This window comes from Ahaetulla prasina, chromosome 2, assembly GCF_028640845.1.
Source record: "Ahaetulla prasina isolate Xishuangbanna chromosome 2, ASM2864084v1, whole genome shotgun sequence".
In the NCBI taxonomy this organism is placed as follows: domain Eukaryota; kingdom Metazoa; phylum Chordata; class Lepidosauria; order Squamata; family Colubridae; genus Ahaetulla; species Ahaetulla prasina.
The window spans coordinates 153,971,757-155,090,623 of record NC_080540.1 but is presented as its reverse complement, the minus strand read 5'-3'; the positions used below and the strand labels follow the sequence as shown (position 1 = coordinate 155,090,623).

Here is a 1,118,867-nt window from a genome sequence, read left to right as displayed (position 1 = left end):
GAAGAAGTCATATTTTTATAATTTGCATAGTTGCTAGAACGTTTTTTTTTTAAAGGTTTAAAAAAAACCTTTGTCGTGACTCTGATCTCTATAACAACATAAGTGCATAAATTAAACTATTGAAAGGAAAACTGTACAGGAACATATTTCTGGCACAAGTTTTAAAAGCCACAAGAGAGTTTTACTTTATTAGAATAAATCAAATGGTAATAAATCAGCAAGCAAAGTTTCTAGAGAGTACCACCAGGCTGTGTGATAAATAAAACCTGGTGGACAGAAGAAGAAAAAATTGGCTTCATGTTGAGGTTAGAAAACCAACATCTTTGGTCCGAATATAAGTTTCTGCAATATATGCTGCATTCCCAGTTAGAAGCAGATGATTAGAAGGCTGGAGGCTAAAACATATGATGAACTTTTGCAGGAGCTGTCTATTCTAATGAAAAGGACTAGGGGTGACATGATAGCAGTGTTCCAATATCTAAAGGGCTGCCACAAAGAAGAGGAGGTCAACCTATTCTCCAAAGCACCTGAAGGCAGGACAAGAATCAATGGATGGAAACTAATCAAGGAGAGAACCAAGCTAGAACTAAGGAGAAATTTCCTGACAGTTAGAACAATTAATCTGTGGAATGGCTCGCCTTCAGAAGTTGTGGGTGCATCACTGGAGGTTTTCAAGAAGAGATTGGACAGCCATTTGTCTGAAATGGTATACAGTCTCCTGTTTGAGCAAGGAAGTTGGACGAGAAAATCTCCAAGGTCCCTTCCAACTCTGTTATTCTGAACTTTGGTGTTGAAGAAGACTCCTGAGAATACTGTGGATGGTCAAACAAACTTCTGAAAGTAAGCCATTCCACTGACTGATTGTTCTCACTGTCAGGAAATTTCTCCTTAATTCTAGGTTGTTTCTCTCCTTGATTAGTTTCCATCCATTCTTTCTTGTTTTGCCTTCTGGTACTTTGGAAAATAGGTTCACCCCCTCTTCTTTGTGGTAGCCCCTCAGATATTGGAACACTGCTATCATGACACTCCAGTCCTTTTCACTAGACTAGACAATTCCAGTTCCTGCAACCGGTCTTCATGTTTTAGTCTCCAGTCCCTCAATCATCTTTATTGCTCTTTTCTGCACTCTTTCTAGAGTCTCTACCTCTTTTTTATAATACGGTGACCAACACGTGATGTAGTATTCCAGGTGTGGCCTTACTAAGACTTTATAAAATGGCACTAATGCTTCATGTGATCTTAATTCTATCCATCTGTTAATGCAACCTAGGATTGCATTGGCTTTTTTGCCTGCTGCTGCACGCTGCTGGCTCATATTTAAGTGATTCAAAAACATAAATAGCCTTTCTATTCTGCTGCTTCAAAGTCCAATTTTCACTTCCATGGAGGATCATAGAGAATACCATGACTTGCACAATTCTGATCTTGAAAATTAATAATAATGGAAACAAAAACGTATGACTCAGAAATTTAGACTTAATTTCTTTCCAAGCATCTATCCTGTAAACACCAGTCCTTTTTCTGAAACTTACAAAGAATTCCCAGCTAGATTATTTGCAGCTACTTTGGGGTGTTCTTTCTTGGTTTGGTTATACTTTCTCAAAATTGAAATATATGTTTATAATAGCAATAGCATTTAGACTTATACAACCCTCTCTAAGTGGTTTACAGAGTCAACATATTGCCCCCAATTTATAAGATAAAGTAATTGGGGAAGAATCTCAAGAAGAGTTCTACATCTGATTTTTATTCCTCGTATCTCAAAAAAGTCTGGTAAGTCTAACAGGAGTTTTTGAATCTGGCTATCAGGTTGTTTTTTCTGTCCATCTAGACATGTCAGCTGATTCCCCAACTATCAGTTGCTAGCCTTATAGCCTTATAAAGTTATAGCCTCAGACAATGCTGCTTAGACCTGTGAAAAGTCAAGCACAACAGGAAATAAACTAGTTTCCAAATTAGAAAGCTTCAGGTGTAGAAGATATGCCTCTTTCAAGCTGGAAAGGTGATTATAAAGTGCCGAGCATACTATGTAAAAAAAAAAGTATGGAACATTGTTTGAAAACCTGCCTTTTCATTTGTCATTTCTTTTCATATAGAACTGTTTTATTTTATAATAGCAATAACACTTAGATTTATATATTGTTTTACCGTGCTTTACAGCCCTCTCTAAATGATTTACAGAGTCAGCATATTGCCCCCAGCAATCTGGGTCCTCAGATTTTGTTTTGCTTGCAATGATTTGAACTGGCACATTCTCTTGCATTTTTTTTTCTTTTGGTTTAGGTATATGCACCAATTTTTGCCAATCTCTGGGCTGGAGTCCACAGCCTTGTTCAAATACAAAACCTGACTGCTCATTCGCCTGTTCTCTGACCTTCCCATCTGTGTAGGGAAGTCAATCCAACTTTGAGTCAGTCACTTTCTTTCAGCTACAGACTAGGAAATTGGAAAACATCTGTTTACCAACCTGCTTTGGATGAGCATGGTAGTTTATGGTCCATAGCCTTCAATGAGATCTATAGCTTTTATCCTGCAGTGGGTTGATTCAGGAGGCTCGCGCTCTCTCTCTCTCTCTCTCTCTCTCTCTCTCTCTCTCTCTCTCTCTCTCTCTCTCGCATTTACACAGAGAAATATGTGTCACAGAGAAACAATCAATGTTAAATTAAATTTATATTTACAAGTTTAAAGCACCAAAAATAGAAGATTTTCATGCTCTGCTTTTAAATAGACCAGATAAACTTTAGACTACTTGACAACCTTGTACTTCAGTTGACTGAAAAATTAGTGGAAATAGGAGAAAAATAAAGTAAATGGAAGAGGAAGAAACTAAGATTTTTTTTTAAAACAAAACAATTTCCTACTGGATTTTTAATCAACAATCTTTTATTTATAAGTGTTGGAAGAAAAATCCACCTGGTTCAGTTCCAAGCTGGGAGAAAACACTTGTTTAATATCAATAAACTGGTATACTATTACAAAGACTAATATGTTTTATTTAAAAATGAATGTAGTTTTATTTGTACAGTGTTGGAAGACATGTCCATCTGGGTTCAGTTCCAAGTGGAGAGAAAGATTGGAAACATGGAGGCTGTTTGGAAAGATGGTTTAATGGAACCATCTTGGGTTTGAGGTCCTGGGCAATTGAGCACGTCGTGTTGGGGAGAGGGGAGAGAGAGCCTCTCCTGGCCTTTGAATTTGAACTTCCTGTTCCTGTGGCAAGCTATTAGCTGCTGTAGGGGTCAGAGGTAACCTTGTAGGTTTCTGAGTCAAGCTTGGTTGCTGTGCTGGCTGATGATAGAATAGAATAGAATAGAATAGAATAGAATAGAGTAGAGTAGAGTAGAGTAGAGTAGAGTAGAGTAGAGTAGAGTAGAGTAGAATAGAATAGAGTAGAATTTTTTATTGGCCAAGTGTGATTGGACACACAAGGAATTTGTCTTGGTGCATACGCTCTCAGTGTACATAAAAGAAAAAATACATTCATCAAGAATCATAAGGTACAAATGTAATGATAGGGTACGAATAAGCAATCAGGAAACAATATCATAAATCACAAGAATACAAGCAACAAAGTTACAGTCATAAGTGGAAGGAGATGGGTGATTAGAACGATGAGAAGATTAATAGTAGTGAAGACTTAGTAAATAGTTTGATAGTGTTGAGGGAATTATTTGTTTAGCAGAGTGATGGCGTTCTGGAAAAAAACTGTTCTTGTGTCCAGTTGTTCTGGTGTGCAGTGCTCTACAGTGTCATTTTGAGACTAGGAGTTGAAACAGTTTATGTCCAGGATGGGAGGGGTCTGTAAATATTTTCACAGCCCTCTTTTTGACTCGTGCAGTATACAGGTCCTCAATGGAAGGCAGGTTGGTAGCAATTGTTTTTTCTGCAGTTCTAATTATCCTCTGAAGTCTGTGTCTGTCTTGTTGGGTTGCAGAACCAAACAAATGAAGAGGCATGTATTCTGAAAGGGTGTTGGGCAATTCCTATTATGGCTTAATGGCCTTCTCCTGGTTTGGATCTTGAGTGAGGGCTAATCCTAGCACCCTGGAGCTGAAGTCCTTTTGGTTTGTAGATAAGATGTCCCAGTCTTTCTGGGGCTATTAACAAAGGTGGGGGCTGTTTTCCAAGAGCATTTTCTCCTTTTCTCATCCAGGGAGGTATAATATTCTGCCTTTTTAATATTTCCTAGAATATTTCATTCTTCTAGGAGAGGGGTGGGTGCTAACTTCCTACAACAGTATACTTAATATATGAAATGTATTATTATATGAAGAATTGTATATTTACCAATCATGGAGTGCAGTAAAAAAAGAATTATTACTTGATTTTGGAAAGACAATTTCAACCTCAAGACTACCATTTGTTCACTTTCTGTTTACAATGAGATCCTGAACTGATGTAATGGAAAAATTAGTTAAAATTGTTCCATGTTTTCAAGGCTGAGTAATATTGTTCTGAGTGATTCCCCCCCAACTGTGTTTTTGTGGTCTTTCTTGCTTTCTCTCTGATTTTTGTGTACTTGTGTTATTTTTTCTATTCTTTTTAATTTTCTTTTCTGAGCCCACTTAGAAATAGGTTTTTATTGCTGAATTCATTTGGTTGTTCCTTTCCAAAGTACATTTAAGCCAAAGGAATTATCATAGCTATCTGAAAAAGAAATGTAAGCATTTATAATTGGGTCTAAAACAAACATTAATCAATACTTTTAAAGGATAATTATCTTGTAGTCTTAAATCTTTTTCCTTATGATTGTATCCCATTAACTGTAGGGAAATATATTCTCATGCATTTATACAAAGGCTTGTGCATCATCCAAAGTAGGATAATTCGAATTTGGTCATTTGCGGTCATCTATATAGGAGTCAGCAACAACTTGATGGCCCATAATTAATCACTTTAAATTGTATTTTGCACCATACTTTAAAATTGGCAATTTTCTCGTTCAGCCAGTGTTTCTATCTTTCTAGATACAACTTCATGTAGGCCTTGGTGATTTGGAATTTTTTTAAATAGAGCTGGCTTCTAAGCTTATTCCTTCCAGTCTAGAATGCTTCAGGGTTGCTGAAGTATTGGTTTTAAAGAAGAAAGCAAATTCACCCAGCCCTTTACATTATTATACAGCAATGACCTTCCCATTGACCAAGGTTCTTCTCTAAGGCTCACTCACAAGTAAGTCCCATTCACCAAAGGTCACTTCCAGGGTTAATTAAAATTTCCTACTTGCCAGTTCAACCAGTGATGAACAGCCTTTTAATTGCCCCTTGAATAGACTCTGTTAATTGCTTTATTGTCTGTTCCTGTTCCTTCAGGGAAAGAATGTAATTACTGGTTTCTTCCATTTTTCCCGTTTTTCATATAGGAAGGCGAAGCTATTTCTATATATACAGAAGTTAAGGATAAATATGAAAAGAAACCAATAATTCCTTTGCCCTGTGGGAACAGAAACTGATCTTAAGGAACATGAGAGGACAATAGGAGGAACATAAGAGCGTGAATGAAAGAGAAATAAAGAAGTCTAAATTTAAAGCTCACTTATAAAACTTTTGAAACAGAAGGGCCACAATTGTACTATAAAGCATCGCTGTTGCCAACGATGATTAAAGTTTGTGTTGCTATATCACTATTTTATGTCATTCCACGCACATATCCATGGTAATAAGGAAGCAGGTTCCTTTTCTAGAGGAGAGTATCTCTGACAGCCTATTGCAATTTCCCACGGCTCACAGTAATGAACTAATCATAGTCCCATTTCTCAGATGCTAACATCTGTAAAAATGCCTGCTTTAATTTTACGTTTTGTTCTACCCATCTGTTTTCATTCATTGCTTAGTGCAATGAAATTGCTAAACATTTGAGGTAGTCTTAACTACAATGCATAGCATCTTCTTGCTTTAAAAGTCCCCACCACATGTGCAGTGCAAAATTATCTTGAATTGCACATTTAGAATTCAGACCAAATACAGTCACAGATATAAGGACGACATTATGGTGACAATTGCTGTTTATAAAAGATTGGTGGAAATGAGCTTTTTGTCAATGGTAAAATTTCTCTCTCTCCCTCCCTCCCCCGCCCTCTCTCTCTCTCTCTCTTTTCTCCTTCCCTCCCACCCTCCCTCTTATATTGTGATTATTGCATATTGCATTATGCTATATTATGTTTTTCAGGATGTTTTGATCTGGGCTGTAAAAATCAGAGCAATCACTAGAAGGCAAGAGAGAGAGCTAGATATTTCTATATCCCTCTGTTACTACTTGTCTGGACTTTCATTACCCAGATTTTGTAATGTAATAGTTTATGGATTCTAAATCAAATTTAAAGTTGTGATAGATATGTTAATGAAACCATTAATCAAGGGTGCATCCTTGAGAAAGAGTCAGAAATAAAACTGCCAATACAAAATCATTTTCTATAAATCTACAAGCAGAATGTTATGTATAGTCTGGGGTTACTGCACTTCATAAAAATACTGCAGAATTGGAAAATCAGAAAATGATACAGACCTGGAATAGCTTTTCTGTATGAAAGAGTGCAAGGTATGGAGTTGGCTTTTTTATGTTAGAAGAAAGAAGGCATACATGATATGAAACTAGTTTAAATTATGCATGGTGGATAATTAGTGTGAAACAGCTGTGATTCCTAGAAAGAAAATTGACAACAAAATATATAAAAAAATATAGAAGTTTATTTTCTTAGCTGCCGTGCTGAGAACATAAAATATTAGGCTCAAATACTGTGAGCAAATCTTTTGAGAATGACCGCAGTGCTCTAAAAATATTGTCTTTATTTCCACTTCAGGCTAAACTGAGGAGATAAACTGAAAACTTAGAAGAAGAGAGCTAAATTTTCAGTTTTGTGTTCAAATAATAATGCCAACAACAACATTTATTTAATAATCTTTTTTTGCCAGGGTGCAGTACAAATGAAATCCAAGACTTAGCAAATTCCATCCAATAAAATTAGTTTGCAAGGTCACAACCAATAAATCAGATACCGGTATTTACAAATAAAACTAATCAAACATAACAACCGTGCATATTTAAAAGTCATCTTATGACACTGAAGAGTCCCTATACATCCATAATTTATGTAAAACAAACACTAGCCGGGAAAATGAAAAATTTAATTGGACCACCATGAAAGAATCAGATCACACTAGTCAAAGAAAAATGCATTTAAAGGCCATCAGGCAGTCATAGGCACAAAGGACAAGAGGGAGCAGCAGATTCTTGAGTCACAGAAGCAGAGTTCTGAAAGATCAGATCTTGGAGACTTGAATGCAGAACACGAAGTAGACCCTGTCTTGGAGAAGTTAAGGTGTCCAAAAACTTGGAAGAAGAAATAAGAGCAAGTAGAAACTAGAGGGGTGTGTGTGTCTGACCACAGGGCTCTCAATATAAGCACCAGTACCCAGTAGTTGAAAGTGGTGTGTTACTCAACTAAGTGAAAAACACTGCAATAGAATGAAACATAAGAATAACAGAACAAAACACTGTTCTGGACTTAGATTATGGGATGAAGAAAGAATTGGGAACACTTGCCTGAGACACCTGCAGGAATTGAACCAAGAAGCAATTAAAACATGCACCAATAAAGCCACAATTTCCTCCACTAAAACTCTCCAGAATCTATGATGAGTCATCAAATCAAAAATATGTGACACTTTCTGTTAGATCAGCCAGTGAATGCGAAGCCGGATGATATTCAATAAAGAACATCAAAATATCCACAATAAAGCCACATCTCCTCCATCAAAACTCTCCAGATTTTATGATTAGTCATCCAATCATGTGATACTTTCTGTAAGATCAGTCAATGAGTGCAAAGCCAAATAATATTCGATAAAGACATGGACAGTGCTGTTAAAGGCAACTAGGGTAGTCTTAGTGTTGTGGAAAAACAAACTTTATTGGAACAGCTGGGAATTACTTCATTCCCAGCGTCGTTCAACTCAAAGTAAAACAAATGCCTCCCAACACAAATTCCTCAGTTATCTCACAAACCTTAGTCCAATTAGGCAAACTGCCAAAGGCCCTTCCTGGCAAACGTCCAGAAGCCACAAAAACAAAGACGTACACGAAGCAGAAGACAGAGCAGAAGACGCAGCTACAATGTTGTTTTCCGGCAAAACTCAAATGCCGTTGCTGGTCTGTTTTAAGCCTTATGGGAGGGGCCAATCACATCTTGGCCCTACTCCCGAGTTGTCCTCTCTGCTTGAGCAGCTCTTGCCTTCTGGCAGCTCTTCTCATGCGTGCATTAGGAACAGGTTCTTCTTGTTCCTCTGCCTCACTACTATCAGTCTCTGGAGGCTCTGGAGTCCGCATCTCATTTCCCGATGGCCCTGGCCTCACCTCAGCCTCATAGCTGTCCGACTCCGTTGCCAGCTCTGTAAGGCTGCTGACGGACCACAACACTTAGATCCTTGAAGGGAAAACATTATAGAGAATGGGAAGAACAATCAGACCAAAATACCACAATCTTTGTCTTATCTATATTTAACAGAAGGTGGCTCCCATCCTGATGGTGTCCTGGAGAGCCTGAAAGACCTAGCTATTCTCTCAGGCTCTCATCTAGGGTAGATGGAACTTACTCGATGTTGGTTGTATACATATATGAATCTATCAGCCTGATTCTCTATTTGGGTTTTTTTTTCTTGTCTTGTTCCCATTTATCTTACGTTTTTATTCAGTTCTTTATATTGTGAACTGCCTAGAGTGCCAGAGTCACATGATGCAGGAAGGGAGGGAGGGAGGGAGGGAGGGTCAGTAGTAGACTGTATAGAGGAGGAAGACATGATAGAAAAGTACAAAATTGTCTGCATAAAAAAATTAAGTCTATAAAAGGGCAGCTGAAATTAGGTGAACGAGATGAATCATCAGATCACATTGTATAGAAATAGCATACACTGAAAGGATAGAATAAAAATGCTCCTTAGCTGGTGAAGAATCAATATGAATATTAAAATGCTCACAAAGCCATGAAGGACCCGAATATAAAAGAAATACCCCAAACTCTTCTAGAAACACAGTTGTTGTGAAATTTGCCCAAGAGGACAATAAACAGAGGCCATCATCAATTTGAATAACAATAACCACACTTTATGGCTTTTTTCTTTCTTCAAAAATTTCAAAGACTGAAACCATTATCAGCTTCTGACCAATACATTTCCACAAAGTTAAAAAGAGGAGAATTAAACATATTAACTTGGCATTTGTGCTTGATGTCTATGGAGATTCTCAGTCATCCAGGTCATAGTTATCCCAAAGGTGCTTTTTCAAAAGGCAGCTGGGCTTTCTTTGCTTTTCCTTGCACTAATGTCCAGATGACTGCAAGGAATATAAACTTCTCCATTCTTCGTCATTCAGTGAGAACTGAAGAAACGTCTTGGATGAGAAGTGAAACATCTTCAAGAAAAATAAAAAAAAGTCTAGTTGATTTTTGAAAAACAAAAACAAAACACCTCTGGAACATTTGTGCTTGAGCAAAAGACTTAGATATAACTCCGAAAGAGATCAATAGCTGGAAGCTCAGCAAAGCCTATACATATTTTTTGTGTGTTTGTGGGCCTGATTGTTCAGCTTTATTTCTTTTTGCCCTCCACAGGATTTTTTCCAGAAACCCAAATACTTTTTGTTAAGTTTGGGCAATGAAGAGGCAGGAGACCATACAAGTGACAACAGCTCTTTAGTTTATTGTGACCCAGCAAAAGACCAGCAGGCAAAACCCCTCTTTAAATACTATTTTGGCTGAGGCATCAGCCAATCAGCAACGTGCTTGTTCCCGCCCAAAATTCCCTCCTAAAGTTCAAATACATAACACTTTTCCTAAGAATAATGACTAGAACAGAGAGTTGACATCTACGGCAAAAAAAAGTCAAATGATGCTTGCCCTCCAAAGATAAAAATGTAATGCTAAACTAAATAATGGACAATTTACCATTGTTTGATGTAGGGCTGGGCAAATATGGCCCCTTTATGACCTATGGACTTCAACTCCCAGAATTCCTGAGCCAGCATGCTGGCTCAGGAATTCTGGGAGTTGAAGTCCATAGGTCATAAAGGGGCCATAGTTGCCCAGCCCTGGTTTGATGGCATCTTGGGGGCACTCAGCCCTCTGGAACCCAATAGGAGCAACCAGAAATTGTAAAGCAATTCCTCAGTAAAGTACAAGAATATATCATTCTACTGTCTTTACGTTGTTATTTTTAAAAGGCTTGGGCTTTTTTTTTTTTATGGCCTCTAAAATATCTCCTCACTCCATTGATTTTTAATGGTGAAAAAAATGCGTATACAAAGCTGTTGAAAACTCCACCTCTTAGACAAAGGTCCACAATATATACGTGAACACAAGAATGCCTAATATTCAAATAGGATGGTGTCAACAGCACACGTAACAAGTACTTGAGCAAAATGAGATTAGACTGAGCCGGGCTAGAGCAAATTATACGAGCCCCATATTGCAGATGGGAGGCAGGAAAATGAGACCTATAATACTTCCTGCAATTATCATTCTGTCATTTAGGTTTTAATGTAATGCTCAGGCATCATGGGTAAGGGGGAAATGGACATTTAGAGAGTAGGTGTGGCAAGCTGCATAACCTACCATTAGACAGAGTGGGGCCCTGCCTCATACTGAGTGCTCTAAAAAAGCACAACATGCTAATATACTGTGTATTCCTATTGTTGTTCTTATTATTGTACTGCTGGACATAGGTTTCTGAAAGGTTTTTGTGCCTCAGCTCAGGGGCTGTAGAGGAATGCAGAGCTAATGAAAAAAGGCAGTGGTGGGATTCAAGTAATTTAACAACCGGTTCTTTGCCCTAATGATTTCTTCCAACAACCAGTTTGCCAAACTCTTCAGAAAGTTAACAACCGGTTCTCCCAAAGTGGTGCGAACTGGCTGAATCCCACCACTGAAAAAAGGTAATTAACAGTACTGTTAATAGGTATTCAGGGAAGATGTAAAGTACAAAATGGTCCAGAGAAAAGGAAAAACATGAGAAGACTCAGAATAACCTGCCTTGATTCTGTATGAACTGGGAGGTGGAAGAACAATAAAGGAATATTTCAATAGATCATGAAGTGCCTGTTTACTGAGTTGGCCTACCTTGAAGACCTGCCAAATGCTTAAAGAAACCCCAATGGTAAGAAGAGCAAGTAAAGGAAACAATGATAGTATGGGCTAGAAATTTAAATTGTCACGGGAAATTTTATGAAAACCTACTGAAAATGTTTTTAAATAATGCTATGAAATTTTTTTTTAAAGTCAATTAAATTAAAAAAAAAGGAAAGTGCTTCAGTAGCGGACAAAACCCCTACCGCCCATCATGAAAGCTGGAATGCCCACTAGTGGGCGGTAGGGACCAGGTTGACTACCAATACTCTAGAGTTAGATAAATGGCAGAAATTGTGGGATAGGAATTGTAAATTAACAATGTCAACTGCATACAAAGAAAATTTATATAAAATGTTTTATAGATGGCACTTTTCACCGACAAGATTGGCAAAGATGTTTAAGGACATGTCCACCAAATGTTGGAAATGTACTCATACACCGGATTCGTATTATCCTATGTGGTGGATGTGCCCAAAGGCAAAAAAAATAAAAAAAATAAAAAAAATTGGACAAATATGCATACATGGCTGGAAAAAACAACATATATTTTTAAAACCAGAAACATTCTTGTTGGGCATTTTGCCAGAAAAATACAACAAAGGGAATACATACTTAATTTTACATTTATAAATTTAAATATTTTATTTTATCTTATTTTAACGTTTGTAGAAATGGTTTTAATATGGCTGTAAACCGCCCTGAGTCCTTCGGGAGAAGGGCGGTATAGAAATATGATTAATAAAATAAATAAATAAATAAATAAATAAATAAATAAATAAATAAATAAATAAAATACATGTATTAACAGCAACTAGAATTGTGTTTGCACAATGGAAAATTGAAGAGATCCCCACAGAAGAAAATGTAATTAAAAAAAATATTCGAATGTGCACAAATGGATAGATTAACACTTAAAATTAAGGAGAAAGAAGAAACCGAATATCTTTTAACATGGAACTTATTTTATCAATGGCTAACTAGTAGAAACAGAAGTTAAAAGTTTGGAAGCAGAAGATAATGATTAATTAGACAAGGAAAATTTATTAAAATGGATAAATATTATTATATGATCAATATTAATGCTATGAATATTATTATCATTATGATTGCTATTTCTCAAAATTAATTGTACTCAGACAACACACTGTTTATATAAAAATTGATTTTTTATATTAAATAAAACTTTTAAAACAGAGGAAATGCTTTAAAAAACACAATTGCTTCCTGTAAGAGTCTTTTGGCCCTTGACTGGCAAGACTGAAGCATTTGCTGCAACAAGAAGTTTAGAATAGATATATAAAGGCAGATCCATACATTTCGCTCTTCAAGAGGCTTGCAATTTGATTCTTTCACTGAGGGCAAACAAAATGAAGGTGACATATAGGAAAGCAACAACTGAAACAAAGAAGCACCGAGAGGATTTTTGCTTTTAGAAAGAAAATGAAGGAGAAACACAAGGGATGAACAGTTGAATAATCCAGTATATTATTTTATATCTCTAGACCCTGTCATTTCATCCAACTTCTTACACGTGTGAGCAAGCTCTGTCTTGTTTCACAAGCATCAACAGTTAAGGCAGAAATCATCTTAACAGAATAACAGAATTGGAAGGGACCTTCATGGTCTTCTAGTCCAACCCCATGCTCAAGCAGGAAACCCTATACCAGTTCAGACAAATATTTATCCAATCTCTTCTTAGAAGCCTCTAGTGTTGGAGCAACCCACAACTTCTGGAGGCAAGATGTTCCGTGGATTAACATCCATTGTTTTAACACCCACTCAATAAAAATCTCCGTAAGACCCTGTTGGAAAAAATGTCCATCTGGGTTCAGTTCCAAGTGGGGAAAAAGACACTGGATTCATGGAAGTTGTTTGGAAAGGGGGTTTATTGATGAACAGGATCACATGGCTTGAGATCCTGAGCAGAAAAGGGCAGAGATGCTGAGAGTACCTGGCTTTTATGCCCTCTGTTAGGCTTTGAATTTGAGTTTGTGTTCTGATTGGTTGTCAGACTCCCATGGGACCATGCAGGGGTAAGGGCTCTTGTGGCTCAACAGGCTAATGCAGTCTGTTATTAACACAGCTGCCTGCAATTATAATTACTGAAGGTTCAAGTCCCACCAGGCCCAAGGTTGACTCAGCCTTCCATCCTTTATAAGGTAGGTAAAATGAGGACCCAGATTATTGGGGGGGGGGCAATACAAGTTGACTTTGTATATAATATACAAATGGATGAGACTATTGCCTTACACAATGGAAGCCACCCTGAGTCTTCGGAGAAGGGCGGGATATAAATAAATAAATAAAAAAAGTTGGTAGGTTGTCTTTTGAATCCCAGGCTTGGTTGACTCTTGCTGGGTGATGCAATGAGGGGCAATTAAATGGCTCTGCCTGAAGGAGGTAGATCTTTGTTATGTAGAATAGACTGGCCCAGGCCTTAATGGCCCATTAACAAAGATGTGGGGGCTGAGTTTCTGCCTCCCTTTTAGGGGAAATATTCTGCCCTTTTAATATTTCCTAAAATATCTCATTTTCCTAGGAGAGGGGTGGGTGCTAACTTCCTACAACCCATAGCACACAAATTAAACAAATCTCAATTAAGCAGAATGGTCTCCCATGTTTTCTTTCCTTTTTATTCCCCTTTGAAACCCTTTCGTTGAACATTTTTCCCATCCTGATGTATCATAATCAAGATTTTCAGTTTCACTGTTACGTTGAAGATACCTTGACCTATCACTGGTCCTTGATAACAGTATGATCAATTGAACTAGAATGTTTTATTAGTATTTTGTTCTGGATAGCCAGATGTATGGAGCAGTGGTGGGTTTCAAAAATTTTCGCTACTGGTTTGGTGGGCGTGGCTAAGTGGGGGGCATGTGACTGAGTGGGTGTGGCCAACTTGACATAACTCACACCCATACCCACTCAGTCACAGTAGGAAAAGGTAGGAAAATTTTTGGAATTTCCTCTGTCCTCCCTTTGCCAGTCACCCTCATTTCCCTTCCTTTAGCGGCCCTGGCCCTAGCCCTGCTTCCTCCCCCACCACCGCCTCTTTGTTCGGGCTGCTTACCTTCCGCGGCTGCTGGTCCAGTGTCCAGAAAGCAAGCTGACCAGAGTTTTTGGTGGCCCCCAACCAGCCGCCGTCTCTGGAAAGCGGCTGGCAAAGAAGCCTCCCAGCCACTGCCTCTTTGAGAGCCGCTCTGCAGCTGTGGCAGCTGGCCTTAGGCTGCCGAAAAGTACCAGAGGTAATGGAAAAAGCTGCTGCCGTCGCCACCATGTTCTTTGCGCATGCGCATCCCATTGGACTTGCAAGGCAATGGGATGCACGTGGCAGTAATGAACATGGCGGGAGGGGTGAGAGAGTGGCGACTGGGGGAGGGAGGCCATCACTACTGGTTTGGCGACTTTGGCCAAATTTCCACCAATGGTTCGCATGAACCGGTGCGAACCGGCTGAATACCATCTCTGGTATGGAGATTACAACTCTCAGAATTCCCAGCTAGAATGCTAGCTGAGAATTATGAGGGATGTCTGAGTGATGGAGAGCTGGATTTGCGCTATAGTTAAATACTTATCCTATTGCATTCCACTGTGATATTTCAAACTCGAAGTTTATTCTTCTCTGCCTGGTGCTTCCTAGAAAATGTAACTGGAATCGCAACACTGAAATAAACACAAGCACAGAAAATGCATTCTGTATTTTATTATATCTAGATCAGGGATCCCCAACACATAGGCCACAGCCCACTGCCAGGCCACAGCTTATTAGAAACCAGGCTATGGGGAAAATGGGCAAGTGCGCGCATGAAGCTCCACTCATGCAAGCAGCCTGCTGTAGAGGGAAGCGTGTGACTGGCAGGCACGTGTGCACACAGCTGCATTTGTGCGAGCAGTGCATGCACGCACCCTCCACTCACATGAATGGAGCTTCCCAGGTGAGTAGAGGGCACTTGCTCTCATGTGTGAAGCACCATTGCGCGAGCGCAAGTGCCTGTCTCTCGTGTGAGTGGAGCTTCATGCAGGAGTGCAAGCACCTTCTGTTCATCTGCGAAGCTCCATTTGTGTGAGTGAAGGGCGCATGTGTGCGCCATTTGCACAAATGAAGGTGTGTGCGTCCATGCGCCTGTCACTCACACAGCCACCCCCACCCCCACACACACTGGGCCAGGCTGCCAAGCTGCAAAGATTAGGGACCGCTAATCTAGATTGCATAATATGATACTAGCTATCATACAATGGAACTAATTTCATGAAAAGACTATCAGTATATTCTTCTGTATCTTTCCTTAGAGGTAATTCTCACTGTCATCAATATGAGTCTTTTAACATTGCAGCCGCATACTAAGGATGCATTGATCAAATAGAATTGAGTTGATCTGATTTAGAAAACCAATTCAATTCAGAAAAAAAGACTTTCTCGGTTTCAACAAAAGGTCACTGAACTTTCAGATTGATTTAGAAGCAAACATTCCATTCAATGAATTGATCCAAATTGATAATCTAAATTGGCAAATTGGTTCAGAGATTCAATAGCTTTGAATCAAATCTCTAAACTGAATTTCCACATAGCTCTATTATGTGTACGTAATAGTTCATTGAAATCAATGGGAGTTATTTCTGAGTAACTATACGGGATTTTGCAGTTGGTTGTTTTCCCACATAGTTCCTGTCATTCAGCCCTTCCAAATCTGTTATCTTACAAATATTTTAGATTGTCATCTAGGGAGCATGGCTACTATTTTTTGGCTACTACGTATTTTTTGGAGTATAAGACGCACCTTTTTCCCTCCTAAAAGAGGCTGAAAATTTGAATGTATCTTATATTTTGAATATAGCTTTTTTGAAGCTTTTTTCAGCCCTAACAAGGCGCTAGCGAGTGAAGTGATGTCCGTGCTAAGCTTTTTTTCAGTGAAGTGATCTTCCTGTTTTGCCTGCTCCCTCCGACTCTCAGCTGTGAAGCTTTTTTCAGCCCTAACAAGGCGCTAGCGAGTGAAGAGATCTCCGTGTTTTGCCTGCTTTTCTCCTTGCTTCTCTTTCCAAAGATCAGCTGTGCTTTAGAAGCTGTTTTTTTCTCCCCAAGCAGGGGATAAAAATTAGCAAACTAATGTGCTGAAGCTGACCAGACTAAGGACACTAGCCAGATAAATACCTGATAGGCAGATTTTTCCCACTATTTTCCTCCCCAAAAACTAAGCTTTGTCTTTAACTCCGGTGCATCTTATACTCCGAAAAATATGGTACATAGTGTGGGAATTAGAATTCAAGACATCCAAAGGGCACCAGACTGAGAAACACTGGTTTACCAGCAGCATTGTAACACCATATGGCAATCAATGGGAAACAGTATTAAAATGGAGCTTGTGTATTCTTGTCAGCTCTTTGAGGTAGACTAAACTAGGAAACCAACTCCACACACTTGACTGGAATTCTGATACAGTGTAAAGCAGTGCTTTTCAAAATTGGCCGTTTTAAGCTCTGTAGACTTCAACTCCCAGAATTCCATAGTCAGTGCTTTCCATTCCTTCTATTTTTCCTTCTTATACCTGAGGGATTTAGATTGGAATTCCTTGCTAATATTTAGATTCCTGAGTTGAAAACATGTTTTTTGTAGTTGTCTCTGCATAGTTTCTCCAATCTCCTCTCTGGGCTCTCTACCACATTTAAGGAAATCCTGTAATAATTCACTTAGCTATAGCAGTCTTTTCCAAGCAAGATATTGTCCTCTTACAATGATGGGAGAAACAAACTATTAAGTTTCCCCTTGACATGATGCTAAATGTGAGTTTTCCAGATGCTAACCACTTCCTTGTTTTGGAACAAGGATGCTACATAGAAGTCTCTCCTCACAAACTCAGCTAGATTAGCTTTTCACTACAGATGTGGGTAGGGGTGGCGGGAAAGCCACATACCCACAAGCAGTACACTAAAACTAAAGCCAATATATCTATCAGTGTTTCAATAGCATGTACTGCTACCAATATCCACAAACTTATTCGAATGTTGTATTATAGTTTAAGTGAATACGTTGAGTTTTGAGAACACCATGTAATTATTCCAGCAGAGATCTTAATTTAATCTTTTTTTAAAGATTTCTGCAAAATCTCCTAGTTCTGCAACTAGGGATCTGTTCCACACATAGTACTTTGCATGTAGGTCGTCATGTGACCTGAGGGTTCTTTCCCTAAAGATGTAAAGATTTCATTTATTGACAAAATGGAAATGGATGAAGAAATTTAGCACCCAATTCTCCTAGAAGAATGAAATATTTTGGGAAATATTGAAAATGCAGAATATTCTATTTTCCTGGATGAGAAATGGAAAAACATGTTTTTTGAGGCAGGAAGCAGACTCACTCTTAACAGTCTCCACTCTCCTCAATAGCCCAAGCAGATGTTAGCACTTAAGAGATAAAGAGATGGCTAGGTCTATTCATAAGCAAATACCCTCACCCACGATCCAACAAAGGTAGGATTAGCCCTCAGCCATAATAGGAATCAGCCAAAACCCCTTCATTATATCATCCAGCAAGATTCAACCAAGCCTGGGACACAGACAGCTGACAAAGTTAGCTAAGACCCCTGCCCCTTGGTTGTCTGACAGCCAATAGGATAATTGCCCTTGCTAGAGGAACCGGAAGCTCAAGTTCAAAGCCCAAGAGAGGGTGTAAATAACACTCATTCTCACCTCCAGGTGGTCAGCTACCCAGGACTTCAAACTCATGTGGTCCTATTCACCATTAAACCATCCTTTCAAGCAGTCTCCATGTTTCCAGTGTCTTTCACCCCACTTGGAACTGAACTCAGATGGACGTTTCTTTCAACATGGGGAAGGGACATGTTGTGACCCAGGCCCAAGTAGGTAGTAATAAACTTAGTCCGTGGAAAAACAAACTTTATTGGAACAACTGGGAATTACTTCATTCCCAGCGTCGTTCAACTCAAAGTAAAACAAATGCCTCCCAACACAAATTCCTCAGTTATCTCACAAACCTTAGTCCAATTAGGCAAACTGCCAAAGGCCCTTCCTGGCAAACGTCCAGAAGCCACAAAAACAAAGACATACATTTATTTATTTATTTATTTATTATTCGTATTTGTATACCGCCCTATCTCCCGAAGGACTCAGGGCGGTTCACAGGCAAATAAAAAACATATATATACAAATTAAGAAAACCATTAAGAAACTTATTCAAAAAGCCAAATTATTAAAAATAGTATAAATATTAAAACCAATTAAAACCCCTATAAAATTTAAAAACTAGTCCAGTCCTGCGCAGATAAATAGGTGTGTTTTAAGCTCGCGACGGAAGGTTCGGAGGTCTGGAAGTTGACGGAGTCCTGGGGGGAGTTCGTTCCAGAGGGTGGGAGCCCCCACAGAGAAGGCCCTTCCCCTGGGCGTCGCCAGACGACACTGCCTAGCTGACGGCACCCTGAGGAGTCCCTCTCTGTGAGAGCGCATGGGCCGGTGAGAGGTATTCGGTAGCAGTAGACGGTCCCGTAAGTAACCCGGCCCTATGCCATGGAGCGCTTTAAAGGTGGTTACCAAAACCTTGAAGCGCACCCGGAAGGCCACAGGTAGCCAGTGCAGTCTGCGCAGGATAGGTGTCATACGGGAGCCACGAGGGGCTCCCTCTATAACCCGCGCAGCCGCATTCTGAACTAACTGCAGTCTCCGGATGCCCTTCAAGGGGAGCCCCATGTAGAGAGCATTGCAATAATCCAGGCGAGACGTCACGAGGGCGTGAGTGACCGTGCATAGGGCATCCCGGTCTAGAAAGGGGCGCAACTGGCGCACCAGTCGAACCTGGTAAAAAGCTCTCCTGGAGACGGCCGTCAAATGATCTTCAAAAGACAGCCATTCATCCAGGAGGACGCCCAAGTTGCGCACCCTCTCCATCGGGGCCAGTGACTCGCCCCCGACAGTCAGCCGTGGACTCAGCTGACTGTACCGGGATGCCGGCATCCACAGCCACTCTGTCTTGGAGGGATTGAGCTTGAGCCTGTTTCTCCCCATCCAGACCCGACGGCCTCCAAACACCGGGACAGCACTGATAGCTTCGCTGGGGTGGCCCGTGTGAAAAGTACAGCTGGGTGTCATCAGCGCACAGCTGGTACCTCACACCGAAGCCACTGATGATCTCACCCAGCGGTTTACATAGATGTTGAACAGAAGGCGAGAGGATCGACCCTGTGGCACCCCACAAGTGAGGCGCCCGGAGCCGACCTCTGCCCCCTGTCAACACTGCTCATGCATCGATCGAGAGATAGGAGGAGAACCACCGATAAACGGTGCCTCCCACTCCCAATCCCCCAACCGCGCAGCAGGATACCATGGTCGATGGTATCGAAAGCCGCTGAGAGGTCTAATAGGACCAGGGCAGAGGAACAACCCCTATCCCTGGCCCTCCAGAGATCATCCACCAACGCGACCAAAGCCGTCTCAGTGCTGTAACCGGGCCGGAAACCGGACTGGAACGGGTCTAGATAGACAGTTTCCTCCAGGTGCAAGGGAAACTGATATGCCACCGCGAAGGTTGGAGACCGGACGATAGTTACCTAAAGCAGCCGGGTCCAGGGAAGGCTTCTTGAGGAGGGGTCTCACTACCGCCTCTTTCAAGGCGGCCGGGAAGACTCCCTCCACCAAGGAAGCGCCAGAATTGCCTGGAGCCAGCCTCGTGTCACCTCCTGAGTGGCCAGCACCAACCAGGAGGGGCACGGGTCCAGTAAACCCGTGGTGGCATTCAGCCTACCCAACAACCTGTCCATGTCCTCGGGAGCCACAGGGTCAAACTCATCCCACAAAATGTCACCAAGACCACCCTCAGACGCCTCGCCTGAGTCGCCGCAATTTTGGTCCAGACCGTCCCGAAGCTGAACAATTTTATCGTATAGATAACCGTTAAACTCCTCAGCACGTCCCTGCAACGGGTCATCCCGCTCCCCCTGGTGAAGGAGGGAACGAGTCACCCGAAACAGGGCGGTTGGGCGGTTATCTGCCGATGCAATGAGGGAGGAGGCGTAGCTATGCCTCGCTTCCCTCAATGCCACTAGGTAAGCCCTATTATAGGACTTCACTAGTGTCCTACATGAAGCAGAAGACGAAGCAGAAGACGCAGCTACAACGTTCTTTTCCGGCAAAGCTGAAACACTGGTGCTGGTCTTTTTTAAGCCTTATGGGAGGGGCCAATCACCTCTTGGCCCTACTCCCGAGTTGTCCTCTCTGCTTGAGCTGCTCTTGCCTTCTGGCAGCATTAGGAACAGGCTCCTCCTGTTCCTCTGCCTCACTACTGTCAGTCTCTGAAGGCTCTGGAGTCTGCACCTCACTTCCCGATGGCCCTGGCCTCACCTCAGCCTCATCGCTGTCCGATTCCGTTGCCAGCTCCATAGGCTGCTGGCTGACCACAACAGGACACTATTAAGCTTGTGAAACTAGGAAGAGAGTTATATGGCCTCTCTTCTGGCTTGTGAGATGGGTTAAATAGTAATTATAATGCCCAAATATTGGTTTAATTTAAAGCTAACTACTATTGAGGCCTTAGCTTTATTTGATTGCTTCTATAGTAATCTCCACAGCAGAGAAATTCTAAAAGAGCTTGTACTGGAGAACAACTATTTTTCTTATCTGTAAAGAATGTGAGAAAATCATCAATGTTGCCTTAGTTCTTCATAACTGAATTGGATAGTTAAGAAATGTTCCCCTTGTGTTTTCACCACTTTCTTTGATTATGATAAATACTCGTGACTCATATGTAACTCAGTCAAGTGCCCCAGATTCTCAGTCCCCTTCCCCAAAACAAAGATATTTGAATACATAGATATGTTGTTATTTCTGGCAACCCTTAATAGATTTTTGTGGATATCAGGATTGAAATGACGATGATGATGGATTTATTTAGATATAACAGATGGGACATAGGATGAAGATCTCATTGGTTATAAATTAAGAGGAGTGAAAAGTTACAAACATTGTCTGTACTTATTGTGGTGAAGGTTGACAGTCACTTCTTTATCTTCCTCCCTCCCTCTCTCCCTCCCTCCCTCCCTTCCTTCCTTCCTTCCTTCCTTCCTTCCTTCCTTCCTTCCTTCCCTTCCTTCCTTCTCAGTTCTACTCTCTACTCTTAATTCTACTCTTCTTTCTTTCTTTGGCTTTGTATTAATTTTTACTATTGTAATTATAATCTTTAAAAAATATTTTTTAAAAAGAATTTGAATTACATCATAGCAATAGCACTTAGACTTTTATATCACTTCACAGTACTCTACAACCCTCTCTAAGGGGTTTGCAGAGTCAGCATACTGCCCCCAACACTCTGGGTCCTCATTTTACCGACCTTGGAAGGATGGAAGGCTGAATAAATCTTGAGCTGATCAAGATCGAACTGCTGGCAGTTGACAGAGTTAGCCTGCAATACTGCATTTTAACCACTACGCCACCACAGCTCTACTCTGACTTTTATCAGCACTTCTAACAGATTACAGTTACTACCTTAGACATGTTAGATAAAACTTTTAAAAACATGAAAAAACTGAACGTCACTTACACGCTTCTATAGACATTCCAAATGTTGTTTGCCTGTGAAAGCCTGTTCTAGGTTTGTCCAAGGAAAGAGGGATCCAATTTTATCAGCCTGCACAAACCTGATTAGCTTCAAAATGCTTCTGTAGCCCCAATCTAAGTTGCTCCCAGTCCAACCTGCAGTGAGTTGTTAATCATAGCAACGGTAACCAGTGAGATACGATGTTTAAGATGTTGTACTAGGACTAAGAAAAACTCAGTCATAGAAATTCACTGGGTGACTTTGGCTCCAGCCATCTCTCTCAGACCAGCCCATTTCAGAGAATTGTTGAGATGGGATAAAAAAATGAAGGAAGACTGCTTTATGCTATGGGAGAATAGGCAGAATATCAATTTAAGCAAAAAAAGGAAAACAAGTCCATAGCTTAAGAGCTTTTGAATGGCAGTGTGTGTGTGTGTGTGTGTGTGTGTGTGTGTGTGTGTAAGAGACATGGGTTATCTACTGTGACATAGAAAAAGGATACAGGTAGTCCTTGACTTACAACAGTTTGCTTAGTGACCGTTCGAAGTTACCACAGCACTGAAAAAGCGACATGACCATTTTTCACACTTACGACTGTTACAGCATTCCCATGGTGATTTACATTTGGCTGCCTGACAACTGACTCACATTTATGACGGTTGCAGTGTCCCTGGGTCATGTGATCACCTTTTGCAACCTTCTGACAGGCAAAGTCAATAGGGAAACCAGATTCACTTAACAACTGTCTTACTAAACTAATCAATTGCAGTGAGTCACTTAACAAATATAGCAAGAAAAATCGTAAAATGGAGCAAAACTCACTTTCTCACTTAGCAACATAAATTTTGGGCTCAATTGTGGTCATAAGTTGAGAGTCCTCTCTAGAAGAATAAGAGCAAACAAAATATCTCTAATTCTGAAGTAGATGTAACAATGTTGATTGAATGAATGCAATATAAAAAATGGAGATCTAGTAAAATTCACGAACATTAAAAAATTTAAATAAGTCAAGCTTGAGTCACAGAAGCATATCTTTTATTTATTTATTTATTTATTATTCAAATTTATATACCGCCCTATCTCCCAAAGGACTCAGTCTTCAGTCTTATATCCATGTCTTAACTTTTTTTTTACTGTAGATTTAAATATGGGTCAAAGGACAAACTTAATATTTTTTTCCTGCTATAAAGTATATTGTTAACCATTCTTGCATTCTTCTGAACACTGTATTAACAGTAGAATGGGTCTAGCAATGCTAATATAATACTCTATTCCTTGTATATTTATTTATTTATTTTATTTATTTATTATTTTAATTTCTATACCGCTCTTCTTCCAAAGGATTCAGGGCGGTTTATAGCCAAAATAAAACAATAGATACAAAAATTAAAACAAATTTAAGAGACAAATATTCAAATTTGGCTAGAACTATACAAATCCAATAGAAACCCCAATTAAAAACCATTAGGCCAGTCCTGCGCGATGGAATAGAAACATTTTCAGCTTGAGTCGAAAACTATATATAGTTAATATAGGCAGAATTCTTATTGAGAATAGTGGAATAATCTTTTAAAAATCTCCATCCCGGAGAAAGGGATGCATTGACTTCAAAATTAATAAAAACATGCATAGTAGTTAAATGTTCCAAAAATTATAAGTAATTTCTGAGTGGGAAGAGGGCTGTCTTTATAGAAACAAAGATTTTAAAATATACTGACAAGGAGAGGCATGCTTAGTCTCGTAAATTCAAATTATATATTGTATAATTAAAACATTTTTAAAAGGCTATAAAATTGATGACAGATATAAGAGAAAAGGTTGCAAATGTGTAAATAAATACAGTGGTACCTCAATACTCATCATTAATTAGTTCTGGGAGGCACAATGAGTACCAAAAACAATGAGTGTCAAACAATTTTTTTCTCATAAGGAATAATGTAGTGAGTCACCAGGCAGCCAACACTGAGAAGTTCTAGCTTGTGCATTGAGTATCAAACAAACGATGAGTACCAGGACAAAAATTTTCACATCAAAATGTGTTGAGTACCAAATTGGATGAGTTTCAAAGGTACCACTGTATGAGACACATCACAGACTTTAAAGATTCTTTCTCAACTGAATAACCTCCAACTCCTTCTTTTTTACTTCTTTTTACTATACTCACTTAGGTGGAGCTTAACTGCTAGTACCTACCAGAGTGCATTTGTGCTTGCCATCTTCAGGAATATTTTATTAATTACCAACCCTAGGATTTCCTGGTGGCCCCCTACCGTGCTTAGTTTTCCAAGATCAGCCAAAATCAGCAAGGTACTGGCCCCTGCTGAGGTTATTCTGGCCATATCTTCCATTAACCCTTAATATTGACTGATTGGGCTAGTGAGAAACGAGTTAAAACATTATTTTGGCAAAAGTTGTGCTAATAATTTGATGATAATTGGAATTGATCTCATCCTGGGGAGGCAGTAGCGATTGAACCCCAGCTCTCATCTTCCCTGACAATTGCCTACACAGCTGAGTACAGCTGGAATTATAGTTCAATACATTAATTTGTGACTGACGTGGGCAAAGGTGCAGTTTTTCTATCATACAAATGGTCATTTCCAGAGAAAACGTGCAAAGGACTTGTGCAACAAATGAGGCCACCTCACAGGATATGATTCTCCTGAAAGCTTCACTTTTAAAGGGAATTTGCATTTCACGAATGAATGCCGATCATTGTAGATATTCATTCCATTATTTCTGAAAAGCACTTTAGTTATTATTGTAATGACATTCTGCAAAATTTCAAAGCACTTTGGTAGCTGATAAGCAGTATTTCCACCAGGAAGGTACTGAGAAAAATTAAACTGATTTTGCTGCCATATATAGGTAAGAGAAATGTAAGGTACCTAAGAGATGTGAATAGAGGCAGGCAGGTATATATGGAGAGCCTGAATGATCCAAAATGTAAAGTGATCCCTTTTCATTGCCAGGTGAGCTTTGATGTTATAGTTTAAAAGCATTTTCCAGCCAAACCTGGCTCCAAAACTAAGATGCAAGTTTAAAAACCAATTTATTTATTTTTTATTTATTTATTTAAATTTTTTATACCGCCCTTCTCCCGAAGGACTCAGGGCGGTGTACAGCCAAGATTAAAACAATTAAATATACAAAATTAAAATATCAATTAAAATACATATTCAATAATGGCCAAATTAAAACCGTCAAATTGATCCAGCCTAAAATACCCCATATAAAATTACTAAAAATTAAAAATTTGAAAATTTAAAAATCAAGCCAGTCCCGCTTGGATAAATAAATAAGTTTTTAATTCACGGCGAAAGGTCCGAAGGTCAGATAGTTGGCGCAAACCGGGGGGAAGTTCGTTCCAGAAGGTAGATACTCCAACAGAGAAGGCCCTTCCCCTGGGGGCCGCCAGCCGACATTGCTTGGCGGACGGCACCCTAAGGAGTCCCTCTCTGTGTGAGCGTACGGGTCGGTGGGAGGCATGAGGTAACAGCAGGCGGTCCCGTAAGTACCCAGGCCCTAAGCCATGGAGCGCTTTAAAGGTGGTAACCAGAACCTTGAAGCGCACCCGAAAGGTAGCCAGTGCAGACTGCGCAGGAGCGGTGTTACCCAGGAGCAACGTGGAGCTCCCTCAATCACCCGCGCAGCTGCATTCTGGACTAACTGGAGTCTCCGAGTGCACTTCAGGGGTAGCCCCATGTAGAGAGCATTCCAAATAACATCACTAGCCTTCCAATTTGCTTCTTCTCTAATCATAATTTAACTTGTTCCTTTTATCCTTCTTTGTGTTTTGGTTACAGTTAGCCCTCAATGTATCACCACAATCGAGCCCAAAATTTCTGTTAAATGAGAAACTTGTTAAATGAGTTTTTGCCCCATTTTATGACCTTCCTTGCCACAATTGTTAAGTCAGCCACTACAGTTGCTACAACTGTGTGAAGTGAATCTGACTTCCCCATTGACTTTGCTTGTCAAAAGGTCGCAAAAGGTGATCACGTGATCATGGAACGCTGCAACGATCATAAATATGAACCAGTTGTCAATCATGATTGAGCCGTTGTGGTGCAGTGGTTAGAATGCAATATTGCAGGCTAATTGTGCTGACTGCCAACTGCCAGCAGTTCAATTCTGAACAGCTCAAGGTTGCCTCAGCATTCCATCCTTCCAAGGTCGGTAAAATGAGGACCTAGATTGTCAGGAGCAATATGCTGACTCTATAAACCGCTTAGAGAGGGCTGCAAAGCACTGTGAAGTAGTATATAAGTCTAAGGGCAATTGCTATCCAAACGTTGATCAGATAACCATTGAGATGCTGTGGTGGTATAAGTGTGAAAAATAACCATAAGTGACTTTTTTTTCAATGCCATTGTAACTTTGAACAGTCACTAAACAAATTGTTGTAAGTCAAAGACTACCTGTATGTATAACCTCTAGGCCAGGGATGTCCAAACTTGGCCCCTTGAAGAGTGGTGGACTTCAACTCCCAGAATTCCCCAGCCAGCAACTTGCTCATATTTATGGCTCATGCTGGCTGGGGAATTCTGGGAGTTGAAGTCCACCACTCTTCAAGGGGCCAAGTTTGGACACCCCTGCTCTAGGCCAAGCCTTTTTTTAGGCAAAGAATTGTGTAAAATTGCTTTAGACAAATAATGTTCTGGAATGATAAACAGTGAAGCAGCCAGGTTGGCTAAACACACCAAATTATATAGGTCCTAAGAGAAAAGCAGAACTTACATACTTCAAATAATTTGTCTAAACCAGAGGGCTATAAAAAGTTATGAACTTCAAAAAAATATAACCCGATTCACATTGATTTTTTTAAAACAAAACAAACATCATAGGTTTATTTATATTATTTAAATTGCACAATGGTTAAACAGAAAATTGATTGAGGGCCAGCTACAAAACTTTGCATGATGGAAAAAATTAACAGTTTCTCCCTTTAGAACCATCTATTGTATTGACAGACAGGATTTTTTGCAACCCAGATATCACATATATAATTGCAATGAAACTGCCATTCCAGTGGCCCTGTTTTCACAGTTTGTTTATCTGGATTAGTTCTTTGAACATAGCCCTCTCAGCAGATCAAAAAGGAGTTAAGTGATCCAGTGACTCAGTTGATTAAATGAACCTCAACCTAGACAGTCATCATATACAGGGCAAAAACAATTTCCCCAAATTAATCAACTCCTGAAATTAAAGTAGTCAACTGACCCATTTTCCATATCCAGCCCTCCCTCCTCTTCTAAACAGATTGATTGATTGGTTGATTCTGTATCATCAAGTTGTTTTTGGCTCCTAGTGAGCACATATAACATATAACATAACCCCTACCCTCAAAACGATGCTATAGAGCACTGCACACCAGAACAACTAGACACAAGAACAGTTTTTTCCCGAAGGCCATCACTCTGCTAAACAAATAATTCCCTCAACACTGTCAAACTATTTACTGAATCTGCACTACTATTAATCGTTTCATACTTCCCATCACCAATCTCTTTCCACTTATGACTGTATGACTGTAACTTTGTTGCTGGCAATCCTTATGATTTATATTGATATATTGACCATCAATTGTGTTGTAAATGTCGTACCTTGATGAACGTATCTTTTCTTTTATGTACACTGAGAGCATATGCACCAAGACAAATTCCTTGTGTGTCCAATCACACTTGACCAATAAAAAAAAATTCTATTCTATTCTATTCTATTCTATATGGATTTTCTCCATGATGATTTATTGTATTCCTAACCTGGGCTTTCAAATCTCCCAAATGTGTACTCATTGCCAGTGTAATTGTGTCCACCCCCTTGCTGTTGGCTATCTTCTTTTTCACTTCCATCCTTCCACCTTTCCCAGCATCAGAGCCTGACAAATTAACAGAGGATAATTTGTGCTTCAACTAGCACTCTGGATGTATTTGATGACGAAGGTTCATTTTCTTGGCTGTCCACAATATTCTCAGGAGTCTTCTCCAATATCAGCATTCAATGCTCTTCCAATCCTGCTTCTCCAAAGTTCAACTTTTGCTTCCATAGGCTGTTACAGGGAATGCCATGGCTTGCACGATACTGGTCTTTGACACATCACAGCATTTGAATATCTTTTCCAAGGCCTTTATGGCTGCCCTGCCCAAAGCTAGTCTGCAGGGTGTTTCTTGACTGCTTCTTCCTTCTTCCTAAAAGGCAGACTCTATCTACCACTTCAATATCTAGACTTTCAATTCTAACTTGCTGTTATTAATTTGGGCTTCTTAATATTTAATTTTAGTCCCATGTGCTCTTTGACTTTAAGTACTAAGGCTTGCAGATCCTTTGCATTTTCAGCTATTGGAAATCTCCCCATCTATATGTTAGCAAACAATATACCTCCCAAACCACATCTTCTGCTGCTTGCCTGGTCAATAAGGAATAGTTAAATGATTCATAAACCCTGCTAATTCTCTCCTAAAGCAGGGCTTTGTGGAATACAAGATACTCCCCAGATGAAAAGGATACTCAGTTTATTTTCCCAAAATTATGGTTTTTGATCCAGTTTTCTGCTGCCTAAATCAGCAGGGAGATTTAACTGCTAGCAGACATATATTTTCAATGTATGCATTTGACTTATTATTTGGCAATTTGTTCAGTGCCTCAGTCCAAGTTCACTCTAGGCAGCTTACAAATTGATTGTTTAGGTACCATCAAGTGATTTTTCTATCCCTAGCAACCACATAGATAGATTTTCTCCATGACAACCTATCCCTAACCTGGTCTTTCAGGTTTTCCAACATTGTACCCATTACCATTGTAACTGAGTCCATCCACATTGCTGGTGGTCGTCCTCTTCCTCTCTTTCCTTCCCAGCGTTACAGCTTCTCTAGAGAGCTAGTCCTTCTGAAATAGGATAATTTGAGCTTGGTCATTTGTACCTCAGGTAAGAACTCTGGGTTGATTTATTTGATTATCCATTTGTTTGTTTTCTTGGCTGTCCATAGTATCTTCAGGAGATTTCTCCAACACTAAATTTCAAAAATGTCAATACTTTTTCCTTCCTGCTTCTTCGGAGCCCAACTTTCATTTCCATAGAGTGTCACAGAGAATATGAATGCTGCACGATTCAGATCTTCTGGGTATAGACATATCACATCAGTCGAGTATCTTTTCCAAGGCTTTTGTGGCTATTCTACCAGATGCTATTTTGGGTTTGACAACTGTGTATGTTTTTTCCCCCAACTATTTATTTCTTTATTGTTGATCTTAAAAGCCAGAAGCTATCTACCACTGTCAATCCTAGGATTGGTTGTTATGCCTATTTTCAATAGTTTGCTCATCTTTATATTTAAATGTAGTCCTATTTTTTTTCACTGTGTTCTTGTGTTCTTTTTTCACTGTGTTTTCATTACTATGGTTTGCAGAACCTTTGCATTTTTGGCCATCCGAGTAGCATGGCATGGGTTATTAATGTTTCTTCCTCCAGTTTTAAAACCTTGATCTTCTTCCAATCCCGCTTCCCCTAATACATATTCAGCATATAGGCTGAATAAATTAAGAATGGGATGCACTCCCACATAGCATCTGGACTCTCTGGAAGTCACACAAAGGGACTGTGCTCTTGCATGGACTCTAGAGCCTCCCAAAAAAATTGCATGAGGATGCTTTGGCTCAGGGCAATCATTCCATGGGAGCAGCCATTTTGAATGGCAGCAGGGGCGCTGGGCTGAAGTCAAAGTCCAAGCCTCTATTTCAGGCCCAGCCTCAGCAGTGCTGCCAAGTATCACTCTTCAGAGTAGCCTAGATGTGTGTGTGTGTGTGTGTGTGTGTGTGTGTGTGTGTGTGTGTGTGTGAGGGGGGAGATAGAGAATTGTTTATTTTTTGTTCGGCTGTGTTTGTGCATTGGTACCTACCATTTGAATCGAATTAGGCCAAGGTTCACCATTACTAGTTTAGTTTCAAGAAGAAGGGGTAATTTATACACTGATGTGAACTCCAGGAAATATTGTGATCCTTCGCTAACCGTACAGTAATTTTCATTTTAAAAAGGGATAGAAAAGTGTGCCTTTAAATATATGTAAATCTATGTTAAACCTGAGAATCTATAGCAATCTATAATAATGTTAAGAAAAAGCTCTTGAAGTATATCATTCCAGAAATACTTTCCTTCCTTTTTTGTTTGTTTGTTTGTGATATTGTAGATATGGATCAGGGAACTTTTCTTGCTAGCTACTGTCTCCAGGTAGTTCCCCCCCCCCCTGCCCCCAATAGCCAGACTCAGTTCCAGTAAAGGCTGGCGGCAACACAATTGATTTCATGGGACAAGAACGAGGATCAGAAGGTCGTTGCATGCACAATATGATTTCAAAGAATCGGGAATGAAATGGCAAGTGCAGATCAACTCCTTTTGCCATTCCTTTTATTGTAAAGCAATTATCTTTTCTTTTGTTTGCATTGAGGCGACCAGACTCAGAAGTCTCGTCTGGGAAACTGTTAATAGAATTTATGCTAATTTGATGTTTCCAGCGATTACCCAGAGGGAGTGACTGGCTCCTATTTTGAAAGCAGTAAAACAAAATTAAACCAAAAAGCCTGAATGTTCGTAAGACGAGCGTAAAGGACTAGTTGTCAGCTTCAGTTGATAGCCATGACCGATTTAATATATGCCGTTTGTATCTAATTCTGGATGTATGCCAACAAAAAAGACAAAGCTGATAGAGCACATGTTATCGCCGTATCATCAACTTCAGTTCTCTTCATCTTTCTGCTTCAAACCTGCTCTGTTTCTGCTGAAGCAGAATTAGATGTCTCTTTAGATTCATTCTTCCATACGCTCTACCTGTTCCTACATCATTACGTATTTCCCTGTTATCATCTGCATCAGGTGAAGTGTGAAAAAATGTGCTGTGATTTACTTGCTCCGTGCATGTGTGCATGTGTGTGCTAAGTACCATAAACTCTTGTCAGTTACTAAATTTTACTAGAATCAACAGAGGGAAGATTTACAGCTGCCTAATTGTATCTTCGTCACAAGGAGTGAAACAGCGGTGTTCTTTATTGCTTTGTAGCAAGTGAATATGGGTGTACGTAGGAAAAAGATAAAGTGAAGACTACAGATAAATTAGATTTCTTCTTCAGCAAGGCAGAAGAAAACCCATATTCCCTACTCTGGACTCTCCAGGAGGTTACAAAACCTATAATTAAGAAGCAGCACATATGATATGAATAGAAATTGTGGATTGTGGAAGGTATAGTCCAGCAAATGTAGAAGGAACAAGTTAAAAGAAGATCCTTCTAAACAAATGGTAAATAAATGCATACTGGGAAAAACAGATAGTAGGTATTTGATGGTCAACTGCTGCAGAAGCTATGGAATCTGAAGATGCAGAAAGGATAAAAAGGCTGCTCAAGATTAAGGCAATGAGGGACAGGGAAGTGACAGGCATAGTAGGGGTTGTTTTCTAGCATAGCAATAGTTTCTTTTTTTAAAAAAAATCTTTATTCTTTAGTTTAGATTTCAACAAAAAAAAGTACTAGAATATACAGACACAGTTGTAAGGGACCTTGGAGATCTTCTAATCCAACCCACTGCTCATGCAGGAAACCCTATACAATTTCAGACAAATTCATAAAACAATAAAATTAAAACTAAATAAGACAAGAAAGAAGAAAAGTCCCCTCAATCCCTTAAAGAGACTAAAAATAGCAATAGTCACCATCGCTGGCTGTTGGAGCCGAGTCACTGGCCCCTATGGAGAGGGTTCGCAACCTGGGTGTTCTCCTGGATGCCCGGCTGTCGTTAGAAGATCATATGATGGCCGTCGCTAGGGGAGCCTTTTATCAGGTTTGCCTGATCCGCCAGTTGCGCCCCTTCATAGACCGGGACTCCTTGTGCACGGTCACTCATGCTCTCGTCACTTCCCGCCTGGACTACTGTAACGCTCTCTACATGGGGCTCCCCTTGAAGGGCACCCGGAGCGCCAACTGGTCCAGAATGCGGCTGCGCGGGTAATAGAGGGAGCCACTCGTTGCTCCCATATAACACCTCTCCTGCGCAGGCTGCACTGGTTGCCGGTGGTCTTCCAGGTGCAATTCAAGGTGCTGGTGACCACCTTCAAAGCACTCCATGGCTTAGGACCGGGTTATTTACGGGACTGCCTACTGCCACCGATAGCCTCCCATCGACCTGTGCGCTCCCATAGGGAGGGTCTCCTTAGGGTGCCGTCAGCCAAACAATGTCAGCTGGCGACCCCCAGAGGGAGAACTTTCTCTGTGGGGGCTCCTACCTTCTGGAATGAGCTTCCTCCAGGGTTACGATCACTCCCCGACCTCCGGGCCTTCCGACACGAGCTCAAGACCCTCTTGTTTCATCGCGCAGGGTTGGCCTAATTGCATTAAGGTTTTTAATTGGGATTTTATTATTGTTTTTAATAGTTTTAATGTGAGCCAAAATTTAATTAGATTTTTATAGTGTTTTTAATTTTTATTATGAATATTGTTTTATATTTGGCTGTAAATCGCCCTGAGTCCTTCGGGAGAAGGGCAGTATAGAAATGTAATTAATTAAATAAATAAATAAATAAATAAATAAATAAATAGTAATAGCACTTAGACTTATATAACGCCTCACAGTGCTTTACAGCCCTCTCTAAGCAGTTTACAGAGTCAGCGTATTGCCCCCAACAATCTGGGTCCTCATTTTACCAACCTTGGAAGGATGGAAGGCTGAGTGAGTCAACCTTGAGCCATTCACAATCGAACTCCTGGCAACAAATAGTGAGATAATCTGCAATACTGCATTCTAACCACTGCGCCACCACCAGGGCTCTTACTAATATAACAAATGTTTATATTTATATTTATAAATACAAAAAAATGTAACAAATAGCACAGCAGTAGGTTGCAAATGTCCTTCCTTATTTTGCCACTTGTCCAAGTATTACGTCCAAGCTCTTCACCATCTTAAAAGTATAAATGGGCTATATTGGTAAATTCAAGCTTGCCTTTATTATCAAGCAAGTTTAGCTTCCAAACTAAAATATTTCAGGGGCATTTTAAGTTTAAAAGCCTCAAAGTTAGATGAATATCATTTTTTTAAAAAAGTCAAAGAAAACTGCAAATATGTGTTTATTGATAAAAATCTATGTCCTCGTTTCACAAATCAGGATGCATTTTTAAATAGACCCACAGGGAAAAAAAAGAATTAGAAAAAATGCAAATGTGCCTGCACTACTTTAAAATCAATATGGAAAGCATTGCTAACATGAACTACATCATCCAGTGCACCCAAACCACCACTGCATGTATTGTCCAACTTCTTATTTAAAAAAAGATAAAATAGGATAAGCAGACAATCAGCAAATTGTCTTTGATATCCTATCTACTCATACAGGAAGCTTCTTTTAAATTCTTATTTTTGAGTATGACAATATGCCCCTCCCTCCCAAGTCTGTCCCGGAGAGTTCCTTAGCCCTTTGGAACAAAATAAGGATAATTGGAATTTCTTTCGCACTGAGAAAAAGATATTAATATCTTCAAAGATATTATCATGGTAATAATAATATAGGATAACAGTAGAACTTGACTAGAACTATGAGATCAAAACATCAAAAAAACAAAACAAAACCCTGCTAAGGATCTCTATGAAAATTATGTAAGAAAAACTCCAGCATGTTTTATTCCCTATAGTATCTAATCACATGACTTCGGGAAACTCATGAACGATTTTGTTTGTGCTCATACTCTGCAACAAAGGGTATTCAAAAGCAGGCTGCTTCTGCTTCAGAAACTGAGAAAAATATATAATCAATGAGAATATGAGTAGTGGGTGCTGGTAGCTCCTCCCCCCACTTCTCATCTTTATAGTACTGATTGAAGTGAAAGGAATTTAGGCAGTTTAATTCTGTATAGGATACCAGTTCTTCGTCAGTGAGGCTTAAGGCAAGAGTCACCACAGTGCCATATCTATGTTGTAACATAAATAGATTGTAGCCTCTTTGAACATAAAGTGGAGGATGCATTGAATTAAGATCATTCTTTGTAAGGCCAGCTTTCTAGTCTAAAGCAAAAGAACTACAGCAGAGTTCAATGAGGGAAAGGAACTTGTGACGTTGAGAGGCCTTTTCCATATTTGGGATATGAAAGGTAGTTGCTGGGAGAATAGGGGTTTGTTTTTTTGTTTTTTGTTTTGCTAGTGAAATATGGGTACTGATACGGGACAAATGGTAGCAGTTGGTTAGCACAGTAACTACTGCTTCTTAATCCCCCCCCCCATAAATATCTTGAGTGTTTTTATTAGGTCTTGTAAGCTGTTATTGAAAATTTGAATAGCAAGTTCGCAAATAAGTATTTGAAATATGTTCCATGATTGACGCAATGCAAGACAAGTTATCCTTGAAAAAGTAGTTAGAGCAAAAATATGTTGCTTTATGGAAGTTGGCTAGCTGATTGTCCAACCTTTTATGTCTTGCTGTCATACAGTGCATCCGACCAGCATGGTGCCGATCCCATCTATCACCATTCCTAACATTCAGATACTAGATTGTAGTGTTTCTGCTCCGGTAACTGCTACTCAACAGCTGTAGCTGAGATCCTAGTATTGCTGTTCAATCTACTGAGTGCTTCTTCTGTACAAAGAGCCTTTACTTCATTATACAATTGAAGTATTTTATATTTAAAACACAATGCAAAGAAGTGTGCAAGATATAGTTTCTAAAAAATATAGTGCTGGAGCATGGGATAGCAATGAAAGAATCCCATACCATATTTATTTATTTTATTAATTTATTTATTAATTAGATTTCTAGACCGCCCTTCTCCCGAAGGACTCAGGGCAGTGATATTGAAATCATGTCAGTCTCTTCAAGGAAATGCTGTAACTTTAAGTGGGAGGAAATTGTAATAGTATCATAGCATGTGGGTGAACAAAGACCAGGGAGCTAAAATATATATAGTTTATTCAATATGGATGCCAATTGTCTAAAAGAAATTAAAGTTATCTGAGTAATTATTCATTAGCAACAGGGGTTGGAAACAAAAGGCAGGCCAGGTAAAAAGAGAGCGATTCAAGAACACATTGATTAAAGTTGCCTGCAGTGTGGAAAATGTTCTTCATTCAGTCCATGCCATCTTGTCATTTGCTTGTGTCTTTCTTGCAAGTCTGCTTCCTTTCCATCCAGTTCCATCAGGTGACGCTGTAGCCTTTGGGATAAATCACCGAGCCTTTCCGGGAAGAGATGCTGCCACTCTCTCTCTGCCAGGACTCTACCCTGGAGCATGTTTTGTTAGAGTCTTCACTGCCTTGGCGATAAATGACAGATCCAAGGAGATAATTTTGCAATTTGTTTTTTTCTTTTTTAAGCGCCACGAAGCAGAGTCTAAGCTCAGGATGTAGAACCATCCCTGTGGTGTTAAACTAATATAGGTGCACCGTGAGAGCAATTGGGAGCGGGGAGAGATACGAGAAATTTGTTTTCTGTTTTCAAAAGGATTTATTAACAGTGGAAAGCAGAGCTTCTGAGCCCAAGAGAAGGAAGATAGAAGACAATAGGAGTCTTCTCACTGATCTCAAGACAGGCCTTCTGATAGACAATTCTGTGCAGTTTTCTTTCTGAAGCTCAAGGAAGATGGCAGTTTTTAAAAGTGACACCCCAAAATAAAATCAAGGTATAAATCAGCCATTCCTGCTACATCTGAAACTAAAATATCCCTTTGCAAATAATTTATTTAGGAAGAAGTCTCTCCCCATAACCCAATCTTTGCACCACTTCTTTGGACATTGCTATGATAGTTTCTTTTAGGCACAGTGAGGAAACCCCACAGTTTGAGGGCAAAAAGAGGAATATTGTATTGTCATAAGCCAATCGCATTTTAGCTGAGGCTACTGTGTGAAGCCAGGCTATAGAATTAGTTTATGTTTTGGGATGTACACTCAGAAATTTGGGTGGAGTAAACCATAGTTGAAAGTAACACCTGTTTGTGCGTTCAGTTCATAAGAAAGCAGTCTTCTATTCAAACTGCTAAAATCCTTAAGTCTAGAAAAAGTTGCTAGTGGCTCAGGGAGCATACAGGTACTTATTTCTAATAGATTTCTAATGCAGCAATGGGAGCATTGCTCTTTTTATTCTAGGGAAAACTGAGTGCCAGGGAGAAAGGATTTGAATTCTTTCAATAATATGGAGCCTGAATCAATGATATAGTTTTCTACAGTGGAGCTAACTCAATACATGTAGAAAGGCTTTTGCACAGGACCATCCATTTCAGTGGGTATCAGAGATGGGATTCAGCAGTTTCTGACCAGTTCTGGAGAACTGGAAGTAGAAATTCTGAGTAGTTCGGAGAACCAGACTGGCCCCACTCCCATCTATTCTCTGCCTCCTGAGTCCCAGATGATTGGGAGGAAATGGAGATTTTCCAGTAACTTTTCCCTGGAGTGGGGTGGGAATAGAGATTTTACAGTATCCTTTCCCTGGAGTGGGGTGGGAATGGAGATTTTACAGTATCCTTCCCCTGGAGTGGGGTGGGAATGGAGATTTTACAGTATCCTTTCCCTGCCCTGCCTACCAAGCCATGCCACGCCCACAGAACCGTAGTAAAAAAAATTGAAACCCACCACTGGTGGGTATGCATCATAAATAGTGTGGAATAATGGTTAGAACATCAAATTACGTTCAGGGAGACTTCGGTTCAGATTCCCACTAATCCTATCTTACAAGGAGGAATGTGTTTTTATGATGACCAGTCAGAGAGGCAAAAATAAGCTGGAGCCGGTTGTCAAACCCATTCATTTTAGAAATCAGATTTATTTTTCCCCCTGTTGATTTGAGCCAGGGGTGAAATGCTCCCGGTTCAGACCGGATCATGCAATCTGGTAGCGATGGGGCGGGTAGTTCGGAGAACCAGTAGCAAAAATCCCTGCCCCCACCCATCCATGCCTCGCTGTTCCTCTTCTCTGTCCCTGAAGCTCTCGGTGGTGATATAGCTGCAAACGGCCTTAAATGACTGCCGCAGCACTTCAAAGGGCTGCACTACAGCTGATCAGTGCTGTGGGCAGCTAGTAGACGGGTGCCTCTATTTTTAAAGAAGGTAAACCAGTGCCTCCCCAAAAAAAGGCAATTAGTAGACCGGTGCCTCTATTTTTAAAGAAGGTAGACCGGAGTGCTCCCAAGTTTTGTATACTTTATTATTTTTATTATTTATTATTATTGGCCATGTCCATTCAGTCACCTGACCACCAAGCCACACCCACCAATTAAGTCACACTCACAGAACCGGTAGGGAAAATTTTTAGATTTCACCCCTGATTTGAGCCCATACCCTATAAGGTTCAGCAACTATGTGCCTATTCCACAGCCTTCTCAAACTTCATCTTCTCTTTTTCTTCCCAGTCTGAAACTAAAAAAAAAAAAAATCAGTAGGACTATATACAGCATCTTTAGAGATGGCTACGCAAGCATGTGGCTTAGAAATCTGCCTCAGAGAAAAAGCTCACTTCCAGTTCATTCACCACTGACTAACTCTGACCTAAAGCGGGGCTCAGGGACCACGGTTTCACCAACACCACTGAGAGCTTTCTGTGTCAGTCACCTCACTGTTCCTGACATCCTACGGGGTGGGAGGAATGGGGCAGAGTCACCTCAGTGCCCTGACATCTTTTGCAATGTTTTTCTAACACTGTACCAAATGTAAAACTAGGGCCCTCATTTCACAACCTAGGTCTTATTCCGTTTGCCAGAGAGTCGAGCTGCCACCTGTGCTGTCCTGGCCCCATTCCAAGGTAGGAGTTTTGCTTTCTGTAGACCTTGGAGCCCACTGTTTTATTCTTCATCTAAAGATCAGTTGTGGCATTTCATCCTACAAGGTCTTTAATTTTAGAGTTAGGGAAGTGATTCTTCCCTGTAAGGTACTTTATAAATGGGAGATCATTATCTAGCTGATTAACATAGTTCTTAAGCCACATGCAAACTGTATCCATAATTTACTGAGATGTGGCACGATGAGGACATATTAATTGAATACCACATTCCTTCACAAGCATTTTTTTTTTCATTTAGTCTTTCCAAATATGCCAGTGTTTTAGGTCAGCTGACCTCTCCATGTTTCGGTGCATTCCCCCCCCCCCCTATAAATTAGACTGATAATGCTGGGATGGGATGAGTGTTCCATATTTTTTTTATTTATTTCTATCCTGCCTTTATTATTTTTACAAATTACTCAAGGCAGAGTATATATCCAGCACACCTTACTCCTCCTATTTTCCCCACAACAACAACACTATGAGGTGGCGTGATGTCTCCGTTGGACGACTCCTCTGACTCTTTCTTGGAGGCCAGCTCAAGAGAGGATGAGCTCTTTCCTGGCATGTCAGGAAATGAGCTAATTAATGACTTTGAACTACCAGCGGAAGCAGTTTTCTGGGGGGCTTTGGCTGGGGAGTTTGCAGGTCAGTGAAGAGAAGGCAGAAGAGGCTGCCTTCCGTATTAGATCCAAGAGCGCACAGGGCAGAGAAAAGAAAAGAGCAAAGGAGATCTGCCAGATTACTAGGGAGAAGGCCCCACCAGTGTTGATGGGCTGCACCAGAAAGCTATTTATCACAGCAGATGGAGGCGTTGCGGGAACAATGTGTTTGGTTTCTGGCTATGTGTTTGTTCATGCTTCCTGCTTGACTTGGTGCCTTGGAGACTCTGAATTTCTCTTGCCAAGTGAGCTCTCGTGGATGTACTTTCAGTTTTGCCTGGTGGCTTTAAGTTTGTTTGATGGACTTACTTGTTGGAGCAACTTTCTATTGTTTTATGGACTATTGGCCATTGCCTTGTGGACTAATCTTGCCCTGCTTGTGACTGGATTTATTTCGGACAGTTCTGAGGCTGTATGAAGGGAATTGCTGGGGAACATTAATAAACTCTCTAAAACAGGGGTCTCCAACCTTGGTCCCTTTAAGACTTGTGGACTTCAACTCCCAGAGTCCCTCAGCCAGCAAAGGAGTTGAAGTCCACAAGTCTTAAAGGGACCAAGGTTGGAGACCTGTGCTCTAAATCACATTTACATGCATGTGAGTGAGTGGGGCAGCATCAGAGGTGGGCTTCACATACTGTAGCAAATGGTTCGCCCAGCACTGGAAATGTGAGCGTGCACGCGCACACACTCACTTCGCTCTCGCATGCACCATCCATGCATGTGTGCGGTGCAGGGGTAGGTTCTACTTACCTTTATTACAGGTTCGCATCTGCCATTGCTCCACTCGTGCTTGCGCTCGCGCACTCTTCTGTGCATGCGCAGATCACTTTTGATGATGTTTGGGTCAGCGGATAGAACCTCCCACCAGTTTTACTACCGGTTCTATAGAACCAGTCCAAACCGGGGGCAACCCATCACTGGCGCAGTGTCACAGAACATGGCAATTGGCTTGTGCGCACCATCCACACATGCATGCGACATCAAACAACACAACAATTCACTTGCGTGTGGTGTCCACACGTGCATGTGGCATCAAAAACACAGCAATATAGGACGGGATTGCAAGCCCACCTGCAGGTCGCCACTACCGGTTCGCCTGAACTGGTCTGAACGGCTGAATACCACTTCTGGGCAGCATAGGTGTGTTGGGCTGAGAGAGAGAGAGAGAGAGAGAGAGAGAGAGTGACTGGCCCAAAGTCACCCACTGCTTTTCATGGCTAAAGCAGAACTACTGCTATCTAGTCTTCTGTCTTAACCATTAGACCAAATTGGCTCCACCCTAATCTATATTATGGTTTCTACCCTCTGGAACATTATCCTGTCCCTCTTCTCTCCCTCAGATCACGGTTTCTCCTTCCTTAATATTCAAGAAGGCAGCTGAAACACTCTTCCATAGAAAAGTCAGAGAATAAATGTTACCTATGGAGTTATGGTTGTGCTGTACAGTCTTCTACAGAGGGGTGATGAATGCAATTATGCAGATAGATTGTTTTGCTTTCTATTTATTTGTTATATTGCATTGTTCTGTTTTATGAGCTGTGCAGAATCAAGGACTGAGGTGGCATTCAAGTATCAGCAAACAAACAATTAAACGGTAGACTTCAGGCCAGCAGATTTTCTTCCAATTGGTAGCTGGTGGACAAAACATCTACTTTATAAGAGCCATGGTGGTGCAGTGGTTAGAATGCAGTATTGCAGGCTAAATCCGCTCACTGACAGGAGTTTGATCCTGACCGGCTCAAGCTTGACTCAGCCTTCCATCCTTCCGAGGTCAGTAAAATGAGAACCCAGATTGTTGGGGGCAATATGCTGACTCTGTAAACTGCTTAGAGAGGGCTGTAAAACACTGTGAAGCGGTATATAAGTCTAAGAGCTATTGCTATTAAAACTGCTGTGTGCTGGGATTTGTTCTGAGAAATTAGAACTGAACATAGTCCTTCTATTGATGGTTATCCCAACTTTTCTTCATTTCAGCACTGTAGCTTAGGAAAAAGGATCTATGGTGGGGTTTTTTTGGTTACAAATGAGAAACCTTGATGATCCACTACAAATCACCCAGTGATATTAATAGATAGATCCTATTCTATCCTCAGTCTATTCTTAGCAATAAAGCATCCACATCAAGAAATATCAATTCTCAGTGAATAGTCTTATGCTTTCTATCTGAAGAAAGAAGTAGGACATCAAGAGAAATATCAAGCACACTATCCAGAAACATCCAGAAATTCATCAAGTCTGACCAGAAGTCCTATGGCAATAAAAACAGGTGTGATGACAATATGTACATATTAGTAATTTCCCTTCACTATCCCAAAGTAGGAATAGCCTCCAGCTACCATGCAGATATTTGGGTCTCAACTCCCAGCTATTGCCAGTAGCGAAAGATCTTGAATTGTAGTCCATAACAGATTGTTCTCTATGTCAGATTGTCTACTGCTTGCTCTAGGTTTTTTGAAGGCAGATTCACCTGATGAATATTTTGATTTATCTCAAGATAATGGGCCATAAATCCCCATTGGCTAAGATATGTAGAGCTGATGATCCTGTCATAAGGTTTAAATTGAAATGTTCTGTCTCTGCAGAATGACAGATAGTTGTAATATACCTAAAGCCATTAGATGACACCATCCTGGTTTAATTCAAATTCATTCATTGGAATTCACTCTGTATTATTCTAAGATAACATTATTCATTTGAAACAGCAACAACACATATGTAACTAAAGGTCTATTTGTGTTCCTTTCCAAGGTTTCTAATGAAAAATCCACGGTAGGCCTGCTCCAAAAATTTCATCACCACAGTGTTTATGCATATGTCTACCAAGCTGAAATTTAACAGATGATGCCGTTTCTCAGTTTGGTGATGAAACAACAGGAAATGCATTTTATCTGCTGAATTTTTGCGGTCAGGGAGCAGTTATGGGCGCGGGAGCACTGCCAAAAAAACAATTGGCAAACCCATCCAAGAATGCTTCCACAGGCTTATAGTTGATTAATTAAACTCGGGGTTTTGAAGTCAATGCATCAGCTAAGTGATGCTTTCTGAAAAATGGAAGATATCCCCCATTAGATGAGGAGAGGAAGTCTAAACTGCCAAACTCATAGAAAATAGTGAAGTGTGACAGTTATCACTTTTAATGTATTGATGTTCCAAAGTGCTCCGTTGGACATAGTATTTTGCCTCTCACATGCCCTGTGTCATACTTTCTGATTTGATTTTTTTTTTTTTTTTGTGAGTGTAGCTCCTTGCTGCATTCTCTCACTATCTAACTATTCACCAATTTGTCTTTGGGGAGTTGTTATTTTTTGGGTTTTGACTGGAAATTTCCGATCACTGGAATTTATAGCTCCTATCCCCGTGATGGCGAAGCTATGGCACGCTTGCCTGAGGTAGCACATAGAGCCATCTTTCCAGGCACGCGAGCTGTTGCCCACCTCACCTGCAGCTGCACATGTGTGTGAGCCCCAGCTGGGTGTTTGGGCCTCCGGTGTGCATGCGTGCAATTCAGGGGACCCAACTGGTCTTCAGAGCTCTCCTGCGCGTACCTCACAATTGTGCACGTGTGCGAGAGTACTTGCGCGCACCATGCACAGATGGTGATTGTGTGGGTGCGTTGCATGCATGAAAACCATGCACGTGCACCGATAGTGCGATTGCGTATGCAGCACAGGGGGGAGATGCGCAAAAGTGTCGTGCATGCGCAGATGATGTGGTTGTGCATGCAGTGTGTGTGAAAGCCATGCGCATGTGCAGATGGTGTGTTTGTGAACAGAGCGCACAGGGAGGAGCCACGCATTAGCACGGATGGCGCGCGTGCGAAGCACGTGAAGCGCATACCTGCTCAGCACTTGGTGAGTAAAAGATTCACCATCACTGTCCTATCCCTTTGAGAATAATAGAATAGAATAGAACAGAATAGAATTTTTTATTAGCCAAGTGTGATTGGACACACAAGGAATTTGTCTTGGTGCATACGCTCTCAGTGTACATAAAAGAAAAGATACCTTCATCAAGGTACAACATTTACAACACAATTGATGATCAATATATCAATATAAATCATAAGGATTGCCAGCAACAAGTTATAGTCATACAGTCATAAGTGTAAAGAGATTGGTGATGGGAACTATGAAACGATTAATAGTAGTAGAGTTGAAACAGTTTATGTCCAGGGTGTGAGGGGTCTGTAAATATTTTCACGGCTCTCTTCTTGATTCGTGCAGTATACAGGTCCTCAATGGAAGGCAGTAAAAAAAACAAAACCTCTGCCTGAAGTACCCATCTGTCATGTTTCTGAAATACATCCTTCTCAAATACAAAATAGGTAACACAGAATTTTGTTTGGCAGCACCGGCTGGGAATTATAGGTGTCTAACAAATTTGGAAGGCATTTGGTTGGGCAAGGCAATTTTAGAGAATTTCAGCCTTCCACGTTTAATGGTGTTGCACCAAAAATATACCGATTGGGCTGCAATCTAGACTTATGCTGCAGTAGGCCCATCACCATTTTTACAAATCCAGCCCTGTCGTTAGGCATGGGGTAGAAGCTCCAGGCAGGAGATGCTGGAAGCAGCAGTGAATAACTGAATGACGAAGCTGCGTCTTTCTGCTGCCATCAAATGCATTGGAAGTTACTGTCTCTTTGTTGGTGCTAAAATAATTTTTTCTTTAAAAAAATAATCAGTATAATATATTTATTCAAATAGGTGTTTAATCTTAGAGACCGCAGGTTTGAGTGATCTAGAACTGTGTGGAAATATTCATCAATGAAGCAGTTCAGAAGGAGTCGTACAAGAATTCTACATGATGCTGGAGAAATCTGAATGTGAGGTTTCTGCCTTTAAACTTCAGGAAAATGATACTTCTTAAAACCGGAGCCCCCAGGAACAACTGAATGTGGCTTGCTTGAGAAGCAGGTAAAATGGAAGCAAGCTTGTGGACAAAAGAGCTCAGACTAATACATTCACATTGCTACTTGTGCATTTGTTCCCAGCTAGAATGCTAATATTAACTAATTAAGATTTTCTGCCTACAAACTGCAGCTGTGGTATAGGAATTAAGATGCTTGGGTTCTTGTCCCAGAGGGTCCATAGTCTGCAACTCTTGGCTTTTGAGAAGCGGTGTTTCCTGGCTTTCATCTTTGAATCTGTAGTCTATTCTTTTTCAGCACCTGCATATGATCTAGCTAGAAATGTCAAATTCAGTGAATTGTCAAAGCCAGTGAAAAGAAGGTTGAGTAACAAAACTATGGGACTTGCTGCATTTGCAGATGAAATCCTATTTTCCATATGGAACAGCAATCTCCCCCTTCCCTCTACACATACACACACATAATTGCATTTTACAAGTGGCTATTGCCCCCAAAATGGATCAATCAGAACTTTTTAGTTCACTGTTCCCTTTTCTGATAAATCTGCTGGAGTTCAAAAGCTCTAGATACAGGTAGTCCTCAACTTATAACAGTTCATTTAGTGACCGTTCGAAGTTACAAAGGCACTGAAAAATTGAGTTATGACCATTTTTCACAGTTACAACCTTTGCAGATCTGCATGATCATGAGATGAAAATTCAGATGCTTGGCAGCTGTTTCATACTTACGACCTTTGCAATGTCCTAGGGTCATATGATCACTTTTTGTGACCTTCTGACCAGCAAAGTCAACGGGGAAGCCAGATTCACTTAATAATTTAACAACCGCAGTGATTCTCTTAACAACTGTGGCAAGGAAAGCCATAAAATGGGGCAAAACTCACTTAACAAATTTTTCACTTAGCAACATAAATTTTGGGCTCAATTCTGGTCGTAAGTTGAGGACTACCTGTATTGTTTTCCAACATTTTAAGTATTTATGCATATGAAGGTTATTCTGGAGGGTTCAACCAGGAAAAGGGACTAGAACATGTCCCGAAATGTAGAGATTAGCTCATTCCCAATTCATTCTCAATTCAGTTTTTCCTTGTTTTAAAATGTTTCTTAACAATTTGTAAACATCCAGAATTGATGGGAGTTGGGAAGCTTCATAATAATAACAAATAATAATCTAAAGACCTTTAAATAGAAGTAGAATGACTGTGGCAAAACAAAACAAAGATGTTACCAATAATAATAAGTGAACCACTTGAACACCATAGGCATTGATAAATCACCATCAGTCACTTGCAAAAGGCAGCTTTACTGAGAACAGCTTGCATCCTGCAACAATACTTAACACCATCAAAGAGCAACATCTGCCTAGCCCAGGTCCTTAGGAAGGAAGGACTCAATTGGTAGATGATAATGGCAAATCCAGTCTAAACATCTGGCTGACTGGGCGACCAACCATAATAATTAATAATTCCTTATTCTGCAACAGGGGATCCATATGCAGCATCAATACCCACTGGGTACTAATTAACCTGCTGTGTCCTATCAGTACCCAATAGATACTATCTCCTCTTTTAGCACCTAGGTTGGTTTCCCTGTATGTGTTTCTGCGTATAAAACAAGCACCCACACTTGGGGAAGGAGCTGCTACCAGAGGAAGAGCAAGTGACTGTGATAATTCTGGGTCAAACTTGGATCGACGTCCCACCCTCCCCAGTCCAGTCTTTTCTGGGCCAGAGAAAAATCGTTGTGTGTGCTTGATATAGCTGATTGGCTGCCACATAGCCATTTCTGCATAAAGCCGTTTAAATAAACAGAACATTTAAATCTGCCCCACCGGCTGGCACCGAGGTGAAATGGGAGGCTGGTGGCAGACCTGGAAGCCACTGGATTGGATCGGGTGGTGGGCAGGGGGGGCTGGGTTATAAAGATGATGCTAGAGAGGGAAGAGGCCTGACTCTCATCAGTGTGGAGGCAGCTGTTCCTGGGGCTTCATCTCGAGCCAAGCCCACCGCCTCCGCTTGGCTCAGCCTTCAAAACTTGAAAGGGAAGTCAGATCCTGTAGCAGACAAGCAAAACGGGAAAAGATTAGAGCCATGCATTGGCTGCCATTGGTACTAACGCTGCCTGAGGAATATTAGATTTGCAGCCCCTCTTGGGGGACCCTGCAGGCCTGTTTCGTTCCAGCAAGCTGAACAGCAAGAGACTGAAATGTTAGATGCTCAATCAACACCTCTGTACTCCAAGAAAACCCCTAAAAAAAAAACACCAAAACCCAAAACCATGAAACCGCCTGGGCGAGCAAAGCCGAGGCCAGCTTCTTTATCCCAGAGGGCTGAGAAAACCTACTTCTTCTCACTTCCATTTTCCAAAAATCCACTTCCCTCACTGGGCAGCTAATTCTTCAAGAGCTGCTGAACGAGACCTCTGAATTCTGCTTAAATGGGAAGGTCAGCCTCCTGGGCAGTTCAGACCCAGGAGAGCAATTGCCATGGCAACAGCCCATCTCCAGTAAATACCGTATTAGAAGGGAAGCGCTGGCCTTGTGTTAAAAGTTGCCATTGGGGTAGAAAGTGCTGCGTTTCTCTGGAGGATAATTATCAGCCCAAAGAAGGCTTATTATGTGTGGGGATCTCTCCGTGTTTGGAAATCGAACTGAAGATTTGGCTGTATCCTCCACTCCTCTAGCTCCTGCCCTTTTTGCTTTGCTTTCTAAGACCAGCACCCCAAGGCTGGCATTTTCTAACTTACCAGCATTTGATCAATAAGTATTTAATAACGAGTTAAAAGAGGAGCTGGGAGGGAACAGGTAGTCCCAAAAGTGCTTTTTTTTTTCCCCATCCAAGAGGCAACTGAGCTTTCTGGTTTTTCTTTGAAGACGTTTCGCTTCTCATCCAAGAAGCTTCAGAGGTTGAGAAGCTTCTTGGATGTGAAGCCAAACGTCTTCAAAGAAAAACCAGAAAGTCCAGTTGCCTCTTGAAAAAAAAGGCACCTTTGGGACATCCATGACCTGGATGATTGAGAATCTCTATAGACATCAAGGGAACAGGGAGATAAGTTGCTGAGCTCCATTGGAGAGCAAAAGATTTTTCTACAGGTAATCTCACCTTTTTTTTTTTATTTCATTTTGTCACAACAGTATACACAAACATCGACATAAAACGACAATACATCATAAAAGAAATATATATATATAAGCAAAAGTATGCAACAACTATGTTAATTTGATATAATGAAGGGAACAATAGGACAGGAACGGTAGGAACTTTTGTGCTCTTATGCACGCCCCTTATAGTCCTTTTAGGAATGGGGTGAGGTCAATAGTAGACAGTTTTTGGTTGAAGATTTTGGGATTCTGAGTAGAGACTATAGAGTCAGGTAATGAGTTCCAAGCGCTAACAACTCTGTTACAGAAGTCATATTTTCTGCAATCAAGTTTGAAGCGGTTGACATTAAGATTGAATCTATTGTTTGCTCTTGTATTATTGCGATTGAAGCTGAAGTAGTCTTTTACAGGAAGGATATTGCAATAGATGATTCTGTGTGTTAAACACAGGTCTTGTTGGAGTCGGTAGAGTTCTAAGTTTTCTAATCCCAGGATTTCAAGCCTGGTGGCATAAGGTATTTTGTTGTTTACGGAGGAGCGAAGAACTCTTTTAGTAAAATATTTCTCCTTCTCCGACTTCTCCGACTTGACGCCATCCAGTATCTGGCTCATATTGGATGGGAATTATGTAGGGGTGAAATGCTTCCTGTTCAGACCGAATCGCCCAATCCGGTAGTGATGGCAGCGGGCGGTTCGGAGAACTGGTAGCAAAAATCCCTGCCCACCCCCACATGCCCAGCTGAGCCGCGCGATCATCAGAGGGTTTTTTAAAAAAACTTTTAAAGGCATTTTTTCTTCGGCCGAAAAAATGCTTTCAAAAGTAAAAAAAAAAGCCTCTGATGATCCCGTGGTTCAGTTGGGATCATCAGAACACTTTAAAAGCTGAAGAGGTTGTAGAAAAAATGCTTTTAAAAGTTAAAAAAAAAAGTTGGCCAGTCTCACCCGGTCACATTACTCCCCCCATCAAGCCATGCCCACAGAACCAGTAGTAACAAATTTTACATTTCACCCCTGGAATTATGAGATTTGGTCCAACATATTGGGATGCTACCAAGTTGGAGAATGCTACTATAACTTCCAAGCAAAGTTGTTTTCTCGCTATTTCCTAGAAAGGCAGAGGAACTGTGTTTAAATTGTACCTTTCTTTCAGAAACTCTGCATTGGGTATGTAATGTGGTCCCCTCTCGATTTTATCTTCATCCAAACCCTGCAAAGTTGATTAAGAAGAGAGAAAATAGTATTAATGTACCCGATTAGTTTCATGGCTGAATGTGCATTTGACCTGAATGGGGTTGCTGGAGTGTGATATTCAACCTCATGAGCTCATAAAACCCGTTAAAGCTGAAGATTTGGGGGTTCTGTAAAATATATATAGTGTTATTCTGGCAGTTTTTCTCCATGATATCAAATAAAAGATCCCTTCCCATTGCCTACAACTGAATCTTTTCAACTAGGAAATGAAGCAGAGACTTTGTAAATGCGCATTTTCTTTTCCTCTGAGCCAAGTCTCCTGTCCCCCAAAATTTAATTTTAAAGCATGACTAAATATGAATGAACCGGAGTGCTTTATGCCTAGGTGTCCAGACTGTGTTGTTGTTGTTTTAATTATTATTTTGGCCTTGATCTAGCAAATCGAGCTCAAACCTGAGGGCAATTTAGGTTAATTGACAATAACATTGCTTAGGAAACATCAGTGAAAGCGGAGAGGAAGAATATTAGCCTTAACATTAAATGTCTCTCTGTCAAACTGAACAAGTTGGCAGGCCTGCATCTGATACCCATGAAGAATGCTAAATGAGCCAAATATGGACGAGTGATTACAAGAATATTTGTCATATGCCTTCAGTTGCATGCAAGCCCTTTCAGATGGATGGCTTGCAAATGCCTGGACATGGAGATGCTGCCAGTGTATGTTCAATGGTAGATAAGGAGTAGTGGTGAATTGTATTGCATGCTTGGTCCTTAAGCCCTGGATTTGGGTTACTGTTTTTAATCTGAACGGTTTGCAAGCAAGTTGCCTCTGTGGCTCAAGGGGCCTCTGTGGCTCAGACTGGTAAGACAGTCTGTTATTAACACAGCTGCCTGCAATTACTGCAGGTTCTAGTCCCACCAGGCCCAAGGTTGACTCAGCCTTCCATCCTTTATAAGGTAGGTAAAATGAGGACCCAGATTGTGGGGGGGGGGCAATACAAGTTGACTTTGTATATAAATATACAAATAGGATGAAGACTATTGCTAACATAGTGTAAGCCGCCCTGAGTCTTCGGAGAAGGGCGGGATATAAATACAAATAAAAAATAAAAAAAAAGTTCTGTATGGATCCCCAACCCCAACACAGAGAAAAGCAAACAGCTGTTCCCTATTGGTCATTTCAGATCCTATTGATAAGAATGGAAATGTAAAATATCAGGTACGGATGGAGAGATACTTCTTGTACTAGCTGGCTATCCTGTGACTCTGGTGGTTGGCTGTAGCAGAATATTTTTAAAAAATAAATCACGCCTGCTTCCCTGTCTTTTCCCCTGCTGGATATTTTGAAATAATATTTTTTAAAAATTATAGGTCCTGGCACAATACTAAATTGTGAGCTACTAGGTAGAGATGTAAAAGGCACATATTAATATCCCTTTCCCAATCCCTGGATCCCCACCATTGTTTTTGGAAGGGAGGGGGAGATTTCAAAATAATAACAACTGAATTAATAGAGTTGGAAGGGATCTTGGAGATCTTCTAGTCCAACCCCCTGTCAAACAGAAGACCCTATACCCATGATGGCGAACCTATGGCACGGGTGCCAGAAGTGGCACGCAGAGCCATCTCTCTAGGCCTGTGAGCCATCATGTTGTGCCTTGTCCTCCCTCCTCTCCTCAGCCGGGCCCCTCCCTCCTCCTGCCGGGCCTGCTATCAGATTCAGAGTCTGATAATGAAGAGGAACAGCCTGGCATGCCTCCAGCCCCCAGCCCTGGCACCATGCCCGGACAGAATGTCAGGAATGAACAAACAAACCTCACTCCTACAGCGTGTGAGCACGAAGCCAGCCACGTGTTAGAATTGCCAGCAGCAGATCCGGAGGAAGGGAATTTACAGTGGACAGATCCCCGCTTCCGGAGAATTGAGAGGCGACGTCAGCAGAAGGAAGGGAGGGGCAGGCCTGGATAAGTGCTGAATCATGGAGCCACACCCCATGGCCTATATAAAGGATCTGCTTTTTGGCATTCCTTGAGTCAGGCAAAGTCTCATCTGGTTGCTGAAGTCACACCTTGGATTCCTGCCTGCCTGAGAAATCTGAAAGGAATTTGGCAAAGCTGCAGAGGCTTCATGGCCACGCTTGATACAGACTTCCCAGACCCGGTCGTCAGAGGGGGAGTGGGACACGACACATCACCGTTGATCTTCTAGGTTCCGGCACGCTGGCCAGCTGGTCCTCATATGTGTAGCAGCGCCAGAAACTGGAAGAGCAGCCACCCGGTAGCTGCTCTTCTAGTTTTCAGCGCATGCATGCGCACCAGCCACCTGGTCTTCACGTGCACATGTGTGCCAGAAACCAGTTTCTTCTGATTTCTGGCACACGTGTGCTTGAAGACCAGGTGGCCGGTGAGCATGCATGCGCTGGAAACCGGAAGAGGATCCACCCAGCGTGTGCATGTGCACTGGACGGTTGCTCTTCCAGTTTCCGGCATTCCTGTGCGTGTGAAGACCAGCTGGCTGGCGCGCCAGAACCTGGAAGAGCAACAGGCGATGGCTCATGTACCTGAAGAGATGGCTCTGTGTGCCTCTTCCAGCATACATGCCTAGGTTTGCCATCACGAGTATAGGGTTTTCTGTTTGACAGGGGGTTGGATTAGAAGAACTTCAAGATCCCTTCCAACTCTATTATTCAGTTATTATTATTTTGTAATCTCTCCCTCCCTTTCAGCAACAATGGTAGGGATTGGGAAAGGGATATTGATATGTGCAAGGATATCTATGGGTATACAGGACTGCACAGTCTCACATCAACAGTAGGGCATCTAAGGAATTGCCTTTTCATCCTTTCCACACTCCCCCACAGACTAACAAAATGCTAGCGTGGGTAAGTGATTAGAATTGGTCTAAATATACGATTGCTTAATGCTAAAGAAGGGAGCATTAAATGAGAACTGTAGAGGGATCATGAAACGTGATCGTGTCTGCAGCCTTTTGACACGCTTCTTTTCTAGCAACGGATCCCAAATGGTTTTTTCGTTTATTTGAATCATTTGTATATTACTTAGCCTGAACCTGGTTCTTACCTAGGAGAGTTAAATCAGCGATGTCCCCTGCGCAGCACAGATTGCAGCAGACAGCAACATGATCTGCCGTGCATCACATGCTTTTGCCAACTGGAGAACAGATGCGCTGCTCTTGCGTCCAACTTATTTTTAAATGTTACTCTGTGTATGTGTTTATGAATCACCACCCGGTGGCTGACTTTGTATTTTCCTTGATAGCATTAAATATTATCTGTCAAGTAAAATGTTCTTCCCACCCGTTGCCCCCACTACCTCCACCACATGTGATTGGCTGTCACTGGCCCCAATTTAAACCATCCATGATATTTGCTAATTAGTTATTCCCAGATGCCTTTCTGACACCCTCCCACCTCCAGATACCAAAAGGCGTGGTATGGTAATTTTATTGGGAGCCAGAAATAAATCAGAAGCAAAAACTACTATCATCTTGGGATCCTGGGTTTCTTATACTCACTGGTAGGTTCACAAGGGTGCTGAAGTTCAGTCAGCTAGGTTGTAATAATATAAATAAGGGGCAGATTATCAGTAGTTGTAATAAGCAACAAGCCTCATAGGGCTCAGCTAAATTTTGTCCATGGATAATAAAAGAGCACATGCTGTGTGTGAAGAAACTCCTAGGTTTCCCTAATAGAGAAATAATGGGGAGCCTATAAACCAGTGGTGGGATTCAGCTGGTTTGCATCTATTCGGGAGAACCGGTTGTTAAGCAGTTCGGAGAACCAGTTGTTGGAAGAAATCTCCTTTTGTTTTTTTCCACTTTACAGGGCTAATCCTGTAAGGAAGTCAGGAAGGAAACATTCTGGTGTTGTTTCTAGCCTAATCTTTATTGCCCTGTTTACAGAAACTGCCTCTCTGGTTAACCCTTATTACATTGTAACAGCTAAGGCGAAGCGCCCATCGGCGTGAGTGACGTTGAGTTGGCCATGCCCGCACAACCACATGACCACCGAGCCACGCCTACCCAGTTGGTCATTAGGGCAGAGAACTGGTTGTTAAATTATTTGAATCCCACCACTGCTATAAACCAACAGATAGCAATAAACTACAATTCACAGCACCCTTTAGAGAGGTCAGGGAGCGAAAACAAGAAGCGTCTTGGGGTTGTGTATTATCACTGTCTCCTAGAATAGAGGCAATACTGGGTTAATGTAGATCAAGAATCTGCTTCTGTATAAGGCCGTTTCAAAGGACGGTCACTTATTCCTCTACTTTGCAAGTGACGCCCATTTTTTTCAAAAATCTCTCCTTGGCATGACGATGAAGTTTTATTATAGCTTTAGCTGGACAAAATGGAGGTTAGTTTAAAGCCGGATCGCAATGCAGAGGGGACATTTTCAAGGAGAGGGTATGGTTTTAGAAAAATGAAAGCTTAGACCTTCCATCTCTAAAGTATCCTCCCCATGCTTCCATGCAGCAGTGACACTATAAAACAGGATTAATTTACAACAATGAGGATTAAGCCTTGCCGAGCAGGAATACATTTTAATCTCTGATTAGCTGTTGACGAGAGTGTTTTCTTGGATATGGGCTAAGGGATGGTGATCGGGACCTGAGAAAAAGAGCTGAGGTCGGATACTTAGGACAAGAAATTCTGTCTCTCTAAGAAGCCTCTAGGCTACATCTGAAACCAGTGTGGCGCTGGGTTATGGCTGCAGTCCGGAGCTTTCCACGTGCCTAATTTACCATTTCTAGGTGATAAAAGGAGTGTTTATCTCTTATCTTCACAGCAGCCTTCTGGAGTGGAGAGCTGCAACCAATATACCCACACTGGGGCTCTCAATCATTCCCGAGCTCAAACACAACTCCAATAGCAGCAAATTAGTCAAATGAAAAGGAAGAAAGGAAAGAGATAATTCCATTCTTTTGTCCTGAATTGCCCTGCCAACTATTCCAGATACTAATCATACGCAGCAAAGCTAGACTAAATAGAGAAAAATTCATGATTAATGGAATTGAACATTAGATGAACCAGAGCCCATTTGAAAACCTGATCAAGGGCAGTGGTGGCAGGGCGGATAACTTCCCCCTTTGCACAGTCCTTTTTCTTTATTGAATTTCCCAACTAATGGTAAAAAAAAGAAAAAAGAAAGAAAGAAAAAAGTCTTCTCTCCAATCCCTATCCATTGGAGATTGTTACGACCCTTGGTGGCTTACTGTCAGAGGTGGTTTTCACTTACTTTCCCTACCAGTTGGCAAATGTGAGCACGCGTGGGATCTTTCACGCATGCGCTGTGCTTGCATGCTTCAAAATGTGCCTAAATAGGTGGCATAGTGCCAGGCTGGGTGGGCAGGCCTGCCCACGATTTCCGTTACCAGTACGGGTGAACCGGTCTGAACCACCTCTGCTTACTGTGATAATTTTGCAGAGTATTTTGAGGAATGTGGATAGAATAACTCACAATCTGCCCATGATAAAGATGTCCAGGGACTCCCTTATAAAGCTGTTTTTGTTTTTTTTAGGTTTCAGTTTTGCACAGCTGATGACCTTGAAAGCTATCAAAGAAACATTTCTGTGTTTTTGTTTTAACACCGAAATGATTTATGGCTATCAAGAGTTTTTATAGGCTTGCTTTGAGCTTTTAAATTTCATTCACAATGTTAAATTGGGTTCATTCCACTTGGGAATAAAGATGCGTTTTAATAGTAACAAAAATATTTTGGTTATTATTAGCAGACAGCTATGGCAGAATGGAAAAATGCCCACCTTCCTTTTTCAAAACAAGTGCAAATACGTTGCTAAATATACTCTACCTTCCCATGCGCTTTATTTAGGAGTAGAGGCCAGTTGTAAATGTATATTTTTTGTTTTAGCCAAAGGTGGGTTGAGCAGTTGGTAATACATCAATTCCCTCAGGCACGTCTCTGTGAAATGGATTATCTAGATCCATTTCATTCTGACTTGCAGCCAGAATTCAAGATGATGACTGTTTGATCTTCACCCTGATTAATTGTCTGCACCAAAAGAAAAATAGGAACTCTGTTGATTCTCCAGGACTTCTCTGGATTTTCACTCCATTAATCATGTATTTTTAGATAATCTATATGAGCCTACTCCAATCACACCCCCTCCCATAAATAAGTGTCCACTTAACAATAGAAAGGGAAGAAGTGGCATTTGACTGCATCCAGAACAGAAGCTGATAGGCAAGTGACCATAATTGTGTACTATGAGTTTTCTTTAAAGGACCCTATTCTCCTTAAAAACATTTGCTTATTAATAACTGGGGAATAATTTTTTAAAAATGGCTTTAAAATCACTGAGCATATGCTGAGGCAGGCTGATGATTTTCTTTTTCAGGCCCGTCTTTCTCTGGGAATAGAGGAATGCTCTTAAGTCATCTTCCTCCCAGATACAGTATATTGGTTTGCAAACATCCACATTAATTGGAAACAATGACCCACTGATTCTAATGAAGGGAAAAACTAAATTATGTGCCGCTATGGAATGCAGCTTCCACCGACAGCATTGAAGCATTTCTAATGGAGGAGGAGAGAAAAAATAAAGCAACAAACCCAACCCATGGCTTCCGGTCCCACTGATCTATAAACCTATCAGGTCTACTAGGGGAGCTGATCTGCATATTTAGAGAAAATCCAGTCTTCATCAACAGCTGGATGACCCTGCATATTCAAACGGCAGGCTGCGTATAATCAGATTGTACCTCCTAACTTGGCGTGAGCATGGATAAACCGCAGAGAGTTCCTTATGGCAAACGCAGGCTTGGGAAAGCAACTCAGCCTGCTGCACTGTCGTCTGTTTGCATCCATTTTATTATCTTTTCTTTGCCTCCTGACAAATAGCCTGTGTAAAGGATGAGGTAACTTCAGAGAGATCAAAGGCTCTTTCTGGTCTGTGGGAAGTTTTAGCAATTGGGCTTATCAGAAGTATCCTGCGGCTTGGTTCCTACTGGTCTTGCTGTGCTGATTTATATACCTGTGCAGAGAGGTTGTTTAGATTCAGCTGCTATTATTTAGGCTTGGTGAGTCTGAACTTCCTGGGAGGAGGAGGAGGAGGAGGTGGTGTAAAGTTAAAGCTGAGTAAAACTAAAAATTATATATCGGGGAAAGTTATAGGGATGCAGCAGGGCTCCGCCATGGATTCGTGTACGCAAACACATTCACAGGTACACGCAAAAGATCTTATCCCCAAAGGGCAACTGCTCAGGGCACATTTACACTCAGTGAAATCCTTTATCAAGAAAGTACACTCAACTATGTTTCCCATAAATAATGGTATTAAAAAAGAAATTTATCCCTGTGTGTGTTTGTGTGGGTGTTTTTCAGACATTATGTAATATACTGTTAAAAACGTATTTAAGAAAAAATATAGTTACGAGCGGGGGTGAAATGCTACCGGTTCGCACCGGTTCGGATGAACCGGTAATAATATGCACCAAGACAAATTCCTTGTGTGTCCAATCACACTGGGCCAATAAAAAATTCTATTCTATTTTAAAACTACCAGTTCATCCAAACCAATATTTCTGATGATCAGCTGTGCCATGCAATTTATAAACCAGGAAATCCTGCTTTCTAGTGAATCTACATCGTGCAGCACAGTTGTTTCCTCCCACCTCACTGTTCTACTTACCTTCAAATGGCTCCTTTTTCCATGTGACGCATACGTTTGGTTGCACTTCGCATGTGCACATGCACAGTGTGCATTTGATGTGCACTGTGTATGCACAGGCAGTGAACCTGTGGCAACCTGTGGAGGATTTCACCACTGGTTACGAGCAACATGCTTTTGGACAGCCAAATCATGGCTTCAAAATTCCTTTGTAGTCAAATTATCATTATTTCCATTATTTAGGAAATCACGGGTAAACAAGTTAGAGCGGTAACCAGAAATTTCAGTGACAGCTCTTTGTGATGTTGTATCTTAATCTGTGACCTATCTTAAATATCTGTTGTGTCTTGCCCGCTCTCACCGCAGCCGGGGTCTGCTTATCTGCTTCCTAACGCTGAAGAATGTCCTCCCGGCCCCAGCCCTGGCTCCATGCCCAGACAGGCTGAAGAAGAGCAAGTATCTCCAGCCCCCAGCTCTGGCTCCATGGCCAGGCAAACGGAGCAACTAGACCCCTCCCCCTCCTCCACAGCATGTGAGCCTGAGGAAGGTCAATTACCAACAGCTGCCAATTGGAGTGACCCTCGCGTCAGAAGACTTGATAGGCGGAGGCAACAGAAGGAAGGGAGGGGCAGGCCTGGATAAGTGCTGAGTCATGGAGCCACACCCCATGGCCTATATAAAGGATCTGCTTTCTGGCATTCTCTGAGTCAGGCGAAGTCTATACATATCTTGCTGAAGTCACTTTCTGGTCTCCTGCCTGCCCTGAGGACTTTGCTAGGACTTTGGCAGAGCTGCAGAGGCAAGCCTGATTCGGATTTCCCTGACCCGGCCGTCAGCGGAGGAGTGGGACACGACATCATCTACACAGGTGATGGTTAACCTTTTTGCCATCGCGCGCCAAAAGTGGGGGGAGCGCAGGGGCGTCAGGCACGCATGTGCCCACACCCATAATTTTATATGCCCCACCCACCCCGCTTTTGGCACACAACAGCCCAATGGCCCTGTAGGCCTGTTTTTTGCCCTCCTCAGGCTCCAGAGACTTTCTAGGAGCCTGGGGAGGGCAAAAATGGCCTTCACCACACACACGTCCCGGAAGCCCTTTGGAGGCTGGAAACTGCCTGTTTCCCAATTTCCGGTGGGCCCAGAAGGCCTGAAAATCAGGTGGCTGGTGCACACATGCACGTCAGAGCTGAGCTTTCCTGCCCACTGATATGGCTCGGCGTGCCACCTGTGGCATCACGGATCTACACCATGGAACCCAAGAACACCAATAAGCTTGCAGTGGTTGGCATCTACCAAACAATTGTTGGTTACAGTCATTGGGAATTACATTTGACTTGCAGGAGATTTAATTGTTTATTATAATATGAGCCAAGACTCAGTGTTATGTGTGAATTCTCTCTGTGTGTGTGGTGGAATGAGGAGAAAAGGGAGACAGTCCAAAAAAAAAAAAGCCAGAAAATGAGCTCAGGAAAATAAAAAGTATATGTTGGCAAATCTAGGCTGTTCTTTCAGAAGCTCTAATGTGGGGCATTTGATTCTCCTTTTGAGGAAGGTTCATTATATTATTAGGGAAAAGGGAATACTCAAAGAATAAGCCTTCATTAAACTGAGGCTGAAAAGGAATGAAATGTATGGCAATCCACAGGATTAATACGGGACTAATTATATGTGTGAATATGCAGGAGACAACTGGATATTACACAATGACCATGGATCCACTTAAGAGAAGAAAACTACAGTCCTCTTAGTTACCTTTTATCAGCCATGACCATGTGGGAGGAAAACAATAAATTACAGATGTTGAAAAGCAAGAAGAGGGAGGGGACTAAAAGGGGAAAAGTTCAATCAAAATAAAGTTGAGGCTAGTTGCCTTGATTAATTTGAAAGATTTAAGAGTAATATTGGAAAAACTTCTTTTTTCAATCTTTTATATTTCTCAGCCCCCAAAAATATTCCAGCTCGGCTTTGAGCTAGGTAGGTCTGTCCAGGAGTGTCGCTGTGTGAAAGACTAAAGGTGAAGAGGGGAAAATTGTAAACCTGCCTTTATCTGTAGGTATCCTGAGTCTTTAAAAAAATACGAACAATCTAACACTGGTAGTATAAGATCATCGCTAAGATTCTGCGTATGTGTCTGAGAGATTAAATCATTCAGGTTTGCTTTTATTTATTTGTTGTTGTTGTTGTTGTTGTTAGTTGCGAAGTTGTATCCGACCCATCGCGACCCCATGGACAACGTTCCTCCAGGCCTTCCTGTCCTTTACCAACCTCTGGAGTCCATTTAAGCTCATGCCTACTGCTTCAGTAACTCCATCCAGCCACCTCGTTCTCTGTCGTCCCCTTTTTCTTTTGCCCACAATCTTTCCCAGCATTAGGCTCTTCTCCAGCGAGTCCTTCCTTCTCATTAGGTGGCCAAAGCATTTGTTAATAAATATATTTATTATAACAATATCTTTGTTAATAAACTTAAATATTGCCAACAATGAATTTTTACTGGTCCTTCATCTAAGGTAGACCTAACGCTACTCTGGAAGTCTTGCCATTCAGAGAACTGCAAAACGTGTAATTGTGTGGGAATTCTTTTCTCTCCCTCTCCCATATTGACTTTGGGCCATGATCCTTCTGAACTCCTCTCTGTGCTATCTTCTTTCTGCTTGAAGCTGCTAATTGCCACATAACAGCCATCTCTGTCCTCTCATCTTCTTGTCTTTCCTTGCCACCTGCCATGAGGAACACCAAAGGCCCTCTCCATATTTGTAGCTGACAGCAGTACTATCATATCCCAGCAGCACCAAGCTTCCTCCTCTACATCATATTGATTTCTTCTTGTACCCAGCCCAAGAATTAAGCCACGTTATGCCACCACCATGGGTAATAAAAAACATCTTTCCCCTATCTGGAATCTGAAAATGTCCAACCATCATTCTACCAGTGAGTAAAAATCTGTAATTTTGTTTTCCACTCCACTGCTGTAGAACAAGGGCTGGGTATTTGTTGCATGTTGATCATTTGGCGAAGCGTGTAGAAATCACATGCCCTTTTGTCACTAGCTAGCTCCCCCACAACCATTTTCCTTCCAGTACTTGAACTCTCTATCAGGGTTATGTTTCCTGAACTCCTTTTATACTCATCATCTCTATCGACCCCTCAAAGTACCATAGGGTGAAAATCTGGGTGCGTCTTATACTCCGAATGTAGCCCCGCCCAGCTTCTCAAATGGAGGTTTCAGAGGCTGAAAAAAAGCACCAGAAAAAAAGCTTCAGAATAGAAGCTCCCAAACACAGTTTCCGAGGCTTTTTTTCTGAAGCTGTTTCAGAGGCTTTCAGAGGCATAAAAAAAAACTTTTTCTGAAACAGAGTTTCAGAGGCTGAAAAAAAGAAAAAAAGAAAAAAAAAAAGCAAGGCACAGAGCTCACAACCAAGGAACCTGTTGCTAAAATTCATGTTTAAGAACAGCTGATTTGGGGGTATTCCGGGAGGCTGATCCACCTGCCAATCAGCTTTTTTCTTATTTTCCTCCCCAAAAACTATGCTTATACTTATACTCCCAAAAATACGGTAATTCTTCTTCCAGCTTTGAACTAGATGAAGAAAAGAAAAGAAACCTTCACTGTTTTACATGGGGAAGAAAAGGGGGAGAATTTGCACAATTCTGTATAGAGCAAACTGGTGAGATGCCCAAAAAGGAAATGTGAGGCGACACAGACCATCCAGCCTAGAGAAACCTAGAATCTCAGAGTTGTGGAATGAGGTCAGAGCCACTCCGTGGTGGATATTTTTCTGCTGAATGGTGGAGTGGTAAAGGCAGATAGCAACAAAGCCAGAGGAGGAAGCCAATCAATTTAGATCTAACAACTGGCACATACACCAACCAGATCGCCATTCCAGTAGAGAGAAGTTCCCTGAAGATGGGCTCCAGCATGAGTCCAAAAGCTTGGAAGACTACACCTCTGATCTTGGCGACCGACCCAGATTGGATCCTGCCAAATCACCGTTATTCAACTGGGAATTACAGCAACCACAGGAGAAGTGGGATAAGGATTGGCAGTGTAGGTGGTCAATGTTGTGACAGCACTGTTTTGTCACAGAAACAAGAACTCATACCTGCTGTGTTCTCCAGGAACAAGACTCAGAGTTCAACTTACCTTTGAGTTCAACTGCTGGTGACTTCATAAACATCCTTGAGTAATTTGCTTGGCAGTAATGGAAGCTGCCTTTCTGGGGGATTTTGTTGTTGTTGTCCCTACAGCCTTGGGAATTCCCAGAGGGTTCTTATCCAGCTATTAACCATATCCAATTCTTCTTAGCCAACCTTGGTTTACAATTATGTGCTAGCTGGCCTCCTCTAAAAAGTGAATTTGTGGCCAGCTTACCTATTTTCCTATACCTTTCCTAGCTATGCCTTCCAATCGGCCCTTTGAAGTACTGTAAGTAAGGCCATGAGACACATATGTGCATGCACACACTGCAAAGATGCCAGGAATGCTACTTTGTTGTTATTCATTATTGTGTAGAATTAGAAAAGTGATTTTTAGTTCATGAAGAGCATGTGATGTAAAGTATCTTATCTGGTTTATTGCACAATAGGAGAAATGTGGAGAGAGAACAGATAAGCATGGCATTTTCAGGAGGAAAGTGTCATTGGTATTTTCAGCTTTGGGTACAAAATATCACTTTGGCCAATTCCTGGAAGCAATAACTCCTTTGGACCCGTGTCTACTTTATAATAGCAATAGCACTTAGATTTATGTACTGCCCCATAATACTTTACAGCACTCTCTGGGCAATTTACGGTGTCAGCATATTGCCCCCAACAATCTGGGTTCTCATTTTACTGACCGCAGAAGAATGGAAGGCCGAATCAACCTTGAGCCCCATCAGGATAGAACTCCAGGCTGTGGGCAGAGTTGCCCTGCAATACTGCATTCTGATCACTGTGCCACCGTAATGCGGTCACTTCAGACTTCTCACACTGGGTACCATGGGAAGGCTCCTTTCTATTGAAATCACTGGGGAATGGAATAACCAGTTCACATATATACGTGGGTTTTCCTGATACCTGCTCTCTTCAACTGGCATGTCGTGATTGGAGATTCCCAGCTACATGCCAGTGTGTGTGTGTACGCGCGTGCGTGCGCCAGCCTGCAGTTGGCACATGCTTGACTTTGTTAGTTTTTCCCCAGAAGACCCATGATGCTTGCAGCCACGTAGGCTGTCCTGTCACCAAGGCATGTTTTTTTTTATTCCTGATGAAAAGCCAGCTCAGAAAAAGACTGTTCCTGACACAAAGCCAGAAGGATTAAAAATTCACATTCAACATTGATTAGAAGCTGCATAAATTACTAATTATGACTTAGATCCTTTGATGTTGGGGATGTTGCTGAAACAGATTGGGCTCAGTTGGGAAAGGTACGAGGCTGATACATAGCAAAATCACTGTTAATGAACAAGGATAGACGGTGTGTGTCTATGTACATGGAATACACAAAGAATAAGATGTAGAAAGGAATGTTTATTACGATTGTGGTTAGGAAGAGGATAATGATGTTCTTCCTCCAGTAAGAGAAAGGACCCATCTCAGAAGAACAATAAAGGAATCCTAAATTAAAGACTGAGTATGTTAACTCTGATATTTAAGGGCTGTAGTCCATCTTATCAAAGGATGCCAGGCTGGGAAGGCTGATTTGTTGGCTCAGGGGCTAGGACGTTGAGCTTGTCGATCGAAAGGTTGGCAGCTCAGCGGTTCGAATCCCTAGTGCTGCCGTGTAATGGGGTGAGCTCCCGTTACTTGTCCCAGCTTCTGCAAACCTAGCAGTTTTGAAAGCATGTAAAAATGCAAGTAGAAAAAATAGGGACCACCTTTAGTGGGAAGGTAACAGCGTTCCGTGCGCCTTTGGCATTGAGTCATGCCGGCCACATGACCACGGAGACGTCTTCGGACAGCGCTGGCTCTTCGGCTTTGAAATGGAGATGAGCACCGCCCCCTAGAGTCGGCAACGACTAGCACGTATGTGCGAGGGGAACCTTTACCTTTACCTAAGTTAAAGACTGAGTATGTTAACTCTGATATTTAAGGGCTGTAATTCATCTTATCAAAGGATGCCAGGCTGGGAAGGCTGATTTGTTGGACTGCGGTACTTAACCTAATACACTCAATCTTTTATTAACTCACTAATCTTAGTATAGTTATGGATGAAAAAGTGCAGATTTTTTTTTTTCTAACAGAAGGAAGAAACTCTTACAGTTTACCTTAGGACAGGATTCCTTTAGAAGGCAGGATACCTTCAAACTGGATTAATATAAAAATCAGGGAATGACAATTTGAGCATTTGGTGGTGGAGGAGGAAAGGAAGGCAAAAGGTGGCAAGTGACATGTGCAATTGAAATGAATTGTGTAATTTGTGTTAATGGTTGCAACTACTGGATTCAATCTGAGATAGCATAGCGAGATCCTGCTAATGCCTATAGATATACTGCTGCCAAAGGCACAAGGCCGCTACAGAGTTGACAATACTAACATAAAATTAGCCTCTGTATATAGCAAGCACCTAGTACATATGACTGGCAAAGCACTGGATGAGAGATTAATTAGCAGCATGCAGTTGTAATGGAAAGTGTATCATATATAGGTGTATTGAAAAACACACAGTTTATTTCTGCCAAATGCATTCACTTATTCTCATGCATTAATTCACATACATGGAATGATAGGTACCTCCGAACCATGAAATTGTCTTTGATTTTTCTCATTGACACTGTAGATTTTTTTAAAAATTCTTCCCCAACTCTTTGTAGCTTCCTTCTGTAGATTAAACAGCTGGACGTCTAATGTGAGTGCAGTTCACACATACAATGCACATCTCTTCGTCTTTGCCTTGCAAACCAAGAAAATTAATCTCCCAGCCTTCTCTGATATTTGGGCTGAATTACAAGCTGGGAGTAAAGATAAAATACAAGCGCGAGGAAACTACGGGTAAAGCAGAAAGCCCATCTGGCTGGCTTTGGGCCTTTGTCCACATAGATAAAAGCTTTCTGGTACCATGCATAATTCAGAAGGCATTCCACCTACCCCCCCACCCCCAATTTGGCCCCACTTTGCTTTGCTGCTTTGATTCATATAGGAGCTGACACTGCTTCCCTCTTAGGAAAGAGAGCAAAGCTACAGCTGAGGAGAGGGCAGAGACTGAGTTTGTACAAGTGTGAGTTGTGCGCTTGCTGCAGAATATATTCATGGGTCTGTCTGGCAGCAAGCCTGTACAGTTGTTCCTGGCATCTTCAGCTAATCGTATGGATCAAGGCGTAATATGGGCTTGCCTGGAGTCTCAACAACTAGTGGCAACTGTCCTTCCCTATAGTCACCGTTGCTCTCACTACAGCAATATCTGCAGGGTATGTCTGACGGGGTCCTGTGTGACAGTTGTTTCAGCCACTGAGTTTGATAGATTGTCTCCGGCATTCTGCAGTGATTCAATGTGACACAGTCGAACTCCAGAATGATTCTGTCCATCAGCAAGAGGAAGGCTGCCATTATTCTGCTGTGATGCTCATTATATTCACAAAGTCAAGATCTGATTTTGTTATGGATTCTAGAACTGCGCTTCAGTTCACTGTATCTTCATACATACTGTCTGTAAACATATTCATCTATCAGTAAAGCAGAATATCTGTAGCAGAGGGTAAAAATGAGGGGTCCTTGATTGTTTTCTTGCAGATGTTTCATTACCCGAACTAGGTGATATCATCAGTGCTAGCGATGTTACCTTGTATTCATCTATAGGTAAAGGTAAAGGTTCCCCTCGTACATATGTGCTAGTCGTTCCCGACTCTAGGGGACGGTGCTCATCTCCGTTTCAAAGCCGAAGAGCCAGCGCTGTCCAAAGATGTCTCCATGGTCATGTGGCCGGCATGACTAAATGCCAAAGGCGCACGGAACACTGTTACCTTCCCACCAACGGTGGTCCCTATTTTTTCTACTTGCATTTTTTATGTGCTTCCGATCTGCTAGGTTGGCAGAAGCTGGGACAAGTAACAGGAGCTCACTCTGTTGCGCAGCACTAGGGATTCGAACCACTGAACTGCTGACCTTTCGATTGACAAGTTCAGCATCTTAGCCGCTGAGCCACTACATCTCTTATATTCATCTATATAATACCTATAATATACGTGTGATGTCCCTTAATATACATGTAAATCTTATAACTCCTTGCATTTGGATCAGTTGGGACCACATTCCTAAACAGGACATCCTGGAATTGTTGAAATAGAAGAATTATAGCTCCAGGCACAATTCAAATCTGTAGCAAGGCAAGGATTTCTGATTCAATCCCTGACATTTCCAGGCAGCTTGGGAAAGAGTCCTTTCTCACAAAATTGAGAGCCTCTGTCATTCAAGATAGAAAATTGATGAAATGGATGGACTGATGATAATCTGACTCAACCCAAGGGAGCCATGAACCTTTGTAGCTCAATTATTGTTGGGGAGGGAGTTGGACCAACTTGCACAAAGTTTGTAGCACATACCAAAATTGGGGCTATTCTGTAAATTTGAGAAGAATCCGGCAGGAGGAGGTAGAGCTGGTATCTTTTTTTACCAGCTTGAGTTGGCCTACTTGATCTCTGCTCTGAGGAGGCTATGCAGGCAACAATTAGTGCATAGCTTTTTCCATGAAAACTTGCTTCTATGATTGAATCCATGATTGGTTCCCAATAACCATAGCATTTAACTCTAGGTTCAGGCCAATACATTTAACTGGCTAGTATTATTGCTGCTGGACATTTAAGTGATATTTTGATCTCTGACTTTTATGATGTAATTGATATGATTTTCTTATTTTTCTAAAATGTGTGTGTGTGTGTATATATACATACATACATACATACATACATACATACATACATACATACATATGCATACAAGCCCCTAAAAACAGACCCCACCACCTACCTAGAAAAAACCACTAGATCCAAAATAAAAGCCTCTCCCATCAGCGAAGAAATCCAACAAAGAATCATTCCCAGAGAAAAATCATCCAGATGCCCTAAGCTCTACGGCCTCTCCAAGATACACAAAGAAGGAACCCCACTCAGACCCATAGTCAGCTCCATAGGCTCACCTCTACAAAACCTAGCCAAATTTCTCGCCAAACAACTACAGCCCTATGCAGAATCCATCGCCTCACACATAAAAAACTCATTCCAGTTCATAGATATCATAAAGAAACAAAACTTACAGCCCAGTGACCTACTTGTGAGCTTTGATGTCATATCCCTCTTCACCCAAGTGCCAATCAAAGAAGCCTTGACAGCTATCCAAAACAAATATAACCCCCCCAAGCACATCCTAGATCTGACCAACCACTGCCTATCCAACACATACTTCATCTATAACGGACAAAAATACAAACAAATAGAAGGCGCACCCATGGGATCACCCCTCTCACCTGTCATTGCCAACCTCTACATGGAACACTTTGAAACCCAAGCACTAGAAAAATCTGATCACAAACCCAAACTCTGGCTCAGATACGTAGATGACACCTTCATAATCTGGCCACATGGGAAAGAAAAACTTGACAACTTCCTCACACACCTCAATAGCCTACACCCCAAAATACAGTTCACCATGGAAACAGAAGTTAACAACCAACTTCCCTTCCTAGATGTCTTAATCTACAAGAAACCCATGGCTCCCTAGGACACACCATCTACCAGAAGAAAACACACACTAACCGCTATCTGCACGCACTCTCACACCACCACCCAGCACAGATCAACTCCGTAGCCAAGACACTCATCTCTAGAACAAAACGCTTAGCTGACGAACAACACCTAAAAACTGAACTACACACTCTCACAAACGTACTAACATCCAATGGATTCCAGAGAAATAAGATTACCAAACTAATCCAAAAAGAACCCCCCACTAAAGCCCAAGACAGAGAACAAGAAAACGGGAGGCTCCAGTGACGTCACCCTCCTGCTGGGTGCTCAAACAGAGCACTCCGTGTTAGAAGATTGTAAAAGTCAGTGAAACAGAAAATAAATCACTGTTCACTGAGCTTAGCATAATCTCTGGGTGAAAGAGATTATCAGAATTGTGGAAGAGTGGCAGGTCTGACAGGGGGTTTGCTCTTAAGAGCGAATTTTCCTGGATTTATGACCCCACCGAATTCCACTCCTTCCAACTTCAGCACGCCCCTGTTTTTATCAGGGAAAAGGAGAGGAATGTTGCTTCTGCTCTAGAGAACTTATTAAATTGATTGATATTCCAAGCAGACGGGAATTTCACAAGCGTTCGAACTTTGATGTAGAATCAGCACGGCAAGTACCGACTCCCTTTTTGAAATTTGAAACCTTTCTTTGTCTTTGATTAATTGACTTTTAAAATGGCGTCTAAAAGTGAAAGTAAAATTTTTTAGTACGATGAAGCAGCGTTACTTGTGGATTGTTACAAACGGAGTTTTTTTTATACTGAAAGGAGGGAAGGAGAGTTATTAAGTTTGAATTCCTGATTCTTTTGAAGACAGAATGGCAGCTAAACCTTTAAAGCCTTCTGGAAGAAGGGGATCTGAACCAAGTCTTGAGGAAATATTGAAAGAACAATTAAAACTTTCTGAAGATAGGCAAAAAGAGATGATGGAGAATTTTAATGCAAAAATAAGAGAAGATATTCTTATGGCAGTTCAAGGACTGAGTAAAAATTGAAGGATTGGAAGTGGAAATGCAACAGATCTCTCAGTCAAATAAGTATTTAGAAGATGAAATGAAAGGTGTTCAGAAAAAAGTGGATCAAAATGAAGATCAGGTTGTGATATTACAATATAAACTTATGGAAGGAGCTCTTAGAATTCGTGGTATGCGAGAAGAGCGTGAGAAGACTTAAGAAAAATTATATCAGAAGCATTGGCTGAATTTATTGAAGCGGACCCCAAGAGGTAGCTTACCAAATTGATAAAATATATAGAGTTAATTCTTGGATTGCAAGACAGAGAAAGCTTCCTCGGGACATTGTGGTTTATTTTGTGAAAAGGACTATGAGAAATCAAATTCTGCAAGTTTCATATCAGACAACTTTAAAAATTGGAGAACAGGAGTTGAAGGTGTTGAAAGAGATTCCTTCAAAGATGTTAAGAGACAGGAAGCAATTTGCTTTTTTTACACAAGAACTTAAAAAACATCAGATTCAATTCAGATGGGAGGTGCCAGTTGGACTGACACTATTCTATCAAGGAAGGAGATATAGAATTGACACGGTTTTAAAGGCAAAGGATTTTCTTTCTACAGTTTTGAAAGTCGAAATAGAAGTGATAGAAAACTTCAAGAGACTCAAGAAGGCGTGGTGACCCAAGAGCCTTTATTGCTGCCAGTATTAGAGGAACCACAAGAGCAAAGGGTGACAAGAGGAGCCCTTAAGCGTAAGAAGAGCAACAGTCTCAAAGTAAAAGTCAGGATCCCATTATGGAAGCTGTGGGAGGAGCTAGACGGAAGATACCGGAGGAGGAGCTTCCGTTGTCTGCTTCAAAGCTTCAGGAGGCCAGTAATGGCAAATAGAATCTTGTCATGGAATGTTAATGGCTTGAATTCAGCTCAGAAAAGAAGGAAAATATTTCACTACTTGAAACAATTTAAAAATGATGTGATTTGTTTGCAAGAGACACATATAAAATTATCAGACCAAAAATATTTAGTTAATTCAAAATTGGGTAACCATTTTGTTGCATCAGCTTTGGAAAAGAAGCATGGAATTGTTGTATATATCAGGAAGGATATACCAGCTAAGCTAATTGAGGCAGATATTCAAGGAAGATTTATTGCTATTGAACTGGTGATAGATGCAAAAGACTTTGTTGATAGGTATTTACGCACCTAATCAGCAACAAGAAAAGTTTTACAAAATGTTACATGAGAGGTTGACCCTCTGGGATTATAGTTCGTTTATTTTATTAGGAGACTGGAATGGAGTAATTGATACAAGAAGGATAAGAGAACTTCCTCCAAGAAGATACCTATACATGCAAAATTACCAAAATCTTTTTGAAATGATGGAAGACTTTGAGTTTAGAGATATATGGAGGTTACGGAATCCAGATGAGAGAGATTTTACTTTTTTCTGATAGGCATCAATCTTTTCACGCATTGATTTTATTTTAATTTCTAATGACTTGCTTTCTAGGGTGAAGAAAACGAAGATATTTTCGAGGTGTTTAACTGACCATAGCCCAGTATGGATGGAATTATTACAAGGGAAAAAAGGTGGTAGAACATGGAGGTTGAATGAAAATCTGTTTAGATATGAGGATAATGTAACTTATTGTAAGAAACAGTTAAAAGAATTTTTTGATTTTAATATGTACAAAGGGACACCTATAGGAACTGTGTGGGAAGCGAGCAAAGCGTTTATTAGAGGATATTGATTTATTTGGACAACAGGCAAAGGAATAATAAACAAAAGCAGCGTAGATATTTGGAAGAAGAAATTCAAAGGAAGCAACAGTTATTAATTCAAAACCCACAAGATCATAAACTTAAAGAGGCTATAAAAATATTACAGAGTCAATTTAATATGTTAATGGCAGACCAGGTGGCAACGAATATACAATATACTAAACATAATACTTTTGTAATGCAAATAAACCTGGGAGATGGTTGGCATATAATTTAAGGAAGAAACAGAAAGCACGTGTCATACAAAAATAGAATATAAAGGTAAAGAGACATATCAACAGGATAAAATTAAAAGGCATTCTCAGAATTTTATACTGCACTATATGCAAAAGACAAAATATTGGATAGGGACATTTATGATTATTTGAAAGATTATAAGGTGAATATTCTAACATTAGAACAGAGGAGGAGCTGAACGGCCGATAGCTACTGGAGAAATAGTGGAGCAATTAAACAATTAAAAATGGGAAAACCCTGGTACAGATGGTCTTACAGCAACTTATTATAAAAAACACAGGATGAAATATTAGGCCCACTTAAAGAATTATTTAATCAGATACAATTAGGGTAGAATACCCCGTCATGGAAAACATCTTTTATTTCACTGATACGAAGAGGAGCAAGACTGCTCTAAACCTGGTAACTATAGGCGATTTCACTTTTAAATAATGATTATAAGATTTTGTAAAATAATAGCAAATAGATTAATGTTAGTTTTACAACAAAGAATTCATACTGATCAATCTGGTTTTATAAAAGGGAGGCAGATGAGGAATAATGTTAGACAGATTATTAATATATTGGAATATTTGGAAAAGAAGAATACTTCAATGGCACTTATTTTTTGGATGCAGAGAAAGCCTTTGATCGATTGCATTGGGATTTTTATTTAAATTAATAGAGAAAATGCAATTTGGAGACTGTTTTATTAGAATAATTAAAGCGATTTATGGAGAGCAAACAGCACAGATTATAGTAAATGGTAGTTTGACAGAAGTTATTAAGATTGCGAAGGAACAAGACAGGGATGTCCCTTATCACCATTATTGTTTGTTTTGACTCTGGAACCATTATTAGATAAAATACGAGAATTAATGAAAATAGAGGAATTAAGATTAGACAATATGAGTACAAAGTTAGAGCTTTTGCAGATGATGTAGTGGTTACGTTAATGAATCCTATAAATTCAAGTAGATTTTTGTTGGAAGTAATTGATAAATATGGAAAGGTATCAGGATTTAAAATAAATCAGAAAAAACAAAAGTGATAATTAAAAATATGTCTATACAACAGAAACAAAAACTAGAGGAAATGACAGGATTTGAGGTAGTAAAAAGGTTAAATATTTAGGGTCTATATTAGCTCATCGAACAAGAAACTTTATAAGAATAATTATGACTTGCTATGGCAAAAAGTTCAGAATGATATGAATGGCTGGAAGAAATTGCAGTTATCCCTATTGGGAAGGATTGCGGCTATTAAAATGAATGTGTTACCTAGATTTTTGTTTCTGTTCCAGATGATACCTATAATTAAAAAGGATAAAAATTTGGAAGATTGGCAGAGTGGGATTAATAAATTTATATGGCAGGGTAAAAAGGCGAGGTTAAAATGAAAATAATACAGGATTCACGGAAAGAGGTGGTTTAAGAATGCCTAATTTTAAACTATATTATGAAGCAGTAACCCTTTCAGTAATAAGTGACTGGTTTAACTTAACAGAGGAAAGAATTTTGAATATAGAAGGTTATGACTTGTTATATGGATGGCATGCATTTATTTTATGGAAAAAAGTGGATAGGGCTTTTAAGAATCATGTGTTGAGAAGTGCTCTTTATGGTCTGGAATAAATATTCCTATAAATTAGATTATAAGATTCCTATATGTGAGCCCTAGACATGCAATAGAGAATATAAATATAGAACAGAAACAGGAAATGATTACATATAAAGAACTTTTGTATGCTGAAGGAGGTAGATTGCAATTAAAATCATTACAGGTATTAAATGAAGAAGGAGGAATTATACTTGGTTTCAATATGGGCAAATAAGTGCTAGATGGAAAGAAGATCAAAAATTGGTATAATGCAAAGGGAGGAAAATTTAATAAAGCAAATTAGAAATCAGACCCAGGAGCATATAAAGAGATTGTATAATGTGTTGCTTGAAATAGATTCGGAAAAGGATTTGGTAAAGGATTGTATGATAAAATGGGCACAGAATATTCAGGAACCAATAATGTTGGAAACATGGGAGAAAATTTGGGTTAGAAATGTTAAGTTTACACAGCACAGAATTTAAGGAAAATTTTATAAGATGTTTTATAGATGGCATTTAGATCCCAAAAAATTATCATGTATGTATCCTAATATCCAAGCGAAATGTTGGAGGTGTGATTGTGATGATGCTACATATTTTCATATTTGGTGGACTTGCAAGAAAATTAAGGTCTTTTGGATAAGAATTTGGTGGATTATTCAAAATGTACTGAAGAAGAAGATAAAGTTCCTGCCACAATTTTTCCTTTTGGGAATTATAATGGATTGTACAGGGATTGAGACTAAACTGATTTTGAACTTAATAACAGCAGCAAGACTGTTGATTGGACAATACTGGAAGAAAGAAGAGATACCTACAATAGAAGAATGGATATTGAAAGTTATTAACTTGGCTGAGATGGCTAAAATCTCAGCGTTTTAAAAGACAATACAGGAAAGATATTTAATTGAATGGAAAAATGGATTGATTATCTACAAAACAGATATCAGATTAAGAAATATCAGATTGCCTTTGAATAATTAGAAAGTTATTTTATGTAATGGGGAGGGGGTTGGGAGACGAAAAGCTTTGGATGTGGTTATTTGGATTGGACTTTACCTTGTGATTGACCGGGGAAGCCGGGGGTGGGGAGGAGGGGTGTTTTGTTTTTTTTTTTTGGGAGGAGGGGAAAAAGGGGAAAATGTTTTGTTTTTTAAAACTCTTTCAATAAAAAAGAGAAAGCCTCCTCCCATATATAAAAGGCAAGACAGAATCACAAACATAACATAACATAACATAACATCATTATCCACCATCCTAAGAAACCCCAAAGACAAAATTGAGTTAGAAAATCAAGGAGTATATGAAATCATGCAGCACCACATACATCGGACAAACCAACAGAAGAATAAGTGCACTGAAGAACACAAGAATCAGTCAAAAAGAGGAACCAACTTCTTCCCTGGTCCAACACCTTAAAGCCACAGGACATATTGACTTTAAAAGACCAGAACTATCGCAAAACTGAACACTTTAACAACAGAATAATCAGAGAAGCCATCGAGATAGAAAACGCCCACACAGCATGAACAAAAATAGATGATACCTCCTACCAGCCATTTGAAAAGCCCTTATTGACAAACCAGTCCTAACACGAGGAATGACACCAGACCCACACTCACGAGGTCCACACAGGATGTCACCACACACATCCACCCAGAAAGCAGACCTGACCCAAACCCACATTGATCAGGAAGCACGACCAAGGACCAGAAGCCAGACCGCAGCTGCAACATTAGCCATTTCAAACCCTCCAATCCATACATGCAGCAGACTGACACCCACTATGAAGATGTAGACCACCATGACCATTAAAGCCAAACAGCAGCAGTGCAGCTCACCAGCTCAAATCCCCTGCAACTCAGACTAATCTGAGCACACCAAGCTACCCAAACAGGACACAAGCCAATCAGAGCAAAAACCCCATCCAATCAGAGCACAGCCAAGCTCCCACCCAATCAGTTCAAACCCCCACTAGCAGTTAAAAAGGAAGAAACAGCTGCAATCACACATTGCTCCCAGAAGCACGAAGCTGAAGTCTGAAGATGACGAATGAGACTTCGTCGAAACGTCGCCAAGACACTTCCAATTTTACACGGGAGAAAACCCGAATAACCAAAGACCTACATACAAACACCTGCGAAAACCTCAGAAAACAAATACATACATATATATATATATATATGTACAAATTTAGATTTGCTGCTGTGTTAACAAGAAGCTGAAATGCCTGTTCTAAGACGACCCCCCCTTCTTCATGTAAGGACTTGCATGAAACTTAAATTAACTAATGATTTTCTAAAGTATCTGCTGGCCAAATAACCGATACAATCTATTTAATCAATTGAAAGGTTGTTAATTAAACTAAATGCATGAATCAATGAACTGCACAGTCCTGTGTATTGAAGGAGACCGCATAGCATGGTAGGCTAAAAGGGAGATGACAAGTTGTTATTCAGTATGTTGCACAAAGCAAAGCAAGCCTGCATATTTCATTTAGGGTTCAGTAAAATATATACTTGAACCCAGGGGGCCCCAAGTGTGTGAAGGAACATGTTTCCTAGCTATGTGGATGATGGTTTGTTTCTCTCAGCAATTATGTATTTGTATGTATGTATGTATTAGTGGTGGATTTCAAAATTTTTTACTACCGGTTCTGTGGGCATGGCTTGGTGGGCATGGCAGGGGAAGGATACTGTAAAATCTCCATTCCCTTCCCAATCCAGGGGAAGGTTACTGCAAAATCCCCATTTCCTCCCAATCAGCTGGGACTTAGGTGTCCTCCTGGATGAACGGCTGTCATTTGAAGATCATTTGACGGCCGTCTCCAGGAGGGCCTTCCACCAGGTTCGCCTGGTTCGGCAGTTGCGCCCCTTCCTTGATCGGGATGCCTTGTGCACAGCCTCATGTGCTCCACTCGCTTGGATTATTGTAATGCTCTCTACATGGGCTCCTTGAGGTGCACTCGGAGGCTTCAGTTAGTCCAGAATGTAGCTGCGCGGGTGATAGAGGGAGCTTAGCTCCTCATGCATTACCGCTCCTCAGAACTGCACTGGCTACCTGTGGCCTTCGGGTGCACTAAGGTTTTAATTCTGACCTTTAAAGCGCTCCATGGCTTAGGGCCTGGGTACTTACGGGACCGCCTGCTGTTACGCATGCCTCCCACCGACCCGTGCGCTCTCACAGAGGGACTTCTCAGGGTGCCATCCGCAGAATGTCGGCTGAGCGGCCCCAGGAAGGTCCTTCTGTGGGGACTCTGGAACGACAGCTTCCCGGGTTTACGCCAAATACCTGACCTTCGGACCTTCTGCCGCGAACTGAAATCACATCTTTTCATTCGCGCGGGGCTGGCTTAAATTTTATTGATTTTAAATTTTCTATTACAAATTTTAATGGGGTTTTCAGTTTTATATATTTTAAAGTTTTTTGGCCAATTATAAAATAAGTTTTTTAATTTGTATTTTAAATTGTATATTGTATTGTTTGTTTTTTACTTTTTGGCTGTACACCGCCCTGAGTCCTTCGGGAGAAGGGCGGTATAAAAATCGAATTAAATAAATAAAATAAATAAATAAATACTTGAGAGGCAGAGCATAGATGGGGTGGGACCAGTCAGAATTTTTACTACCGGTTCTCTGAACTACTCAAAATTTCCGTTACTGGTTCTCCAGAACTGGTCAGAACCTGCTGAAACCCATCTCTGGTATGTATGTACATATGTATGAATATGAATATGCATATGCATATATATGTGTGTATGTGCGTGCATGCGCGCAGGGGTACCAAGATGGGTTGCTACATAAATTGATTGATTGACTGACTAAATAAATAAATAAAGTATGCAAACTCAGGCAACTGAGTAAGTCAATAAATATAAGTCAGATGATCATCATTTAGGATGTGGTGTAAATATGGCTACCATCTATGTTATGTATTCATGTTTGTACCTTTAAATATTTGAGCGGGAAATCAGCACGTTGCTGATTGGACGAAGCCTCCAGCAGAACTGTATAAAAGGAGAGGTTTTTCCCCCAGCCCGTTGCTGGGTTCACCCTATATTAAAGAGCTGTTGTCACTACCCTGGTCTCCAGCCTCGTTACTTCCCGAACTTAACATTGGCGACGAAGGTGGGATCTCGAGGCTAAGGAGAACCAGAACCGAACCCAGCAAATCCAGGGCAGAAAAGCGGAGATGGCCAGTTACACTCCGCCCGCACCGTTCGACCCGGCTAAGGAGAAATGGGGAACGTATATGACCCGTTTCGAAAGTTTCCTAGAAGCCAACGAACTGCACGGAGTTCCAGACAACCGAAAAAGGGCTTATTTCTTAAGCCACTGCGGTCCGGAGGTCATCGACATCGCGGAAGCCCTGGCAGAGCCAACGCCGTTGCAGTCGGTGTCGTGGCCAACTTTACAGACATTACTAAAAACCACGCACCAACGCCGTCCAAATACGCGGGCGTTTGAATTGAGAGCGAATGCAGATGGAGGGCGAGTCCATCGGTGACTACATGGCCCTAAGAAGGCGTCAAGGACTGCGGATACCGTGACCTAGACGAGGTGCTCCTCGAGCAACTCATCCGAGGGGTCAAAGACATCCGTTTACGGCGACTGCTAGCCAAAGCAACCTAACGCTGGCCAGCGCTCAGGACGAAGCCAGAGCACATGAAATGTCCTCCCAAGCGGCAGAGACGGTACAGAAGCCGGTCCCACAAAAGGCGAGCGCGAAGGCAACTCCGGTGCACCAGGAGGAGGTTCAGACCGAATCCGGCGGTGAAGACGAGGAAGGGTCTGCCGCGCAGCGACAAAGGGGACCGAGACGAATCGGAAGCTGCGGGGGCCAACACCAGCGCCAACGCTGCAAATTTAAAGACGCGATATGTCGGCGGTGTGGGAAGAAAGGGCACCTAGCTCAAGTTTGCCGAGCGGCCCAACCTTCCCGCCGAAAATTCAAATCGGCCAATCGGAGCGCGGAATCGGCAAGGCGACCGCGATTGGCTCAAACAAAAAGCGCGGATTCCAACCAAACAACTGTGGTCATAGGCGCGCCTCGACAAAGTGGAGAAGAAGATCTTCACCAGGCCAAAAATAGAGGAGTGCGGTGCCGGCTTGAAGTAGACACGGGATCAGCGATCACCATCATGTCCTGGGACACTTTGGCGAAGTCGCTGCCGTCCGTGAGCGCCACCTGCAAGCACAACGACTACGAGTCCACGACTACCAGGGGAATCGCATCCCTGTTCGAGGGACCACCTCCGTCCGAGTCGAGTACGGCCCTCACAAAAAGACCCTGCCCATCACGATCGTCGAAGGAACTCTGCCCAGCCTGTTGGGGCTAGACTGGTTTCGTGCCCTGGGCATGGGAGTGACTGGCATCTACAGAAGTGACTGCAACTTGAAAGACATTCTCTTTAACGAGTTCGAAGATGTTTTCAAGGACTGCCTGGGCAAGTACAAGGGGACCCCTATTTCCTTCAATTTAGACCCCCAGGTAGCTCCCATTAGGCTTAAGGCGAGGAGAGTCCCTTTTGCCCTAAAACCGAAAATCGATAAGGAGCTGGACAAGCTCATAAATCAGGGGATTTTGGTGCCAGTCGATCACGCAAAGTGGGAGACGCCAATCGTCACCCCAATAAAGTCGGACGGGTCCATTAGAATCTGCGCTGACTACAAGGCGGCCAACAAAGCCTTACAGAAAAGCGCTTACCGGTTCCAGTGGTGCAACACTTATTGCACTCTTTGGGGCAAGGGCAAGTCTTTGCAAAGTTAGACTTGGCCCAAGCCTACCAACAACTGCCAGTAGGCGCCGCACTGGCGAAGCCCAAGCGATTGTGACGCACAGGGGGCCTTCAAGTGCACCGATTGCAATTTGGGGTCAGTGTGGCACCAGGGCTGTTCCAAAACCTGATGGAGCGACTGCAGGGGCTCCCAGGGGTAGTTCCCTACTTCGATGATGTCCTAATTTCAGGGGAAAATATGGAGGAATTGGGGGAGCGGTTAAGAAAGGTCTTGAGCATTTTCCGGACAGCCGGACTAAAAGTCAAGACAAGCAAATGCCAGATCGGGGTCGAATCCGTCAATTTCTTGGGCTACCGGATAGACAAGAAAGGAATTCACCCTACTGAAAGCAAGGTTAAGGCAATTAGGAAGGCTCCAGCGCCCAAAAACAAAGCAGAGCTGCAGGCATTCCTGGGATTGGTTAATTTTTACGCGGTCTTTTTAAAGAACAAAGCAACCGTTGCGGAACCGCTGCATAGGCTCTTAGGAAAAAATACTGTTTGGTCTTGGGGAAAGTCAGAAAATAGGGCTTTTGAAGCAGTAAAGAACCTGCTCTCAAGAGATAGCCTGCTCATCCAATATCACGACTCATTACCCCTAGTACTGGTTTGCGATGCCTCCCTTATGGGGTGGGGCTGTGCTCAGCCATAGACTTCCAAACGGCACAGAAGCCCCCATAGCGTTCTACTCTAGAACGATGTCCTCCCCAGAGAGGAACTACAGCCAATTAGACAAAGAAGCACTAGCCATTGTATCAGGGGTCAAGAAATTCCACGAGTATGTCTTTGGGCGGAATTTTGAAATCGTGACTGACCACAGACCGCTACTAGGGATACTGGCTGGCGACCGCCCAACGCCTGTGGCACTTTCGCCACGATTGACCCGTTGGACTATATTCAGCCGGTTAGCTAGAAGCTATGTGTGGTGGCCACTCATGGACGCAGAGATTGCTGAGAGGGTAGGGAAATGCCAAGCTTGCCAAGAGTCCAGACCTCTACCCCCAACGGCCCCAGTCAGAGAATGGGAAAAGCCCCAGGGCCCCTGGTCAAGAATCCACATTGATTTTGCTGGCCCTTTCCACGGCCAAACGTTCCTAGTGGTTGTTGATGCATTTTCCAAATGGTTGGAGGTCATACTCATGAAGTCCACTACGGCCGAAGCAGTAATCGCAACCCTGCGCCACCTATTCGCAACTCACGGGTTGCCGGACACTCTGGTGTCCGACAATGGGCCCCAATTCACGGCAGCCCAGTTTGAAGAATACCTGGCAGAGGAAGGCATCCGACATGCCCTCTCTGCGCCTTTCCACCCTGCGTCGAATGGCCTTGCAGAGCGTTCCGTCCGGAGCGCTAAGGAGGCATTGTCCAGGCTCAAGCCAGGTGACTGGCAAACAAAAATAGACTTTTTCCTAGCCGTCCAGCACAGAACCCCAAGCACGGCCACCGGGAAAAGCCCAGCCGAATTGTTAATGGGACGGAAACTCCGGTGCCCACTTGACCGCTTGAACCCCCATTACACACCCGAGGGTTACAAGGGGGAACTAGAAAAGACAAGGGAAATGAGCATAGGCGACCGGGTGTGGGCCCGAAACTATGGGGACGGCCCTAGTTGGTTCGCAGGACAAATAATTAAGATAACCGGCCCAAAATCGTACGTGGTAGAGCTACCAGACAACCGAGTGTGGCGGCGCCACATAGATCAGTTAAGGAAACGAATAACTGACCAAACCGAATCAAAAGAAACAGATCATGACCAATACCACTTTGAATCCACAGCTGACAATGACCCGGGGGAGGCGCAAGACTTAGCTGAGGTCCCAGAGTTCCAGCGACGCCATCAGGTCCCCGAGGGAAGCAGCAGGGAAAATTCCAAAATTAATCCAAGGCCGGATGGCCAAGAAAAAGAGTCGGCCAATAATCCGGAGCCCGATGGCCCAGAGAAAGAGCTGGGAGGAGAAAACAGCCCCTCCGACCAGCTCAAAACACCACCCAGAACTGAACCGCGCAGGTCAGAAAGAACTAGGAGACGCCCAGGTTATTTGCGTGACTACGTCGAAAAATAACATGTAAATAAATATGTAAATAGAGGCAAAGTGTTTTCTGGGAGGGGAGGAGTGTTATGTATTCATGTTTGTACCTTTAAATATTTGAGCGGGAAATCAGCACATTGCTGATTGGACGAAGCCTCCAGCAGAACTGTATAAAAGGAGAGGTTTTTCCCCCAGCCCGTTGCTGGGTTCACCCTATATTAAAGAGCTGTTGTCACTACCCTGGTCTCCAGCCTCGTTACTTCCCGAACTTAACAATCTACATTGCATTTAACAGAGCTTTCTCCCAGGTAAGCTGCTATTGGTTTGAAGCCTAAAATATAGCTTTGTTCTTTCCATGGTTGAATCGAAATAATACAAAATAATGTTCTGGAGTTGCTCTCTTGACCATCTTTTTGTCTTGTACTACAATGATTTAGATCAATGATGGCTAACCTTTTTGTTGTTGTGTGCCAAAAGCACGGACGCACGCATGTGACAGGGCGTGTGCGTAGCCACACCCATAATACAATAGGCACGCAACCCTCCCGCAAGCCCCACCCCCTGTGCATGCACATGCAACCCCCCCGTGCTTTCCCCACCCCCCGGCACATGCGTACATGACCCCCCCTGCCCCCCCGTGGCCCATTTTGGGCCTAGTAGTCCTCCCTGCAGCCTCTTGGGACCAAAAATGGGCCGCGGGTGGGGCTCCGTGCCCCATTTTGGGCCTAGTAGGCCTCCCTGCACTTATAATCCATAACAGCAGCTGCTTGCAATTACTGCAGGTTCAAGTCCCACCAGGCCCAAGCTTGACTCAGCCTTCCATCCTTTATAAGGTAGGTAAAATGAGGACCCAGATTGTTGGGGGGGCAATACCATTTGACTTTGTATATAATATACAAATAGGATGAAGACTATTGCTTAACACAGTGTAAGCCGCCCTGAGTCTTCGGAGAAGGGTGGGATATAAATGCAAATAAATAAAATAAAATAAATAAATAATGCAATGCAAACACGACCCCCCCTGCACATGCCCCACCCACCCACACATGTATACACGTCTCCCACATGTGTCCTGGCTCCTGTACATGCGTGACAAAGACCCAAAAAATCAGATGGCCTGCGGGAGGCACGTGTGCATGCATGGTGGAGCTGAGCTGGGGCGACTGCTCATGTGCCCTCAGAGAAGACTCTGGGTGCCACCTGTGGCACGCGTGCCGTAGGTTCGCCGTCACGGATTTAGATCAACATTGGGGGTCCTTGGTGCTCCCTGAGCTTGGTGGTTTTCTTGCAGACGTTTTATTACCAAACTAACATCATCAGTGCTAGTCCTGCTTTGGTAATGAAACCTCTGCAAGAAAACCACCAAGCTCTGAGAGCACCAAGGACCCCACAATGAAAACCTGAGCTACAAATATTCTCTTCTATCAAAATCAACATTGGTGCAAGCAGAGCAGGAAAGCAGAGAGATCTGTAGTTGGTCGGACTACAGAGTGATCACCATAATTTATTTTGATCAATGATCAATACAGAAAAAAGAAAAATAGTGTACAGGCATTTAAAACATGTAGAAACCATCAGAAAATAACTACCTACACAAACTAGGAATACATGTTTGTATTTTTGCTGAGACAACGCAATATTTGTGGATTACTAAAATAATCTATAGTTCTCTGCCAATTTATTGCACTTAATTCAATGGCAATTGCTTCTAATTACAACTGCATGAGCTTATACAGAAATTTCTGTAACCTTGTGTACATATTTGCTAAGTAAGTATGGAATTTTTTTTCAGCTTAAGTTACCTTAATATGATGCATGGAACCTAATTTACACGTCTTCTATTTAATCAGGAATAATGCAGTATATTTTTAAGGGAATACACATGGAGCAAGAGGCCCTAATTTCTTTCTCAATTTCAGAGGGTCTGGGCACAGTGCAATCCTTGCCCTTCTCATTCATAGGGACATAAAAACAAGGATTAAACAGTGATTCAGGGATTGCATTGGGATAGGAAGAATCAAGTTCAAATCCCCACTTGGACATGGAATTTATTGGCTGACTTGTTGCTCAATCAATGATTGGGGCTAAAGCAAGGATGAATCTCCCTTCCGCAAGGAAAGGTGGGATCTGTATACAATTAATAAATAATAAGCATAAAATGGTTTATTAATATTGCATTATGGCAAACAGATGAATCATCCTAAGGAAACATTTTTTTCCAAGAACCTACACTACAGGTAAGTCCTCGACGTACAACAGTTCATTTAGTGACCGTTCAAAGTTACAACATCAGAAAAAAAAGGTGACTCATGACCATTTTTCACACTTACAACTGTTGCAACAGCCCCATGGTCACGTGATCAAAATTCAGACTTTTGGCAACTTTCTCACATTTATGACGGTTGCAGTGTCCCAGGGTCATGTGATCCCCTTTTACGACCTTCTGACAAGCAAAGTCAATGGGGAATTCACTTAACAACCGTGTGACTAACTTAACAACTACAATATTTCACTTAACAATTGTGGCAATAAAGGTCATAAAATAGGACAAAACTAATTTAACAAAGAGGGGTCGCGGTGGCTCAGGGGCTAGGATGTTGAGCTTGTCGATCGAAAGGTCGGCAGCTCAGCGGTTCGAATCCCTAGTGCTGCCGTGTAACGGGGTGAGCTCCCGTTACTTGTCCCAGCTTCTGCCAACCTAGCAGTTTTGAAAGCACATAAAAATGCAAGTAGAAAAAATAGGGACCACCTTTGGTGGGAAGGTAACAGCATTCCATGAGCCTTTGGCATTGAGTCATGCCAGCCAGATGACCACGGAGACGTCTTCGGACAGCGCTGGCTCTTCGGCTTTGAAACAGAGATGCGCACCACCCCCTAGAGTTGGCAATGACTAGCACGTATGTGCGAGGGGAACCTTTACCTTTTTAATTTAACAAATGTCTCACTTTGTAGCAGAAATGTTGGGCTCAATTGTAGTCATACGTCAAGGATTATCTGTAGAAAATACATTTTTTTAAAAAGTTATAAATCCTGGCATGTGGTTATCATATACATTCCAGAATTCTGATTAATTTGTTGAGTCCTGGCAAAATAAATTCACAACAGACCAGGAAAAAGGCTAAACTAGCCATGATTACTATATACTATATTGATCTGTAAGACCAATTTGTTTAACAAACATTCATTAAAACAAATCTTGGCATGAAGTGTCCATAACCCAACAAAGTAAGTACATTCATTAATTGATCATTGTTGCTGGGAAAGAAAATAGGAGAGGTTTGTCATCTGGCCAGCGGTTGGTTGGACAGCAGCCAGCAGTAATTTTCTCTACAATAGGCTTGGAGCTGATTCACTCTGGAACGGTGGGAGTATGTTGATGTGAGCAGGGCAAAAAAGCTGGAATTAAAGGGTTTGGGTACGCACTTAAGGCCACCTTGGCAATTGTCCTGAGGTACTATTCCTTATTTATTTTGATCACCCCATTGTGCATACAAACATGTGCTTGCTTTTGAACTGGGAATGCGCACTGTAGGTCAGGTTCGCAGGGAGCCGGTGAAGGCCCGCTCTCATTGTCTTTTCTTCCAGCGCTGCGCCATTAATAGAATGGAAATTATAATCCACTTAATGAGAATAAAATATGTGATGAGAAATACAAAATATCTTCTTAGAATAGAATAGAGCTGGAAGGGACCTTCTAGTTCAGCCTCCTGCTCTCGCAGGAGACCCTATACCAGGGGTCTCCAACTTTGATCCCTTTAAGACTTGTGGACTTCAACTCCCAGAGTCCCTCAGCCAGCAAAGCTGGCTGAGGAACTCTGGGAGTTGAAGTCCACAAGTCTTAAAGGGGCCCAGGTTGGAGACCCCTGCCCTATACCATTTCAGACAAGTGGTTGTCCAGTCTCTTCTTAAAAACCTCCAGTGATGAAGTGCCCACAATTTCGGAAGGCAAGCTGTTCTACTGGTTAATTGTCCTCGCTGTTAGGAAGTTTCTCCTTAATTCCAGGTTGCTTCTCTTTTTGATTAGTTTCCAACCATTGTTTCTTGTCCTGCCCTCTGGTGCTTTGGAGAATAATTTGACCACCTCTTCTTTGTGGCAGCCCCTCAAATACTGGAATACTGCTACCATGTCCCCCTTAGTCCTTCTTTTCTCTAGACTAGCCAAACCCAAATCCTGCAGCCGTTCTTCATATGTTTTAGTCTTCAGGCCTTTGATCATCTTAGTTGTTCTTCTCTGAACTTTTTCCAAAGTCTCAACATCTTTTTTGTAGTTTGGTGACCATTATATTTTTCTTCTCCTCCACCCCACCCTCATCAATTATCATTGATGGCAATAATTATCAACATGGCATCCAAAATGGGAAGGTAATCAAGAGACTACCGTATATACTCGAGTATAAGCCGAGTTTTTCAGCACGTTTTTTGTGCTGAAAAACGTCCCCTCGGCTTATACTCGGATCGGCTTATATTCAGTTTTGTTTTTTAAGCCTCGGCTTATACTCGAGTATATCGGCTTATACTCGAGTTTGTTTTTTCTTTTTCACATTTTACGGACGTGGGAAGCCCTGCCGGTGCAGTGAGAGGCGGGCGGGGAGCCGCCAGCCTTCTCAGCTGAGGGAGGGAGGTTTCCTCAACTTGGGTGCCTCATTTCCCACCCTCGGCTTATACTCGAGTCCCCAGTTTACCCCAGTTTTTGGGGTAAAATTGGGGACCTCGGCTTATACTCGGATCGGCTTATATTCGAGTATATACGGTAGATATTTACATGTAGCCATTCTGGTGCTGAGTTCCCGAGCAGGGGACAGAAGAAGACAAGGCGATTTTAAACACATCCAGGAGGAGGTTGGGAAAACAAAAGTTTCAGATCACAGGAGCTCCTTCTCTCCAGGTGTGACCAAATCCTACCTCAAAGACTTGTAATACCCTATGCAAATTAAAATGTTCCTGTTTACCTTTCTGCTCATGACTCATGATTTAAGTAATCCAGAATTAATCAGAAGACTTTTGCATCTAATTTCTACATTTCTTCGCTTTTACAGCTAAATCTCTGTGGGCTTGCAAAGGAATCAAGCAATCATCACAAGGCTGGCTTTGGCTCACTTCCCCTGAGATATTTTTTTTTGCCCATTTCATATCTGCTAAATTGTTTCTGTAGCTCTTTAAAAAAAAAAAGGATAGGCCTGCCTCCTCTGTTGTGGTTCTTCACAAATGTGTTGGGGCGACAATGCTAAGAATTCCCAATTACCAATATACTCGAATATAAGCCGATCCGAGTATAAGCCGAGGTCCCCAATTTTACCCCAAAAACTGGGGTAAACTGGGGACTCGAGTATAAGCCGAGGGTGGGAAATGAGGCACCTACCGGTTGGGGAAACCCTCCCTCCCTCAGCTGAGAAGGCTGGCTCCCGCCCGCCCTCTCACTGCACCGGCAGGGCTTCCCAGCGCCATCGCAAAATGTGAAAAAGAAAAACAAACTCGAGTATAAGCGTATATACTCGAGTATGTCGAGGGCTTAAAAAAACAAAACAGTATAAGATTAGACCAGTATAAGCCGAGGGGCGTTTCAACACAAAAGCATTGCTCGGCTTATCTCGATATACTCTAAACTTATAAATGGGAGCAATTACACATTGAGGGCATCAGGGTAAGGAAAGCAGAAATAGGCAGCAGGACTGCTTGAGAAATGCCATCACTGCAAATTCTGAGCTAGAATCCGTATAGCATTAATCCAGGGCACATTCTCAGAGTATTTTGCATTACACCACATATAAATAATTAGGCATTGTGAGAGTTGTCACCCAAAACCTCACAAAGGCACCAACGAAACCAACTTTTCTCCTAAGCGAATATGCAGAAAAGCAATGATCTCCCAGCTTTTACCGTTCTCAAATCTCCCAATTTTTGGACTTCTCAGCTCAAGAAATTGCTAAAAACCCAGGGTTGGAAATCTTCTGAAAAGAAGTACCTTTTGAAATATGCATTTAAATATATTCTTCAAATCTAAAATATTTACATTATAGATTTTTAACCAAATTATAAATTAATGTGAAAATATTAATGGCTCGGGATGCGTATGCTTACAAAGATACGGATGGAAATCGCCTGATTTATCAACCCTCAATAACAAGCTGCCATTGTCTCTAAGCCCTTTCTGTTTCTGCTGGAATTTTGGCCTCTATAGACAGTTGCCTGATTTGATAGATGGGCCAGTCTTATCTATAGTTAGGCTACACTTAATGCATTAACAGGGACAAGAAAGAAACTCTTTACAGCATGCACAATTTCCCCCCAAAGTTTAACCTACGGAATCCAAAACTTTGTACAACCTAGGCAAAAAAAAAACATTACGTGCCCAGCTACAGACTGTATATTACACATTAAAATACTTGCAATTATATTTCAAGAAATGTACACAAAGAATCTGATGAAGCTTCTAATGAAGAATTGAAAGACCATGGCAAGGGACTCAACAGTATCATTTCCTAACCGTACCTTCTCCAGATACGTTTATTTATTTATTTATTTTATTAGATTTTTATACCGCCCTTCTCCCGAAGGACTCAGGGCGGTGTACAGCCAGAATAAAATCCACAATATACACAATTAAAACAGAATTTAAAACAAAGCATATTACAAAAGTGGCCGACATTTAAAAAGTTTAAAAGACTAAAATTAATAAATAACCCCACTTAAAATTTAGCAAAACTTTTAAGCCAGTCCCGCTTGAATAAATAGATGCGTTTTCAGCTCACGGCGAAAAGTCCGAAGATCAGGCACTTGGCGTAAGCCAGGGGGAAGTTTGTTCCAAAGCGTAGGAGCTCCAACAGAGAAGGCCCTACCCCTGGGGGCCGCCAGCCGACATGTTGGATTATATTTGTCATGAGCCCCAGGCATTCCAGCTATGAATGATACAGAGTTATGGAAAAGAGAGATGTGGTACAACATCAGTGAAGACAGAATCAGATTGGTCTGGAGCGGTACTTCTCAAACATGGCCACTTTAAGATGAGTGGAGTTCAACTCCCATGCTGGCTGGGGAATTCTGGGAGTTGAAGTCCACAAGTCTTAAAGTTGCCAAGATTGGACAGCGCTGCTCTAGAGCAAGCAGTAGGCTTGAACTGAAGCTAATTCTCTCTGCCAAAGCCTCAGTGATCTATAAATAATTTTCAGATTTCATTTAAACCCACACGCCAATGAATGAAAATGGCTCTGGGGGGACGTAAACCTCTGTCACTCTCACAAAGCGTGAAGTCTTTAGATCAATTGAGGTCAGAGTACTTATTCTGCAGGCAGCCTAGAAGGGCTGGATTCTTTTCCTCATCTTTCTAAACTCAAGGGTGAGGCATCCTTGGAGATGTGCACAAAAAGAAAGGCTGTTTTTTAATCCACCTGCACAATGACAGAGGGGGAACAGGCCCTGTTGTGGACTTGAAAATAGCGCCTAGCTGCTCAGCAAAAAAGCTATGTAAGAGAGACTGTGGAGGTGCATAGAAAATAAGAACACCCAGCAAGGAACAACAAGAGCAGGCCTGTCAAACTCGCGCCCTCGGTGGGCCAGATGCATCAAGCGCTGACCACGCCCATGCCCGTCTTAGCGAAGGGGGGGAGTCCCGATACATCATGTGACGCCGCCTTGACGCCGCGAGTTTGACACCCCTGAACTAGAGGCTCTTCTAGATGAGCAGATTGACATTACAAGTTAGCTTCTGTCACAACAGAGTAAAGCCTTATGTTCTAAACTATGTCCAATAAAATACCACTTTATATAAGAAATGGGAATGATGACATGAAAGGACTGAGGACTGGGGCCTCTGGTAGCTCAACAGACTAGTGCAGTCTGTTATTAACACAGCTGCCTGCAATTACTGCAAGTTCAAGTCCCACCAGGCCCAAGGTTGACTCAGCCTTCCATCCTTTATAAGGTAGGTAAAATGAGGACCCAGATTGTTGGGGGCAATAAGTTGACTTTGTATATAATATACAAATGGATGAAGACTATTGCTTAACACAGTGTAAGCCGCCCTGAGTCTTCGGAGAAGGGCGGGATATAAATTCAAATTAAAAAAAAATATCAGTGTGGATCACTTACATTATATGTGCATAAATTTGTTTAGTTACAACCTTATTTAGTGCCAAGGATTGGGTAGGGCACTATTTTGAATGCTGGTGGTGAGACGCCAGGCCTGGCTGGAAGCAAGTCATTTTAGGGCAGGCATGTCCGACCATGGCAACTTTAAGAGTTGTGGACTTCAACTTGCAGAATTCCACAGCCACCCAATTCTGGCAGTTGAAGTCCACGCATCTTAAAGTCGCCAAGGTTGGACACCTAGGGGATTTGAAAAGTTCATGCAATGTGTACAGCTCTCTGTAATAGAGTATGTCGCCTAGGTCTGGGGAACTAACTCATCTTTGGTGGTCTTACTCTGCCTAAAGGCAAGGCCAGCCCCCCTGAAAAATAGCTCGATTTACACGTTGCACAAAGTTCAACTCATTTGATTTTCAGTTCATATGTGGCATGAACTATTACGATTTGTTTAAAAACTGGTTTGTGGCTTAAAGTAATATATGAACCCAGCTTTCCATGAGGATCTATCACTCAACTTGCAGTAGACCACACTAAAATTAACTGTTCAGTTTGTAAAACATGATGGAATGTAATTTGTAGATTCTTTTTCTTTCAATAAGAAAAGCTTGGGCTGATATTAAAACAAATCACATAAGCCATCAAGTCTTTTGCTTGCATAAATTACTACGCCTTAGCACATTTTACTAAATTGGTCTGTGTATGTATATGCTGATCTCACATGTGCATATATGCTGTCGTTCACAGACTATCATCAAATTGGCTTCCCATGGATCTGAAAATACAAAATCATGTAAATTATAATTCTTTACTCCAAAGAAGACATGTGGCAGCAGTAGCATTTGAACCAGAGGTGAAATACAATCGGTTCATCAGGTTTGGGTGAACCCGTAGTAATAAAAGCTACCGGTTTGGGTGAACCGGTAGTAAAAAAAAGTTACCGGTTCATCCAAACTGGTATTTCCGACGATCAGCTGTGCCATGTGATTTATATTCGCTTTCTAGATTTAAATCCTGCTTTCTAGAGAATCTAAATCTCACGGCACAGCTGTTCCCCTCACCTCGCTTTTCTACTTATCTTCAAATGGCTCCTTTTTCTGTGCAAAGCACATGTTTGGTGTGCACTGTGCATGCCTGCATAATGCGCGTTTGGTGTGCAGCACGCATGTGTGGGCAGTGAGCTGGTGGCGACCCACGGAGGATTTCACCACCGATTTGAACTAGATGTTTTATTAACTCAAATTACTCTCAGTGGATTACATATCATCTAATGCATTAAAATACCCATGATATAATATTAATACAACTGAGATAACCCAATAAAGAAATGAATACATGCTGAGCTGTTTACAAAAGGTTAAGTAAGTGCAGATTAATCTCAGAATATCTCAGGTGGAAAGATATTTCACAAAGTTGGTGCAGCAAAGTGCGCTTCCCCCACCTTTACTTGCAAAAGTGGGGATGTCGACTCTTCAAGTAGTCCAGATGAGAAATACCAACCATGAATACTAATATTATCACTACTGTAAGATTATTGAAAGCACTTCTCTCCCCCCACACACACACCTTTACTTTCTACAGAACTAGGAAGATCCTTTCCAAAACACTTTTTCTTCTGTGGGCTGAGAAACCTTTTACATTATAGTTATCTAGCCTGCGGTCTTCCTCCTGTCTCTCAAGATCATTCTCATAGACCATTACAAGGAACCACCTGTTCCTTCAGGACATCTGTTTCAGGCCAGCTAAGATTATGGGGGTAGTTGGTCCTGAAGGTATCTCAGAGCCAAGTCATGTATGGCTTTAAAGGCCAAAACCAGCACTTTGCATCATATCAGAAACCAATAGGAAGCTAATGCAGAGCCCAGAGCACCAATTTACATGTTCATGTTAATGTGGCCCACATTTGGGTAGTTGCTTTCTGGAATAGTTGAAGCTTCCAGGTAGTTTTCAAAGGGAGACCCTTCTGAAGCGTTAGTCAAAGCAGTTATGAGAGCATGAGTCATTCCATGTTCTAAGTAGGGCTACGCCGGCAAAGTGCCTGAAGCTCAACGGAGGGCTCAGCCTCCTCCCCTCATTAGCCAAGAGTCCTGGAGGAACCAGGTCAGAGTATCAGCTTCTCCAGTGATCATGCCACCCCATGATGTGACCACACTGGTGACATAAGGAACCTATAATCTATTGCACAAACAGTAATTCTGCTTTGCTTGAATTCAGCTTCAGTATTGAAATGGCTATAGAGATGGGGGAGGGCCTACCCAAATTAATAAGCCCAGTCCCTTTTTAAAAAAAATTTTTATCAGAACAATTCAGAGTTGAACTTTCTTAAATATCTCTTTGGAACAGTTTGCTTTGCAGCATCTGAGCAAATTGTTATTGCCTTATTTAGGCTGTTTTCCCTGTTCCAAAGATGAGATTATAGTGGTAAGAAAAGGCAAGACTGGGGAATCAGTGATAAGGAAAAAATAAATCCTGGATCTGCACCTGCAAGAAAGGATTGGTTGTTTCAAGTGGCAGGAAATAGATTGAGTGTAGCCCCATGACCTGACAACTGAAGAATTTAGAGAGACAGTTGAATCTGTCCTGGCCCCAGAGCTCAGATGTGCTGACAAGATTAGCAATGGATGATACATATTACAACTTCTCTCAGTCCCCGAGTTAAAGCAATTTGAACTAGGTCATATATTCTAATATTAGTATTCATTACATACCGACAGGTATACTGAGAGCAATAATGTTAACATAGTTTAAATTGCCATAATCATTGTGTTTTTTTTAAAAAAAAAAAGGCATCACTTTTTAGGGGCCCTGGTATTTTCAGCATTGTGATGACATTTATAATGTTCCTCTTGCCTGTGTTTAATTTAATTTAATTAACTTACTATAATTGCATTATGTTAATTAACTCACAAAATACAGTACTTGAGGTTTTTACCCAATAAATGGCTTCATCTGGAAGCACGACTCTGGCAAAGTATCTTGCTGCTGAAAGCCGGAATTCCTACTGTACTTTTAATTCAGCGATCGTTGCATGGAATGTCAGGGTTCTGAAAGTATGAATTGAAATACCTTGCACTGCTACCTGAATAAGGATGTAAATCGGATGCTAGTGTTACACACATATCCTGCATAAGGATAAGGAGAGCATATCGTTTTCCTTCGGTCCTGGCCGCTCTTTACAGAGGCACAATTGAGAGCGTTTTAACAAACTGCATCACTGTTTCGTTTGGTAGTAGCAGTGTCTCAGATAGAAAGTCCATACAGAGAGTGGTAAGGACAGCCGAGAAGATTATAGGAAGCTCACTTCCCGTTATTCAGGGTGCTGTTTATAAGTGCTATGTGCTTGGCGCTCAAAGTATTGTTAGAGTCCCCACATACCCCACTTTGTAGTCCGTTTCTGTTGCTCCTCTCTGGGAGGAGGTTTCGAAGTATTTCTAGCAGGACTACCAGATTCTGTAACAACTTTGTTCCTTATGCCATCCGTCTTATAAATTCGCAGGATTCTTTTTTTCTTTTCTTTCTTTTTTCTTTTTTTGCCATGTATACATTTGAACTAGACTGTGATGTTTCTCTGCGTCATATATGGGTGTGTATGTGTGTATATGCATCCTTTGAGAGCTGAATGCAAAGAAATTTCATTTTAATGTATCCTGATTTGTGTATATTTAAAGTGACAATAAAGTTGTATTCTATTCTATTATTATTCTCTTCTCTTCTATACCATTTTCTCTTCTTCATCCCCCTTTTCCCTTCTCCTCTCCTCTTTATTATCCTCTCCTATCTTGTCCTGTCCTGTCCTGTCCTGTCCTATCCTATCCTATCCTATCCTATCCTATCCTATCCTATCCTATCCTATCCTATCCTATCCTATCCTATCCTATCCTTCTATTCTATTCTCTATTCAATTATTATTCTATTCTCTTCTATACCATTTTCTCTTCTTCATCCCTCTCTTCCTTTCTCCTCTTCTCATTATTCTATTCTATTCTATTCTATTCTATTCTATTCTATTCTATTCTATTCTATTCTATTCTATTCTATTCTACTCTACCCTACCCCACCCCACCCCACCCTACCCTACCCTACCCTACCCTACCCTACCCTACCCTACCCTACCCTATTCTATTCTATTCTATTCTATTCTATTCTATTCTATTCTATTCTATTCTATTCTATTCTATTCTATTCTATTCTATCCTACCCTAATCTATTCCATCCTATAACCGGAAGTGCAGCCTCCTGTTTTGCTATGGCTCAGTGGTGTCCCTTTGTCATCCCATTAGTGCTGTACTGTGCTGGGAAACCTAAGCACATTTCTACAGGACTGCCTTTCCATCCCTCAACCTCTCTGGCAAATAGTGCTGAAGCATCTTCTTTTACTGCCGATTTCAGAATACAAGTAATTGTCACTTACCAACTGCCTTGTTTAATGACTATTTAAAGTTACAGCAGTGGAAAAAAAATGTAGCCTTGGGACTAATCCTCACATTTACAAACATCATCCCAGCATCCCATGGGATCACCACCTGTGTTACTTCACAGTTGGCTTGAGAAGTGCACAGCTAATAGAGAAAGCGGAAGTAAAATAAGTTGCAGACATGCGACGTTTCATTTAACAACTGACGGGGACATAAGGTTGTAAGCCTGTTGCAGTCACAAGATGTTTCGCTAGGGAGACTGTGGTACATAGCAACAGAGTTGCCAGTCCCAATTGTGGTTGCTAAGCGAGGACTATATTGAAGTAATGGCACCTGCAAAGGACACCTGAATTAATCAGTGCCTTCCAACTGATTAACAAGAGAGTGTAAAAAAGGTAGTTAAATCAGTGTCCCACCCCAAACTACTGCAGAACCTGGAGCAATAACAATCATCTCTGTCTTACCTCTGTACAAAATAAAAAGGTTATTGTCTTTTATTACAGTACACTGGGAGCTGTGAAGATGGCATGATATCACGTCATCAAGAAAACAACCAAGCTCAGAGAGCATCAAGGATCCCACAGTTCAACCCTGAGCTACAAATATTCTCTTCCCTTGGTATCATGCCATCAATTTTGCAACCAGATTGATTTCCCAAAGCTGCTAACCATGGTTGCACTTCTTTTGTGTGCGTGTGGTAGGGAGAGGAAAGTAACACTTACAAGCAACACCTATGTAGAGGTACTGTTGGAAGAAAAATCCAAGTCCAGTTCCAAGCCGGGAATAAAATGGAGGCTGCTTAAGAAAGAAAGGTTCGTTTATTGATGAAGCAGAACCACCAGCAGCATGTGGTTCTGGGAAAGCTGACAAAATGGAGTTGAGAGTGGGTGGGTTTTACACCTTCTTGATTCCTATGGGGTCATGTGGGGGTCATGGCTGGCTCTATAGGCAAAAGAGGAAATGCAAATCCTAGGTGTTTGTCTGAACTAATCTTGTCAACCTTTGGCTTGTTGCTTATCTGAAGTTTCCTTCTGACTCAGTCTTTCTGAATGGATTACCAAATCTGCATTTCTAAAAGCTGGCCTCCTCAGTTTCTGCTTGGGGACAGGGAGATTGGGGCTGGGTTTCTGCCTCCCTTAAGATTATTCCCCATTTCTCCTTTACGGAAATATTCTATCTTGCCTTTCTAATATTCCCCAAAATATTTCATTCTCTAGGAGGGTGGGTGGGTGCTGACTTTCTACAGTACCAGGAATAAAATACTGAAGGATGGGAAAAGGCCTCCCTCTAGCAGTCTCCACACCAAAGGAAAGAAAAATACATTGCTCCTCTCTTCCCCCTTCCATAAGGCTGTCATGTGGGGTTAAAAAACTCAAACAGCCCAAGGCTTCGCACTCTGCTTAGTCCCCGCTGATAAAACTGTGGAAACTGATACAGTTCTTATCAGTTTTACTCCCGCTCCCTTCCTCTAGGTAACGGTACAGGCAGGAACATTTACAAGAATCATAACAGTCCAAACCAAGCTTTGTTGCATTTCAAAGTGGGACCAGCAACGGTGTATGAATGTATTTGTTTGCCTATAAAACTATTAACCTTATAGGCTCAGTTGTGTTCCTGAGGAAACATAGTAAAGACAGATTTCTTGCATTTCGTTTGTAGGTACCAGCCAAGCTATTCCTGGTTGTCTTTATTTCATCACCTAGACCAGTGATGGCGAACCTTTTCAGCACCGAGTGCCCAAACACATTGTGTGCTCATGTGCACACGCGAGCCAGAGCGCCAGAAACCCGAAGACCAGCTGCGCACCAGCTACCTGGTCTTTGGGTTTCCGGCGCATGCATGTGCACCAGCCAGCTGGTCTTTGCATGCGCCGGAGCACCGGAAACCTGAAGACCAGGTGGCCGGCATGCACATGCACATGCCGGAAACCAGAAGAACAGCTGGCAACGGCACGCATGCCCACAGAGATGGCTCTGCATGCCACCTCTGGCACATGGGCCATAGGTTCACCATCACAGACTTAGACTTTCCCCTGATCTCCCAAAATAAAAGCACACGGGTGCTTTGTTGCTATTCTCCATTTCTTTCTAAGGATGGTTTTTTTTTTAATGTTTTGGTACAAGAGCCATTTGGTTTGCTATGATGAGGACCAGAGATGTTTCAAAAAGCAAGAACAGGTTAATTCAAAAGAGAGAGGTGAGGATGTTGGTGAAAATGCTGATGATGGTTTAGAGCAGGTGTGTCCAACCTGCAGCTCACGGGCTGCATGAGGCCTTGGACGGCTAGTATTGCAGCCCCACATTAAATGTAAACTTTTTATGTTATTATGTGACTTATACACATTAATTATATAATTCATTTTATATGCAGCCCAAGACAATTCCTCTTCACTCAGTGAGGCTCAGGCAAGCCAAAAGGTTGGATAACCATGATTTAGAGCACAGGTGTCAAACTCGATCGTGTTATGTGATATCACTTTTTTTTTTTAAATTTACATTTATATCCCGCCCTTCTCCGAAGACTCAGGGCAGCTTACAGTGTGTAAGGCAATAGTCTCATTCTATTTGTATATTTACAAAGTCAACTTATTGCCCCCCCAACAATCTGGGTCCTCATTTTACCCACCTTATAAAGGATGGAAGACTGAGTCAACCTTGGGCCTGGTGGGACTCAAGCCTGCAGTAATTGCAAGCAGCTGTGTTTTAATAACAGGCTATCTTACAGCCTGAGCCACCACGGCCCTGTTATAACATGACATTATTGCAATGTTTTTTTTGCCTTTACGGAGTCGGGGTGGCCGTGGCCTGTGTGTGATGCATCCGGCCTGTGGGCCACCAAGTTTGACACCCTTGGTTAGAGGGTGAAGCTAGGAGGAGCCAGAGACAATGTGCCTAGGAAACCGAATCAAATGCACAGCCATAGAGTGAAGGATATTTCACTAGGCAATACTGGTTGTGAGAAAGATCTTGGAGCAGTAATTGATTATACAAAGAGCATATGAGGTTGCAAGTGCAGTTCTATCAACAGACGTTTAGTTAGTCATAGTTCTATTTTAGTCTGTGTTGATCAGATCCAGCCTCAAATATGATATCCACATCTGGGCACCATTAAGGGGCATGCATAAGAGCACAAACGTGCCTACCGTTCCTGTCCTATTGTTTCTTCCCTATATATATATATATATATATATATATATATATATATATATATATATATATATATATATATATATATATATATATATATATATATATGTGTGTGTAGGTCTTTGGTTATTCGGGTTTTCTCCCGCGTAAAATAATTGGAAGTGTCTTGGCGAGTTGAAACCAGCCTGACCAAAATCAACCCCGATGACGCTAACAAAATCAGACTCGAAATCACCAACATCCTCTGCAGCAGCAAGCCACCCAAAAGCAACTTACCTAAAGAGGAACAGACAGCACTACTTAACCTGAAAAAAGACACCAGCATAATAATCCTACCAGCAGACAAGGGCAACGCCACGGTGGTTATGAACACAGCTGACTACCAAACCAAATTAACCAACCTACTCCAAGACCCTGCATACAAGCCCCTAAAAACAGACCCCACCACCTACCTAGAAAAAACCACTAGAACCAAAATAAAAGCCTCACCCATCAGTGAAGAAATCCAACAAAGAATCATTCCCAGAGAAAAATCATCCAGATGCCCTAAGCTCTACGGCCTCCCCAAGATACACAAAGAAGGAACCCCACTCAGACCCATAGTCAGCTCCATAGGCTCACCTCTACAAAACCTAGCCAAATTTCTCGCCAAACAACTACAGCCCTATGCAGAATCCATCGCCTCACACGTAAAAAACTCATTCCAGTTCATAGATATCATAAAGAAACAAAACTTACAGCCCAGCGACCTACTCGTGAGCTTTGATGTCATATCCCTCTTCACCCAAGTGCCAATCAAAGAAGCCTTGACAGCTATCCAAAACAAATATAACCCCCCCAAGCACATCCTAGATCTGACCAACCACTGCCTATCCAACACATACTTCATCTATAACGGACAAAAATACAAACAAATAGAAGGAGCACCCATGGGATCACCCCTCTCACCTGTCATTGCCAACCTCTACATGGAACACTTTGAAACCCAAGCACTAGAAAAATCTGATCACAAACCCAAACTCTGGCTCAGATACGTAGACGACACCTTCATAATCTGGCCACACAGGAAAGAAAAACTTGACAACTTCCTCACACACCTCAATAGCCTACACCCCAAAATACAGTTCACCATGGAAACAGAAGTTAACAACCAACTTCCCTTCCTAGATGTCTTAGTCTACAAGAAACCCAATGGCTCCCTAGGACACACCATCTACCAGAAGAAAACACACACAAACCGCTATCTGCACGCACTCTCACACCACCACCCAGCACAGATCAACTCCGTAGCCAAGACACTCATCTCTAGAACAAAACGCTTAGCTGACGAACAACACCTAAAAACCGAACTACACATTCTCACAAATGTACTAACATCCAATGGATTCCAGAGAAATAAGATTACCAAACTAATCCAAAAAGAACCCCCCACTAAAATCGAAGACAGAGAACAAGAAAATGGCACAGCCCTCCTCCCATATATAAAAGGCACCACAGACAGAATCAGCAAGATCCTCCACAAACATAACATCAAGACAGCATTCTGCACAAACCAAAAAATATCCACCATCCTAAGAAACCCCAAAGACAAAATTGAGTTAGAAAATCAAGGAGTATATGAAATCCCATGCACCGCCTGCCCCACCACATACATTGGACAAACCAACAGAAGAATAAGTGCACGCATTGAAGAACACAAGAACTCAGTCAAAAAAGAGGAACCAACTTCTTCCCTGGTCCAACACCTTAAAGCCACAGGACACGATATTGATTTTAAAAAGACCAGAACTATCACCAAAACTGAACACTTTAACAACAGAATAATCAGAGAAGCCATTGAGATAGAAAAACGCCCACACAGCATGAACAAACGAGATGATACCTCCCGCCTACCAGCCATTTGGAAACCCGCCCTTATTGACAAACGAGTCCCTAACATGAGGAATGACACCAGACCCACACTCACGAGGTCCACACAGGATGTCACCACCACACATCCACCCAGAAAGCAGACCCAAACCCACACTGATCAGGAGGCATGACCAAGGACCAGAGGCCAGACCGCAGCTGCAACATTAGCCATTTCAAACCCCTCCAATCCATGCATGCAGCAGACAGACACCCACTGTGAAGATGTAGCACGACCACGAACGCGAAGCCAAACAACAGCAATGCAGCTCACCAGCTCAAATCCCCCTGCAACTCACATTAATCTGAGCACAACCAAGCCCCCACCCAAACAGGACACACCCCCATCCAATCAGAGCACAAAAAAACCCCATCCAATCAGAGCACAGCCAAGCTCCCACCCAATCAGTTCAAACCCCCACTAGCAATTAAAAAGGAAGAAACAGCTGCAATCAAACATTGCTCCCAGAAGCACGAAGCTGAAGCCTGAAGATGACGAATGAGACTTCGTCGAAACGTCGCCAAGACACTTCCAATTTTACGCGGGAGAAAACCCGAATAACCAAAGACCTACATACAAACACCCGCGAAAACCTCAGAATATATATATATATATATATATATATATATATATATATATATATATATATATATATATATATATATAATATATATATATATATATATATATATGCTTATACTTCCTTGTTTCTCCTCATATATATGTTTATATATTATATAATCTTTTTGTGTGATGCTTGTGTATATTATTCTGACAAAATTAAATAAATAAATAAAAAATTAAGAAAGATTTGGAAAAATTGGAAGACGTTCCAAGAAGGGCAATAAAAATGATGAGGGGACTAGAAGAGAAAGGAAGTGGGAATGCTTCGTCTTCAAAAGATCGAGGTGGAATATAAAGTACCTAAAGGGGGGATTTATTTAGAAAGTTAAGACTTTTCCTCTCATTCCAGAGAACTGGACACAGAACAATGGACTTATTACAGAAGGCAGATTCTGAGGGTATGAGAGAAAATGTGTCCTATACTTACAGCAAATTAATAGTGGAATCAATTACCCATGGAAAGTGGATTTCCTTTGATTGGGAGTATCCTGGCAGTGGATAGACAGCTGTAACTAGCATTTCTGTATAGAGCAAGAGGCTGGCTTGATGACCCAAATGGTCCCTTCTAAGGCTATAATTCCATTATTTAGATAGACAGACTTTACACACAGTCACCAAGTATATTGGAAGGCCATCTATTCCAATTTCTGCTTAATGCTGAATCTATAAGGAAAATCCAGCAATATCATTCTTGACAGATGGTCATTCAGCTTCTGATTAAATACCTCCGATGATTTCCACTATCAAATCATTGTAACTGTTAGGAAGTTTCTCTTAATGTTTCACTAAAATCTGCTTCCTCGCAATTTCCACTGATTGAAATCTGTTCCATCTTCTGCATGACAGCCTTCAGATATTGGAAGACTGCTATTATGTCTCCCTTAATCTTCTGTCCTCCAAACTAAACACATAAGAAACATTCAAGGAAATAAAAATGAGCTCAAAAGCCAACAAAAACAGCCAAGAAACCATCTGGGAAGAAATATATATCTATATTTCATAAAGAGATGTTGCTTACAGCTCCTGCTACCAATAATGTCAGTAGTTTCCATTGTAGATGAGGTGGGTATCAAACCAGGTCACTCACTCACATGGACCCCCTGAAGGAAAATCTTGTTCGGCTTAGCATGGGGAAAGCGCCACAAAATATTTTTCTACAAAATTCCAGGTCCCTTTAAGTACTGCCTCAGGGCAGATATTATATACACTCATTTGTTGCCTGCCTTAGAAATTTGGAAGCCAAAAGCAGCACACTTAGGTTCGCATTCTTAGTTGGGCTCAGACATTTTGCTGAGCCAAGGTTTGTTTAATGATAGTAGGTTGAGCAAGATACAATTATCTGGTTCACATACTTAGTAGTTAAGCCATAGCTTGTGATTTAAAATTCACATGTCAAATTCATACAATACCTTAAATCAAAGTCAAGTCACATCGTGTTTTATAAAGCTCAACGTAAAACCCATTTTAGGAATTCTAAGCTTTCAAACCAATACAGTCCCCTATAATATTCCTTGAACTGTAAAGGGATAACCCCTGTCTCTCCAACTTTCTGGCTTTTCCGTTGAATTTGCAATGGCTCTGGAAACTAAGAGAGAACAGAGTCACATCATTTGGGCTCTAGGGCAAATTCGTTCTTTAAATAGAGTTCTCAGTCTGCTAAGGATTTAGGGAAGATTTCTAAATAGACACCTAGAGGATAATCCATTATCAACAAAAAGACTTGGTTCCTCACCATTTGACAAAGAAGCCATTCTGGGGGGTTGGGGGAGATGCAAAAAGCTCTGCCCAAAACTCTCAGGTCACAAATTGGTTCTAAAGCTTAGTTGATGAAATTCTTCTAACCCTATTTTAAACCGCCAATATGATAGTGCTGCTAAAAGCAAACTTTGGTGGGATTAGAATGGTATATATGGATCTGGCCATGGCATTTCAAAAAGGGTATTACAGAACTGATAAAGATCTAGGAATCTAGAAAAGGTCCAGCAAGTGACAATCAATATATAATAATAATAATAATAATAATAATAATAATAATAATAATAATAATAATAATAATAATAATAATAATAATAATAATAATAATAATGTTTTAATTTGTATACCGCCCTTCTCCCGAAGGACTCAGGGCAGTGAACAGGCAAGTAAAATACAAAACAGAAATATACACCATAATTAAAACAACCCTTAAAAAACTGATTCAAATATGCCAGAAATTTAAAATAACATTACACCCATACAAATTACAACAATTTAAAACCCACAATTAAAATTTAAAAATTTAAGAATCAGGCCAGTCCAGCCATATGAAATAAATAGGTTTTAAGTTCGCGGCGAAAGGTCCTAAGGTCAGGTAGTTGTCGAAGCCCGAGGGGAAGCTCGTTCCACAGGGTAGGAGCCCCCACAGAGAAGGCCCTCCCCCTGGGGGCCACCAGTCGACATTGTTTGGCTGACGGCACCCTGAGGAGTCCCTCTCTGTGGGAACGCACCGGATGCTGGGAGATAGAGGCCGGCAGTAGGCGGTCCCGTAAGTAGCCCGGTCCTAAGCCATGGAGCGCTTTAAAGGTGGTAACCAATACCTTGAAGCGCACCCGGAAAACAACAGGTAGCCAGTGCAGTCTGCGCAGGATAGGTGTTACGTGGGAGCTCTGAACCGCTCCCTCAATAACCCGCGCAGCCGCGTTCTGGACTAGCTGAAGTCTCCGGGTGCTCTTCAAGGGGAGTCCCACGTAGAGAGCATTGCAGTATATATATATTTAATGGTACGGCTACCAAATCTGGCCTGGAAAAATCCAGATAATCACTAAAAGAACTTGAGAAGACATTAAATGGACATTGCTGAGATGTAGCTATACTTGGAACATGGTGACCATGCAAATATTACTCAGGCTCTTATAATAGCTTTGACTACTGATTCACATAGGGGCTGCCTTTGAAAACTATCCAGAAGCTTCAGCTACTCCAAAATGTAACAGCCCAACTGTTGGCTAGCACACATCAACGTGAATATGTAACACCAATATTCTGGGCCCTGCATTAGCCACTTACAGATAGTTCTCCACTTACAATTGGGACTGCAGTTTTAGTCACTAAAAGAAGTGGTTGCTAAACAAATCATTGCATGACTGGACCTGGTTTTATATTCTATTTTTGCTATGGTCATTAAGTGAATCATGTGGTTGTTCAGCAAATCCAGCTTTCACAATTGTTTATGAGAAACCAGCTGGGAAGATTGAAATTGCAACCATGTAAAACTCAGTACATTGCAATTGGTCATAAGTGTGAGTGAATTATGTTCACTTGATGGTGGACATGGTGCAACAGTCATAACTTTGAGGGCAGGTCATAAATCATTTTTACCAAGGCTATGGTAACTTTAAACCATATCTTTTAAAAAACTGGTCAAGGACTATGTATTAAACAAGGACTATGTATTAAACTAGGTATGTCTAGTTTAATGAAAAGAAGGACTAGGGGAGACATGATAGCAGTATGCCAATATCTCAGGGGTTGCCACAAAGAAGAAAGAGTCAAACTATTCTCCAAAGCACCTGAGGGCAGGACAAGAAGCAATGGGTGGAAACTGATCAAGGAGAGAAGCAACTCCTTAGTTCTAAGGAGAAATTTCCTGACAGTTAGAACAATTAATCAGTGGAACAACTTGCCTGCAGAAGTTGTGAATGCTCCAATACTGGAAGTTTTTAAGAAAATGTTGGATAACCATTTGTCTGAAATGGTGTAGGGTTTCCTGCCTGGGCAGGGGGTTGGACTAGAAGACCTCCAAGGTCTCTTCCAACTCTGTTGTTGTTGTTGTTGTTGTTGTTACTACTACTACTACTACTTGCATTGGCTTCTGAGTCCAATGCAAAGTCCTGGTTTTGGTCTTTAAAGCCATACATGATTTGGTTCTGAGATATCGCCACGCCAATCTGCTCCCACAGTTTCAATTTGCTGATACAATTGTCCTGAAGGAACTTACAGGTGGTCCCCTGTAATGGTCTATATGAGAATGATTTTGAGAGGCAGGAGGAAGTGCCTCAGCCTAGACCAGTGATGGCTAACCTTTTATCTCACCATATGCCAACCTGCATGGTGGAAATGGCACGCAAAACCATCCCGCCTGGACTGTGTGGCCTCACTGGTCTTCGCGTGTGCGGGAGCGCTGAAACCTGGAAGAGCAGTGTTCCGTTGTGCATGCGTGCACCAGCACCTGAACTTCCAGTTTCTGGCGCGGACGCACACCTCACAAACAGCTGGCCATCGCGCATGCACGCAATGTAAACCCAGAAGCTCAGGTGCCGGTTCACACATCATGACGGAACACTGCTCTATCCAGGTTTTGGCGCTCCTGCGCACACGAAGGCCAGCTGACCAGCACGCGTGTGTGCACAGGAATGCAGAAGAGAAGCCAACGAGGCCGCACGTCCCTCACAGGTTGGTTCTGCATGCCGCTTCCAGCATACGTTCCATAGGTTCACCAACACAGGCCTACTAGACCAGGGGTCTGCAAACTCAGCTCTTTTAAGACTTGTGGACTTCAACTCCCAGAGCTTTGCTGGCTGAGGAACTCTGGGAGTTGAAGTCCACAAGTCTTAAAAGAGCCGAGTTTGCAGACCCCTGGGTTAGACCATCATCATGCAAAAGGTATCTCAGTTCACAGAAGGAAAAAGGGATGCGGGAAATGTTTTAGAAAGGACCTTCCCTAGTTCTCTGGAAAAGAAAGGCCAGAGAGGTGTAAAGTACTTTGAGACATGCAAGTTCTGTTACTGTAACCTTACAATAAAGGTTGTTAAGTTTGGGCAATGAAGAGTCAGGAGACAGTCTTTGGTGACAACAGCTCTTTAGTTTATTGTGAGAACCCAGCAAAAACAACAGCAAACAGCCCTCTTTATATAGTCTTTTGGCTGAGGCATCAGCCAATCAGGAACGTGCTTTTTCCTGCCCAAATTTCCCTCCAGAAATTCAAATACATTACAAAGGTAATATAGTCATGGTAATCAACTCATGGCTTTGGTTTTCTCTGTGGACTACCTCAAAGAGCTGACAGTTCAAAGTCCATACATCTTGAAGTTGCCACAGTTGGGAAACAATACTATTGGAGATTCCACACAGGAATAGATAAATGAATTGGAAACAAGACTCTCTTCTCTTCAAATCCTGGACGCGCACCCTTTTTAAAAAAGCATCCTGCACTTGTAAGAAACAACATCCGCAATGTAAATGATAAAAGCCCTGGTTGGAGGTCTATGGACAAAATCCTAAAGCACAAGAAGGCGAGCAGCTGTTATGAAGAAGTATGGGGAGACCTACTTTGCTCTCTTTGGACCATTTCTCCTGCCTTCAAGACAATTTGGTCATTCCCAACTGTGTGAAAGACTATCCTAAGCACCTGTTTAATTATCTGTGCTTTCTGAATGACTGCTGCTTTGAGTTTAATAACCACTGCTCAGAAGTAATTGGGGTGATTATTGTATGGCCTGAAGGATACATATCAGCTCATTATTTCCAGGGAGTAACATCAGAATGCAAAAAAAGAAAAAAGAAAGAAAAGGGAAAAAAACAGGAAAAAAGGGGGGGAAGATAATCAGAGGCTTATTTGTAGTGTTTGGTGTAATAGGTTTAATGAGATTTGGAAAGTTTGAGAGATTAGACCTTATCTGCCCCTCCACCCCCAGCATCCCAGCAGGCCTGATACACAGTGAAGATCAAAAAGTACCTTATGTATCTTGTAATGTACTGAGAGTTAAAATAGAAAACAATATTCCTTTTTCCAGAAGTGCCAAAGAAACAGTGATACTTGTCACTCTAATCTTTTTATAGCTCTATGGAGTTGCTACAGGTATTCCTCCATTTATGACCGCAATTGGGACTCAGACTTTTCATTGCTAAGCAAAGTGGTTGTTAAGTGAGCTGTGTCTGATTTTAAAACCTTTTTGCCATGATTGCTAGGTGATTCATTGCAACTGTTAAGTGAATTGGTGGTTGTTAAACGAATCCAGCTTCCCCAACTCACTTTGCCAGGTGGGAAGAGTGTAAACAGCAATCATGTGACCCCCGGAAAGCTGCAACCATTATAAATTTAATTATTTATTATAATTAATTAATTATAAATCTAAACTAATTTGGTTAAGCACCCAAATGTTCATTACGTGACCATGGGGTATTGCAATGTTCATAAATGCGAGGACTAAGTTGTAAGTTACTTTTGTCACTGCTGTCATAAATTTGAACTGTCACTAAACAAATGTTTATAAGTTGAGGGCTACCTATACCATATTTCTTTTTTAAGCTTTTCTTTCCCACATTCTGAAGAGGCTCAGTTATTATTAATCCCAATACTACAGGTGTAGACAACACTTTTGCTGGATGGATTATGTTCTAAGGAAGGAAGAATGGAAGTAGGCAAACAGGCCGTTTACAGCCTCCAGAGGGCCTCCAGGGGTGGGGAAGGTCGTTTTCACCCTCCCCAAGCTCTTAGAGAGACTCTGGAGCCTGGGGAGAGCGAAACAGCCTTCCCACCCCCAGGAGAGGCAGGAAAACCTGACTTCCAGTGGGCCCAGAAGGCCGGAAAATCAGTTGGCCAGTGCGCGCCTGCGTGTCGGAGCTGAGCTCACGCGCCCACTGATATGGATCTGCATGCCATAGGTTCACCATCACGGGCCTATACTGTAGGGATGTAAATAAGACTAGATCTTCTGGCCAAGCAAATTGTGGTATTGAGAACCACAAGGGGAAAAAAATCATTCAGTACTAGACCATTCACTGGAAGCATTAATAAAAAAAGACCAATGTTTAGATACTTTGGACATCTAGAATAGAATAGAATAGAATAGAATAGAATAGAATAGAATAGAATAGAATAGAATAGAATAGAATAGAATAGAATTTATTGGCCAAGTGTGATTGGACACACAAGGAATTTGTTTTGGTGCATATGCTCTCAGTGTATATAAAAGAAAAGAAAAATAGAATAGAATAGAATAGAATTTTATTGGCCAAGTGTGATTGGACACACAAGGAATTTAATGGTCATAAGTGGAAAGAGATTGGTGATGAAAACGATGAGAAGATTAATAGTAGTGTAGATTTAGTAAATAGTTTGACATTGTTGAGGGAATTATTTGTTTAGCAGAATGATGGCCTTCGGGAAAAAACTGTTCTTGTGTCTAGTTGTTCTGGTGTGCAGTGCTCTATAGCGTCGTTTTGATGGTAGGAGTTGAAACAGTTTATGTCCAGGATGCGAGGGGTCTGTAAATATTTTCACAGCCGTCTTCTTGATTCGTGCAGTATACAGGTCCTCAATGGAAGGCAGGTTGGTAGCAATTATTTTTTCTGCAGTTCTCATTATCCTCTGAAGTCTGTGTCTTTCTTGTTGGGTTGCAGAACCGAACCAGACAGTTATAGAGGTGCAAATGATAGACTCAATAATTCCTCTGTAGATCTGGTTCAGTAGCTCCTTGGGCAGTTTGAGCTTTCTGAGTTGGCGCAGAAAGAACAGTCTTTGTTGTCCTTTTTTGATGATGTTTTTGATGTTAACTGTCCATTTTAGATCTCGTGATATGATAGAATCTAGAAATTTGAAGGTTTCTACTGTTGATACTGTGTTGTCAAGTATTGTGAGAGGTGGAAGTATGGAAGGGTTTCTCCTAAAGTCTACCACCATTTCTACAGTTTTGAGTGTGTTCAGTTCCAGATTGTTATGGTCGCACCACAAGGCTAGTCGTTCGATCTCACGTCTATATGCAGCTTCGTCATTGTCTAGAATGAGACCAATCACTGTTGTGTCATCTGCAAACTTCAGTAGTTTAACAGATGGATCGTTGGAGATGCAGTCATTGGTATACAGAGAGAAGTAGGGAGAGCACACAGCCTTGGGGGGCCCCTGTGCTAATTGTACAGGTATCTGATGTGATCCCGCTTAGCTTTACCTGCTGCTTCCTGTTTGTTAGGAAGCTTGTGATCCACTTACAAGTCTGTTCAGGTACTTGTAGCTGGTTTAGCTTAGTTAGAAGAAAATGTCAGAGCCACTGAAGAAGAGCCTAATGCTTGGAAAAATCAAAGCTACCAGAACATTAGACATGGCCAGATGCTATCACTGGTGATACAAGAATGAATTTACGGGAACTCAACATAGCAGTACCAATTGCCTATCTCTTCTTTAGAACATTGATAAAAAACCTATACTGTAGTGATGTAAATAAGACTAGATCTTCCAGGGTAGTGACAACAGCTCTTTAATATAGGGTGAACCCAGCAGCCTGGCTGGGAAAACCTCCTTTATATACTGTTTAACTGACAGGCTTCAACCAATCAGCAACGTGCTTGTTTCCGCCAAAATATTTAAAGATACATAACACTCCTCCTCCCAGAAAACACTTTACCTCTATTTACATATTATTTACATGTTATTTTCACGTAGTCACGCAAATAACCTGGGCGTCTCCTGATTCTTTCGGACCTCGCGGTTCAGTCCTTGGAGTGGGTTGAGCTGGTCGGAGGGGCTGTTTGCTCCTCCCAGCTCTTTCTCTAGGCCATCCGGCCCTGGATTACTTGCAGACTCTTTTCTAGGCCATCCGCCTTGGATTACTTGCAGAGTTTTCCTGCTGTTTCCATCGGGAACCTGATGGCGTCGCTGGACCTCCGGGACTCAGCTAAGTCTTGCGCCTCCCGGGTTATAGTCAGCTGTGGGTTCAAATAATGATTGGTCATTATCTGTCTCATTTAGCTCGGGTTGTTCAGCTATTCGTTTCTTATCTGATCTATGTGGCGCCTCCATACTCGGTTGTCTTTAACTCAACTAAGTATGATTTTGGACCGGTTGCTTTTATGATTTGCCCTGCTATCCAACTTGGGCCGTCCCCATAGTTGCGGGCCCACTCGGTCGCCTATGCCCATTTCTCTAGTTTTTCCAGTTCCCCTTGTAACCCTCTGGTGTGTAATGGGATTTAAACGTCCAGTGGGCACCGGAGCTTCCGTCCCATCAATAATTCGGCTGGGCTTCTGCCTGTAGCAGTGCTGGGGTTCTGTGCTGAATAGCCAGAAAGAAGTCTATCTTTGTTTGCCAGTCGCCTGGCTTGAGTCTGGACAATGCCTCCTTAGCGCCCGGACGGAACGCCTGCAAGGCCATTCGACGCAGGGTGGAAAGGCGCAGAGAGGGCATGTCGGATGCCCTCCTCTGCCAAGTATTCTCAAACTGGGCTGCCGTGAATTGCGGGCCGCTGTCGGACACCAGAGTGTCAGGCAACCCGTGGGTTGCGAATAGGTGGCGAGGGCTGCGATTACTGCCTCGGCTGTCATGGATCTCATGAGAATGATTTCCAACCATTTAGAGAGCGCCGACAACCACTAGGAAGGTTTGGCCGTGGAAAGGGCCAGCAAAATCAATGTGGATTCTTGACCAGGGCCCTTGGGGTTTTTCCCATTCCTGACTGGGGCCGTTGGGGTAGAGGTCTGACTCTTGGCAAGCCTGGCATTTCCTACCCTCTCAGCAATTTCTGAGTCCATGAGTGGCCACCACACATAGCTTCTAGCCCCTTCATCCTTACGATCCCTGGGTGACCTCGTGGAGGAGGTCCAATACCTTTCCTCAATTTCTCCGGGATCACCACTCGATCACCCCATAGCAGGCACCCCCTTGAGCCGAGAGCTCATCACGCTTTTTACAAATTCCTTAAACTGCTCGCCGCGCAGCGGGCCACCCTCTTGTACCCAACCGAGTACAGTCCTCAAATAATGTCGGTATGATGCCCGAGCCACCTCCTTAGATGTGACTGGGCCAGAGTCCAAAGAGTCAATTAGCAGGATGGGCGTCCCGGGTGGGGTCTTCGATCGCCCCTGGTAGTGGGCATCTGCTTAAGCGTCCGCATGCCCCACTTCTTTTCCTGGTCGATGCTGCAGCTTGTAGGAATAAGCGCCAAGAAAATAGTCCATCGGGTCAATCGTGGCGAAAGTGCCACAGGCGTTGGGCGATCGCCAGCCAGTATCCCTAACAGCGGTCTGTGGTCAGTCACAATTTCAAAGTCTCTACCAAAACATATTCGTGAAACTTTTTACCCTGACACAATGGCTAGTGCTTCTTATCTAACTGGCTGTAGTTCCTCTCTGTGGAGGACATCGTTCTGGAGTAGAAGGCTATAGGGGCTTCTGTGCCGTTTGGAAGTCTGTGGCTGAGCACAGCCCCCACCCCGTAAGGGGAGGCATCGCAAACCAGTACTAATGGCAATGAGCTATGATACTGAATCAGTAGGCTATCGCTGGAGAGTAGGTTTTTTACTGCTTCGAAAGCCCTAGCTTCCGACTTTCCCCAAGACCAAACAGTATTTTTTCCCAGAAGCTTATGCAGCGGCTCAGCAACGGTCGCTTTGTTTTTTAAAAAGACCGCGTAAAAATTCACTAGCCCCAGGAATGCCTGTAGCTCTGTTTTGTTTTTGGGCGCTGGAGCCTTTCTGATTGCCTTGACCTTGCTCTCAGTGGGGTGAATTCCTTTCTTGTCTATTCGTAGCCCAAGAACTCGACGATTCTACCCCTATCTGGCATTTGTTCACTTTAACCTTTAGTCCGCTGACCGAAAATGCCCAGAACCTTTCTTAAACGCCCCCAATTCCTCTAAATTTTCGCTGATATCAATACATCATCGTAGGGACTACCCTGGGAGCCCTTGCAGAAGTCGTTCCATTAAATTTTGGAACAGCCGGTGCCACACTCACCCCAAATTGTAATCGGGTACACTTGAACGCACCTCTGTGAGTTACAATCGTTTGGGCTTCGCTGTGTTGGCGTCTACGGGCAGTTGTTGATAGGCTTGATAAGTCTAACTTTGCAAAGACTTGCCCTTGCCCCAAAGAGTGCAGCAAGTGTTGCACCACGGAACCGGTAAGCGCTTTTCTGTAAGGCTTTGTTTAGCGCCTTGTAGTCAGCGCAGATTCTAATTGACCCATCTGGTTTACTGGGGTGACGATTGGCGTCTCCCACTTTGCGTGATCGACTGGCACCAGAATCCCTGATTTATGAGCTTATCTAGCTCCTTGTCAATTTTGGTTTAGGGCAAAGGACTCTCCTTGCCTTTAACCTAATGGGGCTACCTGGGGTCTAAGTTGAAGGAAATAGGGGTCCCTTGTACTTGCCCAGGCAGTCCTTGAAGACACCTTCGAACTCGTTCATGAGTGTGTCTTTCAGGTTACAGTCACTTCTGTAGATGCCAGTCACTCCCATGCCCAGTGCACGAAACCAGTCTAGTCCCAACAAACTAGGCAGGGTCCTTCGACGATCGTGATGGGCAGGGTCTTCTTGTGTGGTCCGTACTCGACTCGGACAGAGGTGGTCCCTCGAACAGGGATGCGATTCCCTTGGTAGTCGTGGACTCGAGCCGTTGTGTTTGCAGGTGGCGCCGCGACTGACGGCAGTGACTTCGCCAAAGTGTCCCAGGACATGATGGTGATCGCTGACCCGTGTCCACTTCAGTCGGCACGGCACTCCTTCTATTTTGGGCTTGGTGAAGATTTTCTTCTCCACCCTGGTTGAGGCGCGCCTATGATCACCGTCGCTTGATTCGAGTTCGCGCTTTTTGTTTGAGCCAATCACGGTCGCCTTGCCGATCCCGCGCTCTGATTGGCCGATTTGAATTTTCGGCGGGAAGGTTGGGGAGCTCGACAGACTTGAGCTAGGTGCCCCTTCTTCTCACACCACCGACATGTAGCGCCCTTGTACTTGCAGTGTTGGCGCTGGTGTTGACCTCCGAACTTCCGCGTGATTCGCCCCGGTCTTCTTTGTCGATTTCTCGGTTCGACAAACCCTTCCTCATCCTCACCGCCGGATTCGGTTTGGATCTCTTCCTGGTGCACCGGGTTGATTTTGCCGCCGCTTGAGTGGCTTTGCAGGGTCTCCGCCGCTTGGGTGGACATTTCATGCGCTCTGGCTTCGCCCAGAGCGCTTGCCAGCGTTAGATTGCTTTTGATAGCAGCCGCCCGCAAACGCATGTCTTTGACCCCCGGATGAGTTGCTCCAGCAGCCTCGCCCAGGTCTCGTACCCACAGTCTTTGGAGGCTTTCCAGGGCGCCATGTAGTCGCCGATGGATTCGCCTCTAGCTGTCGGCGCCTCCAAATTCAAAACGCCGACGATTTGGACGGCGTTGCCGAAATGGTTTTTAGCAGGGTTTGCAGAGTTTGCCACGATACCGATTGTACCGGCGTTGGCTCTGCCAGGGCTTCCGCGATGTCGATGACCTCGGACCGCAGTGGCTCAAGAAGTATGCCCTTTGTTGTCTGAACTCCTTGCAGTTCGTTGTTTCAGAAGCTTTCAAACGGGTCATGTATGCTCCCCATTTCTCTTAGCTGGGTCAAACGCGGGCGGAGTGTAACTGGCCATCTCCGCGTTTCTGCCCTGTGTTTGCTGGGTTCGGTTCTTCCGTGCTTCAGCTCGGTTCTGGTTCTCCTTAGCCTCGAGATCCCATCCTCGACGCCAGTGTTAAGTTCGGGAAGTAACGAGGCTGGAGACCAGGGTAGTGACAACAGCTCTTTAATATAGGGTGAACCCAGCAACCAGGCTGGGGAAAAACCTCTCCTTATATACTGTTTAACCGGCGGCTTCAACCAATCAGCAACGTGCTTGTTTCCCGCCAAAATATTTAAAGATACATAACAGATTTTGAATTGTGGCATTGAAAACAAGAGCAGCCATCATTCAATTCTACATGAAGTAAGACCAGACTGCTCACTGGAAGCATTAATAAAAATAAATAAATGCTTACATACTTTGGACACTTAAAACGAAAATGTCAGAGTCACTGAGGAAGAACCTAACCCTGTTAGACAACAGGGCTAGATGCTATCACTGGTGATACAAGAATGAACATACAGGAACTCAGTGTAGCAGTTCTGACACACAGTCCTGGAAAAAAGTAGTATTCATCATATGAAGAAATATGTGGATAACCATTTAGATATGAGCCAGCAGTGTGCAGCAGCTGCTAAAAAAGCCAACACAGTTCTGGGCTGCATAAACAGAGGGATAGAATCAAGATCACGTGAAGTGTTAGTGCCACTTTATAATGCCTTGGTAAGGCCACACTTGGAATATTGCATCCAGTTTTGGTCGCCACGATGTAAAAAAGATGTTGAGACTCTAGAAAGAGTGCAGAGAAGAGCAACAAAGATGATTAGGGGACTGGAGGCTAAAACATATGAAGAACGGTTGCAGGAACTGGGTATGTCTAGTTTAATAAAAAGAAGGAATAGGGGAGACATGATAGCTGTGTTCCAATATCTCAGGGGTTGCCACAAAGAAGAGGGAGTCGGGCTGTTCTCCAAAGCACCTGAGGGTAGAACAAGAAGCAATGGGTGGAAACTGATCAAAGAAAGAAGCAACTTAGAACTAAGGAGAAATTTCCTGACAGTTAGAACAATTAATCAGTGGAACAACTTGCCTTCAGAAGTTGTGAATGCTCCAACACTGGAAATTTTTAAGAAAATGTTGGATAACCATCTGACTGAGATGGTGTAGGGTTTCCTGCCTGGGCAGGGGGTTGGACTAGAAGGCCTCCAAGGTCCCTTCCAACTCTGTTGTTATGTTATGTTATGTTAAATAATAATAAATAATAAATGGCAGGAGTGAACAACAAGAGAATGACTACGTTTGAAAATCAAAAGGAAAGAAGCTATGATAAACTATTTCCATGTGGTGCCAAGAAAGCAATATGGGCATATTAAAAAGACCCAAAAAGTTGAATTCAAGTAGAGGTACCAATGGAAGGCCTTCAAGGAAAAGAACTTACAACAATAATAACAATGATGGAGGATTGGAAGAAAAGGGACCCAATCGGTTGATGAAGAATAAATTTTTCCATGGATATTTGAAGTTGCTCAGATAGGCAAAAGGCAAAAGGCAAGGAATTGGTCATCAGCTATTACTAAAAAAATAAAAAAAATAAAGCGCAAATAAATGTAATGGAAATTCTGCCTCAACAGGTTCCTTAAAAGCAAAATTAAAGGACTTATATTCAATAAACACAATTTTCTGGTTGTGTCAGCAAATTGATATAATATAAATTTATGATATCAAAGGATGGAATCTTTAAGTTAAACTTAAGAGAATTTAGAGAATAAGCAGGAATTGACCTTGAAGGTTTGCACTTTAGTTCCATGTTACTGTACTACTTTGGAATTTGTTTTTACCGCAATGCCACAGAGGCTAAAGTTTAAAGTTTAAAATACTTTAGGGAGTACTAACTATCCTGCAAAAGGATTTATTTCCAGGCAGAAGATGGTACTAGGTCTGAGCTGCAAACAAGATCAGCTTTATTGGTCTGAAGCTTAAGCCAAGGGGCCATTAAGAAAGCCTGTGCTTAGGGCGGAACGGAAGAAAATCCTGAGTTAATAAGCCCCAAGGCTGTTTAGCCATCTAGGCCCTGACTATGGCTTCCAGGCAGCATACAAACACACCAGGCTCCCAGACTGAGAGCAACAAAGGCTGAGCAACAAAGATCCAGGAGTTTTAAAAGAACAACTTGCTTTGATTTTGTGCCCATGTTTTCAGTCTCTCAGGCACCCCATGGAAAAAGCCTAATCCTTTTTGCTAGTTTCATGCTTAACCATTTACACAGGCCAGGCTCTCAAAAAGAATTGCCAGATCATGAAAATTGGGGTATGGACAGGGGTTGGATTCAGCCGGTTCTGACTGGTTCGGGCGTACTGGTAGCTCCGATGATCAGCTGAGAGTGAACCGGAGTGCGCAGTCTGCACTGGCTACCTGTGGTCTTTCGGGTGCGCTTCAAGGTTTTGGTTACCACCTTTAAAGCGCTCCGTGGCTTAGGGCCCGGGTACTTACGGGACCGCCTGCTGTTACCTCATGCCTCCCACCGACCCGTGCGCTCTCACAGAGAGGGTTTTCTCAGGGTGCCATCCGCCAAGCAATGTCGGCTGGCGGCCCCCAGGGGAAGGGCCTTCTCTGTGGGAGCACCTACTCTCTGGAACGAACTTCCCCCCGGTTTACGCCAATTACCCGACCTTCGGACCTTTCGCTGGGAATTGAAAACCTGTTCTGTTTCCCTTCCCCCAATACTCCCAGCAAAGAGTCCGTCAGAGGCCTTCCTTTTTTTTCCTTTTATTTACATAGATACATGTCCTGGCCACGTCTACCCACAGGCCTGCCAAGTTTCTGGAGATAACGAGGAAATTATAGATAAGGCCAGAATTACTCACGAATATATTCTTCCCTCCATGAATTAGCTTGCGCCAAATTTCATGCTTTTGTCCGAGACAAAAAACCAGGAAGTCCCGCCTCCTATTTATAGTCTCTGCAGATGTCACTGCATGACAATTATGACTTGGCTTTGTCCCAACTCTTCCGCTGCTGCGCACGCCGATCAAGCCTTCGTAACCTTGCGTCCCTCCAAAACTGTTCTTGGGGCGTTGCCAAATCAGAAGAAGGCCCGGGAGAATCAGGCCTTGCCGACCCCTCCCTTTGAGTGGGTGCCAGGGAGGGAGAGGGCTCAAGAGAAGCAGGGCTTGCCAGGTCTTCTCCCTCATTTTCTGAATCATCCGAGTCCAGGAGTCTGGGTCCAGGAACCTGGGTCACAACACTATCCCTCACCGCAGGGCCCTTCCCCCGGGGCTGACGATCGGGATGCGGTCGGGCTGGGTTCTGCTCATGGAAGGCCTGCACCAGGTCAGGGGCATGAACGTCGGAGGCATCTACCCAGGAGAAATCAGTCCCGTATCCCTTCCACGCGATCAAATATTGAAACGACCCTTTAGCCAGCGAGTCTCAGACGCTGTGGACTTCAGATTCCTCAGATCCGTCCTCGGCGACAGTGACGGCTGCTGTTGGGCACCGAAGGGGACTCGGTGTGGCCTCAGGAACCAGAAGGGCGCGGTGAAAATCGGGGTGGATCCGCATGGATCGTGGCAGGGTCAGTCGGTAGGCTACCGGGTTGATGACTGCCTCGACAGGGAACGGGCCGGCGAATCGGTGGTCCAACTTTACCGGGCGGTCGGACGGGAGGTGTTTGGTGGAGAGCCACACCGGTCTCCAACTGCCAGCGGGCGTTGCCCGTCGGGAGCGGTCGGCGGACCGTTGTAGTCCTCCTTGCCCGATTCAGCTGCTGACGTACCAACTGTTGGACCGCATGCAATTCCGTCAGGAAGGTCTGCGTTGGGAACAGGAGAGTCCGGTGGTGCCAGAGGAAGAGCGCGGATGGTACCCACATTGGCAAAGAACGGGTCATCTGAGTAGAGGTGTGCTGAGAGTTGTTAAAAGCAAACTCCGCCAGGGACAGGTAGTCGGCCCAGTTGTCCTGTTGCTGGTTGATGAAGCAACGGAGATACTGTTCCAGTATACCGATGACCTTCTCTGTACCCCGTCGGTCTCCGGATGGTGCGATGACGACAGACATACCTGCACCTCCAACGCGCCATCAGGCTCTTCCAGAAGCGGGCTGTGAACTGAACTCATGGTCCGAAACCACCCTGTCCGTAGACCATGGAGGCGGAAGATGTGCTGCAGAAAGAGGCGGGCGTTTTGCGGCTGTGGGCAGTCCGCGGCATGGGATGAAGTGTGCCATCTTGGTGAGCATGTCCACCACCACCAGCACCGTGGTGAACCCAGAGGACGGCGGCAGGTCTGTCAGGAAATCCATAGAGATCGCCCCAGGGTCTGTCGGGTGTCGGCAAGGGCTGGAGGAGCCGGGAGGGCCCCGTGGCGGTCTTGGCTTGCCGGCACGGTACGCAGGATGTCACGTAGGCATGTATATCATGCCGCACTGGGCCACCAAAAGGTCCGTGTCACCAGGTGGAGGGTCTTGAAGAACCCAAAATGTCCTGCTGCAGGGTTGTCGTGGCACTGGGTCATGACGAGGGCTCGGAGTGGTCCTGTGGGCACATATAATCGCCCAAACTTGAGTAAGTCCTCCTCCAAGGTCCAAGGAGACGTGGGGCCCACCTCCGCTCTCCTTTGCTGCGACCAGGCGTCCTGGCGCTGCGCCTCGCACCTGGGCCCGCAAGTCCACTGGCTCCGTGCTGCGCCAAGGCTTCTGCCGCAGCACTGTCCGTGGAGGAAGGGGTCCTGGCGCAGAGGTACTCTGGCTTATGGACAGGGCATCCGCCCGGTTGTGACCGCTGGGAATGTAGGTCACGCGGAAGTTGAACCGGCAAAACAACGACCACCGGATCTGCCGCTGGTTCAACTTCCGAGCTGTGGTGAGGTGCTCGAGATTCCGATGGTCCGCTCGACCTCCACCTGATGTCGGGCCCTCCAGATGGTGTCGCCAAGCCTCGAATGCAGCCTTGATAGCCAGCAACTCTTTTCCCAGATAGTGTAGTTGCGCTCGGAAGGATTGAGTTTCCGGGAGTAGTAAGCGCAGGAAAAGTGTGCCGCCATCCGCCGGAGCCTGTAGCAGCACCGCTCCCAGAGCCACATTGGACGCGTCCGTTTCCACCACAAAAGGCCGGAGCGGGTCGGGATGCCTCAGGACGGGTTCCGTGACGAAGGCTTTCTTGAGGGCTGTGAATGCTTCTTGCTGCGGGGGACCCCACCGAATGCAACCTTCTTCCTGAGGAGCTGGGTAAGTGGAGCTGTCAGTGTGGCGAAGCCGGGATGAAGGTCCGGTAGTAGTTGGCGGCCCAGTAGGCGCTGAACATCCTTCACCCGACGAGGGGCTTCCCAGCTACACAAAGCTTCTACTTTACATGGGTCCATGGCTATGCCCTCGGGCGAGATGATATGCCCGAGGAATTCTATGGAAGTCCGGAAGAAGACGCATTTCTCCAGTTTCGCATTGAGTTGTTGCTCCAAGCGTTGCAGAACCAGACTGGCGTGTCGAAGGTGGCTTTCCTGGACCGGGAGTAAATCAGGATGTCGTCGAGGTAGATAACCACGAACCGATCCAACATGTCTCGAACACGCTGCTCATGAAGTGCTGAAAACGGCGGAGCATTGGTCAACCCAAATGGCATGACAGTGTATTCGTAGTGTCCGTATCGGGTGCGAATGCCGTCTTCCATTCGTCTCCTTCGCATCCGCACCAGGTTGTAGGCCCCGGAGATCGAGCTTGGTGAAGATCGTGGCCTCCCGCAACCTTTCCAGTAGCTCCGGGATGGCGGCAGGGGTAGCGATTCCGCACCGTAATGGCGTTGGCGGTAATCACAGCATAGGCGCAAGTCCCTGTCTTCTTCTTCACAAAGAGGACCGGGGCCGAGAGGGACTTTGAAGGCGGATGAACCCTCGGGCCAGGTTTTTGTCCAGGAAGTCCCTGAGGCGGCCAACTCGGCCCGACATGGAATACAGGCGTCCCACAGGCAGTGGTGCGTTGGGCAGAAGGTCCACGGGCAATCGTAGGGCCGATGCGGGGTAGTCGGTCCGCCTCCTTCTCGCTGAACACGCCGGCGAAGTCCGTCAGCTCAGGAGGCAAGGTGATGGCAGCGGTGGGGACGTTCTGGCCGGCACAGGTGTGGCGGATGTGATCGACGCACTGCAGACTCGGGAAAGAGATGGCGCCCGCCACCAGGCCACCTGAGGATCGTGGGTCCGCCAGGCCAACCCAAGGACCAAGGGAAAATGAAGGTCCGCGTGACATAAAACTGGATCGCCTCCTCATGGTCCCCAATAGCCAGGCGCAAAGGCTGGGTGGCGAATTTAATGGGGCCGGACACCAGTTCTCGCCCATCAATTGTCTCTACCGCATCGGAGGGTCCACGGAACCACGGGACCGCAAACTGGGTCACAAAGGCCTGGTCCATAAAGTTTGTTGTGGCCCCTGAGTCCACCAGCGCATGCGCCTGGAGCCCGTCCGACTGGTTCCCCAACCATATCCGTGTGTCCAGAATCAGATGCCGAGGGGCCCAGAGTCTACTTCCGCAACGTCCAGTGGGGCTTAGTACGTGCGACCTAGGGTTTCCCGAGGTCGGGCCTGCTCCGCTTCGATTGGTCACGCTGTGATTCGGGACGGCGTGCGTCACTTCGCTTTCTGGGGCAAGAAGCGGCGGCGGCCGGGCTCCCACAGTACAGGCACAATCCCCTTGGCGCCCGGTTCCGCCTCCTGGGCTGTTAGGCGAGGTCTGGCCGCCAACTCCATGGGCTCTTCCGCAGCGGTTACAAAACGTGGGCGACCCTGGGTGCTGGTGGTGCAGGAAGTGGGGTGCAGATGTCGACGGAGGGTCCCGGGGTGCGACGGACGGTCGCCGCTGCAGACGGGCATCGAGGCGGAGACAAAGGGCACCAAGTTGTCGAGGGTCCGCGGCGCCCACGGGCCAGCCTGCCTTGCAATTCCTCTGAGAGTCCCTCCTGAACGCTCCCACCAGCGCTGCATCATTCCAGTCAGAGTCCTGGCACAAAAGACGAAATTCGATGTACTCCTGCAGGGGCGTTTCCTTGACGGAGTTCCTTAAGGCGCCTGGTTGCCGCCAGCATTCGAACGGGTCCTCATACATGGTGCGAGGTGCTGCCAAAACGCTGTTGGTCCGCCAGCAGGGGCTGTCCTGGAGCAAGAGGGCGTGGCCCATCGAGCAGCCGAGCCGGAAAGAAGGTTAATCACGAAGGCCACCTTAGCCCGGTCGCCTGGGAAATCCTCTGGCCTCATAGCCATGTAGAGCTGGCACTGTCCCAAGAAGGTCGGGAACATCTCAGGCTGCCCAGAAAACTTATCCGCACGGTTATCGGCACGAGGAGGAGGAGTGGGAGGATGGGGGGCTGCAGGCATTCCTGGCAGCAAGTTGGCCTGCCAAGTGAGCCACTTGCTGCTGGAGCTGTTGATTAGCCGTGTAGCTGCTCTAACTGCTGCTGTACCTGCTGCTGATCCATCTTTGGTGGAAGATGTTTTAGTCAGGTCTTGGACAAAATGTTCTGTTTCCTTCCCCAATACTCCCAGCAAAGAGTCCGAGAGGCCTTCCTTTTTTCCTTTTATTTACATAGATACATGTCCTGGCCACGCTCTACCCACGGGCCTGCCAAGTTTCTGGAGATAACGAGGAAATTATAGATAAGGCCAGAATTACTCACGAATATATTCTTCCTCCATGAATTAGCTTGCGCAAATTCATTGCTTTGTCCGAGACAAAACCAGGAAGTCCCGCCTCTATTTATAGTCTCTGCAGATGTCACTGCATGACAATTATGACTTGGCTTTGTCCCAATTCTGCTGCCCTCCAAAACTGTTCTTGCTGCTAAATCAGAAGAAGGCCCGGGAGAATCAGGCCTTGCCGACCCCTCCCTTTGAGTGGGTGCCAGGGAGGGAGAGGGCTCAAGAGAAGCAGGGCTTGCCAGGTCTTCTCCCTCATTTTCTGAATCATCCGAGTCCAGGAGTCTGGGTCCAGGAACCTGGGTCACAACAAAACCTATCTATTTATCCAAGCGGGACTGGCCTGAATTTTAAATTTTTAAATTTTTAAATTTTAACAATTTTAGTGGGTATTTTAATATGGTCAATTTGATGGTTTTAATTACGGCCTTTATTGAATAAGTTTTTTAATTGTGATTTTAAGTTTGTATATTTAATTGTTTTAATGTAGGTTGTACACCGCCCTGAATCCTTCGGGAGAAGGGCGGTATAAAAGTTTAAATAAATAAATAAATAAATAAATAAATAAACAAACCGATTCGCTCCAATGATCAGCTGGCCGCCCACCCATGTGCTATAACCTACCTATATTTCTTTTGTTTTAAGCCCAGCTGACAGGCACAGCAGAGCGGATTGCTGTGCCTCAGCTGTTTTACTCACTCTGGATTCAGTAGCAGGTAATTTTCAATCATAATGTGCGTGCGTGGAAGTGCGAGTTTGGCGCGCATGCGAGCGAAGCGAGCACACAGCGAACCAGTTGTTACAACCGGTGAATCCTACCACCGGGTATGGAGCTGCAAATCTGTCTTCTCCATCCATAATGCTCTTTTTCCTGTTTAAAAAGAAAAATCTTTTCTTAATAGCTACCCTTCTTAAGGGTAGCTATTCTAGGATTAGAATATTCTTGAACTTTACTGTAAATCAACAGATAAGTGGTCTTCCCTCTTTGCCAGCCAACCTGGCAATAAGATTCAGCTCAGTTTCTCAGGGATGGGACTGCTGGTAGCCAAAGAAAAATGAACATAAAAGTGCAATTCCCAAGCATGCCTGCAAGACTTATTTCACAGCAACACAAATCTTGTTTGCTGCTTTCTCTTTTTTTTTTTTTTTTTTGAGGCAGCTTCCTTTGCCCCTCTCCCCTTCCCAAATACACACTGTTTCCCTCTTGAAGACATGCAAGCGATAGACTTGATTCCACGTGTTGGAAGAAATATCCATCTAGTTCAGTTCCAAACGGGGAGAAAGACATTGGAAATATGGATGCTGATGTGAAAGATGGCTTATTGATGAACCACATGGGTCTGAGATCCTGGGCAGCTGACCACATGGAGTTGAGAATGATGGTTATTTATATCTTCTCTTGGGCCTTGCCATTAAGCTTCCTGTTCCTGTGCAAAAGCATGTATTCTATTGGCTCTTGTAGGGGTAACTTTGTAGGTTGTCTGAGTTAAGTTTGGTTGAAGTGTGCTGATGCAATGAAGTTAGGCAATTCCTATCGTGGCTGAGGGCTAATCCTACTTTTGTTCAGAATATCTTCTGCTGAATGGATTACCAAGTCCGCATTTCTAAAAGTTGGCCCCTTAGTTTCTTCTTGGGGCAGAGAGCTGAGGCTCTGAGTTTCTGTCTTTAGAAACATTTCTCCTTTAGGGAAAATATAATATTCTGCCTTTTTAATATTTCCTAAAATATTTCATTCTTCTAAGAGGGGTGGGTGCTAACTTTCCACGCATGCAAATACTGTCCTTTCAAAATGAATGTGTCTGTTGGGGAGGGAATCTTCTTACAGAGAGAGATCAAGGTATATACACGCTTACCAAGATATAACCCTCTTTGAACTCAATGGAATTTACTTCACGAGTATGTTTAGGCATAGCTGAAAGGTTCTAGGACTGTACACATCTGAGTTGGACAAAGTCCTACTGGATTCAGTAGGTGTAGACCTGCACAATATTTTGCTTTTCCCCCCCAAATGAAACAAGCAACATGGGTGTGGGCGTCTTTGTGCATGCACATGCCGTGGATAGGTTCAAAGAGCTAAATAAAGAAAAGAGAAGATGAAAATCGGGAATTGGGGAGGCACAGTGGAAGGATAGGGACAACTACGCTTTGGAAAACTTTCTCCCAGCAAACAATTATACAATAAAATAATGTGTAAATGCTCACAGAATGGTGGACCTTGAGAGGGAAAGTTGCATGGCTCCCCACCTATTCTGTATATGCAGCATTCAAGAGATATTTCTCTCATTGCCCAACCACATTCCCACTTAAATTGCTTTTATGAAAGCTGATAAAAAAATGTATTTGTTTATTTATCAAATTTATATGCTGCTTATCTCACGGTTGAAGGCAGCTCTGAGTGGCTCATTACATCATAAATGTAGGGTGGTAAAACAGTTAGAATAGAATAGAATAGAATAGAATAGAATAGAATAGAATAGAATAGAATAGAATAGAATAGAATAGAATAGAATAGAATAGAATAGAATAGAATTTTTTATTGGCCAAGTGTGATTGGACACACAAGGAATTTGTCTTGGTGCATAAGTATAAAAACAGATTACTTCTTTTAAAAAAATATTAAAACAAACTAAAAACCAAACCAAACCAATTAAGCTAGCCCTCTCTTTGATGGCTTTCAGAAAGTTATTAAAACCTGAACTTTTCTGGTATGCATCCCAATGATTTTCACCCACTGAGCTTTCTTTTGCTTTTAATTTTTTACTGTGACGGCGTAATGTGGTCAGCGATTTATTTCTTAGTTTTAGTTCTTCTCTAAATTGTTTGCATTTTTACCATGGATGGTTTCTAAATTAATTAATTAATTAATTTTCATTATGTTGCGCACCAGCAAGAGCTGTAAGATTGCGATGGGATACACAATAAATAAATGAATGAATGCCTAAATAAATTTCCAGTAGAAAAGCTACTTGGATCCCCTGGAGCAACTGAATAATAACTCTACCCGTTGTGCACAGTAAAATAGTTGTCTGGAAATAGCCTAAACAAAAAAGCCGAGACCTGGCGTACCTGTTAATTGGTCCCAATTAAACCCGGGGCTTAGGGAATGCAACATAATATGATTTACCAACCTTTAATGTAGCAGTTTTCTGTCATTGCATCATAATCTACTCAGGAGCTAATTTCATTGCATGCCAACTATCAAAGACGATTAAATATTATTACATCTCAGTTATTATACTTAATATCATTACACCGGCTTTCAAATTTAGATGAAAAATATTTGATTAACTTTTGCAAACATTCAGAAAATACCTAGTAAGCCTTAAACATCGTACTATTTTTTCCCCCAGAGGCATATTTCAAGGAGTAAATTTACTTTAGCTCTGGTTCAAATCCTTTTCTCAGTTTTAAGTCACTTGGTATTTCTGGATATCGAACACACCTGGGCATTGGTGTCATGCCCAGTTGCCCACATTCATTACAATGTCTAAAGACTGTACCAACTCCAGGTTTTAAGGGGCTGGAACAAAATGCTCCCTTGCTATCTTTGTCAGTGATTGTAGCTGAATTTCTTGCAAGAGACAGTAAGATTGGAGATCACCCTTAGCTCCTCATCAATAAAATAAAAATAGATGTGCTTAATTCTTAAGCAATAACATGCCAGAACATCAAGATCTTATGAGATGTTGGTTTACTCATGTAAATCTCATTAATTTCACATTTCCCAGGATTTTAACTCTTGTGGAGTGGAGTATCCATTGATTAAGGAATATACTATATCTAGCAATGATGGCATTTTTCAAAATTCCTGAAGAAAGATTCAGTTGTGACATTGTGGAAAATTAAAATGGAAAGAAGATCTAGCTGTCAAACTTACAGTATATGGTCAGAAAAAGTTATCCAAAGATAACAGGTACCCCGACTAATTCCACATTCCTTTCTTCAAATCAAAATTATTAATGTATTCATGGTCATCCTAGGATCGTGTGTGGGTGAGTTCCTAAGTTTGTTACTAATGCTGAATGGTAATAGAGATGGGGCTGCATTTAGTCCCAAAATATTTTTAGTCTATTTTGCCCAGATTTCTCTATTATGAAAAGGTAGTTTGCTAACTTAGCTAACTATGTTCAGTACATGACACAAACTAAATGTGATTTCTCCTAAGGGCTCTGCAGATGTTAAATGAAATCCCTCAAGTACAGTTTTTGTTAGAGTTCTTTTTAGAATAAACATTAAAAGAGTGATTAAAACTTTGATTTAAAAAAAAGGACTAAGGGCCCATATAATTTTCAAATAAATTTTTTGGAATTAATTATAAAAAATTCTTCCCATAGGGAAAATGTTTTTGTTTTGAATTATTTTTTAAAAAACATAAAGACATAACACTTTAAAAATGGGATATTAGAGGGAGCTAGTGAGAATTGAAAATTATAATTAAAAAAGAACACTGAAACTTAATTATAGAATGAAGCAAAATATTTTAACATTGGACATATTGAAGGATATTTTTGAACAATAGATCCAGAGGTTAGTTTAAATAGTATATGTTTCTGTAGGCAGATTCTATTTCAAAGATATTATGGAAGAAGAAGAACTTTTATCTGACAAGATGTAGACTGATTTGAAAGTGGATTTAAAAATGACAGGCTACACAAATAACATGGGTGGGGGGGAAATCTTACATTGGACACACAAAAGAAACTGATTAGTGTCTTAATAGTTAAAGGGATATAGAAATAAAAAAAAACCTCAGAGAATGACCTGTATAATTTTCCTAAACTGCATTTAGAAAAGAGGCCATATTAAATTTACAAAAGTTTTCAAGAATTTTGTAAGAAGGGACAAAGAAAAATATGAAAAGAAATCAAGTTCTACATTATTTGATAAAATTAAAGTCTAGATTATTGGAAGTAAAAGGAAGGATTATAAAGTTGGCTTATTTGATCAAAGTTAAAATAAAAATGTTATTTCTGGTAATCCTTAATGGACTTTTGCTGACATCAGGACTAAAATGATGATGCTTTATGGATTGATTTATAAATAATAGAGATATGGGAAGAAGAAATAATTTGTTGTATTTTAAGAGAAAGTGATAAGTTACTAAACTGTTTATATTTGTATGAAGGGAAAGTCCTTGTTAAATATTTTTTCTTTCTTTTTCCCCATTATATTCTTATCTTTTTCTTTCTTTTCTATTTCTTCTATTTTTATTTTTAATTTCTGCAACTTTTATTTTTTCTTTTTATTCTATATTTTTCATTTGCATTAGTTTTCATCATTGTAGGTGTAATTTTTTAAATAATTGCTATTAAAAAGTGTTCCAATTAGATCACATTTTGCAGCTGAAAGTTCTAAAGCATACACAACTTCATCAAAATAAGCAAGAAAGTAGTTTCTTGATGATCCTCAATAAAACCCAAGAAAAATAAAAATTCTGCAGATTCATTTGGGAAACAAAAAGAAGGGGGCAGCTTATGCAGGTCGGTTAAAGACCATACATGCAAACGAAAATGAGAGGAGAAATTAGAGGAAAGTTTTTGTGCAAATATATTCTGTTGTAGGGCATGTCTGCCTTGTTGAGCATTTATCTTGATTTTATGTGAATGTAATCCGCATTTTGCTTGTGGCATCAGCAGAAGGCACAACTAGGAATTAGTATAACCTTTGAGTGATCAATGTTGAAACCATCCCAGACGAGATTATTAACTCTATTTATTATATATAACAAAAAGTCTGTGTTTTAAACCTCACATTTACTTCCATAAAATGTGCTTTAGGCTAGCTGGGTGTCTGCAAGACCTTACCATGTCCTTGTATCTCTTGTTTTCATTCATTGTCAGATGACTATTTTCAAGTGAGCCGATTTTCTGTCTTCAATTTGCCCTTTCTTTATTGCACTGCAATATGTTGGATAAGAGCCCTTATACCTTCTGATATTTTACCACCGAAAACAGTAATGCTTGTATGCTCCACATTTCCTGCTATGGATTGCCGTGGGAGTACCATCCTCTCCAGAGTCTCTAATTGAAAGCCAAGATATTGCACAATATCTAGTTATTATACTCTCGTCTAGACTGTATAATTTTAATTTAGGAGCAAGAAAGTGATGGTTCTTTTAGTTAGGGACATTAAAAAAGATATCATTGCCCTTACATTGCACACAGACACACACACATTATGTGGGTGTGGGTGTATTTAACTATGTGTGTGTTTAACTGCAGGATACAAAATTGTGTACTCTGGGATTGCAAGTGGTATAATGTTATTGTGTTTGCATCTCTAGGGGAAGATAGAGATTCCTGAGTGATGCAAATAGATAATCGTGAGACTGGTGTGACTATGTAGTTGCGTGAATATTGCCACGTTGGCATCACTGCAGCTAACTGCAAGCACATTTCTATATAACTGTGATGCTCAGGGTGCAAATTAGGACTACCAAGAAAGAAATCAAGAACTCCACTCAGGAAGATAAACAGGAGAGTCATGGAGTCTTTTACTATATTTTTGTATATTTGGAGCAGAGAAGACGTTTGCAAAGAGAATACTGTATATTACCTTTGTCCCCTTATTTTGAGGATACGTACATATGTTTGGTTGAAGTAGCAAGCTGTGTTAAGAGAGCAATGTGCATTGCCCACTATATAGAAATTTCCTGGTGGCAGATTGGGAAAGAGTTGGTTCAAACCTATTCTCTAATAAATAAACAATTTGGTTTCAGAAAAAAATTATCATGTAACTTACAACTTCTCCACTGCAAAAACATATGGACTACTAATCTTGATCAAGGCAAAGCAATAGATGCAATCTATATAGACTTCTGCAAAGCTTTTGACTCAGTAGTACATGATAAACTTCTCCTAAAACTAAAATCCTATGGCATTTCAGGACCTCTTCACAATTGGATAACTGTTTTCCTGTCAAACAGACAACAAGTGGTCAAAATTGGCAATGCTCTATCAAATCCTGTTCCTGTCAAGAGTGGTGTTCCTCAAGGCAGCATTCTTGGACCAACGCTCTTCATACTATATATAAATGATCTCTGTGACCATATCTCAAGTTATTGTGTTCTCTTTGCTGATGATGTCAAACTATTTAACACCACCAACAATATTACTACCCTTCAAAAAGACCTTGACTTTGTATCCGATTGGTCTAAAACTTGGCAACTCCAAATCTCAACCAACAAATGCTCAGTCTTACATATTGGAAAAAAGAACCTAAACACTAAGTACAAGCTTGATGGACATTACCTTACAGATGACCCCCACTCTGTTAAAGACCTTGGAGTTTTCATATTCAATGATCTAAGTGCCAAAGCCCACTGCAACTACATCGCAAAAAAGGCTCTAAGAGAGGTAAACCTAATTTTGCGTGGCTTCTTTTCCAAAAACTCTACACTACTAACCAGATCATACAAAACATTTGCTAGACCTATTCTTGAATACAGCTCACCTGTCTGGAACCCATACCACATTTCTGACATCAACACAATTGAACGCGTCCAGAAATATTTTACAAGAAGAGTTCTCCGCTCCTCTGAAAACAACAAAATACCTTATACCACCAGACTTGAAATCCTGGGATTAGAAAATTTAGAACTCCGCCGACTCCGACAAGACCTGTGCTTAACTCATAGAATCATCTATTGTAATGTCCTTCCTGTTGAAGATTACTTCAGCTTCAATCGCAATAATACAAGAGCAAACAATAGATTTAAACTTAATGTTAACTGCTTCAATCTTGATTGCAGAAAATATGACTTCTGCAACAGAGTTATTAACGCTTGGAACACACTCCCTGACTCTGTGGTCTCTTCTCAAAATCCCAAAAGCTTTAACCAAAAACTGTATACTATTGACCTCACCCCATTCCTAAGAGGTCTTCAAGGGGCGTGCATAGAGCACAAAACTGCCTATTGTTCGTGTCCTATTGTTTCCTTTCATTATATCAAATTAATATAGTTATTGCATACTTTTGCTCATATATGTGCTTATATGATATGTAGTTATTTTATGTTGATGCTTGTGTATATTGTTGTGACAAAATAAAAAAAAAATCATCATCCCAATCTAAATCCTTGCCTAATAGTATGGCAGGTCCCATTGGGTTTACAGAACTCTCTGAACAAAAACTAATCAAACTGCAGGATCTTTTGCAACAATATGTGAATCCAGATGCTCTACAAGGCTCCTTTTCAAGCTGGTGTTTTCCAAATGTATTGGATTTCAACTCCCAATATCTTAATTATTCAGGATTGCATCTGTTCTTATAACATTCTGGGAGGCCGATGCTATCATTTACTCTAAGCATAGTGGTAAACGGGAATGACCTTGTCAGGTGGGAGACATGACCAGGCTGAGCTCGAGGGTGGGATCAAACACGTCATCTCCTACAGAGGAGACAGGAGGAAGAGCCACTGCCTAGACAAATCAGCTTAAGCTAATAACATCAAAGTCTGAAGGGTTGGGGTGGCGAAAGCGAGATCCACCCTAGTTTTCAAGAAAGTAAAATTAGAGAAGGGGGAGAGATACTTTCAAACTTGCAAGGTTATCTTACTGTAACTTTACAATTAAGGTAGCGTTAGTACTTACACTTGATGCTTCTTGTCTGGACTACCTCAAAGGGCAGTAATCACATCCAAAGCCATGTAATCTCCTCAGTTCTAATCATGGAATATAGATGTTTTCAGAGGCATCACAGCATCAGAAGAGGGGAAGTCTAATTCTTCTATTATAGATGTTGACCTTCCATGCTATAATTCAGAGGTCTCCAACCTTGGTCCCTTTAAGACTTGTGGACTTCAACTCCCAGAGTTCCTCAGCCAGCTTTGCTGGCTGAGGGACTCTGGGAGTTGAAGTCCACAAGTCTTAAAGGACAAGGTTGAGACCCTGCTATAATTAAAGTCATAAAGAAGCCTCTTGTTGGTACTGTTTTCAAATACCCACAACGGGGTTTGCTATCACATTTTGTAATGGTGGCCACCAAACTGGAAACTCATGAAGGATAAACGCTACTGATTTCTTCTTCTCACCCTAATTATTTAGAGTTGGTCCATTTTTGGCAGCCATAAGTCTTAGCATGAGATAAAATATTGCTTCCTCTAGTAGAGGCAGTTGGTTTAGTATTAGTTGCTAGGGAACTGAGATTCTGCCGTTACCCTTCTATCCTGTTAGCTGATTTCCCACGGGTATCTGGATGGCCTCTGTCAAAACCAAGGCAGGGTGCACTTCTGGCTGTTTCAGCACACGACCCATAAAATAGCCCTTCCAGGTAATGGGGGTAGGGGGAGGCTATGAGACAATGAGAAATATTTTACACTAGAGAATCACATCAATTCTATCACTAAGGAGAATTGTGCTCTGTTTGTGACATGAAACATCTCACCCAGGCAAAGCCATTCCAACTCACACAGACCTATGGGAAACAAGAGTGGTGGACTAGAGCAGGGGTCTCCAACCTTGGTCCCTTTAAGACTTGTGGACTTCAACTCACAGAGTCCCTCAGCCAGGAAAGCTGGCTGAGGAACTCTGGGAGTTGAAGTCCACAAGTCTTAAAGGGACCAAGGTTGGAGACCCCTGCTATAATTAAAGTCATAAAGAAGCCTCTTGTTGGTACTGTTTTCAAATACCCACAACGGGGTTTGCTATCACATTTTGTAATGGTGGCCACCAAACTGGAAACTCATGAAGGATAAACGCTACTGATTTCTTCTTCTCATCCTAATTATTTAGAGTTGGTCCATTTTTGGCAGCCATAAGTCTTAGCATGAGATAAAATATTGCTTCCTCTAGTAGAGGCAGTTGGTTTAGTATTAGTTGCTAGGGAACTGAGATTCTGCCGTTACCCTTCTATCCTGTTAGCTGATTTCCCACGGGTATCTGGATGGCCTCTGTCAAAACCAAGGCAGGGTGCACTTCTGGCTGTTTCAGCACACGACCCATAAAATAGCCCTTCCAGGTAATGGGGGTAGGGGGAGGCTATGAGACAATGAGAAATATTTTACACTAGAGAATCACATCAATTCTATCACTAAGGAGAATTGTGCTCTGTTTGTGACATGAAACATCTCACCCAGGCAAAGCCATTCCAACTCACACAGACCTATGGGAAACAAGAGTGGTGGACTAGAGCAGGGGTCTCCAACCTTGGTCCCTTTAAGACTTGTGGACTTCAACTCACAGAGTCCCTCAGCCAGGAAAGCTGGCTGAGGAACTCTGGGAGTTGAAGTCCACAAGTCTTAAAGGACCAAGGTTGAGACCTGACTAGAGAGCCTTTGGGTCTAATGCAGCACGACTCATGAGATGACCTTTTTAATTAGGAGAGTTTCTCTGATTTGATTCAACAGTTGCATCCATAAACATTTTCTGCAGTGTGTATGAAAAAAGTATCTGCCTATTTGACTAGTTAGGGCATGTAAGTAAGTTTACAAGTTTATGAATCGTAATAGTTAGAAACCTAATTTAATTTGTTTTCATTGCTTTTCATTAAATTTTGCATGTTCCTGTTAATAACCTTGTTTTTAAGAACTGCTCTGATATTCAGAAATTCAGAACCCATGTAGCTCAACTCAACTCAACTGGACTTCTCAGCCAAGCTGCTAAAGCCCATATACTGTATGACAACACTGCTGAACAAGGATTTGTGAAACGGTGACTCCCTAGAGTGATGCCTATAAACCCCCCCCCACCAAATAAAATTAATTTAAAATACATAAAACATCTGAAATCTTACAGAATTATTATCTTCTCATTCAAGTTCTGATGGTATCCTTGGAAGGCACAACTTGTTTGATTAGCTCTCAAGTCCACTGAGTATACAAATAAAAGCAGACTACAGGTCTGGCAATTTGGCTGGTCTGGGAGTGATTTGTGATTTCTGGATATTAAATGGGATTATTGGACCTAGTGGAGACGTGGCAGGGTCTGGGAAGATTTATTTCCCAAGAGCGCAAAAGAAGCTGAAGCCTTTATTCATATGTATCCAAGCCATGTGGCCAAATGGCTGCAATTATCTTTTAAATGCCAGAAAAATTGCAGAAGTCATGACATACTGGGGCAGGGGATGCAGATAGCAGGTGAAGTGCTCCCTTGAAGACAGATGCCAGAATCCTAGTTAGAGGTGGATCAGGGATGTGAAGACATAGAGCAGGGTCTCAACCTTGGTCCCTTTAAGACTTGTGGACTTCAACTCACAGAGTCCCTCAGCCAGGAAAGCTGGCTGAGGAACTCTGGGAGTTGAAGTCCACAAGTCTTAAAGGGACCAAGGTTGGAGACCCCTGGACTAGAGAGCCTTTGGGTCTAATGCAGCACGACTCATGAGATGACCTTTTTAATTAGGAGAGTTTCTCTGATTTGATTCAACAGTTGCATCCATAAACATTTTCTGCAGTGTGTATGAAAAAAGTATCTGCCTATTTGACTAGTTAGGGCATGTAAGTAAGTTTACAAGTTTATGAATCGTAATAGTTAGAAACCTAATTTAATTTGTTTTCATTGCTTTTCATTAAATTTTGCATGTTCCTGTTAATAACCTTGTTTTTAAGAACTGCTCTGATATTCAGAAATTCAGAACCCATGTAGCTCAACTCAACTCAACTGGACTTCTCAGCCAAGCTGCTAAAGCCCATATACTGTATGACAACACTGCTGAACAGGGATTTGTGAAACCGTGACTCCCTAGAGTGATGCCTATAAACCCCCCCCACCAAATAAAATTAATTTAAAATACATAAAACATCTGAAATCTTATAGAATTATTATCTTCTCATTCAAGTTCTGATGGTATCCTTGGAAGGCACAACTTGTTTGATTAGCTCTCAAGTCCACTGAGTATACAAATAAAAGCAGACTACAGGTCTGGCAATTTGGCTGGTCTGGGAGTGATTTGTGATTTCTGGATATTAAATGGGATTATTGGACCTAGCGGAGACGTGGCAGGGTCTGGGAAGATTTATTTCCCAAGAGCGCAAAAGAAGCTGAAGCCTTTATTCATATGTATCCAAGCCATGTGGCCAAACGGCTGCAATTATCTTTTAAATGCCAGAAAAATTGCAGAAGTCATGACATACTGGGGCAGGGGATGCAGATAGCAGGTGAAGTGCTCCCTTGAAGACAGATGCCAGAATCCTAGTTAGAGGTGGATCAGGGATGTGAAGACATAGAGCAGGGGTCCCCAACCCCTGGCCCATTCAGAACTGAGCTGCGCAAGCGGCAGGCGAGTGCATGGACTCAGTTGCATTTGCGCATGCACGTGAAGCTCCATTTGTGCGAGGGGCAGGCCTGCGGCTTGCACAAATGGTGCTTCACGCACACATGTGAATGCCTGCCACTTGCGCAAATGGATCTGCGTGCATGACTGCCGGTCACACGGAACCATTCCCCCGCTCCCCTTGCCAGTCTGCAAAACTGGAAAGGTCGGGGACCACTGACAATGAGGGCTTCTGGGATTTGAGGTTTTGAGACCTCTAGCCTTTCATACCCAGGGTTTAGCCATTGTGCTGCAAGACTGAGGATTGACTGGCTGGCATTCTCTATGTGTCACTACTGGTTAGCCCCAACTGAGCAATAATTAGTTGAAGATGCTCTATGGGAGTTCCTGGCTTGCAAGCAATATAGGCAATGTCACACTAAAAGAACCTGCAGGTCTGTAGAAGGTGAGAGAACTATGTGAAAAAAAATCACAGGTTGGCAATGATCCTTCCCAATAGGAAGGGAGGTGATCTGGTAAACCTCCTTGACATCATTTCTGACTGGGAGGGCTCTAGGCCTTGGGCACAGGTATTTCATGTGCAATGCCCCATTTTCCCAATATAGTTGGGATTTTAAAGTGAGGCAGAGAATCAAAGTATATGTTCTATGATTTGCACATTTTTAAAAAAAATTAAACTGGCTAGGATTAATTTGAAGAAAAAGTATCTTTTTGGAATGGGTATTAGAGTCCTGTAATAGCTGCTGGCTGAAAATTACTACTCCATTTGTCATCCATTAATAGGTGTACTATTTAGACACTTACAAATTAAGGAGAACCAACTCATGGAAAATGGGGACCTTATAGTTTTTATTATAGAAGTCTTGTGCAAATGATCTGTTCAAAGAGATGGCAATTGGACTTTGTTTTGCCTTCACCAATACCCACTGAGACATACACACAGAAAAAATGAATTAATTACCGGGCTGTGACCCAGGGGGTTTGGGACCCCTGCTCTAGGTCTTCATATCCCGATCCACCTCTAACTAGGATTCTGGCATCTATCTTCCAGAGATTAAGTCTAAAGTTGCAGGTTTCTTGTTACAGTATGTATTGAATACATATTTTTATTTATGTATTTATTGTTTCAATTTCTATACCGCCCTTCTCCCAAAGGACTCAGGGTGGTTTACAGCCAAAGTAAAGACAAAGTTAGACAAAGCTACCAGAAATTAACAGGTGGACCTCAACTCACATAATTGTGTTAGGTAAAGGTAAAGGTAAAGGTTCCTTTTGCACATATGTGCTAGTCGTTGCTGACTCTAGGGGGTGGTGCTCATCTCTGGTTCAAAGCCGAAGAGCCAGCGCTGTCCGAAGACGACTCCGTGGTCATGTGGCCAGCATGACTAAACGCCAAAGGCGCACGGAGCACTGTTACCTTCCCACCAAAGGTGGTCCCTATTTTCCTACTTGATTTTTGTATGCTTTCAATCTGCTAGGTTGGCAGAAGCTGGGACAAGTAACAAGAGTTCACCCCATTACACGGCACTAGGGATTCGAACCGCTGAACTGCCGACCTTTCGATTGACAAGCTCAGCATCACAATGTCCCTTTTTTAAAAAATTGTGCTAAGCCCTGCTAAAATAAAACTAACCTTTAGATGACCCTAACTGTTAACTTCAACTGTTTTGGAGGGAAACTTAGAACATTCATATTTGGGCGGGCTTTTTCAAGTATTATGATTGGTTGAGGCCCTGTGGGCCCAGAGTATAAATTACAGGAATTTGCCTGTTGTTCAGTAGTTCCAGTTGAGTCAATTATTGCTGTTGAATCTATGCTGTCTGTTCTTGCCTACTGCGGCCCACCACATAATATTTCTCACACTGATTATATTCCATTCCCTCTCATTTTTGGAATTAAAGCTGAAAATGTGACAGTTAATGGTATCAACACAGCCATGACGTTCTCTTCATTTTTTTATCTGCTGATACATTGAGCCAGTTTCCTATCTACTGTTTTCCAGGATGGGGAAGAAAAGATAGCCAAATGGCTGAGAATTAATACAGATCTCAACCATAAAAGGCATTAGAATTCCTGTCTGTTAGATTTATATCTCATGAAATTCCTATCAATATGTTCTTCCAGAAAGACCATCTGTCCACCTGCGTGCAAACTTCATGTAAACTAATCCCTGACAGCTGCCCTCATTATTACATTAAATTACCACTGCTAATAATGGCTGTCGTGTGTCTATGGAGATTCTCAATCATCCAGGTCATGGTTGTCTAAAAAGTGCTTTTCTAAAAGGCAACTGGACTTTCTTGAGATTTTTTTTTCTTGAAAATGTTTCACTTCTCATCCAAGAAGCTTCTTCAGTTTTGACTGAATGGTAGGGAATGGAAGGATTTACTGTATATTCTTTACAGTCATCTGGTCATTAACATTCTGAAAGTCGTTGAGGCCACTTGGGGTTTATCTGTATCCTCAGAGTCCCCTGAATCAGAGTGCAAGTGGGTGTGGAACCTTCTTGGGACTCCTGAAAGGTCTGTGTTGTTGACAACTTAGTGCAGTGGTTCTCAACCTTTATAGTGCTGCGACCCCTTTAATACAATTACCCACGATGTGGCGACCCCAACCGTAAAATTATTTTCGTTTTGAATTTATCGCGCCTGAAGCCGTATTGCCTAGCGATCTGAACTGCTTGCGATTGCCTTGAGGACAGAGGCATTAAAGCGGAGACTCCTCCCCTATTAAGTTCATCGCGCCTGAAGCCAGATTAGGCTAGCGATTGGGAGTGATTGCAGCTGGCTTGAGAGGGAGACATCAGAGCAAAGATTTCTCTCTTTTTTAATTCATCGCACCTGAAGACGAATTCAGCTAGTGATTTGAAGAGCCTGCAGCTGGCTTGTGGAGTCAACCATTGGAGCGCGATTCTTCGGCTCGCAAGTATACTTCCCATATTTCCGATGGTCTTAGGCAACCCCTGGCAAATCGTCATTCGACCCCCAAAGGGGTCCCGACTGACAGGTTGAGAACCGCTGACTTAGTGTCATAAGTGTGGATGCTTCCAGAAAGCTGGTGAAGTCACAGTTTTGATTTTCTTTCTGCAACTCAGTTCATCAAGTAGGTATAATTATTAAACTGATCTCAGGGGTCCCGATCTCTTGCTAATTGCTACCTATTAATTCATTTTTCAATTATATTTACCCTTGCTGATCATATCTGGAGACAATTCTGTTTTTTTCAAGTGTATCAGTTTATCTCATTGCAGGAGAACATTGGAATGGAATCATCAATCAGCCTGTGCTTCTTCAGTGAAGAATTGCTGCTACATATGAGATCTAGACATCTCTTAGAAAGCTGGGCTCACTGCTGGTTTTTTTTCCCAGCTGATTTTCAAAATTCCCCACTTGCAGCCACATGTGTGCTGCAAAATTTCAGATCAATGTGCTATGTATAAACTTTATTTTATTTATTTATTTATTTGTCACACAGTATATATGAGTGTAAGCATGAAATAACTATACAATATATACGTATGAGTATGTAATAACTAAATTAATTGAATATAAAGAAAGGAAACAATAGGATAGGAACGGTAGGCACTCTTGTGCTCTTATGCATGCCCCTTATAGACCTCTTAGGAATGGGGTGAGGTCAATAGTAGACAGTTTTTGGCTGAAGATTTGGGGATTTGGGGAAGAGACCACAGAGTCAGGTAGTGTATTCCAGGCATTAACAACTCTGTTATGGAAGTCATATTTTCTGCAATCAAGATTGGAGCGGTTAACATTAAGCTTAAATCTATTGTGTGCTCCTATGTTCTGCAGGTTTAGCCTTCTTTCCTTTTACCTTTTTGTTCCTTGGCCTTTTGGCCAAATGACTTTTAATGAACAGTGACTAGATATTGTTTCTTAACACACTGTAGTGTCCCCACTGTAACGTTATATTTGTTCAGAATTCAGATCAGACACTAAGTTGATCCTTGAAGTCATTTAGAGGAGAACTAAAAATATGCAAACTTAGAGTATCCTGAGACTTGGATGACTGCTTAGAACACAAATCAAGTTTAAATACTGATTCATCTTCTACATGCAATTTCAAGAAGGCTTATGAAAGATATAAATCACACTGTAATGTGATATTTAGTTCTGAAATGCTTTGCGTCGTTGAAATCTGATACTATGTAGATTCTTGATATCATTTTTTCTTTGATGTTTGAATAATATTTTGACACCTCTTTTGTATCTATTTTTAAGTGGACAGAGAAGACACAAATTCTATTCTGATTAGGTATCTGAAGCAAGGTTTTGCCTTCCCAAATGTGTATCAGACTTTGATCTTATTTTAAGTAATTAAGTCACACAAGGATTCATCGAGTGGTATGAATGCTAAAGGATGAAAAATAGAGGCATAGAACCAGAGGTGGGTTGCTCCCGGTTCGCTCCGGTTCTGAAGAGCCGGTAGTAAAAATCTGCTGGTGTTCAGAGAACCGGTAGTTATGGTTGGCTGGCCACGCCCCCGAACCGGTTCCCCGATCATCAGAGGTTTGGGTTTTTTTTTTTACTTTTAAAAGCATCTTTTCTTCAGCCAAAAAAAGCTTTTAAAAGTAAAAAAAAAAACTCTCTGATGATCACGTGGCTGAGCAGGGATCATCAGAATCCTTTAAAAGTTTTTTTTAACAACCTCTTCAGCCGAAGAGGTTGTTAAAGCAAAAGGTTTTAAAAGGCTCCTCTGGCGATCCCAGCTGAGTTAAGAGCTTCTGGGCTGCTATTAGGCAACTTCAGCTGGATCGTCAGAGGAGCCTTTTAAAATCTTTTTTTCTCTGGCCCACCCAATCCCCCCTCCTCACTTACCTCATTACAGCTTCTTTCGGGCTGGCAAAGCCATGCTTTACATCAGTTGCATCAGCTAGCAACTGAATCTGCCTGCCTGGAATCCATCTCCTCAGTCAGCAACTGCTTTGCTGGCTGAGGAACTCTGGGAATTGAAGTCCACAAACCTTAAAGTTACTAAGGTTGGAGACTCCTGATCTAAAAAATATAAATAAAATAAAATAATAAAATAAAATATTTGTGCATCTTTCTGAGATTTTGTGTGTTTCTGTAGTGTTTCACTCCAACTACACAAACACACAAAATCTCACAAAGCTGTATGTGGCATTTTGTGTGTGTGTGAGTGAGAGAGTCAGTTGTGCTGTGTTGTGTTGTGTTGTGTGGGTGGGTGTAAAGTGTGAAAGATTGTTTTTGAGATTTTTGTGGCTGTGCGAGGTTCCTGCTTGTTGCAGGGGCCATTTTGGGTGAAGTGCAGCTGCTTTTACATTGTGTTGTGTTGTTTTGTGTTGTGTTGTGTGTGTGTCCCTTTGCAAGGACTTGGAGGCAGCTCCTCTGAGGAAGAGGAGGCTGTCCCCTGGGAAAAATTGCCCTGTCTCTGCAGCATTGGCATGTGACTGAGTGGGCGTGACCAACTTGATGTCACTACAGCAAGGTACTGCCCCACCTTGCCCTGAGTGACTTCAAGTTGGCCACACCCACTCAGTCACATGACCACCAAGCCACACCCACCAAATAAGCCACACCCACAGAGCCAGTAGTAAAAAAAATTGGAACCCACCCCTGCACAGAACAACCAGAATCATCCTGTGTGGCATGCATTCGCAGAGGGATTCTCTCTTAGTATGATTTTTAGACTTGAATCTCACTGAAGATACTTTCAGCTTGGCCAGATTATACAACAGAATTGAAATCTAAAATGGAAGTTTCCTCATGCGCAGGGAGCACCTCCTGCTGCCTAGTTTCACCAACATTTGGCACTAGCCATGCCATACTGTATACCTACCTGTAAAATTTGGAGTTTTTCTGATGATGTACAGGCAATTAATTCATTAATATAACTATTCTCCAAAGCACCCGAGGACAGGACAAAAAGCAATGGGTGGAAAATAATCAAGGAGAGAAGCAACCTAGAACTAAGGAGAAATTTCCTGACAGTTAGAACAATTAATCAGTGGGACAACTTGCCTCCAGAAATTGTGGATGCTCCAACATTGGAAGTTTTTAAGATGTTGGATAACCATTTGTCTGAAGTGGTGTAGGGTTTCCTGCCTATGCAGGGGGTTGGACTAGAAGACCTTCAACTCTGTTATTCTATTTTAACTTTGGAAAAACAGAGAATGGATACAGGAAAAGTTGGCAGTATTCTTACTAAAACTTTGTAAACCACTACAGTTTTATCCGTATCACCTAATTTCCTTCAATTCATAATCTGCCTAGAGAGTGAAAGTGGAGTCACATAGTACCATGTAGCCTACCTTGAGTCTTAGAAGGACTGTATTCAATTATGCACTAACATCAATGTGGGTAAGAATGCTCCATATCATTCAGAAGAAATTTCTGCGCATAAATAAACATGTCCCTGGAGATACTCATTATCGTGTTCTACCAAACAGAAAGATGACTAATTTGTATGCTTGTAACCCCTGCATAACTACACAGACAACCTTAGTGTCAGTATGCTCTCTCTCGCAAAAGAGACTTACATTTCATACGGACTGCTAAGAACTTGTCATTATTCAGGGCATGGAATACAGCAAAAACCATGTTCTAATTAGATGGAATAATATATTTTATTAGATATTTTTAACCAAATGAACTAAGAGGCCAGCAGAAACATGTCAGGCTATTCCAATGTCTTAATGAAAATTTCCCCCAGAAAAATGCTGTTAATTCAGGAGGGGATAGGAATACCTACAATTCACATTTGCTTCCACACATGGAAACTGGTTGTTTGGTTTTAGTTCCCGGGTTGTAAATTTTTAGACTGAACTTGTGTACGTACATGCATGCTTGTAACCATTCTCTATATCAAAGTTTGGTTGTTAGGCCAATAGGTCTCACCATGATGCAGAATCTTAGGCCCACTTGAAAAATCTCACATTCTGAATCAAGACTAATGTACAAGAAGATCCAAATTAGCACTCACATCACTCCAGGAATATGGAAATTCAACTGATTAGATGTTTGATGAATTAATTTTGATGATAGCCTAAGAAATTTTCCTTCCTAGCAATTACAGCATAATTCCTCAGCGATGAAATGCTGCTTCAATTTACCAAGGCAAATCTTAACAAAACATTCAGAACGAGTAAGTCAAAGGAAAACAACAAACTGTGTCTCAAAAGATTGGTTGATTGGTAATGTTAGAAAGGAGGGGATAGCTTTAATTAAAAAAGCAGAAACTTGGACATGATAGACATTATAGATTTTAAATAACTTTTTTAAGATTCCTATCCCAGTCAACACACCAGCACAAAAGACTTTTTCATAATGCAGTCTTTAGTTGCTTGTCTCCTGGAGATGAAGCCCACTTAAGAAATCTTTTTCTTTTAATTTCATCTCCTTCCTTTGACCACTGTGATGGCCAGGTGTTCTGTTTGGACCATAGTTAACATAGTTCTGGTTGCTGGATTCTTTTGCTTCTTTTCCTCTCTCATCCGTGTCAGAGAAGGAAGCATCGGGGAAATGTTTTCTGAGGACTGCTGAACAGCAAAAATAACAATTTTACAGTTCTTCTGGCTGCTTGGGCTAACAGAGTCCTTGTTAACTTCACCCAGTCAAAACCAAAACCAAAAAGGGACAATTTTTCACCATTGCTCAGCTGAACCCCTTAAGACAGGCAACAGAGCAAAACAAACAGCTAGCATTTCACTGTTCCACTGCTAAACCTGAAAAAGTAAACAGGCAAATAAACAAAATCTCCAGCTTTTCGTAGCAGATGGACCTGCATAAAATGGCTCTTGAAGGCAAAGAATGGAGGGGCAGGCCCTCCAGGTCACACACTAGCCACTTGGAATGGAGGCATTTGTGTAAATGGAAGAAATTGTGGCAGGCAGATCAGACAAACTTGCTTGCATTAACAGAGGAAGAAAGGCTCTACTTTTATGCAAAGCAAAAAACAAACAAACTTTGATGGAATTCACACCTTCCCAGCAACTGAAGATGAGCTGAGGATGAGGTTGTCTATTTTTGCCCTCCAGAAACAACAGGTAGCCATCTTTACCTTGGGGCAAGCAGGAAGTGTGAATTACCCATCAAACTAACATGACAATGTGACTGTTGAATATGCCTTCATCCCAATTTGCCCTGCCTTCTTCAGACAATTTTACTCTCAAATATGTTTTTGGTTTATGTATCCAGAATTGCAGAATTTCTATCAAATCTTTCTTGAAGAAATCAGAAACAATCATTTCCCCCCTTTAATACTAGGGAAATAATTAATCAACCATCTGCATTTTACCGTCTGATTTCTCCTTCTGTAGGACGAAGAGTAACAGGACTTGACCCTCTTACCACTGTCCATCCTCAAAGAAGCCTTTCAAGTGAGACAGTTGAAAGGTAGGACCCTACTTTATTTCTTAGGAGTCAGATATTTGGACATCCAAAAAAGCAATTCAATCTCTTGAAGATGGATATACCAGTCTATATTTCTCCTATCATATTTTCCGTATCATTTTCCTCGTCCTCCCAGCAATCCCTGGTTGAAGATCAAGTAAGACCTTTTTCCTGTAAAATGACTTACGTACAAAACAATATATAAGAAGCAAAGCCAGGGAACAAAGTGGATTTTTAAGAAAAGTTAGTACAAACTCCCAGGAAATGATTCTATGATTCTGTCAGGAATGTTTCCTATTTTTTTAAAAAAAAATGTATAAGAAAATTACAAATACAGAAATTTGAAATGCAGAAAATAACTAATAAAAAACTAAAGAGAATGAAAGAAAAAACAGGAATGCTATGCTAGGGATTGAGTTCAATTGGCTTAAATGCTACCTTCCAGTTCTAAGTATCAACACGGTTCCTTATTCAATTATACATTTCTGTGATTGTTCTTCAGTTCTAATTATGGTATGTTGAGATTCATAACTCATTGAGGTTCTCTGATAGGTTTTCACGTAAAGGGAAAACAAAACGAACAGAAATCATTTAGAACCTCAACTGTTTCCAATATATAATCTAATATTTTCATATGACTGCTGAAAAATCTCTCTCAGATCTTGCATATAAACTTTTCTGTTCCTGTGACTCTATATTAGATTTAGATTCTTGAGAGTAACCACTTCTGGATTTTAATTCATTTGTTTTAATGGTGCACATGCTAGTATTATGGTTGCTACATCTTGGTATTTACTGATCCAACTCTATGCTTCTCTCTCTCTCTCTCTCTCTCTCTCTCTCTCTCTCTCTCTCTCTCTCTCTCTCTCTCCTTTTTTCCCTCTGTGCTTTTAAAAGAAATCTCACAAACTCCCAAACTTTCCAAAGTGGAAAGCTAGTGAATCTTTGGATTGAAGATAAGCTATGAGAAAGCTTTGCCTTTAGCTCATTTGAGTCCCAAAATATCCTTTTCATTTGAATTTTTCTCCTGTCCTTTGTGGAAAATATTCCACATGGTTTTGTAATTCAGCAAACATTAAAATCTTGAAGGATTTAAATTTATTAAAATGTATTGTGGCAAAAGCTTTGGTAGCCTACAGTCTATTTCATTAAACAGTAATAGCAACTCAAGCATAGTATTTCTAGCATATGAATGGGAAAATAGTGTTATGAGATCAGAAGCAGTGATGGAATTCACATTTTTTTACTACTGGTTCTGTGGGTGTGGCTTAGTGGGCATGTTGTGGCTTGGTGGGCATGGCTTGGTGGGTGGGGAAGGATACTGCAAAATCTCCATTCCCATCCAACTCCAGGGTAAAGATAACTGCAAAATCTCCATTCCCACCGCACTGCAGGGGAAGGATAACTGCAAAATCTCCATTCCCACCCCATTCCAGGGGAACAATACTGCAAAATCCCCATTCCCTCCCCACTCCTGGGGAAAGGATATTGCAAAATCCCTATTCCCACTACACTGCAGGGGAAGGATACTGCAAAATCCCCATTCCCTCCCCACTCCTGGGGAAAGGATATTGCAAAATCTCCATTCCCACCCCAGTCTGGGGCCAGGCAGAGGTGGTATTTGCCAATTCTCTGAACTACTCAAAATTTCTGCTACTAGTTCTCCAGAACCTGTCAGAACCTGCTGAATTTCATCCCTGATCAAAAGCCTATAAAACACAGAAAACACAGCAAATGTTAGATGCAAATGATCTGGAAAATTATTCCTGATTATTCTATTCTATGTCTAACCACCAAATTCAGATACTTTGTACTTACCTATAATGAGTCTGTTTTTGTGAAAAACATATATCTTCAAAACAATGTCTGTTATTTACTTGACCATAATAAAATTTTCACTGTTGACTGTAAATGTTTTTCCCCCCCCCAACTCCTGTCTTGGGTAATTGCAGACCAAAGAAAAGTTTCCTTGAGGACATGCATAACTGACATATAAAAACAATCTGACATGAACTATTCTGTCCATTAAATTTACTCACATGCTTCTAAGTTCCGCCAAAGACACCATAACCTCCACTCTCTACAGTTAAGCTTCGCTGTTCACAATGTCAGTTCAGATATGAGCAAAGATTTACATGAAAGGATTTAAATCTGAGATTTTTCAGGTTAAATATCCATCTAAACAAGTGGAAAAACTACACTGTAAAATAACATATTACAAGGCAAACCAAAAAGAGGAAAACAATTTACAGTTCAAGTTCTATCTAAAAGCCACTTAGTTTTATTCTGTTATTTGCAACTCCTTCTGACAATGTTCTCTTTCTCCAAGGCTTTATGTACAACTAAAATAGCTATTCAACAGTAATAGAGTACATATCAGAGATGTGACTGCTTTTCTACTAATATGATTCATGCCATCTTTTTTTTAATTTTATTTTATTTTGTCACAACAGTATACACAAGCATCAACACAAAACAAAAACACATCATATAAGCATATATATATGACCAAAAGTATGCAATAATTATATTAATTTGATATAATGAAAGGAAACAATAGGACAGGAACGGTAGGCACTTTTGTGCTCTTATGCACACCCCTTATAGTCCTTTTAGGAATGGGGTGAGGTCAATAGTAGACAGTTTTTGGTTAAAGCTTTTGGGATTTTGAGAAGAGACCACAGAGTCAGGTAGTGTGTTCCAAGCGTTAACAACTCTGTTACAAAAGTCATATTTTCTGCAATCAAGATTGAAGCGGTTAATATTAAGTTTAAATCTATTGTTTGCTCTTGTATTATTGCGATTGAAGCTGAAGTAGTCTTCAACAGGAAGGACATTGCAATAGATGATTCTATGTGTTAAACACAGGTCTTGTCGGAGTCGGCGGAGTTCTAAGTTTTCTAATCCCAGGATTTCAAGTCTGGTGGTATAAAGTATTTTGTTGTTTTCAGAGGAGCGGAGAACTCGTCTTGTAAAATATTTCTGGACGTGTTCAATTGTATTAATGTCAGAGATGTGGTATGGATTCCAGACAGGTGAGCTGTATTCAAGAATAGGTCTAGCAAATGTTTTGTATGCTCTGGTTAGTAGTGTAGAGTTTTTGGAAAAGAAGCTACGCAACGTAGGTTTACCACTCTTAGAGCTTTTTTTGCGATGTAGTTGCAGTGGGCTTTGGCACTTAGATCATTGGATATGAAAACTCCAAGGTCTTTAACAGAGTGGGGGTCATCTGTAAGGTAATGTCCATCAAGCTTGTACTTAGTATTTGGGTTCTTTTTTCCAATATGTAAGACTGAGCATTTGCTGGTTAAGATTTGGAGTTGCCAAGTTTTAGACCATTTGGATACAAAGTCAAGGTCTTTTTGAAGGATAGTAGTATTGTTGGTGGTGTTAAATAGTTTGACATCATCAGCAAAGAGAACACAATAACTTGAGATAATGTTACAGAGATCATTTATGTATAGTATGAAGAGCGTTGGTCCAAGAACGCTGCCTTGAGGAATGCCACTTTCGACAGGAACAGGATTTGATAGAGCATTGCCAATTTTGACCACTTCTTGTCTGTTTGACAGGAAAGCAGTTATCCAATTGTGAAGAGGTCCTGAAATGCCATAGGATTTTAGTTTTAGGAGAAGTTTATCATGTACTACTGAGTCAAAGCTTTGCAGAAGTCTATGTAGATTGCATCTATTGTTTTGCCTTGATCAAGATTAGTAGTCCATATGTTTCTGCAGTGGAGAAGTTGTAAGTTACATGATAATTTTTTTCTGAAACCAAATTGTTTATTAGAGAGTAGGTTGTTCATTTGTAGGTGGAGGGTAATGGATTGGTTGATGATAGATTCCATTACTTTGCAGGTGACGCAGCATAGAGAGATTTGTCTGTAATTTTCAAGTAGGCTGGGATCTCCTTTTTTGAAGATAGGGATGACTGTGGCTAGAGACCAAAGTTTGCGAAGGGAACTAGTCATGAAAGCTTTATCAAAGATTATGCTTAGGGGTTCTGCTATATTAGTGGAAAGTTTTTTAAGAAGTCTGCACATAGTCCATCAGGCCCAATAGATAAAAATGGTTTCAGTTTGCGAAGAGCTTTTTCAACATTGTCTTCTGTGAAGTCTATATGTGTTAAGTCGTTGTACTCATTGTTGGTACGAACGTTGGGGAATGTCAGATATGAGCCATCACTATTAACAAAGACTGAGCCAAAGAATTAAAGAGTTAAAGAGGTTTGCTTTAACTGTTTCATCATTACATTCTTTGCCGTTAGATTCTTTTAGTGATGGGATGGATCTCGATTCTTTAAGTTTATTGTTCACAAAATTATAAAAAGCACGATTGGAATTTGTGCGCAGAAGGTCTTCTTCTTGCTTGGTGTGGTAAATTGTGCATTCAGTTTTTATTTGGTTGCAAACATTTCTGTAGTGGTTTTTGAAGTTTGCTACATATCCCTTTTTGTTTCTTCTCCAGAGGGATTTTTTTTTTTGGATTGAAGCTTTTTTATTGATATGGGTAATTTGCTTTTTTTTATTTTGGTGATGATTTGTGGTACTTATAGTTTGATGATTCTATTGATTTCAAGTAGGAAAACTCTATAGTGGTCTTCGACAGTGATACAGGTTGAGAACAGATTTTGCCAGTCAAGAGATGAGAGGTCATTGTTTATAAGGTCATAGTTGGCTTTTTTGAAATTGTAGTTTGAAATACTATTATTATGACGATTTATGTAAGGGCGTATATTGAGACAAAATCCTATCATGCAGTGGTCACTGTTGGAAAAGGATTCTTTTATTTATAGTCCATAAATTGAGTTTGTGTTATTGCAAAAGATGAGGTCAAGGCAGTTGTTGAGTCTTGTATTGTTAGTTACTAGTTGTTCAAGACCTAGGTTTGTAATGGCATTGTATAGTGTAGTATGGATTGGTTCAGTTGTACATTCGTTTGTTTTTTTTTGTATAAAAAAGTTTTATTTTTACAATCATATCAAATAATTCATCCGATGTACAGTTATATACAATTAGTCGGGCCTGCCCAGTCACCACCCCCCTTTTTAACCTTCTTCCCTCTTCTACCTTCTTTTACTTTCCAAACCTTCCTCTCCTTCTCTTATCTACCTCCTCTCCTCCCTCCACCCTACACTCTTCTCCCTCTTCTACCCCTCTTCCTTCCTCTTCTCCTCTTTCCTACCTCCTACTCTCTCTTTTTTCCCTCCCCACCGTTCTAAAATGGCAACTGGTCAGACCCGACCCTACATTAATTATATTTATACATCTTCAATAATCCCTGTACATTAACCATCACTCCATCACTAACCTCAACTCCCCACATTCCCTCCCTTACCCCCACCCCCACCCCGACTTCCCAGAACAAAATGCAGGGTATCAAAACTAACAATCATAATCTAAAATAATTCCTAAATTATAATCTCTAGTCTCTCCACGCTTATTCACACTCTCAATTCCCTCTCCTTCAAAATATATCTAATACAAATTATTCCTAAATTTACTCATATGCTATTTGATATTTTTTTATCTGATACTTATTTTGAATATAATCAATCCACATTTTCCATTCTAAAATATATTTTTCTTGTGTATAGTCTTTCAAGTAAGCAGAGATTTTTGCCATTTCTGCCAGATTTGATACTTTAAGAGTCCATTCTTCAATTGTAGGTAATTCTTCTTTCTTCCAATATTGAGCAATCAAAAGTCTTGCGGCTGTTATTAAGTTCAGAATCAATTTAGTCTCTAAAGCTGTACAAGCCAAAATTATTACTAGTACAAAGAGCTGCGGGTAAACTTAATCTTCTTTTCAAAATATTCTGCATGATCCACCATACTTTAATCCAAAATGCTTTAACTTTTTTACAAGTCCACCATATATGATAATAAGTAGCATCTTCACAATCACATCTCCAGCATTTAGCCTGTACATTAGGATACATACATGACAATTTTTTGGGGTCTAAATGCCATCTATAAAACATCTTATAAAAATTTTCTCTCATATTTTGCGCTTGTGTAAATTTAACATTCCTCACCCAAATTCTTTCCCAAGTTTCCAACATTATTGGTTGCTGAAAATTTTGTGCCCACTTAATCATACAATCCTTAACCAAATCAGTCTCTGAATCTATTTCTACTAATACATTATACAACCTCTTAATATGCTGTTGACCTTGATCTCTCATTTGTTTTAACAAATTATCCTCAATTTGCTTAACACCTATTTTTTGATCTAATTTCCATCTAGCTTGTAGTTGTCCATATTGGAACCATGTATAATTTTTCCCTTCTTCCCCCATCTTTTCTCTAGATTTTAATTGTAATTCCCCCTTTTCCATACAAAGAAGTTCTTTATAAGTAACTACCTCCATCTTTTGATATATATTTATATTTTCTATCATGTGTCTCGGTTTGCCCATATTGGAATCTTTCCATCTAATTTGTATTGATATTTCCTCCAAACCCTCAATAATGCATTTCTAATTATATTATTTTTAAATATTTTATCAACTTTCTTATCATATAATAAATAGGCATGCCACCCATATAACAAACCATAACCTTCTATATTCAGAACTCTTTCCTCAGTTAAATTAATCCAATCAGTAATTAATGATAAAACAACTGCTTCATAATACAATTTTAAATTAGGCATTTTAAGACCCCCTTTCCTTATATCCTGCATTACTTTTAATTTTATTCTTGGTTTTTGCCCATCCATACAAATTTACTAATCCCTTTTGCCATTCCTGTAATTTAATATCATTCTTAAACACCGGTATCATTTGAAACAAAAACAAAAACCTGGGCAAAACATTCATTTTTATAGCCGCTATTCTTCCCAGCAAAGATAGTTGTAACTTCTTCCAACTCTCCATTTCTTTCCATACCTTCTGCCACAATACCTCATAATTATTTTTGTATAATTTAACATTTGAAGCTGTAATATATATTCCTAAATATTTAACCTTTTTAACGATTTCAAAACCTGAAGTTCTTTCTAACTCTTCTTTTTGTTGTATATTCATATTTTTAGTTATCATCTTTGTCTTTTGCTGATTCACCTTAAATCCAGATACTTTACCATACTGACCAATTATATCTTTTAAACCAGTTACTGAGTATATTGGTTGAGATACAGTAACAACCAGGTCATCTGCAAAAGCTCTTAATCTATAATCTTGATGTTTAACTCTAATTCCCTTTATTCGATCGGAACCACGTATGTTATTCAGAAGAATTTCTAAAGTTAAAATAAAAAGTAATGGGGACAAGGGACATCCCTGTCTCGTTCCTTTCTCAATTTTAAAAGTTTCTGTTAACCCACCATTTACTATTATTTGTGCTGTTTGCTTCTGATATATTGCTTTAATTGCATGAATAAAATAATCCCCAAATTGCATTTTTTCTATTACTTTAAACAAAAACTGCCAATCCAATCTATCAAAAGCTTTTCAGCATCCAAAAAAAGGAATGCCGCTGATACTTGGTTGTTTTGTTCCAAATATTCAAGTAAATTTACGATTTGCCTCACATTATATCTCATTTGCCTACCCTTAATAAATCCTGACTGATCATTATGAATTATTTGATTCATCACTGGCATTAATCTATTAGCCAGTATCTTGGTAAATATCTTGTAATCAGTATTTAAAAGTGATATAGGCCTATAATTCTCTGCTTTAATACCATCTCGATCTTCCTTCGGTATTAACGAAATAAAGGCTGTCCTCCATGAAGGGGGAACATCTCCTCCCATTTGAATTTTATTAAATAACTCTTTAAGTGGTTCAACCATCTCATTTTGTAAATTTTTATAATAAACAGCTGTTAAACCATCTGTTCCTGGTGCTTTACCGATTTTAAGTTGTTTAATTGCTAAGAAAATTTCCTCTGAAGTAATTAATTGATTCAGTTCTTCTCTTTGATTTTCTGTAAGTTCACAAATATTTTGTTGTTGTAAATATCTTTCTATCTCTGTATCATCAACCATATCCCTAGAATATAACTTACTATAATACTCTAAAAATGCTTTTTTAATCAAGTTCTTTTGATAAACTTCCTTACCCCTATATTCAGCAAGAGGGGATGACATGATTACAACGTATGGCCCTTTCCATCTCCCTTCCAACTGTTCCTTTTTCCAATGCTTCACCCACACCCTGTCTCCAGGTTGGAATGAGTGACATTGAGTGATGATCCTGGGTGGGGATTGTTCCAACACATAACTCCTTAGTTTTGTCACCTGTTTATTTAATTCCTGTACCATGTCCATGGTCCAAACACCCCCCTTATGTCCCAAATCTGGCCACCCAGCTAAGTTTCTTCTCAGCAACACCGGCGGCCGACCATACATCAACTCAAAAGGTGACAACTTATGTTGTCTTCTGGGCGCACTCCTGACTGCATACAGTGCTAAGGGCAAGGCGTCTGGCCACTTTAAGTGTGTTTCAGCACATATTTGAAACAGGTCAGCCATTTCCGTCAGCTTACTGGACAATGGCCCATAATGCTGTTTCCAATTCAGGAGGTCAGTTGTCGAAAAAGGAACGTACTGAAAGCACGGTCGGTACTCAACTACTCCCTGGGGATTCACTACTTGCTGATCCATTTGCCTTAACGGTGCCACAAACTCATCCTGGGCTGCAGCGGCTGCCGCCTCTGCCTTGGCGGCTGCTGCCCTGATTGTTACCCCTACTGCTGTAGCCGCGGCTCCTTCTTCCTCATTTTCCACTTCCGGGTCCTCTTCCACCCTCTCTGACTTTGGTGGTCTTCCCCTCTTTGACTGCTTTTTCGCTTTTGGGCGATCCACTGGCTCACCCCCATCGGCTCCCTCGGCCTGGTCATCTCCATCCCCTGCCTGTGGCTGAGGTGGGGGTGGCGCTCCCGGGTGCGGCGGGGGTGCATATGGCGGGGGTCTCAGGATAGTTTCCTCCTCCTGGGCCAATATCTGCTTTTTGGTATCCGATACTTTTGTTTCAGATACTTTCACATCCTTCACTCGCTTAGTGACTACATCCAACCTTTTTCCTTTCCCTTTTCCCCGCGGCTATTCATAACGGACCATCTCAGCCTGGCACTGCAATAGGTCATCGGCCTGTTCATCCACTGCATTAGACCACTGGTCAATGTATGGGAACTGGTTTGGGTATTTTTCCTCATTTGCCGCTATCAGGTTCCATAGGTCACTGATAGTCTGGCACTTAAACGAGCCCTCGGTTGGCCAGCCCGTTCCCAGGTGTGGCCACTGTTTTTGGCACAGGTATTTCAGGCGTTCTCTGGTCACCGGGGGGTAGGGAACCTTGTACTGTGTTTTGTTGTAATATTTCTCAAACCCTTTCAGCATGCAAGCCAAGGGGGTGCTTGGCGTGCTACTACCTCCACCCATCCTAACGACACTGCCAATGACCTGTAGCGCCGGACGTTCCAACGGTCACTAAACGGGAACTGCACTGGCTTAACCTCCCACACAGCCTAACCGGACTTCTTTAGGACAGCCGTCCCGAGTCCAGGGGGGTGATCGGGCCCCCTCTTCTGTCTTCAACTGAGACAGGTACACAAATAGTTTACAGATACTCGCCTGCGGCGTCTTCACACACACGTCCTGGCCAGGATTCGGTTCAGACCACCGTTCCTTCCCGCAAGAGTTCTTGGACTAGCCGTCAGCACCGTCGATCCCGCCGAGGTGTCACTGCCGTCTCCCGGAGGAAGGACCCCCGTGGCGCCTGGAGAATGTTCAGGAGTGACCCCTGGGTGGGCCCGAGGGGTCGGGTTGCCCTCAACGAGATGTCGTCTCGCTTAGTGTCCTGCCGCGGTCGCCATGAAGCTGTTGTAGAAATGGCAAGACACAAGCCAGCTCCTCTGGGAAGGAAGGGTTTATTATATATGCGCAGGTTCAAGTACAGAACAAGGCTGTAAGTCTGAACAAATTAGGGGATTTCCAGCCAGGCTTTATATACCTTATAGCTACGTGCAAGCAGCAAATATGTTATCTCAGCATGTTACATTCCATATATGGGTATAGTTCCAAGAATAACAGAAATGGGGAACTGATATTATATCAGGGGGTCACACAGACAAGTTTACAGTTATGGCAAAGCATAATATCTGCAACGGCAGCAGGATGTGGTTATCTGAGCTCAGCATATTTCTGGGTGGTAGGGGGTATATGGTCCACCGGAGGCAGCTGCTTATCTGTTTCAGCTGACAAGGCTTTTTTTATTTGCTTGACCAAAGATGTCTCTAAGGCCTACTGCTTGATACCTGTCTATTTGGTTCTCATATTCCTTTACCAACCCACCTTAATTTTATTTGTACATTCGTTTGTTATCCAGTTAATAAAAGGTAGATTTAGGTCACCATCACTTGCTTCTCTATATTACATAAACAATCAATCAAATATTCCACAAAACAGGAACAAATCTGAGATCAGAAAAGGCAACTGTGACAAACATGAACATACTTCAGAACAGAATGTGTTTAATTTTACCTTCTTAACAAAAAAAAATTCAAAATCAAAGTGCAATGCAAAAGAACTGAAACTACCCACAGTATTTTGCTGAACTGAACTGGGAGGGGGGTATTTTCACGTCACATTATATGCGCAAATTAGTTTGGCAATGCAAGAAGTTAGCAGCAAGGACTGTTTTTATGAATGACTATTGTTAATAAGATAATTAATATTGTACTTTCTGCAAATCATTCTTCTCTTTTTTGTTTATAATTCTTGTTCCAACTATGTGTGCAATGATGCGTGGGTGTACATGCACATGGATATAAATCTACTAACTCAATTAATATTTCATGCCTCTGATAAAGGGGACTGTAGTTCAATAGTAATTTATGACATAGCACATGTACAGTATTTAATAGTTTTTTTTTAAGGCAGCATAAAATCCTCTGTGATTTTTGTAGCGAAACTAACATTAGAATTTTGTGAAACAGTTGCTTCATTAGAAAAAAGGGGAAGCTATTTTGCTATTGGCAGCGCATTTTTATTCACTGAATCAAGTATTCCCAGGTTAATAGCTATGCACACTGTACCTCTTGAACTAACCATCTATGGCAGAATACTCTTGAGTTAATTCATCACTGTCTACATATGTGGTAGATTCCCATGTTATTCTACTATAAATGGAGGGATTCTCTTTCATGTTTTTCTTTTTAGCAAAATTATCCTCTTTGGTAACTTTGGGGACTGACTTTATTAAAGTTTCTATCCATTTTTAATTACATATCCAAATAGATATTTACTTAAAGAAACATGCAGGCATATACAACTTTAACCTTCAGTGTTACCCAAGGATTTTAATGATGTCTGTTTAAATAAATATAAATAACAATCTTGAAGAATTGATAGTGAAGTAGCATTATATGATGCTGAAATATATTCTGTCATCACAGATAGTTTCCCTAAACTAGGCTATCAGATTTGGATTGTAAAAATGTGGTCAGGCACTAGATGGCAGCAAAGGGTTTATATCTTCTCTGTTGCTATGCTACCATCCAGATTTTTGCAGCCCAGTTCAGGTAGCCCTACTAACTAAAGCATTACCCAGCCAGAGTCCGAACACCTCAGTGATGGAAAATATATGACATGATTGTCAAAGGAGACATGCCATAATATTTTGGATGTCCTGCCAGCATTCACCAATATGTAACAATAATCGTTCTAGAAAGCATACCCTGTTCTCACATAATTTTCATAGGCTATAGAGGCCATGTGAGAATCAGATCTTACATGGCCTTTGGACCCTCCAAAAATCACACAAGAATAGGGCATATTTTTATGCGATTTTTGGAGGCTGCAAAGGAGCATTCTCTGAAACTGCTTCTAGGATGAAGGGCTCATGCAATGTTGTGGTCCGCCAGCAGCCTGGCAGCGGAGTCGGACAGTGAGAAGGCTGGGGAGGAAGATGGGCCAGTCCTGGAGTCAGGGGAAGGCCCAGAGGAGAGCTCTGTGTCGGAGGCAGAGATGGGGCCAGGGGCATCTGGGAGTGGTGCGTAGACTCCGGAGCCTCCAGAGGCAGACAGCAGAGAGACAGAGGAACAGGAGGAGCTTGTTCCTAGTGCACACATAAGAAGAGCTGCCAGAAGGCAAGAGCAGCTGAAACAAAAAGGACGACTCAGGAGTAAGGCCAGAAGGTGATTGGCGCCTCCCTTAAGGCTTAAGAGAGCAGCAACGAGCCATTGGGTTCTTTGTGGAAAAGCAGCATTGAATTCCATTGCTTCTTGTCAGCATCTCTTGAACTTTGTGGGGGTTTTGTTGAGAAAAGCCTTTGGCAGGTTGCAAAAGACAAAAAGGTTGGTGATAAGGCCAAAGGACTGTTAATAAAGAATTTGTTTTGAACTAAATTGAGAATGAATTAATTTTCAGCTGTTTTAATAAAATAAGTTTGTTCAGGACTGAATTGTGTTTGGTAATCACTACTTGGGCCTCAGTCACAACATGCAACCCATGACAGCCTCAGCTATGCTGCATAGGTCTGTGAACAGAAAGAGAACACTGCCTAAAAGTAAGAGGCGCATGGCATATTCTGGGGAGTGCTGAGCCATAGGGGCAAATGCGCCATTCTCCAAGGCTCACACTCCTTGGAAAACAATGCAAGGCGGCCTTTCTGAGTGGCAGCACTGCACTAGGGCTGAAGTCAACACCTGAGCTTCTACTTCAGGCTCAGCAATCGCATTGCAAGCTCTGCTGTTCAGGATGGCTTAGATGTGTGTGTGGGGGGGGAGACAGAAAGAGAATAGTTTCTCTTTTGATCACGCGAGTGGGTGGGTGTAAGAGACTGATGGAGATAGTGTTTTTGCAAAGAAAGCAATTTTTGAGAGACGTGGGTTTAAAAGTTGAGTAGGACATTGGGATATTAAGAGTAAAAAGTTCAAGACTGGAAAACAGGAAGGGTCTGCTATTCTGATAAGCAAGTCAGCTTGGGCAAGCAGATTTTATGCACACTGAGAGCATATGCACCAAGACAAATTCCTTGTGTGTCCAATCACACTTGGCCAATAAAAAATTCTATTCTATTCCATTCCATTCCATTCCATTCCATTCTATTCTATTCTATTCTATTCTATTCGTTAACAGTTTTAGCTCACACAGTCTAGTTACATAGTGGAGAAATTAATTAACCACTTTCCTCAATTTATAATGCTTATGCTGCACAGATTGTAAGGAAACAAGAAATATACGTTAAGAAATACAAAAAGGACAACAGGTAGAGTCTGGAAAAAGGGGCAGATTAAGATGGGGAAACAGATTAAGCATGGGGAAATTCCTGGAGAAACAGGCCTTCCGGGAAGATTGCAACCCTGTGGTCTTTATCAAAGTGGGCTGCAGGGACGGATTTGAGGTTTGGGTGGAGGGAATCAAAAGCTGGAGAAATCTGTGCCTCCCTGCTAGCCACCCGCTCTTGCAAGAATGTACTTTACATGCAATAAACTGCTTGCTGCTTCACTTCATGACTCTGTCAACTTTCTGACTGGTGAGTCTGTTTCTCTCACATGGGGGAGTAGAGCCAAGTCAAGCGTTTTCTGAATTTTTGACACACTGAGCCCAAAATGTTCACCGTCACTAATAAGAGTAGTCCTCGGCTTACGGTAGTTTATTTAGAGACCGTTCAAAGTTACAAAGGCACCAAAAAAATATATAATAACTTATGACATTTTTCACAGTTACGACCTTTGCAGCATCCCCGTGATCATGTGATCAAAATCCGTATGTTTGCCAACTGGTTCATACTTACGACCATTGCTGTGTCCCAAGATCACGTGATCACCTTTTGCAACGTTTTGACCAGCAAAGTCAATGGGGAGATGGCCAGATTCGCTGAACAACCGGATTAATAATTTATCAACTGCAGTGATTCGCTGAACAACTGTAGCAAGACAGGTTGTAAAGCCGGACAAAACTCAGTTGACACATGTCTCACTTAAGAACAGAAATTTTGGGCTCAGTTGCGGTCGTAAGTAGACCACAAGACAGATGTGGTATTACAGACTTCCTCTTTCTAGCTTCCTAGCTGATTCCATTGCCCTGTCTCTTCGCTGAAGCTCCCTTAGTTTGGGGGTCACTGAAACCTTTTGCTTGTTGACCCTGCTGCCGGCTAATTTTGTAATATTTTTTTTATTTGCATTTATATCCCGCCTTTCTCCGAAGACTCAGGGCGGCTTACACTATGTTAGCAATAGTCTTCATCCTATTTGTATATTTATATACAAAGTCAACTTATTGCCCCCAACAATCTGGGTCCTCATTTTACCTACCTTATAAAGGATGGAAGGCTGAGTCAACCTTGGGCCTGGTGGGACTAGAACCTGCAGTAATTGCAGGCAGCTGCTGTTAATAACAGACTGTCTCAGCAGTCTGAGCCACAGAGGCCCTTATCTTTAGGATGAGGCTTCTGGCCATCTTTGCCACAGCTCCAGCAGCATCTCCCCCACCCACCCCCCAAACCTGCATGCATAAGAGCACAAACGTGCCTACCGTTCCTGTCCTATTGTTTCTTCCCCTATGTATATATATGTTTATAGTACCTCGTTTCTCCTCATATATACGTTCATATATTATATAACCCTTTATGCAATGCTTGTATATATTGTTACGACAAACAAATAAAATAAATAAATAAATAAATAAAATAAACCTCCTAGCAGGGTTCTTTGAAGCTAGACTGCTTGCTCTTCTGGCAGCTTCTGGCTATCTGCTCCTTTAGGCCCATGTTAACCCCTCCAATACAATATGACAAAATGATTCATTTACCCAAATGATACTTGAATTGTCTTCTTAACAATCTTCCCCAGAATTCCTGGCCAATCGCATTCCTTATAGGGCATTCAATTACCAATCCGGCTTTACCCTGCGCGCAGCAAATCAGCTCAGTGCCTCTTTCCCATGGCAACTGTAACCAAGGTGTTCATGTCCAATAGATGAAGAAAACTCGGCTTCTCGTCGACTCAGTTAAACTCTAACCTCACTCAGAAGTCATTCTTGCCATTTTTATTCGTTTATTTTAAAGCCGGCTAAAACTCCAAATTCATTTAGTTTCTTCATCAACTATTTTTGGGTCTGGAGCTAGCAGAGAGGGCTAAACTGACTGCTCTGATCAAAGAAAAGAACGTAATTTTGTTTCTACACGGAAACCACTTTTGGACTTTGTGCTTGAGGTGGAAAAAAAATGAAACTTTGATTTTGGGGTTTCTGCTGAGTAGATAGGTTTGTTGTTATAGAAATGGCTAGGATATATTATTATGTAAAAGTAAAAAGTTGAGGTTTTATGCTATTATCTTTTTCTGCTGTACCAAAAGGAGTCAGAAATCTTCTTCCCTTTTGCCCTACAGTTTTTTCTCTTTTTTTCCTCTACATTATTTTCCTTTGTATTTTTTTACATTATACTTCGATAAACTAATAAAAATTTGGAAACTTGAAAAAAGAAATCATTCTTGCTATGTAAATATTGTACTATGTTTCTTCCTAGTCCGTGATGAGGGTTACTTGAAATACCATATATTGCATTGCAGGGCCTTGTTGGAGCAATTCACTCTCTCTTCCTGAAAAAAGGAACTTAACTAAGACGAAGTTTGGGTTTTTCCAGCCCAGGAGTATTGCAAGTGATGCTCCTGGCAGGTGAACTTCAGAGCATCCAACTTGTTTCAATAATGCAAGTGACAAAACCGTGGCCTTTTTGATATAATATTGCCCCTTTGCTACCTTTGAATGCACTATGTACAATGCCTCTCTATTACATCTTTCATAAAATGTCATACTGGGCACCTCCATCTCCTCCGTCTAGGAATCTAATAACTCTCTGAACATCTGAGCCACTCTCTTCTTAACTTGTAGCTGTGAGAGCTACACCAGACCCAGTATTAATTCATTTGCCAAAGATGGATAAGCCATATTTTTAAATTTATTTATTTGTCAAGTACGTATTAGATAATATATATAAGTATAAGCATGAATTGAATAAATAAAATAAATACAATTAAAGGGAACATTAGGACAGGGATGGTAGGTATGCCGGTGCTCTTATACACGCCCCTTACAGACCCCTTAGGAATAGGGTGAGGTCAACAGTAGCCAGTCTAAGGTTAAAATTTTGGGGGTTTGGGGATGAAATCAGAGAGTCAGGTAGTGCATTCCAGGCATTGACCACTCTGTTGCTGAAGTCACATTTTCTTCAATCAAGTTTGGTGCGGTTTACCTTAAGTTTGTATCTATTGTGTGCTCGTGTATTGTTGTGGTTGAAGCTGAAGTAGTCATTGACAGGTAGGACATTGTAGCAGATGATTTTATGAACTATGCATAGGTCATACTGAAGGCAGCATAGTTCTAAATTTTCTAAGCCCAAAATTTCAAGTCTGGTGGCATAAGGTATTTTGCTGTGAGCAGAGGAGTGGAGGATTCTTTTTGTGAAATATTTCTGGACATGTTCAATTGTATTAATGCCCGATATGCAGTGCATGTTCCAGACAGACAAGCTGTATTCGAGAATTGGTCTAGCAAATGTTTTGTATGCTCTGGTTAGTAGTGTAATATTACCGGAGAAGAAGTTACGCAAGATTAAGTTTACAACCCTTAATGCCTTTTTGGCAACGTTGTTAAATGGGCTTTGGCACTTAGATCATTTGATATGAGTACTCCAAGGTCCTTGACAGAGTGAGGGTCATCTACAAGGTCATGTCCATTCAGTTGTGTTCTGATTCCTTTTGCCAATGTGTAAGACAGAGCATTTGTTGGTTGAGATTTGGAGTTGCCAATTTTTTGACCATTCCGACACAAAGTCAAGGTCTTTTTGAATGGTAGCAGCATTGTTGGTTGTGTTAAATAGTTTTACATCATCGGCGAAGAGAACGCAGTTGCTTATAATATGATCACAATTATAGTATAGTATGAAGAGTGTTGGTCCTAGTATGCTGCCTTGGGGGAAACTGCTATTAACAGGTGCAGGATTTGATAGGACGCTCCCTATTTTGACCACATTGTTTGTTTGACAGGAATGTGGTTATCCAATTATGGAGGGGTCCGGAGATGCGGTAGGATTTTAGTTTTAGAAGTAGTTTGTCATGTACCATTGAATCAAAGGCTTTACAGAAGTCTATGTAAATTGCATATATTGTTTTGCCCTGATCAAGATTTGTAGTCCATGTGTTTTTGCAGTGTAGAAGTTGTAGATTACAGGATAATTTTTTTCTGAAACCAAATTGTTTATTAGAGAGTAGGTTGTTTGTTTCTAGGTGGAGGGTAATGGATTGGTTGATATTGATTCCATGACTTTTCAGGTGACACAGCATAAAGAGATTGATCTGTAGTTTTCAACTTGAGGATAGGGATGACCGTGGCTAGTGACCATAGGTTAGGTAGGGAGCTGGTCCTGAAAGATTTTTCAAAGATTATGCTTAGGGGTTCTACTATAGCAGTGGAAAGCTTTTTTAAGAAGTATGCACATAGATAGAGATGATTTCCGTCTACGTAGTGCCTTTCCAACATTATCTTCTGTGAAATCTATTTGTGTTAGATCATTGTCATCATTATTGGTACGACTAGGGAATGTTGGGCATGAGCCATTTCTGTTAACAAAGACTGAGCCAAAGAATGTGTTAAAGAGGTTTCCTTTAACTGCTTCATCATTGCATTTGTTACCATTAGGTCCTTTTTGGGGTGGGATGGATCTCGAGTTTTTAAGTTTATTGTTTACAAAATTATAGAAGGTGCGGTTAGATTTCGTGCGCAGAACATTTTCTTCTTGTTTGATGTGATAATTGGTGCATTCAGTCTTTATTTGGTGGCATATATTTTTGTATCGGCTTTTAAAGTTAGCTACATAGCCAGTTTTGGTTTTTTGCCAGAGGGGTGGTTTTTTTGTTTTTGTTTTTGGATTGGAGCTTTCTTATTATGGGTAATAAGATATGGGTAATTTGTTTTTCTTGGTTTTGGTGGTGATTAGTGGTACATATAGTTTAATAACTCTATTGACTTTGAGCAAGAAAATGTTGTAATGATCTTCGGCAATGTTACAGTCAGAGAATAGAATTTGCCAATCAAGAGATGAGAGGTCAGTGTCTATGAGATCATAGTTGGTTTTTTTGAAGTTGTAGTTGGGTATCCCATTATTATGGTGATTTTTGTAAGGGCGTATATTGAGACAAAAGTCAATCATGCTGTGGTCACTGTTGGAAAAGGGTTCTTTTATTTGTAGTCCATAAATAGAGTTTAAGCTGTTGCAGAAGATGAGGTCAAGGCAGTTGTTGAGTCTAGTGTTGCTAGTTACTAATTGATCTAGACCTGGATATAGGGTTGTATGGATGGGTTCAGTTGTACATTCGTTTATTGTCCAATTAATAAGAGGTAGGTTGAGGTCACCCAGAAAGATGAGAGGGTATGGGCAAGAAGCTACCCATGTTAGTAGTGTGGTTAACTTGTTCACATGTGCGATGTTGTAGTTGGGGGCTCTGTAACATAACATCTGCACCTCTATAACTGTCTGGTTTGGTTCTGCAACCCAATAAGACAGACACAGACTTCAGAGAATAATTAGAACTGCAGAAAAAACAATTGCTACCAACCTGCCTTTCATTGAGTACCTGTATACTGCATGAGTCAAAAAGAGGGCTGTGAAATATTTACAGACCCCTCACATCCTGGACATAAATGGTTTCAACTCCTACCCTCAAAACGACGCTTAAGAACACTGCACGTCAGAACAACTAGACACAAAAACAGTTTTTTCCTGAACTCCATCACTTTGCTAAACAAATAATTCCCTCAACACTGTCAAACTATTTACTAAATCTGCACTACTATTAATCTTCTCATCGTTCCCATCACCAATCTCTTTCCACTTATGACTGCATGACTGTAACTTTGTTGCTTGTATCCTTACGATTTATATTGATATTGTTTCCTGATTGCTTATTAGTACCCTATGACTATCATTAAGTGTTGTACCTTATGGTTCTTTATGAACGCATCTTTTCTTTTATGCACACTGAAAGCATATGCACCAAGACAAATTCCTTATGTGTCCAATCACACTTGGGCAATAAAAAATTCTATTCTATTCTATTCTATTCTATTCTATTCTATTCTATTCTATTCTATTCTATTCTATTCTATTCTATTCAAAAGCGAACCGTGGTGTTTAAGGACAGTTTGCAGATGATAGTTTTCAGAAGAGCGAGTTTATGTGCAACTTGAATATTTTTTACGTTTAGTGACTTTTTTTAGAAGATACTGTAGCTACTCCACCACCTCTGCAGGTTTCACGATCAGTCCGGTAAATGTGATATTCTCTTACTGTGATAATGGAGTCAGGGAGGGATGAGTTTAGCCATGCTTCACAGAAAAATATAATGTCAAATGTAGCAATTTTTAATAAGAAGAGGAGTTCGGGCATTTTGTTTATGATGTTTCTTGCATTTATTAGTTTGCATCCAGGGGGAGGGCCTTCTCTGTGGGAGCTCCGACCCTGTGGAACGAACTTCCCCTCGGACTTCGACAATTACCTGACCTTAGGACCTTTTCATGAACTTAAAACTTATTTATTTCGTATGGCTGGACTAGCCTGATTCTTATTTTTATTGGATGGGTTTTAAAATTCTGTGATTTTATGGGATACGTTTTAATATTTTGGGCATTTAAATTAGTTTTTTAAGGGATGTTTTTAATTATTGTATGTATGTATATTTTATCTGCCTGTTCACCGCCCTGAGTCCTTCGGGAGAAGGGCGGTATACAAATTAAAATATTATTATTATTATTATATTATTATTATTCTTTATGAACGCATCTTTTCTTTTATGTACACTGAAAGCATATGCACCAAGACAAATTCCTTATGTGTCCAATCACACTTGGGCAATAAAAAAATTCTATTCTATTCTATTCTATTCTATTCTATTCTATTCTATTCTATTCTATTCTATTCTATTCTATTCTATTCAAAAGCGAACCGTGGTGTTTAAGGACAGTTCGCAGACGATAGTTTCTGGAAGAGCGAGTTCATGTGCAACTTGAATATTTTTTAGGTTTAGTGACTTTTTGTAGAAGATAGCTACTCCACCACCTATGTGGGTTTCGCGATCAGAACGGTAAACATGATATTCTCTTATTGTGATAATGGAGTCAGGGAGGGATGAGTTTAGCCATGTTTCACAGACAAATATAATGTCAAATGTAGCAGTATTTAATAAGAGGAGGAGTTCGGGCATTTTGTTTATGATGTTTCTTGCATTTATTGGTTTGCATCCAGGGGGAGGGCCTTCTCTGTGGGAGCTCCGACCCTGTGGAACGAACTTCCCCTCGGACTTCGACAATTACCTGACCTTAGGATCTTTCGCCGCGAACTTAAAACTTATTTATTTCGTATGGCTGGACTAGCCTGATTTTTATTTTTATTGGATGGGTTTTAAAACTGTGTTATTTTAAGGGGGAGTACGTTTTTTAACATTTTGGGCATTTAAATTAGTTTTTTAAGGGATGTTTTTAATTATTGTGTGTATTTATATTTTATTTGCCTGTTCACCGCCCTGAGTCCTTCGGGAGAAGGGCGGTATACAAATTAAAATATTATTATTATTATTATTTAATGTCAGTAGTGGTTGGTATTGAGGAAGTAAGGGGCATGCGTACCTGGTTTTGGATGAAGAATGGTTGGATGTTTTGGGTGATGGAGGGTTGAATGTTGGGTGATTGTAGGTTTTACTTTTTATGCAGTCAGTGTGGTAGTTGATATATAGGTTAGATTTGCCTTGGTCTTGGAGTCTTTTGAGTTCTGTGCGGAGTTCACGGGAGCGGATCCGTTGTAGTAAGGTTAGGTCAGGCCGTGATCGAAACTTGCTGTAGTTGGCCACTTTTTCTCTATAAAAAAAGGGGCGTGCATAAGAGCACAAGCGTGCCTACCGTTCCTGTCCTATTGTTTCCTTTTGTTATATCCAATTAGTATAGTTATTACATACTCATACTTATATATATGCTGATATATTGTATAGTTATTACATGCTTATGCTTATATATACTGTGTGACAAAAAATAAATAAAATAAAAAAGCTGGGTTCATTCTCTTCTTGTACTCTCTGCCCCTCTTCAGTGCACGGCAAAACTCCTATTGTTCAGCGATTCTGTTCACTCCTCTGAGATTTAAATAGATTCATAGATATCAAAATAGGGATAATTGTTGGAAAGTGGAAGGAGGTTGTGATGGTTGTTGTGGAACAGGAATCATTAGTGCAAGTCAACTCCTGCCTCATTTTGCCACCCCTGGTGATCAGAGAAAGAGACAAGTACCTTGAACTCTAGCAGATAACAAGCTTTCATTCTGTTACCAGCTCTTTCGACAATCACCTCCTTTAACAAGAGGTTTGTGAAGTTTGTTCATTGTAGATATCCGTATCGGGATTGTTTGGTATTGTCTTAATATGGTATGAAAATTCAGGCGCTGTAATCTGCAAATCATGCTTGGGGTTTAGTTCATGAGCAGGCAATTTTCGGGGGTCAATGTTGCAAGCAAGTCTCACAAAATGGCTGTCATTTTGAGAGTCAAAATCAAAGTAAGATGGCAAGGTTATTCAGTGCAGCTTTTATTCCGTTTATGACTGTCACTAGTGATAAATCTCATGTCCAAAAAGGTTTTACCCAATGGCAGATAAATTTTTACAGGCAGATTCTGCAAATGTTTATTAGTCTAAAACTGAATTACATGAATGTGGCACAGATTTAGTAGAATGCATTCAAAAATGGCTGAAACCTAGTGGCTGGCAAAAAGGGAGGCAGATGAGGCAAAGTCCTTGGTGAATAGCAAGGTGTACACAGGTAGCCCTTGACTTATACCACAACTGAATCCAACATTTCTGTTGTTAAGTCAAGCAATTGATAAGTGAGTTTTGTCCCATTTTACGACCCTTTTTCCCACAGCTGTTAAGCGAATCACTGAAGTTGTTAAGTGAATCATGTGGTCATTAAGTGAATCTGGCTTCCCCCCCATTGACTTTATTTGTTAGAAGCTGATTGGGAATATTACAAATGGTGATCCCATTATCACAGGACAATGCAACTGTTATAAATACCTGCCAATTGCCAAGTGCCCAAATTTTGATCGTGTGACTATGGGGATGCTACGGTAGTTGTTAGTGTGAAAACCAGTCATGTCACCTTTTTCAGTGTCATTGTAACTTTGAACAGTCACTAAACGAATGGTTGTAAGTCAAAGACTACCTGTATTTTATCTGCTGCTGGTGTAGCACTTTGCATGAATCAAATTACCATAGTTTATTAAACAAACTTTTATTAAAACAAACTACTGCTTATTGGCTACAGTACATGCAGACTTAGCCATGGGCATATTCACATTTAACTTTTAAGCTGCTCCTGTGCTGTGTTCATGCTGGCTTGGCTATAAATTGGCTTAAGAAAATCCTTAAGATTGAAAAATTTTGCAACAACTTGCAAGGTATTCAATCTGGTTATCATATCCTTTCTTGGATAATTCCCCTGCTGCGGTTCCTTCCCATCTTTCTTTTCCAAGAAAGCTATGGCCATTGGCCAATCACTTCCTTTCCCATGGGTAGGACTTCCTAGGTAAATCAATTTTATATGTGTGTTATACATATTGTATGTATAAAAAATACACATCCATAAATGTACAGTACTGGTCACTTAGCAACCATTCAAAGCTATGACAACTTCCCTTTCCAAAGCTACTTATAACTCAGTTTCAAAGTTCTGACATCACCCTCCGCCCGCAGTTACATGACCACATTTTGGGCACTCAGCAACTGGCTCGCATTTACAGCTGTCTGCAGGGCCTCACAGTCCATTGATTTACGATGGTTTTGCTGGAAAGTGGCATTTTCTTCTGGTTGCCAGCAAAAAATGGCTCATCATGAAAAATAGATGCATTTCATGACTGCAACATTTGCTTAATGACCACCACGATTGCTAAACTACCACTGTGAATAAAGTTGTAAAATCAGATCCGTTCACATGGAGAATTGCTTTCCCACCATCATGACTTATGGTCATAATTGCCAGCTCAATTACGGTCATAACACAAGGACTACCTGAACATACAGACAAATATAGGTTTGCCAAGTAAATTTAACTACACAAAGTTAAAGTATCCAAATACGCAGGCACAACAAGCAATTTAAAAAAAAAACCACCTCTTTGCAGTTCCTCTATTCTAGGTTCTATAGCTCCTTTCCCAAGAGTTCTAAAATAGCGCTAGGATCTCAATTCAGCGTAAAAAAAGTTGTCAGTTTGAAACACATTATTACTGGGTAATCTACAATTAGATTCACAGTTTGGAAACTTAATAATTCAAGTCCTAACCAAAGACCTAAGAATTATTAAGGTAGCATCTGAGAATATTGCGCTTCCAAACAGGGTGGGGTTTTTTTTTGTTTTTTTTGGTAAAAGTAGGTTGTTCATATCTGATAAATTCAAATTTTCCAAATATCGAGGGAGTCCTTTAGGTATTGCTCCAGGGGTTCCAGTCACAATTGCTATAATAATATATTTCTTTTGCCATAAATGTTTAATGTCAATCTGCACGTCTTGTTATTTTTCCACTTGCTTTTCCTCAATTGCAGCATTACCTGGTATAGCAATATCAAGGAACCAGACTTTCTTCTTATACCAGATTATATCAGGTATGTTATGAACAAGATGTATGTCTGTTTGGATCTTCAAGTCCCACATAAGATCTTACTATGTTCCTGGATTTTTAATTTTTTTTAAAAATGGCCTGAGGAAAACTGGCTACTCAAAAATATATATATATATTTTCTAAAACAAAAAAATAGCCAGTCTTTTTTTTTTAACTGAATAAATATCTTAATTAAAGAGCTATTTAATAAAAAAAGATACATACAAACTGTTAGATTTGGGCAATAACGAGGCAGGAGACCAAGATAGTGACAACAGCTCTTTACTATATGGTGAACCCAGCAACCCAGGCTGGGAAAACCCTCTCTTTATATACAGTTTAGCCAGAGGCTTCATCCAATCAGCAACGTGCTTTTTCCCGCTCAGTTTTCCCTCCACAACTTTTAAAGATACATTACACTCCTTCCCTCCCAGAGAACACTTTACCAATATTTACATAGAATTAACATCTTATTTTTCAACGTAATCACGCAAGTAGACTGGGCGTCTCCTGACTCTTTCGGACCTGCGCAATTCATTTTCTGGGAGTGAGTCGAGCTGACCGGAGGGACTGTTTGTTCCTCTCAGCTCCTCCTCTAGGCCATCCGGCCCTGGATTATTTGCAGAGTCGTCCCTGCTGTTTTCAGGAGGGACCGGTTGGCGGCGCTGGGCCTCCTGGAACTCAGATAAGTCCCGCGTTTGCCCCGGGTTTGAGTCAGCTGTGGATTCAAACATGGGATAGTCAGGGCCTGTTTCGTCTGATTCTGATTTACCGGTTATGCGTTTCCTTATTTGGTCTATGTGGCGCTTCCATACCCAGCCATCCTCTATCTCTACTAGATATGATTTTGGTCCTGTTATCTCTAGGATTTTTCCTGCTAACCAGGTCGGGCCCTCGCTGTAGTTGTGTGCCCACACTAGGTCGCCTACTGCCATCCCCAAAAAAATTTTGCAACAACTTGCAAGGTATTCAATCTGGTTATCATATCCTTTCTTGGATAATTCCCCTGCTGCGGTTCCTTCCCATCTTTCTTTTCCAAGAAAGCTATGGCCATTGGCCAATCACTTCCTTTCCCATGGGTAGGACTTCCTAGGTAAATCAATTTTATATGTGTGTTATACATATTGTAGTCTTGTACCTTTAAGTTCTGTGGTCTCAGCTTGCGCTTTGCGATGGCGGGTAAGGCTTTCACGAGAGTGTCCCAGGACATGATCGTGATCGCTGAGCCGGTGTCCACCTCCAATCGGCACGGCACCCCCTCAATCTTTGTTTTCGTAAAGATTTTTTTCTCCAGGCGAGTTGTTGCGTGACCCACTCTCACGACAGTCTGATTCAACTTCGCGCCTTTTTTGAATCGACCAATCACGGGCTGCTTCGCCGTTCCCGCGCTCTGGTTGGTCAGTTTGAATTTTTGGCGGGAAGGTTGGGGTGCTCGACAGACCTGTGCGATGTGCCCCTTCCTTTCGCACCGCCGACAAGTCGCATCCTTAAATCTGCATTGTTGTCGTTGGTGTTGCCCTCCACAACTCGCGCAGTCACCCCGGTCTTCTTTCTCCGGCCTCCCGATGTGGAAGACTCCTTCCTCCTCCTCACCGTCCGACTCGGCCTGGACCTCTACATTGTGGACCGGGGTTGATTTCGCACCAGCCGTTGGTGCGACCTGCTTTTGTAGGGTTTCCGCCGCTTGGGTAGACATCTCATTAGCCCTGGCTTCATCCAAGGCGTTTGCCAGCGTCAAGTTGCTTTTGGACAGCAGCCGCCGTCGCAAACGGATGTCCCTGACCCCACGAATGAGTTGCTCCAGCAATGCCTCTTCCAAGTCTCGGAACTCGCAATGGTTCGTGGCTTTCCTCAGGGCTGCCATGTATACGCTGATGGACTCGCCCTCTTGCTGCCTACGCTCCCTGAATTCGTACCGTTGCACATACTTGGACGGCGTTGGTGCATAGTGGGCTTTCAATATGGTCTGTAGAGTCTGCCACGGCACCGATTGTACCGGCGTTGGCTCCGCCAGCGATTCTGCGGTGTCGAAAACCTCTGGACCGCAGTGGCTCAGGAAATACGCTCGCTTCCTGTTGTCTGAGACTCCTTGAAGTTCGTTCGCCTCGAGGAAACACTTGAAACGAGCCATGTATGACCCCCATTTTTCCTTAGCTGGGTCGAATGGCGCTGGCGGTGTGTAGCTGGACATCGCTGCTTTCCGCCCCTTGTTTGCTGGGTTCGCGTCTTCCTGGTGACTTCAGCTTTTTTCCTGGCGCTCTTAGCCTCGAGATCCCATCCTCGTCGCCAGTGTTAGATTCGGGCAATAACGAGGCAGGAGACCAGGATAGTGACAACAGCTCTTTACTATATGGTGAACCCAGCAACCCAGGCTGTGAAAACCCTCTCTTTATATACAGTTTAGCCAGAGGCTTCATCCAATCAGCAACGTGCTTTTTCCCGCTCAGTTTTCCCTCCACAACTTTTAAAGATACATTACACAAACTATTAGAGTACATAATAGGCAGTGGCTCGGTTGAAGGAATGGTCTTTTTCCGCAAAATAATCAATTAACTATTGAGATTGTGTAGGTTGGCCTGCAACAAACTGAAGCATTTGATCCAAGGGGACACAAGTGCTCAAGGTGATATAAAAAGTATACCTCAGAAGTAAAACAGAGAAATGTGCTGTAAAGGTCATTTTGAAGGCGAGTGACAGATTACCGGACAGTATGTCATCCATTTCTAACCTACAGAAACAGTTGCCTGTGTGACAAAATTTAAAAGAAGGCTACAAAACAGTTAGAGCTAGCATCAATGAAGGAGAGCTCAGAATGACATTTCGTATCAGACATTTGGCATACCAAACTTCGAAGCTGCAAAACAAACTTCTAGGGTTAGAAAAACAGATCCTGGAAGAGTGAGGACACTAGCTGTAGAAGCAGACATTTAAAGGGGCAGTGTATAAATCTGTGTTGTGGCAAGACCATTAATCCAGCAACTGGCAAGACTACAAAAAACCTGGGGAAAAACATTCCAGTGGAACATTGTTTTCCACATGGGGTGGGGGGCCTTGCTCTTGATCCAGATGTCTGACCAAATTTGGTTGTAAAAGCTGAGTGAATGTTTGCGGAACAAATGCATAAATGGAAGTGAGGACAAAGAAGGTTCTAGCGTTGTATCTATGTTCTATGTTTTGCCCTCTTGCGATGCCTGGAGACTGTAGGGATTTGGATGAAAGACAATGTACTTAGACTGAATCCTGAAAAACTGAGTGACTTTGGGTGCATGGAGTCTCAAGATCTGAAGGTTTGCCAACCTTAGTTCTGGATGGGGCTGCACTATCTTGCTTAGACCCAGTTCGCTTCCTAGGGCTTCCCCTGGACTCATCATGTCTCCTGCCTGAAGAGCAGGTGTCAAGCGTGATCAGGAGAACTTTTGCACAGTTTCTGTTTGTGCACCTGTTGCAACCTTTCCTGGATCATGATACCGTGCGCTTAGTTACTCAAGTCCTGGTCATCTCTTGCCTACGACTACTGCAATGTGTTCTACATCAGGTTACTCTTGAAATCCATTCCGAATCTTCAGCTGGTGTAAAGTGCAGCAGCCAGAACAGTCTTTGGGGCTCCTAGGATGGTCCATATTACATCTCCGCTCTGCAAACTTCAGTGGCTACTGATCTGCAGTTCAAGGTTTAGTTATGACCTTTCAAGCCCTTAATGGCATAGGAACAAGCTACCTGATAAACCGCCTCATCCAGCTAGGACAAGCCCATTCTACTTGTACTTATTTGCACCCTATGACTCATTAAGTGTTGTACCTTAGAATTCTTGATGATCTTTTTCTTTTATGTACACTGAGAGCATTTGCACCAAGACAAATTCCTTGCGTGTCCAATCACACTTGGCCAATAAAAAAATTCTATTCTATTCTATTCTGGTGGAGAAGGCCTTCTTTGGATCCCATCTGTCAAAAAACACCAACTATCAGGATCCAGAAGAAGAGTCTTCTCTGCTGCAGTACCTGCCATTTGCAATATCTTACACTCTAAGTCACGGGTGTCAAACCCAGTGTGTCATGCCATCACGTGACATTTCACGATGTTTTTCCCATTTGTGGAGCTGGGATGGGGTGGCCTGCGCATGATGCATCCGGCCTGTGGGCCAACAGTTTGACACTCCTGCTCTAAGGTAAGATCTGCCTCCCATCCTTCTATCTTTCTGAAAGAGCCAGAAGACCTGGCTCAGCTGGTTGGCCTGGGGATCAAAGGAAGGATTTCCACATTGGAGATGGCTGCTAGATTGATAGCAGACTCCACCTCCCCGCCCCCCTGCTCTCTGCTCTCCATCCATCCATTTTTTGAGTTATCATATTGATATATTCTCCGTGTGTTCCTTTTTCATTGTTTATTTTATGAGTTCTGTTATTTTACTTCTATTTACATTCCTTTCATTTTCTTCCTTTGTATTATTGTAAGCTGCCTAGAGCAGCTTACAATAAATTTAACAAACAAACAAATAAATAATGTTCATTAAACCCATGGAACTTTGGGTGCTCATAACTCACTAAAAAGTTTCTAACTGCTCTTCTAACTACCCTGTTTCCCCCAAAAATAAGACATTCCTGATAATAAGCCCAATCGGGCTTTTGAGTGCATGGCACTTATTTCAGGGTTTAAAAAAAAATATAAGACAGGGTCTTATTTTTAGGAAAACACAGTAGTGCAAAGGGGAAAACAGAGAAAGGGTGCCCACTGACATGTTATCCCTTCAACTGCTGCGCAAAATTAGCTCCTTCAGGATGCACGATCCCTGTCACCAATGGGAGAAGTTTGAAGAAGAGAAAGAAAGGAGAGCTCTTGATTATAAAAAGCTTATAAAACTTTAAGGCTAGTTAGAATTTCAGAGGAAATTCTACAATGGTATAAGACCTGCCTATTTTTGCCATGGGGCAAGTGGACAATGCAGAAAAACCCTATGTCTGGGCATTATGTGCCCTAAAGTGAATGCAGATGAGAGCAGTATGGCTATGCAAAGTTAATTATTCAAAGGAACACTGGAATGGCCCACTTGTCTTCTAGAATGTGGCAACGCAGCTGTTACATGACATAAGGCAGCAGTTTTTTGGAAGTTAATATTCCAGAATGGAAAGTGGTTGGAAATAGAAAGATCAGTATCTTCCAAAATAAAAATAGATGGTTTGCCTAGAACAGGGGTCAGCAAACTGTGGCTCTGGAGCCGCATGTGGCTCTTTTACCCTTCTGTTGCGGCTCCCTGCCACGCATAATATGCGTCAAAATCGCCAATGTGCGATACCCGCCGGCACGCAATTTATTGAGCTTTTCAACCATGGATAAAACCAAGAAAAGAAAAGTTTCAGGAGAAAACAGAGTGTTTAATTCAACTACATATGCTAGTTTTGTGGTCGCTCAAGAAATAGTCAGGCATTGGAAGGGTTTTGTGGCTCCCGGTGTTTTCTTTTCTGTGGGAAACGGGCCCAAATGGCTCTTTGAGTGTTTAAGGTTGCCGACCCCTAGCCTAGAACATTCTTTTGTTCACAGTTACAGAGCAACCTCTGAGTTCAAAAATCATAATTTACAAAAAAAAGCAGTATTTCATTCAGATTGCCACTATGTTATCAACACTGCAATATCAAAGTTGCCTTATGCTTAATACAACCAAGATGTTATTTTTCCCATCTACTACTTTCTATTCTGTTGTGTGACTCTCCAATATTTCAAGTAAAGCAAAAACAAAAACAAAAAAAAACCAACCCTTCTCATTAGTCACTCCTCTCTTTTTTTGAAACTAGAGATGCCATGAATCTTTTGACTGTGAATTATTTGTAACTCTTATCACTAAACTACAATTTTCTCCACTGGACTCTGAAATCTGCAGAACGTGCAGATACAGGCATGAAAGAGGCACCTTATTTGTCCACAGCAAAGGCAAGATGGCATATCAGCCAAGCAGGTAGGGGATAAAAGTATTGAAGAAACTGATTAAAATGTTGGCATTTTTCTCTATGCTGTAATAATAAAGTGGACGCAAAAGGATTTGAAATTTGAGTTACAACAAAAGATCTATTTTTCTTCGGAATCTCTAATAGCAAAAAACAGCCTTTGTGTATATATACTGTATATCTTTCCAGGAACCATTTTCCATTATCTTTTGCTATGGCAAAATGTATTTATATTGTCATTAAGTCAGCCAATTCCCGGCTCCATACATTAATTAACTAATGTCTCAGTTTAATTACTCAATCACTTTCAGTGATGCTAAATTGCGCTTAGGTTTTTTAATTTTAATTTTGTGATTCAAAATAGCTTGCCATTTATTATCCTCCTTCAGGAAAAGAGACCTCCTTAATGGAAGTAGGTATGTACAGATCATGGCTGGATTTACATAGCACATTCTGTCCTAATACAATGTATATGTTTATGACTTTGAGCACAAAGTAATTTTTGGCTTCTAGTATAGTGTAATATTTGAACCCAGACATTGCAGCCTATTCCTCAAATCACAATTGACAGACAAAGCCTATAGTCTGTTTACCTGTATAAACTTTCAATGAGAACGCAGGTTGAAACCAAATTTACATTCAGTTTTGGATGCGTTCACCTAAATAAACTTTGGATGTGTTGGCCCTAGTTTTTCCTCTCCACGCATGCATGTCAAATACCTAATTACTACCGTAGTAAACAGCAGGACTCATTCAAACTAGCAGACAGTCTACAGCAGGTTAATAGAACATTCAAAATCACAAAGATATCCCCAAATCCCAAAGTCTGCACCTCTGACCTTGTTCAGAATTAACACCCTTGCCGAGTGGCTTTTGGCAAGATGGGCAGCAAATAAATGTAATAAATAAATAGCCTGTAGAAATGCAGGTATTTACACGAACTGCAGAATATTCAGTTCTGCAAATGGCAAGACTGTGGCTCAACAGGCTAATGCAGTCTGTTATTAACACAGCTGCCTGCAATTACAATTACTGCAGGCTTGAGTCCCACCAGGCCCAAGGTTGACTCAGCCTTCCATCCTTTATAAGGTAGGTAAAATGAGGACCCAGATTGTTGGGGGGGCAATACAAGTTGACTTTGTATATAATATACAAATAGAATGAGACTATTGCCTTACACAATGTAAGCTGCCCTGAGTCTTCGGCGAAGGGCGGGATATAAATTCAAATAAAAAAAACCCAGCAAATTGTGTGCTTTACAAAGAAGTGAGACACAATAGATAGTAAAATACACCTGTTATCAAAAGACCCCAATAAAAAACCAAAGAGGAAACCACAAGCAAAAAAATCTTACTTTAAGATTCAGAGGTTTATTTCATGAGCAATTTGGAACACGAACAGCTATCATAGCAATGCAATTTCATGACAAAAGCTTACACTATTAAACCCTTGCAATGGGGTCCAATGATACATGGCAAGTCCTACAAGGACTGCTATTGGGCAAAGGACACCATTCTCATCTCAAGCCACATTTCTTGTACCTTCTTTTTTACTGACATACGCATTCCATAGTTTCACTTCAGTGTTCTTTCTTACATTCTTACTGACAGTCACTCTCTGCAAACACCCGTGTACATCTCAAACCTCTCTCCATCAGCTATTTTCAGTTCCCTAATTCTCACAGTTTCAATGTTCTGGTGCCAAATGTATCTCAAAACCACGTACTTTGCGAAATCACATTTCACAGCAACAGCTCAGCAGGATTACAAATAGTTCTGATGCACTTTGAAATCTTTCTGTCTAAAGTTTGGCTCATGTAGCTTTTTTAGGGCCTGCTATCCTTCTGAGACGTTTGGACTCTGGTAGTCCAGTAGGCTATTTGTCCATTTCTCACACACCATTCTGAAATCAAATTTCTTATTTGCAAATAAATAAGGAATATTTATTTAGAAATGCCATTATACTGTTTGTTAAAGTTGGTGGAACTTTTTTTTTTTTTGGCTTCTGGACAAAATTTCCTCCAACAAGTAAAATCAGTACAGCATGTACTAGACTTTAGATAGTGACATTCCAAGTCTTTGCCTTTTAAAGGTCACAGCATAAATCCTTCAGCCGATTCCTAAAATAATGATTTGCAGTCACCAATAATTTGCATAGAGTGATCATAAGCCCCTCCCCCCTTTATATATTCAGGTGCGCAATTCAAAAAAGTTCAGGGGGTGAGATTTATTGATTTTAAATATAGAGCCATTGCCTACTATGCTAAGCGTCCCAGATGGTGTATGAAATTAATAAATACATTTTAAAATCAATTAAAATGCAATTAGATACAAATACAGACAATGCAACAATAAGCAAAACAATGATCAGACCGCCAAAAATAACAGCCAGATCGGGCTGGTTTGTTAAAATAATAGGCACACTGTTATTTATTATGAATAAGCTGAAAAATACTGAACAGTTGCTCTATCTAATAGTCTTGCCATCAGCTTTTTCCTTATGCTTTTCATCTGTCATCACGTGACTCTTTTGACTTTCTTATCTGTCAGAGCACCAGTTTGTTTTTTCACTCGGCTGTTATCTCTTATTCTTCTGCTAACATATCCCTCCCTTCAAAATACTGTCACTTTCCATAGTTCTGAATCTCAAAGCTAAAAGATGCTTGCAGATTCTTGAAGCAAGGCAAGAGACAAACATTAGGATTTATGATCAGAACTAGCTACAGTTATTTCATATTTGGTGCTGATTTTGACTTGTGATAAAAAGTACAGGCTGTGAGATCACATGCTTCAGCTTACCGAGGAGCTTACAGTATCTCACTTGGAATGAACTTCTTACTTCTGTATGAATTCTCATGATGTCATTGAGTGGACTTGCAAGAACCAATTTTCCCTCTAGTTCTTAGTGTTCCTTATTACAAGCCCCAGTGAAGAGTTTATAAGGATATTCCCACTGTCTCTAAGTTGTGGGAAGACAAAGCTCAAGTATATTTTTCCAGCCAAGTTTCCCTTCCTTTTTTAACCCCTTCCATCATAAAGTGTCTCTCGGCCACGGCTGGTTTAGCTAACCTGAACTTTTTCGGTTCCTGACTTTCTTTGCCAAGGCTGCCTGGCTCACTCTTGGCATTCTCATTGGCTCTGAGCACCTTCAGCTTCTCTGTACTTCTTTCTTTTTCTTGTTCTCTATCTTACTTAAAATATATACAGATGTTAACTCACACTCAGGTTATGGTCTTCAAAATCTAGAATCAATATTCATCTGAGTGTACTTGCTGCAGAGACTTCTGGAAGGGCAAACACTCTGCTAATAGTTTGGGTCTTCTCTCTTAGGATATAAAATTTAAATAATCAACCATATGATTGCAGTTGTTATTTGCTGGCATTTTTTAATGTGCTGATAAATAACATTGCAAATGTTAATATAATATAACAACAGAGTTGGAAGGGACCTTGGAGGCCTTCTAGTCCAATCCCCTGCCCAGGCAGGAAACCCTACACCATCTCAGTCAGATGGTTATCCAACATTTTCTTAAAAATTTCCAGTGTTGGAGCATTCACAACTTCTGCAGGCAAATCGTTCCACTTATTAATTGTTCTAACTGTCAGGAAATTTCTCCTCAGTTCTAAGTTGCTTCTTTCTTTGATCAGTTTCCACCCATTGCTTCTTGTTCTACCCTCAGGTGCTTTGGAGAACAGCCCGACTCCCTCTTCTTTGTGGCAACCCCTGAGATATTGGAACACTGCTATCATGTCTCTCCTAGTCCTTCTTTTTATTAAACTAGACATACCCAGTTCCTGCAACCGTTCTTCTTATGTTTTAGTCTTCAGTCCCCTAATCATCTTTGTTGCTCTTCTCTGCACTCTTTCTAGAGTCTCAACATCTTTCTCAGTCTTTAACAAATAAGTGTTCCGTAACATTAGATCCTACTATTGTGCATTAACCTAGGACATTACAGGGGTTGTCTGGAAGATCCTAGATCAGGGGTGTCAAACTCAAGGCCCATGGGCCACATCCAGCCCATGGGGTGCTTAGATCTGCCCTGTGGGGCTGCCCTGGAAACAGTGCAGGACGGCCCGCGGTGCCTCTGGCAGTGAAAATAGAGCTCAGGAGGGTCGCGCTGCGACAGCCTCCTGCAACCCTCTGCCAGCGCTGAGCTCTGTTTTTGCTGGCAGAGCACTCAGGCCACCACAGGTCCGACACAAGTGACGTCGAGATGGCCACACTCACCCTGGCCCCGAAGTCAAACACAACCCTGATGTGGCCTTCAATAAAATGGAGTTTGACACCCCTGTCCTAGATCATTAAATGATCACATTCATTAAGTGAATGTGATTACTTTTTTAATGCTAAAATTAAGTCATAAAGCATGATTTATAAGCCACTTTTTCTAAGCCAAAATAAATCAAACCCTATTATGTTTTAGTGCAATTGTATGAAAGATCATATGCTGAATCCAGATTTCATCTCTAATTTTATTGGTGGTTAGGTGTTTGCTGCTAGGAGTCCAGTTGATATGAGGCTCTGATTGGCAGCTGATATGTTGCTAGGAGGGAAGTTTATTTATTTATTATTTTTATTTATTTATTTTATTTTGTCACAACAATATATGTAGGTATCATACAAAAAGATTATGTAGTAAATAAACACATATATGAGTAAATATAAGAAAGTATAAGCATATATATAGGAAGAAGAAAAGAAAAACAATAGGACAGGAACGGTAGGCACGTTTGTGCTCTTATGCACGCCCCTTATGGTCCTCTTAGGAATGGGGTGAGGTCAATAGTAGAAAGTTTTTGGATAAAACTTTTAGGATTATGGGAAGAGACCACAGAGTCAGGTAAAGTATTCCAAGCACTGATGATTCTGTTACAGAAGTCATATTTTCTGCAATCTAGATTAAAGCGGTTGAATGTTAGTTGAATGGTTAGACCAGGGGTCTGCAAACTTGGCTCTTTTAAGACTTGTGGACTTCAACTCCGCAAACTGGCTTCAAAGCTGGCTGAGGAACTCTGGGAGTTGAAGTCCACAAGTCTTAAAAGAGCCAAGTTTGCAGACCCCTGGGTTAGACCATTTTCAGGGACCAAGGGGAGTGGCTGAATCCTGTGGAACAGCAGCTTCCGAGGCCTCCTCTAAGGTTGATAGTGGCATCTATAATTGGTGAAGATTGTGAAATGAAAAGCTTCCAAGCCTGGAGGTATATGGTCTGAAACTGGAAGTTAAAGCAATGGGGGAGAAAAAGATAGGATCATTTCAGTTCTGATGGACAGGTGGACAGATGGCAGGACATGGAGGCAGGCTCTGCTCGGGGAAGGCTGATTTGACACATTACACTTATTCAGTCTTCTAGCCCCCTGCACTTTTTCCAGGTACAGAGGAAAGAGAGAATGGACTGGAGGGACTGGAGGAAAATCTACTACCAAGGCAATGGCCAGGCAAGAGGGCCCTACACCAGGGCCAAGAAAATAATGAGAGGAAACATTTCAGATAAGCTTTACTATAAAAGTACTACTGACTTTCTATCAGCCCTTCACAATAGCCCAGACAAGGAAATTGACTTTTAAGATTACAATAATAGGACTGGGGTGGGGAGGTGTTCCCATGGGGGTTTCAGCCTTGCATCAGCCAGAACCAGTGGTGGGTTTCAAATTTTTTTACTACCGGTTCTGTGGGTGTGGCTTGGTGGGCGTGGCTTGGTGGACGTGGCAGGGGAAGGATACTATAAAATCTCCATTCCCACCCCACTCCAGGGGAAGGTTACTGCAAAATCCCTATTTCCTCCCGATTAGGTGGGACTTGGGAGATAGAGAATAGATGGGGGTGGGGCGAGTCAGAATTTCCACTACCGGTTCTCCAGAGCTGGTCAGAACTTGCTGAAACCCACCTCTGGGCAGAACCCTAGGGCTGGAGGAGTGGGGTGGTATTGGCATGCAGGAGATTTGAATGACCCTGTTGTTTGCAAGTAACTCAATGTAAAAATTTGTAAAGATAGGCTTTAGGGAAGATGTGGACATTGTTACTGCTCTTGCTATAGTGACCTACCACTATACATTTCTCTCTATCTTTCTTGATCTCTTGGCAACTTTTGATATATATTACATTGGGAAATGAGATTCAAACGGCAAATACAGTCCATAACTATATGCAAAGCGAATAACTTTAAGGTTTAAAAAAAAATCCAGTACACAGCAACAGCTAAGGTAGCAAAAATGATTGGAGAAGAAAATCATATGGTAAGGTGGACATTGAATCAATAGGTCAAATAACTGTGCAGCTGCTGTGGAAAAGGCAAGTTCTGTATTGGGGTTCAATAGAAAAATATTTTTAAATCAAATTGGCAATATCATAACAGCTCGGTGATGTGACCACAGTTGGAATGTTGCATATAATTTTGGTCTGCATCTCAAAAAAGAACATTGCAGATCTTTTAGACAGAAAATCTCTAAGTGGTAACAAATATAACAGAGGGGTGGAGATGGGGATTAATCTAGAAAAAGGAGTGATATAATAGTGATTTATAAAGTTTTATCAAGTGTAGGAAAGAAGAGAAGTTTTATTCCCTAGAACTTGGATTTATCCATTGGAGCTGAACAGATACATAGAAAGAATATTGATGATACATACTTTTAATCTATAGAAGTGTGTGTGTGTGTGTGTGTGTGTGTGTGTGTGTGTGTGTGTGTGTAGGTCTTGGCATTTTTGGGTCTTGAGAGGCATTTTTGAGTCTTGGTTGAGAGTATCTTAGCGACATTTCGAGGAGGTCTCACTCATCATACTTCGTGCTTCTAGGAGCAATGTGTGATCGTAGCTGTTTCTTCCTTTTAACTGCTAGTGGGGGTTTGAACTGATTGGTTGGGAGCTTGGCTGTGTTCTGATAGGGTGGAGGTGTGTTCTGATTGGTTGGGGGTTTGGCTGTGCTCTGATTGGATGGTGGGGTTGGCTGTGCTCTGATTGGCTGGGGGGGTGTTCTGTTTGGGTGGGGGGGCTTGGTTGTGCTCAGGTTAGTCTGAGTTGCAGGGGGATTTGAGTTGGTGAGCTGCATTGCTGTTGTTTGGCTTCGCGTTCGTGGTCGTGCTACATCTTCATGGTGCGTGTCAGTCTGTTGCATGTATGGATTGGAGGGGTTTGAAATGGCTAATGATACAGCTGCAGTCTGGCTTCTGGTCCGTGGTCGTGCTTCATCATCGGTCTGGGTTTGAGTCTGCTTTCCACGTGGATGTGTGGTGGTGACATGCTGTGTGGCACCCATGAGTGTGGGTCTTGCATCATTCTTCGTGTTAGGGACTCGTTTGTCGATGAGGGCGGGTTTCCAAATGGCTGGTAGGCGGGAGGTATCATCTCATTTATTCATGCTGTGTGGGCGTTTTTCTATCTCAGTGGGTTCTCTGATTATTCTGTTGTTAAAGTGTTCAGTTTTGGCGATAGTTCTGGTATTTTTAAAGTCAATTTTATGTCCTGTGGCTTTAAGGTGTTGGACCAGGGAAGAAGTTGATTCTTCTTTTCCGACTGAGTTCTTATGTTCTTCAATGCGTGCACTTATTCTTCTGTTAGTTTGTCCGATGTATGTGGTGCTACAGGCAGTGCATGGGATTTCATATACTCCTTGATTTTCTAACTCAATTTTTTCTTTGGGGTTTCTTAGGATGGTGGATATTTTTCGGTTTGTGCAGAATGCTGTCTTGATGTTTTGTTTGTGGAGGATCTTGCTGATTCTGTCTGTGGTGCCTTTTATATATGGGAGGAGGGCTTTGCCATTTTCTTGTTCTCTGTCTTGGATTTTAGTGGGGGTTTCTTTATGGATTAGTTTGGTAATCTTATTTCTTTGGAATCCATTGGATGTTAGTACGTTAGTAAGAGTGTGTAGTTCAGTTTTTAGGTGTTGTGTTGGCTACGGAGTTGATCTGTGCTGGGTGGTGGTGTGCGAGTGTGTGCAGATAGCGGTTTGTGTGTGTTTTCTTTTTTCTTTTATTTATTTATTTATTTATTTATTTATTTTATTTGCATTTATATCCCGCCTTTCTCCGAAGACTCAGGGCGGCTTACACTATGTCAAGCAATAGTCTTCATCCATTTCTATATTATATTCAAAGTCAACTTATTGCCCCCAACAATCTGGGTCCTCATTTTACCTACCTTATAAAGGATGGAAGGCTGAGTCAACCTTGGGCCTGGTGGGACTTGAACCTGCAGTAATTGCAAGCAGCTGCTGTTAATAATAGACTGTTAATAACTGTTAATAACAGTCTATCTACAGATTGTTAATAACAGACTGTCTTAGCAGTCTGAGCCACTCAAAACCCAGAGTTTTCTTCTGGTAGATGGTGTGTCCTAGGGAGCCACTGGATTTTCTGTAGACTAAGACATCCAGGAATAACCCGAATAACCAAAGACCTACATACAAACACCCGCGAAAACCTCAGAAAACATATATATATATATATATATATATATATATATATATATATATATATATATAGAGAGAGAGAGAGAGAGAGAGAGAGAGAGAGAGAGAGAGAGAGAGAGAGAGAGAGAGAGAGAGAGAGAGAGACTTGGACTTTAACAAAGGGATTAGGCAAATTAATGGAGGATAATGCTTATCATCATCAACTAATCATGATAATTATATACCTCCCTGATACAGTAAGCTTCTCAATTCCACAAGAACACAAGCAGGAGGAAGTTTGTTGCATTCAGGTTGCCCTTGAACTGGCAATTGTAGGAGAAAAATGCTCGTCTATGTAGGCTTTTGATCTGATCCAACTTAGCTCCTCTTATAATCTGGCAATTAACCCTGGGTTTGAGATGTGGAGGTGGAAGAAGAGAAATAAGATAGTATGCCATACAACAAGCAAATATACTTTTATTTATTTGAAGTATTTCTGTATCATTCCTCATAAAGTATTTCTAAGGCAACTTATAATCAAATTGAAAAACAAAACACTAAGTTAAAATGATTAATTAAAAATAACACTTGTCAAAACATGTATCTTAATTTGGGTGAGAGGAAAAGAAACCTTGTTTAAGGTTGCAAAGAGGTACCTTCAAGCGTAATTTAACTATGTCACAGTAGGTGTTCCTTGAATATTAAATGCATATCTTATATAACATATAATGCAACATGTTTTTGAGAGCCTCACTTCCCTGGTGATATTAGCTGCCTGTTTCCCTTTCTATTAGCTCTATTAGAGCTCATAGTTAGTGTCAGTGCAATGGTTGTTTTCAACGTCCATGTTTCTATTTCCATGCTGGCTGATTGACTGATTAGATGCTATCATGTTATTTTTGACTCCTAGCAATCACGCAGATAGATTTTCTCCATGAAAATCTATCCCTCATCTGGTCTTTCAACCCTATTTTCATTGCCATTGTAAACGAGTCTATTCACTTTGCGGCTTGCTGGTCATCCTTCCTTTCACCTTTCCCAGCACTAGATTTCTTTCCAGAAAGGTAGATCCCAACATACCAGTAGCATGTCTGAAGTAGGATTATTTTAGTTGGTCATTTGTATCTTAAATAACAACTCCAGATTGATGAGTCATGGGTTTGTTTTCTTGGCGGTCCACAGTATTCTCTGGAGCAGGGGTCTCCAACCTTGGCAACTTTAAGCCTGGTGGATTTCAACTCCCAGAATTCCCCAGCCAGCTTTGCTGGCTGGGGGATTCTGGGAGTTGAAGTCCACCAGGCTTAAAGTTGCCAAGGCTGGAGACCTCTGCTCTGGAGTCTTCTCCAACATCAGTGTTTCAAAGGCATAATTGGTCTTCTTATCCTGCTTCTTCAATGTCCAATTTTTGCTGCCATTGTGTGTCAAAGGAAATAGAGTGTTTGTAGAATTCTGATCGTTATAGATGTAGACACATCATGGCATTTGAATATCTTTTTCCAAGGCCTTCATAGCTGTTCCAGTAAATTCTACTGGAACTAGAGGCATTAGATGTTGCTAAGAAACAAAAGAAATCAAAGACTACAGAGGCTTCGGATTGCCCCACTGAGGTCACAAGTCTTTTCTCCCCATGGAGCAAAAGGTACTTCCAACTACTCTGCCCCCCAGAAAATCTAACCAGGCTGTTTTTACCATCTATCCCGCCTCCTGCATGCGCTCTGACAGGTTCTTGATCAGTTGGGTGGAAGTTGTTCCATTTTGGATCTGCGAGCCACCTTGGTGAAGCCTTTTATCTCTGTTTTCTTCTCGAGTCAGAATTATAGTAAGCAGCTTTTTAGCTATTTTTTAAAAAATGAAAAACACAAAGTGATGATCATCCTGGCTTCTGAATCTGTACTTCAATACCAATCTGAATTTGTGGTTTCATCTCTGTTGCAATTGATGCTCCCTTCTGCCTACAGTATTTGGTGCTACCTGTTAATCTTTGCATGCCTATTTGCTACTAAAATCAGAAAAGCAAGTGATTTTTTTCTCCCCTTGGTCAACAAACAAATTGTATGTCAGTAAGCAAATTAAAGTCTAGCCTTTTTAGTTTTTTACTAATCTTGCTCATTTGCTAATTTGCCACCCATCCATTTAACTGAAATCCATGCAAATATTGTTTTTGAAAAGTCACTCGTCATCTAACAGTCAGGCAGACACACCACGAAGCAGAACAGTATTATACTGGCCATATTTCAAAAGAAAGTTGGAAGCAATTTAACTCTGGCTAAGTAACAATCATTAACTTCAATAGAAAGAAAAATTGGCAAGGAGGACAGGAAACATTGCAGCCAAACAACTCAACCACTTTTTATTTTGCAAATGCAAAATAAAAATTTGAAATAAAAGAGATATACTTTAGACGCTAAAGAATACAGGAACGCACCAGTACAAAACGCAGTGCAATGAATCTAATATTATGGACAGTTCATACACACCAGGCATGGGTGCAGAATTATAGGTAGCTCTACTTTGATAAGGCCTAGCAAATAAGATAGGCATTAAAATACCAGAAGGAAGGCAGAGTTGTGGGAATTTTTTTTACAAGTGAATGTACCCACAACTAAAAAGAAATTAGAACAGAGAACCAAACCTGTACAGACTCTCCCCACTGCTGTCAGCTTTGGAAGCCATACTAGGCCAGAGGCTTCCCATGTGTGGGAAATTAGGAGAGGTTTTTTGGTAGAAGGGGCCATTAGACATAATAGCATTCTTCCTGCCAGTCAAGGTCAATGACGTGTCCCACTCCTCCTCTGACAGCCGGGTCTGGGAAGTCTGTATCAAGCATGGCCACGAAGCCTCTGCAGCTTTGCCAAATTCCTGTCAGAGTTCTCAGGGCAGGCAGGAATCCAAGGTGTGACTTCAGCAACCAGATGAGACTTTGCCTGACTCAAGGAATGCCAAAAAGCAGATCCTTTATATAGGCCATGGGGTGTGGCTCCATGACTCAGCACTTATCCAGGCCTGCCCCTCCCTTCTTTTTGCTGACGTCGCCTCTCCATTCTCCGGAAGCGGGGATCTGTCCACTGTGTCTTTTCGTCCTCCTGCTCAGCTGCTGGCAATTCTAGCTCGTGGCTGGCTTCGTACTCACACGCTGTAGGGAGGTTTGTTTTCTCAGTCTGTCCGGGCATGGTGCCAGGGCTGGGGGCTGGAGGCATGCCAGGCCATTCTTCTTCACTATCAGTCTCTGGCTCAGATAGCAGGAGATGGGAGGGGCCTGGCTGAGGAGAGGAGGGCGGGCGAGGCACAACAGTCAGGCCGAGCCTACATCTGGAGAAGGAGTGGCCGGAATGATGTCTCGAGATGGGACGGTTGAAGATTGGAGCATGTGATCAGCAGAGGGGTCATGAGGGTGGGGATTTTGGAGTTTGTCTTACTGAGGAAAAACCCAGATCCCCAGATCTGGAGTTTATCCAGTTGTGCCAGTTTACCTATGTTAGTAAAAGAACTTTGAAAGATGTTTGCTTCAGAGTCCTTTCTGCAGGAGGGGATTTTCTGGAACGCTGACACCTGCCCACTTTTGTCCCTCAAAAATAGAGAGTTTGCTTTGTACTCATCCCAGCCCTCATTCTTATTCATGTTGGATATGTGCTTTTATACTGGCAAGTCATGCAGTAAGTACTGTCCTGATAATGAACTTTTCAAATTTATGTGGATAGGTATCAAAAGAAAAGATAACATGGGAAGTTTACCTCACGCTTCAGTTTATTCTACCTCACCTACTAGTTTGTTTCCTGCCACAGTCTCTGCCTTCCCAAGGCTCTCTGTAGGCCAGCCAAAAGAATTCTGCACCTCCATTTACTCTTATTTCTTCCAAGCACCTTCCTCAGGGGTGGTATTCGCTTACTTTCCCTACCGTTTGGCAATTGTGAGAGCACGCCCCGTCCGCACATGCTCCCTGTCCATGCATGTGCCCGGCCTTCTATACATGTGCTTTGCTGGCATGCGTGCCTTCCACACATGTGCCTGGCCTCAAAAATGTGCCTAAATAGGATGGCATAGAGCTGGGGCTGGCGGGGCAGGCCCAGCCGCGATTTCCGCTACCAGTTCTGGTGAACTGATCCAAACCGGTTGAATACCACCTCTCACCACCCCGTATAACTGGAGAAGAATAAGGCTGATTAATCTGGACTGCAAAATGCCCGGTGGAATCAAAGAGATACAGGAAGCGCTATTGCCACCCAATGATTGTCTGAATTTTTGCCACCCAGATGTGTTACTTCTCTGAAACAGAAGCCGTCCAAATGCTAAATCTTTGAGTTGTCTGACACAAGACCAAGTATCTGATCGCCCCGCCTGAAAATGTGCATTATACAGGGGAAATATATCCATTGCTCTGTTTCAGGAGTTGGCAACGTTTCCAGGGCTATCATGAACTCTTGTAAAATGGCCCAGAAATAGGATTTTTAAAAATTTATTTGCACTTATTTGATTTCTATAGCTACCCATCTCAACAAGTGACTCTGGGCAGCATACTTCATAAAATATGAAAACTTTTAAATTAGTACAAAATAAATATATATGGTACCATGAAAAACTGTTATGAATATTAATACCACCAGGAAACTGGGTCCTTAACATATTTGGGACTCAGCCTGGCCATACAAGCCTTCACTGCCTTACAAAAGGCCAACAGAGCTGGGATCGTCCTGATATCTGAAGTGAAAATATTCAAATAAATTTTGGTAATTTATCCAGAGATTCCATGCAATATTTTAGCTAACTCCCAAAGTGTAGGCCATTTTTTAAAAACAAATTAAATTACTTTAAATTTAATTTGAAGACTATAGGGCTGTATGCCGCCATCTGCTGCTTTCATTTGTCCTGCAGAAACCTGCCTCGTCCCCAGTCAGACTACCTGCCCTTCTACACAGCATGGTTTATTGCAACCTTTCTCAGCTTGGTGCCCTCCTATTGTGTTATATTACAAGTCCTATAATTAAGGGCATCCATCACATTTGGAGACACCTGCATGAAATGGCAATGGTTTTCCAGACCTTTGACAAAGGCCTTTTCCTTGTTCTTTAGCCTTTTATGCTACAGATTTATAGAACCCAACTGGCAGTTCTACCTGGACCCTTGTGATCCAGTTCTTTTAAGCTGGGAAAAGCAAAATTATGCCTCCTTTTACCCTTTGGAGGAGATGCAAGATTTACTTTCAGAGTCCTTCTTCCAACAAGCTACATTTTGCCCATTCCCAGTTGGATCTTTGGATCTTGAGCCTTTGGATGTCAACCAGAAGTGAGGCAGAAATCCTGCATTTGTTCTTTATGCTCTGTGCTTTCCTTCTTTCCTCAAAGGATTATTAGTTGATTAATTAATTGCACGCCAGCTGGGTGGATGCTGCAAATTCTCAGCAGAGGAAATGAAACTCCAGCCCTCATTGCTGGGTGCAGTTGTCTGCTAGTGGGTCCTGCCTACTTCGGCCGTTGGGGAAATCAAACAGCCCCTTCTCCCAAGGTGTAATTGCATTTCCTCACCTTGAATGCAGTTGAGGCACTGGCATGCTGTTTAATTGGTATTGCTCCAAATTATCATCAGCTACGCTAATTGATGGTAGCAGTAAAACACTGTGTTGACGGGAAGCAGCATCAGCATCAGCAAACAACTCTAAGAGACACCTCCCCCTTTCAAATGTGCAATTTTCCTTATTTCCAATTTTTTATGGATTCTTTAAGCTAGCCTGACTAGCTTTTCCCAACCATGTGCCATCCAGATGTTTTGCAGAAACAATTCTCTTAATATCCAGGATCTCACCCTATTACTGTTTTATTATTATTTATGTTTGACTATTGTATTTTTAGGAAAAGCAACTTTAAAGGTTGGGTATCAGACCAAAACATGATTTCTCATAGGCCTGAGATTGTAGGATTGTAGGGTATTCACCTCTGGGTGAGTAATTTATCACTTTCCCCACATTCCACATTCCTTTTTATAATTGCTTTTATATTTCTATATTAAGATAATTTTTCAAAACATTCCACTTTTAAAAAAAAAAAATGAGACTCCCATTCAGTATACTATATCCAGACTAATGTTGTATGCAATATTTATAAGCTGACAGAAATGCTAAACCTTGCAAAATTGGGGTGGGGGGTGTTTGCTCTGAGGATTTATTCTTACAGTTCCTACAGGATTCATTTGAATGACCTCTCTTAAATTTTAAAATTAAAATTTTGGAAGTTTAGATATATTGATTTGGTTTTAGTATTAGTTTTACTAATTAATTTCTACTTTCTAATGATTGTGTATTTATTTGATATTCTGGTCTAAGATTATACATCTTTTTATCTGTCCTATACATATTAATTTAGGAATAAGTGCATTGAGAAATCTGACTGTACATTGATAAAATTGTTCAGAACATTATGGTTTTTATCCAGTAAAGATTCTTTTCCCTAAAACACACTCACATCCACACAAATGGTGTACCAAACGTCAGGCCCCATAAACAATGTATTATATAAATTACGTTAAATACAGTTGCCATTTTCCTCTAAATACTTTCTTACCTGATGGATGACCTTTGCACATTCCTAAGTATAGTAACATTTTCACTGAAAAGAAATATTAATTAACAAAATTAATACAGCAAATTTTGATTGGCCTGTGAGGCCTGACTTTTGGTATACCATTTGTGTGTGTCTCTCTCTTCTGCAACTATGAGACCTCATGGTTAAAAAAGAGAACACATCTGCACACTGATTTGCATATTAATTTGTCTAGCATTTGTATTATTTGCATATTAATTTGGCTAACATTTTAGTCACTTGTCCCAACAACCTCAGCCTATACCTTTAGCTAGGTTTTACCATTTGCTGCTTTCAAACATTTGTAATGTTAATTTTTTAAAAATCCTATTTATTCCACTTATGTAACAAGTAATTTATCTCAAGCTAGGTTGGGAGTCTGAAACAAAGGAGGCAAGAAGAGAATTAGACAAAAAGAGAGCATGGAATTAAAAGTGAAAATTTTATTTCTTAGTTAAGACTTTGTCTACATCATCTGTCAGTAGAAATTTGAATAGAACTAGGAAGTGGTGGGTTGCCCCTTTGATACGGTATCATAATTCAGTTTAAAGTGACTCCAAATAACGAGGTAGAAGGCAGATAATAAGGGGGCAGACTTGCATTTTGGGGAGAAGTATAGAAAAGAGCCACTTATAAATTAAAAAAACAATGTAGATCAGGGTTGAGGACAAACCAGCCTCAAGGTTAGGTCTGGCTGACCTCCTTATTGCCAATAAGGGGTTGAGGGTCTTTCCCTGTCCGTGTCATGTAATTCATTATTCATGACTGTTAATGCATCTTTTCTATCTCCTATATAATCTGTTATCAATTTACTGTCAGGGCTTTCAATCAGTTTGGGTGGGAACTCAACTCTCTCTCTTACAAGGCATTTTAATCCTTTTTGTAGACTTTAGTTCAGCATTCAATACCATCATTCCAGACATTCTTCTAACTAAGCTAAACCAGCTACAGGTACCGGAACAGACTTGTAAGTGGATCACAAGCTTCCTAACAAACAGGAAGCAGCAGGTGAAGCTAAGCAAGATCACATCAAATACCTGTACAATTAGCACAGGGGCCCCCCAAGGCTGTGTGCTCTCCCCACTTCTCTTCTCTCTGTATACCAATGACTGCATCTCCAATGATCCATTTGTTAAGCTACTGAAGTTCGCAGATGACACAACAGTGATTGGTCTCATTCGAGACAATGACGAATCCGCATATAGACGAGAGGTCGAACGACTAGCCTTGTGGTGCAACCAAAACAATCTGGAACTGAACACACTCAAAACCGTAGAAATGGTGGTAGACTTTAGGAAAAACCCTTCCATACTTCCACCTCTCACAATACTTGACAACACAGTATCAACAGTAGAAACCTTCAAATTTCTGGGTTCTATCATATCGCAAGATCTCAAATGGACAGCTAACATCAAAAACATCATTAAAAAGGACAACAAAGAATGTTCTTTCTGCGCCAACTCAGTAAGCTCAAACTGCCCAAGGAGCTGCTGATCCAATTCTACAGAGGAATTATTGAGTCTGTCATTTGCACCTCTATAACTGTCTGGTTCGGTTCTGCAACCCAACAAGAAAAACACAGACTTCAGAGCATAATTAGAACTGCAGAAAAAATAATTGCTACCAACTTGCCTTCCATTGAGGACCTGTATACTGCACGAATCAAGAAGAGGGCCGTGAAAATATTTGCAGATCCCTCGCATCCTGGACATAAACTGTTTCAACTCCTACCCTCAAAACGACGCTATAGAGCACTGCACACCAGAACAACTAGACACAAGAACAGTTTTTTCCCCGAAGGCCATCACTCTGCTAAACAAATAATTCCCTCAACACTGTCAGACTATTTACTGAATCTGCACTACTATTAATCGTTTCATAGTTCCCATCACCAATCTCTTTCCACTTATGACTGTATGACTATAACTTGTTGCTGGCAATCCTTATGATTTATATTGATATATTGATCATCAATTGTGTTGTAAATGTACCTTGATGAACGTATCTTTTCTTTTATGTACACTGAGAGCATATGCACCAAGACAAATTCCTTGTGTGTCCAATCACACTTGGCCAATAAAATTCTATTCTATTCTATTCTTATAATAAAGAAATGTGGTTTTAGATCTCTGTTGTTTCAGTTTATATTATAGCAAATCATTACTTTTTCAGACTATCGCAAAGATCAACCTCTATAACCTTTATATAGCTTATGCACTAAAGCGCTGTGTAAATGCCCACAAAGAGTCTATTTAAAAAACCCTCTCTTAGTCTTTTTCTGTTGTGCCCATATTTCTCATTAGCGCGAGCCTTTTTAGTAGAGTTGGATTATTCAGCAAATATATGTGGAAAATCTTTACATAACTGGTAATTTTTTTTTCAGCTTTTCAATTTCCCCCCCTCCCCTAACTCTATCTCCTTCCCAATCATAAATACAAAATTTCACAATGAAATTACTTGAAGATGAGGCTGTTTATTTGGATAAAAAAAAGCCATTTGCTAGCATAGCTGGAAAAAATATAGCAAAAAGGGGAGGGGGAAATTTGGAAAAGAAAACCATCTTCAGCTTTGCATGCCTGGCATCATATTTGAGTTTCCCAGAATGTTACATTATTAATTAGAAGGAAGCTGTGGTAAAATAAGACTAAAATATTTTATATATTCAATTCTTTAGCATCACTACTTGATTTAACCTCTGCATGCCTTGTCAATTCCTTTTAAAAATGGTTGGTTTGTTTTAATGCCACAATCTATGGCTTTGATTTGAGGTTGCTTATATTTGCAAAAAAGTTTTGTATAAATATATATTGATCATTGCCCTATCTTCCATTTTCTTGCTGCCTCTTTGGTTCTTGTTTCCAGTGGCTGGGTTTATACATCACATTAACAGCAAGCTATAATGACAACATTCCATCCTTGACTAAGTTTGTCATTAATTGCATTGAGAACTCGTTATTTTTAGCATGCTATATAAACCAAGTTTATTTGTTTGGGCATATATCAGTGCAGCAATTATGATTGTGAATCACTCTTTCACTAACTCCTCCAATGTAATCTGTTTTGCCTTGGCTTGTTGTGTGAACATAGCCGGTTGTAGATTAAATAAACCATGGATAAACAAGTCATAGCTCATTGCAATGGACAGACCAAGTCAGTGCATTGAATTTTAGATTGTAGGGGTATTGGAGCAGGATTCTCTGCTGTTGCGTTCTGTAAAATATCATGCAGGTAGAAACTTAAATACTTGCAGTGAAAATCACTTTTCCTAAATTGTCCTCTCACAACACAGATCCATGGTTTTGCTATGGAACCTGCCTGTTTTGCTTTGATTCCATCAAATTCTAAAGCTTCTGAGAATTAAGGAAGGAAGCATGAAGCTATCATAATAGCAGCAGTAGGATGGTGACACAGTGTGCACTTGCAGAAGTAGACAAATGCAGCACCATTTTCTGTCTCATTCATTAGAGATGCTGTGAGTGGAAGCAGGAAACAGAGCTGGGGTGCCCACAGTCTGGAAAAGGGAGATGATCTGCTTGATATTGAAGTGCCCCACTCCCCCAGCTTAAAATCTTACAGTAGACCAAACTGGATTTTTCTCAGTGCTTGATAAATTAATCACTCTGCTAAACAAATAATTCTCTCAACATTGTTGAACTATTACTAAATCTGCACTACTATTAATCTTCTCATCGTTCCCATCACCCATCTCCTTCCACTTATGACTGTATAGTATATTAATTTTGTTGCTTGTATCCTTACGATTTATATTGATATTGATTGTTTCCTGATTGCTAATTTGTACCCTCTGACTATCATTGTTGCACCTTAGAACTCGTTATGAACGCATCTTTTCTTTTATGTACACTGAGAGTACATGCACCAAGACAAATTCCTTGTGTGTCCAATCACACTTGGCCAATAAAAAATTCTATTCTATTCTATTCTATTCTATTCTATTCTATTCTATTCTATTCTATTCTATTCTATTCTATTCTATTCTATTCTATTCTAATACATCTAAAGCAGTACCCCTGATAGCATCAACAGATTTGTAGGAAAACAGACAGAAACATTACAAGGCTGATGACAAAATGGTATTTACAGAGCAAAAATCCAGGCTCATCACCCAGATGAGATTCAAGACTTTTGAAACCGAGAGCAGACAGAAATTTGTTGCGTTTTGAAGAAAGTCTGGGGCAATGTGTTGTAGTTTTACATTGCCTCATTATAGGAATTATCAAATGGTGATAATTACATTTTTAAAGAACTGTTGGAAGGAAAAGCCATCTGGTTCCATTCCAAGGTGGGAGAAAGAGACTGGAAACATGGAGGCTGATGGGAAAGAAAGGTTTATTGATGAAGCAGAACCACCAAGCATATGTGATTCTGGGCAGCTGACAAAATGGTTGAATGAGTGGATGGATTTTTATAGGTTTCTGTGACTTTGGAGTTTGGACTGCTCTGGGGGTGGTGCAATGAAGGGGCTTCAGTGGTGGGTTGTCCCCGGTTCGCACTGGTTCTATAAAACTGGTAGTAAAACCGGCGGGAGGCTCTGTCCACTGACCCAAATGTCATCAGAAGTGATCTGCATGCGCGCGGGCACAATACGAACCGATAGTAAAGATAAGTAGAACCCATCCCTGAGGGGCTTGTGTTCTGAAAGGGTGTTGGGAAGTTCCTCTTGTGGCGAATGGCTTTCCTCCTTTGTTGGATCTTGGATGAGGGGCTGCTTTCTAATCCTACCATTCTGCCTTTGTTAGCTGGAGTTTCAAAATATCCTGTCTTGAATGGATTACCAAATCTGCATTTCTAAAAACTGGCTGTCTCAGTTTCTGCTTGGGGGCAAGGAAACTGAGGTTGGTTTCTGTCTCACTTAAGAACATATATCTCCCTTTAGGGAAATATAATATTCTGCCTTTTTTAATATTTCCCAAAATATTTCATTCTTCTGAGAGTGGGTTGGGCCGCTTCCCACAGAAGAAAACAGCAATTGTCAAATGACAAAAATATAAAGAGGTTGTAGCTCAGCAGTTAGTGGTCTGTACCACTGGTGGGATGCTGCCGGTTTAACAACCAATTTGGTGAGCACACACTTTGTGCAAGCACATGCACTTTGCATGCTTAAGGTGCTTATGTGCAGCGCTGAAAATGGAGCATTTAGAAGCTCAGTTGCTTACCTTCCAAGTCAGCAACAGTACGTAGAACAGCAAGGTGGGGAATCAGCTTTGCCACGCAATTGAGATGAGCTACAAAGCAGGAAATAAAGGGCAGGATAGAGAGGGGGTGGGGCCAACTGATTGTCGGCGCTACCGGTTTGCCCGAATCTGTCTGAATGGCTGAATACCACCTCTGGTCTGTACCCAAAAATTTAGAAGCAGAAACAAGACTGGAATTCTGGAGAGCTACTCCCAGTGAAAGGAATGAACATCTGGAGTTTCTCATCTGCTATGTATATAAATAGTCCTCAACCTACAACCACAACGGGGACCAGAATTTCCATTGCTAAGCAAGGCAATTAAGTGAGTCACGCCCAATTTTACAATCTTTCTTGCCATGGTTGTTAAGCTAATCACTGCAGTTAAGCGAATCACACGGTCATTAAGAGAATTTGGCTCCCCCATTGACTTTGCTTGTCAGAAACCAGCTGAGACAGCTGCAGATGGTGATCACATGACCCCACGATACAGTGACTGTTGTAAATGCGTACCAGTTTCCAAGCGCCTGAATTTTAATCATGTGATCATGGGGATACTAATGGGCATGTCACTTTTTTCAGTGCCATTATAATTTCAAACAGTCACTAAAGAAATGGCTATATGTTGAGGATTACCTGTATTTATTTTGGATGTTTTTATTGTTCTTATTGCTTTAAAACAAAGACATTTTAAAACAATAACAATAAAAACATTCAAAATAAATACAGGTAATCCTCAACGTACTTTGATTGTAATTTTTTTTTCAAAAAAAAAATATTTATTGAATTTCCAAAAGTTAAAATACACAATACAAAAAAAAACACAATACACAAAAGCAAAAAATATATAAAGCAAACAAAGACAAACACATCAAAATTACATTACACATAACAGCTTTTCTTATATGGGTATCTCTATCCTATTTAACCTCTATATACAGATTCTACTTCTAAGTATCTTAAACTAACATTCTTATTTAGATTATCTTAACCTCTATTCAGAATTCAGTCTCATGACAAAAATTTTATGCTTACTGTCCAGCCAGGAATACCATCTATTCCATATCTGATAGTACTCAGTATCTTCCCTCTCCTTCATTTCCATTGATAATCTATCCATTTCTGCACATTCATATATACTTTTATTATAATTTGATCTGGTGGGATATCTGGATGTTTCCAATTCTGTGCTATCAAGATTCTACATGCCATCAATATGTGTAATATGATATATTGTATATTTTTTTCCATTTTCCCTTCCAGAATGCCCAATTTTTTGAATTGTAAACCGCCTATTATCATTGACTCAGATGGGCAGCTATAGAAATGGAGTAAATAAATAATAATAGCTAACAGGGCAATTTAGCTTAAAGTTTCCAAAGCTTCAAAACCCTTCCTATGCACCACAAATGCTCATGACACGTCACCTATCAAAAGGAATTGGAAGTTCTTACAGTCTGGGCCAGGAGGAAGCAGGTGGTGAAGTATAACAAGGTGAAGAAAATTATGGCCATCCCAGAATTGAGAACACTGCAGTCATTGTCTGACAGCAATTTCGCCTGAGAGAAACAAGATGGATGGACACCAAAGAGGTAACTAATTGGAGCTGTAACAGACCAGCCTCTGTGCCTCTTTAAGCAAACTTTATTCTTTGGAAAGAAAGTAGAGCACTTGGAATGAAGGAAATGTGATTTAGGAAGGAGGGGAAAGGCAGCAATTAAGTTTTGTGAGCTGTGGTTAAAATCTGACCCTCCAGTGTAAGTTATTTGTTTTACTATTGTATGCTGGAACAAAGCCAATTATAGTTTGTTAAATCAACCACATATTAAATCAACCATGGTTTATTTATTTAACCAATTTATATAGCCACCCATCTCAAATATACTACTCTGGATGGCTGAGGAACAATTTGAAACAGTGCAAAAACTACAGTTTAAAAACAATTATAGTATTTAAAAAAAATCATAAAAATCCATACAACAAAATCAATCACAGAGGTCATCTCACATCCATCAATAATACTCAGTACATCCAACGCACAAGCGTCCCCCCACTCCTGGGTGCTCAGGTGAAAGGCAAAATCGTATTTTCATGGCTTTACAAAAAAAAAAAAAAAAACCAGCAAGGTTGGGACCAATCTGATCTCAGGGGACTGACATAACAAAGGGTGAACTAAGATAGAACTATAACCTATAGTTTATTATAATGCTATAAAAAAAGCTGGCTGAGGAACTCTGGGAGTTGAAGTCCACAAGCCTTAAAGTTACTAAGGTCGAAGACCCCTGCTGTAGAAGGACATGTCCAAATCCCCTAGAAAACCTGTGCCAGCTGGATCAGGCAAAAATGGAGAGATAAAGTCTCTGTTCATTCAGATGTCCTTGCGATTAACAGCATGTTTTTACTGTGTGATACAGGCAGTCCTTGACTTACAATCACAACTGAGCCCATAATTTCCATTACTAACCAAGACAGTTAAATGGGTTTTGTCCCATTTTACGACCTTTCTTGCCACAGTTGTTAAGTGAATCACTGCAGTTGTTAAGTTGGCAATGCAGTTGTTAAGTGAATATAGTTTCCCTGTTCACTTCGCTTGTCAGAGGGCTGCAAAAGGTGATCACATGACCATGGGACACTGCAGCTGTTATAAATACAGACCAGTTGCCAAGCATTTGAGTTTTTGATCACGGGAATGCTGCCATGTTCGTGAGGGAGCAAAATGGTCATAAAGTCACTTTTTTCAGTGTCACTGTAACTTTGAATGGCCGCTAAACGAATGATTGCAAACTGAGGACCCACCTGTATAAGAAAATAAGTGACCGTGCATTGGGGAATGTACCAAATTTATAATTTTTTAACAAAGAGAGCCCAAGCAGCTCAAACGGAAAACAAAATTAGCAGAGACATCCCTCATGCACGTCACCTTGAGCTCTCCCCGAAAAGCCAGAATAGTCGTTCAACCATCCTAACCTACTAGAACATGGGTGTCAAACTCAATTGTGTCATGTGACATATTGTGATGTGTCACAACATTTTTTGCCTTTGTGGAGCTGGGTGGGTGTGGCCTGTGCATGACGCATCCAGCCCGTGGGCCGCCAGTTTAACAAGCCTATATTAGAGGGAAAGTTGAGATGGTAGAGATGATCCTGGTCTGCAGTCCACTGCATTGGGACCTGCAGTATTTATTTTATTTTATTTTATTTTATTTATTTATTTATTTTATTTGTCAAACATGTGCAAGATAGCAGGTATAGGTATAAACATAAACATAAACAAAGGAAGTAAGTACAGATAAATGGGGACAGTTATACAGGGATGGTAGGCACGCTGGTGTGCTTATGCACGCCCCCTTTACGGACCTCTTAGGAATGGGGTGAGGTCCACGGTAGACAGTTTGAGGTTGAAGCTGTGAGGGTTTGAGGCTGTAACAACGGAGTCGGGTAGAGCATTCCAGGCACTGACCACTCTGTTGCTGAAGTCATATTTTCTGCAATCGAGTTTGGAGCAGTTTACCTTGAGTTTGGATTGATTGTTTGCCTGTGTATTATTGTGGTTGAAGCTGAAGAAGTCATTGACAGGTAAGACATTGTAGCAGACAATTTTGTGTACTATGCTTAGATCAGACTGCAGGTAGCGCAGTTCCAGATAGTCCAAGCCCAGAATTTCAAGTCTGGTGGCTTAAGGCATTCTATTGTGAGTAGACGAGTGGAGTATTCCTCTCGTGAAATACCTCTGAACCCACTCAATCGTGTTAATGTCCGATAAACAGTGTGGATTCCAGGCAGATGAGCTGTATTCAAGAATTGGTCTGGCAAAGGTTTTGTATGCCCCAGTTAGCAATACAATGTTAACGGAGAAGAAGCTTTGCAAGATTAGATTAACAATTCTTAATGCTTGTTTGGCAATGCTGTTACAGTGAGCTCTGGGGCTTAGATCATTCGAGATGAGTACTCCTAGGTCCTTGAGAAAATGAGGGTTGTCTACAAGATCATTTCCGCCCAACTTGTATTTGGTCTTCTGATTTATTTATTTTTTGCCAATGTGTAGGGCAGAGCATTTATTAGTTGAGATTTGGAGTTGCCAAATGCCCGACCATTCTGACACATAGTCAGGGTCGCTTTGCAGGGCAGCAGCATTGTCAGTGGTGTTAAATAATTTTACATCATCAGCAAAGAGGCCACAACTGCTTTTAATATGATCGCATAGGTCAGGGGTCTGCAAACTTGGCTCTTCTAAGACTCGTGGACTTCAACTCCCAGAATTCTGTGAGTTGAAGTCCACGAGTCTTAAAAGAGCCAAGTTTGCAGTCCCCTGGCATAGGTCACTGATGTAAAGCAGAAAGAGTGTGGGTCCTAAAACTCTGCCTTGGGGGACACCACTGTTAGCAAGATTGGGCCCTCCCTACTTTAACTATTTGTTGCCTGTTGGACAGGAAAGCGGCTATACGCTCATGCGGGGATCCGGAAATGCCGTTCCAAAGCCCTCTAGCCAAGCTGCTTGTCTCCTCACATTTGTCTCTCATTTTTTTCCTCTTTGAAGAGGCCCAGGTGCCTGTACTAAGAGGCAATTGGTCTGTGCTCTCTATAGCTAATATTCCGACACCTCCAGGCACAGCAGCTATTTAATTACTGACACAATGGCCCCTTCATGAAATCCAATCCTACCGAGAGCAACTTGGTATTTAATGATGACTGCTGGGCTGGGCTGCAACTTGACAAGGAAGTGAGAGCAAAACAAAATGGCTTGCCCTTCCCAGGGGGAAGCAGATGTGGGGGGGGGAGATTTATTCTAATGAATTGCAGTCAGTTGGGACCAGTTCACTACCACTGTGATTACCTCGAGCTCATGGGAGGATGTTGTGTTTGACTAGGCTGGAATGCCTGACTTTTTTTCCACAGATGCCTTAGCTCTTGTGCAGAGTCCATTTGTCACAGCAAGGGCTCCACACTGGCCTGGTTTTTTGCAATACCTTGAATTGAAACTAGACAACCACATTCTAGAGCAGGGATCTCCAACCTTGGCAACTTTAAGACTTGTGGACTTCAACTCCCAAAATTCCTCAGCCAGTTTTGCTGGCTGAGGGATTCTGGGAGTTGAAGTCCACAAGTCTTAAAGTTGACAAGGTTGGAAACCCCTGCTCTAGATTTACGCAGCCAGGTTGCAGCTAGGATTACAACATGCTAAGTCATGTTTTCTTTAACTATGGCAGTTTCAATAAATTACAGTTTGCTGCATTCAGATAACACTGTAAGCTATAAAAATGATTTACGAGGCAAAATGATATTTTGACTTACAATACGGAGTGATGAAAGCCCACAATTTTCAAGTTTCCTTTTCTCCATCCTACAAGGCCTGGTTTGTTTACCTGCTTGTTTCCTGAAATAAAGCTACATTATTGCAAAAAGAGAGAGAGAGAGAGAGAAAGAAAGAAAATCCCAGGGCATCTAAAGAATGAACAAAAAATAAAATACAATATATTCTTTAAAACAGTCCCCTTTATACGTGACAGCCAAGATATAATAAGATAGCAGAATTTAGGGAGGTGGGGAAATGAAGCCAAGGATAGGACCAGCTAGTGAATATTACAAGAAGGCTGGGAAATTAAAAATATTCTGCTTGCCATCAAAAGCATATCAAATTGATTAGCCATAGGCCAGTAAAATTTACTTTTCACCAAGCAGTTCAGGAAATATCTACTTAAGAAGATTGTTGCGTTGGAATCATGTCTTTGTTTGCTCCAACTACACCTTAGTTATGTCGGAATTTAACCTTGCCCTGAACTTTATGAGATGAGTGAGATCTGGAGATAGCCTTTGGAGTAAAACCAAATCTTAGTAAGATTCATGAATAAGTAGAGTGGACGATGTTCTGCTTGCTAAAGAAGCAATGGTGAGATTCAGCCAGTTCACACCTATTTGGGAGAACCGGTTGTTAACTTTCTAAGCAGTTTGGAGAACTGGTTGTTGGAATAAATCTCCCCCACACACACTTTACAGGGCTAATCCTGTAAGGAAGGCAGGAAGGAAACATTCTGCTGTTTCTAGCCTAATCTTTATTGCCCTGCTTACAGAAACTACCTGTCTGGTTAACCTTCATTACAGTATAACAGCTAAGGCGGAGCGCCCATCGACATGAGTGATATTGAGTTGGCTACGCCCACACAGTCATATGACCACCGAGCCATGCCTACCCAGCTGGTCATTAGGGCAGAGAACCGATTGTTAAATTATTTGAATCCCTCCACTGTATAGAAGTGCAGATTCCTGATTGCTTCATGGATACATCCATGTCAGGCACAAAAGACTAGGACCACATGGTTCAATTAAAATGATTTGTTCTTAAACAGCCTATTATGCACAGGAATTTCCTCAACTAATGGTTAGCACCTTCTTGGATTTAGATGATAGTCTGGGGAATTCAAGGGTGTGCTTATGACTACGTAGGAATTCTAGATTGATCCCTCTTTTAACTCTGCCCTCAGGTTTTGCCTTCTCCTACAATATAGGGGTTTTGCCAATAGGACATAGGTAGCCTGCCCTCCTTTAGGCTTCCCAATATAGTCAATGGCACTAGTGTTCCCTTATGGTCTTTTGCCCAAGTGCTAATCAGGTTTATTCCTTCTGAATTAAGATACGTTAGCCAGATGCTGCTGCCATGTACTGAGATTGAATTCAGTGACTGGGGAATTCTTCAGCTCACTTAGAAACAGCCCAGCTTGGAACCAAGATGATTTTCTGCCAGTTGTAATAGAAAATACTGAATTAGATGACCATATGAGGCCGATCTTCCTGTCTTGCTTGCCATGTCACAAAGGTGTTTTACTAGCTAATTTTAAAGGATGTGTCCTAATGACCATCCTTCCTTCTCATGCCCTGCCTGCCATCTTTAGTTATTCCAGGTTGGACGTGACATTTTTCTTCTTTCCCTGACGAAATTCTTCCATGCAGACAGCCTAGGATACCTAGAAATGAGGCAGTCAGGGACAATAAACTGCTTAGGCAGGTCTGTTTGGGAAGTTCCGTCCCCCAACCTCCCCACCCTCACTCTGCTTACTGGTCACTGCATCTTTGTGATGATTTTGGCTTTGACTGCAACAGGGACTCCCCCCCACTTAGTTTATACTGAAATATCAAACTTCCAAGAGAGAGATAGTAGACCAAATAGCTGCTGTGCATATACATTATGCTTGAATGTTTGTTGGGGAATTAGGAGCCAAGAGGACTAATTGAGACACAAATGTGAAATGGGGGTTGGTGGGAGAAAGAAGATCATTTTTACCTGACCAAAAGCAGTTTGCAAGGGAAACTGATGGAGGGAAGGGGGTGAGTGAGGGAGGAAAGACTCCAGAAGCAAAAGAGTTGGTTTGGATTTGTCTGTTTAGTATTTCAGATCAGTTCTTCTCACAACTTAGGAGTGTTGTGACCCAGGCCCAAGTAGGTAGTAGGAAACTCAGACAGTGTAAAAATAAACAAACTTTATTAAAACAGCTGAGAATTACTTCATTCTCAGCGTAGTCCAGCTAAATTAAAGCAAATACCTCCCAACACAATTCCTCAGTCCTATCATCAACCTTGATCCAATTAGGTAAATTGCCAAAGGCCTTTCTTGGCAAAAGTTCAGAAGACACCGTTATGAAACAAATGCAACAAGACAGAGCTATCAACGTTGTTTTCCAGCAAAGAGTCCAAATGCCGTTGCTGGTCTTTTAAGCCTTATGGGAGGGGCCAATCATCTTTTGGCCTTACTTCCGAGTCGTCGTCTTTGCTTTAGCTCCTCTTGCCTTCTGGCAGCTCTTCTCAAGCATGCACTCCTGTTCTTCTGGCTCACTACTGTCAGCCTCTGGAGACTCTGGAGTCTGCACATCACTCCCCGATGGCCCTGGCCCCACCTCTGCCTCCGACACAGAGCCCCATCTGGGCCTTCCCCAGCCCTCCAGGACTGGCCAATGTTCTTCCTCAGCCTCATCGCTATCCGACTCCGCTGCCAGCTCCGCAGGCTGCTGGCGGACCACAACAGGGAGATTCTTCTATCTCTCTAATATGGCTCTTGATCTGACTGATAGTCCTTTGAAAGAAGTTCGTGGACCCTGCCATTTAGAGCAAAAATCACCCCTAGCATCCTTTCTGATGGAAAAAAAAAAATTAGAAGTCATAAGCTTTCATGAGCTGCAAGTCACTTCATCATGAAAACTGATGTCTTTTAATAAAATGTGTTAACTGAAAAACCAGAGATTTTACCAGAGGTCTGATTTTTTTATTATTATTATTTATTTTTGCCACGATAGTGACGCACAGCCCCCTTCCTGCAACGCCATCTAGAGGCTTTCCCCATATGACCTCTAGGTGGCAGCATCTGTGAAATTGTTTCACAGGAAGCTTTCCAGAAGATTAATAGGCCTGTGGGAAGACTCACAGATAAGTAATAAAAATTAAAGCTAAATAAATAATGTAAAATGCTTGAACCCACAACTCTATCTCTGCCACATGTTGAAAAGAATGATTAGTTGGTGGGTTTCCTGCTGATAGGTGATACTAGATGGAGGAAAAAAGAATGGCAGGGAATCCATTAATCACTGCCATAAACTCCCATGAAAATGTGAAGGCAACAGCATCGCCCATTCTTGATGATGAAAGTAGGGTGTGGGAACAGCACATTTTATCTTGATACTCTTTCTTCCCAATTCAAGAATGGGGAGAAAGCACAGTAATACAACTGTGGGGAAGATTCCATTGACAGTTGTAGGAAGTTAGCACCCACCCCTCTCCTAGAAGAATGAAATATTTTAGAAGATATTAAAAAGGGCAGAATGTTATATTTCCCTGGATGAGAAATGGAGAAACATGTTTTAAGGACAAAGCAGCTCCCTGCAGCTCCCTGCCTCCCCCCATCTTTGACAATGGGTCAGAGACAGAAAGTCATTCTCCCCACCTTTGTCAATGGACCATCATCTGCAACACAATAGGACCCATCTAGCAACAGAAACTCACCACATGGCACCTGGGAAGATTATATCAGCCAGCAAGGCTAGCTAAGACCCCCATCCCCTGGGAGTCTGACAACCAGTCAGGATACTTTTCCTGTGCCCCAGGAAGTTCAAAGCTCAGAGAGAGCATAAAACCAAGGCATGCACAGCATCTCACCCTTTTCTGTTCAGAAACTCAAACCATGTGAACCTGTCCACCATTAAACCATCTTTCCAAGCAGTCTCCATGTTTCCAGTGTCTTTTTCCCCACTTGGAACTGAACCCAGATGAACATTTCTTCCAACACAATCCATAAAAGAAGGACTAGGGGTGATATGATAGCAGTGTTCCAATATCCAAGGGGCTGCCACAAAGAAGAGGGAGTCAAGCAAAACAAGAAGCAATGGATGAAAACGAATCAAGGAGAGAACCACCTAGAACAGTGATGGCTAACCTTTTTGCCATCGTGTGCCAAAAGTGGGGGGAGTCGCACAGGTGCATGCCCACACCCATAATTCTATGCGCCTCATCCCCCCCCCCACATTCACCCCGCTTTTGGCACGCAATGGCACGGTGGGTCCAGTAGGCCCGTTTTTTCACTCTCCCCAGGCTCCAGAGCCTTTCTGTCGTGTCCCACTCCTCCGCTGACAGCCGGGTCAGGGAAATCCGAATCAGGCGTGCCTCTGCAGCTCTGCCAAAGTCCTAGCAAAGTCCTCAGGGCAGGCAGGAGACCAGAAAGTGACTTCAGCAAGATATGTTTAGACTTTGCCTGACTCAGAGAATGCCAGAAAGCAGGTCCTTTATATAGGCCATGGGGTGTGGCTCCATGACTCAGCACTTATCCAGGCCTGCCCCTCCCTTCCTTCTGACGCCGCCGCCTATCAATTCTTCTGAAGCGAGGGTCACTCCAGTCAGCAGCTGTTGGTAATTGACCTCCCTCAGGCTCACATGCTGTGGGGGAGGGGGAGGGGTCTAGTTGCGCCGTTTGCCTGGGCATGGAGCCAGGGCTGGGGCCGGGAGGTGCTTCCTCCTGTCTGGGCATGGAGCCAGGGCTGGGGCCGGGAGGCATACTAGGACATTCCTCAGAGTTCGGAAGCAGATAAGAAGGCCCCGGCTGCGGTGAGAGCGGGCAAGACACAAAACTTTCTAAGAGTCTGGGGAGGGTGAAAACAGCCTTTCCCATCCCACTCCGGAAGCCAGAAACTTCCCGTTTACTGACTTCCGGTGGGACTGGAAGGCCTTCTTTTGAGCTTGGGTGCCCACCAATCTGGCTCCGCGTGCCACCTGTGGCACGCATGCCATAGGTTCACCATCACGGACCTAGAACTTAGAACTAAGGAGAAATTTCCTGACAAGAACAATTAATCAGTGGAACAACTTGCCTCCAGAAGTTGTGTGTGCTCCAACATTGGAGATTGTTAAGGAGAGACTGGACAACCATTTGTCCGAAATGGTACAGGGTTTCCTGTTTGAGCAAAGTGTTGGACTAGAAGACCTCCAAGGTCCCATCCAACTCTGTTATTCTGTTAGACTTCCGCTTTCCATAGCCATTCGAAACATATGCTGCTTGGTCTGTGCATGTAATACAGTTTCCATGTTGTGTACTGAATTCTCATAACATAGAAAGTGTTTGGCTGGTTTTTATTTCTATGTTCTATGATTTCAACAAATATGATTAGTTCAGGGGTCTCCAACCTTGGTCCCTTTAAGACTTGTGGACTTCAACTCACAGAGTTCCTCAGCCAGCTTTGCTGGCTGAGGGACTCTGGGAGTTGAAGTCCACAAGTCTTAAAGGGACCAAGGTTGGAGACCCCTGGGTTAGTTCATGATTCAACGTATTCCATAATCTTAGGAAACTGGGTTGAATAAACCATGGCTCAATGTCATGTGAATACAGTCACTGAGAATGTGCGATAGACATCTATGAGCTAAGGCATGCTAAACTTGCTTAATAGGTATCTGTTGGGGAAACTATGGTGTATGGCAATTTGCAAATATAACATTTAAGAGGGAGGGTTAATTAAAAGAAGGTGAAAAAATCCTCCTTTTCCTCTTCTTTTCAGAGGATAATGACACACCAGGACCAAAAGATCCCACTAACTAGAAATCACCAGGCAAGGACTGATAGCAGTGATCCCTAAAATACCTCCCTGCATTTTACAAGACTATCAGCTATGATGGTATCACGGACTTTTAATTGCCTCTAGACTCTAATTGGCATCCGTACTAATCTTCATTCAGTGTCTTAATATGTTTGGCAGCATACCTCTCCTTGCCCTGCCCCCTTACAGAGATCCTGCAGGGTGAAGAGAGTTTAGAAGCTACATATTTTATTTAGAGAAATAAACTCAATTACATAAATGCAGTTTTATGCTGATGGCTATTCAGCAGCATGGTTAGATTTCATAAGCTGAATGAGTGGGGTAAGAAGTCCGTGAAGGCCTACTCTGAATGGCTCTTCTGAATGAAACCACAGTTCAGGCCAAATTGCACAGAATATGAAACAAGAGCGCTTAACCTGGCTGCTTGGAGCTTGGAAGAACGGCCACGGCAAAGCCTGACCCGAAAGGATCTGAGGTTTTTGCTATACAGTAAATTTATTTTATTTATTTATTTATTTTATTTGCATTTATACCCCGCCCTTCTCCGAAGACTCAGGACGGCTTACAATGTATAAGGCAATAGTCTCATTCTATTTGTATATTTTTTTACAAAGTCAACTTATTGCCCCCCCAACAATCTGGGTCCTCATTTTACCTACCTTATAAAGGGTGGAAGGCTGAGTCAACCTTGGGCCGGGCTCAAACCTGCAGTAATTGCAGGCTCTGTGTTCTAATAACAGGCTTCTCTACTGCCTGAGCTATCCCGGCCCCTACCTTATAAAGGATGGAAGGCTGAGTCAACCTTGGGCCTGGTGGGACTAGAACCTGCAGTAATTGCAGGCAGCTGTGTTAATAACAGACTGTCTTACCAGTCTGAGCCATTATTTTTGCCAGAACCACAAATTAGTTTTCTTCATAAGGTGGCCAGCCAGCCAGTTCTGTGAGGGGCTGTACAAGGACTCTCTAGATAAACAAAGATATCAGGTGTACCTCAGGACTGGGTTCTACTTATCTTTACTACCGGTTCGCAATGGGAGCCCGAGCGTGTGCTTGCTTTGCTCGTGCGCGCGCTTCTGCATGTGCATGCGCAGAAGCCCTTGATGATGTCAGAGTGGGTGGGCGGAGCCTCCTACCAGTTTTACTACCGGTTCTATAGAACCAGACAGAACTGGGAGCAACCCACCACCGGTGTACCTCCAGCTTCCATTTGAAGTGTGCCCATTTTTTCCCTAAATCAGAAAAGGTGCTGCGATCACTGCCTGGAGCAGTGTAATATATTTTTTATTTTATTTATTTATTTATCAAATTTTTATACCGCCCTTCTCCCGAAGGACTCAGGGCGGTGTACAGCCTAAATAAAACACAATATATATACAATTAAAATCAAAATTTAAAATAAAACATATTACAAAAAGGCCAATGTTTAAAAATTTAAATTTTAAATTTTAAAAAATTTAAAACCCCACAACAATAAAACCCAATTAAAATATTAAAAAACCATTATGCCATATATAACATATGATATAGTGAGTACGTAATAGAGTACATAATAATAGAGCCTGTAATATAGGGAGTGTATTTATTTATTTAGCGTATAGCATACAACGTCAGGGAAATCTACAAGTGCTAGATACCATGCAGTCCTGACAGCCTAAATTGATACAGGGAGTACAGATGCAGGAGGGGGGGGGGGGAAAGGAGCATGTGGGAATCAAAATAGGACAAGGAGTTATAGAGCAAAATAGAGGTAGAGTAAGAAAAAAAATGTGCATTTCTCAAATTAGCTCACGGTTCTTGTGAAGAGTCACAAAGACTGGATTGAGAGAGGCTATGTGCCAATTTCAAGTGCAATATGAGTGACAAAAAATATACTGGCATCAGCTGTATTACCCTAAGAGCTGACTCTCTTCTTTCTCATGGATAAAGCTGGCTAGTAGGGTTGACTTTACAGTTTTAAGGCTGGACAAGCGAAGGAGAATGATCAATGACTTTCCTGGCTTCATTTTCCTTCCATCAGGCATTACCTGCCTTTGGGCAAAATAACTACACCTCGCTTTCCTTTCCTTAATATGAAATGGGACAAGGCGGGATGAGATGAGTGTAGATGAATGTTTTGCGTGTCAATATTAGCCATCTGTGAGGTTGCTCAACTGTCAGTTCAGAGGTGTAGAGAAGGGGTTGTGAGAGCTTTTGGGGTGCTCCTTTCTCTTTCCTTAGTCAGGAGGATAGCAATGGAGAAAGGGGCTGGGAGGAAATAACATTACAGCCAAGATGACAGTGGAAATAATTCTGCGTGGCCACTCCGAGCTGTCTATCTTCTCTGCTGTGGAAGGAGCTCTTGAAACTACTGTCCAGATTTCAAGCTTTGGCAATGATGTTGATCGTGTGTTCTCTATCCAGAGAGTACATGGCCCCTGATTGGTGGATTCTCCAATTTCTTTATGCCTTCCATCCGTGCCGAGATATCAAACACAGATTGTATTACCTTTTGTGGGTAAAACCTTGGCGTGTGGTTTCCATTTATGTCAACAACAACAACATTCAGCAAGTCATATAATATTATGGTCGGAAGGGGCATTAGGCTAATCCATGGCTCAGTGCAAGAACTGCTTGTCCACAACTGAGCATTTTACCAGTCAGCCCTTGGCTCAGTGGAAAAACAAAACACATCACTGTTGCAAAATTCTTGCTCTCAACTCAGCCAGAAAAGGAAATTGGCAAATACTTGTCTTTGTGACACTTTCTCCCAGCACCTGACTTTCTAAGAGCTTCAATAAACCAAAAATGTCAATGGACTCTAGTTCAGAAGAACTGGGGGAATACACCCTTGCCAGGAGAGAAAGGGAAGATTGTTATTCTTCCTTTTTTTTGTTTGTTTGCAGTATCCTTCCCCTGGAGTGGGGTGGGAATGGGGAGTTTGCAGTATCCTTCCCCTGGAGTGAGGTGGGAATGGGGAGTTTGCAGTATCCTTCCCCTGGACTGGGATAGGAATGGGGAGTTTGCAGTATCCTTCCCCTGGAGTGGGGTGGGAATGGGGAGTTTGCAGTATCCTTCCCCTGGAGTGGGGTGGGAATGGGGAGTTTGCAGTATCCTTCCCCTGGAGTGGAGTGGGAATGGGGATTTTGCACTATCCTTCCCCTGCCATGCCCACCATGCTACACCACGCCCACCAAGCCACGCCCACAGAACCGGTAGTAAACAAATTTGAATTTCACCACTGGCTTGGTTGTTTTCTTACAGACGTTTCATTGCCCAAACTAGGTAACATCATCAGTGCTGGTGGTACAGTGGTACCTTCCCAACCCCACCCTTCCTTCTTCTTGCAGCTTTTCCTTCCCCACTCCCACACAATCTCTGCTTCTTCTCCCTCAATCATTTTCATGCTGTGGGTAATTTTGATGAGGCTGGTTTAAATAGAAAATGAAACCAAGGCTTTCACTGGTCTACCAACCACGACAAGATAGCCATAGAGCAGGGGGCTCCAACCTTGGTAACTTTAAGACCTGTGGACTTCAACTCCTAATTCTGGGACTTGAAGTCCACAAGTCTTAAAGTTGCCAAAGGTTGGAGACTCCTGCCATAGAGAGCAGTGACCCAGTGGTGGGTTTCTACCGGTTCGCCCCAGTTCAGGTGAACTGGTAGTGGCAGCAGCGGGAGGCTTCGCCCATCTGCCCGGATGTCATCACGGACACTCTGCGCATGTGCAGAAGATTCTGTGCATGCGCAGAAGTGCCGCTTGTGAGCAAAGCAAGCACACACACATACACACGGCCACAGTTCTGAACTGTTAGTGAAGGTAAGTGGAACCCACTACTGCAGTGACCAGTCACCAGAGGGGGAAGGCTGTATGGTCACTACAGCACGCAGTTCTTAATAGAGTGCACTGCCTGCAGCGAAATGAAAGACAACAGACAGTCTCTACAAAACCACTTGATCCCAGGAGAGGTTGGAAAACTCTACTTTTGACAAAGAGCAAGGAAAAAAAAAACAATTGTGAAGGTCACCTTGTGGCACATTAAAGATAGACTGAGGATCAGAGGTGGGTTTCAGCAGGTTCTGACCAGTTCTAGAGAACCGGTAGTGGAAATTTTGAGTAGTTCGGAGAACCGGTAATAAAATTTCTGACTGGCCCAACCCTCATCTATTCTCTGCCTCTCAAGTCCCAGCTGATCAGGAGGAAATGGGGATTTTGCAGTCATCTTTCCCTGGAGTGGGGAGGGAATGGAGATTTTACAGTATCCTTCCCCTGCCACGCCCACCAAGCCATGCCCACCAAGCCATGCCACACCCACAGAACCAGTAGTAAAAAAAATTGAAACCCACCACTGCTGAGGATGATATGGTGCATTCTTGTTCATCAGATTCAATAAGGACAAACATGTTGGGTGGCTGAGCCCAGAGAACATTCAGCAGCTAGAAAGAGGGAAAAGTTATATGCCAACAATAGCCTAAACAAGCTGACAGGAGGTGGGCAAATCTCAGCCTCCAACTGCAGCATCAGTCACATTGTTGATGAAGTGTGCTAGAACCAGTGGTGGGATTCAAATAATTTAACAACCGGTTCTCTTCCCTAATGATTTCTTCCAACAACCAGTTCACTAAACTGCTTAGTAAGTTTAACAACCGGTTCTCCCGAAGTGGTGCGAACTGGCTGAATCCCACCACCGGCTAGAACATATTTATGGCAACAATTGTGTCAGGGAAAAGAGGAAATTTTAAAGTTGCCTTTAGTTCTTCTAGGTTTAAAATACGTCAGTTGTGGGAGAAAGAGAGCACACAAGGAAGAGAAAGGTTCATAAAACGATTGCTTGTCCTATCCTTTAAAGTCACATAATATTCTTTAGAGGGATGGCAAAGGAAAAAGGGACATTTTTCTTCTTTTCATTCAGCCCCTAGTAGCAATATTATATGATCAAAAGCACCACTTTTTCAGGAACAAAAAGCTTTTGCTTTCTGAGAATATAAAGAAACTAAATAAATATAGTAGTAAAAAAAAAGGTGGGGGAGTTGGGCTACCTGGTGTAACCATAAATTTACTGAGAATCGCCTCCCCACACAGCTGTAGAGACAGTGCAAGGTGGGCGCGGAAAAGATAAAATATGAATTATAAAAATGTTTTAAACTTATTGGAGTGAAGCCAAGCATATTATATAGTCAAGAATTATTAGGTGCCAAGTTCAACTTACAAAGCAAATAATTCCGGGTTTAGAAGGTGCTACTAATATTCCAGGAATGGCAATTCTTGGAACATGCCATATACAATAGACCGGTTCACATAACACGGTTAACAAGGTCATGTGGAAGGTATCGGAGAGAGTTAAGTATGTCGTGCCAACTGCTTATTGGAGGATGGATTGCTCCTTCTTGTACCATATCTGAATGTTTTAGCTTCTCTTAATATAAGGTCTTAATATTCTAGTTTGGAAGGATCTAATAAATCACAACAGATCTTCAGTAGCTCGGGTAGAATATACTGTAACTTTTAATCTTTTTTGATGATTTATATTGTGCTGACTGCTATGGGTATTTATAGATTTCAACTATGATTTGTAGTCTTTAAAACAATACCATCAGTCACTTGAAACCAATTAATGAAATATTAAAAACTGAGGCTTGTAAATTTCCTATTTATTCGCTTCATCTTTTCTTTAGTGAGCACCTCTTTCCTGTCTACACCATTAGAAGGGTTAAAGTCTTCTTTAAACCTCAACTATGGGCTTGATCTTTTTTTGCAGGATTCCAGCAGCTTCTTCGCAATCCCATGGTTGCACAAATCCCTGCTCTGGTTTACAAGCCATGAAGTGGGGTGTTTAATATGCCAGGGATCCAGGCAGTGAAAAAGTCTCCTCCGCTTTGGAAACACACATTTAATAGGGCCCTGGGGCCTCCTGTTTGGTTGTGTTCTGTGACGAAGTTATCCCTTTTTCTTCACACCCTGAGCTCCCATGCAGACCAAGCAAACTGTTGTGCCTCGCTCACCCCCCCCCCCACCGCAGCCGGGCCCTTCTCATCTCCTGCCAGACACTGATAGTACAGGAGAATGTCCTGGCATGCCTCCAGCCCCCAGTCCTGGCATCATGCCCAGAGAAACTGAGCAAACAAACCTCCCTCCGATAGCATGTGCGCCTGAAGCCAGCCACGAGTTGGGATTACCGGCAGCTGGGGACGAAATGATGCAGTGGACAGATCCTCGCTTCCGGAGAATGGAAAGGCGATGTCAGCAAAAGGAAGGGAGGGGCAGGCCTGGATAAGTGCTGAGTCATGAAGCCACACCCCATGGCCTATATAAAGGATCTGCTTTCTGGCATTCTCTGAGTCAGGCAAAGTCTAATCTGGATTGCTGAAGTCACACCTTGGATTCCTGCCTGCCCTGAGGACTCTGATAGGACTTTGGCAGAGCTGCAGAGGCACGCTTGATACGGACTTCCCCGACTCGGCCATCAGAGGAGGAGTGGGACACGACACAAACCAAGCAAACCAAGCAAACAGCAGCTGCTTAAGTCATTGTCTTATGCACTGGCAAGTCAAATTCAAGTGGAAGCAGGAGGTCTTGCATGGAACAAGAAATGATTAACTGTAGGCTCCTCTTAGTAGCAGGGAAAGGGTTAATTACATTTTCATGTTTTTAAAATCACAATCATTTAAAAAAAAACAACCTGGTTGTCATAAAGTGTCAAATTGTTAATAAAGGAACTGTTAAATTAAACACACAAACAATTATGTAGGAGTATCCCCCCCAACAATCTGTTTGTCTGATAACATTCTTTTTTCATGAGGATTTGTGCTTTCATAGCTATTTTTTGAAAAAAGTTTTGGGGCCTTTTAGGCTTATGGAAGGGAGCAATGCATCAATGCCAGGCTTTCAACGTTCTGTAGGCAGCCACCAGAGACCCAAAGCTGAAAACTGGGACTGCCCTTCACCACATCTCTTCACCACCTGCTTTGCCTAGCATGACAACATTTCATCAAAACTTGTGGCAGGTCTTTACAAAAACTACAGGTGCACACAGCATTGACTTGTATAATCCATGGGTCTATATTTACACAGAGCAGAACTTTCCGGGTTATTTTTGGAGTGCCAATGGATTTGGGACAGTAGAACCTGAAAGGTAGCCCACAGACTGCTACAAAAGGGTAACTTTCTAGTCAAACCAACTGTTTTCCAGGTAGCCTCCAATCCAGTGGTGAAATCCAAATTTTTTTACTACAGGTTCTGTGGGTGTGGCTTGGTGGGGATGGTGTGGCTTGGTGGGCGTGGCTTGGTGGGGATGGCAGGAGAAGGATGCTACAAAATCTCCATTCCCACCCCACTCTGGGGCCAGCCAGAGGTGGTGTTTTCCAGTTTTCTGAACTGCTCAAAATTTCCGCTTCCAGTTGTCCAGAACCTGTCAGAACCTGCTGGACTTCACCCCTGCTCCAATCCAAGTCTCCCCAGGGGCGTGTCAGCTTAATTCTAAGATCAGCAGAGAATGGTTGTAGGCTGTTACCTCTTGAGGCACATCTGAAAAGAAAATGCCTCTTAATTCATAATGATTATCCCCCCCCCCCAAGGAAAGATTATTGTTTGCCATATTCTCAGAGAATTTAAGATAACTCTTCCATTTTATTTTTATCTCAACTATTCGATGGGAGGGAATATTATTTCTTTTTGGTATATGTGTTTCTGTTCTTAAAGGCAGAATTAACTACAGAGGTTGCATTTTTGATCAAGAAAGTCTGCAAAGAAAAATTACCAATGTAAAGTTACAGCGGGGGGGTGGGGAAACGCACAGGATTAAAAACTTCAAACAGTAAAACTGAAACTCATTTAACATATTGTTACCATAAGACAGGGTTCCCTAACCCCCGGGCTGCAGCCCACTACTGGGCCATGCCTTATTCAGAACCAGGCTGCGCGAGAGGTGGATCAGTGTGCATGTGCATGCACAGCTCCACTCGTGCAAGTGGTGGGCCAGCATGCACGTGCAGCTCCACTCTCGCAAGCGGCAGGCTGGCACACATGTGTGCCGGCCCACCCCTCACGCAGCCCGGTTCTCCTCCCTCCCCCACAGCTGGACCACCAGGCCACAAAGGTTGGGGACCATTGCTATAAGATACAGAATGCAAGACAGTGAGCTGAGTCAGGCTAAAATTGTGAAGCTCTGTCACTGCCTCTCCATTCCATTTATCTCTCAAGTGTCTTGTGATGATAAAATGGGTGGAGAACCTTTTAGAATATTTTTAACTTTTTGGAGGAAAAAAGTCATTGTATGTATAATAAACAGATACTTCGGGTACTAGCTTTGCAGACTTATTTGTACTCTGTGGACCAATCTCTATAGGCCAGTGATGGCAAACCTTTTCAGCACTCAGTGCTGCGCGCACATCTGGCACTCAGACCAGGAATAGGAGTTGCCCAGGGGCATGTGCACACCGGAAATATACCTGCGGTTTCTTCAGGTTTCTTCTTCTTTACTGCAGGCAAGTCTTCAGATTACTGCCGCACATGTGCACGAGCCAATCAGCTGGCAAGCGCATGGCAGAAAATACACTTCTGGTTTCCGGCGTGCGCATGCGCCCTGCCGGCAAATCTTCAGGTTACTGCCACACATGTGCAGGTGCCAATCAGCTGACCAGAGCACATGCTCACGCCAGAAAATGGAAGACCAGCCAGCTCTGATGCAAACATAAAGGCCAGTTGATCGTCGCACATGCATGTGCGCCATAAACCCAGAATAGGATTGGCGCCACCACACATGGCAGGAGACCTGGCTCCGTGTGCCACTTTGGGCAGCCGTGCCCTAGGTTCGCCTTCACGGCTATAGGCAATGGAGAAATAGTGAATGCTCTGAAACTTGAGAGTTGGACTTACTGTAAGCTAAGGAGACTTGGGTTCCAATGATTTTTGAGGGGATGCTGGGCCAGTCAGTATTGCTAAGCTGACCTATCCCACAAGATTGACCTGAGGATGAGATTGAAAAGGTATTCAGCCCTAAAATCCCTGCAGGTATGTTGAGATAAAAAGGAGAAAAGCTAATAAAATAAATGTTGCCCATACCTCTCCTCTTTAGCAAATATGAAGATCTCTCTGGCGTGCATTTTCAAAAAAAAATTCAGGACCTGGTAGGATGGATCTCTCAGCATCACCTCCTTTTCCCCTGCCCTGGAAGCCATACGCAATTAAAGATTAGAGTAGACTGATCCGCATTTTGATCCGGTCGTCTTTATGCTAAAATCCCAGAACCTGGCTTCTCATTTTCTCCTCGGTTCCACTTCTGAAGGTACTTCTATTTACAGTAACACGTATAAAATATTTACTCCTGCTATAAAGGGATTTCAAGCCCCTGTTGGAATGTGGATATTAAATAATAGTGGAGTAATAAAGCAGTAGCAGATACATTAACCATATGGATGGGGCCCTTTGCTGGTCCAGTTCGCCTGTGTTGGGATTCAGCACCAAGGAAAGGGAACTGAGGCTGTTGAACATGGAAAGCAGCAGAATGGATTCCTGGCTGCTTCTTGCTTTGAATCTACTTGACTGAAGAAGCCGTTCCAGAATGGGATCTTTTCTGGTAAGGATGCCCTTTGAACCTGCAGGATTAATATGGGGGTTTTGCCTTCGTTCCCAGATCTGCAGATCAGTGTGACAATGAACTCACACAAAGGCATCCAGAAAGCATCTCTTATGCAACCACCTTTCTGAAATCTGCTTAAGGAGCACATGGGCAGGGGTCTGCAAACTTGGCTCTTTTAAGACTTGTGGTTGTGCTGGCTGAGGAACTCTGGGAGTTGAAGTCCACAAGTCTTAAAAGAGTCAAGTTTGCACATGGGAAAGGAGGAAATGCCCAAATTACTCACTCAAATCAGAGCCAGGGGAGGGGAGAATATCACATACATCCTTGTAAACAGCTTGGAGAAAAGTAGATCATATAAAGAAAGATACCATATAAGTCTGTTATTCGTGTATGTTTCGATTTCTAAAGTGAATGGCCCAAGGATTCAAGCAGCCCCAAAAAACTATACTGTATGACCTGGGCTCTTGATTGTAGAAATGCCTTGCTAGCTGGCAATTAATAATTGAAAGAAACAACTTTGCAAATGGTCATTGGCATTTCTTCCCTTGTTTCTTCACATGCTCTACTGTTGAGCTAGGTTCCTTACACTCTGTTGAAATCAGTGGTGGGTTTCAAAAATTTTTATTACCAATTCTGTGGGTGTGGCTTGGTGGGCGTGGCAGGGGAAGGTTACTGCAAAATCTCCATTCCCACCCCACTCCAGGAGAAGGTTACTGTAAAATCCCCATTTCCTCCCGATCAGCTGGGACTCGGGAGGCAGAGAATAGATGGGGACAAGGCCAGTCAGAATTTTTACTACCAGTTCTCCAAACTACTCAAAATTTCCGCTACCGGTTCTCCAGAACTGGTCAGAACCTGCTGAAACCCACCTCTGGTTGAAATTCTCTTCAGATTGAACTCTTTTTTAAAATTGATGTTTCCATCAAATGTTTCCACGTCAGTAAGCCAAGCCAAGATTAATTAAATTATACCAAAATTAGATGCATATTGTTTTTTTTCCTAACAGTGGTAGTATGCACATTTAGATATGATATACTTTAATTAATCCTACATAGCTTTACATAAGCAGCAGCCTAATTTTAAAAAAAGCCCTGTATTTTTAAAGGTCTAGCGATATATGACAGTTTCCCCTTATAACATTACTTAAGTATTAAAGCAGAAAGCCATCTCCCTCCAAATTTAGAATGAGAATTTTTATCTATTTTCCCCAACGCTGTAAAGCAGAACTGCGAATCTTTGGAGGTAAAGACCCTGTGCGTAATCTAGGGATTTTCCTGGACTCACGACTCCAGCTTGAAGAGCAGGCGGCCGTTGTGGCCAGGCAGGCCTTTGCGAAACTGTGGGTTGTGCGCCAGTTACGTCCTTTCCTGGGCCAACAGTTCCTACTCACAGTCATTCATGCCCTAGTCCCGTGATGGTGAACCTATGGCACATGTGCCGGAAGTGGCATGCAGAGTCATCTAGCTGGGCATGTGAGCCGTCGCCTGTTGCTCTTCCAGGTTCCGGTGCGCTGGGCGGCTGCTCTTTCGGATTCCGGTGCACGCATGCACACCGGCCATCTGGTCTTCATGCGTGCATGCGCACCAGAAACTGGAAGACTAGGTGACCAGGTGGCATGCGCACCAGAAACTGGAAGAGCAGCCACCCAGCACGCTGCTCTTCCAATTTCCGGCACACATGCGCACGCTCCCGTTTCGGCACTCAGTGCCAAAAAGGTTCACCATCACTGCCCTAGTCACTTTCCATCTTGACTATTGCAACGTGCTCTTACATGGGGCTGCCTTGAAGAGCATCCGGAAGCTCCAGTTGATGCAAAATGCCGCAGCCCACAAGGTTTTGTGCAGACCCCGGTGTGCACATGTATCACCTCTCCTGTGGGAGCTGCATTGGTTGCCAGTTTGCCCGTGAGTCCAATTCAAGGTGCTGGTTGTCACCTTTAAAGCCCTTCATGGCTTTAAAGACCAAGTTATCTGAGGGAACATTTCTTGCCGGTCACATCTACCCGACCCATCAGAGTGAGAACGCAGGTAATGTTGTGGGTCCCATCTCCAAGAGAGATACTTCTGGTGGGATCTAGAAGAAAGCTCCCTCTCTCTGGAACATCATTCCCCCAGAGCAGTGGTGGGATGCAAGTAATTTAACAACCGGTTCTCTGCCCTAATGGTTTCTTCCAACAATCAGTTTACCAAACTGCTCAGAAAGTTAACAACCGGTTCTCCCAAAGTGGTGCGAACTGGCTGAATCCCACCACTGCCCCAGAGATTAGAATAGCCCCCCACTCTGATACTCTTCCGGAAAGCGCTGAAGAGCTGGTTCTGCCAGTGGGCCTGGGGAACCCAGAGTGGGATGGAGCCCATTAAATGGCTTATGTGATCTGCTGTTGCTGGGGCAGCGGGGTGGAGGTGGGGGATGATTTTGTTATATTGTACTGTATTAATTTATTTGATCCTTTTTGTTAGTTTTTATTGTTTAAAATGTGGTTTTATATTCTGTAAGCCACCTGGAGTTGCCATGGGTGAATAGGCAAGATAAATTAAATAAATAACTGGTTTTCACCCATGGATTTCTGTGCCATTGTTATATTGTCTATCAGCCAGCATTCAATTTAATGTTAACGTTTAAGGGCAATAGCTTGTTAGCAGTGGCAGAATCGAGAGACATGCCTAGCCTGCTTGTATACATCATCTACAAGAAAGGGTTGAAATTGGGTGGGCATTGCCAGCTGCCAGAGCACTTAGTAAATTTTACGAAAGGGAGTGGCTCAGCTTTTGATGCTTTCCATCAATCCCCAATGTAAAATATGCAGACACATTCAATGCATACATTAAACTTTTCGTAATGCAGAATTTGAATTCTCATTTGTGTACATGCATGTACGTATGTATGATCCATGGAAACTTGACCTATTTTACATAAATACTGAATCTGGTTTCATATAATTGAGAAATCCTTCTGGCAAACATGGAACATCAAGAAAGGTTGAAAGGAACCTTACTACGAAAGGAAGGAAGCATCATTTTACATTGCAAGAAAAAGGTGAAAAGACATGTATGGCAAATCTAGGCAGAATTACAGTCCTTTGCAAAAAGATACAACAAGCCAAGAAAGTAAATGATGAAATCAATTTTGGCTGTATGTGGGAGGCCATCGATTATAAACTGACTGTAAAAATTGCAATTGTGAATCCCATTTACTGAAGCAATATAGGCCTTACTGGCTACCATCCTAGAATGACTGCGCCAAGAAAGAATCGGGATTGTAGCTATAAAATTATGATAGTATTGTAACAAGTGGCACAGACCTCTATTGCATTTTTCCATCAAAGCCTTCAGGGGCTGTTTGGACCTTCATGGATTTTCATAATTAATTCTCCTCCAGGGCATTGCTGATCAGAGCGAGCCACCCCCCCCCCCAAAAAAAGCTGCATTGGCTGCAGAAATGATGGGTGAGCAACATGTCTGCAGCCAATGCAGCTATTTTTTTAATATTTTTATTTTTTGCTCACTTGCTCTAAATAGTTAAATAAATAAGCAGGCTGACTCTCTGATCACAGGGAGCGCTTAGCATTTAGATGGCAAGGAAGTATCTGGACACGCAGGGTGACAAACAGCTAGAAACACGAATGAGGTTTCCTATAGTTGCAGGCTCATCCAGCTGGGGCATCAGGCATGCCAGATGGATTTGGAAGACCCTCTGTGGGGAAAAAAAAACAAAGTGGGGAGGTTTACAATATTTTGATACACTTATTATTTATTTATCCTGTTTATAAGGCTGCCTGGTACCAAAAAAGTCTTTGGGCGGTGTATAAGATTAAATAGCAAGGGACAATATAAACAAAGGAAAGTAAAGTGAATGTCCAAAAGAGGAAAACATCCAAATTAACCAGCCAAGAAGTCAAGGCCTGGGAGAACGAGTCAGGTTTTAGGAACGGTAGCCAAATAGCACAAGCAGCTACTAACAATGACAAGGATAAGCAAGACAAACACAATCCAATGCAATGGTGGGGAAACAGAACTGACTTAACAAGCTTATGATTCTTAAAGAAGGTGCCGGTTGCCTTTCCCCCAAGAGGGAATTGCTACAACTGGAAAGGTCTTGCCCAGGGGTGAAATCTAAAAATTTTCCCTACCGGTTCTGTGGGCGTGGCTTAATTGGTGGGTGTGGCTTGGTGGTCAGGTGACTAAATGGGCATGGTCAATAATAATAAATAATAAAAATAATAAAGTATACAAAACTTGGGAGGCACCGGTCTACCTTCTTTAAAAATAGAGGCCCCGGTCTACCAATTGCCTTTTACTGACAGGCCCCGGTCTACCTTCATCAAAAATAGAGGCAGTGGTGCAGCACTGATCAGCTGTAGTGCGGCCCTTTGAAGTGCCGCGGCAGTCATTTAAGGCCATTTGCAGCTATATCACCACCGAGAGCTTCACAGGGACAGAGAAGAGGAATAGCGAGGCATGGGCAGTGGGGGGGGGGCAGGGATTTTTGCTACTGGTTCTCTGAACTACCTGCCCCCATCGCTACCAGATCCCGCGATCCAGTCCAAACCGGGAGCATTTCACCCCTGGTCTTGCCCCATATTGGACTCTGATGACGATGATATCGAATTGAATCTGTCACAACATCTGATAGATGGGAGGTCAGAATCTAACCCAGCAGATACAAGAGTTGTGGCATCACCCTCAAGTGGACAGATGATGCTCAATTCACACTTGCCATTTACAGCAGGAAAATACAACTGGGAGAAGCATTTTTGCCTTTCCAAGACCAGTTAGTTAGCATGAGAATGATAAATAAATTAGGTGACGGAAATAGGGGAAAGGATGTATAAGCAAATGTTTATGAAAAGTATTTGATTTGAGTATTTTCCGGGCTGCCATGTCTTGTTTCTAATGTAAATGATTCATGCAGAGCACAAGCTGCACAGCGGTTGAATTTGCATGTGTTTGGATAATGCATACCTCAGCTTTCCTAAATCTGTTGCCCTCTGGATGTATTGGGACTGCAAATTCCAGTGTTTTTTTAGCCAACATAGTCAAACACATCGTTGGAGTTAAAATGCTAGCGCATTAGACAGAAAGTTCTTAAGAATAAATCAGGATCGTTGTTCACAATTACAGAGGGCTGGTTCTGATGACACATTGTTCTTTGTGGTTACTCACATATGAACAGGTGAAAAAAAATTATTCACTACTGCCAATTAAACTCCACAAGAAAGCACAGCAAAATTTCCCCAGAATTCTTAGCCAATATTTCCTGGCATCCATAGAATCAGACCTTTTGAGTGAACTGCTTCTTCCAGGTCTTTGGATAGGGTGGTGGTTTGGTTTTCTGCTTTTTGGTCTTTTTGGGTCTCTTTTCCAGTCATTTGTCTTCTTTTTCTTAACACATTTTGTTTTCTTTTATCTATTTTTTTATTCATAAGCTGCCCAGAATTATTGTGGAGTTGAATGGCCTCGAAACTGAAATGAAATAATATATTGTTTCTCTTTCTTACTGTGTTTGATGGCTTAGCACTGTTTTTTCTCTTCTATTTTATTTGAAAGTGTGTCACCTATTCCTGATTGAATGGTCCAGAGATATTCCAGAATAAAAAGTTTTGAGCAATACTAATTAAAGAGTATTGTGTTGCTTTGAGTTTTGTTTTCTTTTGAACAGAAATTTATGGTAAGCAGAAAAGATGCTAAAAGGAGAGGAGAGTAAATATTCAGAGAGTAGACATTTCAATCTGCCATGGATGAAGCTAGGAAGCTCTGAAGAGCTACTAAGCTCTCCATCCCATTGCTTTAAAATCTTACAATATCTCTACCAGTGGTGGGATTCAGCCGGTTCGCACCACTTCGGGAGAACCGGTTGTTAACTTTCTGAGCAGTTTGGCAAACTGGTTGTTGGAAGAAATCATTAGGGCAGAGAACCGGTTGTTAAATTATTTGAATCCCACCACTGATCTCTACCCAACTATGGCAGAAACATTTTCCTGGCAACCTCTTTGTCTATGATATTGCCTTCACCTCTTAAGTCATTCTTACCTGGGCATACATATGATGTAAACTATTCAACACCACTGACAATACTGCTACCCTACAAAAAGACCTCGACTATCTGTCAGAATGGTCAAACAATTGGCAACTCCAAATCTCAACCAACAAATGCTCTGTCTTACACATTGGCAAAAAAAATCAAACACAAAATACAAGCTGGGGGGGATACAACCTCATAGATGACCCTCATCCTGCCAAGGACCTTGGAGTACTCATCTGAAACGATCTAAGTGTCAGAGCTCACAGTAATAGAATTGCCAAAAAGGCATTAAAAGTTGTTAACCTAATCTTGCGTAGCTAGAGCATACAACTAGAGCATACAAAACATTTGCTAGACCAATTCTCGAATACAGCTCATCTGTCTGGAACCCACACTGCATATTGGACATTAATACAATTGAGAGAGTCCAGAGATATTTCACAAGAAGAGTCCTCCACTCCTCTACCTGCAATAGAATACCTTATGCCACCAGACTTGAAATTTTGGGCTTTGACAACTTAGAACTACGACGCCTTCAGTGTGACCTAAGCATAGTACATAAAATTATCTACCACAATGTTCTACCTACCAATGACTATTTCAACTTCAACCACAACAATACACAAGCAAATAATAGATACAAGCTCAAGGTAAACTGCTCCAAACTCGATTGCAGAAAATATGACTTCAGTAACAGAGTGGTCAATGCCTGGAATGTACTACCTGACTCTGCAGTTTCATCCCCAAACCCCCAAAACTTTAACCTTATCCAGTCAACTGTCGACCTCACCCCATTCCTAAGAGGACTTTAAGGGGTGTGCATAAGAGCACCAATGTGCCTACCGTCCTTGTCCTAATGTTCCCTTTTATTTGTATCCAGCTCATGTATTCATAATTATAGTATGTCTATACTTATATCTATTATCTAATACATGCTTGATGAAATAAATACATAAATAAATAAATAAATAAAGTCACATCCTAGTGCAGGGTAAGGAAAGTCAGGCTGACACAAGCAGCATCCTAGTGCAAGCTCTGCCCCTTTTCTATATTGAGGATCACAATATCACCTTCGTTTCCCCAAAGCATACAGTGTATTGAGACCGTCCACATTCTGACAAAAGTAGCAAGCGCACTAGGACACCACTATCTGTCCAGATGCTAAAAGTAGTATATTTTCCATCTCTCATTCTGAGGCCATTCAAGGGCAGTGTCAAACTGTGCAAAATTTATTAAACATTGTCACCCACTACTTTGGATTGAAAATAAAACCAACAGTTCAGCATTGGGCACAGCAACGTTTTTGATAAGGGTAGCGCTCTTATACAGAGGAATTATTGAGTCTGTCATTTGCACCTCTATAACTGTCTGGTTCGGTTCTGCAACCCAACAAGAAAAACACAGACTTCAGAGGATAATTAGAACTGCAGAAAAAATAATTGCTACCAACTTGCCTTCCATTGAGGACCTGTATACTGCACGAATCAAGAAGAGGGCTGTGAAAATATTTGCAGATCCCTCGCATCCTGGACATAAACTGTTTCAACTCCTACCCTCAAAACGACGCTATAGAGCACTGCACACCAGAACAACTAGACACAAGAACAGTTTTTTCCCGAAGGCCATCACTCTGCTAAACAAATAATTCCCTCAACACTGTCAGACTATTTACTGAATCTGCACTACTATTAATCGTTTCATAGTTCCCATCACCAATCTCTTTCCACTTATGACTGTATGACTATAACTTGTTGCTGGCAATCCTTATGATTTATATTGATATATTGATCATCAATTGTGTTGTAAATGTTGTACCTTGATGAACGTATCTTTTCTTTTCTGTACACTGAGAGCATATGCACCAAGACAAATTCCTTGTGTGTCCAATCACACTTGGCCAATAAAATTCTATTCTATCTATTCTATTCTATCTATTCTTACTTGGTAATGGGGAAATGCTATTAAGAAGTGGAGAAATGGAGAAAAAGCTGAGGAAGCAGCTTCATACTTCAATATGTAGTAACAGTGATTTATACCAGGATACACAACAGTTGTACATGTACAGGATAAAACAGGTGACTACTTGTGATTTGCTTAAGCATAGAAATTGATGGAGAATCATGCAGTTTTACAGTGCTTTAACAACTCTAATATTGTTATTACCCCCAAATTTTATATATTTGATATTTGCCTTCCTGGAAATCCAGAGAGGTGTGAGCCACTTCCAGATTTTGAGGATCCTATATATAGTACATTCTTTTAAAAGATGTCCATGTTCTTTTTTTAAAAAGGAGGTTATGTATGTCATCCCTACAAGTAGACCAGAGTAAGAAACTAATGCCATAGTATATCAATGCTACTACCTTAATTGTAACAGCATCTTGCAGTGTGCTTCCCCCTTTCTCCCTTTACCTTCGTGTGAATTAGGGAAGGGCTGGTGTGAGATGTTTTCTCAAGTTACGTCTTTTGGCCCAGCCTCCAGCTCCACTTACCTGACTGTTGCCTCAATAGTTGCTCTTCCTTCAGTACTTCAAGGCCATTCCTTCTTTCTTCTACAAATAACATTTGAACAATAATTTTAAGTAAAACAACTATTTTGTAGGTATTTATATTTAAAGCCAACTTTTTGCTGGAAGTTCAGACTTAAAGACTCCCTGATCCTCTGTCTGATTGGCCCTTTTTTAAAATGATTGGATGAAACTAACCCATTAAACCTTTCCCAGTGGAACAAAAACTGACGTGAAGTGCAAGTAAGGGAATTGCAAAGACAATATCGTTAAGAATCCTTTTGCTGGGCTCAGAACTTGTAAGCAAGAACTTTTTGTCAATGTTGAGAAGAAACAACATTTGTGATAGAAAACTTATTAATGTAGAAAATCTTGGTCAATAATAAGTGTACTTCCAGTTCTTCATTATCTGATGGGCCTCACTTTACCAGAATAACTTGTTACTGACTATTTCTTTTGATATATTTTTTTTGTACGCTGATGTCATCAGCATTAATTCACTTTCATTTTCTGTCAGGCTTATTTCTAAATGCTTTCTGTTTTTCCAGGCACTTGGGATTTCACCTATATGACAAAATATGTAAGCTTAGTTTTATTACTAGTAGTTTCAGTAAACGATACGGCTTTACCTCATATAGTATTGAATGGCTTGTTCTTTTTGCAATTCGAGACATTCCCAGCAATTTTCTCCAGCGCCAAAACTCAGTGGGATCCATTTTTCTTTGTTCATCCTCTCAGATGACCCAGTTCTCACAGACATATGTTATAAATGAGAAAATCATGGCCATGACAGTACGTACCTTTGTTGTCAGTATGATGTCTCTGCACTTTAATATTTTGTCTACATCTGTCATGGTCTTTCTACCAAGTAGCTAGCTGACTGATGTCTCTTTATTTAATGGCTAGTCACCATTCTCGTAATTTGTAAGCTAGGAAGATAAAGTTTATTATTACTTCAACTTTTTTTTTGCCGATTTTCATTGAGTTGGCATTGCTTGTTGACATATTCTTAGGGTTTTTAATCTTTCTCTGTATTTATTTGACAGCAGACCAGCTTTTAAATCCTCTTCTTTCACCTTCAGCAGGAAATTCTGTAAATCTTCTCTGGTTCTAGACATCAAAGTGATATTGTCTACATAACTGAGGTTGTTGATGTTTCTCTCAGTAATTTAATTTCTCATTTCTACTTCTAGTCTAGGTTTCTGATGATATATTGTATATATATTAAATAGGGTGACACTGACCATGTAAGGGGAAGGGTATTGCTAGATAAAATAGCATAACCTAACGCAGATTAGTGACCTCCAAATATGTTGGACTACGGTCCCCCAAACACTTTTTTTTAAAATTTGAATTTATATCCTGCCTTTCTCCGAAGACTCAGGGCGGCTTACATTGTGTTAAACAATAGTCTCATCCATTTGTATATTATATATAAACCATGTAAGGGGAAGGGTATTGCTAGATAAAATAGCATAACCTAACGCAGATTAGTGACCTCCAAATATGTTGGACTACGGTCCCCCAAACACTTTTTTTTAAAATTTGAATTTATATCCTGCCTTTCTCCGAAGACTCAGGGCGGCTTACATTGTGTTAAACAATAGTCTCATCCATTTGTATATTATATATAAACCATGTAAGGGGAAGGGTATTGCTAGATAAAATAGCATAACCTAACGCAGATTAGTGACCTCCAAATATGTTGGACTACGGTCCCCCAAACACTTTTTTTTAAAATTTGAATTTATATCCTGCCTTTCTCCGAAGACTCAGGGCGGCTTACATTGTGTTAAACAATAGTCTCATCCATTTGTATATTATATATAAACCATGTAAGGGGAAGGGTATTGCTAGATAAAATAGCATAACCTAACGCAGATTAGTGACCTCCAAATATGTTGGACTACGGTCCCCCAAACACTTTTTTTTAAATTTGCATTTATATCCCGCCCTTCTCCGAAGACTCAGGGCGGCTTACACTATGTTAGCAATAGTCTTCATTCTATTTGTATATTATATACAAAGTCAACTTATTGCCCCCAACAATCTGGGTCCTCATTTTACCTACCTTATAAAGGATGGAAGGCTGAGTCAACCTTGGGCCTGGTGGGACTTGAACTTGCAGTAATTGCAAGCAGCTGTGTTAATAACAGACTGCATTAGTCTGTTGAGCCACCAGAGGCCCTACACACTGGCATTCAGAGGTTTTTTTCCCCCTGGTAACAAAACACAATTTAAAACAAGTTAATAAAGTTATGATGTAACATTCTCAATCTCATTTGCACCTCTATAACTGGTTCGGTTCTGCAACCCAACAAGAAAGACACAGACTTCAGAGGATAATTAGAACTGGAGAAAAAATAATTGCTACCAACCTGCCTTCCATTGAGGACCTGTATACTGCATGAGTGAAAAGGAGGGCTGTGAAAATATCTACAGATCCCTCGCATCCTGGACATAAACTCTTTCAACTCCTACCCTCAAAACGACACTATAGAGCACTGCACACAAGAACAACAAGACACAAGAACAGTTTTTTCCTGAAGGCCATCACTCTGCTAAACAAATAATTCCCTCAACAATGTCAAACTATTTACTAAATCTACACTACTATTAATCTTCTCATCGTTCCCATCACCAATCTCTTTCCACTTATGACTGTATGACTGTAACTTTGTTGCTGGTAATCCTTATGATTTATATTGATATATTGACCATCATTTGTGTTGTAAATGTTGTACCTTGATGAAGGTATCTTTTCTTTTATGCACATTGAGAGCATATGCACCAAGACAAATTCCTTGTGTGTCCAATCACACTTGGCCAATAAAAAATTCTATTCTATTCTATTCTATTCTATTCTATTCTATTCTATTCTATTCTATTCTATTCAGTATGTTTGCATATTTGATGTATTTCATACATACACAAAGGAGAGGGGGGAAAAAACTAAGAAAGGTATTGGCTTCCACTCAGCATGAGGGATTTTATCAGAGCGTTCACTCACTCATATTTTGGCAGAAGGATTTTCAAGTAGAGTTGCCTTGAACCTTGAGATGTGTGGCATATAAATTTAATAAATAAAGTAATCTGCTACAGGAACTTCCCTGTTCTTGTTTCTTCTCCTAGAGGCAGCAGTCATAAAATATTGGGAGATTTGGGAGAGTATAACTATTGTGACCCAGGTCCAAGTAGATAGTAGTCAACTCAGTCAGTTTAAAAACAAACAAACTTTATTAGAACAGCTGAGAATTAACTCATTCTCAGCATAGTCCAAACTTAATCAAAGTAAATTCTTCATAACACAATTCTTCAGTCTTATCACCAACCTTGGTCTTAATTAGGCAAACTGCCAAAGGCTTTTCTTTGCAAAAGTTCAAAAGCAGAAGAAACAAATGCAGCAAGACAAAGCTATCAACGTTGTTTTCCGGCAAAGAGCCCAAACACTGTTGTTGGTCTTTTAAGCCTTATGGGAGGGGCCAATCATCTCTTGGCCTTACTCCCGAGTCGTCCTCTTTGCTTGAGCTGCTCTTGCCTTCTGGCAGCTCTTCTCATGAGTGCATTAGGAACAGCTCCTGCTGTTCCTTTGGCTCACTACTTTCAGCCTCTGGAGGCTCTGGAGTCTGCACCTCAATCCCCGATGGCCCTGGCCCCAGCTCTGCCTCCAACACAGAGCCCCCATCCAGGCCTTCCCCAGCCTTCAGGACTGGCCCATATTCTTCCTCAGCCTCATCGCTGTCCGACTCTGTTGCCAGTTCCACAGGCTGCTGGCAGACCACAGCAATAGCAATGGCAGCTTCCTTGGAAAACACTCAGTGCAGACATTTTCTGCAACTTTTCCTCTCACATCCATTGTCCGAGTCAATTCTCCTGCATTTTCTGGGACTTCTGTGCCAGTTGAGAGTCTTTTTAAAGCTTTAAACTATTTTTGATTCATTATAACTCCCTAGTTGTATTTCTGAAATGTAGCATGTTTTTTGCCTAGAGACAGTTGTAAGGTATATGCTATTTCTGTTTAATTGAAAAAAAAAATCTCCCAAAAAATCTGTTCTCTTTTCCCAAATATACCCTCAGCTATTTTTTCCACAGGTATATAACTGCAGCTTCTTTTAGGCTCTATCGCAATTTGAAAACAGTTGCACATCAAAGTATAATGATAAGCAGGTCCTTTCTTAAATTACATAAAAAAAACATATCCTTAGCTGTTGAATATTGAATAAAAATACTGAACCTGTTAAAAGTGAAAAACAATAGGCTTGATCCTTTCAGAAGTGGAAATATACTGGCAAATGCTATGCAATTCTGCCTGGAATATTTTTTTTTAAAAAGGCTATTTTTTTTAAAAAAAGTCAAGAATTGAAAGATGACAAGCTTCATATTCTCAGAAGGAGAAGCTATGTCTGCAGATGTCAATTATTTCTATCAAAAGCAAAAGGCTATGGCAGTTGTTGTGGGAAAGCACAAAACCTCAGATTCCCCAAAGTGAAACTCTTAATTCAGATCTGAGCCAAATCCAGGGTCCTCCGACATAACCTTCCAAATTGCCAGGGCAAGTTCTGAATTTAGTCAAGATACTTCTCTGCTTATTGCTGGAGAAGTGGACAGTGCAATAATTCAATACGGCTGAAACCCGAAAAGGAGCTTCCTTTTGATTTTCAGCGTGAGCTGATTTTCCATCTTCTACAGAGAAGGATTGCTCAGAATCACTGACTATTACAAACCGTGACAATTTGTACAAATGAGAATTTAAAACCCCATGAAGGGCTGCTTCTTCCGAGGGTCCCCCAGTTAAAAAGTATTTATGATAAGCTCCCAGCGGTTAGGCTGACACACCCTTGTTATCCCGCTGGGGAATTTTTAGCTCTTCTGAAAAATACTTCTCCTTCCCTATCAGAATTTTTAAAGGAAGATTATTTCAATCTTCTTGCACCAAACCCAGAAATATAGAATCTAACAAACTGGTGCCAATCATGAAACTCGAGGACAAGCTCACTAGCCATGTAATTGGATAGCATTTAAAGAAATCCCCATATTAAAAGGGAATTTCCCCTATTAAATCAATGAAGCTAATGCACAACTGTCTGACTGTCGCTTTGCTCAATTAAGGGAAAGGTGTCATCTAAAGCAGGTGTCAGGCCTGGAAGCCATCTTTTCCGTTGGATCTTCAGGCCTGCCACATTTACTACTGCGGGAAACTGGGAGGGGGGAATTGTGTGGATCCAGGGTGATGTATAGTCATAAAAACATTCCTTTCTCAGACGCTCAAGGACATCTTGCCCTGCATGTGGAGGGGTGTGGCTCAGAGGCATCTCTAATTGGGACGGTGCTTTGATTGGACCATGTGATGGACTTGTGGGTGTTGGGCAGGGACTTGAATTTTCCTTTGGGTGGGGAAAACCTAGAAACATTCAGATTCGGGTTTTCCCAGATGTGCCAATATGACAGCTCTAATAAAATGGAACTTCAAGCTTCGGAGTGTTATTTTGTGGGGAGTGTTACTTGGAACCCTGACAGCAGGGGTGTCAAACTCATGTCATCACGTGATGTATTGTGACTTTTCTCCCTTTTGCTAAAATGGGGGTGGGCATGGCCAGTGCAGGACGCATCTGGCCTGTGGGCCATGAGTTTGACAGCCCTGATATAAGGTGTCCCAGCTGAAGTCTTGTCAACAAATCAGAAATTGTTAGTGGCTAAATTCATCTCTATAAGGACTGTTGGTGCAATTAGAAAATGCAATCTGCTTTTCCTCTATAATGTCATTGTGTAAATCCTGTTACAAGAGGAGCTTTAATTTTGCCATTTGGGGGCTTGTCAACATTGGGTCAATTTTTTAGAGAAGACCTGGGCATTTTATGGGCCCCAGGCTACATCCGGCCCTTTGGCTGTCCCTGTCCAGCATGCAAGGCCAATCAGAAATTAGAAATCAGATATAAATAAGCATCTGCGAGAGGCAGGAGGAGGAGCTGAGTTGGGTCCAGCTCTGCACAGTCTTTGTGTGCTCCTTCAGTCAGCTGGTGGACGCAGGAGAGCAAGGAGAGAAAGTGCTTGTGCATCACTTGCCCCTCACAGGGAGCAACGTCAGGAGTTAAGGTGATGGAATTAGAAGACATCAAATCTGGTTACATTGGTTTGGTTATCCCTCCATTTTAATCAATCAATCAGAACAGAGCTAGAAGGAACCTTGGAGCAGTGGTCAGTTGCTACTGGTTTACCCCGGATCAGGCGAACTGGTAGCGGTGGGAGGCTCCACCCACCTGCCTGGATGTCTCTGTGCATGTGCAGAAGCGTCACGTGCGCAAGTGCGCACCCACGAGTGAACCAGTAGCAGCCGAAATTGAAACCCACTACTGCCATGGAAGTCTTCTAGTCCAGCCCACTGCTCAAGCAGGAGACCCTATACTATTTCAGACAAGCCTCTTCTTAAAAACCTCCAGTGATGAAACACCTACAACTTCTGAAGGCAAGCTGGTTAATTGTCCTCACCGTTAGGTAGTTTCTCCTTAGTTTCAAGTTGCTTCTCTCCTTGATTAGTTTCCATCCATTGTTTCTTGTCCAGCCTAGGGGTGCTTTGGAAAATGAGTTGACTCCCTCCTCTTTGTGACAACCTCTCAAATACTGCAAAATCCCCATTCCCTCCCCACTCCTGGGGGAAGGATACTGGAATACCACTATCCTGTCACCCCATTCTTTCTTTAGACTAGCCAAACTGAAATCCTTGCAACCGTTCTTCATAATGTTTTAGTCTCCAGGCCTTTAATCATCATAGGTGCTCTTCTTTGCACTTTTTCAGAGTCTCAACATCTTTTTTGTAATGTGGTGACTGAAACTGGATGCAGTATTCCAGGTGTGGCCCTTGGGAAACTTACCGGTAGTTGCCCACCCCTGATTTAGTGGATACAATCCCACAACTAGAGGTTCGGCACGGTGATTCAAACAAAACCCCAAAAGAAAGGACTTCTCTAAAGATAACTATGTTTTTTTTTACTTGGTGAGGAGATATAGAAGTAAGCTTCCATGTCCTATTTCAAAATAAGTCTCTTGGATTTCAGGAGTTAGGAAGTATTTCTCCAACACACCAAAGAGCTGCTTTTTCCTCCACAGGAGTGGGTACCAACTTTCATGGAGCTACATAGAAGTGCTTCACCCTGCTGGATTTCTTTGGATCCTACTGAGACTGAAATGTACGTGAGAGAGAGAGAGGGGGGAAAAAACTTTTGTTAAACCCAAGCACTTCACTTTGCAGGTGGATGATAGTTGAGAGAAAGACTCTCATGGCAAACTGGGAGAAAGATGCATCCTTTGGAGGTGACGGTGATCCCCCCAGATGTTAGTAGATTTTCCCTTTCAATCTAGGAGAACATTTTCCAGTGGTTTTGAACACGGGGGATTGTGGGGGTGGGGTGGGGTAGAGGGATAAAATTTTCCTCATCACATCCTTTTTTGAGTCCAGTGCACACTTATTTTCTGGCTCAAGTCATACTCCTTTAATACACCTTTAGTACATAACCGACATTCATACAAACACAAATATATACTTTTAGAGCCTTGTACCAGGTTGAACTTCATAAGTAGGTCCTACTGATTATAAGGCGATTACAAGTCCATGTAATTTCCTGGCACTGTTTTGCAAGTGCCATTGCTTTTCTTCAGTGATTTTGCTCGCTTTCCTGCGGTTCTGGGATTTCCAGCAGCCTCCTATACAACCACTAACTAGATCTGATGCTGCTTAACTTTTTGAAATTGTTTTATGTTTTGTTGATTTCCCCCCCCCCCCCCGCTTAGAGTTGATGCAAATTAATTGCCAGACAAAAGCATCCATAAACATAACAGCCTCACCACCCATCATCCTGAGATGCTGCTGCAGCCTGTCCTTCCATTTCAATATTTGGCCACTTCATTCCAATGTAAATGTGCAGCTGGTGACATGTGTTGAGGGCAGTATCCTTCCCCCAGGAGTGGGGAGGGAATGGGGATTTTGCAGTATCCTTCCCCTGGAGTGGGGTGGTAATGGAGATTATCACCAAGCCACATCCACAGAACCAATAATAAAAAAAAAAGGATTTCACCACTGCATTGGATAAAAAAAAGATGATAAGTTATAACGAATTATTAGATAGCCAGGGGAAGCTTAAATCAAATGAAGAATTAAAAGAACAGGGTATAATATAACCTGCCTTCCATTGAGGACCTGTATACTGCACGAATCAAGAAGAGGGCCGTGAAAATATTTGCAGATCCCTCGCATCCTGGACATAAACTCTTTCAACTCCTACCCTCAAAACGACGCTATAGAGCACTGCACACCAGAACAACTAGACACAAGATCAGTTTCTTCCCGAAGGCCATCACTCTGCTAAACAAATAATTCCCTCAACACTGTCAGACTATTTACTGAATCTGCACTACTATTAATCGTTTCATAATTCCCATCACCAATCTCTTTCCACTTATGACTGTGTGACTATAACTTGTTGCTGGCAATCCTTATGATTTATATTGATATATTGACCATCAATTGTGTTGTAAATGTTGTACCTTGATGAACATATCTTTTCTTTTATGTACACTGAGAGCATATGCTCCAAGACAAATTCCTTGTGTGTCCAATCACACTTGGCCAATAAAATTCTATTCTATTCTATTCTATTCTAATTATAGACTGGTGGCCATATCAACAGACGTATCTACAGATGAGATATAAAAAAGATATGGAAGAATATGGAATTCAAGAGGCACCACAACAATTGGATAGAATATTGACAGGCAAAGAAGAAAAAATCATAACAAAAACATATAAATATTTATTAGAGGTAGAAATGGAAGAAGAAATAGTGAAAGGTCCAATGATAGCATGGACACAAAACATAGGCCATAATATAAATTTAGCAGAATGGGGAAAAATATGGAACAAAAACTGTAAATTAACTTCCCCCATGTCTCTCTTCTTCCTCCCTTACTAACCTTCTCCAAATGGAAGGGGGTTTTTTGGGGGGGAAGGGCATGTGTGATTTATGGACAGTGTGAAAGAAAACTCTTCTCCTTTCCAGAGCAAAGAGTGGAGGAGGTATGCTTCTTGGTCACTGAGGGGAAGAGATGCTGCTTAGGTGTGTTGGAATGTAGTCTGGGATCCAAGGAGGGAGGGGCTGCCTGTGCCCTGGGAGCCGGCCTGTGCCCTGGGACCCTCCCTTCTTGGGCCACCAGACTACATTCTAACACACTAGGAACCAATCAGAGGAAAGGCAGGATCCTTAACTTAACAGTCAAAGAAAGACATTTAGGAAGGGCCCGCTGTAATTGATCATGGTTTAAAGTAGCGATGGGAAGCTTGAACCTCCAAATTTGTCACCCTTCCCAGGTAAATCAGACAGAAAAGATGACTTGATGAGCCAATTCTACTTTATTGTAAAGCTACATTAGCAGAATCTTAATTCAGGGCAAACTAGCAAGGTCAAGAGGAAGTTCAAGAGATGTTGAAAAACATTCCAAAGAATCAGGATGTTGTGTGCAGGAAAAGCCTGGAACAGCACCACTCTGTTGGGGCGGGGAGGGGGGTGTTGTTTCTGTCTTATTCTTAGGCGAAAATGGCCCATCATTTATAAAGGATAGTTGATGCCATGTCAAGAGACAAGTTAGCCTATTGTCTTGAACTTGGCATTGTCCGCTCTGAGGACAGTGGACCAAGAGTAAGGAGAGGGAAACGATCTCAGACCGACTTCCAACTGAACCAAAAACTAAAACAAAAACTTGAATTCTTACAAATGCCATTGTTAACCTGTACTGGTGCTGCCGCCTTCTCTAAACAAGACAAACCGAAAGAGTGTTTCCTGGAAAGTCTCAAATATTATCTTTTAGCTTAAGGTCAAATAGTTAGAACAGCGCTTGTGTGGAGTTAATTACTGAGAAAGAAACTCAATTCCTTGGCTCTGGAAACGTTGGTGTCTAACTTGACCTTCCTGGTTTGCCCTGATTTCAGTTACTGGTTTTCTAAACTCTGTTGATGACATTCACTGAGTTTGATCCTGAACCGATTGCCCTGAGCTTGCTCTTTCGTGACTTTGTGCTAATTTGGCCATTGATTTCAAACCCAAGCAAGACAGATGATTGTTTGAAAAATTATTTAGAGGACAGTTGTTGACCTGAAAATGTCTACTGTTTGAAGGGTCTCCAGTTTCGGTTTAAATTAAGGAATCAGAAAATGTCTATGGAGATTCTCAGTCATCCAGGTCACGGTTGTCCCAAAGGTGCTCTTTTTTTTTTTTTTTTCAAGAAGCAATTGGACTTTCTGGTTTTTCTTTGAAGACGTTTCGCTTCACATCCAAGAAGCTTCTTCAACTGTGACTGGATGGTGGGAAATGGAAGGATTTATACTCCTTGCAAACAGCTGGTCATTTGCATTCTTTTAGAGAGTTGTTAAGGTCACCTGGAGGTTTATCTGTGTCATCAGGGTCACCTGAGTGGTGCAAATGGGTGCAGAGCCTTCTTGGAACTGTTAAAAGGAGTGTGTTGTAGATTGGAGATAGATGATGTCCTATCCCTCCCACTCTGTTGAGAGAGGGCTGTTCAGTTTTGACACACATAGCCTCTTTGACCCCTCTTTCAAACCAGTGGTCCTCTCTGTCCAAACTGTGGACTTTGCTGTCTTCAAAAGAGTGGCCTTTGCCCTTCAAATGCAGATGCACTGGTGAATCTTATCCTGATGGGTTAGTTCTCCTATGTTGTGCCATCCATTCCCCACCATCCAGTCAGAGCTGAAGAAGCTTACTGGATGAAAAGTGAAACGTCTTCAAAGAAAAACCAGAAAGTCCAGTTGCCTCTTGAAAGAAAGAAAAAAAGCACCTTAAGGGATCAGTAGTGATGGGCTTTGGTGTTTGCCTATATTTGGTATCTGAATAGAAATTGATCAGGCACTTGGATCAGCTAGTTGTAGACCTTTCTGACTAGGGCAATATACCCTATATTTATTGTTATATTATAAGTACTCTTCATATTGTCTATGTTGTCCTACACAAATCTGTGCTTATCTTATGTTGTTTCTTGATGTTTTATTTTGGTAGTATATACCTGATTGTTCTAGGCAGATTGGACGCAGATATATTTTAATATATCTGCGTCCAATCTGATATATATATATATATATATATATATATATATATATATATATATATATATATAAAGATATACCGTATATACTCGTGTATAAGCCGAGTTTTTCAGCACGTTTTTTGTGCTGAAAAACGTCCCCTCGCCTTATACTCGGGTCTATCTGACTTATACTCGAGGTTTTTTTTTTAAGCCTCGGCTTATACTCGAGTATATACGGCTTATACTCGAGTTTTTTTTCTTTTTCACATTTTACGGACGGAAGCCCTGCGGTGCAGTGAGAGGCGGGCGGGGAGCCGCCAGCCTTCTCAGCTGAGGGAGGGAGGCTTTCCCCAACCGGTAGGTGCCTCATTTCCCACCCTCGGCTTATACTCGAGTCCCCAGTTTACCCCAGTTTTTGGGGTAAAATTGGGGACCTCGGCTTATACTCGGATCGGCTTATATTCGAGTATATACGGTATATTAAGGGGCGTGCATAAGAGCACAAAAGTGCCTATCGTTCCTGTCCTATTGTTCTCTTCATTATATCAAATTAATATAGTTGATGCATATTTTTTTACTTATATATATATATATTTTTTCTTCAAGATACGTTTTATCTATGACAATTGTTTGTGTATACTGTTGTGACAAAGAAATATTAAGTATAACTCATTAAAGAAAATGGGAACAATTAAGTAAAAATTGAAAATAGGAGAGAACCCCTTGCACATACCAAGAATAAACCAGTTGGGCTTATTTTCTCCAGAAATCAAGATGCATATATACTTGGCAAAGACAAAAAGCCAAACGAAAAAATAACAGCAAGGAACTCAATTGAAATTGCCCTTTTAGTTGTCACACATCTTCTCTATAATATTTAAAGAATGAAAATGGGAACAGACTTTGATGTTGTTTGTTTATATGTATTAGATGTTACACCGTAAGATCAATGTGGAACATTATCTCTTTTGTTGACTGTGGTTTTACAGTTCTGATTTGTTTGCTTCGCTTTTTACTTCCTACCTTCCTACTACATTTTGGAGGCTGTTCCCTGCTGCCCCCCCTCCCCAACCCAGGTTGTTATGCCAGTGTTTCTCCTTAGAATATCTCTCCACTCTTGGCAGCACATTTCAACCACTCACCACTGGGCTTATACATATATATATATATATATTTGGAGACAAAATAAGACACGTGCCCAACTAACTTTCTGCCTAGATCCTGAATATGCCTCAGACAAGAAGTGGGTTTCAGCAGGTTCTAACCAGTTCTGGAGAACCAGTAGCGGAAATTTTCAGTAGTTTGGAGAACCGGTAGTAAAAATTCTGACCCCCATCTATTCTCCGCTTCCCAAGTCCCAGATGATCGGGAGAAAATGGGGATTTTGCAGTAACATTCCCCTGGAGTGGGGTGAGAATGGAGATTTTATAGTATCCTTCCCGTGCCACACCCACTAAGCCACACCTACCAAGCCCACCAAGCCACACCCACAGAACCGGTAGTAAAAAAATTTGAAATCCACCATTGCCTCAGACCCTTTTGAGACTGAAGTATTTATTTATTTAATGGATTTCTATTCCACCACAGTCATTCCACCACTATTCCATCACAGATTTTTGGTGGTTCACATACATTGAAAAAAAGCAATAAAACATTCACAATAAACAAATAAAGTAATTAATCAATTCATACCTCTGAGGATTCTGAATTTCTTCCTTTTTTTTTAACAATGTAGAGAAAGTTATTAGAATGGGGGTAGATTGAAATTTTTTGGGTGGGAGGAGGCTGTACCAAAGTATGGTATACCCATAGAGAAAATGCACTTACTACACTCCCTTACCTCATGAAAGCAGAGAATCAGGAGTAAGCAATTATGGTTGGCTAATGCTCTTCAAAGGTGTAAAGAGACACCACAAACAAGAACACCAGCTGGAAGATAGATTTTGGCTAATGCAATCTTCTTGGGGGGGAAAAGGATATTGTGAGATAAACCACGTGTATTCCAGACAATGGTTGTTCGTGATCAAACTGCACAAATAGAAAAGGTTTTGTAATCGACTCAGAAGGATTCCTCAGAATCCTTTTATGCTCATAACTGTGGTGGAGCTGACAGGAACATTAAGACCTACCATCCTCATTTCTTAATCACTTTAGGAAGTAATTAATCTGCAGATAAAGAGACATTCCCTCCGTGGCAAAGGTAAGATTCCTTGTGGCGAGTTAAACCTTCTTTCAAGATAAGAAAAAGAAAAAGAAAGAAAGAAAAGAAAAGAAAAGAAAGGGAGACTTTGATTTAAAGATTCAAGACTCCTTTGCAAAAAGATTAATAAAAAGATCTAAGAAAGTTTTAAAATGGATAAAGGAAACGATTTTCCTAGTTTTTATTTTTATCGTCTTTACTTTTGATAAAAGAGGTTTGGTGTAAATTTGCACTAAACCAGTTAAAGAGACCAGTCCTGCATGGAAATGCTTGCTGTTTATTCTTTAAAGAGTGTATTTAATTGGCAGACTCTACATAATAAAAGATAAGGTAAAGAAACAGACTGTGAGGTTTAGTTGCCATGGAGATGTGCTGTGTGTTGTAGCTAAAGCTACAGAGAGCTATCAAAATGAAAGGGTCAAAACACAAAAAGAGTAAGGGGCAAAAAGGAGAGAGTTGTCTTGTTGGAAACACCTTCATTTCTGGATTATTATCATAAAACGGGCTACTAGAAAAGTGGCAAGAGATGGCAGGAGGGGCTCATTAGAGCAACCTACAGGAAAAAATAATTACCACATGATATGTTTCAGAAATTATTTGAACAGATGGGAAATAAAATAGATGCTTTTGATAAAAAAACAATGGATGAAAGGTTTATAAAGTTGAGAGAAGAGATGAAAGAAGATGTTCAAAAGATGGAAAGTTCTATAAAGCAAATATCTGGAGATTTACAGAGATGGCTAAGTTGACTTCCTCGATTAGAGAAAAGATAATATCTATATTTATGAGTGACTGGAAATCCCTTATAGATTTTTTTTGCATGAAACAGAAAAAATGCTCTTTGATGGTTAGAAAAAAAAGATAATAGAAAAAAAGTTTTTTGCAATACTAGAATCAGAAATAATTTTGCAATCATACTTAAATTCACTGCAAGGAAAATTGTGATCTTCTGTTTCTTTTTTATTTTTCGTTTCTACACTTTTTCCTCTTTTTTCTTTCCTTTCCTTTCTTTATTCTGCATTAGCTTGTGTTAAAACTTTTAAACCCTTTTAAAACCTCTTTATTTATATCAAAAAGAGGTTTGTATCAGGGGACTGACATTGCACTTAGAAAGAAACCCTGTAAGTACTTTGATGTCAAGCCACATAGGATTTTGAGTACACTCAAAGTTAATGGGAAGGCAGGGCATGGGTCAAAGCCAGTGCCGACCTATAGCAGCTGGGCTGCTGCATTCTGGATCAACTGAAACATCTGAGAAGTTTTCAAAAGCAACCCGTCTTAATGTTAGTAATCCCACTGAGAGATGATGGGGCATGAATTATTGTCTCCAGAGACTGTGGCTCCAGATATGGCTGCAGCTGACACAACAGCCGGTCATCTCGCAATAGCTGTAAGTGCCCAGGATTCCCAAGTCATGGACCCTGATCCATCACGGACTGTGCTACTCCATCAAGAGACAAGACTGGATTCAAATTCAATAGCATTTTACAAACCTTAGCAGTAATATAACTGAATGGCAGAGTTGGAAGGGACCTTGTAAGTAATCTAGTCCAACCCTGCACAATTTCTGACAGATGGCAGTCCAGTCTCTTCCTGAAAGCTTCCAGTGATGAAGCTCCCACAAGTTCCAAAGGCAAGGCTGTTCCATTGATTGATTGTTCTCACTGGCAGAAAAGTCCCCCTTATTTCCAGGTTGAATCTTTCCTTGGTCAGTTTCCATCCATTATTCCTTGTCTGGCCTTCAGGTGCCTTGGAAAATAGCTTGATCCCTTCCTCTCTGCGGCAGCCCCTCAAATATTGGAACACTGCTATCGTGTCTCCCCTGGTCCTTCTCTTCCCTAGACTAGTCATGCCCAGTTCCTGTAACTGTTCTTCATACGTTTTAGCTTCCAGTCCCCTAATCATCTTGGTTGCTTTAATATGTTCATCACTACCACACAGTTGGATTTCTAATTCATTTTGAATGAAGTCAAACCCATAACTCTTTTTGTCTAATTTAAATCTTTCTTTCAATTGCAAATACGTAAACCAACATCAGATCTAGTTCTTCCTTAGGCTTCAGGAAAGGATCACCAAGATTAAACGATATTATTTTACCCTTACTGTCTCCATCAAGAGACAAGACTGGAGATATTAAGAAATCCTGACAAGCAAACAGTAGCTGTATCTTACTAGGTTTAGCTTCAGCATGAATGGTGTCTTTCATTCCATTGCTCTGTTTTTCTTTTAATTTAAGCAACTTAAAACTACAGAGCTGGTGCTGAAAATGCTGGTTTGGAGATAAACCAGAGGATAAAAGGCCGTTGGTTGTTCAGCAATTGAAAGACCCTCCAACCTCAGTTCTGGGAGGTTCCTTCAATTTCTGCCTGATGGTTTGGGACATTCTTAGTTTGTTTTCAATATTTCTTTTCTGAAACCAAAGAAGTATGTCTACGAAGATCGGCTTCATCTTTTTCTGTACCTTTTTTTTTTATGAGACAAAGTAATTTATTCGCTACTGTTGCTGCTGTTATGCCTCTGAACAGGGCCAGTCTTCACTAAATCATTTTTGTCCTGTTTGCCGCACTTGATAAGGTTTTCACTTAAAATCCGTGCTTTTGCAAAATTAGTTATTTCCCTTGAGCCTGCAGATGCCAATCCCTTAGGGCAGGGTTTCTCACAACTATAGGTTGCCACGCAGCTGGGGGATTGCGAGCAATAGAAAAGGGGAAGGGGATGGGATTATTATTATTTTTTTAAGCTGAACGGATTTTTGACGGCAAATTAGGAATGCTGTGAAACCTCACTGGAAGCTGGAAAAGCCAAGTGGACAGCAAAGCTCACTCTGAATTTTGAGAGATAGCTAAAGCCATGTACCCATCTGTCCTGCTAGCTGGTGACTTGTGGCATGCTGTGCAGTAGTCTATCCATGGGCATCCACCAAAGCTTCCTGCTTTCATCAAAATGGCTAATGCATGATTGTGCTGACACACCACAAGCTCTGCCCCTGTAAGGCTTGCGTCACGACAGTGTGACCTGCTTTCATTGTTCTGCCCCCCCATTGACCTCCCCTGTGGATGCCACTGATTTATACTCCATCTTTGAAGTAACTGTAGAAGCATATGTATTTATGAAGTTCGGTATTTTTATTCTGTAATTTTTAATTTCTGGCTTCTAAAAGTGGAAGAAAAAAAATTGGATGGTTAAAGAGAACTCATGGGGATACTAGCAGTACTGCTGATAAAAGTCAAGTGAGTGTCATGAATATTTCATTTCCTTTAGAGTAAATGCTATATTTCTTGCCCAACCGTAACCCAAAGAAAGCATTAGCTTTACTCAGAGAGGTGGGGTCAGCCAAACTTGCTAATTATTTTAGGAAGTTGTGGTGTCTAAAAGTTGGAAAACCCTTGACTTCCGGGTAGATGGTGCTTCCTTCCATTTCAGAGGTGAGCAATCCTCTGCAGGGCAAGAACTGCCCTTCATGTTCTCGGAGAGCTGACAGCTATACGGTGTTATTGCACAAATAAAACAGAGCTGAGTTGGGTGTAGCAGGGTCCTTTGACCGGGATATGCTTATTTCTGGGCTTACACGGTTACCGTTCATCTACTTTGCCCCTAGAGATGATAGAAAAGTTGGGTTCCAGTTTTTATCACAAACAGCTAGAAGGAACTGTGAAGTTCCTTAACAACAACAGCAGCAGCAGCAGCAGCAGCAACAACAACAATAAAAGGTGGGGAGGCTTGTTTCAGATATCCTGGATTTCAACACAAATCACTTTCTCCAAGTTCTGTTAATTTTGAACCCTCCAATATAAGCTACTTTCTCCAGCTTGGAGAAACTGGCTTATATTGGAGGATTCATAATTAACGCTCTTCTCTTGGCAGTTGCAGCATTTCACATTAGATTTTTTTTAACATATCCAGATTTAAAAAGTTTTTGAAAATGAGAGGAAGCCTACAGAAAAATGGAAAGTAACTCTCCCTCCCTTTCGATCTCCCTCTCCCACTCCCTCTGCCTCATTCTGTCTAAAATACATATGTATCATCTCTCATCAAAATTTGATACCTGGGTGGTTCACCATAAATATACAGTTAAAAAAGTACTCATAAAGCCATAAAATACAGAAATAAGACCAGCAGGTAAAACACGCACACGTATCTACTTAAAATCCCCAGAAACATATTGTCAAGTGGTTTCCAGTACATTCCTTGCTTAGCCGTGAATACACCTGAGAGAGAAAGCCAACACTGTGTAAAGTCCAGCCTCCCCTCTTGGAAACTCACTGGGGACTCTGAGTCAGTCACCTTCTGTCAGCTCAGGTCTAGGACCTTCAGGCTCCTAGCCTTGGCCACACCTCCTTGGCCTCCAGCCTCCCACCTCAGCCCATTTACAGTCAGCTTTCCTCCTCCACTGGCCCTTCCCCAGCCATTCGCCCAATGGACCTCCACCCCGTGCCCTTCGGCCTGGTCCATTCACCAAGATACTTTTTGTTCCGGGCCTTTGGCTCATGGGACAGTTAGCCACCAGTCACTTGGGTGGCAGTGTTCTGGCCTAGGCTTCCTGAGTCAGTAAAACACACGAGTAGTCCCAAAAACCTCTTTTATTGCAACAGCTTTGAATTCTGTTCATTCACAGACGAGTCCCAAATAGTTGTAAAGAGTCCTACGGGATAAGACTAATAATCACCCATCTTTATCTCCCTTGTCACGCTGCCAAAGACCCAGTTGGCAAAGCCACACGGAGTCCAGAATCAAACAGAGCTTCAGACTTTAAACTGAACAGAATTAACAATGTTGCTTCCTGCAAAGGCCCATGTGCCTTTGCACCTCTTTTAAGTCTTATGGGAGGGGCCAATCATCTCCAAGCCCTACACCCAAGTCATCCCTTTTGTTTTAACTGTTCTTGCCTTCTGGCAGCTCTGCGCATGTGCGCACTGGGAACAGTGACTCTGGAGGCTCCAGAGGCAGCACTTAACTCCCAGATGGCCCTTTCTCTGCCTCAAATGCAGAGCCCTCGTCCGAGCCTTCCCCAGACTCCAGGACTGGCCATGTTCCTCCCCAGCCTCCAACTCTGCTTCCATCTCTGCAGGCTGCCAGTGGACCACAACAGGCAGGGAGAAGTCATGGTGCTTCTGCCTGCCAGCCGATCACAGGGGCTGTGGGTCTATGGGGGAAATGTGGCAGTGAAACGGCAAGTGGGCCAGGCCAAAGAGCTGTAAATGGGCTGTGGTGGGAGGCAGGAGTGGAAGGAGGTGCAGGCAAGGGGAGGAGCCTGAAGGTCCCATTCCACTCAGCTCAATCTATCCACAGAACTATTGTGAGTAAAGTTAGAGGAGGAAATGCTACACATGCTTCCTCTGAAAGAAAGAAGGCGGTAAATTTAATAAATGCTCTAGGGGTACAGTATATGTTGAAGAGAAGGGGGAGGAGAGAAGCAACAGAGAAAGTTAAGGTGAATATGGACACATTAATGGATTTTGCTTAGTTTCGTGTACTTATGGCAAAATCCATCAAAATGGACAACTGTAGAAGCACTAGAACTTTTGAGCAAGTCATCATCAAGGGCTGCATTCTAAATACTGAGACAGTCTCTGAGATACACACAAGCCAAGACCATATTTAACAAAGGATACATGGGCATGAAAGAGGAAACAAACACTGATCCTGATAGTGTTGCTTCTGTACAACATCCATTTCTTATAAAACAATGGAAATATCTAAGAGACTATCATATCTTCTCCTTGCTAGGCTGCAAGAAAACTGAGATCTTATTCTTAATCCCGTGGGATGTATTGGTACAATGTGAATTTTACTGCTTTGAAATACCGGTAAGAGATCACGTAGATTAAGTTATTCTGAATAACTTGACCATCTGACCCCATATTTATAGCCTGAAGAGATGTAGTCCAGGACCTGATGTAGATGTGCATTGCCTCATGTACTGTGCATAAGGAGCCTTCATAACATTTTCTTCATTGTTTTGCCACATTCAAATTGCAACCTATTTTCTCCAGCCCCAAATAGAGTAGGGCACATCAATAGCTACTAGCCTCCAGCCATCAGAGTCCATTAAACAAGCAATTTCAGCTACCAACATATTTGAGATAATTAAGAAAAGGTTCTTCTATATATCCAATCAGGATGCATGCGATATTTTGTAACGCAAAGCAGAGAAAGCAGCAGCTGTAGCAACAGCTGTAGTAGCTTGTATTTCTGCTGCAGTGTGATGGGTAGTCAGCTCTGGTAGATTGAAAGGTCAAAGAGTTGCTTCTGGCCAGCCTCTCTTTGCACTGAGTACCCTTAGCGTAAGGACTGAAATTGGCAAGATAGTAATCAGTAATTCTCAGCCAAGCAGACCTTTTATGTCAGCAGGGAGTTGATCTCTCCAAATTTCAAGCCCAGGAAATGAATGACAAAAAGCCCGTTGGTCCAAACAGTTGGGAAGAACAGACCTAGGAATTGCTGGAAATGAACACATGCATACTTGGATGTAGCTGTAGGCATAGACGTGTATTATAGATAAGTAAAAGGTAAAGGTTCCCCTCGCACATACGTGCTAGTCATTCCCGACTCTAGGGGGCGGTGCTCATCTCCGTTTCAAAGCCAAAGAGCCAGTGCTGTCCGAAGACGTCTCCGTGGTCATGTGGCCGGCATGACTCAATGCCAAAGGCGCAAGGAACCCTGTTACCTTCCCACCAAAGGTGGTCCCTGTTTTTTCTACTTGCATTTTTTACGTGCTTTCAAACTGCTAGGTTGGCAGAAGCTGGGACAAGTAACGGGAGCTCAACCCGTTACACGGCAGCACTAGGGATTTGAACCGCTGAACTGCCAACCTTTCAATCGACAAGCTCAGCATCCTAGCACCTGAGCCACCCTATATATTTCCCTATATATATATATGCATTATAGATATAGGTCTGTAATTCCCATAATTCTTCAGTAAACAGATATTATAGATATATATGGCATGCAAAAATCAAATTAACTCGCCTTGGTGAGTCTGTAAAGCTTCTGATGATGTTGAATATGAAGTTGAGTTATTGGAGAGCTGATAATCTGTTCCTGTGCTTGGTGAATCTGATAGCAATATTGGTATATTATTCCTACTATATAGAACATCTCCTATAGAAAAGACCACACCCCAGTGTCAGAATCAAATACTGGCTGGAAATCCTCTTGCAACCCCACTGCTGATGTTGAACTGGTCCAGAAGACCTGAAAGGAGGGGATTTCTCTATGTGATCTCTGAAGAACACATAGAAATTCCCCTTGTCTTGGCAGGAAGGAGGATAAGGGAGATTTGAAGAGGATTGACTTCAGGTGACTTCTGGAGACAGCATGGCAAATTGAAGGTGACTCCTTGAAGGCAAAGCTGATGACCACGGCAAAGTTCAAGTAGACCGGTTCCTTAGAACCTCTCTGGATGATGGGATGACTAAATTAGCTCCTTATAGAAAAAGCAATATCTACATTTATGGTTGACTGAAAACCCATTATAGACTTTTTGCATAAAATGGAAAAAATGCACATGATTTGTGGTTTCAATTATTAGGGGAAAAACCTGGATAATAGAAAAGAGCAAGCTTTCTTTTGTAATCGATGAGACAAATTTGTAACTGTAGTTATATTTGTTGCAAAAGTAATCGGAAGCTTCATCTTTCTCTTTTTATTGTTTCTTTCTGCGCTTTTTCTCTTTCTTTTTTGCTCTTCTTTTTTGTTAGTTTGTGTTAGTTTTCATGCTCTTCATAACACTTTCAATAAAATTTCATTTAAAAAAAATTAAGGACAGGGGATCACCCTTATGTGCTTTGACTGGCTGCTCCTCATGAGGTGACCACAGGGCAGTGGTTTTCTGCAGGTATGAGTGCCAGAAAATGACAGGATTCAGCAGGTACCTTGCTCACAAAGGATTGCTTTCTAATCACTTTCAGAATTGCTCACTAGCTAATTTTGAGCTAGTGGAGACCTTTGGAACAACACTTTGGAAAAAGCTGGATGAGTCTGCCTTCAATCCTGTATGGAATAAAATTTTAATCATAAACTTAAAAAAATCAAAAAATCTGAAATAAAGAGCAAAAAGCTAAATAAGGTTTTGATCTTAGAAAATTACAAAAGGGTCCAAATAAAATTGGAATACTGAAACTTAACACTAAGATGTTGGAATTAACTATAAAAAAAACCAAAAGGCTTCCCAATAAAAATAGATTCTGTTTTGGTTTTTACAAGAACTAACAAAGAGAAGCAAATTCATGATTTCAAAAACTGGACACTAGAAGGGATTAAGGTTTTTAAGTAGAAGAATGATTTACAAGCCTGTGGCAAAAAAAGTTGTAACAATGGGAATACTGAAGGAGACATTTTGAAGAATGGAATAAAAAAAAATAGTAGCCACAGTATCAACAAAGTCAATAAATATGCCTGTTTCTATGGATAGACTATGTCCAAAAGATGTTATTGAAGAAATGACAGATTAGAATTTATCAGACAAGATACAGATTGGGAGCTTGGAGACTGATAGGCTGTACCAGAGCGGGGAAGAGAACCAACCTTGTCCTGCTCACTCCATAAAATCTCCTTGGGATGCATCTAGATTTTGTTTTGCTTAGAGCAGGGGAGTCAAATTTGATTTCATTGAGGGCCACATCAGGGTTGTGTTTAACCTCGGGTGGGGGGGTTGGGGGGCGTGGCCAGGGGGGGCATGGCCAACTCAATGTCACTCGTGTCGGGGGCGCCTTTGGTGGCCCGAGTGCTCCGCCAGTGAAAACGGGTTTCCAAACTCTGATTTCGCCTGTGACGGCCTCCTGCAATCCTCTGCCAGTGAAAATGGAGCTCAAGAGGGCTGCATGTGGTCCTCCCGAGCTCCACTTTCACTGGCAGAGGCACCACAGCTGACCTGGGTTTCAGCAGGTTCTGACCAGTTCTGGAGAACCGGTAGCAGAAATTTTGAGTAGTTTGGAGAATCAGTAGTAAAAATTCTGACTAGCCTCACCCCCATCTATTCTCTGCCTCCCAAGTCCCAGCTGATCGGGAGGAAATGGGGATTTTGCAGTAACCTTTCCCTGGAGTGGGGCGGGAATGGAGATTTTACAGTATCCTTCCCCTGGCACACCTACCAAGCCACACCCACAGAACCAGTAGTAAAAAAATTTGAAACCCACCACTGCACCACAGGCCAGTCCTTCACTGTTTCCAAGGCGGCCCCGCGGGCCAGATCTAAGCACCCCGTGTGCTGGATCCAGCCCCTGGGCCTTGACTTTGACATCCCTGGCTTAGAGCAACTACTGCTAAGTCACAGGTTTTAGTAATTTAGTTCTTCCAAACTGCAGCTGATTCTAACTGGTTTGGTAGAACTTCCAGAAGGCACTGTTTTATTCCAGATTTGAAACAAGACACGCTTTTTATTTGCTGTACACCCTCGGCTCTGAGCTTCTCCTCATAAATTCTTCCAGCTCATCCCTTGGCTTCCAGAATGAAATACGTCTAACAAAGCGGAAGGAACGTGGCCAGGATTCTGCTGACTGGAATTGGGAGTGGTGGGTGATGGGGGGGGGAAGACCTTCTGGCTCTTTTATCTTTTCTTCCTTTTGTGATCTAGCTTGACTCTCTCTCGGATAACCACAGGAAAAATCTGGCCTCGGTTGCCACATAGGCTCCTAATCAACAACAAGCCTTGTCAAATAAGATTAATTAAGGTGTACTATTTGTCGGAAATGTTTACACATTTATTCTTTAGAAAAAGAAGTGTCAGCATTTAAGTGAAGGGAGGAAGGATTGGAGACAAGAAATAGGAGTGTGAGTTTGAGCTGCATGTAAGGAACAGACTCCATAACCCACAACAAGAAAGGGGAGGGGGGAATGTCAATTGTTGGATTTTCATCAACAATCTAAGTGCCAATTCCTATTTCATTGAATTACCCTTAAATGGCTTTGCAGAAATGGCTGTCGTTTATGGAAAAGCAACATAGGGAAAACTATGTTTACTATTTGTTAAGGTGACCAATTGTCCTCCTTTAGGGAGGACAATCCTTCTTGTGTAAGTTCTGTCCTCTCTTGAAAAGTGTCCTCCTACACGTCCTCCTTTTCGATAGTTGAAGACCAATCTGTAAATCTCCGTATTCGATCAATATCGATCTGTTCCATTGCGTGTGATGTGTTGTAATTCTATTCTATTCTATTTGTATTTGACATGACGATTCATCAAGGCTCGGTACAGTGCTGTGAGACGCGATTATGAGATGCACGCGCTCCGCAGAGGAGAATTGTTTTAAGAGAGTGTGCCACACACAAGAGTGTGCCATGAGCAAGAGTGCACCGCATGCAAGAGTGTGTTGTGCGTAAAAGTGCGCCACGTGCAAGAGTGTGCCACGCGCAAGTGGCTTTGTTTACTTCTTACCAAAACACGACATGGCACACACGCACATATTAGACTCACTTCTTTCTCAGAGAATATTCAATCATACACACGTGAGCACAGTAATTCACATTTTATGAATTCATTATCTATTCAATAATTTCCAAATATGTATAATTTTATTTGCAAGTTTATTCGCTGATGTTATTGTTTCAGTTTTAATAATTAATTTTATTTATTCATAATGAACCTGCTTGCATCGTTCGTGTAGCTCTATATTGCAATGAATAAAATGTTTCTTTTATTTACGATATTTTTTTTCTTCAATTTATTTGTGTCCTCTTTCTCATTGTAAAAAAGTTGGTCACCTTACTGTTTGTTATGCATGATGAAATTCTTTTGTCAGTTCCAGGCAAGGTCAAGAAAAATTCCTATCTATAGTATATTAATTAATAATAACTTACTATTTATTAATTTATTCCATATTGGTTAACCTTCCAGCTGTGGTTGAAAGGTATGGAGAAAAAAACAGTTTAAATGGGAAATACTGTATGTCTGATAGCTGTAATAAAAACATCAACTCTTGTAACAGAATCTTAAAGTCGAGAAAGGATGCTTCCACAATGCCACTGTTTGACTCACCAGTATCTCAAATGTAATTTGAAGACAATCTCCTATCATCTTTATTTTTTATGATCTTGACACCCTGAGTAGAAGAAGCAAGGAACACCATTCAATCATTGTCCTGCCCAAGTTGCCTCAAGCTTTGGAGTAATGAAATTCCCTCCACACACCCATTCCACACTTGCACATACTCCAGGCAATGTCATGCTCTGCATCATTTGTCTGATTGTTTATTTTAAAAATCCAAGGATGTCCTGTGAATGGGAGCTGAAAAGCCATCAGGCTACCTTTCCCCTTGGGAAACTTGCTAGGACAGTTGAGCCCAGGAGTTTGGGTAAAGTAAAACTTGGTGCAGATGGGGAAATGAACTGTTCACCGGCTCCACAGAGCTACGGTGTTTCACAGCAAGGACTAGTGTAACTGTGACTTCAGTTCACTTGCAGGCATGTCAGAACTAAATCAGTCTAGGTGCCAAACACAGTTGATGAGGTAAGATCACATAGTTTTGAAGCTGATTCCAGAATGGTGCAAATTCTGTGTGAACGTGCTGACAGTTTAGGGCAATGATGGCTAACCTTTTTGCCATCACGTGCCAGGAGGCAGGGGGGCAGGCGGGGGTCACACATGCATGTGCCCACACTCATAATTCTATGCGCCCCGCCCCTGCACATGTGCGTGTGACCCCCCCTCCCCCTGCTCCTGGCAGGTGTTGACCCTGTTTTTCTCTCTCACCTGGCTCCAGAGCCTCTCTATGAGCCTGGGGAGGGTGAAAATGGCCTTGCCCACACACTCCCAGAGGCCCACCGGAGGCCAGAAACTGCCCGTTTGCCAACTTCCAGTTGGACAGGAAGTGACTTTTTTGCTGTTCCCAGACTCCAGAGATTCCTAGAGAGGCTCTGGAGCCAGGTGAGAGAGAAAAACAGGCCTTCCCCAACGCCCCCAGGCCCTCTGGTGGCAGGAAACAGCCTGTTTGCCAACTTCCGGTTGGACAGGAAGTGACTTTTTGTTGTCCCCAGCCTTCAGAGACTCCTAGAGAGGCTCTAGAGGCTGGGGACAGCAAAAGAAGGTCACTTGCTGTCCAACTGGAAGTTGGCAAACAGGCAGTTTCTGGCCTCCGGAGAACCTGCGGGGTGGGAAAGGCCGTTTTCACGCTCCCCAGGCTCATAGAGAGGCTCTGGAGCCAGGTAAGAGAGAAAAATGGGCCTCCCCCCCCCCAGGCCCTTCGGAGGCAGGAAACAGCCTGTTTCCCTACTTCTAGTGGGCCCAGAAGGCCTGAAAATCAACTGGCCGGCACACACATGTGTGCCAGAGCTGAGCTCACGTGCCCACTGATATAGCTCCGGGTGCCACCTGTGGCACACATGCCATAGGTTCGCCATTACGGATTTAGGGAATATAGTACCAGACTGTGGCCTTCACAATAGAGTTGTGTGTGATTTGTGGAGGATGCTGATTTTTCCCCACATCTACTTAGAATTCTTGTGCCCTTCTTCTTTATAAAACATGCTCAATTAGCTCTTAAAATTTTCCTAATCCTTTTCTTACATGCAGCCAAGGCTGTTTTGCTGGCCATTTGCTGGCCAAGTCCCTTGGCAAGTTGTGTTTGAGAGAAATAGTGTAAACTGGAGCCATTAAGTCATGAGGAGATTTGAGATGCCACAGCCCAAAACTTTGTCTCCCAACATCATCAGAAAAGCAAGGGAGTCATGGGTTTGGGCATGTTTCTGGAGGGATGAAAACAAAAAACTCTGGCAGACAAATCACTTTCATTATTAGCTCTATCTCCCTCCCCCACTCCAAACACGCAAAAAGTAGCCCTACATTGTGCCCCTCATCTTGGTTACTATAATATGGTTTTATAATGTGGGCCACTTTTCCAGAGTTTGTGGGGGATTATAAGGGTGGGAATGGGATCAGATTTCCTCCCATAAGTTTTCTGCTGCTGGGTGCACCTTGATTTTGGAAGAGGGAATAAAGGACAAAATTAGCTCCACCCCACATCAGCCATTTTGATACTGGGTTGCAGCAGCATAATCTCAGTGTGCTGGGGAACAGGAGCTAGGTGTTAGGCTAGACCGCAAATTTCCTCCATCTGCCTTAAGTGATGGAGAAAGGGCTGTATGGGCATAGCAGATTATGGTAGGAAATATCAGTTACCTCACTGTAAGCAATTGAGAAAAAGAGTCTGGGAGACCACAAACTAATGAGAATCAGGGACAGATTATTCCAACTTCTTGCAAAGAGAACCCCAGGACTCTTTCATTCTCAAGTAATGGAAATAGGTCCTGACTCGCATGCCACTGAATTCATTTACAAGAATCCTGTAATACTTTTGGTGTACTGCACATAAAGAGCCACAACAGTGAGATTTTAAATTTGTGTAGTAATTGGGGCGGTATCCTTCCCCATTAAACCCAAATTTAGTGATTCAGATGTCAGTGTCAGGAGCCAATCGAAAAGCAACTGGCAGGTGATGTTAACTTAATCCGGTATCACCTCCATGCAAAGTAGAGAACGAAATATACCCAACAATAATATATCAAGTGATAAGATGATGGTGTTGCCTCAAGACAGCAAGCAAAAGAGAATATTTAGAGGGGACCAACAACATGCGGTCCTCCAGGTGTTGAATCCCAATCTAGTAGTCCTAACCAAAATCAACACTGCTGAGGAATGATTGAAGTTCTCAGTGTCATTTTTGACACAGCGTGATCCAAGTGTACCCCAGTATACTGTATATCTTCTCTATATATCTAGGGAATTGTAAGGAATTGCCTTGAAGGACAGAAAGGACCTCTAAAACAGAGGTCTCCAACGTTAGCAACTTTAAGACTTGTGGACTTCAACTCCCAGAGTTCCTCAGCCAGCAAAGCTGGGAGTTGAAGTCCACAAGTCTTAAAGTTGCCAAGGTTGGAGACCCCTGCTCTAGAAAACAATAGTCAGATAAGTGGGGCTACAGCCAAGAAAACTACTTGAGAAAATATCTCAGAATAGCTCATACTAAGATAAAGTGAAGGATGAGGAGGCACATTCAGACTTACAAAATGTTGTTACAGTAAAAATAGTCCTGATCTACAGAGGATTAGTTCCTTAACTTGATCTACCTTGTAAGTCTGACAGTATCAGAGTGGAGAAAAACTGGCTGCAGGGAAGAGGCACGGAAGTTGTCATTTCTGAAGAATAGAGACCCTTCAACAATTTATTTCAGAAATAAAGGTCAGCAGTGGCTCCCCTCCGCTTTGTCTTTGTTAGAATTACTATGTACGTATCCCGGATTGCTCATCTGTACATGACAATGTGAAAATGTGTGTCAAGGACAGGGAAGAATGTCAAAACAATATCAGAGAAGGCAAATACTATGTACAGATACTGGGAGGAGCGGCCAAAAGGATATATTACGTGGTACCAGTTGAAGGGGGGGAAAAGAGACATATACTACGGTATAAGCTCTAAACTTGAATGGAGAGAAAGAATATTGTAAAGTTGAATACATTAGAAAAAAGGACAGCCAAGAAGGCTGACATGCTTTCCCTGTGAGAATAGGTTATATTGCTTGGAACTGAGAAAAGAAACAAAAACAAGGAGGATATAATAAAGATGATTATATATGGCCAGGATAGGGTGGATAAAAACTTCTCTCTCTTTCTACCTTTCAGAAACACTGGGCCGGAGATTATCTCCCACAAAGGATACCATGGAGCTAAGAGTTCACTACCATCAGCTGTGATGAAGCTCATTTAAAGAGCTTTAAATGAGAGGTAGGTTCCTTTTTAGCAGTTGTAGGTTGTACTTGCATTGTTTTTCACTGCTATGGCCACAGTAAGCAGAATGATAGTACATTTATGTAACACAGAGGCAGAAATTCCCCTAGGATCAGGTAGGCATTTCCAATATGCCTATCCTACAATTTACTTTTGTCTTGTTTTGTCTTCCAAGATAAAGAGAATGGGAAATGACAATTTTGCCTATGACTTACTACAGTGTCCAATTTCAGTGACACAATCTCAGGTGGCTTGGGAGGTTGGGATCAGGTTCTTCATGTGTCCCGTGGGGCTGCAGGTTGGAAGCAACAAATGGGAGGGGGAAAAAACACTTTGGGAGGATAATTCATCTGCCCCGTTACTGTCTCCAGCATACCTGATGCACACCGTTAGAGGTTAGGCATAGCTTTGCCTAGTGTGCAGAAGCTTCAGGACAGTGGCGAAATCCAATTTTTTTTACTACCGGTTCTGTGGGTGTGGCTTGGTGGACATGGCAGGGGAAGGATACTGCAAAAACTCCATTTCCACCCAACTCCTGGGGGAAGGATATTGCAAAATCACTATTCCCACCTCACTCTGGGGCCAGCCAGAGGTGGTATTAACCGGTTCTCTGAACTACTCAAAATTTCCGCTACCAGTTCTCCAAACTACTCAAAAATTCCGCCACCAGTTCTCCAGAACCTGTCAGAACCTGCTGGATTTCACCCCTGCTTCAGGGGCTAATTAAATCCTGTTGCACAAGCAGTAGCCCATGTGGGTTAATGTCCCCTATAGCATGAATTTAAGGGCAATATGTTTTTTCCAGAATCAAAGATACCATACCTCTATATACCAATTGCTGAGATGTAAGGGTACTACTGTACTGAAGGACTACCTGTGGTCTTCATCATTTCAATAGCCATTGGGAGAACCAAAATGGGACTAAATGGGCCTTTGGTTTGCCCAGTCTTTAAACTGTGATTTTTTTCTGGCTCCTTTTCAATTAATCAGCAATGCTTCAGTCAATCAAATGGTTTAGGGTGTGTGAAAATATGGCAGTTTATCAGACTTCTGACTTAGTCACAAAGGAGAACATTCTTCCAATCCAGTGATCAATTACAGTCTGTCACTCTTTTTTAAAAAAAAAAAAAAAACACCACCAAATGCTTTGATTTCACTCTGATACTTCTGATCTGTCACTTAGGGTTGACAATTTCATTATGCTGTTCAGCACTGAACAGCTCCTAAGCCACTCTTTTAAATATGCATAGCAATTGCTGATCTACCAGAAGCATTCTGTCCTCCACCTAAACTCATGCAATATTTCTATTGAGCTAGCATCCTCAGTTTCCCTTAAATCTATTGAGGAAGCCACCAAACTTCTATATGGAATTTTGTGTACAGACATTTACGATTATTCAGGCTTTTTATGTCTGGTTTTTGTCTGCCAGACTTTCTTGTTTTAGTCAAGTTCACAGTGCTGCAGGAAGACCCAATGGTTGGGGTTTCCTAAATCCTGAATTTTTCCCATAGTTTCTGCATTATGCTAAATCTCCAGAGTACTCAATCTGGGAAAAGCCTCTTTCAGAAAAACTAAAATTAATTACAATAAAATGAGCATTTACCTAAAAACGATGGAATCGTCCTTACATGCTGCGGTTATTCACAAAGTATCAGAGACTAATTTTTGTTGATATTGTAAGAGGAAAGTTATTTCAGCAAACACTTTCTCTGCATATGTATATATTTCTTGCACATATTATGTTGAGGGTATCTATTCTATATAGAATAACTACTCTTTCCCCTCTTGTCTTTCTCCACTCTTCATTTTAATGGCAGAATGTTTTTCTCCTCCACTTTGTATTGATAAATAAACTCAAGGCCTCGAAGTCAATGTATTTGACACAGTGTCATATCCAAGAGACAGGAAACTATCAGGGCCCACAATTTACTTCTCCAAGATATGAAGAAGGCTTTCACTTTATCCAAGGTCATTTTAACCAAAGATGTCTGGAATTGAACTTGGCAACTTTGCTATGCCAAACAGATGCTCTGTCACTAGTTCCTGTCTGACAGGTGGAAGACTTGGAATTTAAACTTTGTATGATGGCCAGGAAAGAGAGTAAAGGGACATGTATGCTGATGATGGCATCAGTATTCACCTCACCTTTGGTTACTCCTTCCAAGGTTTCACACTCTTATTGTTCTGGCAAACACAAATTTATTCAGAAAAAAAAGAAGACAGTTTAATAATAGAAGTATTTTGTTTCCACCAATTAATTTATACACAAACAAGGTTATTAATTAATACTGAGAAGCTGACTTGTCTAAATAGGGCTTTGATTTCTTTTCCACACTTCATTCCACATTGATTATATGTGCCTGGGCACTTTTTACTGCCACACACGAAAAATGGTCTTTGCGTTTAAAATGAATTTGCACAGCTGACTTTTCCATAAAAGAACGAAAAGGCCATTTTATTACCCAGCTATCTTTTTTCACCATGAAAAAAAAATGCACAGGATAGGAATTTTAATCCCATTCCAAGTCTGGCAATGTCTTCTAAACTGAATCAACTTCACTAAATGCATGGCACAAGATAGAAAAATAGAAAAGAATGAGGCTCTGTTATTATCTAGTGAGATATCATGGCTTGCTGTATGAATCTCACTAATTTGACAACAAAGGGGACTTTACCGCCTCATTGATTCCCATCAATTATGAATACAGCTCCTTAAACATCTGTAGCTTATTTAAAGAAGAGCAGGAAATATTGAAACTAGAAACCTTGTTTGTCTACAAATTTCTCTAATATACATTTTAAATCCAGAGCCTTTTGATAACCTCAGAATGTGCAAACTTGTTCTAGAGCAGGGGTATCAAACCTGTGGTATCACATTGTCGTCTCATGATGTATCATGACTTTTTCCCCCTTCGCTAAACCAGGGGTGGGCGTGGCCAGTGTGTGACGCATCTGGCTCACAGGCCATGAGTTTGACACCCCTATTCTGGAGGAATCAAGTTGGGGAAGAAGAATTAAACTGGAAAAGTTCTGGATCTCTGGAGACTGAGGATTACATGTAGGTGGTGAAGTTTGCCCTAGATCTGTGGATGCTAATTCCAAAGCCAAATGGGGCTTCCATACATGTTGTCTATACGGGAGCAGGAATCCAGCACCTACAGATATGAAAATCTGAGGAATGCCTTAAAGTTGTTAAGCATATAGGAAGTGCTTTATGGGGTGACTTCCAAACTAGCTTATGAGGAGAGTAATTAAGATTTAGAATTAAATCTCTCTTCTAACTTGCGAGGGAGATGGCAAGAGAGAAGCTATTATGCATTATTAAATATAATTTAACTCTTTTTTGTCCCTCCCCCTTTTATATTTTTCTTTACTGGCAAGGTTCACACATCATACATCATGATCAGCCTTAAAAAAAAAACACCTTTGCCTTAAGTATTATATGTGAATCTAGGCTCTGTGGATTGTAATTTATATTCTGTAGTTTAGCCTTAGGCTACTGTGGCACATTCAATAAACCATGTTTGAAACAAACAATAACTTAGCATGTGTGGATCCAGACGTACAGAAGGGGAGGGATGGAGAAGGGCTTGGCAGCACCTGTTCACATGACTAATACTGTAGCACAAATTTCCTGAAGGTTAAACCTCACCATTGGCCTCCTCAGTTCTGGTTAAAAAAAACTGTAGGAAACTTAACCAATCCTCTAAATTTGAGCACCCACAGATTCAAAAACAGAATATGGGGGAATATATAAATGTTGCAATTCAGAGCTATGAGGCTAGATGTTTCTGGGGGAATCTGGACTTTTCCATAGAGTAACTTCGCCTTCCACCCAATCTACTCTCAAAGTGGACCATCATGTGCTTCTCTGCTGTGTTCACAATGGAGCCCTTAGCAACCATTCTCCCCAGTTCCCAATTCATTTTCTTGGCTCCATTGATTATCTGCGAAGAACAGAATGAAATTCATAAAACAAAAGAATGGAATATTGCTTTCCCAAATAAATTCTATCCTCTGAGATATGCAGCAGCTACTTCTCTCCATGAATGACTATCAGTCCTGGGGTTATCTGAATATATCGAGGGATAATCAAAAGAACCTTTGACCAGTGCAGAAAACAAGCTAGTGATTAGGAGGGTTGGAGAGCTGGGCACTGGGAAGTTTGCTTTCTTTGGCCAAAAAGCTCAATTCAATCTCAAATTTCTTGGTTCAGCTCTGCATTTAATTTTCAAATGGAAGTAGGCTTAAATGGTTAGAGAAAGAGAGAGGGACAGCCAAAAACTGAAGCAGGCCCAAATTGCAAAATCCCATCTCTTTATCTGGGTACCAAAAAGCCATAATCAAATGAGAGACTTGATTACCTAAACACGGGGTTGCAGGCTGGCTTGTGCGTATTATTGAAAGATAAAGGCCCATTTGAGGCAAACGTGATTTGGATGACAGCACCCATGTAGTTTCCTTCATAGTGTTACAGAAATAAAGACCATTACCTTCTTCTGGAACTATGCTTGGTTTCCCAGTCCTGCCAACGATCCTGGAATTCTACGTCAGGGGTACCGAACCCCCGGTCCATGGATGGCCCCTGGCCGCAGCATGCCAGCAATAAACAAGCCACATAAACAAGTGAAGCCCCATCCACAAAATGCAGGCAGCACTCAAAACCACACCCTGTGGTCTGTGGAAAAACAGTTTCTCCAAGGAACCAGTCACCGGTGCCCAAAAGTTTGGGGGCTGTTCTAAGTGATTCACGAACAGATCAAGGCCAATCTTGCTTTCCAGAAGTGCCCAGCTTGGCTTGGTGCTGACACCTGCAGAGATAGGAACCTGGCTCCTACTAAGACCTGGATCTTAAGACAAGAGACTTAAGGTTCTCTAAATCAGGGATCTTCAACCTTGTCAACTTTAAGACTGGTGGACTTCAACTCCCAGAATTCCTCAGCCAGCTTTGTCAAGATTGGAGACCCCTGCTCTAAATGATGCTTAAATACAACTTCTAGGATCCCTATTGGTCCTGCCGACTGTGTTGTTCAAAATTTTGGTTCAGCAATATCCCATGGGGCGGACATTCTTTATGAAAAGGCTTTTTTGAAGGAGGCATTCTGCACATGAACACTTTTTTAGGGTACATGCTTTTCAGGGTGAGAAAAAATTTATTCGATCAGGTCTTTCCAACTTTTTATTTGAAATCCAAACCTATGACTCATCTCTTAGAACAGCTCAAGTGGTGTGTTTTTTTTTCCACTAGTTGACTATTTCTGCACATTTTACAACCCATTATAATCTTTCGTGTTAATGGTTGCATTTTATCCTTTGGCTGTTATTGCAAGCTGTCCAGAGTACTGTTTGTTATTGGAAGGCATATAAATATTAATAGATAATAAATAAATAGATAATGAATACTAAATAAATAAATCATGGCATTTATTTGATTCTTAAATTGCACATCAGGCTCCAACAGCAACAGCTGTGACAGGTCATAAGCTAACCTTCTATATTTGGTTAATTCTGCCAAAGCACCAGGAAGATGGGGTGAGAGTTCGATAGCCTCTCCAGGCTCACAAGGAAGGCGGGGGGGTGGGGGGGAAGGCAGCCAAAATTGGTGCGCAGCTTTGTAACTTACAGCACAAAGGCTGCCCAGCACAGCAGGCCCAGATGTTCTCCTCCCCATCTAGTCTGAACATATTTGTTGTCTACTTAATGGAGACAGCTGTTTTTACCAAACAAAAGAAGGAAATGCAGAATTGTGGTCCGGGTTTTTCAGTGCAAGCGCAAAAAACCTGGTGCTGTTGACATTCTTTGTGCCATGCATGCCTTAAGCTCTGCAGCAAGAAGAAACCAAGGCCACGGCCATCTGTTCCCACATGCATTTGTGCCTTTTTCAGATGCTGCTGTGCAACGAGGCAACGAGATTCTTCTCCCCACCTACTCAAATGCTTAACTGGGACTTATCCGTGTATTTCTTCCACAGGCTCTGGTGCTCTTGATCCCAGTTCTGTCTCCAGCACCCTTGCTTATTTAAAGCTATTGATTTCACTGGACCAAGACCAAGCCTATTGGTGTGTTCACATTAATGACAGCTCTGGCTGAGTAGCAGGGAAGAAGGCGCAGTTAATCAAGTGCTCTCAAGGCTCTTGAGCAGTGTTTTCCTTCCACTAAATTGCTGACTCTTGCTGCATACATCTTCTATAGCAAAGGACACAGTCACCTCCTGTGGGGGAGCTCTCCTTCCCCGGCAGTAAAACTGTCTTAGCCAGCTACCTGAAGCGACAAAACAGCATTTTTCACTACTAGACAGAGAATTCAACAGGGACTAGCTGCTCCGTTTTTAGAAGTCTGTTGGCACGTCAGGGGAGAGGAATCCTTTACAAGTGCTAGTAACACACAGTGTATCAAGAAATGGGTTGCTGATCAAGGGCTGACTTTCATGTCTGAATGAAAAGATATTGGCATTGCTAGCACCAAAGAGAGAGAGAGAGAAAGAGAGAGAGAGAGAGAGAGAGAGAGAGAATGCAGTCATAGAATGAAATCCCCTCATTGGCTCAATAAATATTTCTTCTTTGCTGGTTGCAAGCTGAATTTCTTCTTAGGGAAAGGTATTTTTGTGTCTGCCTATTTTTGTTTTTCTGGGAAGATCTGCTGTTAAGACGGATCGAGATCTGAGAGGCACTTTTCTGGATTTTATTCGCAACTGACCTTATGACCAAACCTCACTTAAAAGATGTTACTAGTGCTAGAGCAAACAATATTTTTTCCACCCGACTGAGCCAGGACAAACACACAGAGAGTGTCTGGTGAACCAAATCCTGAGTGGAAACTTGAGAGCACCTTCTCACATCATGGACTTACCTGATGTACACTTTCAAATGTAAAGCAGCTGCTGTAGGTGTAATGTGACGAGACAATTTGCGCCTGGTACATTAAATCTAGAATAAGTCCCGATCAGGAAAACCAGAATTGGCCCCAGTTCCCCACAGCAAACCCTTGGAGGAAACCCTGCCCTTAAAACGACTACGGACAGACCTTTAAAACACGATCCTAGCATCCTCGGTTATTTCTTCGTCCTGCACCTCGCCACTTGCAAATACCACTTCGCGATACCTGCTGGACATGTTAAGTGCGGACTGGGCTTAGTTTAGCTCGCATCCCGAAGGTGCGGATTTGGCTTTTGATTTTATTTTGATTTTTTTGTTGGCGAAGTGTGGGGGGGGAGGGGGGGAGGCGAAAAGGAACTTTGGCTTTAATTCAGAGAAAAAAGAAAGGTTGATTGACGTGAAAGAGCGAGAGGAGCACACTCACGCAGCACCGCTGTCGCCGCCGACGCTCACACAGCCACCCTGCAATCTCAGCCCGGCACCTCTACGGCTCCGAGCCGCTCTCCTCCTCCTCGTCGTCTTCTTCCTCCTCCTCCTCCTCCCGCACAGGCGTGCGCGTACACACAGGGACACACATACACACACATGCGCCGCCGCCGCCACCGCCACCCGGCGCTCTCTCGCAAGACTCCGGGGTAGCGCAGCCGGGCCCTGCCGCCCTCGTCTCGGACGCAGTGACTCCCCGCAGATCCTGCTGCCTCGCCGCCAAGGCGCGATCGTTCTCCCGCCGCCCGCTCACCACCCCCCGCCCCTCCCCGCCCCACAGCAACGGCCTCTCTCGCCCCGCCCCCCGGGGGCCTCCATGTGTTTGGGGGAGAGCCCGCCCCCGCCGCCGCCGCCCCAGCAGCAGCAGCCGCCGCTGGTCGCTGAGCCTCTCCGCCGGCTGCTTTCCGGCGACCGCCGCTCGTTTTGGATTCCCGAGCGCGAAGGCGAGGCCAGAAGCAGCAACAGCAACAGCAGCAACAGCAGCGGCGGCGGCGGGGGGGGCCAAGGGATTCCCGCCGCCATCCCCCGCCCTCCAGCCGGCCAGCCTTCGTGCTCGCTTCTCCAGCCGCGTCTTCGCGCCTGCCCGCCGCCTTGCCTTCCCCGGCAACCCCGAAGCGCTGAGCCGGCGAACCGCTGCCGCCGCCGTCGCCGCCGCCGCCGCTGAGCACTGACGGACGGCCGCCGCCGGCCTTGCTTTCAGGTTTGGCTTGCTGGGTACGGTGGGGGGTGGGGGAGAAGAAGAAGAAGGGGGAGGATCCCTCCGGCCCGGGTTAAAAGTGCAGCGGAGGATGGAGGCTGGCTGGAAGAGGACAGGGAGGAGAGCAGGACGCCTGGGAGCGAAGCTCCTCCAGGCAAAAGCCGGAGAAGGGAAGGGGGCGCTGGGTTGAGAGCTTTCCCAATTGGGGATATAATGGCCCGGCTGGCCAGAGACGCATCCTGAGCGCCTGTCTCCCTTTCCATCTAGTGCGGCTTCCTCTCCCCCCCGTTCCCCCCTCCCACCCGTCGCCCTGCTCCGGCTCTGACCATGATGGACCTGAAGGTGGACGAGGAGGAGGTGGAAAACGGGCAGCCGGTCAGCATCGAGGCGTTTGCCAGCAGTTCCACGCTGCACGGCCTGTCCCACATCTTCTCCTACGAGCGCCTGTCAGTCAAGCGCATCTTCTGGACCTTGTGTTTCTTGGGCTCCTTGGCCGTGCTGGTCTTCGTCTGCAATGAGAGGATCCAGTACTACTTTCGCTACCCTCACGTCACCAAGCTGGACGAGGTGGCTGCCACCCACATGACCTTCCCAGCCGTCACCTTCTGCAACCTCAACGAGTTTCGCTTCAGCCGGGTGACCAAGAATGATCTGTACCACGCTGGGGAGCTCCTCGCCCTGCTTAATAGCAGGTGGGTCAAAGGATGGGGAGGGGGAAACACTACACAACCCCCCATGCCCTGCGAATGTGCAAAGCCAAAGGTCCCCAACCATCTCTGGTCTGGCGTGCAACAGTTGGCGCACTTGTGGCCACCACAGGAGGTGGTGTGCGTGTGTATGTGTGTGTTGGGACGTATTTGAACTGGGCACTGAAGTGTGCAACGTGTATATTTTCATACTGTGATCTGACACACATTTGAGAGCGTTCCTGCCTGACAAGCTATTTAGCCCTGGCAGAATGGCAAACTGTTTCCGTTTTGTTGTCAAGAAAACTCCATGGCTTGTGTCTATAAAGTCAGCAGGAGTAGAGTCCAACTTGAGGGAGACTTTATACGCTTGGTCACCGACCTGGGTCTCGCATGGCTTTGGAGATGGTTTGTGTCTGTGTTATACAGACAGCTGACCTTTTTCCAGGCGATCTGCCCCTTTGATTCCCACAGCAACAATCCTGTGAGGTAGGAAGGACTGAAATCGTGACTGCTTCAAGTCACCCAGTGAGTTTCTAGGGCTGAATATGCCCGGCTCTTTTGCAAGCCGGACTTGTGGCTCTGTGGGCTTGATTCCTTTCAGATGCCATACATTTCACTGCTACCTGCTTGTGGCAAAGAGTCCCATATGGCCCCCATGGAGCCTGCCTTGATCCTATTCCCTATTTTACTCTGTTCATGCCCTTTAAAAGTGAGGTGCTCCCATGCTGTGGATTGAACCGCAAGTATTTCTTGTACAACTGATTGTATTTTTGACACAAGGCAGCCAGCTAATGTAGTCTGCTGCTTGAATTCCCCTGTTTTCAGATTCTTGGAGACGAGATCTGTAGCCAGTCACGAATCAGCCTGAGAGTTTGGGCGTCCTGGATATCAGCTGCAGAGGAGCAACAGGGGGAGCCCCTTCTGAGAGGAAACTGAGCCCTTGGAAGCTGAGGCTGCCCACTGCTGTGTTTTCTAGGGGCTGCAAAAAACAGCTCCCGAGTCAGGATTCCAAGAGGCCCCCTTAAAAAAAAACCCAGTTTCATCTTTCTCATCTCAGCATTTTACTGCCCTCTACTGGAGAGAATTGCAACTCCCCAGCATATAAAAGTAACATCTCCTTTGAACTGAGCTTGACTCCTATGAATTAACATATCCGTTTTGTTTTTTTCTTGGCAACCGCGCAAAAGTGGTTGGCTAGTGTTTTCATCCAGGATTTGTTTTGACTTCCCAGTCTAATCCCAAGTCTATAGACCCACCCCAGTCTATAGTTTTGGGATTACCGGGCAGTCTCCCATCTAGAACTAACCAGGTTCTTAAGTAATACCTGAAATTGGTCAATTTGATTAGGCCAGCTCAGCCAGGTGCTTCCATGTAACTTGGTTCAGTTGTGTTCCTAAAGGCAGAAGGAGAGGATGAGATTTTCTGTCAATTAATTTTTATAGATTTTAACTCAGGATGGTATGACATTTAAATGGAGGGAATAGAAGAGCTAGTGCTTTGAACCTCATGTTGCCAAGCTTGCTACTGGGATGTGATCTGTTTTAAGTGGTACATGCAAGACTTTTCACAATTAAGAGGCTGGAGCAGAATTTTGTTTTCTCACTTGATATCAGAATGATTTTTCTCCATTCGTTCTTCTGTTGAAGTCCATGGTTTAATCAGTTCTTGGAATTATATTTTCTCTGAGTAATTTTTATTTGCTCGAATGACAAATATTTTGCTACAGGACCAGACTTGCCTAGAGCAACTGATCCCCACTGCCTATCTTGCTACCTGCTCTCTACCCAAGTGAAGTAGACAAATATGACTATAGTATTGAATCATGGAAAAAAAGCTAATTTTACAAAATGTCCCTTTTTTCCCCTTTTATTTAAGAGCTGTTCTTTGGCCAAAATGCCACTATTTCATAGAGCATAACAAATCGTCCTTTATTTCAGAACATAAAAAAACCCAAAAAAGAACTAGTTGGAATGGACAAAAAATTCCAACCCTATTTCTAGGAGCTGCCAGCCAGATGGTAGTGGAAAATTTAAAAATCTAAAAACAGACATTAAAAACAATCAACCTCTCTTCCAGCCCTGTCTTTCCTAATGAAGTGTGGTGGTATATTGCCACTGACCAAGGAGGCTTTGTTTAGCTGTCAGGGCTCAGAGCTCAGGGTAGACAGCTCCTCCATACCTTCGCCTCTACCTCTTTTTAAAGCTGCCCAATTTAACGGTCATCAATTTTGTCAGGATTGGTTTCATAAGTTAAAATGCTGCCCTGAGTTAAGCCAATGGTCCATCTAATCAATTGGGTTTCATACAAATGAAGAGAGACAGCTTGGTGTAATTTTTAAAGCTCCACCCTAGAAACCAGGAGACTCTACGTTCCAGTACCACCTTAAGCATGAAAGCCAGCTGGGTTATTTGGGGCCAGTCATACTCTGGCAGCTCAGCTCTCCTTACAGGGTTGTTGTGGTGGAGGAAACAGGAGGAGGAAGGAAGGAGTATTAGGTATGTTCACTGCCTTGAGTTACTTATAAAGTAATAAAGGTGGATAAGAAAAATATAAATAAGTAAATAAAAATGAAACTGACCAAATTGGGGAACCATCAGCTAAGCATATTCCTGGCACTTTATTCTGAATCTCTCTTGTGGGGGTGGAATCCAAAATTTAGGGCAGGCTTGGCAGCTTGTCTTTGCTCCTTGTAGGCAGTTTGGCTTGGATTTCTTGCTATCTGGTTTCCTAAAATTTTGTGTGTGTGTGTGTGTGTGTGTGTGTACACACACACACACATATGCACATTTCCACAACTGTAATTTGGGAAAAAGAGAAGAAAAAGGGGTGGCATAGGCAGCTTGCATGTAAGTATTTGCAGCACTCCAACCCATGGCACTGATCTAATGTGGTTCTCTCTGTGCAAAATATGCCATCTGCTAATACATCGAGGTTTTTGAAACTCTCATAGATAATAACTGTATTATGTGTTGGCTGTGGGTGGTGGCATGGAAGTCTTACAGTTTCCTATTCTTGGTTCTCATGACAGAAGGAGCCTTGCACAAAGCCAAGAATGGGACGCTTGAGGGGCTTCAAAATTGATACTCCTGCACTTCCGCCCCACAAGATTAGCGATAAACTGTTCTCCTTTTCCTATTGTTCCATTACGGGTAGAGGGGTGGGTGGTGGGAGATCTGGATTGTTGCATACAGTTTTCTTTATATTTATGGAAAATAAGCAATCCTGGTAGATTTACTTAGCCCAAGAATCAAATTTACTGATTTCTTGATGGAGAATATGTTTTTGATTTATTCTTTAATCTTGCCAGCCGAGCAATGTTTAGGGTTGGCCATAGGTTTCTCTAAAAGTTCTGGAAAATGTGCCAGCCAGATACTAATTCCTTTAAATGCCAAGAAGCTAATTGGCTACTAGTTGACATTAGTCCCACAGCACCGGCCAGGTTTTCTCCGTTTGGGGCCATCCAAATAGACCGGGATGACGTCTTCCAGACTTCATCAGTCAGAGTTTAAATGCATCTTGAAATCATTACATAGAAATGTCAATCAAGTAATACCAGTGATTCCATCCTATATAATTGACAGTTACAGAGCTCCATGGAATGGTGGCATTGTGCCCATCTCTGGACTGCCAGGGAAAACCTCCAGTCTGCTCCCTATGCCCAGCAACCTGTTTATTTCCTTCAGAAATCTGCTTAAATGCCTGATACTTTATTTATAATCCTTATTTATTCCTTTTGCAAATAGAAAGCAGTTTAGACATGCAGAAATCAACATATCAAAGCGTTCCAGGGATCATGCTAGCCTAAGTCATCCAAAAGCAAAAAAAATATTGTACTTGCAAATGTTAGTAGCCAGCATTTCTGGCCACTAAATAGCTATAGCATCCCAATCTGCCCCCTTCATATAAACATGATCTGCATGGGAGTCATTGAAAATGTCCTACCAATTCTGTGTTATCAAAAGGAGCCAGTAAAAGAGAATATATGTAGCTCAGGCTTGAACTATGGAGTCCTTGGTATACTCTTGAGTTTGTTTATTTGTTTACTTACAGACTTTTCATTACCTGACTAGCTAACATTATCAGTGTTAGTAAGTTTCGGGTTGCACCCTGTTTATATGCAGTAGCTTGCCCTACCAGTGAGGTACGGTTTTCTCAAGAAGGACTTTAAGCTGCAGGCCATACTAGAAGCACTGATAACCAGAAAATCACCATTACATATTTGTGTATGGTGGAGATTTAGGGACTGACATTGTTTCAGGTTTCACCAGCGTACTTTGCAATTCTAATTGATTCTAATAGCCTGTTTTGCTGAACAGGTGCAGACAAATTTGGGCAACGTCCAAATTTTGCATTTGCAACCTGCACTGATTTGGCATATGCATATATTACGGTATTGGGTGGCCCTGAACTGTCTTCTCGACAGTTAGAAAGCTTCTCCAGGACTTTGGTTGAACCTCTGCAATTTTTCCAAGCATTTCCACCATTCTGTTCTAGTCCTTATAGACAAGAAACTAGCTTGAAATCAAAATGAGATTCAGGGAATTAAAGGTGTTCTCATGAAACACTATTCGAGTGCCAGGTGTTTAGCATTTAGATGGCTGGCCTAGTAGGAGAACAGAGAGCATTCCTGTAAGTTAGGAAAACAACCAGTGCAGCCTGAGGTCTCCCACAGCCCTTTTGGCCTTCTGTAAGGGCATTAACCCCGGGCTCTGCTGGCTTACTTGGGGTCCTGATGGAAGCGCTTTGTGCTGGAGGTGGCTGGTGGACTCATAGGGAAGAGACCACCATCACTATATCATTCTTGTTTGTGGTCTTTCTGGTTTTGGACCTACGTAATCTTGTTAAGTATAACATATATTATTTTAATTGTAAGCTTCCCAGAGTCCCATTGTAGAGTGAGTTGGGCAGCATATAAGTTCAATAAATAAACCGCAAAGTCCAAACTGTCATGGCTGGGAATTTTTTTTTATTATTTGAATTTATATCCTGCCCTTCTCCGAAGACTCAGGGCGGCTTACAATGTGTTAAGCAATAGTCTTCATCCATTTGTATACTATATACAAAGTCAACTTAATTGCCCCCCAACAATCTGGGTCCTCATTTTATCTACCTTATAAAGGATGGAAGGCTGAGTCAACCTTGGGCCTGGTGGGACTTGAACCTGCAGTAATTGCAAGCAGCAGACTTAGTCTGCTGAGCCACCAGAGGCCCAGAGTTGAGTTTGGAGAGCTTAAAAGAAGAAATTAGGTCCCTTGAGCCTTGCAAAAAACACCCATTAACATCCCCTCCCCCCCCAATGCTTCGCTGTCTGCCTTCCCACCACCACCACATCTCTTGACTTCGGCCACGTTTGGAACGTGGCTTTTGACACTATTTAGTGCAGGCTAGAGCTCATGCTATCGTTGCAAAGGATGATCCTCATCCACCAAGCAGGCTAATGAAGAAGCAGGCTGGGTTGAAACATTAAAGCTGGCACCTCCTGTGCCCCGGGGAGACAGGGAGTCTTGAAACCACTTCTTCGATTCCTGAAAGAGACATGACTTGACTGCTGTTAATGAAGCGGACACGATGTGTATTGGTATTAAACATCCACAGGCTGTGAAGGGGTAAATGCATAACACAAGCGCGTGCAAGGCTATGCCTAAACGTTTTGACCGTCTCTTTCCAGAATATAAACTCCGTACACTGACACCCTCACTATTTCACATGCACTCCCTTCTTTATGACAAGAGTTGTCATAAAACCAAGGGAACAGCCAATATCGCCCCTTTTTTTCTTTTTTCCTTTTTTTTGGTAGTGTGTAGCTGTCACGCAGGAGAACAACATCTTGGTTGCTAATGTAAAATGTGTTGTGCCGTTGGAGAGAGGAAAAGCTGCCTCGGTGGCAAGTGGCTGTTTCTTTTCCTTTTTTTAGGACTAATTATATAATCTGAAAATGCCTGGTTAGTCTTGCAAGGAGGGAAGAACAGTTGCTTATCTTCAGAGAAGAGTCTCAATGTTAGGTTTTAATTACACTGCGTGCTTTCACTGCTGGAACTGAGAAGTCCCAGGTGTATCTCCAGCATCCATTTGACCATCCCACAAAGCGTCTTACAGATGCTTTGCCCAGGAGCATCTGAGGTTTCAGGCACTTTCTTTGTGAATTGAACCCAACCCAACCAATAAGATAAAGGTAAAGGTTCCCCTCGCACATACGTGCTAGTTGTTCCTGACTCTAGGGGGCAGTGCTCATCTCTGTTTCAAAGCCGAAGAGCCAGCGTTGTCCGAAGACGTCTCCATGGTCATGTGGCCGGCATGACTCAATGCCAAAGGTGCACGGAACACTGTTGTCTTTCCACCAAAGGTGGACCCTATTTTTCTACTTGCATTTTTTACGTGCTTTCGAACTGCTAGGTTGGCAGAAGCTGGGACAAATAACGGGAGCTCACCCTGTTACGCAGCACTAGGGATTCAAACCGCTGAACTGCCGACCTTTCAATCGACAAGCTCAGCGTCTTACTCACTAAGCCACCGTGTCCCTTAACCCAATCAATAGAGAGACCCAAACACAATCCCTGTGACTATGCTCTGGATTTTTTCCCCTCAGGTACGAGATTCCGGACACCCAAATGGCTGATGAGAAACAGCTGGAGATCTTGCAGGAGAAGGCAAATTTCCGCAACTTCAAGCCCAAACCTTTTAACATGCGGGAGTTCTCGGACCGAGCTGGCCATGATATCCAGGAAATGCTGCTCTCCTGCTTGTTCCGTGGGGAGCCATGTGGCCCCGCTGACTTTAAAGTGGTGAGTGTCTGGCTTCTCGTCTCTCTGAAGATTGTGAGGTAGGGAGTTAATGTTACATTTTGGTCATGTTGGGTATCCATAGAGAGAAGAACCTATGTTGTGCACGGCGTTGGCATCATTGTGGAGAAAAGAGGAGGCAGTATGCTGTATTGACTTGTTGTGACAATGCAGATAGGCTTATTTCTTTATTATTGCTTACATAAATTTATAGACTGCTACAGCACACTGACTGGAAGGGTTTTACAAGAACAGGCAGAATTTAAAAAATCATAACGATTAAAAAAAAAAGCAAACCAACCAACCTCAGCCCACATTATATAAAAGCTGTGATCATATTTGTTCCGAATAAAATGGAACAAAAAAACAAACAAACAGAAAATAATAGAAAATCAACTTAAATCAACCCAACCCTAGTGCCCAAATTCCTCTTGAAAAAAAGGCTAATAGTTTACTGAAAACCCCAGCAATTGGGGTATGAAGTGGACTTCAAAGGGATAAGCACAATTTGGGGCTGTTCCCAAAAAAGAGGCCTGTTGCTCGCTTTTGGGATGGAGATCCTATGCATCCTCTTTTGAGAAGACCTGACAAGATGGGCATTTTACAGAGGAGATGGACTTCAAGGTAAGCAGGAGCTGTGCCTTTTAAAAGAGCTTTATAGATTTATACTAGCTATTTGAATTTTGACCCAGAAACCTACTGGCAACCAGTGCAGTGACAATTGCACAGGTGTTATGCTGTAGAAATAACACCTCTCCAGCCACAGCAGGACTGTCACAATCTGAATCGTGTTCAAAAGCAACCTCGTGTAGTGTGCATTACAGCAGTCTGATTGCAAGGCAACAAGAGCATGAGTCACTGTCATAAGGACTTCCTGGTTGAAAAAGGACTTCAACTGTTGAAGTTGTGCAAAAGTTCCCATAGTCATGGTCTCCCTCTACTGTTTATTTATTTTTTATTTATTTATTTTGTCACAACATTATATACAGGAACATATATTGAAAGGAAACAATAGGACAGGAACGGTAGGCACTTTTGTGCACTTATGCACGCCCCTTATGGTCCTCTTAGGAATGGGGTGAGGTCAATGGTAGACAGTTTTTGGTTAAAGCATTTAGGAGTTGGAGAGGAGACCACAGAGTCAGGCAGTGTATTCCAGGCATTAACAACTCTGTTACTTAAGTCATATTTTCTGCAATCAAGATTGAAGCGGTTGACATTAAGTTTGAATCTATTGTCGTGAGCACCTCGACTTGTAAATCTGGTTTCTTAAGGAGAACGTGGTCCTTTTAGACCTGATCTAAGAACTGGGGGAAAGATTGTTTATCTAGAAACAGCACTTCCATCTTATTCTGATTCAGAATTATTTTTGTTGTTGTTGCTATTGTTCCATCTAGTTCCTCACAACTTTTAAAGGAACTTTTAAATGAGGACCCAGATTGTTGGGGGGGCAATAAGTTGACTTTGTAAAAAAATATACAAATAGAATGAGACTATTGCCCTATACACTGTAAGCCGCCCTGAGTCTTCGGAGAAGGGCGGGATATAAATGTAAACCAAAAAAAACCCCAAGAACTTCCACTCTATCTTGAGCCTTGCCTGGGATAGCGATATATAATTGAATATAATCAGCACATAAAGAATAGCTCACTCCAATTTATGGATTTATGTAGACATTAAATAACTTGAGAGAGAGAACTGAACTCTGGTAGCCATACATCATAATAAGTACAAAGGGATCATAGAATCATAGGCCTGGAAGGGACCTTGGAGGTCTTCTAGTTCAACTCCCTTCTCAAGGCAGGAGTTTTATTCCATCCCAGCCAAATGGTTCTCTGGTCTATTTTTGAAAGCCTCCCCTGATGGAGACCCAGGAGACAAGCCATTCTATTTATTAATTGTTCCCATTGTTGGAATTTTTTTCCTTAATTCTAGGTTGTATCTCTCTTTGACAAGCTTCCATCCATTCTTCTCCTGCCCTCTGTTGTTGTAGAGAATAAGGCAACCCCTTCTTCTTTGCGTTAGCCCCTGAACTATTAGAAGACAGTTATCATGTCCCCACAGGCCTTCTCTTTGATAGGCTAGACCAGTGATGGCGAACCGAGTGCTGAAAAGGTTGTGTGGAACTGTCCCACGCGCACACACACTCATCAGGGCCGCGCTCCAGAAAAGTCAAATTTCTGAGTTCTAGCGCGCATGTGTGCCTGACGATCAGCTGACCAACGCACATGCGCATGCCAGTTTTTGGCATCGCTGCACACGCAAAGGGATCGCGCTCTGGAAAAGCTGAACCTCCGGGTACTGGTGTGCATGCGCATCTGACAATGAGCTGGCCAGCGCGCATGTGCACACCGGTTTTTGGCACTGCTGCACGTGCGAAGGATAGCTGATCGTCATGCGTGCCTGCATGCCAGAAACCCGGAAGACAAACAGGCAAGACCGAGTGTGCCAGGCGACATCTGCCACTTTGGGCACGCGTGCCATAAGTTCGCCATCACGGGGCTAGACAGGTTCCTCAATTGTTCATCATGCGAGATAGCCTCCAGACCCTTCATCATCTTTGTTGCTTTTCTCTGCACACTTTCTAGGATCTCAACATCTTTTTTTGCATCATGGTGACCAGACCTGGATACAGACCATTCCAAGTATGGTCTCACTAGTGCAGTGTAAAATGGTACTATTGCTTCTCATTGTCTTGACGCTATCCCTCTGTTGATGCAGCTTAAGATTGCATTGATTTTTTGGGGGGCAGTTGCAATGATCCACTAGGACACCTAAATCCCTCTCATACTTACGATTATTGAGCCAAGCACCACCTGTTCTGCACCTGTGCATTTGATTTTTCCTGCCTAAGTGCAGGACCTTACTTTTCTCACCACTGAACTGCATCTTGTTGGATGGGGCCCACTGCTCAAGTCTGTCAAGATCATTCTGGATCTTGAGACTATCTTCAAAAAGTATTAGCTACGTCTCCCCCCCACCCCCCAGCTTGGTGTTGTCTGCCAATTTAAAGAGTTCAACTATAAGTTCAACAAGCTCAACTATTCCTCCCTTCCAGCTACCAATTGGAACGGCCCTCTTAGGGAGAATCAGGATCACCATATAATGATGCCCTCAGCCTCACAAAGGGTGCAAAATACCACAGTCAGTATTATTCAATGTCACCAAAATGCCCCATTGGACCAGATATGAACTCCCTTCTTGTGGATCCTGATGACAGTCATTCACTGGAATGACCCATGTTGAAATCTGTGAGGGATCAAGATAATTCATTTTATCTAGGATATGTGACGACTGAAGCCACACTATCTTCTTCAAAAATCTCCCCTCTAATGAGAAGATAAGAAAAGGGACAAAAGTTGTCAACAACTGCTGTTGGAGAGATCCTCTGCTAGGAGGGGTGCATCACTGCCTCCATCAAGTCAAATAGTTGCACCCCTTCCAGTAAAGAGGGATTTTTTTTTTCCTTTTCAAAATGAAGTTTCTGGGTTCAATGCACAATGATGGGTCTTAAGCTACCCTATCCACTTCCTTAGACTATGAGTTCAAAAGAATCCAGGATGATTTCTCAAGATGTAACCTCACTAATCTTGCTGTACTGGCTTCCAATATAAAGTGAATATGAGCGATGGTGTCAACAAGGACTTCAAAGTGTATCACAGCAGCCTGCAAGAAAAACTTCCCACCTGCTCCTCAGCAGAAGGCTGCGGATAAGCTTGTATAAGGCACTGCGCAAGAATCTGTTCTTAACACCTCCATGTTCAGTTGTATTCACTCTTCGTTTCCATAATATTGGTCTAGGCATCTCTTCTGACCCTTCAGCTTCTGGAGAAGAAGCAGGATCAGTGACTACAGAGAGGCCACATGGGAGCAGTCTTGTCCAACACCTTTCCTGTCTCTGAGTTCCAGAATTCAGAAAAGCACGTGACAGGACTTTCTGCCTGGTCCCTGAGAAAAATCTCCCAAGCATCATTAGAAAACCCATAGGGTCCATCAAGCCACCCTAATTGGTTCCACAAGAGCATAATCCATCTATCGGCCATATAATAACCTGACCTTGATTATCTTGTCTTCCAACGTCCAAACACATCTCACCTGGTCTAAGGCCAACACCAGAACTAACATGCGACTGCCTGTATATATGCTAGCTTAGAAATCACCTGGGACAAAGGCATAGTTACCACGGAGGACGTGCCATGCTAGTCCTATCTAAATCCCACACTCAGGGCATAATGAAACACCCCCACCCCATTTCTAATAGCTTTGGGACTCCAACACCAACCTGGCAATGAGATCTAATTTTTCAGGTAGGGTTGCTGCTGAGTAGCAGGATGGTCAGTACACACCAGCAGCCATAGTTTGACTCTGTGGCCCAATTTCAACGTTCAGGCCTTCATACCTGGTTATTTATGAAGCGGCATATCTAATCACAATTAAGGTGTCACAAAACATCACAACCCCCCTCCCCCTTCCCAACCTCTGCTGAACAGAGAAGGATAAATCTTGCCATGGTGATATCCATGTCTGTGTCCAACTGGGCTTCGTTGCAATGATGCCTGGCAGGTCTACACACTCATCTACCGACAGGGTTTGGATGAATGTGGCCTTACCACCCAGAGATGTGACCTTCAACGGCAACAGCCTGAGACCACCTTCCAGACCTAGAAAGGAGGCAGATAGTTTAGAAGGAAGGCACTTTCAACAAAATGAGCCTCCTTTCTCCTGGAAGGGCCAGACTCCTGCATCCAGCCGTACTCCCTCCATTGCTTCATCACTGTAGCTATTCATTGCTCAACATCAGCATCTTCTGAGATTTCACCGATCCCTCCCAAACTGTCCCAAACCGTTTTCATATCCTACGCTCCCATACCACATAACTCAGTGGGGCAACACTTATGTCCAAGCTGATGACACCTAGTCTAGGTTTAGTTAATATCATTTGACATATATCATTAAATGATGAAATAATTGCCCACCTATTTAATCAATGTAAACGATTGGTTAAAAAAACAAACAAACCGTTGTGGAAAATATATACAGGAATCAAAGAGAACTATTTTGAATAACTAATATACTTTGAGTATCAAAGTTAACATGTCCAAAATACGAGTTCCTATGAAGCAACAGTTGGAAACATTTTATACCCTGGAGATGAGTTTCCCAAAGACCTTTGAGTTCTATGTGATGAAGAATGTTGAGAGAGATAAAGCTTTAGACTGATGATCCAGTAGGACTCATCTTAGAGCAACAACTGGGAACTTGGGCAACAGGTACCTTAAGATTTTGAGTGTTTTTGCATCCAGTATACAGTGTGCCTATGGTATATCCTAATGCCTTTATGTCTCTATTAAATGGAATTAATTCAAGGTCCAAACTTATTGATTAGAAGAATATGTAAATCCAACATGTCATTATCTCTGATGGGTGGAGATTGCAATTCCATGTTGTTGTTGCCCTTCCCCTTCTTCTTCTCTTCTCCTCTCCTCATCCTTCTCCTTCTCGTTCCCATATGTTTGCAATGTGTGCTTTGTTTTGCACTGTGCTCAGCTAGTCCTTCCAGCAAAGCTATCAGTGCATGTCGCAACAAGAGGCTTTGTTTATCAGTTGGTTTGTTGTAAAGCCGGAGATGGAATTGAGATTGAGATGGAGTCACTGGCCTAAGATTGCCCAGCTGGCTTCCATGCTTAAGGGAGGACCAGACCCGAAATCTCCCTGCTCTTAGGCGAGCATCTTAACCACTATACCGTGATGTCTCCATTGTAGAAAGAATCGTAAAAATGCGTGGATGATTCACAGCAGAGTTAACAAAATAGCTGCTAAGGAAATAATTTACCATTCTGTATCCTCAAAGGCAAATTTTTTTAAAACTGTTGGAAACCTGAATTTGCCTAGGTGTATGGCAATGAATGCTATGGCAACTGTGTGGACGCAGTAAGGCATTGTGGCCCAAGTTGAACCCTGCATGTCTGTGGCTTTGGAAAGATGCTTTGTTGGGGGCGGGAGAATGTGCAGCATTAAATAAACAACAGGCAGGAAAACTGTTACGGGGAAAAGTGGCTGTTTTCCAGCTTCTACAATTTGTTGTCTCTTTGGAAAGAAATCTCTGGTAGTAGTAGCTCGATACAGGTATTGATGTGGAGTAGAAGATATGAAATATGTTTATTAGCACCACTGAATTGTTTTGATGCCTACTGCTCTTGGCTGAAGTTAGAGCTTCAAGGCTGCTGCAGAACAGAAGGTTCCACCTTGCTAAGATTGGCTGTGGATATCATGGGGAAAAATAACCCAGCTTGATATGTGTTTGCTTTTGCATTGGGATACTATTGCTGGTTTGTCTCATCCAAAGAGAAACTACATTTCTTTTACCATTGCTGAAGTGGTCTAGCTGTTTAAGCCTCTCATTTCTAAAGGGCAAATCACAGCCAAACAAATAAAATAAAAGCGAGGATCTCCAATAATGGCTCAAGGTCCATGGTGAAGGAGCAGGGTGGGGGAGGGGAAATGAAGTGAAGAATGCCAGGTTAGGAAGCAGATCTGCGGAGAGTCACAAAGGTTTTGCCCCCGCACAGATTGCGTGCAAATGAGAAACGCAATTCCCCGGTGTGATCCGTCAGCTCACAAAGGAGCAAATGATCCATACAAGTTCATGTATTTGATCCAGACAAATTGGTGGAAAAGGAAGGCTTCCATGAGGGATATGGAGATGTGACATTTAATGGAACAACAGTGTATTCTCAGTACTGCATTAATTACACAGACTGAATAGATTTATCCATTTTTGTTTGATTTACCAGAATATTCGGTATTACTGGATTGCCTACGGGCTAGCCTGCCTCGGCCATGTTTTGCTCCCCCCTCAAGTGGAAACCCTAAATAGCCAATATTGGTATGCACTATCCCACACATGTTACATGGGATATAGCACGGGAGAGTTGAGTCCTAAAGGCCCTTGCCCCTAAGAAGCGATTTTACAGAGCCAAACTAACCTTGGGAAGACAAAAGAGCGAAAAAGGAGAGACAAGGCTGTCATGCAAAGAACGTCGCCAGACATTACTGCATACAAGTAAAGCTTGATTATACGATTGGGAATAAGGACAAAGGACCAAACACTTGTCAACAAATTTTCCAGTGTGTAATTGATTTTCATTTCATGGATTGTTGGTTGCAGGTGCGTTATGGCTCAGGAGCATGGCATATAGGGAGGAGTATGGCAGGTGGGGAGGCAGGCATTAATCCACAACATTAGCCTCCTTCAGCCGTTCTATGTTTCATATTTGCAATACTGCAAGGAGAAAGGTTTCCTAATGTTGTAAGCAACCCATATAAAGCTTGTATGAGGGTATCCTTTCAGGAGGTAACTGGACTTTCCTGTTTTTTCTTTGAAGATGATTCACTTCTTATCCAAGAAGCTTCTTCAGCTCTGATAGAATAGTGGGGAATGGAAGGATTTATATTTCTTGCAGACAACGGGTCATTTGCATCCTTTTAGGGGGTGGTTGAAACTCAGAGGTTTATCTGTGTCCTCAAGGTCACCTGAGTAGCGCTCCTGGTTCCTGTAATCTGCAATTTTTTCCCCCTCTGGAAATCCATTCCTACTCCCACACCATTCAGAGAGTGTTCATCCCAAATTGTATAGCTAAAAGTCTGTAGAGATTCTCAGTCATCCAGGTCATGGTTGTCCCAAAGGTGCTTTTTCCAGTTGCCTCCTGAAATAGCACTTTTGGGACAAACATGACCTGGATGACTGAGAATCTCTACAGACTTTCAGGACTACCAGAATTTTCCACTCCACACATCATGACCTCCTTGTATGGTTCAAGTCTATTTTGCCCTCAGGTACAGACCCACACATGTAACCTACTCTAGGTTTGGTCAACATCATTCGACATACCTAGTTAAATGATGAATTAATTCCCAATTCCAATTCCTTAGCCAATTCCAATGATTTGTTATGTAAAAAGATCCCTCTAGTCAGGAGCAAACAATGCGAAAACAAAGTCAATGTGAAACAAAATGGGCGGCAAATAAATTTAATAAATAAAAATGCTTACATTGGCTGTAAGACGGTGATGGCAAGCCTGTGCTGCATAGGTCACAGTTGACATGCCTTGCCATTCTTGGTGACACGCCAAGCCCCCGGACACTCTGGAAGTCACGTGAGAGTGCGCTGCTCTCTCACATGGCCTCTTGAGGCCTCCAAAAACTGCGCAAGCATTCTCACACAATTTCCAGAGACTTCAGAGGCCCCATGAGAGCAGGGCCCTCTCACAAGGCCTTTGGAGCTTCTGAACTGCGCATGAGAACAGGGAGACCTTTCCAGTTCTTTTCGGTAATTGCAAGAGCATTCTCTGAAGTTTCCAGGCCTTGTGCGACCTGGAGTTGGCTCAGCTAGGCATTTTGAAAAATATTTACAATTATGTATTTATCAATGAAGTAATAAATTTAAATAATTTAATTTATTACTCTTTGTTATGGATTGTTTCTCTTTCATCTGAGCATTCTTAGTGATGGCTAACCTTTTGGGCTGGGCATGTGAAAAATTCAGAAAATGCCTCCCTTGACTGTTGGAATCTCTCTCTCTCTCTCTCTCTCTCTCTCTCTGAGGGGGAGAGAGAGAGAAAGAGAGAGAGGGAGGAGAGAGAGGAAGGGAGGGAGGGAGGGAGAGAGAGAGAGAGATGCCAGCGGAGCCAAGGGAGGCATTTTCTGAACTTTTCACACGCCCAACCCAAAAGGTTAGCCAACCTTGCTCTAAGTGTACAACCAAAGCCCTTAAGGAAATTGTGGTATTTGTGGAGGAAAGGCACAGTGTGTATTAAGGAGCAAAACCAACATAGAGTGGAGCATATAAAAGAGCACTAGAACTTCATTCAGTTGAGGTTGGTGCAATTGGAGGCCTCAAACTGGACAGTGGCCTAAGTGAAATAAGTAATAAACAATTTTGATAGGAGAGGTTTAAAGAGAGCTGAGAGGACAGAAGGGTGACTGAAAAAGGCCAGAGGGGAAAGGTTACAATAATGAAAGTGAGAGATAATCAAACATATAAGTTTTAGGGCAAGGGGTTAGCAGAAAGATGTCTGATAGTATTTTACCTTATGACTGGTGGGCCTCTTGCTCTGCCTGCTTTATAGCTTCTGAGATTTTGATCAGGAGTTGCACAAAGAGCAGCTACCTTATCTTCGGTTGCTTAAAAACTACAAACTTGTTCCTTTAAAAAAAAACAAAAAAAAGAAGGCCTGTCATCATCCAGATGCTTAATGCGCCCAATGCTAATTTTTGTAACAGTGTGGTGCCACTGAAGAACTGTCTATAGCTCTATGAACCACTTCAGAGGTAATTTATGGTCATTCTCTGAGTCCTTGTGATATGTTCTGCCACATAGAAAGGTAGGATTTTTGTGAATTTGAATCAAGAGCACCCCGATTGTAGAAATCCCTTTTGAGGGAGGTGAGACTGGCTCCTTTGTTATGTACGGCTTGGGTAAAGAATGGTTTAATCTGCTGTGTTTTTACACTTGCGCACTATATCATTATTTCATTGTAATAGCAGAGATATTTTCACATTTTATTGTGTGATATGATTTTTGCTCCGATATTACAGGTTTTTATTATGTTGTTTATGTTGTTTATATTGTGCATCGCTCTGAGAATTTGGTTGGAGAAGAGTACAGTTTATCAATTTAAGAGATATATAAAAGAATAAATAAAATTATAGAAATATGGGAACACAAAAAATCTTGTCATATGTTTCCCTAGATACTACCGTCCTTGAAAATTTAGAAGCCAGGATTTAGAGAGAATAATCTAAATGATATAAAGATTTTCAGCACTGGGGAAATACACAGAACTTCTCAAGAAGCTCCCAAGTAAAGGCTAATGAGACCCCCATACTTCCAAGATCTTATTCTTTAGATCACTCCTGCAGTAGAGCGGCTGACACCTCCTTCTCTAGTTAGGTCTGTAATTCAAAATTCTCATGTAGAAAGCAGAGAGGAACTGCGATCTCCCAATTTCATTCAAATATTCTGATGCTTGTCAGGGCTGGCCACGGCTGATGGAAACTAGACCCTTGTAACAATTGGATGGGCACAGGTTACCTAGCATAGTCTGACTATAAACTAGCCGTCTTTTGAAACCTCTGAAACATAGCCCATGTCTAATTCAGAGCCCATGATTCAAAGCTGAATGAAAAGACTGGTAATTGGATGTATGGATACACGCTGTTCACATATGATCCTCTACCCATTGTGCATTCAGCATTGAAGAGTCTTTTTATTATCTTGGTTGGGAAGCAATCCCACGTTTGTTCTGTAGGGGCACCAGAGTTGTAGGTTCCCACCCTAGGGAAGTTTGAGTGAGTGCTCCCTGTTTATGGTAAATGGTTCACTTAAAAAAAGAAAAAGCTAAGTGTATTAATTAGAGTATTTTATTTTAGTTTCAATCAGTTATACCAGCAGTCCCCAATCTTTCTGGCTCTGTGGATCAGCAGTGGAGGTGGTGGCAAGGGGGAGAGGGGATGGTTGTGTGCACACGCCCGCTGTTTGCACAAATGGAACTTTGCACACTCACACGCTCACCTTCACTTGGCAAAAGTCTTACCAGGTTTGTTTCTAAGCCGGGAATAAAGAAGGCAGTTGCTTGAATCAGAGGTGAAGTTTATTCCAAGAATGCAATATACAAACATCAGCAGTTGGAGGTGGCAGCAGTTTGAGTCTCTCTCAACAGCCCCTTATATAGGAAAGTCTTGCCTTTTTTTGTTCTTCAAAAGCATGCAAAAACATGTCCTCCAGGAATTCTAAGAAAATGCACTTAGCCGGCATTCCAAGAAGTGGCGCCTTTGCATTTAGGTATTCTAGTGAGCCGTGGTTTCTGCTTGATTTACATTTGTTGATTGGAAACAGTAAATCTCTTTGGGAAAAAGGCTTTCTTCCCCCCACCCCCAGCTTATACAATCAAAGAGATCACAAGTTAAGTTTTACAGAGGAAAGAATGTTCATCCGAATACAGTTTCAGACGAAGAAGAACGTTACTCAATTACATTGGTGTCCTCCCTTGCATTTTGATCTTGATTCTGGAGCCTAGTCTAATTTGTGATTTCGAATCTTTTGTCTTGATTTTAGCAGGAAGAATGTGCGGCTGGAGGACTTTGATTTCTTTTCCACAGAGGAGGTTGCAGATCAGACGAATAGGAGTGTCTAAAACATCTTGCTTTATATGTATTTCAAATCTTTCGAGGGAGTGCTAATCCTGCCTGTGAATCGGTGCGAGTATTTCAGAGCAGGGACAGCCCACAGAATAGATTCTCAAAATTCTTGCTGTTTCTCCAAATTAAGGGACTAAGTGATATGCCTGCGGGGTAGGTAGTATTATAGCAGGATGGATTTGGAGTCATTCATTCGTTCTTAGTACAGTTCACACCTACACCAACCAAGTATGGCTCCAGCATTGCTTATTAATGAGACAACTCATGAGAAATCGAAGTTTTTAGGCTGTAGTGTCAAATGTCTGCTTTCGTATGGGTAAATTCCATTGAATGTAACAGCGTTTATAACTGAGTAGACATGTCCAAAGCTGCATTGTTAGAAAAGCAACAATTACTTTGTTTAGTGAGGAACACATCCAGCTTCCTTCCAGCCCTCTTCCCAAAGTAGAGTAAAAGGGATATTATGAGAACACAGCCTTGGGATATTTTTTTCAAGATCTGGAATAATGAAGTCATTTGATGCCGTGAAATAATTGATCCGTCCTAATTATGGCAAGTAAAGGAAGTGATAATGAGGCTTTCAAATGTTGTTTGTAAAAGATGCACTTGTAACAAGAATTTGATATGAAGAGTGAGAGCCAGTTTGGTCTAGTGATTAAGGCACCAGGCTATAAACCAGGAAACTGTGAATTTTAATCCTGCCTCAAGCATGAAAACCATCTGGATGACTTTGAGCCAATCATTCTCTCTCGGCCTACAATGTCAGGCTTGGGTGACAAGGTTGTCAGTCAATTCCTAATACAAGTAATGGACCGACACTTGGTTGATTAAAAAAACACACAAAAAACCACAGACTCTATACTTGTGGGGGAAATGCTAAGAGAGAGAAAAATGATAGAAAGAGAATAATCAGGCAGGTCTGAGTATTTCCTTCCTTCTGATGGGTTTCTGGCTTCATGCTAGCAATGTAAAACACTTCCCTGCGTGATTGTTTGCATTATTAATTAAAAGGGTACAGTAGCCTTCCAACTGGGTGAAGATCTTCCATTAAACCTTAATGGATTTTTACAAGTTGAACCTCAGTCTGCAGCCATGAATAAGCATATCAAACTTCAGTGGAGCTGACTCCCAGGGATCAGGCATTGGATTGCAGATGTACTCCATTAATATAATAATAATAATAATAATAATAATAATAATAATAATAATAATAATAATAATAATAATAATAATAATAATAATAATAATAATAATATTTTAATTTGCTTAGCTTTCCTATGAAACTTCACTACTGATTTCTGTGTTTGTGTCTAAGATGGAATTTTTAAGCCGAGGGTTAGAACTTTCTCATTTCTTGCTATATAACCATTAGCTGTAAGCAGCTGGACTAAGGGGAGAATCTGGATGTAGTGCATGCTTTTTATTTTTTTTTACATAAATAGCTCTTCATTTAGTGTTGGTACAGTCCAGTCAACCTGGTCCCTACTGCCCACTAGTGGGCGTTCCAGCTTTCATGGTGGGCGGTAGGGGTTTTGTCCGATACTGAAACACTTTTCTTTTTTTTAATTTAATTGACTTTTTAAAAAAAAAATCATAGCATTTAAAAACATTTTCATTAGGATTCATAAAATTCCCCATGACAATTTAAAGTTCTGAAAATATATTATTTGTATCGGCTGTGCATAAGTTTAGTTTATGTTACCTAAGTGAAACTAAATGGCACTATAGTGTGACCGCAAACAAGAGTCTTGTCCCAGAATAGCTCGCACATTTACCCGCACACCACCCAGCTGTAATAGACAAGCAGAGCTGGTAGCTGGCGCCCCCTCCAACCCAATCCACGATGCGTGAGAGGCATGTGCAGACGATGATACATGGCGCATTACTGTGGAACCGGTGGGCGGTTAGAAAATTTTACTACTAACAGAGATACAGAAGTGGGCGGTAGGTATAAAAAGGTTGACTACCCCGGTATAGTCTATCCATATCCCTCCTTTGCTTAGTTATTACTCTGTTGTTATCCAGATTCATTCATTGTGGGAAACTTAGAAGAAAATGCCAGACAAAAAAAAAACTAAACAAAACCTGCATTGTTTCTCTTTAAAAAAGAATGGCTAAAAGAAAGATCCTCCTCTATTCAGATATAACCACATCCAGAGCCATCATGTGAGCCAAGTAGACCACAGCATTATCCTCCTTGTAAATGGATGAAGAATCCCCATTACGTACCTTAAAGCTTGAATATCATACTTTAGATCTTGTTCTAAGGTCTTATTGAGAGCTGAGTAAAAACAGGCAGTTTAGCATAATGTCTGTTCAAGGCTGCACATATGTAGCAGGCTCAGTATCATCTTTGGAGAATAGCAGGAATTCTGACAAAAAGGAAAGGCTGGACAGCTGAGCAGAAAAATCTAACTGTGAGCTTTCCAGAGTGAAACAGATTGTGTGCTGGCAAAAAATACCAAGACTGGAGATGCTGGGTGAAATTTCCAGTGAAGGGTGGTTTTTTTAAAGAATATTTTAGCAAAGCACACATATCCTAAAAATGTAGAAAAGCAAATTATTGCCTTAAAGATCATTTGGAAAGTGGGGGGAAAAAAGAAATGGAACTGAGATTTTTAAAGCCAGTTTTCTCCCATGCATACTTATAAAATGAATGATTGTAGGGGAGTCATTGGTAGGTTTCAGGACTAACAACAGATCATAAGGGTATCTTTTTCAAGTTATCTGTTAGAAGATATTATGACGATTCTCAGATGCCCCTGACTTAAGCTTCTGGGTCTCTGTATTTAGGCTTTCAAAAGTAATTTTAGAAAAAGAGATTATCTCCAGAAATTAAGCAGCAATACTGCCAAGCTTGGCACCATATCTAGCAACACCTACTCTCCCTACATCTAGCAACCATCCAGAGTTGGGAGTTGGGTGGCATAAAAAATTAATATATTATTAAATTATTGTTTCTCACATCCTAACTGAACGTCCAGTGTCAAATGCTGTCACCAGGCCATTGTGCCAGAGAGATGAGAAAAGGCTGCTCTTTTACACTTCCCTACAGCACTCCAGAAGACTGATTGGCTTGAATTCTTCAGGGAAAGCGTTTTAGCTAATGGTTGATTTAACAAAGCAATAAATAAACAAACATGCTAAATAGCAGTTTCACAGTCATCCTGCAGCTACTAGCCAGATCGAGCACTGGAAGAGAATGAAAGAGAAATCCCAGGCATTTTCCTGAGGACATCCTTGATCTTGAATCCAAGTCTCACGGTTGCTAAACATTTCAGCATCTCCCAAGCTAAGGGAGGAGCTTGGCAGCAGAAACAGTCAGGAGGATAATTCCATAGTGGAGCAGAATGCAAACGTACCTGGGCACCAGGCTCAGAGCTTTATCTGTGACTGCAGAAGCTGAGTGCTAAGGCCCACTCGATTGCTTGGCTGGTTTTGGCACAGAGGGGAATAAAATTTGCCAGCAAATCCTGCTTCTTGCTTGAGCAATCTAATCTACTTCCATCTCTCTTTTCTCTCTATCTACTCTGCCCAGCATTCCGTTCTCTCTGTTTTCAGTGGGTCCAGTTCATCTTTCCTCATCTTGCTGTCCTTAAACTCTAGCCTTATGTCTGCTTGCATATACATCTTCCTGCTTGTATTTCTTTACCTCGCTCCTTCCCCAGAAACATGTTTTGCTGATAACCAAAGCTCATTCCAGAAGGGAGACAGTTGTGTGTGGGGGGGGGGGCTTTTTTCTCCTCTGCTGTCTTTTTCTCCTGGAGCAGAGCTGTAATGAGATGTCAGGCACAGAAAACCCAGCCGGAGTGAGAAAAATAAACAGTAGAAAAACATACACCGACATCAAAATGCTTGGTGTATCAGTGGAATATAATTTCCAGTCACTCATTTTAGCTTTGCAGTCTTTCTTCCTCCTCATCACCTCACCCTGCTCTGTATGGTACAGTGTTTGTTTCATGCTGTGGCAGCTTGCAAGATCTGTTGCACAATAGAGTAGACGGTGCTTTCTCTCTTGCTAAGTTCAGCAGGAAATTACATGGTAAGTGTGCTGCTTTGCAAGAAACATTGGCTGATCAGTGCCACCAAGAGAAAAGGTTCCGCGTACAAGAATTCAGTCTCTGCCATGCCTTGAGTTAGGAACAGAGGTGGGTTTCAGCAGGTTCTCACCAGTTCTGGAGAACCGGTAGCGGAAATTTTGAGTAGTTCGGAGAACCGGTAGTCAAAATTCTGACTATTCTCTGCCTCCCAGGTCCCGGCTGATCGAGAGGAAATGGGGATTTTGCAGTAACCTTCCCCTGGATTGGGGAGGAATGGAGATTTTACAGTATCTTTCCCCTGCCACGCCCACCAAGCCACACTCACAGAACCAGTAGTAAAAAAATTTGAATCCCACCACTGGTTAGGAAGCAGAGCATCTCCTCCTCTCTTCAGTTCTAGGAGGATCCTGATGGAGATACAACCTCAATCTCATAGGCAAGAGAATGCTGTTCCAACTCCATCTATGATCAGTTCGTGGGGACCAATATGCCAATAACCAAGCAACAGGGAAAAGTCAGCATTGGAGCATTTATAATTTGTGTCAGTGCCGCAAGATTTTCATCGCCTCTGTTTGTTCATTGGATGTTGGGTGCTCGGTGAATCAGAGAAAGATCCAGATCTTTGGTTAGGTGAGTTTTACTGATCTCTCAGTTAAGGCTATCAATCAATAAATCCTACTTGATTACTCATATGAGTTTGCATCCGTCAATTAACAAAATCCCTTAATGGCAGAATTCGTAAGCATGTTTACTTAGAACTAAATTCCACTGAATCTAATGGACTGAGGAGGCTTCCCAATGGAGATATTTCTGAACAACTTTCATTGCTGATTCATTTTTCCCCTTCCTTAATGGATTTTTTACTGTGTACGTGTCAAGTGCATGAAAAGGAAAATATAGCAAAAATGATGGGAAATGTGGAGGATTATCTGTGGAAGATGTCATCTATTTGGGATTTACTAAGAATTCCATCCTGTCTAGATTTCACAAAAATTTGTTCTCCTATATTCATTCCTCCACAAGTTGGAGGCACACTGAGGTTTTTGAGCTTGCAGGCACGGAGTAATAGAGATGGGTTTCATAAACTTCCTAATGGCAACGAGCTTGTTTAGCCCATTCAGTATCCTTCACAAAAGCTTCATAAGGTAAAGGTAAAGGTTCCCCTCGCACATACATGCTAGTCGTTGCCGACTCTATGGGCGGTGCTCATCTCCGTTTCAAAGCCAAAGAGCCAGCGTTGTCCGAAGACATCTCCGTGGTCATGTGGCCAGCATGACTCAATGCCAAAGGTGCACGGAACGCTGTTGTTGTGACCCAGGTTCCTGGACCCGGACTCCTGGACTCGGATGATTCAGAAAGTGAGGGAGAAGACCTGGCCAGCCCTGCTTCTCTTGAGCCCTTTCCCTCCCTGGCACCCACTCAAAGGGATGGGGAGGGGCCGGCACAGCCTGATTCCATGGAGCCTCCTTCTGATTTGGCAACGCCCCAAGAACAGTTTTGGAGCGATGCAAGGTCACGTAGACGTAATCGCCGTGCGCAGCAGCGGAAGAGTTGGGACAAAGCCAAGTCATAATTGTCATGCAGTGACATCTGCAGAGACTATAAATAGGAGGCGGGACTTCCTGGTTTTTTGTCTTGGACAAAGTAATGAGTTGGCGCGAGCTAATGAATTCAATGGAGGAAAGAATATATTCGTGAGTAATTCTGGCCTTATCTATAATTTCCTCGTTATCTCCAGAAACTTGGCAGGCCCGTGGGTAGACGTGGCCAGGACATGTATCTATGTAAATAAAAGGGAAAAAAAAAAGGAAGGCCTCTGACGGACTCTTTGCTGGGAGTATTGGGGGAAGGGAAACAGAACATTTTGTCCAAGACCTGACTAAAACATCTTCTACCAAAGATGGATCAGCAGCAGGTACAGCAGCAGTTAGAGCAGCTACAAGCAGCTAATCGACAGCTCCACTTACCCAGCTCCTCAGGAAGAAGGTTGCATTCCGGTGGGGTCCCCCGCAGCAAGAAGCATTCACAGCCCTCAAGAAAGCCTTCGTCACGGAACCCGTCCTGAGGCATCCCGACCCGCTCCGGCCTTTTGTGGTGGAAACGGACGCGTCCAATGTGGCTCTGGGAGCGGTGCTGCTACAGGCTCCGACGAATGGTGGCACACTTTTTCCCTGCGCTTACTACTCCCGGAAACTCAACCCTTCCGAGCGCAACTACACTATCTGGGAAAAAGAGTTGCTGGCTATCAAGGCTGCATTCGAGGCTTGGCGACACCATCTGGAGGGGGCCCGACATCAGGTGAACGGACCATCGGAATCTCGAGCACCTCACCACAGCTCGGAAGTTAAACCAGCGGCAGATCCGGTGGTCGTTGTTTTGCCGGTTCAACTTCCGCGTGACCTACATTCCCAGCGGTCACAACCGGAGGGCGGATGCCCTGTCCCGCAAGCCAGAGTACCTCTGCGCCAAGGACCCCCTTCCTCCACGGACAGTGCTGCCGGCAGAAGCCTTGGCCGCAGCACGGGAGCCAGTGGACTTGCGGGCCCAGGTGCGAGGCGCAGCGCCAGGACGCCTGGTCGCAGCAAAGGAGAGCGGAGGTGGGCCCCACGTCTCCTTGGACCTTGGAGGAGGACTTACTCAAGTTTGGCGATTATATGTGCCCACAGGACCACTCCGAGCCCTCGCCATGACCCAGTGCCACGACAACCCTGCAGCAGGACATTTTGGGTTCTTCAAGACCTCCACCTGGTGACACGGACCTTTGGTGGCCCGAGTGCGGCATGATATACATGCCTACGTGACATCCTGCGTGCCGTGCCGGCAAGCCAAGACCGCCACGGGGCCCCTCCCGGCTCCTCCAGCCCTTGCCGACACCCGACAGACCCTGGGGGCGATCTCTATGGATTTCCTGACAGACCTGCCGCCGTCCTCTGGGTTCACCACGGTGCTGGTGGTGGTGGACATGCTCACCAAGATGGCACACTTCATCCCATGCCGCTGACTGCCCACAGCCGCAAAACGCCCGCCTCTTTCTGCAGCACATCTTCCGCCTCCATGGTCTACCGGACAGGGTGGTTTCGGACCGGAGTTCAGTTCACAGCCCGCTTCTGGAAGAGCCTGATGGCGCGTTGGAGGTGCAGGTATGTCTGTCGTCATCGCACCATCCGGAGACCGACGGGGTACAGAGAAGGTCATCGGTATACTGGAACAGTATCTCCGTTGCTTCATCAACCAGCAACAGGACAACTGGGCCGACTACCTGTCCCTGGCGGAGTTTGCTTTTAACAACTCTCAGCACACCTCTACTCAGATGACCCGTTCTTTGCCAATGTGGGTACCATCCGCGCTCTTCCTCTGGCACCACCGGACTCTCCTGTTCCCGAACGCAGACCTTCCTGACGGAATTGCATGCGGTCCAACAGTTGGTACGCCAGCAGCTGAATCGGGCAAAGGAGGACTACAAGCGGTCCGCCGACCGCTCCCGACGGGCAACGCCCCGCTGGCAGTTGGAGACCGGTGTGGCTCTCCACCAAACACCTCCCGTCCGACCGCCCGGTAAAGAAGTTGGACCACCGATTCATCGGCCCGTTCCTGTCGAGGCAGTCATCAACCCGGTAGCCTACCGACTGACCCTGCCACGATCCATGCGGATCCACCCGTTTTCACCGGTCCCTTCTGGTTCCTGAGGCCACACCGAGTCCCCTTCGGTGCCCAACAGCACCGTCACTGTCGCCGAGGACGGATCGGAGGAATACGAAGTCCACAGCGCACGAGACTCCGCTGGCTGAAGGGTCGCTTCCAATATTTGATCGCGTGGAAGGGATACGGGACTGATTTCTCCTGGGTAGATGCCTCCGACGCTCATGCCCCTGACCTGGTGCAGGCCTTCCATGAGCAGAACCCAGCCCGACCGCATCCCGATCGTCAGCCCGGGGAAGGGCCCTGCGGTGAGGATAGTGTTGTGACCCAGGTTCCTGGACCCAGACTCCTGGACTCGGATGATTCAGAAAGTGAGGAGAAGACCTGGCCAGCCCTGCTTCTCTTGAGCCCTTCCTCCCTGGCACCCACTCAAAGGGAGGGGCCGGCACAGCCTGATTCTCCGGGCCTTCTTCTGATTTGGCAACGCCCCAAGAACAGTTTTGGAGGGCAAGATTACGGAAGGCTTGATCGGCGTGCGCAGCAGCGGAAGAGTTGGGACAAAGCCAAGTCATAATTGTCATGCAGTGACATCTGCAGAGACTATAAATAGGAGGCGGACTTCCTGGTTTTTGTCTTGGACAAAGTAATGAGTTGGCGAGCGCGAACTATTCATGGAGGAAGAATATATTCGTGAGTAATTCTGGCCTTATCTATAATTTCCTCGTTATCTCCAGAAACTTGGCAGGCCCGTGGGTAGACGTGGCCAGGACATGTATCTATGTAAATAAAAGGGAAAAAAAAAAGGAAGGCCTCTGACGGACTCTTTGCTGGGAGTATTGGGGGAAGGGAAACAGAACAGCTGTTACCTTCCCACCAAAGGTGGTCCCTATTTTTTCTACTTGCATTTTTATGTGCTTTCGAAACTGCTAGGTTGGCAGAAGCTGGGACAAGTAACGGGAGCTCACCCCGTTACACAGCAGCACTACGGAATTGAACCGCGAGCTGCCGACCTTTCGATCGACGAGCTCAACATCCTAGCCCCTGAGCCACCACGTCCCTTTTAGCTTCATATAGATGCTAAATATAGGAGATCCTTGTAGAACTTCCAAGAACAAATGTATTAGCTAAAATCCCCAAAATATCAAGTAGAATTCTCCTAATGCCACCTTGTAATAGGTAACAGAAAAGTACAGCAAAGTGGCCAACCCAAACCCAAGTTGCTTGAGGCTTCAAAAGGATACCCTGGTCAGCAGTAACAAAAGCTAAGGAGAGAGATGGGTCATCTAGACCAGGGGTCCCTAACCTTTTGGACCTCAGGGACCACTAAATTCGTAATTTTAAATCCCACGGATCTGGCTAATGACTGGCTGAGTAGACATGGCTAAGTGGTTATGTGATTGGGTGGGCATAGTCAACTCAATGTCACTCAACGTCAAGGGGCACCTCTCCGGCCTGTACTTACCCACTCCCCTCCCAGCCACTCCTTGCCTGCCCACCCTTAGGCTCCTTAGGGCCCCAATAGGAAGCAGTTGTTGGAGCTAAGCAGCCACCACGAGAAAGAGTTGGCAAAACAGCTCAGTTCAAATTAGATCTGACCAAGAAGGAGGCTCAGCAGAAGCACCTCACTGAGGACTACGAGCATAGGCTTGTACCTGTACAGGCGCTGGTACCTGCAAGGCCAGGTACCAGCGCCTGGAGGCTCAGGAGGCTGAAATGGTCAGCCAGTTCCAGGCCATGATGCAGTCCCACTGGAACAAGGCCCTCCGGCTCCTAGCCACCAGTGGCGCTTCCCTCCAGCCTTTGCCCAAAACCCCGCACCAGGAGGATGAAGCGGACCCCAAGTCAGAATTTTTGTCCCCCTCTGAACCGCACAAAAAGACCCCGAAGTGGGAGACTTTCTGCAGCAACACAAGTGTTCATTCATTGCACGTATCCAGCCCAGGGGCTGTTGTTTGAGGACCCCTAATTTAGTTCAATATAAAAAATGCAAATAATTTTTCTATGGACCACCAAAATTTTCTCATGGACCACCAGTTGGTGACCTCTGATCTAGACCAGGGGTCTCCAACCTTGGCAACTTTAAGACTTGTGGACTTCAACTCCCAGAATTCCTCAGCCAGCAAAGCTGGAGACCTCTGGTTTAGATTCTTTCTGGAGCTCCTGAATTTCCCCCCCACTCATCCCAAGCTTCATTGCCAAGTAAAATGCACCCAAAAAAATTGATGTGTTTTGGGACCTTTTTTAAACCTTAAGACACGATTGATAAATGTTATGCTTGAAACTGCTAGGTTGGCAGAAGCTGGGACAAGTAACGGGAGCTCACCCCGTTACACAGCAGCACTACGGAATTGAACCGCGAGCTGCCGACCTTTCGATCGACGAGCTCAACATCCTAGCCCCTGAGCCACCACGTCCCTTTTAGCTTCATATAGATGCTAAATATAGGAGATCCTTGTAGAACTTCCAAGAACAAATGTATTAGCTAAAATCCCCAAAATATCAAGTAGAATTCTCCTAATGCCACCTTGTGATAGGTAACAGAAAAGTACAACAAAGTGGCCAACCCAAACCCAAGTTGCTTGAGGCTTCAAAAGGATACCCTGGTCAGCAGTAACAAAAGCTAAGGAGAGAGATGGGTCATCTAGACCAGGGGTCCCTAACCTTTTGGACCTCAGGGACCACTAAATTCGTAATTTTAAATCCCACGGATCTGGCTAATGACTGGCTGAGTAGACATGGCTAGGTGGTTATGTGATTGGGTGGGCATAGTCAACTCGATGTCACTTAACGTCAAGGGGCACCTCTCCGGCCTGTACTTACCCACTCCCCTCCCAGCCACTCCTTGCCTGCCCACCCTTAGGCTCCTTAGGGCCCCAATAGGAAGCAGTTGTTGGAGCTAAGCAGCCACCACGAGAAAGAGTTGGCAAAACAGCTCAGTTCAAATTAGATCTGACCAAGAAGGAGGCTCAGCAGAAGCACCTCACTGAGGACTACGAGCATAGGCTTGTACCTGTACAGGCGCTGGTACCTGCAAGGCCAGGTACCAGCGCCTGGAGGCTCAGGAGGCTGAAATGGTCAGCCAGTTCCAGGCCATGATGCAGTCCCACTGGAACAAGGCCCTCCGGCTCCTGGCCACCAGTGGTACTTCCCTCCAGCCTTTGCCCAAAACCCCGCACCAGGAGGATGAAGCGGACCCCAAGTCAGAATTTCTGTCCCCCTCTGAACCGCACAAAAAGACCCCGAAGTGGGAGACTTTCTGCAGCAACACAAGTGTTCATTCATTGCACATATCCAGCCCAGGGGCTGTTGTTTGAGGACCCCTAATTTAGTTCAATATAAAAAATGCAAATAATTTTTCTATGGACCACCAAAATTTTCTCATGGACCACCAGTTGGTGACCTCTGATCTAGACCAGGGGTCTCCAACCTTGGCAACTTTAAGACTTGTGGACTTCAACTCCCAGAATTCCTCAGCCAGCAAAGCTGGAGACCTCTGGTCTAGATTCTTTCTGGAGCTCCTGAATTTACCCCCCACTCATCCCAAGCTTCATTGCCAAGTAAAATGCACCCAAAAAAATTGATGTGTTTTGGGACCTTTTTTAAACCTTAAGACACGATTGATAAATGTTATGCTTCGCTTGAATTTAACATGATTATTTCCCTTCCAACAACCCCAAGAGGGAGGGGAAAAAGATCAGAACTTCAGCTTTGTATACTCTAGTGATGTCATTACATTACCATCCTCCCCCTGTGGCCCTAAAGGGGGGTTGATTGTTTGATCAAAGTGCAGCCCCTGGCAAAAAAAAAAAAAAAGTATCAGTCCCAGCCACTGAGAAAACTCAATCATTCTAAAGGAAAAACAAAACATTTCCCAAATCAAGGTGAGGAACCTCTGACTTGTGGTCAAGATGCAGTCTGAGACATCCTGTCCTGTCCAGGGCCAAAAATCCAGATACAGACAGAGAGATATTTTACTAAATGAGGCTTGCAAACACACACACTTGTACAAGCAAGTTTGCCCCCAAAGTTCAACAGGTTTGACTTAACAGGAGTTCCTATTCAAAACAGCACGTTGTCAGGTAGTGTCCGATGGTCCCAGATGTACCAGATTTCTGAACCGGTCCAGATTCAAAATCAAGGTTGTAAGATTCTCAAGTCACATGGAGTGGGAGTTAATGGGCAATTGTTGTCAATGGAGAGCTTGTGCTTGCTGCTCCATTTTACAATGCAATGGAATGGAATGGAATGGAATGGAATGGAATGGAATGGAATAGAATAGAATAGAATAGAATAGAATAGAATAGAATAGAATAGAATAGAATAGAATAGAATAGAATAGCAGAGTTGGAAGGCACCTTGAAGGTCTTTTAGTCCAGAGGTCTCCAACCTTGGCAACTTTAAGACTTGTGGACTTCAACTCCCAGAATTCCTCAGCCAGCAAAGCTGGCTGAGGAACTCTGGGAGTTGAAGTCCACAAGTCTTAAAGTTGTCAAGGTTGGAGATCCCTGTTTTATTCCAACCCCCTGCTCAGGCAGGAAGCCCTGTACCATTTCAGACAAACGGTTGTCCAATCTCTTCTTAAGAACCTCCACTGTTGTAGAATTCACAACGTCAGGAGGCAAGTTGTTCCACTGGTAAATTGTTCTAACTGTCAGGAAATTTCTTTTTAGTTCTAGGTTGCTTCTCTCCTTGATTAGTTTCCACCCATTGCTTGTCCTTCCCTCAGGGGCTTAATATTCTATTTGATTTTAATAGAAGCAGCCACAGTTTAGCTCGTTTAACGGGGCGAGACTCCTGCGCAGTCTTACAGACCAACTTTGCTCTACTCACTTTGCAGCAACGGAGTGGTAACATTGGGAGAGACAGTTATTCCTGTGTCTGCCGTTGGCTTTTTCCCCCCCACCTCCTCTGCCTACTCAGATGGTAGTCCACCTGGTAGTGCTGGAGCTGGCTGCTTGTAGTCAGTCAGTACTTCTGAAGCTGGCTCTGGCACTGGATTATCATCATCGGTCCCGTCCTCGGACTCCATATCCGAGCCCACCACAGCCATATCCCTCTCCAAAAAGTTTGACAAGTCAGAGGATTCACAAACCTCAACTGTTCCCCGGTTCATGTAGGAACTAGTTTCTTTAGCACTGGAGATAACAGCGTGATATCTTTTCTCTCTGACCAATGGAGAAAGTCTTTTCCGGAATGGCACTTCTTAGCTCTTTAAAAAAAAAATCAATATAATAGTGACTTGCATTAAAAAATCATTTTAACAATTACATCCTCTGCCTTTAATTGATCAGAGGTACTTTATTCTTAATGGGTGGGTGTGTTATGGCCCAGGCTCTGGACTCAGATTCTAAATCCGAAGCTGAATAAGCTGTTCCAACTGAGCCTCTGGGATGTCAGCTTCCGGAAGGACAAAGCCAGACATCACCTGAGGCTCATCAATCACAGGCACCACCTGAGCATCTGGATCTGTTAGGTGAAGATGACCTAAAGCCTCCCAGTCCCAACACTAGATGAGTAGAAAGGAGAACAAAACAACAGAAGTCTAGTAAGGCTACTCACCAAGCAAAAGAGCACGCAGTCTGATTTGTGGCAACTGACTGCAGCCTATATAAGAATCTGCTCTGACTCCGTTCTTTTTGCTGGAAATGTCTGATATTTGAGACATTCATCTGTAGATCCAGGTTCTTGGACTTCTGACCTTTGGATTGGCTGCCAGTGCCAGTCTTGAACCTTCTCTGAAATCTTGGATTGACGATGTATACTCCCATTGTCGAGACCAGTGGTTCTCAACCTTTATAGTGCTGCGACCCCTTTAATACAATTTCCCACGATGTGGCGACCCCAACCGTAAAATTATTTTCGTTTTGAATTTATCGCGCCTGAAGCCGTATTGGCTAGCGATCTGAACTGCTTGCGATTGCCTTGAGGACGGAGGCATTAAAGCGGAGACTCCTCCCCTATTAAGTTTATCGCGCCTGAAGCCAGATTAGGCTAGCAATTGGGAGTGATTGTAGCTGGCTTGAGAGGGAGACATCAGAGCAAAGATTTCTCTCTTTTTTAATTCATCGCGCCTGAAGCCGAATTCGGCTAGCGATTTGAAGAGCCTGCAGCTGGCTTGTGGAGTCAACCATTGGAGCGCGATTCTTCGACTCGCAAGTATACTTCCCATATTTCCGATGGTCTTAGGCGACCCCTGGCAAATCGTCATTCGACCCCCAACAGGGTCCCGATCCACAGGTTGAGAACCGCTAGTCTAGACAAACTTCACCAGCAAGCCTTGGCTTCATTTATTCCTGCACTTCATATACATTCTTCAGCCTAGTACAGATGGTCCTTGACTTACAATCATTCATTTAACAACAGTTCAGAAAAAAAGTAACTTATGATCCATCCTCAAAATTATGACTATTGTATCACCTCTGGGTTAAATTATGATTACAATTTGAGCAAATGGCAAAAAGCTCACATTTACAGTGGTGGCAGGTCCTCTGGTCACATGATTGTGATTTGCAATCTTCCAGGCAGTTTTTGACAAAGTCATTTGGAAGGTGCATTTGCTTAATGACCATGTAATCCACTTAATGATGAATTCATTTAATGGCTGTAATAAAAATGTCCTAAAATCAGGTCTGGCCATGTAATGACTTACTTAACTGCCTTACCTAGTAACTGAAATTCCAAATGTAGTCATAAGTTGAGGACTTTCAGTAGTAAACTGATAATCACCTAAGAAACTATGTGCATATATATGTCTGAAGCCTGTAACAGAACAGGATATTTCATTAACCAGTTAAACATTGCAACATCAGACCCTTGGCTCTATCATACAGTAGTCTAACTTGTTACCCATTCCCCATAACTACATTTTAGTCTAGAAACAATTTCTTTATTATAGTCTAGACTCTAACCGTGCGAGGTTTTGGTATTATAAACATTTAAAGTTGGAGCTTGTCAATCGAAAGGTCGGCAGTTAAGCGGTTCAAATCCCTAGTGCCTCGTAACAGAGCTCCCGTTACTTGTCCCAGCTTCTGCCAACCTAGCAGTTCGAAAGCACGTAAAAAATGCAAGTAGAAAAAATGGGGACCACCTTTGGTGGGAAGGTAACAGCGTTCCGTGAGCCTTCAGCGTTTAGTCATGCTGGTCACATGACCATGGAGACGTCTTCGGACAGCGCTGTCTCTTCGGCTTTGAAATGGAGATGAGCACTGCCCTCTAGAGTCGGGAATGATTAGCACATATGTGCGAGGGGAACCTTTACCTTTTTATTATATAAAATGTAGGTTGAAGGGATTATTCATATTACTAAAACTTGAACAATTGTGTTCTATTGAGTTTTTATTTTTAAGAAAACTGTAGCATTCTATTTAGTTTCGGTGGCCAGTCCAAAGTTTGTGAGATACCTATAAGCAAGGGCATCAAGATCTCAGCTTGCCTATTTTTTCTGGTTTTTTGTTTTTTTTTTGCATTTATATCCCGCCCTTCTCCGAAGACTCAGGGCGGCTTACACTATGTTAGCAATAGTCTTCATCCTATTTGTATATTTATATACAAAGTCAACTTACTGCCCCCAACAATCTGGGTCCTCATTTTACCCACCTTATAAAGGATGGAAGGCTGAGTCAACCTTGGGCCTGGTGGGACTAGAACCTGCAGTAATTGCAAGCAGCTGCTGTTAATAACAGACTGCATTAGCAGTCTGAGCCACAGAGGCCCCTGTGGCTTGTGCTTGATGTGACATTCAAAGATATACAGTATTGCTTTTGATCATAGAATTGCTATTTCCTAATCACCTTTCCGGTAAGACAGTTTATCATAGCAGAAAGTTAAAAAAAAGGAGGGGCTATGTGTGAAAAGATTTGAAGATTTGAATGTTTGAAGGGACAAATTAACCACAAAGATGATGTGTTTAGTACTTGATACAGTGTCTCATACATGAGCATGTGTCAACTATTTCTGGGGATGTTCTGGGTTGTGGTGTCCTAATCTCTACCTGCTTGTCCCACTCTAATGTTCCACTGAGGAAAGCTTTCCCTTCCTCTCAGAATGCAAACAATTGGACTGATCCTAATCAACATGAACCTCCAAATTTTCACTGATCCAGCAGGTAAGGGAATTTTGCTATGGAAAGAAGTTAAGAGAGGCATCTCTGACTAAACATATTTATCAGTGATATCATCAAAGCTCTGGATCAATGTGGAGTCTTAGTTTCTTACTGGGTAGCTGAAACACAACCAAAATATTATGTACTGAGCAATGTGCAAAGCCATGAATATTCTAGTTCTTTAACAGAAACCTGCGTGCTCTCTTCCTTTATGGCAGGGGTGTCAAACTCAAGGCCCATGGGTCAGATCCAGCCCTCAGGCCCAGGGTGCTTAGATCTGGCCCGCCGGGCTGCCCTGGAAACAGCGAAGGACTGGCCCGCAGTGCCCCTGCCAGTGAAAACGGGCTCCCAATCTCCGTTTTCGGCTGGGATGGCATCCTGCAATCAATCCTTTGTCAGTGAAAACAGCTCGGAAGGACTGTGTACGATCCTCCTGAGCTCCATTTTCACTGACAGAGGATTACAGGAGGCCATCCGAGCCGAAAATGGAGATCGGGAGCCCATTTTCGCTGGCAGAGGCACTGGGACCATCACAGGCGTCCCTGACACAAGTGATGTCAAGCTGGCCATGCCTACCCTGGCCATGTCCCCCTCCACCCCCCCGAGGCCAAACACAACCCTGATGAAACTCAATGAAATCGAGTTTGACACCTCTGCTTTATGGAGTTTATCAGAAGCAATGTACTAGGGTGGATGCAGGGAAGAGGGGAACCAGGTTTATTTTTATTTATTAGAAATCAAATTTGCACACTCTCCATCTCACCCAAAGTGACTCTGGGCAGCACACAGCAATAAGAAAAAGCAACACATGTACAACGGTAGATATATAAAAATCCGTATTATTAAATATATTAAAAACCAAAAATACAAACCATAGGCGAAGGAGGATAAGAAAGGCACCTCAACAATCTAAGTAAGTCTCTGGTTCCCTTGGAACCTTAGACCTGATTACAAAACCAGGTCTTGGGGCCTTTCAGAATATCAAATGGGATGCAGCTAATCTAATTTCAGGGGGAAGGGTATTCCATAAAATGGCTGCCACAGCAGAGTGTGTGCATCTCCTGGCACCCACCAAGTGTAGGCCCCAGGCTGACAGTACCCACTCTGTGAGATCTAATGGGTCAGGATGAAGTAAGGCGGCCTGATGTAAGGTTGGCTAACAAGCCGCTGTAGATTTCGAAGATGCACTAAAGCAAGAGATGAAGCAGATGCTTAACCTGTGGCCCCTCTTACTGAGTCATAATAGGCAGCAAGAGTTTGCAGGGGGATAGAAATAGCAGTGTCTAAGTCTTAAAGTCAACCTGTGCAAATAGTGAAGTAAAAACACAGTAAAAATTAAAGATACCCTCAGTTCAAGCTTTGACTCCTGATGACCGTGTTCACTAAATTCTCTTAGCAGCAGCATTATGCTATTGCCTCCTTCTAGAGTAGTCTTTGATTTCCCAAACAAGCTAATATACCTCCATTCCCAAGCAGTCTCCCATCTCAATGCTAGCCAACACTGACTCTGCTTCATTTCTGAGATCAGCCAAGGTCAGCTTCTGCTCGTTGGTAAAGCAAACTTAGGGCAGAGAAGGGCATTTAAAAATAGGGGAACACTTTTCTCCTATTTGAAGGATAGATAATATCTTCTCAGTCCCATCCAAAGATCAATTTCTTTGTCTAGGGGAAAAAAATAACATTGCTAGGAATGCAATGTGGAGAATGTCATGGGCGCTATTGAGGTATATACAGGTAAATGCCCAAAGGAGTCTTGTGCAAGCCATATAAAATAATTAAGATTATAGTGCTAGCAGTTTGCAAAAGTAACTTGCAATTAACTTGCAAGTCCTAAACAATATTTAAAACAGAGAGCTCCACCTACCCTTTTGCAAAGGAAATTGAGGCATACATGAGAGATTTGCATTGTTCCTAAATTTTGGCACAGGGATTGATTATAGGTTGTATTATGCAATCATATTTGCAGAACAAATCTCATGCCCCAGAAAACGGATGTTTTTGTCAGCCTGCAGTATTAAGCACAACTTACTTAGGAGTAAATCCACCAAAAATAACATTACTTGCTCCCTAATAAGCATAAATAGGATTGTTCTACAAGAGTGCCGTTTCTTCTTGCCTCCACCAGTTTGGATTCCAAAACATAGACTTGAAGCTAGGTAGGGATAAGAATTAAATTTCTGGCACTAGAAAACTGTGATAATTTATTTCCATGCAGATTAGTCCCAGGAATGGTTAGGTAGAACTTCCTCCGAGTTCTTCAAGTGGAATATATTTCTTAGTAAATATGCTCAGGATTATAGTTCTTCAGTCCCAGCATCAGGCATGTTTACTCAAAAGTCAATCCTGCTGAGTTCAAGAGCGCTTACTCCCAAAAAGGCTGGCATAGGGATTGTAACTTCCATATGAATAATTCATTCTGATTGCAGTATTTAAGATTTTAACAGAATCTGAAATATTGGCTGAAGGGTAGAAATATGCAAAACCAGAGACTGCTTGTTTGGTCCTTTGGCTCATTCTCCTTTTAAAATTCTTTTAAGGCATGGTTGGAGAACAGTTTTCAGTCCAGGGTTAATATTCTATGCTGGTATACAGTTTCCTGCCTGAGCAGAGAGTTGGACTAGAAGACCTCCAAGGTCCCTTCCAATTCTGTTATTCTAGTGGGAGGAATGCAAAAAAAAAAAAGGGGGGGCAGTGATGTGGGAGGACTTCTTTCTACTCTTTTCTTTCCTATTTTCTGATGTACACATCCATCATTTTCCCACTGCATAGGAGAAATTGGCAATTCTCCTCTATGGTTTAGCATCTCTTGACATTCTGAACTTTGGCTAGAAATTCTGAATACATACATACATACATAATCAGTTCTGAATACATACACACACACACACACATATGTATGCATATATCAATCAATCATCTATCTCCCTGGGCTGAGAATCATGTACTCATTTGGTATCATTTCTCAAAATAAAGTTGAGATTCCTGTTTTGATTCTCTTAGTGAAATGTAATAATTTTCGCAATGGCTAGGTTGGCTTATTCTAATTGCAACTTAAGCTAAAATCATGTTTTACTGGAGCAACGCAGAGAGAGAAGAAAATACGTGCCTGCTTATTCATTAAACAAGCAGCGGCCCTTTGAAAGCCCCAGTAACATCTAAAATACGTTTGATTAGACTGCCTAAGCTTTGATGCTCTTTTCTGAGAGAAGCTGCCTCTCCTTTTCTCTGTTCACATTTCACCACATGGAAAAAAAGCATTCCTTGTTTAAAATATTGAGCTTGCACTTTTTTTAATAGATTACATTTGTTCTGGCTGCTCTTGTTTTAATTGAGATTGCTTTTCCATTGATTTTATATTCTATTCTGCAAGACATTTTTATTATATTTTTTTATATGGGTGTTGCTGTTTTTTATGAATGAACTTTATTAAACTCTAGTGAAATGGAAAGGAAAAGAGGGAAAACCTTTTTAATCAATCAAAGGAAAACCTTTGATTTGGTTTATATCCAAATCAAATTCTAAATGCTTCTATTAGGGCTAGCAAACCTTAAATGTCTTGCCCAGCTACCCCTACAATTAGAATAGTTACCAAACCTGGGCTGAAAAAAATAGGGACCATATTTAATGGCAGCAAATAGACAGATAATCTCTTAATCCAGTTCAAATATCTAATGAACTGTTCAAAGTCAACTGAGTACTAGTAGCCCTATTCCTATATTGGTGGGGAGAGCCAAACAGATAGACTCAAATGCAATTCCCCAAATTTTGAAGTAGCAGAAAAGCCTGCTTTCCAATGGCTGAGTCATATTCTGCCTCAGGAATAAAGCAATTTTAATGTGGGACATTAAGGAAAGTAAGTGATGGATTCCACTGGCTTTGTCTCCCCACCCACCACATGTCATCTGCTATGGGAAAAACAGTCATAAATCACTCTCCTTAAAGTGTTGTGGGGCTTAGCTGAGTAAATGCAGACAGGTGCATTCAGTTTTAGCCGCCTATCCAATTGTCCAATTAAGAGGTGGCAGGAAGTATTTTTATGTATTAGCCCTTTTTTGAAAGGGCATAAACCCCTTACCCAAAATAGCCTGGCTAACAGACCCCAGGCAGAAGTAAAGGGTACAAGGCAGAGTAAGAGGGAGATCACTTTGTGCTACCACAATGGAAATAACTCAAGCCACTGTCAAGTCACTTAGGCAGAAGGAGTTGCAAACAGGATCAGGGACAGTCTCCATCATATTCCTCCTTTATGCCTGTGTCCTGTGCGAAGCTAAGTGGCACAGAGAAGGGGCACAGGGTGAAGCTAGAGGGAGGGATTGATAGTGGACAAGCTCTGTCTTCGGAAGAGCTGCAGAAATTAGACAAAATTTTGGATTAGACAAAATAGCCCCATCATCACCCACAAATAAAAACAGTAAGAAGCACAGCCACACGCAATCCCTGGTCAGCAAAAGCATCAAAAATCCTGCAGAGCACTCACTAATGACAGAATCAGTGACACATCACTGGCAAAACCCAGCTTTATTTTCTCGTTTAAACTAATCTTTTGGGCAGCCCAGGATTAACTGAACAGCACTTTATGTTTTAAACAGAGGGGCGTGGGGGGGGGGGAGTGCACTTTTTTCAAAAGAGTGTTACACCTGTTTATATAAGGAGCTTGTATGAAAGTTAACATATATATTGGAAAGCGACTGGGAGGCATTATAAAGTTGTTGCATCTCTGAAAACCAGGGGTTTTCTGGTCCAGTGGTGGGTTTCAAATTTTTTTACTACCAGTTCTGTGGGTGTGGCTTGGTGGGTGTGGCTTGGTGGGCTTGGCATGGGAAGGATACTGTAAAATCTCCATTCCCTCCCCATTCCAGGGGGAGGTTACTGCAAAATCCCCATTTCCTCCAGATCAGCAAGGACTTGGAAGGCAGAGAATAGAGGGGGGCGGGGCCAGTCAGAATTTTTACTACCGGTTCTCCGAACTACTCAAAATTTCCATTACCGGTTCTCCAGAACTGGTCAGAACCTGCTGAAACCCACCTCTGGTCTGGTCCCTCTTGTTGGCCAAACCAAAATGGCCGTGGAAGGCAATGGCCACTAATCTCTTCAGTAGGAACTGGGCAGAGTCCAGCTCTATTCAATCAGTGTCATTAATCAATGTCAATAAAGCCTTCTAGATTGGGTCTCAAGCAAAAAATTGCATTAAAATAAAATTTGGTATAGAGGAAGTCCTCAATTTACAAACATTTATTTAGCAACTGTTCAAAATTACAGCGGCGCTGAAAAAATAACTTATGACTAATCCTCTTACTTATAACTGGCATGTATTTACAATGGTTCAGCATCCCAGGGACACAGGATAGCCATCTGCGACCTTCCCAGCCAGTTTTCAACAAGCAAAATCAATCAGGAAAGCTGGATTTGCTTAACGGCCGTGTGATTCACTTACCTGCAGTAATTTACTTAGCAACTGTGGCGGGAAAAGGTGGTAAGATAGGCATTACTCACTTAAAATCACCCTGCTTAGCGATGGAAATTCTTCTCCCGGTTATGATTGTATTTGATGACTACAGTATAGCTTGCTTCTGTTGCTTTTGTTGGAAATGAGACAAACGAAGGCATGCCACGTGATCACTGGGCTATCTTCAAACTGTTGTTCAAGGGATGTGAAAATGAGCCTGCAGTTAGGTAAGGCTAAAATTAGAAATCATCCATTCAAAATGGTACAGTACTGAAGTATATCAAAGTAGGAATAAAAATGCATTTTACAGTCACACTCACCCAATACAAGACTGAGGGACTGTCATCAATAAATGGAAACACGCATCTTGAGAAGAACACGTGGAAAACTGTGCTTCTGTCTTTCAAACAAGCCCCCTAACAACAGGAGACAAACTCCAGCATGTGAAGGGCCTTGGGTATGGATATGCCCCAAATATTAGTGCCTGGAAGTTGCTTTGCAGAAACAATTTTTGAAAGTTCTATGCCGGATTTGTTAAAATCGGTCGTGCAGTGCCAGGGGTGGTTAGCAGGAATGGACATTTTTTGTATTTTTGTTGCTCTTTTATGTATCACAAGCAGTTTGGGGTGATTTAACAGACCTGCTTAGACAAAGTTGGCATTTTGTATGTTGTATTTATGCATGCTTCTCTTTGGATCATGATTTTGTATGCTCACAATGCGCTACAGAAAAATCCCCGTCCCTTTCATGTGGGATTCAGCTGGTTCGCACCACTTCGGGCAAACCAGCTGTTAACTTTTTGCCCAGTTTGGAGAACTGGCTAATCCCACATCTGACTGGCCTCACCCACCCCGCCCCTCCCAGAAGTCCCCCCATGAACCCCATTTTGGCTTCCAGGGTGGCACATGAGGCATTCCAGGTCTAAAATGGGACAAGGAGGGGCATCGTGCGGGGGGCCCTGCTCTGTTTTGCCTTCCAGGGTGGTGCAGGAGGCCATCCAGGCCCAAAACCCCTGTTCTAGGGTGAGTTGGGAATGGGGATTTTGCATCATCATTACTGTGGTGTGAGTTGGGAATCCGGATTTTGCATTATGATTGCTCATAAGTAAGTAGGAATCAGTAAAAGAGGAATGGAAAAATCCCGATCTGTAGATCAGCGTTTTTCGGTCTTGGCAAGTTTAAGAAGGGCAAACTTCATGCTGCCTGGGGAATTCTGGGAATTGAAGTCCATGCACCTTAAAGTTGCCAAAGTTGAGAAGCATAGGTCTACACTATAGTTTAGGATTTTTCCATTCCTATTTTACTTAGAATTTGGTGCAGTTAAATAAATCAGTTGTGGTTTCATTAACAAATAGTGATTAAAACGATATGAATCATTACTGGACTTTTTGTGAGAAACTGAAATTGAAAGTTGATCTGGGCTTTGATGATTAAATAAGGAATTATGGAAATAATGTAGACAAATGTTAATCTTAGAGTAAGAGTTTGATATATATTTTTACTTATATCTGTACCAAACAAAGGTGGAAGTCATTCTTTTTCAATTTTCCTTCTTTTCCTCTTTCTTTCTTACACTTTCACTTTTTCTTTCCTGAGCCTTTTCTTTTTCCAAATCTGTCTTTTATTTGTTTATCCCTGAGGTTTGTATTTTTTTGATGTATGAAGGATCAAAGACTCAGCCATTATAATTCTACATTCCTTATTTACAGAAGTCGTATCAAAATTTAGAATGAAATCCACTGGGAGCCATCTAATATAAGGCAGACTCTGAGTCCCTCTAACCAAAAAGTGTTTATCAATAGAAGAGAATATTTGTAGCTTAGGGTTGAACTGTGGGTTCCTTGGTGCTCTCTGAGCTTGATGGTTTCCTTGCAGATGTTTCATTACCAAACTAGGTAACATCATCAGTATTAGAAGGGAGTGGAGTTTGCTCTTATTTTCATATACTAGTGGCTTACCCTGTCAGTGTTTATTAGTTGCTTCACAAAAAGTGTTTTGATTGGTGCCAGGTCTCTACAGCCTCAGGCAGAGAAGGGCTATTCTGGACCCCTCCCTCCAATGTTTTTTAAAATACAGAGCTTCTCAGCATTCCTTTAGGAACCTCCAACATGCAAACTGTGGTTACTCATCCTAAAATGAATCCTCATTACCTGGAGCTTCAAAATTTGCTGTTTGTTGTTTGGGGAGGTGTGTAGCTAAAAGTCAGTCTACATTTAGTGTACATCTGAATATTGGGACTATTTCTTCATAACCAAACAAAAGTGTATTTTCTGTGCAGTTCACACCCCTTGCTCACTAGGTCTGGAGGTCACAGTGCAAAGCCCACATTTTGTAATTAACCCCCACACCCCATTTTGACTGGCAGAGCGCTGCAGGAGGCTGAGTGCTATCAGGCCCCCTGGCCACACCCACCTGGCTACGCCCAACCAGCTGATCATTAGGGCACAGAACTGGTTATTAAATTATTTGAATCCCACCACTGCTATAAATATGTCTCCTTCCCTGGATTTTATGACAGGTTCCCCATGGAAATATTTGCCTCTGGTGCTTTGCCCATATGTTTGTGAGAGAATGGGAAAAGACTCCACAAACCAGGGGTGGGCTATTGGGGGTTCGCAGGAGTTCAGGAGAACCTCTAGCTAAGATTCTGTACAGTTTGGAGAACCCACAAATCCCACTTCTGGCTGGCCCTGCCCACCGCACCCTTCCCAGGGGTCCCCACGCGGCCCGTTTTGGATGCAGGTAAGTGCAGGGCACGTGCGGAGGCTCAGGGAGGGCAAAAACCGGGCCTACCAGACATTTGGGAAGGCCAGAAACAGGTCTGTTTCCAGCCTCCAGGAGGCTTCCGGAGCCTGGGGAGGTCATTTTCACCCTACCGGAGGCTCGAGGAAACATTCCAGAGCCTGGGGAGGGCAAAAATGCCCCCCCACCATGGCCACACCCACCCAGCAAACGGGCAGAGAACCCCTTGCTAGAAGCCCACCCCGCCTCAAACGTGTCTCCTTATGGAAGAACCTCTCCTTTGGTGCCTCCAGGCCTCCAAGGATCTTCTCCAGCCTCCTTGTTGCCTGAGCCAATTCTTGGCCTTGGGGAGAACTCACTCACAATGCTACTAGGGGAGGGGTTCCCAACCTTTTCTATACCCCCGCCCCCCTAGAACGCTTCTGGTATATTCTCGCACCCATTACAAAAATCAATAATCATACGATTTGCATAGAATTATGCATATACACTATAATTTTGAAACTTCCAAACCCAAGTTTTTGCACCCCCAAAAGAAGAGCCATCCCACTATCTTCTGTCTTAGGGCAATTGCTCCACTGTCACTAAGAGCAGGGATCTCCAACCTTGGCAACTTTAAGCCTGGAGGACTTCAACTCCCAGAATTCCTCAGCCAGCTTTGGGGAGCTGGGAGTTGAAGTCCTCCAGGCTTAAAGTTGTCAAGGTTGGAGACTCCTAACTCATAACGTTTATTTATTTATTTATTTATTTTAAGAAGGAGCCCTGGAACCAGCGTTTCTGGGAGCAAGAGATCCACTTTGCCTTAATTAAGAAACAGTGCCGGGTGGTGGGGGGATCCAGCCTCCTGTGTATGTTTAACTGATTCTCCTCTACAACCTAAAATGCAAAAACAAAGAAAGAAACAAACCTGGTGTTACTGGATGGTGATTTATTTATTTTTAAATGAAAGATGGCAAAAGCAGTGAAAGGCTTTTTAGATGGTTGAAAGTGGATTTTTTTAAAAAAAAAAATTAAAGTTAATTTCTCTGGATTCTGCCTCATTTGGATACCTTTCACCTGTGCTGGGCCAAGCCACGTCCAACGTTATTGTGCCTCATCTGGGAAGGTGCTGTGCCTGGCCCTTCCCCTCCCCCCCACCCACGCACCTAGACTTTTGAAGGGAAGTAGAGTTGGGGAAGAGGGCTCCTGTCTTACATGAGGGACATTTGAGGGAAGCATTCTGCTACCCCAGTGACTTACCGCAGCTATATATCTCCCTTGAAATTGAAGCTGAAATATGTGGCCCCTGTCAAACTCAGAGGTGAAATAGCGCGCTTCTTCCCTCAGACATGCCACAAGCCACAGATATATCTCCACAAATGCCATTTTACACCTAGCAGTTCTCCTGTCCCTTCACTTCACAGAAAAATTGGTTATGGACATTTTCATGTCATTTACCTCTCTCCACCAGGTGCCACCTAGATTTGTGTCCATCCAGCTACTGTAAAAAAAAGACACCAGAGTGGGGGGAAAAATGATCTTTGCCATATTCTTTAACATTTCCTCCCACCCCCACCCCCACTACCTAGCATAGCGTTTGGGCTTCTGCCATAGAATAGATCTCTAACTTTAGGCATTTTAGACAAGATTTCCATCATAATAGTTCCCAATGGCCATTTGAATGTAAAATAGGTATTTCGGTCTTGCACTTCAGAGTGTTAAAGCTGGCAATTATTACAAAGGATAGAGGCTCTATACAGCCAATTGTCCTTTCTGGCATGAAAAAGTTGCTACTTTTTTTTTTAAAAGTAATCCTGCTCTTATCCACTGCTGTCAGCAGTGAAGGAGAAGGGTGGTTTCAAAATTTAATAAATAAATAATTCTTCCACAAGTTTAGAAGACAAAGGAAAAAAAAAAAGTAGCTGCACGGAAGGAACATCACCTGCTGCATTTTTCACTGGTTGCTAAATTTTACAGGCATGAGAACACAGGCTAACAAGTTAGCTGGCAACCTTGCTCTTTCCCCAGGGATAAAAAGCATTAGGCCTGCTGTCTGGGAAAGAGAAGCTGTCATGATCTGCTAGAATAAAGAGAATATTTAAAAGAATGCTTATATTAACAGTCTATCTGTTTACTGGGACCTAATGCAACCATTCTTCTTTCTTGATCCTGTTCAAGACCGAACACATTTAATTGACTGAATCAGAAGGCAGTGAGCCAAGCAAATACTGTAGAGCAAAGGACTCAGCCAGTAATAAGGTAGAGAGATGGATACAGGGTAAGAGCTTTTTCTCAAAGCATTTCTGCGTTTGGCTCTTCAAAAGAGAACACCTTAAAAAGGGATGATAAAAGAGTGCTATTTAAAAAATAAAATTGGATAACCAAAGTGTTATTAATGGTAATAAACTGCATACACTGGAAACAATAATATACAAAGCATGGATAGAATTCAATACATCAGTCTCCACAGCCATGATAATAGCTTAGAATGCTAAGCAAAGAGCTGAAACGACCTCATTTTTTAAAACTTCCAGTGTGGTTCTGTAAAGGTCTATGGAAAGAATGCAATCCTGTATATCTGCTCCAACAGAAGCTTAATTTTGTTCAATAGAGCTTACATCCAGGTAAGCAAGTATTTCACTGGAGTCCAAAATGTAATCTTTCCGCTCTTTATGAGTAAAAACCTGTTTTTTGTTTCCTTATGCTGCTTCACAAAGCACTATTTGTTATGACATGTAAATAATGATAAAATCTTCCTATTTATTTAACTTAGCAACTTATTTTTTTTGTTTTTTTTGTTTACATTTATACCCCGCCCTTCTCCGAAGACTCAGGGCGGCTTACAGTGTATAAGGCAATAGTCTCATTCTATTTGTATATTTTTACAAAGTCAACTTATTGCCCCCCCAACAATCTGGGTCCTCATTTTACCTACCTTATAAAGGATGGAAGGCTGAGTCAACCTTGGGCCGGGCTTGAACCTGCAGTAATTGCAGGCTTTGTGTTCTTAATAACAGGCTTTACCAGCCTGAGCTATCCGGCCCCTAACTCTATCTGACAAATAAAATAATTGTTGTCAATATACCTAACAATCGTAACAACTGTAGACAAAACATTTAACCAAATATACTTCTATGAATGTGTATATACTGTCGTCCTGTTATTTATTTATTTATTTATTTTATTTATTTTTCAAATTTTTATACCGCCCTTCTCCAAGGACTCAGGGCAGTGTATAGCATAAACAAAATACAAATACCCAAAAGATTTTAAAATACAATATCCAGTTAAAAATCTAATTCAATAGCTGTATATTTAAAATTTCTAAGTAAAAAATTACAAAATAAATTAAAATCCCTTAAAAACCCACTAAAAACCCTCAGTATTTAAATTTGTCATTTAAGCCAGCCCCGCTTGGTGGAAAAAGAAAGTTTTGAGCTCATGCTTAAAGGTCCGAAGATCAGGGAGAAGACGTAGTCCCACAGGTAACTCGTTCCACAGGGCTGAGGAGCCCCCATAGAGAACGCTCTTCCCCTGGGGGCCGCCAGCCGACATTGGTTGGCCGATGGCACCCTAAGGAGGCCCTCCCTGTGAGAGCGCACTGGTCGGTGGGAGGTAACTGGCGGCAGCAGGCGGTCCCGTAAGTATCCCGGTCCCATGTCATGGAGCGCTTTAAAGGTGATGTCCAACACCTTGAATCGCACCCGGAAGACCACCGGCAACCAATGCAGCCTGCGCAGGAGAGGTGTTATGTGGGAGCTCCGAGACGCTCCCTCAATCCCTCGCGCGGCCGCATTCTGTACCAGCTGGAGCCTCCTGGTGCTCTTCAAGGGGAGCCCCATGTAGAGAGCATTGCAGTAATCCAGACAGGAAGTAACGAGGGCGTGAGTGACCGTGCATAACGAGTCCCGATCCAGGAAAGGGACTTCTCTGAAACATTCCCCTTATTCTAATCCATTGACCCCTTGCTCTTGTTTGAATCCTAGACAATTGCAGTGCATACATTGGAGACACAGCTTTGCCTTAAGGCCTGCGTTTGGTTCTTGTCCACTGAAGCAAAACAGTGCATGCTGGGTCTGACCAAAAGCTCTTTATTCCAACAGTGGTTACGCTCACAAAATACATCCTAAAATGGATGCAGCTGTTGTTGGCACTAGCACCGTCCATTACTTGGCCAAAACCAACAAGCTTGGTCAAAACCAACCAACATGTTCTTCTGCCTCACTATTCTCAAGAGACAGTAGTCCAGAAGATTTTTTTTTAAATGTTCCATTATATGCCTTAACTCCTTGTGTACAAATTGGATACTGTATTGATCTTTTCTTTTGAATTTAGTCTTCTAGAATCCTATAGCATTTGGTTAAAGTGCAACAATATCTAATAGCTGTCCTATTATTTTTATTTTTATTTATTTTATTTTTATTTATTAAATTTTTATACCGCCCTTCTCCCGAAGGACTCAGGGCGGTGTACAGCCAAAATAAAAACAAAATATATACAGTTAAAACAACATTTAAAAAAAGCAAATTATAAAGGCTGATAATTAAAAATTTAGATTTAAAATTTTAAAATATTAAGAAAACCCAATTAAAATTCATCGCTAATTATGCCAGTCCCGCTTTAATGAATAAATATGTTTTGAGCTCACGACGGAAGGTCCGAAGATCAGGCACTTGACGCAGGCCAGGGGGAAGTTCATTCCAGAGCATCACTGCCCCCACAGAGAAGGCCCTACTCCTGGGGGCCGCCAGCCGACACTGTTTGGTGGACGGCACCCTGAGGAGACCCTCTCTGTGAGAGCATACGGGTCGGTGGGAGGCAAAAGGTAACAGCAGGCGGTCTCGTAAGTACCCAGGTCCTAAGCCATGGAGCGCTTTAAAGATGGTAACCAAAATCTTGAAGCGCACCCGAAAGACCACAGGAAGCCAGTGCAGGCTACGGAGCAGCGATGTCACATGGGAGCCACGAGCGGCTCCCGTTACTACTCGCGCAGCCGCATTCTGGACTAACTGCAGCCTCCGGGTGCACCTCAAGGGCAGCCCCATGTAGAGAGCATTGCAATAATCCAGCCTAGACGTAACCAGAGCGTGAGTGACCGTGCATAAGGCATCCCGGTCAAGGAAGGGACGCAACTGGCGAACCAAGCGAACTTGGTAAAAGGCCCTCCTGGAGACGGCCGCCAGGTGTTCATCAAAAGACAGCCGTCCATCCAGGAGGACGCCCAAGTTGCGAACCACCTCCTTTGGGGCCACTAACTCGCCCCCAACAGTCAGCTGCGGATGCAGCTGACTGTACCGGGATGCCGGCATCCACAGCCACTCCGTCTTGGAGGGATTGAGCTTGAGTCTGTTTCTCCCTATCCAGACCCGTACAGCTTCCAGGCACCGGGACAGCACTTCGACCGCTTCGTTGGGGTGGTCCGGGGTGGAAAAGTACAGCTGAGTATCATCAGCGTACAGATGATAACTCACCCCGAACCCACTGATGACCTCACCCAGCGGTTTCATATAGATGTTGAACAGGGTAGGCGAGAGAATCGACCCCTGAGGCACCCCACAAGTGAGGCGCCTCGAGGACGACCTCTGCCCCCCTGTCAACACCGTCTGCGACCGGTCAGAGAGATAGGAGGAGAACCACCGATAAACGGTGCCCCCCACTCCCAATCCCTCCAACCGGCGCAGCAGGATACCATGGTCGATGGTATCGAAAGCCGCTGAGAGATCTAATAGGACCAAGGCAGAGGAACAACCCCTGTCCCTGGCCCTCCAGAGGTCATCCACCAACGCGACCAAAGCCGTCTCCGTGCTATAACCGGGTCGGAAGCCGGACTGGAACGGGTCTAGATAGACAGCTTCCTCCAGGTGCCGGGGAAGCTGCCATGCAACCACACTCTCTACAACCTTCGCCACAAAGCGAAGGTTGGAGACTGGACGATAATTTCCCAAAATAGCTGGGTCCAGGGAAGGCTTCTTGAGGAGAGGTCTCACCACCGCCTCCTTCAAGGCGGCGGGGAAAACCCCTTCCATCAAAGAAGCATTTATAATCCCCTGGAGCCAGCCTCGTGTCACTTCCTGAGCAGCCAGCACTAACCAGGAAGGACACGGGTCCAGTAAACATGTAGTTGCATGTAACCTCCCCAGCAACCTGTCCACGTCCTCGAGAGCCACAGAATCAAACTCATCCCAAATAACCTCAACAAGACGTGTCTCTGTCATCTCGGCTGGATCATCGCAATCTTGGTCCAAACTATCCCGAAGCTGAACGATTTTATCGTATAGATAACCGTTAAACTCCTCAGCTCGTCCCTGTAAGGGGTCATCCCGTCCCTCTTGATGAAGGAGGGAACGGGTCACCCGAAACAAGGCGGCCGGGCGGTTATCTGCCGATGCAATGAGGGTGGAAACGTAGGAACGCTTCGCCTCCCTCATTGCCACTAGGTAGGTCCTAGTAAAAGACCTCACTAGTGTCCGATCAGCCTCGGAACGGCTAGACCTCCAAGTACTCTCTAGGCGTCTTCTCCGGCGTTTCATCTCTCTCAGCTCCTCGGAAAACCAGGGAGCCAATTGAGATCTACGCCGGGTCAGAGGCCGCAAAGGCACGACACGGTCCAAAGCCCCAGCCGCGGCCCGTTCCCAGGCCGCAACCAGTTCTTCAGTCGTGCCGTGGGTAAGATCCTCAGGAAACGGCCCAAGCTCCGTCAGGAACCTCTCCGGGTCCATCAGGCGCCTGGGACGGAACCAACGCATTGGCTCCGTCTCCCTGCGGTGGTGAGCGGCGGTCCGAAAGTCTAGGCGAAGAAGAAAATGATCTGACCATGACACTGGTTCTTTCACTATATCTCCTAAATCCAGATCATTTACCCACTGACCAGAGATAAAAATCAGGTCTAGCGCGCCTCCCCCGATGTGTGTAGGGCCATCAGTTACTTGAATCAGGTCCAAGGCCGTCATGGAGGCCTGGAACTCCTGAACCACCGTTGACGACAAGCTGGCCGATGGCAAGTTGAAATCCCCCAACACCAAAAGTCTGGGGATCTCAACCGCCACGCCAGCAAGCACCTCTAGTAGTTCAGGTAGGGCTGTAGTCACGCAGCAAGGAGCCAGGTACGTGATCAACAGCCCCATCTGATTCCGGTGGCCCCACTTCACAAGGAGGGATTCACAGCCAGCTATCTGAGGAACAGTGGACTCCCTCGGCTCCAGACTTTCTTTAATCACAACCGCCACCCCCCCACCCCTACCTTGGGCCCTCAGCTGATGAAATGCACGGAAACCCGGAGGGCACAGTTCAACCAGGGGTACACCCCCTTCTGTGCCCAACCAGGTCTCCGTAATGCCCATAAGGTCCGCGGACTCCCTCTGAATAAGGTCACAAATCAGGGGAGCCTTATTAGCCACGGACCGGGCATTGCAAAGCATCAGCTGAAGACCCAAGCTCTGAGGGTCTTGACCATCCAGGGAACGAGTGAGGACTGAGGGGCCGGAGCACATGATCACTTTTAAACATCGAACACGTGCTCCCGAAGAACGATACGGCCCCCTGCCTCCGCCATATTTGCCCCTCCCACTTACCGTACAGATGGGATAGTATTCTCTGCTCTGCACAATCCCCTCCCCCCCTGTCTTCGGACCAACTAAATTAGTGTCGTGAGCCCGTGCTGGGACTGGACATACCCTCCCTGACGGGTTACTCTCCCTACCCGTCAATCCCCTCCCCCCCCTTAAAAACCCCTTATTAAAAAACCTATTAAAAAAACCCCAAAGATTCTTCTTCGATGCATGCCATCTCTCTGGGTCCCAAGACCCTTCATTAAGGTAGGCCCTCGATAAAACAGAGGGCCACTCCTGCGAGGCGGGGGAACCTCGCAGCCGTAAGAGCTCATTAGAATATAACAAGGTGGTTGGTCTTGGATATACAGGAAAGTCAGGAAGCAGTTAGCTGTTTCATTTATTATTACTTATTTTGTTTTTCAGGGAGAGCTGTTTGTGGGATTTTCTGCTCAAGTGCCAGCATAATTTGGCCACCCTAGATGTAATGCACTTCAATTTGAGGAAGCATCATTTGCAGTTCTGTTTCAGGCAACAAAAAGCCTTTGATTGGGCTTACAAGATGGGCAGTGCTAGAACATGGATATTTCTAGAACCATTGGAGAAAAAAAATATACATGGGAAAACTAGGCTCTTCTATCACCCATCCTACACTTCTAATTCTTTTCTGAATGCCTGGAAAAAATTCAGGAGTGCAGAGCCCTAATTCTTGCAAATGTGTTCTCTTGTCACTGTGCCACCACTTGCGCTCCCTTTTTAAAAACATGCACGCACGCACGCACACTTACTTCATTTAGTTTTTCTCTTTTTCTTCCGTCCAGATACTTTGATGAGTTTTTCCCCTGAGCTCCTTTTCTGCTGACTCAGGCCTTCAGAATGATCAGGCTAGCAATCTCAGCCTCTGCAGTGGCCCTGGGATGGGGGTGGGGTGGGGGTTGAGGAAGGATGTAAGTAAAAACCGGAGGAGAATGTTCCTGAATTGGATACTTTGCACAGAATAGGGGAGTGGGGAGCTTATGCATTATAAATTCAGTTATTTCAAAGATGACGTGGGCTGCAAAACAAAAGCAACGAAGGGAACTCTCACCATCCCCGAGTAACGGCGTGCCATCAATTCAGGTTCAGTTAACCCACCTACTCAGGATGCCATCAGGGTGCGAAGATGGGGAGTGAGTTGAGACAAATCCCAAATGAGCTTTCCAAGGTCAGGAAATGACTTTCTTTTGATGACATTAGCTAGTGTGGATGTAGGGAAGGACTTTGTCTTATCCATTTAGCTCAGACATTTGAAATGGGAAATGAATATCGGGGTGCAGCTGCTGTGCAACATTCCCACCCTTGCTCATTGGTGCAGTAGCACAAGGCAGAGTGTTCTTCTTGCCCTGCTCGGCATTCAACCACATTTGCATACAATCTCCATCAACTGGGTTTGTGTATGTGTATGCATGTGGGGGAGAGTTGATGTATAAAAATAGCACTGGAAGCCAGAAAAGAATAGTACTAGGAGGCAGAAGCTGAGATTTCAAAAGATGCTACAGCACTAATAATAGTATTAGGGTTCACATCACAACGCACGAAAAGTCTTCTGGAAGCTTAAAATGCAACATATTCCTGATTACAGTATATCAGTTTTCATAGTTATGCCATGGATCTTCCACATCTAAATATATGCGTTCCATATCCAAGTACTGTACGTGCATCCATTATATTCATGGATTATGCATTCATGGATTGTGCTAGTTTGGGATTTGCTTTAACTGCTTCAGTCAGCCATAATTTGCTGGGTTCTGCTAACTTGCTAAGGCATAAATAACTGCTGTTTAGTTTAGCACAATGTGTGAACTCATTCAGTGCATTATATTTTCCCCACTAGTGTTTTGTAGTCCTATTTTTGGCTTGACGCCTTGTTCATGCAAGATGCTAAACTATAATGTGTTTCATTTAGTCTTAGCATAATAGTCTGGACTGCAAAACTCCAGACATTGATTAGATGGCAACAGAAATACAGATGTTAACAACTAGCGGTCATCCCGATTGTTGCTCAAATTTAGAACCACTGTTTTAACACTTTTTGAGAATTTAGCCATTTCTGTTATTTCTGTTATGGTTTATGAGATATCACGTTGTGCAAATTCAGCAAACTGAAATTTATTCAACACAATATATCAAGGAAGCAAGAAGCTGCACCTGGCCCAAAATAAATAAAAAAAAGAAGAATAAATGTTCTCAGAGAGAAGGTCCAAACAGATCTGAGGAAGCAAGTCATATGTTCTGATCAAAAGAAGGCAATTCAAAGGAAGAATTTTTTTAAAAGAGTCAATATAGCACTATTGACCAGAAAATCAAAATACAACTCTTTTGTATGTGCATATAAATGTGTAAGTAGGAGTGAAATGCTACCTGTTTGCACTGATTCGGGCGAACCGGTAGTGATAAAAGCTACCGGTTCAGGCAAAAAAATAAGCTACTGGTTCATCTGAACCGGTATTTCTGACAATCAGCTGTGCCACATGATTTATATTCACTAGAAAACAGGAAATCCTGCTTTCTAGCGAATCTAAATTGTGCGGCACAGCTGTTGCGCCCCCCTCACTGTTCTACTTACCTTGTTAAGCCTCCTTTTTGGGCTCGAAGCTTGCGTTTGGCGCGCACTGCACATGCACATGCATGCAGTGTGTGTTTGGCAGGCACTGCACATGCGTGCTTGTGCAGTATGCGTTTGGAGCGCATGCGTGCGCAGCATCTTTTGGTGTGCACTGCGCATCCATGCATGCAGCGTGCTTTTGGCACGCACTGTGCACGCGCATGCACAGTGCACATTTGGCGCATGCCACTCATGCGAACCGGTGGCAATCCAGGGAAGATTTCACCATTGCGTGTAGGGCTTCGATCTCATGATCAAGCCTTCGTTCTTGACCTTTTCGACCTCCCCAAAAGATATCACTGACCTCCCCTGGATTCCAATATCACTGAGTCCTTATATAAACCATGGACCCAACCATCTTTTTTTTTTTTTGTCTTAAAAAGTTTTATTTTAACATTCTTATCCAATAACATATCCAATAACATATTTAATGTACCCTCATATACAATTAATCGGGTTTGCCCGGTCACCACCCCCTTCCTTTTCCTTTTACTCTCCTTCTTTACCTTCTTCTACTTTCCATAACCATCCTCCCCTTCTCTTATCTACATCCTCTCCTCTTTCCTCCCTACTCCTTTCTTCTCCCTCTTCCCCTCTTCCTTCCTTCCTTTCCTCCTCCTCCTCTTCTCTTTCCTCCTTCTCTCTTCTACTCCTTCTTTCCCTTCATTCTAAAGTAGTAACCAGGCATGATTGATTGATGAAGGTTGGATATTAAAAACTACGTACTTTATTCAAGAATAAACACTAACTCAATCGGAAACTTTTGAGAATTCTAGGAGTGGAATGGTCTGATATATAATGGAGTGGAAGAAAAGTATCTTCTTTGTCTTTGGAAGGGGAGTGGAGGTTTTAAGGAACGACTATGGATTATGATTTGTGCTAGATTTTAATTTTTGTTGTTAGTTTTATACCCTGTACTCGGTTCTCGGAAGTCCTGGGGGGTGGGGGGAGGAAGGGGAAGGGAGGGGGAGGGGGTAGAAAATGGATTGATAGTTAATGTACAAAGATGAATGAAAATGTATAATTAATGTAAGATCGGACCCAACCATCTTAACTGCGACGGTTCCAAGTTCTATTGCTCACTTTCTGCTTTAGGGTCAGGGCCCTGAGCGTTCACAACCTGCACCAACTGGTTTCCTACCATGACACCAGCAATGCCACTTATCTGGTTGGCCATTTTTAATCTCAGTCAGTTCCAGATTTCTGCTTTGTTTTTGGAGCCGTGACTTTGACAGGCTATGAGCAATAAACACCACATTGGCATTACTGGGATTTTTTATTTTGCTCCTCATTAAGGAAATAATAAAGCATCTTGTTACCATTTTATTTTGAGAGGTTTGTAGTCCACGTTCTATCCTCTCGGCACTCACGGCAGCCAGCAGGCTAAATCATTTAATTTAAAGGATTAAAAATGAGTAAAAACATCTAAAATCATTAGTTTATGATCCCAGCTGGAGAAGAAGGCCCTCCTGCAGAGGTGCACTCCATAGTTTGGGAGCTAGGCAAAGCAAGGCCCTGTGGTATATATTACTCTATATTTTGATTTTAGAGGCTTGCTCACTTGATTCTGATTAGTGGACTCCCTGGCCTGCTCTTGTGGTGGCAAAGCCTTTCTAGATCTCGCCAGGAATTCCAAACATGGTTGCTGTGGTAACAAGCTTCTGGCTTCAATAACAGCATCAGCTCCAAATGGTATCCTCTTGGCAATCATTTTACGCTGTACCAAAGATGGGCCCAAGCAGTTGCAGAAAGGGGCTCAGCTGGAAAATATTATTATTATTATCATCATCATCATCATCATCATTATTATTATTATTATTATTATTATTATTATTATTATTATTATTTAGATTTTTATACCGCCCTTCTCCCGAAGGACTCAGGGCGGTGTACAGCCAGATTTAAAACAATACAATATACAAATTAAAACAACAGTTAAAATAACATATTCTATAAGTGGCCGAAAGTTTAAAACCGTCAAATTTGACCCATAAATAAAATACCCCAATTAAAATTATTAAAATTCAGAAAATTTATAGAAAATAGAGCAGGCTGCCTCTTTCTAACTCCCCATCGCAAGAAGGGGAACTGAGCTCACAGTAGCACTTCTGTTCTGGCCTTCGTACAAGCGCCTCACAGGTACCACTGTCATCTGCCATTTCAGAAGAAAGAAAAACAAGACAAAAGAAGGGCTGACAAAGAAGGGGAGAGATAGCACTAGCAATAGCACTTAGACTTATATATCGCTTCACAGTGCTTTTACAGCCCTCTCTAAGCGGTTTACAGAGTCAGCTTATTGCCCCCAACAATTTGGATCCTCATTTTACCCACCTCGGAAAGATGGAAGGCTGAGTCAACCTTGAGCCTGGTAAAATTTGATCTGCCAAATTGCAGGCAGCCGGCAGTCAGCAGAAGTAGCCTGCAGTACTGCACTTTAACCACTGTGCTACCATGGCTCATCTCAGCTTTATATTGGACCAGTGATTTTGAACCTATGACACGCATATCAAAGGTGATGTGGCACAATGTTTGGGTGACCCAGCAGCATTCGCCAACTCCTGACAACTATTCTCAAAAGTATGCCTCGTTCTCACACAATTTTCAGAGGCTGTGGAGACTATGTGAGACTCTTGCTCAGCCTCCAGAACATCTGAAAATCATGCAGGAACAGGACATGCTTTCACATATTTTTCATAGGCTGCAGAAGAGCATTCTCCAAACCCACTTCAAGAACAAGAGTCTTGTGTGACCCACAGCAGCCTCAGGGGCCCGTTGACACAAAGAACACCAGCTAAGGAGAAGCGGTGCGTGACAGATCCTGGAGAATACTAGGAAGACTCTGGCAATTGCACCATTCCCCAAGTTTGCACGCCATGGAGAATGGCACATGGTGACCTTTTTTGAGTGGTAGTGATGGTGCTAGGGCTGGAGTCAATTACCAGGCCTCTATTTCAGGGCTAGGCTTGCCACTGTCGCCAAGTGCCATTGTTCAGGATCTCCTGGAAGGGCAGAAGAGATAGAGAATTTTTTCTTTTTTATTTGAGGTGATGCGTGACATACCAGCAAAGTAAAGTTAAGCATCTTCTGACTTTTTTACATGCCTAGCTCAAAAGGTTTGCCACCGTTGGACTAGGCCAACAAAAGTTACCCCCCAAAAAATGGGTGAAACGTTCAGGTTTCCTAGAATTCAGCCTTGATTCCCATGCATGGGTAAGACCAGAAGAAAGTTGGCTTTTTCTTAAAACCATAAAACCTGCCTTCAGTACCACCTTACGATGAATATGAAAGAGATGGCATAGTCGGATTAGGCTTTTTCAAGTCTTAGGCAGCTATCAAGTTGCACCAACAGGTTTGACTGCTAGGATAAAGAAAGACTGTGGCTCAAAGAGTTCTGAGTGGTTTAAAGATCTGAAAAATTTATACAAAACTGATCTGTCTGCAGCTGTGTTAACCATGATAGCCAAAGGAATTTCTCTGTAAATAAACCATCAGGTGCAGAGGGGAAAGCTGTTAATTCCATTCCCTGGCCAGGTGCCTCTGAACTGCCCATTAAAAATGAACAGCTTATTAAGTCTTAGGAGAGCCGCTCAAACCTAGCAGATCTCTCTTATTTTCAGTGTACGGTTTGCAAGCCCTGAGATCAGCATCGTGCCTTGATTTGGCAGTCTGTGAGCCACTTAGGGTCCCCCAACCCATTTTCGTAGTCTCCACAAAAGCTTTCTTTTAATGCTAACACACAACATCCTCCCCCTCCAAATTCTCTCCATTTAGCGGTGACCACCCCTCTGACATCATTGCACCACTGTCCTGTTCACTGCAGATTTTAAGCTGCTGCCTGTTTTAAATCAGAGAGCTTCCCCAGGCTCTGAAACCTCGCCGGTGTATCCCTGCCTTACCTGAAACGTAAAACCTGTCAAGAGAGGGGGAAGCAGATCACGTGGGATTTGATTAATGCTCTTCGTGCTGCAGCCAGTACTCTGTGCCAGTCAGGCAGATATAGGACCATCTGTACTGTAACCATGAGCCTTGATACAGCAGCATTCACTCTACAGCCTCACCATTGCAACGGTCTGTACCAAAGTACCAGTAGCCAGACAGCTGCATCTGTATGGGGTATTCACAGAATATAGCCGCAGCAGTATAATCACTGGCATGAATACTGCAGTGTCTCTGCTGAGTATCCCAATCATTATTTTACAGCAGTGTTTCTCGGCCTTAGCCACTTTAAGATATGTGGACTTCAACTCCCAGAATTCCCTAGCCAGCTTGTTGGGAATTCTGGGAGTTGAAGTTCACATATCTTAAATTGGCCAGAGTTGAGAACCATTATTCTAAAGCAGGGATGTCAGACTTGCGGCGTCACAGTGGCGTTGCATGACATATCACAACTTTTTCCCCCTTCGCTAAACCGGGCATAGGCGTGACCAGCACCTGGCGCATCCAGCCCATGGGCCGCAAGTTTGACAGCCCTGTTCTAAAGGCTTCATATTTCAGAGTTTCCTTCAAATCAAACACATAGGCCTGCAATTCACATGTATCTAGCCCAGTCTTTCTTCCTGCAGGAAAAAAAAATGATTGCAAACTCTTGCTTTGCTGTTGTTAAGAAACACTGGTGGTTAGTGCATCACATTTAGAGGTTACTCTCATCATGATCATTTTCTAAGCATGAAGATACATCATTTCTATAACCTGTGTAAAATCGAAGGGTTTTAAGATGCCTTGTGAAGAACAACTTTTATTTTGTATCTAATTCGTTGTAGTCTATAACCCAAATCCAAAGCACTTATCTATGCTACAGATTCATAGTAATTAAACTGTAACTTTAGGAGATATATCTTCCCTTCCAAGGAATCTTGTTAATTGTAGATTGGAAAGATGTTAAACATGCATGTTGGCCATTCCCCAGGTAGTTTTATGGAACTGTAGTTCCTAGAACTCCATGGGCAAATGTCTGAAAACTAAGATGCTTTAGCAGTGCAGTCCTGGGTATGTCTGCTCAGAGACTGGTTTCCTTGCTCTGTGTACAATTTCCTCTTCAGGCTATGTTTCAGGACTGTGGCCTAGGACCGTTCTATTACACTCACATAACTGGGTATAAGTAGCATTGAAATCAGTGAGACTTTATTCCAAGTAAACAGTACAGGTATGCTGCAGCTAAATAGTGTGAATACGATTGAATTTTAAAATACATTATTTATCATTTCATCATTATCATCAGTGGTGGGTTCCTCCCGGTTCGCACCGGTTCGGGAGAACCAGTAGTAAAAATCGGTGGTAATTCGGAGAACCAGTAACAATCGATGGCTGGCGACGCCCCCGAAACGGTTCCCGGCCCGGTTGCCACTTGGTTACCCCACCCGCCAAATTGCCGCTTGCTTGCCCCGCCCACCCGACACTCGCTGTTCACTTGCCCATTCAAACCTCGCCCCACCCATCCAAGTAGTATATAAACGCCTGTTCACCACGCAGCCCACTACTCGCCTCGTGACTTCTCCTGCCTGCGACCTAACAGAGCTGCCTTATCCCGCTTACAGGTAAACTACCCCCGCGCTGCCTGCCACGACTATCTGGGCCGGTTTCCCCTCCTCCCGTGCTGGCTGGGGGTGGCTTGGGGCCTTTGAGGCCTCCTGCACCCCAGCTTCCCGAAGTTACCTGGACCCAGCTGGTGCCTTTCCCACCAGCTGGTTTCCCTGCCACTTTCTGGTGGCCTAATATTTCCACCATCCCTCCAGCCTCCAGCCACTCTTACCTGCTCGTCTTGTGAAGCCTCAATCCTCCAGCCAGACTTGAGTAGCTGAATACAGAGCAGCTTGCAGACCTTTCTGGCTGGAAGTGGAAGGCATCCATCTGCTTCATCCATCTCATCAGTGAGCAACTGATCCTGTCTGATTCAGCTTTAGTTTGGAAGTGGTAAGGTGTCATTTTTTTTAGGAAATGGATTTTGGGGGGAAAGTGTTATTCTTTTTACTAAATGGATTTTGGGAGGAAGTGTTATTCTTTTTACTAAATGGATTTTGGAGGAAAGTGTTATTCTTTTTACTAAATGGATTTTGGGGGAAAGTGTTATTCTTTTTACTAAATGGATTTTTGTGGAAAATAGTCACATAAAATTTTATAAATTTTAACTGATTTCATATGTTCAGCTTGTGAACTCCTGCAACTTGATGGGTTTTGATGTGTTTCTGATTGCCCCAGGTCTTTTGTCTTTCATATCCTGGGCGTTAATTCTGCCATGAAAGACAGTCGTAAGTGCGAGGACCGGTCAAAAATAACTTTTTCAGCCCTCTGAGTAGTCCCTATGCACATAGGGACTACCCAGAGGGCAGAAAAAAGTGATTTCTGACAGGTTCTTGCACTTTTGACCGGTCCTCACACTTGTGGCCGATCATCATTTATGCCTGTTGCAGCATTCTTAACCATGTCACTCAATTCACATGACCAGGAAGCCATGCCCACAGAACTAGTAGTAAAAAAATTTGGAACCCACCCCTGATTATCATCCATCATTTATTCCTCAATATATTCCAGAGCAGACCTTTGAAACTAGATGGAATCTCATTCCCTCCCACTGAAATATTTTTATGATAGACTGAAACATGGGGGGAAAAAGGCCACCTGTGTGAAGATGGTGAAGATAAATCTTCCCTTTCAACTAATTTCTCATTCCTGGAGATGAGGCTAGATAACTTAGAACCTTAAGTCTCAAAAGCTGACTGAGGCCACAAGTAACTCCTTAGAACTGCAGAACACCTGTCAAATTCAACTTTTGGGAGATACCTAATTTGCTTTGGTGAATAATGTTCATAAACATCTCTGGATTGTTTATTCTATCATTTTTCCTTCTGCATCCTAGGCCTTTTCTCCTCCTTTCTGTTTAACTTCACAACTACTCCTGGGAAGGAAGGTGTCGCTCTCTCATTCAGTTTCACCTCCTTGACTAGCCCTGAGGCTCAATAAGTATTAAGTAATAGTGCTTATAATGGGACCATGAAACAAAAGGCTGAATGAGCTCTTCAATAGGTACCAGGCTTTTTCTCCTCTGCTGAGATCATTGTTATCATTAGGCACTTTTTCTCCTTCTCCAAAGGCTGAGGCTTCTTTCCAAACTTTGAAGCTGCTTAAAAGGAGCTGTTGGCCTATATTTAGAAGAACCTGAAGTAACCCAGTGGAAGGCTCTCAGACTCTCTTTCTGACCTAGTCAGCTTTGGGGAAATCTGTCAGGAAATCTTAGCAAGGGGCAAGGTATACCTCAGCTTAGCATGTACATTGTTTCAGATGATCGCTCAGGGAATAGAAGTTTTTTTTCTTCTAGAGTAGGAGACTCCATTCTACATGATAATCCACATATATCTCCAATGAGTGTGGCACCATTAGCAATTTAATTGCTCAAGAAACAATTCTTGAGCAATTATTAATTCCTGTTGCCCCAGAAACTCAAGGAAAGCTAACTGTGCAATGCCAAGCCCACCTGAGGGCTTGGACACTGTTATATGCCCCCTGGACTGGAGCACTATGGGGAAAGATTCCTGACTCCCTCTTTCTGAATTGCATAAGCTCACTAAATATATTTCTCTTGAGACACTTTTACCATTTTGGGCCATGCAGTTTCCTAGCGTTACAGACTTCATTATGCCATTTTTCCATGTTGTAAGGAACTGCTGCTGTCTTTTCTAGAACTCAAAGAATCTTGGCAAAGCTTGGTTTATCTTCGCTCGGGCTACATTTCACCTTAGATTTTGGACTGCTATTCTGCAGCTTCCTCCTTCTTGTTAGATTTTTTTTCTCCAAAGTACCCCCAAATAGTGTTGATGACATCTGGCAGCAAATAGCAGCAATCCAGTGACATACATTTGCAATCCAGATTTTGAACAAATAGCCATTACTCTCAAGTTGTCTTGCCCCCCCCACCCCCATACAAAGATTTTTTTAAAAAAAAATCAGTTCTGGCCTTATATCAGCATCAGTGCCATGACCTCTGTGGTCTTTGAAGACTGAAAAAAAAAAAGAACATGTATACCACTCTTCTTACCAGAAAACCCCACAGCTAACTCACTGCTACAAACTTGCTACAGTCAACTCGCTGCAGCCAATTTACCCTGGGACAACTTGCCATGGCCAGCTCACCACAGGACAAAAATTACACTGATATAGAAGAAATGATGGAGTAGAATCATTAAAGAAAGAATGCAAAAGGAGGGGAAAAATTAATTGTGAATGACAAAAATTAAAATATTTTTTAAAATTTATTTTAAATACTTAAAAATTGTTGAATTGTCCCACAGTGAGTTATCCTGAGGTTTGTTGGGTATGGCGAGTTGACCATGATGAGTTGACCACATCAAGTTGTTCTTTTCCGCCCCTCTGTGCCTTGATTCATCTGTTCCGGGGGCCATTAGTCAGGTTGTCTCAATTAGTTTGTTATCACAGAACACAAACTTTGAAGGAATATAAACAAGGGATGCATACTGGTCAAAATATCCTAAGCTCCCAGAAATGCTTGTGTCTTAGGTAGCATGGAGGAAGAAAGCAAAGGATTGACGAGGGAAAGGGACAGAGCTCAGGGGAAAAGTTGTTTCAATATGTGGTTGCAGCAAAGAAAGTAGGTTTTATTCTGGAGATCATGAGGGACAGAACTAAAAGAAAAACTGCCAATATTACACTTAGAATAATAAGCAGTGCTCCCAAACAGTATAATAGAAATGTATATGGCATGGAAAAAGTGGATGAGAATATACCTCTTCCTTTCCCATTACAGAGAAGTGGGGACCCAGTGAAACTGAAAGGAAATAAATTCAGCAAAATCAAAAAGAAACACTTCTTCACCCTCATTTAGTATCTATATTGCTGCTGGAAGAGGCAATAATAGCCACAACCTTGGATAAATTTAAGATTCAATTACACAAATTTATGGAGATTAAAGCTGCCAATGACAAAGTCATAATAGCTATATATTATCTCCAGCCTCAAGATCAATGTTTTTCTAAATAAATGCAGGCAGACAAGAACAATTGAACTTGTGTCTTACTTACTGTTTGTGGGATTTCCAGAAGTATTGTTTTTCCTCTGTGGGGACAGAATGCTAAACCATGTGTGTTTGTCTGATCTTCCATTCTTAAACATTCTTGTATTATGTCTATGGAGATTCTCAGTCATCCAGGTCATGGTTGTCCCAAAAATACTTTTTTCAAAAGGCAACTGGACTTTCTGGTTTTTGTTTAAAGATGTTTTGCTTCTTATCCAAGAATACCTTATAGAATAGAATAGAATAGAATAGAATAGAATAGAATAGAATAGAATAGAATAGAATAGAATAGAATAGAATAGAATAGAATTTATTAGCCAAGTGTGATTGGACACACAAGGAATTTGTTTTGGTGCATATGCTCTCAGTGTACATAAAAGAAAAAGAAAAAAAAATGCCTTCATCAAAGGTACAACTTTTACAACATAAATGATGGTCATAGGTTGCAATTTAACCCTTAATGATAGCAATAAAAAGTTACAGTCATATAGTCATAAGTGGAAAGAGATTGGTGATGAAAATGATGAGAAGATTAATAGTAGTGTAGATTTAGTAAATAGTTTGATAGTGTTGAGGGAATTATTTGTTTAGCAGAGTGATGGCCTTCGGGAAAAAACTGTTCTTGTGTCTAGTTGTTCTGGTGTACAATGCTCTATAGCGTCATTTTGATGGTAGGAGTTGAAACAGTTTATGTCCAGGATGTGAGGGATCTGTAAATATTTTCACGGCCCTCTTCTTGAATCGTGCAGTATACAGGTCCTCAATGGAAGGCAGGTTGGTAGCAATTATTTTTTCTGCAGTTCTAATTATCCTCTGAAGTCTGTGTCTTTCTTGTTGAGTTGCAGAACCAAACCAGAAGGTATAGAGGTGCAAATGACAGACTCAATAATTGCTCCTTGGGCAGTTTGAGCTTTCTGAGTTGACGCAGAAAGAACAGTCTTTTTTGATGATGTTTTTGATGTTAGCTGTCCATTTTAGATCTTGTGATATGATAGAACCTAGAAATTTGAAGGTTTCTACTGTTGATACTGTGTTGTCAAGTATTGTGAGAGATGGAAGTATGGAAGGGTTTCTCCTAAAGTCTAAAGTCTACCTCCATTTCTACAGTTTTGAGTGTGTTCAGTTCCAGATTGTTACATACATACATACATACATACATACATACATACATATATATATACATATATACATATACATATACATATACATATATATATATATATATATATATATATATATATATATATATATATATATATATATATATATATATATATATATATATATATATATATATATATATTTTCACCTGTGACTTTAAAGTGTTGGACCAGGAAGAAGTTGGTTCCTCTTTTTGAATGAATTCTTGTGTTCTTCAATGCGCACTTATTCTTCTGTTGGTTTGTCCAATGTATGTGGTGGTGACATCCTGTGTGGACCTCGTGAGTGTGGGTCTGGTGTCATTCCTCGTGTTAGGGACACGCTTGTCAATAAGGGCAGGTTTCAAATGGCTGGTAGGCGGAGGTATCATCTCGTTTGTTCATGCTGTGTGGGCGTTTTCTATCTCGATGGCTTCTCTGATTATTCTGTTGTTAAAGTGTTCAGTTTTGGCGATAGTTCTGGTCTTTTAAAGTCAATATCGTGTCCTGTGACTTTAAAGTGTTGGACCAGGAAGAAGTTGGTTCCTCTTTTTGAATGAATTCTTGTGTTCTTCAATGCGCACTTATTCTTCTGTTGGTTTGTCCAATGTATGTGGTGGGGCAGGCGGTGCATGGATTTCATATACTCCTTGATTTTCTAACTCAATTTTGTCTTTGGGGTTTCTTAGGATGGTGGATACTTTTCTGTTTGTGCAGAATGCTGTCTTGATGTTGTGTTTGTGGAGGATCTTGCTGATTCTGTCTGTGGTGCCTTTTATATATGGGAGGAGGGCTGTGCCATTTTCTTGCTCTCTGTCTTGGGTTTTAGTGGGGGTTCTTTTGGATTAGTTTGGTAATCTTATTTCTCTGGAATCCATTGGATGTTAGTACGTTTGTGAGAGTGTCCTGTGACTTTAAAGTGTTGGACCAGGAAGAAGTTGGTTCCTCTTTTTGAATGAATTCTTGTGTTCTTCAATCGTGCACTTATTCTTCTGTTGGTTTGTCCAATGTATGTGGTGGGGCAGGCGGTGCATGGATTTCATATACTCCTTGATTTTCTAACTCAATTTTGTCTTTGGGGTTTCTTAGGATGGTGGATATTTTTGGTTTGTGCAGAATGCTGTCTTGATGTTATGTTTGTGGAGGATCTTGCTGATTCTGTCTGTGGTGCCTTTTATATATGGGAGGAGGGCTGTGCCATTTTCTTGCTCTCTGTCTTGGGTTTTAGTGGGGGGTTCTTTTTGGATTAGTTTGGTAATCTTATTTCTCTGGAATCCATTGGATGTTAGTACGTTTGTGAGAGTGTGTAGTTCGGTTTTTAGGTGTTGTTCGTCAGCTAAGCATTTTGTTCTAGAGATGAGTGTCTTGGCTACGGAGTTGATCTGTGCTGGGTGGTGGTGTGAGAGTGCATGCAGATGCACTCTCACACCACCTGTGAGTGTGAGAGTGTCCTGTGACTTTAAAGTGTTGGACCAGGGAAGAAGTTGGTTCCTCTTTTTTGAATGAATTCTTGTGTTCTTCAATGCGTGCACTTATTCTTCTGTTGGTTTGTCCAATGTATGTGGTGGGGCAGGCGGTGCATGGGATTTCATATACTCCTTGATTTTCTAACTCAATTTTGTCTTTGGGGTTTCTTAGGATGGTGGATACTTTTCTGTTTGTGCAGAATGCTGTCTTGATGTTGTGTTTGTGGAGGATCTTGCTGATGGATTCCAGAGAAATAAGATTACCAAACTAATCCAAAAAGAACCCCCCACTAAAATCCAAGACAGAGAACAAGAAAACGGCACAGCCCTCCTCCCATATATAAAAGGCACCACAGACAGAATCAGCAAGATCCTCCACAAACACAACATCAAGACAGCATTCTGCACAAACAGAAAAGTATCCACCATCCTAAGAAACCCCAAAGACAAAATTGAAAATGACACCCACTACTGACACCCACTATGAAGATGTAGCACGACCACAAAGCCAAACAACAGCTATGCAGCTCACCAGCTCAAATCCCCCTGCAGCACAGACTAGATTGAGCACGACCAAGCCCCCACCAACACAGGACACACCCCCAGCCAATCAGAGCACAGAAAAAACCCCATCCAATCAGAGCACAGCCAAGCTCCCACCCAATCAGTTCAAACCCCCACTAGCAGTTAAAAGGAAGAAACAGCTGCGATCACACATTGCTCCCAGAAGCACGAAGCTGAAGCCTGAAGATGACGAATGAGACTTCGTCGAAACGTCGCCAAGACACTTCCAATTTTACATGGGAGAAAACCCGAACAACCAAAGACCTATATACAAACACCCGTGAAAACCTCAGAAAATATATATATATATATATATATATATATATACACACACACACACACATACATATGTATATATACGTCTATATGCGGATTTGTCATTGATTCGAATGAGACCAATCACTGTTGTGTCATCTGCAAACTTCAGTAGTTTAACAGATGGATCGTTGGAGATGCAGTCATTGGTATACAGAGAGAAGAGTAGTGGGGAGAGGACACAGCCTTGGGGGGGCCCTGTGCTAATTGTACAGGTATTTGAAATGATCCCGCTTAGCTTTACCTGCTGCTTCCTGTTTGTTAGGAAGCTTATGATCCACTTACAAGTCTGTTCAGGTACTTATAGCTGGTTTAGCTTAGTTAGAAGAGTGTCTGGAATGATGGTATTGAATGCTGAACTAAAGTCTATAAAGAGGACCCTTACACAGGTCTTTGGAGATTCAAGATGTTGTAAGATGTAGTGCAGAGCCATATTAACAGCATCATCTATTGATCTATTTGCACGGTATGCAAATTGCAAGGGGTCTAACAGTGGATCCGTGATGGTTTTCAAGTAGGAAAGCACTAGCCTTTCAAAGGCTTTCATGGCTACAGATGTTAAAGCAACTGGTCTGTAGTCATTCAGTTCCTTGATAGTGGGCTTCTTCGGCACTGGGATGATGGTAGAGTGTTTGAAGCAAGAAGAAACATAGCACATCTCTAGTGATTTATTGAAAATATGGGTGAAGATGGGGGCCAATTGGTCAGCACAGACTTTTAAGCAAGAAGGAGTTATTTTGTCTGGGCCTGGAGCTTTTCCTGGCTTTTGTCTGTGAAATAGGTTCTGCACTTCCTTTTCTGTGATCACTAGGGGTTGTGAACCCAATGGGATGGGGTCAGTTGTAGGAGGCTTGGCTGTTGTTGTTGTGTCTGAGATGGGGGTTGTGGAGATAGGTGGCTGTAGTTTCCTTTCAAACCTGCAGTAAAACTCATTCAGGTCATCTGCCAGTTGTAGATTTCCTTTAGCCTGGGAGGGAGGTTTGTGCCACCAGACTCAAAATTTTAGGCTTAGACAACTTAGAACTTCGCCATTTTCGGTCTGACCTAAGCATAGTACATAAAATCATCTGCTACAATGTCCTACCAGCCAATGAATACTTCAGCTTCAATCAAAACAATACAAGAGCACACAATAGATACAAACTGATGGTAAACCGATCCAAACTAGACTGCAGAAAATACGACTTCAGTAATAGAGTTGTCAGCGCCTGGAATGGACTACCTGACTCTTCCCCAAATCCCCAAAACTTTTACCTTAGACTGTCTACTGTAGACTTCACCCCATTCCTAAGAGGTCTGTAAGGAGCGTGCATAAGCGCACCAGCGTGCCTACCGGCCCTGTCTTAATGTTTTCTTTTATTCATACCCTTTACATGTGTTTATAATTCTGTTTACACTTGTATCTGTCATAAAATACGTGATGAAAATAAATAAATAAATAAATTCCCCACCAACCAGTCAGAGAAGAAGAAGCTTCTTGGATGGGAAGCGAAATGTCTTCAAAGAAAAACAGGGAAGTCCAGTTGCCTCTTGAAAAAAAGCACCTTTGGGATTTTTGTATTATGTAGCTTGTTGACTGTGCAGGTCACTGATGGTGAGTAAATCAAGGAGTTTTCTTAGCATTACCATCATAGAATAGGTTCTAAGGCCCAGATACAGAATATGGAACCCTCCACAAATTGCTGTCTTTGTCTTCCAACATCCTTCAGATTTTGTGCATTAAGCTGAGTCGGCTGGGAGTTTGACAGAGACATGGTGCTATAGCTGACTCTTGGTAAATTTATACTAAGCTGTTCTTCAGTTTCTCTCAGCCATTGTCTCTCAGCCTTTTAATTGACATTAGATACTTAGTAAGCCATGGATCTAATCAGGCTCCAGCTAGTAAGAAAAAAAACAAAAAGGAAAGATCATCTCAATACTCCTTCTGGAGTCAGCCAAGGTTTTGATGAAAGTGCTGACCAGGAGAGAAGGAGAGAAGTGGGGGGGGGGATTCTCAGAGCCATCAGGAATGTGTCTGAGTCCATAAGCCTTAAGACTGGGCTAACGTAATTGTCCTGCCACATTAAGTAACCATGACAAAAAAATCATTACCAGTTCCACCTCAGGCCACACCAAAGTCTATCCATAAGTAACTAAATACAAGCTTGAGAGAATTGGGGGGAGGGAGAGGCTTATAAAGCTGATGAAATAAAGAGAAAAAGGGAAATGAAATTGAAGCAGCTTGATAACGATTGTGAGTCATTCCAGGATATATAGAATGAGAGTCCATTCTGTTTTGCTTCCTCCGATAAGAGGCAAGAGCTACCCCTAAAATGCCTTGGCAAGACAGGTTGGATGAAGGAAAATTGATATCAGAGCACCTGCATAATGATACATTTACATTTACCATTTATATTGATATTGATCATTTCCTGATTGTTTATTTGCACCCTATGATTATTATTAAGTGTTGTACCTTAAGAATTCTTGATGAAGGTATCTTTTATGTACACTGAGAGCATATGCACCAAGACAAATTCCTTGTGTGTCCAACCACTCTTGGCCAATAAAAAAAATCTATTCTATTCTATTCTATTCTGTTCTATTCTATTCTATTCTATATAAGGAGCATCACTTTGTTCTGAATAATAGTGAGCCAATATCTGGCCTGGCCTGTCTGATAAAATTGACCAAGAAGATCTGGGATCTAATTCTCCCCACTGCCATACTGTTCCAGTCCAATTAGAGATTGGGTAGGTATCAAGACAGCTGAAGGGGGCTTCTAATGACCAGGAAAAAATTGTGGGGGGGGGGGTAAGTGTCATGTGCTGCTACTCCTGGAGGTGAGTAAAACTGGCTGTCCAGTTTGGCTCAAGGGACTGATGGGCAGAGGTTCTGTTGTTCCCCTCCCTCTCCCTTGCTGGGTAGCTGTTCCTCTACATAGATCTTTGAGACTGGGTGCAAAAGATGAAGCTTTTTGCTGATGGTATCTGACATTTCAGTGGCTTGCACTTGGAGATTAATGGCTCTCCAAATCCAAGGAGAGAGGCAAAGATCCTCTTGAGAGAAGAAAGGGAGTGAACGTCAACCTCCGGCTCGCTCAGGATGCCAATTCCAACTTTCCCTATTTAGGACCAGCTATTGGTCAAAGAAGTACAAAGCGTCCGGCATGGCTAAGGAAACTAGGAAAACATGGCAGGACTGGAGAGAAAGGAAACTGCGATGGCATTAAAAAGACTGTTTCTTTAGGAGAACCTTAAGATGGAGCGGCAAAACTAATGTGCACTTATTAACTTCTTTTAAAAAAAAGAATCATTGGCTTTTAGGGCTTTGATATTAAAGATATAATAGTTTTGCCAATAAGTGAGGAATGATATTATACAGTGACGGTAACGGCATAAATTATTTTTAACAGGATTAAGCCTAGAGCAAGAATTTGCTGAAATGTAATTCCCCGTGCCCTAGGCAGCATGGCCAATCATGCATGGTCTTGGAAGCTGTAGTTCAGGACACAGGGAGGGGTATTCGCATGATTTTGCTGCTTTCATTATTTGTGGCATGATGTTGTTGCCCATTTGGGGGTCTATGTGTAATGTTGGGATGTATGTACGAAAGGTTTGCATTGCAACATCACAACATGGATTTTCTTGCGGGGGGGGGGAGTAGACTTCCCTTGTCTCATTGCAATGCCAGTAACTGCAGTTCTTTACTTTGGAACAGTGCGTTCTTGCTCAAAATTTCAGCTTGGTACGGGAAGGTACCGGCTCTACTCCTAAAACTTCACATGTCAGCTATCATAGGCTGTGTTTCTGTGCAGTGTTAAGCCATAAAATTGCCAACTGCTTTTTATAGCTTAATGAATTGTGCAAACTGGAGCTTTTATTTATTTACCGGTATTTATTAAATTTATATGCTACCCATCTCGCTATCCAAAGGCAATTGGGGGTGGCTTAAAATGCAATGAAGAATATAAATATCAGAACAATTATAAATGCCAAAATAATTTTAAAATTTTAAAAAGAATTAAATATAGACTAAAAACCTGAGGCCCAAGGAGAGCAGAAGCCGTGTCACTGCACCTTCAACCTAGAGCACCTCCATCATGTCCCCAAGCCAACCAGCAGAGCCAGGTTTTAAAGCCCTTCCAGAAGGCCAGAAGGTTGGGAGCAGATCTGGTCTCCAGTGGCAAGATGTTCCAAAGAGCAGTGTCCACAGCAGAAAAGGATCTTCTCCTAGACCTCTATGGAATGAGTTGCCGGTGGGACTCCGTCTCCTCCCTGATCTCTGGACCTTTAAACGCGAGCTCAAGACTTTCTTTTTTCACCAAGCGGGGCTGGCCTGATTGATTTTAATATGGGGGGTTTTAAGTGGGTTTTTAATAGGGTTTTAGTTTTTGAAAAATTTTAGCTAATATTTTAAGTATACAGCGGTTGAATCAGATTTTTAAACTTGTTATAGTATTTTAATTTGTTTAGGATTTCTGTTGTTTTATTGGCTGTACACCGCCCTGAGTCTTCGGAGAAGGGCGGTATAAAAATATGAATAAATAAATAAATAAATAAATGGCGAACCTATGGCACGTGTTCCACAGGTGGCATACGGAGCCATATTTGTGGGCATGTGAGTGTTGCCCTAGCTTAGCCCCAGCTCACATGCACGCGCTGTCCAGCTGATTTTCAGGCTTTTTGGTCCCACCAGAATTTGGAAAACAGGCCATTTCTGGCCTCTGGACGGCTGGGGGAGGCCGTTTTTGCCCTCCCCAGGCTCCTAGAAAGGCTCTGGAGCCTGGGGAGGGTGAAAAACAGGTCTACTGGGCCCACTGATAACCTTTTTGCCATCGCATGCCAAAAGTGGGGGGAGTGCGGGGGGTCCACGCACACATGCATGGGGGGGGCACAGGGGCATTGAATTATGGGTGTGGGCACATGCACACGTGACCCCCCTGCGCTCTCCCCACTTTTGGCACATGATGGCAAAAAGGTTAGTCATCACTCTCCTAGATCCTGCCAGCCAATATTTCTTGGTTGATGGGTTTTGCAGCAGTCTCCTTTTCCTACTACAAGTGATACAGTTCCTCAGATATTCCGGACCCATGCCATAAAGGACTTTAAAAGTTATAATCAACATCTAGAATTGGACCCAGAAGCAGATTAGATTAATCAGTGCAGCTCATGTAACAGTGGTGTTACATGCGCCACCTCAAAAACCTTGAGAACTCTCCATGCCGCCGCATTCTGAATCAGGTGCAGCCTTCAAATACTCTTTGTGGTTTGTGGTTATTTTACGATTCATTATGTGGGATGGACTTAGAAAGTTGGGTTAATTGGGTCAATCTCACAAGTTATAGATTGATAACTCTGTCCTTTTAATACAACCCTAATTACCCTAATATATTACCTGAAGTACAGTATATCACCCGTTTAATTTCTACATGTTTGTATAGTCAAAGGCAGAGAGGCAGAAGCATAAAAACAACAACTTGATAATGTTAATGGTCACTAACCCCAGTCAGAGCTAAGTTTAATGTTTACCCTTTCCATGTTCAGACCCACGGTAGATAAATTTCAAGATCCACCCTGAAATTTCTATTGTAGAGTCAGTTTGATGTAGTGGCTAAGGTGGTGGCCTAGAAACCAGGAAATTGAGATTTCTAGTCCCACTTTTGCCATGAAAACTGGTTGAGTGACTTGGCCCATTCTCTCTCTCTCTCTCTCTCTCTCTCTTCCTCCCCTCCCTCCCCTCAGCTACCCTCATAAGGTGGTTGTTGTGGAGAAAACAGGAGGAGGAAGAAGTATTAGGTAGGTTCACTGCCTTGAATTTCTTATAAAGTTATAAAGGCAAGATAAAAACTTAATAAATAAATAAATAAACAAATCTCCCCCTCTTAATCTTAACTTTTACCTTATATTTAGCTAGTGTTGTGTCATTGTATCCTATCTCTTCTATTTCATGCTTATGGCTTCGTTCAGATATGAAGAGTGTTCTTAGCCAATCAGGGATCAAATAACAAATGTAATGACATCATAGCATAACACAGTGTAGTAAGAATGGCAAACACAACTGTTTTTCTGCCATTATTGCTTCTATTGATTCCCATATTTCCCCAAAAATAAGACCGAGTCTCATATTAATTTTTGCTCCAAAAGACGCATTAGGGCTTATTTTCTTTTCTTTTTTTTTTTTTAATTCAAAAAGTTTTACAAATTTTTTTCCCCCTTTCCCCCCCTCCTCTCCCCTCCCTTCACAACCCCCCTCCCCCCCGACTGGCTTATTTTCCAGTTAGGTCTTATTTTGGAGGAAATACCACACTAAATGCATCCGTCTGTCTGACAATCTGAACTGGGGCTTATTTTTGGGGTAGGGCTTATTTTCAGGGAAACACGGTAATCACCCAGCAGCCCTGTTTCAGGTGACTCCATTGCTCCTTTGAGGGAAGAACACCAAAGTTCAGCTAAAGGCTTGCAATGAGGAAAATGCAGTGCATCTGGCAGATAAAATTTCTCATTAGATTACAGCCTTATAACAGTCAATACATGTGTAGGTTAGGTGGGGGCTATGTCTTGCAAGGTGATCGGAGAAGAGTTTAAGCTATCATCATCTACATTCTTCTGATTTTAGAACAAAAATGACTCCACAATTTTGAGATATTAAAATGGCCAAAAAGAGAAATAATCCAGATGACTTCCACCCATCTCCCCCCCTGACACAGTTAGCTAAACAGTGAACATTTCTGAACAGGCCAGTGGGAGGGATGAGCCCTTAAAAGTGTCAAGAAATTCACCTCATTCCAATTACAAGTAAAGATTTATCGAAATAAAGTTAAAATTGGATTTAGGAGAATGGTGGAGGTGCACAGATTAAAAAAGAAAATAGATTCCTCTGCAGGAAGTTAGCCTTACTAGATTTATATACTGAGATAAGATACTTTGGTCCTGTGAACTTACTCAGAATTTCTGATTCAACAGCATCTAGTAGACTTACTTGAATCTTTGCTCCAAGAACAAGGAGATGCCATGCAAATATCATGGACAAGGGGAAATTTCTAAGAATAAGAACAAAGAACATTGTTCTTTCTCATAAGAACATTGGCAAGATTTTAGAGTGTTCAAATGGAAAAACTTTGATTGATGGCTGTTTCTCCTGGCCAATGAACAACAAGGCACAATGAAGAAAAGAAAACAACCAAGTGTTGTGCCTCGCTCGCCCCCCCGCCCCCGCCGCAGCCGGGCCCCTCTTATCTCCTGCCGGACGCTGATAGTACAGAAGAATGTCCTGGCATGCCTCCAGCCCCCAGCCCTGGCACCATGCCTGGACAAACCGAACAAACAAACCTCCCTCCGATAGCATGTGCGCCTGAAGCCAGACACGAGCTGGGATTACCAACAGCTGGAGACAAAACGATGCAATGGATAGATCCACGCTTCCGGAGAATGGAGAGGCGACGTCAGCAAAAGGAAGGGAGGGGCAGGCCTGGATAAGTGCTGAGTCATGGAGCCACACCCCATGGCCTATATAAAGGATCTGCTTTCTGGCATTCTCTGAGTCAGGCAAAGAAAGTCAAATCTGGATTGCTGAAGTCACACCTTGGATTCCTGCCTGCCCTGAGGACTCTGATAGGACTTTGGCAGAGCTGTAGAGGCACGCTTGATACGGACTTCCCCGACCCGGCCGTCAGAGGAGGAGTGGGACACGACACCAAGCTGCTCGGATCCTTGAAAACCTAAGTACAGTCAGATACAGTTAACATGTCAGTGATAGACTATCAGAATATTCTAGGTCTATAAACTTGTCATATTGTCAAATATTGTCAAGTTTAAAAAAATCTGGGAAAAGGGAATGGTGAATCTTTTCCATATTGTTGCCAATCCACTCACACATAACACCTGCTCCCACTGTGAACATGTCCACGAAATCTCCAGGTGTTGACCTTAACCAAAGAGGAGGAGAAATGATGACCAGGATATGAATAGAAGTAAACAGAATATAAAACAGCAAACTGGGGGAAATGTATATATTTATAATTCACAAGTAGTGGGTTGACATAGAGACAATTTTGACTTACATTTCTTGTGAATCCAGATCCTGTCACTCAGGGCAAATACATATCCCAGTTCAAATGAGGATATTTCTTATGGTGATTACCTATTGTCCTCAGCCGACACTGGTGAATTCCTTTGTTCTCTTTTAATGTCATTCCCGAAGAAGCAAAGCAAACAAAAAAAGAAGAATTATTAAATTCTTTGTGAAAAGTGCTTGACTCCCAACCCCAGAAAGGCAATTTGAGATTACAACTGAGCACCAAAAAATGGAGATAAGTAAAAAATGGATGGCTCTTGCTTGTCACTCTGTTTATGAACCTTTCCAAGGTTAATCTTGGTTGTTGAACTGGAGGTTCACAGGATTGATCATCTCCCTGTGACTGTAGACAAGATCATGAGCGTTTGACTGGCACCTAATATTGACTTTTGTGTATGCACAAGGATGAAGTATCAACACAGAGGTTTGTGATTCACTCAGGGAACGTGAATTGAGTAAAAGGAAAATGTACACTGCAAGATCAAGGCAGTGTTTCATATCTATACGTCTGCCACAGCCTTCTTTTGGTAAACGTGTTCTCAAAGATATGAAGGAGACACAATCCAAACCTTTGACAGGAGAAACACCTTCTCTTAATAGTAGTTCCTGAAGTGGCAGTCTAAAAGTAAGAGAAGAATAAAGGCAATAACATTCTTTTCTACACCTGTCTCTTGGTTTTAAAAAGCCTAATAGAATTCAGAGATCATTTTCTTTCCTAGCATGAAGATAACAGGGTAGGGAAAAAAAAATACTTTTTTGTGTACCAGACTAATGAGTGAAATACAGATGGAAAAATGAGCACATGTATCCCTAGGCATCCATATGAGGCACAGTGTTCCAGGTCACAGTAAGGGTCAGCCTCGCGGTTGAATTCTCAAAGGCAGCCTTTCCGAATTGGGATTCTGCACAACTCTAAGGTTCCTTGAACATAAAATAAACCTCGTCTTTTGAACTTCATGCACCATACAATGCTGGCACTCGCAGCAGTGGGAATTCTTACATGCTGTGACTTGACGGCCGGCCTGCCACTGTGCTGTCATTGTAAATATAGTAAAATGTGGACGGTGTAGGTTAAAAATGAATTACATTGTGAAATCCTCATATTTTCTGCCATTTGTATGTAGGGCTTCCCTAAGTCCTGAACATTGTTTCAGGGGTTCCTCCGGGGCACAAAGGCTGAACTAAGGTGGCAACTACAGCTTGTCTTTAGGCAGCTCAGATCTTAAAACTGAGCCTTGCTCTCAGGAAGGATAGAAGGAGCCTTTCATGGCTGTGCCAGGAAAGGTAGGGAATTTGCAGCCTTTATTGTGGTCTGCCCTGCAGAGTTTGCCTAAGACTTCCTGCTGTCCTGCTTCTTTCCTTTCCCTTTCCCTTTCCCTTTCTCTCACCCCCATTCGCCCTTGGTTGGTATTGCTCTTCCTTTCATTAACTGGGCTGATCAATGCTTCTCTTTTTCAAGCTCCTTTATTATTCATGAGGTGGATTGCTGATCATTTGTCTGAAGTAATCTAAGACATAACTCTGAGATGCTGTAGCCCACTCCAGGGACAGGAGAAAGGAAAAGAGAGAGAGTGGGGGGGGGAGAGGGAGGAAGGAAGGAAGGGAGGAAGGAAGGGAGGAAGGAAGGAAGGAAGGAAGGAAGGAAGGAAGGAAGGAAGGAAGGAAGGAAGGAAGGAAGATAGATTTAGATTTAGATTTAGATTTAATTTAGATTTAGATTTAGATTTAGATTTAGACAGACTTAGACTTAGACTTAGACTTAGACTTAGATTTAGATTGTAGAGGGGGTGGATTCTCCCTAGTTGTTCACCAGGATCGTGAAGAATCCAGATGTCTAACGTCTGAAAAAAATGAACACACACACACACACACACACACACACTACAAACATACAATATATGTGTGTATGTGTGGTGTGTGTGTATAAGAAACTAATAGACACTAATACAGAGTTAGAAAAAGAAACAAAAGAAAAAGCTAAAAGTGCAAAAACAAAGGGAAAAAAAGTATTTTCCATTCTTCTTTCCAGCAGTTATAAAATACAATTATAAATGTATCTCTTGCTGTATGGTTACAACATAATTCTAGCTTTTCTATGTTCTTTCTAATGATCAAAAATCATAAATCATAAGTTCAGTTTTTAATGTCTATAAGGGATTTCAAGTCAGCAATAAACATAGATATTGTCTTTTCTCTGATCAAAGAAATCAATTTGGCAATTTCAGCAAATTCCATTATCTTCAGCCTCTAAAAAGAATTGATGGCCTAGAAATAGATGAGCCGCCTGCCCATTCCGAACCTGTTGTGATTCCTATCAACCCTCTTGTGATTAAGACTCATGGGAATTGCAAAAGGAAGCAACACGTAGGAGGATCCCTCAACTTATGGCTGTAACTGAACCCGCAGTTTTAGTTGTAAGCTGTGTTGGTTATTAAACGGGTCACACAACCACACCATTGGTGGGTTGCCCCCCGGTTCAGTCTGGTTCTTGCAAACCGGTAGTAAAACCAGGGGGAGGCTCCGCCTACCCACCCATCCGGATGTCATCATAGACAATCTGCGCATGTGCAGAATCTTGGCACGCGCGCGATCCTGTTGCGATCCGGTAGTAAAGGTAAGTAGTACCCACCCCTGAACCACACCTACCTGTTTTGCAGCAGTGGTCAAGTGAAAACTGAAGTCATTGAGCTAATGTTGTGGTCATTAAGCAAACCCATTATTCGCTATGGGTTTTTGCTGGGGGTTTTTGGCTTTCTTTTGGTTTCTGGAGGTTTTTATCAGAAGTAAATTCCTGTTTCCAGAAAAACTTTGTAAATTGCGGTTGCATGACTGCAGGAAACTGCACATGGTCATAAATGTGGACTGATGTTGAGTGCCCAAAATTGTGGTCATGGAAACTGGGCAGGGAGGGGCAGACATCAGAACTTCAAATTCAGGCTATAAGCAATTTTTTTCTGGGTCTGTCATAATTTCAAACCATCACTTAGCAACCAGTTGTAAGTCGATGACTACCTGTACTTGCCTACTCCTACTATTTCTAGCTTGCTTCTCACCAAACGAAAGAATATTGGATGTGCTTTTTATTATTTCCAACCTGATAGAAAGTCGGAATAGATTTAAGTACAGTGGTTGCATTTGTTTTCAGCAGAATAATTCTCTAAAAATTTGAATAGAACAGGATCAAATTAGGTACGATTTAATTTTTAGGCAGCCAAAAACACACACCACACATTGTATTTAAAAATGAGCCAGATTTGACTTGGGGCTGTAGAGAAATATACTTTCAGAAAAAAGAAATCCCTCCACCCCAATATATCCTGTGGGAGAGGCAGCTGGGCAGCAGCTTATCAATTTATTTTATTTTTATTTTATTTATTTGTCATAACAGCAGACATAAGCATAAGCATGAAGCAACTATATAACATATAAGCATATATATGAGTATAAGCATGTAATAACTATATAAATCGGATATAATGAAAGGAAATAGTAGGACAGGAACGGTAGGCACGTTTGTGCTCTTATGCACGCCCCTTATAGACCTCTTAGGAATGGGGTGAGGTCAATAGTAGACAAGTTTTGGTTAAAGATTTGGGGATTTTGAGTAGAGACCACAGAGTCAGGTAGTTTGTTCCAAGTATTAATAACTCTGTTACTGAAGTCATATTTTCTGCAATCAAGATTGAAGCGGTTAACACTAAGTTTAAATCTATTGTTTGCTCTTGTATTGTTGTGACTGAAGCTGAAGTAATCTTCAACAGGAAGGATATTGCAATAGATGATTCTATGAGTTAAACATAGGTCCTGTCGAAGGCAGCGGAGTTCTAAGCTTTCTAAACCCAAGATTTCAAATCTGGTGGCATAAGGTATTTTGTTGTATTCAGAGGAGTGGAGAACTCTTCTTGTAAAATATTTCTGGACACGTTCAATTGTATTGATGTCTGAAATGTGGTATGGGTTCCAGACAGGCGAGCTGTATTCAAGAATTGGTCTAGCAAATGTTTTGTAAGCTCTGGTTAGCAGTGTAGTGTTTCTGGAGAAGAAGCTACGTAAGATTAGGTTTACAACTCTTAATGCCTTTTTTGTGATGTAATTGCAGTGGGCTTTGGCACTTAGGTCATTGGATATGAAGACTCCAAGGTCTTTGACAGAGTGGGGGTCATCTGTAAGATAATGTCCGTCGAGTTTGTATTTAGTGTTTGGATTCTTTTTTCCAATGTGTAAGACAGAGCATTTGCTGGTTGAGATTTGGAGTTGCCAGGTTTTAGACCATTCTGACACAAAGTCAAGGTCTTTTTGAAGGGTAGCTGTATTGTTGGTAGTGTTAAATAGTTTGACATTGTCAGCGAAGAGAACACAATTACTTTAAAATGGTCGCAGAGATCATTAATGTATAATATGAAGAGCGTTGGTCCAAGAACGCTGCCTTGGGGAACGCCGCTATTGACAGGAACAGGATTTGATAGGGCACTGCCTATTTTGACCACTTGTTGTCTGTTTGACAAGAACGCTGTTATCCAATTGTGGAGGGGTCCGGAGATGCCGTAGGATTTTAGTTTTAGGAGAAGTTTGTCGTGTACCACTGAGTCAAAAGTTTTACAGAAGTCTATGTAGATTGCATCTATTGCTTTGCCTTGATCAAGATTAGTAGTCCATATGTTTTTGCAGTGAAGAAGTTGTAAGTTACATGATAATTGCTCCATATTAAGCCCCTCTCATTTCTCTCTCTCAACAGCAAAATATACCGTAGGTTACCTGCACTAAGTTTCATAGTGGACACAGAGACACAGGTTAACACAAGAGAAAGATTAAATCTATGCACATATATAGAACACATCAGTGGTGAAATCCAATTTTTTTTTACTACCAGTTCTGTGGGCATGGCTTGGTGGGCGTGGCAGGGGAAGGATACTGCAAAATCTCCATTCCCACCCCACTCCAGGTGAAGGATACTGCAAAATCTCCATTCCCACCCCACTCCAGGGGGAAGGATATTGCAAAATCTCCATTCCCACCCCACTCTGGTGCCAGCCAGAGGTGGCATTTGCTAGTTCTCCAAACTGCTCAAAATTTCTGCTACCGGTTCTCCAGAACCTGCTGGATTTCACCCCTGGAACACATTATTGTATTACTCAATAGAAAATAAAGATGGGTCCTAAGGGCAATGCTGTTAAAGGAGTTGGAAAGAATTCAAGACACCATTTTCTGCATACTTTAACTTGTTTACTCCTGATTCCAAGGAAGCCAGTTCCCGCTGGTTGACTGTTCACACATTTAACCAATTTTACTGGGTTTGCCCAATGCACGATAGCATAAATTACCATAAATTAATACCATAAATTAACAAAACTGGATGAATTCACACAACAAAGTAAGCCACAAAAGCCTAACCACGTTTTACGCTAAGCTTTGCACACAATACAAATATAGCCATTCGATCTTTAACTGAGCCTATGAAGCAGGTTGAAGGAACACGGTTTTTGTGTGTGAGGCTTTGGTTGTTGTTTCTTTATTTTGAATGTGCCTTTTCAGTTATAAAACTTACAAATTAGATCACAAGAACAATAAAATAATGCTGCTATCTAATTATGGACCCTGAGGTGGGGTCAATCTTTTTTCTGTCAATATGACTTGGGCAGGCCATGTTCAGCTCTGATTAGAATGGAGAAATACTCAAACTCAAGAGTTCTGACAAAAAGATCTCAACATATATCTATGGGCATATATATATATATATATATATATATATATGTATATATATATATATATATATATATATATATATATATATATATATATATATATATATATATATATATTTGTTTTCTGAGGTTTTCACGGGTGTTTGTATATAGGTCTTTGGTTGTTCGGGTTTTCTCCCGTAAAATTGAAGTGTCTTGGCGACGTTTCGACGAAGTCTCATTCGCCATCTTCAGGCTTCAGCTTCGTGCTTCTGGGAGCAATGTGTGATCGCAGCTGTTTCTTCCTTTTAACTGCTAGTGGGGGTTTGAACTGATTGGGTGGGAGCTTGGCTGTGCTCTGATTGGATGGGGTTTTCTGTGCTCTGATTGGCTGGGGGTGTGTCCTGTGTTGGTGGGGGCTTGGTTGTGCTCAGTCTAATCTGTGCTGCAGGGGGATTTGAGCTGGTGAGCTGCACTGCTGCTGTTTGGCTTCGTGTTCGTGGTCGTGCTACATCTTCGTAGTGGGTGTCAGTCTGCTGCATGTATGGATTGGAGGGGTTTGAAGTGGCTAATGTTGCAGCTGCGGTCTGGCTTCTGGTCCTTGGTCGTGCTTCCTGATCAGTGTGGGTTTGGGTGTGCTTTCTGGGTGGATGTGTGGTGGTGACATCCTGTGTGGACCTCGTGAGTGTGGGTCTGGTGTCATTCCTCGTGTTAGGGACACGTTTGTCAATAAGGGCAGGTTTCCAAATGGCTGGTAGGCGGGAGGTATATATATATGCAGTATATATTTATCATTAATTCATATAACCTTCTTGCCCTGATATAATTCATATAACCTTCTTGCCCCGGCATAAGCGCACAAACGTGCCTACCGTTCCTGTCCTATTGTTTTTCTTTTCTTCTTCCTATATATATATATATGCTTATACCTCCTAACATTTACTCATATATATGTTTATATACTATATAATCTTTTTGTATGATGTTGTGACAAAATAAATAAATAAATAAATAAATATAAGGACAGCCTACTAACTCTTTCCTAAACATGTGTCCACTTCCCTCCACCTGTGACTTAATAGCCTCCAACAGCTAAGATAACCTGTGGATAGCTTAATGTTCTATACTCTGGAAATGGCAAGGTGGAACATGTTGACATGCATCTGGAAAGTGGCATCAAATGACATGTCCCATCTTGTGGCTCCTATTGTTTCTGCTGATTGCCTAGAGGCTACCCTTTCAGTCTGGTCTTTGATTTCTTTACTTACCCATCAATCTTATGTTGGATGCAAGGAAGACTGCAGCTGTGGCTTCTACAATCACTTTTCAATGGGTTGGTTGACTAGATGACCAAGAGAATGCAAAACGTTGGTAGCCCAAGCTTTGCTTAACCCACGTAACTGAAAGTGGACATGAAAGGACTGAACTCTTTATATTATATTACTGTGACCTGCCTGGCAGGGTGTCTCTTCCCAGTGGCCACTGTGCCTATAGCTATGGCTCCTCACTTCTGTTCCTCATATAGGTTCTTACAATACTTTACATCTCCTGGCTAGTACTCTTAAGATAGCTTACACTCCCTGTGGCTACTATTATGAGCCACTGTTCAGAATCTGACTCTGACCATGAATCTAACAGCGTTGCTTCAGCTGAGTCTGTGCTTCAGGATTGTCAGACTCAGAAACCAGTAAGCCAGGGTTCAGCCTGGAAATCCAACAGGATTCTCCCATTCACTGATTAATATATGGACCAATCCAGAGGATTTGATTGAGACAGTCATCTCCAGCCTAATGCCCTGCAACTATTTTAGAACTAAAGCATCACGAAATTATAGTCTGAACACATATGGTGGACACCAAGCTAAGGAAAGCTGGTATATGAGTTTGGCCTGTTACCTACTACATTGATAGAGATTTGTGCTATTCAAAAACTAACCTAGGTATTACGGTATAAATTTAGTAAGCTTGGGAGATATGGTTATATCAAGTTACTCTACAGTGAACATCTTTGAAGTGCCACAAAAGCTTTGTGTTGTTTTTGATATGCAGCTACTCTCTGGAAAGCACTCACTAAAAGTATTAATGAGCCTGACCCTATTGAGCTAATTGGGCTGCTTTGACAGAGATTGCTGAGGTTAGTGATTCATAAAATCTATGATGAAAGGTTGGGTTAACAAACACTTTCCTTGATGGTTGATCATTAGTAACTCATTTCTGCCTAGTGCCTTATCTCCAGTGTGCTCCTGAGTCCTGTCTGAACCAACAGTTTGATGTGCATCTACCAAATTGAGGGGGCGAGGCTGAAATTAAAAATAAATCCCAGCCAAAGACTTAAACTGTATTAGTAGCAAGATGATAATCTTACAAGAGAACTAAGGGGCTTATCATATGAACTTTGAATAGTGGAGAGATCTCCATTCAGAAAGAATATTACTTTATTCTGTTTTCATAACCACCCCTAAATAGAGCAGTTTCCTACAAGTGTTTTCTCAATAGAATACTCTAATAGAAGGACTCAGAGACTAAGAAGAATTGGCTAAGACTTGGATGAGAGCTAACCAAGGAATATAGGACCATAGACAAAATTAGAAAGTTGTGGAAAGTATTCTGGAAAATGGCAGTCCATTTCCATATCACTGTCAAGAAATGACATGGTTGTGTCTGTATTTCAAGGTTTCACCCTCAACTCAAAGGCTTCTTTACCTTTTCCTTAGAACAGAAATAGGTTCATGCAAACTAAAACACAAAAGAACTACTATTGTATTATGGTGCCCCTTTATATGTCAACAAGTCGTTGTGAAGAAGTTAAAAGAATTTTAGCCTTCCCAAGATAAGGACTGTATCTTCTTTTGCAATCTGACCAGACTGATCCCTAAATTTTACTTCTTTGGGGGGAGGGGAATCTTTCCCCAAAATGTTGAGTACCTTGCATTTCCACTGTCATCTAGCATTGCCCTTTTCCATCTAGATATGCAACTTTTTTTTTTTTTGCTATTGAAAAAGGTTCTTGCATCTTTAAACAGTACCACCTTAGAATTCTTGATGAACATATCTTTTCTTTTATGTACACTGAGAGCTTATGCACCAAGACAAATTCCTTGTGTGTTCAATCACTTGGCCAATTAAAAAAAATTCTATTCTATTCTATTCTATTCTATTCTATTCTATTCTATTCTATTCCTAGATAGTATTCAAATGGGGAAATATGTGGCACCTGTGCTAGTCTGGGGCTTCAATTATCATCACTAATTCCATCATTGTCATTAAAGATAATAGAGCAGTGGTATCAAGCTCTCAGGCTGCATGCGTCACATGCTGGCCATGCCCATCCCCAGTTTAGCGAATGGGAAAAAAGCACGATACGTCACATGATGACAACGTGATGTCGCAAGTTTGACACCCCTGCAACAGAGTATAGGAGATTGAGAATGGACTTCATGCATTTTTCTTGTTTGATTTCTCAGTAGAAAACCCAAAAAACTTACTGCCACGTATTAGTAGGGTGTTTCTTCTCAAGGGGCTCTGTAAGACACAAAATAGAAGCTTGGATGGAAGCTGGAGGTTGTTTGCCATTTCCCCAAAATGATGGTATAATTGCACTTGAGAGAAGTCATTCTCAAATAAGGCCATTTTTTAAAAATCAGTCTAATGCAGAAACTGCTTTTTAGTCGCTACTGGGTGGATATTTGAAGATCATCAGGTGATACATGTGTCTTTTTCAATATGAAGAAAATCTTCCTTGACTATAACTGTGGGTCAAGGTTGCTCAGCTTTTAATATTTATTGCAAACAAGGATGTGGGGGATTTTCAGTTTCCCTGGACATACCATTCTCGTTGATTTAGTAAGGCCTCATAGTTTCCCCCCCCTCAGAGATTTCATATCCAGGTTTTGTGCAATATATATGATAGTCCTTCAGGTTTGAAAAAGACATTATGTTGTAGTTCATCTGTGGACATAAAGAAGGCTCCGCATCCCAGTTTAGAAGCATAGAGTGTAGCACTGTGGGACACTGAAAGTGCATTGTTGCAGGAACTGTGAACGCTATTCTGTTACACCGCTTAGTTCTTTATCAGTTTTTGGCAGTGCCTATCTTCAAAGCCAATGAAAGCTTCATAGCACCGGGCTCACTAGTCGGTTCTTTCAGCAGTGGCAGCTTCTAGTTCCTTTGGCTGGATGTCATGGTGGTGTACAGTTTCTATCATAGTGCCTTTGCAGAGCTTATGCAGTTAAGAGCCGTGGTAGTGCAATGGTTAGTTAGAATGCAGTATTGCAGGCTAATTCTGCTAATTGCCAGCAGTTCGGCAGTTCAAGTCTTGCCAGCTCAAGGTTGACTCATCTTTCCATCCTTCCGAGGATGGTAAAATGAGGACTCAGATTATTGAGAGCAATATGCTGACTCTGTAAACTGCTTAGAGAGGGCTGTAAAGCACTGTGAAGCACTGTATAAGTCTAAGTGCTATTGCTATATGTGGCACAGGCTGATAAAATACTTCAGTTTTGTCCAGGCTGATAATCAGGCCAAAGAGTATAGTGGCTTCTGAGAATTTGTTCAACGTCAACTGTAGATCACTATCTTTGTGCACCAGGAGCATGCAGTCATTGGCAAAGAAGGTTTCATGAGCGAATGACTGTCTGGAGGCACTTCATCTCCATCCAAGTGGCAAAGTTCAAAGAGAGCCACCCAATCAGTTCCTGGTGTATATTCCCTCCTTCAGACCCTGGACAGCACATGGCAACATACAAGCAAAGAACAGATTGCATAGAACTGGGGCTAGGAGACAATCCTGTTTTACCCCTTTGGAAATGGCAAAGGCAGCTGATATATTACCATTGTAAAGAACCTGCCCTGTCATTCTGTCTTGGAGTACCCGAATCAGCTTCACAAATTACCTCAGGCATCCATAACGTCTCAGGGTGATCCAGAGAGCCTTCTTGTTCACAGTGTCAAATGCCTTTGTCAGATCAATGAAGACAGAGTAAGGAGTCTTGTTCTGCTCGATGCACTTCTCCTGATCTTGCCTCATGGCAAATATCATGTCCACTGTATTCTGTCCTGGCTGAAAGCCACGCTGAGCCTCTGGGAGATTCCTTTCCTAGAAAGTGACAGATCTGTTCAGGAGGAAGCGGGCAAAGATCTTGCCTGCAATGGACAGCAGTGAGATTCCTCTGTAGTTTCCGCAGTCTGATTTCTTTCCCTTCTTTTTATAGAGGGCTACAGTGAAGGCATCAAGGAAATCATCAGACATCTCCTCTGTGGAGCAAATGCCTTCCAAGATGTCTTGAGTGCATGCAAGGCATTTGGATCTAGTGTTTTGTAGATCTCAGCTGGAATGCCATCCTGCCCTGTTCCTTTATTTGAGCTCATCTGCGAGATCGTTTTCTTGATCTCATCAGTAGATGGGAGGAAGCGGATCTAGGTCATTCAAGACTGGTAGCTGAGGAATCTGCTGTAAGGTATCATGATCAACTGTGGATGGCCTATCGAGTAATTTGGAAAAGTATCCAGCCCAGCAATTTTTCAATCCTTCCTGGTCTTTGTTCAGGCTTGACCCATCAGATGACAGCAAGGGGAAACATCTTGCTGATTTAAAAGGATCATAAACTGACTTTATGGAGCATGCATGTCTGCTTAGCGTTCCACCTGCTCAGCCTTCTCCTGCCATCATTCATCTTGATTTCTCGCAGTTCCTTCTGTACTTTGGATTGCAAGTGCTTAAACTGGTCTTTCTTTAAGACAGATGATAGATTAGTCTGCCAGTCTGCATAGGCCTTGTTCTTTGCCTGGAGGGTGGTTGAAGTGGTTTTGTGGTTTTCGTCAAACTAGGCTTGATGCATCCATGTTTTCAGTCTAAGTACAGTTGTTGCGGTTAAACCATGTCCACTTTTCAGAACAGGTTCCTACCTTCCTACAACTTGGGTGTTCTCCTGGATGGACGGCTGTCGTTTGAAGATCAGTTGGCGGCCGTCTCCAGGAGAGCCTTTTACCAGGTTCACCTGGTTTGCCAGTTGCGCCCCTTTCTTGACTGGGATGCCTTATGCACAGTCACTCATGCTCTTGTCACTTCTCGTCTGGATTATTGCAATGCTCTCTACATGGGGCTACCCCTGAAGTGCACTCGGAGGCTTCAGTTAGTCCAGAATGCAGCTTCGCGGGTGATTGAGGGAGCCACACGTTGCTCCTGGGTAACACTGCTCCTGCGCAGTCTGCACTGGTGGTCTTTCGGGTGCGCTTCAAGGTATTGGTTACCACCTTTAAAGCGCTCCATGGCTTAGGGCCCGGGTACTTACGGGACCGCCTGCTGTTACCTTATGCCTCCCACCGACCCATACACTCACACAGAGAGGGTCTTCTCAGGGTGCCGTCCGCCAAACAATGTCGGCTGGCGGCCCCCAGGGGAAGGGCCTTCTCTGTTGGAGCACCTACCCTCTGGAACGAACTTCCCCCTGGTTTGCGTCAACTACCTGACCTTCGGACCTTTCGCCGTGAATTGAAAACGTATTTGTTCATCCAAGCGGGACTGGCTTAACTTTTTAAATTTTTAAATTTTTTGAATTTTAATAATTTTAACTGGGGTATTTTATTTTTGGGTCAAATTTGACGGTTTTAATTTTCGGCCAATTATATAATATGTTATTTTTTTTTTTTTTTTATTCAAAAAGTTTTTATTAGTCAAAAAAGGTTTATACAAATACATATCAGGTATGGTAAATTTTCATTTTTCTTATCTAAAATAAGAATTTTACTCAAATTTTTTAACACATACAACAGCCATAAGGCAAGCAGGTGACACGAAGTAGCTAAGTTTGCAAATTTTAAATACGTAATAAAGAAGAGTCAAGAATAAACAGAATATCGTACAAAAGAGAATAAGGAAAACCAACACAAATATCTTTATCACTTCCTAGTTTTGGATCTCAGAACTCTGGGTTCAGCCTGACCCAACTCCAGGGCCGCAACAGCGCCACCCGCTTCAGCCCCATGATCTATAACCTCCCCTTCTTCAATTCCTGGGTCATCTGATTCCAGGAAGGCTTTGTGTTCCTCCACATAGGCCGTAGCCTCCATAATTGTACTGATTTTTTCGTAATGCCCTCCCGAAAATCATCAATCCTCTGGCATCAGCCATCTGAAGCCCACTCCTTCTGGTACAATTTGCTTGACAAAAATAATATTTCTTTCTTTTTCACGTACCTGTCTGGGAATCTGCCTCAGAATGGCTATCTCCTGCCCTGTAAATCAGTGCCCCACTCCTATGTTTTCTAAGAATTTCATCTCTCGCCTCTTCTCACAAATTTGACATGAACCTCTCTGGGAACTGCATGCTATGCGTGTATATTGAATTAACTCTATAAACTCGATCCACATCCCAATTCATGAAATCAACACCTCTCCCAAGAAATTCTCCCAACAATTTAGTCACAACATCTCTCAAGTCTTCTTGGTCCACTTCTTCCAAATTTTTGAAACCTAAGGAAATAAGACATTTTATCCATCTGTAGTCCAAGCACAGCATTGCCTGTCGCCTCCTCTCTTTCTGCACTGCCCATCTCACCCTCCAAACCTTCCACTTTCTGCTTGTTTTCTGCTGAAACTTGTTGAGTATCCTTTAAATCCTTTTGGATAGTCACAATTTCTGCTCTTATTTCATCCAATTTCTTGTCCATATTAGATAACTTTTCCAAAATTCTCTCCATCTCTCCCGCAGTTGGTCTCTGACCTTTGCCATTAAGGAAAAAAAATACAAAATCCTCAGGCAGGCACAGTATCCTTGTAATTTCCTCCGGATCCACCAGGGGCACTCACAGGAGCAACGAGTCCAGAGTACAGTTAGTCAACCAGGAAGTCAAGGGAAGTGATGTCATCAAAATTCTCATAGTGAAGGCGGAAGCTGGACGCCACCACTGTTCCCCAGAAGGAGGGGCCTCAAACCTTCCCTCCTAAATTTCTCCATCACCTCTTCTCTCCAGAGCTCCACAAAACCGTAATCTTCTTATTTTAAGTTCTCCTCTCTCCAGAATAACTCGTGCTCCTTCCAACCGCAGGGGAGAAAACCCCCGCACCGGAGCACTCCACTCACGCCACCGATATTCCCTTCCTTCTCCTCCTCAATTCTTCTCCGTGCCCTGTTCACCACCAGGCTGCTGCAGTTATAGATCCAATGCCCCGGTGTCACTGGGCACAGCGGCCCAGGCGACGACCAAAATAATGGCCGCGGCCTGTGGCCTCCGAACCCCGCCGAGCCTAGGACGCGCCAGCATCGGTCCCCACAGTCCTGTATGTCGGCTGGGAGACCCCTGGCGAGCCGTCCGTGCGGCAGGTGTCCTTTTCGGAACACCTGGCCCCTGAGGGCCTCGGCGGCGGCCGGATTCGGGCGCTGGAGGCAGGAGAAGCCTTCCAGACGTCCGTTGCCGCTGGATACCGGAAGTCGTCTCATAATATGTTATTTTAACTGTTGTTTTAATTTGTTTATTGCACTGTTTTAATCTGGCTGTACACCGCCCTGAGTCCTTCGGGAGAAGGGCGGTATAAAAATCTAAATAATAAATAAATAAAAATAAAAGCAGTAAATTGCCAGAGAGTTTTTCATCAAGTACATCTTGGAAGCATTGGACTTGGTCTGGGTCTTGTAGTCTGCCAATGTTGAATGACTTGCTGATGATCTTTGGTGGCTTTCAATGTGATGAGGCCATGTGTAGGTTGAGGACCAACTGGTTGTGATTTGTACAGCATTCAGCACCTCATATGGCACAAATGGTAGTGACATCTTTAAGATCATGGTGTAACATAGTCAAGTAGGTACCAGGATTGGACCTGGGATGCATTCAGGTAGCTTTGTACTTGTTTGCAAGCCTGAACATAGTGTTAAATGATGCACAGGTTGTGCTCAGCACATTTGCTTAGAAGGCCCTTGCTACTTTGTTTTCCCACTCCATATCTTCCATCTCAGTTGTCGCTGTCTGTCCCCATCCTAGCATTGATGTTGCCCCGAATGACAAGTTTATCACTGATGGGGGTTCAAAAAATCTGGTCCGGCTCCTCCTAGAACATTTTCTTGTCTTCACCTGGACTCACGAGAGTTGTTGTGTAGGCATCGTCCTGGGTGCTATCCCAGGGCTTGCTGAGTGGAAAGTGGAACTTCATGGCGCGTTCATTTATTCCAATGGGTAGAGTAGGGTTGACTGCTATGAGGGTTGTTTGTCTTTCAGGCCTTCACACCTTGTCTCTATTCAGCAAAGTATGAACATTCCAGGCTCCAAAAATGTTCTTTTTCTTAATTCTTGGCCTCTAAGGAGATGATCTGCTAGCCAAAGTTAACTAGCCAGATGTTGTTGTGCAGCAGGCAATTTTTATGCTACCTTTTCTAGTCTTCTCCCTCATACACTGGTGGGCAATGCTATCCTAGAAGGGGTGGCCAGTAGTTACCCTGGCTGCTGCTGGACTTCTCTGTTACCCAAGGCATAGAGACCAACAACCACTGGTTCAAGGGTCATACATGTTTAGGTTTCAGACTACAACTGCTAGTCGTCATCTCTACTTTTAACTTCACCACTCCCCATCACTGCAAATTGAGACTTAATAAATTAGGTTTAGATTGAGAGGATTTGTGGATGAATTATAGATGAGAATGAATTGCACCATAAAAACCTGTGCATTTTTAAGTGGAGCTCACTCTCTCAGCAGAGGAGGCCTTAATCCAGTGGCATGGAGCACTGTTATGGCTAGAGATCTCGCCTTCTGCAGTGGATGGCGAAGATGTCTAGGTGTCTTGTTGTGCTCTTAGTGCTCCACAACGCCTGCTGGGCCTGCACTTTTGACTGTTGAACTGTTGATCAGTCTCCTCTACTCAGTCTCCCAGGGCTAGTCTTTACCTGCTGGGATAGATAAACTTCCTATCTCTCACTGAGGTTGAAGACTCATTGGCTGCTCTCACCTGGTATGGCCCATCTGCTGAGATGGTTTACCAGGGTGTGGCCACTGCAGTGTTGGACCCACAGGTGAGAGCTGAGTGCCAGGTGGGAACCAAAGCTGAATAAGGGGACCTACAAAGGGCCTGGCAGGCCACTTCACCAGAGACCTTGCCCAGTCACGAACACCCAGTACACCTCTTTTGTACAATCCAGAATGATTTAAGGGTACACTTGTCTTTCAAATATGCCATGAAAAAGTATGCTCTCTTAAACAAAGAAGGTTTATTCAGGAAAATAACTGTATCTTCTCACTTTTTTTTTTCAAAGAAAACCCCCGAAATAGCACGTTATCTTAACTAGAGATGGTAATTACTTTTGTCAGGGCAAGATGCTCCAGACAGAGCATTTTTAAGTGTCAGAACACAACTCCTACGTTGCTGAATTTTTATGGCAGGGTTATTATGCTTTAATAGCTGGCTGAGGATGGGAAATGCAGCAAATACAGTTATACCTGGCAGGCGGTGACATGATGGGAAACATTTTACCTCCAATCGTGCAACTGTTAAAAGAAGAGTAGCCTTGCCACAAAAAATTATTAGTCACCCTCTGATGAATCAGTTTACCTGACACCCCACGATACACGGAGATGTAGCCAAAACCTCACAGGGCTGCTAATGCAAGACCCTTTGCAGGACATATATTTTCAGAGATGTTATATCGCACTGTTGCTTGTTCCTTGCAGCATGCTCATTTTCACATGATGAGACCTGGCTCTTTCCCCCAAATTGGTAGGAGGGTCAGGAGAGGATGAGAGAGACAGAGGAAAACGAAGTTTTCAAGCGAGAGCACCGAGGCAAAGGAAATGAACGCCTCAACAGAGCATGAGGCCTGTGCAAGGTTTTGGCTTAGGAACCAATGATATAAATAGCTATCATTATTTGGGGTTTTGGTTAGGGGAGAAACGTTCCCTGTTTGGGGCATTTGGTGCTTTCTAATGTTCACCAGTTTAAAATTTCAGTAATACTTTTTTACAAAATGATAGAAATAACATGAAATAAAATGATGTAAGCACATCATGCAGTATATATATCCTTCTCAGGAAAACAGGGCTATTTGCTTCTATCTCGGTAACATCCCGATTATTAAAGAGATACCGTAATGGGACTTAAGATGTGAAAGCTCGGGAATCACTGGGTTCGATTGTATCGAACATTAGGCTGTGGAGGATGAGAGTTGGAATCCTCATAGTCTGGGCCATGCTAAGCTGAGGAAGGCTCCCCTCAGAGGGACAACATGGTAAAATGAGCCTAAAAATAAATTGCCACAAATCTGGCCTTTCGCTTGGAAATCAGTGGTTAGGTGCATCTGTAGCTGTGTAAAATGCTTATGTCCAGAGATTCTTTTAGTTCCTCATCCATTTAATTACTGCCCTTCTCATCCGAAGCCAGCAGATTCATTACAGTTTATGCCCACAGAGGGACCTGCATTTTTGCAGCAATCAAATGATTGCAATTAACAGTATAGAATTAAGGAGAAGGGGAAAAGAGGGATCATCGTCCTGTTGTCATTATCCCTGCGCTTTCTTTGCACTCACACACACACACACACACACACGCACACACACACACACACACAGAGTATATTCTCCGTCTACTGGAATGCTCAGCCTGAAATCCCTTTGAGTCAACAAACCGGCAGTCTGGCTTGAAGATACGGAGTTCCCCCTACCAGTTGAACTTCACTTAGCAAATTACAGCTCAATTCCCATCTGAGCTTTTTTTGCTGGGCCTTCTATCCCAGGGGCTATCTCAATGTCACCTCTTCCAATTGAGATGCGTGCTGGCAAGATGCTGTTGGCAGGACTGCCATCCCTTTTGGTCATGCACGTGTGTTTTTCACAGTAGCTTTCTTTTGAAACATTTAGGAGATGAGCTTTTCCCTGGCATGGAGGATAAGCGTTGGAAGAAGCGTTCTTTGCAAAATGTCCACATGTCAGGTTGCTTTAAGACACTGTTTCAGAGCTTTACGACGAAAAAAATTAAACTGGATGGCAGAGCAAGCCTAGAGCTTCTATGTTGGAATAGCAAACTGTCATTTTGATGACAATGTGTGTACAGTTATGCTACAAGTTAGGTAAGCTATTTTTTTTTAAAGGCTTTAGATGTCATGATCTAATGATGTTGTGATGGGGGTTCCCTAAAACGAAAAATAAGAACATAAAATGGAGAACAAAACAGCTCCCTTCTTCAAAGTAGAATTTGTCAGACATTAAGCAAATGTAGCTGCATAATCTTGATTAGAGCATGCCATGGTTGAAGTTGAAAGCAAAAGCAAAGATGGCTTCAGATAAAAGAAGTTGAGGCAGTTCAAAAAAAAAAAATTAGCTCTCCTCATATCAAACACACACATACACCCATAGATGCACACTCACAGCTCATAATCCTCAAAAGATCACTTGCAAATATGCTCAGAGGGGAATTATTTCTCAAGCATCAGTAGTAAAGCAGTAACTGTGAATTTTGCCATTTGAGGGTGTCGAGCCAATGATGCAAGATGAAGCTTACTTGATAACAGAACAAAGACAGATACATTTCAACTTAATATTTAATTGACATCAGCACTGTTGTAACTGTAGTCCAAAATCAGGGTCAGCTTTAAAGATTTTTGAAATCAATATGAAATGGTTCCCCTCTCTTATTGGCATTTCTAACTACAAATAGAAAACAGTGAAAGTGGGAGTCAAATAACGCCTCTTTTTTTTAGCCCAAGCTTAATTTATCATTTCTTCCTAACTTTGCTCATATTAGATTATAGTATCTGCCTTAGTTATGTTTGTAAATGATATGCTGTCAGAGAGCAGAGGGATCTTCCAGATATGGAGATACGTTTCTACAGATATGGGAAGGATGTTTATTTGGAGCAGGCATTCAGGCCTAACTATTGCTTACTCTAGATCTAAGTTTTTTTTTAAAGATCTTTTTTCTTCCTATGTTTTAGTCCTGTGATGGCGAAGCTATGGCACGCGTGCCACAGGTGACACACAGAGCCATATCGGTGGGCATAAGCGTTGCCCTATTTCAGCTCCAGCATGCATGTGTGTGCCGGCCAGCTGATTTTCGGGCCTTCTGGGCCCATGAGAAGTCGGGAAATAGGCTGTTTCTGGCCTCCGGGCTGGAGGGGGAAGGCTGTTTTCGGCCTCCCCAGACTCCAAGAAAGCTTCTAGAGCCTGGGGAGGGTGAAAAACAGGCTTAACGGGCCACTGTGCCATCGCATGTCAAAAATGGGGGGAGCGCGGAGGGGTCACGTGTGCATGCATGGTGGGTGGGGCCTATTGAATTATAGGTGTGGGCACGCACACGCGCAACCACCCCCCACACTCTCCCCGCTTTTGGCACATGACTGCAAAAAGGCTAGCCATCACTCTTGTAGTCCATTCCCTAAAATAAGAGATTTTTATTTACAAGGCAGAGACTGATTTGCAGAAAAGGATTATTTCTGCAGTGACAGGATATTCCTCAGTACCTCCAGTTATTGCTTTGCAACCCAAGACAGTTGAATCTATTAATGCTTCAGTCCTACTTCAGTTCACCCATTGCCCTCTCATATCCTATTGGAGAGGCAATAATAATCATATTTCATATAAGTAATTACACTTTCCAACTCTCCAAAATCCAATGCTTGTTATATCACGGATGGGATGTAGGGCCTGCCACTGATTTTAAAGCTCTCAGACTTTATTCTAATTGAATTCTAATAATATCATATCCTATTTCATTTCCAAACAATCTGTGTTCATCTTCTTAAGTATGAAGTCAAAGCTGCTATAAGTCTGTTTCTCTTTGTTTAAAATAAACCATGATTGGAGTTCAGTTTTAAGCATAGTGGTTATGGCATGTTGCTGCAATGGAGACAATAGACCTTGGATGACAGTTGAATAAATTCACACCAGGTAACTATGCATGCAATGGATAACCTGTAATATGTCACTCTCTCTCAACCAAACCCACCTCACAGGGCTGTTGTTGTGGAGAAAATAAAAGGAGGAAGATGTCTTGGATATATGTGTTATATATGTTTGCTGTCTTGATAGGTGTTATATATGCTTGCTTATTTATAAAAATATTTATAAAAATAATAAAAGCAGAATTCAGATAGATGTTAGATGATTATGTATGTATGGATAGATGAGAGAGAGATTAGATAGATAGATAGATAGATAGATAGATAGATAGATAGATAGATAGATAGATAGATAGATAGATAGATAGATGAGAGAGAGAGAAACATGACAGACAGACAGACAGACAGACAGACAGATAGATAGATAGATAGATGGATGGATGGATGGATGGATGGATGGATGGATGGATGGATGGATACTAAGCAATATGTGTTGTTGATGTTCATCACATACTATATGTTTACACCTTAGTAGGTAAAAGAGGTATCAGAAATCTCTTCGTATATGGTGGAAGATGAATGAATCTGAAAGTAATATTGTATACAGAAAGTTTTCTTGGATATGACATTCCAGTCTGAATACTCTGGTCTGATGTCAAAGGTATTCCAGATCACTTTGAAATGTGATTATATTTCCACATCTTCAATCAATCTTTAAAAACCTGTTGTCCCTCCCACCTCACCTTGGGTTAGGCCCAAGGGCAGCTCCTTTATGTTGAAGGCAACCAGGTTGGATGTTACGCTGTCCCTTCGATGATGGTTGTCTTTATATAATATTGGTGATTTTTTTTAAATCACCAATATTATATTATAATCATATATATAATCATTTTAAATTAAAATATGAAGCATTCCAAAGTCATTTTGGAGTTGAGTGGCCTAGAAATTTTAATTAAGATCATCATAATCATTTTAGCCATTGTCTATCCACTGCAGGATGAAGGCTTCTTCCACATATCTCCAACCTGTATGGTCCTGAACTTTCTTTCGCCAATTGGGCCCTCAATGCTTGCTGATGTCATCAATCCATCTTGTTTTAGGTCTCTTTCGTGGATGCTTTTTATCAAGTGGGATCCATTCTATGACTGCCTTGGTCCACCAGTTGCCATCAGTTCTTCTTGCTATGTGACCAGCCCATTTCCATTTCAACCCTTTCACTCTTGTGATGATATTGTTTTGTAATCCATGCGCTGGTCTTTCTATTTTGTAATTCACACCCACCCACCCAACCATACACACACACACATACACACACACACCAAAATAGAAAGACCTGCACACGGATTACAGAACAATATAATATATATCAAGAAATTAAGAAAGGCTGGAAAGAGCTATATTGTTTTGATGACAATTCTAGACTCAGGAGCTGCTTTCAAAACTTTTCACCCCAGGGGATGTTATTGTACATTTGAAGTATTATCTCCTTTTGAAATTGCTTGGTTGTTTGTCCTGTTTATCCATTTTTCACTTCAGGACAATTACCAGAGCTAATTCAGCAGTCATTTTTAAAGGTGTGAATTCCTCTGATGGTAGCTGTACTAACTTAGTTTCAGCTAAGGAATCATTTGTCTCCCATCACCTCCAGGTTAAGTTTTTTGAAGTGATTATATCAGGGAGGGCAAAAAACTGAAGCAATTCTTGAGGGTTTCACCGTCTTACAAACCACAGGCTATAAATCAGCAAGACTCCACCAGACATTCAGCAAGACTGTATTACATTTGCCACAACAATGAGGTGAAAGGAGCTGGCCCAGTGGATTCTCTATTAGTCTGATGGCTCCAAAGAGTTTCAAGCAGCTCTCTTGTTGATTTTGTGACATGTTTGTGCCATTGCAAACATAATCCCAGAGTGAAGGAAGTAATGTGCCGAGTGACAAAAAAAAAAAAACCTGAAGAAACAATCACAAAACTTTTATTTATTATAGCAGACCAAGGAATATCCTAACATCTGGGGTATTTAGAAAGATCTAACTCTCCACTGACATCAAATGGTCATCTGGAATTTTGCAGATTTCCTGTTGGTGAGAGTACTGAAAAATCAAGAAGCCAAAGTACAATGATACAGCGGAGCCAGTTTCTGTCCCCCATTTCTCCAATAGGACTAGGTAAAATGTGACAGTCATTATTAGTCAATGTAATTAATTCAAAAGTACAAGGACTGGTCATCTTACTTCATCTATGTTGGGTCCCATTGCTTATTGTGGCCCCCATTGTGGCAAGATAAGGAACTTGTGCAAAAATCCTCCTGCCCACAGCTGCCACGTGCTCAAATTCTGGAGGCCCCCAAAGTTTATGCATTAACCTTGAATGGAGAGGTGTAATCCCACTCAAGATTGCCAACCCCACTTAGATAGAGCAGACCACAAAATCATTTCCACAAGAAGGCTAAGACTACTTTGATTGAAATTGGCTATAATAGAAGAATCTTATAAGTTTGATTATGTTGTGCCTCTTACTTCTTCTTAATGATTAAGGGACATACCTGCCTGAGCCACCTTTGAATGGTATCTCCTTTTTCTGGATTTAAAAATGCTTCAAGTTCAACCCTTTGTGCCTGGGTAATGGTTCTTTCATATCCTCATCAAGTTCATCTTTTTTATTCTATGCTATATCCTCCAAAGCCAGATCATGTTGCAGCAGCCCCAAAACAACAAACAGATCTAATGTGCAATTCCTCGGCACTCTATTACTTTGGGCAGGTCCAAGGTTGCCACAAAGGGCACAAAGTCCTGAGTTGCCCAGATCTCAACGTGCCCAGGAGGCAGGTTTATTTTATTTATTTATTATTTTATTTATTTTATTAGAGTTCTAGACCGCCCTTCTCCCGAAGGACTCAGGGCGGTGTACAGCCAAGATAAAAATAAACAATGTACAATTAAAAATTAAATTAAAAGACTTATTATACAAAAAATTAAAATATTTAAAATCTAAAAACCCCAATTTAAAACTTAAATAAAATTTAAATTCAAAATCTAAACAGTCTAAGAAAGCCCCGCGCGAACAAACAAGTATGTTTTCAATTCGCGGCAAAAGGTCCGAAGGTCAGCTATTTGGCGTAAACCAGGGGGAAGTTCATTCCAAAGAGTAGGAGCCCCCACAGAGAAGGATCTTCCCCTGGGGGCCGCCAGCCGACATTGTTTGGCGGACGGCACCCTGAGAAGTTCCTCTCTGTGTGAGTGTACGGGTCGGTGGGAGGCATGAGGTAACAGCAGGCGGTCCCGTAAGTACCCAGGCCCCAAGCCAAGGTTAAAATCACCACCAGACTTCTGGGCTTCACTACCAACCCAACAACAGAATCCAGCAGCTCAAGCAGAGAGGCTGCTGGGCAGTAGGGTGTGCTACACAACACTTGAATCCCAACTGTTCCCAAAGGCCCAGCTTCAACCAGAAAGTCTCATATCCAATTATCAGAAGAGCAGAGCCCTGACTACCTTCAACAAGTCATAGATTAAAAATAATCATCTCACCCTTTCCCGTCGTAGAGTCACTGCTGACACAAAACCTGATGGGCATATTTCTGAGAGTACATCCACCTGTGGGCTCACCCAGGTCATACACATCAGGTACCCGATATTTAAAAGTAACAGCTGGACTCAGCGTGTTGGCCAGGGGTGGGATTTGTCATGTCCCACTCCTCCGCTGACGGCCGGGTTAGGGAAATCCGAATCAGGCATGCCTCTGCAGCTCTGCCAAAGTCCTAGCAAAGTTCTCAAGGCAGGCAGGAGACCAGAAAGTGACTTCAGCAAGATATGTTAGACTTTGCCTGACTCAGAGAATGCCAGAAAGCAAACCCTTTATATAGGCCATGGGGTGTGGCTCCATGACTCAGCACTTATCCAGGCCTGCCCCTCCCTTCCTTCTGTCACCGCCGCCTATCAATTCTTCTGAAGCGAGGGTCACTCCAGTCTGCAGCTGTTGGTAATTGACCTCCCTCAGGCTCACGTGCTGTGGGGGAGGGGGAGGGGTCTAGTTGCTCCGTTTGCCTGGGCATGGAGCCAGAGCTGGGGGCTGGAGGTACTTCTTCCTCCTCAGCCTGTCTGGGCATGGAGCCAGGGCTGGGGCCGGGAGGCATACTAGGACATTCCTCAACGTTCGGAAGCAGATAAGAAGGCCCTGGCTGCGGTGAAAGCGGATGAGACACAACAGGATTCAGCCGGTTCAGACCGTTTCAGGTGAACCGGTAGCTCTGACGATCAGCTGAGAGCAAACTGGTTCGCTCCAATGATCAGCTGGGCCCGACCGCCCCTGCGCTATACTGACCTGTATTTCCTTTGTTTGAAGCCCAGCTGATAAGCGCAGCAGAGCGAATTGCCGTGCCTCAGCTGTTTTACTCACCGAGGCTGCAGTAGAAGGCAAGTTTTAGAGCTGTTTTCAAACGCACTGCACGCACGCAGTGAACCGGTTTTTACACTGGTTGAATCCCACTACTGGTGTTATCATCTTTATTTATTGTGATTTCTAGGGTATGCCTAAGCTTTTTTAAAAGTAGGGTTAATTGATTCATTATAGAATTACAGAATGGCAATACACTGGTTAGAACCAGGCTGAGGGCTAAATCTACTCTTAGAAATGGGAGAGAAGAGTCTGTTAACAGAAACTGACTCTGTAAGTACCAGCATCACAGCCTCAAAAGTTCCCCCTGTCAAGGACAGCATTTTAGACAGTGCAAAACCTGAAGCTTCTTTATGAATGAAGTGCCCGCTAAGATAAGGAAGGAAGGTGCCAAAGAAGATAGATCTTTCCAATTACATTCAGCATGTACTTGAGGATCAGGTGATAGAGGACAGTCATTTGCTTATCTCCTTCCATCTTTCTGAAGTCTTTGAGAAGCATTTGGAGAAGTCTGCTCCACAGGCATCTGTTTCCCTCTACCCAGATCCAATAGACCACTGTTCTTGTTTGTGACTGAATACGTGAAATCCTAAATTGCATTAACAGAGGGATACAGTCAAGATCAAGTGAGGTGCTACTACCACTCTATAACGCCTTAGTAAGACAACACCTAGAATACCGCATCCAATTTTGGTCACCACATTATAAAAATGATGTTGAAACTCTAGAAAAAGTGCAGAGGAGAGCAACCAGGATGATTAGGGGACTGGAGACTAAAATGTATGAAGAACGGTTACAGGAACTGGGCATGGCTAGTCTAGTGAAGAGAAGGACCAGGGGAGACATCATAGCAGTGTTCCAATATTTGAGGGGCTGCTACAGAGGGGAAAGGGGTCAAGCTATTTTCCAAAGCACCTGAAGGCCAGACAAGGAATAACAGACGAAAACTGTCCAAGGAGAGATTCAACCTAGAAATGGGGAGGAACTTTCTGACAGTGAGAACAATCAAGCCAATGGAACAGAAGTTGCCTTCGGAAGTTGTGGGAGCTTCATCACTTGAGACTTTCAAGAAAAGATTGGACTGCCATTTGTCAGAAATGGTGTAGGGTCTCCTGCTTGAGCAGGGGGTTGGACTAGATGACCTATGAGGTCCCTTCCAACTCTGTTACTCTATTAAACTCTATTAAACTGCATGTGTCATATAGCTAAACCCTGTACTGCCTCTTGCCATTAAGCCTGCACTGGTGAGTTAGAAGCAAGTGCGAAGCAGAGGTCCTGCAATAGAAAGCAGAGCATTTCAAGCCTCATCCTTCTGTTTATTTGCATCTTTCTAAACCATCTTCCACCATTGGACCTGAGAGCAGTTGAGTCCCTGTTGTGCAGCGCAGGTTAAATCCTTAACCTCCCTTGTGAAGCACACGTTGCACCACAGCTGCTGCAACTTGAGTCCTAATATCTAATCTGGCCTCAAAGTCACGTTGGGACAGAAGGGACTCTCCTGCATTTTGGCTTTTCATCAAGAAGCCTATAAGAGAAGGGCTCATAGATCAGGTACTCAATGAAGCTGTCTTGGGGAAAGACGAAATTGCAGGAGGGCCAGTTCTCTCCTAGGCATTTTGCGAAATCACGACTATTTCTCCCCACCAAATTAAGCTTCTACTTAATTTGTTTATTTCTGTAGTGACTGTGTAGGGAGGCATTAATACATTCTAGTTGCCTGTTGTCTGAACACCCAATCACCATTTCCCTCTCATAATGGAAAGAAGGTAATTAGAAGCAGAGCCTGCTGAATGGTTTTGTTCTCTTGTTGTAGAAAAATCAAAGGCTCACCTGTAAATACCGTGTTTCCCCGAAAATAAGACCCTGCCTTATATATTTTTTTGAACCCTGAAATAAGCGCTTAGCCTTATTGCCATGCACTCAAAAGTCCGATGGGGCTTATTTTATTATCAGGGGATATCTTATTTTGGGGGAAACAGGGTAGTTATTTAGGACCATTCCAGGTTAAGGAAGATGGGTCTTGGTGTTCTTTGCAGTGGGCTTCTTCAATTGTTTTTGGCAGCTGTGGGATAAGACTCTGAGGTTAGAAACATAGTAAACTGATAGGAGAAAAAGACCTTGTAGTCTGTCGAGTCTGCCCTTTGAGGGTTTTTTTTAAAAAAATTGTTGTTTTGTTTTCAATTTAGGTATTTATTATTTTTTTAACCATTTTTATTTTTTATTCTTATTTTATTGAATGATGGATGTGTGTTTATCCCAAACATGTTTAAATTCAGTACCTTTAAATCAGGGGTGAAATCCAGGAGTTCTGACAGGTTCTGGAGAACTGGTAACAGAAATTTTGAATAGTTCGGAGAACCAGCAAATGCCACCTCTGGCTGGCCCCAGAGTGGGGAGGGAATGGAGATTTTGCAATATCCTTCCCTCAGGAGTGGGGTGTAAATGGAGATTTTGCAGTATCCTTCCCCTGCCATACCCACCAAGTCATGCCCGCAGAACCGGTAGTAAAAAAAATTGAATTTCACCACTGCTTTAAATCTACTATGGTACCTCCATCAGAAGTTGGTTCCAGGCTTCCATTCTTCTTTCTGTGAAGTTATACTTTCCAACTTCCATTCTGTTGATCTGAGGTTATGCCCCCCCTGTGTTCTTGATTTTTGTTTAATATTGAAAATATTGCCTTTTAGAACCTTATTCACACCCTTAATATATTGAAAGGTTTCAATCACATCACCCCTTTCCTTTCTGTCCCCCAAGATGAACATATTCGGTTCCTCTAATCCCTCCTGATACGTTTTATCCTTCAGGCCTTGCACAATGGTGGGATTCAATTTTTTTTACTACTGGTTCTGTGGGCGTGGCTTGGTGGGCGTGGCAGGAGAAGGATACTGTAAAGTCTCCATTCCCTCCCCGCTCCAGGGGAAGGTTACTGCAAAATCCCCATTTCCTCCCAATCAGCTGGGACTCGGGAGGCAGGGGGCGGGGCCAGTCAGAGGTGATATTTACCGGTTGTTTGAATTACTCAAAATTTCCGCAACCGGTTCTCCAGATCTGGTCAGAACCTGCTGAAACAGAACCATCTCTGACCTTGCACCGTTTTTGTTTATTATTTATTTATTATTTTAACTTCTATACCACCCTTCTTCCGAAGGACTCACTGTTGCCAGTCTTCAGACTCACTCAATCTTATCAATGTCTTTTTTTTAAATGAGATCTCCAGAACTGGACACAATATTCCAAACGGGGTCCGACTAAAGCCCTATATAGTGGGAATTAGGATTAGGTTGTTTTTAAGGAGTGGTGTCATTGTAGTACAGGTAGTCCTCAACTTACAACAATCTATTTAGTGACCGTTCAAAGTTACAACAGCACTGAAAAAAGTGACCTATGACTGTTTTCCACACATCATTGCAGCATCCCCATAGCCACAAGAACAAATTTCAGATGCTCAGCAACTGATTCATATTTATGACGGGTCATTTGATCACCTTTTGTGATTTTCTGACAAGCAAAGTCAATGGGGAAGCCAGATTCATTTAACAACCATGTTACTAAGTTAACAACTGTGCCAAGAAAGGTCGCAAAAAGGAGCAAAACTCACTTAACAAATGTTTCACTTAGCAACATAAATTTTGGGCTCAATTATGATCATAAGTCAAGGACTACCTGTATTTGAGAAGAAGTTGGTTTTCTTCTAAGGAGGCATATCAGCTGTACATTTAGTGACATTCAAGCGAAGGCACAGATCTGGCATATTATTTCTAGTTTTCATACATGTAAATACTTTACATTAATGTAGCCCATTTCACAGCTTTTAAAGTTTATGGTCAGTTTGCATTCTCCTCAGTCATATAAAATAATACATGAGATGCTTATACACAAAACATTTGTTGAATGAACACTAATGGGAATTTAAATAAAAGAGATGAGGGACATGGGAGAGGGTGGGAATTGCTGCTGAAGACTTATCTGTTTATTCGCGCAGGACTGGCATAGGAATTTTAAATAGCTTTTAATATTTGATATAAATTTGATAGGGTTTTTATGGTTTTAAATGTTTTAATCTGGCCTTATATCTAATAAGTTTTTTAACTATTGTTTTATTTGTATATTATTGAATAGAATAGAATTATTGATATATTGATCATCAATTGTGTTGTAAATGTTGTACCTTGATGAACGTATCTTTCTTTTATGTACACTGAGAGCATATGCACCAAGACAAATTCCTTGTGTGTCCAATCACACTTGGCCAATAAAATTCTATTCTATTCTATTCTATTCTATTGCTGTTTTATCTTGGCTGTGCACCGCCCTGAGTCCTTCGGGAGAAGGGCGGTATAAAAATCCAATAAATAAATAAATAAATAAATAAAACTGGCTACAACAATGTTGGGCAACCTAGAACAAAGTAGATGATGCAATTTGCATTTGTGGGCTGCTGTGCATAGGCTGTAGTGCTAGACAAATTCAGTGAGACTTATGTCTATGCAAAGGTCTTTAGAATTAAGCTGATATTATTTGCAATGAATATGTGAGCTGCCACCATGAAAAAAGATTATGAGTTAAGTGAGGTGACATGAAAACTCTTATTTGCAATGCTTAAATTTAGGATGGCTATTTCACACCAACTAGTCACTGAGTAATAATGAGTGTGAATAAGCCTCATTGTGTTCATCAAAAAATACGTTTCGTGTGAAGGTATCTGACTTATTGCAGACAAAATAAAAGAAATATAAGAATTTACTAATCTCTTCTCATTCTATAATGCTACAAAAGTGGAATAGATCTTCATGGCACTGCCCAATCCATCACATTATCTATCTGCTACACTCATGATGATGTTCAGTATTTACTATACACAGTTCTATACAAATCTTTTATGCCTACAGATTGTATTACTTCCCTGCTTTTCTAAAAATAAAACCAGATACACTACATAACATACTAACAGTAGGATCCCTCTAAGGCTAAGCTGCTCCTAACAAATAAGTTCATTCTATTCAGCTTCTTTCTTGTCTTTTTGCCTCGTATCTTCTGAGGCTTGGCTTCGATGTGAATCTCTTTTAGCTTTGTGCTCTTTCCTCATGAGGTCCACTCCACACCCTCTGGAAAGTTGAACCCGCATCCAGTGAAAGGTTAAGTGGCTATTTCCAGTTTATGGCCAGCTCCCATAGATCCTGAGGGAGCTAGGTTCCTGTGAAGATAGCTTCAGGAACAGGGAAATAGTACTCCATGGTGAAGAGCAAGTAGGCAAAGAATCTCTTGAGCTTTAAAGAGTTAGAAGGAGCATACATGTATGAACACACGTGTATGCATAGTAGGACTACAATAGCAACAATTCTGGAATGTTGTGCTAGTACTTGTGAACTAAACTCCTGAGTTGATGGTTTCACGGGTCTATTTGCTAAAAATAAATATAGAATTATAACAAACTTCGCCAGAATTTAATTTCAAAATATGTGATCATCAAATAAGAACAGGACAGTCTAGCTGATCATTGCCAATGACACAATCTTTGCTTTTCCCTAATAGAACTTGGGAGAATTCCAGATCAAGCTGATACTTCAACAGGGGCCTCAACTCAGCTGAGTGCTTTAGTAGCAGAATAGGCTTGCTGAATGCCTAGTTTAAGCACCGATTCTGAACAACAAGAATCAGGAACCTAAGCCTGTAGCCTTATATTCTGCTTTGCCTTATTGCAAATATATATGCTCTCTATGTATGTTCTCAATCACTTCTATTGAGATGATTGGTATAGTTGCGCTAATGTGAGGCCTGAATCCATAACCATAAGAATAGATTTGGATTCAAGGTATTTTTCCTTTATACAGATTACAATTGGCCCAAATATTGGGATGTGGTTCTCTAGAGGGGATTTCTGCTCATTTCTATAACCCATTTTTCTGGATTTATTTATTATTATTTTTATTTATATCCCTCCTTCATTATTTTTACAAACAACTCAGGGCAGCGAATATCTTCCTTCTCCTATTTTCCCCATAACAACCCTTTTTTATATATATATATATTTATACCCCGCCCTTCTCCGAAGACTCAGGGCGGCTTACAATGTATAAGGCAATAGTCTCATTCTATTTGTATATTTTTTTACAAACAACTCAGGCCAGCGAATATCTTCCTTCTCCTATTTTCCCCATAACAACCCTTTTTTATATATATATATATTTATACCCCGCCCTTCTCCGAAGACTCAGGGCGGCTTACAATGTATAAGGCAATAGTCTCATTCTATTTGTATATTTTTTTACAAAGTCAATTTATTGCCCCCCCAACAATCTGGGTCCTCATTTTACCTACCTTATAAAGGGTGGAAGGCTGAGTCAACCTTGGGCCGGGCTCGAACCTGCAGTAATTGCAGGCTCTGTGTTCTAATAACAGGCTTCTCTATTGCCTGAGCTATCCCGGCCCCTGAGATAGGTTGAGCAAAAAGAAACTAACTGGCCCAAAGTCATTCAACTGGCTTTCATGGCTAATGTGAGATGTGAACTCACAGTCTCCAGCTTGTAAATGGATTAACAACATCCTGATTAAAATTAATAAAATTCAGTTACTATGCTCATACAGCATACTGTGTTCAAACAAATAAACCATAATACAGCTTGGAGTGGTGATCTGGTCCATACAATATAATAAATAAATAAATAAATAAATAAATAAATAAATAAATAAATAAATAAATAAATAAATAAATAAATAAATAAATAAATAAATAAATAAATAAATAAATAAATAAATAATAAATAAATAAATAAATAAATAAATAAATAAATAAATAAATAAATAATTGCAGGCTCTGTGTTCTAATAACAGGCTTCTTTATTGCCTGAGCTATCCCGGCCCCTGAGATAGGTTGAGCAAAAAGAAACTAACTGGCCCAAAGTCATTCAACTGGCTTTCATGGCTAATGTGAGATGTGAACTCACAGTCTCCAGCTTGTAAATGGATTAACAACATCCTGATTAAAATTAATAAAATTCAGTTACTATGCTCATACAGCATACTGTGTTCAAACAAATACCGTATATACTCGAATATAAGCCGATCCGAGTATAAGCCGAGGTCCCCAATTTTACCCCAAAAACTGGGGTAAACTGGGGACTCGAGTATAAGCCGAGGGTGGGAAATGAGGCACCTACCGGTTGAAACCTCCTCCCTCAGCTGAGAAGGCTGGCGGCTCCCCGCCCGCCCTCTCACTGCACCGCAGGGCTTCCGTCGGTAAAATGTGAAAAAGAAATAAATAAATAAATAATTGCAGGCTCTGTGTTCTAATAACAGGCTTCTTTATTGCCTGAGCTATCCCGGCCCCTGAGATAGGTTGAGCAAAAAGAAACTAACTGGCCCAAAGTCATTCAACTGGCTTTCATGGCTAATGTGAGATGTGAACTCACAGTCTCCAGCTTGTAAATGGATTAACAACATCCTGATTAAAATTAATAAAATTCAGTTACTATGCTCATACAGCATACTGTGTTCAAACAAATAAACCATAATACAGCTTGGAGTGATGATCTGGTCCATACAATATAATAAAATAACGACTATGTTTCCCACAATATACAGCACTATGAACAACCCCACAATCTACACTTATATGTTCTATGAATCTAGTAGTCAATGTGGCAGAATACAACTTCTGGGTTGTCTTGGTTCAAAAGATCCAACTTCATTCTTTCACAGGCAACTTATTTTTTTTAATCATCAGGCCTTGATTGAGACCAGTTAGGCAAAGAATCCAGAATTATGTTTTTGCTACCAATAAAATCATCCAGTTCCTTAGAAATCCCAATCTTGGGCAACCTAAGGCATTCCTTGAAGTGGTTTAGAGCAGCCCTATTCCTATAACAGAATAACAGAGTTGGAAGGGATTTTGGACGTTTTCTAGTCCAACCCCCTGCTCAAGCAGGATATTCTATACTATTTCAGACAAATGGCTGTCCAATCTCTTCTTAAAAAAACTCGAGTATAAGCCGTATAGACCCGAGTATAAGCCGAGGGGACGTTTTTCAGCACAAAAAACGTGCTGAAAAACTCGGCTTATACTCGAGTATATACGGTAAATCATAATACAGCTTGGAGTGGTGATCTGGTCCATACAATATAATAAAATAACGACTATGTTTCCCACAATATACAGCACGATGAACAACCCCACAATCTACACTTATACGTTCTATGAATCTAGTAGTCAATGTGGCAGAATACAACTTCTGGGTTGTCTTGGTTCAAAAGATCCAACTTCATTCTTTCACAGGCAACTTATTTTTTTTAATCATCAGGCCTTGATTGAGACCAGTTAGGCAAAGAATCCAGAATTATGTTTTTGCTACCAATGAAATCATCCAGTTCCTTAGAAATCCCAATCTTGGGCAACCTAAGGTATTCCTTGAAGTGGTTTAGAGCAGCCCTATTCCTATAACAGAATAACAGAGTTGGAAGGGATTTTGGACGTTTTCTAGTCCAACCCCCTGCTCAAGCAGGATATTCTATACTATTTCAGACAAATGGCTGTCCAATCTCTTCTTAAAAACTTCCCACAACTTCTGAAGGGAAGCAGTTCCATTGATTAATTGTTCTAATTGTCAGGAAGTTTCTCCTTATTTCTAGGTTGGTCCTCTCCTTGATCAATTTCCATCCATTGATTCTTGTCCTGACTTTGGATACTTTGGATGCTTTGGAGAATAGGTTGACTCCCCTCTTCTTTTTGACAGCCCCTCAAATATTGGAACACTGCTATCATGTCACCTCAGTCCTTCTTTTCATTAGATTAGAGGTACCCAGTTCCTGAAACCGTTCATCATATGTTTTAGCCTCCAGTCCCCTAATTATTATTATTTTATTATTATTATTTATTTGATTTTTATACCGCCCTTCTCCCGAAGGACTCAGGACGGTGTACAGGCAAAGTAAAAACAAACAATACAATATACAGTTTAAAATGCAAATTTAAAAAACTTATTATAATTGGCCTGAAACTTTAAAATATATAAAAACTAAAACCCCATTTAAAAATTAGTGGTAGAAAATTTAAAATCAATAAAATTTAAGCCAGCCCCGCGCGAATGAAAAGATATGTCTTCAGTTCGCGGCGAAAGGTCCGAAGGTCAGGTATTTGGCGTAAGCCCGGGGGAAGCTCGTTCCAGAGTGTGGGAGCCCCCACAAAGAAGGACCTTCCCCTGGGGGCCGCCAGCCGACATTGCTTGGCGGACGGCACCCTGAGAAGTCCCTCTCTGTGAGAGCGTACGGTGGGAGGCATGTGGTAACAGCAGGTCTTCCTTGCCCTTCTCTGCACTTTTTCCTAGAGCCTCAATATCTTTTTTATATCGTGGTGACCAAAATTGGATGCAGTATTCTAAGAGTGGTCTTACTAAAGCAGTATGTGCTAATACTTCATGTGATCTTGATACTATTCCTCTGTTGAGGCAGCCTAGGCGTTTTTGACAGCTGCATCACACTGCTGGCTCCTATTTAAGTGGTTGTCCATTAGGACTCTTAGATCCCTCTCACAGTTACTGCTGTCGAGCTACCTTTTATGTACCTGTGCATTCAGGTTTTCTTGCTTGTGTGTAAAACCTTACTTTTCTTGCCATTGAATTGCATTTTGTTACATAGGGCTCAGTGTTCTAGTCTGTCAAGATCCTTCTGGATCTTGAGCCTATCTTCTGGGGTGTTGGCTATTCCGACCAAAATTGGTGTCGCCTACAAATTTGATGAGCTCCTTTATCCCCTTATCTAAATTGTTTATGAAGACATTGAAAATACTGGGCCTAAGGCAGAATCTTGAGGTACCCCACTGCACACTTTCCTCCATATGTAAGGACTACATGTTGAGTGTGGTTTGTCAGGAAGTTTCTCCTTATTTCTAGGTTGGTCCTCTCCTTGATCAATTTCCATCCATTGATTCTTGTCCTGACTTTGGATACTTTGGATGCTTTGGAGAATAGGTTGACTCCCCTCTTCTTTTTGACAGCCCCTCAAATATTGGAACACTGCTATCATGTCACCTCAGTCCTTCTTTTCATTAGATTAGAGGTACCCAGTTCCTGAAACCGTTCATCATATGTTTTAGCCTCCAGTCCCCTAATTATTATAATTGGCCTGAAACTTTAAAATATATAAAACTAAAACCCCATTTAAAATTAGTGGTAGAAAATTTAAAATCAATAAAATTTAGCCAGCGAATGAAAAGATATGTCTTCAGTTCATGCGAAAGGTCCAAGGTCAGGTATTTGGCGTAAGCCCGGGGAAGCTCGTTCCAGAGTGTGGAGCCCCCACAAAGAAGGACCTTCCTGGGGCCGCCAGCCGACATTGCTTGCGGACGGCACCCTGAGAAGTCCCTCTCTGTGAGGAGGCATGTGGTAACAGCAGGTCTTCCTTGCCCTTCTCTGCACTTTTTCCTAGAGCCTCAATATCTTTTTTATATCGTGGTGACCAAAATTGGATGCAGTATTCTAAGAGTGGTCTTACTAAAGCAGTATGTGCTAATACTTCATGTGATCTTGATACTATTCCTCTGTTGAGGCAGCCTAGGCGTTTTTGACAGCTGCATCACACTGCTGGCTCCTATTTAAGTGGTTGTCCATTAGGACTCTTAGATCCCTCTCACAGTTACTGCTGTCGAGCTACCTTTTATGTACCTGTGCATTCAGGTTTTCTTGCTTGTGTGTAAAACCTTACTTTTCTTGCCATTGAATTGCATTTTGTTACATAGGGCTCAGTGTTCTAGTCTGTCAAGATCCTTCTGGATCTTGAGCCTATCTTCTGGGGTGTTGGCTATTCCAACCAAATTGGTGTCGCCTACAAATTTGATGAGCTCCCCTTTTATCCCCTTATCTAAATTGTTTATGAAGACATTGAAAATACTGGGCCTAAGGCAGAATCTTGAGGTACCCCACTGCACACTTTCCTCCATATGTAAGGACTACATGTTGAGTGTGGTTTGTCAGCTAGTTACAAATCCATCTTGTAGTGATGTTGTCTCATCTGCCTTTTTCTATCCTATCAAATAGTAGGTTGTGTCTACTTTATCAGATCCCTTACTGAAGTCCAAATAAGCTCTGTCCACAGCATTTCGCTGATTCAATAATTTATTTATCAAAGAATGCAATCATATTTGTCTGGCAAATTTGTCATTTTTAAGAACCTTCCTGATCAGAATGGAAATGTATAGCATAAAACAATATAGCAAACTTTGGCTGATCTTGAAAAGGCTAAGCAGTATTTGATTTAACTAGTACTTCCATGGAAGGCCACCAGGAAACCCCGTTCCTGCATTAAAAAAAAAGAGTAAAAGTGCTTTAGGTTAAAAAAAAAAGTCTTAGAAGACAATAATAGCAATCCATTTCTATAACTTATCAAAAAATTACCAGGAACTGAGCTTGAAACAGACAACTGTTTCAAACATCAGATTCATTTCAATACTTAAGGTTCCACTCTTTTCTCCTATGACACTGATTGTGCTTCCTCTGAAATCTCCAAAGGTATAAATATCTACCTAGGATTAGTTTATTTCTGGCATTGAGTATATCTTATTTAGCTAAACTTCCTTCCTCCAGGTTCTATCTACTACCAGAATTTTCTCTAGAGCAACATAACGTTGGATTAAAGTGGTATTGCAGATACTGAAATAATGTTCATAAAAATAGTTCAGCCATTTATATATGTTATCATCATCCCCGGCAGAGTACTGAAAGTTTTCAAACTAAAACCCCCAGTTCAGATTATAATACAGAACTCGGTTACAGATTCTTCAGCAAAATAGTTCCTTCTATTTGGTAATATACTTTTATCATAGTGTTGCTTTGCTGTGACTTTAAGCAGTGTTTCACGGTAGAAGACCTGCTGGCCTATTATAGGAAAAATTAACAATCTTATTGTCGCTCAAAATATTTATTTTTAGAATCCATTACATCAAATGCTTAAAACATTGTCTTTAGTTGGCAAATGTTTGTGTGTGCACCAGTATGTGTGGCTTAAATAAGTCACTAAAAGTAGTATCAAGAGTCCCACTGATTTAGATGGGCAGAATACATGCCAGGGGAATTCTGGCAAAATTTAGAAAGAACAGTGCCAAAATCAAATGTGGAAATGAATTCATTGCACATGCCCAATATTACACGTGTTCAGAGAGAGATAAAGAAAGAGATTCAACCTGGAAATAAGGAGAAATTTTCTGACAGTGAGAACAATCAATCAATGGAACAGAAGTTGCCTTCAGAAGTTGTGGGAGCTTCATCACTGGAAGCTTTCAAGAGATTGGACTGCCATCTGTCAGAAACGGTGCAGGGTCTCCTGCTTGGATGGGGGGGTTGGACTAGATGACCTACAAGGTCCCTTTCAACTCTGTTAATCTGTATGATGTATGATATACCGAAACACAAATTACAATCACATTTTAGCTTAGCATGACATACTTAGACAGCTGGTTGGTTTATTAACTGTGTTGAGTTCCATAAATTCTAGTTACGTTAACCCAATGAAATATGTTATACTGTATAAACCTTTGACATAAAAACTTTAAGGCTATCCCACCATTTCTTTTGTAGTGGTTGGGATTGCTAAGGGAGGCAAGCTGAAGTGTCATCCTACCGTTAGTCTTGCCAGCCTCATGATCATTAATATCTGAAGTTGAGCTGTTTCTTCCCCTAGCCATCCTATCCTACTCAAGCCACAGAGCTCAGACGTAAATTTGATAAATAAAACATATTCCCAAGCCTTCTCTGGCTGGTGGGCCATGCATTCTCCAGCAGGACTGTAACAGTGGGGACAAATGGTATTAAAATGGTCCAAATACAACCAGTGTCTTTAAAGCACAAATGTACAAAAATAAGCAGAGCGACCATTCGTAACAGCATGAATTTGTATAGGAATGAAAACAGACTAAGTGCTTATTGATATAGCCAAACTCAGTATGTTATGACCGATTCATGCTGTTGTGAATGGTAATGTGCTGAGCTTTGCTCTATCAATAAAACACTTGTAACGGGATGGGAGACCTTAGTCTCTTTTCATTCCTATATTTTCAGTTCCGCTGTCTCGGCATTCAAAACAACCAAGAGCCAAAGGGTCACTAATATAACGACACTTAGGAAAGATGATGTGGTTCCTTCCTGAATCACTCATCCTCTGTTTTTCCTTTTCCTTAATGGGTAAAAACAATTTCCGCATATCCTAAAAAGCTTCAGCAGCAACATACTTTTCTCAGTTATTACCTGTAGCAAGCAGACTGCTTTTATATTCTACTCTTTTCTTCAAGGATCTTGAGATAAAATTTGCTATTGTCTTCTGCTGCACATTTAGAAATAGATTGACGGGATAGAGAGAGAACTGAACCAATTCACCCATCAAGTGTTGGTTTATTTATTTATTTATTTGGGCCGTGGTAGCTCAGGCTGTAAGAAGCCTGTTATTAAAACACAGCAGCCTGCAATTACAATTACTGCAGGCTCGAGTCCCATCAGGCCCAAGGTTGACTCATCCTTCCATCCTTTATAAGGTAGGTAAAATGAGGACCCAGATTGTTGAGGGGGCAATAAGTTGACTTTGTAAATATACAAATAGAATGAGACTATTGCCTTATACACTGTAAGCCGCCCTGAGTCTTCGGAGAAGGGCGGGATATAAATGTAAATAAATAAATAAATAAAATTATTTATTTATTTATTTATTTATTTATTTATTTATTTATTATTTTGATTTATATACCGCCCTTCTCCCAAAGGACTCAGGGCAGTTTACAGCTGAGTAAAAACAAAAATACAAAAAATTAAAACATTAATTTAAAAAACTGATTCAATTTGGCTAAAAATGATTAAAACTCTAATAAAACTCTAATAAAAGCCCCCATTAAAACTATTAGGCCAGCCCTGCGCGATGAAACAGAAATGTCTTGAGCTCGTGTCGAAAGGTCCGGAGGTCAGGGAGTCGACATATCCCTGGAGGTAGCTCGTTCCAGAGGGCAGGACCCCCCATGGAGAAGGCCCTCCCCCTGGGGGTCGCCAGTCAACATTGTCTGACTGACAGCACCCTGAGGAGACCCTCCCTATGGGAGCACACTGGTCAGTGGGAGGCAATCAGTGGCAGCAGGCGGTCCCGTAAATAACCCAGTCCTATGCCATGGAGCACTTTAAAGGTAGTAACCAGCACCTTGAATTGCACCCGGAAGACCACTGGCAACCAGTGCAGCTTGCACAGGAGAGGTGGTTGTTTTTTTTTTGTTTTTTTTTTTGTTTGTTTGTTTGTTTTTTAATTTGAATTTATATCCCGCCCTTCTCCGAAGACTCAGGGTGGCTTACATTATGTTAAGCAATAGTCTCATCCATTTGTATATTATATGCAAAGTCAACTTAATTGCCCCCCCAACAATCTGGGTCCTCATTTTACCTACCTTATAAAGGATGGAAGGCTGAGTCAACCTTGGGCCTGGTGGGATTTGAACTTGCAGTAATTGCAAGCAGCTGTGTTAATAACAGACTGCATTACTCTGTTGAGCCACCAGAGGCGTTACATGGGAGCCTCGCGTTGCTCCCTCTACTACCCGCGCAGCCGCATTCTGGACCAGTTGGAGCCTCCGGGTGCTCTTCAAGGGGAGCCCCATGTAGAGAGCATTGCAGTAGTCCAGGCGGGAAGTGACGAGGGCATGAGTGACCGTGCATATGGAATGAAGTCGGAGAAGGAAACTGAATTTGAGTGACCTGGATCCTTTTGAAACACTGCCCCTCTTATACAAAGTGGACAGGGTGGGAAACATATTAGAAGATAGGAGAGCTCATCGTGGGCTGCCATCAAGCTCTTATCTATTCATTTCTGCCTAGGGAGTGCTGCTTTCTGCATATTGTCTCTTTCCCCTAATAAAATGCCTCAAGAAAAAGAGTTACCCTGCTGCATTTGAGGGAATTGAACAAACACAGGAACATTAGCCCTCAAGGGCAGCTATCATGAGAGTAAATGAAATGGTGGATTACCTTGTTTGTATCTTACGGTTCCTTCCAAGTGAGCAGAGTAGCTACTGCCAAATTACAGAGCATGCTGTACTTTTAGGGGGTGGGGGGGAAGGAAAGGGAACCTGTCTGGAACCAAGGGCACTTTTGGTCTGAAGAGCCTATGTAATACTCTAACCCAGCGTTCCCCAACCTTTCTGGGTTGGCAGCCCAGCATGGGGGGGGGCAGGGGAGAGGGGAGCTTTGTTTGGGGGCCCACACGTACACACACACACACACACACAATTTTATTTATGTGAGTGGCAGGCAAGCACAAGTGGGGTTGTGTATGAGTGCACACCGTCCAGCCACTCACGTGGCCCGGTTGCGATCCCTGCTCTAACCGTTGGAACATTTCAAATCTACCTATGAAAAGAACCAGGTTTTTTTTTCTTTAATGAAGAGAAGGGTGGATTAAATTGGTGGATTTTATAATAGATCCATTCTCAGATTCCGTCTGTAGAAATGTTTACATACTTTCCAAGCAATGTAGAAAGCCCTGTTGATACAAATAACTTACCTGGAGATTGCTCCCCGGGGGATTCTTCTGCATTTAGGGGAGTTGTTAATTCTGTACCTGTAATCTTGACAAGCCACAGGACATCCATATTTGTTTCCCAAATCCCCATCACACATTGCACCTGTTTTCTCCTGCATTGCTGGTTTTGTACTAATGGGAGTATAGCAAGTTCCTGTGCCGATACAGTCTCTCAGCATGTTGTTTCTGTACCATTGGGCCAATCAGAAGAATTTGGGGGAAGAACCAGCCTGGAGGGTTGAGCAAGAGTCAAGCCAACTGCTTTCCGGTCCTTGCCGCTCTCCTCCAGGGCGTGTTTGTCAGCAAGGGAGGAGTAACAATGTAGAAAAAAGAAGACACCTTAAAGCTGATGTACTAATTAATGACACACTTGCTCCCAGGTTTTTTATTAATCAGGTTTATTTCCCAGGATGCATCAGTTGTTACTGGAACAGTCACCTCTCCTTGTCCTTATACAATCATGCTAATCGGTAAAGTGTCTGCACTCCTGTCTTGTCACTGTCTGGCAAGTCCTAAACAACAGACATAGTGTGCCCACAAACAGAGAGAGAGAGGAGAGGGGGGAGAGAGGGAGGAGAGCAAGAGAGAGGAGAGAGGGAGGAGAGAGAGTGAGAGGGAGGAGAGAGGGAGGAGAGAGAGAGAGGAGAGGGGAGAGAGGGAAGAGAGAGAGAGGAGAGGTGGGAGAGAGAGGAGAGAGAGGGAGAAAGAGGGAGGGAGGAGAGAGAGAGGAGAGGGGGAGAGAGGAGAGAGAGACGAGAGGGAGGGAGAGAGAGAGGGAAGAGAGAGAGAGGAGAGTGGGAGAGAGGAGAGAGAGACGAAAGGGAGGGGGAGAGAGAGGGAAGAGAGAGAAAGGAGAGGGGGAGAGAGAGGAGAGAGGGAGGAGAGAGAGAGAGGAGAGGGGAGAGAGAGAGAGGAGAGGTGGGAAAGAGAGAGGAGAGAGGGAGAAAGGGAGGGAGGAGAAAGAGAGAGGAGAGGGGGAGAGAGGAGAGAGACGAGAGGGAGGGAGAGAGGGAAGAGAGAGAGAGGAGAGGGGGAGAGAGGAGAGAGAGACGAAAGGGAGGGAGAGAGAGGGGGGAGAGGGAGAAAGAGAGATTATCTTTTTCTCTCATGGAGATGAGCCTTTCCTTTGCGTTCTGTGGGCTACTTTATTATGTGGTTTTCCATTTTCCCAGCACAAAATCATTTTTATGCAGTGCCCTTCTTAGATTCACCAAGTGGATACCAGTGCAACTGAAGGTATTTCCCTTGCTGCCTGTTAGGCTAACTTTTCCAGATCACTGAAAAGAAAAATCTTTTAAAAATGTAATGAGGAACGGGCATGCTGCAAAACCAGTTGCTAGCTTCTGACTTTATGTTCCCCACTGACACTCTTAGAAAATAAACGTGGAAAGTAACTGTGTCCTGGCTTTGTTTGAAAGGATATTCAATAAAGAAAAAAACAGGAAAGTTAAAGTTTAGAGTAGCGAGAAGCATTTGCACCAGGTTCCTTTCTGTTCCATCAGTGTTTTATGGCAGGCTGCACCTTCTAGGGCAGCCCTTTGGTGAATGGATATGCCTCATCTCAGCATCCTTTCTGCAAAAATGTTCATGACATATTCTCCTAATTCTGAATATTCCAACTAGTTTCAAGATACTGAAGATCCATACTGGGTTGGGTTTTTTTTTACAAGTAATGGAAAAATAGAATAGAATAGAATAGAATAGAATAGAATAGAGTTGGAAGGGACCTTGGAGATCTTCTAGTCCAACTCGCTGCTCAAGCAGGAGAAGCTATCCTATACCATTCCAGATAAGTGACTGTCTAAACGTCTTTCCCAAAACGTTTAATTTAAATCCAGTGAGACAAAGAGCCATTAATCCCCTGATTTCCCAGTTCCCTTAATTTTCTACTTCGCTGTGCAGGTACTTAGCCACAGTTTTTGCCTGCTGGCCACTTCATCAATGAATTACTTGGACGTTTGTGTTTTTAGGGGGATCATATCACGGTACCACACTGGGAGCCATCTTCAGCCAGGCCAATGTATCCAGCCAGATTAATATTATTAATATTTCAAGGCAGCGCCTTCAGTGCATATTAGGCAAATAAAATATTGCTCACTCGATACGTCCTGATGTTTTTGTCTGGACTTTCCAGGGAGCTGCTTGCAAATTTTGTTACTGAGCAGCAGACCACCCATCAGTCTTCCCTTCTTTCCTTTGCTTCAGTCTTAATGCAAAACAGCTGGCTATTCCGTAGTATTTTGCATGGAGCAAAATAAGCCCTTTGAAAGGGCCCTTTGCCTCCCGTAGGTCTGCTGTTAGCTTCACAAGCATCTTGATGGCTTTTTTTTATCATGCCTTGTTTGACTAATGAACAGGCTAACAATGAGAAGAGAACATTCAAAATGGTTTCAGTGGGGAACAGCAAATGTAAATTCACCTACACTGACACACCTACCGATCCATCCCTGCATAGTTACTATAGCAACAGACAGACCTCCCCAGCAGGCTGAGAATCTCACAGCAAGCATCCCATCTGGACTACAACAATCACAGGACATTAAATGGCTTGCCACACCCAAAAGTCATTTTGTCCCAGACCTTGAATGCCTAAAAGTCCATCTTTTTCTGTGTAGTCAAATTTGCAACTCTTTGGATAAGAGATTAGGGTTTCTTTCTTGATGGGGACCCTGCGATGAATGTCCTGCTGCTTAAAAGTGAACTGTATTGATTCTCCTTTCTTTTGAACATGCTGATATTACTCCGGTAATGCTTCTAGGTGGGAAAGAAAACTGTCCAGTAAGTAAGAGAATAAATGAGCCAATATTTTCTCACTAACTCCTAGGAAGATGCAAAGATAAGCATGCTATTATAATATTATAAGCAAGGCATGGTACACTTATGCAGTTGCTTCCAGGTAGACAAATTTATTCTGCCATTATGTAATTGCACATGAGATTTTTATTTTCAAAAGAACGGTAAGATGGAAAATAAGTGATATTTTGGAACTGAGTGGGGATCTAAAGTCCTATAGGTAAAGGTAAAAGTTCCCCTCGCACATATGTGCTAGTTCCTGACATATGTGAAACTACATTTGTGCTTGTTCCTGACTCTAGGGGGCTCTAGTGCTCATCTCCGTTTCAAAGGGAAAGAGCCAGTGCTCTCGAAGACGTCTCTATGGTCATGTGGTGGGCATGACTAAACTCCAAAGGCGCACGGAACGCTGTTACCTTCCCACCAAAGGTGTTCCCTATTTTTCTACTTGCATTTTTACGTGCGTTTGAACTGCTAGGTTGGCAGAAGCTGGGACAAGTAACGGGAGCTCACACCGTTAGGAGCTCACACCGTTAGGAGCTCACACCGTTAGGAGCTCACACCATTAGGCGGCACTAGGGATTCGAAATGGTGAACTGCCAATCTTTCAATCAACAAGCTCAGCGTCTTAGCCACTGAACTTCTGTGTGTGATCTTTTACATCAGCAGTCCCCAACCCTTTCAGGTCTTCAGACTGGTGACGGTGGTGACAGGAGAGGAGAGAGGGGATGGTTTTACGGGCATGCACACGTGCATCGCTTGAACAAATGTAGTTTCACATGCTCACATGCTTGTCCGCCACTTCTGTGGCCCAGTTCCCCACAGGCCATGCCTGGCACTGGGCCACAGACAGAGGGTTGGGGAGCTCTATTTGAATGGAAAGTATATTAGTGCTGTCAATTTATTTCCCACAAACTCTGTTAGTTTGGACTCTCTTTTGCACATAGAAAGTCCAATGATCAATTTCTGGACACATCAGCTAGGCTCCGTGATGTCTTCTGGATAAAGCTTTGGAGAGCTGAACCAGTAGTAGTGCAGTTCCCTATGCTCTACTTCATGGGTGTCAAACTCGCGGTGTCACTTTTTTTTTTATTATTTGAATTTATATCCCGCCCTTCTCCGAAGACTCAGGGCGGCTTACACTGTGTTAAGCAATAGTCTTCATCCTATTTGTATATTTATATACAAAGTCAATTTATTGCCCCCAACAATCTGGGTCCTCATTTTACCTACCTTATAAAGGACGGAAGGCTGAGTCAACCTTGGGCCTGGTGGGATTTGAACTTGCAGTAATTGCAAGCAGCTGTGTTAATAACAGACAGACTTAGTCTGCTGAGCCACCAGAGGCCCGTCACGTGACATTTTGCCATGTTTTTCCCATTCGCAGAGCTGTGGTGGGTGTGGCCTGTGCATGACACATCTGGCCCGTGGGCCAGCAGTTTGTCACCCCTGCTCTACTTGTTCACATTATGTACCATCACCTCAGATGCATGCTTTAGTAATAACTATGTTACTAAATTAGCAACTGCAATGATTTACTTTTTGTTAACATAACTAGAGTTTATGGAGCAATAAGCTATTGAGGTAACTCAACACAGTTAATAAGCCAACCAGCTGTCTAAGTATGTCATACTGAGCTAAAATGTGATTGTAATTTGTGTTTTGGTATATCATATATCATACAGATACAGATTAACAGAGTTGGAAGGGACCTTGTAGGTCATCTAGTCCATTGGTGGTCCGCGAAAAAAATTTTAGTGGTCCTCAGGAAAATTATTTGCATTTTTTATATTGCACTAAATACTATTTATCTTTTTTTTTAAATTATATTAGTGGTCCTCGGGATTTAAAATTATGAATTTAGTGGTCCCTGAGATCCGAAAGGTTGGTGATCCCTGATCTAGTCCAACTCTCTGCCCAAGTAGACCCTACATCATTTCTGACCGGTGGCAGTCCAATCTCTTCTTGAAAGCTTCCAGTGATGAAGCTCCCACAACTTCTGAAGGCAGAAGTGTTCCATGGGTTGATTGTTCTCACTGTCAGAAAATTCCCCCTTATTTCCAGGTTGAATCTCTCCTTGTTCAGTTTCCATCCATCATGATCTCTTTCTTTATCTCTCTCTGAACATGTGTAATATTGGGCATGTGCAATGAATTCATTTCTCGCATTTGATTTTGGCACTGTTCCCTCCAGGTTTTGCCAGACTTCCCCTGGCATGTATGAATTTACTTTTGGCAAGGTCGTAAAATGAGGCAAAACTCACTTAACAACTGTCTCTCTTAACAACAGAAATCTTGGGCTCAGTTGTGGTCGTACGTCAACTGCCTGTTAGTACGTGGTTAGTTCAAATGAAAGCGTTTGAATTCGGCCTCATCATAAAAGTATGAACAGCATCACATCTTGTTCGACTCAGAGAGAAGAAACATGGAGTTGCTGAACTGGCCATTCTGCAGTATTCTGAGATTTAAGATTGAGTGATTTTCTTCCTAAAATTAGCAAAGCAGCAGTATCCCACACGATCACCCCACTCAACAGCATTGGAAAAAGACTGTAGAGAATTGCCAGGCAAGCTGGGCATTCCGGGGCCCCGATTGATTGAACTTTGTCGCCTGAAATGAGCTGTCAATTACAAAAGATTCAATAGCAATTCTTGACTCATCCGTTGGATCTTCCACCCGATAGTTTTTTCCGTTCCCAGCTGGAGACTAGCTTTGCCTCCAAAACATTGAGTGGTTCTCGCAAAGGCAGGGTCAGGAAAACAGCCATGATTCCAAGCCCTGAAGCTCTACCAACAGCTTATTTTGTTTCCTTGAATTAAAACTTCCAAATGGCACTTTGACCAGGCAGCCACACTGTGCCACCCAAAAAAAAGACATTGGGAACCTGAGAGGAAGCTGCTCATTTTGTTTCTGTATGAAACACCAGACTGAATTTACTTTTTCTTAATCAGTTTCTTCTTCAGGGGAGAACCAGTTAATTCTGCTACTTCTTTGTATTGATTGGATTATTCAGTCATTCCTAAGATATTAATGCACCCAGAAGACCTGGGCTTAGAAGAAGCCGGTGCTGTTATTGTAATTTATACAGAGAAAGAGAAGGCAGGTAACTCAATTCTTTTGGGGTATATGAATGAAGTGTGCTTTGGATTTAATCCAGAGAATAAAGCCCTCCAGTCATCAGCAGGGGATAGCATCTTTGGGCTGAACCTCAGAATTCTCTATGTCCACAACTTGGTATCAGAAATAGTTCAGATCTTTTGAGCCAGAATTTTGAAATGCTATTAAATTTCTCACCTAAATATTTCATCACTCAGTGTACAAACGTGTGTCCTTATTTTCCCTTCCCTTCAACCTTCTCTACATAATACATAATCATGCAAACTTACAACCACACACAAAGCTCTTCCATAATAATGTAAAGTGGTCGGTGCAGATAGGTGAGGTGGACGAATAGCACTTTGTTCACAGAATATGTTGTTGTTGTTCTTTTAACTCTGCGAAGCCTCCCAAAGTCATTTGGAGTTGGGCAGCCTAGACATTTAATAAATTAAGTCGTTTTAGATTTCTGGGTCAGACCATAGGACAACGAAGTCACAGCCATGAGTCAGGCCCCCAAATCCTCTGAGCAGGTCAATCCTGCTAAGTGGATCCTCTCAGAACAAAACCTGAAGTATTTTTGGTTCTTTGTGTAACCGTTTGTTGCCACCACCATAAATAGTGATTGGGACTTCTCTCTGCAGCCAATTTCCCCAATAACGTTGGAATGATGTCCTTGAAATACTCCACGAAGATCTGCCCTTTTCAGCACAGTATGCACCAGCATCGAACTACGTCTCCCATCATCCCCAGCCATCATGTGATTGGGTATATAACCTCAGTCCCTCCTAAAGTTCCTCCTGTACCAAACTGTAATCCCTGTGGAATCCTTGGTGCTCTCTGAGTTTGATTGTTTGCTTGCAAACATTTCATTACCTAACTAGGTAACATCATCAGTGCTACTGAGTGCGGTGTTTGTTCCCTGTTTATATGCAGTTGCTTGCCCTGCCCATGCTGGTGGAGGTATGGTTTTCTCCATGGTAGCTCCTTGATTAGGGTGTTGTTTGTTCGCTTATCCTGGTGTCAATCCCTGCCTATCTGGGTGTTGGCTGCTGAAGAGGATCCGTGTTCCAATCTTTTTTCTTCCTTGTTATTGTTGGGGGTTTTTTTTTGTCTTGTCTCTTGAATGCTCTGAAAACGTGATTTACCTATAGGTATATTGTAATCTTTAATATGATTGAGCAGGAGAATTGGAAGTTATTATATAAACTGTACCTAATGAAATGTAAGTTTTCTCCTGGCTTCACTGGACTAGAGCCTTCAGAGGAGCTGAACTCAAGGTTCGTGGGCTGGATGGGCCCACCTGGCTTCCCGGATCAGGCCCATCAGTCAGCATTTTTCCTACTTGTTCTTATGAGACTCACATCCTGATGAAAGCTCAGAAATCAGTCTCTCTTTTATTGTCAACAGTTCCATACACAGAACTCCCCCCCGCCTCCTCTGAGAAAAGGCAGGACACAGATTTATCTTGCAGTAGAAAAATTAACTTCACCTCTCTTCTTCTCCTTCCCCTTCTTCCCCCTCCTCTTTTTCTTCTCTGCCTCTCCACCTCCCGGCGATGGGGAGCTCCATCCTGCGTGCTGATAAGGGTCCAAATAAAATGACTCAATTGGTTTCCTCTTAATCTTCTTGCATATGTGTTATCTCCCCTCCAAGCTGTAGCTGTGGACCAAGCCAGAATACATAGAAGAGGTGTTTTAGGTTGTGTTTTTTCCTCCCTCCTCCAAGAATCCATCCACGAAATAGATTTTGTTATTCCACCCCCACCCACTGTCTGTTATTCCACCCTCACCCACTGTCATTCTCTCCTGAGATCACATTGGGAACCAACAGCTAGAGGAGGGTTGTGGGTTGGGAGGAGTTTGTTCGGATGAGAAGCAGGGAAATTAATAGTTGGGGGCCTTTTGCTTCAAGTTTAATCTGCCCAGCTTTTAATAGACTCACGTCTCTGCTTTATTGCTCTTAGAGTAAGCAGCCAGCAAGAAAGCCTTTGAAATGCCAATGTCATCACAATTTCTGGAACAATCACATATCCAGATGCTGCTTTGGGGCACTGCTGAGCAATGGGGGAGAGGATCTTTGTTTACATTTAGCCCCTCCACTCAGCAATTCCAGCTATATTTTCTTCAAAGCTGACGCTTTGCTTGGCCTGGCCTTTGCTCTGTGTTTGGTTTCTCAGCTAATGGGAAATGATTGGTTCTAGCCTCTCTCTACTCCCTGAACAAAGACAACATCATTCATTCAAAAAGCAGAATACTTTAAGTAAAATCAAAGGAAACTTGCTGTTTGGGCATCTGCAACCTCCTGTCATATGAATTCGTTCAAACTGAGAATGTTGAAAAGACCCAAGACGCATGATGGAGTTTGTTTGAGCCTTTGAAGAAGGAAAGAGAAGATTCTCAAGAAAGCTCTCCAAAGCCATAACAGTCCTTCTCAACATTACTTGCAATTGTCCTCAGTGGCCTTATCCCAGTGGTGAAATCCATTTTTTTTACTACCGGTTCTGTGGGTGTGGCTTGGTGGGTGTGGTGTAGCTTGATAGGTGTGGCAGGGGAAGGATACTGCAAAATCCCCATTCCCACCCCACTCTGGGGCCAGCCAGAGGTGGTATTTGCCAGTTCTCCGAACTACTCAAAATTCCCGCTACCGGTTCACCAGAACCTGTCAGGACCTGCTGGATTTCGCTCCTTCCTTATCCTGGAAACGCTAAAAACTTTGGATGAGCCAACCAGCACCCAGTCCGCCCAATCAGTAGGGCAATACAAAAATGAGCAGGAAGTTGAGCTCCCACTCAGTCTTTGCCCTCCCTTCGTGCTGCATTTTTTTGTCCCGCTGCAATTTCAAAACAATCCAAGATGGGGGAAGGGTTGTTGCTCTGGCACTGCCTAATTTTAAAAGGCTGGTTGGGAGAAGAGCATGGTGCTGCAGTGGCTTAGCAGCTGCAGAAGGAAACCTAAGAGGCAATGGGAATTCTCATTAGCGGTAAACTGCCTACCCCAAACTCCGGCTTCAGACCTGCTTTCACAGCTGTTCCTTTTGTGCAAAAGCAGGAAAGTATCTCTGCAGCCCCACAGAGACAATATTGGATAACTGATCAGGGATGCCATGTGTGCCCAAGCGCTCCGAAAACGATGAGAAGCCTAACAGGCAATTGAAAAGACCTATGTGTTCTTTTACACAAGAGAAAGGAGAGGGGGGGAGGGGGAAAGGGAGAACCAGATGACAAACTTTGGATGCTTAAAGCGTGTCAGACAGACTGGGAACAGTTTCACTGTTTCCAGTAAGAAGAAGAAAAAGGGAGGGTACTTTGCACGGGGTCTTTGCGTGGTTTCAGAAGTAGCCTCACATCTGCAGGATCTCACACCACTACTTGGCTGCTTACCAGATTCATTTATAGGCCAGCTGTGGAGTGCCCAAAATCACTCCGTTGAAATTCTATCTGAAGAACTAAGGTTCTGAAGGGCCTTAGAACCGGCCATTCTCCCACTGATTGCTTGCTTCATATTTCTCAGCTCTGAACTTGAAGAATGACGACAAACTGTGGTATCTTTTCCTCACTTCATTTTCACTGGGGTGAGGGTTATTTGGTTTTTCCATGGAAGAATGGAATGGAATGGAATGGAATGGAATAGAATAGAATAGAATAGAATAGAATAGAATAGAATAGAATAGAATAGAATAGAATAAACTAGAATAGAATAGAATAGAATAGAATAGAATAGAATAGAATAGAATTTTATTGGCCAAGTGTGATTGGACACACAAGGAATTTGTCTTGGTGCATATGCTCTCAGTGTACATAAAAGAAAAGATACGTTCATCAAGGTACAACATTTACAACACAATTGATGATCAATATATCAATATAAATCATAAGGATTGCCAGCAACAAGTTATAGTCATACAGTCATAAGTGGAAAGAGATTGGCGATGGGAACTATGAAACGATTAATAGTAGTGCAGATTCAGTAAATAGTCTGACAGTGTTGAGGGAATTATTTGTTTAGCAGAGTGATGGCCTTCGGGAAAAAACTGTTCTTGTGTCTAGTTGTTCTGGTGTGCAGTGCTCTATAGCGTCGTTTTGAGGGTAGGAGTTGAAACAGTTTATGTCCAGGATGCGAGGGATCTGCAAATATTTTCACGGCCCTCTTCTTGATTCGTGCAGTATACAGGTCCTCGATGGAAGGCAGGTTGGTAGCAATTATTTTTTCTGCAGTCCTAATTATCCTCTGAAGTCTGTGTTTTTCTTGTTGGGTTGCAGAACCGAACCAGACAGTTATAGAGGTGCAAATGACAGACTCAATAATTCCTCTGTATAGAATAGAATAGAATAGAATTTCAGCTTACGACCATAACTGAGGCCAAAATTCCTGTTGTTAAATGAGACATTTGTTAAGTGGGTTTTGCCCCATTTTACCACCTTTCTTGCCACAGTTGTTAAGTGAATCACTGCAGTTGTTAGTATCACAGCTGTTAAGTGAATTTGGTTTCCCCATTGCCTTTCCTTGTCAGAAGGTTGCAAAAGATGATCACATGACCCTGGGATACGGCAACCGTCATAAATATGAGTCAGTTGCCGAGCGTCTGAATTTCGATCACCTGATCAAGGGGATGCTGCGATGATTGTAAGTGTGCAAAATGGTTGTAAATCACTTTTTTTTCAGTCCCGTTGCAACTTTGAATGGTCACTAAGTCAACGGTTGTACGTCGAGGACTACCTGTAGAATAGAATACTTTATTGGCTAAGTGTGTTTGGACACACAAGGAATTTGTCTCTGGTGCATAAACTGTTAGTATACATACAAACAACAACGTAATATAATCATAAGATACCAATAGGGGAAGGTAATAGAAAAGATCAGAAGGATACTAGTAATACATACAATATAATACAATACAATAATAATATGCATGGCTTGAACAAAACAACGTTCAACAACGGAAGTGTTCAATAGTCCTCCTTCGTATGTAGCTGATCAGATATTATCTCCTGGACTGGCTATAATTCAGAATGAGGAGGACCCTGATTTGAGTGGGGGATTTTTGTGTGTGTGCTGTAGTTCAGTTGGAAAGGACATTGGTCTTCTTAGTATTTGGAGGACACCAAAAATAAAGATGATACTGTAATGGGTCAGCTTTTAAATGGTATAGAGAGACAAATGGGGCGACAAATTCTGATGGTTTGAAATTGCCCTGCAAGAGTCTGTATAAAAATTTCATTGCCCACTGAGCATAAATTTCCCTAATTTTTTTGTTTGTTTGTTTGTTTGTTTGTTTGTTTGTTTTGTTTACATTTATACCCCGCCCTTCTCCGAAGACTCAGGGCGGCTTACAGTGTATAGGGCAATAGTCTCATTCTATTTGTATATACTTTTACAAAGTCAACTTATTGCCCCCCCAACAATCTGGGTCCTCATTTTACCTACCTTATAAAGGATGGAAGGCTGAGTCAACCTTGGGCCGGGCTTGAACCTGCAGTAATTGCAGGCTTTGTGTTCTTAATAACAGGTCTTAATAACAGGCCTTACCAGCCTGAGCTATCCGGCCCTTGTTTAAGAAGTTATTGGGGGTGGTCTCATTCCCTTACATATACATACATTGTTGGGTCTGCCCTTCCATTAAGAACAGTAAAGTAGCTTATCTCAAGTAACAGATTGTCTTTATGATTACATTTGATAATATGTTCATCACCATGGAGACATCTGCTGAGGTTTCCATTTTAGGAACTAAAGTGTTTTGCGCCCTCCTGGAGAAGATACTGTAGATGTGTTAGGAAAGTAATACACAAGAAAATCTGACATATAGTATTGTAAATGGGTTCTTTACTAGAACTCTCATTTCCCAGTGAGAAAGAAAGTTCTAATTCCTGATGTAGGATGGACTTCCATACCAGTTGACATAGTTGGTCAAACAGTTTCCCCTTTTTCCTCTTTTCTCTGTTTGCTGGCTAATTTCAAATGTCATGCTGAGCAATAATGTGGTTGCTGTGGTTGTTGTTTTATTTCAGTTTAGCATGAAGTGTAATCCCAACCTTTATAGTTTGTAGCTACGTTTCTTGACATGGCATTATTCATTCATTCATTCATTCATTCAATTTATATAGCTGCCCTTCTTAACAAATGACTCTAGCAGTGATTTTTTTTTGTGTAGTAGGTCACTTTGGTTTGTTCAATAAGCCACATCTTACTCCATTTGGGCTATTGGGTTTTCTTCCCTATTGCATTTGGATATTACAAACTTTTTTTTAATTTGCACCCGTTGTGATGCCTTTTTCTTCAGTCATGTCATATTCTTCATCTTCAATTAAGTCATGTCCAGTAGAGCCATTTCAACCCAACAACACAAGTTCTATCTTTGTTTTTCACAATTTTTCTGACATTGGTGGAGGAAACATGTTCAGACTACATTCCACTCTGACTCCAGTCATTAGAGTAATATACAGGTCAGCATATTAAAAGGCTTGAAAAGGGTCAAAGCAGAGAAGCCATTATTAAAGGCCAGTCCTTTCCCCCATCGTGGTGAGTTGGGGAAAAAGAAAGTAGAGATGGAAAAGGCAATTTGCAGTAAATTCTCAACCAAAGTAGGACTGAAATACTGTATGTGAGATTAAAAAATCTAACCTCATAGAAAGTAGTGCGGAGACCATGAACAATTAAAAAGCAGATTTATTACAGAGATATATATCATAAGCTTTTGCAAAGGGGTTCTCCCAAGAAAGAGACAGAACATCTTACAGGTCCAAATACATGGTTTAAATAAATTTTAGAAGAATCAGCAAAACAATTAAAACACCCCAAACGCCCTCTCTTATCACTGTTTATCAGACGTTACATAAAGTTTTTGGCTTATTCAGCAACATATTCCCCAATTCGATATCCCCAATTCGATATCCCCTTTCCACTTTCTTAAAACAATTAATTGGAACCTGTCAGCATTTTTCCTACTATTAAATGAACTTTGGTCAGCCTGACCTAACTCAGAATGAACTAACCAAGTTTATGGCGTTGTTTTCTCAGAAAAGGCATCATACATACTTCCTTATCTTAATGCCTTACACAGCTAATGAGCTTAGGTTTAGCTTAGGTCATGAGAGGCATCGATATGGAGTCATCAAGGCTCTTATTCTTTACAGGAATAATTATATTTCTCTCACTGTACAATGTTGATAGTCACCAGTTGTTGGTTTATATGTATGTCTGATCCACTCCACATTCAATCAAGAGATCAGCTATCTGGGGCTGTTACCATGTGAACACAACCTGTTTTGTTTGCACAATTTTTGGACTGACAAAGCCGTTGCTTTTGTCAGTCTGTTAACAGCCAGCTAGAAGCCATGTCAATCACAAGTAGCATTTTAAGGTTAAATGCTGCAGGTTACGGCTGAAAACTGCAGCTAAGGGTTAAAAACCTTAGAGTTACAGAATCGCTCAGATGAAATAATAGATCATATTGAATTTAGTAAGAAACAGGCAGAGAATTTGCCATACAAAAGAAAACAAAATAACAACAAAAATCACCAGTGCATGTTAACTGAATGCTAAAAGTTGACCTATGCATCATGGGTGGGGTGGGGTGAGATGAACTAAGGCATAACATTTAGCTGGCATTTAGAAGGATTATATCCCAGTCAGAAAGAAAGACTCAGGTAAGAGAGGAGAAATGTATTAGTAGCTCTGACTTAGGGCGTGTAAGGAGAACAGGGGTGGGGAGTTGTCTCTGGTACTACATGAGCAGACTTCTGTTCACACCATTCCCTTATTTCCTAGGCAGCCCTCTCGCTTTCCCAGGTCCGCTGTGAAGTAGATTTGAGGTGGCCATCAGTAGAACTGAAAGAAATGGGAAATGTTGGCAGGAGGAAGAATATTCCTAAGTACATTGCACAGCCACACCGGAAGCTTAACAGGAAGCAAGGGAGGTCTTGGAGGAGCAGATATGTTTCTGATGGGGTGATACTGAGAAGGAACAATAGATGAGGCTGAGATGACAATTAAGAAGAGGAAGATACCTAACTCTGTGGTCTCTTCCCAAAATCCCCAAAGCTTCAACCAAAAACTCTCTACTATTGACTTCACCCCATTCCTAAGAGGTCTGTAAGGGGCGTGCATAAGAGCACAAGTGTGCCTACCATTCTTGTCCTATTGTTTCCCTCCATTATATTCAATTAATATAGTTATTACATACTCATACTCATACATATGCTTATATATTGTATAATCGAATAGAATAGAATTTTATTGGCCAAGTGTGATTGGACACACAAGGAATTTGTCTTGGTGCATATGCTCTCAGTGTACATAAAAGAAAAGATACGTTCATCAAGGTACAACATTTACAACACAATTGATGATCAATATATCAATATAAATCATAAGGATTGCCAGCAAAAATTTATAGTCATACAGTCATAAGTGGAAAGAGATTGGTGATGGGAACTATGAAACGATTAATAGTAGTGCAGATTCAGTAAATAGTCTGACAGTGTTGAGGGAATTATTTGTTTAGCAGAGTGATGGCCTTCGGGGAAAAACTGTTCTTGTGTCTAGTTTTTCTGGTGTGCAGTGCTCTATAGCGTCGTTTTGAGGGTAGGAGTTGAAACAGTTTATGTCCAGGATGCGAGGGATCTGCAAATATTTTCACGGCCCTCTTCTTGATTCGTGCAGTATACAGGTCCTCAATGGAAGGCAGGTTGGTAGCAATTATTTTTTCTGCAATTCTAATTATCCTCTGAAGTCTGTGTTTTTCTTGTTGGGTTGCAGAACCGAACCAGACAGTTATAGAGGTGCAAATGACAGACTCAATAATATTTCATGCTTATGCTTATATATACACTGTGTGACAAATAAATAAATAAATAAATAAATAAATAAATAAATAAATAAATAAATAAATAAATAAATAAATAAATAAATAAAATGAAGTAAATGGCTCAGATTCACTGCCAGTTCCGGGGGGAGGGTGGGGGACTGTAAGACATGGCTTCCTCAGAGCTCCTGGTTTTTGACAATGCTCACATCGTCAAATGCCAGGGTAGTTTTGATTTTGGATCGATGTAGGTGGCAGGGATAAGCCAGGCTCTGTTGGCTCAGAGCTTCTTTTCAGTTTAAAAAACAAAACAAAACACCTTGTAAACAAAGAGCTGCAGCTGAGCCATTTTAGCATTGCCAATGCCATCATGGTGATGGATGGCTTTTAATCACGAGAAGCCTCAGCTTCTGCTGCTGCTCAGATAGCAAATGTTGGCTCCTAATTTGGAGCTGGAAACAAGACCTATCAAAAATCTGGGCAACCCCTAGTTCAGTTGTTCAGTCACTATTGCTTCTCCATGACCTGAGGTTTGTCATTTTTTTCCATCCATCTGAGAGGTAACCGCTTCTTTGAAGTCTTGCAAGAAAATGCTTGTGTCGTTGCTAACAGTACCTACTCACCTTGTCTTCTGTCAGCCTTTTTTTCTGATTGCCTGTGATTTTTCCAAGCATCAGGGTCTTCTCTGGTAGCTCTTGCTATCTCGTTATGTCTCCAACTGATCTTTATAAACTCTAGCTACATTATTAGGTCTTCTATTATGCAGTCTGTATTTTTTTTTTCCATCTAGTAAACGTAAGAGTTTTACTTGCGCTGTGTTCTGTGACAGATGGGGTAGGGTTTGATGCATGTAGTCAGAAGTGAGAATGTCCAGTTTGGTGCTAATTCACACTGAGGAAAGGGCGTGTAGCCATCCTCCGTATAACCTAAGCAGTGGTGGAATTCAAAATTTTTTACTACTGGTTCTGTGAGCGCGGCTTGGTGGGCATGGCTTGGTGGGTGTGGCAGGGGAAGGATATTGTAAAATCTCCATTCCCACCCCACTCCAGGGGAAGGATATTGTAAAATCTCCATTCCCACCTCACTCCAGGAGAAAGTTATTGCAGAATCCCCATTTCCTCCCGATCAGCTGGGACTTGGGAGGCAGAGAATAGATGAGGGTGGGGCCAGTCAGAGGTGGTATTTACCGGTTCTCCGAACTACTCAAAATTTCCGTTACTGGTTCTCCGGAACTGGTCAGAACCTGCTGAATACCACCTCTGAACCTAAGACAATTTTTCTCAACCTTGGCCATTTTAAGATGAATGGACCTCAGCTCCCAGAATTCTGAGTGTTGACATCCACACATCTCAAAATGGCACAGTGGAAAAGCTCCGTCCTAGAGGATCCCAGGAATAAAAGCGCCTACAATCTTGGCAGTAAAAATTATGTTGTGCATGGCAAGTGTAACACGGTTTTGCTATTTAAGGAAGTAAAAGCAAAACCCAGACAATGGAAGTGGAGGAATAGGAAGAGGCAAGAAGGTTCTGGAAGATTTCCCGGGTATTCCAAGTCCTCTTCCATTTCCCCAAATCAGCCTTTAACCAACAGCTATGCTGAAGTATGGTGCCTTGTTTTACAAGATTGAGACAGGGAATGGTAACAGGGCAGAGGTAAAATGCTACCAGATCGGACCGGATCAGGCAAGTTTGCAGAGTTTGGTTCTGGTTCGCCGATCAGGTAGCAATCGCTGGCTGGCCACGCCCCCGAACCACTCCACGGCCCGCAGTGTTCCGACACCGGAACACCGGGAAGGCAGCTTGCCACCTGCTTGCCCTTAGGTCAGGGGCCGGGGCCCATTCCCCGAGGCCCCGGAGCCGCCATCTGCCCCAACCGGATCAGGGAATGCACCATTCCCCAACTCCGGCCTTTCCCCAGAGCCGCCGCCCGCTCTTCCTTCGCCCACTTGCTGCCCGCTCGCCGCCTGTTCGCCCTTCGCCTTTGGTCAGGGCCCAGAGATACCTCATTCTCCTGAGACCCCAGAGCCACCCCCTGCTCGCTGCCTGCCTCAACGGGGATGGGGAATGTACCATGCCCCGACACGAGCCTTGTCCCGGAGCCGCCGCCCGCTTTTTCTTCACCACGCAGCGTATACTTACTTTCTTCCAGCGGCTGGCCGACATGAAAGGCAAGCATCCAAAAGTTACTGGAGTCCCTCTCCTTGAATATGCCGCCACCATTGCTGCTTGTTCTATGCACCGGCTGCGCAAGCACACACCGTTTATTTCATTTATTTATCAGCGGCAGGTTGGGTGTGCACTTGCGCAGCCGGCGCATAGAACAAGGCGGCATATTCAAGGAGAGCAACTCTGGTAATTTTTGGACGCTTGCCTTTCCTGGCAGCCAGCCTCTGGAGGAAAGTAAGTATATGCCGCGTGATGAAGGAAGAGCGGGCAGCGGCTCTGGGACAAGGCCGGTTGAGGAAGTGGTGAGTAGGGGGTGACGCTGGGGCCTCAGGGAATGGGGTATCTCTGGGCCCCGGCCCCTGACCAAAGGCGAAGGGCAAGCAGGCAGCGAGCGGGTGGTGAGTGGGCGGCAGCTCTGGAGAAAGGCCGGAGTTGGGGAATGGTGCATTCCCCGACCCCGTTGAGGCAGGTGGCGGCTCCGGGGCCTAGGTGAAGGGAGAACAGGTGGCGAGGGAAAGGGAAAAGGCAGAATAGAAATTTTTTTTTCCCTACTGAGTTCTGTGGGCGTGGCTTGGTAGGGGGGGGTTTTGACTGAGTGGGCATGGCTCTGAGTGACATTGGGTTGGCCACGCCCACTCAGTCACAGGACACACCCATCCACCAAGCCTCACCCACAGAACAGGTAGCAAAAATTTTTAGATTTCACCCCTGTAACAGGGGCTGTTTTTCACTAGAATGCAGGCAAGACATGTGCAGCCTTTGCTCTCCAGGTTGTGCATTTGTTTCCCTCTTTTCTTCCATCTCTCTGTTTCACAGTGAAGCAAGGCAAAATGGGAAAGTGATGCCGGCAGGCATCGTTTAGCAGTTCCCATCTCTAAAAACTATCTGATAAAGTGCAAAGGTGCCAGGCAATGCATTTGGAAGAATGGTATGCAAGAATGCATTCAAATGCACGGTTCTGTTGCTTGGGACCAAGTACAGTAGTGGCCAAAATTGTGGAAACCTTTTGGGAAAAGGGTATTTTCAAAAACTAGCTAATAATACCACTTTTTTTGCAGTAGTAAAATCAATTGTGTTGTAAATGTTGTACCTTGATGAAGGTATCTTTTCTTTTATGTACACTGAGAGCATATGCACCAAGACAAATTCCTTGTGTGTCCAATCACACTTGGCCAATAAAATTCTATTCTATTCATTCTATTCTAGTACCGTAAAATTATGTATCAATGGAAAGATAATTTAATCAAGAATGTATTACAATAACTTTTATGAAGGATTTGCTTTTAGAATAGTAGTTACAGTATAAAGAAGAAAAGTGAAACATGTAGAAAAAATGAGCTATACAAAAAATATCACCATAGAAAAAATGAGCTATATAAAAATTATCATGTCAGTTAATAGTTGGGTAACCTTTAGCATGAATTACAGCCTTACAACGTCTTTCCATGGAGTAAACCAAGTTTTTTAGTTCTGCCGCTGTTATAATATGAACCCAAGACTGAATGATTGCTTCTGTTAACTGGGTTTTATTGCTGGGTCGCTTCTGACTAACAGGTTTCTTTAGTTGGCTCTATAGAGTTTCAATTGGGTTAAGGTCTGGGCTATTCCCAGGCCATTCCAGCAGTGGAATATGATTATCTTGAAACTCCCTTCCCCCACAAAAAAGTGGTGTTATTAGCCATCAAGGGGACACGGTGGCTCAGGGGCTAGGACGTTGAGCTTGTCGATCGAAAGGTCGGCAGTTCAGCGGTTCGAATCCCTAGTGCTGCTGTTTAACAGAGTGAGCTCCTGTTACTTGTCCCAGCTTCTGCCAACCTAGCAGTTTCGAAAGCACCTAAAAATGCAAGTAGAAAAAATCGGGACCACCTTTGGTGGGAAGGTAACAGCGTTCCGTGCGCCTTTGACGCTGAGTCATGCCGGCCACATGACTATGGAGACGTCTTTGGACAGCGCTGGCTCTTCGGCTTTGAAACGGAGATGAGCACCGTCCCCTAGAGTCGGCAACGACTAGCACGTATGTGCGAGGGGAACCTTTACCTTTATTAGCCATCAAATCTCAAAAATATACTTTTCCCGAAAGGTTTCCACAATTTTGGCCACACCGTAGTAAAGGCCAAGTAGGAGAGATACAAGAAGGCAAGAGGGTGCCCAGGAAATAAGCAAAGGCCACCCTGGTACAGAAGAAGTTTGATGGGAAATAGGCATTAAATGAGTATAACTAGGAAAGAAGGCAGTGACTGTCCAGCACAGCTGTTCTGGTGGGAGGAAGGAGTCAACCCAATAGCTAAAAATATCACTGTGGTTGTAGTTCTGGCTGTGACTATTTTCCCAGAGTTCAGAATCTTGCTATACAGTGAGTAAGTCATTCAGTTTAGAGATGCAGGGGAGGGACTGCTGTAAGGAAGCTGTTTATAGTATAGTGCTGCTGTACTTAAATGGTCACTTACAACCGTTTTTGCTTTGCGTAAAAACTCACGCAAGCGTTTGCGGGGCACCGCTCCAAACCTTCTGAGGTGGCTGCTGTAATGGATTTAGCATTAGTCTGAAAATTGCCCTCCCTCCCCATCCTGTTCTATTTTATTAATAATCGCTTCCTGGGTCTGACATCCAAATATTGTCTCTCAAACCTTTGAGAAGGTTGCAAACCTTGGGGGGTGGGGAGTGGGGAGGATTCAAGCGGTTGATTTCGGAAAGACTGGCTGCAGAGAATAACAATAAGTGAAGCAAGTGAGTAAATGCTTGCAGATGCTTCCCGAAACACTAAATCTATATGCCTTCAGAACCAGAATAACCACATCGTGCCATTAATATTTGGAAATGCAATCAAATCCATTGGTCCGGTGAGAAAATGTAGGTGGCTCAGCAAATCCTTCTCATAAAATAGCACGTAGCTGGGCTCACACAGCATATACCAAACAAATACATCACATTAGGGCTCCAGGTAACTGCCAAGTTTATGCAACATGCTGTGGCAATGGCTGGGTTTCTGCAACCCAGTGGACCGCAAGCTATCTAAATCTTTTTTTTTTTGTGCCTGAGATAGCGTGTTGTGCGAATGCAGCCCATTGTTCTTCGCCGGCTGATGAAATGAAAAAAAAAAGGCCAGGCTGCCTCTAAAGTCGCCTTCTAATGAAGAGTGGTTAATGTAGCCTCACTTTCCCCCACTTATAAGGAAAGGGGCCATTTCTTTGAGAGATCATTTCAGTGTGAATTCTTGAGGATGTTTAGCAAGTTGTCATCTTTCATAGCCTTGGACTGGGAGGGAAAAAAGAGGGGGTGGGAGCAAGTTTTTTACTGGTTTATCCTCTGCTCCATTGTGCATTAGCTATGATCATTTGACATGCGTTACCATTACGATTGCTAGTGGAGCTAAGGTCCTTTCATTCTTCCATGAAGGGATTCAAGGTGTTTAAGGAGATCTCAGCCCCAAAATTTGCTTTCCGCTCCCATCTATGCAGGGACCAGAACTACATTTGCTTAGCTTTTAAACATGACTCTGTCGTCATCAGTGGTGGGCTGCTGCCAGTTCGGACTGGTTCGGACGAACTGGTAGTTGCAACCTGTGGGTGGGCCACGCCCCCACCCTTCCCCCCACCCATGCCCCCTCCCCTCCCCCGCCCCTCCGTCCTGGAGCTATGCCGTCCTATTTAGCCGCATTTTTTAAGCCACGTGCAGAGGTGCAAGCCGCGCGCGCTCACATTTTCAGTGCTAGGCGAACCGGTTGTTAATTCATGTGCCGCCCACCTCTGGTCATCATTGTCCCTTTGTTTATTTTCATCTTCTCGCAGGAATACAAGCACTTTGGAAAGAGGGCCATATGGCTGCTTCATACATTACACAGAGGAAAACCTAACTTTGCACATTTAATGAGGCGCCACACTCAGTGTTGTCTCCCTAATGAGTAGATCACTTTGCCAGAAAAGCCGGCTTACATATGTGCTTCATTCATACCTTCATCATAGTTATAGGGTTGCAAAAAAAAATTATAGTTAAATACTCAGTCAAGAGGGGGAAGCATCTAACAATGTGCTGCAGATTACACAGAGTACTGCAAGCTCATATCAAGTCATTAGTTGAATCCCTGGCTTGTGCTGCAAAATATCACACCCTTAGACAGTGTTCCCTGTTAAAAAGCAGCTGCTGATCCCAAACTTGGTCCTAGTATTGTGCCTCACAGATCAACATGTTGTGAGCTAGAGTCTGTATCCTGCTAGAGACTACAGGGGGGAGGGGGGAAAGCCCCCCGAATTCAGGTATATTTTAAATGCTTAGATGAGATGAAATAGAAAAGGCAGGAGGTACACTGAGCTTAGCAAAATAAAAAATAAAAACAAACCCAAGCTGTGAATGTTTCTGCCAATCAAACCACTGACTTGAATCTTGTTTGCAGACAAACCGTCAGAGCAATTGCAAAGAGCAGTGGTGAACAGCTATCATAGCCCTTCTGAGGGTCATTCGCAGGAAAACATTTATTTAAAAAAAAAGAGAGAGAGGAATATTTGGAAGATAAATGTAACCAGGTGGAATAATCCCACCAGCTCCATCATAATCAGTTCTAAACTTGCTGGAGCTCCCATTCCCAGCCCTGACTCCTCTATGGAAATGATTCTGCCTTCTGACACAGCCTGCCTGCCTCTCCACCACACGCACCATCAACAACAAACTTCCCATCTGCCTTGTGCATGAATCCCTCTCTGTCTTCTGAAAGCTCTCTGCATTACAAACGGTTTCAATTACAGCCGCGTAAATAGGTTCATGGCAAGAAGGATAATGTGGTTATTGAAACTGTCACATTGAACACACATCGTGCAAGAACAGAATTAGGCAGCAGCCTCCCAAGACTATCGAAACCTGTGCCTCGTTGCGGTGAGTTGTTCTATCTAGACAAAAGTCCATCAGCAAAAGTGATATTAAAGGAGGGCGTAGATGAGAGAAAAAGTTAAAACCGAGGGAAAGGCTAATGCAGTGGTAGTCAACCAGGTCCCTACTGCCCACTAGTGAGTGTTCCAGTTTTCATGGTGGGCGGTAGGGGTTTTGTCCGATACTGAAGCACTTTCCTTTTTTTAAAATTTACTTTTTTAAAAAAATCATAGCGTTATTTAAAAACATTTTCATTAGGTTTTCATGAAATTCCCCCTGACAATTTACATTTCTGCAAATATACTATTTGTATCGCCCGCGCATAAGTTTAGTTCACATTACGTACGTGAAACTAAATGGCGCTATACTGCGACTGCAAACAAAAGAGCCTCATCCCAGAATAGCTCGCGCATCTCCCCCCACACCACCCAGCTGTAACAGACAAGCAGAGCTGGTAGCCGGCATCCCCCCCCCAACCCAATCCACAATGCGCGAGAGGCATGCGCAGATGACGATACACGGCGCATTACTGTGGAACCGGTAGACGGTTAGAAAATTTTACTACTAACAGAGATACAAAAGTGACCGATAGGTTGACTACCCCTGGGCTAATGCAAAGAATTCCTAGGATACTATAGTACAGCGGTTCTCAACCTGTGGGTCGGGACCCCGTTGGGGGTCGAATGACGATTTGCCAGGGGTCGCCTAAGACCATCAGAAATATGGGAAGTATACTTGTCAGTTGAAGAATGGCGCTCCAATGGTTGACTCCACAAGCCAGCTGCAGGCTCTTCAAATCGCTAGCCGAATTCGGCTTCAGGCGCGATGAATTAAAAAAAGAGAGAAATCTTTGCTCTGCTGTCTCCCTCTCAAGCCAGCTGCAATCACTCCCAATCGCTAGCTTAATCTGGCTTTAGGCGCGATAAACTTAATAGGGGAGGAGTCTCCGCTTTAATGCCTCCGTCCTCAAGGCAATTGCAAGCAGTTCAGATCGCTATGTCTGACTTCAGGCGCGATAAATTCAAAACGAAAATAATTTTATGGTTGGGGTCGCCACATCGTGGGGAATTGTATTAAAGGGGTCGCCACATCGTGGGGAATTGTATTAAAGGGGTCGCAGCACTATAAAAGTTGAGAACCACTGCTATAGTAGTTGCTGGTTGAACAAAGGCTACTCACACATATATGCTACAGTACACGAAATATCACATTGTGTTGTAATTTTGCTTCACAGATTGCAACCAGTTGCTGTGCCCAGTCTACCCTCCCCTTAAGAAATATATTCCTGATTCTGATCAAATTTGCTTTGACACACAACCATTTGCATGTATTTGACTTAGGTGAGAAGAATACTTAATAAATAGACTTCTTTCTGATTTTTTTTTTAAAAAGCACTGTTCTATGCTAGACTTTGCATACAAAAGATGTCTGATTCAAACCACAAGTTGGTTTGGGGTTTTGGTTTGGATTTTTTTTTTAAGTGACCTCAACCACAGGTGATTAATCTCTTTATCTTGGCCAGTTCTTTTCACGAATCTTCTTTCTGTCCCTGAATTATTTTCCATTTGCTTTTTCCTATGGTCCAAATAGTGTTGAATTTTCCTAGGGCACCCAGTGAATAAGCAAACATGTACAAACTTAACTTTACAAAAGCCTGTTTCCAGTCCTTTGTCTGCAGATCCTCTCTGCTGTCAGAGATCAGTCTCTCTCTCTTTCTCCTCTTTCTCCTCCCTCTCTCTCTATCCTTTCTCTTCTCTTTCTCTCCCTCCCTCCTTCCCCCTCTCTCCCTCCCTCCCTCCTTCTCTCCCTATCTCAACTCTCTCTTTCTCCCTTCTTCCCCTTCTCTCTCCCACCCTCCCTCCCTCCCTCTTCCTCTCTCTCTCCTCTCTCTCTTCTGTCTATTCTCCCTCCTTCCCTCCCTCTCTCTTTCTCTTCTTTCTCTCCCTCCCTTCTTCTCTCTCTTTCTCCCTCCCCCCCTCTCTCCCCTCTTTCTCTTCCTCCCTCCCTCCTTCCTTCCCTCTCTCCTCTCTCTCTCTCCTCCCTCTCTCCCTCCATCCCTCCTTCCCTCCCTCTCTCTCTTCTCTCTCTCCCTCCCTTCTTCCCCCACTCTCCCTCCCTCCATCTTTCTCTCTTTCTCATTTCTCTCTTCTCTGTCTCCTCTCCCCTCTTCCCTAATTCCCTCCCCCTCTCTCTCTGTCCTCTCTTTTCTCTTTCTCTCTTCTCTCTCCTCTCTCTCTCCCTCCCTCCTTCCCTCCTTCTCCTTCCCCCCTCTCTCCCCTCTTCCCCCTTTCCTGATTGGATTGAGGTTCTGCCTTGCTTAGCTGCAATAGCTGCCTCAGCCTTCCTGAAGATCCTTCCATCACTGTCCCTCCTTTGCTGCACCAATTATTGTGGCCGGTCCTCTCACAGCATCTCTCATCTGTATCTAGTGCCCCTTAAAGGACAGATCCTATACTTGTTTACATAGCGGTAGTCTTTCTTAAAGAGATCTGAATCTGTGCTTCCCCAGAGAAGTAGGAAAAGCAGATCCCAGGGCATAGAAACTCAGAATGGAAGAACTTTCGTCCTTACAAGAGTTATCTAGTATGCGTTCTTTTCCAGTCTCAAGTCCAGATTTACAATGTTCAAAGTACTTATAGCAATAGCGCTTAGACTTATAGACTTCACAGTGCTTTACAGCCCTCTCTAAGCGGTTTACAGAGTCAGTATATTGCCCCCAGCAATCTGGGTCCTCATTCTACCCACCACGGAAGGACGGAAGGCTGAGTCAACCTTGAGCCTGGTGAGATGTGAACTGCCAAATTGCAGGCAGCCAGCAGTCAGCAGAAGTAGCCTGCAGTACTACACTCTAACCACTGCGCCACTGCCATTCACAAAGCACTTACGCTTTGTTTAAGCTGGTTTCTGGCCCAAAGCCCTCCCTAGCTTTGTTTTCTGTAGTAATCCTTGCCTATAAAAGATGAGACTGCCCAGACAGCAATAATAGACTGGTGACATTCAGCATATATGACAAGGCTATTGGAGAAGGCATAATGTCTTCTTCTCCTTCCCTGCCATGACTGGAGGTACAGCCTTTTTATGTAATCCATCAATAATAAGGAATCTTTTTCTTTGAAGACTCTCAACAGTTTTGGGCCACTTCATGCTGGCACCGAAATTCTGCCATATGCAATCAGGGGAAAGAGAGTTTAATTACATCTTCATTCAAATAATTTACATTCATTCTGTGATATATTGTATCAGCATTCCACCTGTCACCTTTAGGATACTATAAAGATTCTTCCATACTACCCTGTTTCTCCGAAAATAAGACCCAACCAGAAAATTAAATCCTAGCATAATTTTTCAGGATGCTCATAATATAAGCCCTATCCCCAAAATAAGCCCCAGTTAAGATTGTCAGCCAGATTGGTGCATTTAGTATTGTATTTCCCCCAAAATAAGACCTAACCAGAAAATAAGCCCTAATGCGTCTTTTGGAGCAAAAATTAATATAAGCCCCGGGCTTATTTTTGGGGAAACATGTAATTCTGTGAGTGAATTTTGCAGATCAACATAATATAGGAGGACTCATCATATCTCTTAGCCACAGGACATGTGGGGTTCACTCAACATTGCCATTGGAGTATAGGCTACATCCCCACAATATTCCAGATGGACAGGAGTTTTTAAACGGAGGTACACTTTCATTGTCTTGGTAATTAAATGTCGCCTTCCTGAAAATGCTCTCAAACGACAGGAGGAAGTTTCTTAATAACCTCACTAGGCACTAGCCAATCACTGTTTCCCCCCAAAAAATAGTGCTAGAGAATATTAAGTTCCAAACAGGATGGATAAGAGTAAGCTAAGATAAGAGGTAAGTCATCTTGCCCTAAGAACATCCATATTCTCATCTTATATTCTAGATGTTGTCCAGAAGAGCAGGCTGAGCAACCTAAGGCTCCAGACCCTGGTATTTCAAATTCTGCAAAACTGAAAAGATGTTAAAGACATGTCAAAAGTGATTATTGACGGGAGTGCTAACAACATTCAACCACACAAGAAGGTCCTAAGCAGTTTGGGTTAATTCCTAGTAAAAATAACAATTTAGTTTTATGACCAAAATCTGATTTTCATTTTATCAGTTTTGAAGTCTTACCTTTCTTTCAGTGTTCTCATTTGTTTTTTATTTGTTTTTACCTAAGACTGATATGCACAAAGCGCTAAGCTAAGAATTTAGTTGACTAATTCAGAGCCAAGAATATTGTGCCAACCTGACCATATCCATTTATTATGAAAATGCACTAAATCATTGTTCTGGTAGCCCTGAAATAGTGTATCTCTATCACTGGATCTCCCCACCCAACCAAGACTGCCACGAGTTATAGCCTTCAGCTGTTTGCTGCCCACGCACACTCCCAAGCAAACCGAAGCACACACCAACATACCTTGTTCTCCCCACAATAGGATCAGAACCAAAAGGGGAAAAAAACGAAAACCGGCCCACTAACTGCCAGTCAATCTGGAGAGGCCAAAGTCTTTTGGGATACCAGCTGGCACCAAACATCTCTGTTTAAAACATTTACAGTGCTTTAGGAACACACAACGACCAAAAAAAAAAATAAAGGAAGAAAAATGGCTGCTAGGCTTTTCTTCCTCACAGCCAGCTCATGCTCCTAGAAAAAAATTCAGAAGAAAAGCCTCCAGCAAAATTCCTCTTTCATTATTTAATCTCTGTCATGCTCAGGGATTTAGTCCACTGGTCCTCACACAGATATACTTTACCAGAAGTATCAGTTGCATATGCATCTAATTGCACCTCACAGACATTGTGCTAATATTCTTTAAGAAATGTCCTCATCAGTGATGGGTTTCAAATTTTTTTACTACCAGTTCTGTGGGTGTGGCTTGGTGGGCATGGCATGGCTTGGTGGGCGTGGCAGGGGAAGGATACTGTAAAATCTCCATTCCCACCCGACTCCAAGGGAAGGATACTGCAAAATCCCTATTTCTTCCCGATCAGCTGGGACTCGGGAGGCAGAGAATAGATGGGGGCGGGGTCAGTCAGAGGTGGTATTTACCAGTTCTCCGAACTACTCAAAATTTCCGCTACCGGTTCTCCAGAATTGGTCAGAACCTGCTGAAACCCACCACTGGTCCTCATGACACAACCTTTATCTCATCCTTAGCCCAACGTAACTCTTGCTGGGTTGATGCTTTAGCAGCATGCACTGCAATGGTTTAGCAAGGGCTGTTATTTATCTGGTTTTTATTCTCCTTAATTTGTGGTAGCTTGGCCATTTTCCCTTGGGCAACAGGGGAGGGGAGGCACTGGGCATCTAATATGACATGCCAGTCAGGCATTATGTGGGTTCCTTATCTCCATGGTGAGATAAATGCCCCAACTGAGAGGTGGCAGAGCAACGCTGGCTGAAGTGGGAAAATCCATTTCTCATCAACAGCCACTCCCTGTAGCTTTTTAAAAAAAATTTGACTCAGCAAGGGAGATCAAGCAAAGGAAAGATGAGTGAGCACATGAGTGACAGGTGGGAGGAAGTAGGTGGAAGAACCAGTTGGTGGTGGAGCGAGATAGAGAGAAAGCAGGCACAGGACAAGGGAGAGAGCGAGAGGCAGATAAGCCTGCAGACAACAATGCACTGGAGAGAATGCAAGAAAGAATGAAGAGGGTGAGTGGAGAATAAATGAGAGAACACAAAAGTAAGAGGAGTGAGCAAAACGACTAAGCAAAAGGTAAAGAATAAGAGAGCATGGAGGGAGGGATCTGCTGTACTTGATCAACAGAGTGAATGGGAGCTGCCTAGCGAACCAGGAGAGGCAAAAAGGCCCTGCCGGTCCCAGAGATCAGGTTTTGACAGTACAAATCTCATCAAAACTCCCCGCTTCCTCTAACTCCCATCCCTAGTCCTGCAATTGGCAATTTTTTTTCCCCAACTGCAGGAAACCCACCAAATCCTGACTTTCACTTGACTGGCATTAAAACTGGCAGGACAGTACCTATCGCCCATCTCGATATTGAGGCAAAATAGCTGTCAGGATGCTGCAAATGATGCAGGTATATTGTTGGGCTTTTTTCCCAGACTGGAACAAAACTTGTTAAATCAGCTGCCTAGGATGTCTCTGAAAGGGAATGATCTACAAGTCATCCCAAAGGTGGTTTTTTGTTTGTTTTTTTCAAAAGGCAATTGGATGTTCGTCAAAAGAAAGTCCAATTGCCTTTTGAAAAAGCACCTTTGGAGAACCATGATCTGGATGACTGAGAATCTCCATAGGTCTGCAAGCCAGTTGGTGCATTTTGACCTTCCTTGTGAGGGTCTCTAGGAATTTGGGTAGCTTGATCATTACACCAAGTCTGATATACTGACCACTGTATCACATTAACTCTCTCTTCAGATCTGGTCTATTATGAGTTCATAGCAATAGCTCTTAGACTTATATACCGCTTCACAATGCTTTACAGCTCTCTATAAGCGGTTTACAGAGTCAGCCTATTTCCCTACAACAATTTGGGTCCTCATTTTACCCATCTCAGAAGGATGGAAGACTGAGTCAACCTTCAGCCTGGTGAGATTTGAACTGCCAAATTGCAGGCAGCCGGCAGGCAGCAGAAGTAGCCTGCAGTATTGCACTCTTAACCACTGTGGCTCATAATGCACATATTCATAGTCATGTTAATACTCATAATCTGGTCTATTATGAGTTCCAGGGAGAAAACATAGCTAGGCAGAACTCTATGTACAATTTTCAAGTATATCTAATACTAGGTTTCACAAATGCCTTCGGTCGAGATCATTTGCTAGATCCAGGACTGAGATGTCCCGAGGCTACTTAGCAGAACCTTCACTGCCTCTAGTTTCCTTGCCTATCTGTTTGTTATTTTCTGCCACTAGCAGGATTCTCACTGAACTTTGCAGGGAATTTGCTCCTGGGGAGTTTAACAAAAGCCTGGAGCAGCAAGCAATTTTTAGCCTGGGAAGCTGCAGAAGACAGATAACATGCTGTATTGTATGGCAATGCCAGTTTGCCTTCGGTTGGCTCTCATCTTCATTAAGATCCTCCGCTTTGGCTCTGGCTGTCTCCTACCACATATGGGACTCTCATGACTTACAGTCCTCAGTATATTTGTGGGGGAAATCATAGAGTAACAGTCCCTGCGGCTGAGAATGTGCAGTGTAGATTTCCCATTCTGGGCATGGAAACTTGTGTTTCTCTGTTAGAGGCTTGAATTTCATCTTTGGCTTGGAAGAAAAAATAGCCATCTTAGTTTTGGAACAAAATTGTAAGAGTGCTAAAGATCACATAGGTAAACTTTATTCTGGCCAGAACCAGAATTTTGTATCAACAATTTCCAGAGGTGTTGGGCTGTGATTCCAGACATCTTCGGCCAAAGCTGAGGAGGATGAGAATTGCAGTCTAGTCCAACTGCAGGGCATCAGAACGGAGAAGGCTCCTGTATGTGCCGTGTGCTTTTTTCCCCAGGCTGGGATCCGCTTGCTTTTTGCTTTACGTTGCAATTGCTTCCAGACGGGTACGTGCATATTCTTCTTTTCCTTTCAGCAGGCACCCATTTTGGCACAGAAGAAGTCCAGTTTCTGATAAATGCAGACAGAAGGCGTTAGACAAATTTGTTTGTTTCACTTGTGCGTTCTCCTTCAGATTGCCAGATTGAGATCATGTTGGTCAGCGAACAGGAGAGGTTGAATGTTATTTATATTCCATTTTATGTAACAAGATTTTGACAGTGCTTGTTTCCTCCCCCTTCCCTCCTCAACCCCACCACCACCACCACCCAGTTTCACAGATGAGCATCTGCAACTGAGACATGGAGACGGTGCCTGTGACTGAGCTGATTGGTAGCTTGAACCCAGGCTTAAAATAGCATAGAAATAGTATCGAGTAATATAGAAAACTTGGGCACTTGGCCATGGCAGAAGTATGACATTTCAGGCTTTCTGGCACAGTGGGCTGCAGCTGCTTACGGTGCGGTCTGGATCTGGCAAGCCTCACTTGGTTCAAATGGATCCTTTTCTGGCCACCTGAATTCATTCTCTTGCCTATCTTCGCTTGCAGCTTCCCTGAGCCCACCAGCAGTAGGTGATAATCCTGGCACCCCACGTTACCTGCATCACCCATCTAAAGAGAAATTTCTCCTCTACTAGAGGTACAGCTGGGCAGCTCTTGATTATTATTATTCTTTTTACCATTTTGTACAATGTAGCACTAGAAAGGATTTCTCTTTTTTTTTTTTAATTCAAAAAGTTTTACAGAAAATTTTTCCCCCTTTCCCCCCCTCCCCTCCCCCTCCCTTCACAACCCCCCTCCCCCCCCCCCGACTTCCCGGAACGAGCACAAGGTATAGTTAAAAATAAAACAAACATATGCTAAAAAAAATTTTGTCCCAACTTAATTATACCCCTACAGTTCTCATCAGTTCCTAACTTCCCCCGAAAACAATCAAAAATAATACATCATAATCATTCAAAAGCAGTCTAATAACTCTGAGTCTGATATCTACTTTGAATATAGTCAATCCATTTTTTCCATTCCTTTAAGTATCTTTCTTGCATATTACTAGAAAGGATTTCTCGCCTGGCACTGACCTGACACCCAGCATGTGTGTTTGAAGTAGTGCAGTAGGTCTTCCAACTTCTAAACGTTTTCCTATGGGGAGTCCTTGACTTACAACTATCTGTTTAGTGAACTGAAAAAAAAAAAAAGACTTGCAACTGTTCCTGACACTTAACAATTGCTACGGCATCCCCATGATTCTGTAATCATACGATCAAAATTCGGGCGCTTGGCAATTGGCATATATTTATGACAGTTGCAACATTTTGGTCATGTGGTCACCATTTTTGACCTTCCCAGCCGGCTTCCAGTAAGCAAAGTCAATGGAGGAAGCTGGGTTCACTTAATGACCACATGAGTCCCTTAACAACTATAGTGATTTGCTTAACAACCATTTCAAAAAAGGTTGTAAAACTCGGGCACAACTCACTTAATAACCATCTCTGTTGCTGAGCGACAGAGAAATTGTGGTCCCAATTATGGCTATAAGTTGAGGGCTACCTGTTCTTTTACTTTTTTTAGTAAGGAGTGAGGTTTGCTCTCAGTTTATATTCTAGTGCAGTGATGGCGAACCTTTTAGGCACTGAGTGTCCAAACTGAAAGGTGCATGCGCATGGGTGGACATGCGCATGCACAGACATGCATGAACGTGTGCATGCACGGACATGCACACATGCGCAGCAGAGACCTGAAGACCAGCTGGCTGGCGGGAGGTGAGGCATCCCAACACCAGCAACGCGGCAAGAGGTAAGATCTTTTCCTTTCATGAGCTTCTGTTTCATCGTTTGCAGGAAAACAGAAGCTCATGAAAAAAACGCCAAGTGATCTGCGCCGTCTCCCCAAGTGACTTGGTGAGACGGCGCACATGCCAGCGGAGAGGGCTCTGCGTGCCATCTCTGGCACGTGTGCCATAGGTTTGCCTTTGCGGTTCTAGTGGCTTGCCCTGTCCGTGTTGGTGGAGGCAGCCTTAGAGGTTCTTTGGTACGGCTGTTTACTGCTGGCTTGTTTGGCAGTTCCTTGATTGGGGATATTGTTTACTTCTTGACTGTTGGTCTGATGTTAATCTTGGTCTTAATCTATGCACATCTGGGTGCTGATTACTAGCGGAGAGGTGTTTTGGTTTGCAAGAAAACAAGCAAGCTCAGAGAGCACCAAGGATCCCCTCATTTCACAAATCTTGAGCCACAAATATTCTCCTTTATTGAAGACACCTTTGCTAAGCAAAGCAGAAATTGATTGCTGAGAGTCCTCTGTCAAAACAGAATCATAGAATAGAATAGAATAGAATAGAATAGAATAGAATAGAATAGAATAGAATAGAATAGAATAGAATAGAATAGAATAGAATTTTTTATTGGCCAAGTGTGATTGGACACACAAGGAATTTGTCTTGGTGCATATGCTCTCAGTGTACATAAAAGAAAAGATACGTTCATCAAGGTACAACATTTACAACACAAATGATGGTCAGTATATCAATATAAATCATAAGGATTACCAGCAACAAAGTTACAGTCATACAGTCATAAGTGGAAAGAGATTGGTGATGGGAACGATGAGAAGATCATCCAGGAGGAGAAGTATAACTCAGTGGAGGACACATGCAACAGGCTCCCCCCTCCTCTGGAAATATTTTTGTCTAGAAAACCACTGTGGAAAAAAATATTGAACTAGATCAAGTGCAATCAGTGGTAGTTGACAAGGGTCACTTTTTGGGAGTATCTAAGGGCCAGAGTGGGTCTGTATGGAAAAGAGGTACAATCATGCCATACACTTCAAAGCATGTGAAGGGATCTTTTTGTTTTTGTATTTTTCACCTGCCTCTGTTGTGATCAAAGTGGGTTCCAGGGAAAGCAGGAAAGGACATTGTAGGCCCGCAGACTGTGCACCCAAATAGATGGGCAACTGGAAGAGTCCTTGAAGGAGAAGCTGGATATAGACTGCAGGGGTGTCAAACTGGTGGCCCGCAGGCTGGATGCGTCACGCGCAGGCCATGCCCGCCCTGGCTCCGCAAAGGCAAAAAAGTCACAATACATCACGAGACACGATCGAGTTTGACACCTGTGATCTAGACCAGAATTGGGGAACTATGGTCCTTTTATGACTTGTGGACTTCAACTCCCAGAATTCCTAAGCCAGCCATTCCAGCTGGCTCAGGAATTCTGGGAGCTGAAGTCCACAACCATAGTTCCCCAACTCTGGTCTAGAGCAGGGGTCTCCAACCTTGGCAACTTTAAGACTTGTGGACTTCAACTCCCAGAATTCCTCAGCCAGCAAAGCTTTGCTGATATGAAAGCTTTGCTGGCTGGGGAATTCTGGGGGTTGAAGTCCACAAGTCTTAAAGTTGCCAAGGTTGGAGACCCCTGGTCTAGAGGATATCAGCAGTCTGAATGGAAAGTTCCATTTCCTTATAGAAGTCCTAGAGCAAGCCTAATATTCTTGGGGGGAGGGGTGTATGACTATTCTTTTCACTTCCTTTCTCTCCAGACTTTTTTTTTTGTTTTTGTTCTCATTCAGGCCCAGAGTTTAACGTTTAACTTATGCATCTCACCTCCCTTGAAGTGGGTGGCCTGATCAGACAGCCCAGAACTTCCAAAACTGCCCCTGGAGACATTGGGATGAAAGGAAGGCTCCAGGGATGCTTCTGAAGGTTTCACCTGAGTGCCAAATGCCTACAGCTGGCATTTTGAATGATTTGGGGAACTCAGTGGAGCATCCATATTTTTTTTTCCACTTGCAAGAAAGATAGTGATTCTTTGCTGAGAGTCAGGGAGGGGGGGGAGCAGCAATCCTTGAAGGCCACCCTATCGCGCCCACATTCCTTGCCCCCCATTGTGTTGCTGTGATGAGGAATCACAGGATTTTTCTTTTGTGTGTACTGCAGCACCAAAAAAAAAACCCCACCAAAAAAACAACAACCATAAACGTGAAAGAAAGCAGGGTGGAAGAGGGCAATGAGTCTTGGAGAGACAAGGGAGCAGGGAAGGATTTGAAAGATGAATGGGGCTTAAATGGAAGCATTTTGTGGGAAGATAAGGCTGCTCTGATATGAAATAATCGAGAACAATAGGCAAGCAGGCGTCTCATAATGAAGTCCACTTAGTGCATTATTCACTTTAATGGGCATTTCATTGACGTGAAGAAGGATGGATAGAAGACACTGGGCTGATAAAACAGAGGGAGCCAAGCCGTAGCGTGCAGAGATGGCTTATCGTTCAAGCATGGGGTGAGTTTGTGTCCCACCCAAGAGTCATTCTTTTGTATCTCCCTGGTCCTTGAAATGAGATCTCAAACTGAGCAGAAAGCCACTTGCTCTTGCTGTACATTTAGAAGAGTTGTTATGCTAAGACAACTTTCCTCGCCTTTATACCCTTCAACTCCCCCTAAACTCACAGTACACAGTACCATACTGATTTGATATTGTGCAGTTGTAGTCCAAATAAAGGGTACCAGGTTGGGAATAGCTATGCCAGGTGCAAAAAAATAACAACAACAACCTCGTGTGTGCGCTGTGCTCTTTTTAAAAAAAAATTGAAAAAAATGCAATTTGTTCAAATTGTAGGTATTTTGTATTGCTCTTTTTTTAAAAAAAAGACATATTTAATTTAATTTTGCTAGACATAAAGATGGACATGTTTCCACCAGTTGGGGAATTTGATTTAGCCTTTTTTGGCTTCTGAACTTTTATCTGTATCCTAATAGCTAAGGACCAGGTTATCTACAGTGGCTCCTTCTACATGTAGCTTAAGAGCTGGACCTTAAGAGCTTCTAATAAGGCCCTTTTCCAGGTATTTCCACCATAGGAGAACAAACCCATTCAGCAGTCCATCCGCATTTAAAAGACAAAGGCCACTCTTTTGAAGACAGCAAAGTCCACATTTTGGACAGAGAGGACCACTGGTTTGAAAGAGGGGCAAAGAGGCCATCTATGTCAACACTGAACAGCCCTCTCTCAACAGAGTGGGAAGGATACAACATCATTTATCTCTAGTCTACAACACAATCCTTTCAGCAGTTCCAAGAAGGCTCCACATCCATTTGCACTACTCAGGTGATCCTGAGGACACAGATAAATCTCCAAGTGGCCTCAAGGACTCTCTAAAAGAATGCAAATGACCAGCTGACTGCAAGGAATATAAATCCTTCCATTCCCACCATCCAGTCAGAATTGAAAAAGAAAAGAATAGAATAGAATAGAATAGAATAGAATAGAATAGAATAGAATAGAATAGAATAGAATAGAATAGAATAGAATGTTTTTATTGGCCAAGTGTGATTGGACACACAAGGAATTTGTCTTGGTGCATATGCTCTCAGTGTATGTAAAAGAAAAGATACCTTCATCAAGGTACAACACTTACAACACTTAATGACAGTCATAGGGAAACAGTCAATATAAATCGTAAGGATACCAGCAACAAGGTTACGGTCATACAGTCATAAGTGGGAGGAGATGGGTGATAGGAATGATGAGAAGATTAATAGTAATGCAGACTTAGTAGCTATTTTGACAGTGTTGAGGGATGAGTGTTCTTGGATGAGAAGCAAAACATCTTCAAAGAACAACAAGAAACTCCAGCTGCCTCTTGAGAAAAGCACCTTTGGGACTATCTTGTGCAGGGGTATCAAACTCGTGGACCGCAGGCTGGATCCATCACGTTCTGGCCCCGCCCCCGCCCGGTTTAACGAAGGGGGGGGAAGTCCCTATACGTCACGTAATGCCGCCGTGACGACGCGAGTTTGACACCCCTGATCCTGTGCATGGATTTGTACAACATGCTTACCTATATTAACATAAGGAATTCATCCCAGTTTTATGGGTTCCTTTGACACATGAAACGGCAAACTAACCTATATCAGTTAAGTTTGGACAGCACATAATTCCAAAATATTGTTAACTGTTCTGTGACATTGGGCGTCATATGGGAACACAACCTTTCTTTGCAGGGAGAGAGAGAGAGGGAAAAAAATGTCATTTAAATCTTTGAAGAGGGATTCCACTCATACAGGCCACAAGAGAGGCTGAACATAAGCCTTTAAGGGAGAAGACTTTTGAAGAGCTACAAGTACAAAGAGTAGCAGTGGTATCAGGAAATAAAGGGATAAGACAGCTATGGAGAGCTTTAAAAGTAAGAACTGTGTACAGTAAAATTTCCCCAAATATTCGTCTTCCTCTTCTTTCTTTCTTTCCTTCCTTCCTGCCTGCTTGCCTGCAATTTATAAGGCCACTTATACTACTACTATGACTTTGGACAGCTAAGAAGAAATTAGAACAAAAAAACAGAAAAAAACAACTCGATTAAATTAAATTTAAACTAAATTAAAGACCAAGGCAACCCGCAAACTGCAACACCAGTCTTGGGAGTGCAATTCAACTCCAAGTTTAGAAAGGAAATCTCCCAACCAGGCAGTGGCCTCAAAACCTACAGCCGCTCAGTCTTGAATAGAATAGAATAGAATAGAATAGAATAGAATAGAATAGAATAGAATAGAATAGAATGGGAATGGGAATGGGAATGGGAATGGGAATGGGAATAGGAATATGAATAACAGAGTTGGAAGGAACCTTGGAGGTCTTCTAGTTCAACCCCCTGCCTAGGCAGGAAACCCTACACTGCTTCAGACAAATGGATATCCAACATCTTCTTAAAAACTTCCAGTGTTGGAGCATTCACAACTTCTGGAGGCAAGTTTTTCCACTGATTAATTGTTCTAACCGTCAGGAAATTTCTCCTTAGTTCTAAGTTGCTTCTCTCCTTTCCATCCATTGCTTCTTGTCAGGTGCTTTGGAGAATAGCTTGACTCCCTCTTCTTTGTGGCAGCCCCTGAGATATTGGAACACTGCTATCATGTCTCTCCTAGTCCTTCTTTTCATTAAGCTAGACATACCCAGTTCCTGCAACCGTTCTTCATATGTTTTGGCCTCCAGTCCCCTAATCATTTTTGTTGCTCTTCTCTGCACTTTTTCTAGAGTCTCAGCATCTTTTTTACATCGTGGCGACCAAAACTGAATGCAGTATTCCACTTGTGGCCTTACCAAGGCATTATAAAGTGGTATTAACCCTTCACGTGATCTTGCGAGGGTTGAGCTGAAATCTCTTCTTCCAGACCCCCCCACCTCAGTCTCCAGACACTGGGGGAGGGGCAGGAAATGACAGTACCTCTTAGTTGTCCTGGCCAAAAATAGTTAGTTATCACTGGAGTACTGACGATACCTCACCCCATGTGGGTGGTTTATCTTATCCAACAACTTCTTGTAGATGAGTGAGGAGAGGGTAGAGCCCTGAGGCATTCTGCAAATCAGGGTTCACAAGCTTAATATCTCCCTGAAACCAGCCCTTAAAAAAGGAGAACCATCATACAATCATACCTCCTAATTCTGTGAGACAATCCAGAAGGATAATGTGATCAGTAATATCAGAATATGCTGAGATCAAGGAGGGCCAAGATAGAAGCACTACATCTATCCCAGTTCCACCCTAAGTTGTCAATAAAGTGCCTCAGCTATAACCATGCCTGAAACCCAACTAAAAAAAGTCCAGATAATTTTCTTTCCTCATACCTCTGTGGAGCTGCAAGCCAACTACAGTACATCTCCTACAAAAGGGAAGGTTGGAGGCAGAAATACCCTATCCCACAAAAAAGAATTAATCACCACTTGGATCAAATCAATGTCACCTCTCAGGAGGCCATGACCAACCAGAAGGAATTGGATCTAAAACACAGGTGACTGAACTCAAAGATCCAACAACCCTATTTACTTTATCAAGGCTAACTAGTTCAAACTCCTACCAAGCAAGAGAATAAACTCTGTTAAACCTGTACAGGTGGAATCAGGCATTGCCTAGATGGATGGATGGATGGATGGATGGATGGATGGATGGATGGATGGATGGATGGATGGATGGACAGATGCCAACTCCAGTGAATCCAAGCCACTTTAATCAATCAGACACATAGAACACAGTAGCCCTGCAAATGTTTTCTTAGGCCCTCCTTTCCTAGGAGAAATCAAGTAATCTTAAACAAGACTGTCTACCAGCTCTCTGCAGACACAAAGTTTGCTACCTTTATCATCACAAAATAGTCCTTAAGAAAAGATCTTATCCATGTTTGGTCTTCACAATAGTTCTGTGAAGTAGGTTGACAATGCTGCTTGGCCCACAGGTCAGCCACTAGGCATTATGTTTGAGAAAGAACTTGAAATTAAATCTCCTACATCTTCCTAAATTTCCTCAACTGACCCAAAATGAGCCATATGAGTTGCCATAATGTCTTATCTCCTGCCCCACCCCCAGTTTAAGTTAAGAGCTACATAATTTGTGGAAAGTAGACTTAAGACTAGCTTTAAGACTATCAAATGAGAAACTATTTGTAAACCTAAAGAGAGTTTCTTCTCTTTCTTTCTTAATTTGCTAGATGATATATATTCTACCGTGTTTTCCCGAAAATAAGACCCTGTCTTATATTTTTTTGAACCCTGAAATAAGCAGTTGGCCTTATTGCCATGTGCTCAAAAGCCCGATTGGGTTTATTATCAGGGGATGTCTTATTTTGGGGGAAACAGCGTATATATTACAGTCACTGGTAGGGCAGATGGGTGGCATAAAAAAAATTAATCAAATTCAGGAACCAGAAATCCTTGGATCATTGTCCCACATCAGCTCTTTCCCCCATCCAATACTGTCAGATACGTTAGATTACAACTCCAACCATCCCTGCCAGCTGAATATAACGAGGTAATCAGATCAAATGATGAAAGCCAGGATCTCCTAAAGCAGAGTAAGAAGCTTAATCAGGATGCAAAAGAGCACTGGTGCCTTTAAAAAATATTCACAGTGATTCTCATATAGAGAGTACATCATCTCCAGCCATTACGAAAGATTACAAGCTGGTCTGAAAATTCCCAAGCCCCATTTCCCTTTTTCCATGCAGTGATTTCCTGAACACACCTTCTTATTAGATTTTATACTTTTATTAGATGATACACTTGCTCTGTCTCTGAAAATAGGGGCAATATATAAATAAAATGGTAATAATATAGTATATACTATGGTGGAGAATGTTAAGGCAAGACTTGGAGACAGAAATTTAAAATCCTATTCATTAAAGTGAGCAGAAGACCCCCTGATTCCAGCTTGGCAAGCTGGCCCCATTTGAAGTCTGTCTGTCTACTTCTTGTAAGATGACTGACTGAACGATTCAATCTTCTTTCCCAACCTGGTGTAGAAGAGTGGGATAGCTAAAGTCCAACACATCAGGAGAGTGGCCAATTGGGCGAAGATCGATTCACAATATTACTGCAGATATTTGTATGAAGAACCTTGTTGGGTCTGACCAAGCTGCCTTTGAATTCCAGATCTTGTGTTTTTGTCTTTCCCGCTTTTAAAGCGATTTTAAACTCAGGATGACTGCTGCTTCCTTATGAAAGTGGTTCCCACAAAAGAATTACTAACGGTTTGAAGTAATTTTTACATCTTTGTCAACTGATTTGGTCAGCTTCCCTGGAACACATAACAGTTAATAAGTGCTCTGACAGGGAGAAAAAAACCCTGCTCTGATGTTTGGGATCCAAAGAGGTTGTTCAGTTTCTGGCTAGTTTCAATGTAGTATAAAACCAATGCAATTATACACCTAAGCCAACAGTCCCCATCAGGTGGCCACTAGAGATATGGAGCTACCATGTCAATCATCTGGGGAGGCTGGATGTTGTAGATCAGGGGTGTCGATCTCAAGGATTCGGCCCATGGGGTGCTTAGATCTGGCCCACTGGGCTGCCCTGGAAATAGCAAAGGACTGGCCCGCGGTGCCTCTGCCAGCGAAAACAGAGCTTGGGAGGGCCGTGCAGGGCCCCCTCAAGCTCTATTTTCACTGGCAGAGAGTTGAAGGAGGCTGTCCCAGCTGAAAATGGAGCTCGGGAGTCCATTTTTGCTGGCAGAGCGCTCAGGCCACAGGCGCCCTCAACACAAGTGACATCAAGCTGGGCACGCCCCCCCTGGCCACGCCCCCCCTGCCCCCCCCCAGGTCAAACACAACCCTAATGCAGCCCTCAATGAAATCGAGTTTGACACTCCTGTTGTAGATCAGCACACATGGAGGATCTGAGAGGCGTGGAATTGACAGCACATAGGAACAGGAGTTTGACTTCACGGCTTAGCACACCAAGCATTAAATATTTCTGCTGCAATGTCTAGTCAGATCTCTGTGTACTTTTAGTCCCAGCCCTGCGTTCTCTTCATTCAGAATACAAAAGCATGGAATTTATGATGATGCTGGCTGTCAAAATGATTTTTTTCTTCCATATTTTCATTTAGAAAATGTGCTGTATCCTACCTTCCAGATCCCTCTCTTTATTACTAAGATCCCTTGTCTTTTTTCTCAACCAATACCTCTTATTTGCCACCCAATTTTTCAATCTTAATTCCATTCCCTAGAGGCCTCCCCTCCCCCTCCCCCCCACCAAAAGGATCCCTCTTTGGCCAGGCTAGAAAGAAGACAACAAATAGAGTAGATTCACCCTTTTTAAAAAATCATCTGTCGGTTTGCATTAGAATGAAAAAGAGCTAATCCTACAGCGAGCAGCTAATCTAGGGGATAAAAGGCTGGTTTACATTAGACAGAGGCTACAGTAGGAACTGCTCAAGAAGAAGCCACCATATGACAGCATCTGATAAAGGGGTGCCGGAGGATTAGTGCTTAAGCTGTGGGAAGAGACAGGAGCTACGGGGTCAGCATTTGCTCCTGGAAGAGAAAAGGCAAGGAAGAGGAGGAGGAGGAGGAGGAGGAGGAGGGTGATAATAAAATTTGACTGTTCAGGTAACCTTGCGGTCTCAAAGCTTTGTGCTCTTGCTGTCTGTCACCCACTTGATCAGATGGACTGGAACTGGTGTCAAACTGGATTTCTTCAAGGGCCGGATCAGCATTGTAGTTCTCCGCAGGCCGGCCTGGTAAGGGGCCCGGGATGGATGCCTCCTACAGCACCCTGACAAAATGGGACACAGGAACATGTGTGCAGCCCCCCAGCACCTCATTTTGGCTGCCAGAGGCACTGCAGGCCGCTCCTTTGCTATTTCCAGGCTGGCTCCATGGGCCACATTTAAGCACCCTGCAGACCAGATCCAACCTGTAGGCCTTGAGTTTGACACCCCTGTTATACAGCATAGCCAGCACAGAAAAGGATTTGGGAGTTGGTCGAACACACATGCAAAACAGTATTTGGGAATGATGGTTCTGACCAATGCATGTTTAACCAGTTTTGGTTTTTATCTCCTAATGGGTTATTTTACAGAACATCTGAGCATAAACCATGGTTTACAAATAAAAGTGGATGTCCCAAGGGTGCTTTTTGCAAGGGGCAACTGAACTTTCTGGTTTTTCTTTGAAGATGTTTCGCTTCTCATCCATTTTGAGGGAGGCCTTTTGACAAGATGTTTGCAAATATCTCCATCTATAGTTTCCCCTCTGCATAGAGTGGTTTAGGGAACAGCCCTCTTTGGGGATAAATTGAGTAAGCCACCTCAGGTATCTTTTCCCATGGCAGGGGCTAGGTTTATACCCTTTCTAAGCCATGTTTAACCAGTTTTGGTTTTTATCTCCTAATGGGTTATTTTACAGAACATCTGAGCATAAACCATGGTTTACAAATAAGAATGGATGTCCCAAAGGTGCTTTTTTCAAGGGGCAAATGGATTTTCTGGTTTTTCTTTGAAGACGTTTCTCTTCTCATCCATTTAGCTGAAGAAGCTTCTAGGATGAGAAGCGAAACGTCTTCAAAGAAAAACCAAGAAAGTCCAATTGCCTCTTGAAAAAAAGCACCTTTGGGACAACCATGACCTAGATGACTGAGAATCTCCATAGATATTTAGAGTGGATGTGTTCACACAATCTGAGAGGCTAAAAGCAAACTTCATCACAGCTTAATGCAGATATGTAAACTAGCTACAGAAACCTTCGAGAAAGAGAGACAGCTTAAAATGAATGGGAAGAATATAAAACACAGGAGCAGCTCCTGCAGTATATCTTTTTGTGATATTTTTGGCTGTACAGACCCCTCGCATCCAGGACATAAACTGTTTCAACTCCTACCCTCAAAATGACGCTATAGAGCACTGCACACCAGAACAACTAGACACAAGAACAGTTTCTTCCCAAACGCCATCACTCTGCTAATCAAATAATTCCCTCAATGCTGTCAAACTAGTTACTAAGTCTGCACTACTATTAATCTTCTCATTGTTCCTATCACCCATCTCCTCCCACTTATGACTATAGGTGTTCTGTTTCCCTCCCCCAATACCCCCAGCAAAGAGTCAGTCAAAGGCCTCCTCTTCTACTTTATTTATATAGATAAATGTCCTGGCCACGTCTACCCACGGGCCTGCCAAGTTTCTGGAGATAACGAGGAAATTATAGATAAGGCCAGAATTACTCATGAATATATTCGTCCCTCCATTGATACAGTTTGCCCGCGCAAATTCATTGCTTTGTCCAAGACAAAAAACCAGGAAGTCCCGCCTCCTATTTATAGTCTCTGCAGATGTCACTGCATGACCATCATTCCTTGGCTTTATCCCAACACTGCTTCTGCTGCGCGCGCCGGTCACGTCTGCACAGTCTTGCATCACTCCAAAACTGTTCTTGGGGCATTGCCAAATCAGAAGAAGGCTCGAGAGAATCAGGCCTTGCCGGCCCCTCCTCTTCCCTTTGAGTGGGTGCCAGGGAGGGAGAGGGCCCAAGAGAAGCAGGGCTTGCCAGGTCTTCTCCCTCACTTTCTGAATCATCCGGGTCCAGGAGTCCGGGTCCAGGAACCTGGGTCACAACAGTAGGACTGTAAACTTGTTGCTGGTATCCTTAACATTTATACTGACTATTTCCCTATGAGTATCATTAAGTGTTGTACCTTATGATTCTTGACGAATGTATCTTTTCCTTTATGTACACCGTGAGTGTATGCACCAAGACAAATTCCTTGTGTGTTCAATTATACTTGACCAATAAAGAATTCTATTCTATTCTATTCTATTCTATTCTATTCTATTCTATTCTATTCTATTCTATTCTATTCTATTCTATTCTATTTGAGTTGTAATGCGTTCATTTATTTAGAACACTTATATAGCCACCACCAACACACACACACACATATACCTTAAGTTGCAAACTCTGGATGGGTATCAAATCCCATAATCCATCGAAAAAAATAACACCCTCCCAAAGGTGAGTGTGCTTCCTTTAAGTCAGTTAGTAGGAACGTGAAAGCTCCATTTGATTTTTCCAGTAATATTTATTAAAGCAGTAGCCTTCTTTATAAATTCTCGCCTACCCTCCCTGTGCCAAATTCCAGTTTCTTCTTGCCTTTAGTCAAACCATCTGCTAAAGATTACCAGTCAAATTAAATGGTGGGGTTATGTGGATTGCTCTTTATGTTAATTGGAAATGGACCTGCATGTTAAAAATGCTTCTTGGTGGCTGGAGGAAATAACTTTCTTCATGCTTGTTGCTTCTCACAGCAATTAGAAAGAGGGAACGAGTGCTACCAAAGAGCCTTCTGAAAAACGGAGGATTAAGGAAGGTCAAGAGAGGCGAGGCCAGGCAAAAATCCCAGACTGCCTTGGTTTGTGACTTCCTTTACTTTTGGATTTATTAGTATTGAGAGAAAAGGTTGCTTTTATCTTAGTATTTTTTTCTGGAATATGTATATACAGGTAGTCCTCGACTTACGATCACGGTTAAGCCCAACATTTCTCTTACTAAGTGAAATATTTGTTAAGTGAGTTTTGACCCCCTTTACGACCTTTCTTGCCAAAGTTGTTAAGTGAATCACTTCAGTGAGTAAGTTAGTAAATGGTTGTTGAGTGAATCTGGCTTCCCCATTGACTTTGCTTGTCAGAAGGTGGCAAAAGGGGGCCACGTGACCCTGGGTTAAACCCTAATCATGTTGGCCTCCAAAATAGAGGTAGTCCTCGACTTATGACCACAATGGAGCCCAACATTTCTGTTGCTAAGTGAAACATTTGTTAAGTGAGTTTGCCCCATTTTACAACTTTTCCTGAATAAGTGACTCATTGCATTTGTTAAGTAACTAACATGGTTGTTAAGTCTGGCTTCCCCATTGATTTTTGCTTATCAGAAGGTCGCCAAAGGAGATCATATGACCCCAGGACTCTGCAACCGTCATAAATATGAGTCAGTTGCCAAGCATCCAAATTTTGATCATGTGATCATGGGGATATTGCATCAGTTGTAAGTATGGAAACTGGTCATAAGTCCCTTTTTTCAATGCCGGTATAGCTTTGAATGGTCACTAAACGAACTGTTGCAATTCGAGGACTGCGTGTATTCACTCACTTTTTGCAGACAGTCCAGAGATGGGATCTCCGACCTTGGCAACTTTAAGCCTGGTGGACTTCAACTCCCAGAATTCCCCAGCCAGCTGAGTTGAAGTCCACCAGGCTTAAAGTTGCCAAGGTTGGAGACCCCTGATCCAGAGGATTCTATTTTATGTTATTGCTTTCTGTGTTTGCCTTTTATATTCTCTCAAATTCAATGTACGGGTTTTTAAATAATGATGGTGATGCAGTAGAATATTGCGAGTTATACCGGCAATGTTCTATTGATTTTGTAAAAAAAATACTCTGCTTTTAATTAAAAGCTTCCTGGTCCAGATTCTATTCTTTGCATTGTTTCCTGTTAAGGCAGAAGGATGAAACCCAAGCTTTTTTTCCCCTACCTTTTTCCTTTTTAGTAATGAAGAATTACTATATTATAAATTTTAAATCTAGTTATTTAAAGCCAAGCGTCTCTACTCCTCAGGAAGCAGATACTGACACATCTTACTTTAGCATTCATCCATTAAAGAACAGTGAATTACAGGCAATAAAAGAAGAGAACCTTTAAGGAGAAAGCTATCAATTCACATTGTAGATGACCTTTATTAAATAAGATAACTTTGTGATAAGTCTAGTTACCTCAGGCATGGGATAGAATACACAAAATGTTGTTCGTTCAAATTATTTAAATTCTGCTTCCAGCAATGAATTACAGGTAGTCCTCAAGTTATGACCACTGGTTCAGCAATTATTCGAAGTTACAATGGCACTGAGTGAAGGGACTTATGACGGATCCTCAAAGTTCTGGTTGTTGCAGCCGCCTGTAATTTGGGCTCTTAGCAATCAGCTGGCACTTAATGAGTGATTGCAACATGCCACAGTCACGATTGGCATTGACAAGCAATGTCAATGGGAAAACTATTGGGAAGGTGAATAGTTGCTTGGATAACTCTCCACTGCTCCAGCCTTTCTTCAGGCACATGCGCTACACTGTGCTTTCTCCTTTTGGTGACTCGCAACCACAAATGCCCATCTTCCCTATACTCTCTGAACTCACACACAAATATGCGCCCACCATTGCCCTCCTTCCCTGGCCGATCTGGATTTATTTATTTTTATTTATTTAATCGCATTTTTATACCGCCCTATCTCCCAAGGGACTCAGGGCGGTTTACAGCCTAATAAAAACATACATATAAATACAAAATAAAACACCAATTAAAAAACTTATTAAATAAGGCCGAATATTAAAAATTACAATAAGATAATAAAACCCCGTTAAAACCAAATTTAAAATTTGAAATTCTAGTCCAGTCCTGCGCAAATAAATAGATGTGTCTTAAGCTCGCGGCGAAAGGTTCGAAGGTCAGGAAGTTGGCGAAGTCCTGGGGGAAGTTCGTTCCAGAGGGTGGGAGCCCCCACAGAAAAGGCCCTTCCCCTGGGTGTCGCCAGCCGGCACTGCCTGGCTGACGGCACCCTGAGGAGTCCCTCCCTGTGAGAGCGCACGGGTCGGTGGGAGGCAATCGGTGGCAGCAGACGGTCCCGTAAGTAACCCGGCCCTATGCCATGGAGCGCTTTGAAGATAGTTACCAAAACCTTGAAGCGCACCCGAAAGGCCACCAGGTAGCCAGTGCAGTCTGCGCAGGAGAGGTGTCACATGGGAACCACGACGGGCTCCCTCTATCACCCGCGCAGCCGGTGCTCACACCGGCCCGCATCCACTATCTGCCTCCTTCTCCAACCTCCCTGCACTCACACACACAAACACACACACACCCTCTTTCCCTCGCCCTTGTTGTGTTTGCACACATCCTGCCTTCTTTTTCCCAGATCTCCCTGTGATCTGGGATACACACAAACACATTCGTCCATCCCATGTCCCCTTTTCTTGCATGTGGCCTGTGCCAGTGGCCTCGGCCAGGAAGAGCCGTGGTGGCATAATGGTTGGAATGCTGTATTGCAAGTTAATTCTGCCGACTGCCAGAAGTTCGATCCTGACCGGCTCATTGTTGATTCAGCCTTCCACCTTTCTGAGGTCGGTAAAATGAGGACCCAGATTATTGAGGGCAATATGCTGACTCTGTAAACCGCTTCGAGAGGGCTGTAATGAATGCACTGCAAAGTGGTATACAAGTCCAAATGCTGGTGCCAGTGCTATTAAGCCAGACTTCCCAAGTCCATCTCTATCCTCTTGTGGCACCCCGCACTCCTTACCTGGAACACCTTCTGTTTCCCACTTAATGAACAACCTGTGTTTCTTGGGGTTACAGCAACAACCGGGACTGCCTGGATTGTTATTGCTAAGAGATGGAAGTCATGTGCTGTTTCACTTTACAATTGCAGCGCTTAGAAATGGGAGTCCGGGTCTCAACTGCAATTGTAACTTAAGGACTACCTGAACCGTACATACAGGGTTATATACTGGAAATAAACATTGATTATGTTGCAATTAAGTAGACATTCAGCACCATATTAACCCTGCAGAAATCTAGATAACAACCGGATTGGCTATAAGGAGGGAGAATTTTCCGTAAACTGTTTTATTGTGTGGATTGTGTAGCCCTAATTTGGTACATGTGCTGTTAGCAAATATAGTCAATAAAATTATATCTTTTACCTGAACAGAAAAGAAATAAGGCTTCCCATGGCTCAAAGAAAATGTTCTTGAGATTACATGTGAATGTTCTGTATTGTCACATTTAAAAAAAAAGATAAAAAGAGGAAGTATTTGTAAATGTGATGCATAATCTCCTGGGACTTTTACCTGCACAAACCACAGAGAAATAAACTGAAAGTCTGGAGGAAAATAAAAGAATTATTTTATACCGCTGAGCAGGAAAGTTTATTCAACTGAGTCAGTTTATTTGTCTTTTAACCCATGTTAACATGGGATAAGACTAGATGATAGTACCTTAGCACTGATTGGCACCAGGGTTTTTGTTGTTTTTAATATTTTATGTTTTAAGTGGTTGAGTTTATAGTTTTAAAATGATTTTATATGTCTTTTATTTTTTTATTGGAAGATGGCCAGAATTGTTTGAGAGCTGAGCAGCTATATAAATGTGTAAATTAAATAAATAAAAACATTTCCTGTTTGGAGATTCTGGAAGCTGCCGTGTGGACAGGTTCTGTATGGTTTTGCTATCAAGAGTCACATTGGGATTAGGAAGAGTAGAATTTAGAATAGAATTCTTTATTGTCCAAGTGCGATCAGACACACAAATTAGTCTCCAGTGCATAAGCTCTCAGAGTATATACAAACAGCAAGTGATGTCATAGATCAGGAATCATAGTTACAATCATTAATCATATAAGATACAAACAAGTGATAAATCGTAAACTACTAATAGGAGAAGATAATAGGAAAAATGAGAAGATGAGAAAAGATGGGAAATGAGAAGATGAGAGGCTGGGAAGGAGAAATAGAATAGAATAGAATAGAATAGAATAGAATAGAATAGAATAGAATAGAATAGAATAGAATAGAATAGAATTTGGACACACAAGGAATTTGTCTTGGTGCATATGCTCTCAGTGTACATAAAAGAAAAGATACCTTCATCAAAAATCATAAGGTACAACACTTAATGATAGTCATAGGGTACAAATAAGCAATCAGAAACCAATCAATATCAATATAAATCGTAAGGATACAAGCAACAAAGTTACAGTCATAGAGTCATAAGTGGGAGGAGATGGGTGATGGAAATGATGAGAAAATTAATAGTAGTGCAGATTTAGTAAATAATTTGACAGTGTTGAGGGATAGCAATACAGCCTATTACAGGTAGTCCTCCACTTACAACAGTTCATTTAGCGGCCATTCAAAGTTACAATGGCATTGAAAAATGTGACTTATGACCGTTTTTCACAGTTACAACCTTTGCAGCATCCGTATGCTCACGTGATCAAAATTCAGATGCTTGGAACTGACTCATATTTATGACAGTTGCAGTGCTCACCTTTTGTGACCTTCTGACCGGCAAAGTGAGTGGGGAAGCCAGATTCACTTAATAACCAGGTTACTAACTTATCAGATGCACCGATTCACTTAACAACTGTGGCAAGGAAGGTCGTAAAATGGTGCAAAACTCACTTAACAAATGTCTTGCTTAACAATATCATTTTGGGGCTCAATTGTGGTGGTAAGTCAAGCACTACCTGTACATAGGTAAATATCTTTAGACCTAAGACAGTGCTGCAGGAATTAGGTGTTCAGCAGGAAAAAAACCTACCTTGGTGTCTAGTGGTTCTGACACACAATGCTCTATAGCGGTGTCCTGAGGGGAAAAGTTGAAATAGATTATGTCCTGGATGTGAAGGGTCCATAGATATTTTCTCAGCTCTCTTTCTGATTCGGGCAGCATACAGATCTTCAACGGAAGGCAGATTGGTTGCGATTGTTTTTCCTAACTATCCGCTGAAGTCGTTGACACAGAAATGTAGTTCAAACAGTTTTTATGGATTCATTCTGCAGCGTTAGATCACATTTTCTTTCTATGTTTCACCGTCTCACTGATGATGTAGGAACAATGATTAAGATTAATTTGCTGGGAAACACAGCAAGCCTTTTAGATTCCCATACACGGATATCAAATACAAAGGCATTAAAAAATAATTGGCAGTAGTCGGCTGTTTCGCAACTACAGCAAAAGATCTCAGACTAGGTCCTTGTCCTTGAAGATTAATTTCACCAGGATTCCCCATCAGTCACAATCCGAACCATTTACAAAAGATCCTATATGATCGTAAAAGTATAAGAGGCCACAAAGATCATCCAGACCAGCCTCATCGTCTCTCCAGAATGTTTGAGGCAGGTTACAGCTACAGTATCTCTGACAGATGGTTCTGTAGTCTTTGTTTATAAATACCTAAACTAAAAGAGAGCCTGCCTCCCACTGAGGCAGCCTGTTCCACGTTTGAACAGCTCTCGTCATTAGGAAGTTTGAACAGGTTGTGAATTCCCACCCAGCTGGTTATGAATCAAATGGGCCTTACCAGCACCGCAAAGGAAATGTTTGGGTTAAATACACCACTTTTGTTTGTTCAACCGTGGTTTTCTGAATAAGCCACTGTTAACTAGATTCACACGGTATAAATCATGGTTTCATGGAGGCTAAGTTTATGTACCCACCTAGGTAATAATATACCTAGTTGACCTTGGCTGATCTGAAAGCAGTGATCCTAATCTGTTCTTGGAAAGCAGGCCACCAGGAGATCCCAGGACAAGGAAAGGGAAAAACAAAACCATTTTAGACATAGAAACTACTTGGGCATATCCATGAAGTGAACTTGCCTCAGGCAAAAATTTTGCAAAGTGGTATCAGTACATAGACAAGCAGTCCTCAAATTATAGCCATTCATTTAGTGACCGTTCTAAGGTACAACGGCACTGAAAAAATGTGATTTATGACCATTTTTCACACTTACGAGCATTGCAGCCTCCCTGTGGTCACGTGATCAAAATTTAGACGCTTGGCAACTGACCCGGTTGCAGAGTCCCAGAGTCATGTGCTTTACCTTTGGCGACCTTCTGGCAAGCAAAGTCCATAGGGAAGCCAGATTCATATAACAAACATGTTATTGACAAGTGAAATGATTTCGCTTAACAACTGTGACAAAAAAGGTCTTAAAACGGCGCAAAATTCACTTAGCTGTCCCGCTTAGCAATACAAATTTAACAACTCAATTGTAGTCGTAAGTTGAAGACTACACCCGCATATACCCAGGGAAAAAGAGAGATGCAAATTGACATATTTGCATATGCCTAAGTCATAACCAATCAGATCCCTTTATGGTGTAACACGGTATGTGAACCAGGTTTTACCTCTGGACATTTCCTAGGAACATTTACCTTAGCAAAAAGAGCAGTAGTCTTTGCTGTTGATCTTGTCCCTTTTTTCATCCATGTTTCATTAGTATTCAAAGCCAAATACAACCCTAGCTTGTTTACTTTAAAACATTTACTATGTACAAAGGAGCCACATGCATGTCTGTGGACAGAATATTTGCGTGCATGTGTGCCTAGATTTAATTTAATTTAAATTATTTAAGGATGTGGAGGAAGAAACCGGGATAGAAGTAGAAGGGTCTTTGTATGTAAGATATATGCATATTAATTTGCCTTTGGTCATGTATTTGTGCAAGCACCTGGATGCTTGACCTACCGAAGCCTAGGCTTTGATTGCAAAAGTGGGGAAATTTGATAAGAATACTTGAGCCAGGTACCTTGTCTGGGGACAGGGAGACAATGCCACCTAGTGGATGCTCCAGGAAAGAAATTCAAAGCAGGATGTTTGTAAAACTGAAAATTATCCTTAAGGTTATTTTGTGGCCTTTTGGGCTGGGTTTTAATATCCAGGGAATGAGAGAGATGATTGGTGAATGCTTCTGCCCTTCTGCTCCTTCCTGATTTAATAACAATTTCCGGCATCATCACAGATGCAGGCTTTTTTCTTCTTCTTCTTCCCCCATCAGGGCTGTCAGTCAGAGCTGGCAGAGGATGCCTTGATTTATTATTCTTCTGGGGCTTTTCCATTTGTTTGATTCCTCTGTTTTGTCATTCCTGCTCCTCTTTTGAAATTCGTCATGCAGGATTTTGTAGTTTAGTGTTTAGACCCCCGAAATGCCTTTGATATTTGTCACTTGGGTTTCACGCGCGATGCTAAGGCAGGATAAAGGATGTACATGTATAAAAGATAAAAATCCTTCAGGGTAGACCTCCGCATTCCAGCGCCTTCCAGGTGGGTGGGGATTACTGTAACCCTTCTAGCTGTAATCCCCACACATCTTGAAATCATTAGATTGGAGAAGACCTGAGTTGAGGTCTCTTGTTTTAATTGAAGAGATATTGGCCGTTGGAACTGCACTTATCCAGACTTACACTCGGGTCTTCATTTTTATTCTTGGCTCATGTGAAGCTCTAAACAGAAGAAGGTAACTCCTCGGGTTCACAATGCTCTCTTGTCAAAATGCTAGCACAAATGTGAGGGACACAAGGATTTTCAATCGACTGACGACAACTCCTAGCATTCTTTTTTTTTGTTGTTGTTGTTTACATTTATACCCCGCCCTTCTCCGAAGACTCAGGGCGGCTTACAGTGTATAAGGCTTCATGGTTGGCCGTGCTGGCTGAAGCTATTGGGAACTGCATTTTGGCAGCACTTTGAGAACAGACATTTCTGGCTCAGAACTTAAACCAAAGACTTCTAACAAAGTCTAAATCCCATCAGTAACTGCTTAAAATATTATCCCCACATACCTGTCCGTTTGCCAGTTCTGAAGCCACCTGGGTGGTTGTGGACTTTTCCAGGTCTAGGAGGATCCAAGCTGTAGGCATCACAGCTGACTCATAACTTTGCCTTGCTGGAAATGCCTCATAGGATCCGGCTTCTAATGTTTCCAGCTAGCTGATTGCTCACATCCAAATTAATAGAGGCTCCTGAGAAGAGGCATGAGGAAAACCAGCTGCCCTTATTAATAGTGCCAAGCTTGTAGTAAGGCAAAAATGCATCCTTTCTCTGGCTTCAGCTTTCCCAGGAAAACGGCTTGCGTTGGTTTATCCTCCACCCTGAGCAGTTGAGGATGGAGGGGAGGCAGGGGAACAACTTATCTTTAGAAAGAAGGTGAGAAGACAAATATAATCAAATGCCATCTAATGGAATCTAGGAGATCCAAGCTTTGGAATAGGATCCCCCTAGAGCCGTAATGGCAAACCTATGGCACGCGTGGCACGCATAAGCATATCAGTGTGTACGTGAGCTCAGCTGATTTTCGGGCCTTCTGGGCCCACTAGAAGTAGTCAAACCGGCTGTTTCCTGTCTCCAGAGGGCTTGGGGGGTGGTGGGAAAGGCCCGTTTTTCGCTCTCACCTGGCTCCAGAGCCTCTCTCTGAGTCTGGGGAGGATGAAAACAGAATTCCCCACCCACCCCCAGAGGCCCTCCGGAGGCCAGAAACTGCCTATTTGCCAACTTCCGGTTGGACAGGAAGTGATGTTTTTTGCTGTCCCCAGCCTCCAGAGCCTCTGTGGACAGCAAAAAATGTCACTTCCTGTTCAACCGGAAGTTGGCAAATGGGCAGTTTCTGGCCTCCGGAGGGTCTCCGGGGGGGGAAGAACGCCATTTTCACCCTCCCCAGATTCATAGAGAGGCTCTGGTGCCAGGTGAGAGAGAAAAACGGCCCTCCCGGGCCATCGCGTGCCAGGAGTGGGGGTGGAGGGGGGTCACGCACACATGCATGGGGGCAGGGTGCATAGAATTATGGGTGTGGGTATGCGCATGCACGACACCCCACTCCCACCCCCGCCTCCTGGCACATGATGGCAAAAAAGTTAGCCATCATCACTGCAGTAGAGAATCAAGTAAAATTAGGTAGTGCAAGATTGGAAAATGTGGAGAGACCCAGCCCATAGAATTGCCAAGAGTCAGACACATGGATGGATACATCATCATCATCGAATCAAATTGCTTGAAATATAATGTGCTTTCAGTGGCCTTGAAGACCTGAGCCTCTTTTCCTAGGCAGAAAATTAGGAAGTGTGTGCCTCTGCAGGGATGTTACTCATGCATCTAGTACATCAATCTACATGATGCTTCTTTCACTGGATTGGATTGGATTGGATTGGATTGGATTGGATTGGATTGGATTGGATTGGATTGGATTGGATTGGATTGGATTGGATTGGATTGGACTGGACTGTCTACCGGTACCAACTTGTCTGTCAAAGTTTGTTCAAGTTGGATAGTTTACTTTATAAATTTGATACATACATGTATACATACATAGAACCCAACCAATTTTCCATCTCTGCCTCTCCCAAGCCATGGCAAATGTGCCTCTTGAATTCCTTTCTTTTTCATTTGTTAATGAAATCAGAGCCAGAGTAGAAGAAAATAGAACAGAACAGAACAGAACAGAATGACAAGAGTTGGAAGGGCCCTTCTTCCCACTTTTAGGCTCTTGACTGGCATGTGGGCCATCTGCATGCCTGCAGAGTTGCTTCAATCAGCCATTCCGTTGCCTATTTTGGCTCCTTCTGCAGCTGACCTCAAAAAGTTGGCTCCTTCCTCTGCGTTTATTTTTAACTTTACTCTCTTTTCCCCCCAAAATAATGGCCTTGCTTTACCTGAATGAGGATAAAAATAACCAACTGCAAGGAAACGTTGATGGAAGGGCACTCTACAACCAGCAGAACTTTGTGTAGCAAATGGCATTCTTAATGTCTTCCATTAAAACTGAACGAACATGAAATCTGAGGTTTTATGCAAGAACCCAGACCTCTATTATTTTTTTTTACTTCTACCCTGTGTACTGAAGTACATCGGAATTATGATTGTCTAACACAGACCTGGGCATTTTGCAGACCCCGGACCACATTCAGCCCTTTGGCTGTCCCTGTCCAACCCATCCGAGGGCAATTGGAAATTACAAATCAAATGTAAATAAGCATGCTGCTGAAGGCAGAAAAACAAGCCGAGTTGGGAACGGTTCTGTGCAGTGGTGCCTTCCTTCAGTCGGCTGGTGGCCCCAGGAGGCCGAGGAGAGAAAGCGCTTTTTTTGCACCCACCCGTAATGCTCTTCCCTGCCTGGAGCATCTTGAGGAGGTAGTTTCTTAAGGGGTCTCCTTGGGAAAATTAATTGTCAGCCCTGGTCTAGCAGAAGATGGATGAGAAAAAAATTGAGAATGGAAGTCATGAGTGGGAGTTCTTGGTCCCTTCCTCACATTGACGATCCCAGCCCCCTGTATATTGAAGAGTTGTGTAGAAATAGACCAATGTTCTTATAAGGGGGAGAAGGGATGGGGAAGAGAAGATTATAGATATAAATGTACAACCATGAAATGATGGATTGGGTAAAATAGAAAAGAAATCAAAAAGAAAGTATATATTATCAGAAGATTGGAGTTGCTCGGGTACCAAACAAGGGAAATAATATACAACAAGGAAGAAAGAAAGAAGAGAGGAATAGAAGGTAAGAGAGAGAAGGTGAAGGAGAGAGAGGGATGGAAGGAAGGAGAAGGAGAGGAAGATAAGTTAGGGGATAAGAGTAGGAGAGAAGGTGAGAAAGGAGGGAAAGAGAAGAGGAGTGGGGGAGAGGAAAGGGAAGTAGGTATGAGGAAGGAGAGGAGGAGGAAGAAGGTAGGAAAGGAGAAGGAGGGAGGGAAAAGAGAAGAAGAAGGTTTGTTGTAAAACGAAGGGAAAGAAAGGGTAGAAGAGCAACTCCAAAGGTAATTAAAAAGTTTTATTTTTGTGCTTTCTTTAGAGAGAATATGTATGATTATCTATGAATAAGAAAATGTATATTTATAATAAGTGTATAAGAAAAATAAAAAATAAAAAACTTTTTAAAAAAACCTTGATGAACCCAACCCCCTGTATATTGAAGAATTGTGTAGAAATAGACCAATGTTCTTATATTCTCCCACTGTTGACTTTGAATTAACACCATAACTCTAAGCCAGGCTAAGCTATGCCTAAACTCTTAACCCGTAAGCTAGGCACCATCCTAGGGTGGTGGTTGCTTTTTGTCTTCATCCACAGAAGAAGAGGAGAGAAGCCCAGCTATTCTATGAAAGAGATATTTTACTATGCAACGGCAACACATTTCAGACAACATTCTTCTTTTGGGTGGGTGGGTGTTCTTATTTTTTAAAAATTGCTCCACTAGGGGGGGAAATCCTATCTGAACAAATTTAACCCCCTAAAGAACAACGAATCACGCTGGGCCTCCAAAATACATAGTTTTCATGGAATGTTCCTTTCACTTTGGTTCTTGCTAGGATTCTATCCTCCCCAACCACCTTTGTTTCATAGTTATACGAAACTTACCAGGTTTTTTGTGTGATCTGGGATGCTAGATCACATTTCATTCTTGACGTTCTGGGCTGGATAACTTTGAGTTTTTTACATTGCATTGAATGCCTTGTAGGCTGAATTTAAACCCAGTGGGCATTAGATGCTAGGTTCAGAGGTGGGTTTCAGCAGGTTCTCACCAGTTCTGGAGAACTGGTAGCAGAAATTTTGGGTAGTTCGGAGAACCGGCAGTAAAAATTCTGACTAGCCCTGCCCCCATCTGTTCTCTGCCTCCCAAGTCCCAGCTGATCGGGAGGAAATGGGGATTTTTGCAGTAACCTTCCCCTGGATTGGGGAGGGAATGGAGATTTTGCAGTAACCTTCCTCTGCCACGCCCACCAAGCCACACCCACAGAACCAATAGTAAAAAGTTTTGAAACCCACCACTGGCTAGGTTGTATTTACAAGTTCACCGCTGATACACTGTTAACACTGTAGTGTTCAATATTTGACTTAAGGAATAGTGGTTAAAGCTTAAATTATTGTGCTCAGTTTTCTCTATCTTCTTTCCCAATATAAGTGAGATATTTTTCCTGAGATAAGTCTTTCACTTAGTGCCAAACATCTCAATGCAGTGGTAAAATAAAGAGGAACAGAACTTGCTTTATAAGTCGTATCTTTAATACTCGTGCAAACAAAATTGAAGCAAATTTACTGCTTAAACTAACACCTGAGTCAACTACTATTCTTTTGAAAAGGTCACTGCAAATGCATCCAATACGCAGGAAAGAAATAGTGTTCCAAGCTGTTGATCACAGCCCTGTCTGCTCCTTACTTAAAATGGCTCTCTTGAAACAGGTGATTCCCTAATACCGTATGTACAGTGCATAAAGAATAATTTCCTAATCAAAACTACCATCTTGTGCTGGCCCAGAAATTAAAAGAAAGCAGTGCAGGTTGCAAAAGCCTAGATAAGGTATCTCCCTGCCTCACACAACCAAAATAATATATTAACTGGTATTTTTAGTACTTCTTTCATTTTCAAGGGCAGTGTCTTAAATAGATAAGTATGCCGACAGAACATGCTTGTGTGATGTTTGGATAAAAGCAAGAGGTGAATATCGGGAATCCCCAAAGCAGCTTCAGCTCACATTAGAATCCGAGTCCAAGAAGAGTTCTTGTCTTTCTCCACTGTGTCCACTCAATCTTCTGCTCTCTTTTCCCTTCCCTTTAAATCCCATTTCCTGAGCCACTGCAACAAAAGCAATTCTGTAGCCACAGAGATGTTGCTACTGTGCTTCCCAAAGGCCACTCGGATCTTTTAAGTCAGCGGTTCTCAACCTGTGGGTCACGACTCCATTAGGGGTCGAATGACGATTTGCCAGGGGTCGCCTAAGACCATCGGAAATATGGGAAGTATACTTGCGAGTCGAAGACTCGCGCTCCAATGGTTGACTCCACAAGTCATCCGCAGGCTCTTCAAATCGCTAGCCGAATTCGGCTTCAGGCACGATGAATTAAAAAAGAGAGAAATCTTTGCTCTGATGTCTCCCTCTCAAGCCAGCTGCAATCACTCCCAATCGCTAGCCTAATCTGGCTTCAGGCGCCATAAACTTAATAGGGGAGGAGTCTCCGCTTTAATGCCTCCGTCCTCAAGGCAATCGCAAGCAGTTCAGATCGCTAGCCAATATGGCTTCAGGCACGATAAATTAAAAAAAACAGTTTGCCGCTTTTCCCCCTTTCTGCGGCTGCTAAGGCGCGCTGAGATCAGTTAGGGTCGCCACATCGTGGGGAATTGTATTAAAGGGGTCGCAGCACTATAAAGGTTGAGAACCACTGTTTTAAGTGGAGATGCTGGCAGGATGCCTGATATCAAACATCAAAGATGGGAAGGAGAGACTTCCCTGCTCCTTTGTCCATATGGCCGAAGCACCACCTCCGCTGGAGTGCTTGCTGCTGAAGCCGGCAACCTGAGTGAGTGTCTATGGAGATTCTCAGTCATCCAGGTCATGGTTGTCCCAAAGGTGGGGGTTTTTTTCAAGAGGCAACTGGACTTTCTTGTTTTTCTTTGAAGATGTTTCACTTCTCATCCAAGAAGCTTCTTCAGCGGTGACTGGATGTTGGGGAATGGAAGGATTTATATTCCTTGCAGACAGATGGTCCTTTGCATTCTTTTTAGAGAATCCTTGAGGCCACTTGGAAGTTCATCTGTGTCCTCAGGATCACTTGAGTAGTGTACATGGATGTGGAGCTTTCTTAGAACTGCTGAAAGGACTGTTGTAGACTAGAGATAGATGATGTTGTATCCCTCCCCCTCTGTTGAGAGAGGGCTGTTCAACTTTGACGCACATAGCCTCTTTGACCCCTCCTTCAAACCAGCGGTCCTCTCTGTCCAAAATGTGGACTTTACTGCTTTCAAAAGAGTGGCCTTTGTCTTTTAAATGCAAATGGACTGCTGAATCTTGTCCTGATGGGTTTGTTCTTCTATGTTGTGCCACGCATTTGTGAATTGGTTGTTTTGTTTCCCCAATGTACAGATCTGCATGTGTCTCACTGCATTGTATTGCATATATCCATATATGCACTCTATATATAGAGTGACATACAAGATTTTTTAAAAAGGGAAAGAGTAGGGAGAGTTCAGCTGAATAGGTTGTTAAAAAAATGCTTTTAAAAGTAAAAAAAAGGCTCTGACGATCACGCAGCTCAGCTATGATTATCAGAGCCTTTATTTTTACCTTTTAAATGCATTTTTAAAAGAAGCGGCAAGCGGGGAAGCAGGCAACTGGGCATTGGGTGGGTATGGACAGGGGGCCCAGGGATTTTTGCTACCGGTTCTCCAAACTACCCGCCGCCATCACTACCGGATCAACTGATCCGGTTCAAACCGGGAACATTTTACCCCTGAATCAACTCCTCCCAACACACATACACACAATCCAACATACCACACACTATTCACACAACACACATACCACACACTATTTAAATTATAAGAGAAAACCTCAACTCTTTTCTATAACAGTCCGATATCAATTGAGGTGAGTGGAGAAGGAGCTTGCCTATCACTGCTTGAGGAGCATATGGGATTCGCTGATGTTTTCAGGTGTACTCCCCAGTTGACTCCTAATCAACCAAGTCCCTCTACTGTGCCTACGTGTGCGCTCACCTGCTACTTATCAAAATATTTATCAGTATAAAGATTGTATAGATAGTACTCAATGTCATCTCTGAGCGTGAACTTCTAATCTAAACAAGAGAATGAGTTCTGTCTCACGGGGACTTAGCAATCTCATTTAGAAGTGGGGTTAGAACTGCAAAGAAGTTTGGTTTGCTTATGGGGGAGGTGGCTTGGTCTGCTGAGAGCAACACCAGTTATTGCAAGAGGTGCCTGAAAGAAAATTGACAGCCTCCCTGGCCCCGCCTTTGCTCATTAAAACAAGCAGATGCTCCTAGCTAAATACATCTGGCCTCTAGGCCAAGCTCTGCAGTGTCCCCTAAGCCTAGCTCTTGTAGAAGGACAGTTGCAATGTCAGGCTTCCTCTGAACAGAGAGCTACAGTCTCAACAAGAAAGACAATGAAGACGCCGCTAGAGGTGAAATTCTTGGACCGGCGCAAGACGACCCAGAGCGAAAGCATTTGCCAAGAATGTTTTCATTAATCAAGAACGAAAGTCGGAGGTTCGAAGACGATCAGATACCGTCGTAGTTCCGACCATAAACGATGCCGACTAGCGATCCGGCGGCATTATTCCCATAAATGTTGGAGATGCGATTGTGAAGATGCCACTTATTACCATATATGGTGGACTTGTAAAAAAGTTAAAGCATTTTGGATTAAAGTATGGTGGATCATGCAGAATATTTTGAAAAAGAAGATTAAGTTTACTCCGCAGTTCTTTCTACTAGGAATTATTATGGACTGTACAGCTATAGAGACTAAATTGATTTTGAACTTAATAACAGCCGCAAGACTTTTGATTGCTCAGTATTGGAAGAAAGAAGAATTACCTACAATTGAAGAATGGACACTCAAAGTATCAAATTTGGCAGAGATGGCAAAAATCTCCGCTTACTTGAAAGAAAAATATATTTTAGAATGGAAAATGTGGATTGATTATATTCAAAATAAGTATCAGATAAAAAAATATCGAATAGCATATGAGTAAATTTAGGAAATATTTTGTATTAGATATATTTTTGAAGGAGAGGGGAATTGAGAGTGTGACTAAGTGTGGTGTGACTAGAGATTATAATTTAGGAATTATTTTAGATTATGATTGTTAGTTTTGATACCCTGCATTTTGTTCTGGGAAGTCGGAGTGGGGGTGGGGGTAAGGGGAGGGAATTGGGGGTTTGGTAGAGATGGAGTGATGGTTAATGTACAGGGTTTATTGAAGATGTATAAATATAATTAATGCAGGGTCGGGTCTGCCCAGTTACCATTTTAGAACGGTGGGGAGGGAGAAAAGAGAGAGTAGGAGGTAGGAAAGAGGAGAAGAGGAAGAATGAGGGGTAGAAGAGGGAGAAGGAAGGTGTAGGGTGGAGGGAGGAGAGGATGTAGATAAGAGAAGGAGAGGAAGGTCTGGAAAGTAGAAGAAGGTAGAAGAGGGAAGAGTGTTAAAAAGGGGGGTGGTGACTGGGCAAGCCCGACTAATTGTATATAACTGTACATTGGATGAACTATTTGATATGATTGTAAGAATAAAACTTTAAAAAAAAAAAAAAAGACAATGAAGACCAGGAGTGGGAAGAACCAAGAAATAGAAACCCAGGCAATGAAGGTATACAGAGGGGTTTTGGATCAGCTATTTACACCAAGAGAACATCATAAAGATTTTAGGATAGAGTGATCCTACCAAAGATTCTGATAGGTGGAACTAGAAGTATCAAGAAAGGATCCTTGTTGTTGTGACCGAGGCCCAAGTAGTGATTACCAAACACAATTCAATCCTGAACAAACTTATTTTATTAAAACAGCTGATAATTAATTCATTCTCAGCTTAGTCCAAAACAAATTTTTCGGCCTTATCACCTTTGTTGCCTTTGGCAACCTGCACAAAGTTGTGCAAAAACCCCACAAGTTCAAGAGACACTGACAAGAAGCACTGGAATCAATGTTGCTTTTTCACAAAGAACCCAACAGCTCACCGCTGCTCTTTTAAGCCTTATGGGAGGGGCCAATCATCTTCTGGCCGTACTCCTGAGTCATCCTTTTTTCTTCAGCTGCTCTTGCCTTCTGGCAGCTCTTCGCATGCATGCACTAGGAACAGACTTCTCCTGTTCCTCTGCCTCTCTGCTGTCCACTTCTAGAGGCTCCTTAGTCCGTGCATCGCTCCCAGATGGCCCTGGCCCCATCTCTGCCTCCGACGCAGACCCATCACCTGGGCCTTCCCCTGACTCCAGGACTGGCCCATTGTCCTCTCCAGCCTCCTCATTGTCTGACTCCACTGCTAGGTCTGCAGGCTGTTGGCGGACCACAACACTTGTTCTGTATAGGTTAGAACTAGATACGAGAATGGTTCAGGGCAGAGTATAGGGCACATCATGGGTGATGGGTTGATTTGATGTTGAGAGACCTGCAGGGAAATGAAGTTGGTGCATAGCAAAGCTAAAACCCAAGTGTTTTATTTCCAGATTCAGGGTTCACTCTCCAGCCACTAAATCCTAGCAGGCTGCAGCCCACAGTCCCACGGAGCTCTGTATCAAAATGCAGCCTTCCGGAATTTCATTGAATTTCATTTCAACTGTTTCTTTTTGAATAGTTCTTCTTAAGCCCCGAAAAGGATGAGCTAAGGATTGACAGGCTCAATAACGCTCAATAACAGGCTTAACTTGAATCCTCAAGAGGGTGCGCACACGGACATACACACAGATATTAACTGGAAGAGTAATCTCGGAGCAGTGGTTAGGCAGGGGAGAAGGGTGCTGAATCTCTCTCAGTGCGGTATTCCTCAGCTTCTCTCCTAAGCCTGCCTCCTCACCCAGCTGCTGGAAACAAGCAGAAGCAGTAATTCTCTCTGGCAGCCAGGAGACGAACTCTGTGTCAGGCTGCTGGCCTGCCTATGATGGAGTGTTCTCATTATAGCGGTGCCCTCCCTAGCCTCTGAAGTCTTTCCCCAACTTCAATTACTTAAAGGTTCCAGACAGTGCTTCCTCCGCCTCCTGAAGCGCATTTGTCTTGCTACGAGAAGCACCATTAAGGTACCCTGGAGGTGTTCCCCTTAACGCTTCAGCAGGGCCCAAGGGCTGCTGCAGGTAGTGGCAATGGAGATCAGAACAAAGGCAAAGGAGGAAGAAGGCGAGCTGCAGGCAGGCTGCTTCATGCTTCTAAGGCTAGCAGGGTCCCTAGGAGAGCCAAAAAGGGGGTGGAGTCTTTTCTCCTGGAGAAGAAGATAGGGAGCTTACCCATTAGCACTTACTCACCATCGGAGGGGGGTAGGAAGAAGAGAGGAAGCAGATGGTACAAGCACACCTGATGCTACATGGTGCATATAATGACAGATACTCCGATATTAAGGTCAGAAGGAGGATTCCCAAGAAATGGGAAACCTGTGGCCCTCTACATGTTGCTAGACTATATTCTCAAGTGCCGGAAATCAGGAATCCAGGCCGTTCAATTGAATATACAGATTTATGGCAAGCTTAAGCAGTCTACAATAATCTGACAGTCAAAGCAAATTGGCAGGAGATAAGAATCAACAGAATTCAAGGTGGGCTACACCTAGCTCTATTGTGGGCACGAAGCAGGGGTGAAATCCAGCAGGTTTTGACAGGTTCTGAGAACCCGTAGCAGAAATTTTGAGCATTTTGGAGAACCAGTAGCGGAAATTTTGAGTAGTTTGGAGAACTGGCAAATACCACTTCTGGCTGGCCCCAGAGTGGGGTGGGAATGGAGATTTTGCAGTATACTTCCCCTGCCACGCCCACCAAGCCACACCCACAGAACCAGTAGTAAAAAAAAATTGGATTTCACCACTGGCACAAAGGGATTCAAGGCTAATGACACATTTGACCCCTCCCTCTGTTTCAGCCTCGTCATCTCCTATATATATTCCCAGATGTCCTGGAGCTGTGGTTCAGTAACATTTGGAGAATCAGATTCCACTTCTCTGCCTTTCATTTTGGCACTTCTAGAAAACTGCTTTAAGATGGTTGGGCATTGCAAGAATGGTAGATTGAAAAAGACAGTTCTGTATCTTCTAGCCCATGAATAAAATTCATTTGAATTGATTTGAATAGAATACCAATAGAAGAGACTGTTGTGATTTTCTCCTTGGTAATTCCTTGATTAGGATATTGTTTTCTGCTTGATTGTTTGTTTGGTGTTAATCCCTGCTTATCTGGGTGTTGACTGATGAAAAGAATATGTTCTGTCTTTTTGTTTCTTTCTTAGCTTTGTTATTGTCTCTTTAGAATGGTGCATAAATGTAATTTATCTCTATGTGTCTATTGGTGGCTGATTTGCCTGAGTGCCAAGCTTCCAGGAATTCTCTAATGTTTTTGGATTTAGTGTGGTCTAGAATGGTCCCAGTTTCCCAGTTGAAACTATGGTTGAGTCTGCCTGTGCACTGCAAAATTAAGAAACTTTCATCACATCTTCTGAATGTTAGTTCATATTTATAGATGCTTTCTGCTGGACTTCTGCCTGTCTGCCCTACATAGTGGTTGTTACATTCTTTATACTATATATTGTAAATGAGGCCTCTTTTTTTTCTTCTTGGGCCACTGGGTCCTTTCGTTTACTTAAGATGTTTTGGAGGGCTTTAATTGGTTTGTGTGCTACGATGATGCCACGTGGTTGTTCCAGAGGTGGGTTTCAGCAGGTTCTGACCAGTTCTGGAGAACCAGTAGCGGAAATTTTGAGTAGTTCAGAGAACTGGTAGTAAAAATTCTGACTGGCCCCACCCCCATCTATTCTCTGCCTCCCAAGTCCCAGCTGATCGGGAGGAAATGGGGATTTTGCAGTATCCTTCCCCTGGAGTGGGGTTGGAATGGAGATTTTACAGTATCCTTCCCCTGCCATGCCCACCAAGCCACGCCCACCAAGCCATGCCATGCCCACCAAGCCACACCCACAGAACCAGTAGTAAAAAAAATTGAAGCCCACCACTGGGTCGTTCATAGTCTGTTTGTTGTTTCTGAGATGTTGTTCTGAGGTGTTTTTGATGTATAGCAGTGCTATCCTTTCCATAGCTTGTATTGGCTGCGCTGTAGTGAGTTGAGCGTTAGGTACTTTTTGATAAATTTGCATGGGTATCCATTTTGTTACGTATAGGCAGTCTGATTCCCTTTTCTAGGGTTCTAAGTCGTGCATTTGTGCTCATCTGAATAATGTTTTTACACAGCTTCTCTTGTGGGAGGTTGAGTTGTTATTTTGGTAATAGAGCACTTGATTAGTGTGGGTTGTTTTTTTTCCGATAGACTCGTGTTTCTAATTTGCTGTCATTTCCTCTGCTTATGAGGCTATCCAGGAAGGGTAATTTGTTGTTTTCTTTTTCCCTTATGAATGTTATACCTTTGAAAAATGTTGTTGGTTGTTTCATATGTCTCTTTTAGTTGTTCCTTTTTTTATTATGAGAAAAGTGCCATCTACATACCAGATCCATTCTTTTGGTTATATGCACAGGATACCCGTATGGTTCTTAGATGCTGCATTGCGATCTCTGCTATGCATCCTGAGAATAGTGATCTCCTTGGTGTTCCTGTGATTTGTTGGTCCATCAAACTAAAAAGAAGGTAGTGAAGCAGGGATTGATGAGATCTATGATTCTGGGGATTTCAATCTTAGTGCATTTGCTTAGATGGTGTATAGTACTGTTGCAGTGGTGAGTTTCAAAAAATTTTACTATCGGTCCTGTGGGCATAGCTTGATGGGCGTGACATGGCTTGGTGGGTGTGGCTTGGTGGGCATGGCAGGGGAAGGATACTGTAAAAACTCCATTCCCTCCCCACTCCAGAGGAAGGTTACTGTAAAATCCCCATTTCCTCCCGATCAGCTGGGACTTGGGAGGCAGAGAATAGATGGGGGTGGGACCAGTCAGAGATGGTATTTACTGGTTCTCCAAACCACTCAAAATTTCCGCTACCGGTTCTCCAGAACTGGTCAGAACCTGCTGAATACCACCTCTGTTATTGTTGCCATAATTTCTTTCCCTTGTTCTAGGTCTATGGCTATAAAGAGTGCTGTGACATTGAATGAAACAATAATTTTATCTTCTTCAATTTTTAGGTCTTTGATTTTATGGAGGCCCAGTAGTGGGGAGTTGATAAAACATTTGCTCCCTCTGTAAGATGTCCAAGATTTTTGTAGGTTCTTTGGCTATGAAGTTATAAAAGAGCACCAAGGACTTTATCTGAATTCAAAGAATCAATAAATTCAGGACAAAATGTCATCCTGTACAGCTCTTTCAGGAAAAACAATGGAGATAATGAAGTATAGAGGGCAAAATGTGGTCTAATATAAAATCAGAAGTTGGAGAGTATACACCCTGAAATGTATATATATGTTGCCTGTTAGCATATGGGACTGAAGATTCATCCACGCAGTTGCACTGTTATGTTCCCATCCTGGAGCCAACAGGAAATCATGCTGCCCTAAATCTTTTTGCTCCGGTAGCAAACACGCATACAGCTAATCCTCAACTTAGAACTATAACTGAGCCTGGCAATTATGACTGTAAGTCATGACAATTGTAAAGTGGGTCATCACATGACTGGGCCCAATTTTATGACTTTTTATTTTTTTGCAATGGCTGTTAAGCAAATGCAGCAGTTGTTAAGGGAACCCATTGTTCACTCTGTGTGTTTTTTCTGGAAACCAGAAATAAACGGCAGTTTCAAAGGGAAAAAAAAAACCCACCTCTGTAAATTGGATAAAATGACAAGTGGGATTCTGCAAATGGCTATAAATGTGGGCCAGTGGTTGAGATCTCAAAATGGGGCCGTGGTAGCTCAGGCTGTAGAAGCCTGTTATTAAAACACAGCAGCCTGCAATTACTGCAGGTTCAAGCCCGGCCCGAGGTTGACTCAGCCTTCCATCCTTTATAAGGTAGGTAAAATGAGGACCCAGATTGTTGGGGGGGCAATAAGTTGACTTTGTAAAAATATACAAATAGAATGAGACTATTGCCTTATACACTGTAAGCCGCCCTGAGTCTTCGGAGAAGGGCGGGATATAAATGTAAATTTAAAAAAAAAAATGCGGTCATGTGACTGTGATGGTAGCGGCTGTCAGAACTTCAGAACTGGGTCATAACTTAAATACCTTTTGTGGGGGAGGGGATCTATCCTAACTTCAACCAATTGTTAAGCAACCAGTTGTAAATCAAGGACTATCTGTACTGTCATGGTGATTGTGCTGCCCTGCACTCCAGACAGCCTTAACTTACATTCCCTTGGCTAGAATTCCAGCCCCACTCAACATCATCCACCATGTGAAAAACCTCTTCCAAATAGCAGGCACAAGAACTGAATGACCTGCATTTTTTTTCTGACCCCTTTCCTAAAACTGTTTTTGCTCCTCTAAACCAGCGATCATCAACTGGTGATCCATGGACCACTGGTGGTCTGTGAGAAAATTGTGGTGGTCCATAGAAAAATTATTTGCATTTTTTATATTGCACTAAATCAGGGGTCCTCAAACAACGGCCCCTGGGACAGATACATACAGGGCCTCTGTGGCTCAGACTGGTAAGACAGTCTGTTATTAACAGCAGCTGCTTGCAATTACTGCAGGTTCAAATCCCACCAGGCCCAAGGTTGACTCAGCCTTCTCTCCTTTATAAGGTAGGTAAAATGAGGACCCAGATTGTTGGGGGCAATAAGTTGACTTTGTATATAATATACAAATGGATGAAGACTATTGCTTGACATAGTGTAAGCCGCCCTGAGGCGGGATATAAATGCAAATTAAAAAAAAATACATACAATGAATGTTTGTGCTGCTGCAGAGAGTCTCCCCCTTCGGGGTCTTTTTGTGTGGGTCAGAGGGGGGCAGAAATTCTGACTTGGGGTCTGCTTCAGCCTCCTGGTGTGGGGCTTTAGGCAAAGGCTGGAGGGAAGTGGCGCTGGTGGCGAAGAGCCAGAGGGCCTTGTTCCAGTGGGACAGCATCATGGCCTGGAACTGGCTGACCAACTCAGCCTGCTGAGCCTCCAGGTGCCAGCACCTGGCCTTGCACTCCTGCAGGTCTTCCCTCTGCTTGGAAAGCCTATGCTCCTAGTTCTCAGTGAGGTGCTTCTGCTGAGCCGCCTCCTCGGTCAGATCCAATTTGAACTGAGCCAGCTGTTTTGCCAACTCTTTCTCGTGGTGGCTGCATAGTTCCAACAACTACTTTCTGTTGGGGTCCTAAGGATTCCGGGCAGGGAGGCGAGGAGTGGCTGGGAGGGGAGGTTTCAGTAGAGGCCAGTGAGGCACCCCTCGATGTGAGTGACATCAAGTTGGCCACACCCACCCAGTCACATGACCATCTAGCCACATCCACCCAGCCGGTCATTAGGCAGATCCTATTAGTGGTCTGCGGGATTTAAAATTATGAATTTAATGGTCCCTGAGATCCGAAACGCTGGTGACCCCTGCTCTAAACTATGAATCAAGTAATTGACTGTTTGACCACTAGATGGCAGCAAAGAATTAAAGATGTTTCCACCTGTTGGCTGCCATCTCTTGATCTGGGTCCTCATTTTCCACCTTCCACCTCAGAAGGATGGAAGACTGAGTCAACCTTCAGCCGGTGAGAGTCGAACTGCTGGCAGTCGACAGAGTTAGCCTGCAATACTGCATTCTAACCACTGTGCTACCCAGGCTCACTGTGAAAGCACGATTGACTGATTTGTGCACAGCTAGATCTGCAGTTAAAGATGGGAGAACAGGCCGGGTTCTTCATTTCTCTGCTCAACTGGCCCCTCTGATTAGTGCTGACCACCAGCAGACATCCTTCTGCTTATTCTTCAGCTCCTCCTCTCCTCTATTCCCAGAGCTTTCATGACCTTCCAGAGCCATACCAACAAATCCGTAGGTACCTTCCTTCATCCAACATACAAGAGCTCCGTATCTCTAACATGGAGATATAGAAAAAAACATTGAAGTTTCCTTTGAATGCATTTCAGATCGCTAGGGAACCAGTAAGGCCTTTTTAAAAAGGAAAAAAAAAAAGGTGTATTTAAAATCACATACATCAGGGAAAAAATGCACCGCGAAGTTTAAATTACATTAAATCATAAATAAGCCCAGGAGCTATAAATACATGTAGCGGTTCTGGATCATCAAGAAATATCAAATACCGAGTTCAATAAAAATGTTTTCAGCCCACCTCTTCAATGAGAGTCTCCCCCCAGCCCCCAACTGCATCGCTAACTCTATCCAGCTATGAATCTTTCACTGGCGTTCCTGAAGATGTGAGCAGTGCTGTGTTTGCAGAGCCTAAGCTCACCCCATTAAGCCATCCTCCTTAATCTCTGCTCTGCTGAGCCAAGCACTTTGTGGGAAATATTTGTAGCTGCTTTATTCCTGGGTCAGAGACCACTGGTCCAACCGAGCCCCAAGTCTTTTCTGCTGTGACCAGCTGTCAACTTCTCAGGGCATTTGTTTTTTTATTTTTATTTATTAAATTTATTTGCCACCCGACTCGTTTCAAAGAGCATCTGGGCAGCTTACAGCATCATAAACGTTAAACTCATAAAAAGATAAATATTTCTAAAACAATAAAAATGGAAGCTGCAATGAAAAACAGAATTATAGTGAGTTAAAAGATGAGGAGGGAGGGAGGGAGGGAGCAGGATGCATTGTGTGGGGGAGGGAGGTGAGGTTGGCTCTTAATTCATCAGCCACCTCCAAGGTGATGCTCCTCCATTGGGGAACCAAGCCATCTGGATGAGCCAGGTCTTCAGGCCTTTATGGAAGGTCAGAAGCAGGGATGGCATTCACTTATCTTCGCTATCGGTTCACAAATGCCATCTCCGCACATACGCAGGACAGTGGTGGGTTTCAAAAATTTTTACTACCGGTTCTGTGTGTGGTTTGGTGGGCATGGCATGGCTTGGTGGACGTGGCTTGGGCGTGGCAGGGAAGGATACTGCAAAATCCCCATTTCCTCCCGATCAGCTGGGACTTGGGAAGCAGAGAATAGATGGGGTCAAGGCCAGTCAGAATTTTTACTACCAGTTCTCTGAACTACTCAAAATTTCCACTACCGGTTCTCCAGAACTAGTCAGAACCTGCTGAAACCCACCTCTGGCCGATATGCCCTAGTTGAACCATATGTGAAAAGAATAGTCATGTGTTTGCAAAGGTCGGGTACCAGAGCATTTTTGCATATCCGAAGCTCTAGTATAATCCTTAACATCTCTAAGTAAAGAGAAGCATCTTGGTCAAAACTCTCCACTGACCAGCTGCACGAGGAAGCATCATTTGTAGAAGCCCAATTCCTTTTTTCCTGTGCCTACTAATTTAGCCGATTAGGGAAGCTACAAAGGATCAGTTTGTGTTAGTACTTGGATTGAGGGTGGGGGAGGAGAGGAAACCACTTAGGAATTTCAGAGTTGTTAATTGGACTGGAAAGTAAAAAAATAAAATAAAATGTAACTCAAGGAGAAGCCCATAAGTAAATTGCCTTTATAACTGCCACCAAAACGGCAGAAATGTAATCACCAAGCGTAAAGCTTGACTCAAGCGTGTCTTGATTTTATACCTTATAACCAGCAGGTGGCACCCAAGAGTCTCCAGTCAAAAGGGCCAAGGAGGCAGTTCACCAAGAGTTAAGTCACCAAGACACTTCAGGAGTTCAGATTATGCTGATCTAGCACTAGCCGGAAAAGAAAGTCCGTTTCCCCACTATTCCCTCTCCGGGGCCCCAAAGAGCTGCCCATCTTGCATGTTCTCATCTCCCCTTTTAGGTGGATCAGCAGTGATCAAGCGGCATGAAATTACTCTGCGGCTGCTGCTTAATGGTCTCCCGAGCGCAGGGCAAAGAAACCACAAGGTAAAAGAGGAAGAGAAAATTGCGAGCGCAGGAGAGGAACGCCTTCATTAGCCAAGGCCGTCTGCTACCTATATAGTTTTGTTCTGCCTGATTGCCCCAAATCCCAAATCTGCAGCGGCAGTTCTCTGTGTGAGAATCCTCACCCCAGATACTCTTTCTTTAAAGGGAGGTCCTATATTTTCAAATATTCCTCCTTATTCTACACTGGCTCCATTGCATCTGGCCAATGGTCCACATTTTTCAGTCCGAAAGATCCACTGAACATTAAACACTTAAAAAAAAAGAAAGAAAGAAACCAGCAATGTTTGGCATAGAATAGAATAGAATAGAATAGAATAGAATAGAATAGAATAGAATAGAATAGAATAGAATAGAACAGAACAGAACAGAACAGAACAGAACAGAACAACAGAACAGAACAGAATAGAATAGAATTTGTATTGGCCAAGTGTGATTGGACACGCAAGGAATTTGTCTTGGTGCATGTGCTCTCAGTGTACATAAAAGAAAAGATACCTTCGTCAAGGTAGAACACTTACAACACTTAATGATAGTCATAGGGTACAAATAAGCAATAAGGAACCAATCAATATTGTAGTGTTACTGAGCATTGCCCTAGTAATTTAGCTCGTCCAAATATGCCCTTTTGATTCTAGGGACAGCTCCCTCAAACTCTGGCCGGGAAAGTTTGCCGCCTTTTTCTCAAGTCCCTGTTGCTGCACCTTGAACAGCAGGCATTAATCCACTTTCATGCTTATCGCTCTGTCATGAAAAGCTTCTCTTGCTGATTTCCACAGATCAAATTATTACTACAAAACCCAGAGCAGGGCGAGTCATCTGGGTTTTTAGCCTCTTTGATTAGCTGAACTCAAGTTTTTGATATGGCATTGAACCATTTCTTCTTGTTACTAAGCCAATGCAGCGGAGGGTTTCATATTTTGTTACCACCGGTTCGCCCCCCGCATGCACGCTTCCTTCGCGAGCGCACCTCCCGCACATGCACCCGGCCTCAAAAACGTGCCTAAATAGGACAGCATAGAGCAGGGGTAGTCAACCTTTTTATACCTACTGCCCACTTTTGTATCTCTATTAGTAGTAAAATTTTCTAAGCACCCACCGGATCCACAGTAATGCGCCATGTATCGTCATCTTCGCATTCCTCTCGCGCATCATGGATTGGGTTTGGGGGGGCACCGGCTACCAGCTCTGCTTGTCTGTTACAGCTGGGTGGTTTGGGAGGAGATGCACGAACTATTCTGGGACGAGGCTCTTTTGTTTGCGGTCGCACTATAGCGCCATTTAGTTTCAGTTACGTAATGTGAACTAAACTTACGTGCGGGCGATACAAATAGTATATTTTCAGAAATTTGAATTGTCACGGGGAATTTTATGAAAACCTAATGAAAATGTTTTTAAATAATGCTATGAAAATTTAAAAAAAAGTCAATTAAATTTAAAAAAAGAAAAGTGCTTCAGTATCGGACAAAACCCCTACTGCCCACCATGAAAGCTGGAATGTCCACTAGTGGGTGGTAGGGACCAGATTGACTACCACTGGCATAGAGCCTGGGCAGCTGGGCGGGCCAACCCGTGATTTCTGCTACCGGTTCGCTCAAACCTGTCCAAACCGGCTGAATTCCACCTCTGAGCCAATGAGTGATGCCAGCAACTTTTTTGGCCCTCCTTGAAAGCAGCTCCTTTGTCCTTAGCAGCTGAAGTCCTGTTTTCTTATCATTGTTAAGTCCTTAACTAGCCTTAACCGGCTCCTGAAGTTCAAAGCACAGAGTCTCAGCTAGGGAAAGGGGAAGAAAAAAAAACTGGTGATCTTGCAAGAGAGACCCATTAGTAACAGAAGCTACTAATCCATCTGAAATTCAGAGAATTCATTCTGTTTGTTAGCAAAGGGCAGAGCACCCATCAGGTCAGCCAGAGGACATTGGGGAGGTCCTGGCAGAATGTATCAGAAATGGTCACCATTTACTCGCATTGAACAAGGAAAAAAGATGGCAGCTCCAAACTTCCCCTCAGCCATGCCCGGCAAAGACGTTTTGTTGACCTTTCCTATCTGCGGCTTTTTCTCTTAGAAGTCAAAAGTATCCAGGTGGTCCTCGACTTACGACCACAATTGAGCCCAAAATTCATGTTGTTAAGTGAGATTATTCATTAAGTGAGTAGTCCTACCCCGTTTTATGACTTTTTTTCTTCCCGCATTTGTGAGGTGAATTTGCTGCGGTTGTTAAATGAGTAACGTGGTTGTTAAGTGAATCTGGCTTCCCCGTTGACTTTGCTTGTCAGAAGGCCACCGAAGGGGATCACGTGACTCTGGGACACTGCGACCGTTGTAAATGTGAATCAGTTGTCAAGCATCCGAATGTAAATCCTACGACCATGGGGATGCTGCAATGGCCATAAGTGTGAAAAATGGTCACAAGTCACTTTTTCCAATGCCATTGTAACTTCAAGCGGTCACTAAGTGAACTGTTGCAAGTCGAGGACTACCGGTACATTTGTCTCCAGGTTGTTAGTGGGGTTTCAGTTCTCATGAAGTATCTTTCTATGGGCATCTATTATCTGTTTAAAGGCTCTTTCAAGCTTAAGGTACTGGAAGAGGCAGCCGGTCAACCTAGTCCCGTTCCCTGCTCTCCTATTCAATAAATGGATACCGAAAGCCGTCGAATCTCCCTTTATGTCCCAGACTCGTGGGGTGCTCACGTCTAGCTCTGGAGCGGAAAAGATTGTCACACAAAGCAAAAAGGAAAGTCGGTCTCACTCTAAAAACCTTTTGTTTATTTATTTATTTATTTTATTTTATTAGATTTTTATACCGCCCTTCTCCCGAAGGACTCAGGGCGGTGTACAGCCAGAATCAAATACAGAATATATACAATTAAAAGAATTTAAAATAAACTATTACTAAACGGCCGATAATTTAAAAGATTTAAAAATTTAAAATATTACTAAAACCCCAATTTAAAATCAACTATTTATGCCAGTCCTGCTTGAATAAATAAATACGTTTTTAGCTCACGACGAAAGGTCCGAAGATCAGGCACTTGATTGTTGCCCTGCTCTCAATGCAGTGCCTGGGGCATAATGGGATTAGTTGATTTTAAGGTGTTACTTTAGTATGGTATGTGAAATAAACTCAGTGATGTCCTTGTTTGTTTCAGAGTTAGCAAACCACATTCAAAAAGAAGGCTTGTTGCTGACATAGTAGAACTTTCCTTGATATGTCAATACAGGTGGTCCTCAACCTAGGAACAGGTCACTTAGCAACCATTCAAATTTACATCCTGGGGGTACTTATGAGCCAGTTCTGAAGTTCCACCGGCCATCCCCGTATGTCAGGCGCTTAGCAAGTGGCTCACATTTACGGCCATTTGCAGCATCCTGAAATCAAATGTTATGATGTTTTTGCTAAAAACCAGCATTTACTTCTGGTTTTTGGAAAAAACAGCCCATAGCAAACAATTGGTTCATTTAATATCCTATTTCCCCCAAAATAAGACTCAACCGGAAAACAAGCCCTAAGCATGATTTTTTCAGGATGCTAGTAATATAAGCCCTACCCCAAAAACAAGCCCCACTTAAGATTGTCAGCCAGACTGAAGCATTTAGTACCATATTTCCCCAAAAACAAACCCCAACCAGAAAATAAGCCCTAATTCATCTTTTGGAGCAAAAATTAATATAAGACCTGGTCTTATTTTCAAGGGAACACGGTAACCACAGTGGTCACTTTATGACTGTGGCATTCACTTAATGAATGCTATGAAACAGTCATAAAAATGGGTCCCTCAGAGCTGACCCATTTTACAATCATTACAACTATAACTGTTATGGGCAGGCTCCTTTATGGTTGTAAATCAGGGATTACCCTATAGGATATATTTCTGCTTGGTTTGTGGTTTTCTGGTTTATTCTAGTTTTGTTTCCTTTTCCATGTATATACTACCCTTTTCCCCCGAAAATAAGACCCTGTCTTATATTTTTTTGATCCCTGAAATAAGCGCTTGGCCTTATTGCCATGCATTCAAAAGCCAGATTGGGTTTATTATCAGGGGTTGTCTTATTTTGGGGGAAACAGGATCCTGAAACTCCCATAAACTTTAACTGGGCAAAATGCCGCATCCTAGGCCAGCAATTTTTGAGCCAAGATACTTCAAATGAGCTAACTTACAGAGCGTGTACAAAATTTGAGACTCGTGACTTCCAAGGGAATTTTTATTTATTTATTTATTTGATTTTTATACCGCCCTTCTCCCGAAGGACTCAGGGCGCTGTACAGGCAGAAGTAAAACAGGTAATACAATGTACAATTTAAAATGCAAATTAAAAAACTTATTTTAAAATTAGCCTGAGAAGTTAAAATATAACATAAACTAAAAACCCCATTTAAAATTAATTAATAGAGAAATTTAAAATTGATAAAATTCAATTCAAGCCAGCCCCGCGCGAATGAAAAGATGTGTCTTCAGTTCACAACGGAATGTCCGAAGGTCAGGTATTTGGCGTAAACCCGGGGGAAGCTCATTCCAGAGTGTGGGAGCCCCCACAGAGAAGGCCCTTCCCCTGGGGGCCGCCAGCCGACATTGTTTGGCGGACGGCACCCTGAGAAGTCCCTCTCTATGAGAGCGTACAGGTCGGTGGGAGGCATGTGGTAACAGCAGGCGGTCCCGTAAGTACCCAGGCCCTAAGCCATGGAGCGCTTTAAAGGTCGTAACCAAAACCTTAAAGTGCACTCGAAAGGCCACAGGTAGCCAGTGCAGTCTGCGCAGGAGCGGTGTTACATGGGAGCTACGAGTAGCTCCCTCTATCACCCGCGCAGCTGCATTCTGGACTAACTGAAGCCTCCGAGTGCACTTCAAGGGGAGCCCCATGTAGAGAGCATTACAATAATCCAAGCGAGAGGTAACGAGCGCATGAGTGACTGTGCACAAGGCATCCTGATCAAGGAAGGGGCGCAACTGCCGGACCAGGCGAACCTGGTGGAAGGCCCTCCTGGAGACGGCCGTCAAATGATCTTCAAACGACAGCCGTTCATCCAGGAGGACACCTAAGTTGTGCACCCTATCCTTTGGGGCCAGTAACTCGCCTCCAACAGTCAGCTGCGGCTGCAGCTGACTGAATCGGGATGCCAGCATCCACAGCCACTCCGTCTTGGAGGGATTAAGCTTGAGCCTTTTTCTCCCCATCCAGACCCGTACGGCTTCCAAATACCAGGCCAGCACTTCAACAACTTCATTGGGATGGCCCGGGGTGGAAAAGTACAGCTGGGTGTCATTCGCATACTGCTGGTATCTCACCCCGAAGCCACTGATGATCTCACCCAACGGCTTCATGTAGATGTTGAACAGAAGGGGTGAGAGAATCGACCCCTGCGGCACCCCACAAGTGAGGCACCTCGCGGTCGACCTCTGCCCCCCTGTCAACACATGACATGTAGGAAAGTTGTGGCTGCTTCAATACTGCCAGGCTGTTGCTGCAGTCATGGCATCTTCATCTTTAGCATTCCGTGACAGTTTCCCAGCCACTCTTGCAATCCCTCCCTCCCTCACGCAGCTGCAGCCCCTTATCTGCCTGCTGGAAATGAAAGGGGAAAGAAGGGAGTTGGGGAGGGACAGAGGGAGGGAGGGAGGGAAGAATAGGAAAAGAGGAGCCCCTGCTCACCCTTCCCAGCCCATGCCATACCTCCATGCCCTGTGCAAACTGTGCTGCCCACCACACACACCTTCCTAAATGCACTCTTCTTGATCCATGCCACCTCTCTCCACACATCATCCCTTACCTGCACAACACCTCTTCCCCATTCCCAAGCACCCACAGACATCCTTCCCAACCCTCACACTACCTCTTGCATACTCCTGCAAACCCCCAATACCATTCCCTATCTGCACCATCCCCTTCATGACCCTGAAAAATAGATGCAGCACCTGTGATGCACCCCAGTGCACCCTTCTCAAACCATGCTGCCCAGCCAAATGCCCTCCCCAACCCATGTGGCATCTTTTGCGCACACCTGTACACTCCATGCCACCTTTTGCATACTGCCCTATACCCTCTCTTCTTCTTCTTTTCCATGACAGCAGCCACTTAGTTGCCTCTGGCCTTGGAAGGGAGGGAAGGAAGGAAGGAAGGAAGGAAGGAAGGAAGGAAGGAAGGAAGGAAGGAAGGAAGGAAGGAAGGAAGGAAGGAAGGAAAGATTTCCCTGCCAGATTCCCACAAGGAAATTCAGTGGGGAATCTGGCAGGAAGCCAGAAGTCATTACTACTCCACTGCTTTTTGTCCACCCTTGGTCATTCTGTTTCTCTATGTAGTGATGACCCAACAGGGCGCAGGTTGGTCTATTATACTGCATGGGGTCTCCATGGGTGAGTCAAAAATTGCAAACTGATGGGTGCAGCACAAAATGTACAAAAGGATCAGAGCTTTATTCAAGAGGCTGTGCCTGCCACCTTGCAGATTTTGGCATGCATCTCTGAAGATTGCACTGAGTGAGAATAAACTTGAATTCAGTCCGCATGATAGGATAAATGTTTGTACTTTCTTCACAAAGTGACAGCAGTGAACATTAGTGTCTCCATAATTATAGTCTTTGGATATTCCTGTGATGGCGAACCTATGGCATGCATGCCACAGGTGGCACACATAGCCATATCAGTGGGCACACGAGCTCAGCTCCGGCGCGCATGCACTACACAGGACAGCTGATTTTTGGACCTTCTGGGCCCACCAGAAGTAGGGAAACAGGCTGTTTCCTGTCTCCGAAAGGCCTGGGAGGTGGTGGGGAAGGTCCATTTTTCTCTCTCACCTGGCTCCAGAGTGCCTCTATGAGTCTGAGGAGAGCCAAAATGGCCTGCCCCACCCACCCCAGGCCCTCCGGAGGCCAGAAATAGCCCATTTCCCAACTTCCAGTTGGACAGGAAGTGATATTTTTTGCTGTCCCCAGCCTCCAGAGCCTCTCTAGGAGCGGGGGGGATCACACACGCATCCATGGGGGGTCACGCACGCATCTGCGGGGGCGGGACGCATAAAATTATGGGTGTTGGTGCACACGCATGCGATCCCCCCACCCACCCACCCTTCCTGGCACGCAATGGCAAAAAGGTTAGCCATCACTGGGGTATTTCATCACGGAACAACATGTAAATGACCACATAATGCAGGTTTCTCAAGTATGAAGCTTTCCAAAGCTAAGGAGATTGCAATTCCCAGAATACCCAGTTAGCAAGGCCAGTTATGAGGGTTGCAAGAATGGTAGTTCTGGAAAGGGTTTTGCTGGGGAATTCTGGTATCACAACTTTTGGTCTGAATTTTCAGTGTAATAAAATTCCTAAGATCGCCGTTCAAGGCAACTTTATTTCTGTGAATTGCAGTCTGAAGAGGTTCAACTGGTCCTGAGTTTCACGGCCTCTCTGTCCAGAAAACAGCCATGTAGAACTTCAAGGATGAAACACAGACTCAGACCACCTTGGGGATAACCTGATTTAAATCAGAAGGGCGGTTTTATTTAGAGATTCCTGGATCCTTTCAGTCTAGCTATACACAAAAGCTGCAAGAGGTTGGAACTTTGCAGCAACATGCTGGGTGCAGGAAACAGTTCAGCGGGGGCCTGGCTTCAGTAGGCACTGAGTTGTGAGGGGGGAAGGGAAGAGGAGGAGGTGGTGAGAAGGAGAGATGCTTGTCCTTCCCTCAGCATCTCCCCTCCCAGCCCAACACAGAAACCAAGGAAGCCGATGAATTATTAAACAGGCCCTGTCCAAGGCGCCTGGGTCAGACTTCTGTGCTGCTGTAGGCTGTATGCTAATACCCAGGCTGGTCTTCTAGAATTGACTGGGGACGGCTACTCAGTCCAGCACAGCCACGAATGTCCAACTTTGGAGCAGAAGATCAGAGAACTGAAGCTCTTCAAGATTTTTGCTTCCATCTGGAGGGTTTTGGGAAGAGTTTGAGACTCCGCAAAGCTGCTTTGGAGTAGATGGTCATCAGCTCCTCCAGCCACTCCTTGCAGCAGGCCATCTTCCGAATTCTCTGTTTTGGATCTGTCTTATTTTCTTGGTTGGCATCGTAATTCCAGCCTCGTTTCTTCTTTTTATTCCTTTCTCCTGTTCCTTCTCCCTGTTTCTTTCGGCCCAATCCCAGCCCTTTTCTCACCTCCTTCTGGCATCTCCCAAACTTACTTCAGCTACTTTCTGTTCCTTCCCTTTCCCTAATGATTCACCTCTGACCTCCAGCACTAAGAAATCCTAGGGGACTCCTGTTAATAGCCAGCCAGGGAGGGGTCTACTGGAAGAAACCTGGCAAGAAACGAGAGAATGCCGATCCAGATATTCTGCACCATCTCCTTCTCCTCAAGCAAAGAGAAACCCATCGACAAGAGTCCTGCTGAAAGTAATCACCACAAATCTCTTTATGACCAGCACGATCCAGAAGAGTCAGAGAAGGACTCCAAAGGGGAAGAAGAACTAGGGGAGAAAGATGAAGGAACAACCCCAAACCTGGCAGCCTTTGCCAACAGCTGCACCTTGCATGGTGCCAACCATATCTTCATAGGGAATGGATTTGGAATCCGCCAGGTCCTCTGGGCAGGTGCGTTCCTGATCTCTCTGTCCATTTTCTTATCCCAGGTAGCTGGGCGAATTTTTTACTATCTGGAATATCATCATATCACACAGCTGGATGAGCAGGAGAGCCCACAGCTGACTTTCCCAGCTGTCACTTTCTGCAATATCAATCGCATCCGAGTGTCTCAGCTCACCTATGATTACTTGTCTTATATTTCACCGCTTTTGGGCTATGATGTGGGTACCTACCTGGAAGCAGGCTTCCCACTGGCTACACCTAGCTTTGAAGAGCCAGAGGAGCCCCTCAATCTGCTGAACTTTTATGACCGCAGCAGCCATCAGCTGGAGGACATGATGTTGACTTGTAGATATCGTGGGGAAATTTGCAGGCCTGAAGATTTTACTGTGGTGAGTGATGATTACCTAGTTTATGTAGTTATCAGCAATGGGAAGAAACCTTAGTTTTGCTGAGAGCTTAGCTGCTGGCTAGTTGGTAGAATACTTCCTTTCTGAAGATTAACTGAAAAAGTTACGAAACATAATCAAGTTTTTGACCTTTTCAGAACTTTTCTACAAGATGGGTGTGAAGTAAAAATATATGGGAAGGGCAGGACAGAAAATTGGTCATTATGAAAAAGAACAGACTGTACCAATATTAAGATTTGTTTTGCCATATTAATTGACAGAAATAGGGTTGGAAAAGACGCTACAGCCAAAACACCTCCCTCAGGGACAGAAATACCTTGCATCAAATGTCTAGATACCATCTTGCTTTATTTCTGCTCAAGTCTAAGATGCGCTAGGTTAAATTAAACAATACACGAGTTTTGAACGGCAACACAGTTTCTGTTTAGCAATAGGCGTTAGGGAATTAATTGAGTAGGCAACATAGATGTTTCCACATCAATAATAGGGAGTTGTGGGAGTTATACTCCAAAATATTTAGAGTACAGCAAGATTAGGACATACATCTACAATGTTTTGCATCTAGATCTAATCTCAGTTCTGTGTTGGAAGGTGGGATAAATAACAAGTTAGGGTTAATTGATCTTCAGTTGCATTTGGGTGCCTCAGTTCACCTAGGGTATCTTATTACATAATATTTATGATATTTTGGCTATAATTAGTATTACAATAATGGATAAACAATTATGGAGGATGAGAGTTGCCTTTACATGATATCTACACAATCTGCTGAGTGACTTTTTTTTTCCATGCTTAAAATTAAAGCATTACTTGGTAGAGACGTTAGCCTCAGATATCAGCACTAAAAACCTTTCTTTCATGATTTTTTATTTTTTCTCTTTACTTCTATGCAGGAAATGTCCATTTCTTAACTATTTAATATCTCAATATTTCTAAGGGTAATTTTAAAGATCCACCTCTGGCTTGGCAAACTAGTTCTTCACAGACTGATGCGATCTGATCCTGAAAATATCAGCCAGCACATTGACCTGCATATTCTATCGTTGCATTTGTTGTCCATAATTGTTTTGTTGTTTTTTTTTAAAAAGCACATTTCCTGGTTCTGTCCGCTTATCAAACATGACTCAGCCCTCCACTTATGTTTGTGTGAAAGACTCGTGTACCTCTCCAGATTCCAATTTAAGCAATGTGTGGGAGAGGATTTCCCCAGCAATAAATTATTTGTGTGGAATTGTTCAGAGAAGCAACTGTCTTGATGGAAAAGCACCGCACCATCATCGGTGCTGGAGAAAAATGTAATATGTATGATAATCAGTTAAATGGAAAAGAGTTAATAGCCTAAAAAAATAAATACTGTAAATTGGCTGACAGGTCAAGTTATTTCTCTTGAGGTTTGCAAAGGATTGCTTAGCGTTAAAAGAAGAAGAAGAAGGAGAGGGGGGAGGTGGCAGCTTCATTTATGTATTTCAAAGCATTTCTGCATTTTAATGCAGAAGAGCCCTGCTCAAAGGAATAGCTGGAAACCCTACTTCTAGGCCACACAAGGCACGTGTGAAGAGCCCTAATCCCAATCCTGGAGGGACAGCTCATTTTTCCTACCATGTCATGCCAGGTCCTGCTCTATAGTAGATTTTGTGTGAGTTTTACCTCTCTCTCTGGTGTTCGTTAAAGCAGGGGCCTCCAACCTTGGTGACTTGACGACTTGCGGACTTCAACTCCCAGAATTGCTGGCGGAGGAATTCTGGGAGTTGAAGTCCACAAGTCATAAAGTCACCAAGGCTGGCAATCCCTGCATTAAGTAGGGATGTGATGTGCCCTTGTGCAAGGGGAAAAAACGGTTCCTCTGAATCACTTTGGAAGCAAGCGCAGGGCTCTCTTAAATGGGTACAATTCATGGATGTGTGTTTTACAATCGCAGATCAGATCAGGCAAATCTGAACCGCACTGAGATTATGGGCCGTAAATGTGGGAGGTTAACTTCTCTTTCTGATGTCAATTGCTTTCTTTGGCTTCACCTCAGTGAATACCAATGGCATCCCACTTGAAATGCACTTAGCCACTTGTCAATACTAAAACTCATGCGCACACCCTGTCCCCAGCAGCTGCTGTTTATATCACAAGTGTAGAGTTGCAATTAAGTTCCCTTCTTTCTTTGACTCTGAGCCATTGGCTCTGAGAAATTGATCAAGCTTAATCTCTGATCTCACCGGCAGAAATCCTTATCCGCTCAGCTAAACACTTGGAATTTTAATACAGTATCTTCCATCACAAGGAATGGCAAACCATTTCAGTCATTATAATTTTTATTCTTTTTTTTTCCCCTCAAACTACCGAGGAATCCAGCATCTTTCTCGTCTCAGGTTTGAGTTCTAAATGCTTGAACGCACAGATACTGGTGAGAACTATTCAGTAGCACAGAAGCATCTTCTCTTCTCTCTTCATACACAAAAATATTCTCATTTATGGTGGCTCTTGAACACTTTTCCGGGGGGGCGGGGGGCGGTGTTTGAAAATAAATCCTTTGGCAAAGCAAAGGGGGAAATATTCCAGAGGTGCAAGTCTGTCATCCAGCAGATGAAGATCCTAGCAGCTCCAGCCAACATGGCTCTCCATCCGAGATGTGTCCAAAGCATCTGAAAAAGATTTTCTATCCTCCCATATCATTCCATGGTATTTCTTGGCATTTCCTTGCTCCTGGCACCCTCTAACAAATATTCGATTCATAGACATCCGAAAGCAGCAAAGCACAGGGACGAGAAAAGAATAAAGACAGTAAAATGCTATTTGTTAAGATAGAAATAGAATGGGGAGGGGAAGAGAATTCCTGTTAGGAAGTCCTAACAGGCTTTTTAAAAAAAGGCTTTGAATGGGAGAGGCGATTAGGGCTCCTTTGTGAATCGCTGCCTTTGCCCTTGTAAAGGTAGATATTTGAGCTTCTTGATCAGTATCACAAAAGTCCTCTTTTCCTGAGCAAGGACATCAAAGTTGACTTCTCTTATTCACCCATTAGGAAACTAGAGAAGCACCAATAAAGGAGAATATTTGTAGCTCAGGGCTGAAATGAGGGGCTCTCTGAGCTTGCTTGTTTTCTTGCAGATGTTTCATTGCCCAAACTAGGATACATCATCAGTGCTAGCAAGGAGTGCGGTTTGCTGTCAGTTTATAATCGGGTGTCTTGCCTGTCTGTATGGGAGGCGTTGGTCTTAGAGATTCTTTGGTTGGGCTGTTTACTGATGGCTTTTTTGGCAGTTCCTTGGTTTGGAGTATCATGAGCTGTGGTGGCAAAGTGGTTAGAATGCAGTACTGCAGGCTACTTCTGCTGACTGCCGATTGCCAGCAGTTTGGCAGTTGAAATCTCACCAGGCTCGAGGTTGACTCAGCCTTCCATCCTTCCGAGGTCGGTAAAATGAGGACCCAGAGAGTTGGGGGCAATATCAGTAGTGGGTTCCACTTCACTACCTGTTTGGGAGCGCGCGTGTGCACATGCTTGCTTCACTCGCATGCAGCGCTTCTGCGCATGTGCAGAGCATCCGTGATGACATCCAGGCAGGTGGGCAGAGTCTCCTGCCACTGCCACTACCGGTTTGTCCGAACCGGTGTGAACCAGTAGAAACCCACCACTGGGCAATATGCTGACTCTGTAAACCACTTAGAGAGGACTGTTGAGCACTGTGAAGCAGTATATAAGTCTAAATGCTATTGTTATTGCTATTGTTTACTTGATTATTGGTCTAAAGTTAACCTTGGAAGTTCCCAAGCCTCTGCCCTGCTCCTTATCACCTCTGATGTATTACGTTTCAGTGCGATGGGCCTTCATCAGCCCAGTGACTTGTAAGGAGGTGAGCCAGATTCCCATTCTCCCACCAGCTGTGTGATTACAAAAGGGATTAATTTTTTTGGGACAAGTTATTATGATTTCCAGTCAAGGGTAGTAAGAGTCTAATAGAGCAGGTCTGAGCAATCTGTGGCTAAATAGAGGTGATCTTTGACATATGACTGTTTGCTTAGCGACTATTCAAAATTATGACAAACCCTAAAAAAGCTTCTTACGACCCAGATTCCGATATCCACCGTCCTGTTATGTCCACATGCATCTAGCAGCCACTTGACCACAAATGCCATGTTTTTGCCAGAAACCAGGGTTTACTTCTGGTTTCTGACAAAACCTCCCCATAGTGAACTATGGCTTCACATAACAACCATGGTGTTCACTTAATGACTGCTGCATTCATTTTACAACTGTGTTTGCTTTATGAGTGCGCTGTTCATTTAACGACTGCTGCAAAAAAGACCATAAAACTGAGTCTGATCATGTGATGACTCCCTTTGCAACGAACACACACACACACACACCGCCTCCCGTTGTGGGCTCAATTTTGGTCACAGGATGAGGACGATCTGGACATCTCCCAAATTTAAGAATTTAAGAAATTTAAATTTCTGTGCCATCCATTGGAGTTTTTAAAATAGCTGTATTTTTCTTCCATAGGCTCAATCAGATTCAGTTGTGCTGACATGCAGTGCTTTGTATCGCTCTGAATTGCAGAAACATTAAAAAAACTTTAGACGGTCTCAAAGATGCTTTTTCAAGAGGCAACTGGACTTTTTGGTTTTATCTTTAAAGACTTTTTGCTTCTCATCCAAGAAGGAATTCAAAGAAAACCCAGAAAGTCCAGTTGCCTCTTGAAAAACTTTGGGACAACCATGACCTGGGTGACTGAGAATCTTCATAAAAAATTAGGCAGGTTCAGATTCAGGGCACTTGGGGGAAACCTATCTACATTCTTTCAGATCTGCTTTGGCTTGGGATATATCCAAATGCAGGAATACAGCCCAGGAATTACAATGAGCAAAGAAGACTATGCAGCGTGCAAAGACACAGATCTATACAATCGCTTAATAGTGATGATATGCATATCTAACAAAGATCATTCTCTCTGTGTGTAACCCAGTGGTGAAAGTTAAATTTTTTTACTACTGGTTCCTTGGGCATGGCTTGGTGGGCGTGGCAGGGGAAGGATATTGCAAAATCTCCATTCCCTCCCCACTCCTGGGGAAAGGATATTGCAAAATCCCCATTCCCTCCCCACTCTGGGGCCAGCCAGAGGTGATATTTGCCGGTTCTCCAAATAATTACTCAAAATTTCCGCTACCGGTTCTCCAGAACCTGTCAGAACCTGCTGGATTTCACCCCTGGTGTAACCAATCTCATAGAATGGGCTCCTATCCCCACAGAATATCCTCACCGTTTGAGGATAAAAGGGAAGGGAAATGAAAACCAGGACTGCCCACCCATTTTGATTCAGCAAGGTTGAACTTGCATGCGTGCGTAACTTGCCAATTCATGGAGGAACAGTTCATCCCTCTCCCTCCCTCCCAGCTCCCCTACTCCAAAGAGTTGCGGCTTTATTGCCATCTGTTTCCCAGAGCTCAAGTGCAGGCTCATCAACTGCAGTGGTAGGGATTGCGAGTGGGCCTCGCAGAGATTCGGAGAACAACAGGCGAGGGCCAATTAGGGCTCTCAGGCTTCAAGCTGTCCAGCTGTGAGGTCCTTAGAGAAAAGAGAAAGTATGATATAATAACATAAAAAGCATGCGAAACATGATTCTCTACAGAAGATTGAGCAGTAGCTTGCTCTGTAGGGAAGGCTACCTTTAAATCATACGTTATAAAAAAAAACACAGTGCTTCGTTGTTGAACAGAGATGCCCATAGTCCAGTTTTTTATGAAGCTCTTAAGATCCATAAAGAGTTTTTGTCTCCCCCAGCAGTAATTCCCCATCACAACGATTGTTCAAGTAGGTTGCAGGGAAAGAAGTATCCGAAGTCATTCATTCCTGCGGTTATTCCCTTTGAGGGACCCCACAGATTTCTCATGCACATCGCACTGAAGAAGAATGAATTGTTGTTATACCAACAATTTCTTTATTGTCATCAGCCCTGTATTAGATACCTTCAGAAACACTTCAAAGGCACTGGGAGAATTCCAGTTCTTTCATTTACTGTAGCTCTGTCAAAAATCACTCAACTTAAGAACTGTTTGGAGGTGCTTGAATATCTTTGTTGTTCCATGAGCCTTCAAAAGATGCCTTGCTGACCTATACTTGGGTGTGGTGGTCCCCCTCTATAAAGTCCAAGCGTGTCTTCTGAGAAGTATCTTAATTTTTTTCATGGGCAAAATGAACTCAGTTTCCTAAAAGTTTGATCACAAATCCGATGGCAGATAGGCCATTAACGGATATCCTACGCTCTTTCCTGATTTGGGTTTCATAGAATTATTGTGCTGGAACTATCCAGAGAGGTCACAGAGTCTAACCCCCTGCACAATGCAGGATTCACTACACCAGGGGTGTCAAACTCAAGGCCCACCGGGCCACGTCCGGCCCACAGTGTGCTTAGATCTGGCCCATGGATCTACCCTGGAAGGAACGGCCCACAGTGCCTCTGTCAGCGAAAACGGAGCTCAGCAGAGCCACGCGTAGCCTTCTCTGAGCTCCATTTTTACTGGCAAAAGGTTGCAAGAGGCCGTCACAGCCGAAAACAATGCTTGGAAGCCCATTTTCACTGACAGAGCACTCGGGCTACCACAGGCGCCTCAGATACCTCAAGCTGGCCACACCCACCCTGGCCATACCCCCACCCCACCCCTCAAGGTCAAACACAACCCTGATGCGGCCTTCAATGAAATCAAGTTTGACACCCCTGCACTACACTATTCTCAATAGATGGTTATCCAGGGTCTGTTTGAAAAATGCCTGTGAAGGGGAAGAAACTGCTCCATGCAGTAACCCGCTCCACTGATTGACAGCTTTTACTATCAAGACGTTCTTCTTAATATCTACATCCTTGAAGTTCCATCCCATTAATTCCAATTTTACTGGAGCGAATGAGAATAAGTCCAAACTTCCTACAATGTGACAGCCCTTCAAGTATTTGAAGACAGCTATCGTATCCTTCTCTTCCACAAGGTCTGCCTAGGGTCTTTTAACTGTTCCTCCTAGGTTTTGATTTCCAGTCATCTCATCATCTTGATAGCCTTTCTCTGAACGTGCTTCTGTTTATCAATGTCTTTGGCCAGGGATCAATCTTGACGGGACAACGTTTCTTGTCTTTAAATTCAGGCTAAACATTAAAAAAGACACAAAACGGTGGTGGATCCAATAGCGCAAATGGATCCTGCAAATGTCCCAAAGTTGCTTTTTTTTTTTTTTCCCCAAGAGGCAACTGGACTTTCTGGTTTTTCTTTGAAGATGTTTCACTTCTCATCCAAGAAGCTTCTTCAGTTCTAACTGGATAGTGGGGAATGGAAGGATTTATAAATGAGAAGCGAAACATCTTCAAAGAAAAAACAGGAAGTCCAGTTGCACCTTTGAGACCACCATGACCTGGATGACTGAGAATCTCCCTAGACATTCCCACATTTGGTACCATAGGGTTCTTTATTAGCACCAGCATCCAAAAACTCCCCCGGTAGATCCTGTCCTATTTCCTTTCTTTCCTGCTTCTGTTCCCTCCCTAGAAACAGCTCAGGAGAAGCAAAGCTGCTACTAGCCACAGGTTTATTTACTCATGATGCTCTCTGAGAAGCCTAAGAGAAAGAGAGAGATGGAGATGTCACTGCTGTGGTTTGGGAGGTGTTATTAACACAGCTGCTTGCAATTACTGCAGGTTCTAGTCCCACCAGGCCCAAGGTTGACTCAGCCTTCCATCCTTTATAAGGTAGGTAAAATGAGGACCCAGATTGTTGGGGGCAATAAAAGTTGACTTTGTATATAATATACAAATTGATGAAGACTATTGCTTGACATAGTGTAAGCCGCCCTGAGTCTTCAGAGAAGGGCGGGATATAAACTCAAATTAAAAAAAAAAAGAGAGTGCAAAAGGGGAAACAGTTGGCAGGAACACGAAGGGCTTTTTCTCTACTTTAGCCTTGATTTCCTTGGGAAACTAGCTGGAAGTGAAACCAGCTTGAGAAACCCCCTTCTGGAGTTCAGCCTCTTCCTCTGCTTTTGTTGTGTCTCGCCCGCTTTCACCGCAGCCGGGGCCTTCTTATCTGCTTCCGAACGCTGAGGAATGTTGTAGCATGCCTCCCGGCCCCAGCCCTGGCTCCATGCCCAGACAGGCTGAGGAGGAAGAAGTACCTCCAGCCCCCAGTTCTGGCTCCATGCCCAGGCAAACGGAGCAACTAGACCCCTCCCCCTCCCCCACAGCATGTGAGCCTGAGGAAGGTCAATTACCAACAGCTGCAGACTGGAGTGACCCTCGCTTCAGGAGAATTGATAGGCGGCGGCGACAGAAGGAAGGGAGGGGCAGGCCTGGATAAGTGCTGAGTCATGGAGCCACACCCCATGTCCTATATAAAGGATCTGCTTTCTGGCATTCTCTGAGTCAGGCAAAGTCGAACTTATCTTGCTGAAGTCATTTCTGGTTTCCTGCCTGCCTTGAGAACTTTGCTAGGACTTTGGCAGAGCTGCAGAGGCACGCCTGATTCGGATTTCCCTGACCCGGTCGTCAGCGGAGGAGTGGGACACGACAGCTTTGGTCACAGTGACAAATTGGTATTCCTGACCATTGTTTACTGTAGCCCCCAATTGGTGAATTCCTCTGTTTCTTTACCCCTCCCACCTGTGCTGGAAAAGCATCAGTTGCTTTCTTTCCCGTCGATGAACGCTTGAGAAACAGCTAGTCCTTGACTCACGACCAAAATTGAGCCCAAGACTTCTGTTGTGAAGTGAGACATTTGTTAAGTGAGGGGGTTTTTTATTTATGAGCTTTCTTGCCTCCGTTGTTAAGTGAATCACTGCGGTGGATAAGTTAGTAACCTGGTTGTTAAGCGAATCTGGCTTCCCCATTGACTTTGCTTGTGGGAAGGTGGCAAAAGAGGATCGCATGACCTTGGGACACAGCAGCGGTCATCAACGTCAACCAGTTGCCAAGCACCTAAATTTTGATCACATAATCGTGGGAATGCCGCAAAGGTCGTGAAAAACAGCTCTAAGTCACATTTTTCGGTGCTGTTGTAACTTTGAACGGTCATTAAACGAACTGTTGTAAGTCAGAGACTACCTGTATGTGGTTTCTGTTAATACTCTATATCAGGGGTGTCAAACTCAAGGCCCGTGGGCCGGATCCAGCCCACAGGGTGCTTAGATCTGGCCCGGGGACCCGCCCTGGTAACAGCGAAGGACCGGCTTGCAGTGCCTCTGCCAGCAAAAACGGAGCTCCCTGAGCTCCATTTTTGCTGGCAGAGGGCTGCAGGAGGCCATCGCGGCCGAAAACAGAGCCTCGATGAGTGACGTCGAGTTGGCCATGCCCCCTCCCAGCCGCCACCCACCCACAACCCCAGGTCAAACACAACCCTGATGCAGCCCTCGATGAAATCGAGTTTGACACCCCTGTTTTATATCTTCTATGTGCGTTCTAGCTCTTTTCCCCCATCCCACCCCAATTTCACACTCTCGCATCTGATCCATCCATCAGAGGTGGAGGAGGAGGAGGAGGAAGAAGAAGACGACAAACAGTTTTACTATTTTTCCTATCACCTTAGGCTATAAAGAAAAAATTGACAGAACTCGGTATCCATTTCATCTACCGGTAGTACAAAAAAAAAAAAAAGGACCATTGATCCAGTTTAAAAAAAGAGATGCAGCATTTCATTGTCGCAGCCATCCAGGATAAGACAATTATAGAGGACAAGTACCAGTACAAGTGCCAGTAACCAGGCACTGAAAAAAAATGGTAACTCATGATCATTCTTCACACTTACGACCATTGCAGCATCCCCATGGTCACGTGATCACAATTTGATTGCTTGGCAACTGGTTCATAATTTATGACGGTTGTCACCTTCTGACAAGCAAAGCCGATGGGGAAGCCAGATTGACTTAACAGTTGTGTTACTACTAACTCAACAATTGGAGACGACTTCCGGTGTCCAGGGGCAACGGTCGTCTGGAGGCTTCTCCTGCCCCCAGTGACCGAATCCGGCCGCCGCAGAGGCCCCCAGGGGCCAGGTGTTCCGAAAAGGACACCTGCCGCACGGACGGCTCGCCAGGGGTCTCCCAGCCGACATACAGGACTGGGGGACCGATGCTGGCGCCCCTAGGCTCGGCGGGTTTGGAGGCCACAGGCCACGGCCATTACTTTGGTCGTCGCCTGGGCCGCTGTGCCCGTGACACCGGGCTTTGGATTTATAACTGCAGCAGCCTGGTGGTGAACAGGAACGGAGAAGAATTGAGGAATGGAGAAGGGAAGGGATATCGGTAACGCGAGTGGAGTGCCCGGAGTGCGGGGGTTTTCTCCCGCGGCTGGAAGGAGCACGAGTCATTCTGGAGAGAGGAGAACTTAAAATAAGAAGATTACCGGTTTTGTGGAGCTCTGGAGAGAAGAGGTGATGGAGAAATTTAGGAGGGAGGGTTTGAGGCCCCCCCTCCCTCTGGGGAACAGTGGTGGCGTCCAGCTTCCGCCTTCACTATGAGAATCTTGATGACATCACTTCCCTTCGGCTTCCTGGTTGACTAACTGTACTCTGGACTCGTTGCTCCTGTGAGTGCCCCCTGGTGGATCCGGAGGAAATTACAAGGATACTGTGCTTGCCTGAGGATTTTGAATTTTTTTTTTAAATGGCAAAAGGTCAGAGACCAACTGCTGGAGAGATGGAGAGAATTCTGGAAAAGTTATCCAATATGGACAAGAAACTGGATGATTTGCAAAGAGGCCAAACGGAAATAAGAGCAGAAATTGTGACTATCCAAAAGGATTTAAAGGATACTCAACAAGTCTCAGCAGAAAACAAGCAGAAAGTGGAAGGTCTGAGGGGTGAGATGCGGGCAGTGCAGAAAAGAGAGGAGACGACAGGCAATGCTGTGCTTGGACTACAGATGGATAAAATGTCTTATTTCCTTAGGTTTCAAAATTTGGAAGAAGTGGACCAAGAAGATTTGAGAGATGTTGTGACTAAATTGTTGGGAGAATTTCTTGGGAGAGGTGTTGATTTCATGAATTGGGATGTGGATCGAGTTTATAGAGTTAATTCACAATATGCACGCACGCATGCAGTTCCCAGAGAGGTTCATGTCAAATTTGTGAGAAGAGAGACGAGAGATGAAATTCTTAGAAAACATAGGAGTGGGGCACTGACTTATAGGGGCAGGGAGATAGCCATTCTGAGGCAGATTCCCAGACAGGTACGTGAAATGAGAAAGAAATATTACTTTTTGTCAAGCAAATTGTACCAGAAGGGAGTAGGCTTCAGATGGCTGATGCCAGAGGGATTGATGATTTTCCGGGAGGGCATTACGAAAAAAATTAGTACAATTGCGGAGGCTACGGCCTACGTGGAGGAACACAAAGCCCTCCTGGAATTAGATGACCCAGGAATTGAAGAAGGGGAGGTTATAGACCATGGGGCGGAGGCGGCTGCCGCTGTTGCGGCCCTGGAGTTGGGTCAGGCTGAACCCAGAGTTCTGAGATCCAAAACTAGGAAGTGATAAAGATATTTGGTATTGTGTTGGTTTTCCTTATTCTCTTTTGTATGATATTCTGTTTATTCTTGACCCTTCTTTATTGCGTATGTAAGATTTGTAAACTTAGCTACTTCGTGTCACCTGCTTGCCATATGGCTGTTGTATGTGTTAAAAATTTGAGTAAAATTCTTATTTTGTATAAGAAAAATGAAAATTTACCATACCTGATATGTATTTGTATAAACCTTTTTTGACCAATAAAAACTTTTTGAACAAAAAAAAAAACAACTGCAGGGTTTCACTTAAGAACTGTGGCAACACCCACCTAACAAATTTCTCACTTCGCAACAGAAATTTGGGGCTCAATTGTGGTCATAAATCGAGGAGTATCTGTGGTAAGAGAACGCAGGGCTTTCGGAAAACGGTCAGGGGCAACCTGGTTTAGCAGATCTGTCTTGTGGGGGAGAGAAAGTGGAGGAGAGATCACCAGGAATATGTGTGAGAGCTCTCAAGAGAACTTCCTGCTGTGGATCCCTCAGATTTAGCAACATCGTTAGATGAGAAATGATTTAACGATGAAAGGATACACAATTCAGATGGGTTGGACTAGAAGATCTCCACGGTCCCTTTCATCTCTGTAATTCTTCATTCTGAATCATTCCCCGGGCTTTTGCTTCATTATAGATTTTTCCCTATTTTTTTCCCCCCTACAGGACAAACATATTTTCAGCACTAGAGCTTGTCTGAGAAGAAAAGTACCTATAGAACAACCAAGGGGAAGGGAAAGGATTTTGCTCTACTTACCTAAAATCTCTTCTTTTGTGAATTTATAAAAGAATCCGTCTTCCTGTCTTCCTATTAGCCTTGCATTGTAAATCAGGATTGACGGTACAAACCTCAGACAGGTGTGCTATTTCCAGGGATCACTTGCAGATCCAAAAGGAATTTTTAGTTAAGTAAAAATATAAAATGTCCAACTCTGCTGAGATTTTTGTGTTCCCTTGAGCAGTTTCATTCATTTACTTATTTATTTGAATTTGTTATAGTTACCCAACTCTAATGAACTCTGAGTGGCATACCAAACCAAATAATCCATAAAACAAAGCTACAAAGGCACCCTGGAATAAAACAATCTTAAAAGTAATACAAGTCAAACAAACAGGGCCTCCCAAAATAAAGTAATACATTAACCCCGGGTCTGAGACCAATTACATAATGTTGTAAAAAGCCACAATGCTAAGATTGCATTAAAAAATATGTAGGATCAGGAATGTAACACGGACAAAAGTTTGCAAGATTTGGCTGTCTTTCTAGATGTTAGGATTTTCTTTCTAAACATTCAGGCTGCACAAGCATGTCATAATGGTGATCCCCACAAAGCCTTTGAATACCTGCTGTTTATTGTAACTGGGGGAGGGGGTGTTTCAGATTTTGTATTTACAGTACATAACAGGGGTCAGCAACCCGAGGCTCTGGAGCCACATGTGGCCCTTTCATCCCTTTGCTGCGGCTCCCTATTGTTGGTCGGCTCAACAAGTGATAGGGCTTTTGGTTAGGACAGGTAGAGGAAGAAGGATGCCATGCTAGGAGAAAACTCTGTGGTAGGGGAACCAGACTTCTGGTCAGCAGAGGAAAAACGACAACGCGCTAGGAGGAGACTATGATGGGGGAACTGGACTTCTGGTTGGTTCCAGAATTGAACAGGGGCTTCAAGTTAGGACCTTTGTGGCTCTTTGAGTGTTTAAGGTTGCCAACCCATGGTATATAATATATAGTAATGGTGGATGCCTACCATTCCTGTCCTATTGTTTTTCTTTTTCTTCTTATATATATATGCTTATACTTCCTTATATCTCCTCATATATATGTTTATATACTGTATAATCTTTTTGTGTGATACCTATGTATATTTATTTTATTTTTTATTTATTTTATTTATTTTATTTTGTCACAACAATATATGTAGGTATCATACAAAAAGATTATATAGCATATAAACACATATTGTTGTGACAAATAAAAATAAATAAATAAATAAAAATTAACCATAGTGTGCTTACCTTAGTAAACTTTCAGAATCCCCAGCCTTACAGGAAAAGGGAATTTTGCACACCCAGACCTGTAGGTGTGCAAAATATGTTCACCCACATCCCACTTTTAATAATTCTTATTTGTTTTTGTTAATTGAGTGTCATTTTCTGAGGAACAAATGCAGCAGCATTCTTACATCCCTCGGGATTCTCAATGAGAAACCAAGGCAATTAAAAGTACTTTAAAATAGGAACCGATTAGGTATGTCCATAAGCTCACAAATTTACTTTGCACTTCACATTATCACAAAGACCGTCTATCCCACACTGAGGGTAGAGTTTGCATCAAAATCGTCCTTCCATTTTTTGCATTTATTCGCTTGATTTACAATCGGGGCTCCCCATAGACCTAGGAGATTGATGTCCTGGGCTTCACCAACTGTTCTATGCAACTCGTATATCTTTGTATTGTAGCAGATGGTAGATGACCTCAAATGGTCCTCAGCCCAGCTACATCTGCTACCTTTTTTCCCCTGTGCAAGTCCTCTGCTTCAGCATTTGCCTTTACAGCATTTGCCTTTACAGAGCAACTCCTCAGTTGGTAGTGGGAAGGGGTTCCAGAATGCAGTAAATGTCAGTTTATTAATTAATTGTGTAAACAGTACACAACAGCTCCATATTCCTCAGTTAACAGAATAATAGAGTTGGAAGGGACCTTGGAGGTCTTCTAATCCAACCCCTGCTGAAGCAGGAAACCCTCTACCAGGAATGTCAAACTCACATCGTCACGGCAGCATCACATGATGTATTGGAACTTTTTTCCCATTCACTAAACCAGGCGTGGGCATAGCCAGTGCGTGATGCATCCAGCCCACAGGCCAGGAGTTTGACAGCCCTGCCGTTTACCATTTCAGACAAATGGCTGCTCAGTCTCTTCTTAAAACTTCCAGTGATGGAGCATCCACAACTTCTGGAGTCAAACTGTTCTACTGGTTAATTTTTCTCATTGTCAGGAAATTTCTCATTAGTTCTAGATTGGTTCTCTCCTTGATTAATTGCCATCCATTGCTTCTTGTTCTGCCTTTAGATCAGTGGTTGGTTTCAAATTTTTTGACTACTGGTTCTGTGGGTGTGGCTTGGTCAGTGTGGCAGGGGAAGGTTACTGCAAAATCCCCATTCCCTCCCCAATCTAGGGGAAGATTACTGCAAAATCCCCATTTCCTCCCGATCAGCTGGGACTCGGGAGGCAGAGAATAGATGGGGGTGGTCAGTCAGTCAGAATTTTTACTACCGGTTCTCCAGAACTGGTCAGAACCTGCTAAAACCCAGCTCTGCTTTAGATGGATTGGCGAAGAAGCTGAACCCCCTCTTTCTTGTGGCAGGCCCTCAAATATTGGAATACTGCTATCATATAACCCTAATCCTTCTTTTCATTATACTGGATGTACTAGAATGTTTCGCTTCCAGCCCCCTAATCATCTTCTCTACACTCTTTCTAGAGTCTTGACATCTATTTATATCATGGTGACCAAAACTGGAGGCAATATTCCAAGTATGGTCTTACCAAGGCATTAAAAGGCACTTCACGTGATCCTGATTCTATCTCTCTGTTAATGCAGCCTAGGATTGCATTGGCTTTTTTTGACAGCTACAGCATACTATTGGCTCATATTTAAGTGGTTGTCCACTAGGACTCTCCGATCCTTCTCAATCGCAAGCAGTTCAGATCGCTAGCCAATACGGCCTCAGGCGCAATAAATTCAAAACGAAAATAATTTTATGGTTGGGGTCGCCACATCGTGGGGAATTGTATTAAAGGGGTCGCAGCACTATAAAGGTTGAGAACCACTGATGTAGATGAAGTTCCATTGAGGACTACACGTTGAGTGTGGTTTGTCAGCCAGTTACGAATCCATCTGGTGGTGATGCTGTCTGACCCACATTTTTCTATCTTTCCAAGAAGTAAATTGTGACATAGTTTGTTAAATGCCTTTGTACTTTGTATACAAGCTTTGTACTTTAGGTACAAGCAGAAATGGCCTCCAAAGCACCTGAAGGCAGGACAAGAAGCAATGAATGGAAATTAATCAAGGAGAGAACCAATCAAGAACTAATGAGAGATTTCCTGACAATTAGAAAAATTAACCAGTGGAACAACTTGACTCCAGAAGTTGTGGGTGTTCCATTATTGAAGGTTTTTAAGAAGAGATTGGGCAACCATTTGTCTGAAATGGTATAGGGTTTCCTGCCTGAGCAGGGGGTTGGATTAGAAGACCTCCAAGCCCCCTTGCAACTCTGTTACTCTGTTATTACACATGTATCCTGTCAAAAAATCAAAATTAACCTGCACCCATCCAGTAACAATGGCATGTTCATCTGATCCGTCCTTAAAATTGCTGCCTTAAAGTCAGTTTGGCTACTGGTTAAGGTGTTGTAGTAGCTAAACTGTTGGCCCAGGAACCAAAAGATTGTAAATCCTATTCTCCACCTTAGATGTGAAAAACCGGCTGGGTGACTTTGAGCCAGTCACTTTCTCCCAGCCCAACCCACCTCACAAGATTGTGGTTGTGGGAAAAATAAAGGGAGGAGTATTGGTATGTACACCACCTTGAGTTATTTTTTTAAAATAAAGCAAGATAAAAATCTAAAAATAAGAGGTCACAGTACTTATAACCAACCACCCCTCTACATTTGTCAGTTAAAGTGTTCAATTACAATTCTGCTGGCTATATGCAAAAAAAAATTATTATTTTTTGCTTGCAAGGCAGTAAAACCATCAATGTCATTATTGTAATGCATTTGTTTTGGGAACTTGTTCAGTGAGAGGAGGATCAAAGAATTCTCCTCAGACGCTGACCACAAGCAGTTCCTCATAAGCTTAAACTGACTAAATTTGTGTTCCTCAGGTGAAATTCTAATTGGCCAACAATCAGGATTCTTGTGCAACTCTATACAGGAGGGAATACAGTGTTTGAGTCTCTTGGCATTCTTGGGATTAAGAAGCTAAAATGCACTGCCAGTGGCTTCCAGAGAGGTGCACAAATTTTAGTCATTCCTAGTTCTATGAAACAAACCAGGTCCTTGCGAGTCCACCTTGTTTGGATGTGGATGACAGAAACTTTGCTGGTGGATCAAGACTGAGAGTTTCTCTATGGTTCAAAAGGATTTCACAGACCCAAGAGAAGCACGTTTATGGTTATGATGAGAATTTTGCTTTGAACTTGCCTTCAAAGAAATAGTGGCTTTCCTCTTTGGAGTCTTCTGCACATTTTCTTGAATTCAGTGATCTTGCCAGAACTTCAACAATAGCCTTAGCTTCCCTGAGAAGATTTTGTCCAGTAAGGATTCAGCTGTTGGTTTCTTCTAAGAAGTTCATCATCATTTGTGTCAATTTCAATTCTTCCTCAATTTTCTTAGCTTCTCTGAGAAGATTTTGTCCAGTAATGATTCATCTGTTGGTTTCTTCTAAGAAGTTCATCATCATTTGTGCCCATTTCAATTCTTCCTCAATTTTTAAAGGAAAATTTAGCACCCTTCTGTAATTATTCACAAGAGAACTAGCAGTGTCATTTCTCGAGCTTGTGCCAAATTGTTGAAGACAGAGAGGAAAGAGATCTGCAGTTTCTTGAAGAATTCCCCCTCTTGTAGGGCTACTTGAAAACACTTCTGTTTCTGTCCTTTTCCAGAATTCATCTTGATTTTAGGACTCTTTCTCATGGCATGGATATAACATAGATTCAGAGGCTGTAGTCTCTAAAGATGCCTACAGACTTTCAGCTCACTCCTTCTATGCCAAAATAGGTGGTGTGTTTGTACCCAGCCATTTGACGCTCCAGGACAGATTTAAGGTGACACACACGAATGTAGTTGTAGTCGTTGCACACCTTTAAAGTAAAAAGGGAAGAGCCCCCAATTAAAAGGCTAAATTTTGCTCTGCAAAAAGCAGGGTACTGTCAGTCAAACCACACTACACTGCACTACACTGCCTTTGCCTCTCTTAATTGTACACACTTTTCAAAGGTGTCATCAGAGGCGTCTTTTCCAGAAGGAGCGCTTGCGAGAACTTTCCATTTTAAGCAGTGTTGAAAGGGAGTAGAATTACCCTTATAAGACTTCTTTTACCTTTTTCATAGGGTTTTTCTGGTTACTATTCTGCCATGAATCTGGCAGTATTCAGAATTATACAGGAATTGATTTTTATTTTTTGGGGGGGTTACACCTTGAAAAAGACAAAGCTGACAGCGGAACAGGCCTAATGCCCTGTCGCTACAAGTGAGACTTACTGTTTTCACACACTCATCATTTTGCAGCAAAGAAACACGTGGAATCAGCCTTTGAAAGAATCATGAGGATATTTGCAGATGCTGGCTGGAGATTCTCCAGAAACAATTACCTCCCTTTTTGCAATATTGCTACCTCTATCCCTAACCCTAGTTTTGTATCTATAGACATCCCAATCTAACAGTGTCATCACTGACCATTATCTGTTTATAGAGGACAGGGGTCTGCAACCTTAAACACTCAAAGAGCCATTTGGGCCCGTTTCCCACAGAAAAGAAAACACCGGGAGCCACAAAACCCTTCCCGTGCCTGACTATTTCTTGAGTGGCCACAAAACTAGCCTATGTAGTTGAATTAAAAGTTCTGTTTTCTTCTGAAACTTTTCTTTTCTTGGATTTATCCGTGGTTGGCCTATTGGGGGTTCAAAAGCTCAATAAATCACATGCCGGTGGGTTTTTAACAGTAACAGAGTTGGAAGGGACCTTAGAGGTCATCTAGTCTAACCCCCGGCTCACGCAGGAGACCTGTACTAGGGATTCGACCCAGAGAACTGCTGACTTTTCTGATTGACAAGCTCAGTGTCTTAGCCACTGAACCACCTAGTCAAGGTGTCACACATTGGTGGTTGTGACGCCCATTTTGAGTGACAGGGAGCCGCAGCAGAGGGGTGAAAGAGCCACATGCGGCTCCAGAGCTGCAGGTTGCTGACCCCTGATATAGGAGAAGCAGACTGACAAATTCCAAACTCTTCTTTATGTTCTTCTTCTTTTTTGTTTGTATCACCAAACCTGACTTACGTTCACAATTTTCTGTGGATGGTGACTGCAGGCTTCCTCTGTGATAATGCCACAAAACATTTTTTTTCATTTTCTTTCTGGACCTACATCAGCTGCTGCACTCGGTCCAGCTTTACTTTCTACTCTGTCGCTCAGTTGCACTGCCCCAGAGTCTTTGTCCCTTTTTCCCTTACTTATTTCCTTCCTTTCTTTTTTTCCTTGCCCCAGAATGATATGCCTGTCTGGCTTTTCTTTTCCACTACATAAACAAGAACCACACCGTTTTCACTTTAAGTCTTTTGAAATAGCTGGGCTGGTGTCACAAACACCATTAAGAGACAGAAACCTACATCTTGATCTGATGTCTTCCTTTGGAGAGTGACTGGAAAATACAGGCATCAGTATGCGCCAGATCAGTCTATGGAGGCTCAGTGGCTCAGTGGCTAAGACTCTGAACTTGTCGATCGAAAGGTCGGCAGTTCAGTGGTTTGAATCCCTAGTGCCACATAACGGGGTGAGCTCCCGTTATTTGTCCCAGCTTCTGCCAACCTAGCAGTTTGAAAGCACGTAAAAAAATGCAAGTAGAAAAATAGGGACCACCTTTGGTGGGAAGGTAACAGCGTTCCATGCACCTTCAGCATTTAGTCATGCTGGCCACATGACCACAGAAACGTCTTCGGACAGCGGTTTTGAAACGGAGATGAGCACCACCCCCTAGAGTCGGCAACGACTAGCACATATGTGCGAGGGGAACCTTTACCTTTACCTTTATATGCCAAATCTGTTTCACTTTTAGGTGTATTTAGCCATAAATCTGTTCCATCCAGACTTAATAGTAATACATTTTCCACAATAATTGTCCTTTTTCTAAGTTTTTCCTGAATTTTTATCTCATACTTCTTGAATTTTTGTCTAGTGCTTCTTAGGTATTATCTTAATGCCCTCTGGTGGCCAAAATAGGCCATTTTGTGTTTATTGCTCTCCTAAACACTAGTTATTTTATTGCATTTGCTCCAGAGATTAGATGGTGAACTTAGAACATTGTTCAAATATTCAAGAGCTGCTATCATCAACAAGGCAACCTAGTTAAATAATGTGTTGGTAGGAAGCCCATAATTGCTGTTCTCCTGATAGGGAGTGTTGTTAATATTGCAGCAGGTAAAGGCTGTAAAGTATGACCTACAAATGCAGCAACTACCAATGGTATGGAAGGGCAAAGAGAGGGCTGAACCTACTGCAGGTAAACGGCAAATAATAGTTTTGCAGGCACATATTTACATACACACACACATTACACTATATGCTCGATTGGTCAAATTTGCCTTTGTCTTCTCCATTAACGCTCTTTCATACATAAAGGTAAAGGTTTCCCTCGCATATATGTGTTAGTCGTTCCTGACTCTAGGGGGCAGTGCTCATCTCCGTTTCAAAGCCGAAGAGCCAGCGCTGTCCAAAGACGTCTCCGTGGTTATGTGGCCGACATGACTCAACGCCAAAGGCGCACGGAACGCTATTACCTTCCCACCAAAGGTGGTCCCTATTTTTTTTACTTGCATTTTTACGTGCTTTCGGAACTGCTAGGTTGGCAGAAGCTGGAACAAGTAACGGGAGCTCACCCCGGTACGCGGCAGCACTAAGGATTCGAACCGCTGAGCTGCCGACCTTTCGATCAACAAACTCAACGTCCTAGCCCCTGAGCCACCATATCCCTCTTTCATACATGCAGGTATACAAATAAAAGGACTGAGCCACTAAGAGAGAAACCCAATCTTACCCTATCAGAACACGAGGAAAACCCTTCCCAACTGACCATATTTTCCACTTCTCTATTCATCTCTTTACCTCTCCCTGTTCTAGAACATTGTGTGATGGTGTGAAAAATAAGCCAGGGTTGGCAGGCGGCCAAAATCACAGCTGTCAACAATCACTTCTCTGGAAGGTGGAAATTAACTGAACATGCTCCATGCTAAATCAGTCCACCTAAGTCAGGAAAAAAGAAAGTTAATGCACTGTACGTGGAATCAATTTCTATTATCACTCTGTTTCTGCAGGGATAAAGTTCCTTGCCCCAGCTTGAATTTTTCATCTGCGCCCTTGGTCCTTGAGATTCAGCCCTTGCCATCATCAGACCCTCTAATCTAGTGGAATATGGAAAAGTATACTGTACTTGTATGCTGAGAACATTTGGGTGTATGTGCGTGTGTTTTATAGCATACATCTTCTGAGTATGATAATCTATAGCAAAGCTGCAGGTGGCTTTCATGTCCAAATAAAGCCAGTGGTGGGATTCAGCCAATTCGCACCACTTCGGGAGAACCGGTTGTTAACTTTCTGAGCAGTTTGGCAAACTGGTTGTTGGAAGAAATCATTAGAGCAGAGAACCGGTTGTTAAATTACTTGAATCCCACCACTGAATAAAGCCTACCCTTGAACAGTTCTAGGGAGCTAGGAAATGAGATGAGCTGGCTTCAAGCCTTAGGAGGTTTCCAGATGCTACAATGGTCTCTTCATTCCTTATGTCACTACAGATTTTTTTTTTTTTAATGTTTGTGAGACAGTTTTGAATTCTTGAATCCTGCCTGGACAAGTCTTGACAGTTTTTGGCAGTGCTCTTTCTAAATTTTTTATAAGCAGATGTGATAGATAATACATGATACAATACCGTGAGTGCATTGCACTCCCAATAAGCCTTACAGTTTAAGATGAATGTTTGAAAATTGAGTATAGGTGATATTTGCTAATCCCAATGGTTCCCACTCTTTCCAGAAATAACAAAAGGGCAACCTTCCTCCATTTCCCCAGCCATACCCTAATGAGATCTTCTGGGATCTAATCTGATAGCAGGATCCGTCTAATGCGGAGAGCCCGTGGTTGAATTTTCCTACATCGAGCGAGATAAGGCATTCAGTGGCTCGAGCAGGGGCAAATTTCCAACCATGCTTGAGCAATATTGTACTGGTACTGCCCATGTCTGTTCTTTTAAATATATTTATGTAGGAAGTCCTCAATTTACAACCATTTGTTTAACAACCCCATTCAAAGTTACAACAGCGCTGAAAAATGTTACTTGCAACTGGTTCTCACGCCTACAAGCTTCGCCGCATTCCCACAACTACATGACCCAAATGTGGGCATTTGGCAACTGGCACATATTTATGATGGTTGCAGCAGGATTGCCATTTGCAACCGTTCCAGCTGGCTTCCAACAAGGAAAGTCAAATTGGGGGAGGGGGGTTGTTTAACGATCGTATGAATAGCTTAATAATTGCAGTGATTTGCTTCACAACTGTGGCAATAAGATCTAAAATCAGGCATAACTCACTTAACAACAGCCTTGCATAGCAAACATAAATCCTGGTCCCAATTGTGGTCATAAGTCAAATTAGGTCTTCATTCACTAAACGAAGCAAAACCAAAAATGGACTTCACTAAATTGGTTTTCCGTAGTGAGCATTAAAACAATTCCTTAAGTTGTTGCCTATTAGCTTACAATTCCGGTTGGAATGCAGCATAAGGCCTCAGCTTCTTACTCTGGCTGTACAATGCTTCTAGATAAACACACATGACACCATTTTTTGGCTTCTATAGGGGCTTGTTGCCCCTAGCATCTCCGTTCTATTTTTTTTTTCAATCGGATTTTCCATCCTCCTGCAAAATTACTTTACCAAAAATTCCACAGAAATCTCTCAGCTCCACAGGGCCTAGGTGTGGGGTGAGTTAGCTTCTTGCAGGGTACAATAGTTCTTGAGTGCCTACACTGATTTGATGTATATCAAACCACACAACTATATATCTATTTTCCAGCCCAAACATAGTTATATGCTGAATAAAATAGATTTTGGTATTTGTGTATATACATATCCTCCCCAATCCTGCTGCATTGTGTTATTGTGTGTAGGGGGAAACTGTTTCTTGGACGGAGGGGTAAAGATTGCCAGGAATGTATGACAAGAGGAAAGGGGGTGAGGGAGAGAGATAGAAAGCAAGATGAGAAAGAGAGAGAGAGATAATGGATGATTGATAGATAGATAGATAGATAGATAGATAGATAGATAGATAGATAGATAGATAGATAGATGAGAGAGAGAGAGATAAATATGAGAGAGAGAGAGAGAGAGAGATGATAGATAGATAGATAGATAGATAGATAGATAGATAGATAGATAGATAGATAGATAGATAGATGAGAGATAGATATAGATGATTGATTGATTGATAGATAGATGAGAGAGAGAGAGAGATGATATATAGATATAGATGATAGATAGATAGATAGATAGATAGATAGATAGATAGATAGATAGATAGATAGATAGATAGATAGATAGAATAGATAAGGGGGAAACCCCAGTGACACAGTGATTAGAATGCAGTATGGCAGACAAATTCTGCCCACAGTCTGGAGTTTGATCTCGACTCGGCTCAAGGTTGACTCAGCCTTCCACCTTTAAAATGAGGACTCAGATTGTTGGGGCAATATACTGACATTGTAAATTGCCAAGAGAGCGCTGCAGAGCACTTTGGAGTATAAGTGCTGTTGCTATTGCCATCAGTGTGACCCATCTGAGTGACCCAAGGCATGAAGTCATCCTGCCCAGCTAAAGCAAACAGGCCCCTATACTGGATAGCAGCTATATAAGAAGATCCTAGAGGCAGATGATACCTTTAGTGACCACGCAAGCACATCAATTCATACTGCACAGGAGAAGGCCTTGGTAAACCATTCCTACATTTTTATCAAGGAAACCAAATGGCTAGGAAATATAACATGATTGATGATACAATGCTGGATAACGGCCCCTCCGGTCAGCTGTTTTTCAACACGTTACTGAGGAAGAGCTGAGATTCTTTTAGAGTACTAATGGCATTTATGACGTGGCTAGATTAAAGCCTTCAAAACGTCTAGTTGCTAATGGTGCTATACAAGAAAAGAAAATCCAAAGCTACGAAAATGAAATTATAGTAGGAACGTGGACATAAGACGCAGGAACACAGGGAAGTTCAGCATGGTGAAAGATGAAAGGAAACAGCTACAAATGCACATCTTAGGCATGAGTGAATTGAGATGGACCAGGATTAGACACTTTCAGTCAGAAGGTCACCCTGTTCATTATTCAGGACATTAGAAGGGGAAAAAACAAGAAAACCACATTACCTCTATAGTTTGAAAGGGTGTAGCGAGAAGAGTACTTGGCTACTGTGCAATCAGTGATCAAGTAGATTTTATAAATAACCCTTTAATATGATGATCATCCAAATTTATGCTGCAACCACTGGTACAGAGCAAGAGGAGTTTGATAACTTTTATGATTGTGTTCAATTTGAAATAGAACACACAAACAAAGTGTGCTGCTTTTGACTGGAGACTGGAACGCCAAAAGTGGAAATATTAGGAAGGAAAATATACTTAGATTGTATGGTTTAGGAAGCCAAAATGAAGCAGGAGAGGAAGTTACAAATTTCTGCCTATCCAGGGTTTTGTTTTTAATAACTAACTCTGCCTTCATACAACCAAAACGATGCCTGTATTCCTGAATATCACTAAACAGTATGTGTAGAAATCAAACTGATTGCATACATAGCTAAAGGAAGGTGGAGGAGCTCGGTTAACGCATAAAGGACCTGGCTGGGTGCCATGTGTGGAACAGATCTTGAGCTATTCATGTGCAAGTTCCAAATTAAGCTAAAGAAGAAGAAGAAAGCCAACCAGTTTTCACAATATGAAAACTTGCGCATTTATCTACTTTCTTCAAGAAGAACTTCAAAAATCACTTTGAAGTCCGGAATCTCATTGATAGATCTCATTGATAGAGAAGCAGAGGTGTTGTGAGATAACTAAAAGTAGTCATTTAGGTTGTCAAAGATGAAGAAACTGGACGTCAGAACAAAACAGGAAAATTGCCAAAAGGTAAATCCGATAAAGATAAACGTTTCACAAAGGAACTTAACAAATAGTGTCAGAGAAAAAACAATTAGGAGTATTAGAGCAGTTTCTATCAAGCATGGAGATTGAAACAGTTATGAAATAACAATGAAAGTCTCCCTAAAGGTATTTGAACTCAGAAGGAGGTTCTCACATTGAATTGACATGCTAAAGGAGACCAAGGAATAAATACTAGCATGTTCAAAGAAAGATGGAAGGGGTATAGTCTACTGAAATACAGTACAGTAGACATGTCAACATCCGAAAAAATATTAGAAGACATTCCCTACTTACAAGAATTCTAGCGTTAAAACATGAATTTAGGTCAACATTTTGGTTCCTACCAAGGCTACCAGAAATGATAGAATATCTACATGAGTATGGCAAGCAATAGAAGCATTAGTAAAGATTCTAACTGAGGTATGCCAGTAAATAGATCAATCTATATTCCAATAAAGAAATGCGACTTAAGAAAGTATTCAAGCTATTGTACAACATCCTTTGCTAGGAAAATAATGCTTAGGATAATCCCACATTAGAGCATATATGGTAAAAAAGATGCTAGGTTCAAGCTGGCTTTAGAGAACACCAAGGACAGGACTGCTCTTTAGAAGGCCAGATCCTGAAGATGAAACTCAAATACTTTGGCTACTTAATGAGAAGGAAGGGCTCACTGGAGAAGAGCCTAATGGTGGGAAAGATTGAGGGCAAAAGAAGAATGGGATGACAGAGAATGAGGTGGCTGGATGGAGTCACTGAAGTAGTAGGCATGAGTTTAAATGGACTCCAGAGGATGGTAGAAGACAGGAAGGCCTGGAGGAACATTGTCCATGGGGTTGCAATGAGTCAGACACGACTTCGCAACTAACAACAACAAAGGACAGGATGTTGATGTACCCTGGCTAATTGAGAAACCAAAGAATACCGAAAAGGCCTTTTATTATATGGATTATGTTAACTTGTGGAAGGTGCTTAGCAAAATGGGAGCCCATATATACTGAATATATATTAAGGGAAGCTGGGTTGGAAGATGACTGTGGTTTTAAGACTGGCAGAAGATGTATGACTAACCGGTGCCAAAACTGCAAAGGAACTGCAAAGCTTCAGTAATAAAAAGTCAAGGAATACAGTGAAAAAATGGAACTAAAAGTAAAATCTGAAGAAGACCAAATCAGTGGCAACAGGAACAACAGAAGGGTTCAAGATTCAGATTCTGATCTGAATAATCTGTTTAATTCATATAATTGATAACTGATAACTGAAAGTCAGAATATGCCTTGGCCACATCCTAATGAAAATAATTGTAAGACCCCTCCTGACCCTCCCTATATTTGCCAAGGGAGTTCGAAACCTGGAGTCAGCGCTAGAGAAATGAACAATGGATTTAAGGTAATAAGATACCATGAAGGATGAACTGTCAGCCGCTAAGCATTTATTAAAACATGATCAAAGATGACATTAGAAAACAGCTCCAAACAAACAAAAGGCTTGTTCAGTCATATTATTTAATCTAGCATCCCGACACCTAGAGTAGCGCACAAAAAGTTCCTGATGTTTTAACTCAGGAACTTTTGGTTAATCGCTATAGAAGTCAGGTTGTTAAGTTCACTGAGCAAGAATTTTGTTGTTTGCTTACTGCCGCAGGTGGCTACTATCCACATATTTACACGAGTGTCTGCACAAGCACAGGCCAATTTTCTTCCACCTGGTATTCTTATGATTTACTGAGGCTGTAATTCTCAGGAATGCCAGGCTGAACAAGTTTTGTAAGTATTGTTAGCATAGTTTCAGTCTAAAATGAAAAACGTCATCTCGCCAAATTAGGTACTTTTAATTTAAGTACATCTTGTTGTTGTTTTTTAAGGCAGCATCCAGAATGGGAAACATCAAATTAAATTCTTTAGAGCCGTGGTTCTCAACCTGGGGTCACTGGATCCTTGGGAGGGAGGGACGCAATATTGCAACAAAGGCAGTGGTGGGATTCAACCGGTTCGCACCAATTCGCTAGAATCAGTTGTTAACTTTCTAAGCAGTTCGGAGAACCGATTGTTGGAAGAAATCTCCTTTTGTTTTTTTCCACTTTACAGGGCTAATCCTGTGAGGAAGGTAGGAAGGAAATATTCTGGTGTTGTTTCTAGCCTAATCTTTATTGCCCTGCTTACAGAAACTGCCTCTTGGTTAACCCTTATTACATTGTAACACTTAAAACAGAAGTGAAATGCTCCCAGTTTAGACCGATTCAGCCGAACCTGTAGCAATGGCGGCTGGTGGTTCGAAGAACCAGTAGCAGTGGCGGCAGGAGGGTCCGCCCACCCACCCACCTGGTCATCATTACTTCTTGGTTTTAACCAAGTTTTGACCAGGAAGTAACCTGTTTTTTACCCTCTGTGCTTGCGCAGAAGGGTTTGCGCATGCGCAGAGGGTCCAAGTGCTTATGTGACATGCACTTCCGAACCAGTTGGGAAGGTAAGTAGATTTCACCCCTGACCTAAAGGTTCTTGGCAGTATGCCCAGACTTACTGTCACCTGAGCTTTTCCTGAGGTTTTTTTTGGGGTTTTTTTTGCTGGTACTTTGCTGGGGCTTGACTTTCTTAAAGGGGAAGGGTTGTTTTAAGTTTTTTACACTGCTGTTGGGAGGAAATACTCCCCTGTTGGAGTTCTTCCAGCCAGAATGCAACGTTCAGCACTTTGAAGAAATAATTGAATAACGAAGCAGAGCTGCCAGAAAGAAGCTTTTAATGACAAGGAACCAAGATGAGTGAGACTTCTTGGCTAGCTAGAAAGACTGATATTTAAACGTGAGTTTACATATCCTGACTTTTGGTCTAAAAGTGATTTTTGGTGAAGTTTAATTCTGTGCTTATTGATGGGATAATTTTCCCTATTCAGGTTTGTTTGGAAGGGAAAAGGTTAATCTCTGTTCTTGAAAAGAAGCAGGGTTCAGAAATCTGGCTACTGCCTGTTTCTATTTGTTCTGGTAATTGGTTTAACTAGCAACAGCTACTGTGTTTGCTCTTTTGTTAGATTTTAGTGCTAACTGCATTCTTTGTAGTTAGGCTTATCTCAAGTGTTTACACTTGAGCTTGCCTGGGGTGTGAGCTCTGGCAATGAGCCAGACAAGGCTTGTGTTTTAGTTTTAAGAGGATTTAAATTGTTGTGATTTAATTATTTGTATTGTGTTTGGTTTCTTTTTCTATCTGGGGAGGGGGGGGCTCTTCCTTCACTGCTTTAGTGGTTCCTGGCACTGTCCTTTTGGGGTGTACTTCTAGGCAGTGGTGGGATTCAACCGGTTCGCACCAATTCGCTAGAATCAGTTGTTAACTTTCTAAGCAGTTCGGAGAACCGATTGTTGGAAGAAATCTCCTTTTGTTTTTTTCCACTTTACAGGGCTAATCCTGTGAGGAAGGTAGGAAGGAAATATTCTGGTGTTGTTTCTAGCCTAATCTTTATTGCCCTGCTTACAGAAACTGCCTCTTGGTTAACCCTTATTACATTGTAACACTTAAAACAGAAGTGAAATGCTCCCAGTTTAGACCGATTCAGCCGAACCTGTAGCAATGGCGGCTGGTGGTTCGAAGAACCAGTAGCAGTGGCGGCAGGAGGGTCCGCCCACCCACCCACCTGGTCATCATTACTTCTTGGTTTTAACCAAGTTTTGACCAGGAAGTAACCTGTTTTTTACCCTCTGTGCTTGCGCAGAAGGGTTTGCGCATGCGCAGAGGGTCCAAGTGCTTATGTGACATGCACTTCCGAACCAGTTGGGAAGGTAAGTAGATTTCACCCCTGACCTAAAGGTTCTTGGCAGTATGCCCAGACTTACTGTCACCTGAGCTTTTCCTGAGGTTTTTTTTGGGGTTTTTTTTGCTGGTACTTTGCTGGGGCTTGACTTTCTTAAAGGGGAAGGGTTGTTTTAAGTTTTTTACACTGCTGTTGGGAGGAAATACTCCCCTGTTGGAGTTCTTCCAGCCAGAATGCAACGTTCAGCACTTTGAAGAAATAATTGAATAACGAAGCAGAGCTGCCAGAAAGAAGCTTTTAATGACAAGGAACCAAGATGAGTGAGACTTCTTGGCTAGCTAGAAAGACTGATATTTAAACGTGAGTTTACATATCCTGACTTTTGGTCTAAAAGTGATTTTTGGTGAAGTTTAATTCTGTGCTTATTGATGGGATAATTTTCCCTATTCAGGTTTGTTTGGAAGGGAAAAGGTTAATCTCTGTTCTTGAAAAGAAGCAGGGTTCAGAAATCTGGCTACTGCCTGTTTCTATTTGTTCTGGTAATTGGTTTAACTAGCAACAGCTACTGTGTTTGCTCTTTTGTTAGATTTTAGTGCTAACTGCATTCTTTGTAGTTAGGCTTATCTCAAGTGTTTACACTTGAGCTTGCCTGGGGTGTGAGCTCTGGCAATGAGCCAGACAAGGCTTGTGTTTTAGTTTTAAGAGGATTTAAATTGTTGTGATTTAATTATTTGTATTGTGTTTGGTTTCTTTTTCTATCTGGGGAGGGGGGGGCTCTTCCTTCACTGCTTTAGTGGTTCCTGGCACTGTCCTTTTGGGGTGTACTTCTAGGCAGTGGTGGGATTCAAGTAATTTAACAACCAGTTCTCTGCCCTAATGATTTCTTCCAACAACCAGTTTGCCAAACTGTTCAGACAGTTAACAACCGGTTCTCCCGAAGTGGTGTGAACTGGCTAAATCCCACCACTGCTTCCAGGGAGGCAGGATGCAAGCTTGGCATTGATTTTTTTACTGCCTTTCTGGGAGCACGTGATCTTTCTTTAAATCTGGATGATTTCCTTAGGACAGGGTTCTCCAACCTTGGCAACTTTAAGACTTATGGACTTCAACTCCCAGAATTCCTCAGCCAGCTTTGCTGGCTAAGGAATTCTGCGAGTTGAAGTCCACAAGTCTTAAAGTTGCCAAGGTTGGAGACCTCTGCCTTAGGATATCTTGTGAGGTGAGACCAGCCATGCTTGACGAGCTTGGGAGGGCAGAGACTTGAACCTAGGTTCCCAGTATAATTCGTTAATTTATCTCTTTAACTCGGCATTTTGTAGCCTAAATATGCCCACCCACTTTCTGGAGAGCTTAAATGACCTCTCAGCTAAAGGGTTTCACTTTATGAGCAAGAGTTGGCTGCTGATAGTTATCATTGCATTTTAACTATTTTAATTCCCCAAGATGCTCTGGCTCCCTGCCTGATTTGTAACTCTGGCTTGCAGGTATTTCTAATCTAATGATTGGTATTTAGGACAGCTTTTTGCAAGCAAAGAAGCTTTTTGTAATTTTTGTACTGGCAATCCTTGACTTACAACACTTCATTTAGTGAAGTTACAATGGCACTGAAAAAAGGGACTTGTGATCATTTTTCACACTTACGACCGTTGCAGCATCCCCACAGTCACGAGAGGCCAGGCGAGGAGAAGCGTCCCTCAACATGATTGATGTCGAGTTGGCCACGCCCACACAGTCACACAACCGCCCAGCCATGCCAGCTGGTCATTAGGGGAGAGAACCAGTTGTTAAATTATTTGGATCCCACCACTGCACAGAGGGTCCGGGAAGGCTTGAAGAAATGTTATAATTTAAATCTTGAGTTAAGTCTTGGAGGGTCCTTGACCGTGGTCCATGGCCACAAAGGCTATTTAAAGGAGGTCCACGGTGAAGAAAAAGTTGAGAACCCCTGCTTTAGAAGACTAACCAGTTAGTTACCTTCATTTGCTTGTTTCATTTCCCCAATTCATTTTAATTCTTGTTATATAGAAATAATAAGAATAAACATCTTCATTCAGTTTTTCGTACATTGATCCTGCCACCTGAATTAAGTCTTGTGTGTGAAAAGGTTTTCCCAAGTAAAGATAAAACTTTATGTAAAAAAAAATCAATTACTGACCCAACTACATTCTTGTACCCTGCAGTTTTCTTTACTGCATCCAGAAATGGCAAAATAAATAATATAAACTCTCTGATCAGTAGGTGGCAGCAACACCTAACAAACTCAGCACAAGTTTTTTTTCTTTTTTCTTTTTTTTAAGCTAAGAAAAAGTCCATGTTTACCAGCAAACAGTAAGTAGAAATGTTGATTGAGCAGTGCTCTCGTCCTTTGACCTGTTCTAAACGGAATAATGTTCTACATCGTCAACTCAAGGAGTGTTTGCAGATTTGTACAAGCACTCCTGTCTGTTTATTACAGCATCTTTTGGTTCCAGGCTTCCGCATGAATCTGAACAAAGGTATTGATCAGCTCATGAAAGCAGCCTGTTGTTAATGTGCCTTTTAAATCACCCCACCCCTTCCCTACCCCTCAGGCTCATGCAGATGCCTGTAAACATAAGGCAGGAGCATGCTCCAAAGCACATTTTTCCTAATCACCCTGTAAGATTACAGAGCCATAATGCTGCACAATAACCTCTCTGCAGAGCTCTCACCGGATAGTGTTCTGTTTGTTGGTGCTCTTTAAAGCAGAGGGAAAGAGTTACAAGAAGAGAGCGCAGGGACGATACTTGAAGATATTGATCAGCAGAAAGCACTTGGACCAGAGGTGCCATTCAGCTGGTTCAGACCAGTTCGCCCGAACCGGTAGCTGAAATCGTAGGTGGACCTGTCCCCCGCCTCCACACACACCCCGCCCCAACTCTATGCCATCCTATTTAGGCATGTTTTTTAGGCCAGGCACATGCACAGAAGGTGGTGAGACAGCAAAGCACATACAAGGAAGGCCAGGCACATGCGCAGAAAGCAGGTGCGTACATGAACTGGGCGCGAACACACACTAAGTGAGTTGGCTGAGGAACTCTGGGAGTTGAAGTCCACGAGTCTTAAAGGGACCAAGGTTCGAGACCCCTGCTTTACACTGATATGCTCCATGGTGCTGTCTGTATTGTTTCTAATGGAGAAGCAGCTTTTATACAAAAGAATTACTTAATTTAAACATACCATAAACATGTAAGAAAAATATTCCAACATTTCCCCTTTTGAGCCTGACAGAGACAGAGTATCTAAGGGCTCATTAGTTCCTGGTGGAGTTATTCCCCTTCGTACCTGCGGTCCCTGATGGCTAGTAGTTCTGCAGTAGTGAGTAATGACATTGTACCTCAATAGGAGAACAACATTTTATGGGCAGGAGGGCACACAGAAAATAAGCAGTTCAAACAATAAAAACGATTATGAAATGTTAACATAAAACAGGTAATAAAAATGACAGGCACAAAGAGATTTCAAACACCCGAAATTAGGTAGCCAAGAAGTGAGAGAGATTAGAAAAGGAAGATAAGGAAGCATTGGTCTATATGATGGCATGAAAGTTGACAGATTGTTGTATAAATAACTTGAACATGAAAGAAGACTTTGCTTTATTAGTCCATATCAGTACAATGTCTGGAATTAATAAGAGCACAAATACCTCCTTGACTAGTGAATAAAAAATCCAGGTAATGCAATTTGGGAAATTGAGATAACTTCTGCTTGTAGCTTACCAATTGTATCGCATTGGCATAACTCTCAAAAGATGCCAAAATATTAAGGAGAGTAAATTCCAAAACAGCAGTCCCTAATGAGGGTATAAACCATCAAAGAAGAGAGTGTAAAGGAGATTTCCATTCCACTAAAAGATTAAGGATGATATGGGAATGGTAGAGAGGGCAGTTATGGTGCCAACCTGAAAGATGAGAAGAGGCCAAATACTGACAGCCGAAACCCTAGAGTGCAAATTCCATACCACATAGACGGTAAAATATTATATATGCTGTATGTCCACATATCCAAAACCACTCAGATTGTGGGATGGTTCTGGATTTTGGGTCAGCAGGGACCAAATAAATCAATGTGTAATCAGTTGCATTCTAGAAATAGAGTGTGTATTTCCTTTGGTCAAGGAATTCAGTAAAGGTCCATATATTTATTAGCTTCTCCTTTATAGTTGTAGCAGATGAAGTATACAAGTGAAAAAAGATAGTGCTATTAAACCCCAAAGGAGTGCCAAACAGAGAAACGCCCTCCTTCAGGTGGAAAGGGAAACATGGGTTTAGAGGCACAGAGTGTAAAACAAAAGTCAAAAATAGAAAGCAGAAAGGTAGGAGGGATTGCATAAATTAATCATAATGACAGACAAAAAATTTAAAAAGTACAAAATGAGATTTCAGAGAATAACTATGTCCAGTGCAAGTAAGTGAATTGGTTAAACCCAAGCAAGCAGATGACTTGGGTTGTCTGCAAGTAGGTTGCAGTCAATTACTGTAGGCATGTGGCATGTGGTAAGTCCAGGTGGTTCTACTATCTTGATAGTTGTATGGATAGTTAGATAAACCAGGAACGGGCCCTTCCATCTAGGTTGGAAAGAAGCGCTCTTAAATTTCTGGATCCCAGTCAATAATTCTCTTCAGAAAGGATGGACTGCAACAGGGAGCTATTCCTCCAAAACTGTCTGATGATGATCCTGTGAAGAAAGCAGAAGACAGACAAGTCCTGCCCCTCCCCTACGGAGAGTTAGGGTACCCAGATCAAGACCCTGAATGATAGTTGGTAGTCTTTCAAACAGTTCAAATGGGGATAACCCTCACAGAGTTCAAATCTCACCAGGCTCAAGGTTGACTCAACCTTCCATCCTTCCATGGTCGGTAAACTGAGGACCCAGATTGTTGGGACCAATAAGCTGACTCTGTAAACTGCTTAGTCTTAGACAGTGCTATTTATAACTTCCTGAGATTTGCTCATCAAATTTAATTCTTTGAGTTTTGAGTTAATTCTTTGAGGACTAAGATTTCCTTGAATGTCTACATATAAAGAGTACAAACCATACGAGACTTGAGTTGGACTTATCCTTACTTTTTGGAGACTGAAAAATTGATTTCTGTTGAATTACCGTCATTTAGAAACTATGACTTTGTTTCCGGTGCCTTGTTTAAACTGAGGAGCATTATTGTTGAAAAACTTAGTTTGATCAAATTGAACTTTGCTACCCTAGAGAGGGGCAAGACGTTACAGAGAGGAATGCCAGAGAAGGATTGCTCGTAAAGGCCTGGGCATATTCACTACAATGGGCCCTTTGTAAGAGATGTGAAGAGTGGCTAGTAGGGAGCCAGCCCTGGAGGAAACCGGAAGGAGGGTGGCCTTGGCAGCATTTATCACTCTCTTCTCTCATAACAAACTTGATTCCAGTCACACCACAGAAAATACATACTTCTTTCCTGGTTTTGGGACTACCTAGTAAAGGATTGTCATGCCTTCCTTCACCTCCATCTGTGCTTAAAAAGCCCATTGTTATTCATTTGAGAACATGCCCTTGATGCCAGCAGAAGAAGAAAAAAAGACCCATTGACCAAAGTATGACTGTACAGGTAGTCTTTGACTTAGAACAGTTCATTTAGTGACTGTTCAAAGCTACAACAGACTGAAAAAAAAATGCCTTAGGACCATTTTTCACCCTTACAGCCATTGCAGCATCCCTGTGATCACATGATCAAAATTTGCCCGCTTGGCAACTGGTTCATATTTATGACGGTTGCATTATCCCAGGCTCAAGTGATCACCTTCTCACAAGCAAAGCCAATGGGGAAGCTAGATTCACTTAACAGCCGTGTAACTAACTTAACAACTGCAGTGATTCAGTTAACAAGAAAGGTCGTAAAATGGGGCAAAAGTCACTTAAGAACCATCTCACTTAACATAAATTTTGGGCTCAATTGTGGTCGTAAGTCAAGGACTACCAGTACTGTATCAAAAGCTCTTGAATCTTGAGCCTGTGGACGTCGTCATCTGTCCTTGCAGTTTTGCCATCCTGATTGGCAGTAGCGTCCCAGATACTCAGGCAGAGAAGCGTCTCTTCCATGCTCCATTCCCTTCCATTTCTAAGCGAACATGCCAAGATCTGGGCTCTGGGCCTTCTTCATCCAAAACATGAAGTCTGCTGGTGCTTGATTTACTCTGGATGAGAGTACAGTTGTTGTTTTTGTTAGTTGCGAAGTCGTGTCTGACCCCATGGACAACGTTCCTCCAGGCCTTCCTATCCTCTACCATCCTCTGGAATCCATTTAAACTCATGCCTACCGCTTCAGTGACTCCATCCAGCCACCTCATTCTCTGACATCCCGTTCTTCTTTTTCCCTCAATCGTTCCCAGCATTAGGCTCTTCTCCAGTGAGAGTACAGTAGAGGGAACCAAAGGCACCTATTCCTAACAATGCCAAAATGATGAAAAATTCACTATACCATTACAAGGCAAACTTCGTATTTTTGGACTTACGTTATTTATTTGAAAAAAAATTTATTGCTTTTTAAATAATAACATAAAAAGATAGAAGGAACAAAATATAAAAATTATCAAAATTAGCATTATCAAAAAAAGATAAATGCTTAAAAACAATGAAAAATGAAGCAGAAAAAGATAGAGTATTATAGAATAGAATAGAATAGAATAGAATAGAATTTTATTGGCCAAGTGTGATTGGACACACAAGGAATTTGTCTTGGTGCATATGCTCTCAGTGTACATAAAAGAAAAGATACGTTCATCAAGGTACAACATTTACAACACAATTGATGGTCAATATATCAATATAAATCATAAGGATTGCCAGCAACAAGTTATAGTCATACAGTCATAAGTGGAAAGAGATTGGTGATGGGAACTATGAAACGATTAATAGTAGTGCAGATTCGGTAAATAGTCTGACAGTGTTGAGGGAATTATTTGTTTAGCAGAGTGATGGCCTTCGGGGAAAAACTGCTCTTGTGTCTAGTTGTTCTGGTGTGCAGTGCTCTATAGCGTCGTTTTGAGGGTAGGAGTTGAAACAGTTTATGTCCAGGATGCGAGGGATCTGCAAATATTTTCACAGCCCTCTTCTTGATTCGTGCAGTATACAGGTCCTCAATGGAAGGCAGGTTGGTAGCAATTATTTTTTCTGCATTTATTTTTATTAGAACAATAGTTACAGTTCTATATGCAATCTAATGCAAATATTGCCTGCGTGTGTGTATGTATAAAACAAACATGATCTGATTTAATTTATCCCTAGATAATCAGAGGACAGAGCTCATACATTTCATTAAAGTCCTACCTTCCTCTCTCCCCATAATTTTGGCACTCTTCCCAAATATTCCACTATTATTCCATTAATATTCCAAATATTACTATTTAACATTAATATATTCCACCATATATTAATGCATCCAGACTACACTGGGAAGTTGGGGAAAAAATGCAGTGCTAAACTATAACGTGACCAAGAAATTGCCTATATGCCTTCATCAGAAGCCAAGTCTGACTCAAGGTTATGTTGACCTTTAAGGTTTCATTTTATTGAGCTCAGCACCGTTACGCTGTGTCCTTGACAAATTGCTATCCATTATCAGAGGATAAACGACTGTGATCAGACTCAGCAAATGGAAGTTTGCTTCGCTGTCTCTCTAATCGCATAGGATCTGCCAATGGAACGGGCTGGAAGACTCCCTGAGGATCTTAACAGCAGTCTCCTTTGCAAAATCAGCAGACAAGGCTTGTTGTGGCAGGAAGTAAGCGATCATCATGTGCTCCTGGCTGCAGATCAAACTAATATTGTGGACCTGCCAACCTGAAATATTAGAATTTAGGAAGCTTGGGGCAGATCAGACCTATTTTTCTGCATAGCCTCTGGTTTGAGTCGTTGCTAGAATCCTTTTTACTTGTACTCTATCAAGAACCCTGGATTGGATTCAGCTGGTGCTTACTGTAGTGTTGTATAAAGGCTCAGTCAGGGCTGCCACAACCGGTTAAACAAACTGCGTCGCATGAGGGAGGGAGCACCAATTACAAGTAAAAAGAGAGGTAGAAGAAATACGGTACATACCAGAGGTTGGGTTTGCAGCAGGTTCTGACCAGTTCTGGAGAACCGGTAGCAGAAATTTTGAGTAGTTTGGAGAACCGGTAGCAAAAATTCTGACTGGCCCCGACCCCATCTATTCTCTGCCTCCCGAATCCCAGCTGATTGGGAGGAAATGGGGATTTTAGAGTATCCTTCCCCTGGAGTGGGGAGGGAATGGAGATTTTACAGTATCCTTCCCCTGCCATGCCTACCACGCCACGCCCACCAAGCCATGCCACGCCCACCAAGCCACACCCACAGAACCGGTAGTAAAAAAAATTGAAACCCACCACTGGTACATACTATACAGGAATGTTGAATTTGCACATGCACTCTTGGGCTCCCTGTGCCTGTGATACATCGGGACCCTGTGTAACTTTTGTTATGTAATTCTATTTAATAAATTGTGAGTCTTAAAACAAAGGTTTTAAGGTAGGATACTAAGTGGGATCCTGCACAAAGGGTACTTTGTATGCCTGCAGTGGTCCTGGCTCAATCAAGAATAGTTCAGGAAAGAAGAAAGAAAAAAAAATTAGATTGCTCCTGCCACTAGGATAGCTCAATTGTTGCCAATCAAGAAAAAAATTGCCTGCTTGTAGAATGTTGCCGTTAGGATTTTGCGGCCTTAAATAATGAGGTGGGGGGAGTTATTCTGTGAGCATTTAAGTAGGTAATCTGGTGTCTTCCAGATACTTTCTGTAATAACTTTAAGGCTCTGACATTTTAGATCAGGGGTCTCCAACCTTGGCAACTTTAAGCCTGGTGGACTTCAACTCCCAGAATCCCCCAGCCAGCTTTGCTGGCTGGGGAATTCTGGGAGTTGAAGTCCACCAGGCTTAAAGTTGCCAAGGTTGGAGACCCCTGTTTTCGGTCATATTTTGTATCGCACTGTTGTTAAACAGGTAATATCTGTAATGATTAATAGTACATTTTACATATGTTTACTCAGAAAATCTCGAGTACAGTAGGATTGAAATACATAGAAAGACATGTATTAGAGCCCAAGAAATAATAGTGTGTAAGAAGAGTAATGTGAAAATTCACTGCTCCTGCAGATAAAAGCATTACTTTCAGGAAAAAAACAAATGATTGCTTTTATAATATTTTTTTTAAAGTATTGGCTGCATCTTTTTCCATTCACAGTCCCCATCTTGGGCTCAGACTGCCTGCCCCTCATCCCCAGGCGTCCCCTAGATTTATGGTAGCAATTCTCAAAGTGAAGGCTAAATGGTATTACTCTGTGACAAAAACAGTAATAGAGTCCTGAGGTGTCTTAAAAGTCTTTAATTGATTTATTATACTATAAGCTTTTGTAAATGCCTCGGTTTCCTCAAAGACCTTAAGCGTTATTTTCTTTCGGAGTCCCACATGCTTAATTATTGAACTGATTCATTTTCTGGGTTTACACAATATACCGAGCTATAAAGTAATCGAACTGACTGGATTCTTTATAAAATATTAAGCCATAGAAGAACTAACCAAGTTAAACCTAGCTAGGCTTAATATGATGTGTGAATGCTCCTCCTGGGACTTAACTAATGTGTTTGAGCGTATGCAGAAATTCGTACATTTGTGTATATTTGATGCACGTAGAAAAAGAGAATTGGTGGTAAGACTGTAAAACAGGAAAATCAACGTATTGTAATGCAAAAAGTGCAAAAATAAAGCTTGGGCTCCAAATTTAAAAATAGTTCTCTTCTTTTTACCTGGAAGTAAATGCCACAATGTTTAATAGGAACTTATTCCTAAAAATTTGACATGCATAGAATTGTACTGCAAATACAGTACAATTCTATGCATGGAAGGAAAGACACAAACTACACAAGCTTCAGGGCTGTGTCCTTTCTCTTTCTCTTTCTCTTCCTCCACACTCCATGGGAAGCCGGAGAAACTTGGATTCTGTGTTCTTGCTCAGTCTGCTGCCCACATAAAAGCTATCAATAAAGCATCTTCCAAGGGCTCTTCCTGCTTTGTATGTTTCTCTCTGGGTGTTCTTTTTGTCAAAGCAGACCCTTCCAGGCACAACGCTTCAAATAGGGGATTGTCCTCTAAAAATGGCATATGGCCACTGTGAACCGGGCCTGTGATTCATTCAGCATCACGTAGCCTTCTGTGAACGCAGCCTCCATTTCTCCTCCCCAGGGTCCAGATTGTCTTGCTTCCATCTGGCACATCACAAGGTGTCCCTGACATCAGCATCTCCTGCCAAGGTTAACAATAGCTGATGCAGGCCTGTAAAACATGCACATTCACCACTCTGGGCCTGGTTTGCCACCATAAATGCTATAGATGCATCTCGACACACCTAGTTTTATTATTCATGCAAAGTAAATTATTCTGTAGAAGATATATAAGTTATACAAAGCATAGGGAACTCTCCAATACATTGCCTCTGGAAAACAAGATATGTAAAACCAGTGCCAGCCAGCCAACACTCATTCGTCATCAGTGCTTGAATTTACTGTAAGGATCATCTGCCTGTTACCCGCTATCACAAAACAAGTTAGCTGAGGGGGGCTATCAACGTTCCACTTAGATCATGGGTGTCAAACCCGATCGCGTCACATGTTGTATCGTGACATTTTTTTTTGCCTTTGCGGAGCCAGGGTGGGTGTAGCCTGCACATGATGCCTTTGGCCTGCGGGCCACCAGTTTGACACCCTGACTTATACGATATCTTTTGAAATATTTCTGGATAATAATAATAATAATAATAATAATAATAATAATAATAATAATAATATTTAAATTTTATACCGCCCTTCTCCCGAAGGACTCAGGGCGGTGAACAGCCAGATAAAAAACAGTACAATACACTACAATAAAATCACTATTTAAAAAACTTATTCAATATGGCCTATAATTTAAAATATAAAGTACATAATATAATATAAAACCCCATTTAAAATCCAATTAAAAAACCCATTTTAAGCCAGTCCTGCTCGGAAGAATAAATACGTCTTCAGCTCGCGGCCAAAGGTCCGGAGGTCAGGAAGTTGTCGAAGTCCTGGGGGAAGCTCATTCCAGAGGGTAGGTGCCCCCACTGAGAAGGCTCTCCCCCTGGGGGTCGCCAGCTGACACTGTTTGGCTGACGGCACCCTGAGGAGACCCTCTCTATGGGAGCGTACCGGTCGGTGGGAGGCATGTGGTAACAGAAGGCGGTCCCGAAGATATCCCGGTCCTAAGCCATGGAGCGCTTTAAAGGTGGTAACCAGCACCTTGAAGTGCACCCGGAAGACCACAGGCAGCCAGTGCAGCCTGCGCAGGATAAGTGTTATATGAGAGCCACGAGTGGCTCCCTCTATCACCCATGCAGCTGCATTCTGGACCAACTGGAGTCTCCGGGTGCACCTCAAGGGGAGCCCCATGTAGAGAGCATTGCAGTAGTCCAGGCGAGAAGTGACGAGGGCATGAGTGACCGTGCATAAGGCATCCCGGTCTAGAAAGGAGCGCAACTGGCGGACCAGGCGGACCTGGTAAAAAGCTCTCCTGGAGACGGTCGCCAAATGATCTTCAAAGGACAACCGTTCATCCAGGAGGACGCCCAGATTGCGCGCCCTCTCCATTGGGGCCAATGATTCGCCCCCAACAGTCAGCAGCGGTTGCAGCTGACTGTACCGGGATGCCGGCATCCACAGCCACTCCGTCTTGGAGGGGTTGAGCTTGAGCCTGTTTCTCCCCATCCAGACCCGCACGGCCTCCAAACACCGAGACAACACTTCGACAGACAGCGTCTATTCCCCCTGCAAGAAACACTGGCAGCTTAACCAGTCCATTATTGTGTTCAGAGACCCCTTTTACATAATCTGCCAGAATGTCCTGCCCCCCTTCATCAGGCATTCTGCCTCTTTCTGGAGTTCCTCCTTGATTTTGTCTGACATTATGCGCTGACCTAAGCTTTTATTGTGATGTTGGCCATTCTTATCAGAACATCTGTCCCCTTCACCAGATGTTTCAGGTCCATTAACATCAAGTACACCACTTGCAGTTCCTGGCAGCTGATTGGCACAAGGACTTGAATTGGGACCACTCTTCTTGGGCTGAGCAGGACTGAAGATGACTTCCCCAGCCTCTCAGCTGGAGTCTGTGGTTAACTGCCCTGCTCAGGTTGATGAAGGGCATTCTTCATGTAAGGACTGGCTGGCTTCAGCCACTTCTTAACAATCTGGCCAGCCTGCATGATAGGCACAGCTAGGAATCTATAGGCTGTTTGGCCCTGGAATGGGAGCAGGAATCAATTGGTCTGGAATGAAAATTTATCCAAGGCCACTACCATTCTTCCCCTACAGCAGAGGTGTCCAAGTTTGGCCCCTTGAAGAGCGATGGACTTCAACTCCCAGAATTCCCCAACCAGCAACTTGCTCATTTTTATAACTCATGCCGGCTGGGGAATTCTGGGAGTTGAAGTCCACCACTCTTCAAAGGGCCAAGTTTGGACATCCCTGCCCTACAGTCTCACTATTATCACATGAGTCTGCCTCCTGGAGACTAAAACCTCTCTTATTTTGCTCTGCAACTTAAGCGGCTGTTCTAGGGATAGGAACAGCTTGTCTCTTCTCTGTAGCTAAAGATGCAGCATTTGCCTGGAGGGAGGAAGATTGTGTTCCTTCCGAGTTCATTTTAACCTGTGATTTCTTAGGATTGGAACATCCCAGCTTATGCTGCCCATTGTCCTTCCCTTTAAAAACACTTGATGAGCAGATCATCCGGATAAGCAGGAATACAGACACACTTTAAGTGGTCAGGTGGACTATCAGACTAGCAGTCTTTTTTTTTTTTTTTTTTTATATATAAAGTTTTTATTGGTCAAAAAAGATTTATGCAAATACATATCAGGTATGGTAAATTTTCATTTTTCTTATACATGATAAGAATTTTACTCAAAATTTTAAACACATACAACAGCCATATGGCAAGCAGGTGATACGAAGTAGCTAAGTTTCAATCTTACATACACAATAAGGAAGGGTCAAGAATAATCAGAATATCATACGAAAGAGAATAAGGAAAACCAACACAATACCAAATATCTTTGTCACTTCCTAGTTTTGGATCTCAGAACTCTGGGTTCAGCCTGACCCAACTCCAGGGCCGCAACAGCGGCAGCCGCCTCCGCCCATGGTCTATAACCTCCCTTCTTCAATTCCTGGGTCATCTAAATCCAGGAGGGCTTTGTGTTCCTCCACGTAGGCCGCAGCCTCCGCAATTGTACTAATTTTTTCGTAATGCCCTCCCGGAAAATCATCAATCCCTCTGGCATCAGCCATCTGAAGCCCACTCCTTCTGGTACAATTTGCTTGATAAAAGTAATATTTCTTTCTCATTTCACGTACCTGTCTGGGAATCTGCCTCAGAATGGCTATCTCCCTGCCCCTATAAGTCAGTGCCCCACTCCTATGTTTTCTAAGAATTTCATCTCGTCTCTCTTTTCACAAATTTGACATGAACCTCTCTAGGAACTGCATGCGTGCATATTGTGAATTAACTCTATAAACTCGATCCACATCCCAATTCATAAAATCAACACCTCTCCCAAGAAATTCTCCCAACAGTTTAGTCACAACATCTCTCAAGTCTTCTTGGTCCACTTCTTCCAAATTTTGAAACCTAAGGAAATAAGACATTTTATCCATCTGTAGTCCAAGCACAGCATTGCTTGTCGTCTCCCCTCTTTTCTGCACTGCCCGCATCTCACCCTCAGACCTTCCACTTTCTGCTTATTTTCTGCTGAGACTTGTTGAGTATCCTTTAAATCCTTTTGGATAGTCACAATTTCTGCTCTTATTTCATCCAGTTTCTTGTCCATATTAGATAACTTTTCCAGAATTCTCTCCATTTCTCCAGCAGTTGGTCTCTGACCTTTTGCCATTTAAAAAAATTTTCAAAATCCTCAGGCAAGCACAGTATCCTTATAATTTCCTCCGGATCCACCAGGGGCACTCACAGGAGCAACGAGTCCAGAGTACAGTTAATCAACCAGGAAGTCAAGGGAAGTGATGTCATCAAGATTCTCATAGTGAAGGCGGAAGCTGGACGCCACCATTGTTCCTCAGAGGAGGGGCCTCAAACCCTCCCTCCTAAATTTCTCCATCACCTCTTCTCTCCAGAGCTCCACAAAACCGTAATCTTGTTATTTTAAGTTCTCCTCTCTCCAAAGTGATTCGTACTCCTTCCAGTCGCAGGGGAGAAAACCCCCGCACTCCGGAGTACTCCACTCACATTGCCGATATTCCTTCCTTCTTCATTCCTCAATTCTTCTCCGCTCCTGTTCACCACCAGGCTGCTGCAATTATAAATCCAAAGCCCCGGTGTCACCGGGCACAGCGGCCCAGGCGACGACCAAAGTAATGGCCGCGGCCTGTAGCCTCCTAACCCCGCCGAGCCTAGGACGCGCCAGCATCGGTCCCCCCAGTCCTGTATATCGGCTGGGAGACCCCTGGCGAGCCGTCCGTGCGGCAGGTGTCCTTTTCGGAACACCTGGCCCCTAAGGGCCTCGGCGGCGGCCGGATTCGGACACTGGAGGCAGGAGAAGCCTTCCAGACGTCCGTTGCCACCGGACACCGGAAGTCGTCCTCCAGACTAGCAGTCTTTTGAGTAACACACAGAGTGCTGAAGTTACCCCAAAGGGAAGAGTTTCCAACCTGCTGTTGCTCCTGTCTAACCTTGAATCGGAGGAGTCTGCGGTGTGCTCATCGGATAGAGATATGCCAATAAGCATCCATCAGATCAATGGAGGTTTTCTGGATGCCTGGTATGATGAGCCTCGTGGTCACCATCCTGAACACCCAGTGTCTGGTGAACTTGTTTAGAAGCTTGAAGACTCTGCAAAGAGCCATTCTTCTTCAGCGCTATATGCAAAGAATAAAACACAGGCTAGATTTTGTTCCCTGAGTTGGTGCCTTTCGGTCATTACTAATTTTCTGTACACAGTCCTTTCGTTTCCTTCATGTTTTGTTATTTCTCTCTTTTCTTTAAGGTGGGAGACTTGGTAAGAATTTGTCCCCCGGTCTTGCTTTTTGATTTCAGTGAATAGCTTATTCGGACTGTTGCAGGATCTTGGGACATGTGTATTTGCCCTTATTCAGACTGTTTCCAACCCCCTGCTGGTATCTTTGGTATATGTCCTAAGGAGCCCAAGTATCTCCTTACTGGCATCATACTCGAAACGTATTACAAATTTTAATTCCAGGAGATAAAGATGCCTAGCTCCATTTGTCCAAGTGCCAGGGATTACTTCTCTAAAATCCAATCTTACATTGTGCAATTTTACGTTATTCATTATTCCCATGCTAGAGACTGTAAACAGCCACTCTCCTCCTCCTCCTCCTCTCTCATCTACACATTTTAAGACAAAAGAAGCAGAGGGCATTTTCTGTGCTTGCACAGAAAAAAAGCAAATCCCAAAAAATATATATTTGCACCCCTTTTCAGGAAATCTCATCCAAAGAGCCCCTATTGAGAGGGTGGCTAGTGCAAAGCAACTGCAAGAGGGACACTATATAGCTCATAGACGCTGGATAATGGATAATTGTTGGTGGTTTAACATATGCTTTCAACCAACCAGACTGACTGCATAGGAGCTGAACTTCACTTGAGTTTGCTTTGCTGCCTGTCAGGCACCGTTTCTTTCTAAATAACTACATGCCATTTGTCTCCGTGTGCTATTTTTCTGCCTTTCTCCCTCCTCTTTCTTTCAGCCAACACCACTTTCATTTCTGTGCTTTCCTTCATTATTCAGCTAAGTCTTCCTTCTCTTAACCAAGCTGATGCCTCTGAATCATCTCCGTACACCCCCATTTCTCCTCTTTCGCTTTCTTCTACTCCCCTTTACTCCCTCCCCCCCGCCACACTCCTCCACCGCCTCCTTCTATCGCCTGCTTTCCTCATGCCTGTCTTGGCTCTGGCATGCTCTAGGTGGCGCTTTGGGTGCGTGAGCTAGACGGTCTCCTTGACACACAGTCTCTTTGTAACTAGGAGAAGCTACTGATCCTTCAGCCAGCTCTCACAGCATTCCCCACCTCTTTGCAGTACCAGCCAAAGCCACTGAGATAGAGAGATAAGAAAGCAGCAGACTCTGAGCTCAGATGATGAGGAGAACACAGCTTGTTAAAGAGACACATCCTTCAACCCAGGCTGGCTTTTCCATCTCTCCGATTGCTAATATGGAAAGCAGCAGGAGTGGCTGTGTTGTAGACCCACCTCGCTTTTCCCTGAAGCAAATCAAGTTCCACGGACTTCACCAGGTCTTCTCAGTGCACCTGTCCTGCCCACACCGTGCCTTTTGGCTGATGGCTATCCTGGCTTCCATGGCCTTGCTGTTGACTTGGTCATCCAACCGCGTCCATTATCTGCTTTCTTGGCCTGTTCACACCAAGCTGCATATCCTCTACTCCCCCAACCTGACCTTCCCCGCTGTCACCCTCTGCAACAACAACCTGGTGCTGCTACGTCGTATGAGTCGAGCGGATCTCCACCTCAGTGGCTACTGGCTTGGTCTCCTCAACAAAAACTTGCAGCCAGCACCTGCTGTGCAGACCCTCCTGTGGGACCCCCAGTGGCTCTGGTTGGGGAACCTGCTGGACTTCTCCCATTATCTGCCCCCTTTGCCACCACAGGAGCAATCCACACAGCGTTTGCTGGACCGGCTGGGCCACCAGCTCGAGGAAATGCTGCTCTCCTGCCACTTTCAGGGTGAGCGCTGTGGCCCCCACAACTTCACCACTGTAAGTCAGGATGGGGAAAGGGGACTCTTGGTGAGGACAGCGGACAGCTGTTGGGTCCTGCAGTTGCAAAGTTACTATTTCAGCAGACTGTTGAAGTATTGGCATAAGGCAATCAATCGGGGGCCATTTTATTTAATTTTGGGGGAGGAGGCAAGGGCTGCAGTGGTCTGGCACAATGCAAGGTTGTGGGGTCATGCATGTAATGGATAGGGACAGCTAGTTAACTTTTTCACTGGTTTTAGAGAAAGTCTGGGCAGATGACAGCCTCACATTGACCTTATGAGCCGAGGTGGCGCAGTGGTTAGAGTGCAGTATTGCAGGCTACTTCTGCTGACTGCCAGCTGCCTGCAGTTTGGCAGTTCAAATTTCACCAGGCTCAAGGTTGACTCAGCCTTCCATCCTTCTGAGGTGGGTAAAATGAGGACCCAGATTGTTGGAGCCAATAGGCTGACTCTGTAAACTGCTTAGAGAGGGCTGTAAAGCACTGTGAAGCAGTATATAAATGCTATTGCTATTGCTTATCTAAACTAATAAATTAAGCAGGTTTGGCCAATAGTTTAGAATGCAAGCTCTCAGTGAATAACAAGGCTGGGAAATCACAACCAGATCCTTTAAAAAGGCAAATGGCCAACCACTTCCATACTGTACTATTGTCAAAACAAAACGCTTAGTTGTATTCACGTAGACACTAGGAACCAGGCTCATCTCAAAGGCAAAAAGTTTGGGAATTTTATTTTTTTAAAACTACGTTCAGTTGATTTCCAGTTGTGTGGTTTCTATTTCAGAATGACAGAAAATAAGCCTTTTATTCTCAGGATGGTGTTCTGAGTGGGACTTAAAAAAGAAGAGGGTTGCACTTGTATTGCAGATGGCTAACAATTGGGTTAACTTAAATGAAAAAGGAAAAGAATTTAGCCTGCTCCCTTGACGATAGAGCAAGAAAGAGAAGTGGTATCTGAAACTTAAAGGAGTACATAAAATAATAACTTTGCTTCTTCTTTGAGCGATGTTGTTTCTCTCATTTTGATAGATCCAGTGGAAAGGGTCAGAGGCGTATGTGTTTTAGTCCTTTTTGTGTCTGCTGTTTCATTCTGCTCTCAGTGAAATTGGAATATGTATAAAAATGTGTACCTTGGAATTTCAACGTGTATTTCTTTGAGATGTGAACAAAAGTCATGAAAACATGCAGCCAGTGGCTGGTCAATTGTGGGTCATCATGTCTTTTAAGTACCAGGCATTTGGAACTTATATATTAATATTTAGGACAGCATTTTATATTTTATATAGCTATATACTGGCTACCTGGCTTGGCTATCCTTCTATACAATTTCAGTGTTGTTACTTTCTCTAGTTCTAACCAGGAATTCCAATTCCCTTCTAATTCTGAAATTTAGAAGCAGAATGCAATGGGCAAAATTCATAGAGTTGAACAGTGAACCTTCAGCTGAGGAAGTGGATGGCAATTTAATGGAGCAACAAAGAGAAAGGGATTGTAGCATAGAGATAAGATTGACCGGTAAATTTATAGTAGGCTTCATGATGTAGACTTCATACACATTGTAAAACCAGGAATGTTATTGTTCAAATATGGCAGTTTCCTGCTGCAGATGTTCACTCTTCAATCTCTGGAGTTTTGTGGGGGAGATTGATTGACAGTGAAGAGAAAGATTATAATTATACAGTAGATTCGAAAGCCTGAACGTAGCTATGACTAAAACAAACCATAGCTCCCCAAGCACGAGGATCATAGACAGTTGTGGCTTGTTCTAAAGCAAAACCAGACGACCACAAGGGAAGGAGAACCTGATGAGACTTGTCACCGATTCACACACCCAAGTAATTTTAGCAGGCTTGAATCTTGTGATTGCGGTACAGTCTGTGGTACACAGATTAAAGAAATGCATATCATTCCCCATCGATAATTTGCCAATCGAAAACATGAGTCATTTGAACTATTAAATATTGTATCTGAGTATGTTTGCTGTCTGGTTTTCAAATGCCTTTCAGTGTATTTATGTAGATTGTGTTTTTGAAGTTGAACTGTGGTCTAAATATATTCTACTCTATTCTTTTCTTTCAGTCTAGAAAATGACATTAGCTTTGATGTTCTTCTGTTCTGCCTGTCATCTAAAAAACCTTTCATCCTCTTTATCATCTATATAGGCTGCCCTGAATCTTCTTGTCTGTTCTTTTCAACAGAGTTATTTTAACTTGTCCTAGTTGTAGCTAGGCGAATGTCAGGCAGGCAAACAAATATGCTATGCCCTTCAGTTTCCTAGAACATTTTCATACTGTTCGTCTTCAAGCTTAGTCTCCAGATGCCACTGCCATGTTTCTTAATTCCTTTCTCGAGCTTCCTCTTCTACGCCATCTTGTTTCTTCTCCCCTGGAAACAGATAATGATTTTCTGTGGAGTTCGCCTCCTCTGGTCACTCCAAGCTTCTGGCCCTACTCTTAACCCTTTATAGCAAGAGGCCGTTGGCTCTCCCAGAGAGAAAAACTGAAAAAGACTCCCCTCAAATGAATAAAACAAATCTTGGACTCCCATCAAGGGACTAAATTGGGTGAATCAACAGCTTCGGATGAATAAAGAGAATGAAAACAAAGCCTTAAATAAAGAGAAAGGAAAGCATAATGCTAACCACAGGAGTGATCTGAGCAGGTGACTCAGCAAATTAAGCAAACAAAATGACAGAAACTCGAACAAAAGAAGGATGATGGAACAAAAGCTTTCCCCAAACCACAGCTTGGCTCAGACCTCATCGCTCAGGGATGTCAAACTTGATTTCATTGAGGGCTGCATCAGGGTCGTTTTTGACCTCGGGGGGACGGGGATCAGGGGGACATGACATCACTCATCGAGGCTTCGTTTTCGGCCACGACGGCCTCCTGCAGCTCTCTGCCAGTGAAAACGGAGCACAGAAGGGCCGTGTGTGGCCCTTCTGAGCTCCATTTTCACTGGCAGAGGCACCGTGGGTCAGTCCTTTGCGGGCCTACGGGTTAGATCTAAGCACCCTGCGGGCCGGATTCAGCCCGCCGGCCTTGAGTTTGACACCCCTGTCATAGCAGATGGGCCTAACAGTCACCCACCCACCTCAACATTTCTCAGTTTGCTCTTTTCTATGATATACAGATCCTTCCTGCCCAAGAAGCTTCTGAGATCATAATATCTACCTACTCCCAGGTTACAATCTTTTATAGCAGTAGGCTAAGGACAAGGCAAAGCTATTCCTCGACTTAAAATTATGACCTGCTCCCCAAAAGGTACACAGAACTGTAACACCGCTTTCCATTTTTCAGCAAATATAATAGCTAAAGTAAAAGCAACTAATCCTTTTGAAATACTGTAGGCTACTTTTTCATTGATGCCGCAATCCTAAGTATATAACATGACATATTCAAGAGTCAAGGCAAACTTCTCCTTAAGATGCTGTCTGGCTGGGATATCTTCTTTTTCATTGCATTCACCTTTACAGAAATTTTAATTGAGCCTTCTTAAGAAGGAAAATCTTTTTTTTCCCCCCATACTGGTTATCCTAAAAGCATAACAAACAAAAAGCAGAATGCTTTCCAAAGCAGCAGTCACTAGCTAGCAATTAATTCAATAATTATTAATAATTAAATGATTCATTTAAATATTTGCTATAATTCATGCATCAGTCATAACTATGCCATAATTTAGACTTCCAATGTACAAGTACACGTTTTCCTAAATAACTGAAAGTACAGCATGGTCTTTTATTAATTACTGCTTTGCATGACACGTGCCAATTTGGGATTAACAAATCAAGAAGCACCAATGCATACTGGGTGACCTGTGCAGGGAATGGGGTCTTTGAGGGGATCATGGGAGGATATTAGATTTTGTTTGCCTGAAACCAGAGATTAGCATTTGTGTAGAGAAAGATCCTACTACCAAAATTGCAGCTATCTAAATGTTCATTAATAAAAATGAATATAAATTGTGGGGGTCCTTGGTGCTTCCTATGTTTTGCTTGTTCTCTTGCAGATGTTTCATTGCCAAAGTAGTACTGATGTTGTTACTTAGTTTGGTAGTGAAACGTCCTCAAGAAAACAACCAAGCTTAGAGAGGAGCAAGGACCCCACAGTTCAACCCTGAGCTACAAATATTCTCTTCTATAAATTACCTGAAACCTTTTGTCTTTGCAGGAATCTTAGTAACTCTCAATCCTTGCTTTCTATCCTTGACTCAAGAACGTGAACGTTAATAGTTAATACCAGAGACAAGGAAATTGTGGGATTCTAAAATCAAGTGCAATTGCATACACAGCACAGCTCACTATTTCCTAAAACTTCAGTAGATTTAAAGTACTGGCTAATTCTGCAGAGCAAAAACCTGGGGGGTGGGTGGAAAGAGGACTGAGTTAGTTGCAGTGGTAGGATTCAGCCGGTTCGCACCACTTCGGGAGAACCGGTTGTTAACTTTCTGAGCAGTTTGGTGAACTGGTTGTTGGAAGAAATCATTAGGGCAGAGAACCGGTTGTTAAATTATTTGAATCCCACCACTGGTTAGTTGAATTATTTATCTATCACATGTAGTTACCAAGAACTTACCGATTTGAAGACAAGGACTGCACATACCAAATGTGAGAACAAAGTCCCCACATTGGAAGGACACTTAGACGCATTCCCTTTTCCTTTATTTTTTCAATCAGACTATTTTTGACCTCGGGGGGACGGGGATCAGGGGGACATGACATCACTCATCGAGGCTTCGTTTTCGGCCACGACGGCCTCCTGCAGCTCTCTGCCAGTGAAAACGGAGCACAGAAGGGCCGTGTGTGGCCCTTCCAAGCTCCATTTTCACTGGCAGAGGCACCATGGGTCAGTCCTTTGCGGGCCTACTGGTTAGATCTAAGCACCCTGTGGGCCGGATTCAGCCCGCCGGCCTTGAGTTTGACACCGCTGTCATAGCAGATAGGCCTAACAGTCACCCACCCACCTCAACATTTCTCAGTTTGCTCTTTTCTGTGACATACAGATCCTTCTTGCCCAAGAAGCTTCTGAGATCATAATATCTACCTTCTCCCAGGTCACAATCTTTTATAGCAGTAGGCCCAAAGCTATTCCTCAACTTAAAATTATGACCTGCTCCCCAAAAGGTACACAGAACTGTAACACCGCTTTCCATTTTTCAGCAAATATAATAGCTAAAGTAAAAGCAACTAATCTTTTTGAAATACTGTAGGCTACTTTTTCATTGATGCTGCAATCTTAAGCACATAATATGACATATTCAAGAGTCAAGGCAAACTTCTCCTTGAGATGCTGTCTGGCTGGGATATCTTCTTTTTCATTGCATTCACCTTTACAGAAATTTTAATTGAGCCTTCTTAAGAAGGAAAATCTTTTTTTTCCCCCATACTGGTTAAGCAGAATGCTTTCCAAAAACGCAGCAGTCACTAGCTAGCAGTTAATTCAATAATTATTAATAATTAAATGATTCATTTAAATATTTGCTATAATTCATGCATCAGTCATAATTATGCCATAATTTAGACTTCCAATGTACAAGTACACGTTTTCCTAAATAACTGAAAGTACAGCATGGTCTTTTATTAATTACTGCTTTGCATGACACGTGCCAATTTGGGATTAACAAATCAAGACGTACCAATGCATACTGGGTGACCTGTGCAGAGAATGGGGTCTTTGAGGGGATCATGGGAGGATATTAGATTTTGTTTGCCTGAAACCAGAGATTAGCATTTGTGTAGAGAAAGATCCTACTACCAAAATTGCAGCTATCTAAATGTTCATTAATAAAAATGAATATAAATTGTGGGGGTCCTTGGTGCTTCCTATGTTTTGCTTGTTCTCTTGCAGATGTTTCATTGCCAAAGTAGCACTGATGTTGTTACTTAGTTTGGTAAGAAAACAACCTCAAGAAAACAACCAAGCTCAGAGAGGAGCAAGGACCCCACAGTTCAACCCTGGGCTACAAATATTCTCTTCTATAAATTACCTGAAACCTTTTGTCTTTGCAGGAATCTTAGTAACTCTCAATCCTTGCTTTCTATCCTTGACTCAAGAACGTGAACGTTAATAGTTAATACCAGAGACAAGGAAATTGTGGGATTCTAAAATCAAGTGCAATTGCATACATAGCACAGCTCACTATTTCCTAAAACTTCAGTAGATTTAAAGTTAATTCTGCAGAGCAGAAACCTGGGGGGTGGGTGGAAAGAGGACTGAGTTAGTTGCAGTGGTGGGATTCAGCCGGTTCGCACCACTTCGGGAGAACCGGTTGTTAACTTTCTAAGCAGTTTGGTGAATTGGTTGTTGGAAGAAATCATTAGGGCAGAGAACCGGTTGTTAAATTATTTGAATCCCACCACTGGTTAGTTGAATTATTTATCTATCACATGTAGTTACTAAGAACTTACCGATTTGAAGACAAGGACTGCACATACCAAATGTGAGAACAAAGTCCCCAAATTGGAAGGACACTTAGACGCATTCCCTTTTCCTTTATTTTTTCAATCAGACTATTTTTTTACATCTGCTCAATCGTGTCTGATTGTTAGAGTCTCCTTGACAAGTCCCTGAAGTTTTCTTGGCAAAGATTTCAGAGTGGTTTGCTATTGCCTCCTTCCAAGGGCTGAGAAAAAGTGATGGGCCCAAGGTCACCCAGCTGGCTTTGTGCCTAAGGCAGAACTAGAACTCCCCATCCCCTGGCTTCCAGCCTTAAGCATTACACCAAGTAAGCTTTCTATGGAGACATACTTAATGTAAACACTCTATAGAACTCAGCAGAAGGATAAGGCAAATTATGACACACATATACAGATAAATAGATGGACTGCATGTATGGCGGCATGGGAGGAGGTCAGAAAAGAAACCTTGCATATTTCCTTCGTGGCTTTATGCAGAATGGTCTGTCCCAGTCTGTCTCTGAATTTTATTCTTTCAAGAATTCGGCTCAAACATCCCAACAAGGCAGAAACAAGCATACCCGGACGTGTCTACAAATATTTTAAGCTTTCCTCGAGTAGCAGTTGCCAAATGTTATTCCTTAGGCTATTGGTTATATGAATTGCTTGGCAGGGACTTTTATTTGGCCACCTGTAAAAGATGAATTACCCAGCGGCAGATGAGTGTAAATGCCAGCAGGGCAGAGTCTGTCCTTTAAGGGAAGATGCAACCAGTGAATACACTCAGCAGAGCCTGTATTTCTTCACTTCCACTGTGATTTGTTGTTTTTATTGTTATTGTTCATGCTGAAGGATGTAAGACCACCACTGGTCTTAAGAGAATTCATCAGAGACACTTAGCTTCCTGAGTCATAAGGCAAATGAATCCTGCCTGCTCCTTCTATGCATGGCACTTTTTAACATCCAATCCAGCACATTCCTTATGCCTAACAAGCAAATGGATATAATTTTTCACTAACCTGTGTCTTTGGTTCTCACTTGTTTCCCACTGGTCATTATTCATAGTAGAACTCACTGGCTCCAAAGTAGCAGGAACTGGGAAAGGGAGGAAGGTGAATCCCTAAGACGGTAGCCAGATTGCCAGTGTGCCCTCAGACATCTCTTCCTTTGCTCCTTGCTCCAGCTGAATTGGCATTTTAAAAAGAATAATATTTTTAAAAGGGAGCTGGCAACAAGATACTTCAGAGGAAAGAGTTGGGCCCCACCCCCAACATTATTTTTATTTCCAGTTATGCCTACAGAGACCATATTTTCTTGTGGGGGGGAGAATAAAGGCAACTTTGAAAAGGAGACAAATCTGAAAGAGGTTCGTCAGGATAAAAAAAATATTAAATTGATCATGTTTCTAACTTTGCCTTACAAAGGAAAATTCAAGTGTAAAACCAAGAAATGCATAATAATAAAAACATCTAAAACCAAACAGAATATATCAATTTGTTTTAAAAAGACAATTCAATTTTCATATTATTATTTTTTAACCTGAATGTGAAAGACTGTGCATTAAGTGATACCATTTGTGTGGGAAAAGTTAAATAGCCAAATTAAAAGGACAAAAATGAGTTTTTGAAAAAAATAAATAAATCTAACGCACAGCTTTCAGGAAAGCAAAGACTGCCCTTTATAGTAAAGAACATATGGTCACTGCAAGCATGGCTGGCTCAGGAATTCTGGGAGTTAAAGTCCACAAGTCATACAAGGTCCATGGTTCCCTACCCGTTCTAGCAAATCAACGCTTGTGGTTAACCATTTTGGAACTGGCCAAGCCTCTCTCCCCAGCAGCCATTTTGCAAGAGTGCCATAACATGTTCCCAAGTTTCACCAGGCCCAAAGAGTACACTTATTATACTTGTTGAAAGACACAATGTGACAATGCTGTGTAGTTTATGCTCTTCTCTTCTGACTTGCTCTTGCTTATCAAGGCTAGGAGAGCCCCCTGGCCTCCAGAGGAAGTGTCAGGCTCCTATCCTAACCCTACTTTTTCTCCTCCACAGGTTTTCACCCGCTACGGAAAATGCTACACCTTCAATTCTGGCCAGTCTGACAAGCCACCCCTCATCACCATGAAAGGGGGCACCGGCAATGGCTTGGAGATCATGCTGGACATTCAACAGGATGAATACCTTCCGGTCTGGGGAGAGACAGGTACAAGTGCTTTCTCCTTTCCCATCCCTGCATCAGTTCCCCATTTCTCCTCGTGGCAGAATCCCTCAAGGCGCTGCCCATCCTTAGGCAGCCTCAATTTGCCAAAAAAAACCAAACCCTCCCCTCCTCCAAGTCTCCCTCCAGTCAATCATTTCCTAGACTTGCACAACCTCCTGAGACCCTCATCTTGCCTTTCCACATCAGCTTCCTTACTCGGCCTCCCCCTCTTCACTCCTGTCCTACTCACCATAGCAACCAGCTTAGCAATGCCAACCAGGTAGCTGCCTCTTATCCAGAAATAGCATTTTGTTCTGTTAAGGGAGAAATGTGTTCTTCAAACTGCAGGAGGGGGGGGTGAAGCCAGAGTCCCTAATCAAAGGTCATCAGGAGGCTACGTGGAAAGCATGTTTGCATTCCTAGCTGACTTTCCATTTCTAGGGAGAAGGGGAGAGAAAGAGAGCCAGATGGGCTCTGCCTGGTTTTAACAAAAATGCTATTAGCATCCCTGGATGTGTCCCTGGATTGAAATCTCAACCTTTGCGTTAATGGGGAGGAAGACTGTGAGTCTTTGGGCATTTTGATTCTGGTCAGTCAATCAGAGTCCTAAAACTGCCGCATAATAGATCAAGGAATGGGAGGGGGAGCAACATCTCTTTTGGCATTTACCAGCCTCCCCTTTCTGCTTGACTTTAATATTTTAACACATCCTTTAGTTTAAAGAAATTGATGGAAAGCTGGCATGCTTGCAAAGGAAAACCTCAGTTTCTAAATCATCGTTATTTATTAGAAGGCCTCTGGGCTGCCTTAGACAATGAAAACAGGAGGGGGGGGTTGTAGCCTAATGTTTTACTTGAAAGCATGCCCAGCTGCTCAGAAAAAAACAACAACAACAATGGGTTAAGTCTAGAGTAAAATTCAGGTTGCAAGTTCCTCCATTTGCTGATAAATAAATGTCTGTAACTGATTTCACCTATCCTGGCACTCATTTTGTGACAACACCCAAAAGAGGCTCCCAAAAGGCCTCTCACTGGCCCAGAAAAGCTGTTAGTCCCTAACACAGGGGAAACTATGGCAGGTGTGTATTGAGAAGATCGGGAGAACCTGCTCTCCACGCCCCTGTAGCTTCAACATCATGTTTCTCCTTGATGCATGGATGTCCCTGGGATGTCCCTGGGGATTGGAGGGCCACCTCACTTGCTCTCGCCATGCTTTCTATCTCTCTGTGCCATAGATGAGACATCCTTTGAAGCTGGGATTAAAGTGCAGATCCACAGCCAGGATGAGCCACCCTTCATTGACCAGCTGGGATTTGGAGTAGCACCTGGCTTCCAAACCTTTGTGTCCTGCCAAGAGCAGCGGGTAAGTTGAAGACACATTTGCTTTATGTAAAAGATCTTCTTGTATTCGTTCTAAAGTGCAGGAATGGTTTTGTGATTAAAGCACTAGGCTAGGACCAGGAGCACCCAGGTTCAGATCCTGTTGTGTCTCGCCCAATCTCACCACAGCCAGGGCCTGCTTATCTGCTTCCGAACGCTGAAGAATGTCCTAGCATGCCTCCCGGCCCCAGCCCTGGCTCCATGCCCAGACAGGCTGAGGAGGGGGCATCTCCCGGCCCCAGCCCTGGCTCCATGCCCAGACAGGCTGAGGAGGGGGCATCTCCCGGCCCCAGCCCTGGCTCCATGCCCAGACAGGCTGAAGAAGAGCAAGTATCTCCAGCCCCCAGCCCTGGCTCCATGCCCAGACAGGCTGAAGAAGAGCAAGTATCTCCAGCCCCCAGCTCTGGCTCCATGCCCAGGCAAACGGAGCAACTAGACCCCTCCCCCTCCTCCACAGCATGTGAGCCTGAGGAAGGTCAATTACCAACAGCTGCCGATTGGAGTGACCCTCGCGTCAGAAGACTTGATAGGCGGAGGCAACAGAAGGAAGGGAGGGGCAGGCCTGGATAAGTGCTGAGTCATGGAGCCACACCCCATGGCCTATATAAAGGATCTGCTTTCTGGCATTCTCTGAGTCAGGCAAAGTCTAAACATATCTTGCTGAAGTCACTTTCTGGTCTCCTGCCTGCCTTGAGGACTTTGCTAGGACTTTGGCAGAGCTGCAGAAGCACACCTGATTTGGATTTCCCTGACCCGGCCGTCAGCGGAGGAGTGGGACACGACAGATCCATCCTCAGCCATGGAAGCTCACTGAATTATTTTCAGCCACTCAGTGTTTCTCGGCAAAACCTACCTCACAAGTTACGTTTATTGAATAAAACATGTTTTATTCCTATTTTATCACGACTAAAAATTGAAAATGGTATTATGTATGCTGCCTTGGATTTCCGAAAGAAAAGCAGGATAATGAGTGAATGTAAATTGTTGCAAGGAGAAAGAAAAAAAAACTGAAGTGCCCCGCAATGCTTTTTCTTCCATTCTCCTTTGAAAAGAACGGCTTAGATTGAAACATCCCTGGAATCTGAACCAGGAATCCAGGCTGAGGTCAAATGGCTCGTGCTGCTGAGTAGCAGGCTTTGACTTCAGAGTTGTATTCATATCTACGCAGGGATATGCTATTGGTAGTATTATTTTATGCGTTTATTGCTGCCTTGTTTCATTTGTAAACTCTACTGAGTCCGTATATATGACGTCCTCATTACAGGCCAAATGGAGCTCTTCTTTTTGTCTTAGGAAAGATTTAGGAGATATTGACCTTCTCATTCTATCCTCTGTTGCTCAGCTTATCTACCTTCCTCCACCTTGGGGTGACTGCAAGTCGGTGACAGTAGAGTCTGAATTCTATGACACCTACAGCATCACTGCTTGCCGCATAGATTGTGAAACCCGCTACTTGGTGGAGAACTGCAACTGTCGTATGGTGCATATGCCTGGTAAGAAGGAAGGACAGATCTGAAGGGAAGCTAAGGACCGGAATCCATAATCGTTGCAATGTTGGTTTTTTTTTAATCATCTTCTTATTGAGTCCTTTGCAAGACGAAGGGCTGATTTATGGGAATACAGTCCGGAATGTGCTCTCTATTTTGATATTTAAAGGGTGGGCTAGCATGCCACATTTACTTGTGTCACAACAGGTTGCCTATGTTAATGCCTGCAGAACCCAAAGCTGAAACTGGATTAGGTATCTCCTCTAGGGCAGGGGTCTTTGCTGGCTGAGGGACTCTGGGACTCTGGGAGTTGAAGTCCACAAGTCTTAAAGGGACAAAGGTCCCTCTAGGGTGGTCTCCAGAATGAATCAGGAATACAGAGGACAACCGCATGGCTGTAACAAATGCAAAGGATCTGCAGAATCAAAAGTCTAATGTTCCTCACTTGGATTTCTCCCCCAGTTTTGCATTCTCCAGAATCACTGCTCTGTACTCAAAATAGTAATGAAATAAGGTTCAGGCCCTTGAAGTTAAGATTCGGTTTGAAGCATGAGGTGGGGATGGGGGATGGGAAATGGATATTGACAGTTAAGTGTAGTCGCATTAGGAGATACCAGTACATCTCAACCAGATGCTGTGCTGAAACTCTGCATAGGCTAATAATCGTCTGCCCAACTTTAGTCCAATTCTTCACCAAGTCAGCTGACTGCTGATAGTGCTGGACAGCTCCTCTTGCAGACTGAAGTGGCCAGAGCTATTGCTAACTCTCAAACACCCAGCAAACACCACATTCCTGAATTCCAACCATGTCAACTGTTTCAGTTTAATAAGCAAGCAGGAAATGAGAATCAGATGGAGTCATAAAACCATCAGTTTTATAGTGTAGAAGATCCCTGTTCCTCACAAAAAAGAAGTCCCTGCAGATTTTACTCTGCTAGCTGTTGCTGACTATAGGGGGTGGTGCTCATCTCCATTTCAAGGCCACTGACAGTCCAAAAATGTTTCTGTATTTCGTGGCCAGCATGATATCACCGAGCAGTGGTTCCTCCCCATCGAAGTAGTACCTATTTATCTACTCACATTTGTATGCTTTCAAACTACTAGGTGGGCAGGAGCTAGGCGAAGACAGGTGCTCATCCCGTTGCATGATGCTCGGGTCTCAAACCTTAGCTGTCGGCTTTCCAACTGATAAGCCCAGCATCTTAACTTCTAGCCATAGCACTGCCCAATCATCAACTGGGACTCCAGTTTAAAAAAGTTTCAGGTAGCACCAGTAGGATTACTATTGCAATCGAAAACAATATTCCACTAGATGAACCAATATAAGAATGTGCTGTATAGCAATAGCACTCAGACTTATATACCACTTCAAAGTGTTTTTACAGCCCTCTCTAAGCAATTTACAGAATCAGCATATTGCCCCCAACAATCTAGGTCCTCACTTTACTGACCTCGGAAGGATGGAAGGCTGAGTCAGCCTTGAGCTGGTCAGAATCAGTAGTCAGCAGAAGTATGTTAATCTGCATAATATATTCAGTTGTGGAATTAACTGTTGTAGGTTTTCAACTCTTTAGATGATTATGATGGTGACGATGATATATATATATATACCACCTTTCCTCTTACAGGAACCAAGGGCAATATACAAAAAAAAATGAAACAATCTTCTGCGGCTGGTTCTAAGCCATTTTACTGCATTGCCTTCTTCATATGAGAAAAGCTGGCAAATCAGTATCATATACCTGATTTCACATCTCATAAACAGTCCAATTTGGTGCATGATGACATAATGAAGCTGAAATTAAACCACCTGTAAGTGGGGGAAAATGCCAAAGTCATGTGAACATTCCTAAAAAAAAGCTGAAATAAATCATATCATTACACGGGTTAGCTTTTTTTCATATGGTTGATTTCCAGGTAATTCACCACAATTCCCACCAAGCTGTCCCAGAAGAATATGCTAATTTATATGATAATATCTAGTCAATGTGGTCTGTGCTATATACCTAAATAGCTCTAGCTCCTTAGAAGTATCAGGGTGGTGCAATAAACTGTCCTCAGAATGTGGGTGTCAATACATGCATATTTTCATTTATTTTCAAAGTAATTACCAAAATTGCCCCAAAGCAGTGGAAGTAAGGTGTTTTACAGTTGCTGAAAATATTCTTTTTAAAAGTGCTTCTATTATGGTTCATCTCTAATTATGACTTCCCCTAATTGAGCCACTCCCGTTTTCTAATTCTAAGGCACGCTGTAACAGATGCCAGGGCTCTTTCAACCACCTCACCTTGGTCTTTCTTTTTTTTAATCAGAATACCTCTTCCAGATATGTAATTAGCATAATCCTAACAAGGAAGTGAGTTAATTATCTTAGTCAGCTTCATCTCCTAGGGAAGAGTAGGCAGAATAGCACAGACAAATGATGAGAAAATGGGGGGGGAGGGAGTTGATCTGTAATTTTTCAGGTTACAGATCAAACCTGATTAGAAATTGGTATGGTATCATTATTTAGGAGAGATGATAGACAAGTAAAGACATGGATTAATGCAGGGGTTTGAATTCAGTTATGCTTGCATAATGCCACTCAGATTCAGTGTGGGTTATGACTAATAAGGTTGCCTTAAGATGCAAAGAAATTAGAGCCAATGGTAGTATCTTCATGAAGTGTACCGTTTTTAATTGGATACTTTGTTTGGACAATGTATTAACACAACATTTGCTCTCTATGGAACAATTGAGGACCAGTTTCTATAACCAGAGCAATTAAGCTCTAAAGCAGGGGTATCAAACTCTATTTCATTGAGGGCCGCATCAGGGTTATGTTTGACTTCAGGGGGCTGGAGTGGGCATGGCCAGCTCGACATCGCTCATGTCAGGGGCACCTATGGTGGCCCGAGGGCTCTGCGGGCAAAAATGGGCTCCCAAGCTCCATTTTCAGCAGCAACAGCCTCCTGCAACTCTCTGCCAGCAAAAACAGAGCTTAGTTTTCACTGGCAGAGGTACCACAGGTGGTCCTTTGCTTTTTCCAGGCCGGCCCCACGGGCCAGATCTAAGCACCCTGTGGGCCAGATCTGGGCCCTGGGCCTTGAGTTTGATACCCCTGCTCTAAAGCTTTCCCTGGATTATTTTAGGTGGGGCATCTAGTATTAAAATACAATCCCTAAGAAGGAAACTGTTTTCCCTTTCAAAGCATGAGGATGGAAAGCACTAAGATTAGATTTTCTTCTGCTTGGTTTCTCCCCGCCCCCCGCTATATCTAGAATATATGAAACGGGAATAATATCGCTACAGGTAGACCTCGCTTAATAATTGCACTGTTTGGTGATGGTTGAAAGTTACGATGGTGCTGAAAAAGTGACTTTATGACCAGCCCTTGTACTTAGGACTGTCACAATTCCTTTGGCAGTCATGTGATCGAGATTTCTGCACTTTGCAACTAGTAGGTATTTACAACTGTTGCAGAGTCCTGGGGTCACGCGGTCACCATCTGCATGCTTAATGGTCAGCTTCCAACAAGGAAAGTTGATTGATAAGTCAGCAGTAAAAACCTAAAATGTGGTCATGTGATGCGACTGAACAGCTGCATCACTTAGCAATAGAATTACTGGTCCCAGTTGTGGTTGTTAATCAAGGATTACCAGTATAGGGTTTTTTTTTCTTATTTCTAGCTATAACACAGAATCTGGTACATAGAAGGCTCATAGAGAAGGGAAATAAATACCTTCTGGATACTCCAGATATAAAAGCAATAGAAAACAGCGTAAGGCTCACTGTCCATATTAAAGGAGGGTTCATAGCAGGGGTGAAATGCTCCCAGTTCGGACCGGATCACCTGATCCGGTAGCAATGGCGGCGGATGGTTCGGAGAACTGGTAGCAAAAATCCCTGCCCCACCTCACCTCAGCTGAGCCGCACAATCATCAGAGGTTTGTTGTTGTTTTTTTACTTTTAAAAGCATTTTTTCTTCCACTGAAAAAATGCTTTTAAAAGTTAAAAAAAAAGCCTCTGGTGATCGTGCGGCTCAGCTGGGATCATCAGAACTCTTTAAAAGCTTTTTTTCCTCTGGCAATCCCAGCTGAGTTGTCTGATCATCACAGGCTTTTAAAAGCATTTTTTTACAACCTCTTTGGCCAGGGCGGTTGTAGAAGAAATGCTTTTAAAAGTAAAAAAAAAAAAGTTGGCCATGCCCACCTAGTCACATTACGCCCCCCACCAAGCCACACCCACAGAACCGGTAGTAACAAATTTTACATTTCACCACTGGTTTATAGCCCAGTAATAATAGAGGACCTGCTTTGCACACAGAACAGTCCAGGTTTAATTGCTGGGGCTGGGGAAAAAATTGTACGTGGAAAAAATGGCGAAAAGCACTGGCAATAAGTGGCAGTTCTCTCATTTCCTATTGTGAATTCCTAGGGCAGGGTTAATTTCAGCTAAATATATTTAAGCTTTAAATATGTTTCACAAAGAAAGATGGAACGGCAGCAGTTCTGGAAATAAATATATTAACGGTGTCCATTTTTAACAACTTTTTTTAAATCACAATGGCCCCAAATAGAAGTTCTCCTCCTTTTCATTCAAATGTTTATGTATTATATGTGTTAGACTTCTCATAAAATCGATTTCCATAAGTGTTCCTCTGACTTAATAAAAATACAGCTATACAACATCAACAATCATTCCAGACTTACCAAATCATACACTGAAAAACTCCAACAACATAATACAATACAAAGACAATCATTAAAATCTAAATATTACCTTATTATCCCAAAATGAAAAAAAAAATGACTTAATTTGGATTCCTCACCAAAAAGAGGATTGAAATATACTGTTTATATTTATAAACCCATACATTTTTCCCTCACCCAATCAATCTGCCGGTATCACAACCTTGTATGTAGATGTGCATATATTTACTTGCCCTATACCACACTCCAAAAATAGAATGCCAAGATAAAACAATAACCATCAACACCTTGAGCTCCTTAACAAAAGACAAGATATAAAACAAGTAAAGATTTAAACCGAGTCACTTAAATCATTTGATTCTAAAGTAAGGCACCCTGTTTGTAAAATTAACTGATCCTTCAATCATTTGCACCTTTCAGAAATGCTTGTAAGAACTTTCCTCCCTCCTTCCAACAGAAGGAAAGCAGGATGGAGAAGGGTGAGGGGAGGGGTTTGTTCCACGGGTTTAGTTCGCCGTGAACTAAAAACATATTTATTTATTCAAGCGGGACTGGCATAATAGTTTTTACTATTTTAAATTGGGTTTTATTGTCTTAAGGTTTTAAATTTTTAAATTTTAAATGTCGGCCTTTTTTGCAATTTGCTTCGTTTTAAATTCTGGTTTTAATTGTATATATATTGAGTTTTATCCTGGCTGTACACCGCCCTGAGTCCTTCGGGAGAAGGGCGGTATAAAAATTTAATAAAATAAATAAATAAATAAAATAAAAAAGGAACAAGAAATCGGAGAACAATACTGGAGAAATGGAGAGAGGGAGGGAGAGGGGAAGAGAGAGGGAGGGAGGGAGGGAGGGAGGGAGGGAGGGAGAGAGAGAGAGGGTTTTTTTAGGGTTTTAATTAGGGTTTTAAACGGGGTTTTAAATTGTATTTAAATTTTTAGGCCGTTATTAGTTTTTTATATAGTTTTTTAAATTTGTATTGTATGTACTGTGTTTTTATTGGCTGTGAACCGCCCTGAGTCCTTCGGGAGAAGGGCGGTATACAAATATAATAAATAATAATAATAATAATAATAATAATAATAATAATAATAATAATAATAATAATAATAATAATAATAATAATAATAGAGAGAGAAAAGCCCTATTTAGATACTAAGGGTAGAAATCCAGCAGGAATGAACTTTGCCATAATAGCTGCTCGCATTAAAGCATAACACCATTTTATGTTCTTTTGCAGGTGATGCTCCCTACTGCACACCTGAACAGTACAAAGAATGTGCAGACCCAGCCCTTGGTAAGGACCAATAGACATCACCTTTCAGGTCTCTTAAAATGAGATGTTACGAACGGTATTCAGTACTTTGTTATTTGAAATCATTGTGACTTCTCCCTTCCTTTGGGGTCTCCAGACTTCTTGGTGGAGCGAGACAATGATTATTGCGTATGCGAGATGCCTTGCAATGTCACACGCTACGGTAAAGAGCTGTCCATGGTGAAGATCCCCAGCAAGGCCTCAGCCAAGTACTTGGCCAAGAAATACAACAAGAGTGAACAGTACATTGGGTGAGTTTCTTTTCCTGGCCGAGTTTCACCCTTGCATCCAACCCATCTAATATTACCTTTTTTCTGTATTTCCTCTTCCTGTCCCTCACTAACTGGCCAAAACAGAAACTAATAAGACAGCAGCATCCACCATCAGGGCAAAGCTGTAAGCATTGTCAAAGATAACCAAGAGATTTAGAACCGAGACAGCTTTGGAAAGAGGCAGATGAGGAAAGAACCGAAGCACAGCCATGCAATGAAGAAGGCACCATTTGGCTCTTCCTTCCTATTAAAAACAATTCTCTCAGCAAGTGGAAGCACTCCAGGAGAACATTTCTTCCTTTCCCAGTTGGTGAACCCAGGCATTTGAATACTCAGTATTGTCTCCAGTTGTACCCCTTCCTGGATCAGGAGTCCCTGCGCTCAATCATTCAAACTCACATTTGGACTACTCCTGCAATGCACTCTACATGGGGCTACCCTTGAAGAGCATTCAGAAGCTACAACTAGTGTAAAGAGTGGTGGTATGGGTGATCTCCAAAGCTCTTAAGAGTGAGCCGTATTATGCCACTATTCTGTGAGCTGCACTGATGCCCTGTCTGCTTCCAGGTGCAATTCAAGGTGTCGGTGATCACCTTTGAAGCCTGCATGGCATGGGTTCAGGTTATTTGAGGAACTGTCTCATCCCAATAGGATTAGATTCGACTCACCCATGCTGGCAGAGGGGGCATGCTGCAAACCCCATTGGTTAAGGAATTCTGGCTGGAAGGGTCCAGAAGAGCCTGCTCTGCTGTGGCTCCTGCCCTTTGGAACATCTTCTCCCCCAAGATTAGATATGCTCTCACCCTCCCAGCCTTCCACAAGAGACTGAAAATCCGGTTCTGCCAAATGGCTTGGGGGCCCAGAGGGGAAGCATCACACTGGAGGTGGTTGATGGACCAATATAAGATTCCCCCTCTTGCACACCTTGCCCCCTCCCTCCCCACCTTTAATTAGTAATTGCATTTCTATTGTTATTAATATTTATTTCTCATGGTTTTATTGTTTTAATGTTGTAGGCTGCCCAGAATCACCATCTTTACTTATAATTGCATTTTATTGTTATTAGTAATATTTCTCATGGTTTTATTGTTTTTAATGTTGTAATCTGCCTACGGTGAGACGTGCGGCAAATAAATTTAATAGATAAAAGATTAGATAGACAGACAGATGATAGATAGCTGAGAGAGAGAGAGAGAGATGATGGATGGATGGATGGATGGATGGATGGATGGATGGATGGATGGATGGATGGATGGACAAACTGACAGAAACACAGAAAGACAGATAGGTCTCCCATCTCTTCTGGAGCCAATCCTGTTCTTCTGAGGAAATGTTCTACACATCCGATGATGATTCCACAAACAGCTACAACCATCATTTGTCTCTTTTGGTGTAGACATGCAGGTGTATGTATGTTTTCACTTCTACAGCTATGAGTGCTTGTTTTGCTGAGTTGGTCATTAGCCAAAACTCCAAATATCAGCATAGGGTCTACTTACAGGATTCTTTGGTGGGCAGATTTTAAAGTTTGAATCCCTTTTACTTCCCTTCATCTTATGCAGGGAGAACATCCTCGTTCTGGACATTTTCTTTGAGGCTTTGAACTATGAAACTATTGAGCAGAAGAAAGCATATGAAGTAGCTGGACTGCTGGGTGAGATCACTTTTTTTCTGACCGCCAGTTGGAGCAGATCCTATAAATGCCAGACTTCCAGGGCATCTAATGCAAAATCTCCATGTTCCCCCTTTCCCTTCAATGTGGGTTGGCATAACTGGGGATTACCCAGAGATGGAAGTTATTCCACTTAAGAAACATGCCAAGACTGGGATTGGGATGCATCTAAAGACCTGACATGCGTCTTCCTGTCTCTCCCATGCAGGTGACATTGGGGGACAGATGGGACTGTTTATTGGGGCCAGTTTACTGACTGTGCTTGAGCTTTTTGACTATGCCTATGAGGTGAGTTTTGGTCACTGTTAACATGAGGGAAAGGAACACAACTTATAGCTTATAAGGAGGTATCCAGTAAATATAGGCTGTAATTCAGTTCTGAAGCAAACTTCTAGTTCTCTTCAGTTAAGAAAAAAGTTTTAAGTTTTAGCAATAAACTGAGCCAATAAGAAAGTAATTCTTCATCACACTTCACTGAAATACACCATTTTCAGAATTTGACTTCTATGTGGGGGGGGGGTCACCTAAAGCTCATTTCAATACGGTAATTAGTGTTACAGCTCAATCATATGGAATTTGATTCACTGGCATACTGTGTGTACATAAGAATTCTAAAGAATCCCAATTAATAGCTCCCAATGATGAACATTTCCTCTTGTTCAATCTCTAGGTTATTAAGTTCCACCTGTGTCGCCGGGACAAGTGTGAGAAGAAACACAAAGGGAACAACAGTGACAAGGGTGTTGCCCTGAGCCTGGATGATGTGAAGCGCCATGTAAGTGTCTACACCTCATAATGTAGCACATTCCCATGTCATCTGCAAGTGGATGGCCTGGCTACATTCTCGAGGATCACTGAGTTTAATCGTACCAAATTCTCTCAACCAATAAAGAATCTACAGTTTAGTGACGGAGTTGAGATTTCTGTATTAGGAATCCTGACCCTCTGGTATTTCTTTTAGGAAATTATTCTGTATTAGGAATCCTGACCCTCTGGTATTTCTGTATTAGGAATCTTGCCCTCTGGTAGAATTACACTTCTCATAATACCATACAATAAGGAATCCAATTCTATTTATTTATATCTACAATATTAATTAAATATTAGGTTAACTTTGCTAGGTCCCTAAATTTCAGGGTAAATAATCTTACAAATATATTCAATAAATGACCAGAAGCCATTTAAAAGCTCAATTATCAATTCAGCTACTCGACACCTGTCCATGCTGCTTTGTGGTGGCTTACCATGGCTAAGGATTTCTCCCCATCATTATCTACTCTCAGCCCCTTAACTTTTTACTCAATCACTTTGAAACCTAGCAACAACCATTTTCTTTACTTCATTTAGCACATATTTATTTTTGGCAGGACAAATCTGTCTTTAGGAGCTAGCGTAACATGCCAAAAATACAACAGTTTAGGTGGTTGCATTCTAGCGGTGTTGCTATCCCAGGGCATGACAGAAGAGCCAGATTGTTACAGCTTTACAGTCTGAAGAGAGTTTGAGCCATGTGGACCTCAGGAGGAATGCAGCTACCAGGAAGGCAAATTTCCTGGGTCCTAGCAATAGCAGACTTATATACCGCTTCACAGTGCTTTACAGCCCTCTCTAAGTGGTTTACAGAGTCAGCCTATTGTGCCCAACAGCCTGATTTTACTGACCTCAGAAGGAGGGAAGGCCGAGTCAACCTTGAGCCAGTCAGAATCGAACTCCTGACAGTGGGCAGAGTTGACCTGCAATACTGCATTCTAACCACTGCACCACCACAGCTCTTGGTGACACTGCTATACGAGTATCCAAAGCCTTTATTACCTTTATCTATAAAATTTGAGGCAGGCTAGTCATACGGGTCATGGAATTTTACCTCAGCCTCCTCTAAGAATGGACTACCACAACCTCTCCTATAATGTGCACTGCAAGAGTCGAAATCTTCTCGCAATATCAGATTTCTAACTACAATGTAAAAACTCTTTCATCCTGCCATCTTGTCATGACAGCACCAGTATCCAACGAATTGGGCCAAGTGGTGCAAAAAAGTTTCAATTAGGGGGCAGTGACATGATTCCTAGTTCATGTAGGAGCACTGGCAGAGACAGGAAGCCATCTGCAGCAAAGTATCTTATCTTCTTGGGCTTCTTTAATGAAACAAGACCAGTCTCTCGAAGTCTTCTATGATAGATGATAAGGAATACCTTGGGAGATGCCCTTTATTCCGAGTCTGATTATGTTCCAGAAGTTTAGCTGTTTTTTTCCAATTCCTAAACCATCTCCCCCTCCAGGGCACTGAGTCTCTCGAACCCACAAATCCTGGGCCTAGGGCAGGGGTGAAATGCTCCCAGTTCGGACCGGATCACCTGATCCGGTAGCGATGGTGACGGGTGGTTTGGAGAACTGGTAGCAAAAATCCCTGCCCCCCCCCCCGCCCCAGCTGAGCCGTGCAATCATCAGAGGTTTTTTGTTTGTTTGTTTTTTATTTTTAAAAGCATTTTTTCTTTGGCCGAAAAAATGCTTTTAAAAGTAAAAAAAAAAGCCTCTGATGATCGCACGGGTCAGCTGGGATCGTCAGAACTCTTTAAAAGCATTTTTTTACAACCTCTTTGGCTGAAGAGGTTGTAGAAAAAATGCTTTTAAAAGGTTCTGGCGATCAGGCAACTCAGCTGGGATCGTCAGAACCCTTTCAAAGCTTTTTTCCCCCTCTGGTGATCCTAGCTGAGTTGCCTGATCATCACAGGCTTTTAAAAGCATTTTTAAACAACCTCTTCGGCCGAAAAAGTTGTAGAAAAAATGCTTTTAAAAGTTTTTAAAAATTGGCCACCCCCATCCAGCCACATTACCCCCACCCCCATCAAGCCACGCCCACAGAACCGGTAGTAACAAATTTTACATCTCACCCCTGGCCTATTCTCAATGTTTCTTGTTTACCATGCTACTTTCATGTCCTTCCTGCTTATGTTCCTTTTTTGCTTTCCCTCTCCACTTTTCCAGAATCCATGTGAGAATATCCGAGGCCATCCAGCAGGCATGACATACGCAGCCAACATCCTACCTCACCACCCAGCCCGAGGAACTTTTGAGGATTTTACCTGTTAACTGACAACTGGATGTACAACTAACACTACCAAAGGGAAGGGCCCATGCTGAGCAGCTTTGGCCCGGCCCAGCCCGTGGACCTGCCAACCTTTTGCAGGGCCTCTTATCTCAGACTACTGGGGAGGCAGCAGAATCCAGCCTCTCCTCATCCATCCGCCCCAGGCCAATGCAGCGATACGCACATGGAGCCAGCTGGACAGAGGTGAGGCTCAGCTGCCAGATCCACTCCAGTTTCTGCTCGTTCCAATGACGCCCTTGGACTTTAAACGTAACAGAAGTGCTGCTGGAAGAAACCCCCCCCCCCGCAGTATCCAGTGGAGGTGAGGGCACAGCCTTCTCCGGTCCACAAACACTGAAGTCTTAACTGTGTGTATCTCCTTCTGTATCTGTCATGCTCCCTAACCACAGCAAGCCTTGTGTGGCAGTGGTCATTGTGTGCAAAGCCCTCTCTCTCTCTCTCTCTTTTAACCCGAATGCCAAGAAGAACCTACAGGAACAGACAGAGCCAGCCTGTTTCTGTGGCATTCTGTTTGTAGAGGCTACTTATCTATCAAAAGGAAGTGCTGCTTCAGTTCTCTTCCCCTCTCCCTTCTGACTGTGCACTGTGGGGAAGCCGACAGTCATAGCCTTCCCCGGAGCAAGACTGCAACTGAACTGAGAGAGCCACTTCCATAGGATGTGCCATCATCTGCTCATCTCATCCAACTGGCAGCTTCTCATTTGACCTGGCCTGGACTCTGCTCTTCCTTGAGCCCTTACCTATTCCATCCATCATCCCAGTCCTCCCGTGAGAAAGGCAGGTAGCGACGCTGTTCCAAAGGTTACAACATTCGCATGATGAGCTGCCTGGGCCCCGCCTGTGCATGTTATTAGGAAAGATGTGACAATTCTTAAGTGGTGAGGTTCAGAGACGAGTCTGCCATCTCACAGGAATTCTCCATAATGTACAAAAGAGATTGTTTCCAAAGAAGTCATGGTTCAGGGTCTGTAGCTGCTAATGGGAGAAGAAAGCAATGCACCTGTCTCTTGATTTGAGCTTCCCTCTTGATTTCCCACGGTAACAGGGCAACATCTAGGGTACTCCTTGCAGGCAGAAATAACGTGCCAACGTTACTTTGGCTGGCAGAAGCTTAGCACTCACTTTACCAAGAAAGAATAGAAGGGACTTTTAAGGCAATGATAGGGGTAGCTTGCTTTAGTACGGTGTGGAAACGACATTGCCCCTTCGTTTTTAAAGGCAGAAATAGTCCCTTATCACCGTCAGGCAAGATTTCATAGGTAAGGATTAAGACGCCACTCTGAGACATGCACAGAGGGTTTCCAGGCAAAATGCATACAAATGATGCAAGGCATTTCTTTATGATGCATCATCAGCATACCGGCAAAATAAAAGAACAGTTATGGGAAGATGTTTCTCTGGAATATATTGTCAAGTCAGACTCCCTGTTTTCTCCTAAAGAAACTTCCAAGTCCTATTTTATAACAGTCACTATTACAACCCAGCCACAGTCAACTAGTTAGTGTTTCAGCCATTTGGCCCCGATACCGTCAAGCCAAGATAAATGGTTTGCATTGGGAAGGAGCATTTGGGAATCTGGGAATGATGGTGGGCATTCTGGTAAAGCCATGGGTCGGGGGGGGGTGGCACGAGTTTCCTTTTTTGTAGCCATTGCTTTTGTCTTAAGTCTCCTATCCAACCTGTCCATAGTGCCTGATACTTCACCTGAGAAAGGCAGAGCAGAATGGAGGTTTGATATCCCTCCCTGCCCCACCCCCACCCACCCCCAATTCCCGAATAGGCACCATTTCAATCCATATTTAGAAGAGCCTGGTTGTGTGGTCCTGTGATGGTAGGCCGCACAGCCTACTCAAGAGACTGACATCACCATCAGTGAACGGTTGTCTAACATCTGCTTCTCCAAAAACGAACTGACATGACCTTGTCTTGTAAGTGTTCCACTTACTGTGTTCCAAGCCATCCTGGTGAAAAGCCTTTCGGAATTTTATAATAGGCTATAAGTTTGATAAGAATGAGAATCAGAAACAGCAGTGTCTTCCTCACCATAACCTTTAAAATTCGCTTCTGGTAGCGATGTGGTTAATATACTTTTTTCTCCACTGTTAATTCAGCCACTCTCCAAGGAGCCCAAATCAACAGAGCTGTCCAAACTGTGATAAACACCCACTGGAATCCGGACAGGCTAAGTTTGGGGAGAAATCTTTTTTTAAAAAAAAAATCAGAAAAGTAAGCCTGGATTATCTGGGATCATCTGTACTGATGTACTGATGCATGTTTAGCCTTAGCGGGGAGATAAGGTCTACACTTTCTCTGTGCTTCATGAGCTTACAAATATAAAGAGAAGTGGGAAACAAATGACCTTTTGATTACATTAAGGGAATAAAATTCCAAGAACCAAGGAAGAAATAAGCTTCTGTGTATCTCCAGGTGTCCATTCACAACACCAAAGGATCTTGATGGCACTTGGACTTCCCACCCTCTCTGCCATATAAACAAACTGTATTTAAACTGCCTCTAAGACTCAAAGCTGCCAGAAGGGGAGACGCCCATGGACACTGGGTGTCCCACCCCCCACTTTTAGAGGAACTCATCCCCCTTTCAGCCTGGGTCACACACATGGCATCTAGTGTCTGTCCTAGTCTTGGCACATCCAGCCTCCTTTTCTTAATATTATTAACTTAGACCTGCTTCATGTGCAGCACCCAGGGCCAAAGTTCTCCTTATCTTTAAGAGCTTTTGCAATACAATTGCTCTTTTTTTAAGCTTTATTTTACTTGGATCCTGATCATTCCAGAATTGAATGTATTTGTTCATTGGGTAGGCTGTTGTGTAACAGATTTCCCAAAGATATTATAATCTGCCACGGCCAATTTTTTCCCCACAAAATCTTCTAAAGTGTTCTTTGCCCAAAAGCATTTTGTTTATTCTGCGGTTTTTATTGACATCATTGTATTTTACTGCTTGAAAACTTTTGAAGATAGGGCTTACATTTTGACCTTCTGTCTACATTTGTCTATCCATTTTTACTATTTCATGCTCATGTTATATTTCTTATATATAAAATATGATTATATACAGTATATACATATATATATATACACACAGACACGTGTGTATATGTATATATACATACATATACACACTCAAACACATACCCGCACATATATGTCATGTCTATGTATATATCCATTCAGTAGCATCAAAAGCCTTGATATTGTGCCATTATAACTTTTTTCCAAACTACCAATCTCTGAATGCCTTCAAATGTATAAAATGTTGAATTCTCTCTGGTATATGTACTATGTACACATTTTCATAGGAAGCACAAGAAGAAGAAAAACGCATTGTATATCAAAACTTGCTCCTCTAACAATGATATAAAGGACAAAACCAACCCCTGGAGACTCAGCCTTTTCCTCTTTCACTTTTCTGCAATCTTTCTTTCTTTTTCTTTCTTTCTCTCTCTCTTTCTTTCTTTCTTTCTCTCTCTCTCTCTCTCTCTCTCTTCATGTTTTGATATCTTCCAACATAGGAACATCTAAAAGAGAGATGAAAAAGTCAAGATGGCCCCAGCAACTGTGCAGTCAAATCCCTATCCCATTTTTGTGTACCACATACAACGTAACTAAAAGAGGCAGGGCTCTCTCTGATGGTACACAGTTGTGGCTGATATTGTGGCTTCTCCATCCCAGCAGATAACTCTGCTGTGACAACACCATACTAATTTAGGTGGTAAGATCAACAAGCATCAACAAGCAAAACCAAAATAATAGCAGTTTTTTAAAGGCAACAATTTCGGTCAAAATATGTAATGCTGAAACTCTCCAGCAACAAAGCAGAATAGCCTTCATTCAAATGGTACTAGGTAAGTTTTTCCAAAAAAAAGCCTTTTATTAGTTTATGTACCATGTTTAAACTTAGTTTACCATGCTTAAACCATGTTTACTAAATACATCAGAATTAATGCAACACAGACATTAATCATATTTTATAAAGCAGAAACCAGAATGGCTGCTCTCACAAAATGTAAAGCACAATATTGCTTAGTGTAATGTAGGAACATTGTCTCTCACTATGTGTACTTGTATGTGTATGGATGCGTGAATAGATTTCAGCGTATAATATGTGGAATTACTTGAGATACATCTGAACAATGCCACCTCCATCTATATATGTTGTCGGTCAGAACAAAAGAGTTATTTGGAATGGCTTGGTCACCCATTACTATTTTAACTTTGGAGTCCTTGCTCACAGAATTACAAACACATAAACTGCAAAGCTGCACTATAGATGCATTCAGCTGGTTACCCTTTTGTAAGTATCATCATCTTAGAGAAGATGGCAGAATATTTAAAAAAGAAAAAAGAACCACAGATATATTTAGGAAAAATCTGTCATTTTTTTAAAGAACAGTTGTACAAGTCATCAGCAAAACCTTTGAAACACAAACTTAACCATCACATTTTAAGCTTAAATGTGTTGGGCAAATCCAACCCAAGTCATTAATTTATCATTCAGGAGATCATGTTATTCAGAAAACCACTTTCAGTTAATTATGATAACTTTATGTATGTCCTGTGCATACAACCATAGGGCTACATATTAGTAATACCAATATCAATTAATAACAATATATGGGAACATGAATGGAAGGAGATCATTTCACCCGCATCTTGGAACACTTCATGGTGTCATCTGGTCATTGTGGAAAACAAAATGCTGTCCTGAATAAATCTGATTCAACATAGTTTTTGTTATGTAACCTGTCGTTTTGGAAGTTGATGCTAATGTCATCCTTTTAGGAGACAGCTGTATTTTTTTATGACTAAATGTCACTACAGTACTGTAAGTGGAATATTTGTATGTTGCTGGCATAGCACACATCTGCATAAAAATCACATTTAGACTGCCCAGTAGTGGCAATCACCATTTATATATCAACTGCTGTCATTAATGACTTTACTTTGTCCTCTGAATCTTCATTGCAATTTGCCACTCAGAATTAATTGTCCCGCTTGTGTTAATAGCATGGAAATAAGATGGTTGATTACAGCTATGGAACACACATAAGATAATGTAAGCAGGATCAGAACAGTGGGGAACCTTCCTTAACCTAATGCCAGCTATGCAGGCTGAGAATCTTAGGATTTGTTTTTCTCAACACCTATGACTGGAATAGTGGAATGGATATAATAAATAGCACCTCATAAGGTTCTTGAAATTCCTCCAATTTTAATAGCTGGCCTACAACAGCTAAAACCAGATAATCTTGAGCCTGCTGCCAATTTGAACTATTTGATGATGAGCTACATTTGGCTGGTGTTCCTTGGGCTCTTCTTCACAAACAGGTTTCAGAACCATGACTCAGATTTGGTCTGATGCCCCAAACAAACCAACTGTTCTTACCATTCCTGGAGGCTGATTATGTAAACTGTTAGGCTCTAGACTAGAGTTACAAATGGGCAATGAAGTGGTCACATGTGCTAACACTAAAATTTTGATAGAGCATGTCCTCAATACCTAGTGATTCTAAGCCAACGTTTTGCCCTTTTCATTCATAAGCTGTTAATTCAAGTTGCACCTTTTTCTCTTTGTCAGTTATTAAGCGGCTTCCTCATTTGCTTAAAAACTTTGCTTTTTCTGATCCTCCACTAAGAAAATGCAGGTCTGGGATTCTTCCTTTTTCATATTCCCAAAGCTATTCAGTTACAGATTTGCTAGGGGGTGGTTTTCTGTCCTGCTTATGACTTTTATATTATATGTTTATGCTGTTACACTTCAGGCCATCATTTTCAAAGCACTGATTTCTACTTCTCACTTGCTGCATGTTTGAGCAAAATAAAATAACCTAGCAGTGCTGTCCTATGGTACACAGTTGAATGGAGAAAATATTTTGCTAATAAAACAGTCTTGAGGACAGTGAAAATATTTGATCTCTAGATGTTGTAGTTTGCCTACATTTACAACTTACCCCTAGCATTGGCCACACTAGCTGAGGTTGATGGAAACTAAACTCCAATAACATCTGGAATGCCATATATGTTCTACTTCTTCTGCAGATAAAGATTATGGAAATCACAATCAAATGTGATATTAAGAGAAGCTATTGCTCTAGTTAAGAAATAATAGGCATTAAGAGAAGCCACCGTTCCTTCCATTCTATGAGACTGAAAGGTATTTTCAACATTTTTTTACAAGTCTGCACTATATAGTGCTGTAATTACTTTTGCAACATAAATATGGAATGAGATAAAAAAAGAAAACAAAATCTGCAATCCTATGAACTCTTGTTTGGCTTAAACCCTAACCCCTCAAATGAACAGTGGAACCTTCATCTGAATAGATATGCGTAAACTCATATTTCACATGTTCTAAAAATGGTAATTTCCAGGCAAAATTATGCTATCCAGAGTTTAAATCAATACCGGACCTTCTAAGAAGTAAGTAAACATTGGCTTACTAAAAAAAAAAAACCAACCCCAGAGCAAAATATGATAATCCCATATGCTCCTACTCTGCATTCAAACCTTCTCTAATCCTGGATCAGCTTTAGGGTGTGCTAAAGCAAAGTGAATTAAAAGGCATTTTTGCATGACCAGGATATTTCTTATCTTTTTCAGATTTGGGAAAATATATTAGTTGTGTTTCAACCAAAGCTTTTAGAAAAAAAGAGACACAAATAATTTGCGGTACTTTGACATGATAGTGGTCCACATGACCACTACTATACTACTCAAGAAACTGACAGGATAGAAAGCACAAGGCAAATGGTTAATATCAGTGCATTTTTTTTAACATGTTTAGCCAGTCGGTCATGGTAATCGTTATTTCAGGGGCACTTACGTTAAGGCATAATATACACAATCATAAAATAACAATTCCTACATTATGCCATTACAAATTAGCATATGTTTTCCATATAGCATCCGAAGCAGCATCACTATAAAACGTTTGGGGGAAAGTAACATGAAATAGTGGTCTTTAAAGCCTATGAAAGTTTTAAATTGATGGGTTCACACCTACGCATTCCAGAGGAAGTTGTCCTGTAGGACAGATACATAATGACCCTATTTCTCATGTTGCAACCTGATTTCACCCCACCAGCAGCAGCACACCTGCCATCAGGTCCTCAAAATTTCTTCTAAAAGCAATGGCAAATTCATACAGCGAAGATGTATGCATATACAATGTCCCTCTCAAAGAGCCAAATGCCTTCCTAGATGTGGGCTGGAAAACAAATGCTGCAGGGAACGTCAAAGTTGCGTATTTACCTTTCATTTTGTTTTGAAAAACTGACAAAAAGCCATTTCAAGGGTTTCCTTACTGGCTTCAACAGCTAGGAAAGAGAGAAGAGGAAGCAGCTAATTGTAGAAAAATGAGCATTTTTATCTATAGCTTCTACCTGCCCAGAGAGGACCTGAAAACAAAGATGGCTTTTCAAATATATTAGGTATGTGCATTGTTTTAATCTTGGCTTCTCCATGGTCATCCTTGATTATCTGCTGGAAGGCAACTTGTGAAAGAGTTCTAGTTCCCCTTTCAATTCCAATCATAAATGGTTAAACTAAACGTTCCTGATGCATGTGGGGCATCTTTATAAAAAGGCACTGAAGATAAGAAAATTGCCAAGCACAAATACTGCAGTCAACTGTGCTATGAAGATGATAAGTGCAAGTGCTTATGCAGACTACAGAAACTGTGACAAATATGCTAATTCGATTCATACTTATATGCACAGAGAAATGTGCCAGAAAATTCGCATCTTTAGCCGCACACTATGTTGACCTTGATTTACATGCATTTCCAACCTGACAGGGGAGCCGGCTGCCTACATTTATCCCATTATTATCCCATTCACGTTTTACGAAATATGAGAAAAGAGAGGAAGGAAAGGGAAACAGAAGCAGGAATAATCAGGAGAAAAATCTATCAGTTTATCATTGATGCATACGTGACTTAGTTGCAGCAACAGAGTAGAAGCAAAGGTGACTGGCAAAAAACTCCTCAAAGGAAATGGTTAAATCATTACATAAACAAGAATAATAACAACAAAACTTTTTTGACTTAACCTCAAATTATGCTGCTCCAGAACGCAACAATCTTTTGTACAGTTCAACGTTCCCCAATCATGTGCCTTCCAAATACGTTAGGAGTACCATTCCCATCAACCTCAATCAAGAAGGCACTAAGTGTTTAGATAAAATCGCTGCAACTCATTTGGATGGGAAAGATGCAAGTATATGCATCTAAATCAGCGGTTCTCAACCTGTGGGTCGGGACCCCGTTGGGGGTCGAATTATGATTTGCCAGGGGTCTCCTAAGACCATCGGAAATATGGGAAGTATACTTGTGAGTCGAAGAATCGTGCCCCAATGGTTGACTCCACAAGCCAGCTGTAGGCTCTTCAAATCGCTAGCCGAATTCGGCTTCAGGCGTGATGAATTAAAAAAGAGAGAAATCTTTGCTCTGATGTCTCCCTCTCAAGCCAGCTGCAATCACTCCCAATCGCTAGCCTAATCTGGCTTCAGGCTCGATAAACTTAATAGGGGAGGAGTCTCCGCTTTAATGCCTCTGTCCTCAAGGCAATCGCAAGCAGATCGCTAGCCAATAAGGCTTCAGGCGCGATAAATTCAAAACAAAAATAATTTTACGGTTGGGGTCGCCGCATCATGGGGAATTGTATTAAAGGGGTCGCAGCACTATAAAGGTTGAGAACCACTGATCTAAATAATGTTGGTCTCCCTAAACTGCCTTTGGCAGATGACAAGAAAAAGCAGGTATTTAACAAAAGAAATGTTCAAAGCTAGAATGTGGCAGGCATATTGGTGGAAATAAAGTTGAAGAGTCACAAAAGGATTATGTTACAGCAAGACCTGATCACATGTAATTTTTGTGAACAGGACAGGGAACAGGCATAGGATGCAAGGATCCTGAGTTTGTTACCTATGTATATTATCTGTTCATGCACTTTAGATTCACTGAAGGTAAATCACAAAGCAAAGTGCCATTTGTGCACACTTCAGTAAAAATATAGATGCAGCCAGTGTCTGCCTTGTGCATGTGACCTGTCACTAAAGATAGTATCTTAATGTTTGAGAGTATTGTGGCAGAACAGACTACAACGAGAGAGAGGATGACAGTCTTCTGGTATGTGTGTGTGAATGCATCATGTCATGTCAAATATGAAAACGAATACCCATAGTATTTTTTATTGAGAACTGTCCCTCAAAGCACACAAGCTTTCAAGTTTTCCAAAGCTCTTCAACAGGCAAAGAACCAAAAAAGTTGGAGATTATAGAGATGTATTAAATTTAGGCCAGTTTGTGGCCACGAAGCCTGTATGTTAGAATTCAGATTAAAAGAATCTGGCAGCTGTGCAGACATCTTGAAGCAAAAAGGTAAATTTCATGAATCATGTTATATAGGTAGTCCTCGACTTACTTCATTTAATGACCAGTCAGAGTTACAACGGCACTAAAAGAAGTGCTTTATGACCATTTTTCATACTTATGACCCTTGCAGCATCCCCATAATCATGGGATTAAAATTCAGATGATTGCCAACTGACTCACATTTATGACCATTGCAGTGTCCTGGGGTCATGCGATCACCTTTTATGACTTTCTGGCAAGCAAAGTCAATGGGAAAGCCAGACCTACTTAACAACTGTGTTACTAATTTAACAACTGCAGTGATTCATTTAACAACTGCAGCAAGAAAGGTCATAAAATGGGGCAAAATTCACTTAACAAATGTCTCCCTTAGCAACAAAAATGTCCGCCTCAATTGTGATCATAAATCAAGGACTACCGTTTTTTAGTGAAGTGTTTACAACTGTCCCGACAAGCTTACTTTTTAAAAGAAAAGGAACCCTACTGAAATATGAGGACATACATTAGTTTCAAAACACCTTTTGCTTCCACAATCCCCAAAATATAGTTTCGATTTTTAACGTTACTAAATCCCTGTTGCAATACATGACGTAATTATTATTATTTTGTTACTTTTGGTGCTGCAGTATTTAGCCTTTCCAAAAACCGATTCCTATTAATAGCATAAGATTACTGGGACGTGGCTCACCAGGCTAATGCAGTCTGTTATTAACACACAGCTGCCTGCAATTACAATTACTGCAGGCTCGAGTCCCACCAGGCCCAAGGTTGACTCAGCCTTCCATCCTTTATAAGGTAGGTAAAATGAGGACCCAAATTGTTGGGGGGGCAATAAGTTGACTTTGTATATAAATATATAAATAGGATGAGACTATTGCCTTACACAATGTAAGCCGCCCTGAGTCTTTGGAGAAGGGCGGGATATAAATTCAAATTTAAAAAAAAATTACTTAAGTGTTTTAGCACAAAGTGAGAAAAATCCCTGTACAGGACTTTGGGCATTCATGGATCCATCCCACGGAGACTGGCTTATTCACCTGTCTCAATGGCAGGACGTTTCTCCTCTGAATTTAATTTAACCGAGTTAAACCAGCTCCAAAAAGCCTGTCGTTTTACCTATGCACTTCAAGCGGCGGAACTGAGATCCTCCAAACCAGGGGTCCCCAACCTTGGCAACTTTAAGCCTGGCGGACTTCAACTCCCAGAATTCCCCAGCCAGCTTTGCTGGCTGGGGGATTCTGGGAGTTGAAGTCCGCCAGGCTTAAAGTTGCCAAGGTTGGAGACCCCTGCTCCAAACGGAGCGCGATCACCTTCCTTTGGAAAAAAAGGCAGTAGCTCTTTAAGAGAGAGATTTACCTCTCCGGCTTTTCCAAGACCAGAGAGGCACGAAACCCAGCGCGCCTCTCCTTGCCATTCCCTCCTCCCCCCTCCCCCGCGGAGCCGAATCCGGCGACGCTCTATCTCCCGCGGACCGCGTGTCTATGATAAAGCCTTACTAAATCATCCAAACCCCACATCCGCCCTCCGCCCTGCTTTTGTACGGCCGAGGGAGGGAAGATGGCGGCGCGGGCGGGTTTCCAGGCTGTAGCTCCGAGCGGTGGCGGCAGTGGAGCCGGCCCTGGGGCGGGACCGCTAGGACCAGGGACGCCGGGGCCTCCCGTGCGGATGGGCCCGGCTCCCGGACAAGGAATGTACCGCTCCCCTCTGCCCGGCGCTGCATACCCGGTACCGGTCCGGCCCGGCTGGGAAAAAAAAAGGGGGCGGTCCTTGGTGTGGGGCGGAGCTCTAAGGCCAGGCGTGAGCGCGAGATGCTGCTCTGCCACTGAGGGGGCTGGTGGTGGTCGAGGGGGGGGAGGGGGGAGGCGGCTCAGCTGCAGTGGGCGGGGCTCGGAGGGGAAGAGGAGGATGAGAGCCATTCCTGAAAGATGGAGGACGAGGGGCCGCTGCTGAAAGGGGGATCCGCGGCATAAATATAGATATATATAGATATATTGACAAATAGAGGGACTATGGGGGTGAGGCTGCAAGGGCAGAGTGCGAGGAGAGAGCTCAGGGGGCTGCGGGCGTCGGGAGGGACCGCCTGGCTTTGCGGTTGGGCGGGAGAAAAGAAAGGAATGTGAGAATGGACCTTAGAGGGGTGGGGGCGGGGAAGACATTGTGTGGCTCTGGGGTTGGTGGGGGATGAACATCTAGGAAGCGAAAAATTCCTGAGTACAAGAAATGCTCCTTGGTTTTGTTCTTGCATAGCTTCCCATTCAAACATCAGAAATATAATATATTGAGAAAGGGGAGTAAAACTGCCTATCTCATCCAAGATCCAAATTCTAGGCTGTGGGGGGGGAATCAGAAGGTGATGGCAAATTGAATAATAACACTTTTTTTAAATATGAATTATATACTCATGCAGGCAGGAGTTGCATGGCTATGTGCTTCCCAAATCAGAAAGGTTTTTTTAAAAAAAAAATAGATATTTTTCCATCAAACATTATTTATTGGGGAGTGGGAGTACTGAATCTTCTATGATAACGTTTTTAAAAAAGAAAAAATATTTGAGGATTCTTTTCAAAGATGTAGACAATTTCGGTTGCTGAACTGGTACACTGAAAGCAGGGATGCTGCTTGATTTTCTGTTGCAGCTGAGAACAAGAAGCAGCATGGCAACAGTCAATTTGTTTCTTTTCTTAGCGCCCTGGAATGTTGCCTGGTAGCCGCATGACTCCTCAAGGACCTGCAATGGGACCTCCGGGCTATGGTGGGAGCCCTTCTGTCCGACCGGGGATGGCTCAGTCAGGAATGGACCAGTCTCGCAAAAGGCCAGCTCCTCAGCAGATTCAGCAGGTTCAGCAACAGTCAGTGCAAAACCGAAATCACAAGTAAGAGATTCCTCTTTTTCTTTTATAGGCATCCTAGCATTCAGGATTGTAAGTGTTCTGTTTTAAGCCAGTTTTAAATAGTACCTTGGTTCTCAACTGTTTTAAAACTCATATAATTTGTTACTCAATGCATTTTGGTGCAAACATTTTGTCCTGGTACTCATTTTTTGTTTGGTACTCAATTCACAAGCTAGAAATTGTTGATGTCAGCTATTTTATGACTCAATACATTAGTCCTTATGGAAATAATTTGTTTGATACTTGTTGTTTTTGATACTCATCGCACGTCCCAGAACCAATTATCAATAAGTACCAAAGTACCACTGTATCGCCTTTGAAATACCCTTAACCAATGGTGGGATTCAAATAATTTAACAACCGGTTCTCTGCCCTAATTATTTCTTCCAACAAACAGTTCACCAAATTGCTCAGAAAGTTAACAACCGGTTCTCCCGAAGTGGTGCGAACTGGATGAATCCCACCACTGCCCTTAACTGTATTGAAGTCTGCAAATAAAATTAGAGAGTTCTCATTAAAGACAACTTAAATGAGAAATGCAGTGTATAAAAAGAGGTTTCAACTGCATCCATACTGACAGGCATTTTTAAGCAATCTTCCAGCAACGCTGGTTCATATTCCTTTCATCAAGCGGAAGAAACTGGAAACAAAGTTTAATGCAATCTAAATATCAATATAGTGATATAATTCCTTCCCCTATTCATCCTGAACAACCTACTCATAGTATAATTCTTCAGAGCTAGCATTTGGTTAGGTATTTTCACAGAGCCCTCTCTGTGTTTCATGTGGTTTGTACAGATGGACTGCATTGTGTTACTTAATTTGAGATCCAAAATAACACAGAGTCATCTGTTAGTGTTTTCTGTCACTCGCAGATCTTGGTATGTTGAAGACGTGTTAAGCCTCTGTACCATACAGATGTAGAACGATTTCCTCTATAAACATACTAACCAAATTCTGTAGTTCTACACACATTTCTTAAAGTGTACGTCCCATTGAAATCAGTGGAGCCATCTGTGTTGGTATGCTTAAGGTTCCTAATACTGACTTCTTCAAGAAAGCTTTTCCCAGTATGGCAAAAAAAAAACCAATACAATCCTAAATACATCTTGTTTTCCTATGTGCCTAAAACAATCTTAGTTTCAGCAGAATTTTTCTTTGATACAAAATCAACAAGGATGTTCTTAAACATGTATCAAGAATTGATATTTATCATCCAATCTTTCTGTCTTTGTGCAGTGCCAAGAAAAAAAAGATGGCTGACAAAATTCTACCTCAGCGGGTGAGTGAAATTTTGGATATCTGGTCTGGCAGTTACTGGTAGTATAATGGCTGTGCTGATTGACTGTGGCTTCATTGAATTCTAGATCCGGGAATTAGTACCCGAGTCTCAGGCATACATGGATTTGTTGGCATTTGAGAGGAAGCTGGACCAGACTATTATGCGGAAACGTTTGGATATTCAGGAGGCTTTGAAAAGGCCAATTAAAGTAAGGAGGATGGGTGCATACATTTGAAACTCACTTATCTGTAGCTTTCCTTAATAACTAAATAAATCTACTGGCTACATTCACACGTCATCCTAGCATCATTGGTTAAGTTTTAACTTATTGATTCAATGAACCACAATACTTGGTTCATTATGAAATGCTCTGAATCTAAAAATGATTCTAAACGTGCAACATACTTTTAGAACCATCCCATTTTAATAGTCCAGTTGGGGATTGGAATGTTGCATGACAGAATGTTTTGCATATCCCTAATTTAAACAATGCACTAAGATGCAATCTTACAGATCATAAATGTGGGTTCACCATACCAAGACCAACAAATTACATGATTTGTGTGGTGTGTGAACTAGGGGCATATGAATAGTGAAGGCAGAGTGGTGGCAGCGATGGGGCCCTGCACTTCATTTATCTCAGGTCTTCAGTCTTTTTTTAAAAAATGTATATAATCGCATGAAACCAATAGTCATAGTGAGTGTTGCAGGAGGAAAGTGGGAGTGAGAAGCTATTGTAACTACTATCTCATCACCTGAGGCAGCCGTGGCCTCAGCACCACTGCCACCTCCACTATCGTTGGGGAAGGGATATTTCATGTTGACAGTGCTGAGAGGGAAGCCATGCATCACAGGCTCTGGGCTGTAATAGCAGAGAGAAACATCTGAAAGAGACTTCCTTCTTTTCTCCCATCCATCCTCCATAGCTGCAGCCTGGAGGAGGGGCATCAGCTTCTACGGTGCCTCACTGAAGGAGTTTGTCTTATGGCCCAGAGAACTTTATTATTCTGCCAGTATGCAACCTGCTGCTACAGAGGCCCAACAATAGGCATGTCAAGATTCTTCATTATTCTCCAGCATAATCTATAGCCGCAAAAATAGCAAGTTTTTTGCTTCATACTTTTGCAGATAGCAGTAAGCAGTTAGATTTCACAAAACAGGCAGAAAAATGTGTAGCGATTTTTAGGCTTCCTCTGACTCAGCTGCTTCTACTGAATAAGTTGTGGCTGCTACAAACACAAGGTCCATAGATCTCTGATACTTTAATTTTACTAAACTGCTAGTTTCTGATGCATTCATAGCTTCTTTTCTATATGTTTTTTGAATTACTTCCTCTCTTAGCCTTTTATTATCTAATATCTTTTTCCCTTAACCCCAGTACAACTTCTCTCTTATATCTGGGCAATTAGCAGATGATCTTGCAGGCCCTAGTTTTACCTGAAAAGACCTTTGGAAGCAGTTACTTCAGACTTTTGATGAGAGTGAACTGTCCTTCAATCTGTCTTGTAGGCAGTTAGGAAGCAAAGAAAGCAAAAAAAAAAAAGGAATCACACACACACACACACACACATCCCTCTGTGGTTACCATCTGTTATTATCATGCAGTCCCCGACAGATGGCCTTTAAAAGCCTTTTTTTTAAATCTGCAGTGTAGTGTCTTTAACTTCTTGACCCAAGCTTAGTGATTTCTGTTATGTCCTAGACATTGTTTCTCTGTTGCTTCTTCCTGGACATCTTCATGTAGTAGAAATGTTTTAGAGAGATATGTATCTTGCTCAGATGCAGAGATCTGTGAGGATACAAATACTGCTGTTTGGGAGGGTGAGGGAATGATACTAGCAATCTCAAATGTTGATTCTCATTTTCACATCTTTGGGATTCTGTTCCTTTTTAGCAAAAAAGAAAACTACGCATTTTTATCTCCAACACCTTTAATCCAGCCAAGTCAGATGCAGAAGATGGAGAAGGCACCGTAGCCTCATGGGAACTCCGAGTGGAAGGACGACTATTGGAAGATGTGAGTGAGGAATGGAATTAACATCACCACGTGTTCCTGTAGAGAGTTTAGAAATGTGGCAGAGCTGAATTATTCATTCCTGATGGACTTGGAACTAGATAAGATGGAGAGAGAACAGTACAGGCTTTAGTTAGGCAAGTTTAGTTAAGCAAGTGTAGGCCAAAGAAAGATTTTTGTACAAATTGTCATAAAATTTTCTAAAATGAGCAATTCCACAAATTAGACCTCTCTGCAGTAAAGGTGCTCTTTGCTTTGCACACTTAAATATTGCATTCTTCTACTGATTGGAGTTTCATTGTGGTAGAGAGATTAGATGTAAGAGCTTTCCCAGGCACTACTCTTAAACACTATTGGTGCTTAAGCTTTGGATGGCCTGATCCTTCTTCACTTCAGAAAACTCCCACATTATTCTGAAGTTTGCAGGTAGTTGGAGTGCAGTTGATAAAATGAAGGACGTCTAATTTTTTGAAATAAGGAAAGATGTAAGAAATCTTATTTGGCTCTTCATTATTGTAGAAAGGGTCTATGGCAGGGGAAATTGGGCATATAAGATGTTAGAAATATATGCAAAATGATGATCAGTATTAGGTATAATGTTATATATTCCCCTGGAGAGAAATCACTGTGATAATTCACAGTTTTACTTTCTGAGATTTCAATACTGTTGGTAACTATGGCTGTTGGATATTGGTATTGTTATCTATAAAAGAATTTTTCTTCCCATTTTTTCGTCCTGCAGTCTGCTCTCTCCAAGTATGATGCTACCAAGCAGAAGAGAAAGTTCTCATCCTTTTTTAAATCTCTGGTGATTGAGCTGGACAAAGACCTCTATGGCCCAGATAATCACTTGGTGGAGGTGAGAGGTTTCATACCTTATAGCAGAGTTGTGCAGCGTTTCTTGCCCCCAGATATTCTGACAAGAAAAATGTGGGGGAGAGGGGACAAAGAATATTTTTTAATATTTATGTTTAAAATTAAATTGTGAATAAGATGGTTTTCCCGTTATATATTTAATACTTTTCTAGCAACATTTAAATTTATAGTTTGGTAGCATCTTGGGGGGGGGGGGTTTCCTAGGGAGAGACAAAATTTAGGGACCTGCATGCTGGATTTGGCCTCAAGTTGCGCATTTCTCATCCTGAGCAAAGAAGATCACATATTTTTAAAAAGCCATTTATGTTTATGCAGATCTTCCAATTTTCCTCTTTATCTTGTTCTCCCTTTGGAAGAGACTCAAGGCAATATATTGGGATGTCAGCTTTCCCCTTTCTTGAGTGCTTTTCATCATAGGGTTCCGTGTTTACCTGTTCCAAAGTTTTATTTCATGGATCGGAACCCATCCCCTATATGCAGTCTTGGTTCTCACACGGTTTTGTTTCCTCTTGGAATGCCTTTTCCTTTTTCCGACTTCCCCTTGTTTTTGTACTCTTTCCCTCCTAGTGGCATAGGACTGCTACAACCCAAGAGACCGATGGGTTCCAGGTGAAAAGGCCTGGCGATGTGAATGTGCGCTGCACTGTCCTCCTGATGCTGGATTACCAGGTAGGGGGCCTTCTTCCCGAGAGCCAGAGGGGAGGAATTTTTCTCCATGGCACTGGATTCAGATTGAACCTCAAATCAAAATCTTTATTAAAGGCATAGATCAGCGTTAGAAAGGTGGGATTATAAACAATATTTGTTTTTAAAAAACCCACTAAAATTAGTTTTTACCATCTCTTTGCAGCCTCCACAGTTCAAACTAGACCCACGTTTGGCTCGTCTCTTGGGAATTCACACCCAGACGCGCCCAGTGATCATCCAAGCTCTGTGGCAATACATCAAGACTCACAAGCTGCAGGACCCCCATGAGCGGGAGTATGTCATCTGTGATAAGTACCTCCAGCAGGTAAAAGGAAGGGTACGGACCCCAGTCCTTGCTGTGATGCTGAAGCTTGGCTCTTTCTCAGTGAATTCCTCTTTGAACATATAGATATTCGAGTCTCAGCGTATGAAGTTCTCAGAGATCCCACAGCGGCTTCACGCATTGCTTATGCCTCCAGAGCCAATTATCATTAACCATGTCATCAGGTAAGATGGGAGGTGGGGGGAGGCCCTTGACGTGATGACTTAAGGCTGAGCCACAAACTCATGAAATATCCTTTCAGCTCTGCTGACTCTTGCAATGTACAAACAACTGTTCCAATGCATGCTTCCTATTTTCAGTATTACTTCCTGCTGTGAGTTATATCATAGGCTAGAATTTTAAAGTGTGATTCACTTTTAACTATTTTAGTGTTCCCAAAATAGTTACGTAACAAACTTATTCAAATGTTGCCAGAAATGGAAACATTCTGGATCACTTTTAAGAAAGGGAAGGGGCGAAAGTAATTATCTGGCAAAGACATTTGGCCATGGATAGAGAGAGATTTTGAAAGCAGCGAAGGGCTATCAAAAGTTGAAACCCCTACATTAAAAACAATTGCACCATTGTTCCACACGCTCTGTGTTGGAGATGGGGGGGCGGGGGGAATGCTTTATTGAACCAAGCTCTAAATCTAGCATTTTCTCTCTCGTCTTGCTTCCCAGTGTTGATCCAAACGATCAGAAGAAAACTGCTTGCTATGACATTGATGTAGAAGTAGATGATACTTTGAAAACCCAAATGAATTCTTTCCTGCTATCTACAGCCAGCCAGCAGGAGATAGCTGCACTGGATAACAAGGTGCGACTTCCTGGAAATGATTTTTTGCTAATCTTTCTCTGTGAGGGACATCTGAGAATTAACACTTCCTCTCCCCTACCCAGTCTTCACTGTGTGGTTAGATGTTACTTCAGTTCCTTAAATCATTGCAATCCAGTAAAGTAGCAAGTAGTACCAAGCTTTGGTTAAAATGTTCAGTAATTTATTTTGGTTTGGAATTTTGGTTTGGTTGTAGTTTATCTTTCCCTTCCTATAATATGAAGTTTGGCCCTATATAGGTCTCTTCAGTGGACTTTGCCTCCAAGGGAAGTATACAGCAGAGATTGGCATCTTTCTTTCAGACAGCAGTAGGAACATAGAATTTTTTTGTTATGTTCTCAGTGTAACCTGTGGAAGTTAGGTCATTAACTTTTAGGTGTTTATATTGTAAATGTTAATATTAAAAGCTGTTGGATGCATGGCTGTTAGAATATTCAAATGCTACCAGGCAGATGTCTTGCTTTTTTCACAGTTTTGTAGCGGACCTACAGATTAACCTGGCTTTCTCTGGTTCCCGGCTGGCAGTGAACTTTTTGTTGCCTCTGGGAAGATTGCCCAGTGACAGGCATTGAAAGATGAAATGAAGCAGATTCCTAGCTGTAGGATTCTGACTCCAGGCAACAGTTGGAACATCCACTCCTTTATCCAGAACAGAAAGAGCTTATAAGGAAGGGAGAATGTGACCTATTTGGGTTGGCCCTGTAGTACTCTAGTCATAAAGCCCTTTTTTCTTAACCTGAACATCCCCTGGGTTTGAAATTCTGTTGCATAAACTGTGAACAAGCCTCACTGTTAATATAGGACCGTGATGGCAAGCCTATGGCACGTGTGCCACAGGTGGCACGCATAGCCATATCAATGGGCACATGAGTTCAGCTCCGCCAGCTGATTTTCGGGCCTTCTGGGCCCACCAGAAGTAGAGAAACAGGCTGTTTCCTGCCTCCGGAGGGTCTCAGGGGCTGGTGGGGAAGGCCCATTTTTCGCTCTCACCTGACTCCAGGGCCTCTCTAGGAGTCTGGGGGAGGGGGAGAAACGGCCTTCCCCACTCCCACCCCCAGAGATCCTCCGGAGGCCAAAAACAGCCCGTTTGCCAACTTCCCGTCCCACCTGATTGCGGGGCGCATAGAATTATGAGTCTGCACGCGCGTGTGCAACACCCCTGCCCCCCTCCTGGAATGCAATGGAAAAGGCGTCACTTTTTAGCCATCACTGATACAGGAAAATTGCCTTGTATAGATGCATAAAATCATAGCTCTCATGTCATTCCACTTCTGGGTAATATTTTTAAAATATTCAGAGTTCTTCGGTTATGAAACTGAAACCATACGTTTTTGATAATGGGTATTCTTTTACTGATCAAGAAAAAATTTCCACGAGATAGTATTAAAAGTTATTTCGCTCTTGAAGATATAAAACTAAAGAACAGTATGGTCTAGTGGTTGCATTAATACAAGGAAGGAAAGAAGGTTGGGACTAAAGAGACTGATTGACTCTGAGTCAGGAGTTACAATCTAACCATAGAAGTTTGTATCTCTGAAGTAGCAATAGCAATAGCATTTAGACTTATATACCGCTTCCCAGTGCTTGACAGCCCTCTAAGTGGTTTACAGCCTGTTGCCCCCAACAATCTGGGTCCTCATTTTACCAACCTCAGAAGGATGGAAGGCTGAGTCAACCTTGAGCCGGTGAGATTCCAATTCCTGGTAGCGAGCAGTGAATTAGCCTGTAATACTGCATTCTAACCACTGCGCCACCACGGCTCATGAGTAGATGTAGATGTACTTTGATTTGTAAAAAGTACAAGAGACTAAATAAATGAAGGGGAAGGGCCTGGGATGTATTGTAGTCTTCCTCCACGTGCATTTTCCAGAACTAACTACTTAAACCAGTCCCTGTGCCTGCACCCGGTTACCCACTTCAATAGAGTATAACCCTATTCTTTTTCAAATGTATTTGTGCGGTATTTTTTCATCTCAGATCCATGAGACCATAGAAACCATTAACCAGTTAAAGACCCAGCGTGAATTTATGCTGAGCTTTGCCAGAGATCCCCAGGGTTTCATCAATGACTGGCTGCAGTCCCAATGTCGAGACTTGAAGGTGAGACGCCTTTGAGGAGAAAACAGACCTGGGGTGTGCGTGTGTGTGAGGGAGAGAGAGAGAGAGAGAGAGAGAGAGAGAAAACCCTTGCTGTGTCTCCAGTTTTTTTTTTTAAAAAGAACAACCGCACACCATCTGCCAGAGGGATAGAACGGAGAGCCAAGACAGGTATTTCAGGGAGAGCAAGAGGAGTAATTGGAGACTTTACTCACCTCCAGGCTATGACGGATGTCGTTGGAAACCCAGAAGAAGAGCGCCGAGCTGAATTTTACTTCCAGCCCTGGGCCCAAGAGGCTGTATGCAGATATTTCTACTCTAAGGTAAAATGGATCCATCCAATGGGATCTCTTGTAAATGGGATCTCTGGAATGTGACCCAGCAGCTCGGTCGAGATCCTTCAGTCCTGCTGACCAATGCTCTGTTTCGGCAAACTGAATATCCAGTGGAGTCAAGGAGTCGAAAAGCACCTCAGAGGGCTGTGAACAGCGAGGGTGGTTGTCATAAATTCGGAAAGTGCTGGGTTGCAAGTTGGGGAAGGCTTGTCTTGAGCTTCTGGCTCGCAGCCTAATGCTTGTTCCCGATGCTTAAAAATACCAGAGGCAGTTCTGTTGTTCTCTGTTTTTTTTAACCTGTGCATAAAGATACGTCTGTCTTGCTTCTTTCACAGGTTCAGCAGAGAAGGCAAGAACTTGAACAAGCTCTGGGAATCCGCAATACCTAAACAGGCAGGCCTCCCAACAGGCAGCATCTCTAATGGCTAGAAACACTGCAGGGATTCACTGCTCAGGCCTATACAATTCCTATTCCAGCACAGAACCTTCCACTAATTTCCAGCCAACATCTTTTCTTTCCACTGATCCAATGGACTCATCATTGGGGATGATGATGTTGGTACCCAGGCCAAGATCTTGCATTTCAGCCTGGCTCTCCTTTCTTTTTTGAGCCCCACACTCCCCAGGTCCGGCTCTGCCTGAAGTTCTTCCAGACTTCCATTCAGCTTCCATTCAGAGCCTAGCGTGGCAGCCCAGGAAGTCTTCCTCTCTCTCTCCCAGAACAGTCGGCTGGGCAGTTTCTGTGCACGGCAGGGCCCAAATTCAAGGCAGGTTTCTTTACACTTTCTGGCTTCTCCTGGAGACGGGCGGGTGGGAAGTCCAATACAGGTCCATCTGTTGGGAAGGAATGGACTCTCCCTACACGTGGCCTTCAGGGAGCTACAATCCAGGGTCATGTGGGTGTCTGATTCTGGGTTTTTGGTTTTGGTTTTGGGGTTGTTGTTTTTTTGGTTTCGTTTTTTTAAGGGGAGGAAATTACTGGCAGAGGTGCCAAGTAGTCATAGGCCACCTTCTTGGTCACAGTGAATATCCCAAGTCACTGCCTTCTGGGGAAGAAAGCCTTTCTAATCTAACTCCTTATCTCGTCTTCTATCCTCCCCCACTCCCCAGCACTAATTCTTCGTATCTACAGTGCTTGGTAGGAAACTAGTTTCCTTCAGACTAGAGTTATTCTCCTTTTGACTTCCTCGCCTGACTGCACAGAGCAGGTTTCTGGGGCAAATTAAAAGGTGGGGAGCGGAGTTATGCAAGCAGGTGTAACCAAGGCACAGCGGAGCAGATGTCGGTGTGCAAAAAGGACATTTCCCCTCTAGTCTATGTTTTCATAGTCTTGGGCACCTATTGGTAGGACTGAGTAGGGATGCTGTCGCATCTTTCTGCTGGCTGGTTTTGGAAACTAATGCAGCTGGACAGGTCCCAGCGGCTTCTATTCTGACACTATCTGCAAGAATCAAGTTACTGACAAGCCCCCATCCTCTTCCATGTTGAAAATGAGGCTAGGGACTGCTCTGAATTCAGGAACCCTAATCCGTGTGTGTGCGTTCATATGTCCACCTTCGGAGTGAGAGATTCTGATACTTCAATCTTGTATTTGCCCTACAAAAGGCACTCTGCCCTTCTGCCCCTCCTTGCTTTGTGATCCTGGAGAATAAGAACCCTGGTTCCTTAGGTGGCTCTCAGGGCAAGTATACGTGAACTAAACTCTGAGATCAGCTGTCTTTGCAGACTTCTTAAATTGCTCCTTATGCTTTGCATTCTGTGGTTTTCTCTTCTTCCTCCTTTTTACCCTTGGACCAATTTTTTTTGTACTGTATCCTTTTAGATGTCACCCCATTTTAATAAAAGCTGCCTCTGAATGAAAGTATTTGCTCTCTCCGTCCTTTTGTAATACAGCACTGTCTTTTTTTTTTAATACTTTCAGGAGGAAACAATATATCATAGGAAAATAACCTCTCAATCCTTCAAATTTTATACTGATGGCTAAAAAAGGCTAGATAGAGGAAAGCTCTTTCATTGGCCTGAAGGGAAAAAACTTTGGACAGTGTAAGAAAACTTTGCCTCTGTGTGCCTGCTTAAGCATCAAAATATTTAGAGAGTGTGCGCAATAGTGAGAGATAACCAGTATAATGATGAGCAACCTTTTGATATCCTGGATCACAGTTAATATTGAGGAGAGAGTAAAGCAGCCAGTTACTTGACATGCAGTAGGGTTGCAATTTTTTTTTTCCTGGGATTTGGAAGAGTGGGGTCTTTTATTTTGAAAATAGTTTGTGCTATATTAGGACTTATATAATGCTTACTTTACTGCAAGAAATTTATTTTTTTATATAACAGTGCCATTAAAATTTGGTAACAGTGAAAAGGGGTTCCTCAGTTTTTCAAGGAAGGGGATTGAAGAGCAAAACTGAAAAGCTTTTCCTTACAACAGTCAAAAATTGCTTTAATCATAACATACTGTACCAATCTTTTCACAAGAGTAAAAAGAAAACAGATCCTTATTTAGGGAGCTTAGAGCTAAATTTCAGGAGTGGCAGATAAGGTGCAAAGGAAAAAGTGTGTTCATTCTTTTTATAGTCCTTCAGAATGAATTACAATAAACCCAGCAATATAGAACTTGCCTTTAGGAGCTAAAACTGAAGACCACTGAAAATTGAGACAGGATCACAAAGAAACTGAGCAGGAAGAATAAAATAAAAATAAAAAAAAACTATTGGCAACTTTTGAGCTTTAAGAGAATCTGGGTTGGAGCCAGGAGCAGATAAGTGAGTTAAATACAGCCGTCACCTATTTCTGTCAGTCATTTTTATAGTAAAAACAGGTAGCCTGTTTAGATACAGGTAGCCCTCGACTTAACAACAGTTCATTTAGTGACCGTTCAAAGTTAGCAGTGGCACTGAAAAAAGTTACATGACCATTTTTCACTCTTAACAACTGTTGTAGCATTCCCCATGGTCACATGATCAAAATCCAGACGCTTGGCAACTCATGACGGTTGCAGCATCCCTGGGTCATGTGATCATCTTTTGCGATCTTCTTACAAGCAAAGTCAATGGGGAAACCAGTTTCACTTAACCATGTTGCCAATTTACCAAGTGTAGTGATTCACTTAACTGAGGCAAGAAAATGGGGCAAAACTCACTTAAATGTTTCACTTAGCAATAGAAATTCTGGGCTCAATTGTCATACATTGAAGATTACCTGTACTCAAAATGTTGATCTGTATGTGCATCAGAACCAGGGAAGAGAGGCGATAGAATGGCATGGAATTTCCCATTTCACACAACTAGGAAAGTTACATTTTTAAACAATCTCTGTTTAAAATGCCCATCAAATAAACAGTTACTATCACAAGTCATATTTATCTCAAGGTGCGTGTTCTATGATTCCAGGGCTTTGCAGTAATCTAATTTCCCTGTATATAGTTAGGCCTGGGTGTGCGACACAAACAAGGAATGGGAAAGAAGAAGGAATAAGCCAATTGCATCATGAAATAGCCTTGGAGCAACAAAAACAGAAGTTAATATGTTAATTTTGTAAATAAAAATTCCAATGTGTTGCATGATATACAACAAGTCAGTGGATGACAATGGATGGTTTTAAGACTGAACACAGTTTGAAATCATGCAGCAATCAGGAATGCATGGTTTGTAATGCTTTGTAATTTCCCCTCTCATTTGGGTTTTTGTGCTAGTCAAACCAGAGAGATGCACAACAAGAGTAGTGAAAACCAGGAACCAGCCAAACAACTCTGAGCACTTGTGAGACTGATCAACAAACCATGGCTTAGTGTGATGTTTGAACACAGTTGTTGACACCTAGACTAACCTGCACAAACCTAGAAAGCACTAAAGAATTCGAGTTTCCCCTTTCTCAAAGTTACCATTTAGTTGTAGCCTCGATTTTTGTAACTTGAATCTAATAGCTGTAACCGATCTATTGCATTCACTCACTTTATTTTCTCCTGGTCATTTTAACATGCCTGGTTTACACCACTTTGATTAGTGGTTAAAATTAACCACTAATTAAAATTATTAAATTAAATTAATTAATTAAATTTAAGTGGTTAAATTAGTGGCTGGAAAGCAGGATACAGTGAGTTCTAATCCTCCTTAGGCCCAAGGTCTGCTGAGTAATCTTGGGCAATCCCTCTTTCTTAGCTCTGGGAAAGAGGCAAGGGAGCAACACTTCCAAACTAATCAAGAAAATTGCAGGAATGTTTCCAGGTAGGTACCAGGAATTAAAACTGATTCAAAGGCACATTTTATTAAGATTAGGTTGTATCTAAGGGAGGTTGCGCAGATGAGAGAGCATGACACTCCCTAGTAGTGGTAGTGCTGCTTCCCACTGACCTGCCAGGAGAACAATTAACTTGCAGCTCTATAAACATCACCCAGAAGGTGGGCTCAGAATGATGACCCTAGAAGGTGACCCTGGAAACTACCTGGGCAGCCAAGGCACTGTGGCCATGTCAGCAGACCATTGGTGGATACTTCAGAATGTTATCGTCTCCTGAGGGGCACATCTTCAGTGAAGCAACTGTAGAGCCAGTTTGGCTCCTTCCTGTTAATAGTGTGGGCCAATCACATCCTCATATTAGTATTTGCTAATTTTGGTCCCAAATCTTGTGTGTTTTATTTGCAACTACTGCTTTTTTTTTTATCTCAAAGGAATGTTTATGTGTTTTTCCCCTCTGAGGCACTGCATCTCAAACCTGGGCGAATTGTTTTCTTCTCTGGATAATGACACACAAACCCATTATCCAATCACAACAGGGACATTTAAACTGCTTTAAAGGGTTTTTTAGTTACACTGAGTAAAAAGGACTTTCTGATAAGCGATTGGGTAATGTAAGGGAAAAGTTTAGGAAACACCGCCCTGTGGAGTCTTTCCGTAATATTTCCAACTTTATATTATTAACTGAGTAGGATCATCTCTCCTGTCTCTCTTAAAGATGGTTTCTAGGCACCAGTTCATCCGTGTGGCCACCTCTTCCTCTTCCGAACTCTGGCTGGTGCTTCTTTTAATTTTGCAAAGCTGATGTCCAACTGGCAATGCTGTCCTTTGTTGGCTTATTTAGGAGTATGCTCCACTGAGTCCTTAGTAGGTGAACATAAGATTGCAGCTTGATGGACTTTTGTGCCCTGCATAGAGCAGATTTCCTGGCTGCACAGCATGTGAACTATTTTTTTTTTTGTTTAATCCATTAAACTAGCATGGCCAGAAAGGCAGAGTCCAGAGTGCAATTTTGTAGCTAGCAAGCTGCCAAACCCATGGGTCTCTATGCTATTTTCAAATGTCATTTCAGACAGAAATTTATGGTTATGGCCCTGGTAAGGAGTTATCTTCTTCATGTGGAAAATAATCTTGATCTGTGCCACTGAACCGAATTGTTTCAGTATCCTTTTTTTTTTCTTCCCAACATGGTTATCCAGAGTAGAGCCTTTCTCTCTTTAAATACGAAACTAAGATATAGTATTTCAACAACATGCAAGTGAAGAATGAAAGAGGGTTCACTACTGAACCTGTTGCCGGGTGGTATTCTGAACCTTGCCCTCAGTACCCTGGAGTTTGATGAAATATGAACACAATGTTAGAAGGGCTCTCTTTGGCTTCGATTGTCCCATAGCCCCTAGTACTTAATTGAAGGATGACAGAATTGGCAGTTCTGAAAAGCAATTAGTGAAGCCTCTTGCAATGGAATACTGTAGGCCCCTTTGAAAGAGAAATAAGGCACAAATATAAACATTTGCTTAAAAACAAGTCAGAGATACCGATATCCCATCCTGTTAACATGATTCAACAAGAGTGACGATGAAATGTGACCATGCTCAAAAATGTCAGTCAGTCCTAAATCTTGTCATTGGATTTGAAACAGCAGGGTTTTTTTGTTTTGTTTTTTTTGGGGGGGGGCGGGGGGGGCAGCATTTAATACGCAAGATCCTTTTTCTCCACATTTCTCCTTCCTTGTACTGGCAATGGGTGGTTGGTTTGTTTTTGGGGGCAGATGTTATACAGCAGCCCCGGAGTGGCACCCCATCCTGCCCCCAGCAAGGAGCGCCCCGAAAAGTTATTTTCACGGGGAGGAACTAGGGTTGGCGATGTACAGCCGCAGGACCGTTTCATTAGCCGGGAGGGCGGGACATTACAAAAACCTGTCGGGACTGGACACATACACACACAAAGCCAGGAGGAACAAATTTTAATTCTACAGTAATGAGCATTTACTAATAAAGTAGCCAAATACGACGAAGTCCCTTTCCCTCTTAAATACGTTCACGTCGCAGGAATGCAGTCTCGTCCCTCGCTCTTTAGAGCAGCTTTAATTTTTTTTTTCCTTCCCCGAAACTCTTAACTAAATGTTTCCCTTCTTGCCCCAAACCTCCTTGAGAAGAGCGCTGGGCGGAGGAGCCGGGCGTGAGGGGAGCACACAGACGCGGAATGCACCTGAAAAAAATGAGGGGCTCCCCGTTGCGAAGCCCCCGGATGGCTCCGCTGTGGGGTCCCACCTGTGAGCCTGGCTTGAAAGGTGCGGGAAAAACTCCTTGGCCGATGTGTTGACCTGCCTGCCTCCCGCCCGTTTTGCCTAAACTTGGGTATGTGTGTGTGTGTGTGTGTGTGTGAGGAAAAATAAGGAAGGGAGGTTAACGGCGGTGCTTGGCGAGAGCGGTCGGCCTCCAGCAGAGGCTCAGCGCGCACCTCTCGGCAGCCCTGAGCGCCGTTTGTGGGGGGAAGAGCTGGTGGGCGGAGGGCGGGGCCGGCCAGCCGAGGGGTTATAATGCCTGCCGGGGCAGGAGCGCGGCTGCCGCGGCTCGGGATTCGGCGCTCACGGCCATGGGCGGAAAGAAAGTTTGCATCGTGGGCTCCGGCAACTGGTGCGTTGGGGCGGCCGGGCCTGGCGGAGAAACTGAGGAAGGGGCGGGGAGAAGAGAGCGAGAGCAGCGGCTTCAGAAAAGGGAGGCGGGGGAAGGGCTGGTGGGATTGTGGCCGGGGGTCGTCGTAAACTTCGGTCGCGGGAGGGACGAAGAGTTCTGTGGCGCCTTGAAGGTGGCCACGTTTCTTCTGGGCGTAATGGGCTTTCGCGGATTTGCGTGGCACTTCGTGCAAGGTGGCGAAACGGGCGCTGGTGACGTTTGCCTTGAGTGTGCCACGAAAGGAGCGCAGAAAGGATCTCGCCTGCGTGAAGGGGAGCTGGTAGACCCCCCCAATAACCGTCTGGAGCAGAGAATTTTCTGGGAGTTGAAGTCCACAAGTCTTAAAAGCTGCCAAGTTTGAAGACCTCTGGTCTTGAGAGAGGCAGGCTGCAGGTGTCTTAAGGAGTTCGAACTACGGGGCGCACCTCCGGTTATGTGCTTATGTTTCCGTGCCTGCAGAAACATAAGCACATAACCAGAGGTGGGGTGGGGTTTTTTTTCTGCTAAGGCGTATGCCTTGGCTTTTATGCATTTTGCTGCGAGATGCTTATGGGTTGAATATCGGGGAACAACGTTCCTTTTTCATTTCTCTGGAAAAGTTTTTCTAGGCCAGGGGTCAGCAGCAACCTGCGACTCTGGAGCCACATGGGGGTCTCTCACCCCTCTGCTGCGGCTCCCTGTCACTCAAAATATATGTCACAACCGTCAATGTGTGACACCTACCGGCATGCGATTTATTGAGCTTTACAACCCCGGTAGGCCAACCATGGATAAACCCAAGAACAGAAAAGTTTCAGAACGCAACTACATATGCTAATTTTATGGCACTCGAGAAATAGTCATGCACGGGAAGGGTTTTGTGGCTCCCGGTGTTTTCTTTTCTGTGGGAAACTGGTCCAAATGGCTCTTTGAGTGTTTAAGGTTGCAGATCCCCTGTTCTAGGTACAGCTTCGAGGCAGCGCAGCAGCTCCCGTTTGCACTTTTAATGCATTCAAGTTCTAGACTTGTAGTTCTATCCAGCAGAATTGGTTTCCCTCAACCCTTCCGGTGCCTTTTCCAGATACATAAGGGTCTCCTGGGTTGCGATGGCCCTCATCCTGGGTTTAGCAGAGCCATTGGCTTCACTAGCGTTGTTCATTATAAGACCGTGTATTATGGAACAGGTAGTGTTGCCACCAATAAATCTTTCCATACAGTTGTATAACAGAAAATTCTAGAGAATCCTTCAGTGTCATAGGATATCTAGCTACCGGTATATCTGGGTGAACTAAGGGTCCCATCTGAGTGGCTTTGATTTTGCTCTCAAGCTGTGCCCTCTTTGCCAGTTGTTCAGTCGTGGCAGTCCAGCTGGATCAGCCTCTTCCCTGAATGGTCTTTCTTTGGTTGCCCTTCAGTTCTGCCAAATTTCAGGTCCTGCGCTCTTTAGTAAGCAGAGACAGAGGAAAGTGAGCATTTAAACCCAACCTGTGTCTCCAGCACCAAACAATCAGCAGCTCTCTTCTTATTCTTCTTTCCCATTGACACAAAGATACCGTATGTATGTGGAGACAGCTGCTCTTTGGGTGTAGATAAAAAAAATGTGTGCCTTCTCCTGCTTGAAAACTCTTTCTCTCAGTGGTAGTAAAAGTATATGTTTCCAGAGTCCTCTCTATTCTTCCTTGATATGGATCAGGGGTCTCCAACCTTGGCAACTTTAAGTCTGGCTGGGGAATTCTGGGGAATTCTGGGAGTTGAAGTCCGCCAAGCTTAAAGTTGCCAAGGTTGGAGACCCCTGATATGGATGATCCGATGGGATTGGTGCATCTGTTTTTAATTTAGTTTTAAGCCCTTGGAGTTTTCTCCCTGTGTAAGGGCTCTGCAAAAAAACAAAAAACAAAAAAACCGGAGACTTTTATGGCATCTGAAAAGTAAATACACATAATTTATAACATTAAAATCCACCCTTTCGGATATCTGGACCTATTGACTAAGGGTCATCGTTCATGGCCAAAGCAAATTGTCACCAATTCGTGAAATATTTGCTTTTTCTTAGTCATGTTATTTCAATCTGGATCTGACTTTCCATGCAAGAACCACTCAAGCTGGCCACCGCATGATTTCCCAGCTGGTTTTGTGCCATATTATGGCACTAGGGCCTCCCAGGCTCTGCAGAACTTGCAACTCCCAGAAGCCCCAACCAAAATGGATAGCTGGAAGGGCTGCTAAATGGAACAGGACCTCCAGTTGCAAAAAAAAAGTTGAACTTTGAAAATAATCTCAGGGGGTTTGGTCTTTATGTTATGGTCCTTTCCAAGCTGAGACCCTTGCTAGAATTCTGGTCTTCCGGTGGAAGAATGTGGAAATACGTAGCCCAGGGAAGGAGGAGGGTTGCATCTCTGTCTCTCTTCCTGCTGCAGGGGTTCAGCAATTGCCAAGATTGTGGGCAGCAATGCAGCCAGACTGGATATGTTTGACACCACCGTGAAGATGTGGGTGTTTGAAGAAGAGATTGCTGGCCAGAAGCTCACAGAGATCATCAACACACAGCATGAGAACGTCAAGTATTTGCCCGGCCATAAACTTCCGTCCAATGTGGTGGGTTTGGCAAGTTGGAGGGGCAGCAGGAGCTTTTGGGGAACTATATCCTAAGTTAGAGCAAAACATAGATTTTTTTTTCTTGAGGCCTGCTTTTCAAATTAGATCATCACTGGGAAGTTTTATTTATATTTACTTTTATCTCACAGAAGGCATGACAGTAGTTTTATGATGCTACCAAGGAGAGCAGGATGGAATTGGAGGGGGGGGAGCATATTTTTCTGCTTTGAACAACTGCATGCACTCTATTTCCCCATATTACCTGGCTTCTCTATGTGTATTAACAATATCTGAAAATTCAGTACAAAGTTTTTCTTTAGTGTCCGTTCTAAAAATTGGTGGGAAATTGTGTTTCTGTTGCTTGGGAGATGCTGTATTCAATCCCTGAGGGCTAGGGTTATCACAAAACAAAACATATCCTGGGGCTTGGGTGCTCAAGGCCAGTAATATAAAACTTCTTTTAGAAAAATTAAAGTAAAATTTTAAATTAAATTAAAATTTAAAAAAAATGTATAGCCCCCAACACTGGTCAGAATGGCTTAGAACAATGAAAAATGAAGCATATAAAACATAAAAATAAAAAACAAGTTTTTAATAATTAAATCACAATTCATTAATGAAGCTGAATGTCATGTATGTACATGCAGACATTAAATAATGAACTTCCTGTCATGCATAATTGACACCGGTTGGGGCATCTCATCTTCAGAACAGGGAAGTCTGGTCCCACATATGATCCAAAAGCTTGGAGGTGAAATGTTGTTGAATTGTGCACTGGATCCATCCTTAAAAACTTGGAGTTTACAAAAAGATATTTCACTCTTACTGTGTTTATATTATTGCATTGTCCAGAACCTTAGGAAATGGCCTTTTACTGCAGCCCACTGAAAATGAGTCTCAGCCAGCCGATGGGGGTCACTCAAACCATCAAGCAGTACCTCCAGGATTTCAGCTGGAGAGAGTAAAATCTTCAACCAACCCTCTGAGGAGATGCTGGGACTGAATATAGAGCTCTGAGATTTAAAAGACATGCTCTATTAATTAGCCATGGCTTCACTCTACATAGTAGACTTCAGATTATCAGATGGACATCTATGAGTGCACAACTTCCTCCTTCCCTCTCAGTGATTCAACCATGTCTCAAATTACTACTAACTCTTGTTTAATTACCTGTCATTAATTACAGTCATTTTCGTAATGGCAAAACATGCCTCATAGCTATTGCTGAGAAGTACAATCATCAGCTCGAGTCCTAATCAGGAGTTGCACAGTACATAGCAAATCTCTCTTCTTTAATGTCATCTATCCTATAATGGCTAAAGGAAGAATTTGAGATATTCCCATCTTTAAAATGGACAAAATCCTGCTTAAAGCTTTAAAACTTCACATTTTAAGATAAGAACCAAAGAAGATGCTTCACTCTCTCTTAGTTAATTGAAATCTGAGGAGATCTTAAAGTTCTTGGATTTGGCTGGAGTTTAGCCAGGGTCATGGATTTATTCTCCAACTTAAAGATGAATAAGGGAATTTTTGCCAAAGTATTTCAGCTCCTAGTGACTTTTTGAAATCTTTAGTCATTATTATGCAAAATATATAATGATAAATACAAAAGGAAGGGTAAAAGAGAGAGATTTGATTGCAATAAATTTCAGATGACTCAATATTTGTGAGGATTTGAGTTTTTATTTCTAGTTTATTTTAAATTCCTTTAAAATCAAGCTTTTGCATCCACAAGGCAAAGTTTTATGTTGTTGCTGATCCTTGTTTTAAACAGCTGGGTTTTTTAAAAAAAATTTATCTGAATTTTACTTTGTTATTTTATTGGTTGTGCATGCTTTAATATTGGAACCTGCCACAGCCTTTAAGCTTTAGGAAGCTTCCACTAACCAATAATAGAAAATTGCTTAAGAAGGGGAAAATGAAGTTCAGCTATTTAGGAATGTCCAAGTGTTTATTCTATCTACTTATCTTCTTCAGTCTTCTGTGCCTTTTTAGAGTGTTGGATTATAGTTTCCATTAGTATACTAACTGAAACTTTGGGGTAGTTTTTGTTTTTTATTTTGTTTTCGGGGTGTGATAGTCTTTGAGTCAGTCTTAACTGCTGGCAACTGCCGGGAATTGTCCCTGCAGTTTTCTTGGCAAGGTTTTTCAGGAGTGTGTTTCTTGGCTTCCCTCCTAGGAGAGAAAGTGACTGGCCCAAGGTTACGCAGCTTGCTTTGTGACACCGCAGGACTAGAACTCACAGCCCCCCTCCCTCTCCCCAGGTGTCTTGTCCGGTATCTTAACCACTGGCCAGTTTGGTGCACTGGTTAAGACATCAGTCTAAAAACTGGAAGAGCTTGAGTTCTAGTTCAACCTTAGGCACAAAGGCAGCTGGGTGACTTTGAATCACTCACTTTTTCTCAGCCCTAGGAAAGTTTGCCAAAAATTAGACACGTTCTGTCTCAGGACACCCTTCTTCATTTTTTCTCTGCCATTAAAAGGCTTCTGGTGAATTCCTACCCAAGGCTCACCTCCTGCAGTGGGGCCTTGGCTTTGCCAGGAGCACAGCCTTAGATGGTTTGTTTTTTTTTAATTTGAATTTATATCCCGCCCTTCTCCGAAGACTCAGGGCGGCTTACATTGTGTAAGGCAATAGTCTCATCCTATTTGTATATTTATATACAAAGCCACCATGGTTGTAACTTTCTCTAAAAGCAACGCATGTGGGGTCCCCACTTTTGTTTTTTGCAAGAGTCTGCAGAAAAAAAGGATCTCTCACATTGGCTTTCGTGCTGTTGCTTTCATTCACTTCCTTTAAACTTACAGCGATCCTGCTTGATTTTTTTAAATACGAGCTGTTTTTTGCCGTTTTAGTATTTTGCTTTATTGAGGCGAGCTGCAATTTTGTTAAAAAAATAATAACGAACAGAAATTTACAAATAACATGAAAATAAAAAGGTGGATGCTATTGGTTACTAGTAAGGCTAGTTAGCTTGTAGGGATCACCCGCCCTGTCCCCATCCTGAAATCCTTTTAACACGCCCTGGCAATAGCAAAGCACACTCCTGCCTCTTCCAGCAGAAGGAAGATCCGGGAAGATGTTGCCTTGGTAACAAAAGTAATAAATAAACCTGTCACTGCTTAGCAATTAATTTGGTTTCCTGGAGCTTAGCAGAATGTCAAGGAAGCCCACTTGCTAGAGGAAGGCATTACAGCCATCTAAACTTTTGCAACAAAAGGCCATTGTGTACCTGCTTTTTTGAGTGTTTCAGTCCTGTGTTCTTTGGTATTGATGAATTGGGGCAGAACATAAATATTGCATTCAGTCCTCAGCATCTCCAAGGAAGACTAAAAACATTCCTGCCAAAAACAATGGAGAGTCAACATAGCCAATTCTAAGCTAATTGGTTGGATCTGTTGATGGTAATAAATGTTACCAGTGACATGAAGGACATCAAATTAGGAAGGGCAAAGGAAAGGCTCTTCCACTCTTCCTACTTCTTAAGTTGGATTTGCACCCTAGGACTCCTTTCAGCATCCCAGTAACGTGCCTCTGAAAGCTCTCCAGCCTATCAGTATCCTTTCCTAGCTTGGGGGAATAGAACTGGCTGGAATGGACGTCATGTCAGATTTGTTCTAGAATTCCAGCATGCCATTCATTCCTAGCAATCTGAATAAAATGGTCTGGCCACTAAGCTGCTGAAAGCAGTTGCACATGTTGCCAGTGCCTCCAACACTGCCTGTGTTCTTCTATGGGCCCAATTCCTTTTGGGACTCAAGCAGGGGTGAAATCCAGCAGGTTCTGACAGGTTCTGGGGAAGCGGTAGCGGAAATTTTGAGTAGTTCGGAGAACCGGCAAATACCATCCCGGCTGGTCCCAGAGTGGGGTGGGAATGGAGATTTTGCAGTATCCTTCCCCCTGGAGTGGGGTGGGAATGAAGATTTAGCAATATCCTCCCCCTAGAGTGGGGTGGGAATGGAGATTTTGCAGTATCCTTCCCCTGTCACACCCACCAAGCCATATCACGCTCACCAAGCCACGTCCACAGAACATGGTAGTAAAAAAAAATTGAATTTCACCACTGGACTCAAGTCTTTGGGATGACCTGACCAGAATGCTGTGACTTGCAAGGAGGATCAGGCTAAGAAACAAGTGTCTAGCATTTATGGTCTTCCAACGTGTGAGCAACAGCCGGTGAAATATTCAAGCATAATCCAGTGGAGCTGCTTCCTGGCTTGAGGCTTTCAATTTTGTTGAGTTCCCTGCTATTCATTACTATGACAAGTAGACACATAATAACTGCAGGCAAGCTGTGTAAATATATGGTTTGTATTATTTCCACAGGCCAGCATTCAAAAGCAATAGAGGGTTTCATGAATATATTGAGTGTATGCAAGTGTCCACCAGATGAGCCCATTTTTAGTTCCCTCTCTGTACATCTGCATGAAAGCAGAGTTCCCTCCTGGGCCAACAAGCTGACTTCTTTTTCCTGGCTCCTGGCTTGCTGCAGGTGGCTGTGCCTGATGTATTAAAAGCTTCCGCTGATGCAGACATCCTCATTTTTGTGGTGCCCCACCAATTCATCGGGAAGCTCTGCGAACAGATGAAGGGACATATCAAGAAAGAAGCAATAGGCGTCTCGCTCATCAAGGTGTGAGTGTGGCTGGGGTCAGGGTTGTGGGGATTAGCTGGTATGACCTTTGAAAGGAGTAATTGGAAGATTTGGCCAGGCTTTGCTGGGAGGGCATTTCACTATCATGCAAACGGATAGAATGAGGGAGATATCTGCAGTTACATATAACAGGGGTCTCCAACCTTGGTCCCTTTAAGACTTGTGGACTTCAGCTCCCAGAGTTCCTCAGCCAGCTTTGCTCTGGGAGTTGAAATCCACAAGCCTTAAAGGGACCAAGGTTGGAGACCCCTGACATATAGTTTAGTAAGGGTGCTCTTTTATTAGAGAGCTTCACTTGACTTAGCCACATGGCTCTGCCCTGAGTTCTGATCTCCAGTTCATGAAGGAAACATGAAGTTCCATCACCTCTCTGAGCATCCGGCAAAGACACAGTCTTCTCAGTAAAATGTCTGTTATTTTAATTCCTTCACATGGAAAGGAAGAATGGCTAGATTCAGAACCATTTCTGCAGTCTGTTTCCCACAATTACATTGCTAACAACCGCATGGTTAAACAGGGGAGGGGCTAATTGGTTTTAATGATTTTATTTTATTGATTTAAAATATTTCTATTCTGTTATGCCGGTGTGTGTCTCCTGCCAGCTAGATTAATTAGACTGTATTTATATGCAGTAATATAAATTGTGGCGCTATTCCAGAAACTATTCAGCTAGACTACCATGAGCTCCGAAATGCCAAGGTAGATGAAAATATTTTCAGCATACCAAGTTGGTGCAATGTTTAATTTATTTTGGAAACGAATAAAGGTAACTTAAACATTGCAAATTAGAAGGACCCATCCCTTTACAATTAAATCAGAAAACTCATTTTTGGTTCTCAGCAGTCACCTACCCACATCAGTTAATGGATGGCTCAAATCTGACTCCTCTACTCTTTTCCAATGGGTTTATTATAGTGTATGCTGCTACAAACCATTTAATCAGTAAATAGAGTGCTATTCTTGATAGGCAGTCACATCAACATAGTCAAAGAATGTGAAAGTTGTGAACAGTGAACTCAAGTGGCCACAAAACGTGAAAAGGGTAATCAGTTTCAAGCAGAGCAAGGATCTACTCTACTTGTGATATTTAGTGGCATCCTTATAATTTTAGCGAACGATATGATGATAAGAAATGAACTGCCTTTACAATCCTACATTAACCTAGGAATGCCTAGGAATGCACTTAAGTCCTGAATCTTACTGCTGGAGTGGCACTGAGCTCAGTCAAGCAGGACTATTGCGGAGTCTTTAGTCGAGTTAATTGATTCGACATGACTGGTATGTTTGGCTTGCAGGGTGTGGACGAAGGTCCTGATGGGCTGAAGCTGATCTCAGACATCATCCGCGAGCAGCTAAGCATTGAAATGAGTGTGCTGATGGGCGCCAACATAGCCAATGAGGTGGCAGCGGAGAAGTTCTGTGAAACTACCATTGGTAATGGACTTGAGTTTATGATTCATATGGAAACTGGAGACAAGTTGAAGATCAGTTCTCCAGATATGTGCTTTAAATGTTACGCTACACTCATAGGATGTTCCTCCACCCTTCATTGTGGATTTTAGTATTGGGACACTGTTGTAACGAAGAGCAGTTCCACCCAGACATATTACTAGCTGCTTCTGGGAAAGGAAGTTGGCCACATACCATCCCATACATTTAAGATGTACTTTTAACTCTTCCCATTGTGATGACACTAGTTCCACCACTCCTCCTGTGAGTAGCAATAGCAATAGCACTTAGACTTATGTACCACTTCACAGTGCTTTACAGCCCTCTCTAAGCAGTTTACAGAGTCTGCATATTGCCCCCAACAATCTGGGTCCTCATTTTACTGACCTCGGATGGAGGGAAGGCCGAGTCAACCTTGAGCCCGTGACAATTGAACTGCTGGAGTGAGCAGTAAGTGGCAGGACAGGGGAAGCCACCTTGCAGTTTCATAAAGTGCTTGTCTTCTCCTAGTAGAGAAGATTTGCACTAGCTGAGCCAACAGATTGGAAATCAAGGAACACACAGAATGTTCTCCCATGGTCTAGTGCTCTGCTTTGCTTTCTTAAAGGGAAAGGAACCAGGCTTGGTTCAAATAAAGAGAGACATTCTCAGACTAGTTAATAGGTAGGGAAAAAAATCTTCTCTCAAGATCTGTTACAGGCTCAGTCTATGTTGGATCAGGCCTGCAGTCTAGAGAGATTCCCCCATTTCTGCTAAGGCATAGTCGGGAGCTGTGCAGAGATGCACTTCCACTCTTCCGTCACTCATGTTCCTCCTCATTTTCTCTGGCATGCAGGCCTAAAGATACGTCGCATAGCAGCTAGAAAGCAAATGACAGCAACAGGTTGCGAGCCGGACAGTCCTGGCCACCTTCTCTCTTACTACATATCTGATATCAGGGGAAGGCAGTAGTAATATTAGACCCAGCCATGAGACCTTACACTGCTGCATACACATTTTCCAAAACCAGTTTGATCACACTGCGAGATCCTGTTGCATGATTGCCACAGGAGCTCCCGAGGCACCACAGTGCAATGCAATGCAATACAACTTTCAGAGTCATATTTAGGCTGGTTACAGCTCCCCTTCCCGCAATGAAGACTTGTAGCGCCTTCAGGATTAATAAAGATTCTTTCTTGACCCAAATGCCCTTCTGTTCCCCATTATAAAGCAAATGTTGATATTTGTTTGGATTTTCTCCTATTCCTCTTCTTGATAAATTATTGTCCAATAGTACCTTTTAGTTTGAGAGATCAGTTTGTTTGGAGTAAGGGAGGAAACCAATGCAGAAATCAGTTGTTAACAATCATCTTGACTGCATGTTTGTTAGCTAATCAGCTGGCTTTGAATGGTGCGGAGAATTCATTGCTTCATTTAGAATAAGAATGAATGAGCTGGAAGGGATCGCAGAGGTCTTCTAGTCCAGCCTACTGCTCAAGCAGGAAAACCTATACTATTTCAGATAAGTGACTATCTAGACCAGCGGTTCTCAACCTGTGGGTCGGGCCCCCGTTGGGGGTCGAATGACGATTTGCCAGGGGTCGCCTAAGACCATCGGAAATATGGGAAGTATACTTGCGAGTCGAAGAATCGCGCTCCAATGGTTGACTCCACAAGCCAGCTGCAGGCTCTTCAAATCGCTAGCCGAATTCGTCTTCAGGCGTGATGAATTAAAAAAGAGAGAAATCTTTGTTCTGATGTCTCCCTCTCAAGCCAGCTGCAATCACTCCCAATCGCTAGCCTAATCTGGCTTCAGGTGCGATAAACTTAATAGGGGAGGAGTCTCTGCTTTAATGCCTCCGTCCTCAAGGCAATCACAAGCAGTTCAGATCGCTAGCCAATACGGCTTCAGGCGTGATAAATTCAAAACGAAAATAATTTTACGGTTGGGGTCGCCACATCGTGGGGAATTGTATTAAAGGGGTCGCAGCACTATAAAGGTTGAGAACCACTGATCTAGACTCTTCTTAAAGATATCCAGTGATGGAGCGCCCACGATTTCTGGAGGCAAGCTGTTCCACTGGTTAATTGTTCTCACTGTGAGGAAGTTTTTCCTTAATTTCAGGTCACTTCTCTCTTTGATTAGTTTCCAATCATTGTTTCTTGTCCTGCCCTCTGGTGCTTTGTAGAATAATTTGATCCCCTCTTCTTTGTGGCAGCCCCTCAAATACTGGAATACTGCTATCATGTCACCCCTAATTCTTCTTTTCTTTAGACTAGCCAAGCCCAAATCCTGCAGACTTTCTTCATATGTTTTAGTCTCCAGGCCTTTGATCATCTTAGTTGCTCATCTCTTAACTTTTTTCAAAGTCTCAACACCTTTTTTGTAATATGGTGACCAAAATTGGTTGCAGTATTCCAGGTGTGTCATACTAGGGTTTTATAAAGCGGTACAAATACTTCAAGTGATTTCAAATTCTGTTACTGGTAAAGGACAGTATTTCATCTCTGGAAAAAAGCAGTCCTAACCACCCAAGATGTCTTTAGCTGTGTATGCATCTATTCTGCCCTGACTTTTCCTTGGCTCTCAAGGACCCAACATCACTTCTCTCTGCCTTTTTGACTGCTGACAGTTTCTAAGGGACAAGCCATGGCCTAATGATAGAGCAAAGCTCCAGATTTAACATATCACTATATCACTGTGCTTTCCTGCTTGTTTGGGGGAACTTTGTACATTTGATCAGCCCAGCTTTGACTGTCATTGGTAAAATCCCATCACATTTTTTTCTAGTATTGTCTTTTTTTCCAGGGCTGCTGGGTCTTTTGGTTTACTTAGGATGTTCTGGAGGGCTTTAGTTGGTTTGTGTGCTATGGTGATGCCATGGTTTTTGTTGTCTGTTGGTGGTTTCTGAGATTTTTTTTTTTTAATGTATGGCAGTTAAATGTCTATGGAGATTCTCAGTTATCCAGGTCAGGGGCGGATTACAAATCCCGTTGCTACCCGTTTGCTTGTGTGTGCACGTGGCACTTCTGTGCATGCGCAGAAGCATCGAGGCGGGTGGGCAGAGCCTCCTCCGCTACCGGTTTGCCCGATCTGGTGAGAACCGGTAGCAACCCACCACAGATCCAGGTCATGGTTGTCCCAAAGGTGCTTTTTCAAGAGGCAACTGGACTTTCTGATTTTTCTTTGAAGATGTTTTGCTTCTCATCCAAGAAGCTTCTTCAGCTCTGAAGAACCTAAAGAAGCTTCAGTTCAGTTCCCTCTTGAAAAAGCACCTTTGGGATATGTATGGCAGTGTTAACCTTTTTACCACTCGTGTTGGTTGGGCTATATTGGGTTGATAAAGTTGCACGGGTCTCCATCCGTTTTATTGGAAGATGTTGTATAGCTTATCTATTTCCTTACATCACAACCAACACAAGGATGGTGTGAAAAGGAAAAAGCCCTCCAAAACATCCTAAGTAAACCAAAAGATCAGCAGCCCCAAAAGAAAAGACAGGAGTCATCTACAACATACAGTTAAGAACTATAAGAGCCACTATGTAGGACAAACAGGCAGAAGACCAGCAGAGTACATCCGTGAACACCAACTAGCAGTTAGAACACATGATGAAAACTCCTTAATTTCATAACACATGGATAGACTTAACCATAGTTTCAACTGGGAAACAATAAGCATCCTAGATCAAGCCAAATCCAAAAATGCTAGAGTTTTCCTGGCACTCAAGCAAGTCAGCCATCAACAGGCACATAGAGATAAAGAACATCTATGTTATCAGCTGGCTTGGGGCTTCGATGGGAGAGTATCAGGGTGGAGGTGGTTGATACATTAACAATAGATCCCACCTCCCCTCATCCTACTCCTACCCTCCCCATCTTTTAAATGGGGTGCAGTATTTGGATCCTCACAGTATTATATCTTTATTTTTTAGCTTTTGTATATATAGATTTTATCTTTCTAAGATTGTAAGCCACCAAGGGTAACCCTATGGTAAGAGATATTTCACAAATAAATAAATAAATAAATAAACCTCCTGATTCTTTTAGGCTGCAAGAACCTACAGCATGGACAGATTCTGAAGGAACTGATGCAGACACCCAACTTCCGAATCACAGTGGTGCAGGAAGCGGACACAGTAGAGATCTGTGGTGCTCTCAAGGTATAGGAATTAACTTCCCCCTTCTGAGGACAGAGGAATGAAGCAAATCTCAAGCTATCATTCAGGAGGAGTTTGGTTAAGGCCACTATTTTCTCTACCAGGCCTGGAGATGGTAGGGAGCAGAGGAAAGCTGGTGCAGATACAAGATTAACTAGAATGTGAGGCTTTCAAATACAATGTCATCTCAGTGGGCTCATTTGTAACCGCTGTGTTGAATTGATCTGCAAAGCTAGCTAAGTACCAAACCTTTCCTGGTTATTAACCCTTTACGTCCCTTCTCTCTCCCAGAATGTGGTGGCTGTTGGAGCTGGGTTCTGTGATGGGTTGGGTTTTGGAGACAACACCAAGGCAGCTGTCATCCGTCTGGGCCTGATGGAGATGATTGCCTTTGCCAAGCTCTTCTGCAAGGGACCCGTCACTTCTTCCACCTTCCTAGAGAGTTGTGGGGTTGCTGATCTCATTACCACCTGTTATGGAGGCCGTAACCGTAAAGTAGCCGAGGCATTTGCCAAGACTGGCAAGGTAAGCAAGCCAAGCCATCAAGTTCGTTTTAGGATTTAGTAGTAAGATATGACTATATAAATCATAGTTTCTGGAATAAATCACTGTTGGTTGAGTCCACCCCAAAATGTCTGAGGCAGCAATTGTATCAGGGAGGGAGTGCTGGGAAATGCGCCAAGATTTATTTGGACATTTGACACAATTCCATCGCACACCTCATTATGTTCACTGCCACCTTTCCAGGTGTCCTCAACATTCTAATTTCTGCTAGTATGTGAGGGGGCAAATCGATTCCTTCTACAACCTTTTCTCTTCTCTTTGGAATGACTGTACCACCAGTGTGGCATGGCTTGTGGGGCAGTGGTGGATTCTAACCAGTTTTACCAGCGGTTCGCATCATGCACGCACTTTGTGCACGATCACCATATGCATGCTAGCTTTACTCACACATGCACCAAAGTCGTGTTTTGCACAAGCACATTGAGTAAAAAAACAGCTGAGGGATGGCAATCCACTCTGCCGCACCTTACAGCTGAACGAAAAACAAAGGAGTGAAGGTAGGTATAGAACGGGGGCGGGCGGGAGGGCCCAGCTGACGTTAGGAGCGAACCAGTTTGCTCTCATATCAAGATTTCCACTACCGACTCTCCCGAACCGGGGAGAACCGGTAGCAGCCCATCACTGTTGTGGGGACAGATGCATTAACCTAGTTCAGGGGTCTGCAAACTTGGCTCTTTTAAGACTTGTGGACTTCAACTCCCAGAGTTCCTCTGGTTGAGGAACTGGGAGTTGAAATTCACAAGTCTTAAAAGAGCCAAGTTTGCAGACCCCTGAACTAGTTGAATCATTTCACCAAGTGCAGCAACTTCTCAGAGCACTGGCCCATGACTAGGAACAGGCCTATTTTTAAATGGGGTCTTTGAAGGATGAACTTATATAGTAGTCTAGAACCAGAATGTGATACCTTGATCAAACAGCAACGTTTGAAAAATAGTTGAGACTCTTGAGGGCTTTGCCTAACTATAGGGAAAGGCATGGTGAGATCATGACATAATAGTTCAGCTCGCTTAAAAATGAAATACTACATGAGAGGAACAACTGGAAATATTAGGAGGTGGAAACGCACAATGGGAAACAAAAGGAACTTGAAAAAGGCATCTAGATTTGAAGGGCTTTGGATTTAAGGGCAGAAAGGACAGGAAAGATGTACTATAGCAACTGAGAACAGATTCCAGTTAGGTAGGTAGCTAGGTAGCTAGGTAGGTATCTGTATGAAACTCAGTGGCTGCCAAAGATTAATGGCTGAAGTGGAGATTTTTCCCCCTTGCAGTTTGCAAGTATTTCCTGAGCGTAATTCAGAGAGAGATTCATAGCTGCAATACTTGCTCTGCAAAGATATTGATACATTTTGCCAAGGGCCTGGGGAATATATAATTGTTGCAGTGTTCTGATTGCAACACTGAGGATTTCACAAAAACTAGTATTTATGTCAAATTTGAATTGCAGAGGTCAAGGCCTGGAGCCGGATTGCAAGGTCAGTAAAATTTGGCTGAAAGAAGCCTGACATCAGAAGTGGCTGAAAAGCATAGAAAGAGTAAATACCTTGGTTTCAGGCAGCAAGGCTGTTAGTGAACCAATATGTGGTGGCATAACGTAAGCTTCTTCGCAGTGATGCAGAAGTTGAAAAGCATCTTTTAGGTGGCATAGAGCAAGGGTCTCCAACCTTGGTCCCTTTAAGACTTGTGGACTTCAACTCCCAGAGTACCTCAGCCAGCAAAGCTGGCTGAGGTACTCTGGGAGTTGAAGTCCACAAGTCTTAAAGGGACCAAGGTTGGAGACCCCTGGCATAGAGGATCTTCTGCAATAAGTGAGAAAGGAATCCTGTATCATGTCTCCTGAAACTACAGGGGGTACAACTTGAGTTCATCCTCTTTGATCTGGTCCTAAATGAGAAGTAATTCTAAACTCCGGCCTTGGAGAGGACTGGCTAATTTCATGAACATTATTTTTTAAACTCCAAAATAGAAACATTGATCTGCTATAAAGCAACAACATGCAATCTCTGGGTGGCTGGAGACCATGTGTATTAATTTTTGAGGAGAAGGAAGCCTGCACTGAGGAGATGATGATGAGGTCACTGGGGCTAGATTATGCATCTAGGTGGGAAGAGGATTTCTTTTTTTATCATGCCTGAATATTTAAATTATATTAAGACTATTTTAGGATGATGCAATTTTCATGAATTTCCTGGTTACTGTACAGGGACTGGGGCAGTGGTACACATGCACTAAATTATACTTACAGTTCTGTGCAACTAGGTTGACCACTGTTGTGGCTCCACCATCCCCCCCCCGGCCTGGCCCCCTGCCAGAGAGTGGCTCAGAGAGTGAGGGGGAAGGGCCGTCAGGGCTCCCTTCTGCAGAGCCAGCTTCCCTAGCTCAGCTCCAGGAGCCAGAGGCAGGCCAGGTGGAAGAGGTGATGAGGCCTCTGTCTCCTGTATCTCCCCCCACCCAGGAAACGCTTCCAGACCCAGCTGAGGACAATCAGTCCTGGTTAGATCCCAGGTTTCGTAGACAAGAGAGGCGGGAACAACAGAAGCAGGGGTGGGGCAGGCCTAGAAAGTGCTGAGTCACGGAGCCACACCCCACAGGGTATAAAAGCAGGAGGGGCTGCTATACTGCTTTGTGACGAACAAATCAAACTGCCTGGGGAGAACTTGAGCTGAAGTGCTGTTTATTCCTGACTTCCTGGTTGACACGCCAGCATCAAGAAAAATAACAGAAAAACCTTGGCAGATGCTCGCTGGGTTGCTGCCAGAGCTGATAGGTGCCGTTGACTGAATTGCCGGCTAATTGAGTCATTTCTTGTGCCTCCCAGACTGAGGTGGGGGGATAGAACAACCACTCTAAGAAGAGTTATCCATTAATGTTTGTCTTATGTTTTACTACTGCTACGACTTTTCACAAACAATCCTGGAAATCATGGTCATTAAGGATGCCAAAACCTGTACTTTAGTGTTCTCTAGATCAGGGGTCTTCAAATTTATATAGTATATACAAATATAGAAAGAATATAGAAGGAATTCTGGGTATTGAAGTCCACAAGTCTTAAAGTGGCCAAATTTGGAAACCCCTGATCCAGATCATATATGCAAGCATAGTTTTTTATTACTAAACCATAGGCTGCAGGAGAAGCAAAGACATGTGGAGTTTAGGTTTGTCCAAAGCAAAGTAAGCCACTGTAAATTTTTCCCTTAGGGAGTCACCAAGAATAGAATAGAATAGAATAGAATAGAATAGAATAGAATAGAATAGAATAGAATAGAATAGAATAGAATAGAATAGAATAGAATAGAATAGATTTTTTTATTGGCCAAGTGTGACTGGACACACAAGGAATTTGTCTTGGTGCATATGCTCTCAATGTACATAAAAGAAAAGATACCTTCATCAAGAATCATAAGGTTCACTTAAGGATAGTCATAGGGTAAAAATAAGCAATCAGGAAACAATATCAATATAAATCATAAGGATACAAGCAACAAAGTTACAGTCAAACAGTCATAAGTGGGAGGAGATGGGTGATGGGAACGATGAGAAGATTAATAGTAGTGCAGATTTAGTAATAGTTTGACAGTGCTGAGGGAATTATTTGTTTAGCAGAGTGATGGTGTTCGGGAAAAAACTGCTCTTGTGTCTAGTTGTTCTGTTGTGCAGTGCTCTATAGCGTCGTTTTGAGGGTAGGAGTTGAAACAGTTTATGTCCCGGATGTGAGGGATCTGTAAATATTTTCACAGCCCTCTTTTTGACTCGTGCAGTATACAGGTCCTCAATGGAAGGCAGGTTGGTAGTCATTGATTTTTTCTGCAGTTCTAATTATCCTCTGAAGTCTGTGTCCGTCTTGTTGGGTTGCAGAATCAAACCAGACAGTTATAGAGGTGCAGATGACAGACTCAATAATTCCTCTGTAGAATGGCTCAATAAAAGCTACTTGGAAAATCCAGACCATCACTCACAAGTAGGGCTTTATCTTGTATTTCACAGTCTATCGAGCAACTGGAAAATGAGATGCTCCATGGACAGAAACTGCAGGGTCCTCAGACATCAGCAGAGCTGCATCACATTCTGAAACACAGGAATCTGACAGACAAGTGAGTTCAGGAGCCTTCCTTCCCATTTCGCTTGGCATCAGTAACTGGGCTATGCTGACACCCTGCAAATTTGTGTGATGAGTAGTTGGCCAGTTTGTAGAATGGTTAGCCAGTTAAACAATATGTGACTAGCAACTACCAGCTCTTTAGTCAATTAGTCAATCATTCAGGACATTAGCATTAGATTATAGATACCCAGGCTATCTTGATTAATAAACAAAAGTTGTCATTTCTATATAGGAGGAAATGTCATCCTGGTTTATTTACTATAACTGTATCTACCTGAAAGAAAGTCTAGTCCCCCCCCCAAAAAAAACAACAACTCTGTAATGAAAAATAATTTTGTTCTTTCTGTCTAGCCTTTCTTGTGGGATGGAACATTTAAGAAAGGTTCTCTTTTGGTCTCTTTTTAATCATTTTTCTTCAGTTTGTTACCTGTATCTTTTCCCTTGCAGATTCCCACTCTTCACTGCTGTCTATGAGATCTGCTACAAAAACAAACCCGTTTCTGAGTTCATTACATGTCTTCAGGACCACCCTGAACACTTATGACTGCCTTTAATGTCTCTCCAGCAAGAAGTAGAAAGATCTCTCTCCCCACCAACTTCACAACTGCCACCCTAACAAGGGAAAGGAACCAACAACAACCATGGCAGTCTAAAGCAAAGCATGCTTGCGAGGCGTCCAATGCTCACCAGCCATAGAACTCTGGATCAAAGGAGGAGATTCCTATCCTTTTCCAGGCCTGACTTCGGTATCTGCTGAATTGCCTAGTCTGACAATCCTGCTTGTCTCATTAGCTCTCAGTTCTTGTTGGAGTAAACCCCCTCCTTCCTCTCGTAATATCCACAGCCGTTTTGGCCCTTACCTTCTCTCTTAAAGAAACATTTCCTTGCCCTGCCTCATCTCTGCTCCATTTCTGTGATCTGAGTTTAACTGGGTTCAAACTGGATTCTTGATAGTTTTACTTGGCTAAAAAGCCTCTTAAAACCATGGAGTAAATTCTTATTTTGCACCTCAGATCAGAAGTACTGTACCAGCCATATTTAATACTAAAAGCTAATTCCAGGGTCCTTTTTTCAAGACAAGGCACAAAATCTCAGCCGCCTTGATATCTATCAGTATGGGAAAGCTCATCATGAATGTGAATGTTGTTATTTTGAAGAATAAATCTTGAAATGAGAAATGTTTGATTCCTGACCTCTGGACTATACACAGGCCAAGACTGAGGGGATGATACTAAACTCTCAACAGCATGGATTTTGAAAGGGAAAGCGGAAGAATCAACATAGAAGGAATATTTCAACACGAGAAATGTAGTTCATCTTTATACAGGAGCTTAAACTGTCTTTTAGATGAGAAGTTAAGAAAGTGAAGGAGAGGCATTTGTAATACAAATACAAAATTCTGGCAAGTAAATGGATGCCCTCTTCAGTCATGGGAAAATACCCTTAATATGTATTCTTGGAGGCTGAGGTCACATTTGAGAATGTCCTATTAAATACAGTTAAGTCTTAAGAATTTACTGTACTTGCTATACTTGCTGCATCGGGGATCTTCTGAATTACTGTAATGAATTAAAACGGTAATGCTGTCCCTTCAGAGATTTCCTTCATTCTGCACTTGCTATAAAATGGAGATTCTCATGATTGCAAGATCAGAACAAAAGAGAACACAAAGTCCCTGGATACCTCCTGTTCCGTTAGCTTTGTGCCAGAAAAGTTCTCAGGGCAGAAGCTTTTAGGCTCCAGACTTGGCATTGGAGAATAGAAGGGCTGGGAAGTGGCTCACCAGGCTAATGCAGCCTGTTATTAACACACAGCTGCCTGCAGTTACAATTACTGCAGGCTCGAGTCCCACCAGGCCCAAGGTTGACTCAACCTTCCATCCTTTATAAGGTAGGTAAAATGAGGACCCAGATTGTTGGGGGGGAGGGGCAATAAGTTGACTTTGTATATAAATATACAAATAGGATGAGACTATTGCCTTACACAATGTAAGCCGCCCTGAGTCTTCGGAGAAGGGCGGGATATAAATTCAAATTTAAAAAAAGGTGGATTTCCTAATGGCAAAAGGCTTTCCCACCATTTTTGCTAGATGTCTTTCCCCTTTCTGAAGTGAACTTCTCAGTCCTGCCTGTCTCCCAATAGCAATTTAATCTGCTGATGGGGCAGAAGTCATGCCTTTTATTAGACACTCAAGACACTCTTTGACCTTTTTATTCAGTCAGTTAAAAGAATGAAATTAAAGGGGAGGGAGGAGAATATTTGTGGCCTTACAATGTCTGTCAGAGTGAATTCATACGATTCATACAATTCTAGAAACGTCTCTAGAATGTATGTAATTGAAAGCACAATTATTATATATCTTGTAAAAATAAATTCCACACACACCCCAGAGAAAATCAGGGAAAACTCTTTATGTGAGGGTATGAAATAATATAACATCATGCTATGAAAATTTAAGGGAATTTGGATTATCAAATGAAACAAACAAAATGTTAAAAATTTAGGATATTTATGTAGTTACTTACCAAGCACATCTAAATTATATTAAAATAACCAAAATATCTCCCCAAGGCATGTCACAACTTTTGAGCACCCCTCATGGTTTGAAATCGAAAGTTGAAAAATTTGACAGGCCCTAAAGTCTTATAACACTTCCAAAGAGCCATAACCATGCTAGAGGGACTTCTTCCAAGTTATCCTCAGTGTTATCTCAAAAATTATTCCTCCCCTCCCCCCCCCAAGAAAAAGACAACAGATAGTTACAGTCAAGTAATTAGTTTGAGGAGGACCTCCTGCCAAATGAAGAATGATTTCAGCCATGCTTTTTCAGCAAGATGGTCTACAGAGGACTATCTTAGGGCATTCTTAATTTCAGCCTGTGTTCTCTCTTTCTTTTGGTTTAGCAAAAGGACAAGGCACACTTCTACATAGCAAATTTTTGTAGGGAACCACTAAGTGACCCTCTACATCAAGAACAGACACACATCCCTGGTGAATCATTTTTCCAAATGGCATTTAAAAGCAGGTCTTGGCAACGTATTCATTACGCAGGTCAGAAAACATACATGGGATTTTCACAGAACCATAAAATCAGTCTTTGCCCCAAGAGGATTTTTATCAAAATTTCAAAAACTGGAAAACATGTACTTCTATTGCCACATTTAACAAAAATAGACTTTTTTAAAAAAAAATACCAAATTTCTCTCTGCATGCCAACTGCTCTTGGGTCTTCGGGTATGTACTGAAGAATATTGCAGCCAATTAGCTTATGAAATGTGATTAACCAAATGCCCTTTTTATATGAAACTTGAACAACTTGAGCCATGCTCACAAATGACTTATCTGATTGATGTTTGTTATTATAATTGTCTTGAACAAGGCACCACGGATATCATCCAAGTATTTAGGGCTATCAATTGGATAGGGATCTTTCTACTAAAATTATCCATATGGAGCAGGGATTTAAGATATAAGTAAATGTTTCTGAACCACTCAATGATAAATTCCCAAATTCTTTTGGTACTTACTGCTTATGAAAGCTATAGATTTGCTTTTTAATCTGACAATTCTAACTGGCTTTCAATTGTACCAGTAGTTGGGGGGGAAATTATCTTAATGCTGACCACAGCTGAGAAATAACATTTACTTAAGAGAAATGATGAAGTGCCCAAACAGAGAAAGCTGTGCTCTGAAATACTCCTACATCTAGATGGCAATTCTCCTGCCCTTTGCTGTTGCTATAAAAAGTTCCCTTTGCCATTTGGAGTTATGTTCTGCCAGCACAGCAGTCTGTTAAGGGCTGTTTTCAGTCTTGGGTTAAAAAAAAAACCGGACAGTGTACGCTAGACAATCCAGTATTTGTTGAACTTGGGAGAATAAAGGCACCAGAGTTAGACCCCTTCTTCCTCAGAGAAGCAGACAGTTCTCAGAATCTGCAAATGATCATTTAATCAAGCAAAAAACTGCATCACAAGGCTGCATATTTTTAGAAGGTGTAGATCTGTTTAATGAAAGACAGGGTTGAGAAGACAAAATTACCCTCTTTCACTGTTTCCAAGGTGAAGAATATGTAAAACTGTCTTTTTTTAAAAAAAAAAAGCAAGCATCATGCTAGAACAGATCTAGAGAAGCGTGCATAAACAAGCCTAAACAGATCTTGTTCTCTGTGAACACATAATTAAATATATCCTTACACTTCCATGACAGTTCCTTGGAGACAGAAGGGAGATAATTAATACAAGGCACATGAGCAAAACTACGTGCTCCGAATTATGAATGTAGGCCTCAAGTTTTTGAGATGTAGTAAGTATCTCTCAGTATGCATGTAATTTCAAGACTTCTTCCAAGTAGACATCCATGGTATCTAGAAAGAGATGGGGTGGGGGGTCCAGAGACAGACTCTTGTTGCAGCAAAATAATGTTACCAATTTTCCTTCCAAATCACCATATCCATTTCATATATTTCACTGAGCTGAGAGGCATAACTAGAGAAGTATTGAATGGCTCTGGAATGGCAAAAAAAAAAAAAGCTTTTAGGGTAGCTATAGGTAGTCCTTGCATAACAATGATAACTGGGACCAGAAATTGCATCGCTAAGCAATATGGTTGTAAAGTGTGAGGTCACATGATGACGTTGCTTAGCAACAGCAGTCCTGGCACTCCCCTTTGTGGTGCTTGAGCAAGCCCATCCTCACAACTTCCACAAACAAAATCAATGGGGAAGCCGGTGGGAAACTGCAAGTCCCAGGTAGCTTGCAGGCAAGCCAGAGGGCAGATAGGTGGCTGCTGCTAGGTGAGGGAGCATGCAGAAAGGAAAGATTCAAAGATTCAATAAAGAAAAAGAGTGCCAGGAATAGGATATCATAAAAGAAAAATTAAAAGTGAATTATCACAAATGATGATCATGTGACTGTGGGACACTGTGGATATCATAGATGCACACCAGTTGCCAAATATCCGTATCCTGTGACAACAGTGACACTTGGACAACTGCAACTTCAAGGACTGGTCATCAATCTCCTTTTTCAGAGCTGTCATTACTTCGAATAATCACTGAACAAGTGGCTGGCAAGCAAGGACTATCTGTATTGACTTGGCAAATAAAATGGGTTTGACTAATGCATTTTTGGAACAGGAAACAGCACTAAGTACATTTTTATTAAACTATTTCAACTCTTCCTTTTTAGTGAATGCAAAAGCACAAGCAAGCCCTTGTAGATACAATGAGGCTGGCTACTACATAATGGGAAACGAGGTGCTAGATGCAATGTACTCTATTACTGTTAATTGCTGTCAAAACATGGTAGTCCTATGGTAGGGCTGTCAAATTTCCGGCTCATGGGCCAGATGCATCACATGCTGGCCACGCACATGCCCGGTTTAGCGAAGGGGGAAAATATATATCATGTGATGCTGCCGTGATGATGTGAGTTTGACACCCCTGCCCTATGGATAATTATTTCTAGAATGACATCTATCACCTTGCTGATCTTTCCTTTTTGCATTTTCTAAGCAAAATATCTTTCTCTAATCTTTCTTTTTGCATCATGTGTCCAAAACAGGAAAATTATAGTAGTTGTATGTTTAAGCCTGATTTCCTCCAATAATGATTGATTTGTTCACCAGTATACAATGGTACCCATTGTACCCTTCACCAGCAAATAATTCTGAAGAATTGATTTTATTCCCAACTTATTTCTTCATTGTCCAATTTAAGACAGTGGCATGTTATCATGTCTAATTTTGCCCTTATCAAGACTTCCTCAGTATATTATTAATTTCTAGAGATGTGACAATATTAGACTGTTGTAACAAAAAACATGTTCTTGGAATATTTAGCTTTTACTTTAAAAGTTCTTGTAACTTTTTTACTTTTATATTATTCCTAGCGCTTTGTCACAGTGAGGATTGTACTGATGTAAGTAGCATCAAATTTTTCCCAATCACATTAAAGATACGTTACAATATTAATAATATTTGACACATTTTAAGGCAGTGCATTTTCCATGTATGTTAACCATATCCCATCATAAACAAAAGGACTAAGGCATGGCTTAAAGGATGTCGTTTTGCTCATTGGAGGATAGCAGCCGGACCATGTTTATGCTAGTTTCAAGTAAATGTTAAAGAAATATGAAATATCTGAGTATTAAAATTCAGTCTCAGTCAAAAGAGGCTTGGATGAAATAGAGCCGCCGAAAAATTCACCTCCACCACATGGTGGGAACAAAGAGAGTCTCTTGCGTCCTTGCAGCATCCGGATTTTTGCAGCTCTAACATGGACAGTAGCCGTAATACTATTCCGGACCGATGCTAGGAAAATCTACAAGTAATCGTAAAAATATCGTGGCAATAGCATCCGTTTTGTTATAATGTAAACGTGGGCCAACTCTTCACACCTCAGTCATAGTGGTGATGAATGCACCGTCAGAGAGACCTGGAAGACCAGTTTAGGGATAAAGCATCACGGACAAAATCTACCTATGGTATACGGTTGCTAGAAGTCGTAAATGACTTGAGGGTACCTCAGCATAATCTAAGAGTCCTCACTCACTAGGATAAAACAGCCTATGCAATACCTTTCTGTTACATATTGAAATAAATAGCTTAACTCAGGGGTCTCCAGCTTTGGCATCTTTAAGCCTGGTGGACTTCAACTCCCAGAATTCCCAAGCTGGCTGGGGAATTCTGGGAGTTGAAGTCCTCCAGGCTTGAAGTTGCCAAAGTTGGAGACCCCTGGCTTAACTAGTTGCTGAACAGTGGGGACAGAGAATTAACTGATATAGAAAATTTCTGTCCCCAGCAATCGAAAACTAAAAGGGTTATCAGTGCATGTAACATAGATGTCTGTATGGGTAAGACTATCAACCATGCTATCAAGCAAAACCAAGCATTTAACAGTGAGTGCCGTACCATGTGCACTAAACCAACAGGTGGCAAGAAAGTAGGGGCAGTCAACACAGGTTATGTAGACAGTAAACACAAGATCAATCCAAATGGACTCAAATGTCTATACACCAATGCACAGAGTATGAGGAATAAACAGGGTGAATTAGAAATCCAAGTAAATGAGGGTAGATATATTGTTGCCATTACGGAAACTTGGTGGGATGAAACTGACAAATGGAACATACAACTAGAGGGATATAAATTATTTAAAAGAAATAGACCAAATAAAAGAGGAGGTGGAGTTGCACTATATATAAGAAATAACTACATCTCTACAGAAATAGAGCACAACAATGATGAAAATCATCTTGAATGTATTTGGGTCAATATAAAAGGGTGAAAACGATATTGCCATAGGTCTATACTATAGGCCACCCAACCAAACAGAGGAAGTAGATGAACTTTTGCTAGTCAGCTAACTAAGGTATGTAGGAAGCACATCACAGTAGTAATGGGGATTTTAACTACCCTGACATCAACTGGGAAACAAACTCTGCACCAAGTGGAAGATCCAACAGGTTCCTAACAAACCTAGCAGACAACTTTGTTTCCCAAAAATAGAGAAGGCGACAAGGGATCAGCCATATTGGACTTAATTCTCACTAACAGAGATGAAATGATAGAAGGTGTTGAAGCTACAGGAACCTTGGGGCAAGTGACCACGCAATATTGGAATTCGACATTACAAATACAAGTAGTAGAACAAAGTCAAACTAGAGTCTTGGACTTTAAGAGAGCTAATTTCAATAAACTTAGAGAGAGCTTGAGAAGGATTCAATGGATGAGAATCCTCAGGGGGAAAACAACCCAAGAAGCTTGGGAAATTTTGAAAAGTGAGATTATAAAAGCACAGTCTAACACAATACCAACGAAGAAGAAAATAGTAGATCACAAAAGAAACCAGCATGGATGCATAAAGAACTATCTGACAAATTGAAAGACAAAAGGACAAATATAAAAAGTGGAAAGAGGGGCAAATAACTAAGGCAGAATATCAGCAACAGCCCGAGCCTGTAAAGATGAAGTGAGGAAAGCTAAGGCTCACAATGAACAAAGGCTAGCGACAAAAGTAAAAATAACAAAAAGCTTCTTCCAACATGTTAAAAACAAGAAAAAAGTCAAGGAAACAATTGGCCCATTGCTGGGAGAAAGTGGCAAGAAGATGACAAGCAACAGGGAGAAAGCAGATCTACTTAACTCATATTTTGCATCTGTCTTTACACAAAAGGAAAAACAATCCAACCTATCAAAACAGCACTACAAAAAACAGATTAGAAACACAAGTTAAAATAGGGAAGAAAATGGTAAGTGAACACCTGTCTACCCTAGACGAGTTCAAATCACCAGGACCGGATGGATTACACCCCAAGGTTCTGAAGGAACTGGCAGACGTGATCTCAGAACCACTGAACTATATCTTTCAAAGATCCTGGAGCACAGGGAGCTGCCAGAGGACTGGAAAAGAGCTGATGTAGTTCCCATCTTCAAAAAGGAAAAAACAGATCCAGGAAACTACAGACCTATCAGTCTGACCTCAATACCGGGGAAGATTCTGGAAAAGATAATCAAGCAACGAATCACCGAACACCTAGAAGCAAACAAAGTAATAACCAAAAGCCAACATGGGTTTGTCAAAAACAGATCATGCCAGACTAATCTTATCGCATTCTTTGACAAAATGACAAAATTAGTAGACCAGAGGAATGCTGTTGATATAATTTACTTGGACTTCAGTAAAGCATTTGATAAAGTAGACCATAACCTACTACTAGATAAAGTAGAAAAATGTGGGTTAGACAGCACCACCAGATGGATTCGTAACTGGCTGACCAACCGCACTCAACGTGTAGTCCTCAACGGAACTACATCCACATGGAGGGAAGTATGCAGTGGAGTACCCCAAGGCTCTGTTTTAGGCCCAGTACTCTTCAACATCTTCATCAATGACTTGGACGAGGGGATAGATGGGGAACTCATCAAATTTGCAGATGACACCAAGCTGGCAGGAATAGCCAACACTCCAGAAGATAGGCTCAAGTTACAGAAAGATCTTGACAGACTTGAACATTGGGCGCTATCTAACAAAATGAAATTCAACAGTGAAAAAAGTAAGGTTCTACATTTAGGCCAAAAAAACAAAATGCACCAGTACCGTATATGTGGTACCTTGCTCAATAGTAGTACCTGTGAGAGGGATCTTGGAGTCCTAGTGGATAACCATCTAGATATGAGCCAGCAGCTGTTAGCAGCTGTTAAGCATAAACAGAGGGATAGAATCAAGATCACGTGAAGTGCTAGTACCACTTTATAATGCCTTGGTAAGGCCACACTTGGAATATTGCATCCAGTTTTGGTCGCCACGATGTAAAAAGATGTTGAGACTCTAGAAAGAGTGCAGAGAAGAGCAACAAAGATGATTAGGGGACTGGAGGATAAAACATATGAAGAACGGTTGCAGGAACTGGGCATGTCTAGTTTAACAAAAAGAAGGACTAGGGGAGACATGATAGCTGTGTTCCAATATCTCAGGGGCTGCCACAAAGAAGAGGGAGTCGGGCTGTTCTCCAAAGCACCTGAGGGTAGAACAAGAAGCAATGGGTGGAAACTGATCAAAGAAAGAAGCAACTTAGAACTAAGGAGAAATTTCCTGACAGTTAGAACAATTAATAAGTGGAACGACTTGCCTTCAGAAGTTGTGAATGCTCCAACACTGGAAATTTTTAAGAAAATGTTGGATAACCATCTGACTGAGATGGTGTAGGGTTTCCTGCCTGGGCAGGGGGTTGGACTAGAAGGCCTCCAAGGTCCCTTCCAACTCTGACGTTATGTTATATGTTAAGTTCTCACTCAGGTCTCTATTGAAGGCGGGGTGGGGGGGAATACTTTGTTCTAATTGGTTGACCGGCTGACAGCCTCTTATATAAAAGGAGTGTCGCCAGCCAGGCTGTTTGCTGTTGTTTGGATGAGCTAATCAAAAGAGCTTTGCTGAGATTACTCTGGCTTCCCGTGCATAAGAGCACAAACGTTCCTGTCCTATTGTTTTTCTTTTTCTTCTTATATATATATGCTTATACTTTCTTATATCTCCTCATATATATGTTTAGATACTGTATTTTGTTTTCATGTGATACCTATATATATTGTTGTGACACATAAATAAATAAATAAATAAATAAATAAATAAATAAATAAATAAATAAATAAATAAATAAATAAATAAATAAATAAATAAATAAAACTTTCAGTACGCCTTCCTTTTTCACTTTGGACTTCCTAACTTGTGGTCCTAAAAGGGTAACTTCCCTGTGTTCCCTCCGTTTCTAATCGGGTGTAAAACTCTAGCTCAGTACTCAGTACTCAGCACTATGGAAAGAACAAAAGAGAGGGGAGGCAAAAGTAGATGATTGCTATTCCTTATTTCAGAGGTCTTCAAACTTGGCAGCTTTAAGACTTATGGACTTCAACTCCCAGAATTCTCTAGCCAGCTGTGGGAGTTGAAGTCCACCAGTCTTAAAGTTGCCAAGGTTGGAGACCCCTGCTCTAGCTCACTCCAGCGGTATTGGGGGGGAAAAGCAGACCGCGAGATACCAATACGGGACAAATATTGGTTATAGGAACAAATTATTACCAACTCGTGGATCGGCCTGCATTTTACGCCTCAGGCACAGTATCCCTACTTTAACACATTTTTTCCCCCACGTGGAATCGGGAGATCCTGAGGACTGGGAAAGTCATTTAAAAACTACAAGCCCCAGTATGCACCGCAGCATCGGCACCCCTCTAATGACAAGCCTCGTGAAAAGATACCGGCACACGTAGAGTTATAGCACTCCGACTCAACCATGGAATGCAGTATATGATCGCCTTTAGATGCCGTGGATTACGGATCTGGATCCCAGAGAAAGTGGACTAGAAAAACGCTTTTAAGGCTGCTAGCCGTCCAGAGTGGCTTCGAAACGAGACGGGAGGCAAATGAATCTAATAAATAAAAAAAGTATAAATAATGCATGGAGTAGCATCGTTATCTTGCCTCCGGACTAAAAATTATTCATCTGGGTTTAAATCAGGGGTCTCCAACTTTGGTCCCTTTAAGACTTGTGGACTTCAACTCCCAGAGTCCTTCTGGGATTCTGGGAGTTGAAGTCCACAAGTCTTCAAGTTGCCAAGGTTGGAAACCCCTGGCATAGTAGGCTGTTTTTTGTTGTTGTTTTTTAAAAAAAGCATCTTAAAGCATTTCCTCCTCAAGCAAAACCTAAGCCGACCACCTCAGTAATCCCCTCTTGGTTGTTAGCTTTGAGTTTGGCAAGACAGTATGAAACCCAACCCGGGTCCGTTTAAACCAGGGGTCTCCAACCTTGGCAACTTTAAGACTGGCGGACTTCAACTCCCAGAATTCCTCAGCCAGCTTTGCTAGCTGAGAAATTCTGGGAGTTGAAGTCCGCCAGTCTTAAAGTTGCCAAGGTTGGAGACCCCTGGTTTAGACTCTAAATTGTAGAGGAATCGTTCCTGTTCCTGTTCCGGAGGGAAGGCTGGAGGAAAAGGAGAGCCAGCGAAGGGAGTTTCTCGGGCGTGTGTTCCGTTGCCGGACAAAGGTAGATCGGAGATCTCCCTTTTTTTCCTACGTCTATGCAAACGCGGCGGTCCTTCCGATGGGGAAAAAAAAAAGGCCCTTTAGCCGAGTTAACCGAGCGAAAGTCACTCCGCAGCCGCGTTGAACTCGGAAGTGCAAAGACGTCTGTGTTGCTCGCAAGCCAAGCCAAAGGCAGCGGGAGGAAAGATTTGGCGGGTACGTTTCTGACTGGCGGGGTCTTTATAACGAAGGCTGAAGGGAAAGCCGCCGACAAATATCGCTCAGAGGCCCCGGCGAGGAGGTGGCAGGTGCTCGCGATCGCAGCCCTGAGCCTCACGAGACGTGGGGAGACCCCTCCCCCCCTGCCCGGGATCGTCCTCGTGACTGTGTGGGAGCTGGGGGGAGGGGGGGAGGCAAGAGGCGCTTCTGATCTGTTTGTGTAACGGTCAGAAAGCTCCGTTAGGCTTTTTTGCGTGTGAGGGGGGGAGGTGCGCCTTTGAGTCAGTCTTGGTGGCCATACAGAAAAGTCCCTCAAGATCAGTAGTGAAATCCATTATTTTTTATTACCGGTTCTGTGGGCGGGGCGTGTCTTGGTGGGCGTGGCAGGGGAAGGATACTGCAAAATCCCCATTCCCTCCCCATTCCTGAGGGAAGGATATTACAAAATCTCCATTCCCACCCCACTCGGGGGCCAGCCAGAGGTGGTATTTGCCGGTTCTCTGAACTACTCAAAATTTCTGCTACCGGTTCTCCAGAACCTGCTGGATTTCACCCCTGCTCAAGATTATTATTATTATTATTTTGGTGGGGAGGGGCGGGTGTCAAGATTTTGGAAGCGATTTGCTCAGGTCTCCTTTCTAGGGGTCCTAAAGGTGGTTTTTTTTTTTTTTTAATTTTCCAAGAGGCAAGTGGACTTTCTGTTTTTTCTTGGAAGACTTTCCCAAGTTTGGTTTTTCTTGGACTTTCTTCCCATCCGAGAAGCTTCTCCTGTTCTGACTGGATGGTGGTGGGGAATGGAAAGATTTATATTCCTCGCAGACAGCTGATCATTTGCATTCCCCCCCCACCACTTTTCAATCACGGAAGGGGCGTCTGTGCTGCAATCCCAAAGAAAGAACGGGGTGTGTGTGTGTGTGTGTGAGAGAGAGAGAGGTTCGATCCAACCTTGGAGAGTTATCCAGAGCTGGCAGCAATATTACAAGTAATCCTTGACTTAATGACCGTAATTGAGCCCAGAATTTATGTTGTTAACTGATAAATTTCTTAAGTGAGTTTTGTCCCATTTTTACGAGCTTTCTTGCCACATTTGTTAAGTGAATCACTCAGTGGTGAAATCTGAACTGGTTTACTACCGGTTTGGTGGCTGTGCATGCGTGCTGTTTGCACCATGCACCAAATGTGAGGTGTGTGTGTGTGCGCTCGTGCAAGTGCATGCCAAAAGGAGGTATGGGGTAAGTAGAACATCGCGCGGGGGGGGGGGAGTGATCAGCTGTGGCGCGTGATCCTTTTTTTTTTAACCTTTAAAAATTTTTATTTTACAACCTATTTGGGCGAATAGGTTGTAAAAAATGCTTCTAAAAGTAAAAAAAAAAAAAAGGCTCTGATGATCATGCGGCTCAGCCGTGATTATCAGAGCCTTTTTTTTAACCTTTTAAAAGTATTTTTTAAAAGAAGCAGCTAGTGGGCAACCGGGTGATTGGATGGGCATGGGTTTTTTGCTACCGGTTCTCTGAGCCATCCGCTATCATCGCTACCGGATCCAAACCGGGAGCATTTCACCCCTGGAACCACAGCAGTTGTTAAATTAGTAACATGGTTGTTCAGTCAGTCTGGCTTCCCCATTGAGTTTGCTTGTCAGGTCGCAAAAGATGGTCACATGACCCTGGGGCACTGTAATTCTCATAAATGGGAGCCAGTTGTTAAGCATCCAAATTTTAATCTCATGACCATGGGGATGCTGCAATGGTCATAAGTGTGAAAAATGGTTATAAATTGCTTTTTCAGTGCTGTTGTAATTTTTAACAGTCACTAAATGAACTGTTGTATGTCGGGGAGTACCTGTACTTCACAGAAAGAATAGTGGAAACTTGGAACCAACTTTTGGCAGAGGTAATGGGTCAATCATCAGTTACTGAGTTTATGCTTGAGATAAACATGTCTACTATCCCTCAAAAATTAAAAACAAAAAAATAAATAAATTAAAAAGAAAACAAAAAACTCAAATGGGTTTTTAATGGACCACTAGGTCTTTTTTGTCACGTTTTCTGTGTTTCTAATTTCTGTGGTAAGCATGGGGACACCTAGACTGAAATTTCCTTCCCCCTTTTTGCAAAATTCAGAGGGGTTTTGAGCAAATTAAGTGCAGATTTGAACATAATGTAGATATATTGAAGTTGGATGAGATCATATCCCATTTGTATTAATGTTATTGGGGATAATTTAAATATTATTGCTCAACAGAAATTGCTGCTTTTGCTTATTCAAATTTACAGCTTTCGTGGCCAAGTTAATTCCTAAGAAATGGCCATACCAGTACTATTCCTGTTCTCCGCCTTTACACTGATCTATTATCAACTGTGGTGGAAAAATCTGGGTCAAGCTATATTGTACTGTTCCACTTTTGAATGGTAATGGAAATAGCATTTACTTTTCTGGATAAGGGTTTCCTGCACATGGAAAAGTTTAAATGTTAAAAAAAGAGCACATTCTTTGTTCACTTAGTCCCTCTGTCTGTAGATTGAAAAACAGTAATATAGTCTTGTCCATCAAATCAGGAGCGAAATCTAAAAATTTTCCCTACCGGTTCTGTGGGCATGGCTTAATTGGTGGGCAGGTGACTGAATGGGCATGGCCAATAATAATAAATAATAAAAATAATAAAGTATACAAAACTTGAGAGTGCACTGGTCTACCTTCTTTAAAAATAGAGGCATCAGTCTACTAGCCGCCTACAGTGCTGATCAGCTGTAGTGCAGCCCTTTGAAACGCCGCAGCAGTCATTTAAGGCTGTTTGTAGCTATATCACCACCAAGAGCTTTAGGGACAGAGAAGAGGAACAACGAGGCGTAGGCGGTGGGGGGAGGCAGGGATTTTTGCTACCGGTTCTCCGAACTACCCGCCCCGATCGCTACCCGCCCTGATCACGTGATCCGGTGTGAACCGGGAGCATTTCACCCCTGCATCAAATGTATTTTCTCCAATGAAATTGGAATTGACTTTGGTAATGGAAGCCTAAGGATACCATTTGAGCATTCTGTATTTGGGAATACTGTGAAAGCGTGCATTTACCCATGGCTCCCTGTTGGATGGTTATGTATTGATGGAGTCATTCATATAAATACTTTGTGCTATCTAGTAAGAGAAGCTTTGATTAGAAAGTAGAAATAGAACAAAGGACTATTGAGCTGGCACCAGAAATGAATTTGTAAGAAACAGTGGTGGTGGGGGACTCTGGGAAGAGAACTTGGAGGGGTCCTAACTAGAAAATTAAATGTCACACTGAAGATGTACTGCTGGCATTAGTAAAGAGCAATAGTGGCTGGTATACAGTATCTAAAAGGGATTGGGCAAGGCTACATAGCTGAAATTTTGTTTCTGGGATAGTAGAAAATAAGCATAGTGGAAAAGGGCAAAATTCAGAGAAGCGTACCAAAAACAGAGTGCTATATGGCACTTTTTTCAATGTAGACCTTGGAGTTTGAAGATGATAGAAAATAGAAAGATCAAAGGAAGAGGAGGAATTTTATATCTGTCTACCAAAAAGTGGCTTTTTAGAATTTTGCTTGTCTACGAAGTAGGATGTGAATAGAATAATCAGAAAAAGCCATGTGTAAATATATATTAGTTTATTATACCTTGGAAAACCAAAGGCAGTTAAAGCAATTTTAGGTTACAATCTGTGTGTGTGTGTGTGTGTGTGTGTGTGTGTGTGTGTGTAATGTTTGCAATGTTTTTCTATTTTCTGATTATGTGTACAGAAAAAGGAGTGTATATGATCTTGCATTGGCTAGCAGTAAATAGTTCTATGTTGGTTTTTGCAGTATCTTTCATCAAATCCCAGTCAAACCCTGAAAAGATTCTCTAAAGTCATGTTGTGTACAATAGAGCAGTGAGATAGTTGAAGGATACTCACAGGCAAGATCATATTGCAACCGTACTATTAAATTGCTAGTAACCAGTTTGTGTTTTTGGGCAAAATTCTAAGTGGTATTGATAAGCTTTAAAGCTATAAAGCACTTAAGTCAAGAATACTTTATGCCTCCTCTAACTGCTCCTCCTTTAAGCTGCTATCACAATTTAAACTTATATGAAATATATTGAACTGAAATATTTTCCAAAACAACATCAGAACATTTTTTATTATTGCCATCATTTATTGCAGGCTTGGGCATTAAGTGGGCTGACTGCAGTGCAAAATTCTACAGGCAGCCATTGCCAATTTACTATCAAAAATTTGGAGAGTATTTTTTAAAGGTCCAGCAAGTGGAACTATAAAGGAGAGAAATCTGTATCTGGCTTATATATTAATCGGCTCCTGGATTTAGTCATAAGAAATCATCATCTTACTGCAAAACCCAAGAACCATAGCATCCTATCAAAATAAAAGAAATCTGAGCTTCTGGCTTCTATCTTGAGAGGACTCTGGTTGGTTGCTGGACCTTCCAGAAAATCAAGTTGTTTCAACACTGTTAAATCATAGAGGGATGGCTTTAACTTTTTCTCCCTACCTACCAACCTGCTGAGAGGGATCTTTAAGTACTATGTGTGCATCTATTAGGCCTCTTGATCCACCAGCCAATATAGCATGTGGCCTTAAAGGCAAAAATGTTAGCTATCTTTTCTTAACTGTCTTTGCTTGGAGTCTTTTGTCCTAGCATCACTATAATCCAGTGGGAGGCTTGTCTATGGAGATTCTCAATCATCCAGGTCACATGGTTGTCTTAGTTCAAGAACTGAAGATATTTCATATATAAATAGGAATTACCAATACAGACCTATCAGTCTATTATTTAAACAGCAAAATGTCTCTTAAAGGGAGTTCATTCACACACAAAAAACAACCCCTGGAATTTCTTTAGACAAGCCTACAGGCTCCAACTGCTGTTTTACCATTGTACAGCCCATCTCTTTTCAGTGTATTCATGCACAAAATTTAAATTGCTGCAAGTTCATATTTCTTGCTTTTTGCACAAGTTGTATGACTTGTCTACAAAAGCTGTCCTGAACCAGTCATGTTCTGAATGAGATGCTGCAGTTGATCTAAGAAAGGAGAGATTTTAAATGTTTTTTTCAGAATTTAGAAACATAGAAAACTGATGGCCAAAAGACTGAGTGTTCCATTGAGTGCCCTTTGAATTATTATTATTTTTTTTTGTCAGATAATGGGCATGTATTTAAAGCAAGCATGTTTAAACTCAATTACCACCTCTGCCGGAAGTTGGTTTCAAACTTCTTCTGTGAAGCAGTTTTGTGAACTTTTATGTACCTATGCAGCTATGAGAAGAGATAAAATTTTAAGTATCATTTTTTATCAACTAGCATGGAGTAGGTTCACTTATTAAAGATCATGACAGTAAGAGAACTGCCTTTTCTGATCAAGGTGATTCAATTTTTTTAGCCACATTAACTTGCTTTGCTCTATTCAGCTAAACTCCAAAACATCCATGTACCACTAGTCTTTTAACAAGTTCTATACAAGGTATATATTTGAAAGACTTGTGTTTGTCCCCCGAAGATGTCCTAATAATGATTTAAGCTCTTCACTTTTTTTACAGCAAAAATGATTTCTGCAAAGCAGCTGGCTGACCTTGGCTACAAGACATTTTCAAGCTCCATGTTTCTTCTTACTCTATATGGTGGCTTCCTCTTGACTAATGGTGTATATCAGACATATCGAAGAAATAAGCGACTGAAGGAGCAAGGGATAAGTGCTGATGATGCAAAGCAATGAATACTCAATACCTCATAGTATATGAGTAATAAATGGAAGACTACTGTGCTTTATCAGAAACTTGTGGGATTTTCTGCCTTGAAGAATGGGAATTTCAAATTGTGCTGAAAAAGTGGAAATATCTGTATGATTCTACAGTCATTCGATTCTTCGCTCAGTTTCTCTCAATCCTACAATAGAGGATGTGAAGCAACTATTAAAAGATTTATTTACAGATAATTTACAATGTTATTTCTTTCTGGCCTTAAAAAAACACTCTCAAATAGAATTAACTCATTAGACCCGAGTAAGATTTTCATTCTGACCAACTTCCTGTCCCAATTTTAAAACAATGTGTGTATCCCATATCTCAAACAAGTTGTTTCTTCTGGCATAGGAAATAGTTTAAGCAGCTCTTGAAAGATGTGAATTTCTTGGATGATTTATTCCTTGACCATTCTTCAGTTGATTATAGCTAGATCCTTCTATTCCATCAGTCCTTTAAATCTGTGTGCTACCTAGCACACAGATGGTTTTGCTATCCATTTCCATTGCACCAAAATGATAATAAAAAGTAATGAAGACTATTATAACAGCCTGAGAGCCAATATAGGATCATCCACAGCAGCAAACGACCATGCTTAGGGTTAGATCAGCAATCATAACTTACCGAGATACAAACATGAGCTATTTGTTTTGCAGTGTCAAAATGATAGTTCTTTTTCGTCACTGAATTTTAACAGCAAACAGCGTTATGTCAAGATCACAGTGAAAATTACCTTTCTCAATAAAACAAAATCTATAGATCCTATTCATGAAGGATTTTTTAATCACAGAGTAAACAATAATATAAAATGATAATTCAGGGGATTTCCAAAGCCCAAGTCCTATCAACACTTCCCCATCTTCCATCTCCTTTGAAGTACCATTGAATAAAAGGCAAATGAGGGCAGGAAACCCATCCAGTCCCTGTGAGACAGCCACTGCATCCCAGGTGTATCACACAAGATTGAGGTTCGTCCAGGATATCACTTTTCTTCTGAAAACATGGGTACGTTCATAACTTCTCTTTATGGGACAATCAGCAGCAAACACTGGTCATCCCTATCTATAATCCTATCACTGAAAACTACTCATCTTGTTTTGTAATTTTTAAATGAACTCAAATCCAGAATTGGTATGAAAAGCAGGATTGTGTAGGAAATCGCAATGAAGACTTTGGAGATGCTGCACCACTCAAGAAAAATAATAAATGCCAGCTTCATCTTTCTTATCACTCAGTAAGATGACATGAGGAAAAAAAAAGTATTTGCCATTGATATGCCATGCACTAATAAGCAAACCCTTCACTCTGTACCACAACCCCTAGGTTGTTTAGGTGTAGCCCAGTAGGTCCTAAAAGAAATATGGACTGATAGATCGTTGTCCAAAAATCCTGGAATGCCATAAAGCAGTCAGAACCTGTTGGTGAACAAGCTTAACCAAAAAAAAATAACAAATTCTGAAGCCTACTTTCTCTCTTCTCTTACATATTTCAAAAAACATTAAATACAAAATGGCTTATTTTCTTTAAATGTTAAAGTCGAAAAAGGTTTTGTACTAGTAAACAGCTTCTTCATCCTGTGCAAAACTGCCTGGGCTGTCCTGTTTCAGATTCGCTGGAGGATTTGGGAGTGGTTAGGCAGTTGATTAAAAATTTCTTGTAACTGGGCATTTCTAGATATTTGAATCAAATCTTTGGATTGTGGGGCAGCTGTCCCTGTTTTTACTCTTCTGCCCACTGGTCACTAGTTACATGGCCATTGATCCGATTGCGATCATTGCTTGAAGTGTTAATTCCTTTTTTGTTGTTTGAAGTCGCATCATCATCATCAGAGCTGCTCTCCACATCACTGCGCTCATCTTTTGATACCTGATAAAAAGAAGCAGAAGTATACCACTAATAAGGACTTTTAAAATAGTTAAAACAAGCTCATATACAGTAGATGCTTGTTCCTTAAATGGTATGGTTTAGACATTTAATTATGAAACTGAAGAACTTAAAAAAAAACCAACAGCACCAGGAAATGGGACAGCCTCAGAAAAAAGCTTTCTTTGAGAGCAAGGCTTGCTCAAAAAATGATTTTTTTTTGAGGGAAACAGAATCAGATGTATATGCTAGTTTTAGATCATTCTATTATAGTGAACAGAGCAGATAGCATTAATTATATATTAAATTTTCTACAGGAATACATTTTAATAACATTTTTTTGCCTTTTCTCTTTTGAGGACAAAATAGCTAACAATCAAAATCTTAATATACTACTAATAAATGTACTACTAATAAAAAATAACCTTAAAAATCTGAATAGATTTAATGTTCTTAAGAATATTTAAAGTATCTTTAAAATGGCTGATAATAGTAAGATTAAAGAAGTCAGACTGATCTGCCTAAAATATGGTTCCATATAACCTGCCAGACAAAACATTTCAATAAAAGAGAGGATCCTCCATAATTTATCTTGAAAAAAAGCAGTATCATAAGAGAAGATAGGTAATTCCCAACCATTATTCTGAATTGAACTCCTCTCTTTCACCGTAAGGTATTCAAGCAAAGTAATGGAAAAAATAGCCCATCTCCTTACACTTATCTTTTCCCATTTTTATATTAAACGAGTCAATGAAATAATTATGGGGACTGCAGACAATGTTGCTACAAAATAACCAGATACAAAGCAAATGAGAAAAGAATGGCCTGAAACAGAACACACCTAAGCTTGCAATACAAAAGCAAGTAGCTGTAGAATAATAAATAACAGCTGAAGGATTTGTTAAAGACAGCCTAGAACTACAGAAAAATATCTGATAGTATTTCTATACTTATCATGTTTGTATTATCAGAATACAATTCTGGAGTATAATTTTTTATTAGGTATACATGATCAGTTCAGAATCAACATGCATTAAATTGGGAAAGGAAAAAGAACTGAATATACCCACCAAATTTAATTTAAAGCTGAACAGAAATATTCTGCAATAAATTCACAGCTGTCAAATTCACAAATCTGAAAATAATTTACATGATAGGATATACTTAGCATGATCAGCTCCTGGCTGACCTTGGTGATGAAGAAGTTGTCTCTTCTTCTAATTCTCACTATAATATCACTTTGATAATTACTTTATCTCAAAGAAATTGCAAAAATGTGAATAACTGAGACAGGTAAGATAAACTATAACACAACAATATTTTGACATAATAAAGACAATCACAATAAAGAGATCAAGGGAGACATCTAAATTGAAATGGAAACATCCTGAATAGAATACATACATGGAACATTATGCATGCCATTTATTTTCCTGAATATCATCTTCTATAAATGGATTTTGATAGTCCTTATTGAGAATCGTACCATATGATGTAAGAAAATATAACCTGATAACAAAATTATGTCAGTTGTATCAAACATTGGAGGAAACAGGCTTTACATTTCAAATCACTCAAACTGATCCAAATATAACAATGTTTCCCAGTATAATAATTCAAAAGTGATTCTATTGCACTGTTACAGTTACATCACTTTAGTAAACAAGAAGTTGACTGAAAATTTTTTATCGGAAACTAAAGTAACAGCAAAAGTAATTATTGCCATAACTTTGAAGTTTGTAATTACTAGTGCATGAATGGATGAGGAAGGTTTTGACATTAGCAGAAATGGACCGGTTGACTGATTGATACCGGAATGCCTATCAACATCTTATTTTGACTGAAAGAGGGAAAGAATCAGAATTTCACAAACCTCAAAGGTTTAGCAGTTTGGCTTGCCACAAGGTGGCAATATATTACTGCTGAAAGAAAAGGAAAAGCATTAATTGAGATTAATAAGCAAGGCTGAACTGCTAAGATCCTAAAGAGCCAACAATGATTTTATATTATCATTTGAACACTTGCCAAGGGCAGGTATATCTCTGATTTAGCAAGGCTAAGAAGGGTAGGATGTGTTCAGACTAGCCTCACCCCTGATTACTCTCAGTCAGGTGTATGCACTTTGAACAGCTTAAGGCACATAAAAATCAGAATAAGGCCATACCAGTGGCAAGTTAATGATTGCTAACGCCAATTGGAGAGACCTACTTTTTAGACCTGTAAATATCCTGCTCTTGCCTGGCATTTCTTGCACAAGAGAAAACAGAAAAAGATTGTGATCTATTCTTAATTTATGAGTACTGTTTTCCTGAAGCAACTGTAAGAAAGCTATTGGGAAATGCTTTAAAAAGCACTTATATTCTGGATTTCTGTGCCAATTCCAGTTATAAGTTGTCCCAATTTTAACTTTTAAATACCATGTTCCCTTGGTCCTATGTACTTAGGGCATTATGACATGTTCCCTCACCTTCTTATATCATCAGGAGGAAAACTGGAATTGTGCATGCTATACAACACCTGTTTGGTAAAATCTCAACTTTGCCAAGATGGACAAAAATATTATTTGAGAAGCAATGAGATGACCAGGATTTTATAGTTTTCATATTGTAATTTTTCATCATAAAGCTTATGTGATCTAAGATAAAATATTTTAACATTTTATTGTGTCTGGCCTTCCTAATTAGTTTTTTTTACTTTAAAAAGAGAAGATTAAATAAAAATAACTTTAAAATGAATACAAGCGGTTACAGAGATGAATAATACTGAAGATTATAACTTCCTAGTCTAAGCTTTGATTTTCCTGCAAGCGTCTTTCAGAATAATAACAATTTAAAAGAGATGTGTGAAGCAGTTTCCACTTGACATTAGGCAGCTCTGAGATTTAATTTGGGATGATAGCATTTAAAGCCCAGGAAGGGGAGGAAAGGCAGCCCTCCCCCTTTCCCTTACAACTGTAGCAGAGATGGCACTTACATAAAAAAGAAGAGATACTGCTTCAGTCTGGTACAGAGAAAAGGAATGAGAGAGGATGGAGATTACAGGGAAGAGTCCACTCCTGACTAGGTACCTGATCAGGAGAGAAAACCAAAGAGAAGAGACCCCCCCGCCCCAACTTGGAAATTATTTGTAGCCATTCAGCAGAAATGCACACATACACTTTTAAATTAGTAACTATGAAATAAAATTAGAGAAAGCAAAATAGTAAGATACAAACAGAAAATAAGGATAATTTGAATACACAGTATAGGAAAAATCATCCAAACATTAAAAAAATGTTGTTTTGAAAAATAAATGCATAATACTGGAATAGAATTATATGTATTTGTAAAAATATTGGTTTCTGAAACTCTAGTTCAATACTCTAATCATAAATCATTTTGATTCCTGTATTTAATGATGAATTCAATGACTGTAAATTGTACAATCCCTTTCCTACATTACAAAAAAGCCCTCGCCTACATTATATCAGATGCTTAAAGCTTTTTTTTACGACATGTATAGCTAAACCACCTCTCAGGAGACTTGATGTACAAAACCCATTGTCTCTGCTCTCACTTATTGATCTCAGGAGAAAAGAAGTAAAACTGCATTGTCTCAAGGAGCTATCTCCAAAGCAAGCAATTTTACAGGTTACAGATTTCAAGAATCTCATTTTTAACAGCAACACTGCAGACACAGACCTGAAATAGTCACTATACAAAGGGAAGAAGGGCTCAGTAGCAAGATGTTTTGGTTTGTTTATAAGAAACTTTATTTCCCTCTTGTATTCAGACGTAAACAGTTTGATTTAGATATTCTCATGGCACAAATTCCTGAGAGATTATCTTGAAATGTGAAATGTAGTTTTTGCATAGGTGGTTCTTACATAATGCTTCAATAAACTGCACAGTGATTATTACTGAGATAATATTTCTCTCTTCTCGTGAAAGCTTTTGAAAAATATTTTCTTTTCCCTGTACACTAGCAGTTATGATCCTAACCCTGTCTCATCAGCAAGTAGATGACATTTTCAGACTAACTCTAAATCTCTTCATTTTTTAACAATTAGAAGCATGAAAGAGAATAATTAATATGGAAGAATTATTTTTATATAAGAGCAAAAACTTCACAAAAGATAAACATGCCGTGTGACTTTTCAGTGAGAGCCTCTTCCCCTGATAGTATAAAATCTGAATTTAGGACAGTTTTGCCATGTAATCTCCATTTTTTAAAAATTAGATCATGGCAGCCATTTGGCATGATAGCAATAGCACTTAGACTTATATACCGCTTCAAAATGCTTTACAGCCCTCTCTATGCTGAGTCAGCATATTGCCTCCAACAATCTGGGTCCTCATTTTACCGACCTTGGAAGGATAGAAGTTTGAGTCAACCTTGAGCTGGTCAGGATCAAACTCCTGGAGTGAGCAGTGAGTTAGCCTGCAGTACTGCATTCTAACCATTTCGCCACCACGGCTCTACATGATGTCCCATGTATGATTTGTGATTTCACAATATTTGACACCTTGGGAGCTTATTCTTCATAATTATTATTTTAAAAGCTTGGTTTGAAAATATGTAAGAATCCAAAAGGGAAGGGGAAATTGATAAACATTGTTTCCAAGCAAAAGACATTAGCTTCAGTTACTCGCATAACCTAGCATGGGTTTGTAACTCTCTTCCTATCAGTGCAACTTGTTCTATCTAGATAATTGATGCCCACAGATGATGTCAGGTACTCCAATTATATAAGCTTGCCTTACATTAACTTAACTTTACACAGACCTCTAAGCACACAAGCAGAAGTGGCATCTTTCCCTGTCCAAGGAGTGGCCACTAGGATTGCATTTCCAAAAATGAAAGAGAATGAAGAAAATGAAAGAAGTTCAGGGATAGCTGATGGAGTCTCATCCCCCTTCACATGAAGATAGCCATAGCCCGTATCTGGTGCGCTTGGCCCAGAATAGGAAAAAAAATATCACCAGTTATTCTTTTACACAATGTTTGGAGGGTAGCTGATTCAATTCCAGATTATTTAAAAAAATGAATTACTCAATATTTCCAAAGTGAAATGGTTTAATAAGCAAGTGTCTATAGTTTGTTTATGTTATTTATATTTCATAATACATTACTCCATGAGGAATCCTTCCCCACTGTCAAACCCTTGACAACCACTTATTTCTACCTTTCCTGCCCCCATTTCCTTTCCCAGTACAATAAAGAACTGTGAAAAACCAGGTATTTTTAATAAACTCAACTTCAGTCCTACATACATGACTGAATGGCATGAAAAACTGATCTGATTTGGAAACTAGTCTAGATGACAAAATCTAGCTGACCTTGATGATCTCAAAAAACAAACATACAAGCCCTAAGCAGGGTTGAACCTTGTTTACACTTGGATGAAAGACTATTAGGAAATCTCAATGCTAAAGGCTAATATGGAAAGTTGAAAAAAAAATATGGAGGAAAGCTGTGGCAGACCATTTCCATTGTGTTGTCAAGAAAACAATATTAGTGAGCCTAAGTATTTACTAGAGTCAAGTTTGTCTGAAATCATCTTTGCTGAGTATTACAGTACAGTACGTAACTAATGTATGCATTACAATATAATTTAGGATGGAAACCTTCAGTGAAGTGGCAACCCTCTTTCTTCAGAGTGATCAATTCAAAAGACATTGTGAAGAAAATGAAAGCCATACTCATTTTTCTGGTAATGAAATTAGTCATGCATACCTTTCCTCGTGCCATAGCTTTGTAGGCAATGCGAATGATGTAGTAGGACCAGATAATATGTAATACTTGTATTATTAAGAGAAGGCTATTGAAAAACCACCAGGATGGGTAGGGGCCAATTATTTCCCAGCTTTCAAACATAGTAGTATTCAGTATCCTAGAAATCAAGGAAGAAGAGGTTTGCATTCATTGTCTTATTCTGAACTTTAAAAAGACCCAAATTTTAGACCGAAAACCAGTTATCTAAATCAGTGGAAACTTCTCTCCCATTACATTTTTTTCCCCACAAAGAGTGAAAATGCCTCAAATCTCTTGAGTGCTGATATAACAGCAGGTACCTGTGAAGAGATACAAGTTTTCTCTCCACTTTGTTTTTCTCCACATATTTGCTTACCAATTCCTTAGATGAGAACAGTGAAAATGGTCTGTTTTATTTCATTAAATGATTTCACAGAATTAGAAAAGTTGTTTAAGATAGGTGACTATACAAATCTTTTAAATAAATAAATAAATAAAAATGCGGGATCAACCTATAGTAGGCTTTCTGCTGCCTAGATAGTTTCAAAAAGAGTCACATAGAAAATTGAAAAGAAAGCTAATGAAAAGCTTACTTTTGTAGAGGGAGCTCATGAGATTTGGCAGCTCCTCTCCTACCAATCTTCATTAGTTACATTGTTGTTTTTTTTGAGGAGAGACTTCTTTGCCAGGAGAGGGAAACATTAACCCATTCTTTACAATCTAAGAAGTACCATATGGTATTTCAAAACACATAGCAAAGGAACAGCAGAGCTACTTCCCAATGTAATCTAAGAGAAAGGGACTCCATCAGGAAACCAGGGAATTAAAATAAGGGTAGTGAAAATGTTAAAAATTCACTGCTTTCCTACCATCTGCGAATGGTTTGCTAAGTGATATAGCAAATAATACAGCCTAATCATTAAGACTGGCACACATAATAATAATAAAAAAATCCTTATTTGCAAATACCAGAGTTCCAAGAAAATTAACAAGGCAACAGAAACTCAGTGCACTCCTTTCTAAACTCAGGGAGAAGCTTATCATCAGAACTGAATATTGAAGAAATATTTCTCTTCAAACTAAAATGTAACTATCTTGGGCAGGAAGCAGCTTTTTAAGGATTCAGTGCAACTTTCTTGCCTGAGGAGTTCTCATCTATCCTGATCTAAATAGGAGGCAGGAATGTTAGGTATGTTCACCACCTTGAGGATCAAAACTAAAAAACAACATCAACAATAACTGAATCAATTTGGATCCATCCACATGAAAACTTAATTACTGCTCAGATGAGCATTATTCTTGAGCAGCAAATATTACTCATTGGAGCATGGGGTGCCTTGGGAGAGTTCCTGTGTGCAGGCCTAGGCCCAGAGTTCAGCACTGCCCCAGTTCATACATTGCTGTTCTTATATAATATGGAGGGCATGTAGCGCCATCCCAGAGTGGGCACCATTTCAGTGTGGTCACAATTCATTCGCTAAATGGTGCCTGTTTCTAAAACAGTGCCATGTGGCCTCTGTACTGTATCCAGAGGCAGATCAACTGTTTCCCAAAGATCTACGGAAAAAGTAAGTGGACTGAGCCATGAAGGGGGTGGATGCGGAGAGGAACATGGGACCCAGCAGGGTAGAAAACAAGCCCAAGGCCTCTGGCCACCCAGTGGTGCAGGATTTGCGGGATGTGTGTCTGTGTGTGTTATAGATGGGGAGTTGCTAGATCATTCCTGTAGTCAGTTGTAAAAGTGGGCAGATTGCCAGGGGCCAGAATTTTCTTCATATGATCTTCGGGCAGATGTTATAGGTCCTTTCATTTAGCGCCTTCATAATTTTGAATGGTCGCTGAATGAATGGTCCTAAGTTGATAATTACTTGTAAAACTATTACTAAGAACAAGAGCAAAAGTACACATTCATCTGGTAACTGGCTAAGATTCTAGCTATAATCAGCAATAGAAAATCCATCGGATCAGCAACTGAAACATCTGTTTCATGGGGTCATCTAAGGGCCCGTGGATTCTATATCTATTAACAGCTCATAATCATTAAACATTTGATTATTTGTTAAATTCACAGAGGGCACTAATTCTCTTTTTACCAGAAAATGTATTGGAGCTACTACCAAGTTCCAAAACTTACTGGCCCATTTTCCTGACTCTTTTTACTCAGAATGGTATCCCAGCAATATAAGCATCACTGAACTTTAGGATAACCATGAAAGTACAAAATCAATGAGACTGGACAAGTGATAAAAGAGGAAAAGTCTCATCAGGCCTTCTGGAGTGACTCTGCAGCCTGAGATGTTTCATAGCAAACCTCGTAAGGAAAAATGTGTCTTTTTTACCTTTGGCTCACAAATTATAGGGATTCCTGTAAGAATTAATCAAGGCCAAGTGGAATTCTTGAAACAATACAGTAAAAAATCAGGAAGAAATCAACAAACCATATTCAATTCAGGAATTAGTAACCTTCAGAGATCCTACCTCCCCCTGGGTAATAGTATAAAGCTATTATAATTTTCTGTAAATGATGAAAAGATAACATTAGTAATGTTTATGATATGTGGAATAAGGAATTGGAATATTCAGTTCCAAAATCAATGTGTGTCAGTTTTAAAAAATGTAAAATAGGACTTCTTGTGACTAAGACTTGAAATCAATTTCTGAAAAAATGTTGAGTCTATTAGACTCCTCAAATATTTTTTTTCAAGCGAGTTTCTGTTTTGGCACTGTAAGATATTTGACCCACATGATTTGGCCATGTCCTTCCATGACTCTCTTCTGGTCCTAAATTAATGTACGTTCGCCTGTATGTATGTACAATAAATCCGGGGGGGAGGAGATATAGTAGTTATATGTGTGATGCTGAATTATAATCCAAAATTATGGAATTCAACATTTGGATTTATCAAGCCTAAGGTTCAATAAAGAGAATTATCCTATGCAGATGGAAAGAATTTTACACTGATGTTAAGACTGAAGTGAAGAGATGTATTCTTGATTAATGTTTGAAATGCTTTTATATGTTAAAACTGAGGAGATAACTTTCTGTACAGTTTTGATTTAGTATTATTGGACTAATTTTTATGAATATTTTATGGATTTTTATATATTTTCCCTTAAAATTTAGTTTATTTTCAGGATCATTAAGTATAATTTTAATTGAACCATTATTGACATATTTTTCTGTTTGTTATATTTCCCAAATAAAAATTATACAATTAAATTACCTGTATACTATTGCTACCTCTGAGAACACTACACTATTAAGTCTCCATCAAACCACTTCCTTGATCTTTCCAATGTATATAGCTGGGTGTCCCTCATCATACTTACCAAATAGGAAAAATCCCCAAGCGGGTAATAAGAAACACCACACCAAATAATATAAAGGTGGCATCACAGAGTCGCTGATACTTCGCATAGTTGAACAATTTTGCAAGCTTGGAAAAACAGAAAACATTAAAACAACTCTAGCTGCCCATCTAACAAAATTATCATTTAGAAACCAGATTCTACTGACTGGGTATCTTTTTTTAAAAAAGAGAAAAAGTAACTGTGAATCTGATTTTCTTCAGAAAAAAATACAAAATAACCCAATATTCTTTATTTTCAAAATACAAGTTCAGAATAGAAAACAACTATGGCAAAGATCAAGAACTCTCAAATAACAGCTTCTCAAATTGAGAAGTTTCAGGCCTGGTGTTATCCAGCAATACCAGTCAGCATCAGTTACTAGTATAGGCAAGCCTTGTTTAGCAACCATAATTGGGACTGGCAACTTGGTCATTAAGTGAAAGCATGACTGTGCTTATCATTTTAACTCAGCTTTCTTTTGCTTTACAGACCTGTAAAGGCCATAAATGCGAGGACTGGTTGCCAAATTGCCTTTTCATCACTGCAAACAGCTGTTAAATGAAGCAGTGGCTAAATCAGGACTACTTGTATTGACAGTATATATTCCAAACAGATGCTCCTTACGTATCAAAGTGTTTGCTGTTAATAGTGATTGACATGAAGGGTCATCCAAGCATGTTTAGATGATTATTTGTATCCCACCTTTACTATTTTTACAAACAACCCAAAGTGATTAACATATCCAACACATCTTCCTCCTATTTTCTCCATAACAACCACCCTGTGAGATGGGTTGGACTGAGAGAGAGCGACTGGCCCAAGGCCACCCAGCTGGCCTTCATGGCTAAAGTAGCATTTGAACTCATGATCTCCAGTTTTCTAGCCTGGTGCCTTATTTATTTATTTATTTATTTATTTATTTATTATATTTGTATAATATAATTAACCACTTAACCACTAGGCCATTCACAAATGATTTCTAAAGGCCACTGGTTTTAAGAAACAGCTGTTGCCTTAAATGGACTACTTACAAATCACCATGCTATGTATACATAGTATAATACATTATTTTAATCTCTCTTTTTTTGAGGGGAAAACAATGCCACAAAAATTAATGATAAGGAAATCAATACTGTAGACTGAATTATAGTATTAAATAATAAAACCTGGAGTACTCACTTCTAAAAATATATCTGTTGAATCATGGAGACATATGACCAAAGTACCTATTCGTACCATGTGGTTCACGTAGGAGCAGGTAATGAGACCAACAGTAGCCACATGATGAACAAACATCATGAAGAAATCCTGAATTTAGAGGAAACAGGATAGAAATAGCTAAAATGATCAAGGAATTAATGTACTCTGACAAAAAGAAGCATTCAGAATAACACCCAAAAAAAAAAAACCCCACCAAAAAACCCACACAAGGGCCTTTGGTGGCTCAGAAGACTAAGTCTGTCTGTTATTAACACAGCTGCTTGCAATTACTGCAAGTTCAAGTCCCACCAGGCCCAAGGTTGACTCAGCCTTCCATCCTTTATAACGTAGGTAAAATGAGGACCCAGATTGTTGGGGGCAATAAGTTGACTTTGTATATAATATACAAATGGATGAAGACTATTGCTTAACACAGTGTAAGCTGCCCTGAGTCTTTGGAGAAGGGCGGGATATAAATTCAAATTAAAAAAAAAAAGTTTTATGGTGTGCTAACTGCTGGATGGCACAAAAATATACTTTCAAGTTAAGACTTATTACTGAGAGCTGGTTTTCAAATCTTCATCCATTATGTTCTTAAGAAACTATACTGTTTCCTTCTCAGTTAGGTCTCGATCCTTCAAAGGTATGACAGAAACCCTGACTAGTTTCCAAAGTCTGATTAAGTTTCAAAGCTCATTAGTATTTTGTGGAGAAAATAATGACTTTTAGGTAGCACAGGATTATGTAGTTTATTTATGGCCCTAACAATAATTTTTCTCCTATAGTAATCCTACCTATTTATATCCCTTTCTTCCCTCCTCTTACAATTGTATTACAATTATTTAGTCATTTATTTGCTAAATTTATATGCTGCCTCTCTCGCTGATAAGGCAACCACCGGTGACTTATAAACCATAAAAAGATAAAATGTAGACGCAATTAAAATTACAATGAATATAATTGTTTAATTTTAATTATAAAATCGACCTCATAGGATTTTGCTCCATCCACAAGGTGACTCTGAACAGCTATCAAGAGTTCCACCTCACATAGGAGACATCATACTTATAGTTCTCTCTGTGTAAAAGGTTTCCCCACTGGGAATAGTCATAATGGCACATCATCACAGAAGCTAGGAGTTGCTTTTCCATGCTTAAGTAGTGCTTACAAATATATCACTTGAATGGAATTTCTGTATGAGTTGTAGAGCAGAGGGGCTCTACATATGTTCTTTAAGGTGCCTGAAGCAGGTTCTACAAAAAAGATAAGTGACTGATCTGGGGGGGGAGGGGAGGAAGGTATGGGACCTCATAGAGTAGGAAGCAGGCCCAAGGCCTGCAGAGACCCACTGGGATGGATGGCTTCTTATTGCTTATCATATTGTGATCATTGCAGATTGAGAAATGCAGTTAAGATAACTTCATCACTAATCAACTGATGTATATGCTCACACAAAAACGTATACACTGCACAAAATCTAAATGAAACTTAAGATTCAAGACTATCAATACTACCCAAATTATCTATGCATCTCAATGAAAACAAAAATAGTTTCTCTGCTGCAAGGAATCAGAAAACAATCCTAATCCCAGAATGTAATTATTTTCTCTTTATCAAGGCAGTTAGTTTGAAGAGGGTAGCATTTCATTCCACCTCCACTGAAAGAGCAGGACTATTGTTCTTCCTTTAAGAGCCCACCAATCTTGCTTGTGGAGTTTGTATGAATGTTGGATAGCCTTCCATAAGTTTGTCCTGAAATAAGCGTCCAACATTAGAAATTCTTCTTCAGAAGGCTGCTCACAAACCTAATTTTAGTAATGCTAAAGAATGAGAAACACCGATCCTACAACACTCATCTTAAATCAGCCTCACTGATTTAAACATTGATTTTTTTAAAAAATTAAAACTTCTATGGTAGCAGACATTTTTCTGAAAAACAATTAAGCAATTTATTTAGTGCTACAGCCAAATACTCGATATAACTTTTAGAATTCTTGCTTTAGCCAAATTGAGATATTTTAACCTTCTGAATTGTAGTGTCATCTGCTATAGCATTTAATCAAGAACAAACAGTTGTATTTCTATTATTATAGTCAGATTTTTTCAACCCAACTAACTAAAAAGGATTCCTATAGACGCTTAGACAAAAAATTGTTTCTTACCTTTCGCTTAATATCAGTAAACTGTGAATACAGAAGAGACGAGTAATAGGCCAGTTCAATGACATAATAGTAATAAATGTCTGATGTTATGGGCTGAAAAACAGAAAAGTAATCTTGTTTACATGGCTCATCCAACATAGATTAGTCCAGTAGTTAAGGCATCAAGCCAGAAACCAGGAAACTGAGTTCTAATCCCACTTTAGGCATGAAAAACCAGCAGGGTGACTTTGGGGTCAGTTACTGTCTCAGGATTGTTGCAGAAAAAACATGCAGTTACCCTTGGCTTCCTCTTGTCCCTCACACCCATGGGGTGACCAAGCTGGCATACTCCTGGTGGTGGTGGGGCATTTCCGTACTGAAAGCCTCTCTGGGGAAGATGTGGGCATTGTGCGGCTCAGCTTGTTTTTTTTTTTACTCAGATATGGGGTGTAGCTGTCCTTCTCAACAGATGATTAATGCAACAGTGCTGCCAAGTATACATATGCAGTACATCATAAACTAACCCTTTTCCACCTGATTTCTGGGAGTTTCTAAGTTAGAGTTGACACGTTTGTTCATATCAGCAAAAGTTCACAACTCGAAAGTTCATAAGTGGAGTAATATCTGTAGAGAGCATTTACCCTTTTCAGAACTGACTGAAATAAAGCGGAGGGAGGCACTTATTTATCCTCATCCCTGAAATATGTGTTTCAATGTTGAATAGGAAGCAAAAAGATGTCCAGAAAAATGAACTCAACCATCTCTAAGGCAACAAAGGAGGTGAGAATAGGAGATGGAAGAATAACAGGAAAATGGTTGGAAGGAAGAATGCATTTGCATATCTTCCTTAGCTTGTTAAACACAACATGCCTGGCTAGTAATTAACAATGCTTGTTTCATTTAACTGAGGACCATGAAAAGAGGCATATTAATGTCCTGTTATTCAACCTTTAGAAGGTTGAATATTCCCTTTCAAAACATATTTTAAAAAGAAAATATCAAAGAAGCATTCAACATCAATATTTATTTTCTTGAAATTCTTCTGCACAAACAATTTTTAAGTGAGTTGATTGAGTGTGAACTGAAAACGGTCTTCTATCCATTCTTATTCTAATAAGCATGCCTACACTACATTAGGGAAAAAGATATTCTAGAGTTTTTCCCACTGAATTATCTCTGCTACTTAAAATAATATAATACCAAACCCATTGATCTGGAAGTGGACATTTATGCCATCATATTCAGTTCTGTAAAAGAATCCAGATGGCTGTCTGCTCCTATTCAGACACATCCAGTGGAGGGGAACTCCACATTTTCCTGAACAATTGTTTCTATAGATATTCTTCACTTAACAATGGTAATTGAGATTAGAATTTCCCCTGCTAAGCAACTGTCACATGACTGCACCACTTAGAAAAGGCAGCTCCAGTTGCCATTAAGCCAATCATGCAACATCACATGGTCTCCATTTGTAACCTCCTGCCGGCTTTTCCTTGACTTGGTTTGTTATAAGATGGCAGTAAATGGCAACTGCGTGACTGTGGGATGCCGTGATGGCTGCAACTATAAGGACGTTTAGCACCATCATAAAATCTGAACAGCTGAACAGGTCCTCTGAGTCTACTTTTCTCAAAGCTAAACCTTATAGTCCTGATCATCTTAGTGGCCTTCTTTAAACCTGTTCATATTTGTCCAAATCCTTCTTAAAATAAACCTTTAAATTTGAACGCATTAGTTAAATGCATAACCCAAAGAAAATCTCTATTTCAGGAGTGAAATCCAGCAGGTTCTGACAGGTTCTGAAGAACCGGTAGTGGAAATTTTGAGTAGTTCGGAAAACCAGCAAATACCACCTCTGGCTGGCCCCAGAGTGGGGTGGGAATGGGGATTTTGTAGTTTGCCATGCCCACCAAACCACGCCCACAGAACTGGTAGTAAAAAAAATTGTATTTCACCACTGCTCCATTTGTTTGTGTGTCGGCTTTATTATTCTCATCTTTCATTCACAGGCTCAAGCCAGTACACAGCCCTATTTCCTCTAATTTAATGAACCATTCAGGGAGAGGAGGCAGTTCCACTAAATCCAAACTTACATCATTTGTGTTAATTTGCATTATTTGCATAATGATCAAATTGATAGAACTATTTGCAGCAAAACTTCAATTTAATGGACCCTTAGCTCAATGGAAAGCCCTTCAATTTGATGAGTGAGTTATTAAATGGATAAGGAGCCTGCATGAAAAATGTGTGCCTGATATTAGAAGTCCCCTAAATCAAGATGTATTAAACCAGATATTCAATCCTTACATAGAACTATACTCTTTGCTGAGTTCCAGGCTCAATGAAGTCAAAACTCTTCATAAAATGTCAAACTCCATATTTTAGGGGTATACTGTACTTTTCGGAATGTAAGACACACTTTTTCTCTCCTAAAAGAGGGTGGAAATGTTGGTGCATCTTATACACCGAATAGCCATTTTTGGCCTCCCGAAACACTGCCCTGCGCATCCCGTTTTCACCAAAAACAGGCCTGTTTTTCACAAAAACAGGGCTTGCAGAGGGTTTGGGTGGCCTGCAGAGTGCTCCTGGGGAGGGCAAAAACGTGTGTGGTTTTGGGAGGCCAAAAACAGGGTCATTTTTCGCAAAAAATGGGCCCGTTTTTGGCCTTCCAAACCTCCCATGCATTATGTTTTTGCCCTCCTCAGCCCCCAGGAGTACTCTGCAGGTCTCCCAAACCCTCTGCAGGCCCTGTTTTTGCAAAAAATGGGATGCACAGAGGGTTTGGGAGGCCTGCAGAGTACTCCTGGGGGCTGAGGAGGGCAAAAACTTTTTTTCTTGTTTCCCTCTTTGAAATCTTGGTGTGTCTTATACTCCGGTTTATCTTACAGACTGAAAAATACGGTAATTCAGTATCACATTTATATTTTTAACTACTGCATTTTTATAGCAGCATATTAACACATACTATGTGCACAATTATTAGGCAAGCTGTATTTTGGAGGATTACCATAATTTTATTATTGAACAACTACAGTGCTCAGTCAATCCAAAATGTTAATAAACCTCAAACCTAAATATTTAAGAAAGTAAAAGTGATGTTATGGCTTTCTTAGGAGAATATCTATGTGTGCACAATTATTGGCCAAATATTAGTGTGCAGAATTATTATGCAACTAAATGAAAAATGAAAATTTTTCCATATCACTCATTTATTTTAATCTTTAAGTGAGAATAAACAAACAACTCAAAATTTACAAATAAACATTTCTGACAGTTCAAAAAAAATATCAGTGACCAATATAGCCACCCTTCTTTTCAATAACAGTCATAAGCCTTCCATCCGTGGAGTCGGTCAGTTTCTTGATCTGCTGATGATCAACTTTTTGTGCAGCAGCAACCACAGCCTCCCAGAAGCTGTTCAGAGAGGTGAACTTTTTCCTTCACCATAAATCTCCCATTTAAGAAGGGCTTACAAGTTCTCAATAGGGTTTAGGTCAGGTGAGGAATAGAGCCATGTCATCATTCTTTCATCTTTAAGGCCTTTACTGGCTAGCCACGCAGTGGAGTACTTTGATGCATACAATGGAGCATTGTGCTGCATAAAAATCATGGTCTTCTTGAAAGATGCAGACTTTTTCCTGTACCACTGCTTGAAGAATGTGTCTTCTAAAAACTGGCAGTAGGTTTGGGAGTTGATTTTGAGCCCATCTTCCAGCCAGAAAAGGTCCAACTAGCTCATCTTTCATAATACCGTGGTAGCTCAGGCTGTTAAGAAGCCTGTTATTAGAACACAGTAGCCTGCAATTACTGCAGGTTCAAGCCCGGCCCAAGGTTGACTCAGCCTTCCATCCTTTATAAGGTAGGTAAAATGAGGACCCAGATTGTTGGGGGGGCAATAAGTTTACTTTGTAAATATACAAATAGAATGAGACTATTGCCTTATACACTGTAAGCCACCCTGAGTCTTCGGAGAAGGGCGGGATATAAATGTAAATAAAAAATAATAATAAAAAAAAATACCCGCCCATACCAGTACCTCACTTCTACCTTGCTGGCATCTGAGTCAAAGTGGAGCTTTGTGCCTGTTACTGATCCATTTGGTCCGTCAAGAGTCATTCTCATCTCATCAGTCCATAAAACCTTTGAAAAATGTGCCTTCAGATATTTCTTGGCCCAGTCTTGCCGTTTCAACTATGTGTCTTGATCAGTGGTGGTCGGATTTCAGCCTTCCTTACCTTGACTATATCTCTGAGCACTGAACACCTTGTACTTCTGGGCACTTCAGGTAGGCTGCAGTTCTGAAATATGACAGCACTGGAGGATAATGGGTTCCTGGTAGCTTCATGTTTGATTCTTCTCAAATCTTTGGCAATTAAGGTGCGTCTTTTTTTCTCAACACGTTTCTTGTGACCCTGTTGACTATTTGCAACAAAACATTTGATGATTCTGTGATCACGCCCAAAAGGTTTAGCAATTTCAAAAGTGCTGCATCCCTCTGAAACAATTTTTACAATTTTTGACTTTTCAGAATCAGTTAAATCTCTTCTTTAGCCCATTTCACCTGAGGAAAAAAGGCTGTCTAATAAATATGCATACCTTGATATAGGGTGTTGATCTCCTTAGGCCACCCACTCCCTCATTACACAAATATCACCTGATCTGCTTATATTCATCTGATCTGCTTATATTCACTAAGCATTTAAGTTTATACAGCTTGGAAGTGGAAAATATGCATACAAAGGATGATATGGTCAAAATACTTGACCATATACTTGATATATGCCAAATATTTGACCTTGCCAAATAATTGTGCAAATAGTATATAACATAAAACCAAAAAAAGCTGTGGCTGGACAATTCATTGTTGTTAAGTTAAAGACATCTCAAATTTCTTACAATGACAATATGCACACACACACCACAAAATAATAATAGTCTGCATTTGTTGCCACTTTTTAATTTATTTTTTTTTACATTCTAAAATTAGGAAACGGAGCAATCAATTTCAACATGGTCTAGATTTAAAGATATATTTCAGGGTTGAATTAATATTCTGTTGAGACGACATGGATCTCCTTCCCCTCCTTTCATTACAGATGGTCCTTGGCAACTCCATTACAAAGAAATGCGGTCATAAAGTGCCAACTAACAGCAGTAGTTGCAGCAGTTGCAGTTATTAAGCAAATCGCAAAAAGCTATTAAACTTTGCAAAGTTAATTTCCGATTATTTGCAATTTCCTGCCAGCTTTCTCTTGACTTTGCTTGTCAAAAATCAGCATTGAAGATTGCAAGTGGCATACATGTGTCCATCAGACACAGCCACCCCTCACAATTGCCACCCTGTTGCCAAGCTCCCAAATTGTGATCACATCATCGTGGAGATGCAGCAATGGCCGTTAGTCTCCTTGTTCAGCAGGATCATATTGTCAGTCACTGAACAAATGGTTGTTAGCTGAGGACTACCATACATGGAGTTACTTTTTCTTCATTTATGCTCAGTTTAATCACTGTAATGTATGTTATTTTTTCACTATAGAATCACTGATGTACCTTTATTTTTGGTGTTGTTACAGTTCATTAACAAAAAAAATGAAGTAATTAAAAAGATATATTGAGCCAAGGATTTACTGTAATGATTAATAAGCCACGTGTATTTTAAAATCAATTGATTAGAATTATGATTATAATAGGTAGAATTATAATAGCTAGATATTGGAAACTAGATGTGATTTTTAGAATAGAAGTGTGGAATTCTGAAATGTGGAAATTAGCTTTAAATGATAAAATGACATGTGATATTAAAATTAGAAGTGGTGTGTATAAAGAAGATATTTTCTGGAAGATTTGGAAACCATTCGTGGACTATGCGCTTGGAAAATTGGACGCCTCGGTACCTGTACCTCGAGAACGTGGATTTTGGCAATCATGAGGACATATCCGAAGACCCAAATCTTCCTTTTTTATGAATAGCACAAGGGTGGAATAATGTATTTTTTTTTCTTCTTTGTTTGTAATGTTAGAAAAAAGTAATAAAAAAAAATATCAAATATCTCCAAATTAATGTGCCCAAGCATCATGGTATATTGTAACTACTTCATAACATCCTACTTAATGGAGTAGCAGCAACCACAGGTCTTACAAAGGAATATAGGTGGTTTGTTAAACCTTTCCAATCATGAAGCTCAGTATCTCTATCAATACTGCAGTGACACAGTGGTGGTTCAGAATTTTATTAGGAAAACGAAATGTTGGATATGACATATTTATAGTCAGCACAAACTCCACAGCACCTAAACTAAATTATCCTATAAAAGCATTAATGTATTAATTTAATTTATACGCCACCCATCTCACGATCGAGTAAGCAGTTTACAACATCATAAAAACAATATAAAAACATTAAATTTGCATTGCTACAAGTATTATTAAAGAAAATGGATACCTGATAAGGATAGTTATACCAGCATTGTCGTGTATCCCAAAACCAGGGTGACTACAATAAAAAGAAAAATAGAGTAATACAGAGAGTACTTATCAGCAGGATTTTAACATCTAAAAGGTTACTTCAGAAAGATATTTTGATTTCTTAGTTTAACTCAGATTAGAAGTGTTTTCTTATACTTAAATATCAAGTTACTTACTGTGTTTCCCCGAAAATAAGACCCTGCCTTATATTTTTTGGAACCTTGAAATAAGCACTTGGCCTTATTGCCATGCACTCAAAAGCCCAATTGGGCTTATTATCAGGGGATGTCTTATTTTGGGAGAAATGGTATTTCCTTTAAATTATCCATACAGCAAACATTATATTTTAAAGGTATGACATCTCCCATAATCGGATAGCAATGACAGTTTCACCGAATTTTTATACGATTTGTTGTCAGTTGCGAAGTCATGTCTGATCCATTGCAACCCCATGGACCACATTCCTCCAGGCTTTCCTGTCCTCTACCATCCTGTGGAGTCCATTTAAGCTCACGCCTACTGCTTCAGTGACTCCATCCAACCACCTCATTCTCTGCCGTCCCTTTCTTCTTTTGCCCTCAACCTTTCCCAGCATTCGGCTCTTCTCCAGTGAGTCCTTCCTTCCCATTAGGTGGCCAAAGTATTTGAGTTTCATCTTCAGGATCTGGCCTTCTAAAGAGCAGTCAGGGTTGATCTCCTCTAGGATTGACCGGTTTGATTGCCTTGCAGTCCAAGGGATATGATAAATTATGATAAATTATATCTAATCTTAGCATTTTCTTTAAGCCACCAAAAAGCAATATATAAGTATAATACTTTAATAACTGAATTACATGTAGATACATTCATACGACACATTGGGAAATCTATATGCTTGAATGTTATAGATATGTAAGGAATAATGTACTGCAAATCTCAAACAAGTTCTTCTGGTTCTATAATAAAAAATATAAATGCATTTCTATGACAAAGCATAACTGAAAGCTACTTTTCCAGTTCTATTAAGACAATTAAATAAAAACTGAACATCCAAATAAAAACACTAGGGAAAAGCACCAAGCATCAACTCCTGCAACTAAATTATTATCATTTCATTTAGCATAATTTAAAGATGTCCAATATACTCACCGTCCAAAGAAATCTGAGTCCATATATAAAAATACATAAATAAAATGTAAGCCGCCACCTAGAATTAAAAAACAAGAATATATGGCATACAAATATTGATCTAATAAGAGCCAAAAACATGTTATAAGAAAGTAAATCTATCTTCATGCTAAGAGAAAATGTTTGCCCAATCAAAATTTCAGATTCAGTGCTCGCTTCGGCAGCACATATACAAAATTTCAGATTCAAAATGTCTTCAATTTTTGAAAACTCTTATTATTTATCAAACAGATTTGGAGGTCAAATAAGAGTCCCACTCACCTATGGTATATATCTTGGGGAAGTAGTCATTGAGGAAGAGAGGCAGAAGCCATAGAGGTAGCAGGCAGGAAGGCAAAATGCTCAGATACTATAGTGATAGAAGCCATGCATTAAAAAAGTGAGAAAATAAATTTAAGTAGGACAGAAAAGAGCAGAGACAAGAGTCTATAAAAAAGTCAAGTGAATGCTTAGGAAAATAACCCCAGACAGTAAAAGGAAACTTGATAAAAGACACAAATCCTGCAAAGAAATAGATAGATGCTTTTATAGCTGTAAATGCTACTGAATAACTCAGAAGAGATAGCATTAACTAAGATATACAGAGTTTGGCTAATGTGAAAGAGATCCAGATATAGGATTGTGTCTTCAACAGTTCTTTCTGTTGAGCGGGTCTTTACCCCTCTAGGTACCCCTACTGGTATAAAAGTTATAAAGATACTATTTTTATATTATGCATTACTAATTCTAAAGTCTGAAATTCTATTCGATATTTACTTTTAAAATAAAGAATTGAAATTCTAAGATTTGAATTCTACACAAACCTACATGCTCTCACAGAACTTTGTAAGGGTGCTTGGTTTATCCTGGTTCCTTCGGTGACGAAACCAGCGCTGGATTTTTCGGACATCCCAATCTAGTTGTTTTGACAAACCTTCTAATCGGCTTGCATCTGGACACTAGGAGATGATCAGACAGATATAAAAAGAGCTTTTTTTTTTTGCTTCTTATCAAATTACTAAAATAGGTTCTTCCCATTTCTGCCCAATTGTCCTTCAGTCTACAACCTGCTGGATATTATCTAGAACTGTATGTTTTGCTAGGAAAGGCAAACAGAGGAAATACTCAGTCTGAGAAACAAAGTCCTTGCACAATTGTACCAGAAAAAGTTCCAACTCTGTTCAAGTACAGGCGGTCCTCAACTTATGACAATTGAGCCCAAAATTTCTATTGCTAAGTGAGACAGTTGTTAAGTGAATTTTGCTCCATTTAATAACCTTCCTTGCCACAATAAGTGAATCACTGCAATAGTTAAGTTAGTAACACAATTGTAAAGTGAATATATGGCTTTCCCATTGACTTTGTGTGTCAGAAAGTCACAAAAGGTGATTACATGACCCAGAACATGGCAACCTTCATAAATATGAGCCAGCTGCCAAGCACCCAAATTTTGATCACATGATCATGGGAATTCTGCAATGGTTGTAAGTATGAAAAATGGTCATAAGTCACTTTTTTCAGTGCTGTTGTAACTTTGAACCATTAGCACCAAGCTAATGGTTGTTAAGTTGAGGGCTACATATATATTCAGTACTGCTGAAGTCTTTTCTCCACAATTACAGACACTTCTCCAAGGAAATCATTCTGATTACTCTACCTGCAATTTTCTCAGCAAAATCTGGATGTAAAGTTCAGGCAGAGGTATGGGGTTTTTGTTTTTTGGGGGTCTGTGGAGGTGGGTTTCAAGTCTCTCATTGCACTAGGTAAGAATCTTATTTTTCTACTAAGCAAAAGCGATACAGGGCAGCACTAGCTATGATATATAGCATAAACAGTATAGACTATAGATGTGCAAAAGAAGCACTGACTGTATTTGCAGGTTCCACATAAGCAGAAAGAAGCCTACACAAAAAACTTCCTGTCTTTTCCCCTCAATCTAATGCAGCTAGAAATCCTTGGTTTAAGAATAATTAGTTATTAAATATTTATTGGTCTCTTACAACATACAGATACAATATGAGTCTGAGGTTCAGAAAGGGCAGGGAATAGGCAGTAACAAAAACAAAAGAATGAATTAAAGTAGTGAATTAAAAGATAAAAGTATTATTTAGACCAACTTAAATTAATTTTAAATAATTAAATCTTACATACTTCTTCCATATTACAACAATTCAACAACAAGAAAAGAATACCGAACCATTTTATGCCATAGCATTGCCACAAGGAACTAAAGTAGTATGCAAAATAATAATGCAGAACAATTTGACTTCTCACTTACTTTAGTGATGGATGTAAACACTTTTTCTAAAATTGCATTGGGTTGAGCTCTGTGAGGTCCACTGTCTTGAATGTCAACATGCACAGCACAGCGTTTGGCAAGAAACCTGGGGACCCAATTCCAGAGAAATAATCATACACAAAATACTACCAATATTGTGAAAAGATAACATGAACATTTAAACATTCTCATTTACATGCTGGACATCACAACAATAGCTATATGGTTAAGAGCTCACCCATATGAAATTTAAAATGTTAAAATTTCAGAATGTTTTATTTCTAAAGATGTTAAAACATGAAACCCAACTTTTCTAAAGCCTAAATTATTTGGTTGAAATGTTATGAACCACCACTTTACACCTAATGATTAATAATCCTTCAATTCATCACACTTTATACTTGACAACTATAATGATATACAGTGTAACAACCATTTTAAAATTCCTGTCTAAAACTAGAGTTTTAAAGACAATTTACTTCACCTTCATGGGCAAGAGGGGAGAAAACCCATAAACAGCCTTTCCAAGTAATGTGCTCTATAACAATGCCATTGGTAGCGGGAAGATCCAAGTGAACTAGTTCTATCCAAAACTATGTAGGGCATTTAAACTATAAAATTGTGTCTGGAATATAAAGGAGACCCTATAATAGTCTGCAGAGGGCCCAAGTCTAGCTGTAATATTTAGCTCCTGCAGTTTCCAAATACATTCCAGAGAGCCTTTCCCTAAGATATACCCAATGTCATCTTGCTTTCTGCTTTCAGTTTCTGCTGTTTTAAGGTGGGAACTGGTGTAATTCTTACTGCTGCCCTTATTATGTTTTGGATTGGCTTTAACCTAATTGTGGATGTTTTAGTTTTTGAACATAGAGATTTCAAGCTAGTGAGAGTTGTTTTGATTGCAGTTAACAGATGCACAGTTCCTTCATATATACCTATTCCTCTCTTTTGTCCTATCTATTCTTCTTCAATATAATATATTCTAAATTCTAGTAGTCCACTCATGAAATTCATCCCACCTGCTTTCAATAATACCTGCTAAAATATGTTTGTCTCTTTGCACTAAGACATATAGAACTTGTTTGTTTTCCATGCCCTGTGAATCTGTATAAGAACAAGGGAATCATTAGATCAATGGATCAATTGCCCATATGAAGAAATATGTTGATTAAATGGAGACAATGGATTGAATTCCAAACAAATATATGCGGGAAAAGAGAAGGGAGGAAGGGAAGGCCAAGAAAATTGTGGCTGGATAAGACTGAAAATCCTCAAAAAAAGAGCAGTGAAAAGCTTAAAGAATAAAAGCCAATGTATGAAGCGGTACATCTTTTTTATAGCAATATTCCTAAAATTGCAGTTACAAAGATAAAATTACAAAATAGAAACTAAAAAATAGAAAGAAAAATAATGAAACGTCTATTTTTAACTTTGATCAAATAAGCCAATTTTATATTCCTTTTTACTTTTTAAATTTTTGATCCTTAAGGCTTTCAAATAGTGTTCTAGAACTTGGGTTTTTTCATGTTTTGTTCCTTCTCATAAAATTCTTCAAACCTTTAATAAGTTTCTTTTGTAATCCCAATACAGAAAAGTTATCCAAGTCATTCTTTTGGTTTGTTATTTTAATTATTAAGACATGAACTGGTTTCATTTGTCTATCCAATGTAGCATCCTTTTCCATATCATTCTTGTTACCTGTCATTTTTAAATCCACTTTCAGATTAGTCTGTCTTGACAACTATAATGATATACAGTGTAACAACCATTTTAAAATTCCTGTCTAAAACTAGAGTTTTAAAGACAATTTACTTCACCTTCATGGGCAAGAGGGGAGAAAACCCATAAACAGCCTTTCCAAGTAATGTGCTCTATAACAATGCCATTGGTAGCGGGAAGATCCAAGTGAACTAGTTCTATCCAAAACTATGTAGGGCATTTAAACTATAAAATTGTGTCTGGAATATAAAGGAGACCCTATAATAGTCTGCAGAGGGCCCAAGTCTAGCTGTAATATTTAGCTCCTGCAGTTTCCAAATACATTCCAGAGAGCCTTTCCCTAAGATATACCCAATGTCATCTTGCTTTCTGCTTTCAGTTTCTGCTGTTTTAAGGTGGGAACTGGTGTAATTCTTACTGCTGCCCTTATTATGTTTTGGATTGGCTTTAACCTAATTGTGGATGTTTTAGTTTTTGAACATAGAGATTTCAAGCTAGTGAGAGTTGTTTTGATTGCAGTTAACAGATGCACAGTTCCTTCATATATACCTATTCCTCTCTTTTGTCCTATCTATTCTTCTTCAATATAATATATTCTAAATTCTAGTAGTCCACTCATGAAATTCATCCCACCTGCTTTCAATAATACCTGCTAAAATATGTTTGTCTCTTTGCACTAAGACATATAGAACTTGTTTGTTTTCCATGCCCTGTGAATCTGTATAAGAACAAGGGAATCATTAGATCAATGGATCAATTGCCCATATGAAGAAATATGTTGATTAAATGGAGACAATGGATTGAATTCCAAACAAATATATGCGGGAAAAGAGAAGGGAGGAAGGGAAGGCCAAGAAAATTGTGGCTGGATAAGACTGACGAAATCCTCAAAAAAAGAGCAGTGAAAAGCTTAAAGAATAAAAGCCAATGTATGAAGCGGTACATCTTTTTTATAGCAATATTCCTAAAATTGCAGTTACAAAGATAAAATTACAAAATAGAAACTAAAAAATAGAAAGAAAAATAATGAAACGTCTATTTTTAACTTTGATCAAATAAGCCAATTTTATATTCCTTTTTACTTTTTAAATTTTTGATCCTTAAGGCTTTCAAATAGTGTTCTAGAACTTGGGTTTTTTCATGTTTTGTTCCTTCTCATAAAATTCTTCAAACCTTTAATAAGTTTCTTTTGTAATCCCAATACAGAAAAGTTATCCAAGTCATTCTTTTGGTTTGTTATTTTAATTATTAAGACATGAACTGGTTTCATTTGTCTATCCAATGTAGCATCCTTTTCCATATCATTCTTGTTACCTGTCATTTTTAAATCCACTTTCAGATTAGTCTGTCTTGCCCAGTAAAAGTTGTTCCTCTTCTATAACAACTTTTAAACATAGTCTGTCTATAGAGGCAGTCACTATTAAGTTTAACCTCTGGGTTCATTGCCCCAAAATATAATTAAGTTCAAGGTTATGATATTTTGCTCCATTCTGTATTTGTAAATCATATTCAAGTGTTATTCTCCTTCAGTTCTAACCTTAGTTCCTTCTGGTTCCCTCTCCTGTCCAACCTTCAAAAGCTCATCCTACCACGGTTTTAAAAAAAGAATTCAAAGGAGAATTCTTTGACATGAAATCTTATTTCAAATCTGACTCATCTTGTAGCCTACTTGTAACATTCCAAAATCAAACTTCTAATTACACTTTTGCTGTTTATTCCAAAAGAATTTTCCTTAAATATGCATTCAGAACTTGGTGATTCAAATTTGTCAATAAACAGATTTCTAATACCTGAAAAGAAGTTAACCAGTAATTTCCAAAAGTGATTAGAAAACCCATTGACCTTCTGAAAGGTGCCAACTGCAATTTGAATGAAATATGATTTCCCCCATCTCGCAGTATTCTAAATCCATCAGAGACTGTTGCCTTGCAGTTTCCTCATGAGGAACAGCTATATGGAGTACTTGTGGGTGACTTCAAGTAGTCTCCTTGTCCAGAAAGGAATTACAAAAAGGTGAGCTATTTGCCAGTTCTTCATTCTGCTGTCTTCATGGGTTCTGTCTTCACTGGCTCTGTCTTCATTCTTCATTCTTTCATTCTTCATTCTTCATTGGTTCTCTCTTCATTGGTTCTGTCTTCAGTTTATCATTTCTTCCTTGGAATGAAGCAGTGTATCAGTGTAATGAGAGCAAAAATTGTTTGCAAGGATAAAAAGGAATGGAGAGATATAGCAAAGTTTGTTCCTATTATTTCTATTTAGTTCATTTTCTTTTGTTATGCCTTAATTTTTTGGTATACTATTTATTACTACAATGTTATGATTTATATAATATTTCTTAACTGAAAAGGGAATAGCATGATGGAAGGGACATATTTGAGATTATATCTGTAATCCCTTGGTGAGAATTTCGGTTAAAACAAATTTCAATAACCTCAGATATGTTAATGATACCACAGAGATGGCTGGAGGCAAGAAAGACTTAAGGAAGAAGGAAGTGTAAAACCTGGTCTATTACTCAATATTAAAAAAAATAAGACTATGTTGACAGGCAGGCCAATCCAACACATATAAGTAGTAATAATGGATTGTGTTCATAAGTTCAAAAATTTACAGGAATGGTGACTCTAGCCATGGAATACAGAGAAGTTTGTTTCTTGGGAGAAAGACAGACTTTAGTGAAAGACAGAGTTAGCGAAAACATTAAAGTGCAAATCATTACATGGTCAACACAGCTATACATCATCAAGGCCAAGGTTATTTCCAGTTGGAATATTTGAAAAAAAATGGGCACTACCACAAAAGTTAAATTAAAAAAAAAGTATTCCTTTCTATTGTGGTGAAAGAGAAATACAACAGCAAAGCGTATATATTTGGGATATATAATGTGAAAGCAAAAGTCATAATAGTCTTAAGCATGGTTGGAAAAAAAAAGTATCCAGGAAAAAGGCTGACAGGAAATACGATGGTTTGATATTATCATTCACAACACAATCAGTCCTTCGGGAGATAGGGCGGTATATAAATATGATTAATAAATAAATAAATAAATAAATAAATAAAATAAATCATAACTTTACAAGAACTCAAAGAAATAGTTACTGAAACAATCTTCATGCAATACAGACCACCATAGTTGTACAGGTATCTGGTTTAGTAATCTTTTTTAATCAGAGTGAAAAAATATATATATAAAATACTCATTTTTAGTATCACAATTGAGCTTGTTGTCCTGCAAATACACTCCTTAGTTTTCATCCTATCTGTAAAGCCACTTTGTGTTGTTGTTGTTGTGTAACACAGGGAATCAGAAATCTTCACCCATTGACCACTAATCATACAAAGTTCTATCAGCAGGTCTAGACTTGTCTTTTGATTTTCTCTGTATTGATCTGTAAAAGAATGGACTGCAGCATGTTTTATAAGGCTCCCATGGCCACTACAAAAGCTGTTTCAAACTGTCACTGCTGACGAAGTATCTGTATGTATGTTAATGAAGTTTCTCAGTCATCCAGGTAGAGTTGTCTGGAAGCTGAGTCATGGCAACTGCACTTCTTTTCTTGGTGTTAAAAGTTTTGCTGCTTATCTAAAACTGAAGAAGCTATTTAAATAAGCAGCTAAACTTTTTGAACCAACCAGAAAAGAAGTCCAGTTGCCATGGCTCATCTGTACATGTGTGTATTTATTTTCTACAACCAAATGTAGCCAATGTATGTACTGCTAATAAGTGGAATCTCCTACTAGGATCTCTTATTAAAAGTACATATGCTTAATGTAACAATATATTGTCAACGAGAGAAATGCTTTATCATAAATCTGTAATTTCAGCTATTACTTATATTCACTTCAGTATGGAGACAAACTGTATTTAGTGATATAACCACACATTATTTTTAAGGTTAAGCAAATTTCTTCAGCAAAGTTACATGTGTTTTAAATATTTTTTTAAATACAAAATAGTGCATATTTCTTTCAAACCAAAAAAAGAGAAATATTCATAGAAGTATCTGGGAAATAAAATAGATACGTATTTTGTATTAAGGTAAAGGTAAAAGTTCCCCTCGCACATATGTGCTAGTTGTTCCCGACTCGAGGGTGCGGTGCGCATCTCTATTTTAAAGCCGAAGAGCCAGCGTTGTCCAAAGATGTCTCTGTGGTCATGTGGCTGGCATGACTAAACGCCAAAGGCGCACGGAACACTGTTACCTTCCCATCAAAGGTGGTCCCTATTTTTCTACTTGCATTTTTGACGTGCTTTCGATCTGCTAGGTTGGCAGAAGCTGGGACATTATTTTGTATTACAGCAGTATAACTATTGACCACTGGGAGAGACTAGATGGGCATTTTCATTCATGTTGGATCTTGTGAAGAGGCCTAAGCAGCCCTGATTAGGTGTTATATGCACCGTATGTACAACCCGGTTTTTTTTTCTTCTTTTTAAATGAGGGCTTCTTATGCCTCACAAGTTACAAAAAGAACAAAACCTGTTGTCTAATGCCTCCTAGTGGTCAGGAGTGATAATCACTGTATAGTATTAAAAATTATACAACCTTACATCTGAAGCTTCTAGTAAGAAGTGCAGACAAATTACCACTTTTAGCTCTCCTTTGAGAATAGAAACAAATAAATTATATCACTCACTGCCTATAAATTAACATTTATACGCAGTGTGTGTATAGTACCTAGCCTCATAAAGCCTTCTGCAATCAGTCAAGAGAAAATAGTAACTGTTCTTTTTCAGAATCCTTAGCGAGAGAGAAACTTTCACAAGCGGAGTTTAACAACATCAGTTATTGCTAACTACAATAACACATATAGCAGAAATATGTCACAAAGACCACTGCAGCAGGTTTGTTCATAAGGTTCTCTGTCTTTGACAATTATCTGGTAACTGGGAATTGCACTGAATATGTCATGACGTTTAAAACAGCTATTATCATGGGGTTCCAAACAGTTTGCAGTTTGTTTCGGAGGTTTATTCATTTATTCTATGTATATACACCTACAAATCACTAGCGTTTAAAATGCTGGTTCAGATATATAAAGAGATTCCACTCAAATGAGATTCCACTCTGAGGAACTGCTTCACATGGATCTTATTCTGAGACTGTATGTTATCAAAAAGACTAAATGAATATTCAGTGTAATTTCCAAGGCAAAGATTCTCTGTCAAGGGGATCTTTCCCTTTGTGTGAACGTGTGGGAAGAGAGGATAAAAGAGAGAAAAACAGAGACCAATCAGAGAGAGGAATCAGGGCCTTTTTGATAATGTTCTGTCTTCAGAATTTTTTTCCTTGAAGAGGTTTTCATGGCATTTGCTTTTTTTTTTCTTTTAGGCACCCAGTATAAATCTTGGCATGCCTTGCAGTTTGGGACTTTTAAAAATCTATTTCAGGTAATCCTCGATTTACAACCATAGTCAAGCCCCAAATTTCTGTTGCTAAGTGTTTGTAAGTGAGACATTTGCTAAGTGTCTGTTTATTTACGGGACCGCCTGCTGCCACCGATAGCCTCCCACCGACCTGTGCGCTCCCACAGAGAGGGTCTCCTCAGGGTGCTGTCAGCCAAACAATGCTGGCTGGCGACCCCCAGGGGGAGAGCCTTCTCTGTGGGGGCACCCGCCCTCTGGAATGAGCTTCCTCCGGGGTTACGATTACTCCCCGACCTCCGGACCTTTCGTTGCGAGCTCAAGACTTTTTTATTTCACCGTGCAGGGTTGGCCTAAGATACTATTGTTTTACATGGGGTTTTATTATTGTTTTTTAGCATAATTTTTAATTGGTATTAGCCAAATTGAAGTAGATTTTTATACTGTCTTTTAAGTTTGTTTATAAATATTGTTTTATGTTGGCTGTAAACTGCCCTGAGTCCTTCGGGAGAAGGGCGGTATAGAAATTTAATAAATGAAATGAAATGAAATGAAGTGAGTTTTCCCCATTTTAGAACCCTTCTTGCCACAGTTATTAAATGAATCATTGCAGCTGTTAAGTTAGTAACAAAGTTGTTAAATGAATCTAGCTTCCCCAAATATTGACTTTGCTTGTCCAAAGGTTGCAAAAGGTGATCACATGACCCTGGGACACTGCAACTGTCAAGCATCTGAATTTTGATCACGTGACCAAGGGATGCCACAATAGTCATAAGTGTAAAAAACAGTTATAAGTCACTTTTTCAATGCTGTTGTAACTTTGAATGGTCATTAAACAAACCACTGCAAGTCAAGGACTACCTGTAATGTGTGCATTAAGTTAGTGTGTGTGCTTGTGTGTGTTGTTTTGATCTTTACTATTCGTCAACAAAAATTACAAATTCAAATGAGCAAAATGGAAAAAAAATACAATGTTACAGGGACGATAGGCACTTTAGTGCACTTACACACATTCTCTTAGGAATCTCTTTAAATTTTTAAATTAAATGAGAGGTCCACACAAGTTAAGAGAATTAAAATTGTGAAAGGCAGTAGCTGAGACAATTGACTCAGGTAAGATATTCCAGATTTTTGACAACTCTGTTACAAAAATTGATTTTTTTACAATCAAAATTAAACTTTTAACATTATAGGCTGAACTGAAGGCTGATCAGTAATTGAATATACTAACTGAAGTTTTTTTTTTAAAAAAACCATACTATAATAGCATGAATACAATTCATGGCACCAATAATTAATCATGATCAGCACAGCTGCTTATGAAAATACCCATCTGTATTAATCCGGCAGAAATGGAGGTGTCCTAATTTCCTAAGGAAGTTAAGGTCAACATGCAGATGTAGTGTTTTGTTCCCAGTTGGGCAACGCATTACCTCCCTGTTTTCCATAATAAGTTAAGAACAATTAACATTTTGTATTCTTCCTTAGTGGACAAGATCTAATTTAATGAGGAATATGATAGTATGTAAAATATTTGCTATTTTTTCTTCTGTTTAAACAAAATGGAAATAGAAATTTTAACACTTTCCACCAAACAGATTTTAATAAAGACATAATATTCTACATTAATAGAGAACTTCTAATTAGCTCTAAATAAAAACAAGCAGTTTGATGCACTCTCTCTCTCTCTTTTCTCTCCCTCTAGCTTTCTCTCCCCCCCCCCCCCCCGCACGCCCCAATCCATCTCCCAGAGTTGTTGTCAGGAAAATAGGAAGCAAGAGGTCATGAGACATGAAGAATAAAAAAATTGCAACTTTTATAGCATTCCCCTACATTTATAATTATGTTTGTGCATTAAAGGATCTTCCTGAAGCTTTAGAAAATATTGTGAAGTTTTTTTCTTAAATCAAAAATACTGAGTACGTATCATAATAAAATAACAAATCTCCATTGTCCTAAGAGGGGGGGAAATATATTTTGTCACTCTGAGTTAACTTACCAGCAGATTGGTAAAACCACAAAAAATGAAGTTTCATAACAACACAGAAAATGTAACTGCTTTTCTAAAAACTGAAACAAATTACCAGTGCCACTACCTACATGCATTACCTATCATATTATTATTCCCTTTCAATATAAGCAACACTACGTAAATGCAAAAAAGGTAGGTAAATAAGAATTAAGTAAAATAAGAAATAGTGAGAAAAAATTCAAATCATAAGCTAAAAACAATGAAAGAAAATACTAAATCTACTGTACACCAATACTATTCACTACAAGTTTCCACACTCTTCTATTCCAACCTGAAGTTGCTTTCCCAAAATTTCAGTTTGATGACTGGAAATAATGGAAGGAAACAATACAGCTCAGCAAAGTTGTTAGATATTAGTTGATTTAAGTATAGTATCTCCGTTTTATGTTGTTACCTGATAAAAGCCTTTCCTAAAACATATTGAAACGTATATTCAGGATAAATATACCGTAAGTTCATATTTGAAAAATTCAGCTGGATACAAATAACTATAAAATTTTGGTAATAAATGTACTTTTCAAAAGAAAACTGGCTTCAAAATTTTCAATATTCCACACAGTGTGTGCATCAGAGAGGAATCTCTATAGCCCTTTGGATATTGGATAGCCCTTTGGATATAACTACGACTTCCAGGAGTCATTAGTTGCCAGTATGTGGCTAGGATTGCTGGGAGTTGCCATTCATGCCATAGATCTTTCTTATGAGTGGGAAAAAATCATTGGAAACAGAAAACTACAAAATAGAATTCTAAGCTTTCTCTTGGCATGCCAATTTTCTGTATATATATATTAAATGTTTGATATGAATAAAAAGTAAGACATAAAAATGTCTACCTATAATTTGCTGTAAAAGCTGAAACAGCTGAATTATGAAAGTGTTATTACAATACAGGTAGTCCTTGATTTATGACCACAATTGAGCCCAACATTTCTGTTGCTAAGTGAAACATTTGTAAAATGAGTTTTGCCCCATTTTATGACCTTTCTTGCTGCAGTTGTTAAATGAATTACTGTAGTAGTTAAGTTAGTAACATGGTTGTTAAGTGAATCTGGCTTCCCCATTGATTTTCCTTGTCAGAAGGTCGTAAAAGGTGATCACATGGGATACTGCAACTGTCATAAATACAAGTCAGTTGCCAACTGTCTGAATTTTGATCACATGACCATGGGAATGCTGCAACAGTAGGGTGAAAAACAGTCATGTTATTTTTTCAGGGCCATTGTGACTTCGAAGGGTCATTAAACAAATTGTAAGTCGAGGACTGCCCGTATATTTATTACTCTATTTCTAAAAGTACAGCTTGATTTACTAATAAAAATAACATAAAATACAAATACTTTTTACATGGGAAAAACGCATGTTCAGTCCCAGACTAGAAGATGAAGAGATTGCCAGTCCAGTTTAAACTACAATTAATAGTTCATTTATAGCTGTTGTTTATGAATCAATATACCAGATCACTGTTTGAACAATAAATGCTGTCATGTAAATCACTATTTCAAATAGTTATGAACACATTTTATTCCAGGCATATTTTGGGAACAGAGCATTTTCAACAAAAATTAATTCCTAAAATTAATTAATTCCTACATCAGAAAATGTAACACAGGAAAGAGCATAAAGGTACGGCAGTGTCTCAGATCTCATAAACCAAACATTCAGACTTAGAAGAAGAAAAGAGAATCAGTCCAATTGTGAGCTCTGCATTGCTTCCTAGCAGCCACAAAGTGGGTCATGAAAGCCCATGACTGTCTCGGCCCAGAACAGCATGTACCTTATCTTGAGACCAACATGCACTTGCCTTCCCTTGAGGAATTAATTACAAGAACACTTAACCAAAAACAGCGCATATACATATACTCATATACCCTCACAAATATACTCTCACAAAAGTATATCTATGGCCTTCACAGTTTTAATTAAACCGTGGAGTTTAACAAATCATTTCATAAATTAGAGGGCTCTGGCTCTCTCTCCTCCCCACCAATTGGTGTTTTCTGTATCTATCCTGTTTAATCACTTCCTTTCCACCCTGATTTTTCAGCACATATCTAATCTTAATACATTAGATAAACTCAATGAAGAAAGGGGGGAAGGGAAGCACATCTCCTGGTCTACAAAGTATCTAAAACTATTCTTTTAAAAAAACTGACTTCACCTTCATCAATAATGAATGTTGAGACAAACAGCAAGAAGTCTACAGACAGATTCAGTTGCAAAGTTCACCTGGGGGCCCACTCGAGTTCAAATTCCCCCTCTCCGCCCCATGAAGGTCTAAGGTCATCTCCAAGCCCTCTTTCTCTCAGCCCACCTTCACCCTCCAGGCCTGGTGCAGTGTAAGATAAAATACGCCAGCTAGATACGAACCACCCCCGGCCTTGCCTTCCTTTGGAGTATCGAAACTAAACAAACGAAGCCAGAGGTTCGTCTTTGCAGAGCGGGCTGAGCAACTCGACCGATACCCTCCCTCAGAAGGGAATCCGGCAGCACGTTTTCCGACGACGATCGCGGTTTACGACCCCTCATGATGAAATCATGAAGGGAAGCTTGCTTGTCATTCGGAAGACTCGCCCGGATGCTTTGCCACACGCAGACCCAGCCACCTTGAGCCGCGCAGGCTGCAACCGTGGCCGACTCGAGCGAATCCACTGACAGGCCAGGAGGAGCCCCGGGAAGGAAGGAAGGAAGGGAAGAGAGGGGGGAAAAAAACCCAGCCTCGCCTAGAGCCTCTGACAAGTCAAGAGGAGGAAGTCAAGAGTCAGTCACCGCCACCGCCGCCGCCGCCGCCGCCGCTTAACCGGAACCGTGAGGGGCGGTCTGTCGGGGCGGAAGCGTGGCCCCCGAACCAAACCATCAGCCCCGCGTGGGGCGGGGTGCTCGGCCACGGCCGCCCCAGCTCTCCTCATCCCACAGCCAGCCTTGCATCCTCTGAGGAGCCGCCGGCCACCTCCCCTGCTTATGGTTACCTCTCGAAGAAGTGCCTCAAGACCAAAAGGCCGGCGGCTAGCGGGAGCGCCGCCAGAAGGTGACCGGCGCGGTATCCCTCGGTGCTCTCTCGCTCCAAATCGGCCCAAGTCACGTTGACCGGAAGCCAGAAGCGCTCGTTCCACAGCCAGGCTGCCACGACCGCCATTTTCCCACCCACCCACCCCACACTCGGCGCCCGCCCGGGCTCCTGCTCTTCCCAGCAGCAGCGGCGGCCACCACCAGAATGTCTCCACTGCCGCCGCCGGCGCGAGGGAAAAAGGCGGTCGCGAGCGAGGGGGTGGGGCCTGGCCAGTCCCCGCCCATCTAAGCTTCCCCGAGAGAAGAGGTCAAAGCCGACGCCCCTTTCCTCACCCCTTCGGTACCGTTAGGAACAGCAGAGCGCATGCGCCCCGTTGACGCTAAGTCGGCGGGCGGGAGGTGAGGAAGTTTGAGGCTGAGGGGGCGGCGGGAAGAAAGCCGGGCTGAGTAGCGAAGGGATGGGGATCCGCTGACCAACTGAGGCGGCAGGGCAGGGGGAGGTGTTGGCGCGTAGCCGGCGGTGGGGTTGGCTGACCTCGTCTGAATTCCGAAGTTGCAACGCGAGGGCGGGAGGGGGGGAACATCTCGCCGGCAGACAGCGGGGAAACTGTCCGTGGGAGTTGGATGACTTCGTTTCTGCCTTTTACCGCTTTAGCTGTTCCGCCCAATTTGATAAGCGGTTCCCTTATTTATTTGTTCACACTTTTATTTATTTATTTGTTCACACTCTTATTTATTTATTTGTTCACACTTTTATACCGCCCTATCTCCCTAGGGACTCAGGGCGGTATAAACACTGAGAGCATATGCACCAAGAAAAAAATTTCTTGTGTGTCCAATCACTCCTGGCCAATAAAATTCTACTCTAAATTCTATTCTAAGTTCTTCATTAACGAAACCCTTGGAAAGGAGAAAGACCGCGACTGAATTTATTTATTTATTTTGTCACACAGTATATATAAGCATAAGCATGAAATAATTATACAATATATAAGCATATATATATAAGTATGAGTATGTAATAACTATATTAATTGGATATAACGAAAGGAAACAATAGGACAGGAACGGTAGGCACGTTTGTGCTCTTATGCACGCCACACCGTTTTATCCTCTCTGATGTGACGAAACCAGTGGTGGGATTCAGCCACTTCGCACCACTTCGGGAGAACCGGTTGTTAACTTTCTGAGCAGTTTGGCAAACTGGTTGTTGGGAGAAATCATGAGGGCAGAGAACCGGTTGTTAAATTAGTTGAATCCCACCATTGCACGAAACGTCTATGGGCGCGACTTGAGGCTGCTTCAGTGTGTCACCCAGTCCACGCTGCAGTCCTTAGGACCAACATCCAAGAGATGAAGGATCCCACAGTTCAATTCTCGGCTACAAATAGAATATGTACACTGAGAGCATATGCACCAAGACAAATTCCTTGTGTGTCCAATCACACTTGGCCAATAAAAAAATTCTGTTCTATTCTATTCTACAAATATTCTCTTCTGTCGGAATCCACACTGCCCATAGATTGTAGAGCAAAAGCCTGATGAGTTAGTTCACTATGAATATGCACACACCGTTTTAAAATATTTAGTTTGTCCTTCCCTATCGAACAGAAATGTGCAGGTGGGATACTCACATCTGCTTTTATTGAAAGTTCTGCACTACTCAGCTCACTTTATTAAGAGTTGTGTGTCGTCGTCTCATTTTTCTTTTTCTTACAATGTGTTGTTTAATTCAAATTTTAGAACAAATATTTGTAAATTGAAGTAAGTTTCTTCTGTCTTTTGTTTATAACGCCTGTCTTTTAAGCCAGAAATGTTTCAGAAGTTTTGCAGATATCTTTGGTATATCCAATTGAATAGTTTGTCTTTTTGTTTGCCACTAATACTTGAAATCCTTCAAAACCTTACCCAAATTCCTTTGTGTAGTTATTTCCTGTTATAAGAGTTTTATAATTCCTTTAGGGAATAAGATACCCATCAGTGCCATTTGTAATGCCCCTATCCTTCTCATTACGTTTAATATTCAAAATAATTTAAAAAATATTCATTACAATTTGGTGTTCTATAACTTCATTACATGTGCTGTCCATCTTATCAAGAAATGTATCTAGTTAACGTTGGCAGTCCAATGTTCAAAAACCTTATTACAGATTTCCATTTCAATCTTCTTTATCTTCTAGCTCCCTCTGGTGTCAATCTCCCACTGGTGTCAATCTTCCTTGTTATAAAAACATTGCAATCACCATTTTCCGGTGGAAAAAAATTCTAATTAATTCAAAGCTATAATTTCAAATCCACTTGGACTCTTCCAGATTCTGCTGTTAACTTTCCAAAATCCACATTCTAAGCATCCTTATGCTGCATATCCAAAAATATATTTCCAAAACTTAAATTCAAAGTTGCACCATCTTCCTCTAAGACTCACCTGATGAATTCAGCAAAACCTTGCCAGCCTGAAGGGTCTTAATTTCTCCAGTACAATAAAAAATAATCCAAAAATTGATCAAGAAATGAAGAGTCAGTCAAGCTTAAATGTCAATAAAAGGTTGTTTTATCAGTATGAACAATAGAATTCCAACGTCTAGCTTCTCAATTCATAAGACAACTGAAAAACAGGCATATGCTGTGGTCTTGCCCACAAGGAGCAGCTGTCCAGATTGTCACAATCATACGTAATCTCAGTGATCTCCTACCTCTGGAGAAATTATGCAGGCCTGGATTCAGCATCCAACTACAATTCTTGCAAATGCAGTCTCAAACCAACATGATGCCAGGTGTGCACAACAAACTCCAAATTTGTTTTTGTCTTTCAGTAGCATGACCCCGTCTTCATTTACAGTTCATATCAATGCTAGGAAAAAAGACTGGCAATTTCAAGATTTCCCCCTTGAACACAGTACAGACCAGATCTCATTCCCAGTCCTTGATTTAAACAAATATATGCTTTACATACTTAACTGCTGTAATTTTTTTTCTTTAAGTCGACACAAAGCAATGGTGAATAAACTTCCTTGCATCCACCCTTCTTTTGGGAAATTCTGCTCATGTGGCCAGACAAACCTTATTCAGTCCTTGAGGGATTCCTGGGGGAGACCTTATAACTTAGGTTGTTCACAATCATCTCTCAAAAACATTCCATGTTATCAGTTAAGTCAATATATTTTGTTATCCAGGATAACAAGGAATTTGGTAATCATCGGACAAGATGTTGGTATCAGTACAGCAAAGAATGAAATATGTAAGCTCACTAGTGAGGAAATGCTAAGCAGAAAAATATGGTTTTCATCTTAGACCTCATCTTACTCAAGCTGCATTAAGGTTCATTAGGTTTCAATTTGTGGTCTGCTGACTTTGCAGTCATCCATTTTTTAAATGCCTTTATAAGGTTTTGCAAGATTTTGTTTGAGACTAGTAAATTTAAAGAACTTCTCAGTGTACTGGTAACAGAAAAACAAAGATGTGGTGTTCCAGCTATCCTTACCAAGTTGAAATGAAATTGTGCGTATGCAGAATCACGAGATTTGATTTGACATCTAAAAATAAACATCACTGTAAATGTTAAAAGCTAATATAATTAAAGTCATACTCCAATCTTTTAGTTTCTTCGGCCATCTTTAGCTGCTTTGTCTTGGCCAGACTGCTGTACATTTATTATATCCATTATTTTACCACTTAGTACATAAGCAATGTATAAGTACTGAAATTATTAAGAATGAAATCATAGAAAACCATGTAAGAAATGTGAAGAGAGCAAAGAGGGGAAAAGCAGAAGTTGAGAAAGTGAAATATAATTTAATACATCAGTTACAGGAAGTTGAATAATTTAGAAACAAAATACAAAGTCAGCCAAATCTCCTAACATAGATCTGCATTTCTCAGGGATGAGTTGATGACTTATAGAAAGTCAAACACTGCACCCTAGAGGTGTTACAGAAAATTGGAGGTGTCAACTTTAAAGTCAACATGGGGGGAAAAAGTGGTTCATCAATGCAAACAATTAAATATTCAGAAAAAAAAGGCAGAATGTAAATACTGCACAAAGAAAATACTGTCTGAGATTATGCCCAATTCTAGAGGACAATTAATTTCAATAGTCACAACATCTTATGTTTTGTCACACTACCTTAACCCCCGAGAATGTGGGGAAGGGGAGAATAGGAATGGAATACAAAGCTATTTTGATCTGGGGGAATAAAGTTTCCCTCTGAGCACCAATCTTATTCTACTAAACTATTTTGCATTCAAAAGGTTACAAGGACTGTGGGTATTTCTGCAATTTTGCTACAGAATAAATCCTAAAGGCAAGATATCCTTGTAGTTCATAATTCTATCTAGAGTATTGCAGAAACAAAAGAAAAAGTAGTTTTAGAGCTTTATGCTTTCATAATGTATATAGGAGATGCCCCAATAATTTTAGACACTTCACATATACCATTAATGTATTTTATTGGGAACAAAAATGATGTCAACAAAATTAGATGAATATAGCTGCCATTTGCTCAGAATTGTTGCCAGATCCAGAGTTATTATCTCCAGCTCTGGCGGAACAAGAGAACAATTATTGCAATTTATTTGCCATGAGCAAAGAGACTTCATGGAAGAAACAATAAAAGAAGAGATTCCAGAGCAGATCAAACAAAGCGAGAACATTTATTTCATGGATAGAAAGGTCAAAAGATCACAGAAGGGTTATCTTTAAAACCAGACAGGAGGAACCAAAGGATTTGGCAACAGAATCAGGACAGAATGCTTATGATTGCTTAGTAGAGAAGGAAAATGTGATATAAATCTGGTTTGGGCTATGTAATTTCTGGTTCTGTATGAAGAAATAAGATGGCGCATACTTAATTCAACCAAGGATGGGTAGACTACAGCAGGTGGGAAATTCTTGAAATGTAAGGTGAAATTAAAAGTTCAGGTAATGAATTTCTTTCCTAGGTTAAAGTCCTCCCCCCCCCCCATGGAGGCTTCCTTGCTAAGACTGCTTAGATTGCTAAAGTTTTGACACCACCTGTTTAAGTCAACAGAAGTAATGATACAAATGTATTAACGGGCACATTAATACAAAAGTATGAAGGTCTACATAGACAAACTTTCTCCAGGATGATCTCCACTTCTAAAATTCTCTAACAGTATTAAATGAAGAAAAAAAAAGATATTTTATTGGTGAATAACAAAGTGCTAGATGTGTTTTGGTGAAAACTGTAATACTTCATATAAATCTGCCTTGGTTAAAATTTATTCTTTATGTACCATGGATGGATGGGTAATAACTGAGATATTAAGGAATGTAAAAATAAATGATAAGTATTTGTTTAGAAGAAAATCTGTTTCAAATAGATTTATACTTAATACATGCAACAAGGCAAAAAATTTTGAACCAAAAAACACAACTCATTTTATCATAAAAAGAATAGCGAAGGATACATGGCTAATGAGAGCTGCAGAAATAGCACTGGCCATTTATAGTACTGTAAATAGTTGCCCCTAGGAAATAGATCTAAAAGATAGATGCAAAAACAGAACTGAAGGAAGAGAAAATATAAATACTGCATGAAAAGTACTAAAAGATAAAACTGGTAACAGAATAAATGAAAAGTTGACAAGGTAAGAAGAACAGGATAAAAAGAATTATATAATGAAATGTCAGGATGTGTAAAGCCGTGTTTCTCAACCTTAGCAAGTTTTAAGATGTGTGGACTTCAACAGCTGTGCTGGCTGGGGAGTTCTGGGAAGGCCACACATTTTAAACTTGCCAAGATTGAAAAACACTGGTGTAAGGAATTATACCAACAGAAAAGATAAAGAGAATAGGGAAAGCACACTGAGCAGCTTCTAGATTTCTTTCCAACCTACTGGTATAACATAGGAGGAACGTTTTTTTCTGTACACCAAAGTAACTGTTCCAACCCAGCCTTAGCAAACCAAGAAACAGACTCCTTGTCACGAAAAATCCCTCTTTATTTACCTCTTGTGAATTAATTGCATTCATCCACCGAAAAGTCCAGGCAATAGTCCTTCAAAGAGTTAACTGCAGTAACAAACCTTATGAGTTCCTTGTTATAATTGCAAGGCTGTAAGCTCCCAGCCAAAAGGCTGCAAATTAAGTTCTGGCGAGCAGTCTCTGTGGCACGAAACACAATGAGCAAAATCTTCAGAAATATGAACTGTTGTTTCCTACCACAATCACTCCCCTTTTCCTTCTGTTTATTCCCCAGCAAGGGAGGAGCCATTCAGCGTCCACTTGTGCTTTGCTTCCCAAGTCGACTCCTTGTCCTCCATTGTTCTCCTCTCCTAACAGCTCTGCACATATGTGCATCTGGAACAGGCCCCAGCTGTTCTTCCTCCTCACTCTTCAAAGGCAACTGCCTCTCCTGGGGCTGGGAAATGTCGGACAGCCCTTCTCTGGTCCGACACAGAGCATCCATCAGAGCCTTCTCCAGACTCCAGAACTGGCCCAAGTTCCTCCCCAACTGAGTCTGTTGCCAGCTGGCGGGCCACAACAGTAACATGTTACATCTGTGCTTATGAGCTTCTGCTGTATTTTATTAATTTATTTTATTTATTTATTTATTTTTGTCACAACAATATATGTAGGTATCATACAAAAAGATTATATAGCATATAAACATATATATGAGTAAATGTTAGGAGGTATGAGCATATATATATATAGGAAGAAGAAAAACAATAGGACAGGAACAGTAGGCACGTTTGTGCGCTTATGCACGCCCCTTATGGTCCTCTTAGGAATGGGGTGAGGTCAATAGTAGAAAGTTTTTGGTTAAAGCTTTTAGGATTATGGGAAGAGACCACAGAGTCAGGTAAAGTATTCCAAGCATTGATGATTCTGTTACAGAAGTCATATTTTCTGCAATCTAGATTAAAGCGGTTGACATTAAGTTTAAATCTATTAGTTGCTCTAGTATTATTGCAATTAAAGCTGAAGTAGTCTTTGACAGGAAGGACATTACAATAGATGATTCTGTGAGTTAAACTTAGGTCTTGTCGAAGGCGACGGAGTTCCAAGTTTTCTAAGCCTAGGATTTCAAGTCTGGTGGGATAAGGTATTTTGTTGTTTTCAGAGGAATGGAGAACTCTTCTTGTAAAATATTTCATGTGGCATTTGTGTGTGTGCTCCAGAAAGTACGGGATAGACTATATAAGGGTCACTCTGGGCCATTTGGCTTGGATGGGGGAAGGAGAGAGCTTAGAATGGAGGTATTGACAATATTCTCCCATAGGAATGTTTTGGGGAAATATTTTTCTCCACTGAGTCCAGTTTCATCAAGCTTTATTTGAAAATTCATCTTTCTTTTGCTAGCTTCTCTCCCACATAAAACTTAATACCATTCTGTTCAATTTTCTGATTATTATTATTATATTGATAAACATCATCTTAGCTCCCCTTACAAAAATTATTTTCAACACTCTGTTGAAAGAGGTGCAGACCCTGAACTGCTTTCAACAAACCACATATTTCCTCAGGGGTGCCAGCTGCTTCTGCTGCTGGGTATCTACACGTCTAAGGTGATCAAGGAGCCTAAAGGGAGCAGAATAGCAAAATGGATAGCAGATTCAAGGGGCTGATGGGAGGCTGAAATTATCTGGGCCTCCAGCAGTGGAGGGCAAATATTAAGTCAGGGGACGAAGGGAACATAATGAGGAGATAAACACCCACTTCCTAATTTTGACAAATATCTGACATTAATAAACAACACTTAGAACCATGGGAAGAACTATAACCCAGGGGAAAGGAATGAATAAGAAGATACCAGATATACAACTTTACCTTCTTAAAATGGCTACTCTGGGCCTGGTAAAATCTTTTTCCCTCCCATAATCCCAGCCTCTAGTGCAGGGGTGTCAAATTCAGGGCATCACACGACGTATCGGGACTTTCCCCTCCTTTGCTAAACCGGGCGGGGGCAGGGCCAGCACATGACGCATCCTGCCTGTGGGCCGCAAGTTTGACACCCCTGCTCTAGCAGATACCATAGCTTGTTTTTTAAAAAGCTTTCGACCTATGTTTTTTCCCCATACAAGGGACAATCCTTTCTCATATTGTCTCCTGCAACTACCTCCAGGGTCTCTTCTCAGTACTGACACTTGGAAACATCAACTGTTAAAAATTGGGAATCACTACTATTGCATGGTAGCTGTTTTTTTTTTTAAAGATACCTTGGATTATTGAAGAAAAGCACCTTTAGGGAAAATACAAGAATGTTGACTTGAAACCAGCATTACTTTAAACTGTAATGCGGTTAGTTCTCGACTTATGGTCAAATTGAGCCCAAAATTTTTGTTACTAAGCAAGACCGTTGGTGAGTTTTGCCCCATTTTATAATCTTTCTAGCCACAGTTGTTAAGTAAATCTCTGTGAATAACATGGTTATTAAGTGAACCAGGCTTCCCCATTGACTTTGCTTCTCAGATCACAAAAGGTGATCACATGAAGCAACCGTCAAATACATGCCAGTTGCCAAGCAACTGAATTCTGATCATGTGACCATAGGAATGCTGCAAAGGTAATATGAAAAACAGTCATAAGTCACTTTTTTCAGTACCATTGTATCTTGAGTCATTAAATTTAACATAACATAACATCAGAGTTGGAAGGGACCTTGGAGGCCTTCTAGTCCAACCCCCTGCCCAGGCAGGAAACCCTACACCATCTCAGTCAGATGGTTATCCAACATTTTCTTAAAAATTTCCAGTGTTGGAGCATTCACAACTTCTGAAGGCAAGTTGTTCCACTTATTAATTGTTCTAACTGTCAGGAAATTTCTCCTTAGTTCTAAGTTGCTTCTTTCCTTGATCAGTTTCCACCCATTCCACCCAAATAAATGGTTGTAAGTTGAGGACTACCAGTGGTCCTTGGAAAAGCTTAATTACTTCATGAGTTAGGTGCATATAATGCTCAAGACTGAATTGTTCATGAAAGGTCTAACTGAAATCTCTACTCAGACCATGAATTCTACAAGTGGTTTTAGGTGAGGTGCTTTGTGAGTACTTTGACATTATTACCATCTTCATTCCCAACTGCCTTGCAAAACTGGAAGAAGCCCAATTGCAATCATTCTCATTTTTATCTATTTTGCTAGCATACCCGTAGCAGTTTTAGTTCTGTCTCTGAGCAACATCCATGACAGGTTTCTTAACTGCAAAGTTGTTGTCCTCTATTTACTCATTGGCAGATTCCCCAGTTGTTCTGATTATGGCTGTGTGTTGTTACGACAGGAAAGCTGAAGTTACTGACCATGCTCCAACTTCTACAAATAAAATAATGGCTCGAGCTCAGAATTTGGGACTCCATTAGCACTCTTGTCAATTTGAAAAATGGACCAGCGCTAAGCCTCTGCCATGTTAGAAAATGAAAACCAGATTTTACTCTGGTTTCAAGTGAACTGTTCAGAGCCAGAAGCCGTGTACCTTCAGAAAACTGTAGAGGTTTACAACCAATCTTTGCCTGGTGCAAAACTCTTATGCAGAGATGCCGAAAGTCTTGTGTCGAGATGGTGCCCTCCATTATGCTAATAAATGCATTACTGCCTGCCTGAAGGATTCTGGAGGTCAAATATCTGAAGCATTCTGAAAGAGACTTACAAATGCTAAATAGCTTTATCAGGGTATTTTTAGAGTGGTGTGACAAAGGCTTAAGAATTTATGTTGCATTCCCAAAGTAATTTGGCAGGACTAGGAAGAAATCCTCTATAAGAGCTTAGAATCTGACTTCTGACTCAGTAAGATCTCTGTATCTACTGTACTGTACACAGTTGGAATGATAAAAAAAGGAAGCCAAATCACAGCTTGTTAGCTTAAGCCAAGGACTAGATAAGGGTAAGCATGTGTGTCTATGATGGTTAATGGCATATTAAATGTCAGAGCTGAGTTATTACAGGTATTATAGTTCCCAAACCTCTATTTACATTTATCTTCTAGTTATATGTATCATAAAAAACCGTCAAGGAGTTTATGAAATGCACTGTAATTGGCTAAACTTGCATGCTTATAACCAAGTGTATTCTGGGCTTTCAAGTATGCTTAAACTGATGTTTCATTGTTTTCTATTTGTCATGCATGATGGAAGCTAAACTCTTTACACTATTAAAAAAAAAAGAATTCGATTACTAGGTATCTACTAATATTCCCATAGGGGCTAGTTTAAGACCTAGGTATTTAGAACAAACGTTTAAGAAAATAGTTACCATACAACAAGCCAAATAGTGCCACCTCCTGGTGAAAAATAGGATTCTATAAAAAAGAGTCTGGATTAAAAGCTTTCCACAAAAAAAAATGACAGAGCATTTATTTAAGTAAAAATGTTTCAAACTATATAATAATGGTAAGAAAAGCAAGATATTTCACAATTGTAAAATTATAGCTAGAATTTAAGTAAACAAATAATACAAATTAAAAATAAGGGTTTATACAATGCATCAGAGCCACTTCCCAAAAGGTGCTTCAGAACACGTAAATGTGTAAACTAAGCATTGGTCTGCAACTTTTTAAAGTAGCCACATCTTTTCCCAGGATTGCTCATAAGCCCTCTGCAGTTGCCATCTGATCTGGAAAAAGACAAGGATGCTTTAAAAAGCTGCCTGAAGGTACTAGGTTTTATGCTCCACAGACTTTCAAGTTCCATTTTGGAATTGAATCCAAAGCGCTGCATAACCCTATTAAAATTATTGCAACAAAGCATTTAACCAATTCAAAACACCATGTTTTATATAACACATGCAGCTTAGCTGAAAAGCTCTAATCGCATAAGGCTATCAGTTTCAAAAAAAAAAATATAGCTTCTTTTTCTTGCAACTTTTTTCACACCAAGTCAAATCTGGCAGTTTGGTTCATAGAGAACTCTGATTGCTTGCCAAAAGAGAGAATCAAGTTTTCAAGAGGAAAATGTTATTCGGGACAGGAAGTATAGAAGGTAAATATAATATCTGAAAGACAGAAACTTTGCCATCCTTTAGCTGATTCTTGGGAACAAAGATGCTCCTAAGCCCAGCTTGAAGAAAGCCAATTGATTCATAGGCATCTGGGTGCCAATTTACAACTAGAGTTGTATGGACAAAATAAAATAAAATAAAATAAAAGGCAAAGTGGACAGATTCTCTCCTAATCCTGATCAAGCAATCAGTCTTCCTCTTCTATCAAATTTCAGACTGCATACCATACTGTAGGTACTGAACAATACCTCTCTTGAAAACAGTGTTACCACCATTTTAAAAAAGTATTACTCTGTTTTTATATATACATTAAAGTGCAGTCTCTTTTAAAGTAGTCCCCATCCCTTGGAAACTGATCTGGAAGCTCTGCAGTAGTATTGTTAATAGTGATAATGTCATAATGAAGTATATCAAAGCCCTCTCTCTTTCACTCAACTGTGAAATGGCTGAAACTGTGGTAAGCAGAAGGGAATACAATGCCTTTTAAGTGACTTAAGTTACAGAATGGAATGTGAAATACATTTTTGCTCAACTGAGGCAGCAGCTATCTCCACAATTTTAAGTGTTTAAACTTTATCACAAAATTGGTAACATTCTTGCATGTTCCAAAATATATTCCTATAAAACAAATCTGAAGAGTTATGTGATTTTCACTCTAATTTGCAACACAAGTGTCACTTTTGTAAAGACGCCTGCTTTAGGAAATAACAAAACATTAAACTCCAACTTAAGGCTCTGCACTTTTCAGTAAGTCTTCTATTTAAAGAAAAAAAAGAGAACAAAATCTATTCTTCATTATTATCTTCATCATAGTATCTGTTCCTCTTGATCTGTTCTTCCACACTTAAATCATCTTGGTCTTCTCCTTCAAAAAGCCTTGCATCTTTGGAGCTATAATTTGGACTAGTGGAGAATTCTTTTTCACTTGAGAGAATCAAGGATGAATATTCTGGAGAGATACAAATCATTGGTTCTTTCTCAAGAAATGCTGGCTGTCCTGCACCTTCTTCTTCATCCTCCTCTTCTTCTTCAGGCTCAGCATTATTCTGCCCATTCTTAAACAGGAACGCTTCATTTTGTGCTTCTTCCTTTTCCTGATCTAGTTCTCTATCCTTCTCGGCAGTGTTTGGGGTACCGACATACTCAATTGTACTGCTTTCTTCCTTCGGTTTGTTATTGACTGCCGTTTCCTTCACAAGCTCGTCACATTGCCGTGCTGTACTTGTTTCGTGCTTGGGAGGAGATGAGTTTTCCATTCGATAGTTCCTCACAGATACTGTTCTAAATGAGGCAGCTACCGTAAATGGTCGACATCTTTCTTTTAATGATGATGTTCTGCGTAGCTTCTTAAGATCTTGGTCTACTTCTTCCTGGGGATCTGGTTTCTGAACCTCATCCTCTGGGGGCCACTTTGGTTTGAATACTTTAATGCCTTCTTCCAAGACACTCCCTTGACTGCCTTGTTCAGGAGGAGGTGGCCAGGAAATCTTCAACTTTTTTGTCTCTGTAGTTTTTTCCTCCTTCTCAGGCATTCCAGCAGCTTTTGCTTCCATGCTGGCAGCTAAAACCCCAACTTTTGCAATTGGGGCATCTTCTACTCCTGGACTATGAGGGGCTTCCATGGCATTTCCAATACAGTCATCAGTCTCAGTTTTGCTTGCCCATAGTTCTTTGTGAGGCTTATGTCCAAAACCTTCATCATAATTACCTCTGGATTTAAAGAGCTGGTTAAAGTGAGGCTTGCAGTAAACATGTCCTTGAAGAGAGGCATATGTTCCAAGTCTGAATAAGGAAGACACAATAAAAATGCCCATTAGTAACACAATTAAAGAAGCTTACCATGCCTCCCAAAAAAAAAGCTGTTTTATCACTGACTCCATAAGATAACCGAAGCTAACATATGAAATTGGGCAGTTGCATGCATCTACTGTTAAATATTATACCAATCTAACTACACTAGTTGTTCTGTTTAGAATCACTTTCCTTATACAGCAATTTTCTCAGATATAAAAAACAGTCATAGTTTAAAAGAAATCACAGTTATTCGAAGCAACACCTGCTGTTGTCTTACAAAGGGCCAGATAGAAAGAGAAAACTGTTGTACCCAATCTGCAGATGGAAACTATCATAATGAACACCGTACAACAATTCATTTCAGGGCAAACCACTTTTTATTATTTTTAAAGCTTAACAGGACAGGTGGATTTTGACTAGAAAATTGTCAGGGAATTGCGCAGCCAGTGTCCAAATGGAGTCAGAGACACTGACATGAACCATTTTTATATAAATTTTATTTATTTATTTATTTTATTTATTTATTAAATTTTTATACCGCCCTTCTCCCGAAGGACTCAGGGCGGTGTACAGCCAAAAATAAAACAAGATAAATACAATATTAAAACGGCATTTAAAAAGAACAAATTTTAGAAGGCTGAATTAAAATTTAGATTTAAAAAATTTAAAATATTAAAAATACCCAATTAAAATTCATCCCAAAATTATGCCAGTCCCGCTTTGATGAATAAATATGTTTTGAGCTCACGACGGAAGGTCCGAAGATCAGGCACTTGACGCAGGCCAGGGGGAAGTTCGTTCCAGAGCGTCACTGCCCCCACAGAGAAGGCCCTACTCCTGGGGGCCGCCAGCCGACACTGTTTGGCGGACGGCACCCTGAGGAGACCCTCTCTGTGAGAGCGTACGGGTCGGTGGGAGGCAAAGTGTAACAGCAGGCGGTCTCGTAAGTTTATTTATTTATTTACAATAAATAAGATTGGAAAACGGGAGCATCATTTGGTAAATCAACACAGCAGGAACATCATGAGATAAACACATCATATAGAGCAGGGGTGTCAAATTCAAGGCCCAAGGGCCAGATCCGGCCCAGGGGGTACTTAGATCTGGCCCACAGGGCTGCCCTGGAAACAGCAAAGGACTGGCCTGTGGTGCCCAGCAAAAATGGAGCTGTGTGCAACCCTCCTGAGCTCCGCTTTTGCTGGCGGAGGGTTGCAGGAGGCCATTGCAGCCGAAAACGGAGTTCAGGAGCCCGTTTTTGCTGGCCGAGCACTCTGGCCACCATAGGCACTCCCGACACAAGTGACGTCAAGCTGACCATGCCCACCGTGGCAACGTCCACCACGGCTCCCCCCAAGGTCAAGCACAACTCTGATGTGGCCTTCAATGAAATAGAATTTGATACCCCTGATATAGAGAAAAAAGCAGGAAATAAGGAATCTCCCCCTTTACTCTCACAGCAACCAATTACAACTCAGATTCCCTCATGCAGTGGTCAACTCTCTTTAACCAATTAGCTATAACTGTGTGTTCTTACTCATTGTCCAATCCTTCACTGCTCCAGCTACTACATTTTAAATATCTTAACAAATGGATCTGAAGTATAGGTAGTCCTTGCTTAATGGTGGTAATTGAGACCTGAATTTCCATTGTTAAGGAATACGGTCGCAATGTCATGAGACTATGTTGCTTAGCAATGGTAATCCCAGCAGTCCCCACTAGCCATGATAGTTAACTGATCTTATTTTTTTGGGGAAAAAACTCTAGATTAATAGCCTTCTCTATCTCTAACTTTGTTAATTTTTTTAAGCTTAGATCATATGGATTTTAATTTTCTTTTTGCTACCTGAGTTAGAAACCCCACAGTAAGCTTTATTATCTATGACATTGTGAGCATGTACAACTGCCCCCAAATTATTATAGTTCTTGAACTTCTTGTGACTATCCAAAGATTATACTCAGTTCACATTTTGGTGTAGCTCTACTCTACTAAAATCATTTCTCTACCTTAAAGCACATTAGAACATTAAATGTATATAGTAAACGACATTCATTTTGTTTGAGGCTTACGTGAGTTTGCTATTGCAGTAAGAACAGCGGAAACAGCTAATGTGATAGACTTGCTGGTTGGCAAAGAGACGCTCCATTGGATATACAGTCTTCTTGCAAGCAATACATATTTCCTTTGCTGGCACCTGAAATTTCTGTTGAAAGACAAGGGGATAAATGGTGTAAATATGAACAATCTTTTGATATTTTTCATTCAAGAGTCCTGAAGTTAGCCTCTACAGAACCTTCCTCTAAAGTTAATACAGATTAAATTATGTAATTTAAAAAGAACACTCTCTCCTATGTGTACCTAGTCCTAGATCTCATCACATTAGAAGGGTTAGCATTCTTGAAAACGTTTGCAAAATCACAAAATAATTTAGCAGACTATCTTTTGTTGCTATTTATAATGGGCTCCAGAATTTATCAAACAACCAGATGAAATGGACAAAATTCTAGATCTCTGTCAATTTAATGTTACAATTGTATCATCTTCTTCAGCATCTCTAGAGGGACAAGAATTTCAAAAAAGAGGTCATTGAAGAGGGAGACCAAGAGCAAAAGCAGCAAAGGCACTCAAGAGTCTAAAACACGGGTGTCAAACTCGCGGCGTCACATTGCCGTCACGTAACGTTTCAGGTTTTTTCCCTTCGCGGAGCTGGGGTGGGCGTGGCCTGCATGTGACGCATCTGACCCGCAGACTGCCAGTTTGACACCCCTGGTTTAAAACCATGAAGACAGATTTAAAGGCTCTAACCAAAAAGTTAAAATGTTAGCACCGATTAGTTTCACTACGAAAAACACTTTCATTCTGAGCATTATCAAAGTTACTCTCGGTTTAAAATGCCACTCACGTTTCTTGTTTTTTTTAAAGGTGGCAAATTAATGTCCAGAACAGCACCGCTAAAGCATGCTAGAACTAGTCAGTCAGCACCACCCAAAGCTGGTTTATGGCTGATGCATGTAGGATTGTTCCTCTTCTCTCTTTTCCAGTGCCTTCACCCAAGCAGAAAATGTATGAGAAAGCATACACAAAGTTGAAGAAGCGCAAGGAGTTAGGGAAGCTCAAGGGTATCTACAGGCTACGGTCAAAAAGTCACAATGGCAGCCGTAACACAGGTAGTCTCCGACTTACAACCACAATTGGGATCAAAACTTCCATTACTAAGCAAGGCAGTTGTTAAGTAAGCCATGCAATTTTATGGCATTTTTTTGGTCACGATTGTTAAGTAAATCACTGTGATTGTTACATGAATCATGCAATTGTTAAGCAAACCAGCTTCTCCCATTTACTCTGTTTGTCAGAAAGCTGGCTAGGAAGCTTGCAAATGATGACCACATGACCCCAGGATAAAGCAATAAATGTTGGTTGCCAAGTGCTAGAATTTTGATTGGGACCACCAAGGCAAAAGTCGTAAGTGCAAGAATGGGTTGTAAGTGATTTTTTTCAGTAACTTCGAACTGTCGTTCAATGAATAGTTGTAAGTTGATGGCTACCTGTAGTGCGATCAAAGCTCTGCTTCCTTTTTACGACGGATTGTTAATTTACCTGAGCAATCAGGTGAATTTTTTATCATATGCTCTGCCTTCAAAATCAATTGTCAAACAATTGATTCTTATAGTAAACTATCTAACTGAAATAATTTCATACTTCTGGAATTAGTGCTTCAGCAGGCAGAAACGATGAATGTATTCTAATGTATGAAAACTCTTCCTGTACTTTATAATTGCTAAAAGAATGTGCCATCTAAATAAAAGTGAAAACAGACTGGGTGGCACAAATTAAACAAAAAAATAGGACGCAGCTGGGCGGAAAGAGATGCGCTGCTAGATAGACCATTCAAGCAACGTTGATAATTAATAATACTGAACCTAAAGCATGTTAAAATTTCAGTTGGTTTAAATGCCTGAGGTTTATACATGGATTAGCTACCCACAGCTTTTGGAAATGGGTGGCAAAAAAAGCACAAGGCTGGTTTTATGTTCTATAGAAAGACTTTTCTGAAAAGAAAGAAATGTTGCACACAATGAAACATTTTTATTAGAATGATCAGGGAAGCTATAGTGTCATGGAATTCCCCTAATAGCGCAGACTACAGATCCTTCTAAAGAATCCAGGAAATAAATTTGAATATGAAAACTCCGCCTTTTCCAGCTTGCTCTGGGAACAGGCTCTTTGCAATAAATGGCATCAGTTGCAGCAATGTGTAATTCCCCTTTCCAACTTACATGGGAGAAACTTTTGGGGCGTGCAGAAGTATATTCCTTTTCAAGCATGTTATGAAGAGCAACTACAGTAGAACCATGAAGTCCAGTTAATAAAAAGAGGAGAGGACGTAGGAAAGCTGAGAGATGAGCTCACGTTAAAAAGGAAGCAGAAGACAGGAATAGAGATTAGAAACCAGGAGCAGGAAACAGAAGCTGAAAAAGACAAATGACTATTTATAAACGCATATGGACTTGTTGGAAAGTATACTAAGTAGTCCCCCCCCCCCGTGAAAAATATTTTATTATAAAGCTATTAAAGTAGGCTCAGGTGCTAAGAAATTCCTTTATGAACAGGCAACAAATTTCAAAACAAAGAGTAACAGCGTATATACTACAGTATAACATATTTCACACAAAACTGTTCAGGAAAAACTACATGGACATATTAATGAAATCATCAGCAATACTGCACAGTTTCCTATTTCAGTCAAAAAGCTGACGTCCCCCCCCCCATTTCCCCAAATTAGTGGTAAACAGAAATCAAATGTCAAATGTTCTGGTTTCCATAAGCATTTCTATGACTCAAAAACCATACCATGTACAGTAACCTTCTTTCTATCCCGTTAACAGACCCAGCTGAAAATAGAATTTAGTTTATTGTAATTAAAAGGTAGAGGGAAATATAGATTGACATTGTCTTCATTATTTCACAAATGTCACCAATAGTCACAGAAGACCTTATGATATGTCAGCACCTGGACTTTCTCGGGGCTAAAGAAGATTTGAGGCACTTTGTATTTTTAGAAAACATATTCATGCAGGTATGTTAAATACAGAAACATAACAAGCTTAGGGACTTCAAAGGAGAATTCTACCGATAAGCCAGTCTTGAAATGAGTTTCTAAATAACTAGACCTTTTTAGGCCTGTATATGTTTTCTTTTTTTCATTTGTGTGTACATGCATGTACATGTAGCCATGTCATTGTTCATTTGTATATCAATGTATTTATGTTGCTTATTTTTGAATGCATTCTGTATGTTGAATAAAAAATTAAATCATGTTATACATAAACCATTGTACCACAGATAAAATTTTTCAAAATAGCTTTTGTTGAGATGTCCTGAGAGTCAATGTAAAATCACAGTTAAAGTGCTGGAGTAGTGTTACAGACACCCACTTGGTCACTTTTTCTCAACTCTGTCTCCCAGAATTGTTAAGAGGAAAAACTGAGTTAATGGAAAAAGGCAAGGCATAAATCTAACAAAGGAATAAATAAATATATTTTACAAATTCACAGAACTATAATGTAATATACTTTCATGACCTAAAATGTGGAAAAAGATAGCTTAATAAAATTTGGAAGTGAAAAAGCAGCATGATGTACAATTCTCACCGACTAATTTACAATTTTGATTTTTTTTCCTACATTGTCCATTAATGAAAAAAATATCAGTTGTACCTTCACTGCTTTGGGAGGAGAGCTGTCAGACTGAGAAGACGCTCTAGAATTAGGACTTTGCTGTTTGGCATAGACAGGTCTTGCAATTTCAAGCTCTTTCTGGAAGTTACACCCAGCTAAAACAAAAGGAGTCATATTAGATTCTTTTCCTCAAAACTCATGAATACAAGGCTCTGCCCCCCCAGTCTCATTTCCACTCCCCAGGTCCACCAAATCCACCAAGCAATCAACACAGCTGCAGTTGAAGAGCGATGAGCACCTGTCTGATCATATGGCCCCCATCCCGAATGAAAAAAAGAAAACCCCGAATGCTTGCTGTGAAAGGACCGGTTTAGCTCTGCCTGGTAAGGCCTGTTATTAAGAACACAAAGCCTGCAATTACTGCAGGTTCGAGCCCGGCCCAAGGTTGACTCAGCCTTCCATCCTTTATAAGGTAGGTAAAATGAGGACCCAGATTGTTGGGGGGGCAATAAGTTGACTTTGTAAATATATACAAATAGAATGAGACTATTGCCCTATACATTGTAAGCCGCCCTGAGTCTTCGGAGAAGGGCGGGGTATAAATGTAAACAAAAAAAAAAAAAAAGGAGACTTTTGAAGCCGTTAGGCCACATTCCATTTCAAGGACTTATGAACAGAATGTTATATGACACCTAGGATCCAGTGAGGCAAGAATTTCTGGCAAGAGGAAAAATGACTACCCATAACTTTTGCAAAGCAAAAATAAATAATATTTCTATGTGATACTGGATATACTGCAGCTGAGTTAGAAATTAGTCAATGTGACAGCTGAACCTAGATGATGGTCTGGTTTTGCAGTGGTGCTAAGAGCCTCCTATGTTGAAATGTCCACAGACAAATCCTAGTATTAAAAAGTTAACTTATTAAATGCAGTGTACAAAAACATTGTGTCTCACAAGCTGCAAGGTGCTTAAATGTTTTGTCCATAAATGAAGCTAATTAAATAATTTAGAGCATAGGTTTTTAAATGACTGGCGAATTATCGGTTTGACCCAGCAATATTTTCCTACCACATACAATAAACTGCTAAGTATTTTTCTGAGGAGAGGAAATTGAAAAGCAATAAAACAAAAACAAAACACATAGAAGTATGGTTCAAACTTAAAAAAATCAACAAAAGATATTATCCAGATAGAGAAGAGGTATTTAATAAAGGACTCTAGATCCATTAGCAACATTGCAGAATGGTTGTCTTTCAAGGATTATTGGCTAGAAACAATATATTGGAAATAATTAAGAGATTCTTTTATGCTTTGCAGTCTACATATCATCTGTCTGAACTCTTTAAAGCTGCCACACCCTTTCCTAAGATTAAGCAAAATTCCATAAAAGATTATATACTCTAAATTGAACTAAGTTAAAACGTATTTACTTTTTAGCCTCTGGGATCAATTATTTATACTGAAACTGTTAACATATTCTATTATTTTGTAGTTCAATGTTTCAATAGGAAGTAATACCTAGAAGCATTTCTGCACTTCGTTTGATCAGATTCAGTCACATAAACTCTAACAGCTAAAGCCATTGACTAGCCAAGATTTCCTTCATTAATTGTATACATTTTAGTCAATAAAATAATAAGCTCAAACTGCCCAAGGAGCTGCTGATCCAATTCTACAGAGGAATTATTGAGTCTGTCATTTGCACCTCTATAACTGTCTGGTTCGGTTCTGCAACCCAACAAGAAAAACACAGACTTCAGAGGATAATTAGAACTGCAGAAAAAATAATTGCTACCAACCTGCCTTCCATTGAGGACCTGTATACTGCACGAATCAAGAAGAGGGCCATGAAAATATTTGCAGATCCCTCGCATCCTGGACATAAACTGTTTCAACTCCTACCCTCAAAACGACGCTATAGAGCACTGCACACCAGAACAACTAGACACAAGAACAGTTTTTTCCCGAAGGCCATCACTCTGCTAAACAAATAATTCCCTCAACACTGTCAGACTATTTACTGAATCTGCACTACTATTAATCGTTTCATAGTTCCCATCACCAATCTCTTTCCACTTATGACTGTATGACTATAACTTGTTGCTGGCAATCCTTATGATTTATATTGATATATTGACCATCAATTGTGTTGTAAATGTTGTACCTTGATGAAGGTATCTTTTCTTTTATGTACACTGAGAGCATATGCACCAAGACAAATTCCTTGTGTGTCCAATCACACTTGGCCAATAAAATTCTATTTTATTCTATTCTATTCTAAAAGCATGGCACTGGTACATATATAGTCCTCAGCTTACGACCACAATTTATGTTGCTAAGTGAGACGTTTGTTTGCCTCATTTTATGACCTTTCTTAGTGAATCATTGCAGTTGATGAATTAGTAACGTGGTTGTTAAGTGAACCTGGCTTCCCCATTGACTTTGCTTGTCAGAAAGTGGCAAAAGGTGATTAAATGACCTCGGGACACTGCAACCGTCATAAATATGAGTCAGTTGCCAAGCATACAAATTTTGATCACATGACCTTGGGGATGTTGCAACCGTCCTAAGTGTGAAAAACAGTCATAAACCACTTTTTTCAGTGACACTGTAACTTCAAAAGGTTACTAAGTGAACTGGTGTAAATCGAGGACTACCCGTAATGCTAAAAAGTGTTGTGTATAATTTTAGATGAAGGGTTTTGAGGGAGGGGCATTTTTAAAAGTTAAATAATAATTGACAGGGCAGATCTGTTTTAAATACTAGGCTTTAGTCCTTGGCTTTCCACTCTGATTAAGACAGAAAGAATGGGAGCTTATTTTCCGCTAACTGAAGCATAAGGGAATAAAATAAAAAATAAAAAGAACTAAGCCTTCTCTCACCCTATTCTACAGTCCTAAAATAGCTCCCTTCTCTTACTCTTAGTATAAAAAAGTTTCAGCTGCATACAACTGATGTAAAACTATAATTAATCTATAGTTGGCCATAAAACAGCATATGTGCATATATTTTAACTCATTTAATTTTGGTTTCATCTGCTTGCCAAACTATTTGTACGAACCGGTAGTGGCAGCAACAGGAGGCTCCACCCACCCACCTGGACGTCATCACGGATGCTCTGCCAAACCACTAGTGAAGCTAAGTGGAACCAACTACTGAGTGAGACCAAGGAAAGTTAGCCCAGGGTCTCTTATGATAAGCCTTGATTTTTGCCTTGATAATTCCACCAAACAAACTATTTCTAACTTTTTATCTGCACGTCCATTCACATTCTCTTCAGGAGACAACACAAAAAGTAAACTATTTCTAATACACACTAACTTGAAGGAATAGCTTGGCACCTACTTGAGATCACACTATCTGATAAACAATGGTGCCAAGCAGATTTATATTCCAAATCTATTATTCTGCAATAATTCAGAGATTTCATTAGCATAGAGTTGTACCAATATTTTTGTGGGTTTGTTTTGCACTTATAGTAGTAGTCTCTTATCCCTGTTTTTATAGGCAAATCCTCAAATTACAATCACAATTGGGATTGGAACATCCATTGCTAAATAATGCAGGCATTAAGTGCGTTATGCCCAATTTCAAGATTTTTTGGCCACAAGTTGTTAAACAAATCTGACTTCCCCCGTTGGCTTTACTTGTCAGAAGCCCCCCCCCCCCCCCGGAAGGTTAAAAAAAATGATCATGTGACCCTGAGATGCTGCAACTTTCATAAATAAGTACTGGTTGCCAATTTTGATCATGTTTGAGTTATTATGTGTGAAGACCGGTCATAAGTTACTTTTTTCAGCACCACTATAACTTTGAACAAATATTAAATGAAAGTTAATGGCAAAATCCATTTAGTTCTATTTTTTTAAGTCAGAAATGACCAACCATTATGCAAGCAAGGAGAACACAGTCTAATCTGTTTTAAGCGCATGCAAAATTCTTAAAGGGTTCAGACTACAGAACAATCAGTTGTGGGGTGATTTAGGAAGTTTTACTTCTGATTATACAGAAGACTGTCAATGTTTCCAGAATTAGGTTTCAGAAGGCAAAATGTATTTTTCTGAACTAAATAATTGGGTAAAAGCTAACATACAGGAGGACCTTCCGGGTAGCATTGCAAAATGACCATTGGTGCTTTTTGTGGAACTTATGAATATGGTCAAAATAGAAGCTGATTAAATAGGAGCTCATCAAAATTCTTGGGACTAAGAAGAAAATAAAGATAACCCGTCTGGATCTATTTAAAAATGCCAGAGATAAGAGTGATGTGCAAAAAGATGTCAAGATGAATTTACCAATGAAACCAATTGATGTTCTGATTGTTAAAGAGACACACAGGTATAATCAGAAGAGTGTCTTCAAAAGCCATCTTACTTCGGATTTACAAAAGCAACATATGTGGAACCAGGAAAATTTTCTCAAAGAAGAGACAAAAAGGAACTGCTTAAGGTGTTCCTGGAAGAACACAAAGAGATATTGATAAGAAATCAATCTGTGGGACACTATGTGATGGGACTAAATATCAAGCTTTTTAAAAGCGAAAATAAGATATATAAAGTGTATCTGTTTGATAATGGCTAAAAAAATTTGTTATGGTTTTCTGGTAGCTGTTAATGGGATTTCTAGGTTGCTATTAATGGGATTGTATGATGGAGCTTTAAAGATCTATTTCTAAATGGGAAGGAATTTCTTCTGCTTTATCCTTTAGAGAAAATGATAAAGTTTGGATTGCAAAATTAATTTTTTATTAAGATTAGGAATATATATGTTAATATTTCTAGTGATTGTTAACAGGCTTTTACTGATCAGGATGTGTAATTTATGTAATGTGATTATTGATAAGGGAAGAGATATGGGAAGAAGAATTTTTATTTATTTAAGTACTAGAGAAGGCATCAATTTAGCCAAATTGCTTATATTTGCCTAGAGGGAGGGGAAGTCTTCTTTTATACATCTTTTCTTGTTTCTGTTTTCCTTTCCTTTTTTCTATTTCATCTTTTTCTATTTTTCTTAGTTTGCATTTGTCTTTGTATCTTTGTACTTGTAAACTTTAATAAAGCTATTTTAAAAAGCCTAACAGACAGGAGACATCTGTTAATTGTTTTGTAGGTTTGGGGATAAAAGAGAGATTAAGAACTCACCAGTGCCATCTTCACAGAGACTGGAATTCAAACCATCTCTTACTGGAACCTGTAGGAGAGATATATACATGAACCGTCTTTTCTTATGGAGTTACCCAGAGAAGTAGAATTTACCTCATGTGATAAGCATAAAAGCAGCGAAGCAGGCAAAATTGTTGGGAAAAGCACAAAGCAGACTGTGATTAAATGCAAAAACACAGCATTACTGCCACATCAAATCCTAAATTGCCACAAACCAGCAGTCCTTACTATTGTGGATTACATAAACCATTATACCATGCCTGGAGGTTTCCAAGGACTACAAGCTAGCAATTGGCAATGTGAAAAACAGAACACTCCCAGATAGTGTCCTCAGAATCCAAACTTTAAGTAATGTTTTAATTTGTATTTTAAGGTAACATTTAATTTTTTCTGCATAAAATCACCAAATCACAACCTGAAATCGTGTAAGACTTGGATGACAAAGCCAACAATTGGTAAGCCTCAAAATTTTCACTATTTCCCCCCCAGATTTTGGCACTAGTATTAGAGAAAAATAATATCCTAAAGGCCTTGGATCACACTGGGAACAAATGCTTCATAGTTTTAAATTCTATTTGTAATTATTTGCATTTGACTTACAAGTACAATCCTCCAGCTCCAAGATCTGTCTGTCTATCAAATTTATATGCTTAAGTGTATAGCTTCCACTATCATGATTTTGCAGCTCCAGTGCTTGCAAATTGATTAAATCAGATTCTATGTAACTAATGAACACTTCAAAATGAAATAGATTCAACACAGATACTATAAGACTATTTTCTTTGAGTAAAATTCAACTTCATTTTTACAGATGCATCCATGTTTAGTTATTTTAGTATGAAAATGATTTGCCAGGGGAACCTTCTGAAAAAAAATTTCAACCTTAATATTAATAGATCATCTCCTTTTTCAAGCACCAGCCAGGCTCAACTCTGTTTAACTTCAAAGGCCAGACAAAAGAGATTACTCCCAAACCTTTTGGTCTTGGGAGGCCCAGCAGGGGAGAGGGGATGGTCATGTGTGAGAGGCAGGTGTGCGCAGCTCCATTTGCTCGCACAAGTAGAACTCCATGTGCATTTGCCTGCCACTCATGTGGCCGGGTTCTGAACATGCTATGGCCTAGTTTTTTATAGCACTCTCTAAGTGGTTTACAGAGTCAGCCTATTGCCCCCAACAATCTGGGCCATCATTTTACTGAACTCGGAAGGAGGGAAGGCTGAGTCAGCCTTGAGCCAGTCAGGATTGTACTACTGGCAATGAGCTGAATTAGCCTGCAATACTGTGTTTTAACCACTGCACAATTTAGCCTTTGAACATGCAGTCTTCAGAAATTGAGAGAAGCATCTGGGGTGATCCTAACTTTCTAGTCAACTTTGTTTCTCCACATAAGTAGTATATACAGATAGTCTTCGACTTACAACTGGTCGCTTAGCAACTGTTTGAATTTACAATAGACACCCCTCTCTCCAAAGGTACATAAAGACTTTGTTCCAAAGTTCCAAACCCTGCCCCCCGCAATCACATGACTTATTTTGGGTGCCCATCAACTAGCCTGCATTTACGACTGTCTGCAATGTCCCGTGGTCATGTGACTGTGATATTTTGTTGAAACACTTCTGGGTTTTGGCAAAAATGCCTCATAATGCATAATGATGGCCACAAGAAAAGGTTGTATAATTGGGTTGGTCGTGTGAGTGACCTGCTTTACAACCATCATGACTTACGACAGCAATGGACAGGCTCCATTAGAATACTAAGTCCAGGATTACCTGCAATCTCCCACATTTTTTTCCTCAACCCTGACTGACTACCTTTTAACATCTTGCTAGTTGCATTACAGTTTTTAATTTGCATGTCAATGCTTATTCTTTCCACATTTGAGAACACTGTACCGTATCAGGAAGAAACGCCAGCTTATCTTCGCTTAAAAAAAGGAGAATTTTATCTACAGGAGAGTTCTATCTGGAATTTCAGAGGACCGACCAATATGTACACACATGCACAGAGTATATGTTTGTATGCATGTATACACATGTACACATGTATGCTTGAGTACAGGGCAATCATAAATCAAGTTCTGCCACATTTCGAGTAACAGGGTGTCTCCGCGCCCCCAATATTCACTCTGTTAAATCAAATCCACCTTAAGACTACTCAATTAAGGAATTAATACACCATAATAAGCTTAACTGCAGCTTCCTTCTAATTTACAGTGAAAGCCCCACTGTGAGCAATTAAACTGTGCAAATTAACAAGAAGCCAAGTAAGCTGGGCTAACATTCTGCGCTTGTGGGGCTGATTTGAAGAAACAGATGATCCCAGGCATTTCACAGCACATTCAACAGCATTCTCAGTGAAAGACACTCGTGTTTTAAGCCCTCACGTGATATGAAGCAGTGCTTTTGGCATGCAATTAACATGCTGGTAGGCTTATTAAATATTCTTTGCGCACGTTCTTCCTATACCTAGGAAAGCTTTTAAAAACTTCCACATTTCCTGCATGAAATTTTCATGCGTATCAAGCAAAGTGCTTAACCCGGGCAGAAGGGAAAGCCACAAAAAAGCCTATAAAATGGTAAGTTATTCACTCTTTCAAATCAGCAAGAAGAGGCCTTTTACTGAAAGCATCCATTCAGCTGTAGGAAAAGAACAAATAAGGGAAATTACTTCTTTAATCCATGGTGCTTGCTTTAAAATGAGCTGACCTTCTGTTGGGGAAGCAACTCCCAACAAACCAAGAGGTTACTAGGATAGGATTAAGATCAGTTTGCCTGAGAATGTAGAGGAAAAAGCGCCATCTAAGGAATAAAAATGTTTTCAGGAAATAAGGGTATGGGTTCTGCACAGGAATTTTTTTAATGGGCATTTCATGCTACTCTAAACATTACTTCATGTTCACTGACTCTATTAAAATCTATGCTTGGAAGCAAAAAGCTACTAAGATGTATCCTGGATACTATAATACATATTAAAGGCCCACTCTATTCAGTCTACGACAGTTTTTCTCAACCTCAGCGATTTTAAGATGGACTTCCAATCCCAGAATACCTTAGCCAGCATGTTGGCTGGGAAATTCTGGGGATTGAAGTCCACACATTGTAAAGATTTCTGAGATTGAGAAACACTGGTTTATGCCAATAAGGCAAAATAAAATATATACATTTTGATAATCATACACAATATAAATTTTAGACTGAAATGTTTCCACAATCTTACAGCCAGAACATTTATTCACCAATTTTCATCAGTATATACAATCCCATTTTAAACATTTACAGGAATTCTATATCTGGGTTGTTTTAATTTTTAGCACCATGGCAGTCCTCTTACCTTTTCTTCAAGGTGCTGGGGAAACAAATTGTCAGAACATGGTGGCAAATTCTCCTTCTGCTCATAATTAGAGTCTTTGTCTTCATTTTCATTAGTTTGAATCTCATTCTAAAAAAACCAAAACACTTGAGTTTGAATAAACATTAGTCTTTAGATTAATTGAATATGGGTTGAGTATATTTTTAATATGTCTATAACTAGATTTCTATGTAGAAGAATATGGCAAAAAAGATGAAAGAAATCTAATATTAAAATAACAGACCCATTATCTATACCATACAGTACGTTGTTGTTTTAACCATTCAGTCTCTTGGTGATTTTATAGCATCAGACATGACTAAATGGTTAAAACAACACAGTATATAGGTCCTATATTTAATTTCCATATTATTATGTTACCATTCAATTATATTCCTAAAGTCATTCTTAAGGCTAGAACTGAAATTATACATTCGTTTTATAGTGAACTAAAACCTGCAAAATCAATCAATCAATCAATAATAAACCAAAGGCGTACCACCTCCCTTAAAATCATATAGTAGGACCTGGTCCACATATATAATGCTAAAGAAACTTGTCTGAAAGCCAAAGAAACCTGTTTCTAGAAAAATCAGTAAATATTTCCCAGTGAATCTCTTGAGAGAAGCATTGATATGTGGTCCTCACAACCATCTGTTTAGTGAATGTTGAACAGCACTTAAAGTGACAATCATGATTGTTCTTCTCATTTATGATGGTTGCAACATCCCCATGTCAATGGGGGAAACTGGATTCGATTAATAACTGCATTATTCATTTAATAACTGTGGTGATTTGCTTAACAAGATCATAAATTATTATTATAATTTAAATAAATTAAATTATTCCACCAGACTTGATATCCTGGGTCTAGAAAACTTGGAACTTCATCGCCTTTGACAGGACCTGGGTTTAGCTCATAAAATCATCCGTTGTAATGTCCTTCCTGTCAATGACTTCTTTAGTTTCAATAACAATATCACAAGAGCTACCAACAGATTTAAACTCAATGTCAACCGCTCCAGTTTAGATTGCAGAAAACACGATTTCTGTAACAGAATTGTATATGCTTGGAATGCATTACCTGACTCTGTGGTTTCTTCTCATAACCCCAAAAGCTTTACTCAAAATCTATCCACGGTTGACCTCACCACTTTCCTAAGAGGACTCTAAGGGGCGTGCATAAGAGCACAAACGTGCCTACCGTTCCTGTCCTATTGTTTCTTCCCCTATGTATATATATGTCTATAGTACCTCGTTTCTCCTCATATATATGTTTATATAATATATAATCCTTTATGCAATGCTTGTATATATTGTTATGACAAATAAAATAAATAAATAAATAAATAAAATCAGGCATAGCTCACTTAACCACCTTGCTTGGCAACAGAAATTTTGGTCCCAATTGTAGTCTTAAGTCAAGGAATACAGAACATTTCTTGTACAGAATATTTCACCAATAAGGCACAACCCTGGAAAAAGCCCTTTTGGCAGTTACTAGTCTTAACTCAGTGGCAACAGACCTTCTCCTACAAATTTGGTTTTTGTCTAGTTTAAATAATTCCAATACAGCCCTGATGGATTTTTTTGCCCAGCAAAATGGGCATAACATTCATTTCAATCTCACACTGGTGCTAACTTAATTTCCATATTATTATGTTACCATTCAATTATATTCCTAAAGTCATTCTTAAGGCTAGAACTGAAATTATACATTCGTTTTATAGTGAACTAAAACCTGCAAAATCAATCAATCAATCAATAATAAACCAAAGGCGTACCACCTCCCTTAAAATCATACAGTAGGACCTGGTCCACATATATAATGCTAAAGAAACTTGTCTGAAAGCTAAAGAAACCTGTTTCTAGAAAAATCAATAAGTATTTCCCAGTGAATCTCTCGACAGAAGCATTGATATGTGGTCCTCACTTACAACCATCTGTTTAGTGAATGTTGAACAGCACTTAAAGTGACAATCATGATTGTTCTTCTCACTTACGATGGTTGCAACATCCCCATGTCAATGGGGGAAACTGGATTCGATTAATAACTGCATTATTCATTTAATAACTGTGGTGATTTGCTTAACAAGATCATAAATTATTATTATAATTTAAATAAATTAAATTATTCCACCAGACTTGATATCCTGGGTCTAGAAAACTTGGAACTTCGTCGCCTTCGACAGGACCTGGGTTTAGCTCATAAAATCATCTGTTGTAATGTCCTTCCTGTCAATGACTTCTTTAGTTTCAATAACAATATCACAAGAGCTACCAACAGATTTAAACTCAATGTCAACCGCTCCAGTTTAGATTGCAGAAAACACGATTTCTGTAACAGAATTGTATATGCTTGGAATGCATTACCTGACTCTGTGGTTTCTTCTCATAACCCCAAAAGCTTTACTCAAAATCTATCCACGGTTGACCTCACCACTTTCCTAAGAGGACTCTAAGGGGCGTGCATAAGAGCACAAACGTGCCTACCGTTCCTGTCCTATTGTTTCTTCCCCTATGTATATATATGTCTATAGTACCTCGTTTCTCCTCATATATATGTTTATATATTATATAATCCTTTATGCAATGCTTGTATATATTGTTATGACAAATAAAATAAATAAATAAATAAATAAAATCAGGCATAGCTCACTTAACCACCTTGTTTGGCAACAGAAATTTTGGTCCCAATTGTAGTCTTAAGTCAAGGAATACAGAACATTTCTTGTACAGAATATTTCACCAATAAGGCACAACCCTGGAAAAAGTCCTTTTGGCAGTTACTAGTCTTAACTCAGTGGCAACAGACCTTCTCCTACAAATTTGGTTTTTGTCTAGTTTAAATAATTCCATTACAGCCCTGATGGATTTTTTTGCCCAGCAAAATGGGCATAACATTCATTTCAATCTCACACTGGTGCTAACTTAATTTACATTATATAATCAGTACCGTTAATTGTACAAGTAAGACAGAAATCATGCTGTTGGATAAAGATGCCCATTTGCTCCTGCTAAAAGGAAGATGAGCGAGGAGAATTGCAGCTGTGAGAACAATTGGAAAAATTATTACTGGGAGAATCATAATTCACTAAAATGAAATTCTTTCCTAAATGCCAAAGCATCGCTACAGGGAAAGTACTAGTGCCAAGCTGTTACTGTGGGAAATACTTCACTGTATGGGATTTTAAAAGTTCAAAAATGTCAAACGTCATTATAAAAACTTCACAGGGATGAGAGAAAATGTTTTTTTTTCCTTATGTTAACAAGAACAAGGGATATCAAACTGGTACCCATCCCAATACTTTTTTTCCCCTTTTGTTAGAAAGCTAGCTGTATTTTGGTGGGAAAAATTGCAATGAGTATGGTTTATGATTTTCCCTGTGGAGTAGGCATGAGTGATGACTTTTGTACTGAAAAAAGAAAAGCTATCTTTTTTTAAAAAAAACAACAACAAAGCTTTATTTGCAGGCAGATACTTCTACTTCTCCCTCCGCAATGCATGCATACACACAACTATTAAATATGCAAAATAGCAGGAGGAAAGAGATCTTCCATGCTATTTCCTGCTTGCCTTGTCAACTGCAAAGCATATGGGGAAGAGAAACATTTTCCTTTAAAAATCATTTTAGGCTTTTGCAAAGGCTTAGGGAGAAAATGCACTTTGTTCATCCCCAAATTCTCTGTTTGCTAAGCTGAACAACATAAAGATAAACTCTAATAATATATGATAGGGTTGTTCGGGCTGATGGCCTCTGCTCTACTCTCTTATTTATGGAACTCTGAAATTTATACTGCCTTCTATATTGAGATATTTTAGACCACAATTCCCAGTGGCCAAGCCTGCTGTCTTGGGAGCTGTAGTCTAACATGCCTTGAGAAGATCACACTTGGATAAATTAATGTAGATCTTTGTAAACAGAAGAAAATCCCACCCCCACCCCCCACCAAAATGTATTTGCAGTTAGAGTATTCCTATGCAGATACAGAAAATATCTTGGTTTTGCACAGTGAAATTGTTTCTCTTTATTAAATTTCCAAGTAAAATGCCATTCCTTATTATCTTAAGCTTTAAGGAGCTATCAGCTCTCTAAAATAATATGTAACAACTGTTATTATTGGGTTTCATAGAATAGACAATTGAAGTCTAACCTCAATCAGCTGTTCAAGCTTTATCACAAATTAGCCTTGCATTCCCATTCCTTTCCTTCCTTTTTATAAGAACCGCTGACAAATGAGTTAGCAGACTCATCCTTGGGGAACTACTACTTTTTCCTATAACTTCAAAGAACATGAACTAGAACTGGGTATAAAACAATACTGCAATCAGGGAGGAAGGCATCTAAACACTTACAGCCAGTTTTTAAGACCAAAAATGTTTTCAATTTCAGAACTGCATTTGTATATATGAATCCAGTTTTCTTCAAGCTTTTTTAATTTCAGTGGCCAAATTTGAGAAGGAATTTTCTTTGGCAAACCAGGTGGCCAAAGGTGGGTTAGGGTTGGCCTAAATACTTGCTAATTTATTGCACAAACTCCAGAAACTATCCAAGTAGATATTGATCTACCCTAGGTTCACATTAATTCGTTAACCTCTTCCAAATATACAGAACACAGTAAAATGTTCAGTAAGCAGGATAGGATACAGTATATTTGATTACTTTAAATGTTATGGTCTCCTTAAAATATAACAAACTCGTTTTAACTTAATTGATGCTTGCAATTCCTTATTTCAAGTATGCAGTGGCCCAGTTGCCTTTTGAAAAAACACCTTTCAGACATAAATCAGATCTCTCATTCTCAAAGTTCTTTTTGCTTAGACGAGGCTACTGGGCATTGCTATGTACATTTTAATGAAAAAGTAGCCGTTCTAAGCAGAGGTGGGTTTCAGCAGGTTCTGACCAGTTCTAGAGAACCGGTAGCGGAAATTTTGAGTAGTTCGGAGAACTGGTAGTAAAAATTCTGACTGGCCCCACCCTCATCTATTCTCTGCCTCCCAAGTCCCAGCTGATCAGGAAGAAATGGGGATTTTACAGTATCCTTCCCCTGGATTGGGGACGGAATAGAGATTTTACAGTAACCTTCCCCTGCCACGGCCACCAAGCCACGGCCACAGAACCAGTAGTAAAAAAATTTGAAACCCACCCCTGGTTCTAAGAGACCTGGTTGTAATACTTGACTTTCTTGAAATTGTTCATTTTATAAAATTGCTGTCCACTCATCAATTATTCCCCTAAGACAGCCTTTCCCCCACGTGATGCAAGAAACAAGACAAAAATAATATCTCCTTCAAGTTGCATCTCCTTTAATGCAACATCTGTCAGCATTTTGGTATGATCTGGACTCTGGAGTTATTGTTTGTTTCATTGGTTCTTGAAGTTATTGATGGTCTGCTAGTGTCTAGTCTTAGATGAGCATCCATGTTCAAACTGATAATACCTAGTCAGGTAATGAAATGTCCTCAAACAACTAATTCAGAGAGCATCAAGGACTCCACAGCAGAATTCCTCTGATCCTGCAAGAGGATATTACCTACTAGACCTCAACCTACATCACAATTTGACATCAAGAAATACACAAAGCACAGGGGATGGGCTCCTACATCTAAATTTTATTTTATTGACAAGCAAAGAATTCCAAGCCAGGCATTAGAAACTCAATTCTTTCCATGCTGAACAAAATAGCACAAAATTTCCATTTCTTCCTGTATGGAAATATGGATCTCTGATAGTTCTTTCATTACAAAACTAAGTGCTATGGTGTAAATGTAGATAATGGCAATTTTTTAAACAAAACTTTCCGATTCTCACAGGTAAACAAAGCTTATCCCCTGTGCTGTTACAGAAGCAAAAAAGTCAAGAGAAAATTCCACACACATAAAAAGAACCTGAAAGAGGTTCCACCAGCTTTAATTAGAAATGAGACTTTAAAAGGGGAAAAAAACCCAAGAATTTTGAGTAAAGTCTTCAGTAACATTTTAGACGGAATCCTCTACTGCAGAGCAGTGACAGCCACCCATCTCTAAAAAGTAAAACTTACCACATTACTGTGAGAGCCACTCTGCTTGGACACAGCCGCTTGGTACTTAGCAAGTCTATCCTTGATGGATGTTTCTGAAAAGCGAGGTATTTCTAGGTTTCTCCTGTTCTCTGTTTTCTCCGGGCTTGAAACTGCAGAGGAATAAAGCAAATTTATCTAGAACCATGTTTGTCAAACTTGGCAGGTTTAAGATGTGTGGACTTCAAATCCCAGCATTCCCCAGACAGCATGCTTGAAAGTTTGATCTTCTAGAATAAACACAGCTGCTGATACCAAGACCCACTGTAAGAGATGAAAACTTCAATTTGCTTAACACCACCACCACCACTTAATAACCCAGGTGGCCAAAGAGCATGAATTAATTCCAACTCCATAACCAAAGCAAAAAAAAAAGTTTACCTTAAAGAATGAACTTTGCTTTAAAGATTCCCTTCGTTTCTTTGCTAATTTAAAGCTAAATTATAGGCAATAGCATTAGACCTGGATGTGAGTAGTTCAAGAGCTACCCTTGTGAAAACAAGAAGATGACCAAAAAAATAATAATAACAAAAGTACAGGTTGGGGAAACCCTTTGATTTAGATGCTTATGCTTTTGGCTCCCCCCCCCAAAAAAAGCACTTCCCCATTCCCATTGAGAAATGTATGAGGTTATTTCTGAACTTACGTAACATCCAGAAATGGAGTTGAAGTGGCTGCTTGGGGGCACAAGATTGAGGTTCATCCAAGCACAAATTGTACTTTATGTCACCCAATTTCAAATAATACAAATCACACTCAACTTACAAACTGTCCCAGTTGTCCAGTTTGCTAAGAAAATCAGGGAAGGGCTGCTGCTGCAGGGCCAAAATTTATGTAATTACTATGTCATCATAGTTGATATGGGTGTAACTTATATCTACCAACAATTATACTGCCATATCTGTGGAGATCAGTCTCTACACCAAAGAAAAACATATGATCATGTTATCTCGTTTGCACACAAGGATATAGCAGTTGGTAGTGACTGCAATCCCCAAAGACATTTCCATTTTATTAAAGGGATGCATTCATTTAGTATCTCCCCTTCAAGTAAACACAGGTCATCACCAGAAATCTGGTCCAATAGTAGAGTAGCTATGAATCTGAGAAGTATCAATACCAAAGTTTACATATTTTTTTAAGAAATCCAATCAAAAAGGACAAAACAATTATCAGCACTAGAATGTTTTTTTTCCCCCTTGGTTCTATGTATCAAATTGAAAAAGAAATCTTTGATCCACCACTATTACGAGTTCCATCTCAAATCAAATTGTATCAAAACACGGCTGAGCTCACCTTGGACTACACCATCATTTCAAACTCTTTAACAGTTCACACAAATTTTCTGTAATAATTTTTTCCCCATCTCTTTTGCTATGGCAATTTCAAGTTAAAAACAGTGATCAGAAGAAAACAAGTATTACTTAAATTTCAAGTTAGATATCAGTTAAATCGCCAGTCATAAATCTAATACACTTTCTCCTTCTTTTTAAGAATTCTATTTGGGTAACAACATTTGGATGTCTCTGGAAGCCATATCAAAATTTTCTTCTCCTCTATAATTAGATGACTTGGGGATGTTTCCATTCACTCTCGGCTTCAATTCCCTATTATGGTGGATTAATTTCTATGATAAAGGACAATGTTCCCCAAATTTATGTACGGACTTCAATTCCCAAAATTCCTTAGACAGCAAGTTGACTGGGTAATTCTGGGCACTGAAGTCTACACATGCTGTCTCGGAAATTCTGGGAGTTGAAGCCCAAATATTTTAAAATTGCTGAGGTTGAGAAACACCGGTCTTCCACAACCTTTTGTCTGAAATGGCATAGTGTTTCCTGTTTGGGCAGGGGTTTCAATCAGAATAGAGCTGGAAGGGACCTTGGAGGTCTTCTAGTCCAATCCCCTGCTCAAGAAGGAGACCATGTACCATTTCACACAGGTGACTATCCAGTTTTTTCTTAAAAACTCCAGTGATGGAGTTTTCTGAATGCAAGCTGTTCCACTGGTTAATTGTCCTCGCAGTGAGGAAGTTTCTCCTTAATTCCAGATTGCGGAAGCACTTCATACTTATTTTGCATATTCAATACTTTGATCTCTTTGTCTCATATATAATCCCTAATTGATCAATTGCAACTTTCTTCAGTACATACAATATGTGGCCATTTTAAAAAATATCTACAGAGATAGTCCTTGACTTATAATACTTGGGCCCTGAATTTCAGTCATTAAGCAAGTCATTTCAGAACAGACCCGATTTTATGACCATTTCTACTGGGCTCATTAAGCAAATCACATAGTTAAACTAAACACTAAACTAAACACACGGTTGTTAAACCAATCACACAGGTCATGCCTTATACACTGTAAGCCGCCCTGAGTCTTCGGAGAAGGGCGGGGTATAAATGTAAACAAACAAACAACAAACAAACAGCTGTTAAGCAAATCCAGCTTTCCCCATTGACTTTGTATGTCGGAAACTGTCTGGGAAGGTCACAAAAACGTGATCAGGTGACCCAGAGGTGGGTTTCAGCAGGTTCTGACCAGTTCTGAAGAACCGGTAGTGGAAATTGTGACTGGCCCCGCCCCCATCTATTCTCTACCTCCCAAGTCCCAGCTGATTGGGAGAAAATGGGGATTTTGCAGTAACCTTCCCCTGGAGTGAGGAGGGAATGGAGATTTTTTTTTTTTTTTTGTATAAGGCAATAGTCTCATTCTATTTGTATATTTACAAAGTCAACTTACAGTCAATTTTACAGTATCCTTCCCCTGCAACGCCCACCAAGTCATGCCACGCTCACCAAACCACATCCACAGAACCGGTAGTAAAAAAAAATTGAAACCCACCACTGATGTGACCACAACATGCTGATACCTTCATAAATTTGAGCCAAATTGTGATTACGTGACCATGAGGGCGGAGCAAAAGACATAATTTTGAGAATGGGCCATAAGTCACTTTTTTCAGTGCCACTGTAACTTCAAACCATTGTCAAACAAGTGATCGTAAGTCAAGGACTACCAAACATAACTCTTGCACATTATAAGGATCAGGCACACAGTTTCAATATATTAGCAAAATATAAGCATTTATCCTATATATATATATATTTTAACCACTCCATATAAATTAGGTATTTTTTCATTTTAAGTTGTTTAATATTTTGTGTTCTGAAGTGCCCTTCTTCGTTATTAAAGAATAAATACTGTGCATGCCATTGTACATATAGGAGTCATCCCAACTATACGTATTGAACATTGCTCACGTGAAGAATTGTGGCTCCTTTCTCCATGAGGTAAGTCGAGGTCCTCTGAAAAGAAGTGGCTCTCTGAGATCATCCTCCCCTCAGCAGCTCTGCCATGGTCGTGAACAACCTGCTTTAAAAAACAGAAAGATTTTCTGTTTATTATTTGATTAGTGGTCAAACGAAGAGAAATAAATAGGTAAGCAGCAGCAAGGAAGATCAGTCCAACAACATTCACACAGCAAGCCCTGATGTTCTTTCTCTCTCAGTGAACTCTAGATGTATGGTGGATGCTAAGAATTTATTCAAGCTGGTAAACATTAATTTAGTTACGTTGACTGTACAGGTAGCCCTCGACTTATGACCACAATTGAGCCCAAAATTTATGTTGTTAAGTGAGACAGTTAAGTGAGTTTTGCCCTATTTTATGACCTTTCTTGCCACAGTTGTTAAGTGAATCACTGCAGCTGATAAGTTAGTAACCTGATTGTTAAGTGAATCTTGCTCTACCTCCCACCCCATTGACTTTGCTTGTGAGAAGGTGGCAAAATGTGATCACATGACCTTGGGACATGGCAACAGTCATAAGTATGAACCAGTTGCCCAAGCATCTGAATTTTGATCACACGATCATGGGGTTGCTGCAAAGGTCATAACTATGAAAAATGGGCATGTCACTTTTTTCAGTGCCATTGTGACTTTGAATGGTCACTAAATGAACTGTTGTAAATCGAGGACTACCTGTATTAATTTTATGTGAAATTCCAGGTGCCTGAACAAAGTATGATGTGTCAAGAGATCTGGCCTGAGGATGGCACTCTGTCAAAATGGGCTTTTACAGGGGAACCCTTAGAAGAAATAGTCTATAAATCAGGTTTTAATTTTCATGGTTTATTAAAGGAGGCAATTACATTTTAGGCATTTTTGTGTCCAATGGCAGGAACACATTTGCTGTGTGAAATTTCTATTTTACGAATTAGAATTGAATATATCCTGGTTCAAAATTCTTTACTTATACGTAATGTTGGTTGTTAAGAAACAAACAGTCCCACAAATCCATCTATCCAAATTCAAAGCTTCTGGAGATAAGCTGCCAATGGAACCCCAGATTAGCATACACAGTATATTTTTAAATTCCTATTTTGCTCCGTTAGCAGAAAATACAGCAATTTCATCTGGCATTCGATGTTACTAAAAATGACATATAATTTAGATATAGTAAAAAAAGGAAGCTCAAATACACACAGACATACACACACACACACATACTTCTCAACATCACCTCCTTTACACACAGTACCCAATGATCTTAGCGAAGATAACCACATGATAATAAACAGCAACGGAATCACCTCAAATCTAACCAAAAAACTGAATGAATCCATGGGCCAAAAACGATCAACAGACTAATCAACAAAGCCCTTGAGCTTTGTGTCATCAGTGAAAGGTGTTTTATTTCAGAAGCAGTTTTGGTTTTCAAATAATCTTTTACAGTAATAGGAAACATGGGGAGGGGAGGGGGAATAGAAATAATTTCTTTCCAAATTGAGAGAGATGGTTCTCGTTAAACTTCATACTGCTACACTTAACCAACACCCAAATTTTAGCGATAAAGTCCATTTTTTTAAAAGTCCACACAGACGTTAAATAGATTCGGTTTAATTAAAAAGGAAAGCTCAGGGGTTGCTCTAATTTCTCAGGAGCCATTTCTCTTCTCCTTATTAAGATGCTGTCAGCAGACAGGAATTCATCTGGGCCTGCATTTTTCTATACTCAAGAAGGGAAGGATTAGGCAATAGAATTGTAAGCCAGTGCACAAGTTCCAGAAATCACAGCACTGCAGAGAACTAGAAAGTATATGTAAGAAAGCAAGTGACACACCCTACATACGGTTACCACACACAACTACTTCCTAGGTAGTGAACAGCCTTTGCAGAAAGTTTAGGACCAACGAGGAAAAAGCATTTCATCAGAGGAAAAAATGAATGTGTGCATGTTGACATTTGGGGGCATGTGCATGCATGAAAGCCGACAGCAGAAAAAAAATCATAATGTCCTGACCCCATTATTGTCATAAATAGCAGAAAGGACACAGGAGACAGATGTGCTGACTTCAAACTAACTTGACTCAAAGAATTGCTTGTGGATTAAAGTGAAGATGTTTATGGATTTTGTTTTTCTTGCCATCCATAGCTTAAGAAAAAGGAAGTCTAGAAATTTGCAACAGGAAAAAAGAAAAAAAATATTGAATGGGCAGTTTATTTCTATAAATGTATTGAAGAAATATTAAAATGGACATCAACTTTCCATGGCTCTTCCACTTTCACCTCAGCTTTTCTAAAGCTGCTACTTACCATCCAATAATTTTTTTCTTCAATACTGTACTCACAGCAAAGTCCTGTCACATCTAGAATTCTAAAATAGAGGCCCAATTTTCGCTCACAACTGAAAGACACTGGCATCGTATTTTTAAAGTAAAGCAGTTTTCTGCTTGATTATGCTTAGGTAGGAGTCAGCCTAGATGTTTAAAGCAGCTAAAGGAAAGAGTGCCTATGGGTACAATAAATAAGGGTTCCGATTACCTGGAACAATTCAACTAAGTCTACACAGAACCCACTTCTGTTCCCTTAATTAAAAGCCCTTAATTAAATTCTGTGGAAAGGAGAAACAAAGTACAGTTTTAAGAACTGCCCGTCCTTAGCAAAGTTATATGGGAAGTTGTGGCAAAATGTATGCCTTGGTTGTAAAAGCTGTCAAAGAATAGCCGTACTACTAAACCTGCACATCCTCTGTTTTGTGTAATCACTAAACTATCATAATTGTCCTCCCCACTAGAAAAGACCTCCCAGGTTGCATGATCCAATTTAATTCACAAGTTTAAAAACAAAAAAGATTACCAATGCAGTCATCTTTAGAATGATTACATACATAAGCCAATGCCAATTGACTATGAGATACAAACTGTTTAAACTTTCAAAAAGCACTTTAACGATCAATTCTCAGCTCAAGTATCAAGCCAGAATTTTTTAAAAGAACTTCACAAGATTTTATGTCTTTCTTTCAATCGCATTCTTTCATTGGTACTTCAGTGCCCCTATTTTGCAAATACAGTTTTGATTAAAAAGGTCACAGGGTATCAGATAGGACTAGAGGTAGATATGCTCATTTTTATTATTAGACATTTTAGAACTTAATATTTTTTAAAGGAGGATTTGACAGATGGACAAAGCAGGGGTCTCCAACCCTGGCAATTTTAAGTCTTGTGGACTTCAATTCCCAGAATTGAACTCTGGGAGTTGAAGTCCACAAGTATTAAAGTTGCCAAAGTTGGAGACCCCTGGACTAAAGTATAAAGAGGTAGCTAAGCAACCAAACAACTTCCTAAACTATCTTTGCATTAAACGTGCTGGTCTATTTTGCAGAAAACACACAATGAGGCATGGGATTGAACTTGCATTGTCTTCAAAATATTTTTCTAATACTATCATAATATTTTGATTTAAAAACCCCACTTTAGACATATGTTATTTACACATGCTCAGACGGACCAGCATGCTGCAGATCTGCTAAACGGGACTGGAAGCTGAATCAATAGCTATTTGCATTCCACTCTTCAGTATGCTAAAACCAGTTTGCATACTCTACAAGCAGAGTGACATTGCCAATATATCTGGGGGGCATCTAGCGGAAGAAGGCCGTTTAAGTATGTAATTATTCTAAATCTGATTTTTTTGTAAAAAAAAAATCCCAATGTCTAACTTTGAATTAGTTCCAGTTTATGAAACCTTTGTAAAGCCTTCCTCTTTAGAGATCATTGCTCAAAAGTCTTCACCAACTTATTCTACACTCCAGATGATTATCTGATTAATGGCCAAAGTCCTCAAAAAGTCAGTGCCTGGAAAGAAATACTGAAGCCGGAAGCTTTGTCAGCATCTCTTCTGGCATCATTCTCAAAAACCAGGCCGTTGAAACGAATTAAAATGGGATTTTGACAATTTTCAAAGCAATGAGGCGTCCCAATCTCAAGAATCCATTATGTGCCATATTGTTATTAAAAGGGACCACATATATTCTTTATTTTAGGCACTTTTCAGCACAGCCTTTGCCAACTTAATATCCTTCCAATTTGTTGGCTTTCTAATCTGATTATTGCTGCTGCATTGTGCTTAGCACAGGACATGATCACTAATCTCATAATACGTCTCACTTGGAGTTCCTGAATTGAGCATAATGTTGATAATACATTCTAAAGTGAACACCCTCTGGATGCTTTTAAGCCCTTAGGCGTATTTACTAATTGTCTCAGATTCTATGATTTAAGAACAATCCTTAAGTATAAAGGCATATAAACATTTTATTACTGCAAAGTTGGTACTAATATGGCAAAGTGTAGTTTAAAAGTAGGAATATAGTAATTGGTTGAGTGAACCAGAAAGGAAAACTTTATCCAGATCTTTGAGCTTGAACTAGAATCAGGGTATATTAGGATTACCAAAATGCATAAGAAGCAAAGAGGGGTGGGGAATCAATGGGTAAGACATGTGAATATACAAAGACTCAAAAGACATTCTCTAAATACCAGGGTCAGGAGCTTGGGTCCTGCAAAGACTTAAGTCCATCAAGGTCAACGTTCCACAAGACTTTTTAAAGTTTTTTTTTAATGAAAGAAAGCTAGCATTCTCTAACAGATTTCAACACAACATTTATAGGAATGCCTTTGGTCTGCACAAAGGTCTAAATGGGTGTACAGAAAGCATCCTGCAAAGCACATTTGCCTTCTGAGGTACTGTATTTTAATAGCAGTAGTGGTGCAGTGATTAGAATGCAGTATTGCAGGCTAATTCTGCTCACTGCCAGGTGTTTGATCCTCATCAGACTCAAGATTGACTCAGCCTTCCATCCTTCTGAGGTCGGTAAAATGAGGACTCAGACTGTTACGAGCAATAGGATGACTCTGTAAATTGCTTAGAAAGGACTGTAAAGCACTGAGAAGTGGTGTATAAGTCTAAGTGGTATTGCTATTTTGCTACTGGCTATTTTTATAGTCATTTTGCAAATTAGCAGGCTTTTCATGGAGGTCATTTTTTTTAACAAGAGTACAATTTGATCTCAAAATTCTCACATACATTCAACCACAAAGAACGCCCATCCCTATAGTAAGTAGTGTTGATGACATAAAAAATGTCCTTGCATAAAAATCTTCCTAATGATCATCAATCTATGGCACAGGAGAATGTAGAATGTAGAACAGAGTTGGAAGGGACCTTGGAGGTCTTCGAGCCCAAACCCCTGTTTAGGCAGGAAACCCTACACCACTTCAGACAAATGGTTATCTAATCTCTTCTTTAAAACTTACAATGTTGGAGCATTTACAACTTCTGCAGGCAAGTCGTTCCACTGATTAATTGTTCTGTCAGAAAATTTCTTCTTAGTTCTAAGTTGCTTCTCTCCTTGATTAGTTTCCACCCATTGCTTGTTCTACCCTCAGGTGCTTTGGAGAATAGTTTGACTCCTTCTTCTTTGTGGCAACCCCTGAGATATCGGAATACTTCTATCATGTCTCCCCTAGTCCTTCTTTTCATAAGACTAGACATACCCAGTTCCAGCAACCGTTCTTTATATATTTTATCCTCGAGACCCCTATTCACCTTTGTTGCTCTTCTCTTTCTAGAGTCTCAACATAATTTTTACATCATGACGAACAAAATTGGATGCAATATTCCAAGTCTGGTTTTACCAAGGCATTATAAAGTGATATTAACACTTCACGTGATCTTGATTCTATCCCTCGGTTTATGTAGCCTAGAACTGTGTTGGCTTTTTTGGCAGCTGCAGCACATTGCTGGCTTATATGATTATCCACTAGGACTCCAAGATCCCTCTCACTCCTATTGAGCAAGGTACCACATATCCAGTACCTGTGCATTTTGTTTTTCTTGCCTAAATGTAGAACCTTACTTTTTTCACCATTGAATTTCATTTTGTTAGATAGTGCCCAATGTTCAAGTCTGTCAAGGTCCTTCTGTATCTTAAGCCTATCTTCTGGAGTGTTGGCTATTCCTGCTAGCTTGGTGTTGTCTGCAAATTTGATGAGTTCCCCATCTATCCCCTCGTCCAAATCATTGATGAATATGTTGAAGAGTACTGAGCCTAAAACAGAGCCCTGGGGTACCCCACTGCATACCTCCCTCCATGTAGATGCAGTTCCATTGAGGACTACACGTTGGGTGCGGTTGGTCAGCCAGTTATGAATCTATTTGGTGGTGATGCTGTCTAACCCGCATTTTTCCATTTTATCAGGTAGTAGATTATGGTCTATTTTGTCAAATGAATACTATATTTATACAGAATGATTCATACTGTAATGAACACAGTATGATATAAAGAAAGGTGTAATCTTCACCCATCAGAATTTTCTTTATTCTATAACAGTCCTTGCAAAAGGCAAGTAACTAGATTCAGCTTGAAACATGATTGGCCCAACATTATCTAGTGCATTTTCCACATGTAGGGCTGGATCTCTTCAGATGATATTAACCATTGATTGCAATTCACTGGCTCTCACTGCAATGCCTTTCCAATGACAAACTTTTGAAGAAAGACCACATTGTTTATTAGGGCTGTGTGCAATGCATGCTTCAAAAATTACTTGAAAGCATTGCACAAAGACCACCACATAACTTGTACAAGACCAAAAGAGAGAGAAATGCCACTGCTTTAAGGAATATACTCATTAAAATTAATGCAACCAGAAGCCTGCTTTAAGAAATAGTACAAAGGGGCTTGGCCTTGGGCAAGATCCCAAGCACTTCTTTTGAATCATTTTCAAAAGCTGCATGCACAGCCATATTGTATGTGTCTTCAAATAAGTCTTAGGCAAAGGAAATGACGTTATCATAAAGCACATAGAACAAAATTCTACTAGTCTTTCCTTCACTACTGTATTTAATAGTCAATCAATGTAACACAAATCACCTGAATCCAGAGATATCTAGTGTGAGCACAAAGGCATTTCAGTAAGTTTGCACAAGGCAGCGAATCAAGTTCTTTCCATTCTTACTATTGTCTGCCATTCTCTATTATGCAATTTGAGAGGAACAGGGACATACGGGAGAGAAAGCCCTCATTTTGTATCAAATCTCTCTTCACCTTTACATCCAAACTATTCTGTTTTGACATTTTATATACCCCTCCTGCATTTATGAACAAAATGGTTTTAAAAATTCCTTAAATAGAAGAATGGGGGGGGGGATTCCTATTCTTGTCTGCAAAACATTTAAACTAGATTTTGTTTGCAGTTTTCAACAAGACAAAAATGTTTACTTCTTACCACTGTGCATTAATGTTATAGTTTTTAAGCAATCCAATCAACACATTATGCTTATCTTTCTTTTGAACAATCAATTGTCTACTGACTTCTCCTTCCTTGGCCCCAATTTTTCCCTAGTGACTTCTGCTAAGATGCCCAACCAATTCTTGCTCCTGGAAGTTCATTGTAAATCTATCGTTTCACCTTATTTTAAAGAGAATAATTATAATTCAATAGCAAGCATTTCCTAGAGGTAAAATCAGGTAAAGATTATCACAGTCTAAACTATCTGCAATTCTTATTCTGTATTAATCCTGGACTAAGCAAATATATACGAGGTGTTTCCTATCCTTTTCTTACTGCTACGGTATTGAATTTCTTCCCACTTATTACTATAACCATGTTGCTTGTATCTTTCAATTTATATTATATTTGTTTCCTAGTACGATTTGATAGCTTATTAGTAACCTTGACTATCACTAAGTGTTGTATCTTTTTATTCTCGATGAATGTATTTTATTCTCTTTATATACACTGACAGCATATACACCGAAGACAAATTCCTTGTGTGTCCAATCACACTTGGCCAATAAAGAATTCTATTCTATTCTATTCTATTCTATTCTATTCTATTCTATTCTACTCTATTCTATTCTATTCAGAGGCTTAAGTCCATTGACAGAGACGGAGAGATCAGTATTTCTGTAATACTGTCATCTGCTCCAGATGACCCAATATAAAAGAGGAAGGGAAAAAGACCCAAAGCATCTAGTTTACCATCACAACTTTTGTGCATCAGTGAAATCCAAAATATGCTGCTGTAACGTATTTTCTGTACTACTAATTTGTCAGTGATGCAAAACTACATAACTATCATTTCTATTAGGATATAACTTTTACAATGCACAATTTTTATGACTTCTTTTTAAAATGTAAACAATGATAAATATGCATCTAAAGATCATGTCTTCAGGCTGAAATATCCTTTCTGTAAGATCATTTCTCCATAGCTAAGAATAGCTTTCTAATTAGAAAGAGTATGAAATGGGACAGTTTTCTTTTATAACTGAAAGATTTTGTAAAACTGGAAAAGTTGCCTATTCCTAGCATGTTTAACTGACTTTAAATTTGGCCTAGAACCAATACATCTATATTAAGTTTTGAAACATGTTTAAGATGAGTAATCTATGTCTACAGATCAGGTGTCCACATGTCTTGGGATAGCTGTACACACCCAGCTATTTCATCCATGTTATGTTCAGGTCTAATTGGATCACTCAATCAGCATAGCAGACTGTATCTAGTTAAGGTAACATAAACTGCTCCTGTGGCAACCTAGATTTGGAGAACTAATTTACAAAATTTAGCTTGACTCCAAAGTAATTCACCTTTTCAAAGCCCGGAGGAATTCTAAATCACAACTATATCTTGTTTATATTCTAGCATAAACTTGGAACAAATACAAGGGACTAAACTGACGGGAAACTACGAAGAAACTGGGAAAAGTCAACCAAAGAGTGCTTCAAGCCACTACCATATGCAACTCATTTTCTTGTTACTCAATTTGCAATTTTCCCCAGGGATACAGTCTGTAGTCCACATGCTGGATCAGATTTCATGAGTACTTGTAGGAAAATGCAAGGCCCATGAATTTGCAAGTCAAAACTGGCGAAGACAGGCATTCTCAGACTATCATCACACACTTTTCTTCCTGTGAGAAGATTTAGCAGCAGACAGAAACATTTGCTAGGGTTCAGACAGTGCAAAAATTGTAGCTGCAAACGTTAAGTTTCCACAACTCAAAAAATACATAAATTAAGGAACGGTTGTACTGCAATCACAACATGCGCGCGCACACATTCCCCAGGTTCTTTTCACAATTGTGTGCATGCATGCATCTCAATTTATTTGGAGGCTTCAAGAGGGCCAACACCCCAATTAGGCTAACCTCAGTTAAGTAGGTTTCTTTTTGCAACAGCTATTGGCATTCTAAAAACCCGCATTCTGCCACACAAACTCTTCTCCTTTGAGCAAGAATTATTGTGAGCGAGAATTGCTCTGCTATTCACAAGGGGGGGGGGGTTGACAACTGGACAAATAAAAGATACCCACTTGCACAGCAGGCCAATTTTAGTTACCCTTTTGCTATTTTTCTTTTCTTTTCAAGAGCCAGGGAGAATTGAAGCAAATTGTTCCTTACCTTGGTTTGAACTGCATCCCCCCTCTCAAACATCATCTTTAGTTTGCTTAGAGGAACATTAAACTTCTCTATTTTCCCTGACGGTTCTGGGATTTCACAGGTCTCCAGCTTTCCTATGTCTCGCGTGGACTCTCTAAGACAATTTTCCATCTCCCCGCTCTGAGATGACTGTGCTTTATCGTCTTCGCTGCCAACACTGGGATATCTGAACCGGCCAAAAAATCTGGAAGAGGACTGAAGTCTCAATCTTGGGCTAATCCCTGAGGTTTTGTTAATTTCTGCTAGGGAAGCAGAGTCGCTTTCAGTTCCACCACCAGGGCTGTCAGCCTTCTGCCTAACCTCAGCACGGCAGCTTTCCGCGGCTTCCTTCCGGACTTGCGTCCCCAAGCTTGGATTTTCCCACTTCTTCTTCAAGATGCTGAGGTTCCCCCTTTTAAAATGAGGGGGAAGTGGGTCAATGCTCTAAAAAAAAAAAGAATAATAATAATAATGAACAAGAAAGTGAGACCGGTTATAAAAGCTGTCCCGAAGTTCTTTCTCTGGGAAAGAAAGGAAGTTAAAACGCTGAGCAGACGGCCCTTTCAGACAGCTGTGAATCGTTAGAACTGTGCCACATGGAGCAAGGCTGGATCCAGGGCAAGGAAAGGGAGAAGGGAGGGGAGAAGAAAAAGGAGCTGAAGCAGGAAGTGAGAAAGCAGGATGGCCTTATATGGAAGCAAGGGACTCCTCTGAATGAGCGAGCTAGAACCAAGCCTATTTGCCTCAACATTCGGCACAAAGGAAGGAGGGGGGGGGAAAGCCCACCTTCTCCCAAGCTGCTTCCAGAATAGGTGGGAAGCCATATGAGATGGCTACAGTCAAAAGAACCCCTTGCCTCCCATCTGCTCCACAGGATGACAAAGAGGACTCAACAGCAAGCTGTTTTGTTTTGTTTTTTAAATAATAATAATAATAATAATTGAGGCTTACCTTTCAAGGAACCTGCCCCTCACTCTCTGTTCTTTATAAGCATTCACTGATCGTATTTCGGTAATTTTCTTCCTAACCGTGCCCGCCACTGATTTTATTTCTCTTTACCTATTTATTAAAGGTGGATCACACCCTCACAAGGATTGTGATTTGGACCACCGATTAAATGATTTTTTTAAAAATCAGAGGGTTCTAAAAAACTTAAGGTAGACCTGGAAAACATTGGGCCATTCCTGTTTTAACACAAGCATTTTATTTATTGAACGGGCAAGTCCTGTGCCCAACTTTTTCTAAGTGAGCCATTCGCAGTAGTTGGCAACCTGTATCTTCCTGGTTTGCTGTACTGGTGTTCTGCCAGGTATAAGATCCAACTAAAAAATGGAAAGGGGCGACAAACCTTTAGATTATTAAACAGGATAAGCGGCTATAATGGGATTTGTTATTTCTTGTGGCTACACTGTGAGTTCCACCTTGCGAATCAGTGAGAAGGAAACATAACTTTCAGAAATAATCAGTTTTCTGCTCCATTTCAAGCAAGTTTAAATTTACAGAGAGAAGTAATAGTGCAAGATCAGGGAGTCAGAAATAAAAAAAATGAGTGGGGGGGGGGAAGAGGTACAGAAGAACCACATAAAGCAGTGTAAATGTTAGTGCTTTTATTAAAAAATCAGGTCCCAAAAAAGTATTCGGTTGCATCTGGAAATCTGAAATAAACAGTACAGCACACCGTGACTCATCTTGGACCCTCTTTGAATTCATCTTTGTTTTAATGCCCCTATGCAAAGCTCATTTTTGTGGCCTCTGCTGACCTGACTCAGAGTTTACTATTCAATCCTGTACGTCAAAAGACTCATCAGCCAGACAGAATTGCTATCTGACAGACCCAGGTCCAAGAGTCAGCCCTTCAATACAGTGAGTCACACATTAGACAAGGAATGCTAAAAGAGACAGAGAGAGAGAGAGAGAGAGAGAAAGAGGGAGAGAGAGAGGGAGGAAAAAAGCCAAGTTTGATAACAATCAAAAGCAGGACAGAGAGTTCTCAAGCTCACCGGAACAAAACTCCATCTAACACAGAGGATAATCAGTTCCAGGCAGCACACAAATACTCCTAGTAAGGTTGGAAGGTTATGCTGAGCAGACAGAACAGAATGAGAAGCAGGGATAGGTCAAATATTAGCAAAAGCTGTATCCACATTCAGTACCTTAGATTAGATAACAGAGGCCAAAATCAGCAATCTGTTAAAATTCAGAGCTATTTAAATGAAATCACTTCAGTCAACACGGGATGTAGGGATGTTACAGAGGCAATTCTAACTTCACTGGTTAGTTCACTAACTTCACTGGTACAATACAGAGAAACTCCAAGGTCTGAAGTTAATAACCAAAGGATCTGTTATTGGCTAATGTCCCTTTTTTATTTATATAATTTTTACCAGTGTTGCAAACGTTGTCAACTTCCATTTGTCGCCTTATCAGGTTTTCCATTGTGCTTCACTCTTTTTTTTTTTACCTCCACAAAGATGGAATATCTCTATCTCTATCTATCTATCTATCTATCTATCTATCTATCTATCTATCTATCTATCTATCTATCTATCTATCATGATATAATGGTAGCTTTCTATATGTTTCATCCCTTATACATGTAGTCCTTGACTTACAACAGTTCATTTAGTGACCGTCTGAAGTTACAATGGCATTGAAAAAAACGTATGACTGTGTTTCCCACTGACGACCGTTGCAGCATCCCCTTAGCCATGTGATCAAAATGCAGACGCTCGGCAACTGACTCATATTAATGACGGTTGCAGTGTCCTGAGGTCATGTGATCACCTTTTGTGGCCTTCTGACGAACAGTGGGGGAGTGGGGAAGCCAGATTCACTGCAGTGATTCATTTAACGACGGTGGCAAGAAAGGTCATAAAATGGGACAACATTCACTTTAACAGGCTTGCCTAGCAATAGAAATTTTGGGCTCAATTGTGGTTGTACATCGAGGATTACCTGTAGCCAACTCTGTCTTATTTTATTATTTTCCCCAGCGGCTTTCACCAGAAACAGCTTCTTCTTCTTCTACCTTTTCCAGGTGTCTCTCAAACCGAGAGAACTGACTGAGGGACAGAACTCATTGCTTGCACACAGCAGTGTTGTTCTTTGCCCTGCTCTTGTCCTCCCTCTCCTTTCCCTTCCACCATTAATTCAAAATTCTGCATCTGAAGACTCTGATGAGATGATCAGCCCAGAAATGTGATTGCTTCTTCCCGTTTCTAAAATGTTGAGTCCAGCTAAGATGCCTTCCCTGTGAAGATGCAGTCCTAGTTCTCAAAGATGATCAGCCCACACTAATTGCCTGATTTCATAATCAGGGATTTCGGGTGCAAGCTGTTTTGATGTATGCCTATGTGCTCGTATCTGTGGACAGGGAAATATAATTTGAAGGCAGTGAATCCTGGTCCAAAAATGGCAATATATTCTGTCTTGTGCTTGAAAGGGTGATCTAAGCTCTCACTGCACAAAATTCTTGACTCATCCTGATTCCCAGCTCCTGGCAATATACTCTGCAGCAGCAGAAATTTGGATGGCCAAATATTTATTTTTTTTGTTTACATTTATATCCCGCCCTTCTCCGAAGACTCAGGGCGGCTTACAATGTATAAGGCAATAGTCTCATTCTATTTGTATATTTTTTACAAAGTCAACTTATTGCCCCCCCAACAATCTGGGTCCTCATTTTACCTACCTTATAAAGGGTGGAAGGCTGAGTCAACCTTGGGCCGGGCTCAAACCTGCAGTAATTGCAGGCTCTGTGTTCTAATAACAGGCTTCTCTATTGCCTGAGCTATCCCTGCCCCTGTATTTGCTACAGGGAACACAGGGAAATGCTAATGATTTACTTATATTTGTGAAAAATATATTTGTAGTGGACCCCAAAACAGGACAAGATGGTTAATAGTAAGTGAATACTAATTGGCTGACAATTCCTTACGTTAAACCAGAGGTCCTAACCCCCGGTTCGTGGACCAGCACCGGTCCACTGATGCGCAAACAAGCAAAGACCCATCTGCAGGATGCAGGCAGCACGCAAAACCACACCTCCTCTGGTCCACGGAAAAACCTCTCTCCATGGAACTGGTCCCTGGTGCCCAAAAGGTTGGGGGCGCTGTGTTAAAACTAGTCAGAATGATATTCTGAGTATAACTGGCAGTGAAATTTCTGCTCACAGAAAACAAACTTTGGAACCAAAATATAATATAAATTAGAAAATGAAGCTAAAATCCTCCTGGCATGTTTTATTCCCAGAAACAGAACCAGGCATGCATCTGTACTAGGAAGATTATTTGTTACCAAGGCCATTTTTCCAATGGCTGGTTAAAGTATTATCCATAAGTTCTTAACTTGGTTGAATATTTGCTATACCTAGTGCTGTTCTTGTAAGTGGAGATGAGGATGTAGAGAAAGCAGGAACAGGCTTCTCTGCCTTCCCCTATACTGCACAGACCTTTTGGTGCCAGTTGGGTGTTAGCTGTGCCGATCCTTCTTTTAAATCACCTTTACAAGCAGACAACCTGGCTTTGGGAAGAGCCATGGCTGCAGCAGCCTAAAGTGGCCAATAGGTGCCAGGCTAATTCCACCCTCTAAGAAGTCATCACTAGAATGGTTAGGGAACAGCATTAGAGCAAACCTATGGTAAAGCTGCCATGGGTTATTGACAACTTAAGAGGAAAAACACAAGTTAAATACAAGAATCACTAAGGATAACTTTAATTATGTTGCTTCCAGGAATGTGTTGGGACATTGTAATGACATGGCAAAACAACAACAACCACCCGTATCTACTTAATTATATTGTCATAGGAAAATTAGGAAAATTTCTAAGCAGAATGACTTCACACCTACATGTGAAGTAACCATCTTTAAAGCGTTACCATCTTTTGGTAACCATCTTTAAAGCGCTCCATGGCATAGGGCCGGGTTACTTACGGGATCGCCTGCTGCTACCGAATACCTCTCACCGACCCGTGCGCTCTCACAGAGAGGGACTCCTCAGGGTGCCGTCAGCTAGGCAGTGTCGTCTGGCGACACCCAGGGGAAGGGCCTTCTCTGTGGGGGCTCCCACCCTCTGGAACGAACTCCCCCCAGGACTTCGTCAACTTCCGGACCTCCGAACCTTCCGCCGCGAGCTTAAAACATATTTATTCATTTGCGCAGGACTGGACTAGGTTTTAAATTTATATTGATTTTAATTGGTTTTAGTATTTATATCATTTTTAATTAATTTGGCTTTAGAATAAGTTTTTTAATTGTGATCTTAATTTGTATTTATATGTTTTTATTGGCCTGTGAACCGCCCTGAGTCCCTCGGGAGATAGGGCGGTATACAAATTTGATTAAATAAATAAATAAATAAATAAATGTAGATGAAAAATACAAACTTGACATCTCAGAATAAAACTTGGGCTATCTTCAGCCACTGGAAGGCTGTTTAAAAGCTTTCTTTTTTGCAAAGGCTTTTGCTGTGTCAAATGTCCAATTCCAAAACTTTTGAGTTAACGATTAGAGAAGTGAATAGCCTGTACAACAAGACAATTCAGAAGCAGCTTCCAATATTCTTAAGACCAGATCATTCTTTCAACTTTCTTCCTGTTGGAGCAGGAGGCAAAGGAAGGTGCTATTGTTCTCATTCTCCAACACCACATGCATTTCTGAATGTCTTTCCTTTCTGACATGCAGTGCAATGTCTACAAAGGGATGTGGTATGCAGCAGCATGAGCCTGGGCTCAGCACATTGGACAAACCCAGTCAATTGTGGCTTATTCGGTTAAAAATGTGTAAATGATCCATGACTTGGTACAATGTGTGAATTTCAGCTACTGTGCCTTTATATTATTCTTGTGGGCTTCACTAGAAGGATATGTGTATAAAAGGCTTAAAATTATGGTTTGCTTTGTATCGAACAAAAATATAGAGAGATTGTAGTCAATTATTAGACAGGTAATTCTTGACTTACGACCACAATTGGGACCAAAATCTTAGTTACTGAGATTAATCAAGTTGCTGTCATTAATCAAGATGTCCAGGAGGTGGTTTCTCTTAATGATGCAATCCTGGCCTTCTCGGTTGTGGTTGTTAAGCAATCTCGGGCATTGTTAAGTAAAGTTCCAGGTAAGGTGTGCAGAGTGGCTCAAGAAAGTAGGAGAGATCCTAGGAGGTTCTGTTCAGGACCTGAAAATCCTGCCTGCCAAAATCCAAGTAGGATTTTTTTCAGCCAATGAGCAAAAAGACATTTGTGTGTGGCTTGTGCTTGGCTTCCCAGGGCCTTCTCTACCTGACTGGGACACTCCGCACGCCTTACTTTACCAGGCTGTCACTTAGCTCTCTGTTTGGATTTTAATTCCCTCTTGTCACTGGAGATGGTTGAAAGTTGTCTGCCAAAGGATTTCACCTCCTCTCTGTGCACAGAAGGAATCTGACTTCAGCTCTGTTTCTGCACCCCGCCAAACAAAGTCAGCTCCCCTTAGCAGGAAGTTCTTTCAGCTAACCCCCAGAGACAACGAGGAGTCTTCTTGGTAAAGTAGAAGATGTTTGCGCTCTTCCTGGGTAGCTTTCCCCACTGACTTTCTCGAGAAGGTTGCATATGACAATCGCATAATTGTGGAGTGCTTGGCAGCCAATCATAAATTCAGACAGATTGCCAAGAACCCAGATTACGATCATTTAGCTGTTCAAAGTTTTAGGATGTCAGGAAATGACAAAGCACCCTTTCTGTGGCCATCGTAATTCTGGACTGTTGATAAACAAACGGTTATAATTCAAGGACTACCCATAGTAATGAAGGATTACAATATTCTGATCATATTAATTTGTAATTCTAGGCCTGGAGTTTTCCAAGATGTGAGGCAGGGTGGAAGCTTAGGTGGGATTATGATTTTTCCATTTCAGACCTGAAGCTTTGAGTCGGAAACAGTATCTGATAACAAAAAAAAACCCTCTGAACAGCTGGAAAGTATTACTTGGAATAGTAAAGATGTTATTTTGGAAAGCAATGGCATGTTAGCTTTATTTTTTTTTCCTTCAACTGCTACTTTGCTGAATAAAATATAATCAAGAATCAAGATCAACCTTATTTACATAAATATAAGGAATCAGCTAAAAAATTAACACAAGCAGAGAGGCAGAATTATGCAGACAGCCTGGATCTAAATTTGAAAGTTAGCATTACAATTGCATAAAAGTTGAATACAGCAACCTAGCATGGTTTGAATTTAGGACACATAAATTAGCGTCTCAGGCATTTTGAGTGTCAGGAAACTTACTTGACTTTTTCATTAGTCAACCCTCCTGTGAAAAGAAGAAACTGCGTCATAGCAGAGTCTAAACTGGGGTGGGGAACCACGGCCCTTTTATGACCTGTGGACTTCAACTCCCAGAATTCCTAAGCCAGCATGTCTGACTCAGGAATTCTTGGGAGTTGAAGTCCACAAGTCTAAACTAAGGCCTAAGGCTAAGAACATTTCTCAAAGTCAGCATTGGAAGAGGAGACAGAGAAAATCTTTTAAGGAAATTCAAGAGCAAGTGCTAGAGGGGATCAAAAAACAGAGATGTCATTAAGTTGTCATGCTACTACTGAGTTCATAACAATTTAAAAATACTTACACTTTTTTTTTTCTCCGCAGCCGCTTCTTCAGCTGCCTTCTGGTACCTTTACAGCAAAGGATGGCAAAAGGCAGAAAAAAACATTTTTATTCCAACCTCTAAACTTTTCAATGATATGTATGCAAAATTTCAAGAAACAACTAATTATTATTTTTTTAATAATAAGGTATAAGTAATTAATATCACAGTTTAGTAGAAAAGTAAATGTAAACTTATATTTAAAAAAACCAGGAAAATCCCACGCAAAACTAAACAAAATAAATATTTTAAAAGGCCACACGTGACAGATGTATCATAATATGCACTTTTTATCAGCTACAGATCATTTTGCAAAAGTGCTAATTTCATGCCGCCAAATCGGCCCATATGCAAAAATACCCACAGAAAGAAAAGAATTGTAATCCAGCTGCCCTAACACTTCATGGCTCACTCTGATAAAATAGGACAAAATCCAACAAGTTAATCCCACCATAAAAGTTTATCCTTTAAAGTTAAATAAAAAATTGCATAACATGTTGTGGTAAAAAATTAACAAGGATATCCATTGTGCAATTGATTTACACCGTAGCATTAGCTATCTATAATTATTTAAAGCTATTTAATTTCTGAAGCCTCTGATGAGGAACTATTAAAAGGCTTCAAGACGGAAGATTATTTCAAGATTACTTTTTTCCACGTTTACACACCAAGTAGCAATTGCAGAACAAGTTAAAACCAGCAGGTAAGAGAATAGTAAACCTGAGGCGAGTCACTGCTCTTGAAAAGGCTGATCACCACACCCATGACTAAGGCTGATCTGATAGCCTTTGTCCTACCCTTCGCAATTATGTCACCTCTTTAGCAGCCTCCAGATACAGATTCTATTACTAATTATACATTTTTCTGCTTCCGCACATTGTCTCAATCTTATACTTGACCTAATGTAAGGAAAATGCTTGAATTGCCTCAGGGTGCTACCCACCCACCCCCGAACAATTTTACCATACACCTCTTCATTAAGATGGGATAATGGCAACTGGCTCAGATTAATTTAAGGCAGTGGTTCTCAACCTTTATAGTGCTGCGACCCCTTTAATACAATTCCCCATGATGTGGCGACCCCTTTAATACAATTCCCCACGATGTGGCGACCCCAACCGTAAAATTATTTTCGTTTTGAATTTATCGCGCCTGAAGCCATATTGGCTAGCGATCTGAACTGCTTGCGATTGCCTTGAGGACGGAGGCATTAAAGCGGAGACTCCTCCCCTATTAAGTTTATCGTGCCTGAAGCCAGATTAGGCTAGCGATTGGGAGTGATTGCAGCTGGCTTGAGAGGGAGACATCAGAGCAAAGATTTCTCTCTTTTTTAATTCATTGCGCCTGAAGCCGAATTCGGCTAGCGATTTGAAGAGCCTGCAGCTGGCTTGTGGAGTCAACCATTGGAGTGCGATTCTTCGACTCGCAAGTATACTTCCCATATTTCCGATGGTCTTAGGCGACCCCTGGCAAATCGTCATTCGACCCCCAACGGGGTCCCGACCCACAGGTTGAGAACCGCTGATTTAAGGGATCTTCTACAATTGTAACTGATCATGAATTTTCTCAATAGCTATGACCCAACATGCCTCCACGATCAGAGGGAATTTGCTTCCCAGAAATGTATTCAGTACTTACAAACACTCCATTTCAAGAGTCCAGCAGTGAAATATTTAACACATAAACACATGCATCAGTTTTCACCACCTAGTGCTCTTCAAATGTCTGCAACATGCTCTTCAAGTACTGCAGAACTTTGGAAATTGCAGGCCCTGTAGACCCGAGGCAGCTAGAGCAGTGCTTCTCAAGCTTGGCAACTTTTAAGATGTGTGGAATTCAATTCCCAGAATTCCCTAGCCAACCTGATGTCCACACATCTTAAAGCCTGAGAAACACCGCTCAAGAGAAAACTAAGAGAAACTCAAAACCGCTTAGAGAGGGCTCTAAAGCACTGTGAAGCGGTATATAAGTCTAAGTGCTATCGCTATCAGTTCAAACTAGTACTCCAAGAACAAGCACAAAACTGAAGTATGTGGTCATTGTGAGAAACAAAACTTTGAGCTATATAGCCTTCAGTCTGCTTCAGTTGAACTATTATTCAATTTCAGTTGTCCCCCCCCACTTTTTTTTTTTTTTAATTTACATTTATATCCCGCCCTTCTCCGAAAACTCAGGGCGGCTTACAGTGTATAAGGCAATAGTCTCATTCTATTTGTATATTTACAAAGTCAACTTATTGCCCCCCCAACAATCTGGGTCCTCATTTTACCTACCTTATAAAGGATGGAAGGCTGAGTCAACCTTGGGCCGGGCTTGAACCTGCAGTAATTGCAGGCTATTGTGTTCTAATAACAGGCTCCTTACAGCCTGAGCTATTCCGGCTATTCCTCCAAGGAACACAAAATTGCATAAATAGACCCTATTTCCAGGATTCTATAATCGAAACATCCCTGAGAGAATTAGTTGGAGAAATATTCCATGGTGCCTTACTGATGACACTAGCTATGACCTGTCTTTGCATGCTTTTGGGCTATAGCAGGGTTGTCAAACTCCCGGCCCATGGGCCGGATGTGTCACCTGCTGGCCACGCCCATGCCTCATTTAGCGAAGGGGGGGGAGTCCAGATACGTCATGTGATGCTGCCATGATGACACGAGTTTGACACCCCTGGTCTATAGACAGGCCTCTCTATTACAGTTGCTGAGCAATGCTTCCTATGACCTATTCGTCAGTTTTACATACTGTTTCAATCACGAGCATTATTTTTGTCTTGGGCCATTCAAATCCAGGTACAAACCTGGATTGTCCTGATGAATAAACAGCAACACTTGCTTCATTGGTTTCCTGGCTGATATTTGGTTTGTTCTCATATATTGCTGAAATTTCTACCAAATGAATTGATGCAACAAACAAGCTGCTTTTATTTTTATTTTTAAATGAATATTTGGATCTAGGATAGTAGCTATACACGCCTGGCCTCTCTGCTTTATAAACCATAGTTTATGCCTTAACGTGTTGTATAAACCCACTTGTGGTTGCTAAGATTCAAATCAGAATCTTAGCAATGTCTCTGTCAGCTGATGCAATCTTTGGCTGTAGAATCTGGATTTAAAACGTTTTTAGTGAGAAGAACTCCCAGATCAACCTACTGTATTATCACAACAACCACCCCACCCCCAATCTCTCTTCAAGTTTATTGTTAAAAAGAATTTAAATCCTACATCAGTCCAGCCACTTTTTGCATCTGATGAACCAAGCTGCAATTCACAAAAGCTTATGCCTTTTGCTACAGCAGACAACACGGCTCTCCTCCTACATAATTAAAAAGTAAACTCTCCTTCAGATTATATTTAATTCCTGATGACTTCACAGACACACTCATGTGTGTAAAGAATGAAGTATTCTGCTGCTCCTTCTTATGGGATTTTTGGTTTTACTTCCTAGTTTAGCTTACAATGCTGGGATCGAAGGATTAACTGACACTGACTAGGTTTTAAAGGTCAGTCCGGGTGATGGTAACAGTACTTACAGTGGGAAGGGAAGGGTAGGAAAATGGGAAAAAGCAATACAAGTATAATCGCTTCTCTCTCTGACCTGACTGCTCTTAAGAGTGATCAGATGAGGATCAGATGATCCCTCCCTGCCCTGGAAGCTCTCACACTCTCTCACAGGGTGCAGATAGCACCCATTTAGCAACTGGTTTGTTTACTGATCATGTGCAGTTACAATAATGATGGGAAAAAAATAACTTAATAATAATAATAACAACAACAACAACAACAACAGAGTTGGAAGGGATCTTGGAGGCCTTCTAGTCCAACCCCCTGCCCAGGCAGGAAACCCTACACCATTTCAGACAAATGGTTATCCAACCATTTAAAGTGTTGGAGCATTCACAACTTCTGCAGGCAAGTTGCTCCACTTATTGATTGTTCTAACTGTCAGGAAATTTCTCCCTAGTTCTAAGTTGCTTCTCTCCTTGATTAGTTTCCACCCATTGTTTCTTGTTCTACCTTCAGGTGCTTTGGAGAATAGTTTGACTCCCTCTTCTTTGTGGCAACCCCTGAGATACTGGAACACAGCTATCATGTCTGCCCTAGTCCTTCTTTTCATAAGACTAGACATACCCAGTTCCTGCAATCGTTCTTCATATGTTTAGCCTCCAGTCCCCTAATCATCTTTGTTGCTCTTCTCTGCACTCTTTCTAGAGTCTCCACATCTTTTTTACATTGTGGCGATCAAAACTGAATGCAACATTCCAAGTGTGGCCTTACCAAGGCTTATAAAGTGGTATTAAAACTTCATGTGATCTTGATTCTATCCCCCTGTTTATGCAGCCCAACTTTACAACTAAAATTTGCGTTTATGACCTTGGCCAGTCTGTAATGCAAAAGAACCTGAACTTTGATCATTAAGTACTTTCATGGTTTCACTCAGTGATCACTTTGCTTAGCAACCAAGTCCCTAGTCCTAATTCCGGTGGATCTATACAGAGTTTAGAGCCCTCATAGAGAGCCTCCACAGCCAACAATTGAAACAGCCAGGAGAAAAAGCAGCTCCTCATTGTTTCCCTCTTTAGGAATAAATAAAGGCAAGGCTATCTCCCTTACTGAAAACTACATTTATTATTTATCCCAGAGAAAGAGGCTTGTAGGATTTTCTGCCTACAATGCCAGAATAAGTTAGCCAGTTCTGGCACTATAGTCCTCAAATTTACATTTTTAAAAAGTAGTTCTAACTTCAGACAACATATCACCTTGGACTGGGTTAGTCTGTAGCTTAACCGAAGCAAATGCAGAAATTATTTAAGGATTTATATTGCCACCCCTGTGGGCGCACTTTTGAAAGTAGTTTTTAATAATTAAAACCAATTAGAAAAATGCAGTAACATTCTGCTAAAGTAACAATACACTGAACAGGAAAACATTTAGCAGGAAAGTAAAGTTATCAGATATGTTTAACTGATTCAGTAGTTTCCTGGTGGAATGACAATTTTATAATATTGTAGAACAGAGCAAAATGTGGGTTTGGGCAGCAAGTGAACCATGGGAAGCAAATGGTGAAACGAATGCCAGTATGACCTGTTCCCATCCTCAAAACATTACAACCTGAACAAAATATGTTTCAGCTAGTTCTCACTGTATTACATCTTCTTAAAGAACAATTAATAAGTGGAACGACTTGCCTGCAGAAGTTGTGAATGCTCTGATGCTGGAAAAATTTAAGAAAATGTTGGATAACCATTTGTCTGAAATGGTGTAGGGTTTCCTGCCCGGGCAGGGGGTTGGACTAGAAGGCCTCCAAGGTCCCTTCCAACTCTGTTGTTATTATAATAAAGTTTCTTTCCAATACTCTGAAAATATCTGTGATTAACCTTCTCTCAGCCCTTGTACTAATCTGCAGTCAACTCTTTCAATAAGGAAATTCAAAACTAAAAAGTTTATGTTCAGAAGTGACTTATTACACTAGCATTCTGGGTTTGTCATTAACATGGCTTAATGGGGGTTAATTTGGCCAAACCGTGGCTTAATGGTATGCCATCCTCTTGTCAAATTACACATTTCTAAGAATCCAAAATTATTTGCGATTCCACTGTATGGCCTAAAAGAAGTCAAATTAAATACTAATTGGAGGTATTGCAATACCATTAGCAAAGATCAGCATACAATCATTGAAAAATGCAAGTGTAACTACAACAGGGAATAAGGCTCTCCTTGCTTTTTAGCCTGTTTAGTCTATTTGGAATTTTTAACATAGTTCTGTGTGCCCTTCTGAAATAGTGGTTGCCAAACTACACACACCACAAAGCATCCGAGTTTGGATGCTTTCTCTACTTTTGTCCATTTCATAGAATCATACTATAGAATCATAGGGCTGGAAGAGACGTTGGAGATCATCTAATCCAACCCCTCTGCTCAAGGCTGGACACCTTACCATCCTGGTCAAATGCTTGTCCAGCCTATTCTGGAAAATCTCCAGCGTGGGGGAATTTTTTGTTTTAATTTAAGGAAGAAGCGCATAATTTTTAAATAAGGCACTCTCTTGCAGCCATCCATCAATCTGATGGGGCCTAGGAGTATCCTTGAAAATAAAACTGATGCTGGAAGCTGTCAGTTCAGATACTAATTTTCATTTTAAAAAAAATAAGCTAAATTCATTTTAAAAAATCTATTGGGGGAAAAAGCTTGGGATTCCCTGAAGAGGTATCTGGATGGACACTGGTACTTCTGGAACTATCTTTCTTTTCATCAAGAATTAAGAAATCAGTCCATCAATTTATATGTTGGGTGAAAATATTCAGAGTGTGAGCCTTTGCTGGTCCATCTTGAACAAGTCCACAGATAATCAGTTCTAATTTTAGCCTGTGGAGAAGATGCTGCCATGCTGATGGCAGGTAAAATTGCTGAAAGATTGGATTACAACAGCCAGGCCTTTTCAATTCTGTCCTGTCTCCTTTGGAAATTTTAAACTGAACTATGCTCATTTGTGCTCTTTTTCTTTCTCTCAGGAATTCAGGGAAGGCATTTCCTGAAAACACTTAAGGCGGAATATGCTGCCAATTGTGGCTCTTTCTTTCCTTGGTTACAATGACGTTTACTTTCCTAAGAACAAAAATACTGTTTTCTCAACTCCCTGCCTTTTTCTTTCTGCAAAGGAACGTAATTGCCTTCTAATACATAGAAATGTGGTTCAAAAACCTTATATTAACTCAAGTTTAGTGTCATGTGTAAACCAACAATCCTAAATTACAGATACTGTGCCAGCACGGAAATTGGAGCACAAACCAGCCAGAAAGCAACAAAATACATCTGGCTAAACTATAGTTACATACTGTGATCAAACATATATAAAGTGCAGCAAAGTATAGTTTGACGTGACATGTTTATTGAGCAGTCAAAATCTCCAAAGTACATACTAGTCGCCGCCACCATATTCGACTCCCTCAGGCCTTCAAAAATAGAGGCTAGCAGCGCAGAGAATCTGCGTAATTCCAAGAAAAGATCCTTAAGTGTAGGCCCATTATTCCCATTTGTTCCTTATCAGCTCAAGCTTGCTCTATTTTCTTGAACCCTAGTATCTACCCGTCACTTTTAACTGCATATCTAATAATAAAATTTTAAAAGGAAGAAAGCAAATTCCTGAAAATTACATAGCAAAATACTTTCCATTTTAAATATTCATCCCTGAATCAAGCTAATGATGATTCCATTAGCTAAGCCAGGGAGTATATGCAATGCAGCGCCAGTAGACCCAAGAAGTCAGACATTTCCCTTGTGATGTGGCCACCAGACATTAGGGGAATTTACACAAAGAATAACAACAGAAACAATAAATGCTACAAAGTAAAGCGCCAGATTATAGCATTATCCTTATAGAAAACGTCTTGGAGGGGATATCCATGTTCACTTTCTAAGCATTCTTAGGAAATAAAAAGTATGGGTAACTCCAATTAAGTATTTTGTTTAAAAATGCGCCACTTGGCCAAAACAAAAAAGAAAAGAAAAAATTGTTATCAGTTGAAGAGTATTCAGGGAAGGAGTAATTGCTTATTGTGAGCTGATGTGGAAAGGATTTTGTTCTTCTGTTCAAACAGAGGCACACATATTACACTTTCTCAATCCCCTTCCGCACCTCCACTGAAAATTCTCATAAGGAAGCTCTGATATTTATCAATTTGCATCTCACATGGACATGCCTAATTACAGCACAGTTTTGGAGTATTAACTGTAAAAATTGTCTAAAATTCTGTGCATGAATGTATGCCTTCTCTATGTTTACTAAATACCTTTAGGAAAACTGATATTAGGCACAAAGTTTTATTGCGCTTCAGCTCCCACTAATTGCTTCGAGTTGGGGGGAAAAAAACTTGATACATCAAGTCTTAAAACATGGTATTCTATAGTAAGGAATATAGCAATATGAATCTTAAAAAAATAACCTTTTATTTGATAAGTCACAACCTGAAAATCCCAATAGAACTTACTTGGAGAACCTCTGTAGGAGAGCTGATGATGTGTTCACATTGACAAGAGACAATTCTTTGGCAGTTATCCTCAGTGAATGTGACGCCCATTGCCTTCGGTTAAATGGAGATGGCTCCATTGTGAAATGCAGTAATACCTATCGGAGAATGAAAATGACAGATTGATTTTTATATAGAAATAGCCTCCATCCCATTGTCTTTGAGTGACAGTAACTCCCCACACTTCTCCACTTCTTGAACTTCATGCTAGACCCCAAGAAGATTAGAATACTTAACTTTCAGTTTAACTTTTAAGAAAACATTATCTCAGAAATATTTGTTTCTGATCCTCTAGTCCAGGGGTCAGCAATCTGCGGCTCTGGAGCCACATGTGGCTCTTTCACCTCTCTGCTGTGGCTGGCTCCCTGTCACTCAAAATATGCATCACAACCGCCAATGTATGACACCCGCCGGCACACCATTTATTGAGCTTTTCAACCCCAGGTAGGCCAACCATGGATAAATCCAAGAAAAGTTTCAAAAGAAAACAGAACATTTAATTCAACTACATATGCCATTTTTGTGGCCACTCAAGAAATAGTCATGCACAGGAAGGGTTTTGTGGCTCCTGGTGTTTTCTTTTCTGTGGGAAATGGATCCAAATGGCTCTTTGAGTGTTTAAGGTTGTAGACCCCTGCTCTAGTCTATATAAAATAGATTGCAACATCCATAATTTCCAAATACTATTGCCATGGAAGTTATCAATTTGGGAGAAGTTAATCTAGCTCATTCAAGCTGCTCCATGCATCCAATGAAATAAGCTGCATCTCATGAAAACATCTGCTGTAAATAAAATTGTTAGTCTCAAATATGCTACTAGACTTTCTGAATCCTAGATGAGTCTGTAAATGTTTTCATAGTAAAATATGCTAATTCATTAGGTATATTTTAACCACCCACATATCAGTATGTTAATAGTATATTGTCACTAATATATAATGCCAACAACACTATAATGGCATGGTAGAGTGATGATGTGTGGCTTTATGCCATTATTTGGATGACTGGAGTATGTGAAGCCAACTCAAAGCAATAGAGGCAGAAAGATTTGTTCAGGAAATTGTTAGCTTACACATCATATAGACAATGCCAGTTGTAAAGAAAACACAGTGAGGTACAGAATATACCAGTCCCACAACAAAAGATGGCTTTCAAAACAACAGATAGTTTCCATATAAAGGCAACGGCATTCCACTGGAAAATACTAGGAGGCATGAGAAGGCATAAGATGAGAAGGCATAAGATGAGATTTGTCAAACCTTAGGCGACTTTAAAATGTAGGCGTACTTTGGAGCTGTCTCAGACTACCACAGTTGGCATCTTGCCTTTGTTCTTCTGGAACACAAGATTAGCCTATCTATCCAGATATAGTTGTGCAGTTATGCATAGATGAGAAAATTCATAGGTGAAGAACTTGTATAGCCGGTCACTGTCTGCATCAGACCTGGGGTTTTTTTAAGGAACAAACAGCAGGTTTGAAGGTACTTTCCATCTTCAGAAGGTCTCAACAAACACAATGAGTTTTTTTATTAAGTGATAATCTATGTCACATACATCCTGCATCTACATAGCCTGTCTTTCACCCCCGTTCTCCTCACTCCTTTCCAGTTAAAATTCTACTTCAATCTAGTTCCTCTATGTATCTCAAAGAATGAACTGCAGCTTACAAAACTTTTTAATGATGTTGGTTAGTTGGAAAAAGTATCCTGATAGTAGTATCTAGTATCCTGATTTTTTTACAGCATAACATTCTTGGGTATAATTTTGCAATAAAACCTCTTTTCTAGTATTGGACTGTCTTCCATATAGGTAAGCAAATGCATTAAAATACACTTTTCTTCATACCTTTAAAAACCAGCCTAAATGCACAAAAAAGACTAGAGTTAAGAAACTTAAGAAAACCCACTGCTAAATCTTCTTTGTAAGATTTACATAGAAAGTTCATTATAGCTAGCATTTTAGTTTTCAAAGAAAAAGGTTCAAGGAAAAAAATATAATGCAACACTTAAAACCAGAGCAACAGAATGAATTCAGTTCAGCCGTTCTACACTGCCAACAGATGCTTTTCTGGAGTAATCTGTTATTAGCAAATTATTATAACTGCATGAAATTGTTATGGAAATTTGAAAAATCAGTTCTAAAGAGGCAGATTTTAATAGGGAAGATATCGTTGACTGCTCCCATTCTTTGTTTTGTCTTTCTTTCTACATCTCCTATCATCTCAAGCTGAAAAATAGGATATGCTAACTTCACAACAACCTTATAAGATAGTGTCAATGCAAACAACAACAACAACCTGGCAACAACTTATACACTTCCTCAAGTCCATGTCATAATTAAGCAGATACTATATTTGAGCAGCAGTCATCCCTTGTCCAAAGCACTCATTATACCACATTGGCTAAATGTTATGTGATGACACTAAATCCTGGAATTTAGGTGAAAAATGAAAAGTCCAAGCAGATAGCGTGACCAATTTCTCCCATGTGCAATGAATACATTGTCACATAGCATTATCCATGTTAGCAAGCTAGAAAGCATGACACACACTGCAGGAAGTAATACTTTACTTTCAGAGAATTTTGTTTCCCATGAATGGTAATTTATCACTTTATCAGCATATGGAGAAAAGATGTAGGGCTTAACCTCCAAGTGATGCTAAAAGTATTCCAAACCATCACAACCTAAATGTATAATGAATTAAACAGGAACAAATGGTTTTTTTAAAAGCCATTAAGGATTTGATATGATCGAAGGGCAACCACTAGTTGGGTTGACAGGTGAGGTTCAGAGCCCCAGTTTCAAAGTCTTTCTTCATTGTGGAACTTATTGGGAACTCTGAGCCATTACTATCCACCAAACAAACTTAAAAATGCTTATCCAAGGCTCAATGCTTTATTAAGCCATAAAATATGTACATATATGATGAAAACCAAGCTAAATGCAAATTATTGAATAATACATTGAATACACCATGATTTGTTGGACTGTATTTATACATGGCACCAAATTGTATATACTTTTTTATGGCTTAACTTGTTTCCTGAAACCAGCTCTTGTGGTCATTAAACAATGTGTCACCTAAATGTGTGGCATGAAGCCAGTCAACTATATTTATCCTTGGTTAGGCAAACCATAGTTTAATAGGTTATCATCACCCTTAACCCACAATTGACCCAAAATGAAGGTTTTGCTCAATAAACAAACTAAGCACAAGCAAACCACAATGTGACTTAGTGTGATGGCTTGATTCACACAAGAAAGATATAACATGGATTTAATTTAGTCTTGTAGTTTTTCAACCATAGTTATGCTTTAAAATGTTCTGCTAAGGTAGCTATAAAGCTGCCACAAGGGTTAAAAGAAGGTTGAGAAAACTATAAATCCGCTTGAAGGAATAAAAATGTGATGTAATAAAATAAATAATGCAGGCCTCGTCTTCAGGCAATTGATGACAAGGCTGTTTTTTCCTGTCCTTACCTTCCTCAGGGATTCCAAGAAAAAAAAATTATAGGGAGGGACTTCTTGCTTTAAGCATTCCTGTGTAGGAACTTGTAATCAACCAGCATTGCAGTAGCAAATGAGTCCCAGAAAGTAGCTCCAGTTTCAGACATAGGTGCTGAAGTCCAACAAGAACAAGACACAGCACACAGGAAGTTCAGAAACTGGTTCTTCGACTCTGCTTATTACGGGAAATGACCCCAGTGTAGAAACCCTGGAAGAAGTCCTATCCCCGGGTGGAGACTGGCAGAAGGAATAGACAGTCTGTTCTCCAACGTAACAGGAACAGAAAAACGTGCCAATTATAGAGAATGTGCATTTGCAAATATAGGAGACCCAGTGAAGCATACTGAAAACAAAATGAGCTATTCAAACGCTCTTCAAGAAACTGAAGCTGTGGCTTCTACCGAGAGTCCACTGAGTGGAGATAAGCCAAAAACTAGGCTGCAGAATGTAAGAACTTTCACCCCTTCAAGTGGCTAACATGAAAAGAGTCAACTATTCACATAAGAAGTCTGAAATGTGCAACATGCAGATTGATTTTCTATACAAAATTTAGAACAGGAAGTTTTTGTTTGTAATTTAAACCCTTTGTGCTGCATTACGTAACAGTTCTTAGCATCCGCACTCCTCTAAACAAAATTATGTTTTTTGAAGTGCAAAGCGTGCTTTAGTTTTGTTGATCCTTTAAATTTTGGTGAGGTTACTTCCTTCTCTGTCTCTTAATCGACTGAATTATATTCTTGCACCATTATTAGTTAGTTCCATTTGTACACTACCCTTAATAATAATATAGTAAAATTGTTCGGCACTGTCATTTGATTGAGGGCAGGCATAAAGAGTGCAAAGGAAATGCTATCCTCCGAACTGGGGCAATAGCTGCAACTGTGTATATACATCTAACTGTGTAAGGTGATCTCTGACGCTGGAAGATTCAAATTCTATTTCAAAGTAAGTTGTGTCACAACATAACCCATTCAATTTGCAAGCCATTCCTGATGTACTGGAAACTTAATCCACTTTTCCTTTATTTTGTCTTCCCGAATGGCAGATTGCAGATTGCTTTCAGGAGCTCACTGCAAGCAAGCATGAAATGCGAGCTGCAAGGCAGGATGCACGGCAGACACTTAGAGTCTCTCCAATGAAACAGAAAAGCAGAAGAAAAGCGGAAGAAAAGAACACTGGAGGGCAGGTCCAGACTCTGTAAGGGGTCACAAGAGAAGAAATAAAGTTGGCATCCTAAAGTTGCAGAGAAGATGGAATTTTGGAAGATTTGTCGTTTAATGGCATGTAACTGAGGGAGGGCATTTGCAAAATACATCAGGTAAAATCTCTATTGGTGGGATTACTATTTCTTCTCAAGGTCTAAAATATCTCTCATCTTTGAAGTGAGACAGGAAAAGGTATGAGACACAGTAATTCAAATCCGAGGCAGGAAAAGACTTTCAGAGAGGGTGTAGGTGCACTCTGAATTCTTCCATAAGAACATATTTTTCTTACGTTTGGGTGGTAGCTCTGCATTCCCACAGCAATATGGTTTTGAGTTAAGGATGCCCAGACAGCATGCAACAAATTGTCACATACTCTGGCCTCAATTCAGATACACATTCTCCAGGAACCCTGAGGCTACCAGGTAGTAAGCATGCCCACAACCTTTCCAAAGCAATTTTTGCTTTAGATCCGAACAGCTGCACATATTGTTTTCAAAGGAAAGGATAAGAGCCTGCAATGATTAAATCATGAATTTTCTAAAAGGAAGCTGAGCAGATCCCAGGAAGTGTTTGTTCACCAGCACTCCCTTGGTCCCTCTTGCCTTACCTGCTATTAAGAGTGCTATTTAATATACACTTTATAAAGGTGAAGTGCCACGGTCACACATTAACTCAAGATTAAAAGTAGAAATGTCTTCCTTGCAATGCTAATTTATAGGGCTGAGCGTGCTTCAGAATGATTCACAAAAATACTTCAGTCCTTATGTAAGCATAGCTATTAATTAAGCCAGCCTGCCTTTTTTTGGGGCTTCCATAGGAATCAGAAAGAAAGCTACCCTTGCTTTAGGGAATTAGTTCGGTCAATTGTATGGGTTAATGATGCAGTACTTTTCTGCAAGGTCACAAGAAAGCCTGGGGAAAAAAAATCCGGGTTGCTTTACAACTTAAAGACAAGTATTATCATTCACACAATGGCTGGAGCATTTCTTCCATATAATTTTTGAATCTTGCACAGCCCTACTGATTTATGCATCCTTCTGATTGTAAGCATCTTTTGCTACAGAGTAGCTGTTAAAGTTTTGCTTTGCAAAAACTAAGACCAATGTAGATACCAAGATGAGAACTGATCATTTTTAAATATGAATTTGTGTGGGACATATTTCAATTATTGTCTTTCAGCTTTAGGTTATTATTTTTTTACACCACATTCTGCACATACCACCCAGGGTTTCATATCAAATTCTATGGTGGCCAGTAAAGTCAAAAACTACTAGTACCTACTGAGATATTACCCAGGAAAATCACTCTCCTTCCTTAGCTAGTATAAATCTGCACCAAAATAATTCTCATGTGGATTATAAGGGAAAAAAATGTACAAAGGCAACACTTTTAGTACAGGTATACAAATTTTGTAACATTTCAATGGTGCCAAAGTTCTTGTACCTTTTCATCAAACAAGTTACTGAAAGGCAAGAATGAAGGAGAGTACAGTAGTGACTAATTTTTGACAAAAATGTGCATTTTCATAGATGTTGTTGAAAGGCTGTTCCCCAGAGCCATTTCCATTCCGCTAAGCTTAAAAATAATTTTTTTTAGCACCATGGGACTGTCTTCACTACCAAATGATGGCATACTCCCTTCAACTGACTGATACAAATCAGATCAGAAAAAACTCGGGAGCTGATGAGAGCCCTCTTCAACTCATTCCATCTTTCTCTGATTTTTTTACAATGTGGTCTGAAAGGTAGAACCCTGGTAATTGTCAGGGACAGTGGCAAGCTGTTCCTCTCTTCAATTTTAGAAGACTAGTGGGTGGAAATGTAACATTAAAAAGAGTTTATCAGGTAGAGAGAGGGTAGAAAGTCAAAGAGGCCAATGAGAAACTGCTCGCCCCAAAGATCTAGTGCTGATGCTCCAAACTGGGTTCACACCAATTTCATTTGAACCACAGCAGCAGCTAATTTATAGATGTAGGCTTTCTTGGCCAACATCAAACTGATATTCCAATGTTTTGCCAGCAGCTGTGGCTGGCTTCTTCAGAGCTGAAATTGATCTGTTCTCTAGCACGCTTCTTGGCAGCTCACTTTCACCTCTGAAGATGCCAACCACAGCTGTTGGCATAACATCAAGCTACCAGATAATTAAGCCACAGACTATTAGTTTGGAAACTCATCAACATCGGAAGAATCTTGAGCTGTACTGCTGTTACCGAAAATGAAGTTGTAATGTCTTAAGGGCCATCACAGTCAATCAAAGAGCACATGATCATTACAGGTGGAGCAGCCATAAGGGTAATATGTATACTCTCCTGTGCAGGAGCAGACCTTCCTACCCTTTTCATAAAGATAGGGCTGATGAGGCTTCAAAGTCACAATTGTTCCTACAGAATAGTATTTGCAAAGGCCAATTAAATGAGTGGCTCTCCATCTCAAACTCTTTATCGAGGCACTCCCAGGATTGGCTCAGGACATTAAGTGTTTTGTATAGTTAATGTTTACATGGGAACATTCATCCGTAAAGCAAACATTACTTAACTAGGTTGGTTGTGCCTTTCCCCACTGAAACTGAAACTTCAGAATGGGTAGGTTTCATGATCCCGATGTAATTTTGATAAATCCTGATGCAAGGCAGCGTCAAAATTTGCTTTTCTTTCTTGAAACCAAGCACAGAAAGGTTTAAGAAATGGATTGCCAGTGTCCTCAGAACTAAATACAAAATGAGTAGCACGTTTTACTGAAATGCTGTTAGAATAGTCACCAAATTTTGCCGCTTCACTGAATCTAGGCTATTTTAACCAGCTTCTATGGCAAAATTCACTCTTAAGAAAACAAGATAATAAAGCAGCTCTGCAGGAAATTTGGCAAGTTAACCTAACCAATCCTCCCTCCCTCCGAGCCAACTCCAGTTTTCTCTGTAAAATCATGTGCCCTGGCAAAAGCTCTTTGCTATTTATTTTAACAAGGTTTCCTCTTCAACATCTAAGCCTAAAGAACCAAGTACAATGTGTCTGTCCGGCCCCAATAGTGCACTGTACAAACACCCTTTTCATGCATGCTTGTACTTTTGTCTAAAGAACAAAGATTTTAATCTACATGACAAGAATCATTAGTTATTCCACCATTAGTTATTTTTAATGTGTTAATAGATAGTAGATCAGATCTGTCGTATTATAGACTGGCAAGAATCCAACCAACAATTTATATGAAATTTAGTAATTTTTATACCTATAATTCCAAAATAGCTATGAAAGCATGAGGCCAGAGATACCAAGAGTACACAGATATAACAACAGGCACATCAATTGCAGAGCATATCGTTAAACATAAGACAGCTATGCTGGATCAGATCACAGGATCAAGTTCAGCAATCACTTTCTATAAAATTCAATCCAGCCAGGGGTTAACCTATTGCTAAGCCCTCCGTATAGTAAGAGGATAAAAGTTCCACATCCAGGTAATAAATACATTTAATGGTTTTAAATGCATAAATTTCATTAATGTATTCATCAAATTTGTATGGCAGCCCACTTTACTAAAAGTGGCACTGGGGAGTATACAATTATCAGATAAAAGTTGAAGTGTACCATGGCCAAAATGCAGCCAGTCTATAGGAAAGCTATGATACAAGGAGTACATCAAAAGATTTCTCTCAGATTCTGCTAACTGTTGTTTCAAAGATTAAAAAAAGATTTATTGATTGACCTTTCTCTTTAAATGCAAAACTACAACTTTTGTAGGATTTGCTAAGCAAATGTGCAGACAGAAAATTCTAAAGTGCAATTATTCTTCCTTAGAAACCTTCAGATCAATCAAATCAAACTTTTATTATGGTGAAACATTAGAATAAGGTGGGCAAGATGCAAAGAATTAAAAACCATATAAGATAATTAGGAAAAAATCATATGTTAAAAGCCAAAAATATAGAAACAAAAGTCTTTTTAAAATCTAATAAGAAGGACTAAAAACAGGGATGGGGGTAAAAGAGCATGACAAACTAAATCTATCACAATACAAATCATTTTAAAATAAACCAGATGCTTATTAAAACTGGCTTATCTTCTGACATATTTTAAGTACAGCTGGAAGAACCTGGCAATATTGTATGTTGTAGCAGGATTGGTATCTGAAAGCAAAGAGTGGTGTAAAAGCCTTAGAAACCCTGTTATGGTTATGAAGAACTCTGTTAGCTCCTGAAAGAGATAAAGAAACTGTTAGGATATGGATAAAAAAATGTTACTCTTCTTCAAAGCTATTCATTCCTGGATAAGGGAGGAACTTGTACAGAATATTCCAAGGTTACTCCAAAATGAGTGGAGGTGGAAGGTTGTATTAATCGATTGTAAGATACAAAAGGAATAAGATTAAGACAATGTTAATAATTAAAATATATGAGGGGAAGTTTGAGAAATATACTCAATAAATGAGAAAATCGGGGTTGCCTGGACACCAGAAATATTGAAATGAAAATAAATACAGCAATGGAGAGAAGAAGAAGGAGAGAAATGGAAAGGGAGGAGGAGGGAGGGAGAAAGAAGAAAGGGAAGAGGAGAGGAGGAAAGGTAGGGGAAATAAGAGTAAGAGAGAAGGTTGGACAGTGAGGAAAAGGGGAGGAGGGGGAGAAAGGAAGGGGAAGTAGAGAAGGAGTAGGAGAGGAGAGAAGAAAGTAGGTAGAATAAAAGAAGGGAGGAAGAGGAGTGAGAAGGAGAAGAAAGGATTGCTGTAAAAAGGAAAAGATGAAATGGAAGAAAGGCAACCTCGAATATATTAGGATAAAAAGTGAAACAGTTAAAAAAAGAATGAAAGAGAATGAATATTAATAAAAATGGAGAAATCAGAACTTGAGGGTGAAAGAAGATGTGACTTAGAGAAATGAGCAAGGAAATATTAGGAAATGGATACAAATTATGAAAAAAGAATATTCTGGCAAAAATTGTAATTAAATAAAATATATTTGAATATGTTAAATTGTATAACATATGATATGGCCAATACTCTGTTCATAAACTATGTATGTGTGTAGGGGGGGAATTAAAAAATCAATAAAAACTAGTTCAAAATGAGTGGAGAAGATAATCCAGGACAGAGGTGCCATTCGCACACAAATCTATAGAATCCTGTCAACCTACCTTATCAATCACAATCTGCTTAGCCAGAATATGCATCAACTCCTTCCTAGCTAGTACAAGTAGTCCTTGACTTAGGAACATTAGTTAAGCAATCATTCAAAGCTACAATGGCAGTGGAAAAAGTGACTTACAACTGGTCCTCATCTTATGACTGTCACAGCATCCCCATGGCCATGTGATCAAAATTTGGGCAACTGGTATTTACGATGCTTGTAACAGCCCAGTATCATGCGATTGCCATTTGCAATCTTCCCAGTCACTTCCAGATTGGCTGAAAAACTGCAGTAATTAATTAACCAGGGAGGAAAAGATCATAAAATTGAGCAAACTCACTTAACCACCTTGCTTAGCAACAAAAATTCTGGTCCCAATTGTGGTTGTAAGTCAAGGACTACCTGCATTTAGCCAAATCCTAATGGAACTTTTTAAATGTTCCATATATACCACTATGAATCATATTCCATTGCTTTTGCTATACCACTTTTAGCTTTGTCAAAGTTACATCTGACTGTAATCAGCTTCAGAATTCTCTTTATTTTCCTAGTAATTGGGTACAATTGCAAATCTGCAAATTCAGTAATAGTTTAGAAGAATAGCTTTAAAAATCATTTTGGCACTATAATAAAGTAGACGCATGGATATTAATATGAAATTATAGTAGTGCGTTTACAGAATACTAAATCTGTACAATCAGAATGAAAACCAAAAAAATCCCATATTTTTTTTGTTTGTTTTCATTGTACAAATTTCATCTTGTGCTCTAGAATGAAGACAAATTAAGGGAGACTGAAACAAGAAAGAATATGAGCAATGAACTGTTATCCGGCAATTAAATAAAACAACTTTGAAGTGAAGAGTCACAATGATAAAATGTAGCAGACAAGAATTCAATAGCTTTAGGTTCTATTCTTTATCAAGACCACATAAATAAAAACAAAACTTTTTAACAAGAGATAGTTAAAAGTTACATTGCTCATCTTGTAATTAATCATTACTCATCATTCAATGAACTATTACCTACTGTAATTGGCATGTTAATAAAATATTGACCCTGGATATGCCAATTAGAATAGAATAGAACAGAATAGAACAGAATAGAATTTTTTTTTATTGGCCGAGTGTGATTGGACACACAAGGAATTTGTTTTGGTGCATATGCTCTCAGTGTACCTAAAAGAAAAGATATGTTCATCAAGGTACAACAGTAGATCATAGTTCATTTAATCATTAAATACTGAATAAATCATGGATGATTTCAATCTATGCTTTATGAACCACAACCATAATAGTATGGTTGACATAAAACATTAAGCTAAAATCAATAAGTTTGGAAATAAAACAGAACATGCATATTACTATAATAATGGCTTCAGAATCATTTTTGATTGCTATTTCTTTCTGAGCCACTTTTTTCTCAACATCCACTTTTCTTATCTCTTAAGGAACTATTTTCAGGAATGTTTTATTGAAATACAAATAAATGACAGAAAATACTGTACAAAGCTCACAATAAGAAATTAACTGGTAGTTTACAAACCTATACTCCCATAATATATGTATTTCCCTCAGAAAATCATTCCTGCCTAGTAAAAGTCTTTTCCTGAATGCTTTCTTTTTCTTACCATGAAAAGACTTCCTTAGAAAATCTCTATACAAGTCCAGGCTTTTGTGAATTAGTTAAACTGAAAATGTCTTCCAATAATTTTAAAGGCCATGCATTCACTAGGATATCCAACTCAAACATAAAATTATGGAATGATGACCACAAATCTCTATCAAAAATCACTTGTTAAAGAGAGTAAAATGTCTTTTTTTAGTAAAAAGAGTAAAAGTATGACAGCTTAAAGATCAGTTCAATAGCTATGAAAAATATATCTTTAAGTATTTTTAATACTTAAAGAAAAGAAAAAGAAGATTCACCCAAAAATATCTACCTGGTATATAGTAATGATCAATTAAGAGTGACACAGCAAATGGCCTAATACTATAACTATGGCTTACTAACTGTCTGCTTTAATTCATCTATGATTACTCCAGGGCAATCATTCCAGAAGGAAAAACAAGGTGGTGAAAACCAGCATCAGACCTGCCCTTACACAAAAACAAATTTCAACTAGTAGATACTTGGTATGTTTTTTTTTAAACCTAGACTTTTAAAAACTGTACCACCAGAGCACTCCAGTGATACACCTAATAAAGTGAGGGTGCTGCATAAATTTAAACCTGTGTTTTTTAATCTAATGCCCTATAGATTTATTAGGGTTCTTTTTCCCAGCATTCCACATGTGCCTTGGAAATGCTGGTTATATATTCCCAACTCTCCCAGAAAGTCCAAGATTTAGGAAACTGAGATAGAAGTGATACAGCACTCTTTGTGCCTCCCTCCTTCCAGAGACTGCTTTTAATGGCTGTGCAGTACACAATAATACACGAATTTCTCCAAAATATCCTATTCCAGATACTAGAACATTTAACTGAACTAAATCAAAAGAAAGTAAAAAGACATTTACTATTAAAATTTGGCAAAATAGCTGATAACAAATCACTAGTGAATCTGCAGATTCATGTTTGGATACAAGGAGGTCATTAACACCCTTAATAAAAGGGTTTCCTGTTTTCAGCAGCAATATTTATGGCATAAATTAGAGACATCTGCAATAGTACAATTACCTGCTTCTGCCACTAATAGGCTTAAATCCTTTCCTAACTAGAGATAATTTTGGTGCTTGGTCCATAAACTTATTTTCTGGCAGACTGTTTTCACAACAATTTTAAAATGATTATGATATGGAGCTTAAGTTGACATATTTTGTTAAACAATGATAGTTTGTGTGTAGCTCACCATTTTGAATTCAGGTACCATGGCTTATAAAACCAGTCATGGTTTAGAGCTTAGGATATGTTCTGGTAAATTTATAGTTATTTAAAAGCATGTTAACCAACTATGGTTTAAGATAATATATGAAGAAAGTAACGTACATGCCAAACTTAGCCACAAACATACTACAGTAGTTTGGGTCACATATTGTGCTAGTTACAAAGCATAGTCTATAAAGTACAAAAGGTAGCTTTGTACTATATACTAAGCAAGATCCAAAGTGTTTTCTTTGGATCTTGCTTAGTATTATAGTACAAAGCTACCTTTTGTATTTTACAGATTATGCTTTGTAACTAGCACAATATGTGACTCACACTACTGTAGTATGTTTACAAACAATGGTTAATGTAAACCATAAATTAGCATTGTGCTATCCAGATATAGTGAAGGAAACATCAGTTTCTAACTAACAAAGAAAACAGCTCATGTAATAGACAATTTGAAAATTTGGAATAAGAAGTCTCAGATTTGGAACATAAAACTCATACAATTGACCAAAGGGTGGGTGGAGAGGGATTACCCAGAGTTTTTTGAAAAACGCATAGTAGCTGGATTCAAACATAATTCTTAATTGTTGGGTTTACCCATCATGTAATCAGAGCAAAACATATTATGGCTTAATGTGATGTGTGAATGCAAACTAGAACACTCTTACTGAAGTATACTGTAACTTTTCCCAGCCAATAGTTATATTATGTTAAAGTGTATGTGTTTGTAATAAGTGTGTATTATTATAAATATTAATTATGATTGAATAATTAATTATTCAATTGAATAATTCAATTGAATTGATTGAAGATTTCAAGGTCAGAGGTAGCCTTCTGAATTTTGAGTCACTATCAATTAACAATTATTCTGCAGATTTTTCTTTTATGAACAACAACAAAAAATCCATTGCAAGTATTAGCAACCATTCCTTCATTTGCACTATGTAGCCTTCCAGTGCTCAGGGAGAAAGGTAAATCAAGGACATACTCGGTCAGAAGAAAGTTTTTAATTTTAAAGGTACACCTTGAGCTTTAACAGGCCATAGACTAGCCTCCACACAGTTCTTTTTATATACCCTTTTCTCAGCTCCTTTTGGTTAAAAATTAGTCAACCTTGCAATAAGCAGGATTTACACCGTCAACCAATTCTACCATTTTTCAAACATCGTGGCAATTTTCATTAGATTGCATTTTACAGTTTTAATGTAGTTGGGCTGCCTTAACACATCCAATAAATAAAAACAAAGAATACTGGCCTGAAGAAAGATTTTTGCTAACTCGTTTCCCTTGCCAGTATTATGAAGTATTATATTGATGAAATATATAAAGTAGAACTCTTGATTACTATCAGCTAAAGGGAGAAACAATCATCACTTCACTAAGAGCAGCTCTCGAAGCTATAGGCCAACAACCTTGCACCCTATTAAGCCTACATAATAGATACTACAGAAATTTCTATGGCAATCTTTCTCAGTAGAATATCCTTGTACGATATCCTTGCAATTGTGTTGGGGCAACTCCTCCCATGGATCACAGCCAGCATGCTTGGTAATATAGACTGACAATGCCAACACACCTGGAAAGCAGTAAGTTGGGGAAAGTTGACCTAATATCAGGATTACTTGAGATTCTAGTAAGTACTGGGAAAAAATGCTGAAAGACATCTAGATAGGTTATCTTTCATAAAATTAAGTAACTGCTTCTCCAAACAGATTCAAGATCTTGGACCCCAAAACACTATAAACATTTGCAGCATATTGAGTACCAAATACATTGTACATTGAGTACAAAGAGAAAATTGAGAAAATGAACTACATCTAGTATTCTCAAACTGCTAAGCAAAAGGCAAGATCAAGGTGTACACGATGAATATGGAAGATTGGCAAACCCATTATTACTGCCTCTATCTAAAGTTTTTCAGTATAAAAATGCCTAGGAAATTATAGAGTTAACCGAAAAAAATATCTAATTCCTTCTAACATAAAAACCAGAAAAGTAGTGTTGTAGGCCAGAAATACAACACACGCACAAAGTAAGATATATCTGTCTACAAACTGAGCTTCCTGGCCCCTTGCTGTTTAATCAGCTGAACTCCTATTACGTACCTATTTGTTTATTCAAAGCATTTGAGCACCAATAACCAGTTCACTGCAGACAACTCGGTCCGTTCAACAAACTACATTCTTTAAATAGTCTCCTACAAAGCTCCCTCCCCGCCCGCCCCCGAATTAAAACACTCAAGGCTTTCTTTAATAGTTGCTCAGCTCTTCCTTCTCCCATCCAAAGGACGGGAGAGATAAAAGGAAGGAGAGTGGTTGGCATTTCACTATTAATTAATATAACTATTTCAGAGACGGGAAGCAACTACGGGAGAACAGCTACCCCGGTATTCCTTAAAGCGGATATACTGCATTACACACATTATACTATATAGGCACCTTGATCCCAGAGTGATACCAATTACATTTTTGCAAAAGTTGCAAGTTTACAGCATCTCAGCGAAATAAAATGTGCGTCACAAACGCCAGCAAGATAAGCCAAACGTAATGTCTTTCCATCTACCTCGGCTTCTCAACGGCGGCGGCCGCTCCCCAAACCTCTTAGCTGCGCGCACCTGTTGCTTCTGCTGCGGCAATAGGTACCTCCGGCGCCAAGTAAAGAAGCCAGATGACCACGCCCCCTCCGAAATCTGAGCCGCCTATGCCCGCCTTTTGGCCCCGCCCCGTCATTTTCTAAGCCACAACGCTTCTAGCTCTTTAGCGCATGCTCGACCTGTAGCTCGCTCTCTCTCTCTCTACGCGCGCGTGTCATTACATAAGAGAAAGCAACTAAAAGATACAGGAGCAGCATAATTTAGATAAACACTAATTTATCCTGAGAAATAAATGGTGGGAGAGGTTCTTGCTCAAATGAGCGGTGGCTTTTCCAATATGGGCTACAATTAATTTCTTTTTCCCTCTTGCGATGCCACAGCACACGGAATTAAACTTGCCAACCACACCTTAGTCTACCGAACCCAGCCAATGTAGTTAGTTTATGGCTCAGTAGATGAGTGGTTGAGTAAACCGCGGACAAGCGAACCATAAACGAGCATGTGATAACAAGCACAGCTGGTAGATATTCTTCGAGATGATCTCAAATCTGCACTAAAAAATGCAAACGATTCGACCTTTACATTTTCATAAGCACAGTTGTCCATGTAACCTATTGTCCATAAATTGCGAACAAATATATTTTTCACAGGACAATAAAAAAGAATGCATGTTAAAAGGGAGGCTCTGAATACTGAATTTTGTTATATGTGACGGTTGCTTTTCAATATTGGAAAGTCTAAAAACGAATTTGCCTTTTAGAATTCACCAGAGCACAGTGTAAAGGATTACTTTTTGCCCATAAACAATTAAAGTAGTGCAATATTTATTGGACAAGCATTTGTCTGAAATGGGAGATGTTTTACTGCTTGAGCAGTGGGTTGGACTAGAAGACCTCCAAGGTCCCTTCCAACTCTCCTTATTCTGTATTCCCATTACTGCTATAATCAAGTCCTTCCACTTTGCTGGTCTTCCTCACACCTTTCCTGGCAATATAGATATTTTAAGAAAGGTCTTCACATCATGTTTCCAAAATATTATACTGCAGTCTGAGCTTGGTTATTTGTGCCTTGAGTGAGGATTGGTTTGTTCTGATCCATTTTTTAATTTTAATCAGCTATCCAGGGTTTTTCAGAAATCTTCCCCAAGAGCAAAAATTTTTAAAATTCTACAGTGTTTCTGTTCTGCTTCTTCAACGTTCAATTTTTGTTTTGATGGAGTGTTATAGGAAAGCTATTGCCTATATAATTCTGATTTTTGTATAGACAACTGTGGAAACTGAATACTGTATTTTTTCCAAGGCTTTCACTGCCATTATTCCAGATGTTAATCTGTGGTCTATTCTTGACTGCTAGTTTTTTTTTCTTTTACTGTTGATAGTGAATCCTAAAGGCAAAAAACTACCCACCAATATTTTCACTGTCAGCTCTAAAGCTGGCTTCTGTGCCTGGTGTTATTATCAGAGTAGTGTCATCACATAGCACAGGTTATTGATGTTTGTTCCTTCAGTTTTAAAATCACACTCATTTTCTTCGCATCCAACTCCTTGTTTTGTTGTTTATATATATATATATAATGCTTTGTTTATATATAATAAGGGAGACTAGAAAGCCTTGTCTCATTCCTTTGCCAATTCCGAGCCAGTCTGTTTTGCTGTTTTGTCTGCAATATAATTTCCTGACCTGTGTACAGGTTTTGCTTGAGGCCAATGAAATGTTCTAGGATTCTTATTTTTCCAATTGTTATTTTTCTAAGTACAGTTTTGAATATGATTGATTCAATCAAAGGTCCTCTTATAATCAGTGAAGCACATGCTGACTTCTTTTTGACATTTTTTGGCTTTCTCAATTATCCAGTATGCATCAGCAGTAATATATATTAATATAATATAACAATAATAGAGTTGGAAGGGACCTTGGAGGTCATCTAGTATTGTTCCCCAACTCTTTCTAAGCCATCTTGAACATGTGGCATCTCTCTTTCTATGTAGGGTTTTGATCTTCCTGGGATAATGTAAAATTAAGAGTATTGTATGACAATTTATATAGTCTGCCAAATGTCCTTTCTTTGATATTTGAATGTAAGCAAACATCTTTCATTGTTTTGGCCACTATGATTTTTTCCAGATTTGCTGGTATAGCTTGGCCAGAACATTTATTGATTTTTCTTTCATTGTTTCTATTTTTCTGTAAATATTCCATCAGTTCCTCTAATCTTCTAACTTATTAATAACCAGAGTACTGATCTAACTTCATATTCTAATACTTGAGGTTCTTCTAAGTTTCGTACATTTTCTAAGGGATTTCTGAAGGTTCTTATGAACATAGAATATTTTCTATTGTTGGAAGAAATATCCATCTGGGTTCAGTTCCAAGTGGGGACAAAGACACTGGAAACATGGAGGCTGCTTGGAAAGATGGTTTAATGGTGGTCAGGATCACATGGCTTGAGATCCTGAACAGAAAAGGGCTGAGATCCTGTGTGCTCCCTGGTTTTATGCTTTTTCTGAGCTTTAAACTTTCTGGGGCACAGGAAGAGTATCCTGATTGGTTGTCAGACTCCCAGGGGGTGGGGGTCTTAGCTAACATTGTAGGTTGTCTCTCAAGCTTGCCTGAGCCTTGCCATGTGGTGAGTTTCTGTTCTATTGTGTTGCAAAAGATGGTCCATTAACAAAGGTGGGGGGATTGAGTTTCTACCTCTGACCCATTGACAAAGGTGGGGAGAATGAGTGAGGTTAGCTGAGGCTTTTAATGGCCCATTGACAAAGGTGGGGGAGGAGTCAGGAAGCTGCAGGGAGCTCCTTTGTCTTTAAAACATGTTTCTCCATTTCTCATCCAGGGAAATATATTTTGCCTTTTTAAATATTTTCTAAAATATTTCATTCTTCTAGGAGGGGGGTGGGTGCTAACTTCCTACACTATTTTGGAATTTGACATTCCTTCTGCAAAGAATTTCAGGATACTACTTCCATTTTGTTTTTATCTTTTTTGAATCAGTTATTATCTTATATCAGGTATACCAATGCAAGATTTCATTGGACTTCAGTAATCTTTTGGAAGAACATTTCCTGTTTCAATCTTTCGTACCTTTAGCAATATCATTGCAATGTGGTTTCTTGTCTCTTCTGATAGCTCTTTAAAATTGTTTAATTCTTGAGATGTTTGTCTTTTTTTTTTTTGCTTTGGTCTCTCTTTTCTTTGCAATTTTCACAATTTATTTTGACCTCTAGTTTGCTTTCTTCTGATTCTTGGTCACTGGTAATCTCTTTTCACACTCAACCTTAGCAACTGCTTTCATTTTATTCCATACTTTATCTCAGGGGTCTCCAACCTTGGTCCCTTTAAGACTTATGGATTTCAACTCCCAGAGTTCCTCAGCCAGCTTTGCTGCCTGAGGGACTCTGGGAGTTGAAGTCCACAAGTCTTAAAGGGACCAAGGTTGGAGACCCCTGCATTATCTTGTTCCCTAAGTTTTAGGACTTCAGAGTGATCTCTGTTGTTATCCTTGAAAAAAGGTCGTTGAGGTGCATGGATATAAATTCTTATGGGTTTTAATGATATATATGTTAAAAAGCAATGGTGCTAGAATACAGTTTTATTTCACCCCCTTGATAGTCTGAATATAGTGGGAAAGATCCCCTTCTGATTACATCTTATTCCTGTTTTATCATATTGTTTATGAATCAGGAATAAGGATGGAGAGATGGTTAGCAGATGTAGTTGTCAATTTGCTGGTTCTTTTGGGGTGCTGTCTCTGGATAATTGTTTAGAAGGGGCAACAATTGGGTTGGACAAATTGGTGATTGAGGGAGAAGACAGAGAATAGATCTCCTGCTGCCAGTTAGGGTGGCTAATCCTGAGTCTAGGGTAATTCCATAGAAGACATTTCACAGGCAGATCAAATAAAGCCAGATTGGTGATCAGAATCAGAGAGCTGGCCACTCCTATGGAAAGAATTCAGTTGCAAGGTGGAATAACAAGTCATAGATGAAGCAGCATTGGATTAATAGAATCAGGATCCATACAGGAGGAAGCCAGTGGGAGTGGAGCTGTAGTTTGACTAGTCTGATCATTAGAGTTCAATTGTCTGCGTTTATCATCTATGGAATGAACATCTGGAAGATTATAAAGGGATTGTGTTACATTGATATTCTGTACTGTACTTGCATGTCCCTCATTTCATTGAGCCATGATGGCGCAGGCTAATTCTGCTGACTGCCAACTGCCAGCAGTTCGGCAGTTTGAATCTCACCAGCTCAAGGTTGAGTCAACCTTCCATGCATCCAAGGTCGGTAAAATGAGGACCCAGATTGTTGGGAGCAATATGCTGACTCTCTAAACCACTTAGAGAAGGTTGTAAAAGCGCTATGAAGTGGTATATAAGTCTAAGTGCTATTGCTATTTCTCTAAATGAGTTTTAGGCTGGAACCCTGGCATCCTATAATGATTAATAATTAATTAATTCACAATTAATCAATTATGATCAATCTAAATTTTTAGTTTTTTCTAACAAAAGACAAAAGCCCAAGTGGACAATTGATTCCCATGAATTACAGAAAACTGAATGTTTTAAATATTTGGGCATAGTATTTCAAGCATCTAGGAAATTAATAACGTGGATAATTTTTTTTTTTAAATTTGAATTTATATCCATCCTTTCTCCGAAGACTCAGGGCGGCTTACATTGTGTAAGGCAATAAATTGTGCCACATCTGCCAAAAAGAACACACAAGCAATAACTAAACTGCATGGGCAGCAGAACGCAAATTACATTCCAGCAGCAATCACACTGTTTATGGCTAAAACAGTTGCCCAACTATTACAGTATATGGCCTATATACAAACCTAAGGGTTTATGAAGCCATTCAATCAAATTTCCTTAGAGCTTTGTTTGGTACCTCAAAATGCATACATTCCCCTCAATGCAGTCTTGAGGCTTAAGCTAAGGTGTGAAGCAGTAAGGCTCAGGCATGGACTAGGAATCTTATCTCAGGATTTAGGATTATGCTTTCACCAATTGCCTCCACCGTTATTAGACAGCAACCAATCTCAATGATACCATATCTATATGGATGAACTTTGTGTCTTGGCCTCTCTCCTGAATACAGGTAGTCCTCAAATTACAACAGTTTGTTTACTGACTGTTCAAAGTTACAACAGCACTGAAGAAGGTGACAACCATTTTTCACACAACCATTGCAACATCCCCATGATCACATGATCAAAATTCAGACACTTGGCAATTGGTTCTTATTTATATTACGATGATTGCAGTGTCCTGGGGTCATGGGATCACCTTTTACAACCTTCTAACAGGCAAAATCAATGGGGAAGCCAGATTCACTTAACAACTGTATGACTAATGTAGCAGCTGCAGTGATTCACTTAACAACTATGGCAAGAAAGGTCATAGAATGGGGCAAAACTCACCTAACAAATGCCTCACTTAACAACAGAAAGTTTGGGCTCAATTGTGGTCATAATTGGACTACCTGTATTTAGCCTAATTAACCTGGGAGAGAGTCAAATCAATAGTAAAAGAGAGAATCGGGAACATTGATCATCAATAGAGGAGAGGAGAGGAGAGGAGAGGAGAGGAGAGGAGAGGAGAGGAGAAGAGAAGAGAAGAGGAGAAGAGAAGAGAAGAGAAGAGAAGAGAAGAGAAGAGAAGAGAAGAGAAGAGAAGAGAAGAGAGAATTCTTTATTGGCCAAGTGTGATTGAACAAACAAGGAATTTGTCTTTGGTGCAATGTGGTATCTTCAGTGTCATGACTGAATTCTGAAGTGCCTGAATTCTATTGCCAAATGTTGGATAGCCTTAAGCCGATATCATACAATTTAGCCTTAAGCAAATGTAGATGGGCCTTTTCCAGAACCCGATTTGATGCCCCCCCATTTAGCTTTACTGGCAAGAAGATTTCATGGAACTGCTTCTTTGCAGAGACTTTGCCCTTCTGGATCCAGAGAGGTAGAAACTCTTAGTCATGTCCTCAGTTGGTATTCTTTTTATGATGTCCCAAGACATGCTCTGACCTCCCCAATCATTTCCAAATATGAGGGTCACACTGATAAATGTTATGTTTATTATTCTTTAAGGGATGCCCATACTATATACCAGGTGGTTAAGTATCTTTGTCAAGTCATACAATTGTGCCAACTTTTAATTAGATATATCATTTTATTGTCCTATTGTTCTGTCCCAATTGTTGTATTATTGTTTTTCTTTTTGCTGTAAAAGATAATCAAAGATTGTAATAAAGATATTTGATTTCATACATCAAAGACGTTACAGTAATCACTCTGGGTCATAAACACCATTAGTTCTCCAAAATATTCTGGGCCTTCCTCAGTAGTATGTTGATTGGCATCTGACTTAAGGGGACATCTTCCGACACTATAACTTGAAATGCTTTATATTGTTTATTTAGGGTGTTTTCTTGGTGAAATATAGGAGTGACTTATCATTGTCTTCTCTCACGCAGTATAAAATGATACCTTTGCCATTTTCACTAAAATGAACACCTGCCTCCAGCATTTTTCCATGTCCCTGCTGCCTTATATAGATGCCAGCTTGCTTTAACTGGGTTGATTGTCACATCCAATAACCCTATTGGGAATATATACTCTTGACGTACATTTTTTTTATTGCATTTTATCTCACCTTTATTACTTTATAAGTAACTCAAGGCGGCAAACCTATCTTGTATTCCTTCCTTCTCCTATCTTCCCCACAACAACAATCCTGTGAGGTGAGTTGGGCTGAGAGAGAGTGACTGGCCCAAAATCACCCAGCCGGCTTTCATGCAAACTCACAGTCTTCTGGTTTCTAGGCCAGCACCTTAACCATTAGAATAAACTGACTCCATAAGCCAATCCCAGCATTTTTCAAACCCCTACTAGGAACATCTGGCCACAATGAGTCAGCACGGCAGCGGGGTGTGTGTGTGTGTGTTAATGTGATCTAGAACAATAAAAGCACTAATGTAAAAGACAACTTGTGACATTATTTTGAATAGTTACAGGCTACTGACAACTATATCATTGGCTGGTAGAACTGTCAAACAAAGCATACCCATGCAGGACACTTCCTCCCATTTTACATTCCTGTCAGCCTTCCCATATATACCAGACAAGAAATACAACCAGATGAGTTAATTGTAGTTTATTGTAAAGCTACATTAACGGATTTTTTCCCAAGTCTGAAAATATAAATTTCCCAATGTCTCTTTTAAACCTTGAGAATTTGGGGGGGAGGGGGAGGGTGTCCCTTCTGAGCAGGGGTGGGTTCTAAATATTTTTGCTACCGGTTCTGTGGGCTTGGCTTATTTTGTGGGTGTGGCTTGATGGTCATATGACTGGATAGGCATGGCCAACTCAATGTCTCTCATGTCAAGGGGTACCTCGCCTGGCACCTCCCCTCCCAGCCATTCCTTGTCACACCCAGCCTTAACGTATCTATAGTTCTGCAAAAATGTTGTTCACCTTTTTGCAACTTTATTATCTACATACTATAGATCAGGGGTCTCCAAACTTGGCCACTTCAACTCCCAGAATTCCTCAGCCAGCTTTGCTGTCTTAAAGTCTTAAAGTGGCCAAGGTTAGAGACCTCTGCTATAGATGCAATTTCATGGACCACTGAAAGGAGGAAATGGCTCACATGCTTTGCCCAAGAGTGTGATAGGCAACAGGCTTTTAAGGGGCTGCTAGAAAGAAGGGGGGGAAAGTATTTTCCAAAGCACCAGAAGGCAAAACAAGAAGCAATGGATGGAAACTCAACAAAGGGAGAAGCAACCTAAAACTAAGGACAAACTTCCTGACAGTGTGAACCTATTATAGGTTTCAGTCATAATTTCACATATAAAATAGCCATTCATGTAATACAACCTGCATATTGTTCAAAACAATCATTAGTATTATGGCTGATGTTTGACAGCAAGCCTAAAATCCCCATTCCCTCCCCACTCCAGGGGAAGGTTACTTCAAAATCCCATTTTCTCCCCACCCCACTAATCTCTTCTGGGAAAGAATCAGACTCCCCCATCTTCATTTCCCAAATAAAATATCTCAGATATTTAAGGAATAATCAAGCTGCTAGCAAGGAACCTGCCTGGAATTCCACATTCCTGCCAGCTGCATAAAGGAAACTTTGTAAGCAGAAAACAGCTACTGGAAGTTCGGCTCCATTTACAAGCAGGCAGAAAACTCATTCAAGACAGGATACTTCACAATGGAAATCGCCCAAACCTTTTTAGAAACACAAAGCCCATGTTGCACAAATCCCAAAACTTCAAAAACATTGAACCATATAAGAATTCCTTATCCAATTTGTTGTTCAGCTGACTCAGAACGGTGCTTCTAGCCGCTCTGTCAATTTAAAACGACAGTGTCCCCCCCTCTTCTTCTTTACCAAGCGATCTCCTGGCTGAGAAGCAGCCGATCAATTTAAAGGGACGGTGTCTTTTTTTTTTCCTCTTCTTCTACAAGCGAGTCTTGATTTTTTCCTTCTAGCCGATCAGCTGGGAGTCGGGAGGCAGCAATAGATTGGGGGCGGGCCAGGCAGAATTTTTACTACTGGTTTTCCGAACTACTCAAAATGTTTACTACCGGTTCTTGCGAACTGGAGAGAACCGGTAGCAACCCACTACTGCTTCCGAGTCTTTTTCTCTGCCTGTTACACAACTGCAGTCTGTGCCATCCATTATCTGACTATTCCCAAGGCAGCATTTCTTTTTTTATGTCTCTCAAGGTCTTTCTCAGATACCATTACAATTCCAGAAGGAGTGATTATTGCCATACCGTAGAATCAAGTGGCCCTCGTTATAGACAGTTAAAAATGTTATCCAATAATATTGTTTAAATGTTAATTAAGTGACAGTGGTGACAATATTATTGCCCTTGTTCCACCTAAATTATATTGCCTCCAAAACAATCATCTTAATAAAATAAAGGAGAAGAAAGAATTTCACAATCAAGAAGAATGGTGGTAGCAAGATAAATCCGGTAGAAATTTCCCATTGTTAATAAGATTTCCAAAAAACCCCAATTTTAAAGAAAAAATGAAAAGAAAAGTATATCCACTACTGGGAAAGTTCCCCCATAAAGTGCTGGGATTTAATGTTGGTCATCAGGAAGGATAGTTCAGCAGAGAAACAAAATAATAAGAATTTGTGAGGTAAAATTTAATAGTAAGTGCATAAGGGGGAACATCTAGTTTTTTAAAAAGGACACTGAAGAGGTTTCAAACATAAAGCTAACAAATGGCTATCATAATCGGCCAATAAACACAATGACTATCATAAAAAAGTGTGAGGAAGGTTTCCCTCAGGAAGGAAGTAATAGAGAAATCAAAGAAATAAATAAGAAAGGAAATTAAAAAGAGAGAGCATTCCCTCACGAAGGCATGTTTGTAGAAGAGATTCAGCTTCTTCTCCAAAACAAACTATACAGGTAGTCCTCAATTTACAACCACAGTTGAGCCCAACATTTCTGCTGCTAAGAGAGACATTTTGTTGTGATTCGTCCTCCCTCCTCTCCTCAGCCGGGCCCCTCCCGTCTCCAACCGGGCCTGTTATCAGACTCCGAGTCTGATAATGAAGATGAACGGCCTGTCATGTCTCCAGCCCCCAGCCCTGGCCCTATGCCCGGAGAGGATGCCAAGAGTGAACGAACAAGCCCAATAAACCTCACTCCTACGGCGTGTATTCCTTTGGCTCAGCCATCAGAGCAGGACGTCAGCCAAGTGCTGGAATTACTGACAGCAGATCCAGCTGAAGACAATTCAGAGTAGGAGGACCCTCGCTTCCGGAGATCTGAGAGGCGACACCAGCAGAAGGAGGGGTGGGGCAGGCCTGGATAAATGCTGAGTCATGGAGCCACACCCCACAGCTATATAAAGGACCTGCTTTTGACATTCCAACCTTGAGTCAAGCAAAGTCTTAGCTAGTTTGCTGATATCGGACTCTATCGCTGAAGTCACAACTTGGACTCCTGCCTGCCCTGATAAACCTCGAAGGAGCTTGGCAAGCTGCAAAGGCTTTGTTGCCAAGTCTGTTACGGACTTCCTTGACTCGTGCGTCGGAGTGAGAGTGGGACACGACACATTTGTTAAGTATGTTTTACCCCATTTTACAACTTTTCTTGCCACAGTTGTTAAGTGAATCACTGCAGTCATTAAGTTAGGGACACGGTTGTTAAGTGAATCTTATCCCATTTTATCTTGTCCCATTTTATGACTTTTCTCACCACAGTCATTAAATGAATCACTGCAGTGAATCTGGCTTCCCCATTGACTTTGTTTGTCAGAAGGTCGCAAAAGATGATCATATGACCCCAGGACAATGCAACCATCATAAATATGAGTTAGTTATAAAGCATCTCAATTTTGATTGTGTGACCATGGGGATGCTGCAACAGTCATAAGTGTGTAAAATGGTCAGACTAATAGGTTACTTTTTTCAGTGCCTTTGTAATTTTGAATGCTCACTAAATGAACTGTTGTAAATTGAGGATTATTTGTATTGCAAGAACATTTTAGAGAGAGAGCTGAGAAAATAGATGTACCCAAACAGAATACAGAAGCGTTCTCTGGTCAAGAACGCTTCTGACCACAACCAAATCGGGTTCTGACCAAAAAATTCACAATTTTTTTTTTGCAGCTTATTTCCCCTTCCGGGCCATTTTTTTTGTATATAAATAATTTTTATTTCCATTTTCCAACATCATATTTATGTGCAAACTATTATCTATCATTAATCATTAATCATACTGATTCAGGCCTGCCCGATTGCCACTTCCTTTCTTCACACCTCCCTCTCTACCCTCTACTACTTTCACATCCTTCATCTCTTTCACTTTACTACTTCCTCTCCTCCTTCTCCACTCCTCCCTTCTTACCCTATCTAACCTTCTTATTCCCCTCCTCCTTCTCTACTCTTTCCTACCTACTTTCTTCCCTCCTTCTACTTCTCTCTCCTTTTCTTTCTGAAATGGCAATCGAACATCCCCAATATCATTTTAAATTTTATTTTCATATCTTCAAAAATTACTATGCATTAATAATCAATCCATGTATCATTTTCCCCCCCTTTCCCCGCCTCCTCCCCCTTCCCCCCCCCCAGACTTCCCAGAGCAAATACCGGGTATTATAACCAACAATCACAAGCTAAAGTATACAAAATAAACATAACCTCCCACCTTTAAAAATTTTAAACTTTAGATCCCCTCACAATAAAAATAAAGAGATAGGAAAGAATAATAAAAAGAAAAAAAGAAAAGAAGCAATACCAACTTCACATATTACATCTTTTTACAATCCATTTTTAAAATTAATCCGTCTTCTCAAATTCATTTTTTTTCCCCACTTGTATATTCCTTCAAATTTCGTAAGTCCATTTCTCAAATTACAGTCCATCTTCTCGAACTCAAATTTTCATCACTTATATATTTCTTCAATTGTCATAACATTTAATGTCCGTTCTTCTTACAGTCCATTTTAAAAATTAGTCCATCTTCTAAGATTCAATTTTTTTTTCACCCACTTGTATATTCCTTCAAATTTCATAAGTCCATTTCTTAAATTACAATCCAGCTTCTCAAATTCAATTTTTTATCACTTATATATTTCTTCAATTATCATAACATTTAATATCCAATCTTCCAATACTACTCCCAATCAAATATCATTTCGAATAAAATCTCTCAAATATAATATTTCCAACTTAACTTCATAATTTTTACTATCTATAAACATGTCAATTAAAACAAATAATCATTTAAACTACATCCACAATATAACAGTAAACAATTAAAATCATTACATCCACATTATCTAAATTCATAAATTTCACTTTCCATCCTTCACAATTAAATAATATCATCCCATAGATACCATACAAATAGCAAATAACAAAAATCCTATAATTTATATCCTAAACAAATCAATTCCAAAAATTAACCATAATCATCATATTCACATCTTAAACATTCCTCCCCTCTCCCATTCTATTTTCCATCATTTCCAAACCAATTAACTTAGCATCTAACAACAAAGGATTCCCACTCTTTAAAATATTAATATAAAAATGTCTCGCTTTCATAACTGAATTAAGAAAATACTTTCTGCCTCTAAAATTCACTGACAAACCCATTGGGACTTCCCATCTAAAATATATCTGATGTTTCTTAAACTCATCCACTAAAAAAGCAAATTCTCTTCTCTTTCTTAACATCTTAGGAGGAATTTCCTTCATCATTTTTATATCTTGTCCCAATATTTGAAATTTATTTTTATAAAAGGCTTGCAAAATTTCATACCTAACCTTTTTAGATGTAAAATAAATAACCACATCCCTCGGTACTCTATTTTGTCTTGCCCACCAAGAATTAACACGATAAATTCTTTCAATATTAATCTCAAAATCTTCCGGCTCACACCGTTTATCTGAGCAAAGGCTTGCGTAAAAATCTCTTTTAAATTTTCCTTCCTATTTTGCTTCAAATCTCTCACCCTTATAGCATATTCCATTAATCTATATTGTAATATTACTCTTTCTTCATCTGCCCTATCTACCTTTGCCTGTATATCTTCCATCTTATTATCTAAATTCCAATTGTTTTGATTTTTTTGAATTTCCTCTATTTTCCTTTGCAATTCTAAATTAGCTTTATTAATTTCTGCAAGATCATCCTCCATCTGAATACAAGAGCTTAATATTTGTGCAATTGCATCCTTTTACCATTTTCATTTCCCTCTTCTGCTCTTCCACCACTTCCTTAAAATCCAACATCTCTTTCTCTATTTCATCAAATTTTTGATCTATTTCTAGAAAATGACTCTCCAAAAACTCCTGTAAAGAATTTCTTAGTTCCTTTTTGATTTCTTCTTTTAATTTTTGAATCTGAACTGAAGAAATTTCAAAGTTTTTAATAACTTTTGGCACTATTTGCTTAAAAGCCATTTTTAAAAAAAATATAACTTAATAACAAACCAAGAGGGGAAAAAAATATTTAGAAAAAAAAAATTAAAAAAACTTTTCTTCTAAGTCACTATAATCCCAAAGAAAAAGAAAAAATATAAATCATAAAATTCTCGTTTCTTCCATTTAGTCAGTATCTTCCTATATATCTTCTATCTTCTATTTCAACACTAGCCGTTAGTAAGCATTTCTACTTTCGTTTTCAGTACACACATTCCACAAAACCGCCATTTGCTTTCTTCTCTCCTATCTTCGCAGCAAATATATCCTCAGGGGCTTACAGTCTTCTTACAAACAAGTGCTTAGAACTCCAGTTTCTGCTCCGTCCACGTTACAATCCATCATAAATCAATTCCTGCCATGGAATTTGGACGCTTCGTTTGTTTGCCATAAAGGCAAATGCCTCCCCCAGCCAGGAGCTTATCAGGCTATGGAAGGAGAACTCCCCGCAAGCCTTAGAAGCTTATTAGGGTGTCTCAACTTCAGCCTGAATGCTCATCTTTCCCTCTTTGCCCGAGGGAAAGAATTCCAAGCTGTCAGACCAAGATTTACAATGTCCTGACAGCTCTACAGACTAGGGAGTTAGCAGCTAAATCATAGCTGCTTCTGCACGAAGCGGAGCCAAACCGGAAGTCCGGGCCATTTTTTTTGTAAGCGCCAAATTTCCAAAATTAGATTTAGGCCACGACTAAATTGGTTTGCGACCAAACTTAGGGAACAAATCATGGTTGTGGCCAGAGATTCTACTGCTTGGAATATCTGAAAGGGAAACTATTATAGTGAAGAGAGCTAGAAATGGAAAAACTGAGAGAAAAGAAAAACAAATGACATATGGTAGAGATATATTTCAGCAAAATATACAACAACCTACTAAATGCCACCATCATATTGCCCTTTACTTAGATTTTTTTAAACCAACTATGTTTAATATTTTAATATTTATGATTTTATTACAAGCCATCTAGAATTGCTTTTTACAATTTTTCATTGTAAGATGCCCAGTCACACTTGGCTAATAAAAATTCTATTCTATTCTATTTGCTTTTTACAATTTTTATTGTAAACCACCCAGAGTGAGATAGATGGCATATATAAATAAATAAATAACTCCCAAAGATTTTACCATATATATGCCTATATTGTTCCCAACAATATTGAAAGAGATGCCAAGAGATGGGAAGTCTAAGAAAAAAATTTATCCCTTAACCTTAAAGAATACAAGAAAGAACCAGCAGAAATATGTGATGGTATTTTATAGACTCTTATGAACTATTCAAACAAGCTGTTTAAAAGAAATTTTAAATTTGTCCTGCTTTGTTTAGAAAATATAACACCTTAAATATGAAAATATGTCAATCTTTTATTGAATTTGCCTCACAATAAATCAATCCTTGAAATGGAGAGAAGTTTAGGGATATTTGCTGGAGAAGATAATAATAAAAATAGTAGGGCTATACTAATTTTATTTACAGTGACCTCATTAGCTAGAAGTGAAAGTTAAGGAACTGGCAATGACATACTTTAAAAGTGTAAGTGATAGTAGCTCAATTAGTTCTGAATGAAGAAAAATCCCTGTATCAAGTTAATTAATTAGAAATGAGAAAAAGATTGAATTATATAGAATGAAGAAAACGGTAAGACTTAACAAAGCGTCTTTCCAAAACCAGGGAAGACTTAAAAGTAGTGATGAGGTTTGCATAGCAAAATCTAACCAGATCACACAAGACCTAGATCATTGATACAATAAGAAAGCTAGGCTTATAAAGTTCTAAACAGGGAATAATGATCATCTTTCCCCTTAAAACCAATAATATAAAGGTTGGATGGGAAAATTCTTCTTTCATGCAAGAAAGGCTGGAAGGACTTTTCTATATGGTCCACTGAAAAACTCAAAACTAAAATAATTCATCTTGAAATGCGCAAACTGTAATGCCAGAACTGCATTTGTGGCAGTTGTATTCAAAAATTCTATAAACCTGATTTCAACAGTCATTTCAAATTTACTGGATGCAACGATAGAGGAGGATGGTGTAGACCAGATCGAATGAAACAAATAATTTGCAGAGGAGGGCCAAAAGCAACTGTAAGTAATGGTGCAAAGTTTTAAAGAAATCTTCAGCAGTCAGCTTGTCTTAAAACATTGGATCCATACATAATAATATATTATTAAATATTATATTATATTTTCCTAGAAGTGGAGTCTTCATTATTTTTACTTATTGAAGTTAAAGTTCTCTTTTTATGTAGCATATACAGTATAAACCATCCAGATTCAGTTTACAATAAGAAAATGAAAGAAAATTCTTGCAAAACAATTTCTGAAATTGTAGAGAGACAGAGCCTGGTATGCAGGCAATTGTTAATGAGAGTAAACTGCAGGGGTGAAATCCAACAGGTTCTGACAGGTTCTGGAGAACTGGTAATGGAAATTTTGAGCAGTTCGGAGAACCGGTAGTGGAAATTTTGAGTAGTTCAGCGAACCGGCAAATACCACTTCTGGCTGGCCCCAGAGTGTGGCGGGAATAGAGATTTTGCAGTATCCTTCCCCTGCCACGCCTACAAGCCACACCCACCAAGCCACGCCACACCCACCAAGCCATGCCCACAGAACCGGTAGTAACAAAAATTGGATTTCACCACTGGTAAAATGAGATCAGTTCCTAGGCACTGCCAACAGGGGTGAAAAAACCTGTATCCTTCCAGAGGATACTGAATATTTCTCTCAGCAGCCTCATTAAGCATACAGGGAGTTGTAATTCATCAGTATTTGGACATTGGAAAGCAACAAGTCCTCACATTTGTGTCCAGCTAGGATACTATATTCCAAAGTATTTAATATATTTAGATTCACAATTGCTTTACAATGCCTCATTCCCATTCAATAGTAATTTATTTGATTCCCATTTGGATATTCTAGAGCAGTGATAGCGAACCTATGGCAAGCATATTTATTGCAGAGTCCCAGGGTCATGTGATCACTTTGTGTGACCTTCTGGCAAGCAAAGTCAATGGGAAAGCCAGATTCATTTAACAACCGTGTTACTAACTTAACAACTGTAGTAATTCACTTAACAGTGGCAAGAAAGGTCATAAAATGGGGCAACATTCATTTAATAATTGTCTCGCTGAGCAACAAAAATTTTGAGCTCAGTTGTTGTTAAGTTTGGGCAATGAAGAGGCAGGAGACGATGCAAGTGACAACAGCTCTTTGGTTTATTGTGAAACCCAGCAAAAGCCAACAGGCAAACACCTCTCTTTATATAGTATTTGGCTGAGGCGCCAGCCAATCAGCAACGTGTATTTTCCCGCCCAAATTTCCCTCCAAAATTTCAAATACATTACACTCCTCCCCTCCCAGAATGCATTTAGCCCATTATTTGCATAAAATTTGCATGTTATTTCTCCACGTAGTCACGCAGGTAGACAGGGCGTCTCCTAACTCTTTCTGACCTGCGCAAATCATTCCCTGGGAGGGAGTCGAGCTGGTCGGAGGGACTGTTTGTTCCTCCCAGCTCCTCCTCTGGGCCCTCCGGCCCTGGATTACTGGCAGAGTCGTCCCTGCTGTCCTCTGGAGGAACCGGTTGGCGTCGCTGGACTTCCTCCGATTCAGCTAAGTCCTCCGATCGCCTCGGGATTGAGCTAGCTGTTGGTTCAAATATTTGGTAGTCAGGGTCTGGCTGTTTGGTCTCTGGATTGTTTTGTATTCTTTTTCGTAATTGATCTATGTGGCGTTTCCACACTTGGCCATCCCCCATGTCCACTAAATATGATTTTGGGCCTGTCATTCCCACAATGGTTCCCTTCAACCAAGCTGGACTCTCACTGTAGTTGTGTGCCCATACCAGGTCGCCCATGGTCATTGTTCTAGTTTTGTCCCCCATATTCTGGTACCCATCAGGGGAGTATGTTTGTCGTGTCCCACTCCTCCGCTGACGGCTGGGTCAGGGAAATCCGAATCAGGCTTGCCTCTGCAGCTCTGCCCAAAGTCCTAGCAAAGTCCTCAGAGCAGGCAGGAGACCAGTAAGTGACTTCAGCAAGATAAGTTCGACTTTTGCCTGACTCAGAGACTGCCAGAAAGTAGATCCTTTATATAGGCCATGGGGTGTGGCTCCATGACTCAGCACTCATTAAGGCCTGCCCCTCCCTTCCTTCTGTTGCCTCCGCCTCTCCAATCTTCTGATGCGAGGATTACTCCAATCAGCTGTTGTTGGGAGTAAACCCTCCTCAGGCTCACCTACTGTGGAGGAGGGGGAGGGGTCTAGCTGCTCCGTTTGCCTGGGCATGGAGTCAGGGCTGGGGCAGGGAGATGCTCCTTCTTCTGCAGTTTGTGTGGGCATGGAGCCAGGACTTGGGCCGGGAGGCATACATTCCTCAGTGTTCGGGAGCAGGTAAGAAGGCCCCGGCTGCTCTGAGGGCGGGCAAGACACAACAATGTTGGGTTTAACTGATCTAAGGGGCACCGGAGTCTTCTCCCCATTAATAACTCCGATGGGCTGCGGCCAGTGGCCACACAGGGTGTTCTATGTTGGACTGCCAGGAAGGTGTCGATTTTGGCTTGCCAATCCCCTGGGCTAATTCTGGATAATGCTTCCTTGGCACTGCGCATGAAGCGTTCTGCAAGTCCATTCTTCGCCGGGTGGAAAGGTGCCGAGAGGGCATGTCGGATGCCCTCTCTGGCCAAGTACCCCTCAAACTGGGTGGCCATGAATTGTGGGCCGTTATCAGACACTATGGTGTCGGGTAGCCCGTGTGTCATAAATAGTCGCCGCAATACTGTTATTACGGCCTCAGCTGTTGTGGTTTTCTTGAGTATAATTTCCAACCACTTCGAGTAGGCATCTACCACAATCAAAAAGGTTTGCCCATGAAAAGGCCCGGCAAAGTCTATGTGGATCCTAGACCAAGGACCTTGGGGTTTTTCCCATTCCCTTATGGGGGCTGTTGGGGGTAGTGGTCTAGATTCCTGGCAAGCTTGGCATTTCCCCACCCGGTCGCTAATATCTTTGTCCATTTGTGGCCACCACATGTAACTTCTTGCTAGGCTTTTCATCCTCACAATCCCTGGGTGACCCACATGCAATAGTTCCAAGACATGCCCTCGTAATTTCTCTGGAATAACCACTCTATCCCCCCATAACAGACACCCCCCTTGTACCGACAGTTCTGAACGCTTTTTGGTAAACTCTTTAAATCGTTCTCCTGGTGAAGTTGGCCATCCCCTCTGCACCCAGTCGATTACAGTCCGGATAATAATATCTTTGTAGGATGCCCTAGTCACTTCTGTGGACGTGACCGGGCCAGAGTCCAGAGAGTCAATTAACAAGACAGGTGTTCCTGGGGTTGGGTCTTCAAGAGTCTCTGGCAATGGGCATCTACTTAAAGCGTCCGCATGTCCCAAATCCTTGCCCGGTCGGTGAGACAGTTGGTATGAGTACGCTGCCAGGAAAATAGTCCAACGGGTCAGCCTGGGCAATAATGCAACCGGAGTTGGACGGTCCCCCGCCAAGAGTCCCAATAAAGGTCTGTGGTCTGTGACTATTTCAAATCGCCACCCAAACAGATACTCGTGGAATTTCTTTACCCCAGAGACTATGGCAAGCGCTTCCCAGTCTAGTTGGCTATAGTTCCTTTCTGTTGCCGACATCGTGCGGGAAAAATATGCGATAGGGGCCTCCGACTCGTTCGGTAACTTGTGGCTGAGGACAGCTCCTACCCCGCAGAGTGATGCATCACAAACCAATACTAATGGCAATGTCCCATTATACTGAATTAAAAGGCTATCGCTGGACAAAAGTCTTTTAACGCCTTCAAATGCCTTAGCCTCAACCCTGCCCCAAGTCTACACAGAGTTTTTTGCTAGCAGCTTATGTAGTGGTTCTGCTACCGTTGCCTTATTTTTTAAAAATACAGCATAGAAGTTAACAAGCCCCAAAAATGCTTGTAATTCTGTTTTGTTTTTTGGGGGTGGAGCCTTCCTAATGGCTCGCACCTTGCTCTCCGTGGGATGGATGCCTTCCTTATCTATCCGATAACCCAAAAATTCTACTGATTCAACTCCAATATGACATTTGTTAAGTTTAACCTTAAGTCCCGCAGTCCTGAAAATTTCCAAAACTTTCCGCAATTTGACCCTTAACTCTCCCAAATCTGCGGCTGATATTAACACATCGTCAAAATAGGGAACTACTCCTGGTAGACCCTGTAGGAGCCATTCCATGAGTTTTTTGAATAATCCAGGGGCTACACTAACTCCGAACTGAAGTCGAGTGCATTTAAAAGCGCCCCTGTGTGTGACAATTGTCTGTGCTTCAGCCGTTTCGTTGTCAACTGGTAATTGTTGGTAGGCCTGTGCCAGGTTGAGTTTGGCAAAAATCTGTCCCTGCCCTAACGAGTGCAACAAATGTTGTACGATGGGGACAGGGTAAGCACTCTTTTGCAATGTTTTGTTCAGCGTTGCCTTATAGTCAGCACAAATATGGACAGATCCATCCGGTTTAACTGGGGTCACTATTGGCGTTTCCCATTTTGCATGGTCGACTGGGACTAGGATTCCCTGGTTTACTAGTTTGTCTAATTCCCTATCTATTTTGGGTTTGAGCGCGAACGGAACCCTTCTTGCTTTTAGCCTAATCGGAGCTATCTGGGGGTCTAAATTGAATGAAATGGGGGTCCCCACGTAATTGCCCAGGCTGTCTTGGAAAACGTCCTCGAATTCCCGCAACAGTTCCTCCTTCAGGTTTCCGCCGATGCTGTGAACCCCGGTAATGCCCATTCCCAAGGCTCAGAACCAATTGAGACTCAGCAAGCTGGGCAGGTTTCCATCGACGATGGTGATCAGCAGGGTTTTATTGAATTGTCCATATCTCACTCTGACCGACGTGACTCCTCGAACAGGGATTCGGTTTCCCTGGTAGTCTTGCATTCTCAGCTTTTGGGGTTGCAGCTGGCGTTTCGCGACTTCTGGCAGGTCCCTTGCGATTGTGTCCCAGGACATAATCGTGATTGATGAGCCAGTATCCACCTCCATCTTACACTGCACTCCTTCGATGTAGGTCTTGATGAATATTTTCTTTTCCAGTCGTGTCGATGCGTGACCCACTCACACAGTGGTGTGATTTGACTTCGCACCTTTTTTGAATTGGCCAATCCCTGGCCGCCTTGCGGAACCGGCACCCTGCTGATTGGCCGGTTTGAATTTTTGGCGGCAAGGTTGGGAGGCTCGGCACGCCTGAGCTATGTGTCCTTTCTTTTCACACTGCCGACAAATTGCGTCTTTGAACCTGCAATTCTGTCGTTGGTATTGGCCTCCGCAACGGTCGCTTCTTTCCGGCCTCCCGGTGTGGAAAACCTCTTCCTCTTCTTCATCTCCCCACTCTTCCTGGATTTCCTCGCTGTGAATCGGCGTCGCTTTCGCTGAGGAATTAGGCATGTTCGGCTTCTGTAAGGTTTCCACCGCTTTGGTGGACATCTTGTGCACCCTGGCCTCATCTAGGGCTATCGCTAGGGTTAGGTTGCTTTTCGAAAGCAGCCGCCTCTGTAGTCAGATGTCCCTGACCCCCACAAATGAGTTGTTCTAATAGAGTGTCCTCCAAGTCCCTGTACTCACAGTGGGTTGCAGCTTTTCTTAATGCGGCCATGTACACGTTGATCATCTCGCCCTCTCGCTGAACTCTTTGCCTTAGTTCGAAACGTTGCACGAACTTCGATGGCACCGGCGCGTAGTGTGCTCGTAGCGTTGTCTGGAGCACTGGCCACGGTACCGACTGAACCGGCGTTGGTTCCGACAGCGATTCGGCGGTATCGAAGACTTCTGGTCTGCAGTGGCTCAGGAAGTAAGCATGCTTTCGATTATCCGACACTCCTTGCAGTTCGTTGGCTTCGAGGAAACACTCGAAGCGAGCCATGTATGACTCCCATTTTTCTTTGGCTGGGTCAAATGGCGCTGGCGGCGTATAGCTAGACATTGCTATGTATCCGTCCTTGATAACTGGCTGGGTTTGAAACTAAGTTGCTCCTTCAGTTCTTTCCTTAGTCTCACTGCCTTCAAAATCCCATCCTCGTCGCCAATGTTAAGTTTGGGCAATGAAGAGGCAGGAGACAATGCAAGTGACAACAGCTCTTTAGTTTATTGTGAAACCCAGCAAAAGCCAACAGGCAAACACCTCTCTTTATATAGTATTTGGCTGAGGCACCAGCCAATCAGCAACGTGTATTTTCCCGCCCAAATTTCCCTCCAAAATTTCAAATACATTACAGTTGTGGTCGTAATTAGAGGGCTACCTGTACTGTTTTTATAAATAACTCAAGGCAACAAACTTAGTCTTCCTTTCTCCTGTTTTCTTCACAACACCCCAGTGAAGTGAGAGGCTGAGAGAGAGTGATTGGCCAAAGTCATCCAGCCAGCTTTCATTCCTAAGGCATGACTAGAACTCAGTCTCCAATTTTCTAGCCCTGGTGGCTTAACCATTAGACCAAACTGGCTCTCTTGAAATATAGAGATACCATTATATTAGCAAAAAGTAAGGAGGAGCTCATTATGGAAACAAAAATGGAAACTGGAAAAATCAGTTTTAATTAGATAAGCTACTTACATACTTAGTAAACTTAGAGTTGATAATAAGAAAGTGAAAATAGTAGAGTTTTGTATTCTGGACTCAAAACAGATTTCTAGGGAAGTAAATAAAAGGTAAATTCTAAGAGGGAAGGTAATGGCAAATAAAACAAAAAGAACATTACATCCTGACAAGATCAGAAGAGTTAAAAGCATTGATTTATTTATTTAATAAATTTATATAGCTGCCCAACTCACACACAGTGATTCTAGACAGCATAGATTAAAGAGATTTCATGAGTGCCCTGGAAGAACTACAAATGATTAATAAAGACTGCAAGATGAAAAGGGTTTGTCCATTCAGTCTTCATGAGCAGCTGAGACTGAGTTAAAAAAGGTGTCTAATTTTCTGAGGAATCTGATTTTATAGGACGTTTGAATTTATGTCTTTACTTTTGTTTCTACAGTAGTGATATAAAGAGCCGAACGTTGCCTGGCAGGACACAATCTAAGATTGATTGACTGATTTGATTTGATTTATGTGCTGCCCATCTCACTTAGAAACTTCCTACAATTACCCGTTTCGTTCCTATTCCTTTTCAACCTTTATTCTTTTTCTTTTTAAAGTCTAACTCGAACAATTGGATATGCACAACACTCACTATCAAAATGTGATTGATCATTTTATATTGTGTTATGAAACACAAGGAATACGGGTAAGTTATAAAGTCTGGTGATTTGCACAAATTCAGGCAACTGAGTTAATTTAATAAACCACAGCTTAAGTACTTGTGGGTTAGTATGTTATGTGAACATGAACTATATTATTATTGGGCTGGAAATGTATTTGAACTGTATAGCAGATCCTCAACTTATGACCATAATGGAGCCTGCTCATCTCGATCGTAAGTTGTGAGGGTCATAAAGTGGATCACCCACATGACCACCCAGATTTAATGACCTTTTTGGCAATGGTCATGCAGCCATAAAGTTGGGCCATTTTGCAGAAAACCAGAAATAAATGCTGGTTTGCAGCAAATCCTTCATAAAATCCAGTCATGTGAATGTGAGACATTGCAAATGGCCGCAAATATGGGCACGTTGCTGAGTGCCCAGAGTGTGGTCATGTGATCACAGGTAGGAGGAAATAGCCCTTTGAATTTTGAATCCAGATTGTAAGTATCTTTAGAGAAGTCTGTTATAGCTTTGAATGGTCACTATGTGACTGGTCTTAAGCATGCACTGAATTTTCATAGGTTTGGATTGTAGGCAGTTATGACTGCAGTCATAACTATGTTTTTTTTAGATGAGCCTAATTGAGCTATTAACATTAACATTACTAAATGACCATGGTTTGAAAGGGACCTTAACTTTTGGTATCTTCATATTGTACATTTTTTCTCCAATCCTTAGGAAGCAAATATTCAGGGAAAGAAAAAACAACTGTTTCCTTGGGGAAAAAGGGTTTAGCAATTGGGATAGCAGGAAAAGATTATCTGTTTGGGAGAATTTCTTCGCTTGCCCCTTCCAGATGTGTTCTGGTTCTGAGAGAGGGAAAGAAATGGCAAAGGGTCAAGTAGAGTCACAAAACAGAAAGATTACCACGTAGGCAATATGCAATTAGTTTCCATTATTGGTTCAGGCTGAAGCAAGTGAGATATTCATTCCTGAAACATGCTCTTGATTAAACTCTTCTTTACTTGAGATATTAATAATTTGAGATATGCCTTCTACAAAGAATCCTTCTAAGTGAGAAGGAAAAAAAATCAGGAAATGGATGAAAATTAATAAATAGGGATTCCCTTTGGCTTAGAGCTAAAGTGATAAAATAAGTGAGTACAACTCCTTTCATTTTGAATTAGGCATAAGGGAATTGAAACTAGTCTTGCCCATTTTCTGACATCTTGTAAACAAATCTTGAGGGATGTTATTTGTGCTACTTGCTCGGTTTAGTCGTAAATAGCACTTCAAAGTTGCAATTCAGAATTTCCTTCCATTATCTTTGTATTTAGCATAGAACCTGGAGACAAAATATCCATATCTTCACTTGGTTTTCCCACCTCTATCCTTTCCCCCCCATTTTCATCCGGTCCCTGAATTCAGTCAGCTTGCAATGCAAAAGATACATAAAATGACTGAACTTATTACACCATAATGCAAGAAAATACATCTGAAAAAAGTATGGAAAGCTTGGCTGCATTTTTTACTTATAACGGGTTGTTTCCTAAAATACAGAAGTATTGGGCATGGATTTGGTTACTTACACACAAACACACAATATTCTTCTTTTGGACCCTATGAATACCTAGCTAATGGAATTCTTTTCAATAGGAAGGAAGTCAATTTTTTTCCCCTTTCAGTTACTAAACGCTAGACCAGGGATGTCAAACTTGAGGCCTGTGGGCCGGATGCGTCATGTGCTGGTCCCGCCCCCACCTGGTTTAGCGAAGGGGGGAAAAGTCCCAATATGTCATGTGATGCCACATGTTTGACACCCCTGCTCTAGACAAAATGTATTCAAAGTGTAAGCTAAAATATGAGAAATCTTAATGGTAAAGATAAAGTAGTCCTGATTCAAAGCTTCCTTCATTTACTTGTTCTGTATATGTTTATAGCTGATGTTTTCACTAGATGCTTTCTAGTGAATCTAAATTGCGCAGCACAGCTGTTCCCCTGCTCAGTGTTCTACTTACCTTCTTAAGCCTCCTTTTTCCATGCTGCGTGGTAGCGCCTGCGGTGCGCCTGCGTGCAAAGCGTGTGTTTGGTGTGAACCATACATGTGTGCGCAGCATGCATTTGGTGTGCACTGTGCATGTGCGCACATCATCATCATCATCATCATCATCATCATCATCATCATCATAATAATAATAATAATAATATTTTAATTTGTATACCGCCCTTCTCCCGAAGGACTCAGGGCGGTGAACAACCAAATAAAATACAAACACAGACAGATACAATATTAAAAACAGCCCTTAAAAAACTTATTCAATTTGTCAAAAAAATTTAAAATACAAATTACACACATAAAATTACAGAAATTTAAAACCTAATTAGATTAAAGTTTTAAAATCAAGCCAGTCCAGCCATACGAAATAAATAAGTTTTAAGTTCGCGGCGAAAGGTCCTAAGGTCAGGCAATTGTCGGAGTACAGGTGGAAGCTCGTTCCACAGGGTAGGAGCCCCCACAGAGAAGGCCCTCCCCCTGGGGGCCGCCAGTCGACATTGTTTGGCTGACGGCACCCTAAGGAGTGCCTCTGTATGGGAACGCACTGGTCGCTGGGAGATAGAAGACGGCAGTAGACGGTCCCGTAAGTAACCCGGTCCTAAGCCATGGAGCGCTTTGAAGGTGATAACCAATACCTTGAAGCGCACCCGGAAGACAACAGGTAGCCAGTGCAGTCTGCGCAGGATCGGTGTTACATGGGAGCTCCGACCCGCTCCCTCAATAACCCGCGCAGCCGCATTCTGGACTAGCTGGAGTCTCCGAGTGCTCTTCAAGGGGAGCCCCATGTAGAGAGCATTGCAATAGTCCAAGCGAGAAGTAATGAGAGCATGAGTGACTGTGCATAAGGCATCCCGGTCCAGGAAGGGGCGCAACTGGCGAATCAGGCGAACCTGATAAAAAGCTCTCCTGGAGACAGTTGTCAAGTGTTCTTCAAAAGACAACCGCCCATCCAGGAGCACGCCCAAGTTGCGCACCTTCTCCATTGGGGCCAACGACTCGCCCCCAACAGACAGCCGCACCTGCAGCTGACTGTACCAGGGAGCCGGCATCCACAGCCACTCCGTCTTGGAGGGATTAAGTTTGAGCCTGTTCCTTCCCATCCAGACCCGTACAGCTTCCAAACACCGGGGCAGCACTTCAACAGCTTCGCTGGGGTGGCCTGGGTTGGAAAAGTACAGCTGAGTGTCATCAGCGTACAGTTGGTATCTCACCCCAAAACCACTGATGATCTCGCCCAGTGGCTTCATATAGATGTTGAACAAGAGGGGTGAGAGAATCGACCCCTGCAGCACCCCACACATGAGGCACCTCGGAGTCGATCTCTGCCCTCCTGTCAACACCGTCTGCATCCGATCAGAGAGGTAGGAGGAGAACCACCGATAAACAGTGCCTCCCACTCCCAACCCCTCCAGCCGGCGCAGCAGGATACCATGGTCGATGGTATCAAAAGCCGCTGAGAGGTCTAATAGGACCAGGGCAGAGGAATAACCCTTGTCCCTGGCCCTCCAGAGATCATCCACCAATGCAACCAAAGCCGTCTCTGTACTGTAACCGGGCCGAAAGCCGGACTGGAACGGGTCTAGATAGACAGTTTCATCCAGGTACTGGGGTAGCTGACATGCCACCGCACTCTCTACAACCTTCGCCGTGAAGCGAAGATTGGAGACTGGACGGTAATTCCCTAAAACAGCTGGGTCCAGGGAAGGCTTCTTGAGGCGAGGTCTCACCACCGCCTCTTTCAAGGCAGCGGGAAAGACCCCCTCCCGCAAAGAAGCATTTGTAATCCCCCGGAGCCAGCCTCGTGTCACCTCCTGCATGGCCAGCACCAACCAGGAGGGGCACGGATCCAGTAAACATGTGGTGGCATTCAACCTACCCAGCAACCTGTCCATGTCCTCGGGAGTCACAGGGTCAAAATTATCCCAAACCACCTCAACTAGAAGGGTCTCGGAACTATCGCCTGGATCCACCCAATTTTGATCCAATCCGTCCCGAAGCTGAACGATTTTATCGTATAGATAACCGTTAAACTCCTCGGCACGCCCTTGTAAGGGGTCCTCCCGCCCCTCCCATGCACCACACATTTGGTGCACACTGCATATGTGTGCACAGTGAACCAGTGGCAAACTTCGGAGGATTTCACCACTGGGTTGAAGCCAATTTGATATGTAATTTGTCCCTATCAGCTATGGGAAATCAGTATGCATATAATACTGAATATTATAATTTATATTTTTTTTCTAGAATACTGTAAAGACTTAGGTGCCTCATAAATACTATAAATAGGTATTTAATTGTATAATAATGTCTAAATCATTATACATTGGTTATTTTCCACACCAGGGGTGAAATGCTACCGGTTCGCTCCGGTTTGGGCGAATCGGTAGTGATAAAAGCTTTTTAAACTACCGGTTCAACCGAATTGGTAGCTAACTACCAATTTGCCCAAACCAGTAGCCTTTTAAATGTGCAGCGCACATTTGGTATTCATGTGCATGTGCAGCATGCTCTTGATGCGCAGCGCATGCACAGCCAGCAAACCAGTAGCAAACCGGTTCAGATTTCACCACTGTTCCACATCATACATTAACCAAAAATATACTTTATAATCTATGCTGTGATCATACCTTGGTGTCAGAAAAAATGTCCATCTGGGTTCAGTTCCAAGTGGGAAGAAAGACACTAGAAACATGGAGACTGCTTGGAAAAATGGTTTAATGGTGGACATGGTTTGAGGTCCTGGGCAAAAAGAGCACATGGATGAAAGAAGGAGAAAGATTTTTACCCTCTGTTAGGCTTTGAATTTGCTTCCTGTTTCTGTGGCAAGAAATTTATCCTGATTGGTTGTCAGACTCCCATGCTTGGTTGAATCTTGCTGGGTGATGTAATCTTCCCAGGTGCCATGTGGTGAGATGGGTAGAGGGCTAATCAAGTATTATATGGGAACTTAAGGAAGAAACAAAAACAAACAAGAAAAAAATGGAAGAGCAAGCTCTGGAAATATATGCTTTTGATTCAATACCCCAGACATTACATTTTTGGAGGAAATGAAATATACTTTCCTCCCAAAAGCCAATATTCATCACAGTTATAGTATATGCTGCTTAATATTTATGCTGACCTAGAAGATAACTAAATTAGCTAAAAGGTGGCATTATCCCCAATGCTTTAATTCTATTAACATGTGCCTAAGGAACACCGTGAAATCAAAAAACTACATAAATAATAGGGCTGATAATACAAGGGTCAAGCTAGCATTACTGTATGTTCTATCATGTTTCTTCATGATCAACTTTTTTCTATTTAAAAAGTACTGTAGTGAGAAAAAGATTCTAGTTCAATGTAATTACAAGCATTCCATACTACTGCCAAAGGCAATGTTGTAATTAAGCATAAACTGTGATGTTCCGGTATAAACATTTAACATTGTCAGGTGTTTCCTCTGTTCTTAATCATCAATCATGCTGTATTGATGGGAATTTATTCATTTTGCTCATTTCAATATTGATCTCTTCCCATTAAACATGCTTATTAAAAAATTTTAACGTAAGTTTTATTCTATTGCTGTTAGCTACCTGCATCTGCAAACTACAATAATTTCATCAATGACTTCAGGATTAAAATAAATTAGGTATAGATCAGGTTTACACAAAATAGAATATGCTGCCATTCAGATTTGTTGAGTCATAATTCATAGGAACAGGTGCTGAACATATTGTCTTGGAATATGCAAGTTTGGTTTAGTTTAGTTTATTGTCATTGCACATGGTACAACGAAATTAAATGCCATCTTCAGCGTACATTATAACTATAAAAATAAAAACACAAACATACATCCTTCACATTCTATATAATTGAAATTGAAAACCCGATATTGCACTATACCGTAGAATTCAATATGGTTATTGCCCTGGGATAGAAGCTGTTTTTCAGCCTATTTGTCCTTTTTTTGATTATTTATTGTTGTATGTCTGCCAGATTGTAATAGTTCAAAAAAATGGTGCCCAGGATGAGATGGACCTTTAAGAATGTTTTGAACTTTCTTAAGGCAGCGGTAGCTGTAAAGCTCTTCCAAAGAGGGGAGAGGGCAACCAATGATCCTCTGGGCAATGACGTTGACCCTCTGGAACGCTGTCCTATCTGCCACTGTGCAATTTGCAAACAATACACAGATGCAGTAAGTTAAAATACTCTCTATAGTGCAGCGGTTGAAGGCCACCAGCAGTTTTTCATTCAGTTGGTGTTTCCTGAGAAGTCTCAGGTAGTATAATCTCTGCTGGGCCCTTTTGACCAGTGCTGCAATATGAGTGCCCCAGGTCAGGTCCTCTTTTATGATAACACCCAGAAACTTAAAACTGGCCACTTGCTCCACTCAGTCTCCATTGATAAAGAAGGGCTGGATGTCTGATCTATTCCTTTTATAGTCCACTATACGTTCCTTGGTCTTATTTGTGTTAAGGACCAAGTTATTGTCTCCACACCACGAAAGTAACCATTCCATCTCATCTCGATAGGCAGACTCACCCACCTTCCCCGAGAGGAGTCCCACCACTGCTGTATCATCTGCAAATTTAGTAATATATTACTAGCATGTAGTCCTAATCCAACATGCATTCGGAGCCCTATTATTGTACAGCCAGAGCATCACATACACTCCGGCCATTGTAATGAAGTTTCTGGACTCCTGGACTGGATGAGACTAAATTACTTTAAAACGATAGTACGATACCCAACTATTGCCTATGTTTGATCATTATGAATGTTTTTATTCTAGTAGAATTTGGTCACTTCTGATATTTACTTACGCAGAATCCTTCTGTTCCAATAATATAAATCCTGATTTATTTTATTCCTGTTGGAAAATCATTCTGTACAGCATGTTCCTAGAGGCACAATCTTCTGAGGAGAAAAATCTCAGAGGAGGAGATGGGTACAGCTAAGCCAGCTACAAATGGCCTCAGGCATGGCGCTTCTGTTTTTCTCTACATGATTGCATAAAGGCCATTGTTTCCATTTATGTGGGCGAAAGTATATGACAGTGTCTTAGAACACATTTGTGGGTGAAGTTATTCCTGTTTGTTTTTTAATTTTTTACTGGAGAAAGATTGCAGTGTTTATTTTCTGATAATGTCACCTTCTAAAAATTGTTTATAAAATGCTTGATGTTGTGAAAAACCTATTTTCCCAGCAGAGAGGAAAACATGATTAAAATGCCCAGAGACATTCTACACACATTCCCTTTAATTATATACTGAATTATATACTGCCTCCAGCAGCATGAAAGACATGCTGAATTGTGCCTCGACTGGGTCACAATTCCTATAGAATAGAGTAGGAACTACTGACAAATAAGCCACCGTTCAGTTGGATAGTCCCATCTCTGCAATAGATTTTGTTTCTTGGTATCATGCTAGTACTGTAATTCAGCATGGCTTGATAACATAAACTGAGTATTTAAGAGCACCCAGTTATTTCCAAAAACAATTCTTTTAATTGAAATTCAGTATTATATCTATGTAGGAAGTTAGCACCCACCCTTCTCCTAGAAAAATGAAATATTCTAGGAAAGATTAAAAAGGCAGAATATTATATTTTCCCTAAAGGTAAAACATGTTTCTAAAGACATAAACTCAAGAGTCCCAGTTCCCTGCCCCCCACCCAGCAGACTGGTGCCAACCTATCTACAAGACAAAAGGCCTTCAGCTCCAGGGTGCTAGGATTAGCCCTCACTCAAGATCCAAACCAGGACAAAGCCATTAAGCCATAATAGGAATTGCCCAACACCTTTTCAGAACACACGCCTCTTCAATACATCATCACCCAGCAAGATTCAACCAAGCCCAGGACACAGACAGCCTACAAAGTTAGCTAAGATCCCCACCCCCTGGGAGTCTGAAAACCAATAGGATACATTTCTTTCACCATGTAGGTGAGATCTTTTATTTTAAAACTGATTCTGTTTCTTAATTATTATTTTTTGCCATCAACTGTAGCCACTCTTTTCTTCTAGCTGGCAAAAATAGTGGGTTCAACGGAGCTTGAGTCTCAGTTGCTCAAGGATCACAGCCCAAGCGTGTGACCATGATTCACTATTTGGCTGGAGCTTAAATTTGCCAGATGTGAATTTTTGAGGAGGCTTGTCCTGGTTATTTTCCTATCAGGAAATTCTAAATGCTCAGGTCTAGAGCTCCAATACAGTCTTTCTACCAATATCCATGCTTTTGTTCATACTGATGCTTTCCCCAACCAAAAATGAAATGTGTGTGGCTCCGACTAATACCTGTTAGCTCCTGATGCGATTTCATCTCTAAGTCTATGCTGGCAAACAATGCACAGGATACAAACACAGTTGCATTGTTGTGCTCTTGCAACTGGTCATGACAAACTGCATTTCATTGTCAAGCTATTTCTATTTCCACGAATACATAACTATAGTTTACACTTTTCCTGTGAGTAAGGATAAAATAGAAAAACTTCAACTGAAAATGGCTTTGTGTGCAATTCTTTTGAATATTATGCTAGAACAGGGGTGTCAATTTCATTGAGGGCCACATTAAGGCTTTGGTTGATCTCTGCGGGATGGGGAGATGGGCATGGCCAACTGGGTGGGCATGGCCAGCTTGACACCCCTCCCCAAATTGCTGGCATGTTTCCACTTTGTATTGGGTAAACCAGGGCAAAGCGATACGGGTAGACTGAGCCAAAGTGATGCAGGTAGACTGGGCCAAAGTGATGCAGGTAGACTGGGCCAAAGTGATCTGGGCCGGCCCCTTACATTTTCCAGGCTGGCCCCACAGGCCAGTTCCAACCACATGGTTGGCCTGATCCAGCCTGCAGGACTTGAGTTTGACACCACTGTGCTAGAAGATGAACACTTTTGCAATCTGTGTATTGTAGAGGAAAATCTCTGTGAATAAACTGGTCATGAAGTCAATAAAAGTGTTCACAGCCAGCATGATAGGATAACTACAAGACAGAGATTGGTTATGGCATTAAGACACTCAACAATGGTTGAATTTGCACAACACTGCTATTCATAGTTAACTGAATTCAACCCAGTTTTAATGGTTTTGCACAACATCTTACAAATTTGTTCTCACATTATTATCCAGGAAAACATACGCTTGCCTTCATTTGTGAGATCACAAATCGTTCATCTGCACATTCCAAGTCAAGACAAAGCCAAAGGTGTCTCTGTATTATGATCATGAGTATATATCCATCACATTCAAGGAGAACATCAGGAATCATTGGGGAGTCTGGCATCTCATTTACTGGGAGCCAAAATGGAGTAAAATCTAAGAAGTTGTTAAGGATGAAGGTGAAAAAAGATCATGAAAGAGAAGAAACCAAATTGGATGTCAGTAAATAATGGAAGCTGACAAGAACAGAAGAGAAAACAAGACAAAGAAAGACAAAGATCTCAGAAATTCCTTAACAAGGGATTTCATAGAGCTATTATGAGAGACAAAAAGTACACAACAACATCTGTAAAGACACTGAAATTAGAAACAGACGTGAAAAAACAAGGAAGATTTTTAAAAGATCTCAGAAGGAGCTTCCAGCCTTAAACCGATATTCAGATGCTATACATAGCCCTACCAAGATCACTGTTATTCCGGCAATAGTTTTCCTTGTGATGCTTGTAGAAGCGAAAGTTAGACTCTGAAGAAACGGTAGTATTGAAAGACTGTGATGGTTTTGAACTTAGGTGTTAGAGAAGACTCTTAAGAATCATAATGGCAGAAAATATAGATTGTCCATAGAACAAATCAGTTCAAGAGTTCTGATTTGAAGCACAGATATCCAGATCCAAATTATCATATTTTGGACATGTAATATGAAAACCAGGTCTCTTGACAAGTTTATAATGCTTGGAAAGATGGAAGGGAGGAGAAAAAGAGAAGAAGCGGTCAATTCAATTATAAGAAGTGATGAATAGATTGGAAAATCTGAAAGGTGAGAAGACCTACTATGTGGGTGCTAAGAATTGATACAACTTGATAGCACATAATCGATTAGAAAAAAATTACATCAGGTTAGGACTGCATGAGGCATAACAATTTCTCAGATCTGAAGCACAATCCTATCTCAGTATATTCTAAGTCAGGGGTCTCCAACCTTGGCAACTTTAAGCCTGGAGGACTTCAACTCCCAGCATTCCCCAGCCAGCTCTGCAATCTCTGCAATTCCCCAGGGGCAATTCTGCTGAGAGTTGAAGTCCTCCAGGCTTAAAGTTGCCAAGGTTGGAGACCCCTGCTTTAAGTTATCCCATATTATAGATAAGAATGCTCTGGTTACTTTTGCACAGTTGGCTAAATGGGGGATGAGGTAGGGTGGAGGGTAAGCTAAACTCTAACATTTAATTTAGCCCTAAACAAACTGCAATTTATTTCCTGGTCAACTAAATCTCCACCTAAGTCCCCAGCACTGTATCATGCAAACTCATACCTGTAGGTTAACTGTCACGCCCGATGCTCATGATTGACATGAAATGCTAGAATAGGGTTATCATATCTAGAATGCAAAAATCTGAATAAAATATGCTAACTACTAATGATTATTTAGATTTTTGCAGTCCAGAGAGGTACCACAAAAAAGGGCCGCAAAAGTATATTTCTATGGCCATTTGGAAGGGTTAAAACTAGGTATGAATGCACACATCCTCCCAAGCCTATCTATGTAGCACCAGCTCTGATTGTGTTACTACCAGTTTTCTTTTCACTTCTGTAGGAAAAACGAAACCAGAAATAGGAAGGAAAGTGACAGCCTCATCCACATAAAATATGTGTAGATATATATAAAAAATATGGTTGTCTTGACCACTGCCAGTGATATAACCTTTCATGCAGGGGTGGGTTCTAAAATTTTTACTACCAGTTCTGTGGGTGTGGCTTATTTTGTGGGTGTGATTTGATGGTGATGTGACAGGGTGGGCGTAGCTGGGTAATCCTGTGACTGGGTGGGTGTGGCCAACTTGTTGTCACTCACGTCATAGGTTAGTGTGTCTGGCCTCTCCTCGCCTCAAAGGTCTCAACGAGATACAATTTCCCTGTCTATTTATTTACTACTACTGAACATCCAAAATATACTATTAAATCCTATGTATATATGCCTTATGTGTACATACATATTGCATAGTATAGCGTGTATAAGCACACAAAAAGATACATTATCTACTATATATATATACTGTATGTATACACACACACACACACACACACACACACACACACCTCTTCTAAAACTATACACATTCAACCTCATTTACTACATTTGGAAAAACACACCTAGAGTGCACTTTCTGGACATTTAACTATAACTTCTGTACATTTAGAACATTACACACACCTTCAGATGTTCTTCCCTAACTTGCACATGACTGTTAGAGCCAGGAGAGATCATGGATTGAGTAAAATGTGGTGAAACTCACTTAGCAACCAAAATTTTGGGCTCAATTCTGGTCATAAATCAAGGACTATCTCTGGCTTCCTCTGCAAGGCAGCCTTGTCCTAGTAAACTTCTTCTCCTTTCTGGTAATTTTCCTCTCTGTTAGAGGCACCAAAATAATCCAGAGATTTAAGGTTTCATGCTGGAGTAGAGGGTTGGATTAGATGCCCTCTAAGGTCCCTTCCAGCCCTAGATTGCTGTCTTGTTTCAAAGTGTCTTCTGAAGCCATGTCTAGTGCCAGGGTTTGTGGTCCTTCCTTCCTCTTCTTTCTCTCTCTCTCTCTCCCTTCCTTTCTCTTTCCTCCTTCTTTATCTCTTTCTTGTCTCTCCCTTCCTATTCCTCTTTTTCTTTGTCACTTTTTCTTTCATTCTTTCTTTTCTCTCTCTCTCCCTTTCTTTCTTTGTCTTTCTTTCTTTCTTTTTTCTTGCTTTTTCTCTTTCTTTTTTCTTTGTCTCTCCCTTCCTCTTTCTTTCTTTTTTCCTTTTCACTCATTTTCTTTTTCTCTTTTTCTTTATTTCTTTCCTTCTCTCTTCCTCTCTTTCTTTCTCTCTTTCTGTCTCTCTCCTTCTCCCTCCCTTCCTCCTTCAAAGTCTAGGCGTGTGAGACCAGGAGGCCCAAGAGAAAATGCCTAGCAGTTGTGGTGGTGGCACCCAGAATGGGAACTTCAGGCAGGGGCCAAACTGGGAGCTTCAGGCAGCCAAAATGGCAGCAGCAACCGAAACTTCAGGCTGCGCAGCTTTCGCCATGGCAAGAAGCAGCGGTGGCAGCAGGATGTCCCGGCTTCCGGGGACTTTTTCTGCATGGCAGCGGCAGTAGAGGCGGTAGCAGTGGGGGGGGGTGTCCCAGAACTCCCAGGGAGTTTTCCTAGACAGCTTTTGCTGCGGAAAGCAGCGGCGGCAGTGGCGGCAGCATGGCGTCCTGGCTCCCGGGGACTTTTCCTGCCCAGTGCAGCAGTAGAGGTGGCGGCAGCAGTGGTGGTGGCAGGCAAGCAGGGAGTTTTCCTGGGCGGCTTTTGCCGCGGTAGGCATCGGTGGCAGGCAAGCATGGCAGGGCCGCAGGGAAGGGGATAGGCTGCTAGCTCCAATGGCCGGGGCCCCCCGACATGCTTGCCTGCCTTCCACGCGCCCTTCCCAGCGGTTCTGTGGCAGGCCTGCTTGCCTGCCTTCCTCCCCCACCACCGCCTCTTTGTTCGGCTGCTTACCTTCCTCGGCTGCTGGTCCAGAGTCGGGAAGGCAAGCTGACCGAAGTTTTCGACCGCTGCTGGAAAGCCGCTTTCTCCGCCATGTTCTTTGCGCATGTGCATCCCATTGGACTTGCAAGGCAATGGGATGTGCATGCATGAAGAACCTGGTGGCAATGAACATGGCGGCCGAGCCAAGCAACCGGCAACCGGTTCGGGGGGGGGGGCAGCCAGCTATTACTACCGGTTCTGTGGGTGACTAAATTTTTTTTACTATCGGTTCTCCCAAACTGGTGCGAACCGGTAGCAACCCACCACTGTTTTCATGTGCTAGCAGTGCATTGTAGCGAGTAAGTAACCAAAGGAGGAGATGACATGGGTAGGCATGTATGTTGTATATGTCCAACTTTATTACTTTGGCTTATGGGCATGTGTTTAGCTTGCCCTCCTTTAAAAAGTAGTAACAACATTTCTTTCTCCAAGTATTTTGCTAGCATCTAAAACAAATAAAAATATAAAACCCCATCCCTAATGCTGACATTCCTACTATTCTTTGGCATTAAAAAGTATACAGTAATGGATTTATGAAGTGTTTTTATTTAGTAGCTATGGTGACACATTACACAACATAAAAAGTATGATCATTTTTCTGCAACATCAGTGCTTTTCAAACATCTGACTGCTTACTGATTTAATTACCGGGGAATAAAAAAAAAGTATAGAAAATTAACCACTGCAAGAAATTGGTAGACTTTGGTTCTGAATAGTGCTTGCCAAACAATACACTGGTTGCCAATTCTGCAAACAGGCCTTCTTCTTCCACTCAGAATTGGCATCAGCACCTGGCAGCTGTGGGGTCATAACTATAGTAGAATTCAGTACCGAAACTTACCCCGAGCTAGCCTTTTGTTAAACCTAGGGCTGTGAGCAATGTGAAATGCTGATTTATTGTTGTGTAATGGATATTTTGTTGAGAAGTGTAGAAAAAAAACTATGTGATTTGGCATTTGTATCCCTAATCCCATCTTTGCCTTTCATTCAGTTGCTTGATCAAGTTATTTGACACCGAGCCCCGTTTATTTCTCTTCTTTAAAATGAGCATTGCAGCAGAAAACTGTGGGTTCAAAGAAAAACGTAGCTGTTTAAAACTCAGACTTTAGACTTCGGTTGTGATGGAATGTTTGGTATGACTCAGAAAAGGGAGACGAAAGTGCTAAACGGTTACACATATTCTGAGTCCTGGAAAGTAGAAAGTGTGAAAAAAGAACTCAAAACAACTCCATCTGGTTTTGATAGAAATGGAGATGGGTAGGTTGACCTGAAGACATGTTACAGACTTTCAAGATTCTGTTGCAAAACACTTACTACATGTAAGTGTAGTTCAAAATTCCTGGTTTCCACACTGTGCCAGCCTTGACTGGCTAGCAATTATCTTCCTTTTGGCCTCAAACTTATGTTCCGGGAAATGAGTATTATTTATGATTAACTAAGCTTATTACTTTATGTATATGGATATTTTTTTTTCATCTGCAACACACATTCCATTTCAAATGTGCTTGCTCACCCCAAATGATAGGGAAATGCAAACGGTGGTTGAATCTAGCATGTTTAATTCTCTACAGTCTTATTAACCGAAGCTGTATTAACTTACCTAAGGAGTGGGGAAGCATTCTTTTGAAATAGCAGGGTTAAATTAAAATAGTAGGATTGGTACCAACCAGGTAAACAAAGCTGATAGATATGAAAATAACTATGAGAAAGAGTAGAATAAAAATAATAATAGGCTGATAGGCTGCTCATCATTTGACATAGAAAGCTGTCAGTACAGCAACTTTTGATTTGCCCATAGCAGCAGAAAATAAAAGCCACGAACAAGCCTTGACTCAAGGCCAGCAAATACTGGGGTGGGGGTGGGGGGGCATATTATTGAAATATGAACTATTGCCCTGTGTCAGCTGGGCATTTCCGTTTTGTACTGAAAGCAGCTGAGGCCCGCGTGTGCCTTGGGCCTGGGATTTCTCCTCCCCACCAGACTCTGCTGAAGGCTTCCAGCACAATAGGGCTTAGTCATACTATTTGTCAGCCCGACTTGGCAGACAGGATCTTTAACTTTTGGCCTCTTTAGGAAGCAAATTCCTGATATGCTGCCTCTGAGGTGGAGTTTCCTGTAGGTGGGGAAACAAGGCTCTTGCGAAATGAGGAGAGCTGAAGTATGACTTGCTGGAGGCAACGAGCTCTAACACGTAGATGAAATCATACTGATAGTAGACGCTGGGGAAACCAGATAAGAGTGGTTTTGATCAGCTAGTTGTAGTCACTGTACGATTCAACCCTATGCTGTTTTTATTGCAAAATTAGCTTATTAAGGTTTAAGTCCCACTGATTCAATAAGACTTATTTCCAGGCGGTTGTGCGTAGGATTGCCATTAATTGATTTTTCAGAAGGATTTCACCATCAGTGAGAAAAATGCTTCTTTTATCAGTGCCTGTAGCCAGATATAAGAAACAGTAATCAATAATCCTGGGAAGACTTCGATACAAAGGTGACTACCTCATTTGTCCTTCCTTGAGTTCTTTATCTGGAGGCAAAAGAAACTGATTAAAAGAAGTCTGATAATAAGACATCAGTTGCAGCTTCAGCAAACTGAACGTACGAACGTTACTATGTCATGACTTTTATCCTCAGATGTTTGATTACAATCTTTAATTATTCACCCTACTGGATGAGATTTATGTGGTTATAATCCTAAACTATCAGGAAGCTGACTATTCCTGCTAAAGGGGGTGGGGGGGGCGGTTGGGGGCAGGGGGCAGAAAGACACATTCCTTAGCTCAGCAAAAATCCAGTACCTTTTCTTGTAAAACCAGTTGCCAAGAGCTGTGTGTGGCAAACTTTCCATCTGGGCTTCCGGACCCTTAACATTCACAGATTACGGCGAAACATATGTTTTATAATGGTTTTTATTTATTGGTTGTTTTATAATACGAAGCTGATTTATATAAACTATTTTTAAAGTATCTTGGGCTCTTTGTTGAAGAGTAAAATATCAGCTAAATACACTAACAAAAATATCAGTTAAATAAATTAATAAAAAATATCAGAAAAATATAAATGGATCAGGTCTACAATGAATACTGTATATTGTTATTCAACCCCTTATATAACATATTGTTTTAACATATTGAAACAAATGGTGATTATTGTCTAATTTACAAATGCTTAAAATTATATCCAGATATTTTCCATCTGGGAATATTCTGAATCCTGCAAAAGAAGAGAGAACATGAGTTTATATATAACACAAAATAATTTCATAAATATATGTTGCGTATTTTTAAAGTAGTAATTATATGATTTTGCTTTCAGAATTTTGTCATTTTGAAGCTATTTACTATCCACAAGTATAAATATATAAAATAGATTATAGTTGAAAAAACTTTTAACCATTTTTAAATTTAATTTTAGAACAGAACTATATTTTTCAAAGTTTTAAAATAGCAATTTAAATCTGCGACTGCATGCTGTGAGTTAATACTTTTTCTGCTTTCTTCTTGTCCCATTGCAACCTGTCCATATATATATGTTTCAATTATATAATGTGATACAAATATATAATGTGTTAAAAAGAAATGCATTGCAAAGTGTGAGCAACACATCCCTGCTCAAAGCATTAAGAGAGTTATGTTCTTTGGAAGACTCACAAAATTGTTCTAAGGGCTGTCCCCAGCTGTTTGTGTGCATGTGTACAAACATAGTACTTTGCTTCACTAAGAATCCCAGCAGAAATTATGTGCATGGATTAACTTTCAGATATGATAGTCTAGGAAGCAAAGGTACCTGCAGGATCTGATGCTTCTGCCAAGAAATGAAAACAGTGTTGCACCATCGTGATACTATTTCTGCCCTCCATTATATTGTATGTCTGATGCCACAATACAGATACAAGCTTGCATTATGATGGCACCGCATTGCTTTCATCATCGCACCTTTCATGTACACTCCAGATGCTTCTATTTATTTATTTATTTATTTATTTATTTTGTCACAACAATATATGTAACTATCATACAGAAAGGTTATATAGTATATAAAGGTATAAGCATATATATATATATATATATATATTTGTTTTCTGAGGTTTTCACGGGTGTTTGTATATAGGTCTTTGGTTGTTCGGGTTTTCTCCCGTGTAAGATTGGAAGTGTCTTGGCGACGTTTCGACGAAGTCTCATTCGTCATCTTCAGGCTTCAGCTTCGTGCTTCTGGGAGCAATGTGTGATCGCAGCTGTTTCTTTATATATATATATATATATATATATGAAGAAGAAAAGAAAAACAATAGGACAGGAACGGTAGGCATGTTTGTGCGCTTATGCACGCCCCTTATGGTCCTCTTAGGAATGGGGTGAGGTCAATAGTAGAAAGTTTTTGGTTAAAGCTTTTAGGATTATGAGAAGAGACCACAGAGTCAGGTAAAGTATTCCAAGCACTGATGATTCTGTTACAGAAGTCATATTTTCTGCAATCTAGATTAAAGCAGTTGACATTAAGTTTAAATCTATTGGTTGCTCTTGTATTATTGCAATTAAAGCTGAAGTCCTATATAATTCTATATAGTGATATATAGAATTATATAGAATTCATTCTATATAATGAAACTAAATGGTGCTCCATCACTGAAGGCTTTTAAAAAGAGATTGGACGGCCATTTGTCTGCAATGGTATAGGGTCTCCAGCATGAGCAGGGAATTGGATTAGAAGACCTGGTAGGTCCTTTCCAGCTCTGTTGTTCTGTTATTCAGCTGAAATAAGAAAACTATGATGAACTGTTCAAAAACTGATGTAAGTTTCTCCTATTCAATAGTGACATCTACAGGCTACTATGCACAGAACTGCAGCTAATTTCATATTGTTCCGTATTAGGGTCATGCCTATCCAGTATCCCCAACTACTAACAGATACTGCCTATGCCTCATGTATTTACACATATGAGCTGTTTTGACAGCCTGGGCAAATTGCAAGAAGTAGATGAGGAGCTGGCATGCTGATCAATAGTTCCCTTGTGCTTCATCCTATTCTCCTCCTATGCCCCATCAACCAATCAACCAGATTTTTTGGGGAGGGGGGGTTACCATAGAATTACAGGATTAATATTCTCCTGGAAGACAGATATGTTCTATGGCAAGAGAGAGAGAAAGAGAGAGAGAGAGAGAGAGGGAGGGAAGGAGGGAGGGAGGGAGGGAGAGAGAGAGCGCTCAGTCAAGGATGAAGCTCACATGGAGACAGAATTATCAATCAGGATGAAACTCCCTTAATACTATGATAAACTAGCAAACAAAAAAGTTGCTGACAGATCTATTCTGTATAATCTAAATATCTAATCTTTCTTGAAGTTCAATCCAAGAAGATAGGGTCTGGGAAGAGGACAGGAGATCAATCTTTCCATAAATAATAAGAGTAAAAAAGATTAATTTCAATCTTCAGTTGATTGATAATAGGACAGTTAGTCAATTCACAACTCTCAGAGGTGGGCCCAACAGCAGAAATCTGGGGGAAGGTTCAGGGCTATTTGAGGCTTCTCTAGCTCTTGTTTGCAACTGGTTTATCTCCAGCTACTGTAAAAGTAAACTTGAGAAACAGGAAGAAGAGACACAGCGAAGACAACAGTGAGATTTTAAAAAAAATTGAGTCCAAAAATGAAATGTACGGTAATTTGAAAAAAAATCTTAGATTTGACTTTCCCTAGTTCTCACAAAGAAAAAGAGAGATTGGGGACATATATTCAGACTGGAAACATTCTTTTATTGTAACCATATAATAAAAGTAATATTAGTATTCATAACCTTGTTTTCTAGTGTGGTCTAAAGCTAACAGTACATTCCTACCCTCCATCAACCTGTCAGCAAGGATTCTATTTGTTTTTGGCTCAAGTATGCCAATCTCTTAGAAATCTAATGTTTGTTTGGAAAGCACCAATCTTTCAGAAGATCAATATTCAGATATCAATATAGTACAGAAAAGGCTATGCAAACTAATTGCCCTGTCTAGATCATAGCTCCGGCCAAAATGGCCATCGATGGCAGCCCTCAACGACTTAAGGAGGCAGTATGTGTCTGTAACAAACTTAAATGGCCAGTTAGAGTAGGACATAGCCACGATCTGACAGTGTCATTAGCCTCATCATTGAGGCACTGTAGATTGTATGATAAGTTTTGCATTAGAAGACATGAAACATTACATTAACATCAGCTCTCTCTGTAAGGCGAAATGTATGCATTTATTCATCTTAGATATAAATCTGATCTTTTGTTTGAGAACTCAAAGCAGCATTCAGAATATCCCTCCTGTTTATTTCCACAGAAGCAGCCTTGTGAGGTAACAGAGAGAGATGGAAGTCGTGTCATAAGACGGTGTGCTTTAAGAATGGTTGAAAGCTGCCTCATGCAATGCCAGGTAGGAAGCGAGGATGAGCAAGTGACATGCAGACTCCATAAAATTCCATGAATGGAGCAGGAAGAGCTGCTCCATTTCTTTATGTCAAAGCAACTGGGATCCTTGACGGAAAGGAAGCAGCATTTGACTAAAGTGAGAACATGGGGAGAGTGGCAAGCAGTCAGAATGATCTTGCTTTGGGGCCTTAGATCTGGATAAAGACCCAACAGAACAACTAAGGGCTAGGTTGCCCTTCTCAGCCAGGGTCATAATCATTGACAGAGGTAAGCCATTTTTGGATGGCCAGGGGCCAATATTTGAGAGATTGCAATGGGCATGGCAGTGGGACAAATTTCCATAATACATATGAAAATGCTATCTTCCTCCCCCTCCCTCCCGATTTTATGGTATACTTGTTTGCTGTCATTCATTTGTATGTGCTGGCTGTTTCAGAATGGAGGGAAACTATTTCACTCATTTTGTTGCTGGTGGTGGGCACGCACAAAACATGTGTAGGTCAATGGTTGCTACCCACATGCCATAGAGATACCCTGGATATATCCATGAAGAGAGTTAGGTAAGGAGAGGGGTCATCTTCCCATCTTTAAAACCACTATCTAAAATAGCTGTTACAAAATCGAGACAGGAGGGGAAAGCCTCATTATTCAAGAACTGGCCGCTAGAAAAGGTGACAGCCTGAGGCAGCTATGGAGGCAAAAAAAAGTTCTGAGAATGATAATGGCAGAAGCATCACATCAGATAAATTGCTGAGGCTGCTCTCGATTGATGTTCTTTAATCAGTGTGAGAAAAATCACAAAACAATGCATTAACATCTTTATCACTTATACCAGCTGTCATCACAGACAGTCCTTAATGCAAGGTCACTTACCGAGTCTCCATATATCGGAGGGGCTTCCCCCTCACAGAGGAAATGTCTAATTCCAAAAATCTAGGAATATCTGGAAAGCCAGAGGTCTCAGACCACAGAAAAGACACAGGTGCTTTGGGTCCAAGGGGAAAACTCAGTTCTGTGATATCAGTCTTCCACAGTGATTCTATTTGCTCGCTACTTGGCTTTCTTCTGTAGAGAAAATACAATTATAATGCAAATGGAAAAATATTAAAATAATCTACTATTTAATACAGTTTAATAAAACAATGTGCAAATTCTTATATATTTAACATGAGGTAATAGCTCTGCAGAGTAGAAAAAACAATTAACAGGGAAATTGGCTTGGTTTGTTTAGATATGGTGTGTTGATTAAGATAAAATTAAATGGATGTACACAATATAGTAAACCATGAGCCATGAAATATGTTTCTCAAAACGCAATGGCTGGATTCACACAACACTATTAGCCAAAATCAAACCAACCAGATTATGTCTTAACATAATAAGCGATGCTTCATTGGCTCTCAACTGTCCACACCCAGTAATTGGACTATTAATACTATACTATAGGCATTTCTCTATAAGATGTATTTCAGGCATTAATTATTTCAAACAATACAGTGACTTAAAAAAGGTACATGATATTCTTAAAAGTTCTGGGAATAATTTTGGAGTACCCTCTTCAACATAGTCTCATCAGAAAAACCTCAAAGACTATGAAAAAGTTAACGCTTCCCTTTTATAAAGAGATTCAGAAAATAATACAGCTGTGCTGTATTATTCAGATGCAAAGATATTTTAGAGCGTGCAAGAGCACAAATGTAGCATCCTTCTACATCACAGCAAGTTTGATTTTCCAGATTTGCCGGCAATCCTCAGAAAAGACACAGAAACTTTAAAGTGTTGCAAGCAGGTGGTACATCCATGCTTCAAAGCATGTTTGGGACATCAAATCATAGTTTTGTTACTGCTTCAACCATCTTTTACATATTTTAATGATTTATGAGGTTTGATGAAAATGTCAGTGATGTTATTGCCATGAGCAATCTTGATGGTTGCATTTGATATTTTGCTTGGATATAACTTTAAAAATAATTTCCGACAGGAATTTAGGTTATCTAATATGAGGAACATAACTTAACGATTTGCCCCATTGTAGCCTTCCCACCCTGTGGTTTTTTTTCCAGCCATACCTGACCATAGCTGTTACTGTGAAATCTTGGGATTTCTTCACCCTAATCAGGGGGCTTTTGTAAACCTTAGACTTCAAGAAGTCAGGTCTAATGTGAGGCATGCGGAAGGTCTCCTTCTTTGTGCTATCTTCTGCTTTAACTATCAACGGGCATGGATTGCTGAGGTGGAGTTGGGCACTCGAATGGAGCTATAACGACAGAAAGAAAGAATAATTTATTGCACCTCATTATGGATTATTAATTGTCTATTATTTCGATTCATCCATACTATCATTTTGAAAAGTTGGATTCTGAATCAGATTGTTGGTTTGGACTCCTAACAAATCAAGAATGTATACTTTTCTCTGTAAAAATACTTAGCTACAAATTAATTCTAGCATGGGGATTAACATTCCCATCATGAACATCTGATTCCTATCTTCCTATTTATATTGCAAAATAGAACTTACTGACCGGATTCATACATCATGCTAAACCATTATCTATTCTTTAACCATCATTTTAATCAGCAAAAATTTAAAAAAAAAATTAAAACATTAAAACATTTTTAAAAAAGGATGAAATTGGCCGGTTCTATGAAGCCCTTACAGCACCTGATAAAATTAACACCAAAAAATGATGTCCTTATCATCATGGGGAATTGGAACGCTAAAGTAGGAAGCCAAAAGATAACCAGAATAACAGGCAAGTTTGGCCTTGGAGTACAAAATGAAGCAGGGCACAGGCTGATAGAATTTTGTCAAGAGAATACGATGGCCATAGCAAACACTCTTTTCCAACAACCTAAGAGACAACTCTACACATGGATGTCACCAGACAGTTAACACAAAAATCAGATTGACTGTGCTCTGCCGCCAAAGATCGAGAAGTTCTATACAGTCAGTAAAAACAAGACCAGGAGCTGACTGTGGCTCAGATCATGAGCTTCTCGTTGCAAAATTTAGGCTTAAATTGAAGAAAGTAGGGAAAAGCACTAGGCCACTCATGTATGAACTAAATCATATCCCTGATGAATATAAGTAGAGGTGACAAATAGATTTAAGGAATTAGATCTGATAGACAGAGTGCCTGAAGAACTATGGACGGAGGTTCGCAACATTGTACAAGAGGTAGCAACTAAAACCATCCCAAAGAAAAAGAAAGGCAAGAAAGCAAAATGGCTGTCTGAGGAAGCTTTGCAAATAGCTGAGGAAAGATGGGAAGCGAAAGGCAAGGGAGAAAGAGAAGGATACACCCAATTGAATGCAGAATTCCAGAGAATAGCTAGAAGAGATAAGAATGCCTTCATAAATGAATAGTGCAAAGAAATAGAAGAAAACAATAGAATAGAGAGGACCAGAGATCTCTTCAAGAAAATTGGAGATATGAAGGGAACGTTTCATGCAAGGATGGGCATGATAAAGGACCAAAATGACAGGGACCTAACAGAGGCAGAAGAGATTAAGAAGAGGTGGCAAAATTACACAGAAGAACTACAGAAGGACAAACTTAAAGTCCCTGATAACCAAGATGGGGTGGTCACTGACCTTGAGCCAGACATCCGAGAATGTGAAGTCAAATTGGCCTTAGGAAATCTGAGCAACAACAAAGCTAGTGGAGGTGACAGCATTCTAGTTGAGCTATTCATAATTTTAAAAGACAATGCAGTAAAAGTGCAACACTCAATTTGCCAGCAAATTTGGAAAACTCAACAATGGCCACAGGATTGGAAAAGGTCAGTTTACATTCCAATTCCAAAGAAAGGCAATGCCAAAGAATGTTCAAACTATTGCACCGTTGCACTCATTTCACATACTAGTAATATTACGCTTAAAATCCTATAAGCTAGGCTCCAGCAATATGTGGATCGAGAATGACCAGAAGTACAGGCAGGATTTTGAAGAGGCAGAGGAACTAGAGATCAAATTGCCAATATACACTGGATCATGGAGAAAGCTAGGGAGTTCCAGAAAAACATCTACTTCCACTTCATTGACTATGCTAAAGCCTTTGATGGTGTGGATCACAACAAATTGTGGCAAGTTCTTCAAGAGATGGGCATACCAGACCATCTTATTTGTGTCTTGAGAAGCCTATATGCAGGTCAAGAAGCAACACTGAGAACTGGACACAGAACCATTGATTGGTTCAAAATTGGGAAAGGAGTCCGGCAAGGCTGTATACTTTTGCCTTGCCTATTTAACTTATATGCTGAGCACATCATAAGAAAGGCGGGGCTGGATGAATCAAAAATTGGAATTAGGATTGCCAGGAGAAATATCAACAACCTCAGATATGCAGATGATACCACTCTAATGGCAGAAAGCGAAGAGGAACTAAAAAGCCTCTTGATGCAGGTGAAGGAGAAGAGTGCAAAAGTTGGCTTTAAACTCAACATTAAGAAAACTGAGATCATGGCATCCAGCCCTCTCAATTCCTGGCAGATAGATAGGGAAGAAATGGAGGTAGTGACAGATTTTATTTTCCTGGGCTCCAAGATCATCACAGATGGGGACTGCAGCCAAGAAATTAAGATGCTTGCTCCTGGGGAGGAAAGCTATGGCAAATCTAGACAGCATACTAAAAAGCAGAAACCTGAAAACGAAAGTGTGTATAGTCAAGGCTATGGTTTTCCCAGTTGCAATGTATGGCTGTGAAAGTTGGACCATAAGAAAGGCTGAGTGCCAAAGAATTGTGAACTTTAGTACTGGAGAAGACTCCTGCGAGTCCCTTGGACTGCAAGGCGATCAAACCGATCAGTCCTAGCGGAGATCAACCCTAACTGTTCTTTAAAAGGCCAGATCCTGAAGATGAAACTGAAATATTTTGGCCAGCTAATGAGAAAGAAGGAGAAGAGCGAATGCTGGGAAAGACTGAGGGCCAAAGAAGAAAGGGACAACAGAGAACAAGGTGGCTGGATGGAGTCACTGAAGCAGTAGGTGTGAGCTTAAATGGACTCCAGATGATGGTAGAGGACAGGAAGGCCTGGAGGAATGTTGTCCATGGGGTCACGACACGACTTCGCAACTAACAACAACAACAACACATGCAATACACAATACCACATTGGGGCTTAATAAGTTATGAACATCAGGTAGATTCAGGCAATCCTTATGATTTATATTGATATATTGATCATCAATTGTGTTGTAAATGTTGTACCTTGATGAACGTATCTTTTCTTTTATGTACACTGAGAGCATATGCACCAAGACAAATTCCTTGTGTGTCCAATCACACTTGGCCAATAAAAATTCTATTCTATTCTATTTAAATTACTATAGCAAGTTTCTTTATTCTCTAAACTTTCCCCAGTGTAGAAAGATTCTACATTCTTCTAAATGCATGACATCAAAGTTCTCCAACTTGGCAATCTCCAAACGAACCGGCAACCTCCCAACATATTATTTTCACTCATAATAATAGTAAGTCTAAAAGATATTAGAAAGAAATAGACAGCAGTAAAGGATTTTTAGAAGCCATCGCTTGTATCTGCACTTTGTATACATTTGTGTGCATAAAATGTGTCTGTTTTCTGCATACACATAGGCAATTATAAAAATATAGATATGATAGAGGAACCATGAATAGGAAGGAAAATGGTTGGCCATGACTTTCCCGGAAGAGAAAGGTGGAAGGGCACAGCTGCAGGGGAATTGCCCAATGGAAGGATGTGGCAATCTGCAGTCCAGACTGACCTTGGAAGCTGCTGCCAAAGTATCTCAGTCCTGAGAGGATTTTCATAAACTCCTTTGAGCCAAGCCAGGATGAACACAGGGCAGGTACAGTGTAAGCACTAAGTGCAGATATGACAAGTGTCTCAAAATCTCAGAGGACGGGGAATTTGATGAGTGCTTATGAGCTCTCCAGAGCCATGGAAAAGCAGTGGATTATTAGCCTAGGTAATACTTCTGAGGTTTTATGCTGTCAGTTCATCCTTGTAGACTTACCTGGGCAAACAAATCAATCATTTTTGTAAGGCAGTGTTGGCGCTGCTTCTCTACAGCATTCTGCTTAACTTTCCAGTTGTCCAGAAGCTTTTTCTGATAAGCATCCACCTTGTCCACCATCTTGTACAAATTCTGCATTTTGGCACCATCATTTGCTTCTCTGGCAGTGTCTAACTGAAGAATTAAGCTATGTCTGTGGATTAGGAGTAGTGAGAATAAAGAAGGTACATATTTTTTCATTGCAAGTAGTTTAGACCTAATGCTTTAATAACTTGAACCAAAGTTAATACAATAAATAATTCTTCTTTCTCAGAATGTCAGTTATATGTATTTCAGCTGCTCAATATTGCTGTTTAATATTTCAATGTTAGAACAGTAACAATAATGTTTCCTCCAAGTATCAATATCTCACTTTTATAATTGTTCACAGTTTAGGAAAGTGAAGCCCTACCCAGTGGTAGTGGGGTCCCTCTGTGTGTAGGGACCATGGGTGTGTCACGCTGATCAAAGCAGTGCTCTCTTGTCACCAGTCCTGCCCTTTTCCTACATGTATTGAAGCAGGATCCTACAGATGCCACTGGCCTAGTCTGCTAAAATAATATATATAATCTCTAACAGATAGCTTTATAACAACTGCTGCGAGTTTTTCTTTCTCTTTTATTCTTTTCTGGAAATAGGAAGAAAAAATGGGTAGCCCATTTATATTATATTTATATTATAGTACTATATTATAGTCAGGGGTGAAATCTAAAAATTTTCCCTACCGGTTCTGTGGGTGTGGCTTAATTGGTGGGTGTGGCTTGGTGGTCAGGTGACTGAATGGGCATGGTCAATAATAATAAATAATAAAAATAATAAAGTATACAAAATTTGGGAGGCACCGGTCTACCTTCTTTAAAAATAGAGGCCCCGGTCTACCATGTGCTTTTTACTGAGAGGCCCTGGTCTACCAAGTGCCCTTTTTTGCAGGCCTCGGTCTACCTTCTTTAAAAATAGAGGTACTGGTCTACTAGCTGCCTACATCGCTGATCAACTGTAGTGCAGCCCTTTGAAGTGCCGCGGCAGTCATTTAAGGCCGTTTGCAGCTATATCACCACTGAGAGCTTCAGGGACAGAGAAGAAGAACAGCGAGGCGTGGGCATTGGGGGAGGGGGCAGGGATTTTTGCTACCGGTTCTCCAAACTACCTGCCCCAATCACTACTGGATCGCGCGATCCGGTCCGAACCAGAATCATTTCACCCCTGATTATAGTACTTAAATAGAAAAAGAAACTTTAGACCTTTACAAATTCCAGCAATAGAATGGGAGGAGGTTAACATACAAAGTAAAACTCCACTGCGATAAATGGGGCAAATTTCTGAATAAGTAAGCTTAGGGTCAGAGTATGGTTCTTTTCCCCATTGAGAAATAGTTTGTTGTTCTTAAAAATTTCAAACACTGTAATTTAAAAATTAAGTATCACACATGTAGTAAAAAAAAGTTTTTAAAAAGAAAAACAAAAATTAATATAAGAGTCTATGGATGTCTCTCTTTGAAGATATTTTGTTTCCCATCCAAGAAGCTTCAGAAAGTTCAGTCTTGAAAAAGCACTTTTGGGACAATTAATCAAAGAGTAAGCAATGCCTAATTCTACTTTTTCATTAACATATTTGCATTTGAAAACAAATGGTAGAGGAAAGTATTTATTGTGGTGGTTGGAAAGGAAGGCTTAAAAATTAGTCATGAAAATCATGGAAAAACTAATTTTCAGCAAAAAAAAAAAAAGTACAGGAAGAATAGCTTTCTCTAAGAAAAAAATGGTGTTAGTTTATGCATAGTCATATGTAAATTTAAAACTATCCCGAAGTTTTTGCCTCCTGTAGAATTTTGCTAACTACTCTATTCTAAATGAAAACTCTATTGTTAGAAATATCTGTAGCTTTTCAGATGTTTAGCTGCTAATGTAGGAGCAATTAACTGAGAAAAGCAAGAATAACTAGGAATTTTTATCTGGAGTTGCCTGAAATTAAAATGCAGTTACTGCTTTTGTGAAATTTTGTATTAACACTTATATTACCTGCTTTAGATGTCTTCCTGCTTTCAATATTTTAAATATATATATATATATGTAGGTCTTTGGTTATTCGGGTTTTCTTCCGTGTAAAATTGGAAGTGTCTTGGTGATGTTTCGACGAAGTCTCATACGTCATCTTCAGGCTTCAGCTTTGTGCTTCTGGGAGCAAGCTGACAGCTATCCAAAACAAATATAACCCTCCCAAGCACATATATATATATTTGTTTTCTGAGATTTTCACGGGTGTTTGTATGTAGGTCTTTGGTTTTTCGGGTTTTCTCCCGTGTAAAATTAGAAGTGTCTTGGCGACGTTTCGACGAAGTCTCATTCGTCATCTTCAGGCTTCAGCTTCGTGCTTCTGGGAGCAATTTTACCAATTTTACACGGGAGAAAACCCGAACAACCAAAGACCTACATATATATATATATATATATATATATATATATATATATATATATATATATATATATATATATATATATATATGTCTTGACATATTTGAAATATACGAAAATATATATATTCGTAGGTTTTCACGGTATAGGTATGTAGGTCTTGGCATTTTGGTCTTTCCCGTGTAAGGTTGAGAGTATCTTGGTGACGTTTGACGAGGTCTCACTCATCATCTTCAGACTGGTGTCTTCGGCTTTGTGCTTCTCGAGCTCTAAGCCGAAGACACCAATCTGAAGATGATGAGTGAGACCTCGTTGAAACATTACCAAGATACTCTCAACCTTACATGGGAAAAGACCCGAAAATGCCAAGACCTACACACACACACACACACGTGTGTGTGTGTGTGTACCAAACAAAATTCAGAAATGCCAACAATTTAGGATACTACAAGGAAAGAAAGAGTTTTCAGACTAATATATATACATGGGCAGGCAGAATGAAACTGGCCGATATTTACTTAACAACCAGCAATGCATCATTCATAACTTAGTTACCAAACCAATCATATGAACGAGGTGGCGCAGTGGTTAGAGTGCAGTACTACAGGCTACTTCTGCTGCCTGCTGGCTGCCTGCAATTTGGCAGTTCGAATCTCACCAGGCTCAAGGTTGACTCAGCCTTCCATCCTTCCAAGGTGGGTAAAATGAGGACCCAGATCGTTGGGGGCAATACACTGACTCTGCAGACCGCTTAGAGAGGGCTGTAAAACACTGTGAAGCGGTGTATGTCTAAGTGTTGTTGTTGTTATTATTATTATTATTATTAATTATTCAGTAGATAGCTTCTTTTTGATTAATAGAATGTATTCTCTGCATTGCAATCTCAAAAGAATTAAAGTATTGCAGAACTATTTGATAACAGAAGTGGTGAGGAGTAAAGCATTGAATAATCTCCATGACTTTCAGAGTCTCCCTTTCTCCAAAGTAAAAAAAGGTATAGCTTTTCAAACTGTAGATATTTTTTTGTTCCCTCATTTAAAGTAATTAGGAGGCACAATAACAAATCCAGCTGATGTAACTGAGGTGCTTGATGCCAGGATAGAAAGTATCTGGTCCTAATTTGTCCCGTTACCAGAACACTTGCTTTTAGTGTCTAATGCTAGGGGAACATAACATAACTGAAAACAGTTGAGGCCTATCAACAAGTGAAGCCTATCAAGGTTTTTGCAAATTATGAATAGGGCCTTCCACTATATAAATACAAATTATAAATACATGCAGTACTTCACAGAAAGAGAAAACTGCAAATAGTTACACCCTACATTATTTCAACATTTAGACTTTGCTCTCTGATGAATAGTAAACAAAAAGTTGAAACTAGAAACCACACCGCTTTAAAAAAAGACCCAGCAATACCTTCATATGGTTACAACTGGGATTTAGTAAATGCAATGCATGTTTATAGTATAAACAGGAAACATTGTTCTCCACTATTTATGGCATACATAAAAACCTCTTCCATTGCAAATGCATTGATATTTAATGAGTAATATTTTCTCTAAAAATGGTGTTCACAGAACTTCTTATTGGTGTTCTTTTTTCTATGTTTTCTTCAAGAATAATATTAATTAAGAAATAATATTAAGAAATAATATTTTATTCTAGAATAATATTAAAACCAAAAACTTGTAATATTTTCCTAAAGTCTGGCAGATTTATAAAATGGACCTTTCTATTCTTCATAGTTTGAACCACGCTTTCCGCTTGCCTAACAATTTGTAAAAATTATACACTGCTTGTAATATGAGTAGTTTTCCATTGTGTTTATAAATTGCTCAGGATATCTCCCTCTTGTTATTATTCTTTAAAGTAATTAATGGCAGTGTATAAAACTGAGGCCTATAGACACCAAATATTTGGGAAATAACTGCTAATAACTGGTCTTTTATCACCTTCAAGTTTGCAAATATCAGGTCTTCTAGAGTTTCTCTGGCATTGATGTGACTCTTAACATTTCTTTTCATTGAGAATATTTATTCTAGCAAAACGCCTCCTAGCCTATTTGCAAATGCTAGGAAATCATTACCATCAAATAGCCTTGCATAACCTCCACATTTTATGAGGTCTAAATGGCTGTAGGTGAAACAAGGATTAATTAATTCCTATAATATTATACAGCTTCCTTTTTTAAAAACAAACAAACAAAGAATGGGGTACATGTAATAGCCAACTATTTAGTGTTCATGTTTTGAGACATGCAATACTGCTTCATTAATTTCAATGGCATCTAAATCAACTTTTAAGTGTTTTACCTGAACAACATTTTGTATATATAGCTTTTAACTCATCATCTGGAGAATTATTCTGGCAACTCATAGGTACCCAGTCCAAATATTTGCGATTTATCTGGAAATGAATAATTTATGACTTATATTTAGGTTGGAAGGATTCCTGTTTAAAAATATCTTTTCAAAATATATGCATGCCTACACTATTGTAAAACACACCATCTAAATTTGGACAAATTATTTGGGCGTATGAGGATCTATGAGTGTACTGGAACAATAAGCCATTGGCTTCAATAATCTACCATGATCTTGAAACAATGTTCCACCTGTTGCATGGCAGCATCAGTATTCACATCAGTATGTCACTATGTCTTCAGCTATAGCCTACAGGGAGATTTAGTCCTAAAATAATTTCCATCTTCTGTGGATCTGGTTTACTCCATGTTTAATCAGGTAATGTTCCATATAGGTGTCATATTTGTTCAGTTTTAGAACTGCAGCTTTACTAGCTTTTTAGTTAGTTTCTGCTCATAGTCATCCGTGAGTAAGCTATCCAGGGGGATTGTCCACAGACACCAGAATGCTTTCCAGGTATGAGATAAACGAAGACATTTCCCTTTTGAATGATTTGGAAATAGCAGAATTCACACAAAATAAGTGATTATATATTAAATGCCATTAAGAGCTAACCTTCTGTATATTTTCCCTATGTCATGGATGAGATTAAAAAAAGTAAAGGAGTTCCTGTGAGTTTTACTCCGCCAGTTGTAGTCAGCTTTAGGGGACGGTGCTCATCTCTGTTTCAAGGCCATTGAGCCTGAAGACATTTCCACAGTCATGTGACCAGCAGGATGTCACAGAGCGCTATTACCCTCCCACCAAAGGGATAACCATTTATCAAATGGTTTATTAAGGCAAAGACTTAAAACCACAAAATCAACAATTAAATCAATGAAGACCTGGACTGAGGAGGCAAAATTAAAGCTACAGGCCTGCTTTGACTGCACTGATTAGAATATTTTTGAAGATATCTCTGCAAACCTGGATGAACTCATATATACTGTAACATCGTATGTCAGCTTCTGTGAAGACCCATGTGTACCAACAAGGAACTTGCGAATATACAGTAACAACAAACTTTGGTTCACACCTAAACCTAAGCAGCTACGTCATTCCAAAGAGGACGCCTACAGAAAAGATGATAAAATGCTGTACAATCAGGCCAGAAATGTACTAACAAGGGAGATCAGAACAGCAAAAGGAGCTACTCTGAAAAGCTAAAGAATCAGTTCTCAACAAATGAACCAGCAAACATGTGGAAAATTCTTAAAAATATGACCGGCTACGGCAAACCTCCTTCCCAGGCTGAAGGATATCAACAACTGGCAGATGACCTGAATGAGTTTTACTGCAGGTTTGAAAGGAAACTACAGCCACCTATCTCCCCAACCCCCATCTCAGCACACCAACAACAGCCAAGCTTCCTACAACTGACCCCATCCCATTGGGTTCACAACCCTTAGTGATCACAGAAAAGGAAGTGCAAGACCTATTTCACAGACAAAAGCCAGGAAAAGCTTCAGGCCAAGACAAGATAACTCCTTGCTTAAAAGTCTGTCCTGACCAATTGGCCCGCATCTTCATCTGTATCTTCAATAAATCACTAAAGATGTGCTATGTTCCTTCTTGCTTCAAACGCTCTACCATCATCCCAGTGCCGAAGAAGCCCACCATCAAGGAACTGAATGACTATAGACCAGTTGCTTTAACATCTGTAGTCATTAAAACCTTTGAAAGGCTAGTGCTGTCCCACTTGAAAACCATCATGGATCCACTGTTAGACCGCTTGCAATTTGCATACTGAGCAAATAGATCAACAGATGATGCTGTTAATATGGCTCTGCACTACATCCTACAACATCTTGAATCTCCAAAGACCTATGCAAGGGTCCTCTTTGTAGACTTTATTTCAGCATTCAATACCATCGTTCCAGACACTCTTCTAACTAAGCTAAACCAGCTACAGGTACCTGGACAGACTTGTAAGTGGATCACAAGCTTCCTAACAAACAGAAAGCAGCAGGTGAAGCTAAACAGGATCACATCAGATACCTGTATAATTAGCACAGGGGGCCCCCAAGGCTGTGTGCTCTCCCCACTTCTCTTCTCCCTGTATACCAATGACTACAGCTCCAATGATCCATCTGTTAAACTACTGAAGTTCACAGATGACACAACAGTGATCGGTCTCATTCAAGACAATGATGAATCTACATACAGATGGGAGGTCGAACAACTAGCCTCGTGGTGCGACCAAAACAATCTGGAACTGAACACACTCAAAACCATAGAAATAATGGTAGATTTTAGGAGAAATCCTTCCATACTTCCACCTCTCACAATACTAGACAACACAGTATCAACAGTAGAAACCTTCAAATTTCTAGGTTCTACTATATCACAAGATCTAAAATGGATAACTAACATCAAAATTGTCATCAAAAAAGGACAACAAAGAATGTTCTTTCTGTGCCAACTCAGAACGCTCAAACTGCCCAAGGAGCTGCTGATCCAGTTCTACAGAGGAATTATTGAGTCTGTCATTTACACCTCTATAACTGTCTGTTTGGTTCTGCAACCCAACAAGACAGACACAAACTTCAGAGGATAATTAGAACTGCAGAAAAAAACAATTGCTACCAACCTGCCTTCCATTGAGGACCTGTATACTGCACGAATCAAGAAGAGAGCTGTGAAAATATTTACAGATCCCTCACATCCTGGACATAAACTGTTTCAACTCCTACCCTCAAAACAACACTATAGTGCACTGCACACCAGAACAATTAGACACAAGAACAGTTTTTTCCCGAAGGCCATCACTCTGCTAAACAAATAATTCCCTCAACACTGTCAAACTATTTACTAAATCTGCACTATTAATCTTCTCATCAGTCCCATCACCCATCTCCTTCCACTTATGACTGTATGACTGTAACTTTGTTGCTTGTATCCTTACGATTTATATTGATATTGATTGTTTCCTGATTGCTTATTTGTACCCTATGACTATCATTAAGTGTTGTAAGTGCTGTACCTTGATGAAGGTATCTTTTCTTTTATGTACACTGAGAGCGTATGCACCAAGACAAATTTCTTGTGTGTCCAATCACATATGGCCAATAAAATTCTATTCTATTCTATTCTGTTCTGTTCTGTTCTGTTCTGTTCTATTCTATTCTTTACTTATTTGCATGCTTTTGAATTGCTAGTTTGGCAGGAGCTGGGGCAAAGTGGGGGCTCACCTTGTTACATAGTGCTTGGATCTCGAACCTGGGATGTCAGCTTTCCAGCCAACAAGCCCAGTGTCTTAACTGCTGAGCCATCCACTGCCCTGGATAGGATTAACCAACTAAAAAATTAACTATATCACTATACAATCTATGTATGTGTTTTTACATTTAATTATTAAAGTATTTTATTTTTTTATTTTTATATCTTACCTTATTCTTCTTACCCTTTGATTCTTTTATTTTATTTTGTTCTGTCTTATTTGGGAATGTGATTTAGTCCCTGTCTACTATATAAATAAAATTATATTGTATTTCACTACTGTACAGAGTCAGTTTTGCTTTTCTGTGTATACGCCATTACGCAAGGCTACAAGATTTTCATGTGCTCTCCTAGGAATAGGAGCAGGTGGGCAGTGTCCTTCTCTCTTTGATTAGAACTTGAGATTGAAGCAGTTTCATATATGGCTGCGCAGATATTAGTATTTTCTCAAAAACCTAAGTACCTGAGTCTTTTATCTGCTTAATCTAGAGAAGAAGATAGAAATGGATTGCAGACTAAACCATCCTGTAGTTAAAACAAAAGTTGGTTGTTATTTGATTGACTAAGCAATTGACTGACATAACCTCCAGAATGGCACTAAGAGCAATTAGCAATTTACCTTCGGATTCAGCAGGATATCTCTTTCTGGCTTAAGCATCAATTTGTAATTTTTTATGCTTGTCATGATCCATACTGAGAGTGTCAGGCCTGGAAGCCATCTTTTGCATTGGATCTTCAGGCCTGCCACATTTAGTGCTGTGGGAAACTGGGAGGGGGGATTGTATGGAGCAGAGGAGATATACTATATGGTCATAATAACATTCCTTTCTCTGAGAGTCAAGGACACCTTGCCCTGCACCTGGAGTGGTATGACTGGGAGACATCTCCAGTTGGGACAGTGCATTGATTGGACCATGTGATGAACCTGTGGGTGCAGGGGAAGGGACTTGAACTTTCTTTTGGGTGGGGAAAACCTGGAAACTGTCAGATTCGGGTTTTCCCAGATGTGTCAATATGACATCTCTAATAAAATGGAACTTTGAGGAACTTCTAGCCTCGGAGTCTTCTTTCATTGGGGGTGTTACTTGGAACCCTGACACAGAGTTCATTTTCAGAAGCTAAATACAGCCTTAGACGTAGAGAGACTGATGGGGACCAGGAGTTGGGGCCTAAGAGGGCAAATTGAGAGACTCAGACTCTCCTACTGAAGAATTTGTGGCAAAGAAAATCTCCTTGCAGAATATTGGGAAATTACTGTTATTCCTGAGGAATCTGGCATTTTCTGGTGAACAAATTCAGTTTATTTGGTTTCAGGAAAATTCTGTATTTGGAGCTGACCAATACAGTACTAGAAGCAATTCTTGTGTGAACCGCTTGCTGAAAGCCATGCCCCTTTTTTTGTAATTAACTAGATCTTACTCTTTTCAGACTTCTCTTGTAGTAACCCAGACTGTAAACAGTTAATCCGAAGAGCAAAGTCTCAAAACTCAGATTAGCAATACTTATTTTAGTAGCTAAGAAGATTAAGGCTGCAATACCAGCGAGTACTCTACTTTCAAATCAGAAATCTATAAACAGGCAATTTAAGGTGGCAAGATTCTGGTTCCTTTTCTTATGCTTTTTCAATATAAAGAGCAGGAAACTTGTTGCTTTTATGAAGACAAAACAAAAGTACTTGATGATTGTTTTCGAAAAGGTCTAAGAATTGGTTTTACACTGATAAAGGTTCAAATGACTAAGCACCGAGTTGCAGACTTCCCTAAAACTGTAAGACTTCACCCTAATGTACCCTGAGATCAGGGGTGAAATCTAAAAATTTTCCCTACCGGCTTTGTGGGCGTGGCTTAATTGATGGGTGTGGCTTGGTGGTCAGGTGACGGAATGGGCATAGTCAATAATAATAAATAATAAAAATAATAAAGTATACAAAATTTGGGAGGCACTGGTCTACCTTCTTTAAAAATAGAGGTCTACCAATTGCTTTTTACTGAGAGGCCCCAGTCTACCAAGTGCCTTTTTTTGGCAAGACACCGATCTACCTTCTTTAAAAATAGAGGCACTGGTCTACTAGCTGCCTACAGCGCTGATCAGCTGTAGTGCGGCCCTTTGAAGTGCCGCAGCAGTCATTTAAGGCCGTTTGCAGCTATATCACCACCAAGAGCTTCAGGGACAGAGAAGAAGAACAGTGAGGCATGGGCATTGGGGGAGGGGGCAAGAATTTTTTGCTACCGGTTCTCTGAACTACCTGCCCCAATCGCTACTGGATCACATGATCCGGTCCGAACCAGGAGCATTTCACCCCTGCCTGAGAAAGATTGGTTCTAAATTGAGAGTTTCTTTAGTAGCTGGAATTCTTATACCCCCATCCCACTCATCTCAATAAACCCTGCTAAAGTGAACTCTATGGAAATCACGCTTGAAAAGGATAATTTTGGTTCAGATAGTACCAAAGGCTCTCCTAGAATTATTATCAATGTGACAACTGAATGTCACACTATTCACTTATACCTTCTGGTGTTTGGAACTTTTCCTAAAGTATCTTAGTTAGCTTCTGAATTATTGATAAATCTTTCTTCTATTTCATTCCTTGACAGTTTTTGTTTTTCTCTGCAGTAAAGGCACTTGTTTAGCTCAGTTGCTTCTTTGAGCTTATTGTAATACTGTTTTTATCAATCAAGGATTACCAAGGTATGAAAAATAAATAAAAAGAATTACATCTTTGACTGGTATTCTTTGAAAAAACTGAGTTCCAGTCAAGATCCTAGGAACTAACCAAGTAATATTGTACTGTGAAATTATAATATGTGCCCAGCAATATGGCTTCTATCAATCCACAGTTGATATAGCCAAACTTTTTAGTTCTTGTAAACATTTATTTAAGCCATTTGTTATTTCACTGAATAACACGATAATCATTGTAGGGATGGTTTTGTGAGATCTTTTCCATCAGCTACTCATTTCAGTCTTTACATCCCTATATTTTATATTTTTTTCCTTAGTTCCTTAGGTATTGGTACATGTACAAAAAATATTCTTTTCATTGTTATTTTAACTGTTGCATTTATGTTCCAGATATTCCAGAGCCACAGTGTTGCAGTGGTTAGAGTGCAGTATTGCAGGCTACTTCTATTGCCTGCCGGCTGCCTGCACTTTGACAGTTCAAATCTCACCAGGCTGAAGGTTGACTCAGCCTTCCATCCTTCTGAGGTGGGTAAAATGAGGACCCAGATTGTTGTGGGCAATATGCTGATTCTGTAAACCACTTAGAGAGGGCTGGAAAAGCACTGTAAAGTGGTATATAAGTCTAAGTACTATTGCTATTGCTATTATTATCTGTATGTGAAAAATCTTTACATTAAAATTTTAACATAATTTTCAACAATTTTTTTTTCAAATTTGTTATACCCACATCTGGGAAACTCAAAATCCATAATTTTTGCAACAGATGTCAACAGATATTTTGTTGTGATGTTGTTTATATATGAAAACTGAGCAATTTTTTTGTACCTACTAAATACGTGATCCATTGTTCTATCTTTTTTTTACAAAGTTTGCTTGATTTCATAACATTTGTTTGTAATGTTTGTTTTTTAATGATAAAATTAATCCTTCTGATGATGTCAGCTTATAACTATTGCCAATTCTTTGTCTTGTCCACTTTATTTGTCGTTTTTAATGTATTGGTAATGATTTATTTTCCTAATGTTCTAAATGATTTATTAAACAATTCACGTTTATAGTCCTTTTTGCTTCTGCTACTTTCTGGATGTTTTCTTTGCAAACTACAACAATAATTATCTCTTTGCTTGCCTTAGTATAATCATGTGATCCTGGTTATCTTTGTTTTTCCACTCATACCAGCAGTAAATCACAACCTCCGATTTTTAATGCTAATGTTGTCAATCAACATCTATTTGTGGATTTAATGCATTAAGCATTGTCATCAGCTTTCAGGTTTTCTGATCTAAACCTGTGATATTCCACTTGTTTCAAATATTCTAAACTGGATTTCTTTTTAACTTCACCATGCAAGCTGATATTTGATCCAGGTTATCTGATCTAGATATTTGTAGTTTTCCTCCATAGGCAAAGATAAGAGTCACATTTTAATAGTATATCGTCATTTTAATCAGTTCTTCCTTTTTTTATACTGATCATTGTACAAATGTCAATTCCAAATTTAATTTTGTTATTATCATTATATATCCTTACAATGCTAAAGATTCAATTTCAGGTTTGGTTTTTTTCCCCAGGTAGTTTTAAATTATCCATATATAACGGATGGAATATTTTCTACCTTTTTTTTTACAGTTCATATCCAAGTTTTGTTTTATTCAGAATATGTAAAGGGTATCACTGAAAAACAATGGAACAACTGAATTCCCTTAAAAACTCCTTTTCCTCTCCTTTAATTTCACAATTTACCATCAAAGTAGTAGACTACTTTTTATTAACTTTATTTTTTTATTTAAAAAAGTTTGTGTATCCAGCTATGTGGAAGAAACTCAGATGCCTTTATATATTTAAGCCAAGCCTTCTACTTTGATTTTTGTTCACTTTTTTTGCATCATTTTATCAAACATCAATTGATCTTTCATTCCTTATACCTTTTGGCATTTACCCTTTTATGAGTGTTTGGATATGTAATTCAAAATCATGATTTTGTAAGTCTCATTATTCATTCAAATCTCAATGAGATATCTAGCACCCTTAAAGAGGTAGTGCCTAAGGTGAAAACATTCTTGATAACTTAAAGCTATTTCTTAAACTTCTAAAAAATATCATTTTTGGGTGGCAAGAGTTATCAGCAGAGTGCACAGCGAGAAGAAAGTTAATAAACTTGTGGCAACACTACTCCCAAAGTAAAGTCAGAGGCAACAGTTTGAATGACTAGCAGTGACAGATAGATCTGACTGAAGGTTATGAAATGAATACTTGTTTGTGTTGAAGGAAGGCTTATTTAGCTGCAGAACCAACTTAGAAGGATTTCTCCTTCTTTGATAAGGGAAATCAACTGTTTGATTAATGCAAAAAAGGAAAAGTAAGAAAAATATTCATAATTTTAAAAAAATTACAGAGACTCAGAACCCCTTTATATTCCTGATAGTATATGTTGGGCTTTCATGATAGAATGGACGTTGCCTTAAATTGAGCCATCTTAATTCTGTTTGAGAAAACAGAATAGCTCTGATTCTGTAAAAATACATTTTTCTAATTTAGTACAGAAGCGGTAGAAATAAAGATACTGAAGATTTTTTTTGTAAAAAAAAAATTATGATCCTGAAGGACAGGAGCATATAAATACTCTATGAACTTATACAGAGAATGTGAAAAATAATATTCATAACTCTGAAAAAAACAAGGGTATGCCTGCAAATTTGACTAGCATTACCCAAACTTCCCATAGCACTGATTGAAGGCAGTTGAATATTCATACCCTTCTTTCATGTGAATGTGATTCTAAACCCCTCTGAGGTCAAATTTGACAAAACACTTGTGTCTTTGGCAACTATTCTAAAGAGTTCACAAATCAATGGAAGAAAATAGTAATCAACTTTGATTATGGAATTAAAGTGTCAATAATCATGGATTACACACTATTCTAAAGAGTTCACAAATCAATGGAAGAAAATAGTAATCAACTTTGATTATGGAATTAAAGTGTCAGTAATCATGGATTACACATAGGGACCTATGTTATAATAATAATAACAGAGTTGGAAGGGACCTTGGAGGTCTTCTAGTCCAACCCCCTGCCCAGGGAGGAAACCCTACACCATTTCAGACAAATGGTTATCCAACATTTTCTTAAAAATTTCCAGTGTTGGAGCATTCACAACTTCTGCAGGCAAATTGTTTGACTGATTAATTGTTCTAACTGTCAGGAAATTTCTCCTTAGTTCTAAGTTGCTTCTCTCCTTGATTAGTTTCCACCCATTGCTTCTTGTTCTACCCTCAGGGGCTTTGGAGAATAGTTTGACTCCCTCTTCTTTATGGCAACCCCTGAGATATTGAAACACTGCTATCATGTCTCCCCTAGTCCTTCTTTTCATTAAACTGTTACTTCTTTTCACTGGTGGAGGAGGAAGAGAAAAGCCAGATAAAGCCTACATGCTTGTGGATAAATTACTTTAAGCAGCCTGACTTTATATTTGGAATTGGATAGCAGAACTATGTGACTATGATTGATTGTACAGTTACAGAGTGCCATTTCCAAACACATCCAATTGTTTTCATATTTGACAGGCAAAGTAAGGAAGTATACTTAGTTAAAAGAAAGTATGGAAAAGCACCAGGCCACTCAGGTATGAACTAAATCATATCCCTGATGAATATACAGTAGAGGTGACAAATAGATTTAAAGAATTAGATCTGATAGACAGAGTGCCTGATGAACTATGGACGGAGGTTCGCAACATTGTACAAGAGGTAGCAACTAAAACCATCCCAAAGAAAAAGAAAGGCAAGAAAGCAAAATGGCTGTCTGAGGAAGCTCTGCAAATAGCTGAGGAAAGAAGGGAAGCGAAAGGCAAGGGAGAAAGAGAAAGATACACCCAGTTGAATGCAGAATTCCAGAGAATAGCTAGAAAAGATGCATTCTTAAATAACAGTGCAAAGAAATAGAAGAAAACAATAGAATAGGGAGGACCAGAGATCTATTCAAGAAAATTGGAGATATGAAGGGAACATTTCATGCAAAGGTGGGCATGATAAAGGACCAAAATGGCAGGGACCGAACAGAGGCAGGAGAGATTAAGAAGAGGTGGCAAAATTACACAGAAGAACTATACAAGAATGAGCTTAACATTCCTGATAACCATGATGGGGTGGTCACTAACCTTGAGCCAGACATCCTAGAATGTGAAATCAAATGGGCCTTAGGAAATCTGAGCAACAACAAAGCTAGTGGAGGAGACAGTATTCCAGCTGAGCTATTCAAAATCTTAAAAGACGATGCAGTAAAAGTGCTACACCCAATTTGCCAGCAAATTTGGAAAACTCAACAATGGCCACGGGATTGGAAAAGGTCAGTTTAAATTCCAATTCCAAAGAAAGGCAATGCCAAAGAATGTTCAAACTATCGCACCGTTGCACTCATTTCACATGCTAGTAAGGTTATGCTTAAAATCCTACAAGCTAGGCTCCAGCAATATGTGGATCGAGAACTATCAGAAGTACAGGCAGGATTTCATAGAGGCAGAGGAACTAGAGATCAAATTGCCAACATACGCTGGATCATGGAGAAAGCTAGGGAGTTCCAGAAAAACATCTACTTCTGCTTCATTGACTATGCTAAAGCCTTTGATTGTGTGGATCACAACAAATTGTGGCAAGTTCTTAAAGAGATGGGAGTACCAGACCATCTTATTTGTCTCTTGAGAAACCTGTATGCGGGTCAAGAAGCCACAGTGAGAACTGGACACGGAACCACTGATTGGTTCAAAATTGGGAAAGGAGTCCGGCAAGGCTGTATACTATAACCCTGCCTATTTAACTTATATGCAGAACACATGAGAAAGGCGGAGCTAGATGGATCAAAAATTGGAATTAAGATTGCCAGAAGAAATATCAACAGTCTCAGATATGCAGATGATACCACTCTAATGGCAGAAAGCGAAGAGGAACTAAAGAGTCTCTTGATGCGGGTGAAGGAGGAGAGTGCAAAAGTTGGCTTGAAACTCAACATTAAGAAAACTAAAATCATGGCATCCGTCCTTTCAATTCCTGGCAGATAGATGGTGAAGAAATGGAGGTAGTGACAGATTTTATTTTCCTGGGCTCCAAGATTACCGCAGATGGGGACTGCAGCCAAGAAATTAAAAGACGCTTGCTCCTGGGGAGGAAAGCTATGGCAAATCTAGACAGCGTACTAAAAAGCAGAGACATCACCCTGCCAACCAAAGTGCGTATAGTCAAAGCTATGGTTTTCCCAGTTGCAATGTATGGCTGTGAAGGTTGGACCATAAGAAAGGCTGAGCGCCAAAGAATTGAGGCCTTTGAACTCTGGTGCTGGAGAAGACTCCTGCGAGTCCCTTGGACTGCAAGGCAAACAAACAAGTCAGTTCTAGAGGAGATCAATCCTGACTGCTCTTTAGAAGGTCAGATCCTGAAGATGAAACTGAAATACTTTGGCCATTTAATGAGAAGGAAGGACTCACTGGAGAAGAGTCTAATGCTGGGAAAGATTGAGGGCAAAAGAAGAAGGGGACGACAGAGAACGAAGTGGCTGGATGGAGTCACTGAAACAGTAGGCATGAGTTTAAATGGACTCCAGAGGATGGTAGAGGACAGGAAGGCCTGGAGGAATGTTGTCCATGGAGTCGCGATGGGTCGGACACGACTTCGCAACTAACAACAACACAACAACAAATACTTAGTTAAGGGTGGTAAATGCTGGGAGTTTGAGACCCTTTAAGATATGAATCTAGTTTTTCAAGGAGTCAAAAGTGATAGGATCCTGGTTCAAATGAATATATAAATTATGAGTTTATAGCAGTTCATTCCCAGCAAATGAGGAAATAAAGTTGCAAGAACAACTGATGTTTCCTTTAGGGTCAATCTAGTCCCCATAGAAAGGGGCCTGCTTATGGTAGTTGATTTTGTTCTACCTACCTGGCAAATTGATTCACAATCTGGTATAACTGGTTTATTTGACTTAGTTCTGATACTAGAGTCAGACACTAATAACTAGACTGATGGTCAGTGGGGTTTATAGAGGGACAGCATTCAAAAGTAATGATTTTCTGACAGTTCACACATTAGCTTGGTTCTTTGGTTTGACTTTGCAGAAGTTACTTGATAAAATAAGAATCTTTATGGTAGATTAGATTGCTCATTACCACTGAGTTATTTGCATGAACTCATTTGGAGTATTACACTTCTGATCAGTGGTGGGATTCAAAAGTTTTTACTACCAGTTGGGCACTATGGGCATGGCTTGGTGGGTGTGGCAGGGGAAGGGTACTGTAAAATCCCCATTTCCTCCCGATCAGCTGGGACTGGGGAGGCAGAGAATAAATGGGGGCGGGGCCAGTCAGAGGTGGTATTTACCAGGTCTCCGAACTACTCAAAATTTCCGCTACCGGTTCTCCAGAACTGGTCAGAACCTGCTGAATACCACCTCTGCTTCTGAAACTGTGATATTTCTTCTTATATTCCAGAAATCAATTGGACAATGCTTGGAGATCTTTAACCTGAGCAGTACCATATGTTGCATATGTGCCATCTCTGGCCATAGATTACAGGAGAGCTGCCAGAACCTGCTCAGTCTTCTCAAACCCAATTGCAAAGGATAGTCCATACAATTGGAACTGTATATAGAATGTTTGCCATAATTCTAAGTTTAGAAAGCTTAGAGCTTCATCCTACATCCAGAAGGTCTTACTGTAGTTTTAATCTCTGGTGTTTACAGTAAAACCAGGAAAAATTCCAGCTTGACATTTTGGAAAACAGTGTAGACCATATTAAACTAGGTAGATTAATAAAATGATTTGATATAAGGGACCTTCCTTTGTTCATATTCTAAAGCATGGGATCCTTTTTTTGACAAATCAAGTTGCCAAATTTATGGATATGGATCTATTATTTCTTAAGACTGCTGTACTGTGTTTCTACCATGGAATATGACTCTTAAGGTACAACACAATTATAATACAAAATTGACAAATAAGTTGCAGCAGTGCATGTTATGCATGGAGTAATAATCATTCCTACACTGCAACTTTGCTTCTCTTGGAAAATACTTTATCGATCTTTTATACCTACGGTGATTAAAAATACAGGTTTGCTTTTAACTCTTCATTTATAAACTGGTGGGTTTAAAAACTATCTATCATGCTTTAATCTAATAACATGTGTCTCTTAGTCGCAAATACCAGTATTTAGCCTCATATTTGATGTTTGATCTTACCTGACTTCGTGGAGATTGTACAAAGACTTGTATTTGCGAAAGAGCAAAGCCAGCCTCTCCACGTTGCTGTGTAATGCTTGCTTGATAGTTTCTTTAGTATCATTGTATAGATCTGGTGAAATATCAGCCCTCTGAGAAGCTTCCCGCAACAGCTTCAGGTTTTTCCTCTGTGCTTCCACATTTATCCAGTAGCGCTTCTCTGGGATGCCATATGGAGGAAGCTCTTCTATTTTGGTGAACATTTTAGGGAACCATGTAGTTTCTAATTCAGAGGAATCTTCCTTTAATGCAATAATAGAAGAGGGAGTGGTCCGAGGAGTGGTAGAAATTATTTTCTCCTTAGGAACAGGTGGCATTTTACATGGCTTAACAAATATATCCAAAAAAGAGCTTTCCACTACTTTCAGTTTGGGACTCAAGGGCTTACGTTCCTTCGGTATCGGTCTCTGCTTCTCCAGCACCTTGCTCTTCTGCTCCTGATCTCTGCTCTCTTGATCTTGCTGTTTTTGCATCTCCTGCTGCCAGCTTTGCAGTTGCTGCTGCCAGCGCTTCTCCCAAGCGTGTTCGAGCTCTTGTTGCTTCTTCTGCTGCTCTTTTTGCCACTGTTTATACTGCTCTTCTTGCTGCAGGTGGGCTTGCCTCAGGCTCTCCATCTGTCCCTCATGCTTTGCCTGTTGTTGCTGCCACTGCCGTCTCCTAATCTCATACTCCTTATCCTCCTCTTGCCAGGTCTCCTGCTGCTTTCTGTGCTCCTCCTTCAACTGGTTCCAGCACCACTGTTCCTTGGCCTGCTCCCCTTGGAATATCACATGCTGTTTGTACTGCTGTTGCAGCTGCCTGATCTCCTCCTGCAACCTGCATTGTTGCTCCTTCTGCTTCTCTCGTTGCTCAGCCCAGTACTGCTGATAATGATCGTTCTGCTGCTGCAGGCGCCGCCACTGCTCAAGCTGCAGCTGCCAGAGATGCTCCTGCTCCTTGTGTTGCTTCTCCTTCTGCTTCCACTCCTCCTGCTGCTTCTGAAACAACCCCTGCCATTGTACCAGATTCTCTTTGGCCTTTTCTATTTGCTGACATTCCCCCCGTATCCGTAACTGCTCTTCTTGCATTCGTTCCTTCTCTGTCAGTAGCTCCTTTTGAAGTTGCTGGTACCAAAGCTCCCTCTTCATATCTGACTCCTGTAAGCTCTTCAGTTTCAAATGGCTCACTTTTGGGGATGGCTCTTTTCCTTTGTCGACAGCCTTTGGTTGCTCCTCAGAAATCGGTATAATTATTTTGTCCTTGTCTTCATCTTCCCGCTTCAGTTCCTTGACCTGCTCATCACCTACATCAGGCTCATGTTCCAGAGATTGCTCCTCTTTTGTGAGAGGTAAAGCCTTGGCCAAGTCTTCTTTCTTTTCTTGCCATTTAGGTAGGGGTACATCCTGTGGAAAGAACAATTCTTTGTCCTGGGGAGGTGGGACCAGAACGGGTATCTTCTGGGGAGGCAGGACCAAGATAGGTATGTCCTCAGGAGGCGGGACCAGGCTGGGTATATCTGGGGGAGGCTGGATTAGGGTGGGTATGACCTGGGGAGATGGGATCAGGTATGGCCTGGGGAGACGGGATTCTGTGGGTATCTCCTGTGGAGGTGGAGGCAGCGCTAGGGTAGATCTCTCCAGAGGAGGTGGGACCAGGCTGGGCATCTCCTGGGGAGGTGGGACCAGGGTGGGTATTTCCTGCAGAGGTGGAGACAAGACCATGGGGGGTATGATCTGGGGAGGTGGGACCAGGCTGGGTGTCTCCTCGGGAGGTGGGACCAGGATGGGTATCTTCTGCAGAGGTAGAGGCAAGACTATGGGGGGTATGAGCTGGGGAGATGGGACCAGGGTGGGTATCTCCTGGGGAGTTGGGACCAGGGTGGATATGTCATGGGGGGGCGAGACCAGGGTGGGTATCTCCTGCAGAGGTAGAGGTGGGACCAGGGGGGATATCTCCTGTGGAGGTGGAGGTAGGACCAGGGGGGATATCTCCTGCGGAGGTGGAGGTAGAACCAAGGGGGATATCTCCTGCAGAGGTGGGACCAGAGGGAGTATGTCTTTGGGAGGTGGAGGTAGGACCAGGATGGGTATCTCCTGGGGAGGTGGGACCAGGGGGAGTATGTCCTGAGGAGGTGGAGGTGGGACCAGGCTGGGTATGTCCTGGGGAGGCAGAACCAGAGGGGGTATCTCCAGAGGATGTGGGACCAGGGGTGGTATGTCCTGGGGAGGCAGGGCCAGGATAGATCTCTCCAGGGGAGGTGGGACCGGGCTGGGTATTTTCAGGGGAGGCGGGACCAGGCTGGGTATTTCCAGGGGAGGTGGGACCACGGTGGGTATCACCAGGGGAGGTGGGACTACGGTGGGTATCTCCAGGGGAGGCAGGACCAGTGGGGGTATCCTCAGGGGAGGCAAGATCAGGGGGTAACTCCAGAGGAGGCAGGACCAGGGGCTATCTCCAGGGAGGCAGGGCCAGGAGGTATCTCCAGGGAGGCGGGAACAGGGGGGGTATCTCCTGAGGTGGTGGGAATAGGGTGGGAGGTGGGACCAGGGGGGGTATGTCCTGTGGAGGTGGAGGTGGAACCAGAGTGAGTATCTCCTGGGGAGGGGGGAACAATGTGGGCATCTCCTGGGGAGGTGGGACCAGGAGGGGTATGTCCTGGGGAAGTGGGGATGGAACCAGTGGAGGTATGTCCTGGAGAGGTGTGACCAGGGGGGTTATATCCTGGGGAGATGGTGTTGAGACCAGAGTTGATATGTCCTTGGGAGGTATGGCCAGGGTGGGTATTTCCTGGGGAAATGGGACCAAGGGGGGTATGTCATGTTGAGGTGGAGATGGAACCAGAGTGGGTATGTCCTGAGGAGGTGGAGGCGGGACCCGAGAGGGTATGTCCTGAGGAGGTGGAGGCGGGACCCGAGTGGGTATGTCCTGAGGAGGTGGAGGCGGGATGCGAGTGGGTATGTCCTGAGGAGGTGGAGGCGGGACCCGAGTGGGTATGTCCTGAGGAGGTGGAGGCGAGACCCGAGTGGGTATGTCCTGAGGAGGTGGAGGCGGGATCCGAGTGGGTATGTCCTGAGGAGGTGGAGGCGGGACTCTAGAGGGTATGTCCTGAGGAGGTGGAGGCGGGACTCTAGAGGGTATGTCCTGAGGAGGTGGAGGCGGGACTCTAGAGGGTATGTCCTGAGGAGGTGGAGGCGGGACGCGAGTGGGTATGTCCTGATGAGGTGGAGGCGGGACGCGAGTGGGTATGTCCTGAGGAGGTGGAGGCGGGACGCGAGTGGGTATGTCCTGAGGAGGTGGAGGCAGGACGCGAATGGGTATGTCCTGAGGAGGTGGAGGCGGGACCCGAGTGGGTATGTCCTGAGGAGGTGGAGGCGGGACTCTAGAGGGTATGTCCTGAGGAGGTGGAGGCGGGACCCGAGAGGGTATGTCCTGAGGAGGTGGAGGCGGGACTCTAGAGGGTATGTCCTGAGGAGGTGGAGGCGGGACCCGAGAGGGTATGTCCTGAGGAGGTGGAGGCGGGACCCGAGTGGGTATGTCCTGATGAGGTGGAGGCGGGACGCGAGTGGGTATGTCCTGAGGAGGTGGAGGCGGGACCCAAGTGGGTATGTCCTGAGGAGGTGGAGGCGGGACCTGAGTGGGTATGTCCTGAGGAGGTGGAGGCGGGACCTGAGTGGGTATGTCCTGAGGAGGTGGAGGCGGGACCTGAGTGGGTATGTCCTGAGGAGGTGGAAGCGGGACCTGAGTGGGTATGTCTTGAGGAGGTGGAGGTGGGACCTGAGTGGGTATGTCCTGTGGAGATGTGTCTTGGGTAGGTATGTCCTGAGTAGGGGTGACATGAGTAGATGAAGGAATTTTGGTTATTTCTTCTCCACTTTTATCTTCCAACTTTTCCATGCTTTGCGAAATCTGTTTATCTTCCTCCAGATTAGTAAAAGACTTCTGCTTTATCAAGAAGCATTCTTCCACTTTCTCCTGTATTGCCTTAAAGAGTTGTTGCGCTTGTGCATCTGTGGGTTGAAATGGAACTGGTACTTTCCCACTACCAGGTGGGCCTTTCTTTAACTTTCCTAGCTTGTCCTCTAAACAAGCAAGAGTGGCTTCCTGAAATTCACGGAGAGCAGTTTCTTCAACTCTTGAGGTTCTCCTTTTTTCTTTTGTAGTAGTTGCTTGCTCAGCTGTATCAGAAGGCAATGTGGACTTTTTTACACTGGATATTTTGGCAGGCTTGTCTGCATGTCGGCCTCCAGTCACTGGTCCTCCTGCAGTGTCTTTATATGATGGCTCCAATTCTTCAAAAATATGTTTGATAGTCTCTATATCTATCATACCATCCTTCTCCCTGGCAATCTCTTGTAACTTTATATTTAAACTATGAATCACTCCTTCAGCTTTCTCTGCCTGCTTTGGGAGTTGTAATGCTTTACTCCATCGCTTCGTTTCTTTCTTTTCTCGGATATCTTTTGATTTCTCTACTAATTGTTTCGGGGCTTCCTCAATTTGTTCTGCTATAGCTGTTTGTATCAGATCTTTATCTTGGGATTCTGGCTCCTCCTTGGTCTCTGAAGTTATTGTTGGCTTTTGAGTCAGTTCACCTCCAGGAATGTCCTGGGTAGGGATATCCGGGGTAAGAATACTTGCGGTAGGGGTGTCCCTGGCAGTCTCTTGCAACTTTGAATCTACACCATGTCTCACTCCTTCAGACTTTTCTGCCTTTTTGGGGAGTTGTAATGCTTTACTCCATCGCCTCGTTTCTTTCTTTTCTCGGATATCTTTTGATTTCTCTACTAATTGTTTCGGGGCTTCCTCAATTTGTTCTGCTATAGCTGTTTGTATCAGGTCTTTATCTTGGGATTCTGGCTCCTCCTTGGTCTCTGAAGTTGGCTTTTGAGTTGGTTCATCTCCAGGAATGTCCTGGCTAGGGGTGTCCGGGGTAGGAATACTTGGGGTAGGGGTGTCCCTGGCAGTCTCTTGCAACTTCGCATCTACACCATGTCTCACTCCTTCAGACTTCTCTGCCTGCTTTGGGAGTTGTAATGCTTTACTCCATCGCCTCGTTTCTTTCTTTTCTCGGATATCTTTTGATTTCTCTACTAATTGTTTCGGGGCTTCCTCAGCTTGTTCTATTATAGCTGTTTGTGTCAGGTTTTTGTCTTGGGACTCTGGTTCTTCCTTGGTTTCTGAAGATGTCATTTGTCTTTCAGTCAGTTCACCTCCAGGAATGTCCTGGCTAGGGGTGTCCGGGGTAGGCATACTTGGGGTAGGTGTGTCCTTGGCAGTCTCTTGCAACTTTGCATCTAAACTATGTCTCACTCCTTCAGACTTCTCTGCCTGCTTTGGGAGTTGTAATAATTTACTCCACCGCTTTGTTTCTTTCTTTTCTCGGATATCTTTTGATTTGTCTGCTAATTGTTTTGGGGCTTCCTCAGTTTGTTTTGCTACAGCTGTTTGTGTCAGATCTTTATCTTGAGACACTGACTCCTCCCTGGTTTCTGAAGTCATTGTTGGCCTTTGAGTCAATTCACCTGTAGTTATCTCCTGTGTAGGGGTGTCCTGTGTAGGGGTGTCCAGGGTTAGTATAACCTGGGTAGGAGTGTCCAGGGTAGGGATATCCTGGATAGGGGTATCCAGGGTAGGGAGGTCCAGGTTAGGTGTATCCTGGGTAGGGGTGTCCTGGGTAGGTATTTCCTGGATAGGGCTGGCCAAGGTAGGTATGTCCTTGGCAGTCTCTTGCAACTTTGCATCTAAACTATGTCTCACTCCTTCAGACTTCTCTGCCTGCTTTGGGAGTTGTAATAATTTACTCCACCGCTTTGTTTCTTTCTTTTCTCGGATATCTTTTGATTTGTCTGCTAGCTGTTTCGGAGCTTCCTCGGTCTGCTCTGCTGCACCTGTTGGTGGCAGGGTTTTATCTACGGTCTCTGGTTCCTTCTTGGTTTCTGAAGTCATCGTTGGTCTTTGAGTTAATTCACCTTCAGGTATTTCCTGGACACTTGTGTATAGTTGTGGAGTTACGTCCTGGGTAGGCATGTCCTGGGTAGGTGTATCCTTGGCAGATGGGAATTTGACCATCTTTTTTGTTTTCATGGTCACTACAACTTTATCTGCAGTACCTTTCATTGATAACCTACGCTTAGCTCCTTTTTTATCTTTTTGGAGGCTTTGACCTGAAATGTCTTCTGCAGTCGGTTCAGTTAATGATGAAGGTTCCATTGTAGATGGACTTCTATCAATAGGTTTTTCATCACTGGATTTAGGAGGCACTCTATCAGATTCTGTGTCCAATGTTTTGTGACTAGTGAGCATTTGGTCAAGTAGCTGCGGTGATCTTTCAGTGACTGTTCCATCCATCGGTGGACCTTTTTCATCTGTAGCCCTTGGTGGTTGCTTTGTCTTCCCCTTGTCAGAAACCATTTTCTTCTGTTTAATTTTTATATCCTGGATGCTTCCAGTTGGGGTTGGTTCTCTCCCATAAATAGTTAGTAGAGATGCTTGCGAACTCTCTCCTTGAGATTCCCATTTTTCATCCAAGGTTTCTCCTTCAACTTTTCTAATTGGCTTCTTTTTAGGTTCTGCCGGAAGTTTTGCTTTCTCAGCTTGTTTGCTCTTTACATCTTTTTCAACAACAGGTGTTTTACTCTGAGGTTTACCTGGAGTAGCCATGGAAAGGGTGATGTTATCTGCTAATGATGCTTTCTCATTTGCATCTTGCAATTCTTTTTGAATCATTTCATTTGTGACCAGGAGTGCCATACACCTTTCTTCAGCACTTTGGACTTGTTTCTCCAATGCCGTCTTTCTCTCCAGGGCCATTCTCAATTCTCTCTGTAGGACTAGAACCTGAGGATCTTGCTTCCTGCCTTCCATAATAGTTAGACTGTCACACTTGAGTTTTAGGTTGCGGCATTGTTTAACTAGAAGGCTGAAAGCCTTTATAAGGTTTCCTACCATGTTTGCAGTATACTTGAGGGCAACTATTTCTGCTCTGTTGAAAATTGAAGATTCCCCTAGTTCGTGTATCATGTTGTTAACATCATGACAACGAGTAAAAGCAAGAGATTCATCATCCAACATCTGTTCAGGTGTCAAAGGCTCACCTTCCTGAGGTGTATCTGCTACTTTATCTCGCCATGCTTTAAACAGAAGGGTATATTTTTGACCTGAGGTAGAAAGGTAATAATAGAATAGAATTATTTTATTGGCCAAGTGTGATTGGACACACAAGGAATAAGAGTAATAACAATAGCAATAAGAGGAATAGCAGTAGCGTTGGTAATAATGTAAAACTGAATTGAGAGATAAAAGATCATTGGACCAGAAATTCTTAAATGTTATTACTATAATATTATATTAATAAACCATCTCATATGTCAGGAAGAATATTACAACTAATTGTACTTATGTCTGTAACATAAATTGTACAAGAACATGGTCAGGGAATTTCTATTAGATATATTTAGAAAACAAAAGCAGCTCAGAGTCATCTCAAACTGTGAAATGGGTGGCAAAGAAATTTGATAATAATAATGAAGGGGAAAAAAGCTCTTCAGAATCAGCTTACAAACACTGCTAAACAATAGACTTGGGACACAGCTGGCAAAACTGCACAAACGATAAAAACTGGAACCAGGTGACTGGGATTTGTATAGTGATTAAAAAGAAATCAGTCACACAAAGCTGAATGAAATGTACATCTTCCCTAGCAATACGCAAATACTGACAGTGGCTTAGAGATTGATTCTGCTTCTGACATTGGGCCTTTTGTGGCTGAACTTTGCCAGGTGATTGTTGTCAGATGCATTTTGCAATTAAGCCAAAAGTATGGCTTCTAGTGAACCCACTAATTTTTTAGGTACCTGATTTCCTTCGTGCCTTCATTTTCTCCGCAAAGAGTGGCTGGAATAGCTTGATCAAACGTTGAACATTTCTTTCAATTTTTTCAATAAATTTCAAGAGATCTATCTCCATTTTCTCAACCATTTCTTCACTGGGAATTAGTTCTTCTTGTAATTCAACTTTTTTCAGCATTCCACCTAGAGAGAAATTTTAAGTTCAAACGGGATGGAAGAAAGATCCTTCTTAAATAATACTGAAATTATTCCTTTGGAAAATATTCTATAGAGAAATCCAATAATGCGAAAATTATATGGACTATTGCTTTTCCCAAAGCCTCAATTCTGTGATATATTTGAGGGACTTCATGCTGCCAGATTCATAGTTCTGATATATAGCTTTCCCACATAGAAAGCCTTTTCATTTTTTCCTCACAATAAAAACCATATGAGGTAACTCTCTCTAAGATTCTGTAACTCTCTCTCTAAGAGAGAGTTACAGAATCACCCAGAAAGTTTCCATAAGTGAAAATACCAAATTCTCACCCGTGGGAGTGGGGGAGGATGAAAAATTATCCTGAAGTTTAAATCAGTAAGCTTGCAGTTACTTGCTAGTAAGCATTCCCACTGATAAGAGCCTATATTCTGGAATACTTTTCCTGGGAAAATTAACAGAGATTACATCAATTATATCCGATTGAAACCCTCTCTCTAAAACCAAACCTCTTCTGTACGAAAGTTAGATGGATTTTTCAATTACATGTTTGTTTTTCAATATCTTTTTACATTAAAGAAAAAAAATATTTTTTAAAATTATTTTTCACATTTCTGTACCACCCATCACCCTCAAAGAGGGGCTCTTAATGTATTATTTTATTATTATATTTTAATTGTTCTATTTTGTGGTGCAATTGTATGGCAGATGGTATATAAACTAAAATGAACAAATGAACATTAAGTGAGGACTACCTATACAATGATGGGCTTAGATTAGACATTATCTCATGGAAAAAGCATCACATGGTAGGTAGGGAAATATTAACTTATGAATGTTAAATTAACCAATACAGCAGTTTACTGTTTTTAATGCATATCAGATTATTTTATATGAAACCAAGATTTTTTTAAATCTAGGTTACAAATAAAGCAGAAAAATGGTTCACAAGATAGTTTTGCATGCTGTAATATTGGTTGGATGCCCCAAGTCTTATTATAATTGACCTTGTTCTATTTGAGGGTTAGTGTTAGTGTTGTGACTGTGACACAAAATAATTGCTGAAGGCTATGCACTGCCCACCTCTATCCCTTCCTTTGTCAAGGAAATACCAACAGGAAAATGTTCTTGATTTAAAATTTAAGCAGATCCCAGAATCTTGCCAAATAATAAGCAGCTATAGCGTTCCAAGTCCAAGAGATAGCAATTGAAAATTTATTGCATTGAGCTTATTATATGAAAGTAGTTTTTTAAAAAAGTTTATCTTAATTATAGACACTTCTTGGGTTACAATACACATTCAGCAATTGTTTAAAGGTCCAACAGTGCTGAACAAGGAGGCTTAGGATCAGTCCTTCAAGTTGCAGCCACTGCAGCATCCCTGTGGCCATAGGATTGCAATTTGGTCACTTGGCAACCAACGCACATGGTGCTCTGGAGTCATGTGATCACCATTTATCATCTTCCCTGCTGGCTTCCCACAAGCAAAGTAAGCAGGGAAGCTGGCAGGAGGTCACAAGTCTTTTTCACACAATGGGGATACAGAGGTAAATAGATGCAATGCACCTAGCTGATAAACTAGAAATAAGCCACTGAAAGTTTAATGAAATAACTAAAACATGGTATAAATGATAAATTAATAGCAGAATGTGTGTAAATGCATGCATATCCTTCCAAGAAAAAAGACTTTTTCTTTCAATTGCTTTTTCTATCAATTATTTTGATAGAGCAATTGGTGGGATATAAGGTATAGAAAATTAAGACCATTGTGTTAGAATTTATTAAATGTTAGCTAAACCTAGGCTTCACATGCATTATATAAGTCTACCTAATTAAACAGTGGTAGATTCTCATCTTCTACAGTATATTGGATCAGATTCTCAAAACTCTTTTTCCTCTTTTGAAAAAAACTTTTCTATGAGAGAGAATTTTGTCAGAGTATCCCTTCCCAATGTTGGTGTTACAGAACTTAATAATAATAATAACAGAGTTGGAAGGGACCTTGGAGGTCTTCTAGTCCAACCCCCTGCCCAGGCAGGAAACCCTACACCATTTCAGACAAATGGTTATCCAACATTTTCTTAAAAATTTCCAGTGTTGGAGCATTCACAACTTCTGAAGGCAAGCTGTCCCACTGATTAAGCATTCTAACTGTCAGGAAATTTCTCCTTAGTTCTAAGTTGCTTCTCTCCTTGATTAGTTACTTACTGCATTCTTTTAATGAGTCCAGTACTAGGCGTAATTCCAGTAATTTGCCCATGTTTACATTTAGCACATCATCAATGTCATCTAGGAAATGAGATCGACGGCTTTTCTCCTCCCATGTTAATATCGTGTTATATTCCTTTTCTAATTTTGGATCGATGCCATCATCTTTTTTATAGCGCTCATAAGCTCGATTCACATTTTCCAGAATGCGAAAGAGTTTTTTAGAAATTTCCTGTAAGGACAGAACATATTTGCAGAGAAAAGTACTGTACTGAATTGTTACAGGAATTCCCAACTCAGCTGTCTAAACCACTTATTAGTTTTAGAGCTCTTTCAATCTCCTCTTTAAATTCTGAGAAATTTCTAGATGTATGAATGTGATCTTACTGTAATACTTTAGTTGGTATGCTACCTGCTTTGTGTCCTATGAAGAAAGGGGATAGAAATGTATGTGAATTTTAATTTTTTTAAAAAAATAATAGTGAAAGTCTCTTAGATTTTGAAATGAGCAAATTCATAAAAGATAGGCCTATCCATTTCTGCAGGTATTAATCAAACAACGTAAAACCTCCAGATTCAGAAATGATTACCTTGGAAAAAAGAACATAACTACTCTGCTTCTAGATTTCCTTGAAGCATCTCTCCTCCCCCCAGCTCCTTGCATTGCAAAAAAACAAACAAACATCCCAAAACATGACATATACTCTGCTTACTAGCAAGAGGAAGGCATTGTGCTTTCTTTTTTCATTCAGGAAGGGCTTCAATAATATATTATTTTTCATAATGAAAGAGCTTAATGTGGGTGTTTTAGCATTTATTTGTGGAATAAATTAATATTTTCCTTCTTCATACCTTTCAGAGGTGGTTGGAGATGCTCAACAAAGCTGAACTAAAACACTAAGATATTTGAGGGGGAACAACAAATGCTACTCTCCTCAAACTGCATTTCCTAGTATTAAAAACAAATCAGATGTTCCCCCAAGATAGTAAATTCCATAAGATGTTGTCTCTGTATCTGGGAGATGTAGATGTAGATACATTTGCGACTTCTCTTCCCAAAAGTATAAAGGTGACGATAGTGGTTTAAAAGCAGATTATAGTACTGTAACAATAAAGTTTAAGAGCTTACCATTTCTTCCCCTTCATTAATGACCAGAATCAGATTATATTTTGCCTAATGGTAAAACTGTTACTCATTTGTGGTCCGAGAATATTTGTGCTTCATATGCAATTGATAGTCATGAATCTATGAGGCAAACCTAGATGCTATTGTGAAGAGTTATGCAAACTTAATTGTCCTTTTCCAGGGCAAGGTGTTAAATTTTTGGTGCCTACCTTTTTGGCTCGTTCTAGTTGTTCCACCTCAATTTTATCCAAAACACGCCTTACAGAAATAGGAACTTCAACTGGCATGGTTTCTTTTTTGGTGGTTGTAATTTTGGGTACAGCAAGACCTTCTGATGCATATTCAGTCACACTTCCTGATTTCGATGACGATGAAGATTCAAAGCCATCAGATTTTGAGGTCAAGGATGGTAGATTTTCCCATGCAACAAATCTTTGGAAATGCATGATTACTGCACAGAATGAGCCAAATAAGCCTCCTGTACTCTTTATCACATAATTTGTGTTGATAGATGAGTGGATGGATCAAAACAAAGAGATTTACATTTCAAAAAAAAATGTTTTTTTTTACAGTTAAATGGAAAATCACCCAGAGAGGAGCAGATTCTGTTTATAGAATTAATGTCTCCGTTGCCATTCCATGGCTTCTAATCCATGATGTCACTAAGCAAGCAACAAACATTTGCATATAAAGAAGCTTCAGGGAAAAGAAACTCATAATTCTACATATTGAATAGGAAGTTTCATTGCTAACATGTTCTACCATATATCAGACCTTTGGAAGGAAAGCAGCATTGCAGTGCTTCATTAATATATAGTAGTACTTGAGCATTTTAAGTTTATCCTCAGTTTAGCTAAAGACGTTTTGAAAATATTGAATATACTAGCTGAATACCCGTGCTCCACTACGAAACTATGTGATCGGGCTTGATAAATTAACACTTATGAGTTTGAAAATTAATGAGTAGTTACAATCAGCCTCTCCTCTCCCCTTCTCTCCTCAGGCTAGACGCACAGAATCCTCTCCTCTCTATCCCCTTCTCTCCCTCAAGCTTGCCCCATAGATTCTCTCCCCTTCTCTCCCTCAGGCCGGCCCCACAAAAGCCTCTCCTCTCCCTCAGGCTGGCCCCATAGATCCTCTCCTCTCCCCCAGGCTGGTCCCACAGAAGCCTCTCCTCTCTATCCCCTCCTCTCCCTCAGGCTGGCCCCATAGATCCTCTCCTCTCCCCAGGCTGGCCCCACAAAAGCCTCTCCTCTCCTCTCCCTCAGGCTGGCTCCACAAAAGCCTCCCTTATCCTACCCCTTTCTCTCTCTCAGTCTGGCTCCACAGAAGCCTCTGTTATCCTACCCTCTTCTCTCCCACAGGCTGGCCCCATAGACCCTCTCCTCTCCTCTTCTCTCCCTCAGCCTTGCCCCATAGAAATGTCTCCTATCCTATCCCCTTCTCTCCCTCAGGCTTTCTAGCCCCTTCTCTCCATGAGGCTTGCCCCACAGAAGCCTGTCCTATGCTATCCCATTCTCTCCAGAGTTATTTTCAAGTTGGGGGGGGGAACGTCTAACTAATTGGCATCAGAGAATGTTATAATAATATAGGAAATGCTAATGCTCCGAGGGTCATTTCGAAAAATCCTTTCTTAGTGAGCGCCTAGAAGCCAAGAGGAACATACGTGGTAAATTTCAAGTTTGTAGGCTTTACGGTTCTGGAGATTTCATGATTAATGCGTGAGTGGGTTTCACTTTTATATATATAGATTTGTATATTGGCACTGAACAGTCCCTTTTCAATCCTGGCATTATTTCTCCAAACTTGAATTGACAGTGTAAGCCATCATCAAATGTTACAAAATATTTAATGTTATAAGTCTGCATAGCAGGCAGCTGATTTGAAGCATTTGTCATAGATAGAATGGCAATGTTGATAATTAATTTGTTGTTGCATGTTTACTACAAGAGACAGAGAATCAAAGAATGGCAACTACTTGGAGGATTTTTTTTAACTTACAACTTGGACAATTTAGGACATTTTATTCCATGACTTGGAAAAATAGTTTATATGTATGGGTGTAAGTATATATACGTGTATATATATAGTATGTGTATATGTGTGCCTTTTGAAAGCAAGTAACAGAATTTCATTTTTAAGCGTATCAGTATGCTAGCAGTAAAAAATTACAATAAAGGTTATTTTATCTTCCTTATCAACTCTCATGAGCCAGACATGTTATTGTCTACATTAATCTCCTCCCCCAAATAACAGAAATTAACAAAATTGTCCGATTTTCTCTTATTTAATCTATTATAATTGAATCAAACCCTGGTGCTGCACAGCTGAGAGATAAAATAGCATTTATTGTTCAAAATGATTTATTTATACAAATTTGAATAAGTGGGAAAGCTTACAAACCACCTGCAGCACAGAATTTCAGCTTCACAAAAAATAGAATCAACATCTGTCTGTCCTGTCTGTTCAACCACTGTTGAACTTCTTGCTGGAAGCTGAAGGAAATTAAATTTTAATTTGGGGTTTTCACAATTATGATTATAGAAATATTGTTTATTGTTGATTTTAGAATAAGAGGTTAATGTATTTTATGTCTGAATCTGTACCAAAGAAAATTGGAAGCTATTGGGTTTTTTTTCTTTTTTTCCTGATTTTGCCTTTTTTAACCTCCTCTTTTCCCAGCCCCTTTTTTTGTATTTTATCTTTTGCCGATTTTATTTTTTAAAATATTGCACATACCAGAACACCGTGCTCAGAATATCTCTATTGTACCAAATCCAAAAATTACTTGTGCAGAAAATACAATGCAGGAAAGTTGTTTACAACATTTTCTGCCAGTAAACATACAGGTGAATAATAAAAAGGGAGATAATAATATATATAATATAATAAATCTCAGATAATATTGGGGAAATCCCAAGTTCCTTGTTCATTAGCCTGGCTCTTGTATAGTTTGTCATATCAAAACAAAGCATAGTGGTCGCAAAAAGTACTATGAAAAGATCATGGAGATGTTGGGTGACAAAGATTAATCAGAAGTTTGATACTTGCTTGTATCAAAAAAAAAATTCTACTTATGTCCCCCTGCCTCGCTATACCTACTATGTAATAGACTACTAGTAATATGGAATAGATTTCAGTTTTGTCTTCTTTAATTCAGGAGACTAAGTTCTGTAACTTCAGTGCAATGAAGTTTGCGAAAAAGGGCGCCTTCATCAAATAATTACGTGATCAAGATAAACAGCACTCCCAGAAAATAAGTTACACATAGCAGTTAAAATAATAGCTTTCTTAGTCTTCAAGATGCTACAAAACTTTGATTCTAGCATACTGGAGTGACCGGAGGAAGGTTACCGTAAAAAGAAGCATTTTGCGAAGTCGTCCTACAAACTCTGAGCAAAAAAACAAAACAAAACCCTACGCTTGCGAAAATTTAGCTGGATTTCTCAGGCGTGAGCTTAGTTTAGCCAAAATAAAATAACGCGGAGACAATACAAGATAAGATTTTCAGGATTGGCTGGGTACAATAAAGCGGTTCGCGGATCTTGGCGGGTGTTTTTCACATTCCTGCAATACGACGCTCCCTACGGTCAAAAAGAATGGCTCCTGCGAAGAACAGGTGGAGGAATGGCACCTCCTCCCCCCTTTCAGTTAATGGTACATTCTGCCGCTTGCCACGCTCGCGCGGCCGCTAACGCGATCGCTTGTCACCAGAGGGTCATTTCTCTAAGGCTTGTCAGTGAGCCGCTCGTAGTCCGGAAGCATTTGTGGAAATTGACCCGGAAGGGGAGGGGGGGGAAAAGGGTTGCGTGTGGCGGCGGCGGCGGCGGCTGCTGGGGCTCGGCCCTGGTGGTGAATGGAGTGATAGCGGCGGCAGGAAGGAGAAGGAGGCCGGAGGAGGCGGAGCTCGCGTCTTTTTGCGCGGAGTCAGGCTTTCGTTGCCGGCAGTGGTGGAGGAAGACGTCCTCAGCGACTCGCCTCGGGGGCTTCGGTCGGGGTCGGGAGGGTCAAAGACTAGCCGGGGGGGAGGCTGGAGGAAAAAGATGCTGCTCTTCATGGAGGTGAGTAGGGGTTGAGCCACGTGATTCGCCAGGCGGCGCGCGCTCGCTCGCTCGCCTGCCGCCCGGCTGGGGGGGGTGGGGGGGGTGGGGGGGTGGGGGCTGACACAGCAAATAGACCCCTCGAGCGCTTGGCCGCCGGTGGGGAGAGGATTTTTTTGGAGGGGTATCTGCGGGCGGGAAAGGAGGGAGGTTGGAAGGGACGGCGTGCCCGCCATGGTGCGCCATGGGAGCAGGAGGAGGAGGAGGAAGATCACGCGGCCGGCGGCGGGTAATGGGGCGAAGCGTGTTTCGGGACCCAAGCGCCAATCGGACACGCTGGGCCAGTGGGTGGGCCTCCCAAGGTCAAGCTTCGTGATCGGCCCAGGAAGGCCTGTGAACTGGGGCCGGGACCTGCTCTCGTGTGGGCGAAAGGGACAGGATGTGGAAGCGTGGCTTGCCGCGTAAAGGTGAAGTAGGCCTAAGGGGAGCGCAGTTCAGGGGACTGTGCCGAGGGGTCTTTGTGCGTCCGTGGACGGCTTCTGTTAGCGGCTTCTGTCTATTCCTTCTGGTGGGGGGTGGAAAACAGCCTGGGCGAGAGGAGAAGGCCATGAAAGACGTCGCAATGACCTTTCGTAAAAGTTCTCCCTGATGGCTGCTGCTTGGAACATGGCCGGGCACGTGTGAAGGTTACACGCAGATCTGAGGCCCGCGTCGAGGAAGAAGAAACGTTTTGGAAGCAGTTTTCTGCCTCCCTATTTGCCATCTTGCCTCTTGTTAAAATTAATTTTAAAAAATAATACGTGGGAGGTCATCCACTTCCAACTCTCTCTTAAAAAACTGCAGGCACATGGCAGGAGTACAATATATAGTCAGCTGACTACTGGCTTTCTTTTTCCCTTGCCTGGCTAATGCTTTGAGTAGATTCCAGATTGTATTGTTCTTATTGTAGAAATGTCAGACTAGTAAAGCTGTAACTTAGCAACGTGGCACTGGTTTAACTGTGCCCATATAAACAGAGTTTTTAAGAGGAAAGTGGTGTAGGTTTTTGGTGCTAACCTGGCTTTTAAGGCTGGATGGTTAAACTTTCTATCAGAAATTGTTGAAGGAGGCGCTTCATAATGTTCGTTTTAACTGAGCACAGTTTCACCTTTTTAATTCCATATATATTGCAACATATGGAAAAGTTTTTATACTACAGTGAAGTTCCAATGGAGACAGCAGTTTAAAATAATTACTTAGTTAAATATCATTTTTTTAAAATAAAATACTTGTTTAGAATTGTCTAACAGGCTTAAAGGTACGAAGTTTTATTCATAAATGTGCATAAGACTGATTCTGGGAAATAACACAGGAAAAGACTTAAGCTTTGATAGCTGCTTCTGCAAACTAGTTATAGTTATATAGTTATATAGATAGATAGATAGATAGATAGATAGATAGATAGATAGATAGATAGATAGATAGATAGATAGATGTTTTCTGAGGTTTTCACGGGTGTTTGTATATAGGTCTTTGGTTGTTCGGGTTTGCTCCCAGAAGCACGAAGCTGAAGCCTGAAGATGACGAATGAGACTTCGTCGAAACGTCGCCAAGACACTTCCAATTTTACACGGGAGAAAACCCGAACAACCAAAGACCTATAAGTCAACTTATTGCCCCCCCAACAATCTGGGTCCTAGTTTTATATATAGTTACATATATATAGTTATATATATACTTAGATTGCAATTTCCCCCCCCCCCAACATCAAACCTTTAACTGAAATTTATTTTCGATGGGTAGACTATCTTGGCTGTGAGAAATAGATGCATGCAGACTGGGTAGATTATCTTGGCTGTGAGAAATAGATGCATGCAGACTTAACATGAAATGACATTACGTTTGCCACTTTATTATACTCAAGGTATGCAAAATGTCAACTGCACCTAAATATGCTTGCTCTAAAGTAAGGCCCACAATTCATTTGGGCAATAGTCTAGGTAAGTGAATATAGGATTCCATCTTAAGTTAATGAATACTCCAAGAAATAGGACTGTTATGTATAAAAAAATTATAAAGTGAGAGTCTAATTTATAAACGTATCTACAATAAATCAGATTTAGCAATAAAATACTTTCATGTTATTGTAGTGAAATATATGCAATCATTTTATATGGGGATAACTGGAGGAATAACTGATCCTGCTGTTACAGTTCTTATAGAGAAATAATATCCTGATGTGCCATGACTCATCATTTATTACTATTAAGATGATTTTCAAAGTTTACAACTTAATCCTTTTTTTAAAGAAGGTGAAGATAAATATTCCCAAGGCAGGAAAAGGCATACAAACTTAGGCAGACACTTATCCTGATCTTTTGACTACAGCTGGGGTGCAGTAGCGTTTTGTAATATGTAGAATATTTTTTTTAATGTTTAAAGATCTGTAACAATTCTGAGAAACTTAACTACAATTATAAATATGCTTTTTTTACAAGTAAGGCTTTTTTCCAGAGAGCTTTTAAGAGTGCAAGCTTAGACTTGAGAGTATTGGAATCTACTAAATTTGTGAGTTGTAATTATTCAGTTCTGTTTGACAAAGTTGAATAAAATTATGTTGGCTCTTTCACATAACATTTTGCTATAGTACAGATTGAATTAGAACATTGGCCACAGCAGTATGCCAGAATTGTTGAGAATTCTGGTTTATATGTTATAGATAATGGATCTGTGCCATAGGAATATTAAACTGTGGGTTATAGAGGAGATAAATACTTCCCGTTAGATTGAACCTGTGCTTTGGATTGTTAATGAAGAAACAAAATTATAAATCCTGAGCAAAAAAAAAAAAGGCATTATTTTCTGGCTGATTTAGTGGCTTTTGCTATTGGAGGAGTAATGCAGAGATAATTCATAGCAATTATGGATTAGTTTTACTTTGAATGTGGCCACCTTAGCGTTGAATCCTGAATTCCATGGTTTTCTTTTCTCTGCTGTGACTAGCAGCTCTGTAGTTGAAGGAAGAAAGAAGATACAGTTTGTGGCCTTTTGTGAACTATACAGGTATTTTATAGCTTCATCTTAAAGCGTCAGTCAATACATAAATAGTTGCCTAGTAACTATATGAGCATTTTCTCCTGTTTTCTTTCTATCACAATATTTACTAGCTCATCTAATTTAAAACGGGTGAGAAAATAGCCATCTCTTCTTGATTTAAAATATTGAAGACTATAAAAATATAATCCTTGGCATCTCCACTGACATAAAGTTGGGTTATTAAGAAAAATATGCCTGATAGAAAAGATAGCCCCAGAAAAAAATACTGTATATGTTCAAGAAGTGTTATAGAGATTGTGATAGGGTAATGGTACCCTGTTAATGTTTCTTTTAACTCAAACTTGAGAGAGTTTTATGATCCCCCCCCTCCCCGCCAAAGTAGATTTTGGTACGGTACAAGAAATGTGCTTATAATGTTCAATGAAAACTAAAGATTTTTTAAAAAAAATTATGCTGCATTAGTATTAATGTAGATGGTTTTAGCTGATCTTGAATTTCAATACTGAAGAACAACAATAGAAAATGCTGTTTCTCATGTTATTTTTGTGGCTGTCTCATCAATGTTATGCTAGACATTTTAAAGAACAAGGATGCTGGATCGTAAAAGATTCAAAACAGGTCTTTTGCTGTTTATAGAAAAATAATCTGGAAAGAAAATGTAAAACAGTTTACTAGAACTGTTAAGTCAAGAACATTTCTTGTTGCTGAGTGATTGAATTCTTTATGCAAATTGATTAAAATACACTGATAGATTTGGACTTCCGGTGGCGATGTCGGGCAGTGCAGAGGGAAAAGGATGATCTCCACCCTTTGACTCTGATTTTTTCATGCCCGGGGACCCTTCAAAGGCATGTTGAGTTTGGAGAGCCCTGCAAAACAGAGGGGAAGCCCAGGGGACAGCGAGGTGGAAAGCAACCACCTGCTGGAACAAGGGGAATTCTCTTTAACCCAGCGCGAATTTGTACTGTCATGTCATTTTGACATGGCGGACCCAAGGCCATGACAAGCCACAACAGACTTGGAAGAAAAAGCGCTATTAGCAGACTGTGCCTATTCTCGTTTGTGAGGAACTCCCATATGTGCAGTGGCTTGAACTGTCAAGGTGAGTAATTTTAAAATATTTGGAAAAGAGGAAGGACGCTTCGGCAGAAAAATAGCGGCAATTTAAAGAGAGGAGCCGTGTTTCATTAAAAAAAACAATTGTCAAGAGAGAGGAGCCAAAAGAAAGGAAAGACCGGAAAAAGACTAAAAGCAAAAGCTGGAGAGTGTAAGATGACGGAGGAAGGAAAAGAGAAGGAGAAAGGCGGAACCCATGTTTCGGTAGCCGATAAGAGAACCAGGGGCTTGGAAAAGACGATCCAAGACAGAAGAAGAACGACCAGGGACAGCATGACAGTGAAAAGAGAAAAGCTTGGAGAGGATTGGAGGAGCAGACAAAGCAGGGAATAAGCTGGTGAGGATGGCGTCCAGTGAAGGAGAACTGCGATATACGATGAAGAAGTGAAAAGCGAGTGTTTTGGGTAATCCGGAGCCTAATAGTGAAAGTAAAGATGCTAGAAACAAACAGTGAGAGGGCAGTTAGGAGAAGAGAGAGGAACTGTACGGACTGAGAGATCCGGACATAACACTGAGTGACTAAGTAGAGAAACTGACAGAGGTGGAGTAGACAATGAGGACGACACTATTAAGAACATTGAGTAACCCGGAGAATTAAAATATTTAAACAGTGGAATCACCCTATTCTGAGTATCAAACTGATTGTTACATTGTAGATTGTGATTAACACCCTCATTAATACGATTTCCTTGAACATAGCTTTCATAGTATTGCTCCCATAGTAATATTGTATTTTCAGTTATACATACTTATATCAATATTAACTTATAGCTATTTAGATTGTATTAAAGGTATTTTATCTAACAGTATTATTTATAATTAATATCTATTGAAAATTATATCTATTATAGTTAATTAAATCAACTTAATTGGTTGAATATAGAGGAAATCTACTTAGTGACTTCTAGTCATATTGTATTGTACACTTTTATGTTGATTTATAGCTATAGAGTATTGGGAAGATAATTTATGAAAATAGAAATAGAATTTAAAACAAATAAAAATTGATAGAAGAAAATACTGTAATATTGCAAGAGGAAAAGAAAGACATTTAATAAATATTAACAACTTATTGGTGGTTTAATTTAATTTATTTAAAAGGAAGAAATATAGATATAAAAGACGTAATCTTGAATGATAAAAAGAAACTATTAATATTTATAAAAGTGGTGGATGGTAATTTGGGAAAGGATTTATAAAATGTTGGAAGAACAAAATAGAATTTTAAAGAAAATTGACAAGCATTACCACTACAACACTGAGAGCAGGGGAACAGACTGCATCCAGCCCGATGGTGGCAATAGAAGGGATGCTATCCACAGAAAAATCAAGTTCTAGCCTGACTTCCCAAGCGATGCAGTCTACCCTCTTAACAGTACAGGAAACCATGGTGAAACTCCAGGAGATAGTGGTTAAAAATCATAGAGAGCTAAAAACTGATATACAGAATTTGGACAATAAAGTTGGTTCAATCCAAGAGGAGATACAAAGGAATGAACAAAAAATTAAGTCGGAAATGAAAACTGAACAAACGGAAAAAAAACTAGAACAGATGGACCAAAAAAATGATGGTGGTAAATAAAGATCTAGAGAGTTAGTTGATATACCTTGAAATGGATCGATCCTCCTTTTATTTGAGATTTCAAAATATGGAAATGAAAGAAGACCTGGGAGGGGTAGTGGTGGGATTGATTGCAGAAGCCCTCCAGAGGGAAAAATGGGAGATTACAAATGAGTTGGACAAAGTTTACAGAGTCCAAACAAACTATGCAAAACACCATCACCTGCCCAGAAAAGTATACACATCAGGTTTGCACGAAAGAAAGTTTGAGATATTATTTATAAAATTACAAGGGACAAACCTATGATTTATGATGGAAAATAAATTGTAACGTTGAAACAGGTCCCCAGACGGATTCGGAAACAAAGGAAAGACTACCGGTTCCTAGCATCTCAGCTGAATAGAAAGAACATATTATTCCGATGGATCTCCGAGAAGGAATGCTGATATCCTGGCAGGGCAAAAGAATTAAAGTTGATGATTTAGATAAAGCCCAAGAATTATATGATCAACTGATGGGGATGGAGGAGGACTCAAGCAGGAGAGAGAAATTGGAGACAGCTAGTCTAGAAGAACAGAGACAAGAATTTGGAGGTGAAGAATTGGAAGAAAGGAGCAAAGTGATAAAAGAGAACCAAGAAGAAGAAAGAGATACTAGGACCAGGGCACAAACAGCTACCAGAACAAATAGAAACCAGAGATCGGCAGACAACTAGGAAAATGGAGAAAGAAACCCAACTATTGTCAATAAATGTGAATGGATTGAACAACCTTGTGAAAAGGAAAAAATACTCATGAAATTGGTGAAACAGAATGTAGATATTATATGTCTCCAGGAGGTGCACATCAAAAAACAAGACCAGAAATATTTGGAATATAATAAATGGGGAAAATTGTTCTCAGCACTGGCAGAGGAAAAAAAGAGAGGGGTGGTAGTATATGTCAGAAAAGAAATAAAAGCTAATCTAGTTTATGCTGACCCTAAGGGAAGGGTAATATTTGCTTGAATTAACAATAGGGGAAATTAAAATGTTGCTAGCTAATATCTACGCCCCTAATAAAAATCAGAGGGAGTTTTATAAGAAAACCCATGAAAGATTTATTGAGACAGGTTGTATAGTGGGGGACTACAATAGAGTAGTAAACATCAAAAATATTATGTTAGTGATGAGAAAAAGAAAAAAAAAGAGGAATGTACTACCGAAAACCTTTTTTGACATGGTTGAGGAGTTAAATTTGATTGATGTGTGGAGAACATTATACCCCAAAAGGAAAAAAAAATGTTTTTATTCTAATCCTCATAAATCCTTCTCAAGAATTGATATGGTATGGGCAAACAGAGAATTAAACAAAGAGATAGAAAGTGTAGAGATTTCCCTGAACATCTGGGTGGACCACAACCCTCTGATCATAACATGGCAAGGCCAGAAAAGGAAAAATAAAAGATGGACTTTGAATCTGCAGATATTACAAGAGAATGAATATCTCCAGAAGATTAAAAAAGAATTGACTATTCTTCAACATAAACAAAAAACAACACATCTCCCTGCAGAATTTATGGGATACAATAAAAGGGTACGCAAGAGGAATAACAGTAGCTTTTATGTCAAAGAGGAATACGGAAAATCGGAAACAACAGGACACATTACTGAAAGAAATAGGCCAAACACAAATTAAATTTAATAGAACAAGCGGAGTACGCAAAAAACATTAAATATACGAAACACTATCTCTTGAAAATGAAAAAAACCAGGGAGGTGGTTGGCATACAAATTAAAAAAAGAAAGTAGGATAATACATCAGTTGCAGAATGAGGTAGGAAACTTGCCAAACAAGGAAGAAGAAATAAAAAAGATTGCATTAAAATATTTTGAGAATTTATATAGACAAGAAGAAATTGAGATAGATAAAATAAATGACTATTTAAAAGAGGAAAGAAAGTATGCCTATACTGGAGGAAGAAAAGAGAACGTTGTTAAATAGGGATATAACATTTACAGAACTAAAAAAAAGTGATTCAAAGGCAAAAGAACAATAAGACTCCGGGACCAGATGGTCTGCCAGGGGAATTTTATAAAAGTATGGGGGAAGTAATAGAACCAATACTTTTAGAATTGTATAATGAGGTTTTGTTGGAAGCAAAAATGCCTGTTTCGTGGAAGGAAGCATACATCATGGTGATTATGAAAGAAGGTACTGATGCAAATTGAATCCAAAATTACAAGCCAATTTCACTTTTGAATGCTGATTATAAAATTCTCATGACTATTATAGCAGGAAGAATAAAAAAAATGAGATTATTCACCCCGCCCAAAATGGTTTTCTCCCATTGAGACAAATCAGAAATAATACAAGAACAGTAATGAACATATTAGAATATTATGAAGTTGATCCAGAGAAAAAAGTAGCGCTTGTTTTTCTGGATGCTCAAAAAGCATTTGATAATTTAAATTGGCAATACATGATTCGACAAATTAGAGAAATGAAATTTGGAGATAAATTTGAACAAATGATTAAGCAGTATGTTCTTCCCCAAAAACAAGTATTATAATAAATGGAGAGATTACAAGACCATTTGAAATAATGAAAGGAATCTGCCAGGGATGCCCACTGTCACCTCTGCTCTTCATCCTGACATTAGAGTCGTTATTAACCAAAGTTAGAGCAAACCCAGAAATTAAAGGAACCAAAATAAAAAGGAGTATAAAATACAGGCAGACAACCTGGTATTTTTTAATGAGGACCCAAGGGAGACAGGACCTATCTTGTTACGGGAAATAAAGAAATATGGAGAAATATCGGGCCTTAACATTAATAAAGTAAAAACAAATATGATAGTTAAAAATGTAGCATTAAAACAGAAAAGAGAATTAGAGGAAGAATTGGGACTACATAGTACGAAAAAAATTAAATACTTAGGAATTTGGCTGACAGCAAGGTGTTCCTCGATTAAAGATAATTATGTGAAATTAATACAACAAATAAAATTGGATTTCGAAAGATGGAGGGCATTACAACTATCTATACTAGGTTGAATTGCAACCATCAATATGAATGTTTTGCTGAAATTGCTCTACCTTTTTCAAACTATGCCTATAAAATTGGATAAGAAATTCTTTACGGATTTGAATAGAATGATGGATTTTCTGGTCAAAATTAAATTTTGGTGCACCGATATTAAACAACTTGAATTTCTTGATTATTTGGGCTGATAATGATCGCCTAAATGATGTGTCAATTCTCATATGGGATGTGGATGTCAGATAAAGCATTACTTAAATCTGCTTAGAACTAAAGCAAAAATATGTGTGTGTGATCATCATGCTTCATTTGTTTAAAAGTATGATTGGATGATTGATTTTGGTATAAAGTACCAAACTGACCGTTTTAATTTATGTAAGATATGGAAAATATGTTAAGGTATTTAAACTTGAGTTTAATTTACCAAACTCGTACCTTACAGTAAAGAAGCACTAATTACAGTGCATTCTGTTATTATTCTTTTGTGGGCCTCGGGAACACACACAGGATGAGTTCATTCTAGTTCTAAAACTTTACCTATACAGATAGTTCTTGACTTACAGCCTTTCATTTAGTGTCTGTACAAAGTTACAATGGCACAGAAAAAAATGACTTATGACAATTTTTCACACTATCATTGCAGCATCCCTATGGTCACATGATCAAAAATTCAGACACTTGGCAACTGGTATATTTTTGACAGTTGCAGTGTCCCAGGATCATGTGATCACCTTTTGTAACCCTCTGACGAGCAAAGTCAGTGGGGAAGTCAGATTCACTTGACAGCTGTGTTATTAACTTAATAACTTCAGTGATTCACTTAACAACTATGACAAGAAAGGTTGTAAAATGGGGCAAAACTTGCTTTGCACCTGTCTTGTTTTGCAAACAGAAATTTTGGGCTCAATTGTGGCTGTAAATCTAATCTCCACAGCAACTTAGGCAATTTTTAATAAGAATACTGATTGTTCCATTTCCAAACCTTTGTGACTTAAGTAACAACAGTGTGAACAAGCCATTGACCTGATTCACACATGGTTGTCTAATAATTTATCAATCAATAGTGTTTTTGTTGAAAAGATAGTTGTGCTTTTAAAATGCTATTTATAGCAACAGCAAAAGAATTATAATAGATAGAAAAGTATTGCTGTTTTTTTTTCTTTGTCAAGAGATCATCTGGAGGGTGTGATGAATTTCAGTATATTAAAAATTAATTTTTCAGTCCCAATTGTGAACACAATTCGAGGACTATCTGTATTTATTCAGAATCAGTTATGTGCAAAGGGGTTATTTGTCTAATAAGAATTTCTAGAGCTGAATTGGATGTACATTTTAAAAAACATGCAGTACTTATTGGTGACATAGGTGACTCAAGGATGGTATTTTAGGATTATTATGACAGATCATTCTGTTGTGTATTGCTTTTGAGCGAGTTTGTAGCTTTGGTAGTCTTCTTGATAGACATGGTCTCCACATCTGCTCGATTTGTTAAGTGGGGATACATTACTGTACAAGCTGTATGAATTCTGCATTCATTTTTAAAAATTTTTGCAATAATTTAAATATTTAAAAAGGGGAAAGTATTATAGGCTGATATAGGCCGCATAAAAATAGAAGCTATATTATGAAATATTTTCCCTGAAAGATAGCCTTGTGTAACAGGTTCTTAATCCAAACTATTGAATACTTAGACCAGGGGTGTCCAAACTTGGTCCCTTTAAGACTTTTGGACTTCAACTCCCAGAGTCCCTCAGCCAGCAAAGCTGGCTGAGGAACTCTGGGAGTTGAAGTCCAAAAGTCTTAAAGGGACCAAGTTTGGACACCCCTGACTTAGACATACGACACTATTTTTTGTTTTCAAGGTTGCTCAGTCATGAGTTGTCAGCACATTGTAAAAGTAAGCTATAATGTTGGCTTTAGATTTCTGCTGAATCTTATATGTGAAAATTTGGGATTGTTAAAAGAAGCAGGAAATTGGTACAAAGAAAGCACGATTTTAATTATGGTTTGAGTTTATTCATTAAAGATTATTGTTAGCAAACATCAGTTTAATTTACAGTTAAACAAATGTTTATTCTTATAAATTATTTCAAGCCCTCAAAAAGTAGTATTGTAAGAAAGTCCTGCCAACTATAAAAAAAACTACTAGTCATTTCAAAATATGTAGTCACCTTTATAGCATTATTATTTACCCACTTGTAAGATTGTGGATTAGGATTGCTCTTTTAAAAATGAAAGTATTTCAGAATGATAATTAGCGATGCCGTTGATAGGGATTCACTGAATTGTTCAAAATCATGGCATTTTTGCTAGAAGAGGAAGATAAGTGTGAGCACATGCTGTTTATTGTCTTTTCTTGGACATGTTGGGTCAGTTCTAAATAAAGCATTGGGCATTATTAAATGTCCATACATTAAAATTGTATTTTATTTTTAAGAATGCCCATTGGCCTGTATATAGCCAAAATATTAATATACTTGAGGCTGGTGTTTTTATTATATGTGCATCCAATTTCTATAATTACATTAAAATGTACTTTTTCTAATACTGAATGATACATGGGTAATGTCAGTCATGTTGCAGAATCCAGAACTAAATGAATCCTGCGAAAAAAAAAGCTATCCTTAGTTCTGTGCCTGAGGATTACTCAGCAAACATTTATTTTACTCCTACTCTTTTTAGGGGTATTGGAATTCTTATGTTGAGCACTTGTTATACTTTGTACTTAAAATATAATGACTAAATAGTATTGTTTTCCATGCCAGTCATTTTTATGTGAATTTCTGCCTTTGGAATGCACTTCTTTGTACATTAGCCAATTAAATCGGGTTTTATAATAGTCACACAGTATGTAGAAACTTCTGTTTGATCAGAAACACAGGTGCTTCTGGAAACTAATGTTATGAAACAAGAATGCACTAATTAAGTTCTGGTTTGTTTATTTTTTGCTGTCCTAGGTTAATTAATTAGTTGATTCTTGTGGAATTAATGTGGAGAGCAGTCTTGTTTTAAAGTTTTACACATTAATTTCATTTTTTAAGAATGCTTTTGGGGCAAATGTTAAGGGAAAATATAGATGAAACTCAATTTTAAATACAGTCTAAGCATCAATTACTTTTTCAAAATAACTCCTTCAAATGTCATAATGGAGAGGTTTTAGGACAAATTGTGTAGGTAGTTTATTAGTTGCAAAACTATACAGCTGTTAGAATTTTTGAACTTGTATAGGAGCAAAAGTATATTAATGGCCATCCAAACTGTTTCCTTATGTCCTATTTTTTTCTGTTCTATGGACAGGGGATGGTACTAAAACTACTCCTTGATGCTAGAGAGACTCCAGAAGGCTAGACTCTGGAAATTCAACTTCCTTATTCTCTGGCTTGTGCTTCTCTGTGGCAAGATGGTCAGTGCTTGTTTAGTATCGTTATGCTGCCTTAATAAAGAGGCTTTTCTTGTCTTGTATTTTGAGATGTGATTTTGTTCAGGAAAGTATTATTTCAGTGTATGAGGTTTGGGCTTTCACAAAAGAGAGTGAAAAAGCAAGATTGCGGGGGAGCAGGAACAACACCCTAAAATCTTTGAAGAACTGAGCTTTACTGCATGCCAACAGTAAAACCTGAGATGTGCGGATGGTTGAATGACCAGAAGAACTTTACAGTATTTTTATACTCTAAACTGAGTGCTTTGAGATTGAGGAATAACATGGAACCTAAATTTACTCAATTGCATGCAAAAGATAAATCACAAGTATATTTATTAAACAATGTAGATTGCCTAAGTAGAATGATTGAACAGCAAAGAGCAATAAAAACAAAGTTATTTTATGAAATTTTTATTATTTTCTAATGCATATCTTCTGTTTTCTCAGCAGGTAACCTCGAAAGGTGCCAGCTTAAATCCTAATGCAAAGGTATGGCAAGAAAGCATGCAGGGAAACCCAGAAGCTGCAGCAGTAACTAATGGCACTGAGCAATCATGGCAAGAGGCAGCAGCTGTCCAGGGTAATTGTACAGAAGGTAAGATATCAGGTTGATATATCTAAATGCTACTTAATTCCTTTCTTAGTTTTGAATTCTAGATGTAACACTAATACCAAAATTTAGTAGCAAGAAGCAGATCTTGTTCTTGAACAGCCTGTGATAGATACTGAATGCCAATGGCATCTAACATGAGGCATTAACTTCGGAAAAGTTAGTTAAGATATTTGAATAGTAAGGGTAATTTTTTTAGGGCTGTAAGTATAGTGGCCCAGTGATGACCAAGTATCGCGCTAAGAGGGGATCATGTTGCTAAGAGTACAGAAATGATCTTTTGACTTATTCTTTCTCTTTCTCCCATTTCTTTTCTTGTCTCACTTTTGTCTTGATCTTTTTCTCATTTCTGCACTTTAGTGAACACTTGACCCTATGAACAAAAAGATTATGAGATCTGAGGGCCATGTACAATCCTTCCTACTTCCTTAGAATAATGAACAACTTAGTAAATAATTTATTATGGAATCAGGCCATTGATTTCATCATCAGTTATTTGCACTATGAATAAACTTTGTTTTGTTATTTGACATATAGTAGCTGCTAAGTAAGAGATTACTGACTCTTAAGTATCTTGTAGCATTTATGTGAATTAGTTTGGCTAATTGTTGCTGGGCGATGAGAGGCTAAAGAGAAATACTTACTAATCAAATTTATATGGCCACCCATCTCATTGAAAGTGATTCTGGGCAGCGTACAACAATCCAATAAAGCAATAAATATAAAACAAATATAAAATAATTACCTAAAATCATTATAAATTATTAAAAACATAAAAAACTATAAAATAATAACTTATGTATATAAAATATATATAATTGTACTTTATATTTCCTGAACAATGGTAGGATTCCATGTACATTTTCGCTCTTTTATTTATTTATTTATTTATAAATGCTGCCTATTTTCTAAAAGGTGACTGGGTGGTTATTTGTATAATTTAGCCATGCATCTCTTTGTTCCATTATATTTTAAATTACTTCTTTAAAAAGAGCCAGTGTTGCAGTGAGCAGACTCGGAGAAAGTTAACCTAATTAAATTTAAAATTAATTAATTAGTTTTAATTTTATTATTAATTAATAGCAATACTAATTTTTTTGGATCTCTGCAACAAACTTTATATGTAGCTGATAAAATTTAAATGTATATAGTGGCTTATGAGAGAGAGTTGCATAATGACACCATCATAATGATGTAAATTGATAGATGTGACCATTTGTCCAGTGCCATCACTCAAATGATGTAAATCACCACTATAATGTTCTTCCTTATTTAGCAGACATTCATGAATAGGACATATTTCTTCCCTTAAATTGGTCCATTAAACTAAGTAGTATGGTTACTTCCTTTGTGTTTAATATTTTTTGTCACAGTATAGTAAAAAATTTAATATAGTAGCTCATATTTGCCGTACAGCCAACTTTGCTATAGTAGTTAAGGTGCTGGACTAGGAAACAGGAGAATGAATTTTCGTCCTGTCTTATGCATGAAAAGCCAAGTGGATGTGACTTTGGGCCAGTCATTCTCTCTAGCCAACCCACTTCACAGGGTTGTTGTGGTTAAAACAGGAGAAAGGAACGAGTATTAGGTATGTTTGCTGCCTTAATTACTGATAAAGTAATAAAGGTGAGATACAATCTATGTTCAAGGGGTTACAGAGCTTCACTTAAAATTTTGGTGTTTTTACTGATGCCTTGGGGACTTTGGTTTACGTGTTTTGTCTTGGTGGTTTCCAAATATCTGTAGAAAGATCTAAATATAAATAACTGAATCACAAGCCTTTTTTGTCTTTTGAAACAAGCTTCTGGAGTTGTTTCACAGCTGTAATCTGAAGAATGAAAGACATGTAGAAAGGATTACACGGTTGTAAAAAGGAGAAGAGAGAGAATGTGGTGTAGTTCTTATTGTCTAGTATCCTTGACAGTCCTTTAAGCTGTCATTTATATAAACTATTGGGGGGGAAAGCCAAAATTGGTGGATGCATTCAAGTTAAGTTAACCTATATATGTGAGCACTTCGATAATTATGTTTTTTTTTAAAAAAAAACTTGTACTTAGAGGTCTCACAGGTTCTTTTAATTATACCCCATTTACAACTATTCCTACTACTCCTACTCCAACTACTTGTAAGTCCTACTCCTCCCACTCCTTGAGACAATTATCTCTTATCTAATGGCTTTGCTCCCACATAACACCACCAGCTGCCTCTCAGCACAGCTTTTATATCCAAGGTTGCAGTGCTGACTACCAAGAGCACTTAAAGAGACAGGATTACAGCAGCACAGCCATTTTCTGGGAAACCTGCTATCTCACAAAAGGTTCTCAAACATCAGTTTTTTATATAAGGATGGGATGCTACTAGACTTTATTTCCCATTGATTGCTCTTGTACTCTTTCAGGCAATACTGAGGCTGCAGAGGATTGTACTAAACAATATGAAGCAATGTATTCATCTTGTGAATTGTCAAGAAACAGTTCATGTGCTGAAGAATCAGCAGCTAATGGTCTGGTCTTAGCACATGAGGAACTTGGATATCCACTCTATGATGTTTCGGGTAAATAGTCTACATTGTGAAAACCTACGTTGATTAAAATTAGAAATAGCAATGAAATGTTATTCTGAATGCATTAGCAAATTATGCAGTATATTACATAGGTTCTGAAAGTAGATACACGCTGTGTATACCCTCAGTACCAGTTATGTATAGTGCATGAGATTATTGATATCTCAGAACTTGGATAGTGGCAGTAGTGTTTTTGTTTCCCCCAAAATAAGACCTATCCCAAAAATAAGACCTAGCATGGTTTTTACGTGTGCCTAATTAAAACCATATCCCCAAAATAAGCTCTATTTAAGAGCCTGTGCAGCTGGACGGCCATTCTGTTTGGTGCTCGCAGTGCTGTAGCCACGTGTGTGTGTGGAGTAGCTACACGTGCCCTGCACCAGTTTACCTTAGGACCCTCACAGCAAGTTCATCCACGCCTGACACCTGCCTTGCCTTGCCTCGCCTCGCAGCGGCAGCACCTGCAGCCATGTGCAGCAGGAGCCCACGTGCCTACCGGCCCATTTCTGCTTGCTCACTGCCACAATGGAGCAGGAAGCCGAGCAGTATGCTGGTGCCATGGCTGCGAGCCAAGCCAGGTGTCAGGGCATGGCTGACTGGTTTTGGGGCCCTGAGATAAGCCAGTGTGGAGCAACTCGCCTCGTGGCTGTGGTTGGCCTGCTTCATTGTGGCCGTAATGAAGCAGAAGTGGCCCAGCGGCTACGCAGGGTCCTATTGGACAGGACTGCTGGAGCCACCATCATGAGGCAGGTGTCAGTGGGAAAAATATAGTTTCCAAATAATTAATACATTTAATTTTGTGTTTTGTTGTTTTTATTATTTTGTTATTTTTATTATATCCCAAAATAGGCAGCAGTTGGCTAGTTCTGTACTTTAAAGGAGTTCTGGAGAAACTAGATCACTTAGGAAAGGAGGAGCAACAGGGATGACTAGGGAACTAGATTCTAATTGATTCTAATTGCTATGAGGAGAGAGGAAAGGATGCGAGTTAGTTAAGCTTTGAGAAGCAAAAACTAGACATATAGCACTGCCCAGATTCCTGGAAGTATGTTATACAGATTTGTGATTGTGATCCTCTTGTTATTATTCCAGAATGTGACGATTTGTTACAAGAAGGTAGATTTCAATTCAATGTTAAAAGTGTATTAATAGTGAAAACAATTGATAAATGGAATTAAATACCCAAGGAAGTGGTGTGATCCTCTTCAGGGGCTGTATTGTAGTTGAGGCTTGATAGGCAGGCTTTAATTTGGATTCCTTCACTGAACAAGGACACAGTGACCTAAATGGCCGCCTCCAAGCTCGCAAGTCTAGTGAAGGTATTCTGTGTATATTCTGAGGTACAGTTCTTTCAGTTGTTTGCTTTGGAAGAGACATACGAAGGAAGAATATTGCAGCTTTGAAACCACACCAAAATGTTTTTAAGTGTTAGAATTCCAGTCCCTACACCCCACGCATCATGTTTAAGGGGTTTAATGAAAAGTTGAAAATTATAATTTAGTTTCCCAGGCAAGACAAGGTCCTGTTTTATTTCTCTTCTTTTAAATATTTTTAAAGGACACTAGACTCAAAAAAAATTCAGGACAAATGGCTTGTTCTTTTTTCATGCTTTCTGTTTACTATTAACCCAATGTATATATTTTTATCTCTTCTTTGATATATTGGTATCCCTGTTCAGTTTTGTGCCATAGTCTTATTTTGCGTTATTTGTGCTTATGCAACAACAAAATGGGAAAGCTGTTTAATTTTGTTGTTTATGTGTAAATTGCATGTGAGATTTTCTTCCAGGTGATTGTTTTTTTCTTCTTCAAAACATTTGAATTAGTATCTAAAGGCAAATAGACTATTGCAAGTATTTGTGGGTTATAGATTTCTGGTAAAAAGCCCTGTATATTTTTGAATTGTGTTTATCACTATCACATTAGCTCTAATTTGATTGCTTTATAGACCCTAAGTGACAACAGCAATCCTATAAAGAATGTTTCAATGCAATTGATATTAATAGAACAATTCTTTGTTCAAAATATACCTAGAATACCATAAACACTACAAACCAAAGTTGTATAATTAATAAAGTTAAAATAGAAGGAACAGTAATTACTAGATGCAGTTACAAATAACTGATTGCAGCCCAGGTATTGGGGATTTGGTATCATTTGTTAAGTTTGGTGTTCTTAATAAATCTGCCCTACTGCAATTCCACCAGTTCTCCATGAAGAAAAAAACTTTTTTGGCTACTGATATCCTTTGATCCAACACTGCTGAAAGGAGAAAGGAAGTAAGATATGTGTTTTCAAAGCCTCTGCTTTCTAAGAATTCCCTAATCTTCAACACAATATTCTGAGAAGAGTGTTAGGAGCTAGGGGGAAGTACGTTACAACTGCTTTCTGTCAGTAGGGATAAAAACTGAATATAAATTCCTGATTTTAGACAATATATTCTTGGAATTTTTTTCTCAGGTGAAGGCAACCCTGTCATTTCTACAGAGGATTTAAAAGAATGCTTGAAGAAACAATTAGAGTTCTGTTTTTCACGGTATTGTGCCTTTTGATTATTTTAGTGTATTCATGAAGTTAGTTTCAGCTAAATAGAGCTACTTGGCATGCTTTGTGGATATTTTATAAGAAATTAATTAGAAAATCTAATGACATATCTCTAGAGGCTCCCAGTAGATCTAGATATAGTTGCAAAGTCAGATTGAGCTAAATACACCTCAATTAAAATACTCTGAAATAAAATAGAGAAATAGTTTATTTTTCTAATAACTGTCCCTGCTTTCTTGGGGATAAATAAGTTGAATACTTTAATTTTGAATACAGTTGCCAAATATGTTGAAAGTAAAACCTCAGTTTGCTGGACTATGATGCAGTGGGGTTCATATGGAACAGACCATTGCAGTTTACATAATTGGTGTAATTATATCATTACACAAATGATCCAAATGATTTGCATAATTTCACACCATTAATGACCTAAAATGTATAATTTGCATTGCTATGATAATGTACTCTTTGATATAGCTGATTTAGAGAAATAATGGACTCCCTTTCCATCCAGTTTTTTTTTATTTTGCTAAAACAAGGTTTGCTGCAAGCTAGTCAGGAATGATATTCATAATTTAGTGTAATGCATTAATAAATGCTTGTGAAAACCAGCTTGGAACAATCTAGATGATGTGAATACTTTTTAAATACTTAAAATGTTTACAACCATCTACTTTTTCACCCTAAATCTGAAACTATTTTTCAGTAATAATATCAGATTATATTGCTATGGTAATTCTTTAATTTGGGAATATGATCAAGATTTTGTTTAAAAATAATAGATCCTTTAAAAGTAGCTGGATTGTATTATTAACTGCTTAAACTGTTTCTGGGGTTAGTAGCTTAATTTCTTTTGAAAAGAAAATAATACCAGTATTTGTTTTTTTAAAGGTTCTGTAAAATGTTTATTAATTTATTTCTAGTGAGAATCTATCCAAGGATCTTTACTTGATGTCTCAGATGGACAGTGATCAATTTATTCCAATATGGACTATTGCCAATATGGAAGGAATTAAGAAACTGACAACCAATATGGATCTTATTGTGGAAGTACTAAGAGGTATATAAAAATCTCATTTTTGTGTGAATTCTATAGAATTGTTATTCTATATGAATCTCTTGTCCTGACCTTGTTATTACATAGAAATGGATATAGAGGTATTCCTTCTTTAGCAATTACAGATGGGAACAATAGTTCTATCTTTAATTGATGATGTTGGTAAGTGGGAAATCATGGGCCTGTGACTGTTTTCCTTTTCTTCTCTCACCCATCCTTTGAAATGATCACTCTGGCACTTGGATAATCGGCAAGAAGGGAATTGATGTTTTTAGTTACTTTCTTTGACAAAAAGGGATGACTAAAAAAGGTCAGGTACGAGAGAGGCTAACTAGATATTGCTTACCCTCCCTATTTAAGTAATCTGCCCGAGTTTAGAAAAAGAAAAAAGAAAAAGCAATCTCTTTGGTACCTGACCCATTTGTTCTCTCCATTCCCCTTGCAGAATAAAGAGATTGGAGAGAAAGGGATTACAAGAGAGTTAGCAGACACATTGGACTGTTTGTGTATGTATTCAGAATTGGCACCAGTGCATTCCTTTCAAAATGTGTTCCCCATTGTGTGTCTGCTAACCCTCCTGTAACCCTTTTTTCTCCTATCTCTCTGGAGGTTAAAAAAAGAAAAGGAATACTTGTGGATTTTACTCTGCTAATTGTTGCCAACTATAAGAGGCGGTGCTCATTTCTGTTTCAAGGTGCTTGAACCAGCACTGTCTGAAGACATTTCTGTGGTCATGTGGCATGATGACATCACGTAACACCATTAAGTCACTGGAAGGGACAGAATATGAAACCAACAGTTCAGACACAGGATCACATACTACAATGGCAATCATGTGACTAAGGCATACTCTGAAGGCAAATGCAGGCATTGGTTGTAAAGCTACTTGTTCAGCACTATCCCAACTTTGAATGGTTGCTGAATGAGACGAGATAAGCAAGGATTCCCTGGATTTACAACCAGTCATTTAAAACTTCCAGTTGTCATAAAACATCCCTCCCACCACCATTTATAGTGGTTGCATCTGAGTAATTGGAACTTGTTTGTACTTATAACAAAAGCACTTAGACTTATATACCACTTCACAGTGCTTTACAGCCCTTTCTAAGTGATTTACAGAGTCAGCATATTGGCCCCAACAATCTGGGTCCTCATTTTACTGACCTTGGCTGAGTCAACCTTGAGCTTGGTGAGATTTGAACTGCCAAGTTGCAAGCAGCCAGCGGTCAGCAGAAGTAATCTGCTGTACTACATTCTAACCACTGTGCCACCACGGCTCTTATGACTGTTTGCCATGTGCCCCATGATCATGTGATAGCAATTTGCATTTTTTTCTGCCAGCTTCTCTAGAAAGTCAATGGGGAAGCCAGCAGAGAAGGTTGTAAGCTGTTGCTGCCTGCCAAGAGGATTCCCTTTCACCTCTGGGAACTGGCTGAAGGAGAAGCATGTCAAGAGAAACAGAACTCCTTCAGCAGGGTGGAGAAATGAAGCTCAGATCCCAAAGGCCCATGTTCCATTCCCACAGTCCACCAGAGAAGTTCCCTTCCCCACACAGAGAAGAGCTGAATTTCATGCAAATGTGGAGCTTAGATCCTGAAGGTCCATACTGTGTTTTGTAACCCACCAGAGAAGTTTTCTTCCATGCGCAGAGGGGAGCTAATCCCAGCAAGCAGTTCTTTTGCTGTATCTGCTTAATGACCCAGAAGATTGCTTAATGACTGCAACTGGAAATGCTGGGGTTGCAGCTATTGAGTAAAGCAGTCACATGGGCTTCTTGCTTAACTGCTTTGATGAGTGACTGAGATTCTGGTCTCTATCCTGGTAATAAATTGAGGACTATCTGTAGTTGATCAAAGATGTATTTTCTAAAATATACCTGAAACTTGCCCCAGTCCTATTATACCCATAAATACAGAATAGTATTTTAGTGGGATACTAAAATCTGTTGTGCCAGATGATGACACTCTAACAGAAGAATGAGCAGAGTTACATACACTGAGTACTAAACTGACCGTATTGTTTAAGACTAAGTTGAAATTTAAAATTTGCTTTCTCAGTGTATTTTCAATAAACAGAGTTCTGTTCTGTTTAATTTAGCTTCTCCTATAGTCCAAGTGGATGAGCAAGGAGAGAAAGTTAGACCAAATCATAAGCGTTGCATTATTATCCTTCGTGAGATCCCTGAAACCACACCAGTAGAGGTAAGTGTCCTTTAAAATGTATTACAGTTATGACAACGTGAAGTTCATTTGCAAGACAATAACCAGTAGGTTAAATTAGTGTTTATATTTGATACAAGTTTGCAACTGAGAGGTGGTAATGTATTTGAGCTACATCTTGGTTTTGAGCTAGATTTGAGAGAATAGAAATATTTGGCAACAATTGTACTTTTAAAATACCTGTATTGTTTACCACATTCTTTATAGCAAGTATCTTCATGTAATTTGCCTTTTAAAAAAGGTATCATGTCAGCATTGCTAGTTGTAAAGAATAATGACTTTTTCTTAGCGGTGAATGAGTATTTTTTTTAAATTGTTAATTTTCTAGGCACCTTGATTTGGAAAATCACACAATGATTTTATATACTTAATATTAACCATTGTTTGGAAACAAAAATGAAAACAGTAATTTTCAAACTATTGCAGAAATTACAATCTTCCAGCATAGATATGGTTTTTAAAAATAGAATTGTTAACATAACATAATTCACTGAAATACTCTTCATATATTTCATCCAGGAGGTAAAAGCACTGTTTAAGAATGAAAGCTGTCCCAAAGTTATAAGTTGTGAATTCGCTCACAATAACAATTGGTATGTTACATTCCAGTCAGATACTGACGCGCAGCAGGTAAGAATATCATGCTTTCTGAATTTCATTGCCCTAATGAATTCTATCTTTTTCTGGTGTCTCAGATAAGTCAAAGCAGTTTGGAATTCTTGCTTTTAAATATATCAATTTAATAAAAATGGATTGTATTTATAAATTCAGATACATGTGCAGAGCAAATGCATCGGGATCTTAATAAAGCTTATAGGAAAATTACTTTATTAAGACTATGAATAAACGACCTACTCTTAACCAGTAGCACATATGCAAACATGTTGTTGCTATCTTCCCCTTCAAGCATGTTCTCATTCAGTTAATCTGAAAGTGATTGGAAATATTTTCGTGTTCTGTCTCCTCAGTGTGGCAAGGAATCCTTTTGTTCTGCTTTTGTTAAACAGGCACATTGAATTTTAGACTCTTTCAGCATTTCTATAGACTGCTGCTCTTCAAATGAGGTTCATAAGATTTCTGCAGCTCTACTGGTATGCTGGTATTTGCAGCTTTGAAAATGAAATTATTTAGAACATGGTCAAATCAAGACTTTTGTTAAACCAAACCAAACAAGACTCCCATTTCTAGGAAATTTCTTTGCTATATTAGAATCCTGTTGGATGTGACCTGATATATTTTGTGCTTTCTTTGAACCTCACTAATGGCTTTAAGTCTGTATGTAATTTCATTCTGGAATTTTCTCTAGTTTAGTTGAAAAGTAGTAGCCCCTTTCCCCTAAACTATACATCTAAAACCAAGTTCACCAAAATTCTGTTTTTTGTTATTCTGATGACGTTGTGGAGGATCATTCGTTTTACATTTTGGTCTGAGATTTTTCTTCCGTTCTCTAAAAGCAAACAAAATAATCTGTGTTAGGATCTGTAGTTTTAAACTGATTCTTGGTTATCTTTCCCAACCCCCAGATATTTAGTTTTGCTTCGCAGAAATCGTGCTCCTTGTCAGAATTGCTTACTACAGACGTACAGGTCAATTACTTTGACCCTATCCCTAGTTTACAGGGTTCCAACCTCCACTCATTCAGAACTTCCAATTTCACCAAAATCATGTAAAATGACAAAGCATTTGAAATCTTAAGTTGTTTGCCCTCCATTTGGGTCCTATTATCCAAGCTTAGCAAACAGTACCTACTCTGACTGCAACCCATTATTTGCTGCTTAATCCTACCTAAAACTCCCTGATACCATCTATCCCAGCAAAAAATCTCTTTCCTCCACTTTCAGTATTCCAAAAGGTAAGGACATTAATGATTGTAAGCAGCTAGGTGACTGTAAAGAGTCAGTAAATGGCAGAAGATGTGCCACTGCACACATTGCTCTTTTCCAAAAGTCCAAATGAAATTCTTCCTGTCCCAGGATCACAGCTATGGTTTCTTCAGTTTCACTGATCCATTTGGTACCTCTTTCACTTTCTTTAGCCCTCATTTTGCAGCAAGAACAACTTGTGTTCATCTGAAATGTGAAATCAGGAGGACTTCCCAGCTGGTTGGTGTTGAGAGAGACCTCACTCAGAATGTCACTGTGCCTGAATGTCAGACCGTATATATTCAACTTATATAAAATGTAATATGGTAGCTTCCGTTCAGGTTGCTGAGACATTGTGTACTCAATCTCAGACAGTGCTGGTTCTTCTTTTGGTAGAATTGTGCTTTCCTTTGCCCTCCCCTCTGCCATCACGTAAGCTCTCTAATCTCTCATTGCTCAGCTAGAGAAAATTCCAGAACTTTCAGATGCATTAGTTTTGAATACGCTGATGACATTGAATTTTAGTTAAAGGTGAGCTAGCTGATATTTTATCATTTATCTTAGGTATATTGTTTTGCACAGGTCTTTATTTCTGGGATGTGATTCATAACTTTAAATAGAGAAAATAACTTTGTTTTAAAGAAAAATCTACACACGATTTTTGAGAAAAGATTTGGTGTAATTTTCATAATTCTTTAATAAATACAACAAAGTTGAAATGTTGCAGAAGTAATGCAAGAGTGCTGTAGAGTATCTTATTTTTCAGCTTGAAATTGATCCTGGAAGTTCTTTAATGTTTTTGAAAATGTTGTTATACTGATCTGTCATTGGATATTTTTATATCTGTACAGGCTTTTAAATATTTACGGGAAGAAGTTAAAACCTTTCAGGGCAAGCCAATAATGGTAAGCTTTATTATCCCTGTATACCTCAAGTTGTAGTTTAATACTTAAACAGTAAGTTATACTTATAACTTCTTAATCATTATTAGATTTTCATTAGTATGATTATCGCAACCTTTATGATTTTTTTTCTACAGAGTGTCATAGATTTATATAATATTTTGAAGCACCAACTGTACTTCTGGTTTAATTCAAAGTTAACTATGTTATGGTTAACTATGAATAAGACTACAAAGGATTATTTCTCATATAATTTTATGGCAGTTTTAATTGCAAGAGTAACCTTGTCATGGTAAAATCTTGATAAAAATTGAACACGAGAGACTAAAAAAAAAAGAAATATTTGTTTCAGACAATGATTGAAAAATGTATCAAACTGAACTGCAGTTGCTCCCAAGACATTCTGCAAAGTGGCTCAGCAAAGAATCTAAGTTGGTTGTAGAAATAGTCAAGAACTAATTTGAATTGCCATTTTTAATTGCAGATCACAAAATTTTAACAAAAGGTTAAAACAGGGCTAGTTAACCTTTTTATACCTACTGCCCACTTTTGTATCTCTGTTAATAGTAAAATTTTCTAACCGCCCACTGGTTCCACAGTAATGCGCCGTGTATCGTTGTCTGCACATACCTCTCACGCATCGTGGATTGGGGTTGGGGGGGGCGCCGACTACCAGCTCCGCTTGTCTGTTACAGCTGGGTGGTGTGGGGGAGTTGCGCGAGCTATTCTGGGACGAGGCTCTTATGTTTGAGGTCGCACTATAGCGCCATTTAGTTTCACTTACGTAACGTGCACGGGTGATACAAATAGTATATTTTCAGAAATTTAAATTGTCACAGGGAATTTTATGAAAACCTAATGAAAATGTTTTTAAACAATGCTATTAATTTTTTTTAAAAAGTCAATTAAATTAAAAAAAGAAAGTGCTTCTGTATCGGACAAAACCCCTACCGCCCACCATGAAAGCTGGAACACTCACTAGTGGGCAGTAGGGACCAGGTTGACTACCACTGGGTTAAAAGGTAAAGCAAGAGACAGCCTGTTAGGAAACAGATGAAATACAAATAGTAACATTTGTGTCCTGTAACTGTCTTTATATTTGGTATGATAAATACAGCCCAGTTTAAACTTTCTTATACAGGCCAGGATAAAAGCCATCAACACATTTTTTGCAAAGAATGGTTACCGGGTAGTGGATTCCAATGTTTATGTTCAACCGGTTCAAACACAAGCACAGTTCGCCTCACCACTGTTCATGCAGCCTATATACAGTCCTCAGCAGTACTCCATCTATAGTATTGTGCCTCAGACATGGTCTCCAAACCCTGCACCTTATTTTGAAACACCCCTGGTAAGTACTTAACGTTTGTGCTTTGCAGTATTTGCTTTACTTCAAAATATATATCTGTGTCTTAAATAACACCAAGTTAAGTCTCCTGTCCTGTAATGAATGTCATTTGACCCTTATACAGCATTTAATTGATGTTGGAATTGCATATTCCACTTTTTGTTGCTTGGGAAGTGGAACACTGATAACTCCAGGGAATTATACAGTCATTTAAATTCCAAATAGAAGATATTTATGCTTATAGCTAAGTGGGGTTTCCAGAACCATATAGATTGGCAGTGCAATTATTTGGCAGACAGAAGTGTTCTTCACAAATTCAGGATGCTACTCTGGAACTAAAATACAGTGGCACAAATTAATCATTATCAAATATATAAACAACTATTTTCATTACAGGTAGTCCTTGACTTACAACAGTTCCTTTAGTGACTGTTCAAAGTTACAACAGCACTGACAAATGTGACTTATGACCAAGTTACGACCTTTGCAGCATCCCCATGATCATGTGATCAAAATTCAGATGCTTGGCAAGTGGTTCATATTTATGATCACAAGGTGTTGTGATCACTTCTGACAAGCAAAATCAATGGGAAGCCCGATTCACTTAACAACCAGGTTACTAACTTATCAACAGCAGTGATTCACTTAACAACTGTGGCAAGAAAGGTTATAAAATGGAGCAAAATTCACTTAACAAAGTCTCACTTAACAACAGAAATTTTGGGGTTAATTGTGGTTGTAAGTCGAGGACTACCTGTATTGATACAACTGTAATAGAAAATAAAGTCAGATCTGTTTTAATAGTGAATATAATGAAATGCAGTTTGCATTTCCTAATTTTATAGTTTTGAGCTGTTTAAATATTTGAATTCCACAGGGTTGTTGATTCAAAAACAAAAGCTTGTGTTTCATGAGCAGGTGTATATTTTAAATGATAATCTGGTTTGCATTAATCTTTTCTGCATTGCTATATCAATATTATTTTAGAAATTATTTTCCAAAAGTAATAAATTGGAGAACGCCTTCAACCAATGCCTAGGCATCCAAGTTTATATTATAACAACAATTATTGTGGAAATTATATAGGTGTAATACATACAGGTAGTCCTTGATTTTAACTGTAATGGAGCCTGGAATTTATGTTGTAAGTCATGACAGTTATAAGTCAAGGCCTTCATGTGACCAGCTCAATTGTATGGTTGTTTTTGCAGCAGTCTTTATGCTAATGCTGTAGTCATAAAATGAATCCATTCATTCCTATGGGCAGTTTTTGTTAGAAACCAGCAGAAGCATTGCAGGCACGTGACTGTGGAATGCTGTAATTGGCTATAAAGGTATGCCGGTTCCCAAGTGCCTGAAATATGGATCATGTGACCATGGTGGAAAAACGCCAGGGGTGTCTAACTGAAGTCGTGTGGCCCGGATGCGGCCCATGGGGTGCTTAGATCTGGCCCACGGGGCCAGCCTGGAAACACCAAAGGACTGGCCCGCAGTGCCTCTGCAAGTGAAAATGGAGTTTGGGGCACTCTGCCCACCCCCGGCCACCCCCAGCCCTCTGAGATCAAACACAACCATGATGCAGCCCTCAATGAAATCGAGTTTGACACCCCTGGAATACGCTATCAGAACTCCAGAACAGGATCGTAAGTAGACTTTGGAGGATTCTATCATAACCGTGACCATTCATTAAGAAAGAAGGATTACCTGTACTTCCTTGGTTTTAGCTGTGCAGCTGTTAAAATTGCAGTTCTGAGAATTTGTATTCAGCTATTTGTTTGCAGTGAACCTCATGATATATGTCATACTTACTTCAGGCTCCGTTTCCGAATGGTGGATTTCTGAACGGCTTCAGTTCACCAGGTTCATACAAGACAAATACTGCAGCATTGAGTATAGGTCGCCCATTCCATAGAAATCGGTAAGAAAGTTGGCACCAACATTTTTGGAAAGTAAAACTACTTCTGTGTTTATATTGGACAATCACCAAACTGGTTCAATAAAAGAGTGGTTATTTTATCTGTGCTCATAAGTGAATTCCTGTCAACTCCTGCTTCAGTTTCATATCTATTATATTTTCTTCAGTTTTATACCGTATTTTTCAGCGTATAAGATGCTCTGGAGTATAAAACACACCTTAGTTTTTGGGGAGGAAAATAAGAAAAAAAAATCTGCCTCTGCCTACCAGCATCCATTGGTATTCATCTGGCTAGTGTCCTGTCAGTGTGTGAGACAGTTGAGGGCTGTTTGGAAATTGAAACAGTATTTTCTGTGTGAGCAACAAGGAAGTAGACAGCAAGGAGCCTGGGCGTGGCTTAGCGCAATGTTCTGAAGCTGCATGCTGTGCTGATCTCTGAAACTAAAACTGAAACTCCTCTCCTCTGCTTGTGTTTTGCTTGTATTTACTACCATGTTGGAAAACCTGCTTTTGGTATTGTATATTTACTTCATGTGTTATATATTTAAAGAGAAGTTATTGAATCCTGCTGAATAAGTTAATTGTGTGTGCTTTCTGGATGTGATTGCTGCTGCAAACTCTTGACAGTCCTTGCAGCAAATAGCGAGCAGCCAGGTCAGCTTTAGCATATTATTGCAGCCCGATTCAGCACGAGCAGCTGATTGGTGGGTGGATCAGCCTCCTGGAATACCCCCAATCAGCGGTTCTAGGCTGCAGGGCTTGCCAAAGACCATCACCTCCTCTGTGCCTCGTGTTTTTGGCTACATTCGGTGTATAAGATGCACACAAATTTTCACCTTCTTTTAGTGGTGGTGGTGGGGGCAATGCGTTTTATACTCCGAAAAAATATGGTATTTTATTTTCTTCATATCTAAAAGAAGTAATTTTGCTAAAATCTACAGGAAATTTAGCTGGGTTTTGAGATTGACAGCTGCAAACAAAGGCCCTTTGTTTTTGGCTTTTTTAGTCTACATATTATGTTTGATGAGAAAAAACATCTTTAACTTACCACAATTTTTTGATCTACATTTGTTTTAATCTAAAACTAACTTCATTTCTTTTTAGTTAAGTTCATTGTGGTGTTCTTATGCCATATCTGTCATTGGATATTGGTGATCATGTTGGCGATCCATTGAGTTAATTATGATACTCAAATTATTCTTTTATTTTTAAGAATTTGATGGATTGGGGCGGTGGGGGGGAATCCCAGAATGCCAGATAGGTATGTTAAACTTTCAGGAGACAAATATTCCTGTAGTGTTGTAAGGTCAAAGCCTTTTTAAAAAAGTCTGCCCGTGACAACTTGGCAGAGGGCTTTTTTTAGTGCAATGATGTGCTGTTCAAATCTACTTAAGAATCCTTGATAAAGGATTGGAACTCTGCATTGGAACTTCTTAAGGAGGAAGAAATATATTTGTTTTGTTTTATCATGTGTACAGAGAGTCCTTGACTTACGACCACATTTGAGCCCAAAATTTTTGTTGCTAAATGAGATATTTGTTAAGTAAGTTTTGCCTCACTGTATGAACTTTCTTGCCATAGTTGTTAAGTGAATCACTGTGGTTGTTAAGTTAGTAACATGATTGTTAAATGAATCTAGTTTTCCCATTGACTTTCCTTGTGAGAAGTTTGCAAAAGGTGATCACATGATTCTGGGACATTGCAAATGTCGTAAGTATGAACCAGTTGCCAAGCGTTCCAAATTTTTATCATGTGACCATGGGAATATTACAATGGTCGTAAGTGTGAAAAATTTACAAATATTTTGTCAGTGCTATAGTAACTTCAAACAGTTACTAAACAAATGGTTGTAAGTCAAGGACTACCTGTATTTATCTATCAACTAAGTTTCATTCACTATGCCACTGAATAGGCATAGTGAGAAAGGAAGATAGAGAGATCCTTGGTTGTCTAAAATTTAGGTGGCTATCCAACCCCCAAATGAAAAAAGGAAGTATTTGATTATTATTCCTTAAATTCAGCTCTAACTAGAAGAGAAAAAGAAAATGAAAATGAATATACATGTGAGAATATTTATTTGAATTTAAGAAAGAAATGGACAAATTGTAAGTCGAAATGGGGAGTGTTTATGTAATTGGAAAATGCGATATTATATACTTGTATAGTTATGTCTTTCTGCTCCTAAGTATATGCTAAATGTAATCTCTTTAACATCCATAGCAATACACTTGCCATCCATATACAGTCTTCTTTTACATGATTGAATAGTTGTAACTTAAAGTGCATTACCACCTGAGATGCAAGAAATAGGGTTTTTTTTTTGATGGAAAGCATTTTTGGAAATTATTAGATTTACTAAATGTTCTATTATTCATTCCTATTATATGATACTGGTCTGCCTTCCTTCCTTCCTTCCTTCCTTCCTTCCTTCCTTCCTTCCTTCCTTCCTTCCTTCCTTCCTTCCTTCCTTCCTTTCTTCCCACTAAGTTAGTAATACATTTATAAATTACCTAGGAAAGAGTTGTGGTTGGAGAGTACTGTTTAGGAATTGATTTGAAGAAATGTGCTTGCCAGTTCTTGACAAACAGATCTATGTAGTTTCAATAAGAAAAAATACTGGCGTATTTTCTTGTATCTTAAGACATCAACTTCCTCTGAGCTCTTTCAGGAAATTTATTTGTGTTGTGGGAGGAATTTATTCACTTGTTTTTATATGTCAATCCAGCGTGAAGTCTCATTTCCGGTTGGCAAATAGCTCAGAACACTCAACAGAAGGACCCTCCACACTCAGTGCTGTCTCAGTAGGTGATGGACACTTGCATAGAACCACTTTACGGAATTTTCAGCCAGAGCGGCAAACAAGTACACTATCAGGACATCAAGAGCCAAGCTATACACAGAAGGAGTCTCAAATTACTCATGTAGAACAAAATGGTGATTACGGCATGGGAAGAGGCAGGTAAGGTCTTTGTATGTCATTATTCATATCACGCATGAATAAACATAAAACATTCACAGAAACTTTTCTTTACTAATTTGCAGAAGAAACATTTTCAGAGGTCGGAGGAGACGGGAAGATGACAGGCTATCAGTAAGTATTTACTTCTACTGCAGTCACATCAGTCACCAGCTGTTGAGAACGATGCTAACATCATGAGAATTGTATGTGAATTTTAAAAAATGCTTTACAATGTAAAAGATTCTGCACTATAAATTCGACTACAATAAGAATTCAGGCAATCAAACTAACTTTCAGAAGTATCATATATCTTACTTTTTCTGTTTGTTAAATATTCGTTTATATGGCTGCAAAAACATTATCACATAAGCAAAGAAATCCATCTTATATGTGCTTGAAGTTATTATGAATCCCCCCTCCCCTCCAGGTTTCTTATGACCAGATTTTGAAGTTCCCATGACTCCGCGTGCGCACATACACACATCCTCCTGTGGTCACATGATTGTATTTTGACCACTTGGCAACCATCTTACCTTTACCATTATTTGCACCATCTCATGGTCATGTGACCATGGTATTCGATACTTTTTGCAGCTTCCAATGTTTGTCATTTCCAGCAAAAAAACAAAACAAAACTTCATTGGGTAAAACAGATTAGCTTACTGACCATGTTTGCTTAAAAGCAGCTTCAAAAGTTGTAAAAAATCAATTATGGTCATATGGTGACTACAACGACTTATGACTAATTGTGGGCTCAATTAAGGTCATAAGTCAAGAATTACCTATATTCTGCAATACAGATTTAAACATAATATCAATCACACAGAGTCTCTTGATGGATGGCATATAAATTTAATAAATATATAATAAATAAACCAGTGATAGTCTAGAATCAGATTCTAAGCAGCAGCAATTTCTACCTAAGCTGTCAACAAAAGAACTGAGCCTTTATGAAATTGTAAGAATTATAGCCAGGCAAAATAAGTTACTTTGGGATGTCAGAAAACCCCGGAGTTTGAATTTGCTGCCAGAATATATGTTTTAGGATTCATGAGCTAGATGTTTGTGATTGTTCCTGTTCTACCAAAGCTTTTCCAGGATATGTTTCAAACAGAGGTTAATATGTCTTGAGAAAATTTTTAGGCAAAGATAAGCAGTAGTATTTCAGGTTGAGTTCCACAGAATTGTCCATTGTGAATCAGAAAGTGTAACGGTGAGGTCTGTTTTTTATTTGAGGTATTCAGACTCCTGGGTTTAGAGACTGAATGTTTTACTGACTCAAAAACGTTTGGGTTTTTCCCTGAATGCAGCAATTCTGGGGATGATACAATAGTTTCCTAGAAAGAAATATTCTGGAATAGGAAATGGTTGGCAGGACTCAGAACAGGTTTTCAGATCAGAACATCTGAATTGACACATTCTAGGAGAATAAAAGAAAAAAGAATTTGCAGGGAACATATTACCACATGTGGTAGACGTGCCCAAAAGTAAAACAATATTGGAATAGAATAAGATAATAACCAAACAACAAATAGATATGAAACCAGAATTATTTTTATTAGGAATATTTATAGGGAATTGCAACAAAAAATAGAATATTTAATTTTACATATCACAATAGCAGCGAGAATAATGTACGCACAAAATTGCAAGAATCACAATGTACCATTAGAGGAAAATATAATAAGGAAAATCTTAAGAGTGTGCAGAGATGGATAGACTCACAAATAAATAAATAAATAAATAAATAAAGAAGAAACAATACTACATGGTATGGAATAAATGGTTAGAGGATAGATGTAAAGGTTAAGGAAAGACTAAATGAGGAAGATATAGGAGTTAGAAATTAGTAACAAACTTGTATATATGACACAAAATGTATGATTGTAATTTAATATATCCATATATCAATATGTATAAAAATAATGAAACCATATGTACATAAAAAGTAAATTGAAGGGGGGAAATGAATATGCAATAGAAGTATACCAATGTGGAAATGTTGTAAAGAAGAAAACTCATTTAAAAAAAAAACCTTTTAATAAAAATTATTTTAAAAAAGAAGAAAAAAGAATTTGCCAAGAAACAAGAGAATATTTGTCATTGGAATGGTGAGATAACAATAGTAATAGAATTTAGACTTATATATTGCTTCATAGTGCTTTACAACACAATGGAGTATAACCTATTATATTGATGATAAACTAGAGAAGATGTAAAATGGGAAGACACGGGGAAAGTTTTATTGGAACTCCATTTGCTATAATTCAGTTCAGGTAATATACAAGAGGATCCTTAGAATTGTAATCTTGAAGTAACAATCAGGTATACATGTAGTGAATTGAAACCAGAACTTCCACCACTAATGATGCAGTCATTAAGTGAGTTGCACTCGATTTAATCACCTTTTTTCCAATCTAGTTTCCCCATTGATTTTGCTTGTCAGAGCCCTCTGGGTAGGTCACAAATGGTGATCATGTGACCACAGGGACGCTGTATCTGTCATAACACCCCTTCAGTCTAGCTAGAGATGCCATCACAAAGCGGCCTCAAAGGAAGCCAGGTCTCCAGCTATGTAGGACTTCAGAAGTGATCATAGACATCTTGAATTATACTCTGGTGGAAACAAACTGGCAAATGGTGCAGTTGGAATATTAGTATTATATATCAATATTGGGTTGTCCTGGTTAATATGAGAGCGGTTTCATTGTTTACTAATTGTAATTCTAGGTGGTCTTTAAAAACAGCCCCAAGTAGAGTGCATTAAGTAATCTACTCTTAAGGACCAAATCCATGAGTGACTAGTCAGCGTTGGCTATTCTAAAATTGACATCGGTCCATCACCAAAACTGGGCAGAGGCCCTCCTAACTATAGCTTTGACTTGCTCCATTAAGAGCAGTGCATAGCCTGTTGGCATAACAGCTGCTTCTGGGAAACACAAGCTCATCTAGAGCTATAGCAAATAATGTCCTAGAGTCAGTCAGCTTTTGAATCTTCAGCCATTCCAGAATTGCCAATGCTAAATTGCTCCCTAATAATTGGGATTGGATACAAACATCTGATGGCATTCTCTGGTTTTTGCAAATAAGATTCATGAGAATAATTCATATTAACATGCTACTTCTCTTTTTTAGCGACCTCAGACTTCAGTTGAAACCAAGACTTTGACACCAAAGTTTGACTTGCTAGCCTCAAATTTCCCTCCATTGCCAGGTAGCATGATAAAAACACAAGGAGATCCTGTTCTGGAGAATAGGATGTCAGATATAGTTAAAGGAATAAGCAAAGAAAAGGTACGTAATTATATTTTTTCACATTCTCTCTCTCTTTCTCAATTTTAATCTTGCATGACAGTTTTTTAATCGTTATATTATTTGACAATGTTAAACATGCTTAATTCATCCCTACTACATTTGCTTGAACCCAAACAATAAATATTGTTTATATTACCTTATAAGAACAAAAGCAAAACTGATAGGTTTTGCAAAAGTTGCTTTTTGCTAAATTTATATATTGTAAAATTCAAGAAATTAAAACTTTAGTACATTCTGGGCTTACACCAGTACAGTGTAGGAAAATGAAATTTTATTCTAAGGTGTTTCTTTTCACATCCAGCAATAAGCAAAAATTGTTGAAAAACGTGGCTTACAGTTCTTCGGCCACACACTACTGCTCAATAACAAATGAACAAATCTCAATTGGGACCTGCAACTTTGTTGCTAAGTGACATGGTTGTAATTGAAACATCTCATAACTGCATAACTTGTCTGTTCTGCTGCATTTGTTAAGTAAATTACCTGCAGTTGTTGAACGCAACAAGACATGAGTGTGACTTTCCAGCTGCAGGCTTTCTCAGTGACTTGGTTTGTGAGAAGCTAGCTGTAAAACATCAACCACCTCTTTTGCACTGATCCTCCACTGGAGCACCAAGCCAAATGGCACAGCCATTTCTTTAGGCCCTTGGGAAAAGATAGGCTGGTTGAGGCCAACCTCACATTGGGAGTCAAGATATTCCAAAGGGCAGGAGCAACAACAGAGAAGGCCCTCCTCATTCCCTCAATCCCATTGCTTTCTGTCTTCAGTCTTAGATAAAGCTGCACTAGGCCTTAAGATAGGGTTGATGGAGCCCCTTGTTCTTTTTTTAAATGTTTTCGGATTGAGCCTTGCTCATATTTGTGATTTATTTCCTCTTTTTTGTTATTGCACTACCCACTTCGATCCTTGCAACTCTGGCCATAAGTTGTCTATCCTTGATCTCAACACCGTGAGGTGGTGTTGTGGCTCCAGCCCCTCCCCCCCCGGGCCTGGCCCCCTGCCAGAGAGTGACTCAGAGAGAGAGAACAGGTGGCTTGTGGCCTATATGATATCTAATTTTTCTTTTCTGTAATAACACGTTTAGTTTTTAACCTGTACTTTTGCAAACATTCTTTCTTCCCTTTTGCTCTATGTAGGAAAACAAAGATTTGACAGTTAGTTGTCTAACATCCACTCAGGAAGAGCAGGGCCAAAGTGTTGTTCAGCCTGTCACGAATGCCAGTTCTCCCTATGGGATTGACCTTCCTGGATTAAGGTATGGAGATCGGTCTTCCAATTACAAGTATTACCAATAATTATTTTGTATGGCAAGAGAAGCACAAATACATTTTTGTATGTTTTAGTTCTAACACCAGTAAAATTAGTAACAGTTTTCTCCTAACATAAACCTAGACAGAAAATACTGTGTAAGTTTGATTCCTTTTGAATATTTTAATTCAGTAGCTGTCTTAATCAACCAACATTGAAAGCATGAAGCAAAAGTCATAGTTGCCTTTATTTACAAAGCAGAAAATTAATCTGTTTGAAAATGTCTTGTGCTTCAAAGCAATTCATTTTGTTATTTTGTTTTTTTAAAAAGTCTTTGAATCTGCAAGATGTCACACAATTCTGAATGCTTTTTCTAGTGCCACTCAGCAAGAGAAAAAACTAGAAGAGGTTCATGTGCACAAGGAGGCTGCAAGTCAGACTTCCCCATCTTCATCTGTATGCCCCCCCAGTACTGTAAAATCACCCAGGACAAATACCATTTCATCCACAACCAATGCAAACCCAATGCCTGCTGTAGTGATACAGGTAAGTACTGCTTTCAATCATTTTGGATAGTTTTAATAAACCACCTTCCAGATATAATAGAGTGCAGAATGTAACCTTTAAAAATAGCCTGAAATAAAAATTTCAGACTCACTTGGATGAAAATGGTAGAAGAACAAATATAGGTAGTCCTTGACTTATGACCGTAATGGAGTCTGTCCATTATAGTAGCAAGTCCTGATGGTTGTTAAGCAAGGTGCCCAGATGATTGCCTTGCTTAACGATCACTATCCCTCCCTGCTCTCCTGAACACAATCATTAAGTAGAGAACCGGGGGTGGGTGGGTTCCTGAGGGTTGGGCTAAGCCCATGAAAGCACATCCTAGGACCGCCTGCCCTAAGCTTTTCAAGGTCCCACTCCACCCCAAGGCACCCTGTGCTACTCTATCCATCCCTTGAGGTGCTGTCAGACCCTGGGCCTACTTTCCTACTCCACTGGGTCTCCACAGGGTTTGGGACTGCTTCCCACCTCACTGGGTCTCACACACCCTCTGCCCCAACCCCCATCACCCATCACCAATTGTTTATTTGCCATCTAAAGAGCTCCCAAGCTCACATTGGAAAAGGAGAGTAAGCTACTCCACCCCCTCAACATCCCTAGGCTGCATGGCTTCATCCTGGAAGCTAGTACCATTTTTAGAATAGCTGTAACATGGCTACACTGAAAATGATAGCCACTTCCTGGATAGTGCCATCAAGCCCTGCAGGTATGCTGATGGGCAGAGCAGCCTACTCCCCTTTCCCAGAATGATCACTCTGCTACCCAGTGTGAGTGATCTCTGGCTAGCAAGGCTCCGTGGTGCAGCAGCTTCTTCCAGAAGATCTACACTGAAAGGTAAATGACCGGGTGATGGGGCTAGGAAGGAAGGTATGGAGACGGGGTGAGAGAACAGGCAGGGAAGGAGGAGGAGGGATATAGGCTACAGTCCCTATGGTTGGTCAGAATCTGCTTGAATGTTGTTCATATGACCGCAGGGTGGCTGCTGGAATTATAACTTTGAAACTAGGTTGTAAGTAGCTTTTCCAGGATCCGCCATAACTTAAAACAGTTGCTAAGCAACTAGTTGTAAATTAAGGACTAGCTGTATGTACAATTGCTAAACATAGCTTTAATTTTTAACTGTCACTAGCATATTTTGTTATATTAGAGGCATATTAAAATGCTTTTCTTTTGGTAAGGAACCTCGGAAGCTCAGTTATGCTGAGGTCTGTCAAAAACCTCCAAAAGAAGTACCTTCTGTTCCTGCTCAGCCACTTAGGGAGCTGCGTTCTAATGTAACCTCCCCTGCCAAAACAGAAGAAAATGGCACCCATGATAAGGCTGGAGAGAAGGCACATGAAAAGTCTGAAGGACGGATGAATGACTTGGCTGTTTTCAGAGGCAATGGGCCTCCCAAAGGAGCTGCAGGAAAAATCAGGGAACAGAGGCGCCAATGTGGACGTAGGTCTTCTCCTCAGGGAGCGCCTCGGCGAGTTGGCAAGGAACAGTATATGCCGCCGCGATCACCAAAGGAAAATTGATCAAACTTTTTATTTAATCAGAACTGTGAACTAAAGAGCAGTAGAGGAGAAACTGGCCAGCTCAGAGAAATAAATATAGGAAAAGTGGACAGTAAATTGAAGAGCACAGGGTTTGCAATGTGAGAGAGCTTAAAGGGATCCCAATATTCATCTCGAAATGATACAAAATGCTGGAGAAATAGAATCAATATAAATATGATAAAGATTATAATTTTTGTAACTTTCTGTTTTTAATTTCCTGTTTGAATTAGATTTTTGCATTAAGAACTAGCTTATTAAAGATGAGGAACAAATACACATATTAGCATGTTTCTTACTTGAAGAGGGGGCAAATATTTTTTTTTGGAAAAAAACTGTAAAAGTTATAAATTACTTTTAAAAATCTATTTAAGGTATGGCTTGTAAGATGACATGTATGCCATTAATGGCCTTGCATTACAATTCAGCCCCAAAACTGACATGCTTGGTCAGTATGAATGAGTGTAGCCATATTACCTGTTATGTCATGATTTAGTCACTGATGATAATTGATTGTACTACTGTAGGATTTTGTGTTTTGGAAATATAGTCTTTGACTTTACTAATTTTGGTCAGCTTTTAAAACTATAATTTTACTTTGGAGTATGCAAACAGCAAGATTAGTAAACAAGAAATAGTGGGTAAGGTTTTAATTTGTTCCAGCATTTTCTCTAATTAGGAATAGCATTGTTTTATTTTTCCATTGCTTTAATATTTTCTCTGATCCTTTATTACAGAATTAAGCACATCTAGCTGGAATGTAGTTATTCTGATACTAATGCAGAACTAAAAATAGGGAATGGGAACCTTCATAGTAAACATTACCTTGGTGCATTGAATTGAGATTTTCAACTCTTTAATATTCTCAATTCTCTAGAAGGAGGTAAGATAATTTGGGGGGGGGTCTGACTTCAGTTTAACAAATAGAATGGCCATCCTAGGGCCATACTTTGATATACTGAAAACACCTTTTCTACTTGAAGGAGTTTCAAACTATATCAGAAATCAGGTTTTATTTAATGGGGAGACAAAACAAAGATTCTTAAGTTTCCCTGTTTGATAGAGCTGATAACTGAAAATTAACTTACTTTGGAGAATATTGGCAAGAATATTAGGATAGATTTATATTAATTAGAATAACAATGTGCAACAAGCAGTGTGGTTTACAAGCTGATGATTATAGAATTTAAGAAAAGAACTAGGAGAATTACATAACGTTAATCTTGCAAAATCAGCATGCTAGACTTCAAAGTTCTGTAATTAAAGTGTTAGGGGACAGTATATTGGATTTAGTTGGTAGCAGATATACAAATTTAAAGACATTAGTTGTAAACACTGGAAAACTCAGTTATGAGATACCACCATGCATTTTTAGTTTGTGTGTTAGTGATAACTTTAAAATGTCAGTGGCAGATAAATAATTAACTGTGAAAATGGTAATCTTCTGATTTTTCTTAGCCAGAAAACTTTTGGCAGTTTCTTATTCTGTAGGCATTCTCTATCAATGGCTTTGAGAACACTCATATCTATTTTTATAAATATATATATATATACATATATATATATATATATATACACACACACACACATATACATACATATACATATATATACAAATATATATGTGTGTGTATATATGTAGTCAGATTTGTCATTTCTCTAACTTATTCAGCTTGGCAATCACTTTTTTTATTTCATTGAGAAGTGTAAATGTACTTAAGGTAGTTGATATTCTTTTTCTATGCATGTTATTAATCATTTCTCATTTTGAAGTAACTGCTGGCCTTGGCAGACTTTACATTAGAACAAATAATTGATCACGTCTTTTAAGTACAAACCCACTTTGGTTTACTCATAATGCTATTTTTGCTGAATATGACACAAAAGGTGAAGTACTTAAAATGTTAGGAATTCTGAAAAATGTATAAATACTTCATTTTAAAAGTCCCATAATTCTGATTATTGCACTTGGAATGGAAAAAAGGTTAAACTGCTATACTGTACCATAGTTGTTTTTAGGGTAGATAAAAGCACTGTGTCATTGCAAACTAAAGACGGATTTGAATTAACAGTTGCTGGGAGTTGTTTAAAAATGCTTCCTCTTCAAGAAGAATGCAATTCTGTGGGAAGATGCTACTTTAAAAGTTACTTGGCAATGCAAGGATGTGAAATCTAACTCTGTTTATATCTCCATGCTTGAATGGATTCTAGTATTCAAAGACAGATCAACTAAATGTAACTCTTTTCTTTACTGGATATTGAAGCAAACATAGCTCACAGATTTTTATTTTTTTTTGTGAGGGAAAAAATGGATTGTGGGAAAGGATGTGTTGTACATCCTGAAGCTTATGTCTGCGCATGTGTGCTTTCCCCACACAAGTGGCTCTTGTGCAATGTATGTGTAAAGTGTGTAAAAGCAGCTTTTCCAATGTCAGATTAATACCTTGGAGAGATTTACTAAAACTGAAGTGTTTGATAAGCATTTCCTCAGTTAACATTTTCTTCACTCTCCTCCAATATCCCTATTTTGTTATCATAAATACCTAAATCTGTAAATTTAGATAGAAGGAATGATGAAGTAAAAAAACAACAACCATATGCTATTAATTGCATTTACTTTTGAGTAACAGGTATTTGGGCTAATCATTATTCTCAGAGAGTGAATTGGATTTTCATCAGTCTTCCCATATTACTTTAGAAATGAGACACAATAAGTTTTTAGATTCAATGTCTGGGCAATTTTACTATCTTGCTGTAAGGATGTGCAATATTGATAGTATTTGTTTTCTGCATAGCTGTGCATTAAATGTAAATGAGCAAATCGACATTGTTAAAACTGAAAGTTGATATATTGACCAACTTGTAAATCATTATTCTCTGTCTCGGCAATGGTTGAATGTAAATGACATTGCCAGTATGGTTTATACTGGTAAATGTAATAAAAAGAGCATTTTCATTGTAAATATTGGAACAGCAGAGATGAAGCTGATGTTTGCATTTCATAAGAACATCAGTGCCAAAACTATCAACTAAGAGAACAATTGTATTTCCCTTTTAATAGGTTATCATTGGACGTACATGCCTTTTAACCTTAAACTTTTGATGAAATATAATAATATGCAAGATGATAAAGATCACAATTACCTTTGTTTCCTGAACTTGTGAAAGGAGATCTTCATTAGCAGGAAATTTTGGGTTTTTTACACATTCTGTATCTTTAATTTTATTCAATAATTCTGAGCCATGGTATTGTACTTCTCTAAAAGGGAAAAGGAGAAGATTCTCTGTGGGTGAAATTTGTATTTCTCTTCCCCCCCCCCCAAAGTAGCTTGGAAAGTTGTGATGCTGTTTTAACAGATTAAAATCAAACTCTTCTTATTGACCTGAAGATATGGGCAGATCAGTAGCAATTAAGTGACTTAAGCAATGCTTTACTATAATTTAAATAGCTATGGCCTTATTACTTCGTCAGTATCAGCTAAATGTCTGAATATATCCACTATTTTTATTGTCATCAAGTGAACATTCACTTGGGTAAAAATTCCTGCTACATGTGTACAGATTATTTTAAATTTATAAAATGCTACATTGTATACTGATAAAATTGCAACAGAAATGCACTTCGGGGTGGGGATTGCTTAAACTTTTGTAAACTGTTGATTACAAGAAATATGCAATAGGTTTTTCTTTTAACTTTTGATATTTTCTTCTGAAACGTAAGATCACCATCAGTCTGTAATGGTCTATCATGCTCTTGTGTGTATGTAAGAGAGAGAATCTATTATATAGCATTGGCTTCCTTTATCTCTGATTTCCCTTCTCCCACTCCCCCTTTTTTTGTTTTTTGGATGAAGGTTATTTGCATCTGCAGCCCTCCACTCTTGAAGAGATGGGAATGAGTGTATTAATGTAGATTTAAAATTTAGCATAGAAACTAATCAGCCGCTGAACTAACCCGTTAACAACTTCAACACTTTTATTTAATGACTCTTTTTTAAAAATCAGTTATGGATAAAATTTCCCTCAAATTTCAAATATAAGTGTTGGTGTGCAAAATGGCTTCTGTTTTAACAAACCAAACTACTCAGCTATATCTCCCCCCCCCCAAGTTTGAGTTCTGTGACACATCTAGTCTGACTTAGCAGAGTGATGGCTTCATATATATCTCAATTATTTGGCTTATCTATTTCTTATCAGTTTGGTTTATTCCTGTTGTCAAAGCTGTCTAACCAAGAAATTGTGTAAAGTAGGTTCATGCTTAATTGTTAAGATTATACATGTATTTGTATTTGTTTTTGACATTGCCAAGGTGCTATGGGAAATTGAAATAACAGTTAGAAGGAAATAATAAAAGCCACCTTAAAAAAACAACTTTGCCTGAATATTATTTGATGTAATAAAGAAATAGTAAGAGGAAATTTGTTCAAATCTAACAGGATCAAAACAGAGATATCAGGAAACACATTGATTAGTGAAAGAAATCCATGAAATTTATCAATGAAAATGAGATAGATCATTTCTTTTATTTCTATATGTAAATTAAATAAGAGAAAGCAGGTTAATCTTTTGAAAAGTCAGTCTGTAGATTTAAGTCATATTCCATTCTGTGGTCTCTCCAGGAATTGTTATGGAACCCATTAAATTTTTTTTTCTATAAAAATGTGTGAGTTTTAAATGCCTTTAGTTTTGTTTGTATTAACCTGCCATCCTAAGTGGTAATAAAAATCCATTTTTTCTATTTTTTTCTCCAATACATTTGTTCCTAGATTCCACTTGGGGCCAGAAGTAGAAATTGGATCCTACCTTCTCTGGAAAGAAATAATTTAAAAAATGCCAGTCACACATAGATCAGTGTATTAATGGAAATGGATCATTATCATCTGAATGGAACTTAAGATTTTCTCTTTGCAACAGAGTAATAGAATGGGGCATTTTTGAGCCCATCATCTACCTCTGGGGTCAGCATCACAAAGGAATAAATGTGCCCTGGGCCATCTCTTGCCAAAACCCTTCCCTTTCTTTTTTTTCCTTTTTCCTTTTTCTTCAGAAGAAATACAATTCCCATAACTCTTACTTTCAGATTTACTACTTAAAACAAAATCAAGGGTGATTGACCAAGAGCAGAAAAAAGTAAAAATAAAAAGTAGATCACTACAATTTCTTTGCAACAATTCAGTTTGCTATTACCTTTTTCCAGGTTGTCTTTTTTTCAGTTCGGGCCTGGAATTCCCAGGTGCTTTCTTATCCAAAGACTAATGAGGCCTGACCTTCAGCTTCTAAATTCAAATAAAATTGGATGGGTGTTGCTGAGAGTAAGGCCGAGAACCTGGTTTAGGAGTTAAGAATGCATTTAGATAGAATCCTTAACTTCTTTAATCTTTCCTAGAACAGTAGTCATATGGGCAAACAAGCTGAGACATTGCATGTATCTGACAGTAAAGGGGAGAGTTGTTTGTGAGAAATACTCCAGTTTATAGATAAATTGGGACAAAGCACAATAAAGGACTAAAGACAGATTTTCTTCAAATTCTTCCTTTCCAACCGCTATAGTCTTAATACGCTTTATTGTCCTTGGTAATGAATAAGCTATTCAGCAGAGAACAAACATACTTTGGTTTGGATATTGTAAAGCTGAGGCTTGTTGAACAAAACAGCCTGATTTGCATAATGGCTGAGCTTGCATAATCTAGAATAAAGTTAGCTGGTTTGTAGCTATGCGTTGTATGAAATCAGGAAATTGCATTAATTCAATAAATAGTTTCAATTAGCCACAAATTAGTGCTTTGCAAATTCAGTCGCTCTGGCCCTGAATATTTTACAAAAGGCATAGGACTGTTTTATTACCTATAGCTTATTGATTGTTTTAGTAACATTTGCATATGGAAGGCAGCTGCTCAGAGTTGATGACTAAGCCAGTAATTAAATAATAAGCAGCGGCTGAGAATCTGACTCTCTTAGTAGTGACTAAAAAACTATGCAGATCTGCTCTATTTTACATTTATTTCCCTTAGATAAATTTAGATTCTGCTATTATATTTTTGAAAGCTGAACTGTGATGATGCTTAAAGAAATACATTAAAGAATCCTTCGGAAGTGCTTTAGTGATGTGTTAATCAGGCCCAGAGCTTTCTTTGACTTATGCCCTTATATTTTTTGTCATGATGCTTGCTTTCTTAACGTTTTTATTTTGGACTGGTCAGTGACCATAATAAAGATGCTGATGAAGATGATCACGATTAAGACAACAAACTCTTCAATTAGCTCTGTTGATGTATTCCTCTGATCCATCACCAAAGGGAAAAGAGTAAGGACTTGCCTGAATTAATTGGAAGCAGCCATATTGGATTATATCCCAGCGATTTTTACTCATATTCTTTTTTAAAAACAATGTATAGTTCTTTAAAACGTAGTGGCCCTACTGTATGAGGAGCCCCTAGGGACAGTTTGAGAGGAAGCTCTTGACTCCTTTTACAACTTTTTCTATTTCACATAAAAATACTGTATTACTTTGGATGAAGCTGCCCTTTTTCTTGGACATCTTTCGCCCCATATCTCTGTTTTATGTTTATGAACCATAGGGGCAAAGTGGTTAGAATGCCCTATTGCAGGTTAATTCTGTTCATAGTCTGGAGTTCAATCCTGACTGGTTCAAGGTTGCCTCAGCCTCATCCTTCCGAGGTCAGTAAAATGAGCACCCAGATTGTTGGGGGCAATAAGCTGACATTTGTAAACTCTTCAGAGTGCTGTAAAGCTCTATAAAGCTTAGACTTACCTAAGTCTTAAGTGCTATGGCCATTAAGAGATACTCCTACTTTTTTCAGTTTTCTCCTGCCAAAGAGTCCTTGGATAAGAATACTATCATTTTAAGCAGAGTGATTGATAGATAAAAGGACCGACAACTCATTTTAAGTAAAGGGACTATTAAGGTGTTCCTAGTTATCACGTTTGCAGGACCAGACAAAAAAACAAAGGCATGAATATAAAATTGAGTAGTAGGACTAATCCTATTAGGAAGCAAGGCTTGTGAAAAGGATCTGCGTGTCTTTAACCAACACACTTCAAAATATGATGCAGCCAAACCCCTCAAATGTATCAACCAAAATGTAGTATCACAATTAAGAAAAGTAATTGTTCCACTATTCATTTGTCAGACTAATACTAAGTTGCCTTAACAGAGGGATACAAGCAAGATCAAATGAGGTACTAATGCCACTCTATAAAGCCTTAGTAAGACCACACCTAGAATACAACATGCAGTTTTGGTCACCACACTATTAAAAAACGATGGTGAGATTCTAGAAAAAGTGCAGAGAAGAGCAACTAGGATGATTAGGGGACTGGAGACTAAAACATATGAAGAACGGTTACAGGAACTGGGCATGGCTAGTCTAGTGAAGAGAAAGACCAGGAGAAACATGATAACAGTATTCCAATATTTGAGGGGCTGCCACAGAGAGGAAAGGGGTCAAGCTATTTTCCAAAGCACCTAAAAGCCAGACAAGGAATAATGGATGGAAACTGATCATGGAAGGATTCAACCTAGAAATAAAGAGAATTTTTCTGAGAGTGAGAGCAATCAACCAGCTTATTTTCAGAAGTTGTGGGAGCTTCATCAATGGAGGTTTTCAAGAATAGATTGGACTGCCATTTATCAGAACTGATGTAGGCCAGTGGTAGGGTAATGTCATCCTGCTTGGGGGGGGGGAGGTTGGACTAGATGACCTACAAGGTCCTTTCCAACTCTGTTAAATCTGTTCCAAAATATTTCATGCATTATTGAGCACCATATTTTAGGATAGACATTGGCAAATTGGTACCTTCCAGAAGAAAGCAACCAAAATGAATAAGGTCTGGGGGGAAAAAGAAAGTTTGGTGGTATTGGGAATACAATATAAAATAGAATGAAATCTTCACTGCCTTCATTGATCAGTCTGGAAGAATTGGGTATTTTTAGCTTGAAAAAAGAATGATGGGAAATCCCATCGTTCTAGCTCAGGGGTGTCAAACTCATCATTATGAGACATTTTTCTCCTTTGCTAGACGGGGGTAGGCGTGGCCACCGCGTGATGCATCTGGCCGCGGGCCACAAGTTTGATACCCCTGTTCTAGATGAAGGGATGTTATGTAGACGGGACAAAACACAGTTGCATATCTAGACAACGTCCTCATGTTGCGAGCCATTTAGCAATGCAAGAGACAACTTCTGGAGGGGTGGACTCTCCTTTGTTAAAGGAGTTTAAACTGAAACCAGGTGGGAAATAGCATTTATTGGGGATGCCATATTTGTGGTTCCTTATACTGTGCAAGTGGGTTGATGGCCGAGTTTAAAGAAGTTATTGGGAACTGAGAGCACATTAAAGTGCTAAACCTATTTCTCAGTGTGCGCTTAAGTATGCATAGATTAATAATAACCACAAAACAAACATGGTCATCCCTAAATGGCAAAAGCAGTACTAAATAATCCTTCTGAACTTTTGGAGGCAAACACCTGCCATTTGTTCACAAATTCACACAAACTCCTAAAAAGGTTTCCACAATTTTGACTTAGCCACTATACCTAGAAAGGTTGTCTTCAACTTACAACAGTTCATTCAATGACCAAAGATACAATGGCACTATAAAAAGTGACTTATATCCATTTTTCACAGTTACGCCCTTTGCAGCATCCCCATGGATCAGGTGATCGAAATTCAGATGCTTGGCCACCAGTTCATCTTTATGACCGTTGCTGCGTCCCAAGGTCATTTAATCACCTTCTGATAAGCAAAGTCAATGAGGGGAAGCCAGTGTCATTTAACAACCAGGCTACTAATTTATCAAGTGCAGTGATTCGCTTAACAACCGTGGCAAGAAAGATCATAAAAAGGGGTAAAACAAGGGTCCCACTTAACAACACAAATTTTGGGCTTAGTTGTGGTCGTAAATTGAGGACTACCACACTAAAGGTAACTGTTCAAATAAACCATCGCTTGCTGCAGTTTTATACATTCCGCCTTTGTCTTTGGCTGCGTTTGCATGAAGCACTGCGGCCCTCAGCCTAAGTAAGCCGATCATTTTTCCAATCGACAGTGTTCCGCTAATTCAGAAATTGGGGGTAAAAGGCGACATCCATCGGGGAGAAGCGTGGCGGGGGTCCTCGAAGGCCTTTGCGCGGAGTTTGGAAGGCTCGCGTGAAGCGCAATTTGTGCCTGGAGGGAACCGGGAACCGCTCCACACGCAGCCGCCTCGCCTGGCCTCCTACGGCCGGCGGCGGTCCGAAAAGGTAGGCAGTTTTGTGGGAGGAGGCCGGTAGAGGACGCCCGCGGTACAGGCCCGGCTTTTCCCAGCTTCTGGGCCTGCCCTGCCCGGGGCGGCGCTTCCCCAGTCTTCTGGTAAGGCGGGGGAGGAAGGCTGGCGCTTGGGCTGGGCCTGGCCGCCTCTCTCATGTGACTTAGCCGGGCTCCTTCAACGCGGCTGAGAGAAGGAGGAGGAGGAGGAGGAGGAGAAGGGTGGCGGCGAGGCTGAAGGAGAGGCTCGGATTATGGCCACGGCGGCGGGTCTGCTCGCCGCCTCTGTTGGGCACGGCAAGACCCGGACCTGCCGGCGCTGAGAAAGGAAAGGAGGAGAAGTCGCCGAAGTCGGGCACTTTTCGTTTCCCATCATGGCTGAGCCGCCGGGCGGTAACGGCGCCGTTTCTCCTCCGGTCGGTTTGCCCCGAGAGGTCCGTGAGCAGCTTGCGGAGCTGGAGTTGGAGCTTTCGGAAGGTGAGCCCCCCCCCGCCCCACTCCTCCTCTTCTCCCTTTTCTCTCTTCTCTAGGGCGGAAACCAGATTATTGGCAGCTTTCCATTTCTCCGACGGTGGAGAAGAGGGAACGTATTTCTCCCCAGGGCTTCCCGGTTGAATTGATTGATTTTCTTTTGCTGGGGGTGGAGGGGGGGGGGAGACGGATCAATGGGGGAAATAAGAAGAAAAGGCCCCTGCCTCTTTTGTGTGTGTATGTGTGTGTGTGTCTGTCCCCCTTCCCCAACGTGCATTCTCTAGTCTGTTCCCTGGTGGTGGCGTTTACATTTTCCTTGAGGGTTAAAGCATGGATCTTCCTATTGAGTGTCTGCCTGAAAGCTGGATAAAACAGATTAGGTCATTTTGGGTTTGTTTTTTTTGGTTAATTTTATTTTAAGGTTGACTAAAATAAATACAGCCGCCTGTGCATACGCACACTTCTGCACACACCCACACAAATGTTTCAGTTTATTTTTTCCTTCTCTTCCATAAAGACGCAATTTCCTCTCTCTTTTTTTTCTTTCTGTGGCTGCATAGATGAGATTTCCTTTCTTTCCTTTCTTTTCTTTTTTTTTCATTTCCCTCAGCCTGTGACTTAATTGTGACTTTCGACCTGCATTGTAACGTAACTCACAGAATCTACAGTCATGGGTAGGATGTTACTAAACAAATACTTTGGCTCTGGCTGGAAGTGGGTTTTTGGGGAGCAGTTTGGTGATATTTAGATTCACACACATCCTTATGAATTTTTATGTAGGATGCATTGGAGGCCATGGTTAAATCACAGTTTACTTCTGTCTCCACTGACTGTCATGGATCTGATGTTTTCTGATGCTACTGTGGCACAATAAGGTGGATTCAGGGTGCATATGCTCCTGATTTTTGCTTGAAAACTTCTGTTAAAATAGAGGTCATAGTTATCTGTTCAGTATAATGTTCACTACAATAACATTGCTGGTATGTATAAAAAGGCCAAAAAACATAGATCTGAATCAGAGATCCCTGTGAATCCCCCAGGTTTTGCTTTGAATCCTTCTGAAACAATTATCAGAACACTAGTCTCATTCTGTGCAGACAAACGTGCCATTGCAATCATGTATCTGTCCATTTTTGTCACTGCGTGTTGTAAAAATAGATCAATGCAGTGATCGTCATAGAGCATCACCATTTTATATGGAACACACCTGAAATCACCAACAAATCATAATTATTTTTTTTCTTCATAGATAGAATCATTATAATCATCAGTCTTCTAATTGTGGGTACTTAAGTATCTCTGTAAAGAAATAGCTTCAGTCCAGTTTTGAGGTTTAGTTTTAGAAGTACAGTAACAATAAAATGTGTTTTTTTCCCATCATTTGGCCAGATGTCTCTCAAGATTTAGGGTTTTTTTCTCTTTCTATTTATTAATTGCCAGGCAAAGTCTTCTTGGAAGTACTACTTGACTAATTAAGCTTTTTTCTAAATCCATCCTTTAAAAAAGACTATTGACCCATCACTTCTACATCATAATTTAAAGAAATGCTTAGGCGGAATATGATGGTTGAGGATGTAACAGTCACTGAGAGAACCTGGTCACATTCTTTCCATTCCTCCCATTCATTCCACTTGTATACATCCGAACACACCAGTGATGGATATAATCTGCAGGTTCACATGGATTCAACATAAAAACCATAAGAACCTACCTTCTTGCATAATAGATGCAAATATCATTTTGTGCAGAAGTATGGAATCTGTGATTTGTAAGTGGTACTCAGTAGGTTCCATGTAAAAAATATGAGGATCCATTTTAACCCTGCCTGGATCCAGGTTTATATTCTTTCATTTGGGTTGTCAGATGGATCTTTAAATTTTTTTCTTGGTTTGTGAGAAGCTTTGCTGTCGAATGAGAATTACAAATATGCTTTATGCAGTTAAGAGCTTCTAGCATTAGGCCTTTTGTCTGCCTGGATAATTGCTGCAGTTTCTGTTTTATTCCCCCTGCATATATTAATTCAGAAAACGTTATATGTATCTTACCACTTGGTGCAGTGATATCACAACTTGTGTTAGAATATATAGGGAATTCCCTTACTACATCAGCAATATTGCCTGTCAGTGAACATCATAGTGGGTGGACTTGATAATCAGAATTTGGTAGATAAGAGAAAAATGAATAGTGTAACCAGTTTTACCATTTTAAAGATAGTCCAAAAACTGTTTTTGAGATGATTAATTGTATTGTTCAAATATACAAAGTTTAAAGATAAACCAGAAAGATTTTCATACATATTCTGAAGTATGAGAATGACGTGATGCACCATTTGTTCTTGATATGATATCCCAGACCTGGGCATTTTACGGAATGTGGGTCACATTTACACCTTTGACTGTCCTTGTCCCGCCCGCAGTGTTGGTATGCCAGCAGGGGGTAGGGCATCAGCATCAGGGGCAATGGTGTTGGAGGGAGTGGCATGGTGCAGGGGACAGAACAGCAGTGGCTCTCCCCAGCAGTCCCAATTTTTTATATGGCTCTTTGGAAAAATTAATTGCCCACTCCTGCCATATAATGGTTCAAATGTATGCATGCTTAAATGCACATACAAGCAAGTGACTCCCAAACTACAGTCTGAAGTTAGGAAAGTTGGTGAGACTAAACAGGAGTTTAGTTTTGTGAGAAATGACTAGGAATTCTATTTTCTTCTGGGATTGTAAAGCATTAAAATTTTGAACCAAGCATTCTTTAATTTTATGTTAGTTGCATCCACGTCAAGGGTCTCAGAATAGAACTCACTTGATTAAAGCTTATCCACAACTACTAGAAATGATTTATCTTCCATGTACTGCTGATTGGCAGGGCAGCATCTCTTTGAAAGGAAAATGAGTTTTAAAAGGGGTCTATATGGTTGAAGAGTTTAGAAAACAATGAAGACTTTTTTGAGCTTTCTATGTGGTCTGCAGCCTGTTTCAATGCATATGTAAGTATTTTACGAAGTTCCTGTTTATGCTAAAAACAAAACCTGAAATTGTATTTGAGACATAAATGGCACATTTCCTCTTTTTCTTTCCCCCCCCCCTTTTAGTTGTTTTCTTAACTCTCCAGGTTGTTTTCTGCTCACTAGCTGTTGAACTATTGTCTTCTGTCCTCATAAAAAGACAGTCATAAGTGAATTTTGTGAAACAAAAGAAGCTGTTGAAGTTAAACAAGAATAAACAAAACATACAAAACTCATTGTTACTGTGCCTGAATTTCCTTTTGGGACACATGTATGAATCATTTTTCAAAACTCAAATAGTAGTCTCATTTCTGCAGAGCTTTAATTTTCTGAGAATACAAAGTTAATTATTTCAGAAGGGGACATTTTGTGAATTATTTTACCCTGATAATATATTTGTCATGACAGGCTGAATTCTAAGCAGTTACTTAATTAGTTCAAGGGATTGAACTAATGGGCTTTTATTTTTTGTTTGGTGGAGAGGATACCTCCTCCCATATCTATCATAATTCTTTTATAATAGCTCTTTTTGTTCTTTTTTGTCATCTAGTTTGTGTTAACATTAGATCTGCCGTTCATTTTTTTCTTCTTCTGTTCAATCATGTCTGATTCTCAGAGACTGCCTGGACAAGTCCCTGCAGTTTTCTTGGAAAGGTTTTTCAAAAATGGTTTGTCATTGCCTCCTTGCTAGGTCTGAGAGAAAGGGACTAGCCCAAAGTCATCCAGCTGGCTTTGTATGTAAGGCAGGACTAGAACTCACGGTCTCCCAGTTTCTAGCTTGATGCCTTAACCACTATTCCAAACTGACTCTCATTCAAATACCAGAAATCAAACGTATAGTTGGCCAAGTGGAATTAATTTTTGGATCTTGAATGAAGAAACTTAAAGTGATGACTGTTTTAAGTGTCCTATATTATATGATTTTACACTATAAAATGTGTACTGTACAAGATTAATAATTGAGCAAAGACCACATGTCTTGCTTGTATAATGCATTACATTTTAATAATACTGGGTTATAGAGAAATCATTAAAACTAAAGGCCTGTTGATACTCAAATAATATAATATGCAAGTAAAGATACAAAGAAATAGCAATTTATACATTATTATTGCTGCTGCTGCTGAAAAAACTGTTCAAGTCTGGTCCATGGTTTCTTCTGTACAATATTTGGGGAGGAAGCAATAATGTTATATTGTTATATAGGAACATTATCTTCATGAAAATCTTTATGTACAACTTTAGAGAAGGAATGTTGCTTATTTAATAGCAAATTTATACAATTTTCTTGAGTAAGCTATCTATGTAGTAAGATTGTTCTTGCCCTTCATATTTTTGCTCATCCTATTGTTTTTTTAAAATTTATTTTACCATTTTTATGTGTTTTCCCAATCATCAGCTTTCAGGGCTTTTGTTATGATGTTGGTCTTGTTGATGTTTTCTTGTTATAGTCATCTTGTTTTGATATGTAGCTGTGCAATATATAAATACAAATTTCCAGTGTCAGATTTGATTGACCCAGTTTCATTTATGGAAATCTCACACAAACAATTAATTGAAATCATATTACATTTGGAGAATCATGAAAAATATTATTTTTTTATATCGTTTTCAATGAATCCTACATTGTTAATATACCGGCACATCTGGCTGATTTAAAAAAACCAGTTTTTATAATGTTATAACTTACCTTACACAATTTAATCTTTTAAAGTATGCTGTGATATGCTTATTCTGCATTGTTTGCATAGCATCTGATCTTGATACGGTATCCCTGAAGCTGCAATTCAAAGCACTGCAGTGGTTTTTTTCAGCATAGCCCAGTAAGGATGCTAATTCAATATGGAAGCATGTTTACATAGGGAGGTCTCTCTGTATCGATAGCATGCTACTTGCCCTGCATATAGGTGGCACTTAGTTGCATTCCGATTATTGTTGAGTGAAAATTATATATACTGAGAATGGAAACTCATGTAAACCAATAATGTTTCTTCCCTGGGGAGTTCTGATTCTTAAAGAGAGTAAAGATTTTTTACAGAATAATTTCACCACCTTTGAGCCAACTAAATTTTCCAGAAAGCTAAAAACATCAGATTTTCTATTAAGAGGGACCTTTGTCTACATTGATTAGTTGTTTACTGTTATTACTGATGCCTTTTGGGGATGGTTTTATGCCAAGGATAAGGTACTTTTCACTGGAATCAGTATAAGCATAACCTCTATAAAACTATATAGGCTGGAAGGGGAATAACATCCACCACTTCTGCATCATGCTACAAAAAAGGGTGCTAATCAAAAGCCTTGAATGTGATACAGTTTTCATTTGGCATCCTGGTCAGCTATATTTGTGTGTGGTGGTAGATTGTTTATTACATCTTAATTTGGTAAACCAATGCACAAATTCTAAGCTACCCACCCATCTTTGCTTCTTCTTAATCTACTGCTGTAAATTAAAGCAGTTCAGAAATTTGAAAGTGCTGGTAGTGATTTCCAGCTACCAATAGCTACATGGAGTTTTGTTTCCTCTAATCATACTGGCATGCATTTTGTGTTATACAAGATATAAATATAGGATTGTATTCTGATTTCTGTTTTAGATCTGTATTTTTTTTTAATCATCTTGCTTTAAGAATTTGCTAATTTTCACTAGGTATTGTTTACTATGCATGTTGTCAGTAAGACCTTGTAATAGCAACCATGTTATTTCCATTTTGTTTCTGTTGGTGGATAAATCAGTATAGGTGTCTACAAAAGAATAGTATATGGGCACCATGTGAAGGTAATATATATGTGATATTGGTGTCCAAGTCAAATGTTATGGGTCTCTCAGGAAGTCATCATATGGTACAATGATTTGTCAAAATCCCCAGTTTCTGTTTCTGACAATTGAACAATATGTCTAAGTTGTCCATCCGTAACTAAAGTTTGACCATGTGCCAGACTCTACATGTTAACCAAGGAGCCAAAGCTATTTGGTAAACCAATGCACAAATTCTAAGCTACCTACCCATCCTTGTTTCTTCCTAATCTACTGCTGTAAATTAAAGCAGTTCACTAATTTGGAAGTGCTGGTAGTGATTTCCAGCTACCAATAGCATCTTTCCCCCCCAAAAAAAGAGGGTGAAAATCTAGGTGCGTCTTATATTCTGAATGTAGCCCTGCCCAGCTTCTCAAACAGAAGTTTCAGAGGCTGAAAAAAGCATCAGAAATGAAGCCCCCAAATAGAGCTTCAGAGGCTTTTTTTTCTGAAGTTCTGTTTTGGAGGCTTTTAGAGGCATATTTTTTTCCCCCTGAAACAGAGTTTCAGAAGTTTCAGAGGCAGAAAAAAAACAAAAAACAAGGCACAGAGCTCACAACCCAGGAACCTGTTGCTAAAATTCACCTCTGGAAACAGCTGATTGGGGGTATTCCCAGTGGCCAATCCACCTGCCAATCAGCTTTTTTCTTATTTTCCTCCCCAAAAACTGAGGTGCGTCTTATACTCCAAACAAATACGGTGTCTTTAATAATTTGTGGCTATATCCTTGACAATTTTTATGTTATCAGAAGCACACTGCAGGACCCGGTGCTTTTGTCAAAATAAAGTAGTTTTGTGATGCTATCTAAACCCTCTTTGAATATGGGTGCAACAGAACAAAATATGTACAAAGGGGGCAGGGCTTAGGGCTTAACACTGCTTCCCATGGATGCCTCTGTATCCCACTGTTTCCTTGACTTGAGAACTTCATTCTTTCTGTGCTTCTTCTCTTTTAAGCTTTGCAAAATCTTTCAGGAGCTTCCTATAATAATTTATTCCCATCATTTGCTTATATTATTCATGCATAATTTGCTTTCGCTAATTACAGAGGTGATTTTTTTTTCTTTTAACAACATTATGTGTGTTTTTATAGTGCGATAAGTATGTGTATTTTTAAATCATCAAAAACATTAATGGGCAATTAGCCAATTTAATACCTCATGTGCAGAGGGCGTTTATTATTCTTTGGCATCTTATTAAAGCTATTGATTTTGTAGAGGTTTGGACCATAAAAAATTGCTGCCTTTAATTTCTATTTTGCCTTTTGCTTGTAAATAATGTGCTGCTGGTCTTGATTGAAGTTCCTTAGCATTAGTCCACCATTACTTCTTATTGAGAGTGGCTGAGGGGAAACTCCCTCTAATCTAATTAGCCAATGAGAAGCAGTGAGAAATAATCCATGCCATAGAGATGCTGCATCATCCTGAGTGGTTGCAGAAATAAACAGATGTTTAATAATTATTATTTTAGGTATTGTAAATAATAATTATTTTAGGTATTGTGTCTGTTTTTGAAAATTTGAGAAACTAAAACTGCAGTATGAAGTGTGTTGTTAGGTACAATTTTACAAATGCTGTAGTGCAAAATGAAACTGACAAAAGTCTTGCCTGGAATATTCCTTAGAGAAAGAAGATTCTACTAATCTGTTTTCTAACAGCTACATTCATTGTGACAGTTAGGGTGTGTTGTATCTAAAAATAAAGATTCCTTACTAGAATTCACCTTTCCCAAATGAACTGTTTTATGTCTATTACAGGAAGCTGTTCTGCTTATCTCTCTGGTAAAGGAATACCATACTAGTTGTAAATGTCCTGATTTTGTGTCATACTGTACACATTTTCCAGACATAAGTAGGACTGAGCCTAACATTGGGAAAAAACTGAGCTTGTTTGGTATGTAGATAAGGTACTGTTTATATCTGGGGAAGATGAATGATCCCTTATAGACTCAGCGTGGCTGGATGTGAAAATGAGAAAAGAGGAGTTCCAAATGTTATAATTTCTTTAAGAAAATTTTTGCTATAACCCAGCCTTCAAATATTGTTTAGTTATGGACCCACCCTAAAGATGCACAGAATAGCAACCAAAGTGATCAAGGGGCTGTAGTGACTCACTTATGAGTTAGAACGGTAGATAACTGGATGGTGAGAAATTCAAGACAGAAAGGGCAATACTTAGTGCACGGTTACATTCTGGTTCTTGATTTCTAAAGATACAATTACAGCAGCTTACTTGGCCATTTTAATGAAAACGTGGACAAATCTAGGGGATGTAATTTTGTTAGTAGCTGTTCTTCATAAGAGCTACTTCATAAACATGTTTAACATAAAATGTAATATGGGTCTGAAATTAACTTATTTTATAATAATCTGTTGTGTACTTTCCACGTGTTTCAACTTTGGGAATGAATGAAATGCTGGATTAGGCCTTTCATTGGATCCAGTGTACTACTTCTAATCAGTATAGATTAAGATATTTCTCCCCAGCATTCTTTATCTTGATGAGACTTTGTAATTTGAATGAATGCTTCTTGTGAGATAATTCACTATATGAGGAAAGAGTTGTGAAAGAATAGTATCTAAAGATAAAAGAATTGGCAAAGGGTAAAAATTCTTGTTCTTATACTTGGGTTCATCCCCTCACCTCTGTCAACTTCTTTAGGACAGAGCTTGCTTGAACTCAAATGCTATTGAATTTAGTTGTGACAATGAGGAGTAATAGAGTATATGTTGTAAACTCCAGAGATCACTTCTGTCAACTGTATAAATAATAATAGTCTTTGTCTGGATAATGAAGAATTTAAAAATTATGTGGATACCAATGGAATAGGCGTCCTTAATCTCTGTGAAATTATGCAATCTAAAGTAGCGTGTTGGCTAGTACATTCAACCTTGATTCACAGCACTGAGCTTATAAGTAACAATAGATTAAAAAATAGGTTTACCAGAAAAAAGGTTAAATAATTTTATGGTGTATTTAAAATAAACCATACTATAGATTGATTGATGCCTTTGAGTTAATTTTGACTCCTGGCAATTGCCTCAACAAGTTCCTGAAGTTTTCTTGGTAAAGTTTTATACAGGTGGTTTGTCTTGCCTCCTTCTTAGGGCTGAAAAAGGAGTGATTGGGCCAAGGTCACCCAGATGGTTTCATGCTTAAAGTGGTACTAGAACTCACAACTTCCTGGTATCTAGCTTGACGCCTTTAGCAATAACATAGACTGCTTATACTTAACAGTTAAGGATAATTAAATAGCTTGCAGAGGGAGAGCATTTAGGACTCAACAGCATGACCAGATCTTAGGCCTTCATTGTTTACCAGCTGTTCATGGTCCTAAGAAAATTTCAGACACAATGAATGCATTTCTATTAAGGCTAGAGTATAACTGTTTGATAGGCAAATTCAATTGACCAATGAATAGTTGGAGTAACATAATTACATTTTCCTCCAGTGGATTTCTGTTCCTATCAGTTTAACTAAAGGTGAGTCAAAGGCGGAATCAACTTTTTGAATGTGTCTGGGCATGTTATTTGGTAAGATATGTTCTGACTGAAGAGAGGAATGACTGCATTACAGGACAGCTATTTTCCAAAACACAGATACGCACATTAGCATTAAGAGGGTGTTTTTTTGTTATCTTTAATGAATATGTAAGAAAAATCAGAATATTCAATAAGGATGTTTATTTATTTAAAGAATTGTGTGGCCATGGATCCTAGAATGCAACTCAGTGCAGCTATTCATATTTACAAGAATGTTTAAAAGTTTTTGAACCCTTTGGATGTTCAATATTTCTGCATAAAAATGACCTAAAGCTTGATCTGTTTTTCACAGAAGTCCTAAAACTGGATAAATAGAACCCAATTAAATAAATGAGTGAAAAATATTATGCTTGTTCATTGGTTTTTAGAGGAAAATAATTCAAAACTACATATTTGTGTGTTACAAAAGTTTTGTGAGCTTTTGTTTTCAGTATGATGATGATCAGATGATCGATTTCCATTATGTGAGATATCTTTCTATCCAAATGGACAATTCTTATTTTAAAATCTAGTGATCTTTGGATTTACCCTGTTTTCCCCAAAATAAGAGATCCCCGATGATAAACCCAATTGGGCTTTTGAGCGCATGGCAATAAGGCCAAGCACTTATTTCAGGGTTCAAAAAAATATAAGACAGGGTCATATTTTCATGGAAACACAGTAGTTAAATCAAATACAGAACAATTCTATGTGTATTAAAACTGCACTTATTATATATTCTGTACTGTAATCTGAGTTTATTCTTGATTTCAGTTATTAGAAATGTATGTTTTTGCAAAATTTTCTTTTTAAATTATCAAGGATTTATTTATTCATCTATCTATATACTACTAACACTCTCAAGTCTGTTTGATACTTTGTAACCCTCAGTTGGCTAAAACACTGCATCACAGGACAAAAATACCTAAAATGAGTTAACCTGCAGAATGCTGGCACCCAGTAGTTTTATTTATTAGTTTACTTTATTTATTTAGCTATATCCCACCTTTACTATTTTCAAAAATAACTCAAGGCGACAAATATATCCTACACATCTTCCTGCTGTTTTCCCCACAACAGCCACTCTGTGAAGTGAGTTGGGCTGAGAGAGAGAGAGAGAGAGTGATGGGCTCAAGGTCACCCAGCTGCTTTTTGTGGTTAAGGTGGGACCTCTGCTTTTTAACCTAATCCCAAGGGAATGAATCTTTTTGATGCTTCAGTGTTGCTGCGCTGCTGCTGTTCAGACTTTGCTAGCGGGAAGGTGGCAAGGAACATCAGCAATCATTTCAGTTGCTTCTGTTCCCCATCATCTTGTGGGAAGCTGTCAGGAAACATTGGAAATGAGAATCACATGGCCACGGCTGAGTGCAGCCGCATGGAGGTAAGCATGCTTGTGAAAAGCATGCAGGGAAAAAATTAATGGAGAAATGGTGCACTCTCCACCAGTTCCTCTGTGTTCTGGTCACTAACATATCCCCTTGCTCCCTTCCCTACCTGGCAGCAGCCATTTACCTACCTACTGGATGGGAAATGAAGCAAGAAAGGAGAGGAGGGAGAGAAGAAGAGAGAGAAAAGGAAGGGAAGGGAAGGGAAGGGAAGGGAAGGGAAGGGAAGGGAAGGGAAGGAAGGAAGGAAGGAAGGAAGGAAGGAAGGAAGGAAGGAAGGAAGGAAGGAAGGAAGGTAGGTTTCTGATGCTCACTGCTATCTTCAGACAAGGAAATGGCAAACTTCCAGAAATTTGGAAGTTATTCCTGCTCCCATTATTTTTTATCTACCTGTGATTATTCTGTTTGCATGTATCTGAAATGATGACCCCACAGGTCATGAGTTTTCTAGTACATTCTATTTCTAGCCTATGTTTAATTTAGGAAATCAGGAGGGCATATATAATTTTCTCTCTTTATATTTTTCCCTCACAACAACTCTGAAAAACAGGTTGGGCAAAGAGAACGTAACTGTCACAATGTCACCCAGTGAGCTTTGGTGACTGAAGATGAGAACCTCAGTCTCCTCACTCTTACTTCAACATAGCTGCTGGGAAATTTTACAGGGTATTTTAGTCAGCATTAATTTGAAGGAAGTCTTGATGGGACTCAGTAGTATTTCCTCTTATTTATCTAGGTTGGCTACATGAGTTAGATACTTTTTGACTTCTGTTATATTAGCACACATAAATATGCTTTCAAATATATAAATATAAGTAAAGTTACAAGGGTTGAGATTCTCGGGAACGTTCAAGTAGGACGTCAGAAAATATATAATCTTTGGTGGATGTTTTTTGATCTTTGGTGGAAAGAATTTGATGCAAGTCCAAACGCAACCCAGTTTTTCTCCAATCGTGTAATGACAGATTGGGTCATCAGTAGTGTTCAAACAGTTCTGCCAAGATCCTCACAACTGCATTTACACAGCTGGTAGAGATACCTTGTGGAGAAAATAGAAATTATTAGTATACCATGACATGTGTGCCCTAGAAACAGTGTTTTAACCAGTAGCCTAAATCTTAAATGATTTCAAAATTAAGGTATTTTTGTAATGCCTGCATGTCTATGTTAGGAGGAAAGGGAGAAACTGTTGTTAAACCCTCATTTAAGAGGTTTGGGAAGCTGAAGTGGGAAGGGGCGTTTTTCTGTAGGACAGCCTTCTAGTAGAGAACAGGCTAGCTCCCATCCTGTTTATATGTCAAAAGCCACAACATTTGCTGTCGTTTTGGAGCTCCTTCCTCTGATTTTATCACACCAACTTTAACTTCTATTTTTAGTGCTTTTATTCCAATATTTGGTCGGTGTTATTTATTTTTATTACTTTTATTCTGAAGATGGCACCAAGGAAACTTTTATTAGTTTTTTATATTTTATGTAAGCTTCTGAGAGCTTTCTTTTCTTTTCTTTCTTTTTTTGCTGCAGTGGGATAGAAATGTGATAAATAAAATCAGGAGGAATGTCTCCTTCCTGCTAAGGAATTGGCTTAGTCCCTTGGTTGTGTTCTGTGGAGCAGTTTGCTTTATATCATAATATTTAGAAAATTCGGTTCCCTGGTGTGGCAATTTTGATGAGTAAGATGGAGAGAAGTACAAGCCTCATCCCCTGTGCAGATCTCTGCTGGCACTCACCAAGATCAGCTCCATGGTGATCGTATCTCTGTAATTGTAATGCAGTTACATAGCATCCAGAGTATAATGTAGTTTTCCCTGTCATAGATGAGGCCAGTTTATGACAAGTAGTGAGACATGATCTAGCAAGTTCCTTTCCCAGATATTTTTTTAAAAATTTGCAGGCCTGGAATTCTGAAATAGCGATGGATAAGAATGACTGCTTCTGCAGGCCTTCTATACTTTTAGGCCTTTTAAACACCTAGTGTTGTCTCGATCATTATTTTTTCCCATTTGGTTTGCATATGGGTCGTCAGCTTGGCTGTGCAATTATAACAGTAAGCACTGTGCGTCTGCTGTTGCGTCTGAGTTCTGTGCCCAGAGTAAATTATGCAGATTTCATAAACACTCCAATATTCAAAGAAATTATATTAAAAAAAAGATTGCCACAACAACAACAAAAGTAAATGGTAAAATGAATGCAAATAGAAGTAAGCAAGAAGTAATTGATGGGGCCATTTCATAGCAGATTGAAGGCAAAAGAAAACAATTGTATAGCTAGTTATGGTAAATGCTTTGGGAACTGCTACTTGCAGTTATTGGTAAGACTTTAAATAAAAGTTCTCTATATATCAGGGCTTGGCAATTAATTTTCCCAAGGGGCCACTTAAGAAACTGGGAGTATTTTGGACAGCCAAACCAGTAGGCTGTGTAAGTGTGTAGGCATGCATGCATACACATACATAAATTGGGGAAAAAAAGCCTTCAAAATAAAACCAATCCATGCGGTCCATACAGGGACAGCTAAAGACTAGATGGTCTACTCTATTCATTGGACTACTGTAATGTGATATATGTGGGCCTGCCTTTGGAGATGTCCCAAAAGCTACAGCTAATATAAAATACAGCAGCTAGGTTACTGATTACCTAGTAGGAGTGTCTGTGAACATAGAACAATGCCAATCCTAAAGTAAATAAATTCATTGGTTTGGTTGGTTTATGATACAACCTTTTAATTCCCATTTGTTGCAGTATTGGGATATATCAGCCAATGCTTTATCAGAACAGAATCTGGTGTGGACATGAAAAAAGCCTCTCCTTCCAAGGTTCATGCCCAAGTGATAGGCCTTCTTGGTGATAGTTCTTACAATTTAGAATGCTACTTCCCTCAAGATATAATCTTGTTCATCTTTTACAAACAAGTTAGCTATTTCTCTGATTTTACTTTTGACTATAGTTGTCCTTAGGCTTCATGTTTATGCATCTTTTCTTATTTATTGAGCCTTTTATTTTATGCTTCCTAGGCAAAGTTTGTCTGATAAAACAGGAAGAGATCCATAACTATTTTTCATTGGTTTTTTTCATTGATAGAGAATTGGGTTTACCTGAGATGAAATTATATTTTGCAGCTTGTTTAGTTTGGATGAATTATTGTATGCTGCTGAGAAACAGAAGGAGCTAGAAGACAAGATCTGAGACATGGGTCGCATAGAAATTTATGGTATGACAAAATGAAGGTTAATGTAGATTTTAAAAACTGTTTTGTTAGATGTGCCATACTGAGATTATGAAACAGATATAAAAACAGGTAATGCCTGAAAATATCTTTGTGACTCAAGAAGTATTTTATAAAAAAATGTAAAGTTTTATTGAAATATGAAACAGAAGAACAAGTGAATGTTCTTATATTCTTTTAAAAATCCTTATCCATCCATCCATCCATCCATCCATCCATCCATCCATCCATCCATCCAAACTATTTAATCAATCTAGTGCAGACTACGTAGAGAGGTCTGAGAGTACAAAACATAATGGTAGGTTATAAGATGGAAGTAAAACAGTATACAGTGAAAGGCACAACCAAGTAGCTACTATTGTGTACAGAAATATCTGCACAAAATATGGGCTAGACCCACCCAGTTCCAGGTGGGAGATTCCACAGCAGGTCATAGAAAGCAAAGATCCTGTGGGATTTCCAGATCCAGACAGACAGGTGGTCATCAGGGCTGGAATGCTACCAGTTCCCTCCGGTTTGGACCAATCAGTAGTGATAAAAACTACTGGTTCAGATGAACCAGTAGTAAAAAAAAAGTTACTGGTTCAGACAAACTGGTAGTTAGCTACCAGTTTGGTTGAACTGGCAGTTTAAAAAGCTACTGGTTCGGGCGAACTGGTAGTTAAAAAAAGCTGCTGGTTCCTCTGAATGGGTATTTCCAACGATCAGCTGTTCAGCAGGGTTAAGCTTTGCTAGAAAGCAAGAAATCCTGCTTTCTAGCAAATCTAAATCGCGCGCCACATTTATCCCCCTCCTCGCTGTTCTACTTACCTTCCCAAGCCTCCTTTTGATGCGTACTGCGCATGCACGCTCGTGCGCAGAGCATGAGTTTGGTGTGTACTGTGCATGCGCACGCAGTGTGTGTTTGGTGCACAACGTGCATGAGCAACCAGCGAATCGGTAGTAAACTGGTTCAGATTTCACCACTGGTGGTGATAGATGTAGCAGTGTTAAGTGACAGCAACATCAGGAAGAAAGAATATATGAAACTGGAGAAATAGTAGGGTCTAAAGGAAGAACTGGAGAGGCTGTGGAAAGTAAAGGCCAAGGTGGTCCCTGTGGTGGTAGGAGCTCTTGAGACTGTGACTCCTAAGCTGAGAGAGTGGCTCCAACAGATCCCAGAAACAACATCACAGCTCTTTCATCACAGGATAGGGCAGGACTAGGAATATCTAAGATACTGCTCAGAATCCTCACACCATCTAATTTGTCCATACTTTCGTTTTGATATATTGTATGTCCAAATTTGTTCATATTAATATAATATGCTTAGTTTGTATTGGAAACTTACATAATACAGAATAACAAGAATCAGAAGGGACCTTGGACATCTAGTCCAATCCCTTACTCTGAAGCAGAAGATACTAAACCATTCTGGACAAATAGTTATCCAATCTTTTCTTAAAAACCTCCAGTGTTGAAGCCTCCACAATTTCTGAAGGCAAGTCATCCCACTAATTAATTTTTCTCAGTGTTAGGCTAGTTCTCTCTTTGATAAGTTTCCATTCATTACTTGTCTTGCCCTCAGGTATTTTGGAAAATAGCCTCTTCTTTGTGACAGCCACTCAAATATTGGAAGACTGCTATTATGTCACCTCTAGTTCTTCTCTTAGTTGGACTACATATGCCTGGTTGTTGCAACAGTTCATCCTATGTTTTAATCTCCAGACCCTTAACTCTCTTCATTCTTTCTAGAATCTCAACATCTTATTTTTGTACAGATAGTCCTCTACTTAAAACCACAATTGATCCCCAATTTTCTTTATTAAGTGAATTTTTTCCCATTTCACAACCTTTCTTACCACAGTTGTTAAGTGAATCACTGCAGTTGATAAGTTGATAACGTGGTTGTTAAATGACTCTGGCTTCCCTATTGACTTTGCTTGACAAAAGATTGCAAAAGGTGATCACATGACCTTGGAAACAGCAATAGTCATATTATCATAGGGATGCTACAAAGATTTTAAGTGTCAAAAATTGTAAGATTGTAAGGATCATAAATCACTTTTTTCAGTGCTGTTGTAACTTCAGATGGTCACTAAATGAACTGTTGTAAGTCAAGGACTATCCGTATCATGGTGACCAGAACTGGACACAATATTCCAAGTGTGGTGTTATCAAGGCAGTATGTAGTCGTACTAATACTTCACATGATCTTGGTACTATTCCTCTGTTGAGGCAGCCTAAGACTGCATTGGCTTATGTGGCAGCTGCAACATACTGCTGGCTCATACTTACATGGTTGTCCACTAGAAGTCCTAGATCTCTCTCACAGTTACTGTAATTGAGCCAGGTTCTTCGTATTTTATACTCGTACTTTTGTTTTTTCTTGCTTATGTGTAAAAACTTACACGTAAGAAACCTTACATAAGAAAGGCTGAGTGCCAAAGAATTGAGGCCTTTGAACTCTGGTGCTGGAGAAGACACCTGCGAGTCCCTTGGACTGCAAGGCGAACAAACAAGTCAGTCCTAGAGGAGATCAACCCTGGCTGCTCTTTAGAAGGCCAGATCCTGAAGATGAAACTGAAATACTTTGGCCACCTAATGAGAAGGAAGGACTCACTGGAGAAGAGCCTAATGCTGGGAAAGATTGAGGGCAAAAGAAGAAGGGGACGACAGAGAATGAGGTGGCTGGATGGAGTTACTGAAGCAGTAGGCATGAGTTTAAATGGACTCCAGAGGATGGTAGAGAACAGGAAGGCCTGGAGGAACGTTGTCCATGGGGTCGCGATGGGTCGGACACAACTTCGCAACTAACAACAACAAATTCTATTGAATTGCATTTTGTTGCATAAGGGCCAGTGTTCAACTCTCTTTCTGGATCTTGAGCCTATCTTCTAAGATAGGGGTGTCAAACTCGCGGCCCATGGGCTGGATGCATCGCACACTGGCCATGCCCACGCCCAGTTTAGCAAAGGGGAAAAAGTCATGATACATCACATGACGCCGTGACAATGCAAATATGACACCCCTATTCTAAGATGTTGGCTATTGCTCCTAGCAGTGTTGTTCCTTCTGACAGGTGAGATTATAAATTCATGTGGTTAGTATCTGTGAGGGGAGAATTTATAGAAGGCAAACAAAATAAGGAACTTAAGAAAAATGCATATTGTGGTAGAATGTTCTCATTCACAATATTGCCTTTTAAAAATCGAATTATCATGGCTCTTCTGGAAGAACCTAGAGATGCGAACCTAGAGATACAAACTTCTAGAATGATTTTTAGGCAATAGTTTCTTCTTTCATTTCTGGCCTGTCAATGAAAGCCCTGGAACATTGAATGTACAATATATGTAATTTTATGTTTATATATTTTTATTTATATTTATAGTTTTATACGTAATTTTAATGAAACTGTTGCAGGAAAAAAGGGGTAAACTGCAGTCCCATTAAAATAAGACATCCTTATGCCTGATTAATAGTGCTTGAATTGACCATTTCTAGATAAAGTCTTTTAGAACGGACAGAATCTCCTGCAGGTACTGATATTTGGAGCAAAAAGTAAGATAATGAAGTCCAATTTGGGAATGGGTTATTTGATTTGGTGAATTTTTCTGAAAAAAATTTTTTTGTTAGTAGAATTAAAAATATGATTGGTCCTTGCCAAGGAAAAAATACAATTTTTGGAATATTGCTTTTAAATGCATGCAGAAATACTTTGAGTGGCATGGCATGGCATGAGATTAGAGGAGGTATTCAGCCAGTTCTCACCGGTTTGGACGAATTGGTAAGGGAAATTTGGCCTGGGTTGACGAACTGGTAGCAACTTCTGGATGGCCCCACCCGCTCGATATTTGCTCGACGTTTGCCTGCCCTGCCATCCTTGTCCTATATATATTGCCTGCGCCACAGGGCCAAGCTAATTGCCTTGCCAGTCACCTCCATGCCTTGACCACTCTGTTCAGCTCACCAAAGGTAAGCTTGCCGCCCGCTCGCCCTTCACTTTGGGTCAGGGCCCAGGGATGCGCCATTCACTGAGGCCCCAGAGCATCCTCCCGCTTGTTGCCTGCCTCGGCTGGGTCAGGGAATGCGCTATTCCCCAGCTCGGGCCTTGCCCCAGAGCTGCTGCCCACTTGCTGCCCACCTTGGCCGGGTCGGGGAATGCGCCATTCCCCAACTTCAGCCTTGCCCCAGAACTCCAGCTGCAACGAAAAAAAGTCACAGCGGCTGCAGGCATCTCATGACAAGGGGGGCGAGATGCAGACTGGCGGGGAGCCCAGCGGCGATGGCTCAGCCGTGGCTTGCCTTCTCCTCTGCCACCAGTTGCTGCAGGAGGAAGGTAAGCCCAAAGAAAGAGGTGGTCTGGGAGAGGAAGCAGAGTTAGGGCCGGGGCCTCTGAAGGAGGGGAAATGGGGCGATGCATGTGACTGGCGAAGGGAGTGTGGGTGGCATGCAGGAGGAGGCCTTTGACAGATTAGGCCAGGCCTGGGAAGAAAATAGGTAGAAAGAATAGCTGTAAGTTCAATTTTTTTTCCTACCGGGTTCTGTGGGTGTGGCTTGGTAGGGGGCAATGTGACTGAGTAGGTATGTCCGTGAGTGTTGTCAAGTTGGACGCGCCTACTCAGTCACATGACACACGCCCCAAGCCATGCCCTGAGAACCGCTAGGAAAAAAATTGAATTCCACCACTGGATGGGATGGGATAGATGGCAGACTCTTAAGTGCAATGAGATTTATTTTTGCTTGGTAATTAATTTCCAGTTATGCTTTCTGAGCTTCCCTGTTACTTAGAGAAACTGTAATTGTCAAGTGACAGTAAATGTTGTACTAAAATCGCTTTTGGACTTTTTCTAGCCTCTCAGTAATAGCTTTGTTCTAAGTCACATGACTGGAAAGATCACATAGATTGGACATTGGTCCTACCTGAATGTCCTTTCTCTGTTGGCGGGACCAGCAGCCAGGCATGGGAGTGACTCGGTCTGTATCCAATGGGATCGAGTCTGCTAGTTGAAAAGCACCTCCTCCTCCTGGTGCCTTCCAGCTTTCGGACGAGGATGATGCGGCAGACCGACGCACTGAGCTGTAAAACAGGAACTGCAAGAATATGCTATTATGCCCTCCCCCCCCCCCGGCATATGACCATGAGAGCCCGAATGACCTCTATAGAAGACAGGAACCGGGCGTTCAGGGAGGGGCTGGCTGCTGGTCCCGCCAACAGAGAAAGGACATTCAGGTAGGACCAATGTCCATTCTCCAGCAGGGCGGGACCAGCAGCCAGGCATGGGACATACCAAAGCAAGTCCTATCGGGAGGGATCCGCCCGGTCCGGGTTAGAACCCCTTCTAGGACCCTTTGAGAACCCTGCGACGACGCCGCATCAGCAGATGCATAGGAATCGATCTTGTAATGGCGTATGAATGGATTCGGAGAAGACCATGTGGCTGCTTTGCAGATTTCCTCTAACGGAGCCTGAGTGGCCCACGCAGCTGAAGTAGCCGCTTCTAGTAGAATGCGCAGTGATGCGACTTGGAACAGGAATTCCCTGAATCTGATATGCTCTGGCAATGCATGCCTTAAGCCATCTACCGATGGTAGAGGAAGATACCTTAAGGCCGATGGTGGTTGGTTGAAAGGACACAAAGAGAGCCTCCGTCCTCCTGAGAGAGGCGGCACGCTTGATATAAATACGGAGGGCTCTCCGGACATCTAGGGTATGCCAGGACCTTTCCAGCCGTGTACCGGATCTGGAGAAAGGTCGGGAAGAATGAGCTCTTGTGATCTATGGAACAGTGAGTTAACTTTAGGCAGGAAGGTAGGATCTAGCCGGAGGACCACCCTATCTGAGTGAAAAACGCAGAGATCCGCCCTGGTGGAAAGGGCAGCAAGTTCAGAAATTCTGCGAGCTGAAGTAATGGCTACTAGAAAGGCCACCTTATATGTCAAATATTGCAGGCCACACTCCGCAAAGGTTCAAGGGGCCCTTGGTGAGGATGTTAGAACCTTCGTGAGGTCCCAAGATGGATACCTGTGGACTACCGGAGGACAAAGGTTGGTTGCTCCCCTCAGAAATTGACGGATGAGGGGCCGGTGGGCTAGGGAGCGTTTAGCACCGCAAGTTAAAATAGAAGATAGAGCAGCTACCTGTCGTCGAAGCGTGTTCGCTGCCAAACCTTGTTCCAATCCGTGTTGAAGGAAGATCAGGATAGTGATCGTAGAAGCGTTGGTAGGGTCTATGTTCTTGCTTGAACACCAGGTGTAGAAGGTGCGCTACGCCGAGCCGTAGATGCGAATGGTGGAACTACGACGAGACGCCTGGATGGTGTTGGCGACGTTGGCAGGTACATGTCTCTTCCTCAGGAGGCTCCGCTCAAGCGCCAGGCGGTCAGCTTGAACCACTGAGGGTCCTGATGAGTCAGCTGCCCTTGGCTGAGCGAGATCTTGGTCTGAGGAGGTTTCCGGGGGGGAGCCACTGAGAGACCCACCAGGTCCGCAAACCACGGGCGCCGAGGCCAGTGTGGAGCCAGCAAGATGAGTTCCGCCTGTTCCCTCAGCATCTTCCTGATAACCTTGGGTATTGTCGGAATGGGAGGGAAGGCATAAAGGAGGCCGGGGCCAAGGGCTGCGAGGCGTCTATGCCCTCCGCCCCTGGACTGGGTACCTTGAGAAGAACCGATCCAGTTGACGATTGTCTCGAGTGGCAAAGAGGTCTACCAGCGGGTTCCCGGCGGAGTGTGATCTCGAGGAACATATCCGATTCAGTCGCCACTCCCCTGGTCGACTGAGACTCGGCTGAGCCAGTCGGCCTGTGTGTTTGCCACCCTGATATATGAGAGGCCCGTATGGACCTCAGGTGAGCCTCCGCCCAGAGACCCAGTTGCACTGCCTCTTGCAAGAGAGGCTGAGAATGGGTTCCCCAGGCGGTTCACATGAGCCTTTGCGCCACATTGTCCGTTAATACTAGAATGTCTTGATTGAGAACAATGTCCTGGAGCGATAGTAAGGCCAGATGAATGGCCCTGAGTTCTAACCAGTTTATGTTGTGGGTCAGGTCCCTTGGGGACCACTGACCCTGAGCCATGTTTGATCCCAGATGGGCGCCCAGCCATGAAGACTGGCATCTGTTGTCAAGATTAGGCGTTGGGGTTCCTGAACTCTCTGCCCTTTGACAGGGCTGGGAGATCCACCATAAAAGAGAGTGTCTGACTTGTTGTGGAAGTTGGACAAGTATTGGTGACGTAGCTGTGTGTGCCTTTTGATAGGGAGTAGAAACCACTGCAGTGTCCTGCAGTGAGACGAGCCCAAGGTACAATGCCGATGCAGGAGACCAGTTTCCCAAGAGTTGGGAAAGGGTCTTTAAAGGAATAAGGCGCCTCTTGGTTACCCCTGACTAGATTCTGTAAATTGGTGAGACGCCCTGTGACAGATAGACCCGCCCTCATCGTGTCTATGATGGCCCCTAAGTGTTGGATTCGATTCGTAGGATGTAAGTGACTTTTGGCCTTGTTGATCGAGAAGCCGTGGGCTTCTAGAACCTGAATGGTTGTGGACAAATCCGCTGCCGCCAGGGTCTCTGATCGAGATTGAATAAGGAGATCGTCCAGATAAGCCTGGATTCTGATTGGAATAGCCGGAGATGCGCTGTGAGGCGGCCATTAGCTTTGAGAAGACCCTGGGGCCGAGGAGAGCCCGAATGGAAGGGCACAATATTGGTAATGGAGACGCCCGTGGCAGAAGGGGAGGAATCGCCTGTGAGCCGGAAGGATAGGGACGTGTAAGTATGCCTCCGTCAGGTCTACTGACGTGAGGAAGTCCCCCTCCCTGATGCTCTCCAAGATGGACTGGAGTGACTGCATCTTGAACCGCCTGTAGACTATGTGGCGGTTCAGAGCCTTCAGGTCGAGGATTGCTCTCCATCCCCCCGAGGGCTTTGGAACTATGAACAGTCGGGAGTAAAACCCCCGACCGTGCTGATCTCGTGGCACCGTTTGGATGGCCTGAATTGAGAGAAGATGTTTTATGGCCGATGCCACGAGCAGCCGTTCGTCGGGTTGCAAGATAACGGGCACCTGACGAAATGGCCGGGGTGGAGGAATTCCAGGATAGACCGAACCTGATTGTCCCCCTGACCCAGGAGTCCGAGGTGGACTCCTCCCATTGGCTGGCGAAGAGCGCCAGTCTGCCCCCAATGGGAGGGACGGGCAAGCAGTCAACGTGAGCGCCTGAAGGGGCGACCTCTCCCCGAAGGGCCGCTTGAAGGAACCCCTCTGACCTTGACCTGCCTGTCTATCCTGCCTATCCTGTCTACCCTGTCTGGGGAGAAGGGTCTTTGGGTTCTGGAGTTTCCAAAGTTAGAATCAGCCGCTCTGAAGGGACGAAAATATGGGGTTGGTCTGGAGTCTGAACGGGACATGCTTGGAAGGATTTTGCGCTTGTCCTTGGTCTCTATAAGTAAAGGATCCAAGGCTGCTCCAAAGAGTGAGGTCCCGAATAAGGGGCTGAGGCCAACCTCCATTTGTTTTGGCGTCGGCTTGCCAACGCCTAAGCCAGAGAAGGCGGCGTGAGGATACTGTGGAACCAATCGATTTGGCAGCAAATCGAGAAGCATTCAGGTGGCATCGGCTGAGTATTCGATGGCAGCTATAATCTTGTTTAAGTCCTGATGTGACCGGAGTCAGTGACTGGTAAACGGTCCCGCAACTGTTTTAACCATAAAGGGCCGCTCTATTAAAGAAAGAGGCCGAGGAAGAGGCCCTAACGGCCCAGGCAGCCGCCTGATGACTCTTAATCAGGGTTTGTTCGGCCCGTTTGTCTTCCGGGCGAAGGGTTTCCTCTGGGGGACCTGTGACCACAGATGGCCCTGCTAATGCAACTACTGGGGCATCAACTGTGGGGATTTGCAGTAATTTAAGGAAGTTAGGTTCCAAATTATACAAGCGACGGTCCAAGGCATTAGGATTAGGACCAGTTATAGGAGTGTTCCATTGCCTATCGACTACTTCCACAAAGAGCTTGGGGCAGGCACCTCTTCTGACTCGACCACGGAACTGAAAACAAGTCCATGGGTGGATCAGTGGTCTCTGAGGTGGGAATTGGGGCGGTCGGGCCACTCCCAGCCGGTAGTGACCTTGGCCTTGTGTAGCAAAGATCAAATAATTGTGGGTTGAAGAGACCCACAAAGGAGGTTGGTCTGGAACCAAATCCTCATCCTCAGAGAGGTTCTCATCCCTAAGGTCCCCTTCATCCCCCAGTGAGGCCCGAGATGGAGAATGAGCCTGGAAATCTTCAGCTTGAGGTGTGGAGTAGTCCTGCACCAAATCGTGACTAGTTTGGGATGCTACATATTCTGAAACCCATGAATGGGTTCTTGTCTGCCTGGAAGCAGTAATACCCCTCTGAACAGCAGCTGCAATCATTTCTGCCATAACTGCAGGGTCATTAGCCACTGGGGCAACTGCCTGGTGACTCACAGGCCCCATTGGAATAGTGGCACTAGAAGGAACCTCTGCTGACTCAAGTACTGGCCGGGCGGCAGGTAAAACCTCCATTTCAGATACAGAAATAGGACAGAATAAATCAGAATTGGGCAGAGGTTGGGATGAGTCTACAGATATATCAGGAGATAAAGTTAATGGAGCCCCAGGAGACTGCACAGGAGGCTGAACTGGTAAGGAGGTGGATTGCTGTTCCTGTATAGTATCAGCAGATTCCCTCACTGCCCTAGCAATGGCCCTATCCATAGCCTTCTGGCGTTGTAGGGCCTTCTTTTCAGAAGTCTTAGAAATAGCCTTTTGGGGCTTAGAAATGGAGGATTGAAGTGTCTCTGACCTTGTGGGTGCATGAGAGCTCGAAGCACTAGGCCCTGGGCTTGGACTGGTCTGATGTTGCTTCCTTTTACTAGGCCGGACTGGAGGAACGGCGGCCATCTTGAAAGGCCTAACCGATAGTTAGGCCTCAACCCCACGTGGACAAGGCCTGGATGCGAGGCCTATGAGCCTTTAGAGGCCCAAGCCAAGGCCTATTACAGAAATGACCTAGGACAAATTATAATTAAATTACCATTTAAATAAAAATTCAGTGGGAAATTTTTCCATTCTCTAGGGCCTACTAGGTATTTTGCCACGTGGCTAGTAAAACCGGAGGTGGCTAAAGGGTAATCATACTCACAGACTGAAGGCCTCAGTGAGTGGCCGGAGAGCCAGTCGAAGATCGATGCAGAGGCCGTGCTGAGTCACCAAGCGATCGGGAATGAAGCCCGGGAGCGCCCACGAAGATCCGGTGACTGGAAAATAGGCCCATCAATGGCCTGATTAAAGACGCCCAGAGCTCAGGTGGCAGGCTGGCCGGCCTAGACCCTTTATGGGTAGGCCGAGGCGATCGGGAAGCACCCGGGGCGCCCAAACTTAATATTAATTAAAGCCGCCACGCGGCTGTGTTTTAAATTCGGCAGCCGAATTTGCCAGCCACGGGAGGCGAATTGAGGCCTAACAGCCTCCCGTTCTTCCAGCAGCTTCTTATGCTGTCCCCAGCGGTATCGGGCTGAATCGCCCTTTCTCGCTGGGGAGGGGGAGAGCTCACCTACAATGGGAGCCTCAACCCCTATACCAGCAGCTGGGAAGGAATAAATAGGGCTGATTCGCCCTCCTAATTACTTAAGAAAAGCTTACTTTGGGAAGAATTCAAAGGGAAGCAGCTCCGAAGTGCGTCTGTTCCCAATCAGATCGAGTCTGAAAGCTGGAAGGCACCAGGAGGAGGAGGTGCTTTTCAACTAGCAGACTCGATCCCATTGGATACAGACCGAGTCACTCCCATGCCTGGCTGCTGGTCCCGCCCTGCTGGAGAATGGAGGAATCACCAAGATTCTGAGATACTCTGTGCTGTATTTTGAGAATATATTTAGGGAATTTGGGTTTTCCTCCACAGTGTCTAATAATAATAATATCAGAGTTGGGAGGGACCTTGGAGGTCTTCTAGTCCAACCCCCTGCCCAGGCAGGAAACCCTACACCATTTCAGACAAATGGCTATCTAACATTTTCTTAAAAATTTCCAGTGTTGGAGCATTCACAACTTCTGCAGGCAAGTTGTTCCACTGATTAATTGTTCTAACTGTCAGGAAATTTCTCCTTAGTTCTAGGTTGCTTCTCTCCTTGATTAGTTTCCACCCATTGCTTCTTGTTCTACCCTCAGGTGCTTTGGAGAATAATTTAACTCCCTCTTTCTTGTGGCAGCCCCTGAGATATTGGAACACTGCTATCATGTCTCCCGTAGTCCTTCTTTTCATTAAACTAGGCATACCGAGTTCCTGCAACCGTTTTTCATATGTTTGAGCCTCCAGTCCCCTAATCATCTTTGTTGCTCTTCTCTGCACTCTTTCTAGAGTCTCAACATCTTTTTTACATCGTGGCGACCAAAACTGAATGCAATATTTCAAGTGTGGCCTTACCAAGGCATTATAAAGTGGTATTAACACTTCACGTGATCTTGATTCTATCCCTGGCCAGATTCAGTTCAATTTTCAATCTTTTTGTTTCTCCCACTTCTTCCCTCACATCAATTTTGATTCTGATCAGTTTTCAGAGACCAACTATATTGATTAACAGGGTGCTGAACTCTTATATCACCTTTCCCTTCCCATTGGTTAGAAAGGAGAAAATGACTTCTTTCTTGAGATACAATTTGTAGAGCGTAGACCACAGTAATGTGTTTCTCCATATGTCTCGACCTTACTTTTTCTTCATTTCACAACCATGTGATGCACTCTGGCTTATGTTATGTATTTATTTAGATAGCTAGGAAAGAGGTTGGGCATCATAAACCCCAAGAAAAGGAGCTATGGTATTATGCATATAATAAATTTATGGAATATGCTAAAATAGTATAAATGCAGTATTATCTATATTGTCTAGTGTTTGAGGCTGTGGTCAAATCTAATTTTTTTTACTACCAGTTCTGTGGGTGTGGCTTGGTGGGTATGGCAGGGGAAGGATACTGCAAATCCCCATTCCCTCCCCACTCCTGGGGGAAGGATATTGCAAAATCTCCATTCCCATCCCACTCTAGGGCTAGCCAGAGGTGCTGGTTCTCTGAACTACTCAAAATTTCCACTTGCGGTTCTCCGAACTACTCAAAATTTCCGCTTCTGGTTCTCCAGAACCTGTTGGATTTCACCCCTAGTTTGAGGTAAGGAGAATAATCAATATGATCTTGAGCCCTCCTGTCAAAAATAAGCAAAACAATGTGATCTGGAGGCAGAAAAATGATTGTTTCTGGATTTAAGTTACAAACTCCCTTCATACTCCACCTTTCAATGTAAGTTACTCACTGCAACAAGCTCTTACTAATGTTGGGAGTGGCTATCTTTGAAGAGCAGCTGGATTATGAGCAGCATTTACTTATTCTCTCACCGCCACTCTGATTGGTAGTTGAAACACAACTTCTCCTTTTAAAGGTTTGTAGTGAAGTTTTGCTCATACAGAGTTGAGAATTCTAAATGTTTCAAGGTAAGACACTTTTCTTCATACAGTTCTGACTTCTGATGCCTTGAAATTTCACCTGTTTTCACAAGTTTGTTTATGGAATCATGTAGTGATTTGGTCTTATAAAGATGAAATTAAAAAACACTGTGGATAAAGACAATCCTTGACGGATGTGAGAAAGTGGTGAATCCATAGCCTTGTTTATCTTGTTCGAATGCTGACTGAAGAAACATGTGAAGGTGTTGATTTTTGCTTGCCTGGTAGCAAATAGGGATCTTTACTCACAGTTTTCATGATTCCATTGACCATTTTTACTTACTCTGGAGTATGTTAGATTGAAAGACAGTGAGTGATTTGCTCAGGATTATCTAGTGAGCTTCATAGCTCTCTAGATCCTGGAACCTGATCTTCAGATGGTCAGACCCACTCATTGCTACTCTCATCTGTGCTCTTACTAGCTGGCAGTCCCTTTCTAACCTTAATGCTCCAGGTCATGATTTCTTCATACTTGCTTCATCATGCAGTTGTAGGAATGAAGGTTCCTGTTTATTTTTCAACTAAACATGAATTCGCCTGTCTAAGTGCTAGTGCTGAATGTCATTCAATGAATGACTTAATGCATCCTTCCATATGTCTGAAAAATCTGGACCTTTTGCTTCCCTATTAATTTCTTGTCTTGGGAGTCTCTGGGGAAATAAGGAATAATGATAGAATTTATGTGTTGGCAGATTATTTATCGGAAGGATAAATTACCAGTCTTTTTTAAAACATGTAGACAATAAGTACTAGAGATTCAGAGACTTATCTTTTGCCAGAATTGTATAGTAGTTCTATCTGGCAATACTAGTCATTTTGCTAAATATGGAGAGATACTCTTTATTATGCCAGAATAGTAAAAATACATAGAAAATGTTTTCGATGGAATGATTGTCGCAGTTGAATGTGGAATTTGGTTCCACATCACTATTCTTTAGAAGTGGCATGAAAGAAGTGTTACAATTAAAAGTGAACTGTGACACAAGAACTTCCAGTTGAAATTTCACTTCAAATGCCTCAGAGTGCAGAAGGCTAATTGATACTTTATGAACTGGAATAAACATTCTTCACGTCTTTAATCCTTGTAACATGTTCTTTAACTGATGGATTTAAAGCTACAACTGGGTCCTAGTGAGCTGAATCAGAGTAACAGGAACATGAGTATTTGTTGTGGGAGGGGAGCCCACAACAGTTGGATCACAGATCTGAAAAAAAAATATACTTTTGATGTAACAAATTGGTGTGGAATCAACATGTATACTATTTCTTAAGGAAATTACCATTAGTAATTCCTTTCTTATAGAAAAAGCAAGTAGTAATGGAAGAAGAGCAAGACAGAGAATCATGGAGAAGATTTGCAGATATCTTCTGTTCTTGCCATTTAAATATTTCCTCTTTTGCTTTCTCCTAAAAGTTTTCTGCTAAAGGAAACGCCTCTTGAAATAATTGTAGAATCTCCTACTGCGCTATTTACCTTCTGCTGTTGAAGGGAGAGCACTAGGGTATGTAAGAGCCCGAGGACGTGAAAGCCCCTCCTGTTTTCTGTTTGAGATGAAAATGTGTTATGAGCAAACTTTCTGAACAGTGTTGCCCTGGTTGACAATGGGACTGGCTTTTTTCACTAGCGAGAGAAGACTTCCTGCCCTCTCACCCTGCTACTTATCACACTGGGAAATATGGAGGTGGAAAATGTTATCTAGGGACATGTAATATCCTATGACTGATTGAGTTTCCATAGAGAATGTTCACTCATGATTCCTTTAGGTAATGTTTAGTAATTGTTGAAACATATTTTGGAAGGCATGATTTCTCATCTGCAAAAAACTAATAAGTCTACCCCTCTGAAAACTGAGTCAACGTCTATATGACTTTTTGAAGGTCATTCTGAGTCAGTGGCGAGTCCTAACTTCTTGTGAGTCGGTTGCTTAATAATGATTTAAAAAAGCAATACAACTGAGTCACATAGACTTATCTGCCCTTTCTTTGGGTTCTGTTTCTCTTGACTGCCAGCATAAACTACACAGTACCTTGCACTAAAAGTGAATGACAAATACTAACAAGACACCCCAAAGGCTTGAAACTACCTTGTCCTAATATGCAATCTAATGGGAGGAGCTTTCTCCATTTTCTAGTGTAACTTTACAAGTCAGTGTTTTCCCACCATCTGCTTCTCAATCTGCCTAGTTATATTGCTGTTTTGTTCTCAGTATCAAGACATAACTACTGTACGCTGAAGCAAGTAGGTATCATAGTAGCAATCAAATTAAATCGGAATCTGGTGTAACCCTAACTTTTGGAATTGAATTGAAAGTTTTTATTTGTCCTAACTTTCTCTAGATACTCTATAATGACAGCATATAAATCATAAAAGTAATAAATGGAGACACAACCGTCTCTTGCTCTGTGTGTGGATAGCTAATTTTGGATTAATAAACGAACAGCAACTTGTTCAGTTTATACCAAAGTATCAATGGTGTCTATAATGGGATCACATTCTCTATCAAACGCCTCTTGGAAGGTCACAATTTTGTTATTTGGTTATTTCATTACAAAATAACTTCCAGCATTTTAAGTATTTCTCAAGCCGGAACATTTGTTTTCATGATCCATGCCTTTTTACTATCTCTTCAGTTTTTCCCCTCTCCTTTTTTTAATGTTTTATTCTCTTGGTATGCTGTTCAGAAGTGATTATTCAAGTTGAAAATGTTTCTGCAATAATGAATTTGAATTGTGTTTGCAAAAGGAAAATGTAAGAGATTGAAAGTAGGATATTTATTTCTAGTTTGCATACTTCTTGTTCCTATGCTTGAATATTGATCTTGGGGTCTCAAATTGTTATGCCTGAATATGTGGGGCTAGCAAGATGGCAGACTTTTGAATTACTTCTGCAACTGAACTCTTTTGCACTATTTCCTCTTTTGTAACTGTCTGGTTCGGTTCTGCAACCCAACAAGAAAGACACAGACTTCAGAGGATAATTAGAACTGCAGAAAAAATAATTGCTACCAACCTGCCTTCCATTGAGGACCTGTATACTGCACGAATCAAGAAGAGGGCCGTGAAAATATTTACAGATTCCTCACATCCTGGACATAAACTGTTTCAACTCCTACCCTCAAAACGACACTATAGAGCACTGCACAACAGAACAACTAGACACAAGAACAGTTTTTCCCCGAAGGCCATCACTCTGCTAAACAAATAATTTCCTCAACACTGTCAAACTATTTACTAAATCTGCACTACTATTAATCTTCTCATAGTTCCCATCACCAATCTCTTTCCACTTATGACTGTATGACTGTAACTTTGTTGCTGGCAATCCTTATGATTTATATTGATATATTGACCATCAATTGTGTTGTAAATGTACCTTGATGAACGTATCTTTTCTTTTATGTACACTGAGAGCATATGCACCAAGACAAATTCCTTGTGTGTCCAATCACACTTGGCCAATAAAAATTCTATTCTATTCTATTCTTCTATTTCCTCTTTTGTGTTGACCTATATAAATCTAAGCCTGAGTAGTGATAAAACCTGGCCTACAGAAACTTGACAATTTGAGAGTGATGCTACTGTGACTCATTATATCTTGTCCTCTTCATTCATTTACATCTTTATTGAAGTCTTGTATGATTGCCTCCTGGACATAACCTTGCATTTCCATCCCTGGTATTGTTACGCTTGTTTTTAAAGCAGACACACAAAACTTTTAGAAACTAAACCTTTGAATGAAGCCATTATAAAAAACGTTGCCAAGCGATAATGGGGCTATAGTTTGGAACTCAGTAGACTTATTTCTAAGTAAATGTGTATAGGATCTCACGGTAAATAACTTTGGGCAGTGCAGTCTTTTGTATGAATAAAAATGGAAAATGATTTAGGTTTTCCAGTACTCTTAACCTTTGGCTGTAAATCACTTTATTTTCTGAAAGCAAAGAATGCCTGGCTTTGAATCTGCATATTTTATGTAAATCATGGATCCCTCTCCATGGCACCAAAGTACCTACTGAAACTTTCTTGACACCTTCCAGGCTTCATGCCTCATCCGGTTTTTTAATTTTAAAAAATGGGAAGCCCTTGCCTCAGGCACAACCTGAGGCATTTTGGCAATGCCTTTGGGCTTCACATAAAACAGAGACAAGATAATAAATTGGTGAGTGGGAAACCTAGTACTTTGTTTGAGGAATATGCACACCTTGTGGGTAAACAGGAAGGGAAGGGGATGGGACAGGACAGAGGGAGGAAGGAGGGAGAGAGAGAGAGAGAGAGAGAGAGAGAGAGAGAGAGAGAGAGAGAAGTGATAGAGATTATTTTGCTGAGCTAGGGAAGTGAAAAAATTACACTTAATGGATAAATACTTGCATCTAAAGAGATATAATTAATATTCAAACATACCAATTTTATTTTTACTGAGGGAAAATGCAAATTCTTTGCTTGTAGCACTGAAATAAAGTTGATCCTGCTCCAAGGCTGTTTTTGTTTTCTAGGAAGGGATAGTTATGGCTGTAGAAGAGGTTCGTACTCTCACTTCTTCTTGCTACATCTGTGGGTTTTAAACGCACGGTGGCTTCTTTGTTCACTGCTCAGAACTGTTTGCTTTGGAAAGAGTATGCCTTGTTTACGAATCCTTGCCCTTATCTACTTTCAAACCATAGAACTCTCTGTATGGGGTCAGTGCCTGTCCTTTTATTGTGAGTCATCTGTTAATATAGCAGTTACCTTTTCACGATCGTGCACCCATCATCAGACTGACCTTGGATGACTGTGCGGGCTAGCATATTTTGTTTCATTTCTTTTTTTTAAAAACAGCTTCAACACTTAAAAAAAAAAATAGATTGCAGAACCATAGCCAGAATTTTTATGCTTGGGACTTTCAAAAGTCCCGTGGAAGGAAGGAATTCTCTTCCTATTGAAGATGATTTCTTTAAACAAAGTGCTTGTCAACCTTTCCGTAGCTTTGCTGAGAACAGGTGTAAGTCTTAAGGAGCATCTGGGTAAATGTATTTATAGCCCTTTTTAAAAAAGCTGCAGTATTTTTTAAAAACTGCAGTACATTTTCCAAACATTCGATATTCAGAGCAGTCTCCTTGGCCAAAATTGGAGGTGAATTTCAGCTTCATGCTTAAAAAGATATATTACTTGTTTAATTCCTTTAATCGGTAAGCGGGATATTTCCTCATTACAAGAATCCAGTTATTTTTGTCTTTTGGAATCCTGGCTTCCCTTTGTTCACAGTCAAGCAGAGTCCGGGATTGAAGCTGTAAAGCTGTAGGATTTTCCTGCCTTGGCCTATCAGAGAGTTCGAGTCTTTTCATTAATTGGTGAACATTTTTCATTCGTTGGTATATTGATGTATAATGGGGCTGTCTAGGGAGATTCTCAGTCATCCAGATCATGTTTTGACCCAAAGATACTTTTTCAAGAGGCAACTGGATATTCTTTGTCTTTCCTTGAAGACGTTTTACTTCTCATCCAAGAAGCTTCCTCAGTTCTGAAGAAGCTGCTTGGATGAGAAGCGAAACATATTCAAGGAAAAACAAAGAAACCCAGTTGCCTTTTGAAAAAGCACCTTTGGTATAATGGGGCTTTTTTAAAACTGGAGGACATGGTAGGGGAAGCAACTTCCTCTTTTATCCCTCCCTCCAATGATATACACAAGCTATTGCTCCCAAAGTGACTTTTATGCAGATGTTTTTGGCTTATAGTTCTTGTCACTTCCAGCCAATATAGCCAATGGTCAGGAATAATTGTGTTTGTAGGCCATATAATATAAAAGCTGTGAAGATGAATATTATTCACAGCAGGGGTGAAATGCTCCTGGTTCAGACCAGATCAGCCGATCTGGTAGCGATGGCGGCGGGTGGTTCGGAGAACCGGTAGCAAAAATTTCTGGTCCCCCCATCCATGCTCACCCAATGCCCAGTTGCCCGCTTCCCCACTTGCCACTTGTTTTAAAAAATGCTTTTAAAAGGTTAAAAAAAAAGAGGCTCTGACAATCACAGTTGAGCCGCGCAATCATCAGAGCCTTTTTTTTACTTTTAAAAGCATTTTTTACAACCTATTTGGCCGAATAGGTTGTAAAAATGCTTTTAAAGGGTTAAAAAAAAGGCTCTGATGATCCCAGCTGAGTTGCCTGATTATCAGAGGTTTTTTTTTTACTTTTAAAAGCATTTTTTCTACAACCTATTCAGCCGAAGAGGTTGTAAAACAATTCTTTTAAAATTAAAAAAAAAGATTGTGTGCCACAGATGATCACCCCCCCACCCCCCCATGTGCTGTTCTTCTTACCCCATGCCTCCTTTTGACGTGCACTGCGCGCGCGCACGGACCTTGCATTTGGTGCACAGTGCGCACTGTGCATGAGAGTACATTGCGCTCATGCACAGCCAGAGAACCAGTAGTAAACCGGTTCGTATTTCACCACTGATTCACAGTATTGAATATGTATCACAAACATATCGTGTGCTTATTTGCTCCAACAATTGATCTAAAGAAATTAATTTAGGCTATTGAATTTTTAATGAGAATAGGATGCCAAGTTTCAAGAAGAGTATTTGGAGTAACCCATTCAGATCCCCACATACTTTACAAAAGGCTTTTTGACAGCTTTTTGTTTACATCAAAGCTTTGGTTGGTGAAATATTAACATGTAAGGCGGAAACAAACATTTAAAAAACGTTTCTGTGATAGATCATTTATTTTTATTTGAGGCCACAGAGATATCAGGTTATGAACTTTTAAAAGGGACTCGTGAAAGAAACCTGACATAATGGAAACATATGGGAATTTCCTGCCTCATTGACTACAATGATTTTTTTGATTTATTTATTTTTTGCCTGTAAACTTCCACTGCATTCAGGCAACCTGCTTTCTCCAGCTTGTATCCTCAGGGGATAGAAACAACACAAGAAGCTGTATATTGCATCTTGTAGGCATTCTATAGTTTTAATGTTGAAACAGCTGGATGATTCGCTACCTTGAAAAAATATGTATTTTAATGCAGGAATAATGTCTGCTGCTTTCAACAGCTGGAGCTGTGGGAATTGGATGATTCTATGAATAAAAGCTCTTCTTTACTATCTCTTGGAGGGTCAGATGTTAAGTGCTAAGATAGATGGAGGGGACAAAAGGTATTTTCTATTTGCTAGTTTAAAGCTTTCTGTGAGTGGTCTGTTGCTTTATCACAATTGAACCAGTTTGCTGTAGGCTTTCTAGGGAAGGTTTATCAGGATTTTATAGAATTAGGGGCTCAGCCCTACCTTGGAAACCGCCATCTCATTATGAATCTGCTTAGATATCAAGAGCTACAAAGGAATCCCTAAGTCTAAAGACTGTAGATAGCAGCTTATCAAGCACAGGAAAAGGGCATTTGTGTGGCTCTCAGGCTGGTGTATCGGATTTCTTTACATTCAGGTTTTGTTTTTAACTTTTTCCAATTAAGTTCATCTATATTTTATTATTTATAAATAATAATGTTAAATTAAACACACTTTCTCTTTTATGGAAGGAGAAAATATAAACTGAAAACACCAGTAAATAAATATAGTTACTTGCCTCTTTTTGTTATTCTGAATATATTTTCCAGCCTTCTGATCTCTCTGTATGAAGATACTTGATGACTTGGGGGAGAAAAACAACAAGGGCAACACTTTTTGTGTGTGTGCTATTTTCATGTGTCATTCATCTGTTTTCTCAATCCAATATTATCAAAATGGTTATGAAAATTATGAGCGTTTCAGTTCAGAATATTGGGAGAAGAGAGGGTTTTTTAAAAAAGGAATTATTATGCAAATATCATTGTTTGGCTCAAAGATCTAGTAAGCATACTAGTCCAAGCCTTGGGAAAGTATGGGAAGTTTCTATATGTTACTATTCTCTCTGTCGGGGAAAACGGCCGTCAGGAATGGGTTAATCTCCTCGTTTGCTGATTGGACCGAGTCTTGAAAGTTGTTGCTTATGGTCCCCGCCCTCTCTTTCCTTCCAGCTTTTTCGACTCGGTTTTGCTTCGGACCAGTCGTGTGTTTATAAACCTCGGGTGTTTAATTGGCTAGAGGTTTAGTTGTTGCTTCAAGTTTATTTTATTTTATTTTATTTTATTTCTTCTAATGTATGCAATTTAACTGGCAAGTGAGAGAAGCGGTCTGACTTCCTAGCCGCCGCAAAAGCCGCGGCGGCTTCGCGGCCCGCCGGTCAGCTGTGAGGCGCTCAGGGGCAGGTTCCCGAAGCGCTGAGACCGCAGTCTCGGAAAGGCAAGGCAGATACCGGGGAGGCTCACGGGCAGATCCCTGACGCTCTCTACCGACAAGAGGCTCGCTGCCTTTGGTTTTCAACGGAACAGGTTACCGCTGAGAGTCTTGCGGTGCCGCGCCAGAACAGCGGCGAGAGCGGCGCTTTCGATCTTCGCTCCCGATCTCCCTATCAACCGCCGCTGGGAGCCATTACTGTGCAGCAGCCACGAGGTGAGCAATCCGCCCGGCCTACAGACGGAACGTTGGGGTTCGGATAGCGCGGCCAGAGATAAGGAGTCAGCGGGGCCTCATTGGCTACCTCCCTAAGAGCCGGTGACTCGGCATCCTAATTGGGAGTAGGCCTGAACAGCCATAGTTTGGCGGGAGTTTTTTTTTTCAAGATGGCGGACGCCACTATCACCCAACTGGATTTGGTAGATACATCCCCTGAACTCCGGGCCCAGGTGGATCCAGGGGAGGGCCCCTCATCTATCCCCCAAAATTCCCCACCCAAGGGGCGGAAAACAACCAAATCCAGGGCAAAAAAGGGGGAGAGGGCTGAAGAAAGGCGGCACAAGGCTCTAGAAAAGGTTTTTTCTAGAGCTTCTAAGAGGGCCCTCAGATCACCTTCCCCTAGAGGCCGAGGGAAGCAAGGAAGGGGAGAAACCCCTCCTCCTTCAGACCCAGAACGCATTATCCAGACCATGCAGGATTCAGGGGCCTGGTCCCCAGACAGATCATTCCCCCCGCATAAGGCTCAGACGGGAACTACCACGTTATTCCGTACTCTATCGGAGATGGATCTTCAAGAGATTCCAGGGGGTACAACAGAACAAACAGTGACTGTATCACAGGATACTGAAACATCTAGGCCGCAGCCACAGACTGGCGTACCCACATTCCCAGTATTTCAACTTCCTGAGGCCTTTGGGTTGATGATTCAACAAGCCGTACGCCAAGAGTTAGCAAAATCCCTGCATCGGGAGCCCCAGAGGGCATCTTCTTCCAAATCCCAGCATAGAGAAGGGCAGAGGGAACCTGCAAGTTCTACGTCAGCAATGTTCAGGCCTCATAGGGAGGAATCCTCGGAGGAAGAGGGCCAAGTCCCTTCATCAGGAGAGGAGGAGGCTGGAGAAGCTTGGTCGGAAGACGAAGGCCTTGGTCCTGATCAACCATCATTTGTGGGACTTTTTAAACCCCACATGTTCCGTTCTCTCTTATTCAAAGCATTGGCAACTACGGGGCTGGGGGCTTCACAGGCTCATTCTGCTGATCCACAGACCTTACCCAACACTTCATCTAATCTCTTTGTGGAGCCCACTGTGGTGGCAGAAGCCATTCCGGCACCTAAGATGTTTGTGGACGTGGTACAACGTCAGTGGTCTCATCCTAGTTCGGGCTCTCTTCCCAGTGCCACAGACAAGAAGTTCTATAACTGTGCTCCCGATCTAGAGAACATTCTTCAAGTACCTTCAGTGGATGCGCCAGTTGTTGCTCTAACAACGGTCTCACATGTGACGGGTCCAGAGAATGAGGCTCTTCGTCCCGAAGATAAAAGGGCTGACCAATCCCTGGTCAGGTCCCATCAAGCATCGGCCTGGGCCATCAGATCTTCAATAGCGTCTTCATTTTTCAATAGAGCATCTTTAATGTGGCTCAAACAACTTCAGGGCCGGTTACCAACGTCGGACGTGAGAGCTCACCAGGACCTTAACAAGGTCATTGCAGCCTTGGAGTTTTCAGCTGACTCGACGCTTAATGCAGCCAGGTTCTCAGCTAAGTCAATTGGGTCGACGGTTACATCCCGACGGCTTTTATGGTTGCGCCATTGGAAGGCAGATACTAGGAACAAGTGGCGACTGGCATCTTCAGCTTACGCAGGTTCAAAGTTGTTTGGAGCTCCTCTCGACCCTATCCTAGTGGAAACTAAGGACAAGAAAAAGGTACTACCGTCCTTGACTCGCAGGGGTGAACTGAGACAACAACCTTATTTTCGTCCCTCGGCGGCAACTTCTTCTTCCTCCTTTCGAGGCCAAGAATTCGGAGGATCTGGGTCGCGTCGACAAAGAATTTCACCGTACAGAGGGAGCTCCCAACGGACCGACCAGGTCAGAACAGGATACAAATTCTCCTCCCGTAAACCTTTCCGGGGGGGACGGGGTAAACCGTTTAACCGCTTCAAATAATCTCTTAGCGGATATACCCATTGGAGGCAGGTTGGCTAATTTTTATTCCCAATGGGAGGCTTCTACTTCAGATAGGTGGGTCTTACAAACCATCAGAGAGGGCCTAGCCTTAGAGTTCTTCTCCACTCCCCCGACGGTTTTCTTACCTTGCCCTGTTTCTAACCGCTCTTCCAGCTCTTCCATTGTGGAGTCGGCGATTAGTCACCTTCTTTCTATCCGGGCCATTCAAAGGGTCCCCATTAATCAACAGAAACAGGGGTTCTATTCCAGACTCTTCGTAGTAGGCAAACCGTCGGGGGGATGGAGGGCTATCCTTGACCTGAAAGCCCTAAACAAATTCATTGTTTACCACCGCTTCAAGATGCACTCCTTACGTTCCATCTTAGAGTGCATCCGACAGGGAGATTACATGGCTTCCATAGATTTGACGGAGGCCTACCTGCACATTCCTATCAGGAAAGATCACCGTAAATTTCTTAGGTTTTGTTTTAAGGGTTTTCATTTTCAGTATAGGGCTCTACCCTTTGGGTTATCTTCGGCCCCCAGAGTTTTTACTAAGGTCATGGCGGTCCTGTTGGCCCATATTCGGGGGTTTCCAGTTAGGCTTCAGGCTTACCTAGATGATATTCTCATTTTGTCAACCTCAAGGGAAAGAGCAAATAGGGATATAGCCTTGACCATAGAGATATTACAGTCACACGGGTTCTTGATAAACTGGGATAAGAGTCACTTAGTTCCTTCTACCATCATCACACACTTAGGGGCGCAAATAGATTCACGTAAATCGATGGTCTATTTGTCGACAGAACGTCAAGCTGATTTGGCTGAATTGGCCTGTATATCTAGGTTGTCACATTCAGTTCCATTAGATCAACTTTCTAAGCTTCTTGGGAAAATGGTTTCGTCGTACGATGTTGTTCCTTGGTCTCGCCTTCATAGTCGGCCTCTTCAGTGGTTCCTCTTGCCACATCAAAGAGAGCACCGCAGCTCATCAAGACGCCGGGTGTCTCTTCCACGGGAAGTGGCCGACTCTTTGGCCTGGTGGAATCCGGAGATGTTAGCCAGAGGTTCAGTCTTCAGAGAGCCAGCGAGACTGGTCATCTCCACCGACGCCAGTCTTTCGGGATGGGGAGCGCATCTCGATCAACACCTAGCCCAGGGCAAGTGGTCTCCCTCGGAATGCCACCATGGCATCAACTTTCTGGAATTACGTGCCATACGTCTGGCTCTTCTGGCATTCAAGGACCTTATCCAGGACAGGGATGTCCTGGTCCTCACGGACAACGTGACGGCAAAGGCGCATATAAACAGGTGGGGTGGCACTCATTCTCGCTCGCTTATGACGGAAGCGCTCTCCCTCGGGCATTGGACCGAATCCCACTTGCGCTCTTTGAAAGCGGAACACATTGCGGGAACAGACAACTGCACGGCGGACTCCCTCAGTCGTCGGACCATCGATCATTCGGAATGGTCATTGTCCCCAGCGAACTTCCAGGAGTTAGCAAACCGCTTCGGCCTTCCACTGGTGGATTTGTTCGCCTCCCACTCCAACAATCAAGTTCCTCGGTTCTTTTCGAGGTTCCGCTCTCGGGGGGCGGAGTCAGTGGATGCCCTCCGCAGCAAGTGGCCGCCGGGTCTCCTGTATGCCTTTCCACCAATTCCACTGATCCCTCGGGTGATAAGAAAACTACTCACAGAAAAGGCGGAGTTGATATTGGTCGCCCCATTCTGGCCCAGGAGACCCTGGTTTGCAGATCTGATGTCTCTCTCAATCCGAGAACCTTGGAGGATACCGGACGACCAGGTTTCTCTCCACCAGGGACCTGTCTCACATCCCGATCCGCAATGGTTACGTCTAGCCGTGTGGAGATTGAGCGGGGCATCTTAACTAGGGCAAAGGTTCCATGCCAAGCCATTCCAACTATGCTGGCCTCACGCCGGGATTCTACCAAAAGGATTTATGAGGCCACTTGGCGCGCCTTCGTGGACTGGTGCACGTCACAGGGGATAGTAGCATCTGAGGCTTCAGTGCTAGACATCCTGGCTTTTCTGCAGCGAGGTCTCGATGCCGGGCTGGCGACCAATACACTCAAAAGACAAGTGGCGGCGATTTCTTCAGTATTGAGATGTGGGTCACTCATTCCTCTTTCAAAGGAACCTCACATTCAACAGTTTCTCCGGGGAGCTTCTAATATCAACCCTCCGGTAGTCCATCGTTTTCCAACCTGGCGATTGAACGCAGTGCTCACCGCTCTGACCAGGACACCCTTTGAACCATTGAGGGGATCATCTCTTCGGTTTCTGTCGCTCAAAGTCGCCTTTCTAATTGCCATTACCTCGGCTCGCAGGATATCGGAACTGTCGGCCCTGTCTGTGCGACATGATCTCTGTAAGTTCTTCAACGATAGAGTGGTGTTACGACTGGACTCTACCTTTCTCCCTAAAGTTAACAGTCAGTTCCATAGAGCTCAAGAAATAGTTTTACCTGACTTCTGTCCAAATCCCAGGCATCACTTAGAGAAAGTGTGGCACACTCTGGACGTAAGGAGAGCATTGAAGATCTACATTGATCGTACGGCGTCGTTCCGTAGAACGGAGGCTCTCTTTGTGTCGTTCCAACCACTTTCTATGGGCCTAAAAGTGACCAAATCGGTTCTCGCTAGGTGGATCAGAGCTACGATAGCCACGGCGTATGAGAATCTGTCTCTACCGGTGCCTCGCAATATTACGGCACACTCAACCAGGAGTGCAGCTTCATCGGCAGCCTGGGGCGCCCAGGCATCAATCGATGAGATCTGCAGAGCGGCAACTTGGTCTACTCCCTCTTCGTTTATTCGACACTACCGGGTGGATTCCTATGCATCGGCCGACGCTGCGTTTGGCAGACGCGTCCTACAGACGGTCCTCTCTCAACAATGACAGGCCGCCATCATCCCTCCCGGTAGGACATTAAGCTTGGGTATGTCCCATTCCTGACGGCCGTTTTCCCCGACAGAGAGAAGGGAGCGTTGTCTTACCTGAACGTCCCTTCTTGGAGAGGGGAAAACGGCCGTCAGCCCCACCCATGGCGTCTGTCCAGGAAGAGGTTGGGGCGGGAGGGCACTAATTCCTTTTCATTTCAGTACTACACGAGGGCCTACGCCTGGATCCTCGCCGAAAAAGCTGGAAGGAAAGAGAGGGCGGGGACCATAAGCAACAACTTTCAAGACTCGGTCCAATCAGCAAACGAGGAGATTAACCCATTCCTGACGGCCGTTTTCCCCTCTCCAAGAAGGGACGTTCAGGTAAGACAACGCTCCCATTTCTTCTACGAAAATAATACAAGACAAGCATCGTCTACTCTACCGTATCAAAATATCTCCTCATCAAGCCAGCATTGTCTGTCTGGTATCTACTCTTCAGTATCGTGTGTTTCTTCATTGATTGTACTGGGAGTGCCAGGGACTAGATAAGAACCTTGTGTATTCAATCCTTGTACTTTAAAAAGAAAAACAGCTTGAATTGTTAGAGATTTACCAATCTTGAATATTTCTAATTATTCCAGAAGGTTTGAATGTTCCTTTTTCTCTCTGATTTTCGCTGTAAATTCTTGCATATAGCCCATACTGCTACTATGATGTCTGCGGTGGGGGAGAAGATATCACGGATTTGCTATGAGAGAAGACAATATAGCATTTCAGAAGGAGGGGGGAATCAAATAATATTGCTTGGTTTAATATTCGTATTAAAAATAACTAGCAAGTTCTCATGTCTCAGTGTAGTATTAAATTGGATTAAAAGTTCTGTGAGAATGGAAGCTATTTTGTTCAGGCAAATTTAATGATTAGATCTTTATTCCATTTTTATTACTTTATTAATAACTCAAAGCCGTGAATATATATATTATTTCTTCCTCCTCCTATTTTTCCCCACAACAGTCCAGTGATAATGACTGGCCTAAAGTCACCCAGTCAGCTTTCATGCCTAAGGCGGGGACTAGAATTCACAGTCTCCTGGTTTTAGGCAGCACCTTAACTACTGTACTAAACTAGCTCTTAGTAGGGAGACTGCTTGATTCTAATTTTGAAGTCCTCAAGAATCCTTGGTGAGCTGAGGAAAAGTAGACACCTCTATGAGAGGCTTTGACCTATAAAAATTCATGGTGTTTTACTTTGTAACCTGATGCCTTAACCAGTAGATTAAACTAGTTATAATAGTGGGATCTATTTACCAGTGTTATCTTTTACCAATGGGACTTCCTGTGGTCAGGAGACTTCCCACCCCAAATACATTACATCTGTCATCATGTTACTCTGCCTTAAATTTATTTTGTTCCCTTATTTAGATGATTGCTTTGTAGTTGCATGTAGACTTGGCTGTTTATCCAGGCCTTGGGGTAACCTGGCTTGGACTCTCCTGTTTGTGTCCTTTTGTTGGTTTTCTTGTTGGATTGCCATTTTAGGATCATTTTCTAGGGGCTTTTTTTAATGCCTTTTGGTTAATTTTCTATATTTTACTATATTTTAATGTTACAATATTGTCTTAAGCAGCCCAGAGTTGATTGGAGTTGGATGGCATTCAAATTAAATAAACAACCTGCTACATGAAGCATTTTATGGAAAGACTAGCATATCTCTGCCCTTTGGTATCTTTGTTATTACCAGCAGGAACCTCTCTGTTCTCTGAATAATAAGCATCGAAACTCTTTGAACCATTGTTCTACTGTGATTCACCTCCTCTCATGGATAGTAGGATCTCTGGTAGCTGCAGTGTCTTGTTGAAGTGAAGGGTTTTTTAAAAATAAAGGAGCAAAGCAATCTACTTGGTATTCCCTTTCTTCCAAAGTCAATTTTGATCTTCCAGTTGCATCAAGGCTGCCTATCTTTTTTCTCTACTCTTCATCATCATTGGGGAAAAAATACTCATTTTGGGGGGCATTTGTCATGCTCTTTATTTGGGTATTTGTCTTGTCCCAGACTATATGATAACATTTCACAAGAATGGAGATTTTACAGTATCCTTCCCCTGCCATGCCCACCAAGCCACACCCAAAAAACCGGTAGTAAAAAAATTAGAAACTCACCACTGGACTACCTGTAGTTTCTCTGGTCATAGTCTATAAATTCGTACAACTTGCCTTCATAATGAGTTTGGGGTCAGACAACTTAAATGTTCCTTCACTTTTTAATTTTTTTGGAAGACAATATTTTTATCCGAATGCTTAAACAATACAGTTAATTACTCAAGTGTCACACAGTTAGAAAACTAATAATTATTAAGTCCTTAAAAGACTTAATAAGTCTCCTTATTAATACCCCCTCATCATAAAAGTAACCCAGTACTTTTCTATAATATCAAGTAATAGCAATTTACAAGTTTAATTACTTTAAATATTAACTGCAAACAGATTGCAAGTCAAGTTTTAAATAATTAGTTAAACTTGGACCACACAGAATCACATTATGCAGTTTTTGCCTCTTCATTGGCATAAATCCAGTTCAAAGACTGAGAACTGACAGATTTTGTTGAGTCAGCATTTAGAATCTGATATACAGAATTATTTGCGATCATCCAGGGTTGATGTACCTGACTTTAAATAAATAGACAAGTTCCAAACTTTCATCACATGAATAGTATCTCACCAGTAAGAAACAAATGCATCCAAAACACATGTATAATGTTCCTTCTATGTTTTTGTATCTCCAGCTTAATGTTCCTTCAGGTTTTGTGTGTCAGTCAGAGGAACTGAAGGGGCTTCACAGGAAATGTGTTTAGCAGCAAGGTATGTGTGGAGGTGGAGCTCCTGCATACATTTCTATAAGCGAAGTTACCAAACCTATGCATTACATATGTCCACTTACAGCTACACATAAGTAACCATCTCATTTTGTTCTCAGTTGGTAATTTGGAGTTACAAAAATAAGTGTGAAAAATCCCTAAGTTTATGAAAATAAGTTTGCTTTGAAATTCTATACTAATTTTTCTAAGAGCAACTTGCTTCTCATTAGGCAGTCTTTTACTAAGTTCTTTTGCTGTTAACTATGTGATAATTTCTGCTTTGTATTAGGCTTTCTAAATGTGTTGCATTTAATATAGGGTATTAACATATCTGTGTTAATGTAGCTGATCTTTTTCAGCCAAAGAAAAAACAGCATTAGTGGACAAATAATTTTTTTTCTGCCTTGGTGTTCTTTTGAGTATAAGATGTTCTTTTTAAAGTGCAATTTTCAGCTCAAGGGGCAAGACCAGATAGCTTTATCTTTATTAGATCAAATACCTTGACTACTTTATTTTGTATAGTAATTATGCACTCTCCTTTTCATCCCCTATTTTAAAAATAGCTGGAGGTCATGGAACTCCACAGAAGTGTTATGAGGCTTCCATTCTTTATTTGCACGAACCATTACAATATCAAATGAAAAGTGAAAGTTCCTGCCAACTTTCTTGACATTTTTGTACATAATATGCTTATGTCAGCACTGTAAATTGGTCATGCTGGGTGTAATATAGAAATCTAATTCCTCACTCTAGATTTTTCTACAGCATGCATGGCTACTGGAGCTGCAAAGAATTAAAAAGAAGCAAATATATGGATGATGGTAGAGAAGATAATAGAAAAGTAAACTTAAAAGTCCCACGTAAGTAAATATGCAGTCAGGCTGAATTGCATAACACAATAGAGTTATGTTGGATTAAAATTAGAGGTGCTCTATGAGACAACAGTAACACTACTTCCTGATTGTACAAATGTGGAAGGTTAACCTTAAACTGGTAGGATAAACTAAAAATTCACAACAAAGGTCTCTTTAACTACTACAGGGGTGTCAAACTGGATTTCTTCAAGGGCCACATCAGCACTGTAGTTTTCTGTGGGCCGGCTGGGGGGGGGGGTAAACAGAAGGGATGGACACCTCCCGCAGCACCCTGCCTGTCAAAATGCCCGCAGTCCCCCTGTGTCCCATTTTGGCTGGCAGAGTGATGCAGGAAGCTGCCCAGGCCAAAACAGGGCGTGGGGAGGGGCATACGCGCCCACCCATGCTCCATTTTGGCTGCCAGAGGCACTGCGGGCCAGTCCTTTGCTATTTCCAGGCTGGCCCCATGGGCCAATTTAAGCACCCCGCAGGCCACATCTGGGGCGCGGTCCTTGAGTTTGACACCCCTGCACTACTCTTTGTAGAATGATCAACCACAAAATCCTGGGAATAAAAAAGACATAATATGATGTTCTTGTTGTTTGTTTCAGTAGCTAATAATGAAAATATATGCAGTCATAGAGCTGACTTTTACTTTAGCTTATTTTCTCTGGAAATAACCTTGTCTATTTAACTGTTATTATTTGATTATGATCTTGAAATCTTATAAGAATATAGTGTGCTTTTTAAGTGGCCCAAGTTGCCAGTGATCATTGGTGTTTTTATTGTCATAAGTTTCTGAAACTGCCCTCTCAATTTTTGCTTCCATCTTAACAGTACAGGTAATCCTCAACGTAGGACCACAGTTGAGCCCGAAATTTACGTTGTTAAATGAGAAATTTGTTAAGTTTCCCTTTTTACAACTTTTCTTGCCACATTTGTTAAGTAACTCACTGCAGTTGTTCAGTTAGTAACACGGTTGTTAAGTGAACCTGGCTTCCCCATTGACTTTGCTTGTCAGAAGGTCGCAAAAGGGGACCACGTGATCCTGGGACACTGCAACCGTCATAAATATGAACCAGTTGTCAAGCGTCCATATGTAAATCACATGACCATGGGGATGCTGCAACGATCCTAAGTGTGAAAAATGGTCATAAGTCACTTGTTTCAGTGGTGTTCTAACTTTGAACAGTCACTAGACAAACTGCTATAAGTCGACTATCTATAACAGTGGTAGTCAACCTGGTCCCTACCGCCCACTAGTAGGCATTCCTGCTTTCATGGTGGGCGGTAGGGGTTTTGTCCGATACTGAAGCACTTTCCTTTTTTTTTTAATTTAATTGACTTTTTTAAAAAAATTCATAGCATTATTTAAAAACATTTTCATTAGGTTTTCATAAAATTCTCCGTGACAATTTAAATTTCTGAAAATATACTATTTGTATCGCCCGTGCATAAGTTTAGTTCATGTTACGTAAGTGAAACTAAATAGCACTATAGTGCGACCGCAAACAAAAGAGCCTCGTCCCAGAGTAGCTCTCGCATCTCCCCCCACACCACCCAGCTGTAACAGACAAGCAGAGCTGGTAGCCGGAGCCCCCCTCCCAAATGCAATCCACGATGCGCGAGAAGCATGCGCAGACGATACACAGCACATTACTGTGGAACCGGTGGGCGGTTAGAAAAGTTTACTACTAATAGAGATACAAAAGTGGGCGGTAGGTATAAAAAGGTTGACTACCCCTGATCTATAATCTGATATCTTCTGTTGTGACCTGTAGGTCTTTCTTGGGGACTTACTAGTTAATTTAGACTGTGTCACAAGATATGTGAACTGAATGGATTTTGTTGCCGGAATGTAATTGTTTGAATTCATTAGTCACCGTACAGGTAGTCCTTCACTTATGAATTGATCACTTAATGACCAAGTTACAATGGACACCCCTCCCCCTCCAAAAAAGATATAATTCAAATTTGAAGTTCCAGTGGCTGCTCCCTCCCAGAAGTCACGTGATCGTATCAGGCTGCTCTTTGAAATTAACTTGACAGTTTGTCCATTCTGGTATTGGGACTGCAGCTCAGATAACCTTTCCCTGAGCCACTAGTTCCAAGTATTAAGAGTTCAGTTCACCTACTGCCCAACTGCTTGTTCCTGTCCATTTAGTTCAGTGGTTCTCAACCTTTATAGTGCTGCGACTCCTTTAATACAATTCCCCACGATGTGGCGACCCCTTTAATACAATTCCCCATGATGTGGCGACCCCAACCGTAAAATTATTTTCGTTTTGAATTTATCGCGCCTGAAGCCGTATTGGCTAGCGATCTGAACTGCTTGCGATTACCTTGAGGACGGAGGCATTAAAGCGGAGACTCCTCCCCATTAAGTTTATCGCGCCTGAAGCCAGATTAGGCTAGCGATTAGGAGTGATTGCAGCTGGCTTGAGAGGGAGACATCAGAGCAAAGATTTCACTCTTTTTTAATTCATCGCGCCTGAAGCCAAATTCGGCTAGCGATTTGAATAGCCTGCAGCTGGCTTGTGGAGTCAACCATTGGAGCGCGATTCTTCGACTCGCAAGTATACTTCCCATATTTCCGATGGTCTTAGGCGACCCCTGGCAAATCGTCATTCGACCCCCAACGGGGTCCTGACCCACAGGTTGAGAACCGCTGATTTAGTGCCTTTCTTAGTAGGAACACTTCCTTGCTGGATTGCTCTTATTGCCCTCTCCATTCAGTGCCCATTTGCATTGACTCCCTTCTGATTGCCCAACTCTACTCTTTCTTGTGGAGGTGCGCTTCACAGGCAGTCAGCCACCAGTCTTCTGATTCTGCTGCCAATCTTGGCCACATCACCACATGCAGCCAGCTTTTTTTTTTTTTAATTTACATTTATATCCCGCCCTTCTCCGAAGACTCAGGGCGGCTTACAGTGTATAAGGCAATAGTCTCATTCTATTTGTATATTTACAAAGTCAACTTATTGCCCCCCCAACAATCTGGGTCCTCATTTTACCTACCTTATAAAGGATGGAAGGCTGAGTCAACCTTGGGCCGGGCTTGAACCTGCGGTAATTGCAGGCTGCTGTGTTCTAATAACAGGCTTCTTACCAGCCTGAGCTATCACGGCCCACAGCTTCATTTGGTTGCCGCTCTACTACATCGTCAGGGTAGTCTTGCTCAATTGTCATAATTGTGAGCCGTCCAGAGTCATTTGCTGAGATAGGTAGTGATAGAAATTGAATCAATCAACCAACCAACCAGTAAAAATGGAGATCCTCTACCACCTCCTGTTTACCAGTGCCTGGATTGTAGCTTTACTTAGCATAGAGGACCAGATAGATGACCTTGAAGAAATTATATGGCGACCATTACTGGAACTTGGCCTGGAAGTAAGAAAAAAGACATGAGGAAAAAACAACAACCCAAGTTTCTGATGTTCTTTGATATAGGGCAGTAACGGTTAACCTTTTCGGCACCAAGTGCTGAAACTGGAAGCGCATGTGTGTGCACCGGAGCACTGGAACCCAGAAGAGAGCTGCTGGCCAGTGCACATGTGTGCAGCAGCCAGCTGCTCTTCGTGCGAAGACCAGCTGGCCGAAGCGCATGCGTGAGATGGAAACCGGAAGAGAGCAGCTGGTAGGCACGCATGCGTGTGACGGAACCTGGAGTGCAGCTGGCGATGGTGCGCGTGCCAACAGAGACGGCTCTACCTGCCACATTTGGCACGCATGCCACAGGTTCGCCATCACGGATATATGGGAAAGAAAATGTAGTCCAGGTGAGAGGAAAAGTAGAGGGACTTTCACTGTGTGGTTTATCTTCTTTCGCATGCTTCTGGGGCCCTTCCTTTGTTTTTCTGCACCAATTCTTTTCTCTCTTATTTTTTTAAAGGTATAGGTAGTCCTTGACTTACAACAGTTCATTTAGTGACTGTTCAAAGTTACAACGGCACCGAAAAAATGGACTTATGACCATTTTTCACACTTTTGACCATTGCAGCATCCCCACGATTTAGATGATTTACATTTTGGATGCTTGACAACTGACTCACATTTATGACAGTTGCAGTGTCCCGGAGTCACGGGATCCTCTTTGTTGACCTTGTGACAAGCAAAGTCAATGGGGAAACCAGATTCACTTAACAACCGGGTTCCTAATTTAAGAACTGCAGTGATTCATTTAACTGTGGGGAGAAAAGTCATACAATGGAGCAAACTCACTTAACAAATTTTGCACTTAATGACAAATTTTGGGCTCAATTGTGGTTGTAAGTTGAGGACTACCTGTATTATTTTTTAGCTCTTTTAAGATGTAATTGCCTTGCTTTGAAAATCAATCTAAGTTGTGCAACTTTGCCTTATTTACAGTTGTTGATATTCTTACAAATAACTGAAAAACATTCTTGAGTCAGGGCTTGTTAAAACTATATTATTTCTTGGAAATTCCTTCTCCAGATAATGAGAAGTATTGCTAATTTTCTTATCTATATCCAGTTACAATTCTATGGGGAACTATGGAAATGGGAGTTTTTAAATATTCTATGAATTTAGAAAGTTTCATTTACCTCCAAAAATTCCCCAGATAGCTAGGCCAGAGAGCTTTCTTTTGTGTGACTTTTTCACTTCAAGACCGATAGATAAAAGCTATTAAAATGGATATTGATATTTTAATTTCATAATTGTAATTCCACCCATTAAACAGTTATTGAGTGTCATTTCTGGACTTGTGTCTTTCTTTGGTATAATTCTTCAATTTCTCAGAGAGCAGTGATCTAAGTCTGTATTTTTTCTCGTACAATCTACGTAACTATGGGTTCTTATATTTAGATGAACTTTTAAAAATGCACATAGCCACAATTGTGGTGACAATGTAAATATAGATGTAAATTTTATGGCTCCTTTTTTTGGTCCCTCCCTGTTTTTTCTGTTGTTTTGTTTTTTAAATTTCGGGATTCCACCAAGAGGTTGCCTTCATGTTTTTAATATTATTTGGATTTAGGGGAGGCTTTCTATTTTTACTAAAGCAAATAGTTGCCATTTTAAAGATGTAACCTGTATAGAAAGGTGCATTCTGTTCAAACATTTGAAGCAATGGATATTAATTGAGGAAGAATATGCTGTTTGCTTTCCCAAATTGTATTTTGTTTTATTTATGTAGAAGTCAATGTAATATATTTTTATGAAGGGAGTAGGACAGCCACCTGGTTCACCTGCTGATTTCTAGGGTCATCTTCCCTATTCATGGTATGACTACATAATAGGTGATTCGATCTCTTATTTTATTACAACATTTTTTTTCTGGCTGTCCATCTAACTTGTAGAGATCTTGTTCATGAACAGAAGTAGGAATTTATTCCAGCTGAAACAAGCTTAAGAGAGAAGCTTTGGTTTGTTTTGTATTTTCTTCTCCAAATCCAAGTCACAAATCTATGTGGTTTTATGATTGGGTGCAGGAGTAAGCCATGTTATCCAAATACATGGATTATTCAACCATGTAATATGAGCTGCACAAATCATATTTATATGTGTAGGTCCCCATTATTAATGGTCTCAAGTGTTTTTATAATTAAATGTTTTATGGAAAGGTGAGTTGTTTAATTCCTGAAAGATATTGTTTGTTTAGGTGAGATTTAATTTAATTAGGAACAAATTGGCGTGTGTGTGTGTGTGTGTGTGTGTGTGTGTGTGTGTGTGTGTATAAAAAACTAAATATTTGACATAGTACAGAGAATATGTAGCTGTATGTTTTTCATTGGCACTGTATATTTGAAAAATTATACTTTGAAAAGCAACAGGTGAACTTTCTTGAGATAAAGACTGGACTGCTATGAATGTTAATGAAAATGATGCATTATAAAAAAGGAAACTGAACTGTAATCCACTGTCTGATCCAATTTGGGATAGCGGATAGATATATTTCAGTTTCTCAGTCTAGGGCTGAGAGAAGCTGGGGCAAAACTATCTGCCTGATTTACACACGAGAAAGAAGACTAGAACCTATGCCTAGTCTAGCACCTACAATGCTACGTTGGCTTTTTTTAAACTTACATTAATTAATCATTAATACTGGGTTCGTAGAATAGGATATATACATCATAGATCCAAGACAATTGTTTAGCAGATTTGCTGATAGTTAAGGGAGCTGTAAACTTTCAAAATAGGATTGAGATTCAGTTGAATTCTAAAGCATCAATGGATAAAATACATTTTATGCATTTTCATAATTTTATTAATGTATTCATGTTTGAAAATCCCTGCATATATTAATTTAAAATACCATTGTCCTTGAAATTGTGTACGTTGTGCATAGTGTCTTTTCAGGCAAAACCTCGCTAAAGGAGTTTTTTGCAATTAATTGCATATGTTCTAATTAAATGTTGTATGAAACAGATTATTGCTTCTATTTTTATCAGGTAATAGAACATAATGCAAAATGACCCTGACTTTCTTAATAATAGTTTATTATTATAGTTAAATAGAATATTTTGAGGAGTTGTATCCAGAGCTATTGTAAAAGCTTTAACAGGGCCTGTGAACCACTCCAGTCCAGCAGGGGCCTGGTTTATATATCTTAATGAGCTGAGAGAATAAACTTGAGGACGAAGAGGAAGAGATACAGCCAAGACAACAATCGGATAAATCTCAGTCCAAAGCAGGAACGAAGTTGGAAAAAAATCTCTCAGATTGGATTCCCTCTGGTTCTCTTTAGGATAAAGGCAGGGGGGGCGGTCCATTCAGTTTGCAAAGTTCTGTTACCCTGTAATAAAAATAGTTCATTATTCATGGTGTTCAAGTTTAATCCACCTGAGAAGTGGTAATATCCCTTATGGTAAGAAGATTAGAAACAACAACCCTCCAAATTAAATTATAATTAATGATCCCAGCTGAGAAGGAATAACCAAACCGTGATACTAAATCATCCATCCATCCTTACCAAATCATAGAGCACAGCTCATAATTAGTGACAGTGTTGCATAGAAAGTTATTCTGTATGAAACATGGAAAAGCAAAGCTCCTTATCTCTTCTTAAATATCTGTGTTCACTTTATTTGATAAGACTTCATTGGATACACATGGGAGAAACAAATTCATGCTGTATAAAGAAGTTTAAACTATAATAGAGATTTGGTTCCCTGGGATGGAATTAAGTCTTGCCCATTAAGAGGGCTACCTTTACAATACAATTTAGTATTTTCTCCTCTTTTCTGGGCTCCAATGGGTAAAAATGATAATGGCTGATGCTAGATGATGTGCACTCTTGTTCACACATGTGGCAGCTACACATTGGAAAAGATTGGTCCGAGACCCAACCTATGGCTGCAGTGGTATTCATGGAACTCACAAGCATTATCCTTAATGTAATTTAACTGATTGAAATCAGCTACACCTAAAAATTATGTGTAGATAGTTTTTGATTTATGACTGTTTTATTGGCTGTTTGAAGTTACAATTGTGCTGAACAAAGTTGCACTTGCAACCGTCAAAGTGTTTTGGGGTTGTGCGACCACCTTTTACAATTTTTGACAAGCAAAGGCAATGGGGAAGCCACGATCATATCAAAATTCAGTCATTTGGGGACTGGCATGTACTTATAATGATTGCAGCATTCTGGAGTCACACGATCACAATTTGTGACCTTCTCAGGCTCCCGACAAGCATATAACTGGGGAAAGCTAGATTTGCTTAACAACTGCATGATTCACTTAACAGCTATAGTAATTCACTTAACAACTGTGACAAAAAAAACACAAAATCAAGGGTGATTCACTCATTGCTTAGCAATAGAAGCTCAGCCCAATTGTAGTCATAAGTCAAAAACTACCCCTGTACACCCATTGATTCACTTATTAAATACAAATAGTTCTGTTGAAGCTCAGTTCTCTGCCACATTTATCTAATTAGAGAGATTCATTTAATATAATGCTCATCAGTGGAATCATAAATACAGGTAGTCCTCGACTTACGACCAAAATTAAGTCCAAAATTTCTGTTGCTAAGCAAGACAGTTTTACCTCATTTTATGAACTTTCTTGCAACAGTTGTTAAGTGAATCACTGCAATTGTTAAATTAGTAACATGGTTGTTAGGTAAATCTGACTTCCCCATTAACTTTGCTCGTTAAAAGTTGCAAAAGCTGATCACATGACCATAGGACGCTGCATCAGTCATAAATATGTGCCAATTGTCAAGCATCCAAATTTTAATCACGTGACCACGGGGATGCCACAACGGTTGTAGGTATGAAAAACAGTCACTTTTTTCAGTGCCGTTGTAACTGAATGGTCACTAAACGAATGGCGTTGTAAGCCAATGATTATTTAGTACATATTTGAAACTTCATTCAGCAAATAGCTAAATTGAGTCCTTTTAACTTCTTGCATGATTTGTTGATCAATATTTCAACAAAATTAAATTCTAGGTGAGATAAAAAGTGCCTGTGATTCTTACTCAGAACATATTATTATGTGAGTATTTGGGTAGCAAATATTTAAAAAGAAAAGTTGAAGGTGATTGCAATTTATAACTTTAAGCAAGCTATTGTTTCCTTTAGTTACAGAGAATTTGCAAGGTGATATTTGGATATTTATAAAAACTGGTTTTTGATGGATCAGCTAGGACTTGTCAGGAAATTTTTATAGAATTACGATGCAGAATTATTAATAGGGATAATGATTTAGAAAAATGTGTTATATTTGTAGAAAACACTGTTCTTATAATTTGAGGAAGTAGTCTATTTTGGATTATGGCTTTGATTTGTTTTTTTGGCATGCTTTCAAAAATGTATATGCCCAGACCTCTTGATATGTTATCTTGCACACATTGAAATATAGGAAGATATTTGCCAAGTTGGAAATTACGTGTCTGTGCTTGTGTGCACTAATTTGTGATTACCAGTAGAACTGGCTGGCATTTGATTTTGAAAGAATTGTGATGTTGGAACAAGTTTAAAAGAGGCTCTGAGACTACTCTGAGATACCATGTTTCATTATGGAATCTAGAGTACATATAAGATGCTTAATTTAAAAGTTTTATGTATAAACCTAGCTCCTTGCTGAAAGACAGTTCTAGAAGTTGGGAAGAACACAAATGATCAGCAAAGGTCAGAGAAAAGGTGGAATCATGAAACAAATTGAAAGACAGAACCTCACCCCCCAAAAGAGTAATAAACATGGAAGAAGGAGAGAAGATGAACACATTTAAAAAGTTGCATAATTAATATGTTATTAAAAGCAACACCTAAGTATGAAAAGTTGGATAGTCATTGTATAGCTGTTGGCTAAAGATATGTGGAGCAGCTCCCTCAGTCTGATATATGAAGGAAGTATTGCTTACAATTCTAGTAATTCCTAGCTGCTATACCAAATGTGGAAAATTGTGGCAATTCCTGTTTAAAAGCATTTGGAGGTCAGAAGGTTGAGGAAGGCTATAATGAACTTATATAGATGCAGACCTGAATTAATCTCATGGCATTTATTTATATATAATGCTACTTCAGTCATTCAAGTTTTAAGCAGCTGACAACATAAACTCAACATCCTAAGCAGCATATAATCAAAACAATAAGCATATAAACTTCTCTTAATAATATAAAACCAAATTACTGCTCTCTGGCGTGTTCTCTAGTTAGAATTAACTTTTCTTTACTTCTTCAAAGGACTGCATGATTTGTCTCTGACCTAGATTTAATGTAAGTTGGATGCCAGTAAAATTGAATAAATGTAATGGCGTTGTGCCAAACCTAACCCCAGTCATTAGGGGTTTTTTCCCAGAATTTCAGCTAAATTACAGGCTTTCCAGGTTTGATTCTTTCTTGGCAGGATGTTTTCTTTTTAAATACTGGTGTCAACTCCATATTTGAAAGAACTCCTTAAAGTTCCTATATTTTTCACCAGTATTTCAAACTGCCATAAAAAAACAGTCATCAGTGAAAAATGTATAGATGAAAGCAATGTTTATAGCGATAGTTTTCTTATAAGTCTATATAAATCTCTAGCAGAATAGTCTGGTATTAAGCTTGGGAGACAGATCATTGCTTAGACAGGAGAAAGAAAGAGAAGCTGGATGAAGAGCCTGAGAAATGCTGTTAGGCTCCTAGAAAAAGCAGACCCAGGGCCCAACATGGAAGTAAAGTCAGGGCTGAGTTCCACCGTTGTGAAATGTATGGCCTCAGTAGATGATGATACATCAGCACAGTCACCCAGCCTTCAGGGACAGTACTAATTTAAGGTGGAATCAGCCCGAGGGTATTCAAACTAGAGGATGGAAAGGCAAGAAGTGGTATGTTTCAAGGGAAAATGCCTTGAGATAATGTTTAGAATTGACAGCATATCTGATTAGGACATCCAGAAGATTGGATCTTCAAATAGAAAACCTTGTTTCAGAACAGTCAGGGGACAACAACATTGTTGGTTGAAGCTAACCTGTGTAACCATGGATATTGAATTAGAAGTAATTGCTTACTTTCTAGACACTCTTCCCTTGTCTTTGAGCACTATATTCTTGACTTTCCTTGTCCTGTTGTTTGGTTCCTGTATCTTTTATGGGTGAGACAGAGTCAGTAGATGCATATCAGAGACTGTCTGAGAGCATGTCTGAGAAAAAGAATTCATCATTTTGTGAAAGTGATCTTGTAAATGAAAAGTTGTGAATTTGTATTATTTATGTGAGTCTCCTGACAAAAAGATAATCTAATGCAGCTTTTATTTTACATATATCCCATATCCTTGGGGTCTGGATTATTTATGTGTTAAAGTCAGAAGTTGGTATATACAGGTAGTCCTCAATTTACGATCACAATTGATCCCAAAATTTCTGTTGCTTAATGAGGCAGCTGTTAAGTGAATTTTGTCCCATTTTATGACCTTTCTCGCCACAATTGTTAGGTGAATCACTGCAGTTGTTAAGTTAGTAACACGGTTGTTAAGTGACTCTGGCTTCCCCATTGATTTTGCTTGTCAGAAGGTCACAAAAAAGGATCATGTGACCCTGGGACACTGCAACCATCATAAATATGAATCAGTTGCCAAGAGTCTGAATTTTGATCACAGGACCATAGGGATGTTGCAACAGTCTTAAGTGTGAAAAACAGTCATAAGTTACTTTTTTCAGTGCTGTTGTCACTAAATGAACTGTTGCAAATCTAAGGCTACATGTACTTGCCTAAATGTTGAAATGGTTTAGATTAGATCAACAGAGTTGGAAGGGGCCTTGTAGGTCATCTAGTCCAAACCCCCACCCAAGCAGGAGACCCTACACCCATGATAGCGAACCTATGGCACGTGTGCCACAGCTGGCATGCAGAGCCCTTTTTGCGGGCATGTGAGCCGTCGCCCTCTATGTATATGCGTGCACTTCCCGTCAGCCAGCTGATTTTCAGGATGCATGGGGAGGCGCATGTGGGAGATGCGCACACATGCGAGGAAGGAGCACGGGGGGTGCAGTGCACCTCCCCATGGCCCATTTTTGGACCCAGGAGGGTGCAGGGAGGCCTACTAGCCCCAAAACGGGAGTGGGGGATTGCACACATGCATGGTGAGCATGAGGAGAATGGGGGGGGGGTCACGTGCGCATGCTCAGGGAGCATAGGGGGGTCATGCACAGGGGGGCGCATTGCATTATTGGTGCCAGCATGCACGCGCACTCTGCACAGGACGAGAAAAAGGTTTGCCACCACTGCCCTACACCATTTCTGACAGATGGCAGTCCAATCTCTTCCTGAAAGCCTCCAGTGATGAAGCTCCCACAACTTCCGAAGGAAGCTTTTCCATTGTTAATTGTTCTCACTTTCAGAAAATTTCCTCTTATTTCTAGGTCAGTTGGAAACTCCTTGGTCAGTTTCCATCCATTGGTATTAGAGTTAAAAATAGCTTTTGGAGATTCAAAAGTGTTCCTTGTTGTAGGAAGCAAAAATGTTTTCCAGATAAGTTGAAAAGAGTCAAGATAATACACATGTTAGATATTTACTGTTAAAGAATGATAAGATAGTTCTCTTTAAGTTGCATCGCTTTTTCATCTTGATCAACTGAAACCTTTCTGGCTCCATTTACAGGAAATGGCTTTCGGTGAAATTCTTAGATTCTAACAATGACCGTGGACAGTTGTCCGAATTTACAATGTCCTTTCTACCATGTGGGAGATTATATTTTTTTTATTCCTGCCAAATCCTATATTTGCTGCAAAGTTTTCCTTTTGCTTAATATTCAGTATGTCTATCATCACAGATATTTCACCAATGGCAAGGAAGTTTATAACTACTTTCATAATTGTATCAAGAGCAAGATAAATGTCCATAATATTACATATCCAGTGGATTAATTTGCCAGAACAACTTGATGAGAATAAAATATTACTTTCTTAATAATTTATTACTGCTGTTTCTTTTATGGATAGAGATGAAGAAGGCAAAAGCTTAGGTTTTCATCTGATCTCCTGAACATTTCTGTAATGTTTGAAAGAACTGTAGTATCTTCTTCAAATTCCTTAATTGCTTCTGAAATTGGTAGTAACAAACATAGTGCTCTTTGAAATTGAACCTAAAGCTTTTTACTCTCAAGCTGTTTCTGGGTATTTAAAAAAAATGATATGGGAAACGGTACCATCTACATATAAGCAATTTTTTGTACATAGCAAAATCTCAAACGTTTTAGTAGACCTCCATTTAGTTTCAGATGGCAATAGAAGTTAATTTATCTTTTATGTTTTTGAATAATTTTACAATTGCTTTACAATCTTCAAATAGAGATTTCATTGTATTTTGTCTTTTCCCAAGAGATTCAGTTCCTGAACAAAACAACCATATACTATTAAATTTATTTATTTATTTATTTATTTATTATTCACATTTGTATACCGCCCTATCTCCCGAAGGACTCAGGGCGGTTCACAGGCAAATAAAACATTTATATACACATTAAAATAATCATTAAAAAACTTATTCTAATGCCAAATTTTAAAATATAAATATAAATATTAAAACCAATTTAAAACCCCTATAAATTTAAAATCTAGGCCAGTCCTGCACAGATGAATAAATGTGTCTTGAGCTCGCGACGGAAGGTTAAATGAGACTACGTTGCCTTTAATACTTGTAATTCAGTTTTCATGTTATTTTCACATTGTCATTCACAAGGGCCTATACTCTTTTTTTTTTAATCTGCACCTTCAGTTGCCTCACTCAAGTTGGCTACATATTTACCTGAGTGTTGAGATAATTCAGGAGTAATTTGTCCTGAGGAATGCTGGCTTAGATGTTGCTAACATAATGCTCAGTAATAGTGCTTAATTGATCTTTGCACCAATAACTTGTTGAAATTCTGTATTTAAAGGAGAATATAATCAGTGATTACATTACATCAGGGACAAATTCTTTTGAAATGCTCCTTCTAGTATTTATTGTTGGCTATGAAAAGAAGATGCCTACCTGCAAATACAACTTGATGAGAAAATTTCATCTGCACTTTCTTGAACATTTGATATTTCGTTTAGGAAAATCCTTGACTGGTTGAAGAGGTTGTGGCACTAATCTAGAAAAACATGGCGCTGCTTCTCCTTAGCCCAGGGGTGTCCAAACTTGGTCCCTTTAAGACTTTTGGACTTCAACTCCCAGAGTCCCTCAGCCAGCAAAGCTGGCTGAGGAACTCTGGGAGTTGAAGTCCAAAAGTCTTAAAGGGACCAAGTTTGGACACCCCTGCCTTAGCCCTTCCTCATAGCTTGCAGCTCACCACTTTAACTTTGCATGCTTGGCAGCTTTGCTGCTTCACCTGGGTTACCAAATTCCTGCAACAGGAAAGGAAGGGAAAGGATTTTTACCTAATCTATCCTGGAGTTCAGTTATCAGCTGAACTCCAGTATGGAGATTTTTGTAACTGGAAACTGTTATTGGTAAAGTTTTGAGGCATTGAGTTATTAATAAGCATGTTAGCTGGTTTACTAATGATTACCGGTAATTCTTGAGATAGACTTTCTGCAGATGTTATTCCAGCTTTTTGTTGCAGTAACTTCTTGTATGAAGACTTATTCTTTCTGGACAATTTTCGTATCTTGTCCAGTGGCTTTTCATTCTTGCTGCATCATTTACATTGGTTTCTCCTTAGTATTTACGTTATCTTTTTTCCTTCTGTAGTTTCAGTAAAGATTCCAAACACCAGGTGTTTTGATAGGGATAATGATACTTTCAAAATAAACCAGAGTATTATCTCAGATTTTAAGCAGATTTTGATACAGAGTCTTCCAGCCTTCATAGTTCGCAAAAGAAATGAGATGGTGTCATGTATGTATAGCATTGATATAAAATAGAACGTATTTCTACTATTATTTTTTTCCCCATAGAAGGTTTTCCATTCCTAGACCTTGGTGGAAATAAACTGGAGTAAATCAGTGGATTACATTGTCAAGACATCCAGGACTTCACTTCTATTAATATATGCCCTATTTTTTAAAATGCAGGTAGACCTCTAAATTTACCTCTACAACTGAGCCCAAAATTTATGTTGTTAAGAGAGACATTTGTGAAGTGAGTTTTGCCCCATTTTATGACCTTATTCTTGCCACAATTGTTAAGTGAATCATTGCAGTTGTTAAATTAGTAACATGGTTAAGTGAATCTGGCTTCCCCATTGACTTTGCTTGTCAGATGGTCACAAATGGTGATCACATGACCCCGGGACATTGCAATTGTCATAAACGTGAATTGGTTGTCAAGCATTTGAATTTTGATCAGGTGCTGCAACGGTTGTAAGTGTGAAAAACGGTCATAGGTCACTTTTTTCAATGCTGTTGTGACTTTGGTCACTAAACAAACTGTTGTAAGTTGAGGACTATCTCAATTATGAAATAATTATGAAATAAATTATTACTTTGTGAAATAAAATTATGAAATAAAATCATGTTCGTTACTGATTAGTCCTATCTATAAACATTTACGGATTTTCTGATAAAAATAATTTTCAAGTAGAAGTTTAGATTTTAAAAAACATTTTAATAATACTAAGAATTACTTCTTCCACCAGAAAAAAGTTTCCAAAAGGCAGAATATAAAGCAAGAAAATAAAGTATGGATTGTTGGAAAAATAATTCTTTACTTGTTTGTTTAATGCATCACATTTACATGGCTGCCGATACATTTGTATGTATAGTATTTAATTTTAATAAGATGAAGAAGTTATACTGTGTTTAAAACAATGAAAACCTTGTTTCTAGAAAATCCTTGTGATTACTGAGTGTGTTTGTTCCAATTTTTGGTTAAATTTTGGTGCATTGTCAGAGGCTAATTGAACTTCTTGAACATCTATTTTACTGTCTTAAATTCCCAGTTTTAACAAAGGGTTGCTTCGACTCTATATCCTGTTTATGCAGCTGTCATTCTAATTGGGAACTATTTTAGATTATATGGGTTCCATAGATTCGCTGGCTAGCTGGATGGCTCCCTCTCTTTTTGTTCTAGCCATATTAGCCATAGACTCCAAAAGCTCGTGATGGAACCTGTTATATTTAAAAATGAGGAGTCAATTTGGATGTTGTAGATTCCATTGGTCCTTTTAATTAAACACAATTAACTATTGCAATTAAACTGAGGTTACTTTAATGAGTGGTTGAGCCTAATCTCTTATCAGTCAGACTCGTTTTGATCTTTGGTAGATACGTTTCAAAGTACTGCAATGATTTATTCAAGACAAGGAAAACGTTTAATTAAATATTTGGTGGAATTTTAAAATGCATACTTGCTTCTCTAATCACAGAGAAAGTTAGTTCTGCAATAAAAATTAAAGATAGAACCCCACTGCAATTTGCCTCAAAACTGTAGATTTCAACATTTGAGTACTGTTGATCATAGAGCCAGTGTGGTGTAGAGATCAAGGTGCTGAACCGTAAACTGGGATACTGAGTTCTGATCCTCCCCTAGTTATGGAAGCTGATTGGGTGACTTTGTGCCAATCACCTTTCTCAGCTTAACCCTCCTTGCAGAGTTGATGCTGTAGGGAAAATAGGTGTATATAAATATAAATATAAAATCGGGTACTGCCTTGCTGTCTTTTGTGGAGAAATCAATTAATTGTGTGTGTGTATCTCCACAAAAGACAGCAAGGCAGTACCCAATTGTATAATAATAACTGAAAATGGACATCACATTTGAACATAATGCAGTGTATTTTTGACCATAGAAATAAAAATAATTGTTGACTTTGTATTTGAGTTTCAAACGTGCATATTAATTCTATATGGATATCTCAGTGGAGATAAATATCAAGTAGGTGACTTAATTCAGAGGTGTTTACCGAAACACTTTTATTACTTTATACACTATAGGAAGCCATTATACCTAATTTTCTATTTTGGAAGGAGACTTATCCATTTGCTGCTCCCCCATCTACCCCCGGGGGGAAAAAAAAAGTACTGAATGTCCTCCTTGCCTAGGCATCTAGTTGGTTACACAGAGAGTATAATTGATCTTCCTTGGATTAGTGCTCAGAACTTCAGCCTTATCTTTTGACCTTTTCATCTAGGGGTTCTATCTCTAGTTTACTTCAAGGAAATAGTGAAGATACTATGGAGATTAAATGGTTCAGAGATAATGGAACATACATTTCTTTTTTATCTATCCTTCTAAGAGATCAACATTGTATAACTGACTCATGTATTCTCAGAGCAGTTCTCCAAGAAAGGTTATGATGAAACATTATGGTTTTTGACAATGAATCTCACTACTGTCGTAAACTTTCTAGACTTTTTAGAAGTTTTTTTAAAAATCTGTTTTTTCTCAAGATAAATAGGAAATTTTTGGAAAATCTCTTAATCTATTTTCATTATTTGTTAAACTTAACTTGCTGCCTGTCTCACTGTGGGGTTACTTTAGGCAGCTTACAATAATAAAAGGGAAGAAATGAAAAGAATGTAAACAAAACAGAAGTAAAATAATAGAACAATCAAATCAACAATGAAAAAGAACACAGTGAAAATCATCAATATGAATACATCTGTAAAATAAATCTGTAGATAAATACATGGGTGCTTCTACCAATGTCTGTCCTATTTACAATTCTTTCAGATATTTACAGTTCCTATAATGGACAATAGGAGGACAGGAGGAGAAAAGGAGAAACTTTTTCTGATCAGAGAAGAATTAAGCCCTTATTTTGGTTGTGAAAATAAATGTCAGTCTCTCCTGGTGAAAAAGAAGCATTTGGCATCTACACTTTATATGTTAACTTCTGAGTAATCCTGAAAGTAGTTTTGGAATAAAAGTATTCCTACAGATTTTTTGGGGGAAATAATATTGAAAATACAGCTTAAAAACCATTTTATGTCATTTAAAAAGAAAACTTTCTCATGAGTGGAAGAAATAAGAGGGGCCTCGGGAACAACAAACCCCCCCCCCCAGAAATATTTTTTCATTCTCTTTCGTAGTTATCACTCGGATTTGATATTCCCTAAAGTTGGCAATACAATTATTTATTGTTAATTTGCTAGGAATTTAATTTGCTGTTGCTTTCGAATAGGCCTCTGTGAAATGGTGGCTTCTCATCGTTCAGAATACCATCTGTTCCGTAAAAAAAAAAAATCTGGAAAAAAATAATTTTGCCTAGGAGCCGCTTGTACTTCAAACTTATGCATAGTTCAGCTGAAATAAGGTTCCATTGTTCATTTAGAGTTGGTATGCTATAATAGGCATACTGTTGTTCGAGGCCCTTTAACTCATTGGATGGCAACCGAGTAGTCCCTATCTTTCAGCATGATTGCCTAAATAAAATGCATAATTCGTATGAATGTTGTCTTGAGTACTTTCGGTGACAATGGAGATGAAAGGATGTATTGGTACCCAGAAAAACCCATTTATTTACACTAAGGGGTGTGAGTGTCAGTTCTTTCTGCCTCCACTGATGCAACTCTTTGAACAGTAGGGAGGCTCAGGAAAAAGGAAGTCTTGCATTTGTATTTGGAAGAAGATTTCAGTGAAGCTTTAGAGCCTAGCTATAATGCTTGTTATCACCTTTTCTTTTCTGAACAGAAGTACCCATCTGATTTAACTAGTTTATTTTTTCCTTCCTGCATTAGGATAAGTCATTTGTTAGTTTTATAAATTGTCCTCTGTACTTGGATTCCAGGATCGTCAGTCTGTTTTCACTGATGAGTGGCTAACCACTTTCTTTGAAATGTGGGTATTAAACTGAATATGTGCAAAACTGAGTAAATGAATATGTGCAAGAAGTGCTGCCTTTTTTTGTTTAGTCAATTGATCCAATGAGCCTGTGATCTTGACTCAAATCCCAAGAAGCACCCACTACTCAGCAATAGGCAGCTATTTTGCACATATTCAGAAACCCTCGTTCTGCCTTTCACATATTTTTCTACCTAAAATATGAGAAGTGGATGCGGAGTCACTACATGATCAGAAAATTATTGTTTTAAACAATTTAGTTGAAAATAAACACCTTTTAGGGCATCTGTGGGTCAGATCAAGTCCGTATTTGATGAGACATTATATTGTAATGAAAATATATCAATTACAGTACAGAAAAATGTATAATTAAAAGGCAGAACTGGGTCTAATGCAGGAATGGGCACTGTGACATTAGAGTCAACCAGTGATCTCTGTCTAGTTTCAAAAGCTTTGATGAACAGATACGGCAGAAGGAGAAAAAAATGGGCATAGAAATAGCAGCAAGGGAGATAGAAGTTAGTGGCCCAAGGTAATATGAAAATTGCATATAATTTGATTCATATAACAAAGCAGACAGAACTGGAATACATGTTCGGATGTGTGTCAAATTTCTAGCTACGTTTTCAGTTCTTTTTTAATCTTAGAAAAAGGCTCCATTAAAGGTTTGATTTCAATATATAAATGTTTAGAGTATAAATATACATGACATTATTGTGAGACAAAAGTATGCTCATTTATCTTTGTTAGTGCACGTTTCATTAACTTGCCAAAGCAATAATACAAGTTTGTCAGGCTTACGTAATTGAGTACTCCAATTGAGTGAGACTACTGAAATTATCCCAGAACTATTTGAGTTTATTAAGTTAGGTTTGAGGGAGAGAAAAGGAACATTTTTTCAATAATACATTCATTTGATTAAATCCAGTAAATCAGTTGGAAATACTTTTGCATGTAACAGATCTAGATCCAATTCTGCATACAATATTTGCATACCCTATATAAAAAGTGTTTGTGGATAAGACACTTCTGCATTATTATGTATCACGTTATGATGGAATAGTTGGATATTAACTGCTTGCCACCGTTAATAAAGGAATCAAAGAAGAAATAAATAATTATTAATAAGAATGTATGTTATTACATGTACTTCAGAGCTAGTAACAGGATTGCTTGTTGAAGGAAAGGGGGAGAAAAGGCATCAAACATTGTCTTGAAATTCTGCAGTAATTTTAAGTCACTTCATAGATATTTGCTTATTGCATCTGTTAAAGTAGTTTCACACCGAACACTTCTTCAGAAATTTAAGAATTGGAAGCAAAAGCTTCTACAGGTAGTCTTCGGCTTATGTCCATTTGGTCAGTGACTGTTCAGAGTCAAATGAGCTTACAACTGTCCTTGAAGCTCTGGCTATTGCAGCATCCCTGCAGTCACACGATCACAATCTGGGTGCAAGGGTGCCTGGCTTGTGATTGTGATGTCACAGTAAGCCATATCACATGATCACCATTTGCAAATTCTCTGCTGGTAAAATCAGGGCAATGGGGAAGACAGCAGGTGGGTTGCAAGTTGCTTTGTAAGTCACTCCTGCCGCTTTTTCTCCCAAGGATCTTGTAGCACCCGCTGCCCACTTGTACTCCGTAGAGCAGTGGTCACCAACCAGTGGTCTGTGGACCGCTGCTGGTCCGTGAGAAAATTTTGGTGGTCCGCAGAAAAATTATTTGCATTTTTATATTGCACTAAATACTTTTTATTTTTTTAAACCAGTGGTCCGTGGGATTTAAAATTATGAATTTAGTGGTCCCTGAGGTCCAAAAGGTTGGTGACCCCTGCCATAGAGCATGCTTCGAGTTCAAACTTAGTTACACATCCTTGGGATGAACATGCTCATCATCCGACGAAAATTTAAAAATAAACATTAATGAAATATAAAAGTCATAATTAAAAAATAATAAAAACAAAACAAAAAACAAACTTAAAGGGCAGACTGAGGCCACTGTGCCCTGTAGTCAGTTTTCTATTTTTCTATTTATTTATTTATTTATTTTATTAAATTTATTAAATTTTTATACCGCCCTTCTCCCGAAGGACTCAGGGCGGTGTACAGCCAGAATAAAACCAAAATATATACAATTTAAAACAACATTTAAAAGAGCAAATTTTAAAGGCTGATTATTAAAATTTAGATTTAAAAATTTAAAAATATTAAGAATACCCAATTTAAAATTCAACACAAATTATGCCAGTCCCGCTTTAATAAATAAATATGTTTTGAGCTCACGACGGAAGGTCCGAAGATCAGGCACTTGACGCAGGCCAGGGGGAAGTTCGTTCCAGAGCGTCACTGCCCCCACAGAGAAGGCCCTACTCCTGGGGGCCGCCAGCCGACACTGTTATTGCAGTCTGCAGACTCCACCGTCCTGCCCATGGCTTCCGCTAACTCACCTGAGGTCTCTGCTGGCCCTCCCACAGCATTTGCATATACCTCCCTTCACTCCTTAGCTCAGTTGTCTGCCCCTTCCTGTTAAATGACTTGTGTGTCCTAGGTTTTTGAGGGCAACTGAGATAGTTGTGATTGCCACTGTTAAGCAATGTGATCTTATGATATCATGCTTTATGACTGCATTGCCTACCGAGGGCAATTCTAGTTTCAAATGCTGTTGTAACCTAAGGACTACCTCAATTGCTACCATATAATGGAGTACATGCATGATATGTAAAGGCATATTCTAGGGTTTGTTTTTTTAAAAAATTGAGATGATCTTGTAAATACTTTTTTTGCAAAAACAGTATATTTATGACTTTTTTCATTAAATCTGAAATTTCTGTTGATATCTCTTCCTTCTAAATCACTTATTGTATAGAATTTACAAGTGAGGAAAATTCTATTATTAAATAAAAGCAAAATTTTGGTTGCTTTTGTCAGCTTCTTTGTTAATGGCGATTTATCATCAAAGCAGGACATGATGCGCCTTAACCAACGGTTGTATAAATCAGGGAGACTAACTATGATTGTGCAAAGAATATGCCTTCTGTTGCTGTTTACAGCTTTTTGACAGCATAGATATGTTAATGAACTTGAATGAAAATACATTCCCAAATGCACTTTTTCGGAGATGTAATGGGGCAGAGGACAGCTGTTGTGATGAAGAATACTGCCATGTTCAGCCTACAGTTTGTGGTGAATCCAGATGGCCCTATCTTTAGCATATTAAAAGGGCATGTTGATTCTGTTTGTGAGGCAGCATTATATTTAGAACAATCTATTAAAGCCTGTTTCAGGCAGCAGTTAAACATGATCATTGCAGCAGATAAAGGATTACTCTGTTTTTTTTTATTTCCTGTATATCTTGCTTTATCAAAGCTCTGGGTAATACTCGTTCTGTAAGCAGACGTAACAGATTGGTTACAAAAAGTATGGGAAGAAACGATTGAATGCTTGTTTCCAAATGGCATAATTTTGCACATTGTTCCAGTGAATTGGTACACGCTACAATTATAGTTGATGGCTATTCGTGTTGATTATTAATTATATTGATTGCTACAGATAGGCCTCGAGTTACAGCTGCAATTGGGATTGACATTTCTGTCATGCATTGTGGCAGTCATAAACCAAGATGTCAACTGACCGCACTGATTTACAATGGCAATCCCAGTCCATCCTTCTGCGGAGAGAAGATACCTGGGCAAGTGAATGCTTCCTGATGCATGGCAAGCAGCCACAGAGCTGGGTGGTTTTGGGGCTGCTTGCTGTTCTGCAAAAGGAGAAAAGTAGGGGGAGAGATAGCCAGGGGTGTGTGTGTGTGTGTGTGTGTGTGTGTGTGTGTGTGTGTGTGTGTGTTAAGCATCTCTGTAGTTGTAAACCAAGGTGGGCTGCTAAGTGCCATAATTTTGATTATATGTACTGCAAAAGTTTGAGCATGAGTTGTAAATCAATCCATTTTTTCAGCACAATCATAAGTCACAATTGTACTACCTGTATTCTTCATCTAAAGATACAAGAGCTTCCTAGGCAGTTTACAGGTGATTTCAAAATGTTTTAAGGCTACAGTAAAATAATTATTGTGACCTAGGACTAAGTAGCTATTACCAGACACAATCAGCCCTAAACAAATGTAGTTTATTAGAACTGCTGAGAATTACTTCATTCTCAGTTTAGTCCAAATTAATTCCAAAACAAATCCTTCAGAAAAAGTCCTTCGGCCTTATCACAAACCTTTGTCTTCTTTGGCACCCTGCCAAAGGCTTTTCTTGGCAAAGCCCCAATGAAGTTCAGAAGCAATAGACGCTCAGTGGAAACCAATGTAGCAATGTTGCTTTCCTACAAAGAGTCCAAGAGCCGTTGTTGCTGTTTTAAGCCTTATGGGAGGGGCCAATCATTTCCTGGCCTTACTCCTGAGTCGTCCTTTTTGCTTCAGCTGCTCTTGCCTTTTGGCAGCTCTTCGCATGCGTGCACTAGGAACAGGCTCCTCCTGTTCCTCTGCCTCTCTGCTGTCCACCTCTGGAGGTTCCAGAGTCCGCGCATCGCTACCAGATGGCCCTGGCCCCATCTCTGCCTCCGACGCAGAACCCTCGTCCGGGCCTTTCCCAGAGTCCAGGACTGGCCCATTGACCTCCCCAGTCTCCTCACTGTCTGACTTTGCTACTAGCTCCACAGGCTGCTGGCGGACCACAACAATAATACTGATAACAGAAAATTTCATCAGGTTTCTTTGCATAAGGTAAATAATATTACTGGGCTAGTTTGGGGCGTGAACTCTGATATTGTCTTTCCCTGTTTCCCTGTTAATTCTGTGACACGATAGCATGAGTGAATAATATTGTTAGGGCCATATCCTTAGAAGAGAAAAGAATGAGTTACTTTATTAAAGTAACTTTAAAATTCTAGTTATGACAATGAAGAGTCAATCAATATAATTCAGAAATGTGTTTTTCCACACATTTAGCTGATTGCTGTTGCAATAGTGCAAATTCACAACAGAGCTTGTATCCATGAGCAGAATTCCCTTGCAGTTGGCCTATACACAAAGGAATAATTCATTTTGATTTCATATAACTCCCAAGGAAAAATGTTCTAGGTCAACTCTTAGTCTTTTTAAGTGGAAGTATTGGTCACACACAAAAAAGGGGAAAAAGTAGCCGAAAGGACTAAGAACTGGAGGATAATGGACTAGTGAAAATAAGCCCATAATGTCATTTCTTGCCTCTGCACAGAGGGAGATAGAACAAAGAAGGGTTCTTGTTTATAAGACTGAAGCAAATACCTGGAGTGAATTTCATGCCTTTATATTTCTTTCTGGCTGCAGTACATTCTGGCAGAGGGTTGTCAGCCTGGTATTTTGGCAGAAGGTAGTCAGCCTGGCATTTACTTACAGCAATAAAGTTACTACACAAATCTTTTCAAAATTAATTTCCTCAGCATGGGTCCTTCTTGTCACTAGAGATCACTGGATTTCACATTAAATTGAGACAGCGTTTGTAGCTTTTTTCATATTCAGAGTATTTTGAAATCATAACGTTTGCATGATCTCGATCTAAGATGTTATTTTAAACATTTTTTTCAAGAAATGCAGTGCTTGCCACATCCTGAACTATTCCATGTAAATAGAACATTTTTGAAACTTTTGAAAAGCTGATGTAGAAAAAGTTTTGGGGTAGGTTAAAAGAAAAGGAAAAGCTTTTTCTGCCTTGATCCTTTTGAAAATGAACATTATAGTGGAAAGAATAATGGATTTGGCATTTTAGCCATGTTGGTTATGTGCCAGTATGGTTTCCTTAGCAATGGAATTCCTCAAGCAATGGTTGCTGATGTAAACATAATTGAATGCTAGTTGTGTGTCTTGCATACAGGCTGTGAATCTGTGCTTTTTAAAATGTGTGTGTTTGTAGTTTTAATTTCAAGTCAGGTTAGAACAGGTTGTTGCTTTTCTCTCTTGTCAAGCAAGAGGACAAACCAGAGCCATTTACACTATTGAGATGTTTGCATTTAATTTCACTATGATATTTATTCCATCCCACATTTAGTCTTTCAATCTGCAGTTTAAAATAAGTAGAAATCTTAGTTCTAGAAAAACTAGGAGTACTGGATAGGTATTATTCTTTGCAGATTAGATCATGAGCCTGACTACAACAAAACAAGCAACCATGAGGGCTGAAGCTAATGAGGCAGAAATCAGCAGGGCTTTTGCCAGATGGCATGGATATGTAAACATGGAGCTTTCACTGTTGAGGCTGCAAAGAGAAGAACCACCCAATGTCTGTTGACTCAGAAGGGTTGGAGAAAAGGCCTAGGATTGAAATCTTGGGGTTATGTATAAACTGAATTCTTGAGTTTTTGCCTTAGACTTATTTTTTTGCAGTTCTATATTTTCCCCCTGGATAATAAAATACTTAATTTGCCCTTGTTGCGTCTGTGAAGCTTCTGCTATTAGCTAATTGCTGAAAGCAGGTTCCAGTAGCTTCTGGAATAGAATTCTTTGTTGGCCAAGTGTGATTGGACACACAAGGAATTTGTCTCTGGTGCATAAACTCTCAGTGTACATACAAGCAATAAATGATAAACTATGATCATACTTATCGTAAAAATACATTCATCATAAATCATAAAATACAACACTTAGTGATAATCATAGGATATTAAATAAAATAATATAAATTGTAAGATACAAGCAACAATATTATAGTCATAAGAAGATAAGGAGATAGGAAAGATGAGAAGAAGAATAGTAATACTAGATAAAGGGCAAAGTCTTCGACTTACAACCACAAGTGAGCCAAAATTTCTGTTAAGCAAACCATTTAAGTTAAATTTGCCCCATTTTACGACCTTTCTGCCACAGTTGTTAAGTGAAACACAACAGTTGTTAAGTGAAACGGCTTTTCTATTGACTTTGCTTGTCAGAAGGTCACAAAAGGAGACCACATGACTCTGGGACACTTTAATCATCATAAATATGAGTCAGTTGCCAAGCTGATCATGTGAACACAGGGCTGTTGCAATGGTCGTAAGTCTGAAAAATGGTCATAAGTCACTTTTTCAGTGCCATTGTAATGTTGAACAATTGCTAAATGAACTATTGTAAATTGAGGACTACCTGTATTGCTATTGTTAATATAAAACTTGCAATCACCCAGAACTGGAAGGGAAAGGCTTTTAGCAGGGCTTAAAAGGCCTAGTTTATTTGGTCCACAAATAAGCACTTGGGCCCATTGGGATTAGGTGGTGGTGGGAAAATTGAAATTATGGGGAGAGGGATCTATGATAGATGGCAGTAGGCAGGCCATTACTGGAAAGGGGTTGGAAATATGGTGGAAAGCCTCTCTTCACAATTGTAGCTATTGTTACTTAGCACCTGGCCTGTTTTGTAATGAGACTTTGTTTCTCCACAAGGTAATTGTGGTTGGGTGAGGAAGGAGGGGATTTCTCTGTTCCCAGCCAGTTTTCAGATTCAGAATAAGCCTCAACTTGAAGAGTAGAGAGGAATCTATTCATTTGTGTAGATAACCTGTGGAGGGACCTAGATGGGAGTATGTGTCCCTCTATAGTGAATCTCTTAGATCTTGGACTCATGCATGGTGGTTTGCAAACTACTACAGGACCAGAGCATCTGGAACCTTCTTCCCATATCAGAAAAGAAAGTAGCAAAATAAATTTGTAACAATTCAAATTAATTTGAAGCCCTTTTTAAAGCATAATTCCATTTATGCTTTTGAATCACAACTGAAATTTAGGCTTCTCTTGGCATAAAGGTTTAATATTCTAACTTTCAAGTATCCTTAAATAAGGATAAATCTTTCACCATTTGGTCAGAAATTAGTATTTTTTTTAATAATTTATACTGTGTTGATTACTGCTAATCTTACATAATTGCATTTCAGCAATGACTTTCAGTTTTTGAAATGATATCGGATATTCAGTATGTAAACCCAATTAGTTATGTATCGCAAATTTAGTTATGCTTATGATATGTAAATTATGTAAATATGTAAATATGTGACTTTGGGTTTTCTTTGCCTATTTTGCCTCTTCCCTCCCCCTTTTCTTGTCTTTTGTTTTCTTTGTTTTCCTTTCTTACAAATATGTAATAAAAATATATTTTAACAAACAGACAGTCAAGTAAAGAAGAGCTAAAAGTTCCAACCCCAACAAGCTTATTGGTAAATGGAGTATATCAAGTTTCCAAGATTTTGTAATCTAATCTTTTTTCTCCTTTCAATAAATCTGATTAATAAGCTTTGTGAGAATCTAGAGCAGCTGTTAGGGGCTTAATCTCGGAAACTGTATATGTGTAATTAGTATAAGAGTATATTATGGAATATTCATACAAAACAATTAGATAGGATTCCCATTTTCTCATCAACTACAAAGTTAATATGTTCCAATAAAATATAGCTTTATTTGCATTTGTTAGTGTATATTTATCTACAATTTAACCATAATGTCTTTTTTGTGTATTCAGAAAATTAAAGATTTAATTTTTTTGAAGATATGAGAAATGTTAACATGATGTGTTAAAATTTAATATTTTAGCAGAGTTAATGCAGAGGAAACTGTAATGAAACAATTGTAGTGAAATTGTGTGACAGGATGTATTTGTAATATTTTTTGTGGGATTTATTAGAAACATCATCTATCTAGAGGAAGGAGCTGGTGAGAAAAATTGTGTTGACCAATTCTCCTTCTACCTAGGTAAATTTTCTTGGTATCTCTAACATAAGGCCAGAATGAAGTCTTGGACCTGGGAATTTTCATAATCTTAGCTTCCAAGAATATTTATATTGTATGCAATGTATAATCATCATTATACACTGCGTACAATACAAATAGTAAGATTATGGGTGTTTCTTTTCTTAATTTCGAGATTTCTGACATTCAGGGAGAACATAAAAAGTTCTCATAAGTTGTGTATCCACAGATACTCCAGCCCTGTTGCATATCATTCAGAAATATTCCCTGGTCCTTTGCTCTAGGAAGAAAATTAGAGCACAGGTAGCCTAGCAGTTAAGACGCTGGGTTTGTTGACCAGAAGGTTGGCAGTTCAAGACCCAAGCACCATATGATGTCATGAAGGGGTGAGTTCCCGTTCCTGTGCTGTAGACTGAAGATAGATGATGTCATATATCTCTCCCTCTGTTGAGAGAGGGCTGTTCAAAACAGTCCTTTCAGCAATTCCAAGAAGACTCCACACCTGTTCGCAATACTCAGGTGATCCTGAGGACACAGATAAACCTCCAAGTATCCTCAATGACTCTCTAAAAAGAATGCAAATGACCATTTGTCTGCAAGGAACATAAATCCTTCCATTCCCCACCATCCAGTAAGAGCTGAAGAAGCTTCTTCGATGAGAAGCGAAATGTCTTCAGAGAAGAACAAGAAAGCCCAGTTGTCTCTTGAAAAAAAAAAAAGCTCCTTTAGTTCAGTTATATACTTTATTTATTCATCCCTACGCATAGAAGAGGAACCAATTAAAATGCATTATTTTATGTGATATGAGGAAAGAATGAGAGAATTAGTGATGTATCACCATGGTGTAATCGTGGATAGATGATTCAGAAAAAGTTTGGCAGCATCTTTTGAAAGTAATCATTTTTAAGGCATCAGCTGTCAAAACCCATTTCATCTATTTCATCTATTAAGGATGCATGGCGTTACTTAACTGATGTAGGACTTAAATATATTAAGATGAGGAAGGAGTGAAGATAGGCAAGTTACGCAGATAGAGTTCTTTGAGAGGCAGATTACAGGTAATCAATTAATAAAACTGTTTGGTAAGAACCTTTTGTGTTTGTTTAGTCCTTCTGAGATAGCCAGAAATCTTTTGATATAAACTAGTAGTCTCTCATTTAACTGTGCTGCCTAAGTTTCTTTGTTCTAAAATCACTACTTCGAAATCTGTGATAGAGAGTCTTGGGTAGCTAAAATACAGTTTTGTCTCTGTTTTGAGCCCTGATGTCAAATTTGTGTCTATTAATTCTTTTGCATGAAGTCTTGACCTCTTTGTTTTACGTAGAGTCCACTCTGGCATTGCTGGCAAATGATGGTATCTATCACATTTCATGATATATATCATCACGAAGAGTATATGAAGATGCCATTAATGTTCTGTGTGAAGCTTTTGGGGCACATAATGGTTTGGTTGGTATATTTGTGGAAGCATTCTGCAGATAGCCCTCAACTTATGACCACAATTGTAATAACTCAGAATACTGGTTGTAAATTGTTGTGGTTGGAAGTTGTGGTAACCGAACGTAATTTTATGACCATTTTTATGATGGTGGTGAAGCAGATCACAAGGTCTTTAAGCAAATCGCTTGGCCTTAAGTCTGAATCCAGCTTATCCAGTGAGTGTTGTTGCCGGGAAATGTCAATGGGTTGTAAGTACATATAATTCTTGACTTATGACCACAGTTGGGCCCAACATTTCTGTTGCTAAGTGAAACAGTTGTTAAGTGAATTTTGACCCATTTTATGACTTTTCTTGCCACAATTGTTAAGTGAATCAGTGCAGCTGTTAAGTTAGTAACATGGTTGTTAAACGAATCTGGCTTCCCCATTGATTTTGCTTGTCAGACGGTCACAAAAGGGGATGACATGATCCTGGGACTTTGAAACAGTCATATTTATTTATTTTATTTATTTATTTTATTAAATTTTTATACCGCCCTTCTCCCGAAGGACTCAGGGCGGTGTATAGCCAAAGATAAAACACGAAATATATACAATTAAAACATTTAAAACATAGCAAATTACAAAAAGGCTGATAATTAAAAATTTAGTTTTAAAATTTTAGAAATATTAATAAAACCCCGAATTAAAATTTAACACTATTATGCCAGTCCCGCTTGAATAAATAGATGTGTTTTTAGCTCACGACGGGAGGTCCGAAGATCAGGCACTTGACGTAAGCCAGGGGGAAGTTCGTTCCAGAGCGTCGATGCTCCCACAGAGAAGGCCCTACTCCTGCGGGCCACCAGCCGACACTGTTTGGCGGACGGCACCCTGAGGAGACCCTCTCTGTGAGAGCGTACGGGTCGGTGGGAGGCATAGGGTAACAGCAGGCGGTCTCGTAAGTACTCGGGTCCTAAGCCATGGAGCGCTTTGAAGGTGGTAACCAAAATCTTGAAGCGCACCCGAAAAGCCACAGGAAGCCAGTGCAGGCTACGGAGTAGTGGTGCTACGTGGGAGCCACAAGCGGCTCCCGTTACCACTCGCGCAGCCGCATTCTGGACTAACTGTAGCCTCCGGGTGCACCTCAAGGGCAGCCCCATGTAGAGAGCATTGCAGTAATCCAACCTAGATGTAACCAGAGCGTGAGTGACCGTGCATAAGGCATCCCGGTCAAGGAAGGGACGCAACTGGCGGACCAAGCGAACTTGGTAAAAGGCCCTCCTGGAGACGGCCGCCAGATGTTCATCAAAGGACAACCGTCCATCCAGGAGGACGCCCAAGTTGCGAACCACCTCCTTTGGGGCCACTAACTCGCCCCCAACAGTCAGCCGCAGATGCAGCTGCGAATGCAGCTGACTGTATATAAATGTCAATCAGTTGCCAAGCATCTAAATTTTGATCACATGACCATGAGGATGCTGCAATGGCTGTAAGTGTGAAAAACAATGATAACTACACTTTTTAGGGCAATTGTAATTTCAAACGGTCACTAAATGAACTGTTGTAACTCAAGGACTACCTATAACTTTATTTGAATCTGCCATAACTTTGAAAGGTTGTTAAGTGATCAGTTGTAGGTCAAGGGCAACCTATGGATATCTGAGTTTGTTGCAGGCCCTGCTCCCATCTTATATCGTTGTACTGTTTTTGCTTGTAAGAATTTACTTCTAGTTGGTGGTTATCTCTTATCCAAGTACGGCCTACCCTGAGGTTCTTGTAAAATGTGGAATCATTGCCTAATAGGATTGCAGCCTATTAATAATGCATTTATATGGCTTGAGCTGTGAGCTGTAGGTGACAACTTGTGTTGCTCTGTTGTTTTCTTGTTTGTGGTCTGTGTTTTAATAGATCCTCCCTGTTGATTTGTGTATTGATCTTGCTGGGGAGATAGAATTAAACTAAACATTAGGAGGCTGCACTATCAACTAAGCGTTATAATTGTTGGCAGTCCAGAGTCACTTGCTTGAGATGGGCAGGTACAGAAATTGAATAAATAAATTTATCTCTTATCTAGCGGGTCAAAACAAAATAAATCTGTAATATAGACAATTATTGTTAGTTGCGAAGTTGTGTCTGACCCATTGCGACCCCATGGACAACATTCTCCAGGTTTTCCCTCTACCGTCTTCTGGAGTCCATTTCAGTTCAATATAGACAATAGATTTGGTAATATGTTCTAGAAGCATTAGGTATGCTTGGTGATGTGTAGTTTTATGAAGAGTGTGGTATTTATGTATGCATTGTGCCATTTTACCATGACATTGAACAAATAGACATGTTCTCGCAGTCAGTGGGAACAGCAGTCAGGTATGGGTTAACTCCCATGTCTGACTGTCAGGACCGAGTCTGCTGATTTGTTTTGGCCCCGCCTCTTCCTAACTCTCCAGCTTTTCAACTCAGTCTACTAAGATCGGACATGTCTATCCTTAGCTCTGCCCGAGTTCTCCTAGCAGCTGTTCTATTTTTCAGCATTTCTCTGGTTCCAGGCAGAGGATTTCCATTCTGGTGAGAAGGGCATTTGCCTGATACCGCTGAAGGCTCTGCGGAGCGGCTCAGGGCTGCCAGCTGGTAGTTCCTGCGGGGGAGCGGAGCTCGCCTCCCTGCCTCCCCCCCACCCCCGTTGTTCCCTATTTAGGGAGGGCGAGAATTGCTGCATTAGGAGCAATTGCTCTGCAGCTTCTGGCGCGAAGCCTTTCCCACGCTGATTGGATCGTGTTTGCATCCGGAGGACGAGTGATCAGTGGGTGGAGCAGCCCAACAGCTCCCCGCCACAGCCATGGTTGTGGATTTCAGCAGACCAGGTGGATCAGCGGATCGTGAGTAGCGGACCCCCTTCTCTTTCGTTTTTGGCGCACAAGGCGGCCATTTGCAATTCCTTCAACCAAAATGGCAGATGCAAATGTGGACCACGAGGCTCCATCTAGGGATCGCCATAGGCATCATTCAGAACTCAGGGAGGGTTCTTCAGGATCTCAGAGGAGGGAGACCAGGGACAAAGCTTCCAGGGACAAATCTGCGAAGCCATCAAAAGCTGAGGAGCGCAGACACAAGGCGCTAGAAAAGGTTATAAACTGAGTGCAAGCTCAAGCAGCCAACAAGGCTTCTACTCCTGCCCAGACGGCCTCTTCGGGTTCTCCCATCAGGGATCTCAGTCCAGTAAGGGCTTCCTCTTCTTTGGCTCTGGCAGATCCCGCAGCCTGGTCCCCAGACCGTTTGGCCACTTCAGTTCAACACTCCCCAGCCAGCTTGGGCTCTTTATTTCAGCCCCTTCCGGAGCTTCCCATTTAACTGGCTTTGGTCCAACAGGTTCATCCTCAGGCAGCACAAGCCTCGTCCTTGGTCCCTTCCCTTTCTGGCCCAGGGTCTGCTCCTGCACCAAGGTTCCAAATTCCTGACACCTTTGGAGGCCGTTAAGCAGGGCTTGGCCCAGTGCCTCCTACAGGGCAATTCTCCAGCCAGAGGCGAGTCTTCTCTCAGAGCAGATCAATACCACCATTCTTGCGTATGGAAGAAGGCAGAGATTATTATGACCCTGCCCTGGGCCAAGGTTCCGTGTCAGATGAGGAGATCAACAGAGAGCTCTCCTTATCGGATGATGAGGGCCTGGAACCTGATCAGCCCTCATTCATTGGCCTTTTTAAACCTCAGATGTTGTGCTCTCTGTTGTTCAAGGCCCAAAACACCAGCAGGTTGGGGGTCAACTGTCTTCCTCCAACCTCACAACCTGAGACAGATCCAATCCTTTATTTATGGAACCGGCCATCGAAGCTGAAACAGTCCCACCTCTTAAACTCTTTGAGGATGTTGCTCAGCGCCAATGGGCTGTTCCCGGCTTGGGCCTCAGCCCCAGTGGATTGGACAAACGTTTATATAACGTAGCCCAAAATCTAGACACCATCCTACAGGTTCCTTCTGTTAACGCCCCCATAGTGGCGTTAGCTTCGGCCTCTCCCCTTACGGGCCCATCTGATGAATCACTTCATCCTGAAGATAAAAGAGCTGAGAGGATTCTGATCAAAGCCCACCAGGCGGCTGCCTGGGTGGTCAAAGCATCCACATCTTCTTTCTTTGATTGCGCCTCCTTAATTTGGCTTAATCAACTCCAGGACAGGATTCCTCCCTCTGATATTAGGTCACACCAGGACCTTAATAAGATCAGAGCCTCTCTCGCATATTCGGCCGATGCCACGCTTAACGCCGCTAGATTCGCTGCCAAGGCCATAGGCACTTCAGTCACCTCCAGGCGTCTTTTATGTCTTCACCAATGGCAAGTGGACACTCGTAACAAGTGGCGCCTAGCAGCAGCTCCTTTCTCTAACAACAAGTTATTCAGAGCCCCATTGGAACCCATCTTGGTGGAAACTCGTGACAAACGCAAAATTCTTCCATCAGCCTCCAGACAAAGTGAATCCACACCCCAACCGTACAACCGGTCTTAATTCTTTCGAGCCTCTGGCTCGTTCTACAACAACCAACGATCTCAAAGATTCTTCTCGGCCAGTGCTTCCCACTCCAATCAAGTCAGGCAGGGATCTAGGTTCACGGGCCACAGGCCCATCAGGGGAGGGAAAGGGTATCCCTTCTGGCGCATCAAGTAGGCTTCTCTCGCTCCCGGTTGGCGCTCGCTTGTCCCACTTTGCGGCCCACTTTGCGGCCAACCATGTTTTTTAATTTTATTTTAACTGTACATTGTTTCTTTTTATTTTGGCTGTACACCGCCCTGAGTCCTTCGGGAGAAGGGCGGTTTATAAATCTAATAAAATAAATAAATAAATAAATAAATAAATAAACTGGGACCTAATCATGTCGGATGAGTGGGTTAAGACCACAATCTGTGAGGGTTTTTCGTAAGATGCCCCGTTTCTAAGAATCACTCCAGAGACTTCTTATACAATCGGCTATAGATCACCTCCTTTCTATCACCGCTATTGAACCAGTCCTCACTGAACAGAGGGGTCTTGGATTCTATTCCCGGTTATTCGTTGTGTGGAAGTCCTTGGGGGCTGGTGGGCAATTCTAGATTTAAAGTCCTTGAGCTGATACATAATCTACCGCCAGTTCAAAATGCACTCTCTTTCCACCATCCGACCAGGGGATTTCCTTTCATCGATAGATTTAATAGAGGCTTACCTCCATATCCCCATCCACCCTTTTTATCACCAGTACCTAAGATTTTCATACTCTGGACGCCATTTTCAATACCGAGCGTTGCCATGGATTATCCTCATCCAATCCCGATCATTACAATCAGCTAAACAGGATCTTGATACTACCGTCAGGATCTTCCAAGCCCATGGTTTCTCTATAAATTGGGATAAAAGCCACCTTTCCCCAACCACCCGCATTCTCCACTTGGGCATGGAGATAGATACCACTCTCTCCATGGTTTTTCTCTTGAGGGACTGTAGGGATAGTTTCTCATCATTAGCCAATCGCTGTCATCTGCATTCCTCCATATTCCAATTATCACAACTTCTAGGTAAAATGGTCTCTACATTTGGAATCATACCATGGTCTCACCTCCACAGCAGACCCCTGCAGTGGTTCCTCTTGCCTCATCAACGGCGGCACTGTAGTTCCTCCCACTCAAGAGTTGCATTTCCACCCGATGTGCGGGAATCCCTGACCTGGTGGTCATGCACCGCTATCTCCAATGGCAGCTACTTCTGAGAACCACACAAAGTGACATTGACCACAGATGCCAGCCTGTCCAGGTGGGGGGCACATTTGGGACCCCACATGGCCCAAGGTCAATGGTCTTCTCTTGAGACCTTCCTCAATATCAACATACTCAAACTCAGAGCCATTTACCTAGCTCTTCGCAGTTTCGCCAATCTGATCTCGGGTCAGGACGTTCTAGTCCTGATCGACAACACCACAGCAAAGGTGCACATCAACAGGATGGGAGGCACACACTCCAAAGCCCTCATGACAGAATCGCTGCGACTTGGCCTTTAGGCAGAATCACACCTGAAATCTATTGCGGCGGCCCACATATCAGGCTCCGTGAATCGCCAGGCGGACTCCTTCAGCCGCAACCCCGTCGATCCAACAGAGTGGTCCCTTCATCTCTCCCTGTTTCAAGCCTTGGCTGTCAGGTCCGGTATGCCAGCAGTAAACCTGTTCGCCTCCTGAAACAACCACCAGGTCCCGAGGTACTTTTCCCATTATCTGACACCGGGGATGGAAGCAGTGGATGCACTTCACTGTCCCTGACCTCAAGGCCCCTTCTATGCCTTCTCACCTCTCCCCCTGATCCCCAAGGTAATACAAAGGCTTCTCTTCCACAAGGTGGAACTGATTCTAGTAACTCCTCACTGGCCCAGGAGGCCGTGGTACACAGACCAACTGTCTCTCTCCATTGGAGAGCCAGACTATCCTCCATTGGAGGATTCCAGACTATGCAGTACTCCTGACACAGGGCCCCCTCAACCATCCCAACCCGCAATGGTTCCAACTAACTGTCTGGAGGTTGAGCGGGACTTCCTAAAGAATTCCAATTTTCCAGATAACGTAATTGTCACCCTTCAGGCCTCGCATCGTGAGTCAGCAACTTGAATCTATGATTGCCACCTGGCAATCCTTTTGCACATAGTACCAGCCCCACTCTATCAACCCAATGGAGGCTTCAGTCTTCCATATTCTTCAATTTCTCCAAGCTGGGTTCGAGAGAGGTCTATCTCCCAACACATTGAAGAGACAAATAGCTGCTCTCTCTTCTGTTTTAGCCACCAGAGCTCTCACCTCGGCGACTTAGGATCCCTTGATCCGCCATTTCCTTCGAGGCGCCTCCAACTTGTATCGTCCCACCATCCACCGGTTTCCAACGTGGTGCCTGAATGTTGTTCTCACAGCTCTGACAAAATTACCCTTTGAACCTCTCAGAGAGATCTCTTTGTGATTCCTATCTCTCAAACTCTCTTTTCTCATCACAATTATGTTGGCCCGCTGTGTTTCAGAGCTGGCGGCTCTCTCCATACGGCTCTCTCCAGACCTCCAAAGGTCTCCATAAGACCTTTGCATTTTTCACAACAATCGAGTAGTCCTCAGATTAGACCCCACCTTCCTGCCTAAAGTCAATTCAGTTTTTCACTGTACACAAGAAATTGTCCTTCCGGACTTCTGCCCATCTCCTTGACATAGCCTGGAACACCTTTGGCACACGTTGGACATGCGCAGGGCTCCAAAAAGTTACATTTCCAGTACTACCTCAATCAAAAAATCTGAGGTCTTGTTTATATCCTTTCAGCCACCTCCATGGGAACTAGAATCATGTCACGGACTTTGGGTCGTTGGATCAGAGTGACAATCGCCACAGCCAGTCCCAAAGCACATTTCAGCTCATTCGACTAGGAGCGCTGCAACTTCTGCAGCCTGGAGGATTCAGGCATCACTCCGAGAAATTTGCAATGTGGCCATGTGGTCCACCCCGACACCTTTTATATAGCATTACCAACTGGATTTGTATGTGTTGGCTGATGCTTCCTTTGGCAGACGAGTTCTGCAACAAGTCATCACTATGACTTCTGGAAGCCGGGTCATCCCTCCCTTGGAGGACATCAGCTTTGGTATGTCCCATACCTGACTGCCGTTCCCACTGATTGAGAGAATGGGCGTTAGCTTACCAGATACACCCCTTCTTGGAGAGGTGGGAACGGCAGTCAGCCTCACCCTATGTTCCTTCCCGGCTCAGGGGTGTCAGGGTGGGCGGCTACTAATTGTTTCTCATTTTAGATAGACACGTCAGTCTGCTATGCCATCCTCGCTGAAAAGCTGGAGAGCTAGGAAGAGGTGGGGCCAAAACAAATCAGCAGACTCGGTCCTGACAGACAGACATGGGAGTTAACCCATACCCGACTGCCATTCCCACCTCTCCAAGAAGGGGCGTATCAGGTAAGACAACGCCCATTTTGTACAGAACTCCAAGCTTAAGTTGATTGTTGGATGGAAATTTTTATAGTCTCGATGGAATCTGATGTGGAATTATTTCCATGAATCCAGATGAAGGAAATATCATCAATAAATCTCAAGTTTAAAAAAAAATTGGGAGGGGAAATAAGTGTTAAAGAAAATCTTATTTGAGGTTAGCCATGAGGATGTTGCTATATTGCAAAGCCCTATGTGTATCTATAGATGTGCCATTAATTTCCAGGTATATTGTTACCAAAGATTAAGTAGTTCTGGTAAGTACAAAGTAATAAAAGTCTGGTGGCAAGATATAAATGGAATTGAGATCTGAATATAGGTTAGATCATTTATTTATTTATTTTGCTAGCATAAAGTCTGGATCTTGGAAGAAGCAAAGAAACAAGAGGGAATGAGTACAAAAAGAAGAATCAGAGGCCCTGTTTTGATTAGTAGGTAATTAACTCTCCTAAAAGTGAATGCAAAGAGGTTCCACAATATGAAAATAATTACATTATGGAGTATTAAAAAGAAGTACGCTGGGATATTTGGCCAGGTAAAAAGAATGAATTGCAAAGCACGGCATTTAAGAGAGTTAGTGGGGAGTTTGGAGGTCACTTGACTCCATATTCAATGTAAGATCTTGGAAAAAAAGAGAAACTGAATAGGTTGAGAAAAAGAGAGGCCAAGAATGTTGGATTTGAGTAAAGTTGATGAGAGATAGGTATAATTTTTTAAAAACAACAACATATGAATCAGTCATGAATGTGGTTAAATCAGGTATATAAAAATATAGTGAATGGTATCAATATAAATGGAATTTTAAAAATTGAGGTTCTGACTTCAAGTTTTAATTTCTTTAATTTTATTATTTCTTATTTGTTTTCTGCACATAATATTGCTTACCCAAACAGAAATAATGTAATGGGTATGCTTTCAGCAGTATTTAGAATATATGAGTTTAGTGTATTGTCCTTCAAGCTGCTGTCTGCCAGATAGATTGAACAAAACACCCTATAAAATGTGAATGAAATGTTTTTAAAGGAATGGCTGTTTTGCTCACTTTTTGAGGCAAGATATACATAGTAATGTAGTGTATGGATGCCAGTCAAGCTCCACAGTTCTGTAAGTGGCAAAAATAATGGCTTTCCCTACTTGCCTATTGGAGCTCTATAGCTCTATAGAGCTAGGACTTGCTTTCAGGTTAGGTGTAGCTAATGGCTATTGTTTTATTGGCGTTGTAATACTGGGAAAGATGCCCTCAGTGCTAAAGGAGTCCTCCTTCTGAGAACTTCAGTTCTGAGGTAAGCTGTGCCTGAGAATGAACAATGACTGGAGAATTGGTTTCCTTTGCTGCCACCACCCATTAACTGTAAATTTATTTCACCTTTCTCCTCCAGCCTTTGGGGAATCGAGAGGATTGAAGGAGAAATCCTCACCCCAAAATCTTTGGGAGTCTGTAGCTCAGCCAACCTGGGGTGAGGAGCTAAAAGGCAACTAACTTGTCAACTCCAGGATTTAAACAAAAATCAATTTTATCATTGGTGCTGAAAGAACATATTTCTTCTAGCTTCTAGACACAACATAGCTAAAGAGCAAAAATAGAAAAATCACTTTATACATTTCTAACTTTACCTAAACAAATCAATTTTCAACCTTGTTGTCCAGGACTCCAACCAACTGTCTCACAAAAGACATCCAACCTGTTCCTACCCAAAAACTGACAGAACCTCTTTTTTTTTTTTATTAACTGTCAGTGGTCAGGTGACTAACTCTGGCCATAGAAATGTGGCTTGTGACTTAGAAGCCCAATTGATCCCCACTATGGAGAACTAATCAGTTTGAGAAAGTGGATATTGTATATGCAGATAAGTTTGCATTTGATGAGTATTAGATATGTGGTTAACTTTATCTAGATTTGAAACCCTTTTTCCCCAGCAGTTGCTTATATAATATTGCTTTTATATTCATCCAAATGATGAAGCAAACTTGTTTCACTGTCAGCGAGGCAGTGTCGTCTGGCGACACCCAGGGGAAGGGCCTTCTCTGTGGGGGCTCCCACCCTCTGGAACGAACTCCCCCCAGGACTCCGTCAACTTCCTGACCTTCGAACCTTCCGTCGCGAGCTCAAGACACATTTATTCATCTGTGCAGGACTGGCTTAGATTTTAAATTTAGAGGGGTTTTAAATTGATTTTAATATTTATATTTTATATTTATATTTATATTTTTTAATAATTTGGGCGTTAGAATAAGTTTTTTAAGGATTATTTTAATTTATACATTGATGTTTTATATGCCTGTGAACCGCCCTGAGTCCTTTGGGAGATAGGGCGGTATATAAATTTGAATAATAAATAAATAAATAAATAAATAAATAAAAATCACAACTAATTTATGATAAGTTGTAAGTGTATCTGTATATATTTCTTTGGAAAGTTTGGAAACCGGTACATATAATACTGACTCATCTTGTGGCTGTATTTTGGGGAAATCTATGATATACAATATACAATTAAACACTCTGAATGTTATAATGTGATCCTTTTTATTGGTTGCATTATTGTTTTTGCCTAAGGTCTGTTTTTAAATAAAACTATTTTTATAGACAACACTCCCCTACCCCAGCTTTTGCTGTCCTGCTTCATCATGGCAGGAGAATGAGTGAAGAAAGTAAAGTATCCCAATATTTATATATTCCCAGTAGGGAAATCCAAGTCAAGGAGGTCATCCCAGCTACTCAGCTAAAGCAAGAAGTCACCTTTGTTGGGCCACAGAGATAGAGGAAGATGCTGGAGATGAACTATCACTTTAGTAACATGATAAAGACATAAATTCATACTCTCTGGGAGAAAGCAATTGTAAATCACTTCTGTATTCTTAGCAAGAAAACCACATAGGTAGAAAATATAAAATGATTGGTGATATAGTGCGGGACGAGAGCTCCTCAGATCAGATGGCACACAGTATGCTACTGATAGGAGCTGAGAATTTTTCAGTGTACTCATGGTGTTTATGACGTGGCTAGATTAATGACTGTCAGACAGATACTTGCTGATGTTGCCATGCAGGGGGAAAAAAGCTGCAAAGACTGAATTACAATGGGAACATGGAATGTAACAAGCATGAATACTAGGAAGCTCAGAACAATGAATACAATGAAAGATGAAATAAGTACAAATGGACTTCTTAGGAATTAGCAAATTGAGATAGGCCAGGATTGGATACTTTCAGCTAGAATATCACACTGTTTATTATTCAGGGCATGAAAAACAAAGGATTCGGTCGTTCATGCAAGCAAAATCTGCTACTTCTGATTGGAGACCAGAATTCCAAAGTTGGAAAATGTAGTTGCATTGTTTGGCTTAGGAAACCAAAATGAAGCAGGAACATTTCCACTATTCCAGTTTCTTCATAGCTAACATTAATTCCAAACAATCAAAATGATACCCATATACATTGATGTCACCAGATAGAATACATAGAAATCAAATTGACTATTATTGCTAAAAGGAAGGAGAGGAGCGAAGTTCTGGCATGAAAGACATGACTAGGTGCTGACATGGAGCAGATCACAAAGTGAGCATGTGCAATTTCTATGTCAAGCTAAAGAAGGAGAAAAAAGCCAAACAGTTTCCACAAGATGACCTTGCGCGTATACCCACTATTTTCAAGGAGAATATCATAAATCATTTTGACATCCTGAACATCAGTTATGGGGAACTAAGGAACGAACTTAAAAAAAATTGTTAAGGATGAATTGGAAAAGAGACTGCCAAGGATGAAGAAACGGAAGAAAGGAAACAGTGGGAATTGCCAAGAAGAGAAGAGAAGCCAAAGTCAAGGAAGACTATCCCCCATTTCTCACCCCCCACCCCACCCCAAACAATCAAATGCTCCTTTGCCAACCTGGAGCCAGTCTTCTTTGCCGTGTAGTGTCCTACTTCAGGCACATTACACAAAGACTTAACTCTCTGAGAAGGCTCTATTGATTGGAAAGATAGAAGGGAAGAGAAAAAGAGGATGTTCAACGGCAAGATAAGTGGACTCTGTTATGGTGTTGATGGATGCATCATTGGAAAATTTAAAGAACAACTTTAGGGGCAGATTGTTATGGCGAAAAATTATCTACATTATAACTAAGGGTTTGATACTGACTTGATGGCACATAATTATGAATAATAATTTGTAAATATCAAATTAGATAAATAAGCTGTGGAAATAAGAAGTATTTTCATGGCATTTCCTCATTTTTTTCCTTAAGTATATTTCCTAGTGGCTTGCCTGAAACCAAAAACGCGGTGGCTCAGGGGCTAGGACGTTGAGCTTGTCAATCGAAAGGTCGGCAGCTCAGCGGTTCGAATCCCTAGTGCTGCCGTGTAATGGGGTAAGCTCCCATTACTTGTCCCAGCTTCTGCCAACCTAGCAGTTTCGAAAGCATGTAAAAATGCAAGTAGAAAAAATAGGGACCACCTTTGGTGGGAAGGTAACAGCGTTCCAGGCGCCTTTGGCGTTGAGTCATGACCACGGAGACGTCTTTGGACAGCACTGGCTCTTTGGCTTTGAAACTGAGATGAGCACCGCCCCCTAGAGTCCGCAACGACTAGCACGTATGTGCGAGGGGAACCTTTACCTTTTACCTTATACCTAGATGAAATTGGAACATTGTCTTTAATATCAATCATTTAACTGATGCAGCTATCAATAATCTTTGAGATTACTATTACATAATGCCAGTGCACTATGAGGTGAACAAAGGACAGATAGCTGGCTGAAATGTTTTGGCCAGATTAAGATGTTATGACTAACTGTCATAGTTTTAATTGAAACTTGTATAGCTTACTAACAATAAATTTGCTTAAACTGTGCTCCATTACATAATTTATATTACATACATTAATTTTTTCCTAACCTGATTTTGCTGTCTTTAATTAACATTTTTAATTCTGTGATTTCAGGTGTTTAGACTTGTTTGTATTAAAATGTATTTATTTATCTTTTACCCTATCATTAACAGGGTTCTCTTATTATATAGGTACTTAATAAATGCTTTCATAAGGTGAGCCTAAGGGCACATAGCAGTGGCTTTGATTTAAAAAAAATATACTTGTTTAATAACATTTTAAATGCAATACTCAGTGCAGAGAAACCTGGGAAAAACTTTCCTGCTCTCACTGTAGATTAGATAAAGATGAAATTCTTGTCATTTCTGCAACACATAAAATAAAATTTGAAAATCAATGTCTTTTTCCATGGGCATCTCTATGTTAACCAGCCGTTCCTACGTTTATTTAGAAATGTGATTTGGTAAGTGGATGTTAGCACTAATAAAATGGTGAACTGAGTTATTGAAGTTACTCCACTTTATATCTAGCCTTGTGTTCTTTTTACAGATTGAAGTGTCCCAATATATGTACTTTGATTTTACACTTACTTTTATTTGTGTGTCAGAGCACTTAATAATATATACCTGACCTTACCTGATATCAAAAAATCTAAGTAGGTTTGAATCTATTTAGTGCTCGGGTGAGAAACATGTAGGAAATACTAATGGTGTACATTAGATGATAAAGTAAAATAAAAAGCAAAGCAATTTTCATGCTACTGCCAAGAAAACTACATGGGTATATCCGTACAGCTCAGGTTGAATAAGTCATGATAATTTTCTTTTATTTCCTTAGTTACTCTAGCCACCTTAGTATCTTACATTTTTTTGTCCTTCATGCAAATAACCACTACTGAGTTAACACTTAAGTATGCTTAGGAGTGGTATACTAAACTTAATTCAGGTGTTTCCGATGGTACTGATTGGACACCTTCATAGTAAATGGGGTTATTCTGCTCATTTTGCTGGTGTTTTCAATAATTCTCAGCGTAAGTTATTTTATTTATTAGACTTATTTGCTATCATCTCGCATCAAGGTGACTTTAAATTATTATCAATGCTCCTTGCTTTGTAGAATTATGAGCGCTTACAGGGTGAACAATCTTAGTTTTCAGAAAAAGTCCTAAGAAATAATCAATCCAAAGCGCTCAAAAATTAAAGGATTTATAAATTCTGCTCTGACGAAAAAAAGAGGTTTTTAAAGAGAGGTATAACTTCCCCCTCTCCCCAAGCTTAGGCTGTTGCAATAATATTTGGTTACAACCAGAAAAGCTACATACCCATTGCATAATGTTCTTGTAAAGTGAACAAGAACCTTCTAAACTAATCTTTTTCATATTCCTTATGTGATCATATTAACACTTCTGTTGCTCTACATAATATTCTGGCTCAGAATATTGAAAAAAACTTCAACTTCTACCTGGGAAAAAAAATCATTATCACCCCAAGAAAACAAAATGCCATGTTGGATTTAATTGTGTAAACTTGCTTTTATTGCATAAATGGAAAATGTATTTGGAACCTGCTCTTCGAGTTTATAATTGTACATATTGTATAACTTTGTGTAGTTGCCAATCTGTTTTACCTTTCTTGTGCATTTTTTTTCAAAAGAAGCCCTAACAATTAGCAAACAATGGCTTTAAAACAGCTTTAGATCTGCTCTAGATCCTTTGTTTTCTGAGATTGTGCTTTCCTGGAAGTTTATTAGCTTTGCTTACTTTAGTCTGGCTATACCGCAAAAGAGACCTAAAACAAGATGGATTGACTACATCAGCAAGTATTGTGGTCCCAATTGGCAAAAGAAAGCTCAGGACCGTATTGCTTGGAAAGATGCAGAATGCAATACTGTAGGCTATTTATGCTGCCTGCCGGCTGCCTGCAATTCAGCAGTTGGAATCTCACCAGGCTCAAGGTTGACTCAGCCTTCCATCCTTCCGAGGTGGGTAAAATGAGGACCCAGATTGTTGGGGACAATATGCTGACTCTGTAAATCGCTTAGAGAAGGCTGGAAAGCACTGTGAAGTGGTATATAAGTCTAATTGCTATTGCTATCTTGTCCAGCACACAGTATAATTTGGAACCTTCTGTTCTGGAAACTGCTTTATGCGATCCTTGGGAAAGAGAGGGGTGATTTGTTTATTGTTGCAGCTATTCATTTGTTACATTGTAAATGATTCCTTGTTCTGATTCCATAAGGATAAGGGAGAGGAGAGAGTTGAAAAGCTCTCATTGTGAAAGTGCAGCATGATTAATTGTGGTTACCACCTTAAAAGGATTGAACAGCACTGTTTAAAAGGGATTTTTGGCTCCAGTTGTGGAAAAGCAACTCTTTTAAGTTGCAGAGAATTTGGTGTTCACCTATAGGCACATGTTGGGCCTGGACATGTAAGTTCCTTCGACTGCAGGGGTTTGGCTCTAATATAACGTTTAATAACTTGTAGTTCATTGGTTGCTAGGCAGCAATTACCCTGAGGAAAAAATAAAAGGTGTAGGTATTTAAGAGGTGTCCATTGTAGGATAATGTGCTCCCCCCTCCCCCCAGTTAACACCGCACTGACTTGCTGGCTGGTGACTATCCAGTTTTATCACTTTTAAACGAACAAAAAGCTTGCCAATATCTTGTCATTCACACAGTCTCTTCTCTGTTTGGTGTTCCTGTTTTACAAATGAGAAACTGAGTCTGTGAGATGATGAATTGTTTAAAGTCACATGAGGCCAAGACATATAGAGATCCCAAATCCAGGACTAATGTGCCGTGCACTGGACTATATTGACTATATTGAAGCCTGTATTTCAGAAATAATGGTGGTTTGACTATCAGAATTTTCTTTGAAATTTTCACAGGAATCTTAAACTTCACATTTTTAATTCTTTAGAGCGAGGTAAAATGGCCTTTCCTCATACATTTTAGTAGTTGACCTGGCAAATTTATTTGCTACTTTTAGCTTCTCTGACAGTAATCAACAATAGTTCTGAGCTCTTTAAATGTCTGTACCTAAACACTTTTATTCTGAGCAACAAAAGTAAATAATTTACTTTATATCAGAGCTTTGAATTTGGAAAGTGCAAGGATAATTTCCTGAATACAAGTGAGAAATAAACTTAGACCAATCCTACTAAACAAATTTGCTGTGGAACTAAAGAAACAGGTGTGAGTTGCTTTTTTTCAGGAGATCCAGTTGGATATACTGGTTAAAGGTGCTGGATTAGAAACCAGGAGGCTGAATTCTAGTCCTGCTTTTAGGCATGAAAGTCAACTGGATGACCTTTGGCCAGTCCTTCCTTCTCAGCCCTAGAAAGAAGGCAAGGGAAAACTGCATCTAAAAATGTTGCCAAGAAAAGTACAGAGACTTGTCCTGTAATTACCAGGAATCAGTCTTGGCTTGGTAGACCACAACACATTCAACCAATAGAGGTTTATAAAAAAAAAGAGGTTCCAGATTGAGAGATTACAATATGAACTATTTTGGGTGCCTGGTAGATGATGATTAACTGACACTGCCTTGCAGTGAAATCTGCTCAACCCACTGTACCTGTATTTTTCATAGCAAGATGTTATTTATTTATTTATTTATTTATTTATTTATTTATTTATTTATTTATTTATTTATTTTGTCAAATACATATTAAATAATATATATGTATAAGCATGAATTGAATACATAAAATGAATATAATTAAAGGTAACACTAGGACAGGGACAGTAGGCACGCTGGTGCTCTTATGCACGCCCCTTACAGACCTCTTAGGAATGGGGTGAAGTCAACAGTAGACAGTCTTAGGTTAAAGTTTTGGGGATTTTGGGATGAGACCAATTATGTTTGAGAAGAAAAAAATATTTAGAGAAAACCTTTTTATTTTTACTTACTGAGTAAGTTTGCTCTGAAAGAATAGAAAGTGGAGGAAATTGATAGTGAAACATCCACTCTACTTTAAGAATTACATACATACATACATACATACATACTAGTGGTGAATTCTAAACCGGTTTACTACCGGTTCGCTGGCTGCACATATGCGCTGTGCGTGCACAGTGCACACCACACACTAAATGCAACATGAGCGTGAATGTACGTACAGTGCACACCAAAAGGAGGCATGGGTTAAGTAGAACAGCGCACGGGGGGGGGGGGGTGTTCAGCTGTGGCATGCAATCTTTTTTTAACTTTTAAAAGCATTTTTTTACAACCTATTCGGCCAAATAGGTTGTTAAAAAATTATTTTAAAAGTAAAAAAAAAAAGGCTCTGACAATTGTGCGACTCAGCTGTGATTGTCAGAGCCCTTTTTTAAACTTTTAAAAGCATTTTTTACAACCTATTCCTACCATTCGGGCGGGAAAAGCAAGTGAGCCAGAAAGAAGCGGCAAGCGGGCGACCGGGGGATTGGGAGGGCGTGGGTGGGTGGGGGCAGGGATTTTTGCTACTGGTTCTCTGAACCACCAGCCGCCATCTCTGCCAGATCGACCAATCGAACCAGGTGTCAGCTTTGAAACCGGGTGTCATCTTTGGAAGCCATACTAGGCCGAAGGCTTCCATACACTGCCACTCTCTCCTGTGTGGGAAAGTAGGAGAAGGGATGGTGATACAAGGGGCTATTAGACATAATAACATTCTTCCTGCCAGTCAAGGTCAGGCTGAGCTCACATCTGGAGAAGGAGTGGCTGGAATGATGTCTCGAGATGGGACGGTTGAAGATTGGAGCATGTGATCGGCAGACGGTTCATGAGGGTGGGGATTTTGGAGTTTGTATTACTGAGGGAGAAACCCAGATCCCCAGATTCGGATTTCATCCAACTGTGCCAGTTTACCTATGCTAGTAAAAGAACTTTGAAAGATGTTTGCTTTGGGAGTCTTTTCTGCAGGAGGGGTTTTCTGGAACGCTGACACCAGGAGCATTTCACCCCACAAACATACATACATACATGGGATATGCAGAAAAGGTGCTTCCCAGTAAGGGCACTTCTCCTCTACTTGTCAACACCTTTTTAAAGAAGATACATAATTTCCTCTGCTCACATAGTAGGTGCACAAATCCAAAAAATAGGTGTTTGAGGTAAGAAAGTGTTGACAGGGTGCAAAAAGGTACTTTGTGGGTGCAGGCAGTGTTTTTAATGCTTCTTGATCTCAAACATGAATTTATTTTGAATTCTGTAACAATTATGTAAACCCAGGAAAAGACTCGGCTTCTTTAAGGAGCATACCAGCAAAGTATGCATGCCCACACTGGCTTTGAAAAACTGCCTGTCCCTAATGCAATACATAGATACCAATTGCCCTATTTCCTGGCAGAATATACAACATAATGTAGGGTAGAGAAAAGGACTAAAATTCTAGGATATATAAATTAAAAGCATGAGATAGGAGGAAAAAAATAAACATAATCAAATCTGGTTTATAAAAATACCATTTATATTATTTCTTCATTTCCTTCTAACCTGGCAAATCACGTCTACACAGTGATTCATACATTTTGTTGTTTAAACCTCTCGCCTCCTTATCTCAACCCAGACATGTATTTCTTGATCTTTTATTCTTGAACCCATTCAATCGTCCCTTATTTACTTATAAATCAAATGCCATATGTTTGCAAACTTACCACCCTCTCTGCTTTTTTTACTAGAGGTGTCTTGTTCTCAATCCCAGGGGCTCTTTTATCCAACTCTTCTTTTCTGCCGGAGGGGGAAAATGGCATTTGATAACTGGAAAGAGAAAGAGAAGATACTTTGTCCCCCTATCAGTTGTTCCCTACTTACTTGTTCTGGGTTCCCATTATAGTGAAAAGTAATCACAGTCAACAAGATCACCATGAAGAGAGGGGTGAGATTTCCCTCTTCTCGTGCAGCAGTCTTTTAATAGAGAGGGGAGATGTTTCACAGCAGCTCACCAGAAGTTGGTTTGGTGAATTGCTCTGGAATATTATCTTTTAATTCTTTGACATTTGTGGACCTCTTGGCAATCCAATGAATGGATTGTTAAGGAGTGCTCGTGAACTATTTCGCAGGAAAAGAGAACAACCCTGCTACCCTCTTTTGGGCTTACCAGAAGTACATCAACCAGCTGACTAGGAGACTGGTGGAGACAACAGGAAGATACATGGAAGCCATTGCCTGACTGTGGCTGTCAGGAGCTGTAGGAAGATTATGATCTGCGGCTTGCCAAGCCCCACTCTCAAAAACTGAAAACAAAAGACTCACTAATTTACACTAGTAATGAGCAAGTTTCCTATTCCCTTATGTCACTCTCCAGCTATGCTTCAAGCCCCAACAATACAGTATGATAATATTTGCAATATCAACTTCAATATTCTTGTTGTTGTTCTTTTTTTTTTTTTATCTTAAAAGTGTGAAGGAGGTTAACAATGCAAGGCAAAATGTTTTACAAACTCAGCAGAATTAGTATCATTACACTGAATTCCATCTCCATGAGCAAACAGCCAGACAAAAACCCAGATAAAGAATTGCCTCCTGCTGCTTTCACTTACATCTTCCTTGAAGAAAATAAACTTACCAGCCGGGGCCCAACTAATGCCAAAGTGTTTCACAGCAGCTGTTATTTTCAGAGTTGCTTCTGGTCTCTCTGAAATTGCTTTGAGTGCACAATAAGATTCAAATAGATGAACACACATATCCCTCTCTCCCAATGGGCTCTTCTCTAACTGGATTTCAAAATTTAACATGATTAAGAAAAACAAGCTCGTATTTCTTCTGGCTGCTTTGACAATTCTTAGTGATATATGTAATTCATTTTATATAGCCTTAAATAAAAATTAAATGCCTGTTAGGACTAAAGTTAAAAACAGAAATTCAAGTAGAATGAAAATCCATAGAGGGTTGGGAAATGAAAACTAGCATAGTATAATGGTAAAGTGTTGAATTAATGCCATACAGGCCTAAGTTTGAATTTTTCATTAGCCATCAAGGATCACTAGAATATCAGTTAAGCTAGATTTTAAATTTCTGGGTTTTAATTGGGTTTTATTTGTATATTTTAATTAACGGGCTTTAAAATAAGTTTTTTAATTGTTTTTATTCTGTATTTATATGTTTTTAAGCGCCTGTGAACCGCCCTGAGTCCTTCGGGAGATAGGGCGGTATATAAATATGATTAAATAAATAAATAAATTAATTAATTAATCCAATTTACATTACAGGAATGCTATTGAACAGAAAAATTGCAGGAGAGAATGTCACCATTGTATGCTCCTGGATGGAATATAAATGCCATGAAGAATAAATGAGGGAATAAATCCTTATTGATATTGAAAAAAGCCTCTGTACAAAGCATAACCTATTAAAATCTGAATTAGAGAACAAACAGACATTTTAAATTAAGAGTCTTTGTTGCCATTACATTAAAGCTAGAAATATACAGGCCTGCCAGCAAAAATAAATAAATAAAAATCATTGGCCTGTTATTCATCGTGTTGTTAACATTCTGTTCACATCTTCAAACTTTCAGACACTTAAGAAGAATTAGAAAATTCATTTATATCTTACAGTGGGAAGTCAAGCCATGAAAAAATCTGCAGTGCAACTTGAAAATTATAAATAGCATCAAAAGAAGAAAATTGCATCAAGAGAAGGAAACACAATTAAGAGATTGTTTTAAACAATAGCCAAACAGGAGGAAAAAAAGAAATATAGAGGATTTATTGTAAAGTTTCAACCTTAGTAAAAAAAAATATTGGTTGAATGTATCCATATTGATTTATCATCACCTAGAATGAACATTTATTTATATGTACGTAAAATTCTATCCAGCATAACTGTTGAAAAGAATTCCAAAGAGGCAGGTGACTCTTGAAATAAAAATTACGTACCCCTAGATAAAAAGAAATAATTAAAGAGAACAGCTGTATTAAGTTTATACATTGATGACTCCCCCGGATGCTTCCTTGATACCTGTTCAGATGGCAGCTTGGAAGTAGATGAACCAGTTGCAGGAACATCTGGAGGGAAGTTGATCATTGGCTCCAAGCCATTGAACTATACACTGAAAACCTAAAATTTATCAGTATATGAAGAACTTCGGATATATTGGGTAGGGGGTGCAACAGGCTTATTTTATTTATTATTTGTTTCTTATTTTAAAGGCAGTGTCATTATGGATTGATTATATGCTTTTGCTAATCTCCTGATGAATTGCCTTATTGGAGAAATAACAGAACTGGCCAACTTTACTTCATGAGGTCAAGAGATAATGTTTAAAAACCAAGCTGCTTTATGAGTTTCATAATACTTTTTTCTGGTTTCTGTTTTTATTGATTTGCACTTTTATTTCTTACGTTAAAGTGAATAAGAGATATAGAAATGCAGATCAGCTGCATATGCATGTTGATTTGAAGTATAATAATAATAATATTGTATATTTTTGATAAAATTGAGAAAAGTTGTATACCAGCTGATAGTTTCTGATGCAGCTGTTTTAAAATGGTCTTGATTCTACATCTTCTGTCATTACCTAGGAAAATTTGGGTCAGATTCTGAAAAATCCTTGGAGAAATAATAATAGGAAAAAAATCTGGATTTAGGTATTCATAGCTCTTTCCAAAGCAGCAAAAGGTTTCAGTTATGGCATCTTCAGTTTATCTCTGACCTAAATGACAATTACACATGTGTTGAAAGATGAGATCTCAGATTCTAAACCAGTTGATTTCTGTTGCACATACCCTTTCTAAAATACTCTGGAAAAAAATCCTTTCTGTTAAAGACATTAGGAATGAAGAGGGCTATTCTTGAGGATTTTTTAAAAAATAAATTTTATTTTGTAAATACATTTGTATGATTGATGATGACTTCATAACAGAAGTGGTATTTTAATGCAGTTCGAATATTACTTTTTTTTTTTTTTTTGCAAATTCAGCAACAAAACTCAGTTGACATTTCCAAACAGAATTAAACCAATAGGCTGGCTTTAAATGGCTAGAGCAATCTATTGTCTTCCAGTTGGTGTATGCATCATTTTTCCCCAGAGATACATTTAGTGTTTTATACGTGATCTTGCATACTCAAATTTGACTATGATTTTTAAAAGGGACAAAAGGCATCTATCTAACTGTGTTTATCCTTTCCTTTACTAAATCCTTCCCATGTACTGCTAGGACTTCACAGCCTTTTATTCTTTGTGGGTTAGTGATTGTCTTGTAAATGAAGAAACATAATGCATATTATACAAAACAATGTATAATAGTGTCTGTAGAAATACTGGTGACAAATAGTTCATGTGAGTACTTACATATTTTGTGAGGATTGATGAGTCGCTTTTATGTGAAATGAAATTATCGTACTGATATTCCCATTTGGATTTGAGAGCTGATTGACAAAGTACTGTGGGATGTTGTAGACTCTTTGGGCTGTGTGTGTGTGTGTTTGTGTAAAGGAGTCCCTGCAAATTCCTTTTCTGCTAGTCGTTGCTGACTATAGGGAATGGTGCTCATCTCCATTTCAAGGCCATTGAGCCATTTCTGCAGTTATGTGGCCAGCATGACATCACGGAGCACTGTTAGGCTCCCACCAAAGTGATATCTATTTATCTACTTGCATTTGCATGATTTTGAACTACTAGGTTGGCAGGAGCTGAGGCGAGGATGGGAGCTCACCCTGTTATGTGGCGCTCAGATCTCAAACCTGGGCTGGCAGCATAAATAAAGAAATGGAAGCTGAAACACCATAGAAACTGATGTTGATTATGGAAAATATTTTGTTGGTAACTGCTTCGAGCTAAACAGTATGGAAATTACCCAAAGCACTTATAAAAAATATTATTCTGAAATTCATCTGGAAAGAGTTAAAGAATTATACCTTGATAGGGTGATGGTATAGCTCATAAGCTTCCCTAGCTCTGTTCCTTCTAGTGGAGGCATTTTACCAACTACACAGTGGAGTACAGTTATTCTTTTCATAATTAAAAAAAAAATAAAGTTATGAAGATGAACATATGGATGACCAAACAGATGAAACAACATAGCAATGTTTTGTAGTTATTTAAATTCTAGAGGAGAAAGTAAATTTTAAAATAGAAATTAACAAAAGCAATACAATTAGCCATGGTTCACTTGCTTTTTTTTTTTTTTGGACACACCTTCAACATCATAACACAGCCTTCAACATACTATATACTATAATGGCTTGACCTCAAAGTGTAAAATCATAATAACCAGACTGTGTATGCTGAACATTGTTGTTCAATAGATCTGGAGGAAGATTAAAGATAACTTTTCTGAGTCCTGCTTCCTTGATTTACGTTATGCTTGTTAGCCTCCCCAAGGATACTGATGTGGCCTCTAAGCCCCGTCCTTGAAGATGACTTCAAAGCAGTACTAAATGCTGCCTTGAGGTTGCTATCTAGAATGTGTAACACTAAGGCTAGAGGAATTGCAGTGACTGCATCTACCAAGGAAATTAAGTTTTAAGAATTACAGGAGATAATGATTAGAAGGGTCTTTAGAAGATAATTCCTGTGCTGGAGTTCACTAGTTTTGCCATTTAAGGCCTTAAACTGGTTAAGCCTCCAATACAACAACATTTCTATCAGTAATGTATTCGCCTCTAAGCTTGAAAGTGTATTATATGGTTACATAGGAACAAGGCCCTCCCGATGGAGGTGTTTAACATCAGAATGCCATCCTGGAGACCAGGGTGTGTTTACTGTTCAGTTCCAAGTGAAGTCCTCTTTTTACAATTTCATGTGTCAAAAACTATATTTTGTTTTTTTCTCTATTGTCCCTTGAGAAAATTAGCGCTTCACTACTTATTATGGAAATTGTTTTAATCTTTTAATCGTCTGTCATTATTTACTTCTGTGTTATGGATTGTAATGTTTCCAAAGATCTGAGTATATAGATTTTAAAAACTTCAATAAATAAAAAAGTACCTGTGAAATGTTCTATAAAATCAGGAAATAAGATTTATGTAGGTTTACATAACAGCAGGAAGAATTGCTGTGGTGGTGCTTCAGCATAGTATGAGGCAGACCCATCCCAAAGTTTATTTTTATTTTTTGCAACAAACCACAAGTCAAAGACAAAGTTCATTCATTTTTATGAATTTTGCTCCGTTATGTCTTAGACTAAAATACTAATTTATTACTGATTTGTGCTCTACTTCTTTTTGGAACTTGGGTTTTTATTCAGCAGTATCAATATATTGCCACACCAAAAAGGCTACAGAAGCAAAATCATTACCATCAATTTAGGTATTTAGATTCAGTTTCCATTAGACTGATGGCCTCTCTCTTCTATAGTGGATGGTTCACAAATAATCTTTTGGCGGTACAGTTACAAAGTGGTGATGACAAATCTACAAAGGCACTTCAGTTGTGTCTGAATTTAATGTTTTTTGTGTTCTATCGTAATCGTTTCATTATTTCAACATTTTTTTCCTGCCATTCTGTAAAGGAGTGCAAAGATGACCTTGAAGAAAGTATCCAACCGCCATTAAGTAAATATCAGCTTGATTCTGAAGGGGAGGAGGGAGTCGAGGAAGAAGCTCAAAATTTCTCTCTCTCTCGATTCTTTTGGTATAAGAGGGGGTGAGGGAGATAAGAGAATCTCTGTCACGCTGTTTGCACAGCCTGAAGTAATAATGTAGCCTTGTGAAGGATTTGGCCTTTCTTAAAGAACTGACACATTCAGATAAAATATAAATTTAGAATGAAAAAAGAACAGCCATATGGTTCTTTCTGCATATCAAACAGATCCGTGTCATAGAGCTTTATTTAATAAATTAATCATCGTGTAACCTATTTTCTATATTTCTTTGTCTTTAGTGTATATTATATAATGACTTCCAATGCTTGTTAATGCCATCCAGCTTGCTTTGAATAAATTAATAGTCATGAGTGTTGTTAAAAATAGATCACGTCAAAACATGAAAAACATGTAAAGTTTATGATAGTTTAAGTGGTGTGGAATACCAGTAATGGTTTTTAGAAGGGTTTGTAATCATTCCATCTTTATCTAATGGCTCTTGGTGGTAGATCATAAAGCTGGCTCAGTTGACCATAGCTGCATATGTACATATAGTAACTTTAAATATCCTATCCTGCATTTATGATACCTTACATCTGACACTTTTCTACCATATTTTTTAGGAGATATTACCCAGAAGGGCTATGAGAAGAAAAGGGCGAAATTATTGGCTCCATATTTCCCACAGACTCAAGGTAGGCTGTTTGTGATGTTTGAGATGCTCTTAAGAACATTATTAGTTGGGCCATTATAAGACATAACGATGTCAAAAGGTAGTGTGTTATGATATCATTGCATACTTGATTATTTAAATGTTTATTTTATTAAATAAACCAACCACTCAGTCCTGTCAAATTTGAGCTTGAATCTGTTTTCCCCCATTTAGGGCCTCATAGCCTCCAAACAAAAACAAAAAAAGACTTTGAGAGCATTTTCTGGGTAGTCTGGAGGTCAGATCTGCAGCTGGGTATTATCTGCATATTGATAATGACTGATCCCAAACTGGCCACAAATAGTATTAAACAGAAGAGCATGAGGTAAATCCTTGAGGTACCCTATTCTTTAGGGGCTTCAGACTTTATCTGTCTCCTTCTGTCAACAGTAACTGACTCAACCACAGAAAAAGGAGAACTGCCCATTCATAATCTCCAGTGGTGGGACAGAAAAAAACCACTGTACCATGTTGTGGTTCCTCCAAAGATCATCAACAAATGCAGTTATTGCTGACTCAGTGCTATGTCTAGGCCTGAAACCTGACTGAAAGGGCTCCGGATAATCAGTTTCCTCCAGGGCCCTCTGTACTCACAGCCTAACCATCTCATTGGTCACCTTTCCTAAAAAGGAAAGGCTGGAGACAGGACAAAAATTGTCCAGCATATTGGGTCCAACAAAGGCCTCTTGAGGAGGGGATGCATCACTGCGTCCTTCAAGACTGCAGGGACCATTCCCTTCCACAACAAAACAAATACAATAGTATGGACCTAATCACATCAGATCCTGTGGTATGGGTGGATAGATAGCAGGGCGGATAGAGACAGATAGCTCTTCTCATTGCCTTTCAGCCTAATCTAGTAATGTGGGCTAAGATGGTAAAATAATGAATGCAATGTATGCTAAAATGCCCTCTTAGAGTAACTTGTATAGAAATGTATGCATGATGTAGTTTTAAAAACAACCATATTCATTAAAATATGAAAGAAGTAGAGCCAGTGGGAAATAAAGTATTATTCTATTCACAGTATTCTCGATGTAATAAAAGATTATTGGTTCATTAGTCATAACAATAACTGTTATGGCTATCAAAAACCAGAAAAAATTAGCAGAAGACAACTTAATAAAAATAATTGCAGCATTGATACTTTTTTTTTTAAAGTCACAAGAATGTACTGAGGCCATTTGATGTGGGAGGGAATTGGATATACTAGTGTCATACTGCAATTAGTTGTTGGGGAGATTTAAATGAAGGAGAGGAAGAGTTGAAGGGACTGAGTGTCAATACCTTAGAAGAATTAATTTTGCTTTTTTGGCATATATTTGAGCTGGCAAGTATCATCATTACTTTCATCAACAGAATAAAGAGCTTTGCAGTTTTCATGTTATTTTATGACACAGGGATATATTTTCAAAATATCTTAGCATATATATTTCAGGTTTTAACAAGTTTAAAAAACCAAACAAAAATCCAATTTCTTAAGCTGCTGTCTTGTATGATATTAACAATCTAGGAAATAGCATTATATTGGACTTTAGCTTGAAAGTAGTCCTTCTCACTGACTCTAAATAACAACAAAGCTCCTTAAAAAGGAAACTTAAGATTTATGCTTCTTGATGCTGAGTCAGTTTGCTTCTGAAACTTGTAAAAGAAAAAAAATATCTAAGGTTATATTGAAGCTTGTTCATTAAAATAACTGGGGCAGATGCAATGAAACCAGAAATTTTAGGGATGTGCGCATAGAGATAAGCATTGCATGTTGCTTTCCATGGGAATTGGGTGTGTCTGACCTACTCCGAAGGTACTGAGAATAAATTTACTTTGATGCAGCCAGGCTTAAAAAAAAACACATGGGGAAAACGAACATATTCATACAGGAATATTTTAGTATTTTAATTCACATACGTAAAATTATTTTCTTGTGAAATAAGTAACATCTTTGCTACAAGATCCATACTTGATACCTTAGGACCTCCAAAGAGGGGGATTGTTCATTTTTCTAAGCTGTACTGTACCTTTCTAGCTCAGCTGGGCCTTTTGCAGGAATACCTGATGGTAAATTTGTTTATTTCTGTTGAAACAGATTGTAGATGAAGAATGACATTCTTAGTTTAACTTTCAGATCTGTGGTGTTGCTCCTGACATCCATAGCTTAAAATAACAAAACATCGGGTGTGTTTTTTAAAAAAAAAATATGGATAATGCTTGTGTTCACTTTATTAGAAAGGAGGGCTTTACAGTTTTCAGATAATGCCCAGAAAATGTGTGATGATGGTAATTCTTGATTATTTCTGCCTTCTGTCTTCAAAAGTAGGCCAGTAAAAAAATAATACCCAATCCTTTAAGTCATAAATTTTGGGGGCTGGAGCCCTCAGACAAATTGGCTTTCTTGAGAGTTAAATTAATATAACATGTTCTGTAAATAATAGTTTTTTATTAATCTGTATGTTAAAAATACAGAATTTTCTGTATTTAACCTATATAAAAGCTATACAAAAATGTATCTAATGTGATATATGTTTTTGATTTGAAAATTTTAGCAACATGGATTTGATTTACAACTGATCAATTTAAATTATAATATACTCACTAGACAGGTAGATTGTATAACCATTTCTAATAAAAACATGTTTATTATTGAAATGGTATGAGGTATATAAAGCAATAAGTGGCACCTTTTTCAGATCTTAATAAAACAATAGATTAACTGAACTGTAGTAGACTTGCATACAAATAAATGGATGGATGGTCGGACTTCCCATTCCAGGTCAGTTAGTTGTTTATGTTTGGAAAATATTTCTACTATAAAAATGTGAATTTTTTAGATTATATTAAAGCTATTTAATCAGCTTTCTTCAACAAATAATAATTTTAAAAGTTAAAATCAAGTGTATGCGTTTTAAAATTATTATATATATATAAAAATAGGCAATTCAAAAATCAGCAGAATAAATTTAAATTGATCTAATAACCAAACCTTTTTCTAAAATTGCAAAGGAGGCAAATGAATAGAAAAATTAAAGTGATGGAGCAAGAAGGAAGAGTTTCAGAACTGAAAAGACAAATCTTGTCTTTGTTTTCCAGATTCTGAATAAAAAGAAAAACACAGATGAACTAAAATTCAGTACCCAACAATATTTTAAATTTATTTTGCCTTTTCCATTTCTTCTAAATTTCTTCATATCTTGGGTGTCTGTAGCATAATCTATGATAAATCCGTATATTAACTTTTAATTTGACAGTTCGTTATAACTTTTACTGCTGTACTGTAATATATTCAGTATACTGTTGTATCCTAAAAATAGCAGCAAATGTACTTCTCATTGTATCAGTCCATATGGAATGCACTTCTTCCTTCTGCAGATGTACAGGCATATATGAATATTTGTTCATGTTGTTTTGCCCATCAAAACTCAAGGTAACTATTTTCCTCATATAAACTATTTGTACATCCAACAATTTCCTTGCAGTATAAACTCTGATGTATTTGCTGAGTGATGTATTTGCTGAGTGGACAGTATGTTGGTTAAAACGACTGAACCATATCAGAGAAATTTATTTTCTTAACTTTATGCCAAGATATTTTTTCCATTAAAAAATCTGAGTATGTTTTTCGTAAGTTGCTTCTTGCCCTAGTTTAGTAGTTTTATTTTACAATTCTCTAAATCTATTCTGCAGTTTTAGAGTTTTCTTTATCATCTTGCCAGCTATGGATAATATACAAAGGGCTCGAAGACTAATGTCCAATAAATCTGAAATGGTACATATTGGGAAATGATGACCCTGAAGGTGGAGCGGATGAATCCACTTAAAGAAAAGCATCAGTGGAATTTAGGTGTCTGCCTTATTTAAAAAAACAGGGACAGCCCATGAAATATCAGCCTATTTTATATAACTGTGTTCAGCTTGTAATGTAATCATAATTATATTTGCTTAAAATGTGACCTTCAATTAGAGTAGGAAAAACCTAGCCAAAACCTAGGATTATAGCAAACTGACTATCCGGAAGAAGAATGTATGACACCAATACATGTAGTGAGACAGCTGTTAGTGAATTTTGCCCCATTTTATGATCTTTCTTGCCACGGTTATTAAGCGAATCACTGCAGTTGTTAAGTTAGTACCCTGTTTTCCCCAAAATAAGACATCCCCTGATAATAAGCCCAATGGGACTTTTGAGCGCATGGCAATAAGGCCAAGCGCTTATTTCAGGGTTCAAAAAAAAATATAAGACAGGGTCTTATTTTCGGGGAAACACGGTAACATGGTGGTTAAGTGAATTTAGCTTCCTCATTGACTTTGTCAGAAGGTTGCAAAAGGTAGTCACATGATCCTGAGACACTGCAACCTTCATAAATACAAATCAGTTGCAATCAATCAATTTTTTTGCAGTCACAGATCAGCAGAAATCAATTGCCAAACATCTAAATTTTGATCGCATGACTATGGGGATGCTGCAGTGATCATAAGTGCATTGCTGATAAGTCACTTTTTTCAGTGTCATAGTAACTTCAAATTGTCACTGAATGAACTATTGTAAGTCGAGAACTACCTGTATTTACTATAATGGAGATCCTGTATGTTAAGTTATGCTTCCTTCAGCATTTTCAAAATAGTCATAGTAAAGTTTCCTTCTGGCCATCCAAACTTGAACTTCTATGTACTCAGAGGTGGGTTTCAGCAGGTTCTGACCAGTTCTGGAGAACCGATAGTGGAAATTTTGAGTAGTTCGGAGAACCGGTAGTAAAAATTCTGACTGGTTCCGCCCCATCTATTCTCTGCCTCCCAGGTCCCAGCTGATCAGGAGAAAATGGGGGGTTTACAGTATCCTTCCCCTGGAGTGGGGTGGGAATGGAAATTTTACAGTATCTTCCCATGCCATGCTCACCAAGCCATGCCACGCCCACCAAGCGCCCCCACAGAACCGGTAGTAAAATTTTTTGAAATCCACCACTGTATGTACTGTGTATTTACTTGTTTTACCCATAAGCATAAGAATTATATTACCAGTGTCATAAATTATGCTGCATAATTAGCTTTTGTGAAGAAATGATACATTTCTTGTAAATAATCCAGAAACATTATTGTTCTGCTCGTTTTCTGTTCTTTAATTTTTCTTCTGTTTTGATTTTCTATTCTGATTGTTTTCCTCTCTCTGTTACGTTTATTTCCAAACTCTTCCTTCTTGTGCAGATTTATTCTATCACTTTAGATTTTCCATTCAATTGCTCATTTGCAATTTTAGAAAAAAAGTTCAGTTATAAGGTCAATTCCATCTCTATTACTAGTAGAATATCCTTAGAAATTCTCAATGACTATATTGTCGCATGTTTATTTTTAACATGCAAATATGTTTCTTTTATTTTTAACATTGTAAGGAAAATCTTAAAAGTTAAAAGAAATATTGATGAGATTCTTCATATGTACAGCTTCTTTTCAAACCTTTCTTTGCAGTTTGCAAGATGATTTGTTTTCTTTTAATCTCATAAAAACAACCAACTTCCTTTGATTGTTACATAGGTCTCTGCTCCCATCTCTGTGGTAAATAATAATCTGAGTATCCCTTTTCACTGAAATCAGTGCAGGTTAAGCATGCACAAGTACATTGCCATTGTATTATTTTCTCCAATTCTTAGCATCAATTTTAATTTCTACTTTCACTTGCTTTCATTTTAATACATATACTACAGGCAGTCCTTGACTTATGACGACATTTGGGGCCAGAATTTCCATTGTAAAATGAAACAGTCATAAACGGTTTGGGAGGCCTGCAGAGTGCTCCTGGGGGCCCGGGGAAGGGCAAATACGCTCCTGTTTTTGCGAAAAACAGGCCAGTTTTTTGCAAAAACGGGGGCATTTTTGCTCTCCTCAGCCCCCAGGAGCATTCTGCAGGCCTCCCAAACCCGCTGTGCACCCTGTTTTTGCGAAAAATGGGCCCATTTTTCACAAAAATGGGACGAGCGGGGTGAGGCTTCGGGAGGCCAAAAATGGCTGTATTCGGTGTTTAAGACGCACCAACATTTTCACCCTCTTTTAGGAGGGAAAAAAGTGTGTCTTATAGTCTGAGAAATACAATTTAAAAAATCTGATTTAAATAAAAAAATCATCTATTTTTATCCCCCATTATAACTTTGAACCATCATTCAATGAATGGATGTAAGCTGAAGACTAACTGTAGTTTCAGATGTTTTTCTTTTTCCTTCTTTGCTTGTAATAACCCTCCTTATTTCATGTGCGAGAATGTAGTTTATACTGTAAACTACTTTCCCTTTTATATTCCACTTCCTTTCTTTAAAATATTTTTTCAAAACCCAATACTTTTGGGGAAGTGTTTCCAGTTTCCTTATAATATTTCCTTTCCTCTGCTGTTAATTAATGCCACTGATGTTTACCATTTACTTGGTTAATAGCAGATGTCCTAGATTCAGATTTATGCTCACCACAGCTTTTTTGCCTTCTTTCTTATTTGTGAAAATGAGATTATTAATAGTTTCATTAATGTTTTATTGATATAAAAAAATCTTAATGTTCTATGCCAGAAATCAAATTTCTTTTTAAAATAATGGTTAGCAACCAACACAGATAAAAAAAAACAACACCATCAGAAGCAATGAACAAAAACAACAAAATAAAAGTCACTTGAAGGCTAAAAAAAATTAAAATACAAAAAATGGAGAACATTCAGTGAAATGTAGTAAAACAGCACAAAACATATGAAACAGAAATGCAGTAAGATGAAAGGGAAAGCCACTGCTGTGACATCTTAGGGAAATTGCGACAGAGAGAAATGGAGGAGCAAATAGGAAACGAACTTATTCAAGATTGGAGATTTTTTAGGAGGGGCCTAAAGGAAAGGCTGCCGTGAAATTAGTGTAGAAAAGGCAGTGGAAAAAAGCACACAATAAAGTCTCTGGTTCTTTCTGACCAGTGGGATGATCTCTCGCTCCGAATAGGATCCTGCTGTATCTCCCATCTGGTGCTGCTGAGGGCAAGGCATTCAGACAAGCCCAAGAAATGGCTCCACAGCATGCTGGGCAAACAAGGTTGGATAATGTAGCTTGTGGCTATTAAAAAGTTTCCAGTTCAGAACACCACCCACTCCTCTCAAAAAGTTGGCTTTAGCATTCAAACCTGTCTGGGGTGTGATGTCAAAGACACTTTGAAGGGTTTCAGCTGCAGCTTTCTCTAGGCTTAGGAGCAGCAGAAAGTAGGTAAAAAGGCCACAATAACACAAGTCAGTGAAGATTCCCCCCCCCCCATAATGAGGAGAAGTTACCAAGGAGAATTAATGGGGCAAATGAATGTTCGGAAAACAGGAGTTTAAGCTGGAGAGTTGGCAGTTACAGACATTTTGATTCAAAACATAGTATGGGAAGCAGAAAAATACTATGTAGACTGAAAAACATCTAAGGCAGGGGTGAAATCCAGCAGGTTCTGACAGGTTCTGGAGAACCGGTAGTGGAAATTTTGAGTAATTCGGAGAACTGGCAAATACCACCTCTGGCTGGCCCCAGAGTGGGATGGGAATGGAGATTTTGCATTTTCCTTCCCCTGGAGTGGGATGGGAATGGAGATTTTGGAGTATCCTTCTCCTGCCATGCCCACCAAGCCACACCAACAGAACCAGTAGTAAAAAAATTTGAATTTCACCACTGATCTAAGGGTTTTGAACCATAGTAGGCATACACTATGCACCGTATAGTATTTGGGAAGTAGTGTTACCTTTGAAAAACATGATAGTGGTAGGAATGTATCTGCCTTTTTTGAAATGAAAAAAGTCCAAATTGCCTTAGCACTGTTGTTGGCTTTGGCAAGCTTTGTAATTTGAAAAATTATGCTGTTTTTTAAAAAACAATAATTTTATTATTGTCAATTTGCTACTGATGTTTGCGGTGACTAGATTTTCCTCAGAAAAGCATAAGTTTGGTCTTGGAGTAATTAATTGTAAGCCATTTTTTCTTAGAGCATTTTTCTAAGGCCTGCAGACAACTCTTGAAAGTGCACCTGTGTGAGCAAAAGAATTGCTCCATCGTTGACATACAACAAAACTGTCAAATACTTGTCAATGAGTTTAGAAGGGTGGAATCCCTTTCTGGATAAGGTAGTTACTATGAATTCACATAGATATTAAACAATAAGGAAGCTAAAATACAACCCTTTTTCAGGGTTAAATAGGTAGATTGGAATATCTCGAATAGAATAGAATAGAATAGAATAGAATAGAATAGAATAGAATAGAATAGAATTTTTTTTATTGGTCAAGTATGATTGGACACACAAGGAATTTGTCTTGCTGCATATGCTCTCAGTGTACATAAAAGAAAAGATATGTTCATCAAGAATCATAAGGTACAACAGTTAATGATAGTCATAGGGTACAAATAAGCAATCAGGAAACAATATCAATATAAATCATAAGGATACAAGCAACAAAGTTACAGTCATACAGTTATAAGTGGAAGGAGTTGGGTGATGGAAACGATGAGAAGATTAATAGTGCAGATTTACTAAATAGTTTGACAGTGCTGAGGGAATTATTTGTTTAGCGGAGTGATGGCGTTGGGGAAAAACTGTTCTTGTGTCTAGTTGTTCTGGTGTGCAGTGTACTATAGCATCGTTTTGAGGGTAGGAGTTGGAACAATTTATGTCCAGGATGTGAGGGGTCTGTAAATATTTTCACTGCCCTCTTTTTGATTCGTGCAGTATACAGGTCCTCAATGGAAGGCAGGTTGGTAGCAGTTGTTTAGGATGGACAGTTCTATAGCATTACATTTGTGTGACTTTATCTTGATTTTCTTATAATTTATTGATTATGTGCCATCAAGTCAGTGTTGACTCTCAGAAATTACAACTATAGATTTTCTTCAGGGTAGTCTGGCCTTAACCTGGCTGTCCAGATCTTTCAAAGGTATAGCAGCCCAATTAGAAAGAGTAACCCCTGGTCAATAAAAATGAGGGACAGTTTCTACTGGATTCAGTCCCTTAGAACAGAATTGATGGCTTAATTCATTGAAGATAATCTATATAATCTAAAACAGGCAATATTGCACGTATTTCTCTCTTAGGAATTGTAAAATGGCACATTGATCCATTTTAGATCCGCCCTCCCTAGTTTTTGCTTATTTATCAGCTAAATATTATTTGCTTTTTAAATATTATTAGCCAGCTTGCTAATAAATAAGCAAATTATTATTTGCTTATTTATTAGCAAGCTGGCTAAGGAATTCTGGGAGTTGAAGTCCACAAGTCTTAAAGTTGCCAAGGTTGGAGACCTCTGAGCTAGACCATTCTGCTGATCTACCAGTCTAATAACTTAGTGTACCAAAAACAAAAGTATTTTTTAAATTATTGTTAGCTGCCCAGATTCATGAATTTCAGTATGCTATTTATTATATATTGAAATAGTGAAAAGCTTAAACTAAATCATTGAAAACCAGGAAAAAGGGTTAAATGCAAAGGGAGTAAAAAAAACAAAAACCCACATGGTTAGGCAGACTTGCAGCAAACAAAACAAACAAGGGGCATTTATTAAGCTTTATGGCTGTTTGAGAGATATTTGTTCTACACAAAGGACATTGTCATCCTTCAAATGCTGCATTTAAAAGCATGCAAATTTCTTTACTAGCACTGTTGCTAGTGGATGTGTTGGTGATTGAGAACAATCAATATAGCAAATACATATGAACTCTTTGAATTTTGGGGTATTCCTTTCAAGATTTCATTTTTTTAGTATAATTCCTGTAATTATCACGCTGGCAAATCAAGTGTTTCAGTGCCTTGGCTTTAATAAAACAGCGGCAGCAGCAGCGCTAAGGTTCAGTACAACTAGCATCAGATTGATAGCTTGTCTGATTTTTTTGCAGAATGTTCCCTTTGTGTATGGTAGGCATTAGTCACAAGATGGTGAGGCAACACTAGTACAATTATATAATTAATAAAATATATTAAAGGGGAAAATATAATACAATTAAAGTATTAGCCACTAAACTACTCATAGTTCTGCTTAATTCCTGCCTTCTCGTACGGTGCCCTAATATATTTTTTTTAAAAAAATAGCACAACTTTATTAATGATAACCCTAATCCTGATAAACCTGTGTTAAACAGCCTTTTGTCGAAGATAATGATGTCTTCAAGTGTGAGCAGGAACTGTGGCTATTGTGGTTGCTTCTAGGAAGCTACTTTTTGGTTGCAACTTGGCAAGATGCTGTTCAGAATCTTTTTAATTGGATTTGCTGGTGCAAGTTTCTATGTTGGTTTGCAACTCTGCCCCCTAGTGTAAAAAAAACAAAAAATACTATTCTGACAATAGCGTCTTATTCTGTTTAAAATTATTTTACTGGTGGAAGTAGTTTTGATATTTGCTTCTGGGATAACTGGGCTTTTAAACAAATATAATTTAGAAAGTTGGCTTTGATATAATGAAACCTTTCATTTGTCTTTTTTTTTCCCTGCTTGCTACTTCCACACTTTGGGAGTCCAAATTAAGACTTATTTATTCTTCTCCTTTTACAACAGTGGGTGAATCAACCTGCAAGTTAATGTCACTGAATTTTGTGTGCATGTTTTATTTTCTGAAATTACAGCAAACTCAAAGGAATCCAGTGTGGATGACTCAGCAATAATTCCAAAATAAAATGATCCCACGCACAAGAAGACAAGAAAAATTTGCTTTTGATGATCCTAAATATCAAACGAATGCCTTTTAAATATATACTTCATGCATCTTAGTAGATTCATTCCTCTTATGTATATAATACATGCTTGTGTAAGTTTTGGACCCCAAGCATCATACCTAGTGAAAACAAAGGGTTCTGTTTACACAGCCCACATTTTTATCAGTGGTGAAATCCAATTTTTTTACTACTGGTTCTGTGGGTGTGGCATGGTGTGGCATGGTGGGCGTGGCAGGGGAAGGATACTGCAAAATCCCCATTTCCTTTCCACTACTGGGGGAAGGATATTGCAAAATCACCACTGTGAGGTGAGTCAGTAATTAGAACCCTCCAAAAAGAAGGCCTCGCCGTTTTTTTTGGGGGGGGGGTTGTCAAAAGAAAATAAGACCCAGCCTTCTTTTGGGAGAAACAACAGTAGCTTCTTGCACTCCAGATGTTCTTAAACTACATCTCCCAGCTGTTCTAGTTTGCTTAGCTAATGATAAGAGTTGCTAAGAGCTGCGGTTCAGCAATGTGCACATGGCACAGGTTGTCTATCTCTGTTATAAAGGAACCTTGCTTTGCTATTGAACAAGTAGTAATTATGGAACAGTCTTATGCATACTTAGACATGTCTTTCTGAATGTGTTTTTGTGAACACACTTTGTTTGTTTTGTGTCTGCCTTTACTTCATCAGCCATTTTATTCAGAGTTCTTCGAAGTCTATCCCAAATGTGATTTTTCAGGAGGCAACTGGACCTTTTTTTTCCTTTGACGATGTTTCGCTTCTCATCCAAGATACTTCTTCAGCTCTGACTGGATGGTGGGGAGAAAGTCCAGTTGCCTCCTGAAAAAGCAACCATGATCTCGATGACTGAGAATCTTTACAGACCTCTTCAAAGTCTAGTGACCTTTAAACTTCTAGTAGACCAATGAATTCTTTGCTAAAAAAAATCTTCGCACTATCTTGACCAAGCATATTTAAAGTTTCCTGCTGTTAGAAACTGCAGATCAAGCCAGATTGTTTTAAAGAGAATAATAAATGTAGTCACCTAATATCTGCTAGGTTTAATTGACTCCCATTTGCTTTATCAAAGAACAGTGGAGTGGAGTTCATGTATTTTACTGTAAATACAAGGCCATCTCACACTCTACCTTAAATCTCAAAACCTTGCTTAGCCCTTTTATGTTGTTAAAGGTGCAAACAGTATTTGAACAAAGAGACAGTTTATGAGTCACTATCCTGTTCAGGTGTATTGGTTGCCAGGAAAAATGCCCTTGCTTTATAGTGCAGAGAAAAGGGAAGCTGCGTTCAGTTGTTTTTAGAACTTTGAATAAACTGTTGGAAAAAAACAAGTGAATACATTGCTTACTGTCAGTATAGTAAGGAAAATACCTGGCACCTTTTGGAGATTGAAGCTCCAATTAGCTCTATATATGGTAGTAATGCAAGTCAAATTAGGCTAGATCTGAACATGAGTGAATTTCATAATTATCACTCCGTATTTTGTAATTAGTAGCAGTTTCAAAGCTTCCTAATGTGATTGGCCTGGTGGACTCATAAAATGGCTACCATATGAGGAAGGGAGGACTAATTATAAAATGGTTGCTGTGATGTTTATGTGACATTGAAGTTTAAAAAAAAACAAAACCTTTCATATGTTTAAGTACAAGACTGTGATATAATTTCCATTCTAAAATTAAAAATTATTTCAAACCTGAGGCTCACATATGGAAAAGATGTTTTAGGCAAAACGTGCACCAGTGATTCAGAAACCAACTAGCCATGATAAAATAATACCACATAAAACATACAACATTCTCCTTGCAAAAAAGATTTATTTTTTTCCTTATTACTCCTTTGAGTGTTCCTTGTAACTATATCTAATCTCCCGGGATATTCTCTATCATTGCTAATTTACCTTTTTCTTGAGTGGATTGACTCAAAAGTAATATAACTTTAATTGATAGTTATTTTTATTATTTCCATCCCAAAGAATGTAAAGAAAACATGTAAAGGAACTCAAGACCCTACCTAACCACAGAAACTATCTATATACTACTAAAAGTCCCACGTCTGTTTGAGTGTTTGTAACCTTCAGTTGGATAAAACGGGTAACAGTTTTTGAATCAATGTACTTCAAATGGACTGACTTACAGAATGAGTCCAAAACCCAGGACCAGTGGTGAAATTCAATTTTTTTTACTACTGGTTCTGTGGGCGTGGCAGGGGAAGGATACTGCAAAATCTCTATTCCCTCCCCATTCCAGGGGAAGGATACTGCAAAATCCCCATTCCCTCCCTAATCCTGGGGGAAGGATATTGCAAAATCCACACTTCTGGGGGAAGAATACTGCAAAATCTCCATTCCCACCCCACTCTGGGGCCAGCCAAAGGTAGTATTTGCTGGTTCTTCGAACTACTCAAAATTTCTGCTACCGGTTCTCTATAACCTGTCAGAACCTGCTGGATTTCACCCCTGCCCAGGACCCATGCCTCCTATGGAATTGAAATTTGGTAAAGTTGTGGCTGCTTCAGTGCGGGTATACTGTCATGGTCAGACATGGTCATGTGATAGTCTTTTCCAATGCTCCCTGCCAGCTTTCTACAAGGATAGTCGATGGGAGAGCCAGCTGGAAGTCAGAAGTCAGTCCTGCTCCTATTGCTTTTTTGCCTATGGTCATTCTGTTTCTCTGTTTAAGTAAGGAAATATCTCTGAAACAATTACCAATAGGTTGTCTAGTAATTGTTTAAGGCCAAAATAGAATGGGCCTTAATTTGGTATTGTAGAACCAGCAAAAGATAAGTCTAAAAATGGGCTAGAATTAGAATTATGGAGGGAAAAAAATTCTCAAAAAAACTATCTGGTGCATTCCCATGGGAGGAGCAGATGGGTAATAGTTTGGAATTTTGTCTGGGTCCTCTTCCTTCTGTTTGGCAGTCTAGATTGAAGGGTATGTCCTTTTTTTTCCAGGGACTACAAAAGCACAAGTACAGAAACAACATGAGGGGGGAGATAACTACAATATATAGGCACCTGCTCTAATTAGGACATCATTGATACATATTTGCATACACAGAGGCAACATATGACTTCACCCTGATTAGACCCTGGGGAGAAAGTAAAAACACAGATACAGAGATGTTACGTTATTTAATTATGCAAAAGAAATTACCAACGCCCTTTTTGGGGTACTACTGGTAGAAGGATTGGAAATCATTCCAAAAACCATGCTCTGCGTGCTTTCCTTGCTTTGTTTATTTTGTGCCCTTTTAAGGATGGTACTGAGGGCTACAATGTTATGCCATCCCTGAATTTAAACAAAATTAAATTTGTAAGAAATAATATGTGTGAGAATCATAACAATCTCGGCTATGGCCAGATTATTGGTGCTCCTAGCCTTAAAAGTGTTGCTGATAGATATGTTTACATGATGTTGTGATGGATCTGGCGTTTGTTAACAAAACCTGTGGTTTCATCTCTTACATCAATCTCAAGGCCAGGACTAGAGTTTATGTCTGTGTGCTGAACTATATGGACATCTTATCTCTGGTCATCATTGTTCCTGCAGTGGCTTAGTGTGGGTGTTTATGTGTTTAACTGACTATAGACACAACCTAGGGATGCTGTTGATGCACTAAGTGTCTAATGCCCATCAGGATAGTGATGTGGGTTTCTATCTGGAGACCTGTCTGTTGGTATTGGGGACCTCCATGTGACAGGTCCTGTTTCCAGTTGGGCCCAGGCAATCAGGTGTTAACCCTGGGGGCCTTAGCCTCAGCATACACAGACTCGCATATTAGAATTTTGCTTCAGAATGTCAGATCTAAACGTGAAGAGAATTACCATCACACTTCTGTCATGACTCAATCATTTCTCGGTCCAGATTCGATTGATAGTTATCTGTAACCTCAGATAGTTATCTGAGCTGGACCCATTTTAATGATCCACTCTAGGTACCACATGGATCTGGATGGTTTCTGGAATATGCTGATGATCTGGTGGGTGAATCTGGTGAGGGTCTGATTCACTGTTGCCAGCGTGAAGTGACTTGGGTTCTTGATGAAGTCATCCCAAATCAACCTCTCTCCCTGTTGATCAATCCTGGGTGGATCCTTATTTACTGAAAGCTTCTGGGAGATGAAGCAACAGAAATTTTGCATAGAATGTGCCAGTGGAGAAAAACTGAATCTGATCAACCTAAGGTATATGTCCGCATTTTGGTCTTTTCTGTGTTAATAAGAGACATAAACTGACTTTATTTATTCTTCCTTATTTTTTATTAGGAAGTTGTTGTCCCATAGCCATATTTGGATGGCTAATTCCCTTTTTTAAAAATTTGAATTTATATCCCGCCCTTCTCCAAAAACTCAGGGTGGCTTACACTGTGTTAAGCAATAGTCTTCATCCATTTGTATATTATATACAAAGTGAACTTTATTGCCCCCAACAATCTGGGTCCTCATTTTACCTACCTTATAAAGGATGGAAGGCTGAGTCAACCTTGGGCCTGGTGGGACTTGAACTTGCAGTAATTGCAAGCAGCTGTGTTAATAACAGACAGACTTAGTCTGCTGAGCCACCAGGCCTTTTAGAGAAGAATCAGTATAAAGAGTTCCCACCTGGTTGTGTGACCAATTATTGCATATTTTTTTTTGTAGAAAGAGTTTGCTCAAGTCTGGGGACTTGGATAATGGCTGTATCATCTTTTTACCCAAGGGATTACCAGTACTTTTTACCTCTGACCTCTGAAGAGATATCCTAGATACCTAGATATCTCTAGGATACCTAGAATGTTCTCTGCTTCTTATGAGCTGGATCCTTGCTCCTCTTGGCTTCTTGGTGCAGTTGGTGGGGAAATAGTGTCAAGGCTATTAATTGACAGAAAGTTTTGGTGCACCCCTTGCCTTAGGAATCTATCATGGAAGGGAAGGGAATTGTGGATGAGAGAGAGGATGAGATGCTGTCTATGGAACAAAGAGAGGGAAGAGCCTGCAGTCAGTCAATGGTCAGAGAAAAAAACTTTGAAAGGACATCCCCCCTCAATTGATCAGACAGTTAAAAATGATGACAGGATGTTTGTATCTTCAGATTGCAAGGTTGATGTCAGCCCTCACAGATAAACCAGACAAGAAGCACAACTAGATGACAAATCTATTTTATTACATTAAAACAAAAATTCTAGTCTGTTCTCTAGCCCCAGAAAAGGGAGAGTTGGCATTGGTTACATTAGTAATAGACCAATGATGACCAGTTGCCTTTTTTGGGATCCTGATAGGGGGATGTGATTCCACCTTGGTCCCTTAAGAACTCTCTTTTCAGTAACATTAACTGTAGTATCCTTCCAGAATGCTGCTGGGGGTTGGGGATACAATGCCTCTGATCCTTCCTCATTGGTTGGTTCCAGGCATAGGGGAGAAGGAGGAGAAAGTTGATTCAGGTGTCTCATAGACCAGGGGTCCCCAACTCCCAGGCCTCAGCCCATACAGAACTGGGCATTGGAAATTGATGAGCATGCAAATTTGCACAACTCAACTTGCGTGTGCAGCGGGTGGATGAGCATGCGCACACAGCTCCATTTATGTGAGCAGCAGAGGCGCGTGCCCACTGCTTGTGCAAATGGAGCTATGGGCACGCTCATCCATCACTCATGCAGAACCATCTCTTTCCCTCTCCCCGGCAGTCAACAAAGCCAGAAAGGTTGGAGTCTGCTGTCGTAGACCACTTTCCTTAACTCTATGTGAAACCACTGGCAGAAGTCATCTGGCAGTTTGGGGTCTGGCATTATCAATATGCTGATGATACCTAGCTTGGTATCATTACTCCAGGGAAGGCTGATGATGATATTGAAGTTTTGTCACAATGGCTAGAAACTGTGAGGATCTGGATAGAAGACAACAGGCTTCAATTGAATCTTAACAAGGCAGAGTTACTATTTGTTCATTGTATTTTTCTGTTTGTCTCCAATAATGTCTCCAGATCACGTGCAAGTCCTGATAAAAAAGTCCTCCTGGGCTTATGGTTCATGCTAGTAGAGTAGATAGGAGACACAGCCAGGGGCTTATAGCAGCAGACATTCTTCCAGTTTCTCATTTTAAATGGAATTTTAATTCTTTGCTGTTTGATAATTGATATACTAATGTTTGGAGGTTATTTGCTTGCTATTTAGTTTACTGGATAGTCAAATAAGCCTGCCATGTGCCAATCAGGTGTATAGAAATAAAATGTCTATAAAAATAGAGTTTTGCATGCTGCCTAGCTCTTTGTGAAAATAGTTCTTCTATTATGGTGTGTGCCCTCACTGTAATTGACAGATATCTGTGTAGAGAGAAATTGTGGTGTGCATGGGTTTATTATCCTACAAGTTTTTAAATAGAACAGTCAGTGTGCTGGCTATTGACTGCGCTAGGGGCAAGATACCCACATGCCTTGCTCTAGATTGGGTGTGATAAATCTCATGGAAAATTTATTTTAAAAGTGTATTGACTCATCTATGGCAAGCCCAGACAAAATTATCATCCTAGGGTTCAGGGTGGAGAGAGATGGTGGCAAACAAATCGCCAACCTGTTAACCCAGCCAAACTTTAAATTAGGTGTTGACTGCTTTTATTTCAGTCAGCATAAAAATCATACAGACTTTCAACTCTCTGAATTATCTAATTCATTACTGGCTACCCTAATAGAGATTGACACTTGCCTTAGTTGTTTTAATCATCAACAGACATGTATGTTAATACTCAATAATCACATAGCAGTCTGCTTAATCCAAGGACTAATTTAATTTAACCTGTTTCTTACCCAGGTATATTCGTTTATGTTTTCTCCAAGAGACTTTTATTGGGTATTGCCAATAGAGTCTGGCTGCTTGTTTCCCTAACTCATTTTTATCATTTCCCTGTTTTTGCAGGTTGATTTGTTCCTCCATAAATGCAATTTTTGCTGTTGTGGAGCTTAAATGTCTCTTCTAGAGATTATTTTTCCAATAAAAATCTGCATTGTTTTAATACTGGAATAATAAATATTTCCCAGCTTCATTAATTTATTAAACTTAGGAAATACACATTCCATTTGTCATCATTAAACGTCAAAGAAAGGGCACAATGCAAGATAAAAAGATATACTCCAATATACAAACAAAGAAACAGAAAAGCACATTAGAGCAGCAGAAATACAGTCTGTGGCTTGGGTATTCAACTGAGTATTCAGCTGGTAGAAGAAGGCAATAATCAAAGCCACCTGTGATCCATGCCTATAACTTGGGACATTAAGGCAGTCTACCAAGCTATTTTAATTTACGGATTGACTAATATTGGATGTTAGGGCAACCAACATTTTGAAACGATCTTGAGAGTTCATGGGCAACCAGAAAGCTACTTTGTAGTATGTTATCCTATTTAGAGTTCTTCTTCACGTTCCCCTAACTGTGGTACAAAGATAGCATAGTAGTTGTTCTTAGAGACCATGTCCTTAAGACAAGGTCTAGTTCAGGGGTCCCCAGCTCCTGGTCCATGGACTGGCACCAGACCATGCAAAACAGTGAAGCCCCATCCGCGGGATGCAGGCAGCATGAGAAACCATGCCCCTCCAGTCCGCGGAAAAAACTCTCTCCATGGAACTGGTCCCTGGTGCCTAAAAGGTTGGGGGCCCGCTAGTCTAATTGACTCATCACTATCACTGCTCACTATGCATGTAATCTGTAATTTTTTCTTTAGCTGTTTCAGTTTGAAACTTGTTTCTTAGCTGTTTTGTCTTGGGTGTGTGAACAATCTATGAAGTACCATTCATGTTCTTATTGATGATTAAGCCAGGGTTTATATCTTCTGAGCACCTTTTGGCCAGTTAAAGCTGCTCAAACCTTCCCTTAGATCCCTGGGCATTTCCTTCCATGACCAATTTGGACTGGGCTTTAGGGGGGAAAATCAGAAATTTGATTTTTAAGGATGTTTCTACTCACATAATGCTGTCCAGACGTTACCTGGGCTCATTATGTAAGAGTATTCTGGTAGATCATTACACTTGTTATTAAACACATATTCAGTGATCTTAAAAAAAAAAAAAAGTAATTCTACATGTTAGTTTAAAAAAAGGAAGGGAAAGGGGCTATTCATTGACTTATATTAGAAATGATTATATCGCTAGTTCTGCGCCAAATGAGTACGTTATAGGTTTTCTGCTGCTTCAGCTATTTCTTATGGGTGTCTCTTAGGAGGGCAGCAGTGCCATTTTCTTTATTCCCTATATAATTTGGAGTGCTGCCAATTATGGGCATTTGCTGTATTAAGCCAGATTAGAGACTTGGTCATCAGGGCAGCAAAAATTATACTAGCATATAGTTGGAGGAGGAGTGCAAGTTAACAGAGTCATGATAAAGACCACCTATTTGCCTTATGTAATAATCAGGTAGCTGCATTCTGTAGGAGCTGCTGCTTTTGAAACATCTTCCAATGTTTTGCGGTATTTTGCCTTTACCTCCTAGCCCAGGACTGTGTTTTTAATGGTGCTAAAGTTGTTTTGAGATCCATGTGGACTGTAAGGGCTGTCCTAAGATAGCTGAGACTATTTGGTGCTGATGTAAAGCCAAACTAAAATATGATTTCTCACTTTTCCACTTCTGACTGATTACCGCCCTGTTATTTTGGCCAGGAAAGGAATATTTGTACCTAAAATCTCAGGGTTCAGAGATAATTTTTCAAGAATGCATTAATGAGCTATATAACATCACACATACAACCAGTGGTGGGATTCAAATAATTTAACAACTGGTTCTCTGCCCTAATGACGTCTGGGTGGTCATGGCCATGGTGGGGGTGGCCAGGGGCTGTGACAGGCAGCACTCAGCCTCCTGCACCTCCATGGGAGAAAAAATGAGCTGCGGGGGGCGACGACGTGCCACTCCCCTGGGCCCCGTTTTGGGCCTACTAGGCAGTGGTGGGATTCAAGTAATTTAACAACCGGTTCTCTGCCCTAATGATTTCTTCCAACAACCAGTTTGCCAAACTGCTCAGAAAGTTAACAACCGGTTCTCCCGAAGTGGTGCGAACTGGCTGAATCCCACCACTGCTACTAGGCCTCTCTGCACTTACCTGGGAGCCAAAATGGGGCGCATGGGGACTCCTAGAAGGGGAGGGGAGGGCCCAGCCAGCAATTAACTACGGGTTCGCCCGAACTGGCTGAATCCCACCACTGCACATAACATAAGACTCAGGAATGCGAATACCAAATGATTACTGCCTGTGAGGTAATTCATGGCAGCAGTAGTCGTCCTATTCGCTACACCTATACATTTATTTATCTACTTTAATGAAAAGCCCTTGGTGCCCATTCCTTCAAAAAAACAAAAGAGCTCATCTTTTTCTTTATGAAATAATAATGTACAATATGGTTACTCCTCTCTCAGAGTGGACCACCCCTGAAAAAACTAACATTTTCCATTCGCCATTAGCTCTCTCTAAAACTACAGTTCAAATCTCTATAACTTTAAAAGCAGCCCGACATGTGGTTATTAATGTTGCCAGCTAGATCAGGGCCAGTGCTTTCAAAGTAATCTTTTTAAAAGTTTTGTTTTCCTAGAAATCCTGTTAGTCTCTCTGATTCTAGGTATTTTGATTGTAGCAGGCTAAGAAGGGAGCCATCAGTCTTGAGTCTAGAAAACATTTAAGAAGTACCTGGATCCTAGATTCAGTCTTGTCCAAGTTGATGCTTTTCAGAAGAGTTGAGGCTGAGATAACTCCCAGCATCTCTAGCCATCACATCAATAGGTTAGCTGATTCGGAAATGGTTGCTGTTCTGATTCCAGTATATCTGTAAAGCAAATAGGCTTAGGGCCAGTTATAAAATCCCAATGGATTTAATTGTCTTCATTTTTCTAAATAAAAACTTGTAGCTATTAAAATGCTCAAGAGTATTGTTAAATCTATGGATAATTAATAATAGTCAAAATGTTTTAGTTGTTGCTTAATGCTTAGGAAGATGAATATGTTGGCATTCTTACAACATATAAAGCATTTAGAGGGAAGACAATGCCAATGGATGATATGAAATGGGTCTTAAATGTGTTTGGAAATTAGTTTCATTTAGAGGGAAGAGTCTCTGTTGTATTTATTAATGTGAGCTTCAAGTGGATGCTTAATGTTGTTTCAGACATGAAAATAAAGAAACCGAGTTTCTTTCTTGCTGGTTTTCCATTTAGTTATATTGCTTCTGAATTGTAGATTAGACAAAGACTAGGCCTTCTGGATGATTAAAGAGATCCAAGTTCTGTTGATTTTGTTGATTTTTTTAAACAAATTATGTTTAAAATTAAGGTACAACAGTGATGTGCATGCAATCTTTTGACTAGGCAATGAAAGCGAAGTGAGACAACCGTTTACGGATACTTTTTAAAAGACTGGGAGTTTGATTATTGCATTTTAACTAGTTTTTAATGATACAAAACATGGGGTTCTTTCAGTTTGTATGTTAATATCTATAGATAGATTGGCTAATATCTTTTTAATGTTCATTTAGAAAAAGAAAATCTGGTAATCTCTTTCCTTGCTATTAATTTAAAGAAGGGACATATTTGTTGATACTCCACCATTCCTTGGCTATAACCATGCATATTTCTAAATAGTTTTTACTTGATAACAGAAGCTGCTACTACTGATTTAGTTTGACATTGTTGATGGCAGTCAAGACATACCTGCAATTTCTCAGAGAATATGTGTACAAGATGCCTTTGAGGTGACCATACTTAATTTCTGAACAGTTTTAGTATTGTATTTCTGCAATGATATTGACCTCACTTTTACAAAAGTAAGGTACAGAAATATTACTGGCATGTTAGTTGTTGTTTCTGTTTAATACAGCACATGATTTGTTTCTTTCTTAACTTTTAATTCTTAATGTGGTGGTTGTTTGAAGGCTGTTGTGGAATCACAGTCCAGATTTGGAAAATCAAAAGCATGGGAGGATGGTTTTCCCAAGTATCTCAGACAGGGGTCAGCAACCTGCGGCTCTGGAGCTGCATGTGGCTCTTTCACCCCTCTGCTGGTGCTCCCTGTCACTCAAAATATGCATCATAACCGCCAATGTGCGGCACCCACCGGTATGCAATTTATTGAGCTTTTCAACCCCCAGTAGGCCAGCATGGATAAATCCAAGAAAAGAAAAGTTTCAGAAGACAACATAACGTTTAATTCAAGTACATATGCTAATTTTGTGGCCACTCAAGAAATAGTCAGGCACGGGAAGGGTTTTGTGGCTCCCGGTATTCTCTTTCCTGTGGGAAAAGAGCCCAAAAATCCTAACCCAAACCCTGATCTCAGAGGTAAATGCTCTCTCATAGACCAGATTTCCAAGTTATTTCCACCTCTTCTGAAGAAAACTCATCCATGTTTGTCATGTTAAGGTGATTCTGGAATATTGCTGCTCTGTTACTTGCAGTAAGAAGTCACCGTTTTCTGTCATACATGTTTTTTAATATCTACCTGAAAGTATGAAATAGCTTATATTGATCTGGGATATATTCATGATGCTGATTCTTTCACTGTTTTCCTTTTCCAGTGGAAGCAGATTTCTGATTTTCTAAGAGTTTGGATGATGCAACATTCTGAAGCTAGGAGCTATTTTGTAACTTGAGGCAGGATAAATATACATTGATGATAAAATTCTAATGTGTTCTCACATATTATGCATAACAATAGTAATAATAACAACAATAATAAATAATAATATATATTGCAACAAACCATAATAATATAATGATCCCTCAGTAAGGCACTAACCTCATGAGATTGTATGGCATGTGCGCTTTGAGGAAAATGAAAGCTATGACATTCAACCATATTGGACAGAGCTAATCAGAGGAGGCAGTAATAATGATAATGTAATAAAAGCAAGAACAGAATGTTTTTCCTGGCAAGGAAAAGCATTACGTGGTCAATTTCTACAAAATATTGGGAAAGTGAATAAAGTCGAAACCTGGCATGGTTTACAATTGGAAGGCTAGAAAAAGACATTGAAGGCTTGATTTTGGCTGACCATGAACAAGCTATTGAAGCTAAATCTATGAAGGCCAGAATTGAAAAATCATCAAATGATTCAAAATGCAGATGGTGCAAAGAGGCAGAAAAAAACAGTAGATCAGACAGCCTGTGCAAGAAGGTTGCACAGATTGATTATAAACAACAACATAAGATAATCACCAAAATGATTCACTGAAATATCTGTAAAAAATATCCTGTGTCATTAATGAAAAAATGGTGGGAACATGGATTTAAAAAAATAGTTGAAACTGAGCAATTTAAAATATTGTGGAATTTCTGAATATAAATTAATAAAGTTTTAGCTCATAACCCAACAGATTTAACGGTGGTTGAAAAGAAAAAGTGTGGCAATACCAGGAGATAGTAAAATAGAAGACCAGCTAAAGAACTGGCAACTATGATTTCATATTGTTGTGTAAATGATGATGATAATGATGATGATGATGATGATGTCTGGATAGTGGACATTGCAATACCTGGAGACAGAGAGTGGAGTAGAAGAGAAGAGAAGAGAAAGAACTGGAGAAAAATCACAAAATACAAAGACTTATAGACAAATAGAAGTAAATATGGCAAAAGAAAGCAAAGATAATATCAGTAGTCATAGGTGTCTTGGGTGGCATCTGGATCACCACTTGAACAACATCAGCACTGGCACATCAGTCAATTGCAAAGTACAGCTTACATCCTGTGATGATGCCTTTTTAAAAAAAAAAAAACCACAAGTTTTTATTTTTTAATCCCCCCCCCCACACACACATACATGGTTTATGAACAGAGTATTGGCCATATCATATCTTATACAATTCAATATATTCAAATATATTTTACTTAGTTACAATTTTTGTCAGAATATTCTTTTTCATAATTTTTATTCATATCATAATAGTTCCTTGCTCATTTCACTAAGTCACATCTTCATTCGCCCTCAAGTTTTAATTTCTCCATTTTTATTAGTATTCATTCTCTTTCATTCTTTTTTTTTAACTGTTTCAATTTTTATCCTAATATATTCAAATATATTCGGAGTTGCCTTTCTTCCATTTCATCTTTTCCTTTTCACAGCAATCCTTTCTTCTCCTTCTCACTCCTCTTCCTCCCTTCTTTCATCCTACCTACTTTCTTCTCTCCTCTCCTACTCCTTCTCTACTTCCCCTTCCTTTCTCCCCCTCCTCCCTACTTCCTCCCTATCTAACCTTCTCTCCTACTCTTATTTCCCCTACTTTTCCTCCTCTCCTCTTCCATTTCTTCTTTCTTTCTCTCTCCCTCCTTCTCCTTTTCCATCTCTTCTCCTTCTTCTTATCTCTCTCCATTGGTGTATTTATTTTCATTTCAATATTTCTGGTGTCCAGAAAGAAAATGATTTTCTCATTTATTGAGTATATTTCTCAAATCTCCCCTCATATATTTTAATTATTAACATTGTCTTCATCTTATTCCATTTGTATCTTACAATCAATTAATACAACCTTCCACCTCTTATTTTCTTAGAGTTATTATTCATAGTTCAATAATAATTATTCTCTTCCAATAGTGTACATCATTTACTAACATTTCAATTTTATTTCCTTTTACATCTTAATTTCAATCATTTTCACTTATAAACCATACTATCTTTCACATTTCATCTGCTGGACTATTTTTTTAAAAAAAACCCGATGTACTTCTTTTTTACCTTCTTTCCAATTTTATATCTTAAGTTTAATTAATTTTTCCATTCTTTTATATATTTAAAATTTATTTCCTTACCATCAACTATAATTCTCTCTCATTCCATGCATTCTCAAACACAAAAAGAAAAAGAAAAAAGACATTCAAGAGTCAGGTACAAGTGGTGGGATAAGGCTATGTAATCAAGTCAGAATCCCAATGAAAATCTGGAATTGGACAGTTTTGTATAGTATTGTTAGCACTATAGAAGGGACACGGTGGCTCAGGGACTAAGACAGCTGATCTTGTCGATCTAAAGGTCGGCAGTTCAGTGGTTCGAATCCCTAGTGCTGCCATGTAACAGGGTGAGCTCCTGTTACTAGTCCCAGCTTCTGCCAACCTAGCAGTTTTGAAAGCATGTAAAAATGCAAGTAGAAAAAATAGGGACCACCTTTGGTGGAAAGGTAACAGCGTTCCAGGCGCCTTTGGCGTTGAGTCATGCCGGCTACATGACCACGGAGACGTCTTTGGACAGCGCTGGCTCTTCGGCTTTGAAACAGAGATGAGCACTGCCCCCTAGAGTCGGCAACGACTAGCACGTATGTGCGAGGGGAACCTTTACCTTTACCTAATTATGGTTGTATTAAAAGGTTTAAATTAAAAAGATCAAAATTTCATTCCACGTGGTGGTGGGGGGAGATCATTGGGTTTTGCTGTAGGCATACCTTTGTGGGTCCCATTTTGCTGACTCCCAACTTTTATGGGTCGTGGTAATTATTGTGAAAACGTGTCTATGTGTGGTTTAATTTTTTTGCCTGCCATATCTGTGATTCTTTTTTGTTGTTGTTGTTGTTGTTTTCAAGCAAATCTTGAAAATGCAATTTGGCCTGTCAGCAAAGATTTAATATCTTTTAAATATTTTGTATTTAAAAATGTACTCCTTTTGGAATGAATGTAAAACTAAGCAGTATAAAAATGAGCAATTCAAGCTGAAATGAACACGTCTGCTCTCCTAGGCTTTGGTCCCCCTATAATTTCCTCATTCTAGCTTCCCATCGCAAGCAATATAATTGGTATGCTACAAATAAAATGTTTTATTCTTTGGGGATTTCCAGCCAATTTTAGAACCATATTATTTACCTACATAAAGCAGTTTGATCCCTCTTTAAAATTTCTTTTCTTTTCAAGCAATGTTTAACTGTTAGCAATATAACTGCTAATTAGCAACTGTAATGACAGTGGGGAAAAAACTATAATTAACAGTGTTAAGTTCATTGACTGATTGGCCTTAGGTAATTATATGGGGATATAGACAAAGATGTAATTCCTTGACTTACAACTTGCCCTCATACTTAGGACCATTGCAGCATTCCTGCAGTCATGTGATCAAAATTTGGGCACTTGGCAACCAGCATGTATTTAAAATGGTTGTAGTATCTCAGAGTCACCATTTGTGGCCTTTCCAGTCAGCTTCCAACAGGCAAAGTCAATGGGGAAAGCTGGATTCCTTTAATGTCTGTGTGATTCATTTAACAGTGACAGCAATTCACTTAAGCAAAAAGGTTGTGTAATTTTGGGTGTAACTCCCTTAATGACCACCTCGCTTAGCAGTGGAAATTCCGGTTTGAATTGTGGTTGTAAGTTAAGGGCCACCTATATCGGCAAAACCTGAATACAGTGTAGTCACCACATGTAGTAGAGTTACATGTCGTTTGTCCATCATTGATGAAAATGTCTATGGAGATTCTCAGTCACACAGGTCATGATTGTCCAGAAGGTGCTTTTTCAAGAGGCAACTGGACTTTCTGGTTTTTCTTCTAAGACATTCTTATCCAAGAAGCTTCTTCAGCGCTGATTCCCCATTGTCTATCCTGACAGTTAGAACAATTAATAAGTGGAACGACTTGCCTTCAGAAGTTGTGAATGCTCCAACACTGGAAATTTTTAAGAAAATGTTGGATAACCATCTGACTGAGATGGTATAGGGTTTCCTGCCTGGGCAGGGGGTTGGACTAGAAGGCCTCCAAGGTCCCTTCCAACTCTGATGTTATGTTATATGTTATGTTAGTCAGAGCTGAAGAAGCTTCTTGGATGAGAAGCGAAACATTTTCAGAGAAAAACCAGAAAGTCCAGTTGTATCTTGAAAAAAAGCACGTTTGAGACATTGATGAAAACCTTGACACCATTAGTCACGTTAAAACTAAACATTGTATGTTCTAAGATGACTGCTCAGCCAATTTAGGCACAGTATGGTGCCTATTACTATTGGAACTAACTTCGCTTGCATTGCCACGTTCTACTTCTAGTTACAGTTTTATGTATTTGATGGAAGGGGGGGGGGGTTCTCTCTAATTCTTTCTCTTCTATTCCTCTGTCTCCAGGTAGTGCTATGTCCGCTATCCAGACTTTTTTGTCTTTCTTATTGACAGATGTTAAGTCTGGGAAGTTAGGCAACGGGGTGCTGGTCTGTTTGAATTCTAAAGTTCCCAGCGCGATTTAGCTTCTTCATTTTCTACAACTTTGCCGATGTTTTGGTCCTACCTGATCTTGTTTGCAGGTGAATCGTATTTCTTGCAGCTATTCCAATGCACCATTGCTGCTACTTTGTCATGTTGTTGTTTGTGATCAGTATGGAGACCGAGGAATTACTGAGGCGACAACGAGGTAACGATAAACAACTGCTTTTATTCAGCAACAGGCAACTTCCAAGAACCGGCAAAATGCCCGCATCTGATAGCTCTTATATAGGGCTTCAACTGAATAGGGGCTACCTGAGGATCTAAATTCAACGAAATTGGAGTGTACTAGTATACCTCCCCAAAGAGCCACAAAAAACTGAGCCAAATTCAGCAAAAAGGAAGTCATAACTATCCCCAGACACGGAATGGATGCCAGAGATGCCCAGGCCCAGGCCCAGACAGCCAAACCAGTCCAACCCCAATAAGGTCGGAAGGGAGCCTTTTACCACAATCAAGGGAAGAAATCCTGTAAAGTTATCGGACCCTACATGAAAATGGCTCTGCCCAATAACAGGAATGGCCTTGCCCTAATAGTCCTGGAGGTGGACAGGGCAAGGGCACAGCTGACTGGATAGGAGGGAGGGAATTATGCATTTTACAGTGGCCATGAGATAATTGACTTAGAAGACCCCGTGTTGATTTCCATGGGACATGCCACCCCCTCCAGTTTGACAGTTAAAGTCAGCTTCTTTGAGTCAGCCGAGCTTCACTGATGAAAAATGACCTCGGCGACCTTGTGGCCAGAGGAAACGGCAAAATGGTTCTCACCCAGATGTGGCTTGCTGGAAACACCCTACTTCAATTCTTCAGGAGACTGGCCAGTAGAGTGGCAAACTCTGGCAATATGGCCAGACTTGCCACAGTGACGGCAAACAGCAGAGTGGAATCGACAGGATGAGCGAGGGTGAAGCTCCCTGCAGCTGAGGCAAGAAGCAGGTCTTACTCTTGTCAGCCGTTTCCTCCCGGGCGGCAAGGTTTTCAAACGGTCCACCTCAGCTTCCTCATCTGAGGTGTCCTCAAAAGCGACCTCTTCACGGTGCACCCCCGCGGTCTGACTAGCAGGGGTGTGAAATCTTCGGATGTCGGCAGTAGACTTGTCCGACATCTCAACGGCTCGCGCCTCATCTATGGCACTTTGAAGGGTCAAGTCCTTCCTGGCCAGCAATCGCTGCTGCAGCTAAAAATCCTTCACTCCGCTGACCAACTGCTCCAAGAGAGCGTCATCCAGGTCTCTGAAATCGCAGTCCAGGGCAGCGGTCCTGAGGGAAGCAACATTTCAGCGATTCCTCCTCCTCCTGCAAGCGCTGTTGGAATTTAAAATGGCGAGCAATTCAGGACGGGGTTGGAGTGTAATGTGCCTTCAGCTTTTCCTTCAGGACATCCCAGGCCACTGTATGTACCAGCTGAGAGGCGACCAGGGCGCGGGCAGTGGCAAAGACTTCGGGGCCGCATGCGTTTAAGAAGTGCGCCTGCTTACGGCTGCTTGACAGCTCAGTGTAATCATGGGCTTCCAGGAAGCATTCAAAACACTCCTCGTACGCTTCCCAAGTTTCTGCATTGGCAAGGAATGGGGCAAACTCGGGAGGAGCCACCCCCGAGCCGGTTTGATGGTGTGCGTGGGAGAATTGCCAACTGCGATGTCTCATTGCTTCGTGACTAATGCGATGCTATCTCAGTGCCTGCAGCTCTTGTTGACTTAGCTCTAATCGCCTCAGTATCCCACCTTCATCGCCAGTGATCAGTATGGAGACCGAGGAATTACTGTGGCGACAACGAAGTAACGATAAACAACTGCTTTTATTTAGCAAAAGGCAACTTCCAAGAACCAGCAAAATGCCCGCGTCTGACAGCTTTTATATAGCGAGTTGTCAGACAGATCAACCAATCAATACAACAGAAACTCCCGCGTCATTCGTTGCTATGCACCGCAGCCAATGGGATGCAGCCTCTTATTCATCCCTTTGGCTTGCCCGACACAACAGTTTGTAAGTCAGTTTGTCTGATGTTGTTGTAGCAGGTAACTAAGTGGTCCACTTATTTCTTCAGCTTCTTTGCCGGGATGGCATTTGCTGTCTATTGCTGTCTTTCCAATTTTGGCTTTGTATGCATTTGTTCTTAAGGCTTGGCCTTCTGTGACTAGGATTAGCTCCTCCTCTAAAATGATTGAGTTTATGAGGCATGCCAAGCCTGGCCCTCTGCAAAGAAAAAGAAAGGGAAAAAAATGCCAGTGGCAGCCAAAACATTTGCTTTTGGATTAGAGCAGACATGGGCAGCTATGGCCCCTTAAGAACCTGTGGACTTCAACTCCCAGAATTCCTGAGCCAGTATGACTGAATGGCTGGCTGAGGAATTCTGGGAGTTGAAGTCCACAGCCCGTAAAGGGGCCACTGTTGCCCACCCCTGGATTAGAGGGTGCTCTGCGCAGCCTTGGAAGAGCTGCACTCTCTTTGCAGAGCCTTGGGAACACAAGGGCAGGTCTTTAGAAAAAAAAAAATCTCCATGAAGCCACCTTTAGTGTTCCAGCCCTGCCCCAGGAGCATAGGAAAGGAGGTATTTTAAGACACTACATCACAATATTTTAAAAAAATTCTTTGCTGATAAAGAGCCAAGCCAGATGGCCTCATGGGAGGAAGAAAACAGTAAAGATCAGTTAGCATGATGATAGGCAGGGCAGTGAGGGCGGCTAGGCTAGTGCCTCCCAGGCTTCGTTTGGGGGGTGGGTGGGTTACTTCATTCTCTTGGAATCTCCTGAGCATTTGGAGCTTCCTGTGGGGCAGCTCCTTCGTGCTCCAGTGTGGAAGCTAACCAGTGTTTGGCCCTTGGGGAGCTTGGCTGCTTTGTGCTGCACTGTTGAAACTTTCCCGGTGTTTAAGGGCATAGATGGGAGGGGAAGATAGGTAGGTAAGAGGAGTTACAGCCAGAGGTGGGTTTCAGCAGGTTCTGACCAATTCTGGAGAACCGGTAGTGGAAAATTTGAGTAGTTCGGAGAACTGGTAAATACCACCTCTGACTGGCCCCACCCCCATCTATTCTCGCGAGTTCCAGCTGATCGGGAGGAAATGGGGATTTTGCAATAACCTCCCCCTGGAGTGGGGTGGGAATGGAGATTTTGTAGTATCCTTCCCCTGCCACGCCCACCAATCCATGCCATGCCCACCAAGCCATACCCACAGAACTGGTAATAAAAAATGTTGAAACCCACCACTGGTTACAGCCCCACCTCCTGGGCAGTTGTAAGTGTGGACAGGTTGGCAAGAGCCAAAACTGTGATCATGTGACTGCAGGGAGAAAGCTGCAATGGCTGTAACTTAGAACACAGGTCGTAAATCGCTTCACTCAGCACTGTCATAATTTTGAACGATCACTGAATGAACCATCGTAAGAGTGAAGCGGTGGCCTACAGGGGGAGCTGTTGCTTCACAATCAGGAGGCTGTGAGTTCAATCCTAGGTAAGAGGCAGAGATATATCTCTCTCTGGGCACACTGAGACTATATCTGCTGAACAAAACTCCGCATTGGCGACAGGGAGGGCATCTGGCCATTAAAACACTCTGCTAGCTCCATTCAGTTGCCCAGACTCCACCCCGCCAAGGATTATGGAGTCGTTAAATGAAGATGATGATGACTGAATGAACCATCATAACTAGAGGATTACTTGTATTAAGATTATGAAAGTGGGAGCAGAAAAATAAGAAGTACCCTTCTGTAATTTAGAATTACAACAGAAGGGCAGTAGAATTACCCTTCTGTAATTTATGATAAATTAGCAAGATTTCTTATTCCATTAATTAACAACAGTAGCAGTTATTCCCCCAATACTGTATAGCTAAATTAAGCTTCCAAAATGCAGGAAACTTGAGTTTATCAAATACAGTAAACCTAGTTCACTTCTAATATTAAGAACCAATTCCGAAGCTTGGTATTTGTTCAAAGAGTCCGGATCATTAACTCCATCTATGACTTTTTGCAAATTGCTGTGGCGCTTTGATCCTGGGGTTCTAATAAAAAAATAAGATTTGAAAGATCACCCCAGTCCTTGGAAAAGATTTAGGTTTTTTTTTTAACCACCTTGTCAGCCTTCATAATGGTAGTGCAGCAAATTTCCAAGGTATATGGTCTTATGTGAAATAATATATCCCCCCCCCCCTGCTCCTCCTCCAGCGTCTTCAATATGTAGCCTGCTTTGCAAATAAAATAAAATAAAATACAATAAAAAATAGCAGGTTGCAATTGTTTACTCAAAAAGGTCTCCAGTTATGAATGACCTTGTTTCTCTTCCTGCACTGAAACAAAGCCATTGTACTGCGTTTAAAAACATTATGTCATGTGCCTTTTGGTGCTAGTATGCTATTATTCCTGTGAAGCTTGCTGGGCTTAGCTTAAAGAATATTAGGAATTACATTTTAAGGTATTCTGATCAAATTTATATTTGGCTCAAATTGGTTATTTTCCTCTGATGAAAGAATATATCATTAAATGTACTACAAACAGCAAAAGAGCAAAGGTCCACATACTGAGAAGTGTAAAAATTCTCATTGTATATATCCATGATGGCGAACCTATGGCACATGTGCCACAGGTGGCATGCAGCACCCTCTCTGTGGGCATGCAAGCCATCACTCCAGTTCAGCTCCGCCGCGCCTGCATGCGTGCCTTCCTCCGGCCAGCTGGTTGTTGGGTCTCTGCCGCGCATATGTAGGGTGCATGCAAGGGTGTATGCGTGGGGGGGTGGGGCACATGCGCGGGGGCCGCAAGCGCATTGCATTGTGGGGGTTAAGGCGCACACGTGCTTTGGGTACTCAGTCCAGAAAAGGTTAGCCATCACTGATATATATCCATACGTGGAATATATATCTGTGATTATACATAGAACCATCAGTATTGTGAAAATATTCTCAGACTGCTGCCTCATGAAGTTTTTTGAAGTGTCTTGTCTTAATCACCTTTTCAAATTTCTTTACTGAGTATTTACTTTCTGTCTACTGAGAACTGTGGTTATATATACCGGGGGTGTCAAACTCGATTTCATTGAGGGCCACATCAGGGTTGTGTTTGACCTCGGGGGCCAGGGTGGGTGTAGCCAGGGTGGCCATGGCCAGCTCAATGTCACTCGTGTCGGGGGCGCCTGTGGTGGCCCGAGTGCTCTGCCAGCAAAAACAGGCTCCCGGGCTCCAGTTTTTGCCTGTGATGGCCTCCTTCAACCCTCTGCCAGCAAAAACAGAGCTTGAGAGGCCCTCCCGAGCTCCATTTTCTCTGGCAGAGGCATCGAGGGTTGTTGTTTTGCTGTTTCCAGGGCAGCCCCACAGGCCAGATCTAATCACCCTGCTGGCCGAATCCGGCCCCCGGGCCTTGAGTTTGACACCCCTGATATATACACTCAAAGGGAGATCTCTCAAAGCATTGTTTCAGAGACCTTAACTATTTCAATAAAAGAATGTCATACATTGGTATATATCAATTTTTAAGTTTAATAAGACTCCAAACAGTTACAGAGTGAAACCAGTAAAGTTTATTAATAATGTCCCAAATATGTCTGCCTCAGTCAAAATGGTTTTATTTTTAAATATTCCCACAGGGATTGAAACAGGTTTACAAAAAGAAGCCCGCAATCAGACACCAACTCCATCTGCGGTTCCTGCACCATCTTCATCTAAATATCACCGAGGACGCTCTGGGGGAGCCAGAGACGAACGCTACCGGTCTGGTAAGGAAGCTGCAAAATCACCTGATGAATTTTGAACCAAATGAACCTTCGTAGCTTTGACTAAATAATAAACAGAAAAATTAGTTATGACATGCTGAGGGTGCTACAGGAGGGGGGAAAAAAGAAAAGGCCAGCTGGGATCATTAGATGTTGGCAAATTATGATGTAGACTATGGTTACAAAATATTGAAAGCCTGAGTTTTCCCCTCTCCTGCTTATACCCCAATTAATTAGGGTGAAAGTAATCTCCGTTTATTTCTAACACTTTCTCTGTTTCCTGGGCTTAAAGCATGTTTTCATTTTTTAACAGTTTCTCCAAGGTCACCTTTGCTTTTTTAATTATGTTTTTATATATCTACCTTTGTTTCATTTGAACAAGAGACCATATTCTGATTACACAAGGTAAATATCCTCTTTTCACAGTAGTTAGTTAGCTAGCAAGCAAGCATTTGGCTTCTCACAGTAAAGATTAACGTCCACTTCACATGAGAAGAATTAGCACGGTGGAATTCAGCTCACACTGTTGAGACATTTCTTTTCACTGGCTATGAATATTATGTTTGGAGATTACATAAGATTCTCACGTAAGAGTGTGACGCTGACATCTTCCATATACTGTTTCCAGCTGCTGTGAAGTAGTAAGGGAATTGGAGTACAGCTACCTGCTGTGGAAAGGTTTGCTTTGTACAGACAGAACTTGCATCTTGACATGGGAGGAGATCTCTCCTCCCCCTTCATGTCCACAGACTTATTTTGAAGAAAATACATGAATAAAAGAAACAGTTTCCTTCTATCCTGAGTTTTTGTAGTCGTTACATGTTACTGAGGAGTTCTGATCTTCTTGAAATTAGCTTCTTGCTTTACCTATATTTGAACTTTGGTAAGAATTGAAGGAGTCTCAAAAAGAGACCTATTTTCTGCAAGATGGAGGGCTGGTGGCAGTATTGCAGGCTAACTCACTGCTCGCTGCCAGGAGTTTGATTCTGAACAGCTCAAGGTTGACTTAGCCTTCCATCCTTCTGAGGTCGGTAAAAGGAACTAATTGTTGGGGTCAATATGCAAATATTGCTTCTTCATTGTAAACTGCCCAGAGAGTACTCTAGTCTAAAGCAATATGGGGCAATATATAAGCCTAAGCGTTATTGCTATTGCTAAGATGGTGCTCACTTATATTTTAAAAAACTATTCATAGTCTGCAGTGCTTTTACACTGATAGTCAGTGCAGAAGAACCTCAGTATTTTCTGCATCAGCTCTGTCCCAAAGGTGTTTTTTTTTCCTTTTGGAAAATCACTTTTGAAACAACCATGACCTGGATCATTGAGAATCTCCACAGACATCTATGTTCTGTTCTTGCTGCAGATATACGATTTCCAGATTGGGAATCTGTATGTGGCACATTCAATAAGAGTAGTTCTTATACAAAACAGTTGAAAACCAAATGTTTAAATTCAGGCCAATCTAAGTATTTCAGCAGAATACAAAATGTTTGATATTGTTGAGCAATATCCAGATTTTGCCATAGTAGATTCAAATAAGTTCTGTCTATGTTTAGGACCTGAAATTTCCTAAAATTGAGGGAATTTCTTAGCGTTATTGACATATAAGTAATCTATAATTATTATCAAAGGTCTTACTTTACAAATGATATTCTTACTTTAGGTCAGTGGTTCTCAACCTTTATAGTGCTGAGACCCCTTTAATACAATTCCCCATGATGTGGCGACCCCAACTGATCTCAGTGCACTTCAGCAGCTGCAGAAGGGGGGAAAAAGCGGCAAACTGTTTTTTTGAATTTATTGCTCCTGAAGCCGTATTGGCTAGCGATCTGAACTGCTTGCGATTGCCTTGAGGATGGAGGCATTAAAGCGGAGACTCCTCCCCTATTAAGTTTATGGCACCTGAAGCCAGATTAGGCTAGCGATTGGGAGTGATTGCAGCTGGCTTCAGAGGGAGACATCAGAGCAAAGATTTCTCTCTTTTTTAATTCATCATGCCTGAAGCTGAATTCGGCTAGCGATTTGAAGAGCCTGCAGCTGGCTTGTGGAGTCAACCATTGGAGTGCGATTCTTCGACTCGCAAGTATACCTCCCATATTTCCGATGGTCTTAGGCGACCCCTGGTAAATCGTCATTCGACCCCTAATGGGGTCGCGACCCACAGGTTGAGAACTGCTGCTTTAGGTGCTTCGCATAATCTATTCCAATAGCCAATCTATTACTGAAATGTTTATCTGTAGCTATGAATTTGAAACTGTTTCACAGTTGCCAGTTGATATGAATTATATGAAAAGTCACTTTTAGCTATAAATGTATTCAGACCTTGAACGCACAAGTATTTTTTTTTTAATCCATCTGGATAAGGTGAACTTTTGCGTCCATATGTTCCTTCTTATTGTGCTCCAGAATGAATGAATGAATCATGTTGTGTTCGTTTCATCTTAGCTCTGTGTTATTGTGCTTGTCCAAATGAGTCATATTGTGTAAATGGCATATTCAGCATGAACTCTGTTATTTTTGCATAACCTCCTGCAGACTTTATGACCTTGGTCCCTGTCATCTTGATGAAGTCGTTCTTCTGGACCATATTGTTCAACAGATTACCGTTGAATTTAAAAACTGTACTAGCCCTTTGAAACCAGGCAGTCAGTTGTGTTAAAATAGTTGTAGATTTATCCAACTAAAAAGCTGTACTTTATCTAACTTTAAGAGATGTGAAGGGCTATTAACATTCATGTATTCTTCAACTATTGTGTTTTCAGCTTCTATTGATGTTTTGCGTATCTAGACATTTGCCTTTCTGCAAATTCAAACATCTCAGTATGATTCCTTTTGTAAAATGGAAATCTTCTAAATATGAACATTAGTGGAGAATATGTCAAATTTGTGTGAAATGGAATTAGAAATCAGATCGTGTATGTTTAGCTTTAATTTACATACAATATACCACATCAGAAATTCCTGCTTCAAGAATGAGAAAGGAAATTATATTCACCACTGAACCAGCATAGTATCAGCCTGTGTTATTCAAAAAGATTTCCAATTCTCTGGATCAGTTTGTTAGAGACATAAGAGCTGTAGAAATAGCTCTTTCTAAAGAGGAAAAAAATCTCTGTACTCTTTCTGTAACCACAATCTTACCCATTAAATATGTTTAATAATTCATTTTAGTCATATGAAATTTTCTTCAGAAAAGCATGCAAGTATAAATGTTTCTTGTTTTAAAATATTCTATCCCATTGATCAGCAGAAGTTCACATTCTGTGAAATCAGCGAAGCTTTCAGAGACACTATGTCAATTTGTGTAGGCTGTGCCTAAAAAAATTAAATGATACAACTTGGTTCAGCTTCTGTTGTTAGCAATTATACGATTAACCTTGCTATATGGCTTCATGATCAGTTTGCTAAACGGCTATAAAAGGATACTTCTGTTTTAGACGTATGATTAAAGGCTCTGCTCTTACCATGCAATGTTCTTCTTATTTTCTTACGGATTTGCTTCTATTTTTCAGACATCCATACAGAGGCAGTGCAAGCTGCATTGGCAAAACATAAGGAACAGAAGATGGCCCTGCCTATGCCCACAAAAAGGCGCTCTACGTTTGTACAGTCTCCAGCTGATGCCTGCACGCCTCCAGGTTAGAAATCAACTGGGAACCAATTGATTTCCTTTCTGAGAACTTGAATTTGTACTGACTTTTTGTTTGATGAATGAGTCATATTTAGAAAAATATTTTTTTTACATATGAAATATGTACCTTCTTTCCCTTTAAAGGAAACTTTATGAACTCCAAACTTATTTTTTGCTTTTAAAATATTTTTCACTTTTTGAAGATTGTTGTCTCCCCAGATATACTTCGTTTGCTTTAACAAGTCTCTCAAGTGAAATGGAATGTATATTTGTCGTTTATTTTATTGATTCAGAATGTTCCCAACAATGTGCACGGAAGATGTATCTACTGTTACTCTCATCAGAATAGATTTCATTAATGTGAAGGGATTCTGTGTTGCAGAATTGAGATTCCATATACACCTCTCCAGATAATATACCTGATACTATCTTTTTTAAAACAGTCGTTGCTAGTGATTGAGTGGTTGATATGTGAAATAGATGAAGGGAAATTATTGTTCATAGAGAATGTGGCATTCCCTATTTGTCGAGATTTCCAATCAACACAGCCAATGAAATAGCTTCAAATCCCGTTGCTGTAGGACTGCCAGCACCTTCCTCTTGTCAGTTGGACACATGAATGAAGAGAGGAACTGTGTTAAATGTGTTTCTACTTTGTGTTTTTTCTCATTCAAATAAAAGCAAAGGCCAAGTGGGCTTGATTTCCATATCAAATTGATTTCTCATATTACCGGAGAGTGCTGTAGAAATTTAATGAATAAATAACATACAGGGAGAAAATGTCCTGTCTTTTTAGTTTACCATACAGTTAGGCAGGATAAAAGTATCTGCTTTCTCAAATGGCAATGGATTGGAAAGGGGCCTTGTCCCCTTCACATCTGCCCCACCCCCCATCATGTCTATTACCAGTCTTTAGAAGGATGGGAGGAATACTACCATACTATCTTCTTCCTTTGGGGGTGAGACCATCATTACTTACTATTTTCCAAATACTAGTCCCTAAACAAGTTTTCAGTTAGGTTAATCACCTTTTAGCATGCCATTATCCTATGTGTATGCCTTTTTTTTCCCCCAGTGGAAATCACTATAGATTACTGTTGGTATATTTGAGAACATATCAACTGCACCATTAACCGAGATTTTTTTGTAGTCGCAATTAGCATTCCCCTTCACTCTTTTTATCGTGTCCCACTCCTCCGCTGACGGCCGGGTCAGGGAAATCCGAATCAGGCTTGCCTCTGCAGCTCTGCCCAAAGTCCTAGCAAAGTCCTCAGAGCAGGCAGGAGACCAGTAAGTGACTTCAGCAAGATAAGTTCGACTTTGCCTGACTCAGAGACTGCCAGAAAGCAGATCCTTTATATAGGCCATGGGGTGTGGCTCCATGACTCAGCACTCATTAAGGCCTGCCCCTCCCTTCCTTCTGTTGCCTCCGCCTATCCAATCTTCTGATGCGAGGGTCACTCCAATCAGCTGTTGTTGGAAGTAAACTTTCCTCAGGCTCACATGCTGTGGAGGAGGGGGAGGGGTCTAGCTGCTCCGTTTGCCTGGGCATGGAGCCAGGGCTGGGGCCGGGGGATGCTCCCTCCTCTGCAGCCTGCTTGGGCATGGAGCCAGGGCTGGGACCGGGAGGTGCCCCCTCCTCTGCAGCTTGTCTGGGCATGGAGCCAGAACTGGGGCCGGGAGGCATACATTCCTCCGTATTCGGGAGCAGATAAGCAGACCCCGGCTGCGGTGAGAGCGGACAAGACACAACACTTTTCAAGGAAGGCTGTAGAAAGGGTGGTGTTTAGATGGACTTTTTCAGGTTGGGTTCGGGCTGAACTGTATTATTGTTAGGACATTGGTTGCACTCATTGATCACCTTTGGAGAGGTCAGGATGGAGATGATACATCCACCCTGGATTTCTCTGTTGCTTTAGATACCATAAACCATGATATCTTTTTGGACCGGCTCTGGGGTTAGGATCAGGGTCACTGTTTTACAGTAGTTCTTTTCAGTGGTGAAATCTGAACCGGTTTGCCACCGGTTCGCTGACTGCACATGTGCAGTGCACGCCAAACATGCTGCATGCGCATGCGCAGTATGCACCAAATGCATGCTTTGCACAGAAAAAGGAAGCTTGGGAAGGTAAGTAGAACAACGGGGGGGGGGGGGACAGCTGTGCTGAGTGATTTAGATTCACTAGAAAGCAGGATTTCCTGCTTTTAAATCGTGCAGCATAGCTGATTGTAAGAAATACCGGTTCAGAGGAACTGGTAGCTTTTTTTTTCTACCAGTTTGCCCAATAAAAACCAGTAGTTTTTATCACTACTGGTTCGTCCGAACCGGTGCAAACTGGTATCATTTCACCACTGGTTCTTTTTCTTCCTCTGAGGCCAGTTCCAGTTAGTGTCAGTGAGGAGGGAGATCTCATAAGAACTCTTGCCTCTATTACTTTGGCCTGAAAGACCTATTACGTTTTTAGATACATATACACTGAGGTTGAAAAATGGTGTTGATTTTCCTGCAGAAGATGGATGGTCAACAAACTGCAATGCTGCAGGTATTCTCCAGAGGTGTTAGTGGCCTTGCGTTGAGAACCGAAATGTGAATCAGGTCTTTTCTGCAGGTTTTGGCGACAGATAAGGACAATAGAAGAGAAAAGAGGTCATGTACAAAGCAAGACTGCAGCATTATGAGAGTTCCCTTAGGTTGAGAAGAAAGTATAGCTTCAGACCAGGGTGGGAATTGACTGTATTTCTAGCCCTGCTTTGGAGTACCATTATATCTCCAGACTGGGGCCTATCAGTTTACTTCTGGTCACAAGGAAATATGCTACAATAGAGATGGTAGGCAGGCAAGTTATATGGTTATCAAAACTGAATATATTTTAAAATGCAAAACCTCTGAAGAGACAAAGGAGTGGTGTATCATCTGTGGAATTTCTGGTTTTCTTATTACCGTAACCGCTCTGACAACTGTATTTGAACATTGTCAAAAAAAAACAAAAAACAAACAAACCCAGGACTTTTTCTATTTGGAAAGTGCAGATCTGTTGCAAGCTAGGACTTGCAGAGTAGGCACTGTAATACTCCCTAGCTCAATGGCCTACTTACTACCAGAACTCATGATTCTTGGCTTCTTAGAAAGCATGTTTCTCAGTCACAGCTGATTGTAAAAATCACTGAACAGTGATTCATGTTCGAAAAGACACTTTATAAATGTATTTGGGGACTAAGTCTTGCTAGGGGAGTTTCCATGGATTATCTTGGGTGTATCCATCTGAGTGTGCAAGGGTGCTTAGTGCACAGTTCAAACAGAACCACGTTTAAAAGCAAAAGCTGAATTCATTACTTCTTATTTACTTATTTAAAACATTTATATAGCCACCCAATCTATTTCAAACTTTGGGGGGCTTCCAATCAAGAATTAAAACGATAGCAACAATAAAACAGCATAAAAACAGTACCAAAACTATTAGAACCATAGATGTTAAAATAGGAATAGCAATAGCACTTAGACTTATATACCGCTTCATAGTGCTTTTACAGCCCTCTCTAAGCGGTTTACAGAGTCAGCCTATTGCCCCCAACAATCTGGGTCCTCATTTAACTCACCTCGGAAGGATGGAAGGCTGAGTCAACCTTGAGCCGGTGAGATTTGAACTGCCAAATTACAGTCAGCCAGCAGTCAGCAGAAGTAGCCTGCAGTACTGCACTCTAACCACTGCACCACCTCGGTTCTAAAAACAAAAACCTGATTGCCATGACAAGCTTCCGTCATGAAGTCACCTTATCCTATCCCAGCACTTGGGGAGGAAAAGCCAGGTCTTCATTGCTTTTCAAAAGGCCAGGAAAGGAGAGGCCTGACAAACCTCAGGTTATAGAAATAGGGAGGAATTCAAAGTCCTTTCCAAAGTTGGTTTGGTTTCCTACTCCATGGAGACTTAACAGGTGTTGTAGCTCAACACAGGAAAAGCCGAAGTACCTCATACAGGCTTAAAGACGCTTTACTTAAGTCATATTCTCCAGATGCTTTAGACTTCAGTTTCCAGGCTTCCTAGCTAGCATTATTTTTGGAGTTAAGAATTTTATAAGCTGAAGCATCCGAAAGACAGGAAATTGAGGGAAATAATTCAAGATGAAATTTTGGTTTATAGTCCATTTAGTGGGAGAATAGGATTAGGGGGTGTCAAAGACAAACTGTCATCCTATGAATGTTGACTTAGAAGGAAACCCATTAAGCTCAATAGTGTTTGCTCCCAAGGAATTAGCCATAGTTGTCTGTTTTGGGATTACCATATTTTTCGGGGTATAAGACGCACCTTTCTCCGCCAAAAAAGAGAGTGAAAATCTGGGTGCATCTTATACTCCGAATGTAGCCCCGCCCAGCTTCTCAAATGGAGGTTTCAGAGGCTGAAAAAAGCATCAGAAACGGAGCTTTAGAAAAAAAGCCCCAAACGGACCGTCACGGAATTTAGGAAAAAAGCCCCAAACAGAGCTTCACAGAGCTTAGAAAAAAAGCCCCAAAGAGAGCTTCAGAAAAGAAGTTCCCAAAGAAAGCTTCAGAGGCTTTTTTTCTAAAGCTCTGTTTCAGAGGCTTTCAGAGGCAGAAAAAAGTTTTTTCTGAAACAAGAGTTTCAGAGACAGAAAAAAAAAGCCAAAAAAAAGCAAGGCACAAAGAGCTCACAACCAAGGAACCTGTTGCTAAAATTCATCTGTGGGAACAGCTGATTGGGGGTATTCTGGGAGGCCGATCCACCTGCTAATCAGCTTTTTTCTTATCTTCCTCCCCAAAAACTAAGGTGCGTCTTATACTCCAAAAATATGGTAAATAATATTGACACACTCAAAGGCAATGCTGGTATCTACATCAAACTGCAAATAAGTGTCATTGACTATGTAGTTTCCTTTTTAATTCAAATGTAATACTATCACTATTTACTGTGAAGTGACTGTTACAGAGGAGCTTCATTCAGATTTTAAAGCAGAAGTATAATAACGTTGGAATTTTAGTTGTCTTCTTTTTTTTTCTTCCCAAAAATGATTTCTCAAAATATTGCTTCCACAAGCATACTAGCAACGTTTAGATGTACATGCTTATGTGAACAGTTTTTCTCATCTATGAAAGTCAACAAATCTATATTGAAATGAAGACTAACTAACAAATATGTATAAGAAATAGTCAGGCTGGCTTCATTTCAGGATATAAAACCAAATATTGGTGTCATGTTAATAGAAAAACAAAATCTTCCAGTTTAGTGGCCAGAGTGAAACATAAGCTCTGTTTCGCAGTGAATTTGTTTGTTTGTTTGTTTGTTTATATGCCATGATGCTCAAAATAAATAAAAGTTTGAAACCCTGTTTTACAGTGTTCTTATAGCAATGCAGATGCATTTGAGAACTGCCCTAGCTGTATACAGACTTGCTTTGTTTATTGCTCCTCACTACTCTTGATTTTGACCAAGGGTATACAAATTCAAGATGCCCTGTTTCAAAGCAAAGGAACTGTTTGCATTTGATGGAGGCTGCCTCTCATTTCGAAAGCACAGTACTTTGAACTTAATACAAGTGTTTCAGATTGGAAATGATACATATTTCCGATTTTTGTATGCCATTATTATTATTTTTTAATTAGGTTGTTATGCTTCTCTTCCTTATGAATGCAGATTGTGTCAATTTTCTTGTATGATTTTGAAGAAATAATCTTCTTCATTAAACACCTTAGTAATTTTTCTGATATATAAACCTGTATGTATTTTTTATTATGTACAAGTCACCCTGAAACCATAACCAATCTTAACAATTTCTCTTGTTTGGCTCAAGTGTAGACTATTGCATTTGTTGTATGTGGGGGGCAGGGGGGGCGGGCAGATTTGCAGCATGTAGATCAGTTTTGAGGTTCCCAAATTATTCATGTGTGATCTAATTGTACAAATATTCAGATTATTTCAGAAGGCTTGAATTACAGCTTTCTTATTTCTCTTTGTAAGTTTGAATTCATTCCCTAATGTCATGAGGTTATATTACTTCATCCTCTCCATTTGTAGGAGTCCATTGTGTGCCTTACATATTACTAAGACATGTCAAGGAACACATGAACAAACAACTATATATATAACAAAGATTCAAGGTCAAAGTACATTTCATTCTCTCCCTCCCATGTATCTATCCATCCAGCCCATCTTGCATTGTGCTTTATATTAAAGTAGAATGCTGTATATGTACTAAATAAATAGAACGTTAGATATTTCCATAAGCCAGACTGGTATTTAGCAGTGGATTCGGGATTTCATATCTTGTACTAGTGGAGTGAAAAAATGTATTGTAGCCTGTACCAGGAGTAACCACAATAATTGACTGTAGGTCAATTCACATATAACAAAAACTTTGATTCCCCAATCAAGAAATACCAGTAAACTTCAGGCTTTCTTCCATATCTCACCTCCTTCACATTCACGGGGAAGAGAACTTATGAATTTTAAAGAAATGATGTACATTTTTTGGAGATTCAAAACTAAGGCTTCATGTGGTTTCACAGAGACCATGATCTAAAAGTCCACCCCAAAGTTATCTGAATAGTTAATATGACTAAAAGGGAAATAATTAAATATTGCTTATATATAATTAATCTTCTTATTATCATTTTGGGGATGAGTTGCATTGTGCTTTAACTCTTTTATTTATTTTGGTACAGGGTAAAAATTCTCAGATATCTTTCTCAACTGAACTTCTTGATTATATGCCATCAAATCGGTGTTGGCTCTTTTTTTCAGGAGTATTTGTTCTTCAGGTTTTCCAACTGTGTACCTTCAGGTTTTCCTGACCCAGCCGGTCTTCCAGTGGTGTCTGTATATCACCACAGTGATTCAGTCCCTCCACCTTGCTGTTGGTTTTTCTTCCACCTTTCCAATATTCTAGACTTCTCAAGAGAACTAGAATTCATATGAGTCCAGACTATCTTAACTCGAGCTTGGTCATTTGTGTGAGTGACAACTATGTACTGTGATCCATTTGTTTCTTGGCTATTCATGGCATTCACAGAAGTCTTTTCTACCACTGAGTTCAAAAAGGGTAAATTACCTATTATGCAATTTTGCACTTTGTTGGAATAGATACATTATGCCGCCTGAATATCTTTTTTCTAAGGTGTTCACTGCTATTCTTACCATGTGGTAGTCTGTGACATGTTTCTTAACTGCTAGTTTCTTTACTGCTGATAGTCCTAAAAGACAGAAGCTATCTACCACTTCAGTTTATTCATTGTCAATTCGAAGGCTGGTTGTCATTAGTTGCTCTTTATATTTAATCTTAGTCTTATTTGTTCACTGTGTCCCTAGATTTCCCTTACTAGAGCTTGCAGATCATTTGCATCTTCAGCAGTGGTGGGATTCAGCCAGTTCGCACCACTTCAGGAGAACCGGTTGTTAGCTTTCTGAGCAGTTTTGCAAACTGGTTGTTGGAAGAAATCATTAGGGCAGAGAACCGGTTGTTAAATGACTTGAATCCCACCACTGATCTTCAGCCATCAATAGTGTCATAGGCATAATGCAGCTTCTTTATGTTTCTTCCTCCAATTTTAAAATCATTTTAATCTCTTAGAATCCAGCTTCCCTCAATATGTTTTCACCAGATGAAATCTGAGCTTATTTCCTGTCCTGATGCAAATAAAAACAAATGGCAGGAGGCAGAGCTACAATTCAATTTCAAGTATTTGGAGAAAGGTAAATGTGATAAAGATGAATTAAACTGCAAGGTTGATTCACATTTTGTGAGGCCTTCTTAGGTTTATTCCATCATGCTATTTTTAGTACCTTTACAGGCAACAGCATTCTGTGAGATTTTCATGCCACAAATTAGATGTACTTGTTGGAACAGGTAGTTTTTGATTTCTCTACTTTCAGGATTATCATTGGGCACTTGGTCATCTGCTGAAATGAAGAATTTAAGAATTCAGCTCCTATTGAAAATTATTGTTTGACCCTATTAAAATCATGGCAAATATCAGGATTTCTGCCTATGAAATGATCAGCTGCAAATACATATGGAAAATATTAGATCACAAATATAAATTTTCATTCTTATATAGTGGGAAAATATATTTTTGCATAACAATAGTACATAATTTTTTCCCTCTGAAATAGTTTTGAATGTCCTGTCCAGATAAACCACTGCAGGGTGGCTTTAAATAATATGAAATTAACTTTTAGTGTAGTTTATTCAAAAAGAATTTTTTTCTGTATATGTTGTACACCACAGAGAATATTTAATAAAGGTTGGTTCCAATTTTTGTTCTACTGAATATGAAACTCTATGTATTAAAGATTAATATGTTCTTCTTTGCTATAGGCCTTGTATTTGAAATCTATCAATAATATGGAGATCAATAATATGGATTTTTTTCAAGTAGTAGGGTGAATTATAATACAACACTGGACAGAGATGAACACAATAATACAATGGATTGTTGAAGTATTGTCTATCGGGCTTTTGATAAAGGGACAAATAATTTCAAGCAATATGATCACAATTAAGGTGTTAGAGGATATCTGTTTATATCATAATTTTACAGGATTTCTTTTTCCTCCATTTCCTTTTCATTACTATTGTGATTATTAAATTTGAAGTTGGTGAGAGAAACTATTAATTGACTTAAAATCAAAAACTTTCTTATTGAGGGACACCAAGGAGGAAGAAAGCAGCTTTAACTTTAAAGTTGGCTGCTGGTCTTTTTAACTTTTAAAATGAGGTTTTTATTAGATTTAACAAAATTAAATTTACTAATTTAGTCTTGCCTAATGTAGCAAAAAAAAAAAAAATGAGGAGGAGAGGATAATTGTATTTTTATATTCAGCTATACATTGTCTTTGCCAGCTCTAATTTTATTCCACAGCATTGATTGTTTTAATGTTTAATTATTTATGTGGCCTCTTTTTTTAGTAGCTCAGTTATATAATCCTGCAAAATATGCATATGCAATTAACTTTGCAAAAGTTTTTGCTAGTCTTGACATTTAAAATGTAGTATTTTGTTTTGCTCTGCAACAATAACTATCATTTTCTTTAATGACTAAATTCAAAATGTGTGGAACCTGCCATTCTGGGAAAAGAACGTTCCAGAGAACTCTAGAGTCTTCTGTTGCTTATCCAGACCACGCTAATGTAGCTGTTCTTCAAGTGAACTCAATCCTGCAAATGGACATGGGCTTCCATGTTGTACATGTGCCAGCCCCATTTCTATACCATACTCTGAAAATAAGAATCCACTTCTGGTTGAGAGGTGAGGTTCTTTAAAATCTCAGGCCATCTCCAGAATGGGATTGGCATGGGCTGGAAGAGGAATGGAATGTTCTGAACGTATTTGGTACTTGGGCCTGTATTAATTTTAGATCCCACTACTTATCAAATGTAGGCAGCAGCCTGGTGCTCATTTTCCTATCCAGAGGATAGTTTTGAATGTACTAGGAAAAACAATGTATTCCTCAGGATCAGATTAAATCATTTTTCTTTCTAGCATGATATTTTAAATTCTATTGATGGAAAGAAGAAATTCACTATTCTTCTTGCACTAATTAATCAGTTTCCGTGCAATGTTGGCTTGGAATCCTGTTGCCACCCAGGAGAACCTTATATTGTTTGTTGATCAGATGTAGCTACTTGCTATAATTGGAGCTCATTTTTGCTTCTGGCCATAGTACAGGCCTCAAATTAGATTTTGCTTAGATCCATTCCCACTCAATCAGGTTTGAATGTATGTTTTTAATAGAAACCAGGATGATTTTTTTAAAGTTATTTGATGATTTGTCCCTAAGGCTTCATTGACATTCTTTGTCTTGGTTCTTCAGTGTTTAAGAGAGAGTATATGAAAAGCTATAAGCTTTGCTATTTGAACACTCCTAGAAGGAGCAATAAAGTTTTTTTTATTTTGTCTCTCAATCTCATTAATGAAAGAGAAAAATCAAGTGATGGGTAATGATCCCTATTGTTTTGAGAGGAAATCCAATAAGGATCTGGAATTGGGGGAGTTCTCTATACCTCCTTTGTCAAGGTCAGATTATGCTCTGGTAGTCATGAGAGTCTCTGGTGCCATCCCTCACTGAGAGAAGAATGATCTTCCAGTGGTCAGAGGTCATTGAAGGATGAACTCAACTGAACATAGGTGAAAGCTGCTATTAAGTCCTATCTTATGGTGGTAAAGGTGATGAAGTGACAGTATTTATCTGGCCTTATTGTGTTCACAGATTGCCTCCCAATATCCTTGTTCTGGGTGACCCAAGCCCTTCTAGTGCAGACCAGGCAATTCACTTATAAAATTGTGCCGGAGAATTTTCAGAGCAAGTGTCAGACAAAAATCACTTGAACTTTTCCCAGTTAGGTACAGGTCCCATGGAGGGAGTGACATGTACAGTAAGGTGGGTTCTAACTGTGGTGAATTCATCCTTGAGAGATGGAGTTGTTCCTTTACTTTGTAAGGAGGTTTTGATTTGTCCCCTCATCAAGGAGCTATACTGGACATTTGTCCAGTGTCCAACCTACCTTTTTTAAAGGAAAGGTTGCGGAGAAGGTGATTGTACAGCAGGTTCAGCAGGCCCTGAATGAAGCAGATTATCTGGGCCCCTTTCAGCCCAGATTCAGGTTTGAACATGGGACAGAAACAACATTGGTCATGCTTTTGGTTGATCTGCATCAGGAACGAGTTTGGGGTAATGCATCCATCCTGGCTTTTCTTGACTTCTTGGTGGCTTTTGACCATGGTATCCTTTTGGATTGGTGCCATGGATTGGGAGTGGGTGGCACAGTATTGGGCTGGTTCTCTTTCTTCCTACAGGACTGATATTGGTTGATGTTGATTGGGAATGAAAGATCATGCAAACAGTATGTGGGGTCCCTCAGAGTTTGGTACTCTCTCCACTCCTATTTAACATTTACATGAAGCCCCTGAGTAAGATTGTTCTCCATTAAGGATGAGTGAGCATACTGATAATACCTAATTATTTCATATCTGACCCTGGTGAACTGAGTGATGCGGTGGATGTCTTGTGCCAGTGCCTGAAGGCTGTAGGGGTCTGAAGGGGAACAACAGGCTCCAACTGATTGTTAGCAAGATTGAGGTTGGGTCTTAAGGCCTTCCAAATCTGATATTTTGCTATCTTTAGTGCTGGATAGGTCTCACTGTCCCAAACATACCCAGTGCACAATCTTGCAAATATGAAAGTCCAATTCTCCTTGCCCTTGCCTTGGTAGGTCATAACTTGGGTAGAATTCCTCCTGAGCCTCTTGCTCCACTCACTGTGCAGCTGTGGATTATGCTTCTCTGACTATTCCCTAGGCAGCACCTGTTCGCCTGGTCTCCCAAGGTCATTCCCTCATACCGTTACATTAACTGAAAAATTAGTCTTATTTCTGATGCCGGTGCGTGTGCCCAATGTCTTGGCTTCCTGAAACCTTTATTATCTTAGTAGTATTTATATCTTAATAGTGGCATCCTCTTTCTGGCTTTTTTTTTTTTTTTTTTTTTTTTGGTCAAATGAGATTTGCTCAGGTTGTTGGGCAAGAGGCGTGGTGGCAAAATAGTTAGAAGGCAGTACTGCAGGCTACTTTTGCTGGCTGCTGGCTGCCAGCAGTTCAGCCGTTCGATTCCCACTGGCTCAAGGTTAACTCAGCCTTCCATCTTTCTGAGATCGGTAAAATGAGGACCCAGATCGTTGGGGGCAAAATGCTGACTCTGTAAACTGCTTAGTGAGGGCTGTAAAGCACTGTGAAGCAGTATATCAGTCTACGTGCTATTGCTGGCAATATTAAAAGACATCAGATTCCTCTTAAGGGAGACTTTTTACTAACAGATGGATTTTGTTGTTGAGTTTTCTTTCTTTCTTTTTCTTTCTTTTCTTTTTCTTTTTTCTTTTTTGCAAAGACTTGTTTCAGTTGCCACATGACACTGATAATATGTTGCTTGCTTTAATACTTTTCACATATGATTTGATAGATTCTTGGTTTGAGATTCAACAGTAACTTTATGTGGGTCCTTTCTGGATTATCTTATCAAAGCAATTTGCTTGTGAGAAATTACTGCATGAATTTAGCTGAATATGAAAATCCCAACAATTTCATACTGACAACTTTCCTCAATTTTTTCTGAGTGTGTTAGTATTTATTCATAGGTTTATATTTTAAGAAAAGCTGCCCATTTCCATTCATTTTTTTTCCAGTGGAAAGAGCTGTAGTTAAAGTAGCAGAACACTTGGTTTTTCATGTGCAAAATTTGCTCTTTAGTCCCTGATATTTAGATTCAAGTACCTGAAAAACCTGAGTTTGTGCCATTCGGAAGAGACGTGTGGATGGATCAGTGAGGTGTCTTATAAGGCAATAGTCATGCATTCCAGCTCTTTCCACTTATGACTGTATGACTATAACTTGTTGCTGGCAATCCTTATGATTTATATTGATATATTGATCATCAATTGTGTTGTAAATGTTGTACCTTGATGAACGTATCTTTTCTTTTATGTACACTGAGAGCATATGCACCAAGACAAATTCCTTGTGTGTCCAATCACACTTGGCCAATAAAATTCTATTCTATTCTATTCTATTCTATTGAGCAAACAAGATAGTCACCATTACCTCATCTCTGTTCTAGGTGAAGGTGATAGGAAGATTGTTTTAAATTTAGCTGTGCACAGATAATTACCTTCCTCTTTAGGCTCCTGATTACATTACTCTTGCTTCTCTAGTTTTTAAATGTTTATAATGATTGACGGAGAAAAAAGGGAAAAAAAATAGAGCTGGAATAGGGGAAAGTAGCAAGTAAACAGATGAGAAAAATCATAAATGTTTTTAGCAATTGCTTTCAATATCATGGTGAGAGGGCTGAGATGAAAATAGCTGTGGCTCCTTGTCTTTGTCAAGAATGCATCAGGATCAAAATAGTAATATCCATTAGGGGAAAAAATGCTTTTTTTATTCAGCAGGGGACAGCAAAAAGATGTCTGGCTTTCTTTTCTCTGGCTCAAATGACTTTAAAGTTCTGAGTTTGTATGAAACAATGAGATTATTGATGTATTGAAGGGCCAACTGTGACACTTTTACATGCAGAAATACATGCATACATGTGTGAAAGATTACTACACAGGTACATAGGTTAACAGATTGAATATTCCTAAATAGTAATCATACTGCATAGATAGTTGATAGTTGCACTTCTTTGTTACAATATAACCAGCATTTTATAGTACAGTACTGATGTTGTTTGTTTTGTATTAAAAAAAATGGGATGGATGGGAGGAATTCTTCAATGTATATCTTCAGTATGTAAAAGACGTTTTACGTCCTCTGTGTTCATCTGCAAATCAATAATTATAGACCATATGAAATTTCCCAGAATGTCTATTCCCAAACAAATGTTCAGATATGGGTTGACTCCCAAACAAATGTTCAGATATGGATTGACTCCAATGTTTTCCATTTCAGAATTGTTAATGGTTGGGGAAAACTGCAGCCAGGTTCCATAGCATGCAATTTGCAGGGTGATGACTGCAGGGCTATTTTACCTTTGAGAGTTGGGTGTATGGATATTTTTCTGGTGGGTTTTCAACAATTTTACTTGCTTTTCCTTTGCGGTAAGGAACAAGCTGGCCCAAGTTGGTGGGCTTGCTAACAGCTTCCTTCCATCTTGACCCATGCTTAGTGCACTCTGCGTTGGGTGGTACGGAGCCTTTGCCAGTGTTTCCTCGGTTGCAAAAAGAGCATGTTAAGTGCAGTGTGCTTCCCTTTTCTGATCCCACACAGACACGTCTTCTGCCTCCGAAGATGAAGGTTCGCTCAGGCGCCAGGCTGCCCTATCTGCTGCATTGCATCAGAGCTTACAGAATGCTGAGTCATGGATCAACCGATCTATTCAGGGGTCATCCACATCTTCATCAGCATCTTCTACACTATCCCATGGAGAAGGCAAAGGGACCAGTGGGTCACTAGCTGATGTATTTGCCAATACTCGAATAGGTAGGAGCTGGTGGGGTGGGAGATGGACAGTATAATTTAAACATTTTGAATATTTATTTTTCTGTAAAGCTTTAGAAATCTCCCCAATGTCAAAGCTCAAGTTATTTCCAAACTTTTTCTAGAAGTCTGGCAATGTTAAACATGATTTTGGAGAAAGGACTCCATTGGAAGAAAGGGAAAGAGAAAGGAAAGAAGCCTTTTGTCGTAATCTCCATGAAACATTTGCACAGCCGCCTGGCTAATTATTATTTTTTTAATGCCACTGGTGTTTCTGATGCTTGGAGCTGCTCTTTATAGTCAGTCATTTCACTTCCAAGCCAGCAGAAGAGAGTAATAATAATCCACATGTCCTGTGTTATTGTAAATGTCCGCCCCTTAATCAGTCAGAGGCACTGCCCTTTTTAAAAAATCTATCGGACAAATGCTACAATCAGTGACATTGTGAGATCACAATAGTAAGATCTTGGGGAGAAAAAAAAGTCAACTTTATCATCCTTACCACCAGGAAGAAATTTTATACCTCTCCAGTGACTGAGTCCTAGTATAAAAAAACATGTTGTTGTTTTTGGTTGTTATTGATCTCAGCTGTTTCCAAGAAGGAAAGTAGGAAATGGCCCACCTGTCTTGAGTAAAAAAAATTATATATTGCTTTTGGGGACCCTGAACCATAGGCCCTGAGCTGCCGAGAGTAGCCCCACAGTGAGATAGGCAGCAAATAAATTTAACAAACAAATAAATTTTCCCCAGCTCAGTAGTACATATTTGTTGGGGCATGTATAGATTTGGATACCCCAGGCTCAGTTTTTTGATGCTCTGAGGTGCTCCCTGCCGCTGGTGCTGCTGTGTGAAATTTTGTAGGGTTTGTTTGGCTCCATCATACATGTTTCTGTATTAACGTGTCCCAAACAATATTGTTGCATCTCGGGGTGCCTGTTTCTTTGTGTGCTGTCTGCTTTGGCTTAATTGATTTCAGACAAGCATCGTGTAAAATACTTGGTGTCTCTTAATTGCTGCTTTTTATTTCTTTCAACCTATGTGCTGCTGCTGTCTTTCTTTCTTACTTACTTACTTACTGGGATGTGACTCATTTTCTAAAATAGAAAACTTTTTTGGGGGTGTGGGGGATTACCTATTTAAAAGCCCATCACCATAGACCATGCTTTCTTCAAATAAAGAGACTCTCATTAAAATGTTCCTTCAAATTGGAAGTCATGGCTATTCAGTTGTTGAATAACTGATGTCTCAAATTGATGTTACAAAATGCACCTTTTTCTTTTGTAAGAAACATGTTAGGAATATTAAGAACAGCTAATGAAAAGCGAGGTTTCCTGTAATAACATTGCATTTCAATATTTTTAAAAATACCAATATTTGTAGCTCAAGAGTTACACTGCCAAGTTCTTGGTATTCTTTGAGCTTAGTTGTTTTCTTGCAATCATTTCATTGCCCAACTAGGTAGTGTAACATTATATATGCTGCATATAAATGACAGAAAACCGCACACTCACTCGCACTAATGATGTTATTTAGTTGAGTAATGAAATGCAAACAAACAAGCTCAGAGAGAACTAAGAACTGCACAATACAGAGAAAGATGCTCATCATCAGCTATAAATATAAGAACATTCTAAAATGTTAGGGCATTTTCACATTTATAAAAGACAGTCACGGTTAGCCTCAAAACAACAGAACCTGATTTGATTGATAAACGCAACTCACAGAGACCAATGGTTAGAAGAACAGAAACCGATTGATCATGCACTTGCTCACTATTTTGGGAAAAAAATTATTCAAGCAGTAAAAATCCCATATTTGGTTTGACATGTTTCTAGGTCTAAAGTATAATGTAATATTTATATATGTATTAATACTTGTTCTTGGAAGTATCAAGTTTCTATTTCTGAACTTCTGAAGCCTTTCTGAAAGCTTGTTTTCATACTGTTTTGGTGGCTGTGTGCCAAATTCAGCATGGATTGACCAAAACTGAATTCAGTGGGTGTTAGTAACAGCAGCAGCAAATATGAAGCTATTTCCCCACAGACTGACATTATCTGATTAAACACTGAGTTTCTTTCTTCTAACCATTGCACACAAGTGAGAACTGACTCTTGGACAAAACTGAAGTAGTGGCTATTAGTGATCCGAACACTTTTGAAAGGTGGGCTGAAAAGACTGGCATTAGTTAAATGAATGCAACAGTGAAAATCTGACGCTGTTTGAAAGCAAGATAATATTTCTATTTTATATTTATATCTCAGTCTATATATTGGAGAGGAACTCTTTGCTGTCCTTCAGTTCCTTATCCAAGTGAAAATATGCATCTACATTTAGAAGTCCAAAACAATTCAACATTAAAATGCAGAAAGCAACTCAGCAAGGTACATATAATACACGTTCTGTCCATCTCACTAGTTGTATGCTTTGTGACTAATAACATTGGTGAGCATAACATTCATTAACAAAGTGAATTGTGTAGGAGCTTTTAATTTGTGTGGCTTATGATACATGTGTGGATATAAATGAACTTGTATTCTTTGCATATACCAGGGCTGTAATCAGAATATGCTTCCTACAGAAATTGAATATTTGGCTTCTAATGCTTATATAATCTATTGTAATACTATATAGAGAAATGTAATCTGTATAATTACCAATTATTAGTAGTGTATTTTTTTTCCCTGTGTTCGATCATGTCCAGTTCTTAATGATTGCCTGGAAAAGTCCCTGCAGTTTTCTTGTCAAGGTTTTTCAGAAGTCTTTTGCCATTGGCTTCTTCCAAGGGCTGAGAGAAAGCTCAAGGTCACCCAACTGGCTCTCAGCAGTGTATTAGAAACAATTATGTTGCAATTCAGTAAAAGGAAAGAGAATGATATAAAAGTGTAGAGAGGCTTTGCAGTAATCCAGTCTACAATTATTTTAGTCAGTAGTGTCAATATCATTGTTTTTGTTGCAATTTAGAAACTTAGTGAAAATCTGTATGTTTGTAAAATGATTCCGTTTTAAGCTTTTCCTATTGCATGCAGTTATCTAGATGAATTGACCTTTTCCCATCACACATTTGCTTAGTTGTATACTGAAGAATCTGAAAGAATCCTATGGCTCATAATAGTAGTTACGTGGACAAAAATTCTCCTCTTGCCCTTAGGTACAACTTTACCTAGGCAAGAGAATATATTTGATATGCTGGTGTAGTGTACTTTTTTCCTGCCTCTTGAACATTGCAGTGGACACCTTAAATCAAATTCAGATAGTCCCTTTAACCTTCAAAAAGAGACAATGCGATCTGCTGGTTACCAAAGCAGAAATGTGAACTGGCATGAATAACTAAATGGAAAGTAAAAATGAAACTTAGTATGCATCATGTTCTCTCTCCTTTGTGGTTTTTGTCAAGATAATTGAACCAAAAACATATGCCCTTGCATCAGAGAAGGGAAGAATTGTGAAGGTAACCAGTTTCCTCTTGGGTCATCTTGTAACAAAAAGTAATCTGAATCTGACTTTTCTCCCTTGATCCTCTTTTCAGAGAATTTTTCAGTTCCCCCGGATGTTACTGCAACTACCTCCACACCCGCCTCTTCTGCACGCCCGTCTGCTATTGACCTTCCTCCATCGGGAATAGTGAAGGGCATGCATAAAGCATCCAACCGGTCCAGCCTTATGGACACAGCTGATGGTATATCTGCAGAACCACAATGCTGTATTGTCCCCCCCCCCCAAAAAAATAAATAAAGTTTAAGCAGGAATCAGGCCATGTAATGTCACAGAATTTTGAAAGGATAACATATGGGAGTTTGTGACTCAAATGGGGCAGCAGGGGGGTTCCTGGTAACATGGAATCCTTAATTCTATCCTCTGTTGCTTCTGGGCAAAAATAACAATGTGTATTTCAGTAACTTTCCAAGCCTTCCAGACTTAACAGCCGCCATGGTCTACGAGTAGGTTAATTAACTAACTGGAGTAGCATCACAAGGATGGTTTGATGTGTCTTACGATGGAAGATGCCATGTCTATAGAGAAAAGGCTTGCGGTTTTCAAAATAGCCCACCTAAACTTGTGAACAGAACAGTTAACCCTGTATAACCGCCAACATTTATGTCGCTAGGATAGGCAGGAAAATTTTTTTTTTATTTATTTATTTATTTATTTATTTATTTATTATTCAAATTTCTATACCGCCCTATCTCCCGAAGGACTCAGGGCGGTTTACAGCCTTATAAAACATAAAGTATAACATAAATACATGTTAAAACAACATTTAAAAAACTTATTCCATTAGGCCAAATTTAAAACTATAGTTAAAAAATACAAAACCCCATTTAAAATTAATTTTAAAATTAAACCCTAGGCCAGCCCTGCACAAATAAATAGATGTGTCTTAAGCTCGCGGCGGAAGGTTTGGAGGTCAGGAAGTTGACGTAATCCTGGGGGGAGCTCGTTCCAGAGGGTGGGGGCCCCCACAGAGAAGGCCCTTCCCCTGGGTGTCGCCAGTCGGCACTGCCTGGCGGACGGCACCCTAAGGAGTCCCTCCCTGTGAGAGCGTACGGGTCGGTGGGAGGTAGTCGGTGGCAGCAGGCGGTCCCGTAAATAACCCGGCCCTATGCCATGGAGCGCTTTGAAGATGGTAACCAAAACCTTGAAGCGCACCCGAAAGGCCACAGGTAGCCAGTGCAGTCTGCGCAGGAGAGGTGTCACGTGGGAGCCACGAGGGGCTCCCTCTATTACCCGCGCAGCTGCGTTCTGAACCAACTGAAGCCTCCGGATGCTCTTCAAGGGGAGCCCCATGTAGAGAGCATTGCAGTAATCCAAGCGAGATGTGACGAGCGCATGAGTGACCGTGCATAGGGCACCCCGGTCTAGAAAGGGGCGCAACTGGCGAACCAGGCGAACCTGGTAAAAAGCTCTCCTGGAGACGGCCGTCAAATGATCTTCAAAAGACAGCCGTCCATCCAGGAGGACGCCCAAGTTGCGGACCCTTTCCATCGGGGCCAATAACTCGCCCCCAACAGTCAGCTGCGGCTGCAACTGACTGTACCGAGGTGCCGGCATCCACAGCCACTCCGTCTTGGAGGGATTGAGTTTGAGCCTGTTTCTCCCCATCCAGACCCGTACGGCTTCCAGGCATCGGGACAGCACTTCGATAGCTTCATTGGGGTGGCCCGGGGTGGAAAAGTACAGCTGAGTATCATCAGCTTACAGATGGTATCTCACCCCAAAGCCACTCAAAATATTGAGATAAGTCTCAATTGGTTTTTCCTTGGCAAGGGGAAGGGAAAAAAAAACCAAAAGTATGTAATTTTGTGAAAAACAAAATTGGCTTGCCTTGGTTCTTGAAGGGGTGCAAAGATTACATCATTAAAACATGAGCAACAACAAAGCAAAGAGGGAGATGGTTTTGGAATAGCCAAAATCAACCAAGCCACATATTTTATTTAAATTTCTGACACAGTAGGTAATATTCATTAGTAGTATTTTGCTTTCTATTCAGAATCCTATTAAATCCCCAGGTAAGAAGTACACTGAGAGGTTATATTTTATATTCATTTCTGGAGACATAATACTTTAATACATCTTTTATAGAATAAAAGATAATGATTCTTTTTACAGGCAAAACAAAATTCTTCGGATGAATATCAGGCAAATGCATTGGCAAAGGCTTGAATTGTATTGGCTTTTCTTGCTACACTTCTTTACATTTTGTTTCATATTTCTTTGGTTATATGGCAAGCTGAGTTATCTATATATCTCCGACCTTGTGTAGAAGAACAAGCCACCAGAGCCTTTGTCAAATATTTCAGAGAAAGACACATGACCACTGCTCATAATTTAATAAGCCTAAATCTGAACGCATGGAAAGCCAGGCCTGACAGTTGGAACTTTAGAGAAGGATAGTTCCTTCTCCAGAGTTTTCACTTCTTACGAATCAAATAACCACATGCACGCACACACAGTAGTTTGGCACATGGGAAAAGGACCTTCCATCAACTAGGTAAAAACATTAAAGCAACTCCACTTGACAGTTTAGTACATTATTAAAAATCCAACAGAGGAACCAGAAAAAAGAAAGTTGCTATTTAAAAACTTGCTAACTAAAACTATCAAGTGCAATTATTCCTTGAGGATATTTTCGAGGTTGACACTCCACAGCAGGATCTGGCCTGATCGTTCACCATCTACTTGAAGTCAACGTAAGTTCACCAACAGCAGGTTTTCCTTTGAGGTGGCGAAGTAGATAGGCAGATATGGAATAATAGATATGGCTCCCACACTCTGGAACGAGCTTCCCCCGGGTTTACGCCAAATACCTGACCTTCGGACCTTCCGCCGCGAACTGAAGACACATCTTTTCATTCGCACGGGGCTGGCTTAAATTTTATTGATTTTAAATTTTCTATTATTAATTTTAAGGGGTTTTAGTTTTATATATTTTAAAGTTTTTTAGGCCAATTATAAAATAAGTTTTTTAATTTGTATTTTAATTGTATATTGTATTGCCTGTTTTTACTTTTGGCTGTACACCGCCCTGAGTCCTTCGGGAGAAGGGCGGTATAGAAATCGAATAAATAATAATAATAATAATAATAACTTCCACAGAGGAAATTTCAAAATGACAAATTTTCAGATATTTGATTGATCCTGTGTAGCACAAGGCTGAATTTTAGGGCAATCAATCTGCATTTCAGTTTTATCTGAGTTTTGGTCTGGATATCCCCAAGAATGTTGTGCATTTAGGGCAGTGTTTTTCAACCTTAGCAACTTTAAGAAGTCTGGCTAGGGAATTCTAGGTGTTAAAATCCACACATCTTAAAAGTTGCCAAGGTTGAGAAACACTGGTTTTGGGTAATGGTTTATAGCAAGAGGGGAAGAGAAACCTATTCTGTCACACTAGAACATTTTTGTGCTTTTCAAAGAACTGGTGATCAGGTCCTTATACAGTTTTTCAGTTTGTGTTTTAGTAACCCAAATTTGGGACATTACTCTGCTCACCTTTCCCAGAAATTGCAAATATCTTCATTGCTGCAACTGGAGCCAGTCTTTCAGTATATGTGTGAGCAGAATATATTTGCTCTTTAAACTCCTGTCTGGTTACCCAGACAGTTCTTGCAGTTGTCAAAAACATAATTTATGCCCAGAGATTTTCCTTTCCTACTCTTTCCTGCTACCCTATTGGTGCTGCTTTGATTTTGTATCCCTGGGAAGAGCCAAAACCTGCTGTCTGATTTGTTATGTTGTCCCACACTGTGGAATTCCTATTGCTGCTTATCAGTCAATATTTCTGGGAATTGGACAAAATACACTTCTTTGATATGACTAGGAATGTATGGTTGGAATAATCACGTTACTGTCAATTTTATTGTGTTTTCTGAAGAAGAAGAAAATTAGCTGTATTATGGATCACTTTCCATTGTTAATTACCAAATAATGGCTATAGGAGTAAAAGATTAAGAAAGTAAATCTTAAATATAAGTAATGAAATTGTGTTTCTAAATAAAATTGGAAAAGTTTTGTTTTCTTTCTGTTAAAAAATCAGTCCTGTGTAGTAGAGTATAAATGTCAACAATAAATTCGATTTGTTGAACAATTTCTTGGATGGATTCTGAACTTCAGAGCCTCTGTCTTTTTAATATTGGATAGTTCCCATATTGTGTTTCTCTCTGAAGTCGCAGTTGTAGTTTGTATTAACATTTGTGTAAAACAAGTATGTTACTGTGCGATATCAGCTGCTACCATTGAAACCAAAGGCAGGAATTATTATTTTTTTCAGTTCTTAACTCTGCACCTAAATTCCCACAGGATTTCTTGTTTTGTTTTATGAGATCTCTGCTTGTCATAGATCTCTTTTCACCCTTGCTCTGTTTCTGTTTTTAGGAAACTGTATTTGCTTTAGAAACAAATTTTGCAGCCAAAAAAAGATAGCTGATTTCACATGTGCAAATTAAACATATCTATTAGAAAATTTGGATTGCTCATTTTGAGGTCAAAAGTATAAAGGCAAAGCAACTGCTTTATATGTTTTACTCCTACAGCCATGTGTGGTATTTTAAAAAATTGTTTTTGATATTGCTCATTTATTGAGCTAGTTCCATCTCTAGAGAAGTGATTTTGTCCCACTTTTCAGCGCAACTGCTTTCCATGTTTTTTAAAAAAAGTATAATTGTTAAGTGTCCTACTTTATATGTAAAACACCTGTGCTGGTAAAGATTGGGGGGGGGGCGGACCCTAAATTATTGTAGCTGTAGAACTTATGCTACAAGTAATCCTTGGTTAATAGTGGTAATTGGGACCCAGAATTCCTGTCAATAAGCAGTGTGTTATGTGGCCACATTGCTTAGAAATGGAAATCCTAGCAGTCCCTATTGCCATCATTAATCTAATCTGGCTGGTCATTAGGGAAAGACCCAACCTGATTCTAGCCATTCCTGGCTTGGTCCCTCTCAGCCCCAAGCCTCAGTAAGGGTCTGCTTCCTCTTGAACTCCCCCTTACCAGCTATATTTGCACGCCCCATCTCTGCCCTTTTGACTGCCCTGCCCAGTGATATTCCTCAGCAGAGATGGGGCTGAAACAGCTGCCACCACCCTTGGGCCTCTACTTTAGAACCACCCACCACCACTACTGAGAAATGCCACCTCAAACCTCCTGCTGCAGCTAGCCGCCAAGGGGCCACAATGCAAAATCCCAGCTGCCCCACCAACCTGCACTCCACTGAGTCTTGCACTCAGATGACCTTCTTCATTGTCTTCCTCCCACCACTGACAAGATACACCTGGCCTGGCCCTATGCAAAGCATGGCCGTGCCATGCTTTCTTTCTGGTGTCATGTAGATCCTTCTCACAATGCTTCGTAAAGATTGTGAAACGTTCCGTTTATAACAGGGGTGTCAAACTCAAGGCCCGCGGGCCAGATCTGACCCGCAGAGTGCTTAGATCTTGCCCGCGGGGCCACCCTGTAACTAGCAAAGGACCAGCCTTTGGTGCCTCTGCCAGTGAAAACAGAGCTCGGGACATGCGCGGCCCTCTCAAGGTCCATTTTCACTGGTAGAGGGCTCCAGGAGGATGCCCCTGCCCAGGCCACCACAGGTGCCCCCGACATGAGCTAGCCATGGCCACCCGGGCCATGCCCCCCCCCCCAGCCTTCCCCCAGGTCAAGCACAACTCTGATGCAGCCCTCAATGAAATCAAGTTTGACATTCCTGGTTTATAACAACTTTCAAAAATTGTATACATTTTGAGACTTGGGTGTATGTGCCAATTGTTCAATACTACTGTACCTTTGAACGGTCACTGAACAAATGAGCATTAAACAAGAATTGCCTGTATTTATGTGATAGGCTGTTCATGCTTTGGAAATGATTCAGAAGAAGTGCTTCAGACCATGAGCACATCTGCCTGCGATTCACTGAAGCAGCTTAATTTTTTTCATGCCTTCCACTGAAACCTGAAAAAAAGATTCTGCTGCTTTAAGGAACCTGCTTATTAAAGGTGACTGTTAAAGCAGAGACACTTTTTTCCTCACATTCATGCAGAATCCTGAAAAGAAATGAGGGTTCTTTAATGAATAGCAGAACTGTGCTGTGCAATGATTTTTGAAGTATGTAAAGCCTTTGAAGATAATTGTCTAGCTTTTGATAAGTCTCCAGTTGTCCTTGCACCCTCTGGTGGCCATGTCTTAAGGCAGTATTAGCAAAATAGCCTTGAATGCAGCCAAACATTTCTGATCAGCTAGGAATTGAGGTCTGAAAAGTATGCCATGATTTGTAGCCCTAGCAGAAACAGGTAACATCCTGACGATAACATCCATCGTAAGACATAATAAACCTATATATCCTGTGTCATGCCAATATTAATGGTAGATTTGAAAAGCAGCAAAATAATCAAGTATTAGGAAAACATATTCAGCTTACTCTACATTTGGGCTTCATCCGAATTTTATATATCAGAAAGATGATGTAATTTCTCTAAAATTACGATTGCCCATATTTTACAATGGCTCTCATTTCTAAACTTGCAAAAATCTGGATGGCAACAACACTGGAGTTCTTCTGTCAAGTGGTCAGCCAGATTTTTGTAGCCCAGATATTATAGATCGACGTTTGCTCATATTTGATGTATTTCTGGTAAACTGAACTCATTTCCTATACTGTAGGTGTCCCTGTAAATAGCAGAGTCTCCACAAAAATCCAACAGCTACTCAATACTCTGAAGCGACCTAAACGGCCACCTCTGAAGGAGTTCTTTGTGGATGATTTTGAAGAAATTGTGGAAGGTATATGGATTGGGTATCTTTCCCTGGACTATATAGTATGGCTATTATTATATACCAGTGCATCTTAATCTCTTTTTTCTCACTTTTGCATGTTTACTTTAAATCTTAAAGTCCATTAATTAATTAAAAGTCTTTGCCTTGGCCAAGTGTTGAGAAAAAATTATGAGATAACCATCTCAGATCAACAGAAGACCCACTAAATGACTAGGGGCACATGGAATATGAAGCTGTTGATTCCAGTGCCAAGTTTATTTAAAAGGGTGTTTAGTAGAAGGTATGCCTTCATGGACAGATGTAATATTGTCCTATAAAAATATTCATGTAGAATAAATATTCTTTGAAAGTCAAATTCCTTGAATTAAAATTACCTGATATGTTGGGGTTTGGTTTTTTTTTTTGGAATTTAATAAAACACATTTTGTCTCCTTTTGCTTTTTTATTAATATAGTTATTACTTTGTTCCTTATTCCATCATCTATCCCCACTTCATATTTTTTTGCCCTGTTCCTCTATATAAGGAATAGTTTCTCTTTATTTCTAAAAATTACAATCGTCTTTGCTTCTCTAAACACCAGTTTGTCCCTATTTTTCTTGCCTTCTTCTATCTTTGGTGTGTTTTTTTTTAATTCAAGCGCTATTTCTAATCCGTTTGATTGAGAGTTAAAATTTTCTGAATATGAATTTTAACCTTGGGTATTCTATATTGCATCTAGTATGTGGTTCAGGCTATACAATATAATTATACAGTAGCAGCAACCATAATAGTAGGTTTCTACTAAATGCAGTTGGATTAACAATATGGTTTTCTAGGTTTGAAAGCACACACATTTCCTATCTCTGATTGTTTTTCCTTAGCAACAAATATATTCAAATTGCTTTGACCTTTAACAATAGTTTTCAAAACCCTAATTATTAGAACCATTGGAGGAGAAGAGTGGGGGATCTTTTGCATCACTAATAGGGGGAAATGAAGAGTTTATTAGCATTTTTAGAACATGGTTCCATTTTGTGAATGGTTTTAACATTTGATTGGATGATGTTTTCTTCGTAGTTCCACAGCCAGATCCTAATCAGCCCAGGCCTGAGGGGCGTCAGATGACACCTGTGAAGGGAGAACCCTTGGGTGTAGTTTGCAATTGGCCTCCTGCTTTAGAAGCAGCTCTGCAACGCTGGGGAACAACGCAGGCCAAGTGTCCTTGTTTGACAGCCCTGGATGTCTCTGGGAAACCCGTCTACACATTGACATATGGTGAGTTTCATTGGTCTTCACGATTTACCTTACATATCTCTATATTGAGCCACGGTGGCGCAATGGTTAGAGTGCAGTACTGCAGGCTACCTCTGTTGCCTGCCGGCTGCCTGCACTTTGGCAGTTCAAATCTCACCAGGCTCAAGGTTGACTCAGCCTTCTGTCCTTCCGAGCTGGGTCAAACGAGGACCCAGATTGTTGGGGACAATAGGCTGACTCTGTAAACCGCTTAGAGAGGGCTGTAAAAAGCACTGTGAAGCGGTATATAAGCCTAAGTGCTATTGCTATTTGATAAGCTCTTTGAGTTTATCTGCTTTGCTTGATGCATTAAGCAGTTAACTGACGAAGTAGTGTTTTGCCAATCTGCATTCATTCTGCCCTGCACGGACATTAGGATTTTGTCTAATGTATAGAGCAGGGGTCTCCAACCTTGGTCCCTTTAAGACTTGTGGACTTCAACTCCCAGAGTTCCTCAGCCAGCTTTGCTGGCTGAGGGACTCTGGGAGTTGAAGTCCACAAGTCTTAAAGGGACCAAGGTTGGAGACCCCTGGTATAGAGTATAGATAGATTATATGTAGTTATAGTATATAGTTACATCTATGATAACCATAACACAAATTGTGTATTAAGTTTCACCAAGTAGTCAGTAAAGCAATACAGACTGGATACATTAAAAGAAAAAAAACAGGTAACCCAAAGTAACGAGAACACTGTTACTATTCTGTTTTGTAGATTTAAATTGTGATAGGTTTAGATTTTATTTGAGGTATAGCAAAAACATGTTTGTATGTTTGTATATCATTGGGTTTATAGCATCTCTATTGGCTACTTTCTGCTCCATAGCAACCTAAAGCCTCATTCGGGATGGTCACCAGCTGTTACTCTCTGGCTGGCATTACAGGGAAGAACACAATGCTAAGAAAAAAAAGCACCTTATATGTGTTTGGTGGCTCAGAGTTGGTGCCATTGTACAGGATATGTTCTTGCCTCTCTTGGCTGTCAACCCCAATTTTATTCACAGGACAGCTCAATTTATTTCATTAAGATTGTCATCTGAGGCACTTATCTTTTTGGGCCAAAGTGAATGGCAATTAAGGTCACTTTGGACTTCACCCGTTTCCCGGATGGTCAGGATCCTCAGAGCTTGGGCCTCCGGCTGATGTTGTGCAATGCTCGGTCCGTGGTGAATAAAGCCCCCCTCGTTTGTGACCTTATACAGGGGGGTTCCGCGGACCTTATGGGCATTACGGAGACCTGGTTGGGCACTGAAGGGGGCGTGCCCCTGGTTGAGTTGTGCCCGCCGGGTTTCCGTGCATTCCATCAGCCGAGGGCCCAGGGTAGGGGTGGGGGGGGTGGCGGTTGTGATTAGAGAGAGTCTAGAGCCGAGGGAGACCACTGTACCTCAGATTGCCGGGTGCGAATCCCTCTTTGTGAGATGGGGTCATAGGTGTCAGATGGGTATGCTGATCACGTACCTGGCTCCTTGCTGCGTGACAGCTGCCCTGCCCGAGCTCCTGGAGGTGCTGGCTGGGGTGGCAGTTGAGACCCCCAGACTTTTAGTCATGGGGGACTTTAACTTGCCATCGTCCGGCTCGTCATCGACGGCAGCTCGGGAGTTCATGGCTTCCATGACGGCCTTGGACATGACCCAAGTAGTTGATGGCCCTACTCACATTGGGGGTGGCACCCTGGACCTGATTTTTCTCTCTGGTCAGTGGTTGAGAGATCTGGACTTAAAGGAATTAGTCATTGAACCTTTGTCATGGTCAGATCACTCTCTTCTTCGCCTGGACTTTCTGACCGCCATTCACCACCGCGGGAGGCGGAGCCGATCGTTGGTTCCGTCCCAGGCGCCTGATGGACCCGGATGGGTTCCGGACGGAGCTTGGGCCATTTCCTGAGGTCTGGCTCACGGCTCGACTGAGGAACTTGTTGCGGCCTGGGAACAGGCGCGGCGGGGCCTTGGACCGTGTCGTGCCTTTGCGGCCTCTGACCCGGCGCGGGTCCCAACCGGCTCCTTGGTTCTCCGAGGAGCTGAGAGGATGAGCGCGGAGAAGGCGCCTGGAGAGTCTTTGGAGGTCTAGCCGTTCGGAAGCTGATCGGACACTAGTGAAGTCCTATACTAGGACTTACCTAGTGGCATTGAGGAAGCGGCGTAGCTCGCCTCCTCCCTCATTGCATCGGCAGATAACCGCCCAGCCGCCCTGTTTGGGTGACTCGCTCCCTCTTACACCAGGGGAGCGGATGACCCGTTGCAGGGGCGTGCTGAGGAGTTTAACGGTTATCTATACGATAAAATCGTTCAACCGGGATGGTCTGGACCAAGATTGCAGTGATACGGGCGAGATGCGTGAGGCGGTCTTGGTGACATTGTGTGGGATGAGTTTGACCCTGTGGCTCCGAGGACATGGACAGGTTGTTGGGTAGGTTGAATGCCACCACGTGTTTACTGGACCCGTGCCCCTCTTGGCTGGTGCTGGCCACTCGAGAGGTGACACGAGGCTGGCTCAGGCGATTCGACCGCTTCTTTGGTGGAGGTGTCTTCCGGCCGCCTTGAAAGAGGCGGTGGTGAGGCCCTCCTTAAAGCCGTCCTTGGACCCGGCTGTTTTAGGTAATTATCGTCCGGTCTCAACCTTCGCTTCACGGCGAAGGTTGTAGAGAGTATGGTGGCATATCAATTTCCCTTGCACCTGGATGAAACTGTCTATCTAGACCCGTTCCAGTCCGGTTTCGGCCCGGTTACAGCACGGAGACGGCTTTGGTCGCGTTGGTGGATGATCTCTGGAGGGCCAGGGACAGGGTTGCTCCTCTGCCCTGGTCCTATTAGACCTCTCAGCGGCTTTCGATACCATCGACCATGGTATCCTGCTGCGCGGTTGGAGGATTGGGAGTGGGAGGCACCGTTTATCGGTGGTTCTCCTCCTATCTCTCCGACCGGTCGCAGTCGGTGTTGACGGGGGCAGAGGTCGGCCCGGGCGCCTCACTTGTGGGGTGCCGCGGGGTCGATCCTCTCGCCTTCTGTTCTTTATCTACATGAAGCCGCTGGGTGAGATCATCAGTGGTTTCGGTGTGAAGTACCAGCTGTATGCGGATGACACCCAGCTGTACTTTTCTACACGGACCACCCCAACGGTTATCAAGTGCTGTCCCGGTGCCTGGAGGCCGACGGGTCTGGATGGGGAGAAATAGGCTCAAGCTCAATCCCTCCAAGACAGAGTGGCTGTGGATGCGGCATCCCGATACAGTCAGCTAAATCCGCGGCTGACCATCGGTGGCGAGTCATTGGCCCCGATGGAAAGGGTCCGCAACTTAGGCGTCCTCCTGGATGAGCGGCTGTCTCTAGAAGACCATTTGACGGCCGTCTCCAGGAGAGCGTTCTACCAGGTTCGCCTGGTACGCCAGTTGCGCCTTTCTGGACGGGATGCCCTATGCACGGTCACTCACGCACTCGTGACGTCTCGCCTGGATTACTGCAATGCTCTCTACATGGGGCTCCCCTTGAAGGGCATCCGGGGGGTGCAGTTAGTCAGAATGCGGCTGCTGCGGGTGATAGATGGAGCCCTCGTGGCTCCCGTATAACACCCATCCTGCGCAGGCTGCACTGGCTACCTGTGGCTTTCCGGGTGCGCTTCAAGGTTTTGGTGACCACCTTTAAAGCGCTCCATGGCATTGGGCCGGGCTACTTACGGGACCGCCTACTGCTACCGAATACCTCTCACCGACCCGTGCGCTCTCACAGAGAGGGTCTCCTCAGGGTGCCGTCAGCGCGGCAATGTCGTCTGGCGACACCCAGGGGAAGGGCCTTCTCTGTGGGGGCCCCCACCCTCTGGAATGAACTACCCCCCGGACTTCGTCAGCTTTCGGACCTCCGGACCTTCCGCCGCGGGCTTAAAACGTATTTATTTAATTGTGCAGGGCTGAGCTAGATTTTAAATTATTGGTTTTAAATTGGGTTTTATTTGATATTTTAATTCTAAATTTACGGGCTTGTTAGAATCAGTTTTTTAACTGTTTTATATTGTATTTATATGTTTTTTAAATGCCTGTACACCGCCCTGAGTCCTTCGGGAGATAGGGCGGTATATAAATTTGAATTAAAAAAAAAAAAAAAAAAAACTTTTCAGTGGTCTAACCCTGAACCATTCTGTGGGTGCTCCTTTTTATGGTGCCGAGGGCATCATTTTTCTCCTGCATTTATCAGGATTTAGCTGCTGAATTTCCCCCTTCATACTGCAAACCAAGTCAGATATCATGGCTGAAATATGAATGTACTTCTTTGATAAATAATAAATACAATGTATGTATATAATACTGTTGCTAATGCCATGAATGTGTTGATTGCCTTTTCTCTTTATTCCAGGCAAGCTGTGGAGCAGAAGCCTTAAGTTGGCATATACACTATTGAACAAGCTGGGCACCAAAAACGAGCCTGTATTGAAACCTGGAGACAGGGTAAGTTGCTTTACCCTCTAACTCGCACTTCTTATGATAAGCAAGAGTGATCAATCAGGTGTACGGGTAGTTTCACTTAACAGTAATCGGGAATACAATTTTCATTGCTAAGTGATTTGGTTGTAAAATGTGATGTCATGTGACTGCATTGCTTAGTGACAGTAATCTGGCAGTCCCACCACTGCCTGGTGGGGGAGGTGCTGGGTTGGCCAGAACTTTAGGGACCAGTTAAAGGTATAGGTAGTTCTCGACTTAATGACCACAATTGAGCCCAAAATTTCCATTGCTAAGCAAGACAGTTGTTAAGTGAGTTTTATCCCATTTTACAGCCATTCTTGCCACAGTTGCTAGGAAAATCACTGCAGCTTTAAATTAGTAATATGGTTGTTGAGTGAATCTGCTTCTATTTATTTAATTATTTATTTATTGAATTTATATTGCTATCTATTCGCACATGGTGACTCAAAGCGGCTTACAGAATATCAAACTTCATTTAAATCAATAAAACTAATAAAAAAAGAATCAAATAAATTAATATACTATAATATAGTAAAATCAGCCCCCACCATTTCCCCATTGACTTCGCTTGTCAGAAGGTCACAAAGGATCACATGACCCTGAGACACTGCAGTAGTCAAATTCAGAACCCGTTGAACACCGTCCAAATTTTTATCATGTGACCATGAGGATGCTGCAGTGGTCATAAGTATGAAAGTTACTTTATGTACAAGTGGTTGTTAACCAGGCACTACCTGTATAACCCATCTAGTATAATTGATAGAACTGCTTTTTTTGTGAATAACCTTGTGAAAGCTACTCATATATTTTGTTCAATTAAAATATCCACTTTTACCTGTTAAAAGTAATGGTCAAAACACGAATGCTGTTTTCCCTTCTTTCTCTAATGAAGTATTTTTGTGAATCACAGGTAGCCCTTGTTTATCCCAACAATGACCCTGTCATGTTCATGGTGGCATTCTATGGCTGTTTGCTGGCTGAAGTCCTCCCAGTGCCGATAGAGGTGCCTCTAACCCGAAAGGTAATAGTGATGGATCATAGAAGAGTCATAAGACATGAGTGCAAATAAAAAATGAAAGAAGTTATTGCTCTTAGTTGCACTTATATTCTTAAGGTTTCCACCAGTTGTTCCTTTGCTAGGTTCTTAGGCTTGCAAAGAGATGTTCAAGTGGTTCTCCATTTCACAGCTGTTATATAGACAAACTCACAAAACCATGGTATCTTTTTCTGTATGCTCATTGTGCATGCAGATATAGTGTGAAATAGGAGAAGAACCTCAGAATTAAGCAGTTTGTTTAAATAAAATAGTGGGGACACTGGTGTCTATTCTTTATTCCATTGAGTTTTATAGCACAGTAGTCACATAAGGGAAGAGTAGATCCTTCGGCCACTGTTATTATGTTTTAAACATTATTGTGCTTGTTTAAAGTTTGACATTTTTACACATTTCAGTTTTAATAAAATTAAGATTGAACAGTGGAAAAAGCAGACTATTCCATAGCTATGTTAACTGTTATGCCAAAAGAACAAATTGATTTAATTTGAACAATAGTCTGAAAATCAACTTTTATTGAAACTTTTTTTCTTACTAAAGAGATTGCAATTCAGATTACAAGCTGCGTTTACTAAAGGGTCAAATTTTAGGCAATTTTATGCCCTTCTACAATTGATATTATTCTCAAACCACAATCTGGATATGTGCATTTGCTCTGTCACAATGTTACTATCCATCTGCTAATACTTTACTAAAATATAGGTTTTATGCAGTTAAAAGTGACACCTAACCCTTCCTTTTCTTCAGGATGCTGGTGGCCAGCAGATTGGCTTTCTGCTGGGTAGTTGTGGCATTGCTTTGGCCCTCACCACTGAAGTTTGCCTGAAGGGACTCCCCAAAACACAAAATGGAGAAATTGTGCAATTCAAGGGTTTGTTATATTTAAAATGTTTTAAAATATTTTTTAAAAAAGTAATGAAAATGGATGCCTACATCTGCGTCTCCACCAGTTGTAGAATAAATAAAGTAATTGGCCTAAATATAGTTAATTGTAAGTGTACTTGGCATAAGCAGGTTATGAATCTATCACAAAAATATATAGCGTCTTGTCATTCCTCTAGCAGAGGAATCATTAGATTGTTAGGCCTCAAAAATTAGAACTATCTATACTTCTGCTGTTGAGCCCACCAACCACAGTATCTTTCATAATGAGAACGAACTGGAGACACATTGTCTTGTTGTCCTGTGGCTTTGAACACAAAATAGTGAGGCTCTAATTAGCTTACACACTGAGTATCACTTCATGCTATGAAAATAATATGGTCTGCTTATTTTTTTTCTCAGTTTCACATATTTTAAACAGCTGATGCACAGCAACTTCATCCAATACAATTATGGAAAAATAGTAAAAAAAAAAAAGGTTTTCATCATCACAATTATTTCTGTGCAAAGAGAGTTTCTGAGAAATCTGTCGGTCCTCTGAGACAGCCTTAATTTCATCATTTCTTTTGTGGTTCACAGTAATCTGTACTTTTCTATGTATTGTATACATAGTACTCTGTCTATGTATGTATTGTTATCGCCTGTTTCCTTTTAAATTAACTTTTCCTGAGGATTAGACATCAGACATTAAAAAAATGGGGAAACTGAATTTGCGGTAGTAAGCTACTGCTGAATGAGCCAAGTCCCCATGATTTGCACTGTAAGTGCAACCCTAACAGCTTGTGACCTAATGTTTGAGTTTCTTTTTTGGTTCTAGGTTGGCCAAGGCTCAAGTGGGTGGTTACAGATTCCAAGTACCTCTCCAAAACACCAAAGGATTGGCAGCCCAACATTTCAAATGCAGGGACTGAGCCAGCTTATATTGAGGTATATAGGCGCGAATGGGATTTGACAAAATGAAATACGTTATGATTGTTAATACCTTTAGGCCATTGCAAATATTTTATGCAACTGGTATGTCCTCTTTTTCTTGAAAATGTGTGCTTTAAGATTAATTTAGATTTTGTTCATAATCTCGGTCCATGTTCCATAGAGAATTAACAAACGTGACACAAATATTTAAATATTGAAAACATGCTTCATCTGGAACCAAGGAGGCAGAATTATTGAACACCTCCTCAGTATTTAGCATGTTTAAAATCAAGAATTGCATACCTTTCCAGTATAGCAGCATTTTGGTGTGCCTTATCTGATTTGGGCTTTATGGAGAACATATCGTTTGTTGAACTGGTAGCTAACTTTACAGTGTAAGTAAACATTCTACACTTATAGCAGATTCCCTCTCCCTATTTTTTTTATCTGATAGATCTTTTCTGTGCTAAGAATTGCAGAAACCTATGTCACAAATTTCCTACATTTATTTAGAACGAAGATGATGTAAGGCAGTGGGAGTCAACCTGGTCCCTACCGCCCACTAGTGGGTGTTCCAGCTTTCATGGTGGGCGATAGGGGTTTTGTCCGATACTGAAGCACTTTCCTTTTTTTTTAATTTAATTGACTTTTTTAAAAAAAATCATAGCATTATTTAAAAACATTTTCATTAGGCTTTCATAAAATTCCATGTGACAATTTAAATTTCTGAAAATATACTATTTCTATCACCCATGCATAAGTTTAGTTCACATTACGTAAGTGAAACTAAATGGCGCTATAGTGCAACCACACACAAAAGAGCCTCGTCCCAGAGTAGCTCGCGCATCTCCCCCCACACCACCCAGTTGTAACAGACAAGCAGAGGTGGTAGGCGGTGCCCCCCCAAACCCAATCCACAATGCACGAGAGGTATGCACAGACGATGATACATGGCGCATTACTGTGGAACTGGTGGGCGGTTAGAAAATTTTACTACTAACAGAGATACAAAAGTGGGCGGTAGGTATAAAAAGATTGCCTAACCCTGATGTTAGGGAAGAAAATCCAGGCTTACATTTTTTGCATTGTGATCAACACTGAGTACTTTTGTAGGTGGACTGCACTATACAAGCACACAAACATGGTCCTGAAAAGAGAGAAAGACCAAATGACTGTATCTTTATGAATCATATGTAAATATAACTATGATGATTCCTGATAGAGGAAGTTTAATTGACAAATGTTATTTTTTTTTTTTTCAGTATAAGACCAGCAAGGAGGGGAGCGTGATGGGTGTAACTGTGTCCCGAATTGCTCTCTTGTCTCATTGTCAGGCTCTGTCTCAGGCATGCAACTACTCGGAAGGTGAGCCCTATGATACCTCTCATACTACATAAGAGGCTAAATAATTCCCCTTAAAAGGCAAAAACAAATTGCATTGGGGGAAGAGTGGCCTTATAAAGTGAATGGATGAATTTTCAATATCTAGATCTATATATCTATATCTATATACCTGTATCTGTCTGTCTGTATCTACCTACCTACCCTACCTTTCTTTCTGTCTGTCTGTGTATGTGTGTGTGTGACATCAGCATAGTTCTTGTCTACATAATCACATATCGGTATAACTTATTCTGGGAAACAGTTTGGGGCTGGTAGTAATAACCATTTTTATTTTAATAAGGATATTTTCTTCTCTCTAGACATACTGCCTTCCTGCCTCTTTCATTTCAAGCATGCTGAATTTTAAGAAAACATATTAAAGTACCATCGCTGCAAAATTCAAACAAATTAAATTAAAATTTGTTATGTATAAACAAAATACTGTTTTAACCTTTTTTTGGTTGGGATCCCAGAGGTGTTTATTGCTATTGCCAATGCAGGCCAATATGTGATTTTTCCCCCCTTTCTTCCATATCCCCCAGAATCACTCAATAATGAGATGGGCAGCATATAAATCAAATCAATCAATCAATCAATTAATCAATTAATTAATCAATCATCTACCAGATGAGCATATGCAAGCTTTCTTGGTTCCTGACTGCCATTTTCACTGTGGATTTTTATTTTCTTTTTATGTATCCTGCCTTTATTATTTTTTACAAATAACCGAAACTAGTGAACATAGCCAAAACACCCTCCTCTTCCTCTTTTCCCCACAACAACCCTGTGAGATGGGTTGAGCTGAGCGAGAGAGAGAGACTGGGCTAAAGTCACCCAGCTGGCTTTCAGAGCTAAGGTGGGACTAGAAGTTGTAATCTCCCATTTTGTAGCCTGATGACTAGGCCAAATTTGCTAATTTCCCACAGAAATATTTACTGAAGCTATACAGTTACATTGATTTCTGTGTCGATTCACAATGATGTCAAAATAACAAAACATCCATTGCACTTTCACAATGCACGTCCTCTCTCTTAAGTACCTGCGTGGACCTTTGTGATGCAAGTACAAAAAGGGTGGTGTTTGCATTAGTTACTTAATCTTTGTCCTCTCTGATGTATACTGAAGAGAGGCTAATACCAGATCATAACTCAAGTTTCTTACAAACATTGAAACCAAAGACCATAGGCTGGTTAGTCAAAAACCATAGGCTTTTTCATTTTTCCTCTGATAAAAAGAACCCAATTTTTGCAGCAGAGTTGTGTATTTTGAATTTCAAAAGTAAGTATTGTTACATTTGTTTTAGGTGAAACGCTGGTGAATGTCCTGGATTTTAAAAAGGATGCAGGATTGTGGCACAGCATGCTAACGGTGAGTCGGTCTTTTGAGGGTATTTCCACAAATACCACTAAAATTAGGCTTAGTGTTAAAAATGATGGAGCCTTTAAAAATGGCATGATCGTGGTCTGATGAACAATTGAAAAAGGGATCTTATAATTAATAAGAGGTATTTAAAATAAAAGGTGGACAACCTTTTGATGACCATAACACCATTTAACTTTTATTTTTGAAATGGTGGTAGCTCCAGAGGGACCAAGATGGAGCTACATCATATATGTGGAAAAGGGCTGAGATGTCTATTTTTACTGAGATGTCTATTTTTATTTAAAATAGATGTCTATTTTAATCTTTGTGGGATCCCATTACGGTATTCGTGTATTTCCCTGCTCAAAATGTCACAAATTATTTTGATTGCTGACAGATAGTAGTTCCCCCACCAAATGGTAGCGGTATGGCCAGAGAAGCCTCAGAAGGTCATATCAAACTGGTTTGGGGGCTGAGAGTGGCAATGGGCACTGGATTTGCCCATCTGTAAGTTAGCCTCCCTCCCTCTGTATTCTAAGTTAGAATAAGATGTTTCTATTCCTTGAGGTATATTTCTTTCATCCTTTTGTTGTGTTTGCATTGTGATTTTTCTGTGAAACAATGCTCAGGGAAGGTTATCACACTTACGACCATATAATAGAATGATCTATAATGAAACATGAAATAGCTGCATCCCTAAAAGTCAATCTGGGCAAAGGCATTATCTAAATAATAAAAGTTTTCTGTGTAAAAGAAGGCTGATGGAGATTAGGCTAGCCAAAGCCCATCTTAGGAGTTTGGGAACTATATAGGTAGTTCTCGGCTTACAACAGTTCATTTAATGACTGTTCAATGTCTGAAAAAGTGATTTATGACTGTTTTTCACACTTACGACCATTGTAGCATCCACATGCTTTTTGTGACCTTCTGACAAGCAAAGTCAATGAGGAAACCAGATTCACTTAACATCCGTCTTACTAATTTAACAGTTGCAGTGATTCACTTAACGAAAGTGGCCAGAAAAGTCGTAAAATGAGGCAAAAGTCACTTAACAAATTTCTCACTTAGCAGAAATTTTGGGATCAATTGTGGTCGTAAATTGAGGACTACCTGTATTAGAAAGCAACCGCTCTGATTCTCACTAAAAGCCTGAAAAGCCTCTCTCAAGGCCCTGGTGCAGGTAGAGAATGTGGGTTTTCACATAACTGGGTCCTGTGGAATTTGTGTCTACAGCAAATCAATCTGTTGAAATAGGGGAATTGTTTTCTGTATTTGATTGGTGCCAATCTAGACTACGGCTGAAGTAGGAAATGTCACACTACAGCATGCTTTACTGGGGCAACACTTGACATTTCAACAAATGAGTGCAGTGTGCAGAGTAAAACTGTTTGGGGATCCAGCTTTTGAAATAATGAACCAAATCTGAACAGAACCTTCTGGTGATCAGGAAACATAGCTTCAGGTGAACCAATTGCATAAAAGCTTTCAGGACTTATGCGTTGTTGTTGTTTGCCTTCCTGGATGAAGTATTTTTTGATCTGTATCTTTTGTTGTTATTTTGGTAAAAATAGTATCGCTTTTTGGTTTTTTCAGAGTGTAATGAACAAGCTGCACACCGTCAGCGTACCCTATGCAGTGATGAAAACCTGCCCTCTTTCTTGGGCACAGAGGGTTCACACTCACAAAGGTAGTGTGGATATTGAATTGCATGATTGATTATCTCTAGTATTTTTAGCACCTGCAAAAATGAATGGGGCAGGTGATATTTAAGAACTCTCAAGAGACCTCTAATCCTGTTCCAGTTCTCTTATAGCCAGATGTTTGGGGGACGGGACGGGACTGACAATAGGTGTTGAGCTATGAAGTTAAAAGCATATTACCAGTATACATGATCCATCTCCACCACTGCTTTTGTTATCCCAGGTTGCTTACTTTTTTCACCGAATAGTCCTAGATCCTTTTGATAAACAAATTTCCTCTTCCCAAGTCTGCCTTGGTTCTAAAAAAGTATCCATATATTAAACCTTTTCATTTGTTTTTCAGATTTGGAGAACATCCTTGTGGTTGGTTCTCATAAATATGCCTGTGTTTCTGTGTATTGATTTCTACTTTTTCTTCTGATCCGGATTTGCAGCTAAAGTAGCTTTGGTGAAATGTCGAGATTTGCACTGGGCCATGATGGCTCACCGGGACCAAAGAGATGTCAGCTTAAGTTCCCTACGGATGCTGATTGTAACTGATGGTGCTAATCCTTGTGAGTAGGCCTTGATAGTATTGCCTGCTTGTTAAACAGATTTTCTCCCTGAATTTCTCCCATGCCTGTATGAGTGAGAGGATGAGTGAAAGGGTTGGGCACTCACCAAAGAACAGACTGCATCATCCTTGAAAATGTGTATTCATTTTTCATTCTCCATTCTTTTCAAACTACAAAAATAGAAAGGCAAATGTGTGTTAAACAGCTGTTTGCTTTTTTTCACAGTCCTGATATACAGTCTGTTTGTCAGACATTTTATGAACGCATGACAAACATTTAAATAATGTACACTTGCATCGAACACTGAGATGCTAAATCTAAACTGGTAGTCCTTCGGTCTTTGATGAACAGTGCAACTGTGCAACTTGCACAGTTCATCAAAGACTGAAGGACTACCAGATTAGATTCACTATCATAGCATTCGATGAGGATCTTCCTCTGATTCTGACTTTTTATTTCATGAAGGATTTCTAACCTACCTTTCCTGAGTGTTCAGGGCAGATGGTATCACTAAAGCCAACATCCATATTTTATTTTAATATATTTATATACAAGTAATAAATAGATGATGTTGCTTTTTATACAAAGCTCACTTTCGCTAGAAATAGGAGAGTGAAGTGGCAATCATTCCTGTCTCTGAAGCAAGTTTTACCTTTCCTTGTCTTAAGAAGAGTTAAATGGTGTCATGCTGAATGGTATCAGCAAGGTGGTAAAATAAATGATGGAGAAGAGATAAAAGCACTTCTTAGCCTCAGATTGTGAATAGCCTGCATTCTACTTCCAATCCTTAGTGAAACAATCAAAGTTGTGCAGAATTCATTCAAAAATTGTATCATTAAAGGGGAAAGGTGGAAATATTCCTCTAAAAGGAATTAAAAACCAAGTAGCTTTAATGAGCCACCTAAGGGAAGGAAGCAGGAAGGCCAGCCTGAATGTGTTTGAATTGCACATGAGAAATGATCCAAAGGTCTTTGAAAAAAATGAACAACAGATTTTCATGGGATTCCTGCTGCTGAGTGGGCTTAATGAATTGTCTGCCCAGATGGTGCTAGGAAGAAATGAGATTTGAATGCAGTTATGATTTCTGGATCAAGTGGAGGCAGGTAGACTGCAGCAGGGAAATGTGTGTGTCGCTCTTTTCTGGACAGGATGCAATCTCTTATTTGAAATTGTATTTTATGATTCAGAAACAATCTGCAAAAGCTTCTTGCTGTGCAAGCCATTATTCAGAATTGCACTCTATATTGGGGTTAAAATTAGTTCTGGTAATTTCTTTTTGGATGCTGAGAAAAAAAAAATAGGTGGAAGGTGATTTTGATTTTGCGTTGCATAAGCCAGCATTGCAGTTTTATTTCTGCAAGAGTTTATTAAGCTTTGTGCATGGTCGATCTACAGACAATCCCTCTGCAAACGATGATGTAAGATGCTCAAAGTTTAAGTCTACATTACAGCATTGTAATTAAATGAAGCAGTTTAATTTTAGAAAGAGGTACTCTATTACAGCAATTACACATATGTGCAGTGCATTAAATCTTTTAGAAAACAAATTACATTTAGAGGTCTTATAAATAGCAGTCATCATGGCTTTTAAAGAAGCCATTGTGTTTCTGTTATCAAGCCCTAATTCACTATTTCAAATAAGAATGTAATTGCTTTCCAGGGTCTGTGTCCTCGTGTGATGCTTTCCTGAGTCTATTCCAGAACTACGGGCTTAAACCAGAGGCAATATGTCCTTGTGCTACATCTCCTGAAGCAATGACAGTGGCTATCCGGAGGTAAAATTGGATCTCGCTTTTCCAGGACATTTCCATTATCTGCTAAAGAGAGACTATTAATTTACATTTCATGTACTGTATCATTTCTTATCTGGCTTTTCAGAAGCTAAAATTAGATTCATTTCTGGAACAGCTACTTCACTATTAAATAACTGTGATCTTCTCTTCGTATGACAAATCGTTATAACATCTTTAGGATCAATACATCCATACTGAACATTGCGTGGAGAGACAGAAATTCTGATGGAGAACAAAGTGCAATGAATGAAAAATGTTTTTGTAATGAATGTATGATATTGCAGAACTATAAAAACATCTATAATGTTTTCAGTTTTGCTATTTTTTATTTTACACTGGCTTACATCATGCAGAATATATCAAGGTTTTTTTGGGGAGGGGTTTTTCCAGTTATCCATATCCTATGCAAATCAGTTGCATACTGTAATTTAATTTAAAGATTGTAATGCATGTTTGTCAGCTTACATTTTGCTCATAATTAATTTTCTCACAGTCTAGCAAGTGATTGTAATTTTTGCTACTGTTACCTGAGAGCAAACATTCAGTAGAAGTGTGTTTCCTACATGAATTTATGCACAGGAGGCTCCTTAAGCCATTATTCTGTGGAATTAACTGTGTCAGTTCCTTTCCAAATACTGATGGGAATTGTAAGACTCAGTTGACGAGAAAAGCCTGGCTACCTGAAAATAATTTCAAAACGATGGAATCCAGCAGTGTCCTCCTGTCTATTAACCTTATGGCATAGGGATAAGAATAAGTGAGATAAGTTCAACTTTTTTCCTGTAGGAAAATCTCAAGCTCCAGCAAGTGGATTCAATTACAAAATTGTGCCTTAAAATATGGGGCAGAATTAGTTCCTTTCTTGCAGCTTTTGTAAATTAATGGGAGTTGGAAACTCAGCCCATCCAGTGTGAAACATGGGCTGAGTTTCCAACTGGCGAAACATCCAGTGATGTACTCATAGATTCTGATTCATCTTCACACAACTTTGTGGTCATAATGGCATCTGCCTTTCTTTTCAGACCTGGTGTTCCCGGGGCACCTTTGCCTGGAAGAGCTATCTTATCAATGAATGGTCTGAGCTATGGCGTCATTCGTGTAAATACAGAAGATAAGAATTCTGCTCTCACCATACAGGATGTTGGTCATGTTATGCCAGGTGGTAAGTGTCCTTGGAGTGGAAAGATAAGTTACATAAGCTCTCCGATTGCTTTCTTCAAGGTCCTGATAAGATACAAGCTCCGTTTGGATCCTCCTGCCCCCAAAATGTTTGCGCTCCAGTTTCCTTTTAAGAATTGCAACTGAATTTTAATAATCGGCATTTAAGCTTGCCTTATTTCGTTTTCCTTTTCCCTTCTTTTTGTGCCTGTGCATCTGTGTGCATAGGCTGTCTTTTGGAATATAATCTTTAGATTGTAGATTTGAGCGCTCCCTTCTTTCTATTAATACTGTGTGTGCCGTTTTAAGAGCCTTTTTGGTTGAAGAGGAAAGGAAATGTGTGCTTAGATTAAATAAATAACAGGAGTAAAGCATCCATAATGCGAACCACATAGCTTACTTTGCTACTGCTGGAGCCCCAGCTGCTGGGTATAATCCTTAGCTGTTGCACTCTTGAGCCTCTGCATGCTGACAACAGATCTCTTCATCTACTTGGATATTCAAGTCTTTTGAGGCTTATTTAATTCACTGAGTAAGAAAATGGGACATTGTGTTTGCCTAATCGTTCCTCTGCTTAGGGTTGACATTACCTTGCTTTTAGGGCCCTATTGGGTCTTCCCGCATGCTTGCAACTAATTCTCCATCTCCGCCCCTCCCTCCCTCCTATCCTGTGTGCAGAAGTCTGAAAATATTCAGAGTAAGTGAAATAGCTTTTGCATGAACAGAATTCTGGAAGCAGGCTTTTTCAGGAGGGGAGAAAAGATGACCAAGTGCTTTGTTTGACTCAGATGTTTTAAACAGCAAATAAAACTGTGGGCACTAACATTGATTTAAATATGCTGTTTGCTTTCTATATAATAGGCAATCATATTGTGCACTGAATCCTTGGAATTCATTCAGCTGCCATTGTATTTCATTTCCTGACTTCTTAAATATCTTCTGTATTTTCTGCTAAATTCCTGTCCTTGTGTCAGGTGAGGACTTTCATAATAGCATGTGGTTTGTTCTAGGAATGATGTGTATCGTGAAGCCAGATGGCTCCCCTCAACTTTGCAAGACAGATGAGATTGGGGAAATCTGTGTTAGCGCCAGAACAGGAGGGATGATGTATTACGGGCTGAGTGGAGTAACTAAGAACACGTTTGAGGTACAGTAATCAAATTGCATTTTCTGTTTTGACTTGGACTATATCTGGTTTCATTCAGTTAATTGTTGGAACAGGTCCGTTGTATTGCTAATTTGCAGTGTTGATAGTGAATGTTGTTGAAAGTGAATGTTTAAGAATCGCGGTGGCGCAGTGGTTAGAATGCAGTACTACAAGCTACTTCTGCTGATTGCTGACTGCCTGCAATTTGGCAGATCAGATCTCACCATGCTCAAGGTTGACTCAGCCTTCCATCCTTCAGAGGTCGGCAAAATGAGGACCCAGATTGTTGTGGGCAATATGCTGACTCTAGAAACCGCTTAGAGAGGACTGTAAAAGCACTATGAAGTCTAAGTGCTATTGCTATTTTCTGAAGCTCTTTTTGAGCTGAGATTTCAAGTGTGTTATCTGGGCTCTCAACAGCTAAATTATACCAGCTTAATTTTCACTGTATAAGCAATAACTTGGGAGGCAGAGGGCTTCCAGGTTTCATATTAAGCAATACCAGTAAGTCCACTGATTTGTTTATAGTTAAAAATATTTTTATTTTATATTTTTATGATATGACAGCATACTATTAACGCTGAACCAGAAGTACTACTTAAAATGAACAAATTAATCATCCACCTGAATTGTGAGTTTTAAGTGTTGTTAATCACTTTGAAGCCAATTTAGAATGGGCATACTGCTGGTGTTTTAACATGCTGGTAGGAAGTTTATTGAGCATAATATATTTTTACATAAGAATCTTCGTGATGTATTTATAAGTCTTATGTTTTTACATTAGCTGTCTATCCTGTGAAACTAATTAATTGCACAGTTGGGCACCATCAAAATATTAAGCATTTCTTAACAGCAGGTAATTTCTCATTCTGGTTGTTAAGAAACAAAGAAGTACAATGGGAATAAATACAGGAGCTCCCTAATCTGTGAACAGCAGTTTCTTAGTCCTCTGTTTACTTTGCTAAGACATTCCTGCTGGCAAGCTGTCCCTTGTTTATTTCTTCTGAAAATGAAGGTCTCGCGATTTAGGATTCTGTCTGTTCAGGATAATTGTAGATACCCAAGGAGAGACTTCTGCAAGGAAGAAGCTCACCTTGTCTGGAATCCTTTCTTTTCCTGGTCTCCAGTTTTATTGTGCCTAACTGTGAAGTCTTTTTGTTAACTTGCTTGTTTTCAGGGTTTTTTTTAATCAGTTCTGAAAAATGTCAGTGCTGTGTTTAAATTGATAAAGGTGCTGCAGTAAAAAGAACAGTTTTTTCAGCTGTTTTGTCTTTTTCCAGGCAAAAATACTTTGGCCTTTTGATCACCAACAATCTTTCTCTTCTTCCAGGTCTTCCCAGTGAATTCAGCTGGTTCTCCTATGGGAGATGTGCCTTTTGTGCGATCTGGCTTGCTGGGGTTTGTTGGGCCTGTACGTTTCAATTGTCTGTATTATTATTATTATTATTGTTGTTGTTGTTGTTGCTATTAATGTGTGTCAATCTTTAGTTCTCTCTTATCCTCCACTCCTTTAGAGCACAGAGGTACACTTCACAGCCTTTGTCACCAACATATGCACAGTTATTCACTGCTTTGCACATCAATGGTCAATGACATTTCACAAGTTGAGCCTATGAACCTGGCGTGCATAAACTGGAATGTGAATCCGAATTTAACTATTGACTATACACATATTGTTAAACGAGCAGAGCAGCTGATACATCGTATGCTTTGTATTCTTTTGGTGACACCTATAAGATCCCCCCCCCTCCGCTCTCAGATATATCAGTTGTAACTAGGAGTTTTGGTGCATCCTTATTCCTTCATTGTCTGTGCAGTAGCAACCACAACGAAGAAAAGTACTACCCGACCTCCCTTTCCACTGTATACAGAAACAGAAGCATATAACATTTTAACTTAATATACATTCTGTGCTTTTAAATTAGAATATCCTGATACATGATTTAGAAATTAGCTCAGTGCTGCGATTTCTGCTTTTTGTAGGGCAACACATCTTTTGTCTGGATTTATTTTCTTCTATCTGTCATAAATAGTAAATGCTTTTTAAAAAAATTTTAAATGTAGATATTTCTAGGGTGTGGAAGCAGGGGGTGCAACAGGGGAAATTTACATTCCAGCAAAGTTGGATGGTGGCTAAAATAAAAGACATTTTCTAAAAGGCAAGGGAAGCATTTGACATTTGTGATAGGCATTTTTCTTTTCTTTTCTTTTTTCTTTATAGGGCAGTCTGGTATTTGTGGTTGGAAAAATAGATGGGATGCTCATTGTTAGTGGACGCAGACATAATGCTGATGACATTGTGGCCACTGGATTGGCAGTTGAATCCCTAAAGACGGTTTACAGAGGAAGGTTAGTCTTCAGCTTTCTAAATAATACTATGATAGCATTATTTTTTTCGATAGGCGATTGTTGGAATCGGGTTGTTCAATTATTAATTTTTCCCTATGAATCCAAAGCAGTCTCTTGGTCATTTAAATGGCAGATTCTTATCTTCTTCTAAGAGTAGGTTGGGTTTTCCTGAAGTAGCCCTTCTTAATGTCTTCTTAGCTCCCATCCTGAAAAACAAGAAGCAAAGAAGAATCTGCCATTTGCCATTCCAGCTTTCACCAAGAATGGTCTGCAGGTCAGGCAACCCAGCAAAAGACGGAGTGGTGGGACCATTTTTAAATCTCCATCTAGACTTGCAGGAGGATTAATAAGTGAAGAACGGCATCTTCCTTGTAAAACATTCTCTTTCTCCCCAAACATTTGACAGAAATCATTTTATTTTTTACCACCACCCACCACCGCCCTCAAAAAATGCAGCAGAAAAAGACCAGTCCTAAAGAGAACAAAAAGTCTCCAGCATCTCTCCACCAGTAATCAGCACCCAGATAAGCATAGAGTAACTCCAAGGTTAACTTCAGGCCAACAATCAAGTAAGCAATACCCCAGTCAAGAAACTGCCAACGAGCCATCAGTAAACAGCCCAACCAAAGAATCTCTAAGACTGCCTCCACCTGCACAGACAAGAGACCAGAATGTAAACTGACAGCAAACCGCACTCCTTACTAGCACTGATGATGTTACCTAGTTTAGGTAATGAAATGTCTGCACAAAAACAAGGAAGCTCAGAGAGCACCAAGGACCACTCAGAAAAAGACTTGCCCTTTTCCTATAGAATAAACATAGGCGAGGATTCAGCCGCAGCATTGCTAAAGGAACCTATCAGCTCCCCATTTTATTCCCTTCAAATTGGCAGCTTTAATAATTTTAGTACAGATAACAGATTTCTTGATTTTTATTTCCTTAAAATATCAGTCCAAAATATGTGGCAATTACTATTGCAGGCTGCCATCTGTTTGATTGAAACAAAAACAAAAAAAAAAAAACCAAAAAAATATTGTGCCAAGGATTTGTACAGTAAAGGATGTAGTGAGGACATCACCTTGCTCTCAATCATTAAAAAAAAACAACCACTGAAACCTCATAATGCCATCCCATTTCATGAGAATTCACGTTCTTACTCTAACATGCTTTAACATTTGGTAATCTAGTGCAGTTTTGATTTTTTGCATATCTCCGAGACACCATGTGAGGTAAAACTGGTGACACAACTCTGTAAGGCAACTGAGCCCAGCCGTACAACCTTTCTTCTTCTGTTTCTTTTTTAAGGATTGCTGTGTTCTCTGTGACTGTGTTTTATGATGAAAGGATTGTGGTGGTAGCTGAACAACGACCTGATGCTTCTGAAGAAGATAGTTTTCAGTGGATGAGTCGTGTACTGCAGGTCAGACTAGCCTAGGATAACTTGTGTTTTCTCTCTCGCAGTAGATGGGCAGTAGCCACCATTGACCTGGACTTAGATCTTTTGCAGGCACGCAGGGACTTGTTTGTGACTTATGAAGCATTTGACTCCTCCCTCGAGCTCAGCCTGGTCATCTCCTATACAATTGGTGGTTATGGCCATAAACTAGAAGTAAAGGCCAGTTTACAAAAAAACATTGTAAATCACGGTCATATGATCATGGAATGCTGAAAACTGCCATTAACATGAACTGATTGCTGACTGCTCAAAATGTAGTTATCATGTGACCATGGGGGGGGGCGATGACCATGAGATGTTTGAATCGGGGTTGTAAGTACTTTTTGGGGGATTCCATCGTAACTTCAGGCAGTCACTAAGTGACTTGTCATAAGTTGACAACTTGTAAAGGCTTTTTTTTTAACTACTTAGTTTTCAGTACCTGGAGAATTTGTCTACTTTTTAGAGTTATCTAGGTAAAAATACAAATACCTCTTCATAGTTCTAGAATGTCAACCTTTGTTTTCTTGGTTCTTAGGCAATTGACAGCATTCACCAAGTTGGAGTATATTGCCTCGCTCTTGTTCCAGCAAATACTTTGCCAAAAACTCCTCTGGGTGGGATTCATTTATCTCAAACCAAACAGCACTTCCTGGAAGGGTCATTGCATCCGTGTAACATTCTCATGTGCCCACACACGTGTGTAACCAATCTGCCTAAACCCAGGCAGAAACAACCAGGTAATTAGACAAAACTTCTCTTTAAGTGGATTAAAAGTTCTTGGTATTGGTGAAAATGTTTCTTGTCATAATGGAAAAGGAGTGGCCCCCTATTTTTATATCCTGGATAAGTAGCTGGGGGCATATTTTCACGGGGGCAGGTCAGTGGACAGGCTCTGAAGTTGTTCCTCAGACATGACCCTTTTATTTTCAAGCATTTTTTCTGATGCAAAACTCATTAAATGAAAATTAAAATGCAATTAAAAGTAAATACACGATTGAAGCAAGAAAAAAGTTTCATGACACTTATGTTGTAATTTTTATTGATGTACCATGTTTCCCTGAAAATAAGACCCTGTCTTATATTTTTTTCAACCCTGAAATAAGCGCTTGGCCTTATTTCCATGGGCTCAAAAGCCCGATTGGGCTTATTATCAGGGGTTGTCTTATTTGGGGAGAAACAGGGTATAATACTGTTAATTGCCTTCTTTTCCTAAGTGTTTATACCTTGGTATGTGCCAGCAGGTGTTGGTCCTGCCTCTGTGATGGTGGGGAACCTGGTTGCAGGGAAGCGTATTGCACAGGCCTCTGGGAGGGATCTGGGACAGATAGAAGAGAATGACCTGGTGAGAAAGGTGAGTATCTCTGCCACATTTTCCAGGCTTCCTCTTGGCCCTTTCGTGAATGAGGAAGGATGGTGGTTACTTTTTATATTGGGAAATGCATCTTCTCAAAATCAGATAGCTGTGGATCAAAAGTTGTGGGAAGGAGCAGAAGCTAATGTTGGGTAAGACCAGAACCAATACAAGATTCTTAGCTTATAGTCTGATTGTTTCTTTTCATTTCCCACAAAGAGCAAACGGCATAGTAACAGATTACTCTAACCTGAGTCTTAACTGTCACTTCCCCAATTCTTTAAAATAAACCCAAGAGTAGCCTATTTCTGAAATAAAAATGCTGTAATATTCCTGGCCATTGTTGCAAACCTCATCATGGATTTGTTTCTATGTGTGCTTTTCTCCTGCTCCTTAAATTCTAAGAACCATTGATGTCATTCTCTTACTCACAAAAGGACATCTGCTTCTTTGCTTAGGCAAATAGTCAATGGCTTAATGAATGTAAGGCAATATTATACCGCACATGTACTGTCACTCAATGGGTGTGAAAGAGATGTGTATCATTGGATTGGATTGTGGCTCTGGACAAGTCTTGCTCTTAAACTCCCTTCCATTGCTATTTGTTTTACATGTTATATTGGATTGTTAAGAAGTAAGAAGCAAAGCCACAGTGTCTCAGGCATCCTGAGATTGGTTAAGTTGGGGGTTCCACTGATACTTGTCAGATAACTATTAAATATTGGTGTCAGGTGCTTCCACTAGCCTGTCTCTAGAATTTTTGCTCATGTGTGGGTTTTTCACATTGCTATACTTCTCTACTCTTTCCTACCTACTTTCTTCCCTCCTTCTACTCCTCTCTCCTTTTCTTTCTGAAGTGGCAGTCGAGCATCCCCAATATCATTTTAAATTTTAATTTCATATCTTCAAAAATTACTGTACATTAATAATCAATCCATGTATCATTTTCCTCCCCTTTCCACCCCTCCTCCCCCTTCCCCCCCCCCCAGACTTCCCAGAGCAAATACCGGGTATTATGACCAACAATCACAAGCTAAAGTATACAAAATATACATAACCTCCCACCTTTAAAAATTTGAAACTTTAGATCCCCTCACAATAAAAATAAAGAGATAGGAAAGAATAATAAAAAGAAAAAAAGAAAAGAAGCAATACCAACTTCACATATTACTTCTTCTTACAGTCCATTTTTAAAATTAATCCATCTTCTCAAATTCAATTTTTTCCCCCACTTGTATATTCCTTCAAATTTCATAAATCCATTTCTCAAATTACAGTCCATCTTCTCGAACTCAAATTTTCATCACTTATATATTTCTTCAATTGCCATAACATTTAATGTCCGTTCTTCTTACAGTCCATTTTAAAAATTAGTCCATCTTCTAAAATTCAAATTTTTTTCACCCACTTGTATATTCCTTCAAATTTCATAAGTCCATTTCTTAAATTACAATCCAGCTTCTCAAATTCAAATTTTTATCACTTATATATTTCTTCAATTGTCATAACATTTAATATCCAATCTTCCAATACTACTCCCAATCAAATATCATTTCGAATAAAATCTCTCAAATATAATATTTCCAGCTTAACTTCATAACTTTTACTATCTATAAACGTGTCAATTAAAACAAATAATCATTTAAACTACATCCACAATATAACAGTAAACAATTAAAATCATTACATCCACATTAGAGGCGGTGGTGAGACCCCTCCTTAAGAAGCCCTCCCTGGACCCAGCTATTTTGGGTAATTATCGTCCAGTCTCCAACCTTCGCTTTGTCGCGAAGGTTGTAGAGAGTGCTGTGGCACGACAGCTACCCCAATACCTGGATGAAGATGTCTATCTAGACCCGTTCCAGTCCGGCTTCCGACCCGGATACAGCACGGAGACAGCTTTGGTCGCATTGGTGGATGATCTCTGGAGGGCCAGGGACAGGGGTTATTCCTCTGCCCTGGTCCTATTAGACCTCTCAGCGGCTTTTGATACCATCGACCATGGTATCTTGCTGCGCCGGTTGGAGGGATTGGGAGTGGGAGGCACCGTGTATCGGTGGTTCTCCTCCTATCTCTCCGACCGGTCGCAGACGGTGTTGACAGGGGGGCAGAGGTCGACCGCGAGGTGCTTTGCTTGTGGGGTCCCGCAGGGGTTGATTCTCTCGCCCCTGCTGTTCAACATCTATATGAAGCCGTTGGGTGAGATCATCAGTGGCTTCGGGGTGAGATACCAGCAGTACGCGGATGACACCCAGCTGTACTTTTCCACCCCGGGCCACCCCAATGAAGTTGTTGAAGTGCTGTCCCGGTGTTTGGAAGCCGTACGGGTCTGGATGGGGAGAAACAGGCTCAAGCTTAATCCCTCCAAGACAGAGTGGCTGTGGATGCCGGCATCCCGATTCAGCCAGCTGCAGCCGCGGCTGACTGTTGGAGGCGAGTTTTATTTATTTATTTATTTATTTATTTATTTATTATTCGAATTTATATACCGCCCTATCTCCCAAAGGACTCAGGGCGGTTCACAGGCATATAAAACATCAATATACAAATTAAAATAATCATTAAAAAACTTATTCTAATGCCCAATTATTAAAATGGAAATATAAATATTAAAACCAATTTAAAACCCCTATAAATTTAAAATCTAAGCCAGTCCTGCACAGATGAATAAATGTGTCTGGCCCCAAATGTGTTACTGGCCCCAAAGGATAGGGTGCGCAACTTAGGTGTCCTCCTGGATGATCGGCTGTCGCTTGAAGATTATTTGACGGCCGTCTCCAGGAGGGCCTTCCACCAGGTTCGCCTGGTTCGGCAGTTGCGCCCCTTCCTTGATCGGGATGCCTTGTGCACGGTCACTCATGCGCTCGTTACCTCTCGCTTGGATTATTGTAATGCTCTCTACATGGGGCTCCCCTTGAAGTGCACTCGGAGGCTTCAGTTAGTCCAGAATGCAGCTGCGCAGGTGATAGAGGGAGCTACGCGTAGCTCCCACGTAACACCGCTCCTGCGCAGACTGCACTGGCTACCTGTGGCCTTTCGAGTGCACTTTAAGGTGTTGGTTACGACCTTTAAAGCGCTCCATGGCTTAGGGCCTGGGTACTTACGGGACCGCCTGCTGTTACCACATGCCTCCCACCGTCCCGTACGCTCTCACAGAGAGGGACTTCTCAGGGTGCCGTCCGCCAAACAATGTCAGCTGGCGGCCCCCAGGGGAAGGGCCTTCTCTGTGGGGGCTCCCACACTCTGGAACGAGCTTCCCCCAAGCTTACGCCAAATACCTGACCTTCGGACATTTCGTCGCGAACTGAAGACACACCTTTTTACTCGCGCAGGGCTGGCTTGAATTGAATTTTAATTTTAAATTTTGTAAATTTGATTAATTTTAAATGGGTTTTTTAGTTCATGGCACATTTTAATTTTTTCAGGCTAATTTTAAAATAAGTTTTTTAAATTGTATTTTAATTTGTACATTGTATGTTTTATCTTGCCTGTACACCGCCCTGAGTCCTTCGGGAGAAGGGCGGTATAAAAATCAAATAAAAAAATAAAAAAATAAAAAAATAAATTATCTAAATTCATAAATTTCACTTTCCATCCTTCACAATTAAATAATATCATCCCATAGATTTATACCATACAAATAGCAAATAATAATAAAAATCCTATAATTTATATCCTAAACAAATCAATTCCAAAAATTAACCATAATCATCATATTCACATCTTAAACATTCCTCTCCTCTCCCATTCTATTTTCCATCATTTCCAAACCAATTAACTTAGCATCTAACAACAAAGGATTCCCACTCTTTAAAACATTAATATAAAAATGTCTCGCTTTCATAACTGAATTAAGAAAATACTTTCTGCCTCTAAAATTCACTGACAAACCCATTGGAACTTCCCATCTAAAATATATCTGATGTTTCTTAAACTCATCCACTAAAAAAGCAAATTCTCTTCTCTTTCTTAACATTTTAGGAGGAATTTCCTTCATCATTTTTATATCTTGTCCCAATATTTGAAATTTATTTTTATAAAAGGCTTGCAAAATTTCATACCTAACCTTTTTAGTTGTAAAATAAATAACCACATCTCTCAGTACTCTATTTTGTCTTGCCCACCAAGAATTAACACGATAAATTCTTTCAATATTAATCTCAAAATCTTCTGGCTCCACACCCTTTATCTGAGCAAAGGCTTGCGTAAAAATCTCTTTTAAATTTTCCTTCCTATTTTGCTTCAAACCCCTCACCCTTATAGCATATTCCATTAATCTATATTGTAATATTACTCTTTCTTCATCTGCCCTATCTACCTTTGCCTGTATATCTTCCATCTTATTATCTAAGTTCCAATTGTTTTGATTCTTTTGAATTTCCTCTATTTTCCTTTGCAACTCTAAATTAGCTTTATTAATTTCTGCAAGATCATCTTCCATCTGAATACAAGAGCTTAATATTTGTGCAATTGCATCCTTCACCATTTTCATTTCCCTCTTCTGCTCTTCCACCACTTCCTTAAAATCCAACATCTCTTTCTCTATTTGATCAAATTTTTGATCTATTTCTAAAAAATGACTCTCCAAAAACTCCTGTAAAGAATTTCTTAATTCCTTTTTGATTTCTTCTTTTAATTTTTGAATCTGAACTGAAGAAATTTCAAAGTTTTTAATGACTTTTGGTACTATTTGCTTAAAAGCCATTTTTTAAAAAATATAACCTAATAACGAACCAAAAAAAAAAAATTCAAAAAGAAAAATTCAAAAAACTTTTCTTCTAAATCACTATAATCCCAAAGAAGAAGAAAAAATATAAATCATAAAATTCTCGTTTCTTCCATTTAATCAGTATCTTCCTATATATCTTCTAATTCGACACTAGCTGTTAGTAAGCATTTCTTTAACTTTCGTTTCCAGTACACACATTCCACAAAACCGCCATTTGCTTTCTTCTCTCCTATCTTCGCAGCAAATATATCCTCAGGGGCTTGCAGTCTTCTTACAAACAAGTGCTAGAACTCCAGTTTCTGCTCCGTCCACGTTACAATCCATCATAAATCAATTCCTGCCATGGAAATTGGACACTACGTTTTGTCTGCCATGAAAGGCAGATACCCTCCCCCAGCCAGGAGCTTATCAGGCTATGGAAGGAGAGCTCCTCGCATTCTCAGAAGCTTTTTCTGTGGCTATATTTGGGTGTCTCAGCTTCAGCCTGAATGCTCATCTCTCCCTCTTTGCCCGAGGGAAGAGATTTCCAAGCTGTTGGACCAGATTTACGATGTCCTGACAGCTCTACAGACTAGGGAGTTAGCAGCCTAATCAAAGCTGCTTCTCAACGAGCGGAGCCATACCGGAAGTCCCACATTGCTATATTTCTCCACTTGCATTTCATAGAGATCATCATTCAAACCACACCAACTCCCTTATGCTTTCAATAACATCTTGGTCTGCTTTGAAATTATTTTTAATCAACAGTGAGCTAAACTGCCTCTAGAACAGGTATCATACTGGCGCACCAGCAAGCTGGGTGCGTCACGTGCAGGCCACACCCACCCCAGCTCTGTGAAGAGAAAAAAGGTCACATGACAGCAACGTGACGCTGCGAGTTTGACACCCGTACTCTACAACTTACTGGTTTTTCTTTTTCTTTTTGCAGCATCAGTTTCTGTCTGAGGTGCTTCAGTGGAGAGCACAGGCAACTCCTGAGCACATGCTTTTCCTCCTGCTCAATGCCAAGGTAAAGATAAAAGTTTTGCATTTTCCCAACGTTTGTATGTTTGAACTCCTGTCTTCTCACCCTTTAGCCTTTAAAAACATTGCTGTTCTTCCGGGCATGAGATGGTTGTTTGTGGAGCTTAGTCGGTTGGTTTGGTTTCTCTTTGAGGGAATGTGTCTGTTTAGAGATACGGAATTTCCTTTCTTTTTCTTATTCCTAAACTACCTAAAGTTCAATTCAACCAATCAAGTGTGTTTTTTGTGCTTGTTTTTGTTTTCTACATTTAGAGTATAGTTGTACTGTGTCTTTCTAATTATTCTTGATTATATAATTTGGAGTCCCATTTGGATTTTAGTTGCGGTATATTTTTACATTGGTTGTCACTTTACTGTTTTAATTAGTTTTTATGCATTAGTTATTTTACTTACTATGTTGTGTTTGTTGTGGATGTTTTTTCTTGTATGCTGGTTAGAATCGCATTGTGTTGGGCAGCTATATAAATATTAATAAGTGCTTCCTCCTGACTCATATAACAAACTAAATAAGATAAAATAAGATAAGATAACCTTTATTGTCACTTTTTTTCTGTGAACACCTTGGCACCCATTAAAAAATGAAATTCTGATGCCCACTCTCAGAAGAATATATCTATATATCGGTATACTCATACATGCACACACATATTACACACACACACACACACACACACACACACACACATATTAATCACAGTCCATTTTGAATATGTAGCAGAAAAAAGAGTTTTGAGGGTTAGCAAGGTTGATTCTATATGGTACAAAACTATTACATAATCTAGTTGTTCTGCTTTGGATACTACAAAGCTTCCTTCCAGAAAGTAACAAAGAAAACCAGCCATGGAGAGAATTTGCAGCATCCAAGACAATACTGTGGACCCTGATCAAGCATAATTTACAGGCTATTTCCTGGATAAAAGGAAGTGAACGTCCAAGAATCTTTTCTGCCATCCTCACCATTCTCTGCACAGCCTTCCTGTGGAAGTATATTTCCTTCCTGGGGAAGAAAGCAATGGAAAGTTGTTAAAATACTAGAACCGTGATGGCGAACCTACAGCACGCATGCTGGAAGTGGCATACAGAGCCATCTCTCCGGGCACATCAGCCATCGCCTGTTGCTCTTCTGAGTTACGGTGAGCAGATGCGCACTGGCCAGCTGGTCTTCGCGCATGCATGCGTGCCAGAAACTGGAAGCTCAGCTTCCTGGTGCACAAATGCACGCCAGGGAACTGCTCTTCCAGTTTTTGGCATTCCCCCACATGCGCGCTACAGAGCTGCTCTTCCAGTTTCCAGAGCTTTCCCCTACGTGTGCGCGCTCCCGTTTCGGCACTGAGTGCCGAAAAGGTTTGCCAACACTGTACTAGAAGATACAGAGGAATAAATTTCAAGGAAATGATGCAATACAATATAAGTTAAGAAATGTTTGCTGATGTAAGGATATAAAAATAGCTTTAGTGAACCATACCAGGAACAAAACTAACATAGATTCTACCCTCACCTGGAAGGATGCTGCTGCTGCTGATGTACTATCAAGTCAGTGTCAACTCTTAGTAACCATGTAGCTACATTTTCTTCAGGATAATTGTCCCCAATCTGGTCCCTCAGGTTTTCCAATGATGCACTAATTGCATATATATTGAGTCCATCAAATTTGCTGTTTATCTTCTTCTCTTTCCTTCCACCTTTTCCAGCATTATAGACTTCTCTAGAGAGTTAGATCTTTACATAACGTCCCCAAAGTATGATAATTTAGGCCTAGTAATTTATACTTTGAGTGAGAACTCTGGATTTTTGTTTTCTTAGTTATCCAGGGTATTCTCAGGAGTGGTCTCCAGCACCAAAAATTCGAAAGCATCAATACTCATTCTGTCCAGATTTTTCAACATCCAGTTTTCACTTTGACAGAGTGTCACAGGGAAAATAATTTGCCTGCACAATTGATGCAATATAAGAGTATATTTTATACAAATTCTAGATATCAACAGAAGCTCTCCAATGGCTAAATGTTCAGATAATCTTACATAAAATGTGGACCTTGGAAAATTAAAAAAAACCCAAATAAACTGATCATTGTTCTTCTTTTTACCATTATTCTCACTTTATGACAAGAAGGCTTTTATTATTTAAAACACGAGATAGTGTAACTTAGACAAGAGAAGTTATAATAAAGGCCGTTTAAATAAATGTGATTGCTGTAACTTTTCAAATCGGATCTATTGACTGAACTCAACTTTTTATTATGGTCCTGTTTTTAAAATCACTTTTAAACCTACACAACGCTGCCGTCATTTTCATTCACATCCATCTAGCTTGGTGTAAGTCTAAGAGACAGTAACTTTCTTCATGCAAATATTGGAGCAGGTGTTCAAATCCATGTTCCAAGTGTAACATTTCCCCTTAAAACTCATGGGATTACTTTCATTTTAACTCTGATGTTATGCAGTACTCTCTTAACACGAGAATGACAGCATACCCTGCAAAGCCAAAGGCCCTAATGTTCCTTGAAAATCATATTTGCCTCTGATTACTCAAGAGAGCAGCTTATCTTCGTTTCTGAAGCAATTTCTCCAAGCTTGGCAGACTTTCAGAGTTTGTTTGTTTTTATTCTCTGCAAGGGGGCCCCTGTCTGTACAGCAACTTGCCTACAGCTGCACAAGCGAGCGGAGCGAATTGCATCAATTCTGTATGAAAAGGGACACCTCAATGCTGGTGATAATGTGGTGCTGCTCTATCCTCCTGGTAAGGAAAACTGAGAATGGGGGGAGGGGGGGCGTGGAGTTTACATGGAATTCCCTGCCATGTCTAAGCTGTAAACTTTCACGAGGTACTGAACTACAGGAAAATGTGTTGCTGTTATTACAAGAGAAGCATTTGATATGTCAAGTTGAAATTCAAGAACTGTAAAACAAATTAGAGCGGGAAAGCTGTTTAGATCCGGGGTCCCTCGTGTCACGGCCCACTACCATGCCTTGAGCTATTTGGAACTGGGACATGGAAATGGCAGATGAGCGCATGCGCATGCATCCCCACACATGCACGCAGCAGGCGAACAAGTGTGCACAGGCTCCATTTGCGCAAGTGGCGTGAGTGCGTGCCCACCACTCACACAAATGGAGCTGCGCGTACACTTACCCGCTGCTCACAAAGAACCATCTTTTGGGTTCAGTGCGTCAAAAACCTGAAAAATGCCTAACGATTCTGCTGGCATGTCACTCTCCCCAAACAAAAAATAAATAATTGTTTACACATTCGTGTTTGTTTTTTTTAAAAAAATGCAGACAAATTGGGGCAGTCCTGAATTGCACAAGGCCTTTGTTCTTGAAGCCGATTTGGAGAATGCCCTTCTGTGGGTTCTGTAGCCTCTGAAAATCATATGAAAACCTGCCTCATTTTTGCGTGATTTTCTGAGGCTCTGGAGGCTGCGTGACTTTCAGAGATTGTGTAAGAGACACCCCATTCTCGTGCATCCTCCAAGAATCATGCGAGACAGAGACATGCTTCGAGAATAGTTATTGACAAGTGTTGGTGAATGTTAACGTGTCACCCAAAGCATCATGCCATGTCATCTTTGAGACACGTGTCATGGATTCACCATCACTGGGCTCTCATACGGCGTTACGGAAACCTGGTTGGGCACAGAGATGGGCGTGCCCCTTGTTGAAATGTGCCCACCGGGTTTCCGAGCATTTCATCGACTGAGGGCCCAAGGTAGGGGTGGGGGGGTGGCGGTTGTTATTAAAGAAAGTCTAGAGCCGAGGGAGACCACTGTGCCTCAGATTGCCGGCTGTGAATCCCTCTTTGTGAGGTGGGGTCATAGGTGTCAGATGGACTTGCTGGTCACATACCTGGCTCCTTGCTGCGTGACAGCAGCCCTGCCCGAGCTTCTGGAGGTGCTTGCTGGAGTGGCAGTTGAGACCCCCAGACTTATGATCATGGGGGACTTTAACTTGCCATCGGCCAGCATGTCATCAGCAGTAGCTCGGGAGTTCATGGCTTCCATGACGGCCTTGATCTGACTCAAGTAGTTGATGGCCCTACTCACATTGGGGGAGGCATGCTGGATTTGATTTTTATCTCTGGACAGTGGTTGAAGGATCTGGACTTGAGAGATTTAGTCACTGAACCTTTGTCATGGTCGGATCACTCTCTCCTTCGTCTAGACTTTCAGACCGCCGCTCAACACCGCAGGGAGACGGGCCAATACGATGGTTCCGTCCCAGGCGCCTGATGGACCCGGAGAGGTTCCGGACGGAGCTTGGGCCATTTCCTGAGGGTCTGGCTCACGGCTCGGCTGAAGAACTAGTCGCGGCTTGGGAACTTGCCGCGGCTGGGGCTCTAGACCGTGTCGTGCCTTTGCGGCCTCTGACCCGGCGCAGGTCTCAACCGGCCCCTTGGTTCTCCGAGGGGCTGAGGGAGATGAAACGCCGGAGAAGACGCCTAGAGAGTTCCTGGAGGTCCAGTCATTCGGAGACTGATCGGACACTAGTTAGGTCATATAATAGGACCTACCTAGTGGCACTGAGGGAAGCGAGACGTTGCTACGTCTCCTCCCTCATTGCGTCAGCAGATAACCGCCCGGCCGCCCTGTTTCGGGTGACTCGCTCTCTCCTTCAACAGGGGGAGCGGGATGACCCATTGCAGGGACGTGCCGAGGAGTTTAGTGGTTATCTATACGATAAAATCGTTCAGCTTCGGGAGGGCTTGGATCAAAATTGGGTGGATCCAGATGAGAAGTCGGAGAGCTGTCTGGTTGAGACTGTTTGGGATGAGTTTGACCCTGTGGCTCCCGAGGACAGGTTTGGGGAGGTTGAATGCCACCACATGTTTACTGGACCCGTGCCCCTCCTGGTTGGTGCTGGCCACACAGGAGGTGACATGAGGCTGGCTTCAGGGGATTACGAATGCTTCTTTGTTGGAGGGGGTCTTCCCTGCCGCCTTGAAAGAGGCGGTGGTGAGACCTCTCCTCAAGAAGCCTTCCCTGGACCCAGCTGTTTTAGGTAATTATCGTCTGGTCTCCAACCTTCGCTTTGTGGCGAAGGTTGTAGAGAGTGTGGTGGCACGTCAATTACCCCAGTACCTGGATGAAACTGTCTATCTAGACCCGTTCCAGTCCTGCTTTCAGCCCGGATACAGCACGGAGACGGCTTTGGTCGCGTTGGTTAATGATCTCTGGAGGGCCAGGGATAGGGGTTATTCCTCTGCCTTGGTCCTATTAGACCTCTCAGCGTCTTTTGATACCATCGACCATGGTATCCTGCTGCACCGGTTGGAGGGATTGGGAGTGGGAGGCACCGTTTATCGGTGGTTCTCCTCCTATCTCTCTGATCGGTTGCAGACGGTGTTGACGGGAGGGCAGAGGTCGACCCCGAAGCACCTCACTTGTGGGGTGCCGCAGGGGTCGATTCTCTCGCCCCTCCTGTTCAACATCTATATGAAGCCGCTGGGTGAGATCATCAGTGGTTTCGGTGTGAGTTACCAACTCTACGCTGATGATACTCAGCTGTACTTTTCCACACCGGGCCACCCCAACGAAGCTGTCGAAGTGCTGTCCCAGTGCCTGGAGGCCGTACGGGTCTGGATGGGGAGAAACAGGCTCAAGCTCAATCCCTCCAAGACAGAGTGGCTGTGGATGCCGACACCCCGGTACAGCCAGCTGCAATTGCGGCTGACTGTTGGGGGCGAGTCATTGGCCCCAATGGAAAGGGTGCGCAACCTGGGCGTTCTCCTGGATGGACGGTTGTCCTTTGAAGACCATTTGACGGCCGTCTCCAGAAGAGCTTTTTACCAGGTCCGCCTGGTTCGCCAGTTGCGCCCCTTCCTGGACCGGGATGCCTTATGCACGGTCACTCATGCTCTCGTGACATCTCGCCTGGATTACTGCAATGCTCTCTACATGGGGCTTCCCTTGAGGAGCACCCGGAGGCTCCAGTTAGTCCAGAATGCGGCTGCACGGGTGATAGAGGGAGCCCCTCGGGGCTCCCATGTGACACCACTCCTGCGCAGACTGCACTGGCTGCCTGTGGCCTTCCGGGTGCGCTTCAAGGTTTTGGTAACTATCTTCAAAGCGCTCCATGGCTTAGGGCCGGGCTACTTACGGGACCGTCTGCTGCCACCAATTGCCTCCCACCGACCCGTGTGCTCTCACAGGGAGTGTCTCCTTAAGGTGCCGTCTGCCAGGCAGTGCCGACTGGCGACACCCAGGGGAAGTGCCTTCTCTGTGGGGGCTCCCACCCTCTGGAATAAACTCCCCCCAGGACTTTGTCAACTTCCTGACCTTCGAACCTTCCGCCACGAGCTTAAAACACATTTATTTGTGCAGGACTGGACTAGAATTTTAACTTAAATTTAATTTTAATGGGGTTTTATCATTTTAATTGTAATTTAAAATTTTGGCCTATTTAAATAAGTTTTTTAATTAGTGTTTTATCTTGTATTATATTTGTATTTTTATCGGGCTGTAAACCGCCCTGAGTCCTTCGGGAGATAGGGCGGTATAAAAATTTGATTAAATAAAATAAATAAATAAATAAAATAAAATAAAATAAAAACCACACTGGTGCTTCCTCATCACATTTCAAATCCCTTGGTCTACCTCATATTCTAATTGAAGCAGTAAGACACAGGTTTCCCTGCCAGTAGATACGGTCCTGATACATTCATGTATAGTCCCAAGAATTCTCAAAATCTTTCAGCTTCTTAATTTTTATCTATATGTATATTCATAGTCTACGTTGGAAATGTTCAGTGCTTGCTTGGACCAATAGCATTTAATGATTATGAATTTGCTGCATAAACTCATTTCTCCTGTTTTTTTCTGGAATGTCCATTTCCACTAAGAGCAAGGTTTTCCATGTTTCTGTTTTGATTCACGGAAGCAGTTTGTAAAGGAGATTCCTTGGAATAAACACCCCTTTGAATGGTTTTTTCCTCCCTTCCTCTTTTACGGTAGCTTATTTGTCTTATTTTAATCTTTCATTTTGTATAGTCAAGTTCCTTCAGTCCCCCTCCTTGGCTTACTGTCCTATTTGAAAACTTTGTCTTAGTGCTGTGACTCGTGAGAAGCTTTCGGCCAAAGCAATAATAAATGGAGAAGGATGATGTGACATTGTTTCTTGGTCTTCTAGGCATTGAACTCATAGCAGCATTTTATGGCTGCCTGTACGCTGGCTGTATCCCAGTGACTGTCCGGCCTCCACATGCTCAGAACCTCACTGCCACTTTGCCCACTGTGCGGATGATAGTAGATGTGAGTATAAGAGCTGAGCGTAAGCTTTGGCATCTACATCAGTAGTTCTTGCCCTTTGTTTTAGAATGGTGGCTTATTGTGCATCAGCTGAACTAGAAATTATTCTGTGGGGAATTTGTTTTCTGTTGTGATACAGGTAGTTCTCAGATTATGATAGCCATTAAGGCTGGAATTGTCACTGCTAAGCAACATGATTTTAAAGTGTAAGATCGTGTGACCGTTTCACTTAACGAGGGCAGTTCCAGCAGTCCCGGTTGTGTTGATAAGTGAGGTCCATGCAGTTCATTAAGCAAGGACTTCACGTGATCGCGACTTGGCTTCCTGTCCGCTTTTTCACTGATTTTACTTATGGAAAGCCAGCAGGGAACTTTAGAAATCAGGGGATACTTTGATGGCCAGACCTCCAAGTTCTGTTTATAAGTCCCCCTCATTCAACACCCCTGCAAGTTTGGATAGTTGGTTGTAACCTGAGGACCACTTTATGCTAATTATCACTGAGATACTATAGAAATATTAATATTGCTGCCCTATAATTCATGAATCATTCAATATCAGAGCAGTTAAGTTTCTTGTGTTCAAGTTAGAAGTCTTTTGCTGTCTCGAGCCTCTTGGAAGGTTTATTTAGCCTTTAAAGCCAAACACTAAGGGGAACATCGTTATATTTTAGAAGAAAATGGTAATATTTTCTGCCTAATGATTTGATTTTCTTCTCTTTAACCCAAAGTCACAAAAGATACAAATGATACCGAGATAAAAATCAAAATTGGATTTTCACTGAGTTCAGGATCTTTACCGAGTTCAAAGTCTTTACTGGATAAAAATGATAAATTTGTTAAAAATAAAAAAAATCTTAAAATGTAAGGTAATAGAGAGGATACTAAAATGTGAAGTGCTAGCTATAGGGTATGGGTTCCCAACGCCCAAGCCACAGCCCACTACCGGGCTGCAGCCTGTTCAGGACCGGGCCACGGAAGTGTTGGGAAAGCACACATGCGTGCAGCTCCATTTGTGCAAGCAGCGAACTCGTGTGCTCACCACTCATACAAATGGGGCTGCACGCACGCTCGCATGCCACTCACACAGAACCATCCCCCCACTGCTTCCCTCCCTGCCAGTCTGCAAAGCTGGAAAGCCGCTGCTATAGAGTTCCAGATATTTCACTTTCCTTGTGGATTGACTTAGCATAACTAGGCAAGACTCAGTGTGACTCCTACACCTGCTGAGTTGGGGCTAATAGAAAGCTAGACTACAAGCTTTCTGTATGAAGAAGGCAAGAATCTGTGAACTATTTTACATGCTAAAAATGGACTATATAAATGATTAATGACGATGCTGTCAAAAATGATAGATAATCAACCATACTTGTCGAATGTATTTTAGGTGAGCAAAGCTGCCTGTATTCTCACAAATCAAATTCTGATGAGACTACTGAGGTCCAGAGAGGCGGCGACTGCAGTTGATGTAAAAACCTGGCCAACTATCATCGATACAGGTGACACAGACCTGCTAGGCCATCAAACTCATGCCCAGGATTTCCAAGCAGTTATAATGCACCTGCGAGCCATGAGCCAGTTCTGTTTTATTTAGAATTGTGTTGCTTAGCTCTGTTGCATTTCTGCATGTCATTCCAATGTTCCTCCCCAAGCTAAATTCAACAGTGATCACTTTCTTCTTTATATGTTACAGATGATTTGCCCAGAAAGCGGCTACCTCAGGTCTACAAACCACCAACTCCAGAAATGTTGGCATACCTGGATTTTAGTGTTTCCACAACAGGGATGCTTACAGGAGTAAAGGTATAAGAGTGCTTGATGTGTTGGATGCCTGTGTTATAGCTAGAGTTATATTTCTAGTTTTTTTTGTTTATAGATAAAGAGGGCATCATATTTTTATCTGGGCATAAAAATCGCTGAATGGCTAAGGTCAGATATTAGAAACTGTAATGCATGAGGGAGAGCAAAGTAATCTTGCTATGGCTTTGGATTTAAAAGGCACTTTAAGTGGTTCCCTTAGCTTTGACTGCAAGATATGAAAGACAGTGGTGTGGCATATGATAGAACACCATTTCTCAGTGAACAATGCTCATGCTCTTCTAATAAGCTGGATGGAATAAGAAACAGCTTGGACTACCAAAGAAGGTGTGGCAGATATACAAGGACAAGGGCAAGTTCTCTTCTCTGCTTAGGCTTCACTGCTACCAGTTCTTGGTTAACAGTGGGAACAGAAGTGTTGCCATAGGGCCGGGTTACTTACGGCATAGGGCCGGGTTACTTACGGGACCGCCTGCTGCTACCGAATACCTCTCACCGACCCGTGCGGTCTCACAGAGAGGGACTCCTCAGGGTGCCGTCAGCCAGGCAGTGCCGTTAGGCAACACCCAGGGGAAGGGCCTTCTCTGTGGGGGCTCCCACCCTCTGGAACGAACTCCCCCCAGGACTCCGTCAACTTCCGGACCTCCGAACCTTCCGCCGCGAGCTTAAAACACATCTATTCATCTGCGCAGGACTGGACTAGATTTTAAATTTATATTGGTTTTAATGGGTTTTATTATATATATTGTTTTTTAAATTTGGCTATGTGGAATAAGTTTTTTAATTGATATTTTTTTCTGTATTTATATGTATCTTTTTATTTGCCTGTGAACCGCCCTGAGTCCCTAGGGAGATAGGGCGGTATACAAATGCGAAAAAATAAATAAATAAATAAATAAATGTACTAGGCCTTCTTTTTGAATAGTATTGGCTCATTCTCTGGCCTGTTCTCATGGCAATAGTGTAACTCCATCCAGGAGTAAGGATGGAAAAACCCTGGAGGGCCCATTAGCATAAACAAACTATTTGGAATATAAACTGGTGGACAGCAACAGCAGTTAATACTTTCATGCTAGTACTAAGGTGTAGTGTGAAAATCCAAATTTAATTTCTTGTTTAGTTCATGCTCTGGGTTTTGTTTGACCGCACGGCTCCTGGCAAAATACGGAAATATTTTCCCTTTTTTAAAGCAAATATATATATAGATAAATATGACAAAACAGGATGAATAATTTAAAAGAATTGATTCTGAGTTTTTCTGATGCAATAAAAAAAACCCTACTATTTTCAATATCGATACCACATAATATATGGCTACTCATATACTTAGCTATTAGTGATACTTTTATCATATTCACATACATGTTATCATGTCCTTCTATTGTGCAACTGGGATTCAGTCCTCCCGCCTTTTTTTTCTTCTTCTTCCCACAGATGTCCCATGCATCAGTCAGTGCCCTCTGTAGAGCCATAAAGCTCCAGTGTGAGCTGTACTCCTCCCGGCAAATTGCCATCTGTCTTGATCCCTATTGTGGCCTCGGCTTTGCACTTTGGTGTCTTTGTAGGTAAGAGTCAGGATATAATTAGAACTGGTGGGTTTGCAGAAGATAAATCTTTGCGTGATATAAATTAGAACATCTATTTTAATCAAGTGAAATGCCTGATTGTAGGAGCTAGAGGATTGGATATCAAATGAAATCTAATCACAGGGCAGAGTTCTCAAGAAATACACAGTTTTATTAACTACATGTCCACTATTTTCCTGATGATTAATAAAACATCAAAGAGAGTCTGCATTTTTTTTACCTGATTATCCTATGTCCCATCTTAATTATGGTCATAGAACACCCTAAGGAAAATAGGCTGGTATTGACATTTTTTCTATGTCCTTGGGACCTCATTGTTACATGAATGGTAAGTCTAAATCCAGTCCATGACAGTATCTGTCAGATGTTCTACTTCATTCTGCAGATTTAAACAAATAGGTGTGCAACCACATAAGAAAACTTCCATCTCTCCCAAATGTGGCTGCAATTTGGTATATACATTTTTCAAATATGTAAGCATTTGTGCTTGTTTTTGAAGTGATGTTTTAAAGCGATGAATATTAGAAATCACAAGTTTTTTTTTCCCCTTAGGATATATTTCAGATTGTCAAATAACATTATTCTTGGAATGGAAAATCCCAAGACTTTGGTAGATTTGCCTAATATCAATTGACTGTGGATTTAATGACAAAATATTTAATTCACTATGAATTAATTGTTGTAAACAACAAATTTACAACAATTATTGAAACTAATTATTGAAATCACTCTTTTTGTAAGCATGGGACATACAGTTGGGGAAACTTAACAAATCAGAAATGGCTTGTCTCTTGTAGCAGGGCAAATAACTAGCTCAGAAACAATATTGAGATCAGCTTGATCACAAGCTTCTTTGAGAGCACGTAATGATATACCTTTTAAATATCCCATGTTTGTTACACAACTGCCTTTAACAGTAGGCAGTCCATGATTTAGGCAGTCATAATTACAGCAATGAATGAGACTGAATTACTAATCTATCTTGGATTGGGCCGGATAGGAAGAATGTTTGCATCAAAGAAGGATCAGCAGTCTGGGGTTGAGGATAATATTTTAGGCTGTCAGGTTAATAAAATCCATCTATAATTGATTCGTGCTTTTCTCTTGCAGTGTGTATTCTGGTCATCAATCCATTTTAATTCCTCCTATGGAGTTAGAATCCAATCTTTTCCTGTGGCTTTCCACTGTAAGCCAGTATAAAATACGGGATACTTTCTGTTCCTATTCTGTCATGGATATGTGTACTAAGGGGCTCGGGAATCAGGTGGAAGTATTAAAGGTAAGAATCCTCTCCCTCCACCCCCTATCCTTTTAAACATATTTTAGAGGATCTATTTTAGTATTCATATTATTAGAACAGAATATTAGGGTCATACTGATCTTGTAAGTACAGGTGGTCCTTGTTTAACAACAAATTACACTGGAGGCTTATGGCTGGTTCTTGAAGTTGTGGCCGTTGCAGTGTCCCCACAGACACAGGAACATGGTTCAGATGCTTGGCAACTTCCTCAATATCTGGAAATATCGAATTTATCAAACCTGTATACCCCAAATTCCCTTTTTTTTAAATCTTTGAAACTGCTTATATTCCTAGACACTACTTTAATAATTCTTAGATGGTTAGGACTTGAGTAAAGTTTCCACCAATCTTAGATTGTGAATGTGATTGTAGAATAATAATAATAATAATATCATCATCATCATCATCATCATCAAATATCGCAACCTGGCCATCAAAACTACATGCTTACGGATGAAACATGTAACAGTGATACCCATTGTCATCAGGGCACTTGGTACCATGTCCAAGAATTTTATAAGATACATCAACAAATTGCAGCTTCCTGCAATAACACCAGCAGAACTGCAAAAAACTGCACTACTTGGAACATCATATATCTTAAGAACATACTTGGTTGATACCTAGGATACTGGCAGCAAACATCGTATCAAACATCAGCACTAGTCAATGGTATTTGTGATGCCTTTTTGAACATTCAGTTGACTGAGTTTCATGTTTAATGAATAAAGTAGTAGTAGGAGTAGTAGTGGTGGTAGTAGGAGTAGTAGGAGTAATAGTAATAATAATAATAATAATAATAATAATAATAATAATAATAATAATAATAATAGACAGTCTTGAACCAGCTTTGATGGAGGTCAACAAGAGGAAGTTGTTAAAAGTACAGCAAACCAAGTATCAATATAGGAAAACAGTGATGCAAACTCGAGTTGACAGCTGGTGTAACAGAGCACTGCATGGACAGTTCCTTGACAAGATCCAAGGGAAAGTAGATAAAGAAAAGACCTGGTTATGGCTGACCAATGGAACACTGAAGAAAGAAACGGAAGGCCTGATTCTTGCAGCCCAAGAACAAGCCATCAGATCGAATGTAATTAAAGACAGACTAGAAAAATCTGCTGATGACCCCAAATGCAGACTCTGCAAAGAAGCAGATGAAACCATTGATCACATACTGAGCTGCTGCAAGACAATAGCTCAGACTGACTACAAACAATGTCACAATACAGTTGCTCAGATGGTCCACTGGAACTTGTGTCACAACTACCATCTGCCTGTAGCAAAGAACTGGTGGGACCATAAGCCTGAAAAAGTGATTGAAAATGAGCATGCAAAACTACTGTGGGACTGGCGAATATAGACTGCCAAAGTTCTGGAACACAATACCCTGGGTATTACGATTGTGGAAAAGAAAAAAGTGTGGATTATCGACATTGCCATACCTGGTGACAGCAGAATTGATGAGAAACAACTTGAAAAACTCACCAGATATCAAGGCTTGAGAATCGAACTGCAGAGACTCTGGCATAAACCAGTGCAGGTGGTTCCAGTGGTACTCGGCACACTGGGTGCTGTGCCTAAAGACCTAGGCAAGCACTTAAAAACAATTGGCACTGACAAGATCACCATTGGTCATCTGCAGAAGGCCACCTTACTGGGATCTGCTCGCATAATCCCCCGATACATCACACAGTCTTAGACGTTTGGGAAGTGTTTGACTAGTGATTAGTGATACGAAATCCAGCATAGTTATCTCGTTTGCTGTGTATACTGTCATTTTGTGTATACTACTACTACTACTACTACTACTACTACTACTAAGAAGAAGAAGAAGAAGAAGAAGAAGAAGAAGAAGAAGAAGAAGAAGAAGAAGAAGAAGAAGAAGAAGAAGAAGAAGAAGAAGAAGAAGAAGAAGAAGAAGAAGAAGAAGAAGTAGTTTGCCTCACTACCTTAAAAACACAGTTTTAAAAAATGTATAGCTCAGGAACGTTCCACATACATCTTATATTATGTTGAACAATCTTCCTGTCAGTTTTCTCTGAGATCCCAGTTTAGATTAAAAGTAGCTTTCAGTTCTTCTATAGTCACATAAGTGTATTTCATAGTCAAGTACCATACTTGATAGTAGAGTGGTTTAGCTTTTATACTTATATAAGACAATCAGCTTGCTATGGAAGACTTAAATATTTTTATTTATTAAACTTGCTATATAGCTTCAATACAGGTGGTCCTCGACTTATGAATCACAATTGAACCCAAAATTTCTGTTGTTAAGTGAGAGAGTTAAGTGAATTCTGCCTCATTTAACAACCTGTCTTAACAGTTGTTAAGTGAATCGCTGCAGTTGTTAAGTTAGTAACATGGTTGTTGAGTGACTTTGGCTTCCCCATTGACTTTGCTTGTCATGTGATCATGGCATAGGACCGGGTTATTTACGGGACCGCCTGCTGCCACCAATAGCCTCCCAATGACCTGTGCGCTCCCTTAGGGAGGGCCTCCTCAGGGTGCCGTCAATGAGCTGCCTCCGGGGATTTGTCAACTCCCTGACCTCCGGACCTTTCGACGCGAGCTGAAAACCTTCTTGTTCTATCGTGCAGGGCTGGCCTAACGTATTTTAAAGTTTGGTTTTAATATGGTTTTATTACTCTTTTATCTTTCGGCCTAATTGAATTTAGATTTTAAATTATTTCTTAATTTTTGTAATCTTATTTTTATTTGGCTGTAAACCGCCCTGAGTCCTTCAGGGGAAGGGCAGTATAGAAATCTAATTAATAAAATAAATAAATAAATAAATAAAATAAATAAAAGGCCGCAGAAGATGATCACATAACCCCAGGCCTCTAACCATCATAAATATGAGTCAGTTGCCAAGCATCCAAATTTTGATCACATGACTATGGCAATGCTGCAACTAAGTATAAAAAAAGTCATGTCACTTTTTTTAGTGCCATTGTTACTTTGAACAGTCACTAAATGAACTTTTGTAAATTGAGAACCATCTGTAGTTTTTTTTCTTTTTCTTTTTAATTTTTTTATAGTTTAATTCTTGTTAAAATTGCTTTGCTTATCTATTTTTTCCTTTTACTAAATATGTGTAGATGCAACAATACAATGAAAATATTAACACTGAGTAATAATCTGACTGAAATCCTTATAATTCAATATATACCATACTTTAATCTGTAGCATTTTTAAACACTGTTCTAAATCAAAATGTCAAATAAATGTATGCTTGTAATAATGATAGCCTACTTGTAATTAATATTGATAATTTTTTCTCTATTCTCAATACTAAGTTATCTAAATAATAGAATGTCAGTAGTTTTCAATTAGTGCTGGGTAAATTGATATCAGAAGACACAATATATTTAGATTTATAGCGAAAGAAAAAGAAACAATGGAAATATTTGTTAAAATTAAATTTGGCAACTCTTTTTTTGTTTTAGGATGAAATAATTGACCTTATTAGAGATGACAAATTACAGTTAATTGTTAAATGCAGGGACATTGATTTATGTGTGCATCTCCCCCTCGTTTTGTGCTCCGTAGCCAAGAGATCAACATTTTATATCTGATCATGATTGTGAACAATCTGCATTTTTTTGTTTCATCCAATATTAGAAATTGTGCTTTGTTAAAAAAAAAAAAGCCAGAGTTTTGATATCTTGCTTTACAGACAAAAGCTGCATGATCCAATTTCCTATACCGACATGAAAAAGGAAATTGCAGATTGATCCAAATTGTCATTAGAACTCTTAAAAATCCATCTTCTTTGCATATAAAGGGAGAAGAAAGGCAAACATGGAATCCCAGGGCCCTGGCAGTAGAAGTGTTGCCCAACACCGTATGTTGTTAGATTTGGTTGGTGCAAAATTCTCTGCTCTGATTCTTCTACTTCCATTTCCCTCAGCAATGGGACTGTTAAAACCCCTGTCCACTGGTTTGTTTATAGTTAAACATGCCATAAAATCCAAGACTTCTTCTTCCGCCCAAATTAACAATACTTTTTGCTCTGGGTTCCGGTCAGAACTAGCACATGTCCTGTACTTGAACAAAATGTTACCTATAAACAAATATGCTGTAATTGTTCTCTACCAATTAATGCTCATGGAAGGAACTGGAAGCTATGTTCATATTAACCAAGCTTAAGCATAGTTTAGCATTGTAGGTGAGTTAGATCTGTATGTACAGTTTTAGGTGTATGTTGATTTTCCTCCACAGGATTTTGCAAATTAATTGTATCTAACCCAGTACAGATTGTTAGAATAGATAGTTAAATGGAAATTATACGTAAATTTCTAAAATAAAATAAAGTGCATATTATGTTCTTAAAAATTATACTGGGTAGCAGCTGATGTTCTAGTTTTAAGGGTTTGAAAAGTTGAGGGTTCACTTAAGTATTTGGATGTTGGAGTTTTGTTAGAGTTGAGTTGAGAGGGACATGTCACTCCCATTGTTAGATTTTTTTTTCCCCTGCTGCTTTAGATCGGTATCTTGCTACTGATTCAAACAAATATATTGTTTTAATTATCCAACAGCCCTTGATGGTACATCCTGATCTGATTTTTTAAAATACAATTCATATCTTTTGATCCTTCACTTTCTTTTTTCTTTTAATCCTAAAGAATTGCAAACACTTTGGACCTTCACACAGCTTTTTCATACAGATCTAAATGATGTGGGAAGAGTCCTATGGCTACATTTTGTTTGGTTTTATATTTCTAAAGAACTAGATAAATCAAAAAGATGGGCAAGTTAGTGATTTCTTAGTGGTTTGCCTGGTGTTAAAAAAACCAAAAGCCTGATTATGTTTTCTAGATGATTATTAGAGCAAATTAATTCCAAGTACTTGGATATTAACTGGAGCATTGTTTAATGTTATCCTTGCCTGTTTGATATACGGTCATATTTTTTTCAATAATTTTAACCTTTCTGTATTACCAGGCAAGAGGTATCAACTTATCAGGAGTCCGGACTTGTGTAGTGGTGGCCGAAGAACGCCCACGTGTTGCACTTACTCAGTCTTTCTCCAAGCTTTTCAAGGATATTGGTCTATCATCTCGTGCAGTCAGCACCACCTTTGGGTCAAGAGTCAATGTAGCTATCTGTTTACAGGTAACACTGAAGATTTGGTAGGTTTATTTTTAGAGATCAGGGACTCTGCATATTAGCAGAATTCTCAACCTATTCTAAATCTGTTTGTACAGGAGTTATTTTTTTTGAGCTTGAAGAATTGTGTGCTGATTTTCAGGCTTTTTTTATTTACATGGACTCATTCATACTGTATATTGCTTATTTTTTTAAAAAAATATTAACCCTTTTTGTACTGTGAAAATAAACATATGGCTACTTATACCGGGGGACTCTCTGGTTTTTTAGGTTCCCCTGGTTAAACATAAATAAATAGATTAGATTAATAAAACATAAAAATCAGTTTTTCACTAATATTTTTTAAACTGAAAAAGTAAAGTGGGACTGTGCTATTAACTAGCACAAAAGTTGTGGAGCTTCTCTCAAGAAAACGTACAAGCAGGTATTGTTGGATTTTCAGCAGAAATATTTTCTTTTATGTAATATCTCCCTTATTTGACATCATTGGACACTTATGCATCTAGTTTGCATGCTCTCTTTGAAAGTGCCTTTAATATGTGTCACTTAGCAGAAAATATGACACATTTAAAAATAATCTCTGTTATTATAGGGAACCTCAGGGCCTGATCCAACCACGGTTTATGTGGATCTGAAATCATTGCGACATGACAGGTATATTATTTTTATTGTATTTAGTTTTTGACTGAATTCTGTAAGAACAGATCATTTCGATTAGGAGTGTTCAAGATATTTCACTTCTTATCAGCAGTAACCAGCAGACACAAGATTATGAGTGGTAGTTCTGAACTTCTGGAAGTTGGTGGATGGCTTATCCCAGATTTACATACAAATTTCTTGATTTCCCCAAATATGATTGTATTGGAACAAATCAGTATTTATCATTTATATTATGCTAAGCATATGGTGATAGCAGTCCTTTGGGAAAGTGAAAGTGCAATTTCTAACATTCTTATCAGTTACGGATTTACTTTTTTTCTCACCAGTAATAAAATTTGCCCAATATTTAACATTCCAGAAAATTATCTTTTCCCACTAAGAGAATAGCCATTCCTTCTGAATTTGCAGAATTCCTAAGATTTCAACTATTGGCCAACCAGTTAGATTATTTTATGAACATTTCTTCCCCTACTCCGATAAGTATTATGAACTGAGGACACCTACAGTTCAATTCTTGACAATTTTACTATATTACACAGGCATATACATTCTGAAAGTTCTAAAACAACCCTATAATTAATGGCTAGTCAATTCAGATTGTTAAACAGGTACTTAAAACTAGCCCTTTACATAGACTCTTGGAGGTAGCACTGTAGGGAGAGGAAAATGGTAGTGGGGCTGTGGTGGATTCTTTAGCATAATAGTTGGTGTTAGACAGGATATTGTCAGTGATTGCCCTGATCAGAAGGCTTTGTTTGAGTGAACAATAACAGGATGTTACTCCGGAATTCTTGGTTTTTCAAACAGTCTCTTCCTTTACATTTAGTATTACAAAATCCTAATGGGGAACTGTGTGTGTTTGTGTGTGCTTACAAGCGTGCTTATGTATGTGTGTAATTTTCCCCATTTGGCTCAAAGATGATAATTCAAATTTACCTACATTTTACTTAGTGGTTCTTCCTTTTATGTTATCGAGTGGATAGGAAGCATTAGGATCTTTTACAAGAGAGCTGGGGAATGCTAGCTGAAGCTCACATATGCTTCATGCATGAATTTTAATGATGGAAAGTATTTTCCATTGGTTTTGCTACTCTAGATTAGAACCTCTCCTTTGAAATGCAGGCTATCACTTTCAATATGTGAGAGCTTTCTCATATTTCTTCTTCTTGTTGGCAACATGTAATAATACCCAGCAAACCAAACCTCTTCCCATCTCTCCTCCTATGATCACATTTATGTCCTAAGATTAGCAGAGGGCAATACATTTCAACAGAGCAGAAGCTAAGAAATCAACAAGAATCAAAAACTGTCTGTAATTGGGATGAAATATTATTGATTCTAATAACATCTTAATTCTTATTACTTATGTGAGATTGAAAAGACAGATAAAGGCATATTATTATGGTAAATTTATATACCACCCATTTTGTTATTCAATTTCAAGTCAGTTTCCCAAAGTCACTGTCAGGTGACCGGGTAACTGACAATACAGTCATATACTGGGACATAAAGAAAATGCTGTATTTATAAGGAGACCCTAGAATGAAATACCAATTAATGAAGAAAAACATAAATTTAACAAGGCTATATTATAAAACATTCAAGAATATGTTTGGGTAATGGCACTTTTTCTGGGTATTAAACAAGGACATTGCCAGAGAATATGGGTATTTGCTTACGTTACTTCTCCAAATAACTTGCCAGATGTACTTAGTGCAAATATTCTTCACTAAATTTGCCATTATCTTGCTAATAACCAGCTATCAGCCAAGCAAATGGAGAGATTGAAGGGATTTTTTCAATGCTATTTGGAATGATCATCCTTGGGTTTTTAATTTCTTGAAACATGACTGAACATTACTAAGAACTTCAAAATTGAATGCATTTGAATATAAAGTAGTTGTAGGTGGGTGGCGCAAATCAGGTAACAAAAATAATTTATACTAAGATAAAAGCAGTTGTTCAGAAATAGGGCCAATCCCTTTCTCTCAACCCAACCCACTTCACAGGGTTATTTTTGTGGGGGAAATAGGAAGAGGAAAGTGTATTAGGTAAATTATTTGTCGCTTTGAGTTATTTATGAACAATAATAAAGGTGGGATAAAAAAATAAATTTGAATGTAATTGATGATTCTGTGGTGACATGCATTTAAACAAAATGGAAGAAAAATCCTTTCTCTTTAGTGTTGTTAGTGTTATGTTCAGAATATTAAAGAGTAATTTAAGTATCTTGTAATGAAGGTTCTTAAATCACAAGTATGTGATTGTGTTAATTTTTTAAATCTTATCTCCAGAGTGCGACTAGTTGAAAGAGGTGCTCCCCAGAGTCTCTTACTCTCCGAGTCAGGCAAGGTAATAATACATCAGTTTGTAAGTCTTTGTGAATCATTTGCATGCAACCCAAAGTAAGGAAACAATAGAATTCAGTCAGTATTTGTGATTTGGGGTGTACAATTCCTGTGTAGGACAAAAAAACAAACAAACCATCCATTCTGCAAATACAGTATATCATAGGTTCTTCCCCAATGACCATTTAAAATACTAGTTTTTCCTTTGCTAAGTAATGAGTATTGTTTCCTTGTGTCTGGCCTTGTTGAGACAACAGATGGAGTTGGAGATGGGTAATAATGCTAAAATAATTAAGAATATAACTCAGGTTAGATCTAGATAGCTGTGATAGAAATGGAGGAATTGGAAAAATTGCTTGAGCTAAATTGAATCCTAACAGCAGAGATGTCAAAGTTGGAAATGTTACTAGGCTATAAAATATACAATTGTTTGTATTGCACTTACCAACGTAAGAGATAAGTCACATCCTCAAGAAGTTAAAAAGAGAGGCTTGTTTAAAGTGTTTACTTAATATAATACAGATGCCAATCTCTCTCTCTTCCTCCCCCCCCCCCGCCCCAATTTCCTTCTCTCAGATATTGCCTGGAGTCAAAGTGATAATTGTTAATCCTGAGACCAAGGGACCTGTTGGTGACTCACACCTTGGAGAGGTGCGTGCTGCTATTGGCACTTTACAAAAGTGTATTTAATCTAACCAAATTTTATGCTCCCAATATGTGTCCAATATGCATAGCAATGTCCAACTGAAGAGAATTTAGCACATTGATGATGTTACCTAATTGGATAAAGAAACGTCTGCAAGCAAACTACCAAGCTCAGACAACACCAAGGATTCTACAGTGTAGTTATTTCAGTTACCAAAATCCTTTGAATCTTAAGAAAAAATGCATTCCTTTTGCATGAAGGCTGCTTCTAAGGCCTGTCACATCCTACTTAGAGCATTTAAACTACAGATAATTTATATGATCATGAACGTAATATTTTAGTTATGCTTACCTGAATGTATATCTATATTCTGTGGTTAAAAAGAGACAAAATAAAAAAGTAAGAAATAGAAGATTTGTGTTTTATCACCTTCATAGATCTGGGTGAATAGTCCTCACACTGCTAGTGGCTATTATACCATCTATGATAGTGAAACCCTCCAAGCAGATCATTTCAATACCCGCCTGAGCTTTGGTGATGCTGCTCAAACTCTCTGGGCACGAACAGGATACCTTGGCTTTGTACGACGGACTGAACTCACAGCCGCTACTGGAGGTAGGACAAATTATTCTTCCTTTCTGTGGACATTTTTACGAGTGACATGAACGTAAAGTTAATTTTACAAGAAAAGCTGTTAGAACCGTTTCCCACAAATCAACATCAATATATATTTTAGTGCATGTACCTTGAGTACTTTCTTAGATTCAGGAATAGCTACTGGGAATTTTTCTATTAGCATGATAGTTGCTGTCATGCCTGTTGGAAAGTAGAGGAGAATTGCTATACAGGTAGTCCTCAACTTACAACCACAATTGAGCCCAAAATTTATTTTGTTAAGTAAGACAGTTATTAAGTTAGTTTCGTTCCATTTTACGATCTTTCTTGCCACATTGTTAAGTTAGTAACACAGTTAGGGCTTTTTTTCCAATAAGTTTTTAATTTTACTGATGACATTAAAATGCAAACTGCAAAAAACGGGGGAGAAATACAATAAAGCAAAAGTAAGGACACAGAAAAAAATGTGTATAAAAAGAAAAAGACAAACATCCCCATAGATTGTCTCTCCTAGTTGAATACCGATAAATATATTTCGAGAATAATAGCTTTCCCTCTTGCAAAATAGGCCCACAGTTTATAAACTTCTACAACTGTTTACCCAACTAATTTGACCTGGCATATATCTAGTATATAAAAAACATTATTAACCAGTAAAGTCAACAGCAAAGTTAAAATTCAAAGCTCTCTGTTAACAATCCATTATTGTATTTCATTTGCAGAAAAGTCACATTGGCTTCTGAGCTACCATAAACGACCTAATCATTATTTCTGATCTGTCCAGGATCAAATTTCCTTGTTTTCCAGCAGAGGTTAAAAAAAAATAACACCAGAGCTTTTAAAAATTAATAAAATACAAGATCCTTGTACTGAAAATCCTGTGTAAGTGTAAATCAAATTAGATCGCTTTCATTACCCTGGAAATTGCCCTCAACTTCCATACAGGGAAAGCGAAAGTGATTTGCAACTCCAAAATAAAATAATAAAAAGATGCAAAAAAAACTTCCTACCACATTAAAATCCAGTAAGCGGTTAGAATAAGTCAGAATTCAACCAGTTCATTAACAGTTAAAGATAAAAATCAAAATGAAAAAAAATTCAAAGCATGCAGTTAAAACCAAGGCATGCTTAAAATAAATAGCTGAAAGGAAAAGATAGAGATCCAGCTCTCCAGCTGCTCTTATCCAGAATTGCAACTGTCAAGATTCTTCCCAGCTAGGTACACGGTTGTACTGAGGGTCATCTCAAGTCATTCCTAGTTGCTCTGTTTAAATTTGGGGAGCACGCCACCAAAGAACCAGCTTTGATGGCAAAATCAGCTGTTTGTCGGCTGCTGCTTAGCATGCCATTTTTGGAGGACCATTAACACGGTTGTTAAGTGAATCTGGCTTCCCCACTAACTTTGCCTGATGGAAGGTCGCAAAAGGTGATCACACATCACCCAAGGACACTGCAACCATCATAAATACAAACCAGTTGCTAAGTGTCGTGTGACCATGGAGCTACTGTAATGATTGTAAGTATGAAAAACAGTTATAAGTCCCTTTTTTCAGTTCCGTTGCAATTTCAAAAGATCACTAAACAAATGGTTGTAGGTAGAGGATTACCTGTAGCTTGAGAATTAATCCCCCATATTTTTTAAACAATTAGGACAATTCAATATTCTCTTTTGAAGAATCTGCATGAAATCTATCTATTAATGTACAATGTGCTCCTTAGAACGCCACGATGCATTGTATGTCGTTGGGGCACTGGACGAAACTCTGGAATTACGTGGATTGCGTTATCATCCAATTGATATAGAAACTTCAATTTCTCGGATGCACAGGAGCATCGCAGAATGGTACAGTTTTATGCAATATATTCCTTTTGGGAAAATATTAAAAATTTGCATTATACTTTATCAGATTTACATGTAATTCAGTTTATTTATTAAATAACTATTTATTATAAACTAAAAGTAGAATGCATGAAATGATTTATATATTTTAAAGTGAGTATATTACTGTACTTGATCCATTCCAAGTAGTCATTTCAGAATGCATAAAACTTTTGGACAGGGAGATCTCTGAGTTTAAAATTAAGGTATTTAAACATATTAGCATAGTCTTATAAAACAGTAATCTGCAGACTCATTCCTATAAAGTGTGTACAATAACCTCTGGATTTCTTATCTTTCTTTTAGTGCTGTATTCACATGGACCAATTTACTTGTAGTGGTTGTGGAATTGTGTGGCTGTGAGCAGGAAGCTCTTGATTTAGTCCCTCTGGTTACCAATGTGGTCCTGGAAGAACATTATCTGATTGTAGGAGTCGTGGTGGTAGTTGATCCTGGAGTGATACCCATCAATTCCAGAGGAGAGAAGCAGCGGATGCATCTCCGTGACAGTTTCTTGGCTGATCAACTGGATCCCATATATGTAGCATACAACATGTAATTTTGCAAGGGTGGGTCTGAAATTATCCTACAAACTGAGCAAGAACCAGGAATGATTGTGGAAACAAAGGAAGCTGACAGAAAAATTAGCAATGGTAGTTGTGAAGCTGGACAATGCTGTTTGACTCCTTTTCTCTCCATCTTACTGGACTGACAGCAAGCTGGACTGATCAAAAGACAAAAGATGGCAACCAGGGATCTACATTTGTATTGTAAGATGATAGCTTTACAGGCAATGAAAAATAGGCCCTCGTGAAAAGTGAACACCAATTATTAGGGCCTTTATTGTAGTGTTAACATTTTCAATTACTGTATATATTTGTACTTTTTCTAACACTGATTTAGAATTCTATGAGGGATGATTTATTTAGTTAAAATCCAAATCTGTAAGAACCTGGTTATGTAAGTCCTATGTATACCGTCTGTAAACAGTGTACTTTAAAACTGTTAGCTTAATTCTGTAGTACTGTGTTGATAGGGATCACGTTTACTTAAAATTGTGCCATGACCACACTCAATATTCAACAGAAGAATCACTTATTCATATAGCTTATCTCATGAACTTAAACAGAATTTGCCTCTATTTAAAATATATGTAAATATTAGTATGCATAATTCATTTAGAAAACTGATTCAAATATTTAAGAATTTAACAAAGTCCTTAAATAAATTATGGTTAGGCAATTAAAGTGAGGAATGCAATTACACTATTAGGTTTCTTATTTTGTTGCTGGTCAGGTATGACATAGCATGTAGAAACTTATGTTTTCAATGCACATGTTTATAAAGAGGCTGACACCCATCAGCGTTACAAGCATTTTAAAAAGCAAGAAGCAATTCTGTGACTTTGGAATGTTGAATAGGATTTGTATAGCCTACTAAAATGGTTTTTATAAGCAAACACTTGTTAACCAGAACCACTCCATTCATGATCTTAGACATATTTTGTTGGATGCTGCACAGTAACAATTCATTTAAAAGAAAATTCCTACCATTACTTTGATGTGCTTCTTTCTGTGGGATTCATTACTGTACTGCAAATCATGGGCTTTTGCAGGATGTCTTTGAATCAGAAACAGCCTAATTCTTTTGAAAGATTGGCAAGTTGTGATTATCCCATTCAAAATAGCTGATCAGTTTCAGCCTTCAAAGAATTGATGACAATAGATGCCTTAAAATGTGCTGGAATAGCCATTGTTTGAAAATGACCTGCAACCCCATCTCCAATACGCTGGTAGGAAAAACAATATTTCTATTTAGACCATTATTTTTTTTCTGATTACACTTTAGAATCTTCTCTTTGTTTCTCCTTAAGAAGTTTGTTAAAATAACACAGAAAGCAGATACTAGAAATGGTGACAAACTTCCTTGGGCCATTTGTGGCCTATTGTGTAAATACTTAGAATATTTTAATAATGTCTGTTTACCCTCCCTGTAACAAAGTTAGTGTTTTTAGACATTTTTAAAAGAGATATAAATATAAACCTGGATTAAATCCTCAGCTACAGCAGCTATATTAAGTGTAGCTCTGGCAACTTATTCCTTAAGACAAATTCCAAATGTATACTTGAAAACCTTTCTGTACAAACTTTCAAAAGCTTGTTTTTTTAATGGCTTGACGTATAGATATTTAGACAGAAACTTTTAAATATATTAACAAAATATTCACAATTACCTTCTTATACATATGTTGTTCAATATATCTAGAATTGAAGAATTATGGCAAAAATAGTACAGGGTGGAGGGAGTTTCATTACTTCAAATCGTTGAAATATTAACTACTGGTTCTTAATGGAGACGATTTGAATATTTTGCATTATCAGTATTTCCACAGTGTGGTGCTGCTATGTAAATTAAAATGCACTCCATGCTGAAGTTGTTTTAACTTGTAGTTTGCAATAGTTTGGAAAAGGAACACAGATAAAGCAATTGCTGGCACTCCACATGGGAACAGAAGGCCTTCAGCAAATAAATGTTCTGTGTACTCCAGCCTTTATTTATTCACGCCAATGTGGCTCTTAAGAGGTCTCAATTTTTATAAAAAATACACTTTTAATGTCCTACAGAATGAAAACAGAGCATAGTTATCTACCCAAGGTTGTAGCAGTATTTTCAACACTTGCATTTAGATTCTTACTACATTTAATATGGTAATTTACTATGTGCAGTCTAGAAGAACATTTGAAAATATTACAGAACTTCTAATCTGAAATACTTCAAATTTTGTTTTCAACGTTAATTTCAAATATAACATTTTTCTCCTTGATTTAATTGTTAAATATTTTATTTCTTCCCTGTTAATGTGAGATTTTAATATACTTTCTCCAAAGATTTATAATTAATACACCAAGAATTTCAATGTTACTCTTTAGCCCTGAGATCTCTTCAGTGCCACACGTATTTGCCTTCCAATAATTTATACACATGGCTGAGATTCCAAAGGAATGATTGTAGAATCAGTGCTCTCTTTATGGGGGTTCTGACACTGATTTGCTCAGTGTGGCTTTGGGTGTGCTATTCTGTGTTCTCCATCAGACATTACAGATTCCACGTGGAACACAATAAGGATTAGTTCTCTGTAGGTTCTGGAGTTAGCTTGTCCTTTCCCACCCCCACCCCATTCCACCTAATCATTGTATGGTAATATTTTTTCATATATCCAAAGAGGTTAAAGCCAGCATTTTCAGCCTTGGCTTTTTGGATTTACTTATTAGCTCAGGTAATACTTAATTTAAATACAATGGCTTGGATCAAAGTATTCCTTCTGCAAATGGAAGGACTGCTGTTTTCATAAGCCCAAGATTAAATTCCAACAACAGTGGAAGTGGGGGAGCTCTGTGAATACCCTGCGATTCTCATAACGTTTCTTTCACATTTTGCTTTTCAGAGGTTTATGGGGTGTTGATAGTAATAGAATCGCCTTCCTAGATTCTTCTAGCAGGAATATCCCATGAATGCAGTTTCATTAACAAAAAACCCTCTGAATAGAATAGAATAGAAATAGAATTCACATCATTACCAAAATATATTAATATGAAGCATTTAGAACACTTATTCCTGAGAATGAACTTACTACCCTGAATCAAAACTACAAAACCACATTTCATATTTTTTTTCAAAGATAGGCTTTTTTAGTTAAATAGGTTTGCTTTTCTATTTTTTATTGTGCAGTTTAGCAATGATAGGCCAAGCTTAACTGTGATGGAGATATGATTGTAAAAACAATAGATCATTGTCTTTAATCCTTTTTTTGTTTTTGTTGATGTCAATACGTTTACCATTGTCAGATTCAAATCACAACTGTGTAATTATGTAAAAAGTCTTTTTTATTTATTTGAAATTAGGTTTTAGATATACTTTTTAAAAGATTTTAACATCTGGCTGGACAGTGTTCCATTAATGCATTGATTGTGTCTTTCTTGTCTTGTGTTAATAAATAATGATGCCTGTCTGTTTTTATTATATCATTAACATTTTATCCCATGTTTTTTTTTCCAAAGCCTGTTCATAATCCTTCATAATAACAGAGTTGGAAGGGACCTTGGAGGTCTTCTAATCCAACCCCCTGCCCAGGCAGGAAACCCTACACCATTTCAGACAAATGGTTATCCAACATTTTCTTTAAAATTTCCAGTGTTTGAGCATTCACAACTTCTGCAGGCAAGTCGTTCCACTTACTAATTGTTCTGTCAGGAAATTTCTCCTTAGTTCTAAGTTGCTTCTCTCCTTGATTAGTTTCCACCCATTGCTTCCCTCAGGTACTTTGGAGAATAGCTTGACTCCCTCTTTGTTGTGGCAACCCCTGAGATAGTGGAACACTGCTATCATGTCTCCTCTAGTCCTTCTTTCATTAAACTAGACCTACCCAGTTCCTGCAACCGTTCTTCATATATTTTAGCCTCCAGTCCCCTAATCATCTTTTTGCTCTTCTCTGCACTCTTGGGCAGAGATTATTCTGTTTCTGCTGTGCAGAGATTATTTTGTTTCTGTTGTGCAGAGATTATTATTCTGTTGGATATTACCAACTTTTAATTCCAGTTGGTGAAGTCTGCACATATAATATTCCCTTGTCCAATTAATTCTGCACATTATATAGTAAATTGAATAGTGAGATGGCAGCCAAATAATCTAGTGAGTTTCTGTGATTGAATGTTATTTGCATCTCACTGATCTTAGTCTAATTCCAATCATTATAGGACTTATGTGAAACACTAATTTTCAGCAAAGTCTCTGAAATGAATTACTATAATTATTTTAAAAAAATTAAAGAAAGAGCAGCAAAGCAATCCCCAGTTTTTTTAAAAAAAACCTAATAAATGCTAGCTCAAAAAGAAAGTATATTTTGCATCAAACGTATTCCTAAGTAGCCCTTGGAGAAAAAAGAACTGTCCTAAAAATGTTCAAATCCAAGTCTTTTACTTACTAAGAACAAAAATATATTGTCATTTGTCCTCACTATTAATTCTTCTACACTCTTGCACAGCAAGTTCTCTGGCATGCATTAAGAGCTAGGATGAAAAGCAGAAATTTCTGTCACTCAGGCTGAAACTCAGACAACCACAGGAAAGTAATCAAGAATTTGTGACCACTTAGTGGCCTACTGGATTTTTGCAGTCCATATCCCATTTAAGGCACTCATGTCTGCAAAGTGATTCAGATTTCTATCACTGCTGGCAATAAATAACACTACCCTAGAATGAACTATTGTAAGGCAATATCATCTTGAAACATCAAGCTATGGAGATTCTCAGTAATCCAGGTCATGGTTGAACCAAAGGTGCTTTTTCAAGAGGCAACTGGACTTTTTTTTTTTTAAGACATTTCACTGCCCATCCAAGAAGCTTCTTCAGCTCTGACTGGATGGTGGGGAATGGAAGGATTTATAATTCTTGCAGACAGCTGGTCATTTGCATTCTTTTAGAGAGTCCTTGAGGCCACTGGAGGTTTAATTGTCAGGAATGAGTATGGAACCTTCTTGGAACTATTGAAAGAACTGCATTATAGACTGGAGATAGATGATGTTGAGAGAGGGCTGTTCAATTGACATACTGGTATAGGTATGTGGACAATACCTGGGTCAAGATCAAAACACAGGAATTGGAAACATTCATAGAAACAAACAAACCCTGGACAGAAACATCAAATTCACACAGGAAAATAGTCTAGCCTTCCTGGACTGTGCAGTACACACTAAGGAAGACAGAAGTCTTAACATTGAAGTTTACAGAAAAAAACCCACACAGATCAATATTTACATTTTGATTTTCACCACCCATTGGAGCACAAAATGGGAGTCATCAAAGCTCTGCATCACCGAGCTGAAGGCCTGCCTAAAGAAAAAGAACTAGAACACATCAAGGAAGCCCTCAGAACATGTTGCTATCCCAAGTAGGCCTTCATCAAATCTCAAAAAAGACTCTACAGGAACTCCTCTAAAACAGACAACACAGAGAACAATAAATAAACCAACATCATCATTCCATATGTTGCAGAAATATCAATCAGAAAAGTTCAGGAGGATCTTCAGCCAACAAAACATAGGTCATACTTTAAACCCAAGAATACACTAAGACAGAAGCTTGTCCATCCCAAACAATAAAACACCAAGACATAAAGTGAGCAACGTGGTATATGCGGTACAATGCAGTGAGCCACGTGCAGATTTGTACATTGGGGAAACAAAATCACTTTGTAAGTGCATGGCACAACACAGGAGAACAAACTCAACAGGTCAAGATTCAGCAGTCCATCTGCATTTAAAAAACAAAGGCCACTCTTTTGAAGACAGCAAAGTCCACATTTTGGACAGAGAGGGCATTTGGTTGGAAAGAGGGGTCAGAGTCCATCTATGTCAAAACTGAACAGCCCTCTCTCAAAAGAGGGAGAGAGATATGATGCCATCTATCTTCAGTCTACAACATAGTCCTTTCAACAGTTCCAAGAAGGCTCCATACCCATTTGCACTACTATAGGTGATCCTGACCACAGATAAACCTCCAGGTGGCCTCAAAGCCTCCCTAAAAGGATGCAAATGACCAGCTGTCTGCAAGGAATATAAATCCTTCCATTCTTCACCATCCAGTCAGAGCTGAAGAAATTTATTGGATGAGAATGTCTTCAAAGAAAAACCAGAAATTCCACTTGCCTCTTGAAAAGGCACCTTTGAAACATTAGCAAGGAGGATACAGCACATGCAGGAGCTTGATTTTTAATTGCACCATATATCATACCATGTTAAGGAAAGATAGATTGAGGCTATGGTTCTTTTATCTCTAATAAGGTAAAGCAGGTATTTTGTTTAAAATTATATGGTTCATAGGCATACTGCAAAACAATGGCACCACTTCTCATACATTTACAAGAATGCAGCTAAAACCCTTATAAATATCATAGATATAAAAATAGTGACTGGTGAGAAAAAATGCCAAGATAACTTTGGTTAATAAAAGGCAGTGAGCAATCTCTCCACTTTGTTATTCGGTTTTTCAATCCATTCCAATTCTTCATGACCCAATGGATATAATTTCATCACAATGAGAAACTTATTTCTAGTGTCCTGTAAACTCAGATTTTTTTACTAGCCACACCCAACACAGAGATTAATTGGTGAGCAGACAATCATTTTGTGAGCGTACACAAATTCTCAACATTTCAAATGTATGTCCAACCCAAAAGCCTCCTTCCTCTCAATAATTTCTTGTGAAAACATAAAATCTCTTGAATTCAAGACGAAAAGAAGAGCAGATCTTCAGGTCCAAACTTTTCTTCCTTTCACTTCCTCCCATTGCACAGAAGAGGAAGATGCGCCTTACCAGCTCTCAACTGTAAAATTCGCAGCCGGAATGTAAAGTCTGGAGTTACGTCGAATCGGTCAAGCTGTTTTAAATGCACACCTGTGTTTGAACCGTTTTATGTTTTTGCCTGGCCGCTGCGTCTGTAAATATAAAAAGTTTTTTTAAACCTAATACTCTGCTCTTGTGAGATAGAGGCCAAGATTGCAATCCTAAAGTTGCTTCTTTGAAGTCACTTTTGAGTACACTTAAGTAGAATCGGGATACGATGCTATGTATGCAGACTTAGTGGGACTTCGCTCGCAATCAAAAGGAACGGAAAGGTACGAAACCACAGACTACAAAGGCCTCAAAAATACCCGTTGCTTTGCCACTCTAGCGTCCACAGGCTTGCAACTCTCTGATTCCCGGCTGTGGTTAGTCTAGACCAAGGGAAAAAGAGAAACTCTATTGTTATCAGGCGGTAGCCAACTCTGGCGCTGGCCTCCGGCGCACTCTATAGTCACAACCCGCCCACCAAGAGCAACCGCAGGGGAGCGTCCCCCTGGCGGGGATTAGTTTGGTAATGCTGACAAGTACCGGTGGATCCGGTTTCCTGAGGCGTTAGGGCGATTCCCTCTGGGCAACGCGAAGTCGAGGCGAAGCCCGGAAAGCCTCTGAGGTAAAAGCGGGCGCGACGGCCAAGCGACTCAATTTAGAGCGCGAAGCGGATCGGACGCGACTGAAACCAGCGAGCGCGAGCGGGAAGAGGAAGGAAGAGGGGTGACATGTATGTCGGATGACACATGCTCTATCAATAATTATAATGAGTTATATTGGGACCTTTGAGATAGCCTGAAACTTTTTAAATGTGGGTGAGCTCAGCAGTCTCATTCAAGTTGTACTGTGGACTTTCATTGGTTTCAGTGAGTTACTCCAAAACCTGTCACGAAGATTAGAATCACAGGTCGAAATGCTGATATTAACATTTCTTTTCAGTCTGATGTGAAATCAATGTCTTATTATTTTGTGCAGATTGTCTTATGTAACATTCAGAAAGGCATTTCTGGGCAGGTGGAGGAAGAGTGTGAAGGCAGGGCTAACTTTGTGTGTGAAGTTACTGAGACTTGTGATGATGCTGTTACTATAAATGAGGGGGCAAGTAGGCATCTGCAGTGTGTGCAGGGTCTGGATACCTCATCAGTATTATTTCCCTGATTCTGATTACTTGTGAAAATCAGCTTCAGGATGGATGGTTGTTTGCATGCAAGTACAGTCCTGCCACCCAGTGCCCGAGAAAGTGCAATGTCATTGTCCAGAATGGGTTGTATTTTATTAATAATAAGTTTGAATGAATTGAGGTATAGGTTGGACAACCAATGATGTTCTGTTCTTGTACAGCATTCTACCTACTGGTCTTCCCTGGAATTGATCTGGCTCTGTTAATTTGTTTGTTACAGTTTCCTTTTTTTTTTTTTTAAGTTTGCTACATATTTCGTGGGGAGGAGAGAAGGCTTGCATAATCATTTCCCCCAGAAGTTCTTCCTAAGGAACTTGCCTGATACAAACTGATACTCTTTTGGTGCCAGTGCAAATAACTGGGGGTTAGGTAGAGGTTTATGCCCCACTTCTAGCAGACCATCAAGTGCCAGAATCGATAATGATTTTATACCTTAAAAACCTCTAAGAAGAATTAAGTCTATGGTAGCCCTCAAACCCGGAGTCTTGTAGGGCCGTTTTCTACTAAAAGGCATTTGTTTTTGTGAACTACAACTCACTTCATCGGATGCATAGACTGATATGCATAGACCGATCAGTTTAAGTTAGACTTGGGAGGGAAGAGGGGTGACATGTATGTCGGATGACACATGCTCTATCAATAATTATAATGAGTTATATTGGGACCTTTGAGATAGCCTGAAACTTTTTAAATGTGGGTGAGCTCAGCAGTCTCATTCAAGTTGTACTGTGGACTTTCATTGGTTTCAGTGAGTTACTCCAAAACCTGTCACGAAGATTAGAATCACAGGTCGAAATGCTGATATTAACATTTCTTTTCAGTCTGATGTGAAATCAATGTCTTATTATTTTGTGCAGATTGTCTTATGTAACATTCAGAAAGGCATTTCTGGGCAGGTGGAGGAAGAGTGTGAAGGCAGGGCTAACCTTGTGTGTGAAGTTACTGAGACTTGTGATGATGCTGTTACTATAAATGAGGGGGCAAGTAGGCATCTGCAGTGTGTGCAGGGTCTGGATACCTCATCAGTATTATTTCCCTGATTCTGATTACTTGTGAAAATCAGCTTCAGGATGGATGGTTGTTTGCATGCAAGTACAGTCCTGCCACCCAGTGCCCGAGAAAGTGCAATGTCATTGTCCAGAATGGGTTGTATTTTATTAATAATAAGTTTGAATGAATTGAGGTATAGGTTGGACAACCAATGATGTTCTGTTCTTGTACAGCATTCTACCTACTGGTCTTCCCTGGAATTGATCTGGCTCTGTTAATTTGTTTGTTACAGTTTCCTTTTTTTTTTTTTTAAGTTTGCTACATATTTCGTGGGGAGGAGAGAAGGCTTGCATAATCATTTCCCCCAGAAGTTCTTCCTAAGGAACTTGCCTGATACAAACTGATACTCTTTTGGTGCCAGGTGGAGCCTGATTTTTTTCAGATTTTTATTTAATGTTTAAATAAATCATTGCAAATTGTTGTATTTTTGTAATAACCATCTAATGAATTCTTAAGTGTGGCTCTCATGGCCTGTTAAAAATCCAGTCTCTGTTTTTACTGTGTTTATTTTTAGTCTCAGTTTTATTTGTGTGTGTGTCTTTTGTAGCACGGTTTTTTTTTAATGTTGAAAATAGGGATCCAAACTCAAAATAAATAAAATACAAGAGTCTGCCTAAAATATGAATAACAAATTGTGTTTTTCAATATATGAAAACAGTTAAAATTAGAACACTTAAGAAAAAATGGTATATTTCTGTATTAGCTTCTTTTTTGCATTTTGAGTATAGATGTATTCTGCAATTCTTTAATTGAGTTGCTATTTTTCCCCCCCACCTGGTTCCTATTGGTGGCATCTTGAATTCTTATGAAAAAAAATTATATCAGTTTTAGAAGAAAGATCTTATATTATTTCTATTATTATATTATTTCTATTAATAATTTCTATTAATTATTTCTATTAATGGTATTGGCTTAGTGATTTAAAGAGGCACTTTCAAACTATTCTAAAATAAAAGGAGTGTTTTTCCCAATAGTCTCTATTATATCTTTTGGAAGATTAAATAGCCCCTATTTTTAAAAATTGTTATTAAAAATTGCTATTAAATTAAATTATTATTTAATTTAATAATAATATTTAATAATTAATTTAATAATATTATTATTATTAAATTGCTATTAAAAATTGGCAGCTCCAAATTTCAACCAGCAAATGCTCAGTCTTACATATAGGAAAAAAGAATCCTAAAACTAAGTACATACTAGATGGACATTACCTTACAGACGACCCCCATCCCGTTAAAGACCTTGGAGTTTTCATGTCAAATGATCTAAGTGCCAAAGCCCACTGCAACTACATAGCAAAAAAAGCTCTAAGAGTTGTAAACCTAATTTTGCGTAGCTTCTTTTCCAAAAACACCACACTACTAACCAGAGCATATAAAACATTTGCTAGACCAATTCTAGAATACAGCTCACCTGTTTGGAACCCTCATCACATCTCTGACATCAATACAATTGAACGTGTCCAGAAATATTTTACAAGAAGAGTTCTCCAGTCCTCTGAAAACAACAAAATACCTTATCCCACCAGACTTGAAATCCTAGGCTTAGAAAACTTGGAACTCCGTCGCCTTCGACAAGACCTAAGTTTAACTCACAGAATCATCTATTGTAATGTCCTTCCTGTCAAAGACTACTTCAGCTTTAATTGCAATAATACAAGGGCAACCAATAGATTTAAACTTAATGTAAACCGCTTTAATCTAGATTGCAGAAAATATGACTTCTGCAACAGAATCATCAGTGCTTGGAATACTTTACCTGACTCTGTGGTCTCTTCCCATAATCCTAAAAGCTTTAACCAAAAACTTTCTACTATTGACCTCACCCCATTCCTAAGAGGACCATAAGGGGCGTGCATAAGCGCACAAACGTGCCTACCGTTCCTGTCCTATTGTTTTTCTTTTCTTTTCTTCTTCCTATATATGTTTATATGTGTATATATTATATAATCTTTTTGTATGATGTTGTGACAAAATAAATAAAATAAAAATAAAAATATTTAAAATTAATAGTTTGCTTATTATGCATAATTACCTATACTACATAGCTTTCAACAAATAAAGTAGATTGCTGAACAATACAATCTTCAAAAAGCATTAAAAACCGGGAAGGTGAGAGGTTGTCCAATCTTGAAGTAATATTAGATTGTGACAGAATTACAATTTTACTTTTATTTTATTTAATAATTAAATTTTATATCTACAAAAAGTGTAGAAGACAAAATAAAGAAATATTTTTAAACAGTAAGCATACTAGATAGAGTCTTTTAAATACAAAGTTAAGAGGAACAGCAGAAATTGTTCAATTGAAATAAGAAATATTAGGCTCCTAAAGAAGATTTTAATATGAAAATTGAATTGAAAATGGCCCATTAGAGCTTTAACAGCTGCAGTTGTATACCATTGCTAGTATACTATGGCAGACAATATTATTAGCTGTTTATCTCAGTTATAACATTGAAATATTTTATTTTATTTTATTTTTGTGTCTCCAGAATTTCTGAGTTTAGGCCTATAAGAAAATTATAACTGATACTTAGCGAGATTTTAGTTTACCAAGCAAAGTAAACTATCTTATGTGAAGTTGATTCACAATACTGCTGATGGTTTGATGGAGATGGATATTTAGAAACTGCAAATATAGTGAGTTTAGACTTGAATGTGTATATGACTCAGCCTATCTAGACTAAAGGGAAAAAACAAGATGTACTGGACAGGTATAATCACGTGGATAGGCTCCAAATGCAGTTGTTGCTCATTGTTGCTTTAAGATGGGAAAAAGGAATGCTAAAAAGCAAATTGATATTTATTAATTGTCAATATGCTTTTCATTGTTTAATTTTTAGCTGATTAATAAATAACAGTAATCAAGAACAGATGGTGAGGAGTGCTTTTCCACAACTCCATCTTCAGTCTCCATTGTGACCTTTTATAGATGGGCTGCTCTGTTCAGTATCACTTAAACCTTGGTCTCATTTACACTATTGCAGTGAATTTTATATGAGGTAACCCCTGCAGACCACCTGGAAGCTTTAATTGGTCCAAATTGCAGTGACTCCAGGAGTTATGGGTGCTACTCAAAATAATACTATTAACTGTTTGTTTCTGAGTGCAACTGAAGTATCTCTTTGTCGCCTTTAAAGGCCTACATAGCTTAAAACCCATGATATCTTCTAGACTACTTACTCTCAGTAGTTTTTGCTTGTTTGTTAGAATCTAGAAAATAAGAATTTATCTGGATCTCTATCCCTAGAGAATGTCACCTGTGGTATCAGCAGCATAGGCCCTTCTCAGTACCTGCCTCCCTTCACTGGAAAAGCATTCTCCTAGATCAGGCCTAGTGTTCTTTTATTTCTGAAAAATAATTAAGACTTGGTAGAGGGGAATCTGGTGTATTTAATGTTGATCCCTCCTGCAAGGGGAATACTTAAAGAGTTTAGTTGTTCATTGCTGCTTAGGTTATTTTGATTAGGGTCTTTGTGTATTTTTAAAATCGTATTCCTATATTAGCATATAAAAAAACTCGGTCACAAGGAAAGCAGCATGTTATTCTGTTAAAATAATCATACACGATCAACGATTAAACCACTTTTTAAACTGAAAATGAAGAAAAAGACATTTTTGCCATTGTGAAACAGGAAACAAATAGGAAAACTAAAAAGATTATCAACATATTTAGAAGCAGAATTTTGGCAAGGATGGGAGGAAAGAAGAAAAGGACATCCTGCAGCAAAATGGGTGGTCTTCACTATAATGGTGATGATTCTACTACTGGAGACTAAAAGATGAAGCTGTAGAAATACCGTCCTGGAGAAAGTCTATCTATGTGGCCACCAAATGAAAACAACTTGGTGGCATACAATCAGTCAGTCAATCAATCAAGTGAGCAATATTCTTATCCAGCAAATTAGTACTTAGGCACAATTACTCAAATGCAGTGATAATTCATACATGACATGACATCTATTGTGATATGTACAGATGCAAATTAGCATAAATCACCTTGTGGTAAGATGGGTGGCCAATAAATTTTATAAATAAATTAATAAACAAATTATTTTAAAGAAGTATTTTTAAGCTGCTACAATTACTCAAGAACTCTAATTCATTTTTTATCTTTCTAGAAAAGCATTTGCATTGTCAACTAAAATTAGATTAACTGTTAAAATAATAGATTTTATTATTCAAATTATTTGTTGTATCAAAAAGTGCTCTAAAAAGTGAAATCTATTTTAGTAGCTATTTGGTTAAGAGTTATGAAACTGCACAGAATGATTATTTTTTTCCATTTTAACAGTAATGACCAGACTGTATACATTTTTCCAACTCACTATAAATTTCTTCTAAAGGTTTTAGTTTTAATAGTTTATCTTCTTACACTATTTTTCTACCAGAACATCAAAGAATAAGCAACTTTGAACAAGTGTAATAGAGATGCCCCAACATACAAAAAAATTATAAAAATAGATCTTTATATGGTGCAAAGCAGAAACTGCAGTCTTCAAATTCTCATCTTTGTATAAATTCACTGCATGGTGTGGATCAAGCCATGCTATATCAATATTATTCTCGCCTATCATCTATATATTGGGAATAAAAATCATTTTCCACTTAATAATAGGTATTTTTTGAATAATTTTATTAAAGACTTTTTTTAAAAAAACATCAATACTAATTAATATAACATAAGAAAAAGAAGAAATCAAAGAGAGTGCAAGAAAGAAAAAAGAAAAAGAAAAATTGAAAAGAAAGAAAAAAGGTACAAAGAATTAGCTTCTGATCTTTATAGCAATTATAAATACAATAATAAATTTACCTTTTATTCTATGGTTACAACATAACTCTTCTTTCTATAATTATTTTGTCTAATCAAAACCAGGAATCATGTTCATTTGTTTTGTGCAAAAAGGCTAAAAGAGGTTTCCAGTGAGTAATAAATGTATATATTATCTTTTCTCTGATCAAATATGTCATTTTATCATATCAGCAAGTTCCATCATCTTCATCAACTATTCCTCCACTGTGGGAAATGCCAAATCTTTCCATCTTTGTCCATACAATAATCTCACTGCTGTTATGTAAAAAGCAAAATTCCATGACTTCATAATATTAATAATCGACTTAAAACAAATTAAATTATTCCTCGGTGTTACTGGAAAGCTAGTGTTTAAATATACATTTATTGTTTTGAATGACTGATATTCAGAAGGTCCCTGCTGGAATAAAGCATCTGAAATAACAGATATTAAAACAGTAACAAACTAGGATTCTATTATTGCATTATATCTCCATTTAATTAAGTAGTGGAGATAATTATGTCAATGGGGACATATATTATTGTTTAAATTTTAGCAAACAATAATGAAATATCTAAAGTACAAGTAATTTAAGCAAACATTCTATATTTTTATAGCTTGCAATAAGTATTTTTAATGAATATAAGAATATATATAATAGAGAAAAACATTAAATAAAAATAAGAGTCATAGTATTGTGTATGTAATTTTATTATTGAAAAATAGCAGTAGCAATTATCAGGAGTTTCTGAAAATTTATTATCTTAGAATTAATTATTATTAAGGAAAGCAAGTAATTAAACCATATTCTCAATGCATTTAATGTACATTTACTCTAAAATAAATCCATTATGCTCACTACTGGTTAACCTTTGTCCTTTTAAGATATCACCTATAAAGTTTTTTAAGTACAAACCTCTGTAGCTTATTCCTATTCTCTATATGCCAATTCAGGTGCTATAATCATTACTCCAGGCCCTTCTTCAATTATCCCCTCTGAAACTCACATTAGGGCCTTTTAGTCATGGTTCCCTTGGTACAGAATTATTCTCTCAGAAAAAAGTTTGCATAGGGCAAAAATTGGTTTGTGAATGTTGCGTTAAGCCCTTTTACAGTTAATATGACTTTAACAATAAAGAAGTCATCAGTGCTTGCTAAATGCAAATACTGTTAATTATTAATTATAATTATTTTAAGAGATTGATAGTACCAAATATAGATTTGTATCAAAAGAAATATGGAAATATATGGTATTGTATTAATCAGAGAAAATAAGGGGAAATGGTTGTTTATTCCTAAACTCAAATTCCATTACATATGAAGTAATAAAAAAATAATTTAGAATAGTTAAGTTCCAGTGCTAGCTTCACTTTTCATAGCATTAGATTGTTAAGCCATGATATCAAAGGATGGAGCTTGGCTATTGTAATACCAATATACAAGAAGGGCAAAAGAAATCCAGCTAATCATTGCACAATCAGCTTGCTAAATCAGATGAGCAAAATGTATGCCAAACATCTACAGGCGAAGGTAATTGATTACAGATGGTCCTGAACTTACAACCATTTGTTTAGTGACCGTTGAAAGTTGCAATACCTCAGAAAAAAGTGACATGACCGGTTTCATGCTTACAACTGTTGCAATATCCCTATGGTCATGGGATCAAAATCTGGGCACTTAGCAGCTGACATATATTTATGATATTTGCAGAGTCCCAGAGTCATATCATTGCATGATTCACCTAACAACTGCAGTGATTTGCTTAACAACGGTGGCCAAATAGGTTATAAAATGGGCAAAACTCATTTAACAACTGCCTTGCTTAGCATTGGAAAGTTTGGGGCTCAGTTGTGGTTGTAAGTCAAGGGCTAACCTGTAGTTTGAATCTGAAGACTTTCTGAGGGATGAACACACTGTGTTTGGAACAGAACAATCAACATTAGACCATGCCTTGTCCCTGCAACATCCAGTAGAAAAGTATACCATAACACAGGACAATCCTTTTATGCAGCATTTATCAATTTCAGGTCAGCTTCCAGCACAGTAGTCCTCAACTTTCAACAGTTCATTTAGTGATCGTTCAAAGTTACAACAGCATTGAAAAAAATGACATATGACCGTTTTTCACACTTATGAACGTTGTAGCATCCTGGTGGTCATATGATCAAAATTCAGATGTTTGGCAACTGGCTCATATTTAAGATAGCTGCAGTGTCCTGGGGTCATGTGATCACCTTTTGTGACCTTCTGATACACAGTCAATGGGGGCATCAGATTCACTTAACAACTGTGTTCCTAACTTAACAACTGCAGTGATTCACTTAACAACTGTGGCAAGAAAGGTTGTAAAATGGGGCAAATTCACTTAACAAATGTTTTACTTTGCAATATAAATTTTGGGCTCAATTGTGGTCATAAGTTGAGGACTAGCTGTACCTTATGGCATACATTTAAAAAAATTCCACAGTTGACAAATATCTACTCTTGCTCCTCATTAAAGTGCATGAAAATATGGTATTGAAGATTAGGTGCAGTAATCAAGAATATGTAATAAAGGAAATATCCATAAGGAAGAGAGTTAGGGATGTGTAGTGGCTCCAGTTTTATTCAATTGTTATATAGATTCTTTAGTTCTTCATTTAAATAACATTCTAAATTATAGCCTAAAGACATATACATTTATTATTGTATGCTGAAGATGCAGTAATTCTGTCATTAACCTCCACTGACCTTAAAAGAGCTTTGAAATCACTTATGTATGTATATAGTATTTTCAGGTTACCTGCTGTATTCCAAATGCAGTACTTTGACAGGAAGTAGGAGTCAGTAGACTCTGAATAAATATCTTTACTTATTGGTTAAAATTATGCAACAATCCCACTGAACTGACCCATTAATATTAGCAAACAGCTACTAATCTTCCTGGGAAATAGTGATCCCAAAAAAATTGAGTCTTTATGGTTTCTTTAGTGTTGCTTTCTTAACCTTCAGAGTTAGATCAAGTAGTTTAATTAATACTAAGACAAAAGAACTTAATATAGTAGGTCAAACTGAAATTGCTGCTTTGTTTCCTAATATAAGCAAATAACCATGTTTTAGGGCCTGAACCAGCCTCTTATTTATATCATATCACAGTTCCCAAATTCAGGAGAATCTTATCTTTAGCTCAATTTAATGTTCTAAGCACAGTGTCCTGGAAGGAAAATATAGGAAAAACCCCATACTAAAGTTGGTAGTGCCTTTGTGATACGGGCACCATAGAAACCATAGCTCATGTTCTTCTACAGTGTACTGCCAGTTGTGCGGGAACATTAATCACCAGCTGATTACCCCCTTTTTAATCTAAATATCCAGGGCATTTTGATCATTTTTATTTGCTGTTAAAACTAGGTAAGTTTATTTCTCTAAAAGTAACAAAATTTTGCTACATTATGTTTAAGCTTTGCACGCAAATGGATGCCAATAGTTCTTGTTGTTAGGGTTAGGGTTGTGTTGTTTTCTTTAAATATACTTTAATTGGTCAATGACTGAAATAAATTTCAGTTTGTCTTTTTATTGTTAATTGGATTGTTGTGACAATAATTGCAATAATATTTATAGAATGCTGGAGCATAATAAGCTAAGTATGGATCTATACCTCTGTTTTCATAGTAAAATATGTCTATGTTACAAATAATAATTATGTAGTACATTTAATTCATCAATACTTACTGGTGGAACTGTTTGCATCTGTAACACATCTGTTTGACGTGTTTCTCTAAATTTCATGTAGAGAAATACTAATTTTAATGTCAGGTGATTATTTTTTTTTAGTTTGGTGGAAAAACAATATGCAGGACGGGGGGTTCCTTTTCTTACTAATTAAAGAAATAAATTTATTTCTTGTTATTATACATTTTCAGTTAAAACTTTGGCTCTTCTCAAATTATTTACAAGAAGGGCCTATATGAATATAAATAAAAATCATGATACATTTTTATAAGTACCATTTTATTTGGTTTAGATGGCTAAATCTAAATTTGAATCCTAATAAAAATGTTGTGACACGTTTTTCTTATTCTTTTTTCTTGGCTCCTCCAAACATGTCTCTCCTTGAATGAAAATATTTATTGAAAAGACAGAATTAAGACATAACAGGATAATTACGGTACATTACTGAGCATAGAAGGTAATATGTTGGCTGGAGTCTGTTCTGATCTAATTTATGGTTCATCCTTTTATTTATAGTAATGTGACGCAAGGAATTAACAATGAGATCATATAGTTCTCACAGTTTAACCTTCTAAAGTACAAATTCAGCAATATTTGTAATATTCTCTAACGATTCTAGTTTTTCATGTCATTCAAAATATAATCTCATTGTATAGAAGACTGAGATGGGTGATATTTCAAACTGTAAACTATACTAGTTTTTCAAAACCTTGTTTTACAAATATTGGTGGCAGCAGGAATTTAAAATTTGAATTTGCTCTTTACACCAAGGGCACATACAAGGTTTTCAAATTACTTAGGAACCCCATCACATGTTTTTCCTGTTAAGGTATCTCCTTCCATTACAGTTCCATTACATTAACGTGTTCTCTGGAATAAATTCATTATAAGTTCCTAAGTACTGACCAGGCATGTTGTATCTCATTGTTGGATAGAGAACGGACTTTATAATATCATCAGTATTCTTTAGCTGCTGCACATTGAAATTGGAAATGATGGTTCAGCTAATTTTCAGGAAAGCAAGTCCACCTTGACTGAACCTCTTGTTTAGGATCACCAGACTGGAAAACTACAGAATTAGAAAAGTACAAGTGGTGCTGACAGCAAAATATTGCAATACAATGTGATCCTGCTTAGTGTACCTGATGTACTTTCTTTCAAGATACTCCATTCCCCGAAATTCTCCTCCACTGGCACAACCGTCTAACTTGTACATGGAATATAAGAGCCAAACCTCCAGATTACTGTGGAGTTTCCCAGGCTCAACTGTAGGAAAAAGCAATAAGTAATATTGCAGGGTTTTGTACTTTTGACTACCTTCATTGAAAGTTCATGTTCATAAACCATTGATTACCATAATTACTGTAAGCACATCTTACGAGGGTGTGATGGTACATTAAGAAGACAGGGAAATCAGCTCTTGATGGTCTATTTCAATCGCATGTCTTGCATGGATGTACAAGAATTGTGCTGAATCATGTGGGGGAGCTGAGAGTGGCTTTTTTTTTAAAAAAAAAACAATCTTGCAGCTGATAGGCAAACTATTAGTCTCTTAAAATTTGTTCCAAACTAAAGAAGATTGAAAACAGGCTGGGAGCTAGTTATTTTTTTGATAAAACCTCACATGAATTGTGTTAAGATTTCAGGTTACCTCAGCTGCATTCATCTGTAGAAGATACCTCCTAATCCTACTATAACAAAGACATTATATACTGCCCATCTTACGTTAAAAGACTTGCTTGTTATGATCCCTTACTCCCAATATTCTCCAGGAATATTTTTTAATTGTAGTTCAGTGCCAATCAAGAAATAACATATTCACCTGGATCCTTCTTATGTTTATTCATTCTTTTTTCATGCTTTCCATTTGTTTCTTCTTTCAGTTCAAGGGTATCTTTTTCTGCATATCTATCTTATACTATCACTTACAGGAATATTAGAAGCCTTTTTCATAGGTTTTTTTTTTCTTTTTGTACTGTTGCATAGCCTTGCAAAATTTAGTATACAATTTGGAAATAATATCCATGGAATGATTCTGTTGTTGGAATAAAAAGTATTGTTCTGAAAATACGGGAGTGGTATACAGTTAGCCATCACTTTATGCCCACTACCTGATATCAGTTGAAGATTTTTATGGTGGTGGATGGGAATGGAATCTTCTGAGGGTTGACTGTTTATACTTGGCATACTTTCAAGACTAAGCTCCTGTGGTTGGATTCAGGAGGGAAAGATCAGTGAGTCACATTGAAATATTTTTTTTCCAGTTTATCAGGCAAGTTTTTGCAACTACTTGAAATATTTTGTAACATGCGCAGAGCTGGTAAATGAACTTGAATGCTTTGGGGGTATTTTTATTTAAATACTTTGTATACAGTAGCGCACTTGACTAGGCAATACTATTTAACTGTGCTGCAGGTACAACAATACAGATGCAGAAAGTTCTAACGCATACAAAGATAGAAGCTGTCTTCTTTATCTTATTCTTTTTCCCTTTTGGTCATTTCCTTGTCATTTCCTAGCGGAAATAGCAATACCACTTAGACTTATATACCACTTGACAGTGCTTTACAGCCCTCTCTAAGTGGTTGACAGTGTCGGCCTATTGCCCCCAACAATCTGGGTCTCCATTTTACCCACCTCGGAAGGATGGAAGGCTGAGTCAACCTTGACCTGGTCCAAATCGAACTCTTGGAGTGAGCAGTGAGTTAGCCTGCAGTACTGCATTCTAATCACTGAGCCACTACAGATCTCCTGAATTTCCCATTCCAATTTAGTGTCATTAAACAAGGACTACCTGTAATATCAAGTGGTGGTGATACTCAATATATTTTGGTACATACTTTGATATTTTTTTATAATAGAAATAATTTTTATGCATCCAGTATAAATTATTAGAACATATATGACAAGAAGTCAGTCTTGAACATGTGATTAATTAGGAATATGTAACACACTGTAATAAACAGCTGCTGATCAATTTATAGCAGGGGTATCAAACTCGTGGTCCATGGGCTAGATGCATCACATGCTGGCCATGCCCACCCCTGGTTTAGTGAAGGAGGGGGAAGTTACGATACATCACGTGACGACAACGTGACAACACAAGTTTGACACCCCTGCTTTATAGTCTAAACAAATAAAATATTCAGAATTGCCTCATATTCTGAAAACTGGTCCATCCGGCTCAGTGAAAATGCATTACATATTTTGAAAATCTACAAAGTTATAGCAGCAATGGAAGTGAAAGTTGAAAGTACCTAATTCTATACTTTTTATTCAGACTTACGGAGTGTAGTGGATTTTATTCACATTTAATAAGTATATGTTTGTAGCTTTAAAGTACTTGTATTTCTATAAGTTCCATATCCTTGAATTCTCTCTATCAGGGGTTTCAAACTCAAGGCCCAGGGGCTGGATCCAGCCCACGCGGTGCTTACATCTGGTTTGCAGGGCTGCCCTGGAAACAATGAAGGACCAGCCCATGGTGCTTTTGCCAGCAAAAAATGGAGCTTGCGAGGGCCACGTGCAGCTCTCCCAAGCTCCATTTTCGCTGGCAGAGGATTGCAGGAGGCTATCACAACCGAAAATGGAGTTCGGAATCCATTTTTGCTGGCAGAGCGCTCGGGCCACACAAGCACCCCGACACGGGTGACGTCAAGCTGGCCATGCCCATCCTATCCCCCAAGGTCAAACACAACCCTGATGCGACCTTCAGTGAAATCGAGTTTGATACCCCTGATCTATATTAATATTCTTGACACCATATCCTATTTCACAGATTAAATATAGCTGAACATGATAGATATATTTTGAAAAGGTATCCATTTCTTTTAACTAATTATACATATTGTGTATCTTTGATATATTATAGATTGATTATGGACGAGGTGCCCAAAAGTAGTAATAACAATTCATCAACATCTCCACAAGTAGCATCTTTACAAGGTACCACTCTACAGGAAGCTCAACTTTCTCATGTTTCTCAACAGGTAAAAATAGCTACCTATGACCAGACCCATGAAGGAGTTTTAAGTAGGCTACTGCAGAGTTTTCCTTTCTGATGTTTGCTTTCTAAATAACTGCAATAAGTATGTATACGATCTGAAAGGGTTTTAGGTAATCATGTGCTTCCAGAAGAAAACTCAAAATATATATAAAAATACTATAATAACCAAGGTTAACTTCAAACCAACAATCAAGTAAACAATACCCCAATTAAGAAACTTCCAAAGAGACATTAGAAAACAGCCCAACCAAAGAATATCTAAGATCGTCCCCACCCACATAGACCGTCAAGTCACCAGAATAAAAACTGACAGCAAACAGCAGTCCTTACTATGTTAGTACTCATCATGTTACCAAGTTAGGGTAATGAAACATCTGCAAGAAAACAAGCAAGCTCAGAGAGCACCAAGGACCCTCCATATTCTATAATATATTTGAACACCCCATAATATCTGAACGCTCATTCTCTATTAATTTTAGAAGGTCTATCTAATTATGGTCCATCTGAACTAGTTTACCAGTGAAATGAAGAATTAGTTTTCTTTGAAATATTGTTGAGTATAAAAGATCCCTATTTTTTCTACTTGCATTTTTACATGCTTTCGAAACTGCTAGGTTGGCAGAAGCTGGGACAAGTAATGGGAGCTCACCCCTACACGGCAGCACTAGAGATTCGAACCGCTGAACTGCCGACCTTTCAATCGACAAGCTCAGCTGTCTTAGCCCCTGAGCCACCGCGTCCCTACCCAATGCTTTTGAAAACCTAAGTTTTTAATTTAAAATATTTCTGAAAAGATGTCGTCAAATATCAGAATCATAAATATGCTAAGCCTAAAAACTGAACTGTAATTATTGTGATACTTGTTTAAAAATATTTAAACAGCAGCACAATAGTATATATGAAACTTAAGCAAGTGGTTGTATTTTTCTTGTTTTTATAATTTTACTAGACTTATAATGCTAGGCTTATAATTTATCGATGGCTATGAGTGATTTATATCTCTACCATGGGTTAACAGGATTACAACAACTGAAAAAATAGAGTCAGACTAAAAACAAACATTAATGTACATGAATTGAGCACAGTAATAATAAAATATTCCTATGCCAAGGAGCCATAAAAACCCAGAAAATTGTATGCACATATCCCCCTAAAAGTCCAGTTGACTTTCATTGCTTTCTAAATAACTGCAATAAGTATGTATACGATCTGAAAGGGTTTTAGGTAATCATGTGCTTCCAGAAGAAAACTCAAAATATATATAAAAATACTATAATAACCAAGGTTAACTTCAAACCAACAATCAAGTAAACAATACCCCAATTAAGAAACTTCCAAAGAGACATTAGAAAACAGCCCAACCAAAGAATATCTAAGATCGTCCCCACCCACATAGACCGTCAAGTCACCAGAATAAAAACTGACAGCAAACAGCAGTCCTTACTATGTTAGTACTCATCATGTTACCAAGTTAGGGTAATGAAACATCTGCAAGAAAACAAGCAAGCTCAGAGAGCACCAAGGACCCTCCATATTCTATAATATATTTGAACACCCCATAATATCTGAACGCTCATTCTCTATTAATTTTAGAAGGTCTATCTAATTATGGTCCATCTGAACTACTTTACCAGTGAAATGAAGAATTAGTTTTCTTTGAAATATTGTTGAGTATAAAAGATCCCTATTTTTTCTACTTGCATTTTTACGTGCTTTCGAAACTGCTAGGTTGGCAGAAGCTGGGACAAGTAATGGGAGCTCACCCCTACACGGCAGCACTAGAGATTCGAACCGCTGAACTGCCGACCTTTCAGTCGACAAGCTCAGCTGTCTTAGCCCCTGAGCCACCGCGTCCCTACCCAATGCTTTTGAAAACCTAAGTTTTTAATTTAAAATATTTCTGAAAAGATGTCGTCAAATATCAGAATCATAAATATGCTAAGCCTAAAAACTGAACTGTAATTATTGTGATACTTGTTTAAAAATATTTAAACAGCAGCACAATAGTATATATGAAACTTAAGCAAGTGGTTGTATTTTTCTTGTTTTTATAATTTTACTAGACTTATAATGCTAGGCTTATAATTTATCGATGGCTATGAGTGATTTATATCTCTACCATGGGTTAACAGGATTACAACAACTGAAAAAATAGAGTCAGACTAAAAACAAACATTAATGTACATGAATTGAGCACAGTAATAATAAAATATTCCTATGCCAAGGAGCCATAAAAACCCAGAAAATTGTATGCACATATCCCCCTAAAAGTCCAGTTGACTTTCATTGCTTCCTAAAACTCAGGAATGTGGGAACAAGTTGATATTTTTATGTTTCCCTGTGTGTAATGATTTTCAGGAAGAGCTTCTGTGTGAGACTATGGATAAATTTTTGTTTGCTTTTCGAAACATGGAGTTTAAGTAAGCTATTAGGTTTAGTAAACGAGATTAGCAAATACTAAAAGCTGGCAAAGAAGCCAATTGAAGATATCTGATGTACATATAGTTCTTAGAATGCATTCTTAGAATTTAATTTGTTTAACTGGGTTTTTTTCAGTGTTTCAATCTGCACAGCCTGACTTAATGAATATTAAGTCTCTGGAGGTGGCTGCTAAACTGAAGGCAAATTCCCCCTCCCCCTCCTTGCTCTCTGCTCCCTAACCATCCATCTTTTTGGTTATCATATTGATGTATTGTGTTCCTTTGTCGTTGTTTATTTTATTGTTCTATTATTTTACTTCTGTTAGCATTCCTTTCCTTTTCTTCCTTTTTATTAAGCCGCCTAGAGCAGCAGCCTCCAACCTTTTGGGCACCATGGACCAGTTCTGTGAAGAAAGGCTGTTCTAATGGACCGGAAGGGGGGGGTGTTGCGTGCTGCCTGTATCCTGTGGATGGGACTTGGCTTGTTTGTCAGCCTGTTTGCTGCCATGCTGTGGCACGGGGGTTGGGGAACCCTGTCCTAGAGTAACCCATGGTGAGATAGGTAGGAAATAAATTTAACAAATAAAATAAAATAAAAAATAATAAACTAACATTAAATTCTGGTGTATCTCAACTGAAATGTTATTTACATAAGAGAGTTTATTTATTAACTATACTTTCCATTCCTTTGATCGTGAATATGGATACTAAGCTACTTCTTTTTCTTAGATGTCTCTTAGAGGTCCAACTCCACTAACAGTGGTACATCTGTCTGGAGATCAGGTCCAGGGAGTCATTCATACAACTCAGACTTCCTCTGTGATTCACTCACCACAAGGACAATCAGTACAGGTACATTATTCATATCCGTATGTAGCTTATTTTCAGTTTTTACTAAAAGTTCGTATTTATACATTTCATTAAAAAAAAAAACTCCCCTCGAGTCAAGCTTGAATTCTGGTGAGTTTATGGACAAGTTTCATGTGTGTGTGTGTGTGTGTGTGTGTGTGTGTGTGTGTGTGTGTGTATGCAGCAGTACAGAAATAAAACTTAAATAGCAGAAGTCTATATAAGCAATTGATGGTTAATTGCATTATTTATAAAAGTGAACATGTATTGATTGATTGGCTGGTTGATTGATTTATAACAATATTAGCTCAAATGCTTTGTCCACCTAATGAGAAGAGAAGGAGATGGCAGAGGATGAGACGGTTAGATAGGGTCATTGTCACAATGAACATGAATTTGAGCAAACTCTGGGATATAGGGGAGGGCCTGTCATGCTATGGTCCATAGAGTCGTGAAGAGTTAGTGACAAGAGTTAGTGACTGATCAACAACAACACCTAATAAATTATCAAAGATGTATAATGGTGGGTCAAACATACGCTGGAAACATAATCACTCCGAAGGTACCTTTTATCACCTTTGAACATGTAAGAAGGTTAAGAGTTATTGGAATAAATATGTACTTTAATCCACAAAATTCTTAAAACAAATGTACAATTGAAACCAGAGATTTTTCTTTTAGGTTTGATGGATAAGCATTGGGAGAAAAAACATGGGACTTTGTTTTTATATATGATAACTGCCACAAGACTTGCAAAGAGATGGAAAGACTTACAAATTGCCCCAATGGAAGAATGGATAGTGAAGTTAATGGAACTGGCTGGCGAAATTAACCACCTTGATTAAAGAAAAGTTTTTGTTTAACTTTGTTTCTGTGTGAAACCACTTTTGGACTTTTTTCTGGAAATTCAAAGAAATGCTATATTAATTTTGGGATCTGATGATTATAATTGTTGATGATTATATAAATAATGTATATTATTGAATTTTATATCAAGAATTAATGTATTTTATATTTGTAATTGTATTGAGGAAAACTGAAAGTTATCCTCCTATTTTTTCTTTTTTTATTCTCTTGCAAATTCATCTTTCCAATTTTTTGCCACCTTAACTCCATAATATATATAAAATATTTTGTAGAAAATTAATAAAATTTTTAAAAATTGAACTGAAACTGATTTACAAGTTGAATTAAAAATCACAGCTTACAAGAAGATGGAAGAAATGGATTTACAAATAAAAGATAATGGTTCAATAATTGAAAAAGTACTAATAACAAACCAGATGAGTGATCTGGATTGTTTCCTTATATCGAATTTACAAGAAGGTTTTACTGGATTTGTTATATTGGAAGTACAAAAGGGACTTGATAAAGATGAAAACAAGAATTTTGAGATAAGAGGAGAGTATATGAAGGCAGGTACTAGAACTTTCATTGAAGAATTTAAAGATTATTTGCAGAAAGAAAAAAACCACAATATTTATTTTACCAATATTAAAATAATGGGTTTGTTATTTGGAGGGATGTTTAATGGCTTCTTGACTGGTTATTTCTGACAATGTTTTAATTGTTTTTTGAGTAGGACTGAATTTTGATTATTTGAAGAGAGGAAATGGGGATTTGTTTAAAGGGTAGAGGAAGGATTCAGATTGGGTGCAATAGATACAATTTGTAATATTTATTATAATAAATAATAATAATAATTTATTATTATGAAGTTATTTCTGTTAATCCTTACTGGATGCTTGTCATTTAATAGGGAGAGATGAATTTTTAGAGATGAGTTTATAAATACTGGGATGAGATATGGAATGAAGAGATCTTTCATTTTACTTTAAGAGATAGTGTTAAGTTCTTAATATTGATTATGCTTGCTGTGGATGAAGGGGGAACTTTCTTTTTATTTTTTTTCCTTTTTATGCACTTTTTAATTTCTTTATTACATAGTTCTATGCATTTTACTTGTATATTATAATCTTTAATAAAATTATTGGGGAAAATAATTGTACCTGTTTTAATGCTAATACTGTATTGCAGTATAATTTTAATTTGTTTTAAATCTTTTTGTTTGTTTGTTTGTTTGTTTGATCAACATGAGACAGCTCCAGTCTTTTTCCTTTGGATCTACGCATAAAATCATTAGAATGCATAAATATTTTATAGTCCAGTTTCTAGTTTAAAAAACAAATAACACTTTTTTTGAATACATTTATTTACCCTAAGCATAGAATAACCTTTTTTCTGTAAATTTTTGAAAAGCTGCTGTCATTTCTTAAATTTTAATGGTTATACCTGGCATAGAAGAAATGGTGCATCATATTGTCTCATATAACATTCAACAAAATGACAGTTGATTTCTTTCAGGTGTCATTATCAGAGAATGAAGATTCACAAGATTCTTCGGATAGCATGGACTCTTCCCAAAAAGCAAGAGGTCTCTTAGCACGCCGTCCATCTTACAGGTCTCTATTTTATACCAAAATATAATTTATTCTCAGATCTGTACTAGAATTATTGTGGAAAATAATATTTCCTGGCAAATTTGGATTCTATGGGGAAAAACATGAGTACCAATTCTTTTGGCCTCATCTATACTAGCCGAAAAAGGGTGGTTCAGGGGCTAGGACATTGAGCTTGTCAATCGAAAGGTCGGCAGCTCAGCGGTTCGAATCCCTAGTGCTGCCGTGTAACGGGGTGAGCTCCCGTTACTTGTCCCAGCTTCTGCCAACCTAGCAATTTCGAAAGCACGTACAAAATGCAAGTAGAAAAAATAGGGACCACCTTTGGTGGGAAGGTAACAGCGTTCCATGCGCCTTTGGCGTTTAGTCATGCCGGCCACATGACCATGGAGACGTCTTCTGACAGCATTGGCTCTTCGGCTTTGAAACGGAGATGAGCACCGCCCCCTAGAGACGGCAACGACTAGCACGTATGTGCGAGGGGAACCTTTACCTTTACCTTTTATACTAGCCAAATGATAACAAGAAATGACCAGAAACATAGTTTTAAAATAATTTTTGGACTGGATAAATTCCCTTAGGAAATGATAAGCACATCAATTTCACTGCAAAAGACTGATTAGATAGTGTCAATTTTTTTAAGAAGCCTCTTAACAGAAAGAACCAATAAGTTTCTTTAAATCAGTGTTTAAAATGAGCTCCTTTTATAGTTCCACAAAATCAATTATTTGCCAGATATTGAAGTTATTTGTAAAAATGTAAAACAATTTAAGTTTTTTAAAACTCTTCTGATTATTACTTTATATTTAAACGAATTCACCAGGTCACTTATTTTTGACACTTGCTTCCCTATTAAGTTTTCTTAATGTTTTGATTTAAAAAAAACTTGGCCAACGTTCGGTAGGCATTTTTATTTTTTGCAACTTTGCAGCCTTAAATGTAACAAAAGTTCTGTGTTGTGGTTCTTTCCAGATGTTTGCAGAGAGGCGTAACTGCTGGCAACAAAAAAAATAAAAAGTTATTAAAAGACTTATAGTGTTTCTTAACTGCATGCATATTAGTAATATAAAATAGCATAAGAATGTCAAACCAAGCAACCATCAAACTAACTAAATCACCATTGTAATAGTAGTTCTTAAATTTATACAGCCTTAGTGGCATTAACAACACTTTTTATTCCCTGCTTCTAGAAAGGCTGAGAAGGGTTTGAAGAAAGCAGCCCAGCCACAGGATGTAAGAATAGTCCAGTTGCAGTGTTTGGAATAGTCAATAAAACTCTATGCAGTGTTTTTCTTTCATGGTTTCAGCAAAACTTTCAAAACACATTGTTTTGTTTCATGTTCAGAACTTTCAACTATTTTGAGGTTAGAACATTTCAAGGTGACAGAGTTTGTAGAGTCTAGATTGTAGTACTTCCTGATAAAAAAGTCCCTGATAGCAGACGAATTATTTTGAACAATAAATAATCTTTGTTCTGCAGTAGGAAAATGCAATAGGTGCCATTCTAAATATTGAACATTGCAAATTTCTCTAGAACGTTTCCTGAATAGTAAGCTAAAGGATAGTGCATTATGGAGTTAGATTTTATTTCCGTCCTTCAGCGTTTACATTGAAGCCTCTGAGAAAGTCATACCAAAACTCTGACTTAGATATTCCAAAAAGGGAAAAAACCCGAGACTGCTCTTCTTCATGTTCCATTTTCTAAATCTTGTTTGTGATTGAAAGCAAATAAGTAGATAATGTAGAAGAGAGTGGGATTTTCTTCTGGATTTCTTCCCACTGCTGGAACTTTTTCTCAAGCTGGCCATATCCCTACAGGGACTGAGAATGATCTTCATCAATGTTATCTTATGTGATTTTTGTGGCCTTTCTTGTGCGTGTGTGTGGGGGGGAGAACCCAGAACCATCTTAGCCATCACCTCTCACTTAGATTATAGTAATATGCTATGTACGGTGCTGTCCTTGCAGACTGTTCAAGGTTTGGTTGGTTGAAAATATAAAAAAATCATGTTTAGAACCAAACATTCACTAATTCCAAATGTTTGTTTCATTCTGTGAGGACCTAAATCATGTGAAGGAAATATTTTAATATCTGAGAGCCACATAGATTGCTAGCTGATGTTCTGGCTAATTGGTGGCACGATGACACAGTGGTTAGAATGCAGTATTGCTGGCTAATTCTGTGGACTGCCAGGAGTCAATCCTAACTGGCTCAAGGTTGACTCAGCCCTCCATCCTTCCAAGGGCAGTAAAATGAGGACCCATATTGATGGGGCCAATATGCTGACTCTGTAAACGATTTAAGAGACACTGTGAAGCGGTATGTAAGTCTTATTGCTGTTGCTACTGGTTAAGGATCCTGTATTTTCTGGAGCCAACAACCACAGATTGCCCATTTGTTTTGTGCCTAAAACCTAAATTTCAGGGAGTCAGTATAGTAAATTGTTAGATGTGTGTCAGGAAAATCCAACTTCTCTGTCCACTGGGTTAGTTTTCTCAGGCCCTTCTCTCTTTGAGCTTTACCTGGCTCAGGACTATTATGAAGATAAACTTAGGGAAGCCATGCCCTCCCTTATGATTGCTCTTTAAGTTCTCTGGAAAAGATGAGGGGTATGCAACAACAGCACTATAGAGCAGTAGCTCACAACTTCCAAGTTTGCCTGTGAGTTTGTGCAAGAACTTCAGTCTGCTTCTGAGGCTGTTTAGACTTTCCCAGCTATCTGTTAGGATATTTTCATGGAATCTAGGTTATAATACTGCTTCCCAAGCAAATGCTTGGGAAGGGTATTATAGAATATCCACCTTCAATCTTTTTATTACATTTATTGTACGTTTCTATAACATATTCAAGGCAAAAGAATTCAAAAATATGCATCACTAACAATCATTTTAATGAAAAGTTTTTAGTCTTACAAGGCCACAAAATATTGGGCTCTGCTTCTCTTGAATTTGAAAAAAAGAAACTGTGCCTAAAATTGTGCATATCGTAATAATCAATATAATAATAATGTAGCTATTTATTCAGCATGGTTTTTGTTTCTTCCAGCATTATATATCTGATACATTTGTTGCTTTTTTATAGAAAAATCTTGAACGATCTTTCTTCTGAAGACACAAGGGATAGGAAAGATGAGTCAAATGCTGTTGTCACTTCAGTGCCTGTCACTACACCTCTTTATCAGACCAGCACTGGTCAATATAGTATGTATTAATTAATAAACTTCTACACTGGAAATGTTTTTTAATTCAATAATTATTTATTATGAGTTAAAAATCCTATTTTTTCTCATACTAAATATTTATTCATTCAAAGCATGTAATCCAACAAGCCAGTTTTTAAATGTACTTGTCAGTCAAAGATTACTTTATTACCTATTTTTAGGTAAGAGACTATATTTAATGGAATATTCCTGTGGGACTACCCAAAAGAACATAAATGTTCTTGCTTATAATTGATTATCTTATGCTATGCACTGTTTAGCATCTTCCCTCTTTTGTTCTGTCTGGTTTTGAAGTTGCCATTGCCCCAAATGGACCATTACAGCTGAGCAGTCCGGGTGCGGAGAGTGTGCAGGGCTTACAGACCTTCACAAATGCTACTGGGACTCCACTATTGCAGTATGTGCAGACTTCTGATGGCCAGCAGATACTGGTACCAAGTAATCAGGTAGTGGTGCAAAGTAAGTATCCATTTTAAATAATTCAAACCATTAATCTCTGAAAGCCGGCTGGGTGACCTTGGACCAGTCACTCACTCACTCTCTCAATCTAACCTACCTCACAGGGTTGTTGTGGGGGAAATAAGAGAAGGACGGGCAGGACATAAATAAATATTACTACCAGTTCATTAAACGTCCATTTATGGCAAGGCTGGGCAATTTCCGGTACCTTTAAAGCTTTGGTGCAACGCCCAAATCCCTTCCATGACTTATTAGCAGAAATTTATCATAATATTTAGTTTTGGCAACCAAGATGTATTCCTACGATGAAAGAAGGGCAACCTGTGGTATATGTTATTCTCCCAGCTGCTTTGGGAAAAGGGTTTAGAATTGTTATGATGCTACCTGTCTAAGGGGAGTTGGCTCTTTTCCCAATTTTGGCTTTCCTTTGTTCCAATTGTGCCAGCCTTCCTTCTGACTAGGACTATGCAGGTTAGCTGTTCAGAGGTGAAATGCTCTTGGTTCAGACCGGATCGGCCAATCCGATAGTGATGACGGCTGGTGGTTCGGAGAACCGGTAGCAAAAATCCCTGGCCCCCAAAGACAGCTTTGCTGGCTGAGGAACTCTGGGAGTTGAAGTCCACAAACCTTAAAGTTACTAAGGTTGGAGACCCCGATCTAAAAAATATAAATTAAATTAAATAATAAAATAAAATATTTGTGCAGCTTTCTGAGATTTGGTGTGGTTCTGTAGTGTTTCACTCTAACTACACAAACACACAAAATCTTACAAAGCTGTATGTGGCTTTTTGTGTGTGTGTGTGTGTGTGTGTGTGTGTGTGTGAGTCGTGTTGGGTTGTGTTGTGTGTGTGTAAAGTGTGAAAGTTGTTTTTTGAGCTTTTTGTGGCTGTGTGAGTTTCCTGCTTGTTGCAGGTGCCGTTTTGGGTGAAGTGCAGCTGCTTTTACATTGTGTATGAGTCAGTTGTATTATGTGTGTGTAAAGTGTGAAAGTTAGTTTTTGGTACCTCTTATTGTTCTGTAAACTTTGTTTATTATTTTTATTATTTATTGTTATTGGCCACGCTCACCCAGTCATCTGACCACTAGGCCACACCCACCAATTAAGCCACGCCCACAAAACCTGTAGGGAAATTTTTTAGATTTCACCCCTGTAGCTTTTTTCTTTCCTTTGCCTTTTTTTGGTCACCAGGATGAAGGGTTGACAGGAAAGGGTTAAATCCTCACTCTGATGAAGGAAAATCCTCCCTTTAAACCTACCTTTGTCTTCTGAAGACAAGGTGGATTATTTTTTTCCTTTGGTGCAAATAAGCTGGGAAGACAAGCAGTAGCAGCAATAATAGAAGAAAATGTCACAGAGGTTAAATGAAATGGGCTTCATGTTGATAAGCACAGTAATCGTGTGCTGGGACTTTTAAGGCTTTCTCCTGCCAAGGAGAGCACCAGGGAAGGCAGCTCAGCCCAGTGAATAGGCCAGAAGCAGAAGGGAAATCATGGAGAGACCAGGACGATCCATCCAATGTCCAACTGCTGGTTGCTGGAGACACCAGATAGCCCTGGTATTGTAGTTGTATCTTCTGGAGGACGACCTTCTCTTCAAATTCCTGGTAACTGCCAGGACCACACCGTGCTGATGAATACAAACCATTCAGGCGGTCTTTCCAGCAGTGATTAGCAGGTGAGATAGAGGCACCAGATGAGTTCAGAAGCAGAGAGCTTCCCTCTCTATGCCCTCCTGCAAAGAGACATTTATCAAGGGTAAATACATGTATCTCCTGCTTCCCGTTTCCAGTATAGCAAAGGAAGAACATAAGATTACCATAGTGGGGCCACTTGGAGCTCTTATGTGATGGATCATGTCAGTCAGCAGAGGATGTTGGGGATGAGAAGTGTTGGGGATGAAGCTGGTCTAGCTAGGCCCACTATGATGGTATTTCCTCTGAACCTGACAGATGTCCGATGTGCCTTTTCCCCTCTTTCCCCATAGAATGAAGGTGGTAATATATCACCTAGTTGACATTGGCATACAAGAATGGAGGATCTTTTCTCCCCATTTCTGTTCAAGGGAGTAAAAACTGGAGCTTGGCATGTCATCCTGGACCTCAGACCACTGAAAAATTCTATTAGCCATTGAATCTGCAGAATGGAAATGACTGAGGTGCCTGACAGAAATCATTATCTAAAAATCTTTTAACTGTGATAAACATACCAGAAGCTTACCCGCTCATTTCCATCAAGCATTTTCTTGGGTTTTCATAGGTGAAGCAACAGTCCCAGTTTAGAGCACTACTCTGTGAACAGTGGTGGTGCAGTAAAATCTGTTATTGTAGAAAATGGGTATTTGCTATTAAGTTAAGTGCATTATTTTCTATCATTTAGGCAGTCTTAACTAGTGGGGAACAGTCTCTCTAATGCCTGACTCATTAAACAATTAGTCCTAACCAATAATATAATCATACTTTTTTATTTAAAAAAAGTAATACTGCTTATTTCCACAAGTTTTGCAATTTTCCACATTCTCTGCCCACGTACAGAGTCCATCCTTGTCAGTATTTGCCTTTATTCTCAAAAACCACCACTAAAAATGCTATATTTATTTCTTGCCCAACCCTAAACCTAGTGGAATCATTAGTTTTATTTGGAGGGTGGGAGTAGCAGTATTTCAGCATTTAAGAATTGCTGCTTTACCATGTGCTCTGCTCTGATTCCTTAACAGCTGCATCTGGAGATATGCAGGCCTACCAGTTACGCAGGACACCAACCGCCACTTCCCTTCCACAGACAGTTGTGATGACAACGCCTGTGTCCTTGACATCTCAGTCAACCAAAACAGATGATCCCCAACTGAAACGAGAAATAAGGCTGATGAAAAATAGGTATTTACTTTCCACTTATGTTCTGAAAAGAGACCTTGTGCACAGAGATTGCCAGTAAGTTTCAGCCTTTTATCTTGCCTAAGAAATACTATTCCCTTCTAACTAAATGCTTGTTTATATTGCCTACTTCCCCTCTCCCATTTCACTTTATTTTGGAGTGGGAAATACCTTCATTTAAAAATGCCGTATTTCAAGAAATAAGGAGAAAAGAATTGTTGTTTTTAATAAATAAGTAAGAAAACAAGATTCTTGAAAAATAAATTTAAAGCATCCCCCTAGGAGTCTTAGCTTTTTCACTTGTAATGAAAAATTATTGTGAAATGTTCCATCACATATACCGCATACTGAGAGATCGCTTGAACTTCTATTCTGTGTTTTTTGATGTGTCAAACTTCTGAAGTAAAATCCTAAATAGGCTTCAGACTATTCTTCTGTGGGTACTTAGTTTGAGGCCATATTCAGTTATTTTGTTCCTTAGTGTTAGAGCACATTTATATATAGTTGCAGTACCTTGTTTTTTCTTGGACTAATTTAACTGTAGACAGTCTTGACTGTTGATTTTATTTAGTATAAAATATTGAAAAAATGCTCAGCATTTATTTCAAAATTTAGTTGAAAGAATTAAATCAGATTTTTATTATAGCCATATCAGCATAAGGAGGAAAGGGTACTATCAATTAAAAACACAAAAAGTTCATCAAAGGCTAAAAAATAATAAAAAGCTAAAAGGTATAGAATAAAATTAAATACATAAAACAAAAAAGAATCTAAAAAGGAGGGACAGAAGCATAAAATGGATTTAGGGGAGCATAAAGGTTAGTACATGGCAGACAATGTCTTTCACAATAAAGAGCACTCTAGAATGACTAAACTATACTTACCTAGCAAGAGAAATATCGTGATCGTCATTTAAAGAAAAAAAAAGTTAAGCCACCATCTTCTCTAAGCAAAAATGGGATGTTTGTTAAATATTCTGAGTTTTGAATCGTAATTAACTTATTTTTGCTTTTGGATTTCAGAGAAGCCGCTCGAGAATGCCGCAGAAAGAAAAAAGAATATGTTAAATGCCTTGAAAATCGAGTTGCAGTCCTTGAAAACCAGAACAAAACTTTAATTGAAGAACTAAAAACTTTAAAAGATCTTTATTGCCATAAAAGCGTGTAAGAAAAGAAAGTAGAAGCTTTTTCACAACTATCAAGGGGATTTGATTTTTAAAAAATTAAAACGAAAGGTCAAAAATCTCTTCAAATTCTACAACTTAAAGACTTAAAATATTATTTGAAATTGTTGCATGGCAGAATAGCAAAAGAAAGCATGAAATTGTGTGAAGAAGCATTCCTTTGGCACAACTGGAATCTTGATTAAATCAGACTATATGGACATACTTTCTGTCAATCGAGCGATTGAATTTCATGAGCTGTAGTTTAATTTTAAATGCTTGTTAACTTTTGATTGCAGTTAAATTGCAGAGAAGCTAAGACTGCCGTCAGCTGTAAAGGTCTATTAACATGTTTAATCAGGGTATATTCACCTTTATTCTTTAACCCATCATATTAGATCTGTGCATGTAAATTGATAAGCAATGAACTGCACATCTGCAATGAGCATTCATATGTTGTGGTTTATGCAGAGTCCATAAGCTTCAAATCCATGCATTCAGAGTTCCCCGTTGTGTGATTTCTATTTACTTTTGTCATATTAGTGCACAAGGTCACCTCTGTATTTTTTGTATACCTGGAACAGTCTTCATATAAGAAGGCTTTTCAGTTTTGTATACATATTTTTTTCCTTCAGATTGGAAGTTCTAAGCTGCACTATAATTTGTTGACCATGCATATGATTTCAAAGGCAGACAATTTAATTTTTTTAACGTGCTGTTTATCAGTATTGATAAAAGCAATGGATTCCTTGTGTTGGAGGAACCTGAAGACATGAAATGTCTACCAATCATAGTTATTCCCATTTTTTTGATGCTTTATACAACTGAACAAATGCTACTGGAGAATACCTTGACTTTTTGCCTATGCATTTAGTCACAGTTAAGAAAAATGTCTGAAAGTTGAATTCAAGTCAATGTGCATCATGTATGCTATTTGAAGATGCTGCTCCTGACATACAATGACTGAGCAAATGCCAAGATCCTTAGCTCTGCCCATTTTATACCACAAAGAAACCAAAATTACAAACCAAAGATAATGTACACAGAGAGACATTGGAGTACTTAATTTCAAGACAATATTTGTAAACCTAGTAGTAATTTGTTAAAATAATTCTGATTTTTATAAAGAAGTAATCCAGCTGGAATTGGTCTCAGATATATTTTTATAGTTAAAATATTAACTTTTATATGGGTATTTTAGATATGTACAATTTCAGAAAGCAGATATATTTCTCTCAGATTGTCAACTTTATATTTGTAGAAATTTTTTGAGAAACTAAAGCCTATTTCTGTGTACTTTCATCTGGTAGGGATTAACAAAAATATTCTTGAATATTTTTTTGGGGGTGGGGGGAAAGGTTCCTATTGTTCATAGAAAAATGCATGGATCGTTTCAATATGAAGATGCTGTCAGGGATAATTACATTATTTTTTATTTTCAAGAAATGTTAAAGACTTATTTTGAGTACCTAGTGAATGTTAAACCAACAGTTGTTGCCACAATACTTAATCATTCCAATGATACCCTTTAAAATTACGACATTTCAATCCATATTTTAGGCCAAGAAGATGCTATTATACTGCTACATATATTAAAATTCTGGGCAATTTTGAGATTATCATGATACATCATTCCATAGAAAATGCCATAAAATCATTCCTTCCAATACCAGCAGCCCCATGCCTTAGAGAACAGAACAGCAGAATATTTCTATACAGCCATGGAATTGTGCAGAAAATTGTTAATAAACTTTAAAACAAAAATGATGGTGCCTTTCTCTCCCAAAACTGTTAGCTTCCAAGAGCTAAACAAGAATAGAAGCTGCATGGATTTCTGCAGTTTTTGGGTTAACACAAAAAAAAACCTGTACAATAGGCTTGACACAGCTTATATAACCTCCCCCAGCAAAGGAACAATAACTGGAAATGGGAGGCCCTTAAAAAAAGATGCTGTCTCTGAAAATAAGCCATATGCTTCTCTTGGTTCTGTTCTCTTTTAAAGACTGAAAGGGCAGCAAGGGGGGGGGTGGTACTTACCACTTTTTATTGCCTAAGTTGGCTATAGGCAATTTAATGCCTACCAGGTACACTGGACTGCAGTTCACATTATTCTAACCTGATATGACGGACAAAAAGGATTGTGAGAAGTTGTGATCCATGAATCTGGAGGACATCATATTGCCCATCTCTGTAATTAAAATATTCTGAAAAGAGAATTTGGATTCTGGGTATGGGTATCTTTGGAAGCTCCTCTTTAGGGCTCCATTTTCTGCAGGCACAAGCGGAGCTAAATAAATCTCAGCAACCAGTGCTATGTGGTGACGTAGCATAGAGGGCTGATGTTCAGGATGAAATGTAGCTGAAGCTATTAGTTTTGCACCAGAGCTCCATAGTTATACACTGTGGAGAGAAGGGTATATATATATATATATATATGTGTGTGTGCACGTGAACTTTTCCAATTATTTATCCTCACCTGAATGTTGAACTCTTAAAAAAATGCCTATGATATATATCTATAAAAACTTTTAATAAATAAAGCTTATCAAAAAAAACTCGTGTTCGTGTCTTTAAAAATAATCTCTAAGTATGGTGTGCGTGCACACACACACACACACACACAGAGTGTCAGACTGCAAACACCCATCATCCCAACCAGCACACGCAAATCTGGTTTGCCATATTGTTCACATGCATAAAATGCAAACAGCTGCTGTTCATAAAACAGCACCTGTGTTGCTAGTCTGTGCTTGTGTTAATTTTATTATGTTCAGAAGAAAATTGAAGTTTTCAGATTTAACACCAACATCTGGCATTTAACACTAAGATATAACATCTGATATCTATATTACCTTTTGCTAATCTTAGCTCAGTATTGCTGTATGTAGGTCTCAAAATATATTTAATAGCAAATAATACTTTGGTATTCAGAAACTATTAAAATAATTATTTGTTACTATTTCAGAACAAGAAGAGGCTTTTTAAAAACCGTCTTTATACAACCTGTTGATGAATAACTATTCTGCAAAAGTAAACATGATTTGCATTGCAACCGTATTCCTCATCACTAATTTCTTGCACAAGACTACCAATAGCAAGTATCACCAAAATTCAATAATGTCCAGTGGATTAGCAATTTGATGAAAGATATTTTCTTAATCTTAATTTTTAAACAACTTGGTTGAACACTTTCAAGAATAAAAATAATCAAAAACAATGTTTTCCAATTTGTTCAGGGTGTCAGAAGAGTTAATGCTTTTTTTCCTGTATGAAATTAAATAGCCTCCGTTGTTCAATGACCTTAAAAATAATGTAAGTTCTAGTGAGTTAGTACATAGATGGGGGACCATCAGGAATGACCAGAGTTGTTAGATCAGGACATTGAAAAAAATATCCTGGAAAGTAGCAATGGACAATCACTTCCATTTTGCTGTGAAGAAAACTATGTTCTTGCCAGGAATTTAGCCAGGTGTCTGGGCATGGTTCCATTTTTTTTAACTAGCTAGAGAATAGCAATAGCACTTAGACTTATATATCGCTTCACAGTGCTTCACAGCCCCAAGCGCTTTACAGCGTCAGCATAATGCCAACAATCTGGATCCTCATTTTACCGACCTCAGAAGGCTGGAAGGCTGAGTCAACCTTGAGCCGGTGAGACTCGAACTGCCAAACTGTTGGCAGTCGGCAGTCAGCAAAAGTAGCCTTCAGTACTGCATTCTAACCATTGCACCACCATAGCTCTTACATATCAAGACAGTCTTATGAGGAATGGATGGCTTTTACAGAGCGCACTGGATGAAGCAGTTTAACTGGACTTTTTTTCAGTCTGGATCCATGCCAGGGCACAGCACTGAAACAACATTGGCCACATTTGAGAACCTTTGGAGGGCTCAGGATGAAGCAACCATTCTGGGCCTCTCAACGCCTTTCAGTACACTGACCATGGTAACCCTTGTGGACTAGCTTTGAGGTTGGGAGTGGGAGGCACTGGGTTATAGTGGTTCTCCTTCCTCCATGACGGGTTCCAGTCGATGGTGTTAGGAGAGGAAGGGTCAAGCGCTAGGCCCCTGCAGGAAGGTGCCTTGGGCTCGAGCCTCTCACCAATCCTTTTTTAACATCCACATGAAATCACTAGGGCAGGTCATCTGTCGTTATGGGGTTTGGTATCATCAGTATACCCAATTATGTATCTCCACCCCTAACCACGCAAGTGGTGTGGTGGCGGTGCTGGTCAAGTGCCCAGAGGCTGTTATGGTTCTGGATGCAGAGGAACTGGCTTCGACGCTGTTGTATAGGGCCAGCGGCCATGTGATTAGCAATCACAGCCAATTGGTCTGCCAGCACGGCAACTGACTGGCAGGATTTAGAAGAGTGCTGATTGGCTGAGCCACTGACAGCTCTACTATAAAAGAGCTGTCAGGACTGAGGAAGCGGCTCCATTCTCCCGTTGTTTCATATGGGCAACTATAGTTTAAAGTTAATGTTTAATAAAGTTGATTGAATGGTTGACCCGCCTTGCCTCCGTCATTATGTTCTAAGGACAGAACATTTGGTGATGAGGTTGGGATTCTGAGGCAGCAGGTTAACGACGTCGATCTGGAGCTGTCAAGGAGCTGCTTATTGGTATTGATAAAGCATGTGGCTAAACCCATCGGAAACTGTCATTGTCCAGTATGGCTACCTTATTGACTTTTGCACCATTTGATCAGACAAAGGAAAACAGGCTCTTTCCTAGATTGCTTTGCTTGCTTTTTAGCTGCAAATAACTACAAGGGGCTACCGGGAGATAGGAAGTTAGCGGTGTTCCTTACTGTTTGCGGGCACAATATGTTTGAGACTGCCCGAGCCCTTTTGGCGCCTCGGCAGTCCAGGACGTGCCCTGGGAAACCTTATTAGCAATCTTAAAGGGTCATTAGGCACTGTTGCCCTCCAGAGTAGCTAGACACCACGCATTCAGGCACAGGTTCCAGATGGAAGGAGGAACTATTGCACAGTACATGGCCGCTTTAAAGCAAGCCACCTTGTACTGTGAGTTTAAGGAGTTGGAGGCTATTCTGTTAGACCCGTTGATTTGAGCCTCTGAATTATCTGATAGGTCAGCAACTGAATTTAGGAAGTCCTTTAATCCACCGACAGCTGCTAAAACATCTGCTGTCCACCAGGATGAGTTAGAAGTTGACCAGTTATTTGAGGAAGATGAGGCAGTACGGCGCCTTAAAACATCTCCTCAGAAAAAGAAAGAACAGGAAGAGAGGAGCACACAGGGCCCATGTGGAGGCTGTGGTGGGAATCACCACCAGTCTGCATGCCATTTTAAAAATGCGGATTGCAGACGTTGTGGAAAAAGGGACCATCTAGCTAGGGTTTATAGGACCGCACAGCCAGCTAAGAATAATGCAATGAGACCTAACCTTCGGGGGTACAAACCTCAGAATAGAGTGGAGCAGGCAGACGAGGAATGTTATACCATCATTCAGAGCGACCCTGAAGAAATAATCGGGCAGTCTAGCACTAGTCTAAAGAGGAAACTCTTCCGCTTAGTGCTGATTGAAGGCAATCCTTGTAAAATGGAGATTGACACCGGGTCATCTGTGTCAATCATATCGTGGATCACACTTAAGAATTTAGTGCCCACGATGGTGAGGAACAGATTGTCATCCTGTTGGCTCCGATTGTGGGACTCTCAAGGGAATTATATCCCCGTATTGGGCTGGGGAAGGTTCAAGGTGCAATACAAGAATTTTAGCGGCCGCCTTAAAATTGTGGTGGTCAACAGGTCACTTCCAAGCCTGCTGGGTTTAGAATGGTTTGAGGCCCTAGGGTTCGCTGTGACTGGCATACATGCTACCACAGCAGATAAATTCACAGATCTCAATGGCGAACTGGGTAAATATACAGGGTCACCAATATCGTTTAATCTGGACCTTAAGGTGGCTCCCATCCGCCTGAAACTGTACAGGGTTCCTTTTGCCCTTTGGGCAAAAGTAGATGAGGAACTAGATAGGCTGATTGCACAGGGCATACTAGAACCTATAGACCAAGCAAAATGGAAGACGCCCATTGTCCTCCCTATTAAATCTGATGGCTCTTTACGAATTTGCGCAGACTATAAAGCAACGATCAACCGCGCTCTGCAGGCAAACCCCTACCCTGTCCCAGTAATCCAGCATTTCCTACATTCTTTGGGCCGTGGCACAATATTCACAACGCCAGACATGGCTCAAGCATACCAGCAGTTGGAAGTGGACGATGTCACAGCAGAGGCGCAGACTATTGTCACACATCGGGGCACCTTTAAGTGCCGCCGATTGCAATTCGCAGTTTGCGTTGCCCCTGGCATATTTCAGAGCCTCATGGAGAGACTGTTACAAGGCCTGCTGGGAGTAATTCCATATTTCGACGATATCTTCATGTCGGCTACATCTGAAATGGAACTGTTGGACCACCTGTATGCCCTATTTACCCGTTTCCGGCAGAAGGGCTTAAACTAAAATCTAACGAATGCAGACTCGGAATGCAAGTCAAATTTTGGGGGTATTTGATAGATGCTGGTGGACTACATCCAATCCCCTCAAAGGTGCACACTATTCAAAAGGCCCTGACACCGCGCAGCAAGTCTGAACTGCAGGCTTTCCTGGGCTTACTGAACTTTTATAACATCTTCTTGCCACACAAAGCCATGGTCGTGGAACCACTGCACCATCTTCTCAGTTCATGAACACCATGGACCTGGGGTCAGATGGAGGCCAGAGCATTCAGAGCGGTCAAAGAGCTGCTGACATCTGCCCAAGTATTGGTCCAGTATGATGCTAATCTGCCCATGATATTGGCCTGCGACGCTTCCCCATACGGAGTGGGTGCTGTCCTAAACCATCGGTTACTGAATGGCTCAGAAGCCCCCATCGCCTACTTTTCCAGGACTCTGTCCGTGGTGGAGCGGAATTATGGACAGATCGATAAGGAGGCTTTGGCAGAGGTCGCTGGAGTGAAGCAGTTTCATGACTATTTGTATGGCTGCCCCTTCGAGCTGATCATGGACCACAAGCTGCTTTTGGGCATTTTGGCCAGTGATCACCAAACTCCTCTCATCCTGTCGCCACGCATAACTCGGTGGGTTGTTTTTCTAGCTGCGTACAATTATTGACTGTCTTATTGGGCTGGCAAGGCCATGGGACATGCTGACGCCTTGAGCCGCTGCCTCCTTCCTATTCCAGATGAGGACCCTGCTCCTGCATCTTCTGTCCTGTTAATAGATAACCAGTTGTTGGCGTGTCCGCATTGGACATTGCCAGATACATTTCATGGGATCGGTCCCTTTGCCAGGTTTTGGACTGGGTGAAAATGGGGTGGCCCCAAGGACCGGTAGCTGCCGATTTCCAACAGTATACGATCAGGCAGTGCTAGATCTCTCAATTGAGGGGCTGCCTACTGTGGGGCTCCCAGGTCATCATCCCGAAGAAGTTGCGAAGGGTGGTTTTACAGAAGTTGCATGATGGCCATCTGGGAGTAGCTAGAATGGAGGCTTTGGCCCATGGCTACGTTAGATGGGGCTATTGAGGAATGGGTAGCAGACTGTCAGCGGTGCCAAGCACATATGGCAGCCCTGCTTTTTGCTCCAGTGCGGGAGTGGGAGACACCTAGGACTCCCTGGTCCTGTGTCCACCTGGATTTTGCTGGCCCATTCCAGGGTCATGGTTATTTAGATGCCTACTCCAAATGGGTAGAGGTCGTATCCATGACTTCAACCACCACGGAGACTGTAGTAAGGGCATTATTGAAGGTATTCACTACCCATGGGCTGCCAGACGTCTTGGTGTCGGACAATGGTCCACCACTCATGGCAGCACCCTTCCAAGCATTTTTAGTCCGGTATGGGATTTGCCATTCTCTGGTGGCCCCCTACCACACGGCCAGCAATGGCCTTGCTGAAAGAGCTGTCTGCTTGGCCAAAGAAGTCCTAAACAAGTTGTGGCCAGGGGACTGGCAGTGTTCTGTCTCCTTCCCCACTTCAGACCCATGAGCTGGCCTTCAGCCAGTGAATTCACAGCTTTTATCAGTCCTGGCAAAGAAATCGCAGCTGCCTGCCAAAGTTCAAACAAATGACTCACATAGCAAGATTTTCAGCTCTTATTGAAACGATTCAGCTAAACTTTTGCTTCCTGTGGAGTGAGAGCAGTCCCAAAGCTCCTTATATATCCTGTGGAGCCCCACCCTTCCTTTTGATGATGCCGCCTCTCTAATCTTCTGAAGCGCGGGTCAAGCCAAGCTTGATTATTATTATTATCAGCTGGGTCTGAAAGCGTAGCCTGGGGAAGGGAGGAATCAGGGGATGACGGCCTCATTACGTCCTCCAACTGGTCTGGTTCTGGCTACTGGAGCCGAGCCAAAGGAATCGGTGCTCTCAAAGTAAGCCTTACCGGCCCTTCCCCCTCACTTTCTAAGTCACTTTCAGGCATGGGGCCAGGTTCGGGGGCTGGAGTCACAACAGGCAGGCTGAGATAGCGACTTATCTCCTCTCCCAGCACCCAACTCCTAACCCGGTGACTAACTTTAGCCTGGCTGAATTACTTATGGGCCGGCGACTGAGAACCGATCTCGATAGGCTGCATCCAGAATACTCAGCAGAAAAAAACCCCAGACTCTGTGGGTGGGGCCTAAACTTTCCGAGATGGGGACTGGGTGTATGCACAAAATTATGGAGAGGACCCCCAGTGGCTTCCGGGGCAGATAGTTGAAGTTACCAGACCCCGTTCCTACCGGGTTCTGTTGGAGGATGGGCGAATTTGGTGGTGGCATGTGGCTCAACCGCAGGCTGCCTGTTTTAGAGTTAGTTCCTGCCAGACCTGGTCCCACTCCTACAGTGAGCAAGAGGGGAAAATGAGGGAGTAGAAAATGACTCACACACTTCAGAGCAATACAAGCCGACATGGGCCAGGGACTTACCTTCAGATCCTGCGTTGCGGGAGATGGTCAAGTGTCCCACAGAAGTGGCCGAACAGTCTCCAGGAGTTACCGAGGCTCCCGCTCAAGGCCCGCCTTCCCCGTCTGAAGTTGTTCCACTGTGCAGGTCGGGGAGGAGCTGGCGACGGCCAGCATATCTGGCTGATTACGCATATCCAATTGAGGAGGAAAGGAGTGTTGTATACGGCCAGCGGCCATGTAACTAGCAATTGCAGCCGATTGGTCCGCCAGCACGGCAACTGACTGGCGAGATTTAGAAGAGTGCTGATTGGCTGAGCCACTGACAGCTCTACTATAAAAGAGCTGTCAGGGCTGAGGAAGCAGCTCTGTTCTCCCATTGTTTCATATGGGCAACTATTGTTTAAAGTTAATGTTTAATAAAGTTGATTGATTGGTTGACCCGCCTTGCCTCCATCGTTATAGAATAGAATAGAATAGAATTTATTGGCCAAGTGTGGTTGGACGCACAAGGAATTTGTCTTCGTGCATATGCTCTCAGTGTACATAAAAGAAAAGACACCTTCATCAAGGTACAACATTTAATATTTACAACACAAATGATGGTCATGGGATATAATTTAACACTTAATGATAAGCAACAAAAGTTACAGTCATACAGTCATAAGTGGAAAGAGATTGGTGATGGGAACTATGAGAAGTTAATAGTAGTGTAGATTTAGTAAATAGTTTGACAGTGTTGAGGGAATTATTTGTTTAGCAGAATGATGGCCTTCGGGAAAAAACTTGTGTCTAGTTGTTCTAGTGTGCAGTGCTCTATAGCGTCGTTTTGAGGGTAGGAGTTTGAAACGGTTTATGTCCTGGATGTGAGGGATCTGTAAATATTTTCACGGCCCTCTTCTTGATTCGTGCAGTATACAGGTTCTCAATGGAAGGCAGGTTGGTAGCAATTATTTTTTCTGCAGTTCTAATTATCCTCTGAAGTCTGTGTCTTTCTTGTTGGGTTGCAGAACCGAACCAGACAGTTATAGAGGTGCAAATTACAGACTCAATAATTCCTCTGTAGAACTGAATCAGCAGCTCCTTGGGCAGTTTGAGCTTACTGAGTTGGCGCGGAAAGAACATTCTTTGTTGTCCTTTTTTGATGATATTTTTGATGTTAGCTGTCCATTTTGCTGCCATTGAAGACTTACATAGAGCGCTCAACAGGTCCAGAATGCAGTAGCAAGTACAGTAATGAGGGGGCCCTAGGCTTGTCCATGTAACACCTGCACTGGCAGTTTGCTTCCACTACAGTTCAAGGTGTTCATCATCAGCTTTAAATGGCATGGGGCCAGGCTACCTGCAGATTGCTTTTCCCTAAGGACATCCACCCATCCTAGCAGGTCAGGCAGGGTAAACTTTAAAGATCTGGCTTTTCCTACAAGCACTGGGAATTTAGATGATGGCATATTAGCATTCATTGATGCCAGGTTTTTGTTGTTTTTAATGTTTAATGTTTTAACTTTTTGAGGGTTTTAGATTTTAAAATGATTTTATGTCTTTTAATTTTTTTAAATTTTTGATTGGGAACTACCCAGAGTTGGGTGGCTCAATATTTTTAAACAAATAAATATTTCCAGCATGAGAAAGACTGATTTCCAACAAATCTTTATTTTCAAGAATATAGAGACCAATGTCATGTCATGGCGTGAACCCTGATGAAAAGGATCCAGGGAGGGCCTACTACCCTCACAACAATTATTCCTAAAAACAGAAATTTGCAGAGGGAATGAAACTTTATGGGGTCCAAGGATGCCCATTTGAGAAGGGGCATACTCCTGCCTTTTTCAAGACAAGCAAGACCACCCCTCCTGCAGTGAATCACTAACCACAGTTTGGGCCCAACTATATGCCACTACAGTGCCTAAGAGGGCTTGGTCAAACAGGAGACAAGGGTCCCGAACACAAAGCAGCAAGGACTGCCCATTTCCTTAGGATCAAGCACTTCAAATCTTCTCAGATAATTGAGCTTGTTCCAAGTCTTGACCAGGACCTCAGTGGACCAGAGCTTCAGGAAAATACTCAAGTTCCCCCTGAAACCTTAGTGGTTCTTCAATGACTTGGGGTTAACTCGTTGAATAGGCCCCAGCTTTCTGCAGTGGAAGGCAATGATAGAGAACCTCAAGGATAAAAGGGGAATGATCTAACCATGGAAAGTGACTGGTGTTAGTATCCCTCCCTTTAGATTATCTCACAACCATCCTAATTTTACATGTGAACTCCTCTGAGAGTTGAGCCCCAAATAAGTTGGACCAGGTCTGTGATGCTACAGTGCCCATGGGTCACCTCTGAGTCTGGGCCAAAGCCCACCCCCCAACCCAAGCCTGGAGAACTCTACCAGCAATCTGGCCATGGGATTAAGATACTCAGAAAGGAGGAAGGTAAGCAGGAAGTTTTTTTTTTAAAAAATCTGTATCTCTGGACAGATTAAAAATATGTGTTGTTTACCATAAGGGAAGCAGCAAAGGTAATAATTTTTAAGATCAAATGGTATAATGTTGTCAAATGTTTAGTACTAGGAAAAAAAACACCTTAAAAAGTAACTTCTCTCCAAGCTACAGTTGTCAGTGACGAAGCAGCAGGTCTAAAGTTCAAACACAATAAATTGCAGTGAATGGGCAATATTTTTATTACGTCTGTTAGTAGTTAAAAGTAATAAATATTGCAACACGTGGAGACAAGTTGGAAAGCTAAGATATCCCAAACCAATGGGAGTTTTTCTTCATAAAACATTGCAGTAAACTATCCATCCTGCAGTCAAAAAGAAAAGATAAGGAGCCTTCATAGTCATGGCTTTGTCGAATAAAATAACTTGAGATTGTATCCATTTTCTGTAAAAACCTGTTTGCAGATAGACTCCTGGCAACCTTGGCCGGCCACAACCATAACCAAAACTGCTGATCCCTACCAGATAGTACCTAGTGAGATCTGGCATATAGCACGCAAGAGGGCCACCACTGTCTCCCTGGAACATAAGACACCAAGAAAAAAATATCAGTGGAAGGAATTCTCAGGTATTAGAGGGAAACGTATTATTAATCCAACACATTTACTTAACCTCACGAAGCATACTTTGCTTAAACAGATTTTAAAATCGTAATTGGCAGATATAGCACAATCCACTAATGTATAAATATTAGCTGGATTCATATGTTAAGCTGAGCCAAGTATTAAGGTTCACTGTATGTTCTCAGCAAAGAAATTGTGAACTATACTTTCCATGATTTGACAAAACAAAAAAAAGAGCTTTTCTGTTAAGATACCCCCTCCTGGAAATGGGATATCCTTGCCTTGATTATACTGCAAAATGTACAAGTCCTGTCAGTCTCTCAATATCTCAACATGACAGATCCACTGCAGGCCTCCTGGGACTTTTCTGAAAGTCTAATCTTCCAATGGTCGCTGCCAAGAAGCCATTAGGTAAACAGCTATTAAGAGAGGCAGCCTTGAACTTTCTTAGCTTCAAACCTGGCTGGAAGTTTAAATATTCTGAAAATTAAGATCATTTTACAGGACTTACGGTACTTTATGGCATGTCTGATCACCAATCGGCCCAAGAATTACAGTTGGTAGGGTGCAGGAGAAGGGCCTTCTCTATCATTGCCCCTGCTCTGTAGAATATCTCTCCCCCCCACCCCCAGAGTAAGGTCAGCTCCAACCCTCCTTACCTTCCCTGAGAGCCTAAAACCAGGTTCTACCAGTTAGTTTAAGGCTCCAACCAGGGAGCATCACAGTGGAGGTGGGCCACAGTTTAACAACAGATCCCCCCTTCCGCTCCCACACCCTCTCCATCTTTAATTGGACTGTAGCAGTTGGCTTGTATTAGCTTATTCATGTTTTCTGTATATATAATTTTTATCTGTGGTGGCGCAGTGGTTAGAGTGCAGTACTGCAGGCTACTTCTGCTGCCTGCCGGCTGCCTGCAATCTGGCAGTTCAAATCTCACCAGGCTCAAGGTTGAACTCAGCCTTCCAACCTTTCGAGGTGGGTAAAATGAAGACCCAGATTGTTGGAAACAACAGGCTGTAACCTCTGTAAACTGCTTAGAGAAGGCTGTAAAAGCATTGTGAAGCGATATGTAAGTCTAAGTGCTATTGCAAAGTGCTATCTGTTATGATTGTAAACAGCCCAGAGTTACCATGTGGTAAGATGGGCAGCCAATACATCTTATAAACAAATAAGTAAATAATGAAATTATCTTTTACCTGACAACCATCAATTCCTCCTTTTTCAGAGCCAGCACAAAGCATGTTGTCTCTCACCATCCCTGCATACCAGTCATGTCTATTACAAGTTGATATTGGAATAATATCGACCTGCGCTTCTTGTAATACATCTCTCTCTCTCTCTGGGATGAAAATTCAACACAAAATTGTAAGCGCTCCTATGTCTGTTTCAGGCAAAATGGAAAAATGTTGGTGCAGATTATTCTTGGTGCTTCTTAAGAATCTTAAACCTAACAACATGAATGCACCTTGCTTCCAAATGGTTACCCAGTCGCTTGCCCAAAGAAAAATTCAGAGGTTCTTTCAGCATTTGGATATGAAATGAACTTGACTTGGCACTTAACACAGCCAGTAGGTAAAAAGAGAGGTTACAATGCAATGCTATCTTTTTGCCAGAGTTCCTTCTCATTTTTTCCAAAGGGCAAACATTTAACTGTTTAGGCCAAGGGTGTCCAACTTTGGCAACTTTAAGACTTGTGGATGTCAACTCCCAGAATTCCTCGGCCAACTCCTGGTTTATGCAGCATTGAGGTATAGTAATGCAATGAAATGAAAAACAATGAATACTGGGACCAATATTAAGCAACCTGTCCTTCATAGCATCAATGATTATGCATGTGAACTGAGTAATCAGTTAACTTACCAAAGCAAGAAAGATGTTACTGACATGATCAAAGAAAAACAACATGGTTAAAGTTGCATGATTTTTTAAAAATACAAATTCAGGTGTTCCTGTCTCATGAAAGATATAAACGGGTATAAGCTAACTGTAGAAAAATACGAGACTACAGATATTCCCTTCTTTCAATATTTATAACAGAAAGTTGATTCTGACAGGAGAAGCAGTTTTCGGAATATAAAAGTAATGGTTAAAAGGTTTGTAAAAAGGAGACTAAATATATCAGTTCATATGAAAAAAAAATATATCAGTTCATATGAAAAAAACAAAACCAAAACCATTTTAGGCAGGAATGAAGTATTGAAACAATATTTTATCCTTATGGAACAAATTAGGACAGAATGATCAAGGAGTAGAATGATTATAGGGCACAAAACTCACTAGCAATTCTTACATACGAGTGACCAAGGAACAATGTCTGAATCAGTCAGTTGTGTTCATCTGCTATACGTTTCATCACTCAATTTATTCATCAATAGTTATAGCTGCTCCGCAGTCCCAGGATAAAACCTGCAATAGGTAGGAACATTGTTCCCCATTTGTTAAATGTTGTGCTATTAGGCATATTCTGTTTAAACGTCTACACCAGGGGTGTCAAACTCATGTCATCACGTCATCATGTGATGTATCATGACTTTTTCCCCCTTCGCTAAACCAGGAATGGACGTGGCCAGCGCGTGACGCACCTGGCTAGTGGTGGGATTCAAATAATTTAATAACTGGTTCTCTGCTCTAATGACCAGCTGGTTGGGCGTGGCCAGGGGGTGGGACAGTACTCAGCTTCCTGCAACACTCTGCCAGTCAAAACAGGGTGCAGGGATTAATTACAAAATGTGGACTTTGCATTGTGACATCCAGACCCAGTGAGCAAGGGGTATGAACTGCACAGAAAATACACTTTTGTTTGGTTATGAAGAAATATTCCCAAAATCAGATGTACACTAAATGTAGACTGATTTTTAGCTACACATCTTCCCAGCAAACAGCAAATTTTGAAGCTCCGGGTACAGAGGATTCATTTTAAGATGAGTAACCAGAGTTTGCGTGTTGGAGGTTCCTAAAGGAATGCTGCGAAACTCTGTAAAGAACATTGGAGGGAGGGTGCAGAATAGCTCTTTTCTGCCTGAGGCTGTAGAGACCTGGCACCAATCAAAACTCCACTCCCTTCTAGTACTGATGATGTTACCTAGTTTGGTAATGAAACATCTGCAAGAAAACCATCAAGCTCAGAGAGCACCAAGTTCAACCCTAAGCTACAAATATTCTCTTCTATTGATAAACACTTTTTGGTTAGAGGGACTCAGAGTCTGCCTTATATGAGATGGCTCCCAGTGGATTTCATTCTAAATTTTGATATGACTTCTGTAAATAAGGAATATAGAATTATAATGGGTGAGTATTTGATCTTTCATACATCAAAAAAATACAAACCTCAGGGATAAACAAATAAAAGACAGATTTGTAGAAAGAAAAGGCTCAGGAAAGAAAAAGAGTGAAAGTGTAAGAAAGAAAGAGGAAAAGAAGGAAAACTGAAAACCTTATATCTTTGGTACAGATATAAGTAAAATATATATCAAATTTTTACTCTAAGATTAACATTTTTCTACATTATTTCCATAATCCGTTATTTAATCATCAAAGCCCAGATCAATTTTTAATTTCAGTTTCTCACAAAAAGTCCAGTAATGATTCATATCGCTTTAAGCACTATTTGTTAATGAAACCACAACTGATTTATTTAATTACGCCAAACTCTAAATAAAACAGGAATGGAAAATCCTAAACTTTAGTGTAGACCCATGCTTCTCAACTTTGGCAACTTTAAGGACTTCAATTCCCAGAATTCCCCAGGCAGCATGAAGTTCACCCATCTTAAATTTGCCAAGACTGAAAAACGCTGATCTACAGATAGAGATTTTTCCATTCCTTTTTTACTGATTCCTACTTACTTATGAGCAATCATAATGCAAAATGCCCATTCCCAACTCACCTTACAGTAATGATCATGCAAAATCCCCATTCCCAACCCCTAGAGCAGGGGTTTGGGGCCTGGAAGGCCTCCTGCACCACCCTGGAAGCCAAAATAGGCCCCAGGGGGATTCCTGGGAGGGACGGGTGGGGCCAGGCAGAGGTGGGATTAGCTGGTTCTCCGAACTGGGCAAAAAATTAACAACCGGTTCGCCCGAACATGTGTGAACTGGCTGAAGCTCACCTCTGCATCTGGTCCACGAGTTTGACAACTCAGGTCTACGCAAAGAATTTTGAATGGTCCATGCCTGGACCAACATGTTTGTTATGTACACAGATCACATATATTGTTTCAACAAAGACCTGGAACTGTGTGTGTTTTATCCAGACATATGTGTTCTAGGCACAGATGCCGCAGAATCAGGAGAATGTGGCAAGAGGTAAGATCACCAGTGATGGAGGCTAAAGGAAGGAATACGAGACGAAGGCATAGGAAGATGGAGAGAAGGGTAAGCAGGCCATTTGGATACATTCAGCAACAAGCTGACAGTGATGCATGGTTCAGGAAGGTCTGTGATGCATGGTTGAGATCTGGAGGAACAGCAGAAACATGTTTGGCCTGCTGTGTTGAATTAAAGCATGGTGGGACAGCAGCACATAGGTGAAGAAAAGTCTTGAGAAGGAAGTATAATGGAGAGTGGAGCTGATCTTATGCATAGGGAAGGAAGGAATGAGCCACCAAGGAGAATTTGCAGGGAAAAATTGCAGTCCTAAAAAAGAGGGACGCGTGAGAGGAAACTACAAATAATCCCACCTTACGTTGTTGAATTTAAGAAAAGAACTTTGACAGCTTTCAATATTCTGCCGTTCCGCTTTACTACAATAAAAAGTATTCCTGGAATCTGTGCCGGGCCTGTTTCTAGACTTAGTCTACTTCAAAGAAGAACAAGAAAATGATGGGAGAGCTGGGTCCACGGCAATGCAGAGCAGGAGAGAGGGGCAAAGTGCACTAGTCATATCCTATTTAACCTACAAGAGCCCTCTGGATTCCTCTAATCTGTGTCTCAGTTCATTGGGAATATGTTGTGTCTTGCTCGCTTTCCCCGCAGCCGGGTCCCTCTTATCTCCTGCCGAACGCTGAGGAATGTCCTGGCATGCCTCCAGGCCCCAGCCCTGGCACCATGCCCAGACAGGCCGAACAAGACGAAGGGCCTGACGTGCCTCCAGCCCCCAGCCGTGGCTCCATGCCCAGGCAAATGGAGCAACTAGACCCCTCCCCCTCTCCCACAGCATGTGAGCCTGAGGAATGGGAATTGCCAACAGCTGGAGCCTGGAGAGATCCTCGCTTCAGGAGAATTGATAGGCGGCGTCAGCAAAAGGAAGGGAGGGGCAGGCCTGGATAAGTGCTGAGTCATGGAGCCACACCACATGGCCTATATAAAGGATCTGCTTTCTGGCATTCTCTGAGTCAGGCAAAGTCTACCTTGGATTGCTGAAGTCACTTCCTGGTCTCCTGCCTGCCTTGAGAACTTTGCTAGGACTTTGGCAGAGCTGCAGAGGCACGCCTGATACGGACTTCCCCGACCCGGCCGTCAGCGGAGGAGTGGGACACGACAGAATATGAGGCATATGGAACAGATCAGCCAAACATCTGGGCAGTGTGTTTATCCCTGGCTAGGAATAAGACACATTTTGTGCAACTCCCCAAATATATCATCCACCAATTAATGGTTTCAGCTGCACTCTGACTGAAGGGGACTGCTCGTCCTAAGAATGTCTAATTTGTCTTTAAATCAAAGGGGAGTGGTACCTCATTCCTGGATAATTTCCATCCACCACCAAAAAGGAACATTCAGGCTTCAATCCAACTTTCTCATTTTTAATAGACCAATGGAAAGTGGAAAATAAAAATTCACCTTCTTCTGTCGTCTTCCCCCATCCAGTTATAAAACATGGCATCTCATTATTTAGAGCAACAGGAACATCAGGTATACAGATGGGCTGGATATACTGATTGAATTTGATAGACTCCATCAGTTTGAACAAGGCAATGTCATTCTCATAGGTAATCTTGTTAAAACTGGGATGCATAAGGATGGCCCTGATCCGGCTCGTTTTGGTATGGACGTGGTATCTAGAAATATGATGCAATCCAACCACAGCTCTCCAAAATGAAGCGACCCTAGAATAGAATAAAGCCCTCTGTAGAAATCAATGTGAGCTGGTTGTAGAATTGTATGGTAGCTTCCTAAACCCTGAAATTTGCACACTTTTTTTTACCTTTAAAAAAAGTATTTTTGTTAATCTTTTTTAGATAAAGAGATAATGAACAAGCAAAGGGAAAAATAATTAATGCAGAGATATCGTATCTCAAAACGATGCTATAGAGCACCAGAACAACTAGACACAAGAACAGTTTTTTCCCGAAGGCCATCACTCTGCTAAACAAATAATTCCATCAACACTGTCAGACTATTTACTGAATCTGCACTACTATTAATCGTCTCATAGTTCCCATCACCAATCTCTTTCCACTTATGTCTGTATGACTATAACTTGTTGCTGGCAATCCTTATGATTTATATTGATATATTGACCATCAATTGTGTTGTAAATGTTGTACTTTGATGGACGTATCTTTTCTTTTATGTACCCTGACAGCATATGCACCAAGACAAATTCCTTGTGTGTCCAATCACACTTGGCCAATAAAAATTCTATTCTATTCTATTCTATTCTATTCTATTCTATTCTATTCTATTCTATTCTATTCTATTCTATTCTATTCTATTCAATAAGTAGACAAAGTTGTTACTGAGAGTAAAGTCTCAGTATGTCATTGATGGAACATTAATCATAAAAAATAGAACACATTAAATTATTTTTACAGTTTAAAAAAGGATTTTAGAGTGTCAAAGTGTCCACTATTTTGGCATTTAAGGATATCAAAAAGGGATTACCGTGTTTCCCCGAAAATGAGCAAATGCCCCGAAAATAAGGCCAAGCCTGATTTTTGGGGTGGGTGTAAATATATGACCTCCCCCGAAAATAAGCCCTAGTTTTGGGTGTCTGAGGCTGCTGGGCATCGCCCAGCGGAGAGGCGGGAGCAAGGTGGGAGTTTGCAGGCGAGGGGAATGGATGGCTGGGAGCTGGGTGAGTGCCAAGAACGCCGGGGAGATTTCCATCTTTGGTTGCCCCAGCAAACAGCTAACGAGTGGCTGGGTTGCGCTGCTACAGCAGCACAACATAGCAGCAGCCATGCTCACTGCCTTCTGCATCCCCAAAATAATAAGACCCCTCGATAATAAGGCCAAAGCCTTATTTTGGGATTCAAAAAAATATAAAACAGGGTCTTATTTTCAGGGAAATACGGTAAATTTGGCTAGTTTGGCAATTATTGATATATTTGTCTATTTTGGAAATTTCATACAATGTATAATAATAATAATAATAATAATAATAATAATAATAATAATAATAATAATAATAATAATAATAATAATAATAATAATAATAATGTTTTAATTTGTATACCGCCCTTCTCCCGAAGGACTCAGGGCAGTGAACAGGCAAATAAAATACAAACAGAAACATACACCATAATTAAAACAACCCTTAAAAAACTGATACAAGTATGCCAGATATTTAAAATAACATTACACCTCATACAAATTACAACAATTTAAAACCCACAATTAAAATTTAAAATTTAAAATCAGGCCAGTCCAGCCATATGGAATAAATAGGTTTTAAGTTCATGAAAGGTCCTAAGGTCAGGTAGTTGTCGGCCGGGGAAGCTCGTTCCACAGGGTAGGAGCCCCCACAGAGAAGGCCCTCTGGGGCCGCCAGTCGACATTGTTTGGCTGACGGCACCCTGAGGAGTCCCTCTCTGTGGGAACGCACCGGACGCTGGGAGATAGAGGCCGGCAGTAGGCGGTCCCGTAAGTAGCCCGGTCCTAAGCCATGGAGCGCTTTAAAGGTGGTAACCAATACCTTGAAGCGCACCCAGAAAACAACAGGTAACCAGTGCAGTCTGCGCAGGATAGGTGTTACGTGGGAGCTCCGAACCGCTCCCTCAATAACCCGCGCAGCCGCATTCTGGACTAGCTGAAGTCTCCAGGTGCTCTTCAAGGGGAGCCCCATGTAGAGAGCATTGCAGTAGTCGAGACGAGAAGTAACGAGAGCATGAGTGACCGTGCATAGGACATCCCGGTCCAGGAAGGGATGCAACTGGCGGATCAGGCGAACCTGATAAAAAGCTCTCCTGGAGACGGTCACCAAATGATCTTCAAAGGACAACCGACCATCCAGGAGCACGCCCAAGTTGCGTACCTTCTCCATCGGGGCCAACAACTCGCCCCCGATAGATAGCCGCATCTGCAGCTGACTGTACCGAGGTGAAATTAAAGCTTTATACCAGTTTTCTCTTAAATTGTAACTTGGGCTAAATTTTATAGATTTGTTCCATAATTTTCCCCATACTTGTGTTGTGACCTTAAAGTTTGCATCCATTCTCTTGCACACTCTCTCGCGCTGTACATAATATTCTATAGTAGATCATTTAAGATATTTAGCACCTTTCTACATCTCAGAGCAATTCTTGCATTGATTTTTAGATATATTTTTGGTCTTTTTCAGTCTTCCTTGAATTAGTTTCTATGTCCTTTTTTTTGTTGTTATCCTCCTCTGGCAATGGCAGATGGATAGTTGATACAGAGACAAAAGACATTCTGCCCCGTGGTTAAAAATAAAATTTATGCAGCCTATCCATCATGAATTCAAAATATCAGCCCAGACTCTCAGCAGGAGAGAAGTAGAATAAAATGAGAAATAAGAATAAAAATAAAATACTGATAAATGGATAATGATGCAAGTGTGAAAACAGACATAAGAATAAACTAAAAGGAAATAAAAATAAAACTGAATAAACAGTTCAAAGATTCAAAATTGGCTTTTAGAGGGAGCTCTTAACAGTAGATGCTACATGGACACCATCTTTTTTGTTGGAAAGAGAAATATGAGGTCAGATTGGTAGTTCCTGGGAGGACCTCTGCTGCTTAGGTCCATGTGGGAAGGATTTGTTCCCGATTCTTCCAGGCCTCCTGAGATGTCTGATTTTTGAAAAAGCTTGGTTAATCCAGGGACTATTTGCCTTCTCCTTTTTTGCGATAACTCCTTCACCTCCCTATCTGAGTGATTTTGAAGTGAAGCATCTAAAATAAATCATAAGCTGAAAAAAGTGGAGGGCCTGGATGTTCCTCTTCCATTTGGTGACCTGATGCTTCCCCTCATAGTAACAATTCAAGCCTCTGCCTAAAATGCAGCATCTGAAGAGCAGGGCACCACCTCCTCTCCTACTTGCTTCTCCTGTAGGTTGTGCCAGGTGAGAAACACCAAGGTGTAATTTTTCATTCCTTTTTATATAGATCAGGGGTGTCCAACTCAATTTCAACTGGGTGGGCGTGGCCAGCTTGATGCCATTCCCCAAACTGTTGGCATGTTTCCTCTTCGCATTGGGTAGACTGGGCCAAAGCCATACTGGCCCACTGTTTCCTCTTTCTGATGGGTAGACCAGGCCGAAACGATGTGGGTCGGCCCCTTACATTTTTCAGGACAGCCCCACTGGCCAGATGCAACCACATTGCGGCCCAGATTTCTCACAGGACTTGAGTTTGACACCCCTGATCTAGATGGATTATCCCTGACACTAATCATGGCAGTAGCAAGCTATGAGGAGAAAAAGAAATGGAAAAGATGATGGAACAAAAAAGAAAGGAAGTTTAGCTTGATTTGACCATATGGGAAGAAGACAGAGGTCTCTGGACTAATGAAGGTCCAGAACAATATCCTCTCACAGGCACAATTTCAAAATCATCTAGCCATGCTTCCAACATGAATGAGAAGAAAACACCCACTATGGAATGCTAAAGGAAAATGTCTCAGATTACGCTAATTAACAAAACACAATCATGATGGTCAGATCAAATCAAACTCAAACTGCTGGCAATGGTTTTAAAATGTCATTTTAAGAATCCCACTCCCATCTGAAATCTCTTACTAATGAAGAAATACAGCAACATCAATATCATCCAGCAGATGTCAGGCACAAAAAATGTTAGCACCACATGTGATGCTCCAATCAAACTGATTTATTACTACTCAGGCCTAGGCAAGAATCTACTCAACTAATGGTTAGCACTTGTGTGGCATTAAGAGTCCATGGAATTCAAGGGGGATGGGGTGGATTTAGACCATTTGTGGCTGTGTAGAGATTCTAGGCTGATTCCTCTCTTGACTCTGCCTCCAGGTTCTGCGCTCCTTCTCCTACATCAGAACATCAATTGCCAGTTATTGTCTAAGCTCTATTCATTATTAAATGGAACTAGGATTAAATTAAGATAGGAAAACCACATGAAAGATCAGCCATTAACTCATAGTTTAAAGTACTAAAGACCTTCTGACAAGCAAAGTCAATGGGGAAGCCAGATTCACTTAACATCTGTGTTACTAATTTATCAACTGCAATGATTCACTTAACAACTGAGGCAAGAAAGGTCATAAAATGGGGAAAAACTCATAATATCTCATATCTCATATAAATGAACAAATATCTCATTTCACAACAGAAATTTTGGGCTCAATTATGGTTGCAAGTCGAGGACTACCTGTATTAGGTATATTCACTGCCTTGAGTTACTTATAAAAATAATAAAGGTGGGATAAAAATAAACAAAAATATGCTAGTCTCAACCTTCCTTTTCAACTGCTACCTAGATCTGCCTAATTTTCTTTTTTCTTAGTTCCAGTTTATTCCAGTCCTCTGAGGTACTTTGCTTCTGAGTTCTCTTACTTTTGGTGCTGGATACTTCCTAACAGATTTTTTTTATTCCTTCAAGCTACTCGCTTTCTTGCTCTTTAACTTGAGCAGGGGGTCGGACTAGAAGACTTCCAAGGTCCCTTCCAGCTATATTTTTATTAACTTCAGTTTGCAGCTCATCTACCATTAGCTTCCTTCCTCTATATTTCTTTCAGCAATATTTTTGTAGGCTGCTTTATTTTTCCCTACCCATTTTGACTTTACTCAGCTGTAGCCTTACTATCATGCACTGATATCGCTTTTGTTCATACCTATTTGTATGACAAAATTAACTAAAAATCACATAAGCAAAAGCTGCCCATTTAGCTCAGCATTTTAATGTAGTGCTCTGCAGAGCTATTTCTCACCTAATCTCATTGTGGACTGATTTGGGATAATAAAAGTTAATGTCAGCAGCATATATTTTAGTAACACTAATATTTTATTACAAGTTCAGGAGGTCAAGATCGATTCAAAAACATATTTCTAAATTCAGCCAATAGGCTAACCAAGCTTTTTTTTCCTTCTATACTTATAAGAGTAGTTTAAAACGGAAGAGAATACATACGTCCATTCTTTAATGCAGTGTGAAGCTGTCAACACCGAGTTGTGATTAATTAATGATCCACCACATACATGAACAAATCCTTTACCGAAACGATAAAGCTCAAGACTAACTTGCCATGGCCATCCGCCAAGCTGAGCATCAATTCCACCAACAATTCGTGTCCCTGTTACTATGTCATCCACAACTGGCCTTGTTCCGCAATCTAGGAGGCAAAAAAGTGCGTTTGAAGGATTCCTCCACACAGACATAAATTCCTTGACAAGCAGCGGCAAGTTTGAAATTGGCGCGAAGAGCGGTTAATTAGATGGTGGTTGCGCAATATGGGCGCAGCCAGCTTTTATTTTAAACCAAAAGCAAGTCTGATGATATTCTGATGTTGAGGGGTGACATGATTCCAATACTTGAGGCGGGGCTACCACAAAGAAGAGAGGGGTCAACTTATTTTCCAAAGCACCAGAGGACAGGATAAGAAACAATGGATGGAAACTAATCAAGGAGAGAAGCAACCTGTAATTAAGGAGAAACTTCATAACAGCAAGGACAATTAACCCGTGGAACAGTCTGCCCATCAGAAATTGTGGGTGGGCCATCACTGGAGATTTTTAAGAAGAGACTAGACAGTTACTTATCTGAAATGGTATAGGATTAGAAGCAGTGGTAAAATCCATTTTTTTTTTTACTACCAATTCTGTGGGGGTGGCTTGATGGGCATGGCAGGGAAAGAATACTACAAAATCCCCATTCCCTCCTACTCCTGGGGGAAGGATATTGCAAAATCTCCATTCCCACCCCACTCTGGGACCAGCCAGAGGTGGTATTTGCCGGTTCTTCAAACTGCTCAAAATTTCTGCTACGGGTTCTCCAGGACCTGTCAGAACCTGCTGGATTTCACCCCTGACTAGAAGACCTCAAAACATCCCTTTCATCTCTATTCCGATTAATGTGTTCTGTTCAAAATACAGGCAGCTTGAAATACACCTCCACCTCCTCCAGCCAGTGCGTTCCTTATTTCAGACGCCTTTCTTTCTATTTAGTCTCCCCACCCACATATTTCTAACCCATATGCCTGCAAATATCCCTTCATATTCGCCAGGGCTTTTATTTCTTTCTGCTCTATTTCTCCTTGGTCGGGATTTCTGAGGAAATCTCCAGGGCACCCACGGCCGCCCGGCCCAGGACAGCCGTCATGGACAGTTTGCAACGATCAACTGCTTTCGAAGAAGAAGAAACCACCCACTCCCACGTTTTTAAAAAGATGGGCGGGATTTCCAATCCCCGCTGGCGGAGTTGCACCTAGAGCAGGGGTCTCCAACCTTGGTCTCTTTAAGATTTGTGGACTTCAACTCCCAGAGTTCCTCAGCCAGCAAAGCTGAGGAACTCTGGGAGTTGAAGTCCACAAGTCTTAAAGGGACCAAGGTTGGAAACCCCTGACCTAGAGGGAGATGTGGAGGCCGAGCGCCAGGCGCTCTTGTGAGGAGAGGTTGTCGGGAGTTGTAGTTCTCCGGGGGGAGGAAGGCCAGAGGCGCGGCGCACGTGCCCTCCGCGGCTTGAGGGCGGGAGCGGTTGGGCCTCCGCGCCTTCGACGGCTGCCGCCGGTGAGGCGCGCCCAGCTCTCGGGTGGAGAGGCGGCCTTACCGGTTGTCGGGATCACAGAGGAGAGGGCTTTGGGCGGAGTTTCGCTCAGCAGAAAAAGCAGCGGGAATAAGGAAGAGAGCGGCGCGCAAAACCGCCTCTGCATCGTCGGTCCGGACGAGAAAGGAAAAAGACGCCCGCCGCCTCGCTCGCCCTCCTTCCCGGCAGGAAAAGATGCCCAACCGCGGGGAGGCGGCCGCGGGCTCCGCCTGGAATGGCCTTTGCGACACGGCAACGGGAGGCCAGTTGGATCGAATGGAGGGGTGGGTGGGTGGAAGGAGGAATCGCGATCGCCGGTCCCGCTATCGGGTGGAGCGGAGGAAGTAAGATGGCTCGCAATTTCTAGATGATGAGAGAGGGGCGAGGGAGAAGTGGGGAGACGGGGAGCGAGCGAGAGGGTAGGTAGGTACATTAATGATAGATTAATGATGATAGGTTGACAGATGATGGATGGATGGATGCCAGAATGATAGTTGATGATAGATAGATGATTGATGGATAGATAGTAATGATAGATGATTATAGATGAAAGATTGACAGATATATATATATAGATAGATAGATATAGATACACACACACACACAATTTTCTAGAGTAGAAAAATAACTAACTACAAGCTTTCCATAGTTGCCAGACATAGCTAGTGTACAGAGAACATGGAGAAAGCTGATCTTTACATCTTCCTTCAAGGCAGCAGAGATAAACTGGCTTTTTGTTCCCTGAGATGGTCTTTAATCAGACCTACCTCATGGGAGTGATAGGAATTGTAAGCCAAGTGTTCAGAGGGCAGAAAGCAGAAAGCTAGGGAAGATGGATATGATAAAGCTTCACACACGTTCAAATGGCATCTTAATCTTATAGTACTAGACGTTCTATGGGGATATAGTCTAAACTATCTTGGATATTGTTCATTGCTTCTGTACAGAATTTTCTTGAACTAGGACTTTCTGCCCATTAGTATCCTAGTTTAGCATATCAGTTTGAGATTGGAATCTTCTAGGGGCTTTTTAAGACTTTCCTTTTTTCGCCAGTGATTGTTTTATTTTCAACATATTTATAAATGATGTTGTAATACTGCCCCTTGTCTCTTATAACAATTCTGAAATTTTGATATATTTGTTTCTTGGTTTTGCCTTTTCCGCTTCGCAATTTCCATTGTTCTGACATCCTGTTTGCTTACTTTTGTTTATCCATCTTTGGAAGTCTCTCTTCAGTCATCCTTAACTTTTTAAAATTTCATTTCACTGGTTCCCTTTCACAGAGGTTTAGGATTTTAAATTATTCTTGGTATTGTGCTGGAAAATGGAAGGTATTTGCTCAATCAAAACTTATTATTATGGAAGCCACTAGCTTTCTTCTTCTATTTTAGTTGAACATAGAATTGGCACAATAACAGTTTATGATCTGTTCAATAACCAGCCCATAGCCATATCTTTGCTGAGCTCTTTGATCTCACAATCAGTTATTTCTCTGTACTTTATCTGAAGTTCAAGTATATACAGTAGGCAATGTTTTGATTGCTTGAAGACTATTAGCAATGAAGAAATTATTGGATGCACAGCAACTAATAAGATGTTCTCCTACTTTGTTATTTATTCGTATGTTTTCCTCACTATTTTTATTTTTGGCATTCCATCTCCAACCACAAGCAACTCATTTTACTTGCATGTTCAGCTCATCTTTCTTTGTATATTCTGTTGATTTCAGATTGAACACAATGATAAAGCTCATGAACTTCCTCTTATGCATCAATGGGTAGAGCGTAAACTTGGTAACTGTCGCATTAAAGGAGTCTCCACAGACGTTATTTGTTCACTGACTACACTGTACCCAAGTACTTCCTTCCAATCCGTGGAGTGCATTTAAGGCACCCATCTGGGATTCTATTATTACTTTTTTTAAATTTTATTTTGTCACAACAGTATACACAAACATCAACATAAAACAACAACACATCATATAAACATATATATAAGCAAAAGTATTCAACAACTATATTAATTTGATATAATGAAAGGGAACAATAGGACAGGAACTTTTGTGCTCTTATGCACACCCCTTATGCACTTTTCCTTAGAAAAAAAATTCAGATATTCGAACCATGAATAATTGGAAAAGACAGATTTGTTTAAAAATAAAAAAGATTTTATTCCCTTGATTTCTAAAGAAAAGGATTTGACTCACCCTGAAACATAGATTCATCTCATTATTAAACCACGGGAGGATTGGAAAAGAGCTGATGTAGTTACCATTTTCAAAAAGGGGAAAAAACAGATCCAGGAAACTACAGATAATCAGCCTAACATCAATACATGGGAAGATACTGGAAAAAATAATCAAAAAACATCTGTGAACATCTAGAAACAAATAAAGTTATAACTTTAAAAACTAGCAGAGATTTGTTTAAAACAGATCATGCTGAACCAATCTTATTCTTTGACAAAATGACTAAGTTAGTAGACGAGCAAAATGCTGTAGAAATTTAGACTTCAGCAAGGCATTTGACAAAGTAGACCATAACCTACTTCTTGATAAGCTAAAAAAATGTGAGATAGACAACATCACTAGATGTATTTGTAACTGGATGACAACCAAACTCAATGTGAGGTCCTTAATAGTACTACATCTACATGGAGGGAAGTAAGCAGTGGAGTACCACAAGGTTCCGTCTTAGATCCAATACTCTTCAATATCTTCATAAATGATTTAGATGAGGGAATAGAAGGAGAATTCATCAAATTTGCAGATGACACTAATCTGGCAGGAATAGCCAACACCCCAGAAGACAAACTCAGGATCCAAAAAGATCTTGACAGACTTGAACAATGGGCCCTATCCCTAAAATTAAATTTAATATGGAGGAAAGCAGGAAAAACGAAAGATACAAGTACAGATTAGGAGACACCTGGTTCAAAAACAGTAACAGTGAGAGGGACCTTAGATTCCTAATGGGAACCCACTTAAACATGGATCAGCAGTGTGCAGCAGCAGCCAAAAAAGCTAATACAATCCTTGGTTGTATAAACAGGCACAGAATCAAAATCATATAGAAGGGGCCGGTTTAGCTCACGCTGGTAAAAGCCTGTTATTAAGGCTTATTAAGAACACAGTAGCCTGCAATTACTGCAGGTTCGAGCCCGGCCCAAGGTTGACTCAGCCTTCCATCCTTTATAAGGTAGGTAAAATGAGGACCCAGATTGTTGGGGGGGCAATAAGTTGACTTTGTAAAAATATACAAATAGAATGAGACTATTGCCTTATACACTGTAAGCCGCCCTGAGTCTTCGGAGAAGGGCGGGGTATAAATGTAAAAAATAAATAAAAAAAAAATAAAAAATATGAAGTATTAATACTGCTTTATAAAGTACCACTTTATAAGAATACACCTGGAATATTGCATTTGGTCACTACATTACAAAAAAGATGTTGAGATTTAGGAAAAATTGCCAAGAAGAGCATAAGACGACTAAAGGCCTGGAGTCTAAAACATGAACATTTGCAGGATTTGGGTTTTGCTAGTTTAGAGAAAAGAAGGACTGGGCGGGGGTCGGGGAAGGTTACCGGTATTCCAGTATTTGAGAGGCTGCCACAAGGAGGAGGTCAATTTATTTTTCAAAGCACCAGAGGGCAGGACAAGAAACTGAATGGAAACTAATTGAGAGATGCAACCTGGAATTAAGGAGAAACTTCCTAACAGTGAGGACAATTAATCAGTGGAACAGCTTGCCTTCAGACGTGGATGCTTCATCATTGGAGGTTTTAAGGAGAAACTGGACAGTCATTTGTTTGAAATGGTATAGGATCTCCTGTTTGAGTAGGGGGTTGGACTAGAAGACCTCCAAGGTCTCTTCCAGCGCTATTCTGATTCTAAATGTGGTTCTCATGATTCTTCATGGCAATCTTGGTTTTCTAATTGGGATGATACTTCGTGATCAGACAGACTTTGTACTGAAGACATACAAAAGATATAATATATATGTATTTAAATATTACTGATGAGATAAATCAAACCAAAATTGGCCACGTTTTTCCTTGAAGGTGAAAAGGCTTTTATACCAGTTTTGAATGGACTTGTTTCTAGTTCTCAAAAAAAATGGGCTGTGTTCCTAATTTTTTACTTAGAGTCAAAGTATTTATTTATAAAGAACAAAAAGTTAAAATTATAGTGGTCTTGCTTCATAGCAATGAATTATTTTGAAGAGAACAGAACAAGGGTGTCATTTCTCCCTTTGTTTTTTATAGCATTATAACCCTTAGCACAGCGGTTCTCAACCTGTGGGTCGGGACCCCGTTGGGGGTCGAATTATGATTTGCCAGGGGTCACCTAAGACCATCGGAAATATGGGAAGTATACTTGCGAGTCGAAGAATGGCGCTCCAATGGTTGACTCCACAAGCCAGCTGCAGGCTCTTCAAATCACTAGCCGAATTCGGTTTCAGGCGCGATGAATTAAAAAAGAGAAATCTTTGCTCTGATGTCTCCCTCTCAAGCCAGCTGCAATCACTCCTAATCGCTAGCCTAATCTGGCTTCAGGCGCGATAAACTTAATAGGGGAGGAGTCTCCGCTTTAATGTCTCCGTCCTCAAGGCAATCGCAAGCAGTTCAGATCGCTAGCCAATACGGCTTCAGGCGCGATAAATTCAAAACGAAAATAATTTTACGGTTGGGGTCGCCACATCATGGGGAATTGTATTAAAGGGGTCGCAGCACTATAAAGGTTGAGAACCACTGCCTTAGCATTTCAAATATGTCAAGAAAAATAGAGTATTATAACCCAATTAGTTGCACAAGAACATAAATTTAAATTATTTATGACTCGGGGTGGCACAGTAGTTAGAATGCAGGATTGCAGGCTGATTCTGCTCACTGCCAGGACTTGATCCTGATGGGCTTAAGGTTGACTCTGCCTTCCATCCTTCTGAGGTCAATAAAATGAGGACCCAAAGTGTTGGGGGCAGTATGCTGACTCAATAATAATAATAATAATAATAATAATAATAATAATAATAATAATAATAATAATAATAATAATAATAATAATAATAATAATAATAATAATAATTTAATTTTTATACCGCCCTTCTCCCGAAGGACTCAGGGCGGTGAACAGGCAAATAAAATAATACAATACATTTCAATAAAAATACTATTTAAAAAACTTATTCCAATAGCCTAAATTTAAAATACAATACAAAATATAAAATAAACCCCAATAAAATCCATGTTTAAAAACCCTATTAAGCCAGTCCTGCTCGGAAGAATAGATATGTTTTAAGCTCGCGGCGAAAGGTCAGGAAGTTGTCGAAGTCCTGGGGGAAGCTCATTCCAGAGGGTAGATAAACCACTTGGAGTGCTGTAAAGACTATGAAACCATATATAAGTCTAAGTGCTTTTAATATTTTTGTAATACTGTACTAACAACCATTCATCCTTGAGTTGTACAGCAGGGTCCCCAACACCCAGTCCGTGGCATGCCAGAAACCGATCCGCGCAAACAAATGAAGCCCCATCCAGAGGGTGCAGGCAGCATGCGAAACCGCACCCCTTCTGGTCCGTGGAAAAACTCCATGAAATCAGTCCCTGGTGCCCAAAGGTTGTAGGCCACTGTTATACAGTATGGTTCAGTGTCAGAGTATCAGAGTAATGAAGAAAAAACTCAGATGCTGATATTGAATTTAACAGAGGATGAAACACAAAGTGTTCATTGACTAACAGGCTTTAACATTATCACTAAGTCAAATATTTAGCATTAAAAAAAATAGAAATGGAAAGACTTATTTCTTGATAGAAGAAATTAAATTTGTCGTCATAAGCAAGAATTGCAGTGATTAAATGAATATTTTACCAAGTCTAATATTTTTATTTCAAATTATTTCAGTTTTTATTGAGAGTAAGGTATTAAATGCTTGACAGACTAGTTAATGACTTATATATAAATAAAAAGCCAAGTATTAAATTCAAGAATTTGCAAGATTCAGAAGAACAATGTGGCGTCATGGGTCTGAGTTTCAGATTGTACTATTATGTCAACTGTCTATCATAGATTTCAGTACTGATTAGAATTGTACTCTAAGCATATAATAAAAATGTTTGAAAATATTGAAAATTCAGAATTTGAGGTTTCTGAAGAACACAGACAAGTATTAGGCAAGCCAATTACAATTCAGGATATTAAAGTTATAAAGATTAAAATTGGAAAGACACGACATGGTCATGTGATCAGAATTCAGATACATGGCTTATATTTATGACGGCTGCAGTGTCTCAGGGTCATGTGTTCACCTTTTGTAACCTGACAAAGTCAAAGTCAATACTGCAGAAATAAACCTAGGCCTTGGCAGGAAAATTCCTAAGTTTTGGGAGAAATAGTTGGTATTCACATGGATTTCCTTGAAACTGGCATTATTGTCAACACAGAACGTTGTATTATAACGTTCAAAAGTTTGAAATTGGTTAAGAATTTGGAAGCACACAAAAGGGAATTTTGCTGCAGCATGACAGCACTAAATCTCACTCATCACCCAAGAGGTAATTGCAAATTTGATTTCACTCTTTAACCCCATCCACTACGCAGTCCAGTTTTGGCACCATGCAACTTCCACTTCATGGGCAACTGAGTATGGAAGGAAGAAAGAATTTCAGATCTGGTTGAAGAAGCACACTTCTGAAGAAGCTTGTCCATCATTGGCCAAAGTATGTAGAAAATAGTGGTGATTATGTGCAGAGGTATACCAGAAATACAAATAAAATAGTTTATTTCAAGAATTCCATTTTTTAATTAAAATATCCGTATATAAATTAAGGTTAGGGAGATGGAGGCATACTTTTCATTCAGCCCTCATATTGATCAATGATAAATGTTACAATTTAGACAAAAATTAAAGGTACAAGAATATTTCCGCATGGGACCATTAGATGTTAATTTTTCTATTGTTCTGTAGACTGTTCTACAGCTTTTAAAAAAATTAATATTGGATTGTTCTCTGGTGGTCTTTGATGTGATGTTTTAAGTTTTTAAACGCTCAAAATATTTTTGTCACTAATTTGAACAATGCTATTCACTTATTCAGTGCCATGCCTTCACATATACTCACATATATTCCATTCATTTATACATGGCATTTCTACAATATATGCCATGACACGTATCCTTTCATGCAGTAATTCACATTCTCATATTCTACATTCTTCTTACCATTTTCATTCATATGTATTAATGAATTCAACATGTAATGTTTATACCGTGTTTCCCCGAAACTAAGACCTCTCCGGATAATAAGCCCAATCGGGCTTTTCAGCGCATGTGATAAAATAAGCCCCCCACCAACTACTTACACGCATGCGCAGCCAGTCCTGCCATTTCCTATGCTTGCTTGCCACACAAACGGCACGAGGTGAGGCCGGAGGTGGGGAAGGCGGGGGGAACATGCCCTTCCTCCCTGTTCTTTGTGCCAGGTGAGTGGCTGGCTGGCCACAGCTGTTCTGACTTGTCCTACCGCTGCCACTGCCTCGTGGAATAGCACTCTGCAAGGCTTGTGCTGTTGCACGCATGAACTGCAATACCACTGCACGCTTCATACCAGCACAGCTGGTGTCCTGCCAGTATGTTGAACCTCATGGCAGTGCTGCCGTTTGTGCGTTCAACAGCACAAGCCTTGCAGAGTTCTGCTCCACAAGGCATCGGTGTCGGTGCAACGAGTCTCAAAAAGACTCGTTTCAGGCAGGTAGGGCAAGGGAGAAGTGAGACACATGGAACAAGACGTGGCTCCCCATGCCATCTCCTCCACCCCTCGCCAGGCATGGCAGGGCTCCTGCCCATTGCTTAGCCACCTGCCCCCTTTAGGGATGCAATTTGGGGGTGGCAGGTGAGAAGTGAAATGCACATCTTACCTTTCAAGCTCCATCACATTCCTCACTGTTGTGTCTAGGGAAACGTAAAAAAAAATCTATTTGAACACTCGGGTTTTTTTACAATGTGTTTCCCTGGACACAACGGTGAGGAACGTGACAGAAGTTGAAAGGTAAGACCTGCATCCCGCTTCTCGCCCACCCCATCTGTCACCCCCAAATTGCATCCCTAAAGGGGGCGGGGGGGCTAAGCAAGGCCCTGCCATGCCCAGCAAGGGAGGAGAGAACAGATGGCAAGGGGAGCCACGTCTTGCTCCACGTGTCTTGCTTCCCCCCCCCCACCTGCCAGAAATGAGTCTTTGTGAGATTCAAAACAAATGAGAGAGAGAATGGGGAGACAGAAAGAACAGAAAAGAGAGGGAGAGGAAAAAGAGAAACATGAGAAGGCGAATGGGGAGAGAAAGGAGAAAGAAAAAGGGAGAGGAAAAGAGAAACAGCTATGAGAAGGAGAATGGGGAGAGAAAAGAAAAAAAGGAAATGGAGAGAAACATGAGACTGAGGAGAGAGAAAGGAAAGAAAGAAAAAGGGAGAGGGAAAAAAAAGATATGAGAAGGAGAATAGGGAAAGGAAACAAAAGGAAGAAAAAAAGGGAGAGGAAAAAGAGAAACAGATATGAGAATGTTGAATGAGAAAGGAAAAAAAAAAAAAAGGAAGGGGGAAAGGAAAAAAACGTAGATATGAGAGGGAAGGAAAGAGATATCCATTTCCCACACAGGGAAACCACAATTGGAAACCCTAAACCGACACAGGGAAACACAACGCCAAATCCTAACCCCCCCCCCGGGTTTTGGATTAATGGATTTAATGATCTAAAATGAGTTTTATTTTGACCCCCAGACAGGATGAGTTCAAAAAGAAAGAGCTACTCTGTGGAATTCAAGAAAGGAATCGTGGAGGATTCTCAGGGCAAGAATCTAGCAGCTTTCTGCAAAGAGAAGATGTTGGATCTACGTATGGTCCGAAAATGGAGAGTAGAGTACAATAACCTCAGTCAACAGGTGCAGGAGGGAAATGGCAAGAAGCGCAAGTGTGGATCAGGTCGGCAACCATTATTTCCTGAACTTGAAGACACTATCTCTGAATGGATCGCTGACAGGAGAGCAAAGGCTTTAGTTGTACACAGGGCTGATATTCAAGCATTTGCCCTTGAAATGGCACCACAGTTACAAATTTCCAAGGAACAATTCAAAGCCTCTCAACACTGGCTGGATAGCTTCCTTCAGCGACATGAACTGTCTCTGAGGAGATCCACCTCACTGTTCAAGCTGGAAGATGGTGAACTTGTCAAACGGGCACTTGCATTCAAGTCGTTCGTTGATGGCATTGACTTTGCCAAGTACCAGCTATCGAACATTATCGCTATGGACGAAACAGCAGTCTTTATGGGCCAAGGGGCTCAAACCACCATTGACCAGAGGGGTGCCACATCAATTTATATTCCCTCCATGGGATATGAAAGTGAATGTGTGACGTGCATATTGGCTATTCGAATGGATGGAACCAAAGTCACACCGCTAATAATAAACAAAGGAAACAAGGACAAAATCAAAAGGGTTTCGGGGATTTACGTCCTTGAAACTGAAAAGGCCTGGTGCACCCAAGCAGCTATCAGGAAGTGGGTGGAGCTAATGCTCCCACTTGTTTTGCGAGGTGGTCAAAGAGGCATGGTGGTTTGGGATTCAGCCAGCACCCACCAAGCCAAGGACATGAAAAGATTTCTTGCTCAACGCAGGATCGATCAAATAATGATTCCTGCAGGAATGACTGGCTACCTGCAGACATTGGATATTGGTATTAATAAGGCATTTAAAGACCATCTCCACGTGGAAATAAATCAATATATAGAACACCGAATGATACAAAACAAGAAAGGTAATTTTATGAAGCCTGGCCTGCCAGAACTTGTCAACTGGGTGAAGAATGCCTGGGGAAAAATAACTGACGACTGTGTTGCAAATGCAATAAGAGCAGGATACATGGACAGGAGGTACTCCTTTAAGGAGACCTCTATTGCGAAGCATGAAAGATTGGGACCTATGGTGTTGAGCCAAATGGACTTACCCGTAAAAGAAACACAGGATGGAATTCAGGATGTGGACAGTTTTGAGGATGTGGAAGATGATGATATGACTACCATATTGGAATAAATTATTCTGTTTAAAAATATTGTTGAATTTGAATATGGTAAATTGTTTATTTTGAAAATATGGTTGAATTTGAATACGGTAAATTGTTGATTTTGAAAATATGGTTCAATTTGAATATGGTAAATTGTTGATTTTGAAAATATGGTTCAATTTGAATAAATTGTTGAGCATTGAGGTTTCTGTGTATGGGAAATGGATCCATCTTTTCCTCCCTCCCTCCCTCTCATATCTTTCTCTTTTTCCTCTCCCTTTTCTTTTTCTTTCCTTTCTCTCCCCATTCTCCTTCTCGTTTTTTTTCTTTCTCCCTTTCTTTTCTCTCCCATTCTCCTTCTCATGTGTTTCTTTTTCCTCTGCTTCTTCCATTTTTTTTCTTTCTCTCCCCATTCTCCTTCTCATATCTTTTTCCTCTCCCTTTCTTTTTCTTTCTTTTCTTTTCTTTCTCTTCCCATTCTCCTTTTCATACCTGTGTTTCTTTTTCCTCTCCCTTTTTATTTCCTTTCTCTGCCTATTTTTGTTTCTTTTTCCTCTCCCTTTCTTTTTTTCCCTTTCTCTCTCCCCATTCTCTTTCATTTCTCTTTTTCCTCGCATCCTCTCCCTCTCTTTTCTTTCTCTCTCCCCATTCTCTCTCTCATTTTTTTGAGTCTCACAAAGACTCACTTCTGGCAGGTGGGGTGGGGGAGAAGCACGACGCATGAAGCAAGGCATGACTCCCCTTGCCATCTCTTCTCCCCCCCTTCGCGGGAATGGCAGGGCTCCTGCCCCTTACTTAGCCACCAGCCCCCTTTAGGGATGCAATTTGGGGGTGGCAGGTGGGGTAGGCGAGAAGCTGGATGCAGGTGTTACCTTTCAAGCTCCATCACATTCCTCGCCATTGTGTCCAGGGAAACACATTGTAAAAAAAACAAAACCTTCTTGCGAGTTCAATAAAGTTTTTTTTTAGGTCTTTATACTTTTTTGTCTAAATTAGCTAAATGTAAAAGATGAAATATTACACTGGTACTTCAAAGGTGATTTTGGATTGGATCCAGTATAAGTTTCCTCCCAATAAGCTTGTTTTATCCACAAGTGTTGTCTGATGTGGCAGAAGTCCATTGATATAAAGAGAGGAATTTATCTGTGCAATAATATGCTATGATCCATTCTTCTAAATGCTCTACAGCAACAAGATAGAAATATTTGGAGTTGCAAACTAAGGAAAAAAAGCTTTCTCCAATTTCGTGAACCTTGTTTAGAGCTAATCCTACTATATATTTGGTATAATCTTTCACCACTAATTCATACATCACACTTCTACTTTGAAGTAACCTAAGTTTCAACTTAGTGATTGGTTTCTACTGCATATGCCAAAAGATAACATCAGTTAATTTATATCATAGAGCATAATAAAATTTCAGGCATTTAATACAACAATACAACAATATTTAATAATGTGACCTGATAACTAAAATTACAAATGAAATATATTTTAAATGCTGTTGGGATTGTAAAGTTATATAAATTACAAACTCAATTAGTTGACATAGTTTAAATAAACAAGCAGAAATGTTAAATAGTCCACCTAAGAATGTGTCTATTTATAGAAGATGAAAGATTACCCATTCCATAGTTAAAAGAACTAGAATACTTTGGATGTTCATTGTAGTTTTGTCATGAAGATTAAAATCTATCCATTTTCTGTAGCTAATTGTACTTGTATAGAGACCTGGATAATCATCTTGATTACAGCCATTAGCAAAACTGGTGATGCCTATCAGATAGTATTTGGATACATTTGGGAAATAGCACATCAAAGGTCCACCGCTATCTTCCTGGAATGGAAAAAGTAAAACATTCATGTTATTCTGAAGTTCTGAAATACTATATAGGAATCTTCTGCTTGGTTCACATAAAGCTGTGATGGCAAACCTATGGCATATGTGCCCAAAATGGCACATGGAGCGATCAGCTGGCCTTTTTGCATGCAGTAGTGCTGGAAACCAGAAGAGCTGGTCTTCTGTTTTCCTGCATGAGCATGCGCTCCAGCCAGTTGATCGGTGCCGAAAAGGTTCACCATCACTGAAATAGAGTGTTATTACACAGGCCTGTATTTTTAAAAAAATCAATTATTTATTCAGTTTCAAAATATCAATACAATTTTGTTGGCATATTACACATTTATCATCGACTCCAAAACTTTTATGAAAACTATGTTAAAAACAATATAGGGGCTGTGAAAAGGTGCTTCAGAAAAAAATCTGTACAGAAAAATTAAAAATCCTACAAACACTTCAAAGAAACATTAAAAAGTAGATAGAAAAATCCATGAAAATACAAAATTTTCATGTCAGAAGTTCCTCTGCCATTCAATATTTTCAAACTTTTAATTTTATATGAATACAAAAGGTTACCAATAAGTTTTAAAACAGCTTTTGATCCCGTCTGTGTTCAATACAAAGCCAATTCAAGGCTGAGAGTTGAGTCCTCCACTTACAGCAGTTTGTTTAGTGACCATTCAGTTAAAGCGGCACTGAAAAAAGTGGCTTATGACTGCTTTTCACACTTTCAACCACTGCAGCAAGGAAGGCCGTAAAATGGGGCAAAATTCACTTAACAAATGTCTCACTTAACACTGGAAATTTTGGCCTCAATTGTGGTCATAAGTCGAGGGCTACCTACAGTTAATTTAAAAGAACAAATTACTTTGCGATGTTCCTTATTAAATAAAGTTCTTTTAAAAATACATGAATTCACAAATTATTTTAATTTATCTACTCATTATTCAATTTAAAGCACTGCAAAATGCCAAATAACACTATATATTATACACTTAAAACTTATAAAAATATTTTTATTTTACCACACAGCTATTTGTTGGCGAGACAGCACAAATCATATCAGTTGATAATCTTTCTTTATACCGTTCATATTTATTACACACATATAGTGGAATCATAAATACTTGAGCTTCTTGTAATACAGTTTGAATTTTGCCTGTAAAGAAAACACAAAATATGTTCAGCATTCTTTCCAAGAGTTTCTAAAAGAGCAGTAAAAAAAATATGGTACCTTTAAAACTAACAAGTCTATTATGAAATAAGTGTTCAAAGACTTCAGTTTATCCCACTGAATGCTAGGCAATGTGAATCACAAAAAGGTAAAGGCTACTTATCAGAAGGTAATTATCACTATTTACATTTATTTTACTTCATTTTTCTTAATCATGTTTACGATTCTACAAACAACATATGCAGACACAAACTCTTTGCTAAGTACGTAATTTGGAATATCAGATAGAATGAACTGCAGTTCATAAGAACTAGTACCATCATAAAATTGTTAAATCTTTAAATGCTACAGATTCCCTGTTGCTAATTTTGTAGTAAAACAAGCCTTGTGACAAATACAGAATATTGGCAGTTTTAGACCCAGTGCTATTTTCTAAGCATAATGTCCTAAGCCTTCAAATCATTAGATGACGAAAAAAGGTATTTTTAACCCATCCAATTTTTTTCTATAGAAGCCCCAACCTACATACATTGTAGTCATTAAAATAAATGAAACATAAAATAATAATTAAAAAATATTAAAACGATCCAGATAGTTTCAATATAAGATTATTTTATCTTTAAATTCAGCAATATATTTCAGATGTTATAAAAACATATGATAATCTCATTTTTAGGAAAATAAAAATAACATTTGGCTTCCAGGGGAGCAATGGTTGACTGAAGACGTTTTTGCAGAAGCAGAATTGACAACTGTGGCAAACAATGAAGAACTGGCTAGTACAGTAGACCTGCTCCTGTCTTCTTGTGAAGGAGGAGATAGGAGATCACCCACATATATTCCAGACAACTGCTCCTCATATCTTGCAGATGTGACCAATGGAAAAGGACAGGAATAGCCATCTTGCTTGCAACTGTGGTCAGCACCTTTTAAAGAACGCTGCTACCCTCATTTTCTATTCTCTTTCAAAAATTGCTTTTTACTTTTAAGCTATTAGAGACCTTTGGATTGATAAGTTTGAAAACATCAGCTGAGTTTGCTTCAATCCTGAATGAAAGAAAATTTTAATCGTATAAGTTTAAAAATTTAAAGAATTTGCAATAAACAGCAAAAACTAAGTAAGACTGATCTCACAAAGTTATAAATGAACAAGGGGGCAGATAAATAGGGAATATAGAAACATAATAAGATTTTGGAATTAATTATAAAGACCCAAGAACCCATGGGAAATAGATGTTTTCTAGATTTGCGAGACGTAATAATTTTATGTTTTTAAAAATTGGACACTAGATGGAACTAAAGATTCTAGGCACAGTGGGGGAAACCACAAGCCTACATTTTGTATCAATTAAAATGATGCAAAACTTAACATTCAAAATATTAACAGAGACTTTTGAAGAATAGAACCGGAGTTTAATAGCCACAATATCAATAGTGTCAGTCATGTTGTCTGCCTCTACGGTTAGAGTATATTTAAAAAATGAAATTGAAGAAATGCAAAATGAATTTTATCTAACAAGTTAGAACTGATACTGAAAGTGGATTTACAAATGACAGGCCAAAAGAATAACTTGGAAAAGGATTTCTCACTGGTTATACAAAAGAAACTGAATATATTTTAAAAAATCAAAAGGGAAATGCAATTGATGAACCAAGAAAATGACCGAAATATTTTTTCTTTACTGGGTTCGCCATCACTGGCCTATAATATTTAAAATACCATTTAAATCAAAATCAAAGTACATCTCATCAACTACAGGTTATTCTTACTGTTAATAATGTTACTGAATGCTATTATTAAAAAGATAAGAACTAATACAAACTAGAAAAAGAAAAATAGAAAAAGAAAAAAATAGAAAATGGAAAAAATTAATACAGCTAAAAAAAGAAAAATATAGAAATTACTTCCCCTTCAAGCAAGTATAAACTATTTTAGTAACTTACCACCTTCCTGTAAAATTCAACAAGTTTTCTTCTCCCCCATATCTCATGTTATCTACCACCAAATCTTTAGAGTCTCATCATTGAGTTCTGATGAGCAAAAGTCCATTTTTAACCTTGATCAAATAAATTAACTTTATATTCCTTCCCTTTATTTTTAACAATCCCCTGAAATAATAGTTCTAGAACTTTATTTTGCCTCATTTTTTCTTTATTCCTTCTCATAAAATTCTTCAAACTTTAACAAGTTTCGTTTGTACATCCAATATAAAAAAGTTATTCAGGTTTTTCGGTTTGTTAATTTGTATAGCAGTATAGGTGTCAGTTTAATTTGTATATACAGTATAGCATCTCCTTCCATACCATTCCTATAGCCAATGATTTTTAAATCCACTTTCAAATCAATTTCAGTCATAGCCAATAAAATGTCCCCTCTTCCATACCATTTTTCCAAATGCTATCTATATAGGTAATCCTTGACTTACAACAATTCATTTAGTAACCATTCGAAGTTACAATGATACTGAAAAAGCGAACTTACGACTGTTTTCAGACTTATGACTGTTGCAACATCCCCATGGTCACGTGATCAAAATTTGGGTGCTTGGCAACTGGCATGTATTTATAGCAGTTGCCCTGTCCCAGGGTCATAAGAACATCATCTGTGACCTTCCCAGCCAGTTTCTAACAAGCAAAGTCAATGGGGAAAGTCAGACTCACTTAACAACAGCATGATTCATTTAACAACTACAATGACCCGTACACTCAACAGCATGATTCATTTAACAACTACAACGACCCGTACGCTCACACAGAGAGGAACTTCTCAGGGTGCCGTCCGCCAAGCAATGTCGGCTGGCGGCCCCCAGGGGAAGGTCCTTCTCTGTGGGGGCTCCTACCCTCTGGAACGGACTTCCCCCTAGCTTGCGTCATTTGCCTGACCTCCGGACCTTTCGCCGCGAGCTGAAGACATATTTGTTTATTCGCGCGGGACTGGCTTACGAATTCTAAATTTTAATATTTTAATAGGGTTTGAATTTTAATTTACCGTATATACTCGAGTATAAGCCGAGTTTTTCAGCACGTTTTTTGTGCTGAAAAGCAGCCCCCTCGGCTTATACTCGAGTCTACGTCTCGATGTACTTTTAAAAGATACTGTATTTTTGATAGATGTCCAGCAGGGGGCGCTGCATAATAAAAATGAGCGCCGAACATTTTGCACTTTTGCACTTTTATTGTTTTTCGTTCAAATAAATATTCATGTTATTTTACTTGGCTCTATCTTTATTTTTTACATTGACCAGTAGCTGCCTCATTTCCCACCCTAGGCTTATACTCGAGTCAATAGTTTTCCCCAGTTTTTTGTGGTAAAATTAGGTACCTCGGCTTATATTCGGGTCGGCTTATACTCGAGTATATAGGTATATTAAATATAAATTTTAAGGGTTTTTTTAACGGTCTAAATGTTTTAAATTTTGCCAAACATATAATAAGTTTTTTAATTTCTGTTTTTAGTTGTAAATTGTCATTGTTTTATATTGGCTGTGAACTGCCCTGAGTCCTTCGGGAGAAGGGCGGTATAAAAATCTAATAAATAATAAAATAATAATAATACAATGATTTGCCTGGGCAAAAATTGCAAAATGGGGCAAAATTCATTTCACTGCCTTGCTTAACAACAGAGTTTTTGGCTCAATTGTGGTCATAAGTCGAGGTCTATCTGTAATGGCAGGCACTCTTAAAATCAGCTTCTGGATTCATCCTTCAATACATCCAATACAGTGGTGGGTTGCTCCCAGTTCAGTCCGGTTCTATAGAACCGGTAGAAAAAACAAAGCGTAATCTGCGCAGAAGTGCATGCATGCGCTCCCATTGCGAACCGGTAGTAAAGGTAAGTAGAACCTACCCCTGATCCAATATTAAAGTATTTTGTTTCATTTAAATTTAAGTGTTCTTGTCCTTTACTTCCTTCTGGTTCCCTCTAGTATCAAACCTTCAAAATCACATCTTATTATATCCATATATACATACAAAAACAGCAGCATTTTCCCTAATTTTCTTAAAATTAGTTTAAATTTTTTATTTCAAAACAATTTGGATCCTTAGTCCATTTATAACTTTTCAAAATCTACATTCTAATCATCCTTTTGGACAAAAACTCAAAAGTTTTTTTAAACTCACTTCAGTGTAGTAAAACTTGCCTTTCTTTAGATTCTTAGTATCTAAAAACCAGTTAATAAGCAATTTCCGAAAGTGATTAAGAAAGGAAATCCAGTGTCTTTTGAAAAAGTGCCAGATTGGGCGAAGATGACAAACCTCATCTCCCAAAGCTTTAAACCTGCTGGAGATCGTTGGCTGGTGGTCTCCTTGAAAGAAGCAATTGTCTGGAACATATATGGACATTTGAAAGTGCTCTCTTGTTCAGAGAGGAAACCGGAACAGCAGGTCCCTTCACCAGCCTTCATTGCATTGCAGTCATCAGTTCTGCTCTCAGCGTACCAGTGTACTCAGTAGTTTTAATTCACCATTTTCCCCAGAAGTCTACTAATCTTCTCTTTACCTAGAAAACAACAAATTGATCTGACTATATGGGACATGTGATAATTTCTTGATGTTGATTATATCAGGAAACCAGAACAAAATTTTATTTATTTATTTATTTATTTATTTATTTTTCGTATTTTTATACCGCCCTTCTCCGAGGACTCAGGGCGGTTTACAGCATAGATAAAACATAAATATCAAAAAATTTAAAATACAATATTCATTAAAAATCTGATCCAATAAGCTGAATATTTAAAATAAATAAGTAAAATTATAAAATAAATTAACCCCTTAAAAACCCCACTAACAAACCCTCAATTAAAATTTATCATTAGGCCAGCCCTGCTTGGTGAAAGAAGAAAGTTTTGAGCTCGCGCTTAAAGGTCCGAAGATCAGGGAGAAGATGTAGTCCCACAGGTAGTTCATTCCACAGGGCCGGAGCCCTCAGAGAACGCTCTTCCCCTGGGGGCTGCCAGCCGATATTGTTTGGCTGACGGCACCCTAAGGAGGCCCTCCCTGTGAGAGCGCACTGGTCGATGGGAGGTTATTGGCGGCAGCAGGCGGTCCCATAAATATCCCGGTCCCATGCAGTGGAGTGCTTTAAAGGTGATGAACAAAACCTTGAATCGCACCCGGAAGACCACCGGCAACCAATGCAGTCTGCGCAGGAGAGGTGTTACATGGGAGCTTCGAGACGCTCCCTCAATCCCCCGCGCGGCCGCATTCTGTAACAGTTGGAGCCTCCTGGTGCTCTTCAAGGGGAGCCCCATGTAGAGAGCATTGCAGTAATCCAGACGGGAAGTAACAAGGGCATGAGTGACTGTGCATAAAGAGTCCCGATCCAGGAAAGGGCGCAACTGGCGAATCAGGCGAACCTGATAAAAAGCTCCCCTGGCGACAGCCGTCAAATGATCTTCTAAAGACAGCTGCGCATCCAGGAGAACGCCTAAGTTGTGCACCGATTCCCTGGGGGCCAATGATTCGCCCCGCACAGTCAGCGATGGAATTAGCTGACTGTGCCGGGATGCTGGTATCCACAGCCACTCCGTCTTGGATGGGTTGAGTTGGAGTCTGTTCGTCCCCATCCAGACCCGAACGGCCTCAAGGCACCGGATCATCACATCAACGGCTTCGCTGGGGTGGTTCGGGGTGGAAATGTACAGCTGAGTGTCATCAGCGTACAGTTGACAACTCACCCTGAAACCACGGATGATCTCCCCCAGCTGCTTCATATAGATGTTGAACAGGAGAGGCCAGAGAATCGACCCCTGTGGCACCCCACAAGTGAGTTGCCTAGCGGTCGACCTCTGCCCCCATCAACACCGTCTGCGAACTGTCGGAGAGGTAGAAGGAGAACCACCGAAAAATGGTGCCCCCCACTCCCAAACCCTCCAACCGTTGCAGCAGGATACCATGGTCGATGGTATCAAAAGCCGCTGACAGATCCAACAGGACAAGTGTCGTGTCCCACTCCTCCGCTGACGGCTGGGTCAGGGAAATCCGAATCAGGCTTGCCTCTGCAGCTCTGCCCAAAGTCCTAGCAAAGTCCTCAGAGCAGGCAGGAGACCAGAAAGTGACTTCAGCAAGATAAGTTCGACTTTGCCTGACTCAGACTGCCAGAAAGCAGATCCTTTATATAGGCCATGGGATGTGGCTCCATGACTCAGCACTCATTAAGGCCTGCCCCTCCCTTCCTTCTGTTGCCTTCGCCTATCCAGTCTTCTGATGCGAGGGTCACTCCAATCAGCAGCTGTTGGAAATAAACTTTCCTCAGGCTCACATGCTGTGGAGGAAGGGGAGGGGTCTAGCTGCTCCGTTTGCCTGGGCATGGAGCCAGGGCTGGGGCCGGGGGATGCTCCCTCCTCTGCAGCCTGCTTGGGCATGGACCAGGGCTGGGACAGGGAGGTGCCCCCTCCTCTTCAGCTTGTCTGGGCATGGAGCCAGGACTGGGGCCGGGAGGCATACATTCCTCCATGTTCGGGAGCAGATAAGAAGGCCCCGGCTGCTGTGAGAGCGGGCAAGACACAACAACAAGAACAGAGGAACAACCCCTGTCCCATGCCCTCCAGAGTTCATCAACCAACACGACCAAAGCCATCTCCGTGCTGTACCCAGGCCTGAAGCCAGACTGGCACGGGTCTAGATAGACGGTTTCCTCCAGGTACCGGGGAAGTTGCCATGCCACCACACTTTCAACAACCTTCGCCACAAAGCGAAGGTTGGAGACAGGACAGTAAATAGCCGGGTCCAGGGAAGGCTTCTTAAGGAGGGGCCTCACCACCGCCTCTTTCAAGGCAGCTGGGAAGACTCCCTCCACCAAAGAAGCACTAATAATTCCCTGGAGCCAGCCTCGTGTAACCTCCTGAGTGGCCAGCACCAGCCAGGAGGGACACGGGTCCAATCACATCTCTGCATGGGGCTCTCCTTGAAGAGCACCGGGAGACTTCAACTGGTACAGAATGCGGCTGTGCGGGGGATAGAGGGAGCATCTCGGAGCTTCCATATAACACCTCTCCTACGCAAGCTGCACTGGTTGCCGGTGGTCTTCCGCGTGCAATTCAAGGTGTTGGTGATCACCTTTAAAGCGCTCCATGGCATAGGACTAGGTTACTTACGGGGCCGCCTACTGCCGCCAATAGCCTCCCATCGACCTGTGCACTCCCACAGGGAGGGTCTCCTCGGGGTGCTGTCAGCTAAACAATGTCGGCTGGCGTCCCCCAGGGGAAGAGCCTTCTCTGTGGGGGCACCTACCCTATGGAATGAACTGCCTCTGGGGCTACGCCTTCTTCCCGACCTCCGGGCCTTTAAGCGTGAGCTCAAGACTTTTTTGTTTCACCGAGCAGGGTTGGCCTAACAGTAATTTTTAATTGAGTGGTTTTATTACTTGTTATTTTAATATTCGGCCTTATGGTTTCAGATTTTTAAATTTCAAATGTTGTGTTTTAATTTTTGTATATGTCTTTTTAACTTGGCTGTAAACCGCCCTGAGTCTTCGGAGAAGGGCAGTATAGAAATGTAAATAATAAATAAACAAACATGTGGTAGCATTCAACTCCCCAGTATCCTGTCCATGTCTTCGGGAGTCACAGAGTCGAACTCCGCCCAAACAATATTCTCAAGACCTGCCTCCGTCGTCCCGCTTGAATTCACCCAATCAGCATCCAGCCTGTCCCGGATCTGAGTGATTTTATCGTGCAGATACCTTCCAAATTCCTCAGCACGTCCCTGCAAGGGGTCCTCCCGAGCCCCCTGAAAAAGAAAGGAGCGGGTCACCCTAAACAAGGCGGCTGGGCGGTTGTCTGCCGATGTGATAAGAGCGGAAAAGTATTCCTGCTTTGCCGTCCCTATCGCCACTAGATAGGCCTGAATATGTGACCGTACTAGTGTTCGGTCAGATTCGGAACGGCTGGCTCTCCAGGCACTCTCTAGGCGTCTTTTCCGGCTCTTCCTCTCTCTCAGCTCCTCAGAAAACCAAGGAGCTGGTCGGGAGCAGCGCCGGGTCAGAGGCCGCAAAGGCACGAAGCAGTCCAAAGTCCCCGCCCCCGCCTTTCCCAGGCGGCAACAAGTTCTTCGGCCGAGCCGTGGGCTAGATCCTCAGGAATCCTCAGAAATAGTGAGGCTCATGATTCCTGGGGCAATTTATTTAAAACATATGCCTGAAAAAGATGCAGGCACAAGAGCATTTCCAGAACTTGTCACTAAATATTTAATATAATGAAAAGGAACATGATTAAATACATATGATTTAATGTAGATTATATGAAAATTATTCATTCTCCTGTGTTTTCTTTCCTAGCGTATAATTTTATATTCCGTAACATTTCATTGCCCTAATATGAAAGCACTCATATCAATTTGCTTGAATCATTGGCCAAAAGAAAAGTTGCTTCACATCTATATGAAGTAATTCAGCAGATAATGAAATTTAATTTAGTTTGATGCTAAAGCTGAAAGTTATATTAATAATGCACAGACAGACAAGGATGGAGATTCAGGGATTTTAATGTTAGCAGAAGTAATTTGTTTTCTACTGGTCTCCTGCTCCCATATGCACCTCTGAACTGCCCTGAAAGGACTAAAAATCAGCCCAATCCCTGCTAACGATGGCATCACAGGCTTTCTTGTAGGCTGAAAGGAAGCATAGCTCCCAACCCCTTAAATACTGCCCAACCCTGTTCTCCATAGCAGCGGTCATCAATGTTGGTGGTCTGCAGAAAAATTATTTGCATTTTTTTATATTGCACTAAATCAGGGGTCCTGGGCCGGATACATGGAGTGAACGTTCGTGTTGCTGCTGCAAGTCTTCCCCTTCGGGGTCTTCTTGTGCGGGTTGGAAGGGGGCAGAAATTCCAACTTGGAGTCTGCTTCAGCCTCCTGGTGCAGGGCTTTGGGTGAAGGCTGGAGGAAAGTGCTGCTAGTGGCAAAGAGCTGGAGGGCCTTATTCCAGTGGGACTGCATCATGGAACTGGCTAACCATCTCAACCCGCTGAGCCTCCAGGTGCCGGTACCTGGTCTTGCAGTCCCGCAGGTCTTCCCTCTGCTTGGAAAGCCTATGCTCGTAGTCCTGAGTGATGTGCTTCTGCTGAAACCCCTTCTTGGTCAGATCCGATTTGAACTGAGCCAGCTGTTTTGCCAACTCTTTCTATGGTGGCTGCTTCGCTCCAACAGTTGCTTCCTGTTGGGGCCCTAAGGAATCTGGGTGGGGAGGCAAAGAGTGGCTGGCAAGAGAGGGGTGAGTACAGGCCAGTGAGGTGCCCCTTGATGTGAGTGACATTGAGATGGCCACGCCGACCCAGTCACATGACCACCCAGCCAGTCATTAGGCAGATCATATTAGTGGTCTGTGGGATTTAAAATTATGAATTTAGTGGTCTCTGAGGTCTGAAAGGTTGGGGACCCCTGCTCCATAGTACCATAAGTTAAATTACTTGAATTAAAATATGAAAGCTTTCTGAGTTCATGAAATGTTATCTGCAGAAAGATTAAATAATTACCTTTTTTCTTTCTGTTTCCCCATCCACTTATATAACATGGATTCTCATCAGTCACTAGATGAGAATTCTGAGGTAAGCAGATAGGCTGAATATATTTATTGTACTCAACAAGCTTCACAAGTTTAAACATTGCAATGTCATTTTCATAGCTGTCCCACTTGAAACCAGAATGGATAATGATACTTTTCACCCGATGACCTTTGGTGTGAGAATGAGGTTTATAAAGATGATGTAAACCAATAACAACTCTCCAATATTCTGGGTTCCTAGGACAATAAAATTGTTTGTAGAATTAATGAGGCTGCTTTATATAATTTTAGAGCTATGCATTCTTAAACTCTGTAGTACTGTAGTTCTAATTCAGTTCAAGAATTCTTTCAAGTAAGAAAACTTGCAATTTTATCAAGGGAGTACCTTAAATAAAAATAGCAACATAGGTACTATTCTCTGCCATTAGGATTTTGTTTTATTATGACAATTATTCTTTGAATTTCTTAAGTGTTCAATTTGGAAATTGGAATACAGAAACATGAAATACAAATACCATACAATATCTTTTGGTTCTGAAAGATAAATTTGTATATATGTGCATTACCACACGAATACTGGAGACAACAGCTCTAAATGGATTGGAGGAAGGAATCTAGTACCTGTCCCCAAATAGATGTGTTTAAGAAACTTAAAAGCAAATAACTGAGGACAATACAATAATTCTCTTCCATTGTTTTTCCAGCTATTTAACGTATGATACATTAATTCACAGGTAATTAATATGCTGCTAGCAAGATTACTAACTACTAATAGTTCTCCATGAATTTATTAATTCATCTCCATTTTAAAACCATCTGGATTGATTATTACTATCATATATGATGGCAGTGAATTCTAATACTTTAATTATAAATTTTAAGAAAAAAATTTGGTACTAAAAACCCCTGCATTTAATTTCAATGGAAGGACCCACTTGTTGCCCATTTTTCATACTATGTATGATTTCATACATACATTGTCTGCAAGCCAGGCCTGTCAAAATGGCCACCCGCCCGAATGTTTGTTTAAGTATAAGCATGAAATAACCATACGAATTGGATACAACCAAAGGGAACATATGTGGTGGATATGTTCAGAAGAGAGAAATAATTCGGCAAAAATTAGAATATGGTTAGAGAAAATGATGCAACAACATATTGACTTAAAACCAGAACTGTTCCTGTTGGGTATCCTATCAGAGAAGTATAGTAAAGAAAATATATATTTAATAATACATGTAATAATGGCGGGCAAGAATGGTATTTGCACAAAATTAGAAAGCAGAAAAAATTCCTGCAAAAGGAGTGGTAATTAAGAAAATATTGGAATGTGCAGAAATGAATAGGTTGACATTGGCAATTAAAGGGAAAAAAGAGTCGGAGTATTACAACATATGACGGAAATTTTATCAATGGATAGAGTGTGAGTATAGACATTAAATATGGTAAAAATAAGAATTTTGGGAAGAATATGTTGTAGTACGTTAAAATTAAATGAAAGAGGAAAAATAAATGTATGTATTCAGAAAATGATGATAAATGTTGAAGATGATGGCACAAAAATGTTATACCCAGATGATACACGGATTGATTAATAATGTACAGGAATGATAGAAGATATGTAATTATAAAGTAAAAAAGAAATTTGAAATGAAGATGTATATAAGTAGAAATCGGGGCTGCTTGAATACCATTTTAGATTGGGTTGAACTGAACATGGAAACAAGTGAGTGGAAAAGGGGAGAGGAGTAGAGAGAGGGAAGGAAGGGAATAGGGAGGCAAGGAGAGAGAAGGAAAGAAGAAAGGGAAAAGGAGAGGAAGAAGGGAAAAGAAGATTAGGAAAGAGGGTAAGAAAGGGAGGAAGAAGAGAGGAGAGGGGAAAGAGGAGAGGAAGTAGAACAGGGAAGGAGAGGAGGAATGAGGAAAGTAGAAAGTAGAAAGAGATAAAAGAAGGGAAAGAAGAGGAAAAGGAAAGGTTGTGTTAAAACAAAGGAAGGAAATGGTAAAATAGCAGGCCCGAACAACTAACTAACAAATGGAAGTTAAAAGATAAGATAAATGAATAATAATGGATGAGACTGTACATTTAAATATGTTGATGTTTTATAAAAATAAAAAACTTTTTCTAAAAAAACATTGTGATGTCACAATGTGAGATCACATTGTGAGGCAATTGAGTTTGACACCAGGGCCCTAGGCCAAGAACTTTAACATTGTATCTTTCCTCCAAAGGAGCTACATTTAAAGAAAAAAGGGTAGTTCAGACAAAAAACGGATCTCCTAGACCAGTGGTAGTCAACCTGGTCCCTACTGCCCACTAGTGGGCGTTCCAGCTTTCATGGTGGGTGGTAGGGGTTTTGTCCAATACTGAAGCACTTTCCTTTTTTTTTAATTTAATTGACTTTAAAAAATTTTTTCATAGCATTATTTAAAAACATTTTCATTAGGTTTTCATAAAATTCGCTGTGACAATTTAAATTTCTAAAAATATACTATTTGTATCGCCCGCGCATAAGTTTTGTTCATGTTACATAAGTGAAACTAAATGGCGCTATAGTGCGATCGCAAACATAAGAGCCTCATACCAGAATAGCTCGCTCATCTCCCCCCACACTACCCAGCTGTAACAGACAAGCAGAGCTGGTAGCCGGCACTCCCTCTCCAAACCTACTTTATGAATCACCATTACTGTGGAACCGGTGGGTGGTTAGAAAATTTTACTACTAATAGAGATACAAAAGTGGGTGGTAGGTATAAAAAGGTTGACTACCCCTGTCCTAGACAGTATAATTCAATATAGGGTGCTTTTTTCTACTTCCATATCTATTAGACACTTCTTTATCTGAAAAATCTCTCAGCTTGTATATATTATTTTTAAAGTATTTTTTAAAATAATATACACAAACTTTTAAAAGAGTTTTAAAAGAGCATTTAAAAGTGAGTAGTTTAAACAGACCCTTTCATCAATGCCATTTATGGCTGAAACTTTAAAATCCTCTTTTAAGTGGTTTATCAATTTTGAAATCAATGAGCAGTGAGTCACGTGATGAATTTTAAACTTTTTACAGACACATGATATTTTATCTATTTCTAAGTATAATTTAGTCAATTATTTGGTACATTTTAAAGCAGCAGAAATAATATTGTCCTAGGAAACATGTTCTTGGCTCCTCCGTTCTTGTAACAAAAAGCAGTTGAACAAAAATAAAACAATGTACAAGTTATTCAAGTTACTCAAGTGAGAAGGAAGGACTCACACAGGGACCTCCTGTTCCTAAGAGGGACTATGTATAATATATTTCATAGGATAAATATTGTTTTTTCTCTGTCTATAGTTTACTATTGCTGATGTTTGTGTGGGCATAGATATATAATATTCTTTACAGAAAAAATAATGAAATAACTGGAGACCTTAAAGGTTTCTTCTTTTGCTTTTGTGAAGGGTGATATTTAATATGGGTCTTAAGAGTGGTGTTAAATGATTTAGATTATCTTTAGACTGATGCATGATGGCAAGATGCATGCTACCTATCTTTTCAACAGCCACAGCTTTGTGTTAGTTCAAAATGAATAGATACTTATGACACTGAATTCTAAAGTTCCCTTCATAACTTTAAACCAGTCACTGAGTGCCTGGATCACCATCACATGACCATGAGGATACTGTGACTATCATAAATAGGAGGACCAATCATTGACTATCACTTGTTTCGATCCTAAGTTGGAATGGTGCTGCACCAGTGATCCTTAAGTGAGGACCACCTTTAGAACACAAGCAGGATGATATTTTGGTAATACAAGTCACAGCTAATATAATTGGTTTATTCATATCTATCTCTCTATCTCTCTATCTATTTATTTTCTATTTATTTATTTGTATGATTTTATAGCCGCCCATCTTAATAAATGATTCTGGGCAGCTTACAATTCAATGATTGCATTATTCCTACAAGAGTAAGTGGAAAATTGGTTAATGGTGCTTGGAAACATCTTGCTTCTCCGGATAGATTAGGAAAAAAAGTAATGATTAAAGTAACATTTTTACCCTGGCAATAATTAAATATATTAAGATGTGGATTTAATTGTCATGGTCAGAAAGCCAAAATTTCCAAAGATAATTTTTCCTTTTTATACTTCCTTTTAAGTTGCTGTTGAAAAATATGGCATAGGAAAGAAAGCAAAATAATTTCCTAAAGAATTTAAGACTTCAGACTACTTCAGTAGTTCAGAAACAGCAAAGTTCTATTCTACTGAAGTCAGAAACAAAGATCAAAGCATTCCAAATTTCCAGATATAAAATTTGTCCCTACCTTAAAGGAGCAGAAATAATCTTTGCAATCTCCTGTACTCCCACTGACTCGTGGCCTTTCCTCACTTGCACTTAATCACAGAATGAACTTTACATAGGAGATATTTTTTTGTCGTGCCCTTATGATTTTGCCTTCATCTCATCTCCAACTCAAATCTGAAGTTGATTCAAAGCATCCTCCAGTTTTAACAGTTCTTCCCTTAAACGGGAAACAAGCCATGACATTTTTACTTTGGGAACTTGGCTTTGAAAATGAGATCAGCCCATAGACAGCATGGGGACTCCCATGCCCCCACTCCAAAACCTATTTTCCTGCTTGTGATTTATTTATCAGACTACTTTTAATCACCAGTTTAAGGCTCCTTCAGAAGAAAGCTAAATTCATGTTTAAATAGGCTACTTAAGAGCTAGCAAGAGTGGGGAAAAACATGCCATTAAGGGGAAGGAACTGTCGTTCTGTAATGGGTCACCCCACCTGTCTTTATAACCTGGGTTCCACCAAAATTCAGATCCCCCTTTTCACAACTTTATTAATCCCTGTTAATAGCAACAGCTCTTAGACCGCTTATCCCGCCTATACTTATACCGCTCCATAGTGCTATACAGCACTCTCTGAGCTGTTTACATCATCATATTGTCCCCAACAATCTGTATCTTCATTTTACCAACTGCATAAAGTTAGAAGGTTGAGTCAACCTTGAGCTGGTCAGGATCAAACTCGAGGCTGTGGCAGAGTTAGCCTGCAATACTGCATTCTAACCACAGCTGGAACCTGTGGAAAGCTTTGAGTGAATCTTGAAAGATGGTGATCTAGAAACCTAGAGCCCCAGCTCAGACTCCCAGTCCTGGCACATTTAAGGACTGGGGACTGGGAGATGCTCTCCCATAAGCCTCTGATATTTGGTGGGAAGGAAGAGAAACAATGCTGTAGGAATACACCAATCTCATTCTTTAACTCATATTACATAAAAACACCATCATTTGGAGGCATCATACCTTTGCAAGGATAGCAATGAACAGCTATCCCTAACAACTGAAATTTCATCCTAGCTTACTTTTCTGCCAAGTGACAAACTGGTGAACAGCATTTTAATTATCAAGGAAAAGAGGTAAGAAATTCTTTAGCTGTTGCCCTCTCCTAAAATGTTCTGCATGTGTTAAAAGCTGCTGAATCTAACAGAATAACAGAGTTGGAAGGGACCTTGGAAGTCTTGTAGTCCAACTCCCTGCTGAAGCCCCTCTATACTATCTAGTTTTTATCTAACTTGATTTTATCTAGTTTGATAAAAAAAATTGAACAAGTATTGTTAAGGCTGAAGATATACTAAAACATGAGGGGGGGGGGCGGAGCTGGCGTCGTGGCGAACGGCTGCAAGTTTTATCTTCAGATTTGCAGCCAAAGTTTTTTTGGACCTCACTGTCCAAAAGTGTAAGGAGGTGTAGGGCACTTCCTGCTGGTCTCGGGGATATCGCAAAAACTCCGACTGACCCAGGAGAAGCCCTTTTTCGTGGCAGTCTATTCCACCCTTGGCTGTCAAAGCTGGGACAGCTCCAATATGGAAGAGCGAAGGAAACGTGCTGGTATGGATGAGAGACTTTTATTGAATTAGACTTTGCAAAACCATCCTAAGATTTGAAAGACGAAAAATAGTTAAAAATAATTAATAAATTGAATGGCGGATTTAAAATATTTAAAGAAATCATATCTTTTTAAATGTTGGATTTTTTTGATTTTTTTTTTGGAGAGTGTCTCCATCATGGACTTAAAGTGAGAAGATTGATTTTTTTTCTGCTTGCTGTTGTTGGATTTTATTGGAGTCTCTTTAGGAAAAGTTTTATTTTTGTTATATTTTCATATTAATTTTATAAATTAATTATTCTGTCAAATTTTTCTTTTTTTCCCTTTTCTTTCTCTCTTGTTTTTTTTAAGATTGTGAAGAAGGAGGCAGATAGGAGGAGGCAGAGGGAAAGGATTTAATTAGACTGCCACCTACTGACTGTACTTATTGTTGGAAAAGATTTGTTACATTGTTATACCATTTCCCTATGGCTTTAGCCTTGAGATACAGTGTTGTCTTTTGTGATAATGAGAGAGAACACTGAGGATTGTTTATTCAGGTGTTCTATTGTACACTGTTAATTGGAAAAGCTTGTAAGGGAAGGGAAGAAGGCAAAGGAAAAAGCCTCTTCTGTTTTCATATTTTTTTGTTGAATGAGATTTTAAAAAGAACTCAAGAGAGTTTCTATAAAAAAAATTCTTTTCTTTTTTCACCCCCACTCCTCTTTTTTATTTTTTATTTTTCCCTCCTATCCTCACTCTTTGGTTTTTTTTTTAATTTTTGTTCATCTGTTTTTCTTTCATTTTTTTCATTTTTCATTTTCTTTTCGGGATTAATTCAATTTGGATTAAGACACGGAAGAATCTGCAGACTTTTTTTCTTTTCTTTTTTTGGTACAATCTTGGTGATTTGGATTACAATTTGGAACTTTAGTGTCTGTACTTTTACATACAAAAATGAGTAGAAAAGTTACAGCAATCCCAGCTCCTCCTCCTCACCAGCAGGATCTCAAAGAACAATACAATCGTTGCTTACACAGGAAAAGGAAAGAGAGAGACAGAGAGACTTCTCTTCATCTTATTTTACAGGGGATTGAACAGATTAAGCAAAGAACAGAAAAAACAGACTAAAAAGTAGAAGATATTTAACAGATGCTGAAAAACTATGAGGATAGACTTCAAAGAGTAGAAGAGAGAGAGGAACAAAGAGATAAAAAGATTCAAAATATTAACAGTAGACTGGAAGTGATGGAAAAAGATAAAAGTGGCGCTTTAGGTTGGGAGATTGATAGAGCAGAATTTTTTCTGAGATTTCAAAATATAGAGGAAGAGAAGGGCGAGAACTTGGCAGATAAAATGGCAGAAATTTTGGTTGAATTCCTAGTAATTAGCAAGGAAAAGGCACTTGATGGCATTGATGAGATTTTAGAAATAATCTTCCTAGAGAAGTCCATATAAGATTTACTAAAAAATCAATTAAAGCACAAATCTTTCAAGCAGCAAGAGACAAAACACTGAAATACAAAGAAAGGCAAAGAAATTATTGTTCTGAAACAAGTCCCCAGAAGGGTAAGAGAACTAAGAAGAGAATACCAATTTTTGTCCAAGGTTTTATTACAGAAAGGTGTGAATTAGATGGCTGGCACCAGATGGCTTGCTGTTTACATGGCAACAGCAAAAATATAGAATAGATACAATAGATAAAGCCAATGATTTTTATGCAGAATTTTTTTAAAGAGAAAGGGAAGGCAAGTGCTGAAGTTTCATTGATTGAATTAAAGGAATCAGAACTATTGGCCTTACTAGAGAAAGAAGGAGGTGCTGTAGGTGATGAAATTGAAGTTAAGCTGCGTCGTGAACCTAGATCGACAAGAGCGATAAACCCTAATTATAAAGTATAGAAATGGAAGAGAGAAAATGGATATCAATAAATATTAATGGATTAAATTCGGCAATTAAGAGGAGGAAAGTATTTCACAAGTTAGAAAAATTGAAACTGGACATAATATGCTTGCAAGAAGTACACATTTAAAAACAGCATGAACAAGTATCAATACAAACAAAATTGGGGAAAGTATTTACCTCACTACCACAATGCAAGAAAAGAGGCATAGCCATATATATAAAAGAGACACCTAGGGCAAACTTAATATACTCAGATGAGAATGGTAGAATTTTGATGTTGGAAATAACTGATGACAATACAAAAATACTTTTAATAGCAATATATGCTCCTAATGACAATAAAGAAGAGTTTTATAAGAAACTCTATATGAAGACTATTGAAGTGGACTATGAAAATATTTGTATCCTTGGTGACTTTAATGGCATAGTTGATGCAATGTTGGGATGGCGTGCTTTTTTATGATATGGACAAGCTAAAACACAGGGATATTTCAGAAGACACATAGTCAGAGAAGCGTTGTTGTCAAATTGGGAGAAGATAAAGAAAAGTCACTTCTTAAAAATTCCAATCCAGATACGACAAACATGCTAAAAAAGAAGGCTTTTACAATAATATAACCAGTTTTGATGAGATCTTAACAGGTTGTTATTATTATTATTATTATTATTATTATTATTATTATTATTATTATTATTATTATTATTATTATTATTATTATTTATTAGATTTTTATACCGCCCTTCTCCCGAAGGACTCAGGGCGGTGTACAGCCAAAAAGATAAAAACTCAATATATATACAAGTAAAAACAAAAATTTAAAACAGAGCATATTAGAAAAAGGCCGACATTAAAAATTTAAAAATTAAAAAACCCTAAAACAATAAAACCCCAATTAAAATTTAATAAAACTATTAAGCCAGTCCTGCTTGAATAAATAAGTATGTTTTTAGCTCACGGCGAAAGGTCTGAAGATCAGGCACTTGGCATAGGCCAGGGAGAAGTTCGTTCCACAGCGTAGGAGCTCCAACAGAGAAGGCCCTGCCCCTGGGGGCCGCCAGCCGACATTCAGATGACAATTTGATTAGGAAATTGTATGGATATTTATTAGAGGTGAAATTGGAGGAAGAACAAGTAAAAGAGACAATGATTGCTTGGGGGAAGAATTTTAGTTATGGGATAGACTTAAGAGGCTTGGCAGAAATTATGGCTGTACAATTATAAAATGACAATGTCTACAACATATAAAGAGAATTTGTATAAGATGTTTTACAGGTGGCATCTACCCCCGACAAGAATTGCTAGAATGTTCAAGGACAAATCTGAAAAATGCTGGAAATGTCATCAGATACCTGAATCATATTACCATATGTGGAGGACATGTGTTGACTCGAAAAGATACTGGACTAAAATAAACACGCGGTTGGATAAAATGATCAAAAAACATATTGATTTTAAGCCAGAAGTCTTTCTGTTAGGAATTATACCTGAGATATATACTAGAGATGTAAAATATTTGATTATGAATAGCATTACAGCAGCCAGGATTGTGTTTGCTAAAAACTGGAAAAATGAGAAGTTACCTTCACAAAACGAAATAATTAGGAAAATGTTGGAATGTGCAGAGATGAGTAAATTGACATCTGAAATTAAAGAGCAAGAAGATAAGCAATATTATAAAATATGGGATTTATTTTACCACTGGCTAGATGGAAAGATATGTTAGAAAAGATAATATAAGATATATGTATGAAAGAGATGTTTATTTTATGATTGCACAAGAAGATATGTTAACACCCATGCAGCACGTTGTAATTGGTTTGATGAGGTTTTTTTGTCAAAAATAAATAAAAAATTTTCACACAAAAAAAGATATACTAAAACACTTTTTCCAAATCTCTCCTTGCTGATATAATTCCAAAATTCAATCATTTATTTAAAATCTTCAAACTGTACAGAAAAAGATTTAGAAATTAAAGATACATACACCCATTTCTTAACGCAACGTGCTCCTGTCAGTACTGAGTTGTTATTAATTAAAGATCCGCCACATACATGCTGATATCGACCTGATCGAACATGATAAATCTGAAGACTAACTTGCCATGGCCATGTTCCAAGCTGAGTAACACGTCCTCCACCTAAAGACTGAGTCTCTGCTGTTATGTTAACTATTGCAGGCCTTGCTCCACATCCTGGAAATCAAAATGTAGTTATATTGTTAATTTTCAGTTATTCTAAAATAGCTCAAAAATCAACACCAACATTTAAAACATATATAAAGTAATAACCAAAGAGCCTTTTAAAAACTTATCTGGGTAGGAAATATTTGCTGTTATTGGACCAGATACTGTTCGGAGATTAATGATTCTGAAATACCACTAGCTTTTATTATTAGAAGAGTTGTCCAACTTAATCATTTGAATTGAAGCAGCAGTAATTTCAAGTCAATTTGGCTAATACTTTGATCTGCTCCAATCAGTGGGATCAGCAGTAAAGAGATTTGGAGCTGTAATCCAAAATATCTGCAGGTGTTTCAAATGCCTTATTCTAAACTCACAGGAAGTTCACAATTGATGCCTCAGTAAAACAAACTATTAAAGTAATTGAGTTTAATCTCATGATACTATTCCTACATGCTGATCAGAATACAGTAATTGATATGAGTTTCCCCTTCCCTTGTAATATCTTTACAAAAATTTTGTTAGGCTAAAAAAATTGCAAAGTTATCCAGTGAAATTGGTAAATTAGTGAAGTTTTTATTCCAAATCTTCCCAGTTCAACATTATATTGGTCTACATATTTTTATTTTGGCTGCAAAACAGTATCTAACAACAATGGAGTGGGAGCCACTTTGGTTAAGGCATCAGGCTAGAAACTGGGAGACTGTGAGTTCTAGTCCGTCTTGAGCACAATGTCAGCTGGGTAGTCTTGGACAGTCACTTTCAGTCCTAATAAGGAGGCAATGCCAAACCATTTCTGAAAAATCCTGCCAAGAAAACTGCAGGAACTTAATCCAATCTGAAATACTTACAAGGTTCTCATAAGAGTATTTATTTATATTCCGCCTTTATATATTAAACAGCAGGCAAAAGTTGTAACAGCCCTTTATTTAGAATTGCTACGGACGACCCAAGCTGCTTTCAACAGCTCCAATTAACGTGAAAAGTCAAACCTACAATACGAGCAACAATACTTCTTCCATAATAAAAACAGCTGTAATGTAATGCTGATAAGAGATGGGTCCGAAGGAATTATAAATCAGCGTCCTTCAAACCTGAAAACTAACAAATTGAATGTGGCCAAAGAGGCTTCTCAGAATTTCCTACAGGAGCACCAACAGCAGATTTACGGGCCGAGAGATAAAGAAAGTAACTGGGAAAACAGCTGGGCCCCGTATATTCGGGACTAGATCTCAATGAAACACATCTACAATTGTGAAAACGGCAGCTTCCACGCCCGAGTAACTCTTTATTTCCTTCGCTCATTTCAATAGTAAAGAAGAGGGAGAGGTTCACGCACCCACAACCTAATTGCTGTACCGATTCTATAGATTGAGAAGAGGAGCAAAACAGCCATGTTTCACTATTACACTAAACATATAACGCTGCAAATAAAACAGACTTACTGTTCTGGAGCCCTGATTATATATTACCAGGGAAATAAATGGCTATTGACATACATGCAGTTGGAAAATTTGTTGGAATGCACCGTTAGTAGAAAAACATAATCACTTTTTTAATGATAAGAAAGGCAGAAATAGCTGGAGAATATGAATTGTCAAGAAAGATTAAAGAAAAAAAAACCCCTATATGTTAGAAGATATCCCAGTGGATAAAACGTGAAAAAAAATCAACATAAAAACTGAATGGAAAAAAAAAACCCCACAACTTTCATAGCAGAAAATAATAGTTACAGAGATAAGATCGTAGGCAAGGAAACCCCCGCATTGTCGGAACGCAACTCTGCGCAGACATCCTCACGGAGTAATCACCAAGAGCAAAGGCCTGAGGCGCCTCCACTTTCCCCCTATTTATGCAATCGTCGATGGGCCTTTCGCGATCCGCCACTGTGGCAAATATGGCAATAGGGTAGCCCGGGGGACGTCTCCTTTTGGAGAGCGCTCGCAACCTCCCCCGCCGAGGAGACGTTTCCGACAACGGCCTTGGCCCTTGAGCGCCCGGCGAAGGATTCCCGCGCGCTCCGGTGACAGTTCCCCCCCACCCCCCGCCAAAACCTCTTATCTATTAGGCTACCCCGTCCTGAGCAGCCCGTTGGCGCTCGACGGCCTGCGAGGACTGGGCGAGGCCGAGGCTCACCGTCGGAAAGGTTCAGGGAGGGCAGGGCTTTGGCCGCAGCTTCCCTGAACAGCACAAGCAAAGCCCAAAAGGAAAAGGCGGCGGGACAGAAGCTTCGGCTCATCGTCCGTCCAGGGAGCAAAATGGCGGCCGGTTTCGCGCGCGTTCCCCTTCAGAGGGTCAGGCGACAGGCGGCGCGAGAGCGACGGTTCTCCTCGTGAGCCTCGCGGGGAGCCCCCTCGCTAAGGCAAATGGCCTGGGGCAAATGGAGGCGCGTACGAGAGGGGGAAGGCGGGGACCTACCTTGAAGCGGTCACTGAACCACCAGACTGAACTAACCGGTGGCTGAACTGGGGACTGCGGGCCCACCTCATCACCATAGGAGCCCTTTTGGCTACTCTCATGCTAAGTGGCAGACACCACCTGCTTACCTTCCAAAGTAATGGGGGAACCTTGTGGCGAGATGGGCGGCAAATAAATTTAATACATAAACAACATTTAATAACTAAATATAAAACAGCTCTTAAAGCATCTTTGAGGCGGCCCTTCGATGTTGTCCGACTGATGGGAACATTGCCACTTCATGATACAGCAATGAGTGACTTACATTTGTCACGACCATCTTAGAGAGGGGCAGAAGAAAATATTGTCGGCGTATTATCAGGACGAAATATATTCGGGTCCCATATAAGAAGGACTCATTCCGTTCCAGGCTTTTCTCTCCCCCCCCTCCCGCCCAAAGAGTAAAGAGCTAAAGGGAACGACTCCCATGCAAATCACGATCTTTTGGATGCGAAACAGATACTGGTTGCTTGAATGGTATGACAGGCAAAAAGTTAAACCATGTGTTGCTACGAAATTTTGGCTCCGAGTCCGGTGTGAATATGATAAGAACTTTATCCCAGAATTTTAGAAACATTTACTGTTGCACAAGTGCTTCTTTGCTACCTAAAATTACAATAACAGTACTTAAGACAAAGCAAAAAGCATTTATTGAGAGTCAAATGTGTATAAGGTAGAGGAAGAAACTATACATTAAGTGTATTTGATATTTCAGAAAGCAAACAATAAAACAATGAAAGACATTGATTACTTTTGACATTTGAACAATAAAACATTGATTTTAGATTACATTCCACAAATGGCAAATTTATGGATTACATTACAATTTCCTTTTTCAAAGTGTACTTTCCTTAAACTGTGTTCAAGGACTTTGAGAATATACTATTGTTTATTGCTGAAAAGACAAGTTCTCCTGTACCTATACCAAAAAAAAATAGCCTTGGCTAAGAAGAAAAAGAATGTTTTTCTGAAGTTAGAAAAGAGGCCTAGACTGCAATGTTAAAACAATTTTTTATATTTTTTTAATTTATTTTGTCACAACAATATAAATAAGCATCACACAAAAAGATTATATAGTATATAAACATATATATGAGGAAATATTAGGAGGTATAAGCATATATATATATATATAAGAAGAAGAAAAACGAAAAACAATGGGACAGGAATGGTTGGCACATTTGTGCTCTTATGCACGCCCCTTATGGTCCTCTTAGGAATGGGGTGAGGTCAATAGTAGAAAGTTTTTGGTTAAAGCTTTTGGGATTATGGGAAGAGACCACAGAGTCAGATAAAGTGTTCCAAGCACTGATGATTCTGTTACAGAAGTCATATTTTCTGCAATCTAGATTAATCTATTGGTTGCTCTTGTATTATTGCAATTAAAGCTGAAGTAGTCTTTAACAGGAAGGACATTACAATAGATGATTCTATGAGTTAAACTTAGGTCTTGTCGAAGGCGACAGAGTTCTAAGTTTTCTAAGCCTAGGATTTCAAGTCTGGTGAGATAAGGTATTTTGTTGTTTTTAGAGGAGTGAAGAACTCTTCTTGTAAAATATTTCTGGACACGTTCAATTGTATTAATGTCAGAAATGTGGTGAGGGTTCCAGACAGGCGAGCTGTATTCTAGAATTGGCCTAGCAAATATTTTATATGCTCTGGTTAGTAGTGCAGTGTTTTTGGAAAAAAAGCTATGCAAGATTAGGTTTACAACTCTTAGAGCCTTTTTTGCTATGTAGTTGCAGTGGGCTTTGGCACTTAGATCATTTGATATGAAAACTCCAAGGTCTTTAACAGGGTGGGGATCATCTGTAAGGTAATGTCCATCAAGTAGTCCATCAAGTCTCTACTCAAAATCAAAATTTTGAGTAGAGACTCCATAGTCTCTACTCAAAATCCCAAAATCTTCAACCAAAAACTGTCTACTATTGACCTCACCCCATTCCTAAAAGGACTATAAGGGGCGTGCATAAGAGCAAAAAAATGCCTACCGTTCCTGTCCTATTGTTCCCTTTATTATATCTAATTAATATAACTAATGCATATTCTTTACTTATATATATATATATATGTGTGTGTGTGTGTGTGTATGTGTGTAAAGAATATGCATTAGTTATATTAATATATATATATATATTCATGATATGTTTTTTACTTATGACAATGTTTATGTATACTGTTTTGACAAAATTAAATTTAAAAAAAGTATGTACTTACTGTTTGGGTTCTTTTTTCCAATATGTAAGACTGAGCATTTGCTGGTTGAGATTTGGAGTTGCCAAGTTTTAGACCAAGCGGTTAGATGATCAAGGTCTTTTTAAATGGTAGATGTATTGTCGGTGGTTTTAAATAGTTTGACATCGTCAGCAAAGAGAACACAATTACTTGAGATATGGTCACAAAGATCATTTATGTATAGTATGAAGAGTGTTGGTCCAAGAAGGCTGCCTTGAGGAACGCCACTCTTGACAGGAACAGGATTTGATAGAGCATTGCCAATTTTGACCACTTCTTGTCTGTTAGACAGAAAAGCAGATATCCATTTGTGAAGGAGTCCTGAAATGCCATAGGATTTTAGTTTTAGAAGAAGTTTATCGTGTACTACTGAATCAAAAGCTTTGCAGAAGTCTATGTAGATTGCATCTATTGTTTTGCCTTGATCAAGATTTGTAGTCCATATGTTTTTACAGTGAAGAAGTTGTAAGTTGCATGATAATTTTTTCCTGAAACCAAATTGTTTATTAGAGAGTAGGTTGTTTGTTTCTAAGTGTAAGGTAATGGATTGGTTGATGATTGATTCCATGACTTTGCAGCAGTGGTGGGATTCAATTTTTTTAACAACTGGTTCTGTGGGTGTGGCTTATTTTGGGGTGTGATTAGCTGGTCATGTGACCGGGTGGGCGTGGCTGGCTGGTCATGTGACCGGGTGGCGTGGCTGGCTGGTCATGTGACCGGGTGGGTGTGGCTAGCTGGTCATGTGACTGGGTGGCCATGGCTATGGGCATAAAAACGACTCAGAGGGCTAAAATAAGTAATTTCTGACCAGTCCTCGCACTTTTGACCGGTCCTCGCACTTATGACCATCCTCACATTAACGCCCATTGCAGCATTTTTAGCAACCATATCACTCATTTTACAACTGCTTCTCTTCACCACGATTACAAGATAGGGCGCAAAATGTAAAATGTGAGGACAATCGTAGGTGTGAGGACCGGTCAAAAGTGTGAGGACAGGTCAAAAATAACTTTTTCAACCCTCTGAGTAGTCCCT

General features: G+C 40.6%; 11 protein-coding genes across 25 annotated transcripts; 6 read left to right on the top strand and 5 right to left on the bottom strand.

Annotated features, from left to right (window-relative positions):
- The first annotated feature begins 165,218 nt into the window (after positions 1-165,218).
- ASIC1 (acid sensing ion channel subunit 1) lies at positions 165,219-513,266 on the top strand. 3 transcript variants are annotated; one of them, XM_058171245.1, is made up of 13 exons: positions 165,219-165,311; positions 242,486-242,587; positions 250,917-251,341; positions 257,925-258,120; positions 494,283-494,433; positions 495,665-495,792; positions 497,152-497,302; positions 503,228-503,284; positions 503,400-503,553; positions 505,137-505,228; positions 505,455-505,534; positions 505,917-506,021; positions 508,232-513,264. In XM_058171245.1, exons 3-13 carry the CDS (start codon positions 250,977-250,979, stop codon positions 508,334-508,336), a joined length of 1,584 nt encoding a protein of 527 aa, XP_058027228.1. In that variant the 5' UTR covers positions 165,219-165,311; positions 242,486-242,587; positions 250,917-250,976; the 3' UTR covers positions 508,337-513,264. The 3 variants fall into 3 exon arrangements, with proteins under 3 accessions (XP_058027228.1, XP_058027227.1, XP_058027226.1); XM_058171244.1 differs by lacking the exons at positions 165,219-165,311; positions 242,486-242,587 and adding an exon at positions 250,285-250,652; XM_058171243.1 differs by lacking the exons at positions 165,219-165,311; positions 242,486-242,587; positions 250,917-251,341; positions 257,925-258,120 and adding an exon at positions 440,129-440,785 and having other exon boundaries at positions 508,232-513,266.
- A 6,011-nt stretch (positions 513,267-519,277) lies between these two features.
- Positions 519,278-530,952, top strand: SMARCD1 (SWI/SNF related, matrix associated, actin dependent regulator of chromatin, subfamily d, member 1). 2 transcript variants are annotated; one of them, XM_058167394.1, is made up of 13 exons: positions 519,278-519,472; positions 520,433-520,620; positions 521,878-521,920; positions 522,006-522,128; positions 523,815-523,937; positions 524,677-524,793; positions 525,378-525,479; positions 525,661-525,822; positions 525,907-526,004; positions 526,503-526,638; positions 528,634-528,756; positions 528,975-529,076; positions 529,424-530,952. In XM_058167394.1, the coding sequence occupies exons 1-13, from the start codon at positions 519,305-519,307 to the stop codon at positions 529,475-529,477; spliced, it is 1,539 nt and encodes a 512-aa protein (XP_058023377.1). In that variant the 5' UTR covers positions 519,278-519,304; the 3' UTR covers positions 529,478-530,952. The 2 variants fall into 2 exon arrangements, with proteins under 2 accessions (XP_058023377.1, XP_058023378.1); XM_058167395.1 differs by lacking the exon at positions 519,278-519,472 and adding an exon at positions 519,634-519,762.
- A 4,859-nt stretch (positions 530,953-535,811) lies between these two features.
- Positions 535,812-555,064, top strand: GPD1 (glycerol-3-phosphate dehydrogenase 1). Its single transcript, XM_058167397.1, has 8 exons — positions 535,812-535,960; positions 538,396-538,573; positions 543,067-543,207; positions 544,524-544,662; positions 548,705-548,817; positions 549,106-549,339; positions 553,362-553,468; positions 553,924-555,064. The coding sequence occupies exons 1-8, from the start codon at positions 535,920-535,922 to the stop codon at positions 554,018-554,020; spliced, it is 1,050 nt and encodes a 349-aa protein (XP_058023380.1). The 5' UTR covers positions 535,812-535,919; the 3' UTR covers positions 554,021-555,064.
- Positions 555,065-571,734: 16,670 nt separating this feature from the next.
- CERS5 (ceramide synthase 5) lies at positions 571,735-607,410 on the bottom strand. Its single transcript, XM_058168252.1, has 10 exons — positions 607,229-607,410; positions 595,147-595,252; positions 593,697-593,827; positions 592,851-592,908; positions 591,700-591,750; positions 585,279-585,371; positions 583,096-583,224; positions 581,896-582,002; positions 578,548-578,704; positions 571,735-572,835 (listed from the first exon to the last, which is right to left on the bottom strand). The coding sequence occupies exons 1-10, from the start codon at positions 607,393-607,395 to the stop codon at positions 572,689-572,691; spliced, it is 1,146 nt and encodes a 381-aa protein (XP_058024235.1). The 5' UTR covers positions 607,396-607,410; the 3' UTR covers positions 571,735-572,688.
- An 8,708-nt stretch (positions 607,411-616,118) lies between these two features.
- LIMA1 (LIM domain and actin binding 1) lies at positions 616,119-684,065 on the bottom strand. Of its 4 annotated transcripts, none has more exons than XM_058168806.1 (11): positions 683,945-684,065; positions 668,642-668,778; positions 660,640-660,685; positions 653,356-653,478; positions 643,529-643,640; positions 640,245-640,375; positions 634,185-634,292; positions 630,834-630,882; positions 625,730-625,845; positions 622,082-622,215; positions 616,119-620,002 (listed from the first exon to the last, which is right to left on the bottom strand). In XM_058168806.1, exons 2-11 carry the CDS (start codon positions 668,758-668,760, stop codon positions 619,006-619,008), a joined length of 1,935 nt encoding a protein of 644 aa, XP_058024789.1. In that variant the 5' UTR covers positions 668,761-668,778; positions 683,945-684,065; the 3' UTR covers positions 616,119-619,005. The 4 variants fall into 4 exon arrangements, with proteins under 4 accessions (XP_058024789.1, XP_058024790.1, XP_058024788.1 ...); XM_058168807.1 differs by having other exon boundaries at positions 643,529-643,637; XM_058168805.1 differs by having other exon boundaries at positions 616,120-620,002; positions 643,529-643,637; positions 653,017-653,478.
- Positions 684,066-721,886: 37,821 nt separating this feature from the next.
- FAM186A (family with sequence similarity 186 member A) lies at positions 721,887-761,695 on the bottom strand. Its single transcript, XM_058167925.1, has 9 exons — positions 760,892-761,695; positions 759,557-759,788; positions 757,159-757,335; positions 751,803-756,462; positions 749,288-751,702; positions 731,307-731,499; positions 727,378-727,565; positions 726,182-726,373; positions 721,887-722,123 (listed from the first exon to the last, which is right to left on the bottom strand). Exons 1-9 carry the CDS (start codon positions 761,126-761,128, stop codon positions 722,069-722,071), a joined length of 8,349 nt encoding a protein of 2,782 aa, XP_058023908.1. The 5' UTR covers positions 761,129-761,695; the 3' UTR covers positions 721,887-722,068.
- A 2,823-nt stretch (positions 761,696-764,518) lies between these two features.
- Positions 764,519-805,750, top strand: LARP4 (La ribonucleoprotein 4). The gene is made up of 17 exons (XM_058167188.1): positions 764,519-764,743; positions 776,754-776,859; positions 777,325-777,472; positions 779,886-780,041; positions 782,510-782,585; positions 783,517-783,653; positions 785,748-785,851; positions 786,389-786,499; positions 788,583-788,636; positions 789,775-789,984; positions 791,796-791,899; positions 794,622-794,855; positions 794,939-794,987; positions 797,991-798,149; positions 799,308-799,426; positions 799,797-799,965; positions 801,162-805,750. The coding sequence occupies exons 2-17, from the start codon at positions 776,779-776,781 to the stop codon at positions 801,501-801,503; spliced, it is 2,253 nt and encodes a 750-aa protein (XP_058023171.1). The 5' UTR covers positions 764,519-764,743; positions 776,754-776,778; the 3' UTR covers positions 801,504-805,750.
- A 5,175-nt stretch (positions 805,751-810,925) lies between these two features.
- Positions 810,926-1,023,391, top strand: DIP2B (disco interacting protein 2 homolog B). Of its 4 annotated transcripts, none has more exons than XM_058171144.1 (38): positions 810,926-811,264; positions 907,907-907,978; positions 940,422-940,550; positions 944,060-944,185; positions 957,945-958,157; positions 961,681-961,830; positions 968,299-968,418; positions 969,470-969,667; positions 974,028-974,119; positions 975,048-975,158; positions 975,939-976,062; positions 976,891-977,000; positions 978,248-978,350; positions 979,672-979,736; positions 981,324-981,417; positions 981,865-981,984; positions 983,645-983,759; positions 984,800-984,939; positions 985,946-986,082; positions 987,413-987,493; positions 988,304-988,431; positions 989,737-989,851; positions 990,405-990,606; positions 991,108-991,220; positions 996,878-996,958; positions 999,588-999,711; positions 1,004,097-1,004,218; positions 1,005,599-1,005,710; positions 1,005,905-1,006,014; positions 1,007,464-1,007,594; positions 1,008,726-1,008,894; positions 1,013,863-1,014,033; positions 1,014,620-1,014,681; positions 1,016,982-1,017,039; positions 1,017,612-1,017,686; positions 1,018,119-1,018,296; positions 1,020,016-1,020,139; positions 1,020,482-1,023,391. In XM_058171144.1, exons 1-38 carry the CDS (start codon positions 811,162-811,164, stop codon positions 1,020,732-1,020,734), a joined length of 4,731 nt encoding a protein of 1,576 aa, XP_058027127.1. In that variant the 5' UTR covers positions 810,926-811,161; the 3' UTR covers positions 1,020,735-1,023,391. The 4 variants fall into 4 exon arrangements, with proteins under 4 accessions (XP_058027127.1, XP_058027129.1, XP_058027130.1 ...); XM_058171145.1 differs by having other exon boundaries at positions 810,927-811,264; positions 991,111-991,220; XM_058171146.1 differs by lacking the exon at positions 907,907-907,978.
- Positions 1,023,392-1,027,971: 4,580 nt separating this feature from the next.
- On the top strand, positions 1,027,972-1,058,857 carry ATF1 (activating transcription factor 1). Of its 5 annotated transcripts, XM_058171151.1 has the most exons (9): positions 1,027,972-1,028,185; positions 1,042,174-1,042,247; positions 1,045,086-1,045,290; positions 1,045,458-1,045,580; positions 1,047,942-1,048,039; positions 1,051,119-1,051,237; positions 1,051,552-1,051,716; positions 1,054,430-1,054,589; positions 1,055,609-1,058,856. In XM_058171151.1, exons 4-9 carry the CDS (start codon positions 1,045,458-1,045,460, stop codon positions 1,055,751-1,055,753), a joined length of 810 nt encoding a protein of 269 aa, XP_058027134.1. In that variant the 5' UTR covers positions 1,027,972-1,028,185; positions 1,042,174-1,042,247; positions 1,045,086-1,045,290; the 3' UTR covers positions 1,055,754-1,058,856. The 5 variants fall into 5 exon arrangements, with proteins under 5 accessions (XP_058027134.1, XP_058027131.1, XP_058027135.1 ...); XM_058171148.1 differs by lacking the exon at positions 1,045,086-1,045,290; XM_058171153.1 differs by lacking the exon at positions 1,045,086-1,045,290 and having other exon boundaries at positions 1,028,170-1,028,185; positions 1,042,174-1,042,291; positions 1,055,609-1,058,857.
- A 6,377-nt stretch (positions 1,058,858-1,065,234) lies between these two features.
- LOC131192261 (transmembrane protease serine 12-like) lies at positions 1,065,235-1,080,893 on the bottom strand. The gene is made up of 5 exons (XM_058171258.1): positions 1,080,642-1,080,893; positions 1,079,007-1,079,208; positions 1,073,499-1,073,764; positions 1,068,915-1,069,057; positions 1,065,235-1,067,674 (listed from the first exon to the last, which is right to left on the bottom strand). The coding sequence occupies exons 1-5, from the start codon at positions 1,080,742-1,080,744 to the stop codon at positions 1,067,432-1,067,434; spliced, it is 957 nt and encodes a 318-aa protein (XP_058027241.1). The 5' UTR covers positions 1,080,745-1,080,893; the 3' UTR covers positions 1,065,235-1,067,431.
- A 10,117-nt stretch (positions 1,080,894-1,091,010) lies between these two features.
- On the bottom strand, positions 1,091,011-1,115,409 carry LOC131191452 (transmembrane protease serine 12-like). Of its 2 annotated transcripts, none has more exons than XM_058169605.1 (5): positions 1,115,277-1,115,409; positions 1,112,945-1,113,152; positions 1,103,159-1,103,424; positions 1,093,531-1,093,664; positions 1,091,011-1,092,502 (listed from the first exon to the last, which is right to left on the bottom strand). In XM_058169605.1, exons 1-5 carry the CDS (start codon positions 1,115,377-1,115,379, stop codon positions 1,092,269-1,092,271), a joined length of 945 nt encoding a protein of 314 aa, XP_058025588.1. In that variant the 5' UTR covers positions 1,115,380-1,115,409; the 3' UTR covers positions 1,091,011-1,092,268. The 2 variants fall into 2 exon arrangements, with proteins under 2 accessions (XP_058025588.1, XP_058025589.1); XM_058169606.1 differs by having other exon boundaries at positions 1,113,062-1,113,152.
- Positions 1,115,410-1,118,867: the final 3,458 nt, after the last annotated feature.

Bases quoted from the DNA above. Each gene is read 5' to 3' on its own strand.
- ASIC1 (XM_058171243.1), top strand. From the start codon at position 440,129: ATGCCGATCCAGATATTCTGCACCATCTCCTTCTCCTCAAGCAAAGAG. The intron at 495,793-497,151 runs GTAAGTTGAAGA...TCTGTTGCTCAG, and splicing joins TGTCCTGCCAAGAGCAGCGG to CTTATCTACCTTCCTCCACC. The intron at 505,229-505,454 runs GTGAGATCACTT...TCTCCCATGCAG, and splicing joins TGAAGTAGCTGGACTGCTGG to GTGACATTGGGGGACAGATG.
- SMARCD1 (XM_058167394.1), top strand. From the start codon at position 519,305: ATGGCGGCGCGGGCGGGTTTCCAGGCTGTAGCTCCGAGCGGTGGCGGC. The intron at 520,621-521,877 runs GTAAGAGATTCC...GTCTTTGTGCAG, and splicing joins GTGCAAAACCGAAATCACAA to TGCCAAGAAAAAAAAGATGG. The intron at 522,129-523,814 runs GTAAGGAGGATG...GTTCCTTTTTAG, and splicing joins CTTTGAAAAGGCCAATTAAA to CAAAAAAGAAAACTACGCAT.
- GPD1 (XM_058167397.1), top strand. From the start codon at position 535,920: ATGGGCGGAAAGAAAGTTTGCATCGTGGGCTCCGGCAACTG. The intron at 543,208-544,523 runs GTGTGAGTGTGG...TTTGGCTTGCAG, and splicing joins TAGGCGTCTCGCTCATCAAG to GGTGTGGACGAAGGTCCTGA. The intron at 549,340-553,361 runs GTAAGCAAGCCA...TGTATTTCACAG, and splicing joins CATTTGCCAAGACTGGCAAG to TCTATCGAGCAACTGGAAAA.
- CERS5 (XM_058168252.1), bottom strand. From the start codon at position 607,395: ATGGCGGTCGTGGCAGCCTGGCTGTGGAACGAGCGCTTCTGGCTTCCG. The intron at 585,372-591,699 runs GTATCCATTTTC...TCTGTTTTTCAG, and splicing joins GGTATAACTATCCTTATCAG to CCCATAACATCAGACATTTA. The intron at 572,836-578,547 runs GTATGCATGACT...TCTTTTTATCAG, and splicing joins AAGCTATGGCACGAGGAAAG to GTATCAAAAGATGAGCGCAG.
- LIMA1 (XM_058168804.1), bottom strand. From the start codon at position 668,760: ATGGAGCCATCTCCATTTAACCGAAGGCAATGGGCGTCACATTCACTG. The intron at 660,686-668,641 runs GTAAGTTCTATT...TTTGCTGTAAAG, and splicing joins CTCCTACAGAGGTTCTCCAA to GTACCAGAAGGCAGCTGAAG. The intron at 640,376-643,528 runs GTGAGCAATGTT...ATTCCTCTGCAG, and splicing joins AAGGAGCCACAATTCTTCAC to TTTCAAGCCCGGAGAAAACA.
- FAM186A (XM_058167925.1), bottom strand. From the start codon at position 761,128: ATGCATTTCCAAAGATTTGTTGCATGGGAAAATCTACCATCCTTGACC. The intron at 751,703-751,802 runs GTTCCCGCCTCC...GCCTCCCCTGAG, and splicing joins CCTCAGGAGATACCCCCCCT to GATACCCCCACTGGTCCTGC. The intron at 722,124-726,181 runs GTAAGTGACCTT...CTTCTTTTGCAG, and splicing joins CTCCGATATATGGAGACTCG to GATTCAGAATATTCCCAGAT.
- LARP4 (XM_058167188.1), top strand. From the start codon at position 776,779: ATGCTAGAGAGACTCCAGAAGGCTAGACTCTGGAAATTCAACTTCCTT. The intron at 780,042-782,509 runs GTAAATAGTCTA...TTTTTTTCTCAG, and splicing joins TCCACTCTATGATGTTTCGG to GTGAAGGCAACCCTGTCATT. The intron at 794,856-794,938 runs GTAAGGTCTTTG...ACTAATTTGCAG, and splicing joins TACGGCATGGGAAGAGGCAG to AAGAAACATTTTCAGAGGTC.
- DIP2B (XM_058171144.1), top strand. From the start codon at position 811,162: ATGGCTGAGCCGCCGGGCGGTAACGGCGCCGTTTCTCCTCCGGTCGGT. The intron at 977,001-978,247 runs GTATATAGGCGC...TTTTTTTTTCAG, and splicing joins CTGAGCCAGCTTATATTGAG to TATAAGACCAGCAAGGAGGG. The intron at 989,852-990,404 runs GTCAGACTAGCC...CTTGGTTCTTAG, and splicing joins GGATGAGTCGTGTACTGCAG to GCAATTGACAGCATTCACCA.
- ATF1 (XM_058171153.1), top strand. From the start codon at position 1,042,181: ATGGACGAGGTGCCCAAAAGTAGTAATAACAATTCATCAACATCTCCA. The intron at 1,045,581-1,047,941 runs GTACATTATTCA...GATTTCTTTCAG, and splicing joins CACAAGGACAATCAGTACAG to GTGTCATTATCAGAGAATGA. The intron at 1,048,040-1,051,118 runs GTCTCTATTTTA...GCTTTTTTATAG, and splicing joins GCACGCCGTCCATCTTACAG to AAAAATCTTGAACGATCTTT.
- LOC131192261 (XM_058171258.1), bottom strand. From the start codon at position 1,080,744: ATGCAGAGGCGGTTTTGCGCGCCGCTCTCTTCCTTATTCCCGCTGCTT. The intron at 1,079,209-1,080,641 runs GTAAGGCCGCCT...TTTGCCTCCTAG, and splicing joins CTCTGTGATCCCGACAACCG to ATTGCGGAACAAGGCCAGTT. The intron at 1,067,675-1,068,914 runs GTAAAAGATAAT...CTTATGTTCCAG, and splicing joins GAGGAATTGATGGTTGTCAG to GGAGACAGTGGTGGCCCTCT.
- LOC131191452 (XM_058169605.1), bottom strand. From the start codon at position 1,115,379: ATGAGCCGAAGCTTCTGTCCCGCCGCCTTTTCCTTTTGGGCTTTGCTT. The intron at 1,103,425-1,112,944 runs GTATGTATCTTT...TTATTGTCCTAG, and splicing joins CGTTGCGTTAAGAAATGGGT to GAACCCAGAATATTGGAGAG. The intron at 1,093,665-1,103,158 runs GTAATTATTTAA...TTTTCTTTACAG, and splicing joins GGGAAACAGAAAGAAAAAAG to GCAAAATTCAAACTGTATTA.